At 47.9% G+C, this 949,466-nt stretch overlaps 1 protein-coding gene across 1 annotated transcript; it reads right to left on the reverse strand.

Annotated features, from left to right (window-relative positions):
* Window positions 1-50,744: 50,744 nt before the first annotated feature.
* LOC138304288 (zinc-binding protein A33-like) lies at window positions 50,745-860,919 on the reverse strand. The gene is made up of 6 exons (XM_069244231.1): window positions 860,341-860,919; window positions 808,106-808,201; window positions 472,667-472,900; window positions 275,670-275,692; window positions 275,451-275,578; window positions 50,745-52,899 (listed from the first exon to the last, which is right to left on the reverse strand). Exons 1-6 carry the CDS (start codon window positions 860,773-860,775, stop codon window positions 52,355-52,357), a joined length of 1,461 nt encoding a protein of 486 aa, XP_069100332.1. The 5' UTR covers window positions 860,776-860,919; the 3' UTR covers window positions 50,745-52,354.
* Between the last annotated feature and the right edge of the window lie 88,547 nt (window positions 860,920-949,466).

Consider the following 949,466-nt stretch of genomic DNA (forward strand, 5'->3'; position numbering starts at 1 on the left):
ATTCGAGGGACCTCGCTCGTCGTGCTGAGAGGAGACCCAAGGGACCGGTAATGCAGCTTTTTGGTGCCTGCGGTTGCAGGGGGAAGATTCCGTCGACCCACGGGAGATTTCTTCGGAGCTTCTGGTGCAGAGAGGAGGCAGGCTACCCCTACAGCATGCACAAGCAGGAAAACAGTCGAGAAGGCAGCAGGATCAGCGTTACAGAGTTGCAGTAGTCGTCTTTGCTACTATGTTGCAGGTTTGCAGGCTTCCAGCGCGGTCAGCAGTCGTTTCCTTATCAGAAGGTGAAGAGAGAGATGCAGAGGAACTCGGATGAGCTCTTGCATTCGTTATCTACAGTTTCCCCAGAGGCAGAGACCCTAAAAGCCAGAAAAGAGGGTTTGGCTACCTAGGAGAGAGGATAGGCTAGCATCACCTGAAGGAGCCTATCACAAGGAGTCTCTGACGTCACCTGGTGGCACTGGCCACTCAGAGCAGTCCAGTGTGCCAGCAGCACCTCTGTTTCCAAGATGGCAGAGGTCTGGAGCACACTGGAGGAGCTCTGGACACCTCCCAGGGGAGGTGCAGGTCAGGGGAGTGGTCACTCCCCTTTCCTTTGTCCAGTTTCGCGCCAGAGCAGGGGCTAAGGGGTCCCTGAACCGGTGTAGACTGGCTTATGCAGAATTGGGCACATCTGTGCCCAACAAAGCATTTCCAGAGGCTGGGGGAGGCTACTCCTCCCCTGCCTTCACACCATTTTCCAAAGGGAGAGGGTGTCACACCCTCTCTCAGAGGAAGTTCTTTGTTCTGCCATCCTGGGCCAGGCCTGGCTGGACCCCAGGAGGGCAGCTGCCTGTCTGAGGGGTTGGCAGCAGCAGCAGCTGCAGTGAAACCCCAGGAAGGGCAGTTTGGCAGTACCAGGGTCTGTGCTACAGACCACTGGGATCATGGGATTGTGCCAACTATGCCAGGATGGCATATAGGGGGCAATTCCATGATCATAGACATGTTACATGGCCATATTCGGAGTTACCATTGTGAAGCTACATATAGGTAGTGACCTATATGTAGTGCACGCGTGTAATGGTGTCCCCGCACTCACAAAGTTCAGGGAATTGGCTCTGAACAATGTGGGGGCACCTTGGCTAGTGCCAGGGTGCCCTCACACTAAGTAACTTTGCGCCTAACCTTTACCAGGTAAAGGTTAGACATATAGGTGACTTATAAGTTACTTAAGTGCAGTGTAAAATGGCTGTGAAATAACGTAGACGTTATTTCACTCAGGCTGCAGTGGCAGGCCTGTGTAAGAATTGTCAGAGCTCCCTATGGGTGGCAAAAGAAATGCTGCAGCCCATAGGGATCTCCTGGAACCCCAATACCCTGGGTACCTCAGTACCATATACTAGGGAATTATAAGGGCGTTCCAGTAAGCCAATGTAAATTGGTAAAATTGGTCACTAGCCTGTTAGTGACAATTTGAAAGTAATGAGAGAGCATAACCACTGAGGTTCTGGTTAGCAGAGCCTCAGTGAGACAGTTAGGCACCACACAGGGAACATATACATGCACACCTATGAGCACTGGGGCCCTGTGTGACAGGGTCCCAGTGACACATACATATAGGCCACAAACCTATGAGCACTGGGGTCCTGACCAGCAGGATCCCAGTGACACATAACAACCATACTGAAAACATAGTGTTTTCACTATGAGCACTGAGGCCTGGCTATCAGGATCCCAGTGAGACAGTGAAAACAGTGACAAACACCCTGACATACACTCACAAACAGGCCAAAAGTGGGGGTAACAAGGCTAGAAAGAGGCTACCTTCTCACAGTGGAGAAGAGTTATAATTCCACACCTTCCACTCAATAAACTCTTTCACATCTACGTCTGACGCTATGGTTGTTTTTGTCTTCCTTCATGATCTTTTTTCCCCACTCCACCAAAACATTAGAAGTAGGCGAGTACAACACTGCAGGAGGCTGGCCTGGCTTGTAGTGGGTACCAGAGGTACTTACACCTTGTGCCAGGTCGAGTTATCCCTTATTAGTGTAGAAGAGGTGTTTCTAGCAGCTTAGGCTGATAGAAGTTAGCTATGGCAAAGCAGCTTAGGCTGAACTAGGAGACATGTAAAGCTCCTACTATACCACTGGTGTCTTATGCACAACATCATAAGAAAACACAATACACAGAAGTACTAAAAATAAAGGTACTTTATTTTTATGACAATATGCCAAAAGTATCTCAGTGAGTACCCTCAGTATGAGGATAAGATATATACACAAGATATATGTACACAAAACAAAATTATGCAGGTAATAGCACGAAAAGTAATGCAAACAGTGTAGAATTACAATAGATTGCAATAGGAGCACATAGGTATAGGGGCAACACAAACCATATACTCCAAAAGTGTAATGCGAACCACGAATGGACCCCAAACCTATGTGAGCTTGTAGAGGATCACTGGGACTGTAAGAAAACAGTGAGGGTTAGAAAAATAGCCAACCCCAAGACCCTGAAAGGTAGGTGTAAAGTGCACCTACTACCCCCAGAGAGCACAGAAGTCGTGATAGGGGGATTCTGCAGGAAGAACAAACACCAGCAATGCAACAACAGTGGATTTGTGGACCTGAGTACCGGTAAGACAAGGGGACCAAGTCCAATAGTCGTGACAGTGTCGAGAGTGGACAGGAGCCCAGGAAATGTCAGCTGAGGGTGCAAGGAAGCTACGACCTGTTGGAAGAATCTTGGAGTTCTGCAAGAAAGAAGAGGACTAGGAACTTCCCCTTTGGAGGATGGATGTCCCACGTCGCGATGAAGCTTGCAGAGGTGTTCCCACGCAGAAAGCCTGCAAACAAGCCTTGCTAGCTGCAAGGGTTGCGGTAAGGGTTTTTGGGTGCTGCTGTGGCCCAGAAGGGACCAGGATGTCGCCACTTGGAGGAGGAGACAGATGGGGCGCCCAGCAACTCAGTGAGCCCTCATAGAAGCAGGCAGCACCCGCAGAAGTACCTGAACAGGCACTTAGAAGAAAAGTGAACCGGAGTCCACCCGAAGTCACAAAAGGGAGTCCCACGACGCCGGAGGACAACTCAGATAGTTGTGCACTGCAGGAAGGAGTGCCGGGGACCCAGGCTTGGCTGTGCACAAAGGAAATCCTGGAAGAGTGTACAGTAGCCGGAGCAGCTGCAAATCATGCGGTACCCAGCAATGCAGTCTAGCGTGGGGAAGCAAGGACTTACCTCCACCAAACTTGGACTGAAGAATCATTGGACTGTACGAGTCACTTGGACAGGGTTGCTGAGTTCCAGGGACCACGCTTGTTGTGCTGACAGGGGACCCAGAGGACCAGTGATGCAGTCTTTTAGTGCCTGCGGTTGCAGGGGGAAGAGTCTGTCGACCCACAGGAGATTTCTTCAGAGCTCCTGGTGCAGAGAGGAGGCAGGCTACCCCCAGAGCATGCACCCCCTGGAAACAGTCGTGAAAGCCGGCAGGATGAAGCGATACAAGGTTGCTAGTAATCGTCTTGCTACTTTGTTGCGGTTTTGCAGGCGTCCTGAGCAGTCAGCGGTCGATCCTTTCGCAGAAGGTGAAGAGGGAGATGCACAGGAACTCTGAGCTTTTGCATTCGTTATCTGGTGAGATTACCAAAGCAGAGACCCTAAATAGCCAGAAAAGGAGGTTTGGCTACCTAGGAAGGAGGGTTGGCTACCAAGAGATGTAAGAGGCTATCAGAAGGAGCCTCTGATGTCACCTGCTGGCACTAGCCACTCAAAGCAGTCCAGTGTGCCACAGACACCTCTGTTTCCAAGATGGCAGAGGTCTGGGACACACTGGAGGAGCTCTGGGCACCTCCCCTGGGAGGTGCAGGTCAGGGCAGTGGTCACTCCCCTTTCCTTTGTCCAGTTTCGCGCCAGGGCAGGGCTGGGGGATCCCTGAACCAGTGTAGACTGGCTTATGCAGAAATGGGCACCATCTGTGCCCATCAAAGCATTTCCAGAGGCTGGGGGAGGCTACTCCTCCCCAGCCTTCACACCTATTTCCAAAGGGAGAGGGTGTTATATCCTCTCTCAGAGGAAGTCCTTTGTTCTGCCTTCCTGGGCCAGGGCTGCCTGGACCCCAGGAGGGCAGAAACCTGTCTGAGGGGTTGGCAGCAGCAGCAGCTGCAGTGGAGACCCCGGAAAGGCAGTTTGGCAGTACCTGCGTACTATGCTATTGACCCAGGGGATCATGGAATTGTCCCCCCCAATGCCAGAATGGCATTGGGGTGACAATGCCATGATCTTAGACATGTTACATGTCCATGTTCGGAGTTACCATTGTGACGCTGTACATAGGTAGTGACCTATGTAGAGTGCACGCGTGTAATGGTGTCCCCGCACTCACAAAGTCCGGGGAATTTGCCCTGAACAATGTGGGGGCACCTTGGCTAGTGCCAGGGTGCCCACACACTAAGTAACTTTGCACCCAACCTTCACCAGGTGAAGGTTAGACATATAGGTGACTTATAAGTTACTTAAGTGCAGTGGTAAATGGCTGTGAAATAACGTGGACCTTATTTCATGCAGGCTGCAGTGGCAGGCCTGTGTAAGAATTATCAGAGCTCCCTATGGGTGGCAAAAGAAATGCTGCAGCCCATAGGGATCTCCTGGAACCCCAATACCCTGGGTACCTCAGTACCATATACTATGGAATTATATGGGTGTACCAGTATGCTAATGTGAATTGGTAAATTTAGTCACTAGCATGTTAGTGACAAATTTGGAAAGCAGAGAGAGCATAACCACTGAGGTTCTGGTTAGCAGAGTCTCAGTGAGACAGTTAGGCATCACACAGGGAACACATACAGGGCAAATACTTATGAACCCCCCCCCCCCCCAAACGAAGGAAAATAAGACTAGCCATGACCTGATGAGTCTTCATTGTCTAAGTGGAAATATCTGGAGAGTCCATCTGCATTGGAGTGGGTACTCCCTGGTCTATGTTCCACTGTATAGTCCATGCCCTGTAGAGATATGGACCACCTCAACAATTTAGGGTTTTCACCTTTCATTTGTTTTAGCCAAAGTAGAGGTTTGTGGTCTGTCTGAACAATAAAGTGAGTGCCAAACAGGTATGGCATCAACTTCTTCAATGCCCAGACCACAGCAAAGGCCTCCCTCTCTATGGCAGACCAATGCTTTTCTCTAGGGGTCAACCTTCTGCTGATAAAAGCAACTGGTTGATCCTGGCCCTCAGAATTCAGTTGTGATAAGACTGCCCCTACCCCTAATTCAGATGCATCAGTTTGAACAATGAATTTCTTGGAGTAACATGGTCTTTTTAGGACAGGTGCAGAGCACATGGCCTGTTTGAGCTCCTCAAAAGCTTTCTGACAGCTAGCTGTTCACAATACCTTTTTAGGCATCTTCTTACTAGTGAGATCATTAAGTGGGGCTGCTATGGAGCCATAGTTTTTCATGAATCTCCTGTAATACACAGTGAGGCCTAAGAAGCTCTCATCGGGGTTTGAGTTGTAGGGGGAACCCAATCTATGATTGTTTGGATTTTCCCCTGCAGTGGTGCAATCTGTTCTCCACCTACCAGGTGTCCCAGATAAACCACCTTTCCCTGCCTTATCTGGCACTTTGAGGCCTTGCTAGTGAGGCCTGCCTTTTGCAGGGCATCCAAAACTTTCCAATGGTGGACCAGGTGCTCATCCCAGGTGGAGCTAAAGACAGCTATATCATCTAGATGGGCTGCACTAAAAGCCTCCAACCCTTGCAGGACTGTGTTCACCAACATCTGAAAAGTGGCAGGTGCATTTTTCAAACCAAAGGGCATCACTGTGAATTGGTAGTGTCCTCCTACAGTTGAAAATGCAGTTTTAGGTTTAGCATCCTCAGCCAATTTGATCTGCCAATACCCTGCAGTCAAATCAAAGGTGCTTAGATACTTGGCAGATGCCAGTATATCTATTAGCTCATCTACCCTGGGTATAGGGTGAGCATCAGTTTTTGTTACCTGATTGAGACCTTTGTAGTCTACACAAAACCTCATCTCCCTTTTTCCATCTTTTGAGTGAGGCTTTGGTACAAGCACCACAGGACTCGCCCTTGGGCTTTCAGAAGGTTCAACCACTCCTAGATCAAGCATTTTCTGAACCTCTTGTTTTATGCAGTCCCTGACATGGTCAGGCTGCCTATAGATTTTACTTTTGACATGCATGCTGTCTCCAGTATCAATTGTGTGTTCACACCAAGATGTGGTGCCTGGAACAGTTGAAAAGAGTTCAGAAAACTGTCCAAGGAGATTTATGCAGTTGTCTTTCTGTTCTGCAGTCAGACAATCTGCCAAAACTACTCCCTCCACTAAAGCATCATTTTCAGAGGTGGAAAAGCGATCAGGGTAAGGGCCACTCTCTTCTTCCTGTCCCTCATCTGTTGCCATGAGCAGGGTGAGATCAGCCCTTTCATAGTAGGGTTTTAGGCGGTTGACATGAATCACCATAAGGAGACTCCTGGCAGTGCCCAGGTGTGAGAAAGTAACCTCTTTCTAGCCTTGTTACCCCCACTTTTGGCCTGTTTGTGAGTGTATGTCAGGGTGTTTTCACTGTCTCACTGGGATCCTGCTAGCCAGGGCCCAGTGCTCATAGTGAAAACCCTATGTTTTCAGTATGTTTGTTATGTGTCACTGGGACCCTGCTAGTCAGGGCCCCAGTGCTCATAAGTTTGTGGCCTAAATGTATGTGTTCCCTGTGTGGTGCCTAACTGTCTCACTGAGGCTCTGCTAACCAGAACCTCAGTGGTTATGCTCTCTCATTTCTTTCAAATTGTCACTAACAGGCTAGTGACCAATTTTACCAATTTACATTGGCTTACTGGAACACCCTTATAATTCCCTAGTATATGGTACTGAGGTACCCAGGGTATTGGGGTTCCAGGAGATCCCTATGGGCTGCAGCAATTCTTTTGCCACCCATAGGGAGCTCTGACAATTCTTACACAGGCCTGCCACTGCAGCCTGAGTGAAATAACGTCCACGTTATTTCACAGCCATTTTACACTGCACTTAAGTAACTTATAAGTCACCTATATGTCTAACCTTTACCTGGTAAAGGTTAGGTGCAAAGTTACTTAGTGTGAGGGCACCCTGGCACTAGCCAAGGTGCCCCCACATTGTTCAGAGCCAATTCACTGAACTTTGTGAGTGCGGGGACACCATTACACGCGTGCACTACATATAGGTCACTACCTATATGTAGCTTCACCATGGTATCTCCGAATATGGCCATGTAACATGTCTATGATCATGGAATTGCCCCCTCTATGCCATCCTGGCATTGTTGGTACAATTCCATGATCCCAGTGGTCTGTAGCACAGACCCTGGTACTGCCAAACTGCCCTTCCTGGGGTTTCTCTGCAGCTGCTGCTGCCAACCCCTCAGACAGGCATCTGCCCTCCTGGGGTCCAGCCAGGCCTGGCCCAGGATGGCAGAACAAAGAACTTCCTCTGAGAGAGGGTGTAACACCCTCTCCCTTTGGAAAATGGTGTGAAGGCAGGGGAGGAGTAGCCTCCCCCAGCCTCTGGAAATGCTTTGTTGGGCACAGAGGTGCCCAATTCTGCATAAGCCAGTCTACACCGGTTCAGGGACCCCTTAGCCCCTGCTCTGGCGCGAAACTGGACAAAGGAAAGGGGAGTGACCACTCCCCTGACCTGCACCTCCCCTGGGAGGTGTCCAGAGCTCCTCCAGTGTGCTCCAGACCTCTGCCATCTTGGAAACAGAGGTGCTGCTGGCACACTGGACTGCTCTGAGTGGCCAGTGCCACCAGGTGACGTCAGAGACTCCTTGTGATAGGCTCCTTCAGGTGTTAGTAGCCTTTCCTCTCTCCTAGGTAGCCAAACCCTCTTTTCTGGCTATTTAGGGTCTCTGTCTCTGGGGAAACTTTAGATAACGAATGCATGAGCTCAGCCGAGTTCCTCTGCATCTCCCTCTTCACTTCTGATAAGGAATCGACCGCTGACCGCGCTGGAAGCCTGCAAACCTGCAACATAGTAGCAAAGACGACTACTGCAACTCTGTAACGCTGATCCTGCCCGCCTTCTCGACTGTTTTCCTGCTTGTGCATGCTGTGGGGGTAGTCTGCCTCCTCTCTGCATCAGAAGCTCCGAAGAAATCTCCCGTGGGTCGACGGAATCTTCCCCCTGCAACCGCAGGCACCAAAAAGCTGCATCTCCGGTCCCTTGGGTCTCCTCTCAGCACGACGAGCGAGGTCCCTCGAATTCAGCGACACCGTCCAAGTGACTCCCACAGTCCAGTGACTCTTCAGCCCGAGTTTGGTGGAGGTAAGTCCTTGCCTCACCTCGCTGGGCTGCATTGCTGGGAACCGCGACTTTGCAAGCTTCTCCGGCCCCTGTGCACTTCCGGCGGAAATCCTGTGTGCACAGCCAAGCCTGGGTCCACGGCACTCTAACCTGCATTGCACGACTTTCTAAGTTGGTCTCCGGCGACGTGGGACTCCTTTGTGCAACTTCGGCGAGCACCGTTTCACGCATCCTCGTAGTGCCTGTTTCTGGCACTTCTCCGGGTGCTACCTGCTTCAGTGAGGGCTCTTTGTCTTGCTCGACGTCCCCTCTCTCTGCAGGTCCAATTTGCGACCTCCTGGTCCCTCCTGGGCCCCAGCAGCGTCCAAAAACGCCAAACGCACGATTTGCGTGTAGCAAGGCTTGTTGGCGTCCATTCGGCGGGAAAACACTTCTGCACGACTCTCCAAGGCGTGGGGGATCCATCCTCCAAAGGGGAAGTCTCTAGCCCTTGTCGTTCCTGCAGTATTCACAGTTCTTCAGCCTAGAAAGAGCTTCTTTGCACCAACCGCTGGCATTTCTTGGGCATCTGCCCATCTCCGAGCTGCTTGTGACTTTTGGACTTGGTCCCCTTGTTCCACAGGTACCCTCAGTCAGGAATCCATCGTTGTTGCATTGCTGATTTGTGTTTTTCTTGCATTTTCCCTCTAACACAACTATTTTGTCCTTAGGGGAACTTTGGTGCACTTTGCACTCACTTTTCAGGGTATTGGGGAGGGTTATTTTTCTAACTCTCACTATTTTCTAATAGTCCCAGCGACCCTCTACAAGGTCACATAGGTTTGGGGTCCATTCGTGGTTCGCATTCCACTTCTGGAGTATATGGTTTGTGTTGCCCCTATCCCTATGTTTCCCCATTGCATCCTATTGTAACTATACATTGTTTGCACTGTTTTCTAAGACTATACTGCATATTTTTGCTATTGTGTATATATATCTTGTGTATATTTCCTATCCTCTCACTGAGGGTACACTCTAAGATACTTGGGCATATTGTCATAAAAATAAAGTACCTTTATTTTTAGTATAACTGTGTATTGTGTTTTCTTATGATATTGTGCATATGACACTAAGTGGTACTGTAGTAGCTTCACACGTCTCCTAGTTCAGCCTAAGCTGCTCTGCTAAGCTACCATTATCTATCAGCCTAAGCTGCTAGACACCCTATACACTAATAAGGGATAACTGGGCCTGGTGCAAGGTGCAAGTACCCCTTGGTACTCACTACAAGCCAGTCCAGCCTCCTACATTGGTTGTGCAGTGGTGGGATAAGTGCTTTGAGACTACTTACCACTCTTGTCATTGTACTTTTCATAAGAGAAAAATATACAAAACAAGGTCAGTGTATATACACATAGCCAAAAAGTTTTGCATTTCCTCTTTTCACTCTTTTCTGAGTGCTGAAAAGTACTTCTAAACTTTCAAAAAGTTCTTAAAAGTTTAAAAAGTTTTTTTCTGTCTTTCCAAAAAGTTCTGAAAACTTTTTTCTCTTTGTCTATCACTTTAACTCTCTCTAAAAAATGTCTGGCACAGGCCAAAAAGTTGAACTGTCCAAACTTGCATATGATCACCTTAGCTGGAAAGGAGCAAGGAGTCTCTGCATAGAGAGAGGTTTGAGTGTAGGGAAGAATCCTTCTTTAGAACTGTTAATTAATATGCTTAGAGTACAGGATAAGGCCATAAGTGCCCAATCTGTAGAAAAAGTAGCTAATGGTTCTCAATCTGATCCAGGGACTCCCCCAGGAAAAGGTTCAGGAAAGAAACTTCTCAGCCTGCCCATTACTAGACAGTCTAGCATAGTTGGTACAGAGGTTGAATCACATCATACTGATGATGTGCTCTCACATTATACTGGTAGCCAAGCTGTTAGGGTGCCCTCTGTAAGGGACAGGTCTCCTTCTGTTCATTCCCATCATACCTCTGTATCTAGAAATGTCCCTCCCACCCACCCTGATGACAGATTGTTGGAAAGGGAGCTCAATAGATTGAGAGTGGAGCAAACCAGACTGAAGCTCAAGAAGCAACAGCTGGATTTGGATAGACAGTCTTTAGAAATAGAGAGGGAAAGACAGAAAATGGGTTTAGATACCCATGGTGGCAGCAGCAGTATTCCCCATAGTCATCCTGCAAAAGAGCATGATTCCAGGAATCTGCATAAGATAGTTCCCCCTTATGTAGGAGGCTGGACTGGCTTGTAGTGAGTACCAAGGGGTACTTGCACCTTGCACCAGGCCCAGTTATCCCTTATTAGTGTATAGGGTGTCTAGCAGCTTAGGATGATAGATAATGGTAGCTTAGCAGAGCAGCTTAGGCTGAACTAGGAGACGTGTGAAGCTACTACAGTACCACTTAGTGTCATATGCACAATATCATAAGAAAACACAATACACAGTTATACTAAAAATAAAGGTACTTTATTTTTATGACAATATGCCAAAGTATCTTAGAGTGTACCCTCAGTGAGAGGATAGGAAATATACACAAGATATATATACACAATAGCAAAAATATGCAGTATAGTCTTAGAAAACAGTGCAAACAATGTATAGTTACAATAGGATGCAATGGGGAAACATAGGGATAGGGGCAACACAAACCATATACTCCAGAAGTGGAATGCGAACCACGAATGGACCCCAAACCTATGTGACCTTGTAGAGGGTCGCTGGGACTATTAGAAAATAGTGAGAGTTAGCAAAATAACCCTCCCCAAGACCCTGAAAAGTGAGTGCAAAGTGCACCAAAGTTCCCCTAAGGACAAAATAGTCGTGTTAGAGGGAAAATGCAAGGAAAACACAAATCAGCAATGCAACAACGATGGATTCCTGACTGAGGGTACCTGTGGAACAAGGGGACCAAGTCCAAAAGTCACAAGCAGCTCGGAGATGGGCAGATGCCCATGAAATGCCAGCGGTTGGTGCAAAGAAGCTCTTACTAGGCTGAAGAACTGTGAATACTGCAGGAACGACAAGGGCTAGAGACTTCCCCTTTGGAGGATGGATCCCCCACGCCTTGGAGAGTCGTGCAGAAGTGTTTTCCCGCCGGATGGACGCCAACAAGCCTTGCTACACGCAAATCGTGCGTTTGGCGTTTTTGGACGCTGCTGGGGCCCAGGAGGGACCAGGAGGTCGCAAATTGGACCTGCAGAGAGAGGGGACGTCGAGCAAGACAAAGAGCCCTCACTGAAGCAGGTAGCACCCGGAGAAGTGCCAGAAACAGGCACTACGAGGATGCGTGAAACGGTGCTCGCCGAAGTTGCACAAAGGAGTCCCACGTCGCCGGAGACCAACTTAGAAAGTCGTGCAATGCAGGTTAGAGTGCCGTGGACCCAGGCTTGGCTGTTCACGAAGGATTTCCGCCGGAAGTGCACAGGGGCCGGAGTAGCTTGCAAAGTCGCAGTTCCCAGCAATGCAGCCCAGCGAGGTGAGGCAAGGACTTACCTCCACCAAACTTGGGCTGAAGAGTCACTGGACTGTGGGGGTCACTTGGACAGCGTCGCTGGATTCGAGGGACCTCGCTCGTCGTGCTGAGAGGAGACCCAAGGGACCGGTAATGCAGCTTTTTGGTGCCTGCGGTTGCAGGGGGAAGATTCCGTCGACCCACGGGAGATTTCTTCGGAGCTTCTGGTGCAGAGAGGAGGCAGGCTACCCCCACAGCATGCACAAGCAGGAAAACAGTCGAGAAGGCGGCAGGATCAGCGTTACAGAGTTGCAGTAGTCGTCTTTGCTACTATGTTGCAGGTTTGCAGGCTTCCAGCGCGGTCAGCGGTCGTTTCCTTATCAGAAGGTGAAGAGAGAGATGCAGAGGAACTCGGCTGAGCTCATGCATTCGTTATCTAAAGTTTCCCCAGAGACAGAGACCCTAAATAGCCAGAAAAGAGGGTTTGGCTACCTAGGAGAGAGGAAAGGCTACTAACACCTGAAGGAGCCTATCAGCAGGAGTCTCTGACGTCACCTGGTGGCACTGGCCACTCAGAGCAGTCCAGTGTGCCAGCAGCACCTCTGTTTCCAAGATGGCAGAGGTCTGGAGCACACTGGAGGAGCTCTGGACACCTCCCAGGGGAGGTGCAGGTCAGGGGAGTGGTCACTCCCCTTTCCTTTGTCCAGTTTCGCGCCAGAGCAGGGGCTAAGGGGTCCCTGAACCGGTGTAGACTGGCTTATGCAGAATTGGGCACATCTGTGCCCAACAAAGCATTTCCAGAGGCTGGGGGAGGCTACTCCTCCCCTGCCTTCACACCATTTTCCAAAGGGAGAGGGTGTCACACCCTCTCTCAGAGGAAGTTCTTTGTTCTGCCATCCTGGGCCAGGCCTGGCTGGACCCCAGGAGGGCAGCTGCCTGTCTGAGGGGTTGGCAGCAGCAGCAGCTGCAGTGAAACCCCAGGAAGGGCAGTCTGGCAGTACCAGGGTCTGTGCTACAGACCATTGGGATCATGGAATTGTACCAACAATGCCAGGATGGCATAGAGGGGGCAATTCCATGATCATAGACATGTTACATGGCCATATTCGGAGTTACCATGGTGAAGCTACATATAGGTAGTGACCTATATGTAGTGCACGCGTGTAATGGTGTCCCCGCACTCACAAAGTTCAGTGAATTGGCTCTGAACAATGTGGGGGCACCTTGGCTAGTGCCAGGGTGCCCTCACACTAAGTAACTTTGCACCTAACCTTTACCAGGTAAAGGTTAGACATATAGGTGACTTATAAGTTACTTAAGTGCAGTGTAAAATGGCTGTGAAATAACGTGGACGTTATTTCACTCAGGCTGCAGTGGCAGGCCTGTGTAAGAATTGTCAGAGCTCCCTATGGGTGGCAAAAGAAATGCTGCAGCCCATAGGGATCTCCTGGAACCCCAATACCCTGGGTACCTCAGTACCATATACTAGGGAATTATAAGGGTGTTCCAGTAAGCCAATGTGAATTGGTAAAATTAGTCACTAGCCTGTTAGTGACAATTTAAAAGTAATGAGAGAGCATAACCACTGAGGTTCTGGTTAGCAGAGCCTCAGTGAGACAGTTAGGCACCACACAGGGAACATATAGATGTACACCTATGAGCACTGGGGCCCTGTGTGACAGGGTCCCAGTGACACATACATATAGGCCACAAACCTATGAGCACTGGGGTCCTGACCAGCAGGATCCCAGTGACACATAACAACCATACTGAAACCATAGTGTTTTCACTATGAGCACTGAGGCCTGGCTATCAGGATCCCAGTGAGACAGTGAAAACAGTGACAAACACCCTGACATACACTCACAAACAGGCCAAAAGTGGGGGTAACAAGGCTAGAAAGAGGCTACCTTCTCACACAACACCCCCCCAAACGAAGGACAATAAGGCTAACCTTGGCCAGTTGAGACTTTATTGTCTAAGTGGTGATAAGTAGAGAGTAGCTCTGCAATAGACTGGTTACTCCCTTTATCATCCACTATATGGTTACTTCCCTGTGGGGATGTAAACCACCCTGTTTGAAGTTTTTTAGCTAACCAACAATGTGAAGATGTATTTTCAGAGTTTCTATCAGTAAGTTTTAGTTTAGAGCAGTGGGAATTGTCCCCTGAACCTATTTGTAGTGATGGAAATGCCAGACAGGGATGCTGTCTCAGAAAAGCCATAGCTGGGCAAAAACTTTGTCCATCTGGCTGGAAGAGAGAACAGGGATGCTGTTTCTCTTGAGTTGGAGCAGGGCAGGGATGCTGTCCTATGAGCTCCACACTAGGGCTGGGATGCTGTCCTAAGTGTTGTGAGGTAGTGCAGGGTTTCTGCACTAAAGTTTCTCTGGGAGGGTTGGAGGGATGCTCCATGTTAACTAAAATGGTGCTCTTTTTCTCACCAATGTTAGTTATCCCACAGAGAGGTACTTCCACCTCAGGGAGTACAGTTTTGCCAACTGATGATTCCCTTGGAACAGGTGCCACCCCAGGAGAGGTTTCTCCCACCACAGGAATGGTATCCTGAATGGTAGGGTGGTTAGGGGATACTGTGATACCCTTTTTACCTGTTGATGGAGAGGGATCCTGAGTTTTCAGGCCTTCTCTCCTTTGCTTTTTCATTTCACTTGAAATGAGAGGGAACAATTCCTCAGGGATGCCCAGCATGGCTGCATGGGCATAAAACTCTACATCAGCCCAACCTGAGGCCTCTAGGTCATTACCTAAGAGACAGTCTACAGGTAAGCTAGGTGATACCACCACCTGCTTAGGGCCAGTAACTCCACCCCAACTAAACTGAATTATAGCTAAGGGAAGAAACTTAGTGGAGTTATGGACATCAATAATCTTATACTGTTGTCCAATGATGTGTTGATCAGGGTGCACTAGGTTGTCAGTCACCAAAGTGAAACTGGCACCTGTGTCCCTGTAGGCCAAGGCCTCAACACCATTTATTGAAACTGTCTGCCTGTACTTATCCATTGTAAGGGGACAAGCAGCCAGTGTGGCAAGGCCAATGCCACTAGGTGTGACAGAAACTGTCTTGGGACTGATTACATCAGTTTCCACTATGGACCCATAAGTGAACCCAACTACACCCTTTGCTTGACTGTTGCCAGCAGTCCCACCACTAGTACCACTACTGCTAGGGGCACTAGAGCTTGACGTATTAGTGGTGGTAGGCTCAGGGGGTTTACCTGGACAGGACTTATCCCCTGGCCTATGGCCTCTGTTTTTACACACAAAGCACCAAGGCTTTTTAATGTGTGCAGGTTGGGAAGAAGAGGAAGAATTTGTTTTATCCCCACCCTCTGAAGAGTGTTTAAGACTTGAAGTGGGATCTTTGGTTTTACCCTTATCCCCATGCTTATCTTGAGATTTTTCACCATCTTTCTTCTTATTGCCATCTTTGTCACCCCCTGTATGAACTTTTCTGTTCACCCTTGTTCTGACCCATTTGTCTGCCTTCTTTCCCAATTCTTGGGGAGAGGTCAGATCAGAGTCTACCAGGTACTGGTGCAACAAATCAGACACACAATTATTAAGTATATGCTCTCTCAGGATTGTGTTATACAGGCTTTCATAATCAGTAACTTTACTGCCATGTAACCACCCCTCCAAGGCCTTCACTGAATGGTCAATGAAATCAACCCAGTCTTGTGAAGACTCCTTTTTGGTCTCTCTGAACTTTATCCTGTACTGTTCAGTGGTTAAGCCATAACCATCCAGGAGTGCATTCTTAAGAACTGTAAAATTATTGGCATCATTTTCTTTCACAGTAAGGAGCCTATCCCTACCTTTTCCACTAAATGATAGCCATAGGATAGCAGCCCACTGCCTTTGAGGGACATCCTGTACAACACAGGCCCTCTCAAGTGCAGCAAACCACTTGTTAATGTCATCCCCCTCCTTATAAGGGGGAACTATCTTATGCAGATTCCTGGAATCATGCTCTTTTGCAGGATGACTATGGGGAATACTGCTGCTGCCACCATGGGTATCTAAACCCATTTTCTGTCTTTCCCTCTCTATTTCTAAAGACTGTCTATCCAAATCCAGCTGTTGCTTCTTGAGCTTCAGTCTGGTTTGCTCCACTCTCAATCTATTGAGCTCCCTTTCCAACAATCTGTCATCAGGGTGGGTGGGAGGGACATTTCTAGATACAGAGGTATGATGGGAATGAACAGAAGGAGACCTGTCCCTTACAGAGGGCACCCTAACAGCTTGGCTACCAGTATAATGTGAGAGCACATCATCAGTATGATGTGATTCAACCTCTGTACCAACTATGCTAGACTGTCTAGTAATGGGCAGGCTGAGAAGTTTCTTTCCTGAACCTTTTCCTGGGGGAGTCCCTGGATCAGATTGAGAACCATTAGCTACTTTTTCTACAGATTGGGCACTTATGGCCTTATCCTGTACTCTAAGCATATTAATTAACAGTTCTAAAGAAGGATTCTTCCCTACACTCAAACCTCTCTCTATGCAGAGACTCCTTGCTCCTTTCCAGCTAAGGTGATCATATGCAAGTTTGGACAGTTCAACTTTTTGGCCTGTGCCAGACATTTTTAGAGAGAGTTAAAGTGATAGACAAAGAGAAAAAAGTTTTCAGAACTTTTTGGAAAGACAGAAAAAACTTTTTAAACTTTTAAGAACTTTTTGAAAGTTTAGAAGTACTTTTCAGCACTTAGAAAAGAGTGAAAAGAGGAAATGCAAAACTTTTTGGCTATGTGTATATACACTGACCTTGTTTTGTATATTTTTCTCTTATGAAAAGTACAATGACAAGAGTGGTAAGCAGTCTCAAAGCACTTATCCCACCACTGCACAACCAATGTAGGAGGCTGGACTGGCTTGTAGTGAGTACCAAGGGGTACTTGCACCTTGCACCAGGCCCAGTTATCCCTTATTAGTGTATAGGGTGTCTAGCAGCTTAGGATGATAGATAATGGTAGCTTAGCAGAGCAGCTTAGGCTGAACTAGGAGACGTGTGAAGCTACTACAGTACCACTTAGTGTCATATGCACAATATCATAAGAAAACACAATACACAGTTATACTAAAAATAAAGGTACTTTATTTTTATGACAATATGCCAAAGTATCTTAGAGTGTACCCTCAGTGAGAGGATAGGAAATATACACAAGATATATATACACAATAGCAAAAATATGCAGTATAGTCTTAGAAAACAGTGCAAACAATGTATAGTTACAATAGGATGCAATGGGGAAACATAGGGATAGGGGCAACACAAACCATATACTCCAGAAGTGGAATGCGAACCACGAATGGACCCCAAACCTATGTGACCTTGTAGAGGGTCGCTGGGACTATTAGAAAATAGTGAGAGTTAGCAAAATAACCCTCCCCAAGACCCTGAAAAGTGAGTGCAAAGTGCACCAAAGTTCCCCTAAGGACAAAATAGTCGTGTTAGAGGGAAAATGCAAGGAAAACACAAATCAGCAATGCAACAACGATGGATTCCTGACTGAGGGTACCTGTGGAACAAGGGGACCAAGTCCAAAAGTCACAAGCAGCTCGGAGATGGGCAGATGCCCATGAAATGCCAGCGGTTGGTGCAAAGAAGCTCTTACTAGGCTGAAGAACTGTGAATACTGCAGGAACGACAAGGGCTAGAGACTTCCCCTTTGGAGGATGGATCCCGCACGCCTTGGAGAGTCGTGCAGAAGTGTTTTCCCGCCGGATGGACGCCAACAAGCCTTGCTACACGCAAATCGTGCGTTTGGCGTTTTTGGACGCTGCTGGGGCCCAGGAGGGACCAGGAGGTCGCAAATTGGACCTGCAGAGAGAGGGGACGTCGAGCAAGACAAAGAGCCCTCACTGAAGCAGGTAGCACCCGGAGAAGTGCCAGAAACAGGCACTACGAGGATGCGTGAAACGGTGCTCGCCGAAGTTGCACAAAGGAGTCCCACGTCGCCGGAGACCAACTTAGAAAGTCGTGCAATGCAGGTTAGAGTGCCGTGGACCCAGGCTTGGCTGTTCACGAAGGATTTCCGCCGGAAGTGCACAGGGGCCGGAGTAGCTTGCAAAGTCGCAGTTCCCAGCAATGCAGCCCAGCGAGGTGAGGCAAGGACTTACCTCCACCAAACTTGGGCTGAAGAGTCACTGGACTGTGGGGGTCACTTGGACAGCGTCGCTGGATTCGAGGGACCTCGCTCGTCGTGCTGAGAGGAGACCCAAGGGACCGGTAATGCAGCTTTTTGGTGCCTGCGGTTGCAGGGGGAAGATTCCGTCGACCCACGGGAGATTTCTTCGGAGCTTCTGGTGCAGAGAGGAGGCAGGCTACCCCCACAGCATGCACAAGCAGGAAAACAGTCGAGAAGGCGGCAGGATCAGCGTTACAGAGTTGCAGTAGTCGTCTTTGCTACTATGTTGCAGGTTTGCAGGCTTCCAGCGCGGTCAGCGGTCGTTTCCTTATCAGAAGGTGAAGAGAGAGATGCAGAGGAACTCGGCTGAGCTCATGCATTCGTTATCTAAAGTTTCCCCAGAGACAGAGACCCTAAATAGCCAGAAAAGAGGGTTTGGCTACCTAGGAGAGAGGAAAGGCTACTAACACCTGAAGGAGCCTATCAGCAGGAGTCTCTGACGTCACCTGGTGGCACTGGCCACTCAGAGCAGTCCAGTGTGCCAGCAGCACCTCTGTTTCCAAGATGGCAGAGGTCTGGAGCACACTGGAGGAGCTCTGGACACCTCCCAGGGGAGGTGCAGGTCAGGGGAGTGGTCACTCCCCTTTCCTTTGTCCAGTTTCGCGCCAGAGCAGGGGCTAAGGGGTCCCTGAACCGGTGTAGACTGGCTTATGCAGAATTGGGCACATCTGTGCCCAACAAAGCATTTCCAGAGGCTGGGGGAGGCTACTCCTCCCCTGCCTTCACACCATTTTCCAAAGGGAGAGGGTGTCACACCCTCTCTCAGAGGAAGTTCTTTGTTCTGCCATCCTGGGCCAGGCCTGGCTGGACCCCAGGAGGGCAGCTGCCTGTCTGAGGGGTTGGCAGCAGCAGCAGCTGCAGTGAAACCCCAGGAAGGGCAGTCTGGCAGTACCAGGGTCTGTGCTACAGACCACTGGGATCATGGAATTGTACCAACAATGCCAGGATGGCATAGAGGGGGCAATTCCATGATCATAGACATGTTACATGGCCATATTCGGAGTTACCATGGTGAAGCTACATATAGGTAGTGACCTATATGTAGTGCACGCGTGTAATGGTGTCCCCGCACTCACAAAGTTCAGTGAATTGGCTCTGAACAATGTGGGGGCACCTTGGCTAGTGCCAGGGTGCCCTCACACTAAGTAACTTTGCACCTAACCTTTACCAGGTAAAGGTTAGACATATAGGTGACTTATAAGTTACTTAAGTGCAGTGTAAAATGGCTGTGAAATAACGTGGACGTTATTTCACTCAGGCTGCAGTGGCAGGCCTGTGTAAGAATTGTCAGAGCTCCCTATGGGTGGCAAAAGAAATGCTGCAGCCCATAGGGATCTCCTGGAACCCCAATACCCTGGGTACCTCAGTACCATATACTAGGGAATTATAAGGGTGTTCCAGTAAGCCAATGTGAATTGGTAAAATTAGTCACTAGCCTGTTAGTGACAATTTAAAAGTAATGAGAGAGCATAACCACTGAGGTTCTGGTTAGCAGAGCCTCAGTGAGACAGTTAGGCACCACACAGGGAACATATAGATGTACACCTATGAGCACTGGGGCCCTGTGTGACAGGGTCCCAGTGACACATACATATAGGCCACAAACCTATGAGCACTGGGGTCCTGACCAGCAGGATCCCAGTGACACATAACAACCATACTGAAACCATAGTGTTTTCACTATGAGCACTGAGGCCTGGCTATCAGGATCCCAGTGAGACAGTGAAAACAGTGACAAACACCTTGACATACACTCACAAACAGGCCAAAAGTGGGGGTAACAAGGCTAGAAAGAGGCTACCTTCTCACACCTTACAAGGAGGGGGATGACATTAACAAGTGGTTTGCTGCACTTGAGAGGGCCTGTGCTGAACAGGATGTCCCTCAAAGGCAGTGGGCTGCTATCCTATGGCTATCATTTACTGGAAAAGGTAGGGATAGGCTCCTTACTGTAAAAGAAAATGATGCTAACAATTTCCAAGTTCTTAAGAATGCACTCCTGGATGGTTATGGCTTAACCACTGAACAGTACAGGATCAAGTTCAGAGATACCAAAAAGGAGTCTTCACAAGACTGGGTTGATTTCATTGACCAGGCAGTGAAGGCCTTGGAGGGGTGGTTACATGGCAGTAAAGTTACTGATTATGACAGCCTGTATAACTTAATCCTGAGAGAGCATATTCTTAATAATTGTGTGTCTGATTTGTTGCACCAGTACTTGGTGGACTCTGATCTGACCTCTCCCCAAGAATTGGGAAAGAAGGCAGACAAATGGGTCAGAACAAGAGTGAACAGAAAAGTTCATACAGGGGGTGACAAAGATGGCAACAAAAAGAAGGATGGTAAGTCTTCTGACAAGGGTGGGGACAAATCTAAAAATGAGTCTTCATCAGGCCCACAAAAACACTCTGGTGGGGGTGGTGGGCCCAAACCCTCCTCTAATCAGAACAAGGAAAAGAAACCATGGTGCTATTTATGTAAGATAAAAGGCCATTGGACAACAGATCCCAGTTGTCCAAAGAAAGGCACCACAGCTCCTACCACTACAACCCCTACTGCTACACCTAGTGTCCCTACTAATAGCAGTGGTGGTGGGAGCAAACCTACTAATAGCCAATCCAAGGGAGTAGCTGGGCTCACTTTTGGTAATTTAGTTGGGGTTGGTCTGATTAGGGAGACCACAGAGGCTACTTTAGTCTCTGAAGGGGCTATTGACTTAGCCACTTTGGTTGCTTGCCCCCATAACTTGGAGAAGTACAAGCAACTAACCCTAATAAATGGTGTTGAGGTCCAGGCCTACAGGGACACAGGTGCCAGTGTCACAATGGTGATTGAGAAACTGGTGCACCCTGAACAACACATACTTGGACACCAGTACCAAGTAACCGATGCTCACAACATAACACAAAGCCACCCCATGGCTGTTGTAAATCTCAACTGGGGGGGGGTATCTGGTCCAAAGAAAGTTGTGGTAGCTTCAGATTTACCTGTAGACTGTCTATTAGGGAACGATTTGGAGACATCAGCTTGGTCAGATGTGGAGTTGGAGGCCCATGCAGCAATGCTGGGCATCCCAGGGCATATTTTTGCTTTGACAAGGGCTCAGGCCAAAAAGCAAAAAGGACAGGGAAGCTTGGATCCTGGAACAATGGACCAAGTGCTCCCTAAAGCTAGGGCTAGTAGAAGCAAACCACTTCCTACTATCCCTCCCTCTACAGTGGATTCTACTTCTGAGGAAGAAGAATTCCCTCCCTGTGCAGAACCTACACCAGAGGAGCTGGAAGCAGACACTGCTGAGCTTTTGGGTGAAGGGGGGCCTGCCAGAGAGGAGCTGAGTGTGGCACAGCAAACCTGTCCCACATTAGAGGGTCTCAGACAGCAAGCTGTCAAACAGGCTAATGGGGATGTCAGTGACTCACACAGAGTTTACTGGGAGGACAACCTCTTGTACACTGAGCATAGGGATCCTAAACCTGGAGCTGCCAGGAGATTAGTGATTCCTCAGGAGTACAGAAAGTTCCTCCTAACACTGGCACATGACATTCCCTTAGCTGGGCACCTGGGTCAAATGAAAACTTGGGACAGATTGGTACCACTGTTTCATTGGCCTAGGATGTCTGAGGACACAAAAGAATTTTGTAAGTCCTGTGAAACCTGTCAAGCCAGTGGCAAGACAGGTGGCACTCCAAAGGCACCCCTTATCCCACTGCCTGTGGTTGGGGTTCCCTTTGAAAGGGTAGGGGTTGACATAGTTGGCCCCCTTGACCCTCCTACTGCTTCAGGCAATAGGTTTATCTTAGTGGTAGTGGACCATGCCACAAGGTATCCTGAAGCAATTCCTTTAAGGACCACTACAGCTCCTGCAGTGGCAAAGGCCCTCCTGGGAATATTTTCCAGGGTGGGCTTCCCAAAGGAAGTAGTATCAGACAGAGGAAGCAATTTCATGTCTGCATACTTAAAGGCCATGTGGAAGGAGTGTGGTGTAACTTACAAGTTCACAACACCCTATCATCCACAAACAAATGGACTGGTGGAGAGATTTAATAAAACTCTCAAAGGCATGATTATGGGACTCCCTGAAAAACTCCGCAGGAGATGGGATATCCTTCTACCATGCCTCCTTTTTGCCTACAGGGAGGTACCCCAGAAAGGAGTGGGCTTCAGCCCCTTTGAACTTCTTTTTGGACACCCTGTTAGGGGTCCACTCACACTTGTAAAGGAGGGTTGGGAACAACCTTTAAAAGCTCCTAAGCAGGATATTGTGGACTATGTACTTGGCCTCAGATCAAGGATGGCTGAGTACATGAAAAAGGCCAGTAAAAACCTTCAGGCCAGCCAAGAGCTCCAGAAGCAATGGCATGATCAGAAGGCTGTTTTGGTTCAGTACCAACCAGGGCAGAAAGTGTGGGTCTTGGAGCCTGTGGCCCCAAGAGCACTCCAAGATAAATGGAGTGGTCCACACACAATTGTTGAAAAGAAGGGTGAAGTCACCTACTTGGTTGACTTAGGCACTGCCAGGAGTCCCCTTAGGGTGCTCCATGTCAACCGCCTGAAACCCTACTATGACAGGGCTGATCTCACCCTGCTCATGGCAACAGATGAGGGACAGGAAGAAGACAGTGATCCTCTACCTGATCTCTTCTCTTCCACAGAACAAGATGCTCTTGTGGAAGGGGTAGTTTTGGCTGATTGTCTTACTGCTGAGCAGAAAGATAATTGCATAAATCTCCTAGGACAATTTTCAGAACTCTTCTCCATTGTGCCAGGCACCACTTCTTGGTGTGAGCACACTATAGATACTGGAGACAGTTTACCTGTCAAAAGTAAGATCTATAGGCAGCCTGACCATGTCAGGGACTGCATAAAGCAAGAAGTTCAGAAGATGTTGGAACTAGGAGTGGTTGAGCACTCTGACAGTCCATGGGTTTCTCCTGTGGTACTGGTACCAAAACCCAATTCTAAAGATGGAAAGAAGGAAATGAGGTTTTGTGTAGACTATAGAGGTCTCAACTTGGTAACCAAAACAGATGCTCACCCTATACCCAGGGCAGATGAGCTAATAGATACACTGGCATCTGCCAAGTATCTAAGCACTTTTGATTTGACTGCAGGGTATTGGCAGATCAAAATGTCAGAAGATGCTAAACCTAAGACTGCATTTTCTACCATTGGAGGACATTACCAGTTTACTGTAATGCCTTTTGGTTTGAAAAATGCACCTGCCACTTTTCAGAGGTTGGTGAACACAGTCCTGCAAGGGCTGGAAGCTTTCAGTGCAGCATATTTGGATGATATAGCTGTCTTTAGCTCCAGCTGGGATGATCACCTGGTCCACCTTTGGAAAGTTTTGGAGGCCCTGCAAAAGGCAGGCCTCACTATCAAGGCTTCAAAGTGCCAGATAGGGCAGGGTAAGGTGGTTTATCTGGGACACCTTGTTGGTGGGGAACAGATTGCACCACTTCAGGGGAAAATCCAAACTATTATTGATTGGATTCCCCCTACCACTCAGACTCAGGTGAGAGCCTTCCTAGGCCTCACTGGGTATTACAGGAGGTTCATTAAGAACTATGGCTCCATTGCAGCCCCTCTTAATGACCTCACATCCAAGAAAATGCCTAAAAAGGTATTATGGACAGCAAACTGTCAGAAAGCTTTTGAGGAGCTGAAGCAGGCCATGTGCTCTGCACCTGTCCTGAAAAGCCCTTGTTACTCTAAAAAATTCTATGTCCAAACTGATGCATCTGAATTAGGAGTAGGGGCAGTCCTATCACAACTTAATTCTGAGGGCCAGGATCAACCTGTTGCTTTTATTAGTAGAAGGTTGACCCCTAGAGAAAAGCGTTGGTCTGCCATTGAGAGGGAGGCCTTTGCTGTGGTCTGGGCTCTGAAGAAGTTGAGGCCATACCTGTTTGGCACTCACTTCATTGTTCAGACAGACCACAAACCTCTACTTTGGCTAAAACAAATGAAAGGTGAAAATCCTAAATTGTTGAGGTGGTCCATATCCCTACAGGGAATGGACTATACAGTGGAACATAGACCTGGGAGTAGCCACTCCAATGCAGATGGACTCTCCAGATATTTCCACTTAGACAATGAAGACTCATCAGGTAATGGCTAGTCTTATTGTCCTTCGTTTGGGGGGGGGTTGTGTAGGAAAGTACCATCTTGCCTGGCATGTTACCCCCATTTTTCACTGTATATATGTTGTTTTAGTGGTATGTGTCACTGGGACCCTGGTAACCCAGGGCCCCAGTGCTCATAAGTGTGCCTGTATGTGTTACCTGTGTAGTGACTAACTGTCTCACTGAGGCTCTGCTGATCAGAACCTCAGTGGTTATGCTCTCTCATTTCTTTCCAAATTGTCACTGACAGGCTAGTGACCATTTTTACCAATTTACATTGGCTTACTGGAACACCCTTATAATCCCCTAGTATATGGTACTGAGGTACCCAGGGTATTGGGGTTCCAGGAGATCCCTATGGGCTGCAGCATTTCTTTTGCCACCCATAGGGAGCTCTGACAATTCTTACACAGGCCTGCCACTGCAGCCTGAGTGAAATAACGTCCACGTTATTTCACAGCCATTTTACACTGCACTTAAGTAACTTATAAGTCACCTATATGTCTAACCTTTACCTGGTAAAGGTTAGGTGCAAAGTTACTTAGTGTGAGGGCACCCTGGCACTAGCCAAGGTGCCCCCACATTGTTCAGAGCCAATTCACTGAACTTTGTGAGTGCGGGGACACCATTACACGCGTGCACTACATATAGGTCACTACCTATATGTAGCTTCACCATGGTAACTCCGAATATGGCCATGTAACATGTCTATGATCATGGAATTGCCCCCTCTATGCCATCCTGGCATTGTTGGTACAATTCCATGATCCCAGTGGTCTGTAGCACAGACCCTGGTACTGCCAAACTGCCCTTCCTGGGGTTTCTCTGCAGCTGCTGCTGCCAACCCCTCAGACAGGCATCTGCCCTCCTGGGGTCCAGCCAGGCCTGGCCCAGGATGGCAGAACAAAGAACTTCCTCTGAGAGAGGGTGTAACACCCTCTCCCTTTGGAAAATGGTGTGAAGGCAGGGGAGGAGTAGCCTCCCCCAGCCTCTGGAAATGCTTTGTTGGGCACAGAGGTGCCCAATTCTGCATAAGCCAGTCTACACCGGTTCAGGGACCCCTTAGCCCCTGCTCTGGCGCGAAACTGGACAAAGGAAAGGGGAGTGACCACTCCCCTGACCTGCACCTCCCCTGGGAGGTGTCCAGAGCTCCTCCAGTGTGCTCCAGACCTCTGCCATCTTGGAAACAGAGGTGCTGCTGGCACACTGGACTGCTCTGAGTGGCCAGTGCCACCAGGTGACGTCAGAGACTCCTTGTGATAGGCTCCTTCAGGTGTTAGTAGCCTTTCCTCTCTCCTAGGTAGCCAAACCCTCTTTTCTGGCTATTTAGGGTCTCTGTCTCTGGGGAAACTTTAGATAACGAATGCATGAGCTCAGCCGAGTTCCTCTGCATCTCCCTCTTCACCTTCTGATAAGGAATCGACCGCTGACCGCGCTGGAAGCCTGCAAACCTGCAACATAGTAGCAAAGACGACTACTGCAACTCTGTAACGCTGATCCTGCCGCCTTCTCGACTGTTTTCCTGCTTGTGCATGCTGTGGGGGTAGTCTGCCTCCTCTCTGCACCAGAAGCTCCGAAGAAATCTCCCGTGGGTCGACGGAATCTTCCCCCTGCAACCGCAGGCACCAAAAAGCTGCATCTCCGGTCCCTTGGGTCTCCTCTCAGCACGACGAGCGAGGTCCCTCGAATTCAGCGACACCGTCCAAGTGACTCCCACAGTCCAGTGACTCTTCAGCCCGAGTTTGGTGGAGGTAAGTCCTTGCCTCACCTCGCTGGGCTGCATTGCTGGGAACCGCGACTTTGCAAGCTTCTCCGGCCCCTGTGCACTTCCGGCGGAAATCCTGTGTGCACAGCCAAGCCTGGGTCCACGGCACTCTAACCTGCATTGCACGACTTTCTAAGTTGGTCTCCGGCGACGTGGGACTCCTTTGTGCAACTTCGGCGAGCACCGTTTCACGCATCCTCGTAGTGCCTGTTTCTGGCACTTCTCCGGGTGCTACCTGCTTCAGTGAGGGCTCTTTGTCTTGCTCGACGTCCCCTCTCTCTGCAGGTCCAATTTGCGACCTCCTGGTCCCTCCTGGGCCCCAGCAGCGTCCAAAAACGCCAAACGCACGATTTGCGTGTAGCAAGGCTTGTTGGCGTCCATTCGGCGGGAAAACACTTCTGCACGACTCTCCAAGGCGTGCGGGATCCATCCTCCAAAGGGGAAGTCTCTAGCCCTTGTCGTTCCTGCAGTATTCACAGTTCTTCAGCCTAGAAAGAGCTTCTTTGCACCAACCGCTGGCATTTCTTGGGCATCTGCCCATCTCCGAGCTGCTTGTGACTTTTGGACTTGGTCCCCTTGTTCCACAGGTACCCTCAGTCAGGAATCCATCGTTGTTGCATTGCTGATTTGTGTTTTTCTTGCATTTTCCCTCTAACACGACTATTTTGTCCTTAGGGGAACTTTGGTGCACTTTGCACTCACTTTTCAGGGTATTGGGGAGGGTTATTTTTCTAACTCTCACTATTTTCTAATAGTCCCAGCGACCCTCTACAAGGTCACATAGGTTTGGGGTCCATTCGTGGTTCGCATTCCACTTCTGGAGTATATGGTTTGTGTTGCCCCTATCCCTATGTTTCCCCATTGCATCCTATTGTAACTATACATTGTTTGCACTGTTTTCTAAGACTATACTGCATATTTTTGCTATTGTGTATATATATCTTGTGTATATTTCCTATCCTCTCACTGAGGGTACACTCTAAGATACTTGGGCATATTGTCATAAAAATAAAGGAGACGAGTGAAGCTCCTACAGTACCACTAGTGTCATATGCACAATATCATAAGAGAACACAATACACAGATATACTAAAAATAAAGGTACTTTATTTTTCATGACAATATGCCAAAAGTATCTCAGTGAGTACCCTCAGTATGAGGATAGCAAATATTCACAAGATATATGTACACAATACCAAAATAATGCAGTATAGTATTAGAAAACAGTTCAAACAATGTATAGTTACAATAGGATGCAATGGGGACACATAGGGATAGGGGCAACACAAACCATATACTCCAAAAGTGGAATGCGAACCACGAATGGACCCCAAACCTATGTGACCTTGTAGAGGGTCGCTGGGACTGTAAGAAAACAGTGAGGGTTAGAAAAATAGCCCACCCCAAGACCCTGAAAAGTGAGTGCAAAGTGCACTAAAGTTCCCCAAAGAGCACAGAAGTCGTGATAGGGGAATTCTGCAGGAAAGACCAACACCATCAATGCAACAACGATGGATTTCCAGACGAGAGTACCTGTGGAATAAGGGGACCAAGTCCAAAAGTCACGATCAAGTCGAGAGTGGGCAGATGCCCAGGAAATGCCAGCTGTGGGTGCAAAGAAGCTTCTACTAGGAAGTAGAAGCTGAGGATTCTGCAGGAACGACAAGGGCTAGAAAGTTCCCCTTTGGAGGATGGGTGTCCCACGCCGTGGTGAGTCGTGCAGAAGTGTTTTCCTGAAGAAAGACCGCAAACAAGCCTTGCTAGCTGCAAGTCGTGCGGATTGGGTTTTTGGATGCTGCTGTGGCCCAGGAGAGACCAGGATGTCACCAATTGCGTCTGGGGACAGAGGGGGCGCCCAGCAAGACAAGGAGCCCTCTCAGAAGCAGGCAGCACCCGCAGAAGTGCCGGAACAGGCACTACGAAGTGGAGTGAAACGGTGCTCACCTGAAGTTGCACAAAGGAGTCCCACGCCGCCGGAGGACAACTCAGGAGGTCGTGCAATGCAGGTTAGAGTGCTGTGGACCCAGGCTTGGCTGTGCACAAAGGATTCCCTCGGAAAGTGCACAGGAGCCGGAGTAGCTGCAAAAGACGCGGTTCCTAGCAATGCAGTCTGGCGTGGGGAGGCAAGGACTTACCTCCACCAAACTTGGACTGAAGAGTCACTGGACTGTGGGAGTCACTTGGACAGAGTTGCTGGATTCAAGGGACCTCGCTCGTCGTGCTGAGAGGAGACCCAGGGGAGCGGTGATGCAGTTCTTTGGTGCCTGCGGTTGCAGGGGGGCGATTCCGTCGACCCACAGGAGATTTCTTCGGAGCTTCTAGTGCAGAGAGGAGGCAGACTACCCCCACAGCATGCACCACCAGGAAAGCAGTCGAGAAGGCGGCAGGATCAGCGTTACAGAGTTGCAGTAGTCGTCTTCGCTACTTTGTTGCAGTTTTGCAGGCTTCCAGCGCGGTCAGCAGTCGATTCCTTGGCAGAAGGTGAAGAGAGAGATGCAGAGGAACTCGGATGAGCTCTTGCATTCGTTATCTAAGGAAATCCCCAAAGCAGAGACCCTAAATAGCCAGAAAAGAGGGTTTGGCTACTGAGGAGAGAAGATAGGCTAGCAACACCTGAAGGAGCCTATCAGAAGGAGTCTCTGACGTCACCTGCTGGCCCTGGCCACTCAGAGCAGTCCAGTGTGCCAGCAGCACCTCTGTTTCCAAGATGGCAGAGGTCTGGAGCACACTGGAGGAGCTCTGGGCACCTCCCAGGGGAGGTGCAGGTCAGGGGAGTGGTCACTACCCTTTCCTTTGTCCAGTTTCGCGCCAGAGCAGGGCTGAGGGGTCCCTGAACCGGTGTAGACTGGCTTATGCAGAAATGTGCACCATGTGTGCCCATGAAAGCATTTCCAGAGGCTGGGGGAGGCTACTCCTCCCCTGCCTTCACACCATTTTCCAAAGGGAGAGGGTGTAACACCCTCTCTCTGAGGAAGTCCTTTGTTCTGCCTTCCTGGGCCAAGCCTGGCTGGACCCCAGGAGGGCAGAAACCTGTCTGAGGGGTTGGCAGCAGCAGCAGCTGCAGTGAAACCCCTGAAAAGGCAGTTTGGCAGTACCCGGGTCTGAGCTAGAGACCCGTGGGATCATGGGATTGTGCCAACAATGCCAGGATGGCATAGAGGGGGCAATTCCATGATCTTAGACATGTTACATGGCCATATTCGGAGTTACCATTGTGAAGCTACACATAGGTAGTGACCTATATGTAGTGCACGCGTGTAATGGTGTCCCCGCACTCACAAAGTCCGGGGAATTGGCCCTGAACAATGTGGGGGCACCTTGGCTAGTGCCAGGGTGCCCACACACTAAGTAACTTAGCACCCAACCTTTACCAGGTAAAGGTTAGACATATAGGTGACTTATAAGTTACTTAAGTGCAGTGTTAAATTGCTGTGAAATAACGTGGATGTTATTTCACTCAGGCTGCAGTGGCAGGCCTGTGTAAGAATTGTCAGAGCTCCCTATGGGTGGCAAAAGAAATGCTGCAGCCCATAGGGATCTCCTGGAACCCCAATACCCTGGGTACCTCAGTACCATATACTAGGGAATTATAAGGGTGTTCCAGTATGCCAATTTAAATTGGTAAAATTGGTCACTAGCCTGTTAGTGACAATTTGAAAGAAATGAGAGAGCATAACCACTGAGGTTCTGATTAGCAGAGCCTCAGTGAGACAGTTAGTCATAACACAGGTAACACATACAGGGCACACTTATGAGCACTGGGGTCCTGGCTGGCAGGGTCCCAGTGACACATACAACTAAAACAACATATATACAGTGAAATATGGGGGTAACATGCCAGGCAAGATGGTACTTTCCTACAGTGGGCACCCTGGCACTAGCCAAGGTGCCTCTACATTGTTAAGGGCAAATTCCCCGGACTTTGTGAGTGTGGGGACACCATTTCACGTGTGCACTATACATAGGTCACTACCTATGTATAGCGTCACAATGGTAACTCCGAACATGGCCATGTAACATGTCTAAGATCATGGAATTGTCACCCCAATGCCATTCTGGCATTGGGGAGACAATTCCATGATCCCCCGGGTCTCTAGCACAGAACCCGGGTACTGTCAAACTGCCTTTCCGGGGTCTCCGCTGCAGCTGCTGCCAACCCCTCAGACTGGTTTCTACCCTCCCGGGGTCCACGCAGCCCTGGCCCAGGAAGGCAAAACAAAGGATTTCCTCTGAGAGAGGGTGTGACACCCTCTCCCTTTGGAAATAGGTGTGATGGCTGGGCAGGAGTAGCCTGCCCCAGCCTCTGGAAATGCTTTGATGGGCACAGATGCTGCCCATCTCTGCATAAGCCAGTCTACACCGGTTTAGGGATTCCCCCAGCCCTGCTCTGGCGCGAAACTGGACAAAGGAAAGGGGAGTGACCACTCCCCTGACCTGCACCTCCCAGAGGAGGTGCCCAGAGCTCCTCCAGTGTGCCCCAGACCTCTGCCATCTTGGAAACAGAGGTGTTGCTGGCACACTGGACTGCTCTGAGTGGCCAGTGCCATCAGGTGACGTCAGAGACTCCTTCTGATAGGCTCTTACCTTTCTTACTAGCCTATCCTCCTTCCTAGGTAGCCAAACCTCCTTTTCTGGCTATTTAGGGTCTCTGCTTTGGGGAATTCTTCAGATACCGAATGCAAGAGCTCACCAGAGTTCCTCTGCATCTCCCTCTTCACCTTCTGCCAAAGGATCGACCGCTGACTGCTCAGGACACCTGCAAAACCGCAACAAAGTAGCAAAGACGACTACTGCAACCTTGTATCGCTTCAGCATGCCGGCTTTCTCGACTGTTTCCTGGTGGTGCATGCTCTGGGGGTAGCCTGCCTCCTTCTTGCACCAGGAGCTCTGAAGAAATCTCCCGTGGGTCGACGGAATCTTCCCCCTGCAACCGCAGGCAGCAAAAGACTGCATCACCGGTCCTCTGGGTCCCCTCTCAGCACGACGAGCATGGTCCCTGGAACTCAGCAACTCTGTCCAAGTGACTCCCACAGTCCAGTGACTCTTCAGTCCAAGTTTGGTGGAGGTAAGTCCTTGCCTCCCCACGCTAGACTGCATTGCTGAGTACCGCGTGATTTGCAGCTGCTCTGGCTCCTGTGCACTCTTCCAGGATTTCCTTTGTGCACCGCCAAGCCTGGGTCCCCGACACTCTAACCTGCAGTGCACAACCTTCTGAGTTGTCCTCCGGCGTCGTGGGACTCCCTTTTGTGACTTCGGGTGGACTCCGGTTCACTCCTCTTCTAAGTGCCTGTTCCGGTACTTCTGCGGGTCCTGCCTGCTTCTGTGTGGGCTCCCTGACTTGCTGGGCGCCCCCTCTGTCTCCTCATCCAAGTGACGACATCCTGGTCCCTCCTGGGCCACAGCAGCATCCAAAAACCCTAACCGCGACCCTTGCAGCTAGCAAGGCTTGTTTGTGGTCTTTCTGTGTGGGAACACCTCTGCAAGCTTCTTCACGACGTGGGACATCCATCCTCCAAAGGGGAAGTTCCTAGTCCTCTACGTTCTTGCAGAAACCAAAGCTTCTTCCATCCGGTGGCAGCTTCTTTGCACCCTCAGCTGGCATTTCCTGGGCATCTGCCCACTCTGAACATTGTCGCGACTCTTGGACTTGGTCCCCTTGTTTCACAGGTACTCATGTCCGGAAATCCACTGTTGTTGCTTTGCTGGTGTTGGTCTTCCTTGCAGAAAGCCCCTATCACGACTTCTGTGCTCTCTGGGGGATATAGGTGCACTTTACACCTACTTTTCAGGGTCTTGGGGTGGGCTATTTTTCTAACCCTCAATGTTTTCTTACAGTCCCAGACACCTTCTACAAGCTCACATATGTTTGGGGTCCATTCGTGGTTCGCATTCCACTTTTGGAGTATATGGTTTGTGTTGCCCCTATACCTATGTGCTCCTATTGCAATCTATTGTAACTTTACACTGCTTGCATTACTTCCTTTTGCTATTACTGCATATTTTTGGTATTGTGTACATATATCTTGTGTATATTTGGCCTCCTCATACTGAGGGTACTCACTGAGATACTTTTGGCATATTGTCATAAAAATAAAGTACCTTTATTTTTAGTATATCTGTGTATTGTGTTTTCTTATGATATTGTGCATATGACACCAGTGGTATAGTAGGAGCTTTGCATGTGTCCTAGTTCAGCCTAAGCTGCTTTGCCATAGCTACCTTCTATCAGCCTAAGCTGCTAGAAACACCTCTTCTACACTAATAAGGGATAAGTGGACCTGGCACAAGGTGTCACGATATCTTGTGGCATGATCCACTACCACCAAGATAAACCTATTGCCTGAAGCACTAGGAGGGTCAAGGGGGCCAACTATGTCAACCCCTACCCTTTCAAAGGGAACCCCAACCACAGGCAGTGGAAAAAGGGGAGCCTTTGGGGTGCCACCACTCTTGCCACTGGCTTGGCAGGTCACGCAGGACTTACAAAAGTCTTTTGTTTCCTTTGATATCATAGGCCAGTGAAACAGGGGGACAAGCCTTTCCCATGTTTTAATCTGACGCAAATGTCCAGCCAAAGGAATGTCATGTGCCAGAGTTAGGAGGAACTCTTTGTACTGCAGGGGAATGACCAATCTCCTGGCTGCTCCACGTTTTGGGTCCCTTGCCTCTGTGTACAAGAGGTTGTCCTTCCAGTAAACTCTGTGTGAGTCACTGACATCCCCATTTTGCTGTTTGACAGCTTGCTGTCTTAGACCCTCTAATGTGGAACAGTGCTGCTGTGCCACACTCAGCTCTTCCCTGGCAGGCCCCCCTCCACCCAAAAGCTCAGCAGTGTCTGCTGCCAGCTCATCTGGTGAAGGTTCTGCACAGGGAGGAAATTCTTCTTCCTCAGAAGTAGAATCATCTGTAGAGGGAGGGATAGTGGGTAGGGATTTAGCCTTACTAACCCTAGCTTTAGGGAGCACTTGGTCCATTGTTCCAAGATGCAAGTCAACCTGTCCTTTTTGCTTTTTGGCCTGAGCCCTTGTCAAAGCAAAAATATGGCCAGGAATGCCCAGCATTGCTGCATGAGCCTCCAACTCCACTTCTGCCCAAGCTGATGTCTCTAAATCATTTCCTAGTAGACAGTCAACAGGTAAATCTGAAGCAACCACAACTTTCTTTGGACCAGTAATCCCCCCTCCCCCCCCCCCCCAAGTTGAGATTCACAACAGCCATGGGGTGGCTAAGAGTGTTGTTGTGAGCATCGGTTACTTGGTACTGGTGACCAAGCAGGTGTTGTTCAGGGTGTACCAGTTTCTCTATTACCATGGTAACACTGGCACCTGTGTCCCTGTAGGCCTGAACCTCAACACCATTGATTAGGGGAAGTTGCTTGTACTTATCCATATTAAGGGGACAAGCAACCAAGGTGGCCAAATCAATGGCAATCAGAGACTAGCACCGCCTCTGTGGTCTCCCTAACAAGACCAACCCCAACTAAATTACCAAAAGTGAGCCCAGCTACTACCTTGGATTGGCTATTAGTAGGTTTGCTCCCACCACTACTGCTATTACTAGGGGCATTAGAGGTTGCAGTAGGGGTTGTGGTAGTGGGAGGCTTGTTTCTTTTCTTTGGACAACTGGCATCAGTTGTCCAATGGCCTTTTACTTTACATAAATAGCACCATGGTTTCTTTACTTGATTAGAAGAGGATTTGGATCCACCACCCCCACCAGAGTGTTTTTGTGGGCCTGATGAAGACTCATTTTTAGATTTGTCCCCACCCTTGTCTGAAGTCTTACCATCCTTCTTCTTGCCATCCTTGTCACCCCCTGTATGAACTTTTCTGTTCACCCTTGTTCTGACCCATTTGTCTGCCTTCTTTCCCAATTCTTGGGGAGAGGTTAGATTGGAGTCCACTAGATATTGGTGCAACAAATCAGACACACAGTTGTTCAGAATATGCTCTCTCGGGATTAGATTGTACAGGCTTTCATAGTCAGAAACTTTACTGCCATGTAACCACCCCTCCAAGGCCTTCACTGAATAGTCAACAAAGTCTACCCAGTCTTGTGAGGACTCTCTTCTGGTTTCTCTGAACTTAATCCTGTATTGTTCAGTGGTTAAGCCAAATCCATCCAAGAGTGCATTCTTCAAAACTGTAAAATTATTGGCATCACTTTCCTTAACAGTAAGGAGCCTATCCCTACCCTTTCCACTGAAAGATAGCCATAGGATAGCAGCCCACTGCCTTTGAGTGACCCCCTGTACCATACAGGCCCTCTCAAGTGCAGCAAACCACTTGTTAATGTCATCCCCCTCCTTGTAAGGGGGAACTATCTTGTGCAGATTCCTGGAATCATGCTCTCTAACAGGATTACTATCAGGAATACTGCAGCTGCCACCATGGGGTCCTAACCCCAACCTCTGTCTCTCCTTTTCCAAGTCTAGGGATTCCCTGTCTAGAGCCAGCTGTTGCTGTTTAAGCTTCAGCCTGGTCTCTTCCATTCTCAATCTATTGAGTTCCCTTTCTAACATTTTGTCATCAGGTTGGGTGGGTTGGGAATGTTTTGACACAGAAGAAAGATTTGAATGAGCAGAGGGAGACCTGTCCCTAACAGTTGGCACTCTTAACAACCTGGCCTCCAGGAACAAAAACATCCCTACTGTGATGGGAGCTTCTATTACTACCAGCTATGCTAGGTGTTCTGCTAAGGGGCAGATTAGGAAGGGAACCCTGTACCACTCTCTCAAGGGCCTCCCCTGAGTCAGAGTGTGAGCTATCTATCAACTTTTCAGATGAGGTGCCACCCTGGGCCTTATCATTCTCAATAAGCATATTAGACAGTAACTCTGTAGAAGGGTTCTTTCCTACCACTAAACCTCTATCAATGCAGAGACTCCTTAGGCTCTTAAAGTTAAGATTGTCATAAATTGTACTGACCAAATTAAGAGGAGTTCCTACACCAGACATGATAGAAAAAGGTTTAGAGACAGATAAAAGATAGAAAAAGTTTCAGGACTTTTTAAAGAACAGTTTAGGAGCACTTTTCAGCACTTAGCAGATAGTGTAAGAGAAGAAAAGCAAAACTTTTTGGGTAGGTGTACATACACTGAACTTGTTTTGTATATTATTCTCTTATGAAAAGTACACAATGACAAAGTGGTAAGTAGTTGCAAGTACTTATCCTACCGCTGCACAACCAATGTAGGAGGCTGGCCTGGCTTGTAGTGGGTACCAGAGGTACTTACACCTTGTTCCAGGTCCAGTTATCCCTTATTAGTGTAGAAGAGGTGTTTCTAGCAGCTTAGGCTGATAGAAGGTAGCTATAGCAGATTGTCATAAAAATAAAGTACTTCTGTGTATTGTGTTTTCTTATGATATTGTGCATGGTGTAAGTACCTCGGGTACCCACTACAAGCCAGGCCAGCCTCCTACAAAGAGGGGCTAGATCAACCTGTGGACTTCATTAGTAGTAGGTTACTTCCCAGGTAACAGAGGTGGAGCATTATATAAAGGAAAGTTTTTGTTGTGGTCTGGACGCTGAAGAAGCCAGGACCCTAATTGTTCGGGACTCACTTCCAGGTTCAGACAGACCCCTCAGATGGTTAATGCAGATGAGGGGTGAAAACCCTAAACTGTTGAGGTGGTCCATCTCCCTACAGGTAATGGACTTTATGGTGGAACACCACCCTGGGACAGAACATGCCAATGCTGATGGTCTTTCTAGGTTCTTCCACCTTAGTCATGAGAATTCCCAAGAGGTTGGGTTTGTGCTCCCCAATTTCAGGGGGGGGGGGGGAGGGGGGGGGGCATGGGTACAGACACGTGCTAGACCCATCAAACCTTGGCGTGGTTTCCCCTGCCTTTTGGCTTCTGACGACTTGTTTTTGATCCTGTGCTGAATTTAGTTTTTCCTGGCTTTAGGACTCTGGGCACTTTACCACTGCTGTCCAGTACTAAAGTGCAAGTGCCCTCTGTAGAAATGGAATTGGTTATTGGTTTATCCTTGATTGGCACACCTGATTTACCAGTAAGTCCCCAGTATAGTGCACCAAATGTGCCCAGGGCCTGGAAATCAAATGCTACTAGTGGGCCTGCAGCACTGAATGTGCCACCCACATGAGTAGCCCTGCAAACATGCCTCAAGCCTGCAGATGCAGTATGTGTGTGTGCAGTCTTAAACTGCCATTTTGACATGGCATGTGCACCCACTTGCCAGGCCCAAACCTTCTGTTTTACATGTATGTTACCTCTAAAGTAAGCCCAAGGCAACCTCGTGGGCAGGGTGCAGTGTATTTCAAAGGTAGGCCATGTACTGGTGTGTTTCACATGTCCTGGTCTTGAAATACTACTAAATTCAGTTTTCACTATTGCAAGGACCATATCTCCCATAGGGTAACATAGGGATTGCCTTGTGTTAGATCTGACAGCCTTAGGGTGGTCATCCCCCAACTTTTTGCCCAACTCCTTACACTTTTCTGACACTGGTTTTACGACTCTGCATACTTTACCAGTGCTAAAGTGCATATGCTCTCTCCTTTAAACATGGTAACATTAGTTCATCCCCAATTGGCTTATTTGATTTACATATAAGTCCCTAGTAAAGTGCCCTACATGTGCCCAGGGCCTGTAAATTAAATGCTACTAGTGGGCCTAAAGCACTGATTGTGCCACCCACATATGTAGCCCCTTAACCATGTTTCAGGCCTGCCATTGCAAGGCCTGTGTGTGCAGTTTCACTGTCACTTCGACTTGGCATCTGAAAGTACTTGCCTAGCCTTAAACTCCCCTTTTTCTACATATACGTCACCCCTAAGGTAGGCCCTAGGTAACCCATAGGGCAGGGTGCTATGTAGGTAAAAGACAGGACATGTACATATGTGTTTTATATGTCCTGGTAGTGGAAAACTCCTAAATTTGTTTTCCACTACTGTTAGGCCAGCTCCATCATAGACTACAATTAGAACTGCCCTCATACGTTTTGAGAGGTAGATTCGGATCTGAAAGAGGTAACGAGGTCATATTTAGTACGGCCAGAATGGTAATAGAAAATCCTGCTTATTGATGAGGTTGGATTTAATATTACTATTTTAGAAATGCCACTTTTAGAAAGTGAGCATTTCTCTGCACTTAAAACCATCTGTGCCTTACAGCCTGTCTCCAATCAATGTCTGGTTTGTGCTGGTTGAAAGCTCTCTTATGCATTTCACCCAGACAGCCACAAACACAGAACACTCTGTCACATCTGCATACTGAATGGGTCTTCATGAGCTGGAAGGGTGGAGAGTCTGACAATTACATTTCAACGGCCAGTGGCCGGCCCTTACACAATGGACTGATAAACCCCACCCCAAATGGAACCCGGCAGACAGGACTGTGCTTAAAGGGGAACTTGTGCACTTCACAACCACTCTTTGAAGTCTCCCCCACTTCAAAGGCATTTTGGGGTATATAAACTGGGTCTGTGACCCCCACCAACTCAGACACCTTTGGACCTACACTCTGTCAGAGGAGCTGCATGGCTGCCCAAAGGACTCATCTGGACTGCTTTGCTGGAAAGGACTGCTGCCCTGCTGTCCTCTGACTTTGCTGGAAGGACTCTGCCTTCCCCAAAAGTGCTCTCCAAGGGCTTGGATTGAGCTTGCCTCTTTTTTCTGAAGTCTCAGGGCCAACAAAGACTTCACCTCTTCAAGAAATTCCTTGTGCGTAAAAAATCGTCATAAAGCCTGCATTGCAGCAGAGAAATTGCTGACAGGCGACTGGAACGATGCAGCACCAGCTTCCCGACAGGCAATTCGAGGCAGCGTCTACCTTGCAACAGTAAATTTGACCCATTGCCTACCGGAACTACAGCGCCTGCTCCTTCTACCAGCGTGTCAAGGATTTTCAACGTATCGGCCTTGGGCCTCAAAATATCCTCGTATTGCAGTGAGGAACCAAGACTGCAGGCCGAAAAACAACACAAACCCCTTGCAGCATGGAAAGAAATGATGCATCGCCTGCACTGCATTGAAAAATCTGACTCTACACCTTATTTTTCCACGCATCTCCTCACCTGTGGTCTCCATGCTGCGTTATTTTTGACACAGCCCAGGTACTGTGTGTCACAAAGAGGAAAAAATTTATTTTTAAAGACTGAGACTCTTTTAAAACCTTTTAAAAAGTAATATTTCAACTTGTGCTTATTGGCTCTTTGTCGCTTTGACCTTATTTTATTCAGATAAATATTATCATTTTTTTTTTTTTAACCTGTGTGGTGTATTTTTGTGTTGTTTTCACTATGTTAATGTATGATTTATTGCACCAATACTTTACACATTGTCTTCTAAGTTAAGCCTGACTGCTCAATGCCAAGCTACCAGAGGGTGGGCACAGGATAATTTGGATTGGGTTGTGACTTACCCCGACTAGGATTGTGGTCCCTACTTGGACAAGAGTGTATACCTCTGCCAACCAGTGACCCCATTTCTAACACCTTGAAATATCTTTTCAGTGTAATTTACCATTGGGAGCAGCTAGCGATGTGGAGCATGGGGCCTCTGAACTCACAATTTAAAAATACATCTTTTGGTGAAGTTGGTTTTTAAATTCTAAGTTTGAAAATGCCACTTTTAGAAAGTAGCCATTTTCTTGCTTAACCATCCTGCCACGTCTGGATCAGGATGACAGTTGGGCTGTTTGTGAATTTACTTCAGACAGTCGCACAAAGGGAGCTGAGGTATGCCCTGCATATCCTGATGGGTCTTCCTGAGCGAGAGTGGTGGGGGGAGGCAAAACGTGCACCTGAGTAGGGCTGTGCCTGTCCTTACACAAAGCAGTCTCCAGCCCCCTGCAGTGTGTCTGGGGCCAGTGTAGGAAAAGCAGGGTTTGCCTACTTCAAAGGCAGAAACTGTTCCAAGTACTGAACCTCTGACCCCACAAAGTTAGAATCCTTCTGGACAAAGGGCATTCTGCCGGCAAGAAGTCCTGGATGCTGTAGGAGGGACTGCCATTCTGCCTGTTGCTTTGCTGTGCTGTGCTGGCCTGCTGCTTCTGTATTGGGAGTGAAAGGACTGTACTTTGCTTTCTGCATCCTGCTTCCAAAAGCTCTCCAAGGGCTTGGACTGAGGTTGCCTTCTGTTAAGAAGTCTCAGGGACATTAAAAAAAAATATATATCATATGCCAGCACCTGGGCTCTCTTGCTGAGAGTCCTAGCCTGCCATGTGGTGCCAAAGCCAGTTCCCAGGCCCTGGGGAGTGAGTTTTGGTGTAACCAAGAAGAAACAAGCACATCAACTCTGGAGCGACTTCAGAGCCGAGGCCACTGTCTGACACCACACCGCTGCCAGCACCAGAGCAGTGGTCCCAGCTGAGTGCAACAGCAACCGATACTGCTGGCCCAACATTACCTCAGAGCCTCTGAAGTCCACCACAGTGCGAGAGCCAAGTGCAGTGTCACCGCCACCCGACTCTGCCGCAGCACCTGTTGCCCCGTGGTGTGATCACGACACCAGGTGTACGCCTCCTGTCTTGACCTGCTGGATTTATCAACCCTGCATGTTGTAAGGAACTGACGCCTCACCACAGAATCACCTCCTCTGCAACTGTATGAAACAGATGCCTTATCTCCCCTGCCTAGCAGTAAGGAACCAACGCCGCACCAGCTACACCGATGCCTCTCCTCCCCGACTCCGTGCAACGTCGTTTTCTCATTTTACATGGTACTGTACCTGGTGTCCACGTGACTCAGTGAACAGCCCACACTCCCTCATGAGTGGCGTTGGACTGTTGGGAACTTCTCCATCAGGATGTTCAGATATCCCCAGTAGGTGCCTGTGAAGATGGCTTGGTACTTTATGTACTGTAGGAGAGCCTGTACTGGAATGTGATGAGGTGTGATGAGGGAGATGGGTTCTGAAATGGAATGTGTGAGGGGTTAAAGAGAAGGGAAGGAAAAAGGAGACGGAAGGAGCTGTGCTGGAGATGCTGTATATTACTTATGAAATAAAGAAGTGAAATGAAACTAATTGAGAGATTCATCTTTACATTGGCGACGAGGAGCCGTGCAGGAGACGGATTGAATTGAACATCTCCACTCTTGGAAGCAACTACAGCTCGAAAAATCATATATTCGACAGAGAGGAAAAGATACAAAAAGAGAAAAGAAAAACCTACAAAGTTCTTTTGGTGAGCACAATTATAATTATTGTCCAAGCTCTATCGCGTGTTAACATTCCTCAAGAAAACAACAATAATCTTTAGTTTATCTTGGCGCAAAACAGACTGCCTGTAGTAACGAACTGTGTTTAATTTTAAAAGAAAACGAGTAGACGCGCGAGGTGTATGCGCGTTATACTCTGCCCTTGGAAGAGACTCTGCCTCGAGCAGAACGCGCGAGGTGTATGCGCGTGATTCACTTAGTTCTTTGAACAGACGCTGCTGCGAGCTGAACGCGCGAGGTGTATGCGCGAGCAGAATCTATTTATAAACACTGCATTACGGCAGATCATGCCGTGGGGGGAACATAAACCAGCTTACTGCCGTTAGCTGGGAATTAACGCGGCATCTAAAATATAAATAATAATAATAAAAGGAAAACAAGAACCTGCATTGGCAATTCACGACGTACTCTGCTCCTGTCCAGCAAAAGCGAAGAAGGACTGGGTAAAGGTTAAGTAGTGAAAGGAAAGAAAGACTTTAAAAAGGAGCAGGAAAAAGCAATGTGAATGGAAAAAGAGTGAAGAAGTACAAGTATTAAAATACATACTATATAACACATTTTAAAGTGGAAAATTGAGGAGAAGGACACAGCTAAAAAAAAAAAAAAAAAAAAAAAAATTAAGCTATGGGTGATCAAAGTATGTCCTCGCCACCACCCTTTTTAGCAACTCCTGGGGAACCACCCATTCCGTGGAAACAGTGGAAAAAGATGTTCTCTACCTATTTACTGGCAATTGGAGGAGATCGCTACAGTCCTATCAGAAGACAGGCAATTCTTCTTCATCATTTGGGTATAGAAGGAAGAAGAATATATGAGGACCTACCTGAGGTTTCATTAGGTATGGGGGATGGACAACCCTCCAATCTATTTGAGATGTCTTTGCAAATGCTAGATTTACAATTTACACCTAAGACTAATTTGGTTCTAGAGCGTCATAAATTTTTCTCGAGGATACAGAATGCTGATGAAGATATAGCATCGTATGTAGCAACCTTACGTGGACTTGCCCTATCTTGCCGTTTCGAACAGTTATCGGATTCCCTAATAAGAGATCAGATAGTAAGGTGTGCTTATAATAAAAAAATAAGGGAGAAGTTATTAATGAAAGATCCGAATCTGGAGGAAGCGATTCAAGTTGCTAAAAGAATGGAGCACACAGCTGTATGGCTACTGGAAATGGATGATTCAAATAAGGAAGGAAAACAAAATGTTATCAGTGAGATAAAGAATAGGAGCAAATTCACAATTAGTGAAGAGAAGAAAAAATCAACAAGGAATTGGGAAGACCCAAGTCGGGGAAAGTTTGATTCAAGGGAAGTAAAATGCTATCGGTGCGGAGCGCCCGGACACATTGCATCGAGCAAAATGTGTGCTGCAAGAAATGCAATATGTCGCAATTGCGGGAAAAGAGGGCATTTTGCCAAAGTCTGTAAATTCAAAAACAATGAAGGTAGTGGTCACACGATTCAAGATGTTCAGGATGTGTGTGGAAACTTGGAAGAAATAATTCTAACTGTGGAAGGAAACCCCCTTGATCTAACTTCTAATGAGGAAACCATGGGAGTAGAAGATTCAACACTCAGGATTAATCTTGAAAGTACAAGTGTCTTGAAGAAACCTCATGCTCAGGTGTTATTGAACAACCTGCCAGTTAATCTGTTGGTAGATTCTGGGAGTCTATTTACCCTTGTTTCAAAAAACACTTATGAGAAATTGTGTGTTAACACTGGAAATGAGAATTTGTTGGAACCGGATATAAAGGCTGTGGGATATGCAGGGAAGAGAATAGAAATGATAGGCATGATTTGGATGACAATTGTTTTCAAAGGGAGAGCAGTTAAAGGAAGGATATATATTACGGACTTTGGAACTAATTTATTGGGCTGGCGTCATCAGAAAGATTTGGGAATAATTCTGAACCCTAATGCTAAAGAACCTGTAATGATTTTGGAAAAAGAAAGAATTGGTGAAGTAAAAGACTCTCCTCATCCCTTGATCCAAAAGCATCCACAGGTCTTTTCTCCAAGATTAGGTATCTTGAAAGACTTTTCTCACAAGATTGTGCTAAAAAGAGATGCTAAACCTGTAGTCCACAAGGTTCGAGGGATACCTAATTTGATGAAGGAACCTTTGAGAAATGAGTTGGATAGGTTGTTGCAAGACGGTATCATTGAGCCAATAGAGTCTTCAGAATGGCTGGCTCCGATCGTTGTAGCGCCCAAGGAGGGAGGGAGGATTCGTCTATGCATCGATCTTAGAGATTTAAATAAGAGTATCTGGGTGGATAGGCAACCTTTGCCAAATATTTCACAGATGTTATCCATAAAAGGCAAAGGGTGTATTTTTAGTGTGTTGGATATGTCCTCAGCATATCATCAGATTAATCTACATGAAGAGTCTAGGCATTTGACGTCCTTTGTGACGCCTTTGGGGGCATTTCGCTACAAGAGGATGCCTTTTGGATTAGCTTCTGCCTCAGCTGTTTTTCAGAGGCTAATGGAAGTGATTTTTGGAGACATGAACAAAGTGTTATGCTTTCAAGATGACATTTTAATTGTAGGTGATAATGAAAGAGAGCATAACCTCTTATTTGAAGAAGTAATGTCCAGACTGGAGAAGAGAGGTCTGACCATTAAAGAGGAAAAATGTCAGATTGGAAAATCTGAAGTGACTTATTTGGGACATACTGTTGATAGGAATGGTATTAGGCCTAAGAAGAGCATAGTGACTGCAATCGAGAAAGCGCCTGAGCCAACTAACAAAGATGAATTAAGATCTTTCTTGGGTCTTGCGGAATACTGCGCCAAGTTCATAAGAAATTTTACAGAGATTGTAGAACCTTTAAGGGGATTGATGAAAAAGGGAGTAACATATGAGTGGAATGAGGATTGCAAATGTGCCTTTGAATATGTGAAGAGGAGTATATTGAGTGCTCCCACTTTAGGTGTTTTTGATATAACAGCAAAAACGTATGTAACTTCGGATGCGAGCAATGTGGGAGTGGGAGCAGTTTTAACTCAAGTAAAGGATGGTAATGAGTACGTTGTAGGTTTTGCTTCAAGACGATTGCAGGGTGCGGAATTATCATATTCAGTAATTGAAAGAGAGGCCTTAGCTTGTTGCTGGGGAATTAATCATTTTAGGTTTTACTTATGGGGAGTGCCTTTTAAACTAAAAACTGACCAATAGCCTTTAATCTATATTTTCAAGGGCGGGCGTGGTTTGGAAGGGAATGTAACACCTCGAATTTCGAGGTGGCTATTATCTGTGATGGAGTATAATTTTGAGGTGGAGTTTGTAAGAGGTGATAGGAATGTCGTGGCAGATTATTTGTCAAGAATGCCTGTGATTGTGGATGAAATTGTAGGAGAAGGAGTTGAGAATTTTGTGGGAACTATTTTAGGTGAACTGGCCTTAAGCGAGAGCGAGTGGGATGAGGCTAAAGTGAACGATTCTGTCATGTGTAAGGTGGAAAGTAAAATAATTAATGGATGGGCGCATGAGGACGAACGTGGTAGCGATGTGTCATGTTACTTTAGGATTAAGGATCAACTGAGTGTACTGGAGGGAAGGTTGTATAGGAAAAATCAAATTGTTCCCCCTGAGGGTGTAAGGAAGCACATTATTGATATAACTCACCAGGGCCATTTAGGACGAGGTGTAATGAAAAGGAAAATAAGACAATTGTTCTGGTGGCCTGGAGTAGATAAACAGGTGGAAGAGACAGTGAAGAATTGTGTGCCTTGTGGGAATAGTGATAAGACAAAAGTCCTAAGGCAAACTCCTTTAGCCCCTGTAAGATTTCCAGAAAGACCTTGGGAAAAGCTAGCTGTGGATTTCATTGGTCCTGTATCCAGGTTGGGTACTAGGAACAGGTTCATTATTGTGCTAGTAGACTACCACTCAAAATGGTTTGTGGTCAAAATTGTTGACCAAGTGAATACTGCTAGGGTCATAGAATTCTTTGAAGAAGTTTTCTTAGAGGAAGGGATACCAAAAACTATTGTATCTGACAATGGTGTACAATTGGTGTCACATGAAATGGTGGAATATTTGAAGAAGATGAGTATAAATCATGAAAGAGTTGCCCTCTTTCGACCACAGGCCAACGGCTTGGTTGAGAGGGTGAATCGCGTGATAATGGACAATATTCAGTTGTCTTTAGCCAATCATCTCTCTTGGAGAAAAGAATTATGTAAGATGATGTGGACGTATCGCACAACTCCACATTCAGTTACTGGGGTGGCACCATTTGTAGCTCTTAAGGGGAGAATGCCTGGAGTGAAAGAATGCCCAGTGTGGTTAAAGACTGAAAGGAATGTAAGAGTAGACAGGGAGGCAATGAAAGAAAGAGTAGAGGAGATGCAGAGGAAAAATACCCAACAGTACAACAAAAGAATGGGTGTGAAGTATTTTCACATAAATAAAGGGGATTGGGTAGTGAGAAGGAGAGGTGGAACAATTGTGAAGGGAGACAGCAAGTACTCTGCTCCTCAATTGGTGAGGGAAGTCAAAAGAAATGTAATAATTTTAGAGGATGGTTCATCCTGGAGTATGGGAAGTGTGTGCAAAATTCAGCGTTAAAATATTGAATTTATGAATTAATTTGTTGAACTCGTATGTGATCTAGGACTAATAGTTTTGTCTGATCTTTCATGTTTTATCGTACCTACTCTTGTTCTTTGTTTTGTTATTTTGTTATATAATATATAAGGGGGAGAAGTGTGAAGATGGCTTGGTACTTTATGTACTGTAGGAGAGCCTGTACTGGAATGTGATGAGGTGTGATGAGGGAGATGGGTTCTGAAATGGAATGTGTGAGGGGTTAAAGAGAAGGGAAGGAAAAAGGAGACGGAAGGAGCTGTGCTGGAGATGCTGTATATTACTTATGAAATAAAGAAGTGAAATGAAACTAATTGAGAGATTCATCTTTACAGTGCCATTTTGTTTCTAAGCACTATACTAAGATTTAATTTTTGAAAATTCGTATCTTTGCTTGTGTATGTTGGCTTTTGTCATTTTGGTCTTGTTTTACTCAGATAACTATTGGGTATTTTTCTAAACTAGCGTGGAGTACTTCTGTGGTGTTTTCACTGTGTTGCTGAGTGTGCTTGTACATGTACAAGTACTTTACACATTGCCTCGGAGATAAGCCTGACTGCACGTGCCAAGCTACCAAGGGGGTGAGCAGTGGTTATCCTAGCTGTTTAACTCCCTTACCCTGGCTAAAGTGAGGGTCCCTACTTGGACAGGGCGCAACACAGCCAACTAAAGACCCCATTTTTTAACAGTCTGGCTAAAGGAGACTTTAAAATCCCTTGCAATCCCGACATGACTGAGCTTAATTTGCACATGTGGTTAGTCCCAGCATTCAATTATGTAGATGATAATTATTTTCCATCCTCTAACTCTGACTCAGAATAGAAAGACACAAGAGGGAGAAGAAAGGGGAAGGAGAAAAGGTAGTGAAACATTTAAAAAGAGAAAACATGGATTAAAAGGATCCTGCACATGCAAGATAAATCAACAAAGTGTGGGGTGGTGCAAGAAACAGGCATGAAGTGAAATCAAAACGAGGCCCTCTTGGTACTTGGCAACCTTGACATTCCACCTTCCTGTCCCATTCTTTACACCATGAGCAGTTCTCCTGCACTACAGAAACCAATTACTTAGATGAGTCAAAAAACCTTGTCAAAGATGGCTCCTGATTACCCATCATGCATAAAGGGAGAAACACACAATTGTCACATCCTTTTCTTTTTGCACTGCAGGGTTGCTTACATGACAAGGTCAAGTGAGTATTTTTTGTTTTTTTCATTTTTAAATTGATAATATGGAATTTTCTTCCAAGACTAGCTTTAGCAGTCTCTAGGTATTTCGATCATCTCTCGCTGTTCTTCAGGTGTTCATCACACTTGTACGCTACAGGGGGTACAGAGCGTCTTTTTGCCCAAACTGAACCCACCAACTGAAGTTTTAATCTCAGTCTTCAGCTGTGGCGCTCCCCAACGCCAATATGGCGGCTCCTGCAAGATTTTGAGAGCGGCATGATTTTGTTTCTACAGAAACCAATTACTATTTCTATAGAACAAAATGGAATCAGGAAGTTCCTTCGGTTGAATTCAGCACGGTTTTGAAGAATGGCGCGCTTCTTCAAGTTCAGCGGAGGTCCCGACTCTGGATATGCTGCGCCTCTCGATTAATGTATCTGTAGAAGCAGAGTTCAAACTCGGGAATCGAAAGGTCCTTCTCCCAAACTACGGAGCCTTCATAATCAGGCCATTTATGCCAACCCAGAGGAGGAGAAACATAGTTGCTTTGTGCATAAAGCAGAGTGCTCTAATTTGTTCAAACCTGTCAGAGATAACCTGGGTTTCCTTATTCTGACAGATGATGGGACGCATAAAGATTTTTTTTTTTTATACAGTATTAATGCCCTGACCCAGATTTTTTGTCCGCACAGAGCGCTAAGTGCTTTCATATGAGTGGAAAGACATTGGATAAGTCAGTCTTTCCTCATTGTTATGTAAACAATATCCTTTTGAAGGGTTTTCAAAGGAATTTCCCACTTCATTTAGGGTGATAACCTTATCACTAGCCTATCTTCAGAGGGCATGGTAATCTCAGGGAATGCTCATCCTTCGGACCAGGTGGAAGGTGCTGTTAAGTAGTCTTATTTCGCTACTGATTTCTCTGTTAGAGCAACAACTTACATTGATCTGTCCCTGCTGAAAGACTTTCAGACCATGGCACAACATATGAGTGAAGAAGTGACATAACTTTCTTGTTGTCTTTGACGATGATTCATGTCCGCTATCTATCTGATCTCTTTTGACAACTTGTGCGCCGCAGCAGCGTCTATTGGTGCCTATCGCCATGTATGGATGCATGCTTGGAAAGGGAATACCCCCCAGAAGTCAGTCCTGATGAAATTGCTCTTCGAAGGTTCTAAAATCTTTAGTTACCATCCGAAGGATATTGTAAAAACAGTCTGCAGAAAACAGGAAGCTGCTCGTCCCCATCCTCCCTCCTACAAGGGGAAGAGGTTTTGGTTATCGAAGAGCATTTGCTCTTTTCCAAGCTAAAATTGGTAACCAGCCCTATTAAGGTAGGATCGTGGCCTAGGGTCTCTGGGGGAAACCAGTCCCGGTCTCAGTCTTAAGTAGTCTCAACTCTTCTGCCTCCAAAAAAGCAACTATCCGTTCCTACCAGCGGGAGGTTATCTTCACTTCTTCGGTCACCAACAGCTTTCAGTATCAGATGTTTGGGTAATTCAGATGATCTCAGGATATGAAAGTTTTCATCACGACGTGAAAGGATTGAAGATATTTACCTGCAAATCTCTTTGCAGCTTGTAGTTTTGAAAATGATGTGCTGTGCAATACGTCACCTACTAATATTAAAAGTTGTTGTATTTTAAAGTCTATGTTTCAGTTTTATACATTTAAAATATGGCTGTGTATGAGCCTTCCTGAAACTATCAATGCAAAAAGGACAGTGTTAACCTTAAAGTGTTTTCCCTTCTGAAACAATGTCTGTTCATTTGTACCATAAAATACTGTGTAATCATTTCTTAATATCCCTTACTAACTTGTCGCAGGGTAATCGCTGCAGCAGGAACAAGGCTGCATTCTGTTTGTTTACGCTCAAGTCTGTCTGCTCTCTGAACCTGTCCATTAATATTCCTAGAGTTCAGCGGGTCAGTTAGACTATTAAGTCGTCAGTGTACGACGGCACCAGGTGCTTCTGGGTCTAGCCTGAACTGTCCATGGATCAAATGTCTGGCTTCACGGCCAATGCAAATAGTTAAGGGTGACAAAAGACAGCCCTGTCTAGTGCCTTTCCTCAACTCCCAGTTTTCTGATATGTAATCGTTAGTTCTTACTGAGACAAGCAGATTCACCCTTATTTTAATGTATTGGAGTCCGAAATTAACTGTTTGTAGTCCTTAAAAAAAGTGATCACCACCCCACTATTTAAAGCGCCTCTCCTTTGTCTAACGGCACGAATGCCATCTCAAACTTCACTGTTCTCTGCTTCTCCCTTCACACAGGGCAGCCGTATGAAGCTCAATGCTGTCTGTCAGGTATGAAACCATTTTGGTCTGAATGCACCAACTCCTTGATCACCTTTTCAGCCTCTTAGTCGGTATTTTTCCCACTATTTGGTCAGCATTTTGCATTGATAGTGGCCTGTAGGCTTAACAGTCTGTGTTGTCTTTTCCCAGTTTCAGTAGCACTCAAAATTACAGCTTCATTGTTTTGGGCTCATCTCGGTCTAACGCTTCTTCATAGACCTGCAATAGCCTATCTGCTAATTTCCCTGAGGGCCTGGTGTTTTCAGGGGTATTTAGATTTATTATAGCAACCTTAATTTCCACCAGTTATCGTCTCCTCCTGATACACTTTGTTGTTCCCGTGAAAGTTTTATTGTCTGTGTGGTCAGTACCGGGTACTATATTTCTCCGTCTGGAGTGCGTATACAATTGTTTATAATATGTAAAGAATGCCCTGTTAATATGCTGTTGTGTATTGACTAAACTGGGCGCGAATTTTGTCTGCTTGCAGATTCCTTTTAGAAAGTTCAAAATGTTTTACTTTTGATAATGTTTGTACTGATATTCAATGGGTTTAATCGATTGTGCAATAAAACGTATCTATTTCCTATCCTACATCCTTCTATAAAATACAAACCGGAAAAGCTGTTAGTCCCACCTTTTCCCTTTAACTCACAGCAAATGTGAAAGGTGGGCGTGGGACTGGGGAGAAAGAGAGAAACAAAACAATCCCCAGTGCAATCTCATTTCGTTCTCCACTGTTCCAAATTCCTTCACAGAGGGGTCAGGCTCACTTATGAGGTAGTCTAAGGATGACTGCAGGACGAAGGGCAAGAAAAGCAGAAACAGTACTCTGACTCAAACAATTATACACCTTCAGCTAGTGAGGACAGCAGCAACAAAAATGACTTCTCCCATGTCCAATCGGATGCCTACAAGAACACCCAGTTCTCAGATCAGGGAACCGCGACACCATTCATGTTCCCTGGTTCCCACCCAACCTTCTAATCATTCAACAATTGCCTAAAATACCTGACATCCTGCAACAGTTTCAAGACGAATAGAAAACGGTTTTTGAATGCTACAACCCCAATAAGGCTAACGTCAATCAACTACTGTGTGTGAATATGATTGTAAGACAAAGGAAGTTGTCTGATGTTCTCATTGATTAATCGGCTCTTGCTAAAGATGCACCATTGAATAATATTGTTAAGGTTTGTCATGTTAAAACTGACTGGACCAAGATTCACAAACAAAGGAGAAATCTCTGCTTATTTTGTGGATTGCTTAAAACGCATTTCATCATTATTCTGGTATCACTGATGCTATGGAAACTGTTAATTAAGCTATTGGAATAACTTTTGCCTAGCAGCTAACACCCAAGGTACACGAGCAGCTGTTCACCAACTGCAGTGGGTGGCAATCTAAAGGCCATTTTGAATTGGCTCTGCTGCAAATAATTTTGTTGCAGTTCAGGAGTAAAAGAAAGATTCTACTGAATCTACAATAATTCATGTATAAATGCAATCCTTTTAGCAGTCACAGGGAAGGGACGGTAAGGAGTGGAATAGAAACGTGATCAGGAAGGCCAGGGCAGACATGGAGGTGGGAGGGCTATTCAAAGGAGGAGTGGGGAAGGGTAGAGTCTGCACTGCCTTGTGGTTGCTTATGTTTCACTCCTGACCAGTGAATGCATTGGAAATGTGCCAGAGAACTGGCACAATCAGCCAGAACCATCTTAATTCACCTCTAGAAAGCAAAATGGGGACCCTGCCCTTTAGAATAGCCTGAGGTGAGTGTGCTATGAACACTTGAATACCTGTAATCAGAAGAGGTCATATGTACGTCACTGACAAAAAACCCATAGCATGTCTTATTTACACCTGTGTTAGCAGATCTTCATTAAAAGCCTCCTAACTTCCCTTGCTACCTCTCCCGGGTGAAACTATTGTTGCAGTTGGCATTTCCAACATGTGTTCCTCACTGCATTTCTGATCCTGTATCTTAATATTTTGGCTAAACAAATCTTCTCTAACCAAACACTACAAACACAACTGATCTAAGTCGCCCCAAAACTGTGTGGAAATGGCACCCAGATTGTAACAAGCATTTGCTATGCAATATGTCTCACATTTGGTCGAGGTAGAGCTATCAGTGTTGTAAATTCCTAACTGGACTTTTCTTGCCACATAAATTGAAAATGAAAAGTAAAACAGTTGACATAAGCGATCCGATTCAAAGCGGCATGGCTGCCATGAGCTAGGAGGAGAGAGACAAAAAGAAAAAAGTTCGCTCGCAGGCAAACGTATCAGCAATCATGCAATTATCCATGTAACAGGGCAGTCTGCAAGGCAGTAACAAAACCGCCGCGAGGAGGAACAAACGTAAAGCATTTACCCATGACAAAGGATTTTTGAAAGGCAAGGCCACAAACAAGTGAAAGTGATGAGCGTGGTTAAAAAGCCACAATACTTACAAGTCAAAGTGCTCGACCTAAAAAGGATACATGTGCACCATATAAAAGAGGCTTATCTGACCACAACAGCAGTGGATTTAGTCTACTGACAATCCATACTACTCTTAGCCAGAAATATCACAATAGTCAGTAACCGCAGGGTTTATACTGTCTCTATGAGAGACAACACACATTGACAAAAGGAAACAGGACAACAAATGTTTAATCACAATTTCACTTTATACATTGACTTTTAACTGATTACAATAAAAGAAAAAGGACTTTAATGCAAGTTTTATTGAAATGTTGTATGGCAAACATAAATTGCGCTTTTTCCAATACACACTTGACAATCACTTGCTACTAACAGCGGTTATTTAACAAAAAACCATAACAGTAAGCAGTACAGGAGGCAGGGTATGAGGAAGAGAGGGGATTTAGCATCAACAAAGGGAATTTGGCCCAGAAGTAAGTGTTGAGGTTAAGGGAAGGGATATAAACAAAGAGTACAGAAAGCATAACTTGACATAAGCAAAAGCCCAAAAAACATAGGGGCCGATGAGGATCCATGTTACAGAGAGCTGTGTAATAAAAAAAAAGGGAGAGAAGAAAAAAATGACCAATAATAGAAAAACATGAAATGTAATTGGACAGAGTGATGCTGCAAAACTGATCTCAGTGAGTGTGTTGGTCAGGAGGAGAACGCTCCTTGTTCCCTCACAGGCAACTGTCCCTTAGCATAAGTGAACAAATCACTCACAGCCTCCTAATGTTATTTAGGCAAAGGCCATATTCAAACAGGTCTACTGCACGAATGTGGGGCTGCATGCTAGAGTAACTTTCCCGGGAACAGGTTGAACACAAGTTTATTCATGTGCACACACTGTGTCACTTGAGATCTAAAATGACAAGTGAATTCTCCTCAGTATTTTAAAAAAAACAAGGTAGGCAGTGCACCAAATTCTCCTCAGTACTTTAAAAAAAACAAGGTAGGCAGTGCACCAAACACGCAGTTCAGATGCACAATGTAATGTAATATGATGCCAGTCCTGCCAATACCTTATGTTCTCCTAGAAAACGAAACCAGCCCTTCTCACTATTCCCTTGAACCTTCAGATTTTTCAGTGACTGACGGCCTCTGGCTAAAAACAAATACTAGCCCGTTTAGGTCATCTTCGTTTAGGCAGTCCCACCCACAGATTTCCAAAGGAGCTAGAAGATGGAGACTAACTAGATTGGCATTTAGTTGGTGGATAAAACAGAAGTGGAGAAAGTGAAGCCATGGTGGCAACAGCCAGACAGCTTGGCCCCAAGGCTTGACAGATACTCTGAGAACTAAGAAAGGCAAATGCCACTTCTGAAAACGAGAGGATATTGAACAAAATTAAGTTTTGACCCATATAATAAATGCCTCTTGGCTGCACAAACAGCTATTACCTCACCACTCAAACCCACACAGAACTTCTGTGCTGTTAATTGGGCAATATCTGTGGATCCACACTCCAATATCAAAATGTCAAAAACAGATGAAAAACAATATTGGGCAAGATATGTAAGGGAATATAAAAAGGTGCGTGTTTAATGTGGGTAGTCACGTCAGTTGGTTTAATTCACTGCCCCTCTCCACCTACTGAAGAAAAACAATTTTTAAAAAATGGGTTTAGAGACGAGTGCAGAAACATGAAGACATCAGTAGAGGGAGGGCACAGGCACATGAACAATCTTATTCAGTGTAGCATTTCTGCTGCTCAGGGAAGGGACAAGATGCAAGCTGTGCGCAGGACTACTAGAGAGAAGTACTGGTGAAGATGCCCCTTGCCATGTGGCCCAGCTACGGCTTGTGGTGGATGATCCGCAGCGGCTCTGCATTCTTGCCGGAGTCGTTCAGGCACGGGCAGAAGTAGGGGTACAGCTTTTCAGTGAAGGTGCTGGTGAAGGTGTAGATGAGGGTCATATCATCACCGTTGTAGAAAGACACCTGCCCTCCCTCATAGTCCAGATAGACCCCAATGCGCTGTGGTTTGACCCTCAGGGTGAGGAGTCTGTTCGGCGAATCCAGGGCCTTGAACTCGTAACCATTTCGCAGCCACAAAATCCAGAAGCCGGTCTCTGGGGACAGGGTGATTCCTCCTTTGCGGGCGATAGACTCACGGGCCACACCCAGATTCCATTTGGTCTTGTTGCCCACTTCCACCTCCCAGTAGTGGCGGCCAGTGGTGAAGCCTTCAGCACCGAGAACGCAGCAGCAGTAGTCAAATCGCTTGGGGTTTTCTGGAAGTTGCTGTTTGGTGTCACTGTACCGCACACATGTGAGATCATCAGAGATGATAAGGTTAGGATGAGCTGTGCTAGGGTCCAAAAGTACCGTAGAGAGAGCTGTAGAGGGGAGAAAAAAAAAGCAAGGAACAAGAGTTTAAATTGCAAATAGATCCAGCATAGTGACAGCATATACCAATACAGAGCAGGATCAGAGATTTATAATTATCTTCTTAACTACAGTTTCTTGGCTGAATGTTTCAGAAAGAGTATGTGCAGAAGCATATAATGTATGTTATACGTAGAATATTTAATGAAAGCCATTTCACTTGATGTATAAGACAGAATAAAAAAATAAAAAAACTACAGAAAGACATTAGCCGCAACTCCATTCTCTTATCACAACAAACGCAATCCATGTGGCATCACCTGTGGTAGCACATACATAATCATCAATGGCTCTTTCCCCAGAGCCTGCAGTGCCCATTAGCTTGCCATTGTTACGTGAATTGGTTGGGTCATCTTTTTATAATCAATAGCTGTTCTCACCCGATTAATGCAGTTAAGCGACCTATGGACAATATGCAAGGAACCCCACTGCTGCACTGCAAGTTTTTTCTAAGATTACGCTGAATTATATTTTATTATAACTGTTGCTATTGATGTATCAGAAACAAGATTTCTCAATGTCCTGATCCAGTTAGAGGAGGAAGTCAAAGCAGATGAAGTAAATGAAAAAAAGACAAAGCAGCTGGCATTCACGTCAGATTATTCCCATCTCATTACCATTTTTCAAGATGGAAAATGTTAAATTGTCACACTCCAATGTCATCACATGGGTTACTCTAGTATGCTGCAGAAAGTATCACCAATAGACAGGTCTAGCCTATAATGACTCAGACTGTCGTACTGACATTCAAGAATAGACATATTTCATTACATGGGTTTCTCCTCTATTTTCAGGGTATCTCAGAGGAGGATACACATCTGTATAAACCTCCCTTTAGAACTCGTCATTGACTAAACAAATTATTCTTAGTCATTTATTTATCAACTAGTGCCTTTTGGACTGTTGGTTGTTATACATCTATACTCTGCTCATTATGCATCATACAGTCTGCGTTAAAATGTCCATGGTGGTATCGTCCTCTCCTCTGATGTGGATGCTCATTAACAGTGCAACTGCAGTTCATACAGTTGTACTGTCACTGTTCCTAAACATAGGGTGCTTGTAAAGCAGAGCCATACTGATGGTAGCTGAGCATTAAAGATTAATAGAGCCGCAAAGATCTAAGCTGATATCAGAAAATAAGGATCAGGCTGGTAATAAAAAAGGGAAAGGCCCAACCTTGTAGCTATCCCCAGCTGTGGTTATAAAAAAGCACTGCCACTAGGGGAAATCAAAATATGTGTCGACATAAGACTGCTTAACATGTCTTTTAAAAGGAAAAGGCCCATCAAACCCACTACCGATAACATCCTTGCAGAAATCATTAACCAAAGTGTTTTTTTAAACTCTGTGGTTACCAGAAACTAATGGTCCACCAACATCCATGCTAATTCAATATTTCCCCCCTCACAAAACGGGAGACCAATTATAGGTAAATTCTAAACATTAAGAACAAACCATGTGGGGCTGATGAGTCATCACTGAGATCAAAATAGTTTCTGCAAATACTAAAACTCAACATCACTTTAAAAAAATGTAACAAGTGTAAACTATTAAAAGCACACTTCAAATTCATTGGTTACGTATTTTTAGACAAGCGTTCACCAATATTCACCAGGAGTTAGAAAACAACGCCACAGAAAGAGCCAATGGTCAGCAGTGTCATTAGTATAGCAAAATACTGCATGTTTTTGCCCAAATTTGGCAGCAACCACAGAAACAATTAAAGAGGTGCTATGGAGGGACATGAAGTCGGTTTAGACAGGCCAAGAAACTATAGAAGCAAAAACTACTTATGGTTACCTTAATACAAATTGGAATATGGGATAATGCTGAATGAACATCTCTCTCCTGAATGGTGGTGTTATCTCAGCCAGTGGGATCCACACACAAAAAAAAAAAAAAGGGGGGGGGTGGGGGTGGAGAGAAGAAGATAATTAAGTTCATTTTTTAATAGGATACCTATTACGCATTGGTATTGCCAAACTGAAAGGGAGGCAACCACTACCCTGTGGTAAAACAGACCATTCAATACCATGTCTATAGACAACCATTATGGGTGGTGATCTACCACAAACACCCACCTGACTTGTGTACATGCTGAACTGGTTATACCCATGCCCAAGAAATAAGAAATGGCTAGCTGGAATCTTTTTATGACCCACGATTCAGGCCCACAGTCAAACAGTGGAACCTCCTTGAGAGGAAACACCCCACCCTGTGAGGTAATTAACTTAATAGGCAAGAATAGAGGTTACACTGCAAACTGCTGGCCCTTCAGTAAAAAAAAAAAAACTATTCCTACAATGTACGTTTAAACCTTGTAAAATTGACCTGGTGCATGAAGGGATAAAGTAATTGTTAAAACCAAGGGACTGTAAGAAAAGATTTCTACCAGAGATTGATCAACCTGTAGCTCAATGCTTCCACCTTTTCAGTTGTTGCCCAGGAGCATGTAAACCACAGTAGTGGTGTACTGCCGACTTATGTAACTTGCTAGAGAGATGCTAAGTGCTGGTAGTGAGTCAAACTCTAAAGAGGAAGTAACAGGCAAAGTGGCTGACTGCTCACCCCAACCTCAACAGTAGCAAATATCACCTCACACTGGAATGTCTGAAAAAACTCCAAATGGGTAATGGACCTCATCATCAAACAGAAGGATTCGAAATAATACCATGACAGACTAGAAACAAAAGATTAGAATATATCAGGGGAGTTTGACATTAGAGTCTCGGATTTCAGAAGTGGCCAGTATGCATTCTTTGCCCAGCCAAACACAAGTAATTGCAGAAACCATGTATGATTTGGAAGTCGTGGGCTTAGCTGAGCAAGGCAGCAGAAAAGATCTGTGCAATTCCCGACTCCTAAATGACCCAGAAGGGCTGATGATTGCTGGCTCAGTGTTTCTCAAGCACATGGAGGGAGCAATGCAGAGCTGTGGCAGGAATACAGTGGTGGCATACTGGTAAAGTTAAACAGTTACTACTTCTCTAATAAGCCAATGCCTAACGGATGTATCTAGCCCTTTCCTTCCAATACCAATTAACCAGTGGGCAAGATAGGCGGTATCACTGGCCCTGAAACACCCAATACTTCTGAGATCCTAGAGCAATCAGAGTGCAGTCTCATTCTTACCCTAAGGTTTTTGCTTGAGTGATTTGCTCTGCGTGTTACAGGTCCCATCTTGAATTACTTTTATCTCCAGCAAGTGAATTTTAGACAGCAAATTTTAATGTAAATGTTACTTAAATATAGCTTAACTGAATTAAGAGGCCAGTGTCAAAACAATGTCCAAAGTACAAGCTGCACAGACCTTCAAAATCCATAATTGCTGAAGGGCACCAAAGTCGCAGAACAATCAAGCAGCACACCTCACAAGAGAATAGTAGTACACAAAATAAGAGTTTTAGGAAGGAAAGGGGATTATTCCTGTAGAAAGGATAGCACCTAAAATAAATCCCAGCTTTCTGTAACAAATTCTGCTGTGCTCCCTGTTAGATGAAAAGGAGAATGTGAAGACACCATCAAATTCCACCAGTACACCTCAAAACAAGAGGACAGTGGAAGATATTCACATTTTTGCCTGAAAGGCAGTTTCCAACTCTATTGCTGTGCCAATAAGTAAAACTGTGCGCTTACAGTGCCCAGACCATTTAAGTTCATCACTCTTTTTCGTAATGAGTCTGACACAGTACCCAGCACAGACGGGAGCTACCCCAGGAATAAAAGTGAGAAGACTGGATCTTGGAAGAAGAAACTGCTGGTGTGCTCAGTTCATGTGCATGCCCAGTAGCCGAGCCTACAAGACCAATTGCTAAAGCCAGACATTCCATCCCAGACTCCTTCACTGGTAACAGGTAAAAGGTGAATTCTGTGATGCTGGACACCAGAAGGTGACTGCGGGGAACTAGACAAGCATCCAGAAGCTAGTCCTATAACTACGAAGGAGTGCTCCCTACTATGCAACTCTAGGGGGCCAATAGCCGTCAATGACTTCCTCCTCAACACTAGATCCATTATTATAGATGGAGAAGTTTCACAATGTTGCCCTAGTAAAACAGAAAGATAACAGGGGTGTTGGCCGTATGTCACGGAGGTGAATTATGATATAGGAGAGAGGTTTGCCTTCTGAGTGTCTAGCAAAATAAATAATTAAAAAATATAATAGATTGCATAAAAACGTACAAGCTTCAGGGTATTTCCAACAGAGGTGGACTGGGGTGCTGAAAGAAAAAAATACACTGTAGTCAAACTAGACAACAAAAATCTGGTGACAATCCAAGTCACAGAAAAATCTACCACAACATACCGCAGACAGGAAAGCAATAGCTGGCACTGCTTTTCTAGAAGTGACTTCCAACATTGCTTAAACCAAATATGAAAGCACACATTCAAATGTGAATGGTGGATTATAGCAGTAAAATGTAACTAAGGAAGCGTAATATACATATATTGAAAATAACTAATCTCTGAAAATAATAACCAGAGTAATATGAAATCTGTGAAAAACAAACAAATAACTAGGATCTAAAGTAAAATGAACACTAAAATGGATCATTTCACACCCAAATACCCTTTTGACACTCTCCTATATTTGGCCAAAAGCTTAGTTCCGATATAATAGAAAGAGATCAGACAGTGGTCAAGAGGAGCATCATGCTGAAAACAGAGCAGTGTTTTAGTAAAAAAAACAGTGTCAGTGAAGCACTCCTCTGTAGGTGGCCATCATAAGATATTTTGCCATTCATACTCTGGCTATGAGTTGGTGGGGTGGGGGGGGGGGGTGGGGGGGGGGCAGATGAAAGTTTTATTTGACTGCATTATTAAAAAGGACAGGTGAGCATAGCTGCATTCTTTTAACTAATAAGTACGTTTTAAGCTGACAGTTATATAGAATAATTGTGAAACAATGTGTCATTTTTTTTTTTTGGGGGGGGGGGTTTATATCGGATGAGCATTAATTGGAGACAGGACCACAGAAACTAGTAATTTTAGTTTTCAGATCTAAAGAGGATTTATCTGCAACTACAAATCTTGAATACTGATGTGACGTTTCTTTGCTCGATTAACCAGGATTTCCAAAGAAAGCTGTTAACTTGGCTGTCATATTCCCAAAGCCATTACATTTCCCTAGGAATAAGTTGCCTGTTACTTCCAGAAACCCCTAGAGTAAAACACAGTAAGGGAGTAACTTGGATACCCAGTTGGACTGCCACAATATGTGAGGCCTGTGACTGAAGTGGTAAATAACAGAACCTACTACAGACCCTACTCTTTAACCAACAGCAGGCCCAAAAATCCAAGAAACCAGCTCAAATCCAATGGTTACAGTATGTGTGCCTGTATTTTTTTTTTTATATAAAAAGCTCTGAGAAAGACTACATGTCAGCCTATAAGTACTCCGGGAAACAATCCTCCTTTTCCTCAATTTGTGTATGAAACCTGCCTAGCAAAATTCCAGTTATCAACTTCAAGCTTCCTCACATAGCCACTCAAAGGAAGAATCGTGGCCTAACAGTTCACAATGTCTTGGAAGTCACAACACTACATTTTTTTCCCTACATCAAGGCCTAGCTTTACACTCACAATCATTCAGCATAAAAAAAGGGGGGGGGGGGCAGCTTTGGATGCTTTTCTGCATTTTAGATAGATAAAATATATATAGTCTACTACCATGCAAGCATCTTGAGGCAGATGCCATAACCGTAGCAAGGCACACACAGGAGACCAAACAAGGTGTCCACCTTCACAAGATATTGCCTTTAAGGAAAACAGTTCAGTGAAAACACCACTTATAATAATCTGCTTAGACCTCTTGTACAGGGTGAACCCTATCATACTGAGCATTTTAGGTAACTTTGTTCTGTTTGCCCCCCAGAAGCCGAGGTTTGATATTTAATGATGAATTTTCAATTATGTCGGAATAATTTCACACTATGCTTCTTGCGCGAAGTGTTTCATTTGGGTAAAAATCCTATTGTAGGAACACTGGAACAATGTTAATGGACAGAATACGAGCAGCTGTTGTTCAGCAGGTCAAGTGTGATTTTGTGCTTTAGAGCAGTGTTTCCAGAACTTTTAAGCAGACGCGGCTCGCCGTGCGGTAAAGGAGGGAGGAAACAGAACAAATGGGACATTAAATGGGGAGAAAAAAAACACACCACAAAAACACCCCTTACCTCAGGCAAGCAGCTGCGCCGTTCGAATGGCTCCAGTTGCAGGCTCCTAGCCTGCCCTGAGGTCAATCTCAATGATGCTCTCATGCTACTGGCAGCATGAAAGCAGCGTTGGGATTGGCTGGAGCGCCCTGGCTTGGCACGCCGAGGCAGACTGGGAGCCTCTGCCTGCTTTCTCCAACCTGGCAATACAGTGCAGGGTTTTAGAGAGCACAGTGCACATGTGTACTGTACTGCTCCTTAGTCCCCGTCACGCAGAGTTGAGTGGACTGGCACAGAATGTAGAGGCGCAGAGTAGAGTGCATTGGTGAATACTACAAAGGTGTAGTGGTGAGTAGAGTGGCGTTTTGTTCACTGGGGGTAGAGTAGAGTGACAGTACAGTGGTTTACCTTGCAGTAGAGTAGATTGAAGTGGCACAAAGTAGTGGCATAGCATGGAGTGGCATAGAGCAGAGTTCAATGGTGTACAGTAGAGTGCAGTGGCGTAGAGTGGAGCAGAGTGGTGTAGAGTGAAGTGGTGCAGAGTTAAGCAGGCTAGAGTGCAGTGATGTACAATCAAAGTGGTACAGAGAATAAAGTGCAGTTGTGTAGAATACAGTTGAGTAGAGTGGCAAAGTGCAATGGCACAGAGTGGTGCAAAGAGGAGTAGGGTGCAGTGGTGCACAGAAGAGTGGTGCAGAGTGGCAGGGTGCAGCAGCAGCATAGAATCTGTAGAGTACAGTAGCGTAGAGTGCAGTGGCCTAGAGTGGAAAGTTGCATAATACAGTGCAGTGGTGTAAAGTATCACAGAGTGTAGTGGCATTTAGTGCAGTGGAAAAGTGGTGCATAGTAGAGCACAGTGGGGTAGAGAAGAAGTGTAGAGTGGGGTAAAGGGCAGTGGCATAGAGTAGTGCTGAGAAGAGACTTAACACAATGAAAAAGGTAGCTCCAAAAAACGTGAGCAGTGGATGGACACAATTTCTTCGCCTATGCTCAAGGGATGGCCAAACACAAGAATAATACATGGTGCCTACATCCCGTGTCAAATTTGAGCAAAGCAAACGAGAGTGACGCTGAATTTAACAAATAGTAAACTATGGGCAGGATGTAAGCCCATCACTATATGTAAACATGTCTTGTACAGACAGTACATGCGATATCTAGGTACAGCCTGAAGAAACATGATTCCTCACGCCCAAAATAGATCTTAGGATACACATTGTGCTATACAAAAAAAAAAAAAAAACACACCTGCAATGCAAAATGACAGGATGGCATATTTCACAATTTCTGCAAAAGGAAATTACACAAATTTCACCCACGTCTTAAAGGCCGTTCAAGGTCAAGAGCTGGAAAACAGTTGTGTCCCTCCTATTCTGAGAAAATCACCAAATAAATAAATTAGGTACAGGGGGGAGGGGAGGGTCACACTTACTGCCTGAAAATCCTGCCTCCCCAAAACTCAACTCGATAATTTCAGGCAAACCATCCTCTCATAATTGTTCCTCACTAAAAATTCCCATGGCTGGTATTAATTCCGTTAAAGGCAGCGTACACAAAATGTAGATTAACTTAAAAATATTTACGACAATAATAAAACTGCATCATGAGAAATACATCCAACAAACCAGTCTGTACGTTTTCGAAAGTACTTGCTAAAGTTCATGCCACAGTAACTCTAACCATTTCTCTGTCCTCAAATACAACAAAATAAGCATTTGCAATGCAATGGGTCTCATATTTGCCCAAGTTAGAGTATGAGCGTTGTAAACTCCTAACCGGACTTTTCTTGTCACAAACTGAAAATGAAAAGTAAAACAGTTTCACATAAGTGAGCCTGAGGCCGCCATGAGAGTGAAGGAGACACACAAATGGAAAGAGAAGCTCGCTCGCAGTCAAACGTATCAGCAAAAGTACAGTCATCCATGTAACCGGCAAAAGTGGAATTAATAATGTAACAGGGTCGATGTTATGCAAAGCGCTCAACTATTGCCCAGTGAGATCGCGCTGTGTAGGAAATAAAAAGAAAAAGTAGTCCAGAAGTCATGCAGAAAACAAGGAGCATCGTATGTTTTCAGTAGTTTACTGGTGCGCTTGAGGAGGGCTAAATACCGGAAAGGGCATGATGTATGCATGCCTTTCACTAATGAAATCAAGTGAGTTTTAAAAGGATAGCCCACGAACCAACCAAACTGATGGACCTGACATGGGCGTGGTTAAAAGCCCAGAGAGCGATTGCAACAGGGGCCAGAGCGCTTGCGCGCTCGACCCTAAAATGTAGGGTTGTTGTGTAAAAGGTTATGTCGGCGGTATCACCAGCATTGCAAGGGCGGTATGCCCCAACGCATGACAAGGTACGACATTAAAGAGCAATAACACCACAAAAATGAACACATGCAACGTTTTAAAATGTTTTTAAAAATACAGCACCAAATGCTCATGCGATACTGTAAATAGACTTTTCGGGAGCCCAAACATACAAAACGCACGGAAGAAAGCCAACGTTAAGTCTCATAATCAGTGTCCCTCATGAGAAGAGTGAAATTGTTGATTAAACAAGCAAAGCCGATGGGTGTGCTTGCATTTAAAACTTTGAAAAGCCCGGTAAAGTAAAATATATGTCCAAAGCATGTTCTGAGTACTGCGCATTTACAAGATAGACTAACTAAGATTGTACTTTTAACTTGTAAAATTGTCTTCCTCGCATTAGATGCAAGCACTCCAAGTGGGGTGGAATAAATCACCAGGCAGATAGTATGAGATGACCTATGTACTTTTAAAAATATTGTTAACAGGGTATTTTTAAATGTGCTAACAAGCCAGAGCTAAAAAAAAAAAAATATATAGCAATTAGAAATCTCACAGAGGTTTCCCCAAGGTTTGGGGAAAAAGCCAAAATGTTTATAACAAAAACTCTCAGCAGAAGAGCTAAAGTGTTTGTCTGAGAGACTTCTTTGGCAATCTTTCTTTAATCAAGAGCGAGTCGATAAATGTTACATGTTAAGAGGACAACCCGTTCAGCTACAAACTAACTGAAAAGGATGTGGTAGGGATATATTTGTTGTCAAAAACTAGGTTCTAAAGTGCAGGCCACGAAAGGACTGGAGAAACATGTTGCTACAGTTTGTTGCACAAAATAGAAGGCCCGAACTTAGTCGTTCAAAAGAAAAACGACGCATAATGATAAGCGTTGGAATAGCATTCTTAAAATAAGTGCACATTTGTCATGTGCAAAATCACAGCCTCGACCCAAGACTAAAACTCCGTCACTTCTTTCGACATATACATGTTTGTTCTGTGTTGGGGCCACATTCAGCTTACATCCCGTTTCCACCAAACCGCCATTTCTAACCAGCACCACACAATGTTTAAGTTCTAACTCCTGTCCCATTGCTCACAATTTGTACTGTGCACAATGCAAATACAAAGGGCGGTAGAATCCAAAGCATGTGCGGCAGCCGGCCTCGATTTGAGAAATCATTAATCTAACATAAACGCGCATGCGCTGCGGGTATCTATCTCCGATCAGACCTCAACGGCGTCTGAAGTGTGCATGGTGGAAACGAATCCTTTAGCACGACTGGAATCACAAGCAAAATTTCACGATATTATTGAGGTCCTACTGCGAGCACGCACTCTGATCAGCCCTTTCCACCACTTTGAGGATAAACTCCGATTTAAGACGCCTGAATGTATTGTGTGCAGTAAGCCACGCCCCCTCCTTTTGGTCAAACACTGGAACCCTACATGTTTGCACATATTTTATGCAAGATAAACAGATTTTTATGACAATGCACGATTGTTAGGGGCAAAACCCGTAGGCTTGACTTCACGGGGGGTGACATTAAACACCCCCTAAGAGCGCCCATTGGCCACCCCTGCCCACATCCCTGTGGGGAAGCACTGCGACTTAAGATGGTTGAATACAGTGTGCGCGCGACATATAAATGAGCTGACGGGTACAAATCGATTTTAGGAATGAGTTAAGAGGGTGCGCAGTCGGTCTGAATGCACAGCGGACACAGATAAGGAATGGCTCAGTTGCAATGCCCGCCACCCAGGTCTAAAAAGCTTAACTTGCCGCGCGCAGAGTCCCCAGCGCGAGCTACAGGAACCGTAAACTGATACAGTGTAGCGCGGGAAGACTGCGGAGAACAATGGGCCACGCGGCCTAGACACTCACAGATCTCCTGCGGGAACTCCTCCGGCTTCACCCCGCCATGCTGCTGCTGCACCTGCTGCTGGGGCTTGTCGTGGAAGTTGTTCATGGCGGCAGCGGGGCTTGTCGTGCACCAGGCCGCGGGAGGAGCGCAGAGAGGGGGGGCCGCCGGGAGGAGATGGAGGGGGCGTCTGTGTCTAGCAGAATGCCATCACACGCCGTGGGAGGGGGCGCACGAAGCATGCCGGGAAACGGAGCACGTCAGCAAATCGGAAGTGATGGAGGGACGACCAAGAGGAACCCTCAGTGAAACAAGGGGCATAGTAGAAGTAGGGCGAAAGAAGCGAGAAATAGAGCCCTCCCCACCCCAAAAAAAAATCTTGGAGAACCGTGGTATTCTTATGAGGTGCAGTTACTGGTTTATACCACCCATTTACAATGCCGTCGGTTCGGAAAGTCAGTCTCGTATAATTACGCCACTTGGTAGTTCAGCGTTGAGAAGGTGCTCCCTGGCTCTCTGCACTGCTGTAAATAGGCCAGGGGTGGGACCTGGTGGAGAAAACAAGCATTGGTAAATCCAATAGGCACGGCCCTCACAAGTAGGGTTATCACATTGTTTAAAAGTACTGGCCGTTTGTTGTTCTTTAACGAGGCTCCAGAGGCTCCGACATGACGCCAAACTGAACTTTAAACAAATTCAAATGTATTTATTTGTAACATGATTTTTCTTCCTTTGTTGAATTTAAGTATGTCAGAGTTCGTTAATGCATTTCTAGAGCACATTTAAACGTATTTTCTGTTTATATTTGCTGTTTGTTTAGACAAGGAATAAAAATACCGCCTTCAGGTGATGTTGCATTATTTTTGTACAGACCAGGACATTAAAATACTGGTGCTGGTAGAAAACCGGTCAGGTGGTAACCCTTTTTACAAGTCGATGCATTTCATTTCAAGTCGAACAAGTGAAAACATACCATTGCCTAAATGTGGTGGTTATATGACTGCAATTAAAATGATTAATGTGAAAAAAGTAGCATAATTTTAAAGAACAGTGCAAGTGCTTGTTAGCAGATAGTGTACCTACAAAAGGAATATAAACCAGTTGTAGTTTTAATCCGTATCAGAGGAGAATAATATCCTTATAGGAGCATAGAAAAGCTATTATTGACTTTTAACTATTGCAACACAAAAACTTAGCTTAAACACACATGAAGAACTAAAAAAAAATAGGATAAAGAATGGAAAGAAAAGCACATTGGTAAAGTAAAGTGCCAGGGCTTGTGGGACACTCACAAAGTCCTGTAGCGTGTAAACAAACAATGCTGTATCAAATCAAAGGCAAGCTCACTGGAAACGTAAGCATTTGCAACATGAAGGTTTCCCCTGTGAAAAGTGAGCAAGACAGCAAGCTCGTGAGCATATAATACGATCAGGTAACAGCAATACCAAACTAACGCAAACCAATAAGAAGTCAAGCTTGTACCTTCTGAAGTGACTTCGACCGCCATAACCTAGTGAATGCTGGAAAGAGTAGTCAAAATTCCTTCGCTTAGGAGATTACCCAAGATCATAAACTCAGTACTCAATTTTATTGTCATTCAGCTTAAGTTTGCTGATGGTCATCCAGCTAGACACTGCTTGCAAACAAGCGGCCAAATTATGGTGACTGTAGTGAGAGTCAGGCGAGATGGCCATCACCAGTTGAGTGTCATCAGAATAAGAAACTAAGAACAGTCCGAATGAGTGCACGATTTCAGCTTATGGTAGCACATATAAATTAAAAAGTATGGGACTGAGGGATGAGCCCTGTGGCCCCCGCATCTTAAGGGAAGGCTGTTCCAGTAGCAGGACTGATCAAGAACCTGAAAGGTCCTATTTTCCTAAAAGGAAGTGTTTGAAAGTACCATCTTGCCTGGCATGTTACCCCCATTTTCACTGTATGTATGTTTGTTTTTGCCCTTGTGTCACTGGGATCCTGCCAGGCAGGACTCCAGTGCTCATAGTATGTGCCCTGTATGTGTTCCCTGTGTGGTGCCTAACTGTATCACTGAGGCTCTGCTAACCAGAACCTCAGTGTTTATGCTATCTCTGCTTTCTAAATCTGTCACTGCTGGCTAGTGACTAAATTTACCAATTCTCATTGGCACACTGGTACAACCATATAATTCCCTTGTATATGGTACTTAGGTACCCAAGGTATTGGGGTTCCAGGAGATCCCTATGGGCTGCAGCAATTCTTTTGCCACCCATAGGGAGCTCAGTCAATTCTTACACAGGCCTGCCACTGCAGCCTGAGTGAAATAACGTCCACGTTATTTCACAGCCATTTTTCACTGCCCATAAGTAACTTATAAGTCACCTATATGTCTAACCCTCACTTGGTGAAGGTTAGGTGCCAAGTTACTTAGAGTGAAGGCACCCAGGCACTAGCCAAGGTGCCCCCACTTTGTGAGTGTGGGGACACCATTACACGTGTGCACTATACATAGGTCACTACCTATGTATAGCGTCACAATGGTAACTCCGAACATGGCCATGTAACATGTCTAAGATCATGGAATTGTCCCTAATACCATTCGGGTTTTGGGGGGACAATTCCATGATCCCCTGGGTCTCCGGCACAGAACCCGGGTGCTGCCAAACTGCCTTTCCGGGGTTTTCACTGCTGCTGCTGCCAACCCCTCAGACAGGATTCTGCCCTCCTGGGGTCTGGGCAGCCCCGGCCCAGGAAGGCAGAACAAAGGATTTCCTCAGAAAGGGTGTTACACTCTCTCCCTTAGGAAATAGGTGTGAAGGGTTGGGGAGGAGTAGCTGTGAGAAAGTAGCCTCTTTCTAACCTTGTTACCCCCACATTTGGCCTGTTTGTGAGTGTATGTCAGGGTGTTTTCACTGTCTCACTGGGATCCTGCTAGCCAGGGCCCAGTGCTCATAGTGAAAACCCTATGTTTTCAGTATGTTTGTTATGTGTCACTGGGACCCTGCTAGTCAGGACCCCAGTGCTCATAAGTTTGGGGCCTATATGTATGTGTTCCCTGTGTAGTGCCTAACTGTCTCACTGAGGCTCTGCTAATCAGAACCTCAGTGGTTATGCTCTCTCATTTCTTACAAATTGTCACTAACAGGCTAGTGACCAATTTTACCAATTTACATTGGCTTACTGGAACACCCTTATAATTCCCTAGTATATGGTACTGAGGTACCCAGGGTATTGGGGTTCCAGGAGATCCCTATGGGCTGCAGCATTTCTTTTGCCACCCATAGGGAGCTCTGACAATTCTTACACAGGCCTGCCACTGCAGCCTGAGTGAAATAACGTCCACGTTATTTCACAGCCATTTTACACTGCACATAAGTAACTTATAAGTCACCTATATGTCTAACCTTTACCTGGTAAAAGTTAGGTGCAAAGTTACTTAGTGTGAGGGCACCCTGGCACTAGCCAAGGTGCCCCCACATTGTTCAGAGCCAATTCCCTGAACTTTGTGAGTGCGGGGACACCATTACACGCGTGCACTACATATAGGTCACTACCTATATGTAGCTTCACAATGGTAACTCCGAATATGGCCATGTAACATGTCTATGATCATGGAATTGCCCCCTCTATGCCATCCTGGCATAGTTGGCACAATCCCATGATCCCAGTGGTCTGTAGCACAGACCCTGGTACTGCCAAACTGCCCTTCCTGGGGTTTCACTGCAGCTGCTGCTGCTGCCAACCCCTCAGACAGGCATCTGCCCTCCTGGGGTCCAGCCAGGCCTGGCCCAGGATGGCAGAACAAAGAACTTCCTCTGAGAGAGGGTGTGACACCCTCTCCCTTTGGAAAATGGTGTGAAGGCAGGGGAGGAGTAGCCTCCCCCAGCCTCTGGAAATGCTTTGTTGGGCACAAATGTTCCCAATTCTGCATAAGCCAGTCTACACCGGTTCAGGGGACCCCTTAGCCCTGCTCTGGCGCGAAACTGGACAAAGGAAAGGGGAGTGACCACTCCCCTGACCTGCACCTCCCCTGGGAGGTGTCCAGAGCTCCTCCAGTGTGCTCCAGACCTCTGCCATCTTGGAAACAGAGGTGCTGCTGTAACACTGGACTGCTCTGAGTGGCCAGTGCCACCAGGTGACGTCAGAGACTCCTTGTGATAGGCTCCTTCAGGTGTTGCTAGCCTATCCTCTCTCCTAGGTAGCCAAACCCTCTTTTCTGGCTATTTAGGGTCTCTGTCTCTGGGGAAACTTTAGATAACAAATGCAAGAGCTCAGCCGAGTTCCTCTGCATCTCTCTCTTCACCTTCTGCCAAGGAATCGACTGCTGACCGCGCTGGAAGCCTGCAAAACTGCAACATAGTAGCTAAGACGACTACTGCAACTCTGTAACGCTGATCCTGCCGCCTTCTCAACTGTTTTCCTGTTTGTGCATGCTGTGGGGGTAGTCTGCCTCCTCTCTGTACCAGAAGCTCCGAAGAAATCTCCAGTGGGTCGACGGAATCTTCCCCCTGCAACCGCAGGCACCAAAAAGCTGCATTACCGGTCCCTTGGGTCTCCTCTCAGCACGACGAGCGAGGTCCCTCGAATCCAGCAACTCTGTCCAAGTGGCCCCCACAGTCCAGTGACTCTTCAGTCCAAGTTTGGTGGAGGTAAGTCCTTGCCTCACCTCGCTAGACTGCATTGCTGGGAACCGCGACTTTTGCAGCTACTCCGGCCTCCGTGCACTTCCGGCGGAAATCCTTTGTGCACAGTCCAGCCTGGGTCCACGGCACTCTAACCTGCATTGCACGACCTCCTAAGTTGTTCTCCGGCGACGTGGGACTTCTTTGTGCGACTTCGGGTGAGCACCGTTTCACACATCCTCGTAGTGCCTGTTTCTGGCACTTCTCCGGGTGCTACCTGCTGCTGAGAGGGCTCATTGTCTTGCCCGACGTCCTCTCTCTCTCCTGGTCCAATTTGCGACCTCCTGGTCCCTCCAGGGCCACAGCAGCGTCCAAAAACGCTAACCGCACGATTTGCAGCTAGCAAGGCTTGTTGGCGTTCTTTCGGCGGGAAAACACTTCTGCACGACTCTCCACGGCGAGAGGGATCCGTCCACTAAAGGGGAAGTCTCTAGCCCTTTTCGTTCCTGCAGAAACCGCAGCTTCTTCTGTCCAGTAGAAGCTTCTTTGCACCCGCAGCTGGCATTTCCTGGGCATCTGCCCATCTCCGACTTGCTTGTGACTTTTGGACTTGGTCCCCTTGTTTCACAGGTACCCTAGATTGGAAATCCACAGTTGCTGCATTGTTGGTTTGTGTCTTTCCTGCATTATTCCTCTAACACGACTTCTTTATCCTTAGGGGAACTTTAGTGCACTTTGCACTCACTTTTCAGGGTCTTGGGGAGGGTTATTTTTCTAACTCTCACTATTTTCTAATAGTCCCAGCGACCCTCTACAAGGTCACATAGGTTTGGGGTCCATTCGTGGTTCGCATTCCACTTTTGGAGTATATGGTTTGTGTTGCCCCTATCCCTATGTTTCCCCATTGCATCCTATTGTAACTATACATTGTTTGCACTGTTTTCTAAGACTATACTGCATATTTTTGCTATTGTGTGTATATATATCTTGTGTATATTTCCTATCCTCTCACTGAGGGTACACTCTAAGATACTTTGGCATATTGTCATAAAAATAAAGTACCTTTATTTTTAGTATAACTGTGTATTGTGTTTTCTTATGATATTGTGCATATGACACTAAGTGGTACGGTAGTAGCTTCACACGTCTCCTAGTTCAGCCTAAGCTGCTGTGCTAAGCTACCATTATCTATCAGCCTAAGCTGCTAGACACCCTATACACTAATAAGGGATAACTGGGCCTGGTGCAAGGTGCAAGTACCCCTTGGTACTCACTACAAGCCAGTCCAGCCTCCTACAGTAGCCTCCCCCAGCCTCTGGAAATGCTTTGATGGGCACAGATGGTGCCCATCTCTGCATAAGCCAGTCTACACCGGTTCAGGGAACTCCCCCGCCCTGCTCTGGCACGAAACTGGACAAAGGAAAGGGGAGTGACCACTCCCCTGACCAGTACCTCCCAGGGAAGGTGCCCAGAGCTCCTCCAGTGTGTCCCAGACCTCTGCCATCTTGGATTCAGAGGTCTTGGGGGCACACTGGACTGCTCTGAGTTGCCAGTGCCAGCAGGATACGTCAGAGACCCCCTCTGATAGGCTCTTACCTCTCTTGGTAGCCAATCCTCCTTTCTTGGTAGCCAAACCTCCTTTTCTGGCTATTTAGGGTCTCTCCTCTGGGGTATTCTTCAGATAACGAATGCCAGAGATCTCCAGAGTTCCTCTGCACTTCCCTCTTCGACTTCTGCCAAGGATCGACCGCTGACTGCTCCAGGACGCCTGCAAAACCGCAACAAAGTAGCAAGATGACTACCAGCAACATTGTAGCGCCTCATCCTGCCGGCTTTCTCGACTGTTTCCTGGTGGTGCATGCTCTGAGGGCTATCTGCCTTCACCCTGCACTGGAAGCCAAGAAGAAATCTCCAGTGGGTCGACAGAATCTTCTCCCTGCTAACGCAGGCACCAAAAGACTGCATCACCGGTCCTCTGGGTCCCCTCTCATCCTGATGAGTGTGGTCCCTGGAACACAGGAGCTAGATCCAAGTGACCCCCACAGTCCAGTGATCCTTCAGTCCAAGTTTGGTGGAGGTAAGTCCTTGCCTCCTCACGCTAGACTGCAAACCTGTGTACTGCGTTATTTGCAGCTGCTCCGGCTTCTGTGCACTTCTCCAAGGATTCCTTTGTGCACAGCCTCGCCTGGGTCCCCAGCACTCCGTCCTGCAGTGCTCAACCCTCTGAGTTGGACTCCGACATCGTGGGACCCTCCTTTTATGACTCCGGTTTCACAAATATTCTAAGTGCCTGCTCTGGTACTTCTGCGGGTGCTGCCTGCTTCTGCTGGGGCTCTCTGTGTTCCTGAGCGCCCCCCTCTGTCTCCTCCTCCAAGGGGCGACATCCTGGTCCTTCCTGGTCCCCAGCAGCACCCAAAAACCTCTACCGCAACCCTTGCAGCTAGCAAGGCTTGTTTGCAGTATTTCTGCGTGGAAACACTTCTGCAACATCCAGCACACCGTGGGACATCTTCCATCCAAAGGAGAAGTTCCTAGCCCTTTTCGTTGTTGCAGAATCTTCGGCTTCTTCCACCTCGAGGTAGCCCTTTTGCACCTTCATCCGCGGTTTCCTGGGCTCCTGCCCCCCCCGACACTATTGCGACTCTTGGACTTGGTCCCCTTGCCTTGCAGGTCCTCAGGTCCAGGAATCCATCTTCAGTGCTTTGCTGGTGTTTGTGGTTCTTGAGGAATCCCCCTATCACGACTATTGTGTCCTTTTGAGGTAGTAGGGGAACTTTACTCCTACTTTTCAGGGACTTGGGGTGGGGTATCATGGACACCCTGACTGTTTTCTTACAGTCCCAGCGACCCTCTACAAGCTCCCATAGGTCTAGGGTCCATTCGTGATTCGCATTCCACTTTTGGAGTATATGGTTTGTGTTGTAATTCCCCACTGTTTGCATTACGTTTCTTACTGTTACTTACCTGTTTTGGGTTTGTGTACATATAACTTGTGTATATTACTTACCTTCTAACTGAGGGTACTCACTGAGATACTTTTGGCATATTGTCATAAAAATAATATATCTTTATTTTTAGTTACTCTGAGTATTGTGTTTTTTTATGATATTGTGCTATATGATATAAGTGGTATAGTAGGAGCTTTGCATGTCTCCTAGTTCAGCCTAAGCTGCTTTGCCATAGCTACCTTCTATCAGCCTAAGCTGCTAGAAACACCTTTATTCTACTAATAAGGGATAACTGGATGTGGCACAGGGTGTAAGTACCACAAGGTACCCACTATAAACCAGGCCAGCCTCCTACAGGAAGATAGCTACTTTAAGGCAGAGCCCATGACCCCAACCTTAGAGATTCTGTGAATCAAGATAGAGTGATCCACCATGTCAAAGAAGGCACTCAGATCCAATAGGATCAGGGCTGCAGCACCTCCACAATCCATGAAGAATTTAAGTTCCTCAACTACCATAACCAGAGCTGTTTCTGTACTATGTTGTGGCATAAATCCCATTTGTGAGGGGTGAAGGACATTGTTTGCCTCAAGAAAAGATGAAAGATGCATGTTGACATGTTTTTCAAGAATTTTTGATAGACCCAGTAATAAAGAGATAGTTCTTAAATTGCTTAGGCAGTCTGGTTCAAGCCCCGGTTTCTTTAGTAAGGGTTTTGACTATGGTGTGCTTCCAATGTGAGGGAACTTCAACCTAAGGTCTGCCAAAAGAGGGACAATATGGTTGCGGCCCTGCTGCAAAACATGTAGAGGGGCCGGATTCATGGGGGAACCCGATTTAACTGAAAGTAGAAGATTACCAAGGAGATTAACAAATAATGGTGGAAAGGCTGTTAGGGACTCCACTGACTGTACATTCCCTACTGACTATGCAGATACAGGTTCAATGCCCGGTGTAACCACAACAGTGAAAATATGTGAGGAGAAAATATCCAAGACTTTTTCCTGGAAATAAGTTGTCAGCTTATTGCTATGTTTGGGGATACTTTCCAGGACAAGTCCCTGGACTTCAGTTCCGTGATATCCTTCAGTGTCTGAAAGATCTCCCTGGGAGCACTGGCAGGACACTCATTTTTTTCAGGGTAGTAAGTCTCCTGAGATGCTCTTATGGCAGCATGACAACGTCTGACAGAACCTCTTTATTTATTTTTGTGCAACTCATCATGGACCTTCCGCCAAAGTCTTTCCAGAGGTTTGCATTCCTTTTGAGTGCTAGAAGGTCAGTATTAAACCAAGGAGCTTTTTTCTACAATAGTGGAGGCCTAATTCTCTTCACCGTTAGAACCATATGTAAGGACTTCAAAATCCAATCATTAAAACAATGGGCAAAAGGAGTGACAGAGTCTAAAGGGCAGAGTCTGGTGGATTGAAGCTTAGCGGAGCAGGCATCTGGTTTTAACTTGGATCAACGTTTCCAACTGATGGCCGGAGACTTGAGAGTCGAAGGCAAAATGACTGATAAGATGAGCAGGACTAAGAAATGGTCCCACCAGGTTAAGGGGATAGGATTCTTAGAACTTTGAGGTAGTTATAGTTATTAAAAGTAAAGCCCTCAGTACAACCCTGGCGGTCGGTGTTAAAGCGGCGGTAATACCGCCAACAGGCTGGCGGTAAAAAAAAATGGGATCACGACCACGGCGGAAACCGCCAACACATACAGCCACTTTAACACTCCGACCGCCACGGCGGTAGCAACAATCACCGCGTCGGTAACCACCAACAGCCAGACGGAAGTCAATGTACCGCCCACCCCATCACAACCTGCCCATCCGCCAGCTTTTCCGGGGCGGTACCAACGCCATCAAAAGCACGGCGGAAACAGTACTTAGAAGGGAAACCACTCACCTCTCGACACTCAACGAAGAACCAGGGTGCCATGGAGCCCGAGCTGCAGGTCCTGCCCATGCTGGTCTACCTCCTCATCTACCAGGAGTACTAACGGCGGCGGCGACGACCACGGTGAGTACTGCACATAGTACATAGGGGAGGGGGGAAGGAAAAAGACAGAGACACACACGCAACACCCCCACCCTCACCCACAACACCATACACACAAATACATGCATCAACATTACATTTACACCCTGTAACCCCATGGAAGAACGCAAGGACAAAAGAAATATAGTCAAATCAGTGATATATTAGAAATAGTCAGATATAGGTAATAATTTGGAAAACAGTATTTACAAAAATATACAATATGTACATAAGGCGGTACATTGTCCACTCAAAATGTCCGTGGGCCACTGGGCCAAAACTCATAGGCCAAGCCCACACTTGACTCCTGCCTTAATATGGAGAGAACACTGCAGGGGCTTCAGGTCGAAAACACACAGGCACCTCAGGGTGACGGGAAGAGGGGGGCACTTCAGCTGGAAGATGGAATAACGCCACTGCTCCTGGAGGGGACTCCATGCCCACATTGATGTCCTGGGGAGTGCAAGGCCACAGTCTCTCTAGTGGGTGGTTTGCCCACTGCTTGGTCCTGGGGAGTGCAAGGCCACAGTCTCTCAAGTGGATGCCTTCTTCCACTGGTTCTGGAGGGGGCTTTGTGCCCAGTGTGCTTCATCCTGCCAAGGATAGGGTGAGTGGATGCATATCTCCAATGGTTCTGGAGGAGGCTTTGTGCCCAGTGTGCTTCGTCCTACCAAGGATAGGGTGAGCGGATGCCTTCTTCCACTGGTTCTGGAGGGGGCTTTGTGCCCAGTGATGCAACACTTGGAATGTGGCAGTTCACAGTCCCTCACATGGGTGTCCTAGGCAAGAGATTTTCAGGGATCAGGTTGCATGACAGTCCATGGAGGCAGTGTAGGAGGCTGGACTGGCTTGTAGTGAGTACCAAGGGGTACTTGCACCTTGCACCAGGCCCAGTTATCCCTTATTAGTGTATAGGGTGACTAGCAGCTTAGGCAGCATGCACAAGCAGGAAAACAGTCGAGAAGGCGGCAGGATCAGCGTTACAGAGTTGCAGTAGTCGTCTTTGCTACTATGTTGCAGGTTTGCAGGCTTCCAGCGCGGTCAGCGGTCGATTCCTTATCAGAAGGTGAAGAGAGAGATGCAGAGGAACTCAGCTGAGCTCATGCATTCGTTATCTAAAGTTTCCCCAGAGACAGAGACCCTAAATAGCCAGAAAAGAGGGTTTGGCTACCTAGGAGAGAGGATAGGCTACTAACACCTGAAGGAGCCTATCAGCAGGAGTCTCTGACGTCACCTGGTGGCACTGGCCACTCAGAGCAGTCCAGTGTGCCAGCAGCACCTCTGTTTCCAAGATGGCAGAGGTCTGGAGCACACTGGAGGAGCTCTGGACACCTCCCAGGGGAGGTGCAGGTCAGGGGAGTGGTCACTCCCCTTTCCTTTGTCCAGTTTCGCGCCAGAGCAGGGGCTAAGGGGTCCCTGAACCGGTGTAGACTGGCTTATGCAGAATTGGGCACATCTGTGCCCAAGAAAGCATTTCCAGAGGCCTGGGGAGGCTACTCCTCCCCTGCCTTCACACCATTTTCCAAAGGGAGAGGGTGTCACACCCTCTCTCAGAGGAAGTCCTTTGTTCTGCCATCCTGGGCCAGGCCTGGCTGGACCCCAGGAGGGCAGATGCCTGTCTGAGGGGTTGGCAGCAGCAGCAGCTGCAGTGAAACCCCAGGAAGGGCAGTTTGGCAGTACCAGGGTCTGTGCTACAGACCACTGGGACCATGGGATTGTGCCAACTATGCCAGGGTGGCATAGAGGGGGCAATTCCATGATCATAGATATGTTACATGGCCATATTCGGAGTTACCATTGTGAAGCTACATATAGGTAGTGACCTATATGTAGTGCACGCGTGTAATGGTGTCCCCGCACTCACAAAGTTCAGGGAATTGGCTCTGAACAATGTGGGGGCACCTTGGCTAGTGCCAGGGTGCCCTCACACTAAGTAACTTTGCACCTAACCTTTACCAGGTAAAGGTTAGACATATAGGTGACTTATAAGTTACTTAAGTGCAGTGTAAAATGGCTGTGAAATAATGTGGACGTTATTTCCCTCAGGCTGCAGTGGCAGGCCTGTGTAAGAATTGTCAGAGCTCCCTATGGGTGGCAAAAGAAATGCTGCAGCCCATAGGGATCTCCTAGAACCCCAATACCCTGGGTACCTTAGTACCATATACTAGGGAATTATAAGGGTGTTCCAGTAAGCCAATGTAAATTGGTAAAATTGGTCACTAGCCTGTTAGTGACAATTTGAAAGTAATGAGAGAGCATAACCACTGAGGTTCTGGTTAGCAGAGCCTCAGTGAGACAGTTAGGCACCACACAGGGAACATATACATGCACGCCTATGAGCACTGGGGCCCTGTGTGACAGGGTCCCAGTGACACATACATATAGGCCACAAACCTATGAGCACTGGGGTCCTGACCAGCAGGATCCCAGTGACACATAACAACCATACTGAAAACATAGTGTTTTCACTATGAGCACTGAGGCCTGGCTATCAGGATCCCAGTGAGACAGTGAAAACAGTGACAAACACCCTGACATACACTCACAAACAGGCCAAAAGTGGGGGTAACAAGGCTAGAAAGAGGCTACCTTCTCACAGGCAGGGCTAGACTCCATCCGCCGGCAGCTACGGCTGCAAACTGGTGGTAGTGCCGGTGCTGGTGAGGGTGCTGCCAGTGGTGGAGGGAGGCCCCAGCCCTTCTCCTGCAGTCTCGGACGGCTGCCCAGTGGGGCTGCTGCTGCTGGTAGTGGTGCTACTGTCAGCGGTGCAGGTGGCGGTGCTAGCGGTGGTGCATGTGGCAGTGCTGGCCGTGGTGCAGGTCCCGGTGCTGCCAGTGGTGGAAGGAGGCTCCAGCCCTTCTCCTGCAGCCTCGGATGGCTGCCTACAGGGGCTGCTGCTGCTGACAGTAGTGGTGCTTGCAGCGGTGCAGGAGGCGGTGCTTGCGGCAGTGCTAGCGGCGGAGCTGCTGGCCGCGGTGCAGGTGGCGGTGCTGGTGGTTGTGGTGGTAGCAACCAGGCCTTCAGCCGTCCGAGGCTGCAGGTGAAGTGACTTGCCTGGTGTTTTGTGCCCCTTCCTCACCTTGGCCGATGGTGGTGTGACCTTGGGTCTGGCAGCTGGAGTCTTTGAGGTGGCCTTGTTGGGTGGTTGTGGCTCCTTCCCATTGCTGGGTGCTGTTCCCCTCTTCACCTTGCCTGGTGGTGGAATGGTTTTGGCCTTGCCAGGGGTTGGTGGCACACTGGCTGGGCTGATGGGTGTCCCCTTTGAGCCTCTGATAGCTGCAGGAACCATAGCGGAGGTGGACTTGGTGGCTTAGGTGCTAGGCTGGGTTCTGGCCATCCTGGCCCGAGGGGAAGGACGGGGAGAGAGGGGTAAGGAAGAGGTCAATGTTTGCCAGGGAGAGCTTCTTAGGGACACTGGGGCGGGAAGAGGGCGATGGGAGGAAGAGGGAGTGGTTGTAGGAGGTGTTTGTCTGCTGAGTTTGGGTGCAGGTGCATGGGCTGGATGCTGTTGTGAGGTGGATGGCTGTTGGGTGGGTGGGTGCTTGCGTTTGTGTACTTTGGGAGGAGGGGTCACAGACACAGTGGGAAAGGACACAGCGGACGTGTGCATGGATGTGGGGGTGGTGACTGCCAGTGAGGGGTGTGTAGTGATGGGCATGCTGGTGATGGAGGAAGTGGATGACGATGTAGTGCATTGTGTGTGGTGTGGAGACGCTACTGGGAGGGAGGTGGATGATGAGGAGGAGTGGGACACAGTGGAGACAGTGGATGTTGGTGTGTCTGCATGGGGATGGTGCTTGTGTGAGTGCCTTGAGATGAAGTGTGGTGCTTGTGTTTGCCTGAGCCACTTCTGTGTGTTGATTTGGTTGAATGCTGGTCTGAAGGTGTGCTTGTGATAGGCTGGGGTTGAGGGGATTGGGTCTGGGTAGAGAAAGTTGGAGGGGGGAGGCTAGAGACAGGGACAATGGCTGCCGTCAGTGCAGAGGCCAGAGCCTGAAATGCTCTCTGTTGGGCCACCACGCCAGAGTGTATGCCCTCCAGGTATCCATTTGTTTGTTGCAAATGCCTCTCAACACCCTGGATGGCATTCAGAATGGTTGACTGCCCAACAGTGAGGGATCTCAGGAGGTCAATAGCCTCCTCACTGAGGGCAGCAGGGCTGACTGGGGCAGGGCCTGAGGTGCTTGGGGCAAAGGAGATGCCCACCCTCCTGGGTGAGCGGGCATGGGAAACACGCTGAGGGGCTGCTGGGAGGGCGTGCTGGTAGGGGGGGGTGGCGGCTGTACCTGTTTTTGGGGTGGGCACAGAGATGTCCGCCACCGCCAGGGAGCTTCCATCGGAGGAGGAGTCGCTGTCTGTGGTGTCCCCTCCTCTCCCCGTCATGGTGCTCCCCTCGCCCTCCGTCCCACTGGTGCCCTCACGGTCAGTAGATTCGGCCTCCAGGCCCATGTGGGATGCAGCTTCCTCCGTCACCGGTGCCTCTGCTCCTCCGCCAGATGATGCTAATGCACACAAGGACAGGGTGACAAAACAAAAAGGGTGGGGGGGAGAGACAGAGGATACACTTGGTCAATGCCAGCAACAACACTACTGTTGGCGTACAAAACTCACAGGGAACAGCCCTATGCACTAGGCCATGCACTACCAGTTAGAATGCTAGTCACCAGCCCATGGGGTACAGTGCCTAATGCGATCAGCTGCACACCTGAAACAAACAGGGCCCTGACCAGTAGTAGATGCCCACCAACACTATTGGAGTTGGAGTGCTTCAGAGCCTGCCCAACAAGGGACCTACCCTGCCATGTTCGCCTTGGCCTAGGGGCACCCACAGTCCACATCCCCACCCAGGACAACCCTTGACGCGTGCCCCCTTGTGGCTGCTGTGATGCCCTCAATCGCCCATCAAACTCCGGATAGGCCACCGCCAGGATGCGGAACATCAGGGCGGTCAGGGTATGACGGGCACCCCTTCCTCGTTAGGAGGCCAGCTCCAGCTGGGCCTCTGCCGTCTTCCTTGCCCAGCGGCGCAGGTCCTCCCACCGTTTGCGGCAGTGGGTGCTCCGCCTGTCAAAGACCCCCAGGGTCCGCACCTCCTTGGCGATGGCACACCAAATACCCTTTTTCTGATGGGCGCTGACCTACATGGAAAAGACAGCAGAAAAGAGAATTAGTTAACCGTCCGGACCGTCACACTCATGGCCCACCAGATCCCCCCCATCCTCTGACGCACATACATTGACCACCGTACATGCAGGATGCCTCAGCTCCCCCCTACATGTGGCTTACACACACAGCAATCCATACATTCATGGCCCACGCATCATGCTCACAGTGTACTCACCTGTTTGTCTGGAGGACCGTGGAGTAACGTGTACTGGGGTAGGACCCCATCCACCAGTTTCTCCAACTCCTCCGCAGTGAAGGCAGGGGCCCTTTCCCCAGACACTTGAGCCATTGTCGCTTCCAGACACAGGTCACAGTGGCACTTGCAGTTTAGGTCCTCTCCTGTTGAAGGTTAGGTAGCAAGTGAGTGAATAGAGAGAAAATGGCGGTCACGTCCGTGGCGGGGTGTACAGTCACTGCTGGCGTACATCGCAATTGGCTCCTGGAACCCATAGGGCCCAATGATAACCAATGCGAAGTTGCGCAGTGGTTGTCGACAGCCTACCGCAATGGCGCACAACGCCAGCGGAATTACCTAATTTCCACTTGTCCCTCCTCACAGGTCAGGCAGCCCCCATTTCAGGGGGGCACAGGGCATGGCACCTAACTACGTCACAGCAGACAGTGGCACAGCAACTGACTCTCAGATTCACATACAGGTTCTGTAAAGGAAAAGATGCATCATTTTTCAATTGATGTGTGAATATGACCCTCTGTTTACCGTTTTCCTCCACAGGCTTCAACCACTGAGGATGAATATGAGATTGCGACAACATCCGGTGTACAGACCCCTGGTGGACCTTGCGACAATGGAGGACAGACACATTATCCTAACCTACAGACTTGATCGGGCCGCAATCCAAGAACTGTGTGCCCGATTGGAGCCAGACCTGATGTCAGCTATCTGCCAGCCCACAGGTATCCCCCCTCTAGTTCAGGTCCTGTCAGTGCTCCATTTCCTGGCAAGTGGTTCCTTCCAAGCGACTGTAGCCATGGCATCAGGGATGTCTCACCCAATGTTCTCCAACGTGTTGACCAGAGTGTTGTCAGCCCTGCTGAAACACATGCGCAGCTATATCATATTCCCCCCAGGGGGAGGATTTGGCCACAGTGAAAGCTGACTTTTATGCCCTGGGATATATCCCCAACATCATTGGTGCCATTGATGGTACACATGTGGCATTTGACACCCATCCCCCCAACCCGGAGAAATGAACAATTGTTCAGGAACAGAAAAGCTATCACTCTCTGAATGTGCAGATGGTGTGTTTGGCGGACCAATACATCTCCCATGTGAATGCCAAGTATCCTGGCTCTGTGCATGATGCCTTTATCTTGAGGAATAGCAGCATCCCATATGTGATGGGCCAACTCCAGAGGCACCGGGTGTGGCTAATAGGTGAGCCCAAGGTCCCCTCCCAGTATAAGTTGGTGTCTGGGTATGTGTAGGAGGCTGGCCTGGCTTGTAGTGGGTACCAAGGGGTACTTACACTCTGTACCAGGTCCAGTTATGCCTTATTAGTGTAGAAGAGGTGTTTCTAGCAGCTTAGGCTGATAGAAGGTAGCTATAGCAGAGCAGCTTAGGCTGAACTAGGAGACATGCAAAGCTCCTACTATACCACTGGTGTCATATGCACAATATCATAAGAAAACACAATACACAGATATACTAAAAATAATAATAATTATCTATTTTATTTACTTTATTTTTATGACAATATGCCAAAAGTATCTCAGTGAGTACCCTCAGTATGAGGATGGCAAATATACACGAGATATATGTACACAATACCAAAAATAAGCAGTAATAGCAAAAGGAAGTAATGCAAGCAATGTAAAGTTACAGTAGATTGCAATAGGAGCACATAGGTATGGGGCAACACAAACCATATACTCCAAAAGTGGAATGCGAACCACGAATGGACCCCAAACCTAGGTGAACTTGTAGAGGGTCGCTGGGACTGTAAGAAAACAGTGAGGGTTAGAAAAATAGCCCACCCCAAGACCCTGAAAAGTAGGTGTAAAGTGCACCTATAAACCCCAGAGAGCACAGAAGTCGTGATAGGGGGTTTCTGCAAGGAAGACCAACACCAGCAAAGCAACAAGAGTGGATTTCCGGACGAGAGTACCTGTGGAACAAGGGGACCAAGTCCAAGAGTCGCGACAAAGTCGAGATTGGGCAGATGCCCAGGAAATGCCAGCTAAGGGTGCAAAGAAGCTGCCACCGGATGGTAGAAGCTGTGGATTCTGCAAGAACGAAGAGGACTAGGAACTTCCCCTTTAGAGGATGGATGTCCCACGTCGTGAAGAAGCTTGCAGAGGTGTTCCCACGCAGAAAGACCGCAAACAAGCCTTGCTAGCTGCAAGGGTCGCGGTTAGGGTTTTTGGATGCTGCTGTGGCCCAGGAGGGACCAGGATGTCGCCACTTGGATGAGGAGACAGAGGCGGCTCCCAGCAAGTCAGGGAGCCCTCACAGAAGCAGGCAGCACCCGCAGAAGTACCGGAACAGGCACTTAGAAGAGGAGTGAACCGGAGTCCACCCGAAGTCAGAAAAGGGAGTCCCACGACGCCAGAGGACAACTCAGAAGGTTGTGCACTGCAGGTTAGAGTGACAGGGACCCAGGCTTGGCTGTGCACTAAGGAAATCCTGGAAGAGTGTACAGGAGCCGGCAGGATGAAGCGATACAAGGTTGCAGTAGTCGTCTTTGCTACTTTGTTGCGGTTTTGCAGGCATCCTGAGCAGTCAGCGGTCGATCCTTTGGCAGAAGGTGAAGAGAGAAGTGCAGAGGAACTCTGGTGAGCTCTTGCATCGTTATCTGAAGAATTTCCCAAAGCAGGGACCCTAAATAGCCAGAAAAGGAGGTTTGGCTACCTAGGAAGGAGGATAGGCTAGTAAGAAAGGTAAGAGCCTATCAGAAGGAGTCTCTGATGTCACCTGATGGCAATGGCCACTCAGAGCAATCCAGTGTGCCAGCAACACCTCGGTTTTCAAGATGGCAGAGGTCTGGAGCACATTGGAGGAGCTCTGGGCACCTCCCCAGGGAGGTGCAGGTCAGGGGAGTGGTCACTCCCCTTTCCTTTGTCCAGTTTTGCGCCAGAGCAGGGCTGAGGGATCCCTAAACCGGTGTAGATTGGCTTATGCAGAGATGGGCGCCATCTGTGCCCATCAAAGCATTTCCAGAGGCTGGGGGAGGCTACTCCTCCCCAGCCCTGACACCTTTTTCCAAAGGGAGAGGGTGTAACACCCTCTCTCTGAGGAAGTCCTTTGTTTTGCCTTCCTGGGCGAGGCCTGGCTGGACCCCAGCAGGGCAGAAACCTGTCTGAGGGGTTGGCAGCAGCAGCAGCTGCAGTGAAACCCCGGGAAAGGCAGTTTGGCAGTACCCGGGTTCTGTGCTAGAGACCTGGAGGATCATGGAATTGTCTCCCCAATGCCAGAATGGCATTGGGATGACAATTCCATGATCTTAGACATGTTACATGGCCATGTTCAGAGTTACCATTGTGACGCTATACATAGGTAGTGACCTATGTATAGTGCACACGTGAAATGGTGTCCCCGCACTCACAAAGTCCGGGGAATTTGCCCTGAACGATGTGGGGCACCTTGGCTAATGCCAGGGTGCCCACACACTAAGTAACTTAGCACCCAACCTTCACCAGGTGAAGGTTAGACATATAGGTGACTTATTGTGAGAAAGTAGCCTCTTTCTAGCCTTGTTACCCCCACTTTTGGCCTGTTTGTGAGTGTATGTCAGGGTGTTTTCACTGTCTCACTGGGATCCTGCTAGCCAGGGCCCAGTGCTCATAGTGAAAACCCTATGTTTTCAGTATGTTTGTTATGTGTCACTGGGACCCTGCTAGTCAGGACCCCAGTGCTCATAAGTTTGTGGCCTATATGTATGTGTTCCCTGTGTGGTGCCTAACTGTCTCACTGAGGCTCTGCTAACCAGAACCTCAGTGGTTATGCTCTCTCATTTCTTTCAAATTGTCACTAACAGGCTAGTGACCAATTTTACCAATTTACATTGGCTTACTGGAACACCCTTATAATTCCCTAGTATATGGTACTGAGGTACCCAGGGTATTGGGGTTCCAGGAGATCCCTATGGGCTGCAGCATTTCTTTTGCCACCCATAGGAAGCTCTGACAATTCTTACACAGGCCTGCCACTGCAGCCTTAGTGAAATAACGTCCACGTTATTTCACAGCCATTTTACACTGCACTTAAGTAACTTATAAGTCACCTATATGTCTAACCTTTACCTGGTAAAGGTTAGGTGCAAAGTTACTTAGTGTGAGGGCACCCTGGCACTAGCCAAGGTGCCCCCACATTGTTCAGAGCCAATTCCCTGAACTTTGTGAGTGCGGGGACACCATTACACGTGTGCACTACATATAGGTCACTACCTATATGTAGCTTCACAATGATAACTCCGAATATGGCCATGTAACATGTCTATGATCATGCAATTGCCCCCTCTATGCCATCCTGGCATAGTTGGCACAATCCCATGATCCCAGTGGTCTGTAGCACAGACCCTGGTACTGCCAAACTGCCCTTCCTGGGGTTTCACTGCAGCTGCTGCTGCTGCCAGCCCCTCAGACAGGCAGCTGCCCTCCTGGGGTCCAGCCAGGCCTGGCCCAGGATGGCAGAACAAAGGACTTCCTCTGAGAGAGGGTGTGACACCCTCTCCCTTTGGAAAATGGTGTGAAGGCAGGGGAGGAGTAGCCTCCCCCAGCCTCTGGAAATGCTTTGTTGGGCACAGAGGTGCCCAATTCTGCATAAGCCAGTCTACACCGGTTCAGGGGACCCCTTAGCCCTGCTCTGGCGCGAAACTGGACAAAGGAAAGGGGAGTGACCACTCCCCTGACCTGCACCTCCCCTGGGAGGTGTCCAGAGCTCCTCCAGTGTGCTCCAGACCTCTGCCATCTTGGAAACAGAGGTGCTGCTGGCACACTGGACTGCTCTGAGTGGCCAGTGCCACCAGGTGATGTCAGAGACTCCTTGTGATAGGCTCCTTCAGGTGTTGCTAGCCTATCCTCTCTCCTAAGTAGCCAAACCCTCTTTTCTGGCTATTTAGGGTCTCTGTCTCTGGGGAAACTTTAGATAACGAATGCAAGAGCTCAGCCGAGTTCCTCTGCATCTCTCTCTTCACCTTCTGCCAAGGAATCGACTGCTGACCGCGCTGGAAGCCTGCAACACTGCAACAAAGTAGCAAAGACGACTACTGCAACTCTGTAACGCTGATCCTGCCGCCTTCTCGACTGTTTTCCTGTTTGTGCATGCTGTGGGGGTAGTCTGCCTCCTCTCTGCACCAGAAGCTCCGAAGAAATCTCCCGTGGGTCGACGGAATCTTCCCCCTGCAACCGCAGGCACCAAAAAGCTGCATTACCGGTCCCTTGGGTCTCCTCTCAGCACGACGAGCGAGGTCCCTCGAATCCAGCAACTCTGTCCAAGTGGCCCCCACAGTCCAGTGACTCTTCAGTCCAAGTTTGGTGGAGGTAAGTCCTTGCCTCACCTCGCTAGACTGCATTGCTGGGAACCGCGACTTTTGCAGCTACTCCGGCCTCCGTGCACTTCCGGCGGAAATCCTTTGTGCACAGTCCAGCCTGGGTCCACGGCACTCTAACCTGCATTGCACGACCTCCTAAGTTGTTCTCTGGCGACGTGGGACTTCTTTGTGCGACTTCGGGTGAGCACCGTTTCACGCATCCTCGTAGTGCCTGTTTCTGGCACTTCTCCGGGTGCTACCTGCTGCTGAGAGGGTTCCTTGTCTTGCTCGACGTCCCCTCTCTCTCCTGGTCCAATTTGCGACCTCCTGGTCCCTCCAGGGCCACAGCAGCGTCCAAAAACGCTAATCGCACGATTTGCAGCTAGCAAGGCTTGTTGGCGTTCTTTCGGCGGAAAAACACTTCTGCACGACTCTCCACGGCGAGAGGGATCCGTCCACCAAAGACAAAGTCTCAAGCCCTTTTCGTTCCTGCAGAAACCGCAGCTTCTTCTGTCCAGTAGAAGTTTCTTTGCACCCGCAGCTGGCATTTCCTGTGCATCTGCCCATCTCCGACTTGCTTGTGACTTTTGGACTTGGTCCCCTTGTTCCACAGGTACCCTAGATTGGAAATCCACAGTTGTTGCATTGTTGGTTTGTGTCTTTCCTGCATTATTCCTCTAACACGACTTCTTTGTCCTTAGGGGAACTTTAGTGCACTTTGCACTCACTTTTCAGGGTCTTGGGGAGGGTTATTTTTCTAACTCTCACTATTTTCTAATAGTCCCAGCGACCCTCTACAAGGTCACATAGGTTTGGGGTCCATTCTTGGTTCGCATTCCACTTTTGGAGTATATGGTTTGTGTTGCCCCTATCCCTATGTTTCCCCATTGCATCCTATTGTAACTATACATTGTTTGCACTGTTTTCTAAGACTATACTGCATATTTTTGCTATTGTGTATATATATCTTGTGTATATTTCCTATCCTCTCACTGAGGGTACACTCTAAGATACTTTGGCATATTGTCATAAAAATAAAGTACCTTTATTTTTATTATAACTGTGTATTGTGTTTTCTTATGATATTGTGCATATGACACTAAGTGGTACTGTAGTAGCTTCACACGTCTCCTAGTTCAGCCTAAGCTGCTCTGCTAAGCTACCATTATCTATCAGCCTAAGCTGCTAGACACCCTATACACTAATAAGGGATAAGTGGGCCTGGTGCAAGGTGCAAGTACCCCTTGGTACTCACTACAAGCCAGTCCAGCCTCCTACATTGGTTGTGCAGCGGTGGGATAAGTGCTTTGAGACTACTTACCATTCTTGTCATTGTACTTTTCATAAGAGAAAAATATACAAAACAAGTTCAGTGTATATACACATAACCAAAAAGCTTTGCATTTCCTCTTTTCACTCTTTTCTAAGTGCTGAAAAGTACTTCTAACTTTCTAAAAAGTTCTAAAAAGTTTAAAAAGTTTTTTTCTCTGTCTTTCTAAAAGCTCTGACAAACATTTTTCTCTTTTTCTATCACTTTAACTCTCTCTAAAAATGTCTGGCACAGGCCAAAATGTTGACCTGTCTAAGATTGCATATGATCACCTTAGCTGGAAAGGAGCAAGGAGTCTCTGCATAGAGAGAGGTTTGAGTGTAGGGAAGAATCCTTCCTTGGAACTGTTACTTAATATGCTTAGAGAACAGGATAAGGCTAAAAGTGCCCCATCTGTTGAAAAAGTAGCTAATGGTTCTCAATCTGATCCAGGGACTCCCCCAGGTAAAGGTTCAGGAAAGAAACTTCTTAGCCTTCCCATTACAAGACAGTCTAGCATAGTTGGTACTGAGGTGGAGTCACATCATCCAGATGATGTGCTCTCACATTACACTGTCAGCCAAGCTGTTAGGGTGCCCTCTGTAAGGGACAGGTCTCCTTCTGTTCATTCCCATCATACCTCTGTATCTAGGAATGTCCCTCCCACCAACCCTGATGACAGAATGTTGGAGAGGGAACTCAATAAGTTGAGGGTGGAACAAACCAGACTGAAGCTTAAAAAGCAACAGCTGGATTTGGATAGACAGTCTTTTGAACTAGAGAAGGAAAGACAGAAGTTGGGTTTAGAAACCCATGGTGGCAGCAGCAGTATTCCCCATAGTCATTCTGCAAAAGAGCATGATTCCAGGAATCTACACAAGATAGTTCCCCCTTATAAGGAGGGGGATGACATTAACAAGTGGTTTGCTGCACTTGAGAGGGCCTGTGTTGTACAGGATGTCCCTCAAAGGCAGTGGGCTGCTATCCTATGGATCTCATTTAGTGGAAAGGGTAGGGATAGACTCCTTACTGTGAAAGAAAGTGATGCCAATAATTTTACAGTTCTTAAGAATGCACTCCTGGATGGTTATGGCTTAACCACTGAACAATACAGGATAAAGTTCAGAGAGACCAAAAAGGAGTCTTCACAAGACTGGGTTGATTTCATTGACCATTCAGTGAAGGCCTTGGAGGGGTGGTTACATGGCAGTAAAGTTACTGATTATGAAAGCCTGTATAACACAATCCTGAGAGAGCATATACTTAATAATTGTGTGTCTGATTTGTTGCACCAGTACCTGGTAGACTCTGATCTGACCTCTCCCCAAGAATTGGGAAAGAAGGCAGACAAATGGGTCAGAACAAGGGTGAACAGAAAAGTTCATACAGGGGGTGACAAAGATGGCAATAGGAAGAAAGATGGTGAAAAATCTCAAGATAAGCATGGGGACAAGGGTAAAACCAAAGATCCCACTTCAAATCTTAAACACTCTTCAGAGGGTGGGGATCAAACAAATTCCTCCTCTTCTTCCCAACCTGCACACATTAAAAAGCCTTGGTGCTTTGTGTGTAAAAACAGAGGCCATAGGCCAGGGGATAAGTCCTGTCCAGGTAAACCCCCTGAGCCTACCACCACTAATACATCAAGCTCTAGTGCCCCTAGCAGTAGTGGTACTAGTGGTGGGACTGCTGGCAACAGTCAAGTTAAGGGTGTAGTTGGGTTCACTTTTGGGTCCATAGTAGAAACTGGGGTAGTCAGTCCCAAGACAGTTTCTGTCACACCTAGTGGCATTGGCCTTGCCACACTGGCTGCTTGTCCCCTTACAATGGATAAGTACAGGCAGACAGTTTCAATAAATGGTGTTGAGGCCTTGGCCTACAGGGACACAGGTGCCAGTATCACTTTGGTGACTGAAAACCTAGTGGCTCCTGAACAACACATCATTGGACAACAGTATAAAATTATTGATGTCCATAACTCCACTAAGTTTCTTCCCTTAGCTATAATTCAGTTTAGTTGGGGTGGAGTTACTGGCCCTAAGCAGGTGGTGGTATCACCTAGCTTACCTGTAGACTGTCTCTTAGGTAATGACCTAGAGGCCTCAGGTTGGGCTGATGTAGAGTTTTATGCCCATGCAGCCATGCTGGGCATCCCTGAGGAATTGTTCCCTCTCATTTCTACTGAAATGAAAAAGCAAAGGAGAGAAGGCCTGAAAACTCAGGATCCCTCTCCATCAACAGGTAAAAAGGGTATCACAGTATCCCCTAACCACCCTGCCATTCAGGATACCATTCCTGTGGTGGGAGAAACCTCTCCTGGGGTGGCACCTGTTCCAAGGGAATCATCAGCTGGCAAAGCTGTACTCCCTGAGGTAGAAGTACCTCTCTGTGGGATAACTAACATTGGTGACAAAAAGAGCACCATTTTAGTTAACATGGAGCATCCCTCCAACCCTCCCAGAGAAACTTTAGTGCAGAAACCCTGCACTGCATCACAACACTTAGGACAGTATCCCTGCCCTAGTGTGGAGCTCATAGGACAGCATCCCTGCCCTGCTCCAACACAAGAGAAACAGCATCCCTGTTCTCTCTTCCAGCCATATGGACAAAGTTTTTGCCCAGCCATGGCTTTTCTGAGACAGCATCCCTGTCTGGCATTTCCATCACTACAAATAGGTTCAGTGGACAATTCCCACTGCTCTAAACTAAAACTTACTGATAGAAACTCTGAAAATACATCTTCACATTGTTGCTTAGCTAAAAAACTTCAAACAGGGTGGTTTACATCCCCACAGGGAAGTAACCATATAGTGGATGATAAAGGGAGTAACCAGTCTATTGCAGAGCCACTCTCTACTTATCACCACTTAGACAATAAAGTCTCAACTGGCCAAGGTTAGCCTTATTGTCCTTCGTTTGGGGGGGGGTTGTGTGAGAAAGTAGCCTCTTTCTAGCCTTGTTACCCCCACTTTTGGCCTGTTTGTGAGTGTATGTCAGGGTGTTTTCACTGTCTCACTGGGATCCTGCTAGCCAGGGCCCACTGCTCATAGTGAAAACCCTATGTTTTCAGAATGTTTGTTATGTGTCACTGGGACCCTGCTAGTCAGGACCCCAGTGCTCATAAGTTTGAGGCCTATATGTATGTGTTCCCTGTGTGGTGCCTAACTGTCTCACTGAGGCTCTGCTAACCAGAACCTCAGTGGTTATGCTCTCTCATTTCTTTCAAATTGTGACTAACAGGCTAGTGACCAATTTTACCAATTTACATTGGCTTACTGGAACACCCTTATAATTCCCTAGTATATGGTACTGAGGTACCCAGGGTATTGGGGTTCCAGGAGATCCCTATGGGCTGCAGCATTTCTTTTGCCACCCATAGGGAGCTCTGACAATTCTTACACAGGCCTGCCACTGCAGCCTGAGTGAAATAACGTCCACGTTATTTCACAGCCATTTTACACTGCACTTAAGTAACTTATAAGTCACCTATATGTCTAACCTTTACCTGGTAAAGGTTAGGTGCAAAGTTACTTAGTGTGAGGGCACCCTGGCACTAGCCAAGGTGCCCCCACATTGTTCAGAGCCAATTCCCTGAACTTTGTGAGTGCGGGGACACCATTACACGCGTGCACTACATATAGGTCACTACCTATATGTAGCTTCACAATGGTAACTCCGAATATGGCCATGTAACATGTCTATGATCATGGAATTGCCCCCTCTATGCCATCCTGGCATAGTTTGCACAATCCCATGATCCCAGTGGTCTGTAGCACAGACCCTGGTACTGCCAAACTGCCCTTCCTGGGGTTTCTCTGCAGCTGCTGCTGCTGCCAGCCCCTCAGACAGGCAGCTGCCCTCCTGGGGTCCAGCCAGGCCTGGCCCAGGATGGCAGAACAAAGGACTTCCTCTGAGAGAGGGTGTGACACCCTCTCCCTTTGGAAAATGGTGTGAAGGCAGGGGAGGAGTAGCCTCCCCCAGCCTCTGGAAATGCTTTGTTGGGCACAGAGGTGCCCAGTTCTGCATAAGCCAGTCTACACCGGTTCAGGGGACCCCTTAGCCCTGCTCTGGCGCGAAACTGGACAAAGGAAAGGGGAGTGACCACTCCCCTGACCTGCACCTCCCCTGGGAGGTGTCCAGAGCTCCTCCAGTGTGCTCCAGACCTCTGCCATCTTGGAAACAGAGGTGCTGCTGGCACACTGGACTGCTCTGAGTGGCCAGTGCCACCAGGTGACGTCAGAGACTCCTTGTGATAGGCTCCTTCAGGTGTTGCTAGCCTATCCTCTCTCCTAAGTAGCCAAACCCTCTTTTCTGGCTATTTAGGGTCTCTGTCTCTGGGGAAACTTTAGATAACGAATGCAAGAGCTCAGCCGAGTTCCTCTGCATCTCTCTCTTCACCTTCTGCCAAGGAATCGACTGCTGACCGCGCTGGAAGCCTGCAACACTGCAACAAAGTAGCAAAGACGACTACTGCAACTCTGTGACGCTGATCCTGCCGCCTTCTCGACTGTTTTCCTGTTTGTGCATGCTGTGGGGGTAGTCTGCCTCCTCTCTGCACCAGAAGCTCCGAAGAAATCTCCCGTGGGTCGACGGAATCTTCCCCCTGCAACCGCAGGCACCAAAAAGCTGCATTACCGGTCCCTTTGGTCTCCTCTCAGCACAACGAGCGAGGTCCCTCGAATCCAGCAATTCTGTCCAAGTGGCCCCAACAGTCCAGTGACTCTTCAGTCCAAGTTTGGTGGAGGTAAGTCCTTGCCTCACCTCGCTAGACTGCATTGCTGGGAACCGCGACTTTTGCAGCTACTCCGGCCTCTCTGCACTTCCGGCGGAAATCCTTTGTGCACAGTCCAGCCTGGGTCCACGGCACTCTAACCTGCATTGCACGACCTCCTAAGTTGTTCTCCGGCGACGTGGGACTTCTTTGTGCGACTTCGGGTGAGCACCGTTTCACGCATCCTCGTAGTGCCTGATTCTGGCACTTCTCCGGGTGCTACCTGCTGCTGAGAGGGTTCCCTGTCTTGCTCGACGTCCCCTCTCTCTCCTGGTCCAATTTGCGACCTCCTGGTCCCTCCAGGGCCACAGCAGCGTCCAAAAACGCTAACCGCACGATTTGCAGCTAGCAAGGCTTGTTGGCGTTTTTCGGCAGGAAAACACTTCTGTACGACTCTCCACGGCGAGAGGGATCCGTCCACCAAAGGGGAAGTCTCTAGCCCTTTTCGTTCCTGCAGAAACCGCAGCTTCTTCTGTCCAGTAGAAGCTTCTTTGCACCCGCAGCTGGCATTTCCTGGGCATCTGCCCATCTCCGACTTGCTTGTGACTTTTGGACTTGGTCCCCTTGTTCCACAGGTACCCTAGATTGGAAATCCACAGTTGTTGCATTGTTGGTTTGTGTCTTTCCTGCATTATTCCTCTAACACGACTTCTTTGTCCTTAGGGGAACTTAAGTGCACTTTGCACTCACTTTTCAGGGTCTTGGGGAGGGTTATTTTTCTAACTCTCACTATTTTCTAATAGTCCCAGCGACCCTCTACAAGGTCACATAGGTTTGGGGTCCATTCGTGGTTCGCATTCCACTTTTGGAGTATATGGTTTGTGTTGCCCCTATCCCTATTTTTCCCCATTGCATCCTATTGTAACTATACATTGTTTGCACTGTTTTCTAAGACTATACTGCATATTTTTGCTATTGTGTATATATATCTTGTGTATATTTCCTATCCTCTCACTGAGGGTACACTCTAAGATACTTTGGCATATTGTCATAAAAATAAAGTACCTTTATTTTTAGTATAACTGTGTATTGTGTTTTCTTATGATATTGTGCATATGACACTAAGTGGTACTGTAGTAGCTTCACACGTCTCCTAGTTCAGCCTAAGCTGCTCTGCTAAGCTACCATTATCTATCAGCCTAAGCTGCTAGACACCCTATACACTAATAAGGGATAACTGGGCCTGGTGCAAGGTGCAAGTACCCCTTGGTACTCACTACAAGCCAGTCCAGCCTCCTACACTTATAAGTTAATTAAGTGCAGTGGTAAATGGCTGTGAAATAACGTGGACGTTATTTCACTCAGGCTGCAGTGGCAGGCCTGTGTAAGAATTGGCAGAGCTCCCTATGGGTGGCTAAAGAAATGCTGCAGCCCATCGGGATCTCCTGGAACTCCAATACCCTGGGTACTTCTAAGGACTGTCTATCCAAATCCAGCTGTTGCTTCTTGAGCTTCAGTCTGGTTTGTTCCACTCTCAATCTATTGAGCTCCCTTTCTAACAATCTGTCATCAGGGCGGGTGGGAGGGACATTCCTTGACACAGAAGTGTAGTGAGAATGGACAGAAGGAGACCTATCCCTTACAGAAGGCACCCTAACAGCTTGGTTAACAGAAACATCAGTTCTCCTGTGGTGAGAATGAATGCTCTTGCTATGATGTGAGACAACACTATCTGTATGGTGTGACTCTAAATCAGTACCAACTATGCTAGACTGTCTAGTAATGGGCAGGCTCTGAAGTTTCTTTCCTGAATCTTTTCCTAGGGGTGTCCATGGATCAGATTGGGAACCATTAGCAACTTTTTCAACAGATGGGGCCCTTTTGGCCTTATCTTGTTCTCTAAGCATGTTAAGTAATAATTCCAAGGAAGGATTCTTCCCTACACTCAAACTTCTTTCTATACAGAGACTCCTTGCTCCTTTCCAGCTAAGGTGGTCATATGCAAGTTTGGACAGATCAACATTTTGGCCTGTGCCAGACATTTTTAGAAAGAGTTTAAGTGATAGAAAAAGAGAAAAAAGTTTTCAGATCTTTTAGAAAGACAGAAGAAAAAAAAAAAACTTTTAAAACTTTTAAGAACTTTTAAGAAAGTTTAGAGGTACTTTTCAGCACTTTAGAAAAGAGGTGAGAAAAGAAATGCTAAACTTTTTGGTTAGGTGTACATACACTGAACTTGTTTTGTATATTTTTCTCTTATGAAAAGTACAATGACAAGAGTGGTAAGTAGTCTCAAAGCACTTATCCCACTGCTTCACAACCAATGTAGGAGGCTGGACTGGCTTGTAGTGAGTACCTAGGGGTACTTACACCTTGCACCAGGCCCAGTTATTCCTTATTAGTGTATATGGTGTCTAGCAGCATAGGCTGATAGATAATGGTAGCTTAGCAGAGCAGCTTAGGCTGAACTAGGAGACGAGTGAAGCTCCTACAGTACCACTTAGTGTCATATGCACAATATCATAAGAAAACACAATACACAGATATACTAAAAATAAAGGTACTTTATTTTTATGACAATATGCCAAAAGTATCTCAGTGAGTACCCTCAGTATGAGGATAGCAAATATACACAAGATATATGTACACAATACCAAAATATGCAGTAATAGTATTAGAAAACAGTGCAAATAATGTATAGTTACAATAGGATGCAATGGGGACACATAGGGATAGGGGCAACACAAACCATATACTCCAAAAGTGGAATGCGAACCACGAATGGACCCCAAACCTATGTGACCTTGTAGAGGGTCGCTGGCACTATTAGAAAATAGTAAGGGTTAGAAAAATAGCCCACCCCCAGACCCTGAAAAGTGAGTGCAAAGTGCACTAAAGTTCCCCAAAGGACATAGAAGTCGTGATAGGGGAATTCTGCAGGAAAGACACAAACCAACAATGCAACAACAATGGATTTCCAGTCGAGGGTACCTGTGGAACCAGGGGACCAAGTCCAAAAGTAACAAGCAAGTCGGAGATGGGCAGATGCCCAGGAAATGCCAGCTGTGGGTGCAAAGATGCTGCTACTGGACAGTAGAAGCATAGGTTTCTGCAAGAACAACAAGGGCTAGAGACTTCCCCTTTGGAGGACGGCTCCCACACGCCGTGGAGAGTAGTGCAGAAGTGTTTTCCCGCCAAAAGACCGCCAACAAGCCTTGCTAGCTGCAAATCGTGCGGTTAGTGTTTTTGGATGCTGCTGTGGCCCAGGAGGGACCAGGATGTCGCCAATTGCGTCAGGGGACAGAGGGGGCGTCGAACAAGACAAGGAGCCCTCTCAGCAGCAGGCAGCACCCGCAGAAGTGCCAGAAACAGGCACTACGAGGATGCGTGAAACGGTGCTCACCCGAAGTCGCACAAAGGAGTCCCACGTCGCCGGAGAACAACTTAGGAGGTCGTGCAATGCAGGTTAGAGTGCCGTGGACCCAGGCTGGACTGTGCACAAAGGATTTCCACCGGAAGTGCACGGAGACCGGAGCAGCTGCAAAAGTCGTGGTTCCCAGCAATGCAGTCTGGCGTGGGGAGGCAAGGACTTACCTCCACCAAACTTGGACTGAAGAGTCACTGGACTGTGGAAGTCACTTGGACAGAGTTGCTGGATTCAAGGGGCCTCGCTCGTCGTGCTGAGAGGAGACCCAAGGTACCGGTGATGCAGTTCTTTGGTGCCTGCGGTTGCAGGGGGACGATTCCGTCGACCCACGGGAGATTTCTTTGGAGCTTCTAGTGCAGAGAGGAGGCAGACTACCCCCACAGCATGCACCACCAGGAAAACAGTCGAGAAGGCGGCAGGATCAGCGTTACAGAGTTGCAGTAGTCGTCTTCGCTACTATGTTGCAGTTTTGCAGGCTTCCAGCGCGGTCAGCAGTCGATTCCTTGGCAGAAGGTGAAGAGAGAGATGCAGAGGAACTCGGATGAGCTCTTGCATTCGTTATCTAAGGAATCCCAAGAGACAGAGACCCTAAATAGGCAGAAAAGAGGGTTTGGCTACCTAGGATAGAGGATAGGCTAGCAACACCTGAAGGAGCCTATCAGAAGGAGTCTCTGACGTCACCTGATGGCACTGGCCACTCAGAGCAGTGTAGTGTGCCAGCAGCACCTCTGTTTCCAAGATGGCAGAGGTCTGGAGCACACTGGAGGAGCTCTGGGCACCTCCCAGGGGAGGTACAGGTCAGGGGAGTGGTCACTCCCCTTCCCTTTGTCCAGTTTCGCACCAGAGCAGGGCTAAGGGGTCCCTGAACCGGTGTAGACTGGCTTATGCAGAAATGGGCACCATGTGTGCCCATGAAAGCATTTCCAGAGGCTGGGGGAGGCTACTCCTCCCCTGCCTTCACACCATTTTCCAAAGGGAGAGGGTGTAACACCCTCTCTCAGAGGAAGTCCTTTGGTCTGCCATCCTAGACCAGGCCTGGCTGGACCCCAGGAGGGCAGAAGCCTGTGTGAGGGGTTGGCAGCAGCAGCAGCTGCAGTGAAACCCCGGGAAAGGCAGTTTGGCAGTACCAGGGTCTGTGCTACAGACCACTGGGATCATGGGATTGTGCCAACTATGCCAGGATGGTATAGAGGGGGCAATTCCATGATCATAGACATGTTACTTGGCCATATTCGGAGTTACCATTGTGAAGCTACATATAGGTAGTGACCTATATGTAGTGCACGCGTGTAATGGTGTCCCCGCACTCACAAAGTCCGGGGAATTGGCCCTGAACAATGTGGGGGCACCTTGGCTAGTGCCAGGGTGCCCTCACACTAAGTAATTTAGCACCCAACCTTTACCAGGTAAAGGTTAGACATATAGGTGACTTATAAGTTACTTAAGTGCAGTGTAAAATGGCTGTGAAATAACGTGGACGTTATTTCACTCAGGCTGCAGTGGCAGGCCTGTGTAAGAATTGTCAGAGCTCCCTATGGGTGGCAAAAGAAATGCTGCAGCCCATAGGGATCTCCTGGAACCCCAATACCCTGGGTACCTCAGTACCATATACTAGGGAATTATAAGGGTGTTCCAGTAAGCCAATGTAAATTGGTAAAATTGGTCACTAGCCTGTTAGTGGCAATTTGAAAGAAATGAGAGAGCATAACCACTGAGGTTCTGATTAGCAGAGCCTCAGTGAGACAGTTAGTCATAACATAGGTAACACATTCAGGCACACTTATGAGCACTGGGGCCCTGACTAGCAGGGTCCCAGTGACACATACAACTAAAACAACATATATACAGTTAAAAATGGGGGTAACATGCCAGGCAAGATGGTACTTTCCTACACCTGGGTACTTCAGTACCATATACTAGGGAATTATAAGGGTGTTCCAGTATGCCAATGTGAATTGGTAAAATTGGTCACTAGCCTGTTAGTGACAATTTGTAAAGAAAAGAGAGAGCATAACCACTGAGGTTCTGGTTAGCAGAGCCTCAGTGAGACAGTTAGGCATCACACAGGAAACACATACATATAGGCCACAAACTTATGAGCACTGGGTTCCTGGCTAGCAGGGTCCCAGTGACACATAACAAACATACTGAAAACATAGGGTTTTCACTATGAGCACTGGGCCCTGGCTGGCAGGATCCCAGTGAGACAGTGAAAAGCACCCTGACATATACTCACAAACAGGCCAAAAGTGGGGGTAACAAGGCTAGAAAGAGGCTACTTTCTCACAGTATGGGGTTGTCCCTAAGGGTTAGTGTGTGTCTAACAGATATCCCTCGATATTTGCAGGTGACTCTGGTTACCCCAACCTCTCATGGCTGCTGACCCCAGTGAGGAATGCCAGGACAAGGGCAGAGGAATGTTACAATGAGGCACATGGGCGAACAAGGAGGATAATTAAAAGAACCTTTGGCCTCCTGAAGGCCAGGTTCCGGTGCCTCCATCTGACAGGTGGATCCCTGTCCTACTCACCCAAGAAGGTGTGCCAGATCATCGTTGCATGTTGCATGTTGCTGTGGGAGGCTGGCCTGGCTTGTAGTGGGTACCAAGGGGTACTTACACTCTGTACCAGGTCCAGTTATCCCTTATTAGTGTAGAAGAGGTGTTTCTAGCAGCTTAGGCTGATAGAAGGTAGCTATAGCAGAGCAGCTTAGGCTGAACTAGGAGACATGCAAAGCTCCTACTATACCACTGGTGTCATATGCACAATATCATAAGAAAACACAATACACAGAGATATACTAAAAATAAAGGTACTTTATTTTTATGAAAATATGCCAAAAGTATCTCAGTGAGTACCCTCAGTATGAGGATGCCAAATATACACAAGGTATATGTACACAATACCAAAAATATGCAGTAATAGCAAAAGGAAGTAATGCAAGCAATGTAAAGTTACAGTAGATTGCAATAGGAGCACATAGGTATAGGGGCAACACAAACCATATACTCCAAAAGTGGAATGCGAACCACAAATGGACCCCAAACCTAAGTGAGCTTGTAGAGGGTCGCTGGGACTGTAAGAAAACAGTGAGGGTTAGAAAAATTGCCCGCCCCAAGACCCTGAAAAGTAGGTGTAAAGTGCACCTATGTTCACCAGTGAGCACAGAAGTCGTGATAGGGGAATTCTGCAAGGAAGACCAACACCTGCAATGCAATCAAAGTGGGTTTCCGGACGAGAGTACCTGTGGAACAAGGGGACCAAGTCCAAGAGTCGCGACAAAGTCGAGATTGGGCAGATGCCCAGAAAATGCCAGCTAAGGGTGCAAAGAAGCTGCCACCGGATGGTAGAAGCTGTGGATTCTGCAAGAACGAAGAGGACTAGGAACTTCCCCTTTAGAGGATGGATGTCCCACGTCGTGAAGAAGCTTGCAGAGGTGCTCCCACGCAGAAAGACCGCAAACAAGCCTTGCTAGCTGCAAGGGTCACGGATAGGGTTGTTGGATGCTGCTGTGGCCCAGGAGGGACCAGGATATCGCCACTTGGATGAGGAGACAGAGGGGGCGCCCAGCAAGTCAGAGAGCCCTCACAGGAGCAGGCAGCACCCGCAGAAGTGCCGGAACAGGCACTACGAAGAGGAGTGAACCAGAGCTCACCCGAACACACAAAAGGGGTCCCACGATGCCGGAGGACAACTCAGGAGGTTGTGCACTGCAGGTTAGAGTGTCGGGGACCCAGGCTTGGCTGTGCACAAAGGAAATCCTGGAAGAGTGCACAGGAGCCGGAGCAGCTGCAAATCACGCGGTACCCAGCAATGCAGTCTAGCGTGGGGAGGCAAGGACTTACCTCCACCAAACTTGGACTGAAGAGTCACTGGACTGTGGGAGTCACTTGGACAGAGTTGCTGAGTTCCTGGGACCACGCTCATCGTGCTGAGAAGGGACCCAGTGGACCGATGATGCAGTCTTTTGTTGCCTGCGGTTGCAGGGGGAAGATTCCGTCGACCCACAGGAGATTTCTTCAGCGCTCCTAGTGCAGAGAGGAGGCAGGCTACCCCCAGAGCATGCACCACCAGGAAAACAGTCGAGAAGGCAGCAGAATCAGCGATACAAGGTTGCAGTAGTCGTCTTTACTACTTTGTTGCGGTTTTGCAGGCGTCCTGAGCAGTCAGCGGTTGATCCTTTGGCAGAAGGTGAAGAGAGAGATGCAGAGGAACTCGGATGAGCACTTGCATTCGTTATCTAAAGAATTCCCAAAAACAGAGACCCTAAATAGCTAGAAAAGGAGGTTTAGCTACCTAGGAAGGAGGATAGGCTAGCAACACAGGTAAGAGCCTATCAGGAGGAGTCTCTGACGTCACCTGCTGGCACTGGCCACTCAGAGCACTCCAGTGTGCCAGCAGCACCTCTGTTTCCAAGATGGCAGAGGTCTGGAGCACACTGGAGGAGCTCTGGGCACCTCCCCTGGGAGGTGCAGGTCAGGGGAGTGGTCACTCCCCTTTCCTTTGTCCAGATTAACGCCAGAGCAGGGCTGGGGGATCCCTGAACCGGTGTAGACTGGCTTATGCAGAGATGGGCACCATATGTGCCCATCAAAGCATTTCCAGAGGCTGGGGGAGGCTACTCCCCCCCAGCCCTGACACCTTTTTCCAAAGGGAGAGGGTGTAACACCCTCTCTCTGAGGAAGTCCTTTGTTCTGCCTTCCTGGGCCAAGCCTGGCTGGACCCCAGGAGGGCAGAAACCTGTCTGAGGGGTTGGCAGCAGCTGCAGTGAAACCCCTGAAAGGTAGTTTGGCAGTATCCGGGTCTGTGCTAGAGACTCGGGGGATCATGGAATTGTCTCCCCAATTGTAGAATGGCATTGGGGTGACAATTCCATGATCTTAGACATGTTACATGGCCATGTTCGGAGTTAACATTGTGACGCTGTACATAGGTAGTGACCTATGTACAGTGCACGTGTGTAATGGTGTCCCCGCACTCACAAAGTCCGGGGAATTTGCCCTGAACGATGTGGGGGCACCTTGGCTAGTGCCAGGGTGCCCACACACTAAGTAACTTAGCACCCAACCTTTACCAGGTAAAGGTTAGACATATAGGTGACTTATAATTTACTTAAGTGCATTGGTAAATGGCTGTGAAATAACGTGGACGTTATTTCACTCAGGCTGCAGTGGCAGGCCTGTGTAAGAATTGTCAGAGCTCCCAATGGGTGGCAAAAGAAATGCTGCAGACCATAGGGATCTCCTGGAACCCCAATACCCTGGGTACCTCAGTACCATATACTAGGGAATTATAAGGGCATTCCAGTGTGCCAATGTGAATTGGTGAACTTGGTCACTAGCCTGTTAGTGACAATTTGGAAAGCAAAGAGAGAGCATAACCTCTGAGGTTCTGGCTAGCAGAGCCTCAGTGAGACAGTTAGTCATCACACAGGGAACACATACAGGGCACACTTATGAGCACTGGGGCCCTGGCTGGCAGGGTCCCAGTGACACATACACTAAAACAACATATATACAGTGAAATATGGGGTAACATGCCACGCAAGATGGTACTTTCCTACAGTTCCATGTTGCACAACCTGGCCTTGAGACGTCAGGTGCCTTTTCTGCAGGAGGTTGAGCCTGGAGATGGTCTTCTGGCAGCGGTGGAGCCTGTGGACAGTGAGGAAGAGGAGGCAGAGGAAGAAGATGTGGACAACAGAAGTAATATTATACAGCAGTACTGGACCCTAAATAGCCCTCAGAGGAGGATTGGCCACCTAACCAGGTAAGCACCTATCAGGAGGGGTCTCTGACCTCATTGTGCCCTCACACCTCTGCATTCAAGGTGGCAGAGGTCTGGGACACACTGGAGGAGCTCTGGGCACCACCCCTGGTGTGGTGATGGACAGGGGAGTGGTCACCCCCCTTTCCTTTGTCCAGTTTCACGCCAGAGCAGGGGCTGGGGGATCCCTGAACCGGTGTAGACTGGCTTATGCAAGGAGGGCACCATCTGTGCCCTTCAAAGCATTTCCAGAGGCTGGGGGAGGCTACTCCTCCCCAGCCCTTAACACCTATTTCCAAAGTGAGAGGGTGTAACACCCTCTCTCAGAGGAAATCCTTTGTTCTGCCTTCCTGGGACTGGGCTGCCCAGACCACAGGAGGGCAGAAGCCTGTCTGTGGGTTGGCAGCAGCGGTAGCTCCAGTGAAAACCCCAGAGAGCTGGTTTGGCAGTACCCGGGGTCCATGTTGGAGCCCCGGGGATGCATGGGATTGGCACCCCAACACCAGATTTGGCATGGAGGGACAATTCCATGATCTTAGACATGTTACATGGCCATATTCGGAGTTACCTTTGGAAAGCTACATATAGGTATTAACCTATATGTAGTGCACGCATTTAATAGTGTCCCCGCACGCACAAAGTCTGGGGAAATAGCCCTGAACAATGTGGGGGCACCTTGGCTAGTGCCAGGGTGCCCTCACACTTAGTAACTTTGCACCTAACCTTCACTAGGCGAGGGTTAGACATATAGGTGACTTAAAAGTTACTTAAGGGCAGTGTAAAATGGGTGTGAAATAACGTGGACACTATTTCACTCAGGCTGCAGTGGCAGTCCTTTGTAAGGATTGTCTGAGCTCCCTATGGGTGGTAAAAGAAATGCTGCAGCCCATAGGGATCTCCTGGAACCCCAATACCCTGGCTACCTAGGTACCATATGCTAGGGAATTATAAGGGTGTTCCAGTGTGCCAATCAGAATTGGTAAAAATGGTCACTAGCCTGCAGTGACAATTTTAAAGGTAGCGAGAGCATAAGCACTGGGGTTCTTGTGAGAAAGTAGCCTCTTTCTAGCATTGTTACTCCCACTTTTGGCCTGTTTGTGAGTATAAGTCAGGGTGTTTTCACTGTATCACTGGGATCCTGCTAGTCAGGGCCCAGTGCTCATAGTGAAGGCCCTATGTTGTCAGTATGTTTGTTATGTGTCACTGGGACCCTGATAGCCAGGACCCTGATAGCCAGGACCCCAGTGCTCATAAGTCTGTGGCCTATATGTGTTTCCTGTGTGATGCCTAACTGTCCCAATGAGGCTCTGCTAACCAGAACCTCAGTGGTTATGCTCTCTCTGCATTCCAAATTTGTCACTAACATGCTAGTGACTAAATTTACCGATTCACATTGGGATCCTGGTACACCCATATAATTCCCTAGAATATGGTACTGAGGTACGCAGGGTATTGGGGTTCCAGGAGATATCTATGGGCTGCAGCATTTCTTTTGCCAGCATAGGGAGATGTGACATTTCTTACACAGGCCTGCCAGTGCAGCCTGCATGAAATAACGTCCACGTTATTTCACAGCCATTTACCACTGCACTTAAGTAACTTATAAGTCACCTATATGTCGAACCTTCACCTGGTGAAGGTTGGGTGCAAAGTTACTTAGTGTGTGGGCACCCTGGCACTAGCCAAGGTGCCCCCACATCATTCAGGGCAAATTCCCCGGACTTTGTGAGTGCGGGGACACCATTACACACGTGCACTATACATAGGTCACTACCTATGTATAGCGTCACAATGGTAACTCCGAACATGGCCATGTAACATGTCTAAGATCATGGAATTGTCACCCCAATACCATTGTGGTATTGAAGGGGACAATTCCATGATCCCCCGGGTCTCTAGCACAGTACCCGGGTACTTCCAAACTGCCTTTCCTGGGTCTCCACTGCAGCTGCTGCTGCTGCCAACCCCTCAGACAGGTTTCTGCCCTCCTGGGGTCCAGGCAGCCCTGGCCCAGGAAGGCAGAACAAAGGACTTCCTCTGAGAGAGGGTGTAACACCCTTTCCCTTTGGAAATAGGTGTGAGGGCTGGGGAGGAGTAGCCTCCCCCAGCCTCTGGAAATGCTTTGATGAGTACAGATGGTGCCCATCTCTGCATAAGCCAGTCTACACCGGTTCAGGGATCCCCCAGCCCTGCTCTGGCGCGAAACTGGACAAAGGGAATGGGAGAGACCACTCCCCTGACCTGCACCTCCCAGGGGAGGTGCCCAGAGCTCTTCCAGTGTGTCCCAGACCTCTGCCATCTTGGAAACAGAGGTGTTGGGGGCACACTGGACTGCTCTAAGTGGCCAGTGCCATCAGGTGACGTCAGAGGCTCCTTCTGATAGTCTCTTACCGCTCTTGGTAGCCAATCCTCCTTCCTAGGTAGCCAAACCTCCTTTTCTGGCTATTTAGGGTCTCTGCTTTGGGGATCTCACCAGATAACGAATGCAAGAGCTCATCAGAGTTCCTCTGCATCTCCCTCTTCACCTTCTACCAAAGGATCGACCGCTGACTGCTCAGGACGCCTGCAAAACCGCAACAAAGTAGCAAGACGACTACTAGCAACCTTGTATCGCCTCATCCTGCCGGCTTTCTCGACTCTTTCCAGGTGGTGCATGCTCTGGGGGTAGCCTGCCTTCACCCTGCACCAGAAGCTCCGAAGAAATCTCCAGTTGGTCGACGGAATCTTCCCCCTGCTAACGCAGGCACCAAAAGACTGCAACACTGGTCCTCTGGGTCCCCTCTCATCCTGACGAGCATGGTCCTTGGAACTCAGCAACTCTGTCCAAGTGACTCCCACAGTCCAGTGACTCTTCAGTCCAAGTTTGGTGGAGGTAAGTCCTTGCCTCCCCACGCTAGCCTGCATTGCTAGGTACCACGTGATTTGCAGCTGCTCCAGCTCCTGTGCACTCTTCCAGGATTTCCTTCGTGCACAGCCAAGCCTGGGTCCCCAACACTCCTTCCTGCAGTGCACAACGTTCTGAGTTGTCCTCCGGCGTCGTGGGACTCCCTTTTGTGACTTCGGATGGACTCCGGTTCACTTTCCTTCCAAGTGCCTGTTCAGGTACTTTTGCGTGTGCTGCCTGCTTCTGTGAGGGCTCCCTGAGTTGCTGGGTGCCCCCTCTGTCTCCTCCTCCAGGTGGCGACATCCTGGTCCCTCCTGGGCCACAGCAGCACCCAAAAACCTTTAACGCGACCCTCGCAGCTAGCAAGGCTTGTTTGCTGTCTTTCTGCTTGGGAACACCTCTGCAAGCTTCATCGTGATGTAGGACATCCGTCTTCCAAAGGAGAAGTCCTTAGCTCTCTTCTTTCTTGCAGAACTCTAAGCTTCTTCCATCCAGTGGCAGCTTCCTTGCACCCTCAGCTGGCACTTCCTGGGCTCCTGCCCACTCTCGACACTGTCGCGACTATTGGACTTGGTCCCCTTGTCTTACAGGTACTCAGTTCCGGAAATCCACTGTTGTTGCATTGCTGGTGTTTGTTCTTCCTGCAGAATGCCCCTATCACGACTTCTGTGCTCTCTGGGGGTAGTAGGTGTACTTTACACCTACTTTTCAGGTTCTTGGGGTGGGCTATTTTTTTAACCCTCACTGTTTCCTTACAGTCCCAGAGACCCTCTACAAGCTCACATAGGTCTGGGGTCCATTCGTGGTTCGCATTCCACTTTTTGAGTATATGGTTTGTGTTGCCCCTATACCTATGTGCTCCTATTGCAATCTACTGTAATTATACACTGCTTGCATTACTTTCCTTCCTATTACTTACATAATTTTGGTTTGTGTACATATATCTTGTGTATATATCTTATCCTCATACTGAGGGTACTCACTGATATACTTTTGGCATATTGTCATAAAAAAAAAGTACCTTTATTTTTAGTAATTCTGTGTATTGTGTTTTCTTATGATATCGTGCATATGACACCAGTGGTATAGTAGTAGCTTTACATGTCTCCTAGTTCAGCCTAAGCTGCTTTGCCATAGCTACCTTCTATCAGTCTAAGCTGCTAGAAACACCTCTACACTAATAAGGGATACCTGGACCTGGCACAAGGTGTAAGTACCTCTGGTACCCACTACTGGCCAGGCCAGCCTCCTACATTGGTGGGAGCGGTGGGATAAGTACTTATAACTACTTACCACTTTATCATTGTGTACTTTTCATAAGAGAATAATATACAAAACAGTTCTCTAACCAAAAAGTTTTGCTTTTCTCCTCTTAAACTTTTTACAAAGTTGTTGAAAAGTATTCTAAAACTTCTAAAAGTGTCTAAAAAGTTAGAAAAAGTTTTTCTCTCTGTTCTTTTAAAAGTTTTTAAACTTTTTCTTCATTCTCACTATTTCTAAACCTTTTACTATCACGTCGACAGAAGATTCTACTCTTAAAATGGTCAATACTACTTATGACAATTTGAATTATAAGAGCCTAAGGAGTCTCTGCTTAGAGAGAGGTTTAGTGATAGGAAAGAACCCTACCAAATAATTTCTATTTAACATGCTTATTGTGAATGATGAGTCCCAAGCAGGCACTTCAAATGAGAGGTTAATAGAAGGTTCCCAGTCTGACTCAGGGGATCTCCTTGAGGGAGGTAGGGAGGGTTCTGATCAGAATTTGCCCTCTAACAAGACACCCAGTAATGTTGGTAGTAATGGAGGTTCCCATCACAGTAGGGAAGCCTTTATTCCTAGAGGCCAAGTTGCTAGGGTTCAGTCAGTTAGGGACAGATCCCCCTCTGTTGTTTCCAATTTGTCTTCTGTGTCCAAGCATTCCCAACCCACTCACCCTGAGGATGATTTGTTAGAAAGGGAACTCAAAAAGTTGAGGGTTGAAGAGACCAGACTGAAGCTTAAACAGCAACAGCTGGCCTTAGATAGGGAATCCCTTGACCTGGAGAAGGAAAGACAGAGATTGGGGTTTGGACCCCATGGTGGCAGCAGCAGTATTCCTGATAGTAATCCTGTTAGAGAGTATGATTCCAGGAATCTGCACAAGATAGTCCCCCTTTACAAGGAGGGGGATGACATCAACAAGTGGTTTGCTGCACTTGAGAGGGCCTGTATGGTACAGGGGGCTCCCTCGAAGGCAGTGGGCTGCTATTTTAGGGCTATCTTGCACTGGAAAGGGTAGGGATAGGCGCCTTACTGTTAGAGAAAGTGAAGCTAACAATTTTACAGTTTTGAAGGATGCACTCTTGGATGGATTTGGCTTAACCACTGAACAATACAGGATTAAGTTCAGAGACACCAGAAAAGAGTCCTCACAAGACTGGACAGACTTTGTAGACTGTTCAGTGAAGGCCTTGGAGGGGTGGTTACATTGCAGTAAAGTATCTGACTATGAAAGCCTGTATAATCTTATTCTGAGAGAGCATATTCTGAATAACTGTATGTCTGATTTGTTGCACCAGTACTTGATAGACTCAGATCTGACCTCTCCGCAAGAATTGGGAAAGAAGGCAGACAAATGGGTCAGAACAAGACTGAACAGAAAAGTTCATACAGGAGGTGACAAGGATGGCAAGAAGAAAGATGGTGAGAAAACTCAGGATAAGCATGGGGATAAGGGCAAAACCAAAGATCCTTCTTCAAATCCTAAACACTCTTCAGGGGGTGGGGATAAATAGAATTCTTACTCTTCTTCGCAACATACACACATTAAAAAGCCTTGGTGTTATGTGTGTACAAGTAAAGGCCATTGGCAAGGGGATAAGTCCTGTCCAGGTAAACCCCCTGAGCCAATCACCACTAATACATCAAACTCTAGTGCCCCAAGCAGTAGTGGTAATAGTGGTGGGACTGCTGTCAACAGTCAAAGTAAGGGTGTAGTTGGGTTCACTTATGGGTCCATCATAGAAACTGGGGTAGTCAGTCCCAAGGCAGTTTCTGTCACACCTAGTGGCATTGGCCTTGCCACACTGGCTGCTTGTCCCCTTACAATGGATAAGTACAGGCAGACAGTTTCAATAAATGGTGTTGAGGCCCAGGCCTACAGGGACACAGGTGCCAGTATCATTTTGGTGACTGAAAACCTAGTGCCTCCTGAACACCACATCATTGGACAATAGTACAAGATTATTGATGTCCATAACTCCACTAAGTTTCTTCCCTTAGCTATAGTTCAGCTTAGTTGGGGTGGAGTTACTGGCCCTAAGCAGGTGGTAGTGTCACCTAGCTAACCTGTAGACTGTCTGTTAGGTAATGACCTAGAGACCTCAGGTTGGGCTGAGGTAGAGTTTTATACCCATACAGCCATGCTGGGTATCTCTGAGGAATTGTTTCCTCTCATTTCTATTGAAATGAAAAAGCAAAGGAGAGAAATAGGCCTGAAAGCTCAGGATCCCTCTCCAACAACAGGTAAAAAGGGTATCAAAGTATTCCCTACCCACCCTGCCATTCAGGATAGCATTCCTGTGGTGGGAGAAACCTCTTCTGGGGTGGCACCTGTACCAAGGGAACCATCAGCTGGCACAGCTGTACTCCCTGAGGTGGAAGTACCTCTCTGTGGGATAACTAATATTGGTGAGAAAAAGTCCACCATTGTAGTTAACATGGAGCATCCCTCCAACCCCCCCAGAGAAACTTTAGTGCAGCAACCCTGCACTGCCTCAAAACACTTAGGACAGCAGCCCTTCCCTAGTGTGGCGCTCATAGGACAGCATTCCTGCCCTGCTCCAACTCAAGAGAAACAGCATCCCTGTTCTCTCTTCCAGCCATATGGACAAAGTTTTTGCCCAGCTATGGCTTTACTGAGACAGCATCCCTGTCTGGCATTCTCATCACTTGATATAGGTCCAGTGGACAATTCCCACTGTTCTAAACTAAAACTTACTGATAGGAACTCTGAAAATATATCTTCACATTGTTGGCTAGCTAAAAAACTTCAAACAGGGTGGTTTACATCCTCACAGGGAAGCAACCATATAGTGGATGATAAAGGGAGTAACCAGTCTATTGCAGAGCTATTCTCCACTTATCACCACTTAGACAATAAAGACTCAACTAGCCAAGGTTAGCCTTATTGTCCTTCGTTTGGGGGGGTCTGTGTGAGAAAGTAGCCTCTTTCTAGCCTTGTTACTCCCACTTTTGGTCTGTTTGTGAGTATATGTCAGGGTGTTTTCACTGTCTCACTGGGATCCTGCTAGCCAGGGCCCAGTGCTCATAGTGAAAACCCTATGTTGTCAGTATGTTTGTTATGTGTCACTGGGACCCTGCTAGCCAGGACCCCAGTGCTCATACGTTTGTGGCCTATATGTGTTCCCTGTGTGATGCCTAACTGTCTCACTGAGGCTCTGCTAACCAGAACCTCAGTGGTTATGCTCTCTCTGCTTTCCGAATTGTCACTAACAGGCTAGTGACCAATTTCACCAATTCACATTGGCATACTGGTACACCCATATAATTCCCTAGTACATGGTACTGAGGTACCCAGGGTATTGAGGTTGCAGGAGATCCCTATGGGCTGCAGCATTTCTTTTGCCACTCATAGGGAGATATGACAATTCTTTCACAGGCCTGCCACTGCAGCCTGAGTGAAATAACGTCCATGTTATTTCACAGCCATTCACCACTGCACTTAAGTAACTTATAAGTCACCTATATTTCTAACCTTCACCTGGTGAAGGTTTGGTGCAAAGTTACTTAGGGCCAGATGTAGCAAGATCAGAATTTGCGATTCTGAAATTGAGAGTCGGTGCGACTCGCAATTTCAGAATCGCAAATCCTGATGCAGAACGGTGTCTCGGACACCGTCTGAGACTCGCTATGGGGTCGCAAAGACCCACCTCATAAATATTAATGAGGTGGGCCACATTTTGCGACCCCATAGCGAGTCCCTGCACTCACAGGGATGGTGGCATGCTGAAGTCAGCAGACCTCCATGTCTGTGACTGCTTTTAAAATAAAGCAGTTTTTTATTTTTATTTTGCAGCCCGTTTTCCTTAAAGGAAAACGAGTTGCAAAATAAAAAGAATAACGAAACCATTTGGTTTCGTTTTTTCAGAGTAGGCAGTGGTCCATTGGACCACTGTCTGCTCTGAAAAAACCTTTTGGGCAACATTCACAAAGGGGATGGGACCCCTTCCCTTTTGCGAATGAGTTACCACCAGTGTGACACTGGTGGTAACTGCGAATTGCGATGCGAGTCGCAAATAGGAAGGAAACACCCCTTCCTATTTGCGAGTCGCATTCACAATTTGCGAGTCAGTACCGACTCGCAAATTGTGAATGTCCATCGCAGAAGGCTGTTTGCATGGCGCAAACTGCGATTTTCGCAGTTTGCACCATGCAAACGGCTTCCTACATCTAGCCCTTTGTGTGTGGGCACCCTGGCACTAGCCAAGGTGTCCCCACATCGTTCAGGGCAAATTCCCCGGACTTTGTGAGTGCGGGGACACCATTACACGTGTGCACTATACATAGGTCCCTACCTATGTATAGCGTCACAATGGTAACTCCGAACATGGCCATGTAACATGTCTGAGATCATGGAATTGACACCCAAATACCATTCAGGTATTGGGTGGACAATTCCATGATCCCCTGGTTCTCTAGCACAGTACCCGGGTACTGCCAAACTGCCTTTCCGGGGTCTCCACTGCAACTGCTGCTGCTGCCAACCCCTCAGACAGGTTTCTGCCCTCCTGGGGTCCAGGCAGCCCTGGCCCAGGAAGGCAGAACAAAGGACTTCCTCTGAGAGAGGGTATAACACCCTCTCCCTTTGGAAATAGGTGTGAGGGCTGGGGAGGAGTAGCCTCCCCCAGCCTCTGGAAATGCTTTGATGGGCACAGATAGTTCCCATCTCTGCATAAGCCAGTCTACACCGGTTCAGGGATCCCCCAGCCCTGCTTTGGCGCGAAACTGGACAAAGGAAAGGGGAGTGACCACTCCCCTGACCTGCACCTCCCAGGGGAGGTGCCCAGAGCTCCTCCAGTGTGCTCCAGACCTCTGCCATCTTGGAAACAGAGGTGCTGCTGGCACACTAGACTGCTCTGAGTGGCCAGTGCCATCAGGTGACGTCAGAGACTCCTTCTGATAGGCTCCTTCAGGTGTTGCTAGCCTATCCTCTCTCCAGTGTGCTCCAGACCTCTGCCATCTTGGAAACAGACGTGTTGGGGGCACACTGGACTGCTCTGAGTGGCCAGTGCCATCAGGTGACATCAGAGGCTCCTTCTGATAGGCTCTTACCGCTCTTGGTAGCCAATCCTCCTTCCTAGGTAGCCAAACCTCCTTTTCTGGCTATTTAGGGTCTCTGCTTTGGGGATCTCACCAGATAACGAATGCAAGAGCTCATCAGAGTTCCTCTGCATCTCTCTCTTCACCTTCTACCAAAGGATCGACCGCTGACTGCTCTGGACGCCTACAAAACCGCAACAAAGTAGCAAGACGACTACTAGCAACCTTGTATCGCCTCATCCTGCCGGCTTTCTCAACTGTTTCCAGGTGGTGCATGCTCTGGGGGTAGCCTGCCTTCACCCTGCACCAGAAGCTCCGAAGAAATCTCCCGTGGGTCTACGGAATCTTCCCCCTGCTAACGCAGGCACCAAAAGACTGCAACACTGGTCCTCTGGGTCCCCTCTCATCCTGACAAGCGTGGTCCTTGGAACTCAGCAACTCTGTCCAAGTGACTCCCACAGTCCAGTGACTCTTCAGTCCAAGTTTGGTGGAGGTAAGTCCTTACCTCCCCACGCTAGCCTGCATTGCTAGGTTCCACGTGATTTGCAGCTGCTCCGGCTCCTGTGCACTCTTACAGGATTTCCTTTGTGCACAGCCAAGCCTGGGTCTCCGACACTCCTTCCTGCAGTGCACAACGTTCTGAGTTGTCCTCCGGCGTCGTGGGACTCCCTTTTGTGACTTCGCATGGACTCCGGTTCACTTTCCTTCCAAGTGCCTGTTCAGGTACTTTTGCGTGTGGTGCCTGCTTCAGTGAGGGCTCACTGAGTTGCTGGGTGCCCCCTCTGTCTCCTCCTCCAAGTGGCAACATTCTGGTCCCTCCTGGGCCACAGCAGCACCCAAAAACCTCTACCGCGACCCTCGCAGCTAGCAAGGCTTGTTTGCTGTCTTTCTGCGTGGGAACACCTCTGCAAGCTTCATCGTGACGTGGGACATCCGTCTTCCAAAGGAGAAGTCCCTAGCTCTCTTCTTTCTTGTAGAACTCTAAGCTTCTTCCATCCAGTGGCAGCTTCCTTGCACCCTCAGCTGGCATTTCCTGGGCTCCTGCCCACTCTCGACACTGTCGCGACTATTGGACTTGGTCCCCTTGTCTTACAGGTACTCAGGTCCGGAAATCCTCTGTTGTTGTATTGCTGGTGTTTGTTCTTCCTGCAGAATCCCCCTATCACGACTTCTGTGCTCTCTGGGGGTGTGTAGGAAAGTACCATCTTGCCTGGCATGTTACCCCCATTTTTCACTGTATATATGTTGTTTTAGTTGTATGTGTCTCTGGGACCCTGTCACCCAGGGCCCCAGTGCTCATAAGTGTGCCTGAATGTGTTACCTGTGTAGTGACTAACTGTCTCACTGAGGCTCTGCTAATCAGAACCTCAGTGGTTATGCTCTCTCATTTCTTTCAAATTGTCACTAACAGGCTAGTGACCAATTTTACCAATTTACATTGGCTTACTGGAACACCCTTATAATTCCCTAGTATATGGTACTGAGGTACTCAGGGTATTGGGGTTCCAGGAGATCCCTATGGGCTGCAGCATTTCTTTTGCCACCCATAGGGAGCTCTGACAATTCTTACACAGGCCTGCCACTGCAGCTTGAGTGAAATAACGTCCACGTTATTTCACAGCCATTTTACACTGCACTTAAGTAACTTATAAGTCACCTATATGTCTAACCTTTACCTGGTAAAGGTTGGGTGCTAAGTTACTTAGTGTGAGGGCACACTGGCACTAGCCAAGGTGCCCCCACATTGTTCAGGGCCAATTCCAAGGACTTTGTGAGTGTGGGGACACCATTACACGTGTGCACTACATATAGGTCACTACCTATATGTAGCTTCACAATGGTAACTCCGAATATGGCCATGTAATATGTCTATGATCATGGAATTGCCCCCTCTATACCATCCTGGCATAGTTGGCACAATCCCATGATCCCAGTGGTCTGTAGCACAGACCCTGGTACTGCCAAACTGCCCTTCCTGGGGTTTCACTGCAGCTGCTGCTGCTGCCAACCCCTCAGACAGGCAGCTGCCCTCCTGGGGTCCAGCCAGGCCTGGCCCAGGATGACAGAACAAAGAACTTCCTCTGAGAGAGGGTGTGACACCCTCTCCCTTTGGAAAATGATGTGAAGGCAGGGGAGGAGTAGCCTCCCCCAGCCTCTGGAAATGCTTTGTTGGGCACAGAGGTGCCCAATTCTGCATAAGCCAGTCTACACCGGTTCAGGGACCCCTTAGCCCCTGCTCTGGCGCGAAACTGGACAAAGGAAAGGGGAGTGACCACTCCCCTGACCTGCACCTCCCCTGGGAGGTGTCCAGAGCTCCTCCAGTGTGCTCCAGACCTCTGCCATCTTGGAAACAGAGGTGCTGCTGGCACACTGGACTGCTCTGAGTGGCCAGTGCCACCAGGTGACGTCAGAGACTCCTTGTGATAGGCTCCTTCAGGTGTTAGTAGCCTTTCCTCTCTCCTAGGTAGCCAAACCCTCTTTTCTGGCTATTTAGGGTCTCTGTCTCTGGGGAAACTTTAGATAACGAATGCAAGAGCTCATCCGAGTTCCTCTGCATCTCCCTCTTCACCTTCTGATAAGGAAACGACCGCTGACCGCGCTGGAAGCCTGCAAACCTGCAACATAGTAGCAAAGACGACTACTGCAACTCTGTAACGCTGATCCTGCCGCCTTCTCGACTGTTTTCCTGCTTGTGCATGCTGTGGGGGTAGCCTGCCTCCTCTCTGCACCAGAAGCTCCGAAGAAATCTCCCGTGGGTCGACGGAATCTTCTCCCTGCAACCGCAGGCACCAAAAAGCTGCATCACCGGTCCCTTGGGTCTCCTCTCAGCACGACGAGCGAGGTCCCTCGAATCCAGCGACTCCGTCCAAGTGACCCCCACAGTCCAGTGACTCTTCAGCCCAAGTTTGGTGGAGGTAAGTCCTTGCCTCACCTCGCTGGGCTGCATTGCTGGGAACCGCGACTTTGCAGCTACTCCGGCCCCTGTGCACTTCCGGTGGAAATCCTTCGTGCACAGCCAAGCCTGGGTCCACGGCACTCTAACCTGCATTGCACGACTTTCTAAGTTGGTCTCCGGCGACGTGGGACTCCTTTGTGCAACTTCGGCGAGCACCGTTTCACGCATCCTTGTAGTGCCTGTTTCTGGCACTTCTCCGGGTGCTACCTGCTTCAGTGAGGGCTCTTCGTCTTGCCCGACGTCCCTTCTCTCTTCAGGTCCAATTTGCGACCTCCTGGTCCCTCCAGGGCCACAGCAGCGTCCAAAAACGCTAACCGCACGATTTGCAGCTAGCAAGGCTTGTTGGCGTTTTTCGGCAGGAAAACACTTCTGTACGACTCTCCACGGCGAGAGGGATCCGTCCACCAAAGGGGAAGTCTCTAGCCCTTTTCGTTCCTGCAGAAACCGCAGCTTCTTCTGTCCAGTAGAAGCTTCTTTGCACCCGCAGCTGGCATTTCCTGGGCATCTGCCCATCTCCGACTTGCTTGTGACTTTTGGACTTGGTCCCCTTGTTCCACAGGTACCCTAGATTGGAAATCCACAGTTGTTGCATTGTTGGTTTGTGTCTTTCCTGCATTATTCCTCTAACACGACTTCTTTGTCCTTAGGGGAACTTAAGTGCACTTTGCACTCACTTTTCAGGGTCTTGGGGAGGGTTATTTTTCTAACTCTCACTATTTTCTAATAGTCCCAGCGACCCTCTACAAGGTCACATAGGTTTGGGGTCCATTCGTGGTTCGCATTCCACTTTTGGAGTATATGGTTTGTGTTGCCCCTATCCCTATGTTTCCCCATTGCATCCTATTGTAACTATACATTGTTTGCACTGTTTTCTAAGACTATACTGCATATTTTTGCTATTGTGTATATATATCTTGTGTATATTTCCTATCCTCTCACTGAGGGTACACTCTAAGATACTTTGGCATATTGTCATGAAAATAAAGTACCTTTATTTTTAGTATAACTGTGTATTGTGTTTTCTTATGATATTGTGCATATGACACTAAGTGGTACTGTGGTAGCTTCACACGTCTCCTAGTTCAGCCTAAGCTGCTCTGCTAAGCTACCATTATCTATCAGCCTAAGCTGCTAGACACCCTATACACTAATAAGGGATAACTGGGCCTGGTGCAAGGTGCAAGTACCCCTTGGTACTCACTACAAGCCAGTCCAGCCTCCTACAGTAGCCAAACCCTCTTTTCTGCCTATTTAGGGTCTCTGTCTCTTGGGATTCCTGAGATAACGAATGCAAGAGCTCATCCGAGTTCCTCTGCATCTCTCTCTTCACCTTCTGCCAAGGAATCGACTGCTGACCGCGCTGGAAGCCTGCAAAACTGCAACATAGTAGCTAAGACGACTACTGCAACTCTGTAACGCTGATCCTGCCGCCTTCTCGACTGTTTTCCTGGTGGTGCATGCTGTGGGGGTAGTCTGCCTCCTCTCTGCACTAGAAGCTCCGAAGAAATCTCCCGTGGGTCGACGGAATCGTCCCCCTGCAACCGCAGGCACCAAAACGCTGCATTACCGGTCCCTTGGGTCTCCTCTCAGCACGACGAGCGAGGTCCCTCGAATCCAGCAACTCTGTCCAAGTGACTCCCACAGTCCAGTGACTCTTCAGTCCAAGTTTGGTGGAGGTAAGTCCTTGCCTCACCTCGCTAGACTGCATTGCTGGGAACCGCGACTTTTGCAGCTACTCCGGCCCCTGTGCACTTCCGGCAGAAATCCTTTGTGCACAGCCAAGCCTGGGTCCACGGCACTCTAACCTGCATTGCACGACTTTCTAAGTTAGTCTCCGGCGACGTGGGACTCCTTTGTGTGACTTCGGGTGAGCACCGTTTCACACATCCTCGTAGTGCCTGTTTCTGGCACTTCTCCGGGTGCTACCTGCTGCTAAGAGGGCTCTTTGTCTTGCTCGACGTCTCCTCTACCTCCTGGTCCAATTTGCGACCTCCTGGTAACTCCTGGGCCACAGCAGCGTCCAAAAACGCTAACTTCACGATTTGCAGCTAGCAAGGCTTGTTGGCATTCTTTCGGCGGGAAAACACTTCTGCACGACTCTATAAGGCGAGAGGGATCCGTCCTCCAAAGGGGAAGTCTCTAGCCCTTTGCGTTCCTGCAGAAACCTCAGCTTCTTCTGTCCAGTAGAAGTTTCTTTGCACCCGCAGCTGGCATTTCCTGGGCATCTGCCCATCTCCGACTTGCTTGTGACTTTTGGACTTGGCCCCCTTGTTCCACAGGTACCCCAGATTGGAAATCCAGCGTTGTTGCATTGTTGGTGTGTGTCTTTCCTGCCTTATTCCCCTATCACAACTTCTTCGTCCTTTGGGGAACTTTAGTGCACTTGGCACTCACTTTTCAGGGTCTTGGGGTGGGCTATTCTACTAACCCTCACTATTTTCCAATAGTCCCAGCGACCCTCTACAAGGTCACATAGGTTTGGGGTCCATTCGTGGTTCGCATTCCACTTTTGGAGTATATGGTTTGTGTTGCCCCTATCCCTATGTGTCCCCATTGCATCCTATTGTAACTATACATTGTTTGCACTGTTTTCTAAGACTATACTGCATATTTCTGGTATTGTGTATATATATCTTGTGTATATTTCCTATCCTCTCACTGAGGGTACACTCTGAGATACTTTGGCATATTGTCATAAAAATAAAGTACCTTTATTTTTAGTATAACTGTGTATTGTGTTTTCTTATGATATTGTGCATATGACACTAAGTGGTACTGTAGGAGCTTCACTCGTCTCCTAGTTCAGCCTAAGCTGCTCTGCTAAGCTACCATTATCTATCAGCCTAAGCTGCTAGACACCCTATACACTAATAAGGGATAACTGGGCCTGGTGCAAGGTGCAAGTACCCCTTGGTACTCACTACAAGCCAGTCCAGCCTCCTACATTGGTTGTGCAGCAGTGGGATAAGTGCTTTGAGACTACTTACCACTCTTGTCATTGTACTTTTCATAAGAGAAAAATATACAAAACAAGTTCAGTGTATATACACATAACCAAAAAGTTTTGCATTTCCTCTTTTCACTCTTTTCTAAGTGCTGAAAAGTACTTCTAACTTTCTAAAAAGTTCTAAAAAGTTTAAAAAGTTTTTTTTTCTCTGTCTTTCTAAAAGCTCTGACAAACTTTTTTCTCTTTTTCTATCACTTTAACTCTCTCTAAAAATGTCTGGCACAGGCCAAAATGTTGATCTGTCCAAACTTGCATATGATCACCTTAGCTGGAAAGGAGCAAGCAGTCTCTGCATAGAGAGAGGTTTGAGTGTAGGGAAGAATCCTTCCTTGGAACTGTTACTTAACATGCTTAGAGAACAGGATAAGGCTAGAAGTGCCCCATCTGTAGAAAAAGTAGCTAATGGTTCCCAATCTGATCCAGGGACTCCCCCAGGAAAAGATTCAGGAAAGAAACTTCCTAGCCTGCCCATTACTAGACAGTCTCGCATAGTTGGTAATGATGAAGAGCCACACCATACAAATAGTGTTGTCTCACATCATAGCAAAAGCATTTATTCTCACCACAGTGGTACTGATGTTTCAGTTAGCCAAGCTGTTAGGGTGCCCTCTGTAAGGGACAGGTCTCCTTCTGTCCATTCTCACCATACTTCTGTTTCAAGGCATGTCCCTCCCACCCACCCTGATGACAGATTGTTAGAAAGGGAACTCAATAGATTGAGAGTGGAACAAACCAGACTGAAGCTCAAGAAGCAACAGCTGGATTTGGATAGACAGACTTTAGAAGTAGAGAAGGAGAGACAGAAACTGGGTTTAGAAACCCATGGTGGCAGCAGCAGTATTCCCCATAGTCATCCTGCAAAAGAGCATGATTCCAGGAATCTGCATAAGATAGTTCCCCCTTATAAGGAGGGGGATGACATTAACAAGTGGTTTGCTGCACTTGAGAGGGCCTGTGCTGTACAGGATGTCCCTCAAAGGCAGTGGGCTGCTATCCTATGGCTATCATTTAGTGGAAACGGTAGGGATAGGCTCCTTACTGTAAAAGAAAATGAAGCTAATGATTACAAAGTTCTTAAGAATGCACTCCTGGATGGTTATGGCTTAACCACTGAACAATACAGGATAAAGTTCAGAGAGACCAAAAAGGAGTCTTCACAAGACTGGGTTGATTTCATTGACCATTCAGTGAAGGCCTTGGAGGGGTGGTTACATGGCAGTAAAGTTACTGATTATGACAGCCTGTATAACTTGATCCTGAGAGAGCATATTCTTAATAATTGTGTGTCTGATTTGTTGCACCAGTACTTGGTGGACTCTGATCTGACCTCTCCCCAAGAATTGGGAAAGAAGGCAGACAAATGGGTCAGAACAAGGGTGAACAGAAAAGTTCATACAGGGGGTGACAAAGATGGCAACAAGAAGAAGGATGGTAAGTCTTCTGACAAGGGTGGGGACAAATCTAAAAATGAGTCTTCATCAGTGTAGGAAAGTACCATCTTGCCTGGCATGTTACCCCCATTTTTCACTGTATATATGTTGTTTTAGTTGTATGTGTCACTGGGACCCTGGTAACCCAGGGCCCCAGTGCTCATAAGTGTGCCTGAATGTGTTACCTGTGGAGTGACTAACTGTCTCACTGAGGCTCTGCTAATCAGAACCTCAGTGGTTATGCTCTCTCATTTCTTTCCAAATTGTCACTAACAGGCTAGTGACCATTTTTACCAATTTACATTGGCTTACTGGAACACCCTTATAATTCCCTAGTATATGGGACTGAGGTACCCAGGGTATTGGGGTTCCAGGAGATCCCTATGGGCTGCAGCATTTCTTTTGCCACCCATAGGGAGCTCTGACAATTCTTACACAGGCCTGCCACTGCAGCCTGAGTGAAATAACGTCCACGTTATTTCACAGCCATTTTACACTGCACTTAAGTAACTTATAAGTCACCTATATGTCTAACCTTTACCTGGTAAAGGTTAGGTGCAAAGTTACTTAGTGTGTGGGCACCCTGGCACTAGCCAAGGTGCCCCCACATTGTTCAGAGACAATTCACTGAACTTTGTGAGTGCGGGGACACCATTACACGCGTGCACTACATATAGGTCACTACCTATATGTAGCTTCACAATGGTAACTCCGAAAATGGCCATGTAATATGTCTATGATCATGGAATTGCCCCCTCTATGCCATCCTGGCATAGTTGGCACAATCCCATGATCCCAGTGGTCTGTAGCACAGACCCTGGTACTGCCAAACTGCCCTTCCTGGGGTTTCACTGCAGCTGCTGCTGCTGCCAACCCCTCAGACAGGCATCTGCCCTCCTGGGGTCCAGCCAGGCCTGGCCCAGGATGGCAGAACAAAGAACTTCCTCTGAGAGAGGGTGTGACACCCTCTCCCTTTGGAAAATGGTGTGAAGGCAGGAGAGGAGTAGCCTCCCCCAGCCTCTGGAAATGCTTTGTTGGGCACAGAGGTGCCCAATTCTGCATAAGCCAGTCTACACCGGTTCAGGGACCCCTTAGCCCCTGCTCTGGCGCGAAACTGGACAAAGGAAAGGGGAGTGACCACTCCCCTGACCTGCACCTCCCCTGGGAGGTGTCCAGAGCTCCTCCAGTGTGCTCCAGACCTCTGCCATCTTGGAAACAGAGGTGCTGCTGGCACACTGGACTGCTCTGAGTGGCCAGTGCCACCAGGTGACGTCAGAGACTCCTGCTGATAGGCTCCTTCAGGTGTTAGTAGCCTATCCTCTCTCCTAGGTAGCCAAACCCTCTTTTCTGGCTATTTAGGGTCTCTGGGGAAACTTTAGATAACGAATGCAAGAGCTCATCCGAGTTCCTCTGCATCTCTCTCTTCACCTTCTGATAAGGAATCCACTGCTGACCGCGCTGGAAGCCTGCAAACCTGCAACATAGTAGCAAAGACGACTACTGCAACTCTGTAACGCTGATCCTGCCGCCTTCTCGACTGTTTTCCTGCTTGTGCATGCTGTGGGGGTAGTCTGCCTCCTCTCTGCACCAGAAGCTCCGAAGAAATCTCCCGTGGGTCGACGGAATCTTCCCCCTGCAACCGCAGGCACCAAAAAGCTGCATTACCGGTCCCTTGGGTCTCCCCTCAGCACGACGAGCGAGGTCCCTCGAATCCAGCGACTCTGTGCAAGTGACCCCCACAGTCCAGTGACTCTTCAGTCCAAGTTTGGTGGAGGTAAGTCCTTGCCTCACCTCGCTGGGCTGCATTGCTGCGAACCGCGACTTTGCAGCTACTCCGGCCCCTGTGCACTTCCGGCGGAAATCCTTTGTGCACAGCCAAGCATGGGTCCACGGCACTCTAACGTGCATTGCACGACTTTCTAAGTTGGTCTCCGGCGACGTGGGACTCCTTTGTGCAACTTCGGTGAGCACCGTTTCATGCATCCTCGTAGTGCCTGTTTCTGGCACTTCTCCGGGAGCTACCTGCTTCAGTGAGGGCTCTTTGTCTTGCTCGACGTCCCCTCTCTCTTCAGTTCCAATTTGCGACCTTCTGGTCCCTCCTGGGCCCCAGCAGCGTCCAAAAACGCCAAACGCACGATTTGCGACTAGCAAGGCTTGTTGGCGTCCTTTCGGCGGGAAAACACTTCTGCACGACTCTCCACGGCGAGTGGGATCCGTCCACCAAAGCGGAAGTCTCTAGCCCTTTTCGTTCCTGCAGAAACCTCAGCTTCTTCTGTCCAGTAGAAGCTTCTTTGCACCCGCAGCTGGCATTTCCTGGGCATCTGCCCATCTCCGACTTGCTTGTGACTTTTGGACTTGGTCCCCTTGTTCCACAGGTACCCTAGATTGGAAATCCACAGTTGTTGCATTGCCGGTTTGTGTCTTTCCTGCATTATTCCTCTAACAAGACTTCTTTGTCCTTAGGGGAACGTTAGTGCAGTTTGCACTCACTTTTCAGGGTCTTGGGGAGGGTTATTTTTCTAACTCTCACTATTTTCTAATAGTCCCAGCGACCCTCTACAAGGTCATATAGGTTTGGGGTCCATTCGTGGTTCGCATTCCACTTTTGGAGTATATGGTTTGTGTTGCCCCTATCCCTATGTTTCCCCATTGCATCCTATTGTAACTATACATTGTTTGCACTGTTTTCTAAGACTATACTGCATATTTTTGCTATTGTGTATATATACCTTGTGTATATTTCCTATCCTCTCACTGAGGGTACACTCTAAGATACTTTGGCATATTGTCATAAAAATAAAGTACCTTTATTTTTAGTATAACTGTGTATTGTGTTTTCTTATGATATTGTGCATATGACACTAGGTGGTACTGTAGTAGCTTCACACGTCTCCTAGTTCAGCCTAAGCTGCTCTGCTAAGCTACCATTATCTATCAGCCTAAGCTGCTAGACACCCTATACACTAATAAGGGATAACTGGGCCTGGTGCAAGGTGCAAGTACCCCTTGGTACTCACTACAAGCCAGTCCAGCCTCCTACAGGGTAGTAGGTGCACTTTACACCTACTTTTCAGGGTCTTGGGGTGGGCTATTTTTCTAACCCTCACTGTTTCCTTACAGTCCCAGAGACCCTCTACAAGCTCACATAGGTCTGGGGTCCATTCGTGGTTCGCATTCCACTTTTTGAGTATATGGTTTGTGTTGCCCCTATACCTATGTGCTCCTATTGCAATCTACTGTAATTCTACAATGCTTGCATTACTTTTCTTCCTATTACTTACCTAATTTTGGTTTGTGTACATATATCTTGTGTATATATCTTATCCTCATACTGAGGGTACTCACTTATATACTTTTGGCATATTGTCATAAAAATAATGTACCTTTATTTTTAGTAATTCTGTGTATTGTGTTTTCTTATGATATTGTGCATATGACACCAGTGGTATAGTAGGAGCTTTACATGCCTAAGCTGCTTTGCCATAGCTACCTTCTATCAGTCTAAGCTGCTAGAAACACCTCTACACTAATAAGGGATAACTAGACCTGGCACAAGGTGTAAGTACCTCTGGTACCCACTACAGGCCAGGCCAGCCTCCTACATTGGTGGGAGCGGTGGGATAAGTACTTATACCTACTTACCACTTTATCATTGTGTACTTTTCATAAGAGAATAATATACAAAACAGTTCAGTGTATGTACACCTAACCAAAAAGTTTTGCTTTTCTCCTCTTAAACTTTTTACAAAGTTGTTGAAAAGTATTCTAAAACTTCTAAAAGTGTCTAAAAATGTAGAAAAAGTTTTTTTCTCTGTTCTTTTAAAAGTTTTGAAACTTTTTCTTCATTCTCACTATTTCTAAACCTTTTACTATCACGTCGACAGAAGATTCTACTCTTAAAATGGTCAATACTACTTATGACAATTTGAATTATAAGAGCCTAAGGAGTCTCTGCTTAGAGAGAGGTTTAGTGATAGGAAAGAACCCTACCTAATAATTTCTATTTAACATGCTTATTGTGAACGATGAGTCCCAAGCAGGCACTTCAAATGAGAGGTTAATAGAACGTTCCAAATCTGACTCAGGGGATCTCCTTGAGGGAGGGTTCTGATCAGGATTTGCCCTCTAACAAGACACCCAGTAATGTTGGTAGTAATGGAGGTTCCCATCACAGTAGGGAAGCCTTTATTCCTAGAGGCCAAGTTGCTAGGATTCAGTCAGTTAGGGACAGATCCCCCTCTGTTGTTTCCAATTTGTCTTCTGTGTCCAAGCATTATGTAGGAGGCTGGACTGGCTTGTAGTGAGTACCTAGGGGTACTTGCACCTTGCACCAGGCCCAGTTATCCCTTATTAGTGTATAGGGTGTCTAGCAGCTTAGGCTGATAGATAATGGTAGCTTAGCAGAGCAGCTTAGGCTGAACTAGGAGACGTGTGAAGCTACTACAGTACCACCTAGTGTCATATGCACAATATCATAAGAAAACACAATTCACAGTTATACTAAAAATAAAGGTACTTTATTTTTATGTAAAATGCCAAAGTATCTCAGAGTGTACCCTCAGTGAGAGGATAGGAAATATACACAAGATATATATACACAATACCAGAAATATGCAGTATAGTCTTAGAAAACAGTGCAAACAATGTATAGTTACAATAGGATGCAATGGAGACACATAGGGACAGGGGCAACACAAACCATATACTCCAGAAGTGGAATGCGAACCACGAATGGACCCCAAACCTATGTGACCTTGTAGAGGGTCGCTGGGACTATTAGAAAATAGTGAGGGTTAGAAAAATAGCCCACCCCAAGACCCTGAAAAGTGAGTGCAAAGTGCACTAAAGTTCCCCTAAAGACAAAGAAGTCGTGTTAGAGGAATAATGCAGGAAAGACACAAACCAACAATGCAACAACGCTGGATTTCCAATCTGGGGTACCTATGGAACAAGGGGACCAAGTCCAAAAGTCACAAGCAAGTCGGAGATGGGCAGATGCCCAGGAAATGCCAGCTGCGGGTGCAAAGAAGCTTCGACTGGACTGAAGAAGCTGCGGTTCCTGCAGGAACGCAAAGGGCTAGAGACTTCCCCTTTGGAGGACGGATCCGACTCGCCTTGTAGAGTTGTGCAGAAGTGTTTTCCCGCCGGAAGAACGCCAACAAGCCTTGCTAGCTGCAAATCGTGCGGTTAGCATTTTTGGATGCTGCTATGGCCCTGGAGGGACCAGGAGGTCGCAAATTGGACCAGGAGAGAGAGGGGACGGGGAGCAAGACAAAGAGCCCTCTCAGCAGCAGGTAGCACCCGTAGAAGTGCCAGAAACAGGCACTACGAGGATGCATGAAATGGTGCTCACCCGAAGTCGCACAAAGAAGTCCCACGTCGCCGGAGAACAACTTAGGAGGTCGTGCAATGCAGGTTAGAGTGCCGTGGACCCAGGCTGGACTGTGCACAAAGGATTTCCGCCGGAAGTGCACGGAGGCCGGAGTAGCTGCAAAAGTCGCGGTTCCCAGCAATGCAGCCCAGCGAGGTGAGGCAAGGACTTACCTCCACCAAACTTGGACTGAAGAGTCACTGGACTGTGGGGGTCACTTGGACAGAGTTGCTGGATTCGAGGGACCTCGCTCGTCATGCTGAGAGGAGACCCAAGGGACCGGTAATGCAGCTTTTTGGTGCCTGCGGTTGCAGGGGGAAGATTCCGTCGACCCACGGGAGATTTCTTCGGAGCTTCTGGTGCAGAGAGGATGCAGACTACCCCCACAGCATGCACAGACAGGAAAACAGTCGAGAAGGCGGCAGGATCAACGTTACAGAGTTGCAGTAGTCGTCTTAGCTACTTTGTTGCAGGTTTGCAGGCTTCCAGCGCGGTCAGCAGTCGATTCCTTATCAGAAGGTGAAGAGAGAGATGCAGAGGAACTCGGCTGACCTCTTGCATTCGTTATCTAAGGAATCCCAAGAGACAGAGACCCTAAATAGCCAGAAAAGAGGGTTTGGCTACTTAGGAGAGAGGATAGGCTAGCAACACCTGAAGGAGCCTATCACAAGGAGTCTCTGACGTCACCTGGTGGCACTGGCCACTCAGAGCAGTCCAGTGTGCCAGCAGCACCTCTGTTTCCAAGATGGCAGAGGTCTGGAGCACACTGGAGGAGCTCTGGGCACCTCCCAGGGGAGGTACAGGTCAGGGGAGTGGTCACTCCCCTTTCCTTTGTCCAGTTTCGCGCCAGAGCAGGGCTAAGGGGTCCCTGAACCGGTGTAGACTGGCTTATGCTTTCTTGGGCACATCTGTGCCCAAGAAAGCATTTCCAGAGGCTGGGGGAGGCTACTCCTCCCCTGCCTTCACACCATTTTCCAAAGGGAGAGGGTGTCACACCCTCTCTCAGAGGAAGTCCTTTGTTCTGCCATCCTGGGCCAGGCCTGGCTGGACCCCAGGAGGGCAGCTGCCTGTCTGAGGGGCTGGCAGCAGCAGCAGCTGCAGTGAAACCCCAGGAAGGGCAGTTTGGCAGTACCAGGGTCTGTGCTACAGACCACTGGGATCATGGGATTGTGCCAACTATGCCAGGATGGTATAGAGGGGGCAATTCCATGATCATAGACATGTTACATGGCCATATTCGGAGTTACCATTGTGAAGCTAGATATAGGTAGTGACCTATATGTAGTGCACGCGTGTAATGGTGTCCCCGCACTCACAAAGTTCAGGGAATTGTCTCTGAACAATGTGGGGGCACCTTGGCTAGTGCCAGGGTGCCCTCACACTAAGTAACTTTGCACCTAACCTTTACCATGTAAAGGTTAGACATATATGTGACTTATAAGTTACTTAAGTGCAGTGTAAAATGGCTCTGAAATAACGTGTACGTTATTTCACTCAGGCTGCAGTGGCAGGCCTGTGTAAGAATTGTCAGAGCTCCCTATGGGTGGCAAAAGAAATGCTGCAGCCCATAGGGATCTCCTGGAACCCCAATACCCTGGGTACCTCAGTACCATATACTAGGGAATTATAAGGGTGTTCCAGTAAGCCAATGTAAATTGGTAAAATTGGTCACTAGCCTGTTAGTGACAATTTGAAAGAAATGAGAGAGCATAACCACTGAGGTTCTGGTTAGCAGAGCCTCAGTGAGACAGTTAGGCACCACACAGGGAACACATACATATAGGCCACAAACTTATGAGCACTGGGGTCCTGACTAGCATGGTCCCAGTGACACATAACAAACATACTGAAAACATAGGGTTTTCACTATGAGCACTGGGCCCTGGCAAGCAGGATACCAGTGAGACAGTGAAAACACCCTGACATACACTCACAAACAGGCCCAAAGTGGGGGTAACAAGGCTAGAAAGAGGCTACTTTCTCACACAACCCCCCCCCCAAACGAAGGACAATAAGGCTAACCTTGGCCAGTTGAGACTTTATTGTCTAAGTGGTGATAAGTAGAGAGTAGCTCTGCAATAGACTGGTTACTCCCTTTATCATCCACTATATGGTTACCTCCCTGTGGGGATGTAAACCACCCTGTTTGAAGTTTTTTAGCTAAGCAACAATGTGAAGATGTATTTTCAGAGTTTCTATCAGTAAGTTTTAGTTTAGAGCAGTGGGAATTGTCCACTGAACCTATTTGTAGTGATGGAAAAGCCAGACAGGGATGCTGTCTCAGAAAAGCCATAGCTGGGCAAAAACTTTGTCCATATGGCTGGAAGAGAGAACAGGGACGCTGTTTCTCTTGGGTTGGAGCAGGGCAGGGATGCTGTCCTATCAGCTCCACACTAGGGCAAGGATGCTGTCCTAAGTGTTGTGAGGCAGTGCAGGGTTTCTGCACTAAAGTTTCTCTGGGAAGGTTGGAGGGATGCTCCATGTTAACTAAAATGGTGCTCTTTTTCTCACCAATGTTAGTTATCCCACAGAGAGGTACTTCTACCTCAGGGAGTACAGCTTTGCCAGCTGATGTTTCCCTTGGAACAGGTGCCACCCCAGGAGAGGTTTCTCCCACCACAGGAATGGTATCCTGAATGGTAGGGTGGTTAGGGGATACTGTGATACCCTTTTTACCTGTTGATGGAGAGGGATCCTGAGTTTTCAGGCCTTCTCTCCTTTGCTTTTTCATTTCAGTAGAAATGAGAGGGAACAATTCCTCTGGGATGCCCAGCATGGCTGCATGGGCATAAAACTCTACATCAGCCCAACCTGAGGCCTCTAGGTCATTACCTAAGAGACAGTCTACAGGTAAGCTAGGTGATACCACCACCTGCTTAGGGCCAGTAACTCCACCCCAACTAAACTGAATTATAGCTAAGGGAAGAAACTTAGTGGAGTTATGGACATCAATAATTTTATACTGTTGTCCAATGATGTGTTGTTCAGGATGCACTAGGTTTTCAGTCACTAAAGTGATACTGGCACCTGTGTCCCTGTAGGCCAAGGCCTCAACACCATTTATTGAAACTGTCTGCCTGTACTTATCCATTGTAAGGGGACAAGCAGCCAGTGTGGCAAGGCCAATGCCACTAGGTGTGACAGAAACTGTCTTGGGACTGACTACCCCAGTTTCTACTATGGACCCATAAGTGAACCCAACTACACCCTTAACTTGACTGTTGCCAGCAGTCCCACCACTAGTACCACTACTGCTAGGGGCACTAGAGCTTGATGTATTAGTGGTGGTAGGCTCAGGGGGTTTACCTGGACAGGACTTATCCCCTGGCCTATGGCCTCTATTTTTACACACAAAGCACCAAGGCTTTTTAAATTGTGTAGGTTGAGAAGAAGAGGAAGAATTTGTTTTATCCCCACCCCCTGAAGAGTGTTTAAGATTTGAAGTGGGATCTTTGGTTTTACCCTTATCCCCATGCTTATCTTGAGACATTTCACCATCTTTCTTCTTAGTGTTCTCTTTGTCACCCCCTGTATGAACTTTTCTGTTCACCCTTGTTCTGACCCATTTGTCTGCCTTCTTTCCCAATTCTTGGGGAGAGGTCAGATCAGAGTCTACCAGGTACTGGTGCAACAAATCAGACACACAATTATTAAGAATATGCTCTCTCAGGATCAAGTTATACAGGCTGTCATAATCAGTAACTTTACTGCCATGTAACCACCCCTCCAAGGCCTTCACTGAATGGTCAATGAAATCAACCCAGTCTTGTGAAGACTCCTTTTTGGTCTCTCTGAACTTTATCCTGTATTGTTCAGTGGTTAAGCCATAACCATCCAGGAGTGTATTCTTAAGAACTTTGTAATCATTTGCTTCATTTTCTTTTACAGTAAGGAGCCTATCCCTACCTTTCCCACTAAATTATAGCCATAGGATAGCAGCCCACTGCCTTTGAGGGACATCCTGTACAGCACAGGCCCTCTCAAGTGCAGCAAACCACTTGTTAATGTCATCCCCCTCCTTATAAGGGGGAACTATCTTGTGTAGATTCCTGGAATCATGCTCTTTTGCAGGATGACTATGGGGAATACTGCTGCTGCCACCATGGGTTTCTAAACCCAGTTTCTGTCTCTCCTTCTCTACTTCTAAAGTCTGTCCATCCAAATCCAGCTGTTGCTTCTTGAGCTTCAGTCTGGTTTGTTCCACTCTCAATCTATTGAGCTCCCTTTCTAACAATCTGTCATCAGGGTGGGTGGGAGGGACATGCCTTGAAACAGAAGTATGGTGAGAATGGACAGAAGGAGACCTGTCCCTTACAGAGGACACCCTAACAGCTTGGCTAACAGAAACATCAGTACCACTGTGGTGTGAGTAAATGCTTTTGCTATGATGTGAGACAACACTATTTGTATGGTGTGACCCATCATCATTACCAACTATGCTAGACTGTCTAGTAATGGGCAGGCTAGGAAGTTTCTTTCCTGAATCTTTTCCTGGGGGAGTCCCTGGATCAGATTGGGAACCATTAGCTACTTTTTCAACAGATGGGGCACTTCTTGCCTTATCTTGTTCTCTAAGCATGTTAAGTAACAATTCCAAGGAAGGATTCTTCCCTACACTCAAACCTCTCTCTATGCAGAGACTCCTTGCTCCTTTCCAGCTAAGGTGATCATATGCAAGTTTGGAAAGATCAACATTTTGGCCTGTGCCAGACATTTTTAGAGAGAGTTAAAGTGATAGAAAAAGAGAAAAAAGTTTGTCAGAGCTTTTAGAAAGACTGGAAAAAAAACTTTTAAAACTTTTTAGAACTTTTTAGAAAGTTAGAAGTACTTTTCAGCACTTAGAAAAGAGTGAAAAGAGGAAATGCAAAACTTTTTGGCAATGTGTATATACACTGAACTTGTTTTGTATATTTTTCTCTTATGAAAAGTACAATGACAAGAGTGGTAAGTAGTCTCAAAGCACTTATCCCACCGCTGCACAACCAATGTAGGAGGCTGGACTGGCTTGTAGTGAGTACCTAGGGGTACTTGCACCTTGCACCAGGCCCAGTTATCCCTTATTAGTGTATAGGGTGTCTAGCAGCTTAGGCTGATAGATAATGGTAGCTTAGCAGAGCATCTTAGGCTGAACTAGGAGACGTGTGAAGCTACTACAGTACCACAAGTGTCACTTGCACAATATCATAATAAAACACAATACACAGTTATACTAAAAATAAAGGTACTTTATTTTTATGACAATATGCCAAAGTATCTTAGAGTGTACCCTCAGTGAGAGGATAGGAAATATACACAAGATATATATACACAATAGCAAAAATATGCAGTATAGTCTTAGAAAACAGTGCAAACAATGTATAGTTACAATAGGATGCAATGGGGAAACATAGGGATAGGGGCAACACAAACCATATACTCCAAAAGTGGAATGCGAACCACGCATGGACCCCAAACCTATGTGACCTTGTAGAGGGTCGCTGGGACTATTAGAAAATAGTGAGAGTTAGCAAAATAACCCTCCCCAAGACCCTGAAAAGTGAGTGCAAAGTGCACCAAAGTTCCCCTAAGGACAAAAGAGTCGTGTTAGAGGAATAATGCAGGAAAGACACAAACCAGCAATGCAACAACTGTGGATTTCCAATCTAGGGTACCTGTGGAACAAGGGGACCAAGTCCAAAAGTCACAAGCAAGTCGGAGATGGGCAGATGCCCAGGAAATGCAAGCTGCGGGTGCAAAGAAGCTTCGACTGGACAGAAGAAGCTGAGGTTTCTGCAGGAACGAAAAGGGCTAGAGACTTCCCCTTTGGTGGACGGATCCCTCTCGCCTTGGAGAGTCGTGCAGAAGTGTTTTCAAGCCGAAAGGACGCCAACAAGCCTTGCTACACTCAAATCGTAAGTTTGGCGTTTTTGGACGCTGCTGGGGCCCAGGAGGGACCAGGAGGTCGCAAATTGGACCTGCAGAGAGAAGGGACGTCGAGCAAGACAAAGAGCCCTCACAGAAGCAGGTAGCACCCGGAGAAGTGCCAGAAACAGGCACTACGAGGATGCGTGAAACGGTGCTCGCCGAAGTTGTACAAAGGAGTCCCACGTCGCCGGAGACCAACTTAGAAAGTCGTGCAATGCAGGTTAGAGTGCCGTGGACCCAGGCTTGGCTGTGCACGAAGGATTTCCGCCGGAAGTGCACAGGGGCCGGAGTAGCTTGCAAAGTCGCGGTTCCCAGCAATGCAGCCCAGCGAGGTGAGGCAAGGACTTACCTCCACCAAACTTGGGCTGAAGAGTCACTGGACTGTGCGGGTCACTTGGACAGCATCGCTGGATTCGAGGGACCTCGCTCGTTGTGCTGAGAGGAGACCCAAGGGACCGGTAATGCAGCTTTTTGGTGCCTGCGGTTGCAGGGGGAAGATTCCGTCGACCCACGGGAGATTTCTTCGGAGCTTCTGGTGCAGAGAGGAGGCAGGCTACCCCCACAGCATGCACAAGCAGGAAAACAGTCGAGAAGGCGGCAGGATCAGCGTTACAGAGTTGCAGTAGTCGTCTTCGCTACTATGTTGCAGGTTTGCAGGCTTCCAGCGCGGTCAGCGGTCGTTTCCTTATCAGAAGGTGAAGAGAGAGATGCAGAGGAACTCGCCTCAGCTCATGCATTCGTTATCTGAAGTTTCCCCAGAGACAGAGACCCTAAATAGCCAGAAAAGAGGGTTTGGCTACTTAGGAGAGAGGATAGGCTACTAACACCTGAAGGAGCCTATCAGCAGGAGTCTCTGACGTCACCTGGTGGCACTGGCCACTCAGAGCAGTCCAGTGTGCAAGCAGCACCTCTGTTTCCAAGATGGCAGAGGTCTGGAGCACACTGGAGGAGCTCTGGACACCTCCCAGGGGAGGTGCAGGTCAGGGGAGTGGTCACTCCCCTTTCCTTTGTCCAGTTTCGCGCCAGAGCAGGGGCTAAGGGGTCCCTGAACCGGTGTAGACTGGCTTATGCAGAATTGGGCACATCTGTGCCCAAGAAAGCATTTCCAGAGGCTGGGGGAGGCTACTCCTCCCCTGCCTTCACACCATTTTCCAAAGGGAGAGGGTGTCACACCCTCTCTCAGAGGAAGTTCTTTGTTCTGCCATCCTGGGCCAGGCCTGGCTGGACCCCAGGAGGGCAGATGCCTGTCTGAGGGGTTGGCAGCAGCAGCAGCTGCAGTGAAACCCCAGGAAGGGCAGTTTGGCAGTACCAGGGTCTGTGCTACAGACCACTGGGATCATGGGATTGTGCCAACTATGCCAGGATGGCATAGAGGGGGCAATTCCATGATCATAGACATGTTACATGGCCATATTCGGAGTTACCATTGTGAAGCTACATATAGGTAGTGACCTATATGTAGTGCACGCGTGTAATGGTGTCCCCGCACTCACAAAGTTCAGGGAATTGTCTCTGAACAATGTGGGGGCACCTTGGCTAGTGCCAGGGTGCCCTCACACTAAGTAACTTTGCACCTAACCTTTACCAGGTAAAGGTTAGACATATAGGTGACTTATAAGTTACTTAAGTGCAGTGTAAAATGGCTGTGAAATAACGTGGACGTTATTTCACTCAGGCTGCAGTGGCAGACCTGTGTAAGAATTGTCAGAGCTCCCTATGGGTGGCAAAAGAATTGCTGCAGCCCATAGGGATCTCCTGGAACCCCAATACCCTGGGTACCTCAGTACCATATACTAGGGAATTATAAGGGTGTTCCAGTAAGCCAATGTGAATTGGTAAAAATGGTCACTAGCCTGTCAGTGACAATTTGAAAGTAATGAGAGAGCATAACCACTGAGGTTCTGGTTAGCAGAGCCTCAGTGAGACAGTTAGGCACCACACTGGGAACATATACATGCACACCTATGAGCACTGGGGCCCTGTGTGACAGGGTCCCAGTGACACATACATATAGGCCACAAACCTATGAGCACTGGGGTCCTGACCAGCAGGATCCCAGTGACACATAACAAACATACTGAAAACATAGTGTTTTCACTATGAGCACTGAGGCCTGGCTATCAGGATCCCAGTGAGACAGTGAAAACAGTGACAAACACCCTGACATACACTCACAAACAGGCCAAAAGTGGGGGTAACAAGGCTAGAAAGAGGCTACCTTCTCACACAACCCCCCCCCAAACGAAGGACAATAAGGCTAACCTTGGCCGGTTGAGACTTTATTGTCTAAGTGGTGATAAGTAGAGAGTAGCTCTGCAATAGACTGGTTACTCCCTTTATCATCCACTATATGGTTACTTCCCTGTGGGGATGTAAACCACCCTGTTTGAAGTTTTTTAGCTAAGCAACAATGTGAAGATGTATTTTCAGAGTTTCTATCAGTAAGTTTTAGTTTAGAGCAGTGGGAATTGTCCACTGAACCTATTTGTAGTGATGGAAATGCCAGACAGGGATGCTGTCTCAGAAAAGCCATAGCTGGGCAAAAACTTTGTCCACATGGCTGGAAGAGAGAACAGGGATGCTGTTTCTCTTGGGTTGGAGCAGGGCAGGGATGCTGTCCTATCAGCTCCACACTAGGGCAGGGATGCTGTCCTAAGTGTTGTGAGGCAGTGCAGAGTTTCTGCACTAAAGTTTCTCTGGGAGGGTTGGAGGGATGCTCCATGTTAACTAAAATGGTGCTCTTTTTCTCACCAATGTTAGTTATCCCACAGAGAGGTACTTCCACCTCAGGGAGTACAGTTTTGCCAACTGATGATTCCCTTGGAACAGGTGCCACCCCAGGAGAGGTTTCTCCCACCACAGGAATGGTATCCTGAATGGTAGGGTGGTTAGGGGATACTGTGATACCCTTTTTACCTGTTGATGGAGAGGGTTCCTGAGTTTTCAGGCCTTCTCTCCTTTGCTTTTTCATTTCACTTGAAATGAGAGGGAACAATTCCTCAGGGATGCCCAGCATGGCTGCATGGGCATAAAACTCTACATCAGCCCAACCTGAGGCCTCTAGGTCATTACCTAAGAGACAGTCTACAGGTAAGCTAGGTGATACCACCACCTGCTTAGGGCCAGTAACTCCACCCCAACTAAACTGAATTATAGCTAAGGGAAGAAACTTAGTGGAGTTATGGACATCAATAATCTTATACTGTTGTCCAATGATGTGTTGATCAGGGTGCACTAGGTGTTCAGTCACCAAAGTGAAACTGGCACCTGTGTCCCTGTAGGCCAAGGCCTCAACACCATTTATTGAAACTGTCTGCCTGTACTTATCCATTGTAAGGGGACAAGCAGCCAGTGTGGCAAGGCCAATGCCACTAGGTGTGACAGAAACTGTCTTGGGACTGATTACATCAGTTTCCACTATGGACCCATAAGTGAACCCAACTACACCCTTTGCTTGACTGTTGCCAGCAGTCCCACCACTAGTACCACTACTGCTAGGGGCACTAGAGCTTGATGTATTAGTGGTGGTAGGCTCAGGAGGTTTACCTGGACAGGACTTATCCACTGGCCTATGGCCTCTGTTTTTACACACAAAGCACCAAGGCTTTTTAATGTGTGCAGGTTGAGAAGAAGAGGAAGAATTTGTTTTATCCCCACCCTCTGAAGAGTGTTTAAGATTTGAAGTGGGATCTTTGGTTTTACCCTTATCCCCATGCTTATCTTGAGATTTTTCACCATCTTTCTTCTTATTGCCATCTTTGTCACCCCCTGTATGAACTTTTCTGTTCACCCTTGTTCTGACCCATTTGTCTGCCTTCTTTCCCAATTCTTGGGGAGAGGTCAGATCAGAGTCTACCAGGTACTGGTGCAACAAATCAGACACACAATTATTAAGTATATGCTCTCTCAGGATTGTGTTATACAGGCTTTCATAATCAGTAACTTTACTGCCATGTAACCACCCCTCCAAGGCCTTCACTGAATGGTCAATGAAATCAACCCAGTCTTGTGAAGACTCCTTTTTGGTCTCTCTGAACTTTATCCTGTACTGTTCAGTGGTTAAGCCATAACCATCCAGGAGTGCATTCTTAAGAACTTGGAAATTATTAGCATCATTTTCTTTTACAGTAAGGAGCCTATCCCTACCTTTCCCACTAAATGATAGCCATAGGATAGCAGCCCACTGCCTTTGAGGGACATCCTGTACAACACAGGCCCTCTCAAGTGCAGCAAACCACTTGTTAATGTCATCCCCCTCCTTATAAGGGGGAACTATCTTGTGCAGATTCCTGGAATCATGCTCTTTTGCAGGATGACTATGGGGAATACTGCTGCTGCCACCATGGGTATCTAAACCCAACTTCTGTCTTTCCTTCTCTAATTCAAAAGACTGTCTATCCAAATCCAGCTGTTGCTTTTTAAGCTTCAGTCTGGTTTGTTCCACCCTCAACTTATTGAGTTCCCTCTCTAACATTCTGTCATCAGGGTTGGTGGGAGGGACATTTCTAGAAACAGAGCTATGATGGGAATGAACAGAAGGAGACCTGTCCCTTACAGAAGCCAACTTAACAGCTTGGTTTACAGAAACATTACTACCAGTATGGTGAGAATATATGCTTTTGCTATGATGTGAGACAACACTATTTCTATGGTGTGGCTCATCATTATTACCATCTATGCTAGATTGTCTAGTAATGGGCAGGCTAGGAAGTTTCTTTCCTGAATCTTTTCCTGGGGGAGTCCCTGAATCAGATTGGGAACTATTAGGTACTTTTTCAACAGATGGGGCACCTATGGCCTTATCCTGTTCTCTAAACATGTTAAGTAACAGTTCCAAGGAAGGATTCTTCCCTACACTCAAACCTCTCTCTATACAGAGACTCCTTGCTCTTTTCCAGCTAAGGTTGTCATATGCAAGTTTGGACAGATCAACACTTTGGCCTGTGCCAGACATTTTTAGAGAGAGTTAAAGTGATATAAAAAGAGAAAAAAGTTTTCAGAACTTTTTGGAAAGACAGAAAAAAACTTTTTAAACTTTTAAAAACTTTTTGAAAGTTTAGAGGTACTTTTCAGCACTTAGAAAAGAGTGAAAAGAGGAAATGCAAAACTTTTTGGCTATGTGTATATACACTGACCTTGTTTTGTATATTTTTCTCTTATGAAAAGTACAATGACAAGAGTGGTAAGTAGTCTAAAGCACTTATCCCACCACTGCACAACCAATGTAGGAGGCTGGACTGGCTTGTAGTGAGTACCAAGGGGTACTTGCGCCTTGCACCAGACCCAGTTATCCCTTATTAGTGTATAGGGTGTCTAGCAGCTTAGGCTGATAGATAATGGTAGCTTAGCAGAGCAGCTTAGGCTGAACTAGGAGACGTGTGAAGCTACTACAGTACCACTTAGTGTCATATGCACAATATCATAAGAAAACACAATACACAGTTATACTAAAAATAAAGGTACTTTATTTTTATGACAATATGCCAAAGTATCTTAGAGTGTACCCTCAGTGAGAGGATAGGAAATATACACAAGATATATATACACAATAGCAAAAATATGCAGTATAGTCTTAGAAAACAGTGCAAACAATGTATAGTTACAATAGGATGCAATGGGGAAACATAGGGATAGGGGCAACACAAACCATATACTCCAAAAGTGGAATGCGAACCACGAATGGACCCCAAACCTATGTGACCTTGTAGAGGGTCGCTGGGACTATTAGAAAATAGTGAGAGTTAGCAAAATAACCCTCCCCAAGACCCTGAAAAGTGAGTGCAAAGTGCACCAAAGTTCCCCTAAGGACAAAAGAGTTGTGTTAGAGGAATAATGCAGGAAAGACACAAACCAGCAATGCAACAACTGTGGATTTCCAATCTAGGGTACCTGTGGAACAAGGGGACCAAGTCCAAAAGTCACAAGCAAGTCGGAGATGGGCAGATGCCCAGGAAATGCCAGCTGCGGGTGCAAAGAAGCTTCGACTGGACAGAAGAAGCTGAGGTTTCTGCAGGAACGAAAAGGGCTAGAGACTTCCCCTTTGGTGGACGGATCCCACTTGCCTTGGAGAGTCGTGCAGAAGTATTTTCCTGCCAAACGGACGCCAACAAGCCTTGCTACACGCAAATTGTGCGTTTGGCGTTTTTGGATGCTTCTGGGGCCCAGGAGGGACCAGGAGGTCGCAAATTGGACCTGCAGAGGGAGGGGACGTCGTGCAAGACAAAGAGCCCTCACTGAAGCAGGTAGCTCCCGGAGAAGTGCCAGAAACAGGCACTACAAGGATGCGTGAAACGGTGCTCGCCGAAGTTGCACAAAGGAGTCCCACGTCGCCGGAGACCAACTTAGAAAGTCGTGCAATGCAGGTTAGAGTGCCGTGGACGCAGGCTTGGCTGTGCACGAAGGATTTCCGCCGGAAGTGCACAGGGGCCGGAGTAGCTTGCAAAGTCGCGGTTCCCAGCAATGCAGCCCAGCGAGGTGAGGCAAGGACTTACCTCCACCAAACTTGGGCTGAAGAGTCACTGGACTGTGGGGGTCACTTGGACAGCGTCGCTGGATTCGAGGGACCTCGCTCGTCGTGCTGAGAGGAGACCCAAGGGACCGGTAATGCAGCTTTTTGGTGCCTGCGGTTGCAGGGGGAAGATTCCGTCGACCCACGGGAGATTTCTTCGGAGCTTCTGGTGCAGAGAGGAGGCAGGCTACCCCCACAGCATGCACAAGCAGGAAAACAGTCGAGAAGGCGGCAGGATCAGCGTTACAGAGTTGCAGTAGTCGTCTTCGCTACTATGTTGCAGGTTTGCAGGCTTCCAGCGCGGTCAGCGGTCGTTTCCTTATCAGAAGGTGAAGAGAGAGATGCAGAGGAACTCGGCTGAGCTCATGCATTCGTTATCTGAAGTTTCCCCAGAGACAGAGACCCTAAATAGCCAGAAAAGAGGGTTTGGCTACTTAGGAGAGAGGATAGGCTACTAACACCTGAAGGAGCCTATCAGCAGGAGTCTCTGACGTCACCTGGTGGCACTGGCCACTCAGAGCAGTCCAGTGTGCCAGCAGCACCTCTGTTTCCAAGATGGCAGAGGTCTGGAGCACACTGGAGGAGCTCTGGACACCTCCCAGGGGAGGTGCAGGTCAGGGGAGTGGTCACTCCCCTTTCCTTTGTCCAGTTTCGCGCCAGAGCAGGGGCTAAGGGGTCCCTGAACCGGTGTAGACTGGCTTATGCAGAATTGGGCACATCTGTGCCCAAGAAAGCATTTCCAGAGGCTGGGGGAGGCTACTCCTCCCCTGCCTTCACACCATTTTCCAAAGGGAGAGGGTGTCACACCCTCTCTCAGAGGAAGTTCTTTGTTCTGCCATCCTGGGCCAGGCCTGGCTGGACCCCAGGAGGGCAGATGCCTGTCTGAGGGGTTGGCAGCAGCAGCAGCTGCAGTGAAACCCCAGGAAGGGCAGTTTGGCAGTACCAGGGTCTGTGCTACAGACCACTGGGATCATGGGATTGTGCCAACTATGCCAAGATGGCATAGAGGGGGCAATTCCATGATCATAGACATGTTACATGGCCATATTTGGAGTTACCATTGTGAAGCTACATATAGGTAGTGACCTATATGTAGTGCACGCGTGTAATGGTGTTCCCGCACTCACAAAGTTCAGGGAATTGGCTCTGAACAATGTGGGGGCACCTTGGCTAGTGCCAGGGTGCCCTCACACTAAGTAACTTTGCACCTAACCTTTACCAGGTAAAGGTTAGACATATAGGTGACTTATAAGTTACTTAAGTGCAGTGTAAAATGGCTGTGAAATAACGTGGACGTTATTTCACTCAGGCTGCAGTGGCAGGCCTGTGTAAGAATTGTCAGAGCTCCCTATGGGTGGCAAAAGAATTGCTGCAGCCCATAGGGATCTCCTGGAACCCCAATACCCTGGGTACCTCAGTACCATATACTAGGGAATTATAAGGGTGTTCCAGTAAGCCAATGTGAATTGGTAAAAATGGTCACTAGCCTGTCAGTGACAATTTGAAAGTAATGAGAGAGCATAACCACTGAGGTTCTGGTTAGCAGAGCCTCAGTGAGACAGTTAGGCACCACACAGGGAACATATACATGCACACCTATGAGCACTGGGGCCCTGTGTGACAGGGTCCCAGTGACACATAACAAACATACTGAAAACATAGTGTTTTCACTATGAGCACTGAGGCCTGGCTATCAGGATCCCAGTGAGACAGTGAAAACAGTGACAAACACCCTGACATACACTCACAAACAGGCCAAAAGTGGGGGTAACAAGGCTAGAAAGAGGCTACCTTCTCACAGTCATAAAAATAAAGTACCTTTATTTTTAGTACTTCTGTGTATTGTGTTTTCTTATGATATTGTGCATATGACACCAGTGGTATAGTAGGAGCTTTGCATGTCTCCTCGTTCAGCCTAAGCTGCTTTGCCATAGGTACCTTCTATCAGCCTAAGCTGCTAGAAACACCTCTATTCTACTAATAAGGGATAACTGGACCTGGCACAGGGTGTAAGTAGCACAAGGTACCCAGTATATGCCAGGCCAGCCTCCTACAGTATGCACATACTTTATGCATAATTCATCAATATCTGTACGGATTGAGCATTATTATTAATATTTGTTTTTAAACACTGTGCCCTGTAATGTTTTCAGGACTGCATGCTTGTTTACACTTTGATCGTGTTAATAAAATAATAGTTCCTTTATACAGCACCGCATAACACACTTCTGCCTAAGGGAAGTGCAGTAAATAACAGAGTCTACCGCTGACACCATTTACTGCTACTAAACTTACATACCTTGGAAGGATCAGAGGCAGAACAGCTCTTGGTGGGAATTCAAACTTTTGATGTGACGCTCACAACATATTTCAGAGCAGAGCGTAAACATCACTGAGCCATTGTGCAGGCTTCTGCTAAACCTGCTATAAAGATCTAAAGATATTGTTGTATGAAAATATTAACAAAGTTTTGTGAATTTAGAATTTAGGCATTTCGTGCCGATATTAGATATAGTAAGAGACAAGCTTTTCTATAATAAGGTTTGTTGAGATAATTATTTTTTCACTGCAATACTTTAATATAAGTAGATGACCACGTATATTAACAGGCACTGTCAATAGGTCTATGTATATGTAAGACAACACTCACACAGACGTGCTATTTATTTAGTCCTATGGAGTAATATCATCATAAGACAGCAACAGTGTAGAAATTCAACATGGCCACCAACTTAATATTGTCAAACTAGTTTTACATCTATAGTAAATGGAAATAATGTGACATGTAAAAGGGATCATAGTTCTACCCACTAGTGTATTGTGGGTCCACATCCAACAGGTGTTTCATGGCAAAAATGGGGAATCAAATCAAGCATGAATATGTATAGTAGGCTTTGTTTAAAGTTCTATTAGGTACAAGTGGGCAAGTACGTCATTAATTTAAGTCCAAGCAGAAAGGAATACAACTCTGCCAATTGAGAATTCGGTTAAATCATGTAATAAATATAGTATGGGTTCTCCATTTTGAGTAGCAAGGAATAACGTAGGATGCTGCACAGGTCAAGAGTAAATACCAGTAATACAGTTCAGCAAAGGCCAAGACTGCTGATCTCATGTGTGTGGTGTCATTCATATTGTGTTATTGTGAATAACCAATGTGTCTACCTTTAATGGGCTAGAACATGCAAACACAGGCATACACCAATGCTCGTTGAGTGTTCAGCCACATCACAGCCAAACTTTGTTGACACAAGGGCATACATTGCATGAAAATGTCACACAAGTTACAGGCAGGTGCCTGGTTCGAGTAGAAAATGTCTCTCAGAAAGTCATTGTCTGCACAAACAAGCCCCCCATGGGCAAAAAGCATGTGAAGTCATGTAATGCGAAATTTAGGAATTTCACAAAATTTCGATGAGTAATTTAAATTTCACCCAGGCCTAATCATGTGGTCAGCCATGTCAAATGCTGCTGTGATGCCAAAGGGAACTTGAATTTAGGGCTTTTATTTGCCTAGGACCCTTGGCTCAGCATCAATAACCAAGGATTGCTGTTTCAGTGCTGCATATGGACTGGTTCGAATCTAGTAGGTTGGTAGTATTAATGTGTTCTTTCAGGTAAAAGTGAACTACTATGTACAGTTGTGCCAAAAAAAAGGACACCTGTATGGAGTTTTTGAGCTTCTCTTTACTCGTGGAAGGCTTTTTTTTAAACTGTAGTGTGACTTTTTTAAGCAAACTAGGAATGTTCCTTCTTCCAGGGACCAGTAAATGATTTTAATCTAGGAGATATATCTTTCTGATGTTTTAGATGGGGAGACTGTTATGCGGTTCCTACTTTGGTAATAGGACTGCATGTTTAGAATGGCAGCACCGCCGAGTGTGGGAGACTGGGTGCAACCCATGCCATTTAGTAGCTGTTGGCCTAACTCCTCGCTAGCTCACAGTGCCTCGCCCAAATCTCCAAAGCTGTTGGGGTGAAAGGTGATTACAGCAAAGTCAACATTACACTCTGACTTCTCATTGAAGTTGTGGAATCAGATCTTACCCCTTTTGCTCAGTTACTCACACATCCTGAGATAAAACACAAAATGGTACATTTCCACAATTATTTAACTGATAAACATGCACTCATACTTTGAAGCCATTGTGTTTTTGCAAATTCAGCAGCCACAACAGAGCAAACTGCTACACCCACAGGTAAATATTAGCAATTTACTACTAGTATATTTTAACATATGCCTGTATTTAACGATTCTTTAACTCGTTGTGTAACTCTCCATGCCCTCTATCTGCTCATCTGTTGTCTTGGACTTCAATTTTCAGTAATTTTCCACTTTTAAAAATTAATACATACTGGAAACACATTGTTTTCTGTCTGTATTTATCTGTAAAAATCAGTAAAATGGAAAACTGCAAACGTTAGTTGTAACCCTCTGCCTGGCCTGACCTAAGGGATTAGCTCCAGCCCCATACCTAAAACGAACAGCAGGGATCTGTCTGTTGTATATATTGCAATCCTCTTGGGAGGCTGAGAAGTCAGTCCCAGCAAAGCAGTCTGTCGTGTATTACGTGTCCCAGGATGATCAGTACCGGAATGCTTTCTACCCTCCTTGGGCCAATGTATAGTTTATATAATAGCCCCTTCCTCATTTGGACAACAGTGCTGATGTAATGTTGTGTCTCAGAGATAGAAACTGGCTCTGGGACTGGCAACATGAGTTAACATATCATGTACTGCATGTAAAAGCCTTAACAACAGGTATAGATTGTAAGTGGTTCCCAAAAGTAAGTGCGTAAGTGCATTTATTTTTTTGAATGCTAAAATAAGGAAGTTGAGTTTGCCGCTCCACTTATGGGACACATTTACCCTTTGAGAAATTATTTTCTCTATCTAACGATGTCTTGAGAATATTTGGCTTGATTATACCAAGTTCTGCTTTTAAATATTGAGATTTCTTTACTGTACCGATTAGCTTGAGATCAAACTCTCCAAACATTGGGTTATTTCAAGTCTAGCCTTGAGGTGGCCTTAAAGGGGTTCTTCATCCTCATTCAAAAGACATACGGTCTGAGATATAGAGTTTGGCAGAAGGGTTATTCCGTCACAAATGTGATGGCTATCCCGTCCGCTGTATTATGATTTAAATAGGAAAGAATGAAATCGTAATATGGTGGACGGTATAGCCGTCACGTTTGAGAAGGAGTAACCCTGTCCGCCAAACTCTAAAAATCAGGCCCATTGTCCTGAAGATGGTCTCACTGATTTATTACAACTGACACAGAAACGTCGACACATAACCTTACTTTCTTTTGAATAATACTGTTATTGTTGAAGAGCCTTGTATTTTTTGTAGACAGCCTCTAATTGTGAGCAAGAAAGTGGGTATTTTGTACACTAACATATGCTGGAGAACATTTCAATTGTATTTTGAATATACATAGGGGGTCATTCTGACCCTGGCGGTAAAAGGCACAAACCGCCGGTCAGAAGACCGCCATCATCCCGCCGCGGCCGCGGTAAACCGCCACGGTCACTCTGACCCACAACTGCCAAACCGCCAAAAACCCGACATCCACTGAAGCCCGCCTCATCAGCGGTCAGCGATAACCTGGAGATGACCAAACCTCCACCGTCACGCCAACACAAACACGCCCATGCCATTACGACCCACGAATCCACGCGGCGGTCTTTCAACCGCGGTATTCCATTGGCGGTACACACCGCCGCGCTCAAAATACCCACACCTTTACAAAACACAGCCACATTGGACAATTCCAAATACACACACCTGATACACATACAAACACCACTCCCACACACCCATCACCATATAAAACACACACCCACATCACCCACAAACCCCCACAAAGCGAAATTCAGAGACACGGCGCAATACACAGAGAGAGAGCACAGGGAACGCAAACCACAACACACACAGGAACCCAACATCATCACCCACACCACATCTACGCACAAAACACCACACACCACTACAATCATCACCACAAACACCACCCCACACCTCATCCACACCACCCCATAGCACCCCAAAGACACCCCAGGTTCTCGGACCAAGAACTCAGGGTCATGGTGTAGGAAATAATCAGGGTAGAGCCCCAGCTCTTCGGCACACAGGTGCAGCACACCACAATAGCCAGGAAGGCGGAGCTATGGCAAAGGATCGTCGACAGGGTCAACGCTGTGGGACAGCATCCCAGAAATCGGGAAGACATCCGAAAGCGCTGGAACGACCTACGGGGGAAGGTGCGGTCGATGGTGTCAAGATACAACATCGCTGTGCAGAAGACTGGCGGCGGACCCCCACCCACTCCACCCGAATTCACAGCATGGGAGCAAGAGGTCTTGAACATCCTGCATCCTGAGGGCCTCGCTGGAGTAGGCGGAGGAATGGACTCTGGTAAGTCGAATCTCAACTACTTCACCCCCCCCAACCACCAGCATGCCAACCCACACCCCCACCCTCACCCCCAACCCCCAGCACATATCCTCCCTGCTAATGTCTCACCAGCACAACCCACCCAACCCAACCCAAACCCCTGAATGCCAACACAAACCATGGACACCCATCACCTAAGCATGACCACTGCACATACCCATCCCCCCCCACAAACCACCCTCACAACTCCTCCCACATGGGACTGCCAGCACTGGGGAACAAGGGCACCCACAAATCGCACGCCACGGCACACACACAATCAATAACCATATTCTTTTACCCCTGCAGGGCCCGAACGCCAACACACCGGCCAGGAGGGTCCAGATTTGTCCATCCCACCCCCAGAACAGGCCCCCAGTGATGACAGCAGCTCTGTCGACCTAGAACCTGATGACCAGCCCGGACCATCGGGGACCTCTGGACAGTCGGTTACCCTCAGTCAGCCCCAGGCCACAGCAGACCTACCCCCCTCAGGAAACACCAGCACAGTACCCACCCAGCGGGCCCATACTTCTGTCTCCAGGACAGGTCAAGCAGCGGTGTGTCTACCAGTACAGGGCACCCAAGGTAACCCACAACCCCAACAACAACAGGGACCTGGGGGCACTGGTAGTGGGCACACCGTCCAGGGGACAGAGGCCCAGGAACAAAGAGGAACTGGGAGGGCTGCTGTGCGACAGAGGGAGGACAGGCCTAGGGAACCCACTGTCCAAGAGGCCCTCACCACCATCATGGGAGCGTACCACCACTCCCAAGAGACGATGGCGACGGTCCTGGCCAGGTTCCAGGAGATCCAGGCCATGCAGGAGGGCCAGTACATGGGGTTCCAGAAAGAACTGCGCACCATCAGTTCCGCAATGGGTACAATCGTGGTGGCACTCAACCAGATTGTCACCACATTGCGGGACCATGTGGCCCCCCAAAGGGCCCCTGCCACTAGCATGGAGGAAGAACAGCCCACCACCTCCGCCGGCGCTAGTGGTCAGGAGGCCCCGACACAACAGCAACGGCCCTCCCGGACCCCACCCCCTGCAGAACAAGAACCACCCCGCAAGAAAGGCCTGAGATCGAGGAAGAAGACAGAGTAGGATGTCAAGACCCCCGCCATGCACGGAAACCCCCGGATGTCATCCCACTGTCCCACTTGTTTACCCTGTCCAACCTTGAACTGCCCCTGCTCCACCTTCCACAGGCATATGGACAATGGACCTGTAGGAACGACAGTCTGGACACTGCCATGGACATGCCTCCACCATCACCCTGTTTGAACCATACACCTATTTTAAAACTTCAATAAACACAATTATTGCACATTAACCAACTGGATTCTGCTATCTATTTATTGAAACCAAATGTATTCGATATAACCAACAAAACATTTCTAGTTACATTGTGATGACAACATACCAGTGTCACACAGCGGTAGTCCATGGGGAAAAAAACCAGAGGGCACTCCGTGGGGATCAGATCACTGAAATAGGAAGTGATATACACAACTAAGTTACCATACATTGGGGTGAAAGGTCAGACAGTAGAGAGCCACTACAGTTACAGATATAATACAATGCTGGAGTAGATTATTACCTGTGTGTCACTGGAAATACTGCAGTATCACTCTGTCCCTGTTGTCTGTGTCGTCCTCTTGGCCTTCCTCCTCTTCACTCTCCGCAGGCTCCACAGCGGCCACAACACCACCATCTGGACCATCCTCCTGCAGGAAAGGCACCTGGCGTCGCAAAGCCAGGTTGTGAAGCATGCAGCAGGCCACGATGATATGACACACCTTCCTTGGTGAGTACATTAGGGATCCACCAGTCATATGCAGGCACCTAAACCTGGCCTTCAGGAGGCCGAAGGTCCGCTCAATCACCCTCCGAGTCCGCCCATGGGCCTCATTGTACCGTTCCTCTGCCCTGGTCCTGGGATTCCTCACTGGGGTCAATAGCCAAGGCAGGTTTGGGTAACCAGAGGCACCAATTAGCCACACACGCTGTCTCTGTAGCTGTTCCATCACATAAGGGATGCTGCTATTTCGCATGATGTACGCGTCATGCACTGACCCTGGGAACTTGGCATTTAAATGGGAGATGTACTGGTCAGCCAAACAGACCACCTGGACATTCATCGAATGATAATTTTTACGGTTCCTGTACACCTGCTCATCGTCTTTTGGGGGAACCAAAGCCACATGGGTACCATCAATGGCACCAATGATATTGGGAATGTGTCCAAGGGCATAGAAATCACCCTTCACTGTAGGCAAGTCACCCACCTCAGGGAAAATGATGTAGCTCCGCATGTATTTCATCAGGGCAGACAACACTCTGGACAACACCTTTGAAAACATCCCAGATGAAATGGCCACGGTAGTTTGAAATGATCCACTTGCCAAAAAATGCAGTACTGACAGCACCTGCACTAGAGGCGGAATCCCTGTGGGTTGGCGGATGGGTGACATCAGGTCTGGCTCCAGCTGGGCACACAGTTCCTGTATAGTGGCACGGTTGAGTCTGTAGGTGAGTATGACGTGTCTTTCTTCCATTGTCGACAGGTCCACCAGCGGTCTGTACACGGGAAGATTCCTCCGTCTCCTCGCAAGTCCCAGCGGACGATGCCTAGGAAGGACAACATGGAGCACAGAGTCAAGCAACCCACAGGTAAGTGCCCACAGCATGCCCAGTACACGTATCTCTCGGGATTGAATGGCTAGTATGATTGTCGGTGCAAGGCCTAGCCATGTGTGACGCAGTAGGAATGAAGCCATGTGGGCCCTTGAAATGGCGGCTGCCTGACCTGTGAAGTGTGACAATGTGAAGTGAGGTAATTGCGCAAGCGTGGCACACCGTGGCGGTCGCAGTCCGCGGCGCAAAGCCGCATTGGACAACATTGAACCCTATGGGTTTCATGAGCCAATGGCGGTGAGCGCCGGCCGTCGCGGTACGCACCGCCGCGGCACGCACCGCCGCGGCCGTAACCGCCATTTTCTCTCTGCTTGACCACACGAGACCTGAGCATCCACAGGAGAGGACCTATACTGCAAGTGCTGCTGTGACCTCGGTCTGGAAGTGACAATGGCTGCTGCGACTGAGGAAAGGGCCCCCGCCTTCAGTTCCGAGGAGTTGGAGAAGCTCGTGGACGGGGTCCTCCCCCAGTATGCGCTACTCTACGGGCCTCCAGACCAACAGGTGAGTACACGGGGGGCAATGCATAGTGCCCAATGCCTGGCCTGAGTGGGGAAGATGTACGATGGAGGGGAGGGCAGCGAATGACGAATGCATGACTCGACAGATGAGAGCATGTGCCACATGGCAAGGTTGGGGAGGGGGGGCCACTCACATCGAGCATGCAGAAAAGTGATGATGTTTCTCTTCCCCCCCTGTACATGTCACATAGGTCAGCGCCCATCAGAAGATTGACATTTGGCGTGCCATCGCCAAGGACGTCCGGGCCCTGGGGGTCCACACCAGAAGGGGCACCCACTGCCGCAAGAGGTGGGAGGACATCCGCCGCGGGAGCAGGAAGACCGTGGAGGCTCTGCTGGGGATGGCCTCCCAACCTAGGAGGGGTGCCAGTCGTACCTTGACCCCCCTGATGTCCCGGATCCTGGCGGTGGCCTACCCCGATTTAGATGGGCGCTTGAGGACATCACAGCAGACACAAGGGGGTGAGTACCAGCACATTCAGCTATTTTGCGCGCAGTGGAGGTGCCTGGGTGGGGGAGGAGGGCTGTGGGTATCCCTAGGGCAAGGCGATTTCTGTAGGATAGGCCCGTCCGTGAAGTATGGTCCTGTGCCCCCGCCCCCCACCTCTGTAGGGTGCCTAGTAACGCGATTCATGGACCAGTGTATACTGTGTGGGCAGTTGTCGCCCATAGGCTTGTAGGGCATGTCCCAGTGAATGAGTAGTGTACCCCAAGTGCGCAGCGTAGTGCAGGGGGCTTCTGTGTCTGTCCTCTCCGCCAACGGTGTCCCCAATGCATGAACTCAACTTGTCTTTATGTTTTCCACCCCCCCTCCCCTTTTCTTTGTTTTTCTGTGAATGTGTGTATTAGCATCATCAGGTGGAGGAGAAGTGGCATTGGCGCAAGAGGGAGCTGCATCTCACATGGCCCCGGAGGGCCATGCAACGGACTCCGACATGACCAGTGAGACGGAGGGTGAGGGGGGCTCCACCACGGGGACCCGTGGAGACGGCAGCGACACCGACACGTCCTCGGAAGGAAGCTCCCTTGCGGTGGCAGCAACATCCGTGCCCACTGCAGAAACAGGTACAGCCGCCACCCAGCGCACCAGCTCCGCCCTCCCAGCAGCCCCTCGGCCCTCGGCCCGTGCCCGCAAGGCCAGGAAGCCGGCCATCTCCTTCGCCCCAGGCACCTCAGGCCCTGCCCCAGTCACCCCTGCTGCCCTCAGTGAGGAGGTCATTGACCTCCTGAGGACCATCATTGTTGGGCAGTCTACCCTTTTGAATGCCATCCAGGGTGTGGAGAGGGAGGTGCATCAAAGCAATGCATACCTGGAGGGCCTTCATTCGGGTCAGGCTGCCCATCAACGATCGTTCAACGCTCTGGCCTCAGCACTGACGGCAGCGATTGTCCCTGTCTCCAGCCTCCCTCTTCTGACTCCCTCCACCCAGTCCCACTCCCCTGTTCCTCTGCCTATCCCATCCACACCTACAGACCAGCCTGCACACACCTCAACACCCAAGGGCAGCTCATCCAAACATAAGCACCACAGGACACACAAGCATTCACCCAAGCAACATCCAGATGCAGACATGCCAACAGCCACTACCTCCTCTGTGTCCCCCACCTCCTCGTCTCCCTCCTCCCTCCCTGTGACGTCTCCACACACACCTGCAAGCACACCACCATCAGCCATTGCACCCATCACCAGCACACCCTCCACACCAGTCCGCACACGTGCAGTCACCACCCCCACTGCCATGTACACGTCCCCTGTGTCCTCTCCCAGTGTGTCTGTCACCCCCGCTTCACAACCACACAAACGCAGGCAGCCACCCACCCAACAGCCATCCACCTCACAACAGCCTCCGTCACAAGCACCTGCACCCAAAGACACCACACTTGACTCTCCTACAACCACATCCTCTTCCTCCACTCCCATACCCACTCCAGCCACCCTTCCCATGGCTCCAAAGAAAATGTTCCTCTCTAAAGTGGACCTCTTTTCCTCACCTGACCCACCCCCTCCATCCCGTAAGAGTTCCACAAACACCTCAGCCACCACCAGCCCAGCAACTCCAAAGAACGTCGTGCCTGGTTTTTGGAGTCCGCCCTTTCCTTGGGCTGGGACATCGTCCAGCAGCAAAGGCACAGCCAGCCCCCCCCCTGGCAAGAGGACCAAGAAACTGAAGGGCAGGCGCGACAGGCCTGATACGCCTGCCCCCAAGGAGGGTAGCCTTGCACTGTCACCTGCCACATCGGGTAAGGGAGCCAAGGGCCACGGACAGTCTGCCAAGGAGGGCAAGGGCAGCAAGGAGCAAAGGGCAGGGAGCAGCCGACCTGGCCATGAGGGCCCCACCAGCCCCATTCCGGGGGTATCGAAGGAGAGCCAGGGCCCCAGGACTCCATCACAGGAGGGCCCCGCAACGGAAAGGTCCGATGCAGAGTGAGCGGCAAATATTGGCCAGGTGTGGTTCACTGGAAACACAAGACAGGCACCGCTGAACAGGGCCCCGCCGTGAGGAGCACCGCTGAACAGGGCCCCGCCGTGAGCAGAACCGCTGAACAGGGCCCTGCCGTGAGAAGCACCGCTGAACAGGGCCCCGCCGTGAGAAGCACCGCTGAACAGGGCCCCGCCGTGAGGAGCACCGCTGAACAGGGCCCCGCCGTGAGGAGCACCGCTGAACAGGGCCCCGCCGTGACCAGAACCGCTGAACAGGGCCCCGCCGTGAGAAGCACCGCTGAACAGGGCCCCGCCGTGAGAAGCACTGCTGAACAGGGCCCCGCCGTGAGAAGCACCGCTGAACAGGGCCCCGCCGTGACCAGAACCGCTGAACAGGGCCCCGCCGTGAGAAGCACCGCTGAACAGGGCCCTTCCTGTCAAGCACCACTCCGCTGGGCCCTTCATCTCAAGCACCGCTCCGCTGGGCCCTTCCTGTCAAGCACCGCTCCGCTGGGCCCTTCATCTCAAGCACCGCTCCGCTGGGCCCTTCATCTCAGGCACCGCTCCACTGGGCCCTTCCTGTCAAGCACCGCTTCGCTGGGCCCTTCATCTCAAGCACCGCTCCGCTGGGCCCTTCCTGTCATGCACCGCTCCACTGGGCCCTTCATCTCAAGCACCGCTCCGCTGGGCCCTTCCTGTCAAGCACCGCTCCGCTGGGCCCTTCATCTCAAGCACCGCTCCGCTGGGCCCTTCCTGTCAAGCACCGCTCCGCTGGGCCCTTCCTGTCAAGCACCGCTGGCCCATTGGCAGTCCCGGTTCTGTGTCGGGCAGGCCTTCACGACGCACTCTGCCCACCATGCCTCCTCCATGACCAGTGGTCTCTGTAATCCACCTGATGGACTGTGGCTTTGCACTCCCCAGGATGTAACAGTGGGCAATCCACCCACTGTAGAGACTTGTGAGACTGTGGCTTTGCACTCCCCAGGCTGGCACAGTGGGAAAGCCACCCACTGTAGAGACTTGTGAGACTGTGGCTTTGCACTCCCCAGGATGGCACAGTGGGCATGGAGGCCCTTCGTGGATCTGGCGTCGTGGACTCATGTGGCTGAGGTGCCCCCCCTTCCCTTCCCCCTGAGGTGCCTGTCTTTTTATTTTAGTGATGCCCCAGCAGTGTTCTCTCCAATGGACTGGATCTCGTGTGTGGGCTTTGCCCATGTGTTTCTGCACATTGGCCCACGGACCTTTGGACTTTGACTGGGCCGGACTTTTGCTGCTTGTATGGATAGAGTTCTAGATGTGTATTCATTCTTCATATATTGCTAAGGTCGCTATACTTTATTGTTGCAATAATATGGTTCTACTTTTACATGCATTGGCTTTTGTCTTTGTTTTGGGGGGGGGGTTGGGGGTGTCACTCTGACTTTTTTATCTGCATAGGTGTGGTGAGGGTGGGGGTGGGTGTGTGGCGTATGTGTGTGCCCGTAACCTTTCCTCCTCCCCCCTCCCCTGTGTCGTAGGTGCAGTACTCACCGTTGTCGTCTGCGGCGAGGTTCGTGATCCTGGAAGAAGGGCAGGAAGGCAATGGCTGGGAGGATGTGGAGTTCGGGTTCCATGCTGTTCCGATTCCGCGTGGAGTGTGTCGAGGTAAGCGTTTTCCATTAGAGATGTCTGTTTCCGCCGTGTTTTTATCGGCGGGGCTCCCGCCCCGGAAAAGGTGGCGGATTGGTGGGTCGTGATAGGGTGGCCGGTACATTGTCTGCCGCCTGCCTGTTGGCGGTGACCGCCGCGCTGTTTGTTTGTACCGCCGTGGCGGTCGGAGTGTTAAAGCGGCGGCCTGTGTTGGCGGTTCCCGCCAGGGTCAGAATTTATATTTTTTGGCCGCCAGCCTGTTGGCGGGTTGGCCGCCGCTTTAACACTGACCGCCAGGGTCAGAATGAGGGCCATAGTCTATGTACATTGAGATTCAGGTTTTGAACCCCTGGATCTGTGTGTTAATTATCTCTATTTGTCTTGAAATATGTTAAAAAAAATATACACCTGCATTTTCACTTCTGTTGTGTATGAGTTAAATAATTATTCAATTCAGTTGTGATGTCATCTTTGGACCTCATGAATGTATTACAAAAATTCTTTGAAAATACTGTGTTTAAGTAAAACCCTTGTTGGCATGTTTACTTCTTTATTTTCAGTCACCCATGACCACAAAGGTATATTGGGTTGTCCTTTTGTGTAAACTGAAAATAAAATAAGGCAGAAGTCATGAATCTAATCTAAGATGGGAGTGCCCAGTCCGGGTAGTAAAAGGGTTCTTGCAACAAGACTTAGATAGGCTCTTCATCATGTAATTAGGACCACAGAATTGTATTTTATTTCCTCTGTGTTATGTTCGAAACCATTGAGAGTTTCCATGTATTTCCATTTTAGCTCCATTTTTTTTTTTTTTTTTTATATCGAACAAGGTGTGGTTCCTGACAATTGTGTCTTGCTGAAGAATATGTTTGCAAATTCTGTACATTTCATTTTAGATTCCTCTGGAATAGCCGATGGAGGAAGTTTATTAATTTTATGAATCATGTTGAATAGGTTTTTTGGTCTGATTTTCATTTTATCACATTTCTCCTGAAAAAGAGGCTTTGGCATATGTATATCCTTTCTGTCACATTTTCTGGCTGATTTTCTAGTGCTGCCATTTGGAATATACTGTCTTTGTTGCAATATTCTGTCCAATCTTCGCATTGATTTCTTCTCTTCATTATGTGTAGGAAAGTACCATCTTGCCTGGCATGTTACCCCCATATTTCACTGTATATATGTTGTTTTTGTTGTATGTGTCACTGGGACCCTGCCAGCCAGGGCCCCAGTGCTCATAAGTGTGCCCTGTATGTGTTACCTGTGTTATGACTAACTATCTCACCTAGGCTCTGCTAATCAGAACCTCAGTGGTTATGCTCTCTCACTTCTTTCAAATTGTCACTAACAGGCTAGTGACCAATTTTACCAATTTACATTGGCATACTGGAATACCTGTATAATTCCCTAGTATATGGTACTGAGGTACCCAGGGTATTGGGGTTCCAGGAGATCCCTATGGGCTGCAGCATTTCTTTTGCCACCCATAGGGAGCTCTGACAGTTCTTACACAGGCCTGCCACTGCAGCCTGAGTGAAATAACGTCCACGTTATTTCACAGCCATTTTACACTGCACTTAAGTAACTTATAAGTCACCTATATGTCTAACCTTTACCTGGTAAAGGTTGGGTGCTAAGTTACTTAGTGTGTGGGCACCCTGGCACTAGCCAAGGTGCCCCCACATTGTTCAGGGCCAATTCCCCGGACTTTGTGAGTACAGGGACACCATTACACGCGTGCACTACATATAGGTCACTACCTATATGTAGCTTCACAATGGTAACTCCGAATATGGCCATGTAACATGTCTATGAGCATGGAATTGCCCCCTCTATACCATCCTGGCATACTTGGGACAATCCCATGATCCCAGTGGTCTGTAGCACAGACCCTGGTACTGCCAAACTGCCTTTCCCGGGGTTTCACTGCAGCTGCTGCTGCTGCCAACCCCTCAGACAGGCTTCTGCCCTCCTGGGGTCCAGCCAGGCCTGGCCCAGGATGGCAGAACAAAGGACTTCCTCTGAGAGAGGGTGTTACACCCTCTCCCTTTGGAAAATGGTGTGAAGGCAGGGGAGGAGTAGCCTCCCCCAGCCTCTGGAAATGCTTTCATGGGCACACATGGTGCCCATTTCTGCATAAGCCAGTCTACACCGGTTCAGGGACCCCTTAGCCCTGCTCTGGTGGGAAACTGGACATAGGGAAGGGGAGTGACCACTCCCCTGACCTGTACCTCCCCTGGGAGGTGCCCAGAGCTCCTCCAGTGTGCTCCAGACCTCTGCCATCTTGGAAACAGAGGTGCTGCTGGCACACTGGACTGCTCTGAGTGGCCAGTGCCATCAGGTGACGTCAGAGACTCCTTCTGATAGGCTCCTTCAGGTGTTGCTAGCCTATCCTCTCTTCTAGGTAGCCAAACCCTCTTTTCTGGCTATTTAGGGTCTCTGTCTCTGGGGATTCCTTAGATAACGAATGCAAGAGCTCATCCGAGTTCCTCTGCATCTCTCTCTTCACCTTCTGCCAAGGAATCGACTGCTGACCGCGCTGGAAGCCTGCAAAACTGCAACATAGTAGCAAAGACGACTACTGCAACTCTGTAACGCTGATCCTGCCGCCTTCTCGACTGTTTTCCTGGTGGTGCATGCTGTGGGGGTAGTCTGCCTCCTCTCTGCACTAGAAGCTCCGAAGAAATCTCCAGTGGGTCGACGGAATCGTCCCCCTGCAACCGCAGGCACCAAAGAACTGCATCACTGGTACCTTGGGTCTCCTCTCAGCACGACGAGCGAGGTCCCTCGAATCCAGCAACTCTGTCCAAGTGACCCCCACAGTCCAGTGACTCTTCAGTCCAAGTTTGGTGGAGGTAAGTCCTTGCCTCACCTCGCTGGGCTGCATTGCTGGGAACCGTGACTTTTGCAGCTACTCCGGCCTCCGTGCACTTCCGGCGGAAATCCTTTGTGCACAGTCCAGCCTGGGTCGACGGCACTCCAACCTGCATTGCACGACCTCCTAAGTTGTTCTCCGGCGACGTGGGACTCCTTTGTGCGACTTCGGGTGAGCACCATTTCACGCATCCTTGTAGTGCCTGTTTCTGGCACTTCTCCGGGTGCTACCTGCTTCAGTGAGGGCTCTTTGTCTTGCACGACGCCCCCTCTCTCTTCAGGTCCAATTTGAGACCTCCTGGTCCCTCCTGGGCCCCAGCAGCGTCCAAAAACACCAAACGCACGATTTGCGCCTAGCAAGGCTTGTTGGCGTCCTTTTGGCGGGAAAACACTTCTGCACGACTCTCCACGGCGAGTGGGATCCGTCCACCAAAGGGGAAGTCGCTAGCCCTTTTCGTTCCTGCAGAAACCTCAGCTTCTTCTGTCCAGTAGAAGCTTCTTTGCACCCGCATCTGGCATTTCCTGGGCATCTGCCCATCTCCGACTTGCTTGTGACTTTTGGACTTGGTCCCCTTGTTCCACAGGTACCCTAGATTGGAAATCCACAGTTGTTGCATTGCTGGTTTGTGTCTTTCCTGCATTATTCCTCTAACACGACTACTTTGTCCTTAGGGGAACTTTAGTGCACTTTGCACTCACTTTTCAGGGTCTTGGGGAGGGTTATTTTTCTAACTCTCACTATTTTCTAATAGTCCCAGCGACCCTCTACAAGGTCACATAGGTTTGGGGTCCATTCGTGGTTCGCATTCCACTTTTGGAGTATATGGTTTGTGTTGCCCCTATCCCTATGTTTCCCCATTGCATCCTATTGTAACTATACATTGTTTGCACTGTTTTCTAAGACTATACTGCATATTTTTGCTATTGTGTATATATATCTTGTGTATATTTCCTATCCTCTCACTGAGGGTACACTCTAAGATACTTTGGCATATTGTCATAAAAATAAAGTACCTTTATTTTTAGTATAACTGTGTATTGTGTTTTCTTATGATATTGTGCATATGACACTAAGTGGTACTGTAGTAGCTTCACACGTCTCCTAGTTCAGCCTAAGCTGCTCTGCTAAGCTACCATTATCTATCAGCCTAAGCTGCTAGACACCCTATACACTAATAAGGGATAACTGGGCCTGGTGCAAGGTGCAAGTACCCCTTGGTACTCACTACAAGCCAGTCCAGCCTCCTACAGTAGGGTTTCAGGTGGTTTACATGGAGTACCCTAAGGGGACTCCTTGCAGTGCCTAAGTCAACTAAATAGGTGACTTCACCCTTTTTCTCAACAATTGTGTGGGGACCACTCCATTTATCTTGGAGTGCTCTTGGTGCCACAGGCTCCAAGACCCACACTTTCTGCCCTGGTTGGTACTGAACCAAAACAGCCTTCTGATCATGCCATTGCTTCTGGAGCTCTTGGCTGGCCTGAAGGTTTTTACTGGCCTTTTTCATGTACTCAGCCATTCTTGATCTGAGGCCAAGTACATAATCCACAACATCCTGCTTAGGAGCTTTTAAAGGTTGTTCCCAACCCTCCTTTACAAGTGTGAGTGGACCCCTAACAGGGTGTCCAAAAAGAAGTTCAAAGGGGCTGAAGCCCACTCCTTTCTGGGGTACCTCCCTGTAGGCAAAAAGGAGGCATGGTAGAAGGATATCCCATCTCCTGCGGAGTTTTTCAGGGAGACCCATAATCATGCCTTTGAGAGTTTTATTAAATCTCTCTACCAGTCCATTTGTTTGTGGATGATAGGGTCTAGTGAACTTGTAAGTTACACCACACTCCTTCCACATGGCCTTTAAGTATGCAGACATGAAATTGCTTCCCCTGTCTGATACTACTTCCTTTGGGAAGCCCACTCTAGAAAATATTCCCAGGAGGGCCTTTGCCACTGCAGGTGCTGTAGTGGTCCTTAAAGGAATTGCTTCAGGGTATCTTGTGGCATGGTCCACTACCACCAAGATTAACCTATTGCCTGAAGCAGTAGGAGGGTCAAGGGGGCCAACTATGTCAACCCCTACCCTTTCAAAGGGAACCCCAACCACAGGCAGTGGAATAAGGGGTGCCTTTGGGGTGCCACCTGTCTTGCCACTGGCTTGACAGGTTTCACAGAACTTACAAAATTCCTTTGTGTCCTCAGACATTCTAGGTCAATGAAACAGGGGAACAAGCCTGTCCCAAGTTTTCATTTGTCCTAGATGCCCAGCTAGGGGAATGTCATGTGCCAGTGTTAGGAGGAACTTTCTGTACTCCCGAGGAATCACTAATCTCCTGGCAGCTCCAGGTTTAGGATCCCTATGCTCAGTGTACAAGAGGTTGTCCTCCCAGTAAACTCTGTGAGAGTCACTGACATCCCCATTAGCCTGTTTGACAGCTTGATGTCTGAGACCCTCTAATGTGGGACAGGTTTGCTGTGCCACACCCAGCTTCTCCCTGGCAGGCCCCCCTTCACCCAAAAGCTCAGCAGTGTCTGCTTCCAGCTCCTCTGGTGTAGGTTCTGCACAGGGAGGGAATTCTTCTTCCTCAGAAGTTGAATCCACTGTAGAGGGAGGGATAGTAGGAAGTGGTTTGCTTCTACTAGCCCTAGCTTTAGGGAGCACTTGGTCCATTGTTCCAGGATCCAAGCTTCCCTGTCCTTTTTGCTTTTTGGCCTGAGCCCTTGTCAAAGCAAAAATATGCCCTGGGATGCCCAGCATTGCTGCATGGGCCTCCAACTCCACATCTGACCAAGCTGATGTCTCCAAATCATTCCCTAATAGACAGTCTACAGGTAAATCTGAAGCTACCACAACTTTCTTTGGACCAGTAACCCCCCCCAGTTGAGATTAACAACAGCCATGGGGTGGCTAAGTGTGTTGTTGTGAGCATCGGTTACTTGGTACTGGTGACCAAGTAGGTGTTGTTCAGGGTGGACCAGTTTCTCTATGACCATAGTCACACTGGCTCCAGTGTCCCTGTAGGCCTGAACCTCAACACCATTTATTAGGGGTAGCTGCTTGTACTTTTCCATATTAAGGGGACAAGCAACTAAGGTGGCTAAATCAATAGCCCCCTCAGAGACTAACCCAGCCTCTGTGGCCTCCCTAACAAGGCCAACCCCAACTAAGTTACCAATAGTGAGCCCAGCTACTCCCTTGGATTGGCTATCAGTAGGTTTGCTCCCACCACCACTGCTATTAGTAGGGACACTAGGGGTTGTAGTGGTAGGAGCATTGGTGCTTTTCTTTGGACAACTGGGATCTGTTGTCCAATGGCCTTTTATTTTACATAAATAGCACCATGGTTTCTTTTCCTTGTTTTGATTAAAAGAGGATTTGGGCCCACCACCCCCACCAGAGTGTTTTTGTGGGCCTGATGAAGACTCATTTTTAGATTTGTCCCCACCCTTGTCAGAAGACTTACCATCCTTCTTTTTGTTGCCATCTTTGTTACCCCCTGTATGAACTTTTCTGTTCACCCTTGTTCTGACCCATTTGTCTGCCTTCTTTCCCAATTCTTGGGGAGAGGTCAGATCAGAGTCCACCAAGTACTGGTGCAACAAATCAGACACACAATTATTAAGAATATGCTCTCTCAGGATCAAGTTATACAGGCTGTCATAATCAGTAACTTTACTGCCATGTAACCACCCCTCCAAGGCCTTCACTGAATGTTCAATGAAATCAACCCAGTCTTGTGAAGACTCCTTTTTGGTCTCTCTGAACTTTATCCTGTATTGTTCAGTGGTTAAGCCATAACCATCCAGGAGTGCATTCTTAAGAACTTGGAAATTATTAGCATCATTTTCTTTCACAGTAAGGAGCCTATCCCTACCTTTTCCACTAAATGATAGCCATAGGATAGCAGCCCACTGCCTTTGAGGGACATCCTGTACAACACAGGCCCTCTCAAGTGCAGCAAACCACTTGTTAATGTCATCCCCCTCCTTATAAGGGGGAACTATCTTGTGCAGATTCCTGGAATCATGCTCTTTTGCAGGATGACTATGGGGAATACTGCTGCTGCCACCATGGGTATCTAAACCCAACTTCTGTCTTTCTTTCTCTAGTTCAAAAGACTGTCTATCCAAATCCAGCTGTTGCTTTTTAAGCTTCAGTCTGGTTTGTTCCACCCTCAACTTATTGAGTTCCCTCTCTAACATTCTGTCATCAGGGTTGGTGGGAGGGACATTCCTAGATACAGAGGTATGATGGGAATGAACAGAAGGAGACCTGTCCCTTACAGAAGCCACCCTAACAGCTTGGCTAACAGAAACATTACTACCAGTATGGTGAGAATAAATGCTTTTGCTATGATGTGAGACAACACTATTTGTATGGTGTGGCTCATCATCATTACCAACTATGCTAGACTGTCTAGTAATGGGCAGGCTAGGAAGTTTCTTTCCTGAATCTTTTCCTGGGGGAGTCCCTGAATCAGATTGGGAACTATTAGGTACTTTTTCAACAGATGGGGCACCTATAGCCTTATCTTGTTCTCTAAGCATGTTAAGTAACAGTTCCAAGGAAGGATTCTTCCCTACACTCAAACCTCTCTCTATGCAGAGAGTCCTTGCTCCTTTCCAGCTAAGGTGATCATATGCAAGTTTGGACAGATCAACATTTTGGCCTGTGCCAGACATTTTTAGAGAGAGTTAAAGTGATAGAAAAAGAGAAAAAAGTTTTCAGAACTTTTTAGAAAGACAGAAAAAAACTTTTTAAAGTTTTAAGAACTTTTTGAAAGTTTAGAAGTACTTTTCAGCACTTAGAAAAGAGTGAAAAGAGGAAATGCAAAACTTTTTGGCTATGTGTATATACACTGACCTTGTTTTGTATATTTTTCTCTTATGAAAAGTACAATGACAAGAGTGGTAAGTAGTCTCAAAGCACTTATCCCACCGCTGCACAACCAATGTAGGAGGCTGGACTGGCTTGTAGTGAGTACCAAGGGGTACTTGCACCTTGCACCAGGCCCAGTTATCCCTTATTAGTGTATAGGGTGTCTAGCAGCTTAGGCTGATAGATAATGGTAGCTTAGCAGAGCAGCTTAGGCTGAACTAGGAGACGTGTGAAGCTACTACAGTACCACTTAGTGTCATATGCACAATATCATAAGAAAACCCAATACACAGTTATACTAAAAATAAAGGTACTTTATTTTTATGACAATATGCCAAAGTATCTTAGAGTGTACCCTCAGTGAGAGGATAGGAAATATACACAAGATATATATATACACAATAGCAAAAATATGCAGTATAGTCTTAGAAAACAGTGCAAACAATGTATAGTTACAATAGGATGCAATGGGGAAACATAGGGATAGGGGCAACACAAACCATATACTCCAAAAGTGGAATGCGAACGACGAATGGACCCCAAACCTATGTGACCTTGTAGAGGGTCGCTGGGACTATTAGAAAATAGTGAGAGTTAGAAAAATAACCCTCCCCAAGACCCTGAAAAGTGAGTGCAAACTGCACTAAAGTTCCCCTAAGGACAAAGAAGTCGTGTTAGAGGAATAATGCAGGAAAGACACAAACCAACAATGCAACAACTGTGGATTTCCAATCTAGGGTACCTGTGGAACAAGGGGACCAAGTCCAAAAGTCACAAGCAAGTCGGAGATGGGCAAATGCCCAGGAAATGCCAGCTGCGGTTGCAAAGAAGCTTCTACTGGTCAGAAGAAGCTGAGGAACGAAAAGGGCTAGAGACTTCCCCTTTGGTGGACGGATCCCTCTCGCCGTGGAGAGTCGTGCAGAAGTGTTTTCCCGCCGATAGAATGCCAACAAGCCTTGCTAGCTGCAAATCGTACGGTTAGCATTTGTGGACGCTGCTGAGGCCCAGGAGGGACCAGGAGGTCTCAAATTGGACCAGCAGAGAGAGGGGACGTCGAGCAAGACAAGGAGCCCTCTCTGAAGCCGGTAGCACCCAGAGAAGTGCCAGAAACAGGCACTACAAGGATGCGTGAAACGGTGCTCGCCGAAGTTGCACAAAGGAGTCCCACGTCGCCGGAGACCAACTTAGAAAGTCGTGCAATGCAGGTTAGAGTGCCGTGGACCCAGGCTTGGCTGTGCACAAAGGATTTCCACCGCAAGTGCACAGGGGCCGAAGTAGCTGCAAAAGTCGTGGTTCCCAGCAATGCAGCCCAGCGAGGTGAGGCAAGGACTTACCTCCACCAAACTTGGACTGAAGAGTCACTGCACTGTGGGGGTCACTTGGACAGAGTCGCTGGATTCGAGGGACCTCGCTCGTCGTGCTGAGAGGAGACCCAAGGGACCGGTAATGCAGCTTTTTGGTGCCTGCGGTTGCAGGGGGAAGATTCCGTCGACCCACGGGAGATTTCTTCAGAGCTTCTGGTGCAGAGAGGAGGCAGACTACCCCCACAGCATGCACAAGCAGGAAAACAGTCGAGAAGGCGGCAGGATCAGCGTTACAGAGTTGCAGTAGTCGTCTTTGCTACTATGTTGCAGGTTTGCAGGCTTCCAGCGCGGTCAGCAGTCGATTCCTTGGCAGAAGGTGACGAGAGAGATGCAGAGGAACTCGGATGAGCTCTTGCATTCGTTATCTAAAGTTTCCCCAGAGACAGAGACCCTAAATAGCCAGAAAAGAGGGTTTGGCTACCTAGGAGAGAGGATAGGCTACTAACACCTGAAGGAGCCTATCAGAAGGAGTCTCTGACGTCACCTGGTGGCACTGGCCACTCAGAGCAGTCCAGTGTGCCAGCAGCACCTCTGTTTCCAAGATGGCAGAGGTCTGGAGCACACTGGAGGAGCTCTGGACACCTCCCAGGGGAGGTGCAGGTCAGGGGAGTGGTCACTCCCCTTTCCTTTGTCCAGTTTCGCGCCAGAGCAGGGCTAAGGGGTCCCCTGAACCGGTGTAGACAAGCTTATGCAGAAATGGTCACCTTTGTGCCCAACAAAGCATTTCCAGAGGCTGGGGGAGGCTACTCCTCCCCTGCCTTCACACCATTTTCCAAAGGGAGAGGGTGTCACACCCTCTCTCAGAGGAAGTTCTTTGTTCTGCCATCCTGGGCCAGGCCTGGCTGGACCCCAGGAGGGCAGATGCCTGTCTGAGGGGTTGGCAGCAGCAGCAGCTGCAGTGAAACCCCAGGAAGGGCAGTTTGGCAGTACCAGGGTCTGTGCTACAGACCACTGGGATCATGGGATTGTGCCAACTATGCCAGGATGGCATAGAGGGGGCAATTCCATGATCATAGACATGTTACATGGCCATATTCGGAGTTACCATTGTGAAGCTTGTCGTAATGGTGTCCCCGCACTCACAAAGTTCAGTGAATTGGCTCTGAACAATGTGGGGGCACCTTGGCTAGTGCCAGGGTGCCCTCACACTAAGTAACTTTGCACCTAACCTTTACCAGGTAAAGGTTAGACATATAGGTGACTTATAAGTTACTTAAGTGCAGTGTAAAATGGCTGTGAAATAACGTGGACGTTATTTCACACAGGCTGCAGTGGCAGGCCTGTGTAAGAATTGTCAGAGCTCCCTATGGGTGGCAAAAGAATTGCTGCAGCCCATAGGGATCTCCTGGAACCCCAATACCCTGGGTACCTCAGTACCATATACTAGGGAATTATAAGGGTGTTCCAGTAAGCCAATGTAAATTGGTAAAAATGGTCACTAGCCTGTTAGTGACAATTTGGAAAGAAATGAGAGAGCATAACCACTGAGGTTCTGATTAGCAGAGCCTCAGTGAGACAGTTAGTCACTACACAGGTAACACATTCAGGCACACTTATGAGCACTGGGGCCCTGGGTTACCAGGGTCCCAGTGACACATACAACTAAAACAACATATATACAGTGAAAAATGGGGGTAACATGCCAGGCAAGATGGTACTTTCCTACAACAGCAGGTGCCACCCCAGGAGAGGTTTCTCCCACCACAGGAATGGTATCCTGAATGGCAGGGTGGTTAGGGGATACTGTGATACCCTTTTTACCTGTTGATGGAGAGGGATCCTGAGTTTTCAGGCCTTCTCTCCTTTGCTTTTTCATTTCAGTAGAAATGAGAGGGAACAATTCCTCTGGGATGCCCAGCATGGCTGCATGGGCATAAAACTCTACATCAGCCCAACCTGAGGCCTCTAGGTCATTACCTAAGAGACAGTCTACAGGTAAGCTAGGTGATACCACCACCTGCTTAGGGCCAGTAACTCCACCCCAACTAAACTGAATTATAGCTAAGGGAAGAAACTTAGTGGAGTTACGGACATCAATAATCTTATACTGTTGTCCAATGATGTGTTGTTCAGGATGCACTAGGTTTTCAGTCATCAAAGTGATACTGGCACCCGTGTCTCTGTAGGCCAAGGCCTCAACACCATTTATTGAAACTGTCTGCCTGTACTTATCCATTGTAAGGGGACAAGCAGCCAGTGTGGCAAGGCCAATGCCACTAGGTGTGACAGAAACTGTCTTGGGACTGACTACCCCAGTTTCTATGATGGACCCATAAGTGAACCCAACTACACCCTTTGCTTGACTGTTGCCAGCAGTCCCACCACTAGTACCACTACTGCTAGGGGCACTAGAGCTTGATGTATTAGTGGTGGTAGGCTCAGGGGGTTTACCTGGACAGGACTTATCCCCTGGCCTATGGCCTCTGTTTTTACACACAAAGCACCAAGGCTTTTTAATGTGTGGAGGTTGAGAAGAAGAGGAAGAATTAGTTTTATCCCCACCCTCTGAAGAGTGTTTAAGATTTGAAGTGGGATCTTTGGTTTTACCCTTATCCCCATGCTTATCTTGAGATTTTTCACCATCTTTCTTCTTATTGTTCTCTTTGTCACCCCCTGTATGAACTTTTCTGTTCACCCTTGTTCTGACCCATGTGTCTGCCTTCTTTCCCAATTCTTGGGGAGAGGTCAGATCAGAGTCCACCAAATACTGGTGGAACAAATCAGACACACAATTTTTAAGAATATGCTCTCTCAGGATCAAGTTATACAGGCTGTCATAATCAGTAACTTTACTGCCATGTAACCACCCCTCCAAGGCCTTCACTGAATGGTCAATGAAATCAACCCAGTCTTGTGAAGACTCCTTTTTGGTCTCTCTCAACTTTATCCTGTATTGTTCAGTGGTTAAGCCATAACCATCCAGGAGTGCATTCTTAAGAACTGTAAAATTATTGGCATCACTTTCTTTCACAGTAAGGAGCCTATCCCTACCCTTTCCACTAAATGATAGCCATAGGATAGCAGCCCACTGCCTTTGAGGGACATCCTGTACAACACAGGCCCTCTCAAGTGCAGCAAACCACTTGTTAATGTCATCCCCCTCCTTATAAGGGGGAACTGTCTTGTGCAGATTCCTAGAATCATGTTCTTTTGCAGTGTGACTATTGGGAATACTGCTGCTGCCACCATGGGTTTCTAAACCCAATTTCTGTCTTTCTCTTTCTATCTCTAAGGACTGTCTATCTAAATCCAGCTGTTGCGTCTTGAGCTTCAGCCTAGATTGTTCCACTCTCAATCTATTGAGCTCCCTTTCTAACATTCTGTCATCAGGGTGGGTGGGTGGGTGAGGCATGTCTAGAGACAGAAGTATGCTGAGATTGAACAGAAGGAGACCTGGCCCTAACAGATGACACTCTAACATTCTGGCCTATAGAAGTAATACTTTTACTGTGATGAGAAACAACACTATTAATATGATGTGAAACAACACTATTACTATGATGTGAATTTACATCAGTACCAGCTATGCTAGGTGGCTTGCTAGGGGGCAGGCTTGAAAGTTTCCCTCCCACCTCTTTTGCTAGGGGTACCCCAGAATCAGAGTGGGAACCATCAGCTAACTTTTCAGCAGGAGTGCCAGCTTTGGCCTTATCCTGTTCAATAAGCATATTCACCAACAGTTCTCTAGAGGGATTCTTCCTTACACTTAAACCTCTGTCTATGCAGAGACTCCTTGCCTCTTTCCAGCTAAGGTTATCATAAGCAAGTTTAGACAGATCAACAGTTTGGCCTGTGCCAGACATTTTAGAAAGTGTTTAAGTGATAGAAAAAGGAAGAAAATGTTTTTCAGAACTTTTGAAAAGACAGAGAAAAAACCTTTAAAACTTTTTAAGAACTTTTTAGAAAGTTAGAGGTACTTTTCAGCACTTTAGAAAAGGAGTGAGAAAAGAAATGCAAACCTTTTTTGTTAGGTGTACATACACTGAACTTGTTTTGTATATTTTTCTCTTATGAAAAGTACAATGACAAAAGTGGTAAGTAATTACAGAGCACTTATCCCACCACTGCACAACCAATGTAGGAGGCTGGACTGGCTTGTAGTGAGTACCAAGGGGTATTTACACCTTGCACCAGGCCCAGTTATCCCTTATTAGTGTATAGGGGTGTCTAGCAGCTTAGGCTGATAGATAATGGTAGCTTAGCAGAGCAGCTTAGGCTGAACTAGGAGACGAGTGAAGCTCCTACAGTACCACTAGTGTCATATGCACAATATCATAAGAAACCACAATACACAGATATACTAAAAATAAAGGTACTTTATTTTTATGACAATATGCCAAAAGTATCTCAGTGAGTACCCTCAGTATGAGGATAGCAAATATACACAAGATATATGTACACAATACCAAAAATATTTAGTATAGTATTAGAAAACAGTGCAAACAATGTATAGTTACAATAGGATGCAATGGGGACACATAGGGATAGGGGCAACACAAACCATATACTCCAAAAGTGGAATGCGAACCACGAATGGACCCCAAACCTATGTGACCTTGTAGAGGGTCGCTGGGACTGTAAGAAAACAGTGAGGGTTAGGAAAATAGCCCACCCCAAGACCCTGAAAAGTGAGTGCAAAGTGCACTAAAGTTCCCCAAAGAGCACAGAAGTTGTGATAGGGGAATTCTGCAGGAAAGACACAAACCAGCAATGCAACAACAAAGGATTTCCAGTCGAGGGTACCTGTGGAACAAGGGGACCAAGTCCAAAAGTCACAAGTAAGTCGGAGATGGGCAGATGCCCAGGAAATGCCAGCTGTGGATGCAAAGAAGCTGCTACTGGGATGTAGAAACTGAGGATTCTGCAGGAACGTCAAGGGCTAGAGACTTCCCCTTTAGAGGATGGATCCCTCACGCCGTGGAGAGTCGTGCAGAAGTGTTTTCCTGAAGAAAGACCGCAAACAAGCCTTGCTAGCTGCAAGTCATGCGGTTAGGGTTTTTGGATGCTGGTGTGGCCCAGGAGGGACCAGAATGTCGCCAAGTGTCTGGGGACAGAGGGGGCGTCGAGCAAGACAAGGAGCCCTCTCAGAAGCAGGCAGCACCCGCAGAAGAGCCGGAACAGGCACTACGAAGTGGAGTGAAATGGTGCTCACCCGAAGTCGCACAAAGGAGTCCCACGTCGCCGGAGGACAACTTAGGAAGTCGTGCAATGCAGGTTAGAGTGCCGTGGACCCAGGCTTGGCTGTGCACAAAGGATTTCCGCCGGAAGTGCACAGAGGCCGGAGTAGCTGCAAAAGACGCGCATCCCAGCAATGCAGTCTGGTGAGGGGAGGCAAGGACTTACCTCCACCAAACTTGGACTGAAGGGTCACTGGACTGTGGGAGTCACTTGGACAGAGTTGCTGGATTCAAGGGACCTCGCTCGTCGTGCTGAGAGGAGACCCAGGGGACCGGTGATGCAGTTCTTTGGTGCCTGCGGTTGCAGGGGGACGATTCCGTCGACCCACGGGAGATTTCTTCGGAGCTTCTAGTGCAGAGAGGAGGCAGACTACCCCCACAGCATGCACCACCAGGAAAGCCGTCGAGAAGGCGGCAGGATCAGCGTTACAGAGTTGCAGTAGTCATCTTCGCTACTTTGTTGCAGTTTTGCAGGCTTCCAGCGCGGTCAGCAGTCGATTCCTTGGCAGAAGGTGAAAGGAGAGATGCAGAGGAACTCGGATGAGCTCTTGCATTCGTTATCTAAGGAATTCCCCAAAGCAGAGACCCTAAATAGCCAGAAAAGAGGGTTTGGCTACTTAGGAGAGAAGATAGGCTAGCAACACCTGAAGGAGCCTATCAGAAGGAGTCTCTGACGTCACCTGCTGGCACTGGCCACTCAGAGCAGTCCAGTGTGCCAGCAGCACCTCTGTTTCCAAGATGGCAGAGGTCTGGAGCACACTGGAGGAGCTCTGGGCACCTCCCAGGGGAGGTGCAGGTCAGGGGAGTGGTCACTCCCCTTTCCTTTGTCCAGTTTCGCGCCAGAGCAGGGCTGAGGGGTCCCTGAACCGGTGTAGACTGGCTTATGCAGAATTGGGCACCATCTGTGCCCATGAAAGCATTTCCAGAGGCTGGGGGAGGCTACTCCTTGTAGGAAAGTACCATCTTGCCTGGCATGTTACCCCCATTTTTCACTGTATATATGTTGTTTTAGTTGTATGTGTCACTGGGACCCTGCCAGCCAGGGCCCCAGTGCTCATAAGTGTGCCTGAAAGTGTTACCTGTGTTATGACTAACTGTCTCACTGAGGCTCTGCTAATCAGAACCTCAGTGGTTATGCTCTCTCATTTCTTTCAAATTGTCACTAACAGGCTAGTGACCAATTTTACCAATTTACATTTGCGAGAAAGTAGCCTCTTTCTAGCCTTGTTACCCCCACTTTGGGCCTGTTTGTGAGTGTATGTCAGGGTGTTTTCACTGTATCACTGGTATCCTGCTTGCCAGGGCCCAGTGCTCATAGTGAAAACCCTATGTTTTCAGTACGTTTGTTATGTGTCACTGGGACCCTGCTAGTCAGGACCCCAGTTCTCCTAAGTTTGTGACCTATAGGTATGTGTTCCCTGTGTGATGCCTAACTGTCTCACTGAGGCTCTGCTAACCAGAACCTCAGTGGTTATGCTCTCTCTTTACAAATTGTCACTAACAGGCTAGTGACCATTTTACCAATTTACATTGGCTTACTGGAACACCCTTATAATTCCCTAGTATATGGTACTGAGGTACCCAGGGTATTGGGGTTCCAGGAGATCCCTATGGGCTGCAGCATTTCTTTTGCCACCCATAGGGAGCTCTGACAATTCTTACACAGGCCTGCCACTGCAGCCTGAGTGAAATAACGTCCACGTTATTTCACAGCCATTTTACACTGCACTCAAGTAATTTATAAGTCACCTATATGTCTAACCTTTACCTGGTAAAGGTTGGGTGCTAAGTTACTTAGTGTGTGGGCACCCTGGCACTAGCCAAGGTGCCCCCACATTGTTCAGGGCCAATTCCCCGGACTTTGTGAGTGCGGGGACACCATTACACGCGTGCACTACATATAGGTCACTACCTATGTGTAGCTTCACAATGGTAACTACGAATATGGCCTTGTAACATGTCTAAAATCATGGAATTGGCCCTTCTATGCCATCCTGGCATTGTTGGTGCAATCCCATGATCCCACGGGTCTCTAGCACAGACCCTGGCACTGCCAAACTGCCTTTCCCGGGGTTTCACTGCAGCTGCTGCTGCTGCCAACCCCTCAGACAGGTTTCTGCCCTCCTGGGGTCCAGCCAGGCCTGGCCCAGGAAGGCAGAGCAAAGGACTTCCTCAGAGAGAGGGTGTTACACCCTCTCCCTTTGGAAAATGGTGTTAGGGCTGGGGAGGAGTAGCCTCCCCCAGCCTCTGGAAATGCTCTCATGGGCACAGATGGTGCCCATTTCTGCATAAGCCAGTCTACACCGGTTCAGGGACCCCTCAGCCCTGCTCTGGCGCGAAACTGGACAAAGGAAAGGGGAGTGACCACTCCCCTGACCTGCACCTCCCCTGGGAGGTGCCCAGAGCTCCTCCAGTGTGCTCCAGACCTCTGCCATCTTGGAAACAGAGGTGCTGCTGGCACACTGGACTGCTCTGAGTGGCCAGTGCCAGCAGGTGACGTCAGAGACTCCTTCTGATAGGCTCCTTCAGGTGTTGCTAGCCTATCCTCTCTCCTAAGTAGCCAAACCCTCTTTTTTGGCTATTTAGGGTCTCTGTCTTTGGGGATTCCTTAGATAACAAATGCAAGAGCTCATCCGAGTTCCTCTGCATCTCTCTCTTCACCTTCTGCCAAGGAATCAACTGCTGACCGCGCTGGAAGCCTGCAAAACTGCAACAAAGTAGCGAAGACGACTACTGCAACTCTGTAACGCTGATCCTGCCGCCTTCTCGACTGTTTTCCTGGTGGTGCATGCTGTGGGGGTAGTCTGCCTCCTCTCTGCACTAGAAGCTCCGAAGAAGTCTCCCGTGGGTCGACGGAATCGCCCCCCTGCAACCGCAGGCACCAAAGAACTGCATCACCGGTCCACTGGGTCTCCTCTGAGCATGACGAGCGAGGTCCCTTGAATCCAGCAACTCTGTCCAAGTGACTCCCACAGTCCAGTGACTCTTCAGTCCAAGTTTGGTGGAGGTAAGTCCTTGCCTCCCCTCACCAGACTGCATTGCTGGGAACCGCGTCTTTTGCAGCTACTCCGGCCTCCGTGCACTTCCGGCGGAAATCCTTTGTGCACAGCCAAGCCTGGGTCCACGGCACTCTAACCTGCATTGCACGACCTCCTAAGTTGTCCTCCGGCGGCGTGGGACTCCTTTGTGCAACTTCGGGTGAGCACCGTTTCACTCCACTTTGTAGTGCCTGTTCCGGCACTTCTGCGGGTGCTGCCTGCTTTGGAGAGGGCTCCTTGTCTTGCTCGACGCCCCCTCTGTCCCCAGACGCAATTCGCGACATCCTGGTCCCTCCTGGGCCACAGCAGCATCCAAAAACCCTAACCGCACGATTTGCAGCTAGCAAGGCTTGTTGGCGGTCTTTCTTCAGGAAAACACTTCTGCACGACTCTCCACGGCGTGAGGGATCCGTCCTCCAAAGGGGAAGTTCCTAGCCCTTGTTGTTCCTGCCGAATCGTCAGCTTCTACTGTCCAGTAGCAGCTTCTTTGCACCCACAGCTGGCATTTCCTGGGCATCTGCCCATCTCCGACTTGCTTGTGACTTTTGGACTTGGTCCCCTTGTTCCACAGGTACCCTCGTTTGGAAACCCATTGTTGTTCCATTGCTGATTTGTGTCTTTCCTGCAGAATTCCCCTATCACGACTTCTATGTCCTTTGGAGAACCTTAGTGCACTTTGCACTCACTTTTCAGGGTCTTGGGGTGTGCTAATTTTCTAACCCTCACTGTTTTCTTACAGTCCCAGCGACCCTCTACAAGGTCACTTAGGTTTGGGGTCCATTCGTGGTTCGCATTCCACTTTTGGAGTATATGGTTTGTGTTGCCCCTATCCCTATGTGTCCCCATTGCATCCTATTGTAACTATACATTGTTTGCACTGTTTTCTAATACTATTACTGCATATTTTGGTATTGTGTACATATATCTTGTGTATATTTGCTATCCTCATACTGAGGGTACTCACTGAGATACTTTTGGCATATTGTCATAAAAATAAAGTACCTTTATTTTTAGTATATCTGTGTATTGTGTTGTCTTATGATATTGTGCATATGACACTAGTGGTACTGTAGGAGCTTCACTCGTCTCCTAGTTCAGCCTAAGCTGCTCTACTAAGCTACCATTATCTATCAGCCTAAGCCCCTAGACACCCTATACACTAATAAGGGATAACTGGGCCTGGTGCAAGGTGTAAGTACCCCTTGGTACTCACTACAAGCCAGTCTAGCCTCCTACATTGGTTGTGCAGTGGTGGGATAAGTGCTCTGTAACTACTTACCACTTTTGTCATTGTACTTTTCATAAGAGAAAAATATACAAAACAAGTTCAGTGTATGTACACCTAACCAAAAAGTTTTGCATTTCTTTTCTCACTTCTTTTCTAAAGTGCTGAAAAGTACCTCTAACTTTCTAAAAAGTTCTTTAAAAGTGTAAAAAGTTTTTTTTCTGTCTTTCTAAAAGTTCTGAAAAACTTTTTTTCCTTTTTCTATCACTTAAACACTTTCTAAAAATGTCTGGCACAGGCCAAACTGTTGATCTGTCCAAACTTGCTTATGATCACCTTAGCTGGAAAGGAGCAAGGAGTCTCTGCATAGAAAGAGGTTTAAGTGTAAGGAAGAATCCTTCTAGAGAACTGTTAGCGAATATGCTTGTTGAACAGGATAAGGCCACAGCTGGCTCTCCTGTTGAAAAGTTAGCTGATGGTTCCCACTCTGACTCTGGGGCACCCCTAGCTAAAGAAGTGGGAGGGAAACTTCCAAGCCTGCCCCCTAGCAGACAACCTAGCATAGTTGGAACTGATGTTGAGTCACATCATACAGATAGTGTGGTCTCACATCACAGTAAGAGTATTCCTTCTCATCATAGTAGAAGTGCTGTTTCTGTGAGCCAAGCTGTTAGGGTGCCTTCTGTTAGAGACAGGTCTCCTTCTGTCCTTTCTCATCATACTTCTGTTTCTAGACATGTCCCTCCCACCCACCCTGATGACAGATTGTTAGAAAGGGAGCTCAATAGATTGAGAGTAGAACAAACCAGACTGAAGCTCAAGAAGCTCAAGAAGCAACAGCTGGATTTGGATAGACAGTCCTTAGAAGTGGAGAAAGAAAGACAGAAATTGGGTTTAGAAACCCATGGTGGCAGCAGCAGTATTCCCAATAGTCATCCTGCAAAAGAGCATGATTCTAGGAATCTGCACAAGATAGTTCCCCCTTATAAGGAGGGAGATGACATTAACAAGTGGTTTGCTGCACTTGAGAGGGTCTGTGTTGTACAGGATGTCCCTCAAAGGCAGTGGGCTGCTATCCTATGGCTATCATTTAGTGGAAAGGGTAGGGATAGGCTCCTTACTGTGAAAGAAAGTGAAGCCAATGATTTCAAAGTTCTTAAGAATGCACTTCTGGATGGTTATGGCTTAACCACTGAACAGTACAGGATGAAGTTCAGAGAGACCAAAAAGGAGTCTTCACAAGTCTGGGTTGATTTTGTTGACCATTCAGTGAAGGCCTTGGAGGGGTGGTTATATGGCAGTAAAGTTACTGATTATGAAAGCCTGTATAACTTGATCCTGAGAGAGCATATTCTTAATAATTGTGTGTCTGATTTGTTGCACCAGTACCTGGTGGACTCTGATCTGACCTCTCCCCAAGAATTGGGAAAGAAGGCAGACAAATGGGTCAGAACAAGGGTGAACAGAAATGTTCATACAGGGGGTGACAAAGATGGCAACAAGAAGAAGGATGGTAAGTCTTCTGACAAGGGTGGGGACAAATCTAAAAATGAGTCTTCATCAGGCCCACAGAAACACTCTGGTGGGGGTGGTGGGCCCAAATCCTCTTCTAATCAAAACAAAGAAAAGAAACCATGGTGCTATTTATGTAAAATAAAAGGCCATTGGACAACAGATCCCAGTTGTCCAAAGAAAAGCACCAAGCCTCCTACCACTACAACCCCTACTGCTACACCTAGTGTCCCTACTAATAGCAGTGGTGGTGGGAGCAAACCTACTAATAGCCAATCTAAGGGAGTAGCTGGGCTCACTTTTGGTAACTTAGTTGGGGTTGGTCTTGTTAGGGAGACCACAGAGGCTGTGTTAGTCTCTGAGGGGGCTATTGATTTAGCCACCTTAGTTGCTTGTCCCCTTAACATGGATAAGTACAAGCAACTACCCCTAATAAATGGTGTTGAGGTTCAGGCCTACAGGGACACTGGTGCCAGTGTTACTATGGTAATAGAGAAACTGGTCCACCCTGAACAACACCTACTTGGTCACCAGTACCAGGTAACCGATGCTCACAACAACACGCTTAGCCACCTCATGGCTGTTGTAAATCTCAACTGGGGGGGAGGGGTTACTGGTCTAAAGAAAGTTGTGGTTGCCTCAGATTTACCTGTAGACTGTCTACTAGGGAATGATTTAGAGACATCAGCTTGGTCAGATGTGGAGTTGGAGGCCCATGCAGCAATGCTGGGCATCCCAGGGCATATTTTTGCTTTAACCAGGGCTCAGGCCAAAAAGCAAAAAGGACATGTCAGAGGACACAAAATAATTTTGCAAGTCCTGTGAAACCTGTCAAGCCAGTGGCAAGACAGGTGGCACTCGAAAGGCACCCCTTATTCCACTGCCTGTGGTTGGGGTTCCCTTTGAAAGGGTAGGGGTTGACATAGTTGGCCCCCTTGACCCTCCTACTGCTTCAGGCAATAGGTTTATCTTGGTGGTAGTGGACCATGCCACAAGATAACCTGAAGCTATTCCTCTAAGGACCACTACAGCACCTGCAGTGGCAAAGGCCCTCCTGGGAATATTTTCCAGGGTGGGCTTCCCAAAAGAGGTGGTATCAGACAGGGGAAGCAATTTCATGTCTGCTTACTTAAAGGCCATGTGGAAGGAGTGTGGTGTGACATACAAGTTCACTACACCCTATCATCCACAAACAAATGGACTGGTGGAGAGATTTAATAAAACTCTCAAAGGCATGATTATGGGACTCCCTGAAAAATTCCACAGGAGATGGGATATCCTTTTACCATGCCTCCTTCTTGCTTACAGGGAGGTACCCCAGAAAGGAGTGGGCTTCAGCCCCTTTGAACTCCTCTTTGGACACCCTGTGAGAGGTCCTCTAACACTTGTTAAGGAGGGTTGGGAACAACCTTTAAAAGCTCCAAAGCAAGACATAGTGGACTATGCACTTGGCCTCTGATCAAGGATGGCTGAGTACATGAAAAAGGCCAGTAAAAACCTTCAGGCCAGCCAAGAGCTCCAAAAGCAATGGCATGACCAGAAGGCTGTTTTGGTTCAGTACCAACCAGGGCAAAAAGTGTGGGTCTTGGAGCCTGTGGCCCCAAGAGCACTCCAAGATAAATGGAGTGGACCCCATACAATTGTTCAAAAAAAGGGTGAAGTCACCTACTTAGTTGACTTAGGCACTGCCAGGAGTCCCCTTAGGGTGCTCCATGTCAATCGCCTGAAACCCTACTATGACAGGGCTGATCTCACCCTGCTCATGGCAACTGATGAGGGACAGGAAGAAGAGAGTGACCCTCTCCCTGATCTCTTCTCTTCCACAGAACAAGATGCTCTAGTGGAAGGTGTAGTTTTGGCTGATTGTCTTACTGCTGAGCAGAGAGACCATTGCATAAATCTCCTGGGTCAGTTTTCTGAACTCTTCTCTACTGTGCCAGGCACCACTTCTTGGTGTGAGCACACTATAGATACTGGAGACAGCTTGCCTCTCAAAAGTAAAATCTATAGGCAGCCTGACCATGTCAGAGACTGCATAAAGCAAGAGGTGCAGAAAATGTTAGAACTGGGAGTGGTTGAGCACTCTGAAAGTCCATGGGCTTCTCCTGTGGTACTTGTACCAAAACCCCATTCCAAAGATGGAAAGAAGGAAATGCGGTTTTGTGTTGACTACAGAGGTCTCAACCAGTTAACCAAAACTGATGCTCACCCTATACCCAGGGCAGATGAGCTCATAGATACACTGGCATCTGCCAAGTATCTAAGCACTTTTGACTTGACTGCAGAGTATTGGCAGATCAAATTATCAGAAGATGCAAAAGCAAAAATTGCATTTTCAACCATTGGAGGCCATTACCAATTCACAGTAATGCCTTTTGGATTGAAAAATGCACCTGGCACTTTTCAGAGGTTGGTGAACACAGTCCTGCAAGGGCTGGAAGATTTTAGTGCAGCAAATCTGGACAATATAGCTGTCTTTAGCTCCAGCTGGGATGATCACCTGGTCCACCTATGGAAAGTTTTGGAGGCCCTGCAAAAGGCAGGCCTCACTATCAAGGCTTCAAAGTGCCAGATGGGGCAGGGGAAGGTGGTTTATCTGGGACACCTTGTTGGTGGGGAACAGATTGCACCACTTCAGGGGAAAATCCAAACTATTATGGATTGGGTTCCCCCTACTACTCAGACTCAGGTGAGAGCCTTCCTAGGCCTCACTGGGTATTACAGGAGGTTCATTAAGAACTATGGCTCCATTGCAGCCCCTCTTAATGACCTCACATCCAAGAAAATGCATAAAAAGGTATTATGGACAGCAAACTGTCAGAAAGCTTTTGAGGAGCTGAAGCAGGCCATGTGTTCTGCACCTGTCCTGAAAAGCCCTTGTTACTCTAAACAATTCTATGTCCAAACTGATGCATCTGAATTAGGAGTAGGGGCAGTCCTATCACAACTTAATTCTGAGGGCCAGGATCAACCTGTTGCTTTTATTAGTAGGAGGTTGACCCCTAGAGAAAAGCGTTGGTCTGCCATAGAGAGGGAGGCCTTTGCTGTGGTCTGGGCACTGAAGAAGTTGATGCCATACCTGTTTGGCACTCACTTCATTGTTCAGACAGACCACAAACCTCTACTTTGGCTAAAACAAATGAAAGGTGAAAATCCTAAATTGTTGAGGTGGTCCATATCCCTACAGGGAATGGACTATACAGTGGAACATAGACCTGGGAGTAGCCACTCCAATGCAGATGGACTCTCCAGATATTTCCACTTAGACAATGAAGACTCATCAGGTCATGGCTAGTCTTATTGTCCTTCGTTTGGGGGGGGGTTGTTGTAGGAGGCTGGACTGGCTTGTAGTGAGTACCAAGGGGTACTTGCACCTTGCACCAGGCCCAGTTATCCCTTATTAGTGTATAGGGTGTCTAGCAGCTTAGGCTGATAGATAATGGTAGCTTAGCAGAGCAGCTTAGGCTGAACTAGGAGACGTGTGAAGCTACTACAGTACCACTTAGTGTCATATGCACAATATCATAAGAAAACACAATACACAGTTATACTAAAAATAAAGGTACTTTATTTTTATGACAATATGCCAAAGTATCTTAGAGTGTACCCTCAGTGAGAGGATAGGAAATATACACAAGATATATATACACAATAGCAAAAATATGCAGTATAGTCTTAGAAAACAGTGCAAACAATGTATAGTTACAATAGGATGCAATGGGGAAACATAGGGATAGGGGCAACACAAACCATATACTCCAGAAGTGGAATGCGAACCACGAATGGACCCCAAACATATGTGACCTTGTAGAGGGTCGCTGGGACTATTAGAAAATAGTGAGAGTTAGCAAAATAACCCTCCCCAAGACCCTGAAAAGTGAGTGCAAAGTGCACTAAAGTTCCCCTAAGGACAAAATAGTTGTGTTAGAGGAATAATGCAGGAAAGACACAAACCAGCAATGCAACAACTGTGGATTTCCAATCTAGGGTACCTGTGGAACAAGGGGACCAAGTCCAAAAGTCACAAGCAAGTCGTAGATGGGCAGATGCCCAGGAAATGCCAGCTGCGGGTGCAAAGAAGCTTCGACTGGACAGAAGAAGCTGAGGTTTCTGCAGGAACGAAAAGGGCTAGAGACTTCCCCTTTGGTGGACGGATCCCTCTCGCCTTGGAGAGTCGTGCAGAAGTGTTTTCCCGCCGGAAGGACGCCAACATGCCTTGCTACACGCAAATCGTGCGTTTGGCGTTTTTGGATGCTGCTGGGGCCCCGGAGGGACCAGGAGGTCGCAAATTAGACCTGCAGAGAGAAGGGACGTCGAGCAAGACAAAGAGCCCTCACTGAAGCAGGTAGCTCCCGGAGAAGTGCCAGAAACAGGCACTACGAGGATGCGTGAAACGGTGCTCGCCGAAGTTGCACAAAGGAGTCCCACGTCGCCGGAGACCAACTTAGAAAGTCGTGCAATGCAGGTTAGAGTGCCGTGGACCCAGGCTTGGCTGTGCACGAAGGATTTCCGCCGGAAGTGCACAGGGGCCGGAGTAGCTGCAAAGTCGCGGTTCCCAGCAATGCAGCCCAGCGAGGTGAGGCAAGGACTTACCTCCACCAAACTTGGGCTGAAGAGTCACTGGACTGTGGGGGTCACTTGGACAGCGTCGCTGGATTCGAGGGACCTCGCTCGTCGTGCTGAGAGGAGACCCAAGGGACCGGTAATGCAGCTTTTTGGTGCCTGCGGTTGCAGGGGGAAGATTCCGTCGACCCACGGGAGATTTCTTCGGAGCTTCTGGTGCAGAGAGGAGGCAGGCTACCCCCACAGCATGCACAAGCAGGAAAACAGTCGAGAAGGCGGCAGGATCAGCGTTACAGAGTTGCAGTAGTCGTCTTTGCTACTATGTTGCAGGTTTGCAGGCTTCCAGCGCGGTCAGCGGTCGATTCCTTATCAGAAGGTGAAGAGAGAGATGCAGAGGAACTCGGCTGAGCTCATGCATTCGTTATCTAAAGTTTCCCCAGAGACAGAGACCCTAAATAGCCAGAAAAGAGGGTTTGGCTACCTAGGAGAGAGGAAAGGCTACTAACACCTGAAGGAGCCTATCACAAGGAGTCTCTGACGTCACCTGGTGGCACTGGCCACTCAGAGCAGTCCAGTGTGCCAGCAGCACCTCTGTTTCCAAGATGGCAGAGGTCTGGAGCACACTGGAGGAGCTCTGGACACCTCCTAGGGGAGGTGCAGGTCAGGGGAGTGGTCACTCCCCTTTCCTTTGTCCAGTTTCGCGCCAGAGCAGGGGCTAAGGGGTCCCTGAACCGGTGTAGACTGGCTTATGCAGAATTGGGCAAATCTGTGCCCAACAAAGCATTTCCAGAGGCTGGGGGAGGCTACTCCTCCCCTGCCTTCACACCATTTTCCAAAGGGAGAGGGTGTCACACCCTCTCTCAGAGGAAGTTCTTTGTTCTGCCATCCTGGGCCAGGCCTGGCTGGACCCCAGGAGGGCAGCTGCCTGTCTGAGGGGTTGGCAGCAGCAGCAGCTGCAGTGAAACCCCAGGAAGGGCAGTCTGGCAGTACCAGGGTCTGTGCTACAGACCACTGGGATCATGGAATTGTACCAACATTGCCAGGATGGCATAGAGGGGGCAATTCCATGATCATAGACATGTTACATGGCCATATTCGGAGTTACCATGGTGAAGCTACATATAGGTAGTGACCTATATGTAGTGCACGCGTGTAATGGTGTCCCCGCACTCACAAAGTTCAGTGAATTGGCTCTGAACAATGTGGGGGCACCTTGGCTAGTGCCAGGGTGCCCTCACACTAAGTAACTTTGCACCTAACCTTTACCAGGTAAAGGTTAGACATATAGGTGACTTATAAGTTACTTAAGTGCAGTGTAAAATGGCTGTGAAATAACGTGGACGTTATTTCACTCAGGCTGCAGTGGCAGGCCTGTGTAAGAATTGTCAGAGCTCCCTATGGGTGGCAAAAGAAATGCTGCAGCCCATAGGGATCTCCTGGAACCCCAATACCCTGGGTACCTCAGTACCATATACTAGGGAATTATAAGGGTGTTCCAGTAAGCCAATGTAAATTGGTAAAAATGGTCACTAGCCTGTCAGTGACAATTTGGAAAGAAATGAGAGAGCATAACCACTGAGGTTCTGATTAGCAGAGCCTCAGTGAGACAGTTAGTCACTACACAGGTAACACATTCAGGCACACTTATGAGCACTGGGGCCCTGGGTTACCAGGGTCCCAGTGACACATACAACTAAAACAACATATATACAGTGAAAAATGGGGGTAACATGCCAGGCAAGATGGTACTTTCCTACAGTTGTGTAGGAAAGTACCATCTTGCCTGGCATGTTACCCCCATTTTTCACTGTATATATGTTGTTTTAGTTGTATGTGTGTGAGAAAGTAGCCTCTTTCTAGCCTTGTTACCCCCACTTTTGGCCTGTTTGTGAGTGTATGTCAGGGTGTTTTCACTGTCTCACTAGGATCCTGCTATCCAGGGCCCAGTGCTCATAGTGAAAACCCTATGTTTTCAGTATGTTTGTTATGTGTCACTGGGACCCTGCTAGTCAGGACCCCAGTGCTCATAAGTTGTGGCCTATATGTATGTGTTCCCTGTGTGGTGCCTAACTGTCTTACTGAGGCTCTGCTAACCAGAACCTCAGTGGTTATGCTCTCTCATTTCTTTCCAAATTGTCACTAACAGGCTAGTGACCATTTTTACCAATTTACATTGGCTTACTGGAACACCCTTATAATTCCCTAGTATATGGTACTGAGGTACCCAGGGTATTGGGGTTCCAGGAGATCCCTATGGGCTGCAGCATTTCTTTTGCCACCCATAGGGAGCTCTGACAATTCTTACACAGGCCTGCCACTGCAGCCTGAGTGAAATAACGTCCACGTTATTTCACAGCCATTTTACACTGCACTTAAGTAACTTATAAGTCACCTATATGTCTAACCTTTACCTGGTAAAGGTTAGGTGCAAAGTTACTTAGTGTGAGGGCACCCTGGCACTAGCCAAGGTGCCCCCACATTGTTCAGAGCCAATTCCCTGAACTTTGTGAGTGCGGGGACACCATTACACGCGTGCACTACATATAGGTCACTACCTATATGTAGCTTCACAATGGTAACTCCGAATATGGCCATGTAACATGTCTATGATCATGGAATTGCCCCCTCTATGCCATCCTGGCATAGTTGGTACAATCCCATGATCCCAGTGGTCTGTAGCACAGACCCTGGTACTGCCAAACTGCCCTTCCTGGGGTTTCACTGCAGCTGCTGCTGCTGCCAACCCCTCAGACAGGCATCTGCCCTCCTGGGGTCCAGCCAGGCCTGGCCCAGGATGGCAGAACAAAGAACTTCCTCTGAGAGAGGGTGTGACACCCTCTCCCTTTGGAAAATGGTGTGAAGGCAGGGGAGGAGTAGCCTCCCCCAGCCTCTGGAAATGCTTTGTTGGGCACAGATGTGCCCAATTCTGCATAAGCCAGTCTACACCGGTTCAGGGGACCCCTTAGCCCTGCTCTGGCGCGAAACTGGACAAAGGAAAGGGGAGTGACCACTCCCCTGACCTGCACCTCCCCTGGGAGGTGTCCAGAGCTCCTCCAGTGTGCTCCAGACCTCTGCCATCTTGGAAACAGAGGTGCTGCTGGCACACTGGACTGCTCTGAGTGGCCAGTGCCACCAGGTGACGTCAGAGACTCCTTGTGATAGGCTCCTTCAGGTGTTGCTAGCCTATCCTCTCTCCTAGGTAGCCAAACCCTCTTTTCTGGCTATTTAGGGTCTCTGTCTCTGGGGAAACTTTAGATAACGAATGCAAGAGCTCATCCGAGTTCCTCTGCATCTCTCTCTTCACCTTCTGCCAAGGAATCGACTGCTGACCGCGCTGGAAGCCTGCAAACCTGCAACATAGTAGCAAAGACGACTACTGCAACTCTGTAACGCTGATCCTGCCGCCTTCTCGACTGTTTTCCTGCTTGTGCATGCTGTGGGGGTAGTCTGCCTCCTCTCTGCACCAGAAGCTCCGAAGAAATCTCCCGTGGGTCGACGGAATCTTCCCCCTGCAACCGCAGGCACCAAAAAGCTGCATTACCGGTCCCTTGGGTCTCCTCTCAGCACGACGAGCGAGGTCCCTCGAATCCAGCAACTCTGTCCAAGTGACTGCCACAGTCCAGTGACTCTTCAGTCCAAGTTTGGTGGAAGTAAGTCCTTGCCTCACCTCGCTGGGCTGCATTGCTGGGAACTGCGACTTTTGCAGCTACTCCGGCCCCTGTGCACTTCCGGCGGAAATCCTTTGTGCACAGCCAAGCCTGGGTCCACGGCACTCTAACCTGCATTGCACGACTTTCTAAGTTGGTCTCCGGCGACGTGGGACTCCTTTGTGCAACTTCGGCGAGCACCATTTCACGCATCCTTGTATTGCCTGTTTCTGGCACTTCTCCGGGTGCTACCGGCTTCAGAGAGGGCTCCTTGTCTTGCTCGACGTCCCCTCTCTCTGCTGGTCCAACTTACGACCTCCTGATCCCTCCTGGGCCTCAGCAGTGTCCAAAAACGGTAACCGCACGATTTGCAGCTAGCAAGGCTTGTTGGCGTTCTTTCGGCGGGAAAACACTTCTGCATGACTCGCCACGGCGAGAGGGATCCGTCCACCAAAGGGAAAGTCTCTAGCCTTTTTCGTTCCTGCAGAAACCTCAGCTTCTTCTGTCCAGTAGAAGCTTCTTTGCACCCGCAGCTGGCATTTCCTGGGCATCTGCCCATCTCCGACTTGCTTGTGACTTTTGGACTTGGTCCCCTTGTTCCACAGGTACCCTAGATTGGAAATCCACAGTTGTTGCATTGCTGGTTTGTGTCTTTCCTGCATTATTCCTCTAACACGACTTCTTTGTCCTTAGGGGAACTTTAGTGCACTTTGCACTCACTTTTCAGGGTCTTTGGGAGGGTTATTTTTCTAACTCTCACTATTTTCTAATAGTCCCAGCGACCCTCTACAAGGTCACATAGGTTTGGGGTCCATTCGTGGTTCGCATTCCACTTTTGGAGTATATGGTTTGTGTTGCCCCTATCCCTATGTTTCCCCATTGCATCCTATTGTAACTATACATTGTTTGCACTGTTTTCTAAGACTATACTGCATATTTTTGCTATTGTGTATATATATCTTGTGTATATTTCCTATCCTCTCACTGAGGGTACACTCTAAGATACTTTGGCATATTGTCATAAAAATAAAGTACCTTTATTTTTAGTATAACTGTGTATTGTGTTTTCTTATGATATTGTGCAAGTGACACTTGTGGTACTGTAGTAGCTTCACACGTCTCCTAGTTCAGCCTAAGCTGCTCTGCTAAGCTACCATTATCTATCAGCCTAAGCTGCTAGACACCCTGTACACTAATAAGGGATAACTGGGCCTGGTGCAAGGTGCAAGTACCCCTTGGTACTCACTACAAGCCAGTCCAGCCTCCTACAATGTGTCACTGGGACCCTGCCAGCCAGGGCCCCAGTGCTCATAAGTGTGCCTGAAAGTGTTACCTGTGTTATGACTAACTGTCTCACTGAGGCTCTGCTAATCAGACCCTCAGTAGTTATGCTCTCTCATTTCTTTCAAATTGTCTCTAACAGGCTAGTGACCAATTTTACCAATTTACATTGGCTTACTGGAACACCCTTATAATTCCCTAGTATATGGTACTGAGATACCCAGGGTATTGGGGTTCCAGGAGATCCCTATGGGCTGCAGCATTTCTTTTGCCACCCATAGGGAGCTCTGAATATTCTTACACAGGCCTGCCACTGCAGCCTGAGTGAAATAGCGTCCACGTTATTTCACAGCCATTTTACACTGCACTTAAGTAACTTATAAGTCACCTATATGTCTAACCTTTACCTGGTAAAGGTTGGGTGCTAAGTTACTTAGTGTGTGGGCACCCTGGCACTAGCCAAGGTGCCCCCACATTGTTCAGGCCCAATTCCCCGGACTTTGTGAGTGTGGGGACACCATTACACGTGTGCACTACATATAGGTCACTACCTATGTGTAGCTTCACAATGGTAACTCCGAATATGGCCATGTAACATGTCTAATATCATGGAATTGCCCCCTCTATGCCATCCTGGCATTGTTGGTGCAATCCCATGATCCCACGGGTCTCTAGCACAGACCCTGGCACTGCCAAACTGCCTTTCCCGGGGTTTCACTGCAGCTGCTGCTGCTGCCAACCCCTCAGACAGGTTTCTGCCCTCATGGGGTCCAGCCAGGCTTGGCCCAGGATGGCAGAACAAAGGACTTCCTCAGAGAGAGGGTGTTACGCCCTCTCCCTTTGGAAAATGGTGTTAGGGCTGGGGAGGAGTAGCCTCCCCAGCCTCTGGAAATGCTTTCCTGGGCACAGATGGTGCCCATTTCTGCATAAGCCAGTCTACACCGGTTCAGGGACCCCTCAGCCCTGCTCTGGCGCGAAACTGGACAAAGGAAAGGGGAGTGACCACTCCCCTGACCTGCACCTCCCCTGGGAGGTGCCCAGAGCTCCTCCAGTGTGCTCCAGACCTCTGCCATCTTGGAAACAGAGGTGCTGCTGGCACACTGGACTGCTCTGAGTGGCCAGTGCCAGCAGGTGACGTCAGAGACTCCTTCTGATAGGCTCCTTCAGGTGTTGCTAGCCTATCTTCCCTCCTAAGTAGCCAAACCCTCTTTTCTGGCTATTTAGGGTCTCTGTCTTTGGGGATTCCTTAGATAACGAATGCAAGAGCTCATCCGAGTTCCTCTGCATCTCTCTCTTCACCTTCTGCCAAGGAATCGACTGCTGACCACGCTGGAAGCCTGCAAAACTGCAACAAAGTAGCGAAGACGACTACTGCAACTCTGTAACGCTGATCCTGCCGCCTTCTCGACTGTTTTCCTGGTGGTGCATGCTGTGGGGGTAGTCTGCCTCCTCTCTGCACTAGAAGCTCCGAAGAAATCTCCCGTGGGTCGACGGAATCGTCCCCCTGCAAACGCAGGCACCAAAGAACTGCATCACCGGTGTAGGAGGCTGGACTGGCTTGTAGTGAGTACCAAGGGGTACTTGCACCTTGCACCAGGCCCAGTTATCCCTTATTAGTGTATAGGGTGTCTAGCAGCTTAGGCTGATAGATAATGGTAGCTTAGCAGAGCAGCTTAGGCTGAACTAGGAGACGTGTGAAGCTACTACAGTACCACTTAGTGTCATATGCACAATATCATAAGAAAACACAATACACAGTTATACTAAAAATAAAGGTATTTTATTTTCATGACTGTAGGAAAGTACCATCTTGCCTGGCATGTTACCCCCATTTTTCACTGTATATATGTTGTTTTAGTTGTATGTGTCACTGGGACCCTGGTAACCCAGGGCCCCAGTGCTCATAAGTGTGCCTGAATGTGTTACCTGTGTAGTGACTAACTGTCTCACTGAGGCTCTGCTAATCAGAACCTCAGTGGTTATGCTCTCTCATTTCTTTCCAAATTGTCACTAACAGGCTAGTGACCATTTTTACCAATTTACATTGGCTTACTGGAACACCCTTATAATTCCCTAGTATATGGTACTGAGGTACCCAGGGTATTGGGGTTCCAGGAGATCCCTATGGGCTGCAGCATTTCTTTTGCCACCCATAGGGAGCTCTGACAATTCTTACACAGGCCTGCCACTGCAGCCTGAGTGAAATAACGTCCACGTTATTTCACAGCCATTTTACACTGCACTTAAGTAACTTATAAGTCACCTATATGTCTAACCTTTACCTGGTAAAGGTTAGGTGCAAAGTTACTTAGTGTGAGGGCACCCTGGCACTAGCCAAGGTGCCCCCACATTGTTCAGAGCCAATTCACTGAACTTTGTGAGTGCGGGGACACCATTACACGCGTGCACTACATATAGGTCACTACCTATATGTAGCTTCACAATGGCAACTCCGAATATGGCCATGTAACATGTCTATGCTCATGGAATTGCCCCCTCTATGCCATCCTGGCATTGTTGGCACAATTCCATGATCCCAGTGGTCTGTAGCACAGACCCTGGTACTGCCAAACTGCCCTTCTTGGGGTTTCACTGCAGCTGCTGCTGCTGCCAACCCCTCAGACAGGCATCTGCCCTCCTGGGGTCCAGCCAGGCCTGGCCCAGGATGGCAGAACAAAGAACTTCCTCTGAGAGAGGGTGTGACACCCTCTCCCTTTGGAAAATGGTGTGAAGGCAGGGGAGGAGTAGCCTCCCCCAGCCTCTGGAAATGCTTTGTTGGGCACAGATGTGCCCAATTCTGCATAAGCCAGTCTACACCGGTTCAGGGACCCCTTAGCCCCTGCTCTGGCGCGAAACTGGACAAAGGAAAGGGGAGTCACCACTCCCCTGACCTGCACCTCCCCTGGGAGGTGTCCAGAGCTCCTCCAGTGTGCTCCAGACCTCTGCCATCTTGGAAACAGAGGTGCTGCTGGCACACTGGACTGCTCTGAGTGGCCAGTGCCACCAGGTGACGTCAGAGACTCCTGCTGATAGGCTCCTTCAGGTGTTAGTAGCCTATCCTCTCTCCTAAGTAGCCAAACCCTCTTTTCTGGCTATTTAGGGTCTCTGTCTCTGGGGAAACTTTAGATACCGAATGCAAGAGCTCATCCGAGTTCCTCTGCATCTCTCTCTTCACCTTCTGATAAGGAAACGACCGCTGACCGCGCTGGAAGCCTGCAAACCTGCAACATAGTAGCAAAGACGACTACTGCAACTCTCTAACGCTGATCCTGCCGCCTTCTCGACTGTTTTCCTGCTTGTGCATGCTGTGGGGGTAGCCTGCCTCCTCTCTGCACCAGAAGCTCCGAAGAAATCTCCCGTGGGTTGAACGGAATCTTCCCCCTGCAACCGCAGGCACCAAAAAGCTGCATTACCGGTCCCTTGGGTCTCCTCTCAGCACAACGAGCGAGGTCCCTCGAATCCAGTGACTCTGTCCAAGTGACCCCCACAGTCCAGTGTCTCTTCAGCCCAAGTTTGGTGGAGGTAAGTCCTTGCCTCACCTCGCTGGGCTGCATTGCTGGGAACCGCGACTTTGCAGCTACTCCGGCCCCTGTGCACTTCCGGCGGAAATCCTTTGTGCACAGCCAAGCCTGGGTCCACGGCACTCTAACCTGCATTGCATGACTTTCTAAGTTGGTCTCCGGCGACGTGGGACTCCTTTGTGCAACTTCGGCAAGCACCGTTTCACGCATCCTCGTAGTGCCTATTTCTGGCACTTTTCCGGGTGCTACCTGCTTCAGTTAGGGCTCTTTGTCTTGCTCGACGTCCCCTCTCTCTTCAGGTCCAATTTGCGACCTCCTGGTCCCTCCTGGGCCCCAGCAGCGTCCAAAAACGCCAAACGCACGATTTGCGACTAGCAAGGCTTGTTGGCGTCCTTTCGGCGGGAAAACACTTCTGTACGACTCTCCAAGGCGAGAGGGATCCGTCCACCAAAGGGGAAGTCTCTAGCCCTTTTCGTTCCTGCAGAAACCTCAGCTTCTTCTGTCCAGTCGAAGCTTCTTTGCATCCGCAGCTGGCATTTCCTGGGCATCTGCCCATCTCCGACTTGCTTGTGACTTTTGGACTTGGTCCCCTTGTTCCACAGGTACCCTAGATTGGAAATCCACAGTTGTTGCATTGCTGGTTTGTGTCTTTCCTGCATTATTCCTCTAACACGACTTCTTTGTCCTTAGGGGAACTTTAGTGCACTTTGCACTCACTTTTCAGGGTCTTGGGGAGGGTTATTTTTCTAACTCTCACTATTTTCTAATAGTCCCAGCGACCCTCTACAAGGTCACATAGGTTTGGGGTCCATTCGTGGTTCGCATTCCACTTTTGGAGTATATGGTTTGTGTTGCCCCTATCCCTTTGTTTCCCCATTGCATCCTATTGTAACTATACATTGTTTGCACTGTTTTCTAAGACTATACTGCATATTTTTGCTATTGTGTATATATATCTTGTGTATATTTCCTATCCTCTCACTGAGGGTACACTCTAAGATACTTGGGCATATTGTCATAAAAATAAAGTACCTTTATTTTTAGTATAACTGTGTATTGTGTTTTCTTATGCTATTGTGCATATGACACTAAGTGGTACTGTAGTAGCTTCACACGTCTCCTAGTTCAGCCTAAGCTGCTCTGCTAAGCTACCATTATCTATCAGCCTAAGCTGCTAGACACCCTATACACTAATAAGGGATAACTGGGCCTGGTGCAAGGTGCAAGTACCCCTTGGTACTCACTACAAGCCAGTCCAGCCTCCTACATTGGTTGTGCAGTGGTGGGATAAGTGCTTGAGACTACTTACCACTCTTGTCATTGTACTTTTCATAAGAGAAAAATATACAAAACAAGGTCAGTGTATATACACATAGCCAAAAAGTTTTGCATTTCCTCTTTTCACTCTTTTCTAAGTGCTGAAAAGTACTTCTAAACTTTCAAAAAGTTCTTAAAAGTTTAAAAACTTTTTTTCTGTCTTTCCAAAAAGTTCTGAAAACTTTTTTCTCTTTTTCTATCACTTTAACTCTCTCTAAAAAATGTCTGGCACAGGCCAAAGTGTTGATCTGTCCAAACTTGCATATGACAACCTTAGCTGGAAAAGAGCAAGGAGTCTCTGAATAGAGAGAGGTTTGAGTGTAGGGAAAAATCCTTCCTTGGAACTGTTACTTAACATGCTTAGAGAACAGGATAAGGCCATAGGTGCCCCATCTGTTGAAAAAGTACCTAATAGTTCCCAATCTGATTCAGGGACTCCCCCAGGAAAAGATTCAGGAAAGAAACTTCCTAGCCTGCTGTAGGAGGCTGGACTGGCTTGTAGTGAGTACCAAGGGGTACTTGCACCTTGCACCAGGCCCAGTTATCCCTTATTAGTGTATAGGGTGTCTAGCAGCTTAGGCTGATAGATAATGGTAGCTTAGCAGAGCAGCTCAGGCTGAACTAGGAGACGTGTGAAGCTACTACAGTACCACTTAGTGTCATATGCACAATATCATAAGAAAACACAATACACAGTTATACTAAAAATAAAGGTACTTTATTTTTATGACAATATGCCAAAGTATCTTAGAGTGTACCCTCAGTGAGAGGATAGGAAATATACACAAGATATATATACACAATAGCAAAAATATGCAGTATAGTCTTAGAAAACAGTGCAAACAATGTATAGTTACAATAGGATGCAATGGGGAAACATAGGGATAGGGGCAACAAAAACCATATACTCCAAAAGTGGAATGCGAACCACGAAGGGACCCCAAACCTATGTGACCTTGTAGAGGGTCGCTGGGACTATTAGAAAATAGTGAGAGTTAGAAAAATAACCCTCCCCAAGACCCTGAAAAGTGAGTGCAAAGTGCACCAAAGTTCCCCTAAGGACAAAAGAGTTGTGTTAGAGGAATAATGCAGGAAAGACACAAACCAGCAATGCAACAACTGTGGATTTCCAATCTAGGGTACCTGTGGAACAAGGGGACCAAGTCCAAAAGTCACAAGCAAGTCGGAGATGGGCAGATGCCCAGGAAATGCCAGCTGCGGGTGCAAAGAAGCTTCGACTGAACAGAAGAAGCTGAGGTTTCTGCAGGAACGAAAAGGGCTAGAGACTTCCCCTTTGGTGGACTGATCCCACTCGCCTTGGACAGTCGTGCAGAAGTGATTTTCCGCCGAAAAGACGCCAACAAGCCTTGCTACACGCAAATCGTGCGTTTGGCGTTTTTTGGGCGCTGCTGGGGCTCAGGAGGGACCAGGAGGTCGCAAATTGGACCTGCAGAGAGAGGGGACGTCGTGCAAGATAAAGAGCCCTCACTGAAGCAGGTAGCACCCGGAGAAGTGCCAGAAACAGGCACTACGAGGATGCGTGAAACGGTGCTCGCCGAAGTTGCACAAAGGAGTCCCACGTCGCCGGAGACCAACTTAGAAAGTCGTGCAATGCAGGTTAGAGTGCCGTGGACCCAGGCTTGGCTGTGCACAAAGGATTTCTGCCGGAAGTACACAGGGGCCGGAGCAGCTGCAAAGTCGCGGTTCCCAGCAATGCAGCCCAGCGAGGTGAGGCAAGGACTTACCTCCACCAAACTTGGGCTGAAGAGTCACTGGACTGTGGGGGTCACTTGGACAGTGTCGCTGGATTCGAGGGACCTCGCTCGTCATGCTGAGAGGAGACCCAAGGGACCGGTAATGCAGCTTTTTGGTGCCTGCGGTTGCAGGGGGAAGATTCCGTCGACCCACGGGAGATTTCTTCGGAGCTTCTGGTGCAGAGAGGAGGCAGGCTACCCCCACAGCATGCACAAGCAGGAAAACAGTCGAGAAGGCGGCAGGATCAGCGTTACAGAGTTGCAGTAGTCGTCTTTGCTACTATGTTGCAGGTTTGCAGGCTTCCAGCGCGGTCAGCGGTCGTTTCCTTATCAGAAGGTGAAGAGAGAGATGCAGAGGAACTCGGCTGAGCTCCTGCATTCGTTATCTAAAGTTTCCCCAGAGACAGAGACCCTAAATAGCCAGAAAAGAGGGTTTGGCTACCTAGGAGAGAGGAAAGGCTACTAACACCTGAAGGAGCCTATCAGCAGGAGTCTCTGACGTCACCTGGTGGCACTGGCCACTCAGAGCAGTCCAGTGTGCCAGCAGCACCTCTGTTTCCAAGATGGCAGAGGTCTGGAGCACACTGGAGGAGCTCTGGACACCTCCCAGGGGAGGTGCAGGTCAGGGGAGTGGTCACTCCCCTTTCCTTTGTCCAGTTTCGCGCCAGAGCAGGGGCTAAGGGGTCCCTGAACCGGTGTAGACTGGCTTATGCAGAATTGGGCACATCTGTGCCCAACAAAGCATTTCCAGAGGCTGGGGGAGGCTACTCCTCCCCTGCCTTCACACCATTTTCCAAAGGGAGAGTGTGTCACACCCTCTCTCAGAGGAAGTTCTTTGTTCTGCCATCCTGGGCCAGGCCTGGCTGGACCCCAGGAGGGCAGCTGCCTGTCTGAGGGGTTGGCAGCAGCAGCAGCTGCAGTGAAACCCCAGGAAGGGCAGTTTGGCAGTACCAGGGTCTGTGCTACAGACCACTGGGATCATGGAATTGTACCAACAATGCCAGGATGGCATAGAGGGGGCAATTCCATGATCATAGACATGTTACATGGCCATATTCGGAGTTACCATGGTGAAGCTACATATAGGTAGTGACCTATATGTAGTGCACGCGTGTAATGGTGTCCCCGCACTCACAAAGTTCAGGGAATTGGCTCTGAACAATGTGGGGGCACCTTGGCTAGTGCCAGGGTGCCCTCACACTAAGTAACTTTGCACCTAACCTTTACCAGGTAAAGGTTAGACATATAGGTGACTTATAAGTTACTTAAGTGCAGTGTAAAATGGCTGTGAAATAACGTGGACGTTATTTCACTCAGGCTGCAGTGGCAGGCCTGTGTAAGAATTGTCAGAGCTCCCTATGGGTGGCAAAAGAAATGCTGCAGCCCATAGGGATCTCCTGGAACCCCAATACCCTGGGTACCTCAGTACCATATACTAGGGAATTATAAGGGTGTTCCAGTAAGCCAATGTAAATTGGTAAAAATGGTCACTAGCCTGTCAGTGACAATTTGAAAGTAATGAGAGAGCATAACCACTGAGGTTCTGGTTAGCAGAGCCTCAGTGAGACAGTTAGGCACCACACAGGGAACATTTACATGCACACCTATGAGCACTGGGGCCCTGTGTGACAGGGTCCCAGTGACACATACATATAGGCCACAAACCTATGAGCACTGGGGTCCTGACCAGCAGGATCCCAGTGACACATAACAAACATACTGAAAACATAGTGTTTTCACTATGAGCACTGAGGCCTGGCTATCAGGATCCCAGTGATACAGTGAAAACAGTGACAAACACCCTGACATACACTCACAAACAGGCCAAAAGTGGGGGTAACAAGGCTAGAAAGAGGCTACCTTCTCACACCTGCCCATTACTAGACAATCTAGCATAGATGGTAATGATGATGAGCCACACCAAATAAATAGCGTTGTCTCACATCATAGCAAAAGCATTTATTCTCACCATACTGGTAGTAATGTTTCTGTAAACCAAGCTGTTAGGGTGCCTTCTGTAAGGGACAGGTCTCCTTCTGTTCATTCCCATCACAGCTCTGTTTCTAGAAATGTCCCTCCCACCAACCCTGATGACAGAATGTTAGAGAGGGAACTCAATAAGTTGAGGGTGTAACAAACCAGACTGAAGCTTAAAAAGCAACAGCTGGATTTGGATAGACAGTCTTTTGAATTAGAGAAGGAAAGACAGAAGTTGGGTTTAGATACCCATGGTGGCAGCAGCAGTATTCCCCATAGTCATCCTGCAAAAGAGCATGATTCCAGGAATCTGCACAAGATAGTTCCCCCTTATAAGGAGGGGGATGACATTAACAAGTGGTTTGCTGCACTTGAGAGGGCCTGTGTTGTACAGGATGTCCCTCAAAGGCAGTGGGCTGCTATCCTATGGCTATCATTTAGTGGAAAAGGTAGGGATAGGCTCCTTACTGTGAAAGAAAATGATGCGAATAATTTCCAAGTTCTTAAGAATGCACTCCTGGATGGTTATGGCTTAACCACTGAACAGTACAGGATAAAGTTCAGAGAGACCAAAAAGGAGTCTTCACAAGACTGGGTTGATTTCATTGACCATTCAGTGAAGGCCTTGGAGGGGTGGTTACATGGCAGTAAAGTTACTGATTATGACAGCCTGTATAACTTGATCCTGAGAGAGCATATTCTTAATAATTGTGTGTCTGATTTGTTGCACCAGTACTTGGTGGACTCTGATCTGACCTCTCCCCAAGAATTGGGAAAGAAGGCAGACAAATGGGTCAGAACAAGAGTGAACAGAAAAGTTCATACAGGGGGTGACAAAGATGGCAACAAAAAGAAGGATGGTAAGTCTTCTGACAAGGGTGGGGACAAATCTAAAAATGAGTCTTCATCAGGCCCACAAAAACACTCTGGTGGGGGTGGTGGGTCCAAATCCTCCTTTAATCAGAACAAGGAAAAGAAACCATGGTGCTATTTATGTAAAATAAAAGGCCATTGGACAACAGATCCCAGTTGTCCAAAGAAAGGCACCACAGCTCCTACCACTACAACCCCTACTGCTACACCTAGTGTCCCTACTAATAGCAGTGGTGGTGGGAGCAAACCTACTAATAGCCAATCCAAGGGAGTAGCTGGGCTCACTTTTGGTAATTTAGTTGGGGTTGGTCTAATTAGGGAGACCACAGAGGCTACTTTAGTCTCTGAAGGGGCTATTGATTTAGCCACTTTGGTTGCTTGCCCCCATAACTTGGAGAAGTACAAGCAACTAAGCCTAATAAATGGTGTTGAGGTCCAGGCCTACAGGGACACAGGTGCCAGTGTCACAATGGTGATTGAGAAACTGGTGCACCCTGAACAACACATACTTGGACACCAGTACCACGTAACCGATGCTCACAACATAACACAAAGCCACCCCATGGCTGTTGTAAATCTCAACTGGGGGGGGGGGGTAACTGGTCCAAAGTAAGTTGTGGTAGCTTCAGATTTACCTGTAGACTGTCTATTAGGGAATGATTTGGAGACATCAGCTTGGTCAGATGTGGAGTTGGAGGCCCATGCAGCAATGCTGGGCATCCCAGGGCATATTTTTGCTTTGACAAGGGCTCAGGCCAAAAAGCAAAAAGGACAGGGAAGCTTGGATCCTGGAACAATGGACCAAGTGCTCCCTAAAGCTAGGGCTAGTAGAAGCAAACCACTTCCTACTATCCCTCCCTCTACAGTGGATTCTAATTCTGAGGAAGAAGAATTCCCTCCCTGTGCAGAACCTACACCAGAGGAGCTGGAAGCAGACACTGCTGAGCTTTTGGGTGAAGGGGGGCCTGCCAGAGAGGAGCTGAGTGTGGCACAGCAAACCTGTCCCACATTAGAGGGTCTCAGACAGCAAGCTGTCAAACAGGCTAATGGGGATGTCAGTGACTCTCACAGAGTTTACTGGGAGGACAACCTCTTGTACACTGAGCATAGGGATCCTAAACCTGGAGCTGCCAGGAGATTAGTGATTCCTCAGGAGTACAGAAAGTTCCTCCTAACACTGGCACATGACATTCCCTTAGCTGGGCATCTAGGACAAATGAAAACTTGGGACAGGCTTGTTCCCCTGTTTCATTGGCCTAGGATGTCTGAGGACACAAAGGAATTTTGTAAGTCCTGTGAAACCTGTCAAGCCAGTGGCAAGACAGGTGGCACTCCAAAGGCACCCCTTATCCCACTGCCTGTGGTTGGGGTTCCCTTTGAAAGGGTAGGGGTTGACATAGTTGGCCCCCTTGACCCTCCTACTGCTTCACGCAATAGGTTTATCTTGGTGGTAGTGGACCATGCCACAAGATATCCTGAAGCTATTCCTTTAAGGACCACTACAGCACCTGCAGTGGCAAAGGCCCTCCTGGGAATATTTTCCAGGGTGGGCTTCCCAAAGGAAGTAGTATCAGACAGGGGAAGCAATTTCATGTCTGCATACTTAAAGGCCATGTGGAAGGAGTGTGGTGTAACGTAAAAGTTCACAACACCCTATCATCCACAAACAAATGGACTGGTGGAGAGATTTAATAAAACTCTCAAAGGCATGATTATGGGTCTCCCTGAAAAACTCCGCAGGAGATGGGATATCCTTCTACCATGCCTCCTTTTTGCCTACAGGGAGGTACCCCAGAAAGGAGTGGGCTTCAGCCCCTTTGAACTTCTTTTTGGACACCCTGTTAGGGGTCCACTCACACTTGTAAAGGAGGGTTGGGAACAACCTTTAAAAGCTCCTAAGCAGGATATTGTGGATTATGTACTTGGCCTCAGATCAAGGATGGCTGAGTACATGAAAAAGGCCAGTAAAAACCTTTGAGGCCAGCCAAGAGCTCCAGAAGCAATGGCATGATCAGAAGGCTGTTTTGGTTCAGTACCAACCAGGGCAGAAAGTGTGGGTCTTGGAGCCTGTGGCCCCAAGAGCACTCCAAGATAAATGGAGTGGTCCCCACACAATTGTTGAAAAGAAGGGAGAAGTCACCTATTTAGTTGACTTAGGCACTGCCAGGAGTCCCCTTAGGGTGCTCCATGTCAACCGCCTGAAACCCTGCTATGACAGGGCTGATCTCACCCTGCTCATGGCAACTGATGAGGGACAGGAAGAAGACAGTGATCCTCTACCTGATCTCTTCTCTTCCACATAACAAGATGCTCTTGTGGAAGGTGTAGTTTTGGCTGATTGTCTTACTGCTGAGCAGAAAGATAATTGCATAAATCTCCTAGGACAATTTTCAGAACTCTTCTCTACTGTGCCAGGCACCACTTCTTGGTGTGAGCACACTATAGATACTGGAGACAGTTTACCTGTCAAAAGTAAGATCTATAGGCAGCCTGACCATGTCAGGGACTGCATAAAGCAAGAAGTTCAGAAAATGTTGGAACTAGGAGTGGTTGAGCACTCTGACAGTCCATGGGCTTCTCCTGTGGTACTGGTACCAAAACCCAATTCTAAAGATGGAAAGAAGGAAATGCGGTTTTGTGTAGACTATAGAGGTCTCAACTTGGTAACCAAAACTGATGCACACCCTATACCCAGGGCAGATGAGCTCATAGATACACTGGCATCTGCCAAGTATCTAAGCACTTTTGATTTGACTGCAGGGTATTGGCAGATCAAATTGTCAGAAGATGCTAAACCTAAAACTGCATTTTCTACCATTGGAGGACATTACCAGTTTACTGTAATGCCTTTTGGTTTGAAAAATGCACCTGCCACTTTTCAGAGGTTGGTGAACACAGTCCTGCAAAGTCTGGAAGCTTTCAGTGCAGCATATTTGGACGATATAGCTGTCTTTAGCTCCAGCTGGGATGATCACCTGGTCCACCTATGGAAAGTTTTGGAGGCTCTGCAAAAGGCAGGCCTCACTATCAAGGCTTCAAAGTGCCAGATAGGGCAGGGTAAGGTGGTTTATCTGGGACACCTTGTTGGTGGGGAACAGATTGCACCACTTCAGGGGAAAATCCAAACTATTATTGATTGGGTTCCCCCTACCACTCAGACTCAGGTAAGAGCCTTCCTAGGCCTCACTGGGTATTACAGGAGGTTCATTAAGAACTATGGCTCCATTGCAGCCCCTCTTAATGACCTCACATCCAAGAAAATGCCTAAAAAGGTATTATGGACAGCAAACTGTCAGAAAGCTTTTGAGGAGCTGAAGCAGGCCATGTGCTCTGCACCTGTCCTGAAAAGCCCTTGTTACTCTAAAAAATTCTATGTCCAAACTGATGCATCTGAATTAGGAGTAGGGGCAGTCCTATCACAACTTAATTCTGAGGGCCAGGATCAACCTGTTGCTTTTATTAGTAGGAGGTTGACCCCTAGAGAAAAGCGTTGGTCTGCCATAGAGAGGGAGGCCTTTGCTGTGGTCTGGGCTCTGAAGAAGTTGAGGCCATACCTGTTTGGCACTCACTTCATTGTTCAGACAGACCACAAACCTCTACTTTGGCTAAAACAAATGAAAGGTGAAAATCCTAAATTGTTGAGGTGGTCCATATCCCTACAGGGAATGGACTATACAGTGGAACATAGACCTGGGAGTAGCCACTCCAATGCAGATGGACTCTCCAGATATTTCCACTTAGACAATGAAGACTCATCAGGTCATGGCTAGTCTTATTGTCCTTCGTTTGGGGGGGGTTGTGTAGGAAAGTACCATCTTGCCTGGCATGTTACCCCCATTTTTCACTGTATATATGTTGTTTTAGTTGTATGTGTCACTGGGACCCTGGTAACCCAGGGCCCCAGTGCTCATAAGTGTGCCTGAATGTGTTATCTGTGTAGTGACTAACTGTCTCACTGAGGCTCTGCTAATCAGAACCCCAGTGGTTATGCTCTCTCATTTCTTTCCAAATTGTCACTAACAGGCTAGTGACCATTTTTACCAATTTACATTGGCTTACTGGAACACCCTTATAATTCCCTAGTATATGGTACTGAGGTACCCAGGGTATTGGGGTTCCAGGCGATCCCTATGGGCTGCAGCATTTCTTTTGCCACCCATAGGGAGCTCTGACAATTCTTACACAGGCCTGCCACTGCAGCCTGTGTGAAATAACGTCCACGTTATTTCACAGCCATTTTACACTGCACTTAAGTAACTTATAAGTCACCTATATGTCTAAGCTTTACCTGGTAAAGGTTAGGTGCAAAGTTACTTAGTGTGAGGGCACCCTGGCACTAGCCAAGGTGCCCCCACATTGTTCAGAGCCAATTCCCTGAACTTTGTGAGTGCGGGGACACCATTACACGCGTGCACTACATATAGGTCACTACCTATATGTAACTTCACAATGGCAACTTCGAATACGGCAATGTAATATGTCTATGATCATGGAATTGCCCCCTCTATACCATCCTGGCATAGTTGGCCCAATCCCATGATCCCAGTGGTCTGTAGCACAGACCCTGGTACTGCCAAACTGCCTTTCCCGGGGTTTCACTGCAGCTGCTGCTGCTGCCAACCCCTCAGACAGGCATCTGCCCTCCTGGGGTCCAGCCAGGCCTGGCCCAGGATGGCAGAACAAAGGACTTCCTCTGAGAGAGGGTGTTACACCCTCTCCCTTTGGAAAATGGTGTGAAGGCAGGGGAGGAGTAGCCTCCCCCAGCCTCTGGAAATGCTTTCTTGGGCACAGATGTGCCCAATTCTGCATAAGCCAGTCTACACCGGTTCAGGGGACCCCTTAGCCCTGCTCTGGCGCGAAACTGGACAAAGGAAAGGGGAGTGACCACTCCCCTGACCTGTACCTCCCCTGGGAGGTGCCCAGAGCTCCTCCAGTGTGCTCCAGACCTCTGCCATCTTGGAAACAGAGGTGCTGCTGGCACACTGGACTGCTCTGAGTGGCCAGTGCCACCAGGTGACGTCAGAGACTCCTTTTGATAGGCTCCTTCAGGTGTTGCTAGCCTATCCTCTCTCCTAGGTAGCCAAACCCTCTTTTCTGGCTATTTAGGGTCTCTGTCTCTTGGGATTCTTTAGATAACGAATGCAAGAGCTCATCCGAGTTCCTCTGCATCTCTCTCTTTACCTTCTGCCAAGGAATCGACTGCTGACCGCGCTGGAAGCCTGCAACACTGCAACAAAGTAGCAAAGACGACTACTGCAACTCTGTAACGCTGATCCTGCCGCCTTCTCGACTGTTTTCCTGGTGGTGCATGCTGTGGGGGTAGTCTGCCTCCTCTCTGCACCAGAAGCTCCGAAGAAATCTCCCGTGGGTCGACGGAATCTTCCCCCTGCATCCGCTGGCACCAAAAAGCTGCATTACCGGTCCCTTGGGTCTCCTCTCAGCACGACGAGCGAGGTCCCTCGAATCCAGCAACTCTGTCCAAGTGACCCCCACAGTCCAGTGACTCTTCAGTCCAAGTTTGGTGGAGGTAAGTCCTTGCCTCACCTCGCTAGACTGCATTGCTGGGAACCGTGACTTTTGCAGCTACTCGGGCCTCCGTGCACTTCCAGCGGAAATCATTTGTGCACAGTCCAGCCTGGTTCCACGGCACTCTAACCTGCATTGCACGACCTCCTAAGTTGTTCTCCGGCGACGTGGGACTTCTTTGTGCGACTTCGGGTGAGCACCGTTTCATGCATCCTCGTAGTGCCTGTTCCTGGCACTTCTCTGGGTGCTACCTGCTGCTAAGAGGGCTCCTTGTCTTGCTCGACGGCCCCTCTACCTCCTGGTCCAATTTGCGACTTCCTGGTCCCTCCTGGGCCACAGCAGCATCCAAAAACGCCAACTGCACGATTTGCAGCTAGCAAGGCTTGTTGGCATTCTTTCGGCGGGAAAACACTTCTGCACGACTCCACAAGGCGAGAGGGATCCGACCTCCAAAGGGGAAGTCTCTAGCCCTTTGCGTTCCTGCAGAAACCGCAGCTTCTTCTGTCCAGTTGAAGCTTCTTTGCACCCGCAGCTGGCATTTCCTGGGCATCTGCCCATCTCTGACTTGCTTGTGACTTTTGGACTTGGTCCCCTTGTTCCACAGGTACCCCAGATTGGAAATCCAGCGTTGTTGCATTGTTGGTTTGTGTCTTTCCTGCATTATTCCTCTAACATGACTTCTTTGTCCTTAGGGGAACTTTAGTGCACTTTGCACTCACTTTTCAGGGTCTTGGGGAGGGTTATTTTTCCAACTCTCACTATTTTCTAATAGTCCCAGCGACCCTCTACAAGGTCACATAGGCTTGGGGTCCATTCGTGGTTCGCATTCCACTTTTGGAGTATATGGTTTGTGTTGCCCCATCCCTATATTTCCCCATTGCATCCTATTGAAACTATACATTGTTTGCACTGTTTTCTAAGACTATACTGCATATTTTTGTTATTGTGTATATATATCTTGTGTATATTTCCTATCCTCTCACTGAGGGTACACTCTAAGATACTTTGGCATATTGTCATAAAAATAAAGTACCTTTATTTCTAGTATAACTGTGTATTGTGTTTTCTTATGATATTGTGCATATGACACTAAGTGGTACTGTAGTAGCTTCACACGTCTCCTAGTTCAGCCTAAGCTGCTCTGCTAAGCTACCATTATCTATCAGCCTAAGCTGCTAGACACCCTATACACTAATAAGGGATAACTGGGCCTGGTGCAAGGTGCAAGTACCCCTTGGTACTCACTACAAGCCAGTCCAGCCTCCTACATTGGTTGTGCAGCGGTGGGATAAGTGCTTTGAGACTACTTACCACTCTTGTCATTGTACTTTTCATAAGAGAAAAATAAACAAAACAAGGTCAGTGTATATACACATAGCCAAAAAGTTTTGCATTTCCTCTTTTCACTCTTTTCTAAGTGCTGAAAAGTACTTCTAAACTTTCAAAAAGTTCTTAAAAGTTTAAAAAGTTTTTTTCTGTCTTTCTAAAAAGTTCTGAAAACTTTTTTCTCTTTTTCTATCACTTTAACTCTCTCTAAAAATGTCTGGCACAGGCCAAAATGTTGATCTGTCCAAACTTGCATATGATCACCTTAGCTGGAAAGGAGCAAGTAGTCTCTGCATAGAGAGAGGTTTGAGTGTAGGGAAGAATCCTTCCTTGGAACTGTTACTTAACATGCTTAGAGAACATGATAAGGCTAAAAGTGCCCCATCTGTTGAAAAAGTAGCTAATGGTTCTCAATCTGATCCAGGGACTCCCCCAGGTAAAGGTTCAGGAAAGAAACTTCTTAGCCTTCCCATTACAAGACAGTCTAGCATAGTTGGTAATGATGAAGAGCCACACCATACAAATAGTGTTGTCTCACATCATAGCAAAAGCATTTATTCACACCACAGTGGTACTGATGTTTCTGTTAGCCAAGCTGTTAGGGTGCCCTCTGTAAGGGACAGGTCTCCTTCTGTTCATTCCCATCATACCTCTGTATCTAGAAATGTCCCTCCCACCAACCCTGATGACAGATTGTTAGAAAGGGAACTCAATAAGTTGAGGGTGGAACAAACCAGACTGAAGCTTAAAAAGCAACAGCTGGATTTGGATAGACAATCTTTAGAATTAGAGAAGGAAAGACAGAAGTTGGGTTTAGAAACCCATGGTGGCAGCAGCAGTATTCCCCATAGTCATCCTGCAAAAGAGCATGAATCCAGGAATCTGCACAAGATAGTTCCCCCTTATAAGGAAGGGGATGACATTAACAAGTGGTTTGCTGCACTTGAGAGGGCCTGTGTTGTACAGGATGTCCCTCAAAGGCAGTGGGCTGCTATCCTATGGCTATCATTTAGTGGAAAAGGTAGGGATAGGCTCCTTACTGTGAAAGAAAGTGATGCCAATAATTTTACAGTTCTTAAGAATGCACTCCTGGATGGTTATGGCTTAACCACTGAACAATACAGGATAAAGTTCAGAGAGATCAAAAAGGAGTCTTCACAAGACTGGGTTGATTTCATTGACCATTCAGTGAAGGCCTTGGAGGGGTGGTTACATGGCAGTAAAGTTACTGATTATGACAGCCTATATAACTTGATCCTGAGAGAGCATATTCTTAATAATTGTGTGTCTGATTTGTTGCACCAGTACTTGGTGGACTCTGATCTGACCTCTCCCCAAGAATTGGGAAAGAAGGCAGACAAATGGGTCAGAACAAGGGTGAACAGAAAAGTTCATACAGGGGGTGACAAAGAGAACACTAAGAAGAAAGATGGTAAAAAATCTCAAGATAAGCATGGGGATAAGGGTAAAACCAAAGATCCCACTTCAAATCTTAAACACTCTTCTGGGGGTGGGGATAAAACAAATTCTTCCTCTTCTTCTCAACCTACACAATATAAAAAGCCTTGGTGCTTTGTGTGTAAAAATAGAGGCCATAGGCCAGGGGATAAGTCCTGTCCAGGTAAACCCCCTGAGCCTACCACCACTAATACATCAAGCTCTAGTGCCCCTAGCAGTAGTGGTACTAGTGGTGGGACTGCTGGCAACAGTCAAGTTAAGGGTGTAGTTGGGTTCACTTATGGGTCCATAGTAGAAACTGGGGTAGTCAGTCCCAAGACAGTTTCTGTCACACCTAGTGGCATTGGCCTTGCCACACTGGCTGCTTGTCCCCTTACAATGGATAAGTACAGGCAGACAGTTTCAATAAATGGTGTTGAGGCCTTGGCCTACAGGGACACAGGTGCCAGTATCACTTTGGTGACTGAAAACCTAGTGCACCCTGATCAACACATCATTGGACAACAGTATAAGATTATTGATGTCCATAACTCCACTAAGTTTCTTCCCTTAGCTATAATTCAGTTTAGTTGGGGTGGAGTTACTGGCCCAAAGCAGGTGGTGGTATCACCTAGCTTACCTGTAGACTGTCTCTTAGGTAATGACCTAGAGGACTCAGGTTGGGCTGATGTAGAGTTTTATGCCCATGCAGCCATGCTGGGCATCCCTGAGGAATTGTTCCCTCTCATTTCTACTGAAATGAAAAAGCAAAGGAGAGAAGGCCTGAAAAATCAGGATCCCTCTCCATCAACAGGTAAAAAGGGTATCACAGTATCCCATAACCACCCTACCATTCAGGATACCATTCCTGTGGTGGGAGAAACCTCTCCTGGGGTGGCACCTGTTCCAAGGGAATCATCAGCTAGCAAAGCTGGACTCCCTGAGGTAGAAGTACCTCTCTGTGGGATAACTAACATTGGTGAGAAAAAGAGCACCATTTTAGTTAACATGGAGCATCCCTCCAACCCTCCCAGAGAAACTTTAGTGCAGAAACCCTGCACTGCCTCACAACACTTAGGACAGCATCCCTGCCCTAGTGTGGAGCTCATAGGACAGCATCCCTGCCCTGCTCCAACTCAAGAGAAACAGCATCCCTGTTCTCTCTTCCAGCCATATGGACAACGTTTTTGCCCAGCAATGGCTTTCCTGAGACAGCATCCCTGTCTGGCATTTCCATCATTACAAATAGGTTCAGTGGACAATTCCCACTGCTCTAAACTAAAACTTACTGATAGAAACTCTGAAAATACATCTTCACATTGTTGCTTAGCTAAAAAACTTCAAACAGGGTGGTTTACATCCCCACAGGGAAGTAACCATATAGTGGATGATAAAGGGAGTAACCAGTCTATTGCAGAGCTACTCTCTACTTATCACCACTTAGACAATAAAGTCTCAACTGGCCAAGGTTAGCCTTATTGTCCTTCGTTTGGGGGGGGTTGTGTGAGAAAGTAGCCTCTTTCTAGCCTTGTTACCCCCACTTTTGGCCTGTTTGTGAGTGTATGTCAGGGTGTTTTCACTGTCTCAATGGGATCCTGCTAACCAGGGCCCAGTGCTCATAGTGAAAACCCTATGTTTTCAGTATGTTTGTTATGTGTCACTGGGACCCTGCTAGTCAGGACCCCAGTGCTCATAAGTTGTGGCCTATATGTATGTGTTCCCTGTGTGGTGCCTAACTGTCTCACTGAGGCTCTGCTAAACAGAACCTCAGTGGTTATGCTCTCTCATTTCTTTCAAATTGTCACTAACAGCCAAGTGACCAATTTTACCAATTTACATTGGCTTACTGGAACACCCTTATAATTCCCTAGTATATGGTACTGAGGTACCCAGGGTATTTGGGGTTCCAGGAGATCCCTATGGGCTGCAGCATTTCTTTTGCCACCCATAGGGAGCTCTGACAAATCTTACACAGGCCTGCCACTGCAGCCTGAGTGAAATAACGTCCACGTTATTTCACAGCCATTTTTCACTGCACTTATGTAACTTATAAGTCACCTATATGTCTAACCTTTACCTAGTAAAGGTTGGGTGCTAAGTTACTTAGTGTGTGGGCACCCTGGCACTAGCCAAGGTGCCTCCACATTGTTCAGGGCCAATTCCCCGGACTTTGTGAGTGCGGGGGCACCATTACACGCGTGCACTACATATAGGTCACTACCTATATGTAGCTTCACAATGGTAACTCCGAATATGGCCATGTAATATGTCTATGATCATGGAATTGCCCCCTCTATACCATCCTGGCATAGTTGGCCCAATCCCATGATCCCAGTGGTCTGTAGAACAGACCCTGGTACTGCCAAACTGCCTTTCCCGGGGTTTCACTGCAGCTGCTGCTGCTGCCAACCCCTCAGACAGGCATCTGCCCTCCTGGGGTCCAGCCAGGCCTGGCCCAGGATGGCAGAACAAAGGACTTCCTCTGAGAGAGGGTGTTACACCCTCTCCCTTTGGAAAATGGTGTGAAGGCAGGGGAGGAGTAGCCTCCCCCAGCCTCTGGAAATGCTTTCTTGGGCACAGATGTGCACAATTCTGCATAAGCCAGTCTACACCGGTTCAGGGGACCCCTTAGCCCTGCTCTGGCGCGAAACTGGACAAAGGAAAGGGGAGTGACCACTCCCCTGACCTGTACCTCCCCTGGGAGGTGCCCAGAGCTCCTCCAGTGTGCTCCAGACCTCTGCCATCTTGGAAACAGAGGTGCTGCTGGCACACTGGACTGCTCTGAGTGGCCAGTGCCACCAGGTGACGTCAGAGACTCCTTGTGATAGGCTCCTTCAGGTGTTGCTAGCCTATCCTCTCTCCTAGGTAGCCAAACCCTCTTTTCTGGCTATTTAGGGTCTCTGTCTCTTGGGATTCTTTAGATAACGAATGCAAGAGCTCATCCGAGTTCCTCTGCATCTCTCTCTTCACCTTCTGCCAAGGAATCGATTGCTGACCGCGCTGGAAGCCTGCAACACTGCAACAAAGTAGCAAAGACGACTACTGCAACTCTGTAACGCTGATCCTGCCGCCTTCTCGACTGTTTTCCTGGTGGTGCATGCTGTGGGGGTAGTCTGCCTCCTCTCTGCACCAGAAGCTCCGAAGAAATCTCCCGTGGGTCGACGGAATCTTCCCCCTGCAACCGCAGGCACCAAAAAGCTGCATTACCGGTCCCTTGGGTCTCCTCTCAGCACGACGAGCGAGGTCCCTCGAATCCAGCAACTCTGTCCAAGTGACCCCCACACTCCAGTGACTCTTCAGTCCAAGTTTGGTGGAGGTAAGTCCTTGCCTCACCTCGCTAGACTGCATTGCTGGGAACCGCGACTTTTGCAGCTACTCGGGCCTCCGTGCACTTCCAGCGGAAATCATTTGTGCTCAGTCCAGCCTGGGTCCACGGCACTCTAACCTGCATTGCACGACCTCCTAAGTTGTTCTCCGGCGACGTGGGACTTCTTTGTGCGACTTCGGGTGAGCACCATTTCATGCATCCTCGTAGTGCCTGTTCCTGGCATTTGTCCGGGTGCTACCTGCTGCTAAGAGGGCTCCTTGTCTTGCTCGACGTCCCCTCTACCTCCTGGTCCAATTTGCGACTTCCTGGTCCCTCCTGGGCCACAGCAGCATCCAAAAACGCTAACCGCACGATTTGCAGCTAGCAAGGCTTGTTGGCGTTCTTTCGGCGGGAAAACACTTCTGCACGACTCTACAAGGCGAGAGGGATCCGACCTCCAAAGGGGAAGTCTCTAGCCCTTTGCGTTCCTGCAGAAACCGCAGCTTCTTCTGTCCAGTAGAAGCTTCTTTGCACCCGCAGCTGGCATTTCCTGGGCATCTGCCCATCTCCGACTTGCTTGTGACTTTTGGACTTGGTCCCCTTGTTCCACAGGTACCCCAGATTGGAAATCCAGCATTGTTGCATTGTTGGTTTGTGTCTTTCCTGCATTATTCCTCTAACACGACTTCTTTGTCCTTAGGGGAACTTTAGTGCACTTTGCACTCATTTTTCAGGGTCTTGGGGAGGGTTATTTTTCTAACTCTCACTATTTTCTAATAGTCCCAGCGACCCTCTACAAGGTCACATAGGTTTGGGGTCCATTCGTGGTTCGCATTCCACTTTTGGAGTCTATGGTTTGTGTTGCCCCTATCCCTATATTTCCCCATTGCATCCTATTGTAACTATACATTGTTTGCACTGTTTTCTAAGACTATACTGCATATTTTTGCTATTGTGTATATATATCTTGTGTATATTTCCTATCCTCTCACTGAGGGTACACTCTAAGATACTTTGGCATATTGTCATAAACATAAAGTACCTTTATTTCTAGTATAACTGTGTATTGTGTTTTCTTATGATATTGTGCATATGACACTAAGTGGTACTGTAGTAGCTTCACACGTCTCCTAGTTCAGCCTAAGCTGCTCTGCTAAGCTACCATTATCTATCAGCCTAAGCTGCTAGACACCCTATACACTAATAAGGGATAACTGGGCCTGGTGCAAGGTGCAAGTACCCCTTGGTACTCACTACAAGCCTGTCCAGCCTCCTACACTTTCTGCCTGGCGGGGCCCTCTTCAGCGGTGTCTTTCTGCACGGCGGGGCCCTCTTCAGCGGTGCCTTTCTTCCCGGCGGGGCCCTCTTCAGCGGTGCTTGTCCAGTCATTCAAGGGAGCCAGACCTGGCCAGGACTCCCTGCTTAGTCGCCCTCCGACCGTGCAGTTGCTGGACCCTTCTGTGACGGAGTCCTGGGCCCGTGGGTGTCCTCCCTCACACCCGGGATGGGGCTTGTGGGGCCCTCCTGGTCCGCGCCCCTGCTGGCTGACTTCTCCGCCCTGCTGCCCTTGCCCTCCTTCGATGGATCTCTCTGGCCCTTGCCTCCCCTGGATGTTGTGGCAGGTGACGGCCCAGGACTTTGCTCCTTGGGGGCAGCCGTGTCAGTCTTCTCACGGCGGCCCTTGATTTTACGGGTCCTCTTTCCAGGGGGGGGACTGGCTGTCCCCTTGCTGCTGGCCGATGTATCAGTGCTGGGAAAGGGTGGACTCCAAAACCCGTGCACAATGGTGACACTTGAAGCAGGGCTGGTGGTGGCTGAGGTGCTCTTGGGACTCTTAGCAGATGGAGGGGGTGGGTCAGGTGGGGCAAAGAGGTTAAGTTTGGAGAGGTAAAGTTTTTTAGGACCAACGTAAAGGGTAGGTGTAGTGGGTATGGGAGTGGAGGAAGAGGATGTGGTGGTAGGAGAGTCAGGTGTGCTGTCTTTGGGTGCAGGTGCTTGTGACGTAGGCTGTCATGAGGTGGTTGGCTGTTGGTTGGGTGGCTGCCTGCGTTTGTGTGTCTTGGAAGAGGGGGTGACAGACACAGTGGGAGAGGACACAGGGGACGTGTAAATGGCAGTGGGGGTGGTGACTGCACGCGTGCGGACTGTACTGGAGGGTGTGCTGGTGATGGAAGTACTGGCTGATGGTGGTGTGCATGCAGGTGTGAGTGGAGACGTCACAGGGAGGGAGGAGGGAGACGAGGAGGAGGGGGACACAGGGGTGGTAGTGACTGTTGGCATGTCTGCATCTGGGTGTTGCTTGGGTGAATGCTTGTGTGATCTGTGGTGCTTATGTCTGGATGAGCTGCCCTTGGGTGTTGAGGTGTGTGCAGGCTGGTCTGATGGTGTGGATGGGATAGGCTGCGGAACAGGAGACAGAGGCATGGTGGAGGCAGTTAGAAGAGGGAGGCTGGAGACAGGGACAATGGCTGCCGTCAGTTCTGAGGCCAGAGCATTGAACGATCGTTGATGGGCAGCCTGACCCGAATGAATGCCCTCCAAGTATGCATTGCTCCGATGCACCTCCCTCTCTACCCCCTGGATGGCATTCAAAAGGGTAGACTGCCCAACAATGATGGTCTGTAGGAGGTCAATGACCTCCTCATTGAGGGCAGCAGGGCTAACATGGGCAGGGCCTGAGGTGCCTGGGGCGAAGGAGATGCCCCCCTTCTTGGGCGAGCGGGCACGGAGCGAAGGCTGAGGGGCTGCTGGGAGGGCGGAGCTGGTGCGCTGGGTGGCGGCTGTACCTGTAGAGGCGGGGGGCCCGGATGTTGCCGCCACCGCTAGGGAGCTCCCTTCCGAGGACGTGTCGGTGTCGCTGGTGTCACCACGGGTCCCCGTTGTGGTGCTCTCCTCGCCCTCCGTATCACTGGTGACCTCGGTGTCTGTACCATGGCCCACCGGGGCCTTGTGAGTTGCAGCTCCCTCGTGCTCCGATGCCAATTCTCCTAAACCTGATGATGCTAATGCACACATGCACAAGAAGATAAAGAAAAAGGGTGGGGGGAGAAATAAAAACAGGTTGAGTGCATGCATTGTCAACACCGTTGGCGGAGAGGACAGACACAGGAGCCTCATGCACTACGCCGCGCAATCGGGGTACACTACTCAGTACTTGTGACTAGGCCAACAGGTCTATGGACAACAAATGCACACATGGGTGATGCAGGACCATGGATTGCTGTACTTGGCACCCTACAGAGGTGGGGGGCGGGGGCACAGGGCCATGCCTAAAGGAGGGGACTACACTACAGAAAGCGCCCTGACCTAATATCACCCACAGCCCTCCTCCCCCACCCAGACGCCTCCACTGCGTGTAAAGATAGCAGAATGTGCTGGTACTCACCCCCTTGTGTCTGCTGTGATGTCCTCACGCGCCCATCCAAATCGGGGTAGGCCACCGCCAGGATCCGGGACATCAGGGGGTTCAATTGGCGGCTGGCACCCCTCCTACGTTGGGAGGCCATCCCCAGCAGTGACTCGGCGGTCTTCCTGGTCCCGCGGCGTATGTCCTCCCACCTCTTTCAGCAGTGGGTGTCCCGTCTGTTGTGGACCCCCAGGTCCCGGACTTCCTTGGCGATGGCACGCCAAATGTCGACTTTCTGATGGGCGCTGACCTATTTGACATGTACAGGGTGGGAAAGGAAATTTCAACATTTTTCTGCATGTTAGATGTGATTGCCCCCCCCTCCCCAACCCTGCCATGTGGCACATGCTCTCATCTGTCGTGCCTTGCACTCCTCATTCGCTCCCCACCCCACCATCTTACATCCACCATACACAACCCAGGCATAGCCCATTCAACGTGCACCCAGTGTACTTACCTGTTGGTCTGGAGGACCATAGAGTAGCGCATACTGGGGCAGGACCCCATCCACAAGTTTCTCCAACTCTTCTGAAGTGAAGGCAGGGGCCCTTTCCCCAGTCGCAGCAGCCATTGTCTCTTCCAGACCGAGGTCACAGCAGCACTTGCAGTATAGGTCCTCTCCTGTGGATGATCAGGTCTTGAGTGATTAAGCAGATAGAAAATGGCGGTCACACCCGCGGTGGTGCGTACCGCGGCGGTGCGTACCGCGACCGCCGGCGCACATCGTCATTGGCTCCTGAGACCCATAGGGCTCAATGTTAACCAATGCCTCTTTGCGCCGCGGTCTTCGACCGCCTACCGCCACGGTGTGCCACGCCAGCGCAGTGACCTGTCACACTTCACAGGTCAGGCAGCCGCCATTTCAAGGGCCCACATGGCATGATTTCTACTGCGTCACACAAGCCTAGGCCTTGCATTGCCACTCATACAAGCCTTTCAATGCATAGCGATTCGTGTACTGTGCAAGCTGTGGGAACGAACCTGTGGGTTGCTTGACTCTGTGCTCCATGTTGTCCTTCCTAGGCACCGTCCGCTGGGACTTGCGAGGAGAAGGATGAATCCTCCCGTGTACCGACCGCTGGTGGACCTGTCGAAAATGGAAGAACGACATATTATACTTCGATACCGACTTGACCGAGCCACTATACATGAACTGTGTGCCCAGCTGGAGCCAGACCTGATGTCCCCCATCCGCCAACCCACAGGGATTCCCCCTCTGGTGCAGGTTCTGTCAGTACTCCATTTTTTGGCAAGTGGGTCTTTTCAGACAACAGTGGCCATGTCATCAGGGATGTCTCAGCCTATGTTTTCTAAGGTTTTGTCCAGAGTGTTGTCTGCCCTGATGAAATACATGCAGAGATACATTGTTTTCCCTGAGGAGGGTGATTTGGCCACTGTGAAGGGTGATTTCTATGCCCTTGGACATATCCCCAATATCATTGGTGCCATTGATGGGACCCATGTGGCTTTAGTACCCCCAAAAGACAATGAGCAGGTGTACAGAAATAGAAAAAATTACCATGCGATGAATGTCCAGGTGGTCTGTTTGGCTGACCAGTACATCTCCCATCTAAATGCCAAGTTCCCGGGGTCAGTGCATGACACGTTGAGGAAATTCGATTTTTAATACGATCGTATCGACCCGCCATTTTGTGGCCCGCCGCCATTTTATGTTGCCTTCACTCAGGCAGCACAGCGAACGAAGTCCATTCTGCCTTTTCTGCTTATTCTGCAACATGGTGTTCAAAACAGCCTTCTGCCTCTATCTTTACAAGGCTGGTATTAAGGTCTGACCGAGTACACTAATCCCTGTCTGGTTTTCTAATCCTTGTTTCAACTATCTGTAGGCTCACACTATTCTCCGCCGATCTTATCTTATCGTCTGGCCTTCGCTGTCCTTTGCTAGTATTCTCTCATTTCACAACTGTCCTCCAAACGCACACAAACTTATCACACCACATGCAACTTCGTTGTGGATCGGTTAATGAATTAGTTCAAGGGAGGGGTGACAAACACAGCTGGAGGGGAGGCAACCTTAAGTCACTTGATACTTTGTTTTCCTATTCCTTCTATTGGTGCTGTCTTGTTTTCCGACATTTCTATTGGCTCTGTTCTATCTTTACATTATTCTTACTGGCTCCTTTCTATGTGTTCTTGGAGTGTATGTAGTTAATAAATGGTTTTTATACGGTATATAAGATTGTGCGCCACAAAGTAAAGTGGCAGTCTCCTGAGAACATACCTTGTGTACTTCTTGGACAACTGTACTAGCTGCAGCTAATAAAATCTGATCTTTTACGCCTGACAGAGTGTCCCGTGTCTCTGTTAGTTGAGGCAGGTGAATCCAAGGAGATTTCAGGCGTACCCTGCGCCGCCAGGCCCATAAGGTTCTGGTTCTTCAACTGGCGCCCAACGTGGGGCGGCTTCAGCGGTACCGGTTCTGCCTGAAGGTCGTGAGGAACCCTGCAAGAAAATTCTGGAGGAATCGCGAGCCACGTCAAGCGACCCCTGTATGTCGAAGTGGTCCGAAGGTCTTTTTCAGCGCGGTTACTCCTTCCTGACGGCTACTGACGACTGCTGCCCTGACTGCCGCCCTGCCTTGGCCCTTTCTTTAATGATGTATGGTAAAGCGAGACGATAGACGGGCCTCTGTTGGTGTAAGAAGACATCCTTAGTTAAGTATTTGGTGGGTCGCGCCCACAAATTTTGGTCTTTGTTTTGTCCTTAGGTCCTTAGATTTGGCCATTGCAGTGGCCAAAGCCGAGGGGTAAGTGCATTTGTGCTGTGTAAACTGAAAGTTTTACCCCCTTGATGTTTGTGAACAGCCAGTAAAAATCGTGAGATGTCTGGTCTGACTAAGTTTGGAAAACTTTGTTGCTTTGGTTGTAATAGGGACTCCCAGCTTGAGGACTCCTGTCCGATTCCTTCGGTTGGAACTCCCACATATGAGCTCTATTCTAAACATGGTGTTGGTCCTATTGCCTTTAATAAGACATGGACCCGATATACAAAGAAAGATGGTGTTTTAAAATGGCCAGAAAATGGTAGTTTCGAAACTGATGTGCTAGATAATTTAGAAGCAACGTTATTTAAAAGAAAAGCCCGGCCGGCAATGTTTGACTCTTTTCGCCTTTGGCGTAAGGAAGCCAAACAGAGAGAAATTAAACAAGCGAAACGAGATAGGAAAACACAGGGAATGACGATTATACAGGCTGCTCAGCAATTCAAAGATGATGAAATAGATAATGCAATGGAAATTTCAGACAGACAGCATCGAATGGCAATAGATAAATGCTATCCGACGTTGCCTATCTCTTCCCTTGATAAGAGAAAAGATTTTGAGGAAGATCCCTTAATGTCCCACTTATTGAAATTGCCTCCGCCCTATGTACAAGGTGCTAATGCACCCCCGATGTTACAGCCTGTTCAGCCGCCAGTTGTGCTTCCGCCTGCTCCAGCTTTTCCACATTTGCCTCCTCAAGTATTGCCTATGCCAGCTTTGCCTTTAACTCCTTTGCCTTCTGCTCCTTTGGCAATTCCTAATGCTCCTTTAGTTAATTCACCTAATACCTTGTCCCCTATCCTTATGTCAAATTCTCCATCTATGCGTAAGCGATTTGCAGATACTGTCTCTGGTCTCTTATCACCTTTCTTTGAAGCTTTAAATGTGTCTCCAGCTTTTTCTCGAAGACAGTCTCGTAGTCAATTCCCAGACTCCGAAGAGCGAGAAAAATTGGACTCACTTGCTTGTAGATGGATCAAGAAGGGTCCCCAATATAGTACGTCTGATATTATGTCCACCTTTCTGCAATGGAATGCACCTACGCAGAGATATGTTTTTAAAGTTATGTGCGATACTCTCGCTAAAGAATGGGAGGATATGAATTTGGGTTCGGTCCCACAGGATCTGTTAGATGTTCAGGCTGACTTTGACAAAGGACTTATTGTGGGTCCTAAGGTTGAAAACGCTGTCAGAACACTTATTTCTTTCAGATCCCTATTGTTCTCACAGACTTTTCCTGATTCTGATCCTTCAGTTAGGACAGCACTGAAAAACTATCCCATGAGAGAGGTTTCTCCAATATGGAAGGAAGAAGTTGCAGCAGCAGGTGCTAATCCAGCTATTCCTGCGCATTTTCAGCGCATATGGGTACATGTCCCCTGGAAAAGGTCTGAAGTTTTAGCACTTAAACAGTCACTACCAGATCCACGCAAAAATCCTGCTGGTTACTATAAAGAGTTGTCGCAAACAGTTGATGCATGTACTATGAATCTAGCAGATATTGACATGTTGATGGGAAATGTAGTTCCACAGACAATATGGGCTAAAATTCGTAGAGAGGATCACGCTCAAGAATTAGGCGGCGATTGGAACGCTATTATTGCCGCAGATAGAGGTCAAGTAGGTGGTGCAAAGCCCGACGCTTTGATCTCAGAACTCCCTGGTAGGATTATTACATTAATGAAAACAATGATGCCTGCTTTGAGAGTTAATTGGGATAAGCTAGCAGCATGTAAACAAAAGAAAGATGAAAGTGTTTCCGATTTCTTTACCCGATTCGAGGAGACATTCATTGATCACAGTGGTCAAGATATGGCTACAGAAGGGGGACAGCGATTATTTGTGGATAAGTTCGTATATAACTTGCTTCCTGAACTATCACACAAGCTAAAAGACTCAGAGAGTTCATGGGCAGTTTCTTCTTCCGCCCAGATATTGGCTACTGCACAATATTATGAAAATAGAGACAAAGAAGAAAGGGAAAAACAAGAGAAAAAGACGAAAGAATTAAAAACTAAAGTTCTCTTGCAACAGGCTTATCCTCCTCGTTATGTTCAGCCTCAGTTTCAACAGCCTCCGCAGTTTCAGAGGTTGTATCAAAAGCCTGAACCATTCATTCCAAGACCTTTGCTAGGTCCCAATCAATGTGCTTATTGTAGGGAGGAAGGTCATTTTAAGAACAGTTGTCCGGCATTGTTGCAGCGTAATGGAGCAACATCTGCTTCACGAGGTCGTGGTGGTCCTCAGTCAGCAAATAGAGGTAGAGGTCGAGGTGTGTTAACCCAAGAGCAGCGTTCTTTTGTTCCTCCAAATTCCGGAAATTACTTTGACCAGCAAAATGTTAGGTCTACACAGTATTACAGTGAGGATCAGTATATTGAAGGAGGGAATGAAAGTCTTCATTTTGAATAGGACAGCCATGGACAAAGTAAGGGGGTTACGTCAATTCCAGTGGATCAGAATGGACCTTATGTTAATGTCACTACAATGGGTGTTTCAGAGCCATTTCTTTTAGATACTGGTGCCATGAGAAGCTCTATCATTCATTCTAAACTCCCTGGCGCACCTTTGTCTGGCTTAACGAATGTATCTGTAGGATTTTCTGGCGCCCCTGTTCGCAATCCAGTTTCTTGCCCTTTGCCTGTTTCAATAGGCCCTTATGATTTAGAAGCTCCGCTTCTTCTGACGAATGGTTGTGGTGAAAATCTGTTGGGTTTAGATCTATTAAAAAGAATGCATGTTACGATATATTGTTCACCTTCTGGTGTATACCTCACTCTAGGACAGAAAATGACTAGTCCAATGTACTTATCAAAAGATCAATTCCCACCTGAATTGCTTTCTCTTCCCGAAACGCTTTGGGCTACGGGTCCGAATGACGTTGGTTGTCTTGAGATCCCACCTTATGTTGTTACTCTCAAGCCCAATGCTGAAATGCCACGTATTCCGCAATACAGAATCTCTACTGAAGGTGAGAAAGCACTTCTGGAAATTGTCCATGATTTGATTCAGAAGGGTGTGGTTGAGGAAACGAGAGGAAATACATGTAACAGTCCTGTTCTTCCGGTTCTTAAACGCACTGATCCTTCTCAGCCTCCTGTTTATCGTTTTGTAATTGATCTTCGGGAGGTAAACAAGATTGTCGTACCGCAGTTTCCTGTAGTCCCAGATATCACTGCTCTGTTGACGATGATACCTTCTACAGCGACTTGGTTTTCAGTTATTGATCTAAAGAATGCTTTCTTTAGTATTCCCATCGCCAAAGAGAGTAGAGATATTTTTGGTTTTTCCCTCGGAGGCCGAAGCTTCCGGTTTAAACGCGCACCTCAAGGTTATTGTGAAAGTCCCTCTATTTACAGTCAAGCTCTAAAATGTCATCTTGATGCCTTTTCCTTACCGTCCGGTGCCGCTCTCATTCAGTACATGGATGACTTATTAGTTGCCGCTGATTCAGAGGAGATTTGCAAAAACGTGACCGTTGCACTGTTGCGTCATTTGTTTGATCTGAATCACAAGGTTTCTCCTTCTAAATTACAATATGTCTGTCGCGAGGTGACTTATTTGGGTCATCTCTTGTCAAAGGAGGGACGACGATTGACCCCCGAACGAATTCAGGCAATTGCACAAATGTCAGTGCCATCCACACAAAGAGAGGTACGTGCCTTTTTGGGCATTACTTCTTATTGTAGACAGTGGATTCCGAGTTTCTCTTTATTGGCTAAACCGCTGTTGGCGCTAACTTTAAAAGATACGCCTCAGCCTCTTCCGTGGACTGACGAATGTCAGAAGAGTTTTACTGATTTGCGTATTGCTTTGTGTTCTGCTCCTGTATTGGGTACTCCTGATTACAGTAAGCCCTTTACGCTCTATGTCCACGAAAGAGAGGGTTGTGCATTGTCAGTCTTAACGCAGCGTTTTGGAGATCAACAGCGACCATGCGCATATTTCTCAGCTACGTTAGATCCAGTAGCTAAAGCATTGCCTAGTTGTCTTAAGGCGACAGCGGCAGCAGCAATTTCTATTCGACAGTCTGCTGGAGTAGTGCTAGATAATACTCTCATTGTTATGGTGCCACATGCAGTGGATACTTTACTAAATAGGACAAAAACGCAGCATCTTACGAGTGCTCGGTTGTCCGGATATGAGCTGACGCTTTTGGCTAGTCACATACACATCAAACGATGTAATACCCTGAATCCAGCTACTTTGTTGCCTCTTCCAGAAGAGAGAGATGTCTCTGAACAGCATGATTGTTTTCTCCGTACTGAAGAAGAGACTAAGGGTAGAATTGACCTAAAAGACACGCCATTAGTGAATCCAGATGGAACACTATGGGTAGATGGTTCTTGTTTCAAGCTCCCGAATGGAGATACAGTTTCAGCCTACGCTATTACTACTTTGCATACGATTGTGGAGACAGCACGCATTAGACATAATTCAGCTCAGGCAGCTGAATTGATAGCCTTAACTAGAGCGTGTGTGTTATCCAAAGGAAAAAGAGTAAACGTGTACACTGATAGCCAATACGCTTTTGGTGTAGCGTTTAACTTTGGGCGCTTATGGAAGGAAAAAGGATTCTTTACTTCCCATGGTACTAAGATACAACATGGTCAATTAGTGACTGAACTTCTTGAGTCACTTACAATGCCTACTCAGATAGCGATCGTGAAGTGTAGTGCACACAAAAAGATTGTGGACGATGTTGGTCGAGGAAATGCATTTGCAGATGAGGTAGCGAAAAAGACAGCCAGAGACGACACAAGTCGAATGTATGTTGCAGGTCCCGCAAACTGCGTAAGAGAAAAGGGAATGTGTGAAGATACAGTAGAGAGTGTGAAATCAATTCAAGGAGAGGCTACGGAGAATGAGTTGAGAAAGTGGAAGGAAAGTACAGGAATGTTAGATGAGATGGGATGTTGGGTTGAATTATCAGAACATCAACGTTGGCTGTTACCAGATGCTTATGTACTACCTGTAGTTACTATGGCACATGGTCCAGCTCACCTAAGTGCAAAAGGAATATGTAAACTTCTGGCTCCAGTGTGGCAAAATGAGGGGATCCCAAAGTGTGCAAATAATGTAGTAAAACATTGTATTGTTTGCTTGATGTACAATCCGGGAAAGGGAACCCCAACTCCAGCAGGTCATTTTGCTCCTCCAACATATCCATTTGAGGTGTTGCAGATCGATTATATTCACATGGAACGATGCAACAACCTCAAATATGTTCTGGTGGTAGTATGTGCTTTTTCTAGATGGGTAGAAGCCTACCCTCTGAAGGACAATACTGCTTTATCAACTGCCAAAATACTTTTGAAAGAATTCTTCCCTAGGTTTGGTTTGCCGCGCATTGTCTGGAGTGACAATGGGAGCGAATTTGTGGGTCAAGTCATGCAAAAAGTTTGTGCAGGTCTTGGCATAAAACAGAAGTTCCACGCGGCGAATCACCCACAGTCGGCTGGTTTAGTAGAATGCTACAATGGAACCTTGAAGCTTAAAATTGCTAAGGTGCAAGCTAGCACAGGACTTAATTGGCCTGATGCTTTACCATTGGCTCTTCTGTCCACCAGAACAGCAGTACACTCTCGTTTGGGGCTTAGCCCTTACGAAGTGATATTTGGTCGCCCAGCTAATGTATGGGGAGTTCCTCGCCCTAAGAAATACTCAGACTTGCCATACCCGATGTTGATTGACTACTTGCATGACCTTACAACTAAATTGCGTGTTCTTCATCAACAGGTTCAGAGTGCTCTACCAGAGGCTTCCACAGACCCAGGTCATTCCATCCGACCAGGTGACTGGGTCTGCACGAAAAATTTCCAACGACAGAGAAATTTGGAGCCCAGATGGAGAGAGCCACGCCTGGTTCTTTTGACCACAAGAACAGCAGTTAAAGTCGAAGGAAAGAAAAACTGGGTGCATGCCGTGCACTGCAAGAAAGTGCCTTTGCCCTTGCCTTTCGATCAGTGGGTCCGTAGAGGCATCAGTGACTCTGAAAGTGAGAAAGTTCCGCAATTTGTACCATTCAGTGATGCGCGTCTAATTGGAACACTTTCTGAGAAAGAGGACGACGACATCCTTCAAGAAGCAATACCATCGCATCGTCGCTTGAACACGACAAATCCAGGAACATTGTTTCAAAACCAGACTGCCTCTGGACAGGAACGCTATAATTGGAGACCAAGACCAAAGAACTTGTAAATTTCTCTCCTATGTAGTACTCTATCCCGGTTGCAGGGTCACGGTAGGAGTCTTAGTTACGACCTGAGTAAGTGGCAATAGGCCTGCAGGACCTCACAGTGTCATAGGACGGTAGATAATCGTGACTACAGTGATTGAGGAAGATTGCCGTGAGCATCCACTTAGAAAGATGGAGGCTACATTAGATAAAAGAGAAAGTAAAAATGTAAAGAATAATTGTAAAGAAATATATAGTCGTTGTAGTATTGCTCTATGCGTCATTATATTGTCGTGTATTCTTTTGGCATCTGTAAACTGGATCATTATTACTCTGCAGCAAAAAGTTGTCTCTTCTCCTACCTCTACATCTTCTTCTACTATCTCTCCGCACCTATTTCACACTCTTCCCCAGCATGAACTCATCAGAAGAACTGAATACTTTAACAATTCCTTCGTCCAGTTGTTACATCAACATCAGTTAGTGATCAATACAACTGACTGTTGGGTGTGTGGACTCATACCACATACGGTAGAAAAAGGAATGCCATATTTAGTTCTTCCATTCTCCTATGAAGGTTCCGCTTGGGCTTATTTTGTCATTTTCAATAATGCATATCAAAGTAAAATTAAACAACCTGTCAGTTCACATAGTGTTGGTTCAGATTTCAGTCATAGTTTATTGATAAAGGGAATGGTAGCTATGGCTAAAATCATGGAAAAAAGTGAAGCTTCCATAGATGAAAGAAAAGCATATACCAATTGGAACATAACTAATTACATTTCCAGCCTCAATGATAAGGTTAAGCAAGGAAAATCTCCTCCGATACGGGTCATACCCCAACAAGGAAATTTCTGTCTGCAAATAAATGGTAGAACTCCAAACACCGGACAAAGAGAAAGTTTATGTTCCCATACATATGTTTATTCAGCCCTGAATTCACTGCCGTTAGTACCATCTCAAGGTACATACTTCGTTTGCCACGATAGGGCTTATACATGGTTGCCAGCTGATTTCTCTGGTACTTGTTATATAGCCTTTCTTCTTCCCCCTACATACACCGCTCCTGCGAACCATCATAAAAATAGATATGGCAGAGGGATTGTGGATTCGAAAGACACAGCAGGACAAGAGGGAGGAGATTTCCTCAAAGGATTTCTTCCCTTCTGGGGTCCAATGGCCAACAGCAGAAATATAAGGCAATTGGTTCGTGTCGTAGAAACCACCATAGACATCACTGTAGGAGCTTTAAGTAACATTACAGCTGAACTACAGGCTGATCGTCTTATGACCTTGCAGAACCGTGTTGCCTTAGACTTTGTTCTTGCGGACCGTGGTGGAGTATGCAAATTGATCGGATCAAGTTGCTGTATTTTCATACCTAATGACGCTCCGACAGTATACCAAGCTATCTCTAAGTTACACATAATCTCCGAGTCGATTCATCAGGACGAAGGAGATTGGTCCTTTTCAGAGTGGTTTTGGGGATTACTGTCCAAATGGGGTTGGAAGGTATTGACATTCTTTGGAGTAATTTTAGCTTTTATATTCTCTTGTTGTCTTTGTATGCACTGCGGTCCTGCCATCTGCAACCTATGTGCTACTGCATGTATTCCCAAACCCAAGTCACAAAGAGCAGAGAATATCAAAATGATGGTACAGCAACAGCTTGATGACCTCATGGCCATAGACATCGACTCAGATTAACATGAGTTTGTGTATCTTGCCTGAGTTCTGGCAAAAGGAGGGTCTGAGGAAATTCGATTTTTAATACGATCGTATCGACCCGCCATTTTGTGGCCCGCCGCCATTTTATGTTGCCTTCACTCAGGCAGCACAGCGAACGAAGTCCATTCTGCCTTTTCTGCTTATTCTGCAACATGGTGTTCAAAACAGCCTTCTGCCTCTATCTTTACAAGGCTGGTATTAAGGTCTGACCGAGTACACTAATCCCTGTCTGGTTTTCTAATCCTTGTTTCAACTATCTGTAGGCTCACACTATTCTCCGCCGATCTTATCTTATCGTCTGGCCTTCGCTGTCCTTTGCTAGTATTCTCTCATTTCACAACTGTCCTCCAAACGCACACAAACTTATCACACCACATGCAACTTCGTTGTGGATCGGTTAATGAATTAGTTCAAGGGAGGGGTGACAAACACAGCTGGAGGGGAGGCAACCTTAAGTCACTTGATACTTTGTTTTCCTATTCCTTCTATTGGTGCTGTCTTGTTTTCCGACATTTCTATTGGCTCTGTTCTATCTTTACATTATTCTTACTGGCTCCTTTCTATGTGTTCTGGGAGTGTATGTAGTTAATAAATGGTTTTTATACGGTATATAAGATTGTGCGCCACAAAGTAAAGTGGCAGTCTCCTGAGAACATACCTTGTGTACTTCTTGGACAACTGTACTAGCTGCAGCTAATAAAATCTGATCTTTTACGCCTGACAGAGTGTCCCGTGTCTCTGTTAGTTGAGGCAGGTGAATCCAAGGAGATTTCAGGCGTACCCTGCGCCGCCAGGCCCATAAGGTTCTGGTTCTTCAACGTATGTCATGCGAAATAGCAGCATCCCTTATGTGATGGAACAGCTACAGAGACACCGTGTGTGGCTAATAGGTGACTCTGGTTACCCCAACCTGCCTTGGCTATTGACCCCAGTGAGGAATCCCCGGACCAGGGCAGAGGAACGGTACAATGAGGCACATGGGCGAACTAGGAGGATTATAGAACGGACCTTCGGGGTCCTGAAGGCCAGGTTTAGGTGCCTGCATATGACAGGGGGATCCCTCATGTACTCACCAAAGAAGGTGTGTCATATCATCGTGGCCTGCTGTATGCTTCACAATCTTGCATTGCGACGCCAGGTGCCTTTCCTGCAGGAGGATGGTCCAGATGGTGGTGTTGTAGCAGCTGTGGAGCCTGTGGAGAGTGAAGAGGAGGAAGACGACGGGGACGACACGGACAACAGGGACACAGTTATACAACAGTATTTTCAGTAGCACACAGGTAAGAATCACCCACGCCATTTAACATTTACTTCTGGCCTCCTGTATCTCTACTTTCTGTGTTTCCCCCCAGTTCCTTTTCACTGATTTTTGACTTTCCCTTCCCTTTTCAGAGCTGTATGACCCACAGCGTGACTTCTGCTTTGTTTGCCCATGGACTAATGCTTATTGACACTGGTATGTTGTCATCACAATGTAAATGAACATTATTGCACCGTTATGTGTAATACATTTGTAAAGAATACAATCAGACTCCTGACATTTGAAGTGCAATTGGTGATTTATTTTAAGTGCTGCGTATAGGTCCATGATAGTAAAACGGTGATGGGTGGGGGTGGAGTAATGTCCATGGCAGAGTCCAGTTCTCAGTAGCACAGGTGCATTGCCCATATGCCTGTGGAAGGATGGAGCAGGGGCAGTTCAAGGTTGGACAGGGTGACAATGTGGGACAGTGGGATGACATCAGGGAGTATTGTTTGCTGGCGGGGGTCTTGGCATCCTACTCTGTCTTCTTGTGTGATCTCAGGTTCCGCTTGCGGGGTGGTTGATCTTCAGCAGGAGGTGGGGTTCTGGTGGCCTGTCGTGGTGTGGGGGCCTCCTGTCCACTAGTGCCGGCGGAGGTGGTAGGCTGTTCGTCGTCCGGGCTGGTGACAGGGGCCCTTTGGGGTGCCACATGGTCCCGCAATGTGGTGACTATCTGGTTGAGGGCCAGGACGATGGTCCCCATTGCGGTACCGATGTTCCTGAGTTCGTCTCTGAACCCCATGTACCGTTCCTCCTGCTGTGCCTGGATCTCCTGGAACCTGGCCAGTACCGTCGCCATCGTCTCCTGGGAGCAGTGGTATGCTCCCATGATGGTGGTGAGGGCCTCTTGGAGAGTGGGTTCCCTGGGCCGGTCAACCCCCTCTCGCACAGCAGCCCTACCAGTTGCCCTGTTTCCCCGGGCCTCTGTCCCCTGGACGGTGTGCCCACTACCACTGCCCCCAGGTCCCTGTTGTTGTTGGGGTGGTGGGTCAGCCTGGGTGCCCTGTAGTGGCGGACACACCGCTGATTGACGCGTCCTGGAGACAGAGGCATGGGCCCGCTGGGTGGGAGCTGTGCTGGTATTCCCAGAGGGGGTTGGGTCTGCTGTGGCCTGTGTCTGTGTGTGGGGAACCGACTGTCCAGAGGTCCTTGATGGTCCGGGCTGGTCATCAGGTTCTAGGTCGACAGAGCTGCTGTCATCACTGGGGGCCTGTTCTGGGGGCGGGATGGACAAATCTGGACCCTCCTGGCCGGTGTGTTGGCGTTCGGGCCCTGCAGGGGTAAAAGAGTATGGTTATTGCTTCTGTGTGTGCCATGGCGTGCGATTTGTGGGTGCCCTTGTCCCCCAGTGCTGGCATTCCCTTGTGGGAGGAGTTGTGAGGGTGGTTTGGGGGGGGGGTGGGTATGTGCAGTGGTCATGCTTCGGTGATGGGTGTCCATGGTTTGTGTTGGCATTCAGGGATTTGTGTTGTGTTGGGTGGGTTGTGCTGGTGAGACATTGGCAGGGAGGATGTGTGCTGGGGGGTTGGGGGTGAGGGTGGGGGTGTGGGTTGGCATGCTGGTGGTTGGGGGGGGTGAAGTAGTTGGGATTGGACTTACCAGAGTCCATTCCTCCGCCTACTCCAGCGAGGCCCTCAGGATGCAGGATGTTCAAGACCTCTTGCTCCCATGCTGTGAATTCGGGTGGAGTGGGTGGGGGTCCGCCGCCAGTCTTCTGCACAGCGATGTTGTGTCTTGACACCATCGACCGCACCTTCCCCCGTAGGTCGTTCCAGCGCTTTCGGATGTCTTCCCGGTTTCTGGGATGCTGTCCCACAGCGTTGACCCTGTCGACGATCCTTTGCCATAGCTCCGCCTTCCTGGCTATTGTGGTGTGCTGCACCTGTGTGCCGAATAGCTGGGGCTCTACCCTAATTATTTCCTCCACCATGACCCTGAGTTCTTGGTCCGAGAACCTGGGGTGTCTTTGGGGTGCCATGGGGTGGTGTGGGGTGGTGTTTGTGGTGATGGGTGTGGTGTGTGTGGTGGTGTGTGGTGTTTTGTGCGTGGATGTGGTGTGGGTGATGATGTTGTGTTCCTCTGTGTGTTGGGGTTTTGGATAGCTGTGCTCTCTCTCTCTCTCTCGCCTTCTCTCCGAATTTCTAGTAGTGGGGGTTTGTGGGTGATGTGGGTGTGTGTTTTATAGTTGATTGGATGTGTGGGTGTGGTGTGTGTATGTGTATCAGGTGTGTGTATTTCGATTTGTCCAATGTGGCTGTGTTTTGTAAAGGTGTGTGTATTTTGACCGCGGCGGTGTGTACCGCCAATGGAATACTGCGGTTGAAAGACCGCCCCGTGGATTCGTGGGTCGTAATGGCATGGGCGTGTTTGTGTTGGCGTGACGGTGGAGGTTTGGTCATCTCCAGTTTATCGCTGACCGCTGATGAGGCGGCCTTCCGTGGATGTCGGGTTTTTGGCGGTTTGGCAGTTGTGGGTCAGAATGACCTTGGCGGTTTACCGCGGCCGCGGCGGTAGAATGGTGGACTTCTGACCGGCGGTAAGAGCCTTTTACCGCCGAGGTCAGAATGAAAGCCTATATCTTGCTTTGGAGCTTTTAAAGGTTGTTCCCAACCCTCCTTGACAAGTGTTAGTAGACCCCTAACAGGGTGTCCAAAGAGGAGTTCAAAGGGGCTGAAGCCCACTCCTTTGTGGGGTACCTCCCTGTAGGCAAAAAGGAGGCATGGTAAAAGGATATCCCATCTCCTGCAGAGTTTTTCAGGGAGTCCCATAATCATGCCTTTGAGAGTTTTGTTAAATCTCTCTACCAGTCCATTAGTTTGTGGATGATAGGGTGTAGTGAACTTGTAAGTAACACCACACTCCTTCCACATGGCCTTTAAGTAAGCAGACATGAAATTGCTTCCCCTGTCTGATACTACTTCCTTTGGGAAGCCCACCCTAGAAAATATTCCCAGGAGGGCCTTTGCCACTGCAGGTGCTGTAGTGGTCCTTAAAGGAATTGCTTCAGGATATCTTGTGGCATGGTCCACTACCACCAAGATAAACCTATTGCCTGAAGCAGTAGGAGGGTCAAGGGGGCCAACTATGTCAACCCCTACCCTTTCAAAGGGAACCCCAACCACAGGCAGTGGAATAAGGGGTGCCTTTGGTGTGCCACCTGTCTTGCCACTGGCTTGACAGGTTTCACAGGACTTACAAAATTCTTTTGTGTCCTCAGACATTCTAGGCCAATGAAACAAGGGAACAAGCCTGTCCCAAGTTTTCATTTGTCCCAGATGCCCAGCTAGGGGAATGTCGTGGGCTAGAGTTAGGAGGAACTTTCTGTACTCCTGAGGAATCACTAACCTCCTGGCAGTTCCAGGTTTAGGATCCCTTGCTTCAGTGTACAAGAGGTTGTCCTCCCAGTAAACTCTGTGAGAGTCACTGACATCCCCATTAGCTTGTTTGACAGCTTGCTGTCTTAGACCCTCTAGTGTGGGACAGGTATGCTGTGCCACACTCAGCTCCTCCCTGGCAGGCCCCCTTCACCCAAAAGTTCAGCAGTGTCTGCTTCCAGCTCCTCTGGTGTAGGTTCTGCACAGGGTGGAAATTCTTCTTCCTCAGAAGTAGAATCCACTGTAGAGGGAGGGATAGTAGGAAGTGCTTTACTTCTACTAGCCCTAGCTTTAGGGAGCACTTGGTCCATTGTTCCAGGATCCAAGATTCCCTGTCCTTTTTGCTTTTTGGCCTGAGCCCTGGTTAAAGCAAAAATATGCCCTGGGATGCCTAGCATTGCTGCATGGGCCTCCAACTCCACATCTGACCAAGCTGATGTCTCCAAATCATTCCCTAATAGACAGTCTACAGGTAAATCTAAAGCTACCACAACTTTCTTTGGACCAGTAACCCCCCCCAGTTGAGATTTACAACAGCTATGGGGTGGCTAAGTGTGTTGTTGTGAGCATCGGTTACTTGGTACTGGTGACCAAGTAGGTGTTGTTCAGGGTGGACCAGTTTTTCTATGACCATAGTTACACTGGCTCCAGTGTCCCTGTAGGCCTCAACCTCAACACCATTTATTAGGGGTAGCTGCTTGTACTTATCCATATTAAGGGGACAAGCAACTAAGGTGGCTAAATCAATAGCCCCCTCAGAGACTAATATAGCCTCTGTGGTCTCCCTAACAAGACCAACCCCAACTAAGTTACCAATAGTGAGCCCAGCTACTCCCTTGGATTGGCTATTAGTAGGTTTGCTCCCACCACCACTGCTATTAGTAGGGACACTAGGTGTAGCAGTAGGGGTTGTAGTGGTAGGAGGCTTGGTGCTTTTCTTTGGACAACTGGGATCTGTTGTCCAATGGCCTTTTATTTTACATAAATAGCACCATGGTTTCTTTTCCTTGTTTTGATTAGAAGAGGATTTGGGCCCACCACCCCCACCAGAGTGTTTTTGTGGGCCTGATGAAGACTCATTTTTAGATTTGTTCCCACCCTTGTCAGAAGACTTACCATCCTTCTTCTTGTTGCCATCTTTGTCACCCCCTGTATGAACTTTTCTGTTCACCCTTGTTCTGACCCATTTGTCTGCCTTCTTTCCCAATTCTTGGGGAGAGGTCAGATCAGAGTCCACCAAGTACTGGTGCAACAAATCAGACACACAATTATTAAGAATATGCTCTCTCAGGATCAAGTTATACAGGCTGTCATAATCAGTAACTTTACTGCCATGTAACCACCCCTCCAAGGCCTTCACTGAATGGTCAATGAAATCAACCCAGTCTTGTGAAGACTCCTTTTTGGTCTCTCTGAACTTTATCCTGTATTGTTCAGTGGTTAAGCCATAACCATCCAGGAGTGCATTCTTAAGAACTTTGTAATCATTAGCTTCATTTTCTTTTACAGTAAGGAGCCTATCCCTACCTTTTCCACTAAATGATAGTCATAGGATAGCAGCCCACTGCCTTTGAGGGACATCCTGTAGAGCACAGGCCCTCTCATGTGCAGCAAACCACTTGTTAATGTCATCCTCCTCCTTATAAGGGGGAACTATCTTATGCAGATTCCTGGAATCATGCTCTTGTGCAGGATGACTATGGGGAATACTGCTGCTGCCACCATGGGTTTCTAAACCCAGTTTCTGTCTCTCCTTCTCTACTTCTAAAGTCTGTCTATCCAAATCCAGCTGTTGCTTCTTGAGCTTCAGTCTGGTTTGTTCCACTCTCAATCTATTGAGCTCCCTTTCTAACAATCTGTCATCAGGGTGGGTGGGAGGGACATGCCTTGAAACAGAAGTATGGTGAGAATGGACAGAAGGAGACCTTTCCCTTACAGAGGGCACCCTAACAGCTTGGCTAACAGAAACATCAGTACCACTGTGGTGAGAATAAATGCTTTTGCTATGATGTGAGACAACACTATTTGTATGGTGTGGCTCTTCATCATTACCAACTATGCTAGACTGTCTAGTAATGGGCAGGCTAGGAAGTTTCTTTCCTGAATCTTTTCCTGGGGGAGTCCCTGGATCAGATTGGGAACCGTTAGCTACATTTTCAACAGAAGGGGCACTTCTAGCCTTATCCTGTTCTCTAAGCATGTTAAGTAACAATTCCAAGGAAGGATTCTTCCCTACACTCAAACCTCTCTCTATGCAGAGACTCCTTGCTCCTTTCCAGCTAAGGTGATCATATGCAAGTTTGGGCAGATCAACCTTTTGGCCTGTGCCAGACATTTTTAGAGAGAGTTAAAGTGATAGAAAAAGAGAAAAAAGTTTGTCAGAGCTTTTTAGAAAGACAGAGAAAAAAACTTTTTAAACTTTTTAGAACATTTTAGAAAGTTTAGGAGTACTTTTCAGCACTTTAGAAAAGAGTGAAAAGAGGAAATGCAAAACTTTTTGGCAATGTGTATATACACTGAACTTGTTTTGTATATTTTTCTCTTATGAAAAGTACAATGACAAGAGTGGTAAGTACTCTCAAAGCACTTATCCCACCGCTGCACAACCAATGTAGGAGGCTGGACTGGCTTGTAGTGAGTACCTAGGGGTACTTGCACCTTGCACCAGGCCCAGTTATCCCTTATTAGTGTATAGGGTGTCTAGCAGCTTAGGCTGATAGATAATGGTAGCTTAGCAGAGCAGCTTAGGCTGAACTAGGAGACGTGTGAAGCAACTACAGTACCACTTAGTGTCATATGCACAATATCATAAGAAAACACAATACACAGTTATACTAAATATAAAGGTACTTTATTTTTATGACAATATGCCAAAGTATCTCAGAGTGTACCCTCAGTGAGAGGATAGGAAATATACACAAGATATATATACACAATACCAAAATATGCAGTAATAGTCTTAGAAAACAGTGCAAACAATGTATAGTTACAATAGGATGCAATGGGGACACATAGGGATAGGGGCAACACAAACCATATACTCCAAAAGTGGAATGCGAACCACGAATGGACCCCAAACCTATGTGACCTTGTAGAGGGTCGCTGGGACTATTAGAAAATAGTGAGGGTTAGAAAAATAGCCCACCCCAAGACCCTGAAAAGTGAGTGCAAAGTGCACTAAAGTTCCCCAAAGGACAAAGAAGTCGTGATAGGGGAATAAGGTAGGAAAGACACAAACCAACAATGCAACAACGCTGGATTTCCAATCTGGGGTACCTGTGGAACAAGGGGACCAAGTCCAAAAGTCACAAGCAAGTCGGAGATGGGCAGAAGCCCAGGAAATGCCAGCTGCGGGTGCAAAGAAGCTTCTACTGGACAGAAGAAGCTGCGGTTTCTGCAGGAACGCAAAGGGCTAGAGACTTCCCCTTTGGAGGACGGATCCCTCTCGCCTTGTAGAGTCGTGCAGACGTGTTTTCCTGCCAAAAGAACGCCAACAAGCCTTGCTAGCTGCAAATCGTGCAGTTAGCGTTTTTGGACGCTGCTGTGGCCCAGGAGGGACCAGGAGGTCGCAAATTGGACCAGGAGGTAGAGGGGACGTCGAGCAAGACAAGGAGCCCTCTTAGCAGCAGGTAGCTCCCAGAGAAGTGCCAGAAACAGGCACTACGAGGATGCGTGAAACGGTGCTCACCTGAAGTCGCACAAAGGAGTCCCACGTCGCCGGAGACCAACTTAGAAAGTTGTGCAATACAGGTTAGAGTGCCGTGGACCAAGACTTGGCTGTGCACAAAGGATTTCCGCCAGAAGTGCACAGGGGCCGGAGTAGCTGCAAAAGTCGCGGTTCCCAGCAATGCAGTCTAGCGAGGTGAGGCAAGGACTTACCTCCACCAAACTTGGACTGAAGAGTCACTGGACTGTGGGAGTCACTTGGACAGAGTTGCTGGATTCAAGGGACCTCGCTCGTCGTGCTGAGAGGAGACCCAAGGGACCGGTAATGCAGCTTTTTGGTGCCTGCGGTTGCAGGGGGACGATTCCGTCGACCCACGGGAGATTTCTTCGGAGCTTCTAGTGCAGAGAGGAGGCAGACTACCCCCACAGCATGCACCACCAGGAAAACAGTCGAAAAGGCGGCAGGATCTGCGTTACAGAGTTGCAGTAGTCGTCTTAGCTACTATGTTGCAGTTTTGCATGCTTCCAGCGCGGTCAGCAGTCGATTCCTTGGCAGAAGGTGAAGAGAGAGATGCAGAGGAACTCGGATGAGCTCTTGCATTCGTTATCTAAAGAATCCCAAGAGACAGAGGGGGTGATTCTAACCCTGGCGGTCGGTGATAAAGCGGCGGCCAACCCGCCAACAGGCCGGCGGTCCAATAAATGGAATTCTGACCCTGGCGGGAACCGCCAAAACACAGCCCGCCACATTAACACTCCGACCGCCACCGCGGTACAGACAAACAGCGCGGCGGTCACCGCCAACAGGCAGGCGGCAGACAATGTACCGCCCACAGTATCACAACTCACCAATCCGCCACCTTTTCCGGGGCGGGAGCCCCGCCGATAAAAACACGGCGGAAACAGACTACGGACGGGAAAACGCTCACCAAAACACACTCCACGAGTACGGAGGACAGCATGGAACCCGAATTAAACATCCTACCTGCACTCGTCTACCTGCTCATCTACCACGAGTACGAACTCCGGCGCAGACGACAACGGTGAGTACTGCACCTACGACACACGGGAGGGGGGAGGAGGAAAGGTTACGGGCACACACATATGCGACCCCCACCCCCCCAAACTATGTACACACCAATGCAGAGCAACAATGCACAGTGACACCACCCAAACCCCCCTGAAAAATGCAAAGACATAATTAAATTGTGAACCAAATTTTTATATAAAAAATAGACTCTGAGACGTATCGGCAACTATGCAAAATATCCATAACAAAATAATACTATACACACTGCCATGGAGAACCGAGGCAATTAGTCCGCTACATCCAAGTCAAATGGAACAGTCCGTGGGCTACAGTGTAGCGACACAAGGGCAAAGCCCACACAGGAGACCTTAGTCCTTTGGAGAGAACACTGCAGGGGCATCTGATGAAAATACTACAGGCACCTCAGGGGGAAGGGAAGGGGGGGGCACCACAGCCACATGAGTCCACGACGCAAGATCCACGAAGGGGCCACCATGCCCACTGTGCCATCCTGGGGAGTGCAAAGCCACAGTCTCTCAAGTCTCTACAGTGGGTGGGTTGCCCACTGTACCATCCTGGGGAGTGCAAAGCCACAGTCTCTCAAGTCTCTACAGTGGGTGGCTTGCCCACTGTACCATCCTGGGGAGTGCAAAGCCACAGTCTCTCAAGTCTCTACAGTGGGTGGGTTGCCCACTCTGCCATCCTGGGGAATGCAAAGCCACAGTCTCTCAAGTCTCTACAGTGGGTGGGTTGCCCACTCTGCCATCCTGGGGAGTGCAAAGCCACAGTCTCTCAAGTCTCTACAGTGGGTGGGTTGCCCACTCTGCCATCCTGGGGAGTGCAAAGCCACAGTCTCTCAAGTGGATAACAGTCTCCACTGGTCAAGGAGGAGGCATGGTGGGCACAGTGAACCATAAACAGTGCTTGAGATGAAGGGGCCCAGCGGAGCGGTGCTTGACAGGAAGGGCCCAGCGGAGCGGTGCTTGAGACGGCGGGGCCCAGCGGAGCGGTGCTGGAGACGGCGGGGCCCAGCGGAGCGGTGCTGGAGCCGGCGGGGCCCAGCGGAGCGGTGCTGGAGACGGCGGGGCCCAGCGGAGCGGTGCTTGAGATGAAGGGGCCCAGCGGAGCGGTGCTTGAGACGGCGGGGCCCAGCGGAGCGGTGCTGGAGCCGGCAGGGCCCAGCGGAGCGGTGCTTGAGATGAAGGGGCCCAGCGGAGCGGTGCTTGAGACGGCGGGGCCCAGCGGAGCGGTGCTGGAGACGGCGGGGCCCAGCGGAGCGGTGCTTGAGATGAAGGGGCCCAGCGGAGCGGTGCTTGAGATGAAGGGGCCCAGCGGAGCGGTGCTGGAGCCGGCAGGGCCCAGCAGAGCGGTGCTTGAGAAGAAGGGGCCCAGCGGAGCGGTGCTTGAGACGGCGGGGCCCAGCGGAGCGGTGCTTGAGATGAAGGGGCCCAGCGGAGCGGTGCTTGAGACGGCGGGGCCCAGCGGAGCGGTGCTGGAGCCGGCGGGGCCCAGCGGAGCGGTGCTTGAGATGAAGGGGCCCAGCGGAGCGGTGCTTCAGACGGCGGGGCCCAGCGGAGCGGTGCTTGAGACGGTGGGGCCCAGCGGAGCGGTGCTGGAGACGGAGGGGCCCAGCGGAGCTGTGTTTGAGATGAAGGGGCCCAGCGGAGCGGTGCTTGAGACGGCGGGGCCCAGCGGAGCGGTGCTGGAGACGGCGGGGCCCAGCAGAGCGGTGCTTGACAGGAAGGGCCCAGCGGAGCGGTGCTCTTCTGCACGGCGGGCCCTGTTCAGCGGTGCTCTTCTGCACGGCGGGCCCTGTTCAGCGGTGCTCTTCTGCACGGCGGGCCCTGTTCAGCGGTGCTCTTCTGCACGGCGGGCCCTGTTCAGCGGTGCCTATATTCACGGCGGGCCCTGTTCAGCGGTGCTCTTCTGCACAGCGGGCCCTGTTCAGCGGTGCTCTTCTGCACGGCGGGCCCTGTTCAGCGGTGCTCTTCTGCACGGCGGGCCCTGTTCAGCGGTGCCTATCTTCACGGCGGGCCCTGTTCAGCGGTGCTCTTCTGCACGGCGGGCCCTGTTCAGCGGTGCCTATCTTCACGGCGGGCCCTGTTCAGCGGTGCTCTTCTGCACGGCGGGCCCTGTTCAGCGGTGCTCTTCTGCACGGCGGGCCCTGTTCAGCGGTGCTCTTCTGCACGGCGGGCCCTGTTCAGTGGTGCTCTTCTGCACGGCGGGCCCTGTTCAGCGGTGCACATCCAGTAGGTTCAAGGGAGCCAGACCTGGCCTGGACTCCGTGCTCAGACGCCCTCCGGCCGTGATGTTCCTGGGCCCTTCGGTGACGGAGTCCTGGGCCCTTTGGTGTCCTCCTTTACAGCTGGGATGTGGCATGTGGGGCCCACCTGCTCCGCGCTCCTGCTGGCTGACGTCTCCGCCCTGCTGCCCTTACGCTCCTTAGATGGGGCTCTCGGGCCCTTGCCTCCCCTAGACGTTGTGGCTGGTGAAGTGGGCGAACTCTGCTCCTTGGGGGCAGCCGTGTCAGTCTTCGCACGGCGGCCCTTGTGTTTCCTGGTCCTCTTGCCGGTGGGGGGCTGGATGTGTCCTTGCTGCTGATGGAGGTGTCTCTGCTGGCAAAGGGTGGGCTCCAGAACCCATGCACAACAGTGACACCCGAAGTTGTGCTGGTGGTGGCTGTGGTCCTCTTGGGACTCTTTGCAGATGGAGGGGGTAGGTCATCGGAGGGGAAGAGGTCAAGATTAGCCAGGGAAACTTTTTTAGGGCCAAGGTAAAAGGTAGGAGAAGTGGAGATGGAAGTGGAGGAAGAGGATGTGGTTGTAGGAGAGTCAGGTGTGCTGTCATTGGGTGAAGGTGCAGGTGCTGTAGGCTGTTGTGAGGTGGATGTCTGTTGGGTGGGTGTCTGCCTGCGTTTGTGTGTCTTGGAAGGGGTGGTGACAGACACAGTGGGAGAGGACACAGGGGACGTGTAAATGGCAGTGGGGGTGGTGACTGCACGCGTGCGGACTGTACAGGAGGGTGTGGTGGTGATGGAAGCACTGGCTGATGTTCGTGTGTATGCAGGTGTGAGTGGAGACGTAACAGGGAGGGAGGAGGGAGACGAGGAGGAGGGGGACACAGGGGTGGTAGTGACTGTTGGGATGTCTGCATCTGTGTGTTGCTTGGGTGAGTGTTTGTGGGATCTGTGGTGCTTGTGTCTGGATGAGCTGCCCTTGGGTGTTGAGGTGTGTGCAGGCTGGTCAGATGGTGTGGATGGGATAGGCTGAGGAACAGGAGACAGAGACAGGGTGGAGTCAGTCAGAAGAGGGAGGCTGGAAACAGGGACAATGGCTGCCGTCAGTGCTGAGGCCAGAGCATTGAACGATCGTTGATGGGCAGCCTGACCCGAATGAATGCCCTCCAGGTAGGCATTGCTCCGATGCACCTCCCTTTCTACCCCCTGGATGGCATTCAAAAGGGTAGTCTGCCCAACAATGAGTGTCCTGAGGAGATCAATGACCTCCTCACTGAGGGCAGCAGGGGTAACAGGGGCAGGGGCTGAGGTGCCTGGGGCGAAGGAGACGTCCGCCTTCCTGGGTGAGCGGGCACGGAGCGTAGGCTGAGGGGCTGCTGGGAGGGCGGGGCTGGTGCGCTGGGTGGCGGCTGTACCTGTAGAGGCGGGGGGCCCGGATGTTGCCGCCACAGCTAGGGAACACCCATCCGAGGACGTGTCGCTGTCGCTGCTCTCACCAGCGGTCCCCGTCGTGGTGCTCCCCTCGCCCTCCGGCTCACTTGGGCCCTCGGTGTCTGTTCCTGTGCCCACCGGGGCCTTGTGGCTTGCAGCTCCCTCATGCTCCGATGCCAAATCTCCTCCGCCTGATGATGCTAATGCACACATGCACAAGAAGATGAAGAAGAAGGGTGGGGGGAGAAATAGAAGACCTGGTTGAGTGCATGCAATGTCAACACCGTTGGCGGAGAGGACAGACACAGGAGCCGCATGCACTAAGCCGCGCATTCGGGGCACACTACTCAGTACTTCTGACTCGGACAACAGGTCAGGAGACGACAAGCGCGCACATGTGTGAGGCTGGACCATCAATAGCTGGACTTGTCACCCTACAGAGGTGGGGGCCGGGAGCACAGGGCCATGCCTAAGGGAGAGGACTACACTACAGAAAGCGCCTTGGCCTAATGTCACCCCCAACCCTCCTCCCCCACCCAGACGCCTCCACTGCGCAGAAAGATAGCTGAATGTGCTGATACTCACCCCCTTGTGTCTGCTGTGATGCTCTCAAGCGCCCATCCAAATCAGGGTAGGCCACCACCAGGATCCGGGACATCAGGGGGGTCAGGGTACGACTGGCACCCCTCCTAGGTTGGGAGGCCATCCCCAGCAGTGACTCGGCGGTCTTCCTGGTTCCGCGGCGGATGTCCTCCCACCTCTTGCGGCAGTGGGTTCCCCGTCTGACGTGGACCCCCAGGGCCCGGACTTCCTTGGCGATGGCACGCCAAATCCCGACTTTCTGATGGGCGCTGACATGTACAGGGTGGGAAGGAAACAATCATCAACTTACTGCATGTTAGATGTGATTGGTCCCCCCTCCCCAACCTTGCAATATAGCACATGCTCTCATCTGTCGTGCGTTGCACTCCTCATTCGCCCCCCACCCCACCAACTTACATCCACCCCACTCCACACAGGCATCGCCCATTCCATGTGCACCCGGTGTACTCACCTGTTGGTCTGGAGGACCGTAGAGTAACGCATACTGGGGAGGACCCCATCCACGAGCTTCTCCAAATCTTCAGACGTGAAGGCAGGGGCCCTTTCCCCAGTCGCAGCAGCCATTGTCACTTCCAGACCGAGTTCACAGCAGCACTTGCAGTATAGGTCCTCTCCTGTGGATGATCAGGTCTTTTGTGATTAAGCAGATAGAAAATGGCGGTCACGCCCGTGGCGGTGCGTACCGCGGCGGTGCGTACCGCGACCGCCGGCGCACATCGTCATTGGCTCCTGAAACCCATAGGCTTCAATGTTATCCAATGCGGCTCCGTATAGCGGTCTTCGACCGCCTACCGCCACGGTGTGCTCCGCCAGCGCAGTGACCTCACATCCCATTGTCTCACTTCACAGGTCAGGCAGCCGCCATTTCAAGGGCCCACATGGCATAATCTCTACTGCGACACACAGGCCTAGGCCTGGCATTGCCACACATACACGCCTTTCAATACCTAGATAACCGTGTGCCATGCAAGCAGTGGTGAACGTACGAGTGATTATCTTGACTCTGTGCTCCATGTTGTCCTTCCTAGGCACCGTCCGCTGGGATTTGCGAGGAGAAGGATGAATCCTCGCATGTACCGACCGCTGGTGGACCTGTCGACAATGGAAGAACGCCACATCATACTACGATACCGACTTGACCGTGCCACCATCCATGAACTGTGTGCCCAGCTGGAGCCAGCCCTGATGTCCCCCATCCGCCAACCCACAGGAATTCCCCCTCTGGTGCAGGTGCTGTCAGTCCTCCATTTTCTTGCAAGTTGCTCATTCCAGACAACAGTGGCCATGTCATCTGGAATGTCTCAGCCAATGTTTTCTAAGGTTTTGTGTAGAGTGTTGTCTGCCCTGATGAAACACATGCGGAGTTACATTATATTCCCAGAGGAGGTTGATTTGCCCACTGTGAAGGGTGATTTTTATGCCCTTGGACATATTCCCAACATAATTGGTGCCATTGATGGGACCCATGTAGCCTTAGTCCCCCCAAATGACGATGAGCAGGTGTACAGAAACAGGAAGAGTTACCATTCTATGAACGTCCAGGTGGTCTGTTTGGCTGACCAGTACATCTCCCATGTGAATGCAATGTTCCCTGGTTCAGTGCATGACGCGTATGTGATGCGTAATAGCAGCATCCCTTTTGTGATGGAACAGCTACAGAGACAACGTGTGTGGCTAATAGGTGACTCTGGTTACCCCAACCTGCCTTGGCTATTGACCCCAGTGAGGAATCCCCGGACCAGGGCTGAGGAACGGTACAATGAGGCCCATGGGCGAACTAGGAGGATCATAGAAAGGACCTTTGGGGTTCTGAAGGCCAGGTTTAGGTGTCTGCATATGACAGGGGGATCCCTGATGTACTCACCAAAGAAGGTGTGCCAGATCATCGTGGCCTGCTGTATGCTTCACAATCTGGCATTGCGACGTCAGGTGCCTTTCCTGCAGGAGGATGGTCCAGATGGTGGTGTTGAAGCAGCTGTAGAGCCTGTGGAGAGTGAAGAGGAGGAAGACTCAGAGGACGACCCAGACAACAGGGACAGAGTTATACAACAGTATTTTCAGTAGCACACAAGTAAGAATCACACACGCCATTTTAATTTTCCTGACTGCCTCGTTTTTCTCGACTTTGTCTATGACCCCCCAGTTATTTGAAACTGATGTTTGATTCTCCCTTCCCTTTTCAGTGCTGTATGACCCACTGCGTGACTTCTGCTTGGTTAGCCCATGGACTAATGCTTATTGATCTTGGTATGTGTTCAGCACAAAGTTTACAGAACATAATTGATCGGTAATGTGTTTTACATTTGTAAATAATACAGCCTGACTCCAGCATGATTTCAGTGTATTGAGTGATTTATTTTTGGTGCTAGATAATGGTACATGATATTCACACGGTGATGGGTGGGGGTGGAGTAATGTCCATGGCAGAGTCCAGTTCTCAGTCTCACAGGTGCATTGTCCATATGCCTGTGGAAGGATGGAGCAGGGGCAGTTCAAGGTTGGACAGGGTGGCAATGTGGGACAGTGGGATGACTTCAGGGGGTATCTCATGCTGGCGGGGGTCTTGACATCCTACTCTGTCTTTTTTTTGGATCTCAGGCTCCTCTTGCGGGGTGGTTGTTCTTCAGCAGGAGGTGGGGTTCTGGTTGGTGGCCTGTCGTTGTGGTGGGGCCTCCTGTCCACTAGCGCCGGCGGAGGTGGTAGGCTGTTCCTGGTCCGGGCTAGTGACAGGGGCCCTGTGTGGTGCCACATGGTCCCGCAACGTGTCTTCTATCCGGTGGAGGGCCTGGACTAGGCTCCCCATGGCGGTAGAGATGTTGGTGAGATGATTGTTGAACCCCATGTAGCGTTCCTCCTGCTGTGCCTGGATCTCCTGGAACCTGGCCAGTACCGTCGCCATCGTCTCTTGTGAGCGGTGGTAGGCTGCCATGATGGTGGTGAGGGCCTCTTGGAGAGTCGGTTCCCTGGGCCTCTCCTCCCCCCCCTGTCGCACAGCAGCCCTCCGAGTTGCCCTGTTTCCCCCGGACTCTGTCCCCTGGACGGTGTGCCCACTACCACTGCCCCCAGGTCCCTGTTGTTGTTGGGGTGGTGGGTTAGCCTGGGGGCCCTGTAGTGGCAGACACACCGCTGATTGACCTGTCCCAGAGACAGAGCCATGGGCCCGCTGGGTGGGAGCTGTGCTGTTGTTCCCAGAGGGGGTTGGGTCTGCTGTGGCCTGTGTGTGGGGAACCGACTGTCCAGAGGTCCCCGATGGTCCGGGCTGGTCGTCAGGTTCCAGGTCGACAGAGCTGCTGTCATCACTGGGTGCCTCTTCCGGGGGGGGGGGATGGACATTTCTGGACCCTCCTGGCCGGTGTGTTGGCGTTCGGGTCCTGCATGGGGTAAGAGAGTATGGTTATTGTTTCTGTGTGTGCTATTGTGTGCGATTTATGGGTGCCCTTGTCCCCCAGTGCTGTCATTCCCTTGGGGGAGGTGTTGTGGGGGTGTTGGGGGGGGGGTATGTGCAGTGGTCATGCTTAGGTGATGGGTGTCCATAGTTTGTGGTGGCATGCAGGGGTTGGTGTTGGGTGGGTTGTGCTGGGGAGACATTCTCAGGGAGGATGTGTGATGGGGGGTTGGGGGTGAGGGTGGTAGTGGGGGTTGGCATGCTGGGGGGGGTGAAGTAGTTGAGATTGTACTTACCAGAGTCCATTCCTCCGTGTACTCCAGCGAGGCCATCAGGATGCAGGATGTTTAGTACCTCTTGCTCCCATGCTGTGAATTCGGGTGGTGTGGGTGGGGGTCCCCCGCCAGTCTTCTGCACTGCGATGTTGTGTCGCGAGACCATCGAGCGCACCTTTCCCCGTAAGTCGTTCCAACGTTTGCGGATGTCCTCTCAATTTCTGGGATGCTGTCCCACCGCGTTTACCCTGTCCACGATCCGCTGCCATAGCTCCGCCTTCCTGGCTATAGTGGTGTGCTGCACCTGTGAGCCGAAGAGCTGGGGTTCGACTCTTATGATCTCCTCCACCATGACCCGGAGTTCTTGGTCCGAAAAGCGTGGGTGTCTTTGGGGTGCCATGGGGTGGTGTGGATGAGGTGTGGGGTGGTGTATATGGTGAAGAGTGTGTTGGTGTGTGGTGCTTTGTGCTTCTATGTGGTGTGTGTGATGGTGTAGTGTGCCTCTGTGTGATGTAGCTCTCTATTCTGTGATGTGTCTCTCTCTCCTTCATCTATGATCTTCGGTCGTAGGGGGTTGTGGGTGATGTGGGTGTGTGTTTTATAGTTGGTTGGATGTGTGGGAGTGTTGTTTGTATGTGTGTCAGGTGTGTGTATTTCAAATTGTCCAATGTGGCGGTGTGTCCCGCCAATGGAATACCGCGGTTGAAAGACCGCTGCGTGGATTCGTGGGTCAGAATGGCATGGGCGTGTTTGTGTTGGCGTGACGGTGGAGGTTTGGTCATCTCCAGTTTTCCGCGGCCCGCTGATGTGGCGGCCTTCCTTGGATGTCGGGATTTTGGCGGTTCCGCCGTTGTGGGTCAGAATGACCGTGGCGGTTTACCGCGGCCGCGGCGGTAGAATGGCGGACTTCTGACCGGCGGTAAGGGCCTTTTACCGCCGAGGTCAGAATGACCCCCAGAGACCCTAAATAGCCAGAAAGGAGGGTTTGGCTACCTAGGAGAGAGGATAGGCTAGCAACACCTGAAGGAGCCTATCACAAGGAGTCTCTGACGTCACCTGGTGGCACTGGCCACTCAGAGCAGTCCAGTGTGCCAGCAGCACCTCTGTTTCCAAGATGGCAGAGGTCTGGAGCACACTGGAGGAGCTCCGGGCACCTCCCAGGGGAGGTACAGGTCAGGGGAGTGGTCACTCCCCTTTCCTTTGTCCAGTTTCGCGCCAGAGCAGGGCTAAGGGGTCCCTGAACCGGTGTAGACTGGCTTATGCAGAACTGGGCACATCTGTGCCCAAGAAAGCATTTCCAGAGGCTGGGGGAGGCTACTCCTCCCCTGCCTTCACACCATTTTCCAAAGGGAGAGGGTGTAACACCCTCTCTCAGAGGAAGTCCTTTGTTCTGCCTTCCTGGGCCAAGCCTGGCTGGACCCCAGTAGGGCAGAAACCTGTCTGAGGGGTTGGCAGAGCAGCAGCTGCAGTAAAACCCCTGAAAAGGCAGTTTGGCAGTACCCGGGTCTGTGCTAGAGACCTGTGGGATCATGGGATTGTGCCAACAATGTTAGGATGGCATAGAGGGGGCAATTCCATGATCTTAGACATGCTACATGGCCATATTCGGAGTTACCATTGTGAAGCTACACATAGGTAGTGACCTATATGTAGTGCACGCGTGTAATGGTGTCCCCGCACTCACAAAGTCCGGGGAATTGGCCCTGAACAATGTGGGGGCACCTTGGCTAGTGCCAGGGTGCCCACACACTAAGTAACTTAGCACCCAACCGTTACCAGGTAAAGGTTAGACATATAGGTGACTTATAAGTTACTTAAGTGCAGTGTGAAATGGCTGTGAAATAACGTGGACGTTATTTCACTCAGGCTGCAGTGGCAGGCCTGTGTAAGAATTGTCAGAGCTCCCTATGGGTGGGAAAAGAAATGCTGCAGCCCATAGGGATCTCCTGGAACCCAATACCCTGGGTACCTCAGTACCATATACTAGGGAATTATAAGGGTGTTCCAGTATGCCAATCTGAATTGGTGAAATTGGTCACTAGCCTGTTAGTGACAATTTGAAAGAAATGAGAGAGCATAACCACTGAGGTTCTGGTTAGCAGAGCCTCAGTGAGACAGTTAGGCATCACACAGGGAACACATACATATAGGCCACAAACTTATGAGCACTGGGGTCCTGGCTAGCAGGGTCCCAGTGACACATAACAAACATACTGAAAACATAGGGTTTTCACTATGAGCACTGGGCCCTGGCTAGCAGGATCCCAGTGAGACAGTGAAAACACCCTGAGATACACTCACAAACAGGCCAAAAGTGGGGGTAACAAGGCTAGAAAGAGGCTACTTTCTCACAGGGCAACACAAACCATATACTCTAGAAGTGGAATGCGAACCACGAATGGACCCCAAACCTATGTGACCTTGTAGAGGGTCGCTGGGACTGTAAGAAAACAGTGAGGGTTAGAAAAATAGCCCACCCCAAGACCCTGAAAAGTGGGTGCAAAGTGCACCTAAGTTCCCCAAAGAGCACAGAAGTCGTGATAGGGGAATTCTACAAGGAAGACCAACACCAGCAATGCAACAACGATGGATTTCCTGACGAGAGTACCTGTCGAACAAGGGGACCAAGTCCAAGAGTCACGATCAAGTCGGGAGTGGGCAGATGCCCAGGAAATGCCAGCTGTGGGTGCAAAGAAGCTGCCACCGGATGGTAGAATCTGTGGATTCTGCAAGAACGACAAGGGCTAGAAACTTCCCCTTTGGAGGATGGATGTCCCACGTCGTGAAGAGTTGTGCAGAGGTGTTTCCGTGCAGAAAGACCGCAAACAAGCCTTGCTAGCTGCAAGGGTCGCGGTTAGGGTTTTTGGATGCTGCTGTGGCCCAGGAGTGACCAGGATGTCGCCAATTGCGTGAGGAGACAGAGGAGGCGTCCAGCAAGACAAAGAGCCCACTCAGAAGCAAGCAGCACCCGTAAAAGTGCCGGAACAGGCACTACAAAGTGGAGTGAACCGGAGCTCACCCGAAGTCACGAAAGAGGGTCCCACGACGCCGGAGGACAACTCAGAAGGTTGTGCACTGCAGGTTAGAGTGCCGGGAACCCAGGTTTGGCTGTGCACAAAGGAAATCCTGGAAGAGTGCACAGGAGCCAGAGTAGCTGCAAAACACGCGGTTCCCAGCAATGCAGTCTAGTGTGGGGAGACAAGGACTTACCTCCACCAAACTTGGACTGAAGAGTCACTGGACTGTGGGAGTCACTTGGACAGAGTTGCTGAGTTCAAGGGACCTCGCTCGTCGTGCTGAGAGGAGACAAAGAGGACCGGTGATGCAGTTCTTTGGTGCCTGCGGTTGCAGGGGGAAGATTCCGTCGACCCACGGGAGATTTCTTCGGAGCTTCTAGTGCAGAGAGGAGGCAGACTACCCCCACAGCATGCACCACCAGAAAAACAGTCGAGAAGGCGGCAGGATCAGCATTACAAGGTCGCAGTAGTCGTCTTTGCTAATTTGTTGCAGTTTTACAGGCTTCCAGCGCGGTCAGCAGTCGATTCCTTGGCAGAAGGTGAAGAGAGAGATGCAGAGGAACTCTGATGAGCTCTTGTATTCGTTATCTAAGGAATTCCCCAAAGCAGAGAGCCTAAATAGCCAGAAAAGGAGGTTTGGCTACCTAGGAGAGAGGATAGGCTAGCAACACGTGAAGGAGCCTATCAGAAGGAGTCTCTGACGTCACCTGCTGGCACTGGCCACTCAGAGCAGTCCAGTGTGCCAGCAGCACCTCTGTTTCCAAGATGGCAGAGGTCTGGAGCACACTGGATGAGCTCTGGGCACCTCCCAGGGGAGGTGCAGGTCAGGGGAGTGGTAACTCCCCTTTCCTTTGTCCAGTTTCGCGCCAGAGCAGGGCTGAGGGATCCCTGAACCGGTGCAGACTGGCTTATGCAGAGATGGGCACCATCTGTGCCCATCAAAGCATTTCCAGAGGCTGGGGGAGGCTACTCCTCCCCAGCCCTGACACCTTTTTCCAAAGGGAGAGGGTGTAACACCCTCTCTCTGAGGAAGTCCTTTGTTCTGCCTTCCTGGGCCAGGCCTGGCTGGACCCCAGGAGGGCAGAAACCTGTCTGAGGGGTTGGCAGCAGCTGCAGTGAAACCCCGGGGAAAGTTAGTTTGGCAGTACCCGGGTCTGAGCTAGAGACTCGGGGTATCATGGAGTTGTCTCCCCAATGCCAGAATGGCATTGGGTGACAATTCCATGATCTTAGACATGTTACATGGCCATGTTCGGAGTTACCATTGTGACGCTATACATATGTCGTGACATATGTATAGTGCACGCGTGTAATGGTGTCCCCGCACTCACAAAGTCCGGGGAATTTGCCCTGAACGTGGACGTTATTTCACTCAGGCTGCAGTGGCAGGCCTGTGTAAGAATTGTCAGAGCTCCCTATGGGTGGCAAAAGAAATGCTGCAGCCCATAGGGATCTCCTGGAACCACAATACCCTGGGTACCTTAGTACCATATACTAGGTGTAGGAAAGTACCATCTTGCCTGGCATGTTATTTCACAGCCATTTTACACTGCACTTAAGTAACTTATAAGTCACCTATATGTCTAACCTTTACCTGGTAAAGGTTGGGTGCTAAGTTACTTAGTGTGTGGGCACCCTGGCACTAGCCAAGGTGCACCCACATTGTTCAGGGCCAATTCCCCGGACTTGCTCATGGCAACAGATGAAGGACAGGAAGAAGAGAGTGACCCTCTCTCTGATCTCTTCTCTTCCACAGAATAAGATGCTCTAGTGGAAGGTGTAGTTCTGGCAGATTGTCTTACTGCTGAACAGAAAGACCACTGCATAAATCTCCTGGGTCAGTTTTCTGAACTCTTTTCTACTGTGCCAGGCACCACTTCTTGGTGTGAGCACACTATAGATACTGGAGACAGCTTGCCTGTCAAAAGTAAGATCTATAGGCAGCCTGACCATGTCAGGGACTGCATAAAACAAGAGGTTCAGAAAATGCTTGAACTGGGAGTGGTTGAGCACTCTGAAAGTCCATGGGCCTCTCCTGTGGTACTTGTACCAAAGCCTCATTCTAAAGATGGGAAAAGGGAAATGAGATTTTGTGTAGACTACAGAGTTCTCAACCAGGTAACTAAAACTGATGCTCACCCTATACCCAGGGCAGATGAGCTAACAGATACACTGGCATCTGCCAAGTATCTAAGCACCTTTGATTTGACTGCAGGGTATTGGCAGATCAAGTTATCAGAGGATGCTAAAGCAAAAACTGCATTTACTACCACTGGAGGGCACTACCAATTCACAGTAATGCCCTTTGGTTTGAAAAATGCACCTGCCACTTCCCAGAGGTTGGTGAATACAGTCCTGCAAGGGTTGGAGGCTTTTAGTGCAGCATATCTAGATGATACATCTGTCTTTAGCTCCACCTGGGATGATCACCTGGTCCACCTATGGAAAGTTTTGGAGGCCCTGCAAAAGGCAGGCCTCAATATCAAGGCTTCAAAGTGCCAGATAGGGCAGGGGAAAGTGGTTTATCTGGGACACCTGGTAGGTGGAGAACAGATTGCACCACTTCAGGGGAAAATCCAAACTATTATAGATTGGGTTCCCCCTACAACTCAGACTCAGGTGAGAGCCTTCTTAGGCCTCACTGGGTACTACAGGAGGTTCATAAAGAACTATGGCTCCATAGCAGCCCCTCTTAATGACCTCACTTCAAAGAAAATGCCTAAAAAGGTATTGTGGACAGCTAACTGTCAGAAAGCTTTTGAGGAGCTGAAGCAGGCCATGTGCTCTGCACCTGTCCTGAAAAGCCCCTGTTACTCCAAAAAATTAATTGTCCAAACTGATGCATCTGAATAAGGGGTAGGGGCAGTCTTATCACAACTTAATTCTGAGGGCCAGGATCAACCTGTTGCTTTTATCAGCAGAAGGTTGACCCCTAGAGAAAAGCGTTGGTCTGCCATAGAGAGGGAGGCCTTTGCTGTGGTCTGGGCACTGAAGAAGTTGAGACCATACCTGTTTGGCACTCACTTCATTGTTCAAACAGACCACAAACCTCTACTTTGGCTAAAACAAATGAAAGGTGAAAACCCTAAATTGTTGAGGTGGTCCATATCCCTACAGGGAATGGACTATACAGTGAAACATAGACCTGGAAGTACCCACTCCAATGCAGATGGACTCTCCAGATATTTCCACCTAGACAATGAAGACTCATCAGGGCATGGCTAGTCTTGTTGTCCTTCGTTTGGGGGGGGGGGGTGTGTAGGAAAGTACCATCTTGCCTGGCATGTTACCCCCATTTTTCACTGTATATATGTTGTTTTAGTTGTATGTGTCACTGGGACCCTGCTAGTCAGGGCCCCAGTGCTCATAAGTGTGCCTGAATGTGTTACCTGTGTTATGACTAACTGTCTCACTGAGGCTCTGCTAATCAGAACCTCAGTGGTTATGCTCTCTCATTTCTTTCAAATTGTCACTAACAGGCTAGTGACCAATTTTACCAATTTACATTGGCTTACTGGAACATCCTTATAATTCCCTAGTATATGGTACTGAGGTACCCAGGGTATTGGGGTTCCAGGAGATCCCTATGGGCTGCAGCATTTCTTTTGCCACCCATAGGGAGCTCTGACAATTCTTACACAGGCCTGCCACTGCAGCCTGAGTGAAATAACGTCCACGTTATTTCACAGCCATTTTACACTGCACTTAAGTAACTTATAAGTCACCTATATGTCTAACCTTTACCTGGTAAAGGTTGGGTGCTAAGTTACTTAGTGTGTGGGCACCCTGGCACTAGCCAAGGTGCCCCCACATTGTTCAGGGCCAATTCCCCGGACTTTGTGAGTGCGGGGACACCATTACACGCGTGCACTACATATAGGTCACTACCTATATGTAGCTACACAATGGTAACTCCGAATATGGCCATGTAACATGTCTATGATCATGGAATTGCCCCCTCTATACCATCCTGGCATAGTTGGCACAATCCCATGATCCCAGTGGTCTGTAGCACAGACCCTGGTACTGCCAAACTGCCTTTCCCGGGGTTTCACTGCAGCTGCTGCTGCTGCTGCCAACCCCTCAGACAGGCATCTGCCCTCCTGGGGTCCAGCCAGGCCTGGCCCAGGATGGCAGAACAAAGGACTTCCTCTGAGAGAGGGTGTTACACCCTCTCCCTTTGGAAAATGGTGTGAAGGCAGGGGAGGAGTAGCCTCCCCCAGCCTCTGGAAATGCTTTCATGGGCACACATGGTGCCCATTTCTGCATAAGCCAGTCTACACCGGTTCAGGGACCCCTTAGCCCTGCTCTGGCGCGAAACTGGACAAAGGAAAGGGGAGTGACCACTCCCCTGACCTGCACCTCCCCTGGGAGGTGTCCAGAGCTCCTCCAGTGTGCTCCAGACCTCTGCCATCTTGGAAACAGAGGTGCTGCTGGCACACTGGACTGCTCTGAGTGGCCAGTGCCATCAGGTGACGTCAGAGACTCCTTCTGATAGGCTCCTTCAGATGTTGCTAGCCTATCCTCTCTCCTAGGTAGCCAAACCCTCTTTTCTGGCTATTTAGGGTCTCTGTCTCTTGGGATTCCTTAGATAACGAATGCAAGAGCTCATCCGAGTTCCTCTGCATCTCTCTCTTCACCTTCTGCCAAGGAATCGACTGCTGACCGCGCTGGAAGCCTGCAAAACTGCAACATAGTAGCAAAGACGACTACTGCAACTCTGTAACTCGGATCCTGCCACCTTCTCAACTGTTTTCCTGGTGGTGCATGCTGTGGGGGTAGTCTGCCTCCTCTCTGCACTAGAAGCTCTGAAGAAATCTCCCGTGGGTCGACGGAATCGTCCCCCTGCAACCGCAGGCACCAAAGAACTGCATCACCGGTACCTTGGGTCTCCTCTCAGCACAACGAGCGAGGTCCCTTGAATCCAGCAACTCAGTCCAGAAGTGCACAGGGGCCGGAGTAGCTGCAAAAGTCGCAGTTCCCAGCAATGCAGTCCAGCGAGGTGAGGCAAGGACTTACCTCCACCAAACTTGGACTGAAGAGTCACTGGACTGTGGGAGTCACTTGGACAGAGTTGCTGGATTCGAGGGACCTCGCTCGTCGTGCTGAGAGGAGACCCAAGGTACCGGTGATGCAGTTCTTTGGTGCCTGCGGTTGCAGGGGGACGATTCCGTCGACCCACGGGAGATTTCTTCGGAGCTTCTAGTGCAGAGAGGAGGCAGACTACCCCCACAGCATGCACCACCAGGAAAGCAGTCGAGAAGGCGGCTGGATCAGCGCTACAGAATTGCAGTAGTCGTCTTTGCTACTATGTTGCAGTTTTGCAGGCTTCCAGCGCGGTCAGCAGTCGATTCCTTGGCAGAAGGTGAAGAGAGAGATGCAGAGCAACTCGGATGAGCTCTTGCATTCGTTATCTAAGGAATCCCAAGAGACAGAGACCCTAAATAGCCAGAAAAGAGGGTTTGGCTACCTAGGAGAGAGGATAGGCTAGCAACACCTGAAGGAGCCTATCACAAGGAGTCTCTGACGTCACCTGGTGGCACTGGCCACTCAGAGCAGTCCAGTGTGCCAGCAGCACCTCTGTTTCCAAGATGGCAGAGGTCTGGAGCACACTGGAGGAGCTCTGGGCACCTCCCAGGGGAGGTACAGGTCAGGGGAGTGGTCCCTCCCCTTTCCTTTGTCCAGTTTCGCGCCAGAGCAGGGCTAAGGGGTCCCTGAACCGGTGTAGACTGGCTTATGCAGAAATGGGCACCAAATGTGCCCATGAAAGCATTTCCAGAGGCTGGGGGAGGCTACTCCTCCCCTGCCTTCACACCATTTTCCAAAGGGAGAGGGTGTAACACCCTCTCTCAGAGGAAGTCCTTTGTTCTGCCATCCTGGGCCAGGCCTGGCTGGACCCCAGGAGGGCAGATGCCTGTCTGAGGGGTTGGCAGCAGCAGCAGCAGCTGCAGTGAAACCCCGGGAAAGGCAGTTTGGCAGTACCAGGGTCTGTGCTACAGACCACTGGGATCATGGGATTGTGCCAACTATGCCAGGACGGTATAGAGGGGGCAATTCCATGATCATAGACATGTTACATGGCCATATTCGGAGTTACCATTGTGAAGCTACATATAGGTAGTGACCTATATGTAGTGCACGCGTGTAATGGTGTCCCGCACTCACAAAGTCCGGGGAATTGGCCCTGAACAATGTGGGGGCACCTTGGCTACTGCCAGGGAGCCCTCACACTAAGTAACTTTGCCCCTAAACTTTACCAGGTAAAGGTTAGACATATAGGTGACATATAAGTTACTTAAGTGCAGTGTAAAATGGCTGTGAAATAACGTGGACGTTATTTCACTCAGGCTGCAGTGGCAGGCCTGTGTAAGAATTGTCAGAGCTCCCTATGGGTGGTAAAAGAAATGCTGCAGCCCATAGGGATCTCCTAGAACCCCAATACCCTGGGTACCTCAGTACCATATACTAGGGAATTATAAGGGTGTTCCAGTAAGCCAATGTAAATTGGTAAAATTGGTCACTAGCCTGTTAGTGACAATTTGAAAGAAATGAGAGAGCATAACCACTGAGGTTCTGGTTAGCAGAGCCTCAGTGGGACAGTTAGGCATCACACAGGGAACACATACATATAGGCCACAAACTTATGAGCACTGGGGTCCTGACTAGCAGGGTCCCAGTGACACATAACAAACATACTGAAAACATAGGGTTTTCACTATGAGCACTGGGCCCTGGCTTGCAGGATCCCAGTGAGACAGTGAAAACACCCTGACATACACTCACAAACAGTCCAAAAGTGGGGGTAACAAGGCTAGAAAGAGGCTACTTTCTCACACAACCCCCCCCCCCCAAACGAAGGACAAAAAGGCTAACCTTGGGCAGTTGAGACTTTATTGTCTAAGTGGTGATAAGTAGAGAGTAGCTCTGCAATAGACTGGTTACTCCCTTTATCATCCACTATATGGTTACTTCCCTGTGGGGATGTAAACCACCCTGTTTGAAGTTTTTTAGCTAAGCAACAATGTGAAGATGTATTTTCAGAGTTTCTATCAGTAAGTTTTAGTTTAGAGCAGTGGGAATTGTCCACTGAACCTATTTGTAGTGATGGAAATGCCAGACAGGGATGCTGTCTCAGAAAAGCCATAGCTGGGCAAAAACTTTGTCCATATGGCTCGAAGAGAGAACAGGGATGCTGTTTCTCTTGAGTTGGAGCAGGGCAGGGATGCTGTCCTATGAGCTCCACACTAGGGCAGGGATGCTGTCCTAAGTGTTGTGAGGCAGTGCAGGGTTTCTGCACTAAAGTTTCTCTGGGAGGGTTGGAGGGATGCTCCATGTTAACTAAAATGGTGCTCTTTTTCTCACCAATGTCAGTTATCCCACAGAGAGGTACTTCCACCTCAGGGAGTACAGTTTTGCCAACTGATGATTCCCTTGGAACAGGTGCCACCCCAGGAGAAGTTTCTCCCACCACAGGAATGGTATCCTGAATGGTAGGGTGGTTATGGGATACTGTGATACCCTTTTTACCTGTTGATGGAAAGGGATCCTGAGTTTTCAGGCCTTCTCTCCTTTGCTTTTTCATTTCAGTAGAAATGAGAGGGAACAATTCCTCAGGGATGCCCAGCATGGCTGCATGGGCATAAAACTCTACATCAGCCCAACCTGAGGCCTCTAGGTCATTACCTAAGAGACAATCTACAGGTAAGCTAGGTGATACCACCACCTGCATAGGGCCAGTAACTCCACCCCAACTAAACTGAATTATAGCTAAGGGAAGAAACTTAGTGGAGTTATGGACATCAATAATCTTATACTGTTGTCCAAGGATGTGTTGATCAGAATGGACTAGGTTTTCAGTCACCAAAGTGATACTGGCACCTGTGTCCCTGTAGGCCAAGGCCTCAACACCATTTATTGAAACTGTCTGCCTGTACTTATCCATTGTAAGGGGACAAGCAGCCAGTGTGGCAAGGCCAATGCCACTAGGTGTGACAGAAACTGTCTTGGGACTGACTACCCCAGTTTCTACTATGGACCCATAAGTGAACCAAACTACACCCTTAACTTGACTGTTGCCAGCAGTCCCACCACTAGTACCACTACTGCTAGGGGCACTAGAGCTTGATGTATTAGTGGTGGTAGGCTCAGGGGGTTTACCTGGACAGGACTTATCCCCTGGCCTATGGCCTCTGTTTTTACACACAAAGCACCAAGGCTTTTTAAATTGTGTAGGTTGAGAAGAAGAGGAAGAATTTGTTTTATCCCCACTCCCTGAAGAGTGTTTAAGATTAGAAGTGGGATCTTTGGTTTTACCCTTATCCCCATGCTTATCTTGAGACTTTTCACCATCTTTCTTCTTAGTGTTCTCTTTCTCACCCCCTGTATGAACTTTTCTGTTCACCCTTGTTCTGACCCATTTGTCTGCCTTCTTTCCCAATTCTTGGGGAGAGGTCAGATCAGAGTCTACCAGGTACTGGTGCAACAAATCAGACACACAATTATTAAGAATATGCTCTCTCAGGATCAAGTTATACAGGCTGTCATAATCAGTAACTTTACTGCCATGTAACCACCCCTCCAAGGCCTTCACTGAATGGTCAATGAAATCAACCCAGTCTTGTGAAGACTCCTTTTTGGTCTCTCTGAACTTTATCCTATATTGTTCAGTGGTTAAGCCATAACCATCCAGGAGTGCATTCTTAAGAACTGTAAAATTATTGGCATCACTTTCCTTCACAGTAAGGAGCCTATCCCTACCTTTTCCACTAAATGATAGCCATAGGATAGCAGCCCACTGCCTTTGAGGGACATCCTGTACAACACAGGCCCTCTCAAGTGCAGCAAACCACTTGTTAATGTCATACCCCTCCTTATAAGGGGGAACTATCTTATGCAGATTCCTGGAATCATGCTCTTTTACAGGATGACTATGGGGAATACTGCTGCTGCCACCATGGGTTTCTAAACCCAGTTTCTGTCTCTCCTTCTCTACTTCTAAAGTCTGTCTATCCAAATCCAGCTGTTGCTTCTTGAGCTTCAGTCTGGTTTGTTCCACTCTCAATCTATTGAGCTCCCTTTTTAACAATCTGTCATCAGGGTGGGTGGGAGGGACATGCCTTGAAACAGAAGTATGGTGAGAATGGACAGAAGGAGACCTGTCCCTTATAGAGGGCACCCTAACAGCTTGGCTAACAGAAACATCAGTACCACTGTGGTGAGAATAAATGCTTTTGCTATGATGTGAGACAACACTATTTGTATGGTGTGGCTCTTCATCATTACCAACTATGCTAGACTGTCTAGTAATGGGCAGGCTAGGAAGTTTCTTTCCTGAATCTTTTCCTGGGGGAGTCCCTGGATCAGATTGGGAACCATTAGCTACTTTTTCAACAGATGGGGCACTTTTAGCCTTATCTTGTTCTCTAAGCATGTTAAGTAACAATTCCAAGGAAGGATTCTTCCCTACACTCAAACCTCTCTCTATGCAGAGACTCCTTGCTCCTTTCCAGCTAAGGTGATCATATGCAAGTTTGGACAGATCAACATTTTGGCCTGTGCCAGACATTTTTTAGAGAGAGTTAAAGTGATAGCAAAAGATAAAAAGTTTGTCAGAGCTTTTAGAAAGACAGAGAAAAAAACTTTTTAAACTTTTTAAGAACTTTTTGAAAGTTTAGAAGTACTTTTCAGCACTTAGAAAAGAGTGAAAAGAGGAAATGCAAAACTTTTTAGCTATGTGTACACACACTGAACTTGTTTTGTATATTTTTCTCTTATGAAAAGTACAATGACAAGAGTGGTAAGTAGTCTCAAAGCACTTATCCCACCGCTGCACAACCAATGTAGGAGGCTGGACTGGCTTGTAGTGAGTACCTAGGGGTACTTGCACCTTGCACCAGGCCCAGTTATCCCTTATTAGTGTATAGGGTGTCTAGCAGCTTAGGCTGATAGATAATGGTAGCTTAGCAGAGCAGCTTAGGCTGAACTAGGAGACGAGTGAAGCTCCTACAGTACCACTTAGTGTCATATGCACAATATCATAAGAAAACACAATACACAGTTATACTAAAAATAAAGGTACTTTATTTTTATAACAATATGCCAAAGTATCTCAGAGTGTACCCTCAGTGAGAGGATAGGAAATATACACAAGATATATATACACAATACCAGAAATATGCAGTATAGTCCTAGAAAACATTGCATCCTAATGTATAGTTACAATAGGATGCAATGGGGACACATAGGGATAGGGGCAACACAAACCATATACTCCAAAAGTGGAATGCGAACCACGAATGGACCCCAAACCTATGTGACCTTGTAGAGGGTCGCTGGGACTATTAGAAAATAGTGAGGGTTAGAAAAATAGCCCACCCCAAGACCCTGAAAAGTGAGTGCAAAGTGCACTAAAGTTCCCCAAAGAAGTCGTGATAGGGGAATAAGGCAGGAAAGACACAAACCAGCAATGCAACAACAATGGATTTCCAGTCGAGGGTACCTCTGGAACAAGGGGACCAAGTCCAAAAGTCACAAGCAAGTCGGAGATGGGCAGATGCCCAGGAAATGCCAGCTGTGGGTGCAAAGATGCTGCTACTGGACAGTAGAAGCGTAGGTTTCTGCAAGAACGACAAGGGCTAGAGACTTCCCCTTTGGAGGACGGATCCCTAACGCCGTGGAGAGTCGTGCAGAAGTCTTTTGCCGCCGAAAGACCGCAAACAAGCCTTGCTAGCTGCAAATCATGTGGCAAGGGTTTTTTGGATGCTGCTGTGGCCCAGGAGGGACCAGGATGTCGCCATTTGCGTCAGGGGACAGAGGGGGCGTCGAGCAAGACAAGGAGCCCTCTCAGCAGCAGGCAGCATCTGCAGAAGTGCCAGAAACAGGCACTACGAGGATGCGTGAAACGGTGCTCACCCAAAGTCGCACAAAGGAGTCCCACTTCGCCGGAGAACAACTTAGGAGGTCGTGCAATGCAGGTTAGAGTGCCGTGGACCCAGGCTGGACTGTGCACAAAGGATTTCCGCCGGAAGTGCACGGAGGCCGGAATAGCTGCAAAAGTCGCAGTTCCCAGCAATGCAGTCTGGCGTGGGGAGGCAAGGACTTACCTCCACCAAACTTGGCCTGAAGAGTCACTGGACTTTGGGAGTCACTTGGACAGAGTTGCTGGATTCAAGGGACCTCGCTCGTCGTGCTGAGAGGAGAACCAAGGTACGGGTGATGCAGTTCTTTGGTGCCTGCGAATGCAGGGGGACGATTCCGTTGACCCACGGGAGATTTCTTCGGAGCTTCTAGTGCAGAGAGGAGGCAGACTACCCCCACAGCATGCACCACCAGGAAAGCAGTCGAGAAGGCGGCTGGATCAGCGTTACAGAGTTGCAGTAGTCGTCTTTGCTACTATGTTGCAGTTTTGCAGGCTTCCAGCGCGGTCAGCAGTCGATTCCTTGGCAGAAGGTGAAGAGAGAGATGCAGAGGAACTCGGATGAGCTCTTGCATTCGTTATCTAAGGAATCCCAAGAGACAGAGACCCTAAATAGCCAGAAAAGAGGGTTTGGCTACCTAGGAGAGAGGATAGGCTAGCAACACCTGAAGGAGCCTATCACAAGGAGTCTCTGACGTCACCTGGTGGCACTGGCCACTCAGAGCAGTCCAGTGTGCCAGCAGCACCTCTGTTTCCAAGATGGCAGAGGTCTGGAGCACACTGGAGGAGCTCTGGGCACCTCCCAGGGGAGGTACAGGTCAGGGGAGTGGTCACTCCCCTTTCCTTTGTCCAGTTTCGCGCCAGAGCAGGGCTAAGTGGTCCCTGAACCGGTGTAGACTGGCTTATGCAGAAATGGGCACCAAATGTGCCCATGAAAGCATTTCCAGAGGCTGGGGGAGGCTACTTCTCCCCTGCCTTCACACCATTTTCCAAAGGGAGAGGGTGTAACACCCTCTCTCAGAGGAAGTCCTTTGTTCTGCCATCCTGGGCCAGGCCTGGCTGGACCCCAGGAGGGCAGATGCCTGTCTGAGGGGTTGGCAGCAGCAGCAGCTGCAGTGAAACCCCGGGAAAGGCAGTTTGCAGTACCAGGGTCTGTGCTACAGACCACTGGGATCATGGGATTGTGCCAACTATGCCAGGATGGTATAGAGGGGGCAATTCCATGATCATAGACATGTTACATGGCCATATTCGGAGTTACCATTGTGAAGCTACATATAGGTAGTGACCTATATGTAGTGCACGCGTGTATTGGTGTCCCCGCACTCACAAAGTCCGGGGAATTGGCCCTGAACAATGTGGGGGCACCTTGGCTAGTGCCAGGGTGCCCTCACACTAAGTAACTTTGCCCCTAACCTTTACCAGGTAAAGGTTAGACATATAGGTGACTTATAAGTTACTTAAGTGCAGTGTAAAATGGCTGTGAAATAACGTGGACGTTATTTCACTCAGGCTGCAGTGGCAGGCCTGTGTAAGAATTGTCAGAGCTCCCTATGGGTGGCAAAAGAAATGCTGCAGCCCATAGGGATCTCCTGGAACCCCAATACCCTGGGTACCTCAGTACCATATACTAGGGAATTATAAGGGTGTTCCAGTAAGCCAATGTACATTGGTAAAATTGGTCACTAGCCTGTTAGTGACAATTTGAAAGAAATGAGAGAGCATAACCACTGAGGTTCTGGTTAGCAGAGCCTCAGTGGGACAGTTAGGCATCACACAGGGAACACATACATATAGGCCACAAACTTATGAGCACTGGGGTCCTGACTAGCAGGGTCCCAGTGACACATAACAAACATACTGAAAACATAGGGTTTTCACTATGAGCACTGGGCCCTGGCTGGCAGGATCCCAGTGAGACAGTGAAAACACCCTGACATACACTCACAAACAGGCCAAAAGTGGGGGTAACAAGGCTAGAAAGAGGCTACTTTCTCACACAACCCCCCCCCCCCCCCAAACGAAGGACAATAAGGCTAACCTTGGCCAGTTGAGACTTTATTGTCTAAGTGGTGATAAGTAGAGAGTAGCTCTGCAATAGACTGGTTACTCCCTTTATCATCCACTATATGGTTACTTCCCTGTGGGGATGTAAACCACCCTGTTTGAAGTTTTTTAGCTAAGCAACAATGTGAAGATGTATTTTCAGAGTTTCTATCAGTAAGTTTTAGTTTAGAGCAGTGGGAATTGTCCACTGAACCTATTTGTAGTGATGGAAATGCCAGACAGGGATGCTGTCTCAGAAAAGCCATAGCTGGGCAAAAACTTTGTCCATATGGCTCGAAGAGAGAACAGGGATGCTGTTTCTCTTGAGTTGGAGCAGGGCAGGGATGCTGTCCTATGAGCTCCACACTAGGGCAGGGATGCTGTCCTAAGTGTTGTGAGGCAGTGCAGGGTTTCTGCACTAAAGTTTCTCTGGGAGGGTTGGAGGGATGCTCCATGTTAACTAAAATGGTGCTCTTTTTCTCACCAATGTCAGTTATCCCACAGAGAGGTACTTCCACCTCAGGGAGTACAGTTTTGCCAACTGATGATTCCCTTGGAACAGGTGCCACCCCAGGAGAAGTTTCTCCCACCACAGGAATGGTATCCTGAATGGTAGGGTGGTTAGGGGATACTGTGATACCCTTTTTACCTGTTGATGGAAAGGGATCCTGAGTTTTCAGGCCTTCTCTCCTTTGCTTTTTCATTTCAGTAGAAATGAGAGGGAACAATTCCTCAGGGATGCCCAGCATGGCTGCATGGGCATAAAACTCTACATCAGCCCAACCTGAGGCCTCTAGGTCATTACCTAAGAGACAATCTACAGGTAAGCTAGGTGATACCACCACCTGCTTAGGGCCAGTAACTCCACCCCAACTAAACTGAATTATAGCTAAGGGAAGAAACTTAGTGGAGTTATGGACATCAATAATCTTATACTGTTGTCCAAGGATGTGTTGATCAGAATGCACTAGGTTTTCAGTCACCAAAGTGATACTGGCACCTGTGTCCCTGTAGGCCAAGGCCTCAACACCATTTATTGAAACTGTCTGCCTGTACTTATCCATTGTAAGGGGACAAGCAGCCAGTGTGGCAAGGCCAATGCCACTAGGTGTGACAGAAACTGTCTTGGGACTGACTACCCCAGTTTCTACTATGGACCCATAAGTGAACCCAACTACACCCTTAACTTGACTGTTGCCAGCAGTCCCACCACTAGTACCACTACTGCTAGGGGCACTAGAGCTTGATGTATTAGTGGTGGTAGGCTCAGGGGGTTTACCTGGACAGGACTTATCCCCTGGCCTATGGCCTCTGTTTTTACACACAAAGCACCAAGGCTTTTTAAATTGTGTAGGTTGAGAAGAAGAGGAAGAATTTGTTTTATCCCCACCCCCTGAAGAGTGTTTAAGATTAGAAGTGGGATCTTTGGTTTTACCCTTATCCCCATGCTTATCTTGAGACTTTTCACCATCTTTCTTCTTAGTGTTCTCTTTGTCACCCCCTGTATGAACTTTTCTGTTCACCCTTGTTCTGACCCATTTGTCTGCCTTCTTTCCCAATTCTTGGGGAGAGGTCAGATCAGAGTCTACCAGGTACTGGTGCAACAAATCAGACACACAATTATTAAGAATATGCTCTCTCAGGACAAGTTATACAGGCTGTCATAATCAGTAACTTTACTGCCATGTAACCACCCCTCCAAGGCCTTCACTGAATGGTCAATGAAATCAACCCAGTCTTGTGAAGACTCCTTTTTGGTCTCTCTGAACTTTATCCTGTATTGTTCAGTGGTTAAGCCATAACCATCCAGGAGTGCATTCTTAAGAACTGTAAAATTATTGGCATCACTTTCCTTCACAGTAAGGAGCCTATCCCTACCTTTTCCACTAAATGATAGCCATAGGATAGCAGCCCACTGCCTTTGAGGGACATCCTGTACAACACAGGCCCTCTCAAGTGCAGCAAACCACTTGTTAATGTCATCCCCCTCCTTATAAGGGGGAACTATCTTATGCAGATTCCTGGAATCATGCTCTTTTACAGGATGACTATGGGGAATACTGCTGCTGCCACCATGGGTTTCTAAACCCAGTTTCTGTCTCTCCTTCTCTACTTCTAAAGTCTGTCTATCCAAATCCAGCTGTTGCTTCTTGAGCTTCAGTCTGGTTTGTTCCACTCTCAATCTATTGAGCTCCCTTTCTAACAATCTGTCATCAGGGTGGGTGGGAGGGACATGCCTTGAAACAGAAGTATGGTGAGAATGGACAGAAGGAGACCTGTCCCTTACAGAGGGCACCCTAACAGCTTGGCTAACAGAAACATCAGTACCACTGTGGTGAGAATAAATGCTTTTGCTATGATGTGAGACAACACTATTTGTATGGTGTGGCTCTTCATCATTACCAACTATGCTAAACTGTCTAGTAATGGGCAGGCTAGGAAGTTTCTTTCCTGAATCTTTTCCCGGGGGAGTCCCTGGATCAGATTGGGAACCATTAGCTACTTTTTCAACAGATGGGGCACTTTTAGCCTTATCTTGTTCTCTAAGCATGTTAAGTAACAATTCCAAGGGAGGATTCTTCCCTACACTCAAACCTCTCTCTATGCAGAGACTCCTTGCTCCTTTCCAGCTAAGGTGATCATATGCAAGTTTGGACAGATCAACATTTTGGCCTGTGCCAGACATTTTTTAGAGAGAGTTAAAGTGATAGCAAAAGATAAAAAGTTTGTCAGAGCTTTTAGAAAGACAGAGAAAAAAACTTTTTAAACTTTTTAAGAACTTTTTGAAAGTTTAGAAGTACTTTTCAGCACTTAGAAAAGAGTGAAAAGAGGAAATGCAAAACTTTTTAGCTATGTGTACACACACTGAACTTGTTTTGTATATTTTTCTCTTATGAAAAGTACAATGACAAGAGTGGTAAGTAGTCTCAAAGCACTTATCCCACCGCTGCACAACCAATGTAGGAGGCTGGACTGGCTTGTAGTGAGTACCTAGGGGTACTTGCACCTTGCACCAGGCCCAGTTATCCCTTATTAGTGTATAGGGTGTCTAGCAGCTTAGGCTGATAGATAATGGTAGCTTAGCAGAGCAGCTTAGGCTGAACTAGGAGACGAGTGAAGCTCCTACAGTACCACTTAGTGTCATATGCACAATATCATAAGAAAACACAATACACAGTTATACTAAAAATAAAGGTACTTTATTTTTATAACAATATGCCAAAGTATCTCAGAGTGTACCCTCAGTGAGAGAATAGGAAATATACACAAGATATATATACACAATACCAGAAATATGCAGTATAGTCCTAGAAAACATTGCATCCTAATGTATAGTTACAATAGGATGCAATGGGGACACATAGGGATAGGGGCAACACAAACCATATACTCCAAAAGTGGAATGCGAACCACGAATGGACCCCAAACCTATGTGACCTTGTAGAGGGTCGCTGGGACTATTAGAAAATAGTGAGGGTTAGAAAAATAGCCCACCCCAAGACCCTGAAAAGTGAGTGCAAAGTGCACTAAAGTTCCCCAAAGAAGTCGTGATAGGGGAATAAGGCAGGAAAGACACAAACCAGCAATGCAACAACAATGGATTTCCAGTCGAGGGTACCTGTGGAACAAGGGGACCAAGTCCAAAAGTCACAAGCAAGTCGGAGATGGGCAGATGCCCAGGAAATGCCAGCTGTGGGTGCAAAGATGCTGCTACTGGACAGTAGAAGCGTAGGTTTCTGCAAGAACGACAAGGGCTAGAGACTTCCCCTTTGGAGGACGGATCCCTAACGCCGTGGAGAGTCGTGCAGAAGTCTTTTGCAGCCGAAAGACCGCCAACAAGCCTTGCTAGCTGCAAATCATGTGGCAAGGGTTTTTTGGATGCTGCTGTGGCCCAGGAGGGACCAGGATGTCGCCATTTGCGTCAGGGGACAGAGGGGGCGTCGAGCAAGACAAGGAGCCCTCTCAGCAGCAGGCAGCATCCGCAGAAGTGCCAGAAACAGGCACTACGAGGATGCGTGAAACGGTGCTCACCCAAAGTCGCACAAAGGAGTCCCACTTCGCCGGAGAACAACTTAGGAGGTCGTTCAATGCAGGTTAGAGTGCCGTGGACCCAGGCTGGACTGTGCACAAAGGATTTCCGCCGGAAGTGCACGGAGGCCGGAATAGCTGCAAAAGTCGCAGTTCCCAGCAATGCAGTCTGGTGTGGGGAGGCAAGGACTTACCTCCACCAAACTTGGACTGAAGAGTCACTGGACTGTGGGAGTCACTTGGACAGAGTTGCTGGATTCAAGGGACCTCGCTCGTCGTGCTGAGAGGAGAACCAAGGTACGGGTGATGCAGTTCTTTGGTGCCTGCGGTTGCAGGGGGACGATTCCGTCGACCCACGGGAGATTTCTTCGGAGCTTCTAGTGCAGAGAGGAGGCAGACTACCCCCACAGCATGCACCACCAGGAAAGCAGTCGAGAAGGCGGCTGGATCAGCGTTACAGAGTTGCAGTAGTCATCTTTGCTACTATGTTGCAGTTTTGCAGGCTTCCAGCGCGGTCAGCAGTCGATTCCTTGGCAGAAGGTGAAGAGAGAGATGCAGAGGAACTCGGATGAGCTCTTGCATTCGTTATCTAAGGAATCCCAAGAGACAGAGACCCTAAATAGCCAGAAAAGAGGGTTTGGCTACCTAGGAGAGAGGATAGGCTAGCAACACCTGAAGGAGCCTATCACAAGGAGTCTCTGACGTCACCTGGTGGCACTGGCCACTCAGAGCAGTCCAGTGTGCCAGCAGCACCTCTGTTTCCAAGATGGCAGAGGTCTGGAGCACACTGGAGGAGCTCTGGGCACCTCCCAGGGGAGGTACAGGTCAGGGGAGTGGTCACTCCCCTTTCCTTTGTCCAGTTTCGCGCCAGAGCAGGGCTAAGGGGTCCCTGAACCGGTGTAGACTGGCTTATGCAGAAATGGGCACCAAATGTGCCCATGAAAGCATTTCCAGAGGCTGGGGGAGGCTACTCCTCCCCTGCCTTCACACCATTTTCCAAAGGGAGAGGGTGTAACACCCTCTCTCAGAGGAAGTCCTTTGTTCTGCCATCCTGGGCCAGGCCTGGCTGGACCCCAGGAGGGCAGATGCCTGTCTGAGGGGTTGGCAGCAGCAGCAGCTGCAGTGAAACCCCGGGAAAGGCAGTTTGGCAGTACCAGGGTCTGTGCTACAGACCACTGGGATCATGGGATTGTGCCAACTATGCCAGGATGGTATAGAGGGGGCAATTCCATGATCATAGACATGTTACATGGACATATTCGGAGTTACCATTGTGAAGCTACATATAGGTAGTGACCTATATGTAGTGCACGCGTGTATTGGTGTCCCCGCACTCACAAAGTCCGGGGAATTGGCCCTGAACAATGTGGGGGCACCTTGGCTAGTGCCAGGGTGCCCTCACACTAAGTAACTTTGCCCCTAACCTTTACCAGGTAAAGGTTAGACATATAGGTGACTTATAAGTTACTTAAGTGCAGTGTAAAATGGCTGTGAAATAATGTGGACGTTATTTCACTCAGGCTGCAGTGGCAGGCCTGTGTAAGAATTGTCAGAGCTCCCTATGGGTGGCAAAAGAAATGCTGCAGCCCATAGGGATCTCCTGGAACCCCAATACCCTGGGTACCTCAGTACCATATACTAGGGAATTATAAGGGTGTTCCAGTAAGCCAATGTACATTGGTAAAATTGGTCACTAGCCTGTTAGTGACAATTTGAAAGAAATGAGAGAGCATAACCACTGAGGTTCTGGTTAGCAGAGCCTCAGTGGGACAGTTAGGCATCACACAGGGAACACATACATATAGGCCACAAACTTATGAGCACTGGGGTCCTGACTAGCAGGGTCCCAGTGACACATAACAAACAAACTGAAAACATAGGGTTTTCACTATGAGCACTGGGCCCTGGCTGGCAGGATCCCAGTGAGACAGTGAAAACACCCTGACATACACTCACAAACAGGCCAAAAGTGGGGGTAACAAGGCTAGAAAGAGGCTACTTTCTCACACAACCCCCCCCCAAACGAAGGACAATAAGGCTAACCTTGGCCAGTTGAGACTTTATTGTCTAAGTGGTGATAAGTAGAGAGTAGCTCTGCAATAGACTGGTTACTCCCTTTATCATCCACTATATGGTTACTTCCCTGTGGGGATGTAAACCACCCTGTTTGAAGTTTTTTAGCTAAGCAACAATGTGAAGATGTATTTTCAGAGTTTCTATCAGTAAGTTTTAGTTTAGAGCAGTGGGAATTGTCCACTGAACCTATTTGTAGTGATGGAAATGCCAGACAGGGATGCTGTCTCAGAAAAGCCATAGCTGGGCAAAAACTTTGTCCATATGGCTCGAAGAGAGAACAGGGATGCTGTTTCTCTTGAGTTGGAGCAGGGCAGGGATGCTGTCCTATGAGCTCCACACTAGGGCAGGGATGCTGTCCTAAGTGTTGTGAGGCAGTGCAGGGTTTCTGCACTAAAGTTTCTCTGGGAGGGTTGGAGGGATGCTCCATGTTAACTAAAATGGTGCTCTTTTTCTCACCAATGTAAGTTATCCCACAGAGAGGTACTTCCACCTCAGGGAGTACAGTTTTGCCAACTGATGATTCCCTTGGAACAGGTGCCACCCCAGGAGAAGTTTCTCCCACCACAGGAATGGTATCCTGAATGTTAGGGTGGTTAGGGGATACTGTGATACCCTTTTTACCTGTTGATGGAAAGGGATCCTGAGTTTTCAGGCCTTCTCTCCTTTGCTTTTTCATTTCAGTAGAAATGAGAGGGAACAATTCCTCAGGGATGCCCAGCATGGCTGCATGGGCATAAAACTCTACATCAGCCCAACCTGAGGCCTCTAGGTCATTACCTAAGAGACAATCTACAGGTAAGCTAGGTGATACCACCACCTGCTTAGGGCCAGTAACTCCACCCCAACTAAACTGAATTATAGCTAAGGGAAGAAACTTAGTGGAGTTATGGACATCAATAATCTTATACTGTTGTCCAATGATGTGTTGATCAGAATGCACTAGGTTTTCAGTCACCAAAGTGATACTGGCACCTGTGTCCCTGTAGGCCAAGGCCTCAACACCATTTATTGAAACTGTCTGCCTGTACTTATCCATTGTAAGGGGACAAGCAGCCAGTGTGGCAAGGCCAATGCCACTAGGTGTGACAGAAACTGTCTTGGGACTGACTACCCCAGTTTCTACTATGGACCCATAAGTGAACCCAACTACACCCTTAACTTGACTGTTGCCAGCAGTCCCACCACTAGTACCACTACTGCTAGGGGCACTAGAGCTTGATGTATTAGTGGTGGTAGGCTCAGTGGGTTTACCTGGACAGGACTTATCCCCTGGCCTATGGCCTCTATTTTTACACACAAAGCACCAAGGCTTTTTAAATTGTGTAGGTTGAGAAGAAGAGGAAGAATTTGTTTTATCCCCACCCCCTGAAGGGTGTTTAAGATTAGAAGTGGGATCTTTGGTTTTACCCTTATCCCCATGCTTATCTGAGACTTTTCACCATCTTTCTTCTTAGTGTTCTCTTTGTCACCCCCTGTATGAACTTTTCTGTTCACCCTTGTTCTGACCCATTTGTCTGCCTTCTTTCCCAATTCTTGGGGACAGGTCAGATCAGAGTCTACCAGATACTGGTGCAACAAATCAGACACACAATTATTAAGAATATGCTCTCTCAGGATCAAGTTATACAGGCTGTCATAATCAGTAACTTTACTGCCATGTAACCACCCCTCCAAGGCCTTCACTGAATGGTAAGTGAAATCAACCCAGTCTTGTGAAGACTCCTTTTTGGTCTCTCTGAACTTTATCCTGTATTGTTCAGTGGTTAAGCCATAACCATCCAGGAGTGCATTCTTAAGAACTGTAAAATTATTGGCATCACTTTCCTTCACAGTAAGGAGCCTATCTGTAGGAGGCTGGACTGGCTTGTAGTGAGTACCAAGGGGTACTTGCACTTTGCACCAGGCCCAGTTATCCCTTATTAGTGTATAGGGTGTCTAGCAGCTTAGGCTGATAGATAATGGTAGCTTAGCAGAGCAGCTTAGGCTGAACTAGGAGACGTGTGAAGCTACTACAGTACCACTTAGTGTCATATGCACAATATCATAAGAAAACACAATACACAGTTATACTAAAAATAAAGGTACTTTATTTTTATGACAATATGCCAAAGTATCTTAGAGTGTACCCTCAGTGAGAGGATAGGAAATATACACAAGATATATATACACAATAGCAAAAATATGCAGTATAGTCTTAGAAAACAGTGCAAACAATGTATAGTTACAATAGGATGCAATGGGGAAACATAGGGATAGGGGCAACACAAACCATATACTCCAAAAGTGGAATGCGAACCACGAAGGGACCCCAAACCTATGTGACCTTGTAGAGGGTCGCTGGGACTATTAGAAAATAGTGAGAGTTAGAAAAATAACCCTCCCCAAGACCCTGAAAAGTGAGTGCAAAGTGCACTAAAGTTCCCCTAAGGACAAAATAGTCGTGTTAGAGGAATAATGCAGGAAAGACACAAACCAGCAATGCAACAACTGTGGATTTCCAATCTAGGGTACCTGTGGAACAAGGGGACCAAGTCCAAAAGTCACAAGCAAGTCGGAGATGGGCAGATGCCCAGGAAATACCAGCTGCCGGTGCAAAGAAGCTTCGACTGGACAGAAGAAGCTGAGGTTTCTGCAGGAACGAAAAGGGCTAGAGACTTCCCCTTTGGTGGACGGATCCCTCTCGCCTTGGAGAGTCGTGCAGAAGTGTTTTCCCGCCGGTAGGACGCCAACAAGCCTTGCTACATGCAAATCGTTTGTTTGGCGTTTTTGGACGCTGCTGGGGCCCAGGAGGGACCAGGAGGTCGCAAATTGGACCTGCAGAGAGAGGGGACGTCGAGCAAGACAAAGAGCCCTCACTGAAGCAGGTAGCACCCTGGGAAGTGCCAGAAACAGGCACTACGAGGATGCGTGAAATGGTGCTTGCCGAAGTTGCACAAAGGAGTCCCACGTCGCCGGAGACCAACTTAGAAAGTCGTGCAATGCAGGTTAGAGTGCCGTGGACCCAGGCTTGGCTGTGCACGAAGAATTTCCGCCGGAAGTTCACAGGGGCCGGAGTAGCTGCAAAGTCGCGGTTCCCAGCAATGCAGCCCAGCGAGGTGAGGCAAGGACTTACCTCCACCAAACTTGGGCTGAAGAGTCACTGGACTGGGGGGGTCACTTGGACAGAGTCGCTGGATTCGAGGGACCTCGCTCGTCGTGCTGAGAGGAGACCCAAGGGACCGGTAATGCAGCTTTTTCGTGCCTGCGGTTGCAGGGGGAAGATTCCGTCGACCCACGGGAGATTTCTTCGGAGCTTCTGGTGCAGAGAGGAGGCAGGCTACCCCCACAGCATGCACAAGCAGGAAAACAGTCGAGAAGGCGGCAGGATCAGCATTACAGAGTTGCAGTAGTCGACTTTGCTACTATGTTGCAGGTTTGCAGGCTTCCAGCGCGGTCAGCAGTCGATTCCTTATCAGAAGGTGAAGAGAGAGATGCAGAGGAACTCGGCTGAGCTCATGCATTCGTTATCTAAAGTTTCCCCAGAGACAGAGACCCTAAATAGCCAGAAAAGAGGGTTTGGCTACCTAGGAGAGAGGAAAGGCTACTAACACCTGAAGGAGCCTATCAGCAGGAGTCTCTGACGTCACCTGGTGGCACTGGCCACTCAGAGCAGTCCAGTGTGCCAGCAGCACCTCTGTTTCCAAGATGGCAGAGGTCTGAAGCACACTGGAGGAGCTCTGGGCACCTCCCAGGGGAGGTACAGGTCAGGGGAGTGGTCACTCCCCTTTCCTTTGTCCAGTTTCGCGCCAGAGCAGGGGCTAAGGGGTCCCTGAACCGGTGTAGACTGGCTTATGCAGAAATGGGCACATCTGTGCCCAACAAAGCATTTCCAGAGGCTGGGGGAGGCTACTCCTCCCCTGCCTTCACACCATTTTCCAAAGGGAGAGGGTGTAACACCCTCTCTCAGAGGAAGTCCTTTGTTCTGCCATCCTGGGCCAGGCCTGGCTGGACCCCAGGAGGGCAGATGCCTGTCTGAGGGGTTGGCAGCAGCAGCAGCTGCAGTGAAACCCCAGGAAGGGCAGTTTGGCAGTACCAGGGTCTGTGCTACAGACCACTGGGATCATGGGATTGTGCCAACTATGCCAGGATGGTATAGAGGGGGCAATTCCATGATCATAGACATGTTACATGGCCATATTCGGAGTTACCATGGTGAAGCTACATATAGGTAGTGACCTATATGTAGTGCACGCGTGTAATGGTGTCCCCACACTCACAAAGTTCAGTGAATTGGCTCTGAACAATGTGGGGGCACCTTGGCTAGTGCCAGGGTGCCCTCACACTAAGTAACTTTGCCCCTAACCTTTACCAGGTAAAGGTTAGACATATAGGTGACTTATAAGTTACTTAAGTGCAGTGTAAAATGGCTGTGAAATAACGTGGACGTTATTTCACTCAGGCTGCAGTGGCAGGCCTGTGTAAGAATTGTCAGAGCTCCCTATGGGTGGCAAAAGAAATGCTGCAGCCCATAGGGATCTCCTGGAACCCCAATACCCTGGGAACCTCAGTACCATATACTAGGGAATTATAAGGGTGTTCCAGTGAGCCAATGTAAATTGGTAAAATTGGTCACTAGCCTGTTAGTGACAATTTGAAAGAAATGAGAGAGCATAACCACTGAGGTTCTGGTTGTAGTGAGTACCTAGGGGTACTTGCACCTTGCACCAGGCCCAGTTATCCCTTATTAGTGTATAGGGTGTCTAGCAGCAGAGGCTGATAGATAATGGTAGCTTAGCAGAGCAGCTTAGGCTGAACTAGGAGACGAGTGAAGCTCCTACAGTACCACTTAGTGTCATATGCACAATATCATAAGAAAACACAATACAAAGTTATACTAAAAATAAAGGTACTTTATTTTTAAGACAATATGCGAAAGTATCTCAGAGTGTACCCTCAGTGAGAGGATAGGAAATATACACAAGATATATATACACAATACCAAAAATATGCAGTATAGTCTTAGAAAACAGTGCAAACAATGTATAGTTACAATAGGATGCAATGGGGACACATAGGGATAGGGGCAACACAAACCATATACTCCAAAAGTGGAATGCGAACCACGAATGGACCCCAAATCTATGTGACCTTGTAGAGGGTCGCTGGGACTATTAGAAAATAGTTAGGGTTAGAAAAATAGCCCACCCCAAGACCCTGAAAAGTGAGTGCAAAGTGCACTAAAGTTCCCCAAAGGACAAAGAAGTCGTGATAGGGGAATAAGGCAGGAAAGACACAAACCAACAATGCAACAGCGATGGATTTCCAGTCGAGGAAACAACTGGGAGTTGTGGAACAAGGGGACCAAGTCCAAAAGTCACAAGCAAGTCGGAGATGGGCAGATGCGCAGGAAATGCCAGCTGTGGGTGCAAAGAAGCTTCTACTGGACAGAAGAAGCTGCAGTTTCTGCAGGAACGCAAAGGGCTAGAGACTTCCCCTTTGGAGGACGGATCCTTCTCGCCTTGGAGAGTCGTGCAGAAGTGTTTTCCCGCTGAAAGAATGCCAATAAGCCTTGCTAGCTGCAAATCGTGCGGTAAGCGTTTTTGTATGCTGCTGTGGCCCAGGAAGGACCAGGATGTCGCAAATTGCGTCAGGAGAGAGAGGGGACGTCGAGCAAGACAAGGAGCACTCTGAGCAGCAGGTAGCTCCCGGAGAAGTGCCAGAAACAGGCACTACGAGGATGCGTGAAACGGTGCTCACCCGAAGTCGCACAAAGAAGTCCCACGTCGCCGGAGAACAACTTAGGAGGCCGTGCAATGCAGGTTAGAGTGCCGTGGACCCAGGCTGGACTGTGCACAAAGGATTTCCGCCGGAAGTGCACGGAGGCCGGAGTAGCTGCAAAAGTCGCGGTTCCCAGCAATGCAGTCTGGCTTGGGGAGGGAATTACTTACCTCCACCAAACTTGGGCTGAAGAGTCACTGGACAGGGGGAGTCACTTGGACAGAGTTGCTGGATTCGAGGGACCTCGCTCGTCGTGCTGAGAGGAGACCCAAGGGACCGGTAATGCAGCTTTTTGGTGCCTGCGGTTGCAGGGGGAAGATTCCGTCGACCCACGGGAGATTTCTTCGGAGCTTCTAGTGCAGAGAGGAGGCAGACTACCCCCACAGCATGCACAAGCAGGAAAACAGTCGAGAAGGCGGCAGGATCAGCGTTACAGAGTTGCAGTAGTCGTCTTTGCTACTATGTTGCAGTTTTGCAGGCTTCCAGCGCGGTCAGCAGTCGATTCCTTGGCAGAAGGTGAAGAGAGAGATGCAGAGGAACTCGGATGAGCTCTTGCATTCGTTATCTCAAGTTTCCCCAAAGAGAGAGACCCTAAATAGCCAGAAAAGAGGGTTTGGCAACCTAGGAGAGAGGAAAGGCTAGCAACACCTGAAGGAGCCTATCAGAAGGAGTCTCTGACGTCACCTGGTGGCACTGGCCACTCAGAGCAGTCCAGTGTGCCAGCAGCACCTCTGTTTCCAAGATGGCAGAGGTCTGGAGCACACTGGAGGAGCTCTGGACACCTCCCAGGGGAGGTGCAGGTCAGGGGAGTGGTCACTCCCCTTTCCTTTGTCCAGTTTCGCGCCAGAGCAGGGGCTAAGGGGTCCCTGAACCGGTGTAGACTGGCTTATGCAGAATTTGGCACATCTGTGCCCAACAAAGCATTTCCAGAGGCTGGGGGAGGCTACTCCTCCCCTGCCTTCACACCATTTTCCAAAGGGAGAGGGTGTCACACCCTCTCTCAGAGGAAGTTCTTTGTTCTGCCATCCTGGGCCAGGCCTGGCTGGACCCCAGGAGGGCAGCTGCCTGTCTGAGGTGTTGGCAGCAGCAGCAGCTGCAGTGAAACCCCAGGAAGGGCAGTTTGGCGGTACCAGGGTCTGTGCTACAGACCACTGGGATCATGGGATTGTGCCAACTATGCCAGGATGGTATAGAGGGGGCAATTCCATGATCATAGACATGTTACATGGCCATATTCGGAGTTACCATGGTGAAGCTACATATAGGTAGTGACCTATATGTAGTGCACGCGTGTAATGGTGTCCCCGCACTCACAAAGTTCAGGGAATTGGCTCTGAACAATGTGGGGGCACCTTGGCTAGTGCCAGGGTGCCCTCATACTAAGTAACTTTGCACCTAACCTTTACCAGGTAAAGGTTAGACATATAGGTGACTTATAAGTTACTTAAGTGCAGTATAAAATGGCTGTGAAATAACGTGGACGTTATTTCACTCAGGCTGCAGTGGCAGGCCTGTGTAAGAATTGTCAGAGCTCCCTATGGGTGGCAAAAGAAATGCTGCAGCCCATAGGGATCTCCTGGAACCCCAATACCCTGGGTACCTCAGTACCATATACTAGGGAATTATAAGGGTGTTCCAGTAAGCCAATGTAAATTGGTAAAAATGGTCACTAGCCTGTCAGTGACAATTTGGAAAGAAATGAGAGAGCATAACCACTGAGGTTCTGATTAGCAGAGCCTCAGTGAGACAGTTAGTCACTACACAGGTAACACATTCAGGCACACTTATGAGCACTGGGGCCCTGGGTTACCAGGGTCCCAGTGACACATACAACTAAAACAACATATATACAGTGAAAAATGGGGGTAACATGCCAGGCAAGATGGTACTTTCCTACACAACCCCCCCCCAAACGAAGGACAATAAGACTAGCCATGACCTGATGAGTCTTCATTGTCTAAGTGGAAATATCTGGAGAGTCCATCTGCATTGGAGTGGCTACTCCCAGGTCTATGTTCCACTGTATAGTCCATTCCCTGTAGGGATATGGACCACCTCAACAATTTAGGATTTTCACCTTTCATTTGTTTTAGCCAAAGTAGAGGTTTGTGGTCTGTCTGAACAATGAAGTGAGTGCCAAACAGGTATGGCCTCAACTTCTTCAGAGCCCAGACCACAGCAAAGGCCTCCCTCTCAATGGCAGACCAACGCTTTTCTCTAGGGGTCAACCTTCTACTAATAAAAGCAACAGGTTGATCCTGGCCCTCAGAATTAAGTTGTGATAGGACTGCCCCTACTCCTAATTCAGATGCATCAGTTTGGACATAGAATGTTTTAGAGTAACAAGGGCTTTTCAGGACAGGTGCAGAGCACATGGCCTGCTTCAGCTCCTCAAAAGCTTTCTGACAGCTTGCTGTCCATAATACCTTTTTAGGCATTTTCTTGGATGTGAGGTCATTAAGAGGGGCTGCAATGGAGCCATAGTTCTTAATGAACCTCCTGTAATACCCAGTGAGGCCTAGGAAGGCTCTCACCTGAGTCTGAGTGGTAGGGGGAACCCAATCAATAATAGTTTGGATTTTCCCCTGAAGTGGTGCAATCTGTTCCCCACCAACAAGGTGTCCCAGATAAACCACCTTACCCTGCCCTATCTGGCACTTTGAAGCCTTGATAGTGAGGCCTGCCTTTTGCAGAGCCTCCAAAACTTTCTATAGGTGGACCAGGTGATCATCCCAGCTGGAGCTAAAGACAGCTATATCGTCCAAATATGCTGCACTGAAAGCTTCCAGCCCTTGCAGGACTGTGTTCACCAACCTCTGAAAAGTGGCAGGTGCATTTTTCAAACCAAAAGGCATTACAGTAAACTGGTAATGTCCTCCAATGGTAGAAAATGCAGTCTTAGGTTTAGCATCTTCTGACAATTTGATCTGCCAATACCCTGCAGTCAAATCAAAAGTGCTTAGATACTTGGCAGATGCCAGTGTATCTATAAGCTCATCTGCCCTGGGTATAGGGTGCGCATCAGTTTTGGTTACCAAGTTGAGACCTCTATAGTCTACACAAAACCTCATTTCCTTCTTTCCATCTTTAGAATTGGGTTTTGGTACCAGTACCACAGGAGAAGCCCATGGACTGTCAGAGTGCTCAACCACTCCTAGTTCCAACATTTTCTGAACTTCTTGCTTTATGCAGTCCCTGACATGGTCAGGCTGCCTATAGATCTTACTTTTGACAGGTAAACTGTCTCCAGTATCTATAGTGTGCTCACACCAAGAAGTGGTGCCTGGCACAGTAGAGAAGAGTTCTGAAAATTGTCCTAGGAGATTTATGCAATTATCTTTCTGCTCAGCAGCAAGACAATCAGCCAAAACTACACCTTCCACAAGAGCATCTTGTTCTGTGGAAGAGAAGAGATCAGGTAGAGGATCACTGTCTTCTTCCTGTCCCTCATCAGTTGCCATGAGCAGGGTGAGATCAGCCCTGTCATAGTAGGGTTTCAGGCGGTTGACATGGAGCACCCTAAGGGGACTCTTGGCAGTGCCTAAGTCAACCAAGTAGGTGACTTCACCCTTCTTTTCAACAATTGTGTGGGGTCCACTCCATTTATCTTGGAGTGCTCTTGGGGCCACAGGCTCCAAGACCCACACTTTCTGCCCTGGTTGGTACTGAACCAAAACAGCCTTCTGATCATGCCATTGCTTCTGGAGCTCTTGGCTGGCCTGAAGGTTTTTACTGGCCTTTTTCATGTACTCAGCCATCCTTGATCTGAGGCCAAGTACATAATCCACAATATCCTGCTTAGGAGCTTTTAAAGGTTGTTCCCAACCCTCCTTTACAAGTGTGAGTGGACCCCTAACAGGGTGTCCAAAAAGAAGTTCAAAGGGGCTGAAGCCCACTCCTTTCTGGGGTACCTCCCTGTAGGCAAAAAGGAGGCATGGTAGAAGGATATCCCATCTCCTGCGGAGTTTTTCAGGGAGACCCATAATCATGCCTTTGAGAGTTTTATTAAATCTCTCCACCAGTCCATTTGTTTGTGGATGATAGGGTGTTGTGAACTTGTACGTTACACCACACTCCTTCCACATGGCCTTTAAGTATGCAGACATGAAATTGCTTCCTCTGTCTGATACTACTTCCTTTGGGAAGCCCACCCTGGAAAATATTCCCAGGAGGGCCTTTGCCACTGCAGGAGCTGTAGTGGTCCTTAAAGAAATTGCTTCAGGGTATCTTGTGGCATGGTCCACTACCACCAAGATAAACCTATTGCCTGAAGCAGTAGGAGGGTCAAGGGGGCCAACTATGTCAACCCCTACCCTTTCAAAGGGAACCCCAACCACAGGCAGTGGAATAAGGGGTGCCTTTGGTGTGCCACCTGTCTTGCCACTGGCTTGACAGGTTTCACAGGACTTACAAAATTCCTTTGTGTCCTCAGACATCCTAGGCCAATGAAACAGGGGAACAAGACTGTCCCAAGTTTTCATTTGACCCAGGTGCCCAGCTAGGGGAATGTCATGTGCCAGTGTTAGGAGGAACTTTCTGTACTCCTGAGGAATCACTAATCTCCTGGCAGCTCCAGGTTTAGGATCCCTATGCTCAGTTTACAAGAGGTTGTCCTCCCAGTAAACTCTGTGAGAGTCACTGACATCCCCATTAGCCTGTTTGACAGCTTGCTGTCTGAGACCCTCTAATGTGGGACAGGTTTGCTGTGCCACACTCAGCTCCTCTCTGGCAGGCCCCCCTTCACCCAAAAGCTCAGCAGTGTCTGCTTCCAGCTCCTCTGGTGTAGGTTCTGCACAGGGAGGGAATTCTTCTTCCTCAGAAGTAGAATCCACTGTAGAGGGAGGGATAGTAGGAAGTGGTTTGCTTCTACTAGCCCTAGCTTTAGGGAGCACTTGGTCCATTGTTCCAGGATCCAAGCTTCCCTGTCCTTTTTGCTTTTTGGCCTGAGCCCTTGTCAAAGCAAAAATATGCCCTGGAATGCCCAGCATTGCTGCATGGGCCTCCAACTCCACATCTGACCAAGCTGATGTCTCCAAATCATTCCCTAATAGACAGTCTACAGGTAAATCTGAAGCTACCACAACTTTCTTTGGACCAGTTACCCCCCCCAGTTGAGATTTACAACAGCCATGGGGTGGCTTTGTGTTATGTTGTGAGCATCGGTTACTTGGTACTGGTGTCCAAGTATGTGTTGTTCAGGGTGCACCAGTTTCTCAATCAACATTGTGACACTGGCACCTGTGTCCCTGTAGGCCTGGACCTCAACACCATTTATTAGGGTTAGTTGCTTGTACTTCTCCAAGTTATGGGGGCAAGCAACCAAAGTGGCTAAATCAATAGCCCCTTCAGAGACTAAAGTAGCCTCTGTGGTCTCCCTAATCAGACCAACCCCAACTAAATTACCAAAAGTGAGCCCAGCTACTCCCTTGGATTGGCTATTAGTAGGTTTGCTCCCACCACCACTGCTATTAGTAGGGACACTAGGTGTAGCAGTAGGGGTTGTAGTGGTAGGAGCTGTGGTGCCTTTCTTTGGACAACTGGGATCTGTTGTCCAATGGCCTTTTATTTTACATAAATAGCACCATGGTTTCTTTTCCTTGTTCTGATTAAAGGAGGATTTGGACCCACCACCCCCACCAGAGTGTTTTTGTGGGCCTGATGAAGACTCATTTTTAGATTTGTCCCCACCCTTGTCAGAAGACTTACCATCCTTCTTTTTGTTGCCATCTTTGTCACCCCCTGTATGAACTTTTCTGTTCACTCTTGTTCTGACCCATTTGTCTGCCTTCTTTCCCAATTCTTGGGGAGAGGTCAGATCAGAGTCCACCAAGTACTGGTGCAACAAATCAGACACACAATTATTAAGAATATGCTCTCTCAGGATCAAGTTATACAGGCTGTCATAATCAGTAACTTTACTGCCATGTAACCACCCCTCCAAGGCCTTCACTGCCTGGTCAATGAAATCAACCCAGTCTTGTGAAGACTCCTTTTTGGTCTCTCTGAACTTTATCCTGTACTGTTCAGTGGTTAAGCCATAACCATCCAGGAGTGCATTCTTAAGAACTTGGAAATTATTAGCATCATTTTCTTTTACAGTAAGGAGCCTATCCCTACCTTTTCCACTAAATGATAGCCATAGAATAGCAGCCCACTGCCTTTGAGGGACATCCTGTACAACACAGGCCCTCTCAAGTGCAGCAAACCACTTGTTAATGTCATCCCCCTCCTTATAAGGGGGAACTATCTTGTGCAGATTCCTGGAATCATGCTCTTTTGCAGGATGACTATGGGGAATACTGCTGCTGCCACCATGGGTATCTAAACCCAACTTCTGTCTTTCCTTCTCCAATTCAAAAGACTGTCTATCCAAATCCAGCTGTTGCTTTTTAAGCTTCAGTCTGGTTTGTTCCACCCTCAACTTATTGAGTTCCCTCTCTAACATTCTGTCATCAGGGTTGGTGGGAGGGACATTTCTAGAAACAGAGCTATGATGGGAATGAACAGAAGGAGACCTGTCCCTTACAGAAGCCAACTTAACAGCTTGGTTTACAGAAACATTACTACCAGTATGGTGAGAATAAATGCTTTTGCTATGATGTGAGACAACACTATTTCTATGGTGTGGCTCATCATCATTACCATCTATGCTAGATTGTCTAGTAATGGGCAGGCTAGGAAGTTTCTTTCCTGAATCTTTTCCTGGGGGAGTCCCTGAATCAGATTGGGAACTATTAGGTACTTTTTCAACAGATGGGGCACCTATGGCCTTATCCTGTTCTCTAAGCATGTTAAGTAACAGTTCCAAGGAAGGATTCTTCCCTACACTCAAAACTCTCTCTATACAGAGACTCCTTGCTCTTTTCCAGCTAAGGTTGTCATATGCAAGTTTGGACAGATCAACACTTTGGCCTGTGCCAGACATTTTTTAGAGAGAGTTAAAGTGATAGAGAAAGAGACAAAAGTTTTCAGAACTTTTTGGAAAGACAGAAAAAAACTTTTTAAACTTTTAAGAACTTTTTGAAAGTTTAGAAGTACTTTTCAGCACTTAGAAAAGAGTGAAAAGAGGAAATGCAAAACTTTTTGGCTATGTGTATATACACTGACCTTGTTTTGTATATTTTTCTCTTATGAAAAGTACAATGACAAGAGTGGTAAGTAGTGTCAAGCACTTATCCCACCACTGCACAACCAATGGAGGAGGCTGGACTGGCTTGTAGTGAGTACCAAGGGGTACTTGCACCTTGCACCAGGCCCAGTTATCCCTTATTAGTGTATAGGGTGTCTAGCAGCTTAGGCTGATAGATAATGGTAGCTTAGCAGAGCAGCTTAGGCTGAACTAGGAGACGTGTGAAGCTACTACAGTACCACCTAGTGTCATATGCACAATATCATAAGAAAACACAATACACAGTTATACTAAAAATAAAGGTACTTTATTTTTATGACAATATGCCAAGGTATCTTAGAGTGTACCCTCAGTGAGAGGATAGGAAATATACACAAGATATATATACACAATAGCAAAAATATGCAGTATAGTCTTAGAAAACAGTGCAAACAATGTATAGTTACAATAGGATGCAATGGGGAAACATAGGGATAGGGGCAACACAAACCATATACTCCAAAAGTGGAATGCGAACCACGAATGGACCCCAAACCTATGTGACCTTGTAGAGGGTCGCTGGGACTATTAGAAAATAGTGAGAGTTAGCAAAATACCCCCTCCCCAAGACCCTGAAAAGTGAGTGCAAAGTGCACTAAAGTTCCCCTAAGGACAAAAGAGTCGTGTTAGAGGAATAATGCAGGAAATACACAAACCAGCAATGCAACAACTGTGGATTTCCAATCTAGGGTACCTGTGGAACAAGGGGACCAAGTCCAAAAGTCACAAGCAAGTCGGAGATGGGCAGATGCCCAGGAAATGCCAGCTGCGGGTGCAAAGAAGCTTCAACTGGACAGAAGAAGCTGAGGTTTCTGCAGGAACGAAAAGGGCTAGAGACTTCCCCTTTGGTGGACGGATCCCTCTCTCCTTGGAGAGTCGTGCAGAAGTGTTTTCCCGCCGGAAGAACGCCAACAAGCCTTGCTAGACGCAAATCGTGCGTTTGGCGCTTTTGGATGCTGCTGGGGCCCAGGAGGGACCAGGAGGTCGCAAATTGGACCTGAAGAGAGAGGGGACGTCGAGCAAGACAAAGAGCCCTCACGGAAGCAGGTAGCACCCGGAGAAGTGCCAGAAACAGGCACTACGAGGATGCGTGTAACGGTGCTCGCCGAAGTTGCACAAAGGAGTCCCACGTCTCCGGAGACCAACCTAGAAAGTCGTGCAATGCAGGTTAGAGTGCCGTGGACCCAGGCTTGGCTGTGCACAAAGGATTTCCGCTGGAAGTGCACAGGGGCCGGAGTAGCTGCAAAGTTGCGGTTCCCAGCAATGCAGCCCAGCGAGGTGAGGCAAGGACTTACCTCCACCAAACTTGGGCTGAAGAGTCACTGGACTGTGGGGGTCACTTGGACAGAGTTGCTGGATTCGAGGGACCTCGCTCGTCGTGCTGAGAGGAGACCCAAGGGACCGGTGATGCAGCTTTTTGGTGCTTGCGGTTGCAGGGGGAAGATTCCGTCGACCCACGGGAGATTTCTTCGGAGCTTCTGGTGCAGAGAGGAGGCAGGCTACCCCCACAGCATGCACAAGCAGGAAAACAGTTGAGAAGGCGGCAGGATCAGCGTTACAGAGTTGCAGTAGTCGTCTTTGCTACTATGTTGCAGGTTTGCAGGCTTCCAGCGCGGTCAGCGGTCGATTCCTTATCAGAAGGTGAAGAGAGAGATGCAGAGGAACTCGGCTGAGCTCATGCATTCGTTATCTAAAGTTTCCCCAGAGACAGAGACCCTAAAAAGCCAGAAAAGAGGGTTTGACTACCTAGGAGAGAGGAAAGGCTACTAACACCTGAAGGAGCCTATCAGCAGGAGTCTCTGACGTCACCTGGTGGCACTGGCCACTCAGAGCAGTCCAGTGTGCCAGCAGCACCTCTGTTTCCAAGATGGCAGAGGTCTGGAGCACACTGGAGGAGCTCTGGACACCTCCCAGGGGAGGTGCAGGTCAGGGGAGTGGTCACTCCCCTTTCCTTTGTCCAGTTTCGCGCCAGAGCAGGGGCTAAGGGGTCCCTGAACCGGTGTAGACTGGCTTATGCAGAATTGGGCACATCTGTGCCCAACAAAGCATTTCCAGAGGCTGGGGGAGGCTACTCCTCCCCTGCCTTCACACCATTTTCCAAAGGGAGAGGGTGTCACACCCTCTCTCAGAGGAAGTTCTTTGTTCTGCCATCCTGGGCCAGGCCTGGCTGGACCCCAGGAGGGCAGCTGCCTGTCTGAGGGGTTGGCAGCAGCAGCAGCTGCAGTGAAACCCCAGGAAGGGCAGTTTGGCAGTACCATGGTCTGTGCTACAGACCACTGGGATCATGGGATTGTGCCAACTATGCCAGGATGGTATAGAGGGGGCAATTCCATGATCATAGACATGTTACATGGCCATATTCGGAGTTACCATGGTGAAGCTACATATAGGTAGTGACCTATATGTAGTGCACGCGTGTAATGGTGTCCCCGCACTCACAAAGTTCAGGGAATTGGCTCTGAACAATGTGGGGGCACCTTGGCTAGTGCCAGGGTGCCCTCACACTAAGTAACTTTGCACCTAACCTTTACCAGGTAAAGGTTAGACATATAGGTGACTTATAAGTTACTTAAGTGCAGTGTAAAATGGCTGTGAAATAACGTGGACGTTATTTCACTCAGGCTGCAGTGGCAGGCCTGTGTAAGAATTGTCAGAGCTCCCTATGGGTGGCAAAAGAAATGCTGCAGCCCATAGGGATCTCCTGGAACCCCAATACCCTGGGTACCTCAGTACCATATACTAGGGAATTATAAGGGTGTTCCAGTAAGCCAATGTAAATTGGTAAAAATGGTCACTAGCCTGTCAGTGACAATTTGGAAAGAAATGAGAGAGCATAACCACTGAGGTTCTGATTAGCAGAGCCTCAGTGAGACAGTTAGTCACTACACAGGTAACACATTCAGGCACACTTATGAGCACTGGGGCCCTGGGTTACCAGGGTCCCAGTGACACATACAACTAAAACAACATATATACAGTGAAAAATGGGGGTAACATGCCAGGCAAGATGGTACTTTCCTACAGTGGCCAGTGCCACCAGGTGACGTCAGAGACTCCTTGTGATAGGCTCCTTCAGGTGTTGCTAGCCTATCCTCTCTCCTAGGTAGCCAAACCCTCTTTTCTGGCTATTTAGGGTCTCTGTCTCTTGGGATTCCTTAGATAACGAATGCAAGAGCTCATCCGAGTTCCTCTGCATCTCTCTCTTCACCTTCTGCCAAGGAATCGACTGCTGACCGCGCTGGAAGCCTGCAAAACTGCAACATAGTAGCTAAGACGACTACTGCAACTCTGTAACGCTGATCCTGCCGCCTTCTCGACTGTTTTCCTGGTGGTGCATGCTGTGGGGGTAGTCTGCCTCCTCTCTGCACTAGAAGCTCCGAAGAAATCTCCTGTGGGTCGACGGAATCTTCCCCCTGCAACCGCAGGCACCAAAAAGCTGCATTACCGGTCCCTTGGGTCTCCTCTCAGCACGACGAGCGAGGTCCCTCGAATCCAGCAACTGTGTGCAAGTGACCCCCACAGTCCAGTGACTCTTCAGTCCAAGTTTGGTGGAGGTAAGTCCTTGCCTCACCTCGCTAGACTGCATTGCTGGGAACCGCGACTTTTGCAGCTACTCCAGCCCCTGTGCACTTCCGGCGGAAATCCTATGTGCACAGCCAAGCCTGGGACCACGGCACTCTAACCTGCATTGCACGACTTTCTAAGTTGGTCTCCGGCGACGTGGGACTTCTTTGTGCGACTTCGGGTGAGCACCGTTTCACGCATCTTCGTAGTGCCTGTTTCTGGCACTTCTCCGGGTGCTACCTGCTGCTAAGAGGGCTCCTTGTCTTGCTCGACGTCCCCTCTACCTCCTGGTCCAATTTGCGACCTCCTGGTCCCTCCTGGGTCACAGCAGCGTCCAAAAACGCTAACCGCACAATTTGCAGCTAGCAAGGCTTGTTGGTGTTCTTTCTGCGGGAAAACACTTCTGCACGACTCCACAAGGCGAGAGGGATCCGTCCTCCAAAGGGGAAGTCTCTAGCCCTTTGCGTTCCTGCAGAAACCGCAGCTTCTTCTGTCCAGTAGAAGCGTCTTTGCACCCGCAGCTGGCATTTCCTGGGCATCTGCCCATCTCCGTCTTGCTTGTGACTTTTTGGACTTGGTCCCCTTGTTTCACAGGTACCCCAGATTGGAAATCCAGCATTGTTGCACTGTTGGTTTGTGTCTTTCCTGCCTTATTCCCCTATCACGACTTCTTTGTCCTTTGGGGAACTTTAGTGCACTTTGCACTCACTTTTCAGGGTCTTGGGGTTGTCTATTTTCCTAACCCTCACTATTTTCTAATAGTCCCAGCGACCCTCTACAAGGTCACATAGGTTTGGGGTCCATTCGTGGTTCGCATTCCACTTTTGGAGTATATGGTTTGTGTTACCCCTATCCCTATGTGTCCCCATTGCATCCTATTGTAACTATACATTGTTTGCACTGTTTTCTAAGACTATACTGCATATTTCTGGTATTGTGTATATATATCTTGTGTATATTTCCTATCCTCTCACTGAGGGTACACTCTGAGATACTTTGGCATATTGTCATAAAAATAAAGTACCTTTATTTTTAGTATAACTGTGTATTGTGTTTTCTTATGATATTGTGCATATGACACTAAGTGGTACTGTAGTAGCTTCACACGTCTCCTAGTTCAGCCTAAGCTGCTCTGCTAAGCTACCATTATCTATCAGCCTAAGCTGCTAGACACCCTATACACTAATAAGGGATAACTGGGCCTGGTGCAAGGTGCAAGTACCCCTAGGTACTCACTACAAGCCAGTCCAGCCTCCTACATTAGTTGTGCAGCGGTGGGATAAGTGCTTTGAGACTACTTACCACTCTTGTCATTGTACTTTTCATAAGAGAAAAATATACAAAACAAGTTCAGTGTTTATACACATAACCAAAAAGTTTTGCATTTCCTCTTTTCACTCTTTTCTAAGTGCTGAAAAGTACTTCTAACTTTCTAAAAAGTTCTAAAAAGTTTAAAAAGTTTTTTTCTCTGTCTTTCTAAAAGCTCTGACAAACTTTTTTCTCTTTTTCTATCACTTTAACTCTCTCTAAAAATGTCTGGCACAGGCCAAAATGTTGATCTGTCCAAACTTGCATATGATCACCTTAGCTGGAAAGGAGCAAGGAGTCTCTGCATAGAGAGAGGTTTGAGTGTAGGGAAGAATCCTTCCTTGGAACTGTTACTTAACATGCTTAGAGAACAGGATAAGGCTAGAAGTGCCCCATCTGTAGAAAAAGTAGCTAATGGTTCCCAATCTGATCCAGGGACTCCCCCAGGAAAAGATTCAGGGAAGAAACTTCCTAGCCTGCCCATTACTAGACAGTCTAGCATAGTTGGTAATGATGAAGAGCCACACCATACAAATAGTGTTGTCTCACATCATAGCAAAAGCATTTATTCTCACCACAGTGGTACTGATGTTTCTGTTAGCCAAGCTGTTAGGGTGCCCTCTGTAAGGGACAGGTCTCCTTCTGTCCATTCTCACCATACTTCTGTTTCAAGGCATGTCCCTCCCACCCACCCTGATGACAGATTGTTAGAAAGGGAACTCAATAGATTGAGAGTGGAACAAACCAGACTGAAGCTCAAGAAGCAACAGCTGGATTTGGATAGACAGACTTTAGAAGTAGAGAAGGAGAGACAGAAACTGGGTTTAGAAACCCATGGTGGCAGCAGCAGTATTCCCCATAGTCATCCTGCAAAAGAGCATGATTCCAGGAATCTGCATAAGATAGTTCCCCCTTATAAGGAGGGGGATGACATAAACAAGTGGTTTGCTGCACTTGAGAGAGACTGTGCTGTACAGGATGTCCCTCAAAGGCAGTGGGCTGCTATCCTATGGCTATCATTTAGTGGAAAAGGTAGGGATAGGCTCCTTACTGTGAAAGAAAATGAAGCTAATGATTACAAAGTTCTTAAGAATGCACTCCTGGATGGTTATGGCTTAACCACTGAACAATACAGGATAAAGTTCAGAGAGACCAAAAAGGAGTCTTCACAAGACTGGGTTGATTTCATTGACCATTCAGTGAAGGCCTTGGAGGGGTGGTTACATGGCAGTAAAGTTACTGATTATGACAGCCTGTATAACTTGATCCTGAGAGAGCATATTCTTAATAATTGTGTGTCTGATTTGTTGCACCAGTACTTGGTTGACTCTGATCTGACCTCTCCCCAAGAATTGGGAAAGAAGGCAGACAAATGGGTCAGAACAAGGGTGAACAGAAAAGTTAAAACAGGGGGTGACAAAGATGGCAATAAGAAGAAAGATGGTGAAAAATCTCAAGATAAGCATGGGGATAAGGGTAAAACCAAAGATCCCACTTCAAATCTTAAACACTCTTCAGAGGGTGGGGATAAAACTAATTCTTCCTCTTCTTCTCAACCTGCACACATTAAAAAGCCTTGGTGCTTTGTGTGTAAAAACCGAGGCCATAGGCCAGGGGATAACTCCTGTCCAGGTAAACCCCCTGAGCCTACCACCACTAATACATCAAGCTCTAGTGCCCCTAGCAGTAGTGGTACTAGTGGTGGGACTGCTGGCAACAGTCAAGTTAAGGGTGTAGTTGGGTTCACTTATGGGTCCATAATAGAAACTGGGGTAGTCAGTCCCAAGACAGTTTCTGTCACACCTAGTGGCATTGGCCTTGCCACACTGGCTGCTTGTCCCCTTACAATGGATAAGTACAGGCAGACAGTTTCAATAAATGGTGTTGAGGCCTTGGCCTACAGGGACACAGGTGCCAGTATCACTTTGGTGACTGAAAACCTAGTGCCTCCTAAACAACACATCATTGGACAACAGTATAAGATTATTGATGTCCATAACTCCACTAAGTTTCTTCCCTTAGCTATAATTCAGTTTAGTTGGGGTGGAGTTACTGGCCCTAAGCAGGTGGTGGTATCACCTAGCTTACCTGTAGACTGTCTCTTAGGTAATGACCTAGAGGCCCCAGGTTGGGCTGATGTAGAGTTTTATGCCCATGCAGCCATGCTGGGCATCCCAGAGGAATTGTTCCCTCTCATTTCTACTGAAATGAAAAAGCAAAGGAGAGAAGGCCTGAAAACTCAGGATCCCTCTTCATCAACAGGTAAAAAGGGTATCACAGTATCCCCTAACCACCCTGCCATTCAGGATACCATTCCTGTGGTGGGAGAAACCTCTCCTGGGGTGGCACCTGTTCCAAGGGAAGCATCAGCTGGCAAAGCTGTACTCCCTGAGGTAGAAGTACCTCTCTGTGGGATAACTAACATTGGTGAGAAAAAGAGCACCATTTTAGTTAACATGGAGCATCCCTCCAACCCTCCCAGAGAAACTTTAGTGCAGAAACTCTGCACTGCCTCACAACACTTAGGACAGCATCCCTGCCCTAGTGTGGAGCTGATAGGACAGCATCCCTGCCCTGCTCCAACCCAAGAGAAACAGCATCCCTGTTCTCTCTTCCAGCCATATGGACAAAGTTTTTGCCCAGCTATGGCTTTTCTGAGACAGCATCCCTGTCTGGCATTTCCATCACTACAAATAGGTTCAGTGGACAATTCCCACTGCTCTAAACTAAAACTTACTGATAGAAACTCTGAAAATACATCTTCACATTGTTGCTTAGCTAAAAAACTTCAAACAGGGTGGTTTACATCCCCACAGGGAAGTAACCATATAGTGGATGATAAAGGGAGTAACCAGTCTATTGCAGAGCTACTCTCTACTTATCACCACTTAGACAAAAAAGTCTCAACTGGCCAAGGTTAGCCTTATTGTCCTTCGTTTGGGGGGGGGGGGGTTGTGTGAGAAAGTAGCCTCTTTCTAGCCTTGTTACCCCCACTTTGGGCCTGTTTGTGAGTGTATGTCAGGGTGTTTTCACTGTCTCACTGGTATCCTGCTTGCCAGGGACCAGTGCTCATAGTGAAAACCCTATGTTTTCAGTATGTTTGTTATGTGTCACTGGGACCCTGCTAGCCAGGACCCCAGTTCTCATAAGGTTGTGGCCTATATGTATGTGTTCCCTGTGTGATGCCTAACTGTCTCACTGAGGCTCTGCTAACCAGAACCTCAGTGGTTATGCTCTCTCTTTACAAATTGTCACTAACAGGCTAGTGACCAATTTTACCAATTTACATTGGCTTACTGGAACACCCTTATAATTCCCTAGTATATGGTACTAAGGTACCCAGGGTATTGGGGTTCTAGGAGATCCCTATGGGCTGCAGCATTTCTTTTGCCACCCATAGGGAGCTCAGACAATTCTAACACAGGCCTGCCACTGCAGCCTGAGTGAAATAACATCCACGTTATTTCACAGCCATTTTACACTGCACTTAAGTAACTTATAAGTCACCTATATGTCTAACCTTTACCTAGTAAAGGTTGGGTGCTAAGTTACTTAGTGTGAGGGCACCCTGGCACTAGCTAAGGTGCCCCCACATTGTTCAGGGCCAATTCCCCGGACTTTGTGAGTGCGGGGACACCATTACACGCATGCACTACATATAGGTCACTACCTAAATGTAGCTTCACAATGGTAACTCCGAATATGACCATGTAATATGTCTATGATCATGGAATTGCCCCCTCTATACCATCCTGGCATAGTTGGCACAATCCCATGATCCCAGTGGTGTGTAGCACAGACCCTGGTACTGCCAAACTGCCTTTCCCGGGGTTTCACTGCAGCTGCTGCTGCTGCCAACCCCTCAGACAGGCATCTGCCCTCCTGGGGTCCAGCCAGGCCTGGCCCAGAATGGCAGAACAAAGGACTTCCTCTGAGAGAGGGTTTTACACCCTCTCCCTTTGGAAAATGGTGTGAAGGCAGGGGAGGAGTAGCCTCCCCCAGCCTCTGGAAATGCTTTCATGGGCACATTTGGTGCCCATTTCTGCATAAGCCAGTCTACACCGGTTCAGGGACCCCTTAGCCCTGCTCTGGCGCGAAACTGGACAAAGGAAAGGGGAGTGACCACTCCCCTGACCTGTACCTCCCCTGGGAGGTGCCCAGAGCTCCTCCAGTGTGCTCCAGACCCCTTGCTATCTTGGAAACAGAGGTGCTGCTGGCACACTGGACTGCTCTGAGTGGCCAGGGCCAGCAGGTGACGTCAGAGACTCCTTCTGATAGGCTCCTTCAGGTGTTGCTAGCCTATCCTCTCTCCTAAGTAGCCAAACCCTCTTTTCTGGCTATTTAGGGTCTCTGCTTTGGGGAATTCTTTAGATAACGAATGCAAGAGCTCATCCGAGTTCCTCTGCATCTCTCTCTTCACCTTCTGCCAAGGAATCGACTGCTGACCGCGCTGGAAGCCTGCAAAACTGCAACAAAGTAGCAACGACGACTACTGCGACACTGTAACGCTGATCCAGCCGCCTTCTCGACTGTTTTCCTGGTGGTGCATGCTGTGGGGGTAGTCTGCCTCCTCTCTGCACTAGAAGCTCCGAAGAAATCTCCAGTGGGTCGACGGAATCTTCCCCCTGCAACCACAGGCACCAAAGAACTGCATCACCGGTCCTCTGGGTCTCCTCTCAGCACGACGAGCGAGGTCCCTTGAACTCAGCAACTCTGTCCAAGTGACTCCCACAGTCCAGTGACTCTTCAGTCCAAGTTTGGTGGAGGTAAGTCCTTGCCTCCCCACGCTAGACTGCATTGCTGGGTACCGCGTGATTTGCAGCTGCTCCGGCTCCTGTGCACTCTTCCAGGATTTCCTTCGTGCACAGCCACGCCTGGGTCCCCGACACTCTAACCTGCAGTGTACAACCTTCTGAGTTGTCCTCCGCCGTCGTGGGGCTCCCTTTTGTGACTTCGGGTGGACTCCGGTTCACTCTTCTTCCAGGTGCCTGTTGAGGTACTTCTGCAGGTGCTGCCTGCTTCTGTGAGGGCTCCCTGACTTGCTGGGCGACCCCTCTGTCTCCTCATCCAAGTGGCGACATCCTGGTCCCTCCTGGGCCACAGCAGCATCCAAAAACCTTAACCGCAACCCTTGCAGCTATCAAGGCTTGTTTGCGGTCTTTCTGCGTGTGAACACCTCTGCAAGCTTCTTCACGACGTGGGACATCCATCCTCCAAAGGGGAAGTTCCTAGTCCTCTTCGTTTCTGAAAAACATCAAGCTTCTTCCACCCGGTGGCAGCTTCCTTGCATCCTCAGCTGGCATTTACTGGGCTCCTGCCCGCTCTCGACACTGTCGCGACTCTTGGACTTGGTCCCCTTGTTTTACAGGTACTCAGGTCCGGAAATCCACTGTTGTTGTATTGCTGGAGTTGGCTATTTTTCTAACCCTCACTGTTTTCTTACAGTCCCAGCGACGCTCTATAAGCTAACATAGGTTTGGGGTCCATTAGTGGTTCGCATTCCACTTTTGGAGTATATGGTTTGTGTTGCCCCTATACCTATGTGCTCCTATTGCAATCTATTGTAACTTTACACTGCTTGCATTACTTTTCTTGCTATAACCTGCATAATTTTGGTTTGTGTACATATATCTTGTGTATATTTCTCATCCTCATACTGAGGGTACTCACTGAGATACTTTTGGCATATTGTCATAAAAATAAAGTACCTTTATTTTTAGTATATCTGTGTATTGTGTTTTCTTATGATATTGTGCATATGAGACCAGTGGTATAGTAGGAGCTTTACATGTCTCCTAGTTCAGCCTAAGCTGCTTTGCCATAGCTACCGTCTTTCAACCTTAGCTGCTAGAAACACCTCTTCTACACTAATAAGGGATAACTGGACCTGGCACAAGGTGTAGGTACCTCTGGTACCCACTACAAGCCAGGCCAGCCTCCTACATTCACCATTTCTAGGTAGAAATGTACACTTAGGTGAAGACTTAAAGGACTCCAACCCACTTCAATCAGAGATTATGAAATGTATTCTCCTTGTATTTTTCCGACACTGCCTCACAGTTATAACTTACGACTGAGAATCTACTTCGAAGGAACTGGATGGAAACATTAAAGGAAGTGAAATGTACAATGGAATAACAATGCTATGAAAAATTAAATGCCATATTAATATGTGTTTCCATTCCAAAACAGGTTATTTTAATTTATTTAAATATTTTTTAGGAACATTATACTAGAAACTGCACTATCATCTCACATTTTTCTTGGAGTGGGTAAACAAGTAAAGTATTCAGAAGCAGTGACAACATTGGTATGACACACTGGTGCTGACTTCAGGAAGAAGTAGAATTAGGACTAAACAGTCATGCCAGAATATGAAAGGGAAGCAGTGTTCTGGAATTAATCTGCAAAGACTGTTTGCCCGCAGATTAGGCTAGATATACATTCTGACAAAGCACTGGGTGAAGTGTAGTCTGAGGGGTCATAAAAGCCATAACCAAATATCAGAAGAAGCAGTAAGCACAATTTATTTTATCAGAGTTGAATTCTCAAAAACAGTTTGGCATATATAATTTAGACCATATTAAGAGTTTGGTAGATGGTATAATCAGTTAAAAACTGATGAATTCCAGTTCACCATATTTCAAGTGCCACAGGTTGTAATGAACTTGTGATATGGCGGACTGGACATCCGCCTAGCGTGTGACAAAGTATTCCATCCACCAAACTCTAAATAACGCCTTTATTAGATTCCCAAAGATCCAACCTTTCACATACCTGGGCTAATGAAATTCCTCATCTCTTTCCATACGCTGTACTGTATCATGTCTTTGCAGTAGCCCATGTTAAGCTCCCGCGACACCAGCACATTGACTGCTGGGAGCTGTCTCTGCCCTTGGCAACACCTGAGGAGGATACAAAAGGCATCTTACTGCAGAGCGGGCTTCCCCTTCAAGGGCATTAACAGGGGTGGGTGGTGCACAAGAGCCTACTCACTTTTCCACAAAAGACTTTATATCCTGTTTGGAGAGAAAAGAGAAAGAGGAACAATCTTTCATGAATGTTTGTATTCTGGTGACTTTACACCTTAGCAGAGTTATGTTAAATTCAATACACAAACTTTATTAATATCAACCCACATTCATCAATGTGCTATTCCTCCAGCTGCAAAGAAAAACTTGAGTTACCTGCAATTACACATTTCCACCTTAATTTATATATTTATGATAAATAAATAACCTGATACTAATCTTACACTGAGGTGTGTCATTGAGGTTTGAAATCAGCAAGAAACCCAAGCCTATTGGAATGGACAAAAGCACCAAGAAATAATGTAAGTTTCTAAGGTGTATTTTCTAGGGTAATACGGTGCCAATAGAAGTTAAGGGGGATGACTAATAGCAGAGTGTTCATTCTTTACAAAATAGACTAATACTTTCCTGGCTTCTCAGATCTTCAGGGAGAGATTTCAACAAACACTGGGAATTGTTCCTAGAACTCCACTGGACACCAAGGCACAATTTGTCATGATATCCTCGTCCACCTTAATGGAGAGTTCATCTTATGGATAGTCCCTGGAAATATGCAACAGGGTGTAGGAGGCTGGCCTGGTTTGTAGTGGTACCAAGGGGTACTTACACTCTGCACCAGGTCCAGTTATCCCTTATTAGTGTAGAAGAGGTGTCTAGCAGCTTAGGCTGATAGAAAACGGTAGCTTAGCAGAGCAGCTTAGGCTGAACTAGGAGACATGCAAAGCTCCCACTATATCACTGGTGTCATATGCACAATATCATAAGAAAACACAATACACAGATAAACTAAAAATAAAGGTACTTTATTTTTATGACAATATCCCAAAAGTATCTCAGTGAGTACCCTCAGTATGAGGATAGCAAATATACACAAGATATATGTACACAATACAAAAATTATGCAGTAATAGCAATAGAAAGCAATGCAAGCAATGTACAGTCACAATAGATTGCAATGAGAGCACATAGGTATAGGGGCAACACAAACCATCTACTCTAGAAGTGGAATGCGAACCACGAATGGACCCCAAACCTATGTGAGCTTGTAGAGGGTCGCTGGGACTGTAAGGAAACAGTGAGGGTTAGAAAAATAGCCCACCCCAAGACCCTGAAAAGTGGGTGCAAAGTGCACCTAAGTTCCCCAGAGAGCACAGAAGTCGTGATAGGGGAATTCTGCAAGGAAGACCAACACCAGCAATGCAACAACAATGGATTTCCGGATGAGAGTACCTGTGGAACAAGGGGACCAAGTCCAACAGTCACGATCAAGTCGGGAGTGGGCAGATGCCCAGGAAATGCCAGCTGTGGGTGCAAAGAAGCTGCCACCGGATTGTAGAAGCTGTGGATTCTGCAAGAACGAAGAGGACTAGGAACTTCCCCTTTGGAGGATGGATGTCCCACGTCGTGAAGAAGCTTGCAGTGGTATTTCCGTGCAGAAAGACCGCAAACAAGCCTTGCTAGCTGCAAGGGTTACGGTTAGGGTTTTTGGATGCTGCTGTGGTCCAGGAGGGACCAGGATGTCGCCAATTGCGTGAGGTGACAGAGGGGGCGTCCAGCAAGACAAAGAGCCCACTCAGAAGCAAGCAGCACCCGCAGAAGTGCCATAACAGGCACTACGAAGAAGAGTGAACTGGAGCTCACCCGAAGTCACAAAAGAAGGTCCCACGACGCCGGAGGACAACTCAGGAGGTCGTGCACTGCAGGTTAGAGTGTTGGGGACCCAGGCTTGGCTGTGCACAAAGGAAATCCTGGAAGAGTGCACAGGAGCCGGAGCAGCTGCAAATCATGCGGTACCCAGCAATGCAGTCTAGCGTGGGGAGGCAAGGACTTACCTCCACCAAACTTGGACTGAAGAGTCACTGGACTGTGGGAGTCACTTGGACAGAGTTGCTGAGTTCCAGGGACCACGCTCATCGTGCTGAGAGGGGACCCAGAGGACCGGTGATGCAGTCTTTTGGTGCCTGCGGTTGCAGGGGGAGGATTCCGTCGTCCCACGGGAGATTTCTTCGGAGCTTCTAGTGCAGAGAGGAGGCAGACTACCCCCACAGCATGCATCACCAGGAAAGCAGTCGAGAAGGCGGCTGGATCAGCGATACAAGGTTGCAGTCGTCGTCTTTGCTACTTTGTTGCAGTTTTGCAGGCGTCTAGAGCAGTCAGCGGTCGATTCCTTGGCAGAAGGTGAAGAGAGAAATGCAGAGGAACTCTGATGAGCTCTTGCATTCGTTATCTCAAGAATTCCCCAAAGCAGAGACCCTAAATAGCCAGAAAAGGAGGTTTCCCTACCTAGGAAGGAGGATAGGCTAGCAACACAGGTAAGAGCCTATCAGAAGGAGTCTCTGACGTCACCTGCTGGGCCTGGCCACTCAGAGCAGTCCAGTGTGCCAGCAGCACCTCTGTTTCCAAGATGGCAGAGGTCTGGAGCACACTGGAGGAGCTCTGGGCACCTCCCAGGGGAGGTGCAGGTCAGGGGAGTGGTCACTCCCCTTTCCTTTGTCCAGTTTCGCGCCAGAGCAGGGCTGGGGGATCCCTGAACCGGTGTAGACTGGCTTATGCAGAGATGGGCACCATCTGTGCCCATCAAAGCATTTCCAGAGGCTGGGGGAGGCTACTCCTCCCCAGCCCTGACACCTTTTTCCAAAGGGAGAGTGTGTAACACCCTCTCTCTGAGGAAGTCCTTTGTTCTGCCTTCCTGGGCCAAGCCTGGCTGGACCCCAAGAGGGCAGAAACCTGTCTGAGGGGTTGGCAGCAGCAGCAGCTGCAGTGAAACCCCGGGAAAGGTAGTTTGGCAGTACCCGGGTCTGTTTTAGAGACTCGGGGGATCATGGAATTGTCTCCCCAATGCCAGAATGGCATTGGGGTGACAATTCCATGATCTTAGACATGTTACTTGGCCATGTTCGGAGTTACCATTGTGACGCTATACATATGTAGTGACATATGTATAGTGCACGCGTGTAATGGTGTCCCCGCACTCACAAAGTCCGGGGAATTTGCCCTGGACAATGTGGGGGCACCTTGGCTAGTGCCAGGGTGCCCACACACTAAGTAACTTAGCACCCAACCTTTACCAGGTAAAGGTTAGACATATAGGTGACTTATAAGTTACTTAAGTGCAGTGGTAAATGGCTGTGAAATAATGTGGACGTTATTTCACTCAGGCTGCAATGGCAGGCCTGTGTAAGAATTGTCAGAGCTCCCTATGGGTGGAAAAAGAAATGCTGCAGCCCATAGGGATCTCCTGGAACCCCAATACCCTGGGTACCTCAGTACCATATACTAGGGAATTATAAGGGTGTTCCAGTATGCCAATGTAAATTGGTGAAATTGGTCACTAGCCTGTTAGTGACAATTTGGAAAGAAATGAGAGCGTAACCACTGAGGTTCTGGTAAGCAGAGCCTCAGAAGAGACAGTTAGTCATCACACAGGTAACACATACAGGGCACACTTATGAGCACTGGGGCCCTGGCTGGCAGGGTCCCAGTGACACATACAACTAAAACAACATATATACAGTGAAATATGGAGGTAACATGCCAGGCAAGATGGTACTTTCCTACACAACCCACCCCAAACGAAGGACAATAAGACTAGCCATGCCCTGATGAGTCTTCATTGTCTAAGTGGAAATATCTGGAGAGTCCATCTGCATTGGAGTGGGTACTCCCAGGTCTATGTTCCACTGTATAGTCCATTCCCTGTAGGGATATGGACCACCTCAACAATTTAGGGTTTTCACCTTTCATTTGTTTTAGCCAAAGTAGAGGTTTGTGGTCTGTTTGAACAATGAAGTGAGTGCCAAACAAGTATGGTCTCAACTTCTTCAGTGCCCAGACCACAGCAAAGGCCTCCCTCTCTATGGCAGACCAACGCTTTTCTCTAGGGGTCAACCTTCTGCTGATAAAAGCAACAGGTTGATCCTGGCCCTCAGAATTAAGTTGTGATAAGACTGCCCCTACCCCTAATTCAGATGCATCAGTTTGGACAATGAATTTTTTGGAGTAACAGGGCCTTTTCAGGACAGGTGCAGAGCACATGGCCTGCTTCAGCTCCTCAAAAGCTTTCTGACAGTTAGCTGTCCACAATACCTTTTTAGGCATTTTCTTTGAAGTGAGGTCATTAAGAGGGGCTGCTATGGAGCCATAGTTCTTTATTAACCTCCTGTAGTACCCAGTGAGGCCTAAGAAGGCTCTCACCTGAGTCTGAGTTGTAGGGGGAACCCAATCTATAATAGTTTGGATTTTCCCCTGAAGTGGTGCAATCTGTTCTCCACCTACCAGGTGTCCCAGATAAACCACTTTCCCCTGCCCTAACTGGCACTTTGAAGCCTTGATATTGAGGCCTGCCTTTTGCAGGGCCTCCAAAACTTTCCATAGGTGGACCAGGTGATCATCCCAGGTGGAGCTAAAGACAGCTATATCATCTAGATATGCTGCACTAAAAGCCTCCACCCCTTGCAGGTCTGTATTCACCAACCTCTGAAAAGTGCCAGGTGCATTTTTCAAACCAAAGGGCATTACTGTGAATTGGTAGTGCCCTCCAATGGTAGAAAATGCAGTTTTTGCTTTAGCATCCTCTGATAACTTGATCTGCCAATACCCTGCAGTCAAATCAAAGGTGCTTAGATACTTGGCAGATGCCAGTGTATCTATTAGCTCATCTGCCCTGGGTGAGCATCAGTTTTAGTTACCTGGTTGAGAACTCTGTAGTCTACACAAAATCTCATTTCCCTTTTCCCATCTTTAGAATGAGGCTTTGGTACAAGTACCACAGGAGAGGCCCATGGACTTTCAGAGTGCTCAACCACTCCCAGTTCAAGCATTTTATGAACCTCTTGTTTTATGCAGTCTCTGACATGGTCAGGCTGCCTATAGATCTTACTTTTGACAGGCAAGCTGTCTCCAGTATCTATAGTGTGCTCACATCAAGAAGTGGTGCCTGGCACAGTAGAAAAGAGTTCAGAAAACTGACCCAGGAGATTTATGCAGTGGTCTTTCTGTTCAGCAGTAAGACAATCTGCCAGAACTACACCTTCCACTAGAGCATCTTATTCTGTGGAAGAGAAGAGATCAGAGAGAGGGTCACTCTCTTCTTCCTGTCCTTCATCTGTTGCCATGAGCAGGGTGAGATCAGCCCTCTCATAGTAGGGTTTCAGGCGATTGACATGGAGCACCCTAAGGGGACTCCTGGCAGTGCCTAAGTCAACTAAGTAGGTAACTTCTCCCTTTTTCTCAACAATAATGTGGGGTCCACTCCATTTGTCTTGGAGTGCTCTTGGGGCCACAGGCTCCAAGACCCACACTTTCTGCCCTGGTTGGTACTGAATCAGAACAGCCTTCTGGTCATGCCATTGCTTTTGGAGCTCTTGGCTGGCCTGAAGGTTTTTATTTTACTGGCCTTTTTCATGTACTCAGCCATCCTAGATCTTAGGCCAAGTACATAGTCCACTATGTCTTGCTTAGGAGCTTTTAAAGGTTGTTCCCAACCCTCCTTTACAAGTGTTAGAGGACCTCTTACAGGGTGTCCAAATAGGAGTTCAAAGGGGCTGAAGCCCACTCCTTTTTGGGGTACCTCCCTGTAAGCAAAAAGGAGGCAAGGTAACAGGACATCCCATCTCCTCCGGAGTTTTTCAGGGAGTCCCATTATCATTCCTTTGAGAGTTTTATTAAACCTCTCAACCAGTCCATTTGCTTGTGGATGATAGGGTGTGGTGAACTTGTATGTAACACCACATTCCTTCCACTTGGCCTTTAAGTAAGCAGACATGAAATTGCTTACCCTGTCTGATACCACCTCTTTTGGGAAGCCCACCCTGGAAAGATTCCCAGGAGGGCTTTTGCCACTGCAGGAGCTGTAGTGGTCCTTAGAGGAATTGCTTCAGGATATCTGGTGGCATGGTCCACTACCACCAAGATAAACCTATTGCCTGAAGCAGTAGGAGGGTCAAGGGGGCCAACTATGTCAACCCCTACCCTTTCAAAGGGAACCCCAACCACAGGCAGTGGAATAAGGGGTGCCTTTGGGGTGCCACCTGTTTTGCCACTGGCTTGACAGGTGACACAGGACTTGCACAATTCCTTTGTGTCCTCTGACATTCTTTGCCAATGAAACAAGGGAACAAGCCTGTCCCAAGTTTTCATTTGTCCCAAATGTCCAGCCAAGGGAATGTCGTGGGCTAGAGTTAGGAGGAACTCTCTGTATTGCAAGGGAATGACCAATCTCCTGGCTGCTCCAGGTTTAGGGTCCCTTGCCTCAGTATACAAGTGGATGTCCTCCCAGTAAACTCTGTGAGAGTCACTGACATCCCCATTTTGCTGTTTGACAGCTTGCTGTCTTAGACCCTCTAGTGTGTGACAGGTCTGCTGTGCCACACTCAGCTCCTCCCTGGCAGGCCCCCCTCCACGGAAAAAGCTCAGCAGTGTCTGCTTCCAGCTCCTCTGGTGTAGGTTCTGCACAGGGTGGAAATTCTTCTTCCTCAGAAATTGAATCCACTGTAGAGGGAGGGATAGTAGTTAGTGTTTTACCTTTACTAACCCTAGCTTTAGGGAGCACTTGGTCCATTGTTCCAGGATCCAAGTCACCCTGTTCTTTTTGCTTTTTGGCCTGAGCCCTTGTCAAAGCAACAATATGCCCTGGAATGCCGAGCATTGCTGCATGAGCCTCCAACTCCACTTCTGCCCAAGCTGATGTCTCTAAATCGTTCCCTAGTAGACAGTCTACAGGTAAATCTGAGGCAACCACAACTTTCTTTGGACCAGTAACCCCCCCACCCCCAGTTGAGATTTACAACAGCCATGGGGTGGCTAAGAGTGTTGTTATGAGCATCAGTCACTTGGTACTGGTGACCAAGTAGGTGTTGTTCAGGGTGGACCAGTTTCTCTATTACCATGGTAACACTGGCACCTGTGTCACTGTAGGCCTGAACCTCAACACCATTTATTAGGGGAAGTTGCTTGTACTTATCCATATTAAGGGGACAAGCAACCAAGGTGGCCAAATCAATGGCACCTTCAGAGACTAACACAGCCTCTGTGGTCTCCCTAACAAGACCAACCCCAACTAAATTACCAAAAGTGAGCCCAGCTACTCCCTTGGTTTGGCTATTAGTAGGTTTGCTCCCACCACCACTGCTATTACTAGGGGCACTAGGTGTAGCAGTAGGGGTTGTGGTAGTGGGAGGCTTGGTGCTTTTCTTTGGACAACTGGGATCAGTTGTCCAATGGCCTTTTACTTTACATAAATAGCACCATGGTTTCTTTACTTGATTTGAAGAGGATTTGGGCCCCCCACCCCCACCAGAGTGTTTTTGTGGGCCTGATGAAGACTCATTTTTAGATTTGTCCCCACCCTTGTCTGAAGACTTACCATCCTTCTTCTTGCCATCCTTGTCACTCCCTGTATGAACCTTTCTGTTCACTCTTGTTCTGACCCATTTGTCTGCCTTCTTTCCCAATTCTTGGGGAGAGGTCAGATCTGAGTCCACTAGATACTGGTGCAACAAATCAGACACACACTTATTAAGAATATGCTCTCTCAGGATTAAGTTATACAGGCTTTCATAGTCAGAAACTTTACTGTCATGTAACCACCCCTCCAAGGCCTTCACTGAATGGTCAACAAAGTCTACCCAGTCTTGTGAAGACTTCTTTTTGGTTTCTCTGAACTTCATCCTGTACTGTTCAGTGGTTAAGCCATAACCATCTAGGAGTGCATTCTTAAGAACTGTAAAATTATTGGCATCACTTTCCTTAACAGTAAGGAGCCTATCCCTACCCTTTCCACTGAAAGATAGCCATAGGATAGCAGCCCACTGCCTTTGAGGGACCCCCTGTACAACACAGGCCCTCTCAAGTGCAGCAAACCACTTGTTATTGTCATCCCCCTCCTTGTAAGGGGGAACTATCTTGTGCAGATTCCTAGAATCATGCTCTTTTACAGGATTACTATCTGTAATACTGCTGCTGCCACCATGGGGTCCAAACCCCAACCTCTGTCTTTCTTTTTCTAAGTCAAATGCTTCCCTGTCTAGATCCAGCTGTTGCTTTTTCAGCTTCAGCCTGGACTCTTCCACTCTCAATCTATTGAGTTCCCTTTCTAACACTCTGTCTTCAGGGTGGGTGGGTTGGGCATGCTTTGACACAGAAGAATGGTGTGAATGAACAGAGGGAGACCTGTCCCTAACAGATGGCACTCTAACAACCTGGCCTAAAGGAGTAATCACCCTACTGTGATGTGAACTCACATCAGTACCAACCCTGCTAGGTGGCCTGCTAAGGGGCAGGTTGGGAAGGTTCTCTTCTAACACTTTTACTGGGGCTACCCCAGAATCAGAGTGTGAACCATCAGCTAATCTCTCACCAGATGTGCCAGCTAAGGTCTTATCATTTTCAATGAGCATATTAACCAACAATTCTCTAGATGGATTCTTTCCTACCCCTAAACCTCTATCAATGCAGAGACTCCTTGCACTTTTCCAGCTAAGGTGGTCATTGTAGGAAAGTACCATCTTGCCTGGCATGTTACCCCCATTTTTCACTGTATATATTTTGTTTTAGTTGTATGTGTCACTGGGACCCTGCCAGCCAGGGCCCCAGTGCTCATAAGTGCCTGAATGTGTTACCTGTGTTATGACTAACTGTCTCACTGAGGCTCTTCTAATCAGAACCTCAGTGGTTATGCTCTCTCATTTCTTTCAAATTGTCACTAACAGCCTAGTGACCAATTTTACCAATTTACATTGGCATACTGGAACACCCTTATAATTCCCTAGTATATGGTACTGAGGTACCCAGGGTATTGGGGTTCCAGGAGATCCCTATGAGTTGCAGCATTTCTTTTGCCACCCACAGGGAGCTCTGACAATTCTTACACAGGCCTGCCACTGCAGCCTGAGTGAAATAACGTCCACGTTATTTCACAGCCATTTTACACTGCTCTTAAGTAACTTATAAGTCACCTATATGTCTAACCTTTACCTGGTAAAGGTTGGGTGCTAAGTTACTTAGTGTGTGGGCACCCTGGCACTAGCCAAGGTGACCCCACAATGTTCAGGGCCAATTCTCCGGACTTTGTGAATGCGGGGACACCATTACACGCGTGCACTATATATAGGTCACTACCTATGTGTAGCTTCACAATGGTAACTCCGAATATGGCCATGTGACATGTCTAAGATCATGGAATTGCCCCCTCTATGCCATCCTGGCATTGTTGGTGCAATCCCATGATCCCACGGGTCTCTAGCACAGACCCTGGCACTGCCAAACTGCCTTTCCCGGGGTTTCACTGCAGCTGCTGCTGCTGCCAACCCCTCAGACAGGTTTCTGCCCTCCTGGGGTCCAGCCAGGCCTGGCCTAGGAAGGCAGAACAAAGGACTTCCTCAGAGAGAGGGTGGTACACCCTCTCCCTTTGGAAAATGGTGTTAGGGCTGGGGAGGAGTAGCTTCCCCCAGCCTCTGGAAATGCTTTCATGGGCACACATGGTGCCCATTTCTGCATAAGCCAGTCTACACCGGTTCAGGGACCCCTCAGCCCTGCTCTGGCGCGAAACTGGACAAAGGAAAGGGGAGTGACCACTCCCCTGACCTGCACCTCCCCTGGGAGGTGCCCAGAGCTCCTCCAGTGTGCTCCAGACCTCTGCCATCTTGGACACAGAGGTGCTGCTGGCACACTGGACTGCTCTGAGTGGCCAGGGCCACCAGGTGATGTCAGAGACTCCTTCTGATAGGCTCCTTCAGGTGTTGCTAGCCTATCTCCTATCCTAAGTAGCCAAACCCTCTTTTCTGGCTATTTAGGGTCTCTGCTTTGGGGATTTCCTTAGATAACGAATGCAAGAGCTCATCCGAGTTCCTCTGCATCTCTCTCTTCACCTTCTGCCAAGGAATCGACTGCTGACCGCGCTGGAAGCCTGCAAAACTGCAACAAAGTAGCGAAGACGACTACTGCAACTCTGTAACGCTGATACTGCCGCCTTCTCGACTGCTTTCCTGGTGGTGCATGCTGTGGGGGTGGTCTGCCTCCTCTCTGCACTAGATGCTCCAAAGAAATCTCCCGTCGGTTGACGTAATCGTCCCCCTGCAACCGCAGGCACCAAAGAACTGCATCACCGGTCCCCTGGGTCTCCTCTCAGCATGACGAGCGAGGTCCCTTGAATCCAGCAACTCTGTCAAAGTGACCCCCACAGTCCAGTGACTCTTCAGTCCAAGTTTGGTGGAGGTAAGTCCTTGCCTCCCCTCACCAGACTGCATTGCTGGGAACCGCGTCTTTTGCTGCTACTCCGGCCTCTGTGCACTTCCGGAGGAAATCCTTTGTGCACAGCCAAGCCTGGGTCCACGGCACTCTAGCCTGCATTGCACGACCTCCTGAGTTGTCCTCCGGCGACGTGGGACTCCTTTGTGCGACTTCGGGTGAGCACCGTTTCACTCCACTTCGTGGTGCCTGTTCCAGCACTTCTGCGGGAGCTGCCTGCTTCTGAGAGGGCTCCTTGTCTTGCTCGACGCCCCCTCTGTCCCCAGACGCAATTGGCGACATCCTGGTCCCTCCTGGGCCACAGCAGCATCCAAAAACCCTAACTGCATGACTTGCAGCTAGCAAGGCTTGTTTGCAGTTTTTCTTCAGGAAAACACTTCTGCACGACTCTGCACGGCGTGAGGGATCCGTCCTCCAAAGGGGAAGTCTCTAGCCCTTGTCATTCCTGCAGAATCCTCAGCTTCTACATCCCAGTAGTAGCTTCTTTGCATCCACAGCTAGCATTTCCTGGGCATCTGCCCATCTCCGACTTGCTTGTGACTTTTGGACTTGGTCCCCTTGTTCCACGGGTACCCTCGACTGGAAATCCATTGTTGTTGCATTGCTGGTTTGTGTCTTTCCTGCAGAATTCCCCTATCACGACATCTGTGCTCTTTGGGGAACTTTAGTGCACTTTGCACTCACTTTTCAGGGTCTTGGGGTGGGCTATTTTTCTAACCCTCACTGTTTTCTTACAGTCCCAGCGACCCTCTACAAGGTCACATAGGTTTGGGGTCCATTCGTGGTTCGCATTCCACTTTTGGAGTATATGGTTTGTGTTGCCCCTATCCCTATGTGTCCCCATTGCATCCTATTGTAACTATACATTGTTTGCACTGTTTTCTAATACTATACTGCATATTTTTGGTATTGTGTACATATATCTTGTGTATATTTGCTATCCTCATACTGAGGGTACTCACTGAGATACTTTTGGCATATTGTCATAAAAATAAAGTACCTTTATTTTTAGTATATCTGTGTATTGTGTTTTCTTATGATATTGTGCATATGACACTAGTGGTACTGTAGGAGCTTCACTCGTCTCCTAGTTCAGCCTAAGCTGCTCTGCTAAGCTACCATTATCTATCAGCCTAAGCTGCTAGACACCCTATACACTAATAAGGGATACGTGGGCCTGGTGCAAGGTGTAAGTACCCCTTGGTACTCACTACAAGCCAGTCCAGCCTCCTACAGCGCCCAGCAAGACAAGGAGCCCTCTCAGAAGCAGGCAGCACCCGCAGAAGTGCCGGAACAGGCACTACGAAGTGGAGTGAAACGGTGCTCACCCGAAGTTGCACAAGAGAGTCCCACGCCGCCGGACGACAACTCAGGAGGTCGTGCAATGCAGGTTAGAGTGCCGGGGACCCAGGCTTGGCCGTGCACGAAGGAAATCCTCGGTGAGTGCACAGGAGCTGGAGTAGCTGCAAAACACGTGGTTCCCAGCAATGCAGTCTGGCGTGGGGAGGCAAGGACTTACCTCCACCAAACTTGGACTGAAGAGTCCCTGGACTGTGAGAGTCACTTGGACAGAGTTGCTGAGTTCAAGGGACCTCGCTCGTCGTGCTGAGAGGAGACCCAGAGGACCGGTGATGCAGTTCTTTGGTGCCTGCGGTTGCAGGGGGAAGATTCCGTCGACCCACGGGAGATTTCTTCGGAGCTTCTAGTGCAGAGAGGAGGCAGACTACCCCCAGAGCATGCACCACCAGGAAAACAGTCGAGAAGGCGGCAGGATTAGCGGTACAGTGTCGCAGTAGTCGTCGTTGCTACTTTGTTGCAGTTTTGCAGGCTTCCAGCATGGTCAGCAGTCGATTCCTTGGCAGAAGGTGAAGAGAGAGATGCAGAGGAACTCTGATGAGATCTTGCATTCGTTATCGAAAGAATTCCCCAAAGCAGAGACCCTAAATAGCCAGAAAAGGAGGTTTGGCTACTTAGGAAGGAGGATAGTCTAGCAACACAGGTAAGAGCCTATCAGAAGGAGTCTCTGACGTCACCTGCTGGCACTGGCCACTCAGAGCAGTCCAGTGTGCCAGCAGCACCTCTGTTTCCAAGATGGCAGAGGTCTGGAGCACACTGGAGGAGCTCTGGGCACCTGTAGGAAAGTACCATCTTGCCTGGCATGTTACCCCTATATTTCACTGTATATATGTTGTTTTAGTTGTATGTATCACTGGGACCCTGCCAGCCAGGGCCCCAGTGCTCATAAGTGTGCCCTGTATGTGTTACCTGTGTTATGACTAACTGTCTCACTGAGGCTCTGCTAATCAGAACCTCAGTGGTTATGCTCTCTCATTTCTTTCCAAATTGTCACTAACAGGCTAGTGACCAATTTTACCAATTTACATTGGCATACTGGAACACCCTTATAATTCCCTAGTATATGGTACTGAAGTACCCAGGGTATTGGGGTTCCAGGAGATCCCTATGGTCTGCAGCATTTCTTTTGCCACCCATAGGGAGCTCTGACAATTCTTACACAGGCCTGCCACTGCAGCCTGAGTGAAATAACGTCCACGTTATTTCACAGCCATTTTACACTGCACTTAAGTAACTTATAAGTCACCTATATGTCTAACCTTTACCTGGTAAAGGTTGGGTGCTAAGTTACTTAGTGTGTGGGCACCCTGGCACTAGCCAAGGTGCCCCCACATTGTTCAGGGCCAATTCCCCGGACTTTGTGAGTGCGGGGACACCATTACACGCGTGCACTACATATAGGTCACTACCTATGTGTAGCTTGACAATGGTAACTCCGAATATGGCCATGTAACATGTTTAAGATCATGGAATTGCCCCACCAATGCCATCCTGGTATTGGGGAGACAATCCCATGATTCCCCGGGTCTCTAGCACAGACCCGGGTACTGCCAAACTGCCTTTCCCGGGGTTTCACTGCAGCTGCTGCTGCTGCCAACCCCTCAGACAGGTTTCTGCCCTCCTGGGGTCCAGCCAGGCTTGGCCCAGGAAGGCAGAACAAAGGACTTCCTCAGAGAGAGGGTGTTACACCCTCTCCCTTTGGAATAAGGTGTTAAGGCAGGGGAGGAGTAGCCTCCCCCAGCCTCTGGAAATGCTTTCATGGGCACAGCTGGTGCCCATTTCTGCATAAGCCAGTCTACACAGGTTCAGGGACCCCTCAGCCCTGCTGTGGCGTGAAACTGGACAAAGGAAAGGGGAGTGACCACTCCCCTGACCTGCACCTCCCCTGGGAGGTGCCCAGAGCTCCTCCAGTGTGCTCCAGACCTCTGCCATCTTGGAAACAGAGGTGCTGCTGGCACACTGGACTGCTCTGAGTGGCCAGGGCCAGCAGGTGACGTCAGAGACTCCTTCTGATAGGCTCCTAAAGGTGTTGCTAGCCTATCCTCTCTCCTAAGTAGCCAAACCCTCTTTTCTGGCTATTTAGGGTCTCTGCTTTGGGGAATTCCTTAGATAACGAATGCAAGAGCTCATCCGAGTTCCTCTGCATCTCTCTCTTCACCTTCTGCCAAGGAATCGACTGCTGACCACGCTGGAAGCCTGCAAAACTGCAACAAAGTAGCAATGACGACTACTGCGACACTGTAACGCTGATCCTGTAGTGTGGTTGGTTTTACATATCCTTTGCGCGTTAGCTTTAGGCTTTAGGCCTTTGTGCACTTTGCCCTGGATGTATTTTATTCATTTGCTGGCAGCTTAGGGCCTTTGTGCACTTTGCTCTAAATGCTTTTTATTAGGCTTCGTACTGTTATTTTTCAAATAGCCAGTTCTACGGTGTTGTTTTTTATTCATATCACACTGTTTTGCCTACTTCAGCACTGGAGTTCTCCATAACATATTCACTCTGTGCTTCAGTCAAGGATACAGTCTGGTACATTGCCGATAGACGTGGTAGGAGTTTAGACTTGGCATTCCTGCGTAGGGACATTTTGTGATCACGATGACATGTTAGTTATAAAATCACTTCCTTGTCCCAATACACGCAAGAGGGAGATTCCGACCAGGGAACCACAACTAGACGCTGACTGCCTCGTTGCAGATGCTGAACCAAGATCACAGGCCTTTGCTCAGGTATGAGGGCTGATGTCTCCCCAGTGATACAGACAGGCAAGCTAGAAGCTTAACATGCTGTGCTCGAAATAGAACAAGCAGAGGGAGAGTAGAAACTATTATACACGATGATCGCTTTGTTCTTATTTTTTACTCTCCTGGTAACTATTTCAATCCTACTGTGTTGTATGGTTCTGGTTATTGCGGCTCATGCCTTATTATCTAAAATACAGTTGTTTTATTAAATCATTATATAAAACTTATACTGTCTTTGTCATTTGTATATGAGATCATATTGTAAATGAGAGAGTTGGTTTGGATCTGAGTGACCACGACTTACCTGAGAAGTTCCAAAGATGTCATGCGCTCGGCTGCCCAATCATCTCTTCCCCGTGGGAGAAATGAGGCACTGCTAGTTAGCCGGAGCAAAAAACGGATTTAGGGTGACAGAGTTCCTTACACGTGGGTCAGATTCAGTCCCCCACACCGTTATCGATCCTGCTGCCTAGAAATCCAGTAGTCTCATTTAGGATAATGAGAGCCCACACGACATGGCGCCGCCAACGTTTGGTCTGGCTCTAATATTTAGGTCCGACTGACTCTCTCGATCTCATATATATTTTGACTCCTCGGTTCCGTAAGCGGAGACGTCCGTGGGGCTGAGGGTTTCCGCCACCACGGGATAGGTACATCCTATTGCTTAGTGGTTGGTTGTTCAAGCTTGAACTTTGAAAGGAAGAACCCCGATATTGGTGTGCCTTCTCTGACCTAGAGCTATTTTTTACAAATGGCGAATCCTAATGTAGTGAATATAGCTATCAATATGCGTCACCCGCTCACAGGACATCTGATAGCACATGGACTGACGGTCCAGGGGGGTCCGGTCACTTTTGTGGTGGACGCCCATGCAGCCTATAGGACAGAACTTTTTTATTCTTGGGTCGTATTTCCAGCAGTTGATGGGGGTACAAATACTTTTCACAAATACACTATTGCGAATGTCCCTGGTCAATACAGGGTTTACGCATACTTAGAGATACCTTTATCTTATCAAGAACACCATAATTGGCTTGATGGCGCCCTCCCACACACAGTAGCACAAGTTAGGTTAGGTCCACTGAGTAATGATGGTCCTACCTGGCCGTTATTGGCTACATATACACCTCATCCTGCGGCTGCTCAATTGACAGTTGTAGGAGGCTGGACTGGCTTGTAGTGAGTACCAAGGGCTACTTACACCTTACACCAGGCCCAGTTATCCCTTATTAGTGTATAGGGTGTCTAGCAGCTTAGGCTGATAGATAATGGTAGCTTAGCAGAGCAGCTTAGGCTGAACTAGGAGACGAGTGAAGCTCCTACAGTACCACTAGTGTCATATGGACAATATCATAAGAAAACACAATACACAGATATACTAAAAATAAAGGTACTTTATTTTTATGACAATATGCCAAAAGTATCTCAGTGAGTACCCTCAGTATGAGGATAGCAAATATACACAAGATATATGTACACAATACCAAAAATATGCAGTATAGTATTAGAAAACAGTGCAAACAATGTATAGTTACAATAGGATGCAATGGGGACACATAGGGATAGGGGCAACACAAACCATATACTCCAAAAGTGGAATGCGAACCACGAATGGACCCCAAACCTATGTGACCTTGTAGAGGGTCGCTGGGACTGTAAGAAAACAGTGAGGGTTAGAAAATTAGCCCACCCCAAGACCCTGAAAAGTGAGTGCAAAGTGCACTAAAGTTCCCCAAAGGACATAGAAGTCGTGATAGGGGAATTCTGCAGGAAAGACACAAATCAGCAATGCAACAACGATAGATTTCCAAACGAGGGTACCTATGGAACAAGGGGACCAAGTCCAAAAGTCACAAGCAAGTCGGAGATGGGCAGATGCCCAGGAAATGCCAGCTGTGGGTGCAAAGAAGCTGCTACTCGGCAGTAGAAGCTGAAGATTCTGCAGGAACGACAAGGGCTAGGAACTTCCCCTTTGGAGGACGGATCCCTCAAGCCGTGGAGAGTCGTGCAGAAGTGTTTTCCTGAAGAAAGACCGCCAACAAGCCTTGCTAGCTGCAAATCATGCGGTTAGGGTTTTTGGATGCTGCTGTGGCCCAGGAGGGACCAGGATGTCGCCAATTGCGTCTGGAGACAGAGGGGGCGTCGAGCAAGACAAGGAGCCCTCTCCGAAGCAGGCAGCACCCGCAGAAGTGCCGGAACAGGCACTACGAAGTGGAGTGAAACAGTGCTCACCCGAAGTTGCACAAAGGAGTCCCACGCCGCCGGAGGACAACTTAGGAGGTCATGCAATGCAGGTTAGAGTGCCGTGGACCCAGGCTGGACTGTGCACAAAAAGGATTTCTGCCGGAAGTGCACGGAGGCCGGAGTAGCTGCAAAAGTCGCCGTTCCCAGCAATGCAGTCTGGCGTGGGGAGGCAAGGACTTACCTCCACCAAACTTGGACTGAAGAGTCACTGGACTGTGGGAGTCACTTGGACAGAGTTGCTGGATTCAAGGGACCTCGCTCGTCGTGCTGAGAGGAGACCCAGGGGACCTGTCATGCAGTTCTTTGGTGCCTGCGGTTGCAGGGGGACGATTCCGTCGGCCCACAGGAGATTTCTTCGGAGCTTCTAGTGCAGAGAGGAGGCAGACTACCCCCACAGCATGCACCAACAGGAAAGCAGTCGAGAAGGCGGCAGGATCAGCGTTACAGAGTTGCAGTAGTCGTCTTTGCTACTTTGTTGCAGTTTTGCAGGCTTCCAGCGCGGTCAGCAGTCGATTCCTTGGCAGAAGGTGAAGAGAGAGATGCAGAGGAACTCGGATGAGCTCTTGCATTCGTTATCTAAGGAAATCCCCAAAGCAGAGACCCTAAATAGCCAGAAAAGAGGGTTTGGCTACTTAGGAGAGAAGATAGGCTAGCAACACCTGAAAGAGCCTATCAGAAGGAGTCTCTGACGTTACCTGCTGGCCTTGGCCACTCAGAGCAGTCCAGTGTGCCAGCAGCACCTCTGTTTCCAAGATGGCAGAGGTCTGGAGCACACTGGAGGAGCTCTGGGCACCTCCCAGGGGAGGTGCAGGTCAGGGGAGTAGTCACTCCCCTTTCCTTTGTCTAGTTTCGCGCCAGAGCAGGGCTGAGGGGTCCCTGAACCGGTGTAGACTGGCTTATGCAGAAATGGGCACCATGTGTGCCCATGAAAGCATTTCCAGAGGCTGGGGGAGGCTACTCCTCCCCTGCCTTCCCACCATTTTCCAAAGGGAGAGGGTGTAACACCCTCTCTCTGAGGAAGTCCTTTGTTCTGCCTTCCTGGGCCAAGCCTGGCTGGACCCCAGGAGGGCAGAAACCTGTCTGAGGGGTTGGCAGCAGCAGCAGCTGCAGTGAAACCCCGGGAAAGGCAGTTTGGCAGTGCCAGGGTCTGTGCTAGAGACCCGTGGGATCATGGGATTGCACCAACAATGCCAGGATGGCATAGAGGGGGCAATTCCATGATCTTAGACATGTTACATGGCCATATTCGGAGTTACCATTGTGAACTACACATAGGTAGTGACCTATATGTAGTGCACGCGTGTAATGGTGTCCCCGCACTCACAAAGTCCGGGGAATTGGCCCTGAACAATGTGGGGGCACCTTGGCTAGTGCCAGGGTGCCCACACACTAAGTAACTTAGCACCCAACCTTTACCAGGTAAAGGTTAGACATATAGGTGACTTATAAGTTACTTAAGTGCAGTGGTAAATGGCTGTGAAATAACGTGGACGTTATTTCACTCAGGTTGCAGTGGCAGGCCTGTGTAAGAATTGTCAGAGCTCCCTATGGGTGGCAAAAGAAATGCTGCACCCCATAGGGATCTCCTGGAACCCCAATACCCTGGGTACCTCAGTACCATATACTAGGGAATTATAAGGGTGTTCCAGTATGCCAATGTAAAGTGGTGCAATTGGTCACTAGCCTGTTACTGACAATTTGTAAAGAGAGAGCATAACCACTGAGGTTCTGGTTAGCAGAGCCTCAGTGAGACAGTTAGGCATCACACAGGGAACACATACCTATAGGTCACAAACTTATGAGCACTGGGGTCCTGGCTAGCAGGGTCCCAGTGACACATAACAAACATACTGAAAACATAGGGTTTTCACTATGAGCACTGGGCCCTGGCTAGCAGGATCCCAGTGAGACAGTGAAAACACCCTGACATACACTCACAAACAGGCCAAAAGTGGGGGTAACAAGGCTAGAAAGAGGCTACTTTCTCACACAACCCCTCCCCCCCAAACGAAGGACAATAAGGCTAACCTTGGCCAGTTGAGACTTTATTGTCTAAGTGGTGATAAGTAGAGAGTAGCTCTGCAATAGACTGGTTACCCCCTTTATCATCCACTATATGGTTACTTCCCTGTGGGGATGTAAACCACCCTGTTTGAAGTTTTTTAGCTAAGCAACAATGTGAAGATGTATTTTCAGAGTTTCTATCAGTAAGTTTTAGTTTAGAGCAGTGGGAATTGTCCACTGAACTTATTTGTAGTGATGGAAATGCCAGACAGGGATGCTGTCTCAGAAAAGCCATAGCTGGGCAAAAACGTCCAAATGGCTGGAAGAGAGAACAGGGATGCTGTTTCTCTTGATTTGGAGCAGGGCAGGGATGCTGTCCTATGAGCTCCACACTAGGGCAGGGTTGCTGTCCTAAGTGTTGTGAGGCAGTGCAGGGTTTCTGCACTAAGGTTTCTCTGGGAGGGTTGGAGGGATGCTCCATGTTAACTAAAATGGTGCTCTTTTTCTCACCAATGTTAGTTATCCCACAGAGAGGTACTTCTACCTCAGGGAGTACAGCTTTGCCAGCTGATGATTCCCTTGCAACAGATGCCACCCCAGGAGAGGTTTCTCCTACCACAGGAATTATATCCTGATTGGCAGGGTGGTTAGGGGATACTGTGATACCCTTTTTACCTGTTGTTGGAGAGGGATCCTGAGTTTTCAGGCCTTCTCTCCTTTGCTTTTTCATTTCAGTAGAAATGAGAGGGAACAATTCCTCTGGGATGCCCAGCATGGCTGCATGGGCATAAAACTCTACATCAGCCCAACCTGAGGCCTCTAGGTCATTACCTAAGAGACAATCTACAGGTAAGCTAGGTGATACCACCACCTGCTTAGGGCCAGTAACTCCACCCCAACTAAACTGAATTATAGCTAAGGGAAGAAACTTAGTGGAGTTATGGACATCAATAATTTTATACTGTTGTCCAATGATGTGTTGTTCAGGAGCCACTAGGTTTTCAGTCACCAAAGTGATACTGGCACCTGTGTCCCTGTAGGCCAAGGCCTCAACACCATTTATTGAAACTGTCTGCCTGTACTTATCCATTGTAAGGGGACAAGCAGCCAGTGTGGCAAGGCCAATGCCACTAGGTGTGACACAAACTGTCTTGGGACTGACTACCCCAGTTTCTATGATGGACCCATAAGTGAACCCAACTACACCCTTTGCTTGACTGTTGCCAGCAGTCCCACCACTAGTACCACTACTGCTAGGGGCACTAGAGCTTGATGTATTAGTGGTGGTAGGCTCAGGGGGTTTACCTGGACAGGACTTATCCCCTGGCCTATGGCCTCTGTTTTTACACACAAAGCACCAAGGCTTTTTAATGTGTGTGGGTTGAGAAGAAGAGGAAGAATTTGTTTTATCCCCACCCTCTGAAGAGTGTTTAAGATTTGAAGTGCGATCTTTGGTTTTACCCTTATCCCCATGCTTATCTTGAGATTTTTCACCATCTTTCTTCTTGCCATCCTTGTCACCACCTGTATGAACTTTTCTGTTCACTCTTGTTCTGACCCATTTGTCTGCCTTCTTTCCCAATTCTTGGGGAGAGGTCAGATCTGAGTCCACTAGATACTGGTGCAACAAATCAGACACAAAATTATTAAGTATATGCTCTTTCAGGATTATGTTATATAGGCTTTCATAGTCAGTCACTTTACTGCCATGTAACCACCCCTCCAAGGCCTTCACTGAATGGTCAACAAAATCAACCCAGTCTTGTGAAGACTCCTTTTTGGTCTCTCTGAACTTCATCCTGTACTGTTCAGTGGTTAAGCCATAACCATCCAGGAGTGCATTCTTAAGAACTGTAAAATTATTGGCATCACTTTCTTTCACAGTAAGGAGCCTATCCCTACCCTTTCCACTAAATGATAGCCATAGGATAGCAGCCCACTGCCTTTGAGGGACATCCTGTACAACACAGGCCCTCTCAAGTGCAGCAAACCACTTGTTAATGTCATCCCCCTCCTTATAAGGGGGAACTATCTTGTGCAGATTCCTAGAATCATGCTCTTTTGCAGGATGAGTATGGGGAATACTGCTGCTGCCACCATGGGTTTCTAAACCCAATTTCTGTCTTTCCCTTTCCACTTCTAAGGACTGTCTATCCAAATCCAGCTGTTGCTTCTTGAGCTTCAGTCTGGTTTGTTCCACTCTCAATCTATTGAGCTCCCTTTCTAACAATCGGTCATCAGGGTGGGTGGGTGGGACATTCCTTGAAACAGAAGTATGGTGAGAATGTACAGAAGGAGACCCATCCCTTACAGAGGGCATCCTAACAGCTTGGTTAACAGAAACATCACTTCTACTATGATGTGAAGGAATACTCTTGCTATGATGTGAGACAACACTATCAGTATGGTGTGACTCGACATCAGTACCAACTATGCTAGGCTGTCTTGTAATGGGCAGGCTAGGAAGTTTCTTTCCTGAATCTTTTTCTAGGGGAGTCCCTGGATCAGATTGTGAACCATTAGCTACTTTTTCAACAGAAAGGGCACCTCTGGCCTTATCCTGTTCTATAAGCATGTTAACCAATAGTTCTCTGGGGGGATTCTTCCCTACACTTAAACTTCTTTCTATGCAGAGACTCCTTGCTCCTTTCCAGCTAAGGTGATCATAAGCAAGTTTGGACAGGTCAGCAGTTTGGCCTGTGCCAGACATTTTAGAAAGTGTTTTAGTGACAGAAAAAGGAAGAAAAGTTTGTCAGAACTTTTAGAAAGACAGAAAAAAAAACTTTTTAAACTTTTAAAGAACTTTTTAAAAGTTTAGAAGTACTTTTCAGCACTTCAGAAAAGAAGTGAGAAAAGAAATGCAAAACTTTTTGGTTAGGTGTACATACACTGAGCTTGTTTTGTATATTTTTCTCTTATGAAAAGTACAATGACAAAAGTGGTAAGTAGTTACAGAGCACTTATCCCACCAATGCAAAACCAATGTAGGAGGCTGGACTGGCTTGTAGTGAGTACCAAGGGGTACTTACACCTTGCACCAGGCCCAGTTATCCATTATTAGTGTATAGGGTGTCTAGCAGCTTAGGCTGATAGATAATGGTAGCTTAGCAGAGCAGCTTAGGCTGAACTAGGAGACGAGTGAAGCTCCTACAGTACCACTAGTGTCATATGCACAATATCATAAGAAAACACAATATACAGATATACTAAAAATAAAGGTACTTTATTTTTATGACAATATGCCAAAAGTATCACAGTGAGTACCCTCAGTATGAGGATAGCAAATATACACAAGATATATGTACACAATACCAAAAATATGCAGTATAGTATTAGAAAACAGTGCAAACAATGTAGAGTTACAATAGGATGCAATGGGGACACATAGGGATAGGGGCAACACAAACCATATACTCCAAAAGTGGAATGCGAACCACGAATGGACCCCAAACCTATGTGACCTTGTAGAGGGTCGCTGGGACTGTAAGAAAACAGTTAGGGTTAGTAAATTAGCCCACCCCAAGACCCTGAAAAGTGAGTGCAAAGTGCACTAAAGTTCCCCAAAGGACATAGAAGTCGTGATAGGGGAATTCTGCAGGAAAGACACAAATCAGCAATGCAACAACAATGGATTTCCAAACAAGGGTACCTGTGGAACAAGGGGACCAAGTCCAAAAGTCACAAGCAAGTCGGAGATGGGCAGATGCCCAGGAAATGCCAGCTGTGGGTGCAAAGAAGCTGCTACTGGACAGTAGAAGCTGAAGATTCTGCAGGAACGACAAGGGCTAGGAACTTTCCCTTTGGAGGACGGATCCCTCAAGCCGTGGAGAGTCGTGCAGAAGTTTTTTCCTGAAGAAAGATCGCCAACAAGCCTTGCTAGCTACAAATCGAGCGGTTAGGGTTTTTGGATGCTGCTGTGGCCCAGGAGGGACCAGGATGTCGCCAATTGCGTCTGGGGACAGAGGGGGCGCCGAGCAAGACAAGAAGCCCTCTCAGAAGCAGGCATCACCCGCAGAAGTGCCGGAACAGGCACTACGAAGTGGAGTGAAACAGTGCTCACCCGAAGTTGCACAAAGGAGTCCCACGCCGCCGGAGGACAACTTAGGAGGTTGTGCAATGCAGGTTAGAGTGCCGTGGACCCAGGCTGGACTGTGCACAAAAAGGATTTCCGCCGGAAGTGCACGGAGGCCGGAGTAGCTGCAAAAGTCTCGGTTCCCAGCAATGCAGTCTGGCGTGGGGAGGCAAGGACTTACCTCCACCAAACTTAGACTGAAGAGTCACTGGACTGTGGGAGTCACTTGGACAGAGTTGCTGGATTCAAGGGACCTCGCTCGTCGTGCTGAGAGGAGACCCAGGGGACCGGTCATGCAGTTCTTTGGTGCCTGCGGTTGCAGGGGGGCGATTCCGTCGACCCACGGGAGATTTCTTCGGAGCTTCTAGTGCAGAGAGGAGGCAGACTACCCCCACAGCATGCACCACCAGGAAAGCAGTCGAGAAGGCGTCAGGATCAGAGTTACAGAGTTGCAGTAGTCGTCTTTGCTACTTTGTTGCAGTTTTGCAGGCTTCCAGCGCGGTCAGCAGTCGATTCCTTGGCAGAAGGTGAAGAGAGAGATGCAGAGGAACTCGGATGAGCTCTTGCATTCGTTATCTAAGGAAATCCCCAAAGCAGAGACCCTAAATAGCCAGAAAAGAGGGTTTGGCTACTTAGGAGAGAAGATAGGCTAGCAACACCTGAAGGAGCCTATCAGAAGGAGTCTCTGACGTCACCTGCTGGCCCTGGCCACTCAGAGCAGCCCAGTGTGCCAGCAGCACCTCTGTTTCCAAGATGGCAGAGGTCTGGAGCACACTGGAGGAGCTCTGGGCACCTCCCAGGGGAGGTGCAGGTCAGGGGAGTGGTCACTCCCCTTTCCTTTGTCTAGTTTTGCGCCAGAGCAGGGCTGAAGGGTCCCTGAACCGGTGTAGACTGGCTTATGCAGAAATGGGCACCATGTGTGCCCATGAAAGCATTTCCAGAGGCTGGGGGAGGCTACTCCTCCCCTGCCTTCACATCATTTTCCAAAGGTAGAGGGTGTAACACCCTCTCTCTGAGGAAGTCCTTTGTTCTGCCTTCCTGGGCCAAGCCTGGCTGGACCCCAGGAGGGCAGAAACCTGTCTGAGGGGTTGGCAGCAGCAGCAGCTGCAGTGAAACCCCGGGATTATGACAGCCTGTATAACTTGATCCTGAGAGAGCATATTCTTAATAATTGTGTGTCTGATTTGTTGCACCAGTACTTGGTGGACTTTGATCTGACCTCTCCCCAAGAATTGGGAAAGAAGGCAGACAAATGGGTCAGAACAAGGGTGAACAGAAAAGTTCATACAGGGGGTGACAAAGATGGCAACAAAAAGAAGGATGGTAAGTCTTCTGACAAGGGTGGGGACAAATCTAAAAATGAGTCTTCATCAGGCCCACAAAAACACTCTGGTGGGGGTGGTGGGCCCAAATCCTCTTTTAATCAGAACAAGGAAAAGAAACCATGGTGCTATTTATGTAAAATAAAAGGCCATTGGACAACAGATCCCAGTTGTCCAAAGAAAGGCACCAAGCCTCCTATCACTACAACCCCTACTGCTACACCTAGTGTCCCTACTAATAACAGTGGTGGTGGGAGCAAACCTACTAATAGCCAATCCAAGGGAGTAGCTGGGCTCACTATTGGTAACTTAGTTGGGGTTGGCCTTGTTAGGGAGGCCACAGAGGCTGTGTTAGTCTCTGAGGGGGCTATTGATTTAGCCACCTTAGTTGCTTGTCCCCTTAATATGGATAAGTACAAGCAGCTACCCCTAATAAATGGTGTTGAGGTTCAGGCCTACAGGGACACTGGTGCCAGTGTGACTATGGTCATAGAGAAACTGGTCCACCCTGAACAACACCTACTTGGTCACCAGTATCAAGTAACCGATGCTCACAACAACACACTTAGCCACCCCATGGCTGTTGAAAATCTCAACTGGGGGGGGGGGTTACTGGTCCAAAGAAAGTTGTGGTAGCTTCAGATTTACCTGTAGACTGTCTATTAGGGAATGATTTGGAGACATCAGCTTGGTCAGATGTGGAGTTGGAGGCCCATGCAGCAATGCTGGGCATCCCAGGGCATATTTTTGCTTTGACAAGGGCTCAGGCCAAAAAGCAAAAAGGACAGGGAAGCTTGGATCCTGGAACAATGGACCAAGTGCTCCCTAAAGCTAGGGCTAGTAGAAGCAAACCACTTCCTACTATCCCTCCCTCTACAGTGGATTCGACTTCTGAGGAAGAAGAATTCCCTCCCTGTGCAGAACCTACACCAGAGGAGCTGGAAGCAGACACTGCTGAGCTTTTGGGTGAAGGGGGGCCTGCCAGAGAGGAGCTGAGTGTGGCACAGCAAACCTGTCCCACATTAGAGGGTCTCAGACAGCAAGCTGTCAAACAGGCTAATGGGGATGTCAGTGACTCTCACAGAGTTTACTGGGAGGACAACCTCTTGTACACTGAGCATAGGGATCCTAAACCTGGAGCTGCCAGGAGATTAGTGATTCCTCAGGAGTACAGAAAGTTCCTCCTAACCCTGGCACATGACATTCCCCTAGCTGGGCACCTGGGTCAAATGAAAACTTGGGACAGACTGGTTCCATTGTTTCATTGGCCTAGGATGTCTGAGGACACAAAGGAATTTTGTAAGTCCTGTGAAACCTGTCAAGCCAGTGGCAAGACAGGTGGCACCCCAAAGGCACCCCTTATTCCACTGCCTGTGGTTGGGGTTCCCTTTGAAAGGGTAGGGGTTGACATAGTTGGCCCCCTTGACCCTCCTACTGCTTCAGGCAATAGATTTATCTTGGTGGTAGTGGACCATGCCACAAGATATCCTGAAGCTATTCCTTTAAGGACCACTACAGCACCTGCAGTGGCAAAGGCCCTCCTGGGAATATTTTCCAGAGTGGGCTTCCCAAAGGAAGTAGTATCAGACAGGGGAAGCAATTTCATGACTGCATACTTAAAGGCCATGTGGAAGGAGTGTGGTGTAACGTACAAGTTCACAACACCCTATCATCCACAAACAAATGGACTGGTGGAGAGATTTAATAAAAGTCTCAAAGGCATGATTATGGGTCTCCCTGAAAAACTCCGCAGGAGATGGGATATCCTTCTACCATGCCTCCTTTTTGCCTACAGGGAGGTACCCCAGAAAGGAGTGGGCTTAAGCCCCTTTGAACTTCTTTTTGGACACCCTGTTAGGGGTCCACTCACACTTGTAAAGGAGGGTTGGGAACAACCTTTAAAATCTCCTAAGCAGGATATTGTGGATTATGTACTTGGCCTCAGATCAAGGATGGCTGAGTACATGAAAAAGGCCAGTAAAAACCTTCAGGCCAGCCAAGAGCTCCAGAAGCAATGGCATGATCAGAAGGCTGTTTTGGTTCAGTACCAACCAGGGCAGAAAGTGTGGGTCTTGGAGCCTGTGGCCCCAAGAGCACTCCAAGATAAATGGAGTGGACCCCACACAATTGTTGAAAAGAAGGGAGAAGTCACCTATTTAGTTGACTTAGGCACTGCCAGGAGTCCCCTTAGGGTGCTCCATGTCAACCGCCTGAAACCCTACTATGACAGGGCTGATCTCACCCTGCTCATGGCAACTGATGAGGGACAGGAAGAAGACAGTGATCCTCTACCTGATCTCTTCTCTTCCACAGAACAAGATGCTCTGGTGGAAGGTGTAGTTTTGGCTGATTGTCTTACTGCTGAGCAGAAAGACAATTGCATAAACCTAATAGATCAATTCTCTGAACTCTTCTCTACTGTGCCAGGTACCACTTCTTGGTGTGAGCACACTATAGATGCTGGAGACAGTTTACCTGTCAAAAGTAAGATCTATAGGCAGCCTGACCATGTCAGGGACTGCATAAAGCAAGAGGTCCAGAAAATGTTAGAACTAGGAGTAGTTGAGCACTCTGACAGTCCATGGGCTTCTCCTGTGGTACTGGTACCAAAACCCCATTCCAAAGATGGAAAGAAGGAAATGCGGTTTTGTGTAGACTATAGAGGTCTCAACTTGGTAACCAAAACTGATGCTCACCCTATACCCAGGGCAGATGAGCTCATAGATACACTGGCATCTGCCAAGTATCTAAGCACTTTTGATTTGACTGCAGGGTATTGGCAGATCAAATTGTCAGAAGATGCTAAACCTAAGACTGCATTTTCTACCATTGGAGGACATTACCAGTTTACTGTAATGCCTTTTGGTTTGAAAAATGCACCTGCCACTTTTCAGAGGTTGGTGAACACAGTCCTGCAAGGGCTGGAAGCTTTCAGTGCAGCATATTTGGACGATATAGCTGTCTTTAGCTCCAGCTGGGATGAGCACCTGGTCTACCTATGGAAAGTTTTGGAGGCCCTGCAAAAGGCAGGCCTCACTATCAAGCCTTCAAAGTGCCAGATAGGGCAGGGTAAGGTGGTTTATCTGGGACACCTTGTTGGTGGGGAACAGATTGCACCACTTCAGGGGAAAATCCAAACAATTATTGATTGGGTTCCCCCTACCACTCAGACTCAGGTGAGAGCCTTCCTAGGCCTCACTGGGTATTACAGGAGGTTCATTAAGAACTATGGCTCCATTGCAGCCCCTCTTAATGACCTCACATCCAAGAAAATGCCTAAAAAGGTATTATGGACAGCAAACTGTCAGAAAGCTTTTGAGGAGCTGAAGAAGGCCATGTGCTCTGCACCTGTCCTGCAAAGCCCTTGTTACTCTAAAGAATTCTATGTCCAAACTGATGCATCTGAATTAGGAGTAGGGGCAGTCCTATGACAACTTAATTCTGAGGGCCAGGATCAACCTGTTGCTTTTATTAGTAGGAGGTTGACCCCTAGAGAAAAGCGTTGGTCTGCCATTGAGAGGGAGGCCTTTGCTGTGGTCTGGGCTCTGAAGAAGTTGAGGCCATACCTGTTTGGCACTCACTTCATTGTTCAGACAGACCACAAACCTCTACTTTGGCTAAAACAAATGAAAGGTGAAAATCCTAAATTGTTGAGGTGGTCCATATCCCTACAGGGAATGGACTATACAGTGGAACATAGACCTGGGAGTAGCCACTCCAATGCAGATGGACTCTCCAGATATTTCCACTTAGACAATGAAAACTCATCAGGTCATGGCTAGTCTTATTGTCCTTCGTTTGGGGGGGGGGTTGTGTAGGAAAGTACCATCTTGCCTGGCATGTTACCCCCATTTTTCACTGTATATATGTTGTTTTAGTTGTATGTGTCACTGGGACCCTGGTAACCCAGGGCCCCAGTGCTCATAAGTGTGCCTGAATGTGTTACCTGTGTAGTGACTAACTGTCTCACTGAGGCTCTGCTAATCAGAACCTCAGTGGTTATGCTCTCTCATTTCTTTCCAAATTGTCACTAACAGGCTAGTGACCATTTTTACCAATTTACATTGGCTTACTGGAACACCCTTATAATTCCCTAGTATATGGTACTGAGGTACCCAGGGTATTGGGGTTCCAGGAGATCCCTATGGGCTGCAGCATTTCTTTTGCCACCCATAGGGAGCTCTGACAATTCTTACACAGGCCTGCCACTGCAGCCTGAGTGAAATAACGTCCACGTTATTTCACAGCCATTTTACACTGCACTTAAGTAACTTATAAGTCACCTATATGTCGAACCTTTACCTGGTAAAGGTTAGGTGCAAAGTTACTTAGTGTGAGGGCACCCTGGCACTAGCCAAGGTGCCCCCACATTGTTCAGAGCCAATTCCCTGAACTTTGTGAGTGCGGGGACAGCATCACACGCGCTCACTACATATAGGTCACTACCTATATGTAGCTTCACAATGGTAACTCCGAATATGGCCATGTAACATGTCTATGATCATGGAATTGCCCCCTCTATACCATCCTGGCATAGTTGGCACAATCCCATGATCCCAGTGGTCTGTAGCACAGACCCTGGTACTGCCAGACTGCCCTTCCTGGGGTTTCACTGCAGCTGCTGCTGCTGCCAACCCCTCAGACAGGCATCTGCCCTCCTGGGGTCCAGCCAGGCCTGGCCCAGGATGGCAGAACAAAGAACTTCCTCTGAGAGAGGGTGTGACACCCTCTCCCTTTGGAAAATGGTGTGAAGGCAGGGGAGGAGTAGCCTCCCCCAGCCTCTGGAAATGCTTTGTTGGGCACATATGTGCCCAATTCTGCATAAGCCAGTCTACACCGGTTCAGGGGACCCCTTAGCCCTGCTCTGGCGCGAAACTGGACAAAGGAAAGGGGAGTGACCACTCCCCTGACCTGCACCTCCCCTGGGAGGTGTCCAGAGCTCCTCCAGTGTGCTCCAGACCTCTGCCATCTTGGAAACAGAGGTGCTGCTGGCACACTGGACTGCTCTGAGTGGCCAGTGCCACCAGGTGACGTCAGAGACTCCTTCTGATAGGCTCCTTCAGGTGTTAGTAGCCTATCCTCTCTCCTAGGTAGCCAAACCCTCTTTTCTGGCTATTTAGGGTCTCTGTCTCTGGGGAAACTTTAGATAACGAATGCAAGAGCTCATCCGAGTTCCTCTGCATCTCTCTCTTCACCTTCTGCCAAGGAATCGACTGCTGACCGCGCTGGAAGCCTGCAAACCTGCAACATAGTAGCAAAGATGACTACTGCAACTCTGTAACGCTGATCCTGCCGCCTTCTCGACTGTTTTCCTGCTTGTGCATGCTGTGGGGGTAGTCTGCCTCCTCTCTGCACCAGAAGCTCAGAAGAAATCTCCCGTGGGTCGACGGAATCTTCCCCCTGCAACCGCAGGCACCAAAAAGCTGCATTACCAGTCCCTTGGGTCTCCTCTCAGCACGACGAGCGAGGTCCCTCGAATCCAGCGACTCTGTCCAAGTGACCCCCACAGTCCAGTGACTCTTCAGTCCAAGTTTGGTGGAGGTAAGTCCTTGCCTCACCTCGCTGGGCTGCATTGCTGGGAACCGTGACTTTTGCAGCTACTCCGGCCCCCGTGCACTTCCGGCGGAAATCCTTTGTGCACGGCCGAGCCTGGGTCCACGGCACTCTAACCTGCATTGCACGACTTTCTAAGTTGGTCTCCGGCGACGTGGGACTCCTTAGTGCGATTTTGAGTGAGCACCGTTTCACGCATCCTCGTAGTGCCTGTTTCTGGCACTTTTCCGGGTGCTACCTCCTTCAGAGAGGGCTCCTTGTCTTTCTCGACGTCCCCTCTCTCTGCTGGTCCAATTTGCGACCTCCTGGTCCCTCCTGGCCCTCAGCAGCGTCCAAAAACGCTAACCGCACGATTTGCAGCTAGCAAGGCTTGTTGGCGTTCTTTCGGCGGGAAAACACTTCTGCACGACTCTCCACGGCAAGCGAGATCGGTCGACCAAAGGGGAAGTCTCTAGCCCTTTTCGTTCCTGCAGAACCCTCAGCTTCTTCTGTCCAGTAGAAGCTTCTTTGCACCCGCAGCTGGCATTTCCTGGGCATTTGCCCATCTCCGACTTGCTTGTGACTTTTGGACTTGGTCCCCTTGTTCCACAGGTACCCTAGATTGGAAATCCACAGTTGTTGCATTGTTGGTTTGTGTCTTTCCTGCATTATTCCTCTAACACGACTTTTTTGTCCTTAGGGGAACTTTAGTGCACTTTGCACTCACTTTTCAGGGTCTTGGGGAGGGTTATTTTTCTAACTCTCACTATTTTCTAATAGTCCCAGCGACCCTCTACAAGGTCACATAGGTTTGGGGTCCATTCGTGGTTCGCATTCCACTTTTGGAGTATATGGTTTGTGTTGCCCCTATCCCTATGTTTCCCCATTGCATCCTATTGTAACTATACATTGTTTGCACTGTTTTCTAAGACTATACTGCATATTTTTGGTATTGTGTATAAATATCTTGTGTATATTTCCTATCCTCTCACTGAGGGTACACTCTAAGATTCTTTGGCATATTGTCATAAAAATAAAGTACCTTTATTTTTAGTATAACTGGGTATTGTGTTTTCTTATGATATTGTGCATATGACACTAAGTGGTACTGTAGTAGCTTCACACGTCTCCTAGTTCAGCCTAAGCTGCTCTGCTAAGCTACCATTATCTATCAGCCTAAGCTGCTAGACACCCTATACACTAATAAGGGATAACTGGGCCTGGTGCAAGGTGCAAGTACCCCTTGGTACTCACTACAAGCCAGTCCAGCCTCCTACAGGGAACACATACCTATAGGTCACAAACTTATGAGCACTGGGGTCCTGGCTAGCAGGGTCCCAGTGACACATAACAAACATACTGAAAACATAGGGTTTTCACTATGAGCACTGGGCCCTGGCTAGCAGGATCCCAGTGAGACAGTGAAAACACCCTGACATACACTCACAAACAGGCCAAAAGTGGGGGTAACAAGGCTAGAAAGAGGCTACTTTCTCACACAACCCCTCCCCCCCAAACGAAGGACAATTAGGCTAACCTTGGCCAGTTGAGACTTTATTGTCTAAGTGGTGATAAGTAGAGAGTAGCTCTGCAATAGACTGGTTACTCCCTTTATCATCCACTATATGGTTACTTCCCTGTGGGGATGTAAACCACCCTGTTTGAAGTTTTTTAGCTAAGCAACAATGTGAAGATGTATTTTCAGAGTTTCTATCAGTAAGTTTTAGTTTAGAGCAGTGGGAATTGTCCACTGAACCTATTTGTAGTGATGGAAATGCCAGACAGGGATGCTGTCTCAGAAAAGCCATAGCTGGGCAAAAACGTTGTCCATATGGCTGGAAGAGAGAACAGGGATGCTGTTTCTCTTGATTTGTAGCAGGGCAGGGATGCTGTCCTATGAGCTCCACACTAGGGCAGGGATCCTGTCCTAAGTGTTGTGAGGCAGTGCAGGGTTTCTGCACTAAGGTTTCTCTGGGAGGGTTGGAGGGATGCTCCATGTTAACTAAAATGGTGCTCTTTTTCTCACCAATGTTAGTTATCCCACAGAGAGGTACTTCTACCTCAGGGAGTACAGCTTTGCCAGCTGATGATTCCCTTGGAACAGGTGCCACCCCAGGAGAGGTTTCTCCTACCACAGGAATTATATCCTGATTGGCAGGGTGGTTAGGGGATACTGTGATACCCTTTTTACCTGTTGTTGGAGAGGGATCCTGAGTTTTCAGGCATTCTCTCCTTTGCTTTTTCATTTCAGTAGAAATGAGAGGGAACAATTCCTCTGGGATGCCCAGCATGGCTGCATGGGCATAAAACTCTACATCAGCCCAACCTGAGGCCTCTAGGTCATTACCTAAGAGACAATCTACAGGTAAGCTAGGTGATACCACCACCTGCTTAGGGCCAGTAACTCCACCCCAACTAAACTGAATTATAGCTAAGGGAAGAAACTTAGTGGAGTTATGGACATCAATAATTTTATACTGTTGTCCAATGATGTGTTGTTCAGGAGCCACTAGGTTTTCAGTCACCAAAGTGATACAGGCACCTGTGTCCCTGTAGGCCAAGGCCTCAACACCATTTATTGAAACTGTCTGCCTGTACTTATCCATTGTAAGGGGACAAGCAGCCAGTGTGGCAAGGCCAATGCCACTAGGTGTGACACAAACTGTATTGGGACTGACTACCCCAGTTTCTATGATGGACCCATAAGTGAACCCAACTACACCCTTTGCTTGACTGTTGCCAGCAGTCCCACCACTAGTACCACTACTGCTAGGGGCACTAGAGCTTGATGTATTAGTGGTGGTAGGCTCAGGGGGTTTACCTGGACAGGACTTATCCCCTGGCCTATGGCCTCTGTTTTTACACACAAAGCACCAAGGCTTTTTAATGTGTGTGGGTTGAGAAGAAGAGGAAGAATTTGTTTTATCCCCACCCTCTGAAGAGTGTTTAAGATTTGAAGTGGGATCTTTGGTTTTACCCTTATCCCCATGCTTATCTTGAGATTTTTCACCATCTTTCTTCTTGCCATCCTTGTCACCACGTGTATGAACTTTTCTGTTCACTCTTGTTCTGACCCATTTCTCTGCCTTCTTTCCCAATTCTTGGGGAGAGGTCAGATCTGAGTCCACTAGATACTGGTGCAACAAATCAGACACAAAATTATTAAGTATATGCTCTTTCAGGATTATGTTATATAGGCTTTCATAGTCAGTCACTTTACTGCCATGTAACCACCCCTCCAAGGCCTTCACTGAATGGTCAACAAAATCAACCCAGTCTTGTGAAGACTCCTTTTTGGTCTCTCTGAACTTCATCCTGTACTGTTCAGTGGTTAAGCCATAACCATCCAGGAGTGCATTCTTAAGAACTGTAAAATTATTGGCATCACTTTCTTTCACAGTAAGGAGCCTATCCCTACCCTTTCCACTAAATTATAGCAATAGGATAGCAGCCCACTGCCTTTGAGGGACATCCTGTACAACACAGGCCCTCTCAAGTGCAGAAAACCACTTGTTAATGTCATCCCCCTCCTTATAAGGGGGAACTATCTTGTGCAGATTCCTAGAATCATGCTCTTTTGCAGGATGACTATGGGGAATACTGCTGCTGCCACCATGGGTTTCTAAACCCAATTTCTGTCTTTCCCTTTCCACTTCTAAGGACTGTCTATCCAAATCCAGCTGTTGCTTCTTGAGCTTCAGTCTGGTTTGTTCCACTCTCAATCTATTGAGCTCCCTTTCTAACAATCTGTCATCAGGGTGGGTGGGTGGGACATTCCTTGAAACAGAAGTATGGTGAGAATGTACAGAAGGAGACCCATCCCTTACAGAGGGCATCCTAACAGCTTGGTTAACAGAAACATCACTTCTACTATGATGTGAAGGAATACTCTTGCTATGATGTGAGACAACACTATCAGTATGGTGTGACTCGACATCAGTACCAACTATGCTAGGCTGTCTTGTAATGGGCAGGCTAGGAAGTTTCTTTCCTGAATCTTTTTCTAGGGGAGTCCCTGGATCAGATTGTGAACCATTAGCTACTTTTTCAACAGAAAGGGCACCTCTGGCCTTATCCTGTTCTATAAGCATGTTAACCAATAGTTCTCTGGGGGGATTCTTCCCTACACTTAAACCTCTTTCTATGCAGAGACTCGTTGCTCCTTTCCAGCTAAGGTGATCATAAGCAAGTTTGGACAGATCAACAGTTTGGCCTGTGCCAGACATTTTAGAAAGTGTTTTAGTGACAGAAAAAGGAAAAAAACGTTTGTCAGAACTTTTTAGAAAGACGGAAAAAACTTTTAAAACTTTTTAAGAACTTTTTAAAAGTTTAGAAGTACTTTTCAGCACTTTAGAAAAGAAGTGAAAAAAGAAATGCAAACTTTTTGGTTAGGTGTACATACACTGAACTTGTTTTGTATCTTTTTCTCTTATGAAAAGTACAATGACAAAAGTGGTAAGCAGTTACAGAGCACTTATCCCACCACTGCACAACCAATGTAGGAGGCTGGACTGGCTTGTAGTGACTACCTAGGGGTACTTGCACCTTGCACCAGGCCCAGTTATCCCTTATTAGTGTATAGGGTGTCTAGCAGCTTAGGCTGATAGATAATGGTAGCTTAGCAGAGCAGGTTAGGCTGAACTAGGAGACGAGTGAAGCTCCTACAGTACCACTAGTGTCATATGCACAATATCATAAGAAAACACAATGCACAGATATACTAAAAATAAAGGTACTTTATTTTGATGACAATATGCCAAAAGTATCTCAGTGAGTACCCTCAGTATGAGGATAGCAAATATACACAAGATATATGTACACAATACCAAAAATATGCAGTATAGTATTAGAAAACAGTGCAAACAATGTATTGTTACAATAGGATGCAATGGGGACACATAGGGATAGGGGCAACACAAACCATATACTCCAAAAGTGGAATGCGAACCACAAATGGACCCCAAACCTATGTGACCTTGTAGAGGGTCGCTGGGTCTGTAAGAAAACAGTGAGGGTTAGAAAAATAGCCCACCCCAAGACCCTGAAAAGTGAGTGCAAAGTGCACTAACGTTCCCCAAAGAGCACAGAAGTCGTGATAGGGGAATTCTGCAGGAAAGACACAAACCAGCAATGCAACAACAATGGATTTCCAAACGAGGGTACCTGTGGAACAAGGGGACCAAGTCCAAAAGTCACAAGCAAGTCGGAGATGGGCAGATGCCCAGGAAATGCCAGCTGTGGGTGCAAAGAAGCTGCTACTAGGACGTAGAAGCTGAGGATTCTGCTGGAACTACAAGGCCTAGAAACTTCCCCTTTGGAGGATGGATGTTCCACGCAGTGGACAGTCGTGCAGAAGTGTTTTCCTGAAGAAAGACCGCAAACAAGCCTTGCTAGCTGCAAGTCATGCGGTTAGGGTTTTTGGATGCTGCCGTGGCCCAAGAGGGACCAGGATGTCGCCAATTGTGTCAGGGGACAGAGGGGGCGCCCAGCAAGACAAGGAGCCCTCTCAGAAGCAGGCAGCACCCGCAGAAGTGCCAGAACAGGCACTACGAAGTGGAGTGAAACAGTGCTCACCCGAAGTTGCACAAAGGAGTCCCACGCCGCCGGAGGACAACTTAGGAGGTCGTGCAATGCAGGTTGGAGTGCCGTGGACACAGGCTTGGCTGTTGTAGGAGGCTGGACTGGCTTGTAGTGAGTACCAAGGGGTACTTGCACCTTGCACCAAGCCCAGTTATCCCTTATTAGTGTATAGGGTGTCTAGCAGCTTAGGCTGATAGATAATGGTAGCTTAGCAGAGCAGCTTAGGCTGAACTAGGAGATGTGTGAAGCTACTACAGTACCACTTAGTGTCATATGCACAATATCATAAGAAAACACAATACACAGTTATACTAAAAATAAAGGTACTTTATTTTTATGACAATATGCCAAAGTATCTTAGAGTGTGCCCTCAGTGAGAGGATAGGAAATATACACAAGATATATATACACAATAGCAAAAATATGCAGTATAGTCTTAGAAAACAGTGCAAACAATGTATAGTTACAATAGGATGCAATGGGGAAACATAGGGATAGGGGCAACACAAACCATATACTCCAGAAGTGGAATGCGAACCACGAATGGACCCCAAACCTATGTGACCTTGTAGAGGGTCGCTGGGACTATTAGAAAATAGTGAGAGTTAGAAAAATAACCCTCCCCAAGACCCTGAAAAGTGAGTGCAAAGTGCACTAAAGTTCCCCTAAGGACAAAGTAGTCGTGTTAGAGGAATAATGCAGGAAAGACACAAACCAGCAATGCAACAACTGTGGATTTCCAATCTAGGGTACCTGTGGAACAAGGGGACCAAGTCCAAAAGTCACAAGCAAGTCGGAGATGGGCAGATGCCCAGGAAATGCCAGCTGCGGGTGCAAAGAAGCTTCAACTGGACAGAAGAAGCTGAGGTTTCTGCAAGAACGAAAAGGGCTAGAGACTTCCCCTTTGGTGGATGGATCCCTCTCGCCGTGGAGATTCGTGCAGAAGTGTTTTCCCGCCGAAAGAATGCCAACAAGCCTTGCTAGCTGCAAATCGTGCGTTTGGTGTTTTTGGACCCTGCTGGGGCCCAGGAGGGACCAAGAGGTTGCAAATTGGACCTGAAAAGAGAGGGGACGTCGAGCAAGACAAAGAGCCCTCACTGAAGCAGGTAGCACCCAGAGAAGTGCCAGAAACAGGCACTACAAGAATGCATGAAATGGTGCTCGCTGAAGTTGCACAAAGGAGTCCCACGTCGCCGGAGACCAACTTAGAAAGTCGTGCAATGCAGGTTAGAGTGCCGTGGACCCAGGCTTGGCTGTGCACAAAGGATTTCCGCCTGAAGTGCACAGGGGCCGGAGTAGCTGCAAAGTCGCGTTTCCCAGCAATGCAGCCCAGCGAGGTGAGGCAAGGACTTACCTCCACCAAACTTGGACTGAAGAGTCACTGGACTGTGGGGGTCACTTGGATAGAGACGCTGGATTCGAGGGACCTCGCTCGTCGTGCTGAGAGGAGACCCAAGGGACCGGTAATGCAGCTTTTTGGTGCCTGCGGTTGCAGGGGGAAGATTCCGTCGACCCTCGGGAGATTTCTTCGGAGATTCTGGTGCAGAGAGGAGGCAGACTACCCCCACAGCATGCACAAGCAGGAAAACAGTCGAGAAGGTGGCAGGATCAGCGTTACAGAGTTGCAGTAGTCGTCTTTGCTACTATGTTGCAGGTTTGCAGGCTTCCAGCGCGGTCAGCAGTCGATTCCTTATCAGAAGGTGAAGAGAGAGATGCAGAGGAACTCGGATGAGCTCTTGCATTCGTTATCTAAAGTTTCCCCAGAGACAGAGACCCTAAATAGCCAGAAAAGAGGGTTTGGCTACCTAGGAGAGAGGATAGGCTAGCAACACCTGAAGGAGCCTATCACAAGGAGTCTCTGACGTCACCTGGTGGCACTGGCCACTCAGAGCAGTCCAGTGTGCCAGCAGCACCTCTGTTTCCAAGATGGCAGAGGTCTGGAGCACACTGGAGGAGCTCTGGACACCTCCCAGGGGAGGTGCAGGTCAGGGGAGTGGTCACTCCCCTTTCCTTTGTCCAGTTTCACGCCAGAGCAGGGGCTAAGGGGTCCCTGAACCGGTGTAGAAGGGCTTATGCAGAATTGGGTACATCTGTGCCCAAGAAAGCATTTCCAGAGGCTGGGGGAGGCTACTCCTCCCCTGCCTTCACACCATTTTCCAAAGGGAGAGGGTGTCACACCCTCTCTCAGAGGAAGTTTTTTGTTCTGCCATCCTGGGCCAGGCCTGGCTGGACCCTAGGAGGGCAGATGCCTGTCTGAGGGGTTGGCAGCAGCAGCAGCTGCAGTGAAACCCCAGGAAGGGCAGTTTGGCAGTACCAGGGTCTGTGCTACAGACCACTGGGATCATGGGATTGTGCCAACTATACCAGGATGGCATAGAGGGGGCAATTCCATGATCATATACATGTTACATGGCCATATTCGGAGTTACCATAGTGAAGCTACATATAGGTAGTGACCTATATGTAGTGCACGCGTGTAATGGTGTCCCCGCACTCACAAAGTTCAGGGAATTGGCTCTGAACAATGTGGGGGCACCTTGGCTAGTGCCAGGGTGCCCTCACACTATGTAACTTTGCACCTAACCTTTACCAAGTAAAGGTTAGACATATAGGTGACTTATAAGTTACTTAAGTGCAGTGTAAAATGGCTGTGAAATAACGTGGACGTTATTTCACTCAGGCTGCAGTGGCAGGCCTGTGTAAGAATTGTCAGAGCTCCCTATGGGTGGCAAAAGAAATGCTGCAGCCCATAGGGATATCCTGGAACCCCAATACCCTGGGTACCTCAGTACCATATACTAGGGAATTATAAGGGTGTTCCAGTAAGCCAATGTAAATTGGTAAAAATGGTCACTAGCCTGTTAGTGACAATTTGGAAAGAAATGAGAGAGCATAACCACTGAGGTTCTGATTAGCAGAGCCTCAGTGAGACAGTTAGTCACTACACAGGTAACACATTCAGGCACACTTATGAGCACTGGGGCCCTGGGTTACCAGGGTCCCAGTGACACATACAACTAAAACAACATATATACAGTGAAAAATGGGGGTAACATGCCAGGCAAGATGGTACTTTCCTACAGCTGTGCAGAAAGGATTTCCGCCGGAAGTGCACAGAGGCCGGAGCAGCTGCAAAAGTCGCGGTTCCCAGCAATGCAGTCTGGCGTGGGGAGGCAAGGACTTACCTCCACCAAACTTGGACTGAAGAGTCACTGTACTGTGGGAGTCACTTGGACAGAGTTGCTGGATTCAAGGGACCTCGCTCGTCGTGCTGAGAGGAGACCCAGGGGACCAGTGATGCAGTTCTTTGATGCCTGCGGTTGCAGGGGGACGATTCCGTCGACCCACGGGAGATTTCTTCGGAGCTTCTAGTGCAGAGAGGAGGCAGACTACCCCCACAGCATGCACCACCAGGAAAGCAGTCGAGAAGGTGGCAGGATCAGCGTTACAGAGTTGCAGTAGTCGTCATCGCTACTTTGTTGCAGTTTTGCAGGCTTCCAGCGCGGTCAGCAGTCGATTCCTTGGCAGAAGGTGAAGAGAGAGATGCAGAGGAACTCGGATGAGCTCTTGCATTCGTTATCTAAGGAAATCCCCAAAGCAGAGACCCTAAATAGCCAGAAAAGAGGGTTTGGCTACTAAGGAGAGAAGATAGGCTAGCAACACCTGAAGGAGCCTATCAGAAGGAGTCTCTGACGTCACCTGCTGGCCCTGGCCACTCAGAGCAGTCCAATGTGCCAGCAGCACCTCTGTTTCCAAGATGGCAGAGGTCTGGAGCACACTGGAGGAGCTCTGGGCACCTCCCAGTGGAGGTGCAGGTCAGGGGAGCGGTCACTCCCCTTTCCTTTGTCCAGTTTCGCGCCAGAGCAGGGCTGAGGGGTCCCTGAACCGGTGCAGGCTGGCTTATGCAGAAATGGGCACCATGTGTGCCCATGAAAGCATTTCCAGAGACTGGGGGAGGCTACTCCTCCCCTGCCTTCTGTAGGAGGCTGGACTGGCTTGTAGTGAGTACCAAGGGGTACTTGCACCTTGCACCAGGCCCAGTTATCCCTTATTAGTGTATAGGGTGTCTAGCAGCTTAGGCTGATAGATAATTGTAGCTTAGCAGAGCAGCTTAGGCTGAACTAGGAGACGTGTGAAGCTACTACAGTACCACTTAGTGTCATATGCACAATATCATAAGAAAACAACATACACAGTTATACTAAAAATAAAGGTACTTTATTTTTATGACAATATGCCAAAGTATCTTAGAGTGTACCCTCAGTGAGAGGATAGGAAATATACACAAGATATATATACACAATAGCAAAAATATGCAGTATAGTCTTAGAAAACAGTGCAAACAATGTATAGTTACAATAGGATGCAATGGGGAAACATAGGGATAGGGGCAACACAAACCATATACTCCAAAAGTGGAATGTGAACCACGAATGGACCCCAAACCTATGTGACCTTGTAGAGGGTCGCTGGGACTATTAGAAAATAGTGAGAGTTAGAAAAATAACCCTCCCCAAGACCCTGAAAAGTGAGTGCAAAGTGCACCAAAGTTCCCCTAAGGACAAAATAGTCGTGTTAGAGGGAAAATGCAAGGAAAACACAAATCAGCAATGCAACAACGATGGATTCCTGACTGAGGGTACCTGTGGAACAAGGGGACCAAGTCCAAAAGTCACAAGCAGCTCGGAGGTGGGCAGATGCCCAAGAAATGCCAGCGGTTGGTGCAAAGAAGCTCTTACTAGGCTGAAGAACTGTGAATACTGCAGGAACGACAAGGGCTAGAGACTTCTCCTTTGGAGGATGGCTCCCCCACGCCTTGGAGAGTCGTGCAGAAGTGTTTTCCCGCCGGATGGACGCCAACAAGCCTTGCTACACGCAAATCGTGCGTTTGGCGTTTTTGGACGCTGCTGGGGCCCAGGAGGGACCAGGAGGTCTCAAATTGGACCTGAAGAGAGAGGGGACGTCGAGCAAGACAAAGAGCCCTCACTGAAGCAGGTAGCACCCGGAGAAGTGCCAGAAACAGGCAATACGAGGATGCGTGAAATGGTGCTCTCCGAAGTTGCACAAAGGAGTCCCACGTCGCCAGAGACCAACTTAGAAAGTCGTGCAATGCAGGTTAGAGTGCCGTGGACCCAGGCTTGGCTGTGCATGAAGGATTTCCGCCGAAGTGCACAGGGGCCGGAGTAGCTTGCAAAGTCGCGGTTCCCAGCAATGCAGCCCAGCGAGGTGAGGCAAGGACTTACCTCCACCAAACTTGGGCTGAAGAGTCACTGGACTGTGGGGGTCACTTGGACGGTGTCGCTGGATTCGAGGGACCTCGCTCGTCGTGCTGAGAGGAGACCCAAGGGACCGGTAATGCAGCTTTTTGGTGCCTGCGGTTGCAGGGGGAAGATTCCGTCGACCCACGGGAGATTTCTTCGGAGCTTCTGGTGCAGAGAGGAGGCAGACTACCCCCACAGCATGCACAAGCAGGAAAACAGTCGAGAAGGCGGCAGGATCAGCGTTACAGAGTTGCAGTAGTCGTCTTTGCTACTATGTTGCAGGTTTGCAGGCTTCCAGCGCGGTCAGCGGTCGTTTCCTTATCAGAAGGTGAAGAGGGAGATGCAGAGGAACTCGGCTGAGCTCATGCATTCGTTATCTAAAGTTTCCCCAGAGACAGAGACCCTAAATAGCCAGAAAAGAGGGTTTGGCTACCTAGGAGAGAGGAAAGGCTACTAACACCTGAAGGAGCCTATCACAAGGAGTCTCTGACGTCACCTGGTGGCACTGGCCACTCAGAGCAGTCCAGTGTGCCAGCAGCACCTCTGTTTCCAAGATGGCAGAGGTCTGGAGCACACTGGAGGAGCTCTGGACACCTCCCAGGGGAGGTGCAGGTCAGGGGAGTGGTCACTCCCCTTTCCTTTGTCCAGTTTCGCGCCAGAGCAGGGGCTAAGGGGTCCCTGAACCGGTGTAGACTGGCTTATGCAGAATTGGGCACATCTGTGCCCAACAAAGCATTTCCAGAGGCTGGGGGAGGCTACTCCTCCCCTGCCTTCACACCATTTTCCAAAGGGAGAGGGTGTCACACCCTCTCTCAGAGGAAGTTCTTTGTTCTGCCATCCTGGGCCAGGCCTGGCTGGACCCCAGGAGGGCAGCTGCCTGTCTGAGGAGTTGGCAGCAGCAGCAGCTGCAGAGAAACCCCAGGAAGGGCAGTCTGGCAGTACCAGGGTCTGTGCTACAGACCACTGGGATCATGGAATTGTACCAACAATGCCAGGATGGCATAGAGGGGGCAATTCCATGATCATAGACATGTTACATGGCCATATTCGGAGTTACCATGGTGAAGCTACATATAGGTAGTGACCTATATGTAGTGCACGCGTGTAATGGTGTCCCCGCACTCACAAAGTTCAGTGAATTGGCTCTGAACAATGTGGGGGCACCTTGGCTAGTGCCAGGGTGCCCTCACACTAAGTAACTTTGCACCTAACCTTTACCAGGTAAAGGTTAGACATATAGGTGACTTATAAGTTACTTAAGTGCAGTGTAAAATGGCTGTGAAATAACGTGGACGTTATTTCACTCAGGCTGCAGTGGCAGGCCTGTGTAAGAATTGTCAGAGCTCCCTATGGGTGGCAAAAGAAACGCTGCAGCCCATAGGGATCTCCTGGAACCCCAATACCCTGGGTACCTCAGTACCATATACTAGGGAATTATAAGGGTGTTCCAGTAAGCCAATGAAAATTGGTAAAAATGGTCACTAGCCTGTTAGTGACAATTTGAAAGTAATGAGAGAGCATAACCACTGAGGTTCTGGTTAGCAGAGCCTCAGTGAGACAGTTAGGCACCACACAGGGAACATATACATGCCCACCTATGAGCACTGGGGCCCTGTGTGACAGGGTCCCAGTGACACATACATATAGGCCACAAACCTATGAGCACTGGGGTCCTGACCAGCAGGATCCCAGTGACACATAACAACCATACTGAAAACATAGTGTTTTCACTATGAGCACTGAGGCCTGGCTATCAGGATCCCAGTGAGACAGTGAAAACAGTGACAAACACCCTGACATACACTCACAAACAGGCCAAAAGTGGGGGTAACAAGGCTAGAAAGAGGCTACCTTCTCACACCTTCACACCTTTTTCCAAAGGGAGAGGGTGTAACACCCTCTCTCTGAGGAAGTCCTTTGTTCTGCCTTCCTGGGCCAAGCCTGGCTGGACCCCAGGAGGGCAGAAACCTGTCTGAGGGGTTGGCAGCAGCAGCAGCTGCAGTGAAACACCTGAAAAGGCAGTTTGGCAGTACCAAGGTCTGTACTAAATACCACTGGGATCATGGGATTGTGCCAACTATGCCAGGATGGCATAGAGGGGGCAATTCCATGATCTTAGACATGTTACATGGCCATATTCGGAGTTACCATTGTGAAGTTACACATAGGTAGTGACCTATATGTAGTGCACGCGTGTGTTATGGTGTCCCCGCACTCACAAAGTCCAGGGAATTGGCCCTGAACAATGTGGGGGCACCTTGGCTAGTGCCAGGGTGCCCACACACTAAGTAACTTAGCACCCAACCTTTACCAGGTAAAGGTTAGACATATAGGTGACTTATAAGTTACTTAAGTGCAGTGTAAAATGGCTGTGAAATAACGTGGACGTTATTTCACTCAGGCTGCAGTGGCAGGCCTGTGTAAGAATTGTCAGAGCTCCCTATGGGTGGCAAAAGAAATGCTGCAGCCCATAGGGATCTCCTGGAACCCCAATACCCTGGGTACCTCAGTACCATATACTAGGGAATTATAAGGGTGTTCCAGTATGCCAATGTAAATTGGTGTAGGAAAGTACCATCTTGCCTGGCATGTTACCCCCATTTTTCACTGTATATATGTTGTTTTAGTTGTATGTGTCACTGGGACCCTGTTCTCCAGGGCCCCAGTGCTCATAAGTCTGCCTGAATGTGTTATCTGTGTAGTGACTAACTGTCTCACTGAGGCTCTGCTAATCAGAACCTCAGTGGTTATGCTCTCTCATTTCTTTCAAATTGTCACTAACAGGCTAGTGACCAATTTTTCCAATTTACATTGTCTTACTGGAATACCCTTATAATTCCCTAGTATATGGTACTGAGGTACCCAGGGTATTGGGGTTCCAGGAGATCCCTATGGGCTGCAGCATTTCTTTTGCCACCCATAGGGAGTTCTGACAAATCTTACACAGGCCCGCCACTGCAGCCTGAGTGAAATAACATCCACGTTATTTCAAAGCCATTTTACACTGCACTTAAGTAACTTATAAGTCACCTATATGTCTAACCTTTACCTGGTAAAGGTTGGGTGCTAAGTTACTTAGTGTGAGGGCACCCTGGCACTAGCCAAGGTGCCCCCACATTGTTCAGGGCCAATTCCCCGGACTTTGTGAGTGCGGGGACACCATTACACGCGTGCACTACATATAGGTCACTACCTATATGTAGCTTCACCATGGTAACTCCGAATATGGCCATGTAATATGTCTATGATCATGGAATTGCCCCCTCTATACCATCCTGGCATAGTTGGCACAATCCCATGATCCCAGTGGTCTGTAGCACAGACCCTGGTACTGCCAAACTGCTTTTCCCGGGGTTTCACTGCAGCTGCTGCTGCTGCCAACCCCTCAGACAGGCAGCTGCCCTCCTGGGGTCCAGCCAGGCCTGGCCCAGGATGGCAGAACAAAGGACTTCCTCTGAGAGAGGGTGTGACACCCTCTCCCTTTGGAAAATGGTGTGAAGGCAGGGGAGGAGTAGCCTCCCCCAGCCTCTGGAAATGCTTTTTTGGGCACAGATATGCCCAATTCTGCATAAGCCAGTCTACACCGGTTCAGGGACCCCTTAGCCCTGCTCTGGCGCGAAACTGGACAAAGGAAAGGGGAGTGACCACTCCCCTGACCTGTACCTCCCCTGGGAGGTGCCCAGAGCTCCTCCAGTGTGCTCCAGACCTCTGCCATCTTGGAAACAGAGGTGCTGCTGGCACACTGGACTGCTCTGAGTGGCCAGTGCCACCAGGTGACGTCAGAGACTCCTTCTGATAGGCTCCTTCAGGTGTTGCTAGCCTATCCTCTCTCCTAGGTAGCCAAACCCTCTTTTCTGGCTATTTAGGGTCTCTGTCTCTTGGGATTCCTTAGATAACGAATGCAAGAGCTCATCCGAGTTCCTCTGCATCTCTCTCTTCACCTTCTGCCAAGGAATCGACTGCTGACCGCGCTGGAAGCCTGCAAAACTGCAACATAGTAGCAAAGACGACTACTGCAACTCTGTAACGCTGATCCTGCCGCCTTCTCGACTGTTTTCCTGGTGGTGCATGCTGTGGGGGTAGTCTGCCTCCTCTCTGCACTAGAAGCTCCGAAGAAATCTCCCGTGAGTCGACGGAATCGTCCCCCTGCAACCGCAGGCACCAAAAAGCTGCATTACCGGTCCCTTGGGTCTCCTCTCAGCACGACGAGCGAGGTCCCTCGAATCCAGAAACTCCGTCTAAGTGACTCCCACAGTCCAGTGACTCTTCCGTCCAAGTTTGGTGGAGGTAAGTCCTTGCCTCACCTCGCTAGACTGCATTGCTGGGAACCGCGACTTTTGCAGCTACTCCGGCCCCTGTGCACTTCCGGTGGAAATCCTTTGTGCACAGCCAAGCCTGGGTCCACGGCACTCTAACCTGCATTGCACGACTTTCTAAGTTGGTCTCCGGCGACGTGGGACTCCTTTGTGCGACTTCGGGTGAGCACTGTTTCACGCATCCTCGTAGTGCCTGTTTCTGGCACTTCTCCGGGTGCTACCTGCTGCTAAGAGGGTCCTTTTCTTGCTCGACGTCCCCTCTACCTCCTGGTCCAATTTGCGACCTCCTGGTCCCTCCTGGGCCACAGCAGCGTCCAAAAACCCTAACTGCACGATTTGCAGCTAGCAAGGCTTATTGGCGTTCTTTCGGCGGGAAAACACTTCTGCACGACTCTACAAGGCAAGACGGATATGTCCTTCAAAGGGGACGTCTCTAGCCCTTTGCGTTCCTGCAGAAACCGCAGCTTCTTCAGTCCAGTCGAAGCTTCTTTGCACCCGCAGCTGGCATTTCCTGGGCATCTGCCCATCTCCGACTTGCTTGTGACTTTTGGACTTGGTCCCCTTGTTCCACAGGTACCCCAGATTGGAAATCCAGCATTGTTGCATTGTTGGTTTGTGTCTTTCCTGCCTTATTCCCCTATCACGACTTCTTTGTCCTTTGGGGAACTTTAGTGCAGTTTGCACTCACTTTTCAGGGTCTTGGGGTGGGCTATTTTTCTAACCCTCACTATTTTCTAATAGTCCCTGCGACCCTCTACAAGGTCACATAGGTTTGGGGTCCATTCGTGGTTCGCATTCCACTTCTGGAGTATATGGTTTGTGTTGCCCCTATCCCTATGTGTCTCCATTGCATCCTATTGTAACTATACATTGTTTGCACTGTTTTCTAAGACTATACTGCATATTTTTGCTATTGTGTATATATATCTTGTGTATATTTCCTATCCTCTCACTGAGGGTACACTCTGAGATACTTTGGCATATTGTCATAAAAATAAAGTACCTTTATTTTTAGTATAACTGTGTATTGTGTTTTCTTATGATATTGTGCATATGACACTAAGTGGTACTGTAGTAGCTTCACACGTCTCCTAGTTCAGCCTAAGCTGCTCTGCTAAGCTACCATTATCTATCAGCCTAAGCTGCTAGACACCCTATACACTAATAAGGGATAACTGGGCCTGGTGCAAGGTGCAAGTACCCCTTGGTACTCACTACAAGCCAGTCCAGCCTCCTACATTGGTTGTGCAGCGGTGGGATAAGTGCTTTGAGACTACTTACCACTCTTGTCATTGTACTTTTCATAAGAGAAAAATATACAAAACAAGTTCAGTGTATATACACATTGCCAAAAAGTTTTGCATTTCCTCTTTTCACTCTTTTCTAAGTGCTGAAAAGTACTTCTAACTTTCTAAAAAGTTCTAAAAAGTTTTAAAAGTTTTTTTCTCTGTCTTTCTAAAAGCTCTGACAAACTTTTTTCTCTTTTTCTATCACTTTAACTCTCTCTAAAAATGTCTGGCACAGGCCAAAATGTTGACCTGTCTAAGATTGCATATGACCACCTTAGCTGGAAAGGAGCAAGGAGTCTCTGTATAGAGAGAGGTTTGAGTGTAGGGAAGAATCCTTCCTTGGAATTGTTACTTAACATGCTTAGAGAACAAGATAAGGCTAAAAGTGCCCCATCTGTTTAAAAAGTAGCTAATGGTTCCCAATCTGACCCAGGGACTCCCCCAGGAAAAGATTCAGGAAAGAAACTTCTCAGCCTGCCCATTACTAGACAGTCTAGCATAGTTGGTACAGAGGTTGAATCACACCATACTGATGGTGTGCTCTCACATTATACTGTTAGCCAAGCTGTTAGGGTGCCCTCTGTAAGGGAGAGGTCTCCTTCTGTCCATTCTCACCATACTTCTGTTTCAAGGCATGTACCTCCCACCCACCCTGATGACAGATTGTTAGAAAGGGAGCTCAATAGATTGAGAGTGGAACAAACCAGACTGAAGCTCAAGAAGCAACAGCTGGATTTGGATAGACAGACTTTAGAAGTAGAGAAGGAGAGACAGAAACTGGGTTTAGAAACCCATGGTGGCAGCAGCAGTATTCCCCATAGTCATCCTGCAAAAGAGCATGATTCCAGGAATCTGCATAAGATAGTTCCCCCTTATAAGGAGGGGGATGACATTAACAAGTGGTTTGCTGCACTTGAGAGGGCCTGTGCTGTACAGGATGTCCCTCAAAGGCAGTGGGCTGCTATCCTATGGCTATCATTTAGTGGAAAAGGTAGGGATAGGCTCCTTACTGTAAAAGAAAATGAAGCTAATGATTACAAAGTTCTTAAGAATGCACTCCTGGATGGTTATGGCTTAACCACTGAACAATACAGGATAAAGTTCAGAGAGACCAAAAAGGAGTCTTCACAAGACTGGGTTGATTTCATTGACCATTCAGTGAAGGCCTTGGAGGGGTGGTTACATGGCAGTAAAGTTACTGATTATGACAGCCTGTATAACTTGATCCTGAGAGAGCATATTATTAATAATTGTGTGTCTGATTTGTTGCACCAGTACTTGGTGGACTCTGATCTGACCTCTCCCCAAGAATTGGGAAAGAAGACAGACAAATGGGTCAGAACAAGGGTGAACAGAAAAGTTCATACAGGGGGTGACAAAGATGGCAACAAGAAGAAGGATGATAAGTCTTCTGACAAGGGTGGGGACAAATCTAAAAATGAGTCTTCATCAGGCCCACAAAAACACTCTGGTGGGGGTGGTGGGCCCAAATCCTCTTCTAATCAAAACAAGGAAAAGAAACCATGGTGCTATTTATGTAAAATAAAAGGCCATTGGACAACAGATCCCAGTTGTCCAAAGAAAGGCACCAAGCCTCCTACCACTACAACCCCTACTGCTACACCTAGTGTCCCTACTAATAGCAGTGGTGGTGGGAGCAAACCTACTAATAGCTGTAGGAAAGTACCATCTTGCCTGGCATGTTACCCCCATTTTTCACTGTATATATGTTGTTTTAGTTGTATGTGTCACTGGGACCCTGGTAACCCAGGGCCCCAGTGCTCATAAGTGTGCCTGAATGTGTTACCTGTGTAGTGACTAACTGTCTCACTGAGGCTCTGCTAATCAGAACCTCAGTGGTTATGCTCTCTCATTTCTTTCCAAATTGTCACTGACAGGCTAGCGACCATTTTTACCAATTTACATTGGCTTACTGGAACACCCTTATAATTCCCTAGTATATGGTACTGAGGTACCCAGGGTATTGGGGTTCCAGGAGATCCCTATGGGCTGCAGCATTTCTTTTGCCACCCATAGGGAGCTCTGACAATTCTTACACAGGCCTGCCACTGCAGCCTGAGTGAAATAACGTCCACGTTATTTCACAGCCATTTTACACTGCACTTAAGTAACTTATAAGTCACCTATATGTCTAACCTTTACCTGGTAAAGGTTAGGTGCAAAGTTACTTAGTGTGAGGGCACCCTGGCACTAGCCAAGGTGCCCCCACATTGTTCAGAGCCAATTCCCTGAACTTTGTAAGTGCGGGGACACCATTACACGCGTGCACTACATATAGGTCACTACCTATATGTAGCTTCACAATGGTAACTCCGAATATGGCCATGTAACATGTCTATGATCATGGAATTGCCCCCTCTATGCCATCCTGGCATAGTTGGCACAATCCCATGATCCCAGTGGTCTGTAGCACAGACCCTGGTACTGCCAAACTGTCCTTCCTGGGGTTTCACTGCAGCTGCTGCTGCTGCCAACCCCTCAGACAGGCATCTGCCCTCCTGGGGTCCAGCCAGGCCTGGCCCAGGATGGCAGAACAAAGAACTTCCTCTGAGAGAGGGTGTGACACCCTCTCCCTTTGGAAAATGGTGTGAAGGCAGGGGAGGAGTAGCTTCCCCCAGCCTCTGGAAATGCTTTCTTGGGCACAGATGTGCCCAATTCTGCATAAGCCAGTCTACACCGGTTCAGGGACCCCTTAGCCCCTGCTCTGGCGCGAAACTGGACAAAGGAAAGGGGAGTGACCACTCCCCTGACCTACACCTCCCCTGGGAGGTGTCCAGAGCTCCTCCAGTGTGCTCCAGACCTCTGCCATCTTGGAAACAGAGGTGCTGCTGGCACACTGGACCGCTCTGAGTGGCCAGTGCCACCAGGTGACGTCAGAGACTCCTGCTGATAGGCTCCTTCAGGTGTTAGTAGCCTATCCTCTCTCCTAGGTAGCCAAACCCTCTTTTCTGGCTATTTAGGGTCTCTGTCTCTGGGGAAACTTTAGATAACGAATGCATGAGCTCAGCCGAGTTCCTCTGCATCTCTCTCTTCACCTTCTGATAAGGAATCGACCGCTGACCGCGCTGGAAGCCTGCAAACCTGCAACATAGTAGCAAAGACGACTACTGCAACTCTGTAACGCTGATCCTGCCGCCTTCTCGACTGTTTTCCTGCTTGTGCATGCTGTGGGGGTAGCCTGCCTCCTCTCTGCACCAGAAGCTCTGAAGAAATCTCCAGTGGGTCGACGGAATCTTCCCCCTGCAACCGCAGGCACCAAAAAGCTGCATTACCGGTCCCTTGGGTCTCCTCTCAGCACGACGAGCGAGGTCCCTCGAATCCAGCGACGCTGTCCAAGTGACCCCCACAGTCCAGTGACTCTTCAGCCCAAGTTTGGTGGAGGTAAGTCCTTGCCTCACCTCGCTGGGCTGCATTGCTGGGAACCGCGACTTTGCAGCTACTCCGGCCCCTGTGCACTTCCGGCGGAAATCCTTTGTGCACAGCCAAGCCTGGGTCCACGGCACTCTAACCTGCATTGCACGACTTTCTAAGTTGGTCTCCGGCGACGTGGGACTCCTTTGTGCAACTTCGGCGAGCACCGTTTCACGCATCTTCGTAGTGCCTGTTTCTGGCACTTTTCCGGGTGCTACCTGCTTCAGTGAGGGCTCTTTGTCTTGCTCGACATCCCCTCTCTCTTCAGGTCTAATTTGCGACCTCCTGGTCCCTCCTGGGCCCCAGCAGCGTCCAAAAACGCCAAACGCACGATTTGCGACTAGCAAGGCTTGTTGGCGTCCTTCCGGCGGGAAAACACTTCTGCACGACTCTCCAAGGCGAGAGGGATCCGTCCACCAAAGGGGAAGTCTCTAGCCCTTTTCGTTCCTGCAGAAACCTCAGCTTCTTCTGTCCAGTTGAAGCTTCTTTGCACCCGCAGCTGGCATTTCCTGGGCATCTGCCCATCTACGACTTGCTTGTGACTTTTGGACTTGGTCCCCTTGTTCCACAGGTACCCTAGATTGGAAATCCACAGTTGTTGCCTTGCTGGTTTTTGTCTTTCCTGCATTATTCCTCTAACACGACTACTTTGTCCTTAGGGGAACTTTAGTGCACTTTGCACTCACTTTTCAGGGTCTTGGGGAGGGTTATTTTTCTAACTCTCACTATTTTCTAATAGTCCCAGCGACCCTCTACAAGGTCACGTAGGTTTGGGGTCCATTCGTGGTTCTCATTCCACTGTTGGAGTATATGGTTTGTGTTGCCCCTATCCCTATGTTTCCCCATTGCATCCTATTGTAACTATACATTGTTTGCACTGTTTTCTAAGACTATACTGCATATTTTTGCTATTGTGTATATATATCTTGTGTATATTTCCTATCCTCTCACTGAGGGTACACTCTAAGATACTTTGGCATATTGTCATAAAAATAAAGTACCTTTATTTTTAGTATAACTGTGTATTGTGTTTTCTTATGATATTGTGCATATGACACTAAGTGGTACTGTAGTAGCTTCACACGTCTCCTAGTTCAGCCTAAGCTGCTCTGCTAAGCTACCATTATCTATCAGCCTATGCTGCTAGACACCCTATACACTAATAAGGGATAACTGGGCCTGGTGCAAGGTGCAAGTACCCCTTGGTACTCACTACAAGCCAGTCCAGCCTCCTACATTGGTTGTGCAGTGGTGGGATAAGTGCTTGAGACTACTTACCACTCTTGTCATTGTACTTTTCATAAGAGAAAAATATACAAAACAAGGTCAGTGTATATACACATAGCCAAAAAGTTTTGCATTTCCTCTTTTCACTCTTTTCTAAGTGCTGAAAAGTACTCCTAAACTTTCAAAAAGTTCTTAAAAGTTTAAAAAGTTTTTTCTGTCTTTCCAAAAAGTTCTGAAAACTTTTTTCTCTTTTTCTATCACTTTAACTCTCTCTAAAAAATGTCTGGCACAGGCCAAAGTGTTGATCTGTCCAAACTTGCAGATGACAACCTTAGCTGGAAAAGAGCAAGGAGTCTCTGTATAGAGAGAGGTTTGAGTGTAGGGAAGAATCCTTCCTTGGAACTGTTACTTAATATGCTTAGAGAACAGGATAAGGCCATAGGTGCCCCAGCTGTTGAAAAAGTACCTAATAGTTCCCAATCTGATTCAGGGACTCCCCCAGGAAAAGATTCAGGAAAGAAACTTCCTAGCCTGCCCATTACTAGACAATCTAGCATAGATGGTAATGATGATGAGCCACACCAAATAAATAGTGTTGTCTCACATCATAGCAAAAGCATTTATTCTCACCATACTGGTAGTAATGTTTCTGTAAACCAAGCTGTTAGGGTGCCTTCTGTAAGGGACAGGTCTCCTTCTGTTCATTCCCATCACTGCTCTGTTTCTAGAAATGTCCCTCTCACCAACCCTGATGACAGAATGTTAGAGAGGGAACTCAATAAGTTGAGGGTGGAACAAACCAGACTGAAGCTTAAAAAGCAACAGCTGGATTTGGATAGACAGTCTTTTGAATTAGAGAAGGAAAGACAGAAGTTGGGTTTAGAAACCCATGGTGGCAGCAGCAGTATTCCCCATAATCATCCTGCAAAAGAGCATGATTCCAGGAATCTGCACAAGATAGTTCCCCCTTATAAGGAGGGGGATGACATTAACAAGTGGTTTGCTGCACTTGAGAGGGCCTGTGTTGTACAGGATGTCCCTCAAAGGCAGTGGGCTGCTATCCTATGGCTATCATTTAGTGGAAAAGGTAGGGATAGGCTCCTTACTGTGAAAGAAAATGATGCTAATAATTTCCAAGTTCTTAAGAATGCACTCCTGGATGGTTATGGCTTAACCACTGAACAGTACAGGATAAAGTTCAGAGAGACCAAAAAGGAGTCTTCACAAGACTGGGTTGATTTCATTGACCATTCAGTGAAGGCCTTGGAGGGGTGGTTACATGGCAGTAAAGTAACTGATTATGACAGCCTGTATAACTTAATCCTGAGAGAGCATATTCTTAATAATTGTGTGTCTGATTTGTTGCACCAGTACTTGGTGGACTCTGATCTGACCTCTCCCCAAGAATTGGGAAAGAAGGCAGACAAATGGGTCAGAACAAGAGTGAACAGAAAAGTTCATACAGGGGGTGACAAAGATGGCAACAAAAAGAAGGATGGTAAGTCTTCTGACAAGGGTGGGGACAAATCTAAAAATGAGTCTTCATCAGGCCCACAAAAACACTCTGGTGGGGGTGGTGGGTCCAAATCCTCCTTTAATCAGAACAAGGAAAAGAAACCATGGTGCTATTTATGTAAAATAAAAGGCCATTGGACAACAGATCCCAGTTGTCCAAAGAAAGGCACCACAGCTCCTACCACTACAACCCCTACTGCTACACCTAGTGTCCCTACTAATAGCAGTGGTGGTGGGAGCAAACCTACTAATAGCCAATCCAAGGGAGTAGCTGGGCTCACTTTTGGTAATTTAGTTGGGGTTGGTCTGATTAGGGAGACCACAGAGGCTACTTTAGTCTCTGAAGGGGCTATTGATTTAGCCACTTTGGTTGCTTGCCCCCATAACTTGGAGAAGTACAAGCAACTAACCCTAATAAATGGTGTTGAGGTCCAGGCCTAAAGGGACACAGGTGCCAGTGTCACAATGGTGATTGAGAAACTGGTGCACCCTGAACAACACATACTTGGACACCAGTACCAAGTAACCGATGCTCACAACAGAACACAAAGCCACCCCATGGCTGTTGTAAATCTCAACTGGGGGGGGGTAACTGGTCCAAAGGAAGTTGTGGTAGCTTCAGATTTACCTGTAGACTGTCTATTAGGGAATGATTTGGAGACATCAGCTTGGTCAGATGTGGAGTTGGAGGCCCATGCAGCAATGCTGGGCATCCCAGGGCATATTTTTGCTTTGACAAGGGCTCAGGCCAAAAAGCAAAAAGGACAGGGAAACTTGGATCCTGGAACAATGGACCAAGTGCTCCCTAAAGCTAGGGCTAGTAGAAGCAAACCACTTCCTACTATCCCTCCCTCTACAGTGGATTCAACTTCTGAGGAAGAAGAATTCCCTCCCTGTGCAGAACCTACACCAGAGGAGCTGGAAGCAGACACTGCTGAGCTTTTGGGTGAAGGGGGGCCTGCCAGAGAGGAGCTGAGTGTGGCACAGCAAACCTGTCCCACATTAGAGGGTCTCAGACAGCAAGCTGTCAAACAGGCTAATGGGGATGTCAGTGACTCTCACAGAGTTTACTGGGAGGACAACCTCTTGTACACTGAGCATAGGGATCCTAAACCTGGAGCTGCCAGGAGATTAGTGATTCCTCAGGAGTACAGAAAGTTCCTCCTAACACTGGCACATGACATTCCCCTAGCTGGGCACCTGGGTCAAATGAAAACTTGGGACAGATTGGTTCCATTGTTTCATTGGCCTAGGATGTCTGAGGACACAAAGGAATTTTGTAAGTCCTGTGAAACCTGTCAAGCCAGTGGCAAGACAGGTGGCACTCCAAAGGCACCCCTTATCCCACTGCCTGTGGTTGGGGTTCCCTTTGAAAGGGTAGGGGTTGACATAGTTGGCCCCCTTGACCCTCCTACTGCTTCAGGCAATAGATTTATCTTGGTGGTAGTGGACCATGCCACAAGATACCCTGAAGCAATTCCTTTAAGGACCACTACAGCTCCTGCAGTGGCAAAGGCCCTCCTGGGAATATTTTCCAGGGTGGGCTTCCCAAAGGAAGTAGTATCAGACAGAGTAAGCAATTTCATGTCTGCATACTTAAAGGCCATGTGGAAGGAGTGTGGTGTAACGTACAAGTTCACAACACCCTATCATCCACAAACAAATGGACTGGTGGAGAGATTTAATAAAACTCTCAAAGGCATGATTATGGGTCTCCCTGAAAAACTCCGCAGGAGATGGGATATCCTTCTACCATGCCTCCTTTTTGCCTACAGGGAGGTACCCCAGAAAGGAGTGGGCTTCAGCCCCTTTGAACTTCTTTTTGGACACCCTGTTAGGGGTCCACTCACACTTGTAAAGGAGGGTTGGGAACAACCTTTAAAAACTCCTAAGCAGGATATTGTGGACTATGTACATGGCCTCAGATCAAGGATGGCTGAGTACATGAAAAAGGCCAGTAAAAACCTTCAGGCCAGCCAAGAGCTCCAGAAGCAATGGCATGATCAGAAGGCTGTTTTGGTTCAGTACCAACCAGGGCAGAAAGTGTGGGTCTTGGAGCCTGTGGCCCCAAGAGCACTCCAAGATAAATGGAGTGGACCCCACACAATTGTTGAAAAGATGGGTGAAGTCACCTACTTGGTTGACTTAGGCACTGCCAGGAGTCCCCTTAGGGTGCTCCATGTCAACCGCCTGAAACCCTACTATGACAGGGCTGATCTCACCCTGCTCATGGCAACAGATGAGGGACAGGAAGAAGATAGTGATCCTCTACCTGATCTCTTCTCTTCCACAGATCAAGATGCTCTTGTGGAAGGTGTAGTTTTGGCTGATTGTCTTACTGCTGAGCAGAAAGACAATTGCATAAATCTCCTAGGACAATTTTCAGAACTCTTCTCTACTGTGCCAGGCACCACTTCTTGGTGTGAGCACACTATAGATACTGGAGACAGTTTACCTGTCAAAAGTAAGATCTATAGGCAGCCTGACCATGTCAGGGACTGCATAAAGCAAGAAGTTCAGAAAATGTTGGAACTAGGAGTGGTTGAGCACTCTGACAGTCCATGGGCTTCTCCTGTGGTACTGGTACCAAAGCCCAATTCTAAAGATGGAAAGAAGGAAATGCGGTTTTGTGTAGACTATAGAGGTCTCAACTTGGTAACCAAAACTGATGCTCACCCTATATCCAGGGCAGATGAGCTCATAGATACACTGGGATCTGCCAAGTATCTAAGCACTTTTGATTTGACTGCAGGGTATTGGCAGATCAAATTGTCAGAAGATGCTAAACCTAAGACTGCATTTTCTACCATTGGAGGACATTACCAGTTTACTGTAATGCCTTTTGGTTTGAAAAATGCACCTGCCACTTTTCAGAGGTTGGTGAACACAGTCCTGCAAGGGCTAGAAGCTTTCAGTGCAGCATATTTGGACGATATAGCTGTCTTTAGCTCCAGCTGGGATGATCACCTGGTCCACCTATGGAAAGTTTTGGAGGCTCTGCAAAAGGCAGGCCTCACTATCAAGGCTTCAAAGTGCCAGATAGGGCAGGGTAAGGTGGTTTATCTGGGACACCTTGTTGGTGGGGAACAGATTGCACCACTTCAGGGGAAAATCCAAACTATTATTGATTGGGTTCCCCCTACCACTCAGACTCAGGTGAGAGCCTTCCTAGGCCTCACTGGGTATTACAGGAGGTTCATTAAGAACTATGGCTCCATTGCAGCCCCTCTTAATGACCTCACATCCAAGAAAATGCCTAAAAAGGTATTATGGACAGCAAACTGTCAGAAAGCTTTTGAGGAGCTGAAGAAGGCCATGTGCTCTGCACCTGTCCTGAAAAGCCCTTGTTACTCTAAAAAATTCTATGTCCAAACTGATGCATCTGAATTAGGAGTAGGGGCAGTCCTATCACAACTTAATTCTGAGGGCCAGGATCAACCTGGTGCTTTTATTAGTAGGAGGTTGACCCCTAGAGAAAAGCGTTGGTCTGCCATTGAGAGGGAGGCCTTTGCTGTGGTCTGGGCTCTGAAGAAGTTGAGGCCATACCTGTTTGGCACTCACTTCATTGTTCAGACAGACCACAAACCTCTACTTTGGCTAAAACAAATGAAAGGTGAAAATCCTAAATTGTTGAGGTGGTCCATATCCCTACAGGGAATGGACTATACAGTGGAACATAGACCTGGGAGTAGCCACTCCAATGCAGATGGACTCTCCAGATATTTCCACTTAGACAATGAAGACTCATCAGGTCATGGCTAGTCTTATTGTCCTTCGTTTGGGGGGGGGTTGTGTAGGAAAGTACCATCTTGCCTGGCATGTTACCCCCATTTTTCACTGTATATATGTTGTTTTAGTTGTATGTGTCACTGGGACCCTGGTAACCCAGGGCCCCAGTGCTCATAAGTGTGCCTGAATGTGTTAACTGTGTAGTGACTAACTGTCTCACTGAGGCTCTGCTAATCAGAACCTCAGTGGTTATGCTCTCTCATTTCTTTCCAAATTGTCACTGACAGGCTAGCGACCATTTTTACCAATTTACATTGGCTTACTGGAACACCCTTATAATTCCCTAGTATATGGTACTGAGGTACCCAGGGTATTGGGGTTCCAGGAGATCCCTATGGGCTGCAGCATTTCTTTTGCCACCCATAGGGAGCTCTGACAATTCTTACACAGGCCTGCCACTGCAGCCTGAGTGAAATAACGTCCACGTTATTTCACAGCCATTTTACACTGCACTTAAGTAACTTATAAGTCACCTATATGTCTAACCTTTACCTGGTAAAGGTTAGGTGCAAAGTTACTTAGTGTGAGGGCACCCTGGCACTACCCAAGGTGCCCCCACATTGTTCAGAGCCAATTCCCTGAACTTTGTGAGTGCGGGGACACCATTACACGCGTGCACTACATATAGGTCACTACCTATATGTAGCTTCACAATGGTAACTCCGAATATGGCCATGTAACATGTCTATGATCATGGAATTGCCCCCTCTATGCCATCCTGGCATAGTTGGCACAATCCCATGATCCCAGTGGTCTGTAGCACAGACCCTGGTACTGCCAAACTGCCCTTCCTGGGGTTTCACTGCAGCTGCTGCTGCTGCCAACCCCTCAGACAGGCATCTGCCCTCCTGGGGTCCAGCCAGGCCTTGCCCAGGATGGCAGAACAAAGAACTTCCTCTGAGAGAGGGTGTGACACCCTCTCCCTTTGGAAAATGGTGTGAAGGCAGGGGAGGAGTAGACTCCCCCAGCCTCTGGAAATGCTTTCTTGGGCACAGATGTGCCCAATTCTGCATAAGCCAGTCTACACCGGTTCAGGGACCCCTTAGCCCCTGCTCTGGCACGAAACTGGACAAAGGAAAGGGGAGTGACCACTCCCCTGACCTGCACCTCCCCTGGGAGGTGTCCAGAGCTCCTCCAGTGTGCTCCAGACCTCTGCCATCTTGGAAACAGAGGTGCTGCTGGCACACTGGACTGCTCTGAGTGGCCAGTGCCACCAGGTGACGTCAGAGACTCCTGCTGATAGGCTCCTTCAGGTGTTAGTAGCCTATCCTCTCTCCTAGGTAGCCAAACCCTCTTTTCTGGCTATTTAGGGTCTCTGTCTCTGGGGAAACTTTAGATAACGAATGCATGAGCTCAGCCGAGTTCCTCTGCATCTCTCTCTTCACCTTCTGATAAGGAATCGACCGCTGACCGCGCTGGAAGCCTGCAAACCTGCAACATAGTAGCAAAGACGACTACTGCAACTCTGTAACGCTGATCCTGCCGCCTTCTCGACTGTTTTCCTGCTTGTGCATGCTGTGGGGGTAGCCTGCCTCCTCTCTGCACCAGAAGCTCCGAAGAAATCTCCCGTGGGTCGACGGAATCTTCCCCCTGCAACCGCAGGCACCAAAAAGCTGCATTACCGGTCCCTTGGGTCTCCTCTCAGCACAACGAGCGAGGTCCCTCGAAATCCAGCGATGCTGTCCAAGTGACCCCGACAGTCCAGTGACTCTTCAGCCCAAGTTTGGTGGAGGTAAGTCCTTGCCTCACCTCGCTGGGCTGCATTGCTGGGAACCGCGACTTTGCAAGCTACTCCGGCCCCTGTGCACTTCCGGCGGAAATCCTTCGTGCACAGCCAAGCCTGGGTCCACGGCACTCTAACCTGCATTGCACGACTTTCTAAGTTGGTCTCCGGCGATGTGGGACTCCTTTGTGCAACTTCGGCGAGCACCGTTTCACGCATCTTCGTAGTGCCCGTTTCTGGCACTTCTCCGGGGGCTACCTGCTTCAGTGAGGTCTCTTTGTCTTGCTCGACGTCCCCTCTCTCTTCAGGTCCAATTTGCGACCTCCTGGTCCCTCCTGGGCCCCACCAGCGTCCAAAAACGCCAAACGCACGATTTGCGACTAGCAAGGCTTGTTGGCGTCCTTCCGGCGGGAAAATACATCTGCACGACTCTCCAAGGCGAGAGGGATCCGTCCACCAAAGGGGAAGTATCTAGCCCTTTTTGTTCCTGCAGAAACCTCAGCTTCTTCTGTCTAGTCGAAGCTTCTTTGCACCCGCAGCTGGCATTTCCTGGGCATCTGCCCATCTCCGACTTGCTTGTGACTTTTGGACTTGGTCCCCTTGTTCCACAGGTACCCTAGATTGGAAATCCACAGTTGTTGCATTGCTGGTTTGTGTCTTTCCTGCATTATTCCTCTAACACGACTACTTTGTCCTTAGGGGAACTTTAGTGCACTTTGCACTCACTTTTCAGGGTCTTGGGGAGGGTTATTTTTCTAACTCTCACTATTTACTAATAGTCCCAGCGACCCTCTACAAGGTCACGTAGGTTTGGGGTTCATTCGTGGTTCGCATTCCACTGTTGGAGTATATGGTTTGTGTTGCCCCTATCCCTATGTTTCCCCATTGCATCCTATTGTAACTATACATTGTTTGCACTGTTTTCTAAGACTATACTGCATATTTTTACTATTGTGTATATATATCTTGTGTATATTTCCTATCCTCTCACTGAGGGTACACTCTAAGATACTTTGGCATATTGTCATAAAAATAAAGTACCTTTATTTTTAGTATAACTGTGTATTGTGTTTTCTTATGATATTGTGCATATGACACTAAGTGGTACTGTAGTAGCTTCACACGTCTCCTAGTTCAGCCTAAGCTGCTCTGCTAAGCTACCATTATCTATCAGCCTATGCTGCTAGACACCCTATACACTAATAAGGGATAACTGGGCCTGGTGCAAGGTGCAAGTACCCCTTGGTACTCACTACAAGCCAGTCCAGCCTCCTACAAAAGCCAATCCAAGGGAGTAGCTGGGCTCACTATTGGTAACTTAGTTGGGGTTGGTCTTGTTAGGGAGACCACAGAGGCTATACTAGTCTCTGAGGGGGCTATTGATTTAGCCACCTTAGTTGCTTGTCCCCTTAATATGGATAAGTACAAGCAGCTACCCCTAATAAATGGTGTTGAGGTTCAGGCCTACAGGGACACTGGAGCCAGTGTGACTATGGTCATAGAGAAACTGGTCCACCCTGAACAACACCTACTTGGTCACCAGTACCAAGTAACCGATGCTCACAACAACACACTTAGCCACCCCATGGCTGTTGTAAATCTCAACTGGGGGGGGGGTTACTGGTCCAAAGAAAGTTGTGGTAGCTTCAGATTTACCTGTAGACTGTCTATTAGGGAATGATTTGGAGACGTCAGCTTGGTCAGATGTGGAGTTGGAGGCCCATGCAGCAATGCTGGGTATCCCAGGGCATATTTTTGCTTTGACAAGGGCTCAGGCCAAAAAGCAAAAAGGACAGGGAAGCTTGGATCCTGGAACAATGGACCAAGTGCTCCCTAAAGCTAGGGCTAGTAGAAGCAAACCACTTCCTACTATCCCTCCCTCTACAGTGGATTCAACTTCTGAGGCAGAAGAATTCCCTCCCTGTGCAGAACCTACACCAGAGGAGCTTCAAGCAGACACTGCTGAACTTTTGGGTGAAGGGGGGCCTGCCAGAGAGGAGCTGAGTGTGGCACAGCAAACCTGTCCCACATTAGAGGGTCTCAGACGGCAAGCTGTCAAACAGGCTAATGGGGATGTCAGTGACTCACACAGAGTTTACTGGGAGGACAACCTCTTGTACACTGAGGCAAGGGATCCTAAACCTGGAACTGCCAGGAGATTAGTGATCCCTCAGGAGTACAGAAAGTTCCTCCTAACTCTTGCACACGACATTCCCCTAGCTGGGCACCTGGGACAAATGAAAACTTGGGACAGACTGGTTCCATTGTTTCATTGGCCTAGGATGTCTGAGGACACAAAATAGTTTTGTAAGTCCTGTGAAACCTGTCAAGCCAGTGGCAAGACAGGTGGCACTCCAAAGGCACCCCTTATTCCACTGCCTGTGGTTGGGGTACCCTTTGAAAGGGTAGGGGTTGACATAGTTGGCCCCCTTGACCCTCCTACTGCTTCAGGCAATAGGTTTATCTTGGTGGTAGTGGACCATGCCACAAGATATCCTGAAGCCATTCCTTTGAGGACCACTACAGCACCTGCAGTGGCAAAGGCCCTCTTAGGAATATTTTCTAGGGTGGGCTTCCCAAAGGAAGTAGTATCAGACAGAGGAAGCAATTTCATGTCTGCATACTTAAAGGCCATGTGGAAGGAGTGTGGTGTGACTTACAAGTTCACTACACCCTATCATCCACAAACAAATGGACTGGTGGAGAGATTTAATAAAACTCTCAAAGGCATGATTGTGGGTCTCCCTGAAAAACTCCGCAGGAGATGGGATATCCTGTTACCATGCCTCCTTTTTGCCTACAGGGAGGTACCCCAGAAAGGAGTGGGCTTCAGCCCCTTTGATCTTCTTTTTGGACACCCTGTTAGGGGTCCACTCACACTTGTAAAGGAGGGTTGGGAACAACCTTCAAAAGCTCCTAAGCAGGATATTGTGGATTATGTACTTGGCCTCAGATCAAGGATGGCTGAGTATATGAAAAAGGCCAGTAAAAACCTTCAGGCCAGCCAAGAGCTCCAGAAGCAATGGCATGATCAGAAGGCTGTTTTGGTTCAGTACCAACCAGGGCAGAAAGTGTGGGTCTTGGAGCCTGTGGCCCCAAGAGCACTCCAAGATAAATGGAGTGGACCCCACATAATTGTTGAAAAGAAGGGTGAAGTCACCTACTTAGTTGACTTAGGCACTGCCAGGAGTCCCCTTAGGGTGCTCCATGTCAATCGCCTGAAACCCTACTATGACAGGGCTGATCTCACCCTGCTCATGGCAACTGATGAGGGACAGGAAGAAGACAGTGATCCTCTACCTGATCTCTTCTCTTCCACAGAACAAGATGCTCTTGTGGAAGGTGTAGTTTTGGCTGATTGTCTTACTGCTGAGCAGAAAGACCATTGCATAAACCTCCTAGATCAATTCTCTGAACTCTTCTCTACTGTGCCAGGTACCACTTCTTGGTGTGAGCACACTATAGATACTGGAGACAGTTTACCTGTCAAAAGTAAGATCTATAGGCAGCCTGACCATGTCAGGGACTGCATAAAGCAAGAGGTGCAGAAAATGTTGGAGCTGGGAGTGGTTGAGCACTCTGAAAGTCCATGGGCTTCTCCTGTGGTACTTGTACCAAAACCCCATTCCAAAGATGGAAAGAAGGAAATGCGGTTTTGTGTAGACTATAGAGGTCTCAACCTTGTAACCAAAACTGATGCTCACCCTATACCCAGGGCAGATGAGCTCATAGATACACTGGCATCTGCCAAGTATCTAAGCACTTTTGATTTGACTGCAGGGTATTGGCAGATCAAATTGTCAGAAGATGCTAAACCTAAAACTGCATTTTCAACCATTGGAGGCCATTACCAATTTACAGTAATGCCTTTTGGTTTGAAAAATGCACCTGCCACTTTTCAAAGGTTGGTGAACACAGTCCTGCAAGGGCTGGAAGCTTTCAGTGCAGCATATTTGGACGATATAGCTGTCTTTAGCTCCAGTTGGGATGATCACCTGGTCCACCTATGGAAAGTTTTGGAGGCCCTGCAAAAGGCAGGCCTCATTATCAAGGCTTCAAAGTGCCAGATAGGGCAGGGTAAGGTGGTTTATCTGGGACACCTTGTTGGTGGGGAACAGATTGCACCACTTCAGGGGAAAATCCAAACAATTATTGATTGGATTCCCCCTACCACTCAGACTCAGGTGAGAGCCTTCCTAGGCCTAACTGGGTATTACAGGAGGTTCATTAAGAACTATGGCTCCATTGCAGCCCCTCTTAATGACCTCACATCCAAAAAGATGCCTAAAAAGGTATTGTGGACAGCTAACTGTCAGAAAGCTTTTGAGGAGCTGAAGCAGGCCATGTGCTCTGCACCTGTCCTGAAAAGCCCTTGTTACTCTAAAAAATTCTATGTCCAAACTGATGCATCTGAATTAGGAGTAGGGGCAGTCCTATCACAACTTAATTCTGAGGGCCAGGATCAACCTGGTGCTTTTATTAGTAGGAGGTTGACCCCTAGAGAAAAGCGTTGGTCTGCCATTGAGAGGGAGGCCTTTGCTGTGGTCTGGGCTCTGAAGAAGTTGAGGCCATACCTGTTTGGCACTCACTTCATTGTTCAGACAGACCACAAACCTCTACTTTGGCTAAAACAAATGAAAGGTGAAAATCCTAAATTGTTGAGGTGGTCCATATCCCTACAGGGAATGGACTATACAGTGGAACATAGACCTGGGAGTAGCCACTCCAATGCAGATGGACTCTCCAGATATTTCCACTTAGACAATGAAGACTCATCAGGTCATGGCTAGTCTTATTGTCCTTCGTTTGGGGGGGGGGTTGTGTAGGAAAGTACCATCTTGCCTGGCATGTTACCCCCATTTTTCACTGTATATATGTTGTTTTAGTTGTATGTGTCACTGGGACCCTGTTCACCAGGGCCCCAGTGCTCATAAGTGTGCCTGAATGTGTTACCTGTGTAGTGACTAACTGTCTCACTGAGGCTCTGCTAATCAGAACCTCAGTGGTTATGCTCTCTCATTTCTTTTAAATTGTCACTGACAGGCTAGTGACCAATTTTACCAATTTACATTGGCATACTGGAACACCCTTATAATTCCCTAGTATATGGTACTGAGGTACCCAGGGTATTGGGGTTCCAGGAGATCCCTATGGGCTGCAGCATTTCTTTTGCCACCCATAGGGAGCTCTGACAATTCTTACACAGGCCTGCCACTGCAGCCTGAGTGAAATAACGCACACGTTATTTCACAGCCATTTTACACTGCACTTAAGTAACTTATAAGTCACCTATATGTCTAACCTTTACCTGGTAAAGGTTAGGTGCAAAGTTACTTAGTGTGAGGGCACCCTGGCACTAGCCAAGGTGCCCCCACATTGTTCAGGGCCAATTCCCCGGACTTTGTGAGTGCGGGGACACCATTACACGCGTGCACTACATATAGGTCACTACCTATATGTAGCTTCACAATGGTAACTCCGACTATGGCCATGTAACATGTCTATGATCATGGAATTGCCCCCTCTATACCATCCTGGCATAGTTGGCACAATCCCATGATCCCAGTGGTCTGTAGCACAGACCCTGGTACTGCCAATCTGCCCTTCCTGGGGTTTCACTGCAGCTGCTGCTGCCAACCCCTCAGACAGGCAGCTGCCCTCCTGGGGTCCAGCCAGGCCTGGCCCAGGATGGCACAACAAAGGACTTCCTCTGAGAGAGGGTGTGACACCCTCTCCCTTTGGAAAATGGTGTGAAGGCAGGGGAGGAGTAGCCTCCCCCAGCCTCTGGAAATGCTTTCTTGGGCACAGATGTGCCCAATTCTGCATAAGCCAGTCTACACCGGTTCAGGGACCCCTTAGCCCTGCTCTGGCGCGAAACTGGACAAAGGAAAGGGGAGTGACCACTCCCCTGACCTGCACCTCCCCTGGGAGGTGTCCAGAGCTCCTCCAGTGTGCTCCAGACCTCTGCCATCTTGGAAACAGAGGTGCTGCTGGCACACTGGACTGCTCTGAGTGGCCAGTGCCACCAGGTGACGTCAGAGACTCCTTGTGATAGGCTCCTTCAGGTGTTGCTAGCCTATCCTCTCTCCTAGGTAGCCAAACCCTCTTTTCTGGCTATTTAGGGTCTCTGTCTCTTGGGATTCCTTAGATAACGAATGCAAGAGATCATCCGAGTTCCTCTGCATCTCTCTCTTCACCTTCTGCCAAGGAATCGACTGCTGACCGCGCTGGAAGTCTGCAAACCTGCAACATAGTAGCAAAGACGACTACTGCAACTCTGTAACGCTGATCCTGCCGCCTTCTCGACTGTTTTCCTGGTGGTGCATGCTGTGGGGGTAGTCTGCCTCCTCTCTGCACTAGAAGCTCCGAAGAAATCTCCCGTGGGTCGACGGAATCGTCCCCCTGCAACCGCAGGCACCAAAAAGCTGCATTACCGGTCCCTTGGGTCTCCTCTCAGCACGACGAGCGAGGTCCCTCGAATCCAGCATCTCTGTCCAAGTGACTCCCACCGTCCAGTGACTCTTCAGTCCAAGTTTGGTGGAGGTAAGTCCTTGCCTCACCTCGCTAGACTGCATTGCTGGGAACCGCAACTTTTGCAGCTACTCCGGCCCCTGTGCACTTCCGGCGGAAATCCTTTGTGCACAGCCAAGCCTGGGTCCACGGCACTCTATCCTGCATTGCACGACTTTCTAAGTTGGTCTCCGGCGACGTGGGACTCCTTTGTGTAACTTCGGGTGAGCACCGTTTCACGCATCCTCGTAGTGCCTGTTTGTGAGAAGGTAGACTCTTTCTAGCCTTGTTACCCCCACTTTTGGCCTGTTTGTGAGTGTATGTTAGGGTGTTTGTCACTGTTTTCACTGTCTCACTGGGATCCTGATAGCCAGGCCTCAGTGCTCATAGTGAAAACACTATGTTTTCAGTATGTTTGTTATGTGTCACTGGGATCCTGCTGGTCAGGACCCCAGTGCTCATAGGTTTGTGGCCTATATGTATGTGTCACTGGGACCCTGTCACACAGGGCCCCAGTGCTCATAGGTGTGCATGTATATGTTCCCTATGTGATGCCTAACTGTCTCACTGAGGCTCTGCTAACCAGAACCTCAGTGGTTATGCTCTCTCATTTATTTCAAATTGTCACTAACAGGCTAGTGACCAATTTTACCAATTTACATTGGCTTACTGGAACACCCTTATAATTCCCTAGTATATGGTACTGAGGTACCCAGGGTATTGGGGTTCCAGGAGATCCCTATGGGCTGCAGCATTTCTTTTGCCACCCATAGGGAGCTCTGACAATTCTTACACAGGCCTACCACTGCAACCTGAGTGAAATAACGTCCACGTTATTTCACAGCCATTTTACACTGCACTTAAGTAACTTATAAGTCACCTATATGTCTAACCTTTACCTGGTAAAGGTTAGGTGCAAAGTTACTTAGTGTGTGGGCACCCTGGCACTAGCCAAGGTGCCCCCACATTGTTCAGAGCCAATTCCCTGAACTTTGTGAGTGCGGGGACACCATTACACGCGTGCACTACATATAGGTCACTACCTATATGTAGCTTCACAATGGTAACTCCGAATATGGCCATGTAACATGTCTATGATCATGGAATTGCCCCCTCTATGCCATCCTGGCATTGTTGGCACAATTCCATGATCCCAGTGTTCTGTAGCACAGACCCTGGTACTGCCAAACTGCCCTTCCTGGGGTTTCACTGCAGCTGCTGCTGCTGCCAACCCCTCAGACAGGCATCTGCCCTCCTGGGGTCCAGCCAGGCCTGGCCCAGGATGGCAGAACAAAGAACTTCCTCTGAGAGAGGGTGTGACACCCTCTCCCTTTGGAAAATGGTGTGAAGGCAGGGGAGGAGTAGCCTCCCCCAGCCTCTGGAAATGCTTTGTTGGGTACAGATGTGCCCAATTCTGCATAAGCCAGTCTACACCGGTTCAGGGACCCCTTAGCCCCTGCTCTGGCGCGAAACTGGACAAAGGAAAGGGGAGTGACCACTCCCCTGACCTGCACCTCCCCTGGGAGGTGTCCAGAGCTCCTCCAGTGTGCTCCAGACCTCTGCCATCTTGGAAACAGAGGTGCTGCTGGCACACTGGACTGCTCTGAGTGGCCAGTGCCACCAGGTGACGTCAGAGACTCCTTGTGATAGGCTCCTTCAGGTGTTGCTAGCCTATCCTCTCTCCTAAGTAGCCAAACCCTCTTTTCTGGCTATTTAGGGTCTCTGTCTCTGGGGAAACTTCAGATAACGAATGCAAGAGCTCATCCGAGTTCCTCTGCATCTCTCTCTTCACCTTCTGATAAGGAATCGACTGCTGACCGCGCTGGAAGCCTGCAAACCTGCAACATAGTAGCAAAGACGACTACTGCAACTCTGTAACGCTGATCCTGCCGCCTTCTCGACTGTTTTCCTGCTTGTGCATGCTGTGGGGGTAGTCTGCCTCCTCTCTGCACCAGAAGCTCCGAAGAAATCTCCCGTGGGTCGACGGAATCTTCCCCCTGCAACCGCAGGCACCAAAAAGCTGCATTACCGGTCCCTTGGGTCTCCTCTCAGCACGACGAGCGAGGTCCCTCGAATCCAGCGACTCTGTCCAAGTGACCCCCACAGTCCGGTGACTCTTCAGTCCAAGTTTGGTGGAGGTAAGTCCTTGCCTCACCTCGCTGGGCTGCATTGCTGGGAACCGCGACTTTGCAGCTACTCTGGCCCCTGTGCACTTCCGGCGGAAATCCTTTGTGCACAGCCAAGCCTGGGTCCACGGCACTCTAACATGCATTGCACGACTTTCTAAGTTGGTCTCCGGTGACGTGGGACTCCTTTGTGCAACTTCGGCGAGCACCGTTTCACGCATCCTCGTAGTGCCTGTTTCTGGCACTTTTCCGGGTGCTACCTGCTTCAGTGAGGGCTCTTTGTCTTGCTCGACGTCCCCTCTCTCTTCAGGTCCAATTTGCGACCTCCTGGTCCCTCCTGGGCCCCAGCAGCGTCCAAAAATGCCAAACGCACGATTTGCAACTAGCAAGACTTGTTGGCGTTCTTTCGGCTGGAATGCACTTCTGAACGACTCTTCACGGCGAGTGGGATCCGTCCACCAAAGGGGAAATCTCTAGCCCTTTTCGTTCCTGCAGAAACCTCAGCTTCTTCTGTCCAGTAGAAGCTTCTTTGCACCCGCAGCTGGCATTTCCTGGGCATCTGCCCATCTCCGACTTGCTTGTGACTTTTGGACTTGGTCCCCTTGTTCCACAGCTACCCTAGATTGGAAATCCACAGTTGTTGCATTGCTGGTTTGTGTCTTTCCTGCATTATTCCTCTAACACGACTTCTTTGTCCTTAGGGGAACTTTAGTGCACTTTGCACTCACTTTTCCGGGTCTTGGGGAGGGTTATTTTTCTAACTCTCACTATTTTCTAATAGTCCCAGCGACCCTCTACAAGGTCACATAGGTTTGGGGTCCATTCGTGGTTCGCATTCCACTTTTGGAGTATATGGTTTGTGTTGCCCCTATCCCTATGTTTCCCCATTGCATCCTATTGTAACTATACATTGTTTGCACTGTTTTCTAAGACTATACTGCATATTTTTGCTATTGTGTATATATATCTTGTGTATATTTCCTATCCTCTCACTGAGGGTACACTCTAAGATACTTTGGCATATTGTCATAAAAATAAAGTACCTTTATTTTTAGTATAACTGTGTATTGTGTTTTCTTATGATATTGTGCATATGACACTAAGTGGTACTGTAGTAGCTTCACACGTCTCCTAGTTCAGCCTAAGCTGCTCTGCTAAGCTACCATTATCTATCAGCCTAAGCTGCTAGACACCCTATACACTAATAAGGGATAACTGGGCCTGGTGCAAGGTGCAAGTACCCCTTGGTACTCACTACAAGCCAGTCCAGCCTCCTACATTGGTTGTGCAGTGGTGGGATAAGTGCTTGAGACTACTTACCACTCTTGTCATTGTACTTTTCATAAGAGAAAAATATACAAAACAAGGTCAGTGTATATACACATAGCCAAAAAGTTTTGCATTTCCTCTTTTCACTCTTTTCTAAGTGCTGAAAAGTACTTCTAAACTTTCAAAAAGTTCTTAAAAGTTTTAAAAGTTTTTTCTGTCTTTCCAAAAAGTTCTGAAAACTTTTTTCTCTTTTTCTATCACTTTAACTCTCTCTAAAAATGTCTGGCACAGGCCAAAATGTTGATCTGTCCAAACTTGCATATGACAACCTTAGCTGGAAAAGAGCAAGGAGTCTCTGTATAGAGAGAGGTTTGAGTGTAGGGAAGAATCCTTCCTTGGAACTGTTACTTAACATGCTTAGAGAACAGGATAAGGCCATAGGTGCCTCATCTGTTGAAAAAGTACCTAATAGTTCTCAATCTGATTCAGGGACTCCCCCAGGAAAAGATTCAGGAAAGAAACTTCCTAGCCTGCCCATTACTAGACAATCTAGCATAGATGGTAATGATGATGAGCCACACCATATAAATAGTGTTGTCTCACATCATAGCAAAAGCATTTATTCTCACCATACTGGTAGTAATGTTTCTGTTAACCAAGCTGTTAGGGTGGCTCCTGTAAGGGACAGGTCTCCTTCTGTTCATTCCCATCATACCTCTGTTTCTAGGAATGTCCCTCCCACCAACCCTGATGACAGAATGTTAGAGAGGGAACTCAATAAGTTGAGGGTGGAACAAACCAGACTGAAGCTTAAAAAGCAACAGCTGGATTTGGATAGACAGTCTTCTGAATTAGAGAAGGAAAGACAGAAGTTGGGTTTAGATACCCATGGTGGCAGCAGCAGTATTCCCCATAGTCATCCTGCAAAAGAGCATGATTCCAGGAATCTGCACAAGATAGTTCCCCCTTATAAGGAGGGGGATGACATTAACAAGTGGTTTGCTGCACTTGAGAGGGCCTGTGTTGTACAGGATGTCCCTCAAAGGCAGTGGGCTGCTATCCTATGGCTATCATTTAGTGGAAAAGGTAGGGATAGGCTCCTTACTGTGAAAGAAAATGATGCCAATAATTTTACAGTTCTTAAGAATGCACTCCTGGATGGTTATGGCTTAACCACTGAACAATACAGGATAAAGTTCAGAGAGACCAAAAAGGAGTCTTCACAAGACTGGGTTGATTTCATTGACCATTCAGTGAAGGCCTTGGAGGGGTGGTTACATGGCAGTAAAGTTACTGATTATGAAAGCCTGTATAACACAATCCTGAGAGAGCATATACTTAATAATTGTGTGTCTGATTTGTTGCACCAGTACCTGGTAGACTCTGATCTGACCTCTCCCCAAGAATTGGGAAAGAAGGCAGACAAATGGGTCAGAACAAGGGTGAACAGAAAAGTTCATACAGGGGGTGACAAAGATGGCAATAAGAAGAAAGATGGTGATGTGAGAAGGTAGCCTCTTTCTAGCCTTGTTACCCCCACTTTTGGCCTTTTTGTGAGTGTATGTCAGGGTGTTTGTCACTGTTTTCACTGTCTCACTGGGATCCTGATAGCCAGGCCTCAGTGCTCATAGTGAAAACACTATGTTTTCAGTATGGTTGTTATGTGTCACTGGGATCCTGCTAGTCAGGACCCCAGTGCTCATAGGTTTGTGGCCTATATGTATGTGTCACTGGGACCCTGTCACACAGGGCCCCAGTGCTCATAGGTGTGCATGTATATGTTCCCTGTGTGGTGCCTAACTGTCTCACTGAGGCTCTGCTAACCAGAACCTCAGTGGTTATGCTCTCTCATTACTTTCAAATTGTCACTAACAGCCTAGTGACCAATTTTACCAATTTACATTGGCTTACTGGAACACCCTTATAATTCCCTAGTATATGGTACTAAGGTACCCAGGGTATTGGGGTTCCAGGAGATCCCTATGGGCTGCAGCATTTCTTTTGCCACCCATAGGGAGCTCTGACAATTCTTACACAGGCCTGCCACTGCAGCCTGAGTGAAATAACGTCCACGTTATTTCACAGCCATTTTACACTGCACTTAAGTAACTTATAAGTCACCTATATGTCTAACCTTTACCTGGTAAAGGTTAGGTGCAAAGTTACTTAGTATGTGGGCACCCTGGCACTAGCCAAGGTGCCCCCACATTGTTCAGAGCCAATTCACTGAACTTTGTGAGTGCGGGGACACCATTACACGCGTGCACTACATATAGGTCACTACCTATATGTAGCTTCACAATGGTAAGTCCGAATATGGCCATGTAACATGTCTATGATCATGGAATTGCCCCCTCTATGCCATCCTGGCATAGTTGGCACAATCCCATGATCCCAGTGGTCTGTAGCACAGACCCTGGTACTGCCAAACTGCCCTTCCTGGGGTTTCACTGCAGCTGCTGCTGCTGCCAACCCCTCAGACAGGCAGCTGCCCTCCTGGGGTCCAGCCAGGCCTGGCCCAGGATGGCAGAACAAAGAACTTCCTCTGAGAGAGGGTGTGACACCCTCTCCCTTTGGAAAATGGTGTGAAGGCAGGGGAGGAGTAGCCTCCCCCAGCCTCTGGAAATGCTTTGTTGGGCACAGAGGTGCCCAATTCTGCATAAGCCAGTCTACACTGGTTCAGGGACCCCTTAGCCCCTGCTCTGGCGCGAAACTGGACAAAGGAAAGGGGAGTGACCACTCCCCTGACCTGCACCTCCCCTGGGAGGTGTCCAGAGCTCCTCCAGTGTGCTCCAGACCTCTGCCATCTTGGAAACAGAGGTGCTGCTGGCACACTGGACTGCTCTGAGTGGCCAGTGCCACCAGGTGACGTCAGAGACTCCTGCTGATAGGCTCCTTCAGGTGTTAGTAGCCTTTCCTCTCTCCTAGGTAGCCAAACCCTCTTTTCTGGCTATTTAGGGTCTCTGTCTCTGGGGAAACTTTAGATAACGAATGCATGAGCTCAGCCGAGTTCCTCTGCATCTCCCTCTTCACCTTCTGATAAGGAATCGACCGCTGACCGCGCTGGAAGCCTGCAAACCTGCAACATAGTAGCAAAGACGACTACTGCAACTCTGTAACGCTGATCCTGCCGCCTTCTCGACTGTTTTCCTGCTTGTGCATGCTGTGGGGGTAGTCTGCCTCCTCTCTGCACCAGAAGCTCCGAAGAAATCTCCCGTGGGTCGACGGAATCTTCCCCCTGCAACCGCAGGCACCAAAAAGCTGCATTACCGGTCCCTTGGGTCTCCTCTCAGCACGACGAGCGAGGTCCCTCGAATCCAGCGATGCTGTCCAAGTGACCCCCACAGTCCAGTGACTCTTCAGCCCAAGTTTGGTGGAGGTAAGTCCTTGCCTCACCTCGCTGGGCTGCATTGCTGGGAACCGCGACTTTGCAGCTACTCCGGCCCCTGTGCACTTCCGGCGGAAATCCTTTGTGCACAGCCAAGCCTGGGTCCACGGCACTCTAACCTGCATTGCACGACTTTCTAAGTTGGTCTCCGGCGACGTGGGACTCCTTTGTGCAACTTCGGCGAGCACCGTTTCACGCATCCTCGTAGTGCCTGTTTCTGGCACTTCTCCGGGTGCTACCTGCTTCAGTGGGGGCTCCTTGTCTTGCTCGACGTCTCCTCTCTCTGCAGGTCCAATTTGCGACTTCCTGGTCCCTCCTGGGCCCCAGCAGCGTCCAAAAAGGCCAAACGCACGATTTGCGTGTAGCAAGGCTTGTTGGCGTCCTTCCGGCGGGAAAACACTTCTGCACGACTCTCCAAGGCGAGAGGGATCCGTCCACCAAAGGGGAAGTCTCTAGCCCTTTTCGTTCCTGCAGAAACCTCAGCTTCTTCTGTCCAGTCGAAGCTTCTTTGCACCCGCAGCTGGCATTTCCTGACCATCTGCCTATCTCCGACTTGCTTGTGACTTTTGGACTTGGTCCCCTTGTTCCACAGGTACCCTAGATTGGAAATCCACAGTTGTTGCATTGCTGGTTTGTGTCTTTCCTGCATTATTCCTCTAACACGACTCTTTTGTCCTTAGGGGAACTTTAGTGCACTTTGCACTCACTTTTCAGGGTCTTGGGGAGGGTTATTTTTCTAACTCTCACTATTTTCTAATAGTCCCAGCGACCCTCTACAAGGTCACATAGGTTTGGGGTCCATTCGTGGTTCGCATTCCACTTTTGGAGTATATGGTTTGTGTTGCCCCTATCCCTATGTTTCCCCATTGCATCCTATTGTAACTATACATTGTTTGCACTGTTTTCTAAGACTATACTGCTTATTTTTGCTATTGTGTATATATATCTTGTGTATATTTCCTATCCTCTCACTGAGGGTACACTCTAAGATACTTTGGCATATTGTCATAAAAAATAAAATACCTTTATTTTTAGAATAACTGTGTATTGTGTTTTCTTATGATATTGTGCATAAGACACTAAGTGGTACTGTGGTAGCTTCACACGTCTCCTAGTTCAGCCTAAGCTGCTCTGCTAAGCTACCATTATCTATCAGCCTAAGCTGCTAGACACCCTATACACTAATAAGGGATAACTGGGCCTGGTGCAAGGTGCAAGTACCCCTTGGTACTCACTACAAGCCAGTCCAGCCTCCTACAGGTGAACAATCTCAAGATAAGCATGGGGATAAGGGTAAAACCAAAGATCCCACTTCAAATCTTAAACACTCTTCAGAGGGTGGGGATAAAACAAATTCTTCCTCTTCTTCCCAACCTGCACACATTAAAAAGCCTTGGTGCTTTGTGTGTAAAAACAGAGGCCATAGGCCAGGGGATAAGTCCTGTCCAGGTAAACCCCCTGAGCCTACCACCACTAATACATCAAGCTCTAGTGCCCCTAGCAGTAGTGGTACTAGTGGTGGGACTGCTGGCAACAGTCAAGTTAAGGGTGTAGTTGGGTTCACTTTTGGGTCCATAGTAGAAACTGGGGTAGTGTGAGAAGGTAGCCTCTTTCTAGCCTTGTTACCCCCACTTTTGGCCTGTTTGTGAGTGTATGTCAGGGTGTTTGTCACTGTTTTCACTGTCTCACTGGGATCCTGATAGCCAGGCCTCAGTGCTCATAGTGAAAACACTATGGTTTCAGTATGTTTGTTATGTGTCACTGGGATCCTGCTGGTCAGGACCCCAGTGCTCATAGGTTTGTGGCCTATATGTATGTGTCACTGGGACCCTGTCACACAGGGCCCCAGTGCTCATAGGTGTGCATGTATATGTTCCCTGTGTGGTGCCTAACTGTCTCACTGAGGCTCTGCTAACCAGAACCTCAGTGGTTATGCTCTCTCATTACTTTCAAATTGTCACTAACAGGCTAGTGAGCAATTTTACCAATTTACATTGGCTTACTGGAACACCCTTATAATTCCCTAGTATATGGTACTGAGGTACCCAGGGTATTGGGGTTCCAGGAGATCCCTATGGGCTGCAGCATTTCTGTTGCCACCCATAGGGAGCTCTGACAATTCTTACACAGGCCTGCCACTGCAGCCTGAGTGAAATAACGTCCACGTTATTTCACAGCCATTTTACACTGCACTTAAGTAACTTATAAGTCACCTATATGTCTAACCTTTACCTGGTAAAGGTTAGGTGCAAAGTTACTTAGTGTGAGGGCACCCTGGCACTAGCCAAGGTGCCCCCACATTGTTCAGAGCCAATTCACTGAACTTTGTGAGTGCGGGGACACCATTACACGCGTGCACTACATATAGGTCACTACCTATATGTAGCTTCACCATGGTAACTCCGAATATGGCCATGTAACATGTCTATGATCATGGAATTGCCCCCTCTATGCCATCCTGGCATTGTTGGTACAATTCCATGATCCCAGTGGTCTGTAGCACAGACCCTGGTACTGCCAGACTGCCCTTCCTGGGGTTTCACTGCAGCTGCTGCTGCTGCCAACCCCTCAGACAGGCAGCTGCCCTCCTGGGGTCCAGCCAGGCCTGGCCCAGGATGGCAGAACAAAGAACTTCCTCTGAGAGAGGGTGTGACACCCTCTCCCTTTGGAAAATGGTGTGAAGGCAGGGGAGGAGTAGCCTCCCCCAGCCTCTGGAAATGCTTTGTTGGGCACAGATGTGCCCAATTCTGCATAAGCCAGTCTACACCGGTTCAGGGACCCCTTAGCCCCTGCTCTGGCGCGAAACTGGACAAAGGAAAGGGGAGTGACCACTCCCCTGACCTGCACCTCCCCTGGGAGGTGTCCAGAGCTCCTCCAGTGTGCTCCAGACCTCTGCCATCTTGGAAACAGAGGTGCTGCTGGCACACTGGACTGCTCTGAGTGGCCAGTGCCACCAGGTGACATCAGAGACTCCTGCTGATAGGCTCCTTCAGGTGTTAGTAGCCTTTCCTCTCTCCTAGGTAGCCAAACCCTCTTTTCTGGCTATTTAGGGTCTCTGTCTCTGGGGAAACTTTAGATAACGAACGCATGAGCTCAGCCGAGTTCCTCTGCATCTCCCTCTTCACCTTCTGATAAGGAATCGACCGCTGACCGCGCTGGAAGCCTGCAAACCTGCAACATAGTAGCAAAGACGACTACTGCAACTCTGTAACGCTGATCCTGCCGCCTTCTCGACTGTTTTCCTGCTTGTGCATGCTGTGGGGGTAGTCTGCCTCCTCTCTGCACCAGAAGCTCCGAAGAAATCTCCCGTGGGTCGACGGAATCTTCCCCCTGCAACCGCAGGCACCAAAAAGCTGCATTACCGGTCCCTTGGGTCTCCTCTCAGCACGACGAGCGAGGTCCCTCGAATCCAGCGACACCGTCCAAGTGACCCCCACACTCCAGTGACTCTTCAGCCCAAGTTTGGTGGAGGTAAGTCCTTGCCTCACCTCGCTGGGCTGCATTGCTGGGAACCGCGACTTTGCAAGCTTCTCCGGCCCCTGTGCACTTCCGGCGGAAATCCTTCGTGCACAGCCAAGCCTGGGTCCACGGCACTCTAACCTGCATTGCACGACTTTCTAAGTTGGTCTCCGGCGACGTGGGACTCCTTTGTGCAACTTCGGCGAGCACCGTTTCACGCATCCTCGTAGTGCCTGTTTCTGGCACTTCTCCGGGTGCTACCTGCTTCAGTGAGGGCTCTTTGTCTTGCTCGACGTCCCCTCTCTCTGCAGGTCCAATTTGCGACCTCCTGGTCCCTCCTGGGCCCCAGCAGCGTCCAAAAACGCCAAACGCACGATTTGCGTGTAGCAAGGCTTGTTGGTGTCCATCCGGCGGGAAAACACTTCTGCACGACTCTCCAAGGCGTGTGGGATCCATCCTCCAAAGGGAAAGTCTCTAGCCCTTGTCGTTCCTGCAGTATTCACAGTTCTTCAGCCTAGTAAGAGCTTCTTTGCACCAACCGCTGGCATTTCTTGGGCATCTGCCCATCTCCGAGCTGCTTGTGACTTTTGGACTTGGTCCCCTTGTTCCACAGGTACCCTCAGTCAGGAATCCATCGTTGTTGCATTGCTGATTTGTGTTTTCCTTGCATTTTCCCTCTAACACGACTATTTTGTCCTTAGGGGAACTTTGGTGCACTTTGCACTCACTTTTCTGGGTCTTGGGGAGGGTTATTTTGCTAACTCTCACTATTTTCTAATAGTCCCAGCGACCCTCTACAAGGTCACATAGGTTTGGGGTCCATTCGTGGTTCGCATTCCACTTTTGGAGTATATGGTTTGTGTTGCCCCTATCCCTATGTTTCCCCATTGCATCCTATTGTAACTATACATTGTTTGCACTGTTTTCTAAGACTATACTGCATATTTTTGCTATTGTGTATATATATCTTGTGTATATTTCCTATCCTCTCACTGAGGGTACACTCTAAGATACTTTGGCATATTGTCATAAAAATAAAGTACCTTTATTTTTAGTATAACTGTGTATTGTGTTTTCTTATGATATTGTGCATATGACACTAAGTGGTACTGTAGTAGCTTCACACGTCTCCTAGTTCAGCCTGAGCTGCTTTGCTAAGCTACCATTATCTATCAACCTAAGCTGCTAGACACCCTATACACTAATAAGGGATAACTGGGCCTGGTGCAAGGTGCAAGTACCCCTTGGTACCCACTACAAGCCAGTCCAGCCTCCTACATTGGTTGTGCAGCGGTGGGATAAGTGCTTTGAGACTACTTACCACTCTTGTCATTGTACTTTTCATAAGAGAAAAATATACAAAACAAGGTCAGTGTATATACACATAGCCAAAAAGTTTTGCATTTCCTCTTTTCACTCTTTTCTAAGTGCTGAAAAGTACTTCTAAACTTTCAAAAAGTTCTTAAAAGTTTAAAAAGTTTTTTCTGTCTTTCCAAAAAGTTCTGAAAACTTTTTTCTCTTTGTCTATCACTTTAACTCTCTCTAAAAATGTCTGGCACAGGCCAAAAAGTTGAACTGTCCAAACTTGCATATGATCACCTTAGCTGGAAAGGAGCAAGGAGTCTCTGCATAGAGAGAGGTTTGAGTGTAGGGAAGAATCCTTCATTAGAACTGTTAATTAATATGCTTAGAGTACAGGATAAGGCCATAAGTGCCCAATCTGTAGAAAAAGTAGCTAATGGTTCTCAATCTGATCCAGGGACTCCCCCAGGAAAAGGTTCAGGAAAGAAACTTCTCAGCCTGCCCATTACTAGACAGTCTAGCATAGTTGGTACAGAGGTTGAATCACATCATACTGATGATGTGCTCTCACATTATGCTGGTAGCCAAGCTGTTAGGGTGCCCCTTGTAAGGGACAGGTCTCCTTCTGTTCATTCCCATCATACCTCTGTATCTAGAAATGTCCCTCCCACCCACCCTGATGACAGATTGTTAGAAAGGGAGCTCAATAGATTGAGAGTGGAACAAACCAGACTGAAGCTCAAGAAGCAACAGCTGGATTTGGATAGACAGTCTTTAGAAATAGAGAGGGAAAGACAGAAAATGGGTTTAGATACCCATGGTGGCAGCAGCAGTATTCCCCATAGTCATCCTGCAAAAGAGCATGATTCCAGGAATCTGCACAAGATAGTTCCCCCTTATAAGGAGGGGGATGACATTAACAAGTGGTTTGCTGCACTTGAGAGGGCCTGTGCTGTACAGGATGTCCCTCAAAAGCAGTGGGCTGCTATCCTATGGCTATCATTCACTGGAAAAGGTAGGGATAGGCTCCTTACTGTAAAAGAAAACGATGCTAATAATTTCCAAGTTCTTAAGAATGCACTCCTGGATGGTTATGGCTTAACCACTGAACAGTACAGGATAAAGTTCAGAGAGACCAAAAAGGAGTCTTCACAAGACTGGGTTGATTTCATTGACCATTCAGTGAAGGCCTTGGAGGGGTGGTTACATGGCAGTAAAGTTACTGATTATGAAAGCCTGTATAACACAATCCTGAGAGAGCATATACTTAATAATTGTGTGTCTGATTTGTTGCACCAGTACTTGGTGGACTCTGATCTGACCTCTCCTCAAGAATTGGGAAAGAAGGCAGACAAATGGGTCAGAACAAGAGTGAACAGAAAAGTTCATACAGGGGGTGACAAAGATGGCAATAAGAAGAAAGATGGTGAAAAATCTCAAGATAAGCATGGGGATAAGGGTAAAACCAAAGATCCCACTTCAAATCTAAAACACTCTTCAGAGGGTGGGGATAAAACAAATTCTTCCTCTTCTTCCCAACCTGCACACATTAAAAAGCCTTGGTGCTTTGTGTGTAAAAACAGAGGCCATAGGCCAGGGGATAAGTCCTGTCCAGGTAAACCCCCTGAGCCTACCACCACTAATACATCAAGCTCAAGTGCCCCTAGCAGTAGTGGTACTAGTGGTGGGACTGCTGGCAACAGTCAAGCAAAGGGTGTAGTTGGGTTCACTTATGGGTCCATAGTGGAAACTGATGTAATCAGTCCCAAGACAGTTTCTGTCACACCTAGTGGCATTGGCCTTGCCACACTGGCTGCTTGTCCCCTTACAATGGATAAGTACAGGCAGACAGTTTCAATAAATGGTGTTGAGGCCTTGGCCTACAGGGACACAGGTGCCAGTTTCACTTTGGTGACTGAAAACCTTGTGGCTCCTGAACAACACATCATTGGACAACAGTATAAGATTATTGATGTCCATAACTCCACTAAGTTTCTTCCCTTAGCTATAATTCAGTTTAGTTGGGGTGGAGTTACTGGCCCTAAGCAGGTGGTGGTATCACCTAGCTTACCTGTAGACTGTCTCTTAGGTAATGACCTAGAGGCCTCAGGTTGGGCTGATGTAGAGTTTTATGCCCATGCAGCCATGCTGGGCATCCCAGAGGAATTGTTCCCTCTCATTTCAAGTGAAATGAAAAAGCAAAGGAGAGAAGGCCTGAAAACTCAGGATCCCTCTCCATCAACAGGTAAAAAGGGTATCACAGTATCCCCTAACCACCCTACCATTCAGGATACTATTCCTGTGGTGGGAGAAACCTCTCCTGGGGTGGCACCTGTTCCAAGGGAATCATCAGCTGGCAAAGCTGGACTCCCTGAGGTGGAAGTACCTCTCTGTGGGATAACTAATATTGGTGAGAAAAAGAGCACCATTTTAGTTAACATGGAGCATCCCTCCAACCCTCCCAGAGAAACTTTAGTGCAGAAACTCTGCACTGCCTCACAACACTTAGGACAGCATCCCTGCCCTAGTGTGGAGCTGATAGGACAGCATCCCTGCCCTGCTCCAACCCAAGAGAAACAGCATCCCTGTTCTCTCTTCCAGCCATATGGACAAAGTTTTTGCCCAGCTATGGCTTTTCTGAGACAGCATCCCTGTCTGGCATTTCCATCACTACAAATAGGTTCAGTGGACAATTCCCACTGCTCTAAACTAAAACTTACTGATAGAAACTCTGAAAATACATCTTCACATTGTTGCTTAGCTAAAAAACTTCAAACAGGGTGGTTTACATCCCCACAGGGAAGTAACCATATAGTGGATGATAAAGGGAGTAACCAGTCTATTGCAGAGCTACTCTCTACTTATCACCACTTAGACAATAAAGTCTCAACTGGCCAAGGTTAGCCTTATTGTCCTTCGTTTGGGGGGGGGTTGTGTGAGAAGGTAGCCTCTTTCTAGCCTTGTTACCCCCACTTTTGGCCTGTTTGTGAGTGTATGTCAGGGTGTTTGTCACTGTTTTCACTGTCTCACTGGGATCCTGATAGCCAGGCCTCAGTGCTCATAGTGAAAACACTATGGTTTCAGTATGTTTGTTATGTGTCACTGGGATCCTGCTGGTCAGGACCCCAGTGCTCATAGGTTTGTGGCCTATATGTATGTGTCACTGGGACCCTGTCACACAGGGCCCCAGTGCTCATAGGTGTGCATGTATATGTTCCCTGTGTGGTGCCTAACTGTCTCACTGAGGCTCTGCTAATCAGAACCTCAGTGGTTATGCTCTCTCATTTCTTTCCAAATTGTCACTAACAGGCTAGTGAGCAATTTTACCAATTTACATTGGCTTACTGGAACACCCTTATAATTCCCTAGTATATGGTACTGAGGTACCCAGGGTATTGGGGTTCCAGGAGATCCCTATGGGCTGCAGCATTTCTTTTGCCACCCATAGGGAGCTCTGACAATTCTTACACAGGCCTGCCACTGCAGCCTGAGTGAAATAACGTCCACGTTATTTCACAGCCATTTTACACTGCACTTAAGTAACTTATAAGTCACCTATATGTCTAACCTTTACCTGGTAAAGGTTAGGTGCAAAGTTACTTAGTGTGAGGGCACCCTGGCACTAGCCAAGGTGCCCCCACATTGTTCAGAGCCAATTCACTGAACTTTGTGAGTGCGGGGACACCATTACACGCGTGCACTACATATAGGTCACTACCTATATGTAGCTTCACCATGGTAACTCCGAATATGGCCATGTAACATGTCTATGATCATGGAATTGCCCCCTCTATGCCATCCTGGCATTGTTGGTACAATTCCATGATCCCAGTGGTCTGTAGCACAGACCCTGGTACTGCCAGACTGCCCTTCCTGGGGTTTCACTGCAGCTGCTGCTGCTGCCAACCCCTCAGACAGGCAGCTGCCCTCCTGGGGTCCAGCCAGGCCTGGCCCAGGATGGCAGAACAAAGAACTTCCTCTGAGAGAGGGTGTGACACCCTCTCCCTTTGGAAAATGGTGTGAAGGCAGGGGAGGAGTAGCCTCCCCCAGCCTCTGGAAATGCTTTGTTGGGCACAGATGTGCCCAATTCTGCATAAGCCAGTCTACACCGGTTCAGGGACCCCTTAGCCCCTGCTCTGGCGCGAAACTGGACAAAGGAAAGGGGAGTGACCACTCCCCTGACCTGCACCTCCCCTGGGAGGTGTCCAGAGCTCCTCCAGTGTGCTCCAGACCTCTGCCATCTTGGAAACAGAGGTGCTGCTGGCACACTGGACTGCTCTGAGTGGCCAGTGCCACCAGGTGACGTCAGAGACTCCTGCTGATAGGCTCCTTCAGGTGTTAGTAGCCTTTCCTCTCTCCTAGGTAGCCAAACCCTCTTTTCTGGCTATTTAGGGTCTCTGTCTCTGGGGAAACTTTAGATAACGAACGCATGAGCTCAGCCGAGTTCCTCTGCATCTCCCTCTTCACCTTCTGATAAGGAATCGACCGCTGACCGCGCTGGAAGCCTGCAAACCTGCAACATAGTAGCAAAGACGACTACTGCAACTCTGTAACGCTGATCCTGCCGCCTTCTCGACTGTTTTCCTGCTTGTGCATGCTGTGGGGGTAGTCTGCCTCCTCTCTGCACCAGAAGCTCCGAAGAAATCTCCCGTGGGTCGACGGAATCTTCCCCCTGCAACCGCAGGCACCAAAAAGCTGCATTACCGGTCCCTTGGGTCTCCTCTCAGCACGACGAGCGAGGTCCCTCGAATCCAGCGACACCGTCCAAGTGACCCCCACACTCCAGTGACTCTTCAGCCCAAGTTTGGTGGAGGTAAGTCCTTGCCTCACCTCGCTGGGCTGCATTGCTGGGAACCGCGACTTTGCAAGCTTCTCCGACCCCTGTGCACTTCCGGCGGAAATCCTTCGTGCACAGCCAAGCCTGGGTCCACGGCACTCTAACCTGCATTGCACGACTTTCTAAGTTGGTCTCCGGCGACGTGGGACTCCTTTGTGCAACTTCGGCGAGCACCGTTTCACGCATCCTTGTAGTGCCTGTTTCTGGCACTTCTCCGGGTGCTACCTGCTTCAGTGAGGGCTCTTTGTCTTGCTCGACGTCCCCTCTCTCTGCAGGTCCAATTTGCGACCTCCTGGTCCCTCCTGGGCCCCAGCAGCGTCCAAAAACGCCAAACGCACGATTTGCGTGTAGCAAGGCTTGTTGGTGTCCATCCGGCGGGAAAACACTTCTGCACGACTCTCGAAGGCGTGTGGGATCCATCCTCCAAAGGGAAAGTCTCTAGCCCTTGTCGTTCCTGCAGTATTCACAGTTCTTCAGCCTAGTAAGAGCTTCTTTGCACCAACCGCTGGCATTTCTTGGGCATCTGCCCATCTCCGAGAAGCTTGTGACTTTTGGACTTGGTCCCCTTGTTCCACAGGTACCCTCAGTCAGGAATCCATCGTTGTTGCATTGCTGATTTGTGTTTTCCTTGCATTTTCCCTCTAACACGACTATTTTGTCCTTAGGGGAACTTTGGTGCACTTTGCACTCACTTTTCTGGGTCTTGGGGAGGGTTATTTTGCTAACTCTCACTATTTTCTAATAGTCCCAGCGACCCTCTACAAGGTCACATAGGTTTGGGGTCCATTCGTGGTTCGCATTCCACTTTTGGAGTATATGGTTTGTGTTGCCCCTATCCCTATGTTTCCCCATTGCATCCTATTGTAACTATACATTGTTTGCACTGTTTTCTAAGACTATACTGCATATTTTTGCTATTGTGTATATATATCTTGTGTATATTTCCTATCCTCTCACTGAGGGTACACTCTAAGATACTTTGGCATATTGTCATAAAAATAAAGTACCTTTATTTTTAGTATAACTGTGTATTGTGTTTTCTTATGATATTGTGCATATGACACTAAGTGGTACTGTAGTAGCTTCACACGTCTCCTAGTTCAGCCTGAGCTGCTTTGCTAAGCTACCATTATCTATCAGCCTAAGCTGCTAGACACCCTATACACTAATAAGGGATAACTGGGCCTGGTGCAAGGTGCAAGTACCCCTTGGTACCCACTACAAGCCAGTCCAGCCTCCTACAGGTAGTCAGTCCCAAGACAGTTTCTGTCACACCTAGTGGCATTGGCCTTGCCACACTGGCTGCTTGTCCCCTTACAATGGATAACTACAGGCAGACAGTTTCAATAAATGGTGTTGAGGCCTTGGCCTACAGGGACACAGGTGCCAGTATCACTTTGGTGACTGAAAACCTAGTGCACCCTGATCAACACATCATTGGACAACAGTATAAGATTATTGATGTCCATAACTCCACTAAGTTTCTTCCCTTAGCTATAATTCAGTTTGGTTGGGGTGGAGTTACTGGCCCTAAGCAGGTGGTGGTATCACCTAGCTTACCTGTAGACTGTCTCTTAGGTAATGACCTAGAGGCCTCAGGTTGGGCAGATGTAGAGTTTTATGCCCATGCAGCCATGCTGGGCATCCCTGAGGAATTGTTCCCTCTCATTTCTACTGAAATGAAAAAGCAAAGGAGAGAAGGCCTGAAAACTCAGGATCCCTCTCCATCAACAAGTAAAAAGGGTATCACAGTATCCCCTAACCACCCTGCCATTCAGGATAGCATTCCTGTGGTGGGAGAAACCTCTCCTGGGGTGACACCTGTTCCAAGGGAATCATCAGCTGGCAAAGCTGGACTCCCTGAGGTAGAAGTACCTCTCTGTGGGATAACTAACATTGGTGAGAAAAAGAGCACCATTTTAGTTAACATGGAGCATCCCTCCAACCCTCCCAGAGAAACTTTAGTGCAGAAACTCTGCACTGCCTCACAGCACTTAGGACAGCATCCCTGCCCTAGTGTGGAGCTGATAGGACAGCATCCCTGCCCTGCTCCAACCCAAGAGAAACAGCATCCCTGTTCTCTCTTCCAGCCATATGGACAAAGTTTTTGCCCAGCTATGGCTTTTCTGAGACAGCATCCCTGTCTGGCATTTCCATCACTACAAATAGGTTCAGTGGACAATTCCCACTGCTCTAAACTAAAACTTACTGATAGAAACTCTGAAAATACATCTTCACATTGTTGCTTAGCTAAAAAACTTCAAACAGGGTGGTTTACATCCCCACAGGGAAGTAACCATATAGTGGATGATAAAGGGAGTAACCAGTCTATTGCAGAGCTACTCTCTACTTATCACCACTTAGACAATAAAGTCTCAACTGGCCAAGGTTAGCCTTATTGTCCTTCGTTTGGGAGGGGGTTGTGTGAGAAGGTAGCCTCTTTCTAGCCTTGTTACCCCCACTTTTGGCCTGTTTCTGAGTGTATGTTAGGGTGTTTGTCACTGTTTTCACTGTCTCACTGGGATCCTGATAGCCAGGCCTCAGTGCTCATAGTGAAAACACTATGTTTTCAGTATGTTTGTTATGTGTCACTGGGATCCTGCTGGTCAGGACCCCAGTGCTCATAGGTCTGTGGCCTATATGTATGTGTCACTGGGACCCTGTCACACAGGGCCCCAGTGCTCATAGGTGTGCATGTATATGTTCCCTGTGTGATGCCTAACTGTCTCACTGAGGCTCTGCTAACCAGAACCTCAGTGGTTATGCTCTCTCATTTATTTCAAATTGTCACTAACAGGCTAGTGACCAATTTTACCAATTTACATTGGCTTACTGGAACGCCCTTATAATTCCCTAGTATATGGTACTGAGGTACCCAGGGTATTGGGGTTCCAGGAGATCCCTATGGGCTGCAGCATTTCTTTTGCCACCCATAGGGAGCTCTGACAATTCTTACACAGGCCTACCACTGCAGCCTGAGTGAAATAACGTCCACGTTATTTCACAGCCATTTTACACTGCACTTAAGTAACTTATAACTCACCTATATGTCTAACCTTTACCTGGTAAAGGTTAGGTGCAAAGTTACTTAGTGTGTGGGCACCCTGGCACTAGCCAAGGTGCCCCCACATTGTTCAGAGCCAATTCCCTGAACTTTGTGAGTGCGGGGACACCATTACACGCGTGCACTACATATAGGTCACTACCTATATGTAGCTTCACAATGGTAACTCCGAATATGGCCATGTAACATGTCTATGATCATGGAATTGCCCCCTCTATGCCATCCTGGCATTGTTGGCACAATTCCATGATCCCAGTGGTCTGTAGCACAGACCCTGGTACTGCCAAACTGCCCTTCCTGGGGTTTCACTGCAGCTGCTGCTGCTGCCAACCCCTCAGACAGGCATCTGCCCTCCTGGGGTCCAGCCAGGCCTGGCCCAGGATGGCAGAACAAAGAACTTCCTCTGAGAGAGGGTGTGACACCCTCTCCCTTTGGAAAATGGTGTGAAGGCAGGGGAGGAGTAGCCTCTCCCAGCCTCTGGAAATGCTTTGTTGGGCACAGATGTGCCCAATTCTGCATAAGCCAGTCTACACCGGTTCAGGGACCCCTTAGCCCCTGCTCTGGCACGAAACTGGACAAAGGAAAGGGGAGTGACCACTCCCCTGACCTGCACCTCCCCTGGGAGGTGTCCAGAGCTCCTCCAGTGTGCTCCAGACCTCTGCCATCTTGGAAACAGAGGTGCTGCTGGCACACTGGACCGCTCTGAGTGGCCAGTGCCACCAGGTGACGTCAGAGACTCCTGCTGATAGGCTCCTTCAGGTGTTAGTAGCCTATCCTCTCTCCTAGGTAGCCAAACCCTCTTTTCTGGCTATTTAGGGTCTCTGTCTCTGGGGAAACTTTAGATAACGAATGCATGAGCTCAGCCGAGTTCCTCTGCATCTCTCTCTTCACCTTCTGATAAGGAATCGACCGCTGGAAGCCTGCAAACCTGCAACATAGTAGCAAAGACGACTACTGCAACTCTGTAACGCTGATCCTGCCGCCTTCTCGACTGTTTTCCTGCTTGTGCATGCTGTGGGGGTAGTCTGCCTCCTCTCTGCACTAGAAGCTCCGAAGAAATCTTCCGTGGGTCGACGGAATCTTCCCCCTGCAACCGCAGGCACCAAAAAGCTGCATTACCGGTCCCTTGGGTCTCCTCTCAGCACGACGAGCGAGGTCCCTCGAATCCAGCGACTCTGTCCAAGTGACCCCCACAGTCCAGTGACTCTTCAGTCCAAGTTTGGTGGAGGTAAGTCCTTGCCTCACCTCGCTGGGCTGCATTGCTGGGAACCGCGACTTTGCAGCTACTCCGGCCCCTGTGCACTTCCGGCGGAAATCCTTTGTGCACAGCCAAGCCTGGATCCACGGCACTCTAACCTGCATTGCACGACTTTCTAAGTTGGTCTCCGGCGACGTGGGACTCCTTTGTGCAACTTCGGCGAGCACCGTTTCACACATCCTCGTAGTGCCTGTTTCTGGCACTTCTCCGGGGGCTACCTGCTTCAGTGAGGGCTCTTTGTCTTGCTCGACGTCCCCTCTCTCTTCAGGTCCAATTTGCGACCTCCTGGTCGCTCCTGGGCCACAGCAGCGTCCAAAAATGCCAAAAGCACGATTTGCAACTAGCAAGGCTTGTTGGCGTCCTTCCGGCAGGAAAACACTTCTGCACGACTCCCCAAGGCAAGATGGATCCGTCCACCAAAGGGGAAGTCTCTAGCCATTTTCGTTCCTGCAGAAACCTCAGCTTCTTCTGTCCAGTAGAAGCTTCTTTGCACCCGCAGCTGGCATTTCCTGGGCATCTGCCCATCTCCGACTTGCTTGTGACTTTTGGACTTGGTCCCCTTGTTCCACAGGTACCCTAGATTGGAAATCCACAGTTGTTGCATTGCTGGTTTGTGTCTTTCCTGCATTATTCCTCTAACACAACTTCTTTGTCCTTAGGGGAACTTTAGTGCACTTTGCACTCACTTTTCAGGGTCTTGGGGAGGGTTATTTTTCTAACTCTCACTATTTTCTAATAGTCCCAGCGACCCTCTACAAGGTCACATAGGTTTGGGGTCCATTCGTGGTTCACATTCCACTTTTGGAGTATATGGTTTGTGTTGCCCCTATCCCTATGTTTCCCCATTGCATCCTATTGTAACTATACATTGTTTTCACTGTTTTCTAAGACTATACTGCATATTTTTGCTATTGTGTATATATATCTTGTGTATATTTCCTATCCTCTCACTGAGGGTACACTCTAAGATACTTTGGCATATTGTCATAAAAATAAAGTACCTTTATTTTTAGTATAACTGTGTATTGTGTTTTCTTATGATATTGTGCATATGACACTAAGTGGTACTGTAGTAGCTTCACACGTCTCCTAGTTCAGCCTAAGCTGCTCTGCTAAGCTACCATTATCTATCAGCCTAAGCTGCTAGACACCCTATACACTAATAAGGGATAACTGGGCCTGGTGCAAGGTGCAAGTACCCCTTGGTACTCACTACAAGCCAGTCCAGCCTCCTACACTGTTTCTGGCACTTTTCCGGGTGCTACCTGCTGCTAAGAGGGCTCCTTGTCTTGCTCGATGTCCCCTCTACCTCCTGGTCCAATTTGCGACCTCCTGGTCCCTCCTGGGCCACAGCAGCATCCAAAAACGCTAACCGCACGATTTGCAGCGAGCAAGGCTTGTTGGCGTTCTTTTGGCGGGAAAACACTTATGCACGACTCTATAAGGCGAGAGGGATCCGTCCTCCAAAGGGGAAGTCTCTAGCCCTTTGCGTTCCTGCAGAAACCGCAGCTTCTTCAGTCCAGTCGAAGCTTCTTTGCACCCGCAGCTGGCATTTCCTGGGCATCTGCCCATCTCCGACTTGCTTGTGACTTTTGGACTTGGTCCCCTTGTTCCACAGGTACCCCAGATTGGAAATCCAGCGTTGTTGCATTGTTGGTTTGTGTCTTTCCTGCCTTATTCCCTTATCACGACTTCTTTGTCCTTTGGGGAACTTTAGTGCACTTTACACTCAGTTTTCAGGGTCTTGGGGTGGGCTATTTTTCTAACCCTCACTATTTTCTAATAGTCCCAGCGACCCTCTACAAGGTCACATAGGTTTGGGGTCCATTCGTGGTTCGCATTCCACTTTTGGAGTATATGGTTTGTGTTGCCCCAATCCCTATGTGACCCCATTGCATCCTATTGTAACTATACATTGTTTGCACTGTTTTCTAAGACTATACTGCATATTTCTGGTATTGTGTATATATATCTTGTGTATATTTCCTATCCTCTCACTGAGGGTACACTCTGAGATACTTTGGCATATTGTCATAAAAATAAAGTACCTTTATTTTTAGTATAACTGTGTATTGTGTTTTCTTATGATATTGTGCATATGACACTAAGTGGTACTGTAGTAGCTTCACACGTCTCCTAGTTCAGCCTAAGCTGCTCTGCTAAGCTACCATTATCTATCAGCCTAAGCTGCTAGACACCCTATACACTAATAAGGGATAACTGGGCCTGGTGCAAGGTGCAAGTACCCCTAGGTACTCACTACAAGCCAGTCCAGCCTCCTACAGACTGGTTCCCTTGTTTCATTGGCCTAGGATGTCTGAGGACACAAAAGATTTTTGTAAGTCCTGTGAAACCTGTCAAGCCAGTGGCAAGACAGTTGGCACTCCAAAGGCACCCCTTATTCCACTGCCTGTGGTTGGGGTACCCTTTAAAAGGGTAGGGGGTTGACATAGTTGGCCCCCTTGACCCTCCTACTGCTTCAGGCAATAGGTTTATCTTGGTGGTAGTGGACCATGCCACAAGATATCCTGAAGCAATTCCTTTAAGGACCACTACAGCACCTGCAGTGGCAAAGGCCCTCCTGGGAATATTTTCTAGGGTGGGCTTCCCAAAGGAAGTAGTATCAGACAGGGGAAGCAATTCCATGTCTGCATACTTAAAGGCCATGTGGAAGGAGTGTGGTGTGACTTACAAGTTCACTACACCCTATCATCCACAAACAAATGGACTGGTGGAGAGATTTAATAAAACTCTCAAAGGCATGATAATGGGTCTCCCTGAAAAACTCCGCAGGAGATGGGATATCCTGTTACCATACCTCCTTTTTGCCTACAGGGAGGTACCCCAGAAAGGAGTGGGCTTCAGCCCCTTTGAACTTCTTTTTGGACACCCTGTTAGGGGTCCACTCACACTTGTAAAGGAGGGTTGGGAACAACCTTTAAAAGCTCCTAAACAAGATATTGTGGATTATGTACTTGGCCTCAGATCAAGGATGGCTGAGTATATGAAAAAGGCCAGTAAAAACCTTCAGGCCAGCCAAGAGCTCCAGAAGCAATGGCATGATCAGAAGGCTGTTTTGGTTCAGTACAAACCAGGGCAGAAAGTGTGGGTCTTGGAGCCTGTGGCCCCAAGAGCACTCCAAGATAAATGGAGTGGACCCCACACAATTGTTGAGAAAAAGGGTGAATTCACCTATTTAGTTGACTTAGGCACTGCAAGAAGTCCCCTTAGGGTATTCCATGTAAACCGCCTAAAACCCTACTATGACAGGGCTGATCTCACCCTGCTCATGGCAACTGATGAGGGACAGGAAGTAGACAGTGATCCTCTACCTGATCTCTTCTCTTCCACAGAACAAGATGCTCTTGTGGAAGGTGTAGTTTTGGCTGATTGTCTTACTGCTGAGCAGAAAGACAATTGCATAAACCTCCTAGATCAATTCTCTGAACTCTTCTCTACTGTGCCAGGTACCACTTCTTGGTGTGATCACACTATAGATACTGGAGACAGTTTACCTGTCAAAAGTAAGATCTATAGGCAGCCTGACCATGTCAGGGACTGCATAAAGCAAGAGGTGCAGAAAATGTTAGAGCTGGGAGTGGTTGAGCACTCTGAAAGTCCATGGGCTTCTCCTGTGGTACTTGTACCAAAACCCCATTCCAAAGATGGAAAGAAGGAAATGTGGTTTTGTGTAGACTATAGAGGTCTCAACCTTGTAACCAAAACTGATGCTCACCCTATACCCAGGGCAGATGAGCTCATAGATACACTGGCATCTGCCAAGTATCTAAGCACTTTTGATTTGACTGCAGGGTATTGGCAGATCAAATTGTTAAACCTAAAACTGCATTTTCAACCATTGGAGGCCATTACCAATTTACAGTAATGCCTTTTGGTCTGAAAAATGCACCTGCCACTTTTCAAAGGTTGGTGAACACAGTCCTGCAAGGTCTGGAAGCTTTCAGTGCAGCATATTTGGATGATATAGCTGTCTTTAGCTCCAGCTGGGATGAGCACCTGGTCCACCTATGGAAAGTTTTGGAGGCCCTGCAAAAGGCAGGCCTCACTATCAAGGCTTCAAAGTGCCAGATAGGGTAGGGGAAGGTGGTTTATCTGGGACACCTTGTTGGTGGGGAACAGATTGCACCACTGCAGGGGAAAATCCAAACTATTATAGATTGGGTTCCCCCTACCACTCAGACTCAGGTGAGAGCCTTCCTAGGCCTCACTGGGTATTACAGGAGGTTCATTAAGAACTATGGCTCCATTGCAGCCCCTCTTAATGACCTCACATCCAAAAAGATGCCTAAAAAGGTATTGTGGACAGCTAGCTGTCAGAAAGCTTTTGAGGAGCTGAAGCAGGCCATGTGCTCTGCACCTGTCCTGAAAAGCCCTTGTTACTCTAAAAAATTATATGTCCAAACTGATGCATCTGAATTAGGAGTAGGGGCAGTCCTATCACAACTTAATTCTGAGGGCCAGGATCAACCTGTTGCTTTTATTAGTAGGAGGTTGACCCCTAGAGAAAAGCGTTGGTCTGCCATTGAGAGGGAGGCCTTTGCTGTGGTCTGGGCTCTGAAGAAGTTGAGGCCATACCTGTTTGGCACTCACTTCATTGTTCAGACAGACCACAAACCTCTACTTTGGCTAAAACAAATGAAAGGTGAAAATCCTAAATTGTTGAGGTGGTCCATATCCCTACAGGGAATGGACTATACAGTGGAACATAGACCTGGGAGTAGCCACTCCAATGCAGATGGACTCTCCAGATATTTCCACTTAGACAATGAAGACTCATCAGGTCATGGCTAGTCTTATTGTCCTTCGTTTGGGGGGGGGGGTTGTGTAGGAAAGTACCATCTTGCCTGGCATGTTACCCCCATTTTTCACTGTATATATGTTGTTTTACTTGTATGTGTCACTGGGACCCTGTTCTCCAGGGCCCCAGTGCTCATAAGTGTGCCTGAATGTGTTACCTGTGTAGTGACTAACTGTCTCACTGAGGCTCTGCTAATCAGAACCTCAGTGGTTATGCTCTCTCATTTCTTTCAAATTGTCACTAACAGGCTAGTGACCAATTTTTCCAATTTACATTGGCTTACTGGAACACCCTTATAATTCCCTAGTATATGGTACTGAGGTACCCAGGGTATTGGGGTTCCAGGAGATCCCTATGGGCTGCAGCATTTCTTTTGCCACCCATAGGGAGCTCTGACAAATCTTACACAGGCCTGCCACTGCAGCCTGAGTGAAATAACGTCCATGTTATTTCACAGCCATTTTACACTGCACTTAAGTAACTTATAAGTCACCTATATGTCTAACCTTTACCTGGTAAAGGTTGGGTGCTAAGTTACTTAGTGTGAGGGCACCCTGGCACTAGCCAAGGTGCCCCCACATTGTTCAGGGCCAATTCCCCGGACTTTGTGAGTGCGGGGACACCATTACACGCGTGCACTACATATAGGTAACTACCTATATGTAGCTTCACAATGGTAACTCCGAATATGGCCATGTAAGATGTCTATGATCATGGAATTGCCCCCTCTATACCATCCTGGCATAGTTGGCACAATCCCATGATCCCAGTGGTCTGTAGCACAGACCCTGGTACTGCCAAACTGCTTTTCCCGGGGTTTCACTGCAGCTGCTGCTGCTGCCAACCCCTCAGACAGGCAGCTGCCCTCCTGGGGTCCAGCCAGGCCTGGCCCAGTATGGCAGAACAAAGGACTTCCTCAGAGAGAGGGTGTGACACCCTCTCCCTTTGGAAAATGGTGTGAAGGCAGAGGAGGAGTAGCCTCCCCCAGCCTCTGGAAATGCTTTCTTGGGCACAGATGTGCCCAATTCTGCATAAGCCAGTCTACACCGGTTCAGGGACCCCTTAGCCCTGCTCTGGCGCGAAACTGGACAAAGGAAAGGGGAGTGACCACTCCCCTGACCTGTACCTCCCCTGGGAGGTGCCCAGAGCTCCTCCAGTGTGCTCCAGACCTCTGCCATCTTGGAAACAGAGGTGCTGCTGGCACACTGGACTGCTCTGAGTGGCCAGTGCCACCAGGTGACGTCAGAGACTCCTTGTGATAGGCTCCTTCAGGTGTTGCTAGCCTATCCTCTCTCCTAAGTAGCCAAACCCTCTTTTCTGGCTATTTAGGGTCTCTGTCTCTTGGGATTCCTTAGATAACGAATGCAAGAGCTCATCCGAGTTCCTCTGCATCTCTCTCTTCACCTTCTGCCAAGGAATCGACTGCTGACCGCGCTGGAAGCCTGCAAAACTGCAACATAGTAGCAAAGACGACTACTGCAACTCTGTAACGCTGATCCTGCCGCCTTCTCGACTTTTCCTGGTGGTGCATGCTGTGGGGGTAGTCTGCCTCCTCTCTGCACTAGATGCTCCGAAGAAATCTCCCGTGCGTCGACGGAATCGTCCTCCTGCAACCGCAGGCACCAAAAAGCTGCATTACTGGTCCCTTGGGTCTCCTCTCAGCACGACGAGCGAGGTCCCTCGAATACAGCAACTCTGTCTAAGCGACTCCCACAGTCCAGTGACTCTTCCGTCCAAGTTTGGTGGAGGTAAGTCCTTGCCCCACCTCGCTAGACTGCATTGCTGGGAACCGCGACTTTTGCAGCTACTCCGGCCCCTGTGCACTTCCGGTGGAAATCCTTTGTGCACAGCCAAGCCTGGGTCCACGGCACTCCAACCTGCATTGCACGACTTTCTAAGTTGGTCTCCGGCGACGTGGGACTCCTTTGTGCGACTTCGGGTGAGCACCATTTCACACATCCTCGTAGTGCCTGTTTCTGGCACTTCTCCGGGCGCTACCTGCTGCTAAGAGAGCTCCTTGTCTTGCTCGACGTCCCCTCTACCTCTTGGTCCAATTTGCGACCTCCTGGTCCCTCCTGGGCCACAGCAGCGTCCAAAAACTCTAACCGCAGGATTTGCAGCTAGCAAGGCTTGTTGGCGTTCTTTTGGCGGGAAAACACTTCTGCACGACTCTACAAGGCGAGAGGGATCCGTCCTCCAAAGGGGAAGTCTCTAGCCCTTTGCGTTCCTGCAGAAACCGCAGCTTCTTCAGTCCAGTCGAAGCTTCTTTGCACACGCAGCTGGCATTTCCTGGGCATCTGCCCATTTCTGACTTGCTTGTGACTTTTGGACTTGGTCCCCTTGTTCCACACGTACCCCAGATTGGAAATCCAGCGTTGTTGCATTGTTGGTTTGTGTCTTTCCTGCCTTATTCCCCTATCACAACTTCTTTGTCCTTTGGGGAACTTTAGTGCACTTTGCACTCACTTTTCAGGGTCTTGGGGTGGGCTATTTTTCTAACCCTCACTATCTTCTAATAGTCCCAGCGACCCTCTACAAGGTCACATAGGTTTGGGGTCCATTCGTGGTTCGCATTCCACTTCTGGAGTATATGGTTTGTGTTGCCCCTATCCCTATGTGTCTCCATTGCATCCTATTGTGACTACACATTGTTTGCACTGTTTTCTAAGACTATACTGCATATTTTTGCTATTGTGTATATATATCTTGTGTATATTTCCTATCCTCTCACTGAGGGTACACTATGAGATACTTTGGCATATTGTCATAAAAATAAAGTACCTTTATTTTTAGTATAACTGTGTATTGTGTTTTCTTATGATATTGTGCATATGACACTAAGTGGTACTGTAGTAGCTTCACACGTCTCCTAGTTCAGACTAAGCTGCTCTGCTAAGCTACCATTATCTATCAGCCTAAGCTGCTAGACACCCTATACACTAATAAGGGATAACTGGGCCTGGTGCAAGGTGCAAGTACCCCTTGGTACTCACTACAAGCCAGTCCAGCCTCCTACAGCCTGCAAAACTGCAACATAGTAGCGAAGACGACTACTGCAACTCTGTAACGCTGATCCTGCCGCCTTCTTGACTGTTTTCCTGGTGGTGCATGCTGTGGGGGTAGTCTGCCTCCTCTCTGCACTAGAAGCTCCGAAGAAATCTCCCGTGGGTCGACGGAATCGTCCCCCTACAACCGCAGGCACCAAAGAACTGCATGACCGGTACCCTGGGTCTCCTCTCAGCACGACGAGCGAGGTCCCTTGAATCCAGCAACTCTGTCCAAGTGACTCCCACAGTCCAGTGACTCTTCAGTCCAAGTTTGGTGGAGGTAAGTCCTTGCCTCCCCCCGCCAGACTGCATTGCTGGGAACCGCGACTTTTGGAGCTACTCCGGCCTCCGTGCACTTCCGGTGGAAATCCTTTGTGCACAGTCCAGCCTGGGTCCACGGCACTCTAACCTGCATTGCACGACCTCCTAAGTTGTTCTCCGGCGACGTGGGACTCCTTTGTGCGACTTCGGGTGAGCACCGTTTCACGCATCCTCGTAGTGCCTGTTTTCTGGCACTTCTGCAGGTGCTGCCTGCTGCTGAGAGGGCTCCTTGTCTTGCACGATGCCCCCTCTGTCCCCAGACGCAATTGGCGACATCCTGGTCCCTCCTGGGCCACAGCAGCATCCAAAAACACTAACCGCACGATTTGCAGCTAGCAAGGCTTGTTGGCGGTCTTTCGGCGGGAAAACACTTCTGCACGACTCTCCACGGCATGAGGGATCCGTCCTCCAAAGGGGAAGTCTCTAGCCCTTGTCGTTCCTGCAGAAACCTAAGCTTCTACTGTCCAGTAGCAGCTTCTTTGCACCCACAGCTGGCATTTCCTGGGCATCTGCCCATCTCCGACTTGCTTGTGATTTTTGGACTTGGTCGCTTTGTTCCACAGGTACCCTCGACTGGAAATCCATCGTTGTTGCATTGCTGGTTTGTGTCTTTCCTGCAGAATTCCCCTATCACGACTTCTATGTCCTTTGGGGAACTTTAGTGCACTTTGCACTCACTTTTCAGGGTCTTGGGGTGGGCTATTTTTCTAACCCTTACTATTTTCTAATAGTCCCAGCGACCCTCTACAAGGTCACATAGGTTTGGGGTCCATTCGTGGTTCGCATTCCACTTTTGGAGTATATGGTTTGTGTTGCCCCTATGCCTATGTGTCCCCATTGCATCCTATTGTAACTATACATTGTTTGCACTGTTTTCTAATACTATTACTGCATATTTTGGTATTGTGTACATATATCTTGTGTATATTTGCTATCCTCATACTGAGGGTACTCACTGAGATACTTTTGGCATATTGTCATAAAAATAAAGTACCTTTATTTTTAGTATATCTGTGTATTGTGTTTTCTTATGATATTGTGCATATGACACTAGTGGTACTGTAGGAGCTTCACTCGTCTCCTAGTTCAGCCTAAGCTGCTCTGCTAAGCTACCATTATCTATCAGCCTATGCTGCTAGACACCCTATACACTAATAAGGGATAACTGGGCCTGGTGCAAGGTGCAAGTACCCCTAGGTACTCACTACAAGCCAGTCCAACCTCCTACAATTGGTAAAATTGGTCACTAGCCTGTTAGTGACAATTTGTAAAGAGAGAGCATAACCACTGAGGTTCTGGTTAGCAGAGCCTCAGTGAGACAGTTAGTGTGAGAAGGTAGCCTCTTTCTAGCCTTGTTACCCCCACTTTTGGCCTGTTTGTGAGTGTATGTCAGGGTGTTTGTCACTGTTTTCACTGTCTCACTGGGATCCTGATAGCCAGGCCTCAGTGCTCATAGTGAAAACACTATGTTTTCAGTATGTTTGTTATGTGTCACTGGGATCCTGCTAGTCAGGACCCCAGTGCTCATAAGGTTGTGGCCTATATGTATGTGTCACTGGGACCCTGTCACACAGGGCCCCAGTGCTCATAGGTGTGCATGTACATGTTCCCTGTGTGGTGCCTAACTGTCTCACTGAGGCTCTGCTAACCAGAACCTCAGTGGTTATGCTCTCTCATTACTTTCAAATTGTCACTAACAGGCTAGTGACCATTTTAACCAATTTACATTGGCTTACTGGAACACCCTTATAATTCCCTAGTATATGGTACTGAGGTACCCAGGGTATTGGGGTTCCAGGAGATCCCTATGGGCTGCAGCATTTCTTTTGCCACCCATAGGGAGCTCTGACAATTCTTACACAGGCCTGCCACTGCAGCCTGAGTGAAATAACGTCCACGTTATTTCACAGCCATTTTACACTGCACTTAAGTAACTTATAAGTCACCTATATGTCTAACCTTTACCTGGTAAAGGTTAGGTGCAAAGTTACTTAGTGTGAGGGCACCCTGGCACTAGCCAAGGTGCCCCCACATTGTTCAGAGCCAATTCACTGAACTTTGTGAGTGCGGGGACACCATTACACGTGTGCACTACATATAGGTCACTACCTATATGTAGCTTCACCATGGTAACTCCGAATATGGCCATGTAACATGTCTATGATCATGGAATTGCCCCCTCTATGCCATCCTGGCATTGTTGGTACAATTCCATGATCCCAGTGGTCTGTAGCACAGACCCTGGTACTGCCAGACTGCCCTTCCTGGGGTTTCACTGCAGCTGCTGCTGCTGCCAACCCCTCAGACAGGCAGCTGCCCTCCTGGGGTCCAGCCAGGCCTGGCCCAGGATGGCAGAACAAAGAACTTCCTCTGAGAGAGGGTGTGACACCCTCTCCCTTTGGAAAATGGTGTGAAGGCAGGGGAGGAGTAGCCTCCCCCAGCCTCTGGAAATGCTTTGTTGGGCACAGATGTGCCCAATTCTGCATAAGCCAGTCTACACCGGTTCAGGGACCCCTTAGCCCCTGCTCTGGCGCGAAACTGGACAAAGGAAAGGGGAGTGACCACTCCCCTGACCTGCACCTCCCCTGGGAGGTGTCCAGAGCTCCTCCAGTGTGCTCCAGACCTCTGCCATCTTGGAAACAGAGGTGCTGCTGGCACACTGGACTGCTCTGAGTGGCCAGTGCCACCAGGTGACGTCAGAGACTCCTTGTGATAGGCTCCTTCAGGTGTTAGTAGCCTTTCCTCTCTCCTAGGTAGCCAAACCCTCTTTTCTGGCTATTTAGGGTCTCTGTCTCTGGGGAAACTTTAGATAACGAATGCATGAGCTCAGCCGAGTTCCTCTGCATCTCCCTCTTCACCTTCTGATAAGGAATCGACCGCTGACCGCGCTGGAAGCCTGCAAACCTGCAACATAGTAGCAAAGACGACTACTGCAACTCTGTAACGCTGATCCTGCCGCCTTCTCGACTGTTTTCCTGCTTGTGCATGCTGTGGGGGTAGTCTGCCTCCTCTCTGCACCAGAAGCTGCGAAGAAATCTCCCGTGGGTCGACGGAATCTTCCCCCTGCAACCGCAGGCACCAAAAAGCTGCATCTCCGGTCCCTTGGGTCTCCTCTCAGCACGACGAGCGAGGTCCCTCGAATCCAGCGACACCGTCCAAGTGACCCCCACAGTCCAGTGACTCTTCAGCCCAAGTTTGGTGGAGGTAAGTCCTTGCCTCACCTCGCTGGGCTGCATTGCTGGGAACCGCGACTTTGCAAGCTTCTCCGGCCCCTGTGCACTTCCGGCGGAAATCCTGTGTGCACAGCCAAGCCTGGGTCCACGGCACTCTAACCTGCATTGCACGACTTTCTAAGTTGGTCTCCGGCGACGTGGGACTCCTTTGTGCAACTTCGGCGAGCACCGTTTCACGCATCCTCGTAGTGCCTGTTTCTGGCACTTCTCCGGGTGCTACCTGCTTCAGTGAGGGCTCTCTGTCTTGCTCGACGTCCCCTCTCTCTGCAGGTCCAATTTGCGACCTCCTGGTCCCTCCTGGGCCTCAGCAGCGTCCAAAAAACGCCAAACGCACGATTTGCGTGTAGCAAGGCTTGTTGGCGTCCATCCGGCGGGAAAACACTTCTCCACGACTCTCCAAGGCGTGGGGGATCCATCCTCCAAAGGGGAAGTCTCTAGCCCTTGTCGTTCTTGCAGTATTCACAGTTCTTCAGCCTAGTAAGAGCTTCTTTGCACCAACCGCTGGCATTTCTTGGGCATCTGCCCATCTCCGAGCTGCTTGTGACTTTTGGACTTGGTCCCCTTGTTCCACAGGTACCTTCAGACAGGAATCCATCGTTGTTGCACTGCTGATTTGTGTTTTCCTTGCATTCTCCCTCTAACACGACTATTTTGTCCTTAGGGGAACTTTGGTGCACTTTGCACTCACTTTTCAGGGTCTTGGGGAGGGTTATTTTTCTAACTCTCACTATTTTCTAATAGTCCCAGCGACCCTCTACAAGGTCACATAGGTTTGGGGTCCATTCGTGGTTCGCATTCCACTTCTGGAGTATATGGTTTGTGTTGCCCCTATCCCTATGTTTCCCCATTGCATCCTATTGTAACTATACATTGTTTGCACTGTTTTCTAAGACTATACTGCATATTTTTTCTATTGTGTATATATATCTTGTGTATATTTCCTATCCTCTCACTGAGGGTACACTCTAAGATACTTTGGCATATTGTCATAAAAATAAAGTACCTTTATTTTTAGTATAACTGTGTATTGTGTTTCCTTATGATATTGGGCATATGACACTAAGTGGTACTGTGGTAGCTTCACACGTCTCCTAGTTCAGCCTGAGCTGCTTTGCTAAGCTACCATTATCTATCAGCCTAAGCTGCTAGACACCCTATACACTAATAAGGGATAACTGGGCCTGGTGCAAGGTGCAAGTACCCCTTGGTACTCACTACAAGCCAGTCCAGCCTCCTACATTGGTTGTGCAGTGGTGGGATAAGTGCTTGAGACTACTTACCACTCTTGTCATTGTACTTTTCATAAGAGAAAAATATACAAAACAAGGTCAGTGTATATACACATAGCCAAAAAGTTTTGCATTTCCTCTTTTCACTCTTTTCTAAGTGCTGAAAAGTACTTCTAAACTTTCAAAAAGTTCTTAAAAGTTTAAAAAGTTTTTTTCTGTCTTTCCAAAAAGTTCTGAAAACTTTTTTCTCTTTGTCTATCACTTTAACTCTCTCTAAAAATGTCTGGCACAGGCCAAAAAGTTGAACTGTCCAAACTTGCATATGATCACCTTAGCTGGAAAGGAGCAAGGAGTCTCTGCATAGAGAGAGGTTTGAGTGTAGGGAAGAATCCTTCCTTAGAACTGTTAATTAATATGCTTAGAGTACAGGATAAGGCCATAAGTGCCCAATCTGTGGAAAAAGTAGCTAATGGTTCTCAATCTGATCCAGGGACACCCCCAGGAAAAGGTTCAGGAAAGAAACTTCTTAGCCTGCCCATTACTAGACAGTCTAGCATAGTTGGTACAGAGGTTGAATCACATCATACTGATGATGTGCTCTCACATTATACTGGTAGCCAAGCTGTTAGGGTGCCCTCTGTAAGGGACAGGTCTCCTTCTGTTCATTCCCATCATACCTCTGTATCTAGAAATGTCCCTCCCACCCACCCTGATGACAGATTGTTGGAAAGGGAGCTCAATAGATTGAGAGTGGAGCAAACCAGACTGAAGCTCAAGAAGCAACAGCTGGATTTGGATAGACAGTCTTTAGAAATAGAGAGGGAAAGACAGAAAATGGGTTTAGATACCCATGGTGGCAGCAGCAGTATTCCCCATAGTCATCCTGCAAAAGCGCATGATTCCAGGAATCTGCATAAGATAGTTCCCCCTTACAAGGAGGGGGATGACATTAACAAGTGGTTTGCTGCACTTGAGAGGGCCTGTGCTGTACAGGATGTCCCTCAAAGGCAGTGGGCTGCTATCCTATGGCTATCATTTACTGGAAAAGGTAGGGATAGGCTCCTTACTGTAAAAGAAAATGATGCTAACAATTTCCAAGTTCTTAAGAATGCACTCCTGGATGGTTATGGCTTAACCACTGAACAGTACAGGATAAAGTTCAGAGATACCAAAAAGGAGTCTTCACAAGACTGGGTTGATTTCATTGACCAGGCAGTGAAGGCCTTGGAGGGGTGGTTACATGGCAGTAAAGTTACTGATTATGACAGCCTGTATAACTTAATCCTGAGAGAGCATATTCTTAATAATTGTGTGTCTGATTTGTTGCACCAGTACTTGGTGGACTCTGATCTGACCTCTCCCCAAGAATTGGGAAAGAAGGCAGACAAATGGGTCAGAACAAGAGTGAACAGAAAAGTTCATACAGGGGGTGACAAAGATGGCAATAAGAAGAAAGATGGTGAAAAATCTCAAGATAAGCATGGGGATAAGGGTAAAACCAAAGATCCCACTTCAAATCTTAAACACTCTTCAGAGGGTGGGGATAAAACAAAGTCTTCCTCTTCTTCCCAACCTGCACACATTAAAAAGCCTTGGTGCTTTGTGTGTAAAAATAGAGGCCATAGGCCAGGGGATAAGTCCTGTCCAGGTAAACCCCCTGAGCCTACCACCACTAATATATCAAGCTCTAGTGCCCCTAGCAGTAGTGGTACTAGTGGTGGGACTGCTGGCAACAGTCAAGCAAAGGGTGTAGTTGGGTTCACTTATGGGTCCATAGTGGAAACTGATGTAATCAGTCCCAAGACAGTTTCTGTAGGAAAGTACCATCTTGCCTGGCATGTTACCCCCATTTTTCACTGTATATATGTTGTTTTAGTTGTATGTGTCTCTGGGACCCTGGTAACCCAGGGCCCCAGTGCTCATAAGTGTGCCTGTATGTGTTACCTGTGTAGTGACTAACTGTCTCACTGAGGCTCTGCTAATCAGAACCTCAGTGGTTATGCTCTCTCATTTCTTTCCAAATTGTCACTGACAGGCTAGTGACCATTTTTACCAATTTACATTGGCTTACTGGAACACCCTTATAATCCCCTAGTATATGGTACTGAGGTACCCAGGGTATTGGGGTTCCAGGAGATCCCTATGGGCTGCAGCATTTCTTTTGCCACCCATAGGGAGCTCTGACAATTCTTACACAGGCCTGCCACTGCAGCCTGAGTGAAATAACGTCCACGTTATTTCACAGCCATTTTACACTGCACTTAAGTAACTTATAAGTCACCTATATGTCTAACCTTTACCTGGTAAAGGTTAGGTGCAAAGTTACTTAGTGTGAGGGCACCCTGGCACTAGCCAAGGTGCCCCCACATTGTTCAGAGCCAATTCACTGAACTTTGTGAGTGCGGGGACACCATTACACGCGTGCACTACATATAGGTCACTACCTATATGTTGCTTCACCATGGTAACTCCGAATATGGCCATGTAACATGTCTATGATCATGGAATTGCCCCCTCTATGCCATCCTGGCATTGTTGGGACAATTCCATGATCCCAGTGGTCTGTAGCACAGACCCTGGTACTGCCAGACTGCCCTTCCTGGGGTTTCTCTGCAGCTGCTGCTGCTGCCAACCCCTCAGACAGGCAGCTGCCCTCCTGGGGTCCAGCCAGGCCTGGCCCAGGATGGCAGAACAAAGAACTTCCTCTGAGAGAGGGTGTGACACCCTCTCCCTTTGGAAAATGGTGTGAAGGCAGGGGAGGAGTAGCCTCCCCCAGCCTCTGGAAATGCTTTGTTGGGCACAGAGGTGCCCAATTCTGCATAAGCCAGTCTACACCGGTTCAGGGACCCCTTAGCCCCTGCTCTGGCGCGAAACTGGACAAAGGAAAGGGGAGTGACCACTCCCCTGACCTGCACCTCCCCTGGGAGGTGTCCAGAGCTCCTCCAGTGTGCTCCAGACCTCTGCCATCTTGGAAACAGAGGTGCTGCTGGCACACTGGACTGCTCTGAGTGGCCAGTGCCACCAGGTGACGTCAGAGACTCCTTGTGATAGGCTCCTTCAGGTGTTAGTAGCCTTTCCTCTCTCCTAGGTAGCCAAACCCTCTTTTCTGGCTATTTAGGGTCTCTGTCTCTGGGGAAACTTTAGATAACGAATGCATGAGCTCAGCCGAGTTCCTCTGCATCTCCCTCTTCACCTTCTGATAAGGAATCGACCGCTGACCGCGCTGGAAGCCTGCAAACCTGCAACATAGTAGCAAAGACGACTACTGCAACTCTGTAACGCTGATCCTGCCGCCTTCTCGACTGTTTTCCTGCTTGTGCATGCTGTGGGGGTAGTCTGCCTCCTCTCTGCACCAGAAGCTCCGAAGAAATCTCCCGTGGGTCGACGGAATCTTCCCCCTGCAACCGCAGGCACCAAAAAGCTGCATCTCCGGTCCCTTGGGTCTCCTCTCAGCACGACGAGCGAGGTCCCTCGAATCCAGCGACACCGTCCAAGTGACCCCCACAGTCCAGTGACTCTTCAGCCCAAGTTTGGTGGAGGTAAGTCCTTGCCTCACCTCGCTGGGCTGCATTGCTGGGAACCGCGACTTTGCAAGCTTCTCCGGCCCCTGTGCACTTCCGGCGGAAATCCTTCGTGCACAGCCAAGCCTGGGTCCACGGCACTCTAACCTGCATTGCACGACTTTCTAAGTTGGTCTCCGGCGACGTGGGACTCCTTTGTGCAACTTCGGCGAGCACCGTTTCACGCATCCTCGTAGTGCCTGTTTCTGGCACTTCTCCGGGTGCTACCTGCTTCAGTGAGGGCTCTTTGTCTTGCTCGACGTCCCCTCTCTCTGCAGGTCCTATTTGCGACCTCCTGGTCCCTCCTGGGCCCCAGCAGCGTCCAAAAACGCCAAACGCACGATTTGCGTGTAGCAAGGCTTGTTGGCGTCCATCCGGCGGGAAAAGACTTCTGCACGACTCTCCAAGGCGTGGGGGATCCATCCTCCAAAGGGGAAGTCTCTAGTCCTTGTCGTTCCTGCAGTATTCACAGTTCTTCAGCCTAGTAAGAGCTTCTTTGCACCAACCGCTGGCATTTCTTGGGCATCTGCCCATCTCCGAGCTGCTTGTGACTTTTGGACTTGGTCCCCTTGTTCCACAGGTACCTTCAGACAGGAATCCATCGTTGTTGCATTGCTGATTTGTGTTTTCCTTGCATTCTCCCTCTAACACGACTATTTTGTCCTTAGGGGAACTTTGGTGCACTTTGCACTCACTTTTCAGGGTCTTGGGGTGGGTTATTTTGCTAACTCTCACTATTTTCTAATAGTCCCAGCGACCCTCTACAAGGTCACATAGGTTTGGGGTCCATTCGTGGTTCGCATTCCACTTCTGGAGTATATGGTTTGTGTTGCCCCTATCCCTATGTTTCCCCATTGCATCCTATTGTAACTATACATTGTTTGCACTGTTTTCTAAGACTATACTGCATATTTTTGCTATTGTGTATATATATCTTGTGTATATTTCCTATCCTCTCACTGAGGGTACACTCTAAGATACTTTGGCATATTGTCATAAAAATAAAGTACCTTTATTTTTAGTATAACTGTGTATTGTGTTTTCTTATGATATTGTGCATATGACACTAGGTGGTACTGTAGTAGCTTCACACGTCTCCTAGTTCAGCCTGAGCTGCTTTGCTAAGCTACCATTATCTATCAGCCTAAGCTGCTAGACACCCTATACACTAATAAGGGATAACTGGGCCTGGTGCAAGGTGCAAGTACCCCTTGGTACTCACTACAAGCCAGTCCAGCCTCCTACATTGGTTGTGCAGTGGTGGGATAAGTGCTTGAGACTACTTACCACTCTTGTCATTGTACTTTTCATAAGAGAAAAATATACAAAACAAGGTCAGTGTATATACACATAGCCAAAAAGTTTTGCATTTCCTCTTTTCACTCTTTTCTAAGTGCTGAAAAGTACTTCTAAACTTTCAAAAAGTTCTTAAAAAGTTTAAAAAGTTTTTTTCTGTCTTTCCAAAAAGTTCTGAAAACTTTTTTCTCTTTGTCTATCACTTTAACTCTCTCTAAAAAATGTCTGGCACAGGCCAAAAAGTTGAACTGTCCAAACTTGCATATGATCACCTTAGCTGGAAAGGAGCAAGGAGTCTCTGCATAGAGAGAGGTTTGAGTGTAGGGAAGAATCCTTCCTTAGAACTGTTAATTAATATGCTTAGAGTACAGGATAAGGCCATAAGTGCCCAATCTGTAGAAAAAGTAGCTAATGGTTCTCAATCTGATCCAGGGACTCCCCCAGGAAAAGGTTCAGGAAAGAAACTTCTCAGCCTGCCCATTACTAGACAGTCTAGCATAGTTGGTACAGAGGTTGAATCACATCATACTGATGATGTGCTCTCACATTATACTGGTAGCCAAGCTGTTAGGGTGCCCTCTGTAAGGGACAGGTCTCCTTCTGTTCATTCCCATCATACCTCTGTATCTAGAAATGTCCCTCCCACCCACCCTGATGACAGATTGTTGGAAAGGGAGCTCAATAGATTGAGAGTGGAGCAAACCAGACTGAAGCTCAAGAAGCAACAGCTGGATTTGGATAGACAATCTTTAGAAATAGAGAGGGAAAGACAGAAAATGGGTTTAGATACCCATGGTGGCAGCAGCAGTATTCCCCATAGTCATCCTGCAAAAGAGCATGATTCCAGGAATCTGCATAAGATAGTTCCCCCTTACAAGGAGGGGGATGACATTAACAAGTGGTTTGCTGCACTTGAGAGGGCCTGTGCTGTACAGGATGTCCCTCAAAGGCAGTGGGCTGCTATCCTATGGCTATCATTTACTGGAAAAGGTAGGGATAGGCTCCTTACTGTAAAAGAAAATGATGCTAACAATTTCCAAGTTCTTAAGAATGCACTCCTGGATGGTTATGGCTTAACCACTGAACAGTATAGGATCAAGTTCAGAGATACCAAAAAGGAGTCTTCACAAGACTGGGTTGATTTCATTGACCAGGCAGTGAAGGCCTTGGAGGGGTGGTTACATGGCAGTAAAGTTACTGATTATGACAGCCTGTATAACTTAATCCTGAGAGAGCATATTCTTAATAATTGTGTGTCTGATTTGTTGCACCAGTACTTGGTGGACTCTGATCTGACCTCTCCCCAAGAATTGGGAAAGAAGGCAGACAAATGGGTCAGAACAAGAGTGAACAGAAAAGTTCATACAGGGGGTGACAAAGATGGCAACAAAAAGAAGGATGGTAAGTCTTCTGACAAGGGTGGGGACAAATCTAAAAATGAGTCTTCATCAGGCCCACAAAAACACTCTGGTGGGGGTGGTGGGCCCAAACCCTCCTCTAATCAGAACAAGGAAAAGAAACCATGGTGCTATTTATGTAAGATAAAAGGCCATTGGACAACAGATCCCAGTTGTCCAAAGAAAGGCACCACAGCTCCTACCACTACAACCCCTACTGCTACACCTAGTGTCCCTACTAATAGCAGTGGTGGTGGGAGCAAACCTACTAATAGCCAATCCAAGGGAGTAGCTGGGCTCACTTTTGGTAATTTAGTTGGGGTTGGTCTGATTAGGGAGACCACAGAGGCTACTTTAGTCTCTGAAGGGGCTATTGACTTAGCCACTTTGGTTGCTTGCCCCCATAACTTGGAGAAGTACAAGCAACTAACCCTAATAAATGGTGTTGAGGTCCAGGCCTACAGGGACACAGGTGCCAGTGTCACAATGGTGATTGAGAAACTGGTGCACCCTGAACAACACATACTTGGACACCAGTACCAAGTAACCGATGCTCACAACATAACACAAAGCCACCCCATGGCTGTTGTAAATCTCAACTGGGGGGGGGTATCTGGTCCAAAGAAAGTTGTGGTAGCTTCAGATTTACCTGTAGACTGTCTATTAGGGAACGATTTGGAGACATCAGCTTGGTCAGATGTGGAGTTGGAGGCCCATGCAGCAATGCTGGGCATCCCAGGGCATATTTTTGCTTTGACAAGGGCTCAGGCCAAAAAGCAAAAAGGACAGGGAAGCTTGGATCCTGGAACAATGGACCAAGTGCTCCCTAAAGCTAGGGCTAGTAGAAGCAAACCACTTCCTACTATCCCTCCCTCTACAGTGGATTCTACTTCTGAGGAAGAAGAATTCCCTCCCTGTGCAGAACCTACACCAGAGGAGCTGGAAGCAGACACTGCTGAGCTTTTGGGTGAAGGGGGGCCTGCCAGAGAGGAGCTGAGTGTGGCACAGCAAACCTGTCCCACATTAGAGGGTCTCAGACAGCAAGCTGTCAAACAGGCTAATGGGGATGTCAGTGACTCACACAGAGTTTACTGGGAGGACAACCTCTTGTACACTGAGCAAAGGGATCCTAAACCTGGAGCTGCCAGGAGATTAGTGATTCCTCAGGAGTACAGAAAGTTCCTCCTAACACTGGCACATGACATTCCCTTAGCTGGGCACCTGGGTCAAATGAAAACTTGGGACAGATTGGTACCACTGTTTCATTGGCCTAGGATGTCTGAGGACACAAAAGATTTTTGTAAGTCCTGTGAAACCTGTCAAGCCAGTGGCAAGACAGGTGGCACTCCAAAGGCACCCCTTATCCCACTGCCTGTGGTTGGGGTTCCCTTTGAAAGGGTAGGGGTTGACATAGTTGGCCCCCTTGACCCTCCTACTGCTTCAGGCAATAGGTTTATCTTGGTGGTAGTGGACCATGCCACAAGATATCCTGAAGCTATTCCTTTAAGGACCACTACAGCTCCTGCAGTGGCAAAGGCCCTCCTGGGAATATTTTCCAGGGTGGGCTTCCCAAAGGAAGTAGTATCAGACAGAGGAAGCAATTTCATGTCTGCATACTTAAAGGCCATGTGGAAGGAGTGTGGTGTAACTTACAAGTTCACAACACCCTATCATCCACAAACAAATGGACTGGTGGAGAGATTTAATAAAACTCTCAAAGGCATGATTATGGGACTCCCTGAAAAACTCCGCAGGAGATGGGATATCCTTCTACCATGCCTCCTTTTTGCCTACAGGGAGGTACCCCAGAAAGGAGTGGGCTTCAGCCCCTTTGAACTTCTTTTTGGACACCCTGTTAGGGGTCCACTCACACTTGTAAAGGAGGGTTGGGAACAACCTTTAAAAGCTCCTAAGCAGGATATTGTGGATTATGTACTTGGCCTCAGATCAAGGATGGCTGAGTACATGAAAAAGGCCAGTAAAAACCTTCAGGCCAGCCAAGAGCTCCAGAAGCAATGGCATGATCAGAAGGCTGTTTTGGTTCAGTACCAACCAGGGCAGAAAGTGTGGGTCTTGGAGCCTGTGGCCCCAAGAGCACTCCAAGATAAATGGAGTGGTCCACACACAATTGTTGAAAAGAAGGGTGAAGTCACCTACTTGGTTGACTTAGGCACTGCCAGGAGTCCCCTTAGGGTGCTCCATGTCAACCGCCTGAAACCCTACTATGACAGGGCTGATCTCACCCTGCTCATGGCAACAGATGAGGGACAGGAAGAAGACAGTGATCCTCTACCTGATCTCTTCTCTTCCACAGAACAAGATGCTCTTGTGGAAGGTGTAGTTTTGGCTGATTGTCTTACTGCGGAACAGAAAGATAATTGCATAAATCTCCTAGGACAATTTTCAGAACTCTTCTCCATTGTGCCAGGCACCACTTCTTGGTGTGAACACACTATAGATACTGGAGACAGTTTACCTGTCAAAAGTAAGATCTATAGGCAGCCTGACCATGTCAGGGACTGCATAAAGCAAGAAGTTCAGAAGATGTTGGAACTAGGAGTGGTTGAGCACTCTGACAGTCCATGGGCTTCTCCTGTGGTACTGGTACCAAAACCCAATTCTAAAGATGGAAAGAAGGAAATGAGGTTTTGTGTAGACTATAGAGGTCTCAACTTGGTAACCAAAACAGATGCTCACCCTATACCCAGGGCAGATGAGCTAATAGATACACTGGCATCTGCCAAGTATCTAAGCACTTTTGATTTGACTGCAGGGTATTGGCAGATCAAAATGTCAGAAGATGCTAAACCTAAGACTGCATTTTCTACCATTGGAGGACATTACCAGTTTACTGTAATGCCTTTTGGTTTGAAAAATGCACCTGCCACTTTTCAGAGGTTGGTGAACACAGTCCTGCAAGGGCTGGAAGCTTTCAGTGCAGCATATTTGGATGATATAGCTGTCTTTAGCTCCAGCTGGGATGATCACCTGGTCCACCTTTGGAAAGTTTTGGAGGCCCTGCAAAAGGCAGGCCTCACTATCAAGGCTTCAAAGTGCCAGATAGGGCAGGGTAAGGTGGTTTATCTGGGACACCTTGTTGGTGGGGAACAGATTGCACCACTTCAGGGGAAAATCCAAACCATTATTGATTGGATTCCCCCTACCACTCAGACTCAGGTGAGAGCCTTTCTAGGCCTCACTGGGTATTACAGGAGGTTCATTAAGAACTATGGCTCCATTGCAGCCCCTCTTAATGACCTCACATCCAAGAAAATGCCTAAAAAGGTATTATGGACAGCAAACTGTCAGAAAGCTTTTGAGGAGCTGAAGCAGGCCATGTGCTCTGCACCTGTCCTGAAAAGCCCTTGTTACTCTAAAAAATTCTATGTCCAAACTGATGCATCTGAATTAGGAGTAGGGGCAGTCCTATCACAACTTAATTCTGAGGGCCAGGATCAACCTGTTGCTTTTATTAGTAGAAGGTTGACCCCTAGAGAAAAGCGTTGGTCTGCCATTGAGAGGGAGGCCTTTGCTGTGGTCTGGGCTCTGAAGAAGTTGAGGCCATACCTGTTTGGCACTCACTTCATTGTTCAGACAGACCACAAACCTCTACTTTGGCTAAAACAAATGAAAGGTGAAAATCATAAATTGTTGAGGTGGTCCATATCCCTACAGGGAATGGACTATACAGTGGAACATAGACCTGGGAGTAGCCACTCCAATGCAGATGGACTCTCCAGATATTTCCACTTAGACAATGAAGACTCATCAGGTAATGGCTAGTCTTATTGTCCTTCGTTTGGGGGGGGTTGTGTAGGAAAGTACCATCTTGCCTGGCATGTTACCCCCATTTTTCACTGTATATATGTTGTTTTAGTTGTATGTGTCACTGGGACCCTGGTAACCCAGGGCCCCAGTGCTCATAAGTGTGCCTGTATGTGTTACCTGTGTAGTGACTAACTGTCTCACTGAGGCTCTGCTAATCAGAACCTCAGTGGTTATGCTCTCTCATTTCTTTCCAAATTGTCACTGACAGGCTAGTGACCATTTTTACCAATTTACATTGGCTTACTGGAACACCCTTATAATCCCCTAGTATATGGTACTGAGGTACCCAGGGTATTGGGGTTCCAGGAGATCCCTATGGGCTGCAGCATTTCTTTTGCCACCCATAGGGAGCTCTGACAATTCTTACACAGGCCTGCCACTGCAGCCTGAGTGAAATAACGTCCACGTTATTTCACAGCCATTTTACACTGCACTTAAGTAACTTATAAGTCACCTATATGTCTAACCTTTACCTGGTAAAGGTTAGGTGCAAAGTTACTTAGTGTGAGGGCACCCTGGCACTAGCCAAGGTGCCCCCACATTGTTCAGAGCCAATTCACTGAACTTTGTGAGTGCGGGGACACCATTACACGCGTGCACTACATATAGGTCACTACCTATATGTAGCTTCACCATGGTAACTCCGAATATGGCCATGTAACATGTCTATGATCATGGAATTGCCCCCTCTATGCCATCCTGGCATTGTTGGGACAATTCCATGATCCCAGTGGTCTGTAGCACAGACCCTGGTACTGCCAGACTGCCCTTCCTGGGGTTTCTCTGCAGCTGCTGCTGCTGCCAACCCCTCAGACAGGCAGCTGCCCTCCTGGGGTCCAGCCAGGCCTGGCCCAGGATGGCAGAACAAAGAACTTCCTCTGAGAGAGGGTGTGACACCCTCTCCCTTTGGAAAATGGTGTGAAGGCAGGGGAGGAGTAGCCTCCCCCAGCCTCTGGAAATGCTTTGTTGGGCACAGAGGTGCCCAATTCTGCATAAGCCAGTCTACACCGGTTCAGGGACCCCTTAGCCCCTGCTCTGGCGCAAAACTGGACAAAGGAAAGGGGAGTGACCACTCCCCTGACCTGCACCTCCCCTGGGAGGTGTCCAGAGCTCCTCCAGTGTGCTCCAGACCTCTGCCATCTTGGAAACAGAGGTGCTGCTGGCACACTGGACTGCTCTGAGTGGCCAGTGCCACCAGGTGACGTCAGAGACTCCTTGTGATAGGCTCCTTCAGGTGTTAGTAGCCTTTCCTCTCTCCTAGGTAGCCAAACCCTCTTTTCTGGCTATTTAGGGTCTCTGTCTCTGGGGAAACTTTAGATAACGAATGCATGAGCTCAGCCGAGTTCCTCTGCATCTCCCTCTTCACCTTCTGATAAGGAATCGACCGCTGACCGCGCTGGAAGCCTGCAAACCTGCAACATAGTAGCAAAGACGACTACTGCAACTCTGTAACGCTGATCCTGCCGCCTTCTCGACTGTTTTCCTGCTTGTGCATGCTGTGGGGGTAGTCTGCCTCCTCTCTGCACCAGAAGCTCCGAAGAAATCTCCCGTGGGTCGACGGAATCTTCCCCCTGCAACCGCAGGCACCAAAAAGCTGCATCTCCGGTCCCTTGGGTCTCCTCTCAGCACGACGAGCGAGGTCCCTCGAATCCAGCGACACCGTCCAAGTGACCCCCACAGTCCAGTGACTCTTCAGCCCAAGTTTGGTGGAGGTAAGTCCTTGCCTCACCTCGCTGGGCTGCATTGCTGGGAACCGCGACTTTGCAAGCTTCTCCGGCCCCTGTGCACTTCCGGCGGAAATCCTTCGTGCACAGCCAAGCCTGGGTCCACGGCACTCTAACCTGCATTGCACGACTTTCTAAGTTGGTCTCCGGCGACGTGGGACTCCTTTGTGCAACTTCGGCGAGCACCGTTTCACGCATCCTCGTAGTGCCTGTTTCTGGCACTTCTCCGGGTGCTACCTGCTTCAGTGAGGGCTCTTTGTCTTGCTCGACGTCCCCTCTCTCTGCAGGTCCTATTTGCGACCTCCTGGTCCCTCCTGGGCCCCAGCAGCGTCCAAAAACGCCAAACGCACGATTTGCGTGTAGCAAGGCTTGTTGGCGTCCATCCGGCGGGAAAACACTTCTGCACGACTCTCCAAGGCGTGGGGGATCCATCCTCCAAAGGGGAAGTCTCTAGTCCTTGTCGTTCCTGCAGTATTCACAGTTCTTCAGCCTAGTAAGAGCTTCTTTGCACCAACCGCTGGCATTTCTTGGGCATCTGCCCATCTCCGAGCTGCTTGTGACTTTTGGACTTGGTCCCCTTGTTCCACAGGTACCTTCAGACAGGAATCCATCGTTGTTGCATTGCTGATTTGTGTTTTCCTTGCATTCTCCCTCTAACACGACTATTTTGTCCTTAGGGGAACTTTGGTGCACTTTGCACTCACTTTTCAGGGTCTTGGGGTGGGTTATTTTGCTAACTCTCACTATTTTCTAATAGTCCCAGCGACCCTCTACAAGGTCACATAGGTTTGGGGTCCATTCGTGGTTCGCATTCCACTTCTGGAGTATATGGTTTGTGTTGCCCCTATCCCTATGTTTCCCCATTGCATCCTATTGTAACTATACATTGTTTGCACTGTTTTCTAAGACTATACTGCATATTTTTGCTATTGTGTATATATATCTTGTGTATATTTCCTATCCTCTCACTGAGGGTACACTCTAAGATACTTTGGCATATTGTCATAAAAATAAAGTACCTTTATTTTTAGTATAACTGTGTATTGTGTTTTCTTATGATATTGTGCATATGACACTAGGTGGTACTGTAGTAGCTTCACACGTCTCCTAGTTCAGCCTGAGCTGCTTTGCTAAGCTACCATTATCTATCAGCCTAAGCTGCTAGACACCCTATACACTAATAAGGGATAACTGGGCCTGGTGCAAGGTGCAAGTACCCCTTGGTACTCACTACAAGCCAGTCCAGCCTCCTACAGTTTCTGTCACACCTAGTGGCATTGGCCTTGCCACACTGGCTGCTTGTCCCCTTACAATGGATAAGTACAGGCAGACAGTTTCAATAAATGGTGTTGAGGCCTTGGCCTACAGGGACACAGGTGCCAGTTTCACTTTGGTGACTGAAAACCTAGTGCCTCCTGAACAACACATCATTGGACAACAGTATAAGATTATTGATGTCCATAACTCCACTAAGTTTCTTCCCTTAGCTATAATTCAGTTTAGTTGGGGTGGAGTTACTGGCCCTAAGCAGGTGGTGGTATCACCTAGCTTACCTGTAGACTGTCTCTTAGGTAATGACCTAGAGGCCTCAGGTTGGGCTGATGTAGAGTTTTATGCCCATGCAGCCATGCTGGGCATCCCTGAGGAATTGTTCCCTCTCATTTCAAGTGAAATGAAAAAGCAAAGGAGAGAAGGCCTGAAAACTCAGGATCCCTCTCCATCAACAGGTAAAAAGGGTATCACAGTATCCCCTAACCACCCTACCATTCAGGATACTATTCCTGTGGTGGGAGAAACCTCTCCTGGGGTGGCATCTGTTCCAAGGGAATCATCAGCTGGCAAAGCTGGACTCCCTGAGGTGGAAGTACCTCTCTGTGGGATAACTAACATTGGTGAGAAAAACAGCACCATTTTAGTTAACATGGAGCATCCCTCCAACCCTCCCAGAGAAACTTTAGTGCAGAAACCCTGCACTACCTCACAACACTTAGGACAGCATCCCTGCCCTAGTGTGGAGCTCATAGGACAGCATCCCTGCCCTGCTCCAACTCAAGAGAAACAGCATCCCTGTTCTCTCTTCCAGCCAGATGGACAAAGTTTTTGCCCAGCTATGGCTTTTCTGAGACAGCATCCCTGTCTGGCATTTCCATCACTACAAATAGGTTCAGTGGACAATTCCCACTGCTCTAAACTAAAACTTACTGATAGAAACTCTGAAAATACATCTTCACATTGTTGCTTAGCTAAAAAACTTCAAACAGGGTGGTTTACATCCCTACAGGGAAGTAACCATATAGTGGATGATAAAGGGAGTAACCAGTCTATTGCAGAGCTACTCTCTACTTATCACCACTTAGACAATAAAGTCTCAACTGGCCAAGGTTAGCCTTATTGTCCTTCGTTTGGGGGGGGGTTGTGTGAGAAGGTAGCCTCTTTCTAGCCTTGTTACCCCCACTTTTGGCCTGTTTGTGAGTGTATGTCAGGGTGTTTGTCACTGTTTTCACTTTCTCACTGGGATCCTGATAGCCAGGCCTCAGTGCTCATAGTGAAAACACTATGTTTTCAGTATGTTTGTTATGTGTCACTGGGATCCTGCTAGTCAGGACCCCAGTGCTCATAAGGTTGTGGCCTATATGTATGTGTCACTGGGACCCTGTCACACAGGGCCCCAGTGCTCATAGGTGTGCATGTACATGTTCCCTGTGTGGTGCCTAACTGTCTCACTGAGGCTCTGCTAACCAGAACCTCAGTGGTTATGCTCTCTCATTACTTTCAAATTGTCACTAACAGGCTAGTGACCATTTTAACCAATTTACATTGGCTTACTGGAACACCCTTATAATTCCCTAGTATATGGTACTGAGGTACCCAGGGTATTGGGGTTCCAGGAGATCCCTATGGGCTGCAGCATTTCTTTTGCCACCCATAGGGAGCTCTGACAATTCTTACACAGGCCTGCCACTGCAGCCTGAGTGAAATAACGTCCACGTTATTTCACAGCCATTTTACACTGCACTTAAGTAACTTATAAGTCACCTATATGTCTAACCTTTACCTGGTAAAGGTTAGGTGCAAAGTTACTTAGTGTGAGGGCACCCTGGCACTAGCCAAGGTGCCCCCACATTGTTCAGAGCCAATTCACTGAACTTTGTGAGTGCGGGGACACCATTACACGTGTGCACTACATATAGGTCACTACCTATATGTAGCTTCACCATGGTAACTCCGAATATGGCCATGTAACATGTCTATGATCATGGAATTGCCCCCTCTATGCCATCCTGGCATTGTTGGTACAATTCCATGATCCCAGTGGTCTGTAGCACAGACCCTGGTACTGCCAGACTGCCCTTCCTGGGGTTTCACTGCAGCTGCTGCTGCTGCCAACCCCTCAGACAGGCAGCTGCCCTCCTGGGGTCCAGCCAGGCCTGGCCCAGGATGGCAGAACAAAGAACTTCCTCTGAGAGAGGGTGTGACACCCTCTCCCTTTGGAAAATGGTGTGAAGGCAGGGGAGGAGTAGCCTCCCCCAGCCTCTGGAAATGCTTTGTTGGGCACAGATGTGCCCAATTCTGCATAAGCCAGTCTACACCGGTTCAGGGACCCCTTAGCCCCTGCTCTGGCGCGAAACTGGACAAAGGAAAGGGGAGTGACCACTCCCCTGACCTGCACCTCCCCTGGGAGGTGTCCAGAGCTCCTCCAGTGTGCTCCAGACCTCTGCCATCTTGGAAACAGAGGTGCTGCTGGCACACTGGACTGCTCTGAGTGGCCAGTGCCACCAGGTGACGTCAGAGACTCCTTGTGATAGGCTCCTTCAGGTGTTAGTAGCCTTTCCTCTCTCCTAGGTAGCCAAACCCTCTTTTCTGGCTATTTAGGGTCTCTGTCTCTGGGGAAACTTTAGATAACGAATGCATGAGCTCAGCCGAGTTCCTCTGCATCTCCCTCTTCACCTTCTGATAAGGAATCGACCGCTGACCGCGCTGGAAGCCTGCAAACCTGCAACATAGTAGCAAAGACGACTACTGCAACTCTGTAACGCTGATCCTGCCGCCTTCTCGACTGTTTTCCTGCTTGTGCATGCTGTGGGGGTAGTCTGCCTCCTCTCTGCACCAGAAGCTCCGAAGAAATCTCCCGTGGGTCGACGGAATCTTCCCCCTGCAACCGCAGGCACCAAAAAGCTGCATCTCCGGTCCCTTGGGTCTCCTCTCAGCACGACGAGCGAGGTCCCTCGAATCCAGCGACACCGTCCAAGTGACCCCCACAGTCCAGTGACTCTTCAGCCCAAGTTTGGTGGAGGTAAGTCCTTGCCTCACCTCGCTGGGCTGCATTGCTGGGAACCGCGACTTTGCAAGCTTCTCCGGCCCCTGTGCACTTCCGGCGGAAATCCTGTGTGCACAGCCAAGCCTGGGTCCACGGCACTCTAACCTGCATTGCACGACTTTCTAAGTTGGTCTCCGGCGACGTGGGACTCCTTTGTGCAACTTCGGCGAGCACCGTTTCACGCATCCTCGTAGTGCCTGTTTCTGGCACTTCTCCGGGTGCTACCTGCTTCAGTGAGGGCTCTTTGTCTTGCTCGACGTCCCCTCTCTCTGCAGGTCCAATTTGCGACCTCCTGGTCCCTCCTGGGCCTCAGCAGCGTCCAAAAAACGCCAAACGCACGATTTGCGTGTAGCAAGGCTTGTTGGCGTCCATCCGGCGGGAAAACACTTCTGCACGACTCTCCCAGGCGTGGGGGATCCATCCTCCAAAGGGGAAGTCTCTAGCCCTTGTCGTTCTTGCAGTATTCACAGTTCTTCAGCCTAGTAAGAGCTTCTTTGCACCAACCGCTGGCATTTCTTGGGCATCTGCCCATCTCCGAGCTGCTTGTCACTTTTGGACTTGGTCCCCTTGTTCCACAGGTACCTTCAGACAGGAATCCATCGTTGTTGCACTGCTGATTTGTGTTTTCCTTGCATTCTCCCTCTAACACGACTATTTTGTCCTTAGGGGAACTTTGGTGCACTTTGCACTCACTTTTCAGGGTCTTGGGGAGGGTTATTTTTCTAACTCTCACTATTTTCTAATAGTCCCAGCGACCCTCTACAAGGTCACATAGGTTTGGGGTCCATTCGTGGTTCGCATTCCACTTCTGGAGTATATGGTTTGTGTTGCCCCTATCCCTATGTTTCCCCATTGCATCCTATTGTAACTATACATTGTTTGCACTGTTTTCTAAGACTATACTGCATATTTTTTCTATTGTGTATATATATCTTGTGTATATTTCCTATCCTCTCACTGAGGGTACACTCTAAGATACTTTGGCATATTGTCATAAAAATAAAGTACCTTTATTTTTAGTATAACTGTGTATTGTGTTTCCTTATGATATTGGGCATATGACACTAAGTGGTACTGTGGTAGCTTCACACGTCTCCTAGTTCAGCCTGAGCTGCTTTGCTAAGCTACCATTATCTATCAGCCTAAGCTGCTAGACACCCTATACACTAATAAGGGATAACTGGGCCTGGTGCAAGGTGCAAGTACCCCTTGGTACTCACTACAAGCCAGTCCAGCCTCCTACAGTTAGGCATCACACAGGGAACACATACCTATAGGTCACAAACTTATGAGCACTGGGGTCCTGACTAGCAGGGTCCCAGTGACACATAACAAACATACTGAAAACATAGGGTTTTCACTATGAGCACTGGTCCCTGGCTAGCAGGATCCCAGTGAGACAGTGAAAACACCCTGACATACACTCACAAACAGGCCAAAAGTGGGGGTAACAAGGCTAGAAAGAGGCTACTTTCTCACAAAAGTTTTTTAGAACTTTTAGAAAGACAGAAAAAACTTTTTAAACTTTTTCAGAACTTTTTAGAAAGTTTAGAGGGACTTTTCAGCACTTTTAGAAAAGAAGTGAGAAAAGAAATGCAAAACTTTTTGGTTAGGTGTACATACACTGAACTTGTTTTGTATATTTTTCTTATGAAAAGTACAATGACAGAAGTGGTAAGTAGTTACAAAGCACTTATCCCACCACTGCACAACCAATGTAGGAGGCTGGACTGGCTTGTAGTGAGTACCAAGGGGTACTTACACCTTCCACCAGACCCAGTTATCCCTTATTAGTGTATAGGGTGTCTAGCAGCTTAGGCTGATAGATAATGGTAGCTTAGCAGAGCAGCTTAGGCTGAACTAGGAGACGAGTGAAGCTCCTACAGTACCACTAGTGTTATATGCACAATATCATAAGAAAACACAATACATAGATATACTAAAAATAAAGGTACTTTATTTTTATGACAATATGCCAAAAGTATCTCAGTGAGTACCCTTAGTATAAGGATAGCAAATATACACAAGATATATGTACACAATACCAAAAATATGCAGTATAGTATTAGAAAACAGTGCAAACAATGTATAGTTACAATAGGATGCAATGGGGACACATAGGGATAGGGGCAACACAAACCATATACTCCAAAAGTGGAATGCGAACCACGAATGGACCCCAAACCTATGTGACCTTGTAGAGGGTCACTGGGACTGTAAGAAAACAGTGAGGGTTAGAAAAATAGCCCACCCCAAGACCCTGAAAAGTGAGTGCAAAGTGCACTAAAGTTCCCCAAAGAGCACAGAAGTCGTGATAGGGGAATTCTGCAGGAAAGACACAAACCAGCAATGCAACAACAATGGATTTCCAGTCGAGGGTACCTGTGGAACAAGGGGACCAAGTCCAAAAGTCACAAGCAAGTCGGAGATGGGCAGATGCCCAGGAAATGCCAGCTGTGGGTGCAAAGAAGCTGCTACTAGGACGTAGAAGCTGAGGATTCTGCTAGAACAACAAGGGCTAGAAACCTCCCCTTTGGAGGATGGATCCCTCACGCCGTGGAGAGTCGTGCAGAAGTGTTTTCCTGGAGAAAGACCGCAAACAAGCCTTGCTAGCTGCAAGTCGTGCGGTTAGGGTTTTTGGATGCTGCTGTGGCCCAGGAGGGACCAGGATGTCGCCAATTACGTCAGGGGACAGAGGGGGCGTCCAGCAAGACAAGGAGCCCTCTCAGAAGCAGGCAGCACCCGCAGAAGTGCCGGAACAGGCACTACGAAGTGGAGTGAAACGGTGCTCACCCGAAGTCGCACAAAGGAGTCCCACGCCGCCGGAGGACAACTTAGGAGGTCGTGCAATGCAGGTTAGAGTGCCGTGGACCCAGGCTTGGCTGTGCACAAAGGATTTCCGCCAGAAGTGCACAGAGGCCAGAGTAGCTGCAAAAGACACGGTTCCCAGCAATGCAGTCTGGCGTGGGGAGGCAAGGACTTACCTCCACCAAACTTGGACTGAAGAGTCACTGGACTGTGGGAGTCACTTGGACAGAGTTGCTGGATTCAAGGGACCTCGCTCGTTGTGCTGAGAGGAGACCCAGGGGACCGGTGATGCAGTTCTTTGGTGCCTTCGGTTGCAGGGGGACGATTCCGTCGACCCACGGGAGATTTCTTCGGAGCTTCTAGTGCAGAGAGGAGGCAGACTACCCCCACAGCATGCACCACCAGGAAAGCAGTCGAGAAGGCGGCAGGATCAGCGTTACAGAGTTGCAGTAGTCGTCTTCGCTACTTTGTTGCAGTTTTGCAGGCTTCCAGCGCGGTCAGCAGTCGATTCCTTGGCAGAAGGTGAAGAGAGAGATGCAGAGGAACTCTGATGAGCTCTTGCATTCGTTATCTAAGGAATTCCCCATAGCAGAGACCCTAAATAGCCAGAAAAGAGGGTTTGGCTACTTAGGAGAGAAGATAGGCTAGCAACACCTGAAGGAGCCTATCAGAAGGAGTCTCTGACGTCACCTGCTGGCACTGGCCGCTCAGAGCAGTCCAGTGTGCCAGCAGCACCTCTGTTTCCAAGATGGCAGAGGTCTGGAGCACACTGGAGGAGCTCTGGGCACCTCCCAGGGGAGGTGCAGGTCAGGGGAGCGGTCACTCCCCTTTCCTTTGTCCAGTTTCGCGCCAGAGCAGGGCTGAGGGATCCCTGAACCGGTGTAGACTGGCTTATGCAGAAATGGGCACCATGTGTGCCCATGAAAGCATTTCCAGAGGCTGGGGGAGGCTACTCCTCCCCTGCCTTCACACCATTTTCCAAAGGGAGAGGGTGTAACACCCTCTCTCTGAGGAAGTTCTTTGTTCTGCCTTCCTGGGCCAAGCCTGGCTGGACCCCAGGAGGGCAGAAACCTGTCTAAGGGGTTGGCAGCAGCAGCAGCTGCAGTGAAACCCCAGGAAAGGCAGTTTGACAGTACCAGGGTCTGTGCTAGAGACCCGTGGGATCATGGGATTGTGCCAACTATGCCAGGATGGCATAGAGGGGGCAATTCCATGATCATAGACATGTTACATGGCCATATTCGGAGTTACCATTGTGAAGCTACATATAGGTAGTGACCTATATGTAGTGCACGCGTGTAACGGTGTCCCCGCACTCACAAAGTCCGGGGAATTGGCCCTGAACAATGTGGGGGCACCTTGGCTAGTGCCAGGGTGCCCACACACTAAGTAACTTAGCACCCAACGTTTACTAGGTAAAGGTTAGACATATAGGTGACTTATAAGTTACTTAAGTGCAGTGTAAAATGGCTGTTAAATAACGTGGACGTTATTTCACTCAGGCTGCAGTGGCAGGCCTGTGTAAGAATTGTCAGAGCTCCCTATGGGTGGCAAAAGAAATGCTGCAGCCCATAGGGATCTCCTGGAACCCCAATACCCTGGGTACCTCAGTACCATATACTAGGGAATTATAAGGGTGTTCCAGTATGCCAATGTAAATTGGTAAAATTGGTCACTAGCCTGTTAGTGACAATTTGGAAAGAAATGAGAGAGCATAACCACTGAGGTTCTGATTAGTAGAGCCTCAGTGAGACAGTTAGTCATAACACAGGTAACACATACAGGGCACACTTATGAGCACTGGGGCCCTGGCTGGCAGGGTCCCAGTGCCACATACAACTAAAACAACATATATACAGTGAAATATGAGGGTAACATGCCAGGCAAGATGGTACTTTCCTACAACAGTGGTTGAAGTTCGTCGTTTATATACAGACTTAACGGCTACATATAGACAATTAGTTCAGTTTGTCATGCAGACACTAAATACAAACGCAGCACGTGCTGCTCCGGCGCACCCACAGGCGGTGGTTCCGGGTATCAATCCGGCCACTGTACACTCAGTTATGGGTAAGGTACCGGCTAAACGAGAAGAAACTCCATTTTGGCTGGCGCAAAAAATTAATACGCTGGAAGCAGTGTTTCCCCATACGGGACCTCAGGATAAACATAGGATATTGACGATGTGTTTGCCGTATGGGATGGTTCCTCCGGTGGACCTTTGTAATACCTGGGGCACGGTGTTTGCCGCGCTCTATACTACGGCACACGGTACACCGACATTAGCTAATTTACCGGAAGTGCTTAAACAGATTCAAGATGAATATGGGGCTGCCCCTGCCTTAGATTTGGGCATGCAGTTAATGGGCAATTTTGCAGCAGTTTCTTCTATTATTTTGAGTAATCTCAAGGGAGAGGCAGTAGCACTAGCAGTGCGAATGCGTCTTCGGGATGTTCCGCAGATTAATCAGGAGCGGGAACTTCCAAGAATAATAGCAGAAACCTATTCTAGTATTGGTCGCGATAGCCTAGGGGCTAGACCGCAAAAACCCCAATTGCAGGGTAAAAATAATAAAGATAATGCTAAACAACAGCAACCTGAGGGTACTAAAAAGTGCTGGGAAAAGAAACAGCAAACACCAAAAAAGATGGGGGACAGTCTCCGCAACCGGAGACCCCGCAGAATAGGTATAATCTCAGGAATAGGGATAATTTGAAGACGCCTGATAGATATCAATATACTGATACACGCCAATCTCGTTCCTTTCAGGACTCCTCAGAGAAGAGAAGTGAGAGAGGTGGGCGGTCAGAGCGGAGGACGGAGTACGTGAAACCGAGACAGGATTCACAACGCTCAACAGAGGTTTCTATTAAACAAGAAGAGAAACCACTGCAACAAAAACAGCAATTTAAAAAGAAGAAAGTGGCAGCAGTCTCAGTTAGACATGCCGCTCAAGAAGAGAGTTCTCTTGACGAACAAGACATGGGCGTTAGCACTGTTAGACAGCGCGGCAGAGGTCACAATAGTTCGCCGGAGTCTTCTAGAGCATCTGGAGGTGAAAGCAACTGATGACTTCATACAAGTCGAAACGGCGGATATGCGAGTCTCTGATCCTGATAGAGTATATCAAGTGACTCTGCGATTAGAAGGGGACATTGACCGCATTGTGTAGGAGGCTGGACTGGCTTGTAGTGAGTACCAAGGGGTACTTGCACCTTGCACCAGGCCCAGTTATCCCTTATTAGTGTATAGGGTGTCTAGCAGCTTAGGCTGATAGATAATGGTAGCTTAGCAGAGCAGCTTAGGCTGAACTAGGAGACGTGTGAAGCTACTACAGTACCACTTAGTGTCATATGCACAATATCATAAGAAAACACAATACACAGTTATACTAAAAATAAAGGTACTTTATTTTTATGGCAATATGCCAAAGTATCTTAGAGTGTACCCTCAGTGAGAGGATAGGAAATATACACAAGATATATATACACAATAGCAAAAATATGCAGTATAGTCTTAGAAAACAGTGAAAACAATGTATAGTTACAATAGGATGCAATGGGGAAACATAGGGATAGGGGCAACACAAACCATATACTCCAAAAGTGGAATGTGAACCACGAATGGACCCCAAACCTATGTGACCTTGTAGAGGGTCGCTGGGACTATTAGAAAATAGTGAGAGTTAGAAAAATAACCCTCCCCAAGACCCTGAAAAGTGAGTGCAAAGTGCACCAAAGTTCCCCTAAGGACAAAGTAGTCGTGTTAGAGGAATAATGCAGGAAAGACACAAACCAGCAATGCAACAACTGTGGATTTCCAATCTAGGGTACCTGTGGAACAAGGGGACCAAGTCCAAAAGTCACAAGCAAGTCGTAGAAGGGCAGATGCCCAGGAAATGCCAGCTGCGGGTGCAAAGAAGCTTCGACTGGACAGAAGAAGCTGCGGTTTCTGCAGGAACGAAAAGGGATAGAGACTTCCCCTTTGGTGGACGGATCCCTCTCGCCTTGGAGAGTCGTGTAGAAGTGTTTTCCCGCCGGAAGGATGCCAACAAGCCTTGCTACACGCAAATCGTGCGTTTGGCGTTTTTGGACGCTGCTGGGGCCCAGAAGGGACCAGGAGGTCGCAAATTGGACCTGCAGAGAGAGGGGACGTCGAGCAAGACAAAGAGCTCTCACTGAAGCAGGTAGCACCCGGAGAAGTGCCAGAAACAGGCACTACGAGGATGCGTGAAACGGTGCTCACCGAAGTTGCACAAAGGAGTCCCACGTCGCCGGAGACCAACTTAGAAAGTCGTGCAATGCAGGTTAGAGTGCCGTGGACCCAGGCTTGGCTGTGCACGAAGGATTTCCGCCGGAAGTGCACAGGGGCCGGAGCAGCTGCAAAGTCGCGGTTCCCAGCATTGCAGCCCAGCGAGGTGAGGCAAGGACTTACCTCCACCAAACTTGGGCTGAAGAGTCACTGGACTGTGGGGGTCACTTGGACAGCGTCGCTGGATTCGAGGGACCTCGCTCGTCGTGCTGAGAGGAGACCCAAGGGACCGGTAATGCAGCTTTTTGGTGCCTGCGGTTGCAGGGGGAAGATTACGTCGACCCACGGGAGATGTCTTCGGAGCTTCTGGTGCAGAGAGGAGGCAGACTACCCCCACAGCATGCACAAGCAGGAAAACAGTCGAGAAGGTGGCAGGATCAGCGTTACAGAGTTGCAGTAGTCGTCTTTGCTACTATGTTGCAGGTTTGCAGGCTTCCAGCGCGGTCAGCGGTCGATTCCTTATCAGAAGGTGAAGAGAGAGATGCAGAGGAACTCGGCTGAGCTCATGCATTCGTTATCTAAAGTTTCCCCAGAGACAGAGACCCTAAATAGCCAGAAAAGAGGGTTTGGCTACCTAGGAGAGAGGAAAGGCTACTAACACCTGAAGGAGCCTATCAGCAGGAGTCTCTGACGTCACCTGGTGGCACTGGCCACTCAGAGCAGTCCAGTGTGCCAGCAGCACCTCTGTTTACAAGATGGCAGAGGTCTGGAGCACACTGGAGGAGCTCTGGACACCTCCCAGGGGAGGTGCAGGTCAGGGGAGTGGTCACTCCCCTTTCCTTTGTCCAGTTTCGCGCCAGAGCAGGGGCTAAGGGGTCCCTGAACCGGTGTAGACTGGCTTTTGCAGAATTGGGCACATTTGTGCCCAACAAAGCATTTCCAGAGGCTGGGGGAGGCTACTCCTCCCCTGCCTTCACACCATTTTCCAAAGGGAGAGGGTGTCACACCCTCTCTCAGAGGAAGTTCTTTGTTCTGCCATCCTGGGCCAGGCCTGGCTGGACCCCAGGAGGGCAGCTGCCTGTCTGAGGGGTTGGCAGCAGCAGCAGCTGCAGTGAAACCCCAGGAAGGGCAGTCTGGCAGTACCAGGGTCTGTGCTACAGACCACTGGGATCATGGAATTGTACCAACAATGCCAGGATGGCATAGAGGGGGCAATTCCATGATCATAGACATGTTACATGGCCATATTCGGAGTTACCATGGTGAAGCTACATATAGGTAGTGACCTATATGTAGTGCACGCGTGTAATGGTGTCCCCGCACTCACAAAGTTCAGTGAATTGGCTCTGAACAATGTGGGGGCACCTTGGCTAGTGCCAGGGTGCCCTCACACTAAGTAACTTTGCACCTAACCTTTACCAGGTAAAGGTTAGACATATAGGTGACTTATAAGTTACTTAAGTGCAGTGTAAAATGGCTGTGAAATAACGTGGACGTTATTTCACTCAGGCTGCAGTGGCAGGCCTGTGTAAGAATTGTCAGAGCTCCCTATGGGTGGCAAAAGAAATGCTGCAGCCCATAGGGATCTCCTGGAACCCCAATACCCTGGGTACCTCAGTACCATATACTAGGGAATTATAAGGGTGTTCCAGTAAGCCAATGTAAATTGGAAAAATTGGTCACTAGCCTGTTAGTGACAATTTGAAAGTAATGAGAGAGCATAACCACTGAGGTTCTGGTTAGCAGAGCCTCAGTGAGACAGTTAGGCACCACACAGGGAACATATACATGCACACCTATGAGCACTGGGGCCCTGTGTGACAGGGTCCCAGTGACACATACATATAGGCCACAAACCTATGAGCACTGGGGTCCTGACCAGCAGGATCCCAGTGACACATAACAAACATACTGAAAACATAGTGTTTTCACTATGAGCACTGAGGCCTGGCAATCAGGATCCCAGTGAGACAGTGAAAACAGTGACAAACACCCTGACATACACTCACAAACAGGCCAAAAGTGGGGGTAACAAGGCTAGAAAGAGGCTTCCTTCTCACAAGACCCCCCACAAACGAAGGACAATAAGGCTAACCTTGGCCAGTTGAGACTTTATTGTCTAAGTGGTGATAAGTAGAGAGTAGCTCTGCAATAGACTGGTTACTCCCTTTATCATCCACTATATGGTTACTTCCCTGTGGGGATGTAAACCACCCTGTTTGAAGTTTTTTAGCTAAGCAACAATGTGAAGATGTATTTTCAGAGTTTCTATCAGTAAGTTTTAGTTTAGAGCAGTGGGAATTGTCCACTGAACCTATTTGTAGTGATGGAAATGCCAGACAGGGATGCTGTCTCAGAAAAGCCATAGCTGGGCAAAAACATTGTCCATCTGGCTGGAAGAGAGAACAGGGATGCTGTTTCTCTTGAGTTGGAGCAGGGCAGGGATGCTGTCCTATCAGCTCCACACTAGGGCAGGGATGCTGTCCTAAGTGTTGTGCGGCAGTGCAGAGTTTCTGCACTAAAGTTTCTCTGGGAGGGTTGGAGGGATGCTCCATGTTAACTTAAATGGTGCTCTTTTTCTCACCAATGTTAGTTGTCCCACAGAGAGGTACTTCCACCTCAGGGAGTCCAGCTTTGCCAGCTGATGATTCCCTTGGAACAGGTGCCACCCCAGGAGAGGTTTCTCCCACCACAGGAATAGTATCCTGAATGGTAGGGTGGTTAGGGGATACTGTGATACCCTTTTTACCTGTTGATGGAGAGGGATCCTGAGTTTTCAGGCCTTCTCTCCTTTGCTTTTTCATTTCACTTGAAATGAGAGGGAACAATTCCTCAGGGATGCCCAGCATGGCTGCATGGGCATAAAACTCTACATCAGCCCAACCTGAGGCCTCTAGGTCATTACCTAAGAGACAGTCTACAGGTAAGCTAGGTGATACCACCACCTGCTTAGGGCCAGTAACTCCACCCCAACTAAACTGAATTATAGCTAAGGGAAGAAACTGAGTGGAGTTATGGACATCAATAATCTTATACTGTTGTCCACTGATGTGTTGTTCAGGAGGCACTAGGTTTTCAGTCACCAAAGTGAAACTGGCACCTGTGTCCCTGTAGGCCAAGGCCTCAACACCATTTATTGAAACTGTCTGCCTGTACTTATCCATTGTAAGGGGACAAGCAGCCAGTGTGGCAAGGCCAATGCCACTAGGTGTGACAGAAACTGTCTTGGGACTGATGACATCAGTTTCCACTATGGACCCATAAGTGAACCCAACTACACCCTTTGCTTGACTGTTGCCAGCAGTCCCACCACTAGTACCACTACTGCTAGGGGCACTAGAGCTTGATGTATTAGTGGTGGTAGGCTCAGGGGGTTTACCTGGACAGGACTTATCCCCTGGCCTATGGCCTCTATTTTTACACACAAAGCACCAAGGCTTTTTAATGTGTGCAGGTTGGGAAGAAGAGGAAGAATTTGTTTTATCCCCACCCTCTGAAGAGTGTTTAAGATTTGAAGTGGGATCTTTGGTTTTACCCTTATCCCCATGCTTATCTTGAGATTTTTCACCATCTTTCTTCTTATTGCCATCTTTGTCACCCCCTGTATGAACTTTTCTGTTCACCCTTGTTCTGACCCATTTGTCTGCCTTCTTTCCCAATTCTTGGGGAGAGGTCAGATCAGAGTCTACCAGGTACTGGTGCAACAAATCAGACACACAATTATTAAGTATATGCTCTCTCAGGATTGTGTTATACAGGCTTTCATAATCAGTAACTTTACTGCCATGTAACCACCCCTCCAAGGCCTTCACTGCCTGGTCAATGAAATCAACCCAGTCTTGTGAAGACTCCTTTTTGGTCTCTCTGAACTTTATCCTGTACTGTTCAGTGGTTAAGCCATAACCATCCAGGAGTGCATTCTTAAGAACTGTAAAATTATTGGCATCATTTTCTTTCACAGTAAGGAGCCTATCCCTACCTTTTCCACTAAATGATAGCCATAGGATAGCAGCCCACTGCTTTTGAGGGACATCCTGTACAGCACAGGCCCTCTCAAGTGCAGCAAACCACTTGTTAATGTCATCCCCCTCCTTATAAGGGGGAACTATCTTGTGCAGATTCCTGGAATCATGCTCTTTTGCAGGATGACTATGGGGAATACTGCTGCTGCCACCATGGGTATCTAAACCCAACTTCTGTCTTTCCTTCTCTAATTCTAAAGACTGTCTATCCAAATCCAGCTGTTGCTTCTTGAGCTTCAGTCTGGTTTGTTCCACTCTCAATCTATTGAGCTCCCTTTCTAACAATCTGTCATCAGGGTGGGTGGGAGGGACATTTCTAGATACAGAGGTATGATGGGAATGAACAGAAGGAGACCTGTCCCTTACAGAGGGCACCCTAACAGCTTGGCTACCAGTATAATGTGAGAGCACACCATCAGTATGGTGTGATTCAACCTCTGTACCAACTATGCTAGACTGTCTAGTAATGGGCAGGCTGAGAAGTTTCTTTCCTGAACCTTTTCCTGGGGGAGTCCCTGGATCAGATTGAGAACCATTAGCTACTTTTTCACCAGATTGGGCACTTATGGCCTTATCCTGTACTCTAAGCATATTAATTAACAGTTCTAAGGAAGGATTCTTCCCTACACTCAAACCTCTCTCTATGCAGAGACTCCTTGCTCCTTTCCAGCTAAGGTGATCATATGCAAGTTTGGACAGTTCAACATTTTTTCCTGTGCCAGACATTTTTTAGAGAGAGTTAAAGTGATAGAAAAAGAGGAAAAAGTTTTCAGAACTTTTTGGAAAGACAGAAAAAAACTTTTTAAACTTTTAAGAACTTTTTGAAAGTTTTAGAAGTACTTTTCAGCACTTAGAAAAGAGTGCAAAGAGGAAATGCAAAACTTTTTGGCTATGTGTATATACACTGACCTTGTTTTGTATATTTTTCTCTTATGAAAAGTACAATGACAAGAGTGGTAAGTAGTCTCAAGCACTTATCCCACCACTGCACAACCAATGTAGGAGGCTGGACTGGCTTGTAGTGAGTACCAAGGGGTACTTGCACCTTGCACCAGGCCCAGTTATCCCTTATTAGTGTATAGGGTGTCTAGCAGCTTAGGCTGATAGATAATGGTAGCTTAGCAGAGCAGCTTAGGCTGAACTAGGAGACGTGTGAAGCTACTACAGTACCACTTAGTGTCATATGCACAATATCATAAGAAAACACAATACACAGTTATACTAAAAATAAAGGTACTTTATTTTTATGACAATATGCCAAAGTATCTTAGAGTGTACCCTCAGTGAGAGGATAGGAAATATACACAAGATATATATACACAATAGCAAAAATATGCAGTATAGTCTTAGAAAACAGTGCAAACAATGTATAGTTACAATAGGATGCAATGGGGAAACATAGGGATAGGGGCAACACAAACCATATACTCCAAAAGTGGAATGTGAACCACGAATGGACCCCAAACCTATGTGACCTTGTAGAGGGTCGCTGGGACTATTAGAAAATAGTGAGAGTTAGAAAAATAACCCTCCCCAAGACCCTGAAAAGTGAGTGCAAAGTGCACCAAAGTTCCCCTAAGGACAAAGTAGTCGTGTTAGAGGAATAATGCAGGAAAGACACAAACCAGCAATGCAACAACTGTGGATTTCCAATCTAGGGTACCTGTGGAACAAGGGGACCAAGTCCAAAAGTCACAAGCAAGTCGTAGAAGGGCAGATGCCCAGGAAATGCCAGCTGCGGGTGCAAAGAAGCTTCAACTGGACAGAAGAAGCTGCGGTTTCTGCAGGAACGAAAAGGGATAGAGACTTCCCCTTTGGTGGACGGATCCCTCTCGCCTTGGAGAGTCGTGTAGAAGTGTTTTCCCGCCGGAAGGATGCCAACAAGTCTTGCTACATGCAAATCGTGCGTTTGGCGTTTTTGGACGCTGCTGGGGCCCAGGAGAGACCAGGAGGTCGCAAATTGGACCTGCAGAGAGAGGGGACGTCGAGCAAGACAAAGAGCTCTCACTGAAGCAGGTAGCACCCGGAGAAGTGCCAGAAACAGGCACTACGAGGATGCGTGAAACGGTGCTCGCCGAAGTTGCACAAAGGAGTCCCACGTCGCCGGAGACCAACTTAGAAAGTCGTGCAATGCAGGTTAGAGTGCCGTGGACCCAGGCTTGGCTGTGCACGAAGGATTTCTGCCGGAAGTGCACAGGGGCCGGAGCAGCTGCAAAGTCGCGGTTCCCAGCAATGCAGCCCAGCGAGGTGAGGCAAGGACTTACCTCCACCAAACTTGGGCTGAAGAGTCACTGGACTGTGGGGGTCACTTGGACAGCGTCGCTGGATTCGAGGGACCTCGCTCGTCGTGCTGAGAGGAGACCCAAGGGACCGGTAATGCAGCTTTTTGGTGCCTGCGGTTGCAGGGGGAAGATTCCGTCGACCCACGGGAGATTTCTTCGGAGCTTCTGGTGCAGAGAGGAGGCAGACTACCCCCACAGCATGCACAAGCAGGAAAACAGTCGAGAAGGCGGCAGGATCAGCGTTACAGAGTTGCAGTAGTCGTCTTTGCTACTATGTTGCAGGTTTGCAGGCTTCCAGCGCGGTCAGCGGTCGATTCCTTATCAGAAGGTGAAGAGAGAGATGCAGAGGAACTCGGCTGAGCTCATGCATTCGTTATCTAACGTTTCCCCAGAGACAGAGACCCTAAATAGCCAGAAAAGAGGGTTTGGCTACCTAGGAGAGAGGAAAGGCTACTAACACCTGAAGGAGCCTATCAGCAGGAGTCTCTGACGTCACCTGGTGGCACTGGCCACTCAGAGCAGTCCAGTGTGCCAGCAGCACCTCTGTTTCCAAGATGGCAGAGGTCTGGAGCACACTGGAGGAGCTCTGGACACCTCCCAGGGGAGGTGCAGGTCAGGGGAGTGGTCACTCCCCTTTCCTTTGTCCAGTTTCGCGCCAGAGCAGGGGCTAAGGGGTCCCTGAACCGGTGTAGACTGGCTTATGCAGAATTGGGCACATCTGTGCCCAACAAAGCATTTCCAGAGGCTCGGGGAGGCTACTCCTCCCCTGCCTTCACACCATTTTCCAAAGGGAGAGGATGTCACACCCTCTCTCAGAGGAAGTTCTTTGTTCTGCCATCCTGGGCCAGGCCTGGCTGGACCCCAGGAGGGCAGCTGCCTGTCTGAGGGGTTGGCAGCAGCAGCAGCTGCAGTGAAACCCCAGGAAGGGCAGTCTGGCAGTACCAGGGTCTGTGCTACAGACCACTGGGATCATGGAATTGTACCAACAATGCCAGGATGGCATAGAGGGGGCAATTCCATGATCATAGACATGTTACATGGCCATATTCGGAGTTACCATGGTGAAGCTACATATAGGTAGTGACCTATATGTAGTGCACGCGTGTAATGGTGTCCCCGCACTCACAAAGTTCAGTGAATTGGCTCTGAACAATGTGGGGGCACCTTGGCTAGTGCCAGGGTGCCCTCACACTAAGTAACTTTGCACCTAACCTTTACCAGGTAAAGGTTAGACATATAGGTGACTTATAAGTTACTTAAGTGCAGTGTAAAATGGCTGTGAAATAACGTAGACGTTATTTCACTCAGGCTGCAGTGGCAGGCCTGTGTAAGAATTGTCAGAGCTCCCTATGGGTGGCAAAAGAAATGCTGCAGACCATAGGGATCTCCTGGAACCCCAATACCCTGGGTACCTCAGTACCATATACTAGGGAATTATAAGGGTGTTCCAGTAAGCCAATGTAAATTGGTAAAATTGGTCACTAGCCTGTTAGTGACAATTTGAAAGTAATGAGAGAGCATAACCACTGAGGTTCTGGTTAGCAGAGCCTCAGTGAGACAGTTAGGCACCACACAGGGAACATATACATGCACACCTATGAGCACTGGGGCCCTGTGTGACAGGGTCCCAGTGACACATACATATAGGCCACAAACCTATGAGCACTGGGGTCCTGACGAGCAGGATCCCAGTGACACATAACAAACATACTGAAAACATAGTGTTTTCACTATGAGCACTGAGGCCTGGCAATCAGGATCCCAGTGAGACAGTGAAAACAGTGACAAACACCCTGACATACACTCACAAACAGGCCAAAAGTGGGGGTAACAAGGCTAGAAAGAGGCTACCTTCTCACACATTGTACACGCCATCTTTTGGGACCATGTGGTAAAATCATATGATGTTCTGCTGGCCGAACAGGATTGGCCACCTGACTTTGTTCGCGGCTGTCCGGTTGGGGAGGAGGTTATTGCACCTTCCTTCTCACCACTTGTTCCGAGAGAACTAGCGGAGTCCTATAGTAAAACATGGGCTCTAGCACAGGCTCCCGCCCTATATAGAAATAACGTGGGGTGGGATAGACAATCACCTTATCATGTAATTCCAATAAAGGGCGAACCTCAGCCACAGCTGCAGTATCCTATCAAATTTGAGGCAAGGGCATCGGTTAGGAAAATTCTTACACAATTGGAGTACCAGGGTGTAATTGAGCCCTGTGTCTCGCCGATGAATAATCCCTTATTTCCGGTTGCTAAACCGGACCATTCATATAGGATAGTGGTGGATTACAGACATTTGAATAGTCATACACACACATATGCAATACAGAATTCACATAGCGCAGCGCTTATGAATAATTTAGTACGTAAGAAATACAAAACAACGTTAGATATCTCGAATGGATTTTTCTGCCAAAATATAGCACCCGAAAGTCGGGACTATACCAGTTTCAGTGCGTTTGGCTCTCAGAAAAAGTTTTGTCGTTTGCTTCAGGGGTATAAGAATAGCCCAGGACTGTTTTCGGCTCGTGTGACTGAAATGCTGCACGAGTTGGACCCTGAAGCGTTATCATATGTTGATGACATATATCTGACAGACGATGAGATTCTGCAACATCTAAGGCATATATCGCGCATTGTTGTGGGGTTTGCTGATATTGGCTATAAGTTTAATTTTAAGAAATCAAAGATTGCCTTCCTCAGTGTCATTTTCCTGGGATATGAGTTGTTGAGTGAGGGCAAGAGCTTAGCGCCACATTTTTTGGAGGAATGTGCTTTATTGCAGCCTCTTAATACGATTCGGAAGCTCCAGTCATTGTTGGGGTTTCTGAATTTTGGCAGAACTTACATTCCTGATTATGCTACGCGTATAAAACCCTTATACGAGTTGATTCGTCCGAATTTTTCGAGTAGATTTTGGACGATTGAGCATACACATATCCTACGAGATTTGTAGACTGATCTCTTAGCAGTTAAACACTTACACACACGGGACAATAAGACACATTTAGTCATCAGGGTGATACCTGGGGCTGTTGGGTTTACATATGTCACCTTTAATGAGGGTGAGACAGTCCCGATTGCATACAAGTCCCACTTGTATTCTGCTGCAGAACAACGATTTGCACAGGCTGAAAAAATACTCACTGCAGAACAGATGGCTGTGATTAAAGAAAGACCGCTTGCCTAGGGACAACGTATCGTTGTTGTTTCCCCGATTCCGGCCTTAGAAGCTGTTACAAAAGCGAGTGTTCCTAATTCGAAAGCTTTACACCCGCGATGGATTCAATGGGCTGCGTCTTTGACGGCCACTGATGTAGATTACATATTTGACCCTAAACTGCAGACTCAAGAATTTCTTCAATATGAAATAGAGTACCCAGTCCCTGCTGGCACATTGCCTATTGACCAATATCAGGTGGTCATGTATACTGATGGCTCTGCGCAACCAGCGGTTGGGACTAAACAGCAGTATTCTGCTGCATGTGCGGTGGTGAGCAGCACGATGGAGGGGGAAGTGTTCTCCCCCGTCATACTTATACTAAAACCTTGGGAGATTGCACGGCACAGCTGGTTGAGCTCAAAGCTCTATTGTTAGCGTTGGAGCACGCGGATCCGGCGATGTTAACCTTGCTGGTCTGTGACTCCTACTACTGTGTACAGTCTTTCAATGAATATCTACACTATTGGAGGATAAATGGGTTCAGAGATTCTAAAGGCAACACCATTAAACACAAATTGTTGTGGGGTAAGGTTGCGGATCTGAAGGAGACGCTTCCTAAGGACCATGTTGTACATACACTTGGACATCAGCGCGTTGGAATACACGTTACTGGGAATAATTTGGCTGATGAAGCCGCGAAATCGGCAGTGGCTGTCGCCACTGTGGCCGCAGAGACTCGTTCGAGTTCCAAACCAGACACAGAGATTTCGGCTGCCATAAAAGCTACGGCTGATGGCACACCATTTCCTAAAGGATTTCCTTCTAAATATAGTTACTGCTTGAGTAGTGTGCTGAATGCTGTTGTTAATATTCCTGGCATCGGTGTACGTGAACTACCTAATAAAATTGAGAGACCTCGATTAATTTCTCCAGCACATGAGGGGGTGGCATCTGCACATGCTGGTGTGGCTGCCACGATTTCACTTTTACAGGCTCGTTACTAGTGGCCCGGTCTATATCAAGAGACGAAGCAATATGTCCTTTGCTGTGACGTTTGTCAGCAGATTAAAGCTTCGTCGGCTAGGCACCCGCAGCGGACGCCCCTTCTGATTTCAAATAAACCTTTACAGTGTGTGTACTTGGATCATTGTGGTCCGCTGACACCAGATAGTGCATACAAATATATTTTGGTTGCTGTAGATTCGTGCTCCAGATTTGTGTGGGTCTGGCCACAACGCTCGGCTGACGCTCGGACTGTTATTAAAGATTTGCGCATCTTTGTGGATACATTTGCAGTTGCGGCTTTTCATTCGGACCAGGGCCCTGCTTATGCCTCTAAGGCATTCAGGGACACCATGGCTTCGTTGGGGGTCCAACTCCAATTCTCGTCTCCATTTCATCCCGAGGGAAATTCTGTCGTGGAGCGTTTAAATCGTGATTTAAAGCAATCCTTAACGGCCAGGGTTATAGGTACGGGTCGTAGTTGGCTAGCCCACCTATATGGAGTACAGAGAGCACTTAATAACTTGCCTAGATGGTCACTGGGGGGTCGTACTTCATATGAGTGCCGGTTTGGAACACGAATGTATGTTCCTGATCTAGATGGTCCTGGTGTGGAGGCGGCAGATACGCCCTTTGACATAAATGATCGTGTCACTGTTTTGCAGGATTTACAACAATTCCGTGAAGATAACTCTTCTGCCTGTGCTGCCTCCTCAGGAATTAAGGATGAGTCAGTAACACCTACTGGTTGGATACCCAGGATTGGGGATCTAGTGCGTGAAAAGGTCGCAGTAAAGAAATAATTTGGTCCTTCTTATCGAGCACCTGTCCCTGTGTTAGGGGTAAGCGGCACGAGAACTGTGATTTTACCGCCGCTGCGAGGGGCCAAAGGAAATCGCTTTGTTTCCATTGATAATGTCAAGTTACAACATGTGGCCGATTCTGCACAGCAGACCAAGAGGGACACCCAGTAGTTCCGGAATCCCTCTCACTACTGGGGAAGAAGTCCCGCTGCAGGTGATTTACACCAACGCTGTTTCCTCTCCGAGCTTGGGGAGGGTGGATGATGATCTTGCGATTGTTCCACAGACGACGATTAATATGGAATCTTTTGATCAAGTTGCTGTACGTTCTACTGATGTTTCTGAACATGTGGTTTATAGTGTGCCTAGGCGAGAGCCTCCATCTGCTTCTTTGTTCAGAGTTGCACCTTTTGCAAGAACTGCCTCTGGCTGCTTCAACGACACTGATGATGCAGTGTCCCACTCCTCGTCCTCGATGTCTTCTGTCCGAGGTCCACGTAAGCTGCTGTGTTGGCTTAAACGCACATATTTTGTTTTTCCTTGGAACTATTTGTGGCTTTTTATGGCTGTAATGACTCTTTTTTTTATGGTTGGGATTTGTGGTTACTTTTTTTCTGGTAATACATGGTCATTTTCTTCCTGATCGATCTGACACTGAGCACGTGGAGACTGTGTTAAAACCACATTTTTCGTCTCATATGGTTCGAAGAGACTTGTCCAATGTAAACATTTCTGCAATACCGATTCCGGATGGGATTGTGTGGGATAAAGTAATGTTTGATATATATGGTCCCACTGAATTGATTCAAATACCGTATGTCCTCAAGTTATCAATGAATGATATTGTTATACCAGGCATTGTTTCTGATGATAGGGATGTGAAGACAGTAGATGCTATGCTGACAGATTTGCAATATTATACTGTCTATGACGATGAAGATGCTTACCAATTTAGAGATAATCATGGTGACATGTTTTGCTACAACTATTATGGACACCACTTTATTCATAAAGCTAGTAGCCCTAAGTCCATATTTAATTATGTGCAATGGGAACATTGCTCGACTCCCCCACAAGGGAGTTCGAAAACGTATTATGATAAATTTGCATATTTTTCTGGGCATAATCAACGAAATGCTAGGTCTTACTATTTTAAGGTTACTCCGTATTCTAATAAGCAAATGTAATTGACCGATACTAAATTGCTGTATTCCAATTTGTTTGTATCTAAACTTTCAGTCGAGGGGTATGAATACTGGTTTAAGACTGTTGACTTGAAAAGTGTTTGGGGTACGAAAAATTGGCAGATGCAAGGCAGGGATACATTATTTAGAGCATGTATTATCCCTGTGCAGATGATTTTCCTCAATGACACAGTACAACAGACTAGCTGTTTGGGCTTGGCGACAATTAGAGAGTTGAATTTGCCTAGTATACCTGTCCCTTCCAAATTAAACAACTGGCAGCACTATGTGAATGCTACTTTTAGTGAATTTACACATTGGGTCCAGAATGGTACGCTTAACACTTCATCGTTACATCAGGGCGGGTGGTTATTATGGCCTGTAGACACTAATAAGTGTCATCAACGTTTTGTCACCTCTTCAGGGGGGTTCAGGACTAGTAGGGCAGACCCTCGTTACATTTCGCCAGAACATGCTGATATTATAACTACATACAGCGTGGGGAAGCTTTGTCAGCAATGGTTGAAGTCATCCACGCTGGATGCAGTTAAGTCACATCTCACGTTACTGTCTAATGATACTGATTTACAAGATTTTTTGTCAGGTCCCAAGGTACCACGGAAGAAAAGATTTTTATACGAAGTTTATAATGAGATTTGGAAGCTTTCACAACAGGAGGCTGCAGCCCGGTTGAGGCAGATTGATCAGGAAAACCTGATGCAGACTTTGTCTGTTGTTGATAATGGCATGCATACCCTTTCTGACCGTGTTTACACGATTGACAGCATTGTTTCCTCTGCTATTGACATTGTTAAATCGGACATGTCTTCTTTATATCATGGGCAGAGTCAGACGCGGTCCATCATGCAGCTGGGTTGGACTCTTCAGACCTTGAAGGCAGGTCGCGTTCCATGGCAGCACATTCGTGCCAGGGAGATCTTTGTCTCCTTTAATTTGACTCGTCAACAACAGCTGATGGCTAAAAAGGAAGCAACGTATGTTATGTTGAATATTGAGAAATTGGAGAAACTGCCTTTCACGGTGGCTGAGATTCCATCAACTGAGTGGTTGATTCATGGGGTTATTAATCTGCCAATCTCCACTCTGCAATTTACTTCTTGTTTGAAGCACATTCCGGTGGATAGATATGAACTATTGGGAGACAGATACATACACGAGGTGTGGGAGCTTCCCTTTCAATACAGATGTGTTAATGGTTTGAGGGAGGTTTTTCTTAGCGGTAGTGACTGCGAAACTTCTGTCAGCCATTCTATGATTTGTAAACAGCTGTCCTTGCACGGAGCGTGTAACGCTTCGATTGCTAACTTAGCTTGTTATCTGTAGGGAGTTCCAGTCCCGGTTATTAAAAACACTTTCCAGGTGCTTTCTAACGGCAGTTACATTGTTCTTAACAGCGAACGCTGCTGTGGCATGCGTGCCGGAATAGTTTACGTTGTCGTTGTCAAAAAGGCCGTTACGTGCTGCGGGAATGTGTTGTTTCCCCCCACTCAAATTAGGGAGGTAGCGGACATCTGGCCTCATATTGCTACTTCCAAGGTTAATTTCGACAAGTTGAGTCGGCTGAAAGCTTTATTGTTTCAAAAGCATGTGGCCCTTACATCTGCTAGTGAGACCTACGCACTTCAGGTGGCAAGGTCATCGGCGGAGATACAGTCCCTTTTGAATACTAACTTTCCGAGTCACTTCGGTGAACTTGTGGGACGTATATTTAATGCATCCAGCACTGCTGGTATTGCACATTTTTTCAAAGCCGTTGGTGTTGGTTTTGCTCACACCTTCTCTTCCATATTCGGTTTGATACCTTCGGCTATACACTCTATTTTCGGAAGCATTTTGGGGGGTTTCCCGATTACTTTGGCTTTATTGGCTGGAGTCTTGCTGTTGTTGCTCTTTCTTCGCAATGGCTGTCCCGCCACGACGAGATCCTATATTGCTGCTCCCGTCAGCGCAGCTGTGTCGTGAACGCATGATGCAGCATTTTGGAGAAACACTCCTGGGCCATTTGGAGTGTGACTGGTCTCTGTCATTCAGACCGGTTTTGGATTGTGTGCAACCCGTGTTTCGGTGCCTTTGGTGCTCGTTTGAACATGCACTGGCTCTCTGTCTCTCACTGCGGCGCCCTCCAGTGGTCGATCCTGATCTATTGATGTTCCCGATTAGGGCTCATTTCCAGACTTGTGCACTAAGGTTGCGTTTGCTTCGTGAGGCAGTTTATGAGATTCCCTTCCTGGAGGAAGATGGTTTTGTATCATTCATAGGCCCTGCACGGGGTGCCGCCCTGAATGGTTTTGGGGCTTTGGAACACACATGCTGTAGGAAAGTACCATCTTGCCTGGCATGTTACCCCCATTTTTCACTGTATATATGTTGTTTTAGTTGTATGTGTCACTGGGACCCTGCCAGCCCCCCCAGTGCTCATAAGTGTGCCTGAAAGTGTTACCTGTGTTATGACTAACTGTCTCACTGAGGCTCTGCTAATCAGAACCTCAGTGGTTATGCTCTCTCATTTCTTTCAAATTGTCACTAACAGGCTAGTGACCATTTTTACCTATTTACATTGGCATATTGGAACACCCTTATAATTCCCTAGTATATGGTACTGAGTTACCCAGGGTATTGGGGTTCCAGGAGATCCCTATGGGCTGCAGCATTTCTTTTGCCACCCATAGGGAGCTCTGACAATTCTTACACAGGCCTGCCACTGCAGCCTGAGTGAAATAACGTCCACGTTATTTCACAGCCATTTTACACTGCACTTAAGTAACTTATAAGTCACCTATATGTCTAACCTTTACCTAGTAAAGGCTGGGTGCTAAGTTACTTAGTGTGTGGGCACCCTGGCACTAGCCAAGGTGCCCCCACATTGTTCAGGGCCAATTCCCCGGACTTTGTGAGTGCGGGGACACCATTACACGCGTGCACTACATATAGGTCACTACCTATGTGTAGCTTCACAATGGTAACTCCGAATATGGCCATGTAACATGTCTAAGATCATGGAATTGCCCCCTCTATGCCATCCTGGCATTGTTGGTGCAATCCCATGATCCCACGGGTTTCTAGCACAGACCCTGGCACTGCCAAACTGCCTTTCCCGGGGTTTCACTGCAGCTGCTGCTGCTGCCAACCCCTCAGACAGGTTTCTGCCCTCCTGGGGTCCAGCCAGGCCTGGCCCAGGAAGGCAGAACAAAGGACTTCCTCAGAGAGAGGGTGTTACACCCTCTCCCTTTGGAAAATGGTGTTAGGGCTGGGGAGGAGTAGCCTCCCCCAGCCTCTGGAAATGTTTTCATGTGCACAGATGGTGCCCATTTCTGCATAAGCCAGTCTACACCAGTTCAGGGACCCCTCAGCCCTGCTCTGGCGCAAAACTGGACAAAGGAAAGGGGAGTGACCACTCCCCTGACCTGCACCTCCCCTGGGAGGTGCCCAGAGCTCCTCCAGTGTGCTCCAGACCTCTGCCATCTTGGAAACAGAGGTGCTGCTGGCACACTGGACTGCTCTGAGCGGCCAGTGCCAGCAGGTGACGTCAGAGACTCCTTCTGATAGGCTCCTTCAGGTGTTGCTAGCCTATCTTCTCTCCTAAGTAGCCAAACCCTCTTTTCTGGCTATTTAGGGTCTCTGCTTTGGGGATTTACTTAGATAACGAATGCAAGAGCTCATCCGAGTTCCTCTGCATCTCTCTCTTCACCTTCTGCCAAGGAATCGACTGCTGACCTCGCTGGAAGCCTGCAAAACTGCAACAAAGTAGCGAAGACGACTACTGCAACTCTGTAACGCTGATCCTGCCGCCTTCTCGACTGCTTTCCTGGTGGTGCATGCTGTGGGGGTAGTCTGCCTCCTCTCTGCACTAGAAGCTCTGAAGAAATCTCCCGTGGGTCGACGGAATCGTCCCCCTGCAACCGCAGGCACCAAAGAACTGCATCACCGGTCCCCTGGGTCTCCTCTCAGCACGACGAGCGAGGTCCCTTGAATCCAGTAACTCTGTCCCAGTGACTCCCACAGTCCAGTGACTCTTCAGTCCAAGTTTGGTGGAGGTAAGTCCTTGCCTCCCCTCACCAGACTGCATTGCTGGGAACTGCATCTTTTGCAGCTACTCCGGCCTCTGTGCACTTCCGGCGGAAATCCTTTGTGCACAGCCAAGCCTGGGTCCACGGCACTCTAACCTGCATTGCACGACTTCCTAAGTTGTCCTCCGGCGACGTGGCACTCCTTTGTGCGACTTCGGGTGAGCACCGTTTCACTCCACTTCGTAGTGCCTGTTCCGGCACTTCTGCGGGTGCTGCCTGCTTTTGAGAGGGCTCCTTGTCTTGCTCGATGCCCCCTCTGTCCCCAGACGCAATTGGCGACATCCTGGTCCCTCCTGGGCCACAGCAGCGTCCAAAAACCCTAACCACATGACTTGCAGCTAGCAAGGCTTGTTTGCGATCTTTCTTCAGGAAAACACTTCTGCAAGACTCTCCACGGCGTGCGGGATCCGTCCTCCAAAGGGGAAGTCTCTAGCCCTTGTCGTTCCTGCAGAATCCTCAGCTTCTACATCCCAGTAGCAGCTTCTTTGCATCCACAGCTGGCATTTCCTGGGCATCTGCCCATCTCCGACTTGCTTGTGACTTTTGGACTTGGTCCCCTTGTTCCACAGGTACCCTCGACTGGAAATCCATCGTTGTTGCATTGCTGGTTTGTGTCTTTCCTGCAGAGTTCCCCTATCACGACTTCTGTGCTCTTTGGGAAACTTTAGTGCACTTTGCACTCACTTTTTAGGGTCTTGGGGTTGGCTAATTTTCTAACCCTCACTGTTTTCTTACAGTCCCAGCGACCCTCTACAAGGTCACATAGGTTTGGGGTCCATTCGTGGTTCGCATTCCACTTTTGGAGTATATGGTTTGTGTTGCCCCTATCCCTATGTGTCCCCATTGCATCCTATTGTAACTATACATTGTTTGCAATGTTTTCTAATACTATACTACATATTTTTGGTATTGTGTACATATATCTTGTGTATATTTGCTATCCTCATACTGAGGGTACTCACTGAGATACTTTTAGCATATTGTCATAAAAATAAAGTACCTTTATTTTTAGTATATCTGTGTATTGTGTTTTCTTATGATATTGTGCATATGACACTAGTGGTACTGTAGGAGCTTCACTCGTCTCCTAGTTCAGCCTAAGCTGCTCTGCTAAGCTACCATTATCTATCAGCCTAAGCTGCTAGACACCCTATACACTAATAAGGGATAACTGGGCCTGGTGCAAGGTGTAAGTACCCCTTGGTACTCACTACAAGCCAGTCCAGCCTCCTACATTGGTTGTGCAGTGGTGGGATAAGTGCTTTGTAACTACTTACCACTTTTGTCATTGTACTTTTTATAAGAGAAAAATATACAAAACAAGTTCAGTGTATGTACACCTAACCAAAAAGTTTTGCATTTCTTTTCTCACTTCTTTTCTAAAGTGCTGAAAAGTACTTCTAAACTTTCAAAAAGTTCTTTAAAAGTTTTAAAAGTTTTTTTTTCTGTCTTTCTAAAAAGTTCTGAAAACTTTTTCCTCACTTTTTCTATCACTTAAACACTTTCTAAAAATGTCTGGCACAGGCCAAACTGTTGATCTGTCCAAACTTGCTTATGATCACCTTAGCTGGAAAGGAGCAAGGAGTCTATGCATAGAAAGAGGTTTAAGTGTAGGGAAAAATCCCCCCAGAGAACTGTTGGTTAACATGCTTATAGAACAGGATAAGGCCAGAGGTGCCCCATCTGTTGAAAAAGTAGCTAATGGTTCACAATCTGATCCAGGGACACCCCTAGAAAAAGATTCAGGAAAGAAACTTCCTAGCCTGCCCATTACCAGACAGCCTAGCATAGTTGGTACTGATGTAGAGTCACACCATACTGATAGTGTTGTCTCACATCATAGCAAGAGTATTCCTTCTCATCATAGTAGAAGTGATGTTTCTGTTAACCAAGCTGTTAGGATGCCTTCTGTAAGGGATGGGTCTCCTTCTGTACATTCTCACCATACTTCTGTTTCAAGGAATGTCCCACCCACCCACCCTGATGACAGAGTGTTAGAAAGGGAGCTCAATAGATTGAGAGTGGAACAAACCAGACTGAAGCTCAAGAAGCAACAGCTGGATTTGGATAGACAGTCCTTAGAAGTGGAAAGGGAAAGACAGAAATTGGGTTTAGAAACCCATGGTGGCAGCAGCAGTATTCCCCATAGTCATCCTGCAAAAGAGCATGATTCTAGGAATCTTCACAAGATAGTTCCCCCTTATAAGGAGGGGGATGACATTAACAAGTGGTTTGCTGCACTTGAGAGGGCCTGTGTTGTACAGGATGTCCCTCAAAGGCAGTGGGCTGCTATCCTATGGCTATCATTTTGTGGAAAGGGTAGGGATAGGCTCCTTACTGTGAAAGAAAGTGATGCCAATCATTTTACAGTTCTTAAGAATCCACTCGTGGATGGTTATGGCTTAACCACTGAACAGTACAGGATGAAGTTCAGAGAGACCAAAAAGGAGTCTTCACAAGACTGGGTTGATTTTGTTGACCATTCAGTGAAGGCCTTGGAGGGGTGGTTACATGGCAGTAAAGTTACTGATTATGAAATCCTGTATAACTTGATCCTGAGAGAGCATATTCTTAATAATTGTGTGTCTGATTTGTTGCACCAGTACTTGGTGGACTCTGATCTGTCCTCTCCCCAAGAATTGGGAAAGAAGGCAGACAAATGGGTCAGAACAAGGGTGAACAGAAAAGTTCATACAGGGGGTGACAAAGATGGCAATAAGAAGAAGGATGGTAAGTCTTCTGACAAGGGTGGGGACAAATCTAAAAATGAGTCTTCATCAGGCCCACAAAAACACTCTGGTGGGGGTGGTGGGCCCAAATCCTCTTCTAATCAAAACAAAGAAAAGAAACCATTGTGCTATTTATGTAAAATAAAAGGCCATTGGACAACAGATCCCAGTTGTCCAAAGAAAAGCACCAAGCCTCCTACCACTACAACCCCTACTGCTACACCTAGTGTCCCTACTAATAGCAGTGGTGGTGGGAGCAAACCTACTAATAGCCAATCCAAGGGAGTAGCTGGGCTCACTTTTAGTAACTTAGTTGGGGTTGGTCTGATTAGGGAAACCACAGAAAGTACCATCTTGCCTGGCATGTTACCCCCATTTTTCACTGTATATATGTTGTTTTAGTTGTATGTGTCACTGGGACCCTGGTAACCCAGGGGCCCAGTGCTCATAAGTGTGCCTGAATGTGTTACCTGTGTAGTGACTAACTGTCTCACTGAGGCTCTGCTAATCAGAACCTCAGTGGTTATGCTCTCTCATTTCTTTCCAAATTGTCACTAACAGGCTAGTGACCATTTTTACCAATTTACATTGGCTTACTGGAACACCCTTATAATTCCCTAGTATATGGTACTGAGGTACCCAGGGTATTGGGGTTCCAGTAGATCCCTATGGGCTGCAGCATTTCTTTTGCCACCCATAGGGAGCTCTGACAATTCTTACACAGGCCTGCCACTGCAGCCTGAGTGAAATAACGTCCACGTTATTTCACAGCCATTTTACACTGCACTTAAGTAACTTATAAGTCACCTATATGTCTAACCTTTACCTAGTAAAGGCTGGGTGCTAAGTTACTTAGTGTGTGGGCACCCTGGCACTAGCCAAGGTGCCCCCACATTGTTCAGGGCCAATTCCCCGGACTTTGTGAGTGCGGGGACACCATTACACGCGTGGACTACATATAGGTCACTACCTATGTGTAGCTTCACAATGGTAACTCCGAATATGGCCATGTAACATGTCTTAGATCATGGAATTGCCCCCTCTATGCCATCCTGGCATTGTTGGTGCAATCCCATGATCCCACGGGTCTCTAGCACAGACCCTGGCACTGCCAAACTGCCTTTCCCGGGGTTTCACTGCAGCTGCTGCTGCTGCCAACCCCTCAGACAGGTTTCTGCCCTCCTGGGGTCCAGCCAGGCCTGGCCCAGGAAGGCAGAACAAAGGACTTCCTCAGAGAGAGGGTGTAACACCCTCTCCCTTTGGAAAATGGTGTTAGGGCTGGGGAGGAGTAGCCTCCCCAGCCTCTGGAAATGCTTTCATGGGCACAGATGGTGCCCATTTCTGCATAAGCCAGTCTACACCGGTTCAGGGACCCCTCAGCCCTGCTCTGGCGCAAAACTGGACAAAGGAAAGGGGAGTGACCACTCCCCTGACCTGCACCTCCCCTGGGAGGTGGCCAGAGCTCCTCCAGTGTGCTCCAGACCTCTGCCATCTTGGAAACAGAGGTGCTGCTGGCACACTGGGCTGCTCTGAGTGGCCAGTGCCAGCAGGTGACGTCAGAGACTCCTTCTGATAGGCTCCTTCAGGTGTTGCTAGCCTATCTTCTCTCCTAAGTAGCCAAACCCTCTTTTCTGGCTATTTAGGGTCTCTGCTTTGGGGATTTCCTTAGATAACGAATGCAAGAGCTCATCCGAGTTCCTCTGCATCTCTCTCTTCACCTTCTGCCAAGGAATCGACTGCTGACCGCGCTAGAAGCCTGCAAAACTGCAACAAAGTAGCGAAGACGACTACTGCAACTCTGTAATGCTGATCCTGCCGCCTTCTCGGCTGCTTTCCTGGTGGTGCATGCTGTGGGGGTAGTCTGCCTCCTCTCTGCACTATAAGCTCTGAAGAAATCTCCCGTGGGTCGACGGAATCGTCCCCCTGCAACCGCAGGCACCAAAGAACTGCATCACCGGTCCCCTGGGTCTCCTCTCAGCATGACGAGCGAGGTCCCTTGAATCCAGCAACTCTGTCCAAGTGACTCCCACAGTCCAGTGACTCTTTAGTCCAAGTTTGGTGGAGGTAAGTCCTTGCCTCCCCTCACCAGACTGCATTGCTGGGAACCGCGTCTTTTGCAGCTACTCCGGCCTCTGTGCAATTCCGGCGGAAATCCTTTGTGCACAGCCAAGCCTGAGTCCAGGGCACTCTAACCTGCATTGCACGACTTCCTAAGTTGTCCTCCGGCGACGTGGGACTCCTTTGTGCGACTTCGGGTGAGCACCGTTTCACTCCACTTCGTAGTGCCTGTTCCGGCACTTCTGCGGGTGCTGCCTGCTTCTGAGAGGGCTCCATGTCTTGTTTGACGCCCCCTCTGTCCCCAGACGCAATTGGCGACATCCTGGTCCCTCCTGGGCCACAGCAGCATCCAAAAATCCTAACCGCACGACTTGCAGCTAGCAAGGCTTGTTTGCGGTCTTTCTTCAGGAAAACACTTCTGCACGACTCTACACGGCGTGTGGGATCCATCCTCCAAAGGGGAAGTCTCTAGCCCTTGTCGTTCTTGCAGAATCCTCAGCTTCTACATCCCAGTAGCAGCTTCTTTGCATCCACAGCTGGCATTTCCTGGGCATCTGCCCATCTTCGACTTGCTTGTGACTTTTGGACTTGGTCCCCTTGTTCCACAGGTACCCTCGACTGGAAATCCATCATTGTTGCATTGCTGGTTTGTGTCTTTCCTGCAGAATTCCCCTATCACGACTTCTGTGCTCTTTGGGGAACTTTAGTGCACTTTGCACTCACTTTTCAGGGTCTTGGGGTGGGCTAATTTTCTAACCCTCACTGTTTTCTTACAGACCCAGCGACCCTCTACAAGGTCACATAGGTTTGGGGTCCATTCGTGGTTCGCATTCCACTTTTGGAGTATATGGTTTGTGTTGCCCCTATCCCTATGTGTCCCCATTGCATCCTATTGTAACTATACATTGTTTGCACTGTTTTCTAATACTATACTACATATTTTTGGTATTGTGTACATATATCTTGTGTATATTTGCTATCCTCATACTGAGGGTACTCACTGAGATACTTTTGGCATATTGTCATAAAAATAAAGTACCTTTATTTTTAGTATATCTGTGTATTGTGTTTTCTTATGATACTGTGCATATGACACTAGTGGTACTGTAGGAGCTTCACTCGTCTCCTAGTTCAGCCTAAGCTGCTCTGCTAAGCTACCATTATCTATCAGCCTAAGCTGCTAGACACCCTATACACTAATAAGGGATAACTGGGCCTGGTGCAAGGTGTAAGTACCCCTTGGTACTCACTACAAGCCAGTCCAGCCTCCTACATTGGTTGTGCAGTGGTGGGATAAGTGCTTTGTAACTACTTACCACTTTTGTCATTGTACTTTTCATAAGAGAAAAATATACAAAACAAGTTCAGTGTATGTACACCTAACCAAAAAGTTTTGCATTTCTTTTCTCACTTCTTTTCTAAAGTGCTGAAAAGTACTTCTAAACTTTCAAAAAGTTCTTTAAAAGTTTAAAAAGTTTTTGTTTCTGTCTTTCTAAAAAGTTCTGAAAACTTTGTACTAATTTTTTCTATCACTTAAACACTTTCTAAAAATGTCTGGCACAGGCCAAACTGTTGATGTGTCCAAACTTGCTTATCATCACCTTAGCTGGAAAGGAGCAAGGAGTCTATGCATAGAAAGAGGTTTAAGTGTAGGGAAAAATACCCCCAGAGAACTGTTGGTTAACATGCTTATAGAACAGGATAAGGCCAGAGGTGCCCCATCTGTTGAAAAAGTAGCTAATGGTTCACAATCTGATCCAGGGACACCCCTAGAAAAAGATTCAGGAAAGAAACTTCCTAGCCTGCCCATTACCAGACAGCCTAGCATAGTTGGTACTGATGTAGAGTCACACCATACTGATAGTGTTGTCTCACATCATAGCAAGAGTATTCCTTCTCATCATAGTAGAAGTGATGTTTCTGTTAACCAAGCTGTTAGGATGCCTTCTGTAAGGGATGGGTCTCCTTCTGTACATTCTCACCATACTTCTGTTTCAAGGAATGTCCCACCCACCCACCCTGATGACAGAGTGTTAGAAAGGGAGCTCAATAGATTGAGAGTGGAACAAACCAGACTGAAGCTCAAGAAGCAACAGCTGGATTTGGATAGACAGTCCTTAGAAGTGGAAAGGGAAAGACAGAAATTGGGTTTAGAAACCCATGGTGGCAGCAGCAGTATTCCCCATAGTCATCCTGCAAAAGAGCATGATTCTAGGAATCTGCACAAGATAGTTCCCCCTTATAAGGAGGGGGATGACATTAACAAGTGGTTTGCTGCACTTGAGAGGGCCTGTGTTGTACAGGATGTCCCTCAAAGGCAGTGGGCTGCTATCCTATGGCTATCATTTAGTGGAAAGGGTAGGGATAGGCTCCTTACTGGGAAAGAAAGTGATGTCAATAATTTTACAGTTCTTAAGAATGCACTCCTGGATGGTTATGGCTTAACCACTGAACAGTACAGGATGAAGTTCAGAGAGACCAAAAAGGAGTCTTCACAAGACTGGGTTGATTTTGTTGACCATTCAGTGAAGGCCTTGGAGGGGTGGTTACATGGCAGTAAAGTTACTGATTATGAAAGCCTGTATAACTTGATCCTGAGAGAGCATATTCTTAATAATTGTGTGTCTGATTTGTTGCACCAGTACTTGGTGGACTCTGATCTGACCTCTCCCCAAGAATTGGGAAAGAAGGCAGACAAATGGGTCAGAACAAGGGTGAACAGAAAAGTTCATACAGGGGGTGACAAAGATGGCAATAAGAAGAAGGATGGTAAGTCTTCTGACAAGGGTGGGGACAAATCTAAAAATGAGTCTTCATCAAGCCCACAAAAACACTCTGGTGGGGGTGGTGGGCCCAAATCCTCTTCTAATCAAAACAAAGAAAAGAAACCATGGTGCTATTTATGTAAAATAAAAGGCCATTGGACAACAGATCCCAGTTGTCCAAAGAAAAGCACCAAGACTCCTACCACTACAACCCCTACTGCTACACCTAGTGTCCCTACTAATAGCAGTGGTGGTGGGAGCAAACCTACTAATAGCCAATCCAAGGGAGTAGCTGGGTTCACTTTTGGTAACTTAGTTGGGGTTGGTCTGATTAGGGAGACCACAGAGGCTGTGTTAGTCTCTGAGGGGGATATTGATTTAGCCACCTTGGTTGCTTGTCCCCTTAACATGGATAAGTACAAGCAACTACCCCTAATAAATGGTGTTGAGGTTCAAGCCTACAGGGACACTGGTGCCAGTGTTACTATGGTAATAGAGAAACTGGTCCACCCTGAACAACACCTACTTGGTCACCATTACCAAGTAACCGATGCTCACAACAACACACTTAGCCACCCCATGGCTGTTATAAATCTCAACTGGGGGGGGTTACTGGTCCAAAGAAAGTTGTGGTTGCCTCAGATTTACCTGTAGACTGTCAACTTGGAAATGATTTAGAGAAATCAGCTTGGTCAGATGTGGAGTTGGAGGCCCATGCAGCAATGCTGGGCATCCCAGGGCATATTTTTGCTTTAACCAGGGCTCAGGCCAAAAAGCAAAAAGGACAGGGTGACTTGGATCCGGGAACAATGGACCAAGTGCTCCCTAAAGCTTGGGCTAGTAGAAGTAAAGCACTACCTACTATCCCTCCCTCTACAGTGGATTCTTCTTCTGAGGAAGAAGAATTTCCACCCTGTGCAGAACCTACACCAGAGGAGCTGGAAGCAGACACTGCTGAGCTTTTGGGTGAAGGGGGGGCCTGCCAGGGAGGAGCTGAGTGTGGCACAGCAGACCTGTCCCACACTAGAGGGTCTAAGACAGCAAGCTGTCAAACAAGCAAATGGGGATGTCAGTGACTCTCACAGAGTTTACTGGGAGGACAACCTCTTGTTCACTGAAGCAAGGGATCCTAAACCTGGAACTGCCAGGAGGTTAGTGATTCCTCAGGAGTACAGAAAGTTCCTCCTAACTCTAGCCCACGACATTCCCTTAGCTGGACATTTGGGGCAAATGAAAACGTGGGACAGGCTTGTTCCCTTGTTTCATTGGCCTAGAATGTCAGAGGACACAAAGGAATTTTGTAACTCCTGTGAAACCTGTCAAGCCAGTGGCAAGACAGGTGGCACTCCAAAGGCACCCCTTATTCCACTGCCTGTGGTTGGGGTTCCCTTTGAAAGGGTAGGGGTTGACATAGTTGGCCCCCTTGACCCTCCTACTGCTTCAGGCAATAGGTTTATCTTGGTGGTAGTGGACCATGCCACAAGATATCCTGAAGCAATTCCTCTAAGGACCACTACAGCACCTGCAGTGGCAAAGGCCCTCCTGGGAATATTTTCCAGAGTGGGCTTCCCAAAAGAGGTAGTATCAGACAGGGGAGGCAATTTCATGTCTGCTTACTTAAAGGCCATGTGGAAGGAGTGTGGTGTGACATACAAGTTCACTACACCCTATCATCCACAAACAAATGGACTGGTGGAGAGATTTAACAAAACTCTCAAAGGCATGATTATGGGACTCCCTGAAAAACTCCGCAGGAGATGGGATATCCTTTTACCATGCCTCCTTTTTGCTTACAGGGAGGTACCCCAGAAAGGAGTGGGCTTCAGCCCCTTTGAACTCCTATTTGGACACCCTGTAAGAGGTCCTCTAACACTTGTTAAGGAGGGTTGGGAACAACCTTTAAAAGCTCCAAAGCAAGACATAGTGGACTATGTACTTGGCCTCAGATCAAGGATGGCTGAGTACATGAAAAAGGCCAGTAAAAACCTTCAGGCCAGCCAAGAGCTCCAAAAGCAATGGCATGACCAGAAGGCTGTTTTGGTTCAATACCAACCAGGGCAGAAAGTGTGGGTCTTGGAGCCTGTGGCCCCAAGAGCACTCCAAGATAAATGGAGTGGACCCCACACAATTGTTGAGAAAAAGGGTGAAGTCACCTACTTAGTTGACTTAGGCACTGACAGGAGTCCCCTTAGGGTGTTCCATGTCAATCGCCTAAAACCCTACTATGACAGGGCTGATCTCACCCTGCTCATGGCAACAGATGAGGGACAGGAAGAAGAGAGTGACCCTCTCCCTGATCTCTTCTCTTCCACAGATCAAGATGCTCTAGTGGAAGGTGTAGTTTTGGCTGATTGTCTTACTGCTGAGAAGAAAGACCATTGCATAAATCTCCTGGGTCAGTTTTCTGAACTCTTCTCTACTGTGCCAGGTACCACTTCTTGGTGTGAGCACACTATAGATACTGGAGACAGCTTGCCTGTCAAAAGTAAAATCTATAGGCAGCCTGACCATGTCAGAGACTGCATAAAGCAAGAGGTGCAGAAAATGTTAGAACTGTGAGTGGTTGAGCACTCTGAAAGTCCATGGGCCTCTCCTGTGGTACTTGTACCAAAACCTCATCCCAAGGATGGAAAGAAGGAAATGCGGTTTTGTGTAGACTACAGAGGTCTCAACCAGGTAACCAAAACTGATGCTCACCCTATACCCAGGGCAGATGAGCTCATAGATACACTGGCATCTGCCAAGTATCTAAGCATTTTTGACTTGACTGCAGGGTATTGGCAGATCAAATTATCAGAAGATGCAAAAGCAAAAACTGCATTTTCAACCATTGGAGGCCATTACCAATTCACAGTAATGCCTTTTGGATTGAAAAATGCACCTGCCACTTTTCAGAGGTTGGTGAATACAGTCCTGCAAGGGCTGGAAGCTTTTAGTGCAGCATAGCTGGACGATATAGCTGTCTTTAGCTCCAGTTGGGATGATCACCTGGTCCACCTATGGAAAGTTTTGGAGGCTCTGCAAAAGGCAGGCCTCACTATCAAGGCTTCAATGTGCCAGATAGGGCAGGGGAAGGTGGTTTATCCGGGACACCTGGTTGGTGGGGAACCGATTGCACCACTTCAGGGGAAAATCCAAACTATTATAGATTGGGTTCCCCCTACTACTCAGACTCAGGTGAGAGCCTTTTTAGGCCTCACTGGGTATTACAGGAGGTTCATTAAGAACTATGGCTCCATTGCAGCCCTTCTTAATGACCTCACTTCAAAGAAAGTGCCTTAGAAGGTATTATGGACAGCTAGCTGTCAGAAAGCTTTTGAGGAGCTGAAGCAGGCCATGTGCTCTGCACCTGTCCTGAAAAGCCCCTGTTACTCCAAGAAATTCATTGTCCAACCTGATGCGTCTGAATTAGGGGTAGGGGCAGTCCTTTCACAACTTAATTCTGAGGGCCAGGATCAACCTGTTGCTTTTATTAGTAGAAGGTTGACCCCTAGAGAAAAGCGCTGGTCTGCCATAGAGAGGGAGGCCTTTGCTGTGGTCTGGGCACTGGAGAAGTTGAGGCCATACCTGTTTGGCACTCACTTCATTGTTCAGACAGACCACAAACCTCTAATTTGGCTAAAACAAATGAAAGGTGAAAATCCTAAATTGTTGAGGTGGTCTATATCCCTACAGGGAATGGACAATACAGTGGAACATAGACCTGGGAGTACCCACTCCAATGCAGATGGACTCTCCAGATATTTCCACTTAGACAATGAAGACTCATCAGGTCATGGCTAGTCTTATTGTCCTTCGTTTGGGGGGGAGGTTGTGTAGGAAAGTACCATCTTGCCTGGCATGTTACCCCCATTTTTCACTGTATATATGTTGTTTTAGTTGTATGTGTCACTGGGACCCTGCCAGCCAGGGCCCCAGTGCTCATAAGTGTGCCTGAAAGTGTTACCTGTGTTATGACTAACTGTCTCACTGAGGCTCTGCTAATCAGAACCTCAGTGGTTATGCTCTCTCATTTCTTTCAAATTGTCATTAACAGGCTAGTGACCATTTTTACCAATTTACATTGGCATACTGGAACACCCTTATAATTCCCTAGTATATGGTACTGAGGTACCCAGGGTATTGGGGTTCCAGGAGATCCCTATGGGCTGCAGCATTTCTTTTGCCACCCATAGGGAGCTCTGACAATTCTTACACAGGCCTGCCACTGCAGCCTGAGTGAAATAACGTCCACGTTATTTCACAGCCATTTTACACTGCACTTAAGTAACTTATAAGTCACCTATATGTCTAACCTTTACCTAGTAAAGGCTGGGTGCTAAGTTACTTAGTGTGTGGGCACCCTGGCACTAGCCAAGGTGCCCCCACATTGTTCAGTGCCAATTCCCCGGACTTTGTGAGTGCGGGGACACCATTACACGCGTGCACTACATATAGGTCACTACCTATGTGTAGCTTCACATTGGTAACTCCGAATATGGCCATGTAACATGTCTAAGATCATGGAATTGCCCCCTCTATGCCATCCTGGCATTGTTGGTGCAATCCCATGATCCCACGGGTCTCTAGCACAGACCCTGGCACTGCCAAACTGCCTTTCCCGGGGTTTCACTGTAGCTGCTGTTGCTGCCAACCCCTCAGACAGGTTTCTGCCCTCCTGGGGTCCAGCCAGGCCTGGCCCAGGAAGGCAGAACAAAGGACTTCCTCAGAGAGAGGGTGTTACACCCTCTCCCTTTGGAAAATGGTGTTAGGGCTGGGGAGGAGTAGCCTCCCCCAGCCTCTGGAAATGCTTTCATGGGCACAGATGGTGCCCATTTCTGCATAAGCCAGTCTACACCGGTTCAGGGACCCCTCAGCCCTGCTCTGGCGCAAAACTGGACAAAGGAAAGGGGAGTGACCACTCCCCTGACCTGCACCTCCCCTGGGAGGTGCCCAGAGCTCCTCCAGTGTGCTCCAGACCTCTGCCATCTTGGAAACAGAGGTGCTGCTGGCACACTGGACTGCTCTGAGTGGCCAGTGCCAGCAGGTGACGTCAGAGACTCCTTCTGATAGGCTCCTTCAGGTGTTGCTATCCTATCTTCTCTCCTAAGTAGCCAAACCCTCTTTTCTGGCTATTTAGGGTCTCTGCTTTGGGGATTTCCTTAGATAACGAATGCAAGAGCTCATCTGAGAGAAAGTAGCCTCTTTCTAGCCTTGTTACCCCCACTTTTGGCCTGTTTGTGAGTGTATGTCAGGGTGTTTTCACTGTCTCACTGGGATCCTGCTAGCCAGGGCCCAGTGCTCATAGTGAAAACCCTATGTTTTCAGTATGTTTGTTATGTGTCACTGGGACCCTGCTAGTCAGGACCCCAGTGCTCATAAGTTTGTGGCCTATATGTATGTGTTCCCTGTGTAGTGCCTAACTGTCTCACTGAGGCTCTGCTAACCAGAACCTCAGTGGTTATGCTCTCTCAATTCTTTCAAATTGTCACTGACAGGCTAGTGACCAATTTTACCAATTTACATTGGCTTACTGGAACACCCTTATAAACCCCTAGTATATGGTACTGAGGTACCCAGGGTATTGGGGTTCCAGGAGATCCCTATGGGCTGCAGCATTTCTTTTGCCACCCATAGGGAGCTCTGACAATTCTTACACAGGCCTGCCACTGCAGCCTGAGTGAAATAACGCACACGTTATTTCACAGCCATTTTACACTGCACTTAAGTAACTTATAAGTCACCTATATGTCTAACCTTTACCTGGTAAAGGTTAGGTGCAAAGTTACTTAGTGTGAGGGCACCCTGGCACTAGCCAAGGTGCCCCCACATTGTTCAGAGCCAATTCCCTGAACTTTGTGAGTGCGGGGACACCATTACACGCGTGCACTACATATAGGTCACTACCTATATGTAGCTTCACAATGGTAACTCCGAATATGGCCATGTAACATGTCTATGATCATGGGATTGCCCCCTCTATACCATCCTGGCATAGTTGGCACAATCCCATGATCCCAGTGGTCTGTAGCACAGACCCTGGTACTGCCAAACTGCCCTTCCTAGGGTTTCACTGCAGCTGCTGCTGCTGCCAGCCCCTCAGACAGGCAGCTGCCCTCCTGGGGTCCAGCCAGGCCTGGCCCAGGATGGCAGAACAAAGGACTTCCTCTGAGAGAGGGTGTGACACCCTCTCCCTTTGGAAAATGGTGTGAAGGCAGGGGAGGAGTAGCCTCCCCCAGCCTCTGGAAATGCTTTCTTGGGCACAGATGTGCCCAATTCTGCATAAGCCAGTCTACACCGGTTCAGGGACCCCTTAGCCCTGCTCTGGCGCGAAACTGGACAAAGGAAAGGGGAGTGACCACTCCCCTGACCTGTACCTCCCCTGGGAGGTGCCCAGAGCTCCTCCAGTGTGCTCCAGACCTCTGCCATCTTGGAAACAGAGGTACTGCTGGCACACTGGACTGCTCTGAGTGGCCAGTGCCACCAGGTGACGTCAGAGACTCCTTGTGATAGGCTCCTTCAGGTGTTGCTAGCCTATCCTCTCTCCTAAGTAGCCAAACCCTCTTTTCTGGCTATTTAGGGTCTCTGTCTCTTGGGATTCCTTAGATAACGAATGCAAGAGCTCAGCCGAGTTCCTCTGCATCTCTCTCTTCACCTTCTGCCAAGGAATCGACTGCTGACCGCGCTGGAAGCCTGCAAAACTGCAACATAGTAGCAAAGACGACTACTGCAACTCTGTAACGCTGATCCTGCCGCCTTCTCGACTGTTTTCCTGCTTGTGCATGCTGTGGGGGTAGTCTGCCTCCTCTCTGCACCAGAAGCTCCGAAGAAATCTCCCGTGGGTCTACGGAATCTTCCCCCTGCAACCGCAGGCACCAAAAAGCTGCATTACCGGTCCCTTGGGTCTCCTCTCAGCACGACGAGCGAGGTCCCTCGAATCCAGCGACTCTGTCCAAGTGACCCCCACAGTCCAGTGACTCTTCAGTCCAAGTTTGGTGGAGGTAAGTCCTTGCCTCACCTCGCTGGGCTGCATTGCTGGGAACCGTGACTTTTGCAGCTACTCCGGCCCCTGTGCACTTCCGGCGGAAATCCTTTGTGCACAGCCAAGCCTGGGTCCACGGCACTCTAACCTGATTGCACGATGTTCTAAGTTGGTCTCCGGGGACGTGGGACTCCTTTGTGCGACTTCGGGTGAGCACCGTTTCACGCATCCTCGTAGTGCCTGTTTCTGGCACTTCTCCGGGTGCTACCTGCTGCTGAGAGGGCTCCTTGTCTTGCTCGACGTCCCCTCTCTCTCCTGGTGCAACTTGCGACCTCCTGGTCCCTCCAGGGCCACAGCAGCATCCAAAAACGCTAACCGCACAATTTACCGCTAGCAAGGCTTGTTGGCGTTCTTTCGGCGGGAAAACACTTCTGCACAACTCTCCATGGCGAGCAGGATCCGTCCACCAAAGGGGAAGTCTCTAGCCCTTTTCGTTCCTGCAGAAACCGCAGCTTCTTCTGTCCAGTAGAAGCTTCTTTGCACCCGCAGCTGGCATTTCCTGGGCATCTGCCCGTCTCCGACTTGCTTGTGACTTTTGGACTTGGTCCCCTTGTTCCACAGGTACCCTAGATTGGAAATCCACAGTTGTTGCATTGTTGGTTTGTGTCTTTCCTGCATTATTCCTCTAACACGACTTCTTTGTCCTTAGGGGAACTTTAGTGCACTTTGCACTCACTTTTCAGGGTCTTGGGGAGGGTTATTTTTCTAACTCTCGCTATTTTCTAATAGTCCCAGCGACCCTCTACAAGGTCACATAGGTTTGGGGTCCATTCGTGGTTCGCATTCCACTTTTGGAGTATATGGTTTGTGTTGCCCCTATCCCTATGTTTCCCCATTGCATCCTATTGTAACTATACATTGTTTGCACTGTTTTCTAAGACTATACTGCATATTTTTGCTATTGTGTATATATATCTTGTGTATATTTCCTATCCTCTCACTGAGGGTACACTCTGAGATACTTTGGCATATTGTCATAAAAATAAAGTACCTTTATTTTTAGTATAACTGTGTAACGTGTTTTCTTATGATATTGTGCATATGACACTAAGTGGTACTGTAGTAGCTTCACACGTCTCCTAGTTCAGCCTAAGCTGCTCTGCTAAGCTACCATTATCTATCAGCCTAAGCTGCTAGACACCCTATACACTAATAAGGGATAACTGGGCCTGGTGCAAGGTGCAAGTACCCCTTGGTACTCACTACAAGCCAGTCCAGCCTCCTACATTGGTTGTGCAGCGGTGGGATAAGTGCTTTGAGACTACTTACCACTCTTGTCATTGTACTTTTTCATAAGAGAAAAATATACAAAACAAGGTCAGTGTATATACACATAGCCAAAAAGTTTTGCATTTCCTCTTTTCACTCTTCTCTAAGTGCTGAAAAGTACTTCTAACTTTCTAAAAAGTTCTAAAAAGTTTTAAAAGTTTTTTTCTCAGTCTTTCTAAAAGCTCTGACAAACTTTTTCTCTTTTTCTATCACTTTAACTCTCTCTAAAAATGTCTGGCACAGGCCAAAATGTTGACCTGTTTAAGATTGCATATGATCACCTTAGGTGGAAAGGAGCAAGGAGTCTCTGCATAGAGAGAGGTTTGAGTGTAGGGAAGAATCCTTCCTTGGAACTGTTACTTAACATGCTTAGAGAACAAGATAAGGCTAAAAGTGCCCCATCTGTTGAAAAAGTAGCTAATGGTTCTCAATCTGATCCAGGGACTCCCCCAGGTAAAGGTTCAGGAAAGAAACTTCTTAGCCTTCCCATTACAAGACAGTCTAGCATAGTTGGTACTGAGGTAGAGTCACATCATGCAGATGATGTGCTCTCACATTACACTTTCAGCCAAGCTGTTAGGGTGCCCTCTGTAAGGGACAGGTCTCCTTCTGTTCATTCCCATCATACCTCTGTATCTAGAAATGTCCCTCCCACCAACCCTGATGACAGATTGTTAGAAAGGGAACTCAATAAGTTGAGGGTGGAACAAACCAGACTGAAGCTTAAAAAGCAACAGCTGGATTTGGATAGACAGTCTTTAGAATTAGAGAAGGAAAGACAGAAGTTGGGTTTAGAAACCCATGGTGGCAGCAGCAGTATTCCCCATAGTCATCCTGCAAAAGAGCATGATTCCAGGAATCTGCACAAGATAGTTCCCCCTTATAAGGAGGGGGATGACATTAACAAGTGGTTTGCTGCACTTGAGAGGGCCTGTACTGTACAGGATGTCCCTCAAAGGCAGTGGGCTGCTATCCTATGGCTATCATTTAGTGGAAAAGGTAGGGATAGGCTCCTTACTGTAAAAGAAAATGAAGCTAATGATTACAAAGTTCTTAAGAATGCACTCCTGGATGGTTATGGCTTAACCACTGAACAATACAGGATAAAGTTCAGAGAGACCAAAAAGGAGTCTTCACAAGACTGGGTTGATTTCATTGACCATTCAGTGAAGGCCTTGGAGGGGTGGTTACATGGCAGTAAAGTTACTGATTATGAAAGCCTGTATAACTTGATCCTGAGAGAGCATATTCTTAATAATTGTGTGTCTGATTTGTTGCACCAGTACTTGGTGGACTCTGATCTGACCTCTCCCCAAGAATTGGGAAAGAAGGTAGACAAATGGGTCAGAACAAGGGTGAACAGAAAAGTTCATACAGGGGGTGACAAAGATGGCAATAAGAAGAAGGATGGTAAGTCTTCTGACAAGGGTGGGGACAAATCTAAAAATGAGTCTTCATCAGGCCCACAAAAACACTCTGGTGGGGGTGGTGGGCCCAAATCCTCTTCTAATCAACACAAAGAAAAGAAACCATGGTGCTATTTATGTAAAATAAAAGGCCATTGGACAACAGATCCCAGTTGTCCAAAGAAAAGCCCCAAGCCTCCTACCACTACAACCCCTACTGCTACACCTAGTGTCCCTACTAATAGCAGTGGTGGTGGGAGCAAACCTACTAATAGCCAATCCAAGGGAGTAGCTGGGCTCACTTTTGGTAACTTAGTTGGGGTTGGTCTGATTAGGGAGACCACAGAGGCTGTGTTAGTCTCTGAGGGGGCTATTGATTTAGCCACCTTGGTTGCTTGTCCCCTTAACATGGATAAGTACAAGCAACTACCCCTAATAAATGGTGTTGAGGTTCAGGCCTACAGGGACACTGGTGCCAGTGTTACTATGGTAATAGAGAAACTGGTCCACCCTGAACAACACCTACTTGGTCACCAGTACCAAGTAACCGATGCTCACAACAACACACTTAGCCACCCCATGGCTGTTATAAATCTCAACTGGGGGGGGGGTTACTGGTCCAAAGAAAGTTGTGGTTGCCTCAGATTTACCTGTAGACTGTCTACTTGGAAATGATTTAGAGACATCAGCTTGGTCAGATGTGGAGTTGGAGGCCCATGCAGCAATGCTGGGCATCCCAGGGCATATTTTTGCTTTAACCAGGGCTCAGGCCAAAAAGCAAAAAGGACAGGGTGACTTGGATCCTGGAACAATGGACCAAGTGCTCCCTAAAGCTAGGGCTAGTAGAAGTAAAGCACTACCTAATATCCCTCCCTCCACATTGGATTCTTCTTCTGAGGAAGAAGTATTTCCACCCTGTGCAGAACCTACACCAGAGGAGCTGGAAGCAGACACTGCTGAGCTTTTGGGTGAAGGGGGGCCTGCCAGGGTGGAGCTGAGTGTGACACAGCAGACCTGGCACACACTAGAGGGTCTAAGACAGCAAGCTGTCAAACAAGCAAATGGTGATGTCAGTGACTCTCACAGAGTTTACTGGGAGGACAACCTCTTGTACACTGAAGCAAGGGATCCTAAACCTGGAACTGCCAGGAGGTTAGTGATTCCTCAGGAGTACAGAAAGTTCCTCCTAACTCTAGCCCACGACATTCCCTTAGCTGGACATTTGGGGCAAATGAAAACTTGGGACAGGCTTGTTCCCTTGTTTCATTGGCCTAGAATGTCAGAGGACACAAAGGAATTTTGTAAGTCCTGTGAAACCTGTCAAGCCAGTGGCAAGACAGGTGGCACTCCAAAGGCACCCCTTATTCCACTGCCTGTGGTTGGGGTTCCCTTTGAAAGGGTAGGGGTTGACATAGTTGGACCCCTTGACCCTCCTACTGCTTCAGGCAATAGGTTTATCTTGGTGGTAGTGGACCATGCCACAAGATATCCTGAATCAATTCCTCTAAGGACCACTATAGCACCTGCAGTGGCAAAGGCCCTCCTGGGAATATTTTCCAGAGTGGGCTTCCCAAAAGAGGTGGTATCAGACAGGGGAGGCAATTTCATGTCTGCTTACTTAAAGGCCATGTGGAAGGAGTGTGGTGTGACATACAAGTTCACTACACCCTATCATCCACAAACAAATGGACTGGTGGAGAGATTTAACAAAACTCTCAAAGGCATGATTATGGGACTCCCTGAAAAACTCCGCAGGAGATGGGATATCCTTTTACCATGCCTCCTTTTTGCTTACAGGGAGGTACCCCAGAAAGGAGTGGGCTTCAGCCCCTTTGAACTCCTATTTGGACACCCTGTAAGAGGTCCTCTAACACTTGTTAAGGAGGGTTAGGAACAACCTTTAAAAGCTCCAAACAAGACATAGTGGACTATGTACTTGGCCTCAGATCAAGGATGGCTGAGTACATGAAAAAGGCCAGTAAAAACCTTCAGGCCAGCCAAGAGCTCCAAAAGCAATGGCATGACCAGAAGGCTGTTTTGGTTCAGTACCAACCAGGGCAGAAAGTGTGGGTCTTGGAGCCTGTGGCCCCAAGAGCACTCCAAGAGAAATGGAGTGGACCCCACACAATTGTTGAGAAAAAGGGTGAAGTCACCTACTTAGTTGACTTAGGCACTGCCAGGTGTCCCCTTAAGGTGCTCCATGTCAATCGCCTAAAACCCTACTATGACAGGGCTGATCTCACCCTGCTCATGGCAACAGATGAGGTACAGGAAGAAGAGAGTGACCCTCTCCCTGATCTCTTCTCTTCCACAGAACAAGATGCTCTAGTGGAAGGTGTAGTTTTGGCTGATTGTCTTACTGCTGAGCAGAAAGACCATTGCATAAATCTCCTGGGTCAGTTTTCTGAACTCTTCTCTACTGTGGCAGGTACCACTTCTTGGTGTGAGCACACTATAGATACTGGAGACAGATTGCCTGTCAAAAGTAAAATCTATAGGCAGCCTGACCATGTCAGAGACTGCATAAAGCAAGAGGTGCAGAAAATGTTAGAACTGGGAGTGGTTGAGCACTCTGAAAGTCCATGGGCCTCTCCTGTGGTACTTGTACCAAAACCTCATCCCAAGGATGGAAAGAAGGAAATGCGGTTTTGTGTAGACTACAGAGGTCTCAACCAGGTAACCAAAACTGATGCTCACCCTATACCCAGGGCAGATGAGCTCATAGATACACTGGCATCTGCCAAGTATCTAAGCACTTTTGACTTGACTGCAGGGTATTGGCAGATCAAATTATCAGAAGATGCAAAAGCAAAAACTGCATTTTCAACCATTGGAGGCCATTACCAATTCACAGTAATGCCTTTTGGATTGAAAAATGCACCTGCCACTTTTCAGAGGTTGGTGAATACAGTCCTGCAAGGGCTGGAAGCTTTTAGTGCAGCATATCTGGACGATATAGCTGTCTTTAGCTCCAGTTGGGATGATCACCTGGTCCACCTATGGAAAGTTTTGGAGGCTCTGCAAAAGGCAGGGCTCACTATCAAGGCTTCAAAGTGCCAGATAGGGCAGGGGAAGGTGGTTTATCTGGGACACCTGGTTGGTGGGGAACAGATTGCACCACTTCAGGGGAAAATCCAAGCTATTATAGATTGGGTTCCCCCTACTACTCAGACTCAGGTGAGAGCCTTTTTAGGCCTCACTGGGTATTACAGGAGGTTCATTAAGAACTATGGCTCCATTGCAGCCCCTCTTAATGACCTCACTTCAAAGAAAATGCCTAAGAAGGTATTATGGACAGCTAGCTGTCAGAAAGCTTTTGAGGAGGTGAAGCAGGCCATGTGCTCTGCACCTGTCCTGAAAAGCCCCTGTTACTCCAAGAAATTCATTGTCCAACCTGATGCATCTGAATTAGGGGTAGGGGCAGTCCTTTCACAACTTAATTCTGAGGGCCAGGATCAACCTGTTGCTTTTATTAGTAGAAGGTTGACCCCTAGAGAAAAGCGTTGGTCTGCCATAGAGAGGGAGGCCTTTGCTGTGGTCTGGGCACTGAAGAAGTTGAGGCCATACCTGTTTGGCACTCACTTCATTGTTCAGACAGACCACAAACCTCTACTTTGGCTAAAACAAATGAAAGGTGAAAATCCTAAATTGTTGAGGTGGTCCATATCCCTACAGGGAATGGACTATACAGTGGAACATAGACCTGGGAGTACCCACTCCAATGCAGATGGACTCTCCAGATATTTCCACTTAGACAATGAAGACTCATCAGGTCATGGCTAGTCTTATTGCCCTTCGTTTGGGGGGGGGGGTTGTGTAGGAAAGTACCATCTTGCCTGGCATGTTACCCCCATTTTTCACTGTATATATGTTGTTTTAGTTGTATGTGTCACTGGGACCCTGCCAGCCAGGGCCCCAGTGCTCATAAGTGTGCCTGAAAGTGTTACCTGTGTTATGACTAACTGTCTCACTGAGGCTCTGCTAATCAGAACCTCAATGTTTATGCTCTCTCATTTCTTTCAAATTGTCACTAACAGGCTAGTGACCATTTTTACCAATTTACATTGGCATACTGGAACACCCTTATAATTCCCTAGTATATGGTACTGAGGTACCCAGGGTATTGGGGTTCCAGGAGATCCCTATGGGCTGCAGCATTTATTTTGCCACCCATAGGGAGCGCTGACAATTCTTACACAGGCCTGCCACTGCAGCCTGAGTGAAATAACGTCCACGTTATTTCACAGCCATTTTACACTGCACTTAAGTAACTTATAAGTCACCTATATGTCTAACCTTTATCTAGTAAAGGCTGGGTGCTAAGTTACTTAGTGTGTGGGCACCCTGGCACTAGCCAAGGTGCCCCCACATTGTTCAGGGCCAATTCCCCAGACTTTGTGAGTGCGGGGACACCATTACACGCGTGCACTACATATAGGTAACTACCTATGTGTAGCTTCACAATGGTAACTCCGAATATGGCCATGTAACATGTCTAAGATCATGGAATTGCCCCCTCTATGCCATCCTGGCATTGTTGATGCAATCCCATGATCCCACGGGTCTCTAGCACAGACCCTGGCACTGCCAAACTGCCTTTCCCGGGGTTTCACTGCAGCTGCTGCTGCTGCCAACCCCTCAGACAGGTTTCTGCCCTCCTGGGGTCCAGCCAGGCCTGGCCCAGAAAGGCAGAACAAAGGACTTCCTCAGAGAGCGGGTGTTACACCCTCTACCTTTGGAAAATGGTGTTAGGGCTGGGGAGGAGTAGCCTCCCCCAGCCTCTGGAAATGCTTTCATGGGCACAGATGGTGCCCATTTCTGCATAAGCCAGTCTACACCGGTTCAGGGACCCCTCAGCCCTGCTCTGGTGCAAAACTGGACAAAGGAAAGGGGAGTGACCACTCCCCTGACCTGCACCTCCCCTGGGAGGTGCCCAGAGCTCCTCCAGTGTGCTCCAGACCTCTGCCATCTTGGAAACAGAGGTGCTGCTGGCACACTGGACTGCTCTGAGTGGCCAGTGCCAGCAGGTGACGTCAGAGACTCCTTCTGATAGGCTCCTTCAGGTGTTGCTAGCCTATCTTCTCTCCTAAGTAGCCAAACCCCCTTTTCTGGCTATTTAGGGTCTCTGCTTTGGGGATTTCCTTAGATAACTAATGCAAGAGCTCATCCGAGTTCCTCTGCATCTCTCTCTTCACCTTCTGCCAAGGAATCAACTGCTGACCGCGCTGGAAGCCTGCAAAACTGCAACAAAGTAGCAAGTAGCAAAGACGACTACTGCAACTCTGTAATGCTGATCCTGCCGCCTTCTCGACTGCTTTCCTGGTGGTGCATGCTGTGGGGGTAGTCTGCCTCCTCTCTGCACTAGAAGCTCCGAAGAAATCTCCCGTGGGTCGACGGAATCGTCCCCATGCAACTGCAGGCACCAAAGAACTGCATCACCGGTCCCCTGGGTCTCCTCTCAGCACGACGAGCGAGGTCCCTTGAATCCAGCAACTCTGTCCAAGTGACTCCCGCAGTCCAGTGACTCTTCAGTCCAAGTTTGGTGGAAGTAAGTCCTTGCTTCCCCTCACCAGACTGCATTGCTGGGAACCGCATCTTTTGCAGCTACTCCGGCCTCTGTGCACTTCCGGCGGAAATCCTTTGTGCACAGCCAAGCCTGGGTCCACGGCACTCTAACCTGCATTGCACGACTTCCTAAGTTGTCCTCCGGCGACGTGGGACTCCTTTGTGCGACTTCGGGTGAGCACCGTTTCACTCCACTTCGTAGTGCCTGTTCCGGCACTTCTGCGGGGGCTGCCTGCTTCTGAGAGGGCTCCTTGTCTTGCTCGACGCCCCTTCTGTCCCCAGACGCAATTGGCGACATCCTGGTCCCTCCTGGGCCACAGCAGCATCCAAAAACCCTAACCGCACGACTTGCAGCTAGCAAGGCTTGTTTGCGGTCTTTCTTCAGGAAAAGACTTCTGCACGACTCTCCACGGCGTGACGGATCCGTCCTCCAAAGGGGAAGTCTCTAGCCCTTGTCGTTACTGCAGAATCCTCAGCTTCTACATCCCAGTAGCAGCTTCTTTGCATCCACAGCTGGCATTTCCTGGGCATCTGCCCATCTCCGACTTGCTTGTGACTTTGGGACTTGGTCCCCTTGTTCCACAGGTACCCTCGACTGGAAATCCATCGTTGTTGCATTGCTGGTTTGTGTCTTTCCTGCAGAATTCCCCTATCACGACTTCTGTGCTCTTTGGGGAACTTTAGTGCACTTTGCACTCACTTTTCAGGGTCTTGGGGTGGGCTAATTTTCTAACCCTCACTGTTTTCTTACAGTCCCAGCGACCCTCTACAAGGTCACATAGGTTTGGGGTCCATTTGTGGTTCGCATTCCACTTTTCGAGTATATGGTTTGTGTTGCCCCTATCCCTATGTGTCCCCATTGCATCCTATTGTAACTATACATTGTTTGCACTGTTTTCTAATACTATACTACATATTTTTGGTATTGTGTACATATATCTTGTGTATATTTGCTATCCTCATACTGAGGGTACTCACTGAGATACTTTTGGCATATTGTCATAAAAATAAAGTAACTTTATTTTTCGTATATCTGTGTATTGTGTTTTCTTATGATATTGTGCATATGACACTAGTGGTACTGTAGGAGCATCACTCGTCTCCTAGTTCAGCCTAAGCTGCTCTGCTAAGCTACCATTATCTATCAGCCTAAGCTGCTAGACACCGTATACACTAATAAGGGATAACTGGGCCTGGTGCAAGGTGTAAGTACCCCTAGGTACTCACTACAAGCCAGTCCAGCCTCCTACATTGGCTGTGCAGTGGTGGGATAAGTGCTTTGTAACTACTTACCACTTTTGTCATTGTACTTTTCATAAGAGAAAAATATACAAAACAAGTTCAGTGTATGTACACCTAACCAAAAAGTTTTGCATTTCTTTTCTCACTTCTTTTCTAAAGTGCTGAAAAGTACTTCTAAACTTTCAAAAAGTTCTTTAAAAGTTTAAAAAGTTTTTTTTTCTGTCTTTCTAAAAAGTTCTGAAAACGTTTTACTCACTTTTTCTATCACTTAAACACTTTCTAAAAATGTCTGGCACAGGCCAAACTGTTGATCTGTCCAAACTTGCTTATGATCACCTTAGCTGGAAAGGAGCAAGGAGTCTATGCATAGAAAGAGGTTTAAGTGTAGGGAAAAATCCCCCCAGAGAACTGTTGCTTAACATGCTTATAGAATAGGATAAGGCCAGAGGTGCCCCATCTGTTGAAAAAGTAGCTAATGGTTCACAATCTGATCCCGGGACACCCCTAGAAAAAGATTCAGGAAATAAACTTCCTACCCTGCCCATTACCAGACAGCCTAGCATAGCTGGTACTGATGTAGAGTCACACCATACTGATAGTGTTGTCTCACATCATAGCAAGAGTATTCCTTCTCATCATAGTAGAAGTGATGTTTCTGTTAACCAAGCTGTTAGGATGCCTTCTGTAAGGGATGGGTCTCCTTCTGTACATTCTCACCATACTTCTGTTTCAAGGAATGTCCCACCCACCCACGCTGATGACAGAGTGTTAGAAAGGGAGCTCAATAGATTGAGAGTGGAACAAACCAGACTGAAGCTCAAGAAGCAACAGCTGGATTTGGATAGACAGTCCTTAGAAGTGGAAAGGGAAAGACAGAAATTGGGTTTAGAAACCCATGGTGGCAGCAGCAGTATTCCCCATAGTCATCCTGCAAAAGAGCATGATTCTAGGAATCTGCACAAGATAGTTCCCCCTTATAAGGAGGGGGATGACATTAACAAGTGGTTTGCTGCACTTGAAAGGGACTGTGTTGTACAGGATGTCCCTCAATGGCAGTGGGCTGCTATCCTATGGCTATCATTTAGTGGAAAGGGTAGGGATAGGCTCCTTACTGTGAAAGAAAGTGGTGCCAATAATTTTACAGTTCTTAAGAATGCACTCGTGGATGGTTATGGCTTAACCACTGAACAGTACAGGATGAAGTTCAGAGAGACCAAAAAGGAGTCTTCACAAGACTGGGTTGATTTTGTTGACCATTCAGTGAAGGCCTTGGAGGGGTGGTTACATGGCAGTAAAGTTACTGATTATGAAAGCCTGTATAACTTGATCCTGAGAGAGCATATTCTTAATAATTGTGTGTCTGATTTGTTGCACCAGTACTTGGTGGACTCTGATCTGACCTCTCCCCAAGAATTGGGAAAGAAGGCAGACAAATGGGTCGGAACAAGGGTGAACAGAAAAGTTCATACAGGGGGTGACAAAGATGGCAATAAGAAGAAGGATGGTAAGTCTTCTGACAAGGGTGGGGACAAATCTAAAAATGAGTCTTCATCAGGCCCACAAAAACACTCTGGTGGGGGTGGTGGGCCCAAATCCTCTTCTAATCAAAACAAAGAAAAGAAACCATGGTGCTATTTATGTAAAATAAAAGGCCATTGGACAACAGATCCCAGTTGTCCAAAGAAAAGCACCAAGCCTCCTACCACTACAACCCCTACTGCTACACCTAGTGTCCCTACTAATAGTAGTGGTGGTGGGAGCAAACCTACTAATAGCCAATCCAAGGGAGTAGCTGGGCTCACTTTTGGTAACTTAGTTGGGGTTGGTCTGATTAGGGAGACCACAGAGGCTGTGTTAGTCTCTGAGGGGGCTATTGATTTAGCCACCTTGGTTGCTTGTCCCCTTAACATGGATAAGTACAAGCAACTACCCCTAATAAATGGTGTTGAGGTTCAGGCCTACAGGGACACTGGTGCCAGTGTTACTATGATAATAGAGAAACTGGTCCACCCTGAACAACACCTACTTGGTCACCAGTACCAAGTAACCGATGCTCACAACAACACACTTAGCCACCCCCATGGCTGTTTTAAATCTCAACTGGGGGGGGGGGGGGTTACTGGTCCAAAGAAAGTTGTGGTTGCCTCAGATTTACCTGTAGACTGTCTACTTGGAAATGATTTAGAGACATCAGCTTGGTCAGATGTGGAGTTGGAGGCCCATGCAGCAATGCTGGGCATCCCAGGGCATATTTTTGCTTTAACCAGGGCTCAGGCCAAAAAGCAAAAAGGACAGGGTGACTTGGATCTTGGAACAATGGACCAAGTGCTCCCTAAAGCTAGGGCTAGTCGAAGTAAAGCACTACCTACTATCCCTCCCTCTACAGTGGATTCTTCTTCTGAGGAAGAAGAATTTCCACCCTGTGCAGAACCTACACCAGAGGAGCTGGAAGCAGACACTGCTGAGCTTTTGGGTGAAGGGGGGCCTGCCAGGGAGGAGCTGCGTGTGGCACAGCAGACCTGTCCCACACTAGAAGGTCTAAGACAGCAAGCTGTCAAACAAGCAAATGGGGATGTCAGTGACTCTCACAGAGTTTACTGGGAGGACAACCTCTTTTACACTGAAGCAAGGGATCCTAAACCTGGAACTGCCAGGAGGTTAGTGATTCCTCAGGAGTATAGAAAGTTCATCCTAACTCTAGACCACGACATTCCCTTAGCTGGACATTTGGGGCAAATGAAAACTTGGGACAGGCTTGTTCTCTTGTTTCATTGGCCTAGAATGTCAGAGGACACAAAGGAATTTTGTAAGTCCTGTGAAACCTGTCAAGCCAGTGGCAAGACAGGTGGCACTCCAAAGGCACCCCTTATTCCACTGCCTGTGGTTCCCTTTGAAAGGGTAGGGGTTGACATAGTTGGCCCCCTTGACCCTCCTACTGCTTCAGGCAATAGGTTTATCTTGGTGGTAGTGGACCATGCCACAAGATATCCTGAAGTAATTCCTCTAAGGACCACTACAGCACCTGCAGTGGCAAAGGCCCTCCTGGGAATATTTTCCAGAGTGGGCTTCCCAAAAGAGGTGGTATCAGACAGGGGAGGCAATTTCATGTCTGCTTACTTAAAGGCCATGTGGAAGGAGTGTGGTGTGACATACAAGTTCACTACACCCTATCATCCACAAACAAATGGACTGGTGGAGAGATTTAACAAAACTCTCAAAGGCATGATTATGGGACTCCCTGAAAAACTCCGCAGGAGATGGGATATCCTTTTACCATGCCTCCTTTTTGCTTACAGGGAGGTACCCCAGAAAGGAGTGGGCTTCAGCCCCTTTGAACTCCTATTTGGACACCCTGTAAGAGATACTCTAACACTTGTTAAGGAGGGTAGGGAACAACCTTTAAAAGCTCCAAAGCAAGACATAGTGGACTATGTACTTGGCCTCAGATCAAGGATGGCTGAGTACATGAAAAAGGCCAGTAAAAACCTTCAGGCCAGCCAAGAGCTCCAAAAGCAATGGCATGACCAGAAGGCTGTTTTGGTTCAGTACCAACCAGGGCAGAAAGTGTGGGTCTTGGAGCCTGTGGCCCCAAGAGCACTCCAAGGTAAATGGAGTGGACCCCACACAATTGTTGAGAAAAAGGGTGAAGTCACCTACTTAGTTGACTTAGGCACTGCCAGGAGTCCCCTTAGGGTGCTCCATGTCAATCGCCTAAAACCCTACTATGACAGGGCTGATCTCACCCTGCTCATGGCAACAGATGAGGGACAGGAAGAAGAGAGTGACCCTCTCCCTGATCTCTTCTCTTCCACAGAACAAGATGCTCTAGTGGAAGGTGTAGTTTTGGCTGATTGTCTTACTGCTGAGCAGAAAGACCATTGCATAAATCTCCTGGGTCTGTTTTCTGAACTCTTCTCTACTGTGCCAAGTACCACTTCTTGGTGTGAGCACACTATAGATACTGGAGACAGCTTGCCTGTCAAAAGTAAAATCTATAGGCAGCCTGACCATGTCAGAGACTGCATAAAGCAAGAGGTGCAGAAAATGTTAGAACTGGGAGTGGTTGAGCACTCTGAAAGTCCATGGGCCTCTCCTGTGGTACTTGTACCAAAACCTCATCCCAAGGATGGAAAGAAGGAAATGCGGTTTTGTGTAGACTACAGAGGTCTCAACCAGGTAACCAAAACTGATGCTCACCCTATACCCAGGGCAGATGAGCTCATAGATACACTGGCATCTGCCAAGTATCTAAGCACTTTTGACTTGACTGCAGGGTATTGGCAGATCAAATTATCAGAAGATGCAAAAGCAAAAACTGCATTTTCAACCATTGGAGGCCATTACCAATTCACAGTAATGCCTTTTGGATTGAAAAATGCACCTGCCACTTTTCAGAGGTTGGTGAATACAGTCCTGCAAGGGCTGGAAGCTTTTAGTGCAGCATATCTGGACGATATAGCTGTCTTTAGCTCCAGTTGGGATGATCACCTGGTCCACCTATGGAAAGTTTTGGAGGCTCTGCAAAAGGCAGGCCTCACTATCAAGGCTTCAAAGTGCCAGATAGGGCAGGGGAAGGTGGTTTATCTGGGACACCTGGTTTGTGGGGAACAGATTGCACCACTTCAGGGGAAAATCCAAACTATTATAGATTGGGTTCCCCCTACTACTCAGACTCAGGTGAGAGCCTTTTTAGGCCTCACTGGGTATTACAGGAGGTTCATTAAGAACTATGGCTCCATTGCAGCCCCTCTTAATGACCTCACTTCAAAGAAAATTCCTAAGAAGGTATTATGGACAGCTAGCTGTCAGAAAGCTTTTGAGGAGCTGAAGCAGGCCATGTGCTTTGCACCTGTCCTGAAAAGCCCCTGTTACTCCAAGAAATTCATTGTCCAACCTGATGCATCTGAATTAGGGGTAGGGGCAGTCCTTTCACAACTTAATTCTGAGGGCCAGGATCAACCTGTTGCTTTTATTAGTAGAAGGTTGACCCCTAGAGAAAAGTGTTGGTCTGCCATAGAGAGGGAGGCCTTTGCTGTGGTCTGGGCACTGAAGAAGTTGAGGCCATACCTGTTTGGCACTCACTTCATTGTTCAGACAGACCACAAACCTCTACTTTGGCTAAAACAAATGAAAGGTGAAAATCCTAAATTGTTGAGGTGGTCTATATCCCTACAGGGAATGGACTATACAGTGGAACATAGACCTGGGAGTACCCACTCCAATGCAGATGGACTCTCCAGATATTTCCACTTAGACAATGAAGACTCATCAGGTCATGGCTAGTCTTATTGTCCTTCGTTTGGGGGGGGGGGGTTGTGTAGGAAAGTACCATCTTGCCTGGCATGTTACCCCCATTTTTCACTGTATATATGTTGTTTTAGTTATATGTGTCACTGGGACCCTGCCAGCCAGGGCCCCAGTGCTCATAAGTGTGCCTGAAAGTGTTACCTCTGTTATGACTAACTGTCTCACTGAGGCTCTGCTAATCAGAACCTCAGTGGTTATGCTCTCTCATTTCTTTCAAATTGTCACTAACAGGCTAGTGACCATTTTTACCAATTTACATTGGCATACTGGAACACCCTTATAATTCCCTAGTATATGGTACTGAGGTACCCAGGGTATTGGGGTTCCAGGAGATCCCTATGGGCTGCAGCATTTCTTTTGCCACCCATAGGGAGCTCTGACAATTCTTACACAGGCCTGCCACTGCAGCCTGAGTGAAATAACGTCCACGTTATTTCACAGCCATTTTACACTGCACTTAAGTAACTTATAAGTCACCTATATGTCTAACCTTTACCTAGTAAAGGCTGGGTGCTAAGTTACTTAGTGTGTGGGCACCCTGGCACTAGCCAAGGTGCCCCCACATTGTTCAGGGCCAATTCCCCGGAGTTTGTGAGTGCGGGGACACCATTACACGCGTGCACTACATACAGGTCACTACCTATGTGTAGCTTCACAATGGTAACTCCGAATATGGCCATGTAACATGTCTTAGATCATGGAATTGCCCCCTCTATGCCATCCTGGCATTGTTGGTGCAATCCCATGATCCCACGGGTCTCTAGCACAGACCCTGGCACTGCCAAACTGCCTTTCCCGGGGTTTCACTGCAGCTGCTGCTGCTGCCAACCCCTCAGACAGGTTTCTGCCCTCCTGGGGTCCAGCCAGGCCTGGCCCAGGAAGGCAGAACAAAGGACTTCCTCAGAGAGAGGGTGTTACACCGTCTCCCTTTGGAAAATGGTGTTAGGGCTGGGGAGGAGTAGCCTCCCCCAGCCTCTGGAAATGCTTTCATGGGCACAGATGGTGCCCATTTCTGCATAAGCCAGTCTACACCAGTTCAGGGACCCCTCAGCCCTGCTCTGGCGCAAAACTGGACAAAGGAAAGGGGAGTGACCACTCCCCTGACCTGCACCTCCCGTGGGAGGTGCCCAGAGCTCCTCCAGTGTGCTCCAGACCTCTGCCATCTTGGAAACAGAGGTGCTGCTGGCACACTGGACTGCTCTGAGTGGCCAGTGCCAGCAGGTGACATCAGAGACTACTTCTGATAGGCTCCTTCAGGTGTTGCTAGCCTATCTTCTCTCCTAAGTAGCCAAACCCTCTTTTCTGGCTATTTAGGGTCTCTGCATTGGGGATTTCCTTAGATAACGAATGCAAGAGCTCATCCGAGTTCCTCTGCATCTCTCTCTTCACCTTCTGCCAAGGAATCGACTGCTGACCGCGCTGGAAGCCTGCAAAACTGCAACAAAGTAGCGAAGACGACTACTGCAACTCTGTAACGCTGATCCTGCCGCCTTCTCGACTGCTTTCCTGGTGGTGCATGCTGTGGGGGTAGTCTGCCTCCTCTCTCCACTAGAAGCTCCGAAGAAATCTCCCGTGGGTCGACGGAATCGTCCCCCTGCAACCGCAGGCACCTAAGAACTGCATCACCGGTCCCCTGGGTCTCCTCTCAGCACGACGAGCGAGGTCCCTTGAATCCAGCAACTCTGTCCAAGTGACTCCCACAGTCCAGTGACTCTTCAGTCCAAGTTTGGTGGAGGTAAGTCCTTGCCTCCCCTCACCAGACTGCATTGCTGGTAACCACGTCTTTTGCAGCTACTCCGGCCTCTGTGCACTTCCGGCGGAAATCCTTTGTGCACAGCCAAGCCTGGGTCCACGGCACTCTAACCTGTATTGCATGACCTCCTAAGTTGTCCTCCGGCGACGTGGGACTCCATTGTGCGACTTCGGGTGAGCACTGTTTCACTCCACTTTGTAGTGCCTGTTCCAGCACTTCTGCGGGTGCTGCCTGCTTCTGAGAGGGCTCCTTGTCTTGCTCGACGTCCCCTCTCTCTCCTGGTCCAATTTGCAACCTCCTGGTCCCTCCAGGGCCACAGCAGCGTCCAAAAACGCTAACCGCACGATTTGCAGCTAGCAAAGCTTGTTTGCGGTCTTTCTTCAGGAAAACACTTCTGCACAACTCTCCACGGCATGTGGGATCCGTCCTCCAAAGGGGAAGTCTCTAGCCCTTGTCGTTCCTGCAGAATCCTCAGCTTCTACATCCCAGTAGCAGCTTATTTGCATCCACAGCTGGCATTTCCTGGGCATCTGCCCATCTCCGACTTGCTTGTGACTTTTGGACTTGGTCCCCTTGTTCCACAGGTACCCTTGACTGGAAATCCATTGTTGTTGCATTGCTGGTTTGTGTCTTTCCTGCAGAATTCCCCTATCACGACTTCTGTGCTCTTTGGGGAACTTTAGTGCACTTTGCACTCACTTTTCAGGGTCTTGGGGTGGGCTAATTTTCTAACCCTCACTGTTTTCTTACAGTCCCAGCGACCCTCTACAAGGTCACATAGGTTTGGGGTCCATTTGTGGTTCGCATTCCACTTTTGGAGTATATGGTTTGTGTTGCCCCTATCCCTATGTGTCCCCATTGCATCCTATTGTAACTATACATTGCTTGCACTGTTTTCTAATACTATACTACATATTTTTGGTATTGTGTACATATATCTTGTGTATATTTGCTATCCTCATACTGAGGGTACTCACTGAGATACTTTTGGCATATTGTCATAAAAATAAAGTACCTTTATTTTTAGTATATCTGTGTATTGTGTTTTCTTATGATATTGTGCATATGACACTAGTGGTACTGTAGGAGCTTCACTTGTCTCCTAGTTCAGCCTAAACTGCTCTGCTAAGCTACCATTATCTATCAGCCTAAGCTGCTAGACACCGTATACACTAATAAGGGATAACTGGGCCTGGTGCAAGGTGTAAGTACCCCTTGGTACTCACTACAAGCCAGTCCAGCCTCCTACATTGGTTGTGCAGTGGTGGGATAAGTGCTTTGTAACTACTTACCACTTTTGTCATTGTACTTTTCATAAGAGAAAAATATACAAAACAAGTTCAGTGTATGTACACCTAACCAAAAAGTTTTGCATTTCTTTTCTCACTTCTTTTCTAAAGGGCTGAAAAGTACTTCTAAACTTTCAAAAATTTCTTTAAAAGTTTAAAACGTTTTTTTTTCTGTCTTTCTAAAAAGTTCTGAAAACTTTTTACTCACTTTTTCTATCACTTAAACACTTTCTAAAAATGTCTGGCACAGGCCAAACTGTTGATCTGTCCAAACTTGCTTATGATCACCTTAGCTGGAAAGGAGCAAGGAGTCTATGCATAGAAAGAGGTTTAAGTGTAGGGAAAAATCCCCCCAGAGAACTGTTGGTTAACATGCTTATAGAACAGGATAAGGCCAGAGGTGCCCCATCTGTTGAAAAAGTAGCTAATGGTTCACAATCTGATCCAGGGACACCCCTAGAAAAAGATTCAGGAAATAAACTTCCTAGCCTGCCCATTACCAGACAGCCTAGCATAGTTGGTACTGATGTAGAGTCACACCATACTGATAGTGTTGTCTCACATCATAGCAAGAGTATTCCTTTTCATCATAGTAGAAGTGATGTTTCTGTTAACCAAGCTGTTAGGATGCCTTCTGTAAGGGATGGGTCTCCTTCAGTACATTCTCACCATACTTCTGTTTCAAGGAATGTCCCACCCACCCACCCTGATGACAGAGTGTTAGAAAGGGAGCTCAATAGATTGAGAGTGGAACAAACCAGACTGAAGCTCAAGAAGCAACAGCTGGATTTGGATAGACAGTCCTTAGAAGTGGAAAGGGAAAGACAGAAATTGGGTTTAGAAACCTATGGTGGCAGCAGCAGTATTCCCCATAGTCATCCTGCAAAAGAGCATGATTCTAGGAATCTGCACAAGATAGTTCCCCCTTATAAGGAGGGGGATGACATTAACAAGTGGTTTGCTGCACTTGAGAGGGCCTGTGTTGTACAGGATGTCCCTCAAAGGCAGTGGGCTGCTATCCTATGGCTATCATTTAGTGGAAAGGGTAGGGATAGGCTCCTTACTGTGAAAGAAAGTGGTGCCAATAATTTTACAGTTCTTAAGAATGCACTCGTGGATGGTTATGGCTTAACCACTGAACAGTACAGGATGAAGTTCAGAGAGACCAAAAAGGAGTCTTCACAAGACTGGGTTGATTTTGTTGACCATTCAGTGAAGGCCTTGGAGTGGTGGTTACATGGCAGTAAAGTTACTGATTATGAAAGCCTGTATAACTTGATCCTGAGAGAGCATATTCTTAATAATTGTGTGTCTGATTTGTTGCACCAGTACTTGGTGGACTCTGATCTGACCTCTCCCCAAGAATTGGGAAAGAAGGCAGACAAATGGGTCAGAACAAGGGTGAACAGAAAAGTTCATACTGGGGGTGACAAAGATGGCAATAAGAAGAATGATGGTAATTCTTCTGACAAGGGTGGGGACAAATCTAAAAATGAGTCTTCATCAGGCCCACAAAAACACTCTGGTGGGGGTGGTGGGCCCAAATCCTCTTCTAATCAAAACAAAGAAAAGAAACCATGTGTGAGAAAGTAGCCTCTTTCTAGCCTTGTTACCCTCACTTTTGGCCTGTTTGTGAGTGTATGTCAGGGTGTTTTCACTGTCTCACTGGGATCCTGCTAGCCAGGGCCCAGTGCTCATAGTGAAAACCCTATGTTTTCAGTATGTTTGTTATGTGTCACTGGGACCCTGCTAGTCAGGACCCCTGTGCTCATAAGTTTGTGGCCTATATGTATGTGTTCCCTGTGTAGTGCCTAACTGTCTCACTGAGGCTCTGCTAATCAGAACCTCAGTGGTTATGCGCTCTCATTTCTTTCAAATTGTCACTAACAGGCTAGTGACCAATTTTACCAATTTACATTGGCTTACTGGTACACCCTTATAATTCCCTAGTATATGGTACTAAGGAACACAGGGTATTGGGGTTCCAGGAGATCACTATGGGCTGCAGCATTTCTTTTGCCACCCATAGGGAGCTCTGACAATTCTTACACAGGCCTGCCACTGCAGCCTCAGTGAAATAACGTCCACGTTATTTCACTGGTATTTTACACTGCACTTAAGTAACTTATAAGTCACCTATATGTCTAACCTTTACCTGGTAAAGGTTAGGTGCAAAGTTACTTAGTGTGAGGGCACCCTGGCACTAGCCAAGGTGCCCCCACATTGTTCAGAGCCAATTCCCTGAACTTTGTGAGTGCGGGGACACCATTACACGCGTGCACTACATATAGGTCAATACCTATATGTAGCTTCACAATGGTAACTCCGAATATGGCCATGTAACATGTCTAAGATCATGGAATTGCCCCCTCTATGCCATCCTGGCATTGTTGGCACAATTCGATGATCCCAGTGGTCTGTAGCACAGACCCTGGTACTGCCAAACTGCCCTTCCTGGGGTTTCACTGCAGCTGCTGCTGCTGCCAACCCCTCAGACAGGCATCTGCCCTCCTGGGGTCCAGCCAGGCCTGGCCCAGGATGGCAGAACAAAGAACTTCCTCTGAGAGAGGGTGTGACACCCTCTCCCTTTGGAAAATGGTGTGAAGGCAGGGGAGGAGTAGCCTCCCCCAGCCTCTGGAAATGCTTTCTTGGGCACAGATGTGCCAAATTCTGCATAAGCCAGTCTACACCGGTTCAGGGGACCCCTTAGCCCTGCTCTGGCGCGAAACTGGACAAAGGAAAGGGGAGTGACCACTCCCCTGACCTGCACCTCCCCTGGGAGGTGTCCAGAGCTCCTCCAGTGTGCTCCAGACCTCTGCCATCTTGGAAACAGAGGTGCTGCTGGCACACTGGACTGCTCTGAGTGGCCAGTGCCACCAGGTGACGTCAGAGACTCCTTGTGATAGGCTCCTTCAGGTGTTAGTAGCCTATCCTCTCTCCTAGGTAGCCAAACCCTCTTTTCTGGCTATTTAGGGTCTCTGTCTCTGGGGAAACTTTAGATAACGAATGCAAGAGCTCAGCCGAGTTCCTCTGCATCTCTCTCTTCACCTTCTGATAAGGAATCGACTGCTGACCGCGCTGGAAGCCTGCAAACCTGCAACAAAGTAGCTAAGACGACTACTGCAACTCTGTAACGCTGATCCTGCCGCCTTCTTGACTGTTTTCCTGTCTGTGCATGCTGTGGGGGTAGTCTGCCTCCTCTCTGCACCAGAAGCTCCGAAGAAATCTCCCGTGGGTCAACGGAATCTTCCCCCTGCAACCGCAGGCACCAAAAAGCTGCATTACCGGTCCCTTGGGTCTCCTCTCAGCACGACGAGCGAGGTCCATCGAATCCAGCAACTCTGTCCAAGTGACCCCCATAGTCCAGTGACTCTTCAGTCCAAGTTTGGTGGAGGTAAGTCCTTGCCTCACCTCGCTGGGCTGCATTGCTGGGAACCGCGACTTTTGCAGCTACTCCGGCCTCCGTGCATTTCCGGCGGAAATCCTTTGTGCACAGTCCAGCCTGGGTCCACGGCACTCTAACCTGCATTGCACAACCTCCTAAGTTGTTCTCCGGCGACGTGGGACTTCTTTGTGCGACTTCGGGTGAGCACCGTTTGACGCATCCTCGTAGTGCCTGTTTCTGGCACTTCTCCGGGTGCTACCTGCTGCTGAGAGGGCTCCTTGTCTTGCTCGACGTCCCCTCTACCTCCTGGTCCAATTTGCGACCTCCTGGTCCCTCCAGGGCCACAGCAGCGTCCAAAAACTCTAACCGCATGATTTGTTGGCGTTCTTTCGGCGGGAAAACACTTCTGCACGACTCTCCACGGCAAGAGGGATCCGTCCACCAAAGGGAAAGTCTCTAGCCCTTTTCGTTCCTGCAGAAACCGCAGCTTCTTCTGTCCAGTAGAAGCTTCTTTGCACCCGCAGCTGGCATTTCCTGGGCATCTGCCCATCTCCGACTTGCTTGTGACTTTTGGACTTGGTCCCCTTGTTCCACAGGTACCCTAGATTGGAAACCCACAGTTGTTGCATTGTTGGTTTGTGTCTTTCCTGCATTATTCCTCTAACACGACTTCTTTGTCCTTAGGGGAACTTTAGTGCACTTTGCACTCACTTTTCAGGGTCTTGGGGAGGGTTATTTTTCTAACTCTCACTATTTTCTAATAGTCCCAGCGACCCTCTACAAGGTCACATAGGTTTGGGGTCCATTCGTGGTTCACATTCCACTTTTGGAGTATATGGTTTGTGTTGCCCCTATCCCTATGTTTCCCCATTGCATCCTATTGTAACTATACATTGTTTGCACTGTTTTCTAAGACTATACTGCATATTTTTGCTATTGTGTATATATATCTTGTGTATATTTCCTATCCTCTCACTGAGGGTACACTCTGAGATACTTTGGCAGATTGTCATAAAAATAAAGTACCTTTATTTTTAGTATAACTGTGTATTGTGTTTTCTTATGATATTGTGCATATGACACTAAGTGGTACTGTAGTAGCTTCACACGTCTCCTAGTTCAGCCTAAGCTGCTCTGCTAAGCTACCATTATCTATCAGCCTAAGCTGCTAGACACCCTATACACTAATAAGGGATAACTGGGCCTGGTGCAAGGTGCAAGTACCCCTTGGTACTCACTACAAGCCAGTCCAGCCTCCTACATTGGTTGTGCAGCGGTGGGATAAGTGCTTTGAGACTACTTACCACTCTTGTCATTGTACTTTTCATAAGAGAAAAATATACAAAACAAGTTCAGTGTATATACACATTGCCAAAAAGTTTTGCATTTCCTCTTTTCACTCTTTTCTAAGTGCTGAAAAGTACTTCAAACTTTCTAAAAAGTTCTAAAAAGTTTTTAAAGTTTTTTTCTCAGTCTTTCTAAAAGCTCTGACAAACTTTTTCTCTTTTTCTATCACTTTAACTCTCTCTAAAAATGTCTGGCACAGGCCAAAATGTTGATCTGTCCAAACTTGCATATGATCACCTTAGCTGGAAAGGAGCAAGGAGTCTCTGCATAGAGAGAGGTTTGAGTGTAGGGAAGAATCCTTCCTTGGAATTGTTACTTAACATGCTTAGAGAACAAGATAAGGCAAGAAGTGCCCCATCTGTTGAAAAAGTAGCTAATGGTTCCCAATCTGATCCAGGGACTCCCCCAGGAAAAGATTCAGGAAAGAAACTTCCTAGCCTGCCCATTACTAGACAGTCTAGCATAGTTGGTAATGATGAAGAGCCACACCATACAAATAGTGTTGTCTCACATCATAGCAAAAGCATTTACTCACACCACAGTGGTACTGATGTTTCTGTTAGCCAAGCTGTTAGGGTGTCCTCTGTAAGGGACAGGTCTCCTTCTGTCCATTCTCACCATACTTCTGTTTCAAGGCATGTCCCTCCCACCCACCCTGATGACAGATTGTTAGAAAGGGAGCTCAATAGATTGAGAGTGGAACAAACCAGACTGAAGCTCAAGAAGCAACAGCTGGATTTGGATAGACAGACTTTAGAAGTAGAGAAGGAGAGACAGAAACTGGGTTTAGAAACCCATGGTGGCAGCAGCAGTATTCCCCATAGTCATCCTGCAAAAGAGCATGATTCCAGGAATCTGCATAAGATAGTTCCCCCTTATAAGGGGGGGGATGACATTAACAAGTGGTTTGCTGCACTTGAGAGGGCCTGTGCTGTACAGGATGTCCCTCAAAGGCAGTGGGCTGCTATCCTATGGCTATCATTTAGTGGAAAAGGTAGGGATAGGCTCCTTACTGTAAAAGAAAATGAAGCTAATGATTACAAAGTTCTTAAGAATGCACTCCTGGATGGTTATGGCTTAACCACTGAACAATACAGGATAAAGTTCAGAGAGACCAAAAAGGAGTCTTCACAAGACTGGGTTGATTTCATTGACCATTCAGTGAAGGCCTTGGAGGGGTGGTTACATGGCAGTAAAGTTACTGATTATGACAGCCTGTATAACTTGATCCTGAGAGAGCATATTCTTAATAATTGTGTGTCTGATTTGTTGCACCAGTACTTGGTGGACTCTGATCTGACCTCTCCCCAAGAATTGGGAAAGAAGGCAGACAAATGGGTCAGAACAAGGGTGAACAGAAAAGTTCATACAGGGGGTGACAAAGATGGCAATAAGAAGAAAGATGGTGAAAAATCTCAAGATAAGCATGGGGATAAGGGTAAAACCAAAGATCCCACTTCAAATCTTAAACACTCTTCAGAGGGTGGGGATAAAACTAATTCTTCCTCTTCTTCCCAACCTGCACACATTAAAAAGCCTTGGTGCTTTGTGTGTAAAAACAGAGGCCATAGGCCAGGGGATAAGTCCTGTCCAGGTAAACCCCCTGAGCCTACCACCACTAATACATCAAGCTCTAGTGCCCCTAGCAGTAGTGGTACTAGTGGTGGGACTGCTGGCAACAGTCAAGCAAAGGGTGTAGTTGGGTTCACTTATGGGTCCATCATAGAAACTGGGGTAGTCAGTCCCAAGACAGTTTCTGTCACACCTAGTGGCATTGGCCTTGCCACACTGGCTGCTTGTCCCCTTACAATGGATAAGTGCAGGCAGACAGTTTCAATAAATGGTGTTGAGGCCTTGGCCTACAGGGACACAGGTGCCAGTATCACTTTGGTGACTGAAAACCTAGTGCATCCTGATCAACACATCATTGGACAACAGTATAAAATTATTGATGTCCATAACTCCACTAAGTTTCTTCCCTTAGCTATAATTCAGTTTAGTTGGGGTGGAGTTACTGGCCCTAAGCAGGTGGTGGTATCACCTAGCTTACCTGTAGACTGTCTCTTAGGTAATGACCTAGAGGCCTCAGGTTGGGCTGATGTAGAGTTTTATGCCCATGCAGCCATGCTGGGCATCCCTGAGGAATTGTTCCCTCTCAGTTCTACTGAAATGAAAAAGCAAAGGAGAGAAGGCCTGAAAACTCAGGATCCCTCTCCATCAACAGGTAAAAAGGGTATCACAGTATCCCCTAACCACCCTACCATTCAGGATACCATTCCTGTGGTGGGAGAAACCTCTCCTGGGGTGGCACCTGTTCCAAGGGAATCATCAGTTGGCAAAACTGTAGTCCCTGAGGTAGAAGTACCTCTCTGTGGGATAACTAACATTGGTGAGAAAAAGAGCACCATTTTAGTTAACATGGAGCATCCCTCCAACCCTCCCAGAGAAACTTTAGTGCAGAAACCCTGCACTGCCTCACAACACTTAGGACAGCATCCCTGCCCTAGTGTGGAGCTCACAGGACAGCATCCCTGCCCTGCTCTAACTCAAGAGAAACAGCATCCCTGTTCTCTCTTCCAGCCATATGGACAAAGTTTTTGCCCAGCTATGGCTTTCCTGAGACAGCATCCCTGTCTGGCATTTCCATCACTACAAATAGGTTCAGTGGACAATTCCCACTGCTCTAAACTAAAACTTATTGATAGAAACTCTGAAAATACATCTTCACATTGTTGCTTAGCTAAAAAACTTCAAACAGGGTGGTTTACATCCCCACAGGGAAGTAACCATATAGTGGATGATAAAGGGAGTAACCAGTCTATTGCAGAGCTACTCTCTACTTATCACCACTTAGACAATAAAGTCTCAACTGGCCAAGGTTAGCCTTATTGTCCTTCGTTTGGGGGGGGTTTGTGTGAGAAAGTAGCATCTTTCTAGCCTTGTTACCCCCACTTTTGGCCTGTTTGTGAGTGTATGTCAGGGTGTTTTCACTGTCTCACTGGGATCCTGCTAGCCAGGGCCCAGTGCTCATAGTGAAAACCCTATGTTTTCAGTATGTTTGTTATGTTTCACTGGGACCCTGCTAGTCAGGACCCCAGTGCTCATAAGTTTGTGGCCTATATGTATGTGTTCCCTGTGTAGTGTCTAACTGTCTCACTGAGGCTCTGCTAATCAGAACCTCAGTGGTTATGCTCTCTCATTTCTTTCAAATTGTCACTAACAGGCTAGTGACCAATTTTACCAATTTACATTGGCTTACTGGAACACCCTTATAATTCCCTAGTATATGGTACTAAGGTACACAGGGTATTGGGGTTCCAGGAGATCCCTATGGGCTGCAGCATTTCTTTTGCCACCCATAGGGAGCTCTGACAATTCTTACACAGGCCTGCCACTGCAGCCTGAGTGAAATAACGTACACGTTATTTCACAGCCATTTTACACTGCACTTAAGTAACTTATAAGTCACCTATATGTCTAACCTTTACCTGGTAAAGGTTAGGTGCAAAGTTACTTAGTGTGAGGGCACCCTGGCACTAGCCAAGGTGCCCCCACATTGTTCAGAGCCAATTCCCTGAACTTTGTGAGTGCGGGGACACCATTACACGCGTGCACTACATATAGGTCAATACCTATATGTAGCTTCACAATGGTAACTCCGAATATGGCCATGTAACATGTCTAAGATCATGGAATTGCCCCCTCTATGCCATCCTGGCATTGTTGGCACAATCCCATGATCCCAGTGGTCTGTAGCACAGACCCTGGTACTGCCAAACTGCCCTTCCTGGGGTTTCACTGCAGCTGCTGCTGCTGCCAACCCCTCAGACAGGCATCTGCCCTCCTGGGGTTCAGCCAGGCCTGGCCCAGGATGGCAGAACAAAGAACTTCCTCTGAGAGAGGGTGTGACACCCTCTCCCTTTGGAAAATGGTGTGAAGGCAGGGGAGGAGTAGCCTCCCCCAGCCTCTGGAAATGCTTTCTTGGGCACAGATGTGCCCAATTCTGCATAAGCCAGTCTACACCGGTTCAGGGGACCCCTTAGCCCTGCTCTGGCGCGAAACTGGACAAAGGAAAGGGGAGTGACCACTCCCCTGACCTGCACCTCCCCTGGGAGGTGTCCAGAGCTCCTCCAGTGTGCTCCAGACCTCTGCCATCTTGGAAACAGAGGTGCTGCTGGCACACTGGACTGCTCTGAGTGGCCAGTGCCACCAGGTGACGTCAGAGACTCCTTGTGATAGGCTCCTTCAGGTGTTAGTAGCCTATCCTCTCTCCTAGGTAGCCAAACCCTCTTTTCTGGCTATTTAGGGTCTCTGTCTCTGGGGAAACTTTAGATAACGAATGCAAGAGCTCAGCCGAGTTCCTCTGCATCTCTCTCTTCACCTTCTGATAAGGAATCGACTGCTGACCGCGCTGGAAGCCTGCAAACCTGCAACAAAGTAGCTAAGACGACTACTGCAACTCTGTAACGCTGATCCTGCCGCCTTCTCGACTGTTTTCCTGTCTGTGCATGCTGTGGGGGTAGTCTGCCTCCTCTCTGCACCAGAAGCTCCGAAGAAATCTCCCATGGGTCGACGGAATCTTCCCCCTGCAACCGCAGGCACCAAAAAGCTGCATTACCGGTCCCTTGGGTCTCCTCTCAGCACGACGAGCGAGGTCCCTCGAATCCAGCAACTCTGTCCAAGTGACCCCCACAGTCCAGTGACTCTTCAGTCCAAGTTTGGTGGAGGTAAGTCCTTGCCTCACCTCGCTGGGCTGCATTGCTGGGAACCGCGACTTTTGCAGCTACTCCGGCCTCCGTGCACTTCCGGCGGAAATCCTTTGTGCACAGTCCAGCCTGGGTCCACGGCACTCTAACCTGCATTGCACGACCTCCTAAGTTGTTCTCCGGCGACGTGGGACTTCTTTGTGCAACTTCGGGTGAGCACCGTTTGATGCATCCTTGTAGTGCCTGTTTCTGGCACTTCTCCAGGTGCTACCTGCTGCTGAGAGGGCTCTTTGTCTTGCTCGACGTCCCCTCTCTCTCCTGGTCCAATTTGCGACCTCCTGGTCCCTCCAGAGCCACAGCAGCGTCCAAAAACGCTAACCGCACGATTTGCAGCTAGCAAAGCTTGTTGGCGTTCTTTCGGCGGGAAAATACTTCTGCACGACTCTCCGCTGCGAGTGGGATCCGTCCACCAAAGGGGCAGTCTCTAGCCCTTTTCGTTCCTGCTGAAACGGCAGCGTCTTCTGTCCAGTAGATGCTTCTTTGCACCCGCAGCTGGCATTTCCTGGGCATCTGCCCATCTCCGACTTGCTTGTGACTTTTGGACTTGGTCCCCTTGTTCCACAGGTACCCTAGATTGGAAACCCACATTGCATTGTTGGTTTGTGTCTTTCCTGCATTATTCCTTTAACACGACTTCTTTGTCCTTAGGGGAACTTTAGTGCACTTTGCACTCACTTTTCAGGGTCTTGGGGAGGGTTATTTTTCTAACTCTCACTATTTTCTAATAGTCCCAGCGACCCTCTACAAGGCCACATAGGTTTGGGGTCCATTCGTGGTTCACATTCCACTTTTGGAGTATATGGTTTGTGTTGCCCCATCCCTATGTTTCCCCATTGCATCCTATTGTAACTATACATTGTTTGCACTGTTTTCTAAGACTATACTGCATATTTTTGCTATTGTGTATATATATCTTGTGTATATTTCCTATCCTCTCACTGAGGGTACACACTGAGATACTTTGGCATATTGTCATAAAAATAAAGTACCTTTATTTTTAGTATAACTGTGTATTGTGTTTTCTTATGATATTGTGCATATGACACTAAGTGGTACTGTAGTAGCTTCACACGTCTCCTAGTTCAGCCTAAGCTGCTCTGCTAAGCTACCATTATCTATCAGCCTAAGCTGCTAGACACCCTATACACTAATAAGGGATAACTGGGCCTGGTGCAAGGTGCAAGTACCCCTTGGTACTCACTACAAGCCAGTCCAGCCTCCTACACCATGGTGCTATTTATGTAAAATAAAAGGCCATTGGACAACAGATCCCAGTTGTCCAAAGAAAAGCACCAAGCCTCCTACCACTACAACCCCTACTGCTACACCTAGTGTCCCTACTAATAGCAGTGGTGGTGGGAGCAAACCTACTAATAGCCAATCCAAGGGAGTAGCTGGGCTCACTTTTGGTAACTTAGTTGGGGTTGGTCTGATTAGGGAGACCACAGAGGCTGTGTTAGTCTCTGAGGGGGCTATTGATTTAGCCACCTTGGTTGCTTGTCCCCTTAACATGGATAAGTACAAGCAACTACCCCTAATAAATGGTGTTGAGGTTCAGACCTACAGGGACACTGGTGCCAGTGTTACTATGGTAATAGAGAAACTGGTCCACCCTGAACAACACCTACTTGGTCACCAGTACCAAGTAACCGATGCTCACAACAACACACTTAGCCACCCCATGGCTGTTATAAATCTCAACTGGGGGGGGTTACTGGTCCAAAGAAAGTTGTGGTTGCCTCAGATTTACCTGTAGACTGTCTACTTGGAAATGATTTAGAGACATCAGCTTGGTCAGATGTGGAGTTGGAGGCCCATGCAGCAATGCTGGGCATCCCAGGGCATATTTTTGCTTTAACCAGGGCTCAGGCCAAAAAGCAAAAAGGACAGGGTGACTTGGATCCTGGAACAATGGACCAAGTGCTCCCTAAAGCTAGGGCTAGTAGAAGTAAAGCACTACCTATCCCTCCCTCTACAGTGGATTCTTCTTCTGAGGAAGAAGAATTTCCACACTGTGCAGAACCTACACCAGAGGAGCTGGAAGCAGACACTGCTGAGCTTTTGGGTGAAGGGGGGCCTGCCAGGGAGGAGCTGAGTGTGGCACAGCAGACCTGTCCCACACTAGAGGGTCTAACACAGCAAGTTGTCAAACAAGCAAATGGGGATGTCAGTGACTCTCACAGAGTTTACTGGGAGGACAACCTCTTGTACACTGAAGCAAGGGATCCTAAACCTGGAACTGCCAGGAGGTTAGTGATTCCTCAGGAGTACAGAAAGTTCCTCCTAACTCTAGCCCACGACATTCCCTTAGCTGGACATTTGGGGCAAATGAAAATTTGGGACAGGCTTGTTCCCTTGTTTCATTGGCCTAGAATGTCAGAGGACACAAAGGAATTTTGTAAGTCCTGTGAAACCTGTCAAGCCAGTGGCAAGACAGGTGGCACTCCAAAGGCACCCCTTATTCCACTGCCTGTGGTTGGGGTTCCCTTTGAAAGGGTAGGGGTTGACATAGTTGGCCCCCTTGACCCTCCTACTGCTTCAGGCAATAGGTTTATCTTGGTGGTAGTGGACCATGCCACAAGATATCCTGAAGCAATTCCTCTAACGACCACTACAGCACCTGCAGTGGCAAAGGCCATCCTGGGAATATTTTCCAGAGTGGGCTTCCCAAAAGAGGTGGTATCAGACAGGAGAGGCAATTGCATGTCTGCTTACTTAAAGGCCATGTGGAAGGAGTGTGGTGTGACATACAAGTTCACTACACCCTATCATCCACAAACAAATGGACTGGTGGAGAGATTTAACAAAACTCTCAAAGGCATGATTATGGGACTCCCTGAAAAACTCCGCAGGAGATGGGATATCCTTTTACCATGCCTCCTTTTTGCTTACAGGGAGGTACCCCAGAAAGGAGTGGGCTTTAGCCCCTTTGAACTCCTATTTGGACACCCTGTAGAAGTTCCTCTAACACTTGTTAAGGAGGGTTGGGAACAACCTTTAAAAGCTCCAAAGCAAGACATAGTGGACTATGTACTTGGCCTCAGATCAAGGATGGCTGAGTACATGAAAAAGGCCAGTAAAAACCTTCAGGCCAGCCAAGAGCTCCAAAATCAATGGCATGACCAGAAGGCTGTTTTGGTTCAGTACCAACCAGGGCAGAAAGTGTGGGTCTTGGAGCCTGTGGCCCCAAGAGCACTCCAAGATAAATGGAGTGGACCCCACACAATTGTTGAGAAAAAGGGTGAAGTCACCTACTTAGTTGACTTAGGTACTGCCAGGAGTCCCCTTAGGGTGCTCCATGTCAATCGCCTAAAACCCTACTATGACAGGGCTGATCTCACCCTGCTCATGGCAACAGATGAGGGACAGGAAGAAGAGAGTGACCCTCTCCCTGGTCTCTTCTCTTCCACAGAACAAGATGCTCTAGTGGAAGGTGTAGTTTTGGCAGATTGTCTTACTGCTGAGCAGAAAGACCATTGCATAAATCTCCTGGGTCAGTTTTCTGAACTCTTCTCTACTGTGCCAGGTACCACTTCTTGGTGTGAGCACACTATAGATACTGAAGACAGCTTGCCTGTCAAAAGTAAAATCTATAGGCAGCCTGACCATGTCAGAGACTGCATAAAGCAAGAGGAGCAGAAAATGTTAGAACTGGGAGTGGTTGAGCACTCTGAAAGTCCATGGGCCTCTCCTGTGGTACTTGTACCAAAACCTCATCCCAAGGATGGAAAGAAGGAAATGCGGTTTTGTGTAGACTACAGAGGTCTCAACCAGGTAACCAAAACTGATGCTCACCCTATACCCAGGGCAGATGAGCTCATAGATACACTGGCATCTGCCAAGTATCTAAGCACTTTTGACTTGACTGCAGGGTATTGGCAGATCAAATTATCAGAAGATGCAAAAGCAAAAACTGCATTTTCAACCATTGGAGGCCATTACCAATTCACAGTAATGCCTTTTGGATTGAAAAATGCACCTGCCACTTTTCAGAGGTTGGTGAATACAGTCCTGCAAGGGCTGGAAGCTTTTAGTGCAGCATATCTAGACGATATAGCTGTCTTTAGCTCCAGTTGGGATGATCACCTGGTCCACCTATGGAAAGTTTTGGAGGCTCTGCAAAAGGCAGGCCTCACTATCAAGGCTTCAAAGTGCCAGATAGGGCAGGGGAAGGTGGTTTATCTGGGACACCTGGTTGGTGGGGAACAGATTGCACCACTTCAGGGGAAAATCTAAACTATTATAGATTGGGTTCCCCCTACTGCTCAGACTCAGGTGAGAGCCTTTTTAGGCCTCACTGGGTATTACAGGAGGTTCATTAAGAACTATGGCTCCATTGCAGCCCCTCTTAATGACCTCACTTCAAAGAAAATGCCTAAGAAGGTATTATGGACAGCTAGCTGTCAGAAAGCTTTTGAGGAGCTGAAGCAGGCAATGTGCCCTGCACCTGTCCTGAAAAGCCCCTGTTACTCCAAGAAATTCATTGTCCAACCTGATGCATCTGAATTAGGGGTAGGGGCAGTCCTTTCACAACTTAATTCTGAGGGCCAGGATCAACCTGTTGCTTTTATTAGTAGAAGGTTGACCCCTAGAGAAAAGCGTTGGTCTGCCATAGAGAGGGAGGCCTTTGCTGTGGTCTGGGCACTGAAGAAGTTGAGGCCATACCTGTTTGGCACTCACTTCATTGTTCAGACAGACCACAAACCTCTACTTTGGCTAAAACAAATGAAAGGTGAAAATCCTAAATTGTTGAGGTGGTCTATATCCCTACAGGGAATGGAGTATACAGTGGAACATAGACCTGGGAGTACCCACTCCAATGCAGATGGACTCTCCAGATATTTCCACTTAGACAATGAAGACTCATCAGGTCATGGCTAGTCTTATTGTCCTTCGTTTGGGGGGGGGTTGTGTAGGAAAGTACCATCTTGCCTGGCATGTTACCCCCATTTTTCACTGTATATATGTTGTTTTAGTTGTACGTGTCACTGGGACCCTGCCAGCCAGGGCCCCAGTGCTCATAAGTGTGCCTGAAAGTGTTACTTGTGTTATGACTAACTGTCTCACTGAGGCTCTGCTAATCAGAACCTCAGTGGTTATGCTCTCTCATTTCTTTCAACTTGTCACTAACAGGCTAGTGACCATTTTTACCAATTTACATTGGCATACTGGAACACCCTTATAATTCCCTAGTATATGGTACTGAGGTACCCAGGGTATTGGGGTTCCAGGAGATCCCTATGGGCTGCAGCATTTCTTTTGCCACCCATAGGGAGCTCTGACAATTCTTACACAGGCCTGCCACTGCAGCCTGAGTGAAATAACGTCCACGTTATTTCACAGCCATTTTACACTGCACTTAAGTAACTTATAAGTCACCTATATGTCTAACCTTTACCTAGTAAAGGCTGGGTGCTAAATTACTTAGTGTGTGGGCACCCTGGCACTAGCCAAGGTGCCCCCACATTGCTCAGGGCCAATTCCCTGGACTTTGTGAGTGCGGGGACACCATTACACGCATGCACTACATATAGGTCACTACCTATGTGTAGCTTCACAATGGTAACTCCGAATATGGCCATGTAACATGTCTTATATCATGGAATTGCCCCCTCTCTGCCATCCTGGCATTGTTGGTGCAATCCCATGATCCCACTGGTCTCTAGAACAGACCCTGGCACTGCCAAACTGCCTTTCCCGGGGTTTCACTGCAGCTGCTGCTGCTGCCAACCCCTCAGACAGGTTTCTGCCCTCCTGGGGTCCAGCCACGCCTGGCCCAGGAAGGCAGAACAAAGGACTTCCTCAGAGAGAGGGTGTTACACCCTCTCCCTTTGGAAAATGGTGTTAGGGCTGGGGAGGAGTAGCCTCCCCAGCCTCTGGAAATGCTTTCATGGGCACAGATGGTGCCCATTTCTGCATAAGCCAGTCTACACCGGTTCAGGGACCCCTCAGCCCTGCTCTGGCGCAAAACTGGACAAAGGAAAGGGGAGTGACCACTCCCCTGACCTGCACCTCCCCTGGGAGGTTCCCAGAGCTCCTCCAGTGTGCTCCAGACCTCTGCCATCTTGGAAACAGAGGTGCTGCTGGCACACTGGACTGCTCTGAGTGGCCAGTGCCAGCAGGTGACGTCAGAGACTCCTTCTGATAGGCTCCTTCAGGTGTTGCTAGCCTATCTTCTCTCCTAGCTAGCCAAACCCTCTTTTCTGGCTATTTAGGGTCTCTGCTTTGGGGATTTCCTTAGATAACGAATGCAAGAGCTCATCCGAGTTCCTCTGCATCTCTCTCTTCACCTTCTGCCAAGGAATCGACTGCTGACCGCGCTGGAAGCCTGCAAAACTGCAACAAAGTAGCGAAGATGACTACTGCAACTCTGTAACGCTGATCCTGCCGCCTTCTCGACTGCTTTCCTGGTGGTGCATGCTGTGGGGGTAGTCTGCCTCCTCTATGCACTAGAAGCTCCGAAGAAATCTCCCGTGGTTCTACGAAATCGTCCCCCTGCAACCGCAGGCACCAAAGAACTGCATCACCGGTCCCCTGGGTCTCCTCTCAGCATGACGAAGCGAGGTCCCTTGAATCCAGCAACTCTGTCCAAGTGACCCCCACAGTCCAGTGACTCTTCAGTCCAAGTTTGGTGGAGGTAAGTCCTTGCCTCCCCTCACCAGACTGCATTGCTGGGAACCGCGTCTTTTGCAGCTACTCCGGCCTCTGTGCACTTCCGGTGGAAATCCTTTGTGCACAGCCAAGCCTCCGTCCACGGCACTCTAACCTGCATTGCACGACTTCCTAAGTTGTCCTCCGGCGACGTGGGACTCCTTTGTGCGACTTTGGGTGAGCACCGTTTCACTCCACTTTGTAGTGCCTGTTCCGGCACTTCTGTGGGTGCTGCCTGCTTCTGAGAGGGCTCCTTGTCTTGATCGACGCCCCCTCTGTCCCCAGACGCAATTGGTGACATCCTGGTCCCTCCTGGGCCACAGCAGCATCCAAAAACCCTAACTGCACGACTTGCAGCTAGCAAGGCTTGTTTGCGGTCTTTCTTCAGGAAAACACTTCTACACAACTCTCCACGGCGTGGTGGATCCGTCGTCCAAAGGGACAGTCTCTAGCCCTTGTCGTTCCTGCAGAATCCTCAGCTTCTACATCCCAGTAGCAGCTTCTTTGCATCCACAGCTGGCATTTCCTGGGCATCTGCCCATCTCCGACTTGTTTGTGACTTTTGGACTTGGTCCCCTTGTTCTACAGGTACCCTCGACTGGAAATCCATCGTTCTTGCATTGCTGGTTTGTGTCTTTCCTGCAGAATTCCCCTATCACGACTTCTGTGCTCTTTGGGGAACTTTAGTGCACTTTGCACTCACTTTTCAGGGTCTTGGGGTGGGCTAATTTTCTAACCCTCACTGTTTTCTTACAGTCCCAGCGACCCTCTACAAGGTCACATAGGTTTGGGGTCCATTCGTGGTTCGCATTCCACTTTTGGAGTATATGGTTTTTGTTGCCCCTATCCCTATGTGTCCCCATTGCATCCTATTGTAACTATACATTGTTTGCACTGTTTTCTAATACTATACTACATATTTTTGGAATTGTGTACATATATCTTGTGTATATTTGCTATCCTCATACTGAGGGTACTCACTGAGATACTTTTGGCATATTGTCATAAAAATAAAGTACCTTTATTTTTAGTATATCTGTGTATTGTGTTTTCTTATGATATTGTGCATATGACACTAGTGGTACTGTAGGAGCTTCACTCGTCTCCTAGTTCAGCCTAAGCTGCTCTGCTAAGCTACCATTATCTATCAGCCTAAGCTGCTAGACACCCTATACACTAATAAGGGATAACTGGGCCTGGTGCAAGGTGTAAGTACCCCTTGGTACTCACTACAAGCCAGTCCAGCCTCCTACACATGCTCCATGGTACTTTGTGGCGTGGATCTTCCGATATTGACATACATCGAAGTGGAGGAGCTCCTACTTTCTATTGCTTCTGTTTAACAATTGGATTTTCCTCTCCTGCTAAATTGACATTATATTGAATTTGGCTTTATTGTCACATGTTTTCCAAATTTATGACTCTGTTGTCTTCTGACCTTGTTGAAATATGTATATAATTTTAGGTATTGTTTATATCTGGGGCATATTTTTATATTATTGGAACCACTTGCTACCGACAAGGGGAGGGTGTAGTGTGGTTGGTTTTACATATCCTTTGCGCGTTAGCTTTAGGCTTTAGGCCTTTGTGCACTTTGCCCTGGATGTATTTTATTCATTTGCTGGCAGCTTAGAGCCTTTGTGCACTTTGCTCTAAATGCTTTTTATTAGGCTTCGTACTGTTATTTTTCAAATAGCCAGTTCTACGGTGTTGTTTTTTATTCATATCACACTGTTTTGCCTACTTCAGCACTGGAGTTCTCCATAACATATTCACTCTGTGCTTCAGTCAAGGATACAGTCTGGTACATTGCCTATAGACGTGGTAGGAGTTTAGACTTGGCATTCCTGCATAGGGACATTTTGTGATCACGATGACATGTTAGTTATAAAATCACTTCCTTGTCCCAATACACGCAAGAGGGAGATTCCGACCAGGGAACCACAACTAGACGCTGACTGCCTCGTTGCAGATGCTGAACCAAGATCACAGGCCTTTGCGCAGGTATGAGGGCTGATGTCTCCCCAGTGATACAGACAGGCAAGCTAGAAGCTTAACATGCTGTGCTCGAAATAGAACAAGCAGAGGGAGAGTAGAAACTATTATACACGATGATCGCTTTGTTCTTATTTTTTACTCTCCTGGTAACTATTTCAATCCTACTGTGTTGTATGGTTCTGGTTATTGCGGCTCTTGCCTTATTATCTAAAATACAGTCGTTTTATTAAATCATTATATAAAACTTATACTGTCTTTGTCATTTGTATATGAGATCATATTGTAAATGAGAGAGTTGGTTTGGATCTGAGTGACCACGACTTCCCTGAGAAGTTCCAAAGATGTCATGCGCTCGGCTGCCCAATCATCTCCTCCCCGTGGGAGAAATGAGGCACTGCTAGTTAGCCGGAGCAAAAACCGGATTTAGGGTGACAGAGTTCCTTACACGTGGGTCAGATTCAGTCCCCCACACCGTTATCGATCCTGCTGCCTAGAAATCCAGTAGTCTCATTTAGGATAATGAGAGCCCACGCGACAATCCAGCCGCCTTCTCGACTGTTTTCCTGGTGGTGCATGCTGCGGGGGTAGTCTGCCTCCTCTCTGCACTAGAAGCTCCGAAGAAATCTCCTGTGGGTCGACGGAATCTTCCCGCTGCAACCGCAGGCACCAAAGAACTGCATCACTGGTCTTCTGGGTCTCCTCTCAGCACGACGAGCGAGGTCCCTTGAACTCAGCAACTCAGTCCAAGTGACTCCCACAGTCCAGTGACTCTTCAGTCCAAGTTTGGTGGAGGTAAGTCCTTGCCTCCCCACGCCAGACTGCATTGCTGGGAACCGCGTGTTTTGCAGCTACTCCGGCTCCTGTGCACTCCACGAAGATTTCCTTTGTGCACAGCCAAGCCTGGGTCCACAGCACTCTAACCTGCATTGCACGACCTCCTGAGTTGTCCTCCGGCAGCGTGGGACTCTCTTGTGCAACTTCGGGTGAGCACCGTTTCACTCCACTTCGTAGTGCCTGTTCCAGCACTTCTGCGGGTGCTGCCTGCTTCTGAGAGGGCTCCTTGTCTTGCTGGGCGCCCCCTCTGTCCCCTGACGTAATTGGCGACATCCTGGTCCCTCCTGGGCCACAGCAGCATCCAAAAACCCTAACCGCATGACTTGCAGCTAGCAAGGCTTGTTTGCGGTCTTTCTGCGGGAAAACACGTCTGCACGACTCTTCACGACGTGGGACATCTATCTTCCAAAGGGGAAGTTTCTAGCCCTTGCCGTTCTTGCAGAATCCTCAGCTTCTACTGTCCAGTAGCAGCTTCTTTGCACCCACAGCTGGCATTTCCTGGGCATCTGCCCACTCTCGACTTGATTGTGACTTTTGGACTTGGTCCCCTTGTTCCACAGGTACTCTCGTCTGGAAATCCATCGTTGTTGCATTGCTGGTGTTGGTCTTTCCTGCAGAATTCCCCTATCACGACTTCTGTGCTCTTTGGGGAACTTCAGTGCACTTTGCACTCACTTTTCAGGGTCTTGGGGTGGGCTATTTTTCTAACCCTCACTGTTTTCTTACAGTCCCAGCGACCCTCTACAAGGTCAAATAGGTTTGGGGTCCATTCGTGGTTCGCATTCCACTTCTAGAGTATATGGTTTGTGTTGCCCCTATCCCTATGTGCCCCCATTGCATTCTATTGTGACTATACATTGTTTGCACTGTTTTCTATTGCTATTACTGCATATTTTGGTATTGTGTACATATATCTTGTGTATATTTGCTATCCTCATACTGAGGGTATTCACTGAGATACTTTTGGCATATTGTCATAAAAATAAAGTACCTTTATTTTTAGTATATCTGTGCATTGTGTTTTCTTGTGATATTGTGCATATGACACTAGTGGTACTGTAGGAGCTTCACTCGTCTCCTAGTTCAGCCTAAGCTGCTCTGCTAAGCTACCTTTTCTATCAGCCTAAGCTGCTAGACACCCCTATACACTAATAAGGGATACCTGGGCCTGGTGCAAGGTGTAAGTACCCCTTGGTACTCACTACAAGCCAGTCCAGCCTCCTACAGCACCTCCCAGGGGAGGTGCAGGTCAGGGGAGTGGTCACTCCCCTTTCCTTTGTCCAGTTTCGTGCCAGAGCAGGGCTGAGGGATCCCTGAACCGGTGTAGACTGGCTTATGCAGAGATGGGCACCATCTGTGCCCATCAAAGCATTTCCAGAGGCTGGGGGAGGCTACTCCTCCCCAGCCCTGACACCTTATTCCAAAGGGAGAGGGTGTAACACCCTCTCTCTGAGGAAGTCCTTTGTTCTGCCTTCCTGGGCCAAGCCTGGCTGGACCCCAGGAGGGCAGAAACCTGTCTGAGGGGTTGGCAGCAGCAGCAGCAGCAGCTGCAGTGAAACCCCGGGAAAGGCAGTTTGGCAGTACCTGGGTCTGTGCTAGAGACCCGGGGAATCATGGGATTGTCTCCCCCAATACCAGGATGGCATTGGTGGGGCGATTCCATGATCTTAGACATGTTACATGGCCATATTCGGAGTTACCATTGTGAAGCTACACATAGGTAGTGACCTATATGTAGTGCACGCGTGTAATGGTGTCCCCGTACTCACAAAGCCCGGGGAATTGGCCCTGAACAATGTGGGGGCACCTTGGCTAGTGCCAGGGTGCCCACACACTAAGTAACTTAGCACCCAACCTTTAACAGGTAAAGGTTAGACATATAGGTGACTTATAAATTACTTAAGTGCAGTGTAAAATGGCTGTGAAATAACGTGGACGTTATTTCACTCAGGCTGCAGTGGCAGGCCTGTGTAAGAATTGTCAGAGCTCCCTATGGGTGGCAAAAGAAATGCTGCAGCCCATAGGGATCTACTTGAACCCCAATACCCTGGGTACCTCAGTACCATATACTAGGGAATTATAAGGGTGTTCCAGTATGCCAATATAAATTGGTAAAATTGGTCACTAGCCTGTTAGTGACAATTTGGAAAGAAATGAGAGAGCATAACCACTGAGGTTCTGATTAGCAGATCCTCAGTGAGACAGTTAGTCATAACACAGGTAACACATACAGGGCACACTTGTGAGCACTGGGGCCCTGGCTGGCAGGGTCCCAGTGACACATACAACTAAAACAACATATATACAGTGAAATATGGGGGTAACATGCCAGGCAAGATGGTACTTTCCTACACAGACTACCCCCACAGCATGCACCACCAGGAAAGCAGTCGAGAAGGCGGCTGGATCAGCGATACAAGGTTGCAGTAGTCGTCTTTGCTACTTTGTTTTGGTTTTGCAGGCGTCCAGAGCAGTCAGCGGTCGATTCCTTGGCAGAAGGTGAAGAGAGAAATGCAGAGGAACTCTGATGAGCTCTTGCATTCGTTATCTCAAGAATTCCCCAAAGCAGAGACCCTAAATAGCCAGAAAAGAGGGTTTGGCTACTTAGGAGAGAAGATAGGCTAGCAACACCTGAAGGAGCCTATCAACAGGAGTCTCTGACGTCACCTGCTGGCCCTGGCCACTCAGAGCAGTCCAGTGTGCCAGCAGCACCTCTGTTTCCAAGATGGCAGAGGTCTGGAGCACACTGGAGGAGCTCTGGGCACCTACCAGGGGAGGTGCAGGTCAGGGGAGTGGTCGCTCCCCTTTCCTTTGTCCAGTTTCGCGCCAGAGCAGGGCTGGGGGATCCCTGAACCGGTGTAGACTGGCTTATGCAGAGATGGGCACCATCTGTGCCCATGAAAGCATTTCCAGAGGCTGGGGGAGGCTTCTCCTCCCCAGCTCTGACACCTTTTTCCAAAGGGAGAGGGTGTAACACCCTCTCTCTGAGGAAGTCCTTTGTTCTGCCTTCCTGGGGCAAGCCTGGCTGGAACCCAGGAGGGCAGAAACCTGTCTGAGGGGTTGGCAGCAGCAGCAGCTGCAGTGAAACCCCGGGAAAGGTAGTTTGGCAGTACCCGGGTCTGTGCTAGAGACTCAGGGGATCATGGAATTGTCTCCCCAATGCCAGAATGGCATTGGGGTGACAATTCCATGATCCTAGACATGTTACATGGCCATGTTCGGAGTTACCATTGTGACGCTATACATATGTAGTGACATATGTATAGTGCACGCGTGTAATGGTGTCCCCGCACTCACAAAGACCGGGAAATTTGCCCTGAACAATGTGGGGCACCTTGGCTAGTGCCAGGGTGCCCACACACTAAGTAACTTAGCACCCAACCTTTACCAGGTAAAGGTTAGACATATAGGTGACTTATAAGTTACTTAAGTGCAGTGTAAAATGGCTGTGAAATAACGTGGACGTTATTTCACTCAGGCTGCAATGGCAGGCCTGTGTAAGAATTGTCAGAGCTCCCTATGGGTGGCAAAAGAAATGCTGCAGCCCATAGGGATCTCCTGGAACCCCAATACCCTGGGTACCTGAGTACCATATACTAGGGAATTATAAGGGTGTTCCAGTATGCCAATGTAAATTGCTGAAATTGGTCACTAGCCTGTTAGTGACAATTTGGAAAGAAATGAGAGAGCATAACCACCGAGGTTCTGGTTAGCAGAGACTCAGTGAGACAGTTAGTCATCACACAGGTAACACATACAGGGCACACTTATGAGCACTGGGGCCCTGGCTGGCAGGGTCCCAGTGACACATACAACTAAAACAACATATACACAGTAAAATATGGGGGTAACATGCCAGGCAAGATGGTAGTTTCCTACACAGGGGCAAACCAAATTATGCAGCAGTGGTGACTAACTTATGTACGAAGAAAAGTCAAATTATATGTTTTAATGGTGGGCCTTTTTTTAATAGTCATTAATGTGTCATGTTTGCACATCCCATATCTGGAATAAGGTTTCACACCATTAGTAACAGTTTAACACTCAGATATAGCATTAAGCAACTGAAAGGTGGCCAGTCAGCCTTTCCAAAGGTCCTACCACTGCATAGCAACACGTCGCAGCTGTTTTAGTAACTTTCACTCTGTTTGAGCTAGAAACTATTTTTGAGTTACAATCTGCAAATTATGCATCAGATGATGGAGTGACAAATGCTTCAAATCCATAATTATGTTTTTAACAAGAAATGCTACAGTTTGTCGACTAAACAAGAGTGCCCATGAAAGAGCTCCATATGTATTATTTTACTGTTGATTGTCCTATTTTAAACATGATAACTACTGCTTTTCTATCTGTTGCTGTTACGCTACCTACAACAAATAACATTTGAATGGATTTTGGAAGTAAAGGGAAAAAAAAATAGCCAACTTAGGCAAACCCTTAGATGCTGCGCAGAGGAAGCCACCTGGAGTGATGATTTTCAGTATTTGGAGATTAGGAGATCAGTTGTGCCTTTCCTGGTTTCCCATTAGAGCACAGACCCTTTCCAATATCTATATAGGATCTCAGATAGGACCCTGTGCAGTGAAATCTTGTGTCAGAGGGTGGTGATAGATCCGGGGCCTGGGTTAAAGGCACAGACTGCAAAGAATCACAATTAGTGCCCATGTAGGAGGGTTAAAGGTTACTAAGTCCTCCACTTATTGGTGGACTGTGTATTCCTCCTAGAAGAAAGAAAGAGACTTTTGAAACCAGTTTTGTTAAAGTATGGGATAAGGTTGAGAGCCACGAGGTTAAATTTGGTTTGTGGGTTGGGTCATCAGGATGTGGGCATTGCCGTAGGTAAATTCCTGCACACGATTGTATCATCTTATGCCAGACGTTTCCAAGCTAATGCTGCTCTGGAGCAGTACTTGCACCATCGTGCTGGTCAGTCCTGTTTACTCCTTTATCAGGCTGTTGCTGAGTTAATTGGGAGGAGTGCTGGCTACATGAAATAAGGTGAACAGTTAGGGCTTTTTTAAAATGGTTGGCAAAACAAAGATTTTAATAATATTGTCCTTTGCACTTAGAACTATTTCTTTTATTGTTTGTGATATGTTGTAGACCTTATCAGGAGGATCCTCTAAGTTTGAACTAAAGAGGTCAATTACGGCGTTCCAATGGTGACCATGCTTGCGCAGTGCATCCTGTACCATGCACTTTAATGTCCATAACTGTGACACTATGTGATTAAATTTTTATTGGACCAACTGGGGGTATAGATTTTGATACTGACTTTGATGTACTGATACTTGTAGGAGGCTGGCCTGGCTTGTAGTGAGTACCAGAGGTACTTACACCTTGTGCCAGGTCCAGTTATCCCTTATTAGTGTAGAAGAGGTGTTTCTAGCAGCTTAGGCTGATAGAGGGTAGCTATGGCAAAGCAGCTTAGGCTGAACTAGGAGACATACAAAGCTCCTACTATACCACTGGTGTCATATGCACAATATCATAAGAAAACACAATACACAGAAGTACTAAAAATAAAGGTACTTTATTTGTATGACAATATGCCAAAAGTATCTCAGTGAGTACCCTCAGTATGAGGATAAGATATATACACAAGATATATGTACACAAACCAAAATTATGCAGGTAATAGCAAGAAAAGTAATGCAAGCAATGTAAAGTTACAGTAGATTGCAATAGGAACACATAGGTATAGGGGCAACCCAAACCATATACTCCAAAAGTGGAATGCGAACCACGAATGGACCCCAAACCTATGTGAGCTTGTAGAGGGTCGCTGGGACTGTAAGAGAACAGTGAGCATTAGAAAAATAGCCCACCCCAAGACCCTGAAAGGTAGGTGTAAAGTGCACCTACTACCCCCAGAGAGCACCGAAGTCGTGATAGGGGGATTCTGCAGGAAGAACAAACACCAGCAATGCAACAACAGTGGATTTCCGGACCTGAGTACCTGTAAGACAAGGGGACCAAGTCAAATATTCCCGACAGTGTCGAGAGTGGGCAAGAGCCCAGGAAATGCCAGCTGAGGGTGCAAGGAAGCTGCCACCTGTTGGAAGAAGCTTGGAGTTCTGCAAGAAAGAAGAGGACTATGAACTTCCCCTTTGAAGGATGGATGTCCCACGACGTGAAGAAGCTTGCAGAGGTGTTCCCACACAGAAAGACCGCAAACAAGCCTTGCTAGCTGCAAGGGTCACAGTTAGGGTGTTTGGGTGCTGCTGTGGCCCAGGAGGGACCAGTATGTCGCCACTTGGATGAGGAGACAGAGGGGGGGCGCCCAGCAAGTCAGGGAGCCCTCACAGAAGCAGGCAGCACCCGCAGAAGTACAGAAAGTACATTCAGAATGAAACAGAATATTCGCAGCCGTTAGCAAAAGAGACTTGCAACAGGAGAACGCTCTCAAACACTGGTTAGGATATGATTTGTCAAAAGGCTCTTCTAAATCTTTGCCTAAGTGGAAGTATTTTGATACTCAAATGTGCTACTCACATGAGTCACCCCTGCCCTCTTGTGGCTACTTGGTAAATTACTTGCTTAAAGTTACAGCACTGATCTTCAGTGTCGACTTACAAAGAAATGAAAATTATCTACTGACTTGACAAGAGAGGGTGGTAAGTGGTTAGTTGTCTGAGACAATCTGCCTTTACCTCATTAATAAAGCAGACGAGATCGGGCTTTGAAAGGTCATACATTTTGAACTAACTCTCCACTAGCAATACAAATGACCTGAAATGTATTTCATCTGTTTCTTCTACACAGTGTCGCACCTTCGCTTTTGTGGAGGTTCTTCCAAGGCCGCACTGAGTGCTGAAAAGCTTTAGATGCTGTGAAATAAAACAGCAAGCACTGCAAAGCCAATAGACCGGACCTGTTGGCTTTCACAATCTTTTTGCTGATGCTCCTCAGGAAAAGAAAATCATTGGTTATTCGACAATTTTGAACAGCATCTGCATTTTTTCTTTTCTTTCAAAGAGTAATCATGTGTATGCATCATCAGGCTGTGACGACACTGGTGTGATAACGTATACAGTGCATGCATCACTATGCAAATTTGTACATATATCAAATACGGCAACAATTTTGCTCTTGTTTTAGTTCATCGTTCCAAGGTGGGGAACACCTAGTAAGGAAAAGTATATTTAAAAATATCTACTTTTAAATAAAGGCACAGCCAATAACGAAGTAACGTTGTCGAGCTCTCCAAAACAATTAAAGGAGACGATATAAAGAAAAGGAACCAGAAACAGTGGAGCTGGCAGGCGACATAGCGGGTTAATTAAACGCCGGTGAACGGCTGGTAGAGCAATGGAGGAGATGGGTGGGGCGTTAAATTAAAAAAAACAAAAACGAGTGGAACAGACAAGGAGGGACGGGGAAGCAGGCGATCAGTTTGGGGAGGGAGCAGCAACACAAAGCACGGGTACGGTGATTCGAGTGGGGGAACAGCACACAAGTAAGCAATCCGAAAATAGTGTCCACCAGTTTCAGTGCTGGGTAGAGGTGATGCCTATCACATTCTGTGCCACTGAAAAATACTGCTCATTGGTTTTTGTGACAGGAAAAATTAGTGCCTAGCCCACCTAGTTGTGTGCCATGAACGAGGCAATAGCTGTTACCTTCACACTTTACGCACAACACTACAAGGGTAAGAACATCTCAAACCTTTGCTCATAGCACTCTCACAATGTGATGAGATGATGGGTAAAGTATACTCTTAAAAATAAGAAAGAGAATTTTACTGGAAATGCGAGCTCATGAGGGAGGCACTAACTTACTGGCTTATTTCCTCGTCTAGGGAATGGCGAGGAGAAAGGCCTATGGAATGCTATTGATGATTACAAAGTGCAAATGAGCGAGGGATGCTAATAGTGTATGTGGTGTGGCAAGGACATGTGAAATATTATTTATTGGTGGATGTAGTGTGGCAAGGTACTGTGGAATGCTATTAGAGGATGGAGTCTGGCAAATATCTGTGTAATTCTATTGATTGGTAGGGTGTGGCGATGACCTTTTGTTTGCTATTGATGGAAGGGTGTAGCAAGGTCCTGTGATACTATTGGAGGATGAGGAATGGCAAGAAGCTATGGAATGCTGGCAGTGAGTATTAGCAGGCTATTCAGTATATTATAGGTGGATGGAGTTCATTGGGAATTAGTGGCATTGGTGTTGGATCATGACTACCACTCAGTTTGGGGAGGAGGGGCAGTTAATGGATAGACATCGGCAAGAAGTTGAGGAAAATATAAGTGATGCCACTGCACCTCCCACTTTCTTTTCTGCCTCATACTGACTACGTGTGAACTGCCACAGCAGAGCACTCAACTCACTGTCAGAAAGGTGATGGAGTCAGACTCATAGAGCCGGGGCTGCGAAAAGCAGATGGTTTCCAGAACAAGCTCATTGTTCTCCTTGATAGAGTTGAGGTTCTCTTCCATCTCCTGCAGGATGGCCCGGCCTTGCTCATGCAGCTCATAAATTAGCTTTTCCTCCCGTGCCCGCAAAAAGTGGTGGAGCTTCTCAAATTCACAGGAAATGTAATGTCTCGAACTCAAGATGGTGCCCTTCAAGAAAAGAAAGACAAAGTTACACAAAGTCGCAACGTACTTTTTTATTATACCTCGAATTGAACACCTACATAAAAAAACATACTAAAGAATATTCACAGTACACCACTGTAGGAAAGTACCATCTTGCCTGGCATGTTACCCCCATATTTCACTGTATATATGTTGTTTTAGTTGTATGTGTCACTGGGACCCTGCCAGCCAGGGCCCCAGTGCTCATAAGTGTGCCCTGTATGTGTTACCTGTGTTATGACTAACTGTCTCACTGAGGCTCTGCTAATCAGAACCTCAGTGGTTATGCTCTCTCATTTCTTTCCAAATTGTCACTAACAGGCTAGTGACCAATTTCACCAATTTACATTGGCACACTGGAACACCCTTATAATTCCCTAGTATATGGTACTGAGGTACCCAGGGTATTGGGGTTCCAGGAGATCCCTATGGGCTGCAGCATTTCTTTTGCCACCCATAGGGAGCTCTGACAATTCTTACACAGGACTGCCACTGCAGCCTGAGTGAAATAACGTCCACGTTATTTCACAGCCATTTACCACTGCACTTAAGTAACTTATAAGTCACCTATATGTCTAACCTTTACCTGGTAAAGGTTAGGTGCAAAGTTACTTAGTGTGTGGGCACCCTGGCACTAGCCAAGGTGCCCCCACATTGTTCAGGGCAAATTCCCCGGACTTTGTGAGTGCGGGGACACCATTACACGTGTGCACTACACATAGGTCACTACCTATGTGTAGCTTCACAATGGTAACTCCGAATATGGCCATGTAACATGTCTATGATCATGGAATTGCCCCCTCTATGCCATCCTGGCATTGTTGACACAATCCCATGATCCCACGGGTCTCTAGCACAGACCCGGGTACTGCCAAACTGCCTTTTCAGGGGTTTCACTGCAGCTGCTGCCAACCCCTCAGACAGGGTTCTGCCCTCCTGGGGTCCAGCCAGGCTTGGCCCAGGATGGCAGAACAAAGGACTTCCTCAGAGAGAGGGTGTTACACCCTCTCCCTTTGGAAAAAGGTGTTAAGGCAGGGGAGGAGTAGCCTCCCCCAGCCTCTGGAAATGCTTTCATGGGCACAGATGGTGCCCATTTCTGCATAAGCCAGTCTACACCGGTTCAGGGACCCCTCAGCCCTGCTCTGGCACGAAACTGGACAAAGGAAAGGGGAGTGACCACTCCCCTGACCTACACCTCCCCTGGGAGGTGCCCAGAGCTCCTCCAGTGTGCTCCAGACCTCTGCTATCTTGGAAACAGAGGTGCTGCTGGCACACTGGAGTGCTCTGAGTGGCCAGGGCCAGCAGGTGACGTCAGAGACTCCTTCTGATAGGCTCCTTCAGGTGTTGCTAGCCTATCTTCTCTCCTAAGTAGCCAAACCCTCTTTTCAGGCTATTTAGGGTCGCTGCTTTGGGGATTTCTTTAGATAACGAATGCAAGAGCTCATCCGAGTTCCTCTGCATCTCTCTCTTCACCTTCTGCCAAGGAATCGACTGCTGACCGCGCTGGAAGCCTGCAAAACTGCAACAAAGTAGCAACGACGACTACTGCGACACTGTAACGCTGATCCAGCCGCCTTCTCGACTGTTTTCCTGGTGGTGCATGCTGTGGGGGTAGTCTGCCTCCTCTCTGCACTAGAAGCTCCGAAGAAATCTCCCGTGGGTCGACGGAATCTTCCCCCTGCAACCGCAGGCACCAAAGAACTGCATCACCGGTCCTCTGGGTCTCCTCTCAGCACGACGAGCGAGGTCCCTTGAACTCAGCAACTCTGTCCAAGTGACTCCCACAGTCCAGTGACTCTTCAGTCCAAGTTTGGTGGAGGTAAGTCCTTGCCTCCCCACGCCAGACTGCTTTGCTGGGAACCGCGTGTTTTGCAGCTACTCCGGCTCCTGTGCACTCCACGAAGATTTCCTTTGTGCACAGCCAAGCCTGGGTCCACGGCACTCTAACCTGCATTGCACGACCTCCTGAGTTGTCCTCCGGCGGCGTGGGACTCTCTTGTGCAACTTCGGGTGAGCACTGTTTCACTCCACTTCGTAGTGCCTGTTCCAACACTTCTGCAGGTGCTGCCTGCTTCTGAGAGGGCTCCTTGTCTTGCTGGGCGCCCCCTCTGTCCCCTGACGCAATTGGCGACATCCTGGTCCCTCCTGGGCCACAGCAGCACCCAAAAACCCTAACCGCAAGCTTTGCAGCTAGCAAGGCTTGTTTATGATCTTTCCGCAGGAAAACACTTATGCACGACTCTCCACTGCGTGGGACATCCATCCTCCAAAGGGGAAGTTTCTAGCCCTTGTCGTTCTTGCAGAATCTTCAGCTTCTACTGTCCAGTAGCAGCTTCTTTGCACCAACAGCTGGCATTTCCTGGGCATCTGCCCACTTTCGACTTGATCGTGACTTTTGGACTTGGTCCCCTTGTTCCACAGGTACCCTCGTCTGGAAATCCATCGTTGTTACATTGCTGGTTTTGGTCTTTCCTGCAGAATTCCCCTATCACGACTTCTGTGCTCTTTGGGGAACTTTAGTGCACTTTGCACTCACTTTTCAGGGTCTTGGGGTGGGCTATTTTTCTAACCCTCACTGTTTTCTTACAGTCCCAGTGACCCTCTACAAGGTCACATAGGTTTGGGGTCTATTCGTGGTTCGCATTCCACTTTTGGAGTATATGGTTTGTGTTGCCCCTATCCCTATGTGTCCCCATTGCATCCTATTGTAACTATACATTGTTTGCACTGTTTTCTAATACTATACTGCATATTTTTGGTATTGTGTACATATATATTGTGTATATGTGCTATCCTCATACTGAGGGTACTCACTGAGATACTTTGGCATATTGTCATAAAAATAAAGTACCTTTATTTTTAGTATATCTGTGTATTGTGTTTTCTTATGATATTGTGCATATGACACTAGTGGTACTGTAGGAGCTTCAGTCGTCTCCTAGTTCAGCCTAAGCTGCTCTGCTAAGCTACCATTATCTATCAGCCTAAGCTGCTAGACACCCTATACACTAATAAGGGATACCTGGGCCTGGTGCAAGGTGTAAGTACCCCTTGGTACTCACTACAAGCCTGTCCAGCCTCCTACACCTATCTTCTCTCGGCGTAGTGTGAGATTGAAATCAGTCAGTGGCAGCACTGCCACACACGTCAGGTAAAGTGCTTGAAAAAAGGTTCATGAAAATGAAAAACAGAAACTTCGTATTGAAGTTGGTTCCGGGATCAAAAACTTAGGCAAGCGCTTTAATGGATTGGTGTAGATCCGACAGGTGTAAGTCAGGTGAAAGAAGCCTTCGAGTAACAGACCAACCAAAGGAATGTAAATATCTGTAAGAAATATGTAGAATTGGTTCAAAAAAGCCATTCGTAAGGTAATTTGATAGCAAAGTAAGAGTTTGGGCAATAATAGTATAGTAAGAAAATTAAACTAGAATTGGCAGATAAAAGGTAGGTATATGCATTTCTACTATAAAATATAGTGAGGGGGCAGCCATTATAAAAGGTTGGTAAAAAGACAGCTCAGTTAATGGGAGATGTGCACAAACCTAACATGTCATCCAGTGAGGTTCAAAAGACCCCAAAACAAACAGTTCTAAGAGAGTACTCTGTATGTTGTTATTGAGATAAGAGAGGGTGGAATTGTCTTAATATTGGTGACATTGTATTCATGACATCATTGTTAAGTGTCGACAGAATCGAAGTACAATCATCAATAAAAAAGGAGAGCTTCCAGAATTTCTCAAGGGATCAAATCAAGGGTAAAAAAGGCACATCAATAAACGTGGTCCAAAATAAATAGGACAGAAGGGGTGCCTAGCTTGAAGTAAAGACCGAGTCCTAAAGTAATTACTAGTGAAAAGAGAAGTCAAACAGAAGGCAAAGAAAGAAACCGGCCCTATAGCAAAAAGCAAAAGCAGGGTCAAGTATTATCAGCCCAACACAGACCCAGTGTAATAGATCATGTTAGACTGGAATGCAAACAAAACACTGGGCCAGAGAATGAGAGAGAAAAAAAGACCACATATACTTCCCTATTGCATTAAAAAATATATATATGGTAAGGACAACTGGTCCCACCTTATACAGAAGTTTATGAACTGTCCAAACAAACATATAACTCCCGATCTACATTCAGGCCTCGATCCATAGCTCTAAGTTTGGTGATCCAGACAGTCTCCAGTCTACGAAAAGTCTAGACCCTGTTGCCTCCCCTGTGATGTTCTGCAGTCACTACAATGGAGTGGAACCTTATTTTGGCCAATCTGTTGCTTTTGTGCTGGGCAATGAAATGAAATGCACAGGGATAGTTTCCATTTCCATTCCCAATGGCACGCATGCGCTCTTGAGTTTCCATTTCCATTCCCAATGGCACCCATGTGCTCTTGTATTCTTTCCTTCAATGGCCTTATTGTATTACCTATGCAGATGCGTTGACTTATACATAAAATGCAATAAATCACAAATTTGGTGTCACAATTGGTAAAAGAATTAATACTATATTTGATTGAAGTGTTAAACTGAAAACATTTAAGTCTGTCTAAAGCATATGGACACATATTACAATGCTCACACTTGAAAAAACCTGAGGGTTGTGGCTGGAGCCACCCAGTAACAACCTGTCTTATGTCCTGTTGTAGGAAAGTACCATCTTGCCTGGCATGTTACCCCCATTTTTCACTGTATATATGTTGTTTTAGTTGTATGTGTCACTGGGACCCTGGTAACCCAGGGCCCCAGTGCTCATAAGTGTGCCTGAATGTGTTACCTGTGTAGTGACTAACTGTCTCACTGAGGCTCTGCTAATCAGAACCTCAGTGGTTATGCTCTCTCATTTCTTTCCAAATTGTCACTGACAGGCTAGTGACCATTTTTACCAATTTACATTGGCTTACTGGAACACCCTTATAATTCCCTAGTATATGGTACTGAGGTACCCAGGGTATTGGGGTTCCAGGAGATCCCTATGGGCTGCAGCATTTCTTTTGCCACCCATAGGGAGCTCTGACAATTCTTACACAGACCTGCCACTGCAGCCTGAGTGAAATAACGTCCACGTTATTTCACAGCCATTTTACACTGCACTTAAGTAACTTATAAGTCACCTATATGTCTAACCTTTACCTGGTAAAGGTTAGGTGCAAAGTTACTTAGTGTGAGGGCACCCTGGCACTAGCCAAGGTGCCCCCACATTGTTCAGAGCCAATTCACTGAACTTTGTGAGTGCGGGGACACCATTACACGCGTGCACTACATATAGGTCACTACCTATATGTAGCTTCACCATGGTAACTCCGAATATGGGCATGTAACATGTCTATGATCATGGAATTGCCCCCTCTATGCCATCCTGGCATTGTTGGTACAATTCCATGATCCCAGTGGTCTGTAGCACAGACCCTGGTACTGCCAGACTGCCCTTCCTGGGGTTTCTCTGCAGCTGCTGCTGCTGCCAACCCCTCAGACAGGCAGCTGCCCTCCTGGGGTCCAGCCAGGCCTGGCCCAGGATGGCAGAACAAAGAACTTCCTCTGAGAGAGGGTGTGACACCCTCTCCCTTTGGAAAATGGTGTGAAGGCAGGGGAGGAGTAGCCTCCCCCAGCCTCTGGAAATGCTTTGTTGGGCACAGATGTGCCCAATTCTGCATAAGCCAGTCTACACCGGTTCAGGGACCCCTTAGCCCCTGCTCTGGCGCGAAACTGGACAAAGGAAAGGGGAGTGACCACTCCCCTGACCTGCACCTCTCCTGGGAGGTGTCCAGAGCTCCTCCAGTGTGCTCCAGACCTCTGCCATCTTGGAAACAGAGGTGCTGCTGGCACACTGGACTGCTCTGAGTGGCCAGTGCCACCAGGTGACGTCAGAGACTCCTGCTGATAGGCTCCTTCAGGTGTTAGTAGCCTTTCCTCTCTCCTAGGTAGCCAAACCCTCTTTTCTGGCTATTTAGGGTCTCTGTCTCTGGGGAAACGGTAGATAACGAATGCATGAGCTCAGCCGAGTTCCTCTGCATCTCCCTCTTCACCTTCTGATAAGGAATCGACCGCTGACCGCGCTGGAAGCCTGCAAACCTGCAACATAGTAGCAAAGACGACTACTGCAACTCTGTAACGCTGATCCTGCCGCCTTCTCGACTGTTTTCCTGCTTGTGCATGCTGTGGGGGTAGTCTGCCTCCTCTCTGCACCAGAAGCTCCGAAGAAATCTCCCGTGGGTCGACGGAATCTTCCCCCTGCAACCGCAGGCACCAAAAAGCTGCATTACCGGTCCCTTGGGTCTCCTCTCAGCACGACGAGCGAGGTCCCTCGAATCCAGCGACACCGTCCAAGTGACCCCCACAGTCCAGTGACTCTTCAGCCCAAGTTTGGTGGAGGTAAGTCCTTGCCTCACCTCGCTGGGCTGCATTGCTGGGAACCGCGACTTTGCAAGCTACTCCGGCCCTTGTGCACTTCCGGCAGAAATCCTTCGTGCACAGCCAAGCCTGGGTCCACGGCACTCTAACCTGCATTGCATGACTTTCTAAGTTGGTCTCCGGCGACGTGGGACTCCTTTGTGCAACTTCGGCGAGCACCGTTTCACGCATCCTCGTAGTGCCTGTTTCTGGCACTTCTCCGGGTGCTACCTGCTTCAGTGAGGGCTCTTTGTCTTGCTCGACGTCCCCTCTCTCTGCAGGTCCAATTTGCGACCTCCTGGTCCCTCCTGGGCCCCAGCAGCGTCCAAAAACGCCAAACGCACGATTTGCGTGTAGCAAGGCTTGTTGGCGTCCATCCGGCGGGAAAACACTTCTGCACGACTCTCCAAGGCGTGGGGGATCCATCCTCCAAAGGGGAAGTCTCTAGCCTTGTCGTTCCTGCAGTATTCACAGTTCTTCAGCCTAGTAAGAGCTTCTTTGCACCAACCGCTGGCATTTCTTGGGCATCTGCCCATCTCCGAGCTGCTTGTGACTTTTGGACTTGGTCCCCTTGTTCCACAGGTACCCTCAGTCAGGAATCCATCGTTGTTGCATTGCTGATTTGTGTTTTCCTTGCATTTTCCCTCTAACACGTCTATTTTGTCCTTAGGGGAACTTTAGTGCACTTTGCACTCACTTTTCAGGGTCTTGGGGAGGGTTATTTTTCTAACTCTCACTATTTTCTAATAGTCCCAGCGACCCTCTACAAGGTCACATAGGTTTGGGGTCCATTCGTGGTTCGCATTCCACTTTTGGAGTATATGGTTTGTGTTGCCCCTATCCCTATGTTTCCCCATTGCATCCTATTGTAACTATACATTGTTTGCACTGTTTTCTAAGACTATACTGCATATTTTTGCTATTGTGTATATATATCTTGTGTATATTTCCTATCCTCTCACTGAGGGTACACTCTAAGATACTTTGGCATATTGTCATAAAAAATAAAGTACCTTTATTTTTAGTATAACTGTGTATTGTGTTTTCTTATGATATTGTGCATATGACACTAAGTGGTACTGTAGTAGCTTCACACGTCTCCTAGTTCAGCCTAAGCTGCTCTGCTAAGCTACCATTATCTATCAGCCTAAGCTGCTAGACACCCTATACACAAATAAGGGATAACTGGGCCTGGTGCAAGGTGCAAGTACCCCTTGGTACTCACTACAAGCCAGTCCAGCCTCCTACATTGGTTGTGCAGTGGTGGGATAAGTGCTTGAGACTACTTACCACTCTTGTCATTGTACTTTTCATAAGAGAAAAATATACAAAACAAGGTCAGTGTATATACACATAGCCAAAACGTTTTGCATTTCCTCTTTTCACTCTTTTCTAAGTGCTGAAAAGTACTTCTAAACTTTCAAAAAGTTCTTAAAAGTTTAAAAAGTTTTTTTCTGTCTTTCCAAAAAGTTCTGAAAAGTTTTTTCTCTTTTTCTATCACTTTAACTCTCTCTAAAAAATGTCTGGCACAGGAAAAAATGTTGAACTGTCCAAACTTGCATATGATCACCTTAGCTGGAAAGGAGCAAGGAGTCTCTGCATAGAGAGAGGTTTGAGTGTAGGGAAGAATCCTTCTTTAGAACTGTTAATTAATATGCTTAGAGTACAGGATAAGGCCATAAGTGCCCAATCTGTAGAAAAAGTAGCTAATGGTTCTCAATCTGATCCAGGGACTCCCCCAGGAAAAGGTTCAGGAAAGGAACTTCTCAGCCTGCCCATTACTAGACAGTCTAGCATAGTTGGTACAGAGGTTGAATCACACCATACTAATGGTGTGCTCTCACATTATACTGGTAGCCAAGCTGTTAGGGTGCCCTCTGTAAGGGACAGGTCTCCTTCAGTTCATTCCCATCATACCTCTGTATCTAGAAATGTCCCTCCCACCCACCCTGATGACAGATTGTTAGAAAGGGAGCTCAATAGATTGAGAGTGGAGCAAACCAGACTGAAGCTCAAGAAGCAACAGCTGGATTTGGATAGACAGTCTTTAGAAATAGAGAGGGAAAGACAGAAGATGGGTTTAGATACCCATGGTGGCAGCAGCAGTATTCCCCATAGTCATCCTGCAAAAGAGCATGATTCTAGGAATCTGCACAAGATAGTTCCCCCTTATAAGGAGGGGGATGACATTAACAAGTGGTTTGCTGCACTTGAGAGGGCCTGTGCTGTACAGGATGTCCCTCAAAAGCAGTGGGCTGCTATCCTATGGCTATCATTTACTGGAAAAGGTAGGGATAGGCTCCTTACTGTAAAAGAAAATGATGCTAACAATTTCCAAGTTCTTAAGAATGCACTCCTGGATGGTTATGGCTTAACCACTGAACAGTACAGGATAAAGTTCAGAGATACCAAAAAGGAGTCTTCACAAGACTGGGTTGATTTCATTGACCAGGCAGTGAAGGCCTTGGAGGGGTGGTTACATGGCAGTAAAGTTACTGATTATGACAGCCTGTATAACTTGATCCTGAGAGAGCATATTCTTAATAATTGTGTGTCTGATTTGTTGCACCAGTACTTGGTGGACTCTGATCTGACCTCTCCCCAAGAATTGGGAAAGAAGGCAGACAAATGGGTCAGAACAAGAGTGAACAGAAAAGTTCATACAGGGGGTGACAAAGATGGCAACAAAAAGAAGGATGGTAAGTCTTCTGACAAGGGTGGGGACAAATTTAAAAATGAGTCTTCATCAGGCCCACAAAAACACTCTGGTGGGGGTGGTGGGTCCAAATCCTCCTTTAATCAGAACAAGGAAAAGAAACCATGGTGCTATTTATGTAAAATAAAAGGCCATTGGACAACAGATCCCAGTTGTCCAAAGAAAGGCACCACAGCTCCTACCACTACAACCCCTACTGCTACACCTAGTGTCCCTACTAATAGCAGTGGTGGTGGGAGCAAACCTACTAATAGCCAATCCAAGGGAGTAGCTGGGCTCACTTTTGGTAATTTAGTTGGGGTTGGTCTGATTAGGGAGACCACAGAGGCTACTTTAGTCTCTGAAGGGGCTATTGACTTAGCCACTTTGGTTGCTTGCCCCCATAACTTGGAGAAGTACAAGCAACTAACCCTAATAAATGGTGTTGAGGTCCAGGCCTACAGGGACACAGGTGCCAGTGTCACAATGGTGATTGAGAAACTGGTGCACCCTGAACAACACATACTTGGACACCAGTACCAAGTAACCGATGCTCACAACATAACACAAAGCCACCCCATGGCTGTTGTAAATCTCAACTGGGGGGGGGGTAACTGGTCCAAAGAAAGTTGTGGTAGCTTCAGATTTACCTGTAGACTGTCTATTAGGGAATGATTTGGAGACATCAGCTTGGTCAGATGTGGAGTTGGAGGCCCATGCAGCAATGCTGGGCATCCCAGGGCATATTTTTGCTTTGACAAGGGCTCAGGCCAAAAAGCAAAAAGGACAGGGAAGCTTGGATCCTGGAACAATGGACCAAGTGCTCCCTAAAGCTAGGGCTAGTAGAAGCAAACCACTTCCTACTATCCCTCCCTCTACAGTGGATTCTACTTCTGAGGAAGAAGAATTCCCTCCCAGTGCAGAACCTACACCAGAGGAGCTGGAAGCAGACACTGCTGAGCTTTTGGGTGAAGGGGGGCCTGCCAGGGAGGAGCTGAGTGTGGCACAGCAAACCTGTCCCACATTAGAGGGTCTCAGACAGCAAGCTGTCAAACAGGCTAATGGGGATGTCAGTGACTCACACAGAGTTTACTGGGAGGACAACCTCTTGTACACTGAGCATAGGGATCCTAAACCTGGAGCTGCCAGGAGATTAGTGATTCCTCAGGAGTACAGAAAGTTCCTCCTAACACTGGCACATGACATTCCCTTAGCTGGGCACCTGGGTCAAATGAAAACTTGGGACAGATTGGTACCATTGTTTCATTGGCCTAGGATGTCTGAGGACACAAAGGAATTTTGCAAGTCCTGTGAAACATGTCAAGCCAGTGGCAAGACAGGTGGCACTCCAAAGGCACCCCTTATCCCACTGCCTGTGGTTGGGGTTCCCTTTGAAAGGGTAGGGGTTGACATAGTTGGCCCCCTTGACCCTCCTACTGCTTCAGGCAATAGGTTTATCTTGGTGGTAGTGGACCATGCCACAAGATATCCTGAAGCTATTCCTTTAAGGACCACTACAGCTCCGGCAGTGGCAAAGGCCCTCCTGGGAATATTTTCCAGGGTGGGCTTCCCAAAGGAAGTAGTATCAGACAGGGGAAGCAATTTCATGTCTGCATACTTAAAGGCCATGTGGAAGGAGTGTGGTGTAACTTACAAGTTCACAACACCCTATCATCCACAAACAAATGGACTGGTGGAGAGATTTAATAAAACTCTCAAAGGCATGATTATGGGACTCCCTGAAAAACTCCGCAGGAGATGGGATATCCTTCTACCATGCCTCCTTTTTGCCTACAGGGAGGTACCCCAGAAAGGAGTGGGCTTCAGCCCCTTTGAACTTCTTTTTGGACACCCTGTTAGGGGTCCACTCACACTTGTAAAGGAGGGTTGGGAACAACCTTTAAAAGCTCCTAAGCAGGATATTGTGGATTATGTACTTGGCCTCAGATCAAGGATGGCTGAGTACATGAAAAAGGCCAGTAAAAACCTTCAGGCCAGCCAAGAGCTCCAGAAGCAATGGCATGATCAGAAGGCTGTTTTGGTTCAGTACCAACCAGGGCAGAAAGTGTGGGTCTTGGAGCTTGTGGCCCCAAGAGCACTCCAAGATAAATGGAGTGGACCCCACACAATTGTTGAAAAGAAGGGTGAAGTCACCTACTTGGTTGACTTAGGCACTGCCAGGAGTCCCCTTAGGGTGCTCCATGTCAACCGCCTGAAACCCTACTATGACAGGGCTGATCTCACCCTGCTCATGGCAACAGATGAGGGACAGGAAGAAGACAGTGATCCTCTACCTGATCTCTTCTCTTCCACAGAACAAGATGCTCTTGTGGAAGGTGTAGTTTTGGCTGATTGTCTTACTGCTGAGCAGAAAGATAATTGCATAAATCTCCTAGGACAATTTTCAGAACTCTTCTCCATTGTGCCAGGCACCACTTCTTGGTGTGAGCACACTATAGATACTGGAGACAGTTTACCTGTCAAAAGTAAGATCTATAGGCAGCCTGACCATGTCAGGGACTGCATAAAGCAAGAAGTTCAGAAAATGTTGGAACTAGGAGTGGTTGAGCACTCTGACAGTCCATGGGCTTCTCCTGTGGTACTGGTACCAAAACCCAATTCTAAAGATGGAAAGAAGGAAATGAGGTTTTGTGTAGACTATAGAGGTCTCAACTTGGTAACCAAAACTGATGCTCACCCTATACCCAGGGCAGATGAGCTCATAGATACACTGGCATCTGCCAAGTATCTAAGCACTTTTGATTTGACTGCAGGGTATTGGCAGATCAAATTGTCAGAAGATGCTAAACCTAAGACTGCATTTTCTACCATTGGAGGACATTACCAGTTTACTGTAATGCCTTTTGGTTTGAAAAATGCACCTGCCACTTTTCAGAGGTTGGTGAACACAGTCCTGCAAGGGCTGGAAGCTTTCAGTGCAGCATATTTGGATGATATAGCTGTCTTTAGCTCCAGCTGGGATGATCACCTGGTCCACCTTTGGAAAGTTTTGGAGGCCCTGCAAAAGGCAGGCCTCACTATCAAGGCTTCAAAGTGCCAGATAGGGCAGGGTAAGGTGGTTTATCTGGGACACCTTGTTGGTGGGGAACAGATTGCACCACTTCAGGGAAAATCCAAACAATTATTGATTGGGTTCCCCCTACCACTCAGACTCAGGTGAGAGCCTTCCTAGGCCTCACTGGGTATTACAGGAGGTTCATTAAGAACTATGGCTCCATTGCAGCCCCTCTTAATGACCTCACTTCCAAGAAAATGCCTAAAAAGGTATTATGGACAGCAAACTGTCAGAAAGCTTTTGAGGAGCTGAAGCAGGCCATGTGCTCTGCACCTGTACTGAAAAGCCCTTGTTACTCTAAAAAATTCTATGTCCAAACTGATGCATCTGAATTAGGAGTAGGGGCAGTCCTATCACAACTTAATTCTGAGGGCCAGGATCAACCTGTTGCTTTTATTAGTAGAAGGTTGACCCCTAGAGAAAAGCGTTGGTCTGCCATTGAGAGGGAGGCCTTTGCTGTGGTCTGGGCTCTGAAGAAGTTGAGGCCATACCTGTTTGGCACTCACTTCATTGTTCAGACAGACCACAAACCTCTACTTTGGCTAAAACAAATGAAAGGTGAAAATCCTAAATTGTTGAGGTGGTCCATATCCCTACAGGGAATGGACTATACAGTGGAACATAGACCTGGGAGTAGCCACTCCAATGCAGATGGACTCTCCAGATATTTCCACTTAGACAATGAAGACTCATCAGGTAATGGCTAGTCTTATTGTCCTTCGTTTGGGGGGGGGGGGGTTGTGTAGGAAAGTACCATCTTGCCTGGCATGTTACCCCCATTTTTCACTGTATATATGTTGTTTTAGTTGTATGTGTCACTGGGACCCTGGTAACCCAGGGCTCCAGTGCTCATAAGTGTGCCTGAATGTGTTACCTGTGTAGTGACTAACTGTCTCACTGAGGCTCTGCTAATCAGAACCTCAGTGGTTATGCTCTCTCATTTCTTTCCAAATTGTCACTGACAGGCTAGTGACCATTTCTACCAATTTACATTGGCTTACTGGAACACCCTTATAATTCCCTAGTATATGGTACTGAGGTACCCAGGGTATTGGGGTTCCAGGAGATCCCTATGGGCTGCAGCATTTCTTTTGCCACCCATAGGGAGCTCTGACAATTCTTACACAGGCCTGCCACTGCAGCCTGAGTGAAATAACGTCCACGTTATTTCACAGCCATTTTACACTGCACTTAAGTAACTTATAAGTCACCTATATGTCTAACCTTTACCTGGTAAAGGTTAGGTGCAAAGTTACTTAGTGTGAGGGCACCCTGGCACTAGCCAAGGTGCCCCCACATTGTTCAGAGCCAATTCACTGAACTTTGTGAGTGCGGGGACACCATTACACGCGTGCACTACATATAGGTCACTACCTATATGTAGCTTCACCATGGTAACTCCGAATATGGCCATGTAACATGTCTATGATCATGGAATTGCCCCCTCTATGCCATCCTGGCATTGTTGGTACAATTCCATGATCCCAGTGGTCTGTAGCACAGACCCTGGTACTGCCAGACTGCCCTTCCTGGGGTTTCTCTGCAGCTGCTGCTGCTGCCAACCCCTCAGACAGGCAGCTGCCCTCCTGGGGTCCAGCCAGGCCTGGCCCAGGATGGCAGAACAAAGAACTTCCTCTGAGAGAGGGTGTGACACCCTCTCCCTTTGGAAAATGGTGTGAAGGCAGGGGAGGAGTAGCCTCCCCCAGCCTCTGGAAATGCTTTGTTGGGCACAGATGTGCCCAATTCTGCATAAGCCAGTCTACACCGGTTCAGGGACCCCTTAGCCCCTGCTCTGGCGCGAAACTGGACAAAGGAAAGGCGAGTGACCACTCCCCTGACCTGCACCTCCCCTGGGAGGTGTCCAGAGCTCCTCCAGTGTGCTCCAGACCTCTGCCATCTTGGAAACAGAGGTGCTGCTGGCACACTGGACTGCTCTGAGTGGCCAGTGCCACCAGGTGACGTCAGAGACTCCTGCTGATAGGCTCCTTCAGGTGTTAGTAGCCTTTCCTCTCTCCTAGGTAGCCAAACCCTCTTTTCTGGCTATTTAGGGTCTCTGTCTCTGGGGAAACGGTAGATAACGAATGCATGAGCTCAGCCGAGTTCCTCTGCATCTCCCTCTTCACCTTCTGATAAGGAATCGACCGCTGACCGCGCTGGAAGCCTGCAAACCTGCAACATAGTAGCAAAGACGACTACTGCAACTCTGTAACGCTGATCCTGCCGCCTTCTCGACTGTTTTCCTGCTTGTGCATGCTGTGGGGGTAGTCTGCCTCCTCTCTGCACCAGAAGCTCCGAAGAAATCTCCCGTGGGTCGACGGAATCTTCCCCCTGCAACCGCAGGCACCAAAAAGCTGCATTACCGGTCCCTTGGGTCTCCTCTCAGCACGACGAGCGAGGTCCCTCGAATCCAGCGACACCGTCCAAGTGACCCCCACAGTCCAGTGACTCTTCAGCCCAAGTTTGGTGGAGGTAAGTCCTTGCCTCACCTCGCTGGGCTGCATTGCTGGGAACCGCGACTTTGCAAGCTACTCCGGCCCCTGTGCACTTCCGGCGGAAATCCTTCGTGCACAGCCAAGCCTGGGTCCACGACACTCTAACCTGCATTGCACGACTTTCTAAGTTGGTCTCCGGCGACGTGGGACTCCTTTGTGCAACTTCGGCGAGCACCGTTTCACGCATCCTCGTAGTGCCTGTTTCTGGCACTTCTCCGGGTGCTACCTGCTTCAGTGAGGGCTCTTTGTCTTGCTCGCCGTCCCCTCTCTCTGCAGGTCCAATTTGCGACCTCCTGGTCCCTCCTGGGCCCCAGCAGCGTCCAAAAACGCCAAACGCACGATTTGCGTGTAGCAAGGCTTGTTGGCGTCCATCCGGCGGGAAAACACTTCTGCACGACTCTCCAAGGCGTGGGGGATCCATCCTCCAAAGGGGAAGTCTCTAGCCTTGTCGTTCCTGCAGTATTCACAGTTCTTCAGCCTAGTAAGAGCTTCTTTGCACCAACCGCTGGCATTTCTTGGGCATCTGCCCATCTCCGAGCTGCTTGTGACTTTTGGACTTGGTCCCCTTGTTCCACAGGTACCCTCAGTCAGGAATCCATCGTTGTTGCATTGCTGATTTGTGTTTTCCTTGCATTTTCCCTCTAACACGACTATTTTGTCCTTAGGGGAACTTTAGTGCACTTTGCACTCACTTTTCAGGGTCTTGGGGAGGGTTATTTTTCTAACTCTCACTATTTTCTAATAGTCCCAGCGACCCTCTACAAGGTCACATAGGTTTGGGGTCCATTCGTGGTTCGCATTCCACTTTTGGAGTATATGGTTTGTGTTGCCCCTATCCCTATGTTTCCCCATTGCATCCTATTGTAACTATACATTGTTTGCACTGTTTTCTAAGACTATACTGCATATTTTTGCTATTGTGTATATATATCTTGTGTATATTTCCTATCCTCTCACTGAGGGTACACTCTAAGATACTTTGGCATATTGTCATAAAAAATAAAGTACCTTTATTTTTAGTATAACTGTGTATTGTGTTTTCTTATGATATTGTGCATATGACACTAAGTGGTACTGTAGTAGCTTCACACGTCTCCTAGTTCAGCCTAAGCTGCTCTGCTAAGCTACCATTATCTATCAGCCTAAGCTGCTAGACACCCTATACACTAATAAGGGATAACTGGGCCTGGTGCAAGGTGCAAGTACCCCTTGGTACTCACTACAAGCCAGTCCAGCCTCCTACACCTGTGCCAAGAAACTTGGGCATAGTATATTACGTAATGTTCTACCCCTGCTATATGTTACTAAAGGTTTGGTGGCAACCAGTTCCTTAAGTGACAGGTCTAAATTTAAGTTATGTCAATGTCAATACAGAATCGTGTATAACACATGGTTCAAGCTGTGATTTGGTGTATTCAGTGCCATTCTGGATGTCTTTTTAGAGACCTTAGCTTTGTTGTTAAGAAAGGACTAATGTTTCACATTCAGTATCCTATGTTTAGCTTTGTAAATTATTGTAACCGGATAACCCCTGAACTGAAACCTCTAGATGGTTCAGTTTGGTAAAGAACACAGGGTCATCACTACAGTTGCGTCTGAGTCTAATCATTTCCCTGTAGGGGATGGAATATGCCTGGGATCTAGGGTGTGAACTATCAGCATGAAGAATAGAATTGCAAGAAGTGGGTTTATGGACTAGTTTAGAAAGAATCCTAGTACCATCACTATAGAGCGTAAGATCCCAATATGTAATCTGCTTGTGATGTGAAAAATGTATGAATGAGATATTGAAAGTATTATCATTCAGAAAGAAGTCAGTCAGATAATAACTCCACACTACCACTCCAAACCATGGGTATATCATCTATGTATCTCCCCCAGAAAACCACATGTCCAATGAGTCCTGGTGGACCTTTGGGCCAAACATATGTTTTCTCTATCCACCCCATATAGAGGCTAGCAAAAGAGGGAGAAAATTTAGAGCCTATCGCAACACCTTGGCATTGGTAGAACCACTTCCTATTACGCAAGAAAACATTGTTGCCCAGAACTAGGGAGCTCATGCTCATCAACATATGCATGTGTTCCAGAAGAGTTGTGCCTCTAGGAGAGAGATAATAGGTACTGCCTGTAAACCCATGGTCTGTGGAAAAGAAGTATATAGTCATCTGTCCAAGTCTAGTCCATCAGTTGGGTAAGGATGTCAGTAGTGTCATGGACAAAAGAAGGCAGATTGCATACGTATGGTTGTAGGACGATGTCAATGTATTCAGACAGATGTTCTGTGGGCGAGTCTATGCCAGAAATTATTGGTCTGCCCGGGGGAAACGACCCTGGTTTGTGAATTTTAGGCAGGATGTATATGGAAGGCTCTTTAGGTTGTGGATCGAAAATATATCTAAATTCCAGATCTGTAATGAGGAACAAATCCCTCCATCCCTTTAAATTCCTCTCTAACAAACAAGTAATGTGTTTAAGGGGGGTTACCATCCAGTTTAACATATGCAGAAGTATGAGAGAGTTGCCTGTCAATTTCTGCAATGTACTTGGCCTTATTCATGATAACAATGTCACACCCTTAGTTGGCCTCTTTAATGACAATATCAGGCACCATGGAAAGTTGTTTAAGTGCCTGTCTTTCTACTGACATAAGATTGTCACATGGAGGTCCAGTGTGTGAACTAGTGGAGGCCTTCCATGAGTGAAGATCACTGGTTACTAATCTATAAAACGTTTGGATGGCACTGTCTTCCTGCGTTAGTGGGAGAAAGGTAGATTTTGGTTTAAGGCCACTGTCCAGGTTGAGGTCAGGTGAAATGCCCAGGTCAGACAGTATATAAGTCAAGGATGGAGTTGAGGTGTCTGATGTATCCAGAGATAGTAATGTCTGTAAGTCCTCAATGTCCCTGATGGTCTTGTGACATGGATCAATAAGTGTTACAGAAGGAAGAATAGGATGTTTTTTTTTTTTTGTAGCAAAGTACTTCATAATTTTCAATTTGCGTATGAACTTAAACAAATCTATATGCATCTGAGTAAAATTGGGTTTGGAACTAGGACTAAAGCCAAGTCCTTGTGACAAAAGTCTCCTTTGTACCGGACTTAGGACATAATATAACAAATTGACCGCAGTGATATCATAAGACAAATTATCTTTATTTTTGTTAATCAAATCAATAGTGGACATAGTTTGTGTATGGTCAATCAATTCTTCTGGAACCTGGACCCTGCTCTGGTTTCATGCATTAGCTTCTTGGAGGATCCGTTCCTCCCCTTCCGCTGTCTTTTTTTCCTATCTGGGATGTTTGGTTGTTGTGTTTGGCTTTGGTACCTTTTCAGTAACGTTCCACCTCCTTTAAAAAAGTTGGGGAGGTGGACTGATTCTGTCCTTCCTTGATATGGGAGCTGGTTTTGGGGCCATCATCCTGATCACTTCTAATGCTGGAAATGTCAGACTCGCTGTTTGAAGTTAAACTAGAAATCTCACCAGTGGTAGTTTTGGGTAAGGCCTGATTTTGTTGTATGTTATCAAATTTACATGCAAAAGTGAAAATTCTGCCACTTTTGTAATCATTGGAATCTCTAATTAATTTACGTAATTTCTTATCTTTGAGATACAGTTGGTGTTTGGCTAGAACTGTAGGAAGCTGGCTATGTTCAGGGGTTCCCCAGAGTCTTAACAGGGGATAAGGTATATAATACTAATGCTCTCTTTAGTGGTAGTGTGGTCGAGCAGTTAAGCTTATCAGAGGGTAGTGCAAAGCATTTGTTGTAAACACACAAAAAAAGAGGCACACACTCAATGACTAACTCCGGGCCAACTGTTTTTATATAGCAAAAATATATTTTGTTACTTTATTACTAGAACCAGAAGAACGTTGTTGCATGTAAGTACAGTTGTAAGTAGGTATCAAGCATAAGTATCAAATGTACTTTGCTTGGTGTTAGCAGATAAAACAGTTCACAAGTAAGCAGCAATTTTCTATTTCAACAATTGACCCTGCAATTTTTCATAGGAATCAATGCAGTTCTAGGAGAGGAAAAGTATTAGTACGTTTTGAAGGTAAGTACTCAATTTACAGTTCCAGTCTCCAGGGGTTAGGATGTCCACCGGTCAAAGTTCAAGTTGACCCCAAACAAGCAGCACCAGCAACACGGGGCCGGCCGGGTGCAGAGGTCAAAGTTGACGCTGGGTGTAGAATGGGATCCTATGGAGCCTAGGGGCACTCGGAAAAATATCTGCTGGCAGGTAAGTATCCACGTCCTCGGGGAGCAGACCTGGGGGGTTTAGAAGAGCACCGGGGGGGCACAGGTCTACACCAAACACACACCATAAGCGGCATAGGCCCGGCCGGCTACAGGGTGCAAACACAGAGCTGGGCACCCAGTTTGCATTTAGGTAACCAACTGCATGGCCTCTCACTGAAGTGGTTCACTTTCTACTGTTCTGCACTTTTGTGTGTATAATGTCTTTGGACCTCTGGGATCGACTATTCTTCATGATAGCTCTCTTTCTTGGGTACATGTTTCAGTGCTAGTAGGTTCTGCTTGGAGTTTACACATCTGTGATGTATTTTTGATATGGGGTGTGTTGTTGTATCTAGAATGGAGAAACCACTTTCCCTGGAATAAAAGGCTGCCTACCTTCCTTTCTCTCATGGAAAGGCACATATTCATACCTCGTACAGCAGGTGTGTTATATGTGTTTCCAGGGAAACAACCTGCAAACTATTTGTGAAGTCTACAGATTTACATGTTTGTCCGAACTGACTGACTTATGCATAGCCAGCCACCTGCAAAGCCTATTTGTCTGTGCCAAAAATATTCCCTTTTGACAGCACCAAAGCCACCATAGTGGCAGATTGTCTACTGTTAACATTGATTTTGTGAATCAAGAAGGTCTTTGAGATTCTAGAACTAATTCTAGGTTTTAATGCAATGATATAAAACAACTGTATATATTTTGTATATGTTAATACACACTCAATCAGATTTTTTCAAATGGATTTTGTATCCTAATTTTAGGAATATATTTTTACTCATATATTTGTATTTGTGCTTTTTTAATTAAAAACTATTTTTGATTACTTTATATTGTGTGTTTTAATAACAAAGAATAAGAAAAAGGTTAAAGGATTTTATTTGTTAGGCTACACAGATTTACAGAAAATTTATAATTTTTATACATTTTTCCTCCTATATTTTTTAATAACCCAAAAATATAAATCATTTTATTGTCGTTTAAGATAGTCTGATTTTGAAGATGAAATGTATTTAAGACTGCTTCTTTCATAGTATCATATTTTAAACACCTATATATATTGATGTGTATCTTCATACTGTAGATACACATTTAAGTTGATTATAATTAAATATATTTAAGTTAAATGACAAAAAAATAACTGTGGAAAATTGCTGTTACTATTCAAGAAAGACAAATAGTTGCTAACAATTACGTTTAATGGAAACAAATCAAAATTTGAAAAAAAACCAATTACATTTTGTAAATATTTTGCAAATAAAAATTGACAGCAAAACGAATTAAAAAATTATAGCAAAAGTATACATTCTTCTAAGAAGAAGAAGCTTTATTCGGTATAAAAAAATTCATCCATTACAACACATAATCATCAAAACATTATAAGAATACCAATAAAAACCATGTATAATAAAAGCACCCATCATAAAAACATGTACATATAAATATATATATATATATAGAAAAATAATAAAATAAAATAAAAATAAAATAAAATAAAAAAACTGAAGAAAAATAAATAAGATCATTCTAAACATTCTAAATTTTTGCGCCAAGTAGTAGCTCCCTTCAGAAATGATCCCAGGCCCTTCCATACCATGGAGCATAGAAGACACAGAACAGTGTAAAATGGATCAAAGTCTGATGGGATACCCCATCACAGGGGCAGGGTCTAATACATTTCTCCCCATACTGACCTAGGGGGAAACACAAATTACTTCTAATGATCCCCAAGCGAAAACGAGTTATGAGAGACCTTTCCCTCACATCCTTGATTTCTAAAATATATTGCTCAGGACCCACCCACATCTTTAGCATAGTAAATTCCCTGATCGATTTTTTCCTTTGAGCCTCCCCCTCCCTCTTGGTCTCCTGGATTCTCTGATAGTTATCCTTAACCCATTTTTTATCGTAGCTAGTTAGGTCTTCGGGATAATCAAACAATTCAGGCCGCCCCAGGTCATGAGCCATCTTCCTTATGTGCGACAACCAGGGGATATGTTTTACATGGTCGCAGGCCAAACAATCCCTTAGGATATCCCTATTAAGAGAGGCATGTTCGTTACTCCAAACTGAAATCCATAACAAAAGGGGAGCCAGCTGGGTAGTGTCCTGTACATACTCAAGGTCCAGTTCCAGGTGGAGGCAAAATCCAGGAATATTTTGACCAACACCCAGAAGCCTTCTACAGAAACGATTTTCTTCCACCATAAGGGCTCGTGTATCCCTAAACCCCCAAAGTGCTGAACCATACAGAAGGACAGGTAGGCATTTCCGCCTAAAGATTTCAAGCAGGGCTTTGATCGGTTTGCTACCTACCCTAGCCGCGAAGTCAAAGGTTGCACCAACTGTTGCATGAAAAAGCACAATCCTTCTGGCAATACAGGGTTTCCAAGATCCTTTCTCATCAAAGATGACCCCTAAGTATGGGAACTCGTGGACTCTGCTAATAACTTGATCCTCCACCCTTAGCTCCCCAACCCTGCTCATAGGTTTACCACAAACCATAAAGTGCGACTTCTTAAAATTGACCTCCATCCCCAGTGCTGACATAAAGATGACATAAGCTCTAACTAATTCTCGGAGACCATTCATCGTGCGGGCCATAAGGACCGAGTCATCCGCATACGTCAGCACAGGGATATCAATACCCTTCACCTTCGGGACATCCCTGCAGTATTCCATCAGTAAATCCGTAAGTCCATTAGTATAGAGAAGGAACAAGGTAGGGGCCAAGACACACCCCTGGCGCACACCCCTTGAAAGCTTGAATGCCTCCGAACGTTCCCCGTTTGGGCCCACCCTCACATTTGCCACTGTCCCTGAATGGAGATAACGGAGAAGCTCTACAATAATAGGGTCCAACCCTAACTGAATTAGCCTCTCCCATAATAAAGACCGGTTCACTTTATCAAAAGCACAGCTGAGATCCATAAAAGCAGGATAAAGGGTACCTTTTCTCGCCTGTGTGTATTTGTTGATTATCATCAGTAAATTGAGACACTGTTCTTGCGTACCGAGACCTTCCCTGAAGCCATACTGTTCCCGACTTAAGATATCATTTCCTATCATCCAGGCCTCCAGACGCCCTAGGATGATCCGCCCCAGAATCTTCACAGAGGCATCCAGCAGTGAAATAGGGCGATAAGACTTAGGATCATTACGATCACCCTTTTTAAACACTGGGACTATGCATGCCAATCTCCAATACATTCTTCTAGATATAAATGCATTGCAATGTTTAAAAGACATATGAAGAAAATGGGTATAATACCAAAAATAAAAACACAGAAAAGTTAATACAAAAAATATAAAGATAACTTAATGTAGGAAAATATAATTAATAAAAAACTTAAATATATTTAGAAGTGTCACAAAGTCGCAGAATTAAATTGTGATAAAGGGCATGAAAATTCAATAGAATATCTAGAGTGTTGCTTAATAACAAGTGGATGAAAATATAATTATCCATAATGGTTTAGTCAGAAATACTTTGAAAACAACAATTGTGCTACCGAATAAAACAACATCTATACAAAATAAACAAATGCTATGAATAACATAGTATATAAAAAGATGAGCAGGATGGTTGGATTAACAGTATCAAAGATAGACAAATGTATCAAAGGAAAAGGTCTTAATTTAACAAGAATTGGCAAAGGGGATAGGCCTCGCCTATGGAAGCTATTGGCTTTGCCAATTCCTTTTAGCCATGTTGTACAGTAAAACAGCTGGTATTTCTAGTCTATTAGTCCTCTTCGGTGGAAAGTGTTGTTACTGGAGTTTTTATGTTTCTTCCCCATGTCACTCATCCCTGTTTCCTCTACAAATACCTCTTCCCAATGCCTCCCCAAGCTGTAGCGTGTGATGAAATGGGAAAACATTAACATGAGTTCATGTTTTTTATACTTTGCAGAAACCACAGGATTTGCTACACATGGAGCCCATTTTGAAATAAAAGATGTGTGCTTTTAATTATGATATATGTCAAGCTTTTTAAGTCTGGGAAGGAGTGTTCTGCCACTCCAGGTGTTCTTGCCATCTGTGTTTCAGATTGTGACAGATGCAGGACTGGTCCCGCCGTGTGCAAGCTTGCGCTTTTGGAGGTGACACGAAGGCCATGCAGGGGCTCCTGTGCATTTTCAATGAAATAAGCAAATCCCACTGTGTTATTGTGTACCTGCTTGGACGATATGACCCTGGGATAGCAAGTTCTCCGACTGTAGATGTAATTCGATTATTTAATCTGTTGATTTCTGGGACTTGTAGTATTCTCTTTCAATTAGCATTCACAGAGAATGTTTCTAATGCACTCCTGTGCAGTAGTACAAGGGCAGCATGCACTCATATCTAGATCTGTGGGGGGCTGTGAACGCACAGGAGTGAGTGAGGCAGTGTGAGGGAAGCCAAAAGAATGAGACCGTGTACAATATGGAGCTGTAGGATAGGGGTAGAAGCACCTAGGCAAAAAAGCAAAGGGGGTGGAGAAGCTCACAAGCATTGAAGGAGCACACATGCACGTTCATGGAGTGATTAGCAAAAAAAGGCAAAAATGATCCACAAAAAGAGGTGAAGGCACAGAAGCAGCTAAACAAAGAGGTGGTAAACAAGCAATGCTCCACGTGAGAAACAAATAGTAGCTGGACCGTCTAAAACAAACAAAGACAGCGAATAGAAAGCAATAAAAAGTGACTGACAAAACAAAAAGGCCATGCTAAGTAATGGGTGGACTGCCTTGCTACATCAGCTTTTAGCATGTCCACAAGAAGTCTTATGCAGCCAGACAGCTCTGGTGTCTGGTAGGCTTTGTCCTAAAAATACATGACAAAGTATGTGTACAAATAAATATCAGAAATATTTACAGGCATGAGTGTGCTGATATCCCAAAGAGAGTTTCCTGAAATGCAGTGCAAATGAGAAACCTATGACACTGTTAACTGCACAGGTTCCCTCACAGTATTATTGACACGGGTAACCAAATTGCTATATTTACAATGACTTGAAAGTTTACTTGCCCTGGTCAATGGAAATGCAAGAAAACAAAGATCACATCCATAAGAACATTTCTATAAAATCTATTGGCTGGATCAATAATCTAAATAAAATCAATCTAAACTGCCAATAGACTAGGTCAGTGGTTTCCAACCCTTTGACTTCTGTGAACCCCCACTTTATCATTACTGGAATCCAGGGATCCCCAATGAATCATTTTTGGAATCCAGGGACCCCCCACTGAGTCATTACTGACAGCTAGGGACCTAACCTGTTAATATTATTTCATTTTCTAAGCAGTCGCAGACCCCCTGAGGAGTCTTCACGGACCCCCAGGGGTCCCCAGACCACAGGTTGGGAACCACTGGCCTAGGTAGTGTTCTGAATTACACAAAGGGTATTATAAAGGTATAGGTCCATAGTATATACATTTTAAGGTGAGAAGAAGGCACGTGTGCCTAATAGCAGTACTAGAGAAAAAAACTGAGAAGGTTGTGGCGGTATGTTTCTAAAAACATCCATAAACTAAGAACCATATTTTCTGCCACCTTCAGTATTCCTCGCACACAAGCTCATATTTGTAATATCAAAAAACTCTCTTGGAGAAGATTCCATCAAAAGAACATTGTTCTTCCAAAACCATGAAAATCATTTTAGAGTTTGGTACACTGGACTATCTAGAGGTTGTCAGTTTAAATATCATGCAAACAGCCCAGTGGAAAGACAAAAACTTAGATAGTCTTCTTTGACTATTCTGGATCTATAAACTAGCCCAAGTGAACTGCTGTCTGTTAGAACTGGCATCCTTAGGGTGGTCTTACCCCAGCCTTTTTGCCTTTATCTCCTGTTTTGTTGCTTCCACTGTTTGTTGGTCTTAGGACACCGAGCATTCTACCACTGCTAGCCAGTGCTAAAGTGCATGTGATTCTCCCTTAAACATGTTAACATTTGTGTATCACTATTGGTATATTTCATTTACACGTAAGTCTCTTGTAAAGTGGTATTTCAGATACCCAGGGCCTGTAAATTAAATGCTACTAGTGGGCCTGCAGCACTGATTATCCCACTTAAGAAGCCCTGTAAACATGCCTCAGGCCTGCTACTGCAGAGCCTGTGTGTTCAGTCTCATTGCCACCTCAACTTGGCACTCAAAACCTCTTATCAAGCCTTAAAATCCACTTTTCTTACATATTCGTCACCCCTAAGGTAGGCCCTAGGTAGCCCATAGGGCAGAGTGCCATGTAAGTAAAAGGCAGGACTTGTACTTTTTAAGTTTTCGTGTCCTGGTAATGAGAAACTCCCAAAGTCTTGCTCCTCTCATAGGCCAGCATTGGGAATTCCTTAAAATACTTTAAAGCTGTAATTCCTGATCAAAGAGAAGTAGCTGCATCATGTTAATTATCATTGGAATGGTAATGATAATTCCTCTTTACTGGTAAAGCCGGTTTTATTATCATTATTTTAGAAATGCTACTTTTAGAAAGTAGACATTTCTCTGTTCTCACTGCACTGTGTGCCCACACACAGCCTGCCTCTAATACACATCTGGGTTAGGTGACAGCTATCATTTGTGCATTCCCTTGAGACACCCACAACACAGGATACTCAACTGCATCTGCGTTCACCTTCATACTGATGGGTCTTCCTGGGGAGGAGGTTGGGAAGGGCTCACACTTAGGTGGTCATTACAACCCTGGCGGACGGTGTTAAAGCGGCGGTAAGACCGCCAACAGGCCGGCGGTAAAAAAATTGCAATTACGACCGTGGCGGAAACCGCCAACAAAGACAGCCACTTTAACACTCAGACCGCCACGGCGGTACAAACAAACAGCGCGGCGGACACCGCCAACAGACAGGGGGAGGACACACTATTATGACAGGCCAATCCGCCACCTTTTCCGGGGCGGATTCACTGTGGATAAAAACACGTCAGAAACAGGAATTTCGAAGGGAAAACGCTCACCTCTACACACTCCACGAGGAACGAGAAAACCATGGAACCGGAACTCCAAATCCTACCTGCGATAGTCTTCCTGCTTGTCTACCAGGAGCACGAACGCCAGTGGCGAAGACCACGGTGAGTACTGCACCTACGACACAGGGGAGGGGGAGGGAAAAAACAGGGACACACACACGCAACACCCCCACCGTCACCCCCACTCTCACCCACTACAACACACACACTAATGCATATCAATACATCACAGTTACACCCCCCAAACCTCCCCGGAAGAATGCAAAGACCAAAGAAAATGAGTGTAACCATCGGAATATATTACAAACAAGTAGGCAGAAATATATATATATACACCATGTACAAAATATCTACCAGGCATAGTAGTCCAGGTACTGCACAAAGAAAGTCCGTGGAACACTGGGACTACACGGTATGGGCGAGGCCCACACAAGATCCCCGACCATGACGGAGAGAACACTGCAGGGGCATCAGACAGCAACTAAACAGGCACCTCAGGGGGACGGAAAGGGGGGGCAGCTCAGCCACTTGAGTGCACGATGCCAAATCCACGAGGGGGCCACATGCCCACTGTTACATCCTGGGAGTGCAAAGGCACAGTCTCTCAAGTCTCCACAGTGGGTGGGTTGCCCACTGTTCAATCCTGGGGAGTGCAAAGCCACAGTCTCTCAAGTCTCCACAGTGGGTGGGTTGCCCACTGTTCAATCCTGGGGAGTACAAAGTCACAGTCTCTCAAGTCTCCACAGTGGGTGGTTTGCCCACTGTTCCATCCTGGGGAGTGCAAAGCCACAGTCTCTTAAGTCTATACAGTGGGTGGTTTGCCAACTGTTCCATCCTGGGGAGTGCAAAGCCACAGTCTCTCAAGTGGATAACAGTCTCCACTGGTTCTGGAGGGGGACTGGTGCCCAGAGTGCTTCTTCCTGTGAACGACAGAGGTTGTGGATGGATCCCTCCACTGGTTCTGGAGGGGGACTGGCACCCAGAGTGCACCACTCACCCCGTGACAGACCCAGTTGCGTCAGTGCCCCTGCCGCTCATGGGCTAGCGGTGCTTGAGTTGGCGGTGCCCTGCTGAGCAGCGCTTGAGTTGGCGGTGCCCTGTTCAGTGGTGCTTGAGTTGGCGTTGCCCTGTTCAGCGGGGCTTGAGTTGGCGGTGCCCTGTTGAGCGGTGCTTGAGTTGGCGGTGCCCTATTCAGCGGTGCTTGAGTTGGCGGTGCCCTGTTCAGCGGTGCTTGAGACGGCGGTCCTTCATGGCCCAGTTGGGCTTTTGCTGGCTGGTGCTGACGGTGGCCTCCTGGGCAGCTGGGCTGGGGCTGGCGGTGGCCTCCTGGGCAGCTGGGCTGGGGCTGGTGGTGGCCTCCTGGGCAGCTGAGCTGGGGCTGGCGGTGGCCTCCTGAGCAGCTGGGCTGGGGCTGGCCTCCTGGGCAGCTGGGCTGGGGCTGGCGGTGGCCTCCTGGCCAGCGGGGATGATGGCCGTCTTCTCCGCCGTGCAGCTCTTCCTAGACTTGCCGGGTTTCTTGTGGCCCTTCCCCACCTTGGAAGGTGTCACAGCTGACTCCACACTCCCAACGGGACCCCTGGGAGCGGCTTTGGTGGCTGGAATCTTCCCCCTCTCCCGCCGGGCACAGGCCAACTTCTGATGCTTCACAGGTGGGGGACTGTCTGTGCTGTGGCTCTGTGCCACACTGGCTGTCCTGGTGGCCGGTGCACTCCACATACCGGTGACTACAGGCACCACTGGTCCCGGAGATGTTTTGGCTGAGGTGCTACTTCAGGACCTATGAGATGGACGGGGTGGAGGAGGTGTGGGAAAAAGGTCAAGGGTGGACAGGAAAAGTTTTTTGGACACACTGGGACGGGTAGCTGGAGGGGGTTTGGGAGTGGAGGAAGAGGTGGTGGTTGTAGGAGGTGTTCTTTTGCTGACTTTGGGTGAAGGTGCATGCGCTGGAGGCTGTCGTGAGGTGGATGGCTGTTGGGTGGGCGTGTGCCTGCGTTTGTGTATCATGGGAGGGGGCGTCACAGACACACTGGGAGAGGACACAGGGGACGTTTGAATGGTAGTGGGGGTGGTGACTGCACGTGAGCGGGTGTGGTGGTGGGTGTGCTGGAGAAGGACTTAGTGGCTGTAGAGGTAGTGCATGCAGGTGTGAGTGTAGACGAGACTGGGAGGGAGGAGGGAGACGAGGAGGAGGGGGACACAGTGGAGGCAGTGGATGTTGGTGTGTCTGCATGTGTGTGATGCTTGCGTGAGTGCCTGTGGGATGTGTGGTGCTTATGTTCGCCTGAGCTTCCCTTGTGTGTTGAGGTGTGTGCAGGCTGGTCTGATGGTGTGCTTGGGACAGGCAGAGGTACAGGGGATTGGGTCTGGGTGGAGGAAGTTGGAGGGGGGAGGCTAGAGATGGGGACAATGGCTGCCATCAGTGCTGAGGCCAGAGTTTGAAAAGCTCGGTGAAGGGCCGCCTGACCAGAATGAATGCCCTCCAGGAATGCATTAGTTTGTTGCAACTGCCTTTCTACACCCTGGATGGCATTCAAAATGGTAGACTGCCCAACAGTGAGGGACCTGAGGAGGTCAATGGCCTCCTCACTGAGGGCAGCAAGGGTGACTGGGGCAGGGCCTGAGGTGCCTGGGGCGAAGGTGATGCCCACCCTCACTGGTGAGCGGGCACGGGACAAAGGCTGAGGGGCTGCTGGGAGGGCGGTGCTGGCAGGAGGGGTGGCGGCTGTACCTGTAGATGCGGGGGGCACAGATGTTGCCACCACCACAAGGGAGCTCCCATCAGAGGACGAGTCTGTGTCGCTGGTGTCAGCTCCTGTCCCCGGCGTGGCGCTCCCCTCGCCCTCCGTCCCACTGGTGAATTCCAAGTCCGTAGTCTCGCCCTCCAGGGCCATGTGGGATGCAGCTCCCTCGTGCTCCGGTGCCACTGCTCCTCCGCCTGATGATGCTAATGCACACAAGAACAGGGAGACCACAAAAAGGGGGGGGACGACAGAAGAAAGACATGTTGAGTGCATGGATTACCGTTACCGTTGGCGGGCACGACAGACACAGAAGCCCCCTGCACTACGCCATGCTCTTGGGCTCCACTGTTCAATTCCTGGGAAATGGCCTACAAGGCTATGGACGACATCTGCACACATAGATGACACAGGGGCATGACTAGGTGTACTTTGCACTCTACAGAGGTGGGGTGGGATGCCACATGGCCTGCCTTACTGAGGGGCCTTGCCCACAGACCTCGCCCTGGCCTAGGGAAACCCACAGCCCTCCTCTCCCACCCAGACACCTCCACTGTGCGCAAAGTCAGCAGAATGAGAGTGTACTCACCCCCTTGTGTCTGCTGTGATGCCCTCAAGCGCCAATCCAACTCCGGGTAGGCCACCGCCAAGATCCTGAACATCAGGGGCATCATGGTGCGACGGGCACCCCTCCCACGTTGGGAGGCCATCCCCAGCTGAGCCTCCGCCATCTTCTTGCTCCAGCGGTGAATGTCCTCCCATCTTTTCCGGCAGTGGGTGCTCCGTCTGTGGTAGACCCCCAGGGTCCGGACGTCCTTGGCGATGGCACGCCAAATATCTTTCTTCTGGTGGGCGCTGACCTACATGAAATGTACAGGGGAAGAAAAGAAGTCACTACCAACGGCACCATCTAAGTGATTGGCCCCCATCCCTACCCTTGCCATGTGGCACATGCATTCACCATCTTTCATGCACGCAGTACTCTGCCCCCTTCGTTCTTACATCCAGCCCTCTCCACACAGGCATAGCCCATACAACATGCTCCCTGTGTACTTAACTGTTTGTCTGGAGGACCGTAGAGTAGCGTGTACTGGGGGAGGACCCCATCCACGAGCTTCTCCAACTCCTCCGATGTGAAGGCAGGGGCCCATTCCCCAGACGCACAAGCCAGTGTCTCTTCCAGACCGAAGTCACAGCAGCACTTGCAGTGTAGGTCCTCTCCTGTCGAAGATCAGGTATCGAGTGATTGAAGAGATAGAAAATGGCGGTCACGTCCGCGGCGGTGCATACCGTCACCGCCGGCGGACATCATCATTGGCTCCTGGGACCCATAGGGTCCAATGTTAACCAATGCAGCATTGCGCCGCGGTCTTCGACCGCCTACCGCGGCGGTGTACAACGCCAGCGCAGTTACCTCACATACCATTGTCCCACTTTACAGGTCAGGCAGCCGCCATATCAGGGGCCCACATGCCTTCATTTTCAACTGCGTCACACATACCTAGGCCTAGATTCAGCACACATACAGGCCACCTTTTGTGCATGATTGTGTTCTGTGTAAACTGTGGGTATGTGTAGGAGGCTGGACTGGCTTGTAGTGAGTACCAAGGGGTACTTGCACCTTGCACCAGGCCCAGTTATCCCTTATTAGTGTATAGGGTGTCTAGCAGCTTAGGCTGATAGATAATGGTAGCTTAGCAGAGCAGCTTAGGCTGAACTAGGAGACGTGTGAAGCTACTACAGTACCACCTAGTGTCATATGCACAATATCATAAGAAAACACAATACACAGTTATACTAAAAATAAAGGTACTTTATTTTTATGACAATATGCCAAAGTATCTTAGAGTGTACCCTCAGTGAGAGGATAGGAAATATACACAAGATATATATACACAATAGCAAAAATATGCAGTATAGTCTTAGAAAACAGTGCAAACAATGTATAGTTACAATAGGATGCAATGGGGACACATAGGGATAGGGGCAACACAAACCATATACTCCAAAAGTGGAATGCGAACCACGAATGGACCCCAAACCTATGTGACCTTGTAGAGGGTCGCTGGGACTATTAGAAAATAGTGAGAGTTAGAAAAATAACCCTCCCCAAGACCCTGAAAAGTGAGTGCAAAGTGCACTAAAGTTCCCCTAAGGATAAAGAAGTCGTGATAGAGGAATAATGCAGGAAAGACACAAACCAACAATGCAACAACGATGGATTTCCAATCTTGGGTACCTGTGGAACAAGGGGACCAAGTCCAAAAGTCACAAGCAAGTCGGAGATGGGCAGATGCCCAGGAAATGCCAGCTGTGGGTGCAAAGAAGCTTCTACTGGACAGAAGAAGCTGAGGTTTCTGCAGGAACGAAAAGGGCTAGAGACTTCCCCTTTGGTGGACGGATCCCTCTCGCCGTGGAGAGTCGTGCAGAAGTGTTTTCCCGCCGAAAGAACGCCAACAAGCCTTGCTAGCTGCAAATCGTGCGGTTAGCGTGTGAGAAAGTAGCCTCTTTCTAGCCTTGTTACCCCCACTTTGGGCCTGTTTGTGAGTGTATGTCAGGGTGTTTTCACTGTCTCACTGGTATCCTGCTTGCCAGGGCCCAGTGCTCATAGTGAAAACCCTATGTTTTCAGTATGTTTGTTATGTGTCACTGGGACCCTGCTAGTCAGGACCCCAGTGCTCATAAGTTTGTGACCTATATGTATGCGTTCCCTGTGTGATGCCTAACTGTCTCACTGAGGCTCTGCTAACCAGAACCTCAGTGGTTATGCTCTCTCTGTACAAATTGTCACTAACAGGCTAGTGACCATTTTACCAATTTACATTGGCTTACTGGAACACCCTTATAATTCCCTGGTGTATGGTACTGATGTACCCAGGGTATTGGGGTTCCAGGAGATCCCTATGGGCTGCAGCATTTCTTTTGCCACCCATAGGGAGCTCTGACAATTCTTACACAGGCCTGCCACTGCAGCCTGAGTGAAATAACGTCCACGTTATTTCACAGCCATTTTACACTGCACTTAAGTAACTTATAAGTCACCTATATGTCTAACCTTTACCTGGTAAAGGTTAGGTGCAAAGTTACTTAGTGTGAGGGCACCCTGACACTAGCCAAGGTGCCCCCACATTGTTCAGAGCCAATTCCCTGAACTTTGTGAGCGCGGGGACACCATTACACGCGTGCACTACATATAGGTCACTACCTATATGTAGCTTCACAATGGTAACTCCGAATATGGCCATGTAACATGTCTATGATCATGGAATTGCCCCCTCTATGCCATCCTGGCATAGTTGGCACAATCCCATGATCCCAGTGGTCTGTAGCACAGACCCTGGTACTGCCGAACTGCCCTTCCTGGGGTTTCACTGCAGCTGCTGCTGCTGCCAACCCCTCAGACAGGCATCTGCCCTCCTGGGGTCCAGCCAGGCCTGGCCCAGGATGGCGGAACAAAGAACTTCCTCTGAGAGAGGGTGTGACACCCTCTCCCTTTGGAAAATGGTGTGAAGGCAGGGGAGGAGTAGCCTCCCCCAGCCTCTAGAAATGCTTTGTTGGGCACAGATGTGCCCAATTCTGCATAAGCCAGTCTACACCGGTTCAGGGGACCCCTTAGTCCTGCTCTGGCGCGAAACTGGTCAAAGGAAAGGGGAGTGACCACTCCCCTGACCTGCACCTCCCCTGGGAGGTGCCCAGAGCTCCTCCAGTGTGCTCCAGACCTCTGCCATCTTGGAAACAGAGGTGCTGCTGGCACACTGGACTGCTCTGAGTGGCCAGTGCCACCAGGTGACGTCAGAGACTCCTTGTGATAGGCTCCTTCAGGTGTTGCTAGCCTATCCTCTCTCCTAAGTAGCCAAACCCTCTTTTCTGGCTATTTAGGGTCTCTGTCTCTGGGGAAACTTTAGATAACGAATGCAAGAGCTCAGCCGAGTTCCTCTGCATCTCTCTCTTCACCTTCTGATAAGGAATCGACTGCTGACCGCGCTGGAAGCCTGCAAACCTGCAACATAGTAGCAAAGACGACTACTGCAACTCTGTAACGCTGATCCTGCCGCCTTCTCAACTGTTTTCCTGGTGGTGCATGCTGTGGGGGTAGTCTGCCTCCTCTCTGCACTAGAAGCTCCGAAGAAATCTCCCGTGGGTCGACGGAATCTTCCCCCTGCAACCGCAGGCACCAAAAAGCTGCATTACCGGTCCCTTGGGTCTCCTCTCAGCACGACGAGCGAGGTCCCTCGAATCCAGCGACTCTGTCCAAGTGGCCCCCACAGTCCAGTGACTCTTCAGTCCAAGTTTGGTGGAGGTAAGTCCTTGCCTCACCTCGCTAGACTGCATTGCTGGGAACCACGACTTTTGCAGCTACTCCGGCCCCTGTGCACTTCCGGCGGAAATCCTTTGTGCACAGCCAAGCCTGGGTCCACGGCACTCTAACCTGCATTGCACGACTTTCTAAGTTGGTCTCCGGCGACGTGGAACTCCTTTGTGTAACTTCGGGTGAGCACCGTTTCACGCATCCTTGTAGTGCCTATTTCTGGCACTTCTCCGGGTGCTACCTGCTGCTGAGAGGACTCCTTGTCTTGCACGACGTCCCCTCTCTTTCCTGGTCCAATTTGCGATCTCCTGGTCCCTCCAGGGCCACAGCAGCGTCCAAAAACGCTAACCATACAATTTGCAGCTAGCAAGGCTTGGCGTTCTTTCGGCGGGAAAACACTTCTGCACGACTCTACCAGGCGAGGGGAATCCGTCCTCCAAAGGAGAAGTCTCTAGCCCTTCGCGTTCCTGCAGAAACTGCAGCTTCTTCTGTCCAGTAGAAGCTTCTTTGCACCCGCAGCTGGCATTTCCTGGGCATCTGCCCATCTCCGACTTGCTTGTGACTTTTGGACTTGGTCCCCTTGTTCCACAGGTACCCTAGATTGGAAATCCACAGTTGTTGCATTGTTGGTTTGTGTCTTTCCTGCATTATTCCTCTAACACGACTTCTTTGTCTTTAGGGGAACTTTAGTGCACTTTGCACTCACTTTTCAGGGTCTTGGGGAGGGTTATTTCTCTAACTCTCACTATTTTCTAATAGTCCCAGCGACCCTCTACAAGGTCACATAGGTTTGGGGTCCATTCGTGGTTCGCATTCCACTCTTGGAGTATATGGTTTGTGTTGCCCCTATCCCTATGTTTCCCCATTGCATCCTATTGTAACTATACATTGTTTGCACTGTTTTCTAAGACTATACTGCATATTTTTGGTATTGTGTATAAATATCTTGTGTATATTTCCTATCCTCTCACTGAGGGTACACTCTAAGATTCTTTGGCATATTGTCATAAAAATAAAGTACCTTTATTTTTAGTATAACTGGGTATTGTGTTTTCTTATGATATTGTGCATATGACACTAAGTGGTACTGTAGTAGCTTCACACGTCTCCTAGTTCAGCCTAAGCTGCTCTGCTAAGCTACCGTTATCTATCAGCCTAAGCTGCTAGACACCCTATACACTAATAAGGGATAACTGGGCCTGGTGCAAGGTGCAAGTACCCCTTGGTACTCACTACAAGCCAGTCTAGCCTCCTACATTGGTTGTGCAGCGGTGGGATAAGTGCTTTGAGACTACTTACCACTCTTGTCATTGTACTTTTCATAAGAGAAAAATATACAAAACAAGGTCAGTGTATATACACATAGCCAAAAAGTTTTGCATTTCCTCTTTTCACTCTTTTCTAAGTGCTGAAAACTACTTCTAACTTTCTAAAAAGTTCTAAAAAGTTTAAAAAGGTTTTTTTCGCTGTCTTTCTAAAAGCTCTGACAAACTTTTTTCTCTTTTTCTATCACTTTAACTCTCTCTAAAAATGTCTGGCACAGGCCAAAATGTTGATCTGTCCAAGCTTGCATATGATCACCTTAGCTGGAAAGGAGCAAGGAGTCTCTGCATAGAGAGAGGTTTGAGTGTAGGGAAGAATCCTTCCTTGGAATTGTTACTTAACATGCTTAGAGAACAAGATAAGGCAAGAAGTGCCCCATCTGTTGAAAAAGTAGCTAATGGTTCCCAATCTGATCCAGGAACTCCCCCAGGAAAAGATTCAGGAAAGAAACTTCCTAGCCTGCCCATTACTAGACAGTCTATCATAGTTGGTAATGATGTTGGGTCACACCATACAAATAGTGTTGTCTCACATCATAGCAAAAGCATTTATTCACACCACAGTGGTACTGATGTTTCTGTTAGCCAAGCTGTTAGGGTGCCCTCTGTAAGGGACAGGTCTCCTTCTGTCCATTCTCACCATACTTCTGTTTCAAGGCATGTCCCTCCCACCCACCCTGATGACAGATTGTTAGAAAGGGAGCTCAATAGATTGAGAGTGGAACAAACCAGACTGAAGCTCAAGAAGCAACAGCTGGATTTGGATAGACAGACTTTAGAAGTAGAGAAGGAGAGACAGAAACTGGGTTTAGAAACCCATGGTGGCAGCAGCAGTATTCCCCATAGTCATCCTGCAAAAGAGCATGATTCCAGGAATCTGCACAAGATAGTTCCCCCTTATAAGGAGGGGGATGACATTAACAAGTGGTTTGCTGCACTTGAGAGGGCCTGTGCTGTACAGGATGCCCCTCAAAGGCAGTGGGCTGCTATCCTATGGCTATCATTTAGTGGAAAAGGTAGGGATAGGCTCCTTACTGTAAAAGAAAATGAAGCTAATGATTACAAAGTTCTTAAGAATGCACTCCTGGATGGTTATGGCTTAACCACTGAACAATACAGGATAAAGTTCAGAGAGACCAAAAAGGAGTCTTCACAAGACTGGGTTGATTTCATTGACCATTCAGTGAAGGCCTTGGAGGGGTGGTTACATGGCAGTAAAGTTACTGATTATGACAGCCTGTATAACTTGATCCTGAGAGAGCATATTCTTAATAATTGTGTGTCTGATTTGTTGCACCAGTGCCTGGTAGACTCTGATCTGACCTCTCCCCAAGAATTGGGAAAGAAGGCAGACAAATGGGTCAGAACAAGGGTGAACAGAAAAGTTCATACAGGGGGTGACAAAGATGGCAATAAGAAGAAAGATGGTGAAAAATCTCAAGATAAGCATGGGGATAAGAGTAAAACCAAAGATCCCACTTCAAATCTTAAACACTCTTCAGAGGGTGGGGATAAAACTAATTCTTCCTCTTCTTCTCAACCTGCACACATTAAAAAGCCTTGGTGCTTTGTGTGTAAAAACAGAGGCCATAGGCCAGGGGATAAGTCCTCTCCAGGTAAACCCCCTGAGCCTACCACCACTAATACATCAAGCTCTAGTGCCCCTACCAGTAGTGGTACTAGTGGTGGGACAGCTGGCAACAGTCAAGTAAAGGGTGTAGTTGGGTTCACTTATGGGTCCATCATAGAAACTGGGGTAGTCAGTCCCAAGACACTTTCTGTCACACCTAGTGGCATTGGCCTTGCCACACTGGCTGCTTGTCCCCTTACAGTGGATAAGTACAGGCAGACAGTTTCAATAAATGGTGTTGAGGCCTTGGCCTACAGGGACACAGGTGCCAGTATCACTTTGGTGACTGAAAACCTAGTGGCTCCTGAACAACACATCATTGGACAACAGTATAAAATTATTGATGTCCATAACTCCACTAAGTTTCTTCCCTTAGCGATAATTCAGTTTAGTTGGGGTGGAGTTACTGGCCCTAAGCAGGTGGTGGTATCACCTAGCTTACCTGTAGACTGTCTCTTAGGTAATGACCTAGAGGCCTCAGGTTGGGCTGATGTAGAGTTTTATGCCCATGCAGCCATGCTGGGCATCCCAGAGGAATTGTTCCCTCTCATTTCTACTGAAATGAAAAAGCAAAGGAGAGAAGGCCTGAAAACTCAGGATCCCTCTCCATCAACAGGTAAAAAGGGTATCACAGTATCCCCTAACCACCCTGCCATTCAGGATACCATTCCTGTGGTGGGAGAAACCTCTCCTGGGGTGGCACCTGTTCCAAGGGAAGCATCAGCTGGCAAAGCTGTACTCCCTGAGGTAGAAGTACCTCTCTGTGGGATAACTAACATTGGTGAGAAAAAGAGCACCATTTTAGTTAACATGGAGCATCCCTCCAACCCTCCCAGAGAAACTTTAGTGCAGAAACTCTGCACTGCCTCACAACACTTAGGACAGCATCCCTGCCCTAGTGTGGAGCTGACAGGACAGCATCCCTGCCCTGCTCCAACCCAAGAGAAACAGCATCCCTGTTCTCTCTTCCAGCCATATGGACAAAGTTTTTGCCCAGCTATGGCTTTTCTGAGACAGCATCCCTGTCTGGCATTTCCATCACTACAAATAGGTTCAGTGGGCAATTCCCACTGCTCTAAACTAAAACTTACTGATAGAAACTCTGAAAATACATCTTCACATTGTTGCTTAGCTAAAAAACTTCAAACAGGGTGGTTTACATCCCCACAGGGAAGTAACCATATAGTGGATGATAAGGGGAGTAACCAGTCTATTGCAGAGCTACTCTCTACTTATCACCACTTAGACAATAAAGTCTCAACTGGCCAAGGTTAGCCTTATTGTCCTTCGTTTGGGGGGGGGGGGGGTTGTGTGAGAAAGTAGCCTCTTTCTAGCCTTGTTACCCCCACTTTGGGCCTGTTTGTGAGTGTATGTCAGGGTGTTTTCACTGTCTCACTGGTATCCTGCTTGCCAGGGCCCAGTGCTCATAGTGAAAACCCTATGTTTTCAGTATGTTTGTTATGTGTCATTGGGACCCTGCTAGTCAGGACCCCAGTACTCATAAGTTTGTGACCTATATGTATGCGTTCCCTGTGTGATGCCTAACTGTCTCACTGAGGCTCTGCTAACCAGAACCTCAGTGGTTATGCTCTCTCTGTACAAATTGTCACTAACAGGCTAGTGACCATTTTACCAATTTACATTGGCTTACTGGAACACCCTTATAATTCCCTAGTATATGGTACTGAGGTACCCAGGGTATTGGGGTTCCAGGAGATCCCTATGGGCTGCAGCATTTCTTTTGCCACCCATAGGGAGCTCTGACAATTCTTACACAGGCCTGCCACTGCAGCCTGAGTGAAATAACGTCCACGTTATTTCACAGCCATTTTACACTGCACTTAAGTAACTTATAAGTCACCTATATGTCTAACCTTTACCTGGTAAAGGTTAGGTGCAAAGTTACTTAGTGTGAGGGCACCCTGGCACTAGCCAAGGTGCCCCCACATTGTTCAGAGCCAATTCCCTGCACTTTGTGAGTGCGGGGACACCATTACACGCGTGCACTACATATAGGTCACTACCTATATGTAGCTTCACAATGGTAACTCCGAATATGGCCATGTAACATGTCTATGATCATAGAATTGCCCCCTCTATGCCATCCTGGCATAGTTGGCACAATCCCATGATCCCCGTGGTCTGTAGCACATTCCCTGGTACTGCCAAACTGCCCTTCCTGGGGTTTCACTGCAGCTGCTGCTGCTGCCAACCCCTCAGACAGGCATCTACCCTCCTGGGGTCCAGCCAGGCCTGGCCCAGGATGGCAGAACAAAGAACTTCCTCTGAGAGAGGGTGTGACACCCTCTCCCTTTGGAAAATGGTGTGAAGGCAGGGGAGGAGTAGCCTCCCCCAGCCTCTGGAAATGCTTTGTTGGGCACAGATGTGCCCAATTCTGCATAAGCCAGTCTACACCGGTTCAGGGGACCCCTTAGCCCTGCTCTGGCGTGAAACTGGACAAAGGAAAGGGGAGTGACCACTCCCCTGACCTGCACCTCTCCTGGGAGGTGCCCAGAGCTCCTCCAGTGTGCTCCAGACCTCTGCCATCTTGGAAACAGAGGTGCTGCTGGCACACTGGACTGCTCTGAGTGGCCAGTGCCACCAGGTGACGTCAGAGACTCCTTGTGATAGGCTCCTTCAGGTGTTGCTAGCCTATCCTCTCTCCTAAGTAGCCAAACCCTCTTTTCTGGCTATTTAGGGTCTCTGTCTCTGGGGAAACTTTAGATAACGAATGCAAGAGCTCAGCCGAGTTCCTCTGCATCTCTCTCTTCACCTTCTGCCAAGGAATCGACTGCTGACCGCGCTGGAAGCCTGCAAACCTGCAACATAGTAGCAAAGACGACTACTGCAACTCTGTAACGCTGATCCTGCCGCCTTCTCGACTGTTTTCCTGGTGGTGCATGCTGTGGGGGTAGTCTGCCTCCTCTCTGCACTAGAAGCTCCGAAGAAATCTCCCGTGGGTCGACGGAATCTTCCCCCTGCAACCGCAGGCACCAAAAAGCTGCATTACCGGTCCCTTGGGTCTCCTCTCAGCACGACGAGCGAGGTCCCTCGAATCCAGCAACTCTGTCCAAGTGGCCCCCACAGTCCAGTGACTCTTCAGTCCAAGTTTGGTGGAGGTAAGTCCTTGCCTCACCTCGCTAGACTGCATTGCTGGGAACTGCGACTTTTGCAGCTACTCTGGCCCCTGTGCACTTCCGGCGGAAATCCTTTGTGCACAGCCAAGCCTGAGTCCACGGCACTCTAACCTGCATTGCACGACTTTCTAAGTTGGTCTCCGGCGACGTGGGACTCCTTTGTGTAACTTCGGGTGAGCACCGTTTCACGCATCCTCGTAGTGCCTGTTTCTGGCAGTTCTCCGGGTGCTACCTGCTGCTGAGAGGGCTCCCTGTCTTGCTCGATGTCCCCTCTCTCTCCTGGTCCAATTTGCGACCTCCTGGTCCCTCCAGGGCCACAGCAGCGTCCGAAAACGCTAACCGCACGATTTGCAGCTAGCAAGGCTTGTTGGCGTTCTTTCGGCGGGAAAGCACTTCTGCACGACTCTACAAGGCGAGAGGGATCCGTCCTCCAAAGGAGATGTCTCTAGCCCTTTGCGTTCCTGCAGAACCTGCAGCTTCTTCTGTCCAGTAGAAGCTTCTTTGCACCCGCAGCTGGCATTTCCTGGGCATCTGCCCATCTCCGACTTGCTTGTGACTTTTGGACTTGGTCCCCTTGTTCCACAGGTACCCTAGATTGGAAATCCACAGTTGTTGCATTGCTGGTTTGTGTCTTTCCTGCATTATTCCTCTAACACAACTTCTTTGTCCTTAGGGGAACTTTAGTGCACTTTGCACTCACTTTTCAGGGTCTTGGGGAGGGTTATTTTTCTAACTCTCACTATTTTCTAATAGTCCCAGCGACCCTCTACAAGGTCACATAGGTTTGGGGTCCATTCGTGGTTCGCATTCCACTTTTGGAGTATATGGTTTGTGTTGCCCCTATCCCTATGTTTCCCCATTGCATCCTATTGTAACTATACATTGTTTGCACTGTTTTCTAAGACTATACTGCATATTTTTGCTATTGTGTATATATATCTTGTGTATATTTCCTATCCTCTCACTGAGGGTACACTCTAAGATACTTTGGCATATTGTCATAAAAATAAAGTACCTTTATTTTTAGTATAACTGTGTATTGTGTTTTCTTATGATATTGTGCATATGACACTAAGTGGTACTGTAGTAGCTTCACACGTCTCCTAGTTCAGCCTAAGCTGCTCTGCTAAGCTACCATTATCTATCAGCCTAAGCTGCTAGACACCCTATACACTAATAAGGGATAACTGGGCCTGGTGCAAGGTGCAAGTACCCCTTGGTACTCACTACAAGCCAGTCCAGCCTCCTACATTGGTTGTGCAGTGGTGGGATAAGTGCTTTGAGACTACTTACCACTCTTGTCATTGTACTTTTCATAAGAGAAAAATATACAAAACAAGGTCAGTGTATATACACATAGCCAAAAAGTTTTGCATTTCCTCTTTTCACTCTTTTCTAAGTGCTGAAAAGTACTTCTAAACTTTCAAAAAGTTCTTAAAAGTTTAAAAAGTTTTTTTCTGTCTTTCTAAAAAGTTCTGAAAACTTTTTTCTCTTTTTCTATCACTTTAACTCTCTCTAAAAATGTCTGGCACAGGCCAAAATGTTGATCTGTCCAAACTTGCATATGACAACCTTAGCTGGAAAAGAGCAAGGAGTCTCTGTATAGAGAGAGGTTTGAGTGTAGGGAAGAATCCTTCCTTGGAACTGTTACTTAACATGCTTAGAGAACAGGATAAGGCCATAGGTGCCTCATCTGTTGAAAAAGTACCTAATAGTTCCCAATCTGATTCAGGGACTCCCCCAGGAAAAGATTCAGGAAAGAAACTTCCTAGCGTGCCCATTACTAGACAGTCTAGCATAGGTGGTAATGATGATGAGCCACACCATACAAATAGTGTTGTCTCACATCATAGCAAAAGCATTTATTCTCACCATACTGGTAGTAATGTTTCTGTCAGCCAAGCTGTTAGGGTGGCTTCTGTAAGGGACAGGTCTCCTTCTGTTCATTCCCATCATACCTCTGTTTCTAGGAATGTCCCTCCCACCAACCCTGATGACAGAATGTTAGAGAGGGAACTCAATAAGTTGAGGGTGGAACAAACCAGACTGAAGCTTAAAAAGCAACAGCTGGATTTGGATAGACAGTCTTTTGAACTAGAGAAGGAAAGACAGAAGTTGTGTTTAGAAACCCATGGTGGCAGCAGCAGTATTCCCCATAGTCATCCTGCAAAAGAGCATGATTCCAGGAATCTGCACAAGATAGTTCCCCCTTATAAGGAGGGGGATGACATTAACAAGTGGTTTGCTGCACTTGAGAGGGCCTATGTTGTACAGGATGTCCCTCAAAGGCAGTGGGCTGCTATCCTATGGCTATCATTTAGTGGAAAAGGTAGGGATAGGCTCCTTACTGTGAAAGAAAATGATGCTAATAATTTCCAAGTTCTTAAGAATGCACTCCTGGATGGTTATGGCTTAACCACTGAACAGTACAGGATAAAGTTCAGAGAGACCAAAAAGGAGTCTTCACAAGACTGGGTTGATTTCATTGACCATTCAGTGAAGGCCTTGGAGGGGTGGTTACATGGCAGTAAAGTTACTGATTATGACAGCCTGTATAACTTGATCCTGAGAGAGCATATTCTTAATAATTGTGTGTCTGATTTGTTGCACCAGTACTTGGTGGACTCTGATCTGACCTCTCCCCAAGAATTGGGAAACAAGGCAGACAAATGGGTCAGAACAAGGGTGAAAAGAAAAGTTCATACAGGGGGTGACAAAGATGGCAATAAGAAGAAAGATGGTGAAAAATCTCAAGATAAGCATGGGGATAAGGGTAAAACCAAAGATCCCACTTCAAATCTTAAACACTCTTCAGAGGGTGGGGATAAAACAAATTTTTCCTCTTCTTCCCAACCTGCACACATTAAAAAGCCTTGGTGCTTTGTGTGTAAAAACAGAGGCCATAGGCCAGGGGATAAGTCCTGTCCAGGTAAACCCCCTGAGCCTACCACCACTAATACATCAAGCTCTAGTGCCCCTAGCAGTAGTGGTACTAGTGGTGGGACTGCTGGCAACAGTCAAGTTAAGGGTGTAGTTGGGTTCACTTTTGGGTCCATAGTAGAAACTGGGGTAGTCAGTCCCAAAACAGTTTCTGTCACACCTAGTGGCATTGGCCTTGCCACACTGGCTGCTTGTCCCCTTACAATGGATAAGTACAGGCAGACAGTTTCAATAAATGGTGTTGAGGCCTTGGCCTACAGGGACACAGGTGCCAGTATCACTTTGGTGACTGAAAACCTAGTGCACCCTGATCAACACATCATTGGACAACAGTATAAGATTATTGATGTCCATAACTCCACTAAGTTTCTTCCCTTAGCTATAATTCAGTTTAGTTGGGGTGGAGTTACTGGCCCTAAGCAGGTGGTGGTATCACCTAGCTTACCTGTAGACTGTCTCTTAGGTAATGACCTAGAGGCCTCAGGTTGGGCTGATGTAGAGTTTTATGTCCATGCAGCCATGCTGGGCATCCCTGAGGAATTGTTCCCTCTCATTTCTACTGAAATGATGTCCATAACTCCACTAAGTTTCTTCCCTTAGCTATAATTCAGTTTAGTTGGGGTGGAGTTACTGGCCCTAAGCAGGTGGTGGTATCACCTAGCTTACCTGTAGACTGTCTCTTAGGTAATGACCTAGAGGCCTCAGGTTGGGCTGATGTAGAGTTTTATGTCCATGCAGCCATGCTGGGCATCCCTGAAGAATTGTTCCCTCTCATTTCTACTGAAATGAAAAAGCAAAGGATAGAAGGCCTGAAAACTCAGGATCCCTCTCCATCAACAGGTAAAAAGGGTATCACAGTATCCCCTAACCACCCTACCATTCAGGATAGCATTCCTGTGGTGGGAGAAACCTCTCCTGGGGTGGCACCTGTTCCAAGGGAAACATCAGCTGGCAAAGCTGTACTCCCTGAGGTAGAAGTACCTCTCTGTGGGATAACTAACATTGGTGAGAAAAAGAGCACCATTTTAGTTAACATGGAGCATCCCTCCAACCCTCCCAGAGAAACTTTAGTGCAGAAACCCTGCACTGCCTCACAACACTTAGGACAGCATCCCTGCCCTAGTGTGGAGCTCATAGGACAGCATCCCTGCCCTGCCCCAACAATAGGTTCAGTGGATAATTCCCACTGCTCTAAACTAAAACTTACTGATAGAAACTCTGAAAATACATCTTCACATTGTTGCTTAGCTAAAAAACTTCAAACAGGGTGGTTTACATCCCCACAGGGAAGTAACCATATAGTGGATGATAAAGGGAGTAACCAGTCTATTGCAGAGCTACTCTCTACTTATCACCACTTAGACAATAAAGTCTCAACTGGCCAAGGTTAGCCTTATTGTCCTTCGTTTGGGGGGGGGTTGTGTGAGAAAGTAGCCTCTTTCTAGCCTTGTTACCCCCACTTTTGGCCTGTTTGTGAGTGTATGTCAGGGTGTTTTCACTGTCTCACTGGGATCCTGCTAGCCAGGGCCCAGTGCTCATAGTGAAAACCCTATGTTTTCAGTATGTTTGTTATGTGTCACTGGGACCCTGCTAGTCAGGACCCCAGTGCTCATAAGTTTGTGGCCTATATGTATGTGTTCCCTGTGTAGTGCCTAACTGTCTCACTGAGGCTCTGCTAACCAGAACCTCAGTGGTTATGCTCTCTCATTTCTTTCAAAATTGTCACTAACAGGCTAGTGACCAATTTTACCAATTTACATTGGCTTACTGGAACACCCTTATAATTCCCTAGTATATGGTACTGAGGTACCCAGGGTATTGGGGTTCCAGGAGAACCCTATGGGCTGCAGCATTTCTTTTGACACCCATAGGGAGCTCTGACAATTCTTACACAGGCCTGCCACTGCAGCCTGAGTGAAATAACATCCACGTTATTTCACAGCCATTTTACACTGCACTTAAGTAACTTATAAGTCACCTATATGTCTAACCTTTACCTGGTAAAGGTTAGGTGCAAAGTTACTTAGTGTGAGGGCACCCTGGCACTAGCCAAGGTGCCCCCACATTGTTCAGAGCCAATTCCCTGAACTTTGTGAGTGCGGGGACACCATTACACGCGTGCACTACATATAGGTCACTACCTATATGTAGCTTCACAATGGTAACTCCGAATATGGCCATGTAACATGTCTATGATCATGGAATTGCCCCCTCTATGCCATCCTGGCATAGTTGGCACAATCCCATGATCCCAGTGGTCTGTAGCACAGACCCTGGTACTGCCAAACTGCCCTTCCTGGGGTTTCACTGCAGCTGCTGCTGCTGCCAACCCCTCAGACAGGCATCTGCCCTCCTGGGGTCCAGCCAGGCCTGGCCCAGGATGGCAGAACAAAGTACTTCCTCTGAGAGAGGGTGTGACACCCTCTCCCTTTGGAAAATGGTGTGAAGGCAGGGGAGGAGTAGCCTCCCCCAGCCTCTGGAAATGCTTTGTTGGGCACAGAGGTGCCCAATTCTGCATAAGCCAGTCTACACCGGTTCAGGGGACCCCTTAGCCCTGCTCTGGCGCGAAACTGGACAAAGGAAAGGGGAGTGACCACTCCCCTGACCTGCACCTCCCCTGGGAGGTGTCCAGAGCTCCTCCAGTGTGCTCCAGACCTCTGCCATCTTGGAAACAGAGGTGCTGCTGGCACACTGGACTGCTCTGAGTGGCCAGTGCCACCAGGTGACGTCAGAGACTGCTTGTGATAGGCTCCTTCAGGTGTTGCTAGCCTATCCTCTCTCCTAAGTAGCCAAACCCTCTTTTCTGGCTATTTAGGGTCTCTGTCTCTGGGGAAACTTTAGATAACGAATGCAAGAGCTCATCCGAGTTCCTCTGCATCTCTCTCTTCACCTTCTGCCAAGGAATCGACTGCTGACCGCGCTGGAAGCCTGCAAACCTGCAACATAGTAGCAAAGACGACTACTGCAACTCTGTAACGCTGATCCTGCCGCCTTCTCAACTGTTTTCCTGCTTGTGCATGCTGTGGGGGTAGCCTGCCTCCTCTCTGCACCGGAAGCTCCGAAGAAATCTCCCGTGGGTCGACGGAATCTTCCCCCTGCAACCGCAGGCACCAAAAAGCTGCATTACCGGTCCCTTGGGTCTCCTCTCAGCACGACGAGCGAGGTCCCTCGAATCCAGCGACTCTGTCCAAGTGACCCCCACAGTCCAGTGACTCTTCAGTCCAAGTTTGGTGGAGGTAAGTCCTTGCCTCACCTCGCTGGGCTGCATTGCTGGGAACCGTGACTTTTGCAGCTACTCCGGCCCCTGTGCACTTCCGGCGGAAATCCTTTGTGCACAGCCAAGCCTGGGTCCACAGCACTCTAACCTGCATTGCACGACTTTCTAAGTTGGTCTCCGGCGACGTGGGACTCCTTTGTGCAACTTCGGCGAGCACCGCTTCACGCATCCTCGTAGTGCCTGTTTCTGGCACTTCTCCGGGGTCTACCGGCTTCAGAGAGGGCTCCTTGTCTTGCGCGACGTCCCCTCTCTCTGCTGGTCCAATTTGCGACCTCTTGGTCCCTCCAGGGCCACCGCAGTGTCCAAAAACGCTAACCGCACGATTTGCAGCTAGCAAGGCTTTTTGGCGTTCTTTCGGCGGGAAAACACTTCTGCACGACTCTCCACGGCGAGAGGGATCCGTCCACCAAAGGGGAAGTCTCTAACCCTTTTCGTTCCTGCAGAAACCTCAGCTTCTTCTGTCCAGTAGAAGCTTCTTTGCACCCGCAGCTGGCATTTCCTGGGCATCTGCCCATCTCCGACTTGCTTGTGACTTTTGGACTTGGTCCCCTTGTTCCACAGGTACCCTAGATTGGAAATCCATAGTTGTTGCATTGCTGGTTTGTGTCTTTCCTGCATTATTCCTCTAACACGACTTCTTTGTCCTTAGGGGAACTTTAGTGCACTTTGCACTCACTTTTCAGGGTCTTGGGGAGGGTTATTTTTCTAACTCTCACTATTTTCTAATAGTCCCAGCGACCCTCTACAAGGTCACATAGGTTTGGGGTCCATTCGTGGTTCGCATTCCACTTTTGGAGTATATGGTTTGTGTTGCCCCTATCCCTATGTTTCCCCATTGCATCCTATTGTAACTATACATTGTTTGCACTGTTTTCTAAGACTATACTGCATATTTTTGCTATTGTGTATATATATCTTGTGTATATTTCCTATCCTCTCACTGAGGGTACACTCTAAGATACTTTGCCATATTGTCATAAAAATAAAGTACCTTTATTTTTAGTATAACTGTGTATTGTGTTTTCTTATGATATTGTGCATATGACACTAGGTGGTACTGTAGTAGCTTCACACGTCTCCTAGTTCAGCCTAAGCTGCTCTGCTAAGCTACCATTATCTATCAGCCTAAGCTGCTAGACACCCTATAAACTAATAAGGGATAACTGGGCCTGGTGCAAGGTGCAAGTACCCCTTGGTACTCACTACAAGCCAGTCCAGCCTCCTACAAACAGGCACTACGAGCATGCGTGAAACGGTGCTCACCCGAAGTTACACAAAGGAGTCCCACGTCGCCAGAGACCAACTTAGAAAGTCGTGCAATGCAGGTTAGAGTGCCGTGGACCCAGGCTTGGCTGTGCACAAAGGATTTCCGCCGGAAGTGCACAGGGGCCGGAGTAGCTGCAAAAGTTACGGTTCCCAGCAATGCAGTCTAGCGAGGTGAGGCAAGGACTTACCTCCACCAAACTTGGACTGAAGAGTCACTGGACTGTGGGGGTCACTTGGACAGAGTTGCCGGATTCGAGGGACCTCGCTCGTCGTGCTGAGAGGAGACCCAAGGGACCGGTAATGCAGCTTTTTGGTGCCTGCGGTTGCAGGGGGAAGATTCCGTCGACCCACGGGAGATTTCTTCGGAGCTTCTAGTGCAGAGAGGAGGCAGACTACCCCCACAGCATGCACCACCAGGAAACCAGTCGAGAAGGCGGCAGGATCAGCGTTACAGAGTTGCAGTAGTCGTCTTTGCTACTATGTTGCAGTTTTGCAGGCTTCCAGCGCGGTCAGCTGTCGATTCCTTGGCAGAAGGTGAAGAGAGAGATGCAGAGGAACTCGGATGAGCTCTTGCATTCGTTATCCAAAGTTTCCCCAGAGACAGAGACCCTAAATAGCCAGAAAAGAGGGTTTGGCTACCTAGGAGAGAGGATAGGCTAGCAACACCTGAAGGAGCCTATCAGAAGGAGTCTCTGACATCACCTGGTGGCACTGGCCACTCAGAGCAGTCCAGTGTGCCAGCAGCACCTCTGTTTCCAAGATGGCAGAGGTCTGGAGCACACTGGAGGAGCTCTGGACACCTCCCAGGGGAGGTGCAGGTCAGGGGAGTGGTCACTCCCCTTTCCTTTGTCCAGTTTCGCGCCAGAGCAGGGCTAAGGGGTCCCCTGAACCGGTGTAGACTGGCTTATGCAGAATTGGGCACCTCTGTGCCCAAGAAAGCATTTCCAGAGGCTGGGGGAGGCTACTCCTCCCCTGCCTTCACACCATTTTCCAAAGGGAGAGGGTGTAACACCCTCTCTCAGAGGAAGTCCTTTGTTCTGCCATCCTGGGCCAGGCCTGGCTGGACCCCAGGAGGGCAGATGCCTGTCTGAGGGGTTGGCAGCAGCAGCTGCTGCAGTGAAACCCCAGGAAGGGCAGTTTGGCAGTACCAGGGTCTGTGCTACAGACCACTGGGATCATGGGATTGTGCCAACTATGCCAGGATGGTATAGAGGGGGCAATTCCATGATCATAGACATGTTACATGGCCATATTCGGAGTTACCATTGTGAAGCTACATATAGGTAGTGACCTATATGTAGTGCACGCGTGTAATGGTGTCCCCGCACTCACAAAGTCCGGGGAATTGGCCCTGAACAATGTGGGGGCACCTTGGCTAGTGCCAGGGTGCCGTCACACTAAGTAACTTTGCACCTAACCTTTACCAGGTAAAGGTTAGACATATAGGTGACTTATAAGTTACTTAAGTGCAGTGTAAAATGGCTGTGAAATAACGTGGACGTTATTTCACTCAGGCTGCAGTGGCAGGCCTGTGTAAGAATTGTCAGAGCTCCCTATGGGTGGCAAAAGAAATGCTGCAGCCCATAGGGATCTCCTGGAACCCCAATACCCTGGGTACCTCAGTACCATATACTAGGGAATTATAAGGGTGTTCCAGTAAGCCAATGTAAATTGGTAAAATTGGTCACTAGCCTGTTAGTGACTATTTGGAAAGAAATGAGAGAGCATAACCACTGAGGTTCTGATTAGCAGAGCCTCAGTGAGACAGTTAGTCACTACACAGGTAACACATTCAGGCACACTTATGAGCACTGGGGCCCTGGGTTACCAGGGTCCCAGTGACACATACAACTAAAACAACATATATACAGTGAAAAATGGGGGTAACATGCCAGGCAAGATGGTACTTTCCTACACAACCCCCCCAAACGAAGGACAATAAGACTAGCCATGACCTGATGAGTCTTCATTGTCTAAGTGGAAATATCTGGAGAGTCCATCTGCATTGGAGTGGCTACTCCCAGGTCTATGTTTCACTGTATAGTCCATTCCCTGTAGGGATATGGACCACCTCAGCAATTTAGGATTTTCACCTTTCATTTGTTTTAGCCAAAGTAGAGGTTTGTGGTTTGTCTGAACAATGAAGTGAGTGCCAAACAGGTATGGCCTCAACTTCTTCAGAGCCCAGACCACAGCAAAGGCCTCCCTCTCAATGGCAGACCAACGCTTTTCTCTAGGGGTCAACCTCCTACCAATAAAAGCAACAGGTTGATCCTGGCCCTCAGAATTAAGTTGTGATAGGACTGCCCCTACTCCTAATTCAGATGCATCAGTTTGGACATATAATTTTTTAGAGTAACAAGGGCTTTTCAGGACAGGTGCAGAGCACATGGCCTGCTTCAGCTCCTCAAAAGCTTTCTGACAGTTTGCTGTCCATAATACCTTTTTAGGCATTTTCTTGGATGTGAGGTCCTTAAGAGGGGCTGCAATGGAGCCATAGTTCTTAATGAACCTCCTGTAATACCCAGTGAGGCCTAGGAAGGCTCTCACCTGAGTCTGAGTGGAAGGGGGAACCCAATCAATAATTGTTTGGATTTTCCCCTGAAGTGGTGCAATCTGTTCCCCACCAACAAGGTGTCCCAGATAAACCACCTTACCCTGCCCTATCTGGCACTTTGAAGCCTTGATAGTGAGGCCTGCCTTTTGCAGGGCCTCCAAAACTTTCCATAGGTGGACCAGGTGATCATCCCAGCTGGAGCTAAAGACAGCTATATCGTCCAAATATGCTGCACTGAAAACTTCCAGCCCTTGCAGGACTGTGTTCACCAACCTCTGAAAAGTGGCAGGTGCATTTTTCAATCCAAAAGGCATTACAGTAAACTGGTAATGGCCTCCAATGGTTGAAAATGCAGTTTTAGGTTTAGCATCTTCTGACAATTTGATCTGCCAATACCGTGCAGTCAAATCAAAAGTGCTTAGATACTTGGCAGATGCCAGTGTATCTATGAGCTCATCTGCCCTGGGTATAGGGTGAGCATCAGTTTTGGTTACCAGGTTGAGACCTCTATAGTCTACACAAAACCGCATTTCCTTCTTTCCATCTTTGGAATGGGGTTTTGGTACAAGTACCACAGGAGAAGCCCATGGACTTTCAGAGTGCTCAACCACTCCTAGTTCTAACATTTTCTGCACCTCTTGCTTTATGCAGTCCCTGACATGGTCAGGCTGCCTATAGATCTTACTTTTGACAGGTAAACTGTCTCCAGTATCTATAGTGTGCTCACACCAAGAAGTGGTACCTGGCACAGTAGAGAAGAGTTCAGAGAATTGATCTAGGAGATTTATGCAATGGTCTTTCTGCTCAGCAGTAAGACAATCAGCCAAAACTACACCTTCCACAAGAGCATCTTGTTCTGTGGAAGAGAAGAGATCAGGTAGAGGATCACTGTCTTCTTCCTGTCCCTCATCAGTTGCCATGAGCAGGGTGAGATCAGCCCTGTCATAGTAGGGTTTCAGGCGGTTTACATGAAGTACCCTAAGGGGACTCCTTGCAGTGCCTAAGTCAACTAAATAGGTGACTTCACCCTTTTTCTCAACAATTGTGTGGGGTCCACTCCATTTATCTTGGAGTGCTCTTGGGGCCACAGGCTCCAAGACCCACACTTTCTGCCCTGGTTTGTACTGAACCAAAACAGCCTTCTGATCATGCCATTGCTTTTGGAGCTCTTGGCTGGCCTGAAGGTTTTTACTGGCCTTTTTCATGTACTCAGCCATCCTTGATCTGAGGCCAAGTACATAATCCACAATATCCTGCTTAGGAGCTTTTAAAGGTTGTTCCCAACCCTCCTTTACAAGTGTGAGTGGACCCCTAACAGGGTGTCCAAAAAGAAGTTCAAAGGGGCTGAAGCCCACACCTTTCTGGGGTACCTCCCTGTAGGCAAAAAGGAGGCATGGTAACAGGATATCCCATCTCCTGCGGAGTTTTTAAGGGAGACCCATAATCATGCCTTTGAGAGTTTTATTAAATCTCTCCACCAGTCCATTTGTTTGTGGATGATAGGGTGTAGTGAACTTGTAAGTTACACCACATTCCTTCCACATGGCCTTTAAGTATGCAGACATGAAATTGCTTCCCCTGTCTGATACTACTTCCTTTGGGAAGTCCACCCTAGAAAATATTCCTAGGAGGGCCTTTGCCACTGCAGGTGCTGTAGTGGTCCTTAAAGGAATTGCTTCAGGATATCTTGTGGCATGGTCCACTACCACCAAGATAAACCTATTGCCTGAAGCAGTAGGAGGGTCAAGGGGGCCAACTATGTCAACCCCTACCCTTTCAAAGGGAACCCCAACCACAGGCAGTGGAATAAGGGGTGCCTTTGGAGTGCCACCTGTTTTGCCACTGGCTTGACAGGTTTCACAGGACTTACAAAATTCCTTTGTGTCCTCAGACATCCTAGGCCAATGAAACAAGGGGACAAGTCTGTCCCAAGTTTTCATTTGTCCCAGGTGTCCAGCTAGGGGAATGTTGTGGGCTAGAGTTAGGAGGAACTTTCTGTACTCCTGAGGAATCACTAATCTCCTGGCAGCTCCAGGTTTAGGATCCCTATGCTCAGTGTACAAGAGGTTGTCCTCCCAGTAAACTCTGTGAGAGTCACTGACATCCCCATTAGCCTGTTTGACAGCTTGCTGTCTTAGACCCTCTAATGTGGGACAGGTTTGCTGTGCCACACTCAGCTCCTCCCTGGCAGGCCCCCCTTCACCCAAAAGCTCAGCAGTGTCTGCTTCAAGCTCCTCTGGTGTAGGTTCTGCACAGGGAGGGAATTCTTCTTCCTCAGAAGTTGAATCCACTGTAGAGGGAGGGATAGTAGGAAGTGGTTTGCTTCTACTAGCCCTAGCTTTAGGGAGCACTTGGTCCATTGTTCCAGGATCCAAGCTTCCCTGTCCTTTTTGCTTTTTGGCCTGAGCCCTGGTTAAAGCAAAAATATGCCCTGGGATGCCCAGCATTGCTGCATGGGCCTCCAACTCCACATCTGACCAAGCTGATGTCTCCAAATCATTTCCTAGTAGACAGTCTACAGGTAAATCTGTGGCTACCACAACTTTCTTTGGACCAGTAACCCCCCCCCCCCAGTTGAGATTTACAACAGCCATGGGGAGGCTAAGTGTGTTGTTGTGAGCATCGGTTACTTGGTACTGGTGACCAAGTAGGTGTTGTTCAGGGTGGACCAGTTTCTCTATGACCATAGTCACACTGGCTCCAGTGTCCCTGTAGGCCTGAACCTCAACACCATTTATTAGGGGTAGCTGCTTGTACTTATCCATATTAAGGGGACAAGCAACTAAGGTGGCTAAATCAATAGCCCCCTCAGAGACTAACACAGCCTCTGTGGCCTCCCTAACAAGGCCAACCCCAACTAAGTTACCAATAATGAGCCCAGCTACTCCCTTGGATTGGCTATTAGTAGGTTTGCTCCCACCACCACTGCTATTAGTAGGGACACTAGGTGTAGCAGTAGGGGTTGTAGTGGTAGGAGGCTTGGTGCTTTTCTTTGGACAACTGGGATCTGTTGTCCAATGGCCTTTTACTTTACATAAATAGCACCATGGTTTCTTTTCTTTGTTTTGATTAAAGGAGGATTTGGACCCACCACCCCCACCAGAGTGTTTTTGTGGGCCTGATGAAGACTCATTTTTAGATTTGTCCCCACCCTTGTCAGAAGACTTACCATCCTTCTTTTTGTTGCCATCTTTGTCACCCCCTGTATGAACTTTTCTGTTCACCCTTGTTCTGACCCATTTGTCTGCCTTCTTTCCCAATTCTTGGGGAGAGGTCAGATCAGAGTCCACCAAGTACTGCTGCAACAAATCAGACACACAATTATTAAGAATATGCTCTCTCAGGATCAAGGTATACAGGCTGTCATAATCAGTAACTTTACTGCCATGTAACCACCCCTCCAAGGCCTTCACTGAATGGTCAATGAAATCAACCCAGTCTTGTGAAGACTCCTTTTTGGTCTCTCTGAACTTTATCCTGTATTGTTCAGTGGTTAAGCCATAACCATCCAGGAGTGCATTCTTAAGAACTGTAAAATTATTGGCATCACTTTCTTTCACAGTAAGGAGCCTATCCCTACCTTTTCCACTAAATGATGGCCATAGGATAGCAGCCCACTGCCTTTGAGGGACATCCTGTACAACACAGGCCGTCTCAAGTGCAGCAAACCACTTGTTAATGTCATCCCCCTCCTTATAAGGGGGAACTATCTTATGCAGATTCCTGGAATCATGCTCTTTTGCAGGATGACTATGGGGAATACTGCTGCTGCCACCATGGGTTACTAAACCCAATTTCTGTCTCTCCTTCTCTACTTCTAAAGTCTGTCTATCCAAATCCAGCTGTTGCTTCTTGAGCTTCAGTCTGGTTTGTTCCACTCTCAATCTATTGAGCTCCCTTTCTAACAATCTGTCATCAGGGTGGGTGGGAGGGAAATGCCTTGAAACAGAAGTATGGTGAGAATGGACAGAAGGAGACCTGTCCCTTACAGAGGGCACCCTAACAGCTTGCCTAACAGAAACATCAGTACCACTGTGGTGTGAATAAATGCTTTTGCTATGATGTGAGACAACACTATTTGTATGGTGTGGCTCTTCATCATTACCAACTATGCTAGACTGTCTAGTAATGGGCAGGCTAGGAAGTTTCTTTCCTGAATCTTTTCCTGGGGGAGTCCCTGGATCAGATTGGGAACCATTAGCTACTTTTTCAACAGCTGCGGCACTTCTAGCCTTATCCTGTTCTCTAAGCATGTTAAGTAACAATTCCAAGGAAGAATTCTTCCCTACACTCAAACCTCTCTCTATGCAGAGACTCCTTGCTCCTTTCCAGCTAAGGTGATCATATGCAAGTTTGGACAGATCAACATTTTGGCCTGTGCCAGACATTTTTAGAGAGAGTTAAAGTGATAGAAAAAGAGAAAAATGTTTGTCAGAGCTTTTAGAAAGACAGAGAAAAAAAACTTTAAAAACTTTTTAGAACTTTTTAGAAAGTTAGAAGTATTTTTCAGCACTTAGAAAAGAGTGAAAAGAGGAAATGCAAAACTTTTTGGCTATGTGTATATACACTGAACTTGTTTTGTATATTTTTCTCTTATGAAAAGTACAATGACAAGAGTGGTAAGTAGTCTCAAAGCACTTATCCCACCGCTGCACAACCAATGTAGGAGGCTGGACTGGCTTGTAGTGAGTACCAAGGGGTACTTGCACCTTGCACCAGGCCCAGTTATCCCTTATTAGTGTATAGGGTGTCTAGCAGCTTAGGCTGATAGATAATGGTAGCTTAGCAGAGCAGCTTAGGCTGAACTCGGAGACGTGTGAAGCTACTACAGTACCACCTAGTGTCATATGCACAATATCATAAGAAAACACAATACACAGTTATATTAAAAATAAAGGTACTTTATTTTTATGACAATACGCCAAAGTATCTTAGAGTGTACCCTCAGTGAGAGGATAGGAAATATACACAAGATATATATACACAATACCAAAAATATGCAGTATAGTCTTAGAAAACAGTGCAAACAATGTATAGTTACAATAGGATGCAATGGGGACACATAGGGATAGGGGCAACACAAACCATATACTCCAAAAGTGGAATGTGAACCACGAATGGACCCCAAACCTATGTGACCTTGTAGAGGGTCGCTGGGACTATTAGAAAATAGTGAGAGTTAGAAAAATAACCCTCCCCAAGACCCTGAAAAGTGAGTGCAAAATGCACTAAAGTTCCCCTAAGGATAAAGAAGTCGTGTTAGAGGAATAATGCAGGAAAGACACAAACCAACAATGCAACAACGATGGATTTCCAATCTTGGGTACCTGTGGAATAAGGGGACCAAGTCCAAAAGTCACAAGCAAGTCGGAGATGGGCAGATGCCCAGGAAATGCCAGCTGTGGGTGCAAAGAAGCTTCTACTGGACAGAAGAAGCTGAGGTTTCTGCAGGAACGAAAAGGGCTAGAGACTTCCCCTTTGGTGGACGGATCCCTCTCGCCGTGGAGAGTCGTGCAGACGTGTTTTCCCGCCGGCAGATCGCCAACAAGCCTTGCTAGCTGCAAATTGTGCGGTTAGCGTTTTTGGACGCTGCTGTGGCCCAGGAGGGACCAGGAGGTCGCAAATTGGACCAGGAGGTAGAGGGGGCGTCGAGCAAGACAAGGAGCCCTCTTAGCAGCAGGTAGCATCCAGAGAAGTGCCAGAAACAGGCACTACAAGGATGCATGAAATGGTGCTCACCCGAAGTTACACAAAGGAGTCCCACGTCGCAGGAGACCAACTTAGAAAGTCGTGCAATGCAGGTTAGAGTGCTGTGGACACAGGCTTGGCTGTGCACAAAGGATTTCCGCCGGAAGTGCACAGGGGCCGGAGTAGCTGCAAAAGTCGCGGTTCCCAGCAATGCAGTCTAGCGAGGTGAGGCAAGGACTTACCTCCACCAAACTTGGACTGAAGAGTCACTGGACTGTGGGGGTCACTTGGACAGAGTTGCCGGATTCGAGGGACCTCGCTCGTCGTGCTGAGAGGAGACCCAAGGGACCGGTAATGCAGCTTTTTGGTGCCTGCGGTTGCAGGGGGAAGATTCCGTCGACCCACGGGAGATTTCTTTGGAGCTTCTAGTGCAGAGAGGAGGCAGACTACCCCCACAACATGCACCACCAGGAAAACAGTCGAGAAGGCGGCAGGATCAGCGTTACAGAGTTGCAGTAGTCGTCTTTGCTACTATGTTGCAGTTTTGCAGGCTTCCAGCGCGGTCAGCAGTCGATTCCTTGGCAGAAGGTGAAGAGAGAGATGCAGAGGAACTCGGATGAGCTCTTGCATTCGTTATCCAAAGTTTCCCCAGAGACAGAGACCCTAAATAGCCAGAAAAGAGGGTTTGGCTACCTAGGAGAGAGGATAGGCTAGCAACACCTGAAGGAGCCTATCAGAAGGAGTCTCTGACGTCACCTGGTGGCACTGGCCACTCAGAGCAGTCCAGTGTGCCAGCAGCACCTCTGTTTCCAAGATGGCAGAGGTCTGGAGCACACTGGAGGAGCTCTGGACACCTCCCAGGGGAGGTGCAGGTCAGGGGATTGGTCACTCCCCTTTTCTTTGTCCAGTTTCGCGCCAGAGCAGGGCTAAGGGGTCCCCTGAACTGGTGTAGACTGGCTTATGCAGAATTGGGCACATCTGTGCCCAAGAAAGCATTTCCAGAGGCTGGGGGAGGCTACTCCTCCCCTGCCTTCACACCATTTTCCAAAGGGAGAGGGTGTAACACCCTCTCTCAGAGGAAGTCCTTTGTTCTGCCATCCTGGGCCAGGCCTGGCTGGACCCCAGGAGGGCAGATGCCTGTCTGAGGGGTTGGCAGCAGCAGCAGCTGCAGTGAAACCCCAGGAAGGGCAGTTTGGCAGAACCAGGGTCTGTGCTACAGACCACTGGGATCATGGGATTGTGCCAACTATGCCAGGATGGTATAGAGGGGGCAATTCCATGATCATAGACATGTTACATGGCCATATTCGGAGTTACCATTGTGAAGCTACATATAGGTAGTGACCTATATGTAGTGCACGCGTGTAATGGTGTCCCCGCACTCACAAAGTCCGGGGAATTGGCCCTGAACAATGTGGGGGCACCTTGGCTAGTGCCAGGGTGCCCTCACACTAAGTAACTTTGCACCTAACCTTTACCAGGTAAAGGTTAGACATATAGGTGACTTATAAGTTACTTAAGTGCAGTGTAAAATGGCTGTGAAATAACGTGGACGTTATTTCACTCAGGCTGCAGTGGCAGGCCTGTGTAAGAATTGTCAGAGCTCCCTATGGGTGGCAAAAGAAATGCTGCAGCCCATAGGGATCTCCTGGAACCCCAATACCCTGGGTACCTCAGTACCATATACTAGGGAATTATAAGAGTGTTCCAGTAAGCCAATGTAAATTGGTAAAATTGGTCACTAGCCTGTTAGTGACAATTTGGAAAGAAATGAGAGAGCATAACCACTGAGGTTCTGATTAGCAGAGCCTCAGTGAGACAGTTAGTCACTACACAGGTAACACATTCAGGCACACTTATGAGCACTGGGGCCCTGGGTTACCAGGGTCCCAGTGACACATACAACTAAAACAACATATATACAGTGAAAAATGGGGGTAACATGCCAGGCAAGATGGTACTTTCCTACAGTATGTACCTCTGAGTTGTTTGACTCTGTGCTCGCTGTTGTCCTTCATAGGCACCGTCCGCTGGGACATGTGAGGAGATGGCGGCATCCTCCGGTGTACCGACCGTTGGTGGACCTGTCGACAATGGAGGAGCGACATGTGATAATCACCTACAGGCTTGACCGTGCCACGATCCAGGAACTGTGTATCCAGTTGGAGCCAGACCTGATGTCAGCAATCCGCCATCCCACAGGAATCCCCCCTCAAGTGCAGGTGCTGTCAGTGCTCCATTTCCTTGAAAGTGGGTCATTTCAAACAACTGTGGCCATGGCATCAGAGATGTCCCAGCCTATGTTTTCCAACGTATTGTCCAGAGTGTTGTCTGCCCTTCTGAAACACATGCGGAGCTACATCGTTTTCCCTCAGGTGGGTAATTTGCCTACAGTGAAAGGTGATTTCTATGCCCTGGGACATATCCCCAACATCATAGGTGCCATTGATGGGACCCATGTGTCTTTGGTCCCCCCCGACAGGAGTGAACAGGTGTACAGAAACCGGAAGAGTTATCATTCTATGAATGTACAGATGGTATGTTTGGCAGACCAGTACATCTCCCATGTGAATGCCAAGTTCCCTGGATCAATGCATGACGCCTACATCCTGCGGAATAGCAGCATCCCTTATGTGATGGGTCAACTCCAAAGGCACCGTGTGTGGATAATTATGTGAGCACCTGGAAGCAAGGCAGTGGGAATGGTTGTCTGGGTCTGGGGATATCCCTCTAGGTTAGTGTGTCTCTAACAGTTGTCCCTCGCCATTTGCAGGTGTAGGAAAGTACCATCTTGCCTGGCATGTTACCCCCATATTTCACTGTATATATGTTGTTTTAGTTGTATGTGTCACTGGGACCCTGCCAGCCAGGGCACCAGTGCTCATAAGTGTGCCCTATATGTGTTACCTGTGTTATGACTAACTGTCTCACTGAGGCTCTGCTAACCAGAACCTCAGTGGTTATGCTCTCTCATGTCTTTCCAAATTGTAACTAACAGGCTAGTGACCAATTTCAGCAATTTACATTGGCATACTGGAACACCCTTATAATTCCCTAGTATATGGTACTGAGGTACCCAGGGTATTGGGGTTCCAGGAGATCCCTATGGGCTGCAGCATTTCTTGTGCCACCCATAGGGAGCTCTGACAATTCTTACACAGGCCTGCCACTGCAGCCTGAGTGAAATAACATCCACGTTATTTCACAGCCATTTACCACTGCACTTAAGTAACTTATAAGTCACCTATATGTCTAACTGTAGGAGGCTGGACTGGCTTGTAGTGAGTACCAAGGGGTACTTGCACCTTGCACCAGGCCCAGTTATCCCTTATTAGTGTATAGGGTGTCTAGCAGCTTAGGCTGATAGATAATGGTAGCTTAGCAGAGCAGCTTAGGCTGAACTAGGAGACGTGTGAAGCTACTACAGTACCACTTAGTGTCATATGCACAATATCATAAGAAAACACAATACACAGTTATACTAAAAATAAAGGTACTTTATTTTTATGACAATATGCCAAAGTATCTTAGAGTGTACCCTCAGTGAGAGGATAGGAAATATACACAAGATATATATACACAATAGCAAAAATATGCAGTATAGTCTTAGAAAACAGTGCAAACAATGTATAGTTACAATAGGATGCAATGGGGAAACATAGGGATAGGGGCAACACAAACCATATACTCCAAAAGTGGAATGCGAACCACGAATGGACCCCAAACCTATGTGACCTTGTAGAGGGTCGCTGGGACTATTAGAAAATAGTGAGAGTTAGAAAAATAACCCTCCCCAAGACCCTGAAAAGTGAGTGCAAAGTGCACTAAAGTTCCCCTAAGGACAAAATAGTCGTGTTAGAGGGAAAATGCAAGGAAAACACAAATCAGCAATGCAACAACGATGGATTCCTGACTGAGGGTACCTGTGGAATAAGGGGACCAAGTCCAAAAGTCACAAGCAACTCGGAGATGGGCAGATGCCCAAGAAATGCCAGCGGTTGGTGCAAAGAAGCTCTTACTAGGCTGAAGAACTGTGAATACTGCAGGAACGACAAGGGCTAGAGACTTCCCCTTTGGAGGATGGATCCCCCACGCCTTGGAGAGTCGTGCAGAAGTGTTTTCCCGCCGGATGGACGCCAACAAGCCTTGCTACACGCAAATCGTGCGTTTGGCGTTTTTGGACGCTGCTGGGGCCCAGGAGGGACCAGGAGGTCGCAAATTGGACCTGCAGAGAGAGGGGACGGCGAGCAAGACAAAGAGCCCTCACTGAAGCAGGCAGCACCCGGAGAAGTGCCAGAAACAGGCACTACGAGGATGCGTGAAACGGTGCTCGCCGAAGTTGCACAAAGGAGTCCCACATCGCCGGAGACCAACTTAGAAAGTCGTGCAATGCAGGTTAGAGTGCCGTGGACCCAGGCTTGGCTGTGCACGAAGGATTTCCGCCGGAAGTGCACAGGGGCCGGAGTAGCTTGCAAAGTCGCGGTTCCCAGCAATGCAGCCCAGCGAGGTGAGGCAAGGACTTACCTCCACCCAACTTGGGCTGAAGAGTCACTGGACTGTGGGGGTCACTTGGACGGTGTCGCTGGATTCGAGGGACCTCGCTCGTCGTGCTGAGAGGAGACCCAAGGGACCGGTAATGCAGCTTTTTGGTGCCTGCGGTTGCAGGGGGAAGATTCCGTCGACCCACGGGAGATTTCTTCGGAGCTTCTGGTGCAGAGAGGAGGCAGACTACCCCCACAGCATGCACAAGCAGGAAAACAGTCGAGAAGGCGGCAGGATCAGCGTTACAGAGTTGCAGTAGTCGTCTTTGCTACTATGTTGCAGGTTTGCAGGCTTCCAGCGCGGTCAGCGGTCGATTCCTTATCAGAAGGTGAAGAGAGAGATGCAGAGGAACTCGGCTGAGCTCATGCATTCGTTATCTAAAGTTTCCCCAGAGACAGAGACCCTAAATAGCCAGAAAAGAGGGTTTGGCTACCTAGGAGAGAGGAAAGGCTACTAACACCTGAAGGAGCCTATCACAAGGAGTCTCTGACGTCACCTGGTGGCACTGGCCACTCAGAGCAGTCCAGTGTGCCAGCAGCACCTCTGTTTCCAAGATGGCAGAGGTCTGGAGCACACTGGAGGAGCTCTGGACACCCCCCAGGGGAGGTGCAGGTCAGGGGAGTGGTCACTCCCCTTTCCTTTGTCCAGTTTCACGCCAGAGCAGGGGCTAAGGGGTCCCTGAACCGGTGTAGACTGGCTTATGCAGAATTGGGCACATCTGTGCCCAACAAAGCATTTCCAGAGGCTGGGGGAGGCTACTCCTCCCCTGCCTTCACACCATTTTCCAAAGGGAGAGGGTGTCACACCCTCTCTCAGAGGAAGTTCTTTGTTCTGCCATCCTGGTCCAGGCCTGGCTGGACCCCAGGAGGGCAGCTGCCTGTCTGAGGGGTTGGCAGCAGCAGCAGCTGCAGTGAAACCCCAGGAAGGGCAGTCTGGCAGTACCAGGGTCTGTGCTACAGACCACTGGGATCATGGAATTGTACCAACAATGCCAGGATGGCATAGAGGGGGCAATTCCATGATCATAGACATGTTACATGGCCATATTCGGAGTTACCATGGTGAAGCTACATATAGGTAGTGACCTATATGTAGTGCACGCGTGTAATGGTGTCCCCGCACTCACAAAGTTCAGTGAATTGGCTCTGAACAATGTGGGGGCACCTTGGCTAGTGCCAGGGTGCCCTCACACTAAGTAACTTTGCACCTAACCTTTACCAGGTAAAGGTTAGACATATAGGTGACTTATAAGTTACTTAAGTGCAGTGTAAAATGGCTGTGAAATAACGTGGACGTTATTTCACTCAGGCTGCAGTGGCAGGCCTGTGTAAGAATTGTCAGAGCTCCCTATGGGTGGCAAAAGAAATGCTGCAGCCCATAGGGATCTCCTGGAACCCCAATACCCTGGGTACCTCAGTACCATATACTAGGGAATTATAAGGGTGTTCCAGTAAGCCAATGTAAATTGGTAAAAATGGTCACCAGCCTGTTAGTGACAATTTGGAAAGAAATGAGAGAGCATAACCACTGAGGTTCTGATTAGCAGAGCCTCAGTGAGACAGTTAGTCACTACACAGGTAACACATTCAGGCACACTTATGAGCACTGGGGCCCTGGGTTACCAGGGTCCCAGTGACACATACAACTAAAACAACATATATACAGTGAAAAATGGGGGTAACATGCCAGGCAAGATGGTACTTTCCTACACAACCCCCGCCCAAACGAAGGACAATAAGACTAGCCATTACCTGATGAGTCTTCATTGTCTAAGTGGAAATATCTGGAGAGTCCATCTGCATTGGAGTGGCTACTCCCAGGTCTATGTTCCACTGTATAGTCCATTCCCTGTAGGGATATGGACCACCTCAACAATTTAGGATTTTCACCTTTCATTTGTTTTAGCCAAAGTAGAGGTTTGTGGTCTGTTTGAACAATGAAGTGAGTGCCAAACAGGTATGGCCTCAACTTCTTCAGAGCCCAGACCACAGCAAAGGCCTCCCTCTCAATGGCAGACCAACGCTTTTCTCTAGGGGTCAACCTTCTACTAATAAAAGCAACAGGTTGATCCTGGCCCTCAGAATTAAGTTGTGATAGGACTGCCCCTACTCCTAATTCAGATGCATCAGTTTGGACATAGAATTTTTTAGAGTAACAAGGGCTTTTCAGGACAGGTGCAGAGCACATGGCCTCCTTCAGCTCCTCAAAAGCTTTCTGACAGCTTGCTGTCCATAATACCCTTTTAGGCATTTTTTTGGAAGTGAGGTCATTAAGAGGGGCTGCAATGGAGCCATAGTTCTTAATGAACCTCCTGTAATACCCAGTGAGGCCTAGGAAGGCTCTCACCTGAGTCTGTGTGGTAGGGGGAACCCAATCAATAATAGTTTGGATTTTCCCCTGAAGTGGTGCAATCTGTTCCCCACCAACAAGGTGTCCCAGATAAACCACCTTACCCTGCCCTATCTGGCACTTTGAAGCCTTGATAGTGAGGCCTGCCTTTTGCAGAGCCTCCAAAACTTTCCATAGGTGGACCAGGTGATCATCCCAGCTGGAGCTAAAGACAGCTATATCATCCAAATATGCTGCACTGAAAGCTTCCAGCCCTTGCAGGACTGTGTTCACCAACCTCTGAAAAGTGGCAGGTGCATTTTTCAAACCAAAAGGCATTACAGTAAACTGGTAATGTCCTCCAATGGTAGAAAATGCAGTCTTAGGTTTAGCATCTTCTGACAATTTGATCTGCCAATACCCTGCAGTCAAATCAAAAGTGCTTAGATACTTGGCAGATGCCAGTGTATCTATGAGCTCATCTGCCCTGGGTGTAGGGTGAGCATCAGTTTTGGTTACCAAGTTGAGACCTCTATAGTCTACACAAAACCTCATTTCCTTCTTTCCATCTTTAGAATTGAATTTTGGTACCAGTACCACAGGGGAAGCCCATGGACTGTCAGAGTGCTCAACCACTCCTAGTTCCAACATTTTCTGAACTTCTTGCTTTATGCAGTCCCTGACATGGTCAGGCTGCCTATAGATCTTACTTTTGACAGGTAAACTGTCTCCAGTACCTATAGTGTGCTCACACCAAGAAGTGGTGCCTGGCACAATGGAGAAGAGTTCTGAAAATTGTCCTAGGAGATTTATGCAATTATCTTTCTGCTCAGCAGTAAGACAATCAGCCAAAACTACACCTTCCACAAGAGCATCTTGTTCTGTGGAAGAGAAGAGATCAGGTAGAGGATCACTGTCTTCTTCCTGTCCCTCATCAGTTGCCATGAGCAGGGTGAGATCAGCCCTGTCATAGTAGAGTTTCAGGCGGTTGACATGGAGCACCCTAAGGGGACTCCTGGCAGTGCCTAAGTCAACCAAGTAGGTGACTTCACCCTTCTTTTCAAAAATTGTGTGGGGTCCACTCCATTTATCTTGGAGTGCTCTTGGGGCCACAGGCTCCAAGACCAACACTTTCTGCCCTGGTTGGTACTGAACCAAAACAGCCTTCTGATCATGCCATTGCTTCTGGAGCTCTTGGCTGGCCTGAAGGTTTTTACTGGCCTTTTTCATGAACTCAGCCATCCTTGATCTGAGGCCAAGTACATAATCCACAATATCCTGCTTAGGAGCTTTTAAAGGTTGTTCCCAACCCTCCTTTACAAGTGTGAGTGGACCCCTATCAGGGTGTCCAAAAAGAAGTTCAAAGGGGCTGAAGCCCACTCCTTTCTGGGGTACCTCCCTGTAGGCAAAAAGGAGACATGGTAGAAGGATATCCCATCTCCTGCGGAGTTTTTCAGGGAGTCCCATAATCATGCCTTTGAGAGTTTTATTAAATCTCTCCACCAGTCCATTTGTTTGTGGATGATAGGGTGTTGTAAACTTGTAAGTTACACCACACTCCTTCCACATGGCCTTTAAGTATGCAGACATGAAATTGCTTCCTCTGTCTGATACTACTTCCTTTGGGAAGCCCACCCTGGAAAATATTCCCAGGAGGGCCTTTGCCACTGCAGGAGCTGTAGTGGTCCTTAAAGGAATAGCTTCAGGATATCTTGTGGCATGGTCCACTACCACTAAGATAAACCTATTGCCTGAAGCAGTAGGAGGGTCAAGGGGGCCAACTATGTCAACCCCTACCCTTTCAAAGGGAACCCCAACCACAGGCAGTGGGATAAGGGGTGCCTTTGGAGTGCCACCTGTCTTGCCACTGGCTTGACAGGTTTCACAGGACTTACAAAATTATTTTGTGTCCTCAGACATCCTAGGCCAATGAAACAATGGAACCAATCTGTCCCAAGTTTTCATTTGACCCAGGTGCCCAGCTAGGGGAATGTCATGTGCCAGTGTTAGGAGGAACTTTCTGTACTCCTGAGGGATCACTAATCTCCTGGCAGCTCCAGGTTTAGGATCCCTATGCTCAGTGTACAAGAGGTTGTCCTCCCAGTAAACTCTGTGAGAGTCACTGACATCCCCATTAGCTTGTTTGACAGCTTGCTGTCTGAGACCCTCTAATGTGGGACAGGTTTGCTGTGCCACACTCAGCTCCTCTCTGGCAGGCCCCCCTTCACCCAAAAGCTCAGCAGTGTCTGCTTCCAGCTCCTCTGGTGTAGGTTCTGCACAGGGAGGGAATTCTTCTTCCTCAGAAGTAGAATCCACTGTAGAGGGAGGGATAGTAGGAAGTGGTTTGCTTCTACTAGCCCTAGCTTTAGGGAGCACTTGGTCCATTGTTCCAGGATCCAAGCTTCCCTGCCCTTTTTGCTTTTTGGCCTGAGCCCTTGTCAAAGCAAAAATATGCCCTGGGATGCCCAGCATTGCTGCATGGGCCTCCAACTCCACATCTGACCAAGCTGATGTCTCCAAATCATTCCCTAATAGACAGTCTACAGGTAAATCTGAAGCTACCACAACTTTCTTTGGACCAGTTACCCCCCCCCAGTTGAGATTTACAACAGCCATGGGGTGGCTTTGTGTTATGTTGTGAGCATCGGTTACTTGGTACTGGTGTCCAAGTATGTGTTGTTCAGGGTGCACCAGTTTCTCAATCACCATTGTGACACTGGCACCTGTGTCCCTGTAGGCCTGGACCTCAACACCATTTATTAGGGTTAGTTGCTTGTACTTCTCCAAGTTATGGGGGCAAGCAACCAAAGTGGCTAAATCAATAGCCCCTTCAGAGACTAAAGTAGCCTCTGTGGTCTCCCTAATCAGACCAACCCCAACTAAATTACCAAAAGTGAGCCCAGCTACTCCCTTGGATTGGCTATTAGTAGGTTTGCTCCCACCACCACTGCTATTAGTAGGGACACTAGGTGTAGCAGTAGGGGTTGTAGTGGTAGGAGCTGTGGTGCCTTTCTTTGGACAACTGGGATCTGTTGTCCAATGGCCTTTTATTTTACATAAATAGCACCATGGTTTCTTTTCCTTGTTCTGATTGAAGGAGGATTTGAGCCCACCACCCCCACCAGAGTGTTTTTGTGGGCCTGATGAAGACTCATTTTTAGATTTGTCCCCACCCTTGTCTGAAGACTTACCATCCTTCTTTTTGTTGCCATCTTTGTCACCCCCTGTATGAACTTTTCTGTTCACTCTTGTTCTGACCCATTTGTCTGCCTTCTTTCCCAATTCTTGGGGAGAGGTCAGATCAGAGTCCACCAAGTACTGGTGCAACAAATCAGACACACAATTATTAAGAATATGCTCTCTCAGGATCAAGTTATACAGGCTGTCATAATCAGTAACTTTACTGCCATGTAACCACCCCTCCAAGGCCTTCACTGCCTGGTCAATGAAATCAACCCAGTCTTGTGAAGACTCCTTTTTGGTCTCTCTGAACTTTATCCTGTACTGTTCAGTGGTTAAGCCATAACCATCCAGGAGTGCATTCTTAAGAACTTGGAAATTATTAGCATCATTTTCTTTTACAGTAAGGAGCCTATCCCTACCTTTTCCAGTAAATGATAGCCATAGGATAGCAGCCCACTGCTTTTGAGGGACATCCTGTACAGCACAGGCCCTCTCAAGTGCAGCAAACCACTTGTTAATGTCATCCCCCTCCTTATAAGGGGGAACTATCTTGTGCAGATTCCTGGAATCATGCTCTTTTGCAGGATGACTATGGGGAATACTGCTGCTGCCACCATGGGTTTCTAAACCCAACTTCTGTCTTTCCCTCTCTACTTCTAAAGACTGTCTATCCAAATCCAGCTGTTGCTTCTTGAGCTTCAGTCTGGTTTGTTCCACTCTCAATCTATTGAGCTCCCTTTCTAACAATCTGTCATCAGGGTGGGTGGGAGGGACATTTCTAGATACAGAGGTATGATGGGAATGAACAGAAGGAGACCTGTTCCTTACAGAGGGCACCCTAACAGCTTGGCTACCAGCATAATGTGAGAGCACACCATCAGTATGGTGTGATTCAACCTCTGTACCAACTATGCTAGACTGTCTAGTAATGGGCAGGCTGAGAAGTTTCTTTCCTGAACCTTTTCCTGGGGGAGTCCCTGGATCAGATTGAGAACCATTAGCTACTTTTTCTACAGATTGGGCACTTATGGCCTTATCCTGTACTCTAAGCATATTAATTAACAGTTCTAAGGAAGGATTCTTCCCTACACTGAAACCTCTCTCTATGCAGAGACTCCTTGCTCCTTTCCAGCTAAGGTGATCATATGCAAATTTGGACAGTTCAACATTTTTTCCTGTGCCAGACATTTTTTTGAGAGAGTTAAAGTGATAGAAAAAGAGAAAAAAGTTTTCAGAACTTTTTGGAAAGACAGAAAAAACTTTTTAAATTTTTAAGAACTTTTTGAAAGTTTAGGAGTACTTTTCAGCACTTTAGAAAAGAGTGAAAAGAGGAAATGCAAAACTTTTTGGCTATGTGTATATACACTGACCTTGTTTTGTATATTTTTCTCTTATGAAAAGTACAATGACAAGAGTGGTAAGTAGTCTCAAGCACTTATCCCACCACTGCACAACCAATGTAGGAGGCTGGACTGGCTTGTAGTGAGTACCAAGGGGTACTTGCACCTTGCACCAGGCCCAGTTATCCCTTATTAGTGTATAGGGTGTCTAGCAGCTTAGGCTGATAGATAATGGTAGCTTAGCAGAGCAGCTTAGGCTGAACTAGGAGACGTGTGAAGCTACTACAGTACCACTTAGTGTCATATGCACAATATCATAAGAAAACACAATACACAGTTATACTAAAAATAAAGGTACTTTATTTTTATGACAATATGCCAAAGTATCTTAGAGTGTACCCTCAGTGAGAGGATAGGAAATATACACAAGATATATATACACAATAGCAAAAATATGCAGTATAGTCTTAGAAAACAATGCAAACAATGTATAGTTACAATAGGATGCAATGGGGAAACATAGGGATAGGGGCAACACAAACCATATACTCCAAAAGTGGAATGCGAACCACGAATGGACCCCAAACCTATGTGACCTTGTAGAGGGTCGCTGGGACTATTAGAAAATAGTGAGAGTTAGAAAAATAACCCTCCCCAAGACCCTGAAAAGTGAGTGCAAAGTGCACTAAAGTTCCCCTAAGGATAAATAAGTCGTTTTAGAGGAATAATGCAGGAAAGACACAAACCAACAATGCAACAACGATGGATTTCCAATCTAGGGTACCTGTGGAACAAGGGGACCAAGTCCAAAAGTCACAAGCAAGTCGGAGATGGGCATATGCCCAGGAAATGCCAGCTGTGGGTGCAAAGAAGCTTCTACTGGACAGAAGAAGCTGAGGTTTCTGCAGGAACGAAAAGGGCTAGAGACTTCCCCTTTGGTGGACGGATCCCACTCGCCGTGGAGAGTCGTGCAAAAGTGTTTTCCCGCCGAAAGAACGCCAACAAGCCTTGCTAGCTGCAAATCATGCAGTTAGCGTTTTTGGACGCTGCTGTGGCCAAGGAAGGACCAGGATGTCGCAAATTGCGCCAGGAGGGAGAGGGGACGTCGCGCAAGACAAGGAGCCCTCTCAGCAGCAGGTAGCACCCGGAAAAGTGCCAGAAACAGGCACTACGAGGATGCGTGAAACGGTGCTCACCCGAAGTTACACAAAGGAGTCCCACGTCGCCGGAGACCAACTTAGAAAGTCGTGCAATGCAGGTTAGAGTGCGGTGGACCCAGGCTTGGCTGTGCACAAAGGATTTCCGCCGGAAGTGCACAGGGGCCGGAGTAGCTGCAAAAGTCGCGGTTCCCAACAATGCAGTCTAGCGAGGTGAGGCAAGGACTTACCTCCACCAAACTTGGACTGAAGAGTCACTGGACTGTGGGGGCCACTTGGACAGAGTTGCTGGATTCGAGGGACCTCGCTCGTCGTGCTGAGAGGAGACCCAAGGGACCGGTAATGCAGCTTTTTGGTGCCTGCGGTTGCAGGGGGAAGATTCCGTCGACCCACAGGAGATTTCTTCGGAGGTTCTAGTGCAGAGAGGAGGCAGACTACCCCCACAGCATGCACCACCAGGAAAACAGTCGAGAAGGCGGCAGGATCTGCGTTACAGAGTTGCAGTAGTCGTCTTAGCTACTATGTTGCAGTTTTGCAGGCTTCCAGCGCGGTCAGCAGTCGATTCCTTGGCAGAAGGTGAAGAGAGAGATGCAGAGGAACTCGGATGAGCTCTTGCATTCGTTATCTAAAGTTTCCCCAGAGACAGAGACCCTAAATAGCCAGAAAAGAGGGTTTGGCTACCTAGGAGAGAGGATAGGCTACTAACACCTGAAGGAGCCTATCAGAAGGCGTCTCTGACGTCACCTGGTGGCACTGGCCACTCAGAGCAGTCCAGTGTGCCAGCAGCACCTCTGTTTCCAAGATGGCAGAGGTCTGGAGCACACTGGAGGAGCTCTGGACACCTCCCAGGGGAGGTGCAGGTCAGGGGAGTGGTCACTCCCCTTTCCTTTGTCCAGTTTCGCGCCAGAGCAGGGCTAAGGGGTCCCCTGAACCGGTGTAGACTGGCTTATGCAGAATTGGGCACATCTGTGCCCATGAAAGCATCTCCAGAGGCTGGGGGAGGCTACTCCTCCCCTGCCTTCACACCATTTTCCAAAGGGATAGAGTGTAACACCCTCTCTCAGAGGAAGTCCTTTGTTCTGCCATCCTGGGACAAGTCTGGCTTGACCCCAGGGGGGCAGAAACCTGTCTGAGGGGTTGGCAGCAGCAGCAGCTGCAGTGAAACCCCTGAAAAGGCAGTTTGGCAGTACCAGGGTCTGTGCTACAGACCACTGGGATCATGGGATTGTGCCAATTATGCCAGGATGGCATAGAGTGGGCAATTCCATGATCTTAGACATGTTACATGGCCATATTCGGAGTTACCATTGTGAAGCTACATATAGGTAGTGACCTATATGTAGTGCACGCGTGTAATGGTGTCCCCGCACTCACAAAGTCCGGGGAATTGGCCCTGAACAATGTGGGGGCACCTTGGCTAGTGCCAGGGTGCCCTCACACTAAGTAACTTTGCACCTAACCTTTACCAGGTAAAGGTTAGACATATAGGTGACTTATAAGTTACTTAAGTGCAGTGTAAAATGGCTGTGAAATAACGTGGACGTTATTTCACTCAGGCTGCAGTGGCAGGCCTGTGTAAGAATTGTCAGAGCTCCCTATGGGTGGCAAAAGAAATGCTGCAGCCCATAGGGATCTCCTGGAACCCCAATACCCTGGGTACCTCAGTACCATATACTAGGGAATTATAAGGGTGTTCCAGTAAGCCAATGTTAATTGGTAAAATTGGTCACTAGCCTGTTAGTGACAATTTGAAAGAAATGAGAGAGCATAACCACTGAGGTTCTGGTTAGCAGAGCCTCAGTGAGACAGTTAGGCACTACACAGGGAACACATACATATAGGCCACAAACTTATGAGCACTGGGGTCCTGACTAGCAGGGTCCCAGTGCCACATAACAAACATACTGAAAACATAGGGTTTTCACTATGAGCACTGGGCCCTGGCTAGCAGGATCCCAGTGAGACAGTGAAAATACCCTGACATACACTCACAAACAGGCCAAAAGTGGGGGTAACAAGGCTAGAAAGAGGCTACTTTCTCACAACAACTGATCCCAGTTGTCCAAAGAAAAGCACCAAGCCTCCTACCACTACAACCCCTTCTGCTACACCTAGTGCCCCTAGTAATAGCAGTGGTGGTGGGAGCAAACCTACTAATAGCCAATCCAAGGGAGTAGCTGGGCTCACTTTTGGTAATTTAGTTGGGGTTGGTCTTGTTAGGGAGACCACAGAGTCTGTGTTAGTCTCTGAAGGTGCTATTGATTTGGCCACCTTGGTTGCTTGTCCCCTTAATATGGATAAGTACAAGCAATTTCCCCTAATAAATGGTGTTGAGGTTCAGGCCTACAGGGACACAGGTGCCAGTGTTACCATGGTAATAGAGAAACTGGTCCACCCTGAACAACACCTACTTGGTCACCAGTACCAAGTGACTGATGCTCATAGCAACACTCTTAGCCACCCCATGGCTTTTGTGAATCTCAACTGGGGTGGGGGGGGTTGCTGGTCCAAAGAAAGTTGTGGTTGCCTCAGATTTACCTGTAGACTGTCTACTAGGGAACGATTTAGAAACATCAGCTTGGGCAGAAGTGGAGTTGGAGGCTCATGCAGCAATGCTGGGCATTCCTGGGCATATTTTTGCTTTAACAAGGGCTCAGGCCAAAAAGCAAAAAGGACAGGGTGACTTGGATCCTGGAACAATGGACCAAGTGCTCCCTAAAGCTAGGGTTAGTAAAGGTAAAACACTACCTACTACCCCTCCCTCTACAGTGGATTCAACTTCTGAGGAAGAAGAATTTCCACCTTGTGCAGAACCTACACCAGAGGAGCTGGAAGCAGACACTGCTGAGCTTTTGGGTGGAGGGGGGCCTGCCAGGAGGAGCTGAGTGTGGCACAGCAGACCTGTCCCACACTAGAGGGTCTAAGACAGCAAGGTGTCAAACAGCAAAATGGGGATGTCAGTGACTCTCACAGAGTTTACTGGGAGGACAACCTCTTGTATACAGAGGCAAGGGACCCTAAACCTGGAGCAGCCAGGAGATTGGTCATTCCCTTGCAATACAGAGAGTTCCTCCTAACTCTAGCCAACGACATTCCCTTGGCTGGACATTTGGGACAAATGAAAACTTGGGACAGGCTTGTTCCCTTGTTTCATTGGCCAAGAATGTCAGAGGACACAAAGGAATTTTGTAAGTCCTGTGTCACGTGTCAAGCCAGTGGCAAAACAGGTGGCACCCCAAAGGCACCCCTTATTCCACTGCCTGTGGTTGGGGTTCCCTTTGAAAGGGTAGGGGTTGACATAGTTGGCCCCCTTGACCCTCCTACTGCTTCAGGCAATAGGTTTATTTTGGTGGTAGTGGACCATGCCACCAGATATCCTGAAGCAATTCCTCTAAGGACCACTACAGCTCCTGCAGTGGCAAAGGCCCTCCTGGGAATCTTTTCCAGGGTGGGCTTCCCAAAAGAGGTGGTATCAGACAGAGGAAGCAATTTCATGTCTGCTTACTTAACGGCCATGTGGAAGGAATGTGGTGTGACATACAAGTTCACCACACCCTATCATCCACAAACAAATGGACTGGTTGAGAGGTTTAATAAAACTCTCAAAGGAATGATAATGGGACTCCCTGAAAAACTCAGGAGGAGATGGGTTGTCCTGTTACCATGCCTCCTTTTTGCTTACAGGGAGGTACCCCAAAAAGGAGTGGGCTTCAGCCCCTTTGAACTCCTATTTGGACACCCTGTAAGAGGTCCTCTAACACTTGTGAAGGAGGGTTGGGAACAACCTTTAAAAGCCCCTAAGCAAGACATAGTGGACTATGTACTTGGCCTAAGATCTAGGATGGCTGAGTACATGAAAAAGGCCAGTAAAAACCTTCAGGCCAGCCAAGAGCTCCAAAAGCAATGGCATGACCAGAAGGCTGTTCTGATTCAGTACCAACCAGGGCAGAAAGTGTGGGTCTTGGAGCCTGTGGCCCCAAGAGCACTCCAAGACAAATGGAGTGGTCCCCACATTATTGTTGAGAAAAAGAGAGAAGTCACCTACTTGGTTGACTTGGGCACTGCCAGGAGTCCCCTTAGGGTGCTCCATGTCAATCGCCTGAAACCCTACTATGACAGGGCTGATCTCACCCTGCTCATGGCAACAGATGAAGGACAGGAAGAAGAGAGTGACCCTCTCCCTTATCTCTTCTCTTCCACAGAACAAGATGCTCTAGTGGAAGGTGTAGTTCTAGCAGATTGTCTTACTGCTGAGCAGAAAGACCACTGCATAAATCTCCTGGGTCAGTTTTCTGAACTCTTTTCTACTGTGCCAGGCACCATTTCTTGGTGTGAGCACACTATAGATACTGGAGACAGCTTGCCTGTCAAAAGTAAGATCTATAGGCAGCCTGACCATGTCAGAGACTGCATAAAACAAGAAGTTCAGAAAATGCTTGAACTGGGAGTGGTTGAGCACTCTGAAAGTCCATGGGCCTCTCCTGTGGTACTTTTACCAAAGCCTCATTCCAAAGATGGGAAAAAGGAAATTAGATTTTGTGTTGACTACAGAGGTCTCAACCAGGTAACTAAAACTGATGCTCAACTTATACCCAGGGCAGATGAGCTAATAGATACACTGGCATCTGCCAAGTATCTAAGCACCTTTGATTTGACTGCAGGGTATTGGCAGATCAAGTTATCAGAGGATGCTAAAGCAAAAACTGCATTTTCAACCATTGGAGGGCACTACCAATTCACAGTAATGCCTTTTGGATTGAAAAATGCACCTGCCACTTTTCAGAGGTTGGTGAATACAGTCCTGCAAGGGCTGGAGGCTTTTAGTGCAGCATATCTAGATGATATAGCTCTCTTTAGCTCCAGCTGGGATGATCACCTGGTCCACCTATGGAAAGTTTTGGAGGCCCTGCAAAAGGCAGACCTCACTATCAAGGCTTCAAAGTGCTAGATAGGGCAGGGGAAAGTGGTTTATCTGGGACACCTGGTAGGTGGAGAACAGATTGCACCACTTCAGGGGAAAATACAAACTATTATAGATTGGGTTCCCCCTACAACTCAGACTCAAGTGAGAGCCTTCTTAGGCCTCACTGGGTACTACAGGCGGTTCATAAAGAACTATGGCTCCATAGCAGCCCCTCTTAATGACCTCACTTCTAAGAAAATGCCTAAAAAGCTATTATGGACAGCAAACTGTCAGAAAGCTTTTGAGGAGCTGAAGCCAGGCCATGTGCTCTGCACCTGTCCTGAAAAGCCCCTGTTACTCCAAAAAATTCATTGTCCAAACTGATGCATCTGAATTAGGGGTAGGGGCAGTCTTATCACAACTTAATTCTGAGGGCCAGGATCAACCTGTTGCTTTTATCAGCAGGAGGTTGACCCCTAGAGAAAAGCGTTGGTCTGCCATAGAGAGGGAGGCCTTTGCTGTGGTCTGGGCACTGAAGAAGTTGAGGCCATACCTGTTTGGCACTCACTTCATTGTTCAGACAGACCACAAACCTCTACTTTTGCTAAAACAAATGAAAGGTGAAAACCCTAAATTGTTGAGGTGGTCCATATCCCTACAGGGAATGGACTATACAGTGGAACATAGACCTGGGAGTACCCACTCCAATGCAGATGGACTCTCCAGATACTTCCACTTAGACAATGAAGACTCATCAGGTCATGGCTAGTCTTATTGTACTTCGTTTGGGGGGGGGGGTTGTGTAGCAAAGTACCATCTTGCCTGGCATGTTACCCCCATATTTCACTGTATATATGTTGTTTTAGTTGTATGTGTCACTGGGACCCTGCCAGCCAGGGCCCCAGTGCCCATAAGTGTGCCCTATATGTGTTACCTGTGTTATGACTAACTGTCTCACTGAGGCTCTGCTAACCAGAACCTCAGTGGTTATGCTCCCTCATTTCTTTCCAAATTGCCACTAACAGGCTAGTGACCAATTTCAGCAATTTACATTGGCATACTGGAACACCCTTATAAATCCCTAGTATATGGTACTGAGGTACCCAGGGTATTGGGGTTCCAGGAGATCCCTATGGGCTGCAGCATTTCTTGTGCCACCCATAGGGAGCTCTAACAATTCTTACACAGGCCTGCCACTGCAGCCTGAGTGAAATAACGTCCACGTTATTTCACAGCCATTTACCACTGCACTTAAGTAACTTATAAGTCACCTATATGTCTAACCTTTACCTGGTAAAGGTTGGGTGCTAAGTTATTTAGTGTGTGGGCACCCTGGCACTAGCCAAGGTGCCCCCACATTGTTCAGGGCAAATTCCCCGGACTTTGTGAGTGCGGGGACACCATTACACGCTTGCCCTATACATATGTCACAACATATGTATAGCGTCACAATGGTAACTCCGAACATGGCCATGTAACATGTCTAAGATCATGGAATTGTCTCCCCAATGCCATTCTGGCATTGGGGAGACAATTCCATGATCCCCTGAGTCTCTAGCTCAGACCCGGGTACTGCCAAACTACCTTTCCCGGGGTTTCACTGCAGCTGCTGCTGCTGCCAACCCCTCAGACAGGTTTCTGCCCTCCTGGGGTTTAGCCAGGCTTGGCCCAGGAAGGCAGAACAAAGGACTTCCTCAGAGAGAGGGTGTTACACCCTATCCCTTTGGAAAAAGGTGTCAGGGCTGGGGAGGAGTAGCCTCCCCCAGCCTCTGGAAATGCTTTGATGGGCACAGATGGTGCCCATCTCTGCATAAGCCAGTCTACACCGGTTCAGGGATCCCCCAGCCCTGCTCTGGCGCAAAACTGGACAAAGGAAAGGGGAGTGATCACTCCCCTGACCTGCACCTCCCCTGGGAGGTGCCCAGAGCTCCTCCAGTGTGCTCCAGACCTCTGCCATCTTGGAAACAGAGGTGCTGGTGGCACACTGGACTGCTCTGAGTGGCCAGGGCCAGCAGGTGACGTCAGAGACTCCTTCTGATAGGCTCTTACCTGTGTTGCTAGCCTATCCTCCTTCCTAAGTAGCCAAACCTCCTTTTCTGGCTATTTAGGGTCTCTGCTTTGGGGAATTCTTTAGATAACGAATGCAAGAGCTCATCAGAGTTCCTCTGCATCTCTCTCTTCACCTTCTGCCAAGGAATCGACCGCTGACTGCTCTGGACGCCTGCAAAACTGCAACAAAGTAGCAAAGACGACTACTGCAAACTTGTATCGCTGATCCAGCCGCCTTCTCGACTGTTTTCCTGGTGGTGCATGCTGTGGGGGTAGTCTGCCTCCTCTCTGCACTAGAAGCTCAGAAGAAATCTCCCGTGGGTCGACGGAATCTTCCCCCTGCAACCGCAGGCACCAAAAGACTGCATCACCGGTACTCTGGGTCCCCTCTCAGCACGACGAGCGTGGTCCCTGGAACTCAGCAACTCCGTCCAAGTGACTCCCACAGTCCAGTGACTCTTCAGTCCAGGTTTGGTGGAGGTAAGTCCTTGCCTCCCCACGCTAGACTGCATTGCTGGGCACCGCGTGATTTGCAGCTGCTCCGGCTCCTGTGCACTCTTCCAGGATTTCCTTTGTGCACAGTTAAGCCTGGGTCCCCGACACTCTAACCTGCAGTGCACGACCTCCTGAGTTGTCCTCCGGCGTCGTGGGACCTTCTTTTGTGACTTCGGGTGAGCTCCGGTTCACTCTTCTTCGTAGTGCCTGTTCTGGCACTTCTGCGGTGCTGCTTGCTTCTGAGTGGGCTCTTTGTCTTGCTGGACGCCCTCTCTGTCTCCTCACGCAATTGCCGACATCCTGGTCCCTCCTGGGCCACAGCAGCATCCAAAAACCCTAACCACGACCCTTGCAGCTAGCAAGGCTTGTTTGCGGTCTTTCTGCAAGTAAACACCTCTGCAAGCTTCTTCACGACGTGGGACATCCATCCTCCAAAGGGGAAGTTTCTAGCCCTCTTTGTTCTTGCAGAATCCACAGCTTCTACCATCCGGTGGCAGCTTCTTTGCATCCACAGCTGGCATTTTCTGGGCATCTGTCCACTCCTGACTTGATCGTGACTCTTGGACTTGGTCCCCTTGTTCCACAGGTACTCTCGTCAGGAAATCCATCGTTGTTGCATTGCTGGTGTTGGTCTTCCTTGCAGAATTCCCCTATCACGACTTCTGTGCTCTCTGGGGAACTTAGGTGCAATTTGCACCCACTTTTCAGGGTCTTGGGGTGGGCTATTTTCCTAACCCTCACTGTTTTCTTACAGTCCCAGCGACCCTCTACAAGGTCACATAGGTTTGGGGTCCATTCGTGATTCGCATTCCACTTTTGGAGTATATGGTTTGTGTTGCCCCTATACCTATGTGCTCTCATTGCAATCTATTGAGACTGTACATTGCTTGCATTGCTTTCTATTGCTATTACTGCATATGTTTGGTATTATGTACATATATCTTGTGTATATTTGCTATCCTCATACTGAGGGTACTCACTGAGATACTTTTGGCATATTTTCATAAAAATAAAGTACCTTTATTTTTAGTATATCTGTGTATTGTGTTTTCTTATGATATTTTGCATATGACACCAGTGATATAGTAGGAGCTTTGCACGTCTCCTAGTTCAGCCTAAGCTGCTCTGCTAAGCTACCTTTTCTATCAGCCTAAGCTGCTAGACACCTCTTCTACACTAATAAGGGATAACTGGACCTCGTGCAGAGTGTAAGTACCCCTTGGTACCACTACAAACCAGGCCAGCCTCCTACAGCAGGTGACTCTGGTTACCCCAACCTGTCATGGCTACTGACCCCAGTGAGGAATCCCAGGACAAAGGCAGAGGAACGCTACAATGAGGCCCATGGGCGAACTAGGAGGGTGATCGAGCGGACCTTCGGCCTCCTGAAGGCCAGGTTCTGGTGCCTCCATATGACAGGTGGATCCCTATTCTACTCACCAAAGAAGGTGTGCCAGATCATCGTGGCCTGCTGTATGCTTCACAACTTGGCTTTGCGACAACAGGTGCCTTTTCTGCAGGAGGATGGTCCAGATGGCAGTGTTGTTGCAGCTGTGGAGGCTGTGGACAGTGATGAGGAGGAAGCAGAGGAAGAAGACATGCACAACAGGGACTCAGTGATCCTGCAATATTTCCAGTGAGACACAGGTAGGAATACAAACCTGCCTACTACATGTACTTTGAAACTACTACCTCTCTCCTGTCTGTCGTTTTCACCCAGTGTATGGTCACTGAGTTGTCACTTTCCCTTACGATTTCACAGAAGTGGGTCCCACTGTGTGACATCTGCTTAGATTCCTCATGGACTAGAGCTGTGTGACATAGGTATGTTGACATTACTATTTAAAAAACATTTTGCCACTGTAATTGCTAATACACTATTTCGAAATCACAGACAGACTCCAGATCATTTTGTGCTTTAGGTGTGTTTATTTAAATGCTCAATATTGGTGGGGGTAGTGAAATGGTGAGGGGTGATGGCGGAGGAGTGTCCATGGCAGAGTCCAGTCTATTAGTCTCACAGGTGCATTGCCCATATGGGCATAGGAAGTGGAGCTGGGGCAGTTTAATCATGGACAGGGTGACAAAGTGGGACAGTAGGATGACATCAGGGGGGTCTCATTTCTTGGCGGGGGTCTTGGCATCATGCTCTGTCTTTGTCCTGGATCTCAGGGACCGTTTGCGGGGTGGTTCTCCCTCTGCAGGGGGTGGGGTGCTGGTGTGGTGGTCCTGTGGCGGTGCCTCCTGTCCACTAGCACCGGCGGAGGTGGTGGTCAGTTCATCATCCATGCTAGTGTCAGGGCCCCTTGTAGTGCCACAGTGTCTCTCCTGGTGTTGAGTAGTTCCTTCAGCACCCCTACGATGGTGCCCAGGGTGGAGCTGATGGTTCTGAGTTCCTCCCTGACGCCCATATACTGTTCCTCCTGCATGCGCTGGGTCTCCTGAAACTTGTCAAGTACCATTGCTATCATCTCCTGGGAGTGGTGGTAGGCTCCCATGGTGGAGGAGAGGGCCTCGTGGAGAGTGGGTTCCCTTGGCCTGTCTGCCCCTGTCGCACAGCAGCCCTCCCAGTTCCCTTGTGTTCCTGGGCCTCTGTCCCCTGGACCATGTGCCCACTACCACTGCCCCCAGGTCCCTGTTGTTGTTGGGGTGGTGGGTTATCCTGGGTTCCCTGTAGTGGTGGACACACAGCTGATTGACGTGTCCTGGGAACGGAGGTATGGGCCCGCTGGTTGGGTGCTGTGGTGGTGTTTCCAGAGGGGGGAAAGGTCTGTGGTGGCCTGTGCCTGTGTGAGGGGAACCGACTGTCCCGAGGTCCCCGATGGTCCGGACTGGTCATCTAGATACAGTTGGACAGAGGTGCTGTCATCACTGTGGGCCTCTTCTGTTGGTGGTGTGGACATGTGTGGACCCTCCTGTCCGGTGACGTTGGGTAGGGGTCCTGCAGGGGTATAAAAGGATGTTTATTAAATCTGTGTGTGCCATGGTGTGCAATGGGTGGGTGACCCTGTACCCCAGTGCTTGCATTCCTGTGTAGGACCTTGCGTGATGATGGTTTAGGGGGGTGTATGGGTATGTGCAGTGGGCATGCTTTGGTGATGGGTGTCCATGCTTTGTTGTTGCATGCAGGGCTTGGTGTTGGGATGTGTGGTTAGTGATGTTGGGACATATGTGAGGAGTTGGGGTGCTGGGGATGAGGGTGAGGGTAGGGGTATGTGATAGCATGCAGGTAGGGTGGGGGATGAAGTAGTGAAAGCTTTGACTTACCAGAGTCCATTCCTCCACCTACTCCTGCGAGGCCCTCAGGATGCAGAATTGCCAAGACCTGCTCCTCCCATGTTGTTAGTTGTGAGGGAGGAGGTGGGGGTCCGCCGCCAGTCCGCTGAACCGCCAGGTGGTGTCTTGAGACCACGGAACGCACCTTCCCCCGTAGGTCGTTTCACCTCTTCCTGATGTCCTCCCGATTTCTTGGGTGTTGTCCCACTGCGTTGACCCTGTCCACTATTCTGCGCCATGGCTCCATCTTCCTAGCTATGGAGGTGTGCTGCAGCAGTGATCCGTATAGCTGTGGTTCTACCCGGAAGATTTACTCCACCATGACCCTGAGCTCCTCCTCCGAGAACCTGGGGTGTCTTTGCCATGCCATGGGGTGGTGTAGGTGATGTGTGGAGTGGAGTGTGTGGTGATAAGTGTGGTGATATGTAGTGGTGTGTTGTGTGAGGTGCGTGGAAGTTGTGTGTGTGATGGTGTTGTGTGCCTGTGGATGCTGTTGTTCTTGCTGGTGGTGTCTCTCTCTGGGCTTCTTTCTGAATTTTTTGTTGTAGGGGTTTGTGGGTGATGTGGGTGTGTTTTATATTGTATTGGGTGTGTGGGAGTGGTGTGTGTATGTGTACCAGGTGTGTGTATTTGGAATTGTCCAATGTGGCTGTGTTTTGTAAGGGTGTGTGTATTTTGAGCGCGGTGGTGTGTACCGCCAATGGAATACCGCGGTTGAAAGACCGCCGCGTGGATTCGTGGGTCGTGATAGTGTGGGCGTATTTCTGATGGCGTGACGGTGGAGGATTTGTTTTCGCCAGTTTATCACTGACCTTTGGTGTGGCGGACTTGTGTTGGTGTCTGGATTTTGGCGGATTCCGAGATGTGGGTCATAATAGCTGTGGCGGAATTCCGTGGCCGCAGCGGTGTGTTGGCGGTCTTCTGCACGGCGGTATGCAGCTTTTACCGCCAATGTTGTAATGACCGCCTTAGATTTCAAAGGGTAGTGGCCTGAGCCCACACATAAGGGCTGGTTACCTCTTACTGATAGTCTGGACCCCGGGGCTGGACTGAAAGTAGGACCTCTGCATCTCACAGATACCTTTTGAATTCACCCCCCACATCAAAGGCACCTGTTAGTATAAGTACTGGGTCCCTGACCCACTAAAAACTTCTGGACTGAAGAAACCTGCTGGAGTAAAGACTGCTGTGTGTCAGGATTGCCAACGTGTCAGGAACTGCTGCTCTGTCTTGTTGTGTTGCCCTGCTGCCTGCTGATCTCTGCCCTGCAGCCCAAGGCTCAATGGCTAACTCCAAAGTGACTCCAGGGGCTTGCTGACCTGTCCCCAGTTCTACTAAGGGTCTCTGGGACATCAAAGCCCCAGAGCGGCTTCTTTGCAACCTTCTGCCATCTGTTATTAGCAACCCAAATGAATTGCTAAGACAATGGAATCTAAACATCTTTGAATTGTCTTGTTCAGCAGCACTATCATTTTGTAATCTGAGCTGCTGTCTGGCATCTACCTGTTATTGACATTGCAAGGTGGTGTACTGTTGGGGATGTCACCTATATGGAATGATACCATTACTTTGCTTTTTTTTTTTTTGCTTGAATCTTTTTTATTGACATTTTCGTATTTATCATGACGTTACAGGCATATAAACCATGCACATTTTCCAAACAATTCTGTATTGGGGGGTGCTGGAAACAGTGACTGTCAATGTGTTAGCTGGCAGTTGACATATCAGCAATTGGTGTCTGTTAGGCTAAATTGTATACTGGAAGGGAGTGCGTCAAGCCTAGGAGCCATTCCCCAGTCCAGGGCACTCGTGCGAAGTTTCAAGTTCTCTTGAGATCTCCCTTCAAGGAAAAACAATTTCACTTAGCCTCGTATGAGTGGGAAGATTCAGCATTAATAGCAGGCAAAACAATACAACCACGTAAACAGGTAACAACTTGGAGTCCGTTTCAACCCCCCCGTCCCATAATTCTGACCCTCCACCCATCTAGTTCCCACAGTGCGCAACCACAGGGTTTAAAAACAAATTTGCCTGCCCAGTCGATCCACTGGGGACTCAATCCTCCCGAGGGAGGATGGTAATGAGGCAAGCACATCACTGAAGAGATAGCAAGTGATTCCTGTATGCAGACCGCTTATCCAGTCATTATACCATTAATTGCATGTGCGTGACTGACAGTACTAACCTGGAGATATGTGGTGTCTGACCCGCTGCAGCATGTGTCCTGTGTATGTGAAATACTGCTCTATGTGTTTATAATGGCCTACATGGTTTACTTCATTTAAATCTTTTCCTATTTAGGTTTCTATTCAGGTCACAAGTGTGTTTACAATATGCTCCCTGACATGACTGGTGGCACCCTTGCCATTGGATGTTAGTACCAAATGGATGTACTGACACACCTGCTGGAAATTCCTGCAACATCTGTCACTCTGACAAACTTGTTGTACAGATATGTGTATTTGGTTACTTTTTGTTACCAAAGATGTCACTTTAAACAATGTAGACACATACAGCATTACTTGTGCTCATTAGTGTTTATTTTGTGTTTCACATCACAGTTCTGGGGAGTGGGGTCATAGTTTCTAAAATCATCAGAGTGGGTGGTCCAGCTGTTGGTTCCACGGGTCCTGTATCGATGAGCTGGGGGATAATAGGGTTTGGCACTGGACAGTCAACAGGGTCTATCAATGGCACACAAGGGAGAATGTTCAGCAGAGGGATCACTTCTTAGCGGTGTGTTTGGTCTTGGCCTCCGGTCCGGAAGGATGTCTGGATGGACAACCTCTTTTGCGGGGGGTTCCTCAGCTGCAGGGGCAGGGGTGCTAGTGGCCTGTGGGTCCTCTTGCTGGGCCTCCATTCCAGTATCTGGGGCAGATGTTGAAGGCACAGGTGTTGTAAGACTACCGGATGGGGCCTGCTGTTGGGTGGAGGATGCACACTGGATTCTTGTGAGTTCAGTGAGGACCCCCACAATGGAGACCATGGTGGCACTGTGTGCCTGCCACTCCTGATGGTATTCCCTCTGCATCCCCTGGTTCTCCTGCAAGGTGGTGAGCATCTGGCCCATCATGTCCTGGGATTGCTGGTAGGCTCCCAGGACTCTGGAGATGGCCTCCTGGCCAGTCATGTTGTGTTGCTGCCTCACCCCTTGGCCCACAGTTTCCCTCCCAGTGGCCCTTGCCCCCTGTGCCTGTGCCGCTGCCACAGTGTCCCCCCTCCCACTGATAGCAGGACCTTCATTGTCTTGGGTTTGGGGTGTAAACTCCAGTCCCTGTACTGTGGGGCACACTGATGATTGATCTGTCCTTGGGACACAGGTTTGGAAAGGTGGTGGACTCAGCTGTGCTGTAGGTGCCACAGGGGAGGGGGGTTCAGTTATAGGCAGGGTGAGGCTGGTGGTGATGGACTGACCAGTTATGCCTGATGGGCCTGGTAAGTCGTCCCTTTCCAGACATCCGGGGTATTCTTCTTCTATTGGACCGACTTCCAGGGGCTGGCTTTCAGTTTCTGGAAATGTCTGCTGTGTGGCAGTACTAGGGATACCTTTGGAGTGAGAGGAAGTGTGTTACATGATTGTATAGTAGTTGTGGTATATATGGTTCTTTGCTATCATTGCCTGTAATTGCTGACTAGTAATGGCATTGACAGTTTCTTGACAATTGCTAGTTTTTGGGTCTGTTGGAAGTTGCTATTGTTTTTTTTTCTATATAGTTAATGGTGGTCTTGACTGCTGTCATTGCCATGTATTGATGTTCATTCAACATTTCCTGATGGTGAAGGGGGGTGGCATGGTTATACATGCAGGTGTCCAAATGTGGAGTCAAATTACCAGTCCTTTAATGGTTGTGAGTTTTGCATTATGGTAGTTGTAGTACTTGCTGCACTGTGAGAAATCCATGCACTAGGTGCGCCTGTGTGGGAATGGTGTTAGTGGGGAGGTGTGGCATGCAAGGGAGGGTTTGGTGCACTTAAGAGTGGTGTGAGGGGGTGACAGGGTGGTGGAGGTACATGCTGTGCAGGAATACATAGTGCATGGCTTGTGTTGTTGACTTACCAGAGTCCAGTCCTCCTGGTTTTCCAGTCAGGCCCTCAGGATGCACAATGTCAAAGACCTTCTCCTCCCACAATGTGAACTCTGGGGGAGGAGGTGGAGGCCCATCGTCAGTCTTCATTACTGTGATTTGGTGTTGTGATGCCATGGACCGTACCTTTCCCCTTTGGTCATTCCACCTCTTCCTCATGTCATCCGTTGTGCGTGGATGGATTCCCACTGCATTCACCCTGTTGACGATTCTCTGCCATAACTCTGTTTTCCAGGCTATGGATGTCTGCTGGACCTGTGCTCCAAACAGTTGTGGCTCCACTCAGATGATTTCGTCAACCATGACCCTCAGCTCCTCATCTGTGAATTGTGGGTGTTTTTTGTTGTGCCATGGTGGTTGTGTTGTGGGTGGTGGGGTGGGGTGGGGTGTGTGATGTGCAGGGATGCTGTTTGTTGGAGTGAGGTTGAGTGCTAGGGTGTGCGTGTGGTTTGTGGTGTTTGTGTGCAGTGGTGATGTGCGGGTTGTGTTGCTGATGCTATTGTGTGATACGTGTTCAGTGTGATGGTGCATATGATATCCAGGTGCAGTGTTATAGGGAAATGCCTCCCTTGGCATGGTTACCCCCTACCTTTTTGCCTTTTGTTGATGCCAGTTATGACTGAAAGTGTACTGGGATCCTGCTAACCAGGCCCCAGCACCAGTGTTCTTTCCCTAAACTCTACCTTTGTTCCCATAATTGGCACAGCCCTGGCCCACAGATAAGTCCCTTGTAACTGGTACCCCTGGTACCAAGGGCCCTGTGGCCAGGGAGGGTATCTAAGGGTTGCAGCATGTATTATGCCACCCTGGAGACTCCTCACTCAGCACATGCACACTGCCTCACAGCTTGTGTGTGCTGGTGGGGAGAAAAATGACAAAGTCGACATGACTCTCCACTCAGAGTGCCATGCCCTCAACCCACTGCCTGTGGCATAGGTAAGTCACCCCTCTAGCAGGCCTTACAGCCCTAAGGCCGGGTGCACTATACCACAGGCGAGGGCATAGTTGCATGAGCACTATGCCCCTACAGTGTCTAAGCCAAACCTTAGACATTGTAAGTGCAGGGTAGCCATAAAGAGTATATGGTCTAGGAGTTTGTCAAACACGAACTCCACAGTTCCATAATGGCTACACTGAAATCTAGGAAGTTTCTTATCAAACTTCTCAGCACAATAAATCCACACTGATGCCAGTGTGGGATTTATTGAAAAATGCACACAGAGGGCCTCTTAGAGATGCCCCTGTATACCAGTCCAATTCGTAGTGTTAGGCTGACTAGTTCCGGCCAGCCTGCTAAAACCAGACGGGTTTCTGGCCACATAGGGTGAGTGCCTTTGTCACTCTGTGGCCAGGAACAAAGCCTGCACTGGGTGGAGGTGCTTCTCACCTCCCCCTGCAGGAACTGTAACACCTGGCGTTGAGCCTCAAAGGCTCATGCCTGTCGTTACAGTGCCCCAGGGCATCCCAGCTAGTGGAGATGCCCACCCCTCTGAACACAGCCCCCACTTTTGGCAGCAAGTCCAGAGGAGATAATGAGAAAAAAAAGGAGGAGTCACCCACCAGTCAGGACAGCCACTAAGGTGTCCTAAGCTGAGGTCACCCCTGCCTTAAGAAATCCTCCATCTTAGTTTTGGAGGATTCCCCCAGTAGGAAGAGGGATGTGCCCCCCCCCCCCCCTAAGGGAGGAGGCACAAAGAGGGTGTAGCCACCCTTCAGGACAGTAGCCATTGGCTACTGCCCCCCAGACCTAAACACACCCCTAAATTCAGTATTTAGGGGCAACCCTGAACCCAGAAAATCAGATTTCTGGAACCTGAAGAAAGAAGAAGGACTGCTAACCTGAAAGCCCCACAGAGACAACGGAGAGAACAACTCACTTGGCCCCAGCCCTACTGGCCTGTCTCCAGACTCAAAGAACCTGCACAGCGACGCATCCAGCGGGACCAGCGACCTCTGAGGACTCAGAGGACTGACCTCCACCTAAAGGACCAAGAACCTCCTGAGGACAGCAGCTCTGTCCAGAAACAACAACAAAGCAAGCAACTTTACAGAGACTCGTTAACTTCCCGCCAAAAGCGTGAGCCTTCCCACTCTGCACCCAACACCCCCGGCTCGAGTTCAGGACAGCCAACACTGCAGAGAGGACTCCCAGGCGACTCCAACAACGTGGACACCCTGAGTTGACCTCCCTGCACCCCCACAGCGACACCAGCAGAGAAGATCCAGTGGCTCCCCTGACCGCGACTGCCTGGTGACAAAGGAACCTGACACCTGGACCAAGCACTGCACCCGCAGCCCCCAGGACCGAGGGGAACCACCTACCAGTGCAGGAGTGGCCATCAGGCGGCCCTCATCCTAGCCCAGTCAGTGGCTGGCCCAAGAAGCCCCCCTGTGCCCTGCCTGCATCGCCAGTGTGACACCGTGTCCCTCCATTATTTTCTACAGCAACCCGACACCTACTTTGCACACTGCACCCAGCCACCCCTGTGCCGCCGAGGGTGTGTTTTGTGTGCTTGTGTGTGTCCTCTCCAGTGCTCTACAAAACCTGGGGGGGTTACCTGCTCTCCGAGGACGCAGGTAATTACCTGCTAGCAGACTGGAACCAGAGCACCGTGTTCTCCATAGGCGCCTATGTTGTTTGGGCCCTCCTTTGGCCTCTGCACCTGACCGGCCCTGTGTTGCTGGTGCAGTGGCTTTGGGGTTACCTTGAACCCCAAGGGTGGGCTGCCTATGCCCAGGAGACTGACTGTGTAAGTGCTTTACTTCCCTGAAAAACTAACTATTACTTACCTCCCCCAGGAACTGTTGATTTTTGCAGTGTCCACTTTTAAAATAGCTATTTGCCATTTTAACCAAAACTGTGTGTACTACTGCTTTAAATCAAAGTTCTATACTTGCCTGTGTAAAGTACCTTGCAATTAATGTACTTATCTAAAATTTGAATCTTGTGGTTCTAAAAATAAATTAAGAAAATATATTTTTCTATATAAAAACCTATTTACCTGGAGTTAAGTCTTTGAGTGTGTGTTCCTCATTTATTGCCTGTATGTGTTCAACAAATGCTTAACACTACCCTTTGATAAGCCTACTGCTCGACCACACTACCACAAAATAGAGCATTAGTATTATCTAATTTTGCCATTATCAAACTCTAAGGGGAACCCTTGGACTCTGTGCACGCTATCTCTCTCTTTGAGATAGTATATACAGAGCCAACTTCCTCCAAGTGTCTTTTGTTAGTGCGGTCTTCCATCTCTCCGTCAAAACTTCTAGGTACAAAGGATTGTGGGGGTGTTATATAGTGCTGTGATCAGGTGTGTGCAGTGTGGGTATGTGTATCAGGTGTAGGGTATTCGTATTGTCCAATGTGGTGTTGTGTTCCGGTGGAGGTACTGTTCGAACCGCCAATGGATTACCACCATGCAAATACCGCAGTGCTGATTTGTGAGTCGTAATATGGAGGGCTGGATGTTGTCGGCGTGTCAGTGCTGGCGGAGGATCCGCCTCTCTCCCGCTGTTGGTCAGGCCGACAATGTATGATTTTTGGCTGGTTTTGGACGGTGTTCTGTTGGTGACTCAATACAGCTGTCTTTCAGCCCCCGCTTGGATGGCGATCTTCAGAACATACCGCCAAAGTCGTACTGATGCACCTCAATTTCTAACACTGTCCCTCTTAATGTTGAGTTATTCTCAGAGTCATTTAACAAAAGCATAAAGTTGCCCCCATTTGAGGTTTGGAACTTATGCCAGTCTGCCATAGACACATTTAAATGATGTCATTATTTGAACAATAGTGCAATGGTATTAAAATAAAAAACTACTTGAGAGATGTGGTCTGTTAGATATGGGGTCTTTGGTTGACAGTCAGGTTACCCCCTGTTCAAGCAAGGACCCTCTCGCTAGTCAGGGTAAAAGAGAATCACCCTCAGCTAACCCCTGCTTACCCCCTTGGTAGCTTGGCAGAGCAGTAGGCTTAACTTCAGTGCGCTAGGTGTAAAGTATTTGTACCAACACACACAGTAACTTAATGAAAACACTACAGAATGACACAACACCGGTTTAGTAAAATAGGAAATATTTATCTAAACAAAACAAGACCAAAACGACAAATATCCGACATACACAAGTCAAGTTATGAATTTTTAAAGATGAAACTAAAAAATAGCGCTTAGAAACAAAAATGCTTCAATGAGATGTTAACACGGCATCGTGAAGGAGTCGTTCCCAACAAGCCGACACCAGCGGCGCCGAACACGGAGTCGTGTAGACCCCCAAGTACAGTACCTTTGGTGAAGAGTGAAAACAAGCCGATGCGCGTAGTCGGGGATCGTGGCGTCTGTGCGAAACGTTGAATCCGTGCACTTTGAGCGGCGTCGGTCACGACGTGGTGCGGAGACTTCCACGGAGTCGCGGACTTCAGTGGGGCTGCTGCGGCGTCGGACCTGCGAAGAGCGTCGCGTTCCAGCGAAGGTCACGGCGTCGGGTGCAGGCGGCGTTACCGGATTCAGCAGCGGCGTCGGTCCGGAGTCGTCCGAAGTCGATTTCCTTGGATTTCCACCAGCTTTCCTTTCAAGGGCCCAGGGACTGGATAGGGCACCACTTGTCGGGGCAGGGCCTCTCCAGAGACTCCAGGTGCTGGCAGAGAGAAGTCTTTGCTGTCCCTGAGACTTCAAACAACAGGAGGCAAGCTCTAACTCAAGCCCTTGGAGATTTCTTCACAAGATGGAAGGCACACAAAGTCCAGTCTTTGCCCTCTTACTCTGGCAGAAGCAGCACTACAGGAAAGCTACACAAAGCACAGTCACAGGCAGGGCAGCACCTCTTCCTCAGCTATCAGCTCTTCTCCAGGCAGAGGTTCCTCTTGGTTCCAGAAGTGTTTCTCAAGTCTGTAGATTTGGGTGCCCTTCTTATACCCATTTTAGTCTTTGAAGTCACCTTTCTTCAAAGGGGACTCACGCCTACTTGTGAAATCCTCCCTTGCCCAGGCAAGGCCTCAGACACACACCAGGGGGCTGGAGCCGGCATTGTCAGAGGCAGGCACAGTCCTTTCAGATGAGAGTGACCACTCCACCCCTCCCTCCTAGCAGAGATGGCTAATCAGGAAATGCAGGTTACACCCCAGCCCCCTTTGTGTCACTGTCTAGTGCGAGGTGAAAAACAACCCAACTGTCAAACTGACCCAGACAGGGAATCCACAAATAAGGCAGAGTCACATAATGGTTTAAGCAAGAAAATGCTCACTTTCTAAAAGTGGCATTTTCAAACGCACAATCTTAAAATCAACTTTACTAAAAGATGTATTTTTTTATTGTGAGTTCATGGACCCCAAACTCCACATGTCCATCTACTCTCTAGGGGAATCTACACTTTAATCATATTTAAAGGTAGCCCCCATATTATCCTATGAGAGAGACAGGCCTTGCAACAGTGAAAAACGAAATTGGCAGTATTTCACTGCCAGGACATATAAACCACATTACTATATGTCCTACCTTATCCCTACACTGCACCCTGCCCTTGGGGCTACCTAGGGCCTACCTTAGGGGTGCCTTACATGTAAGAAAAGGCAAGGTTTAGGCCTGGCAAGTGGGTACACTTGCCAAGTCGAATTTACAGTGTAAAAATACACTTACAGACACTGCAGTGGCAGGTCTGAGACATGATTACAGGGTTTCTTGTGTGGGTGGCACAACCAGTGCTGCAGGCCCACTAGTAACAGCAAAAAGTTAAGGGAGACCACGCCAAGGATGAAAAGTCTAACATGGTCAATTGGCTTAGCTGCTGATCTTGAAACGTAGGGACCTGGGTTCAAAACCCAGCACTAAGACCTGGTTGAAAAGTGTTCAATTCTGGGCAGGTCCCTTTATCTGCAGCCTTGCAAGTCCTTTAGCCTTGTAGATGTGGTACTACAGACAGCGGTTTGGCATCTCGCTGAACCACTGAGTTGAACAGCTTCCCCTGCTGGCACTACTGCTATTGCAGCCTTTGGTCAGTTGGTGTTTTCCTCTGCAGATGTAAACTCTGTGGAAAGATGCAGTAGGATCCTCTTCTTTGGCAGATGTAGCCTCTTGGACCAATGTAAATGGACACTCATCTTTGTCAGTTGCACCCCCGCAGCCGATGCAGATGGCTACTCGTCTTCAGTAGTTGCGCTCTAAAGGCCAATGTGAAGTCTCTTCAAGGACATGTGCCTCTTATTAGCAGCAGCAGCACCAGACCTTGGGGAATGGCCAGGCAGCACAATTTCTTATGGAGCTTATAGCTGTAACTGCGCTTTGTGCCCTGTGGGTCGTCAGCTCCTTCCTTCTGGGTGTTCCACATGCCAAGAACATACTGAGCTTCTCCCTCTGAGCAGTATCTTCTTCTACAAGACAAGCCACTCTCCTTCCCTCACTTAGCAGACAGGCAGGCTTCTAGGAGCTTAAGTAGAGTTTCTCCAGAAAGCTTTAGACTTCAGGTGATACCCCTCACTTCTGGTAGACTGAATGTCAGGCAAACACCAATCCTGGCCACAAACGTAATCCTTGAAGTACTCCCGAGAGACTACCAAAAGACTACCATCCTTCTTCAAGGAGAAGATGGATCTGGAAGAAAATTGGTTGGATTGGACCCCACTTTTATACACATTTTACGGGAGTGACCACTCCCCTGACCTGCACCTCCCCTGGGAGGTGTCCAGAGCTCCTCCAGTGTGCTCCAGACCTCTGCCATCTTGGAAACAGAGGTGCTGCTGGCACACTGGACTGCTCTGAGTGGCCAGTGCCACCAGGTGACGTCAGAGACTCCTTGTGATAGGCTCCTTCAGGTGTTAGTAGCCTTTCCTCTCTCCTAGGTAGCCAAACCCTCTTTTCTGGCTATTTAGGGTCTCTGTCTCTGGGGAAACTTTAGATAACGAATGCATGAGCTCAGCCGAGTTCCTCTGCATCTCCCTCTTCACCTTCTGATAAGGAATCGACCGCTGACCGCGCTGGAAGCCTGCAAACCTGCAACATAGTAGCAAAGACGACTACTGCAACTCTGTAACGCTGATCCTGCCGCCTTCTCGACTGTTTTCCTGCTTGTGCATGCTGTGGGGGTAGTCTGCCTCCTCTCTGCACCAGAAGCTCCGAAGAAATCTCCCGTGGGTCGACGGAATCTTCCCCCTGCAACCGCAGGCACCAAAAAGCTGCATTACCGGTCCCTTGGGTCTCCTCTCAGCACGACGAGCGAGGTCCCTCGAATCCAGCGACACCGTCCAAGTGACCCCCACAGTCCAGTGACTCTTCAGCCCAAGTTTGGTGGAGGTAAGTCCTTGCCTCACCTCGCTGGGCTGCATTGCTGGGAACCGCGACTTTGCAAGCTACTCCGGCCCCTGTGCACTTCCGGCGGAAATCCTTCGTGCACAGCCAAGCCTGGGTCCACGGCACTCTAACCTGCATTGCACGACTTTCTAAGTTGGTCTCCGGCGACGTGGGACTCCTTTGTGCAACTTCGGCGAGCACCGTTTCACGCATCCTCGTAGTGCCTGTTTCTGGCACTTCTCCGGGTGCTACCTGCTTCAGTGAGGGCTCTTTGTCTTGCTCGACGTCCCCTCTCTCTGCAGGTCCAATTTGCGACCTCCTGGTCCCTCCTGGGCCCCAGCAGCGTCCAAAAACGCCAAACGCACGATTTGCGTGTAGCAAGGCTTGTTGGCGTCCATCCGGCGGGAAAACACTTCTGCACGACTCTCCAAGGCGTGGGGGATCCATCCTCCAAAGGGGAAGTCTCTAGCCCTTGTCGTTCCTGCAGTATTCACAGTTCTTCAGCCTAGTAAGAGCTTCTTTGCACCAACCGCTGGCATTTCTTGGGCATCTGCCCATCTCCGAGTTGCTTGTGACTTTTGGACTTGGTCCCCTTGTTCCACAGGTACCCTCAGTCAGGAATCCATCGTTGTTGCATTGCTGATTTGTGTTTTCCTTGCATTTTCTCTCTAACACGACTATTTTGTCCTTAGGGGAACTTTAGTGCACTTTGCACTCACTTTTCAGGGTCTTGGGGAGGGTTATTTTGCTAACTCTCACTATTTTCTAATAGTCCCAGCGACCCTCTACAAGGTCACATAGGTTTGGGGTCCATTCGTGGTTCGCATTCCACTTCTGGAGTATATGGTTTGTGTTGCCCCTATCCCTATGTTTCCCCATTGCATCCTATTGTAACTATACATTGTTTGCACTGTTTTCTAAGACTATACTGCATATTTTTGCTATTGTGTATATATATCTTGTGTATATTTCCTATCCTCTCACTGAGGGTACACTCTAAGATACTTTGGCATATTGTCATAAAAATAAAGTACCTTTATTTTTAGTATAACTGTGTATTGTGTTTTCTTATGATATTGTGCATATGACACTAAGTGGTACTGTAGTAGCTTCACACGTCTCCTAGTTCAGCCTAAGCTGCTCTGCTAAGCTACCATTATCTATCAGCCTAAGCTGCTAGACACCCTATACACTAATAAGGGATAACTGGGCCTGGTGCAAGGTGCAAGTACCCCTTGGTACTCACTACAAGCCAGTCCAGCCTCCTACATTGGTTGTGCAGTGGTGGGATAAGTGCTTGAGACTACTTACCACTCTTGTCATTGTACTTTTCATAAGAGAAAAATATACAAAACAAGGTCAGTGTATATACACATAGCCAAAAAGTTTTGCATTTCCTCTTTTCACTCTTTTCTAAGTGCTGAAAAGTACTCCTAAACTTTCAAAAAGTTCTTAAAAGTTTAAAAAGTTTTTTCTGTCTTTCCAAACAGTTCTGAAAACTTTTTTTTCTCTTTTTCTATCACTTTAACTCTCTCTAAAAAAATGTCTGGCACAGGCAAAAATGTTGAACTGTCCAAACTTGCATATGATCACCTTAGCTGGAAAGGAGCAAGGAGTCTCTGCATAGAGAGAGGTTTGAGTGTAGGGAAGAATCCTTCCTTAGAACTGTTAATTAATATGCTTAGAGTACAGGATAAGGCCATAAGTGCCCAATCTGGTGAAAAAGTAGCTAATGGTTCTCAATCTGATCCAGGGACTCCCCCAGGAAAAGGTTCAGGAAAGAAACTTCTCAGCCTGCCCATTACTAGACAGTCTAGCATAGTTGGTACAGAGGTTGAATCACACCATACTGATGGTGTGCTCTCACATTATACTGGTAGCCAAGCTGTTAGGGTGCCCTCTGTAAGGGACAGGTCTCCTTCTGTTCATTCCCATCATACCTCTGTATCTAGAAATGTCCCTCCCACCCACCCTGATGACAGATTGTTAGAAAGGGAGCTCAATAGATTGAGAGTGGAACAAACCAGACTGAAGCTCAAGAAGCAACAGCTGGATTTGGATAGACAGTCTTTAGAATTAGAGAAGGAAAGACAGAAGTTGGGTTTAGATACCCATGGTGGCAGCAGCAGTATTCCCCATAGTCATCCTGCAAAAGAGCATGATTCCAGGAATCTGCAGAAGATAGTTCCCCCTTATAAGGAGGGGGATGACATTAACAAGTGGTTTGCTGCACTTGAGAGGGCCTGTGCTGTACAGGATGTCCCTCAAAAGCAGTGGGCTGCTATCCTATGGCTATCATTTAGTGGAAAAGGTAGGGATAGGCTCCTTACTGTGAAAGAAAATGATGCCAATAATTTTACAGTTCTTAAGAATGCACTCCTGGATGGTTATGGCTTAACCACTGAACAGTACAGGATAAAGTTCAGAGAGACCAAAAAGGAGTCTTCACAAGACTGGGTTGATTTCATTGACCAGGCAGTGAAGGCCTTGGAGGGGTGGTTACATGGCAGTAAAGTTACTGATTATGAAAGCCTGTATAACACAATCCTGAGAGAGCATATACTTAATAATTGTGTGTCTGATTTGTTGCACCAGTACCTGGTAGACTCTGATCTGACCTCTCCCCAAGAATTGGGAAAGAAGGCAGACAAATGGGTCAGAACAAGGGTGAACAGAAAAGTTCATACAGGGGGTGACAAAGATGGCAATAAGAAGAAAGATGGTGAAAAATCTCAAGATAAGCATGGGGATAAGGGTAAAACCAAAGATCCCACTTCAAATCTTAAACACTCTTCAGAGGGTGGGGATAAAACAAATTCTTCCTCTTCTTCCCAACCTGCACACATTAAAAAGCCTTGGTGCTTTGTGTGTAAAAACAGAGGCCATAGGCCAGGGGATAAGTCCTGTCCAGGTAAACCCCCTGAGCCTACCACCACTAATACATCAAGCTCTAGTGCCCCTAGCAGTAGTGGTACTAGTGGTGGGACTGCTGGCAACAGTCAAGCAAAGGGTGTAGTTGGGTTCACTTATGGGTCCATAGTGGAAACTGATGTAATCAGTCCCAAGACAGTTTCTGTCACACCTAGTGGCACTGGCCTTGCCACACTGGCTGCTTGTCCCCTTACAATGGATAAGTACAGGCAGACAGTTTCAATAAATGGTGTTGAGGCCTTGGCCTACAGGGACACAGGTGCCAGTTTCACTTTGGTGACTGAAAACCTAGTGCCTCCTGAACAACACATCATTGGACAACAGTATAAGATTATTGATGCCCATAACTCCACTAAGTTTCTTCCCTTAGCTATAATTCAGTTTAGTTGGGGTGGAGTTACTGGCCCTAAGCAGGTGGTGGTATCACCTAGCTTACCTGTAGACTGTCTCTTAGGTAATGACCTAGAGGCCTCAGGTTGGGCTGAAGTAGAGTTTTATGCCCATGCAGCCATGCTGGGCATCCCTGAGGAATTGTTCCCTCTCATTTCAAGTGAAATGAAAAAGCAAAGGAGAGAAGGCCTGAAAACTCAGGATCCCTCTCCATCAACAGGTAAAAAGGGGATCACAGTATCCCCTAACCACCCTACCATTCAGGATACTATTCCTGTGGTGGGAGAAACCTCTCCTGGGGTGGCACCTGTTCCAAGGGAATCATCAGCTGGCAAAGCTGGACTCCCTGAGGTGGAAGTACCTCTCTGTGGGATAACTAACATTGGTGAGAAAAACAGCACCATTTTAGTTAACATGGAGCATCCCTCCAACCCTCCCAGAGAAACTTTAGTGCAGAAACCCTGCACTACCTCACAACACTTAGGACAGCATCCCTGCCCTAGTGTGGAGCTCATAGGACAGCATCCCTGCCCTGCTCCAACTCAAGAGAAACAGCATCCCTGTTCTCTCTTCCAGCCAGATGGACAAAGTTTTTGCCCAGCTATGGCTTTATTGAGACAGCATCCCTGTCTGGCATTTCCATCACTACAAATAGGTTCAGTGGACAATTCCCACTGCTCTAAACTAAAACTTACTGATAGAAACTCTGAAAATACATCTTCACATTGTTGCTTAGCTAAAAAACTTCAAACAGGGTGGTTTACATCCCCACAGGGAAGTAACCATATAGTGGATGATAAAGGGAGTAACCAGTCTATTGCAGAGCTACTCTCTACTTATCACCACTTAGACAATAAAGTCTCAACTGGCCAAGGTTAGCCTTATTGTCCTTCGTTTGGGGGGGGGGTTGTGTGAGAAGGTAGCCTCTTTCTAGCCTTGTTACCCCCACTTTTGGCCTGTTTGTGAGTGTATGTCAGGGTGTTTGTCACTGTTTTCACTGTCTCACTGGGATCCTGATAGCCAGGCCTCAGTGCTCATAGTGAAAACACCATGTTTTCAGTATGGTTGTTATGTGTCACTGGGATCCTGCTGGTCAGGACCCCAGTGCTCATAGGTTTGTGGCCTATATGTATGTGTCACTGGGACCCTGTCACACAGGGCCCCAGTGCTCATAGGTGTGCATGTGTATGTTCCCTGTGTGGTGCCTAACTGTCTCACTGAGGCTCTGCTAACCAGAACCTCAGTGGTTATGCTCTCTCATTACTTTTAAATTGTCACTAACAGGCTAGTGACCAATTTTTACCAATTTACATTGGCTTACTGGAACACCCTTATAATTCCCTAGTATATGGTACTGAGGTACCCAGGGTATTGGGGTTCCAGGAGATCCCTATGGGCTGCAGCATTTCTTTTGCCACCCATAGGGAGCTCTGACAATTCTTACACAGGCCTGCCACTGCAGCCTGAGTGAAATAACGTCCACGTTATTTCACAGCCATTTTACACTGCACTTAAGTAACTTATAAGTCACCTATATGTCTAACCTTTACCTGGTAAAGGTTAGGTGCAAAGTTACTTAGTGTGTGGGCACCCTGGCACTAGCCAAGGTGCCCCCACATTGTTCAGAGCCAATTCACTGAACTTTGTGAGTGCGGGGACACCATTACACGCGTGCACTACATATAGGTCACTACCTATATGTAGCTTCACAATGGTAACTCCGAATATGGCCATGTAACATGTCTATGATCATGGAATTGCCCCCTCTATGCCATCCTGGCATAGTTGGCACAATCCCATGATCCCAGTGGTCTGTAGCACAGACCCTGGTACTGCCAAACTGCCCTTCCTGGGGTTTCACTGCAGCTGCTGCTGCTGCCAACCCCTCAGACAGGCAGCTGCCCTCCTGGGGTCCAGCCAGGCCTGGCCCAGGATGGCAGAACAAAGAACTTCCTCTGAGAGAGGGTGTGACACCCTCTCCCTTTGGAAAATGGTGTGAAGGCAGGGGAGGAGTAGCCTCCCCCCAGCCTCTGGAAATGCTTTGTTGGGCACAGATGTGCCCAATTCTGCATAAGCCAGTCTACACCGGTTCAGGGACCCCTTAGCCCCTGCTCTGGCGCGAAACTGGACAAAGGAAAGGGGAGTGACCACTCCCCTGACCTGCACCTCCCCTGGGAGGTGTCCAGAGCTCCTCCAGTGTGCTCCAGACCTCTGCCATCTTGGAAACAGAGGTGCTGCTGGCACACTGGACTGCTCTGAGTGGCCAGTGCCACCAGGTGACGTCAGAGACTCCTTGTGATAGGCTCCTTCAGGTGTTAGTAGCCTTTCCTCTCTCCTAGGTAGCCAAACCCTCTTTTCTGGCTATTTAGGGTCTCTGTCTCTGGGGAAACTTTAGATAACGAATGCATGAGCTCAGCCGAGTTCCTCTGCATCTCCCTCTTCACCTTCTGATAAGGAATCGACCGATGACCGCGCTGGAAGCCTGCAAACCTGCAACATAGTAGCAAAGACGACTACTGCAACTCTGTAACGCTGATCCTGCCGCCTTCTCGACTGTTTTCCTGCTTGTGCATGCTGTGGGGGTAGTCTGCCTCCTCTCTGCACCAGAAGCTCCGAAGAAATCTCCCGTGGGTCGACGGAATCTTCCCCCTGCAACCGCAGGCACCAAAAAGCTGCATTACCGGTCCCTTAGGTCTCCTCTCAGCACGACGAGCGAGGTCCCTCGAATCCAGCGACACCGTCCAAGTGACCCCCACAGTCCAGTGACTCTTCAGCCCAAGTTTGGTGGAGGTAAGTCCTTGCCTCACCTCGCTGGGCTGCATTGCTGGGAACCGCGACTTTGCAAGCTACTCCGGCCCCTGTGCACTTCCGGCGGAAATCCTTCGTGCACAGCCAAGCCTGGGTCCACGGCACTCTAACCTGCATTGCACGACTTTCTAAGTTGGTCTCCGGCGACGTGGGACTCCTTTGTGCAACTTCGGCGAGCACCGTTTCACGCATCCTTGTAGTGCCTGTTTCTGGCACTTCTCCGGGTGCTACCTGCTTCAGTGAGGGCTCTTTGTCTTGCTCGACGTCCCCTCTCTCTGCAGGTCCAATTTGCGACCTCCTGGTCCCTCCTGGGCCCCAGCAGCGTCCAAAAACGCCAAACGCACGATTTGCGTGTAGCAAGGCTTGTTGGCGTCCATCCGGCGGGAAAACACTTCTGCGCGACTCTCCAAGGCGTGGGGGATCCATCCTCCAAAGGGGAAGTCTCTAGCCCTTGTCGTTCCTGCAGTATTCACAGTTCTTCAGCCTAGTAAGAGCTTCTTTGCACCAACCGCTGGCATTTCTTGGGCATCTGCCCATCTCCGAGTTGCTTGTGACTTTTGGACTTGGTCCCCTTGTTCCACAGGTACCCTCAGTCAGGAATCCATCGTTGTTGCATTGCTGATTTGTGTTTTCCTTGCATTTTCCCTCTAACACGACTATTTTGTCCTTAGGGGAACTTTAGTGCACTTTGCACTCACTTTTCAGGGTCTTGGGGAGGGTTATTTTGCTAACTCTCACTATTTTCTAATAGTCCCAGCGACCCTCTACAAGGTCACATAGGTTTGGGGTCCATTCGTGGTTCGCATTCCACTTCTGGAGTATATGGTTTGTGTTGCCCCTATCCCTATGTTTCCCCATTGCATCCTATTGTAACTATACATTGTTTGCACTGTTTTCTAAGACTATACTGCATATTTTTGCTATTGTGTATATATATCTTGTGTATATTTCCTATCCTCTCACTGAGGGTACACTCTAAGATACTTTGGCATATTGTCATAAAAATAAAGTACCTTTATTTTTAGTTTAACTGTGTATTGTGTTTTCTTATGATATTGTGCATATGACACTAAGTGGTACTGTAGTAGCTTCACACGTCTCCTAGTTCAGCCTAAGCTGCTCTGCTAAGCTACCATTATCTATCAGCCTAAGCTGCTAGACACCCTATACACTAATAAGGGATAACTGGGCCTGGTGCAAGGTGCAAGTACCCCTTGGTACTCACTACAAGCCAGTCCAGCCTCCTACACAGTATGCCAATGTAAATTGGTAAAATTGGTCACTAGCCTGTTAGTGACAATTTGAAAGAAATGAGAGAGCATAACCACTGAGGTTCTGATTAGCAGAGCCTCAGTGAGACAGTTAGTCATAACACAGGTAACACATACAGGGCACACTTATGAGCACTGGGGCCCTGGCTGGCAGGGTCCCAGTGACACATACAACTAAAACAACATATATACAGTGAAATATGGGGGTAACATGCCAGGCAAGTGCTAGTGACCAATTTCACCAATATACATTGGCATACTGGAACACCCTTATAATTCCCTAGTATATGGTACTGAGGTACCCAGGGTATTGGGGTTCCAGGAGATCCCTATGGGCTGCAGCATTTCTTGTGCCACCCATAGGGAGCTCTGACAATTCTTACACAGGCCTGCCACTGCAGCCTGAGTGAATTAACGTCCATGTTATTTCACAGCCATTTACCACTGCACTTAAGTAACTTATAAGTCACCTATATGTCTAACCTTTACCTGGTAAAGGTTGGGTGCTAAGTTACTTAGTGTGTGGGCACCCTGGCACTAGCCAAGGTGCCCCCACATTGTTCAGGGCAAATTCCCCGGACTTTGTGAGTGCGGGGACACCATTACACGTGAGCACTATACATATGTCACGACATATGTATAGCGTCACAATGGTAACTCCGAACATGGCCATGTAACATGTCTAAGATCATGGAATTGTCACCCCAATGCCATTCTGGCATTGGAGAGACAATTCCATGATCCCCTGAGTCTCTAGCTCAGACCCGGGTACTGCCAAACTACCTTTCCCGGGGTTTCACTGCAGCTGCTGCTGCTGCCAACCCCTCAGACAGGTTTCTGCCCTCCTGTGGTCCAGCCAGGCTTGGCCCAGGAAGGCAGAACAAAGGACTTCCTCAGAGAGAGGGTGTTACACCCTCTCCCTTTGGAAAAAGGTGTCAGGGCTGGGGAGGAGTAGCCTCCCCCAGCCTCTGGAAATGCTTTGATGGGCACAGATGGTGCCCATCTCTGCATAAGCCAGTCTACACCGGATCAGGGATCCCCCAGCCCTGCTCTGGCGCGAAACTGGACAAAGGAAAGGGGAGTGACCACTCCCCTGACCTGCACCTCCCCTGGGAGGTGCCCAGAGCTCCTCCAGTGTGCTCCAGACCTCTACCATCTTGGAAACAGAGGTGCTGCTGGCACACTGGACTGCTCTGAGTGGCCAGGGCCAGCAGGTGACGTCAGAGACTCCTTCTGATAGGCTCCTACCTGTGTTGCTAGCCTATCCTCCTTCCTAAGTAGCCAATCCTCCTTTTCTGGCTATTTAGGGTCTCTGCTTTGGGGAATTCTTTAGATAACGAATGCAAGAGCTCATCAGAGTTCCTCTGCATCTCTCTCTTCACCTTCTGCCAAGGAATCGACCGCTGACTGCTCTGGACGCCTGCAAAACTGCAACAAAGTAGCAAAGATGACTACTGCGACCTTGTAACGCTGATCCGGCCGCCTTCTCGACTATTTTCCTGGTGGTGCATGCTGTGGGGGTAGTTTGCCACCTCTCTGCACTAGAAGCTCCGAAGAAATCTCCCGTGGGTCGACGGAATCGTCCCCCTGCAACCGCAGGCACCAAAAGACTGCATCACCGGTCCTCTGGGTCCCCTCTCAGCATGACAAGCGTGGTCCCTGGAACTCAGCAACTCTGTCCAAGTGACTCCCACAGTCCAGTGACTCTTCAGTCCAAGTTTGGTGGAGGTAAGTCCTTGCCTCCCCACGCTAGACTGCATTGCTGGGTACCGTGTGATTTGCAGCTGCTCCGGCTCCTGTGCACTCTTCCAGGATTTCCTTTGTGCACAGCCAAGCCTGGGTCCCCGACACTCTAACCTGCAGTGCACGACCTCCTGAGTTGTCCTCCGGCGTTGTGGGACCTTCTTTTGTGACTTCGGGTGAGCTCCGGTTCACTCTTCTTTTTAGTGCCTGTTCCGGCACTTCTGCTGGTGCTGCTGGCTTCTGATTGGGCTCTTTGTCTTACTGGACGCCCCCTCTGTCTCCTCACGCAATTGGCGACATCCTGGTCCCTCCTGGGCCACAGCAGCATCCAAAAACCCTAACCTCGACCCTTGCAGCTAGCAAGGCTTGTTTGCGGTCTTTCTGCACGGAAACACCTCTGCAAGCTTCTTCACGACAGTGCACATCCATCCTCCAAAGGTGAAGTCTCTAGCCCTCTTCGTTCTTGCAGAATCCACAGCTTCTACCATCTGGTGGCAGCTTCTTTGCACCTACAGCTGGCATTTCCTAAGCATCTGCCCACTCCCGACTTGATCGTGACTCTTGGACTTGGTCCCCTTGTTCCACAGGTACTCTCGTCCGGAAATCCATTGTTGTTGCATTGCTGGTGTTGGTCTTCCTTGCAGAATTCCCCTATCACGACTTCTGTGCTCTCTGGGGAACTTAGGTGCACTTTGCACCCACTTTTCAGGGTCTTGGGGTGGGCTATTTTTCTAACCCTCACTGTTTTCTTACAGTCCCAGCGACCCTCTACAAGGTCACATAGGTTTGGGGTCCATTCGTGATCGCATTCCACTTTTGGAGTATATGGTTTGTGTTGCCCCTATACCTATGTGCTCTCATTGCAATCTATTGTGACTGTACATTGCTTGCATTGCCTTCTATTGCTATTACTGCATATTTTTGGTATTGTGTACATATATCTTGTGTATATTTGCTATCCTCATACTGAGGGTACTCAGTGAGATACTTTTGGCATATTGTCATTGTAGGAGGCTGGACTGGCTTGTAGTGAGTACCAAGGGGTACTTGCACCTTGCACCAGGCCCAGTTATCCCTTATTAGTGTATAGGGTGTCTAGCAGCTTAGGCTGATAGATAATGGTAGCTTAGCAGAGCAGCTTAGGCTGAACTAGGAGACGTGTGAAGCTACTACAGTACCACCTAGTGTCATATGCACAATATCATAAGAAAACACAATACACAGTTATACTAAAAATAAAGGTACTTTATTTTTATGACAATATGCCAAAGTATCTCAGAGTGTACCCTCAGTGAGAGGATAGGAAATATACACAAGATATATGTACACAATACCAAAAATATGCAGGATAGTCTTAGAAAACAGTGCAAACAATGTATAGTTACAATAGGATGCAATGGGGACACATAGGGATAGGGGCAACACAAACCATATACTCCAAAAGTGGAATGCGAACCACGAATGGACCCCAAACCTATGTGACCTTGTAGAGGGTCGCTGGGACTATTAGAAAATAGTGAGAGTTAGAAAAATAACCCTCCCCAAGACCCTGAAAAGTGAGTGCAAAGTGCACTAAAGTTCCCCCAAGGACATAGAAGTCGTGATAGAGGAATAATGCAGGAAAGACACAAACCAACAATGCAACAACGATGGATTTCCAATCTTGGGTACCTGTGGAACAAGGGGACCAAGTCCAAAAGTCACAAGCAAGTCGGAGATGGGCAGATGCCAAGGAAATGCCAGCTGTGGGTGCAAAGAAGCTTCTACTTGACAGAAGAAGCTGAAGTTTCTGCAGGAACAAAAAGGGCTAGAGACTTCCCCTTTGATGGACGGATCCCTCTCGCAGTGGAGAGTCGTGCAGAAGTGTTTTCCTGCCGAAAGAACGCCAACAAGCCTTGCTAGCTGCAAATCGTGCGGTTATCGTTTTTGGATGCTGCTGTGGCCCAGGAGGGACCAAGAGGTCGCAAATTGGACCAGGAGGTAGAGGGGACATCGAGCAAGACAAGGAGCCCTCTTAGCAGCAGGTAGCACCCGGAGAAGTGCCAGAAACAGGCACTACGAGGATGCGTGAAACGGTGCTCACCCGAAGTTACAGAAAGGAGTCCCACATCGCCGGAGACCAACTTAGAAAGTCGTGCAATGCAGGTTAGAGTGACGTGGACCCAGGCTTTGCTGTGCACAAAGGATTTCCGCCGGAAGTGCACAGGGGCCGGAGTAGCTGCAAAAGTTGCGGTTCCCAGCAATGCAGTCTAGCGAGGTGAGGCAAGGACTTACCTCCACCAAACTTGGACTGAAGAGTCACTGGACTGTGGGAGTCACTTGGACAGAGTTGCTGGATTCGAGGGACCTCGCTCGTTGTGCTGAGAGGAGACCCAAGGGACCGGTAATGCAGCTTTTTGGTGCCTGCGGTTGCAGGGGGAAGATTCCGTCGACCCACAGGAGATTTCTTCGGAGCTTCTAGTGCAGAGAGGAGGCAGACTACCCCCACAGCATGCACCACCAGGAAAACAGTCGAGAAGGCGGCAGGATCAGCGTTACAGAGTTGCAGTAGTCGTCTTTGCTACTATGTTGCAGGTTTGCAGGCTTCCAGCGCGGTCAGCAGTCGATTCCTTGGCAGAAGGTGAAGAGAGAGATGCAGAGGAACTCGGATGAGCTCTTGCATTCGTTATCTAAAGTTTCCCCAGAGACAGAGACCCTAAATAGCCAGAAAAGAGGGTTTGGCTACCTAGGAGAGAGGATAGGCTAGCAACACCTGAAGGAGCCTATCAGAAGGAGTCTCTGACGTCACCTGGTGGCACTGACCACTCAGAGCAGTCCAGTGTGCCAGCAGCACCTCTGTTTCCAAGATGGCAGAGGTCTGGAGCATACTGGAGGAGCTCTGGACACCTCCCAGGGGAGGTGCAGGTCAGGGGAGTGGTCACTCCCCTTTCCTTTGTCCAGTTTCGCGCCAGAGCAGAGCTAAGGGGTCCCCTGAACCGTTGTAGACTGGCTTATGCAGAATTGGGCACATCTTTGCCCAAGAAAGCATTTCCAGAGGCTGGGGGAGGCTACTCCTCCCCGGCCTTCACACCATTTTCCAAAGGGAGAGGGTGTAACACCCTCTCTCAGAGGAAGTCCTTTGTTATGCCATCCTGGGCCAGGCCTGGCTGGACCCCAGGAGGGCAGATGCCTGTCTGAGGGGTTGGCAGCAGCAGCAGCTGCAGTGAAACCCCAGGAAGGGCAGTTTGGCAGTAGCAGGGTCTGTGCTACAGACCACTGGGATCATGGGATTGTGCCAACTATGCCAGGATGGCATAGAGGGGGCAATTCCATGATCATAGACATGTTACATGGCCATATTCGGAGTTACCATTGTGAAGCTACATATAGGTAGTGACCTATATGTAGTGCACGCGTGTAATGGTGTCCCCGCACTCACAAAGTCCGGGGAATTGGCCCTGAACAATGTGGGGGCACCTTGGCTAGTGCCAGGGTGCCCTCACACTAAGTAACTTTGCACCTAACCTTTACCAGGTAAAGGTTAGACATATAGGTGACTTATAAGTTACTTAAGTGCAGTGTAAAATGGCTGTGAAATAACGTGGACGTTATTTCACTCAGGCTGCAGTGGCAGGCCTGTGTAAGAATTGTCAGAGCTCCCTATGGGTGGCAAAAGAAATGCTGCAGCCCATAGGGATCTCCTGGAACCCCAATACCCTGGGTACCTCAGTACCATATACTAGGGAATTATAAGGGTGTTCCAGTAAGCCAATGTAAATTGGTAAAATTGGTCACTAGCCTGTTAGTGACAATTTGAAAGAAATGAGAGAGCATAACCACTGAGGTTCTGTTTAGCAGAGCCTCAGTGAGACAGTTAGGCATCACACAGGGAACACATACATATGAGCACTGGGGTCCTGGCTAGCAGGGTCCCAGTGACACATAACAAACATACTGAAAACATAGGGTTTTCACTATGAGCACTGGGCTCTGGCTGGCAGGATCCCAGTGAGACAGTGAAAACACCCTGACATACACTCACAAACATGCCAAAAGTGGGGGTAACAAGGCTAGAAAGAGGCTACTTCCTCACACAACCCCCCCAAACGAAGGACAATAAGGCTAACCTTGGACAGTTGAGACTTTATTGTCTAAGTGGTGATAAGTAGAGAGTAGCTCTGCAATAGACTGGTTACTCCCTTTATCATCCACTATATGGTTACTTCCCTGTGGGGATGTAAACCACCCTGTTTGAAGTTTTTTTAGCTAAGCAACAATGTGAAGATGTATTTTCAGAGTTTCTATCAGTAAGTTTTAGTTTAGAGCAGTGGGAATTGTCCACTGAACCTATTTGTAGTGATGGAAATGCCAGACAGGGATGCTGTCTCAGAAAAGCCATAGCTGGGCAAAAACTTTGTCCATATGGCTGGAAGAGAGAACAGGGATGCTGTTTCTCTTGGGTTGGAGCAGGGCAGGGATGCTGTCCTATGAGCTCCACACTAGGGCAGGGATGCTGTCCTAAGTGTTGTGAGGCAGTGCAGAGTTTCTGCACTAAAGTTTCTCTGGGAGGGTTGGAGGGATGCTCCATGTTAACTAAAATGGTGCTCTTTTTCTCACCAATGTTAGTTATCCCACAGAGAGGTACTTCCACCTCAGGGAGTACAGTTTTGCCAACTGATGATTCCCTTGGAACAGGTGCCACCCCAGGAGAGGTTTCTCCCACCACAGGAATGGTATCCTGAATGGTAGGGTGGTTAGGGGATACTGTGATACCCTTTTTACCTGTTGATGGAGAGGGATCCTGAGTTTTCAGCCCTTCTCTCCTTTGTTTTTTCATTTCAGTAGAAATGAGAGGGAACAATTCCTCTGGGATGCCCAGCATGGCTGCATGGGCATAAAACTCTACATCAGCCCAACCTGAGGCCTCTAGGTCATTACCTAAGAGACAGTCTACAGGTAAGCTAGGTGATACCACCACCTGCTTAGGGCCAGTAACTCCACCCCAACTAAACTGAATTATAGCTAAGGGAAGAAACTTAGTGGAGTTATGGACATCAATAATCTTATACTGTTGTCCAATGATGTGTTGTTCAGGATGCACTAGGTTTTCAGTCACCAAAGTGATACTGGCACCTGTGTCCCTGTAGGCCAAGGCCTCAACACCATTTATTGAAACTGTCTGCCTGTACTTATCCATTGTAAGGGGACAAGCAGCCAGTGTGGCAAGGCCAATGCCACTAGGTGTGACAGAAACTGTCTTGGGACTGACTACCCCAGTTTCTATGATGGACCCATAAGTGAACCCAACTACACCCTTTGCTTGACTGTTGCCAGCAGTCCCACCACTAGTACCACTACTGCTAGGGGCACTAGAGCTTGATGTATTAGTGGTGGTAGGCTCAGGGGGTTTACCTGGACAGGACTTATCCCCTGGCCTATGGCCTCTGTTTTTACACACAAAGCACCAAGGCTTTTTAATGTGTGTGGGTTGAGAAGAAGAGGAAGAATTTGTTTTATCCCCACCCCCTGAAGAGTGTTTAAGATTTGAAGTGGGATCTTTGGTTTTACCCTTATCCCCATGCTTATCTTGAGATTTTTCACCATCTTTCTTCTTGTTGTTCTCTTTGTCACCCCCTGTATGAACTTTTCTGTTCACCCTTGTTCTGACCCATTTGTCTGCCTTCTTTCCCAATTCTTGGGGAGAGGTCAGATCAGAGTCCACCAAGTACTGGTGCAACAAATCAGACACACAATTATTAAGAATATGCTCTCTCAGGATCAAGTTATACAGGCTGTCATAATCAGTAACTTTACTGCCATGTAACCACCCCTCCAAGGCCTTCACTGAATGGTCAATGAAATCAACCCAGTCTTGTGAAGACTCCTTTTTGGTCTCTATGAACTTTATCCTGTATTGTTCAGTGGTTAAGCCATAACCATCCAGGAGTGCATTCTTAAGTACTGTAAAATTATTGGCATCACTTTCTTTCACAGTAAGGAGCCTATCCCTACCTTTTCCACTAAATGATAGCCATAGGATAGCAGCCCACTGCCTTTGAGGGACATCCTGTACAACACAGGCCCTCTCAAGTGCAGCAAACCACTTGTTAATGTCATCCCCCTCCTTATAAGGGGGAACTATCTTGTGCAGATTCCTGGAATCATGCTCTTTTGCAGGATGACTATGGGGAATACTGCTGCTGCCACCATGGGTTTCTAAACCCAACTTCTGTCTTTCCTTCTCTAATTCTAATGAATGTCTATCCAAATCCAGATGTTGCTTTTTAAGCTTCAGTCTGGTTTGTTCCACCCTCAACTTATTGAGTTCCCTCTCTAACAATCTGTCATCAGGGTTGGTGGGGGGGACATTCCTAGATACAGAGGTATGATGGGAATGAACAGAAGGAGACCTGTCCCTTACAGAGGGCACCCTAACAGCTTGGCTAACAGAAACATCAGTACCACTGTGGTGAGAATAAATGCTTTTGCTATGATGTGAGACAACACTATTTGTATGGTGTGGCTCTTCATCATTACCAACTATGCTAGACTGTCTAGTAATGGGCAGGCTAGGAAGTTTATTTCCTGAACTTTTTCCTGGGGGAGTCCCTGGATCAGACTGGGAACCATTAGCTACTTTTTCAACAGATGGGGCACTTTTAGCCTTATCTTGTTCTCTAAGCATGTTAAGTAACAGTTCCAAGGAAGGATTCTTCCCTACACTCAAACCTCTCTCTATTCAGAGACTCCTTGCTCCTTTCCAGCTAAGGTGATCATATGCAAGTTTGGACAGATCAACATTTTGGCCTGTGCCAGACATTTTTAGAGAGAGTTAAGGTGATAGAAAAAGAGAAAAAAGTTTTCAGAACTTTTTAGAAAGACAGAAAAAAAACTTTTTAAACTTTTAAGAACTTTTTGAAAGTTTAGAAGTACTTTTCAGCACTTTAGAAAAGAGTGAAAAGAGGAAATGCAAAACTTTTTAGCAATGTGTACACACACTGAACTTGTTTTGTATATTTTTCTCTTATGAAAAGTACAATGACAAGAGTGGTAAGTAGTCTCAAAGCACTTATCCCACCGCTGCACAACCAATGTAGGAGGCTGGACTGGCTTGTAGTGAGTACCAAGGGGTACTTGCACCTTGCACCAGGCCCAGTTATCCCTTATTAGTGTATAGGGTGTCTAGCAGCTTAGGCTGATAGATAATGGTAGCTTAGCAGAGCAGCTTAGGCTGAACTAGGAGACGTGTGAAGCTACTACAGTACCACCTAGTGTCATATGCACAATATCATAAGAAAACACAATACACAGTTATACTAAAAATAAAGGTACTTTATTTTTATGACAATATGCCAAAGTATCTCAGAGTGTACCCTCAGTGAGAGGATAGGAAATATACACAAGATATATGTACACAATACCAAAAATATGCAGTATAGTCTTAGAAAACAGTGCAAACAATGTATAGTTACAATAGGATGCAATGGGGACACATAGGGATAGGGGCAACACAAACCATATACTCCAAAAGTGGAATGCGAACCACAAATGGACCCCAAACCTATGTGACCTTGTAGAGGGTCGCTGGGACTATTAGAAAATAGTGAGAGTTAGAAAAATAACCCTCCCCAAGACCCTGAAAAGTGAGTGCAAAGTGCACTAAAGTTCCCCCAAGGACATAGAAGTCGTGATAGAGGAATAATGCAGGAAAGACACAAACCAACATTGCAACAACGATGGATTTCCAATCTTGGGTACCTGTGGAACAAGGGGACCAAGTCCAAAAGTCACAAGCAAGTCGGAGATGGGCAGATGCCCAGGAAATGCCAGCTGTGGGTGCAAAGAAGCTTCTACTGGACAGAAGAAGCTGAGGTTTCTGCAGGAACGAAAAGCGCTAGAGACTTCCCCTTTGGTGGACGGATCCCGCTCGCCGCGGAGAGTCGTGCAGAAGTGTTTTCCCGCCGAAAGAACGCCAACAAGCCATGCTAGCTGCAAATTGTGCGGTTATCGTTTTTGGATGCTGCTGTGGCCCAGGAGGGACCAGGAGGTCGCAAATTGGACCAGGAGGTAGAGGGGACATCGAGCAAGACAAGGAGCCCTCTTAGCAGCAGGTAGCACCCGGAGAAGTGCCAGAAACAGGCACTACGAGGATGCATGAAACGGTGCTCACCCGAAGTTACAGAAAGGAGTCCCACGTCGCCGGAGACCAACTTAGAAAGTCGTGCAATGCAGGTTAGAGTGACGTGGACCCAGGCTTTGCTGTGCACAAAGGATTTCCGCCGGAAGTGCACAGGGGCCGGAGTAGCTGCAAAAGTTGCGGTTCCCAGCAATGCAGTCTAGCGAGGTGAGGCAAGGACTTACCTCCACCAAACTTGGACTGAAGAGTCACTGGACTGTGGGAGTCTCTTGGACAGAGTTGCTGGATTCGAGGGACCTCGCTCGTCGTGCTGAGAGGAGACCAAGGGACCGGTAATGCAGCTTTTTGGTGCCTGCGGTTGCAGGGGGAAGATTCCGTCGACCCACGGGAGATTTCTTCGGAGCTTCTAGTGCAGAGAGGAGGCAGACTACCCCCACAGCATGCAACCACCAGGAAAACAGTCGAGAAGGCGGCAGGATCAGCGTTACAGAGTTGCAGTAGTCGTCTTTGCTACTATGTTGCAGGTTTGCAGGCTTCCAGCGCGGTCAGCAGTCGATTGCTTGGCAGAAGGTGAAGAGAGAGATGCAGAGGAACTCGGATGAGCTCTTGCATTCGTTATCTAAAGTTTCCCCAGAGACAGAGACCCTAAATAGCCAGAAAAGAGGGTTTGGCTACCTAGGAGAGAGGATAGGCTAGCAACACCTGAAGGAGCCTATCAGAAGGAGTCTCTGACGTCACCTGGTGGCACTGGCCACTCAGAGCAGTCCAGTGTGCCAGCAGCACCTCTGTTTCCAAGATGGCAGAGGTCTGGAGCATACTGGAGGAGCTCTGGACACCTCCCAGGGGAGGTGCAGGTCAGGGGAGTGGTCACTCCCCTTTCCTTTGTCCAGTTTCGTGCCAGAGCAGGGCTAAGGGGTCCCCTGAACCGGTGTAGACTGGCTTATGCAGAATTGGGCACATCTGTGCCCAAGAAAGCATTTCCAGAGGCTGGGGGAGGCTACTCCTCCCCTGCCTTCACACCATTTTCCAAAGGGAGAGGGTGTAACACCCTCTCTCAGAGGAAGTCCTTTGTTCTGCCATCCTGGGCCAGGCCTGGCTGGACCCCAGGAGGGCAGATGCCTGTCTGAGGGGTTGGCAGCAGCAGCAGCTGCAGTGAAACCCCAGGAAGGGCAGTTTGGCAGTACCAGGGTCTGTGCTACAGACCACTGGGATCATGGGATTGTGCCAACTATGCCGGGATGGCATAGAGGGGGCAATTCCATGATCATAGACATGTTACATGGCCATATTCGGAGTTACCATTGTGAAGCTACATATAGGTAGTGACCTATATGTAGTGCACGCGTGTAATGGTGTCCCCGCACTCACAAAGTCCGGGGAATTGGCCCTGAACAATGTGGGGGCACCTTGGCTAGTGCCAGGGTGCCCTCACACTAAGTAACTTTGCACCTAACCTTTACCAGGTAAAGGTTAGACATATAGGTGACTTATAAGTTACTTAAGTGCAGTGTAAAATGGCTGTGAAATAACGTGGACGTTATTTCACTCAGGCTGCAGTGGCAGGCCTGTGTAAGAATTGTCAGAGCTCCCTATGGGTGGCAAAAGAAATGCTGCATCCCATAGGGATCTCCTGGAACCCCAATACCCTGGGTACCTCAGTACCATATACTAGGGAATTATAAGGGTGTTCCAGTAAGCCAATGTAAATTGGTAAAATTGGTCACTAGCCTGTTAGTGATAATTTGAAAGAAATGAGAGAGCATAACCACTGAGGTTCTGGTTAGCAGAGCCTCAGTGAGACAGTTAGGCATCACACAGGGAACACATACATATAGGCTACAAACTTATGAGCACTGGGGTCCTGGCTAGCAGGGTCCCAGTGACACATAACAAACATACTGAAAACATAGGGTTTTCACTATGAGCACTGGGCCGTGGCTGGCAGGATCCCAGTGAGACAGTGCAAAACACCCTGACATACACTCACAAATAGGCCAAAAGTGGGGGTAACAAGGCTAGAAAGAGGCTACTTTCTCACAGTCATAAAAATAAAGTACCTTTATTTTTAGTATATCTGTGTATTGTGTTTTCTTATGATATTGTGCATATGACACCAGTGGTATAGTAGGAGCTTTACACGTCTCCTAGTTCAGCCTAAGCTGCTCTGCTAAGCTACCTTTTCTATCAGCCTAAGCTGCTAGACACCTCTTCTACACTAATAAGGGATAACTGGACCTGGTGCAGAGTGTAAGTACCCCTTGGTACCACTACAAACCAGGCTAGCCTCCTACATTGGTTGTGCAGCGGTGGGATAAGTACTTGTAACTACTGACCACTTTGTCATTTTGTACTTTTCATAAGAGAAAAATATACAAAACAAGATCAGTGTATGTACACCTAACCAAAATGTTTTGCTTTTCTCCTCTTACTCTATTGCTAAGTGCTGAAAAGTACCTCTAAAACTTTCAAAATTTTCTTAAAAAGTTTAAAAAGTGTTTTTCTGTTCCTTAAAAAGTTCTGAAACTTTTTCTTTCTTTTTCTGTCCCTTAAACCTTTTCTATCATGTCTGGTACAGGTCAAACTCTGGATCTGTCCAGAACTGCTTATGACCACCTTAGCTGGAAAGGAGCAAGGAGTCTCTGCATTGAAACAGGTTTAGGGGTAGGGAAGAATCCCTCAAGATAATTGTTAGTTAATATGCTAATTGAACAGGATAAGACCATAGTTGGTACATCTGGTGAGAAATTAGCTGATGGTTCACATTCTGATTCTGGTGCACCCCCAGTAAAAGGATTAGAAGGGAACCTTCCCAACCTGACCCTTAGCAGGCCACCTAGCAGGGCTGATACTGATGTGAGTTCTCATCATAGTATAGAGGTTACTCCTTTAGGCCAGGTTGTTAGAGTGCCATCTGTTAGGGACAGGTCTCCCTCTGTTCATTCACACCATTCTTCTGTGTCAAGGCATGCCCAGCCCACCCACCCTGAAGACAGTGTTAGAAAGGGAACTCAATAGATTGAGAGTGGAAGAGTCCAGGCTGAAGCTTAAAAAGCAACAGCTGGATCTAGACAGGGAAGCATTTGACTTAGAAAAAGAAAGACAGAGGTTGGGGTTTGGACCCCATGGTGGCTGCAGCAGTATTACAGATAGTAATCCTGTAAAAGAGCATGATTCTAGGAATCTGCACAAGATAGTTCCCCCTTACAAGGAGGGGGATGACATTAACAAGTGGTTTGCTGCACTTGAGAGGGCCTGTGTTGTACAGGGGGTCCCTCAAAGGCAGTGGGCTGCTATCCTATGGCTATCTTTCAGTGGAAAGGGTAGGGATAGGCTCCTTACTGTTAAGGAAAGTGATGCCAATAATTTTACAGTTCTTAAGAATGCACTCCTAGATGGTTATGGCTTAACCACTGAACAGTACAGGATCAAGTTAAGAGAAACCAAAAAGGAGTCTTCACAAGACTGGGTAGACTTTGTTGACCATTCAGTGAAGGCCTTGGAGATGTGGTTATATGGCAGTAAAGTTTCTGACTATGAAAGCCTGTATAACTTAATCCTGAGAGAGCATATTCTTAATAATTGTGTGTCTGATTTGTTGCACCAGTATCTAGTGGACTCAGATCTGACCTCTCCCCAAGAATTGGGAAAGAAGGCAGACAAATTGGTCAGAACAAGGATGAACAGAAAAGTTCTTACAGGGGGTGACAAGGATGGCAAGAAAAAGGATGGTAAGTCTTCAGACAAGGGTGGGGACAAATCTAAAAATGAGTCTTCATCAGGCCCACAAAAATACTGTGGTGGGGGTGGTGGGCCCAAATCCTCTTCAAATCAAGTAAAGAAACCATGGTGCTATTTATGTAAAGTAAAAGGCCATTGGACAACTGATCCTAGTTGTCCAAAGAAAAGCACCAAGCCTCCAACTACCACAACCCCTACTGCTAAACCTAGTGCCCCTAGTAATAGCAGTGGTGGTGGGAGCAAACCTACTAATAGCCAATCCAAGGGAGTAGCTGGGCTCACTTTTGGTAATTTAGTTGGGGTTGGTCTTGTTAGGGAGACCACAGAGGCTGTGTTAGTCTCTGAAGGTGCCATTGATTTGGCCACCTTGGTTGCTTGTCCCCTTAATATGGATAAGTACAAGCAACTTCCCCTAATAAATGGTGTTGAGGTTCAGGCCTACAGGGACACAGGTGCCAGTGTTACCATGGTAATAGAGAAACTGGTCCACCCTGAACAACACCTACTTGGTCAGCAGTACCAAGTGACTGATGCTCATAACAACACTCTTAGCCACCCCATGGCTGTTGTGAATCTCAACTGGGGGGGGGGGTTACTGGTCCACAGAAAGTTGTGGTTGCCTCATATTTACCTGTAGACTGTCTACTAGGGAACGATTTAGAGAATTCAGCTTGGGCAGAAGTGGAGTTGGAGGCTCATGCAGCAATGCTGGGCATTCCTGGGCCTATTTTTGCTTTGACAAGGGCTCAGGCCAAAAAGCAAAAAGGACAGGGTGACTTGGATCCAGGAACAATGGACCAAGTGCTCCCTAAAGCTAGGGTTAGTAAAGGTAAAACACTACCTACTACCCCTCCCTCTACATTGGATCCAACTTCTGAGGAAGAAGAATTTCCACCCTGTGCAGAACCTACACGAGAGGAGCTGGAAGCAGACACTGCTGAGCTTTTGGGTGGAGGGGGGCCTGCCAGGGAGGACCTGAGTGTGGCACAGCAGACCTGTCCCACACTAGAGGGTCTAAGACAGCAAGCTGTCAAACAGCAAAATGGGGATGTCAGTGACTCTCACAGAGTTTGCTGGGAGGACAACCTCTTGTATACTGAGGCAAGGGACCCTAAACCTGGAGCAGCCAGGAGACTGGTCATTCCCTTGCAATACAGGAAGTTCCTCCTAACTCTAGCCCACAACATTCCCTTGGCTGGACATTTGGGCCAAATGAAAACTTGGGACAGGCTTGTTCCCTTGTTTCATTGGCCAAGAATGTCAGAGGACACAAAGGAATTTTGTAAGTCCTATGTCACCTGTCAAGCCAGTGGCAAAACAGGTGGCACCCCAAAGGCACCCCTTATTCCACTGCCTGTGGTTGGGGTTCCCTTTGAAAGGGTAGGGGTTGACATAGTTGGCCCCCTTGACCCTCCTACTGCTTCAGGCAATAGGTTTATCTTGGTGGGAGTGGGCCATGCCACCAGATACCCTGAAGCAATTCCTCTAAGGACCACTACAACTCCTGCAGTGGCAAAGGCCCTCCTGGGAATATTTTCCAGGGTGGGCTTCCCAAAAGAGGTGGTATCAGACAGGGGAAGCAATTTCATGTCTGCTTACTTAAAGGCCATGTGGAAGGAATGTGGTGTAACATACAAGTTCACCACACCCTATCATCCACAAACAAATGGACTGGTTGAGAGGTTTAATAAAACTCTCAAAGGAATGATAATGGGACTCCCTGAAAAACTCCGGAGGAGATGGGATGTCCTGTTACCTTGCCTCCTTTTTGCTTACAGGGAGGTACCCCAAAAAGGAGTGGGCTTCAGCCCCTTTGAACTCCTATTTGGACACCCTGTAAGAGGTCCTCTAACACTTGTGAAGGAGGGTTGGGAACAACCTTTAAAAGCTCCTAAGCAAGACATAGTGGACTGTGTACTTGGCCTAAGATCTAGGATGGCTGAGTACATGAAAAAGGCCAGTAAAAACCTTCTGGCCAGCCAAGAGCTCCAAAAGCAATGGCATGACCAGAAGGCTGTTCTGATTCAGTACCAACCAGGACAGAAAGTGTGGGTCTTGGAGCCTGTGGCCCCAAGAGCACCCCAAGACAAATGGAGTGGTCCCCACATTATTGTTGAGAAAAAGGGAGAAGTCACCTACTTGGTAGACTTGAGCACTGCCAGGAGTCCCCTTAGGGTGCTCCATGTCAATCGCCTGAAACCCTACTATGACAGGGCTGATCTCACCCTGCTCATGGCAACAGATGAAGGACAGGAAGAAGAGAGTGACCCTCTCCCTGATCTCTTCTCTTCCACAGAACAAGATGCTCTAGTGGAAGGTGTAGTTTTGGCAGATTGTCTTACTGCTGAGCAGAAAGACCACTGCATAAATCTCCTGGGTCAGTTTTCTGAACTCTTTTCTACTGTGCCAGGCACCACTTCTTGGTGTGAGCACACTATAGACACTGGAGACAGCTTGCCTGGCAAAAGTAAGATCTATAGGCAGCCTGACCATGTCAGAGACTGCATAAAACAAGAGGTTCAGAAAATGCTTGAACTGGGAGTGGTTGAGCACTCTGAAAGTCCATGGGCCTCTCCTGTGGTACTTGTACCAAAGCCTCATTCCAAAGATGGGAAAAGGGAAATTAGATGTTGTGTTGACTACAGAGGTCTCAACCAGGTAACTAAAACTGATGCTCACCCTATACCCAGGGCAAATGAGCTAATAGATTCACTGGCATCTGCCAAGTATCTAAGCACCTTTGATTTGACTGCAGGGTATTGGCAGATCAAGTTATCAGAGGATGCTAAACCAAAAACTGCATTTTCTACCATTGGAGGGCACTACCAATTCACAGTAATTCCCTTTGGTTTGAAAAATGCACCTGCCACTTTTCAGAGGTTGGTGAATACAGTCCTGCAAGGGTTGGAGGCTTTTAGTGCAGCATATCTAGATGATATAGCTGTCTTTAGCTCCACCTGGCATGATCACCTGGTCCACCTGTGTAACGTTTTGGAGGCCCTGCAAAAGGCAGGCCTCACTATCAAGGCTTCAAAGTGACAGATAGGGCAGGGGAAAGTGGTTTATCTGGGACACCTAGTAGGTGGAGAACAGATTGCACCACTTCAGGGGAAAATCGAAACTATCTTAGACATGATCTTAGACATGTTACATGGCCATGTTCGGAGTTACCATTGTGACGCTATACATAGGTAGTGACCTATGTATAGTGCACGCGTGTAATGGTGTCCCCGCACTCACAAAGTCTGGGGAATTTGCCCTGAACGATGTGGGGAAACCTTGGCTAGTGCCAGGGTGCCCACACACTAAGGGCCAGATGTACGAAAGGATTTTACCCATTCTGTGTCTATGAGAAAAAGCTTTCGTACATATGGCCCTAAGTAACTTTGCACCCAACCTTCACCAGGTGAAGGTTAGACATATAGGTGACTTATAAGTTACTTAAGTGCAGTGGTAAATGGCTGTGAAATAACGTGTACGTTATTTCACTCAGGCTGCACTGGCAGGCCTGTGTAAGAATTGTCAGAGCTCCCTATGGGTGGCAAAAGAAATGCTGCGGCCGATAGGGATCTCCTGGAACCCCAATACCCTGGGTACCTCAGTATCATATACTAGGGAATTATATGGGTGTACCAGTATGCCAATGTGAATTGGTAAATTTAGTCATTAGCCTGTTAGTGACAAATTTGTAAAGCAGAGAGAGCATAACCACTGAGGTTCTGGTTAGCAGAGCCTCAGTGAGACAGTTAGGCATCACACAGGGAACACATAAAGGGCACATACTTATGAGCACTGGGGCCCTGCCTGGCAGGGTCCCAGTGACACATACACTAAAACAACATATATACAGTGAAATATGGGGGTAACATGCCAGGCAAGATGGTACTTTCCTACAACAACCCCCACATCAAAAGCCAATCCTGGAGACACACCCACCATGATACCTCAAAACTCACAGCCATGTCTCTGTAACCGCCAACCTCATTCCTTAAGTGGACTAACTATGTCCAAAGCTCAGCAGATGGAAGCGTCTGTTAAGGGGTCCTCCCCCCCACTCCCTCGCACACCAGATAGGGTCCTCCCCCCCACTCTCTCGCACACCAGATAACTCATTAATCATGTCATGCCAGAGCTCCAAGTCGCGGTCAGCATGTTCATCCACTTGAACCCTTCGCAGGCGACACTCCTCTGCAGTGGCCCATTCAGCCAAGTCACTCCGCCAATCAGCATGCAGCGGGGGGGCGGGCTAGCCATTAGGCTCGCAGTACGCCTCTCCGCCAAGATAAGCCCCAGCTGTGCAAATCTATACGTCATCTTATGACCCTTCTGAGGGACAGGGAGCAGGCCCAGCAAACAGTGTTTCATTGCTACCTGCACTCGCACATCTGTGAACTCCCTGAGTGCCTCCACTACCTGCAGCCAAAAGGACTGGACAGAGCTACAGACCCATGCCATATGATCAAATGAAGCCACGGCGCCCCACAACAGCCACCGCTGTCAGGTCTTGAGGGGGGATATTCTATGGAGGCGTTGAGGTGTCAGGTATGCTCTATGCAAGTAATAGAACTGCGTCAACTTAAATCGAGCATTGCTAGTCGCATCTTGCACCAGTGAACAGGCTCCATTCCATTCCCCGTCTGTGAGTGCTACACCCAGGTCAGCTTCTCAGCAGCCCCTGTTTCTCTTCGTCCCAGTTAGCCTATCACCCATGAGAGCTTTATAAGTTCGGGACAGGAGACCGCGGTCACCTCCAGGGTCAAGAAGAGTCACCAGGAGGTGGGATTCAGCTGGCTCCTCCGGAAATGTCACCCAAATCTCTCTGGCCGTCCGCAAAATGTTCGCATACTGTAGGAACTGCCCCCGGCCCACTCCAAACAGGGACTCCGCTTCTTCCCTTGTAATAAACGTGCCATTGTGGTATAAGTCACCCGCAATAGTACAACCCCCTGCGTGCCACTTCGCAATATCCATCACTTCAGCGGCCTTGACAAAGGACCGGATCCACCACAGCGGGAGCAGGCGCGCATATGGGGCCCTGCGTAGAACCCGCACAACCGCACTCTCCCAAGCTCTCGACACCTGTTCTACCAAAAAGGGGGCAATTTGTGGAACCCTAGAGCCTCCCACTAGTATATGCGGGAGATGCTCCACACAGACAGAGCCAGTTAACAAATCCTTTTCCCAATTAAGAGTGTCCTCACACCACCGGACTGCGTACTGTGGTAACCCCGCTGGGTAATATAGGTAGAGGTCTGGCAGTCCCAGACCCCCTCTAGCCAGGTCCAATTTCAGGAGTTCCATGCGGACTCTGCATCTTTTGCCTGGCCCAGACTAGAGATAATAGTAATCTGTCCAGCTGCCGGAATAATGAGAGAGGAAGCTCACAGAGTGAATTCTGTATGACATACAGGCACCGGGGCAGAACAATCATTTTACTAAGTGCGATTCTACCCATAACCGATAATGGAAGAGAGGTCCAGAATCGAACAGAGGTGCGGAGGCCCTCCAGTACTCTTCCCATGTTTAGAGTAAATTGCAGTTCTGGGAAATGCGTCACTCAAACGCCTAAATATGTAAAGGACTCAGGGGGTCATTCCGACCCTGGCGGTCCATGACCGCCAGGGCCGGGGACCGCGGAAGCACCGCCAACAGGCTGGCGGTGCTTCCTGGGCTATTCTGACCGCGGCGGTAAAGCCGCGGTCAGAAAAGGGGAACTGGCGGTTTCCCGCCGGTTTTCCCCTGGCCCAGGGAATCCTCCATGGCGGCGCTGCTTGCAGCGCCGCCATGGGGATTCCGACCCCCTTCCCGCCACCCTGTTTCTGGCGGTTCTTACCGCCAGGCACAGGATGGCGGGAACGGGTGTCGTGGGGCCCCTGGGGGCACCTGCACTGCCCATGCCACTGACATGGGCAGTGCAGGGGCCCCTTAACAGGGCCCCACAAAGATTTTCACTGTCTGCTTAGCAGACATTGAAAATCGCGACGGGTGCCACTGCACCCGTCGCACCCCTGCAACTCCGCCGGCTCCATTCGGAGCCGGCTTCCTCGTTGCAGGGGCTTTCCCGCTAGGCCGGCGGGCGGCCTTTTGGCGGTCGCCCGCCGGCCCAGCGGGAAAGTTGGAATGGCTGCCGCGGTCTTTTGACCGCAGGGCGGTCATTCGGCGGTGACCGCATGGCGGGCGGCGACCGCCGCCCGCCGCGGTCAGAATGACCGCCTCAGTCTCCCAAGACAGCCCCAAACAGGGTAGCTCTGGCGCCGCCAATGTCGACAGACCTTCCATCTGGAATAATACAGTTTTGTGCTGATTGATTCGGAGGCCTAATACCTGCCCAAAGATGTCCATCATACCCAACAAGAGGGGGACCGCTTGCTCCAGGTCTGTGACATACACCAGGGCATCATCAGCATACAGTGATATTATATGCGTTCTTGTCCCCACATGGATGCCCCCCGATCCAACCCAGACCGTAGGTGTATGGCCAGAGGCTCGATAGCCAACGCGAACAGCAGTGGCGACAAGCGACACCCATGCAGTGTGCCTCGTTCGATAGTAAAGGACTCTGACACTATCGCCCCGTACGCACTCTCGCCCGAGGCGCTGTATATAAAAGACGCACCCAGGATAGAAAGACGGGGCTATGAGAAAGTAGCCTCTTTCTAGCCTTGTTACCCCCACTTTGGGCCTGTTTGTGAGTGTATGTCAGGGTGTTTTCACTGTCTCACTGGTATCCTGCTTGCCAGGGCCCATTGCTCATAGTGAAAACCCTATGGTTTCAGTATGTTTGTTATGTGTCACTGGGACCCTGCTAGTCAGGACCCCAGTGCTCATAAGTTTGTGACCTATAGGTAAGTGTTCCCTGTGTGATGCCTAACTGTCTCACTGAGGCTCTGCTAATCAGAACCTCAGTGGTTATGCTCTCTCATTTCTTTCAAATTGTCACTAACAGGCTAGTGACCAATTTTACCAATTTACATTGGCTTACTGGAACACCCTTATAATTCCCTAGTATATGGTACTGAGGTACCCAGGGTATTGGGGTTCCAGGAGATCCCTATGGGCTGCAGCATTTCTTTTGCCACCCATAGGGAGCTCTGACAATTCTTACACAGGCCTGCCACTGCAGCCTGAGTGAAATAAGGTCCACGTTATTTCACAGCCATTTTTACACTGCACTTAAGTAACTTATCAGTCACCTATATGTCTAACCTTTACCTGGTAAAGGTTGGGTGCTAAGTTACTTAGTGTGTGGGCACCCTGGCACTAGCCAAGGTGCCCCCACATTGTTCAGGGCCAATTCCCCGGACTTTGTGAGTGCAGGGACACCATTACACGCGTGCACTACATATAGGTCACTACCTATGTGTAGCTTCACAATGGTAACTCCGAATATGGCCATGTAACATGTCTATGATCATGGAATTGCCCCCTCTATACCATCCTGGCATAGTTGGCACAATCCCATGATCCCAGTGGTCTGTAGCACAGACCCTGGTACTGCCAAACTGCCCTTCCTGGGGTTTCACTGCAGCTGCAGCTGCAGCTGCTGCTGCTGCCAACCCCTCAGACAGGCATCTGCCCTCCTGGGGTCCAGCCAGGCCTGGTCCAGGATGGCAGAACCAAGGACTTCCTCTGAGAGAGGGTGTTACACCATCTCCCTTTGGAAAATGGTGTGAAGGCAGGGGAGGAGTAGCCTCCCCCAGCCTCTGGAAATGCTTTCTTGGGCACAGATGTGCCCAATTCTGCATAAGCCAGTCTACACCGGTTTAGGGGACCCCTTAGCCCTGCTCTGGCGCGAAACTGGACAAAGGAAAGGGGAGTGACCACTCCCCTGACCTGCACCTCCCCTGGGAGGTGTCCAGAGCTCCTCCAGTGTGCTCCAGACCTCTGCCATCTTGGAAACAGAGGTGCTGCTGGCACACTGGATTGCTCTGAGTGGCCAGTGCCACCAGGTGACGTCAGAGACTCCTTCTGATAGGCTCCTTCAGGTGTTAGTAGCCTATCCTCTCTCCAAAGTAGCCAAACCCTCTTTTCTGGCTATTTAGGGTCTCTGTCTCTGGGGAAACTTTAGATAACGAATGCAAGAGCTCAGCCGAGTTCCTCTGCATCTCTCTCTTCACCTTCTGCCAAGGAATCGACTGCTGACCACGCTGGAAGCCTGCAAAACTGCAACATAGTAGCAAAGACGACTACTGCAACTCTGTAACGCTGATCCTGCCGCCTTCTCGACTGTTTTCCTGGTGGTGCATGCTGTGGGGCTAGTCTGCCTCCTCTCTGCACTAGAAGCTCCGAAGAAATCTCCCGTGGGTCGACGGAATCTTCCCCCTGCAACCGCAGGCACCAAAAAGCTGCATTACCGGTCCCTTGGGTCTCCTCTCAGCACGACGAGCGAGGTCCCTCGAATCCAGCAACTCTGTCCAAGTGACCCCCACAGTCCAGTGACTCTTCAGTCCAAGTTTGGTGGAGGTAAGTCCTTGCCTCACCTCGCTAGACTGCATTGCTGGGAACCGCGACTTTTGCAGCTACTCCGGCCCCTGTGCACTTCCGGCGGAAATCCTTTGTGCACAGCCAAGCCTGGGTCCACGGCACTCTAACCTGCATTGCACGACTTTCTAAGTTGGTCTCCGGCGACGTGGGACTCCTTTGTGGAACTTCGGGTGAGCACCGTTTCACGCATCCTCGTAATGCCTGTTTCTGGCACTTCTCCGGGTGCTACCTGCTGCTAAGAGGGCTCCTTGTCTTGTTCGACGTCCCCTCTACCTCCTGGTCCAATTTGCGACCTCCTGGTCCCTCCTGGGACACAGCAGCATCCAAAAACGCTAACCGCACGATTTGCAGCTAGCAAGGCTTGTTGGCGTTCTCTCGGCGGGAAAACACTTCTGCACGATTCTACAAGGCGAGAGGGATCCGTCCTCCAAAGGGGAAGTCTCTAGCCCTTTGCGTTCCTGCAGAAACCGCACCTTCTTCTGTCCAGTAGAAGCTTCTTTGCACCCGCAGCTGGCATTTCCTGGGCATCTGCCCATCTCCGACTTGCTTGTGACTTTTGGACTTGGTCCCCTTGTTCCACAGGTACCCTAGATTGGAAATCCATCGTTGTTGCATTGTTGGTTTGTGTCTTTCCTGCATTATTCCTCTAACACGACTTCTTTGCCCTTAGGGGAACTTTAGTGCACTTTGCACTCACTTTTCAGGGTCTTGGGGAGGGTTATTTTTCTAACTCTCACTATTTTCTAATAGTCCCAGCGACCCTCTACAAGGTCACATAGGTTTGGGGTCCATTCGTGGTTCGCATTCCACTTTTGGAGTATATGGTTTGTGTTGCCCCTATCCCTATGTGTCCCCTTTGCATCCTAATGTAACTATACATTGTTTGCACTGTTTTCTAAGACTATACTGCATATTTTTGCTATTGTGTATATATATCTTGTGTATATTTCCTATCCTCTCACTGAGGGTACACTCTAAGATACTTTGCCATATTGTCATAAAAGTAAAGTACCTTTATTTTTAGTATAACTGTGTATTGTTTTTTCTTATGATATTGTGCATATGACACTGAGTGGTACTGTAGTAGCTTCACACGTGTCCTAGTTCAGCCTAAGCTGCTCTGCTAAGCTACCATTATCTATCAGCCTAAGCTGCTCGACACCCTATACACTAATAAGGGATAACTGGGCCTGGTGCAAGGTGCAAGTACCCCTTGGTACTCACTACAAGCCAGTCCAGCCTCCTACAGGGGCCTATACCCATCCTACGCATCACCTCCCATAAGTGTTCCCAGGATAAAGTGTTGAACGCTTTCTCCATATCAAAAGCCACCAGGACTGCGGGAAACGTGAAGTTGCGGGTCTCGTGTAGTATTTGTGTTAAGCGCTGTATGTTCATATGAGTCCCCCTCCCCGGTATAAATCCGCATTGATCACTCTGTACCAAATGTGTCACCACTCAACTCAAACGAGAGGCCAAAACCTTGGCCAACAATTTAACATCCACATTTAGCATGGATAACGGTCTATAGGAGCCTGGGTCGTCAGCCGCCTTCCCAGGTTTCGGTAGCATGACTATCAGTGCATCCTGCATATTCTACGGGAGAAGGTCCTCACCACGCGCCTCATGAAGCATTTCCAACAGTCGCAGCAGAATCACAGTGGGATAAGTTCGGTAAAATTTGACTGGTAGCCCATCAGGACCAGGCGCTTTCCCGGATGCCATTCCTCCCAATGTCTCCACCAGATCGTTCAAGGACACCTCCCCCTCCAACTCTTCCGACTGGGCCTCCGTAATGCGAGGCATCCGCAGACCATCCAAGTACTCCCGTATCCGGGTCACACCTACACCACATGGTGTGGCTTAAATAGCCAGCAGGTGCTCTTGCAGGTGCGAATTCACCCGCAGCTGTCCCAAAATCTTTTCTCCAGAAGGACCACAGAGCATCCGGATGATAGGAACGGGATGCTCCCGCCGGAGGAGCCAAGCCAAAATGTGCCCCAAACGGTCCTTCTCCCGAAACAGCCGCTGCCTATAATTCCGGCGGACATAATTATCCAGTCTATCCCAGAGTTCTACAATTCTGCCACGCACCTCAAGGCAATCCGACTCCGACGCGTCACTGTTATCTATTTGGCGCTGTAAGGTTGCCAATACGTCTTCCTGTTGCGTGAGCTCCTGGTCCAAGCGCTGGTAAAGTCAGACTTTAAGTCACAATTCTAAACATGCGACTTTTAGAAAGTTAAGGTTTTCTTGCCCTAATATTTTGGTGTCTGCAGCCTGTGTTCTGGGTCACATGACTGTGATTATCATGTATTTGTGCAATAACTCATACAGTAACACATTAAAAACACCCCAGAAATACACTACACAGGTTTAGAAAAACAGATGATATTTAGCTGAATAAAATAAGCTAAAAACAACAAAAATTCAATATTTCCAAGTTGAGATATCAGTTTTTAAAGGTGTAAAAGAGTCTCAATTCTTAAGACTCAGTGGTTGTATCTTTGTAACACACATTCCCTGGGATGCGTCAAAAGTAACAATGCACCGGGCCGCACAGGAGGACATGGGTTGAAAAATAAGGGGTTGCATTGGATTTTCCGGTGCAGCACAGACGATGCTTTGTGACTTTCCACGCTGCAAGGAGATGCAGCGATTTCCAGGAGCGCAGCCTTGGTTCCTGTAGGAGGCTGGCCTGGCTTGTAGTGGGTACCAGAGGTACTTACACCTTGTGCCAGGTCCAGTTATCCCTTATTAGTGTAGAAGAGGTGTTTCTAGCAGCTTAGGCTGATAGAAGGTAGCTATGGCAAAGCAGCTTAGGCTGAACTAGGAGACATGTAAAGCTCCTACTATACCACTGGTGTCATATGCACAATATCATAAGAAAACACAATACACAGAAGTACTAAAAATAAAGGTACTTTATTTTTATGACAATATGCCAAAAGTATCTCAGTGAGTACCCTCGGCATGAGGATAAGATATATACACAAGATATATGTACACAAACCAAAATTATGCAGGTAATAGCAAGAAAAGTAATGCAAGCAATGTAAAGTTACAGTAGATTGCAATAGGAGCAGATAGGTATAGGGGCAACACAAACCATATACTCCAAAAGTGGAATGCGAACCACAAATGGACCCCAAACCTATGTGAGCTTTTAGAGGGTCGCTGGGGCTGTAAGAAAACAGTGAGGGTTAGAAAAATAGCCCACTCCAAGACCCTGAAAGGTAGGTGTAAAGTGCACCTACTACCTCCAGAGAGCACAGAAGTCGTGATAGGGGGATTCTGCAAGAAAAACAAACACCAGAAATGCAACACAGGGATGTGGAATTCCTATCGCCCGACGTCCGGGACATCTTGTTTGGGGTCAAGGGCAACAAGATTTTATGTTTACTTTGTCCTTGGGACAAGTAGACCCAACCCTCTGCAGCACAAACCCTTTGGCTGCCTGTTTACAGAGAGTGGAACTCTCTGCAGTTGAGGTAATGTGTTTCCAAGAGATAATGCTGTTCGAACTTGTATTTATGGTTCATTATTTGAAAACCTTCATTATTAGGGTGAGTGCTGTAAATAAATGTTTTAATGTCACACTTCACTACTGACGTTGGTTCCAGTACAAAAAAAAAAAAACGTGTATGCACATGTTTGAAAAGTTTAGGCTATGAGGCTAAGTATTATGCTCCCAGAATGCTCTCTGATTATATGCAAATGAAGTGTCATTTAGTAAAATGTTTTGATGCATGCTAGTATTACCCAAAAATATTTCTAATGGAAAATCAGTGTAACCATTTTCAACACGATTATGGGAAGCATGAAAATAAACAAACACTGACAAAGCCAACTGATCTGACATATTTTTATAAGTCTTTTAGTTTCATCAATGCGTGTCTTGTTTTGACATGGCTTTTGTAACACTTTATTGTTGTGGGAGCTACCAGGTCCTCAACATTGTAACAAACAATGGCAAAAAAAAAAAAAACGTTTTTGAACTCTAAAAGCACATGTTGCCACCAGTGGCATAACAAAGGCCCTGCAGCCACCCTCCAGGGGGCCCCTTCAGCACAGCACCTGCCCTGAGTGAGTCTGGAGAGGGGGCTCCTCCATGTTCTTTGCAAAGGGGCACCCTCCAGTTTCATTACGTCACTGATTGCCACTGTAGTTCCTGACACTGAACAAAACTACTTTGTGTGCCAATATGCTCCTTGTGGAAGAGAAGAATGCGATCACTCACAGTAAAGCCAGCCGAAAGAGAGAGAAATAGAAGTTTAATAAAAACAAAATGTCTTTGTTAACACCAGACCTAATTAGGGACCAAGACCCACATGTAGGTAGCTTTTTGCATGTCGCAAACAGCGACTTTTGCTGTTTGCGACGTGCAAAAAGCACATTGCGATGCACAAACCCAGTTTTGCGATTCGGTAACCTGGTTACCGAATCGCAAAACGGGTTTGTGACTCGCAATTAGGAAGGGGTGTTCCCTTCCTAATTGCGACTCGCAGTGCAATGTAGGATTGTTTTGCGAATGCGGGCGCAAACCAATCTCAGTTTGCACCCATTTCAAATGGGTGCTAACACTTTCACAAAAGGGAAGGGGTCCCTCTGGGACCCCTTCCCCATTGTGAATGTCACTGTAAACATTTTTTCAGAGCAGGCAGTGGTCCTGCGGACCACTGCCTGCTCTGAAAAAATGAAACGAAAACGTTTAATTTTTCGTTTTTGTAATGCATCTCGTTTTCCTTTAAGGAAAATGGGCTGCATTACAAAAAAAAAAAAAAAAAAAAAAAACTGCTTTATTGAAAAGCAGTCACAGACATGGTGGTCTGCTGTCTCCAGCAGGCCACCATCCCTGTGAGGCCGCCATTCGCAAGGGGGTCGCAAATTGCGACCCACCTCATGATTATTCATGAGGTGAGCATTTGCGAAGCCCTTGCGAATCACAGATGGTGTCAGGGACACCATCCTACATTCGGATTTGCGACTCGCAATTTGCGGGTCACAAATCTGAACCTACCTACATGTGGCCCCAAATTCTTAAAGAAAGTCACAAAAGTGCACCCATGGTATATGTCGTACCCCTATAAAATATTTGTGAACTGTATTTTAGCATGGGTAAATACGCATGTGTAGATTTGCTCATGTGAAAATCTATTGAGCATTTGCAAGTTCATTTTCCCTCCAGCCACTTTCTTCCCAACCCTGGAAGAAGTTCTAATTCTGCCATTGTCAGGAGTAAATGTCCAACCTTTCTTATTATGGGAAAATATTAGAGAGAAGCTGGTGAAAATCTTTAAAACATGCAGGTTAGTAGGTTTGCAGACTCAAAGGCATTCCAGCCCTGGAACTATTGCTTACTGCTTCCTCCAGCCCCAGTATGCAGATCTGCAGAAAGGTGGAAAAATAAGGAAATTGCTACAGTAGGGATTGAAACTGCTAGTATTCAAGCCCTACTATGGTAGTAGCCCTGGCATAATCAGAGAGGCTATTATCAGAGCTCTTACATAATGAGATTGCTGCTATAATTTGGCGCCACACTACATGGCACCAAAGGGACAAGTAGATATTTTTACAGGACAAGTAGATTTGAGAAGCAACCTGTCCCGTGGACAAGTAGATATTTTAATAAATTCCACACCCCTGGCAACAACAGTGGATTTCTGGACCTGAGTACCTTTAAGACAAGGGGACCAAGTCCAATAGTCGCCACACTGTCGAGAGTGGGCAAGAGCCCAGGAAATGCCAGCTGAGGGTGCAAGGAAGCTGCCAACGGTTGGAAGAAGCTTGGAGTTCTGCAAGAACGAAGAGGACTAGGAACTTCCCCTTTGGTGGATGGATGTCCCACGTCGTGAAGAAGCTTGCAGAGGTGTTCCCACGCAGAAAGACCGCAAACAAGCCTTGCTAGCTGCAAGGGTCGCGGTTAGGGTTTTTGGATGCTGCTGTGGCCCAGGAGGGACCAGGATGTCGCCACTTGGATGAGGAGACAGAGGGGGCGCCCAGCAAGTCAGGGAGCCCTCACAGAAGCAGGCAACACCCGCAGAAGTACCTGAACAGGCACTTGGAAGATGAGTGAACCGGACTCCACGTGAAGTCAGAAAAGGGAGTCCCACGACGCCGGAGGACAACTCAGAAGGTTGTGCACTGCAGGTTAGAGTGTCGGGGACCCAGGCTTGGCTGTGCACGAAGGAAATCCTGGAAGAGTGCACAGGAGCCGGAGCAGCTGCAAATCACACGGTACCCAGCAATGCAGTCTAGCGTGGGGAGGCAAGGACTTACCTCCACCAAACGTGGACTGAAGAGTCACTGGACTGTGGGAGTCACTTGGTCAGAGTTGCTGAGTTCCAGGGACCACGCTCGTTGTGCTGAGAGGGGACCCAGAGGACTGGTGATGCAGTCTTTTGTTGCCTGCGGTTGCAGGGGGAAGATTCCGTCGACCCACGGGAGATTTCTTCAGAGCTCCTGGTGCAAGAAGGAGGCAGGCTACCCCCAAAGCATGCACCACCTGGAAACAGTCGAGAAAGCCGGCAGGATGAAGCGATACAAGGTTGCTAGTAGTCGTCTGGCTACTTTGTTGCGGTTTTGCAGGCGTCCTGAGCAGTCAGCGGTCGATCCTTTGGCAGAAGGTGAAGAGGGAGATGCAGAGGAACTCTGGTGAGCTCTTGCACTCGTTATCTGAAGAATTCCCCAAAGCAGAGACCCTAAATAGCCAGAAAAGGAGGTTTGGCTACCTAGGAAGGAGGAGTGGCTACTAAGAGAGGTAAGAGCCTATCAGAAGGAGTCTCTGATGTCACCTGCTGGCACTGGCCACTCAGAGCAGTCCGGTGTGCCAGCAACACCTCTGTTTCCAAGATGGCAGAGGTCTGGGGCACACTGGAGGAGCTCTGGGCACCTCTCCTGGGAGGTGCAGGTCAGGGGAGTGGTCACTCCCCTTTCCTTTGTCCAGTTTCGCGCCAGAGCAGGGCTGGGGAATCCCTGAACCAGTGTAGACTGGCTTATGCAGAGATGGGCAGCATCTGTGCCCATCAAAGCATTTCCAGAGGCTGGGGGAGGTTACTCCTCCCCAGCCTTCACACCTATTTCCAAAGGGAGAGGGTGTTACACCCTCTCTCAGAGGAAATCCTTTGTTCTGCCTTCCTGGGCCAGGGCTGCCTGGACCCCAGGAGGGCGGAAACCTGTCTGAGGGGTTGGCAGCAGCAGCAGCTGCAGTGAAACCCCGGGAAAGGTAGTTTGGCAGTACCCGGGTCTGTGCTAGAGACCCGGGGGATCATGGAATTGTCCCCCCAATGCCAGAATGGCATTGGGGTGACAATTCCATGATCTTAGACATGTTACATGGCCATGTTCGGAGTTACCATTGTGACGCTATACATAGGTAGGGGCCTATGTATAGTGCACGCATGTAATGGTGTCCCCGCACTCACAAAGTCCGGGGAATTTGCCCTGTACAATGTGAGGGCACCTTGGCTAGTGCCAGGGTGCCCACACACTAAGTAACTTGGCACCTAACTTTCACCAAGTGAGGGTTAGACATATAGGTGACTTATAAGTTACTTAAGTGCAGTGGTAAATGGCTGTGAAATAACGTGTACGTTATTTCACTCAGGCTGCACTGGCAGGCCTGTGTAAGAATTGTCAGAGCCCCCTTTGGGTGGCAAAAGAAATTCTGCGGCCGATAGGGATCTCCTGGAACCCCAATACCCTGGGTACCTCAGTACCATATACTAGGGAATTATATGGGTGTACCAGTATGCCAATGTGAATTGGTAAATTTAGTCATTAGCCTGTTAGTGACAAATTTGTAAAGCAGAGAGAGCATAACCAATGAGGTTCTGGTTAGCAGAGCCTCAGTGAGACAGTTAGGCATCACACAGGGAACACATAAAGGGCACATACTTATGAGCACTGGGGCCCTGCCTGGCAGGGTCCCAGTGACACATACACTAAAACAACATATATACAGTGAAATATGGGGGTAACATGCCAGGCAAGATGGTACTTTCCTACAACAACCCCCACATCAAAAGCCAATCCTGGAGACACACCCACCATGATACCTCAAAACTCACAGCCATGTCTCTGTAACCGCCAACTTCATTCTTTGAGTGGACTAACTATGTCCAAAGCTCAGCAGATGGAAGCGTCTGTTAAGGGGTCCTCCCCCCCACTCTCTCGCACACCAGATAGGGTCCTCCCCCCCACTCTCTCGCACACCAGATAACTCATTAATCATGTAATGCCAGAGCTCCAAGTCGCGGTCAGCATGTTCATCCACTTGAACCCTTCGCAGGCGACACTCCTCTGCAGTGGCCCATTCAGCCAAGTCACTCCGCCAATCAGCGTGCAGCGGGGGGGCGGGCTAGCCATTAGGCTCGCAGTACGCCTCTCCGCCAAGATAAGCCCCAGCTGTGCAAATCTATACGTCATCTTACGACCCTTCTGAGGGACAGGGAGCAGGCCCAGCAAACAGTGTTTCATTGCTACCTGCACTCGCACATCTGTGAACTCCCTGAGTGCCTCCACTACCTGCAGCCAAAAGGACTGGACAGAGCTACAGACCCATGCCATATGATCAAATGAAGCCACGGCGCCCCACAACAGCCACCGCTGTCAGGTCTTGAGGGGGGATATTCTATGGAGGCGTTGAGGTGTCAGGTATGCTCTATGCAAGTAATAGAACTGCGTCAACTTAAATCGAGCATTGCTAGTCGCATCTTGCACCAGTGAACAGGCTCTATTCCATTCCCCGTCTGTGAGTGTTACACCCAGGTCAGCTTCTCAGCAGCCCCTGTTTCTCTTCGTCCCAGTTAGCCTATCACCCATGAGAGCTTTATAAGTTCGGGACAGGAGACCGCGGTCACCTCCAGGGTCAAGAAGAGTCACCAGGAGGTGGGATTCAGCTGGCTCCTCCGGAAATGTCACCCAAATCTCTCTGGCCGTCCGCAAAATGTTCGCATACTGTAGGAACTGCCCCCGGCCCACTCCAAACAGGGACTCCGCTTCTTCCCTTGTAATAAACGTGCCATTGTGGTATAAGTCACCCGCAATAGTACAACCCCCTGCGCGCCACTTCGCAATATCCATCACTTCAGCGGCCTTGACAAAGGACCGGATCCACCACAGCGGGAGCAGGCGCGCATATGGGGCCCTGCGTAGAACCCGCACAACCGCACTCTCCCAAGCTCTCGACACCTGTTCTACCAAAAAGGGGGCACCCTGTGGAACCCTAGAGCCTCCCACTAGTATATGCGGGAGATGCTCCACACAGACAGAGCCAGTTAACAAATCCTTTTCCCAATTAAGAGTGTCCTCACACCACCGGACTGCGTACTGTGGTAACCCCGCTGGGTAATATAGGTAGAGGTCTGGCAGTCCCAGACCCCCTCTAGCCAGGTCCAATTTCAGGAGTTCCATGCGGACTCTGCATCTTTTGCCGGGCCCAGACTAGAGATAATAGTAATCTGTCCAGCTGCCGGAATAATGAGAGAGGAAGCTCACAGAGTGAATTCTGTATGACATACAGGCACCGGGGCAGAACAATCATTTTACTAAGTGTGATTCTACCCATAACCGATAATGGAAGAGAGGTCCAGAATCGAACAGAGGTGCGGAGGCCCTCCAGTACTCTTCCCATGTTTAGAGTAAATTGCAGTTGTGGGAAATGCGTCACTCAAACGCCTAAATATGTAAAGGACTCAGGGGGTCATTCCGACCCTGGCGGTCCATGACTGCCAGGGACGGGGACCGCGGAAGCACCGCCAACAGGCTGGCGGTGCTTCCTGGGCTATTCTGACCGCGGCGGTAAAGCCGCGGTCAGAAAAGGGGAACCAGCGGTTTCCCGACGGTTTTCCCCTGGCCCAGGGAATCCTCCATGGCGGCGCTGCTTGCAGCGCCGCCATGGGGATTCCGACCCCCTTCCCGCCACCCTGTTTCTGGCGGTTCTTACCGCCAGGAACAGGATGGTAGGAACGGGTGTCGTGGGGCCCCTGGGGGCCCCTGCACTGCCCATGCCACTGGCATGGGCAGTGCAGGGGCCCCTTAACAGGGCCCCACAAAGATTTTTACTGTCTGCTTAGCAGACAGTGAAAATCACGACGGGTGCCACTGCACCCGTCGCACCACTGCAACTCCGCCGGCTCCATTCGGAGCCGGCTTCCTCGCTGCAGGGGCTTTCCCGCTGGGCCGGCGGGCGGCCTTTTGGCGGTCGCCCGCCGGCCCAGCAGGAAAGTTGGAATGGCTGCCGCGGTCTTTTGACGGCAGGGCGGTCATTCGGCGGTGACCGCATGGCGGGCGGCGACCGCCGCCCGCCGCGGTCAGAATGACCGCCTCAGTCTCCCAAGACAGCCCCAAACAGGGTAGCTCTGGCGCCGCCAATGTCGACAGACCTTCCATCTGGAATAATACAGTTTTGTGCTGATTGATTCGGAGGCCTAATACCTGCCCAAAGATGTCCATCATACCCAACAAGAGGGGGACCGCTTGCTCCAGGTCTGTGACATACACCAGGGCATCATCAGCATACAGTGATATTATATGCGTTCTTGTCCCCACATGGATGCCCCCCGATCCAACCCAGACCGTAGGTGTATGGCCAGAGGCTCCATAGCCAACGCGAACAGCAGTGGCGACAAGCGACACCCATGCAGTGTGCCTCGTTCGATAGTAAAGGACTCTGACACTATCGCCCCGTACGCACTCTCGTCCGAGGCGCTGTATATAAAAGACGCACCCAGGATAGAAAGACGGGGCCTATACCCATCCTACGCATCACCTCCCATAAGTATTCCCAGGATAAAGTGTTGAACGCTTTCTCCATATCAAAAGCCACCAGGACTGCGGGAAACGTGAAGTCGCGGGTCTCGTGTAGTATTTGTGTTAAGCGCTGTATGTTCATATGAGTCCCCCTCCCCGGTATAAATCCGCATTGATCACTCTGTACCAAATGTGTCACCACTCAACTCAAACGAGAGGCCAAAACCTTGGCCAACAATTTAACATCCACATTTAGCATGGATAACGGTCTATAGGAGCCTGGGTCGTCAGCCGCCTTCCCAGGTTTCGGTAGCATGACTATCAGTGCATCCTGCATATTCTACGGGAGAAGGTCCTCACCACGCGCCTCATGAAGCATTTCCAACAGTCGCGGCAGAATCACAGTGGGATAAGTTCGGTAAAATTTGACTGGTAGCCCATCAGGACCAGGTGCTTTCCCGGATGCCATTCCTCCCAATGTCTCCACCAGATCGTTCAAGGACTCCTCCCCCTCCAACTCTTCCGACTGGGCCTCCGTAATGCGAGGCATCCGCAGACCATCCAAGTACTCCCGTATCCGGGTCACACCTACACCACATGGTGTGGCTTAAATAGCCAGCAGGTGCTCTTGCAGGTGCGAATTCACCCGCAGCTGTCCCAAAATCTTTTCTCCAGAAGGATCACAGAGCATCCGGATGATAGGAACGGGATGCTCCCGCCGGAGGAGCCAAGCCAAAATGTGCCCCAAACAGTCCTTCTCCCGAAACAGCCGCTGCCTATAATTCCGGCGGACATAATTATCCAGTCTATCCCAGAGTTCTACAATTCTGCCACGCACCTCAAGGCAATCCGACTCCGACGCGTCACTGTTATCTATTTGGCGCTGTAAGGTTGCCAATACGTCTTCCTGTTGCGTGAGCTCCTGGTCCAAGCGCTGGTAAAGTCAGACTTTAAGTCACAATTCTAAACATGCGACTTTTAGAAAGTTAAGGTTTTCTTGCCCTAATATTTTGGTCTCTGCAGCCTGTGTTCTGGGTCACATGACTGTGATTTTCATGTATTTGTGCAATAACTCATACAGTAACACATTAAAAACACCCCAGAAATACACTACACAGGTTTAGAAAAACAGATGATATTTAGCTGAATAAAATAAGCTAAAAACAACAAAAATTAAATATTTCCAAGTTGAGATATCAGTTTTTAAAGGTGTAAAAGAGTCTCAATTCTTAAGACTCAGTGGTTGTATCTTTGTAACACACATTCCCTGGGATGCGTCAAAAGTAACAATGCACCGGGCCGCACAGGAGGACATGGGTTGAAAAATAAGGGGCTGCATTGGATTTTCCGGTGCAGCACAGACGATGCTTTGTGACTTTCCACGCTGCAAGGAGATGCAGCGATTTCCAGGAGCGCAGCCTTGGTTCCTGTAGGAGGCTGGCCTGGCTTGTAGTGGGTACCAGAGGTACTTACACCTTGTGCCAGGTCCAGTTATCCCTTATTAGTGTAGAAGAGGTGTTTCTAGCAGCTTAGGCTGATAGAAGGTAGCTATGGCAAAGCAGCTTAGGCTGAACTAGGAGACATGTAAAGCTCCTACTATACCACTGGTGTCATATGCACAATATCATAAGAAAACACAATACACAGAAGTACTAAAAATAAAGGTACTTTATTTTTATGACAATATGCCAAAAGTATCTCAGTGAGTACTCTCGGCATGAGGATAAGATATATACACAAGATATATGTACACAAACCAAAATTATGCAGGTAATAGCAAGAAAAGTAATGCAAGCAATGTAAAGTTACAGTAGATTGCAATAGGAGCAGATAGGTATAGGGGCAACACAAACCATATACTCCAAAAGTGGAATGCGAACCACGAATGGACCCCAAACCTATGTGAGCTTTTAGAGGGTCGCTGGGGCTGTAAGAAAACAGTGAGGGTTAGAAAAATAGCCCACTCCAAGACCCTGAAAGGTAGGTGTAAAGTGCACCTACTACCCCCAGAGAGCACAGAAGTCGTGATAGGGGGATTCTGCAAGAAAAACAAACACCAGAAATGCAACAACAGTGGATTTCTGGACCTGAGTACCTGTAAGACAAGGGGACCAAGTCCAATAGTCGCCACACTGTCGAGAGTGGGCAAGAGCCCAGGAAATGCCAGCTGAGGGTGCAAGGAAGCTGCCAACGGTTGGAAGAAGCTTGGAGTTCTGCAAGAACGAAGAGGACTAGGAACTTCCCCTTTGGTGGATGGATGTCCCACGTCGTGAAGAAGCTTGCAGAGGTGTTCCCACACAGAAAGACCGCAAACAAGCCTTGCTAGCTGCAAGGATCGCGGTTAGGGTTTTTGGATGCTGCTGTGGCCCAGGAGGGCCCAGGATGTCGCCACTTGGATGAGGAGACAGAGGGGGCGCCCAGCAAGTCAGGGAGCCCTCACAGAAGCAGGCAGCACCCGCAGAAGTACCTGAACAGGCACTTGGAAGATGAGTGAACCGGAGTCCACGCGAAGTCACAAAAGGGAGTCCCACGACGCTGGAGGACAACTCAGAAGGTTGTGCACTGCAGGTTAGAGTGTCGGGGACCCAGGCTTGGCTGTGCACGAACTAAATCCTGGAAGAGTGCACAGGAGCCGGAGCAGCTGCAAATCACACGGTACCCAGCAATGCAGTCTAGCATGGGGAGGCAAGGACTTACCTCCACCAAACGTGGACTGAAGAGTCACTGGACTGTGGGAGTCACTTGGACAGAGTTGCTGAGTTCCAGGGACCACGCTCGTTGTGCTGAGAGGGGACCCAGAGGACTGGTGATGCAGTCTTTTGTTGCCTGCGGTTGCAGGGGGAAGATTCCGTCGACCCACGGGAGATTTCTTCAGAGCTCCTGGTGCAAGAAGGAGGCAGGCTACCCCCAGAGCATGCACCACCTGGAAACAGTGGAGAAAGCCGGCAGGATGAAGCGATACAAGGTTGCTAGTAGTCGTCTGGCTACTTTGTTGCGGTTTTGCAGGCGTCCTGAGCAGTCAGCGGTCGATCCTTTGGCAGAAGGTGAAGAGGGAGATGCAGAGGAACTCTGGTGAGCTCTTGCATTCGTTATCTGAAGAATTCCCCAAAGCAGAGACCCTAAATAGCCAGAAAAGGAGGTTTGGCTACCTAGGAAGGAGGAGTGGCTACTAAGAGAGGTAAGAGCCTATCAGAAGGAGTCTCTGATGTCACCTGCTGGCACTGGCCACTCAGAGCAGTCCAGTGTGCCAGCAACACCTCTGTTTCCAAGATGGCAGAGGTCTGGGGCACACTGGAGGAGCTCTGGGCACCTCCCCTGGGAGGTGCAGGTCAGGGGAGTGGTCACTCCCCTTTCCTTAGTCCAGTTTCGCTCCAGAGCAGGGCTGGGGAATCCCTGAACCAGTGTAGACTGGCTTATGCAGAGATGGGCAGCATCTGTGCCCATCAAAGCATTTCCAGAGGCTGGGGGAGGTTACTCCTCCCCAGCCTTCACACCTATTTCCAAAGGGAGAGGGTGTTACACCCTCTCTTAGAGGAAATCCTTTGTTCTGCCTTCCTGGGCCAGGGCTGCCTGGACCCCAGGAGGGCAGAAACCTGTCTGAGGGGTTGGCAGCAGCAGCAGCTGCAGTGAAACCCCGGGAAAGGTAGTTTGGCATTACCCGGGTCTGTGCTAGAGACCCGGGGGGTCATGGAATTGTCCCCCCAATGCCAGAATGGCATTGGGGTGACAATTCCATGATCTTAGACATGTTACATGGCCATGTTCGGAGTTACCATTGTGACGCTATACATAGGTAGGGGCCTATGTATAGTACACGCATGTAATGGTGTCCCCGCACTCACAAAGTCCGGGGAATTTGACCTGAACAATGTGAGGGTACCTTGGCTAGTGCCAGGGTGCCCACACACTAAGTAACTTGGCACCTAACTTTCACCAAGTGAGGGTTAGACATATAGGTGACTTATAAGTTACTTAAGTGCAGTGGTAAATGGCTGTGAAATAACGTGGACGTTATTTCACTCAGGCTGCACTGGCAGGCTTGTGCAAGAATTGTTAGATCTCCCTATGGGTGGCAAAAGAAATGCTGCAGCCCATAGGGATCTCCTGGAACCCCAATACCCTGGGTACCTCAGTAACATATGCTAGGGAATTATATGGGTGTACCAGTATGCCAATGTGAATTGGTGAAATTGGTCACTAGCCTGTTAGTGACAATTTGGAAAGCAGAGAGAGCATAACCACTGAGGTTCTGGTTGGCAGAGCCTCAGTGAGACAGTTAGTCATCACACATGGAACACATACAGGGCACATACTTATGAGCACTGGGGCCCTGCCTGGCAGGGTCCCAGTGACACATAGACTAAAAACAACATATATACAGTGAAATATGGGGGTAACATGCCAGGCAAGATGGTACTTTCCTACAGTTCCTCACTGCAATGTGGGGATATTTTGATGCCTAGTGACGATGCGTTGAAAATCCTGGATGCGCTGGTAGAAAGAAGCAGGTGTTGCATCAATCCGGTAGACGCTGCAGTGATTTTTCAGCCGTTAGGCAGATGCTGCTTCAGATTTCCAGTTGGGGTCCGGTGCTGCGTCGTTACGGTCCACGGTGGGGTGATTTTCCGATGCACGAGGATATCCTGAAGGAGTGAAGTCATTGTTATCCCTGAGACTTCAGGAACAGAAGGCAAGCTCAATCCAAGTCCTTGGATAGCATGTAAGGAGGACGGCAGAGTCCTTCCAGCAGAGTCAGGAGCACCAGGCAGCAAGGCAACAAGCAGGAAAGCAGTCCTTCAGCAAAGCAGTCCAGATGAGTCCTTTGGGCAGTCAGGCTGTCTCTCTGACAGAGTCCAGGTTTAGGTCTAGAAGTGCCTGGTCTGGTGGGGTCAGAGACCCAGTATATATACACCCAAAAGTGCCTTTGAAGTGGGGGAAACTTCAAAGAGTGGTTTTGAAGTGCACAGTTTTCCCTTTCAGGCCAGTCCTGTCTGGCAGGATCCCAGTGGGGGGTTATCAGTTCTTTGTGTGAGGCAGGCTACTGGCCTTTAAGTGTAAGAGAGAGCCCCTCCACGCTTCCTGCCCACAGAGACCCATGTGGTATGCAGATGTGACTGAGTGTCCTGTGTTTATGGTGTCTGAGTGGCATGCACAAGGGGAGATGTCAACCAGCACAGCCCAGACGTGCACTGGAGACAGTCTGTAAGGCACAAATGGCTGTCAGTGCAGAGAAATGCCCACTTTCTAAAAGTGGCATTTCTAAAATAGTAGTATTAAATCCAACTTCACCAGTAAGCAGGATTTTCTATTACCATACTGGCCATACTAAACATGACAAAGCTACTCCTTCCAGATCAGAATGTACCACTTAAAAGTATATGAGGGAAATTCTAATGCTAGTCTAAGAGAGAAGCAGGCCTCACGGTAGTGGAAAACAAATTGGTGAGTTTTTCACTACCAGGCTATGTAAAACACATATCACATGCCTTGTCTTTTACTTACATAGCACCCTGCCCTATGGGTTACCTAGGGCCTGCATTAGGGATGACATATTTGTTGAAAAAGGGGAGTTTAAGGCTTGGCAAGCAGTTTTAAATTCCAAGTCGAAGTGGCAGTGAAACTGTACACACATGCCTTGCAATGGCAGGCCTGAGACATGCACAATCAGTGCTGTAGACCCACTAGTAGGATTTAGTTTACAGGTCCTAGGCACATGTAGTGCATTTTACTAGGGTCTTACAAGTAAATTAAATATCCCAATTGGGTATGAGCCAATGTTACCATGTTTTAGGGAGCAAGCACATGCACTACAGCACTAGGTCCTAAAGCCAACGAAAATGAGGTCAGAAAAAGAGGAGGAGGAAGGCAAAAAGTTTAGGGTGACCCTTCAGAGAGACCATTTTCCAACACCAGGATATATGGGGTAGAGCTGTCCCCTACCCCAATTACGTTTCCTAGGAGCTGCCTCAGCACACTCACAAAGAACTTCAAACTAGTATTTTGTCACATCTGACCCATTTGAGCCTGGGCAGGGAGAAAGGAAATTCCAGTACCAACTGTGAGGGGAGGGGGGGGGGACTCCAGAGGATTCTTCCACTTTAGAGCTGGCATCAGGTATAAAAATAGAACCCTCAGGCCCACTCTTCAGTACACTCCTGAACCTCTGGACAATACAAAAGAAGGACTGCCTTGTTCTCAAGAGGACTCCTCTGATGCTAGAGACCTGCCTTGATCCCTAGAGGACTACCTGCTGCTTGAGGCCTGCCTTGTTCTTCACAGGACTGTCCTGCTGCTACCATAGCACTGCCATGCTGCCCGAAGACTACCTTGTTCCCCAGCAAACTGCCCTGCTGCCTGAGGCCTAGCTTGTTCTACAGAGGACTGCCCTTCTCTCTGACAAGGAAAGCTTGGACCTGCTCCCTTCATTTCAATCCCACGTTAACTTGAGTGACTCCAAGGGTCACTTGGCAGTCCTCCTGTTCTGAGCTACAGGCTCACAACATGCTGCAGATGCCTCCCTCCAACTGCCTAGCTGACCTGTTGCAACTGGCCCAATCTGGACCTGCAACTGAACCTGCCTGGACCTGCAGCTGGACCTGCCTGGACCTGCAGCTGGACCTGCCTGAGCCCTTCTGGCCTCTGCTGGAGTGAATTTCTGACCCCCAAGAGGTGCCTCCCCTACTACCGGACCCTTGGCTGGCATCAGTCGAGCTCCTCCTGTGAAATCGTGAAGTTTTTAACTCTGTACACCAGACTGAGAAGGCCACCTATTTAGCAAGACTAACCTGGTCCCTGTATCCGGCCCACACTCCATTGTGGTCGACCTGAACTTGTGACATTGTCTTGGTCTAGTGCAACCCGATACCCACAGTTAGTGTTTTCTGCTTCTTGGTGCTTTTTTTACCTAAATGATTAAAACTGCATATCTTGATTCTACCGATTTAATTGTTGTCATTTGTCAATTTTACGTTATTTGTCTAAATTGGTGTGGTTTTTTTTGTGTTTTTACTTCTTAACTGTTTGTGTGCTGCATAAATGCTTCAAACATTGCCTCGAACTTAAGCTTGACTGCTTTTTTGCCAAGCTACCAGAGGATTAAGCATAGGTTAATTTAATGACTTTTGTGCTTCACCCTGGTAAGGATTGTAGTTGTTTCTTAAGGAGGGTTTTCACCCCCACCCCAATCAAAAACCCAATTTCTTACGGATAGCATATTTGAGGAAATGTTTTGATGATTTGATTTGTTTTATCTGTTAAAAATAATTAACTTTTATTCTTTTTGTGCATTCATTACATTGTTGTTTGGTGGGTTATTCCCCAAAATAAACATATTAATGCATGAACAAATTCATTTTATATTCAGTCTCCTACCCCATCACCATGGTCACTGAAACTCCTCTCCCATTGTACTCTGGATCACAGTTGGATAAGAGTTTCCATACTTCTTTTATGTAATTCGACCACTGAGCATAACATGCCGACTTTGGTGTTTTACAGACCAAAATCTGCATGTCACAGGATTTAAAGGACCTTTTTCACCTGGTAATTTTGGCAGGATTCCCCTGATAAAATAAATGTATTCGGAAAAAAACCTGACAGAATCAAATTGGAAGAAATACCTGGCAGAAAAACCTGATAGAATCAAACAGGAGTTTGCACGAGTGTTAGAATTTAATGAGGCACTTGTAATTGTGGCCAAAGTGTTTAAATTAAAAGACGCTAAAAGAAAGAGCATGAAAACCATAATTTGTTTTGCTGGATAATCACTACATTAATGTGAACGGAGCAATACCATTTTTTTGGGAAAATATACTGGCCCTCATTATGACTTTGGCGGTCTACAATGCATAAATTGGGTGGAGAACCAGCAGCAGCCACACTGGTGGTTGGCAGTGCAGTGGAGATTGCTCCACTAGCACCGCCACGTCAACACAACACTGCGACGCCTATTCGGACTTAGTAGTAGGCGTTGTGTTGGAAGGGCGCTGGCGGTAGAGCAAGCGCCATGGACCCCGTTCCCTCCCGGATGACCACCACGACCACCAGATAAGGTGATCGGCCGACAGGGGAGGGGGAAGGGGGGTTGTTGAGTGTTGTGTGCGTGAATGGGTGTGTGTGTTTGTGTGAATGGAGGAGGTGGGGGTGTTGTGTGTGTTTGTGTGCATGTGTACGCAAGTGTATGTGTGCGTGTGTGCATGTGTGTATGCAGGGGGGCGTTGAGGCCATGTGTGCATGTGTTTGTGAATGAGTGTGCGTGTATGTATGTATGTGTGATGTGTGCCTGCGTGGATGTAAGGAGTTGGAGGGGTTTGGAATGGGGATAGGGGGTAGGGGGTGTCACTGTTTGCTGGGGTGGAGGGCTTCAGATGGGGTCAAGGGTGGGTCATACATAGAGGGGGGGTTGGGAAGTCCTGCAGTGGCTACAGGAATGAGCATTCCTGTCGCCAGTATCGTTACTGCCCGGGATTTCGTGGCGGGGCTGCGGCCATGGAATACCTGGTGGTATGGATGCACAAAATACCACAGGCGCGCGGTGTTGGGTGGACCGCCGGGTCGAAAGTGGTCAACCTTCGGCCAGGCGGTCCTACCACCCTGGCGGTACAGGTGGTGAACTGGCTGCAATACATCCAGTTCACTTCCATTGTCTAAATTTGGAGGTCCTGCACTGCCACGCTGTCAGCGGTCTGCCTGCCACCGCCGGCGTGACAGAGCTTGACCACCAGGGTCATAACGACCCCCATAGTGATGTTATCTGCATTAAATGAAAAACCTCATGTCTATATATGAAAATAAAATTGTAACACACATTGACTCTATCTGAAAATAATTAGGGCTAGTTAGGTGCAAATTAAATAAGGGAAGCCACCTCTTGCAAACCACAGCTGATTTATGAGCTGTGAGACTCTATTTAAATCTAAGAGGTCACCTATGTGTTCTATTTTCCTTTTCTCCTTCTTCTATATTTCTCCAGTCTAACCCATTAGGGCTTGTGGTAGCCAAGACTATTTGATTTTTACTAAAATTATATAGTAAAAAATAGTTTTACATTTATCCAACATATTCTTTTTTTATACTAGTGATGACCTGGCAGCTCCCCCAACAATAAAGTTTTACAAAAACCATGATAAAACACACTGACTCTTACTACCGCACCAAACATGTTAGCTTCGCCAGAGGTTGCTTTCATTGCATTAAAGCTACATGTTGACAAAGCCAAATAAAATTGGTAAATATGAATAAAAGATGTATTGGAAATTATAATTATAACTTATAAATATTCATGACGTAGTTTACTAAAGAAAACATTTTAAAATCCATACAAATAATGAAAGTATATTTTGCAGTGCACAGCCATTGAAGTACTGAAATGGCCTTTGGAGTTTGGCGGCTCACCGTAGGAGTAAAGTGTGGGTCCTGACAGAAGGTGTTCAGTCTGCCAAGAAAATAAAATTTGTGTTGGAGTTGGACCCACTGGACAAAGTGGCGCATAGAACTTAGTGGTCCACTCATTTCCAGAAACAGGAGACCCCATGGATTCCACTTTATGCCCCTTTTACGTTTTGCCGAAGCGGAAATCGAGGTACGGAAACTGTGCAGCAGGAGGAGAGGAGGGGTCTTGAAGTAAAGAGAGTTCCGCGGCCTCGAACCTTTTGAGTACCGCAGGGGCGCAAGTCCAGGAGAGGCTGTACTTGCAGGCAGCTGTGGCCCGTGGCCTGTCTACTGGGGATGTGAGGACGCCGGACCGGAGTGTGGAGTCCAGGGGCTGAGTCGCGGCCGGGGTATTGGAGCACCGACCGCGGGTTGACGGTTGTGGGTGGCAGTGAACCACTGCTGCAGCAGTGGAGGCAGCAGAGAGACAAGAAGAGGCAAGAAGAGCAGCAGAGCTACAGCCAGGCTTGGACTGCCGTGGCGCAAAAACGCGGAAGCACAGCAGTGCAGTGCTTGAGGAGCGCGAGTGGAGATAAAGTGGAGTCACTGGCAGAGGCCGGTAAGGAGCGCGTGACCCTCCCCCACCCAAGCCTGCCCCCACCTGCTCACGTGCAACTGCTCGTCGGCTGCTGGTCGGGCCTTGTTGGCTTTGAGCATCATCCATCTATTGCTGTTTCGTGTCACTAATGCTGTTGTTCATGACACTGTGCTGCTGTGTCCCCGACCGCAATGGACTATCCCCAGCCACAGCCAAAGTCACAGCCACAGCTGCTGCACTAGCTCTGCCCCGGACTACCCCCAGCTACAGTGCCAGTAGGGACCAGCACCCATCTGCCTTGCAAGTTCTTATGGTAAAGAGCGCGGCAAGGAGCGGCAGTAGAGTGGGCGCACTAGAGTGGAGGCCTCGGCAGCCTGCCCCTCTGGCGCTTGGAAAGGAGAAAGAAGTACAGAGACCAAGAAAGGCCAAGGAAGGTGTGGAGGAACACAATGAGCTCAGGAGAGGAGCTAAGGATCAGAGGAACAAGACGGTAGAAGAGCCCCCTCTCCACACGTGCTCCTCCAATAATGCTCTGTACGAACAATCCTAAGAGAGTAGAATGGGGGTAAGGCGTTGTTGACAGCAAAGTGAGTAAAGTGAGAAGTCAAGCAAGCCAGCCATTGGCAATCAGCACTAAGCAACCTCTACAGTGCCCCTTATAACACGGGGAATTTTGATAAACAGCAGTAAGTGCTAGCAGTCCGCCGGCTTCGTCCAGAGCTGTAAACATAACAGTTGGGTCTGTGAGGAACCGTAGTAAGATCAAAATGAGGTCAGGACGGGAGAGGCAAATAAATTCAAGAATAAACAAGAGAAGAGGGATACAGGCGGGGCAGACAGTAAAAAAAGTAAAGGCAAATGCTGAAAGGGAAAATGTAACCTTAATTTCACCTAGTACAAGAACGTTTCATAAAGTTTTGAAAGTACCAGTAAAATCTGATTTTTTTAAATGACCCTTTGGAAATAATTGTTTCTACCCCAAAGGACACAAATGTACTCAAAGGAACCTGTGGAAATACATTTTTCTACCCCAAAGGACACAAAGGTACTTAAATCACCAATCACACCAAAAAGAATCTAGCCCTGCACAAATGAATGAACAAAGGGGCGATGCGAGAGAGAAAGGGCAGGAAAACAGTTAAAAAACTGGCCTTAATAATCAAGGAGGCGAGATCAAAGAGGGTAACAGTGATAGTGTGATGCTGGGATGGGGCTCAGTGAGTGTCACAGATCTCTTATCTGTAATGCCAGAGTCACCGCTACAGCTAAATAATAAAAGTGAGAACAAAACACCTCAGTTGAAGAATGGACAACCAATGCCCTTAGAAATTACTGTGGAGCTTATGGCGAATAAGGCAGGTGAAATAAAACCTCTTCGGTAAAATCGGATGAGATGGGACAAAATGGAGAGAGTGGAAAGAAGAATGGGGGGCAAACAGCCCAGTAGGTAAAAAGATTGAATTGTCCCAAAATAACTTGCTAGCAAAACAAATACGGCAGGTGAAACAGGCCACACAGGCCACACACTACATCCGGGAAGAGATAACAGATAAACAAAATGAAAATGGATCTGCGCCAGATATAGTGAATGGGTCGGATGTTATATTGAAAACATCCCAACTGACTCTGGAGGCAGTAACAAACCAATCAAACAAAATAGATGTCCAGACAGACCTACTGAACATAATGGCAACCTCGATAGCAGGCATTGATGAGAAACTTGCAGATCTAAACACTCTTATTACCAGGGCACAAAACTTGGTAGCGACAGCTAATATTGAGTGAGCATGTGCCCCAGTAGTGGATAAATTAAAACAAATCCCAGAAGTAGTAAGTACTATTATAGAGCATATAAAATCAAACAAGATGGTAGAAAATAGAAAAACACAGGAGATACGGAACAAGTGCTGGGGCCCTACGAGGGAGGTACAAAAAGACTGCGAAGATTATGAAATAAAGATGAGGATAAGGAAACAGCAAGAGATGATAGAACAAAGGGCTCCGAAAATGTTAACAAAGGATCTAATTATAGGAACAGTGCTGTCACTGAGAGTATTATGTGTGATGTTAAATCAGAAATTCAAGAAAACTCTTATATACCAGAAATGCAAATATTTAATGAGCCGTAGAAAGGGGTATGACAAAAAAACTGAGAAAAAAAACTCCGTAAAGCCAGAAATAAGCAACAAAGGAGCTCAGCAAAGCTAGAATTGCCATACACGGAACAAAGAGTGGAAAAAAGTGGTGAGAGGCCACCCTCAAAGGTGCAAATGGAGACAGAATGTATAAAACCTTTTCCAATATTTCAAAAGCAGGTGAGGAACAACAACGATAATACTGCAAAATCTGTAATTGCAAAATCGACTGAAGGAACGTATTGGGCAGATAGTCCAACAAAGGAAAATCAGTCCCCAACATTTACAAATTTAGCAAAGGACAGAAACTTTGGGGGAAAAACAAAAAAGGCTGATCAACAGCAAAATAAACAAGATAGAATTGCTGGGGAGAATCCAGGCTCCAAACAGAAGCATAGTGACTAAAGAAGTCAGAGAGTAAAAGTCCCCCTCCGTTTAGGATCCTTAGTGAACATAGAGAATAATTGTCAATACCATCAGACAAAGAGTGATGAGAAAAACAAGGAAAGGAGGATGGAAATCCCAGATACAGAGGCTTGTGTAACAGAACTACAGAGTGGAATAGAGAAAGATACTATGTGCCCATTTCTACTGCATGATGAGGAAGGATTATGAAGAAGTAGGCAGGAATGGGTAAGAGATAAAATCAATAGGAAGGGATGTTTGGAAGTGTCTCACTGAATGTCCACCTGTATTGAGCAAAATAATTTTTACCCCCGTATATAAATCTAGAGGCTCACATGACATTTTAAATCGGGGGAACATTTTAAACCTATTACATACAATCCCATCACTGTCAGAACTTATCTCCAACAACAGTGTCAACTGAGTTTCTGGGTCATATTGAGGGAAGGGCGCAGGAAGCAACCATGGTCTCCTTTCAAAATAACTTATTAGCACAATCGGTAATGAAGGAAAAGCTATATTGGATAGTTGGGGAATTCAACTAACCTCACCCTCCCCATCCCCAAGATTTGTACCCAGAACCATTTGTGCTGGCCAAATCCAAAATAAACATGACTTCACATGAGAAGGGGTATCAATTATACTCAGTTCTTAGATCTGCAAAAGGAAGGTCAGAAAGGGTGAAGGAGATACCATGTCCCTCAGGGCCAGGAATAAAGAAGTAGAGGGCCAGACAAATACATTTTGGTTGGTGTATAGAGGAGCTACACGAGAAAGGAAGGACTTGACCGGCGAAGGGTAACACCATTAATAGACAGTCTGACGTACTAATCATTGGTTCTTGGAATATTAATGGAGCATATACAAAGTCACAGAAGAAAGATTACTCACTTTGCTAAAAGGGAGTCAAACAATATGCCTCTAGGAAACATGGGAAATGGAAGCCTTAAACATAGTAGGGTACTCCGGATATTACAGTCCGGCAGTTAAAACATAAAAACAGGGCCGGCTGGGGGGGGGGGGGCTTAGCAATTTTTATTGCTATATCATTAACAATTAAAGCAGATACAGTACCCATACGAAATAATAATATTTTGGTGATAACACTGAATAACTGGATGAAGGATACAACTTAATAAATGTGTATATTCCTCCGAATGCAAAAGTAAAGCGTTCAATAGTATTCGACTTAATCGAGGTGATAATGGCCTGTCAGAAGGAACCAAACGCACCAGATATAATAGTAACTAGGGATTTTAATATGGATTTGATTTTTCATTATGAGCGGGAAGAGCAGGCAATCCAGCAAGACCTCATTTGGTCAATCCCCCCCCACCCCAATCAAATAGGGATCCCAAGAGAAGATTAACTGACAAAAAGGAAATTACATTAGTAAAGGACACGGAGGCCCGAGGACTGAGAGTGCTAAATGGGTGGTGTCAATCAGATAGTCCACCTGTGTGGACTTATCACTCGCACACTGTATGCTCCATAAATGACTCCACAATTGTAACGCTAACTCTCTGGCATAGATTAAAATGAATTACTATAAAACAAAAATAGAGCAGCGACCACGGGAAGAGCATTGTGCTTTCAGTGCAAGTTCAACAGTATAAACAGGCCACCTAGTTGTTTGGTGAAGAGACTACAATTAACTATCGCAAGCTTTTATGGTCCAGTAATCTGGATGTTCCAAGAAAGAAGCTAGCCAAAAGATTAATAAAGGAAAGTATAGCTGGAAGACAAGGTAATAGACTAAAACAATCAGAGAATTTCCTTTGTAAAATAATGGAGGTAGGAGTGTCGTGTATTGTATAAAATTATGTATAAAAACTACTAAAATTCAACCTAAGGCATATAGATCTGGAAGTGTCAATAATGACAAGTTAAAAAGACACTTAAGCATGTATGAAAAAGGACAATTTAAAATGTTAATTGTGGCGTCAGGAAAAGCCAAATTTCAAAAGTCAGAGTCAGTTTTAAATTCGACAATTGAATCTGGGATAACTGAAGATAGAAAATCTTCCACTTCGGCAGGTGGTAAAGTAGGAAGTACAACGCCAAGGAAAATCAGGCAGCATTTGTGTTCCAAATCCTGAGCTCCAGCCAAGGCAGCAGCATTCCGTGGTGTGCCCAACAGTGAGTTCAGAGCTGCATGATCCACAAAGAGCAACTCATAAATTGCTTCCAGTAGCAAACGCACTCTCAACGCACATGTCTGGTAAAGAGCCCTCAGCGAGAACATCAACAGATCAGCGTCCAATGAAAGCAAGTGCTGCGTAGAAAGACAAACTTTCAGTGCACATTCAAAAGAGCACCAGAGGCACCGAAACACGGGCTGCACACAATGCAAAACCGGTCTGAATGACAGAGACCAGTCACACTCCAATTGCTCCTGGAGTGATGCTTCAAAGCACTGCATCATGCGTTCACGACACAGCTGCGCTGGTGGAAGCGTTTCATTCTTCCTTGTTGTAATGGGACAGCCATTGAGCAGAAAAAGTAGCAATAGCAAGATGCCACCTATTATAGTCAAAGTAATCGGATATCCCCTGAAAATACTGGAAAATATTGAGTGGATGGCTGAAGGTATTAAGCCATATATAGAGGTGAAGGTGTGAACCAAACCAGAACCAACAGCATTAAAGAAATTTGCGATTCCAGTAGTACTGGACTGTAGGAAAGTACCATCTTGCCAGGCATTATTATTGTTCAGACAGACCACAAACCTCTATTATGGCTTAAACAAATGAAAGGTGAAAACCCTAAATTGTTGAGGTGGTCCATCTCCCTACAGGGAATGGACTATACAGTGGAACACAGACCTGAAGTACCCACTCCAATGTAGATGGACTCTCCAGATATTTCCACTTAGACAATGAAGACTCATCTGGGCAACGTTAGCCTTATTGTCCCCCGTTTGGCAGGGGGGATGTGTAGGAAAGTATCATCTTGCCAAGCATGTTACCCCCATTTTTACATGTATGTAAGTTTGTTTTTCCCTGTCTCACTGGGATCCTGCTAGCCAGGACCCCAGTGCTCATAGTTTGTGGCCTGAATGTGTGTACCTGTGTAGTGACTAACTGTGTCACTGAGGCTCTGCTAATCAGAACCTCAGTGCTTATGCTCTTTCTGCCTTTAAAATTGTCACTATAGGCTAGTGACCATTTTCACCTATTCTAATTGGCCCACTGGCGCACCCTTATAATTCCCTATTATATATGGTACCTAGGTACCCAGGGTATTGGGGTTCCAGGAGATCCCTATAGGCTGCAGCTTTTTTTTTTGCCACCCATAAGGAGCTCAGACAAATCTTACACAGGACTGCCACTGCAGCCTGAGTGAAATAACGCACATGTTATTTCACAGCCATTTTACACTGCACTTAAGTAACTTATAAGTCACCTATATGTCTAACCTTCACTTGCTGAAGGTTAGGTGCAAAGTTACTAAGTGTGAGGGCACCCTTGCACTAGCAAAGGTGCCCCCACATAGTTCAGGGCAATTTCACTGGACTTTGTGAGTGCGGGGACACGATTACACGTGTGCGCTACATATAGATCAATACCTATATGTAGCTTCACAATGGGAACTTCGAATATGGCCATGTAAAATGTCTAAGATCATGGAATTGTCCCCCTATGTCAAATCTGATATTAGGGTGCCAGTCCCATGCATCCCCGGGGCTCCACTATGGTCCCCGAGTACTGCAAACCAGCTCTCTGGGGTTTTCTCTGCAGCTACCACTGCTGACACCCCACAGACAGGGTTCTGCCCTCCTGGGGTCCGGGCAGCCCAGTCCCAGAAAGACAGAACAAAGAATTTACTCTGAGAGAGGGTGTCACACCCTCTCCCTTTGGAAATAGGTGTTAAGGGCTGGGGAGGAGTAGCCTCTCCCAGCCTCTGGAAATGCTTTGAAGGGCACAGAAGGTGCCCTCCTTGCATAAGCCAGTCTACACCGGTTCAGGGAACCCCCATCCCCTGCTCTGGCACAAAACTGGACAAAGGATACGGGAGTGACCACTCCCGTGTCTATTACCACCCCAGGGGTGGGGCCCAGAGCTCCTCCAGTGTGTCCCAGACCTCTGCCATCTTGGATCCAGAGTTATGAGGGCACTCTGGAGGCCTCTGAGTGGCCAGTGCCAGCAGGTGACATCAGAGACCCCTCCAGATAGGTGCGTAACTCACTAGGTGGCCAATCCTCCTCTGAGGGCTATTTAGGGTCTCTCCTGTGGGCTTTTCCTCGGATAATGACTTGCAAGAATTCATCAGAGTTCCTCTGCATCTCCCTCTTCGACTTGTGCCAAGGATCGACCGCTGACTGTTTCAGGACGCCTGCAAAACTGCAACAAAGTAGCAAGAAGACTACCAGTGACATTTTAGCGCCTATTCCTGCTGTCTTTCTCAACTGTTTCCTGGTGGTGCATGCTTTGGGGGTTGCCTGCCTTCATCCTGCACTGGAAGCCACGAAGAAATCTCCTGTGGGTCGACGGAATCTTCCCCCTGTTCCAGCAGGCACCAAACTTCAGCGTCACCGGTACTCTGGGACCCCTCACTTCCTGACGAGCGTGGCCCCTGGAACACAGGTGGTGGACCCAAGTGAACCAGACTGTCCAGTGGTCCAACTGTACAAATTTGGAGGAGGTAAGTCCTTGCCTCCCCTCTCCAGACAGTAATCCTGTGCACTGCGTGAACTACAGCTGCTAGGGCTTCTGTGCACTTTTACAAGGAATCCTTCATGCACAGCCAAGCCCAGGTCCTCCGTCCTGCATTGCTTAACTCCCTGAGTTGACCTCTGGCTCCGTGGGACCCTCTTTTGTAGTGTTGAGTCGACCGCCGTGCTCAGTCTTCTTGAACCCGTGTTCCAGGACTTCTGAGGGTGCTGCCTTCTTGTGCATGGGCTGTCTACATTGCTGAGGGCCCCCTCTGTCTCCTCTCCCAAGTGGCGACATCCTGATCCTTCCTGGGCCTGGGCAGCACCCTTTTTCTTCAACAGCGACCTTTGCAGCCAGCAAGGTTTATTTGTGGTGTTTTGGCAAAGAAACAACTCTGCATCCTCCCGCACTCCGTGGGACATCTTCTGCACGAATGAGAAGTTCCTAGCACCTTTCTTTGTTGCAGAATCTTCAGCTTCTTCCATCTGGAGGCAGCCATTTTGTACCTTCATCTGGTGTTTAGTGGGCTCCTGCCCCCCCAGGACACTTTCACGACTCTTGGACTTGGTCCCCTTTCTTTGCAGTTCCTCAGGTCCAGGAATCCGACTTCAGTGCTTTGCAGTGTGTTGTAGTCTTTGCAAAATCCTCTAACACGACTTTAGTGTGTTTCTGGAGAGATAGTAGTACTTTACTCCTACTTTCCAGGGTCTTGGGTGGGGTATCTTGGACACCCTTAGTATTTTCTTACACTCCCAGGGACCCTCTACACACTACACTAGCCTAGGGGTCCATTCGTGGTTCGCATTCCATTTCAGAGTATATGGTTTGTGTTGCCCCTAGGCCTATTGCATCCTATTGTATTCTAAAGTGTTTGCACTACTTTCCGACTGTTTTACTTACCTGATTTTGGTTTGTGTGTATATCTTTTGTATTTTACTTACCTCCTAGGGGAGTATATCCTCTGAGATATTTTTGGCACATTGTCACTAAAATAAAGTACCTTCATTTTTAGTAACTCTGAGTATTGTCTTTCTTATGATATAGTACCTATATGATATAAGTGGTATAGTAGGAGCTTTGCATGTCTCCTAGTTCAGCCTAAGCTGCTCTGCTACAGCTACCTCTATCAGCCTAAGCTGCTAGAACACTACTAATCTACTAATAAGGGATAACTGGACCTGGCACAAGGTGTAAGTACCATCAGGTACCCACTATAAGCCAGGCCAGCCTCCTACATGGACACATTAAATATCCGTCCCACGAGTTCACCAAAGTGTCTCGGAAAGTTAGTGCTTAAAAGGGACTGTATCTCTCCCGATGACCTCAGAACCTGAGGCGGATAGGTCTCGCGTGCAGATGTAAGCACCACATGTTTTTGAAACAATTAAGCCTTGAGTCTGCTCAACTTGTCAAAATTCACATTTGAAGTAGCGATATGGGGCCAAATCTCAGCTACTTCCCTCTATTGTGTAGAAGGAAAAAGTACGTTCCTGCAGCATGTAACAATTTTAGAGTCCGAAATGACATAAACTATTCCGGCTCGCATGCCACATCAGCTCTCACTATTGGGGAGAACATACCTGCCACTCGAGAGCACCTGGAATGCAGGTCTAATCAAGGGGACTGGGAATCCCTTCAGATAACAAGCCAAGTTTACTGCTGAAGCATTGCACGCCCCATGCAAGGACAGCTGTTTACAAACCATTGAATGGCTGACAGAAGTCTTGCATTCACTACTGGTAAGAAAGACCTCTTTCATACCTGTGAGAAAGTGCCTCTTTCTAGTCTTGTTACCTCCACTTTTGGCCTGTTGTGTGAGTGTATGTCAGGGTGTTTTCACTGTCTCACTGGGATCCTGCTAGCCAGGGCCCAGTGCTCATAGTGAAAACCCTATGTTTTCAGTATGTTTGTGTAGGAGGCTGGACTGGCTTGTAGTGAGTACCAAGGGGTACTTGCACCAGGCCCAGTTATCCCTTATTAGTGTATAGGGTGTCTAGCAGCTTAGGCTGATAGATAATGGTAGCTTAGCAGAGCAGCTTAGGCTGAACTAGGAGACGTGTGAAGCTACTACAGTACCACTTAGTGTCATATGCACAATATCATAAGAAAACACAATACACAGTTATACTAAAAATAAAGGTACTTTATTTTTATGACAATATGCCAAAGTATCTTAGAGTGTACCCTCAGTGAGAGGATAGGAAATATACACAAGATATATATACACAATAGCAAAAATATGCAGTATAGTCTTAGAAAACAGTGCAAACAATGTATAGTTACAATAGGATGCAATGGGGAAACATAGGGATAGGGGCAACACAAACCATATACTCCAAAAGTGGAATGCGAACCACGAATGGACCCTAAACCTATGAGACCTTGTAGAGGGTCGCTGGGACTATTAGAAAATAGTGAGAGTTAGAAAATTAGCCCTCCCCAAGACCCTGAAAAGTGAGTGCAAAGTGCACTAAAGTTCCCCTAAGGACAAAGAAGTCGTGTTAGAGGAATAAGGCAGGAAAGACACAAACCAACAATGCAACAACGCTGGATTTCCAATCTGGGGTACCTGTGGAACAAGGGGACCAAGTCCAAAAGTCACAAGCAAGTCGGAGATGGGCAGATGCCCAGGAAATGCCAGCTGCGGGTGCAAAGAAGCTTCGACTGGACTGAAGAAGCTGCGGTTTCTGCAGGAACGCAAAGGGCTAGAGACTTCTCCTTCGGAGGACGGATCCCTCTCGCCTTGTAGAGTCGTGCAGAAGTGTTTTCCCGCCGAAAGAACGCCAACAAGCCTTGCTAGCTGCAAATCGTGCGGTTAGCGTTTTTGGACGCTGCTGCGGCCCAGGAGGGACCAGGAGGTTGCAAAATGGACCAGGAGAGAGAGGGGACGTCGAGCAAGACAAGGAGCCCTCTCAGCAGCAGGTAGCACCCGGAGAAGTGCCAGAAAAAGGCAGTACGAGGATGCGTGAAACGGTGCTCACCCGAAGTTACACAAAGGAGTCCCACGTCGCCGGAGACCAACTTAGAAAGTCGTGCAATGCAGGTTAGAGTGCCGTGGACCCACGCTGGATTGTGCACAAAGGATTTCTGCCGGAAGTGCACGGAGGCCGGAGTAGCTGCAAAAGTCGCGGTTCCCAGCAATGCAGTCTAGCGAGGTGAGGCAAGGACTTACCTCCACCAAACTTGGACTGAAGAGTCACTGGACTGTGGGGGCCACTTGGACAGAGTTGCTGGATTCGAGGGACCTCGCTCGTCGTGCTGAGAGGAGACCCAACGGACTGGTAATGCAGCTTTTTGGTGCCTGCGGTTGCAGGGGGAAGATTCCGTCGACCCACAGGAGATTTCTTCGGAGCTTCTAGTGCAGAGAGGAGGCAGACTACCCCCACAGCATGCACCACCAGGAAAACAGTAGAGAAGGCGGCAGGATCAGCGTTACAGAGTTGCAGTAGTCGTCTTTGCTACTATGTTGCAGGTTTGCAGGCTTCCAGCGCGGTCAGCAGTCGATTCCTTGGCAGAAGGTGAAGAGAGAGATGCAGAAGAACTCGGATGAGCTCTTGCATTCGTTATCTAAAGTTTCCCCAGAGACAGAGACCCTAAATAGCCAGAAAAGAGGGTTTGGCTACTTAGGAGAGAGGATAGGCTAGCAACACCTGAAGGAGCCTATCACAAGGAGTCTCTGACGTCACCTGGTGGCACTGGCCACTCAGAGCAGTCCAGTGTGCCAGCAGCACCTCTGTTTCCAAGATGGCAGAGCTCTGGAGCACACTGGAGGAGCTCTGGGCACCTCCCAGGGGAGGTACAGGTCAGGGGAGTGGTCACTCCCCTTTCCTTTGTCCAGTTTCGCGCCAGAGCAGGGCTAAGGGGTCCCTGAACCGGTGTAGACTGGCTTATGCAGAATTGGGCACATTTGTGCCCAAGAAAGCATTTCCAGAGGCTGGGGGAGGCTACTCCTCCCCTGCCTTCACACCATTTTCCAAAGGGAGAGGGTGTCACACCCTCTCTCAGAGGAAGTCCTTTGTTCTGCCATCCTGGGCCAGGCCTGGCTGGACCCCAGGAGGGCAGCTGCCTGTCTGAGGGGCTGGCAGCAGCTGCAGTGAAACCCCAGGAAGGGCAGTTTGGCAGTAGCAGGGTCTGTGCTACAGACCACTGGGATCATGGGATTGTGCCAACTATGCCAGGATGGTATAGAGGGGGCAATTCCATGATCATAGACATGTTACATGGCCATATTCGGAGTTACCATTGTGAAGCTACATATAGGTAGTGACCTATATGTAGTGCACGCGTGTAATGGTGTCCCCGCACTCACAAAATTCAGGGAATTGGCTCTGAACAATGTGGGGGCACCTTGGCTAGTGCCAGGGTGCCCTCACACTAAGTAACTTTGCACCTAACCTTTACCAGGTAAAGGTTAGACATATAGGTGACTTATAAGTTACTTAAGTGCAGTGTAAAATGGCTGTGAAATAACGTGTACGTTATTTCACTCAGGCTGCAGTGGCAGGCCTGTGTAAGAATTGTCAGAGCTCCCTATGGGTGGCAAAAGAAATGCTGCAGCCCATAGTGATCTCCTGGAACCCCAATACCCTGGGTACCTCAGTACCATATACTAGGGAATTATAAGGGTGTTCCAGTAAGCCAATGTAAATTGGTAAAATTGGTCACTAGCCTGTCAGTGACAATTTGTAAAGAGAGAGCATAACCACTGAGGTTCTGGTTAGCAGAGACTCAGTGAGACAGTTAGGCACCACACAGGGAACACATACATATAGGCCACAAACTTATGAGCCCTGGGGTCCTGACTAGCATGGTCCCAGTGACACATAACAAACATACTGAAAACATAGGGTTTTCACTATGAGCACTGGGCCCTGGCTGGCAGGATCCCAGTGAGACAGTGAAAACACCCTGACATACACTCACAAACAGGCCAAAAGTGGGGGTAACAAGGCTAGAAAGAGGCTACTTTCTCACAGTTTGTTATGTGTCACTGGGACCCTGCTAGTCAGGACCCCAGTGCTCATAAGTTTGTGACCTATATGTATGTGTTCCCTGTGTGATGCCTAACTGTCTCACTGAGGCTCTGCTAACCAGGACCTCAGTGGTTATGCTCTCTCTGTACAAATTGTCACTAACAGGCTAGTGACCAATTTCACCAATTCACATTGGCATACTGGAACAACCTTATAATTCCCTAGTATATGGTACTGAGGTACCCAGGGTATTGGGGTTCCAGGAGATCCCTATGGGCTGCAGCATTTCTTGTGCCACCCATAGGGAGATCTGACAATTCTTACACAGGCCAGCCAGTGCAGCCTGAGTGAAATAACATCCACATTATTTCACAGCCATTTACCACTGCACTTAAGTAACTTATAAGTCACCTATATGTCTAACCTTTACCTGGTAAAGGTTGGGTGCTAAGTTACTTAGTGTGTGGGCACCCTGGCACTAGCCAAGGTGCTCCCACATTGTTCAGGGCAAATTCCCCAGACTTCGTGAGTGCGGGGACACCATTACACGCGTGCACTATACATATGTCACAACATATGTATAGCGTCACAATGGTAACTCCGAACATGGGCATGTAACTGGCATTGGGGAGACAATTCTATGATCCCCCGAGTCTCTAGCCCAGAGCCCGGGTACTGCCAAACTACCTTTCCCGTGGTTTCACTGCAGCTGCTGCTGCTGCCAACCCCTCAGACAGGTTTCTGCCCTCCTGGGGTCCAGCCAGGCTTGGCCCAGGAAGGCAGAACAAAGGACTTCCTCAGAGAGAGGGTGTTACACCCTCTCCCTTTGGAAAAAGGTGTCAGGGCTGGGGAGGAGTAGCCTCCCCCAGCCTCTGGAAATGCTTTGATGGGCACAGATGGTGCCCATCTCTGCATAAGCCAGTCTACACCGGTTCAGGGATCCCCCAGCCCTGCTCTGGCGCGAAACTGGACAAAGGAAAGGGGAGTGACCACTCCCCTGACCTGCACCTCCCCTGGGAGGTGCCCAGAGCTCCTCCAGTGTGCTCCAGACCTCTGCCATCTTGGAAACAGAGGTGCTGCTGGCACACTGGACTGCTCTGAGTGGCCAGTGCCAGCAGGTGATGTCAGAGACTCCTTCTGATAGGCTCCTTCAGGTGTTGCTAGCCTATCCTCTCTCCTAGGTAGCCAAACCTCCTTTTCTGGCTATTTAGGGTCTCTGTCTCTTGGGATTCCTTAGATAACGAATGCAAGAGCTCATCAGAGTTCCTCTGCATCTCTCTCTTCACCTTCTGCCAAGGAATCGACTGCTGACCGCGCTGGAAGCCTGCAAAACTGCAACAAAGTAGCAAAGACGATTCTGCGACCTTGTAACGCTGATCCTGCCGCCTTCTCGACTGTTTTCCTGGTGGTGCATGCTGTGGGGGTAGTCTGCCTCCTCTCTGCACTAGAAGCTCCGAAGAAATCTCCCGTGGGTCGACGGAATCTTCCCCCTGCAACCGCAGGCACCAAAGAACTGCATCACCGGTCCTCTGGGTCTCCTCTCAGCACGACATGCGAGGTCCCTTGAACTCAGCAACTCTGTCCAAGTGACTCCCACTGTCCAGTGACTCTTCAGTCCAAGTTTGGTGGAGGTAAGTCCTGGCCTCCCCACGCCAGACTGCATTGCCTGGAACCGCGTGTTTTGCAGCTGCTCCGGCTCCTGTGCACTGTTCCAGGATTTCCTTTGTGCACAGCCAAGCCTGGGTCCCCGGCACTCTAACCTGCAGTGCACGACCTCCTGAGTTGTCCTCCGGCGTCGTGGGACCCTCCTTTGTGACTTCGGGTGAGCTCCGGTTCACTCCACTTCGTAGTGCCTGTTCCGGCACTTCTGCGGGTGCTGCTTGCTTCTGAGTGGGCTCTTTGTCTTGCTGGACGCCCCCTCTGTCTCCTCACGCAATTGGCGACATCCTGGTCCCTCCTGGGCCACAGCAGCATCCAAAAACCCTAACTGCAACCCTTGCAGCTAGCAAGGCTTGTTTGCGGTCTTTCTGCACGGAAATACCTCTGCACGACTCTTCACGACGTGGGACATCCATCCTACAAAGGGGAAGTTTCTAGCCCTTGTCGTTTTTGTAGAATCCACAGCTTCTACCATCCGGTGGCAGCTTCTTTGCACCCACAGCTGGCATTTCCTGGGCATCTGCCCACTCCCGACTTGATCGTGACTCTTGGACTTGGTCCCCTTGTTCCACAGGTACTCTCGTCAGGAAATCCATTGTTGTTGCATTGCTGGTGTTTGTCTTCCTTGCAGAATTCCCCTATCACTACTTCTGTGCTCTCTGGGGAACTTAGGTGCACTTTGCACCCACTTTTCAGGGTCTTAGGGTGGGCTATTTCTCTAACCCTCACTGTTTTCTTACAGTCCCAGCGACCCTCTACAAGGTCACATAGGTTTGGGGTCCATTCGTGGTTCGCATTCCACTTCTAGAGTATATGGTTTGTGTTGCCCCTATCCCTATGTGCCCCCATTGCATTCTATTGTGACTATACATTGTTTGCACTGTTTTCTATTGCTATTACTGCATATTTTGGTATTGTGTACATATATCTTCTGTATATTTGCTATCCTCATACTGAGGGTACTCACTGAGATACTTTGGCATATTGTCATAAAAATAAAGTACCTTTATTTTTAGTATATCTGTGTATGGTGTTTTCTTATGATATTGTGCATATGACACTAGTGGTACTGTAGGAGCTTCACTCGTCTCCTAGTTCAGCCTAAGCTGTTCTGCTAAGCTACCTTTTCTATCAACCTAAGCTGCTAGACACCTCTCTACACTAATAAGGGATACCTGGGCCTGGTGCAAGGTGTAAGTACCCCTTGGTACCCACTACAAGCCAGTCCAGCCTCCTACATTGGTTGTGCAGCGGTGGGATAAGTACTTGCAACTACTTACCACTTTGTCATATTGTACTTTTCATAAGAGAAAAATATACAAAACAAGTTCAGTGTATGTACACCTAACCAAAACGTTTTGCTTTTCTCCTCTCACTTCTTTGCTAAGTGCTGAAAAGTACCTCTAAACTTTCAAAAAGTTCTTTAAAAGTTTTAAAAGTTTTTCTGTTCTTTAAAAAAGTTCTGAAACTTTTTCTTTCTTTTTCTGTCCCTTAAACTCTTGTCTATCATGTCTGGTACAGGCCAAACTCTTGATCTGGTCAGCATAGCTTATGACTGTAGGAGGCTGGACTGGCTTGTAGTGAGTACCAAGGGGTACTTGCACCTTGCACCAGGCCCAGTTATCCCTTATTAGTGTATAGGGTGTCTAGCAGCTCAGGCTGATAGATAATGGTAGCTTAGCAGAGCAGCTTAGGCTGAAGTAGGAGACGTGTGAAGCTACTACAGTACCACAAGTGTCACTTGCACAATACCATAAGAAAACACAATACACAGTTATACTAAAAATAAAGGTACTTTATTTTTATGACAATATGCCAAAGTATCTTAGAGTGTACCCTCAGTGAGAGGATAGGAAATATACACAAGATATATATACACAATAGCAAAAATATGCAGTATAGTCTTAGAAAACAGTGCAAACAATGTATAGTTACAATAGGATCCAATGGGGAAACATAGGGATAGGGGCAACACAAACCATATACTCCAAAAGTGGAATGCGAACCACGAATGGACCCCAAACCTATGTGACCTTGTAGAGGGTCGCTGGGACTATTAGAAAATAGTGAGAGTTAGAAAAATAACCCTCCCCAAGACCCTGAAAAGTGAGTGCAAAGTGCACTAAAGTTCCCCTAAGGACAAAGAAGTTGTGTTAGAGGAATAATGCAGGAAAGACACAAACCAACAATGCAACAACTGTGGATTTCCAATCTAGGGTACCTGTGGAACAAGGGGACCAAGTCCAAAAGTCACAAGCAAGTCGGAGATGGGCAGATGCCCAGGAAGTGCCAGCTGCGGGTGCAAAGAAGCTTCTACTGGACAGAAGAAGCTGAGGTTTCTGCAGGAACGAAAAGGGCTAGAGACTTCCCCTTTGGTGGACGGATCCCTCTCGCCGTGGACAGTCGTGCAGAAGTGTTTTCCCGCCGAAATAACACCAACAAGCCTTGCTAGCTGCAAATCGTGCGGTTAGCGTTTTTGGACGCTGCTGTGGCCCTGGAGGGACCAGGAGGTCGCAAATTGGACCAGGAGAGAGAGGGGACGTCGTGCAAGACAAGGAGCCCTCTCAGCAGCAGGTAGCACCCGGAGAAGTGCCAGAAACAGGCACTACGAGGATGCGTGAAACGGTGCTCACCCGAAGTCGCACAAAGAAGTCCCACGTCGCCGGAGAACAACTTAGGAGGTCGTGCAATGCAGGTTAGAGTGCCGTGGACCCAGGCTGGACTGTGCACAAAGGATTTCCACCGGAAGTGCACGGAGGCCGGAGTAGCTGCAAAAGTCGCGGTTCCCAGCAATGCAGTCTAGCGAGGTGAGGCAAGGACTTACCTCCACCAAACTTGGACTGAAGAGTCACTGGACTGTGGGGGCCACTTGGACAGAGTTGCTGGATTCGAGGGACCTCGCTCGTCGTGCTGAGAGGAGACCCAAGGGACCGGTAATGCAGCTTTTTGGTGCCTGCGGTTGCAGGGGGAAGATTCCATCGACCCACGGGAGATTTCTTCGGAGCTTCTAGTGCAGAGAGGAGGCAGACTACCCCCACAGCATGCACCACCAGGAAAACAGTCGAGAAGGCGGCAGGATCAGCGTTACAGAGTTGCAGTAGTCGTCTTTGCTACTTTGTTGCAGTGTTGCAGGCTTCCAGCGCGGTCAGCAGTCGATTCCTTGGCAGAAGGTGAAGAGAGAGATGCAGAGGAACTCGGCTGAGCTCTTGCATTCGTTATCTAAAGTTTCCCCAGAGACAGAGACCCTAAATAGCCAGAAAAGAGGGTTTGGCTACCTAGGAGAGAGGATAGGCTAGCAACACCTGAAGGAGCCTATCACAAGGAGTCTCTGACGTCACCTGGTGGCACTGGCCACTCAGAGCAGTCCAGTGTGCCAGCAGCACCTCTGTTTCCAAGATGGCAGAGGTCTGGAGCACACTGGAGGAGCTCTGGACACATCCCAGGGGAGGTGCAGGTCAGGGGAGTGGTCACTCCCCTTTCCTTTGTCCAGTTTCGTGCCAGAGCAGGGCTAAGGGGTCCCCTGAACTGGTGTAGACTGGCTTATGCAGAATTGGGCACATCTGTGCCCAAGAAAGCATTTCCAGAGGCTGGGGGAGGCTACTCCTCCCCTGCCTTCACACCATTTTCCAAAGGGAGAGGGTGTCACACCCTCTCTCAGAGGAAGTTCTTTGTTCTGCCATCCTGGGCCAGGCCTGGCTGGACCCCAGGAGGGCAGATGCCTGTCTGAGGGGTTGGCAGCAGCAGCTGCAGTGAAACCCCAGGAAGGGCAGTTTGGCAGTACCAGGGTCTGTGCTACAGACCACTGGGATCATGGAATTGTGCCAACAATGCCAGGATGGCATAGAGGGGGCAATTCCATGATCTTAGACATGTTACATGGCCATATTCGGAGTTACCATTGTGAAGCTACATATAGGTAGTGACCTATATGTAGTGCACGCGTGTAATGGTGTCCCCGCACTCACAAAGTTCAGGGAATTGGCTCTGAACAATGTGGGGGCACCTTGGCTAGTGCCAGGGTGCCCTCACACTAAGTAACTTTGCACCCAACCTTTACCAGGTAAAGGTTAGACATATAGGTGACTTATAAGTTACTTAAGTGCAGTGTAAAATGGCTGTGAAATAACGTGGACGTTATTTCACTCAGGCTGCAGTGGCAGACCTGTGTAAGAATTGTCAGAGCTCCCTATGGGTGGCAAAAGAAATGCTGCAGCCCATAGGGATCTCCTGGAACCCCAATACCCTGGGTACCTCAGTACCATATACTAGGGAATTATAAGGGTGTTCCAGTAAGCCAATGTAAATTGGTAAAATTGGTCACTAGCCTGTTAGTGACAATTTGTACAGAGAGAGCATAACCACTGAGGTTCTGGTTAGCAGAGCCTCAGTGAGACAGTTAGGCACCACACAGGGAACACATACATATAGGCCACAAACTTATGAGCACTGGGGTCCTGACTAGCAGGGTCCCAGTGACACATAACAAACATACTGAAAACATAGGGTTTTCACTATGAGCACTGGGCCCTGGCTGGCAGGATCCCAGTGAGACAGTGAAAACACCCTGACATACACTCACAAACAGGCCTAAAGTGGGGGTAACAAGGCTAGAAAGAGGCTACTTTCTCACACAACCCCCCCCCCCCAAACGAAGGACAATAAGGCTAATCTTGGCCAGTTGAGACTTTATTGTCTAAGTGGTGATAAGTAGAGAGTAGCTCTGCAATAGACTGGTTACTCCCTTTATCATCCACTATATGGTTACTTCCCTGTGGGGATGTAAACCACCCTGTTTGAAGTTTTTTAGCTAAGCAACAATGTGAAGATGTATTTTCAGAGTTTCTATCAGTAAGTTTTAGTTTAGAGCAGTGGGAATTGTCCACTGAACCTATTTGTAGTGATGGAAATGCCAGACAGGGATGCTGTCTCAGAAAAGCCATAGCTGGGCAAAAACTTTGTCCATATGGCTGGGAGAGAGAACAGGGATGCTGTTTCTCTTGAGTTGGAGCAGGGCAGGGATGCTGTCCTATGAGCTCCACACTAGGGCAGGGATGCTGTCCTAAGTGTTGTGAGGCAGTGCAGGGTTTCTGCACTAAAGTTTCTCTGGGAGGGTTGGAGGGATGCTCCATGTTAACTAAAATGGTGCTATTTTTCTCACCAATGTTAGTTATCCCACAGAGAGGTAATTCTACCTCAGGGAGTACAGTTTTGCCAACTGATGATTCCCTTGGAACAGGTGCCACCCCAGGAGAGGTTTCTCCCACCACAGGAATGGTATCCTGAATGGTAGGGTGGTTAGGGGATACAGTGATCCCCTTTTTACCTGTTGATGGAGAGGGATCCTGAGTTTTCAGGCCTTCTCTCCTTTGCTTTTTCATTTCATTAGAAATTAGAGGGAACAATTCCTCAGGGATGCCCAGCATGGCTGCATGGGCATAAAACTCTACATCAGCCCAACCTGAGGCCTCTAGGACATTACCTAAGAGACAGTCTACAGGTAAGCTAGGTGATACCACCACCTGCTTAGGGCCAGTAACTCCACCCCAACTAAACTGAATTATAGCTAAGGGAAGAAACTTAGTGGAGTTATGGACATCAATAATCTTATACTGTTGTCCAATGATGTGTTGATCAGGGTGCACTAGGTTTTCAGTCACCAAAGTGATACTGGCACCTGTGTCCCTGTAGGCCAAGGCCTCAACACCATTTATTGAAACTGTCTGCCTGTACTTATCCATTGTAAGGGGACAAGCAGCCAGTGTGGCAAGGCCAATGCCACTAGGTGTGACAGAAACTGTCTTGGGACTGACTACCCCAGTTTCTATGATGGACCCATAAGTGAACCCAACTACACCCTTAACTTGACTGTTGCCAGCAGTCCCACCACTAGTACCACTACTGCTAGGGGCACTAGAGCTTGATGTATTAGTGGTGGTAGGCTCAGGGGGTTTACCTGGACAGGACTTATCCCCTGGCCTATGGCCTCTATTTTTACACACAAAGCACCAAGGCTTTTTAAATTGTGTAGGTTGAGAAGAAGAGGAAGAATTTGTTTTATCCCCACCCCCTGAAGAGTGTTTAAGATTTGAAGTGGGATCTTTGGTTTTACCCTTATCCCCATGCTTATCTTGAGATTTTTCACCATCTTTCTTCTTAGTGTTCTCTTTGTCACCCCCTGTATGAACTTTTCTGTTCACTCTTGTTCTGACCCATTTGTCTGCCTTCTTTCCCAATTCTTGGGGAAAGGTCAGATCAGAGTCCACCAAGTACTGGTGCAACAAATCAGACACACAATTATTAAGAATATGCTCTCTCAGGATCAAGTTATACAGGCTGTCATAATCAGTAACTTTACTGCCATGTAACCACCCCTCCAAGGCCTTCACTGAATGGTCAATGAAATCAACCCAGTCTTGTGAAGACTCCTTTTTGGTCTCTCTGAACTTTATCCTGTATTGTTCAGTGGTTAAGCCATAACCATCCAGGAGTGCATTCTTAAGAACTCTGTAATCATTACCTTCATTTTCTTTTACAGTAAGGAGCCTATCCCTACCTTTTCCACTAAATGATAGCCATAGGATAGCAGCCCACTGCCTTTGAGGGACATCCTGTACAACACAGGTCCTCTCAAGTGCAGCAAACCACTTGTTAATGTCATCCCCCTCCTTATAAGGGGGAACTATCTTGTGCAGATTCCTGGAATCATGCTCTTTTGCAGGATGACTATGGGGAATACTGCTGCTGCCACCATGGGTTTCTAAACCCAACTTCTGTCTTTCCTTCTCTAATTCTAAAGACTGTCTATCCAAATCCAGCTGTTGCTTTTTAAGCTTCAGTCTGGTTTGTTCCACCCTCAACTTATTGAGTTCCCTTTCTAACAATCTGTCATCAGGGTGGGTGGGAGGGACATGCCTTGAAACAGAAGTATGGTGAGAATGGACAGAAGGAGACCTGTCCCTTACAGAGGACACCCTAACAGCTTGGCTAACAGAAACATCCGTACCACTGTGGTGAGAATAAATGCTTTTGCTATGATGTGAGACAACACTATTTGTATGGTGTGACTCAACATCATTACCAACTATGCTAGACTGTCTAGTAATGGGCAGGCTAGGAAGTTTCTTTCCTGAATCTTTTCCTGGGGGAGTCCCTGGATCAGATTGGGAACCATTAGCTACTTTTTCAACAGATGGGGCACTTCTTGCCTTATCTTGTTCTCTAAGCATGTTAAGTAACAATTCCAAGGAAGGATTCTTCCCTACACTCAAACCTCTCTCTATGCAGAGACTCCTTGCTCCTTTCCAGCTAAGGTGATCATATGCAATCTTAGACAGGTCAACATTTTGGCCTGTGCCAGACATTTTTAGAGAGAGTTAAAGTGATAGAAAAAGAGAAAAAGTTTGTCAGAGCTTTTAGAAAGACAGAGAAAAAGCTTTTAAAACTTTTTAGAACTTTTTAGAAAGTTTAGAAGTACTTTTCAGCACTTAGAAAAGAGTGAAAAGAGGAAATGAAAAACTTTTTGGCTATGTGTATATACACTGACCTTGTTTTGTATATTTTTCTCTTATGAAAAGTACAATGACAAGAGTGGTAAGTAGTCTCAAAGCACTTATCCCACCGCTGCACAACCAATGTAGGAGGCTGGACTGGCTTGTAGTGAGTACCAAGGGGTACTTGCACCTTGCACCAGGCCCAGTTATCCCTTATTAGTGTATAGGGTGTCTAGCAGCTCAGGCTGATAGATAATGGTAGCTTAGCAGAGCAGCTTAGGCTGAACTAGGAGACGTGTGAAGCTACTACAGTACCACAAGTGACACTTGCACAATACCATAAGAAAACACAATACACAGTTATACTAAAAATAAAGGTACTTTATTTTTATGACAATATGCCAAAGTATCTTAGAGTGTACCCTCAGTGAGAGGATAGGAAATATACACAAGATATATATACACAATAGCAAAAATATGCAGTATAGTCTTAGAAAACAGTGCAAACAATGTATAGTTACAATAGGATGCAATGGGGAAACATAGGGATAGGGGCAACACAAACCATATACTCCAAAAGTGGAATGCGAACCACGAATGGACCCCAAATCTATGTGACCTTGTAGAGGGTTGCTGGGACTATTAGAAAATAGTGAGAGTTAGAAAAATAACCCTCCCCAAGACCCTGAAAAGTGAGTGCAAAGTGCACTAAAGTTCCCCTAAGGACAAAGAAGTTGTGTTAGAGGAATAATGCAGGAAAGACACAAACCAACAATGCAACAACTGTAGATTTCCAATCTAGGGTACCTGTGGAACAAGGGGACCAAGTCCAAAAGTCACAAGCAAGTGGGAGATGGGCAGATGCCCAGGAAATGCCAGCTGCGGGTGCAAAGAAGCTTCTACTGGACAGAAGAAGCTGAGGTTTCTGCAGGAACGAAAAGGGCTAGAGACTTCCCCTTTGGTGGACGGATCCCTCTCGCCGTGGAAAGTCGTGCAGAAGTGTTTTCCCGCCGAAAGAATGCCAACAAGCCTTGCTAGCTGCAAATCATGCGGATAGCGTTTTTGGACGCTGCTGTGGCCCTGGAGGGACCAGGAGGTCGCAAATTGGACCAGGAGAGAGAGGGGACGTCGTGCAAGACAAGGAGCCCTCTCAGCAGCAGGTAGCACCCGGAGAAGTGCCAGAAACAGGCACTACGAGGATGCGTGAAACGGTGCTCACCCGAAGTCGCACAAAGAAGTCCCACGTCGCCGGAGAACAACTTAGGAGGTCGTGCAATGCAGGTTAGAGTGCCGTGGACCCAGGCTGGACTGTGCACAAAGGATTTCCGCCGGAAGTGCACGGAGGCCGGAGTAGCTGCAAAAGTCGCGGTTCCCAGCAATGCAGTCTAGCGAGGTGAGGCAAGGACTTACCTCCACCAAACTTGGACTGAAGAGTCACTGGACTGTGGGGGCCACTTGGACAGAGTTGCTGGATTCGAGGGACCTCGCTCGTCGTGCTGAGAGGAGACCCAAGGGACCGGTAATGCAGCTTTTTGGTGCCTGCGGTTGCAGGGGGAAGATTCCATCAACCCACGGGAGATTTCTTCGGAGCTTCTAGTGCAGAGAGGAGGCAGACTACCCCCACAGCATGCACCACCAGGAAAACAGTCGAGAAGGCGGCAGGATCAGCGTTACAGAGTTGCAGTAGTCGTCTTTGCTACTTTGTTGCAGTGTTGCAGGCTTCCAGCGCGGTCAGCAGTCGATTCCTTGGCAGAAGGTGAAGAGAGAGATGCAGAGGAACTCGGCTGAGCTCTTGCATTCGTTATCTAAAGTATCCCCAGAGACAGAGACCCTAAATAGCCAGAAAAGAGGGTATGGCTACCTAGGAGAGAGGATAGGCTAGCAACACCTGAAGGAGCCTATCACAAGGAGTCTCTGACGTCACCTGGTGGCACTGGCCACTCAGAGCAGTCCAGTGTGCCAGCAGCACCTCTGTTTCCAAGATGGCAGAGGTCTGGAGCACACTGGAGGAGCTCTGGACACCTCCCAGGGGAGGTGCAGGTCAGGGGAGTGGTCACTCCCCTTTCCTTTGTCCAGTTTCGCGCCAGAGCAGGGCTAAGGGGTCCCCTGAACCGGTGTAGACTGGCTTATGCAGAATTGGGCACATCTGTGCCCAAGAAAGCATTTCCAGAGGCTGGGGGAGGCTACTCCTCCCCTGCCTTCACACCATTTTCCAAAGGGAGAGGGTGTCACACCCTCTCTCAGAGGAAGTTCTTTGTTCTGCCATCCTGGGCCAGGCCTGGCTGGACCCCAGGAGGGCAGATGCCTGTCTGAGGGGTTGGCAGCAGCAGCAGCTGCAGTGAAACCCCAGGAAGGGCAGTTTGGCAGTACCAGGGTCTGTGCTACAGACCACTGGGATCATGGAATTGTGCCAACAATGCCAGGATGGCATAGAGGGGGCAATTCCATGATCTTAGACATGTTACATGGCCATATTCGGAGTTACCATTGTGAAGCTACATATAGGTAGTGACCTATATGTAGTGCACGCGTGTAATGGTGTCCCCGCACTCACAAAGTTCAGGGAATTGGCTCTGAACAATGTGGGGGCACCTTGGCTAGTGCCAGGGTGCCCTCACACTAAGTAACTTTGCACCCAACCTTTACCAGGTAAAGGTTAGACATATAGGTGACTTATAAGTTACTTAAGTGCAGTGTAAAATGGCTGTGAAATAACGTGGACGTTATTTCACTCAGGCTGCAGTGGCAGGCCTGTGTAAGAATTGTCAGAGCTCCCTATGGGTGGCAAAAGAAATGCTGCAGCCCATAGGGATCTCCTGGAACCCCAATACCCTGGGTACCTCAGTACCATATACTAGGGAATTATAAGGGTGTTCCAGTAAGCCAATGTAAATTGGTAAAATTGGTCACTAGCCTGTTAGTGACAATTTGTACAGAGAGAGCATAACCACTGAGGTTCTGGTTAGCAGAGCCTCAGTGAGACAGTTAGGCACCACACAGGGAACACATACATATAGGCCACAAACTTATGAGCACTGGGGTCCTGACTAGCAGGGTCCCAGTGACACATAACAAACATACTGAAAACATAGGGTTTTCACTATGAGCACTGGGCCCTGGCTGGCAGGATCCCAGTGAGACAGTGAAAACACCCTGACATACACTCACAAACAGGCCTAAAGTGGGGGTAACAAGGCTAGAAAGAGGCTACTTTCTCACACAACCCCCCCCCCCCCAAACGAAGGACAATAAGGCTAATCTTGGCCAGTTGAGACTTTATTGTCTAAGTGGTGATAAGTAGAGAGTAGCTCTGCAATAGACTGGTTACTCCCTTTATCATCCACTATATGGTTACTTCCCTGTGGGGATGTAAACCACCCTGTTTGAAGTTTTTTAGCTAAGCAACAATGTGAAGATGTATTTTCAGAGTTTCTATCAGTAAGTTTTAGTTTAGAGCAGTGGGAATTGTCCACTGAACCTATTTGTAGTGATGGAAATGCCAGACAGGGATGCTGTCTCAGAAAAGCCATAGCTGGGCAAAAACTTTGTCCATATGGCTGGAAGAGAGAACAGGGATGCTGTTTCTCTTGAGTTGGAGCAGGGCAGGGATGCTGTCCTATGAGCTCCACACTAGGGCAGGGATGCTGTCCTAAGTGTTGTGAGGCAGTGCAGGGTTTCTGCACTAAAGTTTCTCTGGGAAGGTTGGAGGGATGCTCCATGTTAACTAAAATGGTGCTATTTTTCTCACCAATGTTAGTTATCCCACAGAGAGTTACTTCTACCTCAGGGAGTACAGTTTTGCCAACTGATGATTCCCTTGGAACAGGTGCCACCCCAGGAGAGGTTTCTCCCACCACAGGAATGGTATCCTGAATGGTAGGGTGGTTAGGGGATACTGTGATACCCTTTTTACCTGTTGATGGAGAGGGATCCTGAGTTTTCAGGCCTTCTCTCCTTTGCTTTTTCATTTCATTAGAAATGAGAGGGAACAATTCCTCAGGGATGCCCAGCATGGCTGCATGGGCATAAAACTCTACATCAGCCCAACCTGAGGCCTCTAGGTCATTACCTAAGAGACATTCTACAGGTAAGCTAGGTGATACCACCACCTGCTTAGGGCCAGTAACTCCACCCCAACTAAACTGAATTATAGCTAAGGGAAGAAACTTAGTGGAGTTATGGACATCAATAATCTTATACTGTTGTCCAATGATGTGTTGATCAGGGTGCACTAGGTTTTCAGTCACCAAAGTGATACTGGCACCTGTGTCCCTGTAGGCCAAGGCCTCAACACCATTTATTGAAACTGTCTGCCTGTACTTATCCATTGTAAGGGGACAAGCAGCCAGTGTGGCAAGGCCAATGCCACTAGGTGTGACAGAAACTGTCTTGGGACTGACTACCCCAGTTTCTATGATGGACCCATAAGTGAACCCAACTACACCCTTAACTTGACTGTTGCCAGCAGTCCCACCACTAGTACCACTACTGCTAGGGGCACTACAGCTTGATGTATTAGTGGTGGTAGGCTCAGGGGGTTTACCTGGACAGGACTTATCCCCTGGCCTATGGCCTCTATTTTTACACACAAAGCACCAAGGCTTTTTAAATTGTGTAGGTTGAGAAGAAGAGGAAGAATTTGTTTTATCCCCACCCCCTGAAGAGTGTTTAAGATTTGAAGTGGGATCTTTGGTTTTACCCTTATCCCCATGCTTATCTTGAGATTTTTCACCATCTTTCTTCTTAGTGTTTTCTTTGTCACCCCCTGTATGAACTTTTCTGTTCACTCTTGTTCTGACCCATTTGTCTGCCTTCTTTCCCAATTCTTGGGGAGAGGTCAGATCAGAGTCCACCAAGTACTGGTGCAACAAATCAGACACACAATTATTAAGAATATGCTCTCTCAGGATCAAGTTATACAGGCTGTCATAATCAGTAACTTTACTGCCATGTAACCACCCCTCCAAGGCCTTCACTGAATGGTCAATGAAATCAACCCAGTCTTGTGAAGACTCATTTTTGGTCTCTCTGAACTTTATCCTGTATTGTTCAGTGGTTAAGCCATAACCATCCAGGAGTGCATTCTTAAGAACTCTGTAATCATTAGCTTCATTTTCTTTTACAGTAAGGAGCCTATCCCTACCTTTTCCACTAAATGATAGCCATAGGATAGCAGCCCACTGCCTTTGAGGGACATCCTGTACAACACAGGCCCTCTCAAGTGCAGCAAACCACTTGTTAATGTCATCCCCCTCCTTATAAGGGGGAACTATCTTGTGCAGATTCCTGGAATCATGCTCTTTTGCAGGATGACTATGGGGAATACTGCTGCTGCCACCATGGGTTTCTAAACCCAACTTCTGTCTTTCCTTCTCTAATTCTAAAGACTGTCTATCCAAATCCAGCTGTTGCTTTTTAAGCTTCAGTCTGGTTTGTTCCACCCTCAACTTATTGAGTTCCCTTTCTAACAATCTGTCATCAGGGTGGGTGGGAGGGACATGCCTTGAAACAGAAGTATGGTGAGAATGGACAGAAGGAGACCTGTCCCTTACAGAGGACACCCTAACAGCTTGGCTAACAGAAACATCCGTACCACTGTGGTGAGAATAAATGCTTTTGCTATGATGTGAGACAACACTATTTGTATGGTGTGACTCAACATCATTACCAACTATGCTAGACTGTCTAGTAATGGGCAGGCTAGGAAGTTTCTTTCCTGAATCTTTTCCTGGGGGAGTCCCTGGATCAGATTGGGAACCATTAGCTACTTTTTCAACAGATGGGGCACTTCTTGCCTTATCTTGTTCTCTAAGCATGTTAAGTAACAATTCCAAGGAAGGATTCTTCCCTACACTCAAACCTCTCTCTATGCAGAGACTCCTTGCTCCTGTCCAGCTAAGGTGATCATATGCAATCTTAGACAGGTCAACATTTTGGCCTGTGCCAGACATTTTTAGAGAGATTTAAAGTGATAGAAAAAGAGAAAAAGTTTGTCAGAGCTTTTAGAAAGACAGAGAAAAAAACTTTTTAAACTTTTTAGAACTTTTTAGAAAGTTTAGAAGTACTTTTCAGCACTTAGAAAAGAGTGAAAAGAGGAAATGCAAAACTTTTTGGCTATGTGTATATACACTGACCTTGTTTTGTATATTTTTCTCTTATGAAAAGTACAATGACAAGAGTGGTAAGTAGTCTCAAAGCACTTATCCCACCGCTGCACAACCAATGTAGGAGGCTGGACTGGCTTGTAGTGAGTACCAAGGGGTACTTGCACCTTGCACCAGGCCCATTTATCCCTTATTAGTGTATAGGGTGTCTAGCAGCTCAGGCTGATAGATAATGGTAGCTTAGCAGAGCAGCTTAGGCTGAACTAGGAGACGTGTGAAGCTACTACAGTACCACAAGTGACACTTGCACAATACCATAAGAAAACACAATACACAGTTATACTAAAAATAAAGGTACTTTATTTTTATGACAATATGCCAAAGTATCTTAGAGTGTACCCTCAGTGAGAGGATAGGAAATATACACAAGATATATATACACAATAGCAAAAATATGCAGTATAGTCTTAGAAAACAGTGCAAACAATGTATGGTCACAATAGGATGCAATGGGGAAACATAGGGATAGGGGCAACACAAACCATATACTCCAAAAGTGGAATGCGAACCACGAATGGACCCCAAACCTATGTGACCTTGTAGAGGGTCGCTGGGACTATTAGAAAATAGTGAGAGTTAGAAAAATAACCCTCCCCAAGACCCTGAAAAGTGAGTGCAAAGTGCACTAAAGTTCCCCTAAGGACAAAGAAGTCGTGTTAGAGGAATAATGCAGGAAAGACACAAACCAACAATGCAACAACTGTGGATTTCCAATCTAGGGTACCTGTGGAACAAGGGGACCAAGTCCAAAAGTCACAAGCAAGTCGGAGATGGGCAGATGCCCAGGAAATGCCAGCTGCGGGTGCAAAGAAGCTTCTACTGGACAGAAGAAGCTGAGGTTTCTGCAGGAACGAAAAGGGCTAGAGACTTTCCCTTTGGTGGACGGATCCCTCTCGCCGTGGAGAGTCGTGCAGAAGTGTTTTCCCGCCAAAAGAACGCCAACAAGCCTTGCTAGCTGCAAATCGTGCGGTTAGCGTTTTTGGACGCTGCTGTGGCCCTGGAGGGACCAGGAGGTCGCAAATTGGACCAGGAGAGAGAGGGAACGTCGAGCAAGACAAGGAGCCCTCTCAGCAGCAGGTAGCACCCGGAGAAGTGCCAGAAACAGGCACTACGAGGATGCGTGAAACGGTGCTCACCCGAAGCCGTACAAAGAAGTCCCACGTCGCCGGAGAACAACTTAGGAGGCCGTGCAATGCAGGTTAGAGTGCCGTGGACCCAGGCTTGACTGTGCACAAAGGATTTCCGCCGGAAGTGTACGGAGGCCGGAGTAGCTGCAAAAGTCGCGGTTCCCAGCAATGCAGTCTAGCGAGGTGAGGCAAGGACTTACCTCCACCAAACTTGGACTGAAGAGTCACTGGACTGTGGGGGCCACTTGGACAGAGTTGCTGGATTTGAGGGACCTCGCTCGTCGTGCTGAGAGGAGACCCAAGGGACCGGTAATGCAGCTTTTTGGTGCCTGCGGTTGCAGGGGGAGATTCCATCGACCCACGGGAGATTTCTTGGGAGCTTCTAGTGCAGAGAGGAGGCAGACTACCCCCACAGCATGCACCACCAGGAAAACAGTCGAGAAGGCGGCAGGATCAGCGTTACAGAGTTGCAGTAGTCGTCTTTGCTACTTTGTTGCAGTGTTGCAGGCTTCCAGCGCGGTCAGCAGTCGATTCCTTGGCAGAAGGTGAAGAGAGAGATGCAGAGGAACTCGGCTGAGCTCTTGCATTCGTTATCTAAAGTTTCCCCAGAGACAGAGACCCTAAATAGCCAGAAAAGAGGGTTTGGCTACCTAGGAGAGAGGATAGGCTAGCAACACCTGAAGGAGCCTATCACAAGGAGTCTCTGACGTCACCTGGTGGCACTGGCCACTCAGAGCAGCCCAGTGTGCCAGCAGCACCTCTGTTTCCAAGATGGCAGAGGTCTGGAGCACACTGGAGGAGCTCTGGACACCTCCCAGGGGAGGTGCAGGTCAGGGGAGTGGTCACTCCCCTTTCCTTTGTCCAGTTTCGCGCCAGAGCAGGGCTAAGGGGTCCCCTGAACCGGTGTAGACTGGCTTATGCAGAATTGGGCACATCTGTGCCCAAGAAAGCATTTCCAGAGGCTGGGGGAGGCTACTCCTCCCCTGCCTTCACACCATTTTCCAAAGGGAGAGGGTGTCACACCCTCTCTCAGAGGAAGTTCTTTGTTCTGCCATCCTGGGCCAGGCCTGGCTGGACCCCAGGAGGGCAGATGCCTGTCTGAGGGGTTGGCAGCAGCAGCAGCTGCAGTGAAACCCCAGGAAGGGCAGTTTGGCAGTACCAGGGTCTGTGCTACAGACCACTGGGATCATGGAATTGTGCCAACAATGCCAGGATGGCATAGAGGGGGCAATTCCATGATCTTAGACATGTTACATGGCCATATTCGGAGTTACCATTGTGAAGCTACATATAGGTAGTGACCTATATGTAGTGCACGCGTGTAATGGTGTCCCCGCACTCACAAAGTTCAGGGAATTGGCTCTGAACAATGTGGGGGCACCTTGGCTAGTGCCAGGGTGCCCTCACACTAAGTAACTTTGCACCCAACCTTTACCAGGTAAAGGTTAGACATATAGGTGACTTATAAGTTACTTAAGTGCAGTGTAAAATGGCTGTGAAATAACGTGGACGTTATTTCACTCAGGCTGCAGTGGCAGGCCTGTGTAAGAATTGTCAGAGCTCCCTATGGGTGGCAAAAGAAATGCTGCAGCCCATAGGGATCTCCTGGAACCCCAATACCCTGGGTACCTCAGTACCATATACTAGGGAATTATAAGGGTGTTCCAGTAAGCCAATGTAAATTGGTAAAATTGGTCACTAGCCTGTTAGTGACAATTTGTACAGAGAGAGCATAACCACTGAGGTTCTGGTTAGCAGAGCCTCAGTGAGACAGTTAGGCACCACACAGGGAACACATACATATAGGCCACAAACTTATGAGCACTGGGGTCCTGACTAGCAGGGTCCCAGTGACACATAACAAACATACTGAAAACATAGGGTTTTCACTATGAGCACTGGGCCCTGGCTGGCAGGATCCCAGTGAGACAGTGAAAACACCCTGACATACACTCACAAACAGGCCTAAAGTGGGGGTAACAAGGCTAGAAAGAGGCTACTTTCTCACACAACTCCCCCCCCAAACAAAGGACAATAAGGCTAATCTTGGCCAGTTGAGACTTTATTGTCTAAGTGGTGATAAGTAGAGAGTAGCTCTGCAATAGACTGGTTACTCCCTTTATCATCCACTATATGGTTACTTCCCTGTGGGGATGTAAACCACCCTGTTTGAAGTTTTTTAGCTAAGCAACAATGTGAAGATGTATTTTCAGAGTTTCTATCAGTAAGTTTTAGTTTAGAGCAGTGGGAATTGTCCACTGAACCTATTTGTAGTGATGGAAATGCCAGACAGGGATGCTGTCTCAGAAAAGCCACAACTGGGCAAAAACTTTGTCCATATGGCTGGAAGAGAGAACAGGGATGCTGTTTCTCTTGAGTTGGAGCAGGGCAGGGATGCTGTCCTATGAGCTCCACACTAGGGCAGGGATGCTGTCCTAAGTGTTGTAAGGCAGTGCAGGGTTTCTGCACTAAAGTTTCTCTGGGAGGGTTGGAGGGATGCTCCATGTTAACTAAAATGGTGCTATTTTTCTCACCAATGTTAGTTATCCCACAGAGAGGTACTTCTACCTCAGGGAGTACAGTTTTGCCAACTGATGATTCCCTTGGAACAGGTGCCACCCCAGGAGAGGTTTCTCCCACCACAGGAATGGTATCCTGAATGGTAGGGTGGTTAGGGGATACTGTGATACCCTTTTTACCTGTTGATGGAGAGGGATCCTGAGTTTTCAGGCCTTCTCTCCTTTGCTTTTTCATTTCATTAGAAATGAGAGGGAACAATTCCTCAGGGATGCCCAGCATGGCTGCATGGGCATAAAACTCTACATCAGCCCAACCTGAGGCCTCTAGGTCATTACCTAAGAGACAGTCTACAGGTAAGCTAGGTGATACCACCACCTGCTTAGGGCCAGTAACTCCACCCCAACTAAACTGAATTATAGCTAAGGGAAGAAACTTAGTGGAGTTATGGACATCAATAATCTTATACTGTTGTCCAATGATGTGTTGATCAGGGTGCACTAGGTTTTCAGTCACCAAAGTGATACTGGCACCTGTGTCCCTGTAGGCCAAGGCCTCAACACCATTTATTGAAACTGTCTGCCTGTACTTATCCATTGTAAGGGGACAAGCAGCCAGTGTGGCAAGGCCAATGCCACTAGGTGTGACAGAAACTGTCTTGGGACTGACTTCCCCAGCTTCTATGATGGACCCATAAGTGAACCCAACTACACCCTTAACTTGACTGTTGCCAGCAGTCCCACCACTAGTACCACTACTGCTAGGGGCACTAGAGCTTGATGTATTAGTGGTGGTAGGCTCAGGGGGTTTACCTGGACAGGACTTATCCCCTGGCCTATGGCCTCTATTTTTACACACAAAGCACCAAGGCTTTTTAAATTGTGTAGGTTGAGAAGAAGAGGAAGAATTTGTTTTATCCCCACCCCCTGAAGAGTGTTTAAGATTTGAAGTGGGATCTTTGGTTTTACCCTTATCCCCATGCTTATCTTGAGATTTTTCACCATCTTTCTTCTTAGTGTTCTCTTTGTCACCCCCTGTATGAACTTTTCTGTTCACTCTTGTTCTGACCCATTTGTCTGCCTTCTTTCCCAATTCTTGGGGAGAGGTCAGATCAGAGTCCACCAAGTACTGGTGCAACAAATCAGACACACAATTATTAAGAATATGCTCTCTCAGGATCAAGTTATACAGGCTGTCATAATCAGTAACGTTACTGCCATGTAACCACCCCTCCAAGGCCTTCACTGAATGGTCAATGAAATCAACCCAGTCTTGTGAAGACTCCTTTTTGGTCTCTCTGAACTTTATCCTGTATTGTTCAGTGGTTAAGCCATAACCATCCAGGAGTGCATTCTTAAGAACTTTGTAATCATTAACTTCATTTTCTTTTACAGTAAGGAGCCTATCCCTACCTTTTCCTCTAAATGATAGCCATAGGATAGCAGCCCACTGCCTTTGAGGGACATCCTGTACAACACAGGCCCTCTCAAGTGCAGCAAACCACTTGTTAATGTCATCCCCCTCCTTATAAGGGGAACTATCTTGTGCAAATTCCTGGAATCATGCTCTTTTGCAGGATGACTATGGGGAATACTGCTGCTGCCACCATGGGTTTCTAAACCCAACTTCTGTCTTTCCTTCTCTAATTCTAAAGACTGTCTATCCAAATCCAGCTGTTGCTTTTTAAGCTTCAGTCTGGTTTGTTCCACCCTCAACTTATTGAGTTCCCTTTCTAACAATCTGTCATCAGGGTGGGTGGGAGGGACATGCCTTGAAACAGAAGTATGGTGAGAATGGACAGAAGGAGACCTGTCCCTTACAGAGGACACCCTAACAGCTTGGCTAACAGAAACATCCGTACCACTGTGGTGAGAATAAATGCTTTTGCTATGATGTGAGACAACACTATTTGTATGGTGTGACTCAACATCATTACCAACTATGCTAGACTGTCTAGTAATGGGCAGGCTAGGAAGTTTATTTCCTGAATCTTTTCCTGGGGGAGTCCCTGGATCAGATTGGGAACCATTAGCTACTTTTTCAACAGATGGGGCACTTCTTGCCTTATCTTGTTCTCTAAGCATGTTAAGTAACAATTCCAAGGAAGGATTCTTCCCTACACTCAAACCTCTCTCTATGCAGAGACTCCTTGCTCCTTTCCAGCTAAGGTGATCATATGCAATCTTAGACAGGTCAACATTTTGGCCTGTGCCAGACATTTTTAGAGACAGTTAAAGTGATAGAAAAAGAGAAAAAGTTTGTCAGAGCTTTTAGAAAGACAGAGAAAAAAACTTTTAAAACTTTTTAGAACTTTTTAGAAAGTTTAGAAGTACTTTTCAGCACTTAGAAAAGAGTGAAAAGAGGAAATGCAAAACTTTTTGGATATGTGTATATACACTGACCTTGTTTTGTATATTTTTCTCTTATGAAAAGTACAATGACAAGAGTGGTAAGTAGTCTCAAAGCACTTATCCCACCGCTGCACAACCAATGTAGGAGGCTGGACTGGCTTGTAGTGAGTACCAAGGGGTACTTGCACCTTGCACCAGGCCCAGTTATCCCTTATTAGTGTATAGGGTGTCTAGCAGCTCAGGCTGATAGATAATGGTAGCTTAGCAGAGCAGCTTAGGCTGAACTAGGAGACGTGTGAAGCTACTACAGTACCACAAGTGTCACTTGCACAATACCATAAGAAAACACAATACACAGTTATACTAAAAATAAAGGTACTTTATTTTTATGACAATATGCCAAAGTATCTTAGAGTGTACCCTCAGTGAGAGGATAGGAAATATACACAAGATATATATACACAATAGCAAAAATATGCAGTATAGTCTTAGAAAACAGTGCAAACAATGTATAGTTACAATAGGATGCAATGGGGAAACATAGGGATAGGGGCAACACAAACCATATACTCCAAAAGTGGAATGCGAACCACGAATGGACCCCAAACCTATGTGACCTTGTATAGGGTCGCTGGGACTATTAGAAAATAGTGAGAGTTATCAAAATAACCCTCCCCAAGACCCTGAAAAGTGAGTGCAAAGTGCACTAAAGTTCCCCTAAGGACAAAGAAGTCGTGTTAGAGGAATAATGCAGGAAAGACACAAACCAACAATGCAACAACTGTGGATTTCCAATCTAGGGTACCTGTGGAATAAGGGGGCCAAGTCCAAAAGTCACAAGCAAGTCGGAGATGGGCAGATGCCCAGGAAATGCCAGCTGCGGGTGCAAAGAAGCTTCTACTGGAGAGAAGAAGCTGAGGTTTCTGCAAGAACGAGAAGGGCTAGAGACTTCCCCTTTGGTGGACGGATCCCTCTCGCCGTGGAGAGTCGTGCAGAAGTGTTTTCCCGCCGAAAGAACGCCAACAAGCCTTGCTAGCTGCAAATCGTGCGGTTAGCGTTTTTGGACGCTGCTGTGGCCCTGGAGGGACCAGGAGGTCGCAAATTGGACCAGGAGAGAGAGGGAACGTCGAGCAAGACAAGGAGCCCTCTCAGCAGCAGGTAGCACCCGGAGAAGTGCCAGAAACAGGCACTACGAGGATGCGTGAAACGGTGCTCACCCGAAGCCGCACAAAGAAGTCCCACGTCGCCGGAGAACAACTTAGGAGGCCGTGCAATGCAGGTTAGAGTGCCGTGGACCCAGGCTTGACTGTGCACAAAGGATTTCCGCCGGAAGTGCACGGAGGCCGGAGTAGCTGCAAAAGTCGCGGTTCCCAGCAATGCAGTCTAGCGACGTGAGGCAAGGACTTACCTCCACCAAACTTGGACTGAAGAGTCACTGGACTGTGTGGGCCACTTGGACAGAGTTGCTGGATTCAAGGGACCTCGCTCTTCGTGCTGAGAGGAGACCCAAGGGACCGGTAATGCAGCTTTTTGGTGCCTGCGGTTGCAGGGGGAAGATTCCATCGACCCACGGGAGATTTCTTCGGAGCTTCTAGTGCAGAGAGGAGGCAGACTACCCCCACAGCATGCACCACTAGGAAAACAGTCGAGAAGGCGGCAGGATCAGCGTTACAGAGTTGCAGTAGTCGTCTTTGCTACTTTGTTGCAGTGTTGCAGGCTTCCAGCGCGGTCAGCAGTCGATTCCTTGGCAGAAGGTGAAGAGAGAGATGCAGAGGAACTCGGCTGAGCTCTTGCATTCGTTATCTAAAGTTTCCCCAGAGACAGAGACCCTAAATAGCCAGAAAAGAGGGTTTGGCTACCTAGGAGAGAGGATAGGCTAGCAACACCTGAAGGAGCCTATCACAAGGAGTCTCTGACGTCACCTGGTGGCACTGGCCACTCAGAGCAGTCCAGTGTGCCAGCAGCACCTCTGTTTCCAAGATGGCAGAGGTCTGGAGCACACTGGAGGAGCTCTGGACACCTCCCAGGGGAGGTGCAGGTCAGGGGAGTGGTCACTCCCCTTTCCTTTGTCCAGTTTCGCGCCAGAGCAGGGCTAAGGGGTCCCCTGAACTGGTGTAGACTGGCTTATGCAGAATTGGGCACATCTGTGCCCAAGAAAGCATTTCCAGAGGCTGGGGGAGGCTACTCCTCCCCTGCCTTCACACCATTTTCCATCCTGGGCCAGGCCTGGCTGGACCCCAGGAGGGCAGATGCCTGTCTGAGGGGTTGGCAGCAGCAGCAGCTGCAGTGAAACCCCAGGAAGGGCAGTTTGGCAGTACCAAGGTCTGTGCTACAGACCACTGGGATCATGGAATTGTGCCAACAATGCCAGGATGGCATAGAGGGGGCAATTCCATGATCTTAGACATGTTACATGGCCATATTCGGAGTTACCATTGTGAAGCTACATATAGGTAGTGACCTATATGTAGTGCACGCGTGTAATGGTGTCCCCGCACTCACAAAGTTCAGAGAATTGGCTCTGAACAATGTGGGGGCACCTTGGCTAGTGCCAGGGTGCCCTCACCCTAAGTAACTTTGCACCCAACCTTTACCAGGTAAAGGTTAGACATATAGGTGACTTATAAGTTACTTAAGTGCAGTGTAAAATGGCTGTGAAATAACGTGGACGTTATTTCACTCAGGCTGCAGTGGCAGGCCTGTGTAAGAATTGTCAGAGCTCCCTATGGGTGGCAAAAGAAATGCTGCAGCCCATAGGGATCTCCTGGAACCCCAATACCCTGGGTACCTCAGTACCATATACTAGGGAATTATAAGGGTGTTCCAGTAAGCCAATGTAAATTGGTAAAATTGGTCACTAGCCTGTTAGTGACAATTTGTACAGAGAGAGCATAACCACTGAGGTTCTGGTTAGCAGAGCCTCAGTGAGACAGTTAGGCACCACACAGGGAACACATACATATAGGCCACAAACTTATGAGCACTGGGGTCCTGACTAGCAGGGTCCCAGTGACACATAACAAACATACTGAAAACATAGGGTTTTCACTATGAGCACTGGGCCCTGGCTGGCAGGATCCCAGTGAGACAGTGAAAACACCCTGACATACACTCACAAACAGGCCAAAGTGGGGGTAACAAGGCTAGAAAGAGGCTACTTTCTCACAATGACAACCTTAGCTGGAAAGAAGCAAGGAGTCTCTGCATAGATAGAGGTTTAGGGGTAGGGAAGAATCCCTCAAGACAACTGTTAGTTAATATGCTCATTGAACAAGATAAGACCTTAGTTGGCACTTCTGGTGAGAAATTAGCTGATGGTTCCCACTCTGATTCTGGGGCACCCCCAGTGAAAGATTTGGAAGGGAACCTTCCCAACCTGCCCATTAGCAGGCCACCTAGCATTGCTGGTACTAATGTGAGTTCTCATCACAGTAGGAGTGTTCCTTCTATTAGCCAGGTTGTTAGAGTGCCATCTGTTAGGGACAGGTCTCCCTCTGTTCATTCTCACCATTCTTCTGTGTCAAGGCATTCCCAACCCACCCACCCTGATGACAGAGTGTTAGAAAGGGAGCTCAATAGATTGAGAGTGGAAGAATCCAGGCTGAAGCTCAAAAAGCAACAGCTGGATTTAGATAGGCAAGCATTTGATTTAGAAAAAGAAAGACAGAGGTTGGGGTTAGGACCCCATGGTGGCAGCAGCAGTATTCCAAATAGTCATCCTGCAAAAGAGCATGATTCTAGGAATCTGCACAAGATAGTTCCCCCTTACAAGGAGGGGGATGACATTAACAAGTGTTCTGCTGCACTTGAGAGGGCCTGTGTTGTACAGGAGGTCCCTCAAAGGCAGTGGGCTGCTATCCTGTGGCTATCTTTCAGTGGAAAGGGTAGGGATAGGCTCCTTACTGTTAAAGAAAGTGATGCCAATAATTTTACAGTTCTTAAGAATGCACTCCTTGATGGTTATGGCTTAAACACTGAACAGTACAGGATCAAGTTCAGAGAAACCAAAAAGGAGTCTTCACAAGACTGGGTAGACTTTGTTGACCATTCAGTGAAGGCCTTGGAGGGGTGGTTACATGGCAGTAAAGTTTCTGACTATGAAAGCCTGTATAACTTAATCCTGAGAGAGCATATTCTTAATAATTGCGTGTCTGATTTGTTACACCAGTACCTGGTAGACTCTGATCTGACCTCTCCCCAAGAATTGGGAAAGAAGGCAGACAAATGGGTCAGAACAAGGGTGAACAGAAAAGTTCATACAGGGGGTGACAAGGATGGCAAGAAGAAAGATGGTGAGAAATCTCAAGATAAGCATGGGGATAAGGGTAAAACCAAAGATCCTTCTTCAAATCTTAAACACTCTTCAGGGGGTGGGGATAAAACTAATTCTTCCTCTTCTTCTCAACCTGCACACATTAAAAAGCCTTGGTGCTTTGTGTGTAAAAACAGAGGCCATAGGCCAGGGGATACGTCCTGTCCAGGTAAACCCCCTGAGCCTACCACCACTAATACATCAAGCTCTAGTGCCCCTAGCAGTAGTGGTACTAGTGGTGGGACTGCTGGCAACAGTCAAGTTAAGGGTGTAGTTGGGTTCACTTATGGGTCCATCATAGAAACTGGGGTAGTCAGTGCCAAGACAGTTTCTGTCACACCTAGTGGCATTGGCCTTGCCACACTGGCTGCTTGTCCCCTTACAATGGATAAGTACAGGCAGACAGTTTCAACAAATGGTGTTGAGGCCCAGGCCTACAGGGACACAGGTGCCAGTATCACTTTGGTGACTGAAAACCTTGTGGCTCCTGAACAACACATCATTGGACAACAGTATAAAATTATTGATGTCCATAACTCCACTAAGTTTCTCCCCTTAGCTATAGTTCCGCTTAGTTGGGGTGGAGTTACTGGGCCTAAGCAGGTGGTAGTATCACTTAGCTTACCTGTAGATTGTCTCTTAGGTAATGACCTAGAGGCCTCAGGTTGGGCTGATGTAGAGTTTTATACCCATGCAGCCATGCTGGGTATCCCTGAGGAATTGTTCCCTCTCATTTCTACTGAAATGAAAAAGCAAAGGAGAGAAGGCCTGAAACTCAGGATCCCTCTCCAACAACAGGTAAAAAGGGTATCACTGTATCCCCTAACCACCCTGGCATTCAGGATACCATTCCTGTGGTGGGAGAAACCTCTCCTGGGGTGGCACCTGTTCCAAGGGAATCATCAGCTGGCATAGCTGTACTCCCTGAGGTGGAAGTACCTTTCTGTGGGATAACTAACATTGGTGAGAAAAAGAGCACCATTTTAGTTAACATGGAGCATCCCTCCAACCCTCACAGAGAAACTTTAGTGCAGAAACCCTGCACTGCCTCACAACACTTAGGACAGCATCCCTGCCCTAGTGTGGAGCTCATAGGACAGCATCCCTGCCCTGCTCCAACTCAAGAGAAACAGCATCCCTGTTCTCTCTTCCAGCCATGTGGACAAAGTTTTTGCCCAGCTATGGCTTTTCTGAAACAGCATCCCTGTCTGGCATTCTCATCACTAGAAATAGGTTCAGTGGACAAATCCCACTGCTCTAAACTAAAACTTACTGATAGAAACTCTGAAAATACATCTTCACATTGTTGCTTAGCTAAAAAACTTCAAACAGGGTGGTTTACATCCCCACAGGGAAGTAACCATATAGTGGATGATAAAGGGAGTAACCAGTCTATTGCAGAGCTACTCTCTACTTATCACCACTTAGACAATAAAGTCTCAACTGGCCAAGGTTAGCCTTATTGTCCTTCGTTTGGGGGGGGGGGTTGTGTGAGAAAGTGCCTCTTTCTAGCCTTGTTACCCCCACTTTTGGCCTGTTTTGTGAGTGTATGTCAGGGTGTTTTCACTGTCTCACTGGGATCCTGCTAGCCAGGGCCCAGTGCTCATAGTGAAAACCCTATGTTTTCAGTATGTTTGTTATGTGTCACTGGGACCCTGCTAGTCAGGACCCCAGTGCTCATAAGTTTGTGACCTATATGTATGTGTTCCCTGTGTGATGCCTAACTGTCTCACTGAGGCTCTGCTAACCAGAACCTCAATGGTTATGCTCTCTCTGTTCAAATTGTCACTAACAGGGTAGTGACCAATTTCACCAATTCACATTGGCATACTGGAACACCCTTATAATTCCCTAGTATATTGTAGTGTGGTTAGTTTTACGTATCCTTTGCGCGTTATCGAAGATTGCCTTCCTCAGTGTCATTTTCCTGGGATATGAGTTGTCGAGTGAGGGAAGAGCTTAGCGCCACATTTTTTTGAGGAATGTGCTTTATTGCAGCCTCCTAATACGGTTCGGAAGCTCCAGTCATTGTTGGGGTTTCAGAATTTTGGCAGAACTTACATTCCTGATTATGCTACGCGTATAAAACCTTTATACGAGTTGATTCGCCCAAATTTTTCGAGTAGATTTTGGACGATTGAGCATACACATTTACTGCAAGATTTGCAAACTGATCTCTTAGCAGTTAAACACTTACACACACGGGACAATAAGACACATTTAGTCATCAGGGTGATACCTGGGGCTGTTGGGTTTACATATGTCACCTTTAATGAGGGTGAGACTGTCCCGATTGCATACAAGTCTCATTTGTATTCAGCTGCAGAACAACGATTTGCACAAACTGAGAAAATACTCACTGCAGTACAGATGGCTGTGATTAAAGAAAGACCGTTTGCCCAGGGCCAACGCATCGTTGTCGTTCCCCCGATTCCGGCCTTAGAGGCTGTTTCGAAAGCTTTACACCCGCGATGGATACAATGGGCTACGTCTTTGACAGCCACTGATGTAGATTACATATTTGACCCTAAACTGCAGACTCAAGAATTTCTTCAATATGAAATGGAATACCCAGTTCCTGCTGGCACATTGCCTATTGACCAATATCAGGTGGTCATGTATACCGATGGCTCTGCGCAACCAGTGGTTGGGACTAAACAACAGTATTCTGCTGCATGTGCGGTGGTGAGCGGCACTATGGAGGGGGAAGTGTTCTGCCCCGACATACTTATACTAAAACCTTGGGAGATTGCACGGCACAGTTGGCTGAGCTCAAAGCTCTATTGTTAGCGTTGGAGCACGCGGATCCGGCGATTTTAACCTTGCTGGTCTGTGACTCCTACTACTGTGTTCAGTCTTTCAATGAATATTTACACTATTGGAAGTTGAATGGGTTCAGAGATTCTAAAGGCAACACCATTAAACACAAATTGTTGTAGGGTAAGGTTGCGGATCTGAAAGAGACGCTTCCTAAGGTCCATGTTGTACATACACTTGGACACCAGCGCGTTGGGATACACGTTGCTGGGAATACTTTGGCTGATGAAGCCGGGAGGTCGGCAGTGGTTGTTGCCACTGTGGCCGCAGTGACTCGTTCGAGTTCCAAACCAGACACAGAGATTTCGGCTGCCATAAAAGCTACGGCTGATGGCACGCCCTTTCCTAAAGGATTTCCTTCTAAATATAGTTACTGCTTGAATAGTGCGCTGAATGCTGTTGTTAATATTCCGGGCATTGGTGTACGTGAAATGCCCAATAAAATTGAGAGACCTCGATTAATTTCTGCAGCACATGAGGGGGCGGCATCTGCACATGCTGGTGTGGCTGCCACGATTTCACCTTTACAGGCTCGTTACTGGTGGCCTGGTCTCTATAAAGAGACAAAGCAATATGTCCTTTGTTGTGACGTTTGTCAACAAATTAAAGCTTCGTCGGCTAGACGCCCGCAGCAGACGCCCCTTCTGATTTCAAATAAACCTTTACAGTGTGTGTACTTGGATCATTGTGGTCCGCTAACACCAGATAGTGCATTCAAATATATTTTGGTTGCTGTAGATTCGTGCTCCAGATTTGTGTGGGTCTGGCCACAACGCTCGGCTGACACTCGGACTGTTATTAAAGATTTGCGCATCTTTGTCAATACATTTGCAGTTGCGGCTTTTCATTCGGACCAGGGCCCTGCTTTTGCCTCTAAGGCATTCAGGGACACCATGGCTTCGTTGGGGGTCCAACTCCAATTCTCGTCTCCATTTCATCCCGAGGGAAATTCTGTCATGGAGCGTTTAAATCGTGATTTAAAGCAATCCTTAACGGCCAGTGTTATAGGTATGGGTCGTGGTTGGCTGGCCCACCTGTATGGAGTACAGAGAGCTCTTAATAACTTGCCTAGAAGGTCACTGGGGGGTCGTAATTCATATGAGTGCCTGTTTGGAACACAAATGTATGTTCCTGATCTAGATGGTCCTGGTGTGGAGGCGGCAGATACGCCCTTTGACATAAATGATCATGTCACTGTTTTGCAGGATTTACAACAATTCCGTGAAGATAACTCTTCTGCAAGTGCTGCCTCCTCAGGAATTAAGGATGAGCCAGTAACACCTACTGGTTGGATACCTAGGATTGGGGATCTAGTGCGTGAAAAGGTCGCAGTGAAGAAAGAATTTGGTCCTTCTTATCGAGCACCTGCCCCTGTGTTAGGGGTTAGCGGCACGAGAACTGTGATTTTACCGCCGCTGCAAGGGGCCAAAGGACATCGCTTTGTTTCCATTGATAATGTCAAGTTACAACATGTGGCCGATTCTGCACAGCAGACCAAGAGGGACACCCAGTAGTTCCGGAATCCCTCTCACCACTGGGGAAGAGGTCCCGCTGCAGGTGATTTACACCGACGCTTTTTCCTCTCCGAGCTTGATGAGGGTGGAAGATGATCTTGCGATTGTTCCACAGACGACGATTAGTATGGAATGTTTTGATCAAGTTGCTGTACGTTCTACTGATGTTTCTGAACATGTGGTTTATAGCGTGCCTAGGTGAGAGCCTCCATCTGCTTCTTTGTTCACAGTTGCTCCTTTTGCAAGAACTGCCTCTGGCTGCTTCAACCACACTGATGATGATGCAGTGTCCAGCTCCTCGTCCTCGATATCTTCAGTCCTAGGTCCACGTAAGCTGCTGTGTTGGCTTAAACGCACATATTTTGTTTTTCCTTGGAACTATTTGTGGCTTTTTATGGCTGAAATGACTCTTTTTTTGTGGTTGGGATTTGTGGTTACTTTTTTTCTAGTAATACATGGTCATTTTCTTCCTGAACGATCTGACATTGAGCACGTGGAGACTGTGTTGAAACCACATTTTTCGTCTCATATGGTTCGGAGAGACTTGTCAAATGTAAACATTTCTGCAATACCGATTCCGGATGGGATTGTGTGGGATAAAGTAATGTTTGATATATATGGTCCCACTGAATTGATTCAAATACCGTATGTCCTCAAGTTATCAATGAATGATATTGTTATACCAGGCATTGTTTCTGATGATTGGGATGTGAAAATTGTAGATTCTATGCTGACTGATTTGCAATATTATACTGTCTATGACGATGAAGATGCTTACCAATTTAGAAATAATCATGGTGACATGTTTTGTTACAACTATTACGGACACCACTTTATTCATAAAGCTAGTAGCCCTAAGTCCATATTTAATTATGTGCAATGGGAACATTGCTCGACTCCTCCACAAGGGAGTTCGAAAACGTATTATGATAAATTTGCATATTTTTCTGGGCATAATCAACGAAATGCTAAGTCTTACTATTTTAAAGTTACTCCGTATTCTAATAAGCAAATGTTATTGACCGATACTAAATTACTGTATTCAAATTTCTTTGTATCTAAACTTTCGGTCGAGGGATATGAATACTGGTTTAAGACTGTTGACTTGAAGAGTGTTTGGGGTACGAAAAATTGGCAGATGCAAGGCAGGGACACATTATTTAGAGCATGTATTATCCCTGTGCAGATGATTTTCCTCAATGACACAGTACAACAGACTAGCTGTTTGGGCTTGGCAACAATTAGAGAGTTAAATTTGCCTAGTATACCTGTCCCTTCCAAATTAAACAACTGGCAGCACTATGTGAATGCTACTTTTAGTGAATTTACACATTGGGTCCAGAATGGTACGCTTAACACTTCATCGATACATCCGGGCGGGTGGTTATTATGGCCGGTAGACACTAATAAGTGTCATCAACGTTTTATCACCTCTTCAGGGGGGTTCAGGACTAGTAGGGCAGACCCTCGTTACATTTCACCAGAACATGCTGATATTATAACTACATACAGCGTGGGGAAGCTTTGTCAGCAATGGTTGAAGTCATCCACGCTGGATGCAGTTAAGTCACATCTCACGTTACTGTCTAATGATACTGATTTACAAGATTTTTTGTCAGGTCCCAAGGTACCACGGAAGAAAAGATTTTTATACGAGGTTTATACCTAATTTATATAATTCTGGCATTGGGGAGACAATTCCATGATCCCTTGAGTCTCTAGCTCAGACCCGAGTACTGCCAAACTACCTTTCCCGGGGTTTAACTGCAGCTCCTGCCAACCCCTCAGACAGGTTTCTGCCCTCTGGGGTCCAGCCAGGCTTGGCCCAGGAAGGCAGAACAAAGGACTTCCTCAGAGAGAGGGTGTTACACCTTCTCCCTTTGGAAAAAGGTGTCAGGGCTGGGGAGGAGTAGCCTCCCCCAGCATTTGGAAATGCTTTGATGGGCACAGATGGTGCCCATCTCTGCATAAGCCAGTCTACACCGGTTCAGGGATCCCCCAGCCCTGCTCTGGCGCGAAACTGGACAAAGGAAAGGGGAGTGACCACTCCCCTGACCTGCACCTCCCCTGGGAGGTGCCCAGAGCTCCTCCAGTGTGCTCCAGACCTCTGCCATCTTGGAAACAGAGGTGCTGCTGGCACACTGGACTGCTCTGAGTGGCCAGTGCCAGCAGGTGACGTCAGAGACTCCTTCTGATAGGATCCTTCAGGTGTTGCTAGCCTATCCTCTCTCCTAGGTAGCCAAACCTCCTTTTCTGGCTATTTAGGGTCTCTGCTTTGGGGAATTTCTTAGATAACGAATGCAAGAGCTCATCAGAGTTTCTCTGCATCTCTCTCTTCACCTTCTGCCAAGGAATCGACTGCTGACCACGCTGGAAGCCTGCAAAACTGCAACAAAGTAGCAAAGACGACTACTGCGACCTTGTAACGCTGATCCTGCCGCCTTCTCGACTGTTTTCCTGGTGGTGCATGCTGTGGGGGTAGTCTGCCTCCTCTCTGCACTAGAAGCTCCGAAGAAATCTCCCGTGGGTCGACGGAATCATCCCCCTGCAACCGCAGGCACCAATGAACTGCATCACCGGTCCTCTGGGTCTCCTCTCAGCACGACGAGTGAGGTCCCTTGAACTCAGCAACTCTGTCCAAGTGACTCCCACAGTCCAGTGACTCTTCAGTCCAAGTTTGGTGGAGGTAAGTCCTTGCCTCCCCACGCTAGACTGCATTGGTGGGAACCGCGTGTTTTGCAGCTGCTCCGGCTCCTGTGCACTCTTCCAGGATTTCCTTTGTGCACAGCCAAGCCTGGGTCCCCGGCACTCTAACCGGCAGTGCACGACCTCCTGAGTTGTCCTCCGGCGTCGTGGGACCCTCCTTTGTGACTTCGGGTGAGCTCTGGTTCACTCCACCTCGTAGTGCCTGTTCCGGCACTTCTGTGGGTGCTGCTTGCTTCTGAGTGGGCTCTTTGTCTTGCTGGACGCCCCCTCTGTCGCCTCACGCAATTGGCGACATCCTGGTCCCTCCTGGGCCACAGCAGCATCCAAAAACCCTAACTGCGACCCTTGCAGCTAGCAAGGCTTGTTTGCAGTCTTTCTGCATGGAAACACCTCTGCGCAACTCTTCACGACATGGGACATCCATCCTCCAAAGGGGAAGTTTCTAGCCCTTGTCGTTCTTGCAGAATCCACAGCTTCTACCATCCAGTGGCAGCTTCTTTGCACCCACAGCTGGCATTTCCTGGGCATCTGCCCACTCCCGACTTGATCGTGACTCTTGGACTTGGTCTCCTTGTTCCACAGGTACTCTCGTCAGGAAATCCATCGTTGTTGCATTGCTGGTGTTGGTCTTCCTTGCAGAATTCCCCTATCACTACTTCTCTGCTCTCTGGGGAACTTAGGTGCACTTTGCACCCACTTTTCAGGGTCTTGGGGTGGGCTATTTTTCTAACCCTCACTGTTTTCTTACAGTCCCAGCGACCCTCTACAAGGTCACATAGGTTTGGGGTCCATTCGTGGTTCACATTCCACTTCTAGAGTATATGGTTTGTGTTGCCCCTATCCCTATGTGCCCCCATTGCATTCTATTGTGACTATACATTGTTTGCACTGTTTTCTATTGCTATTACTGCATATTTAGGTATTGTGTACATATATCTTGTGTATATTTGCTATCCTCATACTGAGGGTACTCACTGAGATACTTTGGCATATTGTCATAAAAATAAAGTACCTTTATTTTTAGCATATCTGTGTATTGTGTTTTCTTATGATATTGTGCATATGACACTAGTGGTGCTGTAGGAGCTTCACTCGTCTCCTAGTTCAGCCTAAGCTGCTCTGCTAAGCTACCTTTTCTATCAGCCTAAGCTGCTAGACACCCCTATACACTAATAAGGGATACCTGGGCCTGGTGCAAGGTGTAAGTACCCCTTGGTACTCACTACAAGCCAGTCCAGCCTCCTACATTGGTTGTGCAGCGGTGGGATAAGTACTTTGCAACTACTTACCACTTTTGTCATTGTACTTTTCATAAGAGAAAAATATACAAAACAAGTTCAGTGTATGTAAACCTAACCAAAAAGTTTTGCTTTTCTCTTTTCACTTCTTTTCTAAGTGCTGAAAAGTACCTCTAAACTTTCTAAAAAGTTCTTTAAAAGTTTTGAAAGTTTTTTTCTGTATTTCAAAAAGTTCTGAAAAACTTTTTTCTCACTTTTTCTATCCCTTAAACACTTTCTAAAATGTCTGGCACAGGCCAAACTGTTGATCTGTCCAAACTTGCTTATGATCACCTTAGCTGGAAAGGAGCAAGGAGTCTCTGCATTGAAAGAGGTTTAGGGGTAGGGAAGAATCCCTGTAGAGAACTGTTGGTTAATATGCTCATTGAACAAGATAAGACCAGAGTTGGCACTTCTGTTGAGAAATTAGCTGATGGTTCCCAATCTGACCCTGGGGGACCCCTAGCAAAAGATTTAGAAGGGAAACTTCCTAGCCTGCCCATTAGCAGACCACCTAGCATAGCTGGTACTGATGTAGAGTTACATCACAGTAATAGTGTTGCCTCACATCACAGTAAGAGTATTCCTTCTCATCATAGTAGAAGTGCTGTTTCTGTTAGCCAGGTTGTTAGGGTGCCATCTGTTAGGGACAGGTCTCCTTCTGTTCATTCTCACCATACTTCTGTTTCAAGGCATGTCCCACCCACCCACCCTGATGACAGAGTGTTAGAAAGGGAGCTCGATAGATTGAGAGTGGAACAATCCAGACTGAAGCTCAAGAAGCAACAGCTGGATTTAGATAGACAGTCCTTAGAAATAGAAAGAGAAAGACAGAAAATTGGGTTAGAAACCCATGGTGGCAGCAGCAGTATTCCCAATAGTCATCCTGCAAGAGAGCATGATTCTAGGAATCTGCATAAGATAGTTGTGAGAAAGTAGCCTCTTTCTAGCCTTGTTACCCCCACTTTCGTCCTGTTTGTGAGTGTATGTCAGGGTGTTTTCACTGTCTCACTGGTATCCTGCTAGCCAGGGCCTGGTGCTCATAGTAAAAACCCTATGTTTTCAGTATGTTTGTTATGTGTCACTGGGACCCTGCTAGTCAGGACCCCAGTGCTCATAAGTTTGTGACCTATAGGTATGTGTTCCCTGTGTGATGCCTAACTGTCTCACTGAGGCTCTGCTAACCAGAACCTCAGTGGTTATGCTCTCTCTTTACAAATTGTCACTAACAGGCTAGTGACCAATTTTACGAATTTACATTGGCATACTGGAACACCCTTATAATTCCCTAGTATATGGTACTGAGGTACCGAGGGTATTGGGGTTCCAGGAGATCCCTATGGGCTGCAGCATTTCTTTTGCCAACCATAGGGAGCTCTGACAATTCTTACACAGGCCTGCCACTGCAGCCTGAGTGAAATAACGTCCACGTTATTTCACAGCCATTTACCACTGCACTTAAGTAACTTATAAGTCACCTATTGTAGGAGGCTGGACTGGCTTGTAGTGAGTACCAAGGGGTACTTGCACCTTGCACCAGGCCCAGTTATCCCTTATTAGTGTATAGGGTGTCTAGCAGCTTAGGCTGATAGATAATGGTAGCTTAGCAGAGCAGCTTAGGCTGAACTAGGAGACGTGTGATGCTACTACAGTACCACCTAGTGTCATATGCACAATATCATAAGAAAACACAATACACAGTTATACTAAAAATAAAGGTACTTTATTTTTATGACAATATGCCAAAGTATCTTAGAGTGTACCCTCAGTGAGAGGCTAGGAAATATACACAGTATATATATATACACAATAGCAAAAATATGCAGTATAGTCTTAGAAAACAGTGCAAACAATGTATAGTTACAATAGGATGCAATGGGGAATCATAGGGATAGGGGCAACACAAACCATATACTCCAAAAGTGGAATGCGAACCACGAATGGACCCCAAACCTATGTGACCTTGTAGAGGGTCGCTGGGACTATTAGAAAATAGTGAGAGTTAGAAAAATAACCCTCCCCAAGACCCTGAAAAGTGAGTGCAAAGTGCACTAAAGTTCCCCTAAGGAAAAAGAAGTTGTGTTAGAGGAATAATGCAGGAAAGACACAAACCAACAATGCAACAACTGTGGATTTCCAATCTAGGGTACCTGTGGAACAAGGGGACCAAGTCCAAAAGTCACAAGCAAGTCGGAGATGGGCAGATGCCCAGGAAATGACAGCTGCGGGTGCAAAGAAGCTTCTACTGGACAGAAGAAGCTGCGGTTTCTGCAGGAACGAAAAGGGCTAAAGACTTCCCCTTTGGTGGACGGATCCCTCTCGCCGTGGAGAGTCGTGCAGAAGTGTTTTCCCGCCAAAAGAATGCCAACAAGCCTTGCTAGCTGCAAATCGTGCGGTTAGCGTTTTTGGACGCTGCTGTGGCCCTGGAGGGACCAGGAGGTCGCAAATTGGACCAGGAGAGAGAGGGGACGTCGAGCAAGACAAGGAGCCCTCTCAGCAGCAGGTAGCACCCGGAGAAGTGCCAGAAACAGGCACTACAAGGATGCGTGAAATGGTGCTCACCCGAAGTCGCACAAAGGAGTCCCACGTCGCCGGAGACCAACTTAGAAAGTCGTGCAATGCAGGTTAGAGTGCCGTGGACCCAGGCTTGGCTGTGCACAAAGGATTTCCACCGGAAGTGCACAGGGGCCGGAGTAGCTGCAAAAGTCGCGGTTCCCAGCAATGCAGCCCAGCGAGGTGAGGCAAGGACTTACCTCCACCAAACTTGGACTGAAGAGTCACTGGACTGTGGGGGTCACTTGGACAGAGTCGCTGGATTCGAGGGACCTCGCTCGTCGTGCTGAGAGGAGACCCAAGGGACCGGTAATGCAGCTTTTTGGTGCCTGCGGTTGCAGGGGGAAGATTCCGTCGACCCACGGGAGATTTCTTCGGAGCTTCTGGTGCAGAGAGGAGGCAGACTACCCCCACAGCATGCACAAGCAGGAAAACAGTTGAGAAGGCGGCAGGATCAGCGTTACAGAGTTGCAATAGTCGTCTTAGCTACTTTGTTGCAGTTTTGCAGGCTTCCAGCGCGGTCAGCAGTCGATTCCTTATCAGAAGGTGAAGAGAGAGATGCAGAGGAACTCGGCTGAGCTCTTGCATTAGTTATCTAAAGTTTCCCCAGAGACAGAGACCCTAAATAGCCAGAAAAGAGGGTTTGGCTACTTAGGAGAGAGGATAGGCTAGCAACACCTGAAGGAGCCTATCACAAGGAGTCTCTGACGTCACCTGGTGGCACTGGCCACTCAGAGCAGTCCAGTGTGCCAGCAGCACCTCTGTTTCCAAGATGGCAGAGGTCTGGAGCACACTGGAGGAGCTCTGGACACCTCCCAGGGGAGGTGCAGGTCAGGGGAGTGGTCACTCCCCTTTCCTTTGTCCAGTTTCGCGCCAGAGCAGGGCTAAGGGGTCCCCTGAACCGGTGTAGACTGGCTTATGCAGAATTGGGCACATCTGTGCCCAACAAAGCATTTCCAGAGGCTGGGGGAGGCTACTCCTCCCCTGCCTTCACACCATTTTCCAAAGGGAGAGGGTGTCACACCCTCTCACAGAGGAAGTTCTTTGTTCTGCCATCCTGGGCCAGGCCTGGCTGGACCCCAGGAGGGCAGATGCCTGTCTGAGGGGTTGGCAGCAGCTGCAGTGAAACCCCAGGAAGGGCAGTTTGGCAGTACCAGGGTCTGTGCTACAGACCACTGGGATCATGGGATTGTGCCAACTATGCCAGGATGGCATAGAGGGGGCAATTCCATGATCATAGACATGTTACATGGCCATATTCGGAGTTACCATTGTGAAGCTACATATAGGTAGTGACCTATATGTAGTGCACGCGTGTAATGGTGTCTCCGCACTCACAAAGTTCAGGGAATTGGCTCTGAACAATGTGGGGGCACCTTGGCTAGTGCCAGGGTGCCCTCACACTAAGTAACTTTGCACCTAACCTTTACCAGGTAAAGGTTAGACATATAGGTGACTTATAAGTTACTTAAGTGCAGTGTAAAATGGCTGTGAAATAACGTGGACGTTATTTCACTCAAGCTGCAGTGGCAGGCCTGTGTAAGAATTGTCAGAGCTCCCTATGGGTGGCAAAAGAAATGCTGCAGCCCATAGGGATCTCCTGGAACCCCAATACCCTGGGTACCTCAGTACCATATACTAGGGAATTATAAGGGTGTTCCAGTAAGCCAATGTAAATTGGTAAAATTAGTCACTAGCCTGTTAGTGACAATTTGGAAAGAAATGAGAGAGCATAACCACTGAGGTTCTGATTAGCAGAGCCTCAGTGAGACAGTTAGGCACTACACAGGGAACACATACATATAGGCCACAAACTTATGAGCACTGGGGTCCTGACTAGCAGGGTCCCAGTGACACATAACAAACATACTGAAAACATTGGGTTTTCACTATGAGCACTGGGCCCTGGCTAGCAGGATCCCAGTGAGACAGTGAAAACACCCTGACATACACTCACAAACAGGCCAAAAGTGGGGGTAACAAGGCTAGAAAGAGGCTACTTTCTCACACAACCCCCCCCCCAAACGAAGGACAATAAGGCTAACCTTGGCCAGTTGAGACTTTATTGTCTAAGTGGTGATAAGTAGAGAGTAGCTCTGCAATAGACTGGTTACTCCCTTTATCATCCACTATATGGTTACTTCCCTGTGGGGATGTAAACCACCCTGTTTGAAGTTTTTTAGCTAAGCAACAATGTGAAGATGTATTTTCAGAGTTTCTATCAGTAAGTTTTAGTTTAGAGCAGTGGGAATTGTCCACTGAACCTATTTGTAGTGATGGAAATGCCAGACAGGGATGCTGTCTCAGAAAAGCCACAGCTGGGCAAAAACTTTGTCCATATGGCTGGAAGAGAGAACAGGGATGCTGTTTCTCTTGAGTTGGAGCAGGGCAGGGATGCTGTCCTATGAGCTCCACACTAGGGCAGGGATGCTGTCCTAAGTGTTGTGAGGCAGTGCAGGGTTTCTGCACTAAAGTTTCTCTGGGAGGGTTTGAGGGATGCTCCATGTTAACTAAAATGGTGCTTTTTTTGTCACCAATGTTAGTTATCCCACAGAGAGGTACTTCTACCTCAGGGAGTACAGCTTTGCCAGCTGATGTTTCCCTTGGAACAGGTGCCACCCCAGGAGAGGTTTCTCCCACCACAGGAATGGTATCCTGAATGGTAGGGTGGTTAGGGGATACTGTGATACCCTTTTTACCTGTTGATGGAGAGGGATCCTGAGTTTTCAGGCCTTCTCTCCTTGGCTTTTTCATTTCAGTAGAAATGAGAGGGAACAATTCCTCAGGGATGCCCAGCATGGCTGCATGGGCATACAACTCTACATCAGCCCAACCTGAGGCCTCTAGGTCATTACCTAAGAGACAGTCTACAGGTAAGCTAGGTGATACCACCACCTGCTTAGGGCCAGTAACTCCACCCCAACTAAACTGAATTATAGCTAAGGGAAGAAACTTAGTGGAGTTATGGACATCAATAATCTTATACTGTTGTCCAATGATGTGTTGATCAGGGTGCACTAGGTTTTCAGTCACCAAAGTGATACTGGCACCTGTGTCCCTGTAGGCCAAGGCCTCAACACCATTTATTGAAACTGTCTGCCTGTACTTATCCATTGTAAGGGGACAAGCAGCCAGTGTGGCAAGGCCAATGCCACTAGGTGTGACAGAAACTGTCTTGGGACTGACTACCCCAGTTTCTACTATGGACCCAAAAGTGAACCCAACTACACCCTTAACTTGACTGTTGCCAGCAGTCCCACCACTAGTACCACTACTGCTAGGGGCACTAGAGCTTGATGTATTAGTGGTGGTAGGCTCAGGGGGTTTACCTGGACAGGACTTATCCCCTGGCCTATGGCCTCTGTTTTTACACACAAAGCACCAAGGCTTTTTAAATTGTGTAGGTTGAGAAGAAGAGGAAGAATTTGTTTTATCCCCACCCCCTGAAGAGTGTTTAAGATTTGAAGTGAGATCTTTGGTTTTACCCTTGTCCCCATGCTTATCTTGAGATTTTTCACCATCTTTCTTCTTAGTGTTCTCTTTGTCACCCCCTGTATGAACTTTTCTGTTCACCCTTGTTCTGACCCATTTGTCTGCCTTCTTTCCCAATTCTTGGGGAGAGGTCAGATCAGAGTCCACCAAGTACTGGTGCAACAAATCAGACACACAATTATTAAGAATATGCTCTCTCAGGATCAAGTTATACAGGCTGTCATAATCAGTAACTTTACTGCCATGTAACCACCCCTCCAAGGCCTTCACTGAATGGTCAATGAAATCAACCCAGTCTTGTGAAGACTCCTTTTTGGTCTCTCTGAACTTTATCCTGTACTGTTCAGTGGTTAAGCCATAACCATCCAGGAGTGCATTCTTAAGTACTGTAAAATTATTGGCATCACTTTCTTTCACAGTAAGGAGCCTATCCCTACCTTTTCCACTAAATGATAGCCATAGGATAGCAGCCCACTGCCTTTGAGGGACATCCTGTACAACACAGGCCCTCTCAAGTGCAGCAAACCACTTGTTAATGTCATCCCCCTCCTTATAAGGGGGAACTATCTTGTGCAGATTCCTGGAATCATGCTCTTTTGCAGGATGACTATGGGGAATACTGCTGCTGCCACCATGGGTATCTAAACCCAACTTCTGTGTTTCCTTCTCTAGTTCAAAAGACTGTCTATCCAAATCCAGCTGTTGCTTTTTAAGCTTCAGTCTGGTTTGTTCCACCCTCAACTTATTGAGTTCCCTCTCTAACATTCTGTCATCAGGGTTGGTGGGAGGGACATTCCTAGATACAGAGGTATGATGGGAATGAACAGAAGGAGACCTGTCCCTTACAGAAGCCACCCTAACAGCCTGGCTAACCGAAACATCACTACCAGTATGGTGAGAATAAATGCTTTTGCTATGATGTGAGACAACACTATTTGTATGGTGTGGCTCATCATCATTACCAACTATGCTAGACTATCTAGTAATGGGCAGGCTAGGAAGTTTCTTTCCTGAATCTTTTCCTGGGGGAGTCCCTGAATCAGATTGGGAACTATTAGGTACTTTTTCAACAGATGGGGCACCTATAGCCTTATCTTGTTCTCTAAGCATGTTAAGTAACAGTTCCAAGGAAGGATTCTTCCCTACACTCAAACCTCTCTCTATGCAGAGACTCCTTGCTCCTTTCCAGCTAAGGTGATCATATGCAAGTTTGGACAGATCAACATTTTGGCCTGTGCCAGACATTTTTTAGAGAGAGTTAAAGTGATAGAAAAAGAGAAAAAAGTTTGTCAGAGCTTTTAGAAAGACAGAAAAAAAACTTTTTAAACTTTTTAGAACTTTTTAGAAAGTTAGAAGTACTTTTCAGCACTTAGAAAAGAGTGAAAAGAGGAAATGCAAAACTTTTTGGCTATGTGAATATACACTGACCTTGTTTTGTATATTTTTCTCCTATGAAAAGTACAATGACAAGAGTGGTAGGTACTCTCAAAGCACTTATCCCACCGCTGCACAACCAATGTAAGAGGCTGGACTGGCTTGTAGTGAGTACCAAGGGGTACTTGCACCTTGCACCAGGCCCAGTTATCCCTTATTAGTGTATAGGGTGTCTAGCAGCTTAGGCTGATAGATAATGGTAGCTTAGCAGAGCAGCTTAGGCTGAACTAGGAGACGTGTGAAGCTACTACAGTACCACCTAGTGTCATATGCACAATATCATAAGAAAACACAATACACAGTTATACTAAAAATAAAGGTACTTTATTTTTATGACAATATGCCAAAGTATCTTAGAGTGTACCCTCAGTGAGAGGATAGGAAATATACACAAGATATATATACACAGTAGCAAAAATATGCAGTATAGTCTTAGAAAACAGTGCAAACAATGTATAGTTACAATAGGATGCAATGGGGAAACATAGGGATAGGGGCAACACAAACCATATACTCCAAAAGTGGAATGCGAACCACGAATGGACCCCAAACCTATGTGACCTTGTAGAGGGTCGCTGGGACTATTAGAAAATAGTGAGAGTTAGAAAAATAACCCTCCCAAAGACCCTGAAAAGTGAGTGCAAAGTGCACTAAAGTTCCCCTAAGGACAAAGAAGTCGCGTTAGAGGAATAATGCAGGAAAGACACAAACCAACAATGCAACAACTGTGCATTTCCAATCTAGGGTACCTGTGGAACAAGGGGACCAAGTCCAAAAGTCACAAGCAAGTCGGAGATGGGTAGATGCCCAGGAAATGCCAGCTGCGGGTGCAAAGAAGCTTCTACTGGACAGAAGAAGCTGCGGTTTCTGCAGGAACGAAAAGGGCTAGAGACTTCCCCTTTGGTGGACGCATCCCACTCGCCGAGGAGAGTTGTGCAGAAGTGTTTTCCCGCCAAAAGAACGCCAACAAGCCTTGCGAGCTGCAAATCGTGCGGTTAGAGTTTTTGGACGCTGCTGTGGCCCTGGAGGGACCAGGAGGTCGCAAATTGGACCAGGAGAGAGAGGGGACGTCGTGCAAGACAAGGAGCCCTCTCAGCAGCAGGTAGCACCCGGAAAAGTGCCAGAAACAGGCACTACGAGGATGCGTGAAACGGTGCTCACCCGAAGTCGCACAAAGGAGTCCCACGTCGCCGGAGACCAACTTAGTAAGTCGTGCAATGCAGGTTAGGGTGCCGTGGACCCAGGCTTGGCTGTGCACAAAGGATTTCCGCCGGAAGTGCACAGGGGCCGGAGTAGCTGCAAAAGTCGCGTTTCCCAGCAATGCAGCCCAGCGAGGTGAGGCAAGGACTTACCTCCACCAAACTTGGACTGAAGAGTCACTGGACTGTGGGGGTCACTTGGACAGAGTCGCTGGATTCGAGGGACCTTGCTCGTCGTGCTGAGAGGAGACCCAAGGGACCGGTAATGCAGCTTTTTGGTGCCTGCGGTTGCAGGGGGAAGATTCCGTCGACCCACGGGAGATTTCTTCGGAGCTTCTGGTGCAGAGAGGAGGCAGACTACCCCCACAGCATGCACAAGCAGGAAAACAGTTGAGAAGGCGGCAGGATCAGCGTTACAGAGTTGCAGTAGTCGTCTTAGCTACTTTGTTGCAGTTTTGCAGGCTTCCAGCGCGGTCAGCAGTCGATTCCTTATCAGAAGGTGAAGAGAGAGATGCAGAGGAACTCGGCTGAGCTCTTGCATTCGTTATCTAAAGTTTCCCCAGAGACAGAGACCCTAAATAGCCAGAAAAGAGGGTTTGACTTCTTAGGAGAGAGGATAGGCTAGCAACACCTGAAGGAGCCTATCACAAGGAGTCTCTGACGTCACCTGGTGGCACTGGCCACTCAGAGCAGTCCAGTGTGCCAGCAGCACCTCTGTTTCCAAGATGGCAGAGGTCTGCAGCACACTGGAGGAGCTCTGGACACCTCCCAGGGGAGGTGCAGGTCAGGGGAGTGGTCACTCTCCTTTCCTTTGTCCAGTTTCGCGCCAGAGCAGGGCTAAGGGGTCACCTGAACCGGTGTAGACTGGCTTATGCAGAATTGGGCACATCTGTGCCCAACAAAGCATTTCCAGAGGCTGGGGGAGGCTACTCCTCCCCTGCCTTCACACCATTTTCCAAAGGGAGAGGGTGTCACACCCTCTCTCAGAGGAAGTTCTTTGTTCTGCCATCCTGGGCCAGGCCTGGCTGGACCCCAGGAGGGCAGATGCCTGTCTGAGGGGTTGGCAGCAGCAGCAGCTGCAGTGAAACCCCAGGAAGGGCAGTTTGGCAGTACCAGGGTCTGTGCTACAGACCACTGGGATCATGGGATTGTGCCAACTATGCCAGGATGGCATAGAGGGGGCAATTCCATGATCATAGACATGTTACATGGCCATATTCGGAGTTACCATTGTGAAGCTACATATAGGTAGTTACCTATATGTAGTGCACGCGTGTAATGGTGTCTCCGCACTCACAAAGTTCAGGGAATTGGCTCTGAACAATGTGGGGGCACCTTGGCTAGTGCCAGGGTGCCCTCACACTAAGTAACTTTGCACCTAACCTTTACCAGGTAAAGGTTAGACATATAGGTGACTTATAAGTTACTTAAGTGCAGTGTAAAATGGCTGTGAAATAACGTGGACGTTATTTCACTCAGGCTGCAGTGGCAGGCCTGTGTAAGAATTGTCAGAGCTCCCTATGGGTGGCAAAAGAAATGCTGCAGCCCATAGGGATCTCCTGGAACCCCAATACCCTGGGTACCTCAGTACCATATACTAGGGAATTATAAGGGTGTTCCAGTAAGCCAATGTAAATTGGTAAAATTAGTCACTAGCCTGTTAGTGACAATTTGGAAAGAAATGAGAGAGCATAACCACTGAGGTTCTGATTAGCAGAGCCTCAGTGAGACAGTTAGGCACTACACAGGGAACACATACATATAGGCCACAAACTTATGAGCACTGGGGTCCTGACTAGCAGGGTCCCAGTGACACATAACAAACATACTGAAAACATAGGGTTTTCACTATGAGCACTGGGCCCTGGCTAGCAGGATCCCAGTGAGACAGTGAAAACACCCTGACATACACTCACAAACAGGCCAAAAGTGGGGGTAACAAGGCTAGAAAGAGGCTACTTTCTCACACCTATATGTCTAACCTTTACCTGGTAAAGGTTAGGTGCAAAGATACTTAGTGTGTGGGCAACCTGGCACTAGCCAAGGTGCCCCCACATTGTTCAGGGCAAATTCCCCGGACTTTGTGAGTGCGGGGACACCATTATGCGCGTGCACTACACATAGGTCAATACCTATGTGTAGCTTCACAATAGTAACTCCGAATATGGCCATGTAACATGTCTATGATCATGGAATTGCCCCCTCTATGCCATCCTGGCATTGTTGGCACAATCCCATGATCCCACGGGTCTGTAGCTCAGACCTGGGTACTGTCAAAATACCTTTCCCGGGGTTTCACTGAAGCTGCTGCCAACCCCTCAGACAGGTTTCTGCCCTCCTGGGGTCCAGCCAGGCTTGGCCCAGGATGGCAGAACAAAGGACTTCCTCAGAGAGAGGGTGTTACACCCTCTCCCTTTGGAAAAAGGTGTCAGGGCTGAGGAGGAGTAGCCTCCCCCAGCCTCTGGAAATGCTTTCATGGGCACAGATGGTGCCCATTTCTGCATAAGCCAGTCTACACCGGTTCAGGGACCCCTCAGCCCTGCTCTGGCGCGAAACTGGACAAAGGAAAGGGGAGTGACCACTCCCCTGACCTGCACCTCCCCTGGGAGGTGCCCAGAGCTCCTCCAGTGTGCTCCAGACCTCTGCCATCTTGGAAACAGAGGTGCTGCTGGCACACTGGACTGCTCTGAGTGGCCAGGGCCAGCAGGTGACGTCAGAGACTCCTTCTGATAGGCTCCTTCAGGTGTTGCTAGCCTATCTTCCCTCCTAAGTAGCCAAACCCTCTTTTCTGGCTATTTAGGGTCTCTGCTTTGGGGATTTCCTTAGATAACGAATGCAAGAGCTCATCCGAGTTCCTCTGCATCTCTCTCTTCACCTTCTGCCAAGGAATTGACTGCTGACCGCGCTGGAAGCCTGCAAAACTGCAACAAAGTAGCGAACACGACTACTGCAACTCTGTAACGCTGATCCTGCCGCCTTCTCGACTGCTTTCCTGGTGGTGCATGCTGTGGGGGTAGTCTGCCTCCACTCTGCACTACAAGCTCTGAAGAAATCTCCCGTGGGTCGACGGAATCGTCCCCCTGCAACCGCAGGCACCAAAGAACTGCATCACCGGTCCCCTGGGTCTCCTCTCAGCACGACGAGCGAGGTCCCTTGAATCCAGCAACTCTGTCTAAGTCACTCCCACAGTCCAGTGACTCTTCAGTCCAAGTTTGGTGGAGGTAAGTCCTTGCCTCCCCTCACCAGACTGCATTGCTGGGAACCGCGTCTTTTGCAGCTACTCCGGCCTCTGTACACTTCCGGCGGAAATCCTTTGTGCACAGCCAAGCCTGGGTCTACGGCACTCTAACCTGCATTGCACGACCTCCTAAGTTGTCCTCCGGCGACGTGGGACTCCTTTGTGCGACTTCGGGTGAGCACCGTTTCACTCCACTTTGTAGTGCCTGTTACAGCACTTCTGCGGGTGCTGCCTGCTTCTGAGAGGGCTCCTTGTCTTGCTCGATGCCCCCTCTGTCCCCAGACGCAATTGGCGACATCCTGGTCCTTCCTGGGCCACAGCAGCATCAAAAAACCCTAACCGCACGATTTGCAGCTAGCAAGACTTGTTGGCGGTCTTTCTTCAGGAAAACACTGCTGCACAACTCTCCACGGCGTGGGGGATCCGTCCTCCAAAGGGGAAGTTCCTAGCCCTTGTCGTTCCTGCAGAATCTTCAGCTTCTACTGTCCAGTAGCAGCTTCTTTGCACCCACAGCTGGCATTTCCTGGGCATCTGCCCATCTCCGACTTGCTTGTGACTTTTGGACTTGGTCCCCTTGTTCCACAGGTACCCTCGTTTAGAAATCCATTGTTGTTGCATTGCTGATTTGTGTCTTTCCTGCAGAATTCCCCTATCACAACTTCTATGTCCTTTGGGGAACTTTAGTGCACTTTGCACTCACTTTTCAGGGTCTTGGGGTGGGCTATTTTTCTAACCCTAACTGTTTTCTTACAGTCCCAGCGACCCTCTACAAGGTCACATAGGTTTGGGGTCCATTCGTGGTTCGCATTCCACTTTTGGAGTATATGGTTTGTGTTGCCCCTATCCCTATGTGTCCCCATTGCATCCTATTGTTACTATACATTGTTTGCACTGTTTTCTAATACTATACTGCATATTTTTGGTATTGTGTACATATATCTTGTGTATATTTGCTATCCTCATACTGAGGGTACTCACTGAGATACGTTTGGCATATTGTCATAAAAATAAAGTACCTTTATTTTTAGTATATCTGTGTATTGTGTTTTCTTATGATATTGTGCATATGACACTAGTGGTACTGTAGGAGCTTCACTCGTCTCCTAGTTCAGCCTAAGCTGCTCTGCTAAGCTACCTTTTCTATCAGCCTAAGCTGCTAGACACCCCTATACACTAATAAGGGATACCTGGATCTGGTGCAAGGTGTAAGTACCCCTTGGTACTCACTACAAGCCAGTCCAGCCTCCTACATTGGTTGTGCAGCGGTGGGATAAGTACTTTGCAACTACTTACCACTTTTGTCATTGTACTTTTCGTAAGAGAAAAATATACAAAACAAGTTCAGTGTATGTACACCTAACCAAAAAGTTTTGCTTTTCTCCTTTCACTTCTTTTCTAAGTGCTGAAAAGTACCTCTAAACTTTCTAAAAAGTTCTTAAAAAGTTTTTAAAAGTTTTTTTCTGTCTTTCAAAAAGTTCTGAAAAACTTTTTTCTCACTTTTTCTATCCCTTAAACACTTTCTAAAATGTCTGGCACAGGCCAAACTGTTGATCTGTCCAAACTTGCTTATGATCACCTTAGCTGGAAAGGAGCAAGGAGTCTCTGCATTGAAAGAGGTTTAGGGGTAGGGAAGAATCCCTGTAGAGAACTGTTGGTTAATATGCTCATTGAACAAGATAAGACCAGAGTTGGCACTTCTGTTGAGAAATTAGCTGATGGTTCCCAATCTGACCCTGGGGCACCCCTAGCAAAAGATTTAGAAGGGAAACTTCATAGCCTGCCCATTAGCAGACCACCTAGCATAGCTGGTACTGATGTAGAGTCACATCACAGTAATAGTGTTGCCTCACATCACAGTAAGAGTATTCCTTCTCATCATAGTAGAAGTGCTGTTTCTGTTAGCCAGGTTGTTAGGGTGCCATCTGTTAGGGACAGGTCTCCTTCTGTTCATTCTCACCATACTTCTGTTTCAAGGCATGTCCCACCCACCCACCCTGATGACAGAGTGTTAGAAAGGGAGCTCGATAGATTGAGAGTGGAACAATACAGACTGAAGCTCAAGAAGCAACAGCTGGATTTAGATAGACAGTCATTAGAAATAGAAAGAGAAAGACAGAAAATTGGGTTAGAAACCCATGGTGGCAGCAGCAGTATTCCCAATAGTCATCCTGCAAGAGAGCATGATTCTAGGAATCTGCATAAGATAGCTGTGAGAAGGTAGCCTCTTTCTAGCCTTGTTACCCCCACTTTTGGCCTGTTTGTGAGTGTATGTCAGGGTGTTTGTCACTGTTTTCACTGTCTCACTGGGATCCTGATAGCCAGGCCTCAGTGCTCATAGTGAAAACACTATGTTTTTCAGTATGTTTGTTATGTGTCACTGGGATCCTGCTGGTCAGGACCCCAGTGCTCATAGGTTTGTGGCCTATATGTATGTGTCACTGGGACCCTGTCACACAGGGCCCCAGTGCTCATAGGTGTGCATGTATATGTTCCCTGTGTGGTGCCTAACTGTCTCACTGAGGCTCTGCTAACCAGAACCTCAGTGGTTATGCTCTCTCATTACTTTCAAATTGTCACTAACAGGCTAGTGACCAATTTTACCAATTTACATTGGCTTACTGGAACACCCTTATAATTCCCTAGTATATGGTACTGAGGTACCCAGGGTATTGGGGTTCCAGGAGATCCCTATGGGCTGCAGCATTTCTTTTGCCACCCATAGGGAGCTCTGACAAATCTTACACAGGCCTGCCACTGCAGCCTGAGTGAAATAACGTCCACGTTATTTCACAGCCATTTTACACTGCACTTAAGTAACTTATAAGTCACCTATATGTCTAACCTTTACCTGGTAAAGGTTAGGTGCAAAGTTACTTAGTGTGAGGGCACCCTGGCACTAGCCAAGGTGCCCCCACATTGTTCAGAGCCAATTCACTGAACTTTGTGAGTGCGGGGACACCATTACACGCGTGCACTACATATAGGTCACTACCTATATGTAGCTTCACCATGGTAACTCCGAATATGGCCATGTAACATGTCTATGATCATGGAATTGCCCCCTCTATGCCATCCTGGCATTGTTGGTACAATTCCATGATCCCAGTGGTCTGTAGCACAGACCCTGGTACTGCCAGACTGCCCTTCCTGGGGTTTCTCTGCAGCTGCTGCTGCTGCCAACCCCTCAGACAGGCAGCTGCCCTCCTGGGGTCCAGCCAGGCCTGGCCCAGGATGGCAGAACAAAGAACTTCCTCTGAGAGAGGGTGTGACACCCTCTCCCTTTGGAAAATGGTGTGAAGGCAGGGGAGGAGTAGCCTCCCCCAGCCTCTGGAAATGCTTTGTTGGGCACAGATGTGCCCAATTCTGCATAAGCCAGTCTACACCGGTTCAGGGACCCCTTAGCCCCTGCTCTGGCGCGAAACTGGACAAAGGAAAGGGGAGTGACCACTCCCCTGACCTGCACCTCCCCTGGGAGGTGTCCAGAGCTCCTCCAGTGTGCTCCAGACCTCTGCCATCTTGGAAACAGAGGTGCTGCTGGCACACTGGACTGCTCTGAGTGGCCAGTGCCACCAGGTGACGTCAGAGACTCCTGCTGATAGGCTCCTTCAGGTGTTAGTAGCCTTTCCTCTCTCCTAGGTAGCCAAACCCTCTTTTCTGGCTATTTAGGGTCTCTGTCTCTGGGGAAACTTTAGATAACGAATGCATGAGCTCAGCCGAGTTCCTCTGCATCTCTCTCTTCACCTTCTGATAAGGAAACGACCGCTGACCGCGCTGGAAGCCTGCAAACCTGCAACATAGTAGCAAAGACGACTACTGCAACTCTGTAACGCTGATCCTGCCGCCTTCTCGACTGTTTTCCTGCTTGTGCATGCTGTGGGGGTAGCCTGCCTCCTCTCTGCACCAGAAGCTCCGAAGAAATCTCCCGTGGGTCGACGGAATCTTCCCCCTGCAACCGCAGGCACCAAAAAGCTGCGTTACCGGTCCCTTGGGTCTCCTCTCAGCACGACGAGCGAGGTCCCTCGAATCCAGCGACACCGTCCAAGTGACCCGCACAGTCCAGTGACTCTTCAGCCCAAGTTTGGTGGAGGTAAGTCCTTGCCTCACCTCGCTGGCCTGCATTGCTGGGAACCGCGACTTTGCAAGCTACTCCGGCCCCTGTGCACTTCCAGCGGAAATCCTTCGTGCACAGCCAAGCCTGTGTCCACGGCACTCTAACCTGCATTGCACGACTTTCTAAGTTGGTCTCCGACGACGTGGGACTCCTTTGTGCAACTTCGGCGAGCACCGTTTCACGCATCCTTGTAGTGCCTGTTTCTGGCACTTTTCCGGGTGCTACCTGCTTCAGGGACGGCTCTTTGTCTTGCTCGACGTCCCCTCTCTCTGCAGGTCCAATTTGCGACCTCCTGGTCCCTCCTGGGCCCCAGCAGCGTCCAAAAACGCCAAACGCACGATTTGCGTGTAGCAAGGCTTGTTGGCGTCCATCCGGCGGGAAAACACTTCTGCACAACTCTCCAAGGCGTGGGGGATCCATCCTCCAAAGGGGAAGTCTCTAGCCCTTGTCGTTCCTGCAGTATTCACAGTTCTTCAGCCTAGTAAGAGCTTCTTTGCACCAACCGCTGGCATTTCTTGGGCATCTGCCCATCTCCGAGTTGCTTGTGACTTTTGGACTTGGTCCCCTTGCTCCACAGGTACCCTCAGTCAGGAATCCATCGTTGTTGCATTGCTGATTTGTGTTTTCCTTGCATTTTCCCTCTAACACGACTATTTTGTCCTTAGGGGAACTTTAGTGCACTTTGCACTCACTTTTCAGGGTCTTGGGGAGGGTTATTTTGCTAACTCTCACTATTTTCTAATAGTCCCAGCGACCCTCTACAAGGTCACATAGGTTTGGGGTCCATTCGTGGTTCGCATTCCACTTTTGGAGTATATGGTTTGTGTTGCCCCTTTCCCTATGTTTCCCCATTGCATCCTATTGTAACTATACATTGTTTGCACTGTTTTCTAAGACTATACTGCATATTTTTGCTATTGTGTATATATATCTTGTGTATATTTCCTATCCTCTCACTGAGGGTACACTCTAAGATACTTTGGCATATTGTCATAAAAATAAAGTACCTTTATTTTTAGTATAACTGTGTATTGTGTTTTCTTATGATATTGTGCATATGACACTAAGTGGTACTGTAGTAGCTTCACACGTCTCCTAGTTCAGCCTAAGCTGCTCTGCTAAGCTACCATTATCTATCAGCCTAAGCTGCTAGACACCCTATACACTAATAAGGGATAACTGGGCCTGGTGCAAGGTGCAAGTACCCCTTGGTACTCACTACAAGCCAGTCCAGCCTCCTACTTTGGTTGTGCAGTGGTGGGATAAGTGCTTGAGACTACTTACCACTCTTGTCATTGTACTTTTCATGAGAGAAACATATACAAAACAAGGTCAGTGTATATACACATAGCCAAAAAGTTTTGCATTTCCTCTTTTCACTCTTTTCTAAGTGCTGAAAAGTACTCCTAAACTTTCAAAAAGTTCTTAAAAGTTTAAAAAGTTTGTTCTGTCTTTCCAAAAAGTTCTGAAAACTTTTTTCTCTTTTTCTATCACTTTAACTCTCTCTAAAAAATGTCTGGCACAGGAAAAAATGTTGAACTGTCCAAACTTGCATATGATCACCTTAGCTGGAAAGGAGCAAGGAGTCTCTGCATAGAGAGAGGTTTGAGTGTAGGGAAGAATCCTTCCTTAGAACTGTTAATTAATATGCTTAGAGTACAGGATAAGGCCATAAGTGCCCAATCTGTAGAAAAAGTAGCTAATGGTTCTCAATCTGATCCAGGGACTCCCCCAGGAAAAGGTTCAGGAAAGAAACTTCTCAGCCTGCCCATTACTAGACAGTCTAGCATAGTTGGTACAGAGGTTGAATCACACCATACTGATGATGTGATCTCACACTATGCTGGTAGCCAAGCTGTTAGGGTGCCCTCTGTAAGGGACAGGTCTCCTTCTGTTCATTCCCATCATACCTCTGTATCTAGAAATGTCCCTCCCACCCACCCTGATGACAGATTGTTAGAAAGGGAGCTCAATAGATTGAGAGTGGAACAAACCAGACTGAAGCTCAAGAAGCAACAGCTGGATTTGGATAGACAGTCTTTAGAAATAGAGAGGGAAAGACAGAAGTTGGGTTTAGATACCCATGGTGGCAGCAGCAGTATTCCCCATAGTCATCCTGCAAAAGAGCATGATTCCAGGAATCTGCACAAGATAGTTCCCCCTTATAAGGAGGGGGATGACATTAACAAGTGGTTTGCTGCACTTGAGAGGGCCTGTGTTGTACAGGATGTCCCTCAAAGGCAGTGGGCTGCTATCCTATGGCTATCATTTAGTGGAAAAGGTAGGGATAGGCTCCTTACTGTGAAAGAAAATGATGCCAATAATTTTACAGTTCTTAAGAATGCACTCCTGGATGGTTATGGCTTAACCACTGAACAGTACAGGATAAAGTTCAGAGAGACCAAAAAGGAGTCTTCACAAGACTGGGTTGATTTCATTGACCATTCAGTGAAGGCCTTGGAGGGGTGGTTACATGGCAGTAAAGTTACTGATTATGAAAGCCTGTATAACACAATCCTGAGAGAGCATATACTTAATAATTGTGTGTCTGATTTGTTGCACCAGTACCTGGTAGACTCTGATCTGACCTCTCCCCAAGAATTGGGAAAGAAGGCAGACAAATGGGTCAGAAAAAGGGTGAACAGAAAAGTTCATACAGGGGGTGACAAAGATGGCAATAAGAAGAAAGATGGTGAAAAATCTCAAGATAAGCATGGGGATAAGGGTAAAACCAAAGATCCCACTTCAAATCTTAAACACTCTTCAGAGGGTGGGGATAAAACAAATTCTTCCTCTTCTTCCCAACCTGCACACATTAAAAAGCCTTGGTGCTTTGTGTGTAAAAATAGAGGCCATAGGCCAGGGGATAAGTCCTGTCCAGGTAAACCGCCAGAGCCTACCACCACTAATACATCAAGCTCTAGTGCCCCTAGCAGTAGTGGTACTAGTGGTGGGACTGCTGGCAACAGTCAAGCAAAGGGTGTAGTTGGGTTCACTTATGGGTCCATAGTGGAAACTGATGTCATCAGTCCCAAGACAGTTTCTGTCACACCTAGTGGCATTTGCCTTGCCACACTGGCTGCTTGTCCCCTTACAATGGATAAGTACAGGCAGACAGTTTCAATAAATGGTGTTGAGGCCTTGGCCTACAGGGACACAGGTGCCAGTTTCACTTTGGTGACTGAAAACCTAGTGCACCCTGATCAACACATCATTGGACAACAGTATAAGATTATTGATGTCCATAACTCCACTAAGTTTCTTCCCTTAGCTATAATTCAGTTTAGTTGGGGTGGAGTTACTGGCCCTAAGCAGGTGGTGGTATCACCTAGCTTACCTGTAGACTGTCTCTTAGGTAATGACCTAGAGGCCTCAGGTTGGGCTGATGTAGAGTTTTATGCCCATGCAGCCATGCTGGGCATCCCTGAGGAATTGTTCCCTCTCATTTCTACTGAAATGAAAAAGCAAAGGAGAGAAGGCCTGAAAACTCAGGATCCCTCTCCATCAACAGGTAAAAAGGGTATCACAGTATCCCCTAACCACCCTACCATTCAGGATACTATTCCTGTGGTGGGAGAAACCTCTCCTGGGGTGGCACCTGTTCCAAGGGAATCATCAGTTAGCAAAACTGTACTCCCTGAGGTGGAAGTACCTCTCTGTGGGATAACTAACATTGGTGAGAAAAAGAACACCATTTTAGTTAACATGGAGCATCCCTCCAACCCTCCCAGAGAAACTTTAGTGCAGAAACTCTGCACTGCCTCACAACACTTAGGACAGCATCCCTGCCCTAGTGTGGAGCTGATAGGACAGCATCCCTGCCCTGCTCCAACCCAAGAGAAACAGCATCCCTGTTCTCTCTTCCAGCCATATGGACAACGTTTTTGCCCAGCTATGGCTTTTCTGAGACAGCATCCCTGTCTGGCATTTCCATCACTACAAATAGGTTCAGTGGACAATTCCCACTGCTCTAAACTAAAACTTACTGATAGAAACTCTGAAAATACATCTTCACATTGTTGCTTAGCTAAAAAACTTCAAACAGGGTGGTTTACATCCCCACAGGGAAGTAACCATATAGTGGATGATAAAGGGAGTAACCAGTCTATTGCAGAGCTACTCTCTACTTATCACCACTTAGACAATAAAGTCTCAACTGGCCAAGGTTAGCATTATTGTCCTTCGTTTGGGGGGGGGTTGTGTGAGAAGGTAGCCTCTTTCTAGCCTTGTTACCCCCACTTTTGGCCTGTTTGTGAGTGTATGTCAGGGTGTTTGTCACTGTTCTCACTGTCTCACTGGGATCCTGATAGCCAGGCCTCAGTGCTCATAGTGAAAACACTATGTTTTTCAGTATGTTTGTTATGTGTCACTGGGATCCTGCTGGTCAGGACCCCAGTGCTCATAGGTTTGTGGCCTATATGTATGTGTCACTGGGACCCTGTCACACAGGGCCCCAGTGCTCATAGGTGTGCATGTATATGTTCCCTGTGTGGTGCCTAACTGTCTCACTGAGGCTCTGCTAACCAGAACCTCAGTGGTTATGCTCTCTCATTACTTTCAAATTGTCACTAACAGGCTAGTGACCAATTTTACCAATTTACATTGGCTTACTGGAACACCCTTATAATTCCCTAGTATATGGTACTGAGGTACCAAGGGTATTGGGGTTCCAGGAGATCCCTATGGGCTGCAGCATTTCTTTTGCCACCCATAGGGAGCTCTGACAAATCTTACACAGGCCTGCCACTGCAGCCTGAGTGAAATAACGTCCACGTTATTTCACAGCCATTTTACACTGCACTTAAGTAACTTATAAGTCACCTATATGTCTAACCTTTACCTGGTAAAGGTTAGGTGCAAAGTTACTTAGTGTGAGGGCACCCTGGCACTAGCCAAGGTGCCCCCACATTGTTCAGAGCCAATTCACTGAACTTTGTGAGTGCGGGGACACCATTACACGCGTGCACTACATATAGGTCACTACCTATATGTAGCTTCACCATGGTAACTCCGAATATGGCCATGTAACATGTCTATGATCATGGAATTGCCCCCTCTATGCCATCCTGGCATTGTTGGTACAATTCCATGATCCCAGTGGTCTGTAGCACAGACACTGGTACTGCCAGACTGCCCTTCCTGGGGTTTCTCTGCAGCTGCTGATGCTGCCAACCCCTCAGACAGGCAGCTGCCCTCCTGGGGTCCAGCCAGGCCTGGCCCAGGATGGCAGAACAAAGAACTTCCTCTGAGAGAGGGTGTGACACCCTCTCCCTTTGGAAAATGGTGTGAAGGCAGGGGAGGAGTAGCCTCCCCCAGCCTCTGGAAATGCTTTGTTGGGCACAGATGTGCCCAATTCTGCATAAGCCAGTCTACACCGGTTCAGGGACCCCTTAGCCCCTGCTCTGGCGCGAAACTGGACAAAGGAAAGGGGAGTGACCACTCCCCTGACCTGCACCTCCCCTGGGAGGTGTCCAGAGCTCCTCCAGTGTGCTCCAGACCTCTGCCATCTTGGAAACAGAGGTGCTGCTGGCACACTGGACTGCTCTGAGTGGCCAGTGCCACCAGGTGACGTCAGAGACTCCTGCTGATAGGCTCCTTCAGGTGTTAGTAGCCTTTCCTCTCTCCTAGGTAGCCAAACCCTCTTTTCTGGCTATTTAGGGTCTCTGTCTCTGGGGAAACTTTAGATAACGAATGCATGAGCTCAGCCGAGTTCCTCTGCATCTCTCTCTTCACCTTCTGATAAGGAAACGACCGCTGACCGCGCTGGAAGCCTGCAAACCTGCAACATAGTAGCAAAGACGACTACTGCAACTCTGTAACGCTGATCCTGCCGCCTTCTCGACTGTTTTCCTGCTTGTGCATGCTGTGGGGGTAGCCTGCCTCCTCTCTGCACCAGAAGCTCCGAAGAAATCTCCCGTGGGTCGACGGAATCTTCCCCCTGCAACCGCAGGCACCAAAAAGCTGCATTACCGGTCCCTTGGGTCTCCTCTCAGCACGACGAGCGAGGTCCCTCGAATCCAGCGACACCGTCCAAGTGACCCCCACAGTCCAGTGACTCTTCAGCCCAAGATTGGTGGAGGTAAGTCCTTGCCTCACCTCGCTGGGCTGCATTGCTGGGAACCGCGACTTTGCAAGCTACTCCGGCCCCTGTGCACTTCCGGCGGAAATCCTTCGTGCACAGCCAAGCCTGTGTCCACGGCACTCTAACCTGCATTGCACGACTTTCTAAGTTGGTCTCCGACGACGTGGGACTCCTTTGTGCAACTTCGGCGAGCACCGTTTCACGCATCCTCGTAGTGCCTGTTTCTGGCACTTCTCCGGGTGCTACCTGCTTCAGGGAGGGCTCTTTGTCTTGCTCGACGTCCCCTCTCTCTGCAGGTCCAATTTGCGACCTCCTGGTCCCTCCTGGGCCCCAGCAGCGTCCAAAAACGCCAAACGCACGATTTGCGTGTAGCAAGGCTTGTTGGCGTCCATCCGGCGGGAAAACACTTCTGCACGACTCGCCAAGGCGTGGGGGATCCATCCTCCAAAGGGGAAGTCTCTAGCCCTTGTCGTTCCTGCAGTATTCACAGTTCTTCAGCCTAGTAAGAGCTTCTTTGCACCAACCGCTGGCATTTCTTGGGCATCTGCCCATCTCCGAGTTGCTTGTGACTTTTGGACTTGGTCCCCTTGCTCCACAGGTACCCTCAGTCAGGAATCCATCGTTGTTGCATTGCTGATTTGTGTTTTCCTTGCATTTTCCCTCTAACACGACTATTTTGTCCTTAGGGGAACTTTAGTGCACTTTGCACTCACTTTTCAGGGTCTTGGGGAGGGTTATGGGGAGGGTTATTTTGCTAACTCTCACTATTTTCTAATAGTCCCAGCGACCCTCTACAAGGTCACATAGGTTTGGGGTCCATTCGTGGTTCGCATTCCACTTTTGGAGTATATGGTTTGTGTTGCCCCTATCCCTATGTTTCCCCATTGCATCCTATTGTAACTATACATTGTTTGCACTGTTTTCTAAGACTATACTGCATATTTTTGCCATTGTGTATATATATCTTGTGTATATTTCCTATCCTCTCACTGAGGGTACACTCTAAGATACTTTGGCATATTGTCATAAAAATAAAGTACCTTTATTTTTAGTATAAATGTGTATTGTGTTTTCTTATGATATTGTGCATATGACACTAAGTGGTACTGTAGTAGCTTCACACGTCTCCTAGTTCAGCCTAAGCTGCTCTGCTAAGCTACCATTATCTATCAGCCTAAGCTGCTAGACACCCTATACACTAATAAGGGATAACTGGGCCTGGTGCAAGGTGCAAGTACCCCTTGGTACTCACTACAAGCCAGTCCAGCCTCCTACAATGTCCCACCCACCCACCCTGATGACAGAGTGTTAGAAAGGGAGCTCGATAGATTGAGAGTGGAACAATACAGACTGAAGCTCAAGAAGCAACAGCTGGATTTAGATAGACAGTCATTAGAAATAGAAAGAGAAAGACAGAAAATTGGGTTAGAAACCCATGGTGGCAGCAGCAGTATTCCCAATAGTCATCCTGCAAGAGAGCATGATTCTAGGAATCTGCATAAGATAGTTGTGAGAAAGTAGCCTCTTTCTAGCCTTGTTACCCCCACTTTTGTCCTGTTTGTGAGTGTATGTCAGCGTGTTTTCACTGTCTCACTGGTATCCTGCTAGCCAGGGCCCGGTGCTCATAGTGAAAACCCTATGTTTTCAGTATGTTTGTTATGTGTCACTGGGACCCTGCTAGTCAGGACCCCAGTGCTCATAAGTTTGTGACCTATAGGTATGTGTTCCCTGTGTGATGCCTAACTGTCTCACTGAGGCTCTGCTAACCAGAACCTCAGTGGTTATGCTCTCTCTTTACAAATTGTCACTAACAGGCTAGTGACCAATTTTACGAATTTACATTGGCATACTGGAACACCCTTATAATTCCCTAGTATATGGTACTGAGGTACTCAGGGTATTGGGGTTCCAGGAGATCCCTATGGGCTGCAGCATTTCTTTTGCCACCCATAGGGAGCTCTGACAATTCTTACACAGGCCTGCCACTGCAGCCTGAGTGAAATAACGTCCACGTTATTTCACAGCCATTTACCACTGCACTTAAGTAACTTATAAGTCACCTATATGTCTAACCTTTACCTGGTAAAGGTTAGGTGCAAAGTTACTTAGTGTGTGGGCACCCTGGCACTAGCCAAGGTGCCCCCACATTGTTCAGGGCAAATTCCCCGGACTTTGTGAGTGCGGGGACACCATTAAACGCGTGCACTAGACATAGGTCAATACCTATGTGTAGCTTCACAGTGGTAACTCCGAATATGGCCATGTAACATGTCTATGATCATGGAATTGCCCCCTCTATGCCATCCTGGCATTGTTGGCACAATCCCATGATCCCACGGGTCTGTAGCTCAGACCTGGGTACTGCCAAACTACCTTTCTCGGGGTTTCACTGCAGCTGCTGCCAACCCCTCAGACAGGTTTCTGCCCTCCTGGGGTCCAGCCAGGCTTGGCCCAGGATGGCAGAACAAAGGGCTTCCTCAGAGAGAGGGTGTTACACCCTCTCCCTTTGGAAAAAGGTGTCAGGGCTGAGGAGGAGTAGCCTCCCCCAGCCTCTGGAAATGCTTTCATGGGCACAGATGGTGCCCATTTCTGCATAAGCCAGTCTACACCGGTTCAGGGACCCCTCAGCCCTGCTCTGGCGCGAAACTGGACAAAGGAAAGGGGAGTGACCACTCCCCTGACCTGCACCTCCCCTGGGAGGTGCCCAGAGCTCCTCCAGTGTGCTCCAGACCTCTGCCATCTTGGAAACAGAGGTGCTGCTGGCACACTGGACTGCTCTGAGTGGCCAGGGCCAGCAGGTGACGTCAGAGACTCCTTCTGATAGGCTCCTTCAGGTGTTGCTAGCCTATCTTCCCTCCTAAGTAGCCAAACCCTCTTTTCTGGCTATTTAGGGTCTCTGCTTTGGGGATTTCCTTAGATAACGAATGCAAGAGCTCATCCGAGTTCCTCTGCATCTCTCTCTTCACCTTCTGCCAAGGAATTGACTGCTGACCGCGCTGGAAGTCTGCAAAACTGCAACAAAGTAGCGAACACGACTACTGCAACTCTGTAACGCTGATCCTGCCGCCTTCTCGACTGCTTTCCTGGTGGTGCATGCTGTGGGGGTAGTCTGCCTCCACTCTGCACTACAAGCTCTGAAGAAATCTCCTGTGGGTCGACGGAATCGTCCCCCTGCAACCGCAGGCACCAAAGAACTGCATCACCGGTCCCCTGGGTCTCCTCTCAGCACGACGAGCGAGGTCCCTTGAATCCAGCAACTCTGTCTAAGTCACTCCCACAGTCCAGTGACTCTTCAGTCCAAGTTTGGTGGAGGTAAGTCCTTGCCTCCCCTCACCAGACTGCATTGCTGGGAACAGCGTCTTTTGCAGCTACTCCGGCCTCTGTACACTTCCGGTGGAAATCCTTTGTGCACAGCCAAGCCTGGGTCCACGGCACTCTAACCTGCATTGCACGACCTCCTAAGTTGTCCTCCGGCGACGTGGGACTCCTTTGTGCGACTTCGGGTGAGCACCGTTTCACTCCACTTCATAGTGCCTGTTCCAGTACTTCTGCGGGTGCTGCCTGCTTCTGAGAGGGCTCCTTCTCTTGCTCGACGCCCCCTCTGTCCCCAGACGCAATTGGCGACATCCTGGTCCCTCCTGGGCCACAGCAGCATCAAAAAACCCTAACCGCACGATTTGCAGCTAGCAAGGCTTGTTGGCGGTCTTTCTTCAGGAAAATACTGCTGCACGACTCTCCATGGCGTGGGGGATGCGTCCTTTAAAGGGGAAGTTCCTAGCCCTTGTCGTTCCTGCAGAATCTTCAGCTTCTACTGTCCAGTAGCAGCTTCTTTGCACCCACAGCTGGCATTTCCTGGGCATCTGCCCATCTCCGACTTGCTTGTGACTTTTGGACTTGGTCCCCTTGTTCCACAGGTACCCTCGTTTAGAAATCCATCATTGTTGCATTGCTGATTTGTGTCTTTCCTGCAGAATTCCCCTATCACGACTTCTATGTCCTTTGGGGAACTTTAGTGCACTTTGCACTCACTTTTCAGGGTCTTGGGTGGGCTATTTTTCTAACCCTAACTGTTTTCTTACAGTCCCAGCGACCCTCTACAAGGTCACATAGGTTTGGGGTCCATTCGTGGTTCGCATTCCACTTTTGGAGTATATGGTTTCTGTTGCCCCTATCCCTATGTGTCCCCATTGCATCCTATTGTAACTATACATTGTTTGCACTGTTTTCTAATACTATACTGCATATTTTTGGTATTGTGTACATATATCTTGTGTATATTTGCTATCCTCATACTGAGGGTACTCACTGAGATACGTTTGGCATATTGTCATAAAAATAAAGTACCTTTATTTTTAGTATATCTGTGTATTGTGTTTTCTTATGATATTGTGCATATGACACTAGTGGTACTGTAGGAGCTTCACTCGTCTCCTAGTTCAGCCTAAGCTGCTCTGCTAAGCTACCTTTTCTATCAGCCTAAGCTGCTAGACACCCCTATACACTAATAAGGGATACCTGGGCCTGGTGCAAGGTGTAAGTACCCCTTGGTACTCACTACAAGCCAGTCCAGCCTCCTACATTGGTTGTGCAGCGGTGGGATAAGTACTTTGCAACTACTTACCACTTTTGTCATTGTACTTTTCATAAGAGAAAAATATACAAAACAAGTTCAGTGTATGTACACCTAACCAAAAAGTTTTGCTTTTCTCCTTTCACTTCTTTTCTAAGTGCTGAAAAGTACCTCTAAACTTTCTAAAAAGTTCTTAAAAAGTTTTAAAAGTTTTTTTCTGTCTTTCAAAAAGTTCTGAAAAACTTTTTTCTCACTTTTTCTATCCCTTAAACACTTTCTAAAATGTCTGGCACAGGCCAAACTGTTGATCTGTCCAAACTTGCTTATGATCACCTTAGCTGGAAAGGAGCAAGGAGTCTCTGCATTGAAAGAGGTTTAGGGGTAGGGAAGAATCCCTGTAGAGAACTGTTGGTTAATATGCTCATTGAACAAGATAAGACCAGAGTTGGCACTTCTGTTGAGAAATTAGCTGATGGTTCCCAATCTGACCCTGGGGCACCCCTAGCAAAAGATTTAGAAGGGAAACTTCATAGCCTGCCCATTAGCAGACCACCTAGCATAGCTGGTACTGATGTAGAGTCACATCACAGTAATAGTGTTGCCTCACATCACAGTAAGAGTATTCCTTCTCATCATAGTAGAAGCGCTGTTTCTGTTAGCCAGGTTGTTAGGGTGCCATCTGTTAGGGACAGGTCTCCTTCTGTTCATTCTCACCATACTTCTGTTTCAAGGCATGTCCCACCCACCCACCCTGATGACAGAGTGTTAGAAAGGGAGCTCGATAGATTGAGAGTGGAACAATACAGACTGAAGCTCAAGAAGCAACAGCTGGATTTAGATAGACAGTCATTAGAAATAGAAAGAGAAAGACAGAAAATTGGGTTAGAAACCCATGGTGGCAGCAGCAGTATTCCCAATAGTCATCCTGCAAGAGAGCATGATTCTAGGAATCTGCATAAGATAGTTGTGAGAAAGTAGCCTCTTTCTAGCCTTGTTACCCCCACTTTTGTCCTGTTTGTGAGTGTATGTCAGGGTGTTTTCACTGTCTCACTGGTATCCTGCTAGCCAGGGCCCGGTGCTCATAGTGAAAACCCTATGTTTTCAGTATGTTTGTTATGTGTCACTGGGACCCTGCTAGTCAGGACCCCAGTGCTCATAAGTTTGTGACCTATAGGTATGTGTTCCCTGTGTGATGCCTAACTGTCTCACTGAGGCTCTGCTAACCAGAACCTCAGTGGTTATGCTCTCTCTTTACAAATTGTCACTAACAGGCTAGTGACCAATTGTACGAATTTACATTGGCATACTGGAACACCCTTATAATTCCCTAGTATATGGTACTGAGGTACCCAGGGTATTGGGGTTCCAGGAGATCCCTATGGGCTGCAGCATTTCTTTTGCCACCCATAGGGAGCTCTGACAATTCTTACACAGGCCTGCCACTGCAGCCTGAGTGAAATAACGTCCACGTTATTTCGCAGCCATTTACCACTGCACTTAAGTAACTTATCAGTCACCTATATGTCTAACCTTTACCTGGTAAAGGTTAGGTGCAAAGTTACTTAGTGTGTGGGCACCCTGGCACTAGCCAAGGTGCCCCCACATTGTTCAGGGCAAATTCCCCGGACTTTGTGAGTGCGGGGACACCATTAAACGAGTGCACTACACATAGGTCAATACCTATGTGTAGCTTCACAATGGTAACTCCGAATATGGCCATGTAACATGTCTATGATCATGGAATTGCCCCCTCTATGCCATCCTGGCATTGTTGGCACAATCCCATGATCCCACGGGTCTGTAGCTCAGACCTGGGTACTGCCAAACTACCTTTCCCGGGGTTTCACTGCAGCTGCTGCTGCTGCCAACCCCTCAGACAGGTTTCTGCCCTCCTGGGGTCCAGCCAGGCTTGGCCCAGGATGGCAGAACAAAGGACTTCCTCAGAGAGAGGGTGTTACACCCTCTCCCTTTGGAAAAAGGTGTCAGGGCTGAGGAGGAGTAGCCTCCCCCAGCCTCTGGAAATGCTTTCATGGGCACAGATGGTGCCCATTTCTGCATAAGCCAGTCTACACCGGTTCAGGGACCCCTCAGCCCTGCTCTGGCGCGAAACTGGACAAAGGAAAGGGGAGTGACCACTCCCCTGACCTGCACCTCCCCTGGGAGGTGCCCAGAGCTCCTCCAGTGTGCTCCAGACCTCTGCCATCTTGGAAACAGAGGTGCTGCTGGCACACTGGACTGCTCTGAGTGGCCAGGGCCAGCAGGTGACGTCAGAGACTCCTTCTGATAGGCTCCTTCAGGTGTTGCTAGCCTATCTTCCCTCCTAAGTAGCCAAACCCTCTTTTCTGGCTATTTAGGGTCTCTGCTTTGGGGATTTCCTTAGATAACGAATGCAAGAGCTCATCCGAGTTCCTCTGCATCTCTCTCTTCACCTTCTGCCAAGGAATTGACTGCTGACCGCGCTGGAAGTCTGCAAAACTGCAACAAAGTAGCGAACACGACTACTGCAACTCTGTAACGCTGATCCTGCCGCCTTCTCGACTGCTTTCCTGGTGGTGCATGCTGTGGGGGTAGTCTGCCTCCACTCTGCACTACAAGCTCTGAAGAAATCTCCTGTGGGTCGACGGAATCGTCCCCCTGCAACCGCAGGCACCAAAGAACTCCATCACCGGTCCCCTGGGTCTCCTCTCAGCACGACGAGCGAGGTCCCTTGAATCCAGCAACTCTGTCTAAGTCACTCCCACAGTCCAGTGACTCTTCAGTCCAAGTTTGGTGGAGGTAAGTCCTTGCCTCCCCTCACCAGACTGCATTGCTGGGAACCGCGTCTTTTGCAGCTACTCCGGCCTCTGTACACTTCCGGCGGAAATCCTTTGTGCACAGCCAAGCCTGGGTCCACGGCACTCTAACCTGCATTGCACGACCTCCTAAGTTGTCCTCCGGCGACGGGGGACTCCTTTGTGCGACTTCGGGTGAGCACCATTTCACTCCACTTCGTAGTGCCTGTTCCAGCACTTCTGCGGGTGCTGCCTGCTTCTGAGAGGGCTCCTTGTCTTGCTCGATGCCCCCTCTGTCCCCAGACGCAATTAGCGACATCCTGGTCCCTCCTGGGCCACAGCAGCATCAAAAAACCCTAACCGCACGATTTGCAGCTAGCAAGGCTTGTTGGCGGTCTTTCTTCAGGAAAACACTGCTGCACAACTCTCCACGGCGTGGGGGATCCGTCCTCCGAAGGGGAAGTTCCTAGCCCTTGTCGTTCCTGCAGAATCTTCAGCTTCTACTGTCCAGTAGCAGCTTCTTTGCACCCACAGCTGGCATTTCCTGGGCATCTGCCCATCTCCGACTTGCTTGTGACTTTTGGACTTGGTCCCCTTATTCCACAGGTACCCTCGTTTAGAAATCCATTGTTGTTGCATTGCTGATTTGTGTCTTTCCTGCAGAATTCCCCTATCACGACTTCTATGTCCTTTGGGGAACTTTAGTGCACTTTGCACTCACTTTTCAGGGTCTTGGGGTGGGCTATTTTTCTAACCCTAACTGTTTTCTTACAGTCCCAGCGACCCTCTACAAGGTCACATAGGTTTGGGGTCCATTCGTGGTTCGCATTCCACTTTTGGAGTATATGGTTTGTGTTGCCCCTATCCCTATGTGTCCCCATTGCATCCTATTGTAACTATACATTGTTTGCACTGTTTTCTAATACTATACTGCATATTTTTGGTATTGTGTACATATATCTTGTGTATATTTGCTATCCTCATACTGAGGGTACTCACTGAGATACGTTTGGCATATTGTCATAAAAATAAAGTACCTTTATTTTTAGTATATCTGTGTATTGTGTTTTCTTATGATATTGTGCATATGACACTAGTTTTTACTGTAGGAGCTTCACTCGTCTCCTAGTTCAGCCTAAGCTGCTCTGCTAAGCTACCTTTTCTATCAGCCTAAGCTGCTAGACACCCCTATACACTAATAAGGGATACCTGGGCCTGGTGCAAGGTGTAAGTACCCCTTGGTACTCACTACAAGCCAGTCCAGCCTCCTACATTGGTTGTGCAGCGGTGGGATAAGTACTTTGCAACTACTTACCACTTTTGTCATTGTACTTTTCATAAGAGAAAAATATACAAAACAAGTTCAGTGTATGTACACCTAACCAAAAAGTTTTGCTTTTCTCCTTTCACTTCTTTTCTAAGTGCTGAAAAGTACCTCTAAACTTTCTAAAAAGTTCTTAAAAAGTTTTAAAAGTTTTTTTCTGTCTTTCAAAAAGTTCTGAAAATTTTTTTTCTCACTTTTTCTATCCCTTAAACACTTTCTAAAATGTCTGGCACAGGCCAAACTGTTGATCTGTCCAAACTTGCTTATGATCACCTTAGCTGGAAAGGAGCAAGGAGTCTCTGCATTGAAAGAGGTTTAGGGGTAGGGAAGAATCCCTGTAGAGAACTGTTGGTTAATATGCTCATTGAACAAGATAAGACCAGAGTTGGCACTTCTGTTGAGAAATTAGCTGATGGTTCCCAATCTGACCCTGGGGCACCCCTAGCAAAAGATTTAGAAGGGAAACTTCATAGCCTGCCCATTAGCAGACCACCTAGCATAGCTGGTACTGATGTAGAGTCACATCACAGTAATAGTGTTGCCTCACATCACAGTAAGAGTATTCCTTCTCATCATAGTAGAAGTGCTGTTTCTGTTAGCCAGGTTGTTAGGGTGCCATCTGTTAAGGACAGGTCTCCTTCTGTTCATTCTCACCATACTTCTGTTTCAAGGCATGTCCCACCCACCCACCCTGATGACAGAGTGTTAGAAAGGGAGCTCGATAGATTGAGAGTGGAACAATACAGACTGAAGCTCAAGAAGCAACAGCTGGATTTAGATAGACAGTCATTAGAAATAGAAAGAGAAAGACAGAAAATTGGGTTAGAAACCCATGGTGGCAGCAGCAGTATTCCCAATAGTCATCCTGCAAGAGAGCATGATTCTAGGAATCTGCATAAGATAGTTGTGAGAAAGTAGCCTCTTTCTAGCCTTGTTACCCCCACTTTTGTCCTGTTTGTGAGTGTATGTCAGGGTGTTTTCACTGTCTCACTGGTATCCTGCTAGCCAGGGCCCGGTGCTCATAGTGAAAACCCTATGTTTTCAGTATGTTTGTTATGTGTCACTGGGACCCTGCTAGTCAGGACCCCAGTGCTCATAAGTTTGTGACCTATAGGTATGTGTCCCTGTGTGATGCCTAACTGTCTCACTGAGGCTCTGCTAACCAGAACCTCAGTGGTTATGCTCTCTCTTTACAAATTGTCACTGTAGGAGGCTGGACTGGCTTGTAGTGAGTACCAAGGGGTACTTGCACCTTGCACCAGGCCCAGTTATCCCTTATTAGTGTATAGGGTGTCTAGCAGCTTAGGCTGATAGATAATGGTAGCTTAGCAAAGCAGCTCAGGCTGAACTAGGAGACGTGTGAAGCTACTACAGTACCACTTAGTGTCATATGCACAATATCATAAGAAAACACAATACACAGTTATACTAAAAATAAAGGTACTTTATTTTTATGACAATATGCCAAAGTATCTTAGAGTGTACCCTCAGTGAGAGGATAGGAAATATACACAAGATATATATACACAATAGCAAAAATATGCAGTATAGTCTTAGAAAACAGTGCAAACAATGTATAGTTACAATAGGATGCAATGGGGAAACATAGGGATAGGGGCAACACAAACCATATACTCCAGAAGTGGAATGCGAACCACGAATGGACCCCAAACCTATGTGACCTTGTAGAGGGTCGCTGGGACTATTAGAAAATAGTGAGAGTTAGCAAAATAACCCTCCCCAAGACCCTGAAAAGTGAGTGCAAAGTGCACTAAAGTTCCCCTAAGGACAAAATAGTCGTGTTAGAGGGAAAATGCAAGGAAAACACAAATCAGCAATGCAACAACGATGGATTCCTGACTGAGGGTACCTGTGGGACAAGGCGACCAAGTCCAAAAGTCACAAGCAACTCGGAGATGGGCAGATGCCCAAGAAATGCCAGCGGTTGGTGCAAAGAAGCTCTTACTAGGCTGAAGAACTGTGAATACTGCAGGAACGACAAGGGCTAGAGACTTCCCCTTTGGAGGATGGATCCCCCACGCCTTGGTGAGTCGTGCAGAAGTGTTTTCCCGCCGGATGGACGCCAACAAGCCTTGCTACACGCAAATCGTGCGTTTTGCGTTTTTGGACGCTGCTGGGGCCCAGGAGGGACCAGGAGGTCGCAAATTGGACCTGCAGAGAGAGGGGACGTCGAGCAAGACAAAGAGCCCTCACTGAAGCAGGTAGCCCCCGGAGAAGTGCCAGAAACAGGCACTACGAGGATGCGTGAAACGGTGCTCGCCGAAGTTGCACAAAGGAGTCCCACGTCGCCGGAGACCAACTTAGAAAGTCGTGCAATGCAGGTTACAGTGCCGTGGACCCAGGCTTGGCTGTGCACGAAGGATTTCCGCCGGATGTGCACAGGGGCCGGAGTAGCTTGCAAAGTCGCGGTTCCCAGCAATGCAGCCCAGCGAGGTGAGGCAAGGACTTACCTCCACCAAACTTGGGCTGAAGAGTCACTGGACTGTGGGGGTCACTTGGACGGTGTCGCTGGATTCGAGGGACCTCGCTCGTCGTGCTGAGAGGAGACCCAAGGGACCGGTAATGCAGCTTTTTGGTGCCTGCGGTTGCAGGGGGACGATTCCGTCGACCCACGGGAGATTTCTTCGGAGCTTCTGGTGCAGAGAGGAGGCAGACTACCCCCACAGAATGCACAAGCAGGAAAACAGTCGAGAAGGCGGCAGGATCAGTGTTACAGAGTTGCAGTAGTCGTCTTTGCTACTATGTTGCAGGTTTGCAGGCTTCCAGCGCGGTCAGCGGTCGATTCCTTATCAGAAGGTGAAGAGGGAGATGCAGAGGAACTCGGCTGAGCTCATGCATTCGTTATCTAAAGTTTCCCCAGAGACAGAGACCCTAAATAGCCAGAAAAGAGGGTTTGGCTACCTAGGGGAGAGGAAAGGCTACTAACACCTGAAGGAGCCTATCAGCAGGAGTCTCTGACGTCACCTGGTGGCACTGGCCACTCAGAGCAGTCCAGTGTGCCAGCAGCACCTCTGTTTCCAAGATGGCAGAGGTCTGGAGCACACTGGAGGAGCTCTGGACACCTCCCAGGGGAGGTGCAGGTCAGGGGAGTGGTCACTCCCCTTTCCTTTGTCCAGTTTCGCGCCAGAGCAGGGGCTAAGGGGTCCCTGAACCGGTGTAGACTGGCTTATGCAGAATTGGGCACATCTGTGCCCAACAAAGCATTTCCAGAGGCTGGGGGAGGCTACTCCTCCCCTGCCTTCACACCATTTTCCAAAGGGAGAGGGTGTCACACCCTCTCTCAGAGGAAGTTCTTTGTTCTGCCATCCTGGGCCAGGCCTGGCTGGACCCCAGGAGGGCAGCTGCCTGTCTGAGGGGTTGGCAGCAGTAGCAGCTGCAGAGAAACCCCAGGAAGGGCAGTCTGGCAGTACCAGGGTCTGTGCTACAGACCACTGGGATCATCGAATTGTACCAACAATGCCAGGATGGCATAGAGGGGGCAATTCCATGATCATAGACATGTTACATGGCCATATTCGGAGTTACCATGGTGAAGCTACATATAGGTAGTGACCTATATGTAGTGCACGCGTGTAATGGTGTCCCCGCACTCACAAAGTTCAGTGAATTGGCTCTGAACAATATGGGGGCACTTTGGCTAGTGCCAGGGTGCCCTCACACTAAGTAACTTTGCACCTAACCTTTACCAGGTAAAGGTTAGACATATAGGTGACTTATAAGTTACTTAAGTGCAGTGTAAAATGGCTGTGAAATAACGTGGACGTTATTTCACTCAGGCTGCAGTGGCAGGCCTGTGTAAGATTTGTCAGAGCTCCCTATGGGTGGCAAAAGAAATGCTGCAGCCCATAGGGATCTCCTGGAACCCCAATACCCTGGGTACCTTAGTACCATATACTAGGGAATTATAAGGGTGTTCCAGTAAGCCAATGTAAATTGGTAAAAATGGTCACTAGCCTGTTAGTGACAATTTGGAAAGAAATGAGAGAGCATAACCACTGAGGTTCTGATTAGCAGAGCCTCAGTGAGACAGTTAGTCACTACACAGGTAACACATTCAGGCACACTTATGAGCACTGGGGCCCTGGGTTACCAGAGTCCCAGTGACACATACAACTAAAACAACATATATACAGTGAAAAATGGGGGTAACATGCCAGGCAAGATGGTACTTTCCTACACAACCCCCCCCCAAACGAAGGACAATAAGACTAGCCATTACCTGATGAGTCTTCATTGTCTAAGTGGAAATATCTGGAGAGTCCATCTGCATTGGAGTGGCTACTCCCAGGTCTATGTTCCACTGTATAGTCCATTCCCTGTAGGGATATGGACCACCTCAACAATTTAGGATTTTCACCTTTCATTTGTTTTAGCCAAAGTAGAGGTTTGTGGTCTGTCTGAACAATGAAGTGAGTGCCAAACAGGTATGGCCTCAACTTCTTCAGAGCCCAGACCACAGCAAAGGCCTCCCTCTCAATGGCAGACCAACGCTTTTCTCTAGGGGTCAACCTCCTACTAATAAAAGCAACAGGTTGATCCTGGCCCTCAGAATTAAGTTGTGATAGGACTGCCCCTACTCCTAATTCAGATGCATCAGTTTGGACATAGAATTTTTTAGAGTAACAAGGGCTTTTCAGGACAGGTGCAGAGCACATGGCCTGCTTCAGCTCCTCAAAAGCTTTCTGACAGCTTGCTGTCCACAATACCTTTTTAGGCATTTTCTTGGATGTGAGGTCATTAAGAGGGGCTGCAATGGAGCCATAGTTCTTAATGAACCTCCTGTAATACCCAGTGAGGCCTAGGAAGGCTCTCACCTGAGTCTGAGTGGTAGGGGGAACCCAATCAATAATAGTTTGGATTTTCCCCTGAAGTGGTGCAATCTGTTCCCCACCAACAAGGTGTCCCAGATAAACCACCTTACCCTGCCCTATCTGGCACTTTGAAGCCTTGATAGTGAGGCCTGCCTTTTGCAGGGCCTCCAAAACTTTCCATAGGTGGACCAGGTGATCATCCCAGCTGGAGCTAAAGACAGCTATATCATCCAAATATGCTGCACTGAAAGCTTCCAGCCCTTGCAGGACTGTGTTCACCAACCTCTGAAAAGTGGCAGGTGCATTTTTCAAACCAAAAGGCATTACAGTAAACTGGTAATGTCCTCCAATGGTAGAAAATGCAGTCTTAGGTTTAGCATCTTCTGACAATTTGATCTGCCAATACCCTGCAGTCAAATCAAAAGTGCTTAGATACTTGGCAGATGCCAGTGTATCTATGAGCTCATCTGCCCTGGGTATAGGGTGAGCATCAGTTTTGGTTACCAAGTTGAGACCTCTATAGTCTACACAAAACCTCATTTCCTTCTTTCCATCTTTAGAATTGGGTTTTGGAACCAGTACCACAGGAGAAGCCCATGGACTGTCAGAGTGCTCAACCACTCCTAGTTCCAACATTTTCTGAACTTCTTGCTTTATGCAGTCCCTGACATGGTCAGGCTGCCTATAGATCTTACTTTTGACAGGTAAACTGTCTCCAGTATCTATAGTGTGCTCACACCAAGAAGTGGTGCCTGGCACAATGGAGAAGAGTTCTGAAAATTGTCCTAGGAGATTTATGCAATTATCTTTCTGCTCAGCAGTAAGACAATCAGCCAAAACTACACCTTCCACAAGAGCATCTTGTTCTGTGGAAGAGAAGAGATCAGGTAGAGGATCACTGTCTTCTTCCTGTCCCTCATCAGTTGCCATGAGCAGGGTGAGATCAGCCCTGTCATAGTAGGGTTTCAGGCGGTTGACATGGAGCACCCTAAGGGGACTCCTGGCAGTGCCTAAGTCAACCAAGTAGGTGACTTCACCCTTCTTTTCAACAATTGTGTGGGGTCCACTCCATTTATCTTGGAGTGCTCTTGGGGCCACAGGCTCCAAAACCCACACTTTCTGCCCTGGTTGGTACTGAACCAAAACAGCCTTCTGATCATGCCATTGCTTCTGGAGCTCTTGGCTGGCCTGAAGGTTTTTACTGGCCTTTTTCATGTACTCAGCCATCCTTGATCTGAGGCCAAGTACATAATCCACAATATCCTGCTTAGGAGCCTTTAAAGGTTGTTCCCAACCCTCCTTTACAAGTGTGAGTGGACCCCTAACAGGGTGTCCAAAAAGAAGTTCAAAGGGGCTGAAGCCCACTCCTTTCTGGGGTACCTCCCTGTAGGCAAAAAGGAGGCATGGTAGAAGTATATCCCATCTCCTGCGGAGTTTTTCAGGGAGTCCCATAATCATGCCTTTGAGAGTTTTATTAAATCTCTCCACCAGTCCATTTGTTTGTGGATGATAGGGTGTTGTGAACTTGTAAGTTACACCACACTCCTTCCACATGGCCTTTAAGTATGCAAACATGAAATTGATTCCTCTGTCTGATACTACTTCCTTTGGGAAGCCCACCCTGGAAAATATTCCCAGGAGGGCCTTTGCCACTGCAGGAGCTGTAGTGGTCCTTAAAGGAATAGCTTCAGGATATCTTGTGGCATGGTCCACTACCAGCAAGATAAACCTATTGCCTGAAGCAGTAGGAGGGTCAAGGGGGCCAACTATGTCAACCCCTACCCTTTCAAAGGGAACCCCAACCACAGGCAGTGGGATAAGGGGTGCCTTTGGAGTGCCACCTGTCTTGCCACTGGCTTGACAGGTTTCACAGGACTTACAAAATTCCTTTGTGTCCTCAGACATCCTAGGCCAATGAAACAGGGGAACAAGTGTAGGAGGCTGGACTGGCTTGTAGTGAGTACCAAGGGGTACTTGCACCTTGCACCAGGCCCAGTTATCCCTTATTAGTGTATAGGGTGTCTAGCAGCTTAGGCTGATAGATAATGGTAGCTTAGCAGAGCAGCTTAGGCTGAACTAGGAGACGTGTGAAGCTACTACAGTACCACTTAGTGTCATATGCACAATATCATAAGAAAACACAATACACAGTTATACTAAAAATAAAGGTACTTTATTTTTATGACAATATGCCAAAGTCTCTTAGAGTGTACCCTCAGTGAGAGGATAGGACATATACACAAGATATATATACACAATAGCAAAAATATGCAGTATAGTCTTAGAAAACAGTGCAAACAATGTATAGTTACAATAGGATGCAATGGGGACACATAGGGATAGGGGCAACACAAACCATATACTCCAAAAGTGGAATGTGAACCACGAATGGACCCCAAACCTATGTGACCTTGTAGAGGGTCGCTGGGACTATTAGAAAATAGTGAGGGTTAGAAAAATAGCCCACCCCAAGACCCTGAAAAGTGAGTGCAAAGTGCACTAAAGTTCCCCAAAGTACAAAGAAGTCGTGATAGGGGAATAAGGCAGGAAAGACACAAACCAACAATGCAACAACGCTGGATTTCCAATCTGGGTTACCTGTGGAACAAGGGGACCAAGTCCAAAAGTCACAAGCAACTCGGAGATGGGCAGATGCCCAGGAAATGCCAGCTGCGGGTGCAAAGAAGCTTCTACTGGACAGAAGACGATGCGGTTTCTGCAGGAACGCAAAGGGCTAGAGACTTCCCCTTTGGAGGACGGATCCCTCTCGCCTTGTAGAGTCGTGCAGAAGTGTTTTCCTGCTGAAAGAACGCCAACAAGCCTTGCGAGCTGCAAATCGTGCGTTTAGCGTTTTTGGATGCTGCTGTTGCCCAGGAGGGACCAGGAGGTCGCAAATTGGACCAGGAGGTAGAGGGGACGTCGTGCAAGATAGGAAGCCCTCTTAGCAGCAGGTAGCACCCGGAGAAGTGCCAGGAACAGGCACTACGAGGATGCGTGAAACGGTGCTCACCCGAAGTCGCACAAAGAAGTCCCACGTCGCCGGAGAACAACTTAGGAGGTCGTGCAATGCAGGTTAGAGTGCTGTGGACCCAGGCTGAACTGTGCACAAAGGATTTCCGCCGGAAGTGCACGGAGGCCGGAGTAGCTGCAAAAGTCGCGGTTCCCAGCAATGCAGTCTAGCCAGGTGAGGCAAGGACTTACCTCCACCAAACTTGGACTGAAGAGTCACTGGACTGTGGGGGCCACTTGGACAGAGTTGCTGGATTCGAGGGACCTCGCTCGTCGTGCTGAGAGGAGACCCAAGGGACCGGTAATGCAGCTTTTTGGTGCCTGCGGTTGCAGGGGGAAGATTCCGTCGACCCACGGGAGATTTCTTCAGAGCTTCTAGTGCATAGAGGAGGCAGACTACCCCCACAGCATGCACCACCAGGAAAACAGTCGAGAAGGCGGCACGATCAGCGTTACAGAGTTGCAGTAGTCGTCTTTGCTACTATGTTGCAGGTTTGCAGGCTTCCAGCGCGGTCAGCAGTCGATTCCTTGGCAGAAGGTGAAGAGAGAGATGCAGAGGAACTCGGATGAGCTCTTGCATTCGTTATCTAAAGTTTCCCCAGAGACAGAGACCCTAAATAGCCAGAAAAGAGGGTTTGGCTACTTAGGAGAGAGGATAGGCTAGCAACACCTGAAGGAGCCTATCACAAGGAGTCTCTGACGTCACCTGGTGGCACTGGCCACTAAGAGCAGTCCAGTGTGCCAGCAGCACCTCTGTTTCCAAGATGGCAGAGGTCTGGAGCACACTGGAGGGGCTCTGGACACCTCCCAGGGGAGGTGCAGGTCAGGGGAGTGGTCACTCCCCTTTCCTTTGTCCAGTTTCGCGCCAGAGCAGGGCTAAGGGGTCCCCTGAACCGGTGTAGACTGGCTTATGCAGAATTGGGCACATCTGTGCCCAACAAAGCATTTCCAGAGGCTGGGGGAGGCTACTCCTCCCCTGCCTTCACACCATTTTCCAAAGGGAGAGGGTGTCACACCCTCTCTCAGAGGAAGTTCTTTGTTCTGCCATCCTGGGCCAGGCCTGGCTGGACCCCAGGAGGGCAGATGCCTGTCTGAGGGGTTGGCAGCAGCAGCAGCTGCAGTGAAACCCCAGGAAGGGCAGTTTGGCAGTACCAGGGTCTGTGCTACAGACCACTGGGATCATGGGATTGTGCCAACTATGCCAGGATGGCATAGAGGGGGCAATTCCATGATCATAGACATGTTACATGGCCATATTCGGAGTTACCATTGTGAAGCTACATATAGGTAGTTACCTATATGTAGTGCACGCGTGTAATGGTGTCTCCGCACTCACAAAGTTCAGGGAATTGGCTCTGAACAATGTGGGGGCACCTTGGCTAGTGCCAGGGTGCCCTCACACTAAGTAACTTTGCACCTAACCTTTACCAGGTAAAGGTTAGACATATAGGTGACTTATAAGTTACTTAAGTGCAGTGTAAAATGGCTGTGAAATAACGTGGACGTTATTTCACTCAGGCTGCAGTGGCAGGCCTGTGTAAGAATTGTCAGAGCTCCCTATGGGTGGCAAAAGAAATGCTGCAGCCCATAGGGATCTCCTGGAACCCCAATACCCTGGGTACCTCAGTACCATATACTAGGGAATTATAAGGGTGTTCCAGTAAGCCAATGTAAATTGGTAAAATTGGTCACTAGCCTGTTAGTGACAATTTGGAAAGAAATGAGAGAGCATAACCACTGAGGTTCTGATTAGCAGAGCCTCAGTGAGACAGTTAGTCACTACACAGGTAACACATTCAGGCACACTTATGAGCACTGGGGCCCTGGGTTCCCAGGGTCCCAGTGACACATACAACTAAAACAACATATATACAGTGAAAAATGGGGGTAACATGCCAGGCAAGATGGTACTTTCCTACACAAGCCTGTCCCAAGTTTTCATTTGCCCCAGATGTCCAGCTAAGGGAATGTCGTGGGCTAGAGTTAGGAGGAACTTTCTGTACTCCTGAGGAATCACTAACCTCCTGGCAGTTCCAGGTTTAGGATCCCTTGCTTCAGTGTACAAGAGGTTGTCCTCCCAGTAAACTCTGTGAGAGTCACTGACATCCCCATTAGTCTGTTTGACAGCTTGCTGTCTTAGACCCTCTAGTGTGGAACAGGTTTGCTGTGCCACACTCAGATCCTCCCTGGCAGGCCCCCCTTCACCCAAAAGCTCAGCAGTGTCTGCTTCCAGCTCCTCTGGTGTAGGTTCTGCACAGGGTGGAAATACTTCTTCCTCAGAAGAAGAATCCACTGTAGAGGGAGGGATAGTAGGTAGTGCTTTACTTCTACTAGCCCTAGCTTTAGGGAGCACTTGGTCCATTGTTCCAGGATCCAAGTCACCCTGTCCTTTTTGCTTTTTGGCCTGAGCCCTGGTTAAAGCAAAAATATGCCCTGGGATGCCCAGCATTGCTGCATGGGCCTCCAACTCCACATCTGACCAAGCTGATGTCTCCAAATCATTTCCTAGTAGACAGTCTACAGGTAAATCTGTGGCTACCACAACTTTCTTTGGACCAGTAACCCCCCCCCCCCAGTTGAGATTTACAACAGCCATGGGGTGGCTAAGTGTGTTGTTGTGAGCATCGGTTACTTGGTACTGGTGACCAAGTAGGTGTTGTTCAGGGTGGACCAGTTTCTCTATGACCATAGTCACACTGGCTCCAGTGTCCCTGTAGGCCTGAACCTCAACACCATTTATTAGGGGTAGCTGCTTGTACTTATCCATATTAAGGGGACAAGCAACTAAGGTGGCTAAATCAATAGCCCCCTCAGAGACTAATATAGCCTCTGTGGTCTCCCTAACAAGACCAACCCAAACTAAGTTACCAATAGTGAGCCCAGCTACTCCCTTGGATTGGCTATTAGTAGGTTTGCTCCCACCACCACTGCTATTAGTAGGGACACTAGGTGTAGCAGTAGGGGTTGTAGTGGTAGGAGGCTTGGTGCTTTTCTTTGGACAACTGGGATCTGTTGTCCAATGGCCTTTTATTTTACATAAATAGCACCATGTTTTCTTTTCCTTGTTTTGATTAGAAGAGGATTTGGGCCCACCACCCCCACCAGAGTGTTTTTGTGGGCCTGATGAAGACTCATTTTTAGATTTGTCCCCACCCTTGTCAGAAGACTTACCATCCTTCTTCTTGTTGCCATCTTTGTCACCCCCTGTATGAACTTTTCTGTTCACCCTTGTTCTGACCCATTTGTCTACCTTCTTTCCCAATTCTTGGGGAGAGGTCAGATCAGAGTCCACCAAGTACTGGTGCAACAAATCAGACACACAATTATTAAGAATATGCTCTCTCAGGATTAAGTTATACAGGCTGTCATAATCAGTAACTTTACTGCCATGTAACCACCCCTCCAAGGCCTTCACTGAATGGTCAATGAAATCAACCCAGTCTTGTGAAGACTCCTTTTTGGTCTCTCTGAACTTTATCCTGTATTGTTCAGTGGTTAAGCCATAACCCTCCAGGAGTGCATTCTTAAGAACTTTGTAATCATTAGTTTCATTTTCTTTCACAGTAAGGAGCCTATCCCTACCTTTTCCACTAAATGATAGCCATAGGATAGCAGCCCACTGCCTTTGAGGGACATCCTGTACAGCACAGGCCCTCTCAAGTGCAGCAAACCACTTGTTAATGTCATCCCCCTCCTTATAAGGGGGAACTATCTTGTGCAGATTCCTGGAATCATGCTCTTTTGCAGGATGACTATGGGGAATACTGCTGCTGCCACCATGGGTTTCTAAACCCAGTTTCTGTCTCTCCTTCTCTACTTCTAAAGTCTGTCTATCCAAATCCAGCTGTTGCTTCTTGAGCTTCAGTCTGGTTTGTTCTACCCTCAACCTATTGAGTTCCCTCTCTAACAATCTGTCATCAGGGTTGGTGGGAGGGACATTCCTAGATACAGAGGTATGATGGGAATGAACAGAAGGAGACCTGTCCCTTACAGAGGGCACCCTAACAGCTTGGCTAACAGAAACATCAGTACCACTGTGGTGAGAATAAATGCTTTTGCTATGATGTGAGACAACACTATTTGTATGGTGTGGCTCTTCATCATTACCAACTATGCTAGACTGTCTAGTAATGGGCAGGCTAGGAAGTTTCTTTCCTGAACTTTTTCCTGGGGGAGTCCCTGGATCAGATTGGGAACCATTAGCTACTTTTTCAACAGATGGGGCACTTTTAGCCTTATCTTGTTCTCTAAGCATGTTAAGTAACAGTTCCAAGGAAGGATTCTTCCCTACACTCAAACCTCTCTCTACACAGAGACTCCTTGCTCCTTTCCAGCTAAGGTGGTCATATGCAAGTTTGGACAGATCAACTTTTTGGCCTGTGCCAGACATTTTTAGAGAGAGTTAAAGTGATAGAAAAAGAGAAAAAAGTTTTCAGAACTTTTTAGAAAGACAGAAAAAAAACTTTTTGAACTTTTTAGAACTTTTTAGAAAGTTTAGGAGTGCTTTTCAGCACTTAGAAAAGAGTGAAAAGAGGAAATGCAAAACTTTTTGGTTATGTGTATATACACTGAACTTGTTTTGTATATTTTTCTCTTATGAAAAGTACAATGACAAGAGTGGTAAGTAGTCTGAAAGCACTTATCCTACCGCTGCACAACCAATGTAGGAGGCTGGACTGGCTTGTAGTGAGTACCAAGGGGTACTTGCACCTTGCACCAGGCCCAGTTATCCCTTATTAGTGTATAGGGTGTCTAGCAGCTTAGGCTGATAGATAATGGTAGCTTAGCAGAGCAGCTTAGGCTGAACTAGGAGACGTGTGAAGCTACTACAGTACCACTTAGTGTCATATGCACAATATCATAAGAAAACACAATACACAGTTATACTAAAAATAAAGGTACTTTATTTTTATGACAATATGCCAAAGTATCTCAGAGTGTACCCTCAGTGAGAGGATAGGAAATATACACAAGATATATATACACAATACCAAAATATGCAGTGATAGTCTTAGAAAACAGTGCAAACAATGTATAGTTACAATAGGATGCAATGGGGACACATAGGGATAGGGGCAACACAAACCATATACTCCAAAAGTGGAATGCGAACCACGAATGGACCCCAAACCTATGTGACCTTGTAGAGGGTCGCTGGGACTATTAGAAAATAGTGAGGGTTAGAAAAATAGCCCACCCCAAGACCCTGAAAAGTGAGTGCAAAGTGCACTAAAGATCCCCAAAGGACAAAGAAGTCGTGATAGGGGAATAAGGCAGGAAAGACAAAAACCAACAGTGCAACAATGATGGATTTCCAATCTTGGGTACCTGTGGAACAAGGGGACCAAGTCCAAAAGTCACAAGCAAGTCGGAGATGGGCAGATGCCCAGGAAATGCCAGCTGCGGGTGCAAAGAAGCTTCTACTGGACAGAAGAAGCTGAGGTTTCTGCAGGAACGAAAAGGGCTAGAGACTTCCCCTTTGGTGGACGGATCCCTCTCGCCGTGGAGAGTCGTGCAGAAGTGTTTTCCCGCCGAAAGAACGCCAACAAGCCTTGCTAGCTGCAAATCGTGCGTTTAGCATTTTTGGACGCTGCTGTGGCCCAGGAAGGACCAGGATGTCGCAAATTGCGCCAGGAGGTAGAGGGGACGTCGAGCAAGACAAAGAGGCCTCTCAGCAGCAGGTAGCACCCGGAGAAGTGCCAGAAAAAGGCACTACGAGGATGCGTGAAACGGTGCTCACCCGAAGTTACACAAAGGAGTCCCACGTCGCCGGAGACCAACTTAGAAAGTCGTGCAATGCAGGTTAGAGTGCCGTGGACCCAGGCTTGGCTGTGCACAAAGGATTTCCACCGGAAGTGCACAGGGGCCGGAGTAGCTGCAAAAGTTGCGGATCCCAGCAATGCAGTCTAGCGAGGTGAGGCAAGGACTTACCTCCACCAAACTTGGACTGAGGAGTCACTGGACTGTGGGGGTCACTTGGACAGAGTTGCTGGATTCGAGGGACCTCGCTCGTCGTGCTGAGAGGAGACCCAAGGGACCGGTAATGCAGCTTTTTGGTGCCTGCGGTTGCAGGGGGAAGATTCTGTCGACCCACAGGAGATTTCTTCGGAGCTTCTAGTGCAGAGAGGAGGCAGACTACCCCCACAGCATGCACCACCAGGAAAACAGTCGAGAAGGCGGCAGGATCAGCGTTACAGAGTTGCAGTAGTCGTCTTTGCTACTATGTTGCAGTTTTGCAGGCTTCCAGCGCGGTCAGCAGTCGATTCCTTGGCAGAAGGTGAAGAGAGAAATGCAGAGGAACTCGGATGAGCTCTTGCATTCGTTATCTAAAGAATCCCAAGAGACAGAGACCCTAAATAGCCAGAAAAGAGGGTTTGGCTACCTAGGAGAGAGGATAGGCTAGCAACACCTGAAGGAGCCTATCAGGAGGAGTCTCTGACGTCACCTGATGGCACTGGCCACTCAGAGCAGTCCAGTGTGCCAGCAGCACCTCTGTTTCCAAGATGGCAGAGGTCTGGAGCACACTGGAGGAGCTCTGGGCACCTCCCAGGGGAAGTACAGGTCAGGGGAGTGGTCACTCCCCTTTCCTTTGTCCAGTTTTGCGCCAGAGCAGGGCTAAAGGGTCCCTGAACCGGTGTAGACTGGCTTATGCAGAAATGGGCACCAAATGTGCCCATGAAAGCATTTCCAGAGGCTGGGGGAGGCTACTCCTCCCCTGCCTTCACACTATTTTCCAAAGGGAGAGGGTGTAACACCCTCTCTCAGAGGAAGTCCTTTGTTCTGCCATCCTGGGCCAGGCCTGGCTGGACCCCAGGAGGGCAGATGCCTGTCTGAGGGGTTGGCAGCAGCAGCTGCAGTGAAACCCCGGGAAAGGCAGTTTGGCAGTACCAGGGTCTGTGCTACAGACCACTGGGATCATGGGATTGTGCCAACTATGCCAGGATGGCATAGAGGGGGCAATTCCATGATCATAGACATATTACATGGCCATATTCGGAGTTGCCATTGTGAAGCTACATATAGGTAGTGACCTATATGTAGTGCACGCGTGTAATGGTGTCCCCGCACTCACAAAGTCCGGGGAATTGGCCCTGAACAATGTGGGGGCACCTTGGCTAGTGCCAGGGTGCCCTCACACTAAGTAACTTAGCACCCAACCTTTACCAGGTAAAGGTTAGACATATAGGTGACTTATAAGTTACTTAAGTGCAGTGTAAAATGGCTGTGAAATAACGTGGACGTTATTTCACTCAGGCTGCAGTGGCAGGCCTGTGTAAGAATTGTCAGAGCTCCCTATGGGTGGCAAAAGAAATGCTGCAGCCCATAGGGATCTCCTGGAACCCCAATACCCTGGGTACCTCAGTACCATATACTAGGGAATTATAAGGGTGTTCCTGTAAGCCAATGTAAATTGGTAAAATTGGTCACTAGCCTGTTAGTGACAATTTGGAAAGAAATGAGAGAGCATAACCACTGAGGTTCTCATTAGCAGAGCCTCAGTGAGACAGTTAGTCACTACACAGGTAACACATTCAGGCACACTTATGAGCACTGGGGCCCTGGGTGACAGGGTCCCAGTGACACATACAACTAAAACAACATATATACAGTGAAAAATGGGGGTAACATGCCAGGGAAGATGGTACTTTCCTACAGTGATGCAGTTCTTTGGTGCCTGCGGTTGATGGGGACGATTCCGTCGACCCACGGGAGATTTCTTCGGAGCTTCTAGTGCAGAGAGGAGGCAGACTACCCCCAAAGCATGCACCACCAGGAAAACAGTCGAGAAGGCGGCAGGATCAGCGTTACAGAGTTGCAGTAGTCGTCTTTGCTACTATGTTGCAGTTTTGCAGGCTTCCAGCGCGGTCAGCAGTCGATTCCTTGGCAGAAGGTGAAGAGAGAGATGCAGAGGAACTCGGATGAGATCTTGCATTCGTTATCTAAGGAATCCCAAGAGACAGAGACCCTAAATAGCCAGAAAAGAGGGTTTGGCTACCTAGGAGAGAGGATAGGCTAGGAACACCTGAAGGAGCCTATCAGGAGGAGTCTCTGACGTCACCTGATGGCACTGGCCACTCAGAGCAGTCCAGTGTGCCAGCAGCACCTCTGTTTCCAAGATGGCAGAGGTCTGGAGCACACTGGAGGAGCTCTGGGCAACTCCCAGGGGAGGTACAGGTCAGGGGAGTGGTCACTCCCCTTTCCTTTGTCCAGTTTCGCTCCAGAGCAGGGCTAAGGGGTCCCTGAACTGGTGTAGACTGGCTTATGCAGAAATGGGCACCAAATGTGCCCATGAAAGCATTTCCAGAGGCTGGGGGAGGCTACTCCTCCCCTGCTTTCACACCATTTTCCAAAGGGAGAGGGTGTAACACCCTCTCTCAGAGGAAGTCCTTTGTTCTGCCATCCTGGGCCAGGCCTGGCTGGACCCTAGGACGGCAGATGCCTGTCTGAGGGGTTGGCAGCAGAAGCAGCTGCAGTGAAACCCCGGGAAAGGCAGTTTGGCAGTACCAGGGTCTGTGCTACAGACCACTGGGATCATGGGATTGTGCCAACTATGCCAGGATGGTATAGAGGGGGCAATTCCATGATCATAGACATGTTACATGGCCATATTCGGAGTTACCATTGTGAAGCTACATATAGGTAGTGACCTATATGTAGTGCACGCGTGTAATGGTGTCCCCGCACTCACAAAGTCTGGGGAATTGGCCCTGAACAATGTGGGGGCACTTTGGCTAGTGCCAGGGTGCCCTCACACTAAGTAACTTAGCACCCAACCTTTACCAGGTAAAGGTTAGACATATAGGTGACTTATAAGTTACTTACGTGCAGTGTAAAATGGCTGTGAAATAACGTGGACGTTATTTCACTCAGGCTGCAGTGGCAAGCCTGTGTAAGAATTGTCAGAGCTCCCTATGGGTGGCAAAAGAAATGCTGCAGCCCATAGGGATCTCCTGGAACCCCAATACCCTGGGTACCTCAGTACCATATACTAGGGAATTATAAGGGTGTTCCAGTAAGCCAATGTAAATTGGTAAAATTGATCACTAGCCTGTTAGTGACAATTTGAAAGAAATGAGAGAGCATAACCACTGAGGTTCTGATTAGCAGAGCCTCAGTGAGACAGTTAGGCATCACACAGGGAACACATACCTATAGGTCACAAACTTATGAGCACTGGGGTCCTGACTAGCAGGGTCCCAGTGACACATAACAAACATACTGAAAACATAGGGTTTTCACTATGAGCACTGGGCCCTGGCTGCCAGGATCCCAGTGAGACAGTGAAAACACCCTGACATACACTCACAAACAGGCCTAAAGTGGGGGTAACAAGGCTAGAAAGAGGCTACTTTCTCACACACCCTATACCCAGGGCAGATGAGCTAATAGATACACTAGCATCTGCCAAGTATCTAAGCACTTTTGATTTGACTGCAGGGTATTGGCAGACCAAATTATCAGAAGATGCAAAAGCAAAAACTGCATTTTCAACCATTGGAGGCCATTACCAATTCACAGTAATGCCTTTTGGATTGAAAAATGCACCTGCCACTTTTCAGAGGTTGGTGAATACAGTCCTGCAAGGGCTGGAAGCTTTTAGTGCAGCATATCTAGATGATATAGCTGTCTTTAGCTCCAGCTGGGATGATCACCTGGTCCACCTATGGAACGTTTTGGAGGCCCTGCAAAAGGCAGGCCTCACTATCAAGGCTTCAAAGTGCCAGAAAGGGCAGGGGAAAGTGGTTTATCTGGGACACCTGGAAGGTGGAGAACAGATTGCACCACTTCAGGGGAAAATCCACACTATTATAGATTGGGTTCCCTCTACAACTCAGACCCAGGTGAGAGCCTTCTTAGGCCTCACTGGGTATTACAGGAGGTTCATAAAGAACTATTGCTCCATTGCAGCCCCTCTTAATGACCTCACATCTAAAAAAATGCCTAAAAAGGTATTGTGGACAGCTAGCTGTCAGAAAGCTTTTGAGGAGCTGAAGCAGGCCATGTGCTCAGCACCTGTCCTGAAAAGCCCCTGTTACTCCAAAAAATTCATTGTCCAAACTGATGCATCTGTATTAGGGGTAGGGGCAGTCTTATCACAACTTAATTCTGAGGGCCAGGATCAACCTGTTGCTTTTATTAGCAGGAGGTTGACCCCTAGAGAAAAGCGTTGGTCTGCCATAGAGAGGGAGGCCTTTGCTGTGGTCTGGGCACTGAAGAAGTTGAGGCCATACCTGTTTGGCACTCACTTCATTGTTCAGACAGACCACAAACCTCTACTTTGGCTAAAACAAATGAAAGGTGAAAACCCTAAATTATTGAGGTGGTCCATATCTCTACAGGGGATGGACTATACAGTGGAACATAGACCTGGGAGTACCCACTCCAATGCAGATGGACTCTCCAGATATTTCCACTTAGACAATGAAGACTCATCAGGTCATGGCTAGTCTTATTGTTCTTCGTTTGGGGGGGGTTGTGTAGGAAAGTACCATCATTGCCTGGCATGTTACCCCCATATTTCACTCTATATATGTTGTTTTAGTTGTATGTGTGTAGGAAAGTACCATCTTGCCTGGCATGTTACCCCCATATTTCACTGTATATATGTTGTTTTTAGTTGTATGTGTCACTGGGACCCTGCCAGCCAGGGCCCCAGTGCTCATAAGTGTGCCCTGTATGTGTTACCTGTGTTATGACTAACTGTCTCACTGAGGCTCTGCTAATCAGAACCTCAGTGGTTATGCTCTCTCATTTCTTACACAGGCCTGCCACTGCAGCCTGAGTGAAATAACGTCCACGTTATTTCACAGCCATTTACCACTGCACTTAAGTAACTTATAAGTCACCTATATGTCTAACCTTTACCTGGTAAAGGTTGGGTGCTAAGTTACTTAGTGTGTGGGCACCCTGGCACTAGCCAAGGTGCCCCCACATTGTTCAGGGAAAATTCCCCGGACTTTGTGAGTGCGGGGACACCATTACACGTGTGCACTACACATAGGTCACTACCTATGTGTAGCTTCACAATGGTAACTCCGAATATGGCCATGTAACATATCTATGATCATGGAATTGCCCCCTCTATGCCATCCTGGCATTGTTGGCACAATCCCATGATCCCACGGGTCTCTAGCACAGACCCGGGTACTGCCAAACTGCCTTTTCAGGGGTTTCACTACAGCTGCTGCTGCTGCCAACCCCTCAGACAGGTTTCTGCCCTCCTGGGGTCCAGCCAGGCCTGGCCCAGGAAGGCAGAACAAAGGACTTCCTCAGAGAGAGGGTGTTACACCCTCTCCCTTTGGAAAATGGTGTTAAGGCAGGGGAGGAGTAGCCACCCCCAGCCTCTGGAAATGCTTTGATGGGCACACATGGTGCCCATTTCTGCATAAGCCAGTCTACACCGGTTCAGGGATCCCCCAGCCCTGCTCTGGCGCGAAACTGGACAAAGGAAAGGGGAGTGACCACTCCCCTGACCTGCACCTCCCCTGGGACGTGCCCAGAGCTCCTCCAGTGTGCTCCAGACCTCTGCCACCTTGGAAACAGAGTTGCTGCTGGCACACTGGACTGCTCTGAGTGGCCAGGGCCAGCAGGTGACGTCAGAGACTCCTTCTGATAGGCTCTTACCTGTGTTGCTAGCCTATTCTCTCACCTAGGTAGCCAAACCTCCTTGGGGAATTCTTCAGATAACGAATGCAAGAGCTCATCCGAGTTCCTCTGCATCTCTCTCTTCACCTCCTGCCAAGGAATCGACTGCTGACCGCGCTGGAAGCCTGCAAAACTGCAACAAAGTAGCGAAGACGACTACTGCAACTCTGTAACGCTGATCCTGCCACCTTCTCGACTGCTTTCCTGGTGGTGCATGCTGTGGGGGTAGTCTGCCTCCTCTCTGCACTAGAAGCTCCGAAGAAATCTCCCGTGGGTCGACGGAATCGTCCCCCTGCAACCGCAGGCACCAAAGAACTGCATCACCTGTCCTCTGGGTCTCCTCTCAGCATGACGAGCGAGGTCCCTTGAATCCAGCAACTCTGTCCAAGTGACTCCCACAGTCCAGTGACTCTTCAGTCCAAGTTTGGTGGAGGTAAGTCCTTGCCTCCCCACGCCAGACTGCATTGCTGGGAACCGCGTGTTTTGCAGCTACTCCGGCTCCTGTGCACTTTCCGAGGGAATCCTTTGTGCACAGCCAAGCCTGGGTCCACGGCACTCTAACCTGCATTGCACGACCTCCTGAGTTGTCCTCCGGCGGCGTGGGACTCCTTTGTGCAACTTCGGGTGAGCACTGTTTCACTCTACTTCGTAGTGCCTGTTCTGGCACTTCTGCGGGTGGCTGCTTGCTTCTGAGAGGGCTCCTTGTCTTGCTGGGCACCCCCTCTGTCCCCTGACGCAATTGGTGACATCCTGGTCCCTCCTGGGCCACAGCAGCATCCAAAAACCCCAACCACGAGCTTTGCAGCTAGCAAGGCTTGTTCACGGTCTTTCCACAGGAAAACACTTCTGCACGACTCTTCACGACGAGGGACATCCGTCCTCCAAAGGAGAAGTTTCTAGCCCTTGTCGTTCTTGCAGAAACCTCAGCTTCTACTGTCCAGTAGCAGCTTCTTTGCACCCACAGCTGGCATTTCCTGGGCATCTGCCCACTCTCGACTTGATCGTGACTTTTGGACTTGGTCCCCTTGTTCCACAGGTACCCTCGTCTGGAAATCCATCGTTGTTGCATTGCTGGTTTTGGTCTTTCCTGGAGAATTCCCCTATCACGACTTCTGTGCTCTTTGGGGAACTTTAGTGCACTTTGCACTCACTTTTCAGGGTCTTGGGGTGGGCTATTTTTCTAACCCTCACTGTTTTCTTACAGTCCCAGCGACCCTCTACAAGGTCACATAGGTTTGGGGTCCATTAGTGGTTCGCATTCCACTTTTGGAGTATATGGTTTGTGTTGCCCCTATCCCAATGTGTCCCCATTGCATCCTATTGTAACTATACATTGTTTGCACTGTTTTCTATTGCTATACTGCATATTTTTGGTATTGTGTACATATATCTTGTGTATATTTGCTATCCTCATACTGAGGGTACTCACTGAGATACTTTTGGCATATTGTCATAAAAATAAAGTACCTTTATTTTTAGTATATCTGTGTATTGTGTTTTCTTATGATATTGTGCATATGACACCAGTGGTACTGTAGGAGCTTCACTCGTCTCCTAGTTCAGCCTAAGCTGCTCTGCTAAGCTACCTTTTCTATCAGCCTAAGCTGCTAGACACCCCTATACACTAATAAGGGATACCTGGGCCTGGTGCAAGGTGTAAGTACCCCTTGGTACTCACTACAAGCCAGTCCAGCCTCCTACAGGGATACCTGGGCCTGGTGCAAGGTGTAAGTACCCCTTGGTACCCACTACAAGCCAGTCCAGCCTCCTACAATACCACTGAGACATTTGTACGTGAAGGGTAGCTCCCACACCTCATGGATGTAACTATCTCCTAGTCTTTCATATCTGCCCACTGGAATGTGTTTTAAGCAGGACGTGAATTGAAGTGTTGAAATAGGCAGATTAATGACCTTGTGTATTAACCACTCAGCAGAAGGTATTTCAGCCATAGTAAAAGGCGACTTTTTAAATTTCTCAATGTTTAACATGACATAAGTTGCTTCTTTTTTAGCCATTAGTTGTTGGTGTAGTGTACAATTAAATGTGGAAAATATGCCCCTCGCGATGATGTGTTGTCAGGGAACGCAACCTGCTTTCAGTGTTTGTAGTGTCCAACCCAACTGCATAATGGATCTTAGTTGACTCTGTCCATGGTGTAAAGAGGACGTGTTGCTCTGTAGTATGTCTATTGCAGAAGAAATGATGTTGTTTAAGGTATATATCTAGTCGGACACGGTATTAATCCCATTATCTACAACAGCTAATGCCTTCTGTAAATTTTCCTGATCTATTTGCCTTAACCGGGCGGCAGCTTCTTGTTGAGAAAGCTTCCAAATTTCATTATGGACTGCATATAAGAAGCGCTTTCTGCGTTATTTTTGGGGTCCTAACAGGAAATACTGTAAGTCAGTGTTATTAGACAGGAGACTGAGATGTTCTCTAACAGCATCTACTGAAGAACCCTTCAACCATTGGTGGCATAGTTTTCCTACATTGTGTGTTGTTACTATACCCGCGTGTTCAGATGATACATAGCAAGGGTCAGGCCTATTTGTTCAAAACCCCCGTGGAGTTTACAAAACGCTTATGACACCTATTGGTATCTATTGGCCACAATAACAACCCAACACGACTTGAAAGTGAAGGGACACATTCATCGAGCTGATCTTCAGTTGCATTTTGCAGCGGCAGGAATACTGGGCGCATTCAAATCCTTAATTTTTGCTAAGCCTAAACAACATGTCTATTATACAGTTTCATTTAAAAATATCATTTAAACAGGTATCAGGCATGCTCTGAACAAAGGTTTCTTCCCCTTATTTGCCAGTTTTTTGTTCCCCACACACTTTTTAAGTCAATCGACTTCAACCAATATTCATAGCCTTCTATAGCCAACCGGGAAACAAAGGAATATGAATAAATGAATTTTGTAGCTGTCAATAATATATGTACATTTTCCATAAATGGCAATTTGAAATAATATGACTCAGCATTTTTAACAGTGTGCCCAGAAAAACATGCACATTTTTCAGAGTATGTTTTAGAACTCCCTTGTGGTGGAGACGGACAATGTTCCCAGTGTGTGTAGTTAAAAATAGTCTTTGGGGTACTAGCTCTGTGAATGAAATGGTGTCCATAATAATTGTAGCAGAACATGTCACCATAATTTTCTTTGGATTGATAAACATCCTCACTTTCAAATACAGTAAAACACTGCAACTCAGTCATCATAGAATCAACTGTTTTCACATCCCAGTCATCAGAAACAACTCCGGGTATTATTACATCATTCATAGAAAGTTTAAACAGATAGGGTATTTGAATTGCCTCCATAGGGCCGTATATATCAAATGTGACTTTATCTCAAACAATCCCATCAGGAATTGGTAAAGTGGAAATGTTTACGAAAGACAAGTCTCTGTGGACCTTGTGAGAAGAAAAATGGGGTTTTAGGACCTCATCCACCAGTTCAACTGTTGATCTTTCAGGAAGGTAGTGACCATGTATTAATAGAAGGAAAGTACTAACAAAGCCAATCCAAAGGAGGAAAGCTACTATAGTCGAGGAAAGCCACAAATAGTTCCATGGAAAAATATAGTAATTTGTTTTAATCCAATTTATCAGCTTACATGTTTGTGGCAGTTCAGGTGTAGAAGAGGCAAATGAGTCCGAAAAGGTGTCACTGATGTCGGCAAACTATCCAGAAGCAGTTTGTGCAAAAACTGGAGCTGTATTTGAAGGAGAACTGGTAGGAGTCTCTCACAGTGGTTCACTGTAAATGATGCCATCTGTTTGGGTAGAAGTCGAGTCAATTTGATCAGCAATTTCCGTGTTGCTTGTTGTAATAGATGTTAGTGGAACTAATGCAAGATCATTTTTCACACTCCCCAAGCTCGGAGAGGTGTCAGCATTGTTGCTCAAAACTTGTGGAGGGACGTCTTGACCAGTAGTGAGAGAGATTCCGGAACTACTGGTTGTTCCTCTTGGTCTGCAGTGCAGGATCGGCCAGATGGTGTAACTTGACATTGTCGAGGGAGACAAAGCGGTTTTCTTTAGAACCAGGCAGTGGTGGTAGGATAATGGTTCCGGTACCGTGTATTCCCAGGCCTGGAACCAGTGCACGACAGGATGGACCAAACTCCTTTTTCACAGTAACCTTTTCACGTACTAGATCCCCAGCCTTTGGAATCCAGCCGGTAGGTGTTATTGGTACATCCTTAATTCCTACGGAGGCAGCAGTGGCAGAAGCGTTGTCGTCACGGACCTGTTGTAATTCCTGCAAGACAGTGACACATTCATTTATGGCAAAAGGTGTTTCTGGCGCCTCCACGCCAGGACCCTCAAGATCTGGAACATATATTTGAGTTCCAAACAGGCACTCGTATGACCCCCCAGGGACCTTCTAGGCAGATTATTAAGTGCGCTCTGGACTCCATACAGGTGATTAAGCCAACTATGACCTGTACCTAAGACTCTGGCTGTTAAGGATTGCTTTAAATCTCGGTTTCGTCGCTCCACAACACTATCTCCCTCAGGATGAAATGGAGACGAGTAATGGATGCTTGGCGCCCCTGAATACCCTTGAGGCGAAAGTAGGGCTCTGGTCCGGATGGAAAGCCGCAACTGCATATGTGCCGATAAAGACTTGCAAATCTTTAATAACTGTCCAAGCGTCGGCTGAGCGTTGTGGCCACACCCATAGAAATCTGAAGCAGGAGTCAACAGCAACTAAGATGTATTTGGATGCACTGTCAGGAGTTAGGGGACCACAATGGTCCAAGTACACACATTGTAGTAGTTTGTTAGAAATTAGAAGAGGTGTCCGTGGTGGGCGTTTGACGGTGGACCCCTCAATGTTTTGGCAGATATCACAGCAAAGGACATACTGCTTGGTCTGTTTGCATAGACCTGGCCACCAATAACGTATTTGCAATAATGATATTGTAGCTGCCAAACCAGCATGGGCAGAGGAAACCCCCTTGTGTGCTGCTTTAATCAACTCTGGTCTTAGGTCTTTATTGGGAATTATTTGAACTCCTATGCCTGGTATTTTTGCTTCTGCATCAAGGAAGCCTCCCATCCTGTAGGAATATTTAGCAGGAAATGCTTTTGGTAAGGGCGTTCCTTCAGCCGTGGCTTTTACGGCAGCCCATATGTCATTGTCTGGTTTTGTCCTAGAATGAGTTATTGCAGTAACAGAAGCCGTAGCTGATTTGGCTGCTTCGTCAGCTAGTGTATTCCCAGCAACATGTATTCCAACGCGCTGGTGTCCAAATGTATGTAGAACATGGACATTTGGAAGTGTTTCCTTCAGATCCGCTACTTTCCCCCACAGAAGTCTGTGTTTGGTGGTGTTACCTTTAGAATCTCTGAACCCATACTGGCACCAGTAATGCAGATATTAATTGAAGGACTGGACACAATAGTATAAATCACAGACAATCAGTGTTAGCTGTGCAGGATCCATATGTTCCAGTGTCATAACCAGAGCCTTTAGCTCTGCTAGCTGTGCAGTGCAATCCCCTAGGGTTTGCATGAAAGTATGTTGTGGATAGAATTTACTACCCTCCATATAGCTGCTTACGACTGCGCAAGCAGCAGAGTATTGATGCTTTGTGCCTATAGCAGGTTGTGCTGAGCCATTGGTGTACATGACTCTTTTATATTGATCAACAGGCAATGTATTTGCCGGAAAAGGGTATTCTAGTTAAAAATTTTAAAAAGTTAGAAAACCCAATAAGTATTGGAGTTTTTTAATAGTATTTGGAGGTTGTAACTGTGTGCATTTATCTAAGAATTGTGGCACTAGGCTCTTTCCTTCACTTGATAATTTGTTTCCCAGAAACAGGACACTAATGAAGGCTATTTTTGTTTTCTTCAAGTTGAATTTATAGCCAGATTCGGAAAATCCCACAACAATGGAGGCTACCCGCTTTAGATGTTGCAGTAATTCGTCGCCCATAAGGTAGATATCATCTACATAGGACAATGCTTCAGCGTCAATGTCGTGCAATATTGAAGGTACACGACCTGTGAACAGTCCTGGACTGTTCTTATACCTGTGATGCTATTAATTGTGTTTGACCAATGATTTTGTGTTTCACCACTGCATATTAGTTGCTCAATGTTCACCAGTAGCACATTATATGTTTTATTCAGTTTAGCTGCCTATTGGCTTTGACATGGCATTAGCCATTACATTCTGTATTCAGCTTAGCTGCCTATTGGCTTTGACATGGCATTAGACATTACATTTGATATTTAGGTTAGCTGCCTATTGGCTTTAACGTGGAGTTAGACATTGCAGTGGAGACATTGCAGATGAGCTGTGTTTTTCCAAGCTGTGTTTTTCCACAAGATGGACCAAGCTGTTTTCTTCACACCAGACCTTAGCTGATAAGAGCACATAGATTTTGTGTTTACCTCGCTATCCAGTCTGAGAGCAGGGGCTCGGGAGAATTGGCCACTCTCCAAGGTTCTTGGGCTCTCACACTGAGTTTGCTTTTAAGGATGACTCTGGGCTACAGATAGATAGATTAAATCTGCTTGACTTCAGACAGGAACTAGACGTCAGTTGCCTGCCTCCCGTTTGGGTAGAGAATCTCTTTCTCGCAGTTGACCGGAGTCATCAACTTGCGGACCCAAGAAAGATGAAGCTGAATATAGGCCCTACCGCCTTGCCCATACGGTGATGAATTTTGACTTTTATGCTTTGCTTTGAAGTTATGCTATAATATAATCACATATATTTGCTGTGTACATTGCCACTGAGAAGTACTTTGATATATTTTGCTTTCATTGCTGCGACTACTTTTGAACGTGTGCTTCCAATCTACTAATTTCGTCTCTCAGGAACTTGTGGGTGGGGAATTAATAACAATAAATGTCTTCTTTAAACTCAGAAGTGCATTCCAGAGATGTCCGGTAAGCTCGGTTATGAGATAAGAGGGAAAGCAGAACATTTTGGCTTAGTCGTCAGTTTTCAGAGTCAGGAAATTGGAGATTTCTTAGTGCACAATTTAAAAGTGTAATAGTTTTTTGTTGTTTAGAGAATTACAGAAGCACGGCAGACCATGTTTGAAAATGCATGTGAAGTTAAACTGCCTGATGGTGCTGTGAGAAACATGTTTTCTTGCTGTGATAAAGCATATTTAGAAAATGTGCCTTTTGAAAGCAATGATGTTCCTTTTGTTCTTGACAGAAGGGTTTGGATACTTTTATCTGCTTAAAGAAAAATGCAGGAGAGATGTAGGCAGTTAGAACATGAAAATAAGAATTTACGTGAGCAAATTAGCCAGAACACATGAATGTAAGATAATGCTGAAACCTATAAAACTGCTGTTTTAGAAGAATCTGGCTTATCCCATTCCAGTAATGAGGGGTTAAGACAGCTGTGGGCCAGCCTGAGCCTCCGTGTGAGCCGGGCATGGAACAAAATACCCCTCAGTTTTTGGCAGTTGAAGTGCATTCCTTAACTGATAACACTAAGAACAGAGCTCAGAATGTTATTTACAGACCGCTTCTGCAAAGAAAAATTAATTCGGACATGGCAGAGGTACCGTCGCAAAATGTGCAGTTACTGGCACAAGTAAAACCAAAGATTTTAGAGTTTCTTACTGTTTGCACTACACCGAGTTTCATTAGCTTGTTTGATTTTTGGAAACAGTATAGCCCTCATCTGAGTGAAATCTTAACACTTTGGTATAAAGTATCTAAGAAAAAATATAAGCAGCTTCGCGCTTTTAATTTGGCAAATGAAATAATTCAGACTTTAGGTTTCTGCACAGTGCAAGAGGGAAACACTGATTTATATGTAAATCAGGAACCGGAGAAGAAAAGAGTTGGAGTATGGAAACTGAAATGTCAAGCATGCAGTGGGTGATGAATTCACCTAAATCTCACAGTTTAGGACAGGTACAGAAGGCTAGTATCATACACTGGATTTGGTACATGCAAGACAGGGCTAGAGTCACTGCAGCCCTACATGAACAGGTGTCACAAGCCCCTTTTCAGGATGTGGAGAGGGTGCAGGGAGTACCACAGGTAAAAGAGTCACCAGTGAAATTGAGTGCACTATTTGAATTCGTGTCCCCTGAGGATAAAAAAGCATGTTTGTTTGACTAATGATTCATTGACTGAAAAGTGGTTTTCTAGCACAGGAGAAGGAACAGCGTTGTACAATGTGTGTCAGACTTTAAAGCAAGAGCTGCTTGAGATGTGTCATTTTTACACTGATTCTTGGTTCGCTGCCAATGGTTTAGCCGTTTGGTTTTCCACATGGCTTGTACATAACTGGTTCAATTCCCTTGCAGATGTTAATGATTAAAATTCAGAGTCTGAAGTGTCCACCCAGAATTCTGACTTAGTGGGGATGACTAAGTGGGTGCACCAGAAATGTGGGCATCTGGGAGAAAAAGCCACTTACAGGTGAGGTGGGCAGAGATGAGAGAGATGCACATTCCCCTCGATTTGAAAAAAACTATGCAGCACACGCAAGAGAGATCTGTCCCACAAACAGTCACAGAGCAGTTGGGGAGAGGAAAGTTACCAGGACAGATATGGCAAATTGATCAGGTTTTAGGGGGAGTGATTGCTGCAGATTACCAAGGAGAAATTAAAATTATGCTGATACCTAGAAAATAATCTGATTCATTCATACAAATTGGAGACAGAATGGCCCAACTTGTCAAAAATGCAGTGAATGGAGGTTTGGTAAAGAAGGAGTCTGCCCCAGCCCTTCTGACAGTGCAAGAAAAGGGAAGCTGTGGTGCAGCAGATAAAAACCTGAGTGCTGAGGTGTGGGTTGAAGCCCCAAGTGACCCTCCAGAACCTGCAGAAATCATAACAAAGGGCCCCAAGAACATCCTGCTGATTATAAAACAAGGAAAGGAAGAGGAAGGGCACATTTCAGATGACAAATGTTATTTGCAAGAAAAGTCATACTTTTTTCTTTTGCAGATCCTAACACGTTTCACCACTGACCATGAGTGTGCTGTGTGGTCTCCCTTCGGGTGTGTGCGTGTGGGGTCGGGGGAGGGACCGAACCCCCAACCTGAACCTGACTGAGTAAAGTACAAGCACCATGGATCCATTTTGCCCAATTGGCGCCTTCAGTTCAAGTTCAACTTGTTTGATTACATTCTTCCACTGGACCTAAGTAACCTTAACAGTTAACTGTCTGTGTTTTTTTCGTGTGGAACTCTGACTTTCGCTTACATTCCTGCAAACCTTTCAGGTGGACCGTGCACCTTTACATGAGTAGAACTCATGCTACATCAACTTGTTGTTTTAGAGATGATATAAGTTTCAGTCTGTTCTGTGTAGATGTATCTGATGTGAAAGGTTATGAGATCAATATGTTAATCCACTTCCATTGCTTTACAGGGATTGCTTTGATCATTCAAATCTGATTTGCTGATAATGGTTTTTTTTGTGTTGATGTTTTTGTTTGAAATAAGAGGTATGAAACAAAAATTCATTGGTCATAGGGTGGAATGTGATGCTATTAATTGTGTTTGACCAATTACTTTGTGTTTCACCACTGCGCATATTAGTTGCCCAATGTTCACCAGTAGCACATTATGGGCCATATGTACGAACACTTTTTCCCATAGACAAAGAATGGATAAAAACCTTTGCTACATCTGGCCCTATATGTTTTATTCAGTTTAGCTGCCTATTGGCTTTGACTTGGCATTAGCCATTACATTCTGTATTCAGTTTAGCTGCCTATTGGTTTTGACATGGCATTAGACATTACATTTGATATTTAGGTTAGCTGCCTATTGGCTTTGACATGGCATTAGCCATTACATTCTGTATTCAGCTTAGCTGCCTATTGGCTTTGACATGGCATTAGACATTACATTTGATATTTAGGTTAGCTGCCTATTGGCTTTAACGTGGAGTTAGACATTGCAGTTGAGACATTGCAGATGAGCTGTGTTTTTCCAAGCTGTGTTTTTCCACAAGATGGACCAAGCTGTTTTCTTCACACCAGACCTTAGCTGATAAGAGCACGTAGATTTTGTGTTTACCTCGCAATCCAGTCTGAGAGCGGGGGCTCGGGAGAATTGGCCACTCTCCAAGGTTCTTGGGCTCTCACACTGAGTTTGCTTTTAAGGATGACTCTGGGCTACAGAGAGATAGATTAAATCTGCTTGACTTCAGACAGGAACTAGACGTCAGTTGCCTGCCTCCCGTTTGGGTAGAGAATCTCTTTCTTGCAGTTGACCGGAGTCATCAACTTGCAGACCCCAGAAAGATGAAGCTGAATATAGGCCCTACCGCCTTGCCCATACAGTGATGAATTTTGACTTTTATGCTTTGCTTTGAAGTTATGCTATAATATAATCACATTTATTTGCTGTGTACATTGCAACTGAGAAGTACTTTGATATATTTTGCTTTCATTGCTGCAACTACTTTTGAACGTGTGCTTCCAATCTACTAATTTCGTCTCTCAGGAACTTGTGGGTGGGGAATTAATAACAATAAATGTCTTCTTTAAACTCAGAAGTGCATTCCAGAGAGGTTCTGTAAGCTCGGTTATGAGATAAGAGGGAAAGCAGAACAATACCCCTGTGGTAAAGGACAGAATTTTTTCTGGGAGCCTAGTGCGCTGAAACTTGTTACGTCTGTACTCTCAGGCGCTTTTTTTTGGCAGACGAAACCATTTGAAATATCCAATGTTGTTTTGTATTTTTTGCCAACTATGTTGTTCATAAGTGCTGTGCTGTGAGAGTTTTGTATAGCATATGTGCGTGTATGACTGTTTAAATGTCTATAGTCTAAGACTATTCTGTATGAATGGTCCGGTTTAGCTACAGGGAATAAAGGATTATGAATTGGTGAGACACAGGGTTCAGTTACGCCCTGGTACTCTAGTTGTGTGAGGATTTCCCTCACAGGTGCTTTAGCATTATGTTTTTTTGGATACTGGGGTTGAGTTTGGGGTTGATTCTTAATTGGATTACATGATAGGGGGGAATCTTTATCCTACCCTATGTGGTTGCGATATAACGCGGATGCCCAATCAATGGCGTAGGACTCTGCAAGCTCAGTGGGAACACGAGGCGAGAAAGAAGGTTTGATAACCTTCTCCCCATATGGAGGGTATGGACAAATTCAGGTGGCCAATTCCTTTCAGCCAGTAAAATATCATATATGTTTATGACACAGTCCCCAAAAATTGTGTTGATTGTGCATTCAGTGTCTCCTTCTAACTGTAACGTTACAGATGCTCTTGAAGATTCCGGTGAACTAATGTGACCTCTGCTGCGCTGTCCAGCAGAGCTAGTGCCTACTTCTTGTTCTTCAATACAGACCACTTCTTGAGTGGCATGACGAATCGCAACCGCTGCCACTTTTTTATTTTTAAATTGAGTTTTGTGTTGGGGAAGTTTCTCTTCTTTTTTGACAGAAACTTCTGTAAGGCGTTGTGATTCCTGTCTCGGTTTCACGTGCTCAGTTCTTCACTCTGACCGCCTGCCTCTCTCACTGCGTTTTTCCAGTGAGTCCTGAAAGTAACAAGATTTGCGTGTATCAGTATATTGCTACCTGTCAGGCGTTTTAATATTATCTCTATTTCTGTGATTATATCTATTCTGTGGGGTCTCCGTTTGTGGAGATTATCCCCTTTCTTTTTTAGGTGTTTGGTGTTTTTCATCCAGCGTTTTTTAGAACCCTCAGGAGCTTGTTTGGTAGTATCTTTATTAGATTTACAATGAAAGTGTGGTTTTGTGGGTCTGGCCCCAGACGAATACTAGAGTAGGTCTCCACGATAATCTTTGGCAGCTCACGTTCTTGACCCTGTGAAGGAACGTCCCGGAACCGCATGCGCACTGCTAGTGCAACTGCTTCCCCTTCAAGGTTACTTAATATGGTAGAAGATACAATGGCAAAATTGCCCATAAGTTGCATCCCAAAGTCTAGGGCTGGTATTAGCCCGTATTCATCTTGAATTTGTTTTAACACTTCCAGTAAATTGGTAAGAGTCGGTGTACCATGTGCGGTAGTATAGAGCGTGTCAAATACCGTGCCCCAAGTACTGTAGTTATCTACTGTGGGAACCATCCCAAATGGCAAGCACATAGTTAATATTCTATCCTTATCCTCAGGTCCCGTATGGGGAAATACTGCTTCCAGTGCATTTATTTTCTGAGCTAACCAAAACAGAATCTCTTCTCATTTTGCGGGTACCTTACCCATGATCGAATGCACAGTCGCAGGATTAATACCTGGTGTTACTGCATGTGGTTGCGCCGGGGCAGCAAGTGCTGGCTTTGTATTTAATGTTTGCATTACAAACTGTACTAATCGTCTATATATTTCTGTAAGCTCAGCATGTAAGCGACGGACTTCATCTACCATCAAGGTTGCTGCATCAGGGTGCAGTGTATATGTAGCCAATAAAGGCCAGGTTGGACCATCATTACTTACAGGACCTAACCTAACATGTAGGATTGTATGTGGTAGGGTGCCATCAAGCCAATTATTATGTTCTTGATAAGATAGAGGTACTTCTAAATATGCATGAGCTCTATATTGTGCAGATATGTTTGCAGGTGTATAGTGATGAAATGTATTTGTGTTCTTATCAGCTGCTGGAAATGTGACCCAAGAATAGAACATTTCTGTTCTATAAGCTGGATGAGCCTCAACAACAAATGTAACAGGACCCCACTGGCTGTTAGGCCATGTGCTAATAAAGGGGTGGTCGCATATTGACTGCAATTGCTACCCGTTGCTGGTTCACCATGATGAATGTAAGATTTTTTAAGAGATAAGCACACCAAATGGGGATTATCCTTTCAGAGTTCAAGCTTGAACAACCTTGAGCGTTAGTTAAGTACTCCCTACGTAGCTGAGGAGGAAAATCTTCAATACCACGGACATCTCAGAAAATAGTACTGAGGTGTCTTTGCATGTAGTGAGACAGAGATACTCAGGAGGGCCCGAAAATTAGTGCCTGACCAAACTTTGGCGACACCATGTTGCGTAGATTCTCATTATCCTAATGAGACTACTGGATTTGGGCGGCAGAATCACTTGTACTGCAGGGGACTGAGTCTTATCCTGCACCATGTGACGCCTGTCGGCCTAATCCGGGTTTGCTCCGGCTAACTAGCAGTGCCTCATCTCCACTCAAGAGTAGAGATGATTGGGCAACTGTGAGCATGACATAAACCACTCCTCAGGGAAATCGTGGTCAATCAGATCTCATCCGTTTCTCTCAGTTACATTAGTCTCACATATGCTAGGACAATCAGAGGCAGAGTATAGTTCAATAAGGTTTTATTGAAGCAACTGCATCTTAGAAAATAAAGCATGTATTGCAATAACTAGGGCGATGAAGTACAACAGGATTAAAATTGTGACAAGGAGAGTAAAACACAAAAATAACGCTACCATGTTGTCACTACAGTTTTTACGATTAGTACCTACCTAGGCTATGTTAGAGCACAACATGTTAAGCTCTAATTCTGCCCTCTAGGTTCCCCCTGGGAAGACATCATCCCTCATACCTAAGCAAGAGGCCTGTAGTCTACATAAGCAGCTGCTGCGATGCACAAATCAATTAGCATACAGTTGTGTCATCTGGCTGGAATCTCCCTCTAATGTACATGGGTCAAAATCTTGTTTTTATAATAAAACAGCTGATATTTCAAGAAAGGATCCCCATTTAAGAGTGTATATGTTCCTGTGAACATTGGATACACAGCATACCACTTTTGCCAGCAACTTATCTTACTGCAGCCTTGAGAAAAGCACAGAGTGAAAGAAATGTCTTGTTTAAGAACGCAGTGCTGACCTAGACGGAGAACAGCTAGATGGAGAAAATAAAACAAGACCGCAAATGTGGCTATTGTTAAAATAATCTAATGAAGCTAGAATAAAACATATCTAGGTTAAAGTGCATAGCGGCAGGCCTAGTTTGCTAAAATAATGTCATTATCATTAACATTGTTAAAGCGCGCTACACACCCGTGCGGGTCTCAAGGCGCTAGGGGAAAAAAGGGGGGGGGGGGTTATCGCTGTTCGAACAGCCAGGTCTTTAGGAGTCTCCGGAAAGCGGAGTGGTCCTGGGTGGTCCTGAGGCTGGTGGGGAGGGAGTTCCAGGTCTTGGCCGCCAGGAAGGAGAAAGATCTCCCACCCGCCGTGGAGCGGCGGATGCGAGGGACAGCAGCGAGTGCGAGGCCAGAGGAGCGGAGGAGGCGGGTGGGGACGTAGAAGCTGAGGCGTCTGTTGAGGTATTCCAGTCCCTTGTCGTAGAGGGCTTTGTGTGCGTGGGTGAGAAGTCGGAAGGTGATCCTTTTGCTGACAGGGAGCCAATGCAGGTGTCTCAGGTGTGCGGAGATGTGGCTGCTGCGGGGTATGTCGAGGATGAGGCGGGCCGAGGCGTTTTGAATGCGTTGTAGGCGATTTTGGAGTTTGGCTGTGGTCCCGGCGTAGAGGGTGTTGCCGTAGTCCAGGCGGCTCGTGACGAGGGCGTGGGTCACGGTTTTTCTGGTGTCGGCGGGGATCCAGCGGAAGATCTTGCGGAGCATGCGGAGAGTGAGGAAGCAGGCGGAGGACACGGCGTTGACTTGCTTGGTCATGGTGAGAAGAGAGCGTCCAAGATGAAGCCGAGGTTGCGGGCGTGGTCTGTGGGGGTCGGTGCGGTGCCGAGGGCCGTGGGCCACCAGGAGTCGTCCCAGGCGGACGGGGTGTTGCCGAGGATGAGGACTTCCGTTTTTTCAGAGTTCAGCTTTAGGCGGCTGAGCCTCATCCAATCTGCGACGTCCTTCATACCCTCTTGTAGGTTGGTCTTGGCGCTGGCGGGGTCCTTGGTGAGGGAGAGTATAAGTTGGGTGTCGTCGGCGTAGGAGGTGATGATGATGTCGTGCTTGCGTACGATGTTGGCGAGGGGGCTCATGTAGACATTGAAGAGTGTCAGGCTGAGTGATGAGCCTTGGGGTACGCCGCAGATGATCTCGGTGGGTTCTGAGCGAAACGGAGGGAGGTAAACTCTTTGGGAACGGTTTGAGAGGAAGGAGGCGATCCAGTCCAGGGCTTGGCCTTGGATCCCGGTGGAGCGGAGGCGGGTGATTAGGGTGCGGTGACAGACAGTGTCAAAGGCAGCCGAGAGGTCGAGCAGAATGAGGGCGACTGTTTCACCGTTGTCCATCAGGGTTCTGATGTCGTCAGTGACTGAGATGAGGGCGGTTTCAGTGCTGTGGTTGGTTCGCAATCCGGTTTGTGAGGGGTCGAGCAGGTTGTTGTCTTCCAGGAAGGTGGTCAGCTGTTTGTTGACAGTCTTCTCTATTACTTTGGCTGGGAAAGGCAGAAGAGAGATGGGACGGAAGTTTTTTAGGTCGCTCGGGTCAGCCGTAGGTTTCTTTAGTAGGGCGTTGACTTCGCCGTGTTTCCAGCATTCGGGGAAGGTAGCAGAAGAAAAAGAAGAGTTGATGACGGTCTGGAGGTGCAGGGCGATGATGTCGTCTGCTTTGTTAAAGATGAAGTGCGGGCAGGGGTCCGAAGGGGCGCCGGAGTGGATAGAGTTCATGATGGATTTGGTTTCTTCCGTGTTGATGTGGGACCAGTTGTTGAGGGTGATGGCCGTGGATGCCGGTTCGGTGGTGTATGGATGGGTCTGGTGTCCGAAGCTGTCGTGGAGGTCGCTAATCTTGCGATGGAAGAAAGTGGCGAGGGATTCGCACAGATCCTGTGACGGCGTGACGGCGTTGGCGTTGGCGCTGGGGTTGGAGAACTCCTTGACAATGCTGAAGAGTTCTCTGCTGTTGTGTCTGTTTTTGTCCAGTCTGTCGGTGAAAAAGTTCCTTTTGGCAGCGCGGATCAGGTGGTGGTGTTCGCGGGACTATAGAACTATAGAACGCGGGACTGTGTCTAGAACTATAGCTAAAATGGCTACACAACAGGAGCAGCACAGATGGCCTATAAATGTCCTCGGAAAAGGCTGATGCAGGAAATTAGGGGTAAGATAAAACTCTCTATTTCTACTCAGAAGTTACGGAAAAAGCGGAAAGAGCTGTACAAGGATATTAGGAAAGATCCACAAAATAGACATCTAAGCTATACCTCGCCAAATTAAATAGGACCCTGCACAAACAGGTCTGGGAAGAAAAAAGAGAGGTTAATGACAACTTTTGGATCAAAATGCTATATTTATCAAAACAAAATAAATTAAAGGCAGTTCTGGAAAGTCGTAAATGGGATAAACCGCTCGGAAAGCCAAGTAGTTAATTCCAATATTCCAGAACAGACATGGGAAGAATTTTTAAAATAATTATTTAAACTAGCCGCAATTAGGCCACAGAAAGACATACCTAAAATCGAGAATATCACAAAGGGGGCCATAGGTATAGATATTCCTGTTACAGAAAGTTTCCCAGAGAATCAGATAAGGGATACAGTATTAAGCTCCAGGAAAGATGGTGCCCCCGGTCCAAATGGGATTCCCCAATCCTTGTATTCATCAGATATAAATCTATGGGGCCCTATACTGACGACAGTTTACAACTGTGTGATACAGCAGCAGATAGAGCCAGATTCATGGCGGGGGTCCATAATAAATCCGATACATAAGAAAGGGAATAGGAACGTACCTGAAACTTATTGGCTGATTACGCTCCAAGATATAGAAGCTAAGTATTTTGCGAGGTTATTACTGGATGAATTGAGGAAATGGGCAAAATATAGGAAGATAATTCCATTAAATCAAACAGGTTTTACACAAGGAGTAGGAACAGAAACTAATATTTTAACATTGTCCCTATTAATGGATAAACATATTCTCAAGAAGCAACAATTGTGCTTTACTTTTATTGATTTTAAATCAGCTTTTAACTCAGTGAATCAGAACTTACTATGGAAAAACCTTACGCTATTGGGCATCCCAGGTGGCCTTCTCAAGGCTATTCAGCTTTTGTATACTGATACATGGGTGAGGATACGAATATGGGACGGATCAACTCTGTCAAGGAAAATATACACCTTTCAGGGATTAAAACAAGGCTGTGTTCTGGCACCCTATTTATTTAATCTGTTTTTAGCTTATTTCTCATATGACCTAGAAGCAGTAATTTCTCACTCCCCAAAATTATGCCCGATGAATATATCAAATCTCCTATATGCAGATGATGATGTTCTTATAAATCAAACACGGATTGGATTACATAGATTAATGGGAAGATTAGCAGCCTATACAAAGGATAATGGTCTAACAGTAAATCTAAAAAAGACTAAAATAATGGAATGTAGCAGGAAAGTAAGTAAGAAGCATAAATGGTCCCTGAATGGAGAGCAGGTTGAGCAAGTTCAATGTTACCGTTATCTGAGACTGCTATTTGATGCACAGGGAAGTTTTACCGAACATAAGGATGAACTAAGAGAAAGGGTTTAACATTGTGGCTAGCTTTTCAAACCTTAAAAAAAACCTTAAACAGCCCTAGTATTCTACCTCTATTAAAGGTGACATCAGCTAAACTGGTACCCAGCCTACCTTATGGCAGTGTGGCACTGCGCGGGCGTGAAGCTGCATGCCTAAACACGAGTACAGTAAAAACATGTAGGCAGATATTTTATCTACCGCCAAACTCATCGCCTGCACAAATATGTTTGAATTTTGGGTTAATAAATCAGATAAAAGCCAGGAAAGGGTCCTATGTGAATAGCTGGTATTGTATCAAAGCAGACAATAGGAATGTCCTATTCCAGGTGGTGTGGAAAGAATTTAAGAATAATAGTGGATCGCCTGGCTCACTTTATTTGGACTGGGCAATAAAGGATTTAGAGTTGCATGAAAGCTGGGGAAGTGATTTATCTATAGGAAGCTTTAAAAGAATAGTAATATAATGAGAAGGTTATCTATGTTGAAAGATAAAGAAACCTTATCAAAAAGATCAGATGCAAGCCGGGTGCTAAATGGTTACAAGTTCATTCGACACCAGTTGTATTTTGAAACAGGCTGGTCCCCAGTTTTAAAAACAGAATTCTTGCATTTCCGTTAAGGGAAGTTACCGGGTGACAAAGGTGATTACTTAAGAAGGAGGCAGAGCACGAATGAGAGCTGTAGGCTATGCAAATCTGGAAAGAGTATTTTGATACATCTCCTATGTTTGTGCCCATCCTTAATGCAAGAAAGGAAATCTCTGTTAAAAAAAATTTTTAATCAACGCGGCATACGGACCTGTAGACAAGCAGTAATAACATATTTAAACCCACATGATCCCATCTTGAACTCCCGTATGGTGAAACTTCTAAAGCATGCATAGAAAAAAAGAATAATGGCAGCACCATCAGAGAGAGAATAAGATACTGCGAAATTCGGACTAACCCCGGTACAGGTCAAGCAGAACATGGAGGTTATGTTTTAATTCTATTTATGGACCTCATTATGAACACAGCGATTAACACCGCCGTGTTCATGCTGGTGGTCTTTCTATGAGTCGCCAGCCCCCCAGGGACCCCACCGGCCATATAAACATTCTGCTGGAAACATTGTTTCCACCCGCCGGCCCAGCAGAATGCCTGGCAGGGACATTGCCGGGGCTCCACATGGAGCCGCTGTCAATGCCTCTGTGCGGCGGGTGCCGTTGCACCCGTCGCGCAGATCACTGCCCGAGACCTTCGCGTTGGGGCACTGCACAGGGGCCCCTGCACTGCTCATGCCAAGTGCCTGGGCAGTGCAGGGGCCCTCAGGGGGGCCCAAGCGCACCCCTTTCGCCAGCCTTTTTCCTGACGGAGAAACCCGCCAGGGAAAGGCTGGAGGACATGGGATCATTATCCGAGGGGCAGCAGCGCTGCCCTGTCATATAATGATGCCGTCCACCATCAGGCTGCCTGTCGGAGGCAGCCTGGCGGTGGAAGAGGGATGCCTATTGCGGCCCTCCCTGTCTTCATTATGTGGCGTCTGGGCTGTCATGCCGGATGGCGGGATTTCCCGCCACCACCAGCATGACAGCCCAGGCCGCCAAGATCATAATGAGGGCCTATATGTCTTTTATTTTAAGGAGTTCTAATATTTATGTATTTATGTGGTGATATCAAGATTTTAATATTTATAATGGTTTTTGCTAACTATAAATAAAGATTCATTCATTCACTTCATGCCACAAAATTCCTGATTCTTTCTCTCACTCTTTTTCATCCCTGCTTTTCACTGTTTGTCTGCCTTTCTCTTCCTTCTTCTTTCCCCCTTTCCTCTTTTTTTGTCTCTTCTTCTGGGACTGGGGGCCTGGGTTAAGCCATGGCAATCTTTTTCTGCCAGGTTTGGTACAGGATATTAAATCTACCACCCTGATGGACAGAGGGCCTATTTAGAGGTCACTTCTGGTCTTGCAGTGTTCACAGGAGCTGCCACAATGTTCTAGGTGGCTCCTCACCAAACTATTTTGTTTTGCAGAAACAAACTCCCATAAGTGAAGTTTGTTTTTGAAAAACAAAACATTAATGACCCTCTCCCACTCTGTGGGCGTCATTAATATCTTTTTCTGTTGGGGATTGGCAGGATTTCCCTTGTGGCCCCAAACATGAAAAAAGAACACCAGAGTGTCCACTCTAATTAGGGCAGATGGTTTGATGTTCTTACACCAACAGCCACTACTGCGTCAGGCTGTTGGTGATAGTTTCAGACAGCACAGACAGCGAGTACACTGCCATTGGAAACCTGATGGTCCAATGGACTCAAAAACGAGTTGGTCGACTCATTTGTGGTAGAATAAACTGTCTGACAAACTCTAAATTAGGATGTCTGGTGATTAACATTACGTGCTGGTCTGCGAAAATAGGTGCCGGAGCACACAAATAAAACAATCTAGAATACCTCCATATGTATGGCTGTAGGTAGAATTATTATCTTTGTAAATAAAAAAAGACAGCTCTTGAAAGTCACAAACTGAAGCAAAGTATCAGTTGCTGGAAAGGTAGTGTTCCTGGTCGCCAGCAAGGTGATCCTGGTAGAGACTGGTCCAAACGACGCTTTTAATAATGCTGCCAAAATAACACTCAAACTTCCTCAACACAACAAAACACCACATAGGTGGTAGTAAGTACAAGAGCCTGTGAAGATATCACCTGACTATCTTATTAGCTAATGGAACTGAGGCTCCTCGAGGGTACATGTGGGCCAGATAATTCAAGACGATATTAGTTTGATCACAGGTATCAGCCATTTAATAGTTAAAAGAGAAACTCACTAAATGATTTTGTGGAGAATTTATTAGCTCCTGTTGTACTTTGGAAATTGTAACCAATTCACATAACTGTTGTTAAAATTGTAACAAACTGGGAGGTAACCTACTCAACTGCTTGTCACTTATCCCCTTGTGAACACACTCCAGGCGGGTATTCTGTAGAATTACTGTTACAGCAGATGCACACCACAGCAGCAGCAAAACTATCCATTTTAACCGCTTCAACACACTTTGGTCATTGCAAGAGGTAGAGAAACGCTATACATATACCAGTATAGTAAGAACCATACAGTACAAGAGAGTAAAGCTAAGCAACAGGGTATGAGAAACAGGATCTCCATAGTATTAATGACCAGGAAAAGCGTGATCCCTGCCAAGTGGAAAATTAAGAAAATGTAAAAGTCTTCCTATGGATTCAGCATGTGCCTTTCATGCATGCTATTGGCAAATTATACTTCAAAAATGAAATAGACAAATTGCAAAAAAAAAATAGTTTTTTAAAAACTTTTAATGGATTTGTAATCATCTACAAGGCATGAATCTGATCCACTCCAAGCTGGGCTTCGTCCCACTCATAATATTGAGGCAGTCCTTGATTTCATGCAAGAAACTGAACATGGAGAAACTGCTAACGTTTTTGCTATTAGACTGTCTGCCGCTTTTGACACAGTTGACCAAAAACTATTGAAGGACCATTTCTGAGATGCCGGTTTCCAGGGAAGAGTGCTAAAGTGATTTGAATCCTTTTTGATGGATCGCTCAAAAGCAGTACAATTATCCTATTTTTCTACAAAAACGTCTGTCAGTGAGGTATGGATTTCCTCTGGGTTTTTTATTCCTTCACATGTTCAATATCTATACTGTACCCTTAATTACAGAACTGTCCAAAAAAAACTGCAGATTTTATAATTAGGCCGATGATTCTTACATTATTGTCTGGTTGGATGATGCAACTGCTGCACCTCAGCAATTTCAAAAGTTAATGTGTTTATCTGGAGTTCAATGGCTAAAGATTGCCAGAAACTGAACGCCGAAGAAACTTTGTAATTAACAAGAATAAAATCAATTTGTGGACAGGTTATTATTTGGTCAGCAGTGATGAAGATGATCCCTCTCCCTAAGAAATCAACAAAATGCTTAGGATTTTCTTTTAAAAATTCAAATAACATTGGTAGTCACCACATTTATTTCCTGCTTAGAATAATAGGAAAACCCACCTCCTACCTATGTAAGCCATAAAACTGATCATATGCACATTAATTGGATCACAATAAGATTTTGCTAACTCTTTACATTTAGGATTTCCGAATCAGGATCATGCAAGACTACATACATTTCAAAATGCTGCAGTGTGATTCATTTTCAAAGTACCCCACAGATCGCACATAACACCTTCACTGAGACAAGGCACTGGCTCCTGATTAAGCAAATGATTCATTTTAAACCTTGCTGCTTGATCTTTAAAGCATTCCATTGGATTGTGCCATTATTTATCTCTCAGCGGATTTCTAGATACGTACCACATGCACCCTTCAATCATACTCTGCCAATGACATCCAGGCAGGGTAATCCAAAAAGAAGGGTATGGGAGGTTGCTATTTTCCGCTACGAGTTCCCTCCTTATGGAACTATCTTCCTTCTGACTTAAGCCCAAGTCCTGATTTTCTATCTTTTAGAAAGAGTCTAAGGACCTACTTTTTCATCAGGCTTAACCTTGTTAATTCTTTTGTTCAGGCCTCCCATCACACTGGTTTGACTCGGTCTCATAACGTTCTGTCTAATAAATAGAAACCACTGGTGATTAGGCACTATATTAAGCATACATTAACCTTAGCTTCAAGCCCTAGTGGTACTAAGTTTTGTATTAATACTTTTGTATTCCTAGCCATCTGTAATTATGCATCCTGTCCCGTTTCAACTTTTGTTCTGTCCTACTCTGTCTTTTGCCCAGTGGACATAGCATGTGTTTACTGGAGGTGATTCAAGATATACAAGATAGCCACCAGAAGGGCACAACTCTCTGAAAAGCCATTGGGTGCACACCAAGCTGTGGGCTGGCTGCTTCTAGTTGCAGAGACATGTGTTTCATTTTACTTGTATCCATAGTAGGGAGCACAACGATTGGTCTTTTCCCACTTAAATATGTGCTTTTTCCAATAACCTGGGTCTTACTTTCCACCTAGAGTGTGCCAGGTAGTTGTGTACATCGTTGGTGTGTCTGATATATGTTTGGGAAGGGAAGACTGTGCCCAGGGTGAATTGCATACAGACAGGGCATGTTATGCTGCTGAACAAAATAGTGATTACCCTTGAGGTTGTGTCCTCCTGCAGATGTGGCAACCCGCACATACATTGTTCCTTCACATCTGACCTGATCTCCAGAGGTGTGTGGTTGGCTGTAAAGTCATGTATCTGCTCCCTGTCAAACTAGGTCTGCCTGCATCTTCACTCCGCTCCTGTTGATAGCGTGTTGAGGCCAGGTCACAAATACAGGCCCCTATAAGTGAACACCAGCCCAGTGTACATTGGCTGCTAGAAAGACTTGACTAAACTGGCCTTTGTCACCCTAAAAAAACTGTTTAGACAAGTGTGGAACCCTAGTTTAATTTTGGGTGGTGTGCTTTTGGGCTTTACTGGCTTTGTTGGTAAGTCAGCCATACAGTCTCAACTCGCTGAGTTGACCGTGGCAAGGCGGAAGGCCAGAAGCAGATGTATCTTATCAAAATTGAAGCACCATCTTATTTAGATTTGGCACTACTTCGATAGTGAATACCCAGGATAAACATTGTGCTTAATCCAAGAATGTATGAAGGCTGCTGAGAACACGTGAACCCTCTCCCCTTTGGAGAACGTTCACCTCAGGTTTTCATGATATCTTAGTCTAGCACCTAACCACTTAAGTATTAAAATTGTTTTTGGGTTGTATCTCAGGTCCTAAAGATGTTAGCAACCTCGGTTTTTGGTGCATTTGCTGATTTAAACTGCCCTAATTTACCTACCAGGAAATAAAGAAACATTATTTTTCTAATTCATAGATTTGACCAGACATTCGATTTTTTGCGTGATATTTAACTTGTCATGCAGTATCTGAATTTCTAATATGTTACCAGCTCCAATATTTAGCCTTGAGTACTCGTCTTTACTAACTGGGGGGAATCAGGCACCCAAAATGAGTAACTCTGAAATCCAACCAAAGCGCAGTAGTACCGTGCCTCTCCAATGCAGAAGTAAAGTCCAACCCAGACTTCTCGGCATTTCTATCGTTGAATAGGAACATGACCTAACTCCGATAGGTTTCGGCATTCTTGGGTCTTTTCAGTGGGGGGCAGCTTTAGTTCCTGTAGCATAATGAGCTATGGTAACCAAATCTGGGCATACCCTTACAACTTAGTTCCACTCAGTCAAAACACAATTAGTGATATATGGAAAGTGTAAATTAATCTAAGCCTTTTAGCTGCTTTCTAGTTCATAGTCTTTGTTTGTTTTATAATCCCACACACGGGTCAATCAGATGCAAACCATTCTTGGCCTTGCTCCAAAAACAATAATCCAGTCTAAACTGCATTGCCATGTCTCCTATGAACAGTCACAATCAACCCAGACATATTTTGGGCTTGCTAAGAATAATCTGTTAAATGCAGTCCCAAGGCAGGGGCTACAGGACCCACTTGTATGTATGTGCATTAAATATGCGCCACATACTGAGAAAAAAGACGATAGATGAAATACAAGAATTGATTGTTGGTTACTGGTAATTAATCCAGGCAGTATTGTTCACTAAGGCATTCTAGACAAGGACCAACCAAATGCAATTCAATCATGACTCAGGCCCAGCATGCAAACTATGGTGGCCATTATGAACACAGCGGTAACAACCGCCGTGTTCATGCTGGCAGTCAAAACACTGACCGCCAGCGCCCCCAGATCTCCCCCGGCCAAATAAAGAACCTTTCTGTGAGCCGGAGGGCGGAAATATTGTTTCCGTCCGCCGGCCCAGAGAAAGGCCTGGCCGGGACATTGATGGCGGCTCCAAATGGATCTGCCGCCAGTGCCTCTGTGCGGCAGGTGCAGCTGTACCTGTCGTGCAGATCACTGCCTGAAAATCAGGCAATGACCTGCGCGACGGGGCACTGCACCGGGGCCCCTGCACTGCCCATGCAAAGTGCATGGGTAGTGCAGGGGCACCCCCTCCGCCAGCCTTTCCCTGGCTGGATAACGCGCCACGGAAAGGCTGGTGGATCAGGAAACATTATCCGAGGGGTAGCTGTAGGAAAGTACCATCTTGCCTGGCATGTTACCCCCATATTTCACTGTATATATGTTGTTTTAGTTGTATGTGTCACTGGGACCCTGCCAGGCACGGCCCCACTGCTCATAAGTATGTGCCCTGTATGTGTTCCCTGTGTGATGACTAACTGTCTCACTGAGGCTCTGCTAACCAGAACCTCAGTGTTTATGCTCGCTCTGCTTTTAAAATTGTCACTGCAGGCTAGTGATTAATTTTACCAATTCTCATTGGCACACTAGACACCCTTATAATTCACTTATATATGGTACCTAGGTAACCAGGATATTGGGGTTCCAGGAGATCCCTATGGGCTGCAGCATTTCTTTTGCCACCCATAGGGAGCTCTGACAATTCTTACACAGGCCTGCCACTGCAGCCTGAGTGAAATAACATCCACGTTATTTCACAGCCATTTACCACTGCACTTAAGTAACTTATAAGTCACCTATATGTCTAATCTTTACCTGGTAAAGGTTGGGTGCTAAGTTACTTAGTGTGTGGACACCCTGGCACTAGCCAAGGTGCCCCCACATCGTTCAGGGCAAATTCCCCGGACTTTGTGAGTGCGGGGACACCATTACACACGTGCACTATACGTAGGTCACTACCTATGTATAGCGTCACAATGGTAACTCCGAACATGGCCATGTAACATGTCTAAGATCATGGAATTGTCACCCCAATGCCATTCTGGCATTGGGGAGACAATTCCATGATCCCCTGAGTCTCTAGCACAGACCCGGGTACTGCCAAACTACCTTTCCCGGGGTTTCACTGCAGCTGCTGCTGCTGCCAACCCCTCAGACAGGTTTCTGCCCTCCTGGGGTCCAGCCAGGCTTGGCCCAGGAAGGCAGAACAAAGGACTTCATCAGAGAGAGGGTGTTACACCCTCTGCCTTTGGAAAAAGGTGTCAGGGCTGGGGAGGAGTAGCCTCCCCCAGCCTCTGGAAATGCTTTGATAGGCACAGATGGTGCCCATCTCTGCATAAGCCAGTCTGCACCGGTTCAGGGATCCCCCAGCCCTGCTCTGGCGCGAAACTGGACAAAGGGAAGGGGAGTGACCACTCCCCTGACCTGCACCTCCCCTGTGAGGTGCCCAGAGCTCCTCCAGTGTGCTCCAGACCTCTGCCATCTTGGAAACAGAGGTGCTGCTGGCACACTGGACTGCTCTGAGTGGCCAGGGCCAGCAGGTGACGTCAGAGACTCCTTCTGATAGGCCCTTATCTGTGTTGCTAGCCTATCCTGTAGGAAAGTACCATCTTGCCTGGCATGTTACCCCCATTTTTCACTGTATATATGTTGTTTTAGTTGTATGTGTCACTGGGACCCTGTTCTCCAGGGCCCCAGTGCTCATAAGTGTGCCTGAATGTGTTACCTGTGTAGTGACTAACTGTCTCACTGAGGCTCTGCTAATCAGAGCCTCAGTGGTTATGCTCTCTCATTTCTTTCAAATTGTCACTGACAGGCTAGTGACCAATTTTACCAATTTACATTGGCTTACTGGAACACCCTTATAATTCCCTAGTATATGGTACTGAGGTACCCAGGGTATTGGGGTTCCAGGAGATCCCTATGGGCTGCAGCATTTCTTTTGCCACCCATAGGGAGCTCTGACAATTCTTACACAGGCCTGCCACTGCAGCCTGAGTGAAATAACGTCCACGTTATTTCACAGCCATTTTACACAGCACTTAAGTAACTTATAAGTCACCTATATGTCTAACCTTTACCTGGTAAAGGTTAGGTGCAAAGTTACTTAGTGTGAGGGCACCCTGGCACTAGCCAAGGTGCCCCCACATTGTTCAGGGCCAATTCCCCGGACTTTGTGAGTGCGGGGACACCATTACACGCGTGCACTACATATAGGTCACTACCTATATGTAGCTTCACAATGGTAACTCCGAATATGGCCATGTAACATGTCTATGATCATGGAATTGCCCCCTCTATGCCATCCTGGCATAGTTGGCACAATCCCATGATCCCAGTGGTCTGTAGCACAGACCCTGGTACTGCCAAACTGCCCTTCCTGGGGTTTCACTGCAGCTGCTGCTGCTGCCAACCCCTCAGACAGGCATCTGCCCTCCTGGGGTCCAGCCAGGCCTGGCCCACGATGGCAGAACAAAGGACTTCCTCTGAAAGAGGGTGTTACACCCTCTCCCTTTGGAAAATGGTGTGAAGGCAGGGGAGGAGTAGCCTCGCCCAGCGTCTGGAAATGCTTTCTTGGGCACAGATGTGCCCAATTCTACATAAGCCAGTCTACACCGGTTCAGGGGACCCCTTAGCCCTGCTCTGGCGCGAAACTGGACAAAGGAAAGGGGAGTGACCACTCCCCTGACCTGCACCTCCCCTGGGAGGTGCCCAGAGCTCCTCCAGTGTGCTCCAGACCTCTGCCATCTTGGAAACAGAGGTGCTGCTGGCACACTGGACTGCTCTGAGTGGCCAGTGCCACCAGGTGACGTCAGAGACTCCTTCTGATAGGCTCCTTCAGGTGTTAGTAGCCTATCCTCTCCCCTAGGTAGCCAAACCCTCTTTTCTGGCTATTTAGGGTCTCTGTCTCTGGGGAAACTTGAGATAACGAATGCAAGAGCTCATCCGAGTTCCTCTGCATCTCTCTCTTCACCTTCTGCCAAGGAATCGACTGCTGACCGCGCTGGAAGCCTGCAAACCTGCAAAATAGTAGCAAAGACGACTACTGCAACTCTGTAACGCAGATCCTGCTGCCTTCTCGACTGTTTTCCTGGTGGTGCATGCTGTGGGGGTAGTCTGCCTCCTCTCTGCACTAGAAGCTCCGAAGAAATTGTAGGAAAGAACCATCTTGCCTGGCATGTTACCCCCATTTTTCACTGTATATATGTTGTTTTAGTTGTATGTGTCACTGGGACCCTGGTAACCCAGGGCCCCAGTGCTCATAAGTGTGCCTGAATGTGTTACCTGTGTAGTGACTAACTGTCTCACTGAGGCTCTGCTAATCAGAACCTCAGTGGTTATGCTCTCTCATTTCTTTCCAAATTGTCACTGACAGGCTAGTGACCACTTTTACCAATTTACATTGGCTTACTGGAACACCCTTATAATTCCCTAGTATATGGTACTGAGGTACCCAGGGTATTGGGGTTCCAGGAGATCCCTATGGGCTGCAGCATTTCTTTTGCCACCCATAGGGAGCTCTGACAATTCTTACACAGGCCTGCCACTGCAGCCTGAGTGAAATAACGTCCACGTTATTTCACAGCCATTTTACACTGCACTTAAGTAACTTATAAGTCACCTATATGTCTAACCTTTACCTGGTAAAGGTTAGGTGCAAAGTTACTTAGTGTGAGGGCACCCTGGCACTAGCCAAGGTGCCCCCACATTGTTCAGAGCCAATTCACTGAATTTTGTGAGTGCGGGGACACCATTACACGCGTGCACTACATATAGGTCACTACCTATATGTAGCTTCACCATGGTAACTCCGAATATGGCCATGTAACATGTCTATGATCATGGAATTGCCCCCTCTATGCCATCCTGGCATTGTTGGTACAATTCCATGATCCCAGTGGTCTGTAGCACAGACCCTGGTACTGCCAGACTGCCCTTCCTGGGGTTTCACTGCAGCTGCTGCTGCTGCCAACCCCTCAGACAGGCAGCTGCCCTCCTGGGGTCCAGCCAGGCCTGGCCCAGGATGGCAGAACAAATAACTTCCTCTGAGAGAGGGTGTGACACCCTCTCCCTTTGGAAAATGGTGTGAAGGCAGGGGAGGAGTAGCCTCCCCCAGCCTCTGGAAATGCTTTGTTGGGCACAGATGTGCCCAATTCTGCATAAGACAGTCTACACCGGTTCAGGGACCCCTTAGCCCCTGCTCTGGCGCAAAACTGGACAAAGGAAAGGGGAGTTACCACTCCCCTGACCTGCACCTCCCCTGGGAGGTGTCCAGAGCTCCTCCAGTGTGCTCCAGACCTCTGCCATCTTGGAAACAGAGGTGCTGCTGGCACACTGGACTGCTCTGAGTGGCCAGTGCCACCAGGTGACGTCAGAGACTCCTGCTGATAGGCTCCTTCAGGTGTTAGTAGCCTTTCCTCTCTCCTAGGTAGCCAAACCCTCTTTTCTGGCTATTTAGGGTCTCTGTCTCTGGGGAAACTTTAGATAACGAATGCAAGAGCTCATCCGAGTTCCTCTGCATCTCCCTCTTCACCTTCTGATAAGGAAACGACCGCTGACCGCGCTGGAAGCCTGCAAACCTGCAACATAGTAGCAAAGACGACTACTGCAACTCTGTAACGCTGATCCTGCCGCCTTCTCGACTGTTTTCCTGCTTGTGCATGCTGTGGGGGTAGCCTGCCTCCTCTCTGCACCAGAAGTTCCGAAGAAATCTCCGTGGGTCGACGGAATCTTCCCCCTGCAACCGCAGGCACCAAAAAGCTGCATTACCGGTCCCTTGGGTCTCCTCTCAGCACGACGAGCGAGGTCCCTCGAATCCAGCGACTCTGTCCAAGTGACCCCCACAGTCCAGTGACTCTTCAGTCCAAGTTTGGTGGAGGTAAGTCCTTGCCTCACCTCGCTGGGCTGCATTGCTGGGAACCGCGACTTTGCAGCTACTCCGGCCCCTGTGCACTTCCGGCGGAAATCCTTTGTGCACAGCCAAGCCTGGGTCCACGGCACTCTAACCTGCATTGCACGACTTTCTAAGTTGGTCTCCGGCGACGTGGGACTCCTTTGTGCAACTTCGGCGAGCACCGTTTCACGCATCCTCGTAGTGCCTGTTTCTGGCACTTCTCCGGGAGCTACCTGCTTCAGTGAGGACTCTTTGTTTTGCTCGACGTCCCCTCTCTCTTCAGGTCCATTTTGCGACCTCCTGGTCCCTCCTGGGCCCCAGCAGCGTCCAAAAACGCCAAACGCACGATTTGTGTGTAGCAAGGCTTGTTGGCGTCCTTCCGGCGGGAAAACACTTCTGCACGACTCTCCAAGGCGAGGGGGATCCATCCACCAAAGGGGAAGTCTCTAGCCCGTTTCGTTCCTGCAGAAACCTCAGCTTCTTCTGTCCAGTCGAAGCTTCTTTGCACCCGCAGCTGGCATTTCCTGGGCATCTGCCCATCTCCGACTTGCTTGTGACTTTTGGACTTGGTCCCCTTGTTCCACAGGTACCCTAGATTGGAAATCCACAGTTGTTGCATTGCTGGTTTGTGTCTTTCCTGCATTATTCCTCTAACACGACTATTTTGTCCTTAGGGGAACTTTAGTGCACTTTGCACTCACTTTTCAGGGTCTTGGGGAGGGTTATTTTTCTAACTCTCACTATTTTCTAATAGTCCCAGCGACCCTCTACAAGGTCACATAGGTTTGGGGTCCATTCGTGGTTCGCATTCCACTTTTGGAGTATATGGTTTGTGTTGCCCCTATCCCTATGTTTCTCCATTGCATCCTATTGTAACTATACATTGTTTGCACAGTTTTCTAAGACTATACTGCATATTTTTGCTATTGTGTATATATATCTTGTGTATATTTCCTATCCTCTCACTGAGGGTACACTCTAAGATACTTTGGCATATTGTCATAAAAATTAAGTACCTTTATTTTTAGTATAACTGTGTATTGTGTTTTCTTATGATATTGTGCATATGACACTAAGTGGTACTGTAGTAGCTTCACACGTCTCCTAGTTCAGCCTGAGCTGCTCTGCTAAGCTACCATTATCTATCAGCCTAAGCTGCTAGACACCCTATACACTAATAAGGGATAACTGGGCCTGGTGCAAGGTGCAAGTACCCCTTGGTACTCACTACAAGCCAGTCCAGCCTCCTACATTGGTTGTGCAGTGGTGGGATAAGTGCTTGAGACTACTTACCACTCTTGTCATTGTACTTTTCATAAGAGAAAAATATACAAAACAAGGTCAGTGTATATACACATAGCCAAAAAGTTTTGCATTTCCTCTTTTCACTCTTTTCTAAGTGCTGAAAAGTACTTCTAAACTTTCAAAAAAGTTCTTAAAAGTTTTAAAAGTTTTTTTTCTGTCTTTCCAAAAAGTTCTGAAAACTTTTGTCTCTTTCTCTATCACTTTAACTCTCTCTAAAAAATGTCTGGCACAGGCCAAAGTGTTGATCTGTCCAAACTTGCATATGACAACCTTAGCTGGAAAAGAGCAAGGAGTCTCTGTATAGAGAGAGGTTTGAGTGTAGGGAAGAATCCTGCCTTAGAACTATTAATTAACATGCTTAGAGAACAGGATAAGGCCATAGGTGCCCCATCTGTTGAAAAAGTACCTAATAGTTCCCAATCAGATTCAGGGACTCCCCCAGGAAAAGATTCAGGAAAGAAACTTCCTAGCCTGCCCATTACTAGACAATCTAGCATAGATGGTAATGATGATGAGCCACACCATAGAAATAGTGTTGTCTCACATCATAGCAAAAGCATTTATTCTCACCATACTGGTAGTAATGTTTCTGTAAACCAAGCTGTTAAGTTGGCTTCTGTAAGGGACAGGTCTCCTTCTGTTCATTCCCATCATAGCTCTGTTTCTAGAAATGTCCCTCCCACCAACCCTGATGACAGAATGTTAGAGAGGGAACTCAATAAGTTGAGGGTGGAACAAACCAGACTGAAGCTTAAAAAGCAACAGCTGGATTTGGATAGACAGTCTTTTGAATTAGAGAAGGAAAGACAGAAGTTGGGTTTAGATACCCATGGTGGCAGCAGCAGTATTCCCCATAGTCATCCTGCAAAAGAGCATGATTCCAGGAATCTGCACAAGATAGTTCCCCCTTATAAGGAGGGGGATGACATTAACAAGTGGTTTGCTGCACTTGAGAGGGCCTGTGTTGTACAGGATGTCCCTCAAAGGCAGTGGGCTGCTATCCTATGGCTATCATTTAGTGGAAAAGGTAGGGATAGGCTCCTTACTGTGAAAGAAAATGATGCCAATAATTTCCAAGTTCTTAAGAATGCACTCCTGGATGGTTATGGCTTAACCACTGAACAGTACAGGATAAAGTTCAGAGAGACCAAAAAGGAGTCTTCACAAGACTGGGTTGATTTCATTGACCAGGCAGTGAAGGCCTTGGAGGGGTGGTTACATGGCAGTAAAGTTACTGATTATGACAGCCTGTATAACTTAATCCTGAGAGAGCATATTCTTAATAATTGTGTGTCTGATTTGTTGCACCAGTACTTGGTGGACTCTGATCTGACCTCTCCCCAAGAATTGGGAAAGAAGGCAGACAAATGGGTCAGAACAAGAGTGAACAGAAAAGTTCATACAGGGGGTGACAAAGATGGCAACAAAAAGAAGGATGGTAAGTCTTCTGACAAGGGTGGGGACAAATCTAAAAATGAGTCTTCATCAGGCCCACAAAAACACTCTGGTGGGGGTGGTGGGTCCAAATCCTCCTTTAATCAGAACAAGGAAAAGGAACCATGGTGCTATTTATGTAAAATAAAAGGCCATTAGACAACAGATCCCAGTTGTCCAAAGAAAGGCACCACAGCTCCTACCACTACAACCCCTACTGCTACACCTAGTGTCCCTACTAATAGCAGTGGTGGTGGGAGCAAACCTACTAATAGCCAATCCAAGGGAGTAGCTGGGCTCACTTTTGGTAATTTAGTTGAGGTTGGTCTGATTAGGGAGACCACAGAGGCTACTTTAGTCTCTGAAGGGGCTATTGATTTAGCCACTTTGGTTGCTTGCCCCCATAACTTGGAGAAGTACAAGCAACTAACCCTAATAAATGCTGTTGAGGTCCAGGCCTACAGGGACACAGGTGCCAGTGTCACAATGGTGATTGAGAAACTGGTGCACCCTGAACAACACATACTTGGACACCAGTACCAAGTAACCGATGCTCACAACATAACACAAAGCCACCCCATGGCTGTTGTAAATCTCAACTGGGGGGGGGTAACTGGTCCAAAGAAAGTTGTGGTAGCTTCAGATTTACCTGTAGACTGTCTATTAGGGAATGATTTGGAGACATCAGCTTGGTCAGATGTGGAGTTGGAGGCCCTTGCAGCAATGCTGGGCATCCCAGGGCATATTTTTGCTTTGACAAGGGCTCAGGCCAAAAAGCAAAAAGGACAGGGAAGCTTGGATCCTGGAACAATGGACGAAGTGCTCCCTAAAGCTAGGGCTAGTAGAAGCAAACCACTTCCTACTATCCCTCCCTCTACAGTGGATTCAACTTCTGAGGAAGAAGAATTCCCTCCCTGTGCAGAACCTACACCAGAGGAGCTGGAAGCAGACACTGCTGAGCTTTTGAGTGAGGGGGGGCCTGCCAGAGAGGAGCTGAGTGTGGCACAGCAAACCTGTCCCACATTAGAGGGTCTCAGACAGCAAGCTGTCAAACAGGCTAATGGGGATGTCAGTGACTCTCACAGAGTTTACTGGGAGGACAACCTCTTGTACACTGAGCATAGGGATCCTAAACCTGGAGCTGCCAGGAGATTAGTGATTCCTCAGGAGTACAGAAAGTTCCTCCTAACACTGGCACATGACATTCCCCTAGCTGGACACCTGGGTCAAATGAAAACTTGGGACAGATTGGTTCCATTGTTTCATTGGCCTAGGATGTCAGAGGACACAAAGGAATTTTGTAAGTCCTGTGAAACCTGTCAAGCCAGTGGCAAGACAGGTGGCACTCCAAAGGCACCACTTATCCCACTGCCTGTGGTTGGGGTTCCCTTTGAAAGGGTAGGGGTTGACATAGTTGGCCCCCTTGACCCTCCTACTGCTTCAGGCAATAGGTTTATCTTAGTGGTAGTGGACCATGCCACAAGATATCCTGAAGCTATTCCTTTAAGGACCACTACAGCACCTGCAGTGGCAAAGGCCCTCCTGGGAATATTTTCCAGGGTGGGCTTCCCAAAGGAAGTAGTATCAGACAGGGGAAGCAATTTCATGTCTGCATACTTAAAGGCCATGTGGAAGGAGTGTGGTGTAACTTACAAGTTCACAACACCCTATCATCCACAAACAAATGGACTGGTGGAGAGATTTAATAAAACTCTCAAAGGCATGATTATGGGTCTCCCTGAAAAACTCCGCAGGAGATGGGATATCCTTCTACCATGCCTCCTTTTTGCCTACAGGGAGGTACCCCAGAAAGGAGTGGGCTTCAGCCCCTTTGAACTTCTTTTTGGACACCCTGTTAGGGGTCCACTCACACTTGTAAAGGAGGGTTGGGAACAACCTTTAAAAGCTCCTAAGCAGGATATTGTGGACTATGTACTTGGCCTCAGATCAAGGATGGCTGAGTACATGAAAAAGGCCAGTAAAAACCTTCAGGCCAGCCAAGAGCTCCAAAAGCAATGGCATGATCAGAAGGCTGTTTTGGTTCAGTACCAACCAGGGCAGAAAGTGTGGGTCTTGGAGCCTGTGGCCCCAAGAGCACTCCAAGATAAATGGAGTGGACCCCACACAATTGTTGAAAAGAAGGGTGAAGTCACCTACTTGGTTGACTTAGGCACTGCCAGGAGTCCCCTTAGGGTGCTCCATGTCAACCGCCTGAAACCCTACTATGACAGGGCTGATCTCACCCTGCTCATGGCAACTGATGAGGGACAGGAAGAAGACAGTGATCCTCTACCTGATCTCTTCTCTTCCACAGAACAAGATGCTCTTGTGGAAGGTGTAGTTTTGGCTGATTGTCTTACTGCTGAGCAGAAAGATAATTGCATAAATCTCCTAGGACAATTTTCAGAACTCTTCTCTACTGTGCCAGGCACCACTTCTTGGTGTGAGCACACTATAGATACTGGAGACAGTTTACCTGTCAAAAGTAAGATCTATAGGCAGCCTGACCATGTCAGGGACTGCATAAAGCAAGAAGTTCAGAAAATGTTGGAACTAGGAGTGGTTGAGCACTCTGACAGTCCATGGGCTTCTCCTGTGGTACTGGTACCAAAACCCAATTCTAAAGATGGAAAGAAGGAAATGAGGTTTTGTGTAGACTATAGAGGTCTCAACTTGGTAACCAAAACTGATGCTCACCCTATACCCAGGGCAGATGAGCTCATAGATACACTGGCATCTGCCAAGTATCTAAGCACTTTTGATTTGACTGCAGGGTATTGGCAGATCAAATTGTCAGAAGATGCTAAACCTAAGACTGCATTTTCTACCATTGGAGGACATTACCAGTTCACTGTAATGCCTTTTGGATTGAAAAATGCACCTGCCACTTTTCAGAGGTTGGTGAACACAGTCCTGCAAGGGCTGGAAGCTTTCAGTGCAGCATATTTGGACGATATAGCTGTCTTTAGCTCCAGCTGGGATGATCACCTGGTCCACCTATGGAAAGTTTTGGAGGCCCTGCAAAAGGCAGGCCTCACTATCAAGGCTTCAAAGTGCCAGATAGGGCAGGGAAAGGTGGTTTATCTGGGACACCTTGTTGGTGGGGAACAGATTGCACCACTTCAGGGGAAAATCCAAACAATTATTGATTGGGTTCCCCCTACTACTCAGACTCAGGTGAGAGCCTTCCTAGGCCTCACTGGGTATTACAGGAGGTTCATTAAGAACTATGGCTCCATTGCAGCCCCTCTTAATGACCTCACATCCAAGAAGATGCCTAAAAAGGTATTATGGACAGCAAACTGCCAGAAAGCTTTTGAGGAGCTGAAGCAGGCCATGTGCTCTGCACCTGTCCTGAGAAGCCCTTGTTACTCTAAAAAATTCTATGTCCAGACTGATGCATCTGAATTAGGAGTAGGGGCAGTCCTATCACAACTTAATTCTGAGGGCCAGGATCAACCTGTTGCTTTTATTAGTAGGAGGTTGACCCCTAGAGAAAAGCGTTGGTCTGCCATTGAGAGGGAGGCCTTTGCTGTGGTCTGGGCACTGAAGAAGTTGAGGCCATACCTGTTTGGCACTCACTTCATTGTTCAGACAGACCACAAACCTCTACTTTGGCTAAAACAAATGAAAGGTGAAAATCCTAAATTGTTGAGGTGGTCCATATCCCTACAGTGAATGGACTATACAGTGTAACATAGACCTGGGAGTAGCCACTCCAATGCAGATGGACTCTCCAGATATTTCCACTTAGACAATGAAGACTCATCAGGTCATGGCTAGTCTTATTGTCCTTCGTTTGGGGGGGGGGTTGTGTAGGAAAGTACCATCTTGCCTGGCATGTTACCCCCATTTTTCACTGTATATATGTTGTTTTAGTTGTATGTGTCACTGGGACCCTGTTCTCCAGGGCCCCAGTGCTCATAAGTGTGCCTGAATGTGTTACCTGTGTAGTGACTAACTGTCTCACTGAGGCTCTGCTAATCAGAACCTCAGTGGTTTTCCTCTCTCATTTCTTTCAAATTGTCACTGAGAGGCTAGTGACCAATTTTACCAATTTACATTGGCTTACTGGAACACCCTTATAATTCCCTAGTATATGGTACTGAGGTACCCAGGGTATTGGGGTTCCAGGAGATCCCTATGGGCTGCAGCATTTCTTTTGCCACCCATAGGGAGCTCTGACAATTCTTACACAGGCCTGCCACTGCAGCCTGAGTGAAATAACGTCCACGTTATTTCACAGCCATTTTACACTGCACTTAAGTAACTTATAAGTCACCTATATGTCTAACCTTTACCTGGTAAAGGTTAGGTGCAAAGTTACTTAGTGTGAGGGCACCCTGGCACTAGCCAAGGTGCCCCCACATTGTTCAGGGCCAATTCCCCGGACTTTGTGAGTGCGGGGACACCATTACACGCGTGCACTACATATAGGTCACTACCTATATGTAGCTTCACAATGGTAACTCCGAATATGGCCATGTAACATGTCTATGATCATGGAATTGCCCCCTCTATGCCATCCTGGCATAGTTGGAAGAATCCCATGATCCCAGTGGTCTGTAGCACAGACCCTGGTACTGCCAAACTGCCCTTCCTGGGGTTTCACTGCAGCTGCTGCTGCTGCCAACCCCTCAGACAGGCATCTGCCCTCCTGGGGTCCAGCCAGGCCTGGCCCAGGATGGCAGAACAAAGAACTTCCTCTGAGAGAGGGTGTTACACCCTCTCCCTTTGGAAAATGGTGTGAAGGCAGGGGAGGAGTAGCCTCCCCCAGCCTCTGGAAATGCTTTCTTGGGCACAGATGTGCCCAATTCTGCATAAGCCAGTCTACACCGGTTCAGGGGACCCCTTAGCCCTGCTCTGGCGCGAAACTGGACAAAGGAAAGGGGAGTGACCACTCCCCTGACCTGCACCTCCCCTGGGAGGTGCCCAGAGCTCCTCCAGTGTGCTCCAGACCTCTGCCATCTTGGAAACAGAGGTGCTGCTGGCACACTGGACTGCTCTGAGTGGCCAGTGCCACCAGGTGACGTCAGAGACTCCTTCTGATAGGCTCCTTCAGGTGTTAGTAGCCTATCCTCTCTCCTATGTAGCCAAACCCTCTTTTCTGGCTATTTAGGGTCTCTGTCTCTGGGGAAACTTGAGATAACGAATGCAAGAGCTCATCCGAGTTCCTCTGCATCTCTCTCTTCACCTTCTGCCAAGGAATCGACTGCTGACCGTGCTGGAAGCCTGCAAACCTGCAACATAGTAGCAAAGACGACTACTGCAACTCTGTAACGCTGATCCTGCCGCCTTCTCGACTGTTTTCCCGGTGGTGCATGCTGTGGGGGTAGTCTGCCTCCTCTCTGCACTAGAAGCTCCGAAGAAATCTCCTGTGGGTCGACGGAATCTTCCCCCTGCAACCGCAGGCACCAAAAAGCTGCATTACCGGTCCCTTCGGTCTCCTCTCAGCACGACGAGCGAGGTCCCTCGAATCCAGCAACTCTGTCCAAGTGACTCCCACAGTCCAGTGACTCTTCAGCCCAAGTTTGGTGGAGGTAAGTCCTTGCCTCACCTCGCTAGACTGCATTGCTGGGAACCGCGACTTTTGCAACTACTCCGGCCGCTGTGCACTTCCGGCGGAAATCCTTTGTGCACAGCCAAGCCTGGATCCACAGCACTCTAACCTGCATTGCACGACTTTCTAAGTTGGTCTCCGGCGACGTGGGACTCCTTTGTGTAACTTCGGGTGAGCACCGTTTCACGAATCCTCGTAGTGCCTGTTTCTGGCACTTCTGCGGGCGCTACCTGCTGCTAAGAGGGCTCCTTTTCTTGCTCGACGTCGCCTCTACCTCCTGGTCCAATTTGTGATCTCCTGGTCCCTCCTGGGCCACAGCAGCGGCCAAAAACACTAACCACACGATTTGCAGCTAGCAAGGCTTGTTGGCGTTCTTTTGGCGGGAAAACACTTTTGCACGACTCTCCACGGCGAGAGGGATCCGTCCACCAAAGAAGAAGTCTCTAGCCCTTTTCGTTCCTGCAGAAACCTCAGCTTCTTCTGTCCAGTAGAAGCTTCTTTGCACCCACAGCTGGCATTTCCTGGGCATCTGCCCATCTCCGACTTGCTTGTGACTTTTGGACTTGGTCCCCTTGTTCCACAGGTACCCAAGATTGGAAATCCATCGTTGTTGCATTGTTGGTTTGTGTCTTTCCTGCATTATTCTTCTATCACGACTTCTATGTCCTTGGGGGAACTTTAGTGCACTTTGCACTCACTTTTCAGGGTCTTGGGGAGGGTTATTTTTCTAACTCTCACTATTTTCTAATAGTCCCAGCGACCCTCTACAAGGTCACATAGGTTTGGGGTCCATTCGTGGTTCGCATTCCACTTTTGGAGTATATGGTTTGTGTTGCCCCTATCCCTATGTGTCCCCATTGCATCCTATTGTAACTATACATTGTTTGCACTGTTTTCTAAGACTATACTGCATATTTTTGGTATTGTGTACATATATCTTGTGTATATTTCCTATCCTCTCACTGAGGGTACACTCTAAGATACTTTGGCATATTGTCATAAAAATAAAGTACCTTTATTTTTAGTATAACTGTGTATTGTGTTTTCTTATGATATTGTGCATATGACACTAAGTGGTACTGTAGTAGCTTCACACGTCTCCTAGTTCAGCCTAAGCTGCTCTGCTAAGCTACCATTATCTATCAGCCTAAGCTGCTAGACACCCTATACACTAATAAGGGATAACTAGGCCTGGTGCAAGGTGCAAGTACCCCTTGGTACTCACTACAAGCCAGTCCAGCCTCCTACATATCCTCCTTCCTAGGTAGCCAAACCTCCTTTTCTGGCTATTTAGGGTCTCTGCTTTGGGGAATTCTTTAGATAACGAATGCAAGAGCTCATCAGAGTTCCTCTGCATCTCTCTCTTCTCCTTCTGACAAGGAATCAACCGCTGACTGCTCTGGACGCCTGCAAAACCGCAACAAAGCAGCAAAGACAACGACTGCAACCTTGTATTGCTGATCCTGCGGCCTTCTCAACTGTTTTCCTGGTGGTGCATGCTGTGGGGGTAGTCTGCCTCCTCTCTGCACTAGAAGCTCAGAAGAAATCTCCCGTGGGTCGACGGAATCGTCCCCCTGCAACCGCAGGCACCAAAAGACTGCATCACCGGTCCTCTAAGTCCCCTCTCAGCACGACGAGCGTGGTCCCTGGAACTCAGCAAGTCTGTCCAAGTGACTACCACAGTCCAGTGACTCTTCAGTCCAAGTTTGGTGGAGGTAAGTCCTTGCCTCCCCACGCTAGACTGCATTGCTGGGTACTGCGTGATTTGCAACTGCTCCGGCTCCTGTGCACTCTTCCAGGATTCCCTTTGTGCACATCCAAGCCTGGGTCCCCGACACTCTAACCTGCAGTGCACGACCTCCTGAGTTGTCCTCCGGCGTCGTGGGACCTTCTTTTGTGACTTCGGGTGAGCTCCGGTTCACTCTTCTTCGTAGTGCCTGTTCCGGCACTTCTGCGGGTGCTGCTTGCTTCTGAGTGGGCTCCTTGTCTTGCAGGGCGCCCCCTCTGTCTCCTCATGCAATTGGCGACATCCTGGTCCCTCCTGGGCCACAGCAGCATCCAAAAACCCTAACCGCGACCCTTGCAGCTAGCAAGGCTTGTTTGCGGTCTTTCTGCGTGGGAACACCTCTGCAAGCTTCTTCACGACGTGGGACATCCAACCTCCAAAGGGGAAGTTCCTAGTCCTCTTCGTTCTTGCAGAATCCACAGCTTCTACCATCCGGTGGCAGCTTCTTTGCACCCTCAGCTGGCATTTCCTGGGCATCTGCCTACTCCCGACTTGAGTGTGACTCTTGGACTTGGTCCCCTTGTTCCACAAGTACTCTCGTCTGGAAATCCATTGTTGTTGCATTGCTGGTGTTGGTCTTCCTTGCAGAATTCTCCTATCACGACTTCTGTGCTCTCTGGGGAACTTAGGTGCACTTTACACCTACTTTTCAGGGTCTTGGGGTGGGCTATTTTTCTAACCCTCACTGTTTTCTTACAGTCCCAGCGACCCTCTACAAGCTCACATAGGTTTGGGGTCCATTCGTGGTTCGCATTCCACTTCTAGAGTATATGGTTTGTGTTGCCCCTATACCTATGTGCTCTTATTGCAATCTATTGTGACTGTACATTGCTTGCAATGCTTTCTATTGCTATTACTGCATATTTTTGGTATTGTGTACATATATCTTGTGTATATTTGCTACCCTCATACTGAGGGTACTCACTGAGATACTTTTGGCATATTGTCATAAAAATAAAGTACCTTTATTTTTAGTATATCTGTGTATTGTGTTTTCTTATGACATTGTGCATATGACACCAGTAGTATAGTAGGAGCTTTACACGTCTCCTAGTTCAGCCTAAGCTGCTCTGCTAAGCTACCTTTTCTATCAGCCTAAGCTGCACTCACTTCTACACTAATAAGGGATAACTGGACCTGGTGCAGGGTGTAATTACCCCTTGGTAAGCACCACAACCCAGGCCAGCCTCCTACAGTAGCACAGCTACCCTGTCGGATGGTGTTTCCACTCATCGCCAGGCTGCCTTATGGCGGAAGCCTGGTGGTGAGTGGGGGCTGCCAATGGCGGTCCTCACCGTGTTCATTATGTGGCGGGTTGGCCCACCATGCCGGCTGGCGGTTTCAGCCGCCAACGCCAGCATGGCGGGCCAACTCGCCGTGTTCATAATGACCACCTATGTCTTCTTTGGCAGAGTGCCCAAGAAACTACAGAAACCATGGGACCCACTTCTGGGCCTCACTCTTACACTTCGGCAACCTCAGTAAAAAAAAATAACATTGATGACATGAATTAATCTTAAACACTGATAAGCTGCAATGGCAATACTCTGGCCCTCATTACATATCAATACTTATTTTGCCATTTTAGTCAGGGATCAACATTTGAAAACCGGTGTTGGTCCTTCAACAGAGAAGGCAAAGCTGTACTGACCCCTTTGAGGTGGGACCCAGACTCATTTTCATGGGTTGGTCACTTCCTGTAAAAGCTAGTGAGCAAAATATGATAGAATGTAAGGTTAGCCAGGGCACTGCTAGTGGCTATGATTAATTCAACTATTACATCCATCATACTTTTTCTTCTGAAAAAGTGGCCCAATGTGCCAAGATGTGACCCATGAAGCCTGTTACTGCATAGAGGTATAGACTGCACATCACTGAAGCAACAAAGATTGCAAACCCAAAAGGTCTCGCCTATAGAAGAGCTATTGACTTTGGCAATGTGTTTTTGCCATGCTGTACACCAGTGTAGCTGCTGTTTAACACGGCTAAAGGTTAGTGGTGTGCATTGTCAAGAGTGGAGTGGGGGAGTAGAGTTTTGCAGAGTGGAGTAGCATGAGCAGAGTATCGTAGAGTTGAGTAGAGGAGAGATGAGTTCAGTGGTAGAGAGTGTTGTAGAGTGGAGAGAATTGGAGTGGAGGTCAAATAGGGTGGGTTGGATTGGCCTGAGGTAGTGGAGTCGATTGGAGAGGGGTGGACTGGATTGAAATGGGGGTGAAGTGGATTAGATTGTGGTTATTCAAGTGAAGTGGATTGGACTGGGTTGGGTGATAGGGCTGGGGTGGGGTAGATTGATTAGAGTGGGGTGGATTAGACTGGGCTGGAGTGGGGTGGATAGGATTGGGGTGGTTTGGATTACAATGATAGGGGCGGGGTGGGGTGGACTAGATTGGAGTCGGGTGGAATAGACTGAACTGGAGGGGGGTGGATTGGAGTGGTTGAGGTGGATTAGACTGGACTGGAGCGGGTGGAATGGAATAGAGTGAGGTGGATTGAATTCACTAGACTGGAGTGGATATAACTGGAGTGGGGTTGATTAGACTGGACTGGAGTGGGGCGGATTGGATTGGAATTGGGTGGGGTGGGGTGGAGTGGGTTGCGGTGTTGTGGGTTGCACTGGAATGGATTGGTTTAAAGTGGAATGGGGTGGAGTGGGTTGGATTGGACTGGGGTGCAGTGGATTGGATCAGGGAAGAGTTGGGTGGATTGGAGTACAGTAGGTGGATTGGAGGGGTGGGGTGGTTTGGAGTGGGGTGGATTGGATTGGTGTGGGGTGGCGTGGATTGGAGTGGGTAGATTAAATTGAGGTGAGGGGGATTGGTTTGGCCTGGGGTGAATTGGATTGGAGTGAGGTGGATTAGAGTGGGGTGGATTGGAGTAGGGTGGAGTGGAGTGAGGTGGATTGGAGTAGGATGAATTAGATTCAGTGGGGTGAATTGGAGTGGGGGGCTGGATGGATTAGAGTAGGCTGGATGGATTGGACTGAACTGGGATGGGTTAGATTGGAGTGGATTGGCACGGGGTGGATTGGATTGGCATGGGGTGGATTGGAGTGGGATGGACTCGAGTGGGGTAGGCTGGATGGATTGGATTGAAGTGCGTGGACTGATCTTGGGTGGAGTGATATGGATTGGGGTAGAATGTGTTGGATTGGAGTAGAGTAGGGTGGATTGGATTGGGGTGGATTGGAGTGGGGTAGATTGTATTACAATTAGGTGGATTGGATTGGTGTGAGGTGAATTGGATTGGATTGGAGTGGAGCAGATTGGATTGATTTAGGTGGAGTGGATTGGGGTGGGTGGATTGAAGTGAGGTGTATTGGATTGAATGGGGAGGATTAGATGGAGTGGGTTGGATTGGATTGGGGTGGATTGGATAGTGCTGGAGTGGATTGGGGTGGTGTGGACTGCAGTGGGGTGGGGTAGATTGGAGTGGGCTGGGGTGGACTGGAATGGGGTGGATTGGACTGGAGTGGGATGACTTGAATTGGAGTGGGTTGGGTTGGATTGGCTTGGAAGGGGTGTGTGGATTAGAGTGGGGTGGAGTGGTTTGGAGTGGGTTAGATTAGACTGGAGTAAGGTGAATAAATGTGGACTGGAGATGGATTAAAATGGATCGTATTGGAGTGGGATGGATTGGGGTGGGGTGTGTGCACTGAATTGTTATGAGGTGGATTGGGTAGTGGCGGACTTGATTGGAGTGGGGTGGACAGGAGCAGGGTGGAATTGATTTGAGTGGGTTGATTGGGTTGGACTGGATTGAAGTGGGGTGGGCTGGAATTAAGAAGGGTGTGTTGGATTGGAGTGGAGTGGGTTGGGTTAGATTGGAATGGACCGGAGTGGGGTGGCGTGGATTGGATTGGAGTAGATTGATGTGGGGTAGATTGGACTAGAGTGGGGTGAATTGGAGTAGAGTGGATTGGGAGAGAGTGGTTTGGGGTGAGGAGAACTGTATTGGATTGGAGTGTTGTAGATCAGGCTGGGGTGGACTGGTGTGGGGTGGACTGGATTGGTGTGGGGTGGACTGGATTTGACGGGGTGGATTGGAGCCGTGTGGATTGTATTGGAGTGGGGCAGGTTGGAGCGGGCAGGTTGTTTTGGACTAAAGCGGAGCAGATTGGAGTGGGGCATATTGAAATGGATTGGAGTGGGGCAGAATGTTTTGGACTGAAGTGGGGCAGATTGTTTTGGATTGGAGTGTAGAAGATTGTTTTGGATTGGAGTGGAGCAAACTGGAGTGGGGTAGATTGTTTTGGATTTGAGTAGCGCAGATTGTATTGGGGTAAATTGGAGTGGGGTGGATTGAATGGGAGTGGGGTGGATTGGATGGGAGTCTGATAGATTGAGTGGTCTAATTTGGGATGAGTGGTGTGCATTTGATTGGAATAAGGTGACTGGATTGGAGTGGGGCGGATTAGAGTTGGACACATTGATTTGGATTGGATTGGGGCAGATTGTTTTGGATTGGAGCAGGGCAGACTGGAGTGTGGCGAATTTGAGTTGGACAGATTTTTTTGGACTGGTGTGGGGCAGATTATTTTGGATTGAGAGGGGAAGATTGTAGTGAGGCGGATTGGAGTGGGGAGATTGTTTTGGATTGCAGTAGGGAAGATTGGAGTGTGTTGGATTGGAATGGGGCAAATTGTTTTGGGTTAAAATGTGACAGATTGGAGTTGGGCAGGTTGTTTTGGATTGGAGTGCAGCAGATTGCAGTGGAGTAGATTGTTATGGATTAGGGCAGATTGGAGTGAGGCAGATTGTTTTAGATTAGAGTACGGCAGATTCTTTTATATTGGAGTGGGGCCGATTGGAGTGGGTAGATGGATTGGGGCATATTGTTTTGGATTGGAGTAGAGTCTATTGTTTTGGATTGGAGTGGGGAGATTGTTCTGGAGTGGTGTGGATTATTTTGGATTGGAGTGAGGCAGATTAGACTAGGTAGGTTGGGAGGATTAGAGTGGGGTGGGCTGGAGTGGACTGGATTGGGGTGAGTGGTTTTGAGTGGGGTGGGTTGGTGTGGGGTGAGGTGGGGTGGATTGTAGTGGGGCGGATTGGAGTACGGTGGATTGGGGTGCACTGCACTGGTATGAGTTAAAGCATCATTTCAGAAATTACACACAAGGAAAAAAAAGTATTTTGCAATGTTAAAACAAGATAATCATCACCTTTTGAGAACAGCACCCACAAGCAAAAAGAAAAAGAAAACATGAGGGCAATGTTAGAAAAGACGACTTTTCAAAATAAAAGAAAGTTAAATATAGAGAATAAAACTTTGCAATTTTGTTTGTCCTACTGGGGACGTTTTTGCCAGTCACAAGCCTTCTGTTTGCAGGGCACTAGAAGTTAAAAAGAACAAAATAGTACCTCAAAGATGTCAGGAGCAGCAGACAGGCAATGATTAAGTTGACTCAATCAGTGCTTGGACCTTGCTCCACAGAGAGGAACGGAAATGATGCTTAGCCTGCAGTGACAAATTACAAGCCTGTAATGAAGAGTGCCACGCAAACCAACAAATGGTAAGTAACAGACGGGCTCCAAGTTCTTTACTGTACGCAACAGATTTTTTGCAAGCGAGACGCATGCACTTGCGCTTGCACTTGCAGACTCAACCTTAATAATAAAGCTAAAAGTGTTCTGAATGTCCGTGTTCCTGATCCCATATCTTACCAATCTGCCCCAGACAGCCACAACTGGGAGGGGACTAAGACAGGCTTGCATAGAGTTGAATTCCTTCTCTCATCACTCAGTAAGCAAAAAACAACAAACTTGAATGATGCCCAGATCAAGTTATTTTCTGTGATATTTCAGGGATTCCAGCCAACTCATTTTTTGCTCTTGTAAGTACGTCAGTTTAAGTGGCCCTGGTTAGCCCAGATTCTGTAGTTCACTGTGCCTGAGAGGACCATGCCGAATGTCACTAATGCGTCCCTCTGAGGATCGAAACAGCTAGGGACCGCCTGTGGTCGCTTTCAGAGCAGATGTGGAATAGCGATTACGGCAACAACGCCAGTCTTGGCTGATGACTGATTTGCATATGATTTTCTTCATCTCTCTGGCAGTAAAATGGGCATAAAAATGGAACATGAGGCCACCTACAATGGCAGTGTCCTTGATGAATACAAGAATTCCACCCATCATGTCATGCCCCTCTAAATGTGTCTTCAAAATGGAGCACAAAAGAATATATCCATAATTATTCTGTGGAATAAGTGGAGAAGTATGTGCCACAGCTTGTCACTCAGCACAACAGTCTGTTGGTCGTTGGGTAAAAAATAGTGATGATCATGCTTTATGCCCTAAATACGGTACAACAGATATGCATGAGGTACCCAATGTACTGAATATCCATCATGTGAAACAAAACCACAGAGTAAGCCACATCAAACCTTGTGGTAGAATAGAGAGGCGAAGTAGGAGATTGAGCTGCCGAACTTGGAACTGGAGAACGAGGTTCGAGACCCGATGTCTCAATATCCTGTGATTCTGGACTAATCACTTCACCTCTCTGAGCCTAAAAAATAAAAAAACAATGAATCTGACCTCCAGTAATGTAATCTGGTGCTCATGTACAGTGCTCCATTGCGTTTGGGCCCAGTTTACACAACATAAACTGCAAAAAATTAATAAACAAACACTTTAGCTAAGTTCAAAATCATAAAATGAGTGTGAACCACTATTAGTGAAGGGGACCAACTACATCCTCCCAAATTATAATAAAGGCTGTAACCACAAGTCCAACCTGGAATAGGGCCTTGGGAGGCTTGGAATTCATTGCCATCATGGCCCTCCACTGGCATATTAAAGTAATTCCAGGTTTTTGGCAATATGCTTTAGTCTTCTAGTCCTTACTGTTAACTATTCCCTCCTTGTACTCTGTTCCATAAATGTATCTAAAATATGAAATCGATTTTAACTTTCTACCAGATGTGATTGTGGATGAGGCAAAGGATATGGGAGAGGGGTCCACAGGAGGAACGTGTACGCACAATTGACCTCAATGTACAAAAGATGTGGTGCATTCCAAGTACTGGCCACAAAGTGCTGCTATACCCAGGCAGGCAAAAGGAAGAGAGGCATAGTCAGGAAATTAATGTTACCTGTAGTTTGGGCCCTCCATGTGTCTTAGGCCCTCGCCCCCCCCCCCACCTTATGAATGACCACACTGACACGGTAGCTTGCGTGTGTGTGGAGTCTGACTCCGCAGCCGCAGCCTTTTATTTTTATAACCTCATCCATCAACTCTGCCCTCACGTCCTGCAAGGGCAACAAAGTATAGAATAGCCTGGGTGGCTCTCTACATCCCTCCCATGTTTCCAGGAGAAAAGATCGAAATAATAACGCAAAATAAAACATCACTAGATAACGCAAAACAAAACCAAACAAGTACTCTCTTGAAACTCCAAAGGTGTCGATCTGTCTTGCCGCGGTCCTGGCAAGTGAGCAAGGTGTCTCGAAGCATTCGCTCAACATGCAAAGTCTCTTAGCTGATTGTTCGGTGCAGGGTTTGGTCGGAGATGATACCTCTCACTCCGACTAATTGCTCCCCTGTGGTCCATGACACTGGATTGGCTGGCCTCATTAAGGGGCATTGTCTCTTGAGCACTACACGATCCATCAGGTTTGCCCTGAGATAACCTGCCCCTATCCGCTTCTTCCTCATCCTCACCTTCAGCCGTCAGCCTGACGCCCTCTCGTTTGAAGTGCGAGGCATTTCGGGTCACTTGTCTGTCACCCCGACAGGCGGTCACCATGGAACCTCGTACGGCCACTACTTCCCACACCTTCGGTTCAAACGGTGTCTGGAACTTTCCTCCTCCCCGGCGATTCTTTATCACCACACGATCACCCAACCGAAAGCCACGACTGCTGTCCTCCTTCTCTCATTGGTCTTTTGGTTGGTCAGCTGCCGGCGTCGTTGGGTGGCTTCCACGTCCAGTTCAGGGGACTCCCATTGTGAATCTGCTGGAATGCAATCCAGCGGAGGTGTCTTGAACAACAGGGCCACTGGAGCACAGCCAGTTGTGCTGTGGGGTGTTTGCCTAAATGCTCTTAAGAACTGTTGGAGGCATTGTTTGCTGTCTTTCTTTCACTCAACGCCAATGTGCACGGTTAAGTGTCCTCATAAACCGTTCCACATCGCCATTGGCTTGAGGCCAGTATGGCATAATCTTTCGGCAGCGTATGGCCAGTTGATCCAGGTACAATCTGAACTCTTGTCCATGAAAAGGGGGCCTGCTGTCCGTCCCATCTAACACGGGTCCACCACTTCCACCACAGGAAACTTGGTGTAGGAGTCCAACATGACCATGGTCAGCCTACCGTCAGGGAAGCTACCAAAGTCCATACTTAAATTGGACCAGGGTTTGAGACTGGGATGTTCGGTGATGACGGGACAGACCGGCGGCTCACCTGAGGTAATTATGCATGAATGACAGCTCCCGACCATGGTGTCGACTTTGGCATCCATCCCAGGGATTCACACCTTGGCTCTACGTCGCGCCTTTGTCTTCACAGCCCCTTGATGACCTTGGTGGGCAAGTTCTACCACTCGATGACATAGACTCTTTGTCAGCCTTATTCTTCTTCCTCGCAGAACCAGACCTTCACTGCCTACGGACAGCTCGTCCGGCACTCTCCACATTCCTTGCATGGTCATTTTGTCTTCTAGATTGGTCCCCTTTTCTCTTCCCAGGAAGTGTTTCCACTGTCTGCTGCTGAGCGCTTCTTTGACACGTTGGAGCACTGTGTCCGTTTCTGTTGCCTGCACAATGTCTCCCACAGTCAGAGCAGTTGGGCAAGCAGATTGAACGACCATGCTTACAAACACCTCAGTGTTCTCCTCATCCTCTCCTTGGGATCCCAAGGGCATATCTGCCGACGGGTGTCTTTAGAGATAGTCGGCTGGATTATTCACACTGGGTCAGTAAAGGACTCTGAATCTGTAGGGTTGGAGTAGAACAGCCCATCGTCCGATTGTCGGCGGTGCCAAACGTGCAGTCCCTTCAAACAGTGACACCTGTGGCTTGTGATCCGTTACTACTTGGAATTTGTGTCCGAAGACATAGAAATGGAAATGCTTGCACGCCCATCGGATCGCCAACGCCTCCCTTTCGATCTGGGCATACCGGGTCTCTACAGCTGATAGGGCGCGGCTGGCATATGCAACAGGGGCCCACTTCTGATGACGCTGTTCCTGTAGAAGAACTGCCCCCAGACCCACCGGGCTGGCATATGCCACTATTTCAGTTTGTTTTTGGGGACTGAAATAAGCCATGATGGATTTATCAAGAAGCACCGCCTTCACATCTTTGAAAGCTTTATCCGCAGCATGGTTCCACTCCCACCGATGAGACACTTTGGTGAGTTGTCTGAGGGGCTCTGCCATTGTTGCTAGCTGGGGTATGAACCTGCCTCAATATGTGGCCATCCCCAGGAAGCTCCTGACTTCTGTGGCGTTCTTCGGAATGACGAATGGCATCTGCCTTGTGCAGGTCCACCCTCAGACCATCCTTCGAGAAAATGTATCCAAAGAATTCGAAGGAAGTCTGATAGAATGCACACTTGAGTTTGTGGAGTGTGAGACCTGCGTCTGCAAGCCTCTGCAGAGTGGCCCTAAGGTGTTGCTCCTCGCGTGTCTTAGAATAAATCAAAATGTCATCACTGAGGTTGATCACCCCGGACAGTCCAGACAGTGTTTCCTTGATAGCGTTCTGGAACACCTCTGCTGCTGAGGACACTCCAAAACGTAGTCTCTTGTAGCGTCATAGCCCCACATGCGTTGAGAAAGTTGTTATGTTTCTGCTGGCCGGGTCAAGCTCCAACTGGTGATATCCGGAATTTAAATCGAGCTTAGAGAACCATTGTGCGCCATTTAGGTCTGCAATTATGTCGTCCATGGTGGGCGTTATGTGTCGCTCTCTTTGGATGGCTCTGTTTGGGAGGCTCATTTCTACACAGAGACGGATGGCCCCTGGCTATTTAGACTTAGGTGCAATTACCAAGGGTGAAACCCACGGTGGGCCCATCTACCTTCTCAATTACGCCTTGGTTCTCCAACAGCTGCAACTCTTTCTCCACCGCCAGTCGTAGATGGAAAGGGACCCGACGGTTTCTCGGTGCCACCGGTGCTACATCCTGATCGACGTGTAACCTGACTCTCTTGCCTTTAAGTTTCCCCAACCCTTCAAACAGTTGTGGGAATTCGCTCAGAAGAGACTCTGGGGGTCATTCTAACCCTGGCGGTCCAAGACCGCCAGGGCTAAAATGACGGGGGCACCGCCAACAGGCTGGCGGTGCCCCGCTGGGCATTCTGACCGCGGCGGTTCGGCCGCGGTCAGAAGTGGAAAACCGGCGGTCTCCCGACGGTTTTCCGCTGCCCAAATGAATCCTCCATGGCGGCGCAGCAAGCTGCGCCGCCATGGAGGATTCTGACACCCCATACCGCCATCCTGTTCCTGGCGGGAGAACAGGATGGCGGTATGGGGTGTCGCGGGCCCCTGGGGGCCCCTGCAGTGCCCATGCCAACGGCATGGGCACTGCAGGGGCCCCCGTAAGAGGGCCCCAAAAAGAATTTCAGTGTCTGCTTTGCAGACACTGAAATTCGCGACGGGTGCAACTGCACCCGTCGCACCTTCCCACTCCGCCGGCTCAATTCTGAGCCGGCGTCCTCGTGGGAAGGTAGTTTTACACTGGGCTGGCGGGCGGCCTTTTGGCGGTCGCCCGCCAGCCCAGTGTAAAACACAGAATAGCTGCAGCGGTCTTCTGACCGCGGTGCGGTATTCTGGAGGGGGGAAGTCTGGCGAGCGGCCTCCGCCGCCCGCCAGACTTAGAATCACCCCCTCTGTGTGTGACTCGTACACCTGATGCATGAAAAAACACCAGTTCGAGGTCTTCTGCAGTGTGGCATCCTAGCAGGGTGCCTCGATCACCAGCCACCACGTAGAACTTTGCTCCCGTCGAGAGCTGGCCATTGATCACCGATACCTCGATTGTCCCTTTCAGAGGAAGGGGGTTACGTCCCCCGTATGTGTATATCTTGGTGTTGCTCGGGGTCAGACATGGTCTGAGGGACAGCTGTCGATACATAGCATTGTCCATTACGTTGACTGATCCCCTGTGTCTATGAGCACCGTTGCGGTGGTGTCGTTGATCTGCACCCTACTCATCAGGGGTAGTCACTGTTTGTGCTGTCTCCACCCCGTGAACGAGATGACGAAAATGTCCTGTAGGAAAGTACCATCTTGCCTGGCATGTTACCCCCATTTTTCACTGTAGATATGTTGTTTTAGTTGTATGTGTCACTGGGACCCTGTCATCCAGGACCCCAGTGCTCATAAGTGTGCCCGAATGTGTTACCTGTGTAGTGACTAACTGTCTCACTGAGGCTCTGCTAATCAGAACCTTAGTGGTTATGCGCTCTCATTTCTTTCAAATTGTCACTAACAGGCTAGTGACCAATTTTACCAATTTACATTGGCTTACTGGAACACCCTTATAATTCCCTAGTATATGGTACTGAGGTACCCAGGGTATTGGGGTTCCAGGAGATCCCTATGGGCTGCAGCATTTCTTTTGCCACCCATAGGGAGCTCTGACAATTCTTACACAGGCCTGCCACTGCAGCCTGAGTGAAATAACGTCCACGTTATTTCATAGCCATTTTACACTGCACTTAAGTAACTTATAAGTCACCTATCTGTCTAACCTTTACCTGGTAAAGGTTAGGTGCAAAGTTACTTAGTGTGAGGACACCCTGGCACTAGCCAAGGGGCCCCCACATTGTTCAGGGCCAATTCCCCGGACTTTGTGAGTGCGGGGACACCATTACACGCGTGCATTACATATAGGTCACTACCTATATGTGGCTTCACAATGGTAACTCCGAATATGGCCATGTAACATGTCTATGATCATGGAATTGCCCCCTCTATGCCATCCTGGCATAGTTGGCACAATCCCATGATCCCAGTGGTCTGTAGCACAGACCCTGGTACTGCCAAACTGACTTTCCTGGGGTTTCACTGCAGCTGCTGCTGCTGCCAACCCCTCAGACAGGTTTCTGCCCTCCTGGGGTCAAGCCAGGCTTGTCCCAGGATGGCAGAACAAAGGACTTCCTCTGAGAGAGGGTGTTACACCCTCTCCCTTTGGAAAATGGTGTGAAGGCAGGGGAGGAGTAGCCTCCCCCAGCCTCTGGAAATGCTTTCATGGGCACTTTTGGTGCCCATTTCTGCATAAGCCAGTCTACACCGGTTCAGGGACCCCTTAGCCCTGCTCTGGCGCGAAACTGGACAAAGGAAAGGGGAGTGACCACTCCCCTGACCTGCACCTCCCCTGGGAGGTGTCCAGAGCTCCTCCAGTGTGCTCCAGACCTCTGACATCTTGGAAACAGAGGTGCTGCTGGCACACTGGACTGCTCTGAGTGGCCAGTCCCACCAGGTGACGTCAGAGACTCCTTCTGATAGGCTCCTTCAGGTGTTAGTAGCCTATCCTCTCTCCTAGGTAGCCAAACCCTCTTTTCTGGCTATTTAGGGTCTCTGTCTCTGGGGAAACTTTAGATAACGAATGCAAGATCTGAGTTCCTCTGCATCTCTCTCTTCACCTTCTGCCGAGGAATCGACTGCTGACCGCGCTGGAAGCCTGCAAAACTGCAACAAAGTAGCTAAGACGACTACTGCAACTCTGTAACGCTGATCCTGCCGCCTTCTCGACTGTTTTCCTGGTGGTGCATGCTGTGGGGGTAGTCTGCCTCCTCTCTGCACTAGAAGCTCCGAAGAAATCTCCCGTGGGTCGACGGAATCTTCCCCCTGCAACCGCAGGCACCAAAGAACTGCATCACCGGTCCCTTGGGTCTCCTCTCAGCACGACGAGCGAGGTCCCTCGAATCCAGCAACTGTGTCCAAGTGACCATCACAGTCCAGTGACTCTTCAGTCCAAGTTTGGTGGAGGTAAGTCCTTGCCTCCCCACGCCAGACTGCATTGCTGGGAACTGCGACTTTTGCAGCTACTCCGGCCCCTGTGCACTTCCGGCGGAAATCCTTTGTGCACAGCCAAGCCTGGGTCCACGACACTCTAACCTGCATTGCACGACTTTCTAAGTTGGGCTCCGGTGACGTGGGACTCCTTTGTGCAACTTCTGGTGAGCACCATTTCACGCATCCTCGTAGTGCCTGTTTCTGGCACTTCTCCGGGTGCTACCTGCTGCTGAGAGGGCTCCTTGTCTTGCTCGACATCCCCTCTGTCTCCTGGCACAATTTGTGACATCCTGGTCCCTCTTGGGCCACAGCAGCGTCCAAAAACACTAACCGCACGATTTGCAGCTAGCAAGGCTTGTTGGCAGTCTTTCGGCGGGAAAACACTTCTGCACGACTCTCCCCGGCGTGAGGGATCCGTCCTCTAAAGGGGAAGTCTCTAGCCCTTGTCGTTCCTGCAGAAACCTAAGCTTCTCCTGTCCAGTAGAAGCTTCTTTGCACCTACAGTTGGCATTTCCTGGGCATCTGCCCATCTCCGACTTGCTTGTGACTTTTGGACTTGGTCCCCTTGTTCCACAGGTACCCTTGACTGGAAATCCATCGCTGTTGCATTGCTGGTTTGTGTCTTTCCTGCAGAATTCCCCTATCACGACTTCTATGTCCTTTGGGGAACTTTAGTGCACTTTGCACTCACTTTTCAGGGTCTTGGGGTGGGCTATTTTTCTAACCCTCACTATTTTCTAATAGTCCCAGCGACCCTCTACAAGGTCACATAGGTTTGGGGTCCATTCGTGGTTCGCATTCCACTTTTGGAGTATATGGTTTGTGTTGCCCCTATCCCTATGTGTCCCCATTGCATCCTATTGTAACTATACATTGTTTGCACTGTTTTCTAAGACTATACTGCATATTTTTGGTATTGTGTATATATATCTTGTGTATATTTCCTATCCTCTCACTGAGGGGACACTCTGAGATACTTTGGCATATTGTCATAAAAATAAAGTACCTTTATTTTTAGTATAACTGTGTATTGTGTTTTCTTATGATATTGTGCAAGTGACACTAGTGGTACTGTAGGAGCTTCACTCGTCTCCTAGTTCAGCCTAAGCTGCTCTGCTAAGCTACCATTACCTATCAGCCTATGCTGCTAGACACCCTATACACTAATAAGGGATAACTGGGCCTGGTGCAAGGTGCAAGTACCCCTTGGTACTCACTACAAGCCAGTCCAGCCTCCTACATTGGTTGTGCAGCGGTGGGATAAGTGCTTTGAGACTACTTACCACTCTTGTCATTGTACTTTTCATAAGAGAAAAATATACAAAACAAGTTCAGTGTGTGTACACATAATTAAAAAGTTTTGCATTTCCTCTTTTCACTCTTTTCTAAAGTGCTGAAAAGTACTTCTAAACTTTCAAAAAGTTCTTAAAAGTTTTTAAAGTTTTTTTCTGTCTTTCTAAAAAGCTCTGACAAACTGTTTTCTCTTTTTCTATCACTTTAACTCTTTCTAAAAATGTCTGGCACAGGCCAAAATGTTGATCTGTCCAAACTTGCATATGACCACCTTAGCTGGAAAGGAGCAAGGAGTCTCTGTGTAGAAAGAGGTTTGAGTGTAGGGAAGAATCCTTCCTTGGAATTGTTACTTAACATGCTTAGAGAACAAGATAAGGCTAAAAGTGCCCCATCTGTTGAAAAAGTAGCTAATGGTTCCCAATCTGATCCAGGGACTCCCCCAGGAAAAGATTCAGGAAAGAAACTTCCTAGCCTGCCCATTACTAGACAGTCTAGCATAGTTGGTAATGATGAAGAGCCACACCATACAAATAGTGTTGTCTCACATCATAGCAAAAGCATTTATTCACACCACAGTGGTACTGATGTTTCTGTTAGCCAAGCTGTTAGGGTGCCCTCTGTAAGGGACAGGTCTCCTTCTGTTCATTCCCATCACACCTCTGTATCTAGGAATGTCCCCCCCACCAACCCTGATGACAGATTGTTAGAGAGGGAACTCAATAAGTTGAGGGTGGAACAAACCAGACTGAAGCTTAAAAAGCAACAGCTGGATTTGGATAGACAGTCTTTAGAATTAGAGAAGGAAAGACAGAAGTTGGGTTTAGAAACCCATGGTGGCAGCAGCAGTATTCCCCATAGTCATCCTGCAAAAGAGCATGATTCCAGGAATCTGCATAAGATAGTTCCCCCTTATAAGGAGGGGGATGACATTAACAAGTGGTTTGCTGCACTTGAGAGGGCCTGTGTTGTACAGGATGTCCCTCAAAGGCAGTGGGCTGCTATCCTATGGCTATCATTTAGTGGAAAAGGTAGGGATAGGCTCCTTACTGTGAAAGAAAGTGATGCCAATAATTTTACAGTACTTAAGAATGCACTCCTGGATGGTTATGGCTTAACCACTGAACAATACAGGATAAAGTTCAGAGAGACCAAAAAGGAGTCTTCACAAGACTGGGTTGATTTCATTGACCATTCAGTGAAGGCCTTGGAGGGGTGGTTACATGGCAGTAAAGTTACTGATTATGACAGCCTGTATAACTTGATCCTGAGAGAGCATATTCTTAATAATTGTGTGTCTGATTTGTTGAACCGGTACTTGGTGGACTCTGATCTGACCTCTCCCCAAGAATTGGGAAAGAAGGCAGACAAATGGGTCAGAACAAGGGTGAACAGAAAAGTTCATACGGGGGTGACAAAGATGGCAACAAGAAGAAAGATGGTGAAAAATCTCAAGATAAGCATGGGGACAAGGGTAAAACCAAAGATCCCACTTCAAATCTTAAACACTCTTCAGGGGGTGGGGATAAAACAAATTCTTCCTCTTCTTCTCAACCTACACAATTTAAAAAGCCTTGGTGCTTTGTGTGTAAAAACAGAGGCCATAGGCCAGGGGATAAGTCCTGTCCAGGTAAACCCCCTGAGCCTACCACCACTAATACATCAAGCTGTAGTGCCCCTAGCAGTAGTGGTACTAGTGGTGGGACTGTTGGCAACAGTCAAGTTAAGGGTGTAGTTGGGTTCACTTATGGGTCCATAGTAGAAACTGGGGTAGTTACTCCCAAGACAGTTTCTGTCACACCTAGTGGCATTGGCCTTGCCACACTGGCTGCTTGTCCCCTTACAATGGATAAGTACAGGCAGACAGTTTCAATAAATGGTGTTGAGGCCCTGGCCTACAGGGACACAGGTGCCAGTATCACTTTGGTGACTGAAAACCTAGTGCATCCTGAACAATACATCATTGGACAACAGTATAAAATTATTGATGTCCATAACTCCACTAAGTTTCTTCCCTTACCTATAATTCAGTTTAGTTGGGGTGGAGTTACTGGCCCTAAGCAGGTGGTGGTATCACCTAGCTTACCTGTAGACTGTCTCTTAGGTAATGACCTAGAGGCCTCAGGTTGGGCTGATGTAGAGTTTTATGCCCATGCAGCCATGCTGGGCATCCCAGAGGAATTGTTCCCTCTCATTTCTACTGAAATGAAAAAGCAAAGGAGAGAAGGCCTGAAAACTCAGCATCCCTCTCCATCAACAGGTAAAAAGGGTATCACAGTATCCCCTAACCACCCTACCATTCAGGATAACATTCCTGTGGTGGGAGAAACCTCTCCTGGGGTGGCACCTGTTCCAAGGGAATCATCAGCTGGCAAAGCTGGACTCCCTGAGGTAGAAGTACATCTCTGTGGGATAACTAACATTGGTGACAAAAAGAGCACCATTTTAGTTAACATGGAGCATCCCTCCAACCCTCCCAGAGAAACTTTAGTGCAGAAACTCTGCACTGCCTCACAACACTTAGGACAGCATCCCTGCCCTAGTGTGGAGCTCATAGGACAGCATCCCTCCCCTGCTCCAACTCAAGAGAAACAGCATCCCTGTTCTCTCTTCCAGCCATATGGACAAAGTTTTTGCCCAGTTATGGCTTTTCTGAGACAGCATCCCTGTCTGGCATTTCCATCACTACAAATAGGTTCAGTGGACAATTCCCACTGCTCTAAACTAAAACTCACTGATAGAAGCTCTGAAAATACATCTTCACATTGTTGCTTAGCTAAAAAACTTCAAACAGGGTGGTTTACATCCCCACATGGAAGTAACCATATAGTGGATGATAAAGGGAGTAACCAGTCTATTGCAGAGCTACTCTCTACTTATCACCACTTAGACAATAAAGTCTCAACTGGCCAAGGTTAGCCTTATTGTCCTTCGTTTGGGGGGGGTTGTGTGAGAAAGTAGCCTCTTTCTAGCCTTGTTACCCCCACTTTTAGCCTGTTTGTGAGTGTATGTCAGGGTGTTTTCACTGTCTCACTGGGATCCTGCTAGCCAAGGCCCAGTGCTCATAGTGAAAACCCTATGTTTTCAGTATGTTTGTTATGTGTCACTGGGACCCTGCTAGTCAGGACCCCAGTGCTCATAAGTTTGTGGCCTATATGGATGTGTTCCCTGTGTGGTGCCTAACTGTCTCACTGAGGCTCTGCTAACCAGAACCTCAGTGGTTATGCTCTCTCTGTACAAATTGTCACTAACAGGCTAGTGACCAATTTTACCAATTTACATTGGCTTACTGGAACACCCTTATAATTCCCTAGTATATGGTACTAAGGTACCTAGGGTATTGGGGTTCCAGGAGATCCCTATGGGCTGCAGCATTTCTTTTGCCACCCATAGGGAGCTCTGACAATTCTTACACAGGCCTGCCACTGCAGCCTGAGTGAAATAACGTCCACGTTATTTCACAGCCATTTTACACTGCACTTAAGTAACTTATAAGTCACCTATATGTCTAACCTTTACCTGGTAAAGGTTAGGTGCAAAGTTACTTAGTGTGAGGGCACCCTGGCACTAGCCAAGGTGTCCCCACATTGTTCAGGGCCAATTCCCCGGACTTTCTGAGTGCGGGGACACCATTACACGCGTGCACTACATATAGGCCACTACCTATATGTAGCTTCACAATGGTAACTCCGAATATGGCCATGTAACATGTCTATGATCATGGAATTGCCCCCTCTATGCCATCCTGGCATAGTTGGCACAATCCCATGATCCCAGTGGTCTGTAGCACAGACCCTGGTACTGCCAAACTGCCCTTCCTGGGGTTTCACTGCAGCTGCTGCTGCTGCCAACCCCTCAGACAGGCATCTGCCCTCCTGGGGTCCAGCCAGGCCTGGCCCAGGATGGCAGAACAAAGGACTTCCTCTGGGAGAGGGTGTTACACCCTCTCCCTTTGGAAAATGGTGTGAAGGCAGGGGAGGAGTAGCCTCCCCCAGCCTCTGGAAATGCTTTCTTGGGCACAGATGTACCCAATTCTGCATAAGCCAGTCTACACCGGTTCAGGGGACCCCTTCGCCCTGCTCTGGCGCGGAACTGGACAAAGGAAAGGGGAGTGACCACTCCCCTGACCTGCACCTCCCCTGGGAGGTGTCCAGAGCTCCTCCAGTGTGCTCCAGACCTCTGCCATCTTGGAAACAGAGGTGCTGCTGGCACACTGGACTGCTCTGAGTGGCCAGTGCCACCAGGTGACGTCAGAGACTCCTTCTGATAGGCTCCTTCAGGTGTTAGTAGCCTATCCTCTCTCCTAGGTAGCCAAACCCTCTTTTCTGGCTATTTAGGGTCTCTGTCTCTGGGGAAACTTTAGATAACGAATGCAAGAGCTCATCCGAGTTCCTCTGCATCTCTCTCTTCACCTTCTGCCAAGGAATCGACTGCTGACCGCGCTGGAAGCCTGCAAACCTGCAACATAGTAGCAAAGACGACTACTGCAACTCTGTAACGCTGATCCTGCCGCCTTCTCGACTGTTTTCCTGGTGGTGCATGCTGTGGGGGTAGTCTGCCTCCTCTCTGCACCAGAAGCTCCGAAGAAATCTCCCGTGGGTCGACGGAATCTTCCCCCTGCAACCGCAGGCACCAAAAACCTGCATTACTGGTCCCTTGGGTCTCCTCTCAGCACGACGAGCGAGGTCCCATCGAATCCAGCAACTCTGTCCAAGTGACTCTCACAGTCCAGTGACTCTTCAGTCCAAGTTTGGTGGAGGTAAGTCCTTGCCTCACCTCGCTAGACTGCATTGCTGGGAACGGCGACTTTTGCAGCTACTCCGGCTCCTGTGCACTTCCGGCGGAAATCCTTTGTGCACAGCCAAGCCTGGGTCCACGGCACTGTAACCTGCATTGCACGACTTTCTAAGTTGGTCTCCGGCGACGTGGGACTCCTTTGTGTAACTTCGCGTGAGCACCGTTTCACGCATCCTCGTAGTGCCTGTTTCTGGCACTTCTCCGGGTGCTACCTGCTGCTAAGAGGGCTCCTTGTCTTGCGCGATGTCCCCTCTACCTCCTGGTCCAATTTGCGACCTCCTGGTTCCTCCTGGGCCACAGCAGCGTCCAAAAACGCTAACAGCAGAATTTGCAGCTAGCAAGGCTTGTTGGCGTTCTTTCGGCGGCAAAACACTTCTGCACGACTCTCCACGGCGAGAGGGATCCGTCCACCAAAGGGGAAGTCTCTAGCCCTTTTCGTTCCTGCAGAAACCTCAGCTTCTTCTGTCCAGTAGAAGCTTCTTTGCATCCACAGCTGGCATTTCCTGGGCATATGCCCATCTACGACTTGCTTGTGGCTTTTGGACTTGGTCCCCTTGTTCCACAGGTACCCTAGATTGGAAATCCACCGTTGTTGCATTGTTGGTTTGTGTCTTTCCTGCATTATTCCTCTATCACGACTTGTATGTCCTTGAGGGAACTTTAGTGCACTTTGTACTCACTTTTCAGGGTCTTGGGGAGGGTTATTTTTCAAACTCTCACTATTTTCTAATAGTCCCAGCGACCCTCTACAAGGTCACATAGGTTTGGGGTCCATTCGTGGTTCGCATTCCACTTTTGGAGTATATGGTTTGTGTTGCCCCTATCCCTATGTGTCCCCATTGCACCCTATTGTAACTATACATTGTTTGCACTGTTTTCTAAGACTATACTGCATATTTTTGGTATTGTGTACATATATCTTGTGTATATTTCCTATCCTCTCACTGGGGGTACACTCTAAGATACTTTGGCATATTGTCATAAAAATAAAGTACCTTTATTTTTAGTATAACTGTGTATTGTGTTTTCTTATGATATTGTGCATATGACACTAAGTGGTACTGTAGTAGCTTCACACGTCTCCTAGTTCAGCCTAAGCTGCTCTGCTAAGCTACCATTATCTATCAGCCTAAGCTGCTAGACACCCTATACACTAATAAGGGATAACTGGGCCTGGTGCAAGGTGCAAGTACCCCTTGGTACTCACTACAAGCCAGTCCAGCTTCCTACAATAAGTCACCTATATGTCTAACCTTTACCTGGTAAAGGTTGGGTGCTAAGTTACTTAATGTGTGGGCACCCTGGCACTAGCCAAGGTGCCCCCACATTGTTCAGGGCAAATTCCCCGGACTTTGTGAGTGCGGGGACACCATTACACGCGTGCACTATACATATGTCACGACATATGTATAGCGTCACTATGGTAACTCCGAAAATGGCCATGTAACATGTCTAAGATCATGGAATTGTCAGCCCAATGCCATTCTGGCATTGGGGAGACAATTCCATGATCCCTGAGTCTCTAGCTCAGACACAGGTACTGCCAAACTACCTTTCCCGGGGTTTCACTGCAGCTGCTCCTGCCAACCCCTCAGACAGGTTTCTGCCCTCCTGGGGTTCAGCCAGGCTTGGCCCAGGCAGGCAGAACAAAGGACTTCCTCAGAGAGAGGGTTCCAGAGGCTAGCCTCCCCCAGCCTCTGGAAATGCTTTGATGGGCACAGATGGTGCCCATCTCTGCACAAGCCAGTCTACACCGGTTCAGGGATCCCCCAGCCCTGCTCTGGCGCGAAACTGGACAAAGGAAAGGGGAGTGACCACTCCCCTGACCTGCACCTCCCCTGGGAGGTGCCTAGAGCTCCTCCAGTGTGCTCCAGACCTCTGCCATCTTGGAAACAGAGGTGCTGCTGGCACACTGGACTGCTCTGAGTGGCCAGTGCCAGCAGGTGACATCAGAGACTCCTTCTGATAGGCTCCTACAGGGGTTGCTAGCCTATCCTCTCTCCTAAGTAGCCAAACCTCCTTTTCTGGCTATTTAGGGTCTCTGCTTTGGGGAATTCCTTAGATAACGAATGCAAGAGCTCATCAGTGTTCCTATGCATCTCTCTCTTAACCTTCTGCCAAGGAATCGACTGCTGACCGCGCTGGAAGCCTGCAAAACTCCCACAAAGTAGCAAAGACGACTACTGCGACCTTGTAACGCTGATTCTGCCGCCTTCTCAACTGTTTTCCTGGTGGTGCATGCTGTGGGGGTAGTCTGCCTCCTCTCTGCACTAGAAGCTCCGAAGAAATCTCCTGTGGGTCGACTGAATCTTCCCCCTGCAACGGCAGGCACCAAAGAACTGCATCACCGGTCCTCTGGGTCTCCTCTCAGCACGACGAGCGAGGTCCCTTGAACTCAGCAACTCTGTCCAAGTGACTCCCACAGTCCAGTGACTCTTCAGTCCAAGTTTGGTGGAAGTAAGTCCTTGCCTCCCCACGCTAGACTGCATTGTTGGGAACCACGTGTTTTGCAGCTACTCCGGCTCCTGTGCACTCTTCCAGGATTTCCTTTGTGCACAGCCAAGTCTGGGTCCCCGGCACTCTAACCTGCAGTGCACGACCTCCTGAGTTGTCCTCCGGTGTCATGGGACCCTCCTTTGTGACTTTGGGTGAGCTCCGGTTCACTCCACTTCGTAGTGCCTGTTCCGGCACTTCTGCGGGTGCTGCTTGCTTCTGAGTGGGCTCCTTGTCTTGCTGGACGCCCCCTCTGTCTCCTCACGCAATTGGCGACATCCTGGTCCCTCCTGGGCCACAGCAGCATCCAAAAACCCTAACCGCGACCCTTGCAGCTAGCAAGGCTTGTTTGATGTCTTTCTGCACGGAAATACCTCTGCACGACTCTACACGACGTGGGACATCCATCCTCCAAAGGGTAAGTTTCTAGCCTTGTCGTTCTTGCAGAATCCACAGCTTCTACCATCCGGTGGCAGCTTCTTTGCACCCACAGCTGGCATTTCCTGGGCATCTGCCCACTCCCGACTTGATCGTGACTATTGGACTTGGTCCCCTTGTTCCACAGATACTCTTGTCAGGAAATCCATCATTGTTGCATTGCTGGTGTTGGTCTTCCTTGCAGAATTCCCCTATCACGACTTCTGTGCTCTTTGGGGAACTTAGGTGCACTTGGCACCCACTTTTCAGGGTCTTGGGGTGGGCTATTTTTCTAACCCTCACTGTTTTCTTACAGTCCCAGCGACCCTCTACAAGGTCACATAGGTTTGGGGTCCATTCGTGATTCGCATTCCACTTCTAGAGTATATGGTCTGTGTTGCCCCTATCCCTATGTGCCCCCATTGCATTCTATTGTGACTATACATTGTTTGCACTGTTTTCTATTGCTACTACTGCATATTTTGGTATTGTGTACATATATCTTGTGTATATTTGCTATCCTCATACTGAGGGTACTCACTGAGATACTTTGGCATATTGTCATAAAAATAAAGTACCTTTATTTTTAGTATATCTGTGTATTGTGTTTTCTTATGATATTATGCATGTGACACTAGTGGTACTGTAGGAGCTTCACTCGTCTCCTAGTTCAGCCTAAGCTGCTCTGCTAAGATACCTTTTCTATCAGCCTAAGCTTCTAGACACCCCTCTACACTAATAAGGGATACCTGAGACTGGTGCAAGGTGTAAGTACCCCTTGGTACTCACTACAAGCCAGTCCAGCCTCCTACAACGGCCGACGCCCGGGGGCTTGACGAGGCTGGATGACATCCACCTGTTCCTCCTTCATCTGGGCTGGGCGCGCCAGCGACGCAGCTGATATGGATTGCCTCCTTGCTGCAGCTATGGCATCCGCACGGACGGCAGACAGTTCATCGGAGCGAGCCAATATCAGGATTTCGTCAAGGGAAATACCTGGTTGGCGCATGATGAGCTTCCGAAGCATGTTGGACCAGCACCACTGGATGATCTGGGCTCTGATCTCCTCGTGTTGATTAAGACCTACACACGTGCTGGCCAGCTTCCTAAGCTGTGCGTAGAACATGTCGACTGACTCAATGTCTGTTTGCTGGGCCTGGTGCACCTTGAACCGCTCGTAATCCGGGTTCAGCTGGGGATCAAAATGCTTATTCAGCGCAGCACTGCAGCCTCATAATCTGTTCTATCCCCAGTGTCAGGGAGTGAGTCAAAGAGTTTGTGGAGTTCGTTACCTCCCATCTGTAGCATCAGGGACCTACACACTGCCCCATCTGTCTCTCTTGTAGCACAAAAGTAATTGTCCAAACGACCTAACCACAAGCGCCATCGCAGTGCTGCCGTGGCGGGGTCTATTAGCTGGCTAAATGGGGGTGATGAGGCAACTGAAGAGTGGGCGTTGGCGGTAGTGGGTGCTGGATGCGGTTCCTTTTCTTGCTGTAGAGCACTCATGTTGCTGTATCCAGCGGGTGTGACCGTGCAGTGAAGTAGAGTACACTGTTGTCCTGCCTCTTCCTCCCCTAGTTGGTTAGGGGTTTGATGAGGAGGCTGTTGGTGTCCACCTCAAAAGACAAGCTGTGGCGGTAGGAGTGTCCCTTGGATGTAGAGTCTGTTCTTTCATATTCCATAGATTGGCTTACTGTCCTTGCTGCAGGGCCAGCCACCTCCCTTTACTCGTCCTTCCTATGTTGGTGCTTAGTACGTTTTTTTTTTTGATAGCTCAGTGGTCCCTGGGGCCTCGAGGAACGTGTATGACATGGAGAGCTGAACAGGCGGCACAGCAGGCGCCCCCGGGGTCTTCTCACTGCGTCGCTGATGCAGGCGATTAGGGGCCTGAGTGCCGGAACCATCGGGAGCAGTCCCGTCGGCCACAGATGCATGGTGCCCTTTGCCCGACCCGGAGAGCTACCCAGGCACCGGGCTCCACCGACTCGTCCCGGCGAGTCACCGCCTGCAATGCGTGCCTAACCTCGCTAAATTTAAAGGGGCCTTGTAGCGTGCTGCACGCTGCGCCTTACGTCTTTCGTGGAGAGGAGCCAACGGCACCGGAGGAGGCGCGGTCATGCGTCCAGACTGTGTCAGACGAGGCACGTGTTCGGTATATTGGTCATTGTGTGTTTTATTCATCTGACTCGTCGCCAATGTAGTTTGGGCCCTCCATGTGGCTTAGGCACCTCGCCCCCCAACCTTATGAATGACCACATTGACACAGTAGCTTGCATGTGCGTGGAGACTGACTCCACAGCCCCAGCCTTTTATTTTTATAACCTTGTCCATCGACTCTGCCCTCGTGTCCTGCAAGGGCAACAAAGTATAGAAGAGCCCGGGTGGCTCTCTACATTACCCACTTATTATTTTAAGTATATATGGGGCCTGCATATCGGCAAAAGATGTGTCTTCATTTGTGGCACACAAAAATCTGTGCTAAACAAATCATGTGGCGTATTTGCATACGTTGAACAATTTACTGGCTGAACTGCTCAGTGCTTCCTTTGCAAGTACTCAAAATAACAATAAATAATAGTATGTCTAACTTCAAATAAAACATGTAACATTGCTAGTGTTCTGGTGTCCCTTTCCGGCTGCATCGGACTGGGCACACACAAAGACATGCAATTGGCAAGTTAATTGAAGAATTTAATTAACAATCCTGGGGCTTTAGCTCTCTGGATTTCAAACTCTATGCTGACTGGGAGGAACTGGAAATTGGCAGCAGTCTTGAGGCATGGACCAGTAAGTCAAGAGGTTACAAAGAGAGTTCGTTGGAGGGCATGTGTTACTAAACCAGCCCTTGAGGTGGGGAATCTACGGGGTCACGAGCATGACCCCACCCGTTCCCCCCCCTGAGGTGCTTGCTTAATGAACTGGTGAGTAGCAGGGGTTACATATTATAACCACCAGACCACGTGCAGTTTGGAATAGCCCAGCCTGATTAGGCTGGCCGCACACTCACCCGCACTTTTTGGCATGTTCCAGCGCGCTCCTGAATGTGGTTCGTCACTCACGGTGAGCTTCTAAACATTAGACTCGGTTTATTACATGGGTCACCCATAATCAGGAGCCTCCTTTCAGGGGTGGAAGACCTGCTTCTCCGAAGGGCCCACGCCGAATAAAGCTGTGGGATGGAAGATGTATGAAGCATGCTTCCTTCTAATCTCCCCAAGAGGATATTAAAAGCACCCAAGAGAAGGGTTGTTTGAACCCTTGAATACCTTTAGGCGTCAAAAACTGTGCGCAAAAACAGCCAAATAAAAACCGAAATTAAATGTAATCGATTCAGTCCAAGTATGGGGCTGAAGTGATGCCTGACATCTTGCTAAGAAGAGTTCACCAGAAGCATTGTGATTTGGAGCTCAACAGTGATGCTAAACCTTGGTGCAGGTGATGGCGGAGACTGCAGTCACATAATCACCAAAGAATACAGCGCTTCCTCATTACCAGCAGCAATGCCTGCATCGGAGTAGCCATATACATTTTAAGGACAGCATCCGAATACTTAATTTTGGTGAGATCAGGCTTCACTCCAGGGGGCTCTCCGGTTCACCAGGGGGCTCTCCCATGAGTTCAGAGGGAATCGGAAGGTTTGTGGAATGTTCAGCTGCACAAGACACTCATATCCCCATAAAGTGATCTAGCACCACTGTGGCACTATATACAAGCGCCGTGCTCCTATTATTGATGGCAGTAATATGGTGAATGTTCTTGTAATATGCTTATCTCACACTTATAGATTATTTCAGGGAAGCCTACAACACCCCTGCCGGGCCCACCGTGATGAGGAAATACTATAGGAAGGTAGTTTATGGTGCGGCAGATAGCACATTTGGTATTTGCACTGGTCAAAGGCTCCAAGAGCACCTCGGGGCAGTAGTAGTTATTCTTACCACGGACGATGTTCTGCTGATTTTCCCTCGAGCTTGAATGTTGCCCTTTTAGAGCCTGTGGCTGTACCGCCCCCCTCTCTCTCTCACACACACACACATACACACATACTGGTGATGAATCTGCTTTACTCACACAGTCACGAGTCGTGCAAGAGCTGCTCGCTTGCAGAGACGAATTCTAACAGTGTAACCCCCTCCCCACCACCATTTCTTCTTTTCATCTATCATTCTCTCTTCCCTACTCTTCTTTCCTGCGCCTTCCCCTCCTCCCGTTACCTCTCCCTTCTTCTTGCTGCCCTCACTTCCCCTCCTCCCTCTACACCTCCCTCCGTTGGTCTCTCTCCCACCCCTCTGCCTCCTTCCTCCCGCCCTTCCCCGCGAGGGTCTCTGCCTTCTAATCTTCCCTCTTTACTCTTGTCTGCTGGACCATCCTCCTTTCCCCCTTTCTGTCACATCTCTCCCTACTCTCTTCATTTCTTCTTCTCACGTTGCTTTCCCTCCCTCTTACACCCGTCTGAAGCTCCTCCGCTCTGGCACATCTCTCTGACCTATATCCACCATCTATCTTCCCTTTGCTGTCTCCACTCCAGCTGACCCTACCAGCACTCCCACCCCCGCCCATGTCTCTGTTTCTATCCGGTCCAGTGCTCCCCCACACTACCTCCTCCTCACGGCTCAAGCATATTCCTTGGTCTCAGTTCCTCCTGCCTTCCGGCTTCCCTCACCAAGCCCCAACTCTCTGGGCCTCCTTCCTCGCGATCGCGTTCACTCTCCTCCCTCTCACCTCATTCTGCCCTCGCCGACTCCCCTCCTCTCTGGCCCACACTCCTCCCAGCTCTACTTCCAAAGCTCACAGGGCGCCGAGGTTTCGCTCTTCCTTTTTACTCCCCCTCCTCTTTCCCTCTATATTCTCTCTGCCTACACCCACTCTCGGTGACATTGCCCCCGTGCTCTCGATTTCCTATTTCCCTCCCCAAGCTTCCCCGCCCCATCTTCCCGCTTCATGTTTTATGCTGTTCCCCTCCCCAGTTTCTTTAGTCTGTGCGTCACTGCCTTTCCACTAGTCGCTTTCAGAGTTTTTCACCTTCTTCCCTCCTCACAATTCCCCGTGAGATCCCCATCCTCTCTTCCCACTTCTTTCTACCTCAGCCCTCTTCCCCGACAGGTCTCCTCACTGTAAAGAGTATGCGGGGAGCCATTGGGGCTCTCCCTGTTTGGATAACATGCTCTGCGTGTCCGGGAGGGGCGCGGAGCACGGCTATAAATAAAGGACGGACTGCGGTGACGCAGTCCCACGTGTGTTAGCAGCCAAGCAAGGTCTCTGCGTGTCTATTACCGTTACACCTGCGCCAAAGTTACATTGGCGACGAGCAGGAAACAAACTTATTGCGCTCGTGATGCGATATATATATAATAGTAACAGTGAGGGAAGTTGTTCTCCACCCTCGGTGAAGCCGTACCTGCGCGGATGAGGGTGTGGCGTCGAATGCTGTGAAGACGGAGGCGCTGTGTAACCCAGGTGATCGGGGCGGTCGCTGATCCTGGCTCGGGAGAGCCCAACCGCTTTGTGTCCTGCCTGGAGGCTGTGCGGCTCGAAGTGCGGCCTGGCTTCCTGCCCGGGAGACGCAAGACGGTGAGCCACGCCCTGCCCCGAAGGTAAACATCACGCGGAGCGAAGCGCTTCGTCGAGCGCTCCCCCTATGAGCATCCTGTTGCCATGGCAGTACAACAGTGAATGCCGAGTGCGCTCACGAGGCCGAGGAATCTCCCCTGCAGAGGTTTGGAGTGGGCGTGTCTCTGCATCGGAGAACGGAGACGAGTGCAAGCGGTAAGCTTGAAGCTGAGCTGGCAGGCAGAGTTCTGGGCTCTGAAGAAATAAAAAGGAAGCATAAATGAGTAGAGGGGTGTTGGACACTGAGCACAAGGGGCATCTCAAAAGGAAAAAGAATACAAAGCACTAAAAAAAAAAAAAAGAAAAAGAAGAAAAATAAAATAAAAAAGGGTGGAGTTCAAAGGAAAGAAAATAAGGATAAAACGCTAGCCTCTGCAAATCAGTGGAGCGTGAAAGTGCAAATATGAGTGCCACTCCCCAAGATAATGCCGATCCACCACCACCACCAACAGGAAATCCCCAGCTCCCGGCACAGTTAAACAACAGTGTTCACTCTTCAGTTACATCATTACCACCGTTTAGCCAACTGATTGACCCAGCCACTGCTGCGCCCAGATGGCGTTTGTGGATAAATCGCCTACAAAACTATTTTTGTGCTACAAGGGAAACGGATGGGGCAGTACGAAGGTCTGTAATGCTGTTGATGGGTGGGGATGAACTACAAGAGCTTTTTGACTCCCTTCCTGATACAGGGGACAAGTCTGATTTTGACGCAGCAGTAACTGCTTTAAATAGACACTTTGATCCTCAGCTTAATTCTGATTACGAACGTTTCAAACTGAGATAGGCGCAACAAACAGAAGTCGAGTCGATGGACATGTTTTACGCCAGGTTGAGAAAGTTGGTGAGTTCGTGCACAGGACTCAACCAACAAGAAGAGATCCGAGCGCAGATCATTCAAGGCTGCAGGTCCAATGCCTTAGGAAAGCTCATTCTTCGACAGCAGGGTATGTCCCTTGACGATATTCTGATCCTTGCAAGGTCGCATGAACTGTCTGCGGTACGGGCAGACGCGATGGCGGCTGTGAGAGGTCAGTCATTGGCCGCGGCGTCATCAACCCGTACTGTCCAAGTGAAGGAGGAGCAGGTGGACGCTGTCCAGACACGCCAGGTGGCGCCGCGCAAGCTGAACCCTGCCAGATCCAGCGAGAGGGCCTGTGGAAACTGCGGATATGAACACCGAGCAAATATGGGGTGCCCGGCAAAAGGGCAGTCGTGCAACCGATGTGGTAAAGTAAATCACTTCGCAAAAGTGTGCCGATCCAGGCGGAATAAGCCAGGAGATCAGAAGGGAAAGGATGTTGACGTCAGAGCTGTATCAAAAAGTACTGAGGAGATGAGGGATCACGTGACGTCAAGTGGCCCTGTTTTTGAGGAAGATGAGGAAGAGGACATTTTTGTAATCTCTTTCACGGGAGGAAGGCAACAAAAAAGGAGACCGCCTCCCATGAGCGATGTACATGTCAATGGCATGTTGGTATCAGTACTCATCAACACAGGGGCGTCTGTCAATGTCATGGATGAAACACTCTTCCAGAAATTGACTCCTACCCCATCACTTACCCCTACGGCTACCAAGATATACAACTATGGAGGACGAGACCCCCTTCCTCTCAAAGGAATGGTGGAAGTGTCCGTGAACAGTGGGGACAGATCCACAGAAGCAAAGTTCTATGTGGTGGCTGGAAGTCGCGGCACTCTGTTAGGATGTCACACAGCAGAAGAGTTAGAATTGGTGTTCTTTGCACGTCAAGTTCATGACACACAGGTGGAACGCCTTCTCGACGAGTTCCCGCAACTCTTTGAGGGGCTGGGATGCCTAAAAGGGAAGCGCATCAAATTGCATATCGACAATAGTGTGGCTCCTGTGGCGCTAAGGCATCGTCGGGTGCTGTTTCATTTGCGCCCGGCCGTTGAAAAAGAGTTGCAATTGCTTGAAGACCAAGGAGTCATTGAGAAGGTAGATGGGCCTACGCCCTGGGTATCACCGTTGGTGATTGCACCGAAACCTAAACAACCTGGAGCTATTCGCCTATGTGTCGACATGCGGCTGCCAAATAAAGCCATCCGAAGGGAGAGACATATCACGCCCACAATGGATGACATCATTGCCGATCTGAATGGGGCACAGTGGTTTTCAAAACTGGATCTGAACGCCGGGTATCATCAACTAGAACTAGATCCTGCAAGTAGGAACATCACCACTTTCTCAACGCATGTAGGGTTGAGAAGGTACAAGAGACTAAGCTTTGGAGTGTCCTCGGCCGCCGAGGTGTTTCAGAATGTAATTAGAGAGACTTTGTCTGGATTACCCGGAGTAATCAATTTGATTGATGACATTTTGATACACTCCAGGACGAGAGAGGAACCTCACTGTCACTTGAGAGCGACATTGCAGAGACTAGCCGAAGCAGGGTTGACACTGCACAAGAAGAAGTGTGCTTTTTATCAAACCGGTAGATTTTTTTGGATATATTTTTTCGAAAGACGGTCTGCAGGTTGATCCACGTAAAGCTGAAGCAATCCGCCAAGCCCCTATTCCGCAAAATCCAACGGAAGTACGCAGTTTCCTAGGGATGGCCACGTATTGTGGAAGGTTCATACCACAGCTTGCCACCATGTCTGAACCCCTTCGACAGCTCACGAAAGGGCAACACCGTTGGGACTGGACTCCAGACGCACAAAAGGCGTTCGTGGACATTAAGGCCGCGTTACTGGATAGGTCTACTATGGCGTATTTTAACCCGAGCAGGCGTACAGAAGTGGTGGTAGATGCGAGCCCTGTTGGGCTTGGGGCCGTTCTTCTTCAAGAACAGAGACATCAAGAATGGATCCCTGTTGCATATGCCAGCCGGGCTTTGTCGGCGGTGGAAACAAGATATGCGCAAATTGAGCGCGAGGCTCTAGCTATTCGATGGGCATGCAGCCATTTTCATTTGTATCTGTATGGGCATGAGTTTCAAACAGTAACGGATCATAAGCCTTTAGTTTCACTGTTTGCGGGTAGTACACGCCTTGCACCTCCGAGAATTGAACGATGGACTGTTCTACTTCAACCTTAAAGGTTTACAGTCATATATCGACCTGGGGCGAACAATTCTGCAGACTATTTATCTCGCCATCCTTCTCGGAAGGCACTTGATGCTCGTCAAGAGCAGGATGAAGAGAGCACCGAGGTTTTTGTCAGCATGGTCGTGCAGTCAGCATGTCCTAAGGCTCTTCTCGTAACTGACATTGTAAGTGCTACCCAGGATGATGTGATGCTGAATCATGTTAAAGAGGCATTGAACCACAAGAAATTGAAATATTTTTTGGAAAAGACAAACGTGTCCTGCCAAGATCAGAAGCTGGCAATGCAAAGTATTTGGAAGGTGCGTGATGAACTATCTACTGATGATGCTGGGCTGATTCTGAGGGGGAGGAGAATTGTACTTCCTCAGTGTCTCTGGTCTCGAGTGATTGAGTTGGCTCATCAAGGGCATCAAGGTGCTGCTAAAACCAAAGCGAGGTTACGTGCCAAAGTATGGTTTCCTGGAATGGATCGTCAAGTGGATGAAATGGTAGGAAAGTGTCACTCCTGTATCATCACGTCGGTGGAACCTCCAAGTTGTCCAGTGGTGACTGAGCCTGCTACTTTGAAACCATGGGCCAAGGTGAGCATGGACTTTGGGAGTTTTCCAGATGGAAGGTTAACCGCTGTTTTGATCGATTCCTACACAAAATTCCCCGTGGTTGAGGTTATAGCGTCCACGGCGTTTGAAAATGTACGGCCAGTTCTGCAGAAGGTGTTTGCGTTGTTTGGCCTGCCTGATGAAATTAGAACGGACAATGGTCCTCCATTTCAGGGGCAAGAGTTTTGATCGTACCTGGATGGGTTGGCGATTCATCATCGTAAGATAATGCCCTACTGGCCTCAGGCAAATGGGGACGTCGAAAGGTTTATGCAGACTTTAAATAGGGCCCTCCGGATTGGAGTTGAGCAAAGAGAACACAGTGAACAGTGTTTGTATCAGTTTTTGAGCGCTTTTCGTCAAACACCCCATAGCACCACTGGGTTTGCCCCCTCCACTCTAATGTTCAAGGTGTCTCCACGTGACTGTATTCCATCAGGTCCGAGGTGGAAGCCTCCTGTGTTGGATGTTAAGGCCACTCAAAGACGACGGGAAATCACGAATCAGAAGGCCAGTGTCAAACGAAGAGCCAAGTATCGTGGTTTTCGAGAAGGTGATCGTGTGGTGGTGAGACGTCGACAAGGTGGAGGAAAGTTCAAGACACCGTTCGAACCTGAGGTGTGGGAGGTGATTGGTGTAAAAGGGTCGATGATAACTGCGGCTAGAGGAAGACAGAGAGTGACACAAAATGTGTCACATTTTCGGAGAGCTGGCATGAGAGCGTCGGTTGATGAAGAAGAAGAAATGGATGACATAATATGTAGTCCATCAAGGATGTCTAGAGAGACTGAGAGTGTTTCCGGACCAGTGCTAGCTGAGCAAACTAGGCCTGGTTTTGCTCCTGAGCACAGAGGTGTGCGCACTAGAAGTGCGAGGTATGACTTACGCCCCAATCCTGTACCAAGTAGTCAGCTGAAAGATTTTGTCTGTCAAGCAGGCTGTTCGTGAACTGTGTTTCGTTATCATCTTCCAGCAATGGGACACTGTTCACGACCGATACTGATATCTCGATAAGGTGTCCGGATGTCTAAAAGGGGACAGTATCTGTGGAGATGGGGACGTAGTTTGTTCCGGAATTTCAGCCGTTTGGTTTGTTTGTTATTTCTATTATCTTCCTTCACTCAGTCCCTGTGTGGGGTCCGTGGGTAACGTTGAATCATTTGTTTGAATTTATTTGTTAATCCCTGTCCATGTGGAGTAAAACATGGGGGGGATGTAAAGAGTATGCGGGGAGCCATTCGGGCTCTCCCTGTTTGGATAACGTGCTCTGCGTGTCCGGGAGGGGCACAGAGCATGGCTATAAATAAAGGACGGACTGCGGTGACGCAGTCCCACGTGTGTTAGCAGCCAAGCAAGGTCTCTGCGTGTTTATTACCGTTACACGTGCGCCGAAGTTACACTCACCACATCCCCTGCTGTATTAAATGTGTTTCCATCCAGTCTTACAGCCTTGTCCCGCAGGCATATCTCTGACCAGGAAATAGTGTTTTCTTCTCATATTGTGTAACCTTTGGCAGGGTTATGCTATCCTCTCCACAATATGCCTCCAAGATTCTGCTCGCAACAATGACCCACTTCGTGGTGTTTCTATTTCTGTTTCCTATGGCCCTTCTGACACCTCCATGGCCCTTACCAGGGAACAACTCAGCCCACTGCTGTCCTCGTCTGCCTTCTCTGGAACCCACCCCCAGGATACTTGTTCACCTCTACTGTCCCTCTTAATTGTGATTCGGCAAGTTCTGTGCTCATCTGGCCCCTTCCAGGCTTTGCAGCTCTCTTCTAAGATTTCTCTCCAGTTAGTATTCCCTCAATGGTCTTTTTCCAGAGTGTATTTCCCTCCCACATGGTCCCTCTCCAGAGGGCATCTCTCCACTGTAGTGACACAATCCAGGACTATCTTGTCGTCCCTGAGTGGGAGTTCTCACCACAATGTTCCACGCATCTTCAGCGCCCCCTTCCCCCCCTTTACATGGTCCCTCTCCAAGGTGAATCTCCACTTACATTGTCCCTGTTCAGGCACCAGTTTGTTACCCTCCAAGGTCCCTCTTGAAACAACACACCTACTCTCAAGGGTGACTCCTCCCCACTATGACCCTCATGGTCTTACCTCCAGCAGTTTCTATCCTATCCTTACAGTCCCTTTCTGGCCAGCCTTTCTCACCTTCATGATCGCCCTGGCCCTGTTGCTCGAATTAGAATTTACCCCTAAAAAAACAAAAGACAAGAGGCATCTGGCAAAACAGGAAACAGTTTGTTTAATTAAATATTACGGCCAGGAGAGCAGTTGCAGAACCGGCGTCTGAGGACTGTCTCTCATTGTACATTGGATTGCAGCAAGTTTTTATACATTTCTCTGAGTGCAATAAAGCCATAAATGACATTATTTTCTTGGTAAATAACACAAACAGTTGTCAAGGAGTTGTAAATACACTTCCAGATAGTGAACGCAGGTGGGCCTTGACCTGGCATGGACAAAATGTGGGCCAGCGTGTACGTGTCCACATGTCCGGCCTGAGGGATGTGTGGTCACTGCATGTGCTGTGTCCTGATTGGCTAAGTGTACCTAACTACTTGTGGCACCTGACTTTATGGTGTTTTTGGACATGCATGCATCCCTCTGGCCATGTGTGTTTTATTGGGCCAATCTCCGGGGACCCTTGTGGTGCTGCTGCCTATCTGTGGGATTTGACCTAAGTTTCCCTGTTTGTGCGTTTGGCTGTCGGCTAAGTGTTACCCCACCTGTGACCTGTCAGTCATTAACCTTCAGGCCGGGGTGTCAGAGCCTGCCCCACCATGTACCTACGTGCCGGGGTTGATGGCGAGTTCACGACAGGGGAATCTAACAATGGTGATGCAACTTCGTTTGTGTATGAAAACACATTCACTGTGCACGTCCATATCAATGAATCCAATATTAACATTCCCCCCAGTTGAATTTTCAATGACACCATCAAACCCACATGTTATGACAGTCACATTGTTGGTATCTTGTTGTCCCACCTCCCTCACTACTTGTACTCTACCCAATTTGGGGATTGCGTTTTTACAGCTGGAAATTCCCAATTGTAGGAAGCCACACAAAAACAGTAATACAAAGAAAACGGGCAACAATGACATGCACAAACTGGTCAGCCACCAGGAGAGTCAAGAGAATCAGTTTGTGAACCACTCCTGCTCAGGGGCACCTCCCTCCTCACACACGTCCTTCTGTAGTCAGTGTAATACTTGAATGGCAAGAGTCAGAGTTCCACTGTCCATGTCAATGCCAGGTATAAAACTGCAGCAGGATTGTGAGAAAGTAGCCTCTTTCTAGCATGGTTACCCCCACTTTTGGCCTGTTTGTCAGTGTGTGTCAGTGTGTTTTTATTGTCTCACTGGGATCCTGTTAGCCAGGACCCCAATGCTCATAGTTAAAACCCTATTTGGCAGTGTGTTTTGCCTGTCTCACTGGGATCCTGCTAGCCAGGCCCCCAGTGCTCATAGTTTGTGGCCTAATGTGTGTGTTGTCAGTAGTGCTTAACTGTGTTACTGAAGTTCTGCTAACCAGAACTTCAGTGCTTATGCTCTCTGCTTCCAAATTAGTCACTATAGGTTACAGCCATTTTCACTGCATCTAAGTAACTTATAAGTCACCTATATGTCTAACCTTCATTTACTGAAGGCTAGATGCAAAGTTACTAAGTGTGAGGGCACCCTTGCACTAGCAAAGGTGCCCCCACGCCATCCAGGGCCAATTCCCCGGACTTCATGAGTGCAGGGATACCATTACACGAGTGCACTACATATAGGTCAATACCAATATGTCGCTTCACAATGGTAACTCCGAATATGGCTATGTAAGGTGTCTAAGATCATGGAATTGTCCCCCATTCCAAATCTGGTATTAGGGGGCAATCCCATGCATCATGGGGGCCCCACCATGGACCCCCAGTACTGCCAAACCAGCTCTCTGAGGCTTGCACTGCAGCTACAGCTGCTGCCACCTCACAGACAGGGTTCTGCCCTCCTGGGGTCTGAACAGCTCAGTCCCAGGAAGGCAGAACAAAGCCTTTCCTTTGGGAGGAGGGTGTTACACCCTCTCCCTTTGGAAATAGGTGTTACAGGCTTGGGAGGGGTAGCCTCCCAGAGCCTATGGAAATGCTCTGAAGGGCACAGATGGTGCCCTCCTTGCATATGCCAGTCTACATCAGTTCAGGGACCCTGAGTCCCTGCTCTGGCGTGAGACTAGACAAAGGAAAGGGGGGTGACCACTTCCCTGTCCATCATCACCCCAGGGGTGGTGCCCAGAACTCCTCCAGTGTATCCCTGACATTAGCCATCTTGTTTTCCAAGGTGTGGGGACACTCTGGAGATCTCTGAGTGACCAGTGCCAGCAGGTGACATCTGACACCCCTCCTGATAGGTCCATACCTCATAAGGTAGCCAGTCCCCTTCTCAGGGTCTCTCCTGTGGGTTTCTCTTCAGATTCTACTTGCAAGTTTCCAGCAGGAACCCTCTCCAACTACTACCTCATCCTCTGACCTCAGATCGGCAGCACACTGATCCAGGAACTACTGTAACAGCAACAAGGTATCCAGAAGGGCTACTTTACCTCTGCAACTTCAACTCCAGCCAGCAACTGCAACAGTTTCCATGGTGTGCACGCTCTGGGGACTCCCTGTCTTCACCCTGCACCAGAAGGACCGAAGAAATCTCCTGTGGAGTGACGGAGTCACTTCCCTGCTAAAAGAGGCACCTTCTAAGTCGACAACCTGTTCTCTTGGACTCCTCTCCTGGTGACGAGCATGATCCTTGGAACGCAGAGGGTGGATCCCATCGACACAGACTGTCCTGAGGTCCTGCTGTCCCAATTTGGAGGAGGTAAGACCTTGCCTTCCCCGAGAACGACAGTACCCCTATGGACCGCATCTTCTTCACCTCCTGTGGCCTCTGTGCACTATTTGCAAAATTTCTTTGTGCACAGCCTGGCTCAGGGACCCAACACTCTATCCTGCGACGCTCAACTCGCTGAGTTGTTCTCCGGCGGTGTGGGACCTTCCTTTGTAGTGCTGCACCAACCGCATTTTGCACCTCCTTTGTCCCCATGTCCTGGGACTCCCGAAGGTGCTAGCTGGTGGTCTGAGGGCTCTCTAAAGTGCTGAGAGCACCCTCTTCCTCCTCACACAGAGTTGAGGATCCCAGGTTCCTCATGGGTCCGGATAGCACCACTTTGACGTAAAACGTGACTTTGTCAGAACCAAGGCTTGTTGGAGGAATCCAGCACCAAAACTCACCTGCATTCAACTTCTCTACGTGAGACATTATTGCATCACGCAGGAACCCGTGACATCTTCCTTGGGTGCATTTCTGCAGTCTTCGTCCAACCGGGGACTCTTCTTTTGCACCCTCTTCTGGATTGGTAGGGGCTCCTGACCTTCCTGGAACTTCTTTTGAATTCTGGACTTGGGGGGTCATTCTGACCCTGGCTGTAATTACCGCCATGGCGGAGGTCGGCGGTAGCACCGCCAACAGGCTGGCGGTGCATCGCTGGGCATTCTGACCACGGCGGTTCAGCCGCGGCCAGAAATGGAAAGTCGGCGGTGTCCCGCCGACTTTCCGCTGCCCTTGAGAATCCTCCATGGCGGCGGAGCGCGCTCCGCCGCAATGGGGATTCTGACACCCCCTACCGCCATCCAGTTCCTGGCGGTTCTCCCGCCGGGAACAGGATGGCGGTAGGGGGTGCCGCGGGGCCCCTGGGGGCCCCTGCAGTGCCCATGCCAATGGCATGGGCACTGCAGGGGCCCCCGTAAGAGGGCCCCAAAAAGAATTTCAGTGTCTGCCTAGCAGACACTGAAATTCGCGACGGGTGCAACTGCACCCGTCGCACCTTCCCACACCGCCGGCTCAATTCTGAGCCGGCGTCCTCCTGGGAAGGGTGTTTCCCGCTGGGCTGGCGGGCGGACTTTCGGCGGTCGCCCGCCAGCCCAGTGGGAAAGCCAGAATGACCGCCGCGGTCTTTTGACCGCGGAGCGGTCTTTCGGCGGGAACCGCGTGGCGGGCGGCGACCGCCGTCCGCCGCGGTCAGAATGACCCCCTTGGTCTCCTTCCTTTGCAGGTCTTCAGGCCCAGGAATCCACCATTTGTTGTTTGCAGTCTTGCTTGGTTCTTGCAGTAACTCTAATCACAACTTGTAGTGTGTCCTAAGGAAACTTGGAGTACTTTACTCTGGCTTTCCTGGGCTCTGGGATGGGGTAATTTAGTTACCTTTGCTGTATTCTTACTCTCCCAGTGATTCTCTACACACTACACTTGTCTAGGGGGGAATTCGTGATTCGCATTCCACTTTCTTAGTATATGGTTTGTGTTGCCCCAGACCTATTTTCTACCATTGCATTCTATACCTATTGTTTGCACTATCCTATGTCTAATTACTTACCTTATTTTGGTGTCTAGTGTATATATTGTGTATAGTACTTACCTCCAGAAGGAGTATTGCCTCTGAGATATTTTTGGCCTTGTGTCACCCAAATAAACTACCTTTATTTTTGGTAACACTGAGTATTGTCTTTACTTGTGTATAAGTACTGTGTAACTATAAGTGGTATTGCAGGCGCTTTGCATGTCTTCTAGTTCAGCCTAAGCTGCTCTGCTATAGCTACCTCTATCAGCCTAAGCTAGAACACTACTACATTTCACTAATAAGGGATAACCAGACCTGGTGTAAGTACCCAAGGTGCCCACTACAAACCAGGCCAGCCTCCTACAGCACCACCCTGGGAGACAAGAAGCAGAGGGAGGCCTAGGTTCCGACAGGCACCCTGAATTGTGAATTTTAGTGAAGATACCCGATCAGCAGCTGCACTACAACCCAGAATGGTGGATCATAGTGAGAATACCTGGTTCACAGGAGCACAGCAACGCTGAGTTTCCCCAAATACAAGTAAAGGTTTGTCAGCCTTGTAGGAGGCTGGCCTGGTTTGTAGTGGGTACCAAGGGGTACTTACACTCTGTACCAGGTTCAGTTATCCCTTATTAGTGTAGTAGAGGTGTTTCTAGCAGCTTAGGCTGATAGAAGGTAGCTGTAGCAGAGCAGATTAGGCTGAACTAGGAGACATGCAAAGCTCCTACTATACCACTGGTGTCATATGCACAATATCATAAGAAAACACAATACACAGATATACTAAAAATAAAGGTACTTTATTTTTATGACAATATACCAAAAGTATCTCAGTGAGTACCCTCAGTATGAGGATGCCCAATATACACAAGATATATGTACACAATACCAAAAATAGGCAGTAATAGCAAAAGGAAGTAATGCAAGCAATGTAAAGTTACAGTAGATGGCAATAGGAGCACATAGGTATAGGGGCAACACAAACCGTATACTCCAAAAGTGGAATGCGAACCACGAATGCACCCCAAACCTATGTGAGCTTGTACAGGGTCGCTGGGGCTGTAAGAAAACAGTGAGGGTTAGAAAAATAGCCCACCCCAAGACCCTGAAAGGTAGGTGTAAAGTGTACCTATATTCCCCAGAGAGCACAGAAGTCGTGATAGGGAAATTCTGCAAGGAAGACCAACACCAGCAAAGCAACCAAAGTGGATTTCCGGACGAGAGTACCTGTGGAACAAGGGAACCAAGTCGAAGAGTCGCGACAGAGTCGAGAGTGGGCAGATGCCCAGGAAATGCCAGCTGAGGGTGCAAAGAAGCTGCCACCGGATGGTAGAAGCTGTGGATTCTGCAAGAACGAAGAGGGCTAGAAACTTACCCTTTGGAGGATGGATGTCCCACGCCGTGAAGAAGCTTGCAGAGGTGTTCCCACGCAGAAAGACCGCAAACAAGCCTTGCTAGCTGCAAGGGTCGCGGTTAGGGTTTTTGGATGCTGCTGTGGCCCAGGAGGGACCAGGATGTCGCCACTTGGATGAGGAGACAGAGGGGGCACCCAGCAAGTCAGGGAGCCCTCACAAAAGCAGGCAGCACCCACAGAAGTACCGGAACAGGCACTTAGAAGAGGAGTGAACCGGAGTCCACCCGAAGTCACAAACGGGAGTCCCACGACACCGGAGGACAACTCAGAAGGTTGTGCACTGCAGGGTAGAGTGTCCAGGACCCAGGCTTGACTGTGCACAAAGGAAATCCTGGAAGAGTGCACAGGAGCCGGAGCAGCTGCAAATCATGCAGTACCCAGCAATGCAGTCTAGCGTGGGGAGGCAAGGAGTTACCTCCACCATACTTGGACTGAAAAGTCACTGGACTATGGAAGTCACTTGGACAGAGTTGCTGAGTTCCAGGGACCACGCTCGTTGTGCTGAGAGGGGACCCAGAGGACCGGTGATGCAGTCTTTTGTTGCCTGCGGTTTCAGGGGGAAGATTCCGTCGACCCACGGGAGATTTCTTCAGAGCTTCTGGTGCAAGAGGGAGGCAGGCTACCCCCAGAGCATGCACCACCAGGAAACAGTTGAGAAAGCCGTCAGGATGACGCAAAACAAGGTTGCAGTAGTCGTCCAGTGTGCCAGTAACACCTCTGTTTCCAAGATGGCAGAGGTCTGGGGCACACTGGAGGAGCTCTGGGCACCTCCCCTGGGAGGTGCAGGTCAGGGGAGTGGTCACTCCCCTTTCCTTTGTCCAGTTTCACGCCAGAGCAGGGATGGGAGATCCCTGAACCGGTGTAGACTGGCTGATGCAGAGATGGGCACCATCTGTGCCCATCAAAGCATTTCCAGAGGCTGGGGGAGGCTACTCCTCCCCAGCCCTTCACACCTATTTCCAAAGGGAGAGGGTGTAACACCCTCTCTCAGAGGAATTCCTTTGTTCTGCTTCCTGGGCCAGGGCTGCATGGACCCCAGGAGGGCAGAAACCTGTCTGAGGGGTTGGCAGCTGCGGCAGCTGCAGCGGAGACCCTGGAAAGGCAGTTTGGCAGTACCCGGGTTCTGTGCTAAAGACCCGGGGGATCATGGAATTGTCCCCCCAATACCAGAATGGTATTGGGGGGACAATTCCATGATCTTAGATATGTTACATGGCTATGTTTGGAGTTACCATTGAGACGCTATACATAGGTAGTGACCTATGTATAGTGCACAAGTGTAATGGTGTCCCCGCACTCACAAAGTCCAGGAAATTTGCCCTGAACGATGTGGGGGCACCCTGGCACACACACTAAGTAACTTTGCACCCAACCTTCAACAGGTGAAGGTTAGACATATAGGTGACTTATAAGTTACTTATGTGCAGTGGTAAATGGCTGTGAAATAACGTGGACGTTATTTCACTCAGGCTGCACTGGCAGGCCTGTGTAAGAATTGTCAGAGCTTCCTATGGGTGGCAAAAGAAATGCTGCAGCCCATAGAGATCTCCTGGAACCCCAATACCCTGGATACCTCAGTACCATATACAAGGGAATTATATGGGTGTACCAGTATGCCAATGTGAATTGGTAAATTTAGTCACTAGCCTGTTAGTGACAAATTTGGAAAGCAGAGAGAGCATAACCACTGAGGTTCTGGTTAGCAGAGCCTCAGTGAGACAGTTAGGCTTCACAGAGGGAACACATACAGGGCACACACGTATGAGCACTGGGGCCCTGTCTGGCAGGGTCCCAGTGACACATAGACTAAAACAACATATATACAGTGAAATATGGGGGTAACATGCCAGGCAAGATGGTACTTTCCTACAAGGGAGTCTCAGCAAGAGAGTGCAGATGCTGGCAGAGGAATTCTTTGATGACCCTGAGACTTCTTAACAGGTGGCAATCTCAACCCAAGCACTGGGAGAATCTTCACAAGCAGGATACACAGCAAAGTCCAGTCTTTGTCCTCTTTAAGGCAGAAGCAGCAACTGAGGCCAACCCAGCAAAGCACACTCAGCAAAGGGGCAGTACTCCTCCTCCAGCTCTTCAGCTCTTCTTCCGGCAGTGTTTCCTCTTGATCCAGAAGTGTTCTAAAACTCTGGGAGTTTCGGTCCACCACTTATGCTCATTTCTGCCTTTGAACTAGTGAAACTTCAAAGGAAAGTCTTTGTTGTTCACATGATCCTGCCTTGCCCAGACCAGGCCCCAGACACACACCAGGGGGTTGTTAACTGCATTGTGTGAGGGCAGGCACAGCCCATTCTGGTGTAGGTGTCAGCTCCTCCCTTCCTACAATTGCCCAGGAAGACTCATCAGGGTATACAGGACACACCTCAGCTCCTTTTGTGGCACTGTCTAGAGGGAATTCACAAACAGCCCAACTGTCAGTCTGACCCAGACGTGGATTCCACAGGAAGGCAGACGCACAGAATGGTTAAGCAAGAAAATGCCCACTTTCTCAAAGCAACATTTTCAAACTGACAATCTAAAAACCAACACTACCAAAAGATGTATTTCTAAATTGTGAGTTCAGAGACCCCAAGCTCCATATCTCCATCTGCCCCAATGGGAAACTGCACTTAAAAGACATTTAAAGGCAGTCCCATGTTTATCTGTGGGAGAGATAGGCCTTGCAATAGTGAAAACCGAATTGGCAGTATTTCACCATCAGGACATATAAAACACACCAGTACATACCCTACCTCTTAAATACACTGCACCCTCCCTATGGGGCTGCCTTGAGCCTATCTTAGGGGTGACTTACATGTAGTTAAAGGGAAGGTTTAGGCCTGGCAAGGGGGCACACTTGCCAGGTCAAATTGGCAATGCAAGACTGCACACACAGACACTGCAGTGGCAGGTCTGAGATGTGTTTACAGGGCTACTTTTGTGGGTGGCACAATCAGTGCTGCAGGCCCACTAGTAGCATTTGATTTACATGCCCTGGGCAACTCTAGTGCACTTTAGTAGGGACTTACTAGTAAATCAAATATGCCAATCAGGGATAACCCATCATAATCACAATTTATACAGGGAGCACTTGTACTTTAACACTGGTCAGCAGTGGTGAAGTGCCCAGAGTACCAAAAAACAGCAAAAACAAAGTCCAGCACACAGTCAAAAACAAGAGAAACAGAGGCAAAAAGAGAGGGGAAACCATGCCAAGGATGCCAGTTCTAACAGGCCCAAAACTCCAACGAATGTTCACTAACAATGATGAAGATTCTCATAGAATATGTACTGAAAGATATGAGGAAAATGCTTATTGAAATTGAGAAACTCAGCGAGGAATTAAAGGGACTGATCTCTCAGGTGGCGTTTGAGGATTTTTTTTCAAGACTACAAACATGTTTAACCAAGTGCGAGCAAGAGATCACAGCAAAGAAACAACGTAAATTATTTTGAGACTTTAAGTATTACCAGTCAGGAAGAACCTTAACCTTCCACAAGAAGTATGATCATCTCTTTATGGAAGGGACTTCAGGTCATCAAGCAAGACAAGGTTCAAATGACCAGATGACCAGTGACCCAATACAGTGTGATGCATCAGAAAGCAATATTTCTGATGTCTCCGAAACAACCCTTCACCAAAGCGCTCTGAATAACTCCAACATTAATAGAAATAATTTTTTAAGACAATTACAAATATAGAACCAAGAAAGAACTGACCAACACTCCAAACAGGAGTTTCAGAGAGGCAGAGGGAGAGCCAGAGGCAGACGAGGAAGACCAGAAGGCACAAGCAGGCAAAAGTAAGAAGCAAGAAGAGAAGGAAACATGCTCATGGGAATGGCAACGAGGGCCAAACATCTGCAAAAATGAGTGTAGTTAATCTTTCCAAATGTAAGTTAACTCAGGACGAAATTAGTCTTCCCTCATTAGGATTATCCTTCTGCCCCTCAAGCAATTTAAATTATGTATAAACGAGGATGATCTTTTTGTGCTCCGGAGAGGGGATGAGAGATTGGTTGAGATTTTGGTTACAAACCTCAGTACCAACCTTTACAATATTCAACTTACAGCACACACCAGTACAACTAGTATTGTATTTCTAGATGTGGAGGTTGAGGTTATTGTTGGACAATTGCACAATAGCTTACACCTGCAAACCAACAGCAGGCAATAGTCTCCTTAGTACCTTCAGTGCCCACACATCAAGTCTGATTCACAACATTCCTTATGGGGAGTTGTTGCGTGCCAAACGCAATGGTAGTGCCAATGAGGCACAACAGAAAGAGAAAACCATCATGAGGAACTGATGCTTAGACCAGGGGTACAACAAGAAGGTCATTAATCAATCCTGTATTAAGCTAGATCAGGTCTCGAGCATAGGTCTTTTACATCCTAGACCAGAACCAGGGAAGGGAACCGGTGAACAAGTGAGATTCATAACCACTTTTTCTAACCAGGCATTTCAGATGAGAAAAGTGTTTAATTGGAATTAGCATATTCTTCAGTCAGATGGGATACTTAACAAATATGTGCATGAAACTCCCCAGATCACTTTTAGAAAGAGCAGATCATTAAAGGACAGACTGAGCCACAGCATGATTACCCAGGACATCATTAGTATCAGTCATATTGGTGACATCAAAGGCTTTTTCTGCTGCAGGTAATGCAAAGCATAGAGCTCTAATTGTGCTATGATTGAAATCCCCCAAAATACTAGGATTTACAACATCAAAGGAAATTGCAGCTGAAACACTGATTATTGTGTATATTGCCTCTTCTGCCCATGCAAAAAATTCTACATAGTTAGTACCATCCACAAAGCTAAAAAGAGGATACAGGAACACAAATGTTACATCCAGCACAACAATAAAAAATATCCAGTTGCAAGGCACGTTAATGAAATACATTTTAGCAATGAAAACCTTTACAAATTTGTGGACTTTGATGACATACCTCCGCCCCCCCAACAACATTGGAGGGAATAGAGAACACAATTTGAGGGTTTTGGAGTCCAAAAACATATTGAACTTTGAAACACTGACACCGTTGGGTTTAAATTTCAGCAAGGAGATGTCTGCACCTTTATGTTGAATGTATTTAAATGTATTTGATGTCTTCACATTTAGGTTGAATGATCTACTGCTCCCCCTCTATGCTTCTTAACGGTACTTCAGTACATTGAACTGATTTGAATCGCAGTGTTGTTTTAGTTTTTATCTTTTTTTCACTTAGGCAGCTGCACTGAGTGTTTCCTGAGGGTAGTCAGCAGGTCTACCCATACTATAGCACATCATTTAGTAAGAGATAACATCAATAGAGGAGTAGGAGAGTCTGAGTGAGCAGGATTATGACAAAGTTATTTGGAATGGTGTCAGTATTGTAGGGTGACATCAGGATAACCCACTTGGCCAAGGTTTTGCATGTTACCTTTGTATTCACTTTGTAATACAGTGTTTGAAAATGTGCACTTGCTCATTTCTTTCTAACCTCATTGATTTCGAGGGGAGGAGTTGGACTTGATTTGGCTTAAATGTTTTATTGATAGCATGTACACTTTGAGTGTAAATACCAGCACCGGTTGGTACAAGCCCACTGGGCAGAGCTGTCCAAAATACCTGAAGCACGCAAATGTAATTTTCATATGCATATCCATTAATTAAATCACTGTAAAAACAGCCCACTTGGGCGGAATTGTTCTATAGTACACACCTCACATATTTACATTTTCTGTTGTGTGTTATATGTGATTTTCAAACAAGAAACTGTTTTTTAAGCTGTGGATCCATCTTGATTGTCCTTTTAACAATGTAAGTGCATATCCAAGTTGAATCAAAAGATCCCTAATGACAATAAAAGAAAAGGACAATAGTCGGTAATGACCGTTATGTATACCGTTAAAGGGCAGTAGACGAGGGTGTGCGATAATCAGTAAGTACGCTGGATGCATTTTATATACAATGTTTCTACAGCATTCTATGTTTCATATCGTAACCCCAATTATGCCAGGCCAGATCGGAACTCTACATCCCACAACGCAAGTGAACAGACGTTTAAATGTGCACCGTTATGCAGTATCATAGTTGCGAGTGCATGGAACAGTAGATGTCATTTGTTGCCGAAAATGGTTTATACACATGTACGGATTATGAATTAAGCAACAAAGGGGTTATATACAATTAAAGACCACTGTACTAATTGTATTTTGTACATACCAAGATGGTGGCTGCCTTTAGTATAAGGGAGTTACTTTCAGTAGTTTGCGGTCTGTAGTTTTGTGACACGTGTGAAGTAAAAAGATCAGCCCTGCTGAGTGTCACGCATCTCACGTCAGAATAATGCATTTCCTGTCATTTTCCTGCCTTTCAGCAATGCCTCAGATTGTCATGCAAGTCCTGAAGTGCATAAAATCTTCTTGTTCCTGTTTCTCACTTTGCTAGGTAAGTACCCAGTAGTCTTTATCAAAGGCCACATGGTGGGGCTGGTGTACAACCGGAGGTATACGATTCTCGATATATTATGATATCTATATATTTCCCTCTTCCCATTGCTTGATTTTGCTTGCAAGAAAGTGCCACTCATAGTCGTTGAAATGTCACTCATAATTACACTGAAATTACGAAAATGTCATACATAGCACTCTTTGGCAGCTATGAACGATAACAGTGCTGCAGCTGCAGCCAAGCCACAGCAAATACTCTGCCTTCACGGGACAGAGATGAAATGCTTCTGCAAGCAGGGAGCTGGTGTCAAAGCAGCTCCGTGCTTGCTGAAGCAATGGAACTGCAAGAGAAGCCTTAAGGATTCCCCTGCAGTGTCAGTTAGCCCGTAAAGTGCATTTTATTTAAAAATATATATATTTAAAAAAATAAAAATATGTATAAGGAGGAACCACGAGGAAGCCCTTAGGGGGTCCCTTGCCAGATCGCCCATAAAGGGCATTTTATTTAAAAAAAAAAAAAAAACTAAATAAATAAATATATAGGGACCATGGTGGAGCCCTTGAGGGCTCCCTCGTGGTTCCAGATAGCTCATAAAGAGCTAAAAAAAAGATAGAAAACCCAAAGCTCAGTGGGTCGCAGACCTTCACATTGAGCATTGGGAGGTCATGTCAAGCTGGACTCTTTTTTAAATATTATTATTCTTTTTTAAAATAATAAATATATTTTTGAGTTTAAATTGTACACAAATATGTCATTGTAAGTATATCAGACCAAATCCTAAAAACTGTATCTCTCCCTTTCTTTCTTTCTTTCTTTCTTTCTTTCTTTCTTTCTTTCTTTTTGTCTCTCTTTCAGTCAATTTCTCCTACTCACAGACCCACTCAGACACTCCTGCACCCGCTCACGGACCCACTCAGACACTCACACACACACTTACAACCCACTTGGACCCTCATGCACTCACTCAGAGACACACTCAGACAGTTACGCACCCACTCACACACCCACTCAGTCTCACACACCCACTCACAGACCCACTGACACCCTTATGCACCCACTCATAGACCCACGCACATTGATGCACCCACTAAAACACTAATGTGTGCCCTCTCACACCTATTCGTACACCCAGAGAGGCTGTGGGCAACTCCTGCCACGCATGACCAAAGGGAAATGTACTGCATGGGGTTGGGTGGTTAGGAAGGTTGGCCGCAGGGTCTGGCTGCAGGCCAGGTATTTGTGGCAAACTCCAATGCACATGGTTGAAGGCCATGCATGATGTAAGGTTAGTTGGTTATAGGGGGTTGGCCGCAGCGCCTGGCCGTGCACATCGGCGGTTGGATTAACGTATAGTAATGAAAATTACTTTTCGTTAAAAAAATAGAAATTCACAGAAAAAAAACAAAGTTTACAAGGATGTTATAGTTAGGAAATAGAACTAAAAATCCCATAGAAATTCACTGAAAAAAACAAAGGCTACAGGAACGTTATAGTTAGGCTCACATTTTAAACGTACAAAACCTTAGAAGTTCACCAGTTATAGTTAGAATTATCTCAACTAACTATAACTCGTGCCCTAAGGTAACTATAACTCACACCCTCGACATGCACTGGTAATTACACACAAATTATGACACCTATGACTTCTTTGATTACATCACTGATAATATAAATCGTCAATAAATAGATTGGTTCCGAAAAAACTGTGCATGGTGGGGGGGGGTGGGGTGAGTTATATTTACCTTAAGGCACAAGTTATAGTTAGTTGAGATAACTCTAACTGGCAAGTTTCTAAGGTTTTGTACGTTTAAAATGTGAGCTTAACTATATAACGTCTCTGTAACCTTTGTTTTTTTCAGTGATCATATATAGATAGATAGATAGATAGATAGATAGATAGATAGATAGATAGATAGATAGATAGATAGATAGATAGATAGATAGATAGCTAGCTAGCTATGTGGGTGGGTGGGTGTAGATAGATATAGATAAATAGACGCACAGACATATTGTATTATTTTGCGTGGTGGTTTGCATTGCGTGATGACAGTGGCTTTCGAAAGACAGCTAAATCTGTCAGTAGGCAAGCCCTCTAAACGAGTGCAAATTGTAAATTGTGCAGCCCGGTTTTCTAATAAATTGACTAAAAGTTTCAGTTTATACATCCACATCTTCAGACACACTCATTAAATATTACATATTTTTCTGTATATAGCAATACTTTTTCATTTCAGCCTCCCACTCGTTTTGTATCCCACTTCTTCCAAGTGCATTTTAAACTACGTAATATGACTGAGAATCTCCTTAGAATGGGCTTTCGTAATCCTCTCATAATCTAGGTAGACGATAATGGTGCCGCTAGCTTCCTGAACATATTTCCCAGGCTCAGACAGAGAAGTTTCTAATTATATTACAGATGCTTCGCAGGTCGAGATAGCAGACATACCCTACAGGATAGGCATGTCTTACATGCTCAGGGCTCAGACAGCAGTGATGATGATAATTTCAGGAGTTAGGTCAAGTATTGGTAATAAACTCTGCTAACTCGGTACTGAATGGCAATCAAATTTTAGGTTATTATACATCTTGAAAACACACTGATTTTATCCCCATACACACATTATAATTTTCAGAAAGGGCATAGTTTTATAAAGAATCACAATTTTATATAAATGTAGATAGCAAATTGTTAGAGGTCTCCGTCTTATGCCAAGATGGCCACCAGGCACATGAGGTGGCTACAAGATGTCATGGATATTCATCTATGATAGGGCATTTCACCTTAAGTAATGTATCCCCGGCTTATGTTTGGAATGCAACCTTTATGCCAGTAATGGACATCGAATGACAGGTGTGGCCCCTAAGGGGCATATTTATACTCTGTTTGCGCCGAATGTGCATCAAAGGTTCTGACGCACATTCGGAGCAAATAGTGCACCATATTTAAACTTTGACGGCCGAGCCCGCGGACGTCAAAATTCCTCTGTGTGCATCATTGTTTGGCTGCAGGAAACTGCCTTGCGTTAATGACATGCAAGGTAGGCGTTCCCACCCAAAAAATGACTTTAAGGCCTGTGCGCCTTATCTATACTCCAGCATCATTTTGACGCACAGGAGGGGACGGGCCTTGAAAAACGGCGCACAGCCTGATGTGCGACGTTTTTTAACGCCTGGGTCAGTGCAGGCGTTAATCGACTTGTGGGCTCACTTCCATGGTCTCTGACCATGGAAGGAGTCCTGAGGTGCCCTTCCCTGCCCCCAGGGACACCCCCTGCCACCCTCGCGTACCCCTGGAGGACACCCATGGATGGGGGGACCCATCCCAGGTAAGTACAGGTAAGTTGAGGTAAGTATTTTTTTTTTTTTAAAGTGGCATTGGTGGCCTAATTTGGGCCCCCCTACATGCCACTGTGCCCAATGACCATGCCCAGGGGACAGAAGCGCCATGGGCATGGCCATTGGGCAAAGGGGCATGACTTCTGTCTTTGCTAAGACAGGAGTCATTTCAATGGGGGTTGTGCGTCAAAAAATGGCGCAAGTCCGGTTTGAGGCATGATTCTTGCCTCAAACCTGACTTGCACCATTTTTTTACGCACAACCCCCATTTTCCACAACGCCGGCGCTGCCTGGTTTGAGTAATTTTTTTTTTTTACTCTGACCAGTCCGCAGCGCCGGCTAACGTCATTCCTTAAATAAGGTGCTGCATGGCGCGTAGGAATGGTGTTAGACGGCGGTAAAAGTTTTGACGCAAACCAGCGCAGGCGGTAAGCTGGCGGTGTTCCACTAGCTATTATGACCGTGGCGCAATAGCCACGGCCATACCGCCGGCCTCTCCAACATACCGCCAGGCTTCCGCCTAATAGAGCCGCTGCACATCAGCATTGCCACCGGCTCTATTACGAGCCGGAAGCAATGTTGATGTGACTTTTCTGCTGGGCCAGCAGACGGTAACACTGTTACCGTCCGATGGCCCACCGGAAAAGTCATAATAGGGAGCCAGGAATACTGCCGGCACTGGCGGTATTCTGGCTCCCGCAGCCTCAGCGGTCTTTTAAAAAGACTGCTGAGGTTGTAATGAGGGCCTTAGTGTCTGAATTGCGCGATATGAAACCAGAAACGTGGATATAAATCCCAGCTTCTCCACTTAACCAAATTGTGAGATCCTAGGCAAATGTTTTATTTCACTTTACCTCCTTTTTCTTCATCATCACATATAAGAATCTTGAAATACGTCTTCAGGATGTATGCTGTATAAAACCTTCTGGGTCTAATTTAAGAAACTATAATATTTTTCATGTATAATAGAAACCCAACCCTCCCAAAGTGTTCACATAACAACTGACTTCCCACTTAGTTCACAGTTCACATTGATGTCAGGGTGGAGGGGTAATGAAAGTTTGTAAATTTATGTTTGAAAAATATCACTTTAAAAATACTTCTCAATGCAGTGAAATAATCGTGTGTACTAAGGTGAAACGGTTCTGCAGATTTATGAAATGCATTTTTTGAATTTCAAACAGATCATACTTTTATAGTTTTGCTGCAAGATGTCTTTAATAATGAAGTTGTTTCTAAAGTTGAGTTCCAGGACACCCTAGTTACTACCTTTTCAATTAGCCTCCAAATAAATACTTGCCCGTTTATTTAACAATTTTTAGTGCTAGTGCTAAATCAAATAAACAGCAGCACAGCATAGTGCTGCTGATGACCTGGGGGCTGCATTTAAATGTCAGGAGGGCCGCATGCGTCCCCGGGCCGTACTTTGAGTATCACTGTTTTAGAGGGTTGTAGAGTTAAAACTGTTTTATTTGGGTGATTGCACCTACTCAGTCATTGCAGCCAGGACATGGAATTCTTCGACATTATTTCTGCATCAAAAACCTTACCTCATTCGCTTCAGGACGACGTTGAAGACCTTACTGTTTAACAGATAAAGGGACATGTTCTATTAGTCTTCCATTTATTTTAATGCCTTAAAACTTTGGTGTTTGCATGCTGTATAAATATCTGTTAACATAACGTAACACATGCCAGGATGCCCCTTCCATGCCAGGGGTGGCCACAATACGCCAGTAATCCTAATTTACAAAGCTCTCCAATCATCTGGAATTTTAAGGAGCAACACTAACCTTTCTGATCCCCCAACAGCAGGTTCTTCACTACTTTTACAGATCCATTAATACAAGGAAGCTCCATAAATAAACCAATATCTAGAAAACTAACCAGGAGCCAGGGTATTTACAATCTTTCAACGAGAACGAGGAGTGCAGTAATAAGTGCTATGATACTTACATGCAAGTGTTGTAGGAGGCTGGCCTGGCTTGTAGTGGGTATCAATGGTACTTACACCTTATGCCAGGTCCAGGTAACCCTTATTAGTAGAGTGTAGTAGTGTTCTAGCAGCTTAGGCTGATAAAGGTAGCTGTAGCAGAGCAGCCAAGGCTGAACTAGGAGACATGCAAAGCTCATGCAATACCACTTATATCATCTAGGTACTATATCATGAGAAAGACAATGCTCATAGTTACTAAAAATAAAGGTACTTTATTTTAGTGACAATGTGCCAAAAATATCTCAGAGGATATACTCCTTTAGGAGGTAAGTAAAATACACAAAATATACCCACAAACCAAAATCAGGTAAGTTAAACAGTCAGAAAGTAGTGTAAACACTGTAGAATACAATAGGATGCAATAGGCCTAGAGGCAACCAAACTATTTACTAAGAAAGTGGAATGCGAGCCACGACTGGGCCCCTAGGCTTATGTAGTGTGTAGAAGGTCGCTGGAAGTGTAAGAAAACACTAAGGGTGTCCAAGATACCACACCCCAAGACCCTGAAAAGTAGGAGTAAAGTACTACTATTTCCTCAGAAACACACTAACGTCGTGATAGAGGATTTTGCAAGGACCACAACAGACTGGAAAGCACTGAAGATGGATTCCTGGACCTGAAGACCTGCAAAGGAAGGAGACCAAGTCCAAGAGTTGCTAAAGTGTCCAGGGGGGCAGGAGCCCACTAAACCCCACATGAAGGTGCAAAATGGCTGCCTCTGGTTGGAAGAAGCTGCGGGTTTTGCAACAATGAACGGAGGTAGGATGTTCTTCATGCAGAAGATGTCCCACGGCGTGCTGGAGGTGTAACGCCGCGCTTAGACGCAGCATCTCTTTTGGTCCTCACGGCTGGAACGCGCTGCAGACACTCGGAGCGCCGTTCCCTGCGATTTTTGGTTGCGTGTCCTGGGAAGCATATACTTCGCTCCCGGTCACGCTACACTTACCTTTAGCCCCTTTTTTCTTATTTTTGTTGGTGGTGGGTTTTCCTGGTCTTTTGCCTCTGTCCATGCTTGTGTCCATCTTGTCTTCTTCATGTTTTGTGTCCCAGCAAGCTCTAGTTTTCTTTTATACTACTTTCTTTTTTCCTATTCTGGTCTATGGGCTCTTCCCAATTCAAGAGGGTGTTCTTTCCCTTTCCTGTGATGTCACTTCCCCTTTTCTCAGTATATAAGTCAGTCAGTCTTGGTCTACCTTGCGCTGCAAACACCTCCTTCTGGTTGGGATCTTCGCTCCTGTTTTTTGTTCCAGCTTTTGTCTTGAGATATTTGCCTGTTCTTTGTTCCTGCTTTTTGCCTTGGGAAAATTTGCCTATTTTTGTTCCTGTTGTCAAGTCCTGTTTTTTCTTAATTTTCTTCAGGAGCTCCTGTTAGAGGTTTTTCCCCAGTGCTGTTTTTTTTTCCCTCTGGGACTCCTTCTGGAGGGTACGGTCTGCTTTGGCATTGCCTGTCAAGCGGCACCGTGGCTACTAGAATGGGTCGCCCTTATCTGGGAGTATTCAGAACCTGTAGAAGACCAGGTATATTCGCCAATCCGAAATCCAGAGGTGAGAAGTACGTAACAGATTGCAACGCCAAAAGATTCTGCGTTGCGAGATCGCCATGGAAGATTCACAGGGAGAGGCATCAGAAAATGCTCAAGCCATGTTGCAGACTGTCCAACAACAAGCCCAAGAGTTACAACAGTTACGGGCAGAGAACACTGCGCTACGACAGGTCTTGTCTTCCCGAGCACTGGACATACTACCCGTATCTGCCACTACTCCTCGATATTCTGGAGATCCTCTAAAGATAATCGAATTTTTGGATGCCCTGACGGTTTTCTTTGCCTTTCGACCACTCCAGTTTTCCTCGGATAATGCTAAGGTGGGCTATCTGATCAGCGCCTTGTCTGGTCCGGCGCTTGCTTGGGCGACCCCCCTGGTTTCTGCAGAAGATCCAGTCCTGGCTAACTATCCCGCTTTCCTGACTCTTTTCAAACAAATGTTTGAGAGACCTGGGGTAGAAGCAGCAGCTGAAGAAGCCTTATGTGACATTCAGCAGGGCAATCAGGATGTTCTGCAGTATATCACCGGTTTCAAACAGCTGGCAGCTGAAACCTCCTGGGTGGAACGCACCTTCGTAACCCTTTTCCGCCGAGGCCTGCATGAAGAAATTAAAGATGAGCTTGTACATTCTTCTCCAGCTTGTTCTTTGAAGGAATTAATGGATCAATCTATGAACATCAAATATAGATTTCGAGAGCGCAAGATGGAGAGATGTAGAACGCGAGCTCCATACCAGCCTGGTACCTTTCGTACTAGCAGTCGGCGAACGGAAGATGTTCCATCTGAAGCCTCTCCACCTCCCCTGAAGAACCCATGCAGATAGATCTGGTTCGTGGTCCATTGACGGTGTCAGAAAGGGAGGAACTAAGATAAAAGGGACTTTGTCTGTACTGTGGTAAGGCTGGCCATCTGATCCATAGTTGTCCAGTACGTCCCTCAAGGCCTGCGGGAAACGCCAGCTCCCGTCCCCTGTAAGGAGGAAGGAGACTGGAGGAGCTGAAGTACCATCCATATGTTCCTACAGAGAAGGCATGTCCACCCTGTTTATCCTCTTGGTCAAGTTACAAAGTTCACAAGATCAAGAAGAACACCTCTTAGCGCTCCTAGATTGTGGAGCCAGTAGAATCTATCTGGATGAGACATGGGCCACGAATAAAGGAATTCCCTGCATTCTTAAAGAAACTCCTGAGCAGGTACACATGGTGGATGGCTCTCCGTTAACCTCAGGTCCTGTGGTGACCTCCACTCCTACTCTTTGTTTGACATATGGGGGGCATCAAGAACATGTTGCCTTTGATCTTATAGCCTCACCAAATCACATCATGATTTTGGGTATACCTTGGTTAACCCGACACAACCCCTATATCAATTGGGAAACAAGAACTATTTCCCTAACGTCTTTATTTTGTCAATAGAATTGTTATTCCACTACCTCTTATTGGACTCCCAGAAGGCCCTGTCAGTCAACCAAGAATAACACCAACTCTATCAATATGATCCAGGGAGTTCCAGATTGTTATCAGGAATATATCGGGATTTTTCAGAAACCTAGTAATCCTATTTTGCCGCCTCATCGCAGTTATGACTGTGCTATTCCTTTAGTTCCTGATGAAGTTGTACCCTTTGCACGAATGTGTTCTCTGACAGACCAAGAAAAGAAGGTGCTAAAGGAATATTTAGGTGATAATTTACACAACGGTTTAATTGCTCCTTCCACATCCCCTGCTGGAGCTCCTCTCTTCGTCGTCCCCAAGTAGACTAAGGATCTGTGTCCATGTGTTGACTTTCACGAACTCAACAGAATAATGATTAAGGATCGATATCCCTTGCCTTTAATCAGGGATATATTGGATGCCATTCAAGGAGCCAAGATGTTTACCAAATTAGACTTAAGGGGTGCCTATCATCTTCTTTGGATCAAGGAAGGAGATGAATGGAAGACAGCTTTCCATACCCCTTTTGGGCAGTATGAGTAGCATGTCATGCCCTTTGGACTGACCAACGCTCCTTCTGTTTTTCAACGATTTATGGATTCAGTGTTCTCTGATGTACTTAACCAATATGTAGTCATTTATTTGGATGATACCTTGATATATTCCTGTGATCATGAACAACATATAGGTCATGTCCTGCAGGTCCTGGAAAGACTCAAGAAAAACCAATTGTTTTGTAAACCAGAGAAGTGTGAGTTCCATAAGACCGAAGTAAAGTATTTGGGGTTCTGTATCAATCAACACGGAATAACCATGGATCCTGACAAGGTCAGTGCCATATTGGATTGGCCTTCTCCAACGTCCATTAAGGAAACGCAATGTTTGCTTGGTTTATCAGACTTCTATTGTCCGTTTATTCAGAACTTTGCCCACCTACAAAGTTTCATAACACAAACAATAAAGAAAGATAACCTGAAGAAGGGTTTCATCTGGACCAAGGATGCTGAACGTGCATTTCAAGAGTTGAAAACAGCCTTTACCCAAGCACCCGTTTTGCGTCATCCTGACAATACCAAGAAATTTATTGTTGTGACTGATGCCTCAGACAGAGCTATTGGGTCAGTTCTGCTGCAAAAACAAGACAACGATGGATTGGAACATCCTTTTATCTTTCTCATATCTTATCAGAGGCTGAATGCAATTATTCTGTACTGGAACGAGAACTAGTCGCTCTTAAAGTAGCTTGTAATGAATGGAGGCATTTCTTGATGGGTTCCAGAGAGCCTTTTGAAGCCAGGACTGATCATCGCAATCTCCAATGTCTTCAGAGTTTTCAGTGTCGCAATAGTCGTCAGGCAAGATGGGCTTTCTTGTTTAGCCTGTACGATTTCGTGATGACGTACATACCTGGTTCCCACAATTTCGTGGCAGATGCCTTATCCCGCAGATACCCTGATGTGGTCAAGAACTCCTCTCCACATCTTATTGAGTCCAGCAGAATCATTGGAGCTACTCAATCTTTTCAAGAACATGTTCAATCAGAGTATCAGTTTCTGTCTGCTTCAGAATGGGATAAAGTGAGCGTGTTTTGCAGAAGAAGGACAACTACTACTATCATCAACATGCTCTTTTCCTATCTGCCAAGAAGGTGCAGACAGAAGCTCTACAAATGTGTCATGATTCCCCAATAGCCAGACATCGAGGTATCAGAAAAACCCAGGAGCTGCTTCAGTGATCTATTTGGTGGCCTTCGCTTAAGTCAGATACTGAAACCTTTGTGTCAGCATGCCCAGTACGTGCTCAGACTAAGACACCCCGAACTAAGGTGGCAGGTTATTTAAGACCTTTACCGGTCCCTTCAGCTCCTTGGTGTACTCTATCCACGGATTTCATATGTTTTTTACCTACCTCCTCTGGTAACCAAGTAATCATGGTGACCGTAGATTCATTCACCAAGATGCCACATTTCTCAGCCTTGAAGAAATTACCGAGAGCCCCAGAAATGAGTCACATTTTTCTGCTGGATATTTTTCACCTCCATGGTCTTCCGCAAGAGGTCATTTCGGACAGAGGGCCTCAATATGTATCACGTTTCCTGGAGAGTTTTTTGTGCCTTATTTAACACTGAGATTTCCATATCCTCTGGTTTCCATCCACAAACTAATGGGCAGACAGAAAGACTGAATCAACAACTTCAGCAGTATCTGAGATGTTACTGTAATGTTACACAAAGCAATTGGTCGGAGTATCTTGCTCTTGCCAAGTTCTCCTATAATAACACAGTACATAGTGCGACCAAGACCACACACTTTTATTGTACCTATGGATTTAATCCGAGGACTTTCACTACTGTTTCCCGAACATCCTCTTTTGTTCCTACTGTCACTTCTTTTTCACTTCAGATCCATCAAATCCAGGACCTACTTCACACAACTCTCCTAGCTTCAAAACAAGCAATGAAACGAAAGGCGGATCGTTATCGACAAGCAGCACCTTCGTATCAAGTGGGCCACAAGGTGTGGCTTTCTTCCAGATTTCTATCTTCCCGGTTTTCTGTCAATAAATTCAAGCCATGTTTCTATGGACCCTTTTGGATTTCGCAAGTCCTGAATCCTGTAGTTGTGCGTCTCCGCTTACCTCATACCTGGAGGGTTCATCCTGTTTTCCATGTGTTCCAGTTAAAACCTTTTGTTCCTGATCCATACCACTGTCATTTCCAGCATCCTCCTCCTCTTTCCATTAACGGACAGCCTGAGTATGAAGTACAGGAAATCTGTGATTCCAGAATTTTTCAGCACAAACTGCAGTTTTTGGTTCATTGGTATGGATACCCTATCAGTGACACTTCTTGGGAGGATGCTTCCTCCGTCCATGCTCCCCGTGTGGTCCGCTTGTTTTTTGATCATCATCCTGACAAACCTGGGGCCTCGGGGAGGGGACCTACTGTAAAGCCGCGCTTAGACGCGGCGTCTCTTTCGGGCCTCGCGGCTGGAACGTGCTGCCGACACTCAGAGCGCCATTCCCTGCGATTTTTGGTTGCGCGTCCTGGGAAGCATTAACTTCGCTCCTGGTCGAGCTACACTTACCTTTAGCCCCTTTTTTCTTCTTTTTGATGGTGGTGGGTTTTTCTGGTATCTTTCTTCCTGCCTCTGTCCATGCTTGTGTCCATCTTGTCTTCTTCGTGTTTTGTTTCCCAGCATGCTCAAGTTTTCTTTTATACTACTTTCTTTTTTCTTATTCTGGTCTATGGGCTCTTCCCAATTCAAGATGGTGTTCTTGCCCTTTCCAGTGATGTCACTTCCCTTTTTCTCAGTATGTAAGTCAGTCAGTCTTGTTCTACCTTGCGTTGCAAACACCTCCTTCTGGTTGTGCTCTTCCCTCCTGTTTTTTGTTCCAGATTTTGCCTTGGGATATTTGCCTGTTCTTTGTTCCTGCTTTTTGCCTTGGGAAAATTTGCCTATTTTTGTTCCTGTTGTCAAGTCCTGATTTTTCTTAATTTTTTTCAGGAGTTCCTGTTAGAGGTTTTTCCCCAGTGTTGGGTTTTCTTCCCTCTGGGACTCCTTCTGGAGGGTAAGGTCTGCCTTGGCGTTGCATGTCAAGCGGCACCGTGGCTGCTAGAAGGGGTCGCCCTTATCTGGGAGTATCCAGAACCTGTAGGAGACCAGGTATATTCGCCAACCCAGTATCCAGAGGTGAGAAGTCCAGCCCAGTACGTAACAGGAGGATGCAGAGTTGTTTCCTTGGCAAAATACCACAAACAAGCATTGCTACCTGCAAGAGTCACGATTGGGGAAAAAGGGTGCTGCCTGGGCCCAGGAAGGACCAGGATGTCACCACTTGGGAGAGGAGACAGAGGGGGCCCTCAGCAACGTAGAGAGCCCACGGACACGAAGGAAGCACCTGCACATGTCCATGAACACGGGTTCAAGAAGACTGAACACGGCGGTCGTCTCTACACTGCAGAGAGCGGTCCCACGACACCGGAGGTCAACTCAGGGAGCTGAGCATCACTGGACGGAGTGCTGGGGACTTAGGCTCAGCTGTGCATGCAGGATTTCTTGGAAATGTGCACAGAAGCCCTTGTAGCTGCAGATCTGGTGGTGCACAGGATTACTGTTTGGGGAGGGGAGGCAAGGACTTACCTCCTCCAAATACGGACAGTTGGACCACTGGACAGTCTGGGTCACTTGGGTCCACCACCTGTATTCCAGGGGCCACGTTCGTCAGGATGAGATGGGACCCAGAGTACTGGTGAAGCTGAAGTTTGGTGCCTGCTGGAGCAGGGGGAAGATTCCATCGACCCACAGGAGATTTCTCTGTGGCTTCCAGTGCAGGGTGAAGGCAGGCAGCCCCCAGAGCATGCACCACCAGGAAACAGTGGAGAAAGCTGGCAGGATTAGGCGCTACAATGTCGCTGGTAGTCTTCTGGCTACTTTGTTGCAGTTTTGCAGGCGTCCTGGAGCAGTAAGCGGTCGATCCTTGGCAGAAGTCGAAGGGAGAAGTGCAGAGGAACCCTGATGAATTCTTGCAAGTCGTAATCTGAGGAAAAGCCCACTGAAGAGACCCTAAATAGCTCTCAGAGGAGGATTGGCCACCTAGTCAGGTATGCACCTATCAGGAGGGGTCTCTGACGTCACCTGCTGGCACTGGCCACTCAGAGGCCTCCAGAGTGTCCCCACACCTCTGGAAACAAGATGGCAGAGGTCTGAGGCCCACTGGAGGAGCTCTGGGCACCACCCCTGGGGTGGTGATAGACAGGGGAGTGGTCACTCCCCTTTCCTTTTTCCAGTTTTGCACCAGAGCAGGGACTGGGGGTTCCCTAAACAGGTGTAGACTGGCTTATGCAAGGAGATCACCACCTGTGCCCTTCAAAGCATTTCCAGAGGCTGGGAGAGGCTACCCTTCCCCATCCTTTAAAACCCATTTCCAAAGGGAGAGGGTGTAACACCCTCTCTCAGAGGAAATTCTTTGTTCTGCCTTCCTGGGACCGGGCTGCCCAGACCCTAGGAGGGCAAACGCCTGTCTGTGGGGTGTCTGTGTAGCTGCAGAAAAAAACCCAGAGAGCTGGTTTGGCAGTGCTGGGGGTCCATAGTGGAGCCCCCAGGATGCATGGAATTGGCTCCCCAATACCAGATTTGGAAAAGGGGGACAATTCCATGATCTTAGACCTGTTACATGGCCATATTCCGAGTTACCATTCTGAAGCTACATATAGGTATTGACCTATATGTAGTGCACGTGTGCAATGGTGTTCCCGCACTCACAAAGTCCGTGGAAATGGCCCTGAACTCTGTGGGGGCACCTTTGCTAGTGCAAGGGTGCCCTCACACTTAGTAACTTTGCACCTAACCTTCAGCAAGTGAAGGTTAGACATATAGGTGATTTATAAGTTACTTCAGTGCAGTAAAAATGGCTGTGAAATAATGTGTGTTATTTCACTCAGGCTGCAATGGCAGTCCTGTGTAAAGGTTTGTCTGAGCTCCCTATGGGTGACAAAAGAAATACTGCAGCCCATATGGATCTCCTGGAACCCCAGTACCCTGTCTACCTAGGTACCATATACTAGGGAATTAAAAGGGTGTTCTTGTATGCGAATTGAACTTGGTAAAAGTGGTCACTAGCCTATAGTTACAAATCTAAAGGCATAGAGCGCATGAGCACTGAGGTTCTGATTAGCAGAGCCTCAGTGACACAGTTAGGCACTACACAGGCATACACATTTAGGCCACAAACTATGAGCACGGGGGTCCTGGCTAGCAGGATCCCAGTGAGACAGGCAAAAACATACTGACATACATGTAAAATTGGGGGTAACATGCCAAGAAAGATGGTACTTTCCTACAAGTGTGCAGCTCCAAGAATGAAGCACCACCTCTGGGTCTCATGCAAAGTACCTAATGTTTCCCTTATAGGTCACAGTATATACTCACAATCTTACAACCATGCATATTAGACAAGCTTCCTATGACCTGGACAAGGATTTCACAAGTCTTCGGGTTCACGTCATTGGTGGAGATGCGCTTCATTACTGTAATGCAAAATACAATATAATTCTGTACCTTGCCAGAGCAGCCTGTGAGTGTCAATTGAGGCCAAACAGGGTCAGGGATGCCAAAGTTATTATCAGTAATCCTTGCTGTACAGCAGGGATCCTCAACTTATAGAGGTAGGGCACTACATTCCAGGGTTCCCTGTGGGTGTCAGGGATGCCAACCTTATACCATGGTGAGTCCGTAGGTGCCAGGGAAGCCCACTGTATGTCAGGGTATCCTATCTTGTGCCAAGGATCCTCACCTTATGTCAGATGGTGAAATTATACACAACATAGTTCTGTTGAATCAAAGGAGCCACCAGTTCCTACCCTTTGCAGCGCTATCCTCTCCTCCTGCTCACACTGCAGCTGCTGTAGCTCCTTCAGCCTGACCTCCAGTGGACTAACTGCCGCCATGAGTTCCTCCTGCAGGGGGAGCAAAGGAGAGGAAAGGATGGTTAGAGCAGGAATCCACAAGGCCATCTCTCATTCACAGAGCAAACTTTTGCAAAACTGTGCCTTAAGGGACATTTTTTTGTGCCACAAGATAAACCCTGCCATTTAACTGATGAAGTTCTAGGTGTCAACTCTTACTTTGACTTGAGGGCCTGCTAATCTTCATAGGATAGGACTACAGAGATCTTGTCTCTCTGACTGTCTACCAGAATGTCACCATTAAGGGATTACAGTCTTGGGAATGTTTCACAGACCCCTGAAGTGCCGCGGACCACAGGTTTGGAACCACTGGTCTATATAAAAGTATAGTGGGTGTACCTTCCTCCTTTGCTTGATTTAAGGGATTAGCCTTATCCTCATACCTGGAAACTGTCAGGAGTCAGCCTGCAGTGTGAATAGTAATCCGTTTGGGAGGCTGGGAAATTGGCGCCAGCCAAGCTGCATGTCAAATGCAGCATTCGTCCCAGGACAGCTGAGGTTGGAGTGCCCCTCTGCCTCTTCCGGGTCAGTGCACCATTTAAAGAATAAAGACCACACTGTGTTGGAAGCACAGCTCTAATTCAATGCTATCTAGATGTTAGAAGCTGTCTCCAGAACGGGGAACGCAAGCACTATGTTATTGTGTACTGGGCTCCTAACCTTGAACAGAATGTACTAATTATTTGTTGAGAAAAGGCTAACTAAAACAAGCAGCTTGCACAAACTATTCCTAGAAAAGTGTCATGCAAGCAAAGAATGTAAAATGTCACTGCTAAAAGTGCTGCAAGTTAAACATGTAAAATCTAAAATATAAACCAAAGCTAAACATAGGGAACCAACATTGGTCCAAGAGGGCCACAAAACAATCCAATGGGAACAGTCCAGCCCAAACAGAGAGGCCAGGTCCTCCTTGTACCTAAGCACAAGCAACCCAGGACCCATTTCCCATTGATGCAAGGTCAAGACTGATTTGCATATGGATGGGTCCAAACTGAGGTGGCATGGTTTGCAAAATAACAATGGACTGAAATGTGTCTAGAAGTAATTACCAGTGTCTCAGATTTTTACAAGCATTCTGCCCATCACCTTTTGCATAATTCAGGGTTTTTCCGTTTTTATGGGAAGTGCATGCCTAGTCATGGTTCATGTGCACATTGTGTCACTGGAACCAAGCTGTACCTGGCTTATGTGCCCTAATCAGGGTGTAACCGGTCCTCAGTTGCTTGTGTTTCAGTTGAGGGAGGACATGGTCCGCCAGTTCGGGCTGCACAGTTCCCATTGGAGCAAGGTCAAGATTAATCTGCACATGGCCGGGTCCAAACTGAGGTTGCATTGTGAAAAATAATTATGAACTGGAATGCAGTTACCAGTAGTTACCAGTGATTACGATTAATTCAAGCATTCCATCCATTTCTTTTTGTATGCTTCAATCGATCAACAGGCCTTTACTTTCAGTATCACAACTGATATCACTAGCACAGTTCACCATTCTGACCTTCTCACTGTACCATCAGCGAAGTCTCAAAGGGAAGGTTCTGTATTATGCACAGCATACATAATGGCTTCCTGAGGTGAGCACTGTAAGAGGTATGCACATGTGGACTCCAAGAGAGGAATGCTTAAGTGGGCACTGTGAAAAGCATGCACTGGCGGACTGCAGGAGAGGACTACATACATAAGCAATGTAAGGCAGTGGCATAGGCTGGTAGTGTGAGAATCCGATTGATACTGGTTGACACTATTAGAAGCAATTATCACAAAGTTTGAAAATGTTACTGATGGGACGTGTAAAGAGGTGGAATTGAACACATATGTGAGGAGCTTTCTATGCTGAGGGGTTGTGTGAGGCTCTAGCACAGAGGAACTCACAAATATGGGGGTGTGTGAGGATCATGCACAGCTGTATGTCGGGAAATATTGCAAGGTCGCACTAGTGTGCAGTGTGATACTGCCTGTGGTGGACGTCTGAGACACTGAAACTGGTGAGCAGTGTGAAAATCTGGTACCCCCACCCCAATACGACCCAAAAACAGCACCTATTAGACACCCCAAAAAATGAATTGCTATTTCTAAAAGCCTAATTTGAAAATGCCACCTGGCTCATTACAGGTGACTTCAACCTAAACATGGCCAACCATGAGAAAAGAAGCATCCGAGAAGGAGCCTTGGATCAGTGCCTGGGCATCCCGTAGCAAGTATCACGCTTCACTGACATATGGGACATATGTGATTATCCTCTGGCGAGAGCTTTAGAAGCACTTGGACTGACGGCCTTGAACGGTCGATTCCCCATAGATTGCGCGCACTAATCGAATAAATTGGCAAACACCCTAGATTACACATTTGCGTCTATGGCATTCTTCAAGTTCATTTATGTCTTTAGCATAGAAGTTAGATGCGAAAGGGACCATCTTCTGCAAGTTATGGAAATCACGAACAGCAACCAATATATATGGCACAGGTACATAATATAGGGTCACAGAATCCAGCAAGCTATCTACACCGTATAAGATGGTCAAACTTGTGTTTGGGGAAATACAAGGCATAGAAAACAAGCTTATCACCCAATCTAGTGCCCCAGGTGGACACATTCATCAAATGGGAAGCAACACTGACATCACTAAGGAACCAACTAGCTCCCATACAACGCACAGGGTTGGTTGTCCATGAAACAAAAACTTATGGTTCACACAATCCCTAAAGCAACAAAGGTAACAGCTCAACAAAGCAGCAAGAGCCCTAAAGAAACAACACATGGACACCAGCCAACTTGGCATCTTGCACGAACTAAGAAAGATATACAAGAAGGCAGTCGAGGAAGCAAAGCAGGCACACCGAGACCAGGAATGGATCAAAGTTGTTGAGGCGTGCAAACAAAAGAACAGCTGCCCCTTGTGGTCCATTGTCAATCAACTGGCACGTAGGGCTGCAGGGACCCTTAGAAACACCATGCGAGAAATGAAGCGGATTGAGTATATCTCCAACTATCAGGAAGCGGCAGAACGCAATTCTAGTTCAAAGTGAGAGCCAAATCCCCTCTCCTTCGAAGCACAAAAGATTGAAGGACACCTTAGACACTGCAGAACAAACGGGTCTCCCGGTCCAAATGGCCTCCCTGCAGGGGTCTTAAAACACGATCCAGAATTTTGGTCTAACCAACTTAGCAATTTGTTCACTGCCTGCATCACAGAAAACAAAATCCCTGATTCATGGAAAGGGTCAATTCTCCATCCATTCTATAAGAAAGGCCCCCCTGGGAACTCAGGCAGCCATTGTTTGATCGCTCTGCTCGATACTGATGCAAAAATATTTGCGGACTGCCTGTTAGTGGAATTGAAAGACTGGGTGACCAAACTGAATCTAATTCCTCTGAACCAAACAGACTTTAGTCCCTCGTCGAGCACCTTTGACAATCTCATAGCACTAGCTATGCTGGCAGAAAATATATATAAAAAAGAAAATGGCCTTACACACCCACTTTCTAAAGCTTTCAACTCTGTGGAACAGCATAGACTGTGGAAGAAGTTAGTAGATCTCAACATTCCACCAAACCTGTTAAGAGGAATACATCTTTTATATTCTGACTACTGGGCTAGGGTAAAAGTTGGCAGCAATGGAAGAGTGTCTGCTAAAATCTCTACAGAAAGAGGCGTTAAGCAAGGCTGTGTACTAGCCCCAATGTTATTCAATTTATATCTGGCAGATCTGTGCGCACAGTTGAACTCTTCCAGTTCCCATCCCCCCAAATTGGGCCACCAACCCCTAACAGCACTACTATACGCAGACAACATTGTCCAGCTGAATCTTTCAGGCACAGGGCTCCAAAAATTGCTAAACACCCTAGATCAGTATTGCAAGACCAACATGCTGCTGTTAAACCTGGAGAAAACCAAGGTGGTCATCTTCAGCAAGTGTGTAATTAAGAAAAAGCAGTGCCTCTGTGGAAACCAGCTTGTGGGCAAAAGTAATAGCTATAAATATCTAGGGGTCTGGTTGCTGGAGCGGTGAAATCACTGCTTGTATCTAAACACCTTGAAACCCAGAGTGGCATCACAACTCGCAGCTCTTCAAAATCTATCTACGAATCTGCAAAGTCCAACCTGGAACACGCTCCTTACGGTGATCAAGGCAAAGTTCCTGCCCTCCCTGACATATGGTTTGGATATCTATCCTGGCAAGTTTAATTTCTTGAATATTTCCCAGAGTAAAGTTTTCGGCTTTCTTTTCCGCCTGTCATACAGTTCTTCAACAGCTCAAGTCAGATTGGAATTTGGGCTACAAGACCAAACTTTGGTACAGAATGGAGCTATCCTCAAATATGCCTCTCCTTCTAAGACAGGCACTCCCAACACACTAAAAGCACTTATCTGGGAGGAAACAGGCCTGAGCACACCGGATGACTCAAATTCATGAGCTGATAAAATTGGCTTGGCAATCAAGCAACTGCAGGCAGAAGAGCTGTGGCAAAAGACCTTACTGCATAAATTATTTAAGCAACTAATAAACAAGCAAATAAAGCAGCTATTTTGGAATAAGGACAAAGACAAGTTCAGGTTACGATCCCATTCATGGATGACTATAAACACATACAAGGCGCCAGCAGCACAGCCATACCTGGGTGAAATACTAAATAAATCTCTAAAGACAAAGGTACTGCAAGCCAGGTTTGGTCTACTCCCCTCACTGGATGCAGTACCAAAATGGCTCAAACCCTCACACAATGGGAAATGCAGGCTATGTGCATACTATCAGGAAGACTTTTTACACCTTCTGTTCATATGCCCTGCACTGCTACCCTGGTGGAAACTGTACCACAGAAACCAGCTTATCTCCAATGGCTTTAGATCACGCCGACAAGTTATCCTATTTTGTTTCAAAGATCTGACACCACAGCACATGGCATGCATGGCAAAATTCATATTAAAAGCGGAACACCTTTTAAAGCATGTGCCAATAACTATGAAAACTGATGGAGCTATTAAGCTCATGACTAAGCAACTTTGTTAGTGCTACTTTCACTCTCAGCCTAGATGGACAAGAACAGCATGGAGTTGGAGGGGTCATTTCAGATTACCCCTGAGATGAAACACACAACCTTATTTAAGTGTCTTTCCAACAACTTATCTTGCTATCAGTGTTTTAACTTTATGTGAATGAGAAACCCCAGTAGGTCGTTTTGGGGTTTTCTGTTTTAATCGATTATGCTTTTATGTGCATTGATGATTGCAATGATTTTTATTAATTATGCAATAAAGGTATATTTCGTCCTTGGCACTGCTTGTCATGCGATGATCTGGCATGGCTGGCCTAAAGGATGCTTGTACTGATGAACAGTGTGAGAAGCTTTCACTGGGAGGCAATGTCTGAGGTTGACACAGGGAAGATGAGAGGGTGGGGCTGTAGCATTCATTGGGAGCGATGAACGCGTGTACTGCACACCGTGAGTGAAGCAGATACTGATGCATGGTGTGAGGGGCAGACATTTGTGAACAGTGTTAATAGCTGATACTATTGAGAAGTGTACCAGTCGTTTACTGGGGGCATCGTTAGAAGTTGGAGCTGCTTGACAACAAGAGAGTTTTGCGACAAGGGTGCCCCAGTGGTCATTGTAAGAGGGTGGTGGTGCTTAGTAGCGCGAGATACTGGCATTTGTGAGCAAAAAGGCCTCCGTGGTGGGCAGAGTAGTAATCTTTCAGTGATGCGAACTTCGAGAAGTTAGTGCTGGTGACTAGTGTGAGAAATAAAAATGGTATTTGAGGGGCCCACTGTGGCAATGCAGAAAACTGACACTAGTGGGCAGTGTGCTGGTCTGACACTGTGGAGAATGTGAGATGGGTGCCCTTGTAGAAGTGTGAGCAGAAGGCATCGTTTCTCACAAGAGAAGCTGGTAAATGAGGATATTTTAGGAAGCTGGAACTGTTCAGGAGTGTGTGAGGATGGCACAGCTACAAAGTGTGAGAGCCCTGCCCTGAGGGTGTTGTGACAATATGTTAACTCATGTGCAGTGCTAGGCGAAGGCCCGGGGCCATGTGAGAAGCTGAAACTACGAGTAGTTAACTCGCCTCTCCCGTGTGAGTAGCTGGCTCTGGAGTGCCAGGGTGGCACCGCCATGTCTGAGCGCTGTCAAAAAGAATGAAGAATGAGGCGGCTCTCCTGTGTGCCACACTCGCGACCTGCACGTCACAGCAGATGTCGGTAGCGAGCTTTTATCTCACGGAGCCCTTTTGGCAGCATGAGAAGAGTGCAGTGATTGAAGATGGGATCAATTACCCGAGGCACTGCGTGGAGCTGGTACAGATGAGTAGTGTGAAGTACCGCCACTGGAGGGCAGTGGTGATCAGTGTGAAAAGCTGCTGCTGACAGGAAGTGCGATAAAGTGCCACTAGGCGGGCATGAAATAAACTGTCACTGGGTGGCAGAGTGAGGGCCTCCCGTTAGTTGGCAGTGTGAGAGTTTTGCACAGAAAAGTCGTTTAGGGAGCAGCACTGGTGATCAGTGTGAAAAACTCCCACTAATAGGTAATATCAGAGACAAAGTACAGTTTAAGGTTACTTAAGCAGACGCTTTCGGGCAGTGTGAGACACAGATATTGGTGTGTGGTTAGGGACTCTGGCACTGCTGGATATGTGGGGAATGAGCAGCTGTGGACAGTGTGAAAAGGTAGCACTACCCTGCATTTGAAAATATGGCACTAGCTGCTGGTATGACAAACTGGCATTCGAGAGCAGTGTGAAAGATGTTCATATACTGGTAACCACTGTGAGAATGTTTCACTGGTGGGCAGTTAAAAAAAATGATGCACAATGTGAGAAACCTGCACTGATGAACAATGAAAGTGAGCAGATCAAGGAAAAAGGGGTAAAGAGTTTATGCCCAGCGCAAGGTGTTCTCTAAATGATAGTTACACTACTATCATTACCCATTTAACTTTTATAAAAGTCCTGCAAGAGGCCCCTAGGAAGAATGAGGAATGCAATTCCATCTTCTGGAAATGCATTACAGTAATTAGTTGCAGTATATCAATCTTATTAATAGCAAATCAATGTTTGTGTAATCATCCACATGTAATAAATGCTTGAATCACATTTATCATTCTTTTTTCAGTACCATTACCAAACCAATGTGTATCTCATCATCAAAGTGTAATAGACTTTTTTATATCAGATTTTATCATTATTTGTTTATTACCATTACATTTATTAATTTGAGAGAAACAATATTGTACATAAACCATGGAATGAACAAACAAAAAATACAGCCAACATGTGGTGTGCGACACCCGTCGCCTTTTCAAGGCCACTAGTCGTCAGAACATCACTATTTAATTATAAAATGGCCAGTATATGATCTACATAAGTGTTCAAAGGTTTCCAGGCAACAGATTATCATCACTGTCCGTAGTAATTTTTTTGTTCTTTCGTTCACATCCTATACACATTTTATTTTCATTAGAAACTTTATGCTCTGTTGCCACACATATAGGTAGTCAGATACCTTAAAGAGCAGATTATTCCTTCATCCAGGGAACAATCATCCAATTTCTATCAAAGTGTTCAGTTGACCCAAAATACGTTTCAAAACAACTGCAGTTGTACCACACTTATATGCATTCCAGTTACAGCTTCAATATGTTTGCAAACCCATGATAAGGTTGGCAGAATAACCTGCTGGACAACACGCAAAAAAAGCAACCCTAGGCCCCATGTGAAGCTGGCACAGATAAACTGGCAGGAAGCTGGCGCGCGTAGATAGTGACGGGGGTGACACTTGTGAATAGTGTGCGAGGATGGAACCAATGAGATGATGCTGGTCATGGAATTGTGGCAATTGCTAGTATCACAGACTACGTGGGCAGCGCGAGAAGCTGCACTGGTGGGCAGCATCGAATGTAGGCACTGGTTGGAAGTGAGAAGATGTTGCACTTGCGAGCAGCAGGAGCACTTGCCCCTGGAGGGCAATTTTAATGGTTGGCGCAGGTGGGTAGTGCGATAACCTTGCAGAGACACACAGTATTAGGCGATTGTTCTGGCTGGCAGTGTAAGAAGCTGGCAAGGGCAAGTGAGAGGAGAAGCTTGTCACAACTGGCCGTGTGAGAAGCTGGCATCTTTCAATAGTGACAAGCCCTAGTTTGAGAGCCATGGTAGAACGTTTGAGAAGCCCGCGTTGGGGACTGAGTTAGAAGCCGGCACTGCTTTATAATGAAAGATATTGGCAGTGATAGTCAATGTGGGTAGCAGGCTCTGGTGATCGCTACTAAGTAGCAAAGTTGAGTGCGAGAAGCGGGCATTGCTGAGTAGTTTGAGGGGATGGAAATGTTGGGTAGTATGAGGTGGTGTGACTGGGGGAATCAGGAGGGGCTTGCCCTTGTTTGCGGTGTAGGATGCCCACTGATGGCACTAGGAGAAAAGTGTGGAACTGACACTAGTGAGTAGTGTGAGAAGACTGCCTGAGGGTACTGTGGAAAGAAATATACTTCGCTGACAAATGAGTATATCATGATAGGCTAGCATTGGTAAGCAGTGTCAGGAGTTGGCACTGGTATTCACTGTGAGAGGTCTGCACGTCTTTGCAGTGTGAGAAGATGGCACTAATGAACTTTGTGTGGTGCTGGCCCTGGGAGCAAATTGATGCACTGGCTCAGGGTGACAATGGGAGACCTTGGTAGCCACTGCCAGTCGCTGGCAAGGATGGTCAGGGTGCCATTAGTGAGCACTTTAGAACACTTCACTATGAGAAGCGTGGAAAGCTGCTTGTGTTGAATAATATGTGGCCTGGTGAGGGTTTGCACTAGTGTGCAGTTCTGATCACACACTGCTGGGTATTATGAGAAGACCACGTTAGTGGCAGAATGAGAAATTCCTGCGGGCGACCAGTGAGGCTGGTAAGCGGTGCGAGGAGCTGTCCTATGTAAGAAGTGTGAAAAGCTGGCACAAGATTGCAGAGTTAAGCGGTGGCGTTAGAGAGTGGCACTGGAGGGTGACTTGAGAAGTTTGCGCTGTTGGGAAATGTGTGAAGAGTTTGGAATGGGTAACAAAGAGAAAAGATGGCACTAGTCACGAGTGTGTGAATTGTGCAGAGATGTGCGGAGTGAGACGTTGGTACTGGGTTACTTCTGAGAGCTGCAGCCTAGAGGTGGGTTACTGTACGAAGATGGCACTGGTAGGCAGTGCTAGGTACGGAAGCGAGAGGGCAGTGAGAGGCTGTTTCACCAATGGTTACTCTGTGGAATCAACCCTGGTGAGCACTGTGAGGAGCTCATACTAGTGAGTAGTGTGAAAAACGGCGCTGTTCGACAATGCAAGAAGATGGAACCAGCAGACAGTCTGAGAAATCTGCACATTTAGTACAGTGTGTTAAGTTGCTTCTAGGGGTCAGTGGAAGGTGCCAGATTTGGGGCATATGGAAAGCAGGCACTGGCTGGTAGCGCGAGAATCTGGCACTCGTTGCCAGTATTCACCACCGATTAGCAGTCTAAATAAATTGGCATTTTGGGGCAAGCCGAGTCATTGACATTATCGGCCAATATGAAAACGTGGCCTGGTGGTCACTACCAGAATCTTGCTTTAGTGACAACGGGAGGATTTAGTATTGGTGAACAGGGTGGAAAGTGTGAAGAATTTCCAGTGGTACTCAGTGTGCGACTATACCAGCAGTGGTCACTGTGAAAAAGGTCACACTGGTAGGTACACAAAACCTCAGTTAATTGGCAGAGTAAGAGATTGGCACTAGTGGGCACAGTGAGCATCTACCGCTAAGGCCCAGTGTAAGAATTTAGCTTTGGTGGGCACTTTTAGGGATAACCAGTATGTGAGGTGCCAGTAGGGGTGAAGGGTCTGAGGCCTGCACTGTGGCTAGTTGTAGGACAGTACCATCTTGCCTGGCATGTTACCCCCATATTTCAGTGTATATATGTTGTTTTAGTCTATGTGTCACTGGGACCCTGCCAGGCAGGGCCCCAGTGCTCATAAGTATGTGCCCTGTATGTGTTCCCTGTGCGATGCCTAACTGTCTCACTGAGGCTCTGCTAACCAGATCCTCAGTGGTTATGCTCTCTCTGCTTTCTAAATTTGTCACTAACAGGCTAGTGACTAAATTTACCAATTCACATTGGCATACTGGTACACCCATATAATTCCCTAGTATATGGTACTGAGGTACCCAGGGTATTGGGGTTCCAGGAGATCCCTATGGGCTGCAGCATTTCTTTTGTCACCCATAGGGAGCTCTGACAATTCTTACACAGGCCTGCCAGTGCAGCCTGAGTGAAATAACGTCCACGTTATTTCACAGCCATTTACCACTGCACTTAAGTAACTTATAAGTCACCTATATGTCTAACCTTCACCTGGTGAAGGTTGGGTGCAAAGTTACTTAGTGTGTGGGCACCCTGGCACAAGTCAAGGTGCCCCCACATCGTTCAGGGCAAATTCCCCGGACTTTGTGAGTGCGGGGACACCATTACACGCGTGCACTATACATAGGTCACTACCTATGTATAGCGTCACAATGGTAACTCCGAACATGGCCATGTAACATGTCTAAGATCATGGAATTGTACCTGGGTACTGCCAAACTGCCTTTCTGGGGTCTCCACTGCAGCTGCTGCCAATCCCTCAGACAGGTTTCTGCCCTTCTGGGGTCCAGGCAGCCCTGGCCCAGGAAGGCAGAACAAAGGATTTCCTCTGAGAGAGGGTTTTTCACCCTCTCCCTTTGGAAATAGATGTGAAGGCTGGGGAGGAGTGTAGGAAAGTACCATCTTGCCTGGCATGTTACCCCCATATTTCACTGTATATATGTTGTTTTAGTTGTATGTGTCACTGGGACCCTGCCAGCCAGGGCCCCAGTGCTCATAAGTGTGCCCTGTATGTGTTACCTGTGTTATGACTAACTGTCTCACTGAGGCTCTGCTAATCAGAACCTCAGTGGTTATGCTCTCTCATTTCTTTCCAAATTGTCACTAACAGGCTAGTGACCATTTTCACCAATTTACATTGGCATAGTGGAACACCCTTATAATTCCCTAGTATATGGTACTGAGGTACCCAGGGTATGGGGGTTCCAGGAGATCCCTATGGGCTGTAGCATTTCTTTTGCCACCCATAGGGAGCTCTGACAATTCTTACACAGGCCTGCCACTGCAGCCTGAGTGAAATAACGTCCACGTTATTTCACAGCCATTTACCACTGCACTAAAGTAACGTATAAGTCACCTATATGTCTAACCTTTACCTGGTAAAGGTTAGGTGCAAAGTTACTTAGTGTGTGGGCACCCTGGCACTAGCCAAGGAGCCCCCACATTGTTCAGGGCAAATTCCCCAGACCTTGTGAGTGCGGGGACACCATTACACGTGTGCACTACACATAGGTCACTACTGTGTAGCTTCACAATGGTAACTCCGAATATGGCCATGTAACATGTCTAAGATCATGGAATTGCCCCCTCTATGCCATCCTGGCATTGTTGGCACAATCCCATGATCCCACGGGTCTGTAGCACAGACCCATGTACTGCCAAACTGCCTTTTCAGGGGTTTCACTGCAGCTGCTGCCAACCCCTCAGACAGGTTTCTGCCCTCCTGGGGTCCAACCAGGCTTGGCCCAGGAAGGCAGAACAAAGGACTTCCTCAGAGAGAGGGTGTTACACCCTCTCCCTTTGGAAAATGGTGTGAAGGCAGGGGAGGAGTAGCCTCCCCCAGCCTCTGGAAATGCTTTCATGGGCACAGATGGTGCCCATTTCTGCATAAGCCAGTCTACACCGGTTCAGGGACCCCTCAGCCCTGCTCTGGCGTGAAACTGGACAAAGGAAAGGGGAGTGACCACTCCCCTGACCTGCACCTCCCCTGGGAGGTGCCCAGAGCTCCTCCAGTGTGCTCCAGACCTCTGCCATCTTGGAAACAGAGGTGCTGCTGGCACACTGGACTGCTCTGAGTGGCCAGGGCCAGCAGGTGACGTCAGAGACTCCTTCTGATAGGCTTCTTCAGGTGTTGCTAGCCTATCCTCTCTCCTAAGTAGCCAAACTCTCTTTTCTGGCTATTTAGGGTCTCTGCTTTGGGGATTTCCTTAGATAACGAATGCAAGAGCTCATCAGAGTTCCTCTGCATCTCTCTCTTCACCTTCTGCCAAGGAATCGACTGCTGACCGCGCTGGAAGCCTGCAAAACGGCAACAAAGTAGCCAAGATGACTACTGCAACTCTGTAACGCTGATCCTGTCGCCTTCTCGACTGTTTTCCTGGTGGTGCATGCTGTGGGGGTAGTCTGCCTCCTCTCTGCACTAGAAGCTCTGAAGAAATCTCCCGTGGGTCGACGGAATCTTCCCCCTCCTACCGCAGGCACCAAAGAACTGCATCACTGGTCCCCTGGGTCTCCTCTCAGCACGACGAGCGAGGTCCCTTGAATCCAGCAACTCTGTCCAAGTGACTCCCACAGTCCAGTGACTCTTCAGTCCAAGTTTGGTGGAGGTAAGTCCTTGCCTCCCCACGCCAGACTGCATTGCTGGGAACCGCGACTTTTGCAGCTACTCCGGCCTCGGTGCACTTCCAGCGGAAATCCTTTGTGCACAGCCAAGCCTGGGCCCACGGCACTCTAACCTGCATTGCACGACTTTCTAAGTTGTCCTCCGGCGGCGTGGGACTCATTTGTGCAACTTCTAGTGAGCACCGTTTCACTCCTCTTCGTAGTGCCTGTTCTGGCACTTCTGTGGGTGCTGCCTGCTTCTGAGAGGGCTCCTTGTCTTGCTTGACGCCCCCTCTGTCCCCAGACGTAATTGGCAACATCCTGGTCCCTCCTAGGCCACAGCAGCATCGAAAAACCCTAACCGCACGATTTGCAGCTAGCAAGGCTTGTTGGCGGTCTTTCGGCGGGAAAAGACTTCTGCACGACTCTCCACGGCGTGGGAGATCTGTCCTCCAAAGGGGAAGTCTCTAGCCCTTGTCGTTCCTGCAGAATCCTCAGCTTCTACTGTCCAGTAGCAGCTTCTTTGCACCCACAGCTGGCATTTCCTGGGCATCTGCCCATCTCCGACTTGCTTGTGACTTTTGGACTTGGTCCCCTTGTTCCACAGGTACCCTCGACTAGAAATCCATCGTTGTTGCTTTGCTGGTTTGTGTCTTTCCTGCAGAATCCCCCTATCACAACTTCTATGTCCTTTGGGGAACTTTAGTGCACTTTGCACTCACTTTTCAGGGTCTTGGGGTGGGCTATTTTTCCAACCCTCACTATTTTCTAATTGTCCCTGCGATCCTCTACAAGTTCACATAGGTTTGGGGTCCATTCGTGGCTCGCATTCCACTTTTGGAGTATATGGTTTGTGTTGCCCCTATCCCTCTGTGTCCCCATTGCATCCTATTGTAACTATACATTGTTTGCACTGTTTTCTAAGACTATACTGCATATTTTTGGTATTGTGTACATATATCTTGTGTATATTTGCTATCCTCATACTGAGGGTACAATCTGAGATACTTTGGCATATTGTCATAAAAATAAAGTACCTTTATTTTTAGTATATCTGTGTATTGTGTTTTCTTATGATATTGTGCAAGTGACACTAGTGATACTGTAGGAGCTTCACTCGTCTCCTAGTTCAGCCTAAGCTGCTCATCTAAGCTAGCATTATCTATCAGCCTAAGCTGCTAGACACCCTATACACTAATAAGGGATACCTGGGCCTGGTGCAAGGTGTAAGTACCCCTTGGTACTCACTACAAGGCAGTCCAGCCTCCCACAAGGGGTACCCTCCCCCAGCCTCTGGAAATGCTTTGATGGGCACAGATGGTGCCCATCTTTGCATAAGCCAGTCTACACCGGTTCAGGGATCCCCAGCCCTGCTCTGGCGCAAAACTGGACAAAGGAAAGGGGAGTGACCACTCCCCTGACCTGCACCTCCCCTGGGAGGTGCCCAGAGCTCCTCCAGTGTGTCCCAGACCTCTGCCATCTTGGATTTAGGGGTGCTGGGGTCACACTGGACTGCTCTGAGTGGCCAGTGCCAGCAGGTGACGGCAGAGTCTCCTTCTGATAGGCTCTTACCTGTCTTGGTAACCAATCCTCCTTTGTTCGTAGCCAAACCTCCTTTTCTGGCTATTTAGGGTCTCTGCTTTGGGGAATTCTTTTGATAACGAATGCAAGAGCTCACCAGAGTTCCTCTGCATCTCCCTCTTCACCTTCTACCAAAGGATCCACCGCTGACTGCTCAGGACGCCTGCAAAACCACAACAAAGTAGCAAGACGACTACCAGCAACATTGTAGCGCCTCATCCTGCCGGCTTTCTCGACTGTTTCCAGGTGGTGCATGCTCTGGGGGTAGCCGGCCTTCACCCTGCACCAGAAGCTCAGAAGAAATCTCCTGTGGGTCGACGGAATCTTCCCCCTGCTAACGCAGGCACCAAAAGACTGCAACACTGGTCCTCTGGGTCCCCTCTCATCCTGACGAGCATGGTCCCTGGAACTCAGCAACACTGTCCAAGTGACTCCCACAGTCCAGTGACTATTCAGTCCAAGTTTGGTGGAGGTAAGTCCTTGCCTCCCCACGCTAGACTGCATTGCTGGGTACCGCGTGATCTCCGGCTCCTGTGCACTCTTCCAGGATTTTCTTCGTGCACAGCCAAGCCTGAGTCCCTGATACTCCTTCCTGCAGTGCACAACCTTCTGAGTTGTCCTCCGGCGTAGTGGGACTCCCTTTTGTGACTTCTTGTGGACTCTGGTTCACTTTCCTTCCAAGTGCCTGTTCAGGTACTTCTGCGTGTGCTGCCTGCTTCTGTGAGGGCTCCCTGAGTTGCTGGGTGCCCCCTCTGTCTCCTCCTCCAAGTGGCAACATCCTGGTCCCTCCTCGGCCACAGCAGCACTCAAAAACCTCAACCGCAACCCTTGCAGCTAGCAAGGCTTGTTTGCAGTCTTTCTGCGTGGGAACACCTCTGAAAGCTTCATCGCGACATGGGACATCCGTCTTCCAAAGGAGAAGTTCCTAGTCCTCTTCTTTCTTGTAGAACTCCAAGCTTCTTCCAACAGGTGGCAGCTTCCTTGCACCCTCAGCTGGCATTTCCTGGGCTCCTGCCTACTCTCGACACTGTTGCGACTATTGGACTTGGTCCCCTTGTCTTACAGGTACTCAGGTCCGGAAATCCACTGTTGTTGCATTGCTGGTGTTTGTTCTTCCTGCAGAATCCCCCTATCACGACTTCTGTGCTCTCTGGGGGTAGTAGGTGCACTTTACACCTACCTTTCAGGGTCTTGGGGTGGGCTATTTTTCTAACCCTCACTGTTTTCTTACAGTCCCAGCGACCCTCTACAAGTTCACATAGGTTTGGGGTCCATTCGTGGTTCGCATTCCACTTTTGGAGTATATGGTTTGTGTTGCCCCTATACCTATGTGCTCCTATTGCAATCTATTGTAATTCTACACTGTTTTCATTACTTTTCTTGCTATTACTTACCTAATTTTGGTTTGTGTACATATATCTTGTGTATATATCTTATCCTCACACTGAGGGTACTCACTGAGATACTTTGGCATATTGTCATAAAAATAAAGTACCTTTATTTTTAGTAACTCTGTGTATTGTGTTTTCTTATGATATTGTGCATATGACACCAGTGGTATAGTAGGAGCTTTACATGTCTCCTAGTTCAGCCTAAGCTGCTTTGCCATAGCTACCTTCTATCAGTCTAAGCTGCTAGAAACACCTCTTCTACACTAATAAGGGATAACTGTACCTGGCACAAGGTGTAAGTACCTCTGGTACCCACTACAAGCCAGGCCAGCCTCCTACACTAGTGCTTGGAGCTGATGGTGATGGATCCAGGGAGATTCGGGTATTCATCCGAAGTGTGGGAATAATTGACTGATGAGTAACAAGAGAGGCTTGGAGTGTGTGCACTTTGAGTGATACCAGTGTTAACTGTGGGAGAAAAGGATAGAGGTGGGTAGTGTCAGGAACCTGGGGGATTGATAGTAACTGGAACTGGTGGGTTGAGGACTTGCGTGAGCATTGTGAATAGCTGTTGGGAGCTATACAAGGCTGGCCGTATTAGGTAGAGCAAGAAGGCGTTTACTTGTGCAAACTGTAAAGTATTGGCATTGGTGGACAGTGCCAGAAGCTGACATTTTGTGCGCAGTGTAAAAATTGACACTGGAGGAGAGGGTACCTAGCTAGCACTTGTGGGAAGCGTGAACATCGGAGCACACGCACTTGTGTGTAATGTGAGGCACTGGTGCTTAGGTTGTGGTAAAGCTTTCACTGGTGACAGAAGCTCGCACTGGTGGGAAGTGTGAGAATCTGCAAAGGTTGACATAGTGAGAAGGCACCACTGCAAGAAGCAGCAAGAAACTGGCATTCGTGGCCGTTTGTGAATCCGTCCCTGGTATGTCACGTAAAACCACAGTCAGAATAGGAGAAAAAATAGTCCTGTGCACCAAACTAAAAGTATCCCCTATGAGTGAATCAGATACCCAAACAAAGTGTCCCATGTGTGAAAAATAGGGCAGTTTAGAACTTGTAAAAAGACGTTATATAAGTGTTTTCCATGCCATAGGACACTGCATGCTTGCTACGGGCAATGTTTGTAGTAATATCAGGGAAATCAACAGTTAAAATCGGCCCACCTAACTCTAAAATGGACCATAAACCTCTGGAATAACGGCCCAACCAACGGCCTATCAGTCAGCCCTTTACACGTGGATCAGCTCACACTGGTCCTCAGTTTCCGACGCTGGCATTGTGGGAACTGTGAGGAGCCTTAACTTGTTTAAGTGTGGGAAGGTCGCACTGGTGAGTAGTGTTTGAAGCTTGCAATTACGCGTACTGTGCAAAGCCACAACTAGTGCGCAGTATGAGAAGCCTACATTGTCAAGCAGTCTGAGAGGTCCACAATGGAGGCTATTATGTAGAGTTCACATGGAAAGGCATCCACACTGCTTGGCAGGATTAAGAAGCTGGGATTAGGCAAAAAATGAGAAAAACTTGCACTAGTGGGCAGTGTGGGAGGCTACCGTCGACTGCAGGGTGAAACGCTTAGACTGCTGACCGGGTTAGAGGATGCTACACAGAGCCTTTCTGCGAACGTGGAACTAGTAGGCACTGTCAGGTATGGGCACTACAGCTAGTGTGACGGCAAGTCCCTGAGTGGCACTGCCAAAAATGACACTGGTGGCCAGTGTGAAGAACTGACAACACCGGTCAGCATTACAAGTAGCATGCTCTGGTGGATAGTGTGAAATGTCAGCACGGTGAGAGCAGTGCCCCCGCTACGAGTAGTATAATCTGGCACTGCTGGAAAGTGTGAAAAATGCCACGGTTGGGCACTGCGAGAAACTGGTGCTTTATCGGCAGTCTCCGGAGCTCACAGTGGTGGTCAGTCTGCCACACGGGCACTGGTGTGCAGGGTAAGGAGCTTGCATTGGGGGAAAGGATCAGGATCTTCTACTTGTGGTCAGGGCATAAGTCGGAGGTACGCGCGGGTGGATGGCGTCGACACACTATTTTTACAGGGTGGACGCCGCCCCCTAACACCCTCCCACCCCAGTCAAGAAGTTGGGCCTCAGTATAATATGATGGGATTGTCCCGATGTAACTTGTGGACACCGTGACACAGCAGCTTCTGCACGTTGCAGGGCGCGAGGAGCTAAACAAAGAGCAAATTTAAGTGTGATCCTGGCTGGGAGCTATCTGAGCCTCACACACAGGTGCCAATGCAATGTAGAGGAAACAAAGACAGGTTATCTTTTCACAAGTACTTAAAAGAAGCTACCATTTATTTGGAGGCAAGCTTTCACTTTGTTCAAAAAGCAGACCGTGGAAAATTTCCTCCAGAAGAAGAAGAGCTACAATTACATCTCACCAATAACTCGGCAATAACTCCTGAATGTTCAAATAAGCACCAACAGATTGTCAAGTTTAAGCCTAGGGTGTAATCTGTCCCTGTGCCTTTTTGAGGTCTTGCGTGGGGAGTATCGCCCTAACGAGTGATATATACTACTTGATACCACCTAATACACACATATATATATATATATTGTTTATAGTACATATATTATATATAGTATCTATAGGACACAGTATGCCAGCGAGTAAGGCGAGATCACGTGGTGGTGGAGAAAAGGGATTAAAATCACGCCCCCAGGCAAAGGAGTTAATGGAGGAATACCCGCCTCCAGGGTCATCGGCGTTTGGAAATCAAGAAGGAGGCGGGGAGCAAGTACTTCAGTCATCTGGACAGGAGGAAACTTCAAGAGTTAATAGAGTGGATAGAGTTGTTAGGGATAACCACGAAAGTTCCTCAGGAACCCCTCTCGGAGCAGCAATTAGAGATTTTGTGGGGCGATCCTTTAAAAAAAAACACCACACGTCACAGTTACAGTTATCAAAGGGGAGTAATATGTTCGATGCCAATCAGAGTGAAAGCGAACAATTTGAGAGGAATGAGTTCCCGATTTCAGACTCATTGCGAACAGAGGACTTGTTATTGGAGAGGAGGTCAGAGGAGGGCGGCGGGTGTGAGGGTTTGCTGGAGCCTAGGCAATCGTCATCCCCCTGCATTTCATCCCAAGGAAGGGATAGTATAAACTCTGAGGAGATGATACCGCTGGCTTTGAAAAGGGGGAGATTTTTGGGGGGTTTGGGGGGTGCTGCAGAAGGTAGTAAAAAGATGGATATATTGCCGTCGTCACATATTTTGGGTAAACAATCTGCATCTGCATCTGTTTTTGATACTACCGCTGTACCAGCTGAATCACTATTAGAGGTAAAGTTCCTAATGCAGAAGACTTTGCAGGCAATCTTGGAAGGACTGACTGCAAACAATAGTCTGAAGAAAGTACATAAAAATCAATTTCAAGAGATAACAGCAGAGTTAAAATGTATTAATAGAAGTATGCCAACCCTAGTACATCCTGTGCTAGAAAAAAGAGACCAAGAAACAGATACCCATGATACCGGGAACTCAGTAATGAAGGAGGGGAAATAGATAAAATACAGACATTAGACCAACCGTCAGTATATGTCTCTAAACAACCAATGCTGGTGATAAAGAGGAATCGTAGAAGGGGGAGAAAGGATTATGGGTTCAATAGTTGCCACTATAAACTCAAATGTAGGAAGCAAAGTAAGCAAAGTAAACAAAGAAATGTTGGGAGGAATACTTCTGTAGGGAGTGAGGGAAAGATAGCCCAGGCCAATACCCCAAGGACAGTCCGAGGACAAGGGTGGGAAGTAGCAGCGCTAGAGCAAGGGGCCACGTTACAAAAAGTACCTATTGTATCATACAGAGAAGTTAGCCAGCAAGGAAAAAGAAAGGAAGTTACTCATAGAACGGCTGTGGAGATGGAAGTAATGGAACCTAAAGGTCCCAAGGAAAAGAGGGAGAGCCCTAGCAGAAGTAAATATAGGTGGATCTATCTAGCACCATGGGCAAGAGAGATTGTGAGGAAAAGGCGTAGAAAGCTAAAACCTCTGAATCGTACCCGAATTCTAGAAGTTATGGCCCGGTGTACAAGTCTATGTGAAATTGAGTCAGAAGATATAAAGCAAATTGGATTCATATTAAGCATGGAGGGGGAAGAGGTGACTAAAGCACTCTTCTACTCTGAATGCATTAGACATCTGGTACTGCAAGCAGAGGCGGAGTTGGGGAAGGAGGATATAAGACTAGTACAACAAAGAGAGTTAGAGTGCGAAACTCAAGATGGGAGGGTCCTTATGTGTCATGCATGTCTGTTCCCTAACTAAGTGCAGTGTAATTTGTTATACAATAACAATCGAAGACGGTGCGTGAATGGAAGTAATGGTAGTTTAAGTGTAACTGTTGTTACTGAATGACCCACAGTGGAGGAATTGCCCTGAGCCCCTTGTAAACCCTTGTGATAATTATAGGAGGGGCGAACTGAGTGTCGTGGACTAGGAGTTAAGCCCGTCGCACAGCCATTTGATTTTTGCCTGGAATATGGGAGGTTATAAAAAGTATTTAAAACAATAGCTATTTAAAGGAGGGTTTAGAAAGTATGATATAATGTGTTTCCAGGAAACTTGGTTGTGCAACGAACCTGATCCAGTAGATGGTTTCATGAGACTCTTCAGGGGAGCAACACGGCAAAGGTTAGGTCGCCCATCAGGGGGCCTAATAACCTTAGCCTCAACAAGAATTGCGAATACGTTTATAGAGATAAAAACTGAATGTCGTTGGCTATTGGCAGGCCAGGTGGATTACTATAATACAATTGAAGGAGCTGTGCGGTTAATAGTACTTAATGTATATATACAGCCGGTGAATATGTATGATTATGATATTCAGGGTGAGTCTGTTTGAGGAAGATTTGGAATTATTAAGTATTGGTAAACCAGGATACTTGACCCTAATGTTGGGAGATTTTTATCACAAACTTAATCGCAATAGTATTGATACATTGTATAAGGAGCTACTGGTTGTTGCACAAATTCCAAACAGCATCTTCCTAAAAGTAGAATGTTCTGCACGTGATTTATCCTTAGTAAGTCCATTAGGATCCCAAGGTATGTTCTGTCTAAATGGTCGTATGAAGAAGGATCACCTGGCAAAACAGACTTTTCAAATAGGCAACCAGATTTGCCCCATTGATTATGCTTTTGTAAGTGCTTGGTCCTTTTGAGAAGTGCAGGATTTTGAAGTTGAGCATGTAGAGGGCCACTTTGATTAACAATACGATCAATTGATAAAAATCAGAGAGAAAAGGCATTGATATCGCTAGTTGAGTACCCTCGTAGAATAACGACCCGTCTGACAGAAAGTAGTCTAGAAGCACTTAATGAATTGATAGTCAATTATCCAAACCTTACATTGGAGGAAGGTTCAAGAGATGTGTTTAAAGGTTATAATAGGGGCATTGCGTTAATGGTGGACTGCCTAAAAAACAAAATTTAAAAAACAGCAAGTGGGAAAGATGAAGGAAGAACCATATAAGATTAATAATAGTAAAGTATTGTTTAATTGGGAATGCAGGTGTAAAAAGCAAAAGATTAAAAGATTAGAAAGGGAATTTAGGAAAAGACCCACTATCGACACAGAAGTGCAGCTCTGTCAGGCAAAACAGAGTTCTAAAACACTCATAAAACAGAAGAAACGGGAATATATTGGCAAAAATTGGGACACAATGATCGAAGTGATAAGAACAAATAATATTAGGGGCTTTTGGCAGTTGGTAAGGGAATGGAAAGTATCAGGAACCATGCGGTGTTTGGTTGGAGAAGAGGATTGGTATAAATATCTGTCTACCGTATATGATGGTATCGATACTGAGGAAGGATATGGTGTCATCAGGAAGATGGGTAAGAATATGAGATTAGCTTTTGCCCCCAAAAAATAAAAGAAACTATTGTAGCACTTAAATCAACTAAAGCTGCCGGGCCAGACAATCTCCGAGCTATAATAATAAAAAAAGACATTGATTGGTGGACTACATTTTTTAATGATACATTTGGTAAAATTTTTGATTTCTGCTGTTTTACAGAGAATTGTAAGGGAGCCATGATAAGACCTATGCATAAAAAGGAGGACCTAATACAACCAAAAAATTATCGGCTGATAAGTTTATTAGACGTAGGAGAAAAGGTATTCACAAATATATTGCTGGGGTTAATTAAAGAATGGGCCGAGGAAAATGATTTGATACCTGTAGAACAAGACAGATTTAAGAAAGGGCACTCGACAATTGAGCACTGTTTCAGTTGGTGTTCTTTAACAAACAAATCAATGGAAATGCGAGGAAGCCTGTTCTGCTGTTTTGTGGATTATCTTGCTGCATTTGATTTGGTAGATAGGAATTTGCTATGGAATATGCTAAGACAGTTAGGGATTGATTTGGATTTATTATATCTCCTGCATTCACAAAATTAGGCCCAAGTAATTTTAGACATGAGTGGCTCACTGTCAAAAAAGATCCCTATAAAGAACAGTTTGTGCCAAGGTTGTGTGTTGGCACCAATATTATTTACATTATTTTTGTCAGATTTGCCCGGGTTGCTTCAGGAGGTCAAGGGCCTAAGCCCAAAAATGGATGGTGTACATGTTTCCTGCTTATTATATGCCGATGATTTAGTGATAATGGATATGACGGAGTTAGGTCTACAAAGGAAATTAGAGGTGTTCCACTCTTATTGCCAACAGAAACAAATGGTCGTAAATTTAGAAAAAACAAAGATTATGTCTATAGGGAAAGTGAAGAGTGATTTTGCTTACCTGTTAGGAGGTCAAAAACTAGAGAAGGTAAAAAAAAAACATATATTTAGGCATGTGGTTTGATTCAGACTTGAAATGGAAAGATCATATTGAAGCCCTAAAAAATAAAGCTTTATCATCGGTCTGGGGATTGAAACAATTTAGTAGTAAATATGGGGGTCCTTCCCTCCAGCCGGTTATTTCTGCATTTAACGCCATGCTACGTCCCCAGTTTCAATATGGGGTGGAAGTCCTAACACTCTCAGGGAAACTAAATTGGGAGACAGAAGAAAGCTTTTGTGTAAAGCGTATGTTTTCATTACCTCCGTCAAGTATGTTAAGAACTATCAGAGCAGAATGCCAAATGACGGCATGGACTTACCAGGGACTACAAGCATCGCTGAAGTTTTGGTTAAGCGTAAGAGATGAGGAGATTTGTAAGATCACGAGATTGTGTAAAAAAGAAATAACAACTAGCGAATTATATAGGGCGCTACAAGTGATAGGACGGTTAGAGAAGATCTGTGTTCTCTTAGGCTTACTCGGAAATCAGTGGCGTGGTGCACAAATCCCGAAACTAAATTTACGAACAATAGTGAAGGAAAGGGCAAGAGAAATAGATCTGAAGTATTTAGAGTGTAAAATATCAACTCAGGCTATGGTAGCGGGATGGAGGAACCCGGAAAACTTTCCCTATATAGAGGCCCTACCTAACCAAAGATTAAGGGACGCAGTGTTAAAATTCCGAATTGGGCTGAATCCAGACTATATGGACCCTAAAGCAAAATCATTTCTTAAGGATACTCAGGGTGTATGCACCTGTGGTTTACAACAGAAATTCAGCATGCAACACCTACTTTTGGATAGCTATTGCTTTTTAGAGGTGCATAAGAAGTTTTTAAAACCAGTTTTTAAGGAATATAATATTATTAACCCGGATTAAGCGCTTAGACTATTAATTGATATGAGATTTTTTAATCTAACTTGTGCACTAGGCCTATTTCTAATAGGATTAAGAGGGGTCTTAACTAAATTTACAGTGCCAGGTATACCGTGGGGAGGAAAGACAAACTAAGAATGTGAAATGGCACAAATAGATTGTTTTTAAATTGGTTGATGGAAATATAGAAATTTTGCCACGTTATAAAGTGGCCAGATGTAAAATGTAGAGCACTTTAAATTGGAAATTGCACTTTATGTCATTATAAGGATTTGAGTCCCGTTAGTATTGTATGTGGGATGATTTGTTTAGCATGCCGTATTTTTAAAGAATTACTAGGAAATGAAATTGGTTGAAGGTTAAAATAACTTAATGAATTATGTATGTAGAATTTGTTAACAAGATTTAGAATGATGAATTCTGTATGTGAATGTACTCTACAATAGGGAATCCTTTTTTAATGAATTTTGTATAATTGTCTGCTTAAGTATAGGTTTTTATATCGAACTTTGTATATTTTTTTGTTATAGTTTTAAGGTTTAAGTCAAATAAAAGAATTCATGACTGACTGACTTTGTTCAATTGCTGTGCATGTGCATCCACTTTAATAATGTCGGATTGATTGGTCTGGATGAGTATTTATTTACAGACACAAAAATGAAAATACCACTATTGTTTTTAATGTAATTCATTTACAGTGCTACACATTCCAAGTAGGGTGTCTGAGTGCTTTACATCACACACACACATTTTAAATTGACAAAAAAATCATACAATTGTGTAAATCAATGTACAGGACGTAATTGTAATTGTATTTACATAGCATTTACTACCCCTTACAAGGCATCAAAGCGGCTTTTCAGCGAGTAGCACGCCACTGCAGAACCCAAAAAGGATTAGTGTTGGATTAGTACAGAGAAATATGAGGATGTGTTAGACATTGAGGATTACAATTTGTAGCAGTCACATGTCCACAGATCACTGTGCTATATTAGAAGGGTTGCAATGTATGAACTGCAAGTAACAAATGGATCTATGTTAAAATCCGATCCCGGAAAGCTAAATGTTTCTGAAAAGTAGACAAAATTCTGATTTCAGCAAGAGGTCATTTGTGTAGATCCTACAAGGTTTTCCTACAGAAAATAACAGCTGAAATAAAAAAATATTGAAATTGAGCTGAAAAAACCGAGCCATTTTTCTCCATGTTCTACTCTGTAACTTTTTCCTGCAATGTCAGATTTTTTTAAAGCAATATACCATTATATCTGCAGGACTCTTCTGGTTGCAGGAATATATAGGTCTTGTAGGTTCATCAAGATCCCTAGGTACCCAGAGCCTATAAATGAGCTGCACCTTGTAATGGGTTTTCCTTCTATACTGGGTATATAACAATTCATTTACTGAAATATGAAGAGTGAAAAATAGGTATGAAGAAAACCTTTGTATTTCCAAAATGGGCATAAGATAAGGTGTGGAGAAGCAGCGGCTATTTGCACATCTCTGAATTCCGGGTGCCCCTACTAGCATGTGCATTACAGGGCATTTCTCAAATAGACGTCTTTTTTACACACTGTCCTACATTTGGAAGGAAAAAATGTACCGAAAGACAAAGGGCAATAACACTTTGTTAGAAATGGGTTTTTTGGTTGGCAGTCAGGTTGCCCTCTGTCCAAGCAAGAACCCTCACTCTAGTCAGGGTAAGTCACACACAATCCAAAATCAGCCTGTGCCCACCCTCTGGTAGCTTCGCACGAGCAGTCAGGCTTAACTTAGAAGGCAATGTGTAAAGCATTTGTGCAATAAATCATACAACACCATAGCAGAACACCACAAAAATACACCACACAGTGTTTAGAAAAATATATAATATTTATCTGGGTATCTTCAGGTCAAAACGATCGAAGTTGCAATATGAATTTGTAAAGATATCACTGAAAAGTGATATAAAGTGTCTTAAGTCTTTAGAAGGTAAACAAAGTCTCTTTCAAACACAAAGTACCTGGTTTCTGGTGGAAAATCTCCCCAGAGGGCCACAGGAGAAGAGATACGTGGAAAACTGGTGTGTGCGTCGATTTCTCCTCAGCACACACAGACTTGCGTCGTTATTTTCCACGCGGGGAGTCGTGCGTCGTTTTCCGGTGCGCAGACCGTCTCTTTCTGTGGTTCGCGGGGAGTACCAGATGTCCCGGGTCTGTGCGTGGATTTTCCTGCTTGTTTTCCGGCTGCGCGTCGAAGTTTCGATCTCACGACTGGCGTTGCGTCGATTTCTCCTGGGAAGTCGGGCGGTGTTGTCCTTGCAAGGCCGTGCGTCAAAGTTTTGATCTCACGGCAGGTGTCGCGTCGATTTCTCCTGGGAAGTCGGGCGGCGTTGTCCTTGCAAGGCCGTGCGTCAAAGTTTCGATCTCACGGCAGGCGTCGCGTCGATTTCTCCCGGGAAGTCGGGCGGCGTTGTCCTTGCGAGGCTGTGCGTCAAAGTTTCGATCTCACGGCAGGCGTCGCGTCGATTTCTCCCTGGAAGTCGGGCGGCGTTGTCCTTGCGAGGCCGTGCGTCAAAGTTTCGGTCGTCCTAAAGGCGTCGCGTCGATCAGCGTCGGTGTGCAGCGTTTTTCTTGTCGCGGAACAAGCTGTGCGTTGAAAAATTTCGACGCACGGAGCGTCCAAGTGGAAGAGAGAAGTCTTTTTGGTCCTGAGACTTCAGGGAACAGGAGGCAAGCTCTATCCAAGCCCTTGGAGAGCACTTTTACAGCCAGACAAGAGTTCAGCAAGGCAGCAGGCCAACAGCAAGGCAGCAGTCCAGAGAGGTGAGTCCTTTGAGCAGCCAGGCAGTTCTTCTTGGCAGGATGTAGTTTCTGGTTCAGGTTTCTTCTCCAGCAAGTGTCTGATGAGGTAGGGCAGAGGCCCTGTTTTATACTAAGTTGTGCCTTTGAAGTGGGGGTGACTTCAAAGAGTGTCTAAGAAATGCACTAAGCCTCCTTTCAGTTCAATCCTGTCTGCCAGAGTCCCAGTAGAGGGTGTGGCAGTCCTTTGTGTGAGGGCAGGCCCTCCACCCTCCCAGCCCAGGAAGACCCATTCAAAATGCAGATGTATGCAAGTGAGGCTGAGTACCCTGTGTTTGGGGTGTGTCTGAGTGAATGCACAAGGAGCTGTCAACTAAACCTAGCCAGACGTGGATTGAAGGGCACAACAAGGTTTTAGTGCAAAGAAATGCTCACTTTCTAAAAGTGGCATTTCTAGAATAGTAATATTAAATTCGACTTCACCAGTCAGCAGGATTTTATATTACCATTCTGGCCATACTAAATATGACCTCCCTGCTCCTTTCAGATCAGCAGCTGCCACTTCAACAATGTATGAGAGCAGCCCTAATGTTAGCCTATGAAGGGAGCAGGCCTCACAGTAGTGTAAAAACGAATTTAGGAGTTTTGCACTACCAGGACATATAACTACACAGGTACATGTCCTGCCTTTTACCTACACATCACCCTGCTCTAGGGGTTACCTAGGGCACACATTAGGGATGACTTATATGTAGAAAAAGGGGAGTTCTAGGCTTGGCAAGTACTTTTAAATGCCAAGTCGAAGTGGCAGTGAAACTGCACACACAGGCCTTGCAATGGCAGGCCTGAGACAGGGTTAAGGGGCTACTGAAGTGGGTGGCACAACCAGTGCTGCAGGCCCACTAGCAGCATTTAATCTACAGGCCCTAGGCACATATAGTGCACTCTACTAGGGACTTATAAGTAAATTAAATAGCCAATCATGGATAAACAATCAATAGTACCATTTACACAGAGAGCATATGCACTTTAGCACTGGTTAGCAGTGGTAATGTGCCCAGAGGTCAAAAGCCAACAACAACAGGTCAGAAAAAATAGGAGGAAGGAGGCAAAAAAGTTTGGGGATGACCCTGTCAAAAAGCCAGGTCCAACACACTTGTTTTGCTATTCCGTATTCTCCCAAGCCTCCCGATAAATATGGTACCTTACTTGCGTGGGTAGGCCTAATGCTCGCAACAGGAAACGCAACATGGACACATCACATTTTTACATTGAAATCTGACGTGTTTTTTGCACAGTGCCTAGCTGTAGATTTTGGCCTGTAGCTCAGCCGGCACCTAAGGAAACCTACCAAACCTATGCATTTTTTAAAACTAGACACCGAGGGAAATCCACGATGGGGTGACATGTGCGGCTCTCACCAGGCTCTGTTACCCAAAATCCTTTGCAAACCTCAATATTTGGCCAAAAAACACTTTTTCCTCACATTTCGGTGACAGAAAGTTCTGGAATCTGAGAGGAGCCACACATTTCTTTCCACCCAGCGTTCGCCCAAGTCTCCTGATAAGAACTGTACCCCACTTGTGTGGGTGGCCCTAGTGCCCACGACAGTAAATGCCCCAAAACACAATGTGGACAAATCACATTTTTCCAAAGAAAACAGAGCTGTTTTTTGCAAAGTGCCTAGCTGTGGATTTTAGCCTCTAGCTTTGCCGGCACTTAGGGAAACCTACCAAGCCTATGCATTTCTGAAACCTAGACACCTAGGGGAATCCAAGATGGGGTAACTTGTGGGACTCTCACCAGGTTCTGTTACACAGAATCCTTTGCAAACCTCAAAATCTGTCCAAAAAAACACTTTTTCCTCACATTTCGGTGACAGAAAATTCTGTAATCTGAGAGGAGCCACAAATGTTCTTCCACCCTGCACTCCCCCAAGTCTTCTAATAAAAATGGTACCTCACTTGTGTGGGTAGGCCTAGCGCCCGTGACAGGAAATGCCCCAAAACACAATGTGGACACATCCCATTTTCCCATAGAAAACAGAGCTGTTTTTTGCAAAGTGCCTAGCTTTTGGCCTCTAGCTCTGCCGGCAGTTAGAGAAACCTACCAACCCTGTGCATTTTTGAAAACTAGACACCTAGGGGAATCCAAGATGGGTTAACTTGTGGGGCTCTCACCAGGTCTGTTATCCAGAATCCTTTGCAAACCTCAAAATTTGGCCCAAAAAAATACTTTTTCCTCACATTTCGTGACAGAAAGTTCTGGAATCTGAGGGGAGCCACAAATTTCCTTCCACCCAGCGTTCCCCCAAGTCTCCCGATAAACATGGTACCTCACTTGTGTGGGTAGGCCTAGCACCTGCAACAGGAAATGTCCCAAAACACAACGTAGACACATCACATTTTCCCAAAGAACGCAAACCTGTTTTTTGCAAAGTGCCTAGCTGTGGAGTTTGGCCTCTAGCTCAGCTGGTACCAAGGGAAACCTACCAAACCTGTGCATTTGTGGAAAACTGGACACCTAGGGGAATCCAAGATGGGGTGACCTTTGGGGCTCTCACCAGGTATGTTACCCAGAATCCTTTGCAAACCTCAATATTTGGCAAAAAAAACACTTTTTCCTTACATTTTGGTGATAGAAAGTTCTGGAATCTGAGAGGAGCCATACATTTCCTTCCACCCAGCATTCCCCAAAGTCTCCTGATAAAAATGGAACCTCACTTGTGTGGGTAGGCCTAGTGCCCGCAACAGGAATAGATCACATAACGGTCAATGTTGGTCCGTCCCTACATGAGGCAACTGTTGACCCTGGGGTGATCCATTCCTGACGCAGGCACTAGGTACAGACATTCAAGTGGGGTAGTGTTTTTATCAGGACAGGTGAGGAATCACTGGGTGGTAGGAATTTTGTGGATCCCAACATATTACTGTAGTTTGTGTGACAGAAATGCAAGAAAAAATAGAGTTTTTATTCAACATTTCAACTTTGCAGGGTATTCTGGGTAAGAAACTTTGGGGAATCCACACAAGTCACACCTCTGTGGACTCCCCTGGATGTCTAGTTTCCAGAAATGTCGGGGTTTAGTATATTTTCCTATATGGTCGCCGAGCCTAGGACCAAAAACACAGGTGCCTGCCTTACAAAACCAGTTTGTTTTGTGATATATAATTTTGATGTCTCCACAATATGATTTGGGGAGTGGAATTTGGGGCTGAACTAAATTGGGGAGCTCCCAAGAGAGCACTCTCTCTCTGTGCTTGCTGCCGCGTTCACCTGCTCTCTGGGTTGGGCTAACCCACTATTGTCCCGTTGCATAGACTGTGCTTGCGAAGGGACAGCAGGACTGGAAGAGGAGTTATCGAATGGGACTCCTCTGACTGAAAAATCACTCCCAGAGTCTGCGCCATTGTCCTAGCCCTCAGATGCTGTCTCAGGATCTGCTGTTTCAGTCTCTGATCCCATGTCAGAGCTGTCCTCTATAACCCGAGTGAGGGTGTGAGCAGCAATCATCCAACGAGATGCCATCTCTGCTACTGGCTAAACTGTTGCTCTAAAACACTAGCCTACGTAGATAGTCACAAAAATGCTGGCATGTGTGTGCTATGTGCAACAATAGAGGTCACCTTACCTGCGCTTCTTCCCTTAATCAACACGTTCTTTCAAGACACTCAAAAAACACCTTGTCACATACCAATCGTCACAGTCTTTAGCACCTCTAGCGCCCAGTCCAACAATCATTATTGGTGCCCCACTCCCATGTCCTCCTCCTCGGATTCCCTCACTACCACCCAGCAAAAGTGCCCTTCATCTCTCCATAGCCGCCTCCCCCCACATACATTTCATTTGTATTATAGCGCAGGTAATGGCTGACTTTACCAATGTACTCAGCTTTTTACATAAAATACACATTTGCTCTTTGCAGTAGGCATATAAACCTTCTGCGCTTCGTTATGGTACCAAAACTGCCACTAGACAAAAGTCTGATCCTTTTGTAGCAGAAACATAATCACAAGACTTACTTGACTTTTTTATTGCTGCCTAAAAGCTACAGTTGAAACGCGTCAGTTGAAGTATGTGCATTGCTTTGAAGCTATGTGCAACTGCAAGACAACTGGTGGCAAAAATATATAAATATATATACATATCTATATATATATATATATCTATATATATATATAGATCACTTTTATATGTGGGTCTGGTTTTCCTGAGGGCCGATAGCAGCCCCCAGGGAAACCACACATGCATTGACAAAAGTGATTTTTATATATATATATATATATATATATATATATATATATATATAGATCTATATCTATCTACATATATATATATATATATCTGTCTATCTATATATACATAATGGCCCCCAAGGAAACCATACTACTACTAAAAAAATTATTGCCCCAACAGGGGGTCACCCTGCCCTTTGGGCAACCCCCGTCAATTACATTTTTTCATTTAGCTCCTTGGGGGGGTGCGATCTGGAGCGATTGCGCCCCTCTAGTGGATACTACCTTGAATTTTAAAAAAATTGCCCCCAGGAGTGTGGTGCGGCCCGTTAGCTGAGGGGGCTCACCCCCCCCCCAAGTGAAATCCCTGGTGTCTAGTGGGGCTTCTTGGCCATCAATCGCAGCAAGGGCCGGGAAACCTTTTCAGGAAGGCCTTGTTTGAAAGGGGAGAGTCTTCCCTTTCAAACAAGGCCTTCCCGAACGTCGGGAAGGTAGTATGGGGCAGTTTTCCCCATCGGAGCAGGAAGCGGCCGCGGCGCGCTGACCTCACAATGGGGTGGGTGGGGGGGTTGAAGGAATACACATAAGATCTTCTGTGTCTCTCGGGGAGGGGGATTTAAAAAAAATATCCTCCGGTGCAGCACACCTGAGGATTTTTCAACCCTCTTCCTGGTGTCGGCCACTGGTCACTAAATGGGTCAATTATTTTCAGGTTGAGCGTAGCAGCGAGCAAGCGCTGCTTTTCCGACATGTTGGTACATATCTGGGCTTTTAACCACGCCCACTGCACGCCCATCACTATCACTCATTCATGGGCTTGCCTTTCATAAATCCTTTCTTTTCATTGGTTTGTCCCTCCTTCGGGTGGTTTTGTTACTGCCTTGGCCATCGCCCCTGTTACATGGCTAATTCCACTTTTGCCAGTATGTTTGATGATGCGAGAAAACTTCTTCTTCCTTTTGTGTCTCTTCACACTGATCCTCATGGTGGCCGTCGGCTGGTTTATGTGAAACTTGTAGGAGGCTGGACTGGCTTGTAGTGAGTACCAAGGGGTACTTGCACCTTGCACCAGGCCCAGTTATCCCTTATTAGTGTATAGGGTGTCTAGCAGCTTAGGCTGATAGATAATGGTAGCTTAGCAGAGCAGCTTAGGCTGAACTAGGAGACGTGTGAAGCTACTACAGTACCACTTAGTGTCATATGCACAATATCATAAGAAAACACAATACACAGTTATACTAAAAATAAAGGTACTTTATTTTTATGACAATATGCCAAAGTATCTTAGAGTGTACCCTCAGTGAGAGGATAGGAAATATACACAAGATATATATACACAATAGCAAAAATATACAGTATAGTCTTAGAAAACAGTGCAAACAATGTATAGTTACAATAGGTTACAATAGGATGCAATGGGGAAACATAGGGATAGGGGCAACACAAACCATATACTCCAAAAGTGGAATGCGAACCACGAATGGACCCCAAACCTATGTGACCTTGTAGAGGGTCGCTGGGACTATTAGAAAATAGTGAGAGTTAGAAAAATAACCCTCCCCAAGACCCTGAAAAGTGAGTGCAAAGTGCACTAAAGTTCCCCTAAGGACAAAGAAGTTGTGTTAGAGGAATAATGCAGGAAAGACACAAACCAACAATGCAACAACTGTGGATTTCCAATCTAGGGTACCTGTGGAACAAGGGGACCAAGTCCAAAAGTCACAAGCAAGTCGGAGATGGGCATATGCCCAGGAAATGCCAGCTGTGGATGCAAAGAAGCTTCTACTGAACAGAAGAAGCTAAGGTTTCTGCAGGAACAAAAAGGACTAGAGACTTCCCCTTTGGTGGACGGATCCCTCTCGCCGTGGAGAGTCGTGCAGAAGTGTTTTCCCGCCGAAAGAACGCCAACAAGCCTTGCTAGCTGCAAATCGTGCGGTTAGCGTTTTTGGATGCTGCTGTGGCCCTGGAGGGACCAGGAGGTCGCAAATTGGACCAGGAGAGAGAGGGGACATCGAGCAAGACAAGGAGCCCTCTCAGCAGCAGGTAGCACCCGGAGAAGTGCCAGAAACAGGCACTACAAGGATGCGTGAAACGGTGCTCACCCGAAGTTGCACAAAGGAGTCCCACGTCGCCGGAGACCAACTTAGAAAGTCGTGCAATGCAGGTTAGAGTGCCGTGGACCCAGGCTTGGCTGTGCACAAAGGATTTCCGCCGGAAGTGCACAGGGGCCGGAGTAGCTGCAAAAGTCGCGGTTCCCAGCAATGCAGCCCAGCGAGGTGAGGCAAGGACTTACCTTCACCAAACTTGGACTGAAGAGTCACTGGACTGTGGGGGTCACTTGGACAGAGTCGCTGGATTCGAGGGACCTCGCTCGTCGTGCTGAGAGGAGACCCAAGGGACCGGTAATGCAGCTTTTTGGTGCCTGCGGTTGCAGGGGGAAGATTCCTTCGACCCACGGGAGATTTCTTCGGAGCTTCTGGTGCAGAGAGGAGGCAGACTACCCCCACAGCATGCACAAGCAGGAAAACAGTCGAGAAGGCGGCAGGATCAGCGTTACAGAGTTGCAGTAGTCGTCTTTGCTACTATGTTGCAGATTTGCAGGCTTCCAGCGCGGTCAGCAGTCGATTCCTTGGCAGAAGGTGAAGAGAGAGATGCAGAGGAACTCGGATGAGCTCTTGCATTCGTTATCTAAAGTTTCCCCAGAGACAGAGACCCTAAATAGCCAGAAAAGAGGGTTTGGCTACCTAGGAGAGAGGATAGGCTACTAACACCTGAAGGAGCCTATCAGAAGGAGTCTCTGACGTCACCTGGTGGCACTGGCCACTCAGAGCAGTCCAGTGTGCCAGCAGCACCTCTGTTTCCAAGATGGCAGAGGTCTGGAGCACACTGGAGGAGCTCTGGACACCTCCCAGGGGAGGTGCAGGTCAGGGGAGTGGTCACTCCCCTTTCCTTTGTCCAGTTTCGCGCCAGAGCAGGGCTAAGGGGTCCCCTGAACCGGTGTAGACTGGCTTATGCAGAATTGGGCACATTTGTGCCCAAGAAAGCATTTCCAGAGGCTGGGGGAGGCTACTCCTCCCCTGCCTTCACACCATTTTCCAAAGGGAGAGGGTGTAACACCCTCTCTCAGAGGAAGTCCTTTGTTCTGCCATCCTGGGCCAGGTCTGGCTGGACCCCAGGAGGGCAGATGCCTGTCTGAGGGGTTGGCAGCAGCAGCAGCTGCAGTGAAACCCCAGGAAGGGCAGTTTGGCAGTACCAGGGTCTGTGCTACAGACCACTGGGATCATGGGATTGTGCCAACTATGCCAGGATGGCATAGAGGGGGCAATTCCATGATCATAGACATGTTACATGGCCATATTCGGAGTTACCATTGTGAAGCTACATATAGGTAGTGACCTATATGTAGTGCACGCGTGTAATGGTGTCCCCGCACTCACAAAGTTCAGGGAGTTGGCTCTGAACAATGTGGGGGCCCCTTGGCTAGTGCCAGGGTGCCCTCACACTAAGTAACTTTGCACCTAACCTTTACCAGGTAAAGGTTAGACATATAGGTGACTTATAAGTTACTTAAGTGCAGTGTAAAATGGCTGTGAAATAACGTGGACGTTATTTCACTCAGGCTGCAGTGGCAGGCCTGTGTAAGAATTGTCAGAGCTCCCTATGGGTGGCAAAAGAAATGCTGCAGCCCATAGGGATCTCCTGGAACCCCAATACCCTGGGTACCTCAGTACCATATACTAGGGAATTATAAGGGTGTTCTAGTAAGCCAATGTAAATTGGTAAAAATGGTCACTAGCCTGTTAGTGACAATTTGGAAAGAAATGAGAGAGCATAACCACTGAGGTTCTGATTAGCAGAGCCTCAGTGAGACAGTTAGTCACTACACAGGTAACACATTCAGGCACACTTATGAGCACTGGGGCCCTGGGTTACCAGGGTCCCAGCGACACATACAACTAAAACAACATATATACAGTGAAAAATGGGGGTAACATGCCAGGCAAGATGGTACTTTCCTACAAAACTGTATTACTTTCATTTTTTATTAGTTGTTTACTGATCATGTCTTTTGTGTGTGTTGTGCTTATTTCTCTTTTATGCCCTTTCTTCTTCTCACAACAGTCTCGGTTTTAAGGGCACAGGCCAATCAGCCTCTGTTTTGGAATACTTCATTGTGAGCAGCTCATGTTTTTGTTTTTCACTATGGGGGTACTATGGTACTGCTTAGAAACGGCGCACAGATCAAAATCCTCCCTGCCTATCAGGAGCGAAGGGGCTTAGCCGGCCACTAGTTTCAATCGCTTTCAGAAACACCTGCGATGGGGAAAAAAGCATTAACAAAAACAATACCCATTTGTCCTGCCAGCAGCCCGTAAATATCGCCTTTCATGTGAGCTTGTTACATTAGTTGCTAGTTCTGATCTGCGTAGTTCATGTTCTTCGCAGGAGGCTCATTAACCTTCTGCGCTACCTTATAATTAGTCCAAGCTTCCACTAGAGAAAAGTACGTTCTCTGTCCAAAAATAACATCACCAGAATTATTTTAACAATTAAAGATTGAATGCAGTCTGTGATCTCCCTACAACACATTCTTTGCAGCAGCCACGTTAACCCTCTGCACTGCCTTATAATGATTCCAAGCTTCATCTTTTGCTTACAGCGCTGCATTTAGTATGACCAAAAGAGACAGTTTGGAAAGTCATAAAAAAAATACGAAAGTGCAACACAAACAACGGAAAATGTGCTTCTTTGCAATTTCAAATTAGCCTGCTTTAGTATTTAGTACTCGTAAAAGTATATGCAGCAGTTATTAGCCTGTGGTGTAAAGTGACAGCTAACCTAGAAAAAACATACTTTTCGTGTATGCTAACAAGGCAATTGTGGGTCTCGTAAGCTAAAAACATAAATCTTATGGCTTCGCTATCAAGGAAAAAGAAATCAGCCTTCTGTGTAGAGTAAAAGCTGGATCTAAAGAAGGCACAAGTATTATGTTCACAGTGCTTAATTTGAGCTGGTGTGTTCCGATGCAGGGCACAAACAATTTTTGTTAAAGGGCCATCAGTTATTTCTCTACCTCACTAATTTACTGTGGGCAAAATAAAGAATAATTTAAAGAATAATTTATTAGAAATGGAAACTCAAACATGTGAAAATGTCCTTCTGCTCTAAACTATAAACAAGCCCCCAAGCTGGAAGTTCAAACAGCAAGATGTTATCATGCTGTACAAAACATTTTTTAACACAAGGACATGAATCACTCTTAACTCATAAAAACTGTGAAATACAGCAAATTAACGTAAAAAAGACTGCTGAGGCGATGAAAGTTTTACGTGAAAAACAAAAACACAGAGCAGAAACATTAGCATGTGTTCAAGCCACTACAGGGAGTGCAGAATTATTAGGCAAGTTGTATTTTTGAGGATTAATTTTATTATTGAACAACAACCATGTTCTCAATGAACCCAAAAAACTCATTAATATCAAAGCTGAATATTTTTGGAAGTAGTTTTTAGTTTGTTTTTAGTTTTAGCTATGTTAGGGGGATATCTGTGTGTGCAGGTGACTATTACAGTGCATAATTATTAGGCAACTTAACAAAAAAAAATATATACCCATTTCAATTATTTATTATTACCAGTGAAACCAATATAACATCTCAACATTCACAAATATACATTTCTGACATTCAAAAACAAAACAAAAACAAATCCGTGACCAATATAGCCACCTTTCTTTGCAAGGACACTCAAAAGCCTGCCATCCATGGATTCTGTCAGTGTTTTGATCTGTTCACCATCAACATTGCGTGCAGCAGCAACCACAGCCTCCCAGACACTGTTCAGAGAGGTGTACTGTTTTCCCTCCTTGTAAATCTCACATTTGATGATGGACCACAGGTTCTCAATGGGGTTCAGATCAGGTGAACAAGGAGGCCATGTCATTAGATTTCCTTCTTTTATACCCTTTCTTGCCAGCCACGCTGTGGAGTACTTGGACGCGTGTGATGGAGCATTGTCCTGCATGAAAATCATGTTTTTCTTGAAGGATGCAGACTTCTTCCTGTACCACTGCTTGAAGAAGGTGTCTTCCAGGAACTGGCAGTAGGACTGGGAGTTGAGCTTGACTCCATCCTCAACCCGAAAAGGCCCCACAAGCTCATCTTTGATGATACCAGCCCAAACCAGTACTCCACCTCCACCTTGCTGGCGTCTGAGTCGGACTGGAGCTCTCTGCCCTTTACCAATCCAGCCACGGGCCCATCCATCTGGCCCATCAAGACTCACTCTCATTTCATCAGTCCATAAAACCTTAGAAAAATCAGTCTTGAGATATTTCTTGGCCCAGTCTTGACGTTTCAGCTTGTGTGTCTTGTTCAGTGGTGGTCGTCTTTCAGCCTTTCTTACCTTGGCCATGTCTCTGAGTATTGCACACCTTGTGCTTTTGGGCACTCCAGTGATGTTGCAGCTCTGAAATATGGCCAAACTGGTGGCAAGTGGCATCGTGGCAGCTGCACGCTTGACTTTTCTCAGTTCATGGGCAGTTATTTTGCGCCTTGGTTTTTCCACATGCTTCTTGCGACCCTGTTGACTATTTTGAATGAAACGCTTGATTGTTCGATGATCACGCTTCAGAAGCTTTGCAATTTTAAGAGTGCTGCATCCCTCTGCAAGATATCTCACTATTTTTTACTTTTCTGAGCCTGTCAAGTCCTTCTTTTGACCCATTTTGCCAAAGGAAAGGAAGTTGCCTAATAATTATGCACACCTGATATAGGGTGTTGATGTCATTAGACCACACCCCTTCTCATTACAGAGATGCACATCACCTAATATGCTTAATTGGTAGTAGGCTTTCGAGCCTATACAGCTTGGAGTCAGACAACATGCATAAAGAGGATGATGTGGTCAAAATACTAATTTGCCTAATAATTCTGCACTCCCTGTATATTAACAGGCATAGCTGAGGAAAGGAACTGGCTTTGCTCGAGGAGCCCTCCATGAACAGAGCCATGAAAATATTTGCCATGTAATGTGGAAGCTGTTTTCCTTAGTTCTTCAGATTACACCACTCCAGTTCTTAAAAGTAATAGTTTGAAAACATGAACTTAGAAATACCGAGGGCTCCCCCCATGCTGATAATGCCACTAGTCAAACCACACTGAAATATGCGAAAAAGTGATGGATGATTTGCTTGTGGGTATTGTGGGACTGATTCCAGGGAGAGCTATCCTTTGGTTGGACTGATAAGTGTGAGGTTGGTATAGATATAGCCATGCCAAGAATAAGAACATGAGAGATATCTTCTGCTAAATGTGGGTGACCACTATAGGAAAGTACCCTCTTTTTGCCATGGTTACCCCCATTTTCTGTCTGATGTCAGAGGGCTTGACTGTGTTCACTGGGATCCTGCTAACCAGGACTCCAGTGATTATGCTCTCTCTCCTCTAAATTGTGTTATTGCATACTGTTAACTCAGTATTTCACCCAAAATTGGCATACTGGTGTCCCCTTATAAGTTTCTAGTATATGGTACCTAGGTAGCCAGGGCATTGGGGTTCGAGGGGATCCCTATAGGCTGCAGCATATCTTTCGCCATCCATAGGGAGCCCATGCAAAGGCTTCTACAGGACTGCCATTGAAGCCTGTGTGTAAATCTGCATGCACCCTTTTACTGGTATTTACACTGCACCAGGTCACTTATAAGTCACCACTATTTCAGGCCCTCCATCCATGAGGACAGGGTGCAGAGTACCCGTGTGTGAGGGCACCCCTGCACTAGCAGAGGTGCCCACATAACCTCCAGGACCATTTTCCCTGACTTCATGAGTGCAGGGATGCCATTTTACATGTGTACTCGATATAGGTCACTACCTATGTCTAGCTGCATAATGGTAACTCCAAACATAGGCATGTTTGGTATCAAACATGTTGGAATCATACCCCAAGGCTTTGCAAGCATTAGTTGTATGATTCCATGCACTCTGAAGGCTCCTTAGAGGACCCCAAGTATTGCCATTACAGCCTTCTGAGGATTTCCAGGCAGCCCCAGCTGCTGCCATCTCTCAGACAGATTTCTGCCCTCCTGTTGCTTGAGCAGCTCAAGCCCAGGAAGGCAGAACAAAGGATTTCCTTTGGGAGAGGGGTATCACACCCTCTCCCTTTGGAAATAGGTGTTACAGGATTGGGAGGAGTAGCCTCCCCAAGCCACTGGAAATGCTTTGAAGGGCACATTTGGTGCCCTCTTTGCATAATCCAGTCTACACCATTTCAGGGACAACCAGCTCGTTCTCTGATGCGAAACTGGACAAAGGAAAGGTGAGTGACCACTCCCCTATCCATCACCACCCCAGGGGTGGTGCTCAGAACTCCTCCAGAGGGTCCCTGGGTTTTTCCATTTTGGATTCCAAGTTGGCAGGCAACTCTCAGAGCATCTGAGTGGCCAGTGTCAGCAAGTGACGTCAGAGCCCTCCCCTGGTAGGGGCTTACCTGTGGAGCTGACCAATCCCCCTTTCAGGGCTATTTAGGATCTCTCTCATGGGTGGTTTAATTCAGATTTGGATTGCAAGACTCCAGCAGGAATCATCTACATTCTTCAATTTGCCTTCTCCCTGAAGAGACTGCATCTGGACCCTCCAGGAACTCTACAAACTGCAACAAAGAAGCAAAGACGACTTTTGCAACATTGTATCTTCACCTCCTTCCAGCCACTGCAACTGTTTCCAGGTCATGCATCCTCAGAAGACAGCCTGTCTTCAGCTTTCACCAGAAAAATGAAGGAATCTCCCTTGGAGTGAAGGAGTCACTCCCCTGCTTCAGCAGGCAGCATTCTGCATCAGCGACCAGCGGCGTGGGTCCCCTCTCATGACGAGTTGCATGGATGTAGCATCACAGGTGGTGGACTGAAGTGGTCCCAACTGTTCTGTCCAACTTTGGTGGAGGTACGGGCTTGCAGCACCCCCATTCACCGCATGTTTTGCAGTTGCCCAGGCTTGTTGGCATCCTTCCATGAAGTTCTTCGTGCAACTTGCAACTCCGGCCTCCAACACTCCATCCTGTGATGCACAACCTCCTGAGTGGTAGTCCGGCCGCGTGGGATCCTTTGTTGTAGTGCAGCGTGGCCTCCTGATGCACCTTCTTTGTCCCCATGCTATGGGACTCCTGTGTGAGCTGCCTGGTCTTCTGAGGGCTCTTTGAGTTGCTGATAGACTCCTCTGACTTCTCCTGGGTAGAGTCAACCAGATCCCTCCTGGTCCTGGGCAGGGCCATCTTCTGCTAGCCATGAGCTTTGCATGTGCCAAGGATTGTTGGTAAAATCCAGCGACGCAAACCAGAGTGCAATCTTCCATCCGGCATGGGACATCATCTGCACCAACCAGGAATCTGCAATCCATCTTCTTGGGTGCAGTACTGACTGTTGTTCCTCACAGGTGGTTTCTTTTTTGCTCCTTCATCTGGGTTAGCAGGGGCTCCTGTTCTCCCTGGAATCTTCTGTGCTTCTTGGACTTTGTCCCCTTCTTCCACAGGTCTTCAGGTCCAGGAATCCACTGTTGAAGTCTTGCAGTCTCTTCTGGTTTTTGCATTATCTTTTTCGTATTCTTGTGTGTTCTAGGAAAGTTACTGTGGTCTACTCCTGCTTTCCTGGGCTATGGGGTGGCTTCTAATACTTACCTTTGGTGTTTTCTAATACTCCCAGCACCCCTCTACACATTACACTTGCCTAGGTGGGAAACGAACATTCGCATTCTACTTTCTTAGCATATGGTTTGTGTTTCCCCAGGCCCATTTCTAAGTATTGTAATTTTCACTATATGCACTGTTTTCTAACTGTTTTAGGCCTATTTCTGCATACTAATGCATATTATTTGTGAATTACTTACCTCCTAAGAGAGTACAGTCTTTATGGTCTTTTTGGCATTTGTGTCACCAAAATCAAAATAAAGTACTTTTATTTTTGTAAGACTGAGTATTTTCTTTCATGTTTGTGAGTACTGTGTGACTACAATGGTATTGCATGAGCTTTGCATGTCTCCTAGATAAGCCTTGGCTGCTCCACTACAGCCACCTCTAGAGAGCCTCGCTTCTAGACACTGCCTGCATTTCACTAATAAGGAATAACTGGACCTGGTATAAGGTGTAAGTACCATAGGTACCCACTATAAACCAGGCCAGCCTGCTACAACAACCTTTTGGGGGCAGTGTGTGTGCCTATCTTGTAGCACTTAGTGGTTTATCTACCGTAGTTAGTGAGACACCAAACGTCATCCTCATTTGAGCTGTTAATACCTTCAGACAGGGAACTAAAGTAACATGCTTAAGTAGTAATCAGGTTTCATTTCTTACATCTCATAAAAGGCTCATGATAGACCTGCTAAAGATATGTGTGAGGGCTGAAGATCTGATGTCACTCCTTATGATGACACTTCCTGTGAGGTCATGATGTCACTTCCTGTAATGTCATGCATGATGTCACGTGCTGTGATGTGACTTGCATATTGCCTTATTTGGTTAGTCCCCCCACTTCTTTTTTTAGGGCTTGTGCCCTGCTTGTGGTACGTGTGAGTAGGTGCACAAGTGGGTAGTTACAGAAGTTGGAATTGCTGTATAGTGTCAAATACTTGCCCTGGTGCTGGTGGGCAGTGTGAGGAGCTAGTGTGGTGGAACATTGTGACAATCCTGTAATGGCTGTTATTTCAGAAGCTGACACTGGTGGGCAGTATAATATACTTACAGGGTTGGGTGGTGTAAAGAGGGTGAAACGAAGGAAATTGGTAAGAAACTGCCAGGGTAAGAAAAATTACAAGAAAGCGCTAGCGACCACAGCGAGAAGCTGGCACTTATTAGCAGTGTGAGAAGCTTGCTCTGATAGGCAGACTGAGATGCTGACACTGATGTGCTATATAAGTCAGGCACTAGTGGGTAGAAAGAGAAGCTGGCACCTGCAAGTCATTTTGTTTAACCATCAATCGGTTAGTGGTGTGGCAGGCTTGAAGTGGCTGACCTTGTGAGAAACTGAAACTAGTAATATATGTGAGACATTCACAGGGTTAGTAGTAAAAAAATAAACAAGCATTAGTAAACCCAATAGGTCTCACCTTTGGGACCTATTGGCTACGCCAAGGGAATGTTGTGTACAGCATTCCTGATCGTGTGCAGCATGGCTAAAGAAATCAAACAAAAAAGATGCTATGATGCAGCAGTCAAGTCATTGTGTAAGAACACACACTTGTGCCTATAAAATGATGGAAACACTTTTTTTTTACCAAGTTGGACCAGTAAATAATAAAAAAAATAGGTACTGTGGGTAGGGCGGGGGCAAGATACAGGGGTCATTGATGAGGGGAAGCAATATGGAGGGGCTGGTGGGAGAAAGCAATACTGGGTGGTCGAGGTAACATGAAGGGCGGGTGGGGAGAAGAAGCAAACGATGAAAGAGGGGACAGCGGGAGGAGGGAAGCAACACAGAAGATGGGGATTAGAGGAAAAGCATCAGATGAGAGAGGAGAGCACGTGTGAGATGAAGGAATATGAAAGGCACAGTGGGGAGAAGAAGCAATCAGCAAGAGAGCAACGTGGAGCATGTAGGGGAGGAGCACACCAGTGAGAAAGCAATGGAGGAAGTACACAAGGGCAAGCGCTACAAGGAGGAGGCTGGAGAAAAGTACATGGATTATAAAGAAAAACATAGAGTGCAGGGCGTTAGGGGTACACAAGGGTGACAGCTGGAAAATACATGCACTCTCATGGAGTGCTTAACCCAAAAAAAAGTAACTTGAAAAGCAAATAGAGGGAGTACAGAACCAGCCAAACAAAAGGGATGGCAAAAGGGTTATGCCCCACGAGCGGGACAAACACAAGTTTGACAAGCTGCCCGGACACAAATAAGAAGCAGGCAAATAAGAGTAACAGGAAAGTCAACCAATAGTAAGCAATTGGCGGACTCCAAGCCCCCGTTTGTTTTTGCTAAGTCCACAATATGTCTTTCACAGCCACAGAGCTGCGCTGTCTGGTAGGCTTCACAAAAAAGAAGTCAAAAGTGGCGATAGGAGAAGATGACACTGATGAGCAGTTTGACAAGCTGGCACTGGTGTGGAGCATGAGGAACTCAGACTAGTTGCTTCAATAAAAAACAGGAACTGGTAGGCAAAGTGCAGAGCTGGCATTGGTAGGAAGAGTGGGGATTTGACACTAGTGGGCTGTATGAGTACCTTGCACTAGTGGGCAGTATGAAAACTGGCACTGTTGAACAATGCACTAAACTGGCACCAACAGGCATTTTAAGAAGTTGTAATTACTATCAGTAGACTTGGCGATGGCAGGTGTGGAGCTGTAGGTAATGGAGAAGCACTTACACCTTGATTAATGTGGGACTACTGGGAAGGTGCCCCTGTTCTTGACAAATTGGCCATAAAACAACTCTAAATATGCAAAACCACATAGACAGCTATGAGAGCTTTATGCCTCATCAATGTGCATGGAATGAATGTTGCACACAGGCACGGAGTCAGGAAGCCCTGATGAAGACTGTTGATACACAAGTTAAAACATGTTGGCAGGAATTAGTAGATAGATGAATCATTGAAGCTCATTAGCATTCAAATGAGCAGATACCTTATAGTCATATATAGGGTACCCCCCTTAGTAACGGATATTCTGAGTGTATACCCTGAGATATAATTAGTTCTCATCTGGTCCCCTGCTTCAATCCATGAACAATTTATTCAGAACTCCCACATCAGTTGAGTCTGCCAGTGCGGCATTTACCTACCCTGAGGTGGTCAGGTGACCGATGATGAAGCATGCCACAGTAATACGTGTGTGAGGGGAACTTTCCATTTATCTTCAGGGGCCTCCATGACTGGCACAGGGCAGTATAAGCACCTGCAGTGGAAGTCCTGTTCATAAGGAGGATGTGCTTAGGTGGTTTTCCTCTTTCTCTCTTTCGTTGAACAACATCAAGGGTTGGCACTCGCCAGCAAAGTAAGGAACTTGCTATGGTGGGTGGTTGAATCTCACACTTGCATTCTCTTTAAAAATTATACTTTAGTGGGCAATGTGAGAAGCAGACACCATTGGGCAATGTTAAAATGTGACATCCATGAGTAGAGTCAGTGTGAAACATTTTCTCTGGTGTACTTCATGAGAAGCCTACACTAGAGGCAACATGGGTAGTGTGAAGGGTTAGCATTAGTGGGCATGGAGAGGGCAGACAATGGTGGGCGGAAGGGACACTGCCACTGGGTTGCAGTGTGAGGAACATGTGCTTGTGGAAGCCACGAGAAGCTTGCACTGGTGACCAAGGTGAGCATATTAAAATGAAGTCAATATCAAAAGGTTGCATTAAGGGGTAATGAGAAGGCTGGCATTGGTGGCCAGTGTGAGTATTAGTGCGTTGTGTGAGGAACATGCACCAGGGGCTGAGTCCGGATCTTGCACTAGTGAGTATCACGAGGAGCTGCCACTGTTGAGTAGTCTAGCCTTCTTAAAGGGGTGGAGTGCCTCTCAGAGTCATTACAAGTGGGTACAGTGAGAGGGTGCCATTAGTCTGAGAAGTCGACATTGGTTTGAAACATAACGAATGAAGGGGCCCGGGGAGAGAGAGACTCGCTCTAGTCTCTCCGCGGGTACGTTCGGGAGAGGGAAGTGGCGATGCGGGATGAGATTGGTGGCAGGTAGGTGGGGGTGGGCTTTAGGGAGGGAAGAGAAAAGGGGCGTGGGGAAGGGGCCGGCCTCTTTCCGTGCCGCTCTTCGCGCGGTTAGGAATTGGCTGGGCCCGAGGGAATATTTCAAAGTTTTCACTCACACGAGGCAAGTGCAATTTAAAGTTGATGGTCGGGCACAAATTTGCGTCCTTGCCGACCGGTGCAGATTCAATTTGTTGGCAGCCTGCGTCAGCGCCATGGCAACCAGCGACGACGCTGAGGCAGTAAAGGCCGCGCTTCACGTTTTAGGCAAAGCCGATCTTCTCAGGCCTGGGATTTTTCGATCCAGGCCTGGGTCGGCATGGTGCGGCCGACTGGCAGCACGTCGGGCCGGGTAGTTGTGTCCGCATGTACATCATCAGAAAGGGCTAAGAAGCCCAAAAAAGCGTCAGTGGGGCGGGCACGAGGCGGGTCCACCCCCACAAGCCAAATGGAGGAGGGGAAGGCCATTCTAGCTGAGGAAGAGCCCATTGAGGGGGGAGGCAACATGAAGGTGCTCCTGAGGGCCCACAGGAGCAGTTGATTCTGGAAGGGAAAACTCTGGTTGAGTAAGGGGCCCAAGAGCTACCAGGGCCCAGTGTAGATATGGTCCCCATGGACCTGCCCCTTCCAAAGGATGGTGCAGCCATGGAGGGGACCACCGTGCCACCATTAAAAAAAAAGGGTAAGAGCTCCAAGCCGGGGGTGGCCCAGGCAAGGCCAAGGCAGGCACTAGGCAGACAAGGAAGGCTGGGGGGGGGGGGCAGAGGCGGCACCAGTGGGGTTTGAGCTAGGGGGACCCAGGCAGGGCAGGTTTTACATGAATGAGGCATGGGATTTTGAGTCTAGAATAATGGAACAGCGTTGCATAGTGGCGGAAACTGAAGAAAGGTGGGCCCAGTTATGCATAGACCGGGAGGGTTCGGTGGCAGGAGGAAGGCAATTGAAGAGGCCAGCAGAGGGTGCAGGGAACATGGGGCCCCACCGCAGGTGCCAGGTCGAGGTAGTTGGGTTTGGGTACCACAAGTGGAGGTAGCGAGGGGTCAGGAGGCTGGTGTGGCTGGAGGTTTAGGCGGCGCGATGAGTGCCGGTGGCGCACACGGCCACGATGGGCGCGGACAGACAATGCCAGTGTCTGAGACTGGCAGAAAGAAGGTGATGCCAACGGGATGCAACACGACCTCTGCACGTTGGTCTGAAGCACTAGAGGGGTGTTCGGCGGCCTTCTCTACATCGCAGGATCGGGTCAGCGCAGAGATGGTGTGCGCCATGAGGGTCAAGAGGAAGCTTCGTCAAATTATATGCTGATGAGTGGTGGTGTTGACAACAGGTTGGAGATGGGTGATGAGGATGTTTTGGAGCTCGATTATGATGAAGATATGGATGAATGGGAAGATGGGGAGATTCGGGAGGCGGAGGTGAGTAGCGTGAAAGGGATGGGGAGAGGATGCAGGAGCGGCGCAACCCCTCTTTCCGTTTCTATTTTACAGGATCGGGTGTCTGGTGGCGAATCATGAGAAGTGCGGCAGGGGCTGGCACGTGGTCGAGGGTCCCTGAAGATTCAGCGGCCTTTGGGGGCACAAGGAAGAGGTAAGGGACAATGGTGGGTAGTTTGGGGGGATGGTTCGAGTTTCAGTGGAGCCCCTACGTGCAAGTCTATAGGTGTGGATGATTTTTCAGTCCATGACACACCTGCGGAAAGGGTCACGCAAAGTGAGGAAAGTGGGAAGGATCAGGAGGCAAATACCACAACTGGGAGCGAAGCAGGGGATATGCCTTTGGGTTTCGCACGTAGTGGACAAAACAAAGGCGAGGATATGGAAGCATGAATATGTAGATATTTTTAAGTTCTTACATAGGGACATACAAGCCAAGGAGGGCTCTAAGGAGGAGTAGTGAGAGCTAGCGCGGAGTCCAAGGGTTCCAATTACAATGAACAATTGGACTTCGCCATTTTTTATCTTTGCAAGCCTATACTGTGAGAAGTTCCCAGACAGGGCCATATCGCTTTTCAAATATATGGATATCATAAGGAAAGCACAGATGCACTTCAGTGGCTTTGCCTGGTTGAGCTATGATGAGTAGTTCAGGGCAAGGGTGAGTGTCAATCCTGATAAGCCATGGGGGGACGTAGATTCGGAATTATGGATGCAGTGGATAGCGTCATCGCAGTCCACTGCGTCTACTTATACCGCAAGTGGCCTGCCAGTGGTTTATAAGCCGTTTCAGGCCCGTCCCGCCCAAGGAGGGGCGGGTGAGGGTCAACAAACCCCAATACTCACAACAGGCGCCTGCTAGAACTTTAATAAAGGTTTATTTTCCAGACAACTCTTCAGGTTTAAACATGACTGCTCCAAATGCAGGGGACGGCACCCAGTTACACAATGTTTTTTCCCTCTCCACCCCAGCGGAGCAATGGAGAGCGTCAAAAGGTAGAGTCATGCAGGGCGCTCCTGCGCCAAAGGGCTCCTACGCCAATTAAGCTGGAGTTTCTCCTGCCCTGGCTCCATACATATTCAGATAAGGCCACGGCTTGTAAGCTAGCGTAGGGTTTTCAAGAGGGTTTTCGGGTTAGCTATTAAGGTCTGCGTAGTAGGCGGTGGGCATACAATTTGCGGTCTGCCAAGGAAATGCTGCAGGTTGTAAAGAGCAAACTGGATAAAGAGGTGTCCTTTGGCAGAATTGCAGGGCCGTTTTATGAGTGGCTGAGTAAGAATCTTACGATCTCCCCTATAGGGGTAGTGCCAAAGAAGGTGCCAGGCGAATTTCGCCTGATTCATCACTTGTCATGGCCGGAGGGTGCATCTGTCAATGATTTCATTGCACCAGAGGACACCAGGGTAGTTTATGCATCTGTGGACGATGCCATAAAATTGGTCAGAGGGTGTGGCAAGGGAGCGGAGTTGGCAAAATGCGACATCCAATCAGCCTTCAGGCTGCTGCCCATACACCCTGAGGATTTTGACTTGTTGGGTATGCAATCTGACGGGACCATTTATGTGGACAGGGTCCTCCCAATGGGTTGCGCCATATCTTGCGCCCTTTTCGTGGCATTTAGTACTTTTCTGCAATGGGTTTTTGTCAAAAGGAGTGGGCATCGTGCAGTGACCCATTATCTAGACAATTTTCTTTTTGTAGGGACAGCCATTTCTGGGGCTTGCGGAAAGGCTCTGTTTGCTTTTCAGGAACTGTCCTGACAGGTTGGGGTGCCTTTGGCTCCCGAGAAGACCGAAGGGCCACAGTCTGTTCTCACATTTTTGGGCATTGAGTTAGATTCAATTGCTTTGATGGCCAGATTACCAGCGCTGAAAGTCAAAGAAATGCTTGAATTCTTGGGTACAGTGTGGGACTCGCACAAAATCGAGCTGCGTAGAGTACAGAAGCTGCTAGGTTACCTCAATTTCGCTTGCAGGGTAGTCAGGGGTGGTACGACTTTCTGTAGGTGGCTAGGTCTAGCTATGTCTGGAGCGGTACTGCCACATCATAGAAGATGAGTGTCGGTAGGTTTGAGAGAGGATGTCAGGGTGTGGGAAACCTTTTTGACACATTTTAATGGTGTCTACATGTTTTTCTGTGAGGACGAGACAGTGTGGCAGGTACAAATATTTTCAGATGCAGCAGGAGCCACGGGTTTCGGGATCTTCTGGGATGGCTGGTCGTGTGCGGAAGCATGGCCTAGACAATGGATGCAGCAAGGGAGGAGTATTGCCTTCTTGGAATTTTTTCCCTTCCTGGTGGCAATGGCTGTACGGGGGCATGAGCTCGCTAACAGGACAGTGGTTTTTCGGGTGGATAACATGACAGTAGTAGAGTTAGTCAACAGACAGAGGACGAGGGACCTTAGGGTTTTGCGCTTGTTGCGCCAGTTCATGCTGTGATGTTTGTCTTGGAATGTGATCTTTAAAGCTGCTCACATACCGGGGGTATACAACGAGATTGCAGATTCCCTGTCTCGTTCACAGTGGCAACGTTTTCGCAGCCTGGCACCAGGAGCAGAGCGGAACAAGACTGCGGTCCCGGCAAGACATTTGGGAGTGGGGGGCATGATGATCACGGGGCTGGTGGAGATGTCCTTAGTGGAATCCACTCGAAGGAGTTACCGGCTGGCATAGTTGGATTTTCAATCCTTTGAGCTGTTTTCAGGAAATTTTTGGTTGCAGAATGTTAAGGAGTTAGAACCGCGTGCCTTGCATTTTGCGCTGTTCATGATACAGAAAGGTCTGTTGCCTGCTACCATTGGTGGTAAATTGGCAGGGGTTTCCGTTTATGGGAAGTTGTTCTTTGGGTATGATCCAGCTAAAGATGATTTGTTGGAGAAAATGCTAAAAGGCTGGAATAGGGTCAGATCAGTTTCAGGCAGGGCGGCTAGAGAGTCCATTTGTTTTGACCTGCTGCTGGAGTTGTTGCATGTTCTGCCAGTGTGTTACACAGATGATTATGAGTTGGCGTTTTTCCGTTTATGCATGGTGTGGATGTTTTTTGGTGCCTTTCGTGTGTCAGAATTGTTGGGGGTAAGGAGAGAGGTAGGAGTGCAGGACAGGAAGGTTTGCTTGCATGGTGATCATTTGGGAATTTGGCTCAGACGATCCAAGACTGACCAGCTAGGGAGAGGGAAACGGGTATGGTTGGGAAAAGGTGCAACATATTGGCTTGACCAGTGCTAGAGTGGCTAAGTTTCCAAGGCATGAGGGTTTCTTCCAGAGAGTCAGGAGTGTTTGTACACAAGTCCGGGGCCAAGCTTACAAGTTTTCAGTTTTTACAGGTCTTGAGGATGGCTTTAGGGCAAACAGCCCGCCAAGCTATGGATTTTGGCACACATTCGTTCCGGATTGGAGCCGTTCCTGCTGCAGAACATTTGAGCTTGGACTGGGCAAAGATCAGGGCTATAGGTTGTTGGAAGTCGAGATGCTGTGAGCATTATGTGAGGCCTTGAAGGTTTTGGTTGACTTTTATTACCGGTTTCGGTGTCAGGGACATCAGTGTGGTTGGTCGGGAGGGATCCATTTTGAAACCATTCATTACAGCTCTTTTTTCTATACAGGAGGTGTATCCGGTCCATCGAATGACAAGATGGTCACATGGCTAGTCGGCCATTCATTTATCCATTGAGCAGCAAAGTTTGCTGAAAAGCACATTTATGGCCGGGCTTTGGGACTTCCCAGTAACCAGCATGAAGTTTTTTGGTCAGGCAAAAGAGGCATGAGGTGGGGAAATCTGCTTCCTTTCATAACGTCTAACTTGCCAAACTGGGGTTGTCCTGATTTGTTAATTATTCATTTGGGCGAAAATGATCTGGTGAAATTGTCTGGACTCACACTACTGCAACACATGCAGAGAGACTTGGAACTCCTCAAGCAGAGGTTGCATGGCACCTGCTTGGTATGAACTGAGTTTGTACCTCATCGAGTGTGGAGAGGGGCTGTCAAGCATGGAGCCATGGAGCGGGCTCGCAGGAAGCTTAATCGAGCGATGAGGGCTTTCGGTTGGGCACATGGGATAAAAATGTTAAAGCATGAGGACATAACGTAACAGGATGAGGCATTTTTCAGGGCGGATGGGGTGCATTTGTCGGCACTAGGGAATGCTTACTACTTGACGGATCTGAGGTTGTTGGTTGGGGACTCATGGGGTAAAAAGATGTGGCTCAGAGAGCAGGAGTAAGGCAGTACATTGCAGTTGTCTGTTTGGTGGGGCAGCAAAACGCCAAATGGGTTTGTGCTGGTTGGCAGTAGATGGGGGAGAGTGGAGAGTCAGAGCGGGCTTGGCCACCTTTCCAGGGGAATAAACAAGCAGGTGAAGGATCTGAGTGTGGGGTATGCACGAACCAAGTAGGGCATGAAAGGAAAAGGGGAGTGTGTAGGGGAGTGGAAGCGAAAATGCGGGTTTTGAGTGAAAGGATGAGCGAGGAAATGTTAAAGGGTGGGCTTTATTAAAGTTGGGGTTTTAAATTGAAATTTAAGGTTATGCTTTATTGTTGCAATCCTGTCCTAAATAAATGACCTTTTACACTAAACGGTTGTCGCTGAATTATGTCCCGATGAAGGGGCCCGAGGAGAGAGAGACTCGCTTTAGTCTCTCCGCAGATACGTTCAGAAGAGGGAAGTGACGACGCTGGACAGGACTGGCGGCAGGTAGGTGGGGTGGGCTTTAGGGCAGGAAGATAAAAGGGGTGTGGGGGAAGGGACCGGCCTCTTTCCACTCCGCTCATCGCGCAGTTAGGATTTTGGCCACCCACCCGGCAAAAGCATAAAAGTGTGTGAGATGAGCAGAGAGGATGGACGTGATGAGGGAAGGGGTAGGAGTGTTGACCGTCAGTTAGGGCAGGTTTGTGATGAAGGGCGAAGCAGTAGATATGGGAGGGTGGAGAGTCAGATGTGGGCTTGGCCACCCTCCCAGGGGAATAAACAAGCAGGTGAAGGATCTGAGTGTGAGGTACGCACGAACCAAGTATGGCATGAAAGGAAAAGGGGAGTGTGTAGGGGAATGGAAGCGAAAATGCGGGTTTTGAGTGAAAGGATGAGTGAAGAAATATTAAAGGGTGGGCTTTATTAAAGTTGGGGTTTTAAATTGAAATTTAAGGTTATGTTTTATTGTTGCAATCCTGTCCTAAATAAACGGTTGTCGCTGAATTATGTCCTGATCTTCGACGATCTGACACTGGGCACCTCAGTGAAAGTTTTGAAGTGGTGGGTGGTGAAAGGCCCATCTTGTTCAACGCAGGAAACTTAGCCCTCCGAGGTACCGCCGCAGGCTCCTGAAGGTGAGGACGCATGGACGTCCTAACCAAAATAAAGTCATATTTCCTAACAGTATTCTGACATCCAACCCGGAAGTATGGTCACAGAGGAGACAGACAGGCCTTTTGCCGTCAGAGGGGAGGGAAGGTTTCAACAATCCATCCTATTTGACTTTCATATCACATTTACTATTCTTGCACTTCCATAGAATTTTCACTCCTCGAGTAACTCCTTTCCCTCCCTCCCTTGTTCAGCCCCTTCCTTTGCTCTCCCCCTCTACCTCCTCTCCTTTTTTCCTCTCTTCCTTCCCTGCTGCTCTCCCGCCTCCACCCCTTGCTCGCCTAATCACCCATCCTTGCTGTCCCTTATCCCTCCCATCAGCTCTCCCTTCATTTCCCCCAGAGCCCCCGCCTTCTCGCAGCTGCCTCTTACTCCCCACCGCTCCTCTCCGCCCCCGCCTTTTAAAGGGCTCCTTCCTTACTTGCATCCTAGCTGGTGTATTGTTCTTCCGGCCGTTGATGTCCTGCTTAGAGAATGTTTCAGTAACAGCAGTCACCGGCATAGAACTGCAAAACACAAGGCCCCGATACCCACCCTCTACCCCATTATGCCCAATACCCCCAAGCACAGATCTACATGTCAGTCTCTTTGGGTGGGTCCGGCGCTACGTGGTATTTAAATTGCTGCCTACACCAGGGAAGCTTATCCCACCTGCTTACCGACCTCGGGACAAGTAACCTGCAAGCTGAACACAGATCTGTGCAACAAGTGCAGTAACCTTCTTGTCTACCTTGATGTGATTGGAATCTAGCTCTTGTGGTTGACTACCACAGGAGGCACATTTAACAGCAAGATCAACAGGCACACAGACCGACTGAGCTCATGATATGTGAATTGCAACTACATTTATAATGAAATGTATTTATAATGAAATACAATTACCATCTACACAGACCAGAGCATTAAGACAGTTCGCACATTGAGACAATTCGCTGTGAGTATTTTCCGCGACCGCAGTTTGCACCAGGGCTTCAGCGGCTGTATTTGCACTATAAGGTGTCTCGCCAACAAGATCATTTTTACCTAAAACCGAGCACTTGAACGCTGTCATCCAGTCTCTGCAGCAGATGCATGAACCCATCGAGTTACGCCATCTGGAATCTAAGATAGGTCTGCTGGTTGCACTTGTGTCTGCACAGCATGTACTAAACGTCCTGTGCAAAACTGATGGGATGCAAGTAAATGCCTGCAACGGACGCATTGAGGTTCTGAACTAAATGTTAGAGATACACACCTGCAGGTTACATGCATTTAGATGCAGCAGGTGTGATAAGCCCTTAATATGTCATACCTAGAGTCACACTGTGTTGCATACAGATATATCTCTGCTGAAGGTGCGCGCATTTACTTCATGAATTTGTATTCCGATTGGGACCTGTGAAATGTAGGAATCTCGAAGATCTCAGCAGCAGGTGCACCTACCTACAGAGCTACCCCTGTTGCTGCACACTTGTATGCGTGCCCTGCTACCCTGGTACATATCCTTGGAAGGGGTAGGGTAAAAACCTACTGAGCTCTCCTACCTTGTAGGCGCTCACCGCCTCCTGGATGGGCATAAAGCGGTGCCCATGGTGCTGGGCAGCGTCACGGCACACCAGGCAGGCCAGGCGTCCATCGTCCCTGCAGAACAGGCGCAGGGTCTCGCTGTGCTCGGGGCATCGGTCACTGGTCCCGCCCTCGCTCCCCCGGGCCTCCCCCGCCAGGCTGCGCTCCAGCAGGTGTCTCAGCACCCGGTTGGCGGTGCAGCGGCGCTCCGGGAACACCTCGCGGCACTTGGGACAGGAGATGAGAGCGCTAGGGTGGTCCCAGACCCGGTCAATGCACGCGCGGCAGAAGTTGTGCCCGCAGCCCAGGATCACAGGGTCTCTGAAGAGCTCCAGGCAGATGGAGCAGGTGAGCTCCTCGGACAGGTCGGTGCTCTGTCGGGGCACGGAGCCCGGCGCCGCCACCGATGCCATGGGCTCTGCTGCCACACACCCCTGAATGCCCCTAGTGCCCACTGACTGTCAGGGGACACTGGACAAGAAGAGGACTTGAGTCCCTGAGCAGTGTTGACAGGGTGGAGGGAGTGCTCGTCCCCGTACTGGAGGTGGAGGGTAGGCAGCAAGACCCACGCATCCTATTGGCAGAGCCCAGGGAGAAGGAGGGGGTGCTGGAGTGCAGAGGAGGAGGGTGCGAGTGAGGGCTGAACAGATCCCGCTCCCTCTTCTGTTCTGGGCTTTGCAAAAGGAGCCCTGGCCCTTCCCGAAGAATTGTCATTACTGTATTAATTCACGGGACAGAGAGTGCAGAGGCCTGGGACAGACGCATCGGTGGTGACCAAAATGTCAGAGCAAATACAAGTCAGGAGATAAAGTGTGCTGGGAGAGATGGGGAGGCAGTGAACTTCTTATTTGAAGTGCTGTCATAATTGTGATTCTGACCCTTAAAGCACAGATATTTACCATTTGTGGTTAGGTGGCAGCTAAAACTTTCCCACCTCCAAATTGAATGCTTATGACTTCATAAACAACACAGGATATCTCACAAGTGAGGGCTGCAATCAGTGATGTTATATGTAAGGTCAAGCTTAATGTATTGGTATGTGTGTTTGTAAAGCACACTGTTTCCCGGGAGGTTGTCCTAACACTGGGCAGGTGAGAGTCTACCCTCGTCTAGGGCAGGCAAGGCGGGCTATTCGAAGAGCCAGGTCTTTAGATTCTTGCGGAACTCAAAAAGTGAGGCGGAGGCTATGATGTGTAGTGCTAGGTCAATCCACGCTTTTTTTGAGCGATGTAAGAGATGGCTGGATCTCCATATCTGGGTCTGTTTATGCGTGGGATGTGTGTAAATGGGAGTGCAGCTGGTATCTGGATGGCATGTTAAAGATGCAACTACTAAGTTAGGCTGGGTCAATGATGTGTAGTGCTTTGAAGCTGTGCATGAGGTGTCTGAACTGTGCACGCTTGTGTATACAAAGCCTGTGGAGCTACTTGAGATGTAGCGTGATGTGTGTGTTATGTAGGAGGTTGAGGGTGATTCCGGCTGGAGAGTTCTGGGTGATTTGCAGTCACCTGGTGAGGTGTTTGATAATCCTGGCGTAGATGGAATTACCGTAGTCTAGTTAGGTAGTGACAAGGGCATACATGATGGTGTTTCAGGTGCTGCTCGGGAGCCATTTGAAGATTTTCCCCAGCAGCTTCAGGGCGTGGAAGCAAGAGGCTTTGACAGCGCTGACTTGGATGGTCATGTCAAGTTTTCTGTCATTGATGATCCTAAGGTTCTTGGCATGGGTTCAAGGGGTGGATGGAGGTCCAAGTGTGGTTGGCCACCAGATAGAGTCCCATGGTGTGGTGTTCTTCCTGAAGATCACAAATTCTGTCTTGACGGTGTTGTGTGAGGCAGTTGGTATTCATCCAGTTGGCGGCTTCAGTTATGCAGGCAGTGAAATTGTTCCAGAGATTAGGAGTCTTGTTCGAGCCGGACAGTCAGAGCTGAGTGTTGGTGTACGAGGGGATGCCAGTGTTGTGGGCGCATATAACGTTGGCCAGAGTGATCATGTAGACATTGAAAAGTGTAAAGCTGAGGCACAATCCTTGCAGTACTCCACAGATGAGGTGGCGGGCATCCATCAAGTAAGGGCTAGGCTGGCTGCTTGTGTCCTGCCAGGAAGAAAGGAGAGCTGGCCCTTGGACTCTAATGTCACCTAGGCATTGGACGAGGATAGTGTGGGAGACCACATTGCATGTTGCAGAGAAGTACAGAAGGATGAGGGCCCCTGTGTCTCCTCTATCCAGGAACATTAGGATGTTGTCTGTGGGGTTTATGAGGGGCATTTCTGTGCTGTGGTTCGTTCTGTAACCAGACGGCATGACATGGAGGAGTTGGTGATCACTGAGGTGGTTGGTGAGGAGCCTGTTGATGAGTTTCTCTAGGACTTTGGCTGGGCAAGGCAGCAGGGAAATCATTCTGTAGTTGGCAAGCACTGATGGGTACACAGAGGATTTCTTGTACAGTGGGAGGTCTGTGGGGTGTTTCCATGTGTCTGGGAAGGTAGCTGATGCAATGGAGGTGTTCAGGATAGGTGTGAGTGCTTTGCTGATGGACTGGAGTCCTCTAGTGAAGTCATGATAGGGGCAGGGGACTGATGGAGACCTGGAGTGAATACACTTCATGGCGGCAGCGGTCTCATCCTGTGTGACGGTGGGCCATGTGGTCAAGTTCAGTTCCTGGGTAGAAACAAGAAATTGTGTTGCAAGGGCTGCTGGGGCCAGTTGAGGGTCAAATTTGCTGAATATGGGGCTATTTTTCTCCAGAAAGTTTCAGAGTTTGTTGCAGAGGTCCTGCGAGGGGGTGATGCTGTTGGAGGCAGACGCAAGTGAGGTGAAATCTTTCCAATTACAAAAATCTCTTTGCTGTTTTTGGTGCTGGCATCAATGCAGTCTGCAAGTGCAGTGCTTTTGGTTTTCCAGATCTGTTGGTGGTAGCATCTCAGTGTGGATTTGAGTGTTCTTGTCTGCAATGTCTTGGCTCATTCTCCACATGCACTTTATTTGTTTGCAGTGGCCCTTTGTCATCCTGAATTCCTTCATGTACCAACTTTCTTGAGGTCTGGATCTTGTGGTTTTGTTGTGTTTAGGGGAGCCATGATATTGATGCAGGCGGTGATCCTATTGTTGAAGTAGTTAATGGATTTAGGAAGCCTGCGGGTGTGATTAGATCAGTGTGTGGACAGAGTGGTGGTCCAGTCTTCCTCTGGGATGTTGATCCAGTAGCAGCAGGAAGGCCTAGCAGTGGTAGATCTGTGGTGTTGCAGGATAAAAATGACGAATTTGATGAGTGTGGGCTTGTCGACTGAGATGCTGTCAAAGCAGGTGAAGACAGAGTCCAGGAGGTGACTGGCTGAGTGTGTGGGTCAATTCAATCATTGGGAAAGGCAGAGTTTTCCAAGGTCGTCTAGTAGAGTTGTACAATTTGGGTTAGTGTGGTTCTCCATGTGGAAGTGCAGGTCTCTGAGGAGGATTTGGTTGCTGGAGTCAAGGATGAGGGGAGCAACAAAGTCTGAGAAGATGCTGGCAAAGTCAGTGTAAGGTCCTGGTGGTATTAGAAGAGGGATCCACTCAGGATGAAGTTGGCTGTAATGTGAAGTTTAAAATTCTGTTCTTCCACATAGCTGCGGGGTGTATCCGTGGAAGTGGTGCAGTTGATGGCATCTCTAAAGATGATAGTGATTCTGTCTCAGGACTTGTGCTGACCGTCTTGCCTAGCGGGCATGTAGCTGGAGTTTATGAATGGCAGCAATGATGTCAGGGAATGACATACAGTTCAGCCAGGAATCTCAGAGAAACAGTTGGTCTGGGGTGGTGTCGGTCCGCAGGTCTCAGACCTCTGTGGTGTGTTTGGTGAGTTAAGTGGGTGTTGAAGAGCATGCATGAGAGTGTGAAGTGTGTGAGTAGCATCTGGACCATGTGGGTGTGAGAGAGTGGGGTGTCAGTTGCTGTTGGTGCAGGAGAAGGTAGTGGTTGGTGTGGGGTAGTGCATGAGAACTTGCAGGAGGCAGAGAAAAATGCCCCACCAATGTTATGTGGTACTGTGTGGCAGCAGCACAGCAAGTGGTGGCTGGGGTCAAGAGTGTGGAGGGCTGCTGCGGAGAAGCAGCAGGTGAGTGTAGGACGAGGCTTCCTGGCCCTGGGAGCAGATGAGTCGCAGATGGGGGCACATGGGCTTGCTGTTGGTGCACTAGTGGCACGCTGCACCAGTTGCACACCCACTACTTGCATTCCTGCTACAGCTGCTATAAGGAGGTCCCGGGAGGGGGGTGGGGAGCAGAAAACACTGCATTAGGCTCAAAGGGACATGGGAAGCAACAAGGAAAAGAGTGGAAATAATTTGAGAAAAGATAAGAAGCATGACGGGAGACAAGGGAGAAGAGAGAGCAGGGAAAGGCCCCAGAAGGGGAAAGAGCAAAAAAGGAGCTAAACAGAGCAAAACAACGAAAAGGGTGAAAGGCCTGTTGGACCTGACAGCCTTAGGGTGGCCTTCCACTATCTTTTTGCCTGCATCCGTCCATTTTTCTGATCTCCTTTTTGCTTGTTTTAGGGACTCTGCACACTTTACCACTGCTGACCAGTACTAACGTGCTTGTGCTCTCACCCCTAAACATGGTAACATTGGCTTATACCCAATTGGCATATTTAATTTACCTATAAGTCCCTGTAGGAAAGTACCATCTTGCCTGGCATGTTACCCCCATTTTTTCACTGTATATATGTTGTTTTAGTTGTATGTGTCACTGGCACCCTGCCAGCCAGGGCCCCAGTGCTCATAAGTATGCCCTGAATGTGTTACCTGTGTTATGACTAACTGTCTCACTGAGGCTCTGCTATCCAGAACTTCAGTGGTTATGCTCTCTCATTTCTTTCCAAATTGTCACTAACAGGCTAGTGACCAATTTTACCAATTCACATTGGCATACTGGAACACCCTTATAATTCCCTAGTATACTGTATGGTACTGAGGTACCCAGGGTATTGGGGTTCCAGGAGATCCCTATGGGCTGCAGCATTTCTTTTGCCACCCATAGGGAGCTCTGACAATTCCTACACAGGCCTGCCACTGCAGCCTGAGTGAAATAACGTCCACGTTATTTCACAGCCATTTACCACTGCACTTAAGTAACTTATAAGTCACCTGTATGTCTAACCTTTACCTGATAAAGGTTAGGTGCAAAGTTACTTAGTGTGTGGGCACCCTGGCACTAGCCAAGGTGCCCCCACATAGTTCAGGGCAAATTCCCCGGACTTTGTGAGTGCGGGGACACCATTACACGCGTGCACTACACATAGGTCACTACCTATGTGTAGCTTCACAATGCTAACTCCGAATATGGCCATGTAACATGTCTAAGATCATGGAATTGCCCCCTCTATGCCATCCTGGCATTGTTGGCACAATCCCATGATCCCACGGGTCTCTAGCACAGACCCGGGTACTGCCAAAATGCCTTTTCAGGGGTTTCACTGCAGCTGCTGCCAACCCCTCAGAGAGGTTTCTGCCCTCCTGGGGTCCAGCCAGGCTTGGCCCAGGAAGGCAGAACAAAGGACTTCCTGAGAGAGAGGGTGTTACACCCTCTCCCTTTGGAAAAAGGTGTAAAGGAAGGGGAGGAGTAGACTCCCCCAGCCTCTGGAAATGCTTTCATGGGCATAGATGGTGCCCATTTCTGCATAAGCCAGTCTACACCGGTTCAGGGACCCCTCAGCCCTGCTCTGGCGCGAAACTGGACAAAGGAAAGGGGAGTGACCACTTCCCTGACCTGCACATCCCCTGGGAGGTGCCCAGAGCTCCTCCAGTGTGCTCCAGACCTCTGCCATCTTGGAAACAGAGGTGCTGCTGGCACACTGGACTGCTCTGAGTGGCCAGGGCCAGCAGGTGACGTCAGAGACTCCTTCTGATAGGCTCCTTCAGGTGTTGCTAGCCTATCCTCTCTCCTAAGTAGCCAAACCCTCTTTTCTGGCTATTTAGGGTCTCTGCTTTGGGGAATTCCTTAGATAACGAATGCAAGAGCTCCTCAGAGTTCCTCTGCATCTCTCTCTTCACCTTCTGCCAAGGAATCGACGGCTGACCGTGCTGGAAGCCTGCAAAACTGCAACAAAGTAGCGAAGACGACTACTGCAACTCTGTAATGCTGATCCTGCTGCCTTCTCGACTGTTTTCCTGGTGGTGCATGCTGTGGGGGTAGTCTGCCTCCTCTCTGCACTAGAAGCTCCGAAGAAATCTCCCGTGGGTCGACGGAATCGTCCCCCTGCAACCGCAGGCACCAAAGAACTGCATCACCGGTCCCCTGGGTCTCCTCTCAGCATGACGAGCGAGGTCCCTTGAATCCAGCAACTCTGTCCAAGTGACTCCCACAGTCCATGACTCTTCAGTCCATGTTTGGTGGAGGTAAGTCCTTGCCTCCCCACGCCAGACTGCATTGCTGGGAACTGCGACTTTTGCAGCTACTCCGGCTCCTGTGCACTTTTCCAGGATTTCCTTTGTGCACAGCCAAGCCTGGGTCCACGGCACTCTAACCTGCATTGCACGACCTCCTGAGTTGTCCTCCGGCGGCATGGGACTCTCTTGTGCAACTTCGGGTGAGCACAGTTTCACTCCACTTCGTAGTGCCTGTTCCGGCACGTCTCCGGGTGCTGTCTGCTTCTGAGAGGGCTCCTTGTCTTGCTGGACGCCCCCTCTGTCCCCTCACGCAATTGGTGACATCCTGGTCCCTCCTGGGCCACAGCAGCATCCAAAATCCCTAACCGCACGACTTGCAGCTAGCAAGGCTTGTTTGCGGTCTTTCGGCGGGAAAATACTTTTGCACGACTCTTCACGACCTGGGACATCCATCCTCCAAAGGGGAAGTTTCTAGCCCTTGTCGTTCCTGCAGAATCCTCAGCTTCTTCTGCCTAGTAGCAGCTTCTTTGCACCCACAGCTGGCATTTCCTGGGCATCTGCCCACTCTCGACTTGGTCGTGACTTTTGGACTTGGTCTTCTTGTTCCACAGGTACCCTCGTCTGGAAATCCATCATAGTTGCATTGCTGGTTTTGGTCTTTCCTGCAGAATTCCCCTATCACCACTTCTGTGCTCTTTGGGGAACTTTAGTGCACTTTGCACTCACTTTTCAGGGTCTTGGGGTGGGCTATTTTTCTAACCCTCACTGTTTTCTTACAGTCCCAGCGACCCTCTACAAGGTCACATAGGTTTGGGGTCCATTTGTGGTTCGCATTCCACTTTTGGAGTATATGGTTTGTGTTGCCCCATCCCTATGTGTTCCCATTGCACCCTATTGTAACTATACATTGTTTGCACTGTTTTCTAATACTATACTGCATATTTTTGGTATTGTGTACATATATCTTGTGTATATTTGCTATCCTCATACTGAGGGTACTCACTGAGATACTTTGGCATATTGTCATAAAAATAAAGTACCTTTATTTTTAGTATATCTGTGTATTGTGTTTTCTTATGATATTGTGCAAGTGACACTAGTGGTACTGTAGGAGCTTCACTCGTCTCCTAGTTCAGCCTAAACTTCTCTGCTAAGCTACCATTATCTATCAGCCTAAGCTGATAGACACCCTATACACTAATAAGGGATACCTGGGCCTGGTGCAAGGTGTAAGTACCCCTTGGTACTCACTACAAGCCAGTCCAGCCTCCTACATTGGTTGTGCAGCGGTGAGATAAGTACTTTGCAACTACTTACCACTTTTGTCATTGTACTTTTCATAAGAGAAAAATATACAAAACAAGTTCAGTGTATGTACACCTAACCAAAAAGTTTTGCTTTTCTCCTTTCACTTCTTTATTAAGTGCTGAAAAGTACCTCTAAACTTTCTAAAAAGTTCTTAAAAAGTTTTAAAAGTTTTTTTTTCTGTCTTTCAAAAAGTTCTGCAAACCTTTTTCTCACTTTTTCTATCACTTAAACACTTTCTAAAATGTCTGGCACAGGCCAAACTGATGATCTTTCCAAACTTGCTTATGATCACCTTAGCTGGAAAGGAGCAAGGAGTCTCTGCATAGAAAGAGGTTTAAGTGTAGGGAAGAATCCCTCTAGAGAACTGTTAGTTAATATGCTTGTTGAACAGGATAAGGCCAGAGGTGGCACTTCTGTTGAGAAATTAGCTGATGGTTCCCAATCTGACCCTGGGACACCCCTAGCAAAAGATTTAGAAGGGAAACTTCCCAGCCTGCCCATTAGCAGACCACCTAGCATAGCTGGTACTGATGTAGAGTCACATCATAGTAATAGCGTTGCCTCACATCACAGTAAGAGTATTCCTTCTCATCATAGTAGAAGTGCTGTTTCTGTTAGCCAGGTTGTTAGGGTGCCATCTGTTAGGGACAGGTCTCCTTCTGTTCATTCTCACCATACTTCTGTTTCAAGGCATGTCCCTCCCACCCACCCTGATGACAGAGTGTTAGAAAGGGAGCTCAATAGATTGAAAGTGGAGAAATCCAGGCTGAAGCTCAAGAAGCAACAGCTGGATTTAGATAGGCAGTCCTTAGAGATAGAAAGAGAAAGACAGAAAATTGGGTTGGAAACCCATGGTGGCAGCAGCAGTATTCCCCATAGTCATCCTGCAAGAGAGCATGATTCTAGGAATCTGCACAAGATAGTTCCCCCTTATAAGGAGGGGGATGACATTAACAAGTGGTTTGCTGCACTTGAGAGGGCCTGTGTTGTACAAGATGTCCCTCAAAGGCAGTGGGCTGCTATCCTATGGCTATCATTTAGTGGAAAGGGTAGGGATAGGCTCCTTACAGTGAAAGAAAGTGATGCCAATAATTTTGCAGTTCTTAAGAATGCACTCCTGGATGGTTATGGCTTAACCACTGAACAGTACAGGATGAAGTTCAGAGAAACCAAAAAGGAGTCTTCACAAGACTGGGTAGACTTTGTTGACCATTCAGTGAAGGCCTTGGAGGGGTGGTTACATGGCAGTAAAGTTACTGATTATGAAAGCCTGTATAACTTAATCCTGAGAGAGCATATTCTTAATCATTGTGTGTCTGATTTGTTGCACCAGTACCTGGTAGACTCTGATCTGACCTCTCCCCAAGAATTGGGAAACAAGGCAGACAAATGGGTCAGAACAAGGGTGAACAGAAAAGTTCATACAGGGGGTGACAAAGATGGCAAGAAGAAGGATGGTAAGTCTTCTGACAAGGGTGGGGACAAATCTAAAAATGAGTCTTCATCAGGCCCACAAAAACACTCTGGTGGGGGTGGTGGGCCCAAATCCTCTTCAAATCAAAACAAAGAAAAGAAACCATGGTGCTATTTATGTAAAATAAAAGGCCATTGGACAACAGATCCCAGTTGTCCAAAGAAAAGCACCAAGCCTCCTACCACTACAACCCCTGCTGCTACACCTAGTGCCCCTAGTAATAGCAGTGGTGGTGGGAGCAAACCTACTAATAGCCAATCCAAGGGAGTAGCTGGGCTCACTATTGGTAACTTGGTTGGGGTTGGTCTGATTAGGGAGACCACAGAGGCTGTGTTAGTCTCTGAGGGGGCTATTGATTTAGCCACCTTGGTTGCTTGTCCCCTTAACATAGATAAGTACAAGCAACTACACCTAATAAATGGTGTTGAGGTTCAGGCCTACAGGGACACAGGTGCCGGTGTTACAATGGTAATAGAGAAACTGGTCCACCCTGAACAACACCTACTTGGTCACCAGTACCAAGTAACCGATGCTCATAACAACACCCTTAGCCACCCCATGGCTGTTGTGAATCTCAACTGGGGGGGGGGGGTTACTGGCCCAAAGAAAGTTGTGGTTGCCTCCGATTTACCTGTAGACTGTCTATTAGGGAATGATTTAGAGACATCAGCTTGGGCAGAAGTGGAGTTGGAGGCTCATGCAGCAATGCTGGGCATTCCAGGGCATATTTTTGCTTTGACCAGGGCTCAGGCCAAAAAGCAAAAAGGACAGGGTGACTTGGATCCTGGAAGAATGGACCAAGTGCTCCCTAAAGCTAGGGCTAGTAGAAGTAAATCACTACCTACTATCCCTCCCTCTACAGTGGATTCTACTTCTGAGGAAGAAGAATTTCCACCCTGTGCAGAACCTACACCAGAGGAGCTAGAAGCAGACACTGCTGAACTTTTGGGTGAAGGGGGGCCTGCCAGGGAGGAGCTGAGTGTGGCACAGCATACCTGTCCCACACTAGAGGGTCTAAGGCAGCAAGCTGTCAAACAAGCAAATGGGGATGTCAGTGACTCTCACAGAGTTTACTGGGAGGACAATCTTCTGTACACTGAAGCAAGGGATCCAAAACCTGGAACTGCCAGGAGATTGGTGATTCCTCAGGAGTACAGAAAGTTAACTCTAGCCCACGACATTCCCTTAGCTGGACATTTGGGGCAAATGAAAACTTGGGACAGGCTTGTTCCCTTGTTTCATTGGCCTAGAATGTCAGAGGACACAAAGGAATTTTGTAAGTCCTGTGAAACCTGTCAAGCCAGTGGCAAGACAGGTGGCACTCCAAAGGCACCCCTTATCCCACTGCCGATGGTTGGGGTTCCCTTTGAAAGGGTAGGGGTTGACATAGTTGGCCCCCTTGACCCTCCAACTGCTTCAGGCAATAGGTTTATCTTGGTGGTAGTGGACCATGCCACCAGATATCCTGAAGCAATTCCTCTAAGGACCACTACAGCTCCTGCAGTGGCAAAGGCCCTCCTGGGAATATTTTCCAGGGTGGGCTTCCCAAAAGAGGTGGTATCAGACAGGGGAAGCAGTTCCATGTCTGGTTACTTAAAGGCCATGTGGAAGGAGTGTGGTGTTACATACAAGTTCACCACACCCTATCATCCACAAACAAATGGACTGGTGGAGAGATTTAACAAAACTCTCAAAGGCATGATTATGGGACTCCCTGAAAAACTCCGCAGGAGATGGGATATCCTGTTACCTTGCCTCCTTTTTGCTTACAGGGAGGTACCCCAGAAAGGAGTGGGCTTCAGCCCCTCTGAACTCCTATTTGGTCACCCTGTGAGAGGTCCCCTAACACTTGTTAAGGAGGGTTGGGAACAACCTTTAAAAGCTCCAAAGCAAGACATAATGGACTATGTACTTGGCCTTCAGATTAAGGATGGCTGAGTACATGAAAAAGGCCAGTAAAAACCTTCAGGCCAGCCAAGAGCTCCAGAAGCAATGGCATGACCAGAAGGCTGTTTTGGTTCAGTACCAACCAGGGCAGAAAGTGTGGGTCTTGGAGCCTGTGGCCCCAAGAGCACTCCAAGACAAATGGAGTGGACCCCACATAATTGTTGAAAAGAAGGGTGAAGTCACCTACTTAGTTGACATAGGCACTGCCAGGAGTCCCCTTAGGGTGCTCCATGTCAATCGCCTGAAACCCTACTATGACAGGGCTGATCTCACCCTGCTCATGGCAACTGATGAGGGACAGGAGGAAGAGAGTGACCCTCTCCCTGATTTCTTCTCTTCCACAGAACAAGATGCTCTAGTGGAAGGTGTAGTTCTGGCAGATTGTCTTACTGCTGAGCAGAAAGACCACTGCATAAATCTCCTGGGTCAGTTTTCTGAACTCTTCTCTACTGTGCCAGGTACCACTTCTTGGTGTGAGCACACTATAGATACTGGAGACAGCTTGCCTGTCAATAGTAAGATCTATAGGCAGCCTGACCATGTCAGAGACTGCATAAAGCAAGAGGTGCAGAAAATGCTTGAACTGGGAGTGGTTGAGCACTCTGAAAGTCCATGGGCCTCTCCTGTGGTACTTGTACCAAAACCTCATTCCAAGGATGGAAAGAAGGAAATGCGGTTTTGTGTTGACTACAGAGGTCTCAACCAGGTAACCAAAACTGATGCTCACCCTATACCCAGGGCAGATGAGCTAATAGATACACTGGCATCTGCCAAGTATCTAAGCACTTTTGATTTGACTGCAGGGTATTGGCAGATCAAATTATCAGAAGATGCAAAAGCAAAAACTGCATTTTCAACCATTGGAGGCCATTACCAATTCACAGTAATGCCTTTTGGATTGAAAAATGCACCTGCCACTTTTCAGAGGTTGGTGAACACTGCCCTGCAAGGGCTGGAAGCTTTTAGTGCAGCATATCTAGATGATATAGCTGTCTTTAGCTCCAGCTGGGATGATCACCTGGTCCACCTATGGAAAGTTTTGGAGGCCCTGCAAAAGGCAGGCCTCACTATCAAGGCTTCAAACTGCCAGATAGGTCAGGGGAAGGTGGTTTATCTGGGACACCAGATAAATTGAACAGATTGCACCACTACAGGGGAAAATCCAAACTATTATAGATTGGGTTCCCCCTACTACTCAGACTCAGGTGAGAGCCTTTTTAGGCCTCACTGGGTACTATAGGAGGTTCATAGAGAACTATGGCTCCATTGCAGCCCCTCTTAATGACCTCACATTAAAAAAAAATGCCTAATAAGGTATTATGGACAGCAAACTGTCAGAAAGCTTTTGAGGAGCTGAAGCAGGCCATGTGCTCTGCACCTGTCCTGAAAAGCCCCTGTTACTCCAAAAAATTCATTGTCCAAACTGATGCATCTGAATTAGGGGTAGGGGCAGTGTTATCACAACTTAATTCTGAGGGCCAGGATCAACCTGTTGCTTTTATCAGCAGGAGGTTGACCCCTAGAGAAAAGCGTTGGTCTGCCATAGAGAGGGAGGCCTTTGCTGTGGTCTGGGCACTGAAGAAGTTGAGGCCATACCTGTTTGGCACTCACTTCATTGTTCAAACAGACCACAAACCTCTACTTTGGCTAAAACAAATGAAAGGTGAAAACCCTAAATTGTTGAGGTGGTCCATATCCCTACAGGGAATGGACTATACAGTGGAACATAGACCTTGGAGTACCCACTCCAATGCAGATGGACTCTCCAGATATTTCCACTTAGACAATGAAGACTCATCGGGTCATGGCTAGTCTTATTGTCCTTCGTTTGGGGGGGGGGGGTTGTGTTGGAAAGTACCATCTTGCCTGGCATGTTACCCCCATATTTCACTGTATATATGTTGTTTTAGTTGTATGTGTCACTGGGACCCTGCCAGCCAGGGCCCCAGTGCTCATAAGTGCGCCTGAATGTGTTACCTGTGTTATGACTAACTGTCTCACTGAGGCTCTGCTATCCAGAACCTCAGTGGTTATGCTCTCTCATTTCTTTCCAAATTGTCACTAACAGGCTAGTGACCAATTTCACCAATTCACATTGGCATACTGGAACACCCTTATAATTCCCTAGTATATGGTACTGAGGTACCCAGGGTATTGGGGTTCCAGGAGATCCCTATGGGCTGCAGAATTTCTTTTCCCACCCATAGGGAGATCTGACAATTCTTACACAGGCCTGCCAGTGCAGCCTGAGTGAAATAACGTCCATGTTATTTCACAGCCATTTACCACTGCACTTAAGTAACTTATAAGTCACCTATATGTCTAACCTTTACCTGGTAAAGGTTGGGTGCTAAGTTACTTAGTGTGTGGGCACCCTGGCACTAGCCAAGGTGCTCCCACATTGTTCAGGGCAAATTCCCCGGACTTTGTGAGTGCGGGGACACCATTACACGCGTGCACTATACATATGTCACGACATATGTATAGCGTCACAATGGTAACTCCGAACATGGCCATGTAACATGTCTAGGATCATGGAATTGTCACCCCAATGCCATTCTGGCATTGGGGAGACAATTCCATGATCCCCCGAGTCTCTAGCTCAGACCCGGGTACTGCCAAACTACCTTTCCCGGGGTTTCACTGCAGCTGCTGCTGCTGCCAACCCCTCAGACAGGTTTCTGCCCTCCTGGGGTCCAGCCAGGCATGCCCCAGCAAGGCAGAACAAAGGACTTCCTCAGAGAGAGGGTGTTACACCCTCTCCCTTTGGAAAAAGGTGTTAGGGCTGGGGAGGAGTAGCCTCCCCCAGCCTCTGGAAATGCTTTGATGGGCATAGATGGTGCCCATCTCTGCATAAGCCAGTCTGCACCGGTTCAGGGATCCCTCCGCCCTGCTCTGGCAAGAAACTGGTCAAAGGAAAGGGGAGTGATCACTCCCCTGACCTGCACCTCCCCTGGGAGGTGCCCAGAGCTCCTCCAGTGTGCTCCAGATCTCTGCCATCTTGGAAACAGAGGTGCTGCTGGCACACTGAACTGCTCTGAGTAGCCAGTGCCAGCAGGTGACGTCAGAGACTCCTTCTGATAGGCCCCTTCAGGTGTTGCTAGCCTATCCTCTCTCCTAAGTAGCCAAACCTCCTTTTCTGGCTATTTAGGGTCTCTGCTTTGGGGAATTCCTTAGATAACTAATGCAAGAGCTCATCAGAGTTCCTCTGCATCTCTCTCTTCATCTTCTGCCAAGGAATCGACTGCTGACCGCGCTGGAAGCCTGAAAAACTGCAACAAAGTAGCAAAGACGACTACTGCGACCTTGTAACGCTGATCCTGCCGCCTTCTCGACTGTTTTCCTGGTGGTGCATGCTGTGGGGGTAGTCTACCTCCTCTCTGCACTAGATGCTCCGAAGAAATCTCCAGTGGGTGTAGGAGGCTGGACTGGCTTGTAGTGAGTACCAAGGGGTACTTGCACCTTGCACCAGGCCCAGTTATCCCTTATTAGTGTATAGGGTGTCTAGCAGCTTAGGCTGATAGATAATGGTAGCTTAGCAGAGCAGCTCAGGCTGAACTAGGAGACGTGTGAAGCTACTACAGTACCACTTAGTGTCATATGCACAATATCATAAGAAAACACAATACACAGTTATACTAAAAATAAAGGTACTTTATTTTTATGACAATATGCCAAAGTATCTTAGAGTGTACCCTCAGTGAGAGGATAGGAAATATACACAAGATATATATACACAATAGCAAAAATATGCAGTATAGTCTTAGAAAACAGTGCAAACAATGTATAGTTACAATAGGATGCAATGGGGAAACATAGGGATAGGGGCAACACAAACCATATACTCCAGAAGTGGAATGCGAACCACGAATGGACCCCAAACCTATGTGACCTTGTAGAGGGTCGCTGGGACTATTAGAAAATAGTGAGAGTTAGAAAAATAACCCTCCCCAGGACCCTGAAAAGTGAGTGCAAAGTGCACTAAAGTTCCCCTAAGGACAAAATAGTCGTGTTAGAGGGAGAATGCAAGGAAAACACAAATCAGCAATGCAACAACGATGGATTCCTGACTGAGGGTACCTGTGGAACAAGGGGACCAAGTCCAAAAGTCACAAGCAGCTCGGAGATGGGCAGATGCCCAAGAAATGCCAGCGGTTGGTGCAAAGAAGCTCTTACTAGGCTGAAGAACTGTGAATACTGCAGGAACGACAAGGGCTAGAGACTTCCTCTTTGGAGGATGGATCCCCCACGCCTTGGAGAGTCGTTCAGAAGTGTTTTCCCGCCGGATGGACGCCAACAAGCCTTGCTACACGCAAATTGTGCGTTTGGCGTTTTTGGACGCTGCTGGGGCCCAGGAGGGACCAGGAGGTCGTAAATTGGACCTGCAGAGAGAGGGGACGTCGAGCAAGACAAAGAGCCCTCACTGAAGCAGGTAGCACCCGGAGAAGTGCCAGAAACAGGCACTACGAGGATGCGTGAAACGGTGCTCGCCGAAGTTGCACAAAGGAGTCCCACGTCGCCGGAGACCAACTTAGAAAGTCGTGCAATGCAGGTTAGAGTGCCGTGGACCCAGGCTTGGCTGTGCACGAAGGATTTCCGCCGGAAGTGCACAGGGGCCGGAGTAGCTTGCAAAGTCGCGGTTCCCAGCAATGCAGCCCAGCGAGGTGAGGCAAGGACTTACCTCCACCAAACTTGGGCTGAAGAGTCACTGGACTGTGGGAGTCACTTGGACGGTGTCGCTGGATTCGAGGGACCTCGCTCGTCGTGCTGAGAGGAGACCCAAGGGACCGGTACTGCAGCTTTTTGGTGCCTGCGGTTGCAGGGGGACGATTCCGTCGACCCACGGGAGATTTCTTCGGAGCTTCTGGTGCAGAGAGGAGGCAGACTACCCCCACAGCATGCACAAACAGGAAAACAGTCGAGAAGGCGGCAGGATCAGCGTTACAGAGTTGCAGTAGTCGTCTTTGCTACTATGTTGCAGGTTTGCAGGCTTCCAGCGCGGTCAGCGGTCGATTCCTTATCAGAAGGTGAAGAGGGAGATGCAGAGGAACTCGGCTGAGCTCATGCATTCGTTATCTGAAGTTTCCCCAGAGACAGAGACCCTAAATAGCCAGAAAAGAGGGTTTGGCTACCTAGGAGAGAGGAAAGGCTACTAACACCTGAAGGAGCCTATCACAAGGAGTCTCTGACGTCACCTGGTGGCACTGGCCACTCAGAGCAGTCCAGTGTGCCAGCAGCACCTCTGTTTCCAAGATGGCAGAGGTCTGGAGCACACTGGAGGAGCTCTGGACACCTCCCAGGGGAGGTGCAGGTCAGGGGAGTGGTCACTCCCCTTTCCTTTGTCCAGTTTCGCGCCAGAGCAGGGGCTAAGGGGTCCCTGAACCGGTGTAGACTGGCTTATGCAGAATTGGGCACATCTGTGCCCAACAAAGCATTTCCAGAGGCTGGGGGAGGCTACTCCTCCCCTGCCTTCACACCATTTTCCAAAGGGAGAGGGTGTCACACCCTCTCTCAGAGGAAGTTCTTTGTTCTGCCATCCTGGGCCAGGCCTGGCTGGACCCCAGGAGGGCAGCTGCCTGTCTGAGGGGTTGGCAGCAGCAGCAGCTGCAGTGAATCCCCAGGAAGGGCAGTTTGGCAGTACCAGGGTCTGTGCTACAGACCACTGGGATCATGGGATTGTGCCAACTATGCCAGGATGGTATAGAGGGGGCAATTCCATGATCATAGACATGTTACATGGCCATATTCGGAGTTACCATGGTGAAGCTACATATAGGTAGTGACCTATATGTAGTGCACGCGTGTAATGGTTTCCCCGCACTCACAAAGTTCAGTGAATTGGCTCTGAACAATGTGGGGGCACCTTGGCTAGTGCCAGGGTGCCCTCACACTAAGTAACTTTGCACCTAACCTTTACCAGGTAAAGGTTAGACATATAGGTGACTTATAAGTTACTTAAGTGCAGTGTAAAATGGCTGTGAAATAACGTGGACGTTATTTCACTCAGGCTGCAGTGGCAGGCCTGTGTAAGAATTGTTAAGTTATACAGGCTGTCATAATCAGTAACTTTACTGCCATGTAACCACACCTCCAAGGCCTTCACTGCCTGGTCAATGAAATCAACCCAGTCTTGTGAAGACTCCTTTTTGGTCTCTCTGAACTTTATCCTGTACTGTTCAGTGGTTAAGCCATAACCATCCAGGAGTGCATTCTTAAGAACTTGGAAATTATTGGCATCATTTTCTTTCACTGTAAGGAGCCTATCCCTACCTTTTCCACTAAATGATAGCCATAGGATAGCAGCCCACTGCTTTTGAGGGACATCCTGTACAGCACAGGCCCTCTCAAGTGCAGCAAACCACTTGTTAATGTCATCCCCCTCCTTATAAGGGGGAACTATCTTGTGCAGATTCATGGAATCATGCTCTTTTGCAGGATGACTATGGGGAATACTGCTGCTGCCACCATGGGTATCTAAACCCAACTTCTGTCTTTCCCTCTCTATTTCTAAAGACTGTCTAACCAAATCCAGCTGTTGCTTCTTGAGCTTCAGTCTGGTTTGTTCCACTCTCAATCTATTGAGCTCCCTTTCTAACAATCTGTCATCAGGGTGGGTGGGAGGGACATTTCTAGATACAGAGGTATGATGGGAATGAACAGAAGGAGACCTGTCCCTTACAGAGGGCACCCTAACAGCTTGGCTACCAGCATAATGTGAGAGCACATCATCAGTATGATGTGATTCAACCTCTGTACCAACTATGCTAGACTGTCTAGTAATGGGCAGGCTGAGAAGTTTCTTTCCTGAACCTTTTCCTTGGGGAGTCCCTAGATCAGATTGAGAACCATTAGCTACTTTTTCTACAGATTGGGCACTTATGGCCTTATCCTGTACTCTAAGCATATTAATTAACAGTTCTAAAGAAGGATTCTTCCCTACACTCAAACCTCTCTCTATGCAGAGACTCCTTGCTCCTTTCCAGCTAAGGTGATCATATGCAAGTTTTGACAGTTCAACATTTTTTCCTGTGCCAGACATTTTTTTAGAGAGAGTTAAAGTGATAGAAAAAGAGAAAAAAGTTTTCAGAACTTTTTGGAAAGACAGAAAAAACTTTTTAAACTTTTAAGAACTTTTTGAAAGTTTTAGAAGTACTTTTCAGCACTTAGAAAAGAGTGAAAAGAGGAAATGCAAAACTTTTTGGCTATGTGTATATACACTGACCTTGTTTTGTATATTTTTCTCTTATGAAAAGTACAATGACAAGAGTGGTAAGTAGTCTCAAGCACTTATCCCACCGCTGCACAACCAATGTAGGAGGCTGGACTGGCTTGTAGTGAGTACCAAGGGGTACTTGCACCTTGCACCAGGCCCAGTTATCCCTTATTAGTGTATAGGGTGTCTAGCAGCTTAGGCTGATAGATAATGGTAGCTTAGCAGAGCAGCTCAGGCTGAACTAGGAGACGTGTGAAGCTACTACAGTACCACTTAGTGTCATATGCACAATATCATAAGAAAACACAATACACAGTTATACTAAAAATAAAGGTACTTTATTTTTATGACAATATGCCAAAGTATCTTAGAGTGTACCCTCAGTGAGAGGATAGGAAATATACACAAGATATATATACACAATAGCAAAAATATGCAGTATAGTCTTAGAAAACAGTGCAAACAATGTATAGTTACAATAGGATGCAATGGGGAAACATAGGGATAGGGGCAACACAAACCATATACTCCAGAAGTGGAATGCGAACCACGAATGGACCCCAAACCTATGTGACCTTGTAGAGGGTCGCTGGGACTATTAGAAAATAGTGAGAGTTAGAAAAATAACCCTCCCCAGGACCCTGAAAAGTGAGTGCAAAGTGCACTAAAGTTCCCCTAAGGACAAAATAGTCGTGTTAGAGGGAGAATGCAAGGAAAACACAAATCAGCAATGCAACAACGATGGATTCCTGACTGAGGGTACCTGTGGAACAAGGGGACCAAGTCCAAAAGTCACAAGCAGCTCGGAGATGGGCAGATGCCCAAGAAATGCCAGCGGTTGGTGCAAAGAAGCTCTTACTAGGCTGAAGAACTGTGAATACTGCAGGAACGACAAGGGCTAGAGACTTCCCCTTTGGAGGATGGATCCCCCACGCCTTGGAGAGTCTTGCAGAAGTGTTTTCCCGCCGGATGGACGCCAACAAGCCTTGCTACACGCAAATCGTGCGTTTGGCGTTTTTGGACGCTGCTGGGGCCCAGGAGGGACCAGGAGGCCGCAAATTGGACCTGCAGAGAGAGGGGACGTCGAGCAAGACAAAGAGCCCTCACTGAAGCAGGTAGCACCCGGAGAAGTGCCAGAAACAGGCACTACGAGGATGCGTGAAACGGTGCTCGCCGAAGTTGCACAAAGGAGTCCCACGTCGCCGGAGACCAACTTAGAAAGTCGTGCAATGCAGGTTAGAGTGCCGTGGACCCAGGCTTGGCTGTGCACGAAGGATTTCCACCAGAAGTGCACAGGGGCCGGAGTAGCTTGCAAAGTCGCGGTTCCCAGCAATGCAGCCCAGCGAGGTGAGGCAAGGACTTACCTCCACCAAACTTGGGCTGAAGAGTCACTGGACTGTGCGAGTCACTTGGATGGTGTCGCTGGATTCGAGGGACCTCGCTCGTCGTGCTGAGAGGAGACCCAAGGGACCGGTACTGCAGCTTTTTGGTGCCTGCGGTTGCAGGGGGACGATTCTGTCGACCCACGGGAGATTTCTTCGGAGCTTCTGGTGCAGAGAGGAGGCAGACTACCCCCACAGCATGCACAAACAGGAAAACAGTCGAGAAGGCGGCAGGATCAGCGTTACAGAGTTGCAGTAGTCGTCTTTGCTACTATGTTGCAGGTTTGCAGGCTTCCAGCGCGGTCAGCGGTCGATTCCTTATCAGAAGGTGAAGAGGGAAATGCAGAGGAACTCGGCTGAGCTCATGCATTCGTTATCTGAAGTTTCCCCAGAGACAGAGACCCTAAATAGCCAGAAAAGAGGGTTTGGCTACCTAGGAGAGAGGAAAGGCTACTAACACCTGAAGGAGCCTATCACAAGGAGTCTCTGACGTCACCTGGTGGCACTGGCCACTCAGAGCAGTCCAGTGTGCCAGCAGCACCTCTGTTTCCAAGATGGCAGAGGTCTGGAGCACACTGGAGGAGCTCTGGACACCTCCCAGGGGAGGTGCAGGTCAGGGGAGTGGTCACTCCCCTTTCCTTTGTCCAGTTTCGCGCCAGAGCAGGGGCTAAGGGGTCCCTGAACCAGTGTAGACTGGCTTATGCAGAATTGGGCACATCTGTGCCCAACAAAGCATTTCCAGAGGCTGGGGGAGGCTACTCCTCCCCTGCCTTCACACCATTTTCCAAAGGGAGAGGGTGTCACACCCTCTCTCAGAGGAAGTTCTTTGTTCTGCCATCCTGGGCCAGGCCTGGCTGGACCCCAGGAGGGCAGCTGCCTGTCTGAGGGGTTGGCAGCAGCAGCAGCTGCAGTGAAACCCCAGGAAGGGCAGTTTGGCAGTACCAGGGTCTGTGCTACAGACCACTGGGATCATGGGATTGTGCCAACTATGCCAGGATGGTATAGAGGGGGCAATTCCATGATCATAGACATGTTACATGGCCATATTCGGAGTTACCATGGTGAAGCTACATATAGGTAGTGACCTATATGTAGTGCACGCGTGTAATGGTGTCCCCGCACTCACAAAGTTCAGTGAATTGGCTCTGAACAATGTGGGGGCACCTTGGCTAGTGCCAGGGTGCCCTCACACTAAGTAACTTTGCACCTAACCTTTACCAGGTAAAGGTTAGACATATAGGTGACTTATAAGTTACTTAAGTGCAGTGTAAAATGGCTGTGAAATAACGTGGACGTTATTTCACTCAGGCTGCAGTGGCAGGCCTGTGTAAGAATTGTCAGAGCTCCCTATGGGTGGCAAAAGAAATGCTGCAGCCCATAGGGATCTCCTGGAACCCCAATACCCTGGGTACCTCAGTACCATATACTAGGGAATTATAAGGGTGTTCCAGTAAGCCAATGTAAATTGGTAAAAATGGTCACTAGCCTGTCAGTGACAATTTGGAAAGAAATGAGAGAGCATAACCACTGAGGTTCTGATTAGCAGAGCCTCAGTGAGACAGTTAGTCACTACACAGGTAACACATTCAGGCACACTTATGAGCACTGGGGCCCTGGGTTACCAGGGTCCCAGTGACACATACAACTAAAACAACATATATACAGTGAAAAATGGGGGTAACATGCCAGGCAAGATGGTACTTTCCTACACAACCCCCCCCCAAACGAAGGACAATAAGACTAGCCATTACCTGATGAGTCTTCATTGTCTAAGTGGAAATATCTGGAGAGTCCATCTGCATTGGAGTGGCTACTCCCAGGTCTATGTTCCACTGTATAGTCCATTCCCTGTAGGGATATGGACCACCTCAACAATTTAGGATTTTCACCTTTCATTTGTTTTAGCCAAAGTAGAGGTTTGTGGTCTGTCTGAACAATGAAGTGAGTGCCAAACAGGTATGGCCTCAACTTCTTCAGAGCCCAGACCACAGCAAAGGCCTCCCTCTCAATGGCAGACCAACGCTTTTCTCTAGGGGTCAACCTCCTACTAATAAAAGCAACAGGTTGATCCTGGCCCTCAGAATTAAGTTGTGATAGGACTGCCCCCACTCCTAATTCAGATGCATCAGTTTGGACATAGAATTTTTTAGAGTAACAAGGGCTTTTCAGGACAGGTGCAGAGCACATGGCCTGCTTCAGCTCCTCAAAAGCTTTCTGACAGCTTGCTGTCCATAATACCTTTTTAGGCATTTTCTTGGATGTGAGGTCATTAAGAGGGGCTGCAATGGAGCCATAGTTCTTAATGAACCTCCTGTAATACCCAGTGAGGCCTAGGAAGGCTCTCACCTGAGTCTGAGTGGTAGGGGGAACCCAATCAATAATAGTTTGGATTTTCCCCTGAAGTGGTGCAATCTGTTCCCCACCAACAAGGTGTCCCAGATAAACCACCTTACCCTGCCCTATCTGGCACTTTGAAGCCTTGATAGTGAGGCCTGCCTTTTTCAGAGCCTCCAAAACTTTCCATAGGTGGACCAGGTGATCATCCCAGCTGGAGCTAAAGACAGCTATATCGTCCAAATATGCTGCACTGAAAGCTTCCAGCCCTTGCAGGACTGTGTTCACCAACCTCTGAAAAGTGGCAGGTGCATTTTTCAAACCAAAAGGCATTACAGTAAACTGGTAATGTCCTCCAATGGTAGAAAATGCAGTCTTAGGTTTAGCATCTTCTGACAATTTGATCTGCCAAAACCCTGCAGTCAAATCAAAAGTGCTTAGATACTTGGCAGATGCCAGTGTATCTATAAGCTCATCTGCCCTGGGTATAGGGTGAGCATCAGTTTTGGTTACCAAGTTGAGACCTCTATAGTCTACACAAAACCTCATTTCCTTCTTTCCATCTTTAGAATTGGGTTTTGGTACCAGTACCACAGGAGAAGCCCATGGACTGTCAGAGTGCTCAACCACTCCTAGTTCCAACATTTTCTGAACTTCTTGCTTTATGCAGTCCCTGACATGGTCAGGCTGCCTATAGATCTTACTTTTGACAGGTAAACTGTCTCCAGTATCTATAGTGTGCTCACACCAAGAAGTGGTGCCTGGCACAGTAGAGAAGAGTTCTGAAAATTGTCCTAGGAGACTTATGCAATTGTCTTTCTGCTCAGCAGTAAGACAATCAGCCAAAACTACACCTTCCACAAGAGCATCTTGTTCTGTGGAAGAGAAGAGATCAGGTAGAGGATCACTGTCTTCTTCCTGTCCCTCATCTGTTGCCATGAGCAGGGTGAGATCAGCCCTGTCATAGTAGGGTTTCAGGCGGTTGACATGGAGCACCCTAAGGGGACTCCTGGCAGTGCCTAAGTCAACCAAGTAGGTGACTTCACCCTTCTTTTCAACAATTGTGTGGGGTCCACTCCATTTATCTTGGAGTGCTCTTGGGGCCACAGGCTCCAAGACCCACACTTTCTGCCCTGGTTGGTACTGAACCAAAACAGCCTTGTGATCATGCCATTGCTTCTGGAGCTCTTGGCTGGCCTGAAGGTTTTTACTGGCCTTTTTCATGTACTCAGCCATCCTTGATCTGAGGCCAAGTACATAATCCACAATATCCTGCTTAGGGGCTTTTAAAGGTTGTTCCCAACCCTCCTTTACAAGTGTGAGTGGACCCCTAACAGGGTGTCCAAAAAGAAGTTCAAAGGGGCTGAAGCCCACTCCTTTCTGGGGTACCTCCCTGTAGGCAAAAAGGAGGCATGGTAGAAGGATATCCCATCTCCTGCGGAGTTTTTCAGGGAGTCCCATAATCATGCCTTTGAGAGTTTTATTAAATCTCTCCACCAGTCCATTTGTTTGTGGATGATAGGGTGTTGTGAACTTGTAAGTTACACCACACTCCTTCCACATGGCCTTTAAGTATGCAGACATGAAATTGCTTCCTCTGTCTGATACTACTTCCTTTGGGAAGCCCACCCTGGAAAATATTCCCAGGAGGGCCTTTGCCACTGCAGGAGCTGTAGTGGTCCTTAAAGGAATAGCTTCAGGATATCTTGTGGCATGGTCCACTACCACTAAGATAAACCTATTGCCTGAAGCAGTAGGAGGGTCAAGGGGGCCAACTATGTCAACCCCTACCCTTTCAAAGGGAACCCCAACCACAGGCAGTGGGATAAGGGGTGCCTTTGGAGTGCCACCTGTCTTGCCACTGGCTTGACAGGTTTCACAGGACTTACAAAATTCCTTTGTGTCCTCAGACATCCTAGGCCAATGAAACAATGGTACCAATCTGTCCCAAGTTTTCATTTGACCCAGGTGCCCAGCTAAGGGAATGTCATGTGCCAGTGTTAGGAGGAACTTTCTGTACTCCTGAGGAATCACTAATCTCCTGGCAGCTCCAGGTTTAGGATCCCTATGCTCAGTGTACAAGAGGTTGTCCTCCCAGTAAACTCTGTGAGAGTCACTGACATCCCCATTAGCCTGTTTGACAGCTTGCTGTCTGAGACCCTCTAATGTGGGACAGGTTTGCTGTGCCACACTCAGCTCCTCCCTGGCAGGCCCCCCTTCACCCAAAAGCTCAGCAGTGTCTGCTTCCAGCTCCTCTGGTGTAGGTTCTGCACAGGGAGGGAATTCTTCTTCCTTAGAAGTAGAATCCACTGTAGAGGGAGGGATAGTAGGAAGTGGTTTGCATCTACTAGCCCTAGCTTTAGGGAGCACTTGGTCCATTGTTCCAGGATCCAAGCTTCCCTGTCCTTTTTGCTTTTTGGCCTGAGCCCTTGTCAAAGCAAAAATATGCCCTGGGATGCCCAGCATTGCTGCATGGGCCTCCAACTCCACATCTGACCAAGCTGATGTCTCCAAATCATTCCCTAATAGACAGTCTACAGGTAAATCTGAAGCTACCACAACTTTCTTTGGACCAGTTACCCCCCCCCCAGTTGAGATTTACAACAGCCATGGGGTGGCTTTGTGTTATGTTGTGAGCATCGGTTACTTGGTACTGGTGTCCAAGTATGTGTTGTTCAGGGTGCACCAGTTTCTCAATCACCATTGTGACACTGGCACCTGTGTCCCTGTAGGCCTGGACCTCAACACCATTTATTAGGGTTAGTTGCTTGTACTTCTCCAAGTTATGGGGGCAAGCAACCAAAGTGGCTAAATCAATAGCCCCTTCAGAGACTAAAGTAGCCTCTGTGGTCTCCCTAATCAGACCAACCCCAACTAAATTACCAAAAGTGAGCCCAGCTACTCCCTTGGATTGGCTATTAGTAGGTTTGCTCCCACCACCACTGCTATTAGTAGGGACACTAGGTGTAGCAGTAGGGGTTGTAGTGGTAGGAGCTGTGGTGCCTTTCTTTGGACAACTGGGATCTGTTGTCCAATGGCCTTTTATTTTACATAAATAGCACCATGGTTTCTTTTCCTTGTTCTGATTAAAGGAGGATTTGGACCCACCACCCCCACCAGAGTGTTTTTGTGGGCCTGATGAAGACTCATTTTTAGATTTGTCCCCACCCTTGTCAGAAGACTTACCATCCTTCTTTTCGTTGCCATCTTTGTCACCCCCTGTATGAACTTTTCTGTTCACTCTTGTTCTGACCCATTTGTCTGCCTTCTTTCCCAATTCTTGGGGAGAGGTCAGATCAGAGTCCACCAAGTACTGGTGCAACAAATCAGACACACAATTATTAAGAATATGCTCTCTCAGGATTAAGTTATACAGGCTGTCATAATCAGTAACTTTACTGCCATGTAACCACCCCTCCAAGGCCTTCACTGCCTGGTCAATGAAATCAACCCAGTCTTGTGAAGACTCCTTTTTGGTCTCTCTGAACTTTATCCTGTACTGTTCAGTGGTTAAGCCATAACCATCCAGGAGTGCATTCTTAAGAACTTGGAAATTATTGGCATCATTTTCTTTTACAGTAAGGAGCCTATCCCTACCTTTTCCACTAAATGATAGCCATAGGATAGCAGCCCACTGCCTTTGAGGGACATCCTGTACAGCACAGGCCCTCTCAAGTGCAGCAAACCACTTGTTAATGTCATCCCCCTCCTTATAAGGGGGAACTATCTTGTGCAGATTCCTGGAATCATGCTCTTTTGCAGGATGACTATGGGGAATACTGCTGCTGCCACCATGGGTATCTAAACCCAACTTCTGTCTTTCCTTCTCTAATTCTAAAGACTGTCTATCCAAATCCAGCTGTTGCTTCTTGAGCTTCAGTCTGGTTTGTTCCACTCTCAATCTATTGAGCTCCCTTTCTAACAATCTGTCATCAGGGTGGGTGGGAGGGACATTTCTAGATACAGAGGTATGATGGGAATGAACAGAAGGAGACCTGTCCCTTACAGAGGGCACCCTAACAGCTTGGCTACCAGTATAATGTGAGAGCACACCATCAGTATGGTGTGATTCAACCTCTGTACCAACTATGCTAGACTGTCTAGTAATGGGCAGGCTGAGAAGTTTCTTTCCTGAACCTTTTCCTGGGGGAGTCCCTGGATCAGATTGAGAACCATTAGCTACTTTTTCACCAGATTGGGCACTTATGGCCTTATCCTGTACTCTAAGCATATTAATTAACAGTTCTAAGGAAGGATTCTTCCCTACACTCAAACCTCTCTCCATGCAGAGACTCCTTGCTCCTTTCCAGCTAAGGTGATCATATGCAAGTTTGGACAGTTCAACATTTTTGCCTGTGCCAGACATTTTTTAGAGAGAGTTAAAGTGATAGAAAAAGAGAAAAAAGTTTTCAGAACTTTTTTGGAAAGACAGAAAAAACTTTTTAAACTTTTAAGAACTTTTTGAAAGTTTTAGAAGTACTTTTCAGCACTTAGAAAAGAGTGAAAAGAGGAAATGCAAAACTTTTTGGCTATGTGTATATACACTGACCTTGTTTTGTATATTTTTCTCTTATGAAAAGTACAATGACAAGAGTGGTAAGTAGTCTCAAGCACTTATCCCACCACTGCACAACCAATGTAGGAGGCTGGACTGGCTTGTAGTGAGTACCAAGGGGTACTTGCACCTTGCACCAGGCCCAGTTATCCCTTATTAGTGTATAGGGTGTCTAGCAGCTTAGGCTGATAGATAATGGTAGCTTAGCAGAGCAGCTTAGGCTGAACTAGGAGACGTGTGAAGCTACTACAGTACCACTTAGTGTCATATGCACAATATCATAAGAAAACACAATACACAGTTATACTAAAAATAAAGGTACTTTATTTTTATGACACTATGCCAAAGTATCTTAGAGTGTACCCTCAGTGAGAGGATAGGAAATATACACAAGATATATATACACAATAGCAAAAATATGCAGTATAGTCTTAGAAAACAGTGCAAACAATGTATAGTTACAATAGGATGCAATGGGGAAACATAGGGATAGGGGCAACACAAACCATATACTCCAGAAGTGGAATGCGAACCACGAATGGACCCCAAACCTATGTGACCTTGTAGAGGGTCGCTGGGACTATTAGAAAATAGTGAGAGTTAGCAAAATAACCCTCCCCAAGACCCTGAAAAGTGAGTGCAAAGTGCACTAAAGTTCCCCTAAGGACAAAAGAGTTGTGTTAGAGGAATAATGCAGGAAAGACACAAACCAGCAATGCAACAACTGTGGATTTCCAATCTAGGGTACCTGTGGAACAAGGGGACCAAGTCCAAAAGTCACAAGCAAGTCGGAGATGGGCAGATGCCCAGGAAATGCCACCTGTGGGTGCAAAGAAGCTTCGACTGGACAGAAGAAGCTGAGGTTTCTGCAGGAACGAAAAGGGCTATAGACTTCCCCTTTGGTGGACGGATCCCTCTCGCCTTGGAGAGTCGTGCAGATGTGTTTTCCCGCTGGAAGGACGCCAACAAGCCTTGCTACATGCAAATCGTGCGTTTGGCGTTTTTGGATGCTGCTGGGCCCCAGGAGGGACCAGGAGGTCGCAAATTGGACCTGCAGAGAGAGGGAACGTTCAGCAAGACAAAGAGCCCTCACTGAAGCACGTAGCACCCGGAGAAGTGCCAGAAACAGGCACTACGAGGATGCGTGAAACGGTGCTCGCCGAAGTTGCACAAAGGAGTCCCACGTCGCCGGAGACCAACTTAGAAAGTCGTGCAATGCAGGTTAGAGTGCCGTGGACCCAGGCTTGGCTGTGCACGAAGGATTTCCGCCGGAAGTGCACAGGGGCCGGAGTAGCTGCAAAGTCGCGGTTCCCAGCAATGCAGCCCAGCGAGGTGAGGCACGGACTTACCTCCACCAAACTTGGGCTGAAGAGTCACTGGACTGTGGGGGTCACTTGGCCAGCGTCGCTGGATTCGAGGGACCTCGCTCGTCGTGCTGAGAGGAGACCCAAGGGACCGGTAATGCAGCTTTTTGGTGCCTGCGGTTGCAGGGGGAAGATTCCGTCGACCCACTGGAGATTTCTTCGGAGCTTCTGGTGCAGAGAGGAGGCAGGCTACCCCCACAGCATTCACAAGCAGGAAAACAGTCGAGAAGGCGGCAGGATCAGCGTTACAGAGTTGCAGTAGTCGTCTTTGCTACTATGTTGCAGGTTTGCAGGCTTCCAGCGCGGTCAGCGGTCGTTTCCTTATCAGAAGGTGAAGAGGGAGATGCAGAGGAACTCGGCTGAGCTCGTGCATTCGTTATCTAAAGTTTCCCCAGAGACAGAGACCCTAAATAGCCAGAAAAGAGGGTTTGGCTACCTAGGAGAGAGGAAAGGCTACTAACACCTGAAGGAGCCTATCAGCAGGAGTCTCTGACGTCACCTGGTGGCACTGGCCACTCAGAGCAGTCCAGTGTGCCAGCAGCACCTCTGTTTCCAAGATGGCAGAGGTCTGGAGCACACTGGAGGAGCTCTGGGCACCTCCCAGGGGAGGTGCAGGTCAGGGGAGTGGTCACTCCCCTTTCCTTTGTCCAGTTTCGCACCAGAGCAGGGGCTAAGGGGTCCCTGAACCGGTGTAGACTGGCTTATGCAGAATTGGGCACATCTGTGCCCAACAAAGCATTTCCAGAGGCTGGGGGAGGCTACTCCTCCCCTGCCTTCACACCATTTTCCAAAGGGAGAGGGTGTCACACCCTCTCTCAGAGGAAGTTCTTTGTTCTGCCATCCTGGGCCAGGCCTGGCTGGACCCCAGGAGGGCAGCTGCCTGTCTGAGGGGTTGGCAGCAGCTGCAGTGAAACCCCAGGAAGGGCAGTCTGGCAGTACCAGGGTCTGTGCTACAGACCACTGGGATCATGGAATTGTACCAACAATGCCAGGATGGCATAGAGGGGGCAATTCCATGATCATAGACATGTTACATGGCCATATTCGGAGTTACCATGGTGAAGCTACATATAGGTAGTGACCTATATGTAGTGCACGCGTGTAATGGTGTCCCCGCACTCACAAAGTTCAGTGAATTGGCTCTGAACAATGTGGGGGCACCTTGGCTAGTGCCAGGGTGCCCTCACACTAAGTAACTTTGCACCTAACCTTTACCAGGTAAAGGTTAGACATATAGGTGACTTATAAGTTACTTAAGTGCAGTGTAAAATGGCTGTGAAATAACGTGGACGTTATTTCACTCAGGCTGCAGTGGCAGGCCTGTGTAAGAATTGTCAGAGCTCCCTATGGGTGGCAAAAGAAATGCTGCAGCCCATAGGGATCTCCTGGAACCCCAATACCCTGGGTACCTCAGTACCATATACTAGGGAATTATAAGGGTGTTCCAGTAAGCCAATGTAAATTGGTAAAAATGGTCACTAGCCTGTCAGTGACAATTTGGAAAGAAATGAGAGAGCATAACCACTGAGGTTCTGATTAGCAGAGCCTCAGTGAGACAGTTAGTCACTACACAGGTAACACATTCAGGCACACTTATGAGCACTGGGGCCCTGGGTTACCAGGGTCCCAGTGACACATACAACTAAAACAACATATATACAGTGAAAAATGGGGGTAACATGCCAGGCAAGATGGTACTTTCCTACAACATCCATCCTCCAAAGGGGAAGTTTCGAGCCCTTGTCGTTCTTGCAGAATCCACAGCTTCTACTATCCAGTGGCAGCTTCTTTGCACCCACAGCTGGCATTTCATGGGCATCTGCCCACTCCCGACTTGATCGTGACTCTTGGACTTGGTCCCCTTGTTCCACAGGTACTCTCGCCAGGAAATCCATCGTTGTTGCATTGCTGGTGTTGGTCTTCCTTGCAGAATTCCCCTATCACGACTTGGGGAACTTAGGTGCACTTTGCACCCACTTTTCAGGGTCTTGGGGTGGGCTATTTTTCTAACCCTCACTGTTTTCTTACAGTCCCAGCGACCCTCTACAAGGTCACATAGGTTTGGGGTCCATTCGTGGTTCGCATTCCACTTCTAGAGTATATGGTTTGTGTTGCCCCTATCCCTATGTGCCCCCATTGCATTCTATTGTGACTATACATTGTTTGCACTGTTTTCTATTGCTATTACTGTATATTTTGGTATTGTGTACATATATCTTGTGTATATTTGCTATCCTCATACTGAGGGTACTCACTGAGATACTTTTGGCATATTGTCATAAAAATAAAGTACCTTTATTTTTAGTATATCTGTGTATTGTGTTTTCTTACGATATTGTGCATAGGACACTAGTGGTACTATAGGAGCGTCACTCGTCTCCTAGTTCAGCCTAAGCTGCTCTGCTAAGCTACCTTTTCTATCAGCCTAAGCTGCTAGACACCCCTCTACACTAATAAGGGATACCTGGGCCTGGTGCAAGGTGTAAGTACCCCTTGGTACCCACTACAAGCCAGTCCAGCCTTCCACAGTCATGGAAATGTCTCTCAGGCTTGTCAGTAGTCGATGGAAGCTCCTCATCTGTTCCAGCAATCCGCTGTGGCACTGACGTGCAGAGGTTCCCCTCGAGCCCGGGGGAAACTGTTGCAGGAGTACGAGGTGAGTCCCCGGCATCACCGCCTTGATCAGGTCCTACGGTGTTGAGCTCTGGGTCTTGCTCCTGCTGCGGATAGATTTGGATCGGCTGACAAGAGTGTGGGTGTCCGTTGAGCGTTTGTGGGGGCAGTCCTCTGTGAGCCAGTGCTATGCTGCCCCCAAGGAGTCAAAGAAATGTGTTTTCTATGCGTGTACCTCTCGCATCATTGCCGGGAAGAGAAGGCACTATTGAAGACCCATAGCCCTCAGTTTCTGTTTGACCTCAGTGTATCAACGCGTTTGTTGTTGGACTTCACACGTATAGTCTGGGAAGATAAGGACCTTGGCATCCCTCCAGCCAAGGTCTGGACAAGAGCATGCCTCCAGGAGAACCACATATCAGTCTCGAAAGTTTAGGATGCGGGTAATCAGCGGCCTGGGAGGAGCACCGGGTGGTGGTTGTGGCGTCAGGGCGCGATGGGCGTGCTCAACTGTGAACCAGGGTGAATGAAGGTCGATCGGCATCCATTCCTTGATCCAGGCCTCTAAGAAGTCTGCTGTTTGTTGCAGTTCTGTTCCTTCTGGCACACCTATCACTATTATTTTATTGCGCTGCAGCAGAGTTCTGTTGTGTGAGTGAGCTGATTCATCATTTGAGCTTTGAGTACTACCACTTTGTCTTCTACCTTAGAGAGTCTGGATTCTACTTCGGTAATACGTGCTTTAGTGTTTTGCAGAGCCTGTCTAAGTAGGGCAACATCTTTGCAGTCCTTACCGATTTTTGTTTCTACTGCTGATTGAGATGTGTGAATGCCCTGAAGAATAGTCATTATATCATTATTTGGGGTATGTGTCTTCTCCACTAGAGTTTTCCACATGGTGCCAGTGTTGGAGCCAGTAGCGTATTGGTCCATGCGGGCTTAGGCTGACGTGGAGCACACCAGTTTGTCCTTCCTCATGGTTGTTGGTCTCTCCAACGAGGCCTCGGCCCGCCTGCCACCACAGCGCCAAAGCACGAGTAGCCGAACAACCAGAGATGAGGTGGAGTCATTTCAGGCTGATTGATCCAAGGAGTGCCTCATTGTTATCCTGCCCCCAAGGGGCAGGGACCCCTGGACTGGGGAGATCGGCTCTTCCAGCACGTGTTTTTGTCCCAGTCTCTGATGCCAAAATTGTGTAGCAATATAAGGCCAGGGGAGCCCATACAAAGCCTCCTGTAGACGGCTGGTCCATGTGAGTGTCCCCGCCACGGGAGACTGTTAGGTGCCTTCAATATGCGTTAGGAGGTTAGGAGACCTCCAGGAGGGGCCCGCACCCAAGGCCGACCCCTTTCCTCTTGTCCATGGGTCAGGAGGCCCCAAACCCCCTTCGTGGGTTGTGGGACAAGGAAATTGTGTTGACAGGTAGGCCTCTATCCCTTCCGTTGACCTGCGCCCACACCTGTGCAGGAGAATTTCAGGAGTGGGGGGGGCTGAGCTCTTAAAGATCAGATTGTTCATGGGGGCCCCCGAGGCCTTCACCACATCCAATTCTGAGGTGACTGAGCTAGTGGCCCACACCACGCAAGGAGCTACTCCTCAAGGTAAGTGCCTCCCTCCGGGGCATCAGTCCTGTGAAGCTATGAGTGTAAGGGGCCCTGCGGTGGCCTTCCAGGCCCACAAATCTGAAATTTGCCTGAGGCCCGGAAGGTCCTGCCACACCTCCTCTCAATCCGTCTGGCAGCAAAAGTTCCAAGGGGGCCACACTGAGTGGCATACTATTTAGTAATGAAGCTATCAAACCTACATCTTTTATCAATAGCGTGTCACTATAACCAATTTAGGCCTACTGTGTTGCATGTAAGCTTTTCCACGAGGTAACCAACAGTCATGCAGTTATAAAATTACAAATATGAAAATCTGCAGTTGGCAAAAGAATGTACAACCTCTCAAGAGAGTTAGCAAGATTACCGAGTGAAAGCCTTCTACCCCATAGTTTGTTATATGGAGTGACGACCACAAACGTCCTTACCTACCCCAACAATTGTTTAGGTAATGCAATGCCTATCTATCGGCTGCAACAGAAGCGTAATAAGAATCCATCCTTAAAGGTCGATTGTATTGAAGATACAATTTTCCAAAAGGTACCATCAAATATACGGTCATAAAATTACAAATATATGCTAAATTACTGGTAGCAAAACAATGTACACCTCCTACTAAGAAAGATTACCAGGATTCTTGCAGGGCAAATCTTCTACCCCCTGTGTCTGTCAGAGAGGGGTACCCATCAGCAAAACCATTTCCTACTACGGTTATCGATGGTACAAAATGAATATTTATAGGTTTTAAATAATGTAATCTACAATTAAATGCCTTTTGGCTTTAACATAAGCTTTTCACAATAAATAAGTCAGGGGTACTGCTTTTATCGGAACAAATGAGATCAATGACATCTGGCATAACATTTCTCAATTAACTAGTCAAGCCTATAGCCTGCTTCACTGGCTTGTTACCATCACTAGCTCGGGTATGCAGTCTTGACAGTAAATAATCCTACAAGGTAAACTTCTAGCATGCACTAATAAAACTGCTAATATGTCCAAAATCACAGTTGGCAGTACAATGTTCAACTCTTCCTAGGAAAGCCCTAAAAGGATTATCACAGGGAGAATGTTGTACACACTGAGACTGCAAGAGGGTTAGCCAGTAGTTACAGCCTTGTCCACTGCAGTAATCTGTGAGACTTCAGGAACCAAAATATCTGTTTTCAGGATTTCACCTAGTGCAATAACAACCCATCCTTAAATGGCTCTTGGTCTTACCATATGGTTTCTAAACAAATACTTCTGACCTACTGCCTTTATAATAAATTGTCATAATAAACAGATCATGCCTACAACCTTGATCATTGATTTGTTAATATACCCAGCTCAGTCCTGTATTTTGCCTACATTTGTCCACAAAGCAAATGGTGCCATATAAGTACTCCTTTTCAGTGGAAAAATGCAATAGCTGCAGTGCTTAATTTGTGAAAGTAAAAGTGCTGGAGGCCAAAACTTTGCTCAGAAGCTGACGGTCGATGCAACTGAACATTGGTGTGCCATATACCAAGGCTGGTAGTCTATTATTCATACCAAACATCCCCTGTGCCTTTCTCTCGCTCTTGAAGGTTCTTGCTTTTTGTTTGTGACAGTGTGCCATCTTTTTCTTCCTGTATCTTCCGGCTCTGTGTGTTTTTCCCTTTTTTCCTCTCGGAAAACAGCTGATGAGAAAAAATAAGAGCTGGTCCCCAAAAATAACTGCCAGAGCTCAAATTAAGCACTGAACAGCTGCCCAATTGCTGTACTGAAGGAAATCAACATGTGGGAGGAGCCAGAGCCTCTCTCTCAGCGATGCTTATTAAAACTCTTTTTCTTTTGATTCTGTGAGGTCTGTCTACAACTGCGATGTCAAGTAAGACCTAATAAAAAGCAGCTATTTGATGTCAGTAGCGTAAGCAATATATTTTTGGGATTAGGGTGAGGAGAAATTGTCATGTGGATAGGGAGATCATCTCTTGGGACTGATTGGCACCCCATAAGAAACAAATAAGCTGGGTTAAAAAAATAAAAGGCTAGTACCTATTGTTTCATCTTTTGTTATTTCAACAATGCAGATCTTTCTCACTATGCATGGTAATTTCTGGAAGACCATTTATAGGCACACTTTGTAAGATTTAAACCATTTTGGTAATACAAGGGAGTTATAGAGCTATTTCTCGGATCTTAAGCTCACAAAATTTGTATTCAACTTTGATGTGTATTTGTGGTGATTAGAGCATGTGGTTGATTTTGAATGAGGCATTTGTGAGATTTTGGATTGTTAAAACTATTTCTGGATTTGATATCATTGGTACAGTATCAGTGTGAACTACTGTTGCTCGAAAGTGAATTTACCTTGAAAACACAAAAGACGAGGCGTTTGGCAAAACAGGTACAGTTCATTTCATTAAACATTACAGCCAGGAGAACAGTTATAGAAACTGGGTCTGAGGACTGTCTCAAAGTACAATTGATCTGCAAAGTGTTTTATACATTTCTCTGGGTACCACAAAAACATTTGGGCATTCCTTTTTAGGTGAAGAATGTGAGCAGTTGTCTTGGAATCGTAAATAAGGTCTCTGATAACAAATGCAGGTGAGCCTCGACCTTGTGTGGACACAATGAGGGCCGGTGGGTAATGTGTCCAGATATCTGGTAAGAGAGTTGTTTGATCACTGCGTGTTACTGTGCATGGTGTGTTCTGATTGGCTGAGTGTTCCTAATTTCATGTGGCATCTGACTTTATGGTGTTTTGGGAATGTGCGCACCCCTTCAGTCATGCCAATCTCTTGGTACCATTGTGGTGTTGCTGCACCGATCTGTGGGATTGATCTGAGTTTCCTCTTTACGTGTCTGTCTGCCAGCTACGTACTGCCCCACCTGTGACTTTTCAATCATTAACCTCAGGCCTAGGTCTCAGAGCATGCCTGACCACGTATTTCTGAGTTGGGTTGATGAAGAGTTCATGAAGGGTGAATTCAATAATAGTGATGCAATTTCGTTTTTATGTATGAATGTATCTTTGTGCATATAGACATCAACTTTCCAATAATAACACTTCAAACACTTGGACTAGTTTTTTAAAGCCAAGTTAATTCAAGGAGCTTTATAGTGTCATCTGTATTTTTAGAGAGGTTTGGAAGTGTCTGAGCCATTTTATGGAGATTTGTTGTCAAGTGAGCTGTTTCCAAATGGCCATCTCAGTGCACTCTATAGTTCCAGACAACGTTTAGAAAAGATTTGAAAATAATGTAATTAATGAACAAAGATTCGGGGTAATGTGTGCCCCTCTTGGGAGATTTGTGTTGATTGGGCCAGTTCCAGGTGAATTGGGGCAATTCAAGCAATGTGTTAGACTGTAGGTTATTTCACTTGTGAGTGGAGGATTTGTTGTATTTCAGCCATGTTAGGCCCAATTCTGGTGAGATTTGGGCACTTTACGTAGTGGTGGCTGACATAAATTAAAAGCGGTAGGGTGAGTGGAAGGGGCACCGAGGAGTGTGTGGGGGGGAGCACACAGGGGGTTTAATGATAAAAAACACTTAGTTGGTGCTGCCGCCCGCTTCGCGATCCTCCGTTTACTGGTCCCAGCTGTCCGTGGAACAGCATCAAAGACTTCCTGTCCAATCCCTGTGCTGCTCTCATGCTATTACCAAGCATGAGAGCAGCGCTGGGATTGGCCTGAGTGGGCTAGTTTACTGCTCGCTCAGGCACATGGAGTCTGTGATGTTTCTCAAACCAGGCTGTGCAATACACCTAGGTTGGAGAAACCTAACTGTACATGTCTGTTTGGCTGGCCTAGAACAGCTGGCCCAACTGAATTGCATCCATTACTCCACTTCTCCTCCCTATCTCATGGCCTGGGCCCACCTTTCCCTGCACAAGCTGGCTCAGCTAGCAGCTGAAAAATAAAACATAATAAAATATTGTTTTATTTTCCAGCTGTTGGCTCTGAGCAAGCGGGGCAACCTCCTCCCCCTTTGCAGAAGCGCCGCCGCTGATTTTACGTCATTTGATGCCAATTTGCGGCCTTTCAGACATTCACAAGAAATCTGGGGTTAAATCAAGCCATTGTTAAGAAATGTATTATTTAATATAACAGTGTTGAAGATATTGAGGGTTCTAATTTCACACGCATGGGGCCTGATTTCTAGCTGGTTGGAAGAGCAGGTGGCATTTATCCCACCTGATGAAATCTAGCTTCTGGGCTTCAGAATTTATCAGGGGCAGTAAGTAGTACTTCTTCCTACTTTTTGTGTAATAAAATGCATATTTTAGTGCAGTAACGAATTTTGGTGCTTACTGCAACAAAATCTATGTCACAGTAAATACTGTAGTACGTTCCTTTGTTAAATTCTGGTAGGTTTGAGCTTCCGCAATTTAAGGAATTATGAGGAACTGAAGGAACTCACTAATTACCGGGTGCTGTAAATACCACCAACCTCAGAAATCCACCCACTTCGAAATCAGGGCATTAATAGAAGGGTGAGAAGGGACTATATTGATGAGTACCTAACAGGCAGATGGGTTCGAATTTCAACCTTTTTTATGAGAAATAGGTGAGTAGCACAATGAGATTTTGGATGCCAATACTAATCAATAAGGGAAAGTCCCTGCAGTTCACAAAAGTTTGGACTGTTGGTGGACAGTTCCTCCAAGGAGTGCAGGAAACCATTCCGCAACCAGGCAGTAAGCAATCTTTTGAATGTAGCATCAAGCACGTCAACACGAGTCCCCCACCATCCTGGTCCCCTGGCATTCTCCTCCTCTTTCCTGCCCCTCCCCCCCCCCCCCGTCGTTCTCTGGACTAGGAGACAGCTCGCGCTCTATAGACGCCAGGAGGGGGGGCTCCGAGGGGGAGCGTGGGCTGGAGAGCGATGGGTGTTTGTCGGATGCTGAGTACTAGGGTCAGGGGGCGGGGTGAGGAGATGGCTTTACTCCGTCCTTTTGGGCATAGAGGGAGAGAGAGCTGGGCGGAAAAAAAAGCTGTCACAGAAGAAAAAGAGGGGGGGAGGGAGGAAGCTGTCTTGTTCCTGGTAATAAGGGAGAGTGCATAGTTGGTGAGAGGCGGGCTGTATCATAAAGAGTGGGAGAGATGGGCATGCACGCTATCCCGACAGAAAAATGACATCGATTGAAATAATCCTGCTGAGGAGTGCAGGGGCGGGGATGCAGCCAACCACGCTTGAAAGGTGGGAGGAGGCGAGAAGGGAGGGTAGTGTAACAGTTCTGCCTGGAAGGAGGCGGAGAGAAGCTGTTGTGTATGCAAAGGCGAGGGAAGGGTGTAGCCAGCACCCGTACGAGAGGTGATGCAATCTTCGAGTACAGAAAGGGGAGGGGCGTCGACTTGCACGGAGAAGAGGATTGGATAAAGGTTAACTCCCACATAGAGGGAGGGTCCAACCATTCTCCGCATGAGGAGGGTGGCAGGAGCATGAAACTGAAAATAAAACATAAGCTTTGGTTACTAACACACGTCATGGATCCTACCATGACAGCATCTGCTGTCCGAGAGAAAACTTCTCCCGTACTTTTGCAACACTATAAAGTAGAAGAAAAATTAAACACTTCACATGCCTCGGAGGATAATGTAAATGAAGGGCTCTATGATTGAACACTGGGCTGTGAGAAAAGGCCTCTTTTTGACATGGTTAGCCCCCACTTTTTGCCTGGTAAATGAAGCAGGTTCCCTCAGCCAGATCTCTCTTCCCCAAAACTGTTGTGATGCATTGGCACAATTGAAGATTGCTGCCACCATTACTCCCTCCTAAATGGTTCTTAGGTACCCAGGGCAAGAGGTTTTAAGGGTAGGCCTCTGAGGACAGCAGCTCTGGTTGTGCCACCCTCTAGAGCAATACATTCTGGTGCACCCAACACTGCAATTGCAGGCTGAGTGCCCTGATGCAAACCTAAAATCCAAAATTGACATGACACATGGTCTGTGTGTCCTATCCGCTACACACTGCATGCGATATAGGTAAGTCTCCCCTCTGGCAGGCCTTCCAGCCCTAAGGCAGGGTGCACTATACTATATGTGAGGGCATAGCTGCATAAGCAATATGACCCACTGTGTCCTTGTCACAGTGGCGTAGCGTGGGTTGTCAGCACCCGGGGCAAGGCAAGTAATTTGCGCCCCCTAACCCGTGGATTTTAGCACTCGAGTCTCTTCCAAGATGTTGCGCCCGGTGCGGCCGGCCCCCCCTGCACCCCCCACGCTACGCCACTGCCTTGTCAAACCTGGGACATAGTGAGTGAACAGAGTAGCCATTATAAATACATATGCTGGATACTGGTCAGTATGAGTTTCATAGCTATGTGATGGCCGCTCTGAACCCTGTGTTGTTTGGCATCAAACAACTAAGAATGATAAATCCAAACTGGTATCAGTGTTGGATTTATAATAAAATGTACCTAGAAGTCACCTCGGAGGTGCCCCATGCAAAAGCTACCTACCCTGGCATGGTTGCTTGTCGGTCACATCCAGCGTGCCACCTCCAGACAAGTCTGCATCCCTGGGATGAAGGCCTCTGCCCTCTGGGATTCAGAACAACGCCCTTCCTAGATGGAGGTGCCAACCCCCCCTCCCTCAGGAATGTGCACCTTCCTGCAGACAAGCTTCAAAGGACTCACTGCCCTGAAAACCTGACGTCCAGGCCTGCTGCTAGCAGCAGATGGCCGTCTGGTTCCAACCCCCACTTTTGGTGGGAGCAATGTCAGGAAAACTAAGCAAAGGACAGGAGGAGTGGTTCCACCTAGCATGCACCCCACCCCAATGTGTTGCATGCAAGGTTGGAATGAGGGAAAGTAGCCAATTAGGTGGAGGGAAGTGACCTCTGTCCACCGGGAGTGGTCACTTAGTGGGTGTAGTCACGCTAAGGTAGATGGCCCAGGTTCCCCCTAAAATGCCCACTAAATACAGTATTTAGTGGGCATCCCTAGACCAAGAACTCAGATTTGATGGACAGAAGAAGACCAGCACCAAGAAGATTCAATGCACGAGAACTGTGAACCTGCTACACCAAGAAAAGGAGCCAAACCCTTCTTGCTGCACCCAGGAGCCGACAGTCGCCACAGAGGAGCTGCTGGACAGCTGGAAATGCTGGAAATAATCCCAGAGGACCTCCAGGCTTCAAATATAGCCAGATAACTGTAGGAAAGTACCATCTTGCCTGGCATGTTACCCCCATTTTTCACTGTATATATGTTGTTTTAGTTGTATGTGTCACTGGGACCCTGTTCACCAGGGCCCCAGTGCTCATAAGTGTGCCTGAATGTGTTACCTGTGTAGTGACTAACTGTCTCACTGAGGCTCTGCTAATCAGAACCTCAGTGGTTATGCTCTCTCATTTCTTTCCAAATTGTCACTAACAGGTTAGTGACTATTTTTACCAATTTACATTGGCTTACTGGAACACCCTTATAATTCCCTAGTATATGGCACTGAGGTACCCAGGGTATTGGGGTTCCAGGAGATCCCTATGGGCTGCAGCATTTCTTTTGCCACCCATAGGGAGCTCTGACAATTCTTACACAGGCCTGCCACTGCAGCCTGAGTGAAATAACGTCCACGTTATTTCACAGCCATTTTACACTGCACTTAAGTAACTTATAAGTCACCTATATGTCTAACCTTTACCTGGTAAAGGTTAGGTGCAAAGTTACTTAGTGTGAGGGCACCCTGGCACCAGCCAAGGTGCCCCCACATTGTTCAGGGCCAATTCCCCGGACTTTGTGAGTGCGGGGACACCATTGCACGCGTGCACTACATATAGGTCACTACCTATATGTAGCTTCACAATGGTAACTCCGAATATGGCCATGTCTATGATCATGGAATTGCCCCCTCTATACCATCCTGGCATAGTTGGCACAATCCCATGATCCCAGTGGTCTGTAGCACAGACCCTGGTACTGCCAAACTGCCCTTCCTGGGGTTTCACTGCAGCTGCTGCTGCTGCCACCCCCTCAGACAGGCATCTGCCCTCCTGGGGTCCAGCCAGGCCTGGCCCAGGATGGCAGAACAAAGGACTTCTTCTGAGAGAGGGTGTTACAGCCTCTCCCTTTGGAAAATGGTGTGAAGGCAGGGGAGGAGTAGCCTCCCCCAGCCTCTGGAAATGCTTTCTTGGGCACAGATGTGCCCAATTCTGCATAAGCCAGCCTACACCGGTTCAGGGGACCCCTTAGCCTTGCTCTGGCGTGAAACTGGACAAAGGAAAGGGGAGTGACCACTCCCCTGACCTGCACCTCCCCTGGGAGGTGTCCAGAGCTCCTCCAGTGTGCTCCAGACCTCTGCCATCTTGGAAACAGAGGTGCTGCTGGCACACTGGACTGCTCTGAGTGGCCAGTGCCACCAGGTGACATCAGAGACTCCTTCTGATAGGCTCCTTCAGGTGTTAGTAGCCTATCCTCTCTCCTAAGTAGCCAAACCCTCTTTTCTGGCTATTTAGGGTCTCTGTCTCTGGGGAAACTTTAGATAACGAATGCAAGAGCTCAGCCGAGTTCCTCTGCATCTCTCTTCACCTTCTACCAAGGAATCGACTGCTGACCGCGCTGGAAGCCTGCAAAACTGCAACATAGTAGCAAAGACGACTACTGCAACTCTGTAACGCTGATCCTGCCGCCTTCTCGACTGTTTTCCTGGTGGTGCATGCTGTGGGGGTAGTCTGCCTCCTCTCTGCACTAGAAGCTCCGAAGAAATCTCCCGGGGGTCGACGGAATCTTCCCTCTGCAACCGCAGGCACCAAAAAGCTGCATTACCGGTCCCTTGGGTCTCCTCTCAGCACGACGAGCGAGGTCCCTTGAATCCAGCAACTCTGTCCAAGTGACCCCCACAGTCCAGTGACTCTTCAGTCCAAGTTTGGTGGAGGTAAGTCCTGGCCTCACCTCGCTAGACTGCATTGCTGGGAACCGCGACTTTTGCAGCTACTCCGGCCCCATGCACTTCCGGTGGAAATCCTTTGTGCACAGCCAAGCCTGGGTCCACGGCACTCTAACCTGCATTGCACGACTTTCTAAGTTGGTCTCCGGCGACGTGGGACTCCTTTGTGCGACTTCTGGTGAGCACCGTTTCACGCATCCTCGTAGTGCCTGTTTCTGGCACTTCTCCGGGTGCTACCTGCTGTTGAGAGGGCTCCTTGTCTTGCCCGACGTCCCCTCTCTCTCCTGGTCCAATTTGCGACCTCCTGGTCCCTACTGGGCCACAGCAGCGTCCAAAAACGCTAACCGCATGATTTGCAGCTAGCAAGGCTTGTTGGCGTTCTTTCGGCGGGAAAACACTTCTGCACGACTCTACAAGGCGAGAGGGATCCGTCCTCCAAAGGGGAAATCTCTAGCCCTTTGCGTTCTTGCAAAAACCGCAGCTTCTTCTGTCCAGTAGAAGCTTCTTTGCACCCGCAGCTGGCATTTCCTGGGCATCTGCCCATCTCCGACTTGCTTGTGACTTTTGGACTTGGTCCCCTTGTTCCACAGGTACCCCAGATTGGAAATCCAGCATTGTTGCATTGTTGGTTTGTGTCTTTCCTGCATTATTCCTCTAACACGACTTCTTTGTCCTTAGGGGAACTTTAGTGCACTTTGCACTCACTTTTCAGGGTCTTGGGGAGGGTTATTTTTCTAACTCTCACTATTTTCTAATAGTCCCAGCGACCCTCTACAAGGTCACATAGGTTTGGGGTCCATTCGTGGTTCGCATTCCACTTTTGGAGTATATGGTTTGTGTTGCCCCTATCCCTATGTTTCCCCATTGCATCCTATTGTAACTATACATTGTTTGCACTGTTTTCTAAGACTATACTGCATATTTATGATATTGTGTACATATATCTTGTGATATTTCCTATCCTCTCACTGAGGGTACACTCTAAGATACTTTGGCATATTGTCATAAAAATAAAGTACCTTTATTTTTAGTATAACTGTGTATTGTGTTTTCTTATGATATTGTGCATATGACACTAAGTGGTACTGTAGTAGCTTCACACGTCTCCTAGTTCAGCCTAAGCTGCTCTGCTAAGCTACCATTATCTATCAGCCTAAGCTGCTAGACACCCTATACACTAATAAGGGATAACTGGGCCTGGTGCAAGGTGCAAGTACCCCTTGGTACTCACTACAAGCCAGTCCAGCCTACTACAATAACTCCCTCCAGAGTGGAGGTACAACACTGAATTCACAAGGAACCAACAAATTAATGAGGTCCACTTCACTGACCGGATGCTAACTCCAGAACCGGATGCTGCAGCTGGACTAAACTTCACACCAAAGTCTGCCAGGACCAACCCTATCAATGTGCCAAGTTTGGTGGCAATGCACCCCCAAGCGGCTGACCTGCACCAATACCCTGGGTATTGGTCACCTAACTAAGGACAACAAGATAAACAGCGCTCCCGGGACTGTAAAAGGACCAGGAGGAAGCCCCAGTCAAGGGACTTCAGAAACAATCTGGACCTCCTGCCAGAGTGCCCCTGTTTGTCCTGCAAACAATCCTTGTACTGACCTACCTCCTGCTTCTGAGGGCTCCTCTATGCACAGCTCTTGGATCACTGTAGGAAGGTAGCCTCTTTCTAGCATTGTTACCCCACTTTTGGCCTGTTTGTGAGTATATGTCAGGGTGTTTTTACTATCTCACTGGGATCCTGCCAGCCAGGGCCCCAGTGCTCATAGTGAAAACCCTATTTGTCAGTGTGTTTTATATGTCTCACTGGGGTCCTGCTAGCCAAGACCCCAGTGCTCATAGTTGTGGCCTGAATGTGTTCCCTGTGTGGTGCCTAACTGTGTCACTGAGGCTCTGCTAACCAGAACCTCAGTGCTTATGCTCCCTCTGCTTTTAAAATTGTCACTGCAGCCTAGTAACCATTTTTACCAATTCTGATTGTGTAGGAGGCTGGCCTGGCTTGAAGTGGTTACCAGAGGTACTTACACCTTGTGCCAGGTCCAGTTATCCCTTATTGTAGGAGGCTGGCCTGGTTTGTAGTGGTACCAAGAGATACTTACACTCTGCACCAGGTCCAGTTATCCCTTATTAGTGTAGAAGAGGTGTCTAGCAGCTTAGGCTGATAGAAAAGGTAGCTTAGCAGAGCAGCTTAGGCTGAACTAGGAGACGTGTAAAGCTCCTACTATACCACTGGTGTCATATGCACAATATCATAAGAAAACACAATACACAGATATACTAAAAATAAAGGTACTTTATTTTTATGACAGTATGCCAAAAGGATCTCAGTGAGTACCCTCAGTATGAGGATAGCAAATATACACAAGATATATGTACACAATACAAAAAATATGCAGTAATAGCAATAGAAAGCAATGCAAGCAATGTACAGTCACAATAGATTGCAATGAGAGCACATAGGTATAGGGGCAACACAAACCATATACTCTAGAAGTGCAATGCGAACCACGAATGGACCCCAAACCTATGTGAGCTTGTAGAGGGTCACTGGGACTGGAAGAAAACAGTGAGGGTTAGAAAAATAGCCCACCCCAAGGCCCTGAAAAGTAGGTGTAAAGTTCACCTAAGTTCCCCAGAGAGCACAGAAGTCGTGATAGGGGGATTCTGCAAGGAAGACCAACACCAGCAATGCAACAACAATGGATTTCCAGACAAGAGTACCTGTGGAACAAGGGGACCAAGTCCAAAAGTCACACTCAAGTCAGGAGTGGGCAGATGCCCAGGAAATGCCAGCTGTGGGTGCAAAGAAGCTGCCACCGGATGGTAGAAGCTGTGGATTCTGCAAGAACGAAAAGGACTAGGAACTTCCCCTTTGGAGGGTGGATCTCCCACGTCGTGAAGAAGCTTGCAGAGGTGTTCCCACGCAGAAAGACCGAAAACAAGCCTTGCTAGCTGCAAGGCTTGCAGTTAGGGTTTTTGGATGCTGCTGTGGCCCAGGAGGGACCAGGATGTCGCCAATTGCGTGACAAGACAAAGGGGGCGTCCAGCAAGACAAAGAGCCCACTCAGAAGCAAGCAGCACATGCAGAAGTGCCGGAACTGGCACTACGAAGAAGAGTGAACCAGAGCTCACCCGAAGTCACAAAAGAAGGTCCCACGACGCCGGAGGACAACTCAGGAGGTCGTGCACTGCAGGTTAGAGTGTCAGGGACCCAGGCCTGGCTGTGCACAAAGGAAATCCTGGAAGAGTGCACAGGAGCCGGAGCAGCTCCAAATCACGCGGTACCCAGCAATGCAATCTAGCGCGGGGAAGCAAGGACTTACCTCCACCAAACTTGGACTGAAGAGTCGCTGGACTGTGGGAGTCACTTGGACAGAGTTGCTGAGTTCCAGGGACCACGCTCGTCATGCTGAGAGGGGACCCAGAGGACCGGTGATGCAGTCTTTTGGTGCCTGCGGTTACAGGGGGAAGATTCCGTCGACCCACGGGAGATTTCTTCACAGCTTCTAGTGCAGAGAGGAGGCAGGCTACCCCCACAGCGTGCACCACCAGGAAAACAGTCGAGAAGGCCGCAGGATCAGCGATACAAGGTTGCAGTAGTCGTCTTTGCTACTTTGTTGCGGTTTTGCCGGCGTCCAGAGCAGTCATCGGTCGATTCCTTGGCAGAAGGTGAAGAGAGAGATGCAGAGGAACTCTGATGAGCTCTTGAATTCGTTATCTAAAGAATACCCCAAAGCAGAGACCCTAAATAGCCAGAAAAGGAGGCTTGGCTACTTAGGAAGGAGGATAGGCGAGCAACACAGGTAAGAGCCTATCAGAAGGAGTCTCTGACGTCACCTGCGGCCCTGGCCACTCAGAGCAGTCCAGTGTGCCAGCAGCACCTCTGTTTCCAAGATGGCAGAGGTCTGGAGCACACTGGAGGAGCTCTGGGCCCCTCCCAGGGGAGGTGCAGGTCAGGGGAGTGGTCACTCCCCTTTCCTTTGTCCAGTTTCGCGCCAGACCAGGGCTGGGGGATCCCTGAACCGGTGTAGACTGGCTTATGCAGAGATGGGCACCATCTGTGCCCATCAAAGCATTTCCAGAGGCTGGGGGAGGCTACTCCTCCCCAGCCCTGACACCTTTTTCCAAAGGGAGAGGGTGTAACACCCTCTTTCTGAGGAAGTCCTTTGTTCTGCCTTCCTGGGCCAAGTCTGGCTGGACCCCAGGAGGGCAGAAACCTGTCTGAGGGGTTGGCAGCAGCAGCAGCTGCAGTGAAACCCCGGGAAAGGTAGTTTGGCAGTACCCAGTTCTCTGCTAGAGACTCAGGGGATCATGGAATTGTCTCCCCAATGCCAGAATGGCATTGGGGTGACAATTCCATGATCTTAGACATGTTACATGGCCATGTTCGGAGTTACCATTGTGACGCTGTACATAGGTAGTGACCTATGTCGAGTGCACGTGTGTAATGGTGTCCCCGCACTCACAAAGTCCGGGGAATTTGCCCTGAACGATGTGGGGGCACCTTGACTAGTGCCAGGGTGCCCACACACTAAGTAACTTAGCACCCAACCTTTACCAGGTAAAGGTTAGACATATAGGTGACTTATAAGTTACTTAAGTGCAGTGGTAAATGGCTGTGAAATAACGTGGACGTTATTTCACTCAGGCTGCAGTGGCAGGCCTGTGTAAGAATTGTCAGAGCTCCCTATGGGTGGCAAAAGAAATGCTGCAGCCCATAGGGATTTCCTGGAACCCCAATACCCTGGGTACCTCAGTACCATATGCTAGGGAATTATAAGGGTGTTTGTAGGAAAGTACCATCTTGCCTGGCATGTTACCCCCATTTTTCACTGTATATATGTTGTTTTAGTTGTATGTGTCACTGGGACCCTGCCAGCCAGGGCCCCAGTGCTCATAAGTGCGCCTGAATGTGTTACCTGTGTTATGACTAACTGTCTCACTGAGGCTCTGCTATCCAGAACCTCAGTGGTTATGCTCTCTCATTTCTTTCCAAATTGTCACTAACAGGCTAGTGACCAATTTCACCAATTCACATTGGCATACTGGAACACCCTTATAATTCCCTAGTATATGGTACTGAGGTACCCAGGGTATTGGGGTTCCAGAAGATCCCTATGGGCTGCAGCATTTCTTTTGCCACCCATAGGGAGCTCTGACAATTCTTACACAGGCCTGCCACTGCAGCCTGAGTGAAATAACGTCCACGTTATTTCACAGCCATTTACGACTGCACTTAAGTAACTTATAAGTCACCTATATGTCTAACCTTTACCTGGTAAAGGTTAGGTGCAAAGTTACTTAGTGTGTGGGCACCCTGGCAATAGCCAAGGTGCCCCGACATTGTTCAGGGCAAATTCCCCAGACTTTGTGAGTGCGGGGACACCATTACACGCGTGTACTACACATAGGTCACTACCTATGTGTAGCTTCACAATGGTAACTCCGAATATGGCCATGTAACATGTCTAAGATCATGGAGTTGCCCCCTCTATGCCATCCTGGCATTGTTGGCACAATACCATGATCCCACGGGTCTGTAGCACAGACCCTGGCACTGCCAAACTGCCTTTTCAGGGGTTTCACTGCAGCTGCTGCTGCTGCCAACCCCTCAGACAGGTTTCTGCCCTCCTGGGGTCCAGCCAGGCTTGGCCCAGGATGGCAGAACAAAGGACTTCCTCAGAGAGAGGGTGTTACACCCTCTCCCGTTGGAAAAAGGTGTTAAGGCAGGGGAGGAGTAGCCTTCCCAGCCTCTGGAAATGCTTTCATGGGCACAGATGGTGCCCATTTCTGCATAAGCCAGTCTACACCGGTTCAGGGATCCCTCAGCCCTGCTCTGGCGCGAAACTGGACAAAGGAAAGGGGAGTGACCACTCCCCTGACCTGCACCTCCCCTGGGAGGTGCCCAGAGCTCCTCCAGTGTGCTCCAGACCTCTGCCATCTTGGAAACAGAGGTGCTGCTGGCACATTGGACTGCTCTGAGTGGCCAGGGCCAGCAGGTGACGTCAGAGACTCCTTCTGATAGGCTCCTTCAGGTGTTGCTAGCCTATCCTATCTCCTAAGTAGCCAAACCCTCTTTTCTGGCTATTTATGGTCTCTGCTTTGGGGAATTCCTTAGATAACGAATGCAAGAGCTCATCACAGTTCCTCTGCATCTCTCTCTTCACCTTCTGCCAAGGAATCGACTGCTGACCACGCTGGAAGCCTGCAAAACTGCAACAAAGTAGCAAAGACGACTACTGCAACTCTGTAACGCTGATCCTGCCGCCTTCTCAACTGTTTTCCTGGTGGTGCATGCTGTGGGGGTAGTCTGCCTCCTCTCTGCACTAGAAGCTCCGAAGAGATCTCCCGTGGGTCGACGGAATCTTCCCCCTGCTACCGCAGGCACCAAAGAACTGCATCACCAGTCCCCTGGGTCTCCTCTCAGCACGACGAGCGAGGTCCCTTGAATCCAGCAGCTCTGTCCAAGTGACTCCCACAGTCCAGTGACTCTTCAGTCCAAGTTTGGTGGAGGTAAGTTCTTGCCTCCCCACACCAGACTGCATTGCTGGGAACCGCGTCTTTTGCAGCTACTCCGGCCTCTGTGCACTTCCAGCGGAAATCCTTTGTGCACAGCCAAGCCTGGGTCCACGGCACTCTAACCAGCATTGCACGACTTTCTAAGTTGTCCTCCGGCGGTGTGGGACTCCTTTGTGCAACTTCGGGTGAGCACCGTTTCCCTCCTCTTCGTAGTGCCTGTTCCGGCACTTCTGCAGGTGCTGCCTGCTTCTGAGAGGGCTCTTTGTCTTGCTGGTCGCCCCCTCTGTCCCCTGACGCAATTGGCGACATCCTGGTCCCTCCTGGGCCACAGCAGCATCCAAAAACCCTAACCGCACGATTTGCAACTAGCAAGGCTTGTTGGCAGTCTTTCGGCGGGAAAGAACTTCTGCACAACTCTCCTCGATGTGGGACATCCATCCTCCAAAGGAGAAGTTTCTAGCCCTTGTCGTTCCTGCAGAATCCTCAGCTTCTACTGCCTAGTAGCAGCTTCTTTGCACCCACAGCTGGCATTTCCTGGGCATCTGCCCATCTCCGACTTGCTTGTGACTTTTGGACTTGGTCCCCTTGTTCCACAGGTACCCTCGTTTGGAAATCCATCGTTGTTGCATTGCTGGTTTGTGTCTTTCCTGTAGAATTCCCCTATCACGACTTCTGTGCTCTTTGGGGAACTTTAGTGCACTTTGCACTCACTTTTCAGGGTCTTGGGGTGGGCTATTTTTCTAACCCTCACTGTTTTCTTACAGTCCCAGCGACCCTCTACAAGGTCACATAGGTTTGGGGTCCATCCGTGGTTCGCATTCCACTTTTTGAGTATATGGTTTGTGGTGCCCCTATCCCTATGTGTCCCTATTGCATCCTATTGTAACTATACATTGTTTGCACTGTTTTCTAAGACTATACTGCATATTTTTGGGATTGTGTACATATATCTTGTGTATATTTGCTATCCTCATACTGAGGGTACTCACTGAGATACTTTGGCATATTGTCATAAAAAAAAAGTACCTTTATTTTTAGTATATCTGTGTATTGTGTTTTCTTATGATATTGTGCAAGTGACACTAGTGGTACTGTAGGAGCTTCACTCGTCTCCTAGTTCAGCCTAAGCTGCTCTGCTAAGCTACCATTATCTATCAGCCTAAGCTGCTAGACACCCTATACACTAATAAGGGATACCTGGGCCTGGTGCAAGGTGTAAATACCCCTTGGTACTCACTACAAGCCAGTCCAGCCTCCTACATTGGTGGCAGCGGTGGGATAAGTACTTTGCAACTACTTACCACTTTTGTCACTGTACTTTTCATAAGAGAAAAATATACAAAACAAGTTCAGTGTATGTACACCTAACCAAAAAGTTTTGCATTTCCTCTTTTCACTTCTTTTCTAAGTGCTGAAAAGTACCTCTAAACTTTCTAAAAAGTTCTTTAAAAGTTTTTTTCTGTCTTTCCAAAAGTTCTGAAAAACTTTTTTCTCACTTTTTCTATCACTTAAACACTGTCTAAAATGTCTGGCACAGGCCAAACTGTTGATCTGTCCAAACTTGCTTATGATCACCTTAGCTGGAAAGGAGCAAGGAGTCTCTGCATAGAAAGAGGTTTAAGTGTAGGGAAGAATCCCTGTAGAGAACTGTTGGTTACCATGCTGGCACTTCTCTTGAAAAGTTAGCTGATGGTTCCCAATCTGATCCTGGGGCACCCCTAGCAAAAGATTTAGAAGGGAAACTTCCTAGCCTGCCCATTAGCAGACAACCTAGCATAGCTGGTACTGATGTTGAGTCACATCATACAGATAGTGTGGTCTCACATCACAGTAAGAGTATTCCTTCCCATCATAGTAGAAGTACTGTTTCTGTTAGCCAAGCTGTTAGGGTGCCATCTGGTAGGAACAGGTCTCCTTCTGTTCATTCTCACCATACTTCTGTTTCTAGGCATGTCCCTCCCACCCACCCTGATGACAGAGTGTTACAAAGGGAGCTCAATAGATTGAGAGTGGAGGAATCCAGGCTGAAGCTCAAGAAGCAACAGCTGGATTTAGATAGGCAGTCCTTAGAGATAGAAAGAGAAAGACATAAAATTGGGTTGGAAACCCATGGTGGCAGCAGCAGTATTCCCCATAGTCATCCTGCAAGAGAGCATGATTCTAGGAATCTGCATAAGATAGTTCCCCCTTATAAGGAGGGGGATGACATTAACAAGTGGTTTGCTGCACTTGAGAGGGCCTGTGTTGTACAGGATGTCCCTCAAAGGTAGTGGGCTGCTATCCTATGACTATCATTTAGTGGAAAAGGTAGGGGTAGGCTCCTTACTGTGAAAGAAAGTGATGCCAATAATTTTACAGTTCTTAAGAATGCACTCCTGGATGGTTATGGCTTAACCACTGAACAGTACAGGATGAAGTTCAGAGAGACCAAAAAGGAGTCTTCACAAGACTGGGTAGACTTTGTTGACCATTCAGTGGAGGCCTTGGAGGGGTGGTTAAAAGGCAGTAAAGTTACTGATTATGAAAGCCTGTATAACTTAATCCTGAGAGAGCATATTCTTAATAATTGTGTGTCTGATTTGTTGCACCAGTACCTGGTGGACTCTGATCTGACCTCTCCCCAAGAATTGGGAAAGAAGGCAGACAAATGGGTCAGAACAAGGGTGAACAGAAAAGTTCATACAGGGGGTGACAAAGATGGCAATAAGAAGAAGGATGGTAAGTCTTCTGACAAGGGTGGGGACAAATCTAAAAATGAGTCTTCATCAGGCCCACAAAAACACTCTGGTGCGGGTGGTGGGCCCAAATCCTCTTCAAATCAAAACAAAGAAAAGAAACCATGGTGCTATTTATGTAAAATAAAAGGCCATTGGACAACAGATCCCAGTTGTCCAAAGAAAAGCACCAAGCCTCCTACCACTACAACCGCTACTGCTACACCTAGTGTCCCTACTAATAGCAGTGGTGGTGGGAGCAAACCTACTAATAGCCAATCCAAGGGAGTAGCTGGGCTCGCTATTGGTAACTTAGTTGGGGTTGGTCTGATCAGGGAGACCACAGAGGCTGTGTTAGTCTCTGAGGGAGCTATTGATTTAGCGACCTTGGTTGCTTGTCCCCTTAACATGGATAAGTACAAGCAACTACCCCTAATAAATGGTGTTGAGGTTCAGACCTACAGGGACACTGGTGCCAGTGTTACAATGGTAATAGAGAAACTGGTCCACCCTGAACAACACCTACTTGGTCACCAGTACCAAGTAACCGATGCTCATAACAACACCCTTAGCCACCCCATGGCTGTTGTGAATCTCAACTGGGGGGGCGGCGTTACTGGCCCAAAGAAAGTTGTGGTTCCCTCAGATTTACCTGTAGACTGTCTATTAGGGAATGATTTAGAGACATCAGCTTGGGCAGAAGTGGAGTTGGAGGCTCATGCAGCAATGCTGGGCATTCCAGGGCATATTTTTGCTCTGACTAGGGCTCAGGCCAAAAAGCAAAAAGGACAGGGTGACTTGGATCCTGGAAGATTGGACCAAGTGCTCCCTAAAGCTAGGGGTAGCAAATGTAAAGCAGTACCTACTATCCCTTCCTCTACAGTGGATTATACTTCTGAGGAAGAATAATTCCCACCCTGTGCAGAACCTACACCAGAGGAGCTGGAAGCAGACACTGCTGAGCTTTTGGGTGAAGGGGGGCCTGCCAGGGGGGAGCTGAGTGTGGCACAGCAGACCTGTCCCACACTAGAGGGTCTAAGACAGCAAGCTGTCAAACAAGCAAATGGGGATGTCAGTGACACTCACAGAGTTTACTGGGAGGACAACCTCTTGTACACTGAAGCAAGGGATCCAAAACCTGGAGCTGCCAGGAGATTGGTGATTCCTCAGGAGTACAGAAAGTTCCTCCTAACTCTTGCTCACGACATTCCCTTAGCTGGACATTTGGGGCAAATGCAAACTTGGGACAGGCTTGTTCCCTTGTTTCGTTGGCCTAGAATGTCTGAGGACACAAAGGAATTTTGTAAGTCCTGTGAAACCCGTCAAGCCAGTGGCAAGACAGGTGGCACTCCAAAGGCACCCCTTATTCCACTGCCTGTGGTTGGGGTTCCCTTTGAAAGGGTAGGGGTTGACATAGTTGGCCCCCTTGACCCTCCTACTGCTTCAGGCAATAGGTTTATCTTGGTGGTAGTGGACCATGCCACCAGATATCCTGAAGCAATTCCTCTAAGGACCACTACAGCTCCTGCAGTGGCAAAGGCCCTCCTGGGAATATTTTCCAGGGTGGGCTTCCCAAAAGAGGTGGTATCAGACAGGGGAAGCAATTTCATGTCTGCTTACTTATAGGCCATGTGGAAGGAGTGTGGTGTAACATACAAGTTCACTACACCCTATCATCCACAAACAAATGGACTGATAGAGAGATTTAACAAAACTCTCAAAGGCATGATTATGGGACTCCCTGAAAAACTCCGCAGGAAATGGGATATCCTTTTACCATGCCTCCTTTTGCTTACAGGGAGGTACCCCAAAAAGGAGTGGGTTTCAGCCCCTTTGAACTCCTATTTGGTCACCCTGTGAGAGGTCCTCTAACACTTGTTAAGGAGGGTTGGGAACAACCTTTAAAAGCTCCAAAGCAAGACATAGTGGACTATGTACTTGGCCTCAGATCTAGGATGGCTGAGTACATGAAAAGGGCCAGTAAAAACCTTCAGGCTAGCCAAGAGCTCCAGAAGCAATGGCATGATCAGAAGGCTGTTTTGGTTCAGTACCAACCAGGGCAGAAAGGGTGGGTCTTGGAGCCTGTGGCCCCAAGAGCACTCCAAGACAAATGGAGTGGACCCCACACAATTGTTGAGAAAAAGGGTGAAGTCACCTACTTAGTTGACTTAGGCACTGCCAGGAGTCCCCTTAGGGTGCTCCATGTCAGTCGCCTTAAACCCTACTATGACAGGGCTGATCTCACCCTGCTCATGGCAACTGATGAGGGACAGGAAGAAGACAGTGATCGTCTCCCTGATCTCTTCTCTTCCACAGAACAAGATGCTCTAGTGGAAGGTGTTGTACTGGCAGATTGTCTTACTGCTGAGCAGAAAGACCACTGCATAAATCTCCTGGGTCAGTTTTCTGAACTCTTCTCCACTGTGCCAGGTACCACTTCTTGGTGTGAGCACACTATAGATACTGGAGACAGCTTGCCTGTCAAAAGTAAGATCTATAGGCAGCCTGACCATGTCAGAGACTGCATAAAGCAAGAGGTGCAGAAAATGTTAGAACTGGGAGTGGTTGAGCACTCTGAAAGTCCATGGGCTTCTCCTGTGGTACTTGTACCAAAACCTCATTCCAAAGATGGAAAGAAGGAAATGCGGTTTTGTGTTGACTACAGAGGTCTCAACCAGGTAACCAAAACTGATGCTCACCCTATACCCAGGGCAGATGAGCTCATAGATACACTGGCATCTGGCAAGTATCTAAGCACTTTTGATTTGACTGCAGGGTATTGGCAGATCAAATTATCAGAAGATGCAAAAGCTAAAACTGCATTTTCAACAATTGGAGGCCATTACCAATTCACAGTAATGCCTTTTGGATTGAAAAATGCACCTGCCACTTTTCAGAGGTTGGTGAACACAGTCCTGCAAGGGCTGGAAGCTTTTAGTGCAGCATATCTAGACGATATAGCTGTCTTTAGCTCCAGCTGGGATGATCACCTGGTCCACCTATGGAAAGTTTTAGAGGCCCTGCAAAAGGCAAGCCTCACTATCAAGGCTTCAAAGTGCCAGATAGGGCAGGGGAAGGTGGTTTATCTGGGACACCTAGTTGGTGGGGAACAGATTGCACCACTACAGGGGAAAATCCAAACTATTTTAGATTGGGTTCCCCCTACTACTCAGACTCAGGTGAGAGCCTTTTTAGGCCTCACTGGGCACTGTAGGAGGTTCATAAAGAACTATGGCTCCATTGCAGCCCCTCTTAATGACCTCACTTCAAAGAAAATGCCTAAAAAGGTATTATGGACAGCAAACTGTCAGAAAGCTTTTGAGGCGCTGAAGCAGGCCATGTGCTCTGCACCTGTCCTGAAAAGCCCTTGTTACTCTAAAATATTCTATGTCCAAACTGATGCATCTGAATTAGGAGTAGGGGCAGTCCTATCACAACTTAATTCTGAGGGCCAGGATCAACCTGTTGCTTTTATTAGTAGAAGGTTGACCCCTAGAGAAAAGCGTTGGTCTGCCATAGAGAGGGAGGCCTTTGCTGTGGTCTGGGCACTGAAGAAGTTGAGGCCATACCTGTTTGGCACTCACTTCATTGTTCAGACAGACCACAAACCTCTACTTTGGCTAAAACAAATGAAAGGTGAAAATCCTAAATTGTTGAGGTGGTCCATATCCCTACAGGGAATGGACTATACAGTGGAACATAGACCTGGGAGTACCCACTCCAATGCAGATGGACTCTCCAGATATTTCCACTTAGACAATGAAGACCCATCAGGTAATGACTAGTCTTATTGTCCTTCGTTTGGGGGGGGTGGGTTGTGTAGGAAAGTACCATCTTGCCTGGCATGTTACCCCCATTTTTCACTGTATAAATGTTGTTTAAGTTGTATGTGTCACTGGGACCCTGCCAGCCAGGGCCCCAGTGCTCATAAGTGTGCCTGAATGTGTTACCTGTGTTATGACTAACTGTCTCACTGAGGCTCTGCTATCCAGAACCTCAGTGGTTATGCTCTCTCATTTCTTTCCAAATTGTCACTAACAGGCTAGTGACCAATTTCACCAATTCACATTGGCATACTGGAACACCCTTATAATTCCCTAGTATATGGTACTGAGGTACCCAGGGTATTGGGGTTCCAGGAGATCCCTATGGGCTGCAGCATTTCTTTTGCCACCCATAGGGAGCACTGACAATTCTTACACAGGCTTGCCACTGCTGCCTGAGTGAAATAACGTCCACGTTATTTCACAGCCATTTACCACTGCACTTAAGTAACTTATAAGTCACCTATATGTCTAACCTTTACCTGGTAAAGGTTAGGTGCAAAGTTACTTAGACTGCCTTGTAGTGAGTACCAAGGGGTACTTGCACCTTGCACCAGGCCCAGTTATCCCTTATTAGTGTATAGGGTGTCTAGCAGCTTAGGCTGATAGATAATGGTAGCTTAGCAGAGCAGCTTAGGCTGAACTAGGAGACGTGTGAAGCTACTACAGTACCACCTAGTGTCATATGCACAATATCATAAGAAAACACAATACACAGTTATACTAAAAATAAAGGTACTTTATTTTTATGACAATATGCCAAAGTATCTTAGAGTGTACCCTCAGTGAGAGGATAGGAAATATACACAAGATATATATACACAATAGCAAAAATATGCACTATAGTCTTAGAAAACAGTGCAAACAATGTATAGTTATAATAGGATGCAATGGGGAAACATAGGGATAGGGGCAACACAAACCATATACTCCAAAAGTGGAATGCGAACCACGAATGGACCCCAAACCTATGTGACCTTGTAGAGGGTCGCTGGGACTATTAGAAAATAGTGAGAGTTAGAAAAATAACCCTCCCCAAGACCCTGAAAAGTGAGTGCAAAGTGCACTAAAGTTCCCCTAAGGACAAAGAAGTTGTGTTAGAGGAATAATGCAGGAAAGACACAAACCAACAATGCAACAACTGTGGATTTCCAATCTAGGGTACCTGTGGAACAAGGGGACCAAGTCCAAAAGTCACAAGCAAGTCGGAGATGGGCAAATGCCCAGGAAATGCCAGCTGTGGGTGCAAAGAAGCTTCTACTGGACAGAAGAAGCTGAGGTTTCTGCAGGAACGAAAAGGGCTAGAGACTTCCCCTTTGGTGGACGGATCCCTCTCGCCGTGGAGAGTCGTGCACAAGTGTTTTTCCACCGAAAGGACGCCAACAAGCCTTGCTAGCTGCAAATCGTGCGGTTAGCGTTTTTGGACGCTGCTGTGGCCCTGGAGGGACCAGGAGGTCGCAAATTGGACCAGGAGAGAGAGGGAACGTCACGCAAGACAAAGAGCCCTCTCAGCAGCAGGTAGCACCCGAAGAAGTTCCAGAAACAGGCACTACAAGGATGCGTGAAACGGTGCTCACCCGAAGTTGCACAAAGGAGTCCCACGTCGCCGGAGACCAACTTAGAAAGTCGTGCAATGCAGGTTAGAGTGCCGTGGACCCAGGCTTGGCTGTGCACAAAGGATTTCCGCCGGAAGTGCACAGGTGCCGGAGTAGCTGCAAAAGTCGCGGTTCTCAGCAATGCAGCCCAGCGAGGTGAGGCAAGGACTTACCTCCACCAAACTTGGACTGAAGAGTCACTGGACTGTGGGGGTCACTTGGACAGAGTCGCTGGATTCGAGGGACCTCGCTCGTCGTGCTGAGAGGAGACCCAAGGGACCGGTAATGCAGCTTTTTGGTGCCTGCGGTTGCAGGGGGAAGATTCCGTCGACCCACGGGAGATTTCTTCGGAGCTTCTGGTGCAGAGAGGAGGCAGACTACCCCCACAGCATGCACAAGCAGGAAAACAGTCGAGAAGGCGGCAGGATCAGCGTTACAGAGTTGCAGTAGTCGTCTTTGCTACTATGTTGCAGGTTTGCAGGCTTCCAGCGCGGTCAGCAGTCGATTCCTTGGCAGAAGGTGAAGAGAGAGATGCAGAGGAACTCGGATGAGCTCTTGCATTCGTTATCTAAAGTTTCCCCAGAGACAGAGACCCTAAATAGCCAGAAAAGAGGGTTTGGCTACCTAGGAGAGAGGATAGGCTACTAACACCTGAAGGAGCCTATCAGAAGGAGTCTCTGACATCACCTGGTGGCACTGGCCACTCAGAGCAGTCCAGTGTGCCAGCAGCACCTCTGTTTCCAAGATGGCAGAGGTCTGGAGCACACTGGAGGAGCTCTGGACACCTCCCAGGGGAGGTGCAGGTCAGGGGAGTGGTCACTCCCCTTTCCTTTGTCCAGTTTCGCGCCAGAGCAGGGCTACGGGGTCCCCTGAACCGGTGTAGACTGGCTTATGCAGAATTGGGCACCTCTGTGCCCAACAAAGCATTTCCAGAGGCTGGGGGAGGCTACTCCTCCCCTGCCTTCACACCATTTTCCAAAGGGAGAGGGTGTAACACCCTCTCTCAGAGGAAGTTCTTTGTTCTGCCATCCTGGGCCAGGCCTGGCTGGACCCCAGGAGGGCAGATGACTGTCTGAGGGTTTGGCAGCAGCAGCAGCTGCAGTGAAACCCCAGGAAGGGCAGTTTGGCAGTACCAGGGTCTGTGCTACAGACCACTGGGATCATGGGATTGTGCCAACTATGCCAGGATGGCATAGAGGGGGCAATTCCATGATCATAGACATGTTACATGGCCATATTCGGAGTTACCATTGTGAAGCTACATATAGGTAGTGACCTATATGTAGTGCACGCGTGTAATGGTGTCCCCGCACTCACAAAGTTCAGGGAATTGGCTCTGAACAATGTGGGGGCACCTTGGTTAGTGCCAGGGTGCCCTCACACTAAGTAACTTTGCACCTAATCTTTACCAGGTAAAGGTTAGACATATAGGTGACTTATAAGTTACTTAAGTGCAGTGTAAAATGGCTGTGAAATAACGTGGACGTTATTTCACTCAGGCTGCAGTGGCAGGCCTGTGTAAGAATTGTCAGAGCTCCCTATGGGTGGCAAAAGAAATGCTGCAGCCCATAGGGATCTCCTGGAACCCCAATACCCTGGGTACCTCAGTACCATATACTAGGGATTTATAAGGGTGTTCCAGTAAGCCAATGTAAATTGGTAAAAATGGTCACTAGCCTGTTAGTGACATTTTGGAAAGAAATGAGAGAGCATAACCACTGAGGTTCTGATTAGCAGAGCCTCAGTGAGACAGTTAGTCACTACACAGGTAACACATTCAGGCACACTTATGAGCACTGGGGCCCTGGGTTACCAGGGTCCCAGTGACACATACAACTAAAACAACATATATACAGTGAAAAATGGGGGTAACATGCCAGGCAAGATGGTACTTTCCTACAGTATAAAATTATTGATGTCCATAACTCCACTAAGTTTCTTCCCTTAGCTATAATTCAGTTTAGTTGGGGTGGAGTTACTGGCCCTAAGCAGGTGGTGGTATCACCTAGCTTACCTGTAGACTGACTCTTAGGTAATGACCTAGAGGCCTCAGGTTGGGCTGATGTAGAGTTTTATGCCCATGCAGCCATGCTGGGCATCCCTGAGGAATTGTTCCCTCTCATTTCTACTGAAATGAAAAAGCAAAGGAGAGAAGGCCTGAAAACTCAGGATCCCTCTCCATCAACAGGTAAAAAGGGTATCACAGTATCCTCTAACCACCCTACCATTCAGGACACCATTCCTGTGGTGGGAGAAACCTCTCCTGGGGTGGCACCTGTTCCAAGGGAATCATCAGCTGGCAAAGCTGAACTCCCTGAGGTAGAAGTACCTCTCTGTGGGATAACTAACATTGGTGAGAAAAAGAACACCATTTTAGTTAACATGGAGCATCCCTCCAACCCTCCCAGAGAAACTTTAGTGCAGAAACCCTGCACTGCCTTACAACACGTAGGACAGCATCCCTGCCCTAGTGTGGAGCTCATTGGACAGCATCCCTGCCCTGCTCCAACTCAAGAGAAACAGCAGCCCTGTTCTCTCTTCCAGCCATATGGACAAAGTTTTTGCCCAGCTATGGCTTTTCTGAGACAGCATCCCTGTCTGGCATTTCCATCACTACAAATAGGTTCAGTGGACAATTCCCACTGCTCTAAACTAAAACTTACTGATAGAAACTCTGAAAATACATCTTCACATTGTTGCTTAGCTAAAAAACTTCAAACAGGGTGCTTTGCATCCCCACAGGGAAGTAACCATATAGTGGATGATAAAGGGAGTAACCAGTCTATTGCAGAGCTACTCTCTACTTATCACCACTTAGACAATAAAGTCTCAACTGGCCAAGGTTAGCCTTATTGTCCTTCGTTTGGGGGGGGGGGGTTGTGTGAGAAAGTAGCCTCTTTCTAGCCTTGTTACCCCCACTTTTGGCCTGTTTGTGAGTGTATGTCAGGGTGTTTTCACTGTCTCACTGGGATCCTGCTAGCCAGGGTCCAGTGCTCATAGTGAAAACCCTATGTTTTCAGTATGTTTGTTATGTGTCACTGGAACCCTGCTAGTCAGGACCCCAGTGCTCATAAGTTTGTGGCGTATATGTATGTGTTCCCTGTGTGGTGCCTAACTGTCTCACTGAGGCTCTGCTATCCAGAACCTCAGTGGTTATGCTCTCTCATTTCTTTCAAATTGTCACTAACAGGCTAGTGACCAATTTTACCAATTTACATTGGCTTTCTGGAACACCCTTATAATTCCCTAGTATATGGTACTGAGGTACCCAGGGTATTGGGGTTCCAGGAGACCCCTATGGGCTGCAGCATTTCTTTTGCCACCCATAGGGAGCTCTAACAATTCTTACACAGGCCTGCCACTGCAGCCTGAGTGAAATAACGTCCACGTTATTTCACAGCCATTTACCACTGCACTTAAGTAACTTATAAGTCACCTTTATGTCTAACCCTTACCTGGTAAAGGTTAGTTGCAAAGTTACTTAGTGTGAGGGCACCCTGGCACTAGCCAAAGGTGCCCCCACATTGTTCAGGGCAAATTCCCCAGACTTTGTGAGTGCCATTGCATTACACGCGTGCACTACACATAGGTCACTACCTATGTGTAGCTTCACAATGGTAACTCCGAATATGGCCATGTAACATGTCTATGATCATGGAATTGCCCCCTCTATGCCATCCTGGCATAGTTGGCACAATCCCATGATCCCAGTGGTCTGTAGCACAGACCCTGGTACTGCCAAACTGCCTTTTCAGGGGTTTCACTGCAGCTGCTGCTGCTGCCAACCCCTCAGACAGGTTTCTGCCCTCCTGGGGTCCACTCAGGCTTGTCCCAGGATGGCAGAACAAAGGACTTCCTCTGAGAGAGGGTGTTACACCCTCTCCCCTTGGAAAATGGTGTGAAGGCAGGGGAGGAGTAGCCTCCCCCAGCCTCTCGAAATGCTTTCATGGGCACATTTGGTACCCAGTTCTGCATAAGCCAGTCTACACCGGTTCAGGGACCCCTTAGCCCTGCTCTGGCGCGAAACTGGACAAAGGAAAGGGGAGTGACCACTCCCCTGACGTGCACCTCCCCTGGGAGGGGTCCAGAGCTCCTCCAGTGTGCTCAAGACCTCTGCCATCTTGGGAACAGAGGTGTTGCTGGCACACTGGACTGCTCTGAGTGGCCAGTGCCACCAGGTGACGTCAGAGACTCCTTCTGATAGGCTCCTTCAGGTGTTGCTAGCCTATCCTCTCTCCTAAGTATCCAAACCCTCTTTTCTGGCTAGTTAGGGTCTCTGCTTTGGGGATTTCCTTAGATAACGAATGCATGAGCTCATCAGAGTTCCTCTGCATCTCTCTCTTCACCTTCTGCCAAGGAATCGACTGCTGACCGCGCTGGAAGCCTGCAAAACTGCAACAAAGTAGCAAAGACGACTACTGCAACTCTGTAACGCTGATCCTGCCGCCTTCTCGACCGTTTTCCTGGTGGTGCATGCTGTGGGGGTAGTCTGCCTCCTCTCTTCACTAGAAGGTCCGAAGAAATCTCCCGTGGGTCGACAGGATCTTCCCCCTGCAACCGCAGGCACCAAAGAACTGCATCACCGGTCCCTTGGGTCTCCTCTCAGCATGACGAGCGAAGTCCCTTGAATCCAGCAACTGTGTCCAAGTGGCTCCCACAGTCCAGTGACTCTTCAGTCCAAGTTTGGTGGAGGTAAGTCCTTGCCTCCCCACGCCAGACTGCATTGCTGGGAACCGCGACTATTGCAGCTACTCCGGCCTCTGTGCACTTCCGGCGGAAATCCTTTGTGCACAGCCAAGCCTGGGTCCACGGCACTCTAACCTGCATTGCACAACTTTCTAAGTTGGTCTCCGGCGACGTGGGACTCCTTTGTGCAACTTCGGTTGAGCACTGTTTCACTCCTCTTTGTAGTGCCTGTTCCGGCACTTCTGCGGGGGCTGCCTGCTTTTGAGAGAGCTCCTTGTCTTGCTCGACGCCCCCTCTGTCCCCAGACGCAATTGGCGACATCCTGGTCCCTCCTGGGCCACAGCAGCATCCAAAAACACTAACCACACGACTTGCAGCTAGCAAGGCTTGTTGGCAATCTTTTGGCGGGAAAACACTTCTGTACAACTCTCCACTGCGTGGGGGATCCATCCTCCAAAGGGGAAGTCTCTAGCCCTTGTCGTTCCTGCAGAATCCTCAGCTTCTACTGTCCAGTAGCAGCTTCTTTGCACCCACAGCTGGCATTTCCTGGGCATCTGCCCATCTCCGACTTGCTTGTGACTTTTGGACTTGGTCCCCTTGTTCCACAGGTACCCTCGACTGGAAATCCATTGTTGTTGCATTGCTGGTTTGTGTCTTTCCTGCAGAATTCCCCTATCACGACTTCTATGTCCTTTGGGGAACTTTAGTGCCCTTTGCACTCACTTTTCAGGGTCTTGGGGTGGGCTATTTTTCTAACCCTCATTATTTTCTAATAGTCCCAGCGACCCTCTACAAGGTCACATAGGTTTGGGGTCCATTCGTGGTTCGCATTCCACTTTTGGAGTATATGGTTTGTGTTGCCCCTATCCCTATGTGTCCCCATTGCATCCTATTGTAACTATACATTGTTTGCACTGTTTTCTAAGACTATACTGCATATTTTTGGTATTGTGTACATATATCTTGTGTATATTTGCTATCCTCATACTGAGGGTACACTCTGAGATACTTTGGCATATTGTCATAAAAATAAAGTACCTTTATTTTTAGTATATCTGTGTATTGTGTTTTCTTATGATATTGTGCAAGTGACACTAGTGGTACTGTAGGAGCTTCACTCGTCTCCTAGTTCAGCCTAAGCTGCTCTGCTAAGCTACCATTATCTATCAGCCTATGCTGCTAGACACCCTATACACTAATAAGGGATAACTGGGCCTGGTGCAAGGTGCAAGTATCCCTTGGTACTCACTACAAGCCAGTCCAGCCTCCTACAGATGTTATTTTGGAAAGCAGAGAGAGCATAACCACTGAGGTTCTGGTTAGCAGAGCCTCAGTGAGACAGTTAGGCATCACACAAGGAACATATATAGGCCACAAACTTATGAGCACTGGGGTCCTGGCTAGCAGGGTCCCAGTGACACATAAGAAACATACTGACAACATAGGGTTTTCACTATGAGCACTGGGCCCTGGCTAGCAGGGTCCCAGAGAGACAGTGAAAACACCCTGACCTATACTCACAAACAGGCCAAAAGTGGGGGTAACAATGCTAGAAAGAGGCTACTTTCTCACAGATTGGCACACTGTGTAGGAGGCTGGCCTGGCTTGTAGTGGGTACCAAGGGGTACTTACACCTTGCACCAGGTCCAGGTATCCCTTATTAGTGTAGAGGGGTGTCTAGCAGCTTAGGCTGATAGAAAAGGTAGCTTAGCAGAGCAGCTTAGGCTGAACTAGGAGGCGTGTAAAGTTCCTACTATACCGCTGGTGTCATATGCACAATATCATAAGAAAACACAATACACAGATATACTAAAAATAAAGGTACTTTATTTTTATGACAATATGCCAAAAGTATCTCAGTGAGTACCCTCAGTATGAGGATAGCAAATATACACAAGATATATGTACACAATACCAAAAATATGCAGTAATAGCAATAGAAAGCAATGCAAGCAATGTACAGTCACAATAGATTGCAATGAGGGCACATAGGGATAGGGGCAACACAAACCATATACTCTAGAAGTGGAATGCGAACCACGAATGGACCCCAAACCTATGTGACCTTGTAGAGGGTCGCTGGGACTGTAAGAAAACAGTGAGGGTTAGAAAAATAGCCCACCCCAAGACCCTGAAAAGTGGGTGCAAAGTGCACCTAAGTTCCCCAGAGACCACAGAAGTCGTGATAGGGGAATTCTGCAAGGAAGACCAACACCAGCAATGCAACAACGATGGATTTCCTGACGAGAGTACCTGAGGAACAAGGGGACCAAGTCCAAAAGTCACGATCAAGTCGGGAGTGGGCAGATGCCCAGGAAAGCCAGCTGTGGGTGCAAAGAAGCTGCCACCGGATGGTAGAAGCTGTGGATTCTGCAAGAACGACAAGGGCTAGAAACGTCCCCTTTGGAGGATGGATGTCCCACGTCGTGAAGAAGCTTGCAGACGTGTTTCCGTGCAGAAAGACCGCAAACAAGCCTTGCTAGCTGCAAGGGTTGCGGTTAGGGTTTTTGGATGCTGCTGTGGCCCAGGAGGGACCAGGATGTCGCCAATTGCGTGAGGAGACAGAGGGGGCATCCAGCAAGACAAAGAGCCCACTCAGAAGCAAGCAGCACCCGCTGAAGTGCCAGAACAGGCACTACGAAGTGGAGTGAACCGGAGTTCACCCGAAGTCACAAAGGGAGGTCCCACGATGCCGGAGGACAACTCAGGAGGTCGTGCACTGCAGGTTAGAGTGTTGGGGACCCAGGCTTGGCTGTGCACAAAGGAAATCTTGGAAGAGAGCACAGGAGCCGGAGCAGCTACAAATCATGCGGTACCCAGTAATGCAGTCTAGCGTGGGGAGGCAAGGACTTACCTCCACCCAACTTGGACTGAAGAGTCACTGGACTGTGTGAGTCACTTGGACAGAGTTGCTGAGTTCAAGGGACCTCGCTCGTTGTGCTGAGAGGAGACCCAGATGACCGGTGATGCAGTCTTTTGGTGCCTGCGGTTGCAGGGGGAAGATTCCGTCGACCCACAGAAGATTTCTTCGGAGCTTCCAGTGCAGAGAGGAGGCAGACTACCCCGACAGCATGCACCACCAGGAAAACAGTCGAGAAGGCGGCAGGATCAGCGTTACAAGGTTGCAGTAGTCGTCTTTGCTACTATGTTGCAGTTTTGCAGGCTTCCAGAGCAGTCAGCGGTCGATTCCTTGGCAGAAGGTGAAGAGAGAGATGCAGAGGAACTCTGATGAGCTCTTGCATTCGTCATCTTAGGAATTCCCCAAAGCAGAGACCCTAAATAGCCAGAAAAGGAGGTTTGGCTACTTAGGAGAGAGGATAGGCTAGCAAAACCTGGAGGAGCCTATCAGAAGGAGTCTCTGACGTCACCTGCTGGCACTGGCCACTCAGAGCAGTCCAGTGTGCCAGCAGCACCTCTGTTTCCAAGATGGCAGAGGTCTAGAGTACACTGGAGGAGCTCTGGGCACCTCCCAGGGGAGGTGCAGGGGAGTGGTCACGCCCCTTTCCTTTGTCCAGTTTCGCGCCAGAGCAGGGCTGGGGGATCCTTGAACCGGTGTAGACTGGCTTATGCAGAAATGGGCACCATCTGTGCCCATGAAAGCATTTCTAGAGGCTGGGGGAGGCTACTCGTCCCCAGCCCTAACAAATTTTTCCAAAGGGAGAGGGTGTAACACCCTCTGTCTGAGGAAGTCCTTTGTTCTGCCTTCCTGGGCCAAGCCTGGTTGGACCCCAGGAGGGCAGAAACCTGTCTGAGGGGTTGGCAGCTGCAGCAGATGCAGTGAAACCCCGGGAAAGGTAGTTTGGCAGTACCCGGGTCTGAGCTAGAGACTCGGGGGATCATGGAATTGTCTCCCCAATGCCAGAATGGCATTGGGGTGACAATTCAATGATCTTAGACATGTTACATGGCCATGTTCGGGGTTACCATTGTGACGCTATACATATGTCGTGACATATGTATAGTGGACGCATGTAATGGTGTCCCCGCACTCACAAAGTCCGGGGAATTTGCCCTGAACAATGTGGGGGTACCTTGGCTAGTGCTAGGGTGCCCACACACTAAGTAACTTAGCACCCAACCTTTACCAGGTAAGGGTTAGACATATAGGTGACTTATAAGTTACTTAAGTGCAGTGGTAAATGGCTGTGAAATAAAGTGGACGTTATTTCACTCAGGCTGCAATGGCAGGCCTGTGTACAAATTGTCAGAGCTCCCTATGGGTGGCAAAAGAAATGCTGCAGCCCATAGGGATCTCCTGGAACCCCAATACCCTGGGTACCTCAGTAACATATACTAGGGAATTATAAGGGTGTTCCAGTATGCCAATGTAAATTGGTGAAATTGGTCACTAGCCTGTTAGTGACAATTTGGAAAGAAATGAGAGAGCATAACCACTGAGGTTTTGGTTAGCAGAGCCTCAGTGAGACAGTTAGTCATAACACAGGTAACACATACAGAGCACCACACTTATGAGCACTGGGGCCCTGGCTGGCAGGGTCCCAGTGACACATACAACTAAAACAACATATATATACAGTGAAATATGGGGTTAACATGCCAGGCAAGATGGTACTTTCCTACACAACCCCCCCCCCAAACGAAGGACAATAAGACTAGCCATGACCTGATGAGTCTTCATTGTCTAAGTGGAAATATCTGGAGAGTCCATCTGCATTGGAGTGGCTACTCCCAGGTCTATGTTCCACTGTATAGTCCATTCCCTATAGGGATATGGACCACCTCAACAATTTAGGATTTTCACCTTTCATTTGTTTTAGCCAAAGTAGAGGTTTGTGGTCTGTCTGAACAATGAAGTGAGTGCCAAACAGGTATGGCCTCAACTTCTTCAGTGCCCAGACCACAGCAAAGGCCTCCCTCTCTATGGCAAACCAACGCTTTTTTCTAGGGGTCAACCTCCTGCTGATAAAAGCAACAGGTTGATCCTGGCCCTCAGAATTAAGTTGTGAAAAGACTGCCCCTACCCCTAATTCAGATGCATCAGTTTGGACAATTAATTTTTTGGAGTAACAGGGGCTTTTCAGGACAGGTGCAGAGCACATGGCCTGCTTCAGCTCCTCAAAAGCTTTCTGACAGTTTGCTGTACATAATACCTTTTTAGGCATTTTCTTAGATGTGAGGTCATTAAGAGGGGCTGCAATGGAGCCATAGTTCTTAATGAACCTCCTGTAGTACCCAGTGAGGCCTAAAAAGGCTCTCACCTGAGTCTGAGGTGTAGGAGGAACCCAATCTATAATAGTTTGGATTTTCCCCTGAAGTGGTGCAATCTGTTTTCCACCTACCAGGTGTCCCAGATAAACCACGTTTCCCTGCCCTATCTGGCCCTTTGAAGCCTTGATAGTGAGGCCTGCCTTTTGCAGGGCCTCCAAAACTTTCCACAGGTGGACCAGGTGATCATCCCAGGTGGAGCTAAGGACAGCTATATCATCTAGATATGCTGAACTAAAAGTCTCCAACCCATGCAGGACTGTATTCACCAACCTCTGAAAAGTGGCAGGTGCATTTTTCAAACCAAAGGGCATTACTGTGAGTTAGTAGTGCCCTCCAATGGTGGAAAATGCAGTTTTTGCTTTTGCATCCTCTAATAACTTGATCTGCCAATACCCTGCAGTCAAATCAAAGGTGCTTAGATACTTGGCAGATGCCAGTGTATCTATGAGCTCATCCGCCGTGGGTATAGGGTGAGCATCAGTTTTGGTTACTAAGTTGAGACCTCTGTAATCTACACAAAATCTAATTTCCTTGTTTCCATCTTTGGAATGAGGTTTTGGTACAAGTACCACAGGAGAGGCCCGTGGACTTTCAGAGTGCTCAACCACTCCCAGTTCAAGCATTTTCTGAACCTCTTGTTTTATGCAGTCCCTGACATGGTCAGGCTGCCTATAGATCTTACTTTTGACAGGCAAGCTGTCTCCAGTATCTATAGTGTGCTCACACCAAGAAGTGGTACCTGGCACAGTAGAGAAGAGTTCAGAGAATTGATCTAGGAGATTTATGCAATTGTCTTTCTGCTCAGCAGTAAGACAATCAGCCAAAACTACACCTTCCACAAGAGCATCTTGATCTGTGGAAGAGAAGAGATCAGGTAGAGGATCACTGTCTTCTTCCTGTCCCTCATCAGTTGCCATGAGCAGGGTGAGATCAGCCCTGTCATAGTAGGGTTTCAGGCGGTTGACATGGAGCACCCTAAGGGGACTCCTGGCAGTGCCTAAGTCAACTAAATAGGTGACTTCTCCCTTCTTTTCAACAATTGTGTGGGGACCACTCCATTTATCTTGGAGTGCTCTTGGGGCCACAGGCTCCAAGACCCACACTTTCTGCCCTGGTTGGTACTGAACCAAAACAGCCTTCTGATCATGCCATTGTTTCTGGAGCTCTTGGCTGGCCTGAAGGTTTTTACTGGCCTTTTTCATGTACTCAGCCATCCTTGATCTGAGGCCAAGTACATAGTCCACAATATCCTGCTTAGGAGCTTTTAAAGGTTGTTCCCAACCCTCCTTTACAAGTGTGAGTGGACCCCTAACAGGGTGTCCAAAAAGAAGTTCAAAGGGGCTGAAGCCCACTCCTTTCTGGGGTACCTCCCTGTAGGCAAAAAGGAGGCATGGTAGAAGGATATCCCATCTCCTGCGGAGTTTTTCAGGGAGACCCATAATCATGCCTTTGAGAGTTTTATTAAATCTCTCCACCAGTCCATTTGTTTGTGGATGATAGGGTGTTGTGAACTTGTACGTTACACCACACTCCTTCCACATGGCCTTTAAGTATGCAGACATGAAATTGCTTCCCCTGTCTGATACCACTTCCTTTGGGAACCCACCCTGGAAAATATTCCCAGGAGGGCCTTTGCCACTGCAGGTGCTGTAGTGGTCCTTAAAGGAATAGCTTCAGGATATCTTGTGGCATGGTCCACTACCACTAAGATAAATCTATTGCCTGAAGCAGTAGGAGGGTCAAGGGGGCCAACTATGTCAACCCCTACCCTTTCAAAGGGAACCCCAACCACAGGCAGTGGAATAAGGGGTGCCTTTGGGGTGCCACCTCTCTTGCCACTGGCTTGACAGGTTTCACAGGACTTACAAAATTCCTTTGTGTCCTCAGACATCCTAGGCCAATGAAACAGGGGAACAAGCCTGTCCCAAGTTTTCATTTGTCCTAGGTGCCCAGCTAAGGGAATGTCATGTGCCAGTGTTAGGAGGAACTTTCTGTACTCCTGAGTAATCACTAATCTCCTGGCAGCTCCAGGTTTAGGATCCCTATGCTCAGTGTACAAGAGGTTGTCCTCCCAGTAAACTCTGTGAGAGTCACTGACATCCCCATTAGCCTGTTTGACAGCTTGCTGTCTGAGACCCTCTAATGTGGGACAGGTTTGCTGTGCCACACTCAGCTCCTCTCTGGCAGGTCCCCCTTCACCCAAAAGCTCAGCAGTGTCTGCTTCCAGCTCCTCTGGTGTAGGTTCTGCACAGGGAGGGAATTCTTCTTCCTCAGAAGTAGAATCCACTGTAGAGGGAGGGATAGTAGGAAGTGGTTTGCTTCTACTAGCCCTAGCTTTAGGGAGCACTTGGTCCATTGTTCCAGGATCCAAGCTTCCCTGTCCTTTTTGCTTTTTGGCCTGAGCCCTTGTCAAAGCAAAAATATGCCCTGGGATGCCCAGCATTGCTGCATGGGCCTCCAACTCCACATCTGACCAAGCTGATGTCTCCAAATCATTCCCTAATAGACAGTCTACAGGTAAATCTGAAGCTACCACAACTTTCTTTGGACCAGTAACCCCCCCCCCCAGTTGAGATTAACAACAGCCATGGGGTGGCTAAGTGTGTTGTTGTGAGCATCGGTTACTTGGTACTGGTGACCAAGTAGGTGTTGTTCAGGGTGGACCAGTTTTTCTATGACCATAGTCACACTGGCACCAGTGTCCCTGTAGGCCTGAACCTCAACACCATTTATTAGGGGTAGCTGCTTGTACTTATCCATATTAAGGGGACAAGCAACTAAGGTGGCTAAATCAATAGCCCCCTCAGAGACTAACACAGCCTCTGTGGCCTCCCTAACAAGGCCAACCCCAACTAAATTACCAAAAGTGAGCCCAGCTACTCCCTTGGATTGGCTATTAGTAGGTTTGCTCCCACCACCACTGCTATTAGTAGGGACACTAGGTGTAGCAGTAGGGGTTGTAGTGGTAGGAGCAGTGGTGCCTTTCTTTGGACAACTGGGATCTGTTGTCCAATGGCCTTTTATTTTACATAAATAGCACCATGGTTTCTTTTCCTTGTTCTGATTAAAGGAGGATTTGGACCCACCACCCCCACCAGAGTGTTTTTGTGGACCTGATGAAGACTCATTTTTAGATTTGTCCCCACCCTTGTCTGAAGACTTACCATCCTTCTTTTTGTTGCCATCTTTGTCACCCCCTGTATGAACTTTTCTGTTCACTCTTGTTCTGACCCATTTGTCTGCCTTCTTTCCCAATTCTTGGGGAGAGGTCAGATCAGAGTCCACCAAGTACTGGTGCAACAAATCAGACACACAATTATTAAGAATATGCTCTCTCAGGATTAAGTTATACAGGCTGTCATAATCAGTAACTTTACTGCCATGTAACCACCCCTCCAAGGCCTTCACTGAATGGTCAATGAAATCAACCCAGTCTTGTGAAGACTCCTTTTTGGTCTCTCTGAACTTTATCCTGTACTGTTCAGTGGTTAAGCCATAACCATCCAGGAGTGCATTCTTAAGAACTTGGAAATGATTAGCATCATTTTCTTTCACAGTAAGGAGCCTATCCCTACCTTTTCCACTAAATGATAGCCATAGGATAGCAGCCCACTGCCTTTGAGGGACATCCTGTACAACACAGGCCCTCTCAAGTGCAGCAAACCACTTGTTAATGTCATCCCCCTCCTTATAAGGGGGAACTATCTTGTGCAGATTCCTGGAATCATGCTCTTTTGCAGGATGACTATGGGGAATACTGCTGCTGCCACCATGGGTTTCTAAACCCAACTTCTGTCTTTCCTTCTCTAGTTCAAAAGACTGTCTATCCAAATCCAGCTGTTGCTTTTTAAGCTTCAGTCTGGTTTGTTCCACCCTCAACTTATTGAGTTCCCTCTCTAACATTCTGTCATCAGGGTTGGTGGGAGGGACATTCCTAGAAACAGAGGTATGATGGGAATGAACAGAAGGAGACCTGTCCCTTACAGAAGCCACCCTAACAGCTTGGTTAACAGAAACATTACTACCAGTATGGTGAGAATAAATGCTTTTGCTATGGTGTGAGACAACACTATTTGTATGGTGTGGCTCATCATCATTACCAACTATGCTAGACTGTCTAGTAATGGGCAGGCTAGGAAGTTTCTTTCCTGAATCTTTTCCTGGGGGAGTCCCTGAATCAGATTGAGAACTATTAGGTACTTTTTCAACAGATGAGGCACCTATGGCCTTATCCTGTTCTCTAAGCATGTTAAGTAACAGTTCCAAGGAAGGATTCTTCCCTACACTCAAACCTCTCTCTATACAGAGACTCCTTGCTCTTTTCCAGCTAAGGTTGTCATATGCAAGTTTGGACAGATCAACATTTTGGCCTGTGCCAGACATTTTTAGAGAGAGTTAAAGTGATAGTAAAAGATAAAAAGTTTGTCAGAGTTTTTAGAAAGACAGAGAAAAAAACTTTTTAAACTTTTTAGAAATAGAAAGTTAGAAGTACTTTTCAGCACTGAGAAAAGAGTGAAAAGAGGAAATGCAAAACTTTTTGGCTATGTGTATATACACTGACCTTGTTTTGTATATTTTTCTCTTATGAAAAGTACAATGACAAGAGTGGTAAGTAGTCTCAAAGCACTTATCCCACCACTGCACAACCAATGTAGGAGGCTGGACTGGCTTGTAGTGAGTACCAAGTGGTACTTGCACCTTGCACCAGGCCCAGTTATCCCTTATTAGTGTATAGGGTGTCTAGCAGCTTAGGCTGATAGATAATGGTAGCTTAGCAGAGCAGCTTAGGCTGAACTAGGAGACGTGTGAAGCTACTACAGTACCACTTAGTGTCATATGCACAATATCATAAGAAAACACAATACACAGTTATACTAAAAATAAAGGTATTTTATTTTTATGACAATATGCCAAAGTATCTTAGAGTGTACCCTCAGTGAGAGGATAGGAAATATACACAAGATATATATACACAATAGCAAAAATATGCAGTATAGTCTTAGAAAACAGTGCAAACAATGTATAGTTACAATAGGATGCAATGGGGAAACATAGGGATAGGGGCAACACAAACCATATACTCCAAAAGTGGAATGCGAACCACGAATGGACCCCAAACCTATGTGACCTTGTAGAGGGTCGCTGGGACTATTAGAAAATAGTGAGAGTTAGAAAAATAACCCTCCCCAAGACCCTGAAAAGTGAGTGCAAAGTGCACTAAAGTTCCCCTAAGGACAAAGAAGTCGTGTTAGAGGAATAATGCAGGAAAGACACAAACCAGCAATGCAACAACTGTGGATTTCCAATCTAGGGTACCTGTGGAACAAGGGGACCAAGTCCAAAAGTCACAAGCAAGTCGGAGATGGGCAAATGCCCAGGAAATGCCAGCTGCGGGTGCAAAGAAGCTTCTACTGGACAGAAGAAGCTGAGGTTTCTGCAGGAACAAAAAGGGCTAGAGACTTCCCCTTTGGTGGACGGATCCCTCTCGCCTTGGAGAGTCGTGCAGAAGTGTTTTCCCGCTGAAAGGACGCCAACAAGCCTTGCTAGTTGCAAATCGTGCGTTTGGCGTTTTTGGACGCTGCTGGGGCCCAGGAGGGACCAGGAGGTCGCAAATTGGACCTGAGGAGAGAGAGGATGTTGAGCAAGACAAAGAGCCCTCACTGAAGCAGGTAGCACCCGGAGAAGTGCCAGAAACAGGCACTACGAGGATGCGTGAAACGGTGCTCGCCGAAGTTGCACAAAGGAGTCCAACGTTGCCGGAGACCAACTTAGAAAGTCGTGCAATGCAGGTTAGAGTGCCGTGGATCCAGGCTTGGCTGTGCACAAATGATTTCCGCCGGAAGTGCACAGGGGCCGGAGTAGCTGCAAAGTCGCGGTTCCCAGCAATGCAGCCCAGCGAGGTGAGGCAAGGACTTACCTCCACCAAACTTGGACTGAAGAGTCACTGGACTGTGGAGGTCACTTGGACAGAGTCGCTGGATTCGAGGGACCTCGCTCGTCGTGCTGAGAGGAGACCCAAGGGACCGGTAATGCAGCTTTTTGGTGCCTGCGGTTGCCGGGGGAAGATTCCGTCGACCCACGGGAGATTTCTTCGGAGCTTCTGGTGCAGAGAGGAGGCAGACTACCCCCACAGCATGCACAAGCAGGAAAACAGTCGAGAAGGCGGCAGGATCAGCGTTACAGAGTTGCAGTAGTCGTCTTTGCTACTATGTTGCAGGTTTGCAGGCTTCCAGCGCGGTCAGCAGTCGATTCCTTATCATAAGGTGAAGAGAGAGATGCAGAGGAACTCGGATGAGCTCTTGCATTCGTTGTCTCTGACGTCACCTGGTGAAACTGGCCACTCAGAGCAGTCCAGTGTGCCAGCAGCACCTCTGTTTCCAAGATGGCAGAGGTCTGGAGCACACTGGAGGAGCTCTGGACACCTCCCAGGGGAGGTGCAGGTCAGGGGAGTGGTCACTCCCCTTTCCTTTGTCCAGTTTCACGCCAGAGCAGGGGCTAAGGGGTCCCTGAACCGGTGTAGACTGGCTTATGCAGAATTGGGCACATCTGTGCCCAACAAAGCATTTCCAGAGGCTGGGGGAGGCTACTCTTCCCCTGCCTTCACACCATTTTCCAAAGGGAGAGGGTGTCACACCCTCTCTCAGAGGAAGTTCTTTGTTCTGCCATCCTGGGCCAGGCCTGGCTGGACCCCAGGAGGGCAGATGCCTGTCTGAGGGGTTGGCAGCAGCAGCAGCTGCAGTGCAGTGAAACCCCAGGAAGGGCAGTTTGGCAGTACCAGGGTCTGTGCTACAGACCACTGGGATCATGGAATTGTACCAACAATGCCAGGATGGCATAGAGGGGGCAATTCCATGATCTTAGACATGTTACATGGCCATATTCGGAGTTACCATTGTGAAGCTACATATAGGTAGTGACCTATATGTAGTGCACGCGTGTAATGGTGTCCCCGCACTCACAAAGTTCAGGGAATTGGCTCTGAGCAATGTGGGGGCACCTTGGCTAGTGCCAGGGTGCCATCACACTAAGTAACTTTGCACCTAACCTTTACCAGGTAAAGGTTAGACATATAGGTGACTTATAAGTTACTTAAGTGCAGTGTAAAATGGCTGTGAAATAACGTGGACGTTATTTCACTCAGGCTGCAGTGGCAGGCCTGTGTAAGAATTGTCAGAGCTCCCTATGGGTGGCAAAAGAAATGCTGCAGCCCATAGGGATCTCCTGGAACCCCAATACCCTGGGTACCTCAGTACCATATACTAGGGAATTATAAGGGTGTTCCAGTAAGCCAATGTAAATTGGTAAAAATGGTCACTAGCCTGTTAGTGACAATTTGGAAAGAAATGAGAGAGCATAACCACTGAGGTTCTGATTAGCAGAGCCTCAGTGAGACAGTTAGTCACTACACAGGTAACACATTCAGGCACACTTATGAGCACTGGGGCCCTGGGTTACCAGGGTCCCAGTGACACATACAACTAAAACAACATATATACAGTGAAACATGGGGGTAACATGCCAGGCAAGATGGTACTTTCCTACAGGTATCTTGGACACCCTTAGTGTTTTCTTACACTCCCAGTGACCCTCCACACACTACACTAGCCTAGGGGTCCATTCGTGGTTCGCATTCCACTTTCAGGGTATATGGTTTATGTTACCCCCAGGCCTAATGCATCCTATTGTATTCTACAGTGTTTGCACCATTTGTCTAACTGGTTACTTACCTGATTTTGGTTTGTGTGTATATTTTGTGTATTTTACTTACCTCCTAAGGGAGTATATCCTCTGAGATATTTTTGGCACATTGTCACTAAAATAAAGTACCTTTATTTTTAGTAACTCTGAGTATTGTGTTTCTTAGGATATAGTGCTATATGATATAAGTGGTATAGTAGGAGCTTTGCATGTCTCCTAGTTCAGCCTAAACTGCTCTGCTATAGCTACCTCTATCAGCCTAAGCTGTTAGAACACTACTAATCTACCAATAAGGGATAACTGGACCTGGCACAAGGTGTAAGTACCTCTGGTACCCACTACAAGCCAGGCCAGCCTCCGACAATCGGCCACTCTGTCTCACAATGTTGTCGAATACCATCCCTGAAGGTACAAGGTGCTAAAGTACCACGAGGCAAGACTGACACTAGAAAAAATGTGTCACAAAATGTGCCCAGTATAAGCCAGGCCAGCCTCCTACAATGGCTCAGGGCAGCTGCAAGATGTGTTGCAGTACACTGCAGCAGTTTAGATACACAGTGATGTGCCATATTTACTTGAATACAGTACAACCCTGCAATTCCCCCGCTCCTGCACAGATTTTATCTCCCTGCAGCAACACAGGCATTGTTGCCTGCCTTAAAGGGATGATTTGTTCATGTGCAGGGAGGTGTCCCTTCCTGCATATGTAGAAGCTATTTTTACTGAGATGGCATTTCAATGTGTGCTACAAGATGCAGCACACATGAGTAAAGGCAATGTGATAATGAGGAAGGGATGCATTTTGGCCAGAGACACAACCCTGACACCACCCCTGGGGAGGTATTAACTTCCGTCCTACTCTCTGATATCTATGTTGTGTTGGTACAGGGGCTTTGACAATATGCAGTGGGTACTGAATTTGAACAGCTGCACTATTGGCATGTGCCTACCAGGCAATGGGATGCATATTTACATAGTGGAGTATAGCCATAGTAAGTGGCCTATGTTGACATTGTGTACATGTTGGAGTGCGTAGCACAATCAAAGCATCAGTACATGTGGCTTGGGTGGGAATGGTGCGTCTTGATTCAGGGCCTATGTGTCCCGATGCAACCCTTTAGCATGCATTGAGTGTATCCTATGTGCCTCCCTTCTGCCATTAGTGGAGTTTCAGATGTCTCTCTCTGCAACTTACCCTACATTTATGGTGGTTCCTTGTAGTTTGCGATGTCCTGTCCTCCGATTCCAGTGACTAGCTCCTCCAGGTCCTCCTGTGGTGCAGGACTTCCACCTTCAGTCTGTAGTACTGCCTTACGGTTCCTGGTGAGTTCCTCCTTAGCCCTGCGCTTGCAATTGTGCCAGCGCTTCTCGCACTCAGTGATAGTCCTCCCCACCTCTGCAACACTGCTGATTTTGTCCACTATTGCTTGCCATATTGCGTCTCTCCTACTAACTTGCAATTTGGAGGTGACGAAGAGCTGGTGTTGGTGCTTCGTCACCTCTCTGACTAGGATGTCATGCTCCTCACTAAAGCGACACTTGTGCATTGTCTTCTCCTTCTCCTGGGACTTTTCTGGACCATCCTAGCTGGTACTTGGGTGATTTGGATCTCCCTGGGTTCTCTCTTGCCTGATGATTCTATCTTCTCTTGCAATTGTACTCTTTCCTGTTTGTGCTGTTTGTTTTGATGCTAATGCAGTAAATAATGGCGCTAATGCTTTTGCAACATGTTTACGTCCCCCAAAATGGTCTTAGGCCACTTTTGCAGCATTAGCATAATTTTTCCATACTGCATGCCACAGATGTTAGCGGCATTTATTTTCACGCTAACCATTCCTTAGCGCCATCCTATGTCATTTCATAAATATGGCACATGGATGGAGCTAAGGAATGTTGCTAGCTCACGTTAAAAAAATTATGCACATGTGCATCATTTCTCATAAATATGCCCCTTGGGGGCATATTTAAGAGCCCTTAGAAACACCGGAGCATCACTTTTAGTGATGCTCCAGTGGTGCTATGCACTGCACTGTTTACAAGGTGGCATTAAGCCACTTTTTGTGGCTCAACGCCAACTAGTAAATACGGCCCCTTCACACGCAGCACTTTGCGTGGAAGGGGCCTGCAGTGGGTGTGTGAGAAAGTAGCCTCTTTCTAGCCTTGTTACCCCCACTTTTGGCCTGTTTGTGAGTGTATGTCAGGGTGTTTTCACTGTCTCACTGGGATCCTGCTAGCCAGGGCCCAGTGCTCATAGTGAAAACCATATGTTTTCAGTATGTTTGTTATGTGTCACTGGGACCCTGCTAGTCAGAACCCCAGTGCTCATAAGTTTGTGACCTATATGTATGTGTTCCCTGTGTGGTGCCTAACTGTCTCACTGAGGCTCTGCTAATCAGATCCTCAGTGGTTATGCTCTCTCATTTCTTTCAAATTGTCACTAACAGGCTAGTGACCAATTTTACCAATTTACATTGGCTTACTGGAACACCCTTATAATTCCCTAGTATATGGTACTGAGGTACCCAGGGTATTGGGGTTCCAGGAGATCCCTATGGGCTGCAGCATTTCTTTTGCCACCCATAGGGAGCTCTGACAATTATTACACAGGCCTGCCACTGCAGCCTGAGTGAAATAACGTCCACGTTATTTCACAGCCATTTTACACTGCACTTAAGTAACTTATAAGTCACCTATATGTCTAACCTTTACCTGGTAAAGGTTAGGTGCAAAGTTACTTATTGTGAGGGCACCCTGGCACTAGCCAAGGTGCCCCCACATTGTTCAGGGCCAATTCCCCGGACTTTGTGAGTGCGGGGACACCATTACACGCGTGCACTACATATAGGTCACTACCTATATGTAGCTTCACAATGGTAACTTCGAATATGGCCATGTAACATGTCTATGATCATGGAATTGCCCCTTCTATGCCATCCTGGCATAGTTGGCACAATCCCATTATCCCAGTGGTCTGTAGCACAGACCCTGGTACTGCCAAACTGCCTTTCCTGGAGTTTCACTGCAGCTGCTGCTGCTGCCAACCCCTCAGACAGGTTTCTGCCCCCCTGGGGTCAAGCCAGGCTTGTCCCAGGATGGCAGAACAAAGGACTTTCTCTGAGAGAGGGTGTTACACCCTCTCCCTTTGGAAAATGGTGTGAAGGCAGGGGAGGAGTAGCCTCCCCCAGCCTCTGGAAATGCTTTCATGGGCACATTTGGTGCCCATTTCTGCATAAGCCAGTCTACACCGGCTTAGGGGACCCCTTAGCCCTGCTCTGGCGCGAAACTGGACAAAGGAAAGGGGAGTGACCACTCCCCTGACCTGCACCTCCCCTGGGAGGTGTCCAGAGCTCCTCCAGTGTGCTCCAGACCTCTGCCATCTTGGAAACAGAGGTGCTGCTGGCACACTGGACTGCTCTGAGTGGCCAGTGCCACCAGGTGATGTCAGAGACTCCTTCTGATAGGCTCCTTCAGGTGTTGCTAGCCTATCCTCTCTCCTAGGTAGCCAAACCCTCTTTTCTGGCTATTTAGGGTCTCTGTCTCTGGGGAAACCTTAGATAATGAATGCAAGAGCTCATCAGAGTTCCTCTGCATCTCTCTCTTCACCTTCTGCCAAGGAATCGACTGCTGACCGCGCTGGAAGCCTGCAAAACTGCAACATAGTAGCAAAGACGACTACTGCAACTCTGTAACGCTGATCCTGCCGCCTTCTCGACTGTTTTCCTGGTGGTGCATGCTGTGGGAGTAGTCTGCCTCCTCTCTGCACTAGAAGCTCTGAAGAAATCTCCTGTGGGTCGACGGAATCTTCCCCCTGCAACCGCAGGCACCAAAAAGCTGCATTACCGGTCCCTTGGGTCTCCTCTCAGTATGACGAGCGAGGTCCCTCGAATCCAGCAACTCTGTCCAAGTGACTCCCACAGTCCAGTGACTCTTCAGTCCAAGTTTGGTGGAGGTAAGTCCTTGCCTCACCTCGCTAGACTGCATTGCTGGGAACCGCGACTTTTGCAGCTACTCCGGCCCCTGTGCACTTCCGGCAGAAATCCTTTGTGCACAGCCAAGCCTGGGTCCACGGCACTCTAACCTGCATTGCACGACTTTCTAAGTTGGTCTCCGGCGACGTGGGACTCCTTTGTGTAACTTCGGGTGAGCACCGTTTCATGCATCCTCGTAGTGCCTGTTTCTGGCACTTCTCCGGGTGCTACCTGCTGCTAAGAGGGCTCCTTGTCTTGCTCGACGTCCCCTCTACCTCCTGGCGCAATTTGCATCATCCTGGTCCTTCCTGGGCCACAGCAGCATCCAAAAACGCTAACTGCATGATTTGCAGCTAGCAAGGCTTGTTGGCGTTCTTTCGGCGGGGAAACACTTCTACACAACTCTCCACAGCGAGAGGGATCCGTCCACCAAAGGAGAAGTCTCTAGCCCTTTTCGTTCCTGCAGAAACCTCAGCTTCTTCTGTCCAGTAGAAGCTTCTTTGCACCCACAGCTGGCATTTCCTGGGCATATGCCCATCTCCGACTTGCTTGTGACTTTTGTACTTGGTCCCCTTGTTCCACAGGTACCCTAGATTGGAAATCCATCATTGTTGCATTGTTGGGTTGTGTCTTTCCTGCATTATTCCTCTATCACGACTTCTATGTCCTTGGGGGAACTTTAGTGCACTTTGCACTCACTTTTCAGGGTCTTGGGGAGGGTTATTTTTCTAACTCTCACTATTTTCTAATAGTCCCAGCGACCCTCTACAAGGTCACATAGGTTTGGGGTCCATTCGTGGTTCGCAATCCACTTTTGGAGTATATGGTTTGTGTTGCCCCTATCCCTATGTGTCCCCATTGCATCCTATTGTAACTATACATTGTTTGCACTGTTTTCTAAGACTATACTGCATAATTTTGGTATTGTGTACATATATCTTGTGTATATTTCCTATCCTCTCACTGAGGGTACACTCTGAGATACTTTGGCATATTGTCATAAAAATAAAGTACCTTTATTTTTAGTATAACTGTGTATTGTGTTTTCTTATGATATTGTGCAAGTGACATTAGTGGTACTGTAGGAGCTTCACTCGTATCCTAGTGTCAAAGCCCAGCTCACCTGAGTTCTTGTTCAGTTCTGATGGAGGTTGAAGACAATCCGACCCCACCCTGAAACTGCTTGTTCCAGCACACTAGTTTTTAAAACAGTGCACTAAGAACAGAAGCTCAAGGGAAGGGGGGAAGTGGATAAAATAAAAAAAAGAGAGACAACACCGTTCTTGCGTTTCCACTGTTGAAGTGCTGCACAAATCTGCGGCCCTTTCTGACTTCTGTAGAAACTGGTGCCTCTTGGATCCTGGTCTCTAGTTTCCAGGTTTGGAATGTGTTACTGCTCTGGGATGTGTTTTCTATTACTGTTAAGCTTTTTTCACATATTTCCAGAATCTTTTATAAAACAAATACTGTACTTTTACATCAAAATACAGCATGTAATTTGTGCAAGTCCTTGATTTACTGTTTTCCTTGCTGTCAATGGTTTCCACTGTTCGATTCCCAAAAGTTCCATGAAAAAAAACAATGTCCGCTTCACAAAGTCCTGCAAAATAATCCTGCAACAAAGAGCCTTAATCACAATGCTCGTGGAAGGCACTTCGCCTCAAACTGTCTATACACGAATCCAGAAATTGCCGTCAAAGCTCCCTCAGGTAATAAAAAGTTTTGCACTTACTTGTTGCTGGCAAGAGATACTGATCAGTCTAACCTTGTCTTCTTTCTCTTTTGCAGGTTACTCGTAGGAGAGAGGATGAGGCAAGGAGGAACCGGAAACCGGAAGAAGGAAGAGCCAGCAGCTGCGCCAATTGAAGTCAAAGAAAGTCTGTAAAGAGCAGGAGTGCCAGCGCCGAGGGATCTGTTCTCAGGTAAGCGGGAGGTAGACGAGCACAAGCACTGGGTGAGGCTCGGGAGATGCCTTTTATAGACAGGGCTGGGTGTGGTTCGAAGAGCTGGGTGTGGTTTGAAGGGCTGGGTGTGGTCCTCACATGCTGCACATGTTCTTGGAAGGTGTGCAGAGCTGGGTGTGGTTTGAAGAGCTGGGTGTGGTCCTCACATGCTGCACATGTTCTTGAAAGGTGTGCAGAGTTTCAGTTATTATGCAAATGAGTTGGATTAACACATGGCCTAGGGAGGAGTGTTTTAAAGAAGCCTTGGTAAAAGCAAGGCCCAATGTGTAAACAAAACAGCACATTAAACAACATACACAGAAGCCTAGGGGGGGGGGGAAGGTGAGATAACAAGAAAGGCTTTGAATAGTAAGTTTAAAAGGGAGCTATTACAGAACCCACTAGTGCAGTGAGAGGGGACATGCTCTTTGCTGTGTACAAACCCTAACAGTTGCCCCCCTCAAAGGCCCTCCTACAGGACGGGGTTTTCCTGGATTTTTTAAATAAAACCGTCTAATCAGCTGTGGGGCATGTACATATGATGCTGGTTCCCATGAATTCTCAGATTCATCATATCCTTTCCATTCTACTAAATAAAACAGACGTCCACTAATTCTTTTTGAGTCTTTTATGCTTTTCACTTCATATTCCAGATTTCCTTTAATTGGTATGGGTGGAGGTGGTGGTTCAGGTCGGGTTTTTGAGTTGTACGGCTTAAGCAAGGACACATGGAATGTAGTATGTACTGGATATTCTTTTGGTAAATCTAATTTTACTGTTACCGGGTTTACTATGGCAGTTATACTAAAGGGTCCAATGAAACGTGGTTGCAGCTTTCGGGATCCCTCTATGTTTAGGTTTTTTGTGGAGAGCCATACCTTGTCACCAATTTTATACATTGGGGCCTCAGACCTGTGTTTGTCTGCTTGTCTTTTCATGCTTTCCTTGTATTTTAATAAATGTTTCCTGGCTTTGTCTTGTATGTCACCTAACCTCGTTAGTCTATCCGTTACTGTAGGCAACAGGGAATCTTCTAACAAAATGGGTATAGCTCTTGGATGATACCCCTGCAAGAAATAGAATGGTGAGCAAAGTAGAGCTGAATGCTCAGTATTATTATAAACAAACTCTGCTACAGGAAGAGCTTCCAACCATTCACTAGAATAATCAGCCAATAAACAACGTAGCGTTTGAAGTAAGGTTTGGTTCAGTCGTTCAGTCTGTCCATCTGTCTCTGGGTGGAAAGCAGTGGATAAGGCCACATCTATTTTCAGTTTTTCACATAATTTTTTCCAAAATCTGGAGTTGAACTGGCTCCCTCGGTCTGACACCACTTTGCTTGGCAAACCATGTAAACGCACAATTTCCCTTATAAAAATATCGGCAAATTCTGCCGCCGTGGGTAATTTCCGTAATGGTACAAAATGTGCCATTTTAGATAAAAAATCCACTATAACCAACACTGTTGTGAAGGATTTTACAGGTGGTAAACCTACAATAAAGTCTACGCTCACAGTGTGCCAAGGTTGTTTGGGTGTTGGCATTGGTATTAACAAGCCGTCAGGAGCCTTATGAGAAGATTTATGTCTTGCACAAATTGGACAGGTAGTGACAAATTGCTTAATGTCCTTTCTTATAGTGTCCCACCAAAAGTGTTTTTGCACATTTTCCAGGGTTTTTACCCAACCAGGATGACCTGCCAACGGTGAGGCGTGATGCCAAATTATCACCTGTGTTTGTAATTCAGAGGTGGGCACTAACAGCATGTTGTTGTGATACAATAAACCTCGTTGTATTGTGTTATGGGAATCCTTTAACCAATCCTGAGGTGCTATTTGCATGTGTGCATTATATAGATCTGTGATGAAATCCTTCTGTTGTACTGGTGCCAACAACTTTTGGGGAGGAATAATGGGTTCTCCTATTTTATCTTGTTTCATGTCTGAGGTATGTCCGTATCCAGATAACACATCAGATTGAATTTGTTGTGCACCTGGTCTATAGGTTATAACAAAGTCAAATGTGCTAAAAAAAATTAACCAGCGCATCTGACGTGGTGTTAGTGCTTTAAGTGATCCAAAAAACTGTAGGTTCTTATGGTCAGAAAAGATTGTAACTGGGTACTTGGCTCCCATTAAATGGTGCCTCCATTCTGAAAAGGCTACTTTGATAGCTAGTAGTTCCCTTTCAGCCACAGTGTAATTTTGTTCAGCTGGTAATAACTTTTTGGAATAGAAGGCTATAGGATGTAACTGGCCATCTACTGCATCTCGTTGAGAGAGAACTCCTCCTAAAGCTACTTGTGAAGCATCCGCTTCAACAAAAAAGGGCAAGTCAGGATCAGGATGTTTCAGAATTGGGGCTGAAGTGAACTTTTGTTTTAGGAGTTGAAAGGCGTGTGCCGCCTCATCAGTCCAAAGAAATCGTTGCCCTTTCCGCAACAAGGTAGTTATTGGGGCTGCAATGTCTGCAAAATGTGCAATAAACCTCCTATAAAAATTGGCGAAACCCAGAAATTTCTGAATATCTTTTACAGTGGATGGTTCTGGCCAATCAGCAATAGCACTGATTTTCTTTACATCCATAGTTATTCCTTGAGGTGACAGGCAGTATCCTAAAAAGTCCACCTTGTTGACATTAAAAGTACACTTTTCTAACTTAGCAAAAAGATGATTTTCTTTTAACTTTGATAATACTGCACGAACATGTTGGGTATGTTCTTCTGAGTTCTTAGAGTAAATGAGGATGTCGTCTATGTATACTATGACACAAACGTCCAGGAATTCGTGTAGGACCTCATTTATAAAGAACTGAAAGGCCGCAGGGGCATTACATAACCCAAAGGGCATTACTGTGTACTCAAATAAACCAAACTTTGTCTTGAAAGCTGTCTTCCACTCATCCCCCTCTTTTACTCGGACCAGGTGGTAAGCTCCCCGCAGATCTAGTTTAGTGTATACAGTAGAATGTCTTAATTGATCCAACAACACAGGTATTAGAGGAAGAGGATATTTATTCTTTATTGTAGCCTTATTTAGTCCTCTATAATCGATACACGCGATACACGATGCTGCACAAATCTGCGGCCCTTTCTGACTTCTGTAGAAACTTGTGCCTCTTGGATCCTGGTCTCTAGTTTCCAGGTTTGGAATGTGTTACTGCTCTGGGATGTGTTTTCTATTACTGTTAAGCTTTTTTCGCATATTTCCAGAATCTTTTATAAAACAAATACTGTACTTTTACATCAAAATACAGCATGTAATTTGTGCAAGTCCTTGATTTACTGTTTTCCTTGCTGTCAATGGTTTCCACTGTTCGATTCCCAAAAGTTCCATGAAAAAAAACAATGTCCGCTTCACAAAGTCCTGCAAAATAATCGTGCAACAAAGAGCCTTAATCACAATGCTCGTGGAAGGCACTTCGCCTCAAACTGTCTATACACGAATCCAGAAATTGCCGTCAAAGCTCCCTCAGGTAATAAAAAGTTTTGCACTTACTTGTTGCTGGCAAGAGATACTGATCAGTCTAACCTTGTCTTCTTTCTCTTTTGCAGGTTACTCGTAGGAGAGAGGCTGAGGCAAGGAGGAACCGGAAACCGGAAGAAGGAAGAGCCAGCAGCTGCGCCAATTGAAGTCAAAGAAAGTCTGTAAAGAGCAGGAGTGCCAGCGCCGAGGGATCTGTTCTCAGGTAAGCAGGAGGTAGACGAGCACAAGCACTGGGTGAGGCTCGGGGGATGCCTTTTATAGACAGGGCTGGGTGTGGTTCGAAGAGCTGGGTGTGGTTTGAAGGGCTGGGTGTGGTCCTCACATGCTGCACATGTTCTTGGAAGGTGTGCAGAGCTGGGTGTGGTTTGAAGAGCTGGGTGTGGTCCTCACATGCTGCACATGTTCTTGAAAGGTGTGCAGAGTTTCAGTTATTATGCAAATGAGTTGGATTAACACATGGCCTAGGGAGGAGTGTTTTAAAGAAGCCTTGGTAAAAGCAAGGCCCAATGTGTAAACAAAACAGAACATTAAACAACATACACAGAAGCCTAGGGGGGGGGGGAAGGTGAGATAACAAGAAAGGCTTTGAATAGTAAGTTTAAAAGGGAGCTATTACAGAACCCACTAGTGCAGTGAGAGGGGACATGCTCTTTGCTGTGTACAAACCCTAACACCTAGTTCAGCCTAAGCTGCTCTGCTAAGCTACCATTATCTATCAGCCTATGCTGCTAGACACCCTATACACTAATAAGGGATAACTGGGCCTGGTGCAAGGTGCAAGTACCCCTTGGTACTCACTACAAGCCAGTCCAGCCTCCTACAGGGTGTTGCTGTGGGTGAGCCACAGCAACAGCCATTGCATTTTGACACTTCCCCAGATTTTCGAGTTTTTGTAAACCTGAGGCAGGGCCAAAATATAACACCACTCTAGGGATGGGGTTAGCAGGGCGCAACAAGGAGAAATGCTTTAATTCCTGCACCATCTTGGCCATAGCTATTCTTCCCATTACAGATAAAGTTAGTTTCTTCCAGAACAATGCTCTGGTCCAATAAGGCCCTCACTAAATTTGTATTGAGTAAGTCTGCATTTGGTCAGTTCATGTGGGCCTCTAGATATCTAAATATATCCTGTTCCCATTGTAGATGGAGAGTGATAGTTCCCAAAGTTCCAGTTTGTCTAGTGATTTTAGGGTTACAACATGACTCCTTAGCTAGCCTTGGCCCTTATACCTCTCCAAAATTCAAGGCTCTTTAGTGCCAAGCCATTCCTGTATGTCATGGGAATAAAGCGATATGTCATCAGGATAGAGGGATAACATGTGCACATCCTCTATGATGATAAACTGGTACGTCCCCTCCCAGCAGCACAATGCGGCCACAGTATCCACTGCCAGGCCAAATACATTTGGGTAAAGCGGGCACCCTTGACACATGCCCCAGTTAATATGTAGTATTAATAAGATGACTCTCCCATATTTTGACTCGTGCAGTAGGGTTAGTGAACACGCGTTTAGTTCACCCTGTTATTTCTGGGCCACAAAACACATCTTACACAAACAAACAGTCCAGGTTAATGGAAGGCTTTTGCCATGTCAAAAGACACCAAGCACACCAATCTGGGCTCTTGTGTACAGCCCCTTATACATAGGAGGGTCTTCTAATGTTCACCCCCTTGCTTCTTGTAGTCAATTCAGAGCTCACTCATTGTATCTTAAAACAAGCTTCTCCTTCTATTCAACCTCTTAACAGAGCAGCATGGAACTCTCTTGCTTGCAGCAGGACAACCACCCTCATCCCCCTGAGCTAGGTGACCCCTCACACCTGTCACCAGGCCACACAGCAAGGTTCAATGATCTCCCGTGTGACAAGTAAAACTTCACAAAAGAGTGTAAATTACATAAACTACATTTTCTACACTTGTATAACAAAACCTCTTACTTTATAAATGTGATCATTACAAATCGCTAAAAGAAATGGAGTGATCACCAAAAACTTTAATGTACAGGAAAACAGAACAGTAAGAAGAACATGGAAGAACACAGAAACAAAAATGACTACAAACCGAAGGTTTTTAACTCTTTTTATAAATGTGAATTAAGATGTAACAAAAGTACATAACCTAGCCAGCAACCAACACTCCCTGCATCTTAACGCCACAAACTTTGTGCAATATATCACAAACAACATCACCGATCCCCCTCTCTCTTCCACTCACAATCACATTTCACTTTATGTTTTCCTTCTTGGCTTGCTATCACCTTCCCTACTTTGTCCACTACATTTCTTCTCACCTCTTTCCGTCACTTTCCTTTCTCTCACCGGCACCTTTTCACTTTATCTATTACAGAGCTGCTCTCCTTTTGTTCTATGTCTGACTATCGCTACATAGTACATGGTATATGCAATGGGTTACGTTTTGCTACTTTGTTAGGGTCCACAAATGTATTTACTCCAATGCTTCACCTACTCAAATTGAACGTTGCAAAGTCACTTGGCAGCATTCTATGTCAGCTTTATAATCTTAGTTTCTGATCGTCATTTTCCTTCCCCATCAACTGGGGTGCTAACACTCACGTGAGTCCACTGCCTCACATCAACTGGAAGGGTGTTTCACTAGTGTCACCATTACATTTAGTGTGATACACCGCCTGCTTTTTACCATTCCATTCACGCACTATCTACTGTTCACTGCTAACTGGATGGCACCCTTAACCACGCAGTTGGCCCTCTCACCTAGGCCATTACCTTGCAGGTTATACCAAGAAGTTCACAGACGCTTTACTCCCTTACTGTACCAAAATATTTTCTTCAAAAATTCCACTTCCATTCATCTCGTAATTAAATCCACAATCACCCTACAAAATCACACAGATTTCACTAAATAGTCCATTGAACCAATAGATTCTAGACTCACCTTCTACCATGCTCCTTCTGAAATACTGAGGGTACTCATTATTTCTCCTCCACTTTTAATCTCTTTTCACTTTCAGTACAAACCGTTCACCTTTTGTTTAGCATCCTTGTCTTTTGCTGTCTTGCCTCCATGTCCTTTGTGTGCCAATTCATCATCATCATTTAACTTTATTTCAGTAAGTAAAAAACATACCATAAAAGTACAATGCACATCAAAGAGAAGAAAAGCTTTTTTAAGAACAGAGGATACTAAAAATAAAAACACAGTAAAAGAACAAAAAAGTTTAAAAATTAAACAAAATAAACAACCAGATGAACACCTCTTAATATAAAAAAGGTCCACTCAGCAACGAACTGGTTTCATAAATCAATGGATAATTGATAATATAATAAACCAATATCTATATCCTGAAGAGTAAAGACCAAAATCACGCATCCAATTTGATAAATGTACATAAATAAATCTAAAAATTGGCTCCCCAATCTTACTCCTTAAAATTACTGATCCCAACCGTCAGAATAATTAAAAAAATGTTTGCCACTGATAAAACTATCTAGACGGATGAATCACATTTTAAAATTCTCACAACATAAAACAAGGAACCAGTTCCATAGATCAATAAATAATATCCTATGAAACAAAAAACTACAATCATACATCCAAATTTAATAAATATACATCGATAAGACTAAGAATTTGCTACACAGACTTATTCCATAAAATTTCTAATCTCAACCGCCAGATTGACTCGAGAAATCTTGCTACTGGTAAAACTATCTGGACGGACCGGTCGCATTTTAAAATTCTCTCAGCATGGAAACAAGATCTAACCCCTATTTGTTTGCAAAGCGGGATGAGTCATAGTGCTCTTTGTTTATGATATGCATGACAGTGAAAAAAGACATGTGAAACGGACTCTTCACTTTTACAACCCATCGGGCAAAATGTAGATCTATTGATTGAGCTGGACCATTTATACGTTAAGCAGCACAAGGGGAGAGACACAATTCTGAACCTAATAAAAAGGGCACGAGCAAATGGAGATAACGCTGCGTCCATAAAGGGCTCGAATTCATAATGACATTTGACAAGTAAAAAATTGTCAGACATAGACAGTGGGATAGAACTGGCAAATTGGCCAACCTGAACATTATGCCAAAAAGCATCCTTTAACAGCTGTGCAGCATTTTTAGGAATGGAAATAGGATCCTGCCAGTAGGGCCCTAAGCCAAGCTGGGAAAAAGATTGTTCGACAAAGACACACCATTTAATTTTGATAATAGAATCACGGCCCACCAAATTAAGAAGCCCACAACGAAAAGGAGTTAGGGCATCTTTTGTCCATAACCAAATCCAAAACAGCAGAGGCCTTAAGGCAGCAATCTGTGAAATTGAGAAAAGGTTTAGGTCCAGGCGAATGGGCAAGGATGGAGTGCTCGATGCGACCTTTAGCAACATTTTTAGAAACTGATTTTCTGCCCTTGCCAAATGCGCCAAATTACAGTGGCCCCAGAGTTCGGCGCCATATAAGGCGCCCCCCCCTAGCTTGAGATTTATGTATTTCGAGGGCAGGGGACATTGCAAATTTGGGGGATCTGGAGGCAAATCTAGCAATGCCACCCGCCCTCTGCTTCAGGCATAATAAAGATTTTTGGCGTTGAGCATGCCAGAGATGTGAATCTTCCACTTTGATGCCTAAATAGTCAAAGGTACCCACCCTTTCCAAGGGAACACCTTCTAAATATACAGGCCTCTTCATTTTATGCCTAATGTCCCCAAAAAACATATATTTTGTTTTTGCTGAATTAATTGATAGCCCATGGTCAGTACAAAACTCCAGAAATCTGGAGAGCAGTCTAGAAAGGCCCATGGCAGTACGTGATAGTAGTAGAGCAACATCTGCAAACAGAAGACAAGGAAGCTTCTGCCCGCCCAGACTAGGGGCATCACTTTGGCAATCTAAAAGGTATGGCAAACAAGCATTAATAAACAGAAGAAACAAGGTGGGCGCCAAAACGCACCCTTGCCTCACACCACGTGCAGTTGGAAAAGCTGGAGTCAGGTCGGCAGTAACACCCCAGCGAACTTTAGCACAGTTGTCAGAGTAAAGATCCTTGATAATATTAATCCTAGAACCCGGAACACCAGTGGTACTGAGGACCTCCCAGAGCTTGGCACGCGGGACAAGGTCAAACGCAGATTTCAAATCGACAAAGGCCACAAATAAGTGGCCTTTATCTGCGTCTACGATCTTCCACTTGATGGTAATAAATCGGAAGATCTGATCGATGGTACTGACCTTGTCCCCAAATCCTGCCTGAAGATGACTTAAGACCTGGTTTTTCGTTATCCAGTGTTTTAGTCTAGTTAACAACTGGTACGAAAAGATTTTCTGCAAGTTATCTAGTAAACTAATAGGTCTATAATTCCCGGGGGAATTCTTGTCTCCTTTTTTGTGAACGGGGACAATAATTGCCATCTTCCACGAGACCGGATAGGATCGGGTTGCCATGGCAGTGTTCGATACCCTATTGATGTACCTGGTCCATACAGATAGATCTGATTTATACAGATCCGAAGGAATACCATCTTGGCCAGGGGCCCCACCAGATCTTTGAGCGCAAATTGCCATCTCTGTTTCTTTTAAGGTAAAGGGCGGCATTTCAGGCTGGCACAGTGCAAAATCTATTAAAGTATCATCAGAATCCGACCGAGAGCCATACAATTCCCGAAAATAAGAGAACCAAGTTCCTGAGTCGATGTGACATTCAGGAGTAGATGACAGGGCAGGATCACTACGCGAAACCAAAGTCCAAAAGAGCTTGGCATCGCGAGTACTAGCCGCCTCCGCCAGAGACTCCCATAAGTGTTCCTCATATTTGAGTTTCGATAGCTTGCGAGTAGACGCATAATTCCTTCTTGCCTGTATAATGGCATCCCGGTTCTTTGACTTTAAGGCTTCAGGTAGAAGATGCTTGGCCACCCGGCACTCTTTGTCGAACCATTTGCATTTAAGTGCAGAAGATTTTGATTGAGTTTTAGAGGGTTTGGTGAAAAGCTCCTTGAGTTCCGCAAAAAAATCAGCGTGGGAAGACATAATTTCTGAAGGAGATAATACAATGGAGTCCTCAAAAAGTTGGTGATAGGATAACATAGCGCCAGGCTTCTGATTCAACAGGTTGGATTTCAAAAACGAGGGCCACTTTACCACACGCCTATAAGTGGACAGTTCCAATAAATCATTGAGATCAACCAAAACATTGGGCAGATCAAACAGGGCTGTGTTATATGCGATTTGCAAGGGGGCATGATCACTAGTGCGGGGAAGACCCACCTCTACATTAGTTATAAAATGCCAAACTTGTAAATCCAAGATAACGTAATCCAAAAAACTGCTATAGTGTCCTCTGAAAAAGGTGGGCCTAGCAGGATTGTCGTTTGGAAATCGACCATTTCTAAAACGAAGGCCGTATGTAAGTGCAAGGTCTATTATCTGGAGC

This window comes from Pleurodeles waltl, chromosome 7 (assembly GCF_031143425.1).
Source record: "Pleurodeles waltl isolate 20211129_DDA chromosome 7, aPleWal1.hap1.20221129, whole genome shotgun sequence".
In the NCBI taxonomy this organism is placed as follows: domain Eukaryota; kingdom Metazoa; phylum Chordata; class Amphibia; order Caudata; family Salamandridae; genus Pleurodeles; species Pleurodeles waltl.

Bases quoted from the DNA above. Each gene is read 5' to 3' on its own strand.
- LOC138304288 (XM_069244231.1), bottom strand. From the start codon at position 860,775: ATGGCATCGGTGGCGGCGCCGGGCTCCGTGCCCCGACAGAGCACCGAC. The intron at 808,202-860,340 runs GTAGGAGAGCTC...CTCCCCCTGCAG, and splicing joins AGGCGGTGAGCGCCTACAAG to GAGGAACTCATGGCGGCAGT. The intron at 275,693-472,666 runs GTGAGTTGAGTG...CTCTCCAAACAG, and splicing joins ACTCCATCACCTTTCTGACA to GATATAAAGTCTTTTGTGGA.